The sequence below is a fragment of the Lissotriton vulgaris genome, chromosome 8 (assembly GCF_964263255.1).
Source record: "Lissotriton vulgaris chromosome 8, aLisVul1.2, whole genome shotgun sequence".
Lineage (NCBI taxonomy): Eukaryota > Metazoa > Chordata > Amphibia > Caudata > Salamandridae > Lissotriton > Lissotriton vulgaris.
The window spans coordinates 533,530,960-534,684,392 of NC_141696.1; the positions used below are offsets into that span (position 1 = coordinate 533,530,960).

Consider the following 1,153,433-nt stretch of genomic DNA (forward strand, 5'->3'; position numbering starts at 1 on the left):
GAGTTTGTATCTACAAACAGGTAAGTACAAAAATATTGAGTATAAAATATAGTTTACTGAAATATAGTTTATAAAAATATCGACTTTATTAAAAACAATATTAAATTAAAATTAAAAATTAATTACTAAAATATACTTAAAAATACTTAAATTAACGTATCATAATTAAATAATTAATAAGGTATAAAAAATGTTTTAATCACGTTTGTTAAAACATACATATATAGTAACATAAAATAATTAAATAATATCCAATATTATTACCGTACAATAGCAGAAGTGTTAAAATTACTGTTCCCACTCCAAAGAGTGCAATCGTAGGAAAAGCGTTGGATAGCGTAGGGGTTAAAATTACTATTCACACTCCAGTGGGTGCAACAGTAGGGAAAGCGTTGGATAGCGTAGGGGTAAAAATTACTATTCCCACTCCAGTGGGTGCAACAGTAGGGAAAGCGTTGGATAGCGTAGGGGGTAAAAATTACTATTCCAACTCCAAGGAGTGCAACAGTAGGGAAAGCGTTGGATAGCGTAGGGGTAAAAATTACTATTCAAACTCCAAGGAGTGCAACAGTAGGGAAAGCGTTGGATAGCGTAGGGGTAAAAATTACTATTCTCACTCCAGTGGGTGCAACAGTAGGGAAAGCGTTGGATAGCGTAGGGGTAAAAATTACTATTCCAACTTCAAGGAGTGCAACAGTAGGGAAAGCGTTGGATAGCGTAGGGGTAAAAATTACTATTCCCACTCCAAAGAGTGCAACAGTAGGGAAAGCGTTGGATAGCGTAGGGGTTAAAATTACTATTCCCACTCCAGTGGGTGCAACAGTAGGGAAAGCGTTGGATAGCGTAAGGGTAAAAATTACTATTCCCACTCCAAAGAGTGCAACAGTAGGGAAAGCGTTGGATAGCGTAGAAGTAAAATTTACTATTCCCACTCCAGTGGGTGCAACAGTAGGGAAAGCGTTGGATAGTGTAGAGATTAAAATTACTATTCCCACTCCAGTGGGTGCAACAGTAGGAAAAGCGTTGGATAGCGTAGAAGTAAAATTTACTATTCCCACTCCAGTGGGTGCAACAGTAGGGAAAGCGTTGGATAATGTAGGGGTTAAAATTACTATTCCCACTCCAGTGGGTGCAACAGTAGGGAGAGCTTTGGATAGCGTAGGGGTAAAAATTACTATTCCTACTCCAAAGAGTGCAACAGTAGGGAAAGCGTTGGATAGCGTAGAGGTAAAAATTACTATTCCCACTCCAAAGAGTGCAACAGTAGGGAAAGCGTTGGATAGCGTAGGGGTCAAAATTACTGTTCTCACTCCAAAGAGTGCAACAGTAGGGAAAGCGTTGGATAGCGTAGGGGTACAAATTACTATTCCCACTCCAGTTAGTGCAACAGTAGGGAAAGCATTGGATAGCGTAGGGGTTAAAATTACTATTCCCACTCCAGAGAATGCAACATTAGGGAAAGTAAATACTTCATATATTATTGTAAAAAATTTAAATTAATATCTATTAAAAATTATTTATAAGTAATTACCAATTTAATATAATATAATAATGAATCAATTAAAATTACTAATTAACATTAATTATTACAATTAGATACCTATTAATACAAATTAATTACTAATTAACTATTAATTATTTAATAATTAAAAATTAATTAACAATCAATTAGAATTAAATACTATTAAATTAATTTAATTATTTATTTAATTATAAAACAATTATTTCCCACCCTATTCCCCTATAAACCAACAACCCGCTACAGAAAATAAATTAGTAAAATTAACATAATTAGCAATTAATCAAAATTAATTACCAATTAAAATATAATTAATTATCAAATATACATTAATTAACTATTAATTATAAATTAATACCAATAAATACATTTACATATTTAATTAATTTTAATTAAATTACTTCCCACCCAATTCCCCCATAAACCCACTACACAAAAAAATGTGGTAAAATTAACATAATTAGCAATTAATCAATTAATTAAAATTAATTACCAATAAAAAATGTATTATTTACCAATTAGAAATTAATTAACAAATAATTAAAAATAATACCAATAAATACATTTACTTATTTAATTAATTATAATTAAATTACTTCCCACCCAATTCCCCTATAAACCCACAACCTGCTACACAAAAAAAATCGTAAAATTAACATATTTAGCAACTAATCAATTAATTAAAATTAATTACCAATTAAAATTGTATTATTTACCAATTATAAATTAATTAACAATTAATTAAAAATAATACCAATAAATAAATGTACTTATTTAATTAATTATAATTAAATTACTTCCCACCCTTTTCCCCTATAAACCCACAACCCGCTACAGAATTAAATTACGCAAAAAAGAAATATACAAAATGCATTAATAAAAATTAATTATAACATAAATACCCACTTTTCACACATATTATAACATAAAAAAACGCTATAAAAAATTAGATATTAAAAAAATCGATATTATTAACAATCTATATTATATACTTCGATATTTTAACTTTCTATATTTTTAACATTCGATATTACATCACTTACCTTAAAAACGATATTTTTGATATCTATATTCTGTCCATTCGATATTTTGTCCAATCGATATTTAAAACTCGATATTATGTCCAATCGATATTTTGGACTCGATTTTTTGTCTGTTCACCACAATAAATATCTAGTGTAAATTAGTTCAATATAAATATAAACTAAAAGAGTTCTATTCTTATCAAAGATGTGGATTCCTGCAGTGGTTAATTTGTAAAATAAAAAGTGCAGGGGCTCTCATCAGGAGGCAGCGCTAACAGTCGAAATGTGCAGGTGCAATCTGCCTCTTGACTAGAGCCCCAGCACTTATTATTCTGGAGAGGACTTGGCCTAATGGCTCCAGCTGCCGATTTCTGAGCTGGGGAACCAGGTTCGAGTCTCGGCGAGCCTCAATATCCTTTGAATCCAGAGAAAATTGTGTGCCTTCCAAATAATTGTGTCCTTAATTGGTGCTACAAGCGCTAGTGCTGAGGATTAGGTGCCGGTGCTGAGCACCTGAAAGCACCCGGTCAAATTAAGCACGGGATTCCTGACATTTAAAAGTAACTTACAGCGACCCGCTGTTCAGTGCCAAGACAAAACGTTGTTATCAGGTATAAAACCTTCGCCTCATCTTACTCATATTGCAGCTTACTATATAATTGGCCAGCTTATAGGTAGATTAACTAGAGCCTGGGCTGCCCGTCTTTTTTCACGAATCGCTATCATGGGCTAAAGATGATCGCTTAAAAAAGATTACCATGATTCAATCGTACGTCATGGGCGGCCCCGTTAGCAGGGGCCGCCTTAGGCATGTGCAAGCTGTGCACCTGCACAGGGCCACCAAACCCCAGGGGCCACCACGCCAATATATATCCTTAATATAATAATCCTCTGAGGATGGATACATATTTGCGTGGCGGTCCCTGGCAGGGATTTCGTGGCCTCCGGCTCTGTTCCACTTCCCAACACCCTGACCCCCCTCTTCACTGGCCTTCCCGCTCCGCCCCGCCCGGACCCCCTCTTCCGGGGCCCCCTACCGACGCTCCCTGCCTAGGGCCGCCATGAGCCTAGAGTCGCCCCTGCCGTTAGTATTAGGACTTGTCTAATCATGTGGATGAGGTGTCTCTAATTGACGTCACTATAAGTAGAACCATAAAGAACAGCACTTTTGCCTACAAGATTAGATGGCAACAGTGCTGCAATATGAACGGAAGATCGAATCACGGTAATCTTTAAGAGATCAGCTTGAGCCCATGATAGCGAGTCGTATAAAACGATCACTTCTTCTATACCAGGAGAACATTATGGAATGCAGTGGTGCATAGCATATCAGTTTTACCAGTCCAAGATGGCAAGCATGTTGCTTCTAAATGTAACTGCCATGTTTGAACTTTAAAACAACAACAGACTATTTACAATACATTTGGAAGATGGATCCCTCCTGCTATGTTTAGTTTTGCTACTGCATGCATATGCCTGCGATATTTGGATGGCAGCATGTTCTCTTTTTCGACTTAAATAATTTTAATGTATCTTGCATATATTGTTGAGTTTGTGTGTATTCTATTTTGTTTGGTCAGAGGGTAAATGCCAGAATTAGTCAGTGGATTGATTTGGATCTGAGTGCGAAGATAAGTAACAGAGTGCATGTATGATGACCTATTGAGTGCCTCAACCATTAATGACACAAAACGCACTGTCATTCATAAGCCAAACCTGTTGGAATTACCAATGCTTTTTACTGGCATTCACCCAGATAACAAACAAAATACCTCTACAGACTTTAATGTTGTTACCTTCTTTTTAAAGTACACTCCCAAATATAATATGCACTCTGGTCACCTTAAGGAGATCACCCTTTTAAAGACTTCATATGGCCCACAATTTTAAGCCAAGAGATGACAGGTATGCAATTTGCATTGCGAAGAAAACTTCAGCCAGGTTCTATGGACAACCCTTCGTATTTTAGTGAAATACACTATACACTAACAAAGTCTGTCTACCAACATTTTACTATTTAAAACATAGGGAGCTGTTAAATGACTGTGAAGATCAGCAGGTGAGTAAACAGAAGTAAAAAGGGGATGCTGTACTTATGCAGATGTCTTCCTCTATAACTATTCAGCCATGTTAGCAATACTTTATGCCTCAAATTACAAAAAAATACCCCCTCATATTTTAAACAAGCCGATTTCACACCTACATTAACATCTCAATGCTCATTTACTTCAGCTTGGTCCTCAGAAAAAGTTGCCCTATATAACTCTGTGGTGAAGCTGTAGTTGATCACTTGGGAGGGAACAGACAGACTGCTGCTGGTGTTCGAAGTACATGTATTGCTCCGCATGCCAGAATATTTTCCTGACATGCATAAGCAAGATATTTGAGAACTCAGAGGATGTATTCATTATCATCATAAAAACTTTATTTAGATCATATAGATCTTAAAAAGTACATAGCACCTCACAAAACTAATACAATAAAAGACATAGGAGTCATAAAATACAATATATACAATAAAAGTATGAAAGCAATTCATGCAATACATTTGGGACGCTTAATCCAAAGAGCATGTTAGTATTTGGCCTGGTAAAATACAATTGTCCTGCTTGTATCAGTAGACAAGATTCTCAACACCTCCAGATAGTGTCAGGGACCAACCAATCTGCACAATGGGATGATCCACTTGCCCCTCAGGTTTTGGTAGTAGGGGCAAAAAAAAGTGGACTATAGATTCTGTACTGTGTTTACAATATGGGCAGAGGTTTTCTGAGGAAACATTATAGCTACATTTACTGCAAAACAATTTGATTGGCAGAGTCTTATAGCGATATTGTATAAATATTTTGCGAGCGAGAGGAGGATGATTCACACCTCCCCCTGGCAGGAACAGCAACACCTGGCAGTGAGACTCAAAGGCTCTCACCTTGTGATGTGCTGATTTGGGCAGCTCCAACTTGTGGCGGTGGCCACTCCCCTGGCCAAGCACCCTTTTAGCGGCAGGACAGGTGAGAAAATTAGTAAGCAAAGTAGGAGTGTCCACCTCAGCCTGGCACATCCCTAGGGACACAAAGAGCTTAGGTGAACCCCTCTCTTAGAAATTCTCCATCTTGAATTGGAGAATTAGGCCCAATAGAAACAGGAATGTGCAGATATCCCCAGAGGGAGGGGGCACCCAAAGGGTGTAGTCACCCTAGGGGACAGTAGCCATTGGCCACTTTGCCCCAACCACAGTAATACCCTTAAACTTAGTACTTAAGGATTCTCCTAAACCTTGTTCCACAGATTCGACAACCTAAGAAGACCGAAGAGCTGCGCAGCCATCGAGAATACGACGACTGACTTGGCCCTAGCCCTACCAGCCTGCCTCCTCCTCCAGCCACCCTGCTTTAAGAAATTGGCGTGGCCGGCAGCCAGCAACCTCAAGGATCCCAGAGGACCTTTGCTGTCTTCAACAAAGACTCCTTTCTCCAGTGGACACCAGATTTGTCCAGCCAAGAAACCAATACCAAGACTTCGGTCCAGGTGGATCCGCAACACTTGCACTACTCTGCACCCAACGCCCATGGCCTGAGTCTAGGTAGCCCATGATCCAGTGAAGTCTCCCCAGCGATCCTGACCTGGGATCCAGTGCTGGATTACCTTTCCTGACCTCCCCTCAATGCTAGCAGCCTCAACCTGAAGGGTTCCCCCGACCTCGACTGGATATGGTGGGAAAACCAGATGGCAAAAGACACCTCCGCACCCGCAGGCCCTTGGCCTTGGTGTGCCCAACAACGGTGTTCCAACATCCCCCACTATCTAACTTACCTCTCCTGCTGTTGGATTCATTCAGCCAAATTCGGAACAGAGTCTCAGCCGTTTTACCCAACTGAGGATCTCTATTGATTTCAACGGGCCCCAAACGCCTTCTTTGCACTCTGCTGGTACTGCAGTCTCAGTGCTCTTTGATGGCCCCTCCAGTACTGATCTTAACCCCCAGGGCCTGTGTCCTTGAGCCACAGGTACTTACCCGTAACCGGTGCCTCTAGGATAACATTGGGCCAAGCGACCTCTGCACCCGGCTGCCCCAGAGCTGCTGGTGGTGCAGTACCTACCTTGGTCTGACCCTGACCCAGTGTTGACCAAAACCCCTGGAGACTGAACTTGAGAACCACTTACATACTTGTAAGTTACTCACCTGTATTTTCCCTATAGGATTGCATTGGTCTCTCACTGTGATCCTAAAAACAAAGTATCTATTTCTGTATTGAAAAGCATTTATTGCTCATGTAAAGTTTTGTTTAATGCTATACAAATCTATTGCCAGTAATTTGAAAGTATTGCACACAAGTACTTACTTGTAACTGGTTCCTAGAAATAAAAGAAACAAAAGTAATATGTTTCTTATACCATTGGCCTGGAGTCAGTCATTGAGTGTGTGTTCCAATCTTGTGTGATTATACCAAGTGCATTCACACTACCCTCTGATAAGCCTAACTGCTTAGCCCAGCTACCGATAAATTGAGAGTAAGGTATTATCTACTTTAACCTCTGCCGTACCTTTGGGGACTCACTGGACTCTGTGCACACTATACCTCTTTTTAGTATAGTATATGTAGTGCCAGCTTCCTACATAGGTGGATCAGCGATGGGGTCGACGACTTCGCATTTATTGGACTACTCAGCTAACACCTGATAACACAACAGAACTCCTAAGTTGTCTTTAATTTTTCTAAATTTTTAAAAGTCTTGTTAGTGCCTTGATCTAGTCCCTTTTAGTATTTTTGAAAATTTAAAACTTATTGTAGTAAGGGGTGAAATTATTTTAGACGTTTTTGACCTCTTGTAAAGTGATCCTCACTATTAGTAAAATAATGACTGATACACATAACAGGGTTGAATATCTCAACCTCACTCCCTACATTCATTTAGAGATGAGTGAGCTAAAGTCCCTGTGTAGACTTAAAACGATTTCCATGGGTCCCATGCCTCTAACGTCAAGCCCTAGGAGCTCTGGGCAGAGTCTGCAAGGGACCACCCTTCTGAGGGGGGAGGGGGGGGAGACCCCACCTCAGAAAATGAAGCTAGTGATGTGGAGAACAACTCTCTACCTCCCACACTAGATAGGGAGAACAGGGTCACTGTGCCCCTGACTCCAAGGGTAGTATTCACAGCACCTAGATCCCACACAGGTGGGTCAGGTCTTGATGAGATCATTGAGTACTGCCTCACTGAAGAGGACATTTTTGTAGAAAGGCTGACCAAAAGACTAGACCTAGAGTCCAGACTCCTGGCTCTAGAACAAGATAGAGCAGGGATGAGCTTAGCTCTCACAAATGGTGGCAGTTACTTAAAACGCAGGGAAAAAGAGAGTTCTTATGACCCAAAAATCCCCACAGGGATTGTGCCCAACTATGAGGGAGTTGATGATATCACCAAATGTTTCACGGCCTTTGAGAGGGCTTGTGGAATAAGGCAAGTAAAGAAGTTACTCTGGGGAGCCTTACTTTGGGAACTGTTCTCTGGTAACTACAGAGACAGACTTCTGACCCTCACTGGGTCAGAAGCTGAGTCCTATGACTTCATGAAGGGCACCCAGATTGAGGGCTTTGGACTCACAACTGTGGAGTATAGGATTAGATTCAGGGGGCTCATAAAAACCCCAAACTAGTCCTGGGTTGACTTCATAGACTACTCAGTCAGAACACTAGATGGTTGGTTAACAGGAAGTGAGGTGCCTGACTATGTTGGACTTTATAATCTCATTATGAAAGAACACATATTTAGTGATTGCACAAATGAAAAGTTGCATCAGTATCTGGTGGACCTAGGTCTAATTTCTCCCCAAGAATTGGGAAAGAAGCCAGAGCACCAAAACCAAAACTTCCACTGGGGGCGACTAAAAGAAAGGGATTACAACACCTTCCCCGGTGAAAGGGGGTGATCCTCCCCAAAGATAAAAACCACGAGTCTTCTAAAGGCCCCCAAAAACCTGTTCAGGAGTGTTGGCCCCAGAAGTCTTCCCAGCCCACTGGTGGGTTTAAAGGTAAAAATGATGATCCCCTAAAGAATGCCCATAGTTCACCTCGTTAGCACTGGTGTGACAAATCTCCAGATGGTATCAGCAGGGTGCCCAGAACAAATCAGGGTTCACACTGAAGCAGTTTCAGTCTCTGAAGGGGAGGGAGAGTTGGCCACTTTGGCTGTCTTGGCCCTTAACTCAAAAAAGTACGTACAGTACCCCTTAGTGAATGGGACTAGAGTAGAAGCCCTGAGAGATACAGGTACCAGCGTTACTATGGTGAAAGATATACTGGTTTCCCCAGGACAATACCTGACCGGAAAAGCCTATCCAGTCACCAACTCTGACAGTGTCACTTCAGATCATTCCATAGCAAGGGTGACCTTAGACAGGGACCGGGGGGGTTACTGGTCTGAAACAGGTAGTGGTCTCTCCAAAACTTCCAGCTGCCTGTCTGCTCACAAATGACCTGGAGACCTCAGCCAGGTATAGCTGAACACTCATGCAGCAAATCCCTGAGATAGTGTGTAAAGACAATAGCACATACTCGAGCATGGGTTGAAAAAGAAGTGTTGGAGTCTGGAAGAATGTCCCAACCTTCCAAGAGGAAAGGTGAGAATACTGGGGGACCAGCTTCTGGAACAGCAAAAGACTCAGGACCCCTTTCACCAGGGAGAGAGCTTGTCACCCCAAAAGGGAACTGAGCCCAAGGGATTTGGACCTTGCCAGGTTGAGCTCTTGTGCCCAGGGGGCCCTGTAGGGAACAGCTGTGCATTGGACAGCAGGTCTGCCCAACTCTTGAAGGCCTACAACAGCAAGCCGCTCCACAGCGAAAGGGAGGTATCAGTTGCTCCCTCAGGACCTAATGGGAGGAGGGACTCCTGTATACTAAGGCCAGAGACCCCAAACATGATGTCACTAGGAGAGTGGTAGTGCCTCAGCTGTACAGAGAGTTTTCTACTCACATTGGCCCATGACATCCCCCAAGCTGGGCACCTGGGCCAGACTAAAACGCGGAAAAGGCTTGTCAGACATTTCTACTGGGCCCAGATATCCCTGAGAGTAAAGGAGTTTGTCAGGTCCTGTGTCATGCCAGTGGCAAAACAGGTGGATACCCAAAGGCCCCCTTAATTCCACTACCAGTGGTTAGGGGTTCCCTTTGAAAGTGTTGGTGTAGACATAGTGGTTCCACTTGAACCAACCACAGCATCGGGAAACCAATATATACTGGTAGTAGTGGATAATACTACCAGGTATCCTGAAGCAATTCTCCTTAGGTCTACTACACTCCCTGCAGTAGCCAACGCCCTCATTGGTATCTTTATCAAAGTAGGGTTTACGAAGGTGGTGGTGGTGTCAGAAAGGGGACCAACTTCATGGCTGCAAACCTGAAACACATATGGGATAAGTGTGGAGTGAATTACAAATTCCCTACACCTTACTAGCCACAAACCAATGGCCGTGTTGAGAGATTCAACAAGACATTGAAAGGCCTAATCATGGGGATCCATGAAAAACTCAAAAGTAGATGGATGTCGTCTCACTATGCCAGCTTTTCCCTTACAGCGAGGTGCCTCAGAAGGGAGTAGGGTTTTCCCCCTTTGAACTTCTGTTTGGACATCCTGTGAGGGGACCACTTGCTCTTGTAAAAGGCGACTGGGAGTGACCTCTCCATGAGCCTAAACAAGATATGGTGGATTATGTATTAGGCCTACTTTTAAAGATAGTGCTCCTTACTGTTCCTTAATTTATTTTAAGGTGCTGCAACAAGCAAGAGCTGTCAACCCATGCTATCTGAAATGCCTGGTTATAACAAGTCCTAGGACTTGACTTTGCTGCGCACAATTCACTTGGTGATTACACCACAGTATAAACAAACAACTTTATCAAATTATAACAGTTTTATTCTTGTTTTTGAAAACATTTTTAACTCAAAATTTTTTTACCAACGTACATAGCATTGCATTTGTGTGAATGATTAATCATTATATCAATGTATTTCCTTCATATACATGTACAAAAACACAACATTTCTTTTGCACAATCATGTTCTGTTCATTGTTGGCGCCCAATGCATTTCGGAACTTAAAAAGTTCCTTCTTCAGGGGATAGTCTGTAAATGAAACATATCATAATTACAATCAGTGACCATGCTCGGCTCAAAATCACAACAGAAGGCATTTATGAGTACAATAGTTAGGATTTTGTCCCGATCAATCTTAAGTTTTGGTCTTAAATTAAACTTAAGACAAACGTAAGTTTAACTGAGACAAAATCCTAACTTTACGACTAGGATTTTGTCTCAGTTAACATAAGTTTGATTTAAGTTTAACTTAAGACCAAAATTTAAGATTGACTGAGACAAAATGCTAACTTTAGTACACCTAAATGCCTTTTGTGAATACCGAAAGTCGTAAAGTTAGGATTTTCTCTCAGATTACTTTGATGAATCGGTCGCTTGGTGTGCATAAAGAAACCATTTTATGTCAAGAAAGGATCATCTAAATATGGTGAAACTGTGGCCATTGACAAAGTATGTGGGAAGGCTGTGTGAGTGAATGGTCGCAAACGGCAGAACTGTGAGAGGGTGGTTAAGGTGTATGATGTGTCCCGAATGGAGGCAGGATTAAGAAATGGTGAAATATTTGATGATGACCGAGGTTAGCAAACAAATATTGAGCTCAAAAGTTGTGGGAGCTATTTTTGTAGGAGTAAACATTCCCATAAGTTACCTGAATGCTATAGCAAGTAAATAATATATGCTTTTTGAGTTATCTTTTATTTTGTTTTGTATCTTTTGGGGCTGCATGAGGATATTTTGATTTTGTTTAAAATTATTGTACGTTTTGGTACTGTGTCTGTTTTGTTTATTAAGGACAATTACATCTAATATCTTGTGATCTATGTATCATGGCTAACATTCCATTCCAAATGGAATGCTTACTGTGTGGCAGAATGTTATTTTGAAACTATTGTATTGTTCTTTTGAAGAGGCTGCAGGGTGGTTGATGTTCAATGTTGTAACCGTTCATCACCAGGACATGACAGAATAAAGCACACATTTAATCATACATGATGTCTTACTTTCTAAGCGAGACTTGAATCACTACATACGCACATGTACAAAATCATATTGGGGCTTTGGGTTAGCCCTCTTCATCCTTTGGTCTGGTCATCTGTCATTCACAATTTCCTGCCACCTACCATAGCATACAGGATGAGGCAACAGGTAAGTCCACTTTTGCCATTGGTTCTCTTGCACTGTGTGTGTGATGGCTTTTCTCCAGATTATATGTACATACATATCCACTTAAAATGAAGTGCACTTCAGTGTCAGGGCTGGTGAGCCAATACTTTACCAATGTTTTTTCTTTCTGTTGTTTAGCCCATTTTAATTTTCCATCATTTAAATGGATATAAGCCATATTTTTTGGTTAAAGTAATTGAAAGACAAAATTATCTTTCTTTGTGCCAATAATTGTCATATTTCATGGGATGTCCATTACAATTAAACAGGGTTTGCTCTGGGTTAGACTATGTTACATGCAAGGACATCGTCAGAATGGAGACAAAGCACAACAACAAAGAAAAAAAAGAAAACAAGCTTTCTCTGTCTAAGCTACAGCGGTCTGGAACACTATCCCTATCAACATTAAAACCACTGGAGGCTCCTTCATCTTAGGAAGGAATTGAACACCCCATCTTTTAATCTTAAAATGTTAAAATGACCTGCTTGTCTGCCTATTCTAACCAACTGCATTTCTCTATCCACAGTACTTTCCGGTAGATACGTACGACATAAATGCACATATATACATACATGCATTTAGGTTGCTTGGAAGCTGTCTTCGTTAATGGGTGTGTCGTCATGTAATAAAATATAGTAATGGAGACAAAATGTATGGTTGCAAAATAAGAGCACTCATTACTATGTCACAGGGTGCAAATTAAGTCAATCAAAACTGAAATATAAATATGAATTTAGAAGCTTCTGCTTTCCGGGACTATTCTATATATTGGTGCTCAATATAGAGGATGCCCATCTGCTTGAATAACCACTCATGTTACAGGTTTGTCTTTTAGGCCCTCTGCAGCTTGTGACTCTTTTCCCTTTCCAAATAACTTCATAAAACCTTGTTTCTGTAATCTTATGCTACTGGTTAAAAATGATTGCAACCAGAAACATGCAGGTACACAAGTGCTTCTGTTTTATTTATTTCACAATCATTGAGTAACATAGGCCTTGTCCTATTTACATTCCACAAATGAATTTAAATATATTCCAAGTCTGCACCATCACACTCATTCTGCAGATCTCTGTACATTCTAGGAGCTGAGTGTATTCAAACATTAAACAGAGCAAGTTGATACAACAAGCATTTCGTATAAAATGCATATGTCCCAGAGCAATTCTGGACTGGTTCCAGTCAATTAAACACCTGCGGCTAGCAAAGTTTTCAGTGACATTTGCAAAGGTCCAGTGCAAAAACTACATTTGGACTGACTGATGTGTACAGAAACATTTTGGGGTAGATTTACTAACATTTCATGCAACACAATGCAGTAACCAAAGTTGCTGCACTGCGTAAAAGGGAGGGAGAAGAAGGGCCATATCTTATAAGATATTTGGACCTATTTCACTCGACCCAAGCCGGCTCTCTTTGTGTCTGCCTTGAGCCATGCGCACACCCGTTCACAATGGTGCGTGATATTTAGCAAAGATTTTCAGTACAAAATACAATCCTTAGACATGGTTTAAAACTTTTTCCACGCTGGATGTGTTCTGTGCACTAAAGCACACATGCAATGTTGGAGGAGTTGAGAGAAAAAGAACACCTGCTTCAATGTGGCATTATTTTATGGAGTGTGTACCAATTTTAGTAGATAGAGCTTTGTGTCAAAACCCATAGGTAATAGCCCAGGATCGCCTATGCATGATCATGGGACACCCCTTTAAAGCAATGCAGCTGTAAATAAAGTTTTGCACTGGAAGGTAAATCCCTAAACAAGTTTGCATCACATACCCAGTGCAAATTGTTAGTAAATCTGTCCCTCTGTACCAGTGGTTTGTTTGATTCAAATGTCTTTTCATCCCAGGTGGAAAAATTGCCCGGCACCTGAAAATATTGCCTTACAGTGACTCAATCTCAATACTCTAGCACGCATCTTATTTTGTTTGCGTCAGATGCAAGGCGACATTTAAACTGATTGTGAGCTTTGAGGTTACAGTGAACCTAAGTTACAGCCTTCATGCACAGAAAGCAATGAATATAACACAACACATACACAGAAATGAGCCTGCACACATTATAGTGCATTTTAAGTAACAAAAACATAAATAGATCATTAGTTCAAGCTTGGTTTTCCCAGTATAGAGGTGCACATTATTAACAACAGAAATTTTGGACTGCCAAGTATTTCAAACTTCTACAAAGAAGAAACAATTCAATGAAGCCATGCACAAATGGCAACAGCAGGCTCTCACAAATTCATAGTTTGAAAACATTTACTACGGGCAATGAAGGCACTACATTTAGGGATGACAACGACATGCCCTTCTAATTCTTGCTACATATCATAGCAGGTGCTTTGGTGATTTAACATATCATACGTTTTTAAGTGTATTTTCTTATTGTCACTGCCATTTTCCAGTCTTTGCTGCACTGATATTCCCCTTTTTCATATGTATTTTTCGATGTGGTGCTTCATTTTTTAATGAAATGAAATGACAATGCATGGATTTATATTTCACTAAGATCGTCTAACTGTATTGATGTTGTAGAAGTATACACACACACAGAAACGCATATCTTAGAGCTTTAGGCGCTACCTAAATGTAGTTAATAGAAGAAGACTGGTATCAATTTAGCAAAAGCAAATACTTATGACAGATCATCCAAATTTGTAAAAGAAAAATATAAATGTATACAAATTAAACACTGCTTACCTTCTCATTAGGTTGGAGGTAGTAGGCAACTATTGAGAGCCTGCTTGTGATAATCTATCATAGTTATATTGTTATGTATATTTTTATCTTGAAATCCTGCCACTGTCTCTACTTGAGGGCAGGTTTCCTGAATTCAAAGGATGCCTACTCTTGATTCCACGTCAAGCATCTTTCGTCCACCAATTACACAAGCTGCCTCTTTAATCTCACTCTTGCTGGTTTTTGGTCATCCCTGCTATCTTTCTTAGTCTCCTTCTGGTTTGTTCTCCTTTTCAGCCTTTTCTTCTCTTGCTGTGGGGCAAAGTTTAATGATGAAAAATAATTTTCAGGTCCCCAAAAAAGGTTCTGGTGTCCACCACCTGTGGCTGCCTTCACAAGTGCTTACTGTCTCTGTGTAAATAGGCTTAGCAAGAAAGGATGTGGAGTGAACTGAAGAGTTTTTTTATGATGTCAATCCTAACAGGCCTACTTCAAGGAAATGATTTGAATTTGTCATAGCTTGAGTGAGTCTGTGACCTACCTTTGTTGCTTATTATACACAGACACAGTTGATTCACTTAACGTCCTTACATGTATGTCGTTATGCGCCATTTAATGCCAGGTGTTTAAGGCCGTTTGAAGGAACCCAACCTTTTTGAGATTATTCAATCACCTTTCTGAGGCGATTACACTGCTAACAATGCACTTCAACATGTGATTCATAAAGTTAATGATGAATTGCAGCTTCTCCATGGAAATGGAAGCACAGGTACCGACAGTACAAAGCAAAATAAGTGATTTCTAGAAAAGCAACTGCAGACATAAATCAACGAGAGCAAGCCGTATTTGTAAATACGGAACCTGTTGTATCTTGAACACCAGTCCCCCAAAACTAAGTAAAACGTACAGGATATGCAGGTAGCTTGAACAACTCATTCATTATGTTATAATTATAATATACAATTATCAATCAACAATGTTCGATTGTTCAGATCTTTGTTAATTTTTGTTTAATCTACTCACAACTAAAGTATATAGTATAAATAAAAATACTCAATATTAAGCAAACTGGTTGATTCTTCTGATTTACATTTTTAAATCTACACACCATTTTCTTAAGGTCCACTTGAAGCATCAAGCTTGAAACGGTGAAACAATTTAACAAGAGGATTCGTTCTAGATTTTCCTTCTGAGTTCTGGCATCAAATTGCTTTAGAACAGTGACAGAAGTCCTTTCATCTTCTCACAATGACATCATTATACATGTTTCTCAGCACAATTCAAATTCACAGCAAAGTGGATTATGATTCTGGACTAATGGAAGCTAAGCGTAAGACATACATACAAAGACTACAGTGCTGAATGATTTTGAATAGAATTGTGACCCATGCCTACATTTCTGTGCATAATGTGCGGTTGTGCATTTTTCAGACTAAACGCTTACAGTACTTACTGAAGATACTAATTGGGGTCTCAAATCTGATCATGAATCCACAGTCTGGTCTCGACCACTAAAAGGGGTCTCCATGCTAAGTTGACATAATTTAAGCAACACTCATTGAAACATTATTTAAAGGTAAAGAAACAGATTCTCCAGATCAAATGCAACATCATTAAGCGTCATTAAAAGATGCATGCGATAAAAATCATTCTCAGAGATCATGTTTTTCTGCTTCAGATGTAGCCAAAAGTATGGCTATTTCAGCTATGTGTTTCAAGTGTTTTTATGTCCATACATATGTGTATGCGTGTGTGTGTGTGTGTGTCTGTGTGTGTGTGTATTCATATATATATATCTATGTATATAAGTGTGAGAAAGCCTGCGGAGACAGGCGAAATGCGTCACCAGAAAGAAAATAATCTCAAGAGCCTTTAAATTTTTTTAATTACAACCCGAGTCCGAGTTGTGGTATACAGAAATGGATGGTTGACTGGAGTTGGTGTGTGTATGTATATATATATAGAGAGAGAGAGAGATAGAGAGAGTGAGATATACTAATTCTTCAAATTATTCTGCTTGTAAACAGTATTGAGGATAATAACGATAACAGCATATGGGGAACACACAATGTACAGCTTTCATGAGTAACAGATCATGTACAATTTGAATGTCATGAACATTTTCACATTCTACAGAGATAGTGTGCAAGCAGTATTTATGAGGGACAGGACTTGTTAACCCTATCCCTTTTTTGTGATAACAGAATACATGGCCAGCAGGATTGAAAATAAAGAACTTACAGGAACAAATATTTGTGAATATTTGCCATTTTTGTTTTGATTGAAACCTATTTCAATTATTTTCAATTGTATCCGCTATTGCATTCTTCCTCTGCCTTTTACACTCATCCCATTTAATTTTTATTTGATGTAAGGCCCTTTGAAATTCAATATTAGGATACATTCTTCAGAAGCTAAGGCATCTGATGTCTACACAGCTGAGACAGGGAAACAGTTATGGTACAAGTACAGAAATATACTGCAGTTTATCAGAATTGCAGGCCAGTGGCATCTCACAGCATCATCTAAATACTATTTTGGTTTTCTGTGGAGTGCCCATGGTAAACAGAACATAGGACTTAAGAGGAGTGGTGACGCGATTGTCATGGCCAATGAGAAATGTTATGTTTGGAAACGTTGTTTTAAAAACATCTGTAATGCCCAGTACACCACTCCCAGACCCAAACAGACAGCAAATGAAGTATGTGATAAATATGTCAGTAAAGTTGTTGAATGGCTGCAGGAGTACTTGTTGCATTTATCACAGTATCGGAATTGCAGTCTGACTGCATTGCACACCGACAAAATATACATCCTTTACAAATACAGCTCTGCAGTGGCTCAGAGCTTTAATAAATGCTTCACACAAATCATGCCATTAGCAGAAATGTCAAGCACAGGTAACATTTAAAGGCCCAGAGTTAACAATGTTTGTCACTTTCTATACTTAATACAATAATTCTAAAAAGGCAAACTTAACATAGAATATGCTTTGTTTCTCACAATGTCCTTTGGTTACTCAAATACATACATCATATAAAGAATAATTATTATACCATAAAACACTGTACTGAATATCTAGTTCTTTATGGAATTTTTCAGTGCTACTGCTTTTTGTTTTCAAATATATTAAAACTTTCTTAACTATACAGAAAATATGTATGTGCATATATGAGCCTTCTATACTTAAATGTACAAGACAGAGTCCCCTATGTAGCAGCCAAAATAACCCTATTTGACACCCTGTCTTTATAAAAATTACTTTATTTATGGGATAATTATGAGTAGGTGACGACCTACTATCCCTTTAAAAAAGTGCATGCCAATGCCCAATCATGCATATGCTCCTCAGAAAAAACATACCCCACAAGTCCTGATTTGAGTGCTCTCTCATGGAGGTTACTTCACAAGCAGATTGCTGTGTTTAGTGGGTAGCCATATACTTTCTGCTGTTATCAAACAAACTTCAAATGTTTATTATCTCTTGAAAGATCTCCCACCTCTGAAGATTTCAAAAAAAAGTATTAAGTGCATGTATACCTATCTAATAGGTTCTTATGTACGATGCTTGAGTGTGCCCTAAAAAGTGTATTTCGTCTAAACAAGTGCATTCAACCAAGTTACCAACATGTGCATTCAGTTCCCTGAGACATTCTTATAATGACCAGGGTCGCGATTCCTAAAGCAGCTGTTACTAGCATAAACCTTTTGCAAAGAGCAAAGCATTGTTAAAAAACTGTGTGAACAAGCTAGAACAGTTGACATCTCTCATTAATCAGCAGCCGATGCACTGGTAGCGAAGAACAGCGAAAGGGATTACTGCATGCATGTGCACAGAAACACTGAAAAAAATTCATATATTGCAAATGGAAATAAGCCTATATAGACACACAAACAGAAAGGGGCGTTTATGTTCAAGGAGAATTTTAAAATGTGCGTGGGTGCAAATAAATATAGAGAAAAGACAGTACACACATCTTTACAAAAAGGGTAGCCTATGTATTTTGACTGTGGAAAGACGAAATCAGGCAAGGTGTCAGGGGGCAGGAGAGGCTAAAACTCGAGGCAAACTCTGTGGGACTGATTCACAAAGGAGATTGCAAAAAGGTATAACATGCTAAATCTGTACCTTTTACCTACTTGTAAGTTGCTTTTATAAAAAAAAACACCAACAATAACAATGTCAGCAAATCTAAGCATGCATCATTTAAATATTGTGTAAATTCACACAGGAACTGTTAATTATTTACAGACTAATTAACTCCTCCCTCATGAACTGAACTCCTCAGTAAAATTAGAAAATGTATAAAATTGTACTTTTATTTTTTGTTTTATATTTTGCTCCAATACAAACATTGTTCCCATTCCTGGCACCTTTGCTTACGCACATTTGGCAAATTTAAAATTGATCAGCACACTTCATCCCTTGTACCCCTAGGGAATTTGGGCGTAAAATATGGAGTTCCTATATGTCAAATAAGTAAGTGCATATTAAAACTTTGGTCAGTCCTCCGAAATGTACTCGTTTTTGGAAGTTCCGAATGCGTGCACCTTGCATGTTCTGAACCAATTTTCAAGCATGCCTCGTTACGTCACTTGAAATTTCTATGCCTCCACAGTTACTCAGATCCCTCTTATGAGTAAGGTCGGCTCAGCCCGTGAAAATGAACTTTGAGAAATATTGAGTTCCTCATGCATTTCTGGCTTTTTCAATTGTATCTTAGCAACATATGCACACATTAAAACTTTTACTAAGCAAATATTTGTTTATTTGGGTAAGTAAAATTTAAAAAAAACGCTGCCAACCAACTAACAGCGAGTCGAAAGGGATGCCATGGGGCTAAGTCCAAGACTTAAGAGCATACTTTCATTGTTGCTGACAAACAGTGCTGCTGAATGGGCTTTAAATTGTAAAACTCAATATGACGTGGTTAGGTGTGCATACTCAAATGTAATTGTACTGCAAAAACGTGGCTGGAGAATGCTGCATGTTGATAGCAGCCCTCACTAAACCGGTCATTATGAATCAACTTCAGAAAGGCCTAAGACAGTAGTGTTTGAGATTTTGCTTTATATAAAAAAAAATATTCGACAGCAAACATGCTGGCAATTACTGCTGACACCTACAAATGAGTTTTCTCTCCAACAAGTTGTTTCTCCACTACAGTGCAGGTGTCTGTTATTCTGCCTGTTCTGGAAAACTAACTAGTAAATGTTCAAATTTTGTAACGTTTGGAGTGGAATTACAGGAAAGGAACGGTGGCCACCATGCCCACCATGGATATATTTTAATACATAATTTTACAGAATGTCTTACTTGAACATCATTCATTTTAGGAAGACACCACTGCATGCTGATGGTCGACCATGCTGACCTCTCTAATGGAAAGTAGTAACTGTAACTCAGAGGCGCACTCATATTTTGCTAAGTGCCTACATGCAGGGTCAACAAGGCTTAATGAGATCCTGGGAAAAGACATGCGTTTTGATTGTTTGGAAAAGTCCATATAGTTGGAAAACATTTTAAAAAATGTGGCTTAAGTGGCAACTGTGCCTGGCTGTTTGACGATCACGCTTATGCAAATAGAAGGATCAATGCATAGCGAATGGTTTTAAGACAGTAGCGTGCATTGCACAGAAGCCTCTGACTGGCAGGGAGTCAGTGGTAGCTACAGAAGCCACATTTATTATGGTCTTTGTGTAAAAGGCTGTTGGCCGTTTCTTCTGTGAGGTTTGTATCAGTTGCAGCTGTTGGATATGTTTTGTTGTAAGGGCATGGTACAGCAAGCTCCAGTAGTCTAGATGAGCGAAAATCCACTTCATAATAACTTCTTGTGACCTGAAGATTATTTGGGTATTAACAGCTTACATGGGGTTGAAGCTACATATTATAGATGGCGGAGAGTAGGCTCAAAGAGAACTTGATACCAACTAATAATCAGGATGATGCCTCTCTGGGATCTCAAAAGTGAGCCTGACTGTCTTTCAACAAGGGCTAACCTAGGGCCCTCTTGATGGTAGTTGTTAAGAAAAAAAGTCTGTCTCTTGCATGATTTGCCTAGCACACTGTAGAGGACAACATTAAGATGACACCGCTTCTACTGGTGATGCACTCAGCGACCATTAGTGGCATAGCTTAGGGACCTTAAAGTAACTGCAGCTAATATACAGTAACTCATCGCAAGGGGGGCAGAGTTCTGAGTCCTTTTTTGGCTTGTATGTATGCATGTGCACATACATGTGTAAGAATACATAGATTGTGTACGAAATAGCGATAACAAATGCAGCTTACAGTTGAGGGGTTACGGAGAGAGTATTTTCATAAGGCATCTTTCATTGGCATGCAGTATGTTTAGTTAAGATGATGAGATGCTCAATTCATAACTATAATGTTGTGTTAGTGTTTCTGATGTGTACCACATACAATTTTCGAAGGCCATTCTGCTTGTGCCAAGCTACTAACTGTTCGCTAAAGATTGTCCTATAACCCAATTTACTTAATGGGAATTTGACTGTCTTTCCTTTGTGGGAGCTCGGCCATAGCTCACCTCAAGCCCCCAGTCATTTTCTTCCATAGTTAACCAATTCAGTTTACTAAAATACTTCTTTAAGGTATCGCCTGGCAAAGTACATGTCTAAATGCTCCAATGCAGAATTAAGATAGAATTATTAAAGACAAACTGTAAGAAAAAGACATTCACAGTTTTCTTTTGTAGTGAATAACATTTGCCTAACAATCAGAGGCAACCCCATCCTTGCCATGCCTCCCATAGCAATGCCAGAGTAACATAAACACTGGAAAAGGGATTTATTATAGCCTTAGAGCCCGACCTAGTGGGCTCTATCGGCCATTAATGATCCCGCACCAGCGTTAACGGCCCGAGCCAAAGGCGAACGCATTTAGCAAGGGAGCAGGCCTTTAATGGTCGGTACAGCATGCTAGGAGCACGCTAAGGCTATTAGAACATTCTGCCCCAGAGGCATACAAGTGTAGGGCATACAAGTTTTTCATTTTTATTGAAGCTACATTAGTTGATACAACACATGATCAATTTAAGGCTGGATTCACAAAGCTGTTCAATAAATAGGTGTGATTTACTCCTACTTGCAGAAAAATCTTTGTGAATCAGATTCTGTGGCAGATTTACTAGATTCTCACGGAGCGCAGTGCAGTAGCCACAAATGCTGCGCTGTGCTGCATGAGAAGGAGAGAGCAAGAGAGCGCAATATTTACAGAAATGTGGCACTCTCCTCCCTACTCCCTACTGCTGGTGCAGAAATATACTGCTGGGTGCCACACACACACCTTTGCACCATAGTGCAAGGTTGTCTGCGTGAGTCTAGCATAGGTTTTGCACTGGAAGTAACTTGCAGTACAAAATACCATGCTTAGACTAACTTGAAACCTTTTCCCATTTTGAAAGTGTGATGTGCAGTGCAGCACACGTACAAAGTCAGAAAAGAAAGGAGAAATTGAAGCATTTCTCCTTTATAGTGCCTATTTAAAATGGGCCCTACTTTCTCACGCTAAACCCGGTCAACTTTTTAAAGTAAATAGGGCTTAGCCTCAGAAACCTTGGGTGGTTACATGGGAACGCCCATGCACCAACCCTGGTACGCCCCCTGGGCGTTGAGTAATGCAAAGCAGCACTATGCGCTGATTTGTATTACTTTCAAGTTACTTTCCAGCGTAAAAATGGTGATACGCTGGAAAGTAAATTACTTGAAAAATTATGTCACGTTGTTTCGCATTGCTTTTGTTAAATCTTAGTAAACAGACCCCTCTGTGTCTTGCACGATGAAGCAAGGGATGGGTTTTCAAGTTATCTATAAAGTGCACAATGCAGACTTAAGTGCTCCAAGGTGCTCTCAGATTTACAGTTGAGGTACTGAGGCACAGAAAGAGAAATACGTTTGCCTGACATTGCATGATGGACCTCATTATGGAAAGGGCAAAAGTAAATTGATGGCATGGGCCAGAGAGAAAAAATACCACCTACCAGTAAAATAAGCCTTAGCGAATTACTGGAGCCATAAATGCACTGCTGTCAGGAATCCCCAAATTTAGATCAGCTCTGATCTAATCATAAAATATATAAAATTCATAACCATCTTCGGCACTGTGAGGCTATGGATGGTTGATCACTAAACAGGCAATGGTGCAAAGGTGTTTTGTCCAGCACAGGCACCATCCCTGACCTTTTGACAGAAATATATGATTTTTACCACTGCCTTTTTTACCACATGGTGGTAAATGAAACTGCCGGTGAAATCTTTTTATTACTAACAGTAAAAATGGTTCAAATACTGCAGACTGCAATTCTGTAATGGCGCTAATCTTTGTGTAGATTTACTGCCAGCAGAAACCTTTGAGTAGTGAGGACAATGCCTGAGGCAAGATCTGAATTCATTATTTACTACATGCAAACTCAGAGCCCCATCCCTAGCCCATGTTACGTGCCCAAGGAGGCTCTGGGACAAAGCACCTGCAGTAAATGAGGCATTCAGCAGTACCATTATATCACAGTAAAGAGAGGAACGCTACAACAGAAGAGGCAAAATGCGCTTTTACGCTCAATGGGATAAAACAAGACACCTGATCACATAAACGTCAAAAAATGGAGTGAAGGCCAACAAAAAAATAAATAATCACAGCATTGTTCACTCCTTAAAATATTAGCTGCTTTGCATTGGTGAATGTTCCGAAACGTAGATAATAGATTCATGGTGCCCTGTATTTCACCGAATTCCACCTCTGCACTGCTGCTAACGCCCAGGCAGTGGTAGGTACAACTCGTGACGAGTGACACTATCTGCTCCTGAGGTAGAGTCTGAATTGCAAAATAAATGTTGATGACCATGGAGTTGTGAGGGGTTGAGCACTGCTCGTTCATTCTTCCTGCTTCCTTCGTAGATGTCTGCTATTGCATCAGGCAACCAGTATTGGGCAGAAAGTCTTGCAGGTAGGTAGCGACAGCCTTCGATAAGTACGTCATGGTTCCGTAGGCACCGCTGGGAGCGCTGTCGTAGAAGTAGTTGCAGATTCCTGTGGCTTGGTCTAGGTCAAACAAAATCTCTGCTGCTCCGAGGGCTTTCTAAAGAAATGAAAAAAAATAATAATAAAGGGTTTTACATAGTTACCAAATTGTTAACATGAAAAACCTATTAAATGCGTTGTGTGTGGCTTCCTCTAGAACGCGACAACCAGATTCAAGCTCTCGCTTCAGCTTTCCATTGGTGCAACGCTACCCAGAGAAGCAATTGCTTGCATGGTATGCCCCCATCTCGCCTGGAGCTCCTACACTTGAGCAAATTATGGGATTTCTGAATGACAGTATGTCCAATCCGCTTCTCTCACGTCTATACAGAGGAAAGTAAGGGGAAATGAGGTTGGCTTTCTTATGCCATCAACCTTATTACCAGTTAGTCACAAACCCATGCATGGCAACAGACTTCAACCCATGCTGACAAGCTCAGTTAGAGCTGGTGTCTGCACAGCCACTGGAACTCCACTCTTGCATTTAGAGTGGGAAGTATAGCCTTTGGAGAGGGAAGGAAGGCTGAGAGAGGGTGATTGGGTGAGCGGCAGGTCACCAGGTATTTTTATTTTTTTGTTAAACAAATATTTCAATATATAGGGTGGCTTTGTGGTGATTTGACAGGAATAGTATAGGGAAAATTAAAGCAGCGATATACAGAGCGTTTGCAAGGTAACTTGGGTGGAACAGGAGATGAGTCAAAGCTCCGCTGCCCCGGACCTAAGTAGCGGTGCAGCGCAGTTGAGTAATAGCGTGTGAGCAGGAACAGCAGACTCACAGGTCGGCATTGCTCAGCAGCAGCCTCAGACGGCCCCCATGTCTGGTGAGCAGCGTGCACGTCTGGGCGCTTCCTTGACTGACATACCAGCTTTCGCAAACGCTTTTGTATAATTAGTTAAGTAGCCAGCTCTCTTGGGCGTAGGGTTTGACAAGCACAGCTCAGGAGGCACTAATATGCATGATTTCGCATTTTAGTGCAGTGATGTGGACCACCAGACTGAAATGCGTTAGTCTTACGCCAGATGTGTGGCATTTGGCAGGGCTGCAGTGGGTGGGATGATTTGCAGGGTAACTGGATTTATTTTTACATTTGGACTGGAGTGCTTCCTGGATTGGCCAGGAAGGGTTGCAGGATAGCAGATATTTTAGGAATACTATTTACGTGGGACGGGGTGTTGCTAAGATTGGCAGGGGAAGGTAGTAGGATGGCTGGTATTGTTTAAAAAAATAAACATTTACATGGAATGGCAATGAGTTGCAGTGTGTGGTGTATGGCTCCCCTGGCAAGAGCAAGACCACTGACTCATTGTCAGTGAAATTGCTCTCCCTCCTTCGCAGCTCCACCATTAGGTAAGGCCTTCCCCCAAGCCCCTGCACTCTCGAGTGTTGGTGTTCGAGGCCCTCCTCCACCCGCAGGTTTCACCTGCGCCTCATCCCTGGTGGTCCAGTGGACCACTGTCTCCATTCTCTTGCTCCGCTTTTTCTCTCCTTTTTTACAAATGTTTTCCCTCACTTTTATCTACCCCCTTCACTCTCCTTCTGGGTCTTAACCTCCATTTATTGTCGTTTTCCCCTCATTTCAAGCTCCACCCTTCACTTTCCTGTGTCTTTCCTCTGTTTTTCACAATTTTTTTACCCTCATCTCAATCTCCCCCTTTTACTCTCCTGTGTCCTTCCTCCACTCTTTCTTTTGCTGCCTTATTTGCACCTTTCTCTCTCTTTTTGCCTTTTTTAGCCCGTCTTTCTCCGCCGCTGCTGCCCCCGCGGCCCCTCACCCCCAGCATGACCAGTGCAGTGCGACCGGCCTAATCCAGCTTCCCTCCCCGCTCCCGCCACCCAGCTGTCCAGCCCTCCCCGACCCCTACCCCTACTTAATTGCGGCCACTGCGTGGCCGCTGTGCCGGGGCGCCAAAGGCAAGCCTGCCTGCGCCCCGACTGCGACCAGCGCTAGGAACCCTGGATCTCTGCACCGCCAGCGCTATGACCCAGCGGCATACCATGCTCTCAACCCAGGCCGCAACAACAACTGCAAGCTAGCATCACCAGCCGACACTTATGGACCCTTCAGCTATCATCGCTGCCGGCACACCTGCAGCACCGCCAAGACCACTGACCCAGTGCAATCCGCCCACAAGGACACAACTGAACCGAAGACCCTGCAATGCATCCTCCCCAATCTCCGATCCGTCCACAAACACGCCACTGAAATCTGGGACCTCCTCGACAGGACGACCCCGGATGTAGCATTCTTTACCGAAACCTGGACCAACACCACCTCGGGACCGGACATCGCCATCCCCCAAGGATACACGATCTCCAGGAAGGACCGCCCCACCCACCCTGGAGGAGGAATCGCCATCGTCTACAAATCCACTCTCCGCCTCAGCACACTCCCTGATGAGCCCACAGACCTTATGGAACACCTTCACTTCAAGATACTGGCCATCCCTACCTCCACCCTCCATGGAACCCTCATCTACCGACCCCCTGGACCCCGCAGACCTTTCGTCAACTCCATCACGGACATCATCTCCCCGCATGCCATCGCTTCCACCAACTACACCCTACTGGGAGACCCCAACTTCCACCTCGACAACCAAATGGACCCCAGCACCACATCCTTCCTGGACAACCTCCACAACATTGGACTCAGCCAGATCGTGACCGAACCCACGCACTCAGCAAGACACACCCTCGACCCCCTCTTCACAACAGGAAACTCCACCACCTTCAGCCTCACCACTGAACTCCCATGGACTGACCATCAATGCGTCCACTTCAGCCACCATCCACAGACACCAGCATCTGCTCCCACAACGAAACTGGACCAGAATCACCGACGACCAGCTAACCTCATCACTCCGCAACTCCACCCCAACCATTGCGGAAAACGACAACGCCAACACCACAGCCCGAACCCTGCACAGATGGCTCTCCGACGGCGCCAACACCAAAGCCCCTCTCAAGAAAAACAACAACACACATGCCAAGAAATCTAGATGGTTCACCACCGAACATCAAGAGTCCAGACATACTTGCCGCCACCTCGAAAAGGCCTGGAGGAACACCAAATCCACAGAAGCCCACAACAACTTCAGAGCAGCCTCCAACGCCCACCACCAACTCATCAAAAAAACGAGGAAAAAAGCGATTGAAGACAGAATCTCCACTCATGCACCCAACAGCAAGGGACTCTTCAACATCATCAAGGACTTCGCCCAACCCACCAGCGAGTCCACCAACATCCCTCCCTCACAAGACCTCTGCGAAAAACTCAGCACCTTTTTCCACCACAAAATCAAGAGCATCTACGACAACTTCGACGAAGACAACCAACACACTGAACCCTCTCCAACCACCCCCGACACCCTGAAGCCAGCGGTCGACAACTGGACAGCCGTCACCACAGAGGACACACTGAAGACGATAAAGTCAATCCACTCCGGGGTCCCCACGGAACCCTGCCCCCACCACATTTTCAACAGAGCTGCCGACACCATCGCACCCATGCTCTGCCACACCATCAACCGCTCCCTGGCAACTGCCTCGTTCCCTGACTGGAAACTCGCTGAGATCCACCCCCTCCTGAAGAAACCCTCGGCGGACCCCACTGACCTAAAAAAACTACAGACTCATCTCCCTGCTCCCGTTCCCAGCGAAAGTCATTGAGAAAGCCATCAACAGCCAACTCGCCACATTCATTGAAGAGCACAACATTCTCGACTCCTACCAATCCGGCTTCAAAAATAACCACAGTACGGAAACCGCCCTCCTTGCCGCAACAGACAATATCTGTACTTTACTGGACAAAGGAGAAACAGCAGCTCTCATCCTCCTCGACCTCTCAGCGGCATTCGACACAGTCTCTCACCGCACCCTCATACACAGATTCCACGATGCAGGGATCCAAGACAAGGCCCTCGACTGGATCTGCTCCTTCCTCTCTGGCAGAGCGCAGCGGGTCAGACTCCCCTCTTTCCTCTCAGACCCTACACCTACCACCTGCGGAGTCCCCCAGGGGTCCTCCCTCAGCCCTATGCTCTTCAACGTCTACATGACTCCGCTCGCCCCCATCATCAGAACCTACGGACTCAACATTGTGTCATACGCACGACAGCCAACTCATCCTCTCCCTATCCACCAAACCCAACACCCCCAGACACAACTTTAGAGAAGGCATGGAAGCTGTCGCCAAATGGATGAAAAACAGCTGCCTACAACTAAACACAAACAAAACGGAAGTACTCATCATGGGCCCAAACCCAGACATCTGGAACGACACCTGGTGCCCCCCGCCCTCGAAAGCCCACCCACCCTCACGGACCACGCACGCAACCTGAGAATCATCCTGGATTCAGCGCTCAAAATGGACCGTCAGATCAACTCCGTCTCATCCTCCAGCTTCCACACCCTCCGCCTCCTACGTAAGCCCTTCAAATGGATCCCCCTCGAACACAGAAAGACCGTCACTCAACCCTGGTCACGAGCAGGCTTAACTACGGCAACGCACTCTATGCGGGAATAAACAAAACCCTCACCCGCAAGCTACAGAACATCCAAAACACCGCCGCAAGACTGGTCCTCAACCTGCCAAGCCACTGCCACTGCCACATCTTCCAGCACCTGGGCACACTCCATTGGCTCCCCATCAAAGCTAGAGTCACCTTCAAAATGCTGACCCACGCTCACAAGTCCTCCACGACACTGGACCAGCATACCTGAACAGAAGACTCAAATTCCACGCACCTCAAAGGACCCTATGATCAGCCCAGCTCTCCTACATCATGGTCCCCTGCACCAGAAAGACCAGATCTGGAGGCCGTTCCTTCTCCTTATGCACGGCCAGTGCCTGGAACGACCTTCCTCTACACCTCAGACAGATAACATTGCTCCCCATCTTCGCAAGAAACCTCAAAACCTGGCTCTTCAACAGACCCCCTTCTTGATGGACTGGAACCTGCGAACGAGCCCTTGCATCACTTTTGTGCCACCAGTGCGTCACATTTTTTGCTGCACCAGCGGCGTAAAAAATTAGCCTTGTTGCACCTTATTTACAAAGTGACGCATCTAGGTAGATGCGTCACTTTGTAAACCCCTGCGCCACATTATACCTGCGCCAGGTATAATGTATGCAGGTTGGGCGTTTCAACGCAAGACGTGTCCATGTGTAATGACCCATTGCTGGAGTTGCGTCACTTTTGTGTCACACTCCAGAAATGCGTCATTTTTGCGCCTACAGATGTCAGAAATACTGACGTATCTGTAACTCCTTGCAACATGATGCGTCATACTGTAAATATGACGCATCATTGGTGTCGCAAGGATGGCACAATAATCATATTAGTTCAACGTTAAGTGGGACTACAGCAGTCTTGTAAGGCACTAAACATTCAGGAATGATAGCGAGACACAATTGCTGACAGCAGCTTATCAAACAAGCATGCCACTCCACTCTTTGACACTCTATGCCACGTGGCGTAGAGTGACGTTGGGTGGTGTGGCGTTGAGTGGAGTGGCATAGTGTGGAGTGGCGTACAGTAGAGTGGTGTGCAGTAGAATGGCATAAAGTAGAGGGAAATAGAGTAGAGTTGCGTGGAATAGACTGGAGTGGCATAGAGTAAAGTGGTGTAGAGCAGAGTGGCGTAGAGTGGAGTGGCGTAGAGTGGCGAGTCACAGAGTGTAATGGAGTGGCGTAGTGTGGAGTGGACTAGAGTGGTGTAGAGTAGACTGACGTAGAGTGGAGTGGGACAAATAATAGGGGAGTGGCGTAGAGTGGCACAAAGTAGAGAATAGTGGCCTAGAGTGCCGTAGAGTAGCATAGCGTGGAGTGGCATAGAGTGGTGTAGTGTGGCATGGAGTGGCATAGATTAGAGTGGAGTGGAGCAGAGTAGAGTGGCAATGTATGGAGTAAAGTGAAATTGCGTGGCGTACAGCAGAGTGGAGTGGTGTAGAGTAGTGTGGAGTGGCGTAGAGTGGAGTAGAGTGTCACAGAGTGGTGGTGTGTGCAGTGGAGAAACGTAGAGTAGAGTGGCATATATGAGAGTGGAGTATAGTGGAATGGAGTGGTGTACAGTAGAGTGGCACAGAGTAGAGTGTAGAGGCATAGAGTGCCGTAGCGTGGCACGAAGTAGACTGGCACAGAGTAGAGTAGCGAAGAATGGAGTGGTGTAAAATAGAGTGGCAAACAGGAAAGTAGCAAAGAGAGGAGTGGCGTACAGTGGAGTGGCATAGAGTACAGTGGTGAGGAGTGCCCTTGTGAATTCCCATAGAAGCCCAGGTTCACACCAGAACCTGGGCTTCTATGGGAATTCACAAGGGCATATTATCAAGCCCAATATCGCTGCTTTAGCTGCAGTTTTCTGCCGATAAAAGTGGCGATAATGTATCGCCCTTTCTTGATAATATGGCCCTTAGTTATCTCACCTCTAGGGCTGCCTCATTCTGACCATTTCGCTGTCCCATCTTCCTGCCAACCACTTTCCCAGTGCCCCTCCCAAGACCTACTTAATGGACACTGCAGTGCCGCCACGCGTGTCCTCACACAGCGACAGGAACCCTTGTCCTCTGGGCACCCACAGGTTCTCCACCGCAGACCTCCAAGCCCTGGACCCGGACGCCGCAACAACTGCTGCCTCGCATCTCCTATTTCTACATCAGAACTGTTTACCTGCCACCGCTGTCTTTTCTCCTGCAACTTAGGACCTAAAGCTCCCACAGAAACTCACGCCACTCCCATCTCCACCTACAGAGACCACCCAGGAACCACTCCAATGCCTCCTGATTAAATCTAGATCTCTCTGCAAACATACCACGAAGTCTGGAACACCATTTTCACCCTTGCCCCCGACATGACCTTCATCACAGAGACCTGCCTCAATCGCTCCTCTGGCTCAGACATCGCAACGGCCAATGGTTACAAGATGACACACCAAACCAACAAACCAAACAAACAAACAAACCAACAAACATGGAGGGGACATCACCATCGTAAACAAAGAAACAATCCGCTGCACCAGCACCGAAGACAACATCACAATGATCATAGAACACCTCAATTTTAATCTCCACACCAATCAATCAATCAATCAGGGGTGATTTGTAAAGCGCACTACATACCCGCTAGGGTCTCAAGGCGCTGGGGGGGGGGGGGCGGGGGGGGGGGAGCTGCAGCTAGTGGTCGAAGAGCCAGGTCTTGAGCAGTCTTCTGAAGGCCGGGAGGTCTGCGGTCTGACTTTGGTGGATGAAAAGGGCGTTCCAGGTCTTGGCGGTGCGTAGAAGGAGAGTCTGTTGTTGAGGTAGGCTGGGCCGGTCTTCTGGAGTGCTTTGTGTGCGTGGATCATGAGCTTGAATGTGCTTCTTTTGTCGACGGGGAGCCAGTGCAGGTCTCTCAGGTGCGGGCGATGTGGTCCCACCGTGAGATGTCTAGGATCAGGCGTGCAGATGCGTTCTGGATTCTTTGGAGTCTGTTGACGAGTTTGGACGGAGCTCCGGCGTAGAGGGCTTTTCCGTAGTCAGATGACAAAACAACCATTAAAGGCACCCACATCTTCAGACCCCCAGGACCACGCACTGGCCGCCCCACTTGCCATTGAGTCCAAGCACTACATCTTCTTTGGAGACCTCAACTTCCACGTGGACGATTCCACAGACACCAACTCTGTCAACCTACTGGAAGAAGTGGACAACATTGGCCAAACCAAGCTGTTTACAGACCCCACACACAGAGCAGGACACACCGGACCCTATCTTCACATCCAGCGACAGAGTCAAGTACAGCCATACCACAGAACTCACCTGGACCGACCATTCCATTGTCCACTTCACCATCGCAGGACCACCTCGCACTGCCACCACCAACACCTCCTTGCGCAACTGGAGCAAAGTGACACAGACCCAATGAATGGATGCCATCAACACCACCAAGGACGACTCCACAACCAACCTCAAACAAGCAGTCCAGAACTTCAACACCTGTATAACCAATGCCGCCAATCTAGTTGCCCCAGCTGGTACATACCAGAACTCAGTACATTGAAACACAGCTGCAAACAACTGGTAAGAAGATGGTGTACCAGCAGAGATACTACAGACTAAGCCACCTTAAAGTTAGCCCTCAAAGAAAGCCACCAACGGTGCAAAGATGCGAAAAAGGACATCCTTGCACACTGCATCGAGGCAACTACCAACCTCACCAAGGAACTCTTCACCATCGTCAGAGAGTTCTCTTGCCCAACAGCCAAAGAGAACACTATTCATCCTTCACTGCAACTCTGCGATGCTTTAGCGATTCATTTCCACAACAAGATATCCATCATCCACAGGAACTTCGAGTCCCAACCCACCGTGCTCAACATCCTCTTCACTCCAATGAAAGCCTCCCCAGACTAGCATCTCACCACATGGGAACAGCTCACCACACCAAAACCCACAGCCATCTTGAACTGCATCCACTTGGTAGCCCCCACAGACCCCTTACCCCACAGCCTCTTCAACCTAGGAAGTAAGGAGATAAGCCACCAACTCACCACCATCCTCAATGCATCCATCAGCACAGCCACCTTTCCAGATGCATGGAAACATGCAGAAGTCAGACCTCTCCTCAGGAAACCCTCCACTAACCCAATCGAACTACAGTACTACCACCCATCTCACTGCTCCCTTTCCCCGCCAACGTCCTGGAGAAGGAAATCAACCGGCAGCCCACAGAACACCTGGAGAGAAACAACCTGCTAGAGGCCTGCCAATCCGGTTTCTACGTCAACCACAGCACCAAGACCACCCTGATCGCCGCCATAGATTATATCTGCACCCTACTTGACAGGGGAGAATTGGAGATACCAATCCCCCTCGACCTCTAAGCAACTTTCAACACTATCATCCCAACTCACACTCATCAAGAGACTGTACCAGATCAAGGGAGACAAACTCAGATGGATTGCATCAATCCACCTGGGACAAACGCAGAGATTCCGGCTATTTCCCTTCACCTCGGACTCCAAGAGCACCATCTGCAGGGACCCTCAAGGTTCATCCCTCAGTCTCAACCTCTTCAACACTTGCATGACACCTCTAGCCAACACTGTCAGAACCCACAATCTCAACATCATATCCTACGCCAACGAAACTCAGCTCCTCCTCTCGCTCTTAGAAGACCCCACCACCACTAAGACCAACTGCCACAACTGAATGAAGAATGTCGCAGACTGGATGAAGGCCAACTGATAAGACCGAAGAGCTGATCTTTGGCAACCATTCCTCCTCCTGGAATGGCACCTGGTGACCCGCCGAACTCGGACCCTCACCGAAAGACCATGCCAACTACCTCGGCATCATCCTGGACAGCAAACTCACCATGAAACGATAGATCAAGGTAGTGTCCTCTGCCTGATTTCACCCTCTCCACATGCTCCGAAGAATCTTCAAATGGCTCACCATCAGCGCAAGATTAACAGTCACGTAAGCTTTACTCACCAGATGGCTGGACTACGGCATCGTAAGCAGGAACCACAACTGAACTAAAGAGAAGGCTGCAGACTATACAGAACTCGGCGTCCAGACTGATCCTCAACCTACCCAAAAGGCCTCACATCACCTCACACCTTAGAAGCCTCCACTGGTTTCCTGTTCAGAAAAGATGGCAATTCAAGATACTGACAAATACCTACAAAGCACTCTACAACCAAGGACCTGCATACATGAACCACCGCCTGAATTGCCATCAACCATCCAGAATCCTTTACTCACCCTCCCTTGCCTTGCACAGACACCATGCATACTCCGTAGCCACAGCGGAAGCCGCTACTTCTCCCATTTTGCCACCAAGTCCTGGAACGCCCTCCACCTCCGACCATCACCCTCACTGACAGACTTCAGGAAGAGACTCAAGACCTGGCTTTTCGACTAAGTCCAGCAACCCGCACCTGAACACCCTCACAGGTGATCAGCTGTGATTTACAAGTACCGATTGATGATGATGATGAGAGAGTGGCGTACAGTAGCGTGGCATAGAGTGGGGTGAGTGGATTAGTGTGGTGTGGGATAGAGTGGCGTAGAGTGGTGTAGAGTGAAGTGTAACAGAAAGGCATTGTATGAAGTGGAGTTGCATGACACAGAGTAGAGTATTGTAGAGTGGAGTGGAGATGCATAGAGGGGGTGACATAGAATGGGATGGCATGGACTAGAGTGGAGTGGTATAGAGTAAATAGGCGTATATTAGAGTGGTGTGGAGTGGCATAAAGTGGAGTGGCATAAAGAAGAGTGTAGTGGCGTAGAGTGCCGTGGAGTGACAGAGTTGAGTGGCATGAAGTGGAGTGGCAGGAAGTGGAGTGGCATGAAGGAGAGTGACATAGAACCGAGTGGCATAGAAAAGAGTGGTGTTGAGTGGCATGGATTAGCGTAGATTGGAGTGGAGTGGCGTAGAGTGGCGCGGCATAGAGTAATAGTGGTGCAGAGTAGAGTGGCTTTGTATGGAGCAGAGTGGCGTTGCATGAAGTACAGTGGCGTGGAGAAGAGTGGTGTGGAGTGGAATGGTGCAAAGTGGCATACAGTAGATTGGAGTGGCATAGAGGAGTAGAGTGACATTGTTAGGAGTGAGTGGAGTGGTGTAAAGTAGAGTGATGTGGCACAGTGTGCAGTGGCATAGAGTTGAGTGGCATAAAGTGGAACGGAGGGGTGTGGAGCGGCTTAGAGTAGGTGAAAAACGATGTAGTGGTGCAAAGTGAAGTGGAGTGATGTAGAGTGCAGTAGCGTAAAGTAGAGCAATGTAGGTATAGTGTAGTACAGTTGTAAAAAACAGTGGGTGAGGAAAAAGTTGTGAGAAGCGTAGGAGTGACAGAGAACAGAAAACATTACCTCTCCCTATTCAAACCTAGCTAGCTTGTCTGATTATAGAGAAGTTGAGGGGGGATAAGGATGTCTATAAAGGGTGGAACGAGGACATAGAGGTCCCGATACACAGCAGCAGTAATTAGTGTCGTTAGAGGCGGCAGATATACAGCTGAGGGCACAGTATAGAGTAGACAATATATTTTTGTAGGAAACAAGTTCACAAATACATGTTTCATTGGTATAAAATATATGTAACATATGTCGTGCTGTAGTCCTGTAGCTGGCTAGTAATAACTCCCATGAATACCCACAAAGCAAATGTATTTTAGGGATTTTCAGTGTGAGGCATTTTATTATCTTGTTCTTTCCTCGTATAAAAATTGCTGTTACACTTTCACAAATAAAGTTTACCCAAAGGAGGAGATTTAAGGGCCTAATTTAGAGTTGGCTTTTAATACAAAATCCTCTTTTTTCTGGGATAGAGCTAGAACCGGGTTAGAACCAATCATTGGAATTGACTCCATCTTACTATCTCTTAAGGCAGAGGAAATTCCACCAGTAGAGTTCCTCTAGATTTAGCACTTCTGCCAGAAATAGGAAGATTTTTGTTTACCATCCAACACCACAGCCTGCCCTTAGTCTTACTTTGAGGATTCAGGTTAGTCAGTGTAATTTCATTTTCAATTAGGCACTCCCCACACATACCTGCTCCTGAAGGAAAAGATCATTGGCCAAGTGCACTATCCGGTCTACATGGATGATGCCACCAATGCTAGCTACCTCCATGTCTGACAAAAGTGTGAGAACAAGAATGGTTTCAACCAACAGTTGCCTGTACTCGGGCTGCGGAACATGGTTCAAAACTGACTCCACATGGACAGCGAATTTGATCTCACAAGGTGTCATCTAGCAAAAGAGGATAGCAGAGAAAGATAAACAGAAATAAATTACTTCTAACAGGGCATATTGCATAAAAAATAAACCACATATCTGTGAGTATCACCCACCAAAGAAACCAAACAAGCTCTACTTGCACTGGAAATACATTTTTTGACATCAACGTATAGACTATTATATACCACTAAACTCATACTTCATCAGAACAAAGGATCATGCAGACAATTCAAGAAATAGATGTGATATTACACACAAGGCATGCTAAATAACAAGTTACTAACCTTTGGTAATGCCTTTTTTGGTACAGACTCTGTCTAACTGCAGAATCCTCACCTTTGGAATACCTCCAGGCATCTTACCGCACCTAGAAACGTTTGTATAGCAATGTCCTACAGTGTCAAAAGGTGGCACTGCGTGACGTCATGGTTCCGTGAGACACTGTACATTGTTAAAGTCCTCCATCCAAATATTTATTTTTATATATCCACTCAAACTTCAATGCAAATTGCTATATATATAATGCATATTTAAATAACGAAGCAAACCACATTCACTGGATGATGTCATCAGTGATGTCATCATTGATGTCATTTGAGATGTCATCAGTGATGTCACTGACCATGTCATGAATGATGTAATATGTGACATCATCAGCAGTGGATTGCGGGTGCGCAAAATATAGTTAGTACAACTAACTATATAGGAGCAATTTCAATGGTTTTGTATGAGTGAAATGTCCAGCTAACTATAACACCCCTAAAACGTATAGTTTTTTGAGGGAATTTCAAAGGTTTTTTAAAAGCTAATTCCTAACTATATAAGGCCTGAAACCTATGGTTTTTTCAGTGAATTTGCAAGGTTTTTTAAATGCTAATTCCTAACTATATAAGGCCTGAAACCTATGGTTTTTTCAGTGAATTTGCAAGGTTTTTCAAATGCTAATTCCTAACTATATAAGGCCTGAAACCTATGTTTTTTTCAGTGAATTTGCAAGGTTTTTAAAATGCTAATTCCTAACTATATCAGGCCTGAAACCTTTGGTTTTTTCATTGAATTTCTGCGTTTTTTTAAATGACAATTTTTAAATGTATTAATTTGGGTTTTTTTATACTGATTTACTACATTTTTGCAGGCAGGTGTTCAGAGGGCACGCCCCCTTTTTACAACAATCTGCAGCGCAACCCCTGGCGCGTTTGCAGAGGAGGAACTAATTCCCCTTGCATACTGGGGGTCCATGGGAGGCAACTAGCCCACCAGGAGCCTCCAGTATAAGCCAGGGGGCTGCATTGCAGAGAGGTGTAATGAGGCCACACCCTTTTTTACACCTCTCTGCAACGCAGCCCCGGGCGTGTTTGCAGAGGGGGAACTAATTCCCCTTGCATACTGGGGGTCCCTGGGGGCCAACTAGCCCACCAGGAGCCTCCAGTATGCGCTAAGGGGCTGCGCTGCTTTGCCCCGGGGGTGGCAGTCCCCGGGGAAGTGTGGGGGAGATTGTGGACCCCCACACTTCTTTGTCACTATGCCCCCACGATTTGGTCCCCCCGTGGGGTAATTTTTTAAAAAACAGACCAGGTTTTAAAAAAAAAGAATTGGTCCTTTTTTGTCCTTGTGGGACCACCTGGGCAGGCCTAGGATGTCAGGGTGTATCCACCCTGCCCCCTTTTTGTGTACTTCACGTTTGTTTTTTTGCTTTTTTTTGCCTTTGTCTATTGAGCACAAGATGGATGCCAACCGTTCCTGGTTAGAAGTGTTGACAGCCAATGAGCGTGCAGCTTTCTCTGGAAGGCATGCTGATTGGCTGCCACTGTCTGTCAACACTAGCACAAGATGGATGCCAACACTTCCTGGTTAGAAGTGTTGACAGCCAATGAGCATGCAGCTTTCTCAGAAAGGCATGCTGATTGGCTGCCACTGTCTGTCAACACTCCAAACCAGGAAGTGTTGGCAGCCATCTTGTGCCTCGGTAGAACGAAGACAAAAGAAAGCAGTGAAACAAAGGTGCAAAACACGCAAAGGGAGCCGGGTAGAAGCACCCTGACCCCCTAGGCCTGCTCAGGGGGTCCCACAAGGACCCCCCAGGCCCAAAATTTATTATTTTTTTTAAATCGCGGGGGAAGCGTACCATACAGAGTACGGTACTCCGCGATTAAAACATTTTTTTTAAAAACAATTTGGCCCGGGGGGTCCTTGTGGGACCCCCTGAGCAGGCCTAGGGGGTCAAGGTGCTTCTACACTGCCCCCTTTTTGAGTTCTACACATTTGTTTTTCTGCTTTCCTGTGCCTCAGTCTACCGAGGCACAAGATGGCTGCCAACACTTTCTGGTTTGGAGTGTTGACAGACAGTTGATAGCCAATTAGCATTTAGCTCGAGCTTGGACAGGTAAGCTTACAGTAAGCTTACAGTAAGCTGCTATAGATATATACATTTTTTCTCTTTTGATTTTCTCAGGATCTACTGGAGGGATTTTCACCAAATATAGAAAAGGCACTTCTGCATACCAGTCCCTACCATTTTGCCAAGTTTGGTGTAATTCCGTTCAGCCGTTCAGGCTGTAGCCGTGTCTGAACGTCCTATGGAAATTAACACGGGGAAAACACGTTTTGGGACCCCCCTCTTTTCTCGGCCCCCGCTTGACGAATCCCCCCAAAAGTTTCAGGGAAGGAGCAGAACTGAGCTGGCCAAAGTTTTGGAAAATTGCACGCAATTTCCTCAATCGACGCCAAAGTCATTCCCAATAGAATGTTGCGGATTTCCTATGGTAACTAGGTCCTAACTATATATACCTACTGGCGACTGCCAGTAGGTAATATATATATATATTTATATATATATATATCAGTAACACCGCAAGCCAAAGCTGTAATAACAGCCTTTGCCCTAGTTAAATGTGCACAGACTATACCGTGACCCACCACCGTAATCTCCAAGGTGCCAAGAAGCGGCTAATTTCAGCGGGCGCATTGAGTATGAAGTAACACTGTCACTGGATCCGTGCCTCCATACCTGTTACCTTGGAAGATGGTGGTTGAAAGTAGGGGACATTGAGTAGTTTATTTTTTTATTCTTAGCGTGTTTTCTGCCACTGCACTGCACCGGAGAACCAGCGTAATGTATTTCGGGACTAGTAGTCCTCTCTGATTGACACATGCAGAGGTAATCGAGTGCAGGTGAGACCACCACCACTGGGGAAGGAGGAGCCTACTTTAAAAGACCTGCAAGTGGGTTTCACGCTTTTGGGACTGTGGCATTTGATGAAGGCATTCCGCCAAAACCGGTCATGCCTTTTTCCCAATAAAACAACGAACGGAGCCCCGCTGTGTCCTTTGCATTTCATCTCTTAAGGAGGAGAATTTGGTTTGATATATATATATATATATATATATATATATATAGATATATATATATATAGATATATAGGTATATATCTATCAGTAACACAGCAAGCCAAAGCTGTAATAACAGCCTTTGCCCTAGTTAAATGTGCACGCTCTCGCTGGAGGCTGTTTCTTGGCTAGAGTATAACAAGTCTTCACTTGGGATCAAGACAATGTAACGTTTCCTCTTCCTTTGTAGTGTAAGGTGGTGCATAAAAGTTTGACAATGTAATGGATTGCCCCACATTAAAGGGCACAACTACTTTAGGAAGGAATGCTGCTCTAATTAAAACACAAAGGAGGATATATAAACAGATGCTCAATAGAAGGAAAAGGGAGGTACAAGATCAGGCATGGAAAAATTAGCGCAAGTGGCTAATGCATGAGACGCCCCCTTATTCTGGAAAACGACTAACCATCCCAATTTTAAAGATCATTCTGCAGCAAAAATTGAGAGTCTGGTCCAGCCCTCCGACTGGTTAAAGTTTTTAGGGCAGGTTTTTAACACCCAGATAATTACATTTTTGTATTACCAGATAACAGATTTCATAATCATGGATTCTTCAATTTGACCCCTATTACTCTGGATGAGGTCACAGTGGCCCTACACAGATGTGTAAATGGAAAGGCACCTGGACTTGATGGGGTCCCAGTAGATACTATTAAGACTGATACAGGTCTTTGGGCCCTAATTTTACATAGAGTATGTGGTCTTGTGCCCAGAACCTGGACGGAAAGAATTATAGTACCGATTTTAAAAAGGGCGATAGAGGTGATGCTAAATGCTATTGCCCTATTTCCCTACTTGATCCAACCTCCAAATTCATGGGCAGAATCCTTCTGGAGAGACAGGCAATCTGGGCAACTGATAACTTAATCCTTACAGACTCACAGTATGGATTCAGAAGGGAGATAGGGACTGTTGAGCAGTGCATCAACCTCCATTTAATAATTAGTAAATATACAGTTACAAAAAAGGGCCATTTACACTAGTGTTTTGTCGATCTCACCAGTGCTTTCGACTTAGTAAATCATGTAAAATTATGGCAGACCTTGGCTGCCATGGGTGCTCCAAGCGATATTATTGCCTACCTGTCACAAATATATAAACTATTAACCACAAGAGTTCGACATGGGCCTGGAGGAGAGTGTACTACCCGTTTTAGAGTAGCACGTGGGATTAGGCAGGTTTGTGTTATTGCCCCACTCCTGTTTAAATGAAGTAGACTAATGCCTGCAAAAGTTAAAGGCCGATGACCCTTGAGTTGGTAACTGCGTCGTGCCTACTTTGGTTTATGCACATGACCCGGTTCTTCTGTCTAGAACAGCTAAAGGGGTCCAGTGCCTAATTGAGATGTTTGCAAAATATATGCAGGAAAAGGATTTAATACTTAATTTGAAAAAAACATTTACGATGGTCTGCAGAAAAGGGAAGCCAAAGACTAGGACACACCACGTAAATAGTGTCCCCATTGCAGAAACACATTCATTTTTGTATTTAGGCCTGGTATTTACATCAAACGGCCATATTGATTCATGCAAATCAAAATTTATACAGATAACAGAGGCAATTTTTAGATTCTCCCAAAAAAATGGGGAATAAGCCAATTAGGGAAATTTCGACCCTTTACAGGAGTTAGTGCGTTACTGGAACCTGTCATGGTGCAGCCCTTTGGGGAACGGCCAACCATGCCATCCTTAAGACCCAAGAAAATATCTTCTTAAGAAGATTGCTAGCCGTTTCCAACTCTACCTCCATATATGTTGTTCATAAAGAGCTTGCAGCCCCTTACATTAATCATTTTATTAGTGCAGCAGGTCTTAGTATCAGGTATGGGATCTGGAGTAAGGGGGAACTAAATGTACGCAGGAAATGAAGGACTGCCTTACCCTTGAGCATGGTAAAAAAAATCCTTGGTTGATGTATATTAATAAACTTTAAAAAGAATGCGCAGAGAATACTTGATTTTTTTTTTTAGAGAGTTTTATATAGCACAAACTTGACTCGAGACATCGGGTATCAGAGCGATTTACATGAGCCCCAGTTTTGTTACAGATGGACACATTCATTTTTGAAAGGCATGAGGAGATTACATGATTTGCCCAGATTTACAGGATGTTGAGCGTTGTTACAGAGACTCGAACCCGGTTCCCCAGGCTACATCTTCTCTTTTAATAATCCTTTACAAATTCTTAGTTATAGTAAAAAAGGAATTAAAAAATGGGCACACAGACTCAAGGGAATGGTTAAGAGAAGTCGAGGCAAACTCGAAACAGTTGACTAAGGCATACTGTGACATGCCCATTGGATCAGGGGTACAGCGCTACCTACTCCAGGTCTCGAACATAAGACATAGATTCTATCTTACAAGGCTAAGAATGGGGACTTTCACTTTTTAAAAGCTTTTACAACCACGGGGAAGTGGAAACGAAATCTCCCAAAGTGCCCCTGTGATGGTAAATCAGACCAGACAACCTTACATTTTATTTGATTTTGTGATTTTTATAGAGACATCAGGAAGAGCATGTTACATCCACTATTTTTAAAGGAAAAATTGTACATATAAAATTGCTTTTATCTGTCATTTAGAAAATGAAAGTGTTTGCAATGCGGTGGCGGTTTATATCCAAATGGCAAATACAAGACAAAACTTTAATTTACACCTGAAGATGACAGGACATATACTGACTAGTGATGCCTAGGGATGCTGTGTGATGTTGTGTCATACATATCACACTTAGGCACTTTATGCACAAATCATCTCCTGTGATTAATTCTTTATTGTACTATGTTTATTGTTTATCTATTTATAAAATAATTTTTTACTTATGTGTTCTAATGTATCAATTACTATGAATTGTGAAGATGATTTTTTTTTCAGAAAGCTTTTATAGTTGTAATATTTCTTTTAACCGAATAAAGCTACATTGATTTGATTGATTAAATATTCCAGTCAAAATTCTCTAATTCTGTTCCAAAAAAAACAAAGAGCTCCCTTTGGATCAAGACAACGTAACCATTCTTCTTCTTTTGTAGTACAAGGTGGCGCATAAAAGTTTGACAATGTAATTGATTGTCCCACATTAAAGGGCATAACTAATTTAGGAAATAATGCTGATATTGTTTAGAACTAACTTATCAGGAAAAAAGGAAACATAAGGAGGTACTGATGAAAAAGCCTGAAGTTCACTTATAGGTCTAGCAGACATAATTGCTGTAAGGAACACTGTTTTCAAAGTAAACAGACACAAAGAACAACTGCGTATGTATGCTCAAACAGTAAGCACACTAGCTGTGTTATCACTAGATTAAAATCCCACTGTGGCATTATAAAAGGAACAGGAGGAAACATATAGATAAATACCTTTAAAACACAAATCACTACAGGTGATTAAAAAAATTAAGGCTGATCCGGTAAATGTAAGAAAGCTGAAAGGACTGCCAAATGACCTTTAACTGTAGCTACAGCTAGACCTTGCTGAGTCAGAGATAACTAAAACAAGAGAACATCAGAAAGGGAAGCTTCCAAAGGTTGGATATGATGTGAGGCACACCACACCACAAATGTCTGCCAGTGCCCATCATTAACAGTATTATTAGATGGACGCCTGGCTGCCAGAATTAAACTAACAACTTCCAAAGGAAGTTCATATATTAACAACTGCCTCCGCTCAATCTCCATTCATGGAGTTGTGACATGGTCGGGCTTGGGTGGAGAACCCGACTTTGCGGCTCTGACAGGAGGTCCTCCCTTAGAAGTAGCTGAATCGGTGGACTGATGCTTAGGGTCAGAAGTTCTGGATACCACATTCTTCTTGCCCAGTCTGATGCCACTAGGATGACTTGGTCTCTTTTGATCTTCTTGAACACTCTGGGCGTGAGAGGCAGTGGCGGCTAGGCATATGGGGGTCCCAGTGAATGTGCCTCCTATAGAAGACCCCTAGGATACTCCAATGTGCAAAATATCAACACTGCTGTGATGAATAGATCGAGCCATGGCTCTCCACATCATTGGAAGACACCCCATAACACTGGTGAGCACAGATGCCATTCATTAACCCGTAGATATCGCAGGCTGTGTTTGTCTGCTCCGATGTTTAAAGATCCTGCCAGGCATGGGAAGATCAGAGATATGCCCTGATTGCTCAGAAACTCACAAAGACGAAGAGCTTTCAGACACAGAACCAACTAACCCACTCAGCCCTGTTTGTTGGATTACCACATGGTGGTCGTATTGTCCATGTGTACCTGCACTCGTTGTCCTTTGATTTTTGGAAGAAAAGTTTTTAAGGCCTCTGATCTCCATGTCTCCCAGATGGCCTCCCCAACCCAGTAAAGATGCATCTGTCGAAATGGTCAGTTCAGTGTGGGGCAATGAGAGAGGTCTTCCACTGGTCCAATTGCAGTCTAGCACCCACCAATGCAGGTCTTTTGCAGTCTCTTCCAACACCTGGATGAAATCTGACATATTTCCTCTGTGTTGAGCCCACTGAGACTTCAAATAAAACTGCAAAGCCCAAATGTGCCACTTGGTATGGTCCCCAAGCATAATGCAGGAGAATAGGCCCAGAAGTCTCAGAGGCACTTTCACCAAGAAAGAGGCTGAAACTTCGGGTTCATATCCCAAATGTTCTGGATTCGATGAGGCAGAGGTGTAGCTCAAAAGAACAAGTTACTTACCTTCGGTAATGATATATCTGTAAGAAACATGGGTTAGTTATAGATTGGATACCTTAGTATTACCCCTAGGCGTCAGACTGGATCCGGAAAGTTTTTCATCAGCAGTACCCCTGTGCGTCGGTCGACTCCGCTTTTGTCGTTGTAGTCGCCGGGATCACATTGCGGGAGCTACATAGACACCGCCCTCAAGTGCTGACATCAGTTCTGTACACGACTTTCCACGCCAGAAGCGCAGAGTCATGCAAGACACTGACCACTGGTGCACAAAACTAGGGCCCTGAAATTAAGTCCTTAACCTTATAAGTCAGTTCGCAGAACGGGGAGGATGGGTGGGGCGGTAAGGAATCTATAACTAACCTATGTTTCTTACAGATATATCATTACCGAAGGTAAGTAACTTGTTCATCTAAAAGAAACTGTTAGTTATAGATTCCTTACCTTAGAATAGATACCACAGCAATACCAACCCTGGAGGTGGGTCTGCGAACTAAGTTCACACCAGAAAGTCCTGGAGAACAGAACGGCCAAAGAAGCAGTCTCTCCGGACTTGGCTGTCAAGGCAGTAGTGCTTGGTGAGATTGTGTAGCGATGCCCACGTAGCTGCCTGACAGATGTCATTTAGGGGGACTCCCCGTCTCAAAGCAGTAGTAGCTGCCGTCACCCTGGTGGAATCCCTCACTGGAGGCTCCTTCTTTGCCAAAGAATAGCAGGCCTTGATGCACGGAACAACCCACCTGGAGATGGTCCGTTTGTGCACGGCCCAACATTTCTTAGCGCCCGCGTTTCCAACAAAGAGCTGGTCGTCCTCCTCGAATTGTTTGGTTCGATCCAAGCAGAAGGAGAGCGCACGTTTTGGATCCAGATGGTTGGACCTCTCTTCCTCTTTTGAAGGATGCGGAGGCGGAAAGTAGGTGGCCAAAGTGATGGTTTGGCCAATATGAAAAGAAGTGACCACCTTTGGAAGAAAGGAAGGTCGAGTTCTGAGGATGACCTTGTCCGGATGAACAGCCAGAAATGGAGGCTTGGAAGAAATAGCTTGTAGCTCACTCACCCTGCGCACAGAGGTGATAACCACCAGAAAGGCCATTTTTCAAAGTGAAAAGTCTGAGAGGACAGTTAGGTAGTGGTTAAAAGGGAGCGCACATAAGATATGTCAAATCCAAGTCCCACTGGGGCATTACGAAGGGAACAGAAGGAAAAAGATGAGTAATGCCCTTAAGAAATCTATTTACAACAGGGGACTTGAAAAGAGAAGGCTGATTAGGAAGCCTGAGGAAGGCTGAAATGGCTCGAAAGGTAGCCCTTAAGAGTGCCCAGAGCAGAGCCCTGCTGGGCCAAAGATAGGAAGAACAAGAGAACCTCAGAAAGAGGGGCAGAAAGGGGATTCACAGCCTTTGCTGTGCACCATGCCATAAATGTATTGCATCTGCAGGTGTATACCGTCTTAGTGGAGGGACGCCTGGCTGCCAAGATTACATCACAGACTACGAGAGGCAGGTCAAACGACGTCAACTGCCGCAGCTCAATCGCCATGCAAGGAGGTGGAGACTGGACTGGTTCGGGTGGAGGACCGTCCCCTGCTGATGCGACAGAAGATCCTCTCGAAGAGTTAGTCGGATCGGAGTATCGATGGCCATGTTGAGCAGCTCGGGATAGCAGACTCTTCGGGCCCAATCCGGTGCCACAAGAATGACTTGGGCCAGGTTGTGCTTGATCTTCTTCAGCACTCTGTACAGAAGTGGTATAGGTGGAAAGGCGTATACAAGACCACAACTCCACTTGACACAAAAAGCGTCGCCTAGCAAGTGCCGCATTGGAAAGTCCAACGCGCAGAATTGCTAACATTGCGAGTTCTCTTTGGTGGCGAACAGATCTAACCAAGGCTCTACCCACTGCTGAAAAAGACCTTTGCACTGCCTCTGTGTGAAGACGCCATTCGTGATCCATCATGCGCCTGCGGCTGAGTTTGTCCGCCCTGGCGTTCAGTGAAGCTGCCAAGTGTTGAACCACCAGGGATATGCCCTGATGTTCCAGCCATGTCCAGAGGTGAAGGGCCTCTTGACATAGGGTCTACGACCCCACCCTGCTCTGTTAGTTGCAGTACCACATGGCAGTGGTGTTGTCCGTGAATACCTGCACTACTCTTCCCTGGACTGAGGGAAGGAATGCTTTGAGTGCAAGACGAATCGCCCGAAGCTCCAGAAGGTTGATGTGGAGTCCAGACTCTGCCGGAGACCAGAGGTCTCTGATCTCCGCGTCTCCCATGTGGCCGCCTCATCCCAGAAGGGATGCGTGTGTCACCATTGTGTGTTCTGGTTGAGGAAGGGAGAGGGATCTGCCGTTGACCCAATCCTGGTTCGTGAGCCACCACTGCAATTGTCGTGCAGTGCCCTCTGAGAGCGGGACGGAATTGGACAGATTCCTCGGATGCTGCGTCCACTGGAACTTCAGGTCCCACTGAGGAGCCCGCATATGCTACCTGGCATGATCAACCAGCAGGATGCAGGAGGCCATGAGGCCCAGCAGCCTCAGGGTCATCCTGACCGAAACCCGGGATAGAGGCTGAAAGATCAAAATCCTAGCCCGAATATCCCGGACTCGCTGTTTGGGAGGATAAACCCAAAACTGCGTTGTGTCCAAAACCGCTCCGATGTAAAGGAGCTTCTGAGAGGGGAGTAGCTGTGACTTTAGCAAGTTGATGGAGAACCCCAGCGAATGCAGGAGGTCGGCCGTAGTCTGGAGATGAGAGACGACAGCCTGGGGCGAGCCCGCATTCAACAGCCAGTCGTCGAGATAGGGGAAGACTGGAACCCCTGATCTGGGCAGATGAGCTGCGACCACTGCTATCACTTTCGTGAACACCTGAGGGGCGCTGGAAAGGCCAAAGGGGAGCACTGTAAACTGAAAGTGCTTGTGGTGTACCCTGAAACGCAGGTAACACCGGTGGGCCGGCAGGACGGGGATGTGAAAATTAGCATCCTGCAAGTCCAAAGCTACCATCCAGTCTCCAGGGTCCTGTTGGACAAGGGCCAGGTGATCCTCCAACATGCAATGGTACTGAGGTGAGCGGGATGTAGTGGGGTATCCCTTCCGTAGCCACAAAAGGGGCGTAAGGCAGACTGCGCAGGGCGGGTGGTGGAGAGGCCCAAGGACCTGGCCATAGCCTGAGAGTCCTTAAAGCGCTCTAGCGCACTGTCTGCCTTGTCACAGCAAAGGCGACGGCCATTAAAGGGCATGTCCATAAGGGTGGATTGGAAATCCCCGGAAAAAACAGTCGAACACAACCAGGTGTAGCGTTGAAGGGCTACTGACGTGGAAATTGTCCTGCCAAGTGCGTCAGCGGTATCCAGCCAACAGTCGATGGTAAACTTTTCTGCGTCTCTCCCCTTAGCAACTGCACGGGAGAGCACAGCCCGGGCCTCCTCCGGGAACTAAGGCATCACTTGCGCCTCCATATCCCACACAGAGTGGGAATAACGGCCCAACAGACATGCAGTGTTGGGAGAGGAAAGTCGGGTCTCCTGGGGTCGGTCAGTGGTGTCGGGCAATCATCCTGTTCCCAGGAGCCCCTGTGTTGGCCCTGGACCACATGCCCAAAAGGATGTCTGTGAGGGCTTCATTAAATGGCAGCAGGGGCTCCGAAGAGCTCGCTGCCGGTTGAAGGACCTCTGTCAGGAGTTTAGTCCTGGCTGCCACTGTAGGTAGCTCGAGGTGGAGAGCCTCAGCCGCCCTACGCAACACCACTGTGTATGATGCTCCCTCCTCTGTAGCCACGGTAGGAGGAGACAACATGCCTAGGTCGGGGGAAGTAACCAGACCACTGGCATCCCCCAGTTCCTCTCTCTAGTCCGGATTGTAATCTAACATGTCTGTTAAAGGGTCACCAGTCCCCTCCAGACTTCCTCACCCTCCTCTTCCAATCTGGCTGAAAATGGCCAGGGTGGAACATAGGGACAAAAGTACCCATTAGTCCTGGATCCGTTTCCATGTCCACATCGGGGCGGAAGCCAGCTGCGGACGTGGTGCTGGTGGAATCGGCGCCGGTGGAGGTGTAACAAGGTCGACCGGCGCCGATCCGGTCCTGGATCCAAGGGGGCCCTGGGGTGCGAGGCCGAAGCCACCGGCGTCGAAGGCCTAAAGCTCCCAGCCAGGTCCGTGGGGCCCGAAGGCACAACGGCAGAGTCGGGCTGCCCAAAGATGGCGTGCATCACTTCATAAAATTGACGAAGCTGGGCAGGAGTCGCTCCCGGTCCAGGGAAGGGAGGGAAATCCGGAGTCAACCCTAAAGGCCCCGCACTTGGACTGTGGGAGGGGCACCACCTGCACCTTTCGTCACATCGGCCTACGGACGAGGGGAAGTCGAAGAGCAACGATGCTTCTTCGACTTCTTCCTGTGCTTCGACTTACCTGACCCGAGTGCAAAGACTTAGTAGGGGAGTGATGGTGACTCCGCGATCGGTCCCTCGACGCGGAGCAGACTGGCGGGACTCGAGGAGCTTTCGGGACCGCACCCACAAAGACTTCAGGGACATGGTTCGGCAGTCGGAGATTACTTAGGGTCATGGTCGGGCGCCAGACAGTAGAGGCACCGCATCCCTTGAAGCCTGGCATCCCTCGTGCAGCAGAAGTCGATGTGAGACTCAAAAACCGTCGACAAAAGTCACAAAAAGTCAGTCAAAAAATTACTGGGGGTACCGCTCTCTCCGGATCTGCGCTTGCTGTCACGGAAAAAGAAAGAACTGAGGTCGGCGTGGTAGGGCGGCGTCTATGTAGCTACCGCAACGTCATCCCGGCGACCACAATGCCGACGACGGATGCGGAGAAGACCGACGCCATATTCCGACGTGCCGGGCACTGCTGACGAAAAACTTTCCGGATACAGTCTGATGCTTGGGGGTAATTCTAAGGTAAGGAATCTATAAATAACTGTTTCTTTCAGTTCAATACCATGTCCTGTATAGCTCAGATAAAAGGGAATCTTGGTGAAGGAGTCAGGTGTGACTTCGGCACATTGATAGTAAAATCCAAAGACATCAATAGGTTGGCCGTCGTCGGTAGACGGTTGGCAACTGCTGAGAAGAGCCCTCCTTTAACAGCCAGTCATTGAGGTAGGGAAAAATTGGTTGTGATACGACGCTCGACAAGCTGTCTAATTCCAACATGGCAGCAGCCGATAATGATATGGGGATAAACAACTCTACTCAGCCACGCACAACCAAGTGCCTTCGAATGCGGACAACATAAAAGAAAGACTGCTCCTTTTCTCCAGAGACGCGCTGAAGGAGGAAAGCTCGATCAGGAAGGCAGACCAGTATGGAAGAGGAGCCCGGGTAATGCAGGACAAGGAGGCCAGCAGCTTTGGCGGAGACCAGGTGATGCAGGACGGGGGGCAAGCAGCTTTGGCAGAGTCCGGGTGATGCAGGATGAGGTGGCTAACTGCGCAGCCAGAGAGGAAGAAAATGACCCCTCTGTGAGCACTGTGCTTGGTTACAGCAGGCCTGAGGAGGTGTGAATGCTGCGAAACCCAAAACCACGGCCCTGGAAGGTTGTAGACCCTGGCAAGTGCAACTGGAGAGCATAACTATTTTTCGGAGGTTGTGGGAGGGCTTAAAAGGGTCATAAATGTCTCAGGTGTGACATTCATGGGACAAGAAGTCACCTTGAAACCCACTTGCATTTTTGTTATTGTTTGTGTGTGGCACCCAGTGAATGGTACAAAACACCTAAGGGCTCATTCCTCTCAAGTGATAACACAGTGACTGAAGCTGTGATTTTTTTGAGGGGCACCATACACCCTCCGAAGGGTGTGTAACCGAGGACCACCTCATTCCCTTTGTCAAGAAGAGGAGAAAGAGAAGAAAAGGGATACCAAGAAGCACAGAAAGAGAGAAAAACATTATTACCTTTTTTGTTGTTGTTGTTTTGATTCTTTTCTTTGGATAGTCGTCTATGGATAGTTGTTTTCTCCAATAAACACCCCTTAATATTGATTACCAATAAGTGTATCTTTTGGCTAATTGGGTCCTATTCCCTACATTTCTATTCCAAACCTCCGCAAATGTGCTGCAACTTCCTCCCCATCACATTTGTGAACACTCGAGGTGCACTGGTCAGCCCAACTGAAAATGCATTTGTCCCACCTGAAAACTCAGATAATGTCTGGGAGCCTGCAAAATGGGAATGTGAAAATACGCATTCTGCAGATCCCACACTACCATCAAGACTCCTAGATTTAGGGCAGATAGCACTTGGGTCAATGCGAGCATTTTTAACTTGTCCTTCCACAAAAAGAAATTCAGAGGTCGAAGAATTAACATGGGACGAAAACCCTGTCCTTTTCTTTCTTAGGAAATAATTGGAGTAACAATCAGCCCCTACTTCTGAAAGTGAAACTCTCTAACAGAGCCTGAACATCTGACTGTAGAATTGACAAATGGTCCACTGAAACAAATTGTGGTGGTGGAGGAATGTTCGGACAGGAATATTTGAAAAGGTAGGGAGCAACCTTGTGCCACGATCTGGATCACCCATTGGTCTGAAGTTATGCTTCTCCAGCATGGAAGGTAGTATGCGTTATGACCCCCAACTGGCTGATCATGAGGCATCAAGGTCAACTTAGAGAGGCCTTGAAGTTGCTGCAGAAGTGGTGGTGAAGTTTGGGCAGATCGTTGTGTTAGGTAGGCCTTACACTGTGTACCTGCTCTTCGACCACGTAGTCTAAATGCCTGGTTGGGCCGCTACACTGATGGTATGTACCGTCTTTGTCTTTGAAGGTATCCTCTATCAAACCCCGAAAGGGACACTGTTATCTCTCAAGAGCAGTACCTGCTTTCTCCCCAGACAACCTTTAGCCATCAAATAGCATATTCATCAAAGAATACTGGACATCTGTTGACAACCCAGTTGAATGGATCCAAGCATGCCTTCTTATTACCACATGGGTCCCCCAGAATCTACCCAAACAATACGTTGTATCTAGTCAAGATTGTATTGAAAAGTTTGCAGCATCCTACCTATTCAAAACCAAACTTTTCAAAATCTTTTAAGTATCCTCCGGTATTGCTGGGAAAACATCAGTAACTCTATCCCACAAAGTGGAAGAATATCTTCCCAACAGACAGGAAATATTTACGGAACATAGGGCCTAACTCGTTGAAGAAAATGCTTCTACGCATATGCTTCTACTTCTTAGATCTCTATCATGTGGAGTGCATGGAAAAGCATTCAGGTTAATACAATATGTAAAAGCCTGTACTCTCAAACTCTCCGGAGTTGGATGCTGAACGAGAAAATTTAGATCTCCCAGAGCTGGTTGGTGACTCCTCGCAATCTGCTTGTTTATTGGAGGCAAGATCCAGGATTAGCCCAAGTGCACATCAAAACATTGGTTAAGACCGCATTCAATTGTGATAAAGGCTCCTGTGAAGCCTGTGAGGGATCCAAAATTTGATTCAGTAAAGTAGTTTTTACCTCCTGTGTAGGTAAAACTAAATCAAGAGTTTCCGCTGCTCTGTGTATTATCGTTGTAGAGGATGATGTCTCCTCTGTAGCCACAACTGGTTTCAGAGATGATAAACCTACATCAGGCAAAGTGTCAAGACCGCTAGCATTTTGTAAATCCAGCAGAATATCATCTTGAGGATATTCTGCATTGAGAAAATACTCTCCCCATGACAGAATTGGTTCTGACTTAGCACATACCATAGTTGAACTGACTTTCAGAATCTGACATAACAATTGGATCTGCCATAGGCGCCAGCAATGCCGATCCTGGTATAACATATGCAACCTCGGACAAAGAACTAGGGGCATGAATTGCAGTGCGGGCAAGAATGAAGTTGTAGGTTTGATACCCATTATTCGCGATGTTTTAGGCCTTAAACCCCGAACGAAGAGACACAGTTGGCATCAAGGATGGATCCTTCGGCGTTTGACCAATCAGAGGCCTCCACGGATTCGTCAAACCCAAAGGCATACCAACAGGATACAGCCAACACCAAAGATCGAGTCCACAGCTTTCTTAGCTGTTGGATCTAATCTGGCATCGCTACTTTATCTACTGGGAGACGAAATGGAAAAAATGTTGAAGGAGGATCTCTATAAGGTTGATATCAAGCTGGAGACCAACTTCAAGCACACAAAAATGCAATTTTCAGAAGAAACCAACCAACAATTGCTGAATGACAGCTGAAGCTTTGGATTCACATTGATTGGGGCAGAAAGAAAGGAACTGATGCCACAGTGAGCAGGTGAGGTATATGTAGGGAATCAGATGTCACAGCTGCATGAGAGGGAATCGCATGCGGAACCATGATGTTGCCGAATGCCACCTGTCGAAGCTGGAGGTATTGCAATACAAAAGTTTCTAGAACCAGTCTGACGCCTGGAGGTATTCACAAGGTGAGGAATCTGTGGTTAGAAGTCCCTTTTAGAAAGGTATTTCACTGATGAATGCAGCAGAGGAGGCAACTCTAAAGTGAGTATTTTGCATGTATTCTGAACTGATGTATGCATGATGTTCAGGGAGACACTTCTTTTCCTGTCTATCAGATTATAGAATTGAACGTTCACCACTTTATTAGGTGAGTAAGGGAAACAAATATGCATTTTCATTTACATCAGTGAGGGGAATACCTATAAAATCAAAATATAAGAGATGCCAAATTGGTAACTGCTGATATCTTGTATGTATGCACAAAATCAACATCCATGGAGCAAATCAATGCTATTGGTATTTTACTGCAAAATACATGTATGTTTTGAAGTATGTATATGGTACTTCTATAGCATGAACCCAGCTAAAAGTGAGCTATACATGTTCTATACAAGTCCAAAGACAAACATAAAGTCAATGACTATGAGGGGTGGAAGCTGGGTATTGCATGGTTAATGCCCTGTGATGTAGTATTCTATATTGAGTCAGTTATCAACTCTTTCCTAAATTGGAGCAGCGTTGTGGTGGTCCTGGCGGATGCAGGGTTGTTGTTCCAAATCCTGGGTGTTTAGAAGGAAAAGTCCTGCTGTCATGTTATTTCTTTACACAGTAAAGCTGAACAATGAGATTAAGTGCCCACCCGGGCTTTTGGCATTTGAGATGTTCATCGTTCATTGGATAATGCTAACTCTTTTTGCAAGAATTATCCAAACACTCATTTGCTGAGAGAGCCATTCTCTATTACTCACACCCGAGTTATCAGGAGCACATTTACAATATTTTATCCTTCCTCAGTGCTCTCTCAGCTATTCAGGCATTGCCTGTTTACCAACGTGTGCGTTATTAATAAATTAATGGAGAATTAGAGTTAAGCAGATGAAATATCATTTTAACACACCTGTCTTGCCTCGATACTTCTTGGTTTTAAAATGATCCATGTTACTGAGCCGATGCTAACTGCCATGTGGTATGGCGTACTGTCAATAGTGGATCAAGATGATAGTTATACTGGATAATTTACACTTGTCTGCTGCTTCTCTGGTCTTGAAAACACTGAAGCACTGTAAAAGGATTACCTACTCTGGATCACTAGCATCAAGAAGACAGCATTGATCACAGATGTCTTATCTTTCAGAGAGGCTTGCCTTCTCAATATAGAGGATATCCCTCTTCTTGCACATCATTTTCTCTATAACACCAAATCTAGGTGCAGTCTAGCATGTAAATCGGACCATGGAACAAGAGTTCCACATGATTAATAAATGCTCATAGGGAAATGTGGTTGTAAAACAAACTTGCTTTCCATTCTATTTCAACAGTAAAGGGTAATAGTGGCAAGTAGTGCACTACATGCTGGTCTTCCCGACTTTTACTTTCCCGGTCATCAGGTGGGGTGAGACTGCTGTTATCTAGATGGTTTGCAGCCTGAAAGGCATGATCATGGGTGAGGGGACAGCAGAGCACTCCAATGGTTCCCACTGACGGATAGCCGAATTTATTCGGCCGTGCATGACCATCATTTGCATTTCTCAATTGTTCTATTTTAGTTTATCTTCCACAAAACATTACGAGATAGACTCCTCTTTTATTTTACAGTGTTTTTCAACAATGTTAATCTTTAGGCTTGTTCCATGAGTATTTGAATGCCCTGTTTTCACAAAATACGTAGGTAGATCTTAAGTCAATTGCAGAGCACCTAGAAACATTTTAGATTGTTACTTGCACCATCATTCACAAACACTGATTCACAGATAGAGTATTACATTGTAAGCACCTGCCCATAACAGCCAGGCCTGAGCATGTCACGAATCAAAGTCTACCATAAATTGGGCTCAGATTCTTATCAAAACAAATGTAAAGTCCATTACCTCTCTTGTACTAGAGGACGGCAGTACATATCCATCAATTGAAAGGCCGTGGCACTAAACAAATGGAAGACAGAAAGGCATATGAATACAGCACATTGTGAACATAATCAACTGCAATTCATCGCATGAATTAATTGATTATGCAATCAACCCCCTGAAATATTTGTCTATACAAGTACTCACTAGTGGGAAAGAAGAACACATGTTAAAAGTAATATTCCTAACAACATTGTCCCTGACAAACCAGAAAAAAGTTTTTAGGATAAGCACGCCTTAGCTTAGAACATAAAGCTATAAAAAATAACAAAATACAACAAACACACCCCATAGGTGGTCGCTAGGGTTATGGCTACAGAAAGGTGAACCATCATGCAATAAGGAAAGCAAATTGTTTGGCAAAATTGATTATTATATTAGACTATTGTGTTTTTCCAAAATGCAGACCCCTGCAATGTTTTAAGTATCTACATATGAAGCTAAATGTGTCTTGTGTATATTTAGATGCTGATGCCACAATTCATTCACTGTGGGTACTCCAAATTCATCTCTACATAACAGTGTGGCGTTCTTATTAACAGACCAAGTTCAGAAATATTTGTCTAGCAAGAAATCATATGGCTTCACATCATTGATATAATTATGCTAAATGTCCCCAAAAAAGATACCATTTATCTCTTGGAAGGACTGTAACGATCTTTATTCTCTGAGAATTGGATATTCTCTATGGAAATCTCATGAGAAGTAGGTAAAGATAAAGTTCTAGCAATGCAGCACACTTCTTATAAAGAACTTGTAATTCCCCCAAGGACCACTTAAAACTGAAGAAATGTGCCACAATTGATCAAAATGGAGTGTGACTTAATTCTAGAGGAATGGATCTTACTGTTCCTGCTAAACCTAAAATGTGCAAAGTTTTTCCTTAGACATTTAGGCACTACGGTAACTTTGTGCACTATTGTACATAAGGAAGCTCTTCTACCTCAACACTTCTGGATTTATGAAAGGTTGGGATTTCCTAGCTAAACACACTGTCTGACTGAAGATCACTGAGAAAGGCTTATTGTGGCAGTTTGTCTTGGTACATATCCATGATGCAGCAAATAGGAGATTCTAAAGTTTTCAGACATTTCTGAGAGTGCCTCAGGGACAGGCCTTCTTGTGGGAGTATGCTAAAAATCTGCTTGATGGTCTTAAGATGGAAAGAACAAACCTTTATCATCTCAAAGAGCAGCAATAGTTTTCATTCCATTATATGCTAAGGTTAATATCTCCAGCTTCTAAATATTATTTATTTTTATGTTACTTAAGCAGTTTGCAAAATCCCACATAAGACAAATGGCAATGTTGCACAAGACATAAATAGTAAACAACGGGCATAGACAATCGAAAATAAAGGACCTACAAGATCATCTTCAGACATTTTCAACGCAAACAACTCTCTCATGTATTGCAGAAGCCACTTACAAGGAATAATAAATGGTGGCAGGGACTGTTGTCACTTATGTGTATCCGGAAGATAGACCCTTAAAGGACAGTCTGTCTCCAGGGAGCACACACAATAAATGGTCAACATGCGCTGGAAGTTTACTCTTAGCATGTGGAGGGCATTTAGGTATTTTTCTGGCTTCAATGGCTGACCTGAATTTTTAAAAACACCATTGGTAATGACCTGGAATGGGCCACCCTAAATTGATTGCCTTCTTTAACCCCTTCCATGCTCATGACGGAACCGTTCCATCATGAGCGTCGGTTGGCCTGTGCTCATGATGGAACCGTTCCGTCATGGTTCCTTAGCCCCAATGGAACGTTCAGCACAGCGCAGGAATTTGCGCCGAGCTGAACGGGTTAATGCCATTCCCATTGATGCCAAGGTCGAAATTGAAACTCCAAGTGACAAAACTGACTCTGGCTCTACCATCAGGAACCACACTTTTCCCTACACTTTAAAAAAAAGGCACGGTAACGCCATGGTGGCAAAACAGGATATCCATTTTTTGAAAGGCTTTCCATTACCGCCCACCTACACATATAATGTAGCAGAATATACAATAATAGTGCATTAAATAACAGATTGAGCCTAGAAATCAACCTGGGTGACCCAAAGAAAAAGATGTCCTCAGTTTTTCCCCACAATTGCTCAAATATTGATCTTGACAGAAAAGTGCATACCATCATGGCCACATCTGTAATTTACTGTTTCTTAGTTCTAGAAAAGGTAAACCACCAGCCTCAAAAAGTCATCATCTTTGTTACTCATAAAATATACAGCTTTCCTCCTACAATGTAAGGTTTCTAGATCATCCCTTTAATGACCAGAACGGCTATCTTAAAATTGAACCTGGACTTTGAAGGTAACCAGAGAAGGTCTATGCCATGGAAGGCAGATGGCTGCAGTTTGTAACATTGCCTTAAGCAGATAAGAAAACTATTTGGTAAGCCAGCCTGGACCTCTTGTGGTTTGGCATTCTTAGACAATTAGAATGTTGGCCTTTATCTGGGATAGACTTACATCATGTCTGACCCATCTTTTTGTCTATGATGAGAATACAACTAGAAAAATGTTTGAGTCATTTATGTCTTGAAAATTAAGTTACATGATGATCTGAGTGCCTTCCATATAAACAGGCATCTGAAACTCAAAGAATGTTTATCCAAGATCCAGAGATAAATACACACACAACTGGTGCTCATCTTTCAAGATGTTTTCAAGGGAACAGCAGCTATACGTAAGGCAGAAAAATACCTAGTGTAGTGTGTCCAGAATTTTTTTTTAACAGTTGTGTAGCAACCTTTTCTCATACCAGAGGGACAAGCACTGAAGAATCCAAATCATTAAAAAGGTGCAGGAGGTACCTGCCTAATATTTGTAACAGATACATCCTATTTTAGACTTATTTTAGACTGTGCTAAATCACCATTGTGCTCCACTATATTTACCCCAACCATTGTTAGCTTACGTAAGATTTAAGTTTTTTCATTTTAGCTTGTGCCTAACTCCAACTCTTCCTTCTGTTGATATCATTGCTGAAGACATATGGCATTTAATTTATATTTGTCCAGCTCGTTTGTATTTTCCAACTCTTGTAAGGGAATGTATACAAATTTTGAACCCTCCAAAGAGAGCTGCATGGATACGCAAATACGCAGCATGTGCTTTGTTTTGTTTTTAAGATGCTAGGGCCTTTAGATGTTAATTTAAAATTCACCACATTTGGCCAGCTGACTACAGAGTACTATGGGCCTGATTTAGAAATTGGTGGATGGGTTCCTCCATCAAAACCTTACTGATAACCTGACCACCTTATTACAAGTGCCACTGGATATAGTACACTTGTAATGTGGCGGACACAGTATATGTCAATTTTCGAACAGAGTAACCCATCCGCCAAACTTTAAATTATGCCCTTAGTGCTCTGTTACTCTAGTGAACTAAATGTTTGAATTTTAAATTAACATTTGAAAAATTGAGTGTATGGTGTTTTAGTTGATTTTTTCCATGAATTGTGATTCTGAAATTAGAATAATAAACAATGACTTACTGACCTGAAGGTTAAGCAAGGCGGTGGCTGCTTGCTGATCCATGGCTAACTTTTCTAGATCAATGGTGGGCCTAGGTTGATATGGATGCTGGCACTTTGTTCCTGTGGGCAAGTTTTACAAGAGCCTGAAAAAAAGCTTTCAAGAGTTGATGCAGATATCTCTCAGCTAGAAGTTCTGAGAAACATTTTCCTTGATGATTTCAACTTTGCCATCTTGGGTGAGGAGAAGGATCAGATTTGGGTACTAAGTGATTTAATTGTGTTATCATTATAAAATGCACTTTCTACAAAGTCATTTTTTAAAATAACTTGGTCTGAGTTTTGTTAATTTGGCAGATAGATCTGTTAACTGATCAGCAAACTGCCAGTCTGATCCTCGTGGACAGTCCAACTGCTTTAAGTACAAGTATTACGTGCACCTGTATAAGTGAGCTTGCATGACAGCAGGAGGTTTTTGTAAGCAGTACCTACAACCCCAGAGAGAATTGTATTATTTTAATAAAATATTACTGCCTATCATTCACTTCTCTGCATTATGTTTTTCAATAATAATTTCATGTGTATCGCACAAATGGTGAGAACCGAGCATTCTGCTATGCTGGTTACAGATGCAAAAAGTAAAAAAATATCTTGTGCGATTAGCAGAAATCTGACAGTAGGGTTATTCAAGTTCTGTGCATCTTCTAGGTTCTGTGCTTGGGTCAAGCCTTCACATGCCTGCCCGCAGAACTGATTGTTGGACTCAAAGAAATACTTTTATTAGACTAAATACTTTGGAGATGAGGCAGAACAAAGGTCTTTTCTGGTATCATTGGTCCTTTTTACCGGAGAAAGTAATAAAGCAGGAGTGAATGAGTCACACTGAATGCATCTGTAGGATGAACAGTCTGCCCACTAATGGCATGGTTGTAATTTCATATCTCAATGCTACAGCTGTAAATATATTTAAAATGGGTGTGCCCTCAATATGTAGGAGAAAAATTTACATATTGAACATTGACGGGGGGGGGCTCTGTCAGGAACAACCAAGAACTTCTAGAGCAGACTTGGGTTTAGATGTACAGACCCAGTGCCATAAGGACATATATCTACAAAAATACCTGCTTGGAACAGGAAGGAGGTGAATTTTGGATTTGCCACATGATTTTCATTAACTTTGCGTAGGACTCCAGGTTCAGATTCAGAAAAGTAGCTAATTTTCGAAGTGGGCTACCTACAATGGTTCTTGGGATTGGGATCACTCCACTCACAAGAGAGAGCCCTGGAAGAGGGCATTTGTCCTTGCAAGGTGAAACATGACCAGAAGATGTTGTTAGGTGTGGAGTAAAGAAACCCTGTTCTCTATAACTGAGCTCTTGTGTCAATGTGAGAATACTACAAAAAGAACAAGTGATGAACGGAATGCTGAACAATGCAATCATTCACCCCACTCACAAAGATCTGGGTTTAATCTATCATTCATTTGCTAACCATGCCACCCCAGTTTGAACCCAGCCATATGCAAATCACCCTTGACCCTGTTCCTCATGGGAACGGTCCAACTTGAACTGCCAAGCCAGTTTCTCTCTGGACCAGAAACAACATACTGGGATCAATTTCAGGGCATCACCCCTCATTAGCCAGGCTAGCTTGAATCCAGTGGCGCATCGGGGGTAGCAGGGTCAAGACTGATTTGCATATAACTGGGTTTAAACTGGAATGGCATGGGGAGCAACAAACCTATGGATTTAGGCCCAGATCTCTGTTTTGGGGTGAATGTTTGACATTGTTCAACATTCTGTCCATCAGTTGTTCTTTTTGCATTTGTAACCACGAGTGGGACTGGTATGCCCAGACGCGGGTCCCCTGTTCTCAATGCCACTGGAGTCAAGCTGGCCTGGCTGGTGAGGGGTAAAACTCCAAAACCGGTCCCAGGATGCTTGTTTCTGGTCCAGTCTATCACAAAAGACAAGGGAAACCCTACTCACAAGGAACCAGGGCAGACAGTTATATCAAGAACAATGGTTCCAGTGGTGCAATCGAAAATAATAACACTTAATTTGTATGGCTCAATGGCGATAAAAATTACTACTGAGGATTGAGGATGGCTAAAAGAAGAGGCATACACACAATTATCTATATTCCTCTCTCGTTTTTACTTTATAATACAATTGTCATATTGAATTATGTCATACAGAGTAGTTCATACAAAAAGACATAAACAATACATAAAAGTGCAATGTGTCCCAAGTGTATCAAAAACAACCAAACTAACAATACAAAACACATAAGTACTCTAAAGGCACAGTGGTTTCTTAAATGAATACATATACTGGAAAAAGACCCAAAATAGATATATAATTATTCTGAGTGAATCTACACAATCGTAGGCACTCTGTTTGGGGGTTCTATTCCACGTAGCGTCGACGGCGTTTCGACCCCTTAGGGTGGGGGTCTCGTCAGGACAGGAAAATGAAGGACATCTTATTTCTGCTTCTATGATCACCCATGCGTGGTATAAAGAAGAAAAGAGTTCAAACACTTACAAGTGACCCAGCCGGGCACACTTGTAGTGGTCGGGGAAAGCGCAATATGTAGCGCAAGGCAATTGTGTTATGATCTGCGGTAATGTTGATTACACCTGCAATGGGTGTCTCATGGATCGAATATTCGATTCTTTGTCCCAGTATTTATGACAGACGAGGGTAGTGTCTGTATCAATATATTAATTGAGGATAATACCTCACTGCTGCAGAGCTCGGTCGCGTCTCACAGCTTCCCGCTTCCGAGTACTTATGTGTTTTGTATTGTTAGTTTGGTTGTTTTTGATACACTTGGGACACATTGCACTTTTATGTATTGTTTATGTCTTTTTGTATGAACTACTCTGTATGACATAATTCAATATGACAATTGTATTATAAAGTAAAAACGAGAGAGGAATATAGATAATTGTGTGTATGCCTCTTCTTTTAGCCATCCTCAATCCTCAGTAGTAATTTTTATCGCCATTGAGCCATACAAATTAAGTGTTATTATTTTCGATTGAACCACTGGAACCATTGTTCTTGATGTTTCTGGTCCAGGGCAGATCTATCCTGGCAGTTCGGGCTGGACTGTTCCCTTGGGGAGCAGGGTCAAGGCTGATTTGCATATGGCTGGACTTAAACTGGAATGGCATGGGGAGAAAAAAAAGATGGATGTAGGCCCAGGTCTCTGTACTGGGATGAATGATTGACATTGTTCAAAATTCTGTCCATCAATTGTTCTTTTTGAATGTGAGCATAGCAGCATTCCAATGCTCCATTTCTACACAACCTTTCTAAATATTAGCAGTGTGAAGTATGTTTTGCACGAAACTGCTGTGCCTCTGCCTGACATTCTAATCTAGTCAACACAAGGATTAGTCAGTGGAACCCTCCTTAGGTAATTCAATTCTTTGACTTTGATATGTTCACTGGTGCAGTGTCTTGGAAAGAAGAAAGAAAACATCAGCACACAACATTAACACAATGCATAGAGGACGCTTTGCTGTCTCTAAGCCCATTGGCAATAAAGAGAAGAAATAAGGGGTACACTAGTTTAAAACTTTTTCACTGTGACTCTAATGTCCCTTGACATCTGCAATCGGGTATCACTTAGCAGGTTGGTCACTCATTAGTGACCGGGCTGCAGAAAAGTTTTTAGAATCCCTATCAAGCTCATATGAATATTTTAGGATATGGAGTATATGTAGGAAAATAGCATCCATGAGATATTTTGTGCCAGTGTAGATTATGTTAGTTTAACCTGCTGTTGAAACAGTAATAATGAATATGTTCTGAATTTCAAACCTGTTATTATTTTTGCCAATAACTAGCAGCACTCTGTAAGGCTTAATGATCCATCAGCTGACCTGCTATGTACTTTACCCAGCAGCTCTATTCTCCCTTCCAGTCTTTTCTCTCCTTCTAGGTTGAAGGTCAAGCATCATACCTGTTGGCTTCACTGTCTAGTAGTAGTACAATACATTTTGCTAAGTGTTTCCAATGATTTACCTTTTGAAGTATTTTCCACACTTTCTGATAGAAGCCTACAGGGACTCGGTTAATAGCACCATCAAGCCTTCTCCTTCGCAGCCATTGGCCACTGCGCTCCTCCCAGCCGAGATGAGTCCCACCTGATCCACCAGGAGACAGAGTACCATTTGGTGATGAAGGACTACTACACCTCTGCAAAAGATGAAAATCATTAGATTCACAGCAAAGCCTGAAAATCTTCAGACTAATAATACTGGAGTGATGTGGTGCCAAAATATGCATGTTAGAATACCATTTGACATAAATACTGTGTCTGAAGTATTGTCTAAAAAATATCACCCGGTTGGCGTTAATAATAGAAACTCTACACTAAATGGAATGATTTTAGGACCAAATAATTATATCAGATTTTTTTAAATATGATATTTTGAAGTTGCTGGACTTCTGTTTGCTTTTATATTGTTTAGCTTGTTGCCACCAACTTTCATGCAAAGTTTTTTTAATCTATCTGCATATGCAAAATACTACACAGAGATTACTCAACCTTAATATTGATTATCAAAGGTGATTCTTTAAGACTTCACAGAACATTAATATCTGCCAATACCAGTCAGGATTTTATTAAATGTCCTTGATAGATGACACTCCTAAATAATAAGCCTGCTCTGCCTTTAAAAACAGGCATGTGGAAATTCTCTTTCCTGGATACTTTCCTTCACACATTACCTCCCAGAACAGTTCTACAGCAGGTACAACTCTCTCAATAAGGTTTTACAGTCTAACACCTCCAAGCCTCAGGTTCATATTGGTAGCACTTTACGAGAGAATCCAGTAGGGATCAACTCAAGCTGTTCACAACAAACTTCGCATATTTACTGCATGCAAAAAAGAACCATTGTGGTTGGCTTAGGCTTGCTGAATTGAGATAACATCATACAACCTTTTACCCTTTAGTTGTTTTTAAGAACCCATTGTAAGTCCCTTAAAATCTTACATTGCCCAGATGTCATGCAGTCTAGCATAGAGAACAAAAGCAACATCTATTACAAGGACTACACTTGAATATTGTGATGTGCTAGTTCTGCTAATCTTTAATATAGTAAATTCAAAGAGGTCCATTGAGATCCCGGCGCCTGTATTGTGGACCAGACAAAAGCCTGGTTACCATGTTGCTAGACATTCTTTTGTCCATAGCAATACGATAACCACAGAAATTACTAGAAGTTGCAATGTTTATCCTTCACATCTCCAAGTAATTTTCACAATTATCTAAGGCAGCCATTTGCTGTTTGATTGCAGATGTGGAAAAGATCCGCGGTCACAATGTTAACACAATTTTACAGATTTTTACCTAAATATAGAAGGAATGGCTGTCAGTAGTATTAGTACTGGTGCAGCCGTTTCCACTACAATTAAAGGCAACTTCTAGATCTATTCAATATTCACTAAAAGTCTACATCTGAAATAGGGAAAAGTGTCTTTAAAAAAAGAATAAGACCAATGGCAAAATATCTGGATTTGACTTTTGGTATTATTCATTCTTATGAAACATCTTTGAGGACATCTGGACAAAAATGATGCTATGAAAACAGGCAAATCTGTTTCCAACCTGATATGTCTTTTGAGGCACTGTATCTATGATAAACTTAATCAAGATTGTTGGTGGATTCTTTATCCACCACTTCAGTTTCAGGTGCACTATAAAAAAAAAATATTATTATTGGTTCTTTATTATTAAAACTCTTCAATCTCTATAAAGATTTTCACTTTATTCCCTGAACTAGAAAAGGACAACCAGGTTTTGTCAAATTTGCCAGCAGAGTGTAACTTGCAACACTTCTTATGTAGGTCACACTGTTGACATGTACTCTCTCAAACAAATTCATGATGGTTCACCTTTTACCTGCGCTTGGGGAAATAAAGTGATACGAAATGATATACAAATGCTACAATTCAGTACATTTAATACCAGAAGTCGTGTCCTAAGCCCAATGTTCATCTTCCTCATAGGGGTATATACCGTTCTACGTTAAGAATAAACACAGACAGTAAACTGGGGCCTTGCAGAATGAAAACCTGCAGGGCTCCTTGGTCAAATTTAGTATCAGCCCTGGAGACAAAATCTTTTCTACATAAGGGCTTTGCTAGCGTAGTCACGGTTGCCCATGAGGCAAAATTGCATAACTTAATATAGGTTTCCTCTGTAGTTTAATCTGGGGAATGATACACTAACATGGAAATCCTAAAAAACAACGTAATGCACAAAACATTTGGACAGGGTCATTGTAATCATAACTTTCTCGATAAAGTGTTTGCCAGAGCCAACAAATACATATGCTAACAGGTAGCCTGAGGGTTTGAGCCACCAGGACAAGGACTCTCTCTCTCTCTCTCTCTCTCTCTCTCTCTCTACCTCAGAATCCAGGCAAGAGGAGGTCTTGAGGAAAGAGAACTTCAAAAATGACTCTGCTTGGAAAACATGGAACTGGGAGACACGGGCACTGAGCGACTATTACAAATGAGCAAAATGGGCCAGGAAACATCAGACACAAACTGCTAGGACTTGGGAGCGTGGCTTGCTCAGACAAGATGGCGGACGCACTCTGACGAGGCTCCGCCATAATACTCCTAAATATACATACAAATCCTGCTGCCAACCACCCATCCCGCTCTACAATTACCTCACCTTGTGTCTGCACCTGATTATTGACTGGCAAAGCCGTTTGCTTTACCTGTGGGCTGCCAGAAGAGGTGTCCTGCTGCTGGATTGCCACTGTTGGCCTGGACGGACTGCCAGAGATGGGATATTGGGGATCAAGCCGGAGGATCCTGCGCGCGTTGTGCTGCTTGGGTGGCTGCCTGGATCCCCTCTGTGGCGGTGCTTGTGCTGGGAGCCTCTGGCCTGCCTTCCAACTGTGAGGGAGAATTTGAAGAGGCGTGCCGGGACTGTGAGTGTGTGCGCTGGCTGGCCCTACTATAGCGAGGCTGGTGCCTGCCCCGAAGCGCTGCCGACTGGTGAGTGTTGCGGCCCTCTGCGTCCATTCATTCGGCGTTGTTTGGAGCTCTTCAGGAGCGGCTGGGGCCTGGTGGACAGAGATGCGGATCAGGCACCTGCGGTATCCCATGGAGGGCAGCGAGAGTCCCGTCAGACCACGGGCTATGGAACGAGGCCCTGGAGGCTAACTGCCGCCAAAGGGAGGCAGCTACTGCTAATTAAAGATAAGATGCTGCAGCGGACTGCTGCATTGATGTCTGTGCTGTTGCGGAGCTCTGCTGGATCCCTTTCCTCCACTGAAGCTAGATGCTTGCGACCTGGGTCTAGTCTGGAGTGGCTTGTGACATACAGAGTGGATAGGCCCCGGATTGCTTGGGCCCAAGAGATGATGAACTGTTCTAACGCCAATCTGCTCATAAAATGCCCTATGCTGGCTTGGAGTTGAGTTCCTAATTAGGGCTCACCCACGCTCGTTACGCCTTAGCCTATTGCATAATTTGGAGACATTGCAATTGGGTTCCTATCCCTGCTTCTCATCTGTGTTGTAAAACACCATACTGCACCTCTGACAGAACTTGTGAGACCGGAGTGGGCTGCTCGTGCTGCGGTGCCTGCGCGGAGGCTGTGGGCAGCGGCAGGTGGGCCCTGACCGCATTATTTGGAGCGGAGGTTGGGGACGGCTGAAGCGCCTCAGGGAAGGAGAAGAGTGGAAAATCGTCCCAAACTAACAAATAGACAACACACACACCTCCAGTGATGGAAAAGACTAGTAAGATGCAGACAAAATCTACCATGACCCAGCTTCTGGAATGGTAGGGGGTGATCCATCATAGTTAGATTTGATGACGGCCATCCAGGGTTCCTGGGCGGAACTGGCGACAAAGATAGACTCAGTGGCCATAGAAAGTACATTTCCAAAGAGTGGACCTCTGAGGAGGAGTGGCAGATCGCGTGATGACCACAGAGGGGAACATGATGAAGCTACAGAAAGAAGTAACCACCCTCCCGGAGACGGTATCCTGTCTACAGAAATTGTCCATACGGTTTGAAGAATGTGTTGAAGATGCAGAGGGATGTTATAGATGGAATAACGTATGGTTTGTGGGTTTACCGGAGGGAGCAGAGGGCCAGTCTGCGGAACTCTTCCTTGAAGAGGGGCTTGGTAAAATCATGCACACACGACACATGTCAAAATTCTTCACGATTGAACGGGCTCATCAGGTCCTGGTTCAGCTGCGGCACCCAGGTGCCCCATCCGCTGGCCCTCATTGCCTGGCTGTTCAACTACAGAGACTGTGATGCAATCCTGCAGGAGGTGCGAGTGAATAGCTCACCAAACTTTGAGGGTCACATATTATCTATTTTTCCAGATAATACCCTGCCGGTCCAGAACCAACAGAAAATCTTTTTGGAGGTTAAAAACAGATGAGAGACCTTAATCTGTGACACAGCCTGATGTTCCCCGCGAAACTCTGTGTGGTACGCAATGGGAAGGTACACTTTTTATTCACTGCGAACGAGGTCAACGACTGGGTGGGTGCACTGGCTGGAACTTTCTTGCAGGGATCGGAGAGGACTGGAACACTGATACCAAGAGAGCAGAGACACTCGGCGCGCGTGTGAAAACGGGCAGAGAGGAGCAAACATATTGGCTCTTCAGGGCGCTCTGGGTGCATTGAGGTATGCTCCGATGGCACACTTAAGGACACAGAGGTGTTACCTCCATCAAGGGGTTATCCTGTGGTCAGACGGAGCGGCCCTGAGAATGGTAGATAGTACAGATGGGGGCCCAGTCTGAACTACACATGGTGCACAATCTAATTGATATACTGGGGCGGCCCCACAATGTGTTCAGTGGACTTCCGAATATGAGAACCTAGATGACAGATATGTATAGGGAACCAACATCATAAGTTAATTTGCATTGTCTCCTACAGTTACTCATCTATAAGTCGAACTGATAATAATAGTTATAAGATGTTGCTGGCGAAGATTGCCCTTACCCTTCTCTAGATTGCCCCCTTTATTTTTATTTTTCCTTCCCTGTTTCTCAATGGGGAAATACCTGGAGTTGACGTACTGTATGCCTGAATATGTGGGTGCTGGGTGGAGTATGGTGCGTGGACAGGGGTGGTAGGGCCCAGGAGTCTAGGAACTGTGGTGGTACAGCAGGGGAAATACCCTTGCGACTGCTGCGGTGTGCTGATCTCTAGCGGAGCGTTCTAGTTGTTTGGTTATCACTACTTGTATTCTTGGTTTGATACTCACACAAGATATTTTGTATGGGGCGAGAACCTTGGGTTAGTGTGCTGCCTACTTTGAGACTGGTAGGTTCAGGTTGCAGCCGATGGGGAAGGCGGAGTTACAAGGGATTGAAGTTTTGTTAGTTGTATGGTTACAAAAGGTAAATGATTGCTCAGGTGAATGGATGCTGAGAATTATGGTGTAGAGTGGCTGGTCTGATAGCCCGAATCCCGCGCTGTGGATGAGTAACTTGTCTAATGGCTGATGAGGTATTTAAAGTCCTGACATGGAATGTCAGAAGACTTGCAAGATTGGAAAAAAGGCGGAGAGTGTATGCATGCCTCAAAAGCTATCGTATCTCAGTGGCCCTTTTGCAGGAAACACAAATATGGGGTGGCTGTGTTCCCAGCCTGCACAAACGCTGGAGGGGATAGTTATATGAAACGTCAAACTCCTGACATGCATGGGGCACCCAGACATGGATGACTACAGGGGTAGCTTTCCAACACATGTCACATGTGCTAGACCTGGAAGGCCAATTTGTTATTTTGACAGGACTGCTAGATGGGCAAAAGGTGTGCTTTATAAATGTATATGCTCTCATTATTGACTGTGCACGCTATGACCCTGATGTGGCGTTGACTGCTTCCCCATGTTTGATGAGCGAAGTACTCCTAGCAGGCACTGTAACTGTGTGCCCAATGGACTGTTATACCTGGGAGGTCGCCTACCTAGTGCCATAGATCCCGGATCATTCCCCACTCTTGGTGAGCCTGATGTGGGGCTATACTCGCCCTGCGATACCATTATGGAGCCCACGTGCTGAGGATATGATGGACCCCCCTCCCCCCGTTTGCGGCCACAGAGCGAGAAGAGATCACCCATTACTTTCAGGAGAATTGGGGTAGCTCAAGTAGCAGGGTCCATGAATGGGACGCTATGAAGGTAGCGCTTAGAAGAGTCTGTCTAAAAAACACATATGGTGTCCGACAACAACGGACTTGTGACCTAACTAATAATGAAACTCAATAGCGGGACATAGAAATTGAACTACCATCGCAACCTCAGAGATTAGAGGTCTGGCGATGCATCCGCAGTACTCTATCGGATGATTGAAGAAGGCTGGAAAAACATACTTTTACTGAATATTACCAGAAATTGCATGCAGAAGGAGATAGGAAAGGGGCCATGTTGACATGCCTTATAAGACAACAAGAGTCCTGCGAGCTGATACTGAATATACAAGATAGTGCTGGTAAATTGGTAAACTCCCAGATGGCTATAAACAATTTCTTTATGACACACCTCAAAGCGGTATATGCAAAATGTAGGGTTGAACCAAATACTCTTGGGATGCCAGACTTAGACATCCCCATATTAGGTACCGAAGAGAGGATGACACTAGAAGCCGATATAACCAAAGAGGAGGTTTGTGCGGCACTAGGATGGCATAAAAGGGATGGTCTCCCAGCTGAATTCTTCCATAAATATGCATATATAGTGGTGGACAAGCTACTGGAGGTGTACTAACAGACATTGCACTGTGGACGCTTTCCGGACACCATGCGTGCGGCTATTGTGGTACTAGTGCCAAAGCCAGTAAAATAGCTGACAGAGAGGACGTCATGTAGGTCACTCTTACTATTGAATGTTGACGTTAAAATACTGAGTGGATTGTTGGCCGGGCACCTGCCCCTTCACCTGTCGATACTGATACACGAAGATCAATGTGGCTTAATTCCCAAGAGAAGCACCTTCTATAATCTGTGCAGACTGTTCCATGTTATCCATAATCCTGAATAGCGGGAAGGGTTATACTCACTGGTTTTTCTCGATATCGAGCAAGTGTTTGATTCGCTCTCGTGGGACTATCTATGGTGTGTACTGGAGAGGGTGGACCTTGATCCTAAATATATTTCATGGATTAAACTGCTATATGTAGAGCAAAAAGCTAAGATCCAGACAGGTGGTCTGGTGTCTGCAAGTTTTCTTTTGTATTGCAGCACAAGACAGGGTTTTCCCCTGTCGAACCTATTGTTTGCCCTGGCGATGGAGCTATTGGAGGTGCTACTTCACCATAAGCTTGAACTCTGTAGGATCCGAGTGGGCGACAACACACACATGGTGTCTTTATATGCCGAGGGCACCCTGGTGTACCTGCAAGACCCTCGGAACTCAGTGCCGGTGTTGTTGGAAGCCCTGAAGGACTTTGGAGCGATGATCAAGCTGTACGTGAAGACTAACAAATCACGCCTGTTGCTGCTGGGCGGCATGTCTGGGCTGGAGGCAGTTATGCTACCTCTAGTTGGTCTGCTCTGGGGAGTGGTGGTATACGATATCTGGGGATCAAGACTGCATGCGAGAAGCAACACTTCCTGGATCTGAATATAGGCAGAGTAATTGAGGAGCTGCATGCATCGGCACGGTTCTGGAAAGAACTCCAACTCTCCTTGATTGATAAAGCTGCATTGGTGATATTACCATGATGCTTTTATATCTTACAGGGCATGCTCCATGAGATCCCTAGATGATACTTTAAAGAATTGGACAGTTTGATAATAGATTTCCTGTGGGCCACTGCACGGAAACGGATAGGGCTGGCCATATTGAAGCAGACGTGGGAACGGGGAGGTATTGAACTTCCCAATTTGGAACTCTACTATTTTGCAGCCCACCTCCAAAATGCGATCCATTGGTTCGAGGCGGAAGACAACTGGGAAAAGAGGCTCATGGGAGGCGCACGTGGTAACTATATGCTCTCTGAGCTGCTTATGTACGGTGCGTGGACATCAACGACTCAACCATTCCTGGTACTGCAGATGGTCGCATTTGGGAACAGGTAGTTACGAGTGTACTGTACTGTGCGCCATATGCACAGGATATGCCAATCTGGGTTCTGAAACCCTTAGGGCTACAGCAAAAGTGATGTCAGTACAGAGATGGCAGGAAGGGGGAGGTGACGTCCGAGGAGACTTATATCTCAGTGGACAGTTTATTACGCAAGAGGATGAACTGGATTAATTTGTGTGGGGTACTGGACAGTATTTACAATACGCCAAGTTGTCGGCTACGGCCCGTAAGTTTTCGTCCTGTTTTCCCGACGAACAATTACCTTCGGAGACATTGGCTAGACTGCTCGACCTGACTTGAGGCTGCAAACTCATAACACATTTATGCAGGGCACTCCGAGAGGACATGCCAGAGAGAGTTCCTTGGAAGCATGACAGATGAGAGAACATGCTATGAGATGCCTTAACCGCACATGAATGGCAAAAAGTACACATGGGAGCAAGTACTGTAAGCTCAAATGCACGCTTTAAACTTATACAATATAATTATATACACCAGGCGTACCCCCATCCTAAAACGCTTCATGCTATTTACCTTACCAGAACTGACAGATGCCCGAGGTGTGGAACCCTGGAAGCAGACTTTCTGCAAGTAGTATGAACCTGACCTTCCATAGTGCCTTACTGGAATGAGGTATTGCGGAACCTAAATGGTGAGACTGGGAGGGTAATCCCATGTAACCCATGCAAGGTATTGCTAAGTCTGATATCAGCCCCTCCTAAAAGGAAACTTTGGTTTGGAGCTGGCGAAACAGCAATTGCCATCAAGTGGATTGGAGCACAGCCGCCTACAAATATGGAATTGTTACATGTTATGTCTGAATGGGCAGTGGCTGAGGAGGTTAGAATGAAACATACGAGATGCGATGAATGCCTGGAAGATTACGTATTAGCATGGAGACAGATACTGATTGAATTGCAGAATGTGGAGGAGGAGAAGGATGGCTCTGCTGATGCGGTATAAAGATTGATGCATTAGGTCAGGATACTAGGGAACACGACACAGTGTGAAGACAAAGTGGTTGTATCACACTGAATTGGCTAGAAGGTGAACCAGAGACCAGATGAAACTGGGTCAGGTCCATCCGCGGCGAGGGAATTGGGGTCAATACCCAATGATCCTAGTTAAGTTAACTATTGATATTAACAAAAGAATAATTCACACTTGTGTGAGCAATCAAGGGGGTGGGGGAGTTGAAGAACATCTTTTGTTTCTTATATTGTGATGTAATCCTGCATCTCTATACTTAAAGTGTTGTAATGATGTGGGAAATCATATACAACGTAACTGGAAACTAATAAGAAAATATGAAAAAAATCACTGCAGGGACTTTTGAACAACAAAAACAGTGCATGGTAAGGGCACACCTGCTTCAACAGCAAGTCAAGGAAACAACACTAAGTAAAATGTTTCCACTATAACCTATATTAAGAACAGTACAACCCAGATGAAACACAAGATCCACAATGCACTAGAACACTCTGTCATAGAACTATCTATATCGTTTGGAAGGTTAAAAGATCCACTGCATGTACACGTGCACAACACTCTCACAGTTGACACTGCTTAGACAAACTCTTCAACACCCAACTTCCAACTACAAACAATCAGGCAGAGACACACTTGAAATACACACAGGATATGTTGGAAAGTGGTAAGACCTCCATGCCCTTACCTCTATGGAACACAATGAACATACCCCACACAACTCTAACCCATCCACCAACACCTATATGGTTGTGGAATGCATTCGTCCAGTGAAGAACCTCTGCTGTATGGATCACAACTGCAGACACATGTCCGTACAAAGCACCAAGATGTGATTGGTGAACACTGTTCTATACAAACATCCAGTAAGATAACTCATTGTAACACAGAGTTTGTTAAATATCCATACATACAGGCCTTTTAGCAGCTTATTTGTTTGTGTAGCATTCGTTCTTTAGCTGTGAACCAAAGCTTTTGTGAAACTATGGAGAGTAAAACTAAAAACCTGTGTAAATAAATATACAATTGTGAAAGATCATGGCACATTTTACCAGGGGAAAGAATAGGATAAGAAAGGTTAACTGATAGAAAAGTAGAAAACTGGAATTTAGTATCGGATCTCATCTAGAGATCGTATGTTCACAAATTGTTGTCTCAGCTTCAAAATCTTATGCTTGTCTCTGTGGTGGTATGTAGGCAAATGGTTGTCCTTCATTCAAAGCATTTGGATCAGCATGCGACTTCTAGCAGAAAATAATTTATACAAAGAAAGGATAGGAAATGTTGTGCTCTTTGCCTCATTTAGTAACGGTCAACTCTTTTAGGTTTGACCAGGCTACAAAGGCATTTCATAAACACCACAAAGAAATCGAAAACGGCATACTTGAAAAATGCTCAAGAAAACGTGTAAATCAGCTATATTTGCTAGCTGTTATTTTTTGTTTTAAATTTTTTCAGAGAATCGTTTGCTCACAAAACACGTATTTATTTCTTTAAAAATAACATCTGACTAATAGTACAGCACATTTACCTACTTATTTACATTATACTTCAAGTAAGCATGTCATAATAAGGCAGAATATGCTGCTATTAGAAGGGAACACCTTCTTTTTTTAAGATGGCTTCCGAGTTCATCAAATAGAGCCCACCACATACTGAATACAATTAACCTCATGCACTGCAAAGCAAGTCCTCTCGAGAACGCAGACTAATACACCCATAAGTTTGATAGTAAGACAGAAATACCTATCTGGGCTTTCCTAAGATGCAATTGATAATGATTCATATCAGTAGCTGAAGTGGTTTGTATCGCTTTAACTGATGTTCTCTAGTAGACACACCAATTTGAAAATTTGTACTGTTTATGCATACTATGTGTGGGTACCTTCTCCTCTTGCTCAAATTAATGTAAGATTTATGGGTGGCCATCTTTGGTGGGTGTGACTGCCTACATTTAACTCTGAAAGAAAGAAGTACAGCTCTTTGGTGATTTACTGAAAAGGTTCAGCCCAATTTAATTATTTGAGATGAACCTGTAAAAATAATTTCTACTGTACCCCTATCCCTCACCTCCAATTACCCTATAACCTGGTTACTGTGTTCTATTTCTTTTTACCTCATATAACTTATATACCATATATTTACTGTGTTTTATTTTATTTTACTCCAGTTTATTTCATATTGTATTAAGTTCATTTCATGTATGCTGTAGGTGGCAGCTTGTTCTTGTATAACTGACAATTTTTGTGTCTGGTTTATACTTGATAAAAATGCTCTTAAAGTAATAAACCCATGACCTTCAATGTCCATTCATCAGCAGGGAGACAAAAGTGTGTAGTTTGAATTTTATTGTACTAACTGTTTATATATCTGTTGTAAACACAATATTGGTACAGGTTACCCAAGCCAGAATCATTATTATTATTAATTATTCTGAATTTCCTCGCTCTGGTTGCTGTGTATTAAAATGACATTCATTAAAAATATACAGAGAACAAAATGTAAATGGAAAATTTGTAAACCAAATATACATATGTTTCCCCTTGCAATATCATTTGTCTGTCATAAAAAGTCAGTAATTTGTGATTTCCTGCTTAACTACAATAGGAAAGTCTTTTAAGGGATAAAATATGTAAAAAAAATAAAATAAACAAGAAAACATACAAAACTGTTAAAAGTGAAGGAGCCATTAAAGAAGATTGTCCTTCTCTTTCTGTGGGTTTGTCTTTTTTAATTCTACACTTTAATGGCGCTATATAAGAAATATAATAATAATAATAATAATGTACAGAATTATGGTAGGTACCCTTCAGGCAAATAGATATCAATGCTAGGAGGTGCCGAAATCCATGGGTCTGAGTGATCCACAGCAGGCTCTCTCATATATTTCACACCCAGGGCTTGCGGTTCAATTTTCCTTGCATGAATTCAGGTCCAGGACATTCTTGCTTCATCACTGATTTCAGAATTTGTTTAACCCCTTAAGCGCTGCCGTTGGCCGTTGGCCGACGGCAACGCTACCTCCCCAGTGCTGCCGTCGGCCATTGTCCGACGGCATTCCACCCGCGCACGGAAACACCCGCACCGCGGCGGAATTACCGCCGCGGTTAACGGGTTAATGGTTACGACAAACGTTGATGGTAGTTTGCTAACTTTGCCATCTCAGTATGTGTACTTTGAAAAAGTGCACTGTCTTCTTTTACTCTGGAAAAAGCTTATGTTGATTTTAAATCCAATAAAGTAATAACATTAAAAAAGATGTCAGAAAAGAAAATGAAACAGAAAGTACAATAACATTAATTGTGAGCAGAAGCGATGGGTGTACAGGGAACCTCCTCAATTTACAGAACAACAAGGGTCAAATAATGCAAGCAAAAAATAAAACAAGCAGACATGGATATGGATGACATTGTGCAAATTGTATTTTAACTTTCTTATTATTTAATCGTAATATTTGTGCAGCAGTACAACCATGGAGAACCATCAATACCTAAATTTTCCAGGAGACCCAACAGAGATATCATAAGAAGCAGACGTTGAAAAAATATAACAGCACCACCAGCTCGGAGACTACATGGCTGGGTCTACAGAAGAAAGGAGAGCAGAGGGATACATAAAGAAACATTGTATCATGGCAGGGAGGGTGGAAAGGTTTGTTTACCGTGGACCTGGCGGAGTGAATGCTGCTGCCTACAGAGTGGCCGCCAGAAAAGAACTATAAAACAAGACAGAAAATGCAAACAATAAACAAATGATAATGATGATGATGATCACGGTACAAACAAAGGCATGCAAAGGAAAAATTTCAGCAGGAAAACAACACACACATGCACAACACCTCAATTAATTTTGCTTAGCTTGTCTTTTTTCACTTAGAACATCATCCATATGCATATATCACTACATTACCTTTCCACAAACAGGAAGCCAATCGGTCCTGTATTTTGAATGATGTAAGTGGCCAACCCCCATCCCATTTCATTTTACTTTTGCAACTTTGACTTTCTAATTAAAAAACGAATTATTAACTCTGGGAATGCACTTGAAAGGTCAGCTTTGTAGGGGAACCTATAAATAAAACTTTAAATGCATACAGTGTATTTCTAGCATATTTTCTCCTATGGTTAGTTAACTCCACTGATAACCTGTATGTCGCCTTCCGGGCAGTTAAATGCTCTTCGGTACTCTTAAGTTTGCAATCCTTTGTATCTGATTATGTTTGGTGCTTAATAAAAATATAAATTTGAAAACAAAATGGAGAAGACCAGAATTAACAAAATTACATATTTGATGTAACTGAAACATAGTACATAGGACTAAAGAACATTGCATTTAAAGGCTTAACACCACACATCAAATGTGATGAGCAAATATTAAATAATGTTTTTTTCTTAAAATGACTTCTAATAGCATCAGGGTTTTCAAAGGCATTTTAATGATGAAACGGTTTGTATTTGTCAAGTGTAGTCAGGGCTGCCCAAGATTATTAATTGCTTTCTTTTTTTTGGAGACGCACATGACAATGTTTTATCCCGACTTTGACCCTCCACCCTGTATATACTTATCAACTGCTACAAGAAAGTACATCCACTCAAGGTACTACACAAGATTGTCAACTCGGCTGTATTCCAATTCAGTCTGGCCTAGCCAGAGCCACTGTAGGTTTGTGTTAAGCTGTCAGCACAACCTCTCATTGTAGGATTAATATACCACTTTGTAAGTGAAAGGAGTAAAATACTACTAATACATCCACTATTCAGTGTTAAAAATGGACAGGGTCACCCCACCTGCATGAATGTATTCATTGTTATGTGTTTTTAGAGGAATACATTTTCATGCAGCCAGGCATATCTCATGACATTTGTGTGCCCCACAGTCAATTCAACTCAGGAGGTCTTATGCCAGTTATTCAGGAGAGGGCAGAAGAGTTATTATGAAATGCAGTAGATCTTCCTATGACAGAAATGGCACTATTTATCTCTTTTTCTGGCCTGTCAAACGATGGTGTCTATTGTGGAGTAGGCCACCTGAGAGTCAGTGCAGGTGCACCTAGTTATGCTGACCCTTTCCAGCAGCACAACACGATCTGCTGACCAGAAAAAGTACCAAAAATGTGAACTCGCTCACAGTTAATGATGGCTACTGCCCCTCAAACCAGGCTGGGGGATACTCACAGTTGCTGCAGATGGCCAGAAATATTCCAAGGACTTCACCAACTTTAAGAAGGATGAGGACCGACAGTCAGAATTCCGAGACTAAGAAGGTTGTGATCTGCATTACTCCAATGAACAAGTTACTTACCTTCGGTAGCACCTTATCTGGTAGAGACTCTATCTAGCAGCAGATTCCTTACATTAGGAAGTATGACCCTTCGCAGAAGAAATGTTATCAAGCAGCAAAGAAAAGCTACCACAGAGCCATTCACACAGCGCGTGCAGCTTATTTCACTGGGGAAATCAAGAGTAGTGGCAATCCTTCCAAAATTATGTTTTCCATACTGAAAATTTTGAAACAGCCTGGGGTCCCAGCAGTGCCTCCTACATCATCAAACGAGCAGTGTGAGGCTCTTGCCACCTTTATTGTTGAAAAGGTGGAGAAGATTTACTCGTCCTTTACTCACATCGTTACGAGTCCTGACCCTGTGCTGGGCCAGCCCCCTATTCATACTCTGGCTGCATTCCCACTGGTCTCTTTGGAGGAGTTACGGTTGGTTTGAACCAAGATGAAATCCAGCTCCCCCTCTGACCCCCTCAAACCTGACAAGTTTATGAGATTGTTACCTGTGCTCTTGTTACCTCTGAGCCAGGTGATCAACAAATCTCTGTCCAGTGCGGCTGTTCCCAACACTTGGAAGCAAGCAAGGGTGGTTCCTCTGCTTAAGAAACCTACCCTGGATGCTGCCAAACTGGTAAACTATTGCCCGATCTCCCTTCTCCCGCGGATCGCTAAGATCACTGAGACTCACGTCAACTCCATCCTTACCAGATTTTTGGAAGTGAACAACCGCCTGACATCTCTCAGAATGGCTTCCGCTCAGGCCACAGCAAGGAGTCTGGTCTCCTGGCTAACATCGAGCATCTCAGGCTTTTTCTAGATGAGGGAAGTACGTAGGCTCTAATTCTTCTAGACTTCAGTGCCGCATTTGACCCGGTCTCTCATTGGATCCTGTTATGTAGGCTGAAGGTGGCAGGTTTCAAAAGCTCGTCCTTGGCCTGGTTTGCCTCTTTTCTTTCCAACAGGGCCTTCCAGGTTGTGGCCCCACCGCTTGCCTCCACACTCAGTGCCAACAAACAAGGGGTCCCACAGGGCTCTGCGTAGAGCTACACGCTTTTTAACCTCTATGAGAAACCATTGGTGGTACTGGCGAGGAGCAGAGGGCTTACCACTGTATCATATGCTGATGATACACGGAAGGTGGTTGAAATTCTTAGTTTCTATGCAGTTAGGGCAGATCGAACATGAGCTACATACTTGACTTTATGACAAAAAACAGTGTCTGTCTTTTGTCTCTCTGTGTTTTCTTTGCTTGGTAGTATATATTTGGTGTAATTGAAGTACAGAATTACTGTTTAGTGTTGGTTAAAAGTACAGTGATTTGATTTTAATTTTTTTTCTTTTTGATGAGATATTGTCCCATGTAGTGTCAAATTATTGTTCACGTTTTTATTGAGAATTAATTTTTAACATTGATTGTTGTATGTAGGATGATTAAAGTTTCTTTTAAAAAACTAATAAAATATTAGTATTTACTTACCTTGGAATACATGTTTTTTTAATTAGGAACCTGTAAGTTCTAATACATGGGCTGTAATCTATGTGAGGGTACATAGACTGATTTTCGATTTTTCTGTCTACCAAGGGATCTTTCCTTTCTACTGGTTAAAAATACTTTAATCCCCTGGTCTGGTTAAAGGGGTCTCTCGCGTCTATTTTATATTTTCCATTCGTGCCATGGAGAACTACTTGGCTTTCCGTAGGGCTATTAAAACCCATATATTCCCCATAGCCTAGTGCCTTTTTCTGATTTCCAGCCTCTATGTTCTGCTTCACCGCTGGGATGCCTCTTTGCTGAGTTAGCTGTGTGCTATACAAAACATACTAACATAACATTAGAATTTATGTCCTTGTCATTTGCCACACTTGAAATGATGTACACAGTGCCTATACAGACGCCACCCCAGCGTGCTGACCTCAATTCAACAGTTTTTCTGTATCAGAAACACAGAGCCACGCTGAGGAAGTTATGACTAGTGTGCCAAGTGAGGTTCTGAAGGATCTCTGTAGTCGAGATTTATAAACAGTCTGCAGAACAGGGAGGATCGGAAAGAAATCTGTGGCTAGATATCAGATAAGGCATTACCAAAGGTAAGTAACTGGTTGATCTGATAGAGACTTCTAGCCACAGATTCCTTACCTTAGAAGAGATAGCAAAGCAATCTCTCCTTGGAGGTGGGTCTGCAGACTATTCATAGTAAAATGTTCTGGAGGACCAAACGGGTAAAAGGCCCGTCTCTCCGGACTTGGCTGTCGAGGCAGGAGGGTTTGGTAAGACGTATGTAGTGATGCTCACGTGGCTGCCTGACAGATGTCCAGAACTGGGACTCCTCTAGCTAAAGCAGTGGTCGTAGCTTTAGCTCTGGCAGTATGAGCTGTCAAGCCCTTAGGGTTTTTTTCTTGCCCATTGCATAACAGATCTTAATACAGAGGATAATCTACCAAGAGATTGATATTTTCTGAACTGCCTTCCACTTCTCCGCACCCACAAACCCAACAAAGAGTTGATTGTCCACCTGTAAATGTATGTAAATGTATAGGCATTTATATAGCGCACTACTTACCCGTAGGGACCCAAGGCGCTTCGACCGCTGCGAAACCCTTCCTGGCTTCCCTGAAAGATGGTCTCCAGGGTGAGACCAGGCATCCCCGGCGGTCTGGTGGGGCCGTTAGTGAAGATGAGGCAAGCTAATGCCCAGAGTTGCCGAGTGTGATCGCTGATCAGAGTGGGCACCGAGGCGAGAGAATTATCGAGTCCGCTGACCCTGGTCCAGAAACCTGCCGCGCCGGGAATCGAACCCTGGTCCCGGACCGTGGAATTATTTTGTGCAATCTATGTAGAATGACAACACTCTTTTTGGGTCCAGGCGGTGGAATTTCTCCTTTTCCTTGGTATGATGAGGGGAAGGGAAGAAGGCAGACAGTGTGATGTTCTGCCTAACATGAAAAGGTATAAACACATTTGGCAAAACGGATGCTTGGGTTAGAAGAACGAACTTGTTCAAAAAGGAAATGTACAGGGGTTAACAAAAGTGCTGTCCTGAGCGGGCGATTACGGTGCTGTTTGCTGCCCAAGGAGGGGTTTCCTGAAAGCTCCTGTGCCGACGGAGAAATCTGCCGCCCCAGGAGGGGTATTCTAATTGGGAGAATTGTTGCCGCCTAGCGTACGGGACTCCACTGACCAGGAGCCCGTGCGCTCTTCACCTGAGCCAGAGGGGAGGGACGCCCTCGCAGCTGACGTCACTATATAACGCCTATCATCTCCCGCAGTGCGGGACCCGCGCGGGACACACGCGGGACGAGCCGGGCTAAGCCCGGGCAAAGGGCGGGCCCTCTGTGGCCCTCAGAGGACCAAGGAGGACGGGACGGGCCACCCCCCCCTTGAATTCCGTACCAGAGGAGGTAAAGAGAGTTGAAATACCCTATACTTGCTGACATTTAATGGACACGTAGCTGTAAACACCAAACCTTTGCCTTTGTGTTGATGTCACGTATTACCCCTATCCAATTGAACGGAACCATGACTCAGAAAGGGGTCCCCAAAAAATCTGTCAACCAGAGGGGTTCGCGTAATGGTACACAAGACCACCACTTAATCAGTATACCACGGCCTATACCCAGTGATTCAGATGGGAACAATTCTTGCCAGGCTATAGCTAGCACCCCCAGTGAACAATCTCCCTCAGGAACATCTGGTATTCTGCAAAGCTACTCACTGTTAGCGGAACTAAACAATCTGTGTAAAACCAAGTATGTCCCAGCAGATTTGAGACCTAAACTAGATAGTGCTTCTCCCTGTACGGCTAAAAGCTTTAGTACTTTGCTCTACAATGAACTTGAGCAGGAATCCACCCTATTACATACAAAAGTTAACACTACAAGCGCAGCGCTCACGCAGACATCACCCGTCAAACGCAACTGTGACAAGGTTCAACATAACGGGAACGACCTAAAGGTACAAAAATTGCACTTAAGCCCTCCATTGACCGTCACTAACTCCCCCTCAATCCCAGAGTCTGCAGAAGAATTAGATAGTCTAGCACCCCCTCTTCAACTGGCTCTTACATCTCTGATTGAACCATTGCTCAAATCTCTTATATCGCCATTGTTGGAGAAAATAAATATCCTGGAGAATAAGCTGATGGAAATAGAGGAATTGATTAAGATTGATTTAATTCCCGCTAAAACCACCAAAATAACTAATCGCCATCAATCCCCTGTTGCCCCCACAGTGCCAACGCAACCTACACTATGCACCAATTTCAAAACACTACAACTAGCCCCCAATTAAACAACCCCTAAGATTGCTTCTAAACCGGAACTACCACAGCATATTATTGCTAGAGTAGAGAATAATAAAGTACCTTCCATACACCTTCCACCTGAGGCCATCCCATACGTGTGTGTTCTTTCAGGAGTACCACCACTCACACATGGGAAATCCGAAAGGCAACACGACTTACTAAATAAGGTAACCTTCTGGCTATCAAAAAACAAACCTCTGCCACCCGATCTGGATGGAACAATAATAAATGTTAGAAGGGTGGGCTGGTTAGGCTCCCTCCCAAAAGACATTCCTAGTGATCTAGTGTTGGTAAAATTTAGGTTTAGACATATTGTCCCGTACCTACGAACCTGGCAGCCCCAAGAAGATGATGGCCCAATATTGATCTGGGATTTACATGATTTTTACCCCAGAGCGCCATACATACCCTCCTTAAGACCAGAGGTAGGGTACAATTATAATTACGTGATGGGTAGAAGATCCTATGCTTCGAATAATTGTAGCTCCTCCGCTCTTAACCGCTTTGCACCAGTGTACAACATATATAAAAATGGAATTCTTTATTAACTTGCTCCTACTAAGGGTGAACATGATGTGAGGGTACTACTATAAATGCCTATCGTATGAAAATATGTAATTCTAAAGGAAAGTATCCCCACTGGAGAGCAAATGTTTTTATGTCTTTTAAACCAATGTCTTTTAAACTTGTAGACACTTTGTGCTATTGTATGTATGATTAATGTTTGTTTTTTAACTGTATGCTTTTATGATTTTAAACCAAAATCGAATAAAGCAAAACTGAAACTGAAACAAAAGTGCCTGCAATTTGCTAACCCTCCTAGCAGGTGTGATCCCCATAAGAAGACAATTTTGATGGTCAGCAGTCTTAAAGGGCAGCTGTGCATCAGTTCAAATGGTGAGCACATGAGGAAGGTGAGGACAAGATTCAGGTCCCCTTGGGACATGATGAAAGTTGTAGAGGAAACATTTGTTGCAAATCTTTAAGGAAATGAGTCACAGTAGGTGACTTGAACAGGGAAGATTGGTCCAGCAACTGCAAGAAGGAGGAAATGGCAATGGCAAAAATGTACACCTTCATCATGCCAACGCCTTGCCAGGCTAAGGACAGAACAAACAGCAGAACTTCAGACAAGGGTGTAAAGGATCAACAGATTTGGTAATGCACCAAGACACAAACTTGTCCCATCGGCAGGCGTAAATTCTTTTCGTGCCAAGATGACATCGCACATGCCAAGAGGGAGGTCAAACACTCAACTGTTGCAGCTCAATCTCCACGCATGTAGGTGGCAGTGGACAGGTTCGGGTCCAGAACCCTGCCTTGCGGCTGTGACAGGAAATCCTTCCATAGGGGGATCCTGATCAAAGGACAGATGATCGTTCACAAAAATGTGGGATATCAGATTCTCCTTGACCAATCCGGGGCCATTAAAATAACTTGGGCCGATCTTCTTGGTGTTGGTGGAAAGGAGTACAGGAATCCTGAGCTCCACTCAAGACTACATGTGTCTCCGAGCAAGAGCCGACTTAGAAAGTCCAGCACACAGAAGTGTTGACATTGCAAGTTCTCGGCAGTAGAGAATAGATCTAACCAAGGTTCTCTGCAATCTCTGAAGAGACCTTGAGCTACCTCCGAAAAGGGAATTGGCAGCTGAGTTCGTCTTCTCGGCCATTCGGAGAGCCTGCCAGATGTTGAACCACCATGAAAATTCCCTGACATTTAAGTCATGTCCAAAGATATGGCCTCTTGACACAGCGTCCATGGCCCCACCCTGTCCTGCATGTTTTAATACTGGGTTGGTGCACACAGCAGATATGATTGGGACAGGAAACTGTTTGGAGCAGCAATACTTTATGCTGACATAGCAGAAAGAGATGATGACTACTCGTGAGTGAATTTAACGAGGAGCTACACATATATAGCAACCTCTACTTTCACCAGAACCCATGTGTGGGTTGGAAATATCACCGCGCAGAAAAGCACTTCATTGGAATCTATAGCCCTGAGAAAGTCGCAGGATTACTGCCTATAGCGACAAAACACGTTGCCTGTTGTTGGCTGTTTGGAAGAAATCCGAATAAAGCGAGACAAGGATTTGAATTGAAGACGAAATTGTTGGCTTATACTTTCATTGTGTTACATATGTCTATCATTGAAAAAGAGAAACCTGGTTTAAATGTGTTCATGTGCTTAGGAGTGAAAAAAATTGTATCTTGAGAGTCTTGTCTCTCGTCTTATGGAGTTTGGTGGTTCTCCATTCCTTTAAGCACCGTGAAATCAATTCTGGAGTAAATATATATTTAGTGCGAATCTAACCTTAGGCGCCCTATACCTATAAGCATAACCACACTTCTTTTATTTTGCCACCATGAAAATGCCCTGACATTTAAGTCATGTCCAAAGATATGGCCTCTTGACACAGGGTCCATGACCTCACCCTGTCCTGCATGTTTTAATACTACATGGTGGTGTTGTTGTTTGTGAAAACCTGAACTAGCCTTCCCTTGTTTGATGGAAGAAAGGCCTTTAACGCCAGGCGAATTGCTCTCAACTCCAGTAGATTTAGGGGAAGCTGAGACTCTGCCAGAGACCAGAGTCCTCTGATCTCTCCCTATCCCAGATGGCTGCCACAACCCAGAAATGACACATCTGTCACCACTGTGAGCTTTGTAGGGGGAAGGGAGAGTGGACCGCCACTGACCCAATTGTGCTTCATGAGCTACCACTTATATAAAATAGAAATTACCTGGCCTCCAATGGCACCAATGGTGCAACATTTTGTGAAGTATAACCACTCTGAACGGGAGTTCGAATGGACTGTTCTATCTGGTTTGAAACCGTCACCACGTGGAGGTAACCTGGAAAGCCTTTTATCAAAGAGAGAGGCTTATTTAATTTTGAAATTTCACTGCACAACAAAAGGTTTAAACAAACTGTCAGAATTAAACCAAGCAATAACGTGATGCATTAGGAATAGAAGTCCCATAATGCCTTCAAATTTCTGAAAAGAAGTGCAACTTGACAAAAGAGGAGACAGTACACGCATACAGGAATGCGGATTTGCTCAGCTACTCGGCTGCTCTATCTGGTTTGAAATAGTCACCACTTGGAGGGAACCTGGAAAGCCATTTATCAATAAGAGAGGCTTATTCAATTTTGAAATCTCACTGCACAACAAAAGGTTAAAACGAAATTCAGAATTAAACTAAGTAATAACTTAATGCATTAAGACTACAAGTCCCATAATGCCCTCAAGCTCCTGAAAAGAAGTCCAACTTGATCAAAGAGGAGTCAGCACAAGCCCACAGTAATGCTTGTTTGCCCAGTTTCACGGCTGACGATCGAAGGATGATGTGAAGTCTGGCCAAATGTAAGTGTTCCAAAGCAGACAAGTTGGTGTTACGCTGAGCGATGTGCAAAATAAACCGTTTTCACAATACGCCAAAGTCAAACCACTCTGATGAGGAAGGGCGCTACAATGACGAGGAATGCCGATAAACGGGAGCGCATTTAAGCTGTACACCAGGAATCTTGTTAAAGGGAGGTGGAGCAGCAAAGACAAAAACAAAGATTATTAACAGAGATAGACTAATTTGTTTAAAATGACTCTGCATCACTGAAGAACGCCGCAAAATAGGAGTGGGTTCCAAATGTTTACTAGCGACCGCGCACAGGCTAGTTTAACTTAAACTATGAGCTACAGTGTAGCGAACAGCGGTACGCCCCCAGGATAATAAACACGCATTTGCGAAGCCTTCTAACTGCAGCGGAGGGCAAAGGCGCGTGCAGGAATGGTATTTGATAAAATTACATTGCAGAAAGCATCATTTAGCCGAAATAATGTTTAATGCGCATTGATACTTTAACGGAGATCAAAATGAAAACACAAATTTACGAGCACTTCAATTGGTTTGGCAGGCAATGAAGAATGCACGCTATTGAACTGATGGCCCAAACAAAAATGGACGACGTGACAGTGTAGAGTGACATATTGGAATAAAGAGGAAGCCACTTCCAAGTAAGAGGAGTGTCCAATATTGTTTTAACTTTACTAAAATAAATTTTGAACAACAGATTAGGTAATGGAATACAATACATATTTTGTAGGGTGAAGTCCAAATCTTCATTAACAACAAAAAGAAAAGAGCACCTGAAACAAGGAATGAAACATGCATGAAAATACTCAGTAAGTTTCCAACAAACCTGTTATGACAACGATTACATGAAATTCCAGACTTACACAACTTATCTCAATATGTTTAGGTACACGTGAGCAACAGAAAGAAAGTGCACACCAAGAGCGAGTCAAATTTTACAAATACAAGGTACATAAACTGTTGCCTAAGAATCCATTATATTTAGAAGAGAAGGGTAGAAATAGAGCTCTAATCTATGGTGTTGGTTCTCTTTACCCTTCCCTTTTTGTTCCCTTCCCATCTACGAGGGATCCATATTGAGTGGGTGTAACAACATAAAACATACCCCTAGAGAGAACCAAAAAATACTTATTTTCCCGTAGCGAGTCTGTTTTTGAGCTTTGTAAAACAAAAAAGTGTAAATAGTCTTAGCACAGGCAGCCTGTACTTCCTGTTGCAAGAGTGAGAGGTGGTCCTCCGTCAGCAGTTAGAGGACAGTGGGAAACTTGGCTGGGTCTGTTAGAACGGGAGTGCATAGCCTTGATGGACAATTTGAAGTACCCACTTGTCTCAAGTTATTTTTCACCATTGGTGCAGGTGGTACGGGATCCTAACGCCAAAAGGGTGCCCATAGTGAAAAGAGGGCAAACTAAAGAGGCTTTTGAATAGCAGTTGCTGCATGGGATTGTGGTTTGGGTCACCTCTGGCTCTGATTACCATGGCATTTGTGGGAGCAGCAGCCACAAAACAACTGCGATGTCTGCTGTGCGTGGTGGCTGGAGAGATCTGGACACAGCTGATAACTCCTGCTGCAGCCACGGAAGGGGTGGAAGGCAGACTGCGGGTGTCACAGGGCCATGGGGACTCACAATGACTTGGCAGTCGAAATTGTTCCAGAGCAGAATCTGCCTCGTCGCCACAAATGCATGTCCCATCAAAGGGCAGATCCATCAGGGATGTCTGGACATCCCACCAACTGCCAGTTGTCCTGAGCCAGGCATGTCGTTGAAGCTCCACCATTAAAGCAATGGTTCGGGCAGCAAGTCAGTCATATCGAATCCGCATATGATCATGAACTTTGCCGCATCTCTCCCATCAACAAGAACTTGGGACAGTGTGACCTGAGCCTCACCCGGGACCAAGGCAGCACTTGCGCAACCGAATCCCACACCATGTGAGAATAACAACCCAATAAGAACTCAATGTTCGTGGACCTTAGTGCCAGGCTGGTGGAAGAGAAAATTATCTTACCACAGGTATCCCCGCCTCTTGGATTCCACACCTCGTGCTGTGGTAGGAAATGTGCTGGGATTTATCCTGGAGGTTGGGGACTGGACCACCAGGCTCTCAGGGGTGGGGAGCTGGGAGAGGTAGCTGGGACTCCAGTAGTGGGGTGATGGCAGGAATCAATGGTCCTGTGCACAGGCGTGCCGTGCGGAGCTTGGCCCAGGCCCCAAGCAGGACATTTGTGAGGGTTGCATTACAGGATGTGATTGGTTCCGAGGAGAGATACCCCGGGCTGAAGCACCTCTGTCAAGAATTCAGTATTGACTTTAACTGTGGGCAGCGTTAGGTCCAGGACCTCAGACAACCCCCAGGCCACCATTGCGAAAGAAGCCCCTTTCTCTGTAGACACTATGGAAGGACAGAGGAGGCCAGTGTCTGGTGAGGTGTCCAAACCAATGGCATCAACGAAATTCTCATACCAGGTGTCATTGGCCAGACCCCCTCCATAGGTGTTCCTCAGTAAGCTCTACAGGAAAATTGTGTTCCATCTCCAATTCAGGCCGTGTGGGCCTGGTTGGCACTGAAGCCGACGGCGTGCGATGCTGGTCCGGCTCCATATCGGAGTCAGAAATCACAATGGGTTCGGTGCCACCGATGGGTGTAGGCATTACTGGAACAGTCCCTTGAGGAGGTAGCAAAACCACAGCTAAGGCAGGCCCGGATCTACCAATGGATCATGAAGGGCTGACTGGCGCTGAGGGCTGTAATGCCAGCGGAGCCCCAGTTGAAGACCCTAACCCATGGAGCCCAAAGGCATTCCAGAGGAGCTTGATCTCTCAAAGATGAGGGTGATGGCTTTGTAGAATTCACAAAGTTGGGCAGGGGTTGCACTGGCAAATCTGGGAGGAGATGTCAGATGCCCGCGTGCAAGAACTTGTAAACGGGGCCTGGATTTCTGGCATCATTCCCTTACATCATCCAAAGTGTGGAAGTGACTTGGAGAATTTGAAGAGTGCTTCAACTTCTTTGACTTCTTATGAGAATTGCCAGAAAAAGTCTGGGGTTGCACTGAGGATTGACGAGAACGTCTCCGGGAACAGTCCATAGACCTCCCTTGCAAATGGGACCTGGAGCGGAATGGACTTGCATGGAGAGCAGCAAAGAACTTCATGTCCCGCTTGCGGAGGGCCTTGGGGTTTACGGTGAGCACTCAGTGTAAGTCGCAGAGTTGTGGGCCCACTACAGATACACCAAGTGTGGGTCCGTAACTGACATCTGTCAAGGACAGGCTCCACAATGTAAACAGTACTATGTTCCAGTTTTACTGCCATGCTCCTGGATATGTCTTGTGAGTATTCTGACTATTGATTTTGGGTAATTAATGTTTTGGTGATGTAGGGATAGTTGATTTGTGTGAAATGTAATGCTAATGAACTACCGAATTACAGTACAATAATTCCCTAGGTATCTAGGACAACAATGTAAACAGTACTATGTTCCAGTTTTCCTGCCATGCTCCTGGATATGTCTTGTGAGCATTTTGTGTGCTTGCATTTCACCAATGCGGAATTATGTACACAATACAATTCTGCATTAAAAGAAGGCAGGGCCTAAATGTGCACCTTCCTATTTAATTGCCAGAGGGAAATATGTTTCCCTAGGAGGAAACCTCTACCTCTTCATCCCTACATAGTTTGAGAATGTTCAGTTCCTCCTCACATCCTGGCAAGGGATTTACTCTTGCGCTTGCTTGTAGCTAATCTCTAACCATTTCCAGTGTGGGAAGGGGTCATAGGGAGGTATGTGAAAGATTATAAACTGATGTGCTCGTGAAGATTCACACATTTTCCAGGAATTTAAAATATACTGTTGTTGTGTGGTAATCTTAGGGAAAAGTGAATGATTTACCTTTGCTAAATCATCCATATTGGGTAGGTGGAAGCTATAAATCCAGCTGTTTTTTGTAAAGTACTTAACCTCCAAAAATAGCTTGGTGGATTGGGCCGATTGACATTTACAGGAAAACATCAACCTTTCTTACCTGAAACGGACCCAGAGAAATGTTTCAGAAAGATGCAACATCTTTGGATAGAGAATTGCCTAAACCTTCACCAAATCTTCTAATTGAAGGTGTGTGGCTTCCAAGCACGCTAGACATGTTTTATCCACTAGTCAAGTCAAATGATTTATATAGCGCACTACATACCCAGAGGGTCTCAAGGTGCTTGAAGAAGGGTGGGGGAATTACTTGTCGAATATCCAAGTTTTAAGTTGCTTTCTGAATGCTAGGTGGTTCTGAGTGAGGCGAATGTGAGTGGGAAGTGAGTTCCAGGTTTTAGCTGCCAGGTAGGAGAAGGATCTACCTCCCATGGTGGTTTTGTTGATGCGAGGTACAGTAGCAAGGGCTTGGTTGGAGGATCGTAGCTGGCGGGAGGGGGTGTAGAAGGAGAGTCGTGTGTTAAGGCAATCGGGTCCAAGTTCGTAGAGTGCTTTGTGAGCGTGGGTTAGGAGGCGGAAAGTAATCCTTTTATTGACGGGGAGCCAGTGGAGGTTTTTCAGGTGACCAGAGATGTGGTCTTTACGCGGGATGTCTAGTATGAGTCTGGCTGAAGCGTTCTGAATGCGTTGGAGTTTTTTCTGGAGTTTTGCGGTGGTACCGGCGTATAGGGTGTTTCCGTAGTCCAGGCGGCTCGTGACCAGAGCGTGGGTGACAGTTTTTCTAGTTTCGGTGGGGATCCAGCGAAATGTTTTTTTGAGCATGCGAAGAATATTGAAGCAGGATGATGAAACGGCGTTGACTTGTCTGTACATGGAGAGTGAAGAATCCAGGTTGACGCCCAGGTTCCGTGCGTGGTCCGTCGGGATGGGTGCTTTTCCAAGGACCTCTGGCCACCAAGAGTCATCCCAGGCGGAGGGGGAGGTACCTAGGATAAGGACTTCTGTTTTGTCTGAATTTAGTTTTAGTCGGCTGTGCTTCATCCACTCGGCTACTTCTTTCATTCCTTCATGTAGGTTGGTTTTGGCCGTGTTCGGGTCTTTGGTGAGTGATAGGATCAGTTGAGTGTCATCAGCGTATGAGATGATGTTGAGTGTTGGCGTGCGATGACCGCGAGGGGGCTCATGTATACGTTGAAGAGGGTGGGGCTGAGTGAATATCCTTGTGGCACGCCGCAGATGACTTCAGTGGCTTCAGACTTGAATGGTGGGAGGCGGACTCTTTGGGTTCTTCCGGTGAGGAACGAGGTGATCCAATCCAGTGCTTTTCCTTGGATTCCGATGTTTCTGAGGCGCTGTAATAGGGTGCTATGACAGACTTTGTCGAAGGCTGCGGAGAGGTCGAGTAGGATGAAGGCGACTGTGTCTCCATTGTCCAGTAGAGTTTGAATGTCGTCTGTGGCTGCAATGAGGGCGGTCTCAGTGCTGTGTTTGGCTCGGAAGCCGGACTGTGAGGAGTCGAGGCATTTGTTGGTTTCGAGGAATACGGCGAGCTGGTTGTTGACAGCTTTCTCGATGACTTTGGCCGGGAATGGGAGGAGCGAGATGGGGCGGTAGTTTTTGAGTTCGGTGGGGTCAGCTGTGGGTTTTTTCAGAAGGGCGCTGAGTTCGGCATGTTTCCAGCTTTCCGGGAAGGTGGCGGAGTTGAAGGAGCAGTTGATGATGTCTCGGAGGTGTGGTGCTATGATGGAGTCTGCTTTGTTGAAGATGTGGTGAGGGCATGGGTCTGTGGGGGATCCTGAGTGGATGGAGTTCATCAGGCGGATGGTGTCCTCAGTGGAGATTGGGTTCCAGTCATTAAGGATGTTCAAGGGGGGTGAAGGTCCTGCAGAGGGTTGGGTGGGTTGGTCTCCGGGTCGGTTGTCGAAGCTGTTGTGGATGTCTGCGATTTTGTTGTGGAAAAATGAAGCTAGGGAGTTGCAGAAGGCTTGAGAGGGGGTGATGTCGTTGGAGTTGGCTGAGGGGTTGGTAAACTCTTTGACGATGTTGAATAATTCCTTGCTGTTGTGGGCGTTGTTATCTAGTCGGTCTTTGAGTGCGGCTTTCTTGGCAGACCGGATTAGTTGGTGGTGTGTGCGGGTGGCGTTTTTGAAGGCGTCCCTGGTGCTGGTGTTTGGACCTTTTTTCCAGGCCTTTTCGAGGGAGCGACAGAGTTTCTTAGATTTCTTAAGATCGTCGTTGAACCAGGAGGCGTTCTTGCTGCCTAGCTTGATTTGGTGTTTTTTCAACGGTGCTAGGATGTCGGCGCTGTTGGATAGCCATTGGGTGAGGTTAATGGCTGCTTGGTCGGGGTTTGAGGAGTGGACAGGGGGGTTTTGAAGAAGCGATGAGGAGATCTGGTCGATGGTGATTTTGTTCCAGTTTCTTCGCAGAGTAGGTTGAGGATGTTTGTGAGTTGTGGTCTTATTGTAGCTAAAGTGAACGCAGCTGTGGTCCGTCCAATGTAGAGTTGTGGTGTGACTGAAGGAGACATGTTTGCTGGAGGTGAAGATAGGGTCGAGTATGTGACCAGCGATGTGGGTGGGGGTAGTACAAGTTGTTTGAGTCAGAGGTTGGCGAGATTATCCAGAAGGGTGGTGGCGTTGCTGTCATTGCTCTTTTCCAGGTGAAAGTTGAGGTCTCCCAGTAGAATGTATTCCTCGGAGGGGAGGGCGTGTGGGGTGATAAAATCAGTGATGTCTTCAGTGAATTGTGCACGGGATCCTGGTGGTCGGTAGAGGAGGGTGCCTCTGAGTGTGGTCTTGGGATCGGTGTGGATCTGGAAGTGAAGGTGTTCGGCGCTGGTAAGGTTGACGTCTGATCTGGTTGAGATGCGGATGGAGTTCTTATGGACGATAGCGATGCCTCCTCCTGTTTGGTCGGTGCGGTCCTTACGGATGATCTTGTAGCCTTCCGGGATGGCAATGGTGATGTCTGGGGCAGAAGAGGCGTTCATCCATGTTTCTGTTAGGAAGGCGACGTCCGGAGAGATGGTGTCTAGTAGATTCCAAAGGTCGATGGCGTGTCTGTGGACCGAGCGGGTGTTGAGCAGGATGCATTTTAGGTGGTTGGTGTCAGATCTCTGTTTGGTGTTAGTGGGTGTGGAGTTGGTCTTGGTGCCGTCATACTTGCAGGAGTACCAGGAGAAGGGTCCATGGGTGTGTCTAGGAGCGGCTTGGACGCAGTTGGGGAGACGGCCGGGGTTTAGGGCTAAGAGGGTGGTGGCGTCGTATGTAATCCGGGTGGGGTAAGTGGTACAAGGGCCAGGGGGTCTGGCGCTGGGCGCGGTCCAGGCGCGGACGGGCGTAGACGGGCTTACCTTTGACGCACCTTCGGCGCGCATGGGGCACGACCGCTGCGCGTGAGCGCTGCGCGCAAGAGCATCTGTCATAAGTGAGAGGGGGAGGGGCGAGGGAGGAGCAGCTGGGAGGCGGGGGTGCGTGGTGGAGGGGGCGGGCTCTGGGCAACAACAACAACAACAGCAATGGCGGCTGGGGCGGAAGCGCCGACCGGGTCGGGTGAAACCGACCAAATAACTACGCGGGGCAGCTACACAAATGCCAATGCAGAGAGCAAAAATAAACAGACAATGAAGCAATTAACAACAAACACGGGCACACGATCTCAAGGCAGCTAATGCAGGGGTATAAACAAACAGATAAATAATGCAGAAATTAACAACAAACACGGGCACACGATCTCAAGGCAGCTAATGCAGGGGTATAAACAAACAGATAAATAATGCAGCAATTAACAACAAACACGGGCACACGATCTCAAGGCAGGACAATACAGGTGAAAAATACACAAATAATGCAGCGAATGACAATTTCTGTGGTTAGCAGCGGATCTGCGCATGTTTCTAAGCCTGGAAGTCACCAAGTCTCCAAGCTCAATCATCTACTCTACAATGTTTTTACTTGGCTGCAAGGGTCAGGTATAATCTGCTTGAGGATTTTACCTGTTTCTCTTTGATGAATCTTTGGTGTTCATTGCCACTTATAAGAAAGATTTTTGAACATTTATATTTCATGAACACCATGACAGATTATCTTTATTTGTATGCCATTTTTTTGTTTACATATGTATCTTTTTACTTCAACATGGTTTGAACCATCCAAACAAATTACTTCCTTCCAGTAATGCACTTCCTGGTGAATACGTTAACTGTAGATTCCTCACCTTGGGAATTTCCCCAGGTGCCAGACTGGATCTGGAAGATATTTAAGCATAGCCTCTGCACGCCATTAGATGGCATCATGTGGCTCTGTGTTGACTCCACTCCACTCCACCCCGAAAGTGACGACTAGAGACATATATAGGCACCAGCCATGTGCGGCACTGTCAATTTCTTTCTATATATTGTCTGCGCCGCTCGGATGCGGAACCCAATAGTAATTGAGCCAGCGTGTGCATCTCCAAGCCTTATTAAATAGACCAGAGCCCATTCCACAGAAGGGGAGGTGGATGGACTGTGAGATATCTGCTGTTAAGACTATCCACCAGAAACAACGCTAACAAAAGTAAAGTTTTCTACTGGTGGATACTTCTAACTGCAGATTCTCCTTGGGAGATACCAAAGCAGTATCGCCCAAGTCCGCGAGACTGTGGAATGGCTCAGACCAAAACATTCTGCTGAACGGCCAAAATGCAGTTCCCTGGCTGACAAGGCAGTAGATCTTGGTGAATTAATGCACAGATGTCCATGTTGCAGCCTTACAGATATCCAAGACAGGCACCACTACAGGTGCCAGTGTGGTGACTGCAGCCTTGGCACTGGTGGAATGGGCCCTCAACTCCTCCGAAGGCTGTTCAACATAAAGTAACATATTCTAATACAGGTAACTAACTATCCATCTGGATAAGATCTGGATAAGGTCTGCTTCTGCCCCACTATGCTTTTCTTTGCCCCAGAGAACTCCAGAAAGAGCTGATCATCCTGTAGTGTAGTTCCTATATTCCCAATAGGCTCTGTGCATTGGAATATAGGAACTACACTACGTTGGGTGCCATGTAGTGTAGTTCCTATAATCCCAATAGGCTCTGCGCATTGGAATAATATAAACAGCAGTGTAGACGTAGGACTGAGGTCGACTAGGTCTCTACTGACTATATTAGACTTAATTAGTTTTGCCAGCTAGCTCAGAGGTCACTAGAAACTTTCTTGAATGTTCAGGAAAGAGTTAACTCTCCGGATTAGACAATAAGGGATTAGCTTCTGACAAACATACAAACATGACAACTTTGCTCCCTCAGAATAGAATGTATCTCTAGAGTCGTGTGAAAACAATAGGCAGCTATTTCACTCAGTCAATCGTGCATACTTAGTTTCACCAGAGTGCAGAGAAATAGAGAGACAGGCATTTTTCAATAAAATGTGTTATTTTATTGAGCAGTCTTCTTTCTCATGCAAGAGAAATGAATTGCCACAATTGCAATACTTATTATGAATTAAAGTGCGTACAGTAAAAGTAGTATTATGAAATAATACTGTAAAAGCATAGATATGGTTTCTTAGCCATATGATACTTTAAAATAGATAAAATATATACATACATTAAAAAATTGACTAACGTACTCAACTGGTGCTTCTAACTACGCCTACCCCGGTGTACCTGACCTAAGCCTAATACTTGGGAAGGAGTAAGTAAGTAGCAGTTTAAGTTAAGTTAGTTAAGTTGGTTTGGCCAAGAATCGGAATCAAGAATTCTCTTTAAGGGTTTAGTCAGCTCCGTACCTTGGTAATAAAATCTGGGAGGTCTGGTATCTCTTTCTTCAGGACTCGCTCTCCCAGCAACCCGCAAGGGTGACTCGGGAACACCGGAGCTGGATTTTCTCGGCGTGAGAAAAAGTAGCTTCTCCAGCGAGTCAAAGGAGAGGGGCGGCTTCCGTGGGCTCTCGCATCATCTGGGCTCTCGGGCAAGTAGATAGCCGCTCTGCTCCAAACCACCGTGTGTTTGCTTAGGGCAACTGTTGGTATTTTATACCTGAAAGGTGCCGGGTTTGAGGTAAGGTTGGACATAAGACGTCACTAAGAACTAACAGTTCTTTCTGGACTCCAGGAGTTCTTGTTCAAATCAAAATAAAATCAGGGGGGAATTTCCCTGGCTGCTGGAGGCTTGGTTTGTTTAAAGAATGCGTTGTGCTTTCTAGGAGTCAATGGGAGTAGCCGTGCTGTGCTTTGGACTGCATGGGCTATTACTGAATATGGATATGATTCTTATGCCTTTATAAGGATATTATTAATTATAACCGCACAAGGGCATGAATCGGGAATATCGAATTAGGGTCCTAGATAGAAATACAACAATCCACTCAGTGGTCTTTGGTACAACTGATGTAAAAGCTGAACACTCTTTGTTATCCAAACAAAGGAGTCTTTCTTCCTCTTTTGGGGCACTGGAAGGGGAGTGCGAACAACATCAGGAGAGTGATGGAATGGCGGACATTAAAAGATTTCACAACCTTTGTAAGAAATTCTGCTCTGATTCTTAGTACCCGCCTGTCTCATGGGCGTTGGGTCTGTCGTAGGCTCAGTGGGAGGGTGTTCCATGTCTTGGGGGCGAGGTGGGAGAAAGATCCCCCACCAGTGGTTGTTCTTTGGATGCGTTGCGCCCATGCAATCAATCAATCATTTTTAAATCGCACTACATACCAGCGAGGGTCTCAAGGCGCTGGGGGTGGGGGGGGGGGGGCGCTACTGATCGAACAGCCAGGTCTTGAGTATCCTCCTGAAGGTCAGCAGGTCTTGGGCCTGTCGTAGGCTCAGTGGGAGGGTGTTCCATTTCTTGGCGGCGAGGTGGGAGAAAGATCTCCCATCAGTGGTTGTTCTTTGGATGCGCGGGACGGTGGTGAGTGAGAGGTCGACGGAGCGTAGCTGGTGGTTGGGGATGCAGAAGTAGAGCCATCTGTTGAGGTAGGCTGGGCCGGTCTTGTGGAGTGCCTTGTGTGCATGGGTAAGGAGCTTGAAGGATCTTGTTGACGGGGAGCCAGTCCAGGTTTCTCAGGTGGGGGGTGATGTGGGCGTGGTGTGGTACGTCGAGGATCAGTCGTGCCGAGGCGTTTTGGATGCATTGTAGTCGTTTGATGAGCTTGGTCGGGGCTCCCACGTAGAGGGCGTTTCCGTAGTCGAGTCTGCTGCTGACGAGGGCCTGGGTGGCTGTCTTTCTTGTATCTGTCAGGATCCATCTTTAGATCTTGCGGAGCATGCGGAGGGTGTTGAAGCAGGAGGAGGAAACGGCATTGACTTGTTTGGTCATTGAGAGCGTTGAGTCGAGGATGATTCCCAGGTTGCGTGCGTGGTTAATGGGTGTCGGGGCTGCCCCCAGTGCCGTCCGCCACCAGGAGTCGGCCCAGGCAGAAGTGTTGGAGCTGAGGATGAAGACCTCCATCTTGTCCAAGTTCAGCTTCAGACGGCTGGTCTTCATCCAGTCGGCGGCGGCCTTCATTCCTTCGTGGAGGTTGTCTTTGGAGATGATGGGGTCCTTGGAGAGGAAGAACATCCTGTAGTGGCCACTAAGCCTACTCCCACAAGTGAGGTGCCACGTTTACCCGGAGACTTGAGGGATTTGTATGTGGTAGGTCATTTGTGGCTTTCTGCAGATTCCAGAACTTTCCATCACAGAAATGTGAGGAAAATGTATGTTTTTGGTCAAAGTTTTTGGATACACAAGTCACCCTACCCTCGATTCTCCTACATGTCTAGTTTTAAAAAATGTGCAAGTTTACTAGGCTTTCCTAGGAACCGGCCAACCTAGGGCTCAAAATCCAAAGCTAATCACATTGCAAAAACAATTCTGTGGAATTATGTACTGTGTCCTTGTTGCGTTTTGGGGTCTTTCCTGTCACAGGCACTAGCCCTACTCACACAAGTGAAGTACCATATTTATGTGAGACTTGTTTTATTGCTGTGTGGTAGGAAATGTGTGACTCCCCACAGAGTCATGAAGTTTTCGTGAGGAAAGTTTGTTTTTTGATCACTCTTTGAGGTTTGTAAGGGCTTCAGAGTTTGGTAAACCTGGTGGGAGCCAGACAAGTCTACCCCACCTTGGATACCCCAAGGTGTCTAGTTTTAAAACATGTGCAAGTTTGCTATGTTTCCTTTGGCATCGGCTGAGCTAGGGACCAAAATCCACAGCTAGGCAAAATGCAAACAAAAGGGTACGTTTTCAGGGGGAAAATGTGATGTGTTCTTGTTGCGTTTTGGGGCCTTTTCTTTCGCATGCATGCGCTGGCCCTACCCACACAAGTGAGGTACTATAATTAGAAGAGACTTGGGGGAATGCTGGGTGGTAGGACATTTGTGGCTCTTCCCAGATTTCAGAAGTTTCCTCACAGAAATGTGAGGAAAATGTGTGCAAAGTGTGTGGCATTGCAGCTAGACATCTAGTAAATGTGCACAGAGAAAGTATAAGGCTTTCACACTGAGGGCCCGATTCACAAACGTAAACTTAGACCTGAAGTCTAAGTTTAGACCTGAAGTCTACGTTTAGACCTGAAGTCTAACTTTACACCTGCAGTCTAAGTTTAGACCAAAGGTTTAACTTTACTACTTTTCGGTATTCAAAAGGGAAGTTACTACTTGCAACTTTACTTGTAGTAAACGTCTTAGTAGTAAAGCTACTACTAGTAAAACTACTAGCAGTAAAGTAATAGTAGTAACTTACCTTTGTGAATACCGAAAAGTAGTAAAGTTAGACTATTGGTTTAAGTTAGACTTTGGTTTAACTTTCCCTTTGTGAATCGGGCCCTCAGTGTCACCATATAGTCTCCCACTGTTAGGAGTGGGGTGCCATCTTATAAGATGACCATCTTGAAATTATCCAGTTAGATGTCGCAATTCAACACTGGTTGATGATAGTGTCTGGTCCTTCTTAGGAATAATTATAGTATTTGCACTCCTTTCTCTTGTTGACTAATTGGTCCTACTTCAATAGCCCCTTTTTGTAGAAGTGCCCTTGCTGATTTCGTAGTGACATTGTGGAAGATTTGAAGGAATACTACAACACTCTAGACAGTGGTCAATGTCAATGTGGATAACACCCACAGGTTATGTCCTTCCATGCCAGAAGGTACAACCACAGATTTCCTCCAACTGTTGGAATCAAAGGTTTGTCATGGCGGTCAGGGGGAATAAAAGGTTAGCCACTGCCCTGTACAACTGTGTGTCACCCATTTCCACAAAAGGTGCTTCTAATGTATTGTCCTTGCTGCTCTGACTGTTGGCCTTCTGTGAAAGGCTGGTAATACAGAAAGGGTTGTCAGGTGGTACCAGTATGCAATTTTGGTGCTGTGTGTTTTTTATGGTGTTCGAAACTCTTGCTTGTATTGCTGATGGGGAAGGGCACCCATAGCTCTGGTGGTATTGGTATTAAGTGGACAAATGGGGGTAAGTGGACAAATGGGGGCAAGAAATTATGTCCCTGCTGCAACTACCATGTGGAAGATGACCCCCACATCTTGTTTGTGTGCCCTGCTTACCAAAGGCCCAGAAAATACTGGATAGGGCCGCTATGTAAGAACTTGGGGTTCAGAGAGTACGCACAGGCATACAGGATTTTGAAAACCAGCACCCTGGGCCACATTGTGTTTGCTGTTTCAAAATTTCTTATGGCCATATGGTTGATCAGAAAGAAAAGACTCACTGAAGCACCATGAACTTTGTTCTATGTAATTTTAAATTACCCTTGCTGGGAGAGTGGATTTTATGTAAATGTATTCTATTAATAATGTATTTTAATGTCTGTATGTTGCACTGCATCTTTTATGGTCTATATGACCAAAATAAAGAATTTTTGGAATTGGTATTGGTGTCCTTATTTATCTTCTCTCACATAGTTTTTACCTACAGCCCAAAGAGGTGTTTCCCATCAAATGGTAGGCCAATGACATACTGTTCTGCTATGAGAACAGGTCAGAAATACAAAGCCAGGCATGCCAACATATCAATGTGCAAGTATTCGTGTTACTGCAGAATCTTTCCATCTAAGAACATCTAATATTAGCACTGGAGATGACTTTCCTCATTCTCTTCTCATTAGCACCCATTTTACCTTCATAAAAGGGCTAATGATTAAGAAATGTGACACTGTGTAGTTGCTACCATGGTGATGTATGTTGCAACCAATTGCATTGTTTTGCTTTATTTATCTGGTGGCTAATATCACCTGACTCCTGCATGAAAGCCTTATTATGGTCAGTTTTCACTAAAAGTGAACTAGGCTCTACATGTTTATGATTAAATATTGGGCCCTCTGGCCCAGCTTTCATTTGGTCTTATCTACCCTCTGTGTTACCACTCTGATATTTACTGGTTCTTGAATGTTCCACATTGTTTTAAGTATTGGAAGGAACTTCATTTTACACTCAGTTATTGTATCTCTATGAGAAAGTCTTCTTCCTCTTCCTCTATGTGCAATTGCATCTTATGATGTGTGGCAGCCCTGAATAAAAGGCAGAGGTGTCATCAAAAGGAGAGGCCCTTGCAGGGTAAGGTTCCAGAGATGGGACATCTTGTACATCCACTCTGTAATCCCACCAAGCATCATCTTGTTGTTTTATGAGGTGTGGTTCATCGGGTGAAGGTAGTATATCGGATGGGTGCTCTTTCTCACAGAGTGACCAGACTCTACCCAGTGTGGTAAGGAGGGATGTGCTGATGTTGTAGGTGTCATATCCACTTGTAGATGTAATATGTGCCTTCCTTTTCTTAGATATAGGGAATCCCCTTATATTCTTCGAAATGGCTTCCTTGAATGTGAGTATGTGTCTTTGGGTGAGCTGCTAAGTTCTTGTGATGGTCTGGTAATAATGTGACTAGCATCAGGGTCTATGTAAAAGTTTCTTTGCTGTGTATCTGGATGAAGGTCACTTTCTACCAGTGATTTGCTCACCGTTGGGTATGTCAAGTATCAAAGCTGATTTCCGTTGGATGGTACATCAATGCCATATCAGCTCTGAGGGGTTGCTTCTCAGTTTTAAGCAGCCTCCAGTGTTTGTCTCTGCTTCAAATCCCCTGAGATGTCAAGGGTGCTTTTCAGCACTGAATAGTCTCAACAATAATGGCTGGTGTCTTCGAAGGTGGTTGGTCAGGAAAAGCATGGTACTCTTGAGGCCTTTACTTCCACTGTAACCAAGGGTCTTTTTGAGGTTGATCCCCAAAGGCAGATCCTCTCTATGAACCTGTTGAGTTTCCTTACTGTGCTTGGGGTGCTGTGATCGATCCTCGTTGTGGGTCTCGAAATCTTGGATGTCATCTTTGTGTTCTGTGTGGGTTTCGATCGGGACTGTGAAGACCTATCGTCTATAGAGTCAGAGTCCCAACAGGACACAGAGATAGGACTAAATTTCCCTCGGAACTCCACAGTACCAGATGTTCCCACATGTCTTAGTCAGAGTGTAAGCCATCAACATTCTAAGCTACTACACTAGAAGGGGAATAAGTAGACTATTGATGAACATGCTATCTCCCTTAGGTAACGCTCTTTCTGGTGGATACTTATTGTAGATTTCTCACCTTGTGAATTTCCCCCAGGCATCGGACTGGATCCGGAAACAAAAAAGGAATATTCCTGTGTGCCAGTAGGTGGCTTTGCACTGATGTTGTTCCGCACTAAGATAGATAAGTGGAGCCATGTATAAGTGCCACCCTTGCATGCTGACGTCAGTTTCTTTCATAGGCTTGTCCACGCCCGCAGACACAAAGCCCATCTGCAAGTAGGCATGACTAGTGTGCATATCTCTATTGGGACCTTTCTAGATGGAAAAGCAGTCACAGAACGGGGAGATGGGAGGGTTAATGAGGAATCAATGACTAGGTGCAATCTCTTCCAGAAAGAGCAATACTGAAGGTAAATACTTGTTTTTCTGATGGATACTTCTAACTGCAGATTCCTCACCTTGTGAGCAGATATCACTGCAGTACCTCCCCAGATGGTGGGTCAGTGAACAAAGCAAAAAGGCCGCAAGAACCGAGCAGCTAAAATGCCCATCCCAACAGACCTGACTGCTGAGACAGCATGCTTCACGGATATGTGTGCTGGCGCCCATGTAGCACTCTCACAAATGTCGGGGAGAGGCACTTTGCATGTCAACACAGATATAGCAGCTTTGCCTCTGGTGGAATGAGTTCATGTGTCTTCTGGAGGCTGATTCTTAGCCAATGCATAGCAGATCTTTATGAAGAGAACAATGCATCAAGAAATGGTCAGTTTCTGCAAGCCTTACCCTTTTTAGCCCCAGAGCATACTGCAAAAAGCTGATCATCGACCCCTTGTTCCTTGGTGTGAGCTATGTAAAAGCTGGCTGCTCTCTTGAGCGCCATATGGTGAAGTCTCTATTACTCCTTCAAGGGATGAGACGGAGCCAAGAATGCTGGAAGGGTGATAGGCTCCCGACATGAAAACGTGCAATCACTTTTGGCTGAAAGGCAGCTGGAGTCCTCAACACCAACTTTCCTGGGAAGAACGTTGTATAAGCACCGCGGCTGGACGGAAAGAGCCCAAAGCTCGGTCCCATGCCGAGCTGACGTAATAGCCATCAAGGACAAAAGGTGTAATGGTCAACTTTGAACTTTCTCAAAAGGGGTACATATTATAATTGTAAGAATCAAATTCAAGTCCTACTATGGCATAACAAAGGACTTTGATACAAACAATTGTTTCAAACACTACAAAAATCGCATCACATTAGAAGATTTAAACAAGGAAGGCTGATCGAGCCATCACAAAAAAGCCAAAAGGGCCAATAAATAATCCTTAACAGTGCCCACTGCAAGTCCTTGCTGGATCACAGGCAAAATAAACAGCAATACTTCAGACAGTTTGGCTTGTCTATCTGTGGGTGCCGCACTAAGCCGCAAACATGTTCCAATGCCTGGTGTACACAGACTTTGTAGAAGGATGCCTGGCCGCCAAGATGACATCCACAACCTCAAGAGGAAGTTTAAATGAAATCAAGTACCGCCCCTCATTCTCCATGCATGGAGATGCAGGTTGTGCAGGACAGATGCTCATGCCTAGGTGTTATCGGTCAGTCACAAAGGGAGGGACAGCAAGGGCTATTTTTAACGGGGTCCAGCGCACATACCCAGAACTAATAAACAAAAAGAAGTACGCAGTTCCCCAGTGGGGGAGGTTGGAGGTGGAGGATGAACCAAAGTGATGGTTGGAGGCACACGTAAAGGGGGGGGAATCCCTTTTCGGAACTAGAACCCTCACACACCCAGCAAGCTAGGTGTCATGCTTCATCATATGGGTTTGCTCCTCGTCGGGTCGGCAGTGCAATACCTGACGGGCACCCATAAAGGGGCTCTTTGGCGGAGATCTTTTGTTACTGCGGTAATGGTGCCGTGGGTGTGAGGGCCCTAAGTGGAAGTGTAGATGTGGATGGGCGTGTATTAAAAAAGGATAGATAGTCCACTTGAAAATTTTAATGTCGTGGTAATCTACCTTATTAAAAAAGTGAAGAGGGGCTGCTCGCTGGTTTCAGGATCCAGGGGAGCAGTGCTCTACTCTATATTGCTGGTCAACATGTTTCATGCTAAGTGTTCGAAGATACAGTGCAATTCGTCAGGACCAAGGGAGTTGCTATCTACACATTGTGGTATGGGAAGTGTTCTACCTACCACTGTATTCAAGGGCGGACAATTAGTCCCGCCTCTTCTAGTGAGACCTACATGGGGATGACAAAAAACACAGGAGAAACACATAGTAGTGAGTGACGTCATCAGTCCGGTCCATCAGACAATGGTTCATCAGGTTTGTGTAGTACCAACCAGAATCAAGGGGGGTCATTTGACTCAAATAATAGCAATTTAAGAAAACAGCCGAAGACTGGTTCTGTACAAAATGCAACATGTATATTACTGGTGGCAAGATTAGAAGTAAGGGAAGAGCTTCTCACCCTACTTGATAAAGCTACTGGCTTTAACGGTCTTCTCTGTCACAATATAATTTATTATACCAAGTGTACCATGAATAAATAGTAAAATTTCACATGATCTATTCTTTTGACTTTTGAAGATTGATGTAAATATTTATACAAGTTACCCTTCTTTCATAAACCTTCATCAAGAACAATGGAATCAAGTAGCAGAACGCATCGCACTAGTTATTTTATTTTTAAAGTATTGGCATCTAATCTGTATATACACATTGGACTTTTAGGCTTTGTGCTTTACCTAGCCAAATGCATTCACAATTAAGTAACAATTTGTCAGGGTTTTAGTGACAAAGGATACAAATAAGTAGCCCACTTTCTCCTTTCAGGTTCAGAATCAGACTCTCAGGAATTCGGGAATGAGGCTGAGTGACACGATAATACCCTTGTGCCCTCTTTGGAGTTCAAGAGTGGCAGGAAGAGGCCGATTGTCACTTGGACTTCTTGAGTTTTTTCTTTGATTTATTTGAGATTCGACTGCAATGAAGATCTGCAGCACAAACAACTTTGGGAAAGGGAACTTCCTTTCGACTTTCGATCAGTCACAGCATGGAGTCGTCCAATGTCTGGTGATGTAGAGTTTCGTCTCGTTGGCCTGCATGGAGTTCGGATTTATCTGGGCGCAGTCATCACAGTCCCTGGAGTTGTGATAAGACCCCAAGTACAACAGGCATTCCTCGTGGCGGTCTGTTCCAGACAAATCTGCGTGCAACAGTCCCTGCAAGCTTAAACCCTGTTGTTTTGGGAGGTGATATATTTCCCATGCACACTTGAAAAAAAATTAACATTTGGAATTAAACTCTTGTCAAAGATGAGTAGTTCCAGATCCATATCGGAAGGTTTCCAACGGAAGGAGCTGACATCAGTGCACAAGAGTGGTGGTTATGTAGTATGGCCTGGGCCTTGCTTGCACACATTGCTATGTTGGCATAAGCTTATTAGAAGTTAAAAGGAATTTTGCCACTTTGCAGCTTTTTGCACACAATACTACATGTAACTGTTGTTGGAAGTTAGGCTGCTTGATTTTTTCGCGCATGAGAATGGCTTGTTTTTAACTTCCCTAGACTTACAACGTAACCTCGGTCTGTACACTGTGTGTAGGAGCCTTCAAGGTCACCATAACAATGTGGGCTGTTATTCAGGTTGATCGGCCCGCTCTAGACATAACACGAACACAGCTGCAGCTAACTGAAATTCTAGCGCCTTTAATATTGCACTGCATGCATGATTTTGGCACTTGGAGAAAATCCTTTTCCAGAGAGAAAGAGCTTTGCTGATCCTGATGTGATTCACTTCTGCTGATCCCATTCAAGCCTAAGAGACCTTCTATTATTATTATAAAACCTAGTTCCTAGCAGGGTAGGGTGGTTCACAAGGCGCTATTGGACATGTTTCCACTATCATTATAATATGATTTCTCCCTTTGTGTTTTATGGAATTGTAACAATGCTGATCGTATTATTTTTATTCATATGCCTGCTTATGTTAGCAAAACTACTGCATCTTAGAGCACGTCGTTAAAATAAACATTTTAAACTTTTCTGTGTCTCTAATTACTCACGCTGTGGACTGGTATGAGAATAAAATTGAAAGAGTGTTCTTGATTCCCACCATTCCTGAGAGTATCCAAAGTCGCATGTTCTGGGTTGTCTAAATATTGGTAACTTTGTTATAGGACGGAGAGCTAATGAGACACTGATGCTAATCGGTTAGGGGTTCTAGGTACTGAGGTGACTTTTTTGGTACACCACAATTCCTGAGGTCCTGGGTCTCTGTGCACAATTCTGTGTATGAGCAGAATCCCCGCAACAGTTATATACAATGCTGCTCTTCACTTGTAGCGGTACAAAAGGGGGTGGTGATGGTATTGCATATATAGATAGCTATATATTGCATATGCATATAGCCATGTCTGAATTGGGGTGGCAGAGTGGGCTAAAGAACGGTGATGGATTAAACCCAGATCTTTTGACTGGGTGTGAGTGTTTGATTTATTCAGATGCTCCGTCCATCACCACCCCCTTTTGTACCGCTTTTGGCCGCCATAAGTGTGGCAGGGTATGCTCAGACGTGAGTCCCTTGCTCACTTTGCCACTGGATTCAAGCAAGCCGGGCTGAAGGCGGCTGGAATGCCAGAAACCGGTCTTTGGAAGCTTGTTTCCGGTCCAGGGAAGACATGGCTTGGCAGTTCGGGCTGGACTGTTCCCATGAGGCACAGGGTCAGACTGATTTGCATTTAGCCATGTCTGAACTGGGATGGCAGAGTGGGCTAAAGAACGGTGATGGATTAAACCCAGATCTTTTGACTGGGTGTGAGTGTTTGATTGATTCAGATGCTCCGTCCATCACCACCCCCTTTTGTACCGCTTTTGGCCGCCATAAGTGTGGCAGGGTATGCTCAGACGTGAGTCCCTTGCTCACTTTGCCACTGGATTCAAGCAAGCCGGGCTGAAGACGGCTGGAATGCCAGAAACCGGTCCTCGGAAGCTTGTTTCCGGTCCAGGGAAGACATGGCTTGGCAGTTCGGGCTGGACTGTTCCCATGAGGTACAGGGTCAGACTGATTTGCATATAGCCATGTCTGCACTGGGGTTGCAGAGTGTGCTAAAGAACGGTGATGGATTAAACCCAGATCTTTTGACTGGGTGTGAGTGTTTGATTGATTCAGATGCTCCGTCCATCACAACCTCCTTTTGTACCGCTTTTGGCCGCCATAAGTGTGGCAGGGTATGCTCAGACGTGAGTCCCTTGCTCACTTTCCCACTGCATTCAAGCAAGCCGGGCGGAAGACGGCTGGAATGCCAGAAACCGGTCTTCGGAAGCTTGTTTCCGGTCCAGGGAAGACATGGCTTGGCAGTTCAGGCTGGACTGTTCCCATGAGGCACAGGGTCAGACAGATTTGCATATAGCCATGTCTGAACTGGGGTGGCAGAGTGGGCTAAGGAACGGTGATGGATTAAACCCAGAACTTTTGACTGGGTGTGAGTGTTTGATTGATTCAGATGCTCCGTCCATCACCACCCCCCTTTTGTACCGCTTTTGGCCACCATAAGTGTGGCAGGGTATGCTCAGGCGTGAGTCCCTTGCTCACTTTGCCACTGGATTCAAGCAAGCCGGGCTGAAGACGGCTGGAATGCCAGCAACCGGTCCTCGGAAGCTTGTTTCCGGTCCAGGGAAGACATGGCTTGGCAGTTCGGGCTGGACTGTTCCCATAAGGCACAGGGTCAGACTGATTTGCATATAGCCATGTCTGAACTGGGGTGGCAGAGTGGGCTAAAGAACGGTGATGGATTAAACCCAGATCTTTTGACTGGGTGTGAGTGTTTGATTGATTCAGATGCTCCGTCCATCACCACCCCCTTTTGTACCGCTCTTCACTTGTAGAGCGGAATGATGTCAGTGCGAAGCAACCTAACAAATTCTACTTGCACACAGGAGTACTGCTTTAAAGTTTATGGATCCAGTCTGATGCATGGGGAATGTGGTCAAGATGAATAATCTATGCTTAGAAGTAGTCATCAGCAGCTGTACTTCTGCATAATGCACCCACCTTCTATTGTGACAATGCTGAACTGTCGCTTTGAAGTTGAAGCAGTGACATGTCGAATAGGCGTTCTTGGTGTGGTCCCTGGGTTGCAGTCCCGATGTTGGTCTGACCATGGGAATTTGTTGTTGCAAGAGGAGCAAAATGTAAATGGAGTATTCGCCATATGCTAAACCAAAAAAGTGTCATTCTCATTCTCATAAAAGCAGGCGCTAGGCCTATTGAAAACCTGATCCTGAGATGGCTGCAGTTATCTGATGCTCCTCAATGCCATTTTAACTGACGTTATCCAGTATGCTGGAATAAAACTTTTTTTTCCTGATTTGCAGCTGTAACAAAGCTAGTATAGACTCATCCAAGCCCAATTGTGGAAAATACCCAATCTGAGATAGAGTCTATGTCATGGTGCATTGTGGGTTACATTGAAGGTATCATGAGTCACCACTAAACCAAAATACGTTCAAAGACAAGCATTTGCGATGCAATGCATCTCACATTTGTGAAAGTTAGAGGTATTGGCATTGTAAACAGCATATGCATGGAAAGTGGGCGAAGCACTGGCAGGCACCACCAGGAAGTGCTCGATGTAAGTAAATAGCCACCAAAGAAGATGGCCTCATGAGTGATGTGCTCCAGCAGCAATGGGGGAAACATAAAAAATGCGGACACAACCCCAATGTGAACCTAATGCCGACCAGAAACACAAAAATAAAAACCATTGCCAAAAAATAGATCTTACAAGCACAATGCCAGTATGGGTAAAACGTGGAAAAACTCAAAACAATGCAGATGCAAGTAACGTAAAAAAGAGGAAACATTGAAAATGCCAATGCAAAACCAATGCCCAAAAAATGCTGATACCTTTACAGCACTTGCTATTGAATGTATATTGTTACAGAGGCAGAGTACATAGAAAAGCCCTTTAGAATAAATAGTGGGTGATTTTTTAACACTGCAGGAAATTTTTTATTCAAACGGCGCATTGCAGAGTTTTAGAAATAACTTTGTGTTAAGAGAGGAAAATAGTGTACATAATCAGCATATTTTATTATTTTCATCATAAATGTGTGTCTGAAGACAATAACACTGCACTGGACTTCAAATCGGTTATATATATATGCAAAATTGTTATTAGCTTTGAAATAGGAAACAACTGCAACCTATAAATAGATGCAGATGAATACTTTACATTGTAACTCCTTGAATACAACATGCCATCGAAAGAAACTCACCTAAACCAAAATGGCAATTGGAAAAAAAGCCGATACTAAGAAAGTTTAAAAACATACACATACGATCACACAGACTACTTTATAAATCTTTGCTAGTGCAACAATAAAATGAAAAAGGTTTACATTATAAAAAAGTGACTGGGATAAACATGCTGATCCGAAAGTAGAGTTAGCAAACATTATTTAAAATTCAGATGCAACTCCAAAGCTAAAACATGCAGATCAGACCAAACACAAACACAATCTTGTCATCTAGATGCAGCTTACAGGAGTAACATAATTTACTTTAAAACGCTTTGATAATTACATGCTATCTTAAGAAACTCATATAGAACAAAATGGAGAACGGAAATATATGCCGATAAAGCTAAACAACAAATCCATGCGGTCACACTGACTCCTTCACAAAACCATGCTAGTGCAATAATATACCGAAAAATATTGAAAAAGATCACATTATTAAAAAGAGAATGTGATAAACATGCCGATCTGAAAGTAGGGTTAGCAAACATTAATAGCAAGTAGTGGAAAAATATGTAGACACATTCAAAATGCCAATGCATTGCTGATACAAAAAATATATATTGGAACGGCTGCAGTCAGAGGCACAATGCACAGCGGCCTGGAAAAAATGTGCATTAAGACATTTTGGCGACGATGTATCTACATATTCAGTGGAGCACTCACCAACTATTTATAATGCGTTGCTAAAGGAATCTTGTGGTGCTTAGAAGTGCATTCCGCCTGCATACGGCAGTGCAGTATGCTAAAACATCCTGCTGAGAACGGCCGTGACGATCATTATGATCCGGGAGACGTCTAGAAGCTGCCGGTTAGCATTTCGACATTATTCCTTGTTTTCCCGATTGATTTTAGTGGATCTTTTGCATATGTTCATGGTTAACTGTAACACTGTGCAGTATGCTTGATGTAGGCTAATACATGGAGTACCATTGAGTGGGGGTTGGGGTGTGCGCAGTCATCTGCGGTTTTGCCCCGAGTGTTTCACGTGAGACGGCACACAAAAAGATACTCCACACCGTCTAAAGGGAAAACACCAAGTAAAATTAAAACACCAGCAGCAGGCTGGAGACATTTTAGGCAGCCTGCTCTGTTTGCGTGCTGCCTGCAGGGGGTTTCGCAGTGGTGATAGAACAGACCTTCAGTTCAGAGAAGGAAGAGGCGCTGTGCAGAAAAAAGAAAGGAGCGCAGCCTCTCCAAACAACAGCTATGCTGTGTGATAAAGTGTGGAAGTCATGAAGTGGGCGTCACCGATACGTAGCTTCATAATAAAGCACACTAAACATGAAAACCAAACATGAGCACTAATATGAAGTGCTTGTCCCAATTTAAAACAAGCAGTCGGGAGAAGTACACCAAACAGGCGCCCTTGAAATGCATCTGATGAGCAGAGAACAAAGAAATACCAATGCTGTGTGCGTTTGTTAGCTTGAAAGTCAATGTGGGAGGGGGTAGCGCACGGAAAAGGCAAGCACCCTTGGAACGCGCCTGAGGAGCAGGAAACAAAGAAATTCAAATGCTGCGTCTGTTAGCTCAAAAGCAAAATATCAACAAAAATAAGAGTGCCCACAAGGTATCGTAAATAAAATGTTGAGTAAGAGCACAAGTAACAGGGGCAGTCCACATCGGAGGTTACAAAAGTCCAAAAGGAGGGACTACCAAGTGTATTCACCAATCAAAAGCCGGAATATACAAAGGACAGTAAGAGGATCCAATGAAAAAGATATGCGGTTCTTGATGCCCATATTCTAGATACATGCAAAAACAACAGTTAATGGACAGAATGCAGAACAATGTCATACATTCACCCCAGTACAGAGATCTGGGCCTAAATCCATCGTTTCTTTGCACTCCACGCCACCCCAGTTCAGACATGGCCATATGCAAATCAGCCTTGACCCTGTGCCTCATGGGAACAGTCCAGCCCGAACTGCCAAGCCATGTCTTTCCTGGACCTGAATCAAGCATCCTAGGACCGGTTTCTGGCTATCAGCCGTCTTCAGCCAGGATAGCTTGAGTCCAGTGGTGTGGGGAGCATGGGACTCACGTCTGAGCATACCCATCCCACTCGGGGTGACAAATGTAAAAACAACCGTTGATGGACAGAATGCAGAACAATGTCATACATTCACCTCAGTACCGAGATCTGGGCCTAAATCCATCGTTTCTTTGCACTCCACACCACCCCAGTTCAGACATGGCCATATGCAAATCAGCCTTGGCCCTGTGCCTCATGGGAACAGTCCAGCCCGAACTGCCAAGCCATGTCTTTCCTGACCGTAATCAAGCATCCTAGGACCGGTTTCTGGCTATCAGCCGTCTTCAGCCAGGATAGCTTGACTCCAGTGGTGTGGAGAGCATGAGTCTCACGTCTGAGCATACCCATCCCACTCTGGGTGACAAATGCAAAAACAACAGTTGATGGACATATTCTAGATACAGCATGTCACGAAGAGTCATGCACGCGCTGCCTAGGCTAGACCTCACAACTAGTTGCAATATTCCGGATTTAACACTAGTTGGCAGGATTATGGAAAGCATGAGATCTACAGCCACACATGCTACAAACACATTTATCTACAAATAGATCGGAATGATTGTAACTTGTGTAGATATCCTTTGGAATACAAGGCTACACTGTCCTTAACGTACACACATTATTTTAAAGGCATGCGCAGTAGATGAGTACCTTCACGTTATTTTGAAGAAAACAACTTTGATTAGTCCACGTCCCATTAGATCAACTGCAATCTCTCAGCAAATGTTAGTATGCCTAGTTGGAAACATTGTTAACTAAGCATGAGCTTCATGTTAGTATCAACCGGAGAGGCACCGCAAACAAAAATATTAGTGAGAGGAAAAACCAAAAAGTATTTGCATGCAAAAAATAATTAAATCAGCAAATGCCTCTGATTATATCACCTGATCATCAGTGCTTAGCCTCCTATCCATCTGAAAATACAAATAAATGATAAAACAAAACAATGTAAAACAGTGTTTAAGATGACTTTTTCATTTGTATATCTTTCCTATTTATCAAGCATCTCATGCTTAGGTGGGATTTTTTTCTGTTTTAAAATGGAGGATGCTCTGCATAATATGCATTTACAGCTGCTTGTGGAGTTGAAACCTAAGATTTTTTCCATGTACATATTTTCATAAGTGAATGTATGAAAATGAAAATCTTTGGCTTGATCATATAGGTGTACAGACCTTTGACCATTGCTTCCATGTTAGGAAGAGTTGCAAAACATATCACACTGATGGATATTTACAGAGCTCTCCACACAGATGTTTCCCCCCATGTTCCTTAAAGTAGTCGAAGTCAACAGGAATCAATGGAAGATAAGTTCCACTACTTTAAACCTGAAATCCCAATTCCAATATGTTTGCAATGAAAAACAAAGAAATCCCTCAAAAAATGTTTGGCAGCAATATTCTTGTTATTTTCAGCTTTTATTTTGGTGAGTGACAGAACAACATGCACAATTATCTACTGAATAATTTGTGAATTGTAACCTGACTATGCTGCAACAAGGTGGGCCTGATTCACAAAGGTGAACTTAGACTTTTGTGTAAACCTACAATTTTGTTTGGTTTAATTGTACTAATAGTCATTTTTACGACTGCGGAGACTACACTTATTGCGGAGACTCAGAAAATAAAAAAGATAGGTCTGTCCTATTTTTTTATGTGCAGAGTTTTCTGCCCTAACTGGCAAATCGCCACAATTGTAAATTTGCTATTAGTAAATTTTAAATCATAGTTTGTGAATACCACAACATTAGTAAACTTACATAACAGTGTACGTTTACCTTTGTCAATCAGGTCCAAGGTGACTTCACAGAGGGAAGCAAGGTAACAGCATAGAATGTGGCAAACATAGATGCCGCCCTCTCACAGAAAATGACAAGTACCCGGCCATTTTCATTGATTTCTGTTTTTTATTCAACCTATGAAAGTTGGTACCAGCTAATGCTTTTACAAAGCATAAAACTCTTTCTCCCAACTCAAAGCTTTCCCTCCACAGTACTAACTTGCGTTCTTTCACACACTGATGGATACAATAGTCTGCTCACCTTCTTCCCAGACGCCTTCTTTACTCCCCTGAAGTCTTTCTCCATGCACCTGCCTGCCTCATAAGTTGCCATACACACCAGTTAACGCAGCAAGCCAAGTAAAAAGCTCTTGCTCTCATGCTTCATCTGCAACACACTTAGCACAATCCCAATGAAATTGAAAACGAATAAGGCAATGAGAGAACAAACAGATTAACGCTGACAATACAGGGTCACTAGGCTGCAAGACATGAGTGACACAGTGTTGAAGACGTGCTAAGGTATGATTAAAAAACATGGGTGCATTCCTCAAGATACTGTGAGTTGAAGGAGAAGGTTACAAGCATTTATCATGCTGTGTCTAATTCTGCTATCTAGTCTTTGGGTCTGGAAATATTATTTTAAATAATCGTTTTATTTTGGTCATTGACCCATGACATAATATGACTTGCTATGACAGCAAATGTATGCTCACATCCACCATCTTTGGATTCAAGTCAAGTCAAGTCAGAAACACTTTATTCGATTGTTTTAAAATCATAAAAGTATGCTACAGAACCATATTCAATCATACAGACAAGTTTTTAAAACAAGTAAAAAAGTTAAAAAGTTACTATACACATTAAAATTCATGTAAAAATCATCTTTGCAAAACAAATTTACAATGGTCACATTCTTATAGTCCATTAACAGTAATCAGGTTACAAATACAATACAAAACCAGAAAAAATATTTATAATTTTAGATACAGTTGATGCTAGCCGCCTGGGGTAAAGTGCAAAACGTACTGTTCATGGGTTAAATTTTGGCAGCGGCTAAGGGTTACATAACCTAAGGCCATTTAATCAATACAAGCAGTTTTGGATACATTAATTATTTGATTTTAGTCTTGCTTGCTTTGACCGGATTGACAAAGTCAAAAAATTTGCCACCCCGTACATTACTACTGAAGTTTCCATAAGTTGTAAGTACAATAGGGCTGGTTTAACCTGCACGAAACCTTTCAGGATAGGTTTAATATATCTTTCTCTCCCATTTTTATAAAAGGGACAGAAGAACAAGAAATGCAAAATGTCCTGATCTGAGAAGTAATCGCATTTGCAGGGAGCGTTTTCATGAGGCTTGCACCATTTTTCAAATTCACCTAGAAGGAAATGTGCTTGATTAAAACGAAATTTAGTAAGGACCCACCTATGAAGAGGTTTACTTACAATCATTAAATAGGATTGCATAGATAGCGAAGCAATCGTCAAATAGTGGGCCCTAACAGTTGGTTTTACAATTTCGATAGCCTCTCGCTCTGAAACCTTTTTCTCTATATAGCTTTTCTTTACCCAGTCAATATCCTCTCTCACAATGCTCTCTGGGTATGTGTATAACTCCGAACGGCCTAAATATTCTGTTGTAATTTTAATGTATTGTAGCCACCCGATCTTAGCCACGTTTTCTCTCCCCATGCAGTCCCTAATGATCATATGGTTTAAAATTAAAGCTGGATTAAGCCAAATCCTAATCCATGACAGCAAAGGGGCCAGAGTCAAAGAGTCCTCAATGTACCCTAACCCCAATTCCGTATGTACGGGAAAGGCTGGGGTGGATTTCGGGAGTCCTAGTAGTGATCGCAAAAAAATGTTTTCTTCTCTTTGTATGGGGTCCAGATTTTTATAACCCCATATCATGGCACCATACCTTGCTAATGACAGTGTTTTAGCTTTATATATTGCTAATATAGCCTCAGGTGGCTTACCACCCAACCTTTTAGCAAAGCCTAGGATGGCGGCAGCCGATCTTTTTACTGCCGCAGCCTTACTTTTGATTTGTGGAGCCCATGTCCCATTCTCATCGAACACCACACCTAGGTAGGTAAAAACTTTTACTTTGGATAACACTGAACCATTACAGGTAAGGGTTTTCATACCATTTTTGCGACTGCCAACAGCCATAACGTGGGATTTCTCAATATTAACTGCTAGATCCAGACCTTGCATAAAAGCCCCAAAGGAATTTAAAAGGCGTTGTAAACCATTTGGGGTTCTAGCCAGCAATACCGTATCGTCGGCATAAAGTAAGACCGGCATTAAGGAGTCACCCATACGTGGTACATCAATAGAAGCCATTTCCAGGGTCTTCCCCAGGGAATTAATGTAAAGTGAGAAGAGCATTGGTGCTAAAATGCACCCTTGTCGCACCCCCCTTCCTGATTTAAAAAAGGCGGTGCAATTTCCCTCTTGTGACATACGTACCGTTGCTCTCAGATCGCTATGCAGTTGTGCCATAAAATTCACCAAAGCTTGGTCTAAACCCAGTTCCAGGAGTATTGTCCACAGCTTTGACCTGTTTACTAGGTCAAAGGCTGTGGACAAATCCATAAAAGCCAGATACATCATACCCTTTGACGCTACAGTGTATTTGCCCAGGGTAAGGAGTAAATTAAGGCACTGATCCTCTGTGCCTCTCCCGGCACGAAAGCCATACTGGGCTTCACACAGGATGTTATTGTTTGTCGCCCAGGCTGAAATTCTTTCCAAAATAACTTTACCCAAAATTTTAAAGGAAGAATCTAACAAAGAAATGGGTCTGTAGCATCTGGGGTCTCCCCTTTGACCCTTCTTAAAAATGGGAATTATAACAGACTGCGACCAAGTAGCTGGTGCTTTTATACCTTCTAGGCTAATGACATTGAAGACATTAGTGAGAACCACAGCCCACATGCCCGAATTTGATTTAAACATATCGGCGGGTACGCCGTCAGGGCCAGGAGCCTTCTTTCCTGCCGTGTCCTCTATTGCCTTCTGCACCTCTTTAATGGTGAAACTGGCCAGAACCTCTTCTGTTTGTAGCAGTATTGGATCTAAGGGGTCTGTAGTAATGTTGCTACCATAGATGTTTTGGAAGTGCTCCAGCCAATCTCGTTCCGCAATGTTCACCTCTAACGGTGCATTTTCAATCCCAGTAAATAAGGGGGTATTTACAATTTTCCAGAATTTGGCACTGTCCTTCAGGATGGCTTTATCATATAGGTTTTCCCATGCCTTTTTTTTAATTTCATTTTTACGTCTTTGGATATTAGCCTTATACTCTCGCCTTTTACTGGCCACTTCCTGCTTATCACGTGGGGACTTATTTAGCGCTTTATGTAATTCCCTATGGGATTTGGAACATTCTTTATCAAACCATCCCATAACCCTTTTCTCCTTCTTTTGTGTGCTACTTTTAAGATCGTCCGATACTTGACAACAAATTTTTTCAAAGGACTGGATTATATTCCCCTCATACCTGGTAGGATCTATACAGATATTGATTTCTTTACCCATTTTAAGATTTAAAGAGTGGAGAAAGTCCTCAGGGATGATATCACTCCATTTGACTCGTCTCCCCTGATCCTTAACAATCAAGTCAGTAGTTCCTACTATGATCAAATCAGAATTATTTACATTTGAAAATAAAAACAAATTACTATCATCTACTTCTAGTATGACCGGGTTATGGTCACTGAAGGTCGTCTGTACAGCGTTATAAAACATAACATTTTGTAACATGCCCGGTGAAATGAAGATGTAATCAATTATTGTATTACTATCCCTAGCACTATAAGTAGGGACCCGTTCCTTTCTGTCACAGAACTCTGGTTCATGTAGATCATTTTCTAAAAGAAGTTCTTCTAGGGCCAACCCCTTTTCTGAGTGCTCAAAATGTGGTAATTGTGGCATGTCGGTGTTAATTTCATCGATAACATGACAGTTCTGTTGGCATAAATGAGTATTAAAATCTCCCATCAGGAAAAAATATACAAAAGTGGTCTGACTCTCCCTATATCTTTTTAAAAACTCCATCAATGAATTAATGTTTGCATTTAATGCTATACCTTGTATGCTATTATAAAAATTAATGTAAACGCATTTGTGTCTATTTGGCATTGTAACCTCAAGAGCTAAATAGTTGTGGGATGGGGAATCCAATACCTTTATAGTGCCTTTTACATTTACGGATATCAAAAACAACAGGCCCCCTTTATTTCGGCCTGAACTTGATGTCTGGGCAGTTACAAAGTAGGAGGTATATCCATCTAGCCAGAAATCACAGTCCATATCCCACGTCTCTTGCATGGCCACCACATCACATTTCTTTAATTGATCCAACCATCTCATATCGCTCCTCTTGGAGCGTAGACCTGCGATATTCCAACTCATCAATTTCACTATACGGTCTTTTCCCACAGTGTTTGACCAGGTATGTGGGGATGAGGGGGGGGCATCTAGTGGTGTAGTTGATGCATTGCCCTTGTCGATAGCAATTTGGGAGGGGGGTTGTAATAGGTTTGTGATACAGCCCGGGGAGGTTAGTCAATCATTTTCCTCTAAGTTGGAGAGGGCAGCAAACCTATTTGTTAACATGAGATCATTTCTTTGTTCACCTCCCTGTTTATCCCTATTTCTTGGCATCATGCTTGTTTTCTGTGTAGCCCATGTACTCAGGGACGGGGTATGTCTAGCTTGTGCTAGATGTAGATCCCTTCCCGGTTGAGGCTTATGCATTGTGGGAGGAGGGTAAAAGTATCCTAACAGTAGTGCTCTGATCCCATCTTCCGTCACTTCCGTGGCATCCCAAAATAGCCGTTGGGCCTCATGTGGTCTATTAAAATTTACAATCATGCAGTCCCCTGCAAATTTTTTGGGCGTGTACCCCACCCATTTAACCCTTCTGCCTGTTTGGATGTACTCTGATATATTATTGGGGCCAGTACAGTTTGCATCACACCACGTCTTAATATTATTTAATTGAGCTATATCCGTCTCACATTCTCCACTTTTCAGTACTGGTACGTTCACTAAGATAGCAACAAAAGGTGTTGCTTCCGGGGGAAGGTGTACGGGTGGTGTTATGCGTTGGGTTTTAGGCCCTGGGAAGTTAGAGGTGTCTATTGCAGGGGCTCTAGATGTAGCTACAGCGGTACGGGGATTACTAGGCTGTTGTACACTGGTTCTGCTGGTGACCGGTTGGGGGTTTGTATTACCCGCAGGTACTTGGGGGGGGGGAGATGGCCTTGAGGGGTTTGACTCTCCTATTTCTTCAGTCACAGATTTTATTTGTGTGTTTGGGTTGCAGGATAACTGTGGTGCAGTATTTAGGGTGCATGTGCAAGGCCTGCTAGGACCAGAGGACAGAAAAGTGTTAATCCTATCGCATTTCCCCATTATATCTGCTACACAATCCCTTAGAGTTTCAATTATATCATTTGAAATCTGCACTAGTATCCCCTCAACTTTATCCACAAGTATTCCCTCCACCATTTCTTTCAGAGAGGATTCGATGTCAGTTAACGGATGTCGGGCCTTTTTCCGTAAATATAATCCTTGTTTGTTTGTTCTTTGGATGACACGTTTAGTGTGTTTTGGTGCATGAGGGGTTTGTACATGTGTGCTACTATCTTCTTGTTGTAGAGTATCTTGATTGTCGTTGTCTTGGCCCTCATGTAAGTTGATGTTTATTTGGCCTTGTGTTTCAGCGTTAGGCAAATTTCCGATGACTATTACTGGGTCCAGAGGAACAGGGAGACTAGTTACAGTGGGGGACAGTTGACTGTCCAGAATTATCTGTTCTAGCCCCAACTCGCGTTCTTTAGCAGCAATTTCTTTGGTCAGTTTTCCCACTTGTGATGTTAGGTAGTTCATGATACTTTCTGAGGCAATAGCTTTGCGTGGAACTTTAGCTTTGACTGAACCCCCATTAGCAGAAGTCTGTAGTTTTCGCTTACCCATTTTGGTGAGCGGAACGAATGGAGGTGGCCCGTCCCGTCCCCTGTAGTCCCCTGACGGCCACAGACGGCCCGCCCTCTGCCCGGGCTCCGCCCGACGCCGTCCGCGCGCGTCCGCGAGGCGGAGGGGGCTGTTGCCTTTTGTTGCGCCTCCTGGCGCTCGACCCGGAAGTGGGCGTTGAGAGACCGCTAGGCACGCTGGGAGTTGTGGTCCGCTCCGCTCCGCGGCCGTGCGATGGCGCTGCACAGCGGCGGGGGCGGCCACAACGTCAGGAACCCAGTGGCGCTTGGCTGGAGCAATGTGACGACCCCTCCTGGAGCCGGTACGTGTAAAGAATGGTCCCCGCACCTCACCGGGTGCTGCTGCCTTTTGTTGCGCCTCCTGGCGCTCGACCCGGAAGTGGGCGTTGAGAGACCGCTAGGCACGCTGGGAGTTGTGGTCCGCTCCGCTCCGCGGCCGTGCGATGGCGCTGCACAGCGGCGGGGGCGGCCACAACGTCAGGAACCCAGTGGCGCTTGGCTGGAGCAATGTGACGACCCCTCCTGGAGCCGGTACGTGTAAAGAATGGTCCCCGCACCTCACCGGGTGCTGCTGCCTTTTGTTGCGCCTCCTGGCGCTCGACCCGGAAGTGGGCGTTGAGAGACCGCTAGGCACGCTGGGAGTTGTGGTCCGCTCCGCTCCGCGGCCGTGCGATGGCGCTGCACAGCGGCGGGGGCGGCCACAACGTCAGGAACCCAGTGGCGCTTGGCTGGAGCAATGTGACGACCCCTCCTGGAGCCGGTACGTGTAAAGAATGGTCCCCGCACCTCACCGGGTGCTGCTGCCTTTTGTTGCGCCTCCTGGCGCTCGACCCGGAAGTGGGCGTTGAGAGACCGCTAGGCACGCTGGGAGTTGTGGTCCGCTCCGCTCCGCGGCCGTGCGATGGCGCTGCACAGCGACGGGGGCGGCCACAACGTCAGGAACCCAGTGGCGCTTGGCTGGAGCAATGTGACGACCCCTCCTGGAGCCGGTACGTGTAAAGAATGGTCCCCGCACCTCACCGGGTGCTGCTGCCTTTTGTTGCGCCTCCTGGCGCTCGACCCGGAAGTGGGCGTTGAGAGACCGCTAGGCACGCTGGGAGTTGTGGTCCGCTCCGCTCCGCGGCCGTGCGATGGCGCTGCACAGCGGCGGGGGCGGCCACAACGAATCTTTGGATTCATTTTACCCTTGTAATGTTTTATTTTAAAATGTGCATATTAGAAAAAAATGATAGGCAAACATGTTTGCATTATCTTTCCTTCATCACTGGGGAGGTGGGAGGGTCACATTTGAGTTTAGAGTCTTTAACCTTCAAAACGTACTACAGGTAAGCAAATAGCTTTTTGGGTAGGGAAAACCTATTTTAGAGTAATATGCAATGCATTGCTTATACTGAAGTGCTCTTCCATTGTGGAGAAGGAAGTGAGTAGCTCCACGCACATCTATCCCACTTGTAACTCTCTAGGAGACTCAATGTCTACATATTATTGTTTCCTGCACATGTGTTGAAAACAATGCAACAGCTGCACCAATATCTCACAGTGAAACAATACCCTTTCCTTGTTGAATGAGCATTTCTTTTTATTTCCAATGTTTTCCTAGTTAATGATTAACACAACAATATTATTGTACAATCCAGCTTTCTATGTACCGTTTGTCAAAGGTGCAGTGCTGATCCTAGGCCTTCTGAGGCCCCCGGCGAAAGGGAAGATGTGAGGCCCCTCCAAGTGACATCACAGAAAGTGACTTCGCAGGACTTTTGATCTTAGTTATTTGGAATCAGTGAAGCAAACTAATGTGGATATCAGTAACATGGACAAAAAGTAGAGGGAATGGAAAACAGGTGACCAAATAACCATGAGTGTAACATTTGCCGTCTCCTTGAATGATTAGTTGGACATGCGCCCAAATTCCAAGGGAACCAGAGGATCAAGAAAACAGCAGTATACATTTCACAGCCAAATGTACTGTAGAAAAACACACCTCACACCATAACTCCCAAACTAAAGCTCCTAGGCTCACTAGATTACTATGTTATTGGGTTTCTGTAGTGATTTGCCATGGAAATATTTTCACAATCACAGCAAATTAATTGGTGAGAATGTACGGCAAATCACGTGGCACACACTGTCATCTTTTTCCTCACGCACCTAAAGGTACAAGCAAAGAGGTGTATTTATGACATTAGTGGCCTTGAGACACCTGCATAGCACTCATCATGTAAAAATGAAATAAAAGACAATATTTAAAAACACATGGTGCTCAGATGCACCGAGTATGGTAGGGAAAGGGCTATTTGCACTCTACATAAAACACTAGTAACAAGCATTCACTTACTTGCAGAAGATGCATCATGCATCCTAGGGGAATATATAAATGTGCGTGTGAATTATGAAACTATCAGCCACTTCCTCCCCATCAAACAAAAAATGATTGATATCGTTAGATAAAAAACAAAAGTACAATCAACAGCTGCAGGCCCACCATTTCTTGCGACTCCTCCAGGACCCATGGACACAGAGGTCCAGGAGTAACTCTGTTTCTATCATGGCTCTGCATGCAGCACAGCACTGACCAGTAGCATGTAGAAGGTTTCATCCATATCTAAGACTACATGAACTCAGGGAAGCTCTGATCCTTGGCTTAGTTCTGAGCATGATGAACATCACACTTCATAAGGAAAGGTTTCCGACAGATCACAAGCCGTGATCTGAGGAAAAAGGCTGGCATGTGTATTGAACAGTGTGAGACAGGAGAGGGAGCTGGCGCAGGAGCTACCTCACATGCAGTGGGCCTGAAGCATGAGGATGTGAGCAGTTTGTCAAACTGACATGAGGGTGAGAGCTGCCACATAATCAAGTAATAAAACAAGGTAACTCTTGGGGGCAAATGCATCACAGTGATCTCAAAGGATGGCCCACTGCAGCCTGAATCAGCAAACCTGGCCAATCTGTCCAAAATAACTAGCTGATATTGCTCAGAAAAGATTAAATACTCTGCAGAGTGGTGTAGGGCAATACTAACTGAATAGAAGGATATACACACCTTTCAATATTTATCTAGAACCCCAGAAGGTGTGTTGTGTGTTCAATCAACCATATTTTAATGGCATTTATCTAGTAGATCCCGGTCCCGGAGAAGGCACCGAAGAACATTACTGACTGACTAGCATGCTACACCACTGTGGAACGCTTGTTTGAAGGAGTCTTAAAAGGTAATATGACTATGGGAGAAGTGATTTGGTATTTTGTGCGAAAGACGACCGGAGTGGTGCTCTCATCTTGCCTTCGGTCGCTCCACCTAGGTGGGTGAGGGTGATAGCAGGAGGAAGAATGATTGGTTTCAGCACACTCTGAGGTAAACTAAAAACTAAGCTTTTACTATACAGAGCTGTTCCTTCCTCTCCCTGCCTCCCAATTCTACATATGCTTACACAAAGGAGGAAAGGCCCAGTGCCCCATAAATCCACAGCCCGTCAGAGCTGCTCGATGCATGCCGGAGATTTACACATTGTTCTCAGCATCGATCTTTTGACATTTTAACTTAAGTATAATAATATATAATACGATTGAACTAAAGCAGGTCTCTTACCTTAACGTAGACTCAACAACGAGGACTAGGCCGGGGCCCCGCGACGACGTCCGACTCCTGCCTGCAGCCGTGCCCACGCGGCCCGCCACCCGATCTGAGTAGTGACTGACTGCCAGGTCACGTATGGCGTGTGCGCATGCTGAGTGCGTCACACTGATCGGGGCTGGCCATAAAATCATGTCCAGGGCCGTCATTGGTAGCGCTTTCGCGCGCTACCAGATTGACGGCCCTGGGACCCACTGTCACCTGCACTGTCACCTGCATCACGTCATCACCAGGGCACGCACGCACCACCATCACCACCAAGCTAGGTGGTGGGGGGTGCGTGCAGGCTTCATGGTCAGGTTTGCGTGGGTGCCCAGACATTGTTGTTCCCTCCTTCTCTGCCTTAGTTAGTTACTGCTGGCGCGAGTGCTGTGCTCACTGCGCAGCGCTTTTCCAAATTACCCCCATCGTTTATTTATTCCCGCAACTGCTGGGCCGCCAGCGGGGGCCCCCTGAGCGCGAGGCCCTGGGCAGCTGCCCATATCGCCCATGGCTAGGACCGGCCCTGCAAAGGTGTAGCTTAACTTGTCATGCATAAGTAATGAAAAACTTGAGTGTTACACACTGACTTGGTGTCTAGAATGTAGTGGTAGCTACTATTTGAGATTCAACGCATGTGACCCTCTTTCAGATAGTGTACTGAGAAGTTGGAAGAACGTTTCTAAATAAATAGTTTGATTGATATGGAAATCATATATCAAGTTACGAATATATTTATGGGGCAATCCACAAAGGTAAATTACACTTGAAAGTAAATCTACAGGTGTAAACTACTCTTACAACCTCGGAGTATCTGAAAAAAGTCCTAGTCTAAATTTACCCTGAAAAAGGGAAAGAAGCTACATTTCCGAGTGTGACTAATAAAAAAAGTAGCAAGTCCAGCATTACACTGATACTACAACAGGAAGCCAGCCAAGCTTGCCAGGTGGACTCCCCGCATTCCCTGTCACAGTGCTTTCCTTGTGTTAACTTGCTTGGCCAGCACAACTCTTTGCACCAGCAGCCTAGAACCATAAAGAAATCAAAACAGGTTAGTGCCATTGAACAAGTCTAGCTTAATGTGGGATTGCTTGTATATCTTAACAGCCAGTCGTTCACAGCAGTTACATTGGTTGTAAAATGATTAAGTACATTTATCGAATGCAATCCAGCACATTTTACCAACCTATAAAAATCTGAGAGAACTATAATGGACAACTTTGAAGAACTATGAGGGCATCCCATAATGATAATTATGCAGGACGCAGAAGAGCCTCAATCATTTTGAACAAAGCTACATTTCCTATGGTATTGATGGATATCACATTCTACCCCTACCTAGTCCCTCTAACATTTATCATTTTATGTTTTCAACGAAATACAGTGCCAAGGGAAATGTGTACACCCAGGTATTGAAACTGTCGCTGTGTAACATAGTTAGTGAATTCGTTGTCTCTTCTCCCTGAATGGGGATAAAGACGTGTTTTCCTAGTTTACTTTTAAGCCCACATTTTCCCCAAAGTTTTCCAAGCTGTCCATCAGTCTGTCCTTCAGGGGCAAACAGTCATCAATATTGTTAACCTACTAAAAGCCTTTCACCAAGAAAGCATGTCTAATCTATATCGAGCAATTTTCTAGAACCTTAGCAAGAATTAGGGTTTCTATTGGTATGAGGGTTGTCCAGGTTTCAGCAGGAATGAGATAGTGGCAGCCCTGAAGTCTTCTGACGGAGAGCCCTCATGTATGGTTTCTTAAATCTGCGCTCAAGGTGCAGGTTCAGCTTAGGGGCCAGTCTCTAAAAAAGTTCAAGTAGGGCCAGGTATTTCCCAGACTGTAGATCGGAAATAGCCTCTAAAATTTCCTTGGATGTCAACGGGAGGTCATGAGTGTTGTGGTGGACATCACATAAAGTCTGAGTGAGCAACACTTTGAACAAGACTGGGTGACACTTTACATTCCACCAATGGGCAGGCAGCATTCAGATCTTTTCTTATTCCGCAAATGTGGCAACTATTCCACAAACCCAAGACACCAACCTCCCAATAGGATCTCATACAAAAGGGGATCACCTCTGAAGGCACCATACGAATAACGAACCAATATACAGGTTTGGCAGTTTTGTCGTCAAGGCCAGCTGGGCCACAACTAGGGACTGGGTTGTAATGAATTAAGGAAGTTGCATAACTAAGTTGTATGGATTAAAGCTGAAGGGTCATTAAGCTTGTTCCAAGTTACAGATAATGCCCCACCAGAAGCATCACCCTTGCTGCTCAGCCCATTCCTTCAACTGACACTCATCCAACCACAAACACTCTCAACATTATAATGACTTCCCATACTGGCCGAGCAGCAAGGACCTGCAACTCTGGGGAGGATGCATAGAAACCAAGGCACATCACAACACAACTTCCCCTGTTACGGAAACAATAGAAAATATAAATAAATCATTTAACAAGTCCCATAAGTATTCCTTCTCAACAAGCATAAAATCAAAAGGACTAAAGATGCCACAACACAACTCCTCCCCATGAAACAACAGGAAATTCAGAAGGTCGAAGGACGGCAAAACACCCTCCCATAAAAACGTCCAACAAACTACAATACCACCCCACCGCAACAAACAGAAAGGTCAACAACACTCTCTGCAATAACTTCAATGCTCCAATGGGATGTAAGATGGAAAAATACACAGGCAATCAATATGTCCAACAAATTCACAGTGCAAGAGTACAGATAAGCCAAAAACTGCACACAACTACCCATTTTCCTCACAACAAATACACTCCAACAGGACCAGCCTGTTACACTCGATAACACAACACTGAAACTAGACCAGGGTCTTCCACATTCTACAGAATTGGGGTTTAACCACATACCCTGATCACCATACACCGAAACAGGATCAGAGTTTCACCTACCCTCTAACTCAGAGGGGTGTAACAATGTACCCCATTAACTTTGGGCTAAAAAAGCTGCCCAATCATCCTACACCAAAAGGAAGGATGGTAACTACCCACCAGGCTTAACACATTGCCCCTACATCAGAAATCACTCGACACACTCTCCTCCTGCATAGTAAACAGGACAGAGGAAATGAACAACCTTGGGCTAAACACATGACCCTACACCCATAACCCCTTAAGAAGGGTGGACAGGCTTGGCCTTACACACTACCCTTACATTCTTAGGAAGGGTGGAACCTTGGGCTTACACACTGCCCCTACACCCTTAACCCCTTAGGAAGGGTGAACAACCTTGGGCTTAACACATTACACCTACACCCTTAACCCCTTAGGAACAGTGGTTAAATTTACATATCACAAACATGTCACTCAACCAACACCGTCACATTCCTTGACCTACACCTCACAACATGGTCAAACTCCAGGACCAACACGTCACAACATGGTCACACTTTAGGATCAACATATCGCTGTACTCAGACTCCCCCTTCTGTATACCCTATAGGACAGGGAGAGAATTCAGCATGGCATTAAAACATAAGCAACATAGCTATGCAACAAATCCAAATTAGCCATAAACATCTCAAAATAATTACAGCATCTCAAAATAACTCAGCATTAAAATAAATTATTATTTGGCAGGTCATAACGCAGGTAACTCGTCCTTCCCCCGGTGAGCGACTCCTCACCCGAGCATGCAATCCTCTAGCATGGTGAGCAACCTGCCACCCTTAATCTCTTGCCAACAGTACTTTTGACCAATTTAAGAAGGACGTTATCAGTTTCTCCTCTTCGGGTGGATGACAGTGTCTACTCTGATGAGTGAAGTCCAACATTGTTCTGTTGCTAGTGCTGCCCTCACCATAAATCATGTGAAATAGGCCACATTACTTATGTTTAATATCTGTCCACTGTCCAAACACTCAGGGCACCTCACTGTGCAACTCATAAAAATATTTTACCTTGAATGCCCTGACAATTCAGTTGTGCCAATATCAAATGCGCCTAACTTCCTTTACCTTGTCACTCAAGTATTGGTTGGTTTCTCCATGAAATTGTCAGGGTACCTGGTAGATAAGATCACACACGTGTAAGGGCAACAGCACACTGATCACTTAATAAAAATATCTTTGTACCCGCTAACATAGTTCTCTCACTGCTTAATGAAAGATACCCTGTTTAAAGATGATGCCCACGCACAGTGTAATGACCTGACAAAAGGTCATATGCAGCGTGATCAGCGCACATATTGCACAGTTGCGGCCCGCACTGCCTACAAACCAACACCTCATGGGCGCACTCCAGAAACGACCAGTAGTTCCAGCTGAGGCGCTGCTGCATAGAAACCAACTCCTCTGCGTGCTCACACAACTCCACTGCTCGAGCCGATTAGGCAGTTGCGGTGAGTCCCTTTGTAAATAAACAATGTCAGATGAATGGGCCCACAATAAGGCTCAGGACCATTTTAATGTCACAAAATACGCTAAACAATAGCGGCAAGAGCTATCCTACTGAGTGCTACGTAGCTGTCTGGTCCCAGTGCCGAGCTGTCCAAATCTGATTGCTACAAGTAGAGTACAAGAAAACAAAACGTACCAGCAATTCAGTGAGAGCTCTGCTCATCGGCGGTACATTTGAACTCTGCAAGTTCACCCCAGAACAAACACTGTCTGTGCCTTTACCATAAACGCTGCCAGTTCACTACAAGTGCATTCTCATGTAATGCTACCTGTAAAGCCAATTACAAAAAGAACAATTGATGGATGGAATGCTGAACAATGTCAAAGATTCACCCCCAGTACAGACATCTGGTCCTAAACCCATCTTTTTTGTGCCCACCATGCCATTCCAGTTTAAATCCAGCCGTATGGAAACCAGTTTTGATTCTGCTCCCCATGGAAACAGTCCAGCCTGAACTGCCAGATCAATTCCGCCCAGGACTGGAAACAAGCATCCTGGGAACGGTTTCAGGGTATCACCCCTCATCAGCCAGGATAGCATGAATCCAGTGGCATGGTGAACACTGGACTCACATTTGGCCGTACCTGTCCCACGGGGTGGCAAATGCAAAAAGAACAATTTATGGACGGAACGCTGAACAATGTCAAACATTCACCCCCAGTAAGAGATCTGGACCTAAACTCGTCTTTTTTTTGCCCACCATGCAATCCCGGTTTAAACCCAGCCATAAGCAAATCAGTCTTAATCCTGCTCCCCATAAGAACAGCCCAGCCCAAACTGCCATGTCAGGTCCTCCCTGCACCGGAAACAAGCATCCAGATTTGGGGTATCAACCCTCGTCCGCCTGGCTAGCTTTTATCCAGTGGCATGGTAAGAACAGGACCCATGTCTGGGCATACCCGCCCCACTTGGGGGAATGAATGCAAAAAGAACAATTGATGGACGGAATGCTGAACAATGTCAAACATTCACCCCCAGTACAGAGATCTGGGTCTACTTCTATTTTTTCTGCCCACCATGCCATTCCAGTTTAAACCCAGCCATATGCAAATCAGTCTTGACCCTGCTCCCCATGGAAACAGTCCATCCCGAACTGCCAGGCCAGGTCCTCCCTGGACCGAAAACAAGCATCCTGGGATTGGTTTCAGTGTATCACCCCTCCTCAGCCAGGCTAGCTTGAATCCAGTGGCATGGTGAACATGGAACCCACATCTGGGCGTACCCGTCCCACTCAGGGTGACAAATGCAAAAAAGGGTGACAAATGCAAAAAGAACAATTGATGGAAGGAACTCTGAACAAAGTCAAACATTCACCTCCAGTACAGAGATCTGGGCCTACATCCATCTTTTTTTGCCCACCATGCCATTCTAGTTTAAACCCAGCAATATGCAAATCAGTCTTAACCCTCAGCCCGAACTGCCTGGCCAGGTCCTCACTGGACCGGTAACAAGCATCCTGGGACTGGTTTTGGTGTATCACCCCTCATCAGCCAGGCTAGCTTGAATTCAGTGTTACAAGGAACATTGGTCCCCAACAGTTAGTTGATAACCTGGAATAAATATAGAACAACAAATGAAGTCTATATAAACTGTCCAGCCGGACAGAGTTTAATAACACAATAGTGGAATTTGCCAATCAGTTAAATACAATATCAAAAAGTGGGACACAACCAGTGTCCTACTACTGTATCAGAGACAGTTGTGACACAGAAGAACATGAATGAGGCAAGAGCAAGCAGTCTGCATATATTCCAAAATTTGGCAGACATATAGTTGCACAGGTACACTGTTGTGATTTAAGTAGTAATCAAATCAAATCATCCAGTGTCAAGTGTCGACGACGTTTCGATCCCCTTAGGGCATTACGGGATCATCATCAGGACAACCTAAATTCATGCCTTATCATACGTAGTGATATTTACACTAGGCGTGTCGCCAATGTTAAAGGATTAACGCGGGACCGCAACAGCATTGAGTTCCGGAACCCCATTGAGGACGGCACGCACTACTATCCCTGGGACCATCGTGTTCCGTTTCCATTTACAGACTTGCTGTTGCGGTCCCGCGTTAATCCTTTAACATTGGCGACACGCCTAGTGTAAATATCACTACGTATGACCAGTTTCGAGTTATCACCCCATATCAGCCAGGCTAGCCAGGCTAGCTTGAGTCCAGCGACAATAAAGTCCCAGTGACTACCATCGGCTTTCTGGATCCGTAAAGTGCTGACAAGCTAGCCATCAATTATCGGACCCAGGAACAACTCAGAAGAAATGTTACAAAAGGGGAGAGGATGGGGACACATTTTCTACTCCCAAGTTCATTGCACACAAACCCACCAATTATGCTTGGAAAGACTGCGACATTCATTGGCTGCACACAACCCAGGAAGCAAACCTGTGTGCCGTCCTTGGTCTCCACCCAAACAGTCTCACTCTAGGCCAAGGCCCAGCAGGCAGCCACAAGTCATAGCAGCCAGAAGGTAGCCACCCCAAACCAGTGCTTAATTTGAGCCGATGGTTTCTGATGCTCGGCACCACCACTTAATTGTCAACACTGGCGCTTGTGACAGTATGCCACAAGGTGGCGCTCTCTGGCTAATTTAGAGATGACCACACCAAGTTAAATATAACTTGTCGGATGTACCGGAAAGAAACCAGTTGCAACGCACTATTACACGCTGACAGTTGCCACCCTAAAAGTCAAATTAATGCGATCCCATACGGGGAAATGCTAAGAGCCCGTAGAAATTGCTCACATGATCTTGATTTTGAACACAACCTTCTAGATATGTCTAAAAGATTTGCAAACAGAGGTTATGACAAGAAGATAGTGACACAAGCAGTGGGTAAAGCAAAAGCAATGAAACGTACTGACACTCTGAAGCATAAACCTACTAATAATCAAGACGGTAAACTTACAAAGATTAGATTGATTACTAATTTCGGTTCTGGTAGTCATAAACTTTATTCCATTGTTGACAAATATTGGCACCTCTTGAAGCATGATAAAGATATCTCTGCCTTTTTAACTGAGAAGCCATCGCTAACATTTAGAAAGGGTATGACACTGGCTAATATAGTTAGCCCAAGCTATCCACAAATGATACCTAGAGACAATTGGCTAACAGACAAGCGAACAGGATTTTACTACTGTGGCAAATGTAGCTCGTGCAGATGGGCATACAAAAAGATACAAGTCTTTGAATACAATGATACAGGCAAGCATACCATTAAGTCAGTTATTACCTGTGATACTACTTTTGTAGTGTATGTAATTGTTTGTTCATGTAAAAAGATTTATGTGGGAAGTACTGTGAGAAGACTTAAAGATAGGATGATTGAACATTTTGGTGCCTTAAAAAATGGTGATACTAGATACCCGATAGCCTCCCACATAGTACAGAATTATGAGGAGAAAGGCAGACATCAATTTATGTATCATGGAATTGAACATGTTACAATGGATGCACGTGGTGGAAACAGAGTACTAAAACTACGACGTAGTGAGGCAAGATGGATCATGAAACTCAGAGCGGTTGAGGAGGGCCTCAATTTAGACTCTGAACTACAGTATTTTTTAGGGGATTGAATAGAATGTGATGTACCCATAACTGAGTAAGATATGTATACAAAATGTGAATCTTATGTTTGTGTTTTGTTCTGACCAATGAATGCAAATCGATAACTTTACTCTAATTTTTGAAAAACATCAGAAGTTATAATTAATATGTATTCACTACCAGTTATGCTATACTTTACTAGAAATGTGTATATACAACACAGCTATACATAGGATAATTCAGATGTACTTTCTATTAATTTGTCTAATAATGAATTCTGAATGTACAAGATTATTATTGCCTATGGAAATGATTTTTATTTATAATGTAGAATTGTTATTATTGTGTATAATTTTTGTTTGTTTACTTTTTCCACTTTTTGCGGACTCTCCCCTTTACCTTGAGTGAAATAATAATCTTTGCATGTTTCCTTTTCCTATTTTTTCATCATGAGAATGTTGAAATTAGGGTGTAGGAGCCGTGACAAAGGTATACCTACCGGCCCACGAATTTATATAACTGACGTGGGTCTGGTGTTTTTCGTCAGACAATTACTTTTGGAATCATAGGTTCGAGTGAGCTATTATGCTGATTCTCTATCAATTGAAACTATCCTTATATTTATCTTATTGAAGCTTATCTCTTAACAATATAACTCTATAATTATGAGCTGTATTGAAACGTGGAATATCCAGACAGGCACAGATTATATATAATGGTAAAAAAAACCCGTACTCGGAGTTCTCTAGAAACTAAGATAGGACTAAAATACGTGATATTGTTCTTTTTATTAATAATTAACCAGGAACACGAGTACGAACGAAAATTTTGACTATATTCAACTTCCGATCAAAACTAGCATTTTACACGTAGTAAATATTATCAAAAGAAGTAGCGAGATTCGATTGTAAAATGACCAAAAAACATCAAATAAATACAATACAATTATTCTACATAGTTATAAAAATAACTATGATGCAGCAATCATACCGCAACAAGGATTTATTCACTATTTATGTATCTTCGTGCCACACTAATCATGGCGCGACTAGCTGGCAGTGCGCGCTTTTACATTTAAATATGGCGCCGTAACGGAACGCGAACGCGAAAGCCGGGAAGCTGACGAGGAGACGCTGCGATAACCTGATCAGGTAAACGCCGGCAGAGTTTTGAACACGGGCACGATTTAGGATTGTATCTTTATTCCGTCCCGTTGCAGGATATTGCACGTACTGACTCGAACGCGGACAGTGTGTGCATATTAGTAAATTGCCGATACCGGTTTTTCTGTATGCACGAGTATAACTTATAATTGCACGTACTGACTCGAACGCGGACAGTGTGTGCATATTAGTGAAATTGCCGATACCGGTTTTTCGGTATGCCCGAGTATAACTTACAAAGGCACTTTAGCTCAATATTTTAGTCTGCTACTTTGCTTAAAACGTTTATTACGCTTAATGGTAAAATACCTAATAAATATTTCGTTCTTCTTAGGTACACGTACTCGTGTATCCTGAATTTCTAATTGCTGCATCGGATCTGATGTACCCCTCAGTGAGAATACACCTATACTACGATAGGTGAGTCTTTCACATAACCCTGTGAATAAGAAGAACCGTTGTTTATATATTATAATAGCTCCTACATATATACAATTTTGATTAAACTTACTATGAAAGTATACCTTTGTTCCAGGCTCTTCTAACTGATTTCCACTGATTACAAAAACATTTTGAACCATTACTTTTGGCAAGACTTAATTGCGATTGAGGTAATACTCTGCTATTTTATTAATGGAATGGTGCGTTTGGGACTACTTTTACCTAGTATTGCCTTGTGAGCACCTGGTGTATGATATACCTGTTTAACTGGAATAATTTCTTTTCTCAAGTTCTATGGGTTAATTTTGGTAGCCTCTTGAATTGACGTGTTTTGCTCCTTTACACTTTTTTTCGGTGGAATTGGTTATGGGTAATATAATATCTCGATTAGTTGGTACAATTATTAATGTAAATGTGTTTGGGTTTCAGCCCTGAGGAAGTCTGTTGATGCAAGGATTAGCATCAGACGAAACACGTGTTGGCTGAAAGTCAATTAAGGACAAAACTGTGATTTGGAGTAAAGGAAAACCAATAAAGGAGATTGGAATATTGGAATTGTGGAATTTTAATTAATCAAAGACTTTACTTGGCAAGGAAGATATCACCTCTGCACTAAATATTATTGGACATTGTACCGGATGGGTGAATTGTAACCTAATGATTAATTTTGTGGAGCTCAGAGAGATACTGTTTTGATTGCTTAACTCCCTGGAGTTCCGGGGTTTCTTGGGTCACTGTTGGTAACCAGTACCTTTCTCTCTTGGAGTTCACTTCTCTGATTTTGTTGAACCTGTAAAATATTCCTATACTTAGAGCTGTTCGCCTGATCTTTGACTTGGTTGCCAAATTAGTTTTAAGTTAAATATAAATTCAATATACATTCAAAATGACTATTACCTGCCACTCAAGCCATTCTAATAGCTTTGGGGAACTGAAATGGTCTGAGTTATCAAACTTGTAGGAGTGTGATGGTTAGTAATTTTGTTGTTACTATCACTTGGGCATGGCATGAGCAACTTGTGGTGAAAGCTGCAGTGGCCTCCTGACGAAAGCCATAGCACTTGTCTTTTCACAAATTAAGCACTGCCCCACACCACCGGCCCCAGCCCCAATATCTAGTGTGTATCACTTAACAGTCAGGAAGGTCTCAGAGTAAGATAATTCACGAGGTATTTAGATGTGTACAGCAGCCCCAGCACACTCTCTTCCACCACAACACAACCTTTCAGCAGAGGGTAGAAGGGGCAACAAGGCCAGCATTGGAACAATGCTAGTGGCAGAGTTCTTGTGCAGTCCAAGGTAAGGAATTACCACAGTACTGCCAACTTGAGACCCCCTGCACTAGCTAAACACACCAAAAGGATATACCATCCTGTATCTCTCCCTGCACCACAGACCACTAGTGTGATGAGGCTAATGTCTTTAACCCATCATTGGCTCTTTCCCGTGGACTTTATGTTTTCCAACATCGATTCATGCTCACAGACATCAAGCAGCTGCCCGCTCCCTGGTGACTGACGCATCGACCCATTGATGGGAGCATGAGTAGTCAACCGCATATCCAAGAAGGGTCCCTAGGTAAGTGGCCCTCAATGAAAATGGAGGCGGATGCCAGTCAGTAGATCAGAAATCATTTTTGATCAGGATAAATGCAAAATTACCGGGAGCAGAGCCAGAGACCCCTCTGAGAGAGTCCAGTGCGCTTAGGGAGCCTCTCGCATCAGAGATGGGGAAATGATACCACTCCCCCTGGGATCACAGCTTACTGGACTTTGGGCGCAGCTTTGACTCGTCTACCAGTTTGTGACCCCGTCACCCTCCCCCTCCCCTTCCTCTTGCCATGCCGTGTCTCTAACCCTCCCCTCCTCTTTCCCTCCTCCATTCTCTGTCTACTTCCCCTGCTCCTACCCCCCCTCCCCGGAATATCTCCCCTTGCCTGCTTTTTCCCTTACCTATATGTTCCTTTTTGTTTGTCTCTTCAACCTTACTTGTCACTATGTTGCCATGCTCTAATAACTGTGTAACCTTTGTAAAGATGTAACCTGCAATTATTGTCTGATACTCAGGTAAAGCGCTCGGATACCTCCGGGTCTAGCCAGCGCTATATAAAACCTTTAAATAAACATGCAACCGCTATCGTAGAAGGCCATCCCTTTATCCCCTCTTGTTCCTATTTCTCAATTCTTTAGGTTTAAAGAAAGAGCTTAGTGCACAATCATCTGACTAATAGGCATAGGGTAGGCATATATTACATACATATTATTTAGAACCATTATTCTTTGATGATTTGGAGAAAATGTAAAGGGATATGTTCCATAGTATAATATTACAAAATGACATTGAAGGGACCCAGACCAAACAATTTTCACCAAAACGTTCTTTTTCAGACTGGACCTCCATATCTTCAAGGACTGCTTTAGACCTGAATCTTTAAATGCCCAGCCCTCATCAGCACTGTTGTCTTTATCTTCAGTATGTGATATTGTCGTCTGTCTTGTTCTGCCCTCTGAAATCATTGCTAAACACACAGCACTCTGTCTCGCTTCTGAACTGATACGTAAAAAGGAACTGGGCGACGGTTTTCATGCAAAGGCCACACAATTCACTGGATATATACAGAAACGGTTACAGTGTTAAAATTGTATTAAAATACAAGAAATGTTAGTTGGATCAAAATACAAGAAAGGTTTGTGGCATGTTGACACAAGATCCTTTATAGGATTTTATAAGTTAAAATATGGAGTTCTGACTACGATATGATACAGAACAATATATATTACACAGACGCTGTTTTGAAGAGCCATTTCAATTCTCATTTTTATTGATGTGACACAATTTATGAATGTTAATTGGATGATTATGAAGGAAGGCATATGCGCCTGGGTTGGCTGAAATATTGAATTCAGTTTTTTTATATATTGTATTAGCCCCCACTGTATTGACCTGATAATAATGTGTCCTTCATCGTTTGCATAATTTTGATAAGATATATAAAAAGTCGAATGAATCTTTAATGTAATATGTGAATACATTTTTTGAGGACAAAAAAACGAATAATAAAGTAATCAGAAGCTAAAGTGGATTGTATTGTACTTTCTGTGTTGCATATATACTGGTTTGAGAGACTGTTGAGCTGTTGAATTGAATAGATAGTTTGCAGTGGGAAGTCTTTCTAATATACTGGACGATGATGGATACAGACTGATAAATTGTGAGCTTAGGATCAATGTCATAGTGAGCTATACTAGCTCAGTCTTTGGATGATGCCTTAAACAAAAATGTATTTACTTTGAGAAATAATTCTGGTCCAACACACTAATAATACACAGCCTGTGTCTGTAGAACAGAAACACACTGTCAAGGTTAGAACAGTTTAGAACAAAGCAGTTGTCACCTCTGGGGAACTCTGTCCCACCAACATTAACGATGACGACACCATCAAGATCATGAACACCATCCACTCCGGATCTCCGTCAGACCCATGCCCACACCACATCTTCAACAAAGCCAGCACATCCATCGCACTCCATCTCCGGAAAGTCATCAACAACTCCTTCGAGACAGCATCCTTCCCTGAGAGCTGGGAGCACGCCAAGATCAACGCCTTACTCTATAAACCCAAGGCAGACCCCAGGGACTCAAGAACTTCCGTCCCATCTCCCTGCTCACGTTCCCGGCAAAGGTCATAGAGAAGACCGTTAACGAACAACTGACCCTCCACCTTGAGGAGAACAACATCCTGGACCCTTCCCAGTCCGGATTCCGCAGCAAACACAGCACCAAGACTGCCCTAAACGCCGCCACCGATGACATCAAGTCCCTGCTGGATAACGGAGAAACGGCAGCCCTCATCCTCCTGGACCTGTCAGCCGCTTTCCACACTGTCTGCCACTCCCCACTACGAACACGCCTCCACAACGCCGGGATCCAAGAGAAGGCCCAGAACTGGACCACCTCCTTCCTCTCCAGCAGAACACAGAGCTTCCACCTTCCCCCCTTCCGCTCCAAAACCACGGAGATCATCTGTGGCGTACCCCAGGGCTCATCCCTCAGCCCAACTCTGTTTAACATCTACATGGCACCGCTCGCCCACGTCGCCCATCGGCACGACCTCAACATCATCTCCTACGCCGATGACACCCAGCTAATCCTCTCCCTCACCAAGGACCCCCACACCGCCAAAACCAACCTTCACGAAGGAATGAAGGCTGTCGCGGAATGGATAAGGAACAGCCGACTGAAGCTGAACTCGGACAAGACGAGGTCCTCATCTACGGATCCACCCCTTCGGCCTGGGACAACTCCTGGTGGCCGACCGCACTGGGAACCGCTCCAACACCCACTGACCACGCGCGCAACCTAGAGGTCATCCTCGACTCCACTGTCTCCTCCTCCTGCTTCAACACCCTCTGCATGCTCCGCAGTATCTACAAGTGGATCCCCACTGAAACAATAGGAACGGTTACCCAGGCCCTCTCAGCAGCAGGTTGGACTACAGAAACGCCCTCTATGCAAGAGTCTCGGCCAAACTCCTGAGACGGCTCCAACGCATCCAGAACGCCTCTGCATGCCTGATCCTCGACATCCCTCGCCTCAGCCACATCACACCCCACCTGAGAAACCTGCACTGGCTCCCGGTCAACAAGAGGATAACCTTCAAGCTCCTCACCCACGCACACAAGGCACTCCACAACACCGGACCAACATACCTCAACAGATGACTTAGCTTCTACACCCCCCCATCCGCCAGCTCCGCTCCGCAGACCTCGCCCTCACCACAGCCCCCCGCTTCCGAAGAGCGACCTCCGGTGGCAGATCGATCTCCCATCTCGCCGCCAAGACCTGGAACACCCTCCCCATCCACCTATGGCAGACCCAACACCTGCTGACCTTCAGAAAACTCCTCAAGACCTGGCTTTTCGAGCAGTAGCAGCATTCCCCACCCCAGCGCCTTGAGACCCTCATGGGTGAGTAGTGCGCTTTACAAATGATATGATTGATTGATTGACCATCATAGGGGGCAGAAACACGCAAAACCCCCAAGAGAGAATTTTGCCCCGGAAGTGGTGTGAGCCAGACAGTCTTTCTCCTAGCAGTTGGAGGTTGGCCAAAAGAGAATATAGGGATCTCTTGTTCAACTAAATGCTTTCCCAGCCGAACCAAAGGAAGGCCCCCAACAAAAAAAGCAGAGAATGATAGGATTGACATGGTGCCTATAACTGGGCCATGCAACATGATAGTAATGAGGTCACTAGGGACATTTATGTAAATACCTTCAAGTCATAATGTGCCCCTCCAGAGAATCTAAACTTGGATCTAATCAAGAGTCCTGCTAGCCCCGCGTTCAAGCGATGTGTGCTTTGGTTGCCTTCCCTGGTATGTAGCCCATACGTTTGTAGAAAAAAGACATGCTAAAATTTAAAGTCAAGGGTTGGAAACTGAAAAGGGCGTAGTGTGTATAGCTAAAGAGGAAAAATAAATGTAGTTAAACTAAGTCTAATTTTAATTATTTGCAGGATGTGAATTCTAGTTTTTCAACAGGGGACTTTGGACCCTTTATAGGACAAAACCAAAACAAGTTAAACATTAAACATTTTAAATCACTTGACCTGATAGACAAACCCATGATGCAGATTGTGATGGGAGCAGATGTCACAAAATGACTTTGGAAACCACATTTGAAACATTAAGGACTGTGGAAGTGGGTGTTTGCAGGATGCAATCAAGGAAGTTGGAAAGGGAGATGGCAATGCAAATGGAGTTACCACCATTCAAATCAGAACTTTGTTAAAACACAAATATGCCCACAAGCCATCACCACATTTGCTTGCACTTCTACATTGATGCCAGCACAGAATAGGTGAACTGGTGCTGAAGACTTTGAGAAAGGAAGAATTCACTAATGCATTTAAAGGGGTTATAAAAAGAAATCGAAGTCCTCACAAGGAAAATGATATTCAATAACTAAAAATAAGTTTATACGTTTACTGTAACCCTGCACCTGCCAATTTTCTACAAAGGTATGCCTCAGGCTTTGGTGCATCAATAAAAGTTGTATATCTCAATTAAATCCTTTATGAGGATCTTAAAACATGTTTGAGAATTGCCCCACTGGTTTAATCAGCATACATCTAATATGAAACAATGCTAGAAGAAAAGATTTGTGATTAAAGATGGTCACCGAGCAGTAGGTGGTGCCTCACCTGTTTCATCTCACTCCTCAGTCTGCTTATGCCGCTTCTCTCTGTCTTGGTAGCTCCTGTGTGGCCCATTTCATGGATTGAAATTGCAGGGCTGGTAGCAGATGAATGGATCGGTCGCACTTCAGAAAGAAAGCAAAATTGTCTTGCTCAAAAGTCAAAGGATAAAGTATTAGTTACACTGAGTTTTTTAAACGGTGCACTTTGGTGAACGTGTTAAGTTTAAAAAACATACCATATACTGCCACTGGAGAAGTGCAATGTAATGCGGTCAACAAACTGTTTTTAGATCTACGCAAGAGAGCTATCTGTTAGAGAGGTATTGTTTCCAATACATTCCATCTAACTAAAGGGTCTTGAGTCAGCCTCTTGCCTATGAGTGGATGGCTTTTTGGTCTATCTTAGGTCTCTGCTCTTCATTCAATAGCATGCCTCCATATTCATGTGTTTGTCCCAAAATCAGGAGCATTTCGGTTTCACAGTGTTCTGATTGGATGAGTTCTATCCTCCCATTACTACCTTAAGGGGACTCTTTTATGTCTTGTTTGACATTGGAGTTTTCGCCAGATCTTAGGTCACGAATAACAAAAGAGCTTTAAGTAGCACCACTGAGAGAGGGAATTTAGCTCCATCCTCATGTTGATATTGTTCCATAAAGCATTTGAGTTCTCAGAAGTTGTGTGCTCCCACTGGAAAGAAAGTTTTTATTGTACTTTACGACTCATTTGAAATCTTTTTCTAGACATGTTAGGATTGAGTTGATTATGGTGTGTTGGAAAACGAGGTATTATTTGTGAGGCCGGCACAAACAACAAGTCTAAATTTGACCTTCACTGGGAACCAAACACCCCTTTGTAGTCTAGGGCTTACTCAAGGGAGGTGGTGTGGGCTAGTAATCACCATTTACAGGTACGCAGAAATAACACTCAATAATTGATTGTCCAGTCTGTACTTTCTTTATAAAAAGGAAGAGTACATTTATTACACACACACACTAGTCAATACTATGCATCAATTTAGAAATATACATAAGTGGTTGGAAATACTTCTTGACATTGCGTAATCGTCCCACCTCAACCCACTACACGACCCAGGGTGGGGAGGGAGATCTAGTACCACCACTCCCATATATGAACATCATTTTTCCCCTAAATGGAACAAGTGGACCATGACCTGGAGTGAGGGCCCTTCCCACGAATATAGCATGTTACAACGCATGCTACACCATCACCTACTATTACAACGCAGTCTTACAACAACGGCGTTATTAGTAGCGATGCATTTACATCGAAAGTCATTACAACAACTTGCACTAGGGGGCGCGCTGGACTTAGGAGTAGTATTAATTGCTATTCCTACTCCAGTTAGCGCAACAGTAGGGAAGGTGTTAGAATTTATTTCCAATACCTGGGCGCCCCCTTAGTGCAAGTCGTTGTAATGACTTGTAATGTAATTGCATCGCACACTAACAACTGGGGGGTTGTAACAACTGCGTTGTAATGGTAGCGCGATGCAATGAAAGAGGTGTAAATGCTGTTTCCCCCTTCCCACTGGCACCACCCCAGTGGCGGCAAACCCCACTATTTCAACAAGCATTTATAATGGGGAACATCAGACATAGTGACACATAACCCTGACTGGGAGCATCTCGGCTAGACCATACAGTAAACACACCTAAACCACAGTGGCTGACAGTCTGGTTGTTCAACTAACACGGTAGCAAGAATACATGCCTAAGCATCACTTATAATGTCAGGTACTTATCATTACTAATAACATGATCAATGCGAGTCGATCACAGCCCCTAAAAGGCATCATTATTATGATCAGAGAATTATGCAATTACAACCAGGCACCCTGGCGAGAATGCCACATATTGCAGTCCCAAACAGGAACAGCATTAAGTAAATGCACCTCTTGTGCCATTACACCTTTCCACCCCTAGGGGATGTCTCCACGAAGACAGTCCATGTTCAATCTTTAACACCTCAGTGAAGTCCTAAACATCAGCTCCGGGCTGAAGAACAAAAGTTCCAGCATTAGGCAGGCTTAAAAACAAACCCCTTGAGGGGTTCTTTTCCTTAGGTCCCCAGAGAATTGGGGAAGGGGGACTTTTCAATTTTGTGCTGGGGGAGTCTGTGTTGCTCCTGCAGCTCCCTCTGCACTGTTGCCAACAAATGGTGGTGACCCCATCTTCCTTGGGTCACCACGCGATGAAAACGACCAAGTTTTCCTTTTAGGCTTGACCATGCACTGCAGGGCATTATGGGGCGCTTTTCTCTTAGCGCATGCATATTTGAGTAGCGGCTTTCCCCCTGCTCGGGGGAGAGCAGCGCTGCCCCTGCTGGCGACCCCACGCGGCATTCACATCTCTTCGGGGGGCCCGGTCTGACCCGGGCACCCCACATCCAGGTAGGTTGGAGAGCAGCTCGGGGAGTCTGCCCCACGTGCTGCAGCGGGAGCCGGCTCTTCATTCTGGTCTGCGGGCTCCAGCGGGCAGACATGGATGATACCGCCGGTCGGGCTGGGCCTCGGGGGAGTGCGACGGCACTCCCCCCTTCTTCCAGGTGCGGGTGTGTGCAAAAGCCTCCCCCCTCCAGTCTCCGGCATCCGGGGCCCAGGGAAGGTCCCGGGCCCCTCCAACCTTTACGCTCCCCAACTTCCTCTTCTGCGGTGTCCGGAGCTGGGGGTCCCGGGCCCCAGGAAGTTTCCTTTTCGCTAGGGTCCGGAGTTGGGGGTCCTGGGCCTTTTCGCTGCGGCTCGGAGTTCGGGGTCCTGGGCCCCTGGCACCACTTCACGGGGCACAACGTTGCTCCCCGACTTCAGTTTTCATCGAGGAACAGGGTAGGCTCCTGGCACCCGAAAGAAGCCATTTCTCGGGGAGTGCGATGGCGCTCTCCGACTTTACTTCACTTCCTGGGCCCAGGACGGAGAGCCTGGGCCCTGTAGGCACCTTCAAGGGGGGCGCGACAGCGCTCTCCGGCACCTCCTTCATCTTAGGGCAGCCCCTCCCTGGTTGCCCGTGTCTGACAGGCGGACCGCTACTTTTTCGATGAGAGACGCTGAACATCCCCTCAAATAATAAAGAGGAAAGATTGTTGCGTGACCCCAGGAGGAGCAAAAGAAAGAAACTCCACCGGGCAAGCAAAACACAGAATGAACAAACTCTAAAAGTCTGTTGAAACGCAGTCCTTGCAACAGAGCATAGTGCCCCCAGGCAATTAATAAATCCTCTTATGAAATACAGAGTGGAAGTGGAGGTTCTAAATTCACTATAACCCCCGGGACATATCTGGTACCCAAAAGACAAATTAATTACAAATAAAGAAGATGTGATGTTTTTAAACCTGTCCTGAGGAAAGTGTTCTATAAAAACGAAGCACCGAAACGCGTCGACACACGGATTTTTAGATGTATAATTATGGTTTTTAAAATGATGTATTGAGAAACATGTATTGATTTATTGTGAAATTTAGGAAATTTGTTTAACATGTTGTTTTGAAAAATATGTATGATTTGTTTTTAATGAATTGCTTACACTCACTATAAGAAAACCTTTTTTTAATAAAAAATTATTTAGAGACATACAATTTTATGTTGTGATTTAAATATACTGTATGGAGTTATGAGGATGAAATTGGTCTAAACAAATGATGATGTGGAAAATATGTGCTAGTACATAAATTGAAACACACAGAAAGGAATTATTTTTTGTTTGAGTGTGACATTTCCCGGTCCTTTCTGGGTTTATTTGGGAAAACTCTCTCTCTTCATAGCCTGAAGGTGTGGATTGCACGGGCCTGCTGCAAAACCCTCCCTCTCTGCTGCGACAGGAGATCCTACCGAAGTGGCAGCCTGAGCCAGATTGGAAGACAGATGCTTATGCTCAGAAGTTCCAGAGGCATACAGGAGTCCCGTGCAACTTTCTAGGTGGAGTGTATGTTATGTTATGTTATGTTAACTGGATTTATTACGCGCGCAGCTGCCCCAGCAAAGGGGCGTCCTGGCGCGAGAGTATCTCTGAGAGACAGCCTTCTTTGGAACCCTAGTGTGCAAAATTGTGAACATTGTGTGTTCGCACAGGTGGAGAAGAGTTAGAGCTCTCCCATTGCTGGAAATTACACTGAACAACCTATGGGTTCAACTGCCATACGTGATCAGCTAGGCTTCGCCAGCTAAGTCTGCTCGGTGTTTAAAGATTCAGACATGTGATGAAAAATCAGAGAAATGCCCTAATGATTCAGCCAGATTCAGAGACACAGACCCACCCCACCCTGCTTATTGCAAAACAATAGGGCAGCGGTGTTGTCCATTAGGGCATAATCCAGTCTCCCTTTGATGGATGGTAGGACAGCTTTCAATGCCAAGTAAATGGCCTACAACTACAACAAACTGTTGATGAGACGAGTGTTGGAAAGTGGGTTATTGGTAGGGGCAAATGTAGGTCTGCCACCGGCAATAAGGCCACTAACACATGATAGGACTCAGCATAGGTCTTAGAAAAGTATTCCTTTGCTCAACCCTTGGTAACGTGGCTGCGAGCAGACAGGCTTAACTTCAAAGACAGGTATGTAAAAACCATTTCAGTAAATAATTAAGACACCACACAAAAAAAAATCCAACACCAATTTATAAAAATAGGTAATATTTTTATCTTTTAAATGACACCAAAACGAAAATAATCCACTGTAGGGAACCTGATATATGAATGCTGAAAGAGTAATTACTTTCTAGTGCTTAGAAACCAACAGCGCCCCTTTAAGTCCTTTTTGTTTTCTCTGTCAGGGACACACCTTTATAAATTGTTCTTAAGAATTCTCACCACTGTAGTGGGCCGCCTTCTTCAGCAAGCGGGGTCCAAATAGAACACCTACCTGGCGTTCTGCTTGCAGGTCCCAAAGTATCTAACACACAATCCAAGGTTCTGGAATCTCCAAGAGGGTCCTTGAAAGTGGGAAACTTCAATTCCGCAATCCACTTGAACAAAACCCTTACAAATCCACTGGTACTCCAGACTTTGAATTCTTTGTGGGGCTGTTCAGGTGAGCTCTGTTAACCTGTAGCTTGCAGGGAGTTTCCACTCTTGAGTCTTTTGGCAGCAAGGTAATCCACAGGGCTGTAGTTTCAGAGGGTGCAGTCTTCATAGGTCATGCCTTAGAGTTCCTTGCACACAGCAAAATCTTCAGCAGGGCACTTCTTGCTTCATTCAGTTTCAAGCAGCAGATCTGGAGGGCTCTGCCCCTCTCAGATACTTATTCAACATTCTCTGGGTCAAGCACCAGGTCGCTGCTGACCAATGAGAGCAGGGCAACTCCTCCTAGTTAGGACCACATCCGGTGGAGTGTGGCATTAGTTTGTCCCAGAGTGCATCATCCTTCCAAATCCATAATGGCTGATTTTCCAGCAAGGAGGTAAGAGCTGGCTAAACACACCCCCTGGGATATCTCATTTCCATGGATCATTCCAGTAACATCTGCAAATACCTTTCTTAAGCCTAGTCCTGACTCTGGGGCTTATAAAACCATATTTTATAAGTATTTCCCTAATTTCTACCGGACCCCCACTCCCTGTGCAACAAGGGGAGACTTCAGGGGTTCTGAATCTGCAGAAATATTGCAGATCACCCTTACCCAATTCTTCCAGCATCAAAGTCGAATTTGAGCACCTCTTGAAGACAATGTGAGGAGTGAAATGCAAAATTTCACTTTACCCAGGCTTCTAAAAAATCATTTTATAAGGGCGCTCCTTATAGATAACTAATCCCCGCACTCCTGGGATACCTAGGGGTGACCCTGAGGGTCCCTAATATGCAAAAACATGGTAGTTTTTTTTTAATTGTTAAGGGCCCCTACCCCCAAAGTCGAGTTTGGGCACAATTTAAGGTTTAAAAAACTGTCCTGACCACCAGTGCAGCTTTTAAACTGACCTCAGGCTTCAGCACTGCACACATGCTGGTGCAGAGAATCTGCTGGCCTCTAAACTGCCATGCACCAGGATACTGGAGACTTCTAGGTAGATTCAATCCCCTGCCCTATTACATATTAGGGGCTTAGGTGGCAGGTCATGCCAACTACAGGGGTACCCCACCATACTAAAGTGTACCCTAGTGTAGGTTGGGTGTCTTAACTGTGTTCTAATGTGTTCCTTTTGGCTTGGCACTGGCCCTGGGCCTGGCTGGTTAAACAGAGCCCAGGGTCAGTCAGAGTCAGTTATCACCAGTTCCAGTCAGCAAAAAGTTGGGGGTTGCCCAGGGCACAGGATGACTTTGCAACAACGAGTATACAGAGAACTCTGATCTCCACCTCTCCCACATGACCTCCATAATCCAGCAATGATGCATCCATCAGCACTGTCAGCTCTGGGTTGGGCGAGGGAGAGGGCTCTGTCACTGGACTAATCATCCAAATCAGCCAGAACTGCAGATTTTTTCAGCCTTCTCCAAAACCTGGATGGGATCTGACAGGTTCCCTTGGTGGTGGGCCTAATGAGAATTAAGATCCAACTGTAGAGCCACATGTGCCATCTGACATGATTGAAGTGTGGGGTGCAGTAAGCCAATAAGCCCAGAAGCCTCCGAACCACCATCACTGAGACCAGGATTGAGACTGAAACATTGGGATTATTGCCCAATATCCTGGACTCCTTGATCCGGCGGGAAGGGCCAAAAATGCACCTTATCCAGGTTTGATGAATGGGAGCCTCTGCAAAGAAGTCAGCTGTGACTTAAGCATATTGATTGTGAACCCCAGTGATGTATGGAGGTTTGCTGTCATCTGGAGGTGGTCCACTACTGACTGTGGCAGCCCCACCTTCAACAGCTGTTGTCAAGGCAGGGAAAGACTAGCACCCCTGTCCTAAAGGGGAATGCTGGAACCACAGCCATCACTTTCATGAGCACTCAAGCGGCACATGTGAGGCTAAAAAGGAGCATGGCTGACTGAAATTGCTTGTGGTCCACCTTGAACAGCAGGTAGCTGTAGACCTCAGGACAGAAATATGGAAATAGGTGTCCTGCTGGTCCGTTGCTACCATCCAATCTCCTGGATCCAGGTCAGACAGAACATAGGCCGGGATGAGCATCTTGAATACGTCCTTCCGCACAAAGAAATTGAGCGGTTGAAGATTTAGAAGGGGAAGAAGGCCTTTCTTTTTTGGCACTAGGAAATAACAGGAGTTACACCCAGTTCTGATCTCTGAGGCCAGGACTTTCTCTGTGGCTCCTTTCTTCAAAAGAGCCTACATGTTCTATAGCAAAATGGACAAATGGTCCTCTGAAAGCCCGTCTGATGAGGGTGGAAGTTACGGAGGGGCAGAAATTAACGGATGGGGTAGCCCTATTGAATTATCTGCAGGACCAACATGTTGGATATTATGGCTTGCTGCATGACCCACCTGTTGGATATTATGGCTTGCCATGTGGAGCTAATGACTGATTTTGCCACCCAAAGGATGGCTGTGTTCCGCTAAGCGAAAATTTAAGCAGTTAAGAGGCTGTATCCATAGGGTCAGTCTACTGGGAGGTTTGTTGTCCTAGTGTTCCTGGACGCTGTCTGCTGGATCTCCTACCTGAAAGGACTGGGGTGCCTGCTGTGTTGGGGGCAGGCCTTGATGCTGCATGTAGGCAAAACCGCTGGCAATGCCTCAAAAAGGGAAGAATTGTTGCAAATACTGTCTTGCGGGTGTGGAGATACCAATGGAGCGCTGTGGCTCTACTTACTTTTAAGTGCTCTAGGGTGGAGTTCAGCTTCTCACCAAAAAGACAAGACTCGTCAAAAGACATATTCATGAGCGATACTTAAACATAATCTGAGAAACCTGTGCATCTTTTCCATGAAAGGCACCGTAGCACAATTCTAGTCCTGACTGCTATGCCTAAACAGTTGGTTGTGTCGAGGCATGAACATATGACATATTTGGCTTAGTCCTGGCCATCCTGAACAGTCTGTGCCAAATTAGTTCAGAAGTCCTCCAGGACTCCTTGCAAAACGTCTACAACCAAATCACATAATGCATGGGAGTGCCTGCCCGGAAAAAAGCTGGCAATGAGCTAATTGATGAGAACACGTATTTCCCAATTGCCTCAAGTCTCTTTGACTCCCTATCTGAAGGGGTAATTGGAAAGGAGTTCTGGTTGACTCTGCCAGCGGAGGCCTAAACCACTAGGATGATTCGACAAAAAAGCAGGGTGAGCTGAAGCAGGTCTGTGACACTGTGCACCTGTAAATAGGCAGGGGCAAGGTTTAGCCTAGGAGCCTATAAGGGTAGCAGTCAAGGGTTTGTTCAAAGGCAACTGGGGCTCAGATGAGGTCAGCCTAGACTGCAGAACCTCAGTGAGTGTATTGATTTTGATTTGACAGACAGCAATTGTAAGTCCAGGACTTCAGATGCCATTCTGATGATCACGGCACATGAGGATGTCTCTTCATTTGAGAGACCACGTATGAAACCCAGCCCCATGTCAAGAAAAGTGTCCAGTCCACTGGCCTCTTGTACATCCAGATCGAAATGTTCGTAATTTTATTTGGAGGGAAATTCACCCCCAACATCTCCATCATCTTCAAAGGCTGGCTCACTTTGGTCAGAATGCGTTCCGAAAATGTGCTGGGGCCGCCTCCTACACAAAGGTTCCATTTGGCCTAAATCAGAATGAGTATTGTATTTTATTGTATTGTATTTGTTATTTATTACGCGCAGCTGTCACCCTACGGGTATCCTGGCGCCCAAACAGGAAAATGTCAGATGGTACAACAATACACTAGCTGTCATGATATATAGAACAGCCGCCAGAGCTATTAAAATAGAGTTACGGAGATTATACTTTGGCGAACAACCAGGTTTTCAGGCTCTTTCTGAAACCCAATAGGGTGTCAATTTGTCTGATGTTCTGAGGAAGCTCGTTCCACAACCTAGAGGCAGAGGTGCAGAAAGAATTAGTCGCACTGAAACTGTTCCAAGATGCAACCTTGGTCGAGACAAATTCGGTTTGGAGTGTGACAGGATAATAGGATCGGCATGGTATGCACATAGGCTTTGCTGAAAAATGTCCCAGATCCAGACTGGCACCTGGGCATATTCTAAAGGTGAGGAATCTGTAATCAGAAGTATCCTTCAGAAACAATGATAAGCTAAGCAGAATACTATTTCAAAATGGATGCCATCAGTAGGTTTAATTTTGCCTGCCCCATTTATGCAGCTGCATTTTTTCAATTTTCTACTTTAGTTATTTTAATTAATCTAGTGTATGCTTGTTGACTGAGTCAGTGGGTGGATGAATAGAAGAGTAACATAGTGCAAGTTACAGAGTGTCTAATCTCATTGGTGACTGTAACTTTTGTTACACACCAGACCATTCCTTCTCTTTTTTTAGTTTTTATCCTCCTCTTTTTTATTATAACTTAATTGAAATGTAAGGGTTATTGCAGCAAGTATGACAGTGACACCATAGGCAAAATTACTTAGCATTCAGAGAGACAAGCAGGTCCACCACATCAACACTAAATTTAGAACAGAGCAGTTATTGGTCCAGCCACAATGTCAACCGAGGGGGTATTATGCCTTGGGGCCCAAAGTGATCCGACCGGTCATCTCTGGGATTCCTGAGATAAAAGATAAGATTGGAGAGGATCCCAAAAATCCCTAGGCCAGGCAGTGTTTCGATAAACACATCAAAATGGGTATTATAGTATGTCATGTCTCAAAACCAACAGCTTGTTTTGAGCCATGTTCAGCTCCACCAGGAGATTACTATCCATCATTTGGCTAGTAAAAGGGCTATTGCATCAATCTGTTTTGTGAATAGTGCAAGAAGTGCTAGACTAGGGTCCAACAATAGGTTTGTAGTCACCATGTTGCTCAGTTGGGCTAAAACAGCAGCCTAATACTCATATATTTTGGGACATGCAAAAAAAAACACTGTACTGCATGCCACAATTCTTACAGGCTATTTAACTATAGGGGTACATTTGGCAATCCTCTCCGAAATATGACAGCAGTGATGGAGAAATTTAAAGTGTATTAACTGATGCCTATTAGTGAAAGGTATATGTTGAATCGATGCGCTAGAATATCGTCATTTGTGATCTACGATGTGGACTCCCAGTTTCTTCTTCCTTTATTTTGGCGGAGGGGATCTCAAACCAGAAGAATACAACTGAATTGCTTTGGAAAACTCTAAAACAGTTTTTTTTATTTCTGAGATTAAAGTAAAAGTTGGGTGAGAATAGCCCATACTGACCTGACAGGTTGGTGTTTTCATTTAATAAACATGTAACATTACTTGATGTATCCCCATACTTGTAAGGTACCACATTTAAACTAATTATCAACTCCATTGAGCAGCTGAGTTGTGGACAGGTATTACAAAGAGTATCAAATTACTTAAATACTAGTTGGTGTATTTGCAAAAATGTATTTCTACTCACTGAGGTTGACATTTATTCAACAAAATTCCAGTGGTAGCAGAAAACAACCCGAACACTCTTTGACCCAATGACATCCCTGACTTAACCTTAAGCTCAACAATACCTCATGTATAGCTCCCTATTCACCTGTGAGGGAAAGGATACAGAATGTAAAGTATAGAAAGTACGCAGACCTCTTATAACTACAGTGATTGTCTGTTCTGTTACTATTGCTGACTTTCTGACTCCTGAGAATGCAACTACCCATAGCTAGCATTGATGGCCATCTATTCACTCAGGCCCTCTTTTCTCTCTTCTTTTGTTGACCACTATCCACCTCAAGCAAAGCTGTAGCCTCAAGCTGAAGAACTCCTCCACACCTACTTGAACTTCACACTAGAAGGTTTGGAATATCAGACGAAACAAAAAGGATAAATAGTGGCAAACAATTGTTTCAGTCTTCTTATTAATCTCAAATTGGAGAAGGCTAGTTGGTAGGAAAAGTTAGCCAAGAGATGGTGAATCCAATTAAGCTTACTTTTCAGACATTGACGATTATGAGACATTATTCAAACAAATAACCTTTCCTATTTACAAATTTTAGTGTGGATTCTTTTTCACTTGCCCTAATACATGACTTACTGCTTTTCTCAACACCGAATTCTTTGCCACTCAGTATGTGATGAAGGAGGTTCTTCATATCAAATGGACTCAGGTTCATTAAGCTTTCAGAGGCTTCTTCACCTATTAATGATGTACGAGAGCAATGACAAGATAGGGTTATCAAGATAGGGGTATATCTTCACATGCTACTTTGATGATTTTGCAGATGATGACAACAATAAGACAATGTACAATGCTATTTAGGACAAGGAGATTTTGCATTTTCATACACCTCATTGAAGGATTTATTTAGAGAAAAAGAAGAGGTTTCAAGGCAACCATAATTCAAATAAGAGCAAATGAGGAAAACATTCAGTGCATTTTTCCAGACCATCTATAAAACCATACAAACACAACAACAATTTGTTGAAAACGTCTAAAAACAATTGGCAAATTACATAAAGGTTAACATATAAAATCCATAGTGCTCATGGAAAATCATCAGAATACTTCCTATGAGTTGTGAAGATATGGTTTAATGTAATAACTTGTTTTCCTATAGCACTTAATATTCAGTGTTTTTGTTTGTAATCACTGTACATAACACATTTTACTACTAAAGGGTACTCAATTTATTGGCTTTTGAATTGTGAATAATAAAAACATGTCATGCACATACACAGTTGAAGGCAGCAAGCATTTGACTTACTATGCTATTTTACCAGCAGATGTTTGAATTGTGAAATGGCAAATAATAACAGTATCTCCTAGGCTGCCCCGCCGAGAAGTAGGCCTGGAGAAATTTTGATTACACTGGAGTTCTCAGAGTAATTTAGTTAATTTCATGTTACTCTTTTGCTGCAAAATTATCCACAATTACGTAATTACTCCCATTTGCTTAATTATGAGTAAAATTATGACTATGTTGCCACAAAAATCTTACTGCAGAAGCACAGAAGCAAAGAACTTAACAAGCGTGAGCTGCTGTTTGTGTTTTGCTTTTTTTATTTGCATAAAATGCACCCTTGGATCTAATTTGAAAAGTGAGGCTGCATTTCGATCTAAAAATTGTGCTAATTGCTGGGTTACTCTCCTCGCGGAATTCTGGGTAATTTCATGTAATTCTGCTGTAATTATAGTACAGCAAATTACGCAAGTTACGCCCACCCCTATTGAAAAGTCACAATCCAAAACTAGATCAGGGACAAAATTGTACACATAAGGAATGCAAGAAAATCATTATATTTACTTATTAGCCTCTGTGGGTGCACCTAAAACTTCAGTCACTTGTTACATACAATGTTTCACATTCTGAAGACAGCAAAGGGCATGCGTTTGGGTGCACTTTTCAGAGGGTGTATATTGTTATTGGATACAAAACAATTATAATATGTCAAATAATCTGACATGTATTCGGAGATCAAATGTTCTGGGAGATGGAGATCCTAGAACTAACATTTTGGTGTATTCTTCTTAGGGAGGTTAAGTCTCCAAAACTACAAAAACTGCGGCACTTCTTAAGTATCAATTTGGTATGATATTAGGTAACTCTAATTATAGCCCTTTTTTGTAACCCTTCAAAAAGAAGCACAATCTTGCATTGATATATTTGTTTGGTATCCAAGAATCCAAGATCCACAACCTTATTACTGAGCCTGAGCTGACAATGAATGCTATCACAATGTAACTTGCCAAGACATTTCAAACAGTGTGGCTTCAGCTGAGTCCCCTTAGGCTTCCACTGGTAATTTCCATTCTGGTGTCTACGCCATTATATCTTTCCATACTGGCAGCTTCCTAGTTCCAAACCTTTGCTTTCCTTTCCACACTGGCTCTTATGGCAGCTGTCTTACATGAAGCAGCTAATGTAATTCCAGGTAGAAAATTACAATTAATCACCCCAACTTAATGGAAACTTCACTGGCTCCCCTTACCAGCCTCCATCAAATTTAAGAGTTACTGCATTATCTTCAAAGCCACATGTATCAGGATGTCAGACTGTTTTACAGAGAAGGAAATCAGGTAAAAAGATTACATTCTTTGAAGTTGAGATTCTTTTGTCCAGGTGCAATGTGACACAAAAAAGAAAACTGAGACAAGATGACCATAGGTTATACCTTGGGTGTTCTCACTATCACAAATGACAGTTCAACCAGTTCACTTTTGGGTACTACAAGGAGCGCAAGCTGACTAAAAGTTTTTGATTATGGTGCAGGAGATATTTTAGGAATTAACAAATCTGCAGGGGAGGTTCTGTGACACGCATAGCCATATCCATACTAATATAATAAAGAGAGAGCCCAAACCTTTGAGGCGGGTAATCTCAGGAACCACAGCACCAATCACAACACCCAATACAGTGTTGGAAAGGGCAGTTGCAGCAGAAGGAATAGGCTATGCAGACGCCAGCCATATACATTTAAAAGGTAAAAGAACCGTGCCAGCAAAGTATTCCCTAGTGGGTGTGTCTGCGTAGTGCTGTAGGCGTGTGCTGGGGGCGTGACAAACGCTGGGGGCGTGTGGTACGTTCCGCCCTTCATGCCATGTCTCATATCGTGTGCTGTGGGCGTGTGCTGGGGCGTGGGCATGTGCTGGGCGCGAGCGTTGTGCCCAATATTTCATTGTTTTTTCTTCCCAGGTTCTGTACATTCCAGCTCCGGGTGTCCACCCTTCTCCCTTTAAATACCCCTGCACCCCATAATCATAACCCACCCTTACTCCTTAAAATACCCCTTAAACACTAACCCAACTTAACCCTATAAATATACCCTGTACCCCAAAACCCAAACCTATCCCTAAACCCTAAAAATACCCCTGTACCCCAAAACCCAAACCTAGGGGAGGAGCTTCGCGGGCGACCAAGATGGCCGCGTAAGCTCGGAGCTCCGTGGACCGTCCGACCCGCCGCAACTCTCCTGCCTGAAATCCTGGTCCACATTGGTGGAATTGTAATGCTGGTGGCCTGCTGAGGTGGGGGCTGCAATCGGCTTCCGAATCGGTGGATCCTGAGCAGAGTTACGTCGAGCTGAACTTCGCTCCGTGACGGTGCCATTGTCCCTCCGGACTTCGTCACTTCGCACGATCGGACTGCGTAGTGCCCGCCTGCCGCCCTCGTTGGTGAAGTAACTGCGCTCCTGCTTGAGCCTTCTACACCCTGATCTTGCCTCCTTGATCCGTCTGCCTTTCGGCTGTGGACCCAGACCTGTTGCCACCTCGCCTTTGTTCTCACGTACCCATCATGGCGGGCAGAGGTGATCCGGACAGGGCATCGAATAAAGGTGGTCGGGGCAAATCGCAAACGCAGAATAATCGCATGGAGCGATATGTGAATCTCAAGTCGCCACCTACATCTGGGGCTGTCTCTAAAGGGACCCCATCGACGAGCCCACCGGACGGATCGGACCCCACCCTCGTGGACATCATGGGTGCCATCACTAGCCTCCGGGCCGACATGCAGCAGCAGCACGAGACCCTGACTCATAAAGTGGACTCCATGGCGGTTGATATCACCCTCATAAGGGCCGATTTGGGCAAGACCAACGAGCGTGTGAAGGCTCTCGACATCAAGACCGCCAGCCTAACCTCGGACGTTTCCGAGTTACAGACTGAGGTCCGCAACTTGCGGATGTCCGCTGATCTATTCTCAAGGCGGTTGGAGGACTTTGAGGGGCGAGCCAGGCGGCAGAACGTCCGCATAGTAGGGGTACCGGAGGGATCCGAGAATGACGCTGCTGACCTATTTGTGGAGGACTTGGTTAAGACTCATTTGGCGCCCTCTGGACTGAGTAACTTTTTCTCAGTGGAGCGTGCCCACCGTGTACCGGGGGGCCCGCCGAAAACGGGAGCGTCGCCGCGACCGATTGTGGCGCGCCTCCTCAACTTCAGGGACCGGGACGCGATCCTCCAAGCTTCCAGATCGCATGGACCACTTCATTACCAAAACGCGGAGGTGCACTTTTATCCGGACTTCACCAGGCTGGTGCAGCGTCAGCGCTTGAGCTACGCGGGGGTGAAGAGACGCCTCAGAGACTTGGGTCTCAAGTACTCAATGATGTTCCCTGCGAAACTCCGTATTGAGCACAAGGGACGTGCCCTCTTTTTTGACTATCCTGAAAATGTCAGTGAATGGTTGGACACTGTTTCGCCTACTCGTGACGAACAAGAGGATGAAGCTGGAGGCGCCTCGGGCGGAGCGGAGCGGCAAGACTGAACTAGGAGCTGATGATACCCCCGCCTCGAATGACCGCCGGACTGGTGCTTTGTAATTCGATGGTCTCTCCTTCATTTACATGGTGGGTGGCGGGACGTTTTCACGGGGATTCCTTACTCCTCTGGGTCTTTCGTAGAGTAGTTAATGGGGCGACAGGCACACTGCTGGTTGGGGGGGCTTTTTAGTCTACTGCAGGGGTGCAGGGTGGGGGGTTTGTTGGGGACAGTTATTTTGTGTGTTGTTTTTTACTTTCTTTCTCTAGTGTGGCAATGGGACATTGGTGCTCCTGAACTGTTTTTGATGCGGGTGTCTTTGGGTATTGGGTGGGACGGGCAGTGGGGGGATGGGGGGGTAGGATGTTAAGAATTCTCAGTTGGAATGTTAACGGGTTGGGTGACCGAATTAAGAGAGGGGTGGTGATACAACTGATTAAACGGCACATGCCAGATATTGTCCTTCTTCAGGAGACGCACTTGGTGGGCAACGCTTGTAAAGCTTTGAATCGTAAGGGTTACAAAATGGTGGCACACTCGGGGTTTTCTTTCGGCTCCCGGGGGGCGGGCATCCTCGTGCGCGCGTCCCTTCCCCTAGAGATAGAGGTCACTTTGATTGATGACAGGGGGCGGTACGCTGCCGTGGCTGGTAGATGGGAAGGGCGTTCCCTCACGTTGTTTTCTGTGTACGTCCCCCCGGGGCTCCAATCTGGTACTTTTCAGGACCTTGGTGGTGCCATCTTGTCTATGCCGGCTGGCCGGTTGATAGTGGGGGGTGACTTTAATTCAGTTTGCTCTGGTCTGCTTGATCGCCAACCGCCCCGCGACCTACGTAGCCCGCAGATGTGGCTGCCCTCCTTTCTCGAGTCCATGGGTCTGGTAGACGGGTGGCGACTTCTACATCCCACGCTCCGTCAATTTTCCTTTCTATCGGGTGCACACGGGAGTCTTTCTCGCATTGATTATGTCCTCACATTGGCTTCGGACGCACTGGCCGTTTCCGAAGCCCGCTTTCTGGCGCGGGGCATTTCTGATCACTCCCCGTTATGGGTCTCTTTCGACTTTGGGGTGGTCCTGTCGGAACGACCGGCCGCGGTCAATCCGTGGTATTTTCGTAACGTCAAAACCCGCTCCCTCCTGGCCAAAGCCATTGATCTTTATTTCTCCGAGAACGTGGGCTCGGTGAGGTCGGCCGTTACGCTCTGGGAGGCCTTCAAGACGGTGCTCCGTGGCGAGGCCCAGGCGCTCATCGCTGAGGCCCGCCGGACTAGGGATTCTGACATGTTGGTTGTTGAGCAGGAGGTCTTGCGTCTCGAGGCCCAGCTGGGGCCCGAGCCGGACCCCTCTGTCCTGCATACCCTCTCGCTGAAACAAGCAGAGTACCATGCCTTGGCCACGAATGCCGCACTCGCTCTAGCCAAGGAACACCGGGGCCGCATCTACGATGTGGGCGATAAGGCCGGGAAGTTGCTGGCTTGGTTAGACAGAAGGGAGATGGCCAGCGGTGTGGTGCCCGAACTCCTCGGTGATGACGGTGTGGTCCTTACGGACCCTAGTGCCATCGTCGACTCATTCGCTGGCTACTTTCGGGGGGTCTATGAGTCTGCCTCGGACTTTTCGGAGGCGGACTCATCGGCCTTCCTTTCGGATATTGACCTACCCTGCCTTTCCGAGGATGAGAGAGCGGACTTGGATAGAGACATCACCGCTGACGAGATTGACCTTGCGATCCGCTCCCTGCGGACCGGAAAGGCCTCCGGGCCTAACGGCATACCGGTGGAACTGTATAAAATCCGCTCGGACGCGGTCTCCCCGCACCTCCGTAAAATGTTCTTGGAGTCCTTTGAGAGGGGCTGTCTCCCTCTGGATCAACGACTGGCTACCATCGTGGTCATCCACAAGGAGGGTAAGCCACGGGACGTCTGTCGATCGTACCGTCCTATCTCTCTCCTTAACGTGGAGCCCAAGGTCCTCGCCAAGCTGCTCGCCAACCGACTGATTGGCGTCATTAGCGACCTCGTGCACCCCGACCAGTCGGGATTCATCCCCCACCGAAACACCGCCCTCAATTTGCGACGCCTCCATGGTGTCATGGCCAGGGCCCACACTCTCGAAGAGCCGGCTGTCCTCGCGTCCCTCGACGCCACTATGGCCTTCGACTCGCTCGAATGGCCATACCTCTGGGCAGTGCTGACCAAACTCGGGTTCGGACCGGTCTTTGTGAGCTGGGTGAAGCTACTGTACGCGGACCCGATGGCTAATGTTACGGTCAACGGTCGCCTGTCGGCGCCATTCCCCCTACGTCGGGGTACTAGACAGGGTTGCCCCCTTTCGCCCCTTCTGTTTGCCTTGGCCCTTGAACCGCTTGCAGCTTTACTGCGTGTGCATCCTGACCTGCGAGGCATTACATGGGCCCCTGGCTTCGAAGACAGGGTCTCCCTGTACGCTGATGATATCCTGCTCTATCTGACTTCCCCCTGCAGGTCCCTCATTGTGGCCTGTGATGTGATCAGACTTTTCGGGCGGTACTCTGGCCTGGTTATCAACTGGGCCAAGTCCTCCCTATATGTCCTCAAGGGAGATACTCCACGTCTCCCCAGAGGCTGCAGGATTCAGATTGTCACGCGCGGCTTCAAGTACCTGGGCATCTACATCTCGGGTAACCCCAAGTTGAGGCATGATAACAATTTACTCCCCCCTCTTCAGCGGTTACGGCGTGATGTGGACAGCTGGCGTAAACTGCCGCTCTCCCTTCTTGGCCGTGCCGCTCTGTTCAAGATGATGGCCCTGCCCAGGTTCCTATACGCACTCCAAAACGCCCAGGACCCGGTCCCGGCGCGCTACTTTCGTGATCTTGAAGGCCTCCTCCGACCCTCCTCTGGGATGGCCGGCCCCGTGTTGCCATCCACAAACTCACACTCCCCTGGTACGACGGTGGCATCGCCCTCCCAGATGTGCGCCGCTACTATTGGTCTTCGCAACTAGCTGCCCTCAACCACGGCTTTTATGGCCCAGTGGGGAGCCATGGATAGATGGTTGATGGGCGATGGTAACTATTATCGGGCCCTATACTCGAAGTCTTTTGACCGGCGGTTGACGGGCCCCACCCGTACGGCGGTCCGCACTTGGCGAGCGGTTACTAAGGCACAAGGGTGGCAGGGCAGACTCACGAGGTTCACTCCCCTCTTTGATTCGGACATCCTGGGTAGACTATGGCACACCAAGGGATTTGATAAGTGGGACCTTATCGGCATCAGCAGGGTTGATGATATGCTCTCTAGGGGCTCAATTAAGACCTTCCCCCAGTTACAAACCGAATACCAGCTGGGCGCGACGGAGTTTTTTCGCTACGCTCAACTGAGACACGCGCTGCTTTCGGCCTCTCCGCCGGACGGCGTCATTCCTGAGAGCTCCCCTCTGGAAGACAGGATACTAGATGGGCACATGCCGGACAGCGCAATCTCCCTCTCCTATAAAAAATTGATCAATGTGCGCACGGACCTCCTCCTTAGCTTGAGAGACCAGTGGGTGACGGCCGGCCTTGAATTGGACGATGAGGATTGGCAGAGCGCAGTTGCCTCCCCTAAGGAGGTTGCCATTTCCTCCCGTCTTCGCCTCGTGCAATTTAAGATCCTGCACCGGGTGTATACGACAGGACCCCGATTAATGCGCATGGGTTTCTCGCCTGACGGTCTCTGTCGTAGGGGCTGCGGAGCTCTTGCCACTTTTTTGCACATCCTTTGGGAATGCCCGGTGATTGCCTCCTACTGGAGGAGAGTGCACCGAGTTATGGAGGAGGTGACTGGCGTGGTTGCTCACGCGGAAGCCCGTAGGTGCCTTCTGAACGTATGGGAGCCTTCCGATCACAACGTTGCACAGATTAGATGGGTAACCCTTGGGAACATGGTGGCTAAGAGGGACATAGCCCAAAAATGGGGTGCGCCCGCGGCCCCCCTGCTGGTACAGTGGAAGGCCAACATGGACTGGTGCATGTTCAGGGAGAAGACAGTCTATGTGGCCAGAGGGAGACCTCGAACTTGGACTAAAATCTGGGGGGCATGGAATGAGTACAGGGGAGATGTGTGCTTACCGCCTGAATCAGTCAGCCTGCATGATAATGTGTCTCCCTAGCCTCTGACGCCAACTGAGCTCTACTGTAATATAATCTCCTGTTACCTTCCCCCCACCTCCTCCTTCCCGTTCTGGTACCTTATCCTTGATGAACATATCGCTGCCTTCCTCCCCTACCCATCCCCGACACCCAGCGTCACACTGTCCCCACTGCCACTTTCGCGCCCGCGGGCGCCCTTTTGTTGAACTTCATCTTAATATAAAATTAACCTTCGACGATTATGTCTCATTTGTTTGACACTATTTCTCTCCTGTTAGCCCTGCTGCCTTGCCTCCGGGATGTCAGGCTGAATAGCTGTGTGTTCTGATTTTAATAAAGGTTTTCAAAAAATTTAAAAAAAAAAAAAAAAAACCCAAACCTAGCCCTGAACCCTATAAATACCCCTGTACCTCAAAACCCAAACCTAGCCCTGTATCCTAAAAATACCCCTGTACCCAAAAACTCAAACCTAGCCCAGAACGCTAAAATACCCCTGTACCCCAAAACCCAAACCTAGCCCTGAACCCTTAAAATACCCCTGTACCCCAAAACCCAAACCTACCCCTGAACCCTAAAAATACCCCTGTACCCCAAAACCCAAACCTAGCCCTGAACCATAAAAATAACCCTGTACCCCAAAACCCAAACCTACCCCTGAACCCTAAAATACCCCTGTACCCCAAAACCTAAACCTAGCCCTGAACCCATAAAATTACCCCTGTACCCCAAAACCCAAACCAAGCCCTGAACCCTTAAAATACCCCTGTACCCCAAAACCCAAACCTACCCCTGAACCCTAAAAATACCCTATACCCCAAAACCCAAACCTAGCTGTGAAACCTAAAAATACCCCTGTACCCCAAAACCCATACCTATCCCTAAACCCTAAAACTACCCCTGTACCCCATAACCCAAAACTATATCTGAACCCTTAAAATACCCAAACACCCCAAAACATATACTTCAGTACCCCAAAACCTGTACCCCTATACCCATACTTACCTTATCCAAACATTAAAAAAACATGCTTTTACCAGTCATGCATTTACAACGAATTTCGTTGTAAATGTATGCGTGGTAAAAGCATATAAAATGTAATGCCATGCGTTATAATGGCATTGCGGAGTCATGGTACTTTCGTAATGAAAGCATGCGGAGTGATAAAAAGCGGAAAGAAAGTTGCGGAACAATGGGTGTTTACCCTCCCCCGGTAAGTACATTGGTGGCACGGCGGCCCAAATCTCCAGCAACATACTCGTATTTTTTCACCACCGATTTGAAAAATGCACAGGTCTCTCTCATTGATGGCTAGCACCGACATACACTTTTAGACACACCTCCCGCCACAAGTTCTAGAATTGCGAACTTTAGAGCTGGGGAGCTGCGTTCGAATCTCGACATCAGCTCAACATTGTGTGATTCGAGGCAAATCGCTTTGTCTCCCCGTGCCTACCACAAATGAATGTGTTCTTCTGTAATGTAAATTGTGCTCATTCCATGTTGTCAAGTTCGTGCTATATAATATTGCAAGGAAAAATAAAGTAGGGAAACTCTAGTTCACACACTACTGAACGCACACTCTTAAGTGCATCAGCAGTGCACTGTGAATCGGAGCGTTTCACAGGCCTGTCACAGATAAGAAATGCTATCAAAACGAAATCCTACAAAACAATATACAACTGGCCGGCAGCAATTCATACCCGGACAACGTCGGGACGGGCTGCTAGTTTGCTAATAAAGTTCTCCTTTTATCTTGTATACAATGAATTTTATCTTGAATGGATTCTGTATTACTGTTATAGATTGTCTTTTATGATGAAGAATCGCAATAAAGACTTAATGACTGACTGGCTAATAAAGGTATTCCTTCCAATATTTCATGATGGTGGCAAGAACAACAAAGTTACCAGTTTAATTGAAAGAGGTTGTCTAATTTTTCTGTTTGAAGTTATGGTTTGATCAGAAAGTCTTACCTCTACTTTCTATTGTGCCCATTTATTTTCTAGCAATTGTTATTCTAAACATCATTTTACATTCACCATTAGGCTTACATAGTCCCCACCCTTCCGCCACATACCAGTGGACTCAGATTTACAGTTGGAAGCTGAAAATTTGGTGAAGGAAAGCAGTGTGTGCCTATACTGTTTGATTGAGTTTTAATTTTATTATTTCCAGGTTATTAATAAATATCTGCAACTAATCTGTATTTGTGCTATACATTTAATCAGTGCTAATAATTTTTTTTTTAAGTAACCTTTATTATATTTCCTTACATTTTTTTTATAGACAGATCTCAGAGACCCCAGTGGCAAAGATCTGCAACAACAGGTGAAAAGTTAATAGTAGTAACTTTAACCACGTAAATTCTGTTGTTTGGGGCTCCACACCCTCGCTCGAAGGGGTGGAGCTATGTAAGTCTACACAAAGGTGTAAATTATTACTCAGAAATGGTGAACAGAAAAAAGGTGAGGAGTTACACCTACACATGGGAGTAAATATACACGAGTAAATTAACATGTATATTTACCTGTGAGTATCGGTTCCAACTGCTCAAGTAGTAAAACTAAATTTTCAAAGCGTTGAGCCACAATCAATTTCGCTGCATCCAATGTTGTACAAGCAATAGACTCTCCATAGCCTGCCAACATTCCTCAAGATTATTTCACATTCTAATCTGTACATGCTTGATATCAACAAATGATATGGTAGTGAGTAGTGGTAGGGCTTGCTAGAAGGTCTGCAATGTCAAAGACAATATGGACCACTGAGCACCCTAGAGGAGACTTTGGAAGATCCGAAAAGGAAGAAGACTGATTTGACATGGTGGGTATAATGCAAAAGAAAGGACATGAACCACTGGAGGATAGTTCCTCCAATCCTGATAATCCCTTCAAAAGAGCCAAGAGGTGTGTCATGACAAACAGGGGTACATACTGAAGAAAGGCCGAGGAGGATTCAGGCATAAGTTTCACACCGAAACATGATGGAAACTATCTCTTCTCCAATTCAAGCTAAAGATGGCTCACAGAGGCATATATGATTTTAGTTGCTTGAATATCCTAACAATGGTCTTCACAAGAAGCTGCAAATATATTGTGCACGGTTAGGAAGTGGGGCTTGATGGAATTTGAGATACGGTGGAGGACTGAAGAGAGTCTACTGTGTCTGCAAAATAGGCCAGTAGATGACTTTGGGTAATGTCTTTGCACATGGTCTGAAAATTGGGTGACAAAGTCCTCTATTAGGATTTAAAGTTGGAAGCATTATGGTATACTGGTACGGCTTTAGCGAACGAGATACTTACCTTCGGTAATAATGTATCTGGTAGAGACACAGTCTAGCCACAGATTCCTTAACTTAGAATATCCCCAGGCGTCAGACTGGATCAGGAAGAAATGCGTTACTTACCTATAACTGCAGTTATCCAGTATTGGTGTCTTTCATAGATTCACATGCCTGAATCATTTCCCATCGTCGAGACGGGAGTCTCCGGTACATAGAAAAGTAATGTCCTATAGACATATATAGAGAAACATAGGCCTAAGGGCCTCACCTTAGTAGTCTATCTATGTCCTTTTGTATAAAGGACCAAACTCCAGAAGGTAGCCAATCAGCTACCACCTCCCTCTAGAACCTTCCTGTCAGGAGCCTCAGTCTCTCAGATTTTCGTACGCACCAAGCTAGGTAGGAGTAATACTGTTAAGAGAAATGGGTGAGTCCTTCCAGGGGAGCAGGAGGGTTGCAGGTGAATCTATGAAAGACACCAATACTGGATAACTGCAGTTACAGGTCAGTAACGCATTTCTTATCCAGTATTATGGGTGTCTTTCATAGATTCCCATGCCTGAATCAGAGTAGCAAGCAATACATTAAGCACATTTCTGATGGAACAGCATATACCAGTCTTTAGATAATACATATCATGCGACTAAAAGCCATCAATACATAATAAGAAAGAAGTAAATAAATGTGCATACCAGCGGAGGATGGCGGGAAGGAGGATGGCTCACCTCTTTGGAATAGGTGGCGAAGCACAGCCTGGCCCACTGCTGCATCCTGCATCAGTTCCGTATCCAGGCAATAGTGCCTGGTGAAGGTATGCAGTGACTTCCACGTCGCCGCTCTGCAAATGTCCAGTATTGGCACCCCCGCGAACAGTGCAGCCGATGTGGACACAGCTCTTGTAGAATGAGCTCTTACTTTTGAGTGCAATGGCCGTCCGGCTCTATCGTGGCAAAAGGCAATTGCCGAAGATATCCATCTTGAAATATTTTGTTTGGAAAGCGGCATGCCTTTCCTTGGCCTACTAAAAGCGATGAATAACTGATTTGTTTTCCTGAACTGTTTTGTCTTGTCAAGGTAACATTTAAGACACCTTTTCAGGTCCAAAGAGTGCAGAGTCCTTTCAGCCGTAGAAGAATGATCGGAGGACTACCGGCTCATTTAAATGGAAGTCCGACGGGACTTTAGGAATAAACCGAGGATTAGTTCTTAAAACCACTCTGTCATCTGTCACTGCATGAAGGGATCTTGTATGTAAAGAGCCTGTAGTTCTCTGACCCTTCTTGCTGAGGTCAGTGCCAGAAGGAGGGCTGTTTTTCAGGAGATGTATTCGACGTCTGCCCTGTGGATGGGTTCGAAAGGGTGCTTCATCAACTGGTTGAGGACCACATTGAGATGCCATGTTGGCGGGACCCTCCCTGGCCGAGGAAAAGATCTGAAGAGTCCTTTTAGGAATTGTTTTATTAACTTGTGTGACCAGAGAGAGGGCCCTTTTGAAGATCTTATATACCGTGAAATCACCGCCAGATGAACTCTGATGGAGGCATGCGCAAGGCCCGACTGTGCCAGGTGTAGCAGGTATAGTAGTAGTTGCTCCGGAGTAGCCTGAAAGGGATGTAGACCTTTGTCCTTACACCAGATGCAAAAGCGTTTCCACTTTAAGGAATAGGTTTTGATTGTGCTCTCTGCTCTTGCCTTCGCGAGGACATCTTTGCACTCCTGCGGGACGTCTAGCTGGCAGAACTCTCGGTACTCAGGAGCCAAGGCGATAACCTGAGTGATTTCAGATACGGGTGCGGTACTTGGCCGTTGGACATCGTGAGCAGGGATGGATGTAGACACAGACGGATTGGCGGCTGAACTGAGAGGCGATGGAGGTCCGTGAACCAATGCTGTCTCGGCCAGAACGGGGCAATCAGAATCATAGTGCAGTGCTCTGTCTTCATCTTCCTGAGGACTCTTGGTATCAGTGGGAATGGCGGAAAGGCGTACGTAAACACGTTGCGCCAAGCGATGGAAAATGCATTTCCGAGTGACCTTAACTGGGGATGCCAACTTGCGAAGTTGCGGCATTTTGCGTTCTCCCTGGTGGCAAAAAGGTCAATCTGCGGTGTTCCCCATTCTGAGAAGACGTGATCTAGCACCTCTTGGTCGAGCTCCCATTCGTGGGACATAGATCTCTGTCTGCTTAGAGCATCTGCTATGATGTTGTCCTTGCCTGGGACATACTCCGTTTTTAACGTGATACTGTGGAGCACAACCCAGTTCCAAATTTTCTGCGATTCGCAAGATAGTGTGAGCGAACGCGTTCCTCCCTGCTTGTTCAAGTAGGGCATCGTCGTAGTGTTGTTGGTCCTGACGAGCACTGGGGAGTTCCTGATGCGCGGTAGGAAGGCCTGCAGAGCTAGAAAAACTGCCCTCAGCTCCAGAAGGTTGATATGGAGCTGTGTTTCCTGTTCCGTCCACTTGCCACTGATCTGCAACTCCTGGAGGACAGCTCCCCATCCCTCTAGATAGGCATCCGTTGTTATCACATGTGGGGCTGCAGGAAGCAGGAACGGTAGCCCTTGTGAGAGGTTCTTGAGCAACCTCCACCAGAGTAGGGCCTTTGTCATTTGCTGAGTTATCACAATGCGATCCTCGAAAGAACCTGTGGTTTGTGTCCATTGCCTGGTCAAGGCCTCCTGCAGTGGGCGCATTCTGAGCAGACAGTGGGGAATCAGCAGGATACACAAGGACATCATCCCCAAGAGGGACTTGAACGTACGGACCAGTAAAGTTTTCTTCGAGGCCACTGAGGTGGCCAGAGTGAGAAGCTTGTGCTTTCTTTCTTGAGATGGGAATGCTTTTGAACATTCCGTATCCAATCTTGCCCCGAGAAAGGTAAGAACTCGGGAGGGCTGTAGAGCAGACTTCTCGTGATTGAGCGTCAGGCCCAGGTGCTGGAAAAGATTGAGACAGGCGCTGGAGGATTTGGCTGCGCCTGCCATAGATGGTGCTTTCACCAGCCAGTCGTCCAGATATGGGAAGACCTGGTGTCCATGCTGTCGTAGGAAAGCCGCCACTGGAGAAAGGCACTTGGTGAATATCCGCGGCGCCGACTTGAGACCAAATGGGAGGACACAGAATTGATAGTGTTGACCCGCCACTGCGAATCTGAGGAATTTTCTTTGGCCATTGTGAATAGGGATGTGGTAATATGCGTCTTGCAGGTCTAGAGACGTCATAAAGTCCCCTTCCTCTAGCAGCCCCAAGATCTCCTGGATCGTAACCATGCGGAACGATTGACTCTTCAAGAATGCATTGAGTGCCCTGAGATCTAAGATGGGCCTCCATTTCTTCCCTTTCTTTTGTATCAGAAAGAAGCGGGAGTAAAACCCCTTTCCTCTGTGAGCTGATGGTACTCGCTCTATTGTTCCTTTCTTCAGCATAGAAAAGACTTCTTGAAGGAGTAATCGTAGATTCCTGTGTTGCATTTTGCGAGGAGGAGTTGTGGGGGGGATTGATTTAAATTCCAACGAATGTCCGAATTGGATCAATTGGAGCACCCATCGATCTGTTGTAATTGATCTCCAATTGTTGAGGAAGTGTGTCAGTTTTCCTCCAAGTTTGAAAAAGTGAGATTGTGGACGGACTGGCTGCTGGAAAAGGTCATTGGCGTCCGCCAGTGGTTTTCCTTTGGTGTTTTCCCTGTAGTTGGACCTTCCATACAAGGTCTACGACCTTGTTGTTGCTGTCGCTGTTGGTATTGCGACCGGCCCTGATTATAGGAGTGTGAGGATTTGTTTTGGTAAGATCCCCTGTAAGAGGATTGGCCTCTACCCCTGCTCCCTTGAAAGGACTGGCTCCTAAACTGTAGTGTGCCAAGCGCCTTTGCCGTGTCCGTATCTTTTTTGAATGTTTGAAGAGCTTCGTCGATTTTTTGCCCAAAGAGGTGTTGGCCGTCGTAAGGCATGTCCAGTACCTTAGTTTGGACCTCTTGGCGGAAGGATGTAGCTTTGAGCCACCCCTGCCTTAGCAAGACCGCAGCCCCTGCCAGCTGTCTTAAGCCGGTCATTGCAGCATCCATCGCGCAATCAATAAGTTCAGATGCTGATGTTTGGCCCTCTTTAATGAGTGATTGAACCTCCTCTTTCACGGTGTCTGGTAGCTCTGCCAGATACGGAGCAATATCCTCCCACAACTGCCTGTTGTAGCGGCCTAGTAGCGCAATGGAATTAGCTACTTTCACAGTCATGGCCGACGTGGTGGAAAAGCGTTTGCCAATACTGTCTAGTTTCCTGCCCTCCTTGTCCGGCAGTGCTGACAATGGAGATGACGGATTTCTAGAATTTTTCTGTGCCGCTTGGGTAACCACAGAATTTGGCTTGGGATGACCCGTAAGGCAGGCTGGCGCTGTTGTTGGTGCCTTATATTTTTTGTCCAGCCGTGGTACCACAGCTGAAACTGAGGCTGGTGTCTGCATGAGCTGTTTTCCCTGCTCCCATATGTGTTCGATGATAGGAATTGATCTGGTTGTTTTCCTAACCGCGTCTTTAAAATCGTACAGGAAACAATCTATTTCATGAGATTCCATCGTCATATGGAATCTTTTGGCCGCTCTCTTCACTAAGTTGTGAAATCCGTCAATGTCCACTGGCGGTGAGTCTGAGGAAGTGGGCTCAGGAGTGGCAGGAGAAGGAGCGATGTAGTCCTCATCGTCTCTATGGTCAGACTGGTCATCTTGGACCTCTCCATCCTCCGGTTCTTCAACTTCCTCGTCAGAAGACGGGATATCCTGCACTGGCTCTCTTTCCTGGCTGATCACTAATGGTGGCGGTCTAGATCGTGAAGATGGCGGCGGTCCAGATGCAGCTGGGTTTGTCTCCGCTGATGGAGCAGAGGGCGATTCAGGAAATCGCTGCTTGTAGTCTTGAATCAAGAACTGCAAATCTGAAACTATAGACGCTGGAAGGCATACCATTGGCGTGACTTGCATCTGGACTTGTGTATGCACAGTCTCTTTTGTAAATTCCACTGCATCCCCCTCATCATCAGTGCTTTGGCACTTTACTATTAAGTCTGAAGGACTGGTGGCCTGTTCGTCCAGATCCTCATCTGAGTCCTCGTCCTGCAGTAGGTGAGTTGGGGGCAACCTTTGCACCCTACTGGGAGACGTTAGGTCTGGTGTAATTGGCCTTTTCTTCGATGGTGGGATCGTAGACTGCTGATTGGCAGCTGTCGACGGAGAAATCAGCTCTGATTGCTTCCATGGTGTCGACGACAATGTCGTCGACGGTGTCGTCGTCGGCTGAATATCCATCATCGTCGACGGTGCGTTCGTCGACGGCACCTTCGTCGACGGAACCTTCATCGACGGTGCAGTCGTCGACGATGTCTTCGTCGACGGCACGCTCGTCGACGAGAGTGTCCTCGTCGACGCCTACGTCGTTGACGGTTTTGGCTTCCTCGTCGACACTGATTTCGGCGACCTCGTCGACGAGATCTTTATCGTCGTCGATGGCTTTTTAATGAGGATAATCGACGACACAGGCTTACCCGCCGTCGACGATGGAGTAGTCATCGTCGTCGATGAGAAGGCTAATGACGCCGTCGTCGTCGACACCGTTGTCGTCGAAACATAGACTGGAGCCACAGTCTTCTTCTGTGCTGAGGAAAGCGTCGACGAAATCGTCGTCGACGACGGCGCAGGCTTCCTGAAGGCAGGAACCTCCTTGTCAGACGTTGTTTATTTTGCCTCTGAAGACTTTCTGACAGTCTTTTTAGGAGGAGCGTCTGAAGGGCTAGGGGAAGTAACCCTTGGCCTCTTCAAGGACAATTTAGAGGAAACAGAAGCTATCTCACCGTCCTCTGAAGACTCCAGGTTGTCTCTGGTTTTCAGCCTGTTCAGCCAGAGTAGTATTCGTCCTTCTCTGTCTTTTAGAGTTTTTGTAGAGAAGGTTCTACAAACTCTACATTCTTTTGGTGTATGGTCCGGGTAAAGACAGTATAAGCAGGTTTCATGCTTATCATCAATATGGAGCCTCTTTTTACCACAAGAAGAGCAAGCTCTGAAGAGACCCTTCTTCTGTTGATCAGCCATGGTAGAACTATGAAGAAAATATCCAGTTTCTGTGAAGAAATAAGTTTAAACAAGGAAACCCGAGGAGAACTCAGGTGGAGACTCCCTAGCACAAAGTGTGGTAGAAAATCTGAGAGACTGAGGCTCCTGACAGGAAGGTTCTAGAGGGAGGTGGTAGCTGATTGGCTACCTTCTGGAGTGTGGTCCTTTTTACAAAAGGACATAGATAGGCTAGTAAGGTGAGGCCCTTAGGCCTATGTTTCTCTATATATGTCTATAGGACATTACTTTTCTATGTATCGGAGACTCCCGTCTCGACGACGGGGAATGATTCAGGCATGTGAATCTATGAAAGACACCCATAATACTGGATACAACTTTTTCCCCAGCACTACCTCTGCACGCCGGGGGCGTCGTCGCCCAGCTCCATCCCGACGTAGTCCACGGAAGTGACGTCAATGAAGCCATACACCTGGGGCATGCTGACATCAGTTTTCTATTATGAAACTTTTCCGCACCACAACGCGGAGCCACTACAAAATCTGTGAGAGTATAGGAACAGTGTGGCAAAAGAGAACAAAAACCTTTGAAACAACAATGATAAGAAATCATAGAATGATGAGAAACAACACCATGTTGAAAGAGTACACAACACTTGAAGGGAATAAAGGGAGCGAACAGAGCACCCACCCTAGAAAAAGTCCCACCAAAGTGAAAAGTCGTGCCCCCCCTAAGAGGCAACGGCTGTAAAAATGAATGGCGTGACAAAGCGAAGGGCAGTTTGCAATCACAGGATGGAACAGTATGAAAGGACCACAAGACTGGAACAACATGACTCATGGCAAGTGACCAGAAGTGAACAACAACATACAATGGTCAACACCCCCCCATAATGTGCCATGAAGTGTAGCATAGTCAAATAGAATCTCAATCCAATCGAGACAAGGAGACCCCAAAGTAATGGGGAGAAAGAGACAAGGGAGGGTAGAAGAACATGAGAATCTCCACGCTAGAAGATCCCGGTGGAGGAGCACTGAAAAACACATAACCTAGCCACCCAAGAACGAGAATGGGTGGATAGCCAATGTGCCAATACAGAATGACACACCAGCCCCATAGGTACGGAAACTAGACTACCCCTCAGGAAAACCAAGGCCACCTGAAAGGAGGCAAGGTGGTAGAAGCCCACCTGGAAAGGTCCTCGCAGAACGGGGAGGATGGGTGGGCATTAAGGAATCTGCGGATAGACTGTGTTCATTTGATAGAGACATCTAGCTGTAGATTCCTCAACTAAGAATAAATACCAAAACTATACCCCATTGGAGGAGGGTCTGCGATCGAAAACCATCAAGTTCCCAAAGGAAGTAGTCCATCAAGAACATTGACTGAGACAAGGTGGGGGCAGCAATGCCAGCGTGGCTAACACCAGACCCATAAAGCTCAGCATTGCCAGCAAAGCTGACACCAGACCATGAAGTTCAGGGCGGAGCATAAGCAAGGGAAGCAAGGTACCACAATCCGTCAGAGGACGGCACAAGTCCACTGTCAGCCAGAAAGGGCCGATACGAAATCACAGAACCAGAAAGGTCAGTGCACAATGGCAGAATGCCATAATCTTCTACGAAAAGAGGGAAACTGAATATAGGATCCCTGGATCCATAAGAGACAAAGGCCCAGCAAAGGGACTTAAACATGATGGCAGATTCAGAACACACAATTTGAGCGGCACAACATCAGGTGCCAACAAATGACATGTCAGGGTAGAAGACATCATGCCAGGACATACAAACTATGACTACCAGGAGATACATAGATGTGAATTACAAGAACACGCAGAACAGAGATTGCGTACAGTGAGAAGCACACCACACAATGCAAAGCTCAATAAAGCGTAACAGCATGTGCGCGTTGACAGAGAAGATGGGCGCAGCACCAGGTAGCAAACCAGTCAACCGTACCCACAGGTTCAAAGACCAAGGGCCACCAGCAAGCCGGACACACAAAGCTATCTCCCATGAGAGAAAGAGAGAGAGAGAGAGAGAGAGAAAAAAAACAGAGAGGAATTCTGGGACAATCCCCAAAATCAACGGCAGGGAAACCCCATATGCTTGCCTCCTCGCGTGCGTACACAGCACATAAAAATATATGAAAAAGTCAAGAAAGTGACAACCAAGGGGAAACTAAACTGGAAGAGTACCCCTAGAGAATAGAAAGTCGCCCAAGAGGTACCAATGGCACTGATGTGAAACGTAGCAGGACATACAAGTCAAACCACAAAAGAAGGCAACCCCCTGATCGGGAAGGAAAGATCGAGACACTGTGATACAGGCGGGAATACTGACTACCACACTAACAAAGAAGGAGTCAATAACACACACACACATTTATATATAAATATATATATATAAATATATATATATATATTATATATATATATATATATATATATATATATATTCACTGAAAAAAACATAGGTTTCACACCAGTTATAGTTAGCTGGAAATTTTACTGACATAAAATCAGTAATGTCATGAGTGATGTCACTGACCATGTCATGAGTGATGTAATATGTGACGTCATCAGCAGTGCATTGCAGGCGTGCAAGTTATAGTGAGTCCGACTAACTATAACGTGGGAATTTCAATGGTTTTATGTCAGTAAAATTTCCAGCTAACTATAACTGGTGTGAAACCTATGGTTTTTTCAGTGAATTTTATAGGTTTTTTAAGTGCTAATTCCTAACTATAACTGGTGTGAAACCTATGGTTTTTTCAGTGAATTTCATAGTTTTTTTTAAATGCTAATTCCTAACTATAATAAGGCCCCAAACCTGTGTTTTTTTCAGTGCATTTTAACATTTTGTTAATAGCAAATGTCTATAGCTATGAAATGTAATATTTTTGAAAATGAATGAATCCTATATTATATTTGTATTTAAAACAATTTTTTTAATGTATATATTTTTTTGCCCTGGAGCGCTCCCGGGGCGCGCCCCGGTGAGCGCCCCAGAAAGCGTAGTCTTTTGAAGCGCCCCGGGTCGCGCACCGGGGAGCGTCCCGTTAGCGCCAATGCCGCGGCCGAAAACATCATTGTGACGTACCGCGTAGCCGCGTCCACGTGATACGCACGGCGTAAACGCACCCGGAAGCACTCGAGCGCATACGATCGCGCAACATAAGTATCCGATGCGCTTACGCAACGCGCCCCAGGGCGCGCCCTCGGGAGCGCTTCGCGTAAGCACGTCGGGTCATGTGACCTGAAAATAACACTTTTAATTGGTGCAGAACAGTTTTGGTTTCATAATGATGAAACCCCTGGTCTTGTGACCTGAAAATAACACTTCTCATTGGTTCAGGACATTTTTCTTTCCAAATGATGAAAGCCCCCACCTTTTTTCCTTATTCTGACTTTGTCCTTTGACTGAGGAAGACCTGTTTTGAAATCTTTGAGGTATATTTTGTACTTTGAAATGGCTACAGTAGCAGCATCAGCTGGAGCATCTGCACCACCACCACCACCACCAAGAGGACCACCACAACACCACATTGGTGGTCAAGAAGAAGAGGAGGAGGTAGAGGAGGAGGGGAGCAGGAGGAGGTGGCTGGAAGAACACAATACCCCATACCAACCCAAACCACACATTGTATGGGAGTTTTTTTCCATCCCTGAGGGAAAAAAGAAAGTGAATGTGGCAAAGGTGACTTGCCTTATCTGTGACATGGAACTTTCAAGGGGTAACCCAAATAAAAAATATTCATTTGGGAATAATACCATGATTAGGCACATGCAGCGCAAGCATCCGAACAACTACGCTGCCGCAGAGATGAGAGAACTGGCCAGCAACCCTCCCCAATCTACACCCAGCACCTCCAAACGAAAACAACCCACTCCATCGGGACCAGAGACAAGGGAGACAATCCCTTGCATACAACCACGGTTTGGAGAATTTAGGGTCACGTGTATTTTTTGCCCCAAAAAAACCTACTTTTTTCCATTTTTTTTTTTACTCCAGTTGAGCCATTTTCAATTCCCTGTTTTTTGTTTCTCCCCATAAAAATAACAAAAAAATACAAAATAGTTCATAAAAGCCAAAAAAAGGACAAAATGTTCAAAAAACATAAAAAAATATAAAACAACAAAAGAAGAAAAAAACAGTTCTTTTTAGAACTACCTCCAAATTATAAAAAAAGGCTAAATTTTTTAAAAACTCTATCATTCTTTTTTCCTCATGGAACGCTCCCCGGTACGCTCCGCGGTGCGCGTACCGGGCGCTCCCCCCGCGCAAATAAAAAAAAAATGTTTTGCCCCGCGGGACCCTTTTATAGCCCCCACATCAAACCTAGGGGGTCAGGGGGGGGTCTACTCCTTATGGTCATTTCCCCCTTTGTTTTTGCCACCTCTTGTGTCTCGATCCTACCGAGACACAAGATGGCGGCCGCTCCGAACTGTTTCGAATGTTTATAGACACCCGAGAGCCAATCAGCTTTCCGTGCGCACCTAGCGTGGCGCGCCCGGAGCGCGCCCCGGTGTGCGTACCAGGGCGCGGCCATAGATATATATATTTTTTCGAACCTAAATTACTCAAAAACCACTGGAGCACATTTCTTGAGACATAGCAAAGGCACATCAGGCTACCAGTCCCTACAATTTTGCCAAGTTTGATGGAAATCCATTCAGCCGTTCGGGCTAAAAGTGAGGTCGACCGCCCTATGGAAATTACCATGGGGAGAAAACGTTTTGGGACCCCCCTTTTATCTCTGCCCCCGCTTGACGAATCCCCCCCAAATTTGAGGAAATTTTCAGGCAGATTCGTCAACCGGCGCCAAAGTTATTCACAATAGAATTTTGAGATTTTGCATTGAAAAAAATCCTAACTATAACTACCTACTGGCGACCGCCAGTAGGTAATATATATATATATACACAGGATGATGCCAGAGATCATTCGTAGATAAAATACGTCATATGCCTGTTGAAAAGCGCACAAGAGGCCAGGAGGAGAAACACCTAAGCTGTGAGCAGCAACTTACAGAAAAACCTGAGCCCAGGCCGGGGATCATCAGAGGGAAGCAAGGGGCACAAGTTAAAATGCAACAGAGATCCACTCTGGTGAAATCTCTACCGCCCATAGGCAAACCCCAGACTAGGTGCGCCCAAGCCTTTCCCAACACCAACGAAGAAGACAACAGGAAGAACGCAGCCAAGACAGTGGCTCAAGGAAGACTATGGGTCCCCCGTGATAGCACACACACCCAGTGTGGACCACATGTGGTGCCCGCCCAGAACACAGAAAGAACTGATCTGGAGCGGAACGGAACAAATCGCCCACAGGGTTGTGTACCCACGCCCAAGACAGCCAACAGAGTTAGGGGCAGAATGAAGAAGGAAAGATGAGCCAAATGCGAGGGAGGAGGATGTGAAACCCCCTCAGGCGACTCAGATAGGGCAGAACCCCAACAATACACCGGAGCAGATTGCGTCCACAGACGCATGAGAGTGCAACGGAACAACTGTAGGCAGCAATACAGAAGCTCCAGGAGAGGGCCACTTCAGTCCGTGGGTCTCAACAGAGGGGGCAGTCCACCACAGCAGGGAGTATAGAGCAAAGGGAGATGCGCACAGCATAACCCACAGGAAAAATCCCTAAAGGGACTGAAAATAACGAAGAGAACTCCACAGGAGCCTCTGAAACTTCTTGGCAAGGAAGAGCAGCTACAAAATAGCAAATGGATACCCCACATAGGGTACTTCACATTCCTATAAAAAGCAAAGAACACCCCTTGAGACAAGCTCATAGGCAGAGGTAAAAAAGAACCATATAAACAGCTGGCACAGTTGTACCAAAGGAAGGAAAAACACGGCTGAACAGCAATAGTTTGTCTGGGAAATAATGTCTTGAACCCAGAGACGGAAATCATAAAAGCAGTGTCAATACTGCATACCAAAACACCTGGCAGTCATGGAAATCCAGATAGGAGGCGCCGGAATGCCGAGTCGGCATGCTCATCAAACAGATGGGCCTCATCAGAGGGCAGATTCCTGAGTCAATCCCGATCATTCTCAGGGAAACTGCCATCGCGTAGCCACGCATGGCGATGTAGAGCAACTGACCTGGCCATAGCTCGACCCACGAAGTCAGTGGTGTCCATGGCCGAACGGATGGAAAACTGTGCCATGTCGCGGCCATCCTGAATAAGCCGGACGAGGTCAGCACGAGGGCCCTCTGGCAAAGAGGGAAGGAGTTGGTTGACTGAGTCCCAAAGGGCAAAAGTAGCCCGAACAAACACGCAGGTCGTGTTCACGGACCGAAGGCCTGAGCTGGTGGACGCACAGACATTGTGGCCACACCACTCCAACCACCTAGGCTCCCAAGTAGGAGGAATCAACGGAGGAGGAGAGGAAGGGAGCACTGCCTGGACTACAAGTCCTTGAGCCCTAGGAAGGAAGGACAAACAGGCAGGGTCGTCTGAAGCGGCTCGATGGCGATGTGCAATAGCAAGACCCACGGGGTCACCCGATGAGTGTCTGGCCCAAGTCCCCAGAAGGACATCATACAATAACCCGCCAAAAGGCAAAAAGATGCTCCACATCCACCGTGCCCTGGTGGTGAAGATCCAACAAAGGATCCGAAGGCAGGGAGACAGAGGGCGACTGCATCTGCAAGATATCCACAGCCCTGTAAACCGCCCTTGCAAACTCTGCGCCAGCCTCTGTGGCCATTTGAGGTGGAGACAGCAAGTCATCTGTTAGGGACGGCTGCAGGCTAATCCGTCCACCCAATGGCAGAGGCCATGCAGTATAATTAGCCGGCCAGTCCCCAATGGGCCTCTGCTCCGTGGAGCATTGAAAACCCCCTGGGGGTGGAGAACCCACCAGGGTCACGTCCTCCACCAGGAGAGGAACAGCCGGGGACGGAACCGGAGTCGACCGACGTTGAGACGGCATCAGACCGATGTCGACGACCCCTGAAGAGGACTCGTCCACCCCGAGTCGGACCGCTGTCAACTCGACCTCCAACACGGAGCCAGCAGGAAGGAAAAAAGTCGACTCGGAGTAGCGCTCCGCGCTGCAGCCGCATCCAGCGACGACACAGGGAGCCCCACAGGACTGTGCGAAGACACATCAGGATGACTAGACGTCATAGTGGGATGCCCCTCCAGGCCGTGTCCCGACATCGGAGCGACCCAGGAACCGGAGTCAAGGCACTCGGTGGGCGCTGAGGGCACACCTGCCCGCGAATCCCCGACCTGAATCCCTACCCCCAATGTGGGGCCCAAAGGCGCGCCAGGGAGGGGGTGACCCAAACATGGCCTCCAGAGCCCTGGAATAGGCCTCCATCTGGAGCGGAGTCACCCCAGCATCAGGAAACGGTGGGTAGGCGGGGGTCGACTCCTGAGGGCCCGTGTCCGGTGAAGACCGGGAGCCGCAGGCCCCGGCGTCACGCTTGTGCGAGGTCGACGACCTCCGTGACTTCTTTCGGTGCTTACCTAAGGCATACGAGCAACGTCCATGGGAACGACTCCGGGATTTGCCCCAAACAGGAATCTCAGGGTGGGAGGAAGAACTGCACCATTTGGATCCTTCCGCTGGAGACAGAGGCCGGCGCTGTGAGGATTCTGAACGGTACAACCGGGCAGACATTAATTTCATCCGTCGATCGCGCAGGGACTTCGGCTTCAGCTACCGGCAGGCGTCACACTTGGTGGAGTCCTGGTGCTTACCCAAGCACCACATACAGATCTTGTGTGGCTCCTTTACCAACATCTGCTGTGAACAGAGCACACACGACTTGAAGCCGCAGGCATCGGCACACTGTTCCAGACACGAAAAGGCGTTGTGAAGGCCTAATACCAAAACAGGCCAGAGCAACCGCTTCTCCAGGATCCGCATTGGGATGCAGAGAAGAAAAATTGGTGTCAGCATGCCGGGGGTCTTATATGGCTCCATTGACGTCACTTCTGTGGACGATGACAGGACGGAGCCGGGCACCGCCCCCTCCAAGAGTGCAGAGGTACTGTTGGGGAAAACGTTTTCCGGATCCAGTCTGATGCCTGGGGATATTCTAAATTAAGGAATATGCAGCCTGATGTCTCTATCAGATAAAAGCATCTTGAGGTTGGAGAGACCAGTGCATGAAAGAGTCAGATAGATGCAGCAAACAGTTATGCAGAGTTGGCATGGTAGGGGGTTTCTATGGGAGATGTGGTCAGTGAAGTCTGTATTTGGATGGCAATGGCAGCGATGACGATGGTGATGCTTGAGGATGCAGATACACGTTTATTTCATATTCTGGTTGGCCCAACATCTAGGGTATTTTTACATATTTGCTGCCTGTTTGTTCATTAGAATTAAGTTTTAGAAGCAACAAAATGAAGATGATGTGGAATATTAATTATTGCATTCACCTTAAAAGATTTTGGGTACATAGATGTATGGCTTGACCACCAGTTATTCACTATCTGGCCTTTACAGTGAATCACACTCTGAGTGGTTCCACATATCCTCAAAGAGATGCTTTCACTGACAACATTGTTGATCTACAGCCACCCTAATAATACCTTTTCTGCCTTTTTCACCCAATACAAATACCATCTATGCATTTCGCTTTCCCTTCAGATGGAACATTATGCTGTCTTTTTTTGCAGTCCATCATGAAACAGGGATGAATTCTTGAGAGTTTGGTGAACAGACTAGTAATTCTAATACATCAATTAGATACTGTTATTGATATAATTCATGCATTAACCATACAGTAAGAGAAGAAAGATGCAGAGTAGAAGACTAATATACTTGACACAATCATTGCAATAATGTACCTGAGCAGTTCAGACTCCGGGCAAGTTCTGTAGCCATCACCTGAATTATAAGCCCAATGCGGAGCCGGAGCATCTCTCCAAAGAGGCTGGGTTGTGACCGGACAAACATAGCCAAGTAGACCATTATTTCCTGCCACAGATACAGGGACAGAGAAAGTCGATTCAGAACATTAGTTTTTTAGCAGCTTAGCTGTAAGAACCATGTCTTCTGGTTAGAACAAAAACTCAGACTCTGTCTGATGCATTTTACCTGTGTCAGAACTGCTATGCTGATATCATCACCACTGGCTTTGTAAATGAGTGTTGTGAGCTCATCTGGAGGTAAAGGGCTGAAAGTATAAACGTATGTATGCCATTTTATGCACTGTTTTGAGCTACTAGATAAACATCTTAACTTAAGCTGATTTAAACACGTAAAGTAATGTATATTTCCTAGGTTTCAACTCTTACATGAAGCAGGTGAGTGATATTAAGTATTGGATACAAAAGAGAGTAAATGAGACTATTAGAATGATACATACGCTGTGATGGTCTTTTCACGAGGCTCAGGTGGCAACCCCACAGTGAGTTGCTTCTGGTGAGACAGAATGTCTGTACATGCCTGGAAGCATACACAATAAGTGAATCATTCATCATATAGCTAAAATAGCCTCACAATTAAATAATTCTGAACATTAGGCACAACAACGGACATAGAGAATGATTCCTATAATGCCAAAAGGGAGTATTTACTCTAGAAAATCAATAACTATTAGGAAAAGAAAAGCAGATCTTTTGGCACCATACGTGGATGAGTAGGCAAACAAGAAGGGGCAAAATATTCATTCTGAAGAAGGAAAAACAAAGTAACAGTGAAAATGCCCAGTTAGGAGAATGGAACTGGAAAGGCAGTTTATGATTTATTATTGATGGTCCCCTTTTGGTGTAGGTATGTTGACAAAGAACAACCCAGGCAAAACCAAAGTTGAACAATTCAATGAAAACCAGAAACCAGTAACAACACTGAACTAAAGTGAATGTATGGTATAAAAACAAACAAGATTTTTAATAAATTTCAAATGTACATTGATAAAAATTATATAAAAAACATATTTATATTTTGAGCACAAATTACAGTACAATCAAGATACATAAAATACATTAAAAAGATTTCATAAAGTTGAGGTAGAGACGATTTCTTCAACGCGTTTCGACACTAGATGTCTTCGTCAGGTAAGTACCATCAAATTTATAATCTGAGTTAACATAAGGATACACACCAGCAGTAATCGAATTTTAATAAAACTTCTACTTCGTAGTGTTGATAAATATGAAAATTGTAGCAAGAGAGCTAGTGTGGCGCCTGAGACATGAACGATAGCCTGAGGGAATGTCTCTTAACAGTAAAGAATAGCCTAGACACTGATCTACTGAAACGTTTTAATGACGTTTTCACCAAGTTTCATGTTGCCACTTCAGCTCTCTGCATAAGATCTAAGTGAGAGACCGTTATAATAGAAATCGATCGTGGAGCGTTTCAGGTTCTGTTGATATAACGCAGGACCACTAGATAACGTGGCGATATGTCGCTCTAGAAATGATTTATAGAAGTAACGAGCAAAGTAGGAGAAGTGGTTCATGTCTAGCCACGATGTTGGCAGATGCAGCGTGAATCTTGCAGGGATATAGAGGGCCTCCTTCCGTCTTGCACGAACGAGAACCGTCGGTCTGTAACATAGATGTCAAGGGTAAAAATGAGTGCTGTTTCTATCTCATCAGTCAATGTCTCTGGCCTCTTCAGGAGCATATACTAACTTTGGTTCTCAACTACATCTTCTGCTCATACTATGATCATTGCCATTCGCAGTAATGCCTCTCAAATTTTTTAACAGGATCAGCAACATGAGGGCAAAAGAGCAACAAAGAAAAAGGGGGTCACAACACATGGCAGTGTACTAGAATGTGTCTGTTTTGGGTACAGATAGATAGAAGCTCTAGCAGCACGTGTAGGACGATTTGCACATGCATTTGAGATCTTTTTGTTGTTCATCCAAAAGAGCAGAGTAATGCAATTTGAACCTAATAAAAATGGATAATTAGAATGTCTTGAACATTTCTGCATATCCCATGGAGGATTAGTGTGAGAAAGTGGAATATTAGTTAAGTGTGGCAATGAGTCCACCACAAGTAAATAATGTCACTATCTTGTTAGGTACAGTGAAGGTTTCAAAAAGACATCCAAATTGCAAAAATCCCATAACGGGAACTGTAGAGATACATTTTTTAAGTTTTATATTAAAATAGTGCCAAAAAGCATTACGAGCAAATGAGGGTCAACTTGTCACAGTAGATTGGGACCTACACCCGATTTGGGGTTGACTGCAATAGCGTGCGGGTCGGATACAGCAACCAAGTTGGAAGATTTTATCTTCGGACTTAAGTTTTGAAAGTGGAAGCAATAGTCCTTGAGTGGGACAAAGTTGCAGGCTGTATCTGAGAAGGGTTCCACAACGTTGGATACATGTTGGAAAAGGTCCCTATAAAGCCATTGGTTTAGACAGGGAATGCATCAAGTGGTAATGTTCATAATTTGAGTCCAGTAACATTCTCTTGCCGGCTGGATACTTTTGGCACCTTCCCCAGTTAAGTTTTCTATGTTCGTAGTTAGTCACTTTTTGTAAAACTTGGAAACCTTCAGGGGAGAAGGATGCAGGATGTAGGTAACAAGGACTCCACAATGTCAGATACCTTCTAAGCGAAATCCCGCTGAAAATAATTTGCTGCTGAGCTCCGAGCACGAGAAACCTGAATCTTCAGTAACACTGCAGTACATCTTGGCCAGATTGACTTGATAGGTTTGTCCTGGTCCTCTGGCCTTCTTTGGAGACAAAAGGTTTTTAAGTACCAGGTTTTTCACGATGTCAAGGGTTAAACTTTGGCACAACCAAATGTCCCAGGACCTCAGAAACAGCACTTGGAGGTCAAGACTCTTCTGGCCAAAGCCACCAGCAGGGTGCAGGGCTGTTCCAGTTGAACTGGAGAGCTGGGCTCTTCAGGGAAAGTCTTTTTGCAGTTTGAGGTGGCCCTATAGCTTAACAGGAGGTCAGCCATCTGACCACTGGAGTTCACTTCTTTGTCCTATGTACAAGAAGGAGCAGGTAAAGTCTTTCAGGTCTCCTCACAGGTCTCAAACAGCAGGTGCCATCCTTCTTCTGTTCTTCAACTGGTCCAGAGTGTTTTGAAGAAGGTGCCCAGGAGTTCCACATTTATGCCTGGCACATGCTTAGGGCTAGGGGTGACCACAGACTGCTCTCTAGCCAATAAGGAAAAAGTTCCCAGGGGTAACCCAACCCACTTTTGCAGTGGTTCCTGTGTGCACTGCTGCATGCAATGTCACAGTGTCTGTCTCATGCCTAAATTCAAGATTGTGAAAATCCTTCTCCCATGATGCAGAGCCTGTGTGTCCACCCCAGCAGTGTGGACAGTGAAACAAGCAAACCCTCATCTCTGGTCTCTTCAACCGAGCTCTGGGGGAAGATCACTTCCCACTGGGATTGGAGCCTGCCTTACCTGATGGAATAAATAAGGGGGGTCTATTCAGGTGCCACCTGACATCTGCCTGTAAACCAGTAGGCCTCTTTGAAGTTAATTAAGTCCCTGGGTACTGTCCAAACTGCCATCCTGCTACAGGAACAGAAACACCCCCTAGGCCATTATCTTTGCTCTGGGAGAAGATGTAACACCTCATTCAGGGTTCGAGCACTCAGAGGGCTGTGGCTGGAGGCTAATGCATCCTCCAGAGGCTTTAGGCAGGCAAAAGGTAACGTTCTAAATGTACATTTTCCCTGATATTTATTCAATATCTGACTTCATTAGTAAATAGTTTTTTTAATTAATATTACAAAGAGTCCAAGAAAAAGTTCAAGGTGTTTCCTAGGCAAGGATAGCATTATTATATTATTATATTTAATTGAGCATCCCTGTATTTTTTGATGGAGCAGCCAGCCTTGCTACAGTGAAAATAGCTTTTAGGTGCTAGTCACTGTAAGGACATGTTTAATATTAACTTTCTACATGCCCTACTTTTACATACAATTCACCCTGCCTAAAGGGATATAAGGCCTACTTAGGGATGACGTATTAGTATTTAAAAGGAAGCTTTAGGGAGGAGCTACGCTAGCAAACAAGATGGCTGCTTAGGCTCCCGGCTCCGCCGACCTCCGTATCCTGCCAGATGATCCTGTCGATAATCCTGTTTTTAAGCCCGACCTCCGTGTAGATGAACCGATGCACACTCCGATGGGGCAATCCCGAAAACTTAATCAGCTTGGTTGACAGAGTTGTGTCGAGTTGAAGTTTGCGGCCTAGTCCAGCAGGAGAGCCGGGGCCTCGAGTTTTGACCCAGCCGGGTTGCAGTTAAACAACATCGGCCGTGAGAATCAAGCAGGGTTCGGTCTACCGCAGTGGAGGTCTTTTTTGCCCGATTTTGACGGCGGTCATTCTGATTGACTAACATCGAGGGAGGAGTGACGTGGCACGACAGTGGCTGTGGGTGGAGGTCCCTGTCCCGCGGACACGGTTTGCCGCCGCCGGGGTTCGGTGGGTCGAGGTCTTTGCTCGCGGCAGCGGAGTGCAGTTTGCTGCCGCAGAACCCGATCAGTCACCCTCCGACGCCGTCCGTACCGCTCCTGTCTGTTCCCCCGGAGAAACCGGGCTCTCTGGGGGCAGTGAATATGATCGGTACTGAGCAAGGAGAAATGGACCGGACGGAGCGTGAGCCGTCGCTGACGACAGTATTGGCAGCCATCGGGGCATTTCATTGACATACGGATGCCCTGATTCACAAAATGAATATGGGCCTATCTGAGAAGGAGTGTGTGGAACCGGACCCTGCTCCACTGCTGGAACTGCTGCCAGCTACGATTTACATGACAACCAGTTTGATTCTGGAAGAGGACCCCGTGTGACAAGAGGGGCCGAAGCCCTCGGTTGGTACTCTGGAGAATCATGAACCCGGTGTTTCGAACGTATTACTACACCTACCATCATTGCTGACTTTGGGAGAATCGATTGGCGTTCCCTTCCCGGAAACTCCTGTTGGTGATTGCTCTTGGACTTCTGTTTCATCCTTTCCCTCTTTGGTGACCGTACGATCGTGGAGAAAACAACATTGGGACTATCCGTCCATGAGGAAGCGTTTCTGTGCTGATGGAGTTCTTGAGGAATTACTGACTTTGATTTGTTTTGGACTGAATTTTTTCAGACTCTTTTTGCACTTTGGTTCTCCTGTAGAAGTAGTGGTTCTACCGGGAGGGGTTCGCAAGATGGTTTGGAAGGGCCAAGGCTGATATCGATTGACCGGGGTTGGTAATATGGCCTTAATGGAGGTGGGATTCGTAACTGTTGGTCTCACGAGAGGCTGAGCGGTGTATCACGGCTCCCCCTAATTTACTTTTTCTGTGATCACAGATAAAAATTGTATTTTCATCATAGGGGGTGCTTGTCTCTGGCGGGTGGGGAAGGGGACCGGGAGCCCATACGGAACTGCCCTCCCCCATGTTTTCTCTTTTCTATTTTTAGAACCTAGTTAGTCGGGGCGACAGGCACACTGCTAGTTGGGGTTAGGCGATAGCCATATGCAGGGGTGCAGGGTGGGGGAATGGGTTTATTGTTTTATTTTGTCCTCGTTCTTATGGTTTTTTTTTCTTCACTCTTCTCTTTTGTCTCCCCCTTTTTAGTAATATTGGCGAAATATTCTGATTTGTTTAAATTCCAGTGTCTGGTTGCCATGCTTTTTCTACTATTCTGATTTTATGGGTGGGCGGGCTCTGAGGGCCTGCGCTTAAATTGTTTGTCGATTGTAATGCCACAAATCCTGCTTCGTACTCACTAGCGCAGGCGTCTCAGCGATTCTTCTGTTGCTTCACGTCTATCCTGTCATTGTACCTGTGCACCCTATTATTATGTATGAATGTATGGCACCGGATATGTCTATTCCTTTTTCCTTGTTTTTAAAATAATAAAAAGATTTATAAAAAAATAAATAAAAGGAAGCTTTAGACCTTTCAAAAGAGTTTATTTTGGCAGACTGAATTGCAGTTTATAAACTGTCACTGTCAGACTACAATGGCAGGCCTGTGTATGAAATTGGGTCACTGGTCGAGGGGGGTGAAACCTTACTTAAGCAGCAGCAACAATATTTGTCAGGGTGAAGTCACAAGCAAACCCTAAATTAAGATTTGCTAACCCTCTTGTAGCTTGGCACAGAGCAGTCAGGCTTACCTTTGAAGCAATGTGTAAAGAATTTGTGCAGCACTTCAAACAGTCATAAATTGAAATACAACACAAGAAAAATCCCACACCAAGTTAGGAAAAATTGAATAAACTTAATAAATAATTTAAGACCAAAATGAAAAAAATCCTATCAGTAGAACCAAAGATATGTAATTTCAAACTGTGAATATATGGTCGTGCTAGACCGGGACAAGTCACAAGTCACAAGTCACAAGTTCAACAACTTTAAAAATCCGTATCTCCGGTTCCCCTTAATGAGTTATTGTCATTTTGACGTAATTCCGTTTATTAAATTTTCTTTCTTTGTCTAATTCATTTTGGGAATGTTATTGTTTTGCATTTAGACTTTACTGTTATATTACTACATTTAATGCTGTACAAATTGCCTCTAAGTTAAGCATGTCTTGTCTATGCCATAGAACCAGGGTGCTGAGCTTAGGTTTATTTAGTGACTTTAGGGTTTCACTAGTTGAAGTGGGTACTTTCTCTGTGACCTAATGCCCAAATTTCTTACAGGAAAGAATTATATTATTTCAAATATGTCAATTTCACACCCTACTCCACATCACTCGAGACTGAAGATAGAAGATCTCACCACTTTGTATAGTAGAGAAAGGAGCAGTCTGACCATCTAAATACTTGCTGATTGAGCTCCACTGCTTTAGCCCCAAATCAAATGCACTGACTCAGCTATCTCCCTCCATTTCTTTCCAATATTAGTGGCTTTCTTTTTTCAATGACATTGCCAAGTTACTCTATGTCTAATAACGGCCATAAGGATCACTATTTGAGTGGAGACCTCTGGTTCTATGGGCACTTTGGAACACAATGATGGAAATGGTGTGAGCAGGTTGCTCATGTTATTACTGATGCTAACTGAATATATTCTGCTTGATTTGTACAACACATTTCTAAGGTTGTCTTCGAAGGCTTTGCAGGCCTCCAACAGAAGAAGCATAAGGTCAGTAGGACTGTATTATATATTTGTCTCTCTAATGCTTGAATTGAATTAAGGGGTGTTTACAAGGGTCAAATGGACAAGTTACTTACTGGTGTAACAATATATCTGTAAGAGACATTAGTTAGTGATAGATTCCTTACCTTAAAATATCCCCAGGCGTCAGACTGAATCCGGGAAGTTTTCGTCCTACCCCTGCGCGTCGGAAGGTGGCGCCGTGCAGCTCCGCGTCCGTCACTTGCGTCGTAGGCGCCGAGATGATGTCATGGACACGGCTTAGGCCCACCCATGCGCGCTAACGTCAGTTCTGTACATGACTTTCTGCGCCAGGAACGCAGAGCCATGCAAGAAACTGACCACTGGTGCCATGAAACTAGATCCCTGAAAGGGATGACCTTAACCCTAGATGTCTCTAATGTCTCTTACAGATATATCGTTACACAAGTAAGTAACTTGGGCATCTGAGAGAGACACGTTAGTGATCGATTACTTTCCCTAGAATAGATACCCCAGCCAAATCAACCCCGGTGGTGAGCCTGCGAACAAGATCACACCAGAAAGTCACGGAGAACTGAACGGCCTAAGAAGCCGTCTCTCCGGAATTGACTGTCAAGGCAATAATGCTTGGTAAACGTGTGCAGGGAGGCCCACGTAGCTGCCTGACAGATGTCCTGCAAGGGAACACCGTGTCCCAAAGCAGTAGAGGCTGCTGTTGCACGGGTAGATTGGGCACACAGCCCCACAGGTGGCTCCTTCTTCGTCAACTTGTAACATGCTTTGATGCACAGAACGACCCACTGAGAGATGGTCAGTTTGTGCACGGCCCAACCATTTTTGGTGCCCACGTAGCCGACAAAAAGTTGGTCATCAACCCGGGAAATGTTGTGTGCGCTTCAGATAGAACGATGGAGCACGTTTTGGGTCCAGACGGTGGAGCCTCTCTTCCTATTTTGAATGATGCGGAGGGGGAAAGAAGGTGGGCAAAGTGATGGTCTGCCCGATGTGAAAGGGCGTGACAACCTTTGGCAAGAATAAAGGGCGAGTCCCTAAAACCACTTTGTCTGGATGAACAGAGAGAAAAAGAGGGTTAGAAGAAAGAGCCTGGAGCTCACTCACCCTTCTGGCAGAGGTGATATCTACCAGGAGAGTGAGAAGACAAAAATGACAGTTATGAAGTGGCTCAAAGGGAGCCCACATCAGATAGGTCAAGACAAGATTTAAGTTCCATTGAGGCATTATGTAAGGCACAGGAGGACACCTGTGAGTAATGCCTTTCAGAAAGCGATTAACAACCGGGGACTTAAAAAGAGAAGGCTGATCTGAAAGCCGCAGAAAGGCAGAAATGGCCAAGAGATAACCCTTGAAAGTGCCCAGAGCAGAGCCCTGCTGGGCCAAAGAGAGAAGAACAGAAGGACCTCGGAAAGAGGGGCAGAAATGAGATACACAGCCTTTGCTGTGCACCATGCCAAAAATTTGTTCCACCTGCAGGTGTATACTGTCTTAGTGGAGGGAAGTCTGGCTGCTAGAATAATATCACAGACTTCGGAAGCTGTCAACTGTCGCCACTCTATCTCCATGCATGGCGGTGGAGGCTGGACAGGTTCGGATGGAGGACCGTCCCCTGCTGCTGTGACAGAAGATCCTCCCGAAGAGGCAGTCGGATTGGGGGATCGATCGCCATGGTGAGTAGCTCGGGATACCAGTATCGTCGTGCCCAATCCGGAGCCACAAGGGTGACTTGGGCCTGGTTGCGCCGATTCTTCTTCAGCACTCTGGGCAGAAGTGGTATAGACGCAGAACTGATGACATTGCGCGTTCTCTCCGGTGGTGAATAGATCTAACCAAGGCTCTCCCCACTGCAGAAAGAAACCTTGCGCCACGTCCGAGTTCAGACGCCATTCATGCACCGGCTCTGAGTTCGTCTGCCTTGGCATTCATAGAACCTGCCAGGTTTGAACCACCAAGGATGTTCTAGCCATGTCCAGAGGGGGAGAGCCTCCTGACATAGGGTCTACGACCCCACCCCGTCCTGTTTGTTGCAGTACCACATGGCAGTGGTGTTGTCTGAGAACACCTGCACTACACTTCCCCGGTCAGAAGGAAGGAATGCTTTCAGTGCAAGTCGGATCGCCAGAAGCTCCAAAAGGTTGATATGGAGCCGGGACTCCGCCAGAGACCAGAGGCCTCTGATCTACGCCTCTCCCATGTGGCTGCCCATCTCAGGAGGGACGCATCCGGCACCACTGTGTGCTCCGGTTGGGGAAGGGAGAGGGATCTGCCACTGACCCAATCGCGATTCGTGAGTCACCACTGCAATTGCCGTGCAGTGTCCTCCGAGATCTGGAGGTGATCGGACAGGTTGCCCTGATGCTGTGCCCACTGGAACTTCAGGTCCCACTGAAGAGCCAGCATATGCCATCTGGCATGTTGCTCTAGCAGGATGCAGGAGGCCATTAGGCCCAGGAGCCGGAGGGTCATCCTGACTGATAGAGGCTGAAAGTTCGGAATCATAGCCTGAATATCCCGGATTCGCTGCTCAGGAGGATAAACTCGAAACTGTGTTGAATCCAGAACCGCTTCGATGAAGGGGAGCTTCTGAGAAGGACTCTGGTGCGACTTCTGCACGTTGATGGAGAACCCCAGCAAATGCAGGAAGTCGGCCGTCGTCTGGAGGTGAGCCCGCCTTCAACAACCAGTCGTCGAGATAGGGGAAGACCAGAAACCCTGATCTGCGCAGATGAGCTACGACAACCGCCATCACTTTCGTGAACACCCGAGGGGCGCTGGTAAGGTCGAAGGGGAGCACAGCAAACTGAAAGTGCTCTAGGCCTACTGTGAAACGCAGGTAACGCTGGTGGGCCGGCAGAATGGGGATATGAAAATATGCGTCTTGCAATTCCAATGCTACTATCCAGTCTCCGAGGTCGAGGGCAGCCAAGACCTGTGCCTGAGTCAACATCTTGAACTTCTCCTTCCGGAGGAAGCGGTTGACATTTCTGAGGTCCAAGATGGGACGAAGGCCCTCTTTCTCCTTGTTTGGGACCAGAAAGTGGTGGGAATAACAACCATGTCCTACTTCCGGCCCAGGAACGCGCTTGATGGCCCCCTTGGTCAAGAGGGCCGTGACTTCCTGCTGGAGAAGCACAAAATGGTCCCCCAACATGCGGTGGAACTGAGGTGGCATGGGGCAGTCTCGAAGGGGAGGGAGTAGCCCCATCGGACGATTTTCAGCACCCACCTGTCCGAGGTAACGGAACGCCAGTGGGGATGGTGATGACCAATCCTGCCGCCCACCGGCGTGCGATGTGCCCCAAGCTTGGACTAGGAAGGCTTTGTGGCTGATGCTGCCAGAGAGGAGGTAGACTGACTCGCACGCTGAACCCCTGTCCCGCCACAGCAGAAACCATGTCTGCGGCCTCGCTGAGGTTGGTTCTGCGCAGGCTTCTGGCTGAAGGAACGTGTTGGTGCGCCCCTTCCCTGGCGACGAAAGGGAAGAAATGCAGACGTGGCCGGGCGCGTGGCGGAGAGACCTAAGGACTTGGCCGTAGCCTGGGAGTCCTTAAAAAGCTCCAGCGCACTATCTGCCTTATCACCAAACAGGCGAGTACCATCAAAGGGCATGTCCATAAGAGAACTTTGTGCATCCCCTGAAAAACCAGTGGACCGCAAGGTGGCGTGGCGACGGAGGGCCACTGTTGTGGAAATCACCCTACCTAGTGAGTCTGAGGTGTCCAGTCCACACCTGACGGCGAACTTTGCTGCATCTTTCCCCTCAGCACCAGCTTGGGAAAGCACTGTCCGAACCTCCTACGGACACTGAGGCAGCACCTGCGCAACCGTGTCCCACACAGCATGGGAATAGAGGCCCAAGAGGCATGTGGCGCTCACCGACGCAGCCCTAAGCTGGCAGATGAAAACAGTTACTTGCTGAACTGTTCCAGCGTCTTGGATTCCTTATCCGGCGGAGCGGTAGGGAGGAGCGATTATGATGGCTCAACGATCGGACCCTCGATCGACAGCTGGACCTCGAACGACGCAGAGACGACTGCCGGGCCTCCAGCAGCTTATGGGGCCGCTCAATTAAGGCCTTCGGAGCCATGGCCAGACGGTGAGAACATGACCGGGAGTCATGGTCTCGCTCCAGACAGTAGAGACAGACGCCATGGGGGTCGGCCACCCACATCGTACGGCAACAGGACCCGCAGGATTTAAACCCAGGCACCACTACGTGGCACGCCAGCGACGGACGTGGAGCTGCACAACACCACCTTCCGACGCGCAGGGGTACTGTTGACGAAAACTTTCCTGATCCAGTCTGACGCCTGGGGATATTCTAAGGTAAGGAATCTATCACGAATGTGCCTCTTTCAGAAAAGCCCTTCACATTCATCCCATCATTCATAGCCACTCATGAGTTTATTGTTGACATATTTGTTTAGCAAAATTGAATCACAGGTTGTGAATGAGATTTTTTGAACTCACAAAAACATTAGTTTTGTCTTTTGTAAACTGGAGAGGACAAACATGCATTACTATCACAGAAAACAGTGTAGATACAGCATGGGTAACAGCAATTCAGGCTCAAAATTCACAGACACACACAAAGGCACACACATATAAACACAGACACACATAAAGTACAGTACAGACAGAAACAATGAATGAAGGTTCGTTCGCACATACAGAACAGTTGGTACATGTGTAAAAGAAAACCAATGTTCCCCTCACTCACAGAACAGCTGCTACAGAGGCAGAAGAAGAATATGCTACCCTCACTCACAAACATTGAATGGTTATGGCAAGGCCAACAGCAATGCACAATGACCTCACACAAAGACAGCAGTATCATATTGCTGGAATCAGGGCAGTAACCTGGTGCCCATAGAGTACCCTTCGCTAAAAGAGATTTTAGCTGTGAGGAACTTTTAATTCTGCAACTTGTGGTCATCTTAAAGCAGGTCTTTTTTATGAGTAGTGGTCTTCAAATTATTTTCCTCCTTGTTTCTTCTAATATGATTCTGTGGAGGGTGGCTTGCTTATAAAATATAATTGGTAGGACTTGTGACAGGAAACAAACCTACAGCCAAATAGTTACTATCTGAAAAACTTAATGTGAGGATCAATAGTTTTAGAGTTTGAGATTCATGCTAATCCCATTGACCATCATTTATAGTATGTACAAGTACTACCCACCCTAGCAGGCAGTTCATTTTCTTTTCTGTGTGGTCTTCGGCAGTGAAAAATAGCAAATCTTAGGCATTCCACCAGCATGCCATGTCTCAAGCACCTGATATTTTTCTCAGATTATTATGAGCATTGATTCTCAATCACTTTTTTTTTATCATCAATCTTGTGTAATTTCTAGCCATTATGAAGTAATCACCCAAAATCAAATATTGAGCTGTGGGGGGTAGTATCAGTAACTTTAAATGCCATGAGGTGGGGCCTGAATTTCATCAATTCTCAGTAAAGTGGTGAAACTTTTAGAATCTAATAGTAGAAGTGCTACCATTTTCATGACTAATTAATGCAATCCCTGGATGATTCTCCATGGGTGCAGAGAAGTTTGAGGAAATATTCTCCTTTGCTCAAGTTAAAAAAGCTCTCAGGTACCCAGATCTGTAGCCCAAGAATAGTGTACATTTAACAAATGCTGCACAACAACATCCACGTCGTGCAACATACAAGACTGGGTCCAGCACATAAGGCCTCTGTCACAACTTCCAGCAAACCTCAAGTGAATTTCAAAGAAATATTTTTACATTTCAATTTGAAAGGGTAGGTGGAGCTTGCCTAGCTTGAAGATGGCCATTTGAACGGGTGGTTCCTTCAACTGCATTTAAAATACTTCAGTTATGATGGCGGCAGGGGAGGTAACAATGCTGAAAGTAGTGGGAAGCTGGTGTTGTTGACTTTAGTGGTCCGGGGACATGTGAAGCTGGGAAATCCAGACTGGGCTGAGAGAACATGTGCACAAAATGGCAGCCCGAAGATTCAGGGACTAAGAGGCGCATGGATCAGAGCGAGCACCCACGAGAATTCCTGCCTGAGGTATGGGTTTCTGAGAGTATGGACGACTGGAGCCAAATAAGTTGAAGAGAATTGGTGAAGCAGCCTTGCAAGGAGCAGCACCGGAACACGGACAGCAGTGATCCTATATAACACAAATGAGATTGTTCAATGGAACAATAAACGCTGATTAACCTCTTTCCCCCAGAGAACTGTTCAGGTGAGTGCTGTGTACTGTGTGTCTCTTTACTGGCAACAGCGCCCTGTATGCACAGAAACAATAAGCAAATACTGGGACCTTTAAGCTGCCAATATCCACTCTAGGTGCAACATTGGGTGAGAAAAGTCAGGGAAACCTTAGGGTTTACAACCTAAAGAGGCATATGGAACTGCAGGTCAGTCAGCAGCTTGCTTGAAATGGAACTGGACCCAGGCTGATGGGACACAGGATGAGGGCACTGGGGCTGAAACACACAGTGATGTGAATGGGACAGTGAGACAGATACCACTCCCACCATTATGATCTCACAAAAGAACCTCTGGTGTGTGCTGTTGGGGACGCGGAGTGCTCATCGTGATGATCTCACACCCACCTGGTGGTGACATGATCAAGATGAGAAAAACAGATAAATCACAACCCATATTGACGTTTGATCCCCAGAAAATCCACATGTTAGAAGAGAGCATGGGGGCACCTCAGAGAAGATAGATTTGAAGATATCTTAACCTTGATAAAAGGCATGCGTCACAGCCTGCCAACCATAAAGTGTAAAATAGGTGCTCTAACATATAGGATGGACAGGATGTCTGAGATGGACACGCACACAACTAGGCTGGACTTGGTTGAGCCACGTGACTCAGAAGTCGGAGACGAAACTGCAGCATAGAAAGCAAATCGATCTAAGAAGCAACACTTGAAATTGTCCAGGCCAAAAATAATGATCTAGAGTGTGTTCGTCGCACAATAATCTCCGTATTATGGGTGTTCCTGAAACAACAGACATAGAAAACGTGGAGCAATTTGTGACAAAACTATTACCTGACTTTCTAGGAAAGTTGAGTTTTCTGGAGTCTTCATATTGGAACATGCCCATCGATCCTTGGTGCCAAAACCAATACCAAGATCCAACATCTCATAATAGCCAGAATACTAAATTATATTGACATTGATGCAGCTTTGAGGCAAGCCAGGGAATTAAAGAAATTACAACATGCTGGGATAGAGATATCACAGTACTGTGACTTTATACTGCACTGAGGACATTACTTCCGACTAAAATTAAGCGACAAGAAATGAACAATGAGTACAGCATGATATGGCCTGCCTGGCTCAGAATGGTAATTGAAGGCAAGCACTGTGTTATCAATGACTCACAGGTGGTGCTGAACGAGATCAAGAACCAAAATACAACTCAGGAATGACTGCTGATACAAGGGAGACAAACTCTGGGTCATCTGGTCTTGAGGAAACTGACTAAATGTGCATCAATGTCTGCCTGTACACAATGTACTGCTGGGGTGCTTACATTGTACACAAAAGATAATAATGTTACATTGATCAAGAACTCTTGAGCGAATAATGATCAGAGGCGCTCAGTGCTTCGCTACTTACTACACTACCCTATATTCAGCACGGGCGCGAGCTCCTCCAGCCAGAATGTTTCCCCCTTCAGTGTCTTAGTGAGTCTGAGGCGGCGGATCTGGATCTTCCGCTTACCCCGAGGAGGTGGCTGATGCCATCTCCCCCGTGGCGGCTGGTAAGACGCCGGGTCCGGACGGGCTCCCTCAAGTATTCTACTCGGCCTACTGGGATACCTTGGTGCGCACCTCTCATTGAGATGTACAATGAAGCAGTGAAATGTGGCTCCTTCCGCCCTGAGACGGACCTGGCTACCATTGTAGTGATCCCAAAGTCTCAACCCCCCTCGAGCTGCTGTTCGGACTATCGTCCCATCTCGTTCATCAATACCGAACTTAAGATCTTTGCCTCCATCCTGGCCAACTGCATAAGACCCCATCCAGCCACCCTGGTTCATCCGGACCAATGTGGCTTCATGCCTCTCCGCGGCACTAGACACTGCCTCAGACGCCTTCATCTCGCTCTTGCAAACCAGCACTTGCTCTCCCCATACTTGTCTCTCCTGCTTGTAGATTTCGAGAAGTCGTTTGATTCGGTCGACTGGGGCTACTTGGAGGCTGTCTTGGAGCAGATGGGCTTTGGTGCTCCCTTCCACAAGCTGGTGAGGATGCTGTACCATCGGCCCTGGGCGCAGGTCTTAGTCAACGGAGCTCTAGACCACCCTTTCCCCATTCACCGTGGTACGCGGCAGGGATGTCCCCTCTCCCCGATCCTCTTTGCCCTGGCAATGGAACCCCTTGCCTGCCTTATTCGCAGCGACCACTCCCTCACGGGCTGGCGGTGGCCCGGCTTTGAAGGAGACAAAATCGCGCTCTATGCGGATGATGTCCTGCTTTTTTTGGCAGACCCAACCCAGTCGGGACTTTGATGCCTCCGAGCGCTTGGCCTCTTTGAATGTACCTCTGGCTTGCGGCTCAACCCGGCTAAGTCCATTCTGGTCCCCCTGCACATGTCGCAGGAGTGCTTTTATTTTCAGCCGACGAATCCCCTTCTACGGCAGTCCTTCAAGTACTTAGTGATCTGGGTGGCCCTTCTCCCCGAACTTGCATTGTCACTAAACGTCACCCCGCTGGTCAAACGGGTCCGTGCGGACCTCTCGAGATGGTTTGCTCTGCCCCTAAACCCTTTGGGAAGGATAGCCCTCTTCAAAATGATGATTATACCTCATTTTCTCTACATGCTCCTAAACACGCACCTCTTGTTCGCCAGGTCTTGGTTCCGGGAGATAGCCTGCTCATGAGGTTTTTATCGGGGGGCGGGAAGAGGCCCAGGTTGGCCATGGCCCATTGTCAAAGTCCACCTTTCGACGGTGGTCTTGGTCTGACAAGCCTTTATTTGTATTATTTACAACCCGACTCCTCACGCTGCATGACTGGTTCAACGGCGGATGGTCTGACCCGGCGTATCACCTGGAATTGCGCACCCTGGGCTTCGCCTCCTTTCAGGGGATGCTATATGGTGCAGCTCTCCCTCGGAATCTCCCCGAGGTTACCCATGGAGTGTTCCTAGCTTGGCGGGCCTCATTGCGCCACACCCGCTGGTCAGGCAGGCTGACTCAGTATACCCCCCTGTGGTGCGGCACCCGGCACGAAGAGGTGGCTTTCTTAGCAGGGTTCTGGCAGTGGAATCTCATTGGGATATCCCTGTTGGGCGATGTCTGGAGCGGTACCCATTTGCGCTCCTTTCAAGACCTGCAGGCCACGTACTCTCTCCACTCCTCCCAATTTTTCCGCTATCCGCAGTTGCTCCATGCCTTCCGCTCATACATCCCGGACGGTACTTCCTTGCCGGAATACAGTCTGCCGGAAGCTTAGATTATGACCGGTGACTTGGGGAAAGGAAGGGATTTCCAGAATATACTGTTCACTTACCAATAATACCCCCAACTCACTCTCTCAACTCCACGAAAAGTAGGAGGGCTGGCTTGGGGCTCTGGAGGATTCGACTGGATGGATGCCTTGATGGGCCCTAAAACTATCACGGTCTCCGCACGGCTTTGGTTGGTCCAAGTCTACTTCCTGCATGCTGCCTATCTTACCCTGCTGCGCCTTCACAGCATGGGGCTCCGATTGGATGCCCTTTGCCCCCATTGCTCCCAGCCCCGTGCAGACTTCTACCACATGGTGTGGCTCTGCCCTGCGATACAGAGGTACTGGGAGTCTTTAATAGGAGAATTGATGAAGGTCTTGGGCTGGGTGGTTCCTCTGGCTCCTGCACGGGTTCTTTTGAGCATCACTGATGGATTGGATGGTAGCAGGGCCATAAAACCTTTTCTGAACACGGCCTTGGTGGTAGCAAAGAGAGATATCGCTGCCCATTGGCTGACTGCTACCGCACCAACATTGGCGCGTTGGCGCAGGGGGTGGACTGGTGTGCCGCCTAGGAGCGGACTCTTTATGTTGCATGGGGTTGCCCCGAGAAATTTCACCGAATGTGGGGGAAGTGGGTGGGAGTGATAGAGAGTTAAGATGGGCTGATTTGATCTACAGATTGCCTCTGGATATGTTGACCTTAGGTTTGCATGTACGTCACTTTTCGTGTTGTTGTGGAATGTGCTTACCCTGGACTAATCTAATGCGATGTAGTTCTGAATGGTGCTGTTTGCTTGGTTACATTGAAAACTCAATAAAATTGCTTATCAGAAAAAATGTATCAGAGACACAGACACATAAAGCAATAAGAGTAATCTATGCATTTGATTGTTCTATGCTGAAATGTCATTGATAGCTGTCCAACATTAGTTTAAAGTAAGTATGATGTGTGCTCTCAGACGCTGGTATGGGTCAGGTTTGTGTCAATAATTTTAACAGGCTATGTATGTTTCCCTGGACTGGCCCACCACTAACCTGACATGTGGTCCCAGCTACACAAGCGCTGGCGTTGAACCTTACGTGCACTGCCCTTGTGTGTGCCCCACCATGGTTCAAAGCGAGAGGGAATGGGTGGACGGGAAGGAGGCAAAGGATCACTGCAAGATGGGGACAGCGGTTTGTTGGAAAAGTTTGGGGGATGCCTACTGACAGTTCTTTATATGTGTGGAATATACTGGGCAGCTTTAACTGATTGGAGCAGGCAGCAATGTGCTCACCAAGCATACAGAATAGTGCAGTAATGCGATTATGGTACATAGCATTGGCACAGTCCAGTCTACTTAACGACTTCTCACATAGAATGTACGAGGCCTTAACAACCATAGAAAGGTGAGAAAAGGAGCAGACTACATTAAGATTCACGCAGTGGAAATTACTTTCCTACAGGAAATACAAACGGCCCCAATTACCACACTGAACACTTGACAAAAATTGAAAGGGAAATGCTATGGCGCAGCTTTTAGCACGCATGCCAGAGGTGTCTTGATATGGATATGGCTGGCATGTGGAATGATCTACATATATAGTAGTGCATTACCAATGCCATATGAAAATATAGGGCAAGGGGACCTGAACTGTGCATTAGACCCGGGTTGTGACTGATCTGCAGGCCCCCATAGGTTACCTTTAGCTACGACACGCATACTATTGGAAATAATGCAACAGGAGGGGTTGGAGGACCCCTGGAAATAGCGTCACCCTGACTGTGCAGAGTATGTATATTATTCTGCGGTGCACAACATGCACTCATGCATAGGTTATCGGTTAGTATTTAGAGACATTGTGCCAAGGGACCAGGCATGGGAGAAAGTAGAATGCACACGCTCAGATAATTCCATTGTGTCCCTAGACTTTGCACTACCTAGCACACGACACACAAGTTTCAGCAAGTGATTCTTGTCTAATTCCCTTCTCTGTTTCATTTTTTTGAGTGAAACTAGTCCCTGCCATGGTGAAATGCTTCAACACAATATAGGGTCTATATTAAGCTTTCAGACAACCTGGGAGGCCTTTACGGTCTACATCCTAGGGGTGTGCATTTCCAAGTAAGCATGAGTATTACAATCAATACAAGGCAATTTGTCTAGACCAGTGGTTGACCTAGCTCGACTAGAAAGACAGCATGAAATATGATGTGACGAATGTCCACTGGGGGTCATACAAATGAACTTTGTCAGAATACCAAGAAATGGCACATATGGAGATTAGGTAAATGGGGAAATATGCAGTTGCCATAAAATTTGGAAAGGCCAGGCACTCCCTTGGTACCCATAATGTGCCCCAAGCAGAAGAAGTGATCACCAGAGTGTGCTTAGACACTGGTGGATATTATTATACAAAACAAAAAACATAGCTGACAGATTCAGACAATATTATACAGATCCATATACCTCCTGCACGTGCTTCACTACATAACAAAAAAAAGAATATTTACCTTACCATCACCTGGCTGGAGTGGTAAAGTACCGGGCACAGACGGATTAAACGTTACCTTTTAGAAATAATTTTTACTAGAACTGACCCCACATTTAATAACATTATTTGGAGAGTTGTTACAGAATGGTTGCTTACCACCTACAATGACGAAAGATAAATAGTCACAATATTAAAGCCTGGTAAGCCGGCAGACTTGTGCTTATCATATTGACCCTTGTCATTACTAAATACAGACACCGAAATATTCACAAAATTATTGGCAGATCGGATTAGCACAATGATGATGGGCCTAATTTTGCTGGAGCAGGCTGGTTTGATACCCGGGAGATCCACTGTGCTCAGTCTCGAAACATTCTTTGGCGCAGTCTCCCAATCAGACTCACAGGACGGAGCAGTGGGAATTCATGTTCTCTGTTTTGGCTAAGAGTGGGGTAGGAAATATTTATCTAAAATGAGTGCGTCTTCTCTGCACTCATCCGGTGGCCTGTGTCCAAGTTAATGGTGCAATAACAGAACCCATACTAGTCGGGAGGGGTACATGACATGGTTGCCCTCTTTTCTCATTGCTTTCAGCTCTAGTAGCGGAGCGACTCACAGACATGTTAAGAGTATAACACACAGATAGAGGCTTAAAATTCCCTAGGGACATATTCATACTGTCTACAAAGGTGGACTGTATGTCCTGGACCCATTGTCTCACTATGGTAGTAACTGAGATAGTACAATTATAATATAACATGGCACAACGTTAGTTTGCTCGTTACTGGTAGCGGGCCTCCCTCACTTACCACATTTGTGGCTGGGGAGGGATGTAGCAGGGCTGCAGACAGTATGTGGCACACTGTTTACCCCTCTCCACAAAAATACAACATTGTCGACCAAATTAGCGGTAAAAGATGAAAGTTCAATGGTGTACATGGCTACCAGTATATCTGGAGAGAGTTGTTCTGGAACAGTTACAACGGCTACAAATGAACACATCAGGAAATGTATTAATTGCCACCAGCTAGATAACTCTTAACTTGTTAAAAGAGCAAGGATAATGTCACAACTTTGGACATTTTTATTTATTACAGGACCTTGGAAGTACGCTGGGTAATGCACTGACAGAGCCTTCCTCACTTAACATTCTTATGTCCATAATCCAAAATGCTACCCGTAAGGGCATCATATCTTGGTTATGTGCACTCACAACTCACACACCACTACAAACACAAAAAAGCACCCGGGAATGGGCAACTGATTTAAAACAACACATTACAGACAAACAATGGCTATAATGCTACTCGTCAATTAAAACATATCACTACACGAAAGACACAGGCTGATTAATTTCAAATTTGTGAAGAGATATTTTTACACCCCAATTAAATTGCATAGGTCTGCTTTTATAGATAATCCCACCTGTGAAAGATGTAAGGATATGAAAGCAGACTATATACATAGCATGGGAATTCCCAGACATAAAGGCTTACTGGGACAAGATATTTACTGACATAATCCAAGTAATAGGGGTCCCGGTAACATGCAATCTGCTAAAGGCTTTCCCAGGATATGTAAAGGACATACAAGTCATTGTTAGAAAGTTCACTGCATTGACCATATTCTTAGCTAAGTGGCGTGTGGCGATGAGGTGGGTGAAGGGGCCAATGCCAACAATAAGAGAATAGCACAAGAACCTGGTACACTGTAATGAAGCAAATGAGAATCACAGTCTGCTGATGCATCCCACGCCCAGACCACAAAACAGATGGGGACCATATGAGGCATATGTAGCTCAATGCACTGCAGAAAAGATTGACGGCGCTGGTACACCAGACTGTGTGACTAACACTCCCATGTGTAAACACACTGTGTGGATGGAGGATGGTAGTAAATAGTTCATGTTCTGTGGCATGTCTGACCCCTCATTATTTGCTGAAATGTTGCATGTCAACTGCACTGTAATGCATTTCTTACAGTACAAAAACTGGAAATACTGACGCTGTACCTGTATTTAATTCATAATGCAGCCGTATCATCACTTGTGATGTTTACAAAGGAAATTTATAAAATAAAATGTTTAAAAAACTATTTGAAAACAGATTTTCCAAATGCTATCTTATTTAGACATTTATCTAGTGAGTACTTAGTTTATAGGACTACATAAAGTTTTAAATAATGTACCTCTGCAAGTACTTCCACCCTTTTCTTCAAAATGCCAGAGATGTAACGGATCAGGCCCCATTCCCTGTTCAGGCCGGCCTTACTGTAGAGTTCACTGAGGAGACTGTGTACTGGGATTCCATACTGTCCGGAGAGATTGGTGTCCCAGTCAGGGCCACTGTGGTCAAGAAATGATAAATAAAAACATATTTTGTATTGTAAGTAATAACAATTTGTTGCTGCAATATTTAATATACATAATGCAGACATTTTAGACAATATAGAAGACATTGACATCAGATGCCGTTTTGCATTTTTTTAAAAACAATTTCAAAAACTCATGTGTACTCCAGGACAATCTAATCAGCACATACCCTTAAACTGACACACTCATCGTTTCCACCAAGTGTTGATAAAATTGACACCACACATACAACCAACAAGTCATAACTAGAATGGTTGCCAAAATGTGGTGCTGAATAATTAGGATTGAGTAATCCCATGGCAGTGATCACTCTCCTAACCAATTCCCCAGACAAATAGGCAACATTCATGCCCCTTTCATATGTCTACAATAAAAAGGCCTTAATAAACGCAAGTCTTGCATTGTTTCTCAACTGTTACTTTTTTGAAACATGGCGCTCACCCTTATTCTGTAAACTGTCTACTTTTATACTCAAGGCAACCTAGCCCATGCAATTTTACTATAAATGTGTCACTGTGGTGCTCTAAGGTCAGACAAAAGCACGTAAATATCCTATAGCTTGAACACTACTTGTTACCACAATAGTCATCCATTTGGGGCCATGCGCTTTAAAAGCTTAACTCACCCCGCCGCTTCCACTTCTGATACAGAGCTAGGTGTGTCCGATAGGGCACAGAGCTTTACAATGGATGGCTGATTCCAGATGCATCCACACCAGCGCATCCTTAAAGAGCGCAGTCCATGCCACACAATTCCCTTAAAGTGCCCTGAAAGAAGTTTGTTCTCTGGTTAAAGGCATAACTATACTCAGAACAAAAGTTGGATCTTCCAGAGGAACAACAACCGCCTCTATCCTCATTGCCAGCTTGTAGACCTCTACACCTACCACGCTGCTGCGAACGCGCTGGACTAGCGCTGTGCATTTTTAACTTCCCTGCGTTTTTCTATTTGTGTTACTGCTTTGTTTCACTTACCCTTGCTTTTAGATTTGTCTGTCTCCAGCCTGCGCCCCCTCCCCTCACTGCATTTAAAAAGTGCACCTCTGTGCCTAAAAGCACCACCACTTTGGTGGGTCCGGGTCCTGGGCATCCACTTCGGGCGCCATCTTGGTTTGGGGATTGGGATTCGGCGGCGGCCGCCATCTTTAAGCGGACTCGCGCGCCAAGGGCTCACTGGAGAGTCTACTTAAGGCGGTCTTTGTTCTGGAGGTGGTCCTCTACACCTACCACGCTGCTGCGAGCGCGCTGGACTAGCGCAGTGCATTTTTAACTTCCCTGCGTTTTTCTATTTGTGTTACTGCTTTGTTTCACTTACCCTTGCTTTTAGATTTGGCTGTCTCCAGCCTGCGCCCCCTCCCCTCACTGCATTTAAAAAGTGCACCTCTGTGCCTAAAAGCACCACCACTTTGGTGGGTCCGGGTCCTGGGCATCCACTTCGGGCGCCATCTTGGTTTGGGGATTGGGATTCGGTGGCGGCCGCCATCTTTAAGCGGACTCGCGCGCCAAGGGCTCACTGGAGAGTCTACTTAAGGCGGTCTTTGTTCTGGAGGTGGTCCTCTACACCTACCACGCTGCTGCGAGCGTGCTGGACTAGCGCTGTGCATTTTTAACTTCCCTGCGTTTTTCTATTTGTGTTACTGCTTTGTTTCACTTACCCTTGCTTTTAGATTTGGCTGTCTCCAGCCTGCGCCCCCTCCCCTCACTGCATTTAAAAAGTGCACCTCTGTGCCTAAAAGCACCACCACTTTGGTGGGTCCGGGTCCTGGGCATCCACTTCGGGCGCCATCTTGGTTTGGGGATTGGGATTCGGCGGCGGCCGCCATCTTTAAGCGGACTAGCGCGCCAAGGGCTCACTGGAGAGTCTACTTAAAGTCGCTCCCTCACGCGCAGCGTGACGCGCAGGTTGACGCCTTCGCTTAGCCTGAGTCGTGCCGGAGTCCTGCCCGTCTGCGCCCGTCAGCGTCCCGGAGGCGGCACGGCGGCGTAGGACTCTGGTTTGGCGTGGGCGAGGATGATCCACTATACCTCGGCGGCGCTCCGCGCCATGCGTACTACACCTAGCCAGTGTCGCTCTGTTTTTCCTGGTCGACACAAGGGTAAACGACGCTGCCCGGCCTGCGGTTGGTCGCCCATTGAGGCGCGGCGTTGCGCCCTTAGGACAACTGAGGTGCATGCGAAACATCTCTGTCTGCTACTTAACACAAGGTCGGTAGGAAGACATGCCCAGCACATCTATGATCTTTTGGTCAGGGACAATCCTCTTTGTCTTCTCCTGACCGAAACTTGGTTGGGAGAGGCGTCCAATCCGGATATCTTCACTGCGATCCCTCCTACCTATAACATTTTTCGCCAAGACAGAGTTAAGGGCAGGGGGGGCGGAGTCGCTGTGGTGGTGAGGAAGAACATTTCTTGCTCAGTTCTTCCCGTGAACTCCATCGAGGGCTCTGAATCCCTTGGTTTTACGCTAAGACTGTCTCCAGGCCAAGCGCTTAAGGGTCTGTTGGTCTACAGGCCTCCTGGTCCAGTGGGCTCCTTTTGGGAGGACCTACAGACAGCCATTTCGGAGCTGGCGCTGTCTGCACAGCATTGTTTGCTGGCAGGCGATTTCAATTTTCATCTTGATGTCACGGACGACCCAGACGGGGCTAAATTGCTGGATATTACATCTCCGCTTGGCCTGGCACCGTATGTGTCAGGGCCTACGCATGAGAAAGGGCACACCCTTGATCAAGTGTTCTCCTCTGTCCCAATTGTTGACATTGAAACGTGGCCTGTGCTCTGGTCGGATCATAGGCTGATTGGGTTTTCTGTGTTGGAGAATGGGCGGTCTGACATCTGCGCCCCCACGGTGCCCAGATCGGCCTCGAGAGCGTTACACAGAGTGACGCCTGCTATGTTGGAGCAGGCGCTCTCGGAACATCCCTGTCCCCTCTCGGGGGATCCGGAAAGAGACACGGAGGCCCTGCAGCGATGGCTGACTGAGAGGTTAGATGACCTTGCCCCTAAGGCAACCCCCCGGTCCACGGCGATTCGGCAATCTGCGCCATGGTTTACAGAGGCGCTTCGCATGGCCCGTAGCCAATGTAAGTTTGCTGAGCGGGCCTGGCGCCATCAATATGATGGGGAGGCTAAACTCGTCTATAGGTCGGTGGTGAAGGCTTATCACCGTGATATTCTTGGTGCCAAGCGGGAATACCTTGCCAGGAGGATTGAGTCGTCGGCGAACTCCTGTAAGGAGATCTTCACGATTGTGAAGGAGTTCACGTCTCCCACTTCTTATTCACCCCCGCCTGTATCATCTGATGCGTGGGCGCGGGATCTTGCCACCTTTTTCACCGACAAGATCAAGGCAATTCAGGCCTCCTTCTCGGAGAGCGCGGTGGAGGGTTGCTGTGATCTCGGGGCAGGACTTGGAACATCGGCCATGCCTTTGGCTACCCTGGAGGACTTTCCACCTGTCTCCAGTGACATGTCCCGGACTCTGTTAGCCAGTCTTAAATCTGGCTCCCCACTTGACCCCTGCCCCGCCAAATTTTTGGCTGGGATGGCGGCAGTGGTGAATCCCCTGGTCAACCCGATCCTCAATGCCTCCTTGAGGGAGGGGAGTGTCCCATGCACCTGGAAAAGGGCGATGGTGATCCCCCTCCTGAAAAAGCCTGGTCTTGAGGCCGAGGTTTTGGCCAATTATAGGCCAATTTCACTTCTCCCGGCTTTGGCGAAGATCACTGAGAAACATGTTCATGGCGTCTTGTCGAACTTCCTAGAGTCCAACAATCTGCTCCATCCATCCCAATCCGGTTTCCGTCCGAATTTTAGTACGGAAACGGCGTTGGTGGAGGTCTCTGAGATCATCAGGGAGACCTTGGATGTGGGCGGCAAGGCCATGCTAGTCATGTTGGACCTGTCGGCGGCTTTCGACACCGTCCCCCATGAGGCGCTTCTCGCCAGGCTCTACGACATCGGCCTAAGGGGGACGGTGCTCAGATAGTTTACATCTTTTCTGGAGGGCCGCCGCCAGACGGTCTGGGTTTCCCAGAGCTCCGCCGAGATGCCACCACTGGGAGTTGGGGTTCCACAGGGTTCTGTGTTGAGCCCGACATTGTTCAACATCTTTATGTCCCCCCTGGCGGCTGCGGTTGAGGCTTACGGAGCCCAGATCGTGTCCTACGCCGATGACACGCAACTCCTCTTCACTTGTGGAAAAGATCAGACATTTGATGGGGAGAGAATTCGGGACTGCCTGGACAGGGTCTTCGGCTGGTTCCAGCGGAATAGTCTGAAGGCCAACTCCAGTAAGTCGGAGGTTTTATTCTTCGGCTGTGCCTTCGATCCCGAGTGGCGGCAGTGGTGGCCGGCCGCCATGTGTCCTCCGGCGCAATCCTCCCTGGTTGCCAAGAACCTGGGTGTTAAGCTTGATAACAAACTCTCTCTGAGAACGCATGTCCTTGGCCTGTCCGGCACCTGTTTCGGCATCCTCAGAATGCTCCGCAAGTTCCTTCCTTTATTGTCTGCGGAGCACAGACGGATTACGGTGCAGGCGCTTATCGGATCTAGGCTAGACTATGCCAATGCCCTCTTCCTAGGCCTGCCGGATTACTTGGTTCAGCGCTTGCAGGTGGCACAGAACTCTGCAGCCCGGGCAATCTTTGGTCTGCACAGGCGAGCACGGGCTTCTGGACTGCTGCAGACGCTTCATTGGCTTCCGATTCGGAAGCGGATTGTTTTCAAATCCCTGACTCTGGTGCATAAGGCTCTGTTTGGCTCAGGCGCAGGATATTTGAAGAAAAGATTGGCTTTCTATCGCCCTGCTCGCTCATTGCGTTCGGAATCCCTTTTCACTGCTGTGGTTCCCCGCGTGAGGAAGGCCCGCATTGGGGGGCGCTCTTTCAGCCTCAAGGCCTCCCAGCTGTGGAACTCGCTTCCACTGGCACTCCGTAGCACCCCCAATTTGCTTCAATTCAGGAAGAACTTGAAGACTTGGCTTTTTAATCATTCTGTTTAGGTGGGTTTTTTTCTTTTCTGTCTCTATTGGGTTCTGGTGTTTTTCTTGTTATGTTGATTATACACTGTAGCTGCCTGTGGAAAGCGCCGGGACACTCTTTTAGAGTAGCCGAGCGCTATAAAAATGCACTTTAACATAACATAACATAACGTAGGTCCTTATAGGAAACCTGGCAACATTGATTAGCCAATGTGTGCTTTCTATGAGTCAACATTTTGCACGTGATGGAAAATGATTTATTTTTTTATCAAAACTATTTAGTATCTCCCTGGAAGAGTTCCAAAAAACACAGTTGATGGACAGAATGCAGAAAAATAGTCTTACATTCACCCCAGTACAAAGATCTGGGCCTAAATCCATCGTTTTTTTGCACTCCACACCACCCTAGGTCAGACACTGGCTATATGCAAATCAGCCTTGACCCTTTGCCTCATGGTAACAGTCCAGCCCGAACTACCAAGCCATGTCTTTCCTAGACCGGAATCAAGCATCCAAGGACCGGTTTCTGGCTATCAGCCTTCTTCAGCCTGGATAGCTTGACTCCAGTGATGTGGAGAGCCAGGGACTCACGTCTGAGCATACCCAGCCCACTCGGGGTGAAAATTGCAAAAAAAACAGTTGATGGACAGAATGCAGAACAATGTCTTACATTCACCCCGGTACAAAGATCTGGGCCGAAATCCATCGTTTTTTTGCACTCTACACCACCCTAGGTCAGACACTGGCTATATGCAAATCAGCCTTGACCCTGTGCCTCATGGGAACAGTTCAGCCCGAACTACCAAGCCATGTCTTTCCTAGACCGGAATCAAGCATCCAAGGACCGGTTTCTGGCTATCAGCCTTCTTCAGCCTGGATAGCTTGACTCCAGTGATGTGGAGAGCCTGGGACTCACGTCTGAGCATACCCAGCCCACTCAGGGTGAAAATTTCAAAAAACACAGTTGATGGACAGAATGCAGAACAATGTCTTACATTCACCCCAGTACAAAGATCTGGGCTTAAATCCATCGTTTTTTTGCACTCCACACCACCCTAGGTCAGACACTGGCTATATGCAAATCAGCCTTGACCCTGTGCCTCATGGGAACAGTCCAGCCCGAACTACCAAGCCATGTCTTTCCTAGACCGGAATCAAGCATCCAAGGACCGGTTTCTGGCTATCAGCCTTCTTCAGCCTGGATAGCTTGACTCCAGTGATGTGGAGAGCCTGGGACTCACGTCTGAGCATACCCAGCCCACTCGGGGTGAAAATTGCAAAAAACGCAGTTGATGGACAGAATGCAGAACAATGTCTTACATTCACCCCAGTACAAAGATCTGGGTCTAAATCCATCTTTTTTTTGCACTCCACACCACCCTAGGTCAGACACTGGCTATATGCAAATCAGCCTTGACCCTGTGCCTTATGGGAACAGTCCAGCCCGAACTACCAAGCCATGTCTTTCCTAGACCAGAATCAAGCATCCAAGGACCGGTTTCTGGCTATCAGCCTTCTTCAGCCTGGATAGCTTGACTCCAGTGATGTGGAGAGCCTGGGACTCACGTCTGAGCATACCCAGCCCACTCGAGGTGAAAATTGCAAAAAGCACAGTGGATGGACAGAATGCAGAACAATGTCTTACATTCACCCCAGTATAAAGATCTGGGCCTAAATCCATTGTTTTTTTGCACTCCACGCCACCCTAGGTCAGAAACTGGCTATATGCAAATCAGCCTTGACCCTGTGCCTCATGGGAACAGTCCAGCCCGAACTACCAAGCCATGTCTTTCCTAGACATTGTTCTGCATTCGGTCCATCAACTGTGTTTTTTGCAATTTTCACCCCGAGTGGACTGGGTATGCGCAGTTGTGAGTTCCAGGCTCTCCACATCACTGGAGTCAAGCTATCCAGGCTGAAGAAGGCTGATAGCCAGAAACCGGTCCTTGGATGCTTGATTCCAGTCTAGGAAAGACATGGCTTGGTAGTCCGGGCTGGACTGTTCCCATGAGGCACAGGGTCAAGGCTGATTTGCATATAGCCATTGTCTGACCTAGGGTGGTGTGGAGTGCAAAAAAACGATGGATTTAGGCCCAGATCTTTGTACTGGGGTGAATGCAAGACATTGTTCTGCATTCTGTACATCAACTGTGTTTTTTGCAAATTTCACCCCGAGTGGGCTGGGTATGCTCAGACGTGAGTCCCAGGCTCTCCACATCACTGGAGTCAAGCTATCCAGGCTGAAGAAGGCTGATAGCCAGAAACCGGTCCTTGGATGCTTGATTCCGGTCTAGGAAAGGCATGGCTTGGTAGTTCGGGCTGGACTGTTCCCATGAGGCACAGGGTCAAGGCTGATTTGCATATAGCCATTGTCTGACCTAGGGTGGTGTGGAGTGCACAAAATCGATGGATTTAGGCCCAGATCTTTGTACTGGGGTGAATGCAAGACATTGTTCTGCATTCTGTCCATCAATTGTGTTTTTTGCAATTTTCACCCCGATTGGACTGGGTACGCTCAGACGTGAGTCCCAGGCTCTCCACATCACTGGAGTCAAGCTATCCAGGCTGAAGAAGGCTGATAGCCAGAAACCGGTCCTTGGATGCTTGATTCCGGTCTAGGAAAGACATGGCTTGGTAGTTCGGGCTGGACTGTTCCCATGAGGCACAGGGTCAAGGCTGATTTGCATATAGCCATTGTCTGACCTAGGGTGGTGTGGAGTGCAAAGAAAAGGATGGATTTAGGCCCAGATCTTTGTACTGGGGTGAATGCAAGGCATTGTTCTGTATTCTGTCCATCAACTGTGTTTTTTTGCAATTTTCACCCCGAGTGGGCTGGGTATGCTCAGACGTGGGTCCCAGGCTCTCCACATCACTGGAGTCAAGCTATCCAGGCTGAAGAAGGCTGATAGCCAGAAACCGGTCCTTGGGTGCTTGATTCCGGTCTAGGAAAGACATGGCTTGGTAGTTCGGGCTGGACTGTTCCCATGAGGCACAGGGTCAAGGCTGATTTGCATATAGCCATTGTCTGACCTAGGGTGGTGTGGAGTGCAAAAAAACGATGGATTTAGGCCCAGTTCTTTGTACTGGGGTGAATGCAAGACATTGTTCTGCATTCTGTCCATCAACTGGTTTTTGCAATTTTCACCCCGAGTGGGTTGGGTTTGCTCAGACGTGAGTCCCAGGCTCTCCACATCACTGGAGTCAAGCTATCCAGGCTGAAGAAGGCTGATAGCCAGAAACTGGTCCTTGGATGCTTGATTCCGGTCTAGGAAAGACATGGCTTGGTAGTTCGGGCTGGACTGTTCCCATGAGGCACAGGGTCAAGGCTGATTTGCATATAGCCATTGTCTGACCTAGGGTGGTGTGGAGTGCAAAAATATGATGGATTTAGGCCCAGATCTTTGTACTGGGGTGAATGCAAGATATTGTTCTGCATTCTGTCCATCAACTGTGTTTTTTGCAATTTTCACACCGAGTGGGCTGGGTATGCTCAGACGTGAGTCCCAGGCTCTCCACATCCCTGGAGTCAAGCTATCCAGGCTGAAGAAGGCTGATAGCCAGAAACCGGTCCTTGGATGCTTGATTCCAGTCTAGGAAAGACATGGCTTGGTAGTTCGGGTTGGACTGTTCCCATGAGGCACAGGGTCAAGGCTGATTTGCATATAGCCATTGTCTGACCTAGGGTGGTGTGGAGTGCAAACAAACGATGGATTTAGGCCCAGATCTTTGTACTGGGGTGAATGCAAGACATTGTTCTGCATTCTGTCCATCAACTGTGTTTTTTGCAATTTTCACACCGAGTGGGCTGGGTATGCTCAGACGTGAGTCCCAGGCTCTCCACATCCCTGGAGTCAAGCTATCCAGGCTGAAGAAGGCTGATAGCCAGAAACCGGTCCTTGGATGCTTGATTCCAGTCTAGGAAAGACATGGCTTGGTAGTTCGGGCTGGACTGTTCCCATGAGGCACAGGGTCAAGGCTGATTTGCATATAGCCATTGTCTGACCTGGGGTGGTGTGGAGTGCAAAAAAACGATGGATTTAGGCCCAGATCTTTGTACTGGAGTGAATGCAAGACATTGTTCTGCATTCTGTCCATCAACTGTGTTTTTTGCAATTTTCACCTGGAAGAGTTCCAGCATATTTTAAACAGTATGATGTGTGTTGTGCGTTAACGTTTTCAGCATGCATTATAGTCAAAATATCAGGAGACAAACAATTTAGTCAATGCATTGCTCTATGTCAAGAATATAATGCAGCATAGGCCAGAGATGTCTCTGCTCTGAGAAAGCAAAGATAAACACAAGAGCAAGAGGATGATTATTTGAATCTCAGAAATATTGCCCATTTCTGAAAATATGACCCAAGTGCTGAAAGTCCAAAGTGATTCTTGTCCACTACTCCAGATACAAATTTACTTACTTACTTTTTGGGAGAATAGTCCTGATCCTGTGGCAGTTAGGGCACACTTTTCAGATCAGGTAAATGTTATGGAAGTAACTTCAGCACCAATGTTTGAACTGCGCTTACCATGAATTTGACTAAATCTAATCAATAGCTGCTCTTGAGATTTCACAAAAGGTGAATACACACACATACAGCCCATACATGAGAACTTTGTGATATAGAGGTGGTTACCTCAACATGATTCAACCCATAGAACGTTAGAGAAGTCAAGAGACTCTGAAAAATAATACTGATAATCTTTGGAGCTGAAATTGTGGTTATTAACCCTAAAATGCTATATTGCTCAGTGATCTTTATGATAGTGGTTTTGCAAAGGCTCCGGTGCTTCTTATGCTTAGGTTCTTTTGTAGGTTAGGCTTGCTATAACACAGGGGTTTAGGATTTTGTTAGACTGTGTGGCATCCTACACAGCTGATTGAAGAGATTTCTTATGGGTGATTATTAAGCATAACCCTTTTGTAGCATAATAACTTTTCATTCGTTTGGCATCAGGCATTGTCTTCTGAATACCAAAAAGTCAATGATTAAATAATTAGAGAACTGTGCAACTAAGTGAAGGCCTGCTATGTGCCTCACTGGCCCATCGGCCATAAAGGTCCACAACCCTGTGGTGATACTACTTGGCTATGACAATCGCAGAGGAAATGTATCCATCCCATGATCTTGGCCTTCTCCCAACTAGACCCAGAATCCTGCACAATCTCCCTGATGTCGGAATCAGATAGAGGGAACCCCAGCAGAAAAGAAGGGAAAGGATGTCATGGTCTTCATTGTTTTTTTATGGAAGGTGGGTTGAATGAGCAGAAAATGGATATTGTATTATTGTGGACCTTTTTTTTATAATGAGATGTTATTACATACCTCCTGTGTTGTCAGGTAAATCTCTAGATCTTTGGCATTTTAGTCAGATGACCTGTAATGGAGTGTCAGAATTCTTGAGAGTGGTTGGAGCAATTAGTTGTGTATTGTGGTGTCACGACGTGACATGAGTTTGAAGAATTCTGTGGTTGAATAACTGGTATTCAAAATGATCTGTGAGTAGTGAACTTATTTCTCTGCTTTTTTATGATTGTCTGTTAATATGTTTTGCTACCTGTTCTTTTTAGACATTTTCACAAGCTCTTTCAAGCCTTCTGAATGCCCTTATTTGTACCTTAATGGCCACTTTGAGAAAGCCGATTGGCTTAAGGCAAGCCCCTTGTGGTATAAAGCCCTGCCCCTCCGTCCCCTCGCTGCCTCCCCGCCTCCCCCAGACTCGGATTCAGTCTCGAGGTAACGACGGAGAGCGCGTGGCCTCCTCTATCCTGAGCCTGGTCCAGATGAGGTGAGGTCCTATCCTCTGTTAATTTAGGTGAACAATACACCAAGTAACATGGAGGAATAGCTGTTTATATCCTTTATGGTTTTTTTTTTCATTTTTTTCACTTTAATCTTGTATAATCTTGTTTATCACATTTTGCAGTCGCAAGACCAATTTAGAACAGAGTCCCTGAAGAAAGCCTTAGGAGTTTGCACCCATTTGGCTGAAAAATGTCGGCCCCTCAGCAGCTATTTTTTAGAACTGCTATAATTGCGCTGTTCTTGGTTTTAATCTGAAAGACATTGGCAGCTATTAAAGTTGTTTCGCTGCCTTTTTCTATTCTTTTTATTCTCACTCACTCTCCTTTTTGCACTGCACGAGTTCCCCATTCTTGATCAGACATATGGTCTTCGAGCAACTCTAGAGGGTTATCCCTCATGGAGGGTGTGGATTATGTCTCAATGATCTAGAGATTTACCCTCCCTACCTTGGATGACCAAATGATAAAATTGATCACACAAAGTGGTTGAAGGATATCAGTAGATTTAATGGTCACTTTACCAAGAGTTCAACTCATGTTGATGTTGATACACTTTAATGGACTGTTAATAGACATTATGTTAGATGCTGTTAGCGTTGGATGCTGTGTTGAGCAATTTAAATTGAAGTTAATGATGCAACAATCTCTCCAAGTAATGATATGCATACTTTTAATAGCAATCAGATCTGTTGAGGCAAATATGTGATTGAGGGCATGGCTTGTAACAGTTGCTGCTCAAGAGACAACCTGTTGATAAATAAATGCTTCAAGGTTAGTGTTAGTGAAAGGCCTGAGGTATGGAGGGGAGCAGGTTTATTGAACAAGATATTGAGCACTGAGAGGATACATAGATTGTTGTGGCTGAATGCAATATCCAATACGGAGTCCAAAGGGGCACTGGTGAAGGCTGTATTATATAATGTATTATATGAAGATTCAAACTCTGCTTTAAGTGATCATTGACCATTAGAGTTATTGAAGGGTTTCGGTACACCAAAACCAGTCCACCTTTATATATTTTTGTAAATTATTTGGTAGCCATTGGGGGTGGCTTTAGGTAGTATAGTTTGTGCACTGTCTCCCTTACAAGCTTCTGTTTTAAAATGAAGGCCCAGCTAGGGGTCCCATAAGCCCAACCAGGAGTCACATATGTGGATTCCATTCTTCCTTAAGGATCTGGTGTTGACTATGGTGAATGTTAGGCATTTGTGTATGGATGATCACAAGGTTGAGTGATCCCCATTTTCTCTGGTCAATGCTGTTCGTTCAGCAGCCACATGAGACGGGAACCTGGAGCCTGGGCCGACTCAAATTAAGAAAGTCTGTGTCTAGGTATCAGATGAACACTCTGGCGATTGAGCTGGACTATTTTGACCATCAGTGAAATTATTGACTTAATTTGGACAGTCTTGACCTAGGAGATCATACGTTTATCTGATTCAACCATGGCTTTCTGATAAGTACAATCATGATTATAGGCAAGGCCACCGGAAACATGTGACATGGGGAGCACAAAATGATGTGGTAGGTTGACTAAATTACGAATGTAGGCGTTTACAATGCATGCGATTACAACGCGGTCGTTACAACAGCTGCGTTGTTACATCGCAGTACCATTACAATGCAAGTCGTTACAACGACTTTCTGTAGGGGACGCGCTGGATTTAGGAATAGTATAATTTCCTATTCCTTCGTTTAGAGCGCCCCCTAAAGCAAGTCGTCATAACGACTTGCATTGTAATTGTACTGTGATGTAACAATGTGGTCGCTTTAACGACCGCATTGTAATTGCATATGTTGTACCGCATGCAATGGGATGACGCCACAGGAAAGGGCAAATTATGCGGCATAAAGCAGCATATTCTGTGTTAGGATTACTTCATTAACTCGTCATTTTTATTCATGGTAACACTGACTTGGCAAAGATTTCACCTCAACAGTACCCGTTTAGTAACCAAATGCAGCAATAAGTAACTAAAAGATGACTAGTCAAATTTTGGAAAGGGCCTCCCATTGCGCGGGAACACATATCACTATGTTTTTCATGAATTTTGATCTATTTGAGGAAGAAAAATGTGTTTGTCTAAACTCTGCAGATTATGTAGGAGACTATGGATTAGTGGCCCTGATTATAGCCCTGAAACGTGATCTTTGCTCTCCTGATTTTAAAAATCTGAGTTTGTTTTAAATGCCTTTGCATCTCTGAACTAGATTTTATCCATCAGTGACTTCAGATACTAAATATTTTAGTTTTAGAAATCTCTAAAAACCAGACATAATAATTTGAATAATCATGTTTTACAGTAATATTATAGTAACTAAATATTAATCACAGTCAGATTTTGAGCGTCAAAGTGAAATTGGTGAAAAAGTTATATCTGTCAACGTACTTGATGACACACAAAATATACAGTATATCTGCTTGATCCTGGAGAGTAGGACATTCCTTTAGCTGTTCCACCAACTTCATACAGTCCACATTTCCATGCTCGTCTTTTGGCAAATGGAGGCCGCTATTGGGATCCTATTGGGCAACACAAGCAAAAAGATCAGTAAACACAGTTGCACTGATGGATTGACCATTACACACACAAAAGCTTCAATGTCATTTGTTCTGATAATACATACAGTATCAAACATGGGAGAAGAAAATAGCATTATATGCGGATGACCTAATGATTTTTACGGTCGACTATCTTAAAGCTAAGGAAACGATTGAAGAAACCATAAGGGCGTTTGGGAAGGTCTCTGGTTATCTGGTAAATCACACAAAAACGGAAATTATAACCTGGAACACTCAGTTTAAAAGCCCAAACATTAAGAAAGAAATAAGATATTTAGGAATCTTAGTGAATCATGATCTAGAGAAGATTCCGCAGCGCAACCTAAATAAGGCAACAGGAGAGGTGAGAAAGCTGCTTAAGGTATGGTCCACCTTACCACTAAGCTTGATAGGAAGATCCAACATCATCAAGATGTCAATTGTACCAAAGTTCACATTCCTTTTTAATACAATTCCTCTGGAATTTGGAAAATCATTGTTAAAAAACCCACAGAGGGAATCACAAGTTTCATATGGGCCTCGAAGGGCACAAGGATCTCATGGAAAAAACTTTGGAGGGGGAAGCAAGATGGAGGACTTGCTAGCCCAGATTTGGTGGAGTATCACAGGGCGTTTCATTTCAAAAACATCCGAGTGCTATTAAAAAGTCATCAAAACTATCCAAGGCACCTACAAGTAACGACAGAATCAGTTGACCACTTCTTATTTAAATTCGGACATCCCAAGTATTTCAAAAAAATAAAATTGAAGATCTTAAGGGAAGCAGCAAAAATGTGGGTACAAATCAGAGTAACTTTAAACATCCCGTACTATAGCGAAATGGCCCCCATCTGGGGTTCACCGGGAACTCCAGAATGCCTAAAAGACTCATTGGCAACTCCTTTGAAACTAGCAAACATCAACTACTGGGGACAGCTATTAAACGGTTCAACTCTGAATACATGGTCAGAACTTCAAAAGATGACTAATAATTCAATTTCCAAATTTAAATACTATCAAATCTTAAGTTGGTCTAAAACGATACCCACATACAACAAAGAAAATGAAAAATTAGAAAAAGAAATGGTAAGGATTACACCGATACCTAAAGAAGTGGCAAAGTGGTACTGGGTGTTAATAACTGCTGGAGATAGAAACACGAGTATAGAAGGTCAAATCTGGGGGAAAGACTTACTGACAGCCGACTTGGATTTAATTTGGGAAAAGTCAGTGGGGAAATGTTGGTCGACTCTTAATTCTGCTGCACTGAAAAGAAACCATCTATATACCATATATCGAGCTTATTGGACGCCAAAAAAGCTGTCCAAATTTAAAAACGCAGGAGTAAAGAAATGCCCGAAATGTGGGGAAGAAAAGGCAGACGACATTCACATGCTTAGAAACTGCCCCCTACTAAAAGAATTTTGGAATGAAGTTGGTAAGACCTTGAGCATAATCATGAACAAACAACTAACCGTAAGTACTACCCTTACTCTTTTTGGGATCGAAGATACAGCAGATGGAGGGGGTCTAAAAGAATGTCAAGAAAATCTACTCTTTGTGTTAATTGTACTTGCAAGGAGGGAGATCTGCATTAAATGGGTTGGATCTTCCCCTCCAACACATGGAGAGTGGATGAACTCGGCTGTAAGGATTAATAAACTAGATAGAAAGGGAAACATCTGTAAGAGATTTAAGTATTGGGAAAGTTTTGAAAACCACCTAAATCCTAATACAGGGTAGAAACATCGGTCCTATGATTAATGCGAAACAACTTCTGGCGAACAAGTATGGTACTTGTTGAGTAGCCAAAGTGGCTAGCTCCCCCCGTTTCGAAACCAGAGTTTACATTATGTGACGGCCTAAGGGTACTCCTCTAAAGATCATCGGGAAGATGATAAACTCCCCAGACAAGAGAGACCAAGGGGCAGAATCGGAAAAGAACAAAAAACTAGAGGCAGACACCTGAAACTCCGAACACATAGAGCTTCGCATAATGAGGACAAAAAAAAAACAACAAAAAAAAAGATAATACATACTGTGATTTTGTGATGCACCGTTACTGTTTTCATGTATACTACAGGCAGCTGAACACCAGGACTCCAATTCAAAAAGTAGAATGCCAGCTAAATATGCCCCACATTAATTTATTTTACTTGGAATTTGATAATGCAGTGCTGCATGTATTGTTTCTTTGGCAGTGACTGGGGCTTTTTACAAAAAAGCAATATGGAAATGGAAAATTTGGCAAATGCATCAAAATTGTTGGTGCACCTTCTTGGCGTGGTAATCAGTACCTGCTGAAGCTCCTTTTTTGATTGTCTGGACATGCACCAAACATCACTACCTCTGATGACGTGCAGAAGGCCGTTTCTTCCAATATCGGGAATAGAGAAGTTTCAAAGGTGCTTTGAGTAGTACACCTTTTGGTGTTTTAACCCAAGAAATGGTTACAGTGAGATTGTTTGCCTACAAATGAGCACACAGAGGCCTAAATGTTTATTAATTACAGGAATTAGTTTCTTCACTTCCTGTGTATTGTCATCAATTATGGAAGTGGAAGGCCAACATATGAATCATGGAAGTACGAATTATGCAGCACTGTGCAGCACAATCTACAGCAGTATTAACTAACTTATTTGTATCTTTAACATACATTGATATAGAAAAGTAACCTAAAAGCTATGCAAAATGAAAGGTTTCTTAAGCGAGAAAAAACATACATTCATGAGATCCCATTAAAATGTTATTTTTCAACAAAGAATAATCTGGCTTGTCGGAAAGTTCAGGAGCACAAATTAATTACATTTGTGAAATAAGTCATTTTCATGACAAAATAAGGATTCAATTTTCCCACCATGTTTTAATTATTATAGTTAGATATGTGAAGGTTTATTTCACGCTACAGATGAAAGTGCAGCAAGTGAAAGGGGTTGACTGGAAATCGTACTACTCTAGATTTCACTATAGGCTGCAGGCATGGAGGCTGTTTACAGAACATTGGCCGGCAACGTCCAACTCTGCCACCATGGCCCCCACTCTATTAATGGATGCTTGCAGTGTGGGGCTGGTTTGAAATTTTCTGCCAGGTGTGATTTTCGTTTCAACCCAGCCTAGTTTAAATGGGGACATGGCTACTGCTTAGGAAACAGTTTTACCTCAATAGTTCCAGTTTAACACTTTGATACAGTAATCAGCAACTAAAACATGACCTGTTAAACTTTGCTAAATGTCTGCGAGGGTAATGCCCTTGGAGTGACACGTTTTTCTTAGCAGTTTTAAGTGCATGCACAATCACACAGAAGACTCCTCAGCCACATAATCTCTTAAATCCACTGGCTATGATTATCATGACGCTAATGTACGCTGCTTCTTAAAACAGATGTTTGAAACATGTTTCAGTAATAGAGAATTATTAAAATACGAGGTATTTCAAAGAAGTTCATTGTATGGTTGTTATGTTCCTTCTAGAGGGTTCCAAATGTATGTAAGGATCATACAACATGGTCATCCTACAGCACAAACAATAATTACTTTTGTGATACATAGTCTCTATTTTGGATATCGTAGTTCAGTCAAGTAAGTACACTGATGACGGCTCTCATACGTGCACAAAGATTGTTTCTAATATGCTAAATGTGTGTGTGTACATGTGTGTGAGTATCTATATAAATAATACACACACACACACACACACACAGTGAGCGTGTATGTGTACCTCTACATATATTACACACAAACACATAGTGTGAAGGATGCAAGAGAAATGCCATATGTTGTGAAGAAAAGGACCTTGACTCTACTATTGAAAGATGTCTTGATTCCACAATCAGTTACCATCTGAAGAACAGTAAATCACTTGTAGAAGTACTACCAAGGGCGACCCAAACTCCACACATGGCTTCCCTGCCATACTGCTATTATATAGCCCCAAACTAACCCTCTTCCGTTCCCCTTTTTAGATCTCGGCTGGAAAACGCTTGCGCTGTCACGTAGAAACCCGCTGTATCTACTTTGTGGGCTCCAGTCCCCCCAAAGGCTTCCCATTTGCTGGTGGCATTGTCGCTCTGCTATTCTTTCACCACATTTGGCCATGGCATGCATTTGTCATGCCTCTTCTGTGTTTACTCCTCCCTGAGAGCAGGGAACAAGTACACCATCCCTCCACTATAACTCGCTTTATTACCATTTTAGATGTTTCTGTTTCCTTGGTTAACGAGCCCTCCTCAGGATCGCTGATGTTTTCATTTTCTCCAGTGCCAAGAGCCATTTGTTTTCATTAGTCCATCCAGCTTTACTTTTGCTTTGTTTATTATTGGCTGAGCATGGGGAGGGGCGAGGGCAACAGGTCATGACAGCGGGTGGTTTCACCGTGCGAGTGTGAATTTTCCTTACAAAGCCCAAGTTGAACAAGTATATCTTGTATTCCCTGAAAACCTACGTCAAGCACCATAGTACGCCATAACACCGGCAAACCATCATACCAAAACATCACACTAAAAAAAAAGATATACCTCCAACTACGGCAAGCAAAGTCCTGCTCACGACTCCGTGTGCACTGTAGGGCAGTGTTGGTGATTCGGAGCAGGATTCTTAAACCTAACATGAAGGACTCGTATTGGCAGACATACGTTCTAGCAAGGGAACATATTTTGTGAAGCGCGCATGCACCACCCCTCCTTGAAGTCCCTCTGAGCAGCTGGAATGGCAGAAGTGCAGGTATTATCAGAGAGGCTCTGCTGCCTTGAGCTCATTGTTAGCTGGCGCAGGGGGCAGACTGTGCTAGACAGAGCTCGGTGTGAGCGCAGTGCAGACAGAGCAACTCACTTGCCATGCTGTTGGTGGCAAATGCCCATGCAAACAATCCAGGGCCTGTGAACTGCGCTGTGGGCAGCCCGAACCTACATCAAGCCTGTGAGATTCTCCTGGTGACAGAGTATGTTGTGCCAGTCTGATTCAGTGCATAGGTGGATAATATTGCTGCTCGGCTGGCTAGATCTGCTTTGAAATAGTTTGTCCCTCAAGGCATCGCCTGTGTAAATCAGAAGCAAATCTTTATTTATTGTGGCTGGTGCTTATTAGACACACGGCGACCCTTCGTGCACAGGCCTGATGGTTAAGGCGTGATTGACCAAGGATAGGCATGGAGGGAAAATGAGCTTTGTGGAGTCCATAAAAGGAACTGGCGAATGCTCATTGCAGGCTATAAGCGGGATGTAAGTGTGGGTCTTGGAGGGGAGTTTGTTGGGGTCGTTTCATATGAGGCCTGTGGTCACACTGATGGATTGTGTGTGATGTGTAGGCTTGTGGTATCACGGTGTGGGTTTAGGGCATGGAAGCGCCTCTTTCAGTGGAAGAATAGAAATAAAAGTATTGTAAAATATGCACTGTGGAAGCTAACGGGTTTGGCACTTTCTATTGTTTCTCATTTTACTTATCTTAATGTAGTTATTTTCTAGCGTTTTGCAGCACTTGGGTGAACTTTTGCATTAGTAGTGCATGAGTGGAGTGTAATAGATGGTTTAAAAAAGAATTACTTTTATTGTTGGGCGCAAGGAATGCAGCTCTTCCTGTACTACAGGCATGGCACTCTGGACTCCCCTAATCACACCCCCAACTGTTTCCACCTGATTGGGGCTATTAGTCAGGTGTAGTCTAGGTTCCAGTGGTGCAGGAAGTAATTCAAGCATTCCACCCATCACCTTGCCTTAGTGAGACAGGTATGCCCAGACACTTAAGAGGTAGCACCGTTCGTTGTAGGTAATGTGCAGTTTCTGGCTTCACAATTGGTTCAGCAATACAGCATAGGCACCATATCCTATGTGTGGTCTTCCCCTATGTTAATCTGCTGCTTGTAGGACCCAAGTGAGGTTCTGGCACCAAATCAGTGTACCTGCCGCTTCATGTAAACAAGACATGCAGTTCGGAACTCTATCAACCCTGGTTTCCTCTTTCAAAGATGTGTTGCCTGCGCCCATTAACAGCTATTAACATAAACAAATGTATGCTAAGGAGAACGTTTGCTAGCCGAGAAGTGTGGGATAATATAAAGATTCCTTGTACTTTGCTGCAGTGTGTTAAAATAAGTACATTCATTTAGGGAACCAATACAAGTAATTAGTTCAAATCTTCCACATAAAAAAATCTGGCGAAATGATGCATGTAAATTGAAGTGCACAGTAGGAATTTTTTCATTTAGCCATACCCCAAACACTGTTTCCAATCTTATACTTTCATTAAATGATTTGGTTCCTTCTGAGATTTGTGGTCTGGTGGATTCTGTTGACCCCGAGGATGAAAAGTGGTTTATCAAAAGAAAGCCACGAATGCATACAGATGGGTGCAGCTGGAGTGACCTGGCGCTACTAAATATCCATTCCAGAGAGAAGCATGAACTTGGGATCAAAGAAGGCCTGGATGCTAAGTTCACTTGGGGTATGGTGTACTCAGAGGCCAAGGATAGAATGAGCATGAAGAGTTCACTATAACCTGTAGGTGACCATTCTCTGGAGAGCAAGGGTTGGAAGTGAATGGGTAGTGAAGTTGCAATGGGCACATTATTCCAGTTGTGCTTGAAATATGGTCTTTGTTGGAGTTATAGTATTGAGAATTATGTTTTTAGTTATGTGACTAAGAAATAAAGAGCAATCTCTAACTGCTAGATGCCTGGATTAAATTATTTTTTATCACTTCGTAGTTGAGGTTTAATTTACTTTGAAAATATAATTGTAGTCTAGATGTGGACATTGTTGATGATATTGTATATTCCATGGCTGTTAAAGAACCATTTAAAAATAGTGCTGAAGGAACTTATTTTAATGGAAATCGACAGTATTTTAACAGAAAGAAATCCTTAAACTTTCTCTATACGCATCAGACCACGTTTGGAATAGAAAGGCACGTAACTATCAAACCCAATCTTGACTTAAGCCATTTGACTTTAATGGGATGTTGTCTGACACTGAATTCTTATGATATTCATCAAAAAAAATGTTGTTTGAATTGTTTATGTAATTTCAGGTATGTATCTAAGTTCTCTAATCTAATGTTGAACTGTCATTCTAGTCTGTAGAATAAAGAAAATATTTAAAACCTTTTTGAAAAAAAACAGTATTAGAACTATTACATGCTTTTGATTATTCATACATTCCTTATTCCCTCGAGGTTGCTTTAAGAATTTCTTTTTTTAAAAGTGTTTTTGGATGTTTTTGGTGAATTTGAAACTTTTTTTTATAATGTAATATTAATATTTGTTTTTTTTATAAACAGTGTTTCTGTTAAAGCTTTAAACAAACTATACACTACATAAATATTGAATTTCAAACTCAAGTGTTCTAATACCTAGCAGAGAGGATCTGTCCGAAAAGAGTACACATATTGGGTGGGTAATGACATCCCAATACTTTCTTCAACTCAAATATGATTTCTTTAGAGTGAAACAATGTTAGATGGAGCCTGAGTATCTCCAGCATGAGCGCTTCACCTTCTATATTCTGGAGCCTTATTTTCACAAGAGGAAAAACACAACTCTCTCACAGCATGCAGGAGTGAGGGATTAATTTGTTATATAGAAGTTAACAAATGGACTGCCAGGCCTCTGTAGTTCGCCCTTTTCCTATATGTTTTTAACTCGATTAGGGTTCGGGTGTTTTATGTTTGATTGTCCGGTCGCTTTGCTCATGTTTTCCATTACACAGGGATTTAAAGAAATAATCGACTATGTACTTCAATAGATCATTTATCTGGCAGATCACAACACTCAGGGCTCCAATTCCTCTCTGGGTTCTTCATTGAGTCTTTTCAAGGCATTTTATTCACTGGTAACGGGCTTGGACACCCTATCACTTACAATTGGAGGGCTTGAAAAATACTCTCAATTGCTTGCTTCCTGCTGGTGGTCAGCTCTGTGGTCGGCACTTCCTTTCTTGCATGTGACCCTCCCCTAGAGCGTGGCCCAAGCACTTGTGTCCTTACACTGCTCGTATTTTTTGGACCTATCTTTTTTCTTTTTGTTGAGCCACTGTACAGACTGAAGGTTTCCTAGCTGGCTCTGTCTGCTTCATCACGTTCTGTCTATGTTTGCTTGTTCCTCCTCCCCCATCCCAATGCTGTGCTCCCAACCTTGTTTATATAGCTTTCTCCACTGTTTCCAAATGGATCTCGGCCACATCCTTACTGTGTTTTTTTTTAAACAATTATAATTTGCCTGAGTTTGTGTTTTTTAGGAGTGACTGTGAGGGGACCTTACACATAAGTGTTTGTTTAATTATTAGCTCAAGCACATGGGTTATCTCATTAAGGGGACTGCTTGCCTGTTATACTCACACCCTGTCGCATTCCATTTCCTTTGAAATAATAAAATGTGCTTCTAGCACTTTTTTCACTTGCAATGTTACTGGGAAATTTCTCATTCATCTTTTTTACAGGACTTATACAGTCTCCTCAGCTTCAAATGCCACTGATCTGAAGAAAAGCATTGCTTTGTGTTTTGGTATGTGTAGAGCTGTGGCCTTTGAAGTTGGGGACCTCCATTCAAGTCCCAGCAGCACCATAACTTCTTGTGATTGAGTTGCAAATAACCTAATATGAAAATGTAATAAACAGAATAATACAGTCCCCCGTACCCCCTTAAACTTGCAAGTGAAAGCAGTATGGAAAGCATATTTTCTTATTTCAAACAAAAGGGACCTTGCATGTGAGGGCTGATTTATCCACCTTTATTCCACCTCGGACAATGCCGCCTTTCATTTTTATTCAAGTAAGACAACTTTAAGCAATGTTTGTGACTGCATCTCAGCCACAACAACAACGTGGACAAGTCCCAAACGGGTTATGGTCATTGTTGGTGACCGTTACCCTAATCGAGGAACGGAGACAACCAGTGGTTGTTTTAGAAGACCCGTCACACACCTACCTAGTAGGTGGGATGCTTCATCATTAGGGTCCCAGCTGGACTGCCAAGTGCAATCCAGCTGTGCTTCAACGCCTGATTTACAGCGGAGCCGGTTTTAGTGGAAAGTGAAGTGCTATGTGAAATGTGAATAAGTGATAAAAGTGTCACTAGGAAATGCCCTTATAAACGTTTTAATCGAAGGGTCCTAGGACATGAATAAAAACATAGTTGGGATACAGGTGAGGTAAAAATGTGCCTCAATTTTCCTAGCAAGTGCAGGTCTACTAGTTTCAGCCTTCTGCGGTATTTGTGAGGCTTTCTTCAGGACCATGTTAGTGAGTGTGGCCAAAAAACTAGGAGGGCACTCCAGGTGTATATCAATGCACGCTCTTAAGTGTGCTGTGAGTGTGGTGAGATCTTGTTACTTACAGATTCTTCACGTTGAGCATTTAAACTCGGCGTGTATGCGGATACATGGATCATGTCACACAGTGGAACTTTCTGTATTAAGACCTTCGTTTTAGGATAGCATCCGCTATAACCTACAGTGTGGACAGGATCCTAGTGGTACCACAACACAAGTTTTATTCCCCTTGAACAATGCTGCCTTTCAATTCTTTTGCCGGACAGCTATTAGTTGTGACTGCAAAACACAGGATGTGTGCAAGGTACACTAAAAAATGTTACCCTTCACTTCTTTTAGCTTATGAGTGTCCAAAAAGCGACCAAGAGGGAAATATTTACATTTAGCTTTACATTAACATTTATTCTACCTTGGACAATGCTGACTTTCATGTGTTAAGTTAAACAGCTTAAGACAATGTTTGTAACTGTACCTCATCCACAATCTGTTTTATTATAAACTGTACTGTGTCAAAAAACGAGCATAAGAGACACTATTGCTGTACTTTTAAAAAAACAAATTGCATTCAGTCTTAGCTCAAGCACACATTGTCACATTTTGGTAACTGCTTGCCTGTTATACACAGACTCTGTTACATTCCATTTCATTTGAGACAAGAAAAGGTGTTTCCCACCTCTCTTCACTTGCAGTGTTACAGTGGAAATGTAATTAATCTTTTTTACATGTGTATGTTAATTAATTTACACCATCTCCGTCACTTTAAATTAAAATGTTTTTAAATTAGAATTAAACTGTCCTTTCCACTAAAAACAATGCATATTTACTATCATACTATCCATTAATACAATTTACTTGTTACCTAGCACTACCCATCCCATTCTCTATATCAAGCCGTGTCAACTCTCCCATAAAAAAGTGCAGTGTTCACGATATCATAATACTTTTTTAAGACCGCTGCTGTTCGTTTGACTACTTCACTTCCATTACACATTTTAATTCAAAGCTCATACCATTCCTCATGCATTAATAAATAACAAAACAATAATGGCTGTCTCATAGCAATTTAGAATTGAACTTTAAACATACTGTACAATCAAAGTGCTGTACAGCACAGCTAAAGTAAACTAAAGAATTGGTCTCGCATAGACGAGATCTATTGGCTTCACACAACCCCACACAGTTCAAAGCCACACAATTCTATACCACACAAAATAGATACACTTACATAATACCACTCAGCACAACATAATTACGAAACACTTAATTAAGCTCTACTCAATACATCTTAAATACTCCCCACATAAATTCACCCTTTGCCAAATATCAGCAACGCACATAAATGCACTTCACACCACAACACATAATTTAAAAAATCATAATTTCGAATAACACCACACAGTTCCATGCCACATAATTCAACTCCACACAATACGCCCCACATAATTCCACATTAAACCAAATACATCAACTAGACAATACAATTCCACAACAAATCACATACCTCTACACCACAATACACATTTTTACATCATGCCACAAAATTTAACAGCACACCACATAATTTAACTACACGACATGCCAATACACAACACACACTACCATTCCACATAATTAACACACAATATCTCTCTACATAATTCCAATACACTTAATACCATTTAATTACTATCCGCATAATTCTAAAACACACCATGCCATATATTTTCACTACACAACCCTCACCACACCACACAATTCTGCAACAAACAATTCCAATCCAACACATCTCTCCCTCACACTTCCGCCAACACTATCGTCTTTCCCCAACACACCCATTATCCCTTCTCCTTCACACTCCCACTATCCCTCAACTCACTACAGCCCCCTCATCCCTCCCTCACACTCACTATCTTCTGTCTATAATACCTGCTCACACATGCTACCTTCCTGTACATCCTCGCACTGTGCACTGCTCCACCTCCCTCCTCCCCACTCCCCTGTGCCACTCCCACTCGTCTCTCTCCCATTCTCCTTCTCACTCTCTCTTGTACCATCTCTCACCCCTCTCTCTCACTCTTTCACACACTAATCCTACCTCTCTCATCTGATTCAATTCAGGTCTTCTAGTACAATACCTTTCCTGTGCCTTTTCATGGTTTCCGTCCCTCAAACCCATGCTGTCCTCCTTTTCTACGGGTGTCTTCTGCATAAACAGACGCTCCCTCTTTATATGTGTATGGCATGCTTTGCTCTTCTTTTTCTCTTTCTCACACACATCTGCTCCTCTGACTGGAATTCATTCACCACTTCGTCCAAAAACTACCTATCCCGCTCTATCTTCCTTTCCATCTATTCACCATGCCACATAATTCCACTACACAAATGCACAACAGTACACAATACCACCCCACACAGTTCCACAACTAACAATTCCAATCCAACCCACAAAATTCCACTACACACCACATACATCCACACCACACCACATTATTCCAAACAAAAACACATATGTAAAAGACATTATCAATTACAACACCAATAGCTCAAACTCCTGCAAATGCAAGACCTATTGAATTGCAAAGGCGTGTTTACCCTTCCTGCTTTGATTAGCCTGCCTTCTATCCCTTTGCAAACTAGCACTCAACACAGTGTACCAGTAAGGTCATAACCCAATGCCACCGGGGACATGGAAACAATAGGGTAAAAAGGAACTAGTTATAAAGCTAGCACCAAAAATTTTAATTGAGGGTGCTCATGGTGATACCAGGGAGTTGCTCTTGGAGAAGAGTTTATTATACATCATGTTAATGGGGGAAATAAGCACAACAGGCATTTCCCGGGTTCAGCCCTGAAGTTACTCTGTTAATTCTTCATGTTTTTCCGGAAATACTGAGTTAAATTTACATATGTTTACCACCTGCTTGGAGAAAGTGGTAAATGTTGCAGAGGTATTTTTTCCTTAGCCCTTGAGTGGAGGTCGATGGCGGGGTGTAGAAGGGGTAGAGGGCAATGGACCTTTAATATCAGCTGTTTGGAGCTTTTTCTGTTCCTACCAGCTGATATAAAGGCGGAACGGGGAAGGGTGCAGGAACCCACAGCTTTGCAGTAGACGGCAGGTCTGTTGCCTCTAGTCCTAAAATTATAAGGTCCAGTATTTGAGGACCTGATGATTGAGGGCCCAGAGACACCAGAATACTTGTAGTTGTACGGAGCAGTATTCCCCCTGGGAGACACTGTTCCAGCCAACTGGTAATAACGGCAATAGTCTGGTTCAGAGCAAGGGCTACAGCGACATGAGTAATCATTTGGAGGATTTAACACATGGTGAAGAGATTGCTGCTGGTCAGACTGTGCGAGCTTCGGGCCTGCTATTTGTGTGGAAGAGCAAGTTAGCTTCCTACATTTGTGCCTGAGGTGAGCACTGCTGAGTTCCAAACCTTGTAATGTTGTGGGCTGGGCTCCATGTTTGGTAGCTATTTACTAGCCGCTGAAGTGTTACTGGTAGCTCTCAAGCTATTTGTTGGAGATCCTTGGTCTAAATATTAGAGACCACAATAATCTGCTTCTTTGAGGCCATTTGTGAAGTGGAAGGGTTATACACTTTGAGCCAAAAATCAACGAGTTTGTCGGAAACAAGTTTACAGGTGGTAAGGTTTCACTGTACCCCGGATTTCGAGATGTGGTAAAACCCCGGCACAGCTCCAAATGTCAAGCACAGGTGACATTTGTGCTTGGTAAATGTTATGGTAATAGAGGAAAGCATGTGAAAACAAGCGCTGTAATTTTGCACCCTGAAAGTTAATCATCATTCCAGACCAAAAACTTACATTTGTAAACAAATGGCTAGGCGCTTTATCACACTAACGGTAATTATGAGTGTGGATGTTCAGGTGCGGCAAGTCAAATCCGATGGAATTTGTCTCCAGAAAACAAACCAGAAATTGAGAATTTACCTGTGGAAATCAGTGAAGAAATGTTGATTTGCCATAGTAATCCCTCCTCACAAGAAAACAACTCATAATTAAAATGTAATTCTGCATCTTCGAATTTACTGATGCTCACTGACACAGTATCATTAATTAGGAGAGCAAATGTATTCCATTGGTATTCAAAATGAATTTAGAATGAGTGCCTAAGTGAGTAAAGTAATCATATTCACAAGATAAGAGTTTCCAACAGAGGTAGTATGGAATTTGGAGATCACTGACAACATATTGGAAGTTGAACATGAAGAAAAAAGTATCACTCCCAGATGATAATTATATTGGTTGTAAGTATCATAGAGCATACGGACATCTCCCAGATTGCCAAACTGTCTTTGGGCAACTGAAAGGGAAGAAGGGGAGAGGAGTTGGCCAAACGGCTAGGGCGGTCGATCTCGAATCTGGGGTACTGGGTTCGAGTCTCGGCAATGACGCTGAACATCCTGTGATTCTGGGCAAATCACTTAATCTCCCCGTGCTTAACAAAAAATGAATGTGTCCTCATATAACACAACTTGTGCTATGCAAAGCGCTCTGATAACCGATTCGGGTCAAGTTCATGCTATATAAAACTCAGTAAAACAAATAAATTGAATCTTCCTACAGCAGCTAACATTTGTTTGTAGCTAAAAACTAAGGAATGCATAAGAAAAGTTGTGTAGTTCTGATCTGCAATCCTCTCTAGGATCAAACCAACATCAATATTTTGACCACCAGACAAAGTTGCAAAAGTAGAGAGTGGCTGGGCAGAGATGCTGGAAAGCTTGTTGCCCCCTCGCCACTTGAGCTGGTGGCACACTGGAGTCTAGACAGGTGACTAGTTCACTCACTGTCCTAAAGGCTTCTCACCAACCTTCATCATAAACTTTCTTCAGATACTTACAATTTTAACACTTGTTTTGATTCCCCCTGCATCCAGCCCTTGGAGCTCCTGGAGTGGTGTACATTCAAAACCACTGAATCAGCTTCCTTTTCCAAGGGTAAACTGCAAGTCTTTTCAGTGGCAGCCGCCACATGCAAACAGTTGTAAGGCGGAGGAAGGGGGTGGGGGAGGGCCAGGTGGGGGAACGCGGGAGGGGGTGCAAGGGAGGGGGTCCATAATAATAATAAGGAATATGCTACTTACCAGTATGCATCTGTTCTTGGAATGTAGGGCTGCTGACATTCATATCTGTGCATAGATCGCCGCCTAGTGTTGGGTCCGGATGATTGCACATTGTTGTTCTGGAAGAGTCTTCAAAGTATCACGAGATAGGTGGCTCCTCCCCTGGACTACAGTGCGCATGGGCATCCTCTCCATCCTCAGATTGTTTTTCGCCATTGTGGCAGAGATGGAGTATGATACAGTAAGTGATGTCCATGTTAAAAAGTAATAGTGAATGCTGCAGCTGCGACAGGCACCGGGGAGGAGGGTGTTCGATATGAATGTCAGCAGCCCTACATGCCAAGAACAGATGCATACTGGTAAGTAGCATATTCCGTTCGAGGCATGTGGGCTGCTGAATTCATATCTGTGCATAGAATGTATAGCAGTCTCTCCCCTAGCGGTGGTTGCCCGTGGCAGCTGCAGCAGTCTGAAAAAGAGTTTTGAGAACAGCCTGTCCTACAGCTGCTTGCTGCTTGGAGTGTACATCTACGCAGTAGTGTTTGGTAAATGTATGTATGGTAGACCATGTGGCTGCTCTACATATCTCCTCTAGAGGAATGTTTCCTAGGAAAGCCATGGATGCCCCCATTTTGCGTGTGGAATGCGCTCCTTGGGAACTGTTAAAGTGCGTTTAGCTTTAATGTAACATATTTGGATGCACTTAACTATCCATCTAGCTAAACCATTTTTGGAAATAGGGTTGCCTTTGTGCTGTGGTGAAAAGGCAACAAACAACTGTTTTGCCTTCCTGAAATCTTTTGTCCTGTCTATGTAATATAGGAGAGCCCTCTTAACATCTAGTGTGTGTAGAGCCCTTTCAGGTCCTGACTGTGGATTTGGGAAGAACAATGGCAGTTCTATTGTTTGATTAATGTGGAAGTGGGATACCACTTTGGGCATGAATTTAGGGTTTGTCCTAAGCACGACCCTATTTGCGTGAATTTGAATGAATGGCTTTTGAATAGTTAGGGCTTGCAGCTCGCCAACTCTTCTAAGCGAAGTAATCGCTACGAGAAAAGCCACCTTCCATGTTAAAAATTGTATTTCACACGAGTGTAAAGTTTCGAAAGGTGGTCCCATTAGTCTGGTTAAAACAACGTTTAGGTTCCAGACAGGTGAAGGTGGGTGTCTTGGGGGGATCACTCGTTTGAGCCCCTCCATGAATGCTTTAATTGCAGGCACTCTGAATAGCAAAAGGTGCTGTCTGTTTTGAAGGTAAGCTGCTATGGCAGCTAAGTGTATCCTTATGGAAGTATAGGCTAGATTGCAGCGGTGTAGGTGCAAAAGATAGCATATGATATTTTGAATTGATGTGTCTAGTGGGTTTATGTCGTTGTTGTTACAATAAATGACAAAACGTTTCCACTTTGCCGCATAGCATGCTCTTGTTGTGGGTTTCCTTGCCTCCTTGATAATGTTCATGCAGTCAGGAAGTAAGTTTAGGTAGCCAAACTCTAGGACTTCAGGAGCCAGATTGCAAGGTTCAGCTGCTGCAGATCTGGGTGCTGAATGTCTCCATGGCTCTGCGTTAAGAGACTGGGTGTTAGTCGTAGTCTTTGATGAGGCACCACGGAAAGTTCTAGGAACGTGGTGTACCACGGTTACCTCGCCCATGTTGGAGCAACCAGGATTAGCGTAATTGAATGCAGGCGCAGTTTGCGTGCCACTAGCAGTATCAACTGTGCTGGTGGAAAAGCGTAGGCAAATTTGCCTGACCAGTTCATCCATATCGCATTGCCCTGAGACTGCGGGTGTGGGAACCTTGCGGCGAAGTACTGGCATTTTGCGTTTTCTTTTGTGGCGAACAGGTCTATCTCTGGTTGTAGCACTGTGGGACGAATCTCCCACTCGTGCACTTGTTGGCTGTGTCTGCTGAGCAGATCCGCTATTTGATTGTCCTTGCCTGGGAGGTGTTCCGCCATGAGAAAAATGTTTCTCTGAATGGCACACTTCCACACACTCTGAGCTAGATGTGACAGCTGTGGAGAGTGTGTTCCTCCCTGTTTTTGTAGGTAGTACATTGCAGTCATGTTATCCGTCCGGATCAACACGGTTTTGTTGCACAGATGTACTTTGAAAGCTTTCATTGCCATAAAAATTGCCATCAGCTCCAGTAGGTTGATGTGCATTTTCTTTTGCTGCGTGGTCCATAAGCCCTGCACTGTGTGGTGGAGGACATGGGCTCCCCACCCTATCAGGGATGCGTCCGTCGTCAACACTATTTGTGGTACAGGCTCTTGGAACAGTCGTCCCTTGCAAAGGTTTTGTGGATTCCTCTAATGCAGAGAGTTGTATGCACGACTGGTCACCAACACTAGGTCGTTCAATTGTCCTTGAGCCTGGTTCCACTGCCGTGCTAGGCACTCTGCAGCGGACGTATGTGAAGTCTTGCGTGAGGGACTATGAAAATGCATGAGGCCATCATGCCTATCAGTTGCATAAACACTCGGGCTGGGAGCGAGTGTTGGGGACTGAACCTTTGGATCAGCGTCTGAATGCTGTTTATTCTGGCAGAATTTGGCTGTGCTTTTGCTGCCAGAGTGTCTATTGTCGCTCCCAGGTACTGCTGTACGTGGGCAGGCTGAAGATGGGACTTTTTGTAGTTCAGCGAGAAACCTAAACTGTGCAGGAGGTGAATAGTGCGTGACATATGGCTGGCACATTCCTGGGCTGACTGTGCTTGTATTAGCCAGTCATCCAGATATGGATAGACATGAATATGCTGTCTTCTCAGATGTGCAGCTACTGTCGCTAGGCAATTGGTGAACACCCTTGGGGATTTTGTCACCCCAAAAGGAAGGACTTTGAATTGGTAGTGCTGATTTTGTATTGTAAACCTAGGATATTTCCTGTGTGCCGGGTGTATCGGTATATGGAAATATGCGTCTTTGAGGTCTAGTGTTGCGAGGAAGTCTCCTTGACGCAACAGTGGTAATACCTGCTGGAGAGTGAGCATGTGGAAATGCTCTGATAAGATGTATTGGTTTAGGGGCCTGAGGTCCGAAATTGATGTGAGAGACCCGTCCCTTTTGGGGATTAGATAGTACAGAGAGTACACCCCTGTACCATGGTGTTGTAAGGGTACTAGTTCTATGGCCCCTTTTTGTAGCATGCTGATGACTTCTTGCTGCAATAAGTGAGGTGTTCTGCGGACATAGGACGGTGTCTTGGAGGTATGTTGGGTGGTGTGGAGGTTAATTCTAGGCAATGGCCATGCTGGATAATTTGCCTCACCCACCTGTCTATAGTTATGTTTTCCCAGAGCGATGTTTTGCTGCCTCGGCTCGACGGACCCCTTCGGTTCGATCCTTGCCTTCGGCTCGAGTGTCTTTGTGTGCACCGGCCTTGGTTTGTCGACTTTCTGTTTCGGTTCGACAACCGTCTTCTGTTCGAGTCCCTTGTTTGTGTTGCTTGGTGTCGACATCGATCTCGTCGGTTTGACGGCCTTTACCTTAAACGTGGACATGGGTGTACTGGCACCCTTGTATGCGACCCAGCCGGGTCGACAACTTTTTTCTTTTTGGTCGGCTCCGATGGATCCACACTTCTCGCTCCGAAGACTGTAAAGTCTATCAGTTTTGGTTTCTGTTTTGGTTCCATCACTTTTGGTTTCGATTTTACCAAGCTTTGGTAATGTTGCACCGATGGCTCTTGTCTTATATTCTTAGCCGGGGTGAATTGCGGCCCTACAGAATCGATGTTATGATCCTGGCTAAGGCCTTCCGGCGATGCCTCGACCTGAGCCTCTGGAAGCGTATCAGAAAATGTATTGGGCTCCGTTCTCACGGTTGGCCCAGTGTCCTCGCCGGAGTCGTCCTCGACGGCTCCGATGCCTGGATCGTCGTCCCCTACCTCGACGATGTCTTCTTCGTCGTCGATGCAGTAGTTGGAGTCATGTTCTGACCCCTGCTCAGACTATGTCCAGTCCCTGCACTGCTCTGATTGGCCTGAGCAGGGTAGAAAGATGCTCTGCTCAGGGAGTCGGTGGGGTTTCTCTAACTCGGCTGTTCCACAAAGCCAGCTTAGAGAAACCTAAGTGCGCCTGTGAGCTTTGGTCGGCCTGAGACGGACGGACAAACACACATGAGCACTTATCCTTCTCACTCCCATGCCTCGACCCCAACCCTCCCTGCACCCCCTGGCTGAGCCAGCAGCCTAAAAATAAAACGATACTGCAATATCGTTTTGTTTTTTTGCTGCTGTCTCTGAGCCAGTGGGGCGAAGCTCCTCCTCCACTGCGAAGGAGTCGCCCCTGAGTCTTTATGAATCTTTTATGTGTCCCGGGTCACTAATATCAGCAAGACCCCTCTCTGGTGCATGATCTAAACAAAAACTGTTCCCAGGGAGACACATTTCAAGGGGCTTCAGAAGCTCTTAACCTGTTTCAAAGAGTTTTGCCTTGCCCGTGGTCTGGAGATCAACTTTTCTAAAACCAAAGTGATGATGTTTAATCAGCATAAATTGCTTCATGGGAATATTGTTTGGTGGGGTGGGGGTTCCCCTTTGAGAGGGTCAACTCATTTATCTATCATGGAGTGACGTTCTTCGTGAGTATAACTTGGCATTCCCATATTGATAAGGCAGCTACAAAACTCAAGCAGATTTCGGGTGTGTTACTCAAGGAACATTCAACTTCATACACCAAACCAATCATACCTCCTCTTAGAATCTATGAGGCTAAATGTCTAGGCTCTGCTTTGTACGGAACTGTGGGGGGTTTCTAACCATGAAGAAATAACTCAAACTGAAAATAAATGTCTTACGATCCTTGCCTCTCTTCCCCCTAATACCCAACTGTATCCACTTCTCTTGAACCTGGGGTGAAAACTGGTGGCCAAGCTTCAACTTCGTCACTTACTGTATTGGTGACGATTATTGACCAACCCTGAACTTGTCCACTGTGTTGAAGGCCTCAAGGTTGTTATGAAGGCTGACTGCTTTGATATGGTCCCTTGGCTCTCGCACATTAAGGAGGCGCTTTACTCACTGGAATGCCAGAGTTGTGGGCGCATCCCAAATCTGTCAAATTCCTGGGCAACGATCTTTTGAAAAAGCATTATTGGGAAAATCTAACATCTATTGAATCCCTAAGAACTCTAAGCTCACCAATGATCTCATTAACACTAAGCCCACTCTTGGGTTAGAGCTCAGTTGGTACCAGGCGGCTTTTGTATTGCACAGGAAGCTATATTTTGATTTCGAGTTGGAACTTTACAATCAACTGTGTTCACTTCTAACTGGGCTGGTGGGGAAGCTTCTGTGAGCCCGACTTGCAATTTTCTAGAGGAGAACGTTCCACATGTCTTCTTTGTGAGTCCAGACAATGCTTCCCCTCGTAGTACTTAGATAGATCCCATCTGTAGGCTGCTAGCTTTATGCAATCACTCTGCCACCCTTCATATTCGTAGGGCAGATTGTCACCCAGTTGTTACCATCTGTTTCCAAATTCCTGGGAGCGATGTAGGTGGTTAGAAGAAGGCTCTTTCTCCCGCCGTAGTTGTTCAACACTGCTTGTACTGTTTACCAGGTACTATCCTGTTGTATGAATTATGTGTCCTTTTTCCTGTAAAACCAGTGTTTAATATTGTTTTGAATTGTTTAAAACTGAGTCATTGTCCGCAACCATGTTTTATATTTGTATCTATTTATTATTGTTTTTAAAAATTGTTTGTACTTTTATGTCCCTGGCAGCCGAAATAAAGCTATTTGAACTGAATAAAATTACTTACCTTATCGTGAATATATATAACAACAACAGGCTAGGCTTTATTTCTGATATATATAAATCAATTTAATAGCAGCAGTACAAAGTCCTGTACAGAGTGAGGCCTCGAGCAAGCAGCCTCAGCTCGTCCTGCCTAGTGAATGCCCTGGTAGGTTGTCTCCTTAGGGGGAAATCACCTCACTGCATGTTGTTCGAAAGATTGTAGTTGCACATGAAGAGTCACAGGCTGGGGAATCTGAGGCAGCATTTGGAGGGGCTTTGGTCTTATTTTATTATGTATGTATATATGAACCTAAGTATGTTTAGAGGTGCTTAAACATCAGAAACCTGGTTGGAAAACATGGAGCGCTGAGCATTAGGAGAAGAGCTAGGGACACAATTTCAGATCCTTTAAAATGAGGCAGTTGAGAGGTAAGTTCCTATCTGTGCTTAATGTAACCCAGTGGTTTCCAGAGTTTGGCACCTACATTTAATTGTCAGCACTAGCACTTCTGACAGCCTGCCACTTAGTGGCACTCCTTGTCTAATTTATAGCTTTGGAGGCCTGGATTAGTCTGAATTGTCACACTTGCAGGAATGTGATTATCAGAAGTTGTGTTGTACTGTCGCTGGTAGTGCTGGCAGGGGCAATAGTTGATGCAAGCTGCAGTGGCTCCTTGACCAGGCCCTAGCATTTTTTTTTTACAAATTAAGTACTGGTTCCTAGCAAGGAGGATGTTAGTGCTATTTTAAGAGATGAGTCCTAGGCTTCTTTCTGAATTTCTGGAGGATCGTAGCAGGTCTTATAGTGATGAAGATGAAGTTCCACATATAACCTATTGTTTGACCTCCTACCTACTCTTTTTTACAATCTGAGACTTTGCTCTTTATAACTTTTGTGTCAGGGACTGTAAGAGTTGCAAAAACAATGGATAGGAGAGAAAATGTCTTCCCCTCATTAACAACACTGAGTAAGAACACAGTGAGTATTAATACTCTGACTAGTAGACATATTGAAATAGTGAGGACAGACGTGGCACTATGTGTTACAAGCTTCTGAAATGCCTCTTATTCCCGAAACCAGACCTATGTTTCATCATCCTGCCAGGCTCCTCCCGGCACAAATGAGGGACCAATCAATCTGTCAACCCACGGTCGAAGGATGAGATGCCATGCCTAAAAAATCTGGGTGCAGACCAGCATATCATCATCAAACCTGCAGACAAAGGCGGGCTACTGTTGTCATGGACCGTAAAGAGTATCACGATGAATGCTACCGCCAACTGCACAACACCACGTACTATACACGACTGCAGAAAGATCCGACACCCAACCTTCAGAGGTGTATTAAAAGCTTGGCAGAAAAAGAAAAAGAAGAAGGCTGGATCACCAAAAATGAATTTGAATTTTTACAGCTAATCAATCCTAAGACTCCCTACCTCTACATACTGACAAAAATTCACAAACCAAGGAGACCCCTACCGGGGCAACCTATAGTATCCAGAAAGGGTCCCTGTTGGAACCCCTATCACAATTTGTGGACTGGCTTTTGAGTCCCCTCGTCTCCAAGATGCCTTCATACCTACAGGACACAAAACATGTATTGAATGTCCTTGTGCAGATCCCACTTGATCCAAAACAGCACTTATTAGTCTCATTTGATGTAGAATCGTTATATACATGAATATTCCACAAAATGACACCCTTTCCACCATTAAAATACTCCGAGAACAGAGCTTAGAAGGAGATATGACACCAACAGCCTTCATCATGGAATGTGCTACAATTGCCATGAAGAATACTTTTTTCAGTATGGAGATCATCTCTTCTGGCAAACAACAGGGACTTCCACGGGAAGCACTATTGTCCCCAGCCTGGCAAACTACTACATGCATGAATTTGAATCCAAATACATCTATCCCCCTGATAACCTATATACAGAGAATCTCAAAACATTGGAGGAGATGCATAGATGACATCTTGGTTATCTGGGAAGGTGACTTGAATTCCCTACAGATTTTCTCTGGATGGCTCAACACAAGGAACACTAACCTTAAGTTTACCTGTGAATTTAGTAAAACATCATTACCATTCCTGGACCTCCTACTATACCCTAAAGACGGAGGAATCTGCTCAGAGCTATAAAAAAAAACATGCCAGGGAATTGACTTCTCTGCTACAACAGTTTCCATCCCCGGGCACTGCGAGGTAACCTACCGGTTGGCCAATTTTTGCGATTCAGAAGGAACTGCACTGGACTGGACAAATTTAAGGTGCACGCAGGTACTCTTAGCAGTCATCTTGCCCAGAGATCCTATCCACATGATCTTATTAAGAGAGCGCGAAATGAGCAAAGAACAATCAGAGGGACGCCCTATTGGAGACGCACTCCAAACAGAAATCAGACAGACTTGTCTGTGTGACGACTTACAGTCACCTCACAAATACTGCGAAGAAGGTATTCAACAAAAACTGGCTGATTCTCAATAAGCGAACTAAGTCCCTGCTGAAACCTCTTTTTGCTTTAAAAAGCAGCAAGAATATCAGAGACATGATCGTCCATACTAGACCACGCTTGACTCCAAAAAAGAAGACTTTGAACACCGTGTGGTTTTGGCCTCCTATTATGGGACATTCTCCATGCGGTTCCTGTGCAGTCTGCCTTTACACCAGAGTGTTTCATGAGATAAATATGGGACTGAACACACCCAGGATATTAAATAAACACACAAACTGCAATACAGAGGGAGTAATCTGTCTACTGAGATGCCCTTGTAATTTTAACTATGTGGGTATAGCCACTAGGAAGGTGAAGATATGAATAATTATACACCAGAGTGCCGTAAGTGTGTAAAAAAACAAACACCAAACTCACCAGACATTTTTCAGATCTTGGTCACACAGTTAATGATATTCTATGGACGGTGTTCGACAAACCTAACTTCTCACCAACAATGGGCCCATTAGAAACTGTCTTATTCCCTAGAGAACAACAATGGGATTTTGACTGCGTAGGGACAAGTCCGATAAATCCAATATACAATACAATACAATACAATACAATACAATACAATACAATACAATGATAACATTCCATGAGCCAGCCTTAGATAGAAAAGAGGCAACAGATGAATCCCTCTATACTTGATGTCCTTACAATCATCAGTTGCTTCACGGGTTCTTAAACCACTATAGACCTAGTGAGCAGACAGAGATTTGCTGACCCTTTGACATAAGAAAGTCAGAACACCACCTGTTCATATTAACATCACTTATACAAGATGATTCCGAATAAACCCACAAATAGATACATGGAGTAATACTTCTTATTAATTTGCTTCTAGATGACTAGCTTCATCTTTCTCTTCAAACTTCACAAAACTGAACATATAGAAGCAACATTGTATGTCGCCTAAGTAACCGCGGTCTTATACAGAAGACACAACCACCTGAGAGGATTTCTGAAAACCTATAAACCTTTTAGCACTACCTTAAGATTAGAACGAGGACTGCATGTCCCATACACCCCGTTCAAGGAACAACACACGTGACATGCGCATTAGGCTCTACCTGCGTTTTTGACGTGTATACTAGATGCCTGGTACTCTAGCCCGAACATCTGTTTCTATGGTGCACCGAACATCTAACGGTAAGCGGATATGTGTCTTTTAACAAAGACACAACCATATTAGAGGTTTCAACACTGCAGATATCATCTTGCAATTATAATGAGGACTACATATCACAGACTCTCCGTATTTAAACTATACACGTGGCATGCGCCCTACGTGCCACCCGCGTCCTGTACGTAAGAACCACTTCCTTCTATATTGGATGCCTGGGACAGATGAGTTTCACTCTAGCCAGGACGTCTGTTACTGAGGTGCACCAAACTTATCTAGGTAAGCGCACACGCTTCTGCTGCTCGCATTTTGACCCCTATTTTACCAGCTACATATGGGACAGACATCTGATCCCTGCTTTAGACAACAGCTGATTTCTTCGTTTTTAAGACCCATATTTCACTAGAACTGTTGTCTCTGGAAGTAAACTTACTAATGATATAGAATATAAGATTTTCAACATGTACATAGAAAATCATATAGACACAACATTGTATTTCGCCTAGTAACCGCGCTCTTTTAAAATAAGACACGACCGCCTGAGAGGATTGCTGAAAACTTTTGAACCTTTTAGCATTACCTTAGGATTAGAAGGAGGACTGCATGTCCCATAAACCCCATTCAAGGAACACCATACGTGACATGCACATTACACGCTACCCGCGTTTTTGGACGAGCATACTAGATGCCTGGTACTCTTGCCAGGACATCTGTTTCTAAGGTGCACCAAACTGTACGGATATGTGTCATTTTACAAAGACACAACCACATTAGAAGCTTCAAGGGGAAAAAGCCATCACATCGCATGTGTTACAAAGCATGCGATTACAACGCTTTTGTTACAACAACCGCGTTGTTACATCGCAGCACCATTACAATGCAAGTCGTTACGATGACTTGCTCTAGGGGGTGCTCTAAACTAAGGAATAGTATCATTTACTATTCCAACACCTTCCCAACTGTTGCACACACTGGAGTAGGAAAAGTAAATTATACTATTCCTAAGTCCAGCGCGCCCCATAGAGCAAGGCATTGTAACGACTTGCGTTGTAATGGTACTGTGATGTAACAACGGGATCGTTTTAACGACCGCGTTGTAAACGCATGCAATGTAAAAGGCTATATTTGTTTCAACATTGCAGATATCAATTTGCGATTATAATGAGAACTACATATCCCAGACACTCCATTTTTAAATTATACACGTGACATGTGCCTTACACACCACCCGCGTCGTATACGTAAGAACCACTTCCTTCTATATTGGACGCATGGGACAGACGAGTTTCACTCTCGCCAAGACGTCTGTTACTGAGGTGCACCAAACATATCTAGGTAAGCACACACGTTTCTGCTTCTCGCATATGATCCCCGCACTAGATAACATCTGATTTCATTGTTTTTAAGACCCACATTTCACTGGAACTGTTGTCTCTGTAAGTAAACTTACTAAAGATGTAGCATATAAGATTTTCAACATGTACATAGAAAATCACATATATTATTGCCAATAGACAGGTGTACATACTCTAGGAGCCACCTGTTGAATTCAAATCACTCGCATTTGAGATCAAATTCCACCGCTACACGCATGAGTATATCCATGTTTTTCTTTCTGCAATGTGTTCACTGAGCCAACCCATATACAGACTCTGTTATTTCCGTACACGTTATTTAACTTTTTAGCTGGGCACTACGAGAAATAACCTTAAGGCTGGAGGGTGGATTCTCTCAAAGCAGATAATAGGTAAGCATGCTTTACTATGCTTACATAGACACAGACAGCACTGAACTGTTATAAGGCATACACTGCCAATATAATGGCAGACTAAAAAGGGGAATAATTTTTTAATTTTCTTTACCTTTGAATTTGAGGAAGACAAACCCAGCAGAACAATAGGGGTCGTCGCCAATATTGTCCGCTCAGATCGAGTGGTGGCCAGTATATATGTTTTCTAATTGATTTTGCACTAAATACGTATAATTGTAGAGTGACAACCTAACACTGAGGTCCTGTTGAATGCCCATGGATCCTTGTATGGGACCTAACTAAGGCAGAAACATGTTGACCCTTGTGAGGGCAAAATGTGGTTAATCCCCAGTCCTCTTTTTAACCTTGTACAAAGGGCCAACAAACAAAGTTGGACCTTAATAGAAATTTTACTACCACTACATTTATCACTATTTTGTACTCTGCCCTCACCATCTATCTTCACCGCGCATGTCTGAGAAAATACCTCAGCTCTTCCCCGACAGGAGAGTCGCAGCCCACACCTTGGACCTCTCGATCCAGGTGTGAGGAGGGAACACCTATGATAAAGCATGTCACCTTACAGTGAGTGAGGGTTCTGGTCCTGAAAGGATTTCTTCCCCTCTCCTCCGCTCTATTTTCATGACATATAGATCATTACTACTATATAGTTTTTTTCTGTTTCACCTATAGCCATGTGTACAAGGTGTGATTGTGACCCATGTTATCTCAAATGGTTAGTGAAGGGAAAAAGTAAAGCAGAGCCATCTGGGGGAAGGTATATAACCTCTTACATACCCTCCTTGGTGCTAAATGGCATTACACGTATCCTGACAGCTAGCACCATGTTGATGAATCAATTTACACAAATCTGCTCAAGAGTAGATAGACTAGTAATTCAGAATGTCTAATGCTAGGACACATTCTGGACACATGTACATCTTGCTATGTTTGTTCTAAACACAAAAGGGAGCTGAAAAAATACACATAACCAACACATTTAAAAACTGTTACCTCTTCCTTTTCAGGTTTTGAAGCGTTGATGAGATTCAAAGTTTTCCGATGTGTGCGTAAAACTTTTGTAGGCAAAGACACGGATGCAGCTGAAAAACATGTAAACAAGCTACTGCTGAATTTATTATGTTGCAATTTATCTAGCAGGAGACCCTATTTAACATGTCAACAAATGTTCTATTTCTCTTGCATACTTATAAATTGCTAGCATCTATAATAAATATCAAGAAAGATTAGATTGACTAAATTGCCACAGATTTAATCGGTAGTCTACAAAGGGTTATCCCTCAAAATCAAAAAAAAGTAAGGTATTTTGCTTCGTTTCCACATTTAGTTATAGGAGGGAGTGTGAGAGAAAAGTAGCCATGTCAAATGTGCAAAAACATTTTTGAAATGTTATTTGATCATGGGCGATTCTCGCTAGTAAACTACTAAGATTTTTGAAAAGTTTGTTTTTGGCAAGCTATTTTTAATTTAATTTAACACTGTCGTGAATGCGTAGGACCCAGAATTGGCAAAGTGCAAAAAACTTGAAACTTAGACGACGAGGGGCCAGACTCGTGCATTTGAGCCACCATTTACAAAGGTACATAAGGCACATCTACACAGCACAAATGGAATATTACCCAGCCTCATACAACTTGCAGGTCCAAAATATGACTTTGAGTTTGTGAGACGACCAGAAGGCATAGGTCCAACAAGACTGCACTGGCAAAGACTAGCTTCAACGATGAGATAGATGCTAACCCAGAGAAACTCTCATAGTTTGAGATTAAATTGAACACTTTCAACCAGTATTTTTTTTCTATCAAAATGTTTTTAGAGAGGCCAGATAATATGTGACACAAAAGGCCATTTTTACTAGTTGCATAAGAAAGTAACTAATAGGGTGTTGTTTGAAGCTAAATTAAATATAAGCACATTAACCTGTTTTTGGTGAACTCAACAGTCATCTCTACAAAATGTTAGAGATGCTAAGACATATTTAGGAAATGAAAATAGTAAAATGAACATAAGGCTCCAGTTCTGTCTATTTCCCCACCTACTGTGAAAGTCTAGTTCATCTATTGCTTGACATATGTTTTACCGCCATTTGCGAGCAGTTTTGAAACTTGGCTTGTTTGCTGACGGCAGTTCTATGTGTACCACATTTCTAGATAGAACAACATCCGTCGACATTTAGGTGTTATGGAAGCATTTGCCCATGTCCTCTTGGCATAGAATTTGAGCCATGTCTGAGCATGGGTGTAGGAAGGGGGAGTCTCTAGTTGGCGCAGTGCAACACTGGCGACAAGCAGGGACTCTCTCTTCCTCGTCAGGGCTGAGGTCTACCTTCAAGACAACCTCTGCTTACCCTCTAGGTAGTGTGGCTTAAGCAGTCTTAGGCTAATCTCTGGGGCACATAGGGTTAAACATTTGCAATATTACACCGTCACAACCAACCCACCACACAATGACACCAAACTGTATTTGTAAAAATATATGTATCTTTATATAAATTTCAAGCAGGCTTGTAAATACAGTTGTCAAACTTTCAATAGCGGTTCCAGGTTACTTAAGTTCAGGTTGCCACAGTTCTCTTTCAGCAATAAGCGATCTTCTGGGCCTTCTGCCCAGGTTCGAGAAGGTTCAGTGTCTCGTAGCGCCTCAATGCGCTCTCTGCGTGGGCCTCGAGGGCCAGGAGCAGTGCGAGCCTCGGTTTCAGAGGCGGCTCGCGTTGGGAGCAGAGGGCGCGGTGCGAGCTCGAGTTGCAGGTCGCTCGCACCGGGAGGATACAACACAGTACCTTTCAAATTATTGTGGAGCGGGCGGCTTCCAGGGGAGCTGTCCCACGTCGCGTTGCTTTTCCGGGGTCGCTGTTCGTTGCGGCTCTCAGCCGGGCAGGTCACGTGTCATCCGGGGCGGCGGTGCTCTGTGGCGGCAGGGTCCTTTCCTCGTCGTTCGCTCCGACCCTGGAGGCGGCGGCTGTGTGGTGGCGGCAAGTGGCAGTACGGTCCTCAAGTGCAGGACGTACCCAGCCAAGTGCCGGTTGCAGCTGTGCGCTCACAGCTGAGCTGTCGGGCAGGATACCGACCAGAGGGGGTTCTCACAGGGCGGCTGTCCGTCTTTGCAAGTGGACTGACGGCTCGAAGCGCAGTCAATTCGGGAGCTTGGACCGGACAGGTCCTCCTTCACTTTGCTCTCGGGCTCCCGGTGCAGTTGCGGTCACGGTGTTCGGGCCAGCGGCGGCTGGACCTCACGTTGCTCTCGCTGTTGCTTTGGGCCCCGGTCACGGTGCTCGGGGGCATGTTGTTGCCTTGGAGGAGACTCCTCCGTCAGTACTGCAGCGATAAGCAGCACACACAGTCGCTTTCTTCAGGATGTAGCGCCCACTGGTCCTGGGGCGCTGGTCAGGGGGCAAGTTCACAGCAAGCCCTTGGAGATCTTTCAGCAGAGTTTGGCACAAAGTTTCTCAAAGCAAAAGTCTTCTTGTAGTCTTTCCTTTTTCCTCTCCTTCGGCAGCAAGGCACCAGACACAGGCAAGAGCCAGCACTCTTCCTTGTCCTTCCCGGTCCTTCTCGTCGGGCACAGTTCCTTCTGTAGCACAAACAGGATCTAATTTACAAGGAGCCGGGCTCCTACTTTTATACTGCACTAGCAGCCCGTCCCGACGTTGTCCGGGTATGAATTGCTGCCGGCCAGTAGTATATTGTTTTGTAGGATTTCGTTTTGATAGCATTTCATATCTGTGACAGGCCTGTGAAACGCTCCGATTCACAGTGCACTGCTGATGCACTTAAGAGTGTGCGTTCAGTAGTGTGTGAACTCGAGTTTCCCTACTTTATTTTTCCTTGCAATATTATATAGCGCGAACTTGACAACATGGCATGAGCACAATTTACATTACAGAAGAACACATTCATTTGTGGTAGGCACGGGGAGACAAAGCGATTTGCCTCGTATCACACAATGTTGAGCTGATGCCGAGATTCGAACGTAGCTCCCCAGCTCTAAAGTTCGCAATTCTAGAACTTGTGGCGGGAGGTGTGTCTAAAAGTGTATGTCGGTGCTGGCCATCAATGAGAGAGACCTGTGCTTCTCCAGTATTAGGGGTGTATTTCATAGATTCACATGCCTGAATCATTCCCCGTCGTCGGAGTGGGAGCCCACGGTACATAAAAAAGCAGTAAAATATACCATTTGTACATAACAAATAACAGTATACGCAACCAGGAAGTAAAGTAGCCCCAGCTACAGTATATAAAACTTCCACATTAGAGACTGTCCAGGTCATTATGTATAGACCAAACTGCAGCCAATCAGGCCACAGCTCCCACCAGAATGCTCTCCCCAGAGACCCAGGCTCTCAGATTTTTTACCGCACGTCATGTGATAGGGAGTCCCTCTGAGCTCTGCTCAGTTCTTTCTCTACTTGTAAGGATTTACTTTCTACAATGTCTACTTCAAAGTCCCTGTTCAGGGCCTGTGACTCTTGCGGAAAAGCGAGGCTGTTTAAAGAGGATCCACATACTCGCTGCATCTACTGTTTGTACCCTGATCATCAGGCTAAGGAGTGTAAAATCTGTCGCACATTTCCTCCTAAGACCCTCAGGGATAGAGAGGGTCGCCTGCTGCTGTGGCTTCAGCGAATTAAGGATAAAGATGTGCCACTTTTTGAGGTAGGAAATTTTGCCTCAGGGTCTTCTAAGGGATCAAAGAAGAGGAGGGCTGAGAGTGCTGTGCCTACTCCTAAAGCTAAAGTGGCGAAGCAGACCCAGCTCGCTTCTGATGCTGGTGAGCCTTTTACTTCTAAAAGTAAGAAATCCTCTGAGAAGTCTGTGAAGCTTACAGACTCTAAAGGGACAGCGACTTTAGTGTCTCCTCAGAGACCTGTGACTAAGGCACCAACAGCTCTGCCAATTTCCAGTCAGGCTGCCTCTGCTATGACTTCTACTATGACTTTCTCCTCACCTAAAACTTCTATGGTGATGTCCTCAGCCTCCTCTCCAACTTATGTTCATGTCCAGATTCGTCCCATCTCGTCGACGAAGATTGTCACACCCCTCGTCGACGATCAGACGTCGACGAAAATGAAACCATTGTCGAAAAAACCCTTGTCACCGTCGACAGCCCTACCGTCGACGAAGAAGACCTTGCCGACGTCGACGTCGTCGTCGACGATGACGATGCCGTCGACGGACTCTTCGACGACGAAAAAGACCCCGTCGACGGACGCGTCGACGAAATCGTCGTCGACGAAGATGAAGATTGTCTCGTCGACGGCCCCGTCGACGATGAAGGTAACTCCGTCGACGGTTCCCTCGTCGACGACGAAATCCACCACGTCGACGAAAATAACACCGCCTCTGACGTCGACGGAACTATTGTCTTCAACGACGAAGACAACATCACAAGGCTCGGATTTAACCCTACTACAAGACAATCCAACCACACCAAAGCTGTCGTCTTGTACAGACCTGCAGGTATGGTCAGCAAGAAGCACTGCCATACCCCTACCATCTCCAGCCACAACTGCGGCTCTGTTGCAGAAACGGGCATCTCAGTCCACATCTATGTCGCCACTTCAAATGCCTGACAGGCTCTTAGATTCTGAAGAGGGATCTGGTGATGACATGTTTCAAGCAGCTGAAAGCCCTTCTGACTTACTTATACGGGTTAAGGATCAGGAGGATGAGGAACAACAAATTCAAGCGCCTAAATTGGTGAATACACCAGCGCCAGGGATGCAAATGCCAATGGAACTTTTTGAAAATTTACAGTATATGTTAAGCGATTATTATCGCCGTTTCCCGCCTTCGGAGTCGGGCGATTCTCGTATCACTTCCCCACAGCCGCAGGTAACTCAAAATGCAGGGGCTGCGATGACGGAAGGGGCAGAGCATTCCCGGCCTTCAACACCAGTCTCCTACCACCAACAGGAGGATGGCAATTCTGATGAGGAAACCCATGAGGAAGGGGAATTGGATAAATCGGACTCGTCGGAGTATGAAGATTATCAAGCGGACACACCATCCCCTGATGAACAACCGAAAGCTGAATCACCGCCGGTGGATATAGCGAACTTTCATAGGATTATGGACAAGGCTACTAAAAGATTTCTCATTTCCATGGAGGCAAAACAAGATGAATGTTTTCTGTACGATTTTAAGACTCTATCTCAGAAACAAAGTTGGTCTATTCCCATTATAGACTTTATTTGGAAGGAAGGTCTTAAGATCATGGGAGTAGATAAAAAATATAGGGCGCCCGCCTCTTCACCGGCTTGTCTCATCGGTCAGGCAAAGACGGACTCAGTTATTGCGCAGGCAGCTCAGAAGAGGGCAAGGAACCCGTCAACTCAGATCTCGATTCCTACGGACAGGGACGGGAGGCGTCTCGATACCATTGGAAAAAAGGTATCTACTATTGCGGCAACCACAGTTAGAGCTGCAAATTCGTTAGCAATTCTCGGCAGGTATGATAGGCAAATGTGGTCTGACATATCGCCATACATCCAGAAACTGCCTGAACCAGACCGCTCCGAGGCCACAAAAATTTTGCAAGAAGGCGAATGTGCTTCGTCTGAAATCATCGATGCGGCAGTGGACGTGGCGGCCACAGGATTCAGACAGTTAGCGGGTGCTGCAGTACTTAGAAGAGAGGGATGGTTGAAATCTACATCCTTTAGACAAGAGGTACAAGCCAAGGTTCTAAATATGGCTTATGACGGCGAGTTCCTTTTTGGCTCACATGTGGACGAAGCTTTGCAATCCATTAAGAAAGATACGGAAACCGCACGGTCGTTAGGTACTCTGCAGTACCGTAAATCTTCCTTTTGTGGTGCTAAAGGAAGGGGTAACTTCTCCAGTAGAGGAGGATATTACCAGCAACGCCCATATACTAACAACCAAAGCAACCAAAGGTACCAACCTTATAAACAACAACCTTATGGCCAAAGACAAAGTAATTATACACAGCCCCGGGGGAAAACAACCTATCGGGGCAGGGACAACGCCAACAAGAAGTGAGAAAAGCATCCTGCCACCACTTTGCCCCAGCCAGAAACAAATTGGAGGAAGAATATCCCTACATTGCTCACAATGGTCAAATATTACCACAGACAGATGGGTCTTGGATGTAATCTCAAAAGGTCACATATTGGAATTTGTAAAGACCCCTCCAAATTCACCCCCAAAAGGACCGCCCCCAGCACATCTCAGGGAGCTGTTCATCCAAATCAATGCAATGATTCGAAAAGGGGCAATCGAGAAAGTACCTTAACATCAGAGAGGAAAAGGATTTTTCTCTCGTTTTTTCTTGATACGCAAGAAATCGGGGGAATGGCGCCCCATCCTCGATTTGCGTGCCCTCAACAAATATATCAAGAAGTTAACGTTCAGGATGTTGTCACTCCAAGAGATCCTCCAGTTTCTGACGGTAGGGGACCACATGGGAACAATGGACCTTCAGGATGCTTACTTCCACGTACCCATCTTCCCCAGGCACAGGAAGTTCCTAAGGTTCAGAGTGGCTGGCAGGGACTTCCAGTTCAAGGTCCTTCCCTTCGGGCTACGTTCAGCCCCGAGGGTTTTTACAAAAATGTTGGCACCTGTGGCGGCCCACTTACGGTTGCAGGGTGTTCAGATATACCCATATCTGGACGACTGCCTTATCAAGGCCAATTCCTACGCCACCGCAAGCAAACATATCCAGACATGCCTTTGCCTGTTTCAAAGTCTAGGTTTCTCAATAAACTTCAAGAAATCGGACCTGGTACCATCTCAAAGGAAGTCTTTCCTAGGAGCAACTCTGGATTCCAAACTCGCTCAAGTCTTCATTTCAAACGAAAGACAAGAAAAGATTCAGGAAATGGCGATGGCACTCCTCAGAAGAAAGTGCGTTTCAGTTCGGAGATTCAAGTCTTTTCTAGGGATGTTGTCATCGTGCATCCTCCTATCTCCAAACTGTCGTCTGAGGATGAGACCACTACAAGAGGAACTCAGCCACCAATGGGTGCAGGTGTCCGGTTCTTTCGAGGATGTCATCGTCTTAACACCTCGAATGAAGAATGCAATCCGGTGGTGGACTCAACAACGCAACCTGCAAGTGGGCTGTGCTTTCCTCGCAGAAGCCCCCACATTCATCGTAACCACGGATGCCTCGCTAGAAGGTTGGGGCGCTCACCTTCAAGGAATGACGATCAGTGGCAAGTGGAACATACAGCAAAAGAAATGGCACATCAATTTGCTGGAATTGAGGGCCATTTTCCTCGCCCTCAAATCCTTTCAGGCGACTCTGTCAAACTCGTCCGTGTTGATCCGAACAGACAACACGACGAGCATGCATTACCTGAACAAGCAGGGGGGCACAAGATCAGCCCGGTTGTCCCAGCAAGCTCAGGAAATCTGGAATTGGGCTCTGGAACACAACATCAACTTGACAGCAGTGCATGTCCCAGGAGTAGCCAATGTGCTAGCAGATTCCCTAAGCAGATCCAAATGCAGCACTCACGAGTGGGAACTGCATCAACCAGCACTGGATCAAATTTTCCAGAGATGGGGTCGCCCCGATCTCGATCTGTTCGCGACCTACCACAACAAGAAATGTACTCATTTTGCGAGCTGGATTCCCCACAAGGAGTCTTGCTGGGACGCTCTGTCAATGAACTGGGAACGGCTCTTTGCCTACGCCTTCCCTCCAATTCCATTGATTCCCAAAGTCATCAAGAAAATGAGGAGGCAACCGTGTCGTATCATTCTAATAGCTCCACGGTGGCCCCGGCAATATTGGTTCACACAGCTTCTTCTCCTCTCAGAGTGCGAACCTGTTCAGCTGCCTCAAATTCCGGATCTTCTGACACTTCAAGAAGGCAAGGTATATCATCCGGACCCTCATTCTCTGAAATTATCAGCTTGGCTCCTCAACACCATGAGTTTGCACACTTGAACATTCCACAAGACTGTCAAGAAGTCCTGAACAATGCTAGAGCACCTTCAACGAACAGAACTTACAGGCTTAAATGGAAGCGTTTTTGTGCTTGGTGCAACACTATGAATTTACATCCTATGCATGCTGAACCGGACAGGATTTTGCCCTTCTTTTTACATCTGGCTAAATCAGGCTTGGCACACTCAACACTTAAAGTGTTTCTAGCGGCTATATCCAGATACCGTCAAGATGGTACGAATTCGCTATACTCCTCAAGAATAATCCAGCAATTCTTTAAAGGTTTATTTCGTATGTTTCCACCAGTACGTCGGCCACCTCCATCCTGGCATTTGAATATAGTATTAGCTCAACTCATGCGCCATCCTTTTGAGCCGATTCATAAAGTAGATCTAAAGTTCATCACTTGGAAAGTTGCATTACTGCTGGCGTTAACATCAGCCAGAAGGGTTAGTGACATGCAGGCGTTCACATCTAAGCCACCTTTCTTGCAATTCACGAATGACTCGGTGGTACTGCGCACCAACCCGAAGTACATGCCCAAAGTACCATCGGATTTCCATCTGAATGAGCCGGTCATACTTAAGACGTTTTTTCCAAATCGGCAGACACCAGCTGAACGAACTTTACACTCGCTAGATATCAAAAGATGTCTTAAGTTCTATCTTTCAAGGACAGCTGCCATCAGGAAGACGGATCAGCTATTTGTTGCGCATGGCAGACCGAGACAAGGCTGTGCAGTGACAAAACAGACCATCGCTAGGTGGGTCTCTTCAGCGATAGGGCTCTGCCATCAACAGGCAGGTAAACCCTTACAGACCTTACCCAGAGCTCATTCTATGAGAGCAGTCTCTTCTTCAACTGCTTTGTTTGCTGGTGTGCCTCTCCTGCAAATCTGCAGAGCTGCAACTTGGTCCAGCAGGCACACATTCACGAGGCATTACTGTCTGGATTCTTCAAGCGATACCGATGCCTCGGTGGGAAGAGCAGTCCTGCGTAATCTTTTTCAATAAGGTGAGCCTCTGCTATTTCTCTCCCACCTCCTCTTGCTCTTTTGACGCCTATTATGTTATTGCTTTTCATTATGTTCTTGCATTACTGCTATGTGCCTTGGCGTCCAAGAGCTATGTATGATATTATTGCTACTATTACTGCTAACTACTCTGATTCAGGCATGTGAATCTATGAAAGACACCCCTAATACTGGAGAAGAACAATAGTTACTTACCTGTAATCTGTGGTTCTCCAGTATTGGTGTCTTTCATAGATTCACATGCACCCACCCACCTCCCCTCAGAGTCTCACTTAGGCTGTTTTATCTATACGTTACTCAGGTACACTCCGGTGCTACAAAATCTGAGAGCCTGGGTCTCTGGGGAGAGCATTCTGGTGGGAGCTGTGGCCTGATTGGCTGCAGTTTGATCTATACATAATGACCTGGACAGTCTCTAATGTGGAAGTTTTATATACTGTAGCTGGGGCTACTTTACTTCCTGGTTGGGTATACTGTTATTTGTTATGTACAAATGGTATATTTTACTGCTTTTTTATGTACCGTGGGCTCCCACTCCGATGACGGGGAATGATTCAGGCATGTGAATCTATGAAAGACACCAATACTGGAGAACCACAGATTACAGGTAAGTAACTATTGTTCATTTTTCAAATCGGTGGTGAAAAAATATGAGTACCGTATTTTCCGGCATATAAGACGACCCCCCACTTTGCTTGATAAAATTTAGGTTTTGTGCTATACTCGCCGTATAAGACTACCCCCACTTCCAGCACAGTCCAACGCTCTACTCGTACCTTGTACGCTTTTATAACCTGCACACTTATCACTTTTTTCTCTTGTAATGTACCGATTGCTACCTCATGTATTTTGGTTGCTCGCTATTGTCACTTTTGAACCATGTAACTTAACGTTTGGTTTTTTCATATTTGTTCATTTTGTACCGTAATTGTTCCTATTACCAGTTCCGCTCCACTGTGAAATACGTTTTGTGTCAGAGCGCTTTACAGTACTGCTGTTCATGTATGTACCTATGGGATTATTGCTGATATCTGGTAAATTCGAAAACATGGCGTCCGCCGCTGCTGCCCTATCTCTGAGCACGTCAGCTTCGGTGGTCATGATTAGTTAGAAATATAGGGTTGTAAGCACTGTATACTTAGGCGGGAAATGTTTCTTCCACCTTGCTTGTATACTGGAAATATTGCGAGCCTAATCTCTCCACCCGCACTAAATGTCTAGTCCTCCGAGTACGCTCAGCTTACCGTAGTGAAGCAGCTCCAGTGCCCGGCGGCGTCCTCCGACTCCGTGGATGCTATCGCGGATCCTCAGCGTTGTCCACCGATGCAATGCTCTCTGACTCTATGGCTGGCGGGCGGATTAGAGCCACCCTCCCCCACCTCTGGCATTATGGCTGCCAATTTCTGCAGGAGGCCTCGGGGGTACCCACCAGGCAGTAGTAAAGGGGCGAAGTTGCGGCTTGAAAGCCAATTGTGTGGGAGGACCCGGGGGTATCCACCTGGCAATGGTATGAGGCGCAGGAGCCCCCAGGATGCAATGCTCTCCGACTCTGTGGCTGGCGGGCGGATTAGAGCCACCCTCCCCCACCTCCGGCTGGGCCGGAAGCGTGGGCACCTTCAGGAGTAGTCCGCGCTGTTAAAAAAAACACATGAAAACAGACGGTCTAATTTGGTATCCGGCGTATAAGACGACCCCCGACTTTCCAAAACATTTTCAGGGGTTCAAAAGTCGTCTTATACGCCGGAAAATACGGTATGTTGCTGGAGATGTGGGCCGCCGTGCCACCAATGTACTTACCGGGGGAGGGTAAACACCCATTGTTCCGCAACTTTCTTTCCGCATTTTATCACTCCGCATACTTTCATTACGAAAGTACCATGACTCCGCAATGCCATTATAACGCATGGCATTACATTTTATATGCTTTTACCACGCATACATTTACAACGAAATTCGTTGTAAATGCATGACTGGTAAAAGCATGTTTTTTTTTTAATGTTTGGATAAGGTAAGTATGGGTATAGGGGTACAGGTTTTGGGGTACTGAGGTATATGTTTTGGGGTGTTTGGGTATTTTAAGGGTTCAGATATAGTTTTGGGTTATGGGGTACAGGGGTAGTTTTAGGGTTTGGGGATAGGTATGGGTTTTGGGGGTACAGGGGTATTTTTAGGGTTCACGGCTAGGTTTGGGTTTTGGGGTATAGGGGTATTTTTAGGGTTCAGGGGTAGGTTTGGGTTTTGGGGTACAGGGGTATTTTAAGGGTTCAGGGTTAGGTTTGGGTTTTGGGGTACAGGGGTATTTTTAGGGTTCAGGGCTAGGTTTAGGTTTTGGGGTACAGGGGTATTTTAGGGTTCAGGGGTAGGTTTGGGTTTTGGGATACAGGGTATTTTTATGGTTCAGGGCTAGGTTTGGGTTTTGGGGTACAGGGGTATTTTTAGGGTTCAGGGGTAGGTTTGGGTTTTGGGGTACAGGGGTATTTTAAGGGTAACGGGCTAGGTTTGGGGGTACAGGGGTATTTTAGGGTTCAGGGCTAGGTTTGGGTTTTGGGGTACAAGGGTATTTTTAGGGTACAGGGCTAGGTTTGGGTTTTGAGGTACAGGGGTATTTATAGGGTTCAGGGCTAGGTTTGGGTTTTGGGGTACAGGGGTATTTTTAGGGTTTAGGAACAGGTTTGGGTTTTGGGGTACAGGGTATATTTATAGGGTTAAGTTGGGTTAGTGTTTAAGGGGTATTTTAAGGAGTAAGGGTGGGTTATGATTATGGGGAGCAGGGGTATTTAAAGGGAGCAGGGTGGACACCCGAAGCTGGAATGTACAGAACGTGGGAAGAAAAAACAATGAAATATTGGGCACAACGCTCGCTTTTTTTCCGTAATCCCGCGCCCAGCACATGGCCACGCCCCAGCACACGCCCACAGCACATGATATGAGACATGGCATGAAGGGCGGAACGTACCACACGCCCCCAGCGTTTGTCACACCCCCAGCACACGCCCACAGCACAACGCAGACACGCCCACAAGGGACTACTTTGCTGGCACGGTTCTTTTACCTTTTAAATAGATTGCTGGATGTGAGAGTGCGCTGTTTAAGGTTTCCATCAGCCCTCAGTTCTTGCTGTCAGGGATGGTTGTTTATCGCCCTCCAGGCAGCGATGTAGCTTTTAGAGGTGCCTTTCCGGAGGCTGTGAGCCTTTTGGCTAGTGGATGTGCTAACTTTTCTATCTTGGGCGACCTAAATCTCCACTTTGATAGGTTAGAGTCTCTGGCCATCAGTGGTTTTTTGGCCGATTTAGAGGCTTTGCAGTTGACCCAGCTTATTGCGCAGCCTACACACGTGGCCGGCCACACCCTCGATCCGTTTTTTACCACTCTCTCGGATGTTCGGATTGTGGCGGTTGATCCTGTGATATGGTCTGACCACTATCTGGTGTCTGCCTGGCTTCCCCTCCCTGCTAATCCCACTATACCGCCTCCTTTGCGGATACCCCGGCGTCACTGGAACAAACTTAGGTTAGAGGACCTTCACCGCATTTTGGGTGCTGAGCCATTAGGTCCCCTGCTGAATGCCACTTCGGGCTATGACCGGTTCTGTAACTGGATTACCAGGGCGCTGGACGTCCTGGTACCCATCATCTCCAGCAAGTCCAGTCCCCGGCAGGCTAGCCCTTGGTATGACAGCGCGCTGCGTGCAATGAAATCCTCTTGCAGACGGGCGGAAAGGGCGTGGCGTAAGTCGTACGATTCCGACAAGAAATCCATCTACCTGGCCTTAGTTAAGCTTTACCATCGAGCTATATGCAGGGCCCGGGCGGCGTTCTACGCAGCCGAATTTCGGAATAGCCTTAACCCGACTAAAACCATCTTTAAAACCATAAAAGATTTAATGGCAAAGAGAGTTCCCCCACAGTCGGATAGTTCCACTGCCCACTGTGAAGCCCTAGCCACCTTCTTTTTGGATAAAGTCAGGAAGATCTATCTGGCGTTTCCAAGCACACTGTCTCCTGTGATTCCCTGGAGCGGCTCTAGCAGCTGTCCATCGCTGCACTCCCTCCCTACCATCTCCAATGAGGAGTTCGCAAAGTGGGCCCTGCGAGTCAAGTCTGGATCGCCTGCAGACCCGGTAAGATCGGCTCTTTTCAGGGATGCTGCTTTTCAGGGCCGCACAGCAGTATGTTCCCTGATTAACCTCTCCCTAACCTCTGGCCTGGTCCCTGCCAAATGGAAGCAAGCGGTGGTTTCCCCGATCCTAAAAAAACCATCTTTGGATCCATCAAGACCTGAAAACTACCGCCCTATATCTTTGCTCCCTTGGCCGGCCAAGGTTATGGAGGCCCATGTAAATCGGGCCCTCACGGAGCATATGACCCTTGTGAATGTCCTGGATCCCACGCAGAATGGGTTTCGTGCTGGCCACAGCACTGAGACGGCCCTTCTGGCAATGGTTGAGCATTTGCGAAGTGTGCTCGATGCAGGTCAAACGGCAGCGCTTATTTTACTAGACCTGAGCGCTGCCTTTGACACTGTTTCCCATCGCATCTTGCTACACCGCTTGCAGGACATCGGCATCTGTGGGTCAGCTCTGCAGTGGTTCCGCTCCTTCCTCAGTGATCGCTCCTTCTGCGTTGCCACCCCTCCTTTTCAGTCCAAGTACCATCCTTTGGACCTGGGGGTCCCTCAGGGCTCCTCGCTCAGTCCCACGCTTTTTAATCTGTACGTGCAGCCGCTGGCTGAGGTCGTCAGGCAATGGGGCCTTACCATGGTCTCCTATGCTGACGACACTCAGTTGGCGGTTACGATCAGCGGGGATGCCAAGCAGGATGCCCTCAGGTTCCGAAGTGGACTGAGAGAGGTGGCCAGCTGGATGAACAACAACTGTCTCCAGCTGAACGCGTCAAAAACAGAGGTGATGATCGTTGGAAGGGAAGCGGACCACTGGGGGGACGAATGGTGGCCTCCAGAGCTGGGATCAGCGCCGGCCCCCGTCCTGGAACTCAGGAATCTCGGAGTATGGCTTGACCACACGCTAAGCTTTGTGACTCATACAAAGAGAGTGGCGGCCTGCTGTTTTGGAGTACTTCGCGGGCTAAGACCCCTGCTGCGATTCTTCGATGCTCCTACTAGACAGCTGGTCGTTCAAGCAATGATCATCTCGCGGTTGGATTACGCCAGTTCTCTCCTTTTAGGAGCGAACCAAGCCGAGATTCTCCGTTTACAACGAGTCCAGAACGCGGCGGCTAGGGCGGTGGTTGGTCTGCCTCGAACCTGCCCTACCTCTAACACCCTGCGGTCCTTGCACTGGCTACCGATATGCAAGCGTATCCAATTTAAGGCTCTCTGCCTGGTTTTTAAAATTCTGAGAGAGTTGGCACCCGGAATACTGAATACACTGATCTTTCCCTATGTCCCTTCCCGCTCACTACGCTCCCTTGGACAGTCCTTGGTGGTCGTCCCCCGCTTCAGACTTAGTCGGATGGGGGGTCGCTCTTTCCGCGTGAAAGCCGCAACCCTCTGGAATGCGCTCCCCTTGGAAATCCGCCTTTTGAATGACCTAATGTCTTTTCGTAGGGCCCTGAAAACCTTCCTGTTTTAATTGTTTTCTAGCTTTTACTGTTTGCCTTTTGTTATCGGACCTAGTGTTGTGTTGTGTTTACCTTTCCCTGCGCCAGGACGCTCCTTCGCTGGAGCAGCTGTGCGTATTAAAATGTAACTAACATAACATAACATAACATAACATATGGTGGGCGTCTGCATAGCCTATGTCCTTCTGCTGCAACTGCCCTTTCCAACACTGTATTGGGTGTTGTGATTGGTGCTGTGGTTCCTGAGATTACCCGCCTCAAAGGATTTGGGCTCTCTCTTTATTATATTAGTATGGATTTCTTTTGTTCTCGCAGGCCAGGGGGGCCTTTGCATAGCCACTTTCAGTCCTTGAGTACTCTGGTGGGTGTACTCCGGCTTCTGCTTTCAGTGTGAGGGGCAGGCACATCAGACGCCCCACAGGAGGTGGAGCCAGCATTGTGTGGACAGGGGCAGCCAGAAGTACCTCGTTGATGGGGCTTCGCCCTTCCTGGGCCAGGTGTCGGCTGAGTCATCAGTCGCTCCTCAGGAGGGTGGAGCCAGCATTGTGGTGGCAGAGCACAGCAAGATTCAGAGTCAAGAGCCACTCCTACCTCCCACTAAGGTGTAATCTGCGCATTCACCACCTGTCATCCCCCAGCCCTGTCACTCACACATCCCAGACAGTCAGATACACATACCAGCAGAGGCGGGCTGAAATGGTTAGGCAAGCAAATGCTAACTTTCTAAAAGTAGCGTTTGCAAACCCAGGATATTAAAATAAACTTCACTAAAAGAAATACTTTATCATCCTGAGTTCAGGCATACTAAACATGACTCTCTACCATGCTCCCTGGGCCTGTTGGGATTATAGGGTGTAATAATTCCAGCAGCCCATTCTGGCCTAGCGGAAGCAGGTAGCCTTCAATAGTGAAATACGAAGTTAGTTGTAATTCACTACTAGGACATGCCACACACATCAGGGCTTGTCCTACCCTACACCTACAATGCACCCTGCCCGTAGGCCTACCATAGGGGTGACTAATATGCAGTCAAGGGAAGGTTCAGGGGCTGGCGAGTGGGTGCACTTGCCCAGCCAGCGTGACAGTACGAGACTGCACGCGGGGTCTGCGGTGGCGGACCCCAGACACATCTTACGGCTGCTTCGGTGGGTGGCGCAACCAGCGCTGCAGGCCCACTAGCAGTATTGGCATTTACAAGCCCTGGCACTCCTAGTGCACTTTACTAGGGACTAACAGTAAATCCAATGAACCAATCATGGATACCAATCACATGTACAATTTACAGTAGGGAGCACTTGCACTGCGGCATGGGTCGGCCGTGGCGCAGTGCCCTGAGTATCGGAAAACCAGCAAAACATCGGAGGCACATCAGCAAAAAGTGGAAGGGAAACTCACGCCAAGGTGCCAGGTCTAACAATGGGCAATCAGTGTGAGACCTATGAAAATTTCACTTTAAACACTCCAACATGTGGAAACCTTTTATTTTCTGAGGGAGCCATTACTGAGTGCCAGTTCTCACATTCAGCTGAAATGGCACCCTAAAACATTGAGGTAAGACTGCTGAATGGTGGCAAACAAATGAGGTTACTGACAGCTGGAGGGGATCCATATTATCCCCAATACACAAAAAACGGTCCAGTCAACCAGCCACCCAATTTCAGGCTCAATGTGGATGGGAAATGCTTTGCGAAAGTGCTCAATTCAAAGCTTGGAGAATGGGCCATAATCAAACGCGACCACAAAATCAGGTTTCAGACAAGGTTGCAGCATGGAGGATAACCTGATAATTCTCTCTTCCCTGACTGAGGTAGAAGACTACAAACAAGCGCAGCACTTTGTGTAGCCTTTATTAATTAAACCACTGCCTTGATAAAGTAGACAGATCGAGGTTTTGGCAAAAGTTTCATAACTGGGGCATTCTGGCCACACTGCTAGGAGCCATCACATACATTAAGACCTGAGTGAGAGTCACGGTCTCTGCCAATAGTGACGTAAACGATCTGAACAAACGAAGGGCTGAAACAGGGATTCATACTGGCTTCACCATTATTTAACATTTATTTGGCTGACCTAAAAAATGATCTAGCCGGTGTAAACCTATTTCCACCCCAATTTGCAGGCTCTCATCAACAATGTTTGCAATATGTTTGCAATATGTAGACGATACAATCTTATTTGATCACATATCCATACAAATAATGGTGCACAAGAGGAAACAGGTTAAGAAAACCAAAATTCACCTTAGCTCAGGCGAATAAGGAGCAGATATCCACATTTCAAATACTGTGGTGTCTGCTTACCAGCTTTCAGAAATTGTTAAAACAAATGAGAGGGCCTGATTTATCTGCAATTTGTCAAGTCATTAAATCCAAGTTCATTCCAACATTGTCATACGGCTCCTTAATCTTTAAATACAGTCTTGGCCCCTCCCTGGACAAGGCCCACTGCTGCTGTTATAGAAGACTATTCCAGCTGCCAGACGCCATTTCATAAGCATAAACTTACCTAGAATGAGAATTTGCCTAGCCTTGGTGCTGGTAAGTTCCAATTCTATTAAGGACTCAGAGGCGAGGATTATGCCATTCTTTCATCGCTTTATTCTCTTCAGCAGCAAGAAAAAATATACCACAAACTACTTTTCCCATGAACATTCGGGAAAAAAAACAAAGTCAACATGAGTCCTATCACAGTGTCCATGCACCGGTGGCTCCCATCATGCTCCGCTGTTCTTGCCTCCTCCTCTTTCTTCACGCGAAGCTTCAACTCCAGTCCAATCACGCATCCTGTTTTGAATTATCCGCGCCTGCAATAGAACACACCATCAGATCTATCCCGTTCCGACAGAACGTCAGCAGTAAAAAGGAAGAGCATTACATCGCAGAGCAATAGCCGTACATCCGTTAAAGGAACATAAACGCTTTACTTACTATGCATACGGGGAGGGTCCACTTCAAGGAAGTCACTGGGAGGGATAATCCTCGCCTCCGAGTCCTTAATAGAATGGGAACTTACCAGCACCAAGGCTAGGCAAATTCTCATTCCATGTCAGGACCGGAGGCTTCGGATTATGCCAGTTCAAAGCTAATCGACCACCAGCCGAGCCACATCGATAACTGGCTTGAAATAGAACCTCTTGAATGTGGAGTCCGAGGACCAATCAGCCGCTCTCATCAAATCCTCCAGTCGAGCCCCAAGGGCAAAAGCTTTAGAGGCCATGGCTCCTCGCGCTGAGTGAGCCCCAAATTGTTTGGTATCAATCCCCGCCTCCTGCATCACCCAACGCACCCAGCGGGCGATCGTTGGCGAAGTAACTGCCTTATACGGTTTTCGTAGGGCAATAAGTAGCTGCCGCTCACCCGGAGGGCGAGTGTCTTCAGTCATATCTTCATAAGCACGGAGGCACTGCACCACACACAGCTTAGGGGAGTCCTGAAAGGCCGGGTAGGAAATAACCCTAGTAAGGGTCTTGGTCCGTCTGCTGACGGTAAAAGAAACTCCCTCTGGAGAAAAAACCCTGGCCGTGATATCCAGCGCTCGCACGTCCGAGACCCGCCTGCATGACACAAGGCACAATAACATGGCCAATTTAGCCGTCAACTCTTTACGAGATAAGAATCTGTTCGGCTGCCAGGAAAGGAACAAATTCAGCACCCTGTTCACGTCCCACAGGGCGGGATACCGAGGCTCCGGCGGCAAGGAAAGCCGTATACCTCTCAAGAGCCTGCAAACAAAAGGGTGTTCACCAACCGGGGAACCCTGAACCAGGCATGTCCCGCCGAGATCGCAGACCTGAAAGTATTCATCTATCGATAAGCTAGACCTTGGTGAGCCAAGTCGGCCCAAAAATTCAGGACATGTACTACAGCCGCCCCCACGGGATCAAAACCCCGTCGCACACACCAACGGCTCCACCTATGCCATGCTGATCGGTAGCGTTTGGTCGTGCTGTCAGCCCAAGCCTTGGAAAGCAAGTCCTCTGCTGTCCTCGAAAGGCCAGGCAGTGTCTAGCGACGCCTGAGAGCCTCCACGCCATCAGGCGCAATGAGCCCTCCTGGACTAACCTGTGGGAGCTCCTTCTGGATTCAGCAGAATGTGAGGAGACTGGGGGAGTAGGATTGGAGAATCCCAGGAAAGTTCCAGTAGAACCGGAAACCAAACTTGCGATCTCCACCACGGAGTGATCATCACCACCTGCGCTGACTGACGGCGCAGCAACGCCGACACGCGCGTTATCATCGAGAACGGTGGGAAAGCATAACCCTGCACGCCCGACCAGTCCTGGAGGAACGCATCGGTCGCCTCTGCCAGAGGGTCGGGGCGCCAGCTGAAATATCTCGGGAGTTGGTGGTCCAGGCGGGACGCGAAAAGATCCACCGAGAACGGACCCCAACGGTCCGAGAGCCTGGCAAACAGAAGAGGATCCAGCTTACAGACGCTGGCGTCCAAGACATTCCTTGAGTGCCAATCGGCCACCTCGTTCTGGCGTCCCGGCAAATACTCTGCCGTAACCGACACCTGATGGTCCAGGCAAAAGTGCCAAAAGTCCCTGGCGAGGCTCGCCAACATTTTGGACCTGGTGCCGCCTAAATGGTTGATGTAACGGACCGCCGACACGTTGTCCATCCTGAGAAGGACGCAAGATTGCACTCTGTCCTTGGTCCAACATTGCACTGCGAAGGAGCCCGCTAGCAACTCCAAGCAGTTGATATGCAAGGACTGCTCGAAAGCGGACCAGGCGCCGCCCGTGGAGAAATCTCTGCATCTGGCACCCCAGCCTGAACGACTGGCGTCCGACTCTATCACAATGTCTGGAGCCGAGCCGAAGATCGCACGGCCATTCCAGGCTTCCATGTGCATGAGCCACCCCCTCATCTCGTCCCTCACATCGTCCGATAAAGGAATCAACTGAGAGTACGTCAGTCCCCTCCGGAGATGGTACGCCTTCAAGCGTTGCATGGCGCGATAATGGAGGGGGCCTGGGAATATAGCCTGAATCAAAGATGACAACAGGCCCACTAACCTCGCCAGGTGACGCAAGGAAATTAACTGCTTCTCCAAAGTTTGGCGCAACTCGTGTCTGATCCTCGACATCTTCCTGGCCGGTAGACTCAAGGTGGAAGACACCGAGTCTATGTTGAAGCCGAGAAAGGTCGCGCACTGCGCGGGAACCAGAAGAGACTTTTTCTCGTTGATCACGAACCCCAGGCCTTGCAAAAGGTTGACCGCTGACTGCAACTGAGACCGTAGCCTCTTGGGGCATTGGTCCATGAGCAGCATGTCGTCCAGGTACACTATCATCCTGACACCTTGGGCCCTCAAGGCCTCCACTGCCGGACGCAACACTTTTGTGAAGCACCATGGCGCCGAGGAGAGCCCGAAAGGTAGAGTGGTGAACTCGTAGACCTGACCGTCCCACCTGAACTGGAGGAAACGCCAGTGTGGAGGGAAGATCGGAACCGCTAAGTAGGCGTCCTTTAAGTCGAGCCTGACCATCCAATCGGATGGACGTAAAACATCCCGCAAGAGATGTATCCCCTCCATTTTGAAATGGCGATACACCAGCCACTCGTTGAACTCCTTTAAATTTATCACAGGACATCTGCCTCCATCGACCTTGTCTACCAAGAAGAGATTGCTGATGAAACCAGAGGGGTGTTCGCAAGCGCAACAAATCGCCCCTTTTTGGAGGAGGGCCGCGACCTCGTCGCTCACCAAAGCTGCATCGCGCAGGGAAAAGGAAATGGGGCGAGGACGCTGTAGCTGACATGGACGGCCATGGAACTCCAATTGGAAGCCCTGCACCGTCTGCAGCACCCAAGCATCGCTGGTAAGGGAGGCCCATGCTGGAAAGAACTGCGCCAGCCGCCCTCCCACTCGCAAGCTCGCGGAAGGCAGCACACTCACCTCGACCACCGCCTTGCTGTTGGCCTCGCTGACCGCCACGTCCTCCAAACTTCTGCCCTCTTGTGGAGTAGAAATTGTTGAATCGGGCCTTGTCATGATACTGGCCGCGTCCGGAGCCTTGTCCTCTGTCCGAGCTGGTGCCCCGACCGAACGAGCGGCCCCTGCCTCGTCCGGCCTTGTCAAAAACACGAGGCGCGAAAACCTTCTTGATGTTTGACTGGGCACGATCTAGGGAAGTAAAGGTAGCTACGAATTTCCCTAGCTCCTTAATGAACGGGTCACCGAACAAGCCCCCTTGGGCCACCGCTCCTGCCTCCGACCAGGCGAGATCGCCCAGGTTGGGGTCCACCTTGATAAGGAGAGAACGCCTCCTCTCCGGAGAGAGGGCGCAGTTGGCGTTGCCCAAGAAAATGATGGCCCTCTGGGCCCAATTGGACAGGACTTCCGGGGAGATCACGTCGCCCGACACTTTGGCCTCCTCCGCCATATCCAAGATCTTGGTCATGGGGCCAATAGCGTCCAAAAGTTTGTCCTGGCAGGTACGCCAGCACCTGTCGATCTCTTTCCGGGGATCCTTGACGAACTTCTGGAGGAAGGTCGCCATCTTCGGGTCGATATCCGGGGTCAAGGCCACTTTACCCTCCAACGAGGGCCGGGGACACTCCGCACGCAGGCGGCTCCGGGCATCCTTGTCCACCGGCTTCCTCAGGCGATTCGCGACGTACTGGGCCACCTTGTCACATGGGACCCACTCGGAGGATCTGGGGTGGACGATGTCGTCCAGGTCCAGCATGTCGGACGGACCCGCGGAGGAGGAGGGCTGTGAAGGCAGCCACGACCGTGAAGAACAGGCCTCCTCTTCCGAGTCCGGAGAGTCGTCGTCTTGCTGGGGGTCCGGGGACATAGAACGGGGTGAAGGAGGAGGAACTTCCGAAGGAAGAGGTTGAGGAGGTTGCGAGTCCTCTAAGGCCTTGAAGGCGCTCTTCACCCGTGCGAAAGCTGCCGAGTCAACCCCCCTCAGTGCAAGGCTTCTTTGGAGGAGGGGGGGAGGGGATGTGTCCAGGCCGGAGGCCGGAGCAAGCGCAGGAATAAGAGCGTTGTTCCTTCAGTGGTCATATATATCTATAGGCAATATACATCAGATAATTTTAAGAAAGGTGACAGACTTATTTAAACATGTTTATTTTGTCATAGTTTTTATTTTCATTTACTTAAGTTTTTTTTCCATTTCATTTTCTCATATACAAAGTACATAATTCATCATAAATACATTTTACAGACTCAAAAAATTCAAAAAAATTTATTTGGGTTATTAAGACACACATTATTGATAACACACCAGAAATACAAAAAGGAATTATTTATACACAAAAGAAATTGATTGATTTTTAAGATGGCCACCTGATATTTAAATACACAACTCAATTTGCAAACATACACACATGCATACCACAATTACACTACCAAAAGGGGAAAAAAGGGGAGAGAAACTACGTATGGGCTGACAAGTTCACAGGTTGTCAGGTTTAAGGGTCTCAGAAGAACTTAAGACCCCCGCACATGATTGGTCCAATCATGTGCGGGGGTCTTAAGTTCTTCTGAGACCCTTAAACCTGACAACCTGTGAACTTGTCAGCCCATACGTAGTTTCTCTCCCCTTTTTTCCCCTTTTGGTAGTGTAATTGTGGTATGCATGTGTGTATGTTTGCAAATTGAGTTGTGTATTTAAATATCAGGTGGCCATCTTAAAAATCAATCAATTTCTTTTGTGTATAAATAATTCCTTTTTGTATTTCTGGTGTGTTATCAATAATGTGTGTCTTAATAACCCAAAAATTTTTTTTTGAATTTTTTGAGTCTGTAAAATGTATTTATGATGAATTATGTACTTTGTATATGAGAAAATGAAATGGAAAAAAAACTTAAGTAAATGAAAATAAAAACTATGACAAAATAAACATGTTTATATAAGTCTGTCACCTTTCTTAAAATTATCTGATGTATATTGCCTATAGATATATATGACCACTGAAGGAACAACTTTCTAGAACAAATTTCTTTCTTCCCCTCTGTTCCTTGGTCGCAAATTATCCTTTTGAGGGGGTCCCATTCTTCATGCTGCAGGAATAAGAGCGGCAAGCTTAGCGTAAGCCTCATCCAGGCGCGCCGAGAGTCGCTGCTCAAGGGGGACCATGGCCTGGTCCACCGCGCGGTAGATCGAGTCATCGACCGCCTGGTAAAAATCATCGTCGAAGGGGACGTAATTCAGAGGGTCCTCCTCTGGGTACTGGTCCGCGTCCCTCTGCATGGCGAGGTCAATTAGGCTCAAGCAGGGGGGGCGTAAGGAAAAAACCAAAATGACCCGCCACAGGGCACTCTATGGTCTGGGGTGTCCCAGCGATATGGGTGGCCAAAGGCGCACAATTAACGGGCTTGGCCCTGGAAACGCTACAGCCCTCAGAGTCCTGGGGCGCCCCCCGGCAAAGCGTTCCCACGCCGAACAACGGCACAGTTACGACCCCGAAGGGTGTTCGAAAGCAGAGTACAACCCACAGGGCGTCAAGAAAAACAAGGGAAGGCCTAATTGCGACCCCGCAGGGTGTCAGAGCCGGGAGGCTGGGCACGGGCTACCCGCTGGTGACAGGACCGCGCCAGAACACTCTGGAAGCACCTGGGAACGGCCCTTCAGCAGACGAGACACCGGCCCCTAGCGGCAAAACCACCGCACCGCACACTACTGGGCACCAGAATCGCGTAAGGAGCGCACTAGGCGTCCCGCGACCGAAGAGGGGAATCTGTGAAGAAATAACAGAACCGACACCTGGCCAAAGGCCTAAGTGTACCACACAGAACCCAAAACCCAGGAGAGAAGGAAAAAAACAACTTAACTTGCTGCGAGCAGCGAAGAAAGAGGAGGAGGCAAGAAAAGCGGAGCATGATGGGAGCCACCGGTGCATGGACACTGTGATAGGACTCATGTTGACTTTGTTTTTTTTCCCGAATGTTCATGGGAAAAGTAGTTTGTGGTATATTTTTTCTTGCTGCTGTAGAGAATAAAGCGATGAAAGAATGGCATAATCCGAAGCCTCCGGTCCTGACATAGAATTCAACTTAAGCAAGCAAATGACCTTGGGGAAAACAGATTCTTAAATTACTATTTCAAGCTTAAGGCTGCACATGCAGAATACTAACCTTGCACAGAAAGTATATGCAATGAATCTATTCTTCTCCGTGGGTGCTCAAGAAATCATTGATCTGAATTTTCCACCAAAATTAGGTGGCAAGTTGCTTACAAAAAATACAGGGCTAAGGTCTGTAGATGATGATCAACAGGAACTATCAGCAAAGGCCCATGTGAATCTGTGTATTTCTTTCTATCAGTCCATTGGGAGGCTGTCCTTTTATCCTGCCCTGTGAGTCCCGGGCTGAAAAAAGGCCTCATCTGGCTAAGATGCAGCATTATACCCCTTAAAGCCTATAAATCTGGACAACTGAAAGGTCTAGAGGCCTTTAACTGTAGGCTGTGTAATTATAAACTCAAATAATTGTTGCATGCAGTTTGTGTGTGTAACAAACTGAAGGACTTGAACCATTATTGGTTAACTCCTGTATTTCACCTCTCAGGAATCAGGCAATGTCAAAATGCAATAGCAACATGTCTAAGTGTGACACATGTCCAGTTAATGCTTAATTTATGAAATTCCTAACGGATGCTATAAAGGCATGAATAAGAATACCTCGTGGATATAGAATTTTCAGGGCTCTGCCATGTAGTACATTGCACCTTTTTTATACTTTCATACTTTCAACAGTCTCTAGCTGGCTATCTGGATAAAAAGGAAGGCCTAATGTGATAGTCCTAGCCAGCACAATGCACTGTATGCGCTTACAATTTGAAAAGTTACTGGCTCACTTTGTACATTGTATCAATTTTAGGATCTAGTACTTACTACGCCTCAATTCAAGAATGTAGTTTGCATTTATCTTACAAATTTTGCACATTGAATCAATTTTACAATGAAAGTTTATGTCTGTAATGAAGACTGTAGTTTCTAGCCCTTGCTAGCCTGATGCATGTTACGCTTTTAAATTATTACAAATTATTGGTCCATTTAGGTACTATAAATTAATGTTGGATGAAGTGTTGATTAAGTCTTATTTTAACAATGAAGCTTGTGTTAACCTTGTTTCCTTCTGTCAAAATTGTTATGGTTTTAAATAACTAAACAATAAAATTTACCTTACCTTGTTACCTGCCGACTAGTGGCAGTGCTCTCATGGTAAAGGATAAATTAGCTTGAAACTAAATATTCAACAGCTACACATATCCCTTTGATCTTCCTATATTCCTATATTCACCCAACAAGGTAAACTATTCATTCTTCTGAAATCTTTTAAACCCCGTTAAGCAAACAAAGTTGTCACAGTGGAATACAATCATCACTAAACAGGGGCAAATCTGATAAAAAATAGCAAGCCTACGAAGCTATGCGGATTCTCAAAAAGACCAGCCTAGCAATTAGATGGTAAAAAAAGGTTAATGTACAAGTTTTTACTCACGTACTGTAGATACATAGACAGCACGAGTTGTGTCAAAACAGCGCAACATCTTTTGCAACCAATATCATTTATGGCCTGCTTGTGACAATCTATTAATTGGTGAAAAGGAAATAGTTTAAGGAGCAATGGTGTGTTGTAGATTGCTGGATAGACCTTTAAAGTCAAAAAGAAAAACAGAGCTTTGGGTGAGCAGAGAGAAGGGCAGTTAAAAAGTTGACTGGCTCAAATAGTCATCAAAGGGAAAAAAAGAAAAAAAAGTTGTACTATTTTATGGATTCAATTTCATTACATGATTGGAAATGTACATTTTGATGAAGAACCTTTGGACATATGCAAACGTTAGAGGATATGTCTGTTAGGCGAGGGATTGGCTGTTAAAACCTGAAGAAAACAGGAATCTCCTGCAGACCAGACCAGTTTTTTTTTTTTTTAAATGCAAATGCTGAAGTATCATGCTCTCCCTTGCAACCAGCTTGACGTATGTCAAACAAAACAGCAACAAAATGATCATAAACCTTCAAAAACTCACTTGGAGCATCCAAACCCTTTGCCTTGGCCACCAGCGAGAGAATGTCCCTAGTAGAATGGACAGCACTGAAGACATGGCGAGGCGCGGACTTGACACATATCGGAGGCAGGTTTGATGTTTGGGCTGTGCTTTGCTGTAGATGATTAAGGTACATGTCAAGCTCATCTTGAACTTCTGCAAAGTAAGACAAGAAACAGTGACAATTACTGTGCTGATTTGGATTGAAGAAAGTTCTCATAGACATTTCTGGGTGATTGCTCAGAAAATTTAGAAAGAACGGAAGAAGTATCTGCTGAGCACTAGCACCTAAACTTAAGAATTAGATACAGATTACATGATCTGAAAGAGACAATTAGTTATGGATTCCTCACCTTAGAATTACCCCCAGGCGTCAGACTGGATCCGGAGAATTTTTCTTCAGAAATACCCCTGCACTTCAGTAGGTGGCGTTGGTCGACATCACGTTCTTTGTTGGTGTCGTGATCGCCAGAATGATGTCATGGTATCTACTTAAACGCTGCCCTTGCGCTCTGACGTCAATTCTTTACTTTTCTGCGCCAGCCAGCGCAAATCCGGAGAGGGCGGTACCTCGAGTCACTTTTTGACTCTATTTTTGCGACTTTTTGTCTACATCATTTTTAAGTCGTTACAACTCCTGGTGTACAGGGATGTCATCTCGACGGACCGGCTTCAAGCCTTGTGGCTCTTGCCACAAGCTGATGTCGGAGCCCCATCTTGTGTGCCTCTGGTGCCTGGAGCGCGACCACAACCATGGCCATGGCAGTGAAGTAGTGTGGCTCACTGGTTAGAGGCGGCAGACCCGAGAGCAGAGGAAGGCCCGGGACCAGGGTTCGATTCCCGGCGCGGCAGGTTTCTGGACCAGGGTCAGCGGACTCGATAATTCTCTCGCCTCGGTGCCCACTCTGATCAGCGATCACACTCGGCAACTCTGGGCATTAGCTTGCCTCATCTTCACTAACGGCCCCACCAGACCGCCGGGGATGCCTGGTCTCACCCTGGAGATACCAATTAAGGGACCATCTCTCAGGGAAACCAGGAAGGGTTTCGCAGCGGTAAAGCGCCTTGGGACCCTCCGGGTAAGTAGTGCGCTATATAAATGCCTATACATTTACATTTACAATACTTTGCGGGAGTGGTCCCGAAAGCTTCAGGAGGCCCGGCAGTCGGCTCCGTGCGCTCGAGGTCACGGTCGAGAGGGACGCTGCAGGACCAGGTCGCGGAGCCATTACCACCATTCCTCGTCAAAGTCTTCGTGTTCGGGTAAGTTGAAGCACAGGCATAGAAGCACGTCGCTCTTTGTGTTCTCCCTGAACGTCGGCCAAAGTGGGATATGGAAGGTAGTCATCCAGCTCCGTCCGCGAAACCTGTTGGGTCGACTCTGAGCCTCCCTACCTTTCCAGGAGCTAAAGCGACCCTTTCACAACTTTATTAGTTTTTACGAAGCTCTCCATTCTATTTTTGGGCAGCTCGACTCCGCCGGCCCGCCTTCGGACCCTGCGGACTCTGCCTCTGCCATGTGTCCGCCCCACCCCAGAAGTGATGCATCTGTCACCCACTGTGAACTCCAGTTGGGGAATGGAGAGGGATCTGCTGTTGACCCAATCCTAGTTCGTTAGTCACCACTGCAATTGGTGTGCAGTGGTGACTAACGAACAGAGGCTGAAAGATAGGAATCATAGCCCGAATATCCCGGACTCGCTGCTCGGGAGGAAACTGCGCTGTGTCCAGAACCGCTCTGATGAAAAGGAGCTTCTGAGAGGGAATCAGGTGTTGGGTTGTTTTTTGCATCAAAATCTGTTACTCCTTAGCAAAAAAGGAGCTGCCAGGAACCTCCAGTGGGGTTGTGTGCCCATTACACCAGGGCAAAGGCAGCCACTTCTGCTTTGGGACGTGGAGTCCCCCTTCATGACATCTGCCAGGCAGCTACGTGGGCTTCACTGCACACGTTTACCAAACACCACACCCTGAATAGCCAAGTCCGGAGAGACAGCTTTGACCTTTCAGTTCTCCAGGACTTTAGGGTGTGGACTTGGTTTGCAGACCTACCTCCGGGGTTGGTATTGCTAGGGTATGTATTCTAAGGTGAGGAATCCATAACTAATTGTCTCTTTGAGATGAACAGGTTACTTACCTTCGGTAATGATATATCTGTAAGAGACATGGATCAATTATGGATTCCTCACCACCCCACCTATCCTCCCTGTCTGCTAACTAACTTCTAGGGTAAGGGACTTCCTTGCAGGGCCCTAGTTTTGTGCACCAGTGGTCAGTGTCTTGCATGGCTCTGCGATTCTGGCGTGAAATGTTGTGTAAATAACTGAGGTCTGCGCGCAGGAGGGGCGTCTAAGTGGATACTGCAATGTTTTTGGGGTGACCACGGCGCCAACGACGAATGCGGAGTCGTCAAACACCACCTACCGACACGCAGGGGTACTGCTGAAGAAATATTCTCCAAATCCAGTCTGATGCCTGCGGTAATTCTAAGGTTTGGAATCAATAACTAATCTAGGTCTCTTACAGATATATTGTTACCAAAGGTAAGTAACTTGTTTGTTATGTTTATTGCCGGTATAAAAATCGCTTTGTGAGGCACACTAAGTTTGAAAAAAGGTTTAAGCCTTTGCTTGTAAATATATTAAGAAAATAAAGCACATGCATCATATTCACAGGATCAACCATGGATATCAATAATCCCAACACCAATTGAAAAATAACAAGGGATATTCCTCAAGTAACTCACCTGAGACTTCCCTTCCAGAAAGTGCGATGGACACAAGCTCCAATGCGTGGCAAGTAATCAACGCACATGCCATTCTCCTTGCCAAGAAAATTATGGAGAACTACATATTCCACTTGAGAGATGCATCAATAACCTACACACCCCCAAGGACTCCCCCCTTCTGAGTTGGAAAAGAACATGCTAAGTCACATTGAACCTAGGATTTATGATGAAGTGCTGCAAGGGGATGTTCAAGAAAAAAGTAATGAGGATTCAATGACTTATGCCAAGGTTAACGGTCGCAAACATGCACATTCTTACCAGTAGCCAGAGTCTGTGAGGTGATAACCACAGTTTCCCTCATTCCCTCAATCCCAATTTATGCACAAACCACAGCTTCAAATTCGCATTCTGCAATAGCTGCCACACATGGTAGATAACATACACGATCTGAATGCACTGAAGTATTAAATAAACAGTGACACTCTCTGGGGTTCTGGTTTTGTGAGTTGGTGTTGTTGAGTGTTAGTGAGTTGTGGGAGTCAGCAGTCTTGTGAATAGAATTGTGAGTGCTAGATTTTATGAGTGGCTGAGAATAGTGGTGCTGGTTGAGTGGCGGGATGCCTGGCTTTTACCTTGTGGATACCCTGCCGGGGTTATCTCACAGGGGAATACCAGGACGGGTTCCCTAAGCAAGCGCTTAGATACCGACCTCGGTCAGTGATTTGCGCTATATAAATACATGTACCTTTACATTTACATTTAATGAAAAGGAAATGCAAAAGAGATTAAACTAGTGCTGTGCAATTGTTTTTTAAGAAACTCAATAAACATTTTAGGATACTTTGTTTTGAGGGTGTAATGTAATGTGGTTTGCTGGTATCTAGCCTGGCACTTCTTGCATACAAAGTCTAGTGAGATACCAGCAAGAGTGTGGTTCTAGCAGAACATGGGTCTAGGCAAATCATTTTCTGTGCAAACCAGTCTCCTGCAGGCAAAAAGTATGCAAAATATCTTAACATTTTATGAATTTCACATAACATGAAATTTTAATTTTCTGCTAATTTCTCTGACATAATTAAATATTCAAGCAGGCATGGATGAACACAGACTTATTTAAGGACAAACTAGGAATTTAGTATGAGATACTGAGAATCATATTCACAATCACAAGTGTGCGAAGCACTAGAGAAATGTAATTTTTGTGGAACACTAGTGATAGGTGCAGGGTAACAATAGAGGATAAATATTGCTATGGCTCTGATAAGAGATGAGGAGTGTTACACAAGGGCTGTGAGCAGAGACCCAACTTAAGGATGGGGTGCAAGCTGCATCTTAGTGCCAAGAAGCTGGTCTGCTCAAGAAGAGGAGTGTCATGAGGGAGAAGCCCAAATGAGACGAAGTCAGAAAACAGCACTTGTCCTAACCCCCCCCTTGAACCCTCCTCACCCATCACCCAATTGCTGCAGTACAGGCTCAAAAAAAGAAACACACACCGGGCTCATACAAACTAAGGGGAACAGGAACAGAGGCAGTTTTTAGGTCTCGCCTGGCGTTTCAGCGCGAAAGTGCTGTCGCCAGTGAGACCTATTGTTGTTGTTTTGCCTCCCAGGGGAGACAGACCGTTGCACGTGCAGATTTGGGTCTGTGGACGCGCTTCTCCAACGCGCACACACAGCCCCTGCTTCCGCTTGGCTCGCATGCAATACCGGCGCACGCACACACATACACACACCTACACACACGCCCCCCCCCCCCCTTCCCCACTCACTGGGCTAGTCAGATATGTGTTTATACCTCGGTGGAAAAGCCACGGGGTCATGTCCTAAGGTGCAGCGGACTTTGCATTTCCGTGGTGGTAGGCCACAGCAAGGGAAGCCAAGAAAAGCCAGGCAAAGCACGTACCCTAAACAGAGATCAAAGTAGAGCTGGGTCGGGGTAGACATTTTTGCAGAGTTTCCCATGGTGACTCTTCATTTCTTGCTGCTGTGCCGCTGCCCCATTCCAGTGAAGAGCTTACCTCGCAGGAGGGGGTCGGAGATAATACATAAAAGCCGTTTCCGTAGATATTACTTCACTTGTTGACTCAACCCCCTCCCGTCACCGGCCCCCGCTGACTTCCGGCCGCCTGTCTCACTGGTGCTCCCCAGGGGGTGAAGGCGAAGGATGACCAACAGGCGGTACAAAAACTGCCACTTTTGAGGAGAACATTGCAGTCGTTTGCAGATTTTTAGCCTCCTCTGCGCGCCTCGAGGGAGAAGCTTCCAGACTTTCGGTCTGTTTGTTGTCTTCGTTGCTCGACCGGTTGAGGAGGACACTGAGGGGAGGGGGCAGGGGGGATACGAGCTGTCACCCATCAATCGTAGCCCTCAGAACCAGCGACCGATCAGCGGACGGGAGTGCTGCGAGGCTGAACTACACGTCCGCAGCACAGGGTGACAACAGTGAATCTTGCAGTGAACTACGGGGAAGTTAATGGAAAACCGAGGAAAGAAAAGATGACACTTATCGATCATAATATAACAAACAATGGCTGGGAAATACAAGATAGACTTTGATCCATTAAATTGTCAGGAGTCTCGGAAGGAGCAAGGCGTCCGTCGATGGGTGGCACCGAGGATCAGATGGCACCTGCATCAACCTTTAGCACAGGGGGGAACCAGCAGGCAACGGACCACAGTAGAAAAATGCACCGAGCCATCAGACATTGAGATAAGTAATGTGCCGAATATATAACTTCATATATCCTTAAAATATTATGTTACAACTTATATTTATTAAGATTGGGGAGGATAAGTATCAGACCATTATCTGGCTAAGAGCAGGCTGCTGGTGGCAATGTGAGTGATTACAAGTGTCAAATGGGAACTAAAGTGGGTGAGATTAGAATGACACAGTGTACAGGAAAACTAGCCTTCAACCATTCTGGTAAAGAAAGAGTCAGTGGTTGCCAACTGCGAGTTACAGTCCTTAAGTTGTTCAGTGAGCTCAGGACCTCTTTGTACTTGGAGCCTGTGTACGCTCAGGCTACAGATGTGAAAAAGTGTGACAGAATATTTTTACTAACAGGAGGCACATCTTCCCCAGTTGAAGGCATAGCACAGAAATATGAAAGCTTGTGAAGTCTCAGAGGGAAAAAGAGCCCCGCCATTTCAGCAGATGATTGAAAATGACCATCTGTGGTGAGTCAGGCCTGGGAAGTGAACAGCATCGTTGTGCCTGATTGCAGCAGCTGATTCACCATTCTCTTTTGGCAATAGTATTTAAATCTTTTTTTCTAGTGCCTTTGCAGTTCAGTTTGTACATTATTAACAGATGTCTTTTATGTTTACATCATTAATAAACAAGACTCTTGCTTGCCGTTTCAGTTAAATCTGCTTTCTGATAGGGCACGGTTACTAGTTTTCCATCATTTTGTGAGTTCTTGTAAAAGAAAGAGGCGATGTATTAGAAATATTAGCAGTAGTCAGACATATTTCATTTCAGGATATCCTTGTTGTTGAAGAAAATTCAGGCAGAAATTAGTGAGACAGAGACATAGAGGAACATATTTCTCTTCCTAAATAAAATAAAACCTTATTAAGCAGAATTGTAAAAATATGCCGGGTAGCTTTCAATAACTTTCAAGTAATGCAGTTCAAAGATAAAAATGAGATTTCTGGTTAAAAAAAAGACATATCAATAGAGAAGGATCTCTTGGAGGGAAAAAAATGATACAAATTGATTAGTATGCTATACTGTGCTTATAATTTAAAATATAGGTGTGGCAGCAACCTTTTTTTGATGAAGATTCCACACGCCCTTTTTCAGAGAGAGAATGTTTCAAAGTCTCCAGAGGCTTAAAATCTGAACTGTATCACCTGATTTATAGTGTAAGTGCTGGCCCTGCCCAATCGCTTAATCCCCCTCTTTTGTTTTGGTTTAATGAAACGGTTCTTGGAACAAACATTAATAAGCTCCTGCTGGTGAACTGCTGGGTGGCAACTTTCCGTAGGCACATCTGGCCCTTATGCTTATCAGAGGATGGTCACAGGAAGTAACGTTCACAGCAGCACAAATTCCATGCTAATAAATTTGGCTGTGCCAAGCTGCTATGTTGGAGATTTAACGCCAAGCTTGCCAGTGCAGCTGTTTATTGACTTATTATTGCTAATACTTAAACATATATATACATAGAGTCGCCTTTAACATCTCCCCAGAGGAATATTGTCTCATCTCATGTGGTTGTTTGGTCCTTCAATAGAGTGCCTGGATTTGAGTGTTTGAGGGAATATTTTACACCTTGAAAGTAGACCCAATCATCACACTTAATGTTGTATTCAAATATTCAGTAGTTTATCTCCTATATCCATTCTGTCCATAATGCTATTCCTAGTTGCTATTTTTTTGTGCTGCAGACTTTTTTTTTTTTAAATACCTTTATTAAGGCTAGTGCATTAGTTCTGATCTTAAGATGGCTATCCAATGGTGTTGTCTCTTTTAGGTGGCCACTTTTGTGTCAGCTCATCTGTTCTCCATCAACTTAGATTTTCCTTACACAGTTTGTTTACTAGTAACAGAAAAGTATAATACATTACAATAACAAAACTCCTTTAACAAGTGTTTAACTCCTGTATTTAGAGTCTGCAGGGAATGTTTGGCCTACCACTCTGATAGGTTAAAATGCAGTCTGCTACTAGTATAAGTGTGGGGACCTCAGATCAGGCAATTAAGTAGAAGTGTGGTGACCTCGGATCAGACAATTAAGAACTTGCCACGTGTTGAATAGTTGCGGGCGTTGTGACTTCGTTCCTCTCAGTACTAGTAGCATATATAGTGTGTCTTGGACCCTAGTGCAAGGAAGGATATGGGCTTTCTTGGCGCTGTCTGAACTGTGAAATACAGCAATAATAGGGGTACTTTGGGCCCCTCAGACCTCTGGTCCGGTGAAACTTCACCTGCTGCACCAAAGGAAGATACGCCCCTACTCAACTAAAGTTGTAGGTTTATATAGCCCTGTCTATAACCCTTGATGGTATCCAGGCGATGTCCATGGGCACGGGCAGATTAAGTGATGTGCCTAAAGTCACAGGATGTTGAGCCGATGCCGAGACTCGAACCCTGATCCCCAGCTCCGGAGTTGGCAGCTCTGGCTGCTGCGCCACATCCTCTCTGACTGAGAGCTGCGAGCTCGGTTTGCTTCCATTAGTGCGTATGCTTCTGTGAGTCTGCGGGCTGATACTGTTCTGGGTGGCATTTATTTTTTTACGTATGATACTATAAGTCCAGATAAGAAAACATAGTTTCTGTGTTAAATGGTAGAAGCAGTTGTTATCCAGTATTCTTGAGAAACAAACGGCCATAATTTCTATAAACGAACAATTCTTTTCTTCACATACTTTGAGCACAGAAATGAATAGCAACTCCTCAGTTACACAAGCAACGCCACACGTGTTACTGATGTGCCAAAAGCGCCATCTGCTGTACAACGCTATCTATCGCCCTCACTCTATCTATCACACTCTATCCATCACCATCACTCTATCTATCTATCGCCCTCACTCTATCTATCTATCTATCGCCCTCACTCTATCGCCCTCTATCGCCCTCGCTCTATCTATTGCCCTCACTATATCGCCCTCACTCTATCTATCTATTGCCCTCACTCTATCTATCGCCCTCACTCTATCTTTCGCACTCACTCTATCTGTCTATCTATCGCACTCACTCTATCTATCACACTCTATCTATCGCCATCACTCTATCTATCTATCACCCTCACTCTATCTATCGCACTCACTCTATCTGTCTATCTATCGCACTCACTCTATATATTGCACTCTATCTATCGCCATCACTCTATCTGTCTATCTATCGCCCTCACTCTATCGCCCTCCCTCACTCTATCCCCCTCCCTCACTCTATCGCCCTCCCTCACTCTCTCGCCCTCCCTGACTCTATCGCCCTACCTCTATCGCCCTCCCTCTATCTATCCATCGCCCTCCCTCTATCTATCCATCCCCCTTCCTCTATCTATCCATTGCCCTTCCTCTATCGCCCTCCCTCCCTCTATCTATCCCCTCCCTCTATCTATCACCCTCCCTCTATCGCCCTCCCTCTATCTATCTATCGCCCTCACTCTATCTATCTGTCTATATATACTCACTCTATCTATCGCCCTCACTCTATCTATCGCCCTCACTCTGTCTATCGCCCTCACTCTATCTATCGCCCTCCCTCTATCCATCCCCCTTCCTCTATCTATCCATTGCCCTTCCTCTTTCGCCCTCCCTCCCTCCCTCTATTTATCCCCTCCCTCTATCTATCGCCCTCCCTCTATCGCCCTCCCTCTATCTATCTATCTATCGCCCTCACTCTAGCTATCTGTCTATCTATCGCCCTCACTCTATCTATCGCCCTCACTCTATCTATCGCCTTCACTCTTGCTATCTGTCTATCTATCGCCCTCACTCTATCTATCTATCTATCTATCTATCTATCTATCTATCTATCTATCTATCTATCTATCTATCTATCTATCTATCGCCCTCACTCTATCTATCTATCTATCTATCTATCTATCTATCTATCTATCTATCTATCTATCTATCTATCTATCTATCTATCTATCTATCTATCTATCTATCTATCTATCGCCCTCACTCTATCTATCTATCGCCCTCCCTCTATCTATCTATCGCCCTCCCTCTATCTATCACCCTCCCTATATCTATTGCCCTCCCTATATCTATCACCCTCACTCTGGCTATCTGTCAATCTATCTATCGCCCTCACCTTATCTATCTATCGCACTCTATCTATCTATCTATCTATCTATCTATCTATCTATCTATCTATCTATCTATCTATCTATCTATCTATCGCCCTCACTCTATCAGTCTATCTATCGCCTTCTATCTATCTATCGCCCTCTATCTATCTATCTATCGCCCTCACTCTATCTATCTATCTATCTATCTATCTATCTATCTATCTATCTATCTATCTATCTATCTATCTATCTATCTATCGCCCTCACTCTGTCTGTCTATCTGTCTATCTATCTATCTATCTATCTATCTATCTATCTATCTATCTATCTATCTATCTATCTATTATCTATCTATCTATCTATCTATCTATCTATCTATCTATTGCCCTTCCTCTATCTATCTATTGCCCTCCCTCTATTTATCTATCGCCCTCCCTCTATCTATCTATTGCCCTCCCGCTATTTATCTATCGCCCTCCCTCTATCTATCTATCGCCTTCTATCTATCTATCGCCCTCACTCTATCTATCGCCTTCACTCTATCTATCTATCTATCGCCTTCACTCTATCTATCTATCGCCTTCACTCTATCTATCTATCGCATCACCACAGCATCACTCAGCACCACCACAGCATCACTCAGGGGCACCACAACATCACTATGAGCTACCACAGAATCGATGAATGCCACAGCGTCACTCAGGGGCACCACAACATCACTATGAGCTACCACAACATCACTTGTCGCCACCACAACATCAATCAGCGCCACCACAGCATCAATCTGTGCAACCATTCAACAACAACTGGTTCAAATATGTTCTCTCAATGTTTCAAGTGAATCAATCTGTGCAACCATTCAACAACTGGTTCAAATATGTTCTCTCAATGTTTCAAGCTTTATTACAAATGTCACAAAAAGATGTTAATATTTCACTTCTGTACTTGGATTTTCGTCACAATAAAATACACTGAACATAATCTTCACAAAAGTTATTTACACAAGTTTAAGCTATTGCCATTATACATTACAATAACTTTTATTTAAGTATTAATTATTAAAAAAAATTAAGTTATTGCTATTTGTAATAGCAATACATCTAGTCACGTAAATACAGCACATATTGCATTACAAATGCTATAGGTGTCACATTTACGAAAGTTACAACTATTGGCATTGTAAATGACTTAGGGGCATATGTAGGTAATTTCTATTTTGCGATTCCCAAATAGCGATTTTTAAGGAATCGCTATTTGAGAATAGCAAAATGGAATGTAGGTAAAAATTCACAATTATTTTGCGAATCTCTAACATTCCTTAATTGCGATTAGCAAATTGCGAATCGCAATTAAGGAATGAGTGTCCAATTCATTCCTAGGGCTAAGAGGCTCATAGGAATGAATGGGGATACATTCTCAAATTGCGATTGTCTATGAGAAAATCTCAATTTGAGAATCGCAATTCCAAGGGTGCCAGGGTGTCCGAAGGACACCTGTTGCACCCCTGGAATGTGCCTGTAAGTACATGTGGCGCACATACATGCCCTAAGGGAATGTCTGTGCGCCACATTGCACTTAGAATTTTTTTTTATGCATTTTTGAAGGAAATCGCAAAATACCATCTACTTGAAGTAGGTGGTATTTTGCGATTCATTTTGCAAAAATCGCAATTTTAAAAGCACCACTACATAGCATTTAAGGAATCGCAAAATTGTGATTCCTTAAATGCTATAAGCAAAATAAGGAATCGCAATTTTTGCGATTCCTTATTTGCTAAGTGGCACCAACATAACAAAACGCAGTTTGTGTTTCGCAAACGCCGAAATTCGCCGAATTTTGGCATTTGCGAATCGCAAACGGCTACCTACATATGCCCCAAAGCTATTAATTTCGCTATTTTCAAAACCAACACATAAATAAAAAATTTGTCCTTTACAATACCAATGGCTCAAACGTTCCTAATGCGAGACCTATTGCATTGCAAATGCTTGTTATACAACTGGGGGAGCTTAATATTAAGACAGGGATAAAAAAGATAAGGTAAACTACCTCTTAAATTTCAATATTAAGAGAGGGTGAGGCAGAAGTTGTGTGTGGGTGCACCTGCATGCTGAAAAGGTTAACTGCTGACTAGAGTGAAATGGTGTTACTGGTTCTTTTAGAACCATCACCTGCAAGCAGAACGTGGATCATAGTTTGGCGGCTGATCAAATGTGTCTGTGTGACATTAGTGAGCAATGTGATTGTTAAACTGACATACTTGAAGTAGAGAAGGTTTCCTCCTCAGCCTGGACTTTAAGTTGGTCTCCAGGGCAGACAAGAGGATGATTCCACCTGGCCTACCTGAAATGGTATACGCAAGAAAGCACTTGACATACAAAAGAAATTAATACACAAACAAATGAACCTCCTCCTCTATCTTGTAAGTCAGCAGTTTTGAGACATGTACAAATCTGATTTGGTCATTGCACATCCAGCAGGATTTTGAAAAGAGCATGCTTTCTTTCTTCTTCATTATTGGCTCCTAATGTTAGTGAAAGAAGTGAAAAAGACAAAGTCAGGGTTTCGCTGACATTCTTGAGTGTCAGAACCGCTGGTGAGAATTTTCTGTGGAACATACAGGAAAAAGGAATGCAGTTGATAAAAGTCATTTAACAATAGTAGATTTTGTAAATCAGGTTACTATGAGTACACTGGTTTTCAGCTTGGAGACCCTCCCATAGAAGAGTAGAGTACACCATCGAATATGTGTGAACATATTTTTGTATTTGTCGAACTCTGTGCAACAGTCCTCTGCTGAAAGGAGTGGTTGTGGCACCAAAAAACTATAGACAGTAAATCCTTTAACCCCTTCCCTGCTCGGCACATTCCCCTGCTGTGCTGGGGGGAGGGGGAGCGAGCGCAGCGCTCCCATGCTCATGTCGAGCTCAGCTCGTCATGAGCTACAGTGCTCCTGTGCTCGTGACGAGCTGAGCTGAGCTGAGCTCGTCACGGCCGCACCCGTTTCTTTAGAGCGCTCAGCACAGCAGGGGAATTTGCCCAGCGTGTGAGCGTTCTAAAGGCCATGACGAGCTCAGCTCGTCATGAGCACCGGAGCACTGTAGCTCATGACGAGCTCAGCTCGTCATGAGCTTGCAAGGGGTTAATATGTAGTGCCCTCAACCTCTCACAATTCAGATGAAACAAACAATGGTAATTTGACTGAAAAACTGAAATGTCCGATTGATAAACGTAAAAGAGGTGCCTTTGGAAAGGAGTGGATGATCAGCAATAAGTTGGTCGTATTCATATGTTTATGATTCAGAAACCTGCACAGGCCCCTGAGATCTAGAGTAGGGTACATGCCACTAACTGTGTGGCTGCCAGAGAAAAATAACTTGAAATCCCCACTTTCTCTTTCTTAAGCAGTAACATTTCACCTCTTCATAAAATGATTCCTGATGAGATAACAGGAATGGATGGAAAAGAAAACGGGTAATTTATTTTTCATAATGTTCTAGACCTTCAACTGATACTTCATCCTGTCTGTCCGGTAACTGCCTCAATTTTTTTGTTTAAATCTATTTTATTATTTTTTGCAAAAAAAACCATGAACGTGGTTAAGGGGTCGACAGTTCGGGATCAGAGACAAAGGGCCAGATGTAGGTAGGCGAATACCGGTCGGTAACGGCCCAAAATCGGTAAAATCGGCTGTTACCGACCGGTATTCAGAAAACGAGATGTAGGTGTCGGAAATGTACCGAATCGGAAAATATGAATCGGTAAAATAACAATTCTGTATTTACCGATTATACATTTACTGAATCTGTATTTACCGATACCTTATTTACTGAGTTCTTATTCACCGATTCGGTAAATAAGGATTCGGAAAAAATGCCCATCGAGATGTAGGAAAGGAGAAAAATACTGAATTCAATGAAATTCGGTATTTAAGAGTCGGTATTTACCATGGACTGAAAGCAGGTGGTAACCAGGTGCAGGCTATAAAAATTGACCCAAAATGCAACAGTGTTGCAAGAATGGCGGCATTCTATGTGATTGCTAGGAGGCAAAGGCGACAGGCTGCAGGTCAGAGGGTATGGAGAAGGGAGGAGCAGGTGTACAGGCAGAGGATCACCCGTTCCAATTGACTGAGGCTGAGATACTTCAGAGGTACAGGCTGCACCCCACAACCATCATGGGCCTAATAAGGGACCTCCACCCATACCTGGATCACCCAACACCCAGGGGCCCACGCCATCCCACCCCACGTGCAGGTGCTATGTAGCTTGCACCTGCTTGCCTCTGGGAGCTACCAGAGCGTGCTAGCTGCAGTAGGTGGTGTATCCCAGAGCTGTCTGTCCCGTTTTTAGGTCGAGCCTAGACGAAAGCAAAGCGAAAGCTTTGCTGTCTAGGTCTCAACGACTTATGTGATCACTTTTGGGGGAATGTGGACAGCAGACTGTCACGAGCTTCTCCTGCCGGAGATTTGACCTCGTGAACGCGCACGCTTTCGCGTTGGTGAATGCACGCAGGCACAGGCACACACACTCACACACGTGCGTAGGCAGGCAGGCACGCACACACACACACACACGCAGGCACACAGACACACGCATACAGGCAAACTCACCCGCCCCTCTTGTCCCTCGATGCCCCCCCTCACCGGCTCCTCTCGTCCTGTCCCTCCGTGTCCAGACTCCGCAGCCCGCTCCGTTGTTTCTCCGCCCCTTCAGGTGCGTGTCACGCCTCTCCTTTCTCCCGGCCGGAAATCCTATTTGCGTGTCAGGCCTCGTTTTCACCACGCATTTTTTTTGTTTTGTTGCTGGCTTGTTCTTAAATGTTTACATCCTGTCACCAGAGCGCGAAAGGGAAAGATGGATGGCGTTGTGATCGTGCGCTCGGCGACTCTCTTATGGGCTGCAATTAACCTTGAGAACTGCGAAATGGAGCGTCTTGGCTGGACTTTAAGCACGGGTGACCCCGCAGTTGGTCCGCTGCATCGGGGGCTCGTGATGGAGAGAGACTGTCAGCAGCGCAGACAGGGAGATGCTGTTCAGAGAGAGACCCTTAATGCATGGAGATTGGAGAAGCCAGATATATAACTTACATATTAATTAAACGGGGCACGAGACGAGTAGTATCTCAACCCCGGAGACACCTCACAGTTACTACGGTGCTCCTCAGAGTAGTAGGTGTTATTAAGCGCACGTTAGTCATGCACCTGCTCCCAAATGTATGCACGGAGCTCAGCTGCCTACAGAAATAATGGTGCATTTAATATTTACATTATACTGGTGTTAGCATTTTCCCAGCGCAAAACAATGTCCCGCTTGAATCCGATATCCATGAGGGCCTCACGGGCATACCTTACTATGAGAAGGAGGGCTGTCCTGGACCGCGTGGGACCATTCTTATGTTCTTCTAATCACATTGGACCTTCATAGCTGCATAACATTGATGGGCAAACTCCAAAACATACAGTTAAATAATGAATATATAAAGACGTTCACATTAACTTCTGAAGTCCAACCTAAAACAACCAACACTGAAGGAGAAAATGAAGGCGCAGAGCCATCGGACAAGAAGTTTTTCTTTGGCATTTTCTGTAAACGTGCGCGATATTTAAGAGGTGTCACACACCCATCCGAGTAATGAAAAAATAATGACGCTCGTTTTACAGTAAGTCTGATCCTGGGAGCACGGCAGAGCTGGGGCACGGGCCGCTCGTGGGGTGTGAAGCGTAAAATGAAAGCGGCCGCACGAGCGCCCGGGCTGTCATTAGTGCAGCCAGCACCGCTGATGAATGTAAGGCGCTGCTGTGCGCTCGGCCTTGAAGCTGTTGCTTCGCCTGCACTTGCTCCCCGCCCCCTCTCCGAAACCAGAAGGTGCTGCGCGTCGTAGGCAGTTCTGGGGTGGAGGCGCAGCCGCTGCATATTCACATCCGGGTGGCACGAGATGCGACCGCACAACCGCCCTCTAATTGTGTGTCATTAAAAATATCCGCAGCCAGATGTGGTTAGGAAGACTCAGGTTATCTCAAAAAGTCACGATGTGTTAATTTATTACTGATAAGGTATGCAGCAGAAAAATAGCGTGCCCAGTGATTGGTTGGTGAGTTCCACGAAAAGACACAACACAAAGATATGCCACACACCGAGGAAATGTTTGTGAAAATATCCCAAAAGCAAATAAATCGCGTACTTTAAAGAATTTGCCCATCTGTGAATGAATTTCTGATTTTCAAACTGAACTTTGCAGGTTAATTTCAGCGGTACCTCTGAAAAGCAGGAGTCCTGAAGGGTCTCAGAAACAAGGCTTGATATATGCGTATGTTGTCAGCGGTGTATAGGTGCAAAACAAAGTGACCACATGTCCACCTCTGCTTATGCAATGACACCAGAAAGTCCTAATGCACCACTGGCCTCTGGAGCACTTCTGCGGCAGTACTGCAGTGCTCCGAGACAGGTCAATACCTGCATTTACACAAGGCTAATAGTTTACATGACCTCAGAGAACGACTGGGAGCAGTTATTGGCATTTCTGAACCTTTCCCTAAATGTGTGGTAGTTTGCGATGGTTATAAATAATCACACACCGGAAGTTCTTGTCAGACCATGGCCAAGATGTTCCCAGGCCTCTGCTCCCATCCATCTAAGCCCATCTCTTACCACTATGGCACAAACAGGAAGTACGCTGTCAGAAAGGTCACGTGGTCCCCTCCTCGTGCATCCTGTCTGTCTACCAAATGGCCTCACATAGGCAGCGAGGGTATTCACATTGTGTCCCTCACAGTCCCACCAGGAGGGAATCTTGAGTGTACAAGATACATTTTGGCCCACGTTTAACCATTTCAAGTTCTAGTTAGCAATGACTGTTATTTGTGTAAACTGGGCATTAGGCCATAAGCTTCTCATTCTTTTACTTGCCACATTTGTCTGTCACTTTTTTGCCTTGATTCTTTGTGCACCTCCACCTCTGGTTGTAACCTTGGGTCACTGCCTGGCTGCTAGTTCCGGATTTCTTAATAGGCAAAGTAGGCCTCGGCCTAAGGGCCCCACTCCTTTTAGGGGCCCGTGACAACGGATCAAAGTATAACTGAAAGTACATAAACCAAATACATCAGATCAGCTCCACAGAACAGTTTGTCTCTTCAAAGCTCATCTTCTGGCAGCTTTCAGTTTGTAAAAAAAGAAAAAATCAGGTGCATTGGTTATTAGGAGATAATTTTCAGGATGGGACGGGTGTTTGGCGAAAAATCAACTGCCTACTAGGGTCCTCCACAGGGTTTAATTCAGCATTGCTGGCTGTCGGTAACACGCGCATGCCTGCAGATTACTCTATCTTTCTTGGTTAGACCTCGAAAGAGGATTCACTATGGTTGAAGTCCTCCCCTGTATGACTGTAGTTCAGTTCTCACTCATCAATAGGACTCTATGATCTATTAGGATGCTGGCCTTTATCCTTCCCCACCCATCCTGGAATGATCCCATTAAAGGACATTCACACTGGCTGCCTGTAAGCCGTCTGTGCTGGGGGCTATCACACTGTTGTTTCTGGGTGGACCCTTTGGCCGAGATTTACTAAAAAGTCCTTGAGGACAGAGAACCATAAAAGTCTCCAGCACTTTGTTGTGCAAATTCGAAAAAACTGCACTGCACCAAACTTACAAAACATTGCATGTTGATGATGTAATTGGCCGGCTTACAAAACAAGCATTTGCAATGCAATAGGTCTCGCAGTTGTGAGAGTTTGAGCTATTGGCATTGTAAATGGCAATGCCTTTTATTTACGTGTTGGTTTTTAAAACATAAATGAAAGGCATTGTCATTTACAATGCCAATAGCTTAAACTCTCGCAAATGCGAGACCTATTGCTTTGAAAATGCTTGTTTAGGAAGTTTCTGGATGCCATGACGCAGAAAATGGAACATTACATCCGGTTCCCTGACACACCTGCGGAACTTGCAAAAACAAAAACTGATTTCTATGGACTGGCACACTTCCCGCATGTGATAGGCTGCATAGATGGCACCCACATTCCCCTATGCCCACCTGCAGCCAAAGAACACATTTACAGAAACCGTAAGTCAACGCACTCCATCAATGTGTAGGTGATATGCAATGCCGGAAACATCATCACAGACATAGTGGCCAAATTTCCTGGGAGCACGCACGACTCCTACATCTTCCAGAACAGCGGAATATACACAAGGCTTCTTGATGGAAATTTTGGTGATGGATATCTGCTAGGTAAATAAGTGTAACACACCCTAAAATGAATGGCAGATGAATGTGACATGCGAATGTATCTCATGTACCTCTCATTCCCTCCTAGGCGATAGTGCATATGCCCTGCGGTCCTTTGTGCTCACACCGTACCTCAACCTAACCAACAGAGCCGAAAGGCGATACAATGTGGCACACAGGTCAACTCGCAACGTAGTGGAGCGGACATTTGGACTCCTCAAGAGCAGGTTTCGCTGCCTCCACAAGAGTGGAGGTGCTCGACAATACACCCCCATCCTGTTGTGCAAGATAATAGTGACCTGTGCCATTTTGCACAATCTTGCCACCAAAGAAGGCACAGAGGTGGAGGTGACACATCACAAAAACATTGATGATGACCAAGAACATGCAGACCCCCAATCAACAGGACCAGCAGCAACAGATGGGAGATTGAGACGGACAGAAATCACACGTCGATATTTCCAGGTAATGTATGACTCATAGACAGGTATAGTCTTTGACAGGTGTAGTTTAATGGTCACTACATCATCATCACATGGGAAAAGCCATTGTCCATCAAAGCATATGTACATGACTGCTTGTGCTCAGTTGCCGTCACTGTGTGCAGTTGTGTGGAACTGCGGCATTGGTCAGTGTTTACGTCCACGCACCACATTGCGCGATTGATGTGGCTGGCTATCAATATCTTGGCTGGGGCCAGACTCAGCATGGCTACGCCTGTCGCTCCTGCGCACCTCTGGTACAGGTGTGCTGGAGCCACTCCTGCTGGTTGACCCCTCTGTCTCCTCCACGCCCGTGTCACCAGCATTGCCTGTGTTACTGGTTAGCATTTGCTCCATCGCAGAGGTCACCCTTCCCATGCCCCGTGTCATGTCTGTGCAGCAGTGCACAATTTCATCCTGCATGGATATTGAGCGTCGGCAAAGTAGTGACGTAGCTGTCGCAAATCTGTTAATTGCCTTTGTCAGCTGCCGCATGTACTGCCGCTCCCTGCCACGCTGTAGATGATCCCTGACCAAATTATCCGACAGTACACCCATGTATGTGGAGATGTCTGTTATCCCCTTTGATATTGCCTCCAAACTACATGCTATGTGGCCTATTCCTTTGTCCATGTTGGTCATTTTGATATTCATGCAGCGAACCTGCCTATGCACGGCTAACAGTGCTTTGGCCTGCACGCGCTGTACTTTGACCATTGTGGCCTCCAGGCCACAGAAGACGCTCTCACCCTCCTGCCCCTCGCCTCCCTCACGTGCCCTCCTGCCAAGGACACTGGTGCGCGCAGCGCCTGCTGTAATCTGTGGTCTGGCCTTGTCGGCCACAGGTGCATTTGTTTGAGGTACAACTTCCTCATCCTCCGAATCAGAGGTTTGCAGGATCCTCTGAGGGGTCTCATCAGTCCTACTTGCCCTTCCCTGCATAGCCAACCTGGACGTTGCTATGGTTGTAGGCAGTGTGCTTAACAAATCAGGAGTCCCAAAACAACGGTGATTGTGGGACAGGTGTAGTGGCTCGCTCTGGTGATAAGGCTTCCTGGGTGGTGGTGTTGCCTCCTTCTACAGCGCTGTGACCTGTTTTTTTCTTCTCTTTCTCCCTTCTCTTAGCTGCTGGTGCCCTCTCCTCCCTTGCTGGTGCTGAAGTGCGTGAGGACTCTCTTGTGGAATCAAATTGACATAGGGTCAATGTTTTTGTTCACCTGTGTGTATTTCTTGAATAAATCATTTACACACCTTTGCACAGTGTACATTGTGTGTTTGGTGATGTGTGTGGCATGCCTTGCAGAGTCTTGTAGTGTATGCATTGCATCTATGTACTCATGACTACGTGTACCATGATTGATTGCTGGCACAAAGTATGAGCTGTGCAGCAGTGTGATGTTTCTACACAGTGGGGTACGGGTTCAGGTTGTGGTTTGTGGATTAGAGTACATGCCTCTTACCTTGTTTCTTTGTTGCTTTTGCTGTGCTGTCCAGGTCTCCAATCCCTTGGATGCTTTCTGGCTCCATGGTGGTTTCTACAAGCTCCTCCAAGTCAGTCAGCTTTGGTGCTTTGCCCCTGCCACCTCCTGTCAGTCCAGCATCCTTTTTTAGTGCAGCAATCTTCCTCTTGGTTATGATGCGCCAGTCATACCATCGCTTTTTGATGTCCTCTATGTCCCGGTGGGTCACACCAATGGCTTTCACTTTGCCCTGTATGCCAAGCCATATGTTCCTCTTCACAGTCTCTGCAACATGCAGAGACTATCTCACGAAAATCTGGTTGTAGTGGCTTACAATTTCCTCCACTGCCACCTGAAGTTCTTCTTGGCTAAACTTGATCTTTCTCTTGCGCTCCCCACCATCCTTTGGGCCTTCATGTGACTCCATTCTGTAGCACTGCTTAGCTGTGGATGCTGTGCTCCTCTCACCTCTGCTAAATTGTTTGTTCAGTTGGTGTGCACCTGCATGGGTGTGGCCACTCCCAGGTACTGGGGAGGGGTGCTTCATTCCGATTGGTTGGATTCTCTGGGCCTTGGTTGTGGGGTGTGTAGGGTGTCCCTGATTGGTTGCCAGGCTCACATGTCGTTTTTTGAAGTTTCCGATTCGGAATTTACCGAATCGGTAAATTCCGATTCAGTAAATTCCGATTCGGAAGAACCCATTCATTCCTATGGGCCAGGAGGCCCATTGGGATGCATGGTTTTCACCGAATCGGAATTTACCGATTCGGAATTTACCGATTCGGTATATTCCGAAATGAATACCGAGTCATACCGATTTTTTGCTACATACCATTTTCCGATTCTGAAATACCGATTCGGTAGGAGTCGGTATTTAAGAATCGGTAAATGGAAATTACCTACATCTGGCCCATTGTCTATTATTGCCATTTTGACTTCACATGTGATACAAAAGTAGGCAGGATAAGAGCACAAGGTTCGTTGCATACATGCATTAATGGTCAGGCATGAAGTCACAATCAGAATTCTAAAGGCACGGCAATCTCAATGCACAGGGGGACGTAACTGAGCTCTTATGAAAGTCTTACTGCAGGGCTAATGACGGGCAGCGTTGGCATAGGCAGGAGTCCAAGAAGGAACAAGCATTTACAATGCAATGGTCTCGACATTATTAAAGGTAGAGCTATTGGCATTGCTCATGACATTTTTTTTCATTTTTAATAAAAAACATAAATAAATGGTATTGTCATTTACAATGACAATAGGTGAGCATTAGAGAGTAGTAGAGAGTATTCGTGGACACAGAGCCAAACACACAGAAAGCCACACACACACACACAGCCCCACACACACACACAGAGTCCCACACACAAACAGAGCCCCCCACACACACAGAGCCCCCACACACAGAGAGCCCCACACACACACACACACACACAGAGCCACACACACAGAGAGCCCCACACAGCAAAGCCACAGACGCACACACAGCCACACACACACAGCCCCACACACACAGAGCCCCACACAAACACACAGCCCCCCACACACACAGACACACACACACAGAGCCCCACACACACACAGCGAGCCCCCCACACACACACAGCGAGCCCCCCCACACACACACACAGCGAGCCCCACACACACACACACAGCGAGACCCCCACACACACACAGCCCCACACACACACACAGCCACACACAGAATCCCACACACACACACACAGCGAGCCCCCCCCTACACACACACACAGAGCCCCCCACACACACACAGAGCCCTACACACACACACCGAGCCCCACACACACACACCGAAAGCCACACACACAGAGCCACACACACACACACACACACACCCAGCCCCCCACACACACAGAGCCCCACACACACAGAGAGCCCCACACACACACACAGCGAGCCCCCCCCACAGACACACACAGAGAGCCCCGCACACACACCGAGAGCCCCGCACACACCCCGAGAGCCACACACACAGAGCCCCCCACACACACACACAGAGCCCCACACACAAACAGAGCCCCCCACACACACAGAGCCCCTCACACACAGAGAGCCCCACACACACACACAAACACAGCCCCACACACACACACAGAGCCACACACACACAGAGCCCCACACAGCAAGCCACAGACGCACACACAGCCACACACACACAGAGCCCCACACAAACACACAGCCCCACACACACAGAGACACACACACACAGAGCCCCACACAAACACAGCGAGCCCCCCACACACACACACAGCGAGCCCCCCCACACACACACAGCGAGCCCCACACACACACACAGCGAGCCCCCCACACACACACAGCCCCCCACACACACACAGCCACACACAGAACCCCACACACACACACAGCGAGCCCCCCACACACACACAGAGAGCCCCCCACACACACAGAGAGCCCTACACACACACACACCGAGCCACACACACACACACACCGAGAGCCACACACACAGAGCCACACACACACCCAGCCCCCCCACACACACAGAGCCCCACACACACACAGAGCCCCACACACACACACAGCGAGCCCCCCCCACAAACACACACAGAGAGCCCCGCACACACACCGAGAGCCCCGCACACACCCCGAGAGCCACACACACAGAGCCCCCCACACACACACACAGAGCCCCCCACACACACACAGAGCCCCCCACACACACACAGAGCCCCCCCACACACACAGAGCCCTAAGCACACACACAGAGCCCCCCACAGACACACACAGAGCTCCCCACACACACACACAGAGCCCCCCCGACACACACAGAGCCCCCCACACACACAGTGAGCCCCACACAGTGAGCCCCACACACACACACAGTGAGCCCCACACACACACACATGAGCCCCCCACACACACAGTGAACCCCACACACAGTGAGCCCCCCACACACACACAGCGAGCCCCACACACACAGCGAGCCCCACACATACAGCGAGCCCCAGACACACAGCGAGCCCCACACACACAGCGAGCCCCACACACACACAACGAGCCCCACACACACACAGCGAACCCCACACACACAGCGAGACCCACACACGCACAGGGAGCCCCACACACACACAGCGAGCCCCCCACACACACACACATAGTGAGCCCCCCACACACACACACACACACAGCAAGCCCCACACACACAGCGAGCCCCACACACACACACAGCGAGCCCCACACACACACACACAGCGAGCCCCACACACACACACACACACACAGAGCCCCACACACACACACCCAGCCACACACACACACAGCCACACAAACACACACAGAGCCACACAGTGGCCAAGTTCCTGAAACATATACAATGGTGGGAGAGCTGTTAAAAGAATACACTGTCCTCTGAAGTACTCTTCCTGCAATTTAAAAATGAAATAAATAAATAATCAACGCAGCTCTCCCCAAGACAAACACAAATGAAAAACCACAAAAACTCAGAGACATGCAGATTTTTCCCATGTGTGCAGTGCATGTCCGCAGACCAAAAAATCAACATTTCAAAACATGCACTAACCTGAGCACCCTGACAATGGCAGGTGAATAAGAAATGTGCCAGCTCTTTTACAGACACCAGAGACCAAGCCTGCACCCAGGAGTGACCAAACACCGGGCGCACATACAATACGAAAATATTAGGTAACGGCGTTTGTATTGGTACAAGAGTACCTCTGGCCAGATAGTCTTGGACCCAGTCACCTGGTACATGTGCCAGGAAGCTGGGGTCCCATAGGGGCCCCTATCTTTGGAAATTAAACATAATCTCCTACAGATGTCAAGTCAAGTCAAGTCAAGAGATTTATATAGCGCGCTACATACCCAGAGGGTCTCAAGGCGCTTGAGGAGGGTGGGGAGTTACTTGTCGAATATCCAGGTTTTAAGTTGCTTTCTGAATGTAAGGTGGTTCTGAGTGAGGCGAAGGTGAGTGGGAAGTGAGTTCCAGGTTTTAGCTGCCAGGTAGGAGAAGGATCTGCCTCCCATGGTGGTTTTGTTGATGCGAGGTACAGATGCAAGGGCTTGGTTGGAGGATCGTAGGTGGCGGGAGGGGGTGTAGAAGGAAAGTCGTGAGTTGAGGCATTCGGGTCCAAGTTCGTAGAGTGCTTTGTGTGCGTGAGTTAGGAGGCGGAAAGTAATCCTCTTGTTAACGGGGAGCCAGTGGAGGTTTTTCAGGTGTCCAGAGATGTGGTCTTTACGTGGGATGTCTAGTATGAGTCTGGCTGACGCGTTCTGGATGCGTTGGAGTTTTTTCTGGAGCTTTGCGGTGGTACCGGCGTATAGGGTGTTTCCGTAGTCCAGGCGGCTCGTGACCAGTGCGTGGGTGAACGTTTTTCTAGTTTCGGTGGGGATCCAGCGTAATGTTTTTTTGAGCATGCGAAGAATATTGAAGCAAGAAGATGAGACGGCGTTGACTTGTCTGTTCATAGAAAGTGAGGAGTCCAGGATGACACCTAAGTTCCGTGCGTGGTCCGTCGGGATGGGTGCTTTTCCAAGGGCCTCTGGCCACCAAGAGTCATCCCAGGCGGAGGGGGAGGTACCAAGGATGAGGACTTCAGTTTTGTCGGAGTTCAGTTTTAGACGGCTGTACTTCATCCACTCGGCTACTTCTTTCATTCCTTCATGTAGGTTGGTTTTGGCGGTGTTGGGGTCTTTGGTGAGTGATAGTATCAGTTGAGTGTCATCAGCGTAGGAGATGATGTTGAGGTTGTGTTGGCGTGCCATGGCCGCGAGGGGGCTCATATATACGTTGAAGAGGGTGGAACTGAGTGAAGATCCTTGTGGCACGCCGCAGATGACTTCGGTAGCTTCTGATTTGAATGGTGGAAGGCGGACTCTCTGAGTTCTTCCGGTAAGGAACGAGGTAATCCATTCCAGTGCTTTTCCTTGGACTCCGATGTTTCTGAGGCGTTGTATTAAGGTGCTATGACAAACTGTGTCAAAGGCTGCGGTGAGGTCGAGGAGGATGAGGGCGACTGTGTCTCCGTTGTCTAGCAGAGTTCGAATGTCGTCAGTTGCTGCGATGAGTGCGGTCTCAGTGCTGTGTTTGGCACGGAAGCCGGACTGTGAGGAGTCGAGGGATTTGTTGGTTTCAAGGAAGGCGGCGAGCTGGTTGTTGACAGCTTTCTCGATGACTTTGGCCGGGAAAGGAAGGAGCGAGATAGGGCGGAAGTTTTTGAGTTCGGTGGGGTCAGCTGTGGGTTTCTTCAGAAGGGCGATGAGTTCGGCATGTTTCCAACTTTCCGGGAAGATAGCGGAGTTGAGGGAGCAGTTGATGACGTCTCGGAGGTGCGGTGCTATAATGGAGTCTGCTTTGTTAAAAATGTGGTGAGGGCATGGGTCTGTGGGGGATCCTGAGTGGATGGAGTTCATCAGGCGGATGGTGTCCTCAGTGGAGATTGGGTTCCAGTCGTTGAGGATGTTCAAGGGGGGTGGGGGTCCTGCAGAGGGTTGGGTGGGTTGGTCTTCGGGTCGGTTGTCGAAGCTGTTGTGGATGTCTGCAATCTTGTTGTGGAAGAATGAGGCTAGGGAGTCGCAGAGGGCTTGAGAGGGGGTGATGTCGTTGGAGTTGGCTGAGGGGTTGGTAAATTCCTTGACGATGTTGAATAATTCCTTGCTGCTGTGGGCGTTGCTATCTAGTCGGTCCTTGAAAGCGGCATTCTTGGCATTCCTGATCAGTTGGTGGTGTATATGGGTGGCGTTTTTGAAGGCGTCTTTGGTGCTGGTGTTTGGGTCTTTTTTCCAGGCCTTCTCAAGGGAGCGACAGAGTTTCTTAGATTTCTTAAGATCATCGTTGAACCAAGAGGCCTTCTTGCTGTCTAGTTTGATTTGACGTTTTTTCAACGGTGCTAGGATGTCGGCGCTGTCGGATAGCCATTGGGTGAGGTTAACGGCTGCTTGGTCGGGGTTTGTGGAGTGGGCAGGAGGGTTTTGAAGAAGCGATGAGGAGATCTGGTCGATGGTGATTTTGTTCCAGTTTCTTCGCAGAGTGGGTTGAGGATGGTTGTGGGTTGTGGTCTTTTTGTAGACAAAGTGAACGCAGCTGTGGTCCGTCCAATGGAGAACTGTGGTGTGGCTGAAGGAGATATGTTTGCTGGAGGTGAAGATGGGGTCGAGTGTGTGACCTGCGTAGTGAGTGGGGGTATTAACAAGTTGTTTGAGTCCGAGGTTGGCGAGATTGTCCAGAAGGGTGGTGGCGTTGCGGTTGTTGTTCTTTTCGAGATGAAAGTGTGAGATTTGCCAACTGTTGTGCCTTCCACATAATTAATGATTTACTGCATTTGCCACATAATTATTCATCTGCTGCATAATATGTAGAGGCCAACTAAAAAAACTGTTTCTATCTCAAACAGAAGGGAAGTTAATAACAAAAATAAGGCTGCCACACGTTGCCATGCAATGGCGAGCCTACCGCAAGGGTCATCTGGTCACCTACAATCTGACTATTGTTGTATTTAGTTATTACACTGATACTAGTGAGGTGAAAACTGTACCCAAAAAGAAGTAACATATGTAAAAATGTTACAATAGTCCATTAATACTGCCCCAAAAAAGTGCCCCATTATGCACCCCTTCAGATCCTGCCTGGTTACCCCCTTCTGATGCGCTTTGGGCACCAGTTTATTCTTAACCCTCACTACCTACCTTTGCCTTCATAGCACTTAGATGCTGAGGACAAGCGCCCATTTGCATCTAGTGTTTCCGATGCGTCCTGTGCACCTGCACTATACATGTACAAAATCTACACATTACACAGTTTTGCCAACCAGCTGCATCACTCATCTATCACCAGCTTCCAGGCCATGATCTCCGAATGCCTGTGTTAAAGCACTACACAAATACCTCGAACACAAATTAATACTGCCGGGAGGGTACGTTTTCTTAAGCCAATGCTCTTAAACTCAAATAAAAATAGGTACACGCTCTAAGGCTCTAAGAAATAAATTAAACGTTTAAAAACAAATAAATGAACTCCACACTGTTCTCCTAGTAAAACGGCAGATTGGTCAAGATGAGGCATCTGGATTCAGCCCAACCAGGGGGGCACTGCAGCGCTGTGTGTAGGGTAGGGGGGATAACTGATCGCTGTGGCAGTCTGTGAAGTGCCGAGGCTGTAGGGGGCTCCAGAGACAGTTGTGCGAGCTCTATCGGGAACAGGGGAAGGGGGCTGTGGTGGTGTGTGGGGTGCTTTGAGTAGGTCATCACCTATGGGGGTCAGAAAATCCCCAAAATGGCTCCTGGTGGGTCCATTATGACACCCGGCATACCGAAGAGTACCTGTAGGAGTAGGCTCAAATCCACTAGCCATCACAAAGGAAAAAGGTGCATAGTGCAATCGCTTGTCTGCATAATCTATAGTTATGTTGAGTGTGTTCTACAGATCTCCAAAAGTCCCCAATGTACAAAGTTGGTTATATTACAAACTGAAAACTCAAATTAACTCTTTCCTTATAGAATAGTGCACCACTAAAATAACACTATATTAAAAGAGATTTCAATATATATTGTTGTTTTTAGCTGCTTTGTATTTATAAACCCTTTGTACATTATGCTTCTGCTACTGCGTGCTCCAATTTCATCTTGAAATGAGGGGATTAAAGGACTCGTCATTTCAATATATCAATATTGTGAACTTGTCTGTCATTCCCTCACCTATCTGGCCCACAGGCCTCCCAATATGAATATCTGAAGGATTCCCTATCCACTTGCTTTTAAATTCCACCCTTGGAAGCGATGCACTTTCTTCCTAGTAGAGGTTGCCACACTGCAGACACTTTTGAAGAGGTTTTAAACATTATCCAGATCTGCCACAGGGGAGAGGTTGCAATGGTTGGGTAGTTCGGTGCCCTGTTAGCTATGTATTTGTTCAGTAAGTGTGAGACCGAGATTTGATCAGAAGTTGGAGGAAGGATCTTATGCAGTCATCAAGCAGCCCCAGGATTGAAGGATTGCTGCTGCGTTGTTCTGCAATGGGTGGCGGGCAGGAGGTGAATGTGTGTCTAAGACTAGCACAGAAATAGAGTTAAGTTAGTTCTATGGTATTATAGATTTACATTTGCTCCATCCATCTCACTGAGATATCACATAGCAGACCGTGCATCATCAACCTAGTGCCTTCTGGGAGTTGTAGTCCTAATCCACTTCAATTAATCAAACTGCACCGAAGTTCGACGTTACAATTGTTTGCAGATGGAAACCCCAAGGGCGGTCCATGTGGCATGGGGTCAGCTAGTATCCGTCTGTATATATTAGGTGATCGCGTGAGGGCAGGTGCTTAGAGTGTTCAGCGAAGTATGTTTTTCTTCCAGTCACACCGCGGGTGCTTGCCTTGGATCTTGGCAGGGCCTGGTTAACGCATTGAATCCCATGGTTAAAGGGCTCGTTGCAGCCCTCAGTCTGGCATGGTAACCACGCATGTGGCCAATTATTTCCCCCCAGATGTGGGAGTGACTAGAAGCGGGGCCTGCCTCCCCCGGGGCTGTGCGCACACAGGAGCCTCCGGGCTGGCAGGGACGGCGTTTAAAAGCCAGCGAGTGTTTACAGGAGGCAGAGTTCATTCAGGCAGTCCCGCCCCTAGAGACCGTCGAGAAAGGGTTAGTGAGAGAAGGCCGGAGGTAAACACCAGAGTATTAATGTGAAAGGAAACCCCGAGAAGAAAGCAGCCGACAATAAAAGAAAGACTTTCAGATCCCATACATAGTATTATTATGCAAATATTCGGTTCATGGTAGCTGCAGAACACAGAGCCCCTGATGACGTGGATGGATCAGCCGTGCGACCGGCAGATGAAGTGATCAGCATCCCACAACTGAATAACACACACCAATGACACAAAAATCCAAAAAAGGCAAACAGCCATACTACACCCCGGAGTTAGCCTGATGAAAAAGCAAGCGTACATCCCCAACAGGACACCATACTTCAACTAGCGTCTGCACACAGCATGAGATGCTGCCGCCCGCTACAGCACACACATGACTCATTCATGCAGACAGGACACAGCACGTGGACCACGCCTCTATCACTGATGCCAGTGTTTGTATGTATGAGCAGGCGGAGGGGATTTTGGGGGGTTGGGGGTCATTTTAGTGTCCACTTGCAGAAACACGGTGCCTATGAAATGTAGTGTTTGTCATGCATCCTACCACTGCCGTGCTATTTTGTGGAATTCGACGCTTCTGTTATGGGATAACTCAGTGGGTTAATGGCCTTGCTCTACAAATGTACGCCTGTCCTAAACATTACTAGTCCGTTCATTTTCTAGGTGCAGATAAATAAGTCCCAGTCCACTAGAAGGAAGCCACGGGGTGCTGCCGCCAGTCCTGTACTATCTGTCACGGTGCGCATGGTCTCTGGCACGAGGAACACTTTAAAAGGTGTCTAAAGACCTCATCCTGGCATTTGATGTCTTTCTCCCAAGCAGATGTTGCACGAGCAGTGGTTGTTCTCTGATTATAAAACGCATGTACACAGAGGCATCGCTGACGCTTGCACTGACCCTCTCCTGGGCTCTCTTCCTTGTTGTGACAACCCTGGTTCTAGAGTAAGCTGCAAGGGAGCCTCGGACTCCACTATGGTCTGGGCTCAGTGAGGGGTGCCTTTAATGAAAGCGTAAGAGTAAACAGCAGAGTGTGGGGCTGAAGCAGCAGCGGGCGCTCCCTTGGCAGCTGCTGACCTGCTTTCCCGAGGCACTGAACAGACAGAGCGTCTCGAATTGTCGAGTTTACTTTTTTTGCGCGCGATCTCTGTGTTTTTTAAATGTCAATGGGGAGACCGAGGGTCATCGTGTTTTTTTGGGTGGGGTAAGAGGGTTAGTTGCACAATATTGTGAGTTGGTAACCATTGTAATTAGTGTGTGGTAGGAAATACAAGTTCCCACATGTAGGGCGCATAGTAAATCTAGTGTGAAAAGCATGTCACACAGACCCCAGGCATGCATTCCCGAGTTAGATCAGGGGCAGGGAATGGTAAAATGAAAAAGGAACAAGAAAAACGGCACAATCAGGGGCAAAAGAAACTTACCAGCAAAGCTGTTCCAGACAACAATGGCGGCCACAAACGTCCGCAAATTCCGGATTCGGGGGTGTGGCTTAAAAGTGGAAACAACAGCGCAAACACGCCCCCGAATCAGAAAGAGACGGAGCTTCTTTGGAGGGACGCCTCTCTCCTCCAATGGCTGGCCTCCATTTAGGAAGCCAGCCAATGGAGGAGAGACGAGGAGAGAGGCGGGTTTAAGCCCCCTCACTGAAACACAATAATTCTCCGACTTCGGGCTGGCAAGCCAGCCGTCGGTCCGAGACCTAAAAACGAGTAGGGATAAAAGGACATCAGGTCGAAACAGCCTAACTTAGGTCCCTCGAGCCCCCCGCATCCCACTCACCCACCCAAATGAAACAACAGTTTATATACTTCTCATCAATGAACCCAACAGATCCTAATTTGTATAAGGGGCTAGCACTGCACCACCATCTTGCCTGGCTCTTGCGGCACGTTAAGCTAGGCCTCTACAGCCGGCTCATCCGCTTCTGCTGCAGCGTCTGCATGATTCCAGTCGGAGAATTGTTCGTTTTTGAAATCATGTAGTATAGTGTTCCATTTGGTGGCTATAGGAGTCTTATGTAACCCCAAAGTGTCTTCTTTGTGTAGTGTAATACTCCCGGCTAGGGCCCATGCCAGAAGCGACTGTATCCAGGCTACCAGAGGAGGAGGTTCACCTTATGATTAAAAACGTAGCCACCAATAATCCCAAATCAAGGATGTGGGAAGTGACCTTCTGTCTCTTGCAAAAGAGACCCAGGATGCATGTCTACCACGTGTGCATGCACGTGAGCAGGCGGTCAATTGGGTGGGTATGTGCCGCCTATAAGTGGTGAGGTGCGGACATGCCCACAGGATATGAAGGAGGTCTGCATGTCGTAAATGACATCTGGGGCAGTGAGCATCCACCCGTTAAAAGTATCTGTTAATCTTAGAAGGGGTGAGGTAGGCTCTTTGGATTATGTAGTAGTGGATGAGGCAGAATTGAGCGTTCTGAAGGATACTGACCGAGCTCTTAAATATGGTGCCCATTCCTTATTTGTGCATGGACATGTCAGAGTCTCTTCACAGCGTTGCCTCAGAGGTGTGAGTGGTACTGCTGTGTATTGCTGTAGGGAGGCTGCAAATCATCTTGTGAGATGCTGACCTGTCCTCTTAACATGTAGGTATTAAATCGTGAGGTGTGTTGAAGGTTACTTCGACATGTCCCCCCCCCCCCCCATTTGCCACCCAGTGCTGCAAGCAACGAAGTGTGTAATAGAAATTGGCCCGGAAGTAGTCCCTCCTCCTCCACTAATGTGTCATAGGGTACCAAGAATCGAGGATCGCAAAGGTACAAGCTAAAACGGTAGCACCTATACTCAACATCAAGTAGCAATGACTCCGGAGATTTTTCGCAAGTGCAGTGGTAAAAAAAGTCAGAGTATCCAGGCCTGGGACAATGTGGCAGTGTCTGAGAGCGGCAACCCTGCTAACCACTGAGCCATCCAGCGGTGCTGAGAGGCAAGGCAGCACTGCTCCATATTAGGTACTGCAACCCTGCCTTGGTCCGTAGACAAATTGGCTGTAATATTGGAACATTTTATCTATTGTTGAATATTGAATAAAGAACTGAGAACAAACCACACTCAAGTACGGACCTGTTCATTTGGAAACAACTTTTAATCTTGATTGACAAATCACAGACATTTTGGATGATACTTTTTGATGGGTGCTGATTCCACATTTTCTCTTTGCATTTTGGGCTTTGCCCTGAAAGGAACAGACAGGGTTGTGTTCCTTGGTTTCTAGAGCACCATCACAATACCTCAAAGTCACAGACTGTAATAGGTGCAGTTCTTTTGCCTCAACCCTTGTATCTAAAAGTGTATTTGGTTAAAAACTAATAGCTTTCTCAAAATGTATTTTCCTCTGCCTTATCTCTCTTCTCTTCTTTATTTGTGTGCCCTTCTCTGGCTAGACAGTTACCTCTGACCCTGCTGAGTATGAAAAATGGGATGGTACAGGATACAAAACATGACTAGAGAACATAAAGTAGAGAAAATTAAAGTAGAGTGCAGTAGAGAACAAGATGGTGTAGAAAGATATGTGAGGCAGAAAGAGAAATTAAGTGAACAGAGAAAGGAGAGGTAGCCAAATGGAAACATGAGGAGAAGTAGAAAAAGAGAGATGTAGATAAATAGAGTAAGAGAAAGGGGTAAGGCTGCAGAGGCAAAAAGAAATTGAGCGAAGGAAATGTAGAGAGGCAGAGGAGTACAGTACTCTACGGGGTGAGGTAGAGAGTGAGGTAATGTCTAATAAGATGTGAATTATAAAAATGTAAAAACAGTGAAAGGGGTAGATGTAGACCGAGAGGCTTGAGGAAAAACAAAGAAATGCAAGGAAGAGAAAGCAGAATGAGAAGAGCTCAGATAAAGAGGCAGCTGGTAAGAGAGAAATGCAGATAATGGGATGAAGGGCATTAGGAGGAATGTGTACAGCAAAAAAAGTACACTGAGAGACAGTTGAAACAGGGGAAATAAGGTGAGTGTTACACAGATGTAGAGAATTGTAAGACATAAAGGAAAAGATAGTGAGGTTCAGAGCGAAAGAAGCTGAGAGAGATAGATGAGGTGGAGGGGGTGAGTTGAAATGGAAAGGGAGGTCCACAGAGAGATCTGTGTTTGTGTGCAAGAGAAAGAGGAGTTGATGATAGAGAAATAGGGGTAGAGGTAGAGAAATAGAGATAGCCAGACAGAAGGAAGATATTTGGAGAAGTGAAGAAAACAGAACAGAGGTAGTACAAGAGAAAGAGAGGGAAGGTAGTGAAGTCATTATTAGGGAATTTAAGAGGTTAGCTAGTGACAGATAGAGCAATGTGGTAAAGAGAAGTGAGGCATTAAGGAAGATGCGAGTTGCAGCAATAAGACAGCGGTTAGGGGGAGAGATGAATTAGACAAAGGGTTGAGAGAGAGGTAGAGAGAAGTAAGACAGAGAGAGTGATAAAGAGGTGAGGCAAAGACAGAGATATGGTTGTGTGGCAAAAGCATGTTGCAGTCCCGCGGCAGACTGAAGCTGCTTGAGGGAGAAGGGGGGAGGCCATGCTGCCTGGAGTTTGCCGCACTACAGGGGGAACTACAAAGTCCATCTCTCCCCCATGGTTGTGACCCACCACTTATGGGCTCAAAAACACGCCACAGTCTTGCGGAGCGGGCCACAACCGGGCCGCGGCGGGACAAGGGCGGGCCCATCCTTGCCCATCAAAGCCCACCAGTGGCTGGGCTGGGCCACCTCTCTAACATCTGGGGGCGAGGATAATAGCCACTGATAGTGGGAAAAAGGAAGTTGAAGTTGTCAGAACCGAGCGGAGAGAGTATTAAGACTTTGGACTCTTTCCTGGTAGGAGCAGATAATGTTCTATCCAAAGAAATTAAACTTGCAGAGTGCAGGTTATCTTTGAGTGATATCAGAGGCGGAGAAGCTGTAGGAGAAAGTCTCTTGAGAACAATGATATCCAATGTCACTAGCATTGTGCCAAGGGACTCCCTGACCGAAGTAGGGAAAATGAAAATGTTATTATTTCACCAGTGGAGCTTCCTGTAAAAAGGGAAAAGGTGGTCCTAAGCAACAGCAGGCCACTAAAGCGAGGAAAGTGAGAAAGAGCCCTACAACTGAATTATCTCCACAGTTACAGTCACAGCCATTGGGGTTGAACATTTTTTATTTGAATGACCTATATGCAAGGATGGAAAGTATTTTATTAACTCAGATTCACCCTCTGAACGCTCGGTTAGAGGTCATAGAGCAGCCGCAAGGTCCATTAATTGAGCAGGGTGGGGTAACATAGAAAAATCCCCTAAATGTCACTAATAGTGCAGCAAACTTTTACCCAATGGTATCTGAATTTTCCTACGTGATAAAAGAGGGGTCAACATGAGTGGATTGGGTGAACAGCAACTTCCCCAGCAAAAATCCACGCAATTACGAGTCCACCAAAGAATAGAAACACAGCACTTAGAGGAGGTAGAGAAGACTCCAGACATAACCAATACAGAAACAATACCCACCTCGCAGCAATTAGGTTCAGGTCCTTTGGTCGCTCAATCCATAAACCAGACATTACGATTTAGGGCTTTGCATATGCATCATAACCCACCTACCACACACAGGGAGAAAGTAGGATGATCATAGGGAGGTGGGGAGTATTAAAGAAAATTCTATGGGGGAGGGAGTAAGGGGACAGACATTATGCCTCCCGCCTGCAGCATGCCCATATGCAGCATGCTGCGTCGAATGCGGTAGTAGTGCTGGATGAAGCGGCTCCGCTGGAGGCGTAATCAGATAAATGGGCGCCAGTCCGGATCCAGGCCTGTATCCAAGGGGGGCCTGCGGCACCAGAGCCATCGGCGGAAAAGGCCTAGGCCCCCCCAACTGAGTCCGCGGGGTTCGAAGGCACGCAGGTGGGTTCGGGCTGCCCAAAGATGGCATGCATCGCCTCGTAGAACGTACAAAGCTGGACTGGGAGTCGCTCCGGGTCCCGGGAAGGGAGGAAACGCAGAGTCTACTCTTTGGGCTCCGCACGCGGAGCCGCGGAAGTGGCACCACCCGCATCCCTCGTCGGGTCGGCCAATCGACGTGGAGAAGTCGAAGAGCGACGATGCTTCTTCAACTTCTTCTTATGCTTCGACTTACTCGACCCGAGTGCGAAGACTTCAATAATTCAGACAAATGGTGTTGGCTCCGCAAATGGTCCCTCGACCTCCCTCGCTACCGGGACCTCGAACGGCGCAAAGCCGACTGCCGGCGCTCAAGCAGCTTTTGGAACTGCTACCGCAAAGCCTTCAGCGCCATCGATCGGCAGTCAGAGCATGAGTTGGGGTCGTGGTCGCGCTTCAAGCAAATGAGGCAAACGCGGTGCGGATCCATCACCGACATCAGTCGGTTTCAGGAACCGAAGGCCTTGAAGCCAGGCATCCCTCTTGCACCTGGAGTCAATGGACTAAAAAAAGAAGGAGACAAAGTCAAGAAAAAGTCAGTCAAAAAGTGACTGGAGGTACCGCTCTCTTCGGATCTGCGCTGGCTGGTGAGAAAAAAGAAAGAACTTACGTCAGCACGCGAGGACGGCACCTAGGTAGCTACTGCAATGTCATCCCGGCGACACGACGCCAACCAGGAACGCAGAGCCGACCGATGTCTACTTCCAAACTTTCCGGATCCAGTCTGATGCCTGGGGGTAATTCTAAGGTGAGGAATCTATAACTAACCTGTTTCTTTCAGATCTGCACTACAGAACCACACAAACAATAACATTTTCGTGGTATGTCTGCTCTGCAGTAGTGGTCTGAATGACCAACTTCAGCTCCTAAAATAAAGGATGTGTTACCATTTCTTAAATGAAAATGTGAAAACCATCTGGAAAACAGAGCATAGGATTTCACTAAATAAAGGTATATGCCGTTGTACAACATGAGTCTCTCCTGGACCAAGGGTGATCAATGAATGAAGGAATAATCTACAATTTATTTCTGGCCAATCCTGAAAGGGCACTCTCCACGACAAATAGCCTAATGTTGTTCTGAAAGGCTTCTTCACAGATTTCTTACCATATTGGGCCATCTCACTAGCAGCAGGCACAAACGTTTACAAAAGATAGAGAGAGAGCTCTTTCATAGAGAATTGCCCAGTGAAAAATGGCTCTTTTCCTAACCTGAAGAACATTTTGTCTTCTGGATACCTAGGAATTACAAACACATCTTCATAACAGCTTAATGCACTAAAAACAACACAGGCCCTCATAATGGAGGCATACAGAAACAGCTTCACAGCAGACAAACAATATAACGGATATAAAATTATTGACTTTCTTCAATAATTTGGTACGACCTTGGTTGCTTTAAACTGAGGATATTGATTCCATTACTCCTTTTACGAAAAAGTTAATGTGTTTTTTGTAAACACTGAGTTCTGTGGAAGCTTTGAATCCTGAGCCATGGCGCATCTTTCTTTTTGTCATGGACACCTGTGTTGCTCTGGCCATTGTGTTATCTTCTGAGATCTATGATACAGGTATTATTATGTCAGTGTTAAGAATTCTTGAATGAGGCATCTCAAGATATTTCTTAGCTTGGAGACTAGAGAGTTGGAAGCTGAGTGACTGTTGCAGTAAATTTACTGCTATATTCCAAGTTTCACAGATAGTATAGGGTCTATATATCATCATACTCTATGTTTATGCACACTCTAAAATCTAACTACTGTTAAGAGTCTACATCGCATAGTCCTGCTTCTCCACATCCCTGTTGGTAGGAGAGACAGCAGGGACATGCTTCTGTTTCCTTGTGGTTGCACAGTCAGTGCTCATGTGCATACTTCAAATGAAGAGAAGGCAGTTAAGAGAACTTCAAAATGTAATAGATAAAATATTTTAAATGACATGTGAAGTGATCACCATCCATGTTAGATTTTAATTTTTACCCACAGTTCAAGCCCAAATCATAGAAAACTAACACTGTCTGATCCATAAGGAAATTCTGACAATTTTAATACATCAGAGGTAGAAGTGTGTGCGCAGCAAAATCATCTAAATGCCTAACAGTATGACCTCCAGCATTGGGATATAATCCCAAAGTTCTCAAACAACATAGGACAGATGTTGCATTACAACGTGTCTTCTGTTTAGGTTTCGCCTGGCCGTAGCACTGCGCAGCAGTGCTCGCGCAGGCGAAATCTTTTGATCCTACAGTATGGGGCTTTGTACCGCCTCTCTGTTCCATTGGCTAGCTCCATAAATGGAGGCTAGCCATTGGAAGAGATTGGTTGTCAATCTCTCTTTCCCTGTCACGACGCGATTCGGGGGTGTTTCTGTGTCTTTTTTTAAGTCCTGCCCCTTTTTTATTTAGGTAGAGGCCTCGTTCGCACTCTGCTGAAAATCCTTCAAAATTCACTTTTGTTAGTATTCTCGCTGCTACAAATGTTACTTTTGTGCGCTTTTCTTATTGTTTTCGCTCAACGAACCGCTCCCTCTACGTCGCCTCTGAGAATACATTTAACGCATTCTCTCCATAGAGACGTCACTGTCCCTCCTCCCGACTGCGCATTTATCGTAAATCCTCCTGTCATATGATCGGCGTAGTCACTCACCCTGCGCCAAAGGCGTTACTACTTGCATTCTATAAACTAGTTTGCGGCGCCGGGAGTGTGCGGCCGGGGCATGCGCCTTCTGTACTGCAGTAGTGAACTACGCATGTAGCGGGAAGACTACGATTCTCTGCAGCTGCGGCAGGCATTCTCCCAGTCAGCTGCCTTCATCAGATATGCATGTTTTACGTAGCGCGACCCAAGATGGCGGGTTTGAGCGAGGAGGAACGGGCAGAGGAGACCAGGTGGCGGATTAGGCAGCTCTAAGAGCGGTAAAGCCGGAGAGAGAGCAGCAAGGAGGGCCGAGTCTGACCTAGCGCCCCCGGGGCCTTCAGGCCTCCCCGTGGGGCTCCAGTGAGGTACTACCACCTGTCGGGTCCAAGTGCTCCCCTGGCGGCTCCTACCCCCTCCATCGGCCTGTCGCCACCCACTGGGCCGTCCCCGCCTACAGTGAACCCCTTAACATGTTACTCCTTCATGCTCCCTCTGACCTGTCACCGTTATTACGGCATTCGTTTCCCCAGGCCTGAGCCTACTCTCGCCCGTTAATTATCGTAGCACTGCCCTTCTACATGGTTTACGACCCCCACCCCCTAATGTAGTGCCAGCGGCTGTCCCATTTTAATTTTTGTTTTGGTTGCCACCCTTCCCGACCTTGTGCCTGCTTTTGTAACCGCCCCATTCAGCCCCTGGAGCTCCATACCCATCCTCCCTGTCCTGTTCATAACGGCCTACTCGTCCCCAGACCACCTTCCTGTCTTTGCTGTCGGCCCTTTCTCTTTAAACCAGCGCCCCTAGAACGCCCTGCCAGTGTTCCCTTGGACTCCGAGTTCACACCAGCCTGTGCATCGCCGCTAGAGAATGATGAAGCTGAAGTCCAACCAGACACGCACCCACGATGGGGACAGCTACAAGAAACGCGCGGCCTGTCTTTGCTTCAGGAGCGAGAGCGAAGAGGAGGTGAGAGGTTACATGGGGCGGAGGGTGTGATGGTGCTGTGGAGCGATAGATGGAGGGGACAAAGCATTCAGGATAACCAAGAGCTAAGGATAACCTCTAAAAGGGTGGGGCGATGGGGGCGGGAGTGGGGCCATAAGTTCACTAGGGGAAGGTGTAAATTTAGCATGGAGAAAAAGTGGTCAGAGGAGGGTGTACAACTACTAGCCTGTAGGTGCGAGGGAAGGGGGTGGGCGATGAGGTGAAGTGAACTGAAATTAATGTACATGTTGCGAGGTTAAGAGAGTTCATTGAAAACGATAAAAGCGAGGAGACTGGGGAGGAGAGGGCAGTGGGCTGGTCTTGAGCTAGACATAAAGCATTGGTGCCCCAAGAGATGGAGGTGGTTAGTTGCGGAGGTGCTCTGAAGGTGAGACATTTCCGTCAATTGTGATGAAGTTGGTAGAGGAGCCTGGAAACCAATTCGGTGGCCATGCAGTAAACAAATGAAAGTTGTGTTAAGAGAAGGCTTGCCAAAAAAAAGAAAGCCTCACACTCTCAAAAGGTATAAAGTTGGGTGTAGTTTGAGGCACACATACTTGAAAACCAGAGACGTGCTCTGGTACACCCTTTTCCGCTCTGTAACTTAGACTTTGTTCTGCTGTCTTCTTTTGAGTAGATCGAACTTAATAGAAGGCCTATTTTGAGGTCTGTATTTGACAGCGCAGCTCACAGAATTACTGATTGCTTACAATATACATAGAGTGGGTTTTGGGTCTACACCCCTTCCCTTTCAACCATTGGCAGTCTTCCAGCCATTGGATTCAGACCTTGTCAATCACATCCTAACACATCCCAGTAGAGTATTCATCTCTCATCTAATGCTTTTGTTTGTTTGGTATTCCCCTACCTCTTACCAAGGAGTGTTTCCATTACAGGAAGACCACTTTACAACTATAACCCTCTCGGTTAGCTCAAACTTGCTTCCTTCCCTTTGCCTAACTCTAATGCACCAACACTACATGTGTTAGCACATTAAACCCTGACCTATTGGCTTTACCAATGTTTGTTTGTTATTCTTGTCCTGCGGTGATTATATGCTGTCAACTGAAACTCATGTCCCAGACCTGCTAATTTCAAAGGCTTTTTTCTCTCGTTATACTTTAATAATTCAAGTGCATTTTAATGAAAGAACGTAATGAGTTGTGATCGGTACCATATGGTTTAATGAAAACAAACGTAGAGAGGTTTAAATATTCTTTTTGTGTTTTCTTTTTAATGTGCTTGCATGATCACCATCTGAAATACCTATTAAAATTGTGAATTTCAGTCAGTGCCTGTCAAGAGAAGAGGAATAGCACACACCTTTGATGGAGGATTCTGGGCCATTCAACTCTCTGCTCACAGTGCATGGTTACATTCCTCCTTTTACAGATATGTATCTTAGAAGGTCCCGGCTGCAAACCCTTATGGCTGGCAACATGCAATCCTTTTTTTAACCACGTTTATTATCTATCCTTTTTTCCCTTGATTGGGTGCGGACCATACAGAATTATGTATGATTAGCTGTCAATAAGTTTAATATTTTTAAAGAGTTTACTATAGCATTAATATGTCCCTCGTGTTTTTTTTGCAGAGCGAAGTTATTTTTCAACAACCAGCTGTTCCTAATGGCCGCTTGGGTCAAACATTTGTATTTCTCGTTTGGCCCATCTTAGCTCACTGCTCAACCCGGTGAAAACCAATAGGGAAAACAAACAAACTTTTCTGTGGCAAACCCTCACTTGAGATCATGGAAAAATAGGCTGCTGTAAATATTGCACGTTTAATGGCTGTAGGTGTCTGGGAGGTTAAATATGGGTTGGGTTTCAAACCAGGGGCTTTCAGTGTTTACGGACAGGTGGCTTTGTTACTGCCACCCGCACATGCCTATTTCAATGAGGGCAGCAGGCTCTGTTATTGTTAATGGTGTGGGAAGTAAACTTTCAGCGGACTTCCCACTCGACACTCACATTGTTGTCAATGTATGGCGGGACTTTAAGTAATTAAAAGACCACCACCACATCCACCACCACCACCACATACACCACCACATCCACTACAACATCCACTACATCCAACACCACCACATTCACCACCACATTCACCACATCCACCACCACATCCACCACATCCACCACAGCCACCACACCCACCACCACATCCACCTCCACCACCACCACGTACACCACCACCACGTCCACCACCACCACGTCCACCACCACCACATCCACCATCACCACACATCCACCACCACATCCACCACCACCACAACCACATCCACCACATCCACTTCCACCACATCCACATCCTCCACCACATCCACATCCATCACCACCACATCCACCACCACATCCACCACCACAACCACCACCACATCCACAACATCTACCACCACCACATTCACCACAACATCCATCACCACATCCACTACATCCACCACCACATCCACATCCACTACATCCACCACCACATCCCCACCACAACATCCCCCACCACCACATCCACATCCGCCACCACCACATCCACCACCACCACCACCACATCTACCTCGTCCACCACCACCACATCCACCACCACCATGTCCACCACCACCACATCCACCACCACCATGTCCACCGCCACCACGTCCACCACATCCACCACCACATCCACCACCACCACCACCATATCCACCACCACATCCACTACCACACCCTCATCATCCATCACATCAGCCACCATCTCCACCGCCACCACATCCACCACCAAATCCACCACCACCATATCCACCACCACCACATCCACCACGACCACATCCACCACCACCACATCCACCACCAACCACATCCACCACCACCACATCCACCACCACATCCACCACCACATCCACCACCACACCTGCCACCTCCACCACCACCATATCCACCACCACCACATCCACCACCACATCCACCACACCCACCACTACATTCACCACACCCACCACCACCTCCACATCATCCACCACCACATCATCCACCACCATCACATCATCCACCACCACCACCACATCCAACACCACCACATCCACCAGATCCACATCCACCACATCTATGTGTGTGTGTGGCTCTGTGTGTGTGTATGTGTGTATGGTTGCAAATGCAATAGGTCTGGCATTTGCGAGAGATTAAGCTATTGGCATTGTAAATGACAATGCCATTTATTTATCTGTTTTCAAAACCAACACATAAATAAAAATGTTGTCATTTACAATGCCAATAGCTCTAACTTTTGCAAAGGCGAGACCGTTGCATTGTAAATGCTTGCTTTGTCTTTGGTTTGTTCATTTTTACAGTACAGCTTAATGGCTTTGAGCTTCTAGATCGGATGGCAGTGTCATTTATGTAGTGATTCTACTGTTAGCGTTTGTCTGCTATTATTTTTTCATTGAAGTGTGGCGAGACAAAAGCAGAACAAAACTTGAATAGGCAAAGTAATCTGGTACTAGCCCCAAGATGGATACCTGAAAGTATGTAACTATCTGGTAGGGGGCAGAAAGAAAACATGAGAAATGTTGCCTCTATGAACGTTGAGTTCTTGGGGGAGCTGGTATTTGGTACCCCAAGAAGAATAGGACAAGTTGCACAGGCTAAGTGTTTAGTCTTGAGCAGTAATGCATACTTAGGTCCTAGATGGCTAGGGGGTCATGTGATAAGGGTGTGTGATTAGAACTTAGAATTCATATGAAATGGCATGAGGGAGTGACTAGCAGAAGAAGTACAATTACCACACAATTAAAAGTATTTCTGATCCTAAGACCAAGTCTGAAACAATTCATGAGCCAAAATGAAATTGCTCAAGATTTCTCATTAAAAATGTCACTTAACCAACCTACCATTGGCAGGGTTAGGTACAAACACCTGCTCAGCACCAGGATACCCATGTGGGTGATAGTGCACTTTACAGTTACAAATAACCTAATCTAACATACTGAGGTGAGCATGATAGAGTGAAGAAGATGTTAGGTAAAGTTAACTAAATGGTAAAGTCAAGTAGAGGTTATTCAACATTCAAGTACACACAAAACCATCTATCTAAAAATATTCAAACAATTATCTGAGGTTAACCTCCCCTTTCAATAGCTTGGCCACATTCCAGAATTAACCTATGAGGATCTCCTGAGGAATAAAATACCTAAATGCAAATATTTCTTGATAGGGCCATCCTGTTCATCTTCCTCAAAGACCTCTTGACTAACGCTACCAAATCTTCACACCCTCACAATGATTCTAGTTGTTAATTCTCGTGCCTCTTTCTGGTTGACCTCACATGGCCAGATAAGGACCAATGCTCTAACAATAAATTAGAGGAGTCAAGTATTTCTTGGCCACAAGTGTTGGATTGGGAATGCATATTGTGAAGCTTTTTCTTTGCACTAATTCAGAACACTATATGAGGATGTTTTAGTCTGGCAAATGGGCTTCTTCTGTGCCATCAAAAATGTTCAACCCTTATGGCCCTCTGAAGTTCTGTGTGCCCGCTAGCCACTAATCCACAAATAATGCTTGTTTCCGGACGAAGGAAGACATGACTTGGCAGTTCGAGCTGGACTGTTCCCAGGAGGCACAGGGTCAAGACTGATTTACAGAATGCTGTGTTTGAACTGAGGTGGCAAAGTGAGCTAAAGAATAATGATGGATTCAACCCAGTTCTGTGACTGGGGGTGGTTGCCTGAAAAGTTTCAGGGCTCCATCCATCATCTCCTTGTTTACTTTGTTCGCACTAAGTTGGCAGGGTATGTCCAGACGTGGGTCCCTTGCTCACTTTGCCACGGGATTCCAGCTAGCCTGGCTGAAGGGGGTGTTACCCCGAAACCGGTCCCAGGATGCTTGATTCCGGTTCAGGGAAGACATGGTTTGGCAGTTTGGGCTGGACTGTTCCCATGAGGCACTGGGATAAGACTGATTTGCATATAGCTATGTTTGAACTGGGGTGGCGAAGTGAGCTAAAGAATGATGGTGGATTCAACCCAGATCTGTGACTGGGGGTGTGTCTAAAAGGTTTCAGCGCTCCATCCATTGTCTCCTTGCGTTTGCTATGTTTGCCCTAAGTTGGTAGGGTATACCCAGATGTGGTTCCCTTGCTCAATTTACCATTGGATTCATACTAGCCTGGCTGAAGAGAGGTGGTATCCCGAAACAAGTCTCAGGATGCTTGTTTCTGGTCCAGGAAAGACATGGCAGTTCGGGCTGGACTGTTCCCGTGAGGCTCAGGGCAAAGACTAATTTGCATATAGCTGTGTCTGAACTGTGGTGGCGAAGTGAGCTAAATATGATGATGGATTAAACCCCGATCTGCGACTGGGGGTGAGTGTCTGAAAAGTTTCAGCCCTCCATCCATCGTCTCCTTGTGTTTGCTTTGCGATTATATCATTCCCACTCTCTTTGCTCGAAAGTGGATGTGTTGAAAACAGCAACACTTAAGAATAGGAAGGTGACATCTAGAAACACATATAAACTCTCCTTCTTCAGCACTTGGTTCTTCTGAGGATAGTGCAATTCTTCTAACACATTCTGGGCAATCCCACAGCAAAATACACATGGTAAAAGGACAATGAACAAGTCAAGCTACACAGGGTCTCGCTTAAATAGAATATATAAGTATAACTACCCCTAAATAAGTGTTGTGTGTGTTAACTCATAGAATAAAAAGCCTCTGGTTAATTTAAAATGAGTCTCTGAACTAGCCCTAAGTAAGGAAACCTACTGTGTTGAATTCACCCCTGGTGATAACATTTTGTTTTTTTTATACAAAACAACCTCGGTTTTGGGAGTTCCTTTTCGAACACCAAAAGGTTTACTCAGTGGCAATGTGAAATATGGCGGCTCCTCAGGAAACCTTCAGTGTCTTCAGAGTGGCCACTTCTAAAGGCATACAGATCTCGTCAGGCCCAACAAAGATCTCTAAACGGGATTGACGGCAGTCCGGTCAGTGTTGTAGATGTAATTACTTCCACTACACTAACCGCAGCCATCCACCAAACTCGAAATAAGCTCTTTAACAAAGTCTTAGGTTTATTGTTGTGGTTATTAGGTATACATTTAAAAGCTGATTCTATGGATATCTCCTCCAGTTTACGCTAGGTATAGGAGTAGAGCATACTCAAGCAGTGCAGGTTTCAAATCACATTCCCCCACTGTCTCCTGTACATATCTCTGGGTTGTCTGTGTATATATAAAAGCCAAATTGCCTTGTTTGTTTTGGACTGGCATGGCTACACCTTTCCCATATCAACTCTGACTTTAGTTTTTAACCTTCTTTGTGTTTTGTAGGCAAGTGCAGTCCAGGCGACACCAGAATGAATACAGATCAGGCAAATAAATCTAAAACTACCCCCAAAGTCGATCCCAGTAAGTTTTGGATTATACTGGTATGGACAGGAACTAGAAAGGAGACTGCTAATGTTCAAGGCCTCCGTGGATTTGTATGTTTTTGCCCCAAACAACAAGAGGGATATATGACAAAGGGTGTTTGTTGGGTTTCAAATGTTACATGTTTGTCACTAGATGGTTGGTCTCTTAGGGGGGTGAATGTTCGGACTCCAGAAATCAAGAAAACATGTAGTCAGTAAGTTCCTTTCACATAGAACATGCTCCATCAGTCTGACACTTAGAGGGTAGAGTGTTTCTGTGTTCGAGACTCATGTTTCTAAATGAAATGGTGCAAAACTACTTATTAAAAAAGCACCTCACACTAACTACTAATAGCTCCTTCCTGACAGCTTTTCCTAAAACCTTAGTGTTGCAAGCTTAAACAGTTCCTTGCTTCGGGTCACGTTCGAGTGCGCCCGTTCTTTGCTTAAGTGCCACATGCTAGGGCTAACTTTACTTGGTGCTCTAATGTAGGTTCTCAGAATCCAAGTAACGGGAGAGTACTCCACATCCCTGCCGCACTGGCAATCATCGCCAAAAATGTAATTAGACGCGATACTCCTAGTAACTTCAACTCCGTTAAATGTCAGGTACACTCTGTACGTGGGGCTCTCTTCTCCAGTCAGAAGGCAATTGCTGGAGAATAGACCCCTTGCCACAAGCTTCGATTTGCAGAACTCAAACAAGAATGGAATGCGCTTACATTACAACAATGATGTAAGCTATGTAAGTAGCTCATAATAGCATCCTTGACAAAAAATCAGCCATGACGTTATCTTTACCGGGTACATATACTGTTTTGTAATCCTATTCTTGCCTTTGCATGGATGATCGAACAATCCTGGCAGAAGCTTTAATAGTAGCTTCTGTGGTTAACAATTTCACAAGGGGTCTGTGGTAACACCGTATAACACAAGGTATCTTCCAAGCAAATGTCCTAAAGTGTTTTATATACCATGCACATGCCAATGTCTCACGTTCAATTGTAGGAAAATTTTCGTCAGAAGGAGACAGTGATCTAGATGCGTAAGCAATTACATTCTCCTTTCCAGTTTTGCAAACTTGTGATAATACAGCACCTAACCCTTTGCTACTAGCATCAATGGTAATGACGCTATCAGCATTAGGATCAAAGCTTTTTAGCAACAAACTTCCGCATGGCAGACTTGACATCACAAAACTTTTCCTCACATTCACCTAACCATTCAAATTTGTTATTATTTTGTAACAAGTGCCTTATGTGAAATGTTCTCTCAATGAATCATGGAATAAACTTTGCACACTACTCTACCATTCACATGAATGAACATACATCAGTCATTACCAGTGGGACATGAAGCATCCTCAATGGCTCTCATCAAAGAGGTTTTGGTCTAATAACATCTTCATCAATAAGATGGCCAGAGTAAGTAACTCTTTCTTCAGCTATTTGCATTTTGAAAATTCTACAGTTAATCCTTTAAAATTGAATATTTTCAAAACATTAGTTAATCTCTTATTGTGTTCTTCCCCAGTGCTGGCAAATATCAAATTATTGTGCTGGAAAAATGTAACCCTGCCTCTTTGGAAAAGAAATGGAAAATCAAACGCAGAAATACAGCTGCTGTAGAAGCCAATCCAAAGGGCATGCACTTGAACTGGAAACATCCCTCTGGTGTTACAAATGTAGTATAATGTTTATATTCAGTAGACCAGGGTATCTTGTGGTAGATAGCTGGAAAACCACTTTGAAGCTTTCAGGGAATCTACCATTTAATTTATTCTTGGTAGGGGAAATTGATCTACAACTATGGTATTATTTAGAGGGCCCAAATCGACACATTGTCTTATCTTTCTACAGGCACTATATCCCCAGAGGAAACAAGTTTTTGTAATTCCTTAGAAACCTCGCCTCAGACCATAAATGGTATGTTCCTCTGTTGCAAATAAAGTTCTTGAATCCAGTAAGTAAAACTAGGTTTAATTTATTGTAGATTAATCCAAGTTAAGTTAACAATAAAATGATCCATAGATGTAATAATAAAAACCCGACCAGGAGCAGTTCTTCTCTCGCTCAGCCTGCCTGCCATCAACTGCCTCTACTCAGACCAGTCAGGTACCAAACATTCCAAGGTGTCATCAGGTACCAAACATTCCAAGGTGTCATCATACATTCTACCAGATGCAGTGGCTAAGCAAGGGGAAAATCTATGCAAGTGAAATGCAAGAAATAAGCAAGATGTAACATCCTCACTTCGTGAATTTTCCATCCTGTCTGAACCTTTAAAAGTATTTTGTGCTCAAAGCCCTTAAGTTTCCCTAAATCGCTGCAAAAAACCTTACGAAAACTTGCCAGTATGGTACCACCAACTTTCACGTCATCATTCATTATTAGCACTTGTACTTTACTACGAGGGTCAAGAACTATTTGTGACTTCTTCTGGTTAAACCAACCAAGAACCAGAGGTCATTTTCTTGCTACATACAATTTACCCCATTATTTAAGTTATACGTTTGAAACTTAAAGTAAACCATCTGAAAGCAATCATATCTATCTATATGTTCTCCGAGGTTCCTCCACCTTTTATAACAATTTATTTTTAAATAGCTCTTCATTGACGATAGTAAATGGAGAACCAGAGTCTGCATCAATCGTTAATTGTATGCCAGCAATAGTCATAGAACACTCAGGTTTGATTCTTTCTACTCCTCGCTGGAAGTTTAATACTAGTTTGTTGCATAAACTCGCCATGTTATACCAACATCTGAAATCACTTGTGGAAGGTTAATCACAATCAAAACTCTCATCCTCACACATCTTTTATACATTTCTTGCTTTTTTTACATTCTTTCGCATGGCTGAAAATTCTGCAGTTGCTCACTTCTGTTTAGCAGCTGAGCATTTTTTTTGTAAAAGCTAAGTGTTCCTTGCTGTCACACCTGTAACACCTGAGGTACTATTTAGGCTTTTTGTCCCTTTTATATTTAGCAGAATTATTGCTCGCTTTGTTACGCACCTTGCAAATAGTTTCTCCCTTTTTGGATTCTTGTTTCAATGCAACAGTGCATTTGCTAGAACCCATCCAAAGAAGACTCACCATTTATCCGCAAACGCTCTTGAATTGCGGGATTATACCCATGCATTACCCCTTGATCACGTATAAGCTCATCTAGTAAAGTGCCAAACCTACAATCCATTGCTATTTCCTTTAACTCAGCCACATAATCATCATTAGATTACTTCTTTCTCTGCTTTCGTTGGAACAATGTTAATCTAGTGAGGCTCATTCAAACTTTAGGTTTAAAATACAAATTTAAGTCATGAATGACAGCAATAATAACATTTACATCCCATACAACCACAGCTTTGGTCATTTGAGAATAAACCTTAAGACCATGAGGCCCAATCAAATGTAAGAGAAACTGTTTTTCTTTGCTTTTGCATTATCCACGACTGCAAGATATTTAAAAAAGTGTTCTTTAAACTCTCCTTATTTTAATATCGCTGGAGAACCTAAAGGCCAAAAAGGTTGAGGTGAGCTGATATTTATATTTTAGAGAGATATATATGTAAGAAAAGTTGAATTTTTCAGTGTCCAATCTTCACCAAGAAATTGGACTAGTCCAATGTCCTTTCTTCACCACTAAGAAAAATATCTGTATGCGTAGTTGAAGGAAGAGCAAAAATATGTAAAGAATCCACATGAATTAACTTGCATAAGAATGTAACCATACAGCAAAAATATGAAGTTAAATTACCTTTGGTTCAGGTAATACTTAGTAGAGTGTTAACAAAGCATTTACCAGAAGAATTAACCAAAAATAGAATGGTCGCATCAGAATGAATTGTGCTGAACAAGCAAGCTAATCCTCACCTGAAATTCAGGATATTAGACAGGGATAAAGCATAGTGGATTTCTAGCGTTAGTGAGTCACTTCAAAAATGCCTGATAACTCGATAACATCCAAATGCTAGAAGCAAAAAAAGGAGGCGCCTAAGGTCACACAACTCGATCTTGCGTGATGATGTCAGGTTACTGATCATGTGGAGGTTCAGTGCACAAAACTCCATGTGCACGCAGACATATCTTGCAGCCCACGGAAGTTCCATACGCCAGGAATGCATCTTACTGCTCTTGAGGCTGAAGGGTCGCGCGCCAGTGTCCATAGAAATGTGAGCATAGGTGCTGCCATAACAATCTGCACCCGTACTGCAAAGAGCGCAAAGGTATCGGTAATATAATAACAGCAGACTCCTCAAATGAAGAAGTTTATGATGATGGAGTCCATTTCATAGGCAGATAAGTAGCAGGCGGTCTTTACTTTAGCTGAGAGCCGTAAGGTGCTGCAACTTGTCGGCAATTGTTGCAGGCAATAAAGTTGCTAGACTCGAGTTACTGGAAGTACATTTATTACTAAGAAGCAGTAATAGATGCAAATCAGCGCAAGTCCTCCCACTTCTGTATCTCCTTCCTACTGACAATTTCCTGCCTTTCTCTCAAACCCACTAATGTCAGACTCATTATTACATATTCACCATTCTAAAATAACCCTATATAACACTTAGCTATCTGAAAGGCATCATTGCAGTTTTATTGTAGGTCGTTTCTATCACACCCTCTTTGAATGATGTCAACATCTACAGTCAGTGAATCAAATTAATCTTCAGCTTTGGATTAAAGAAACAACTGGATTTATATGGGTTGTTATTATCTGTATGCATTGTTGATCCTCACATTTGTAAGCATAATTTTCCGACTGTGATAACATTAATAATGCCAATTTAGGTTAACGTTTAATAGAAAATGATCTTACTCTATAAAAAAGACCTCAACAACCTAATTTCAAATAAATTCAAAACTCATTTAAGGATTTTTAGTAGAAGAAGAATCTCAAAAGCATATAATTACAGTTGCTAATTTCTCCTTGTGCATATTGTGTAGGTGCAGCAAGCAGATGCCAATGGAATACGCAATACAGTTAACTTTAACAAAACAACATCTGACAATAGACCCGATTCATTATTCAAACCAGCTGAGGTGAGTGCGATATGGCGAAGAAAACTGTAGATGTAGCAAGGTGACGCTTAACAAAATAATTATGTTGAAATGGAAGTCATACACAACCCTGAACACCTAAACCCAACTATCCAGGAAGAAAGTCTTTCAAATTATTCTCTAAATTTAGAGAAGACTTACAGCCACATGCATCAAAAGAAAAAAACAGTCGCAAACGGGCAGATTCTCAGAATCTGCCCGTTTGTGACCGGTATTTTTGCATTTGGGATGCATGTTTCCAAATGCAAAAATCGCAATTCAAGTAATCTCTAAATTGCAATTACTTAAATTGTGATTGCATGTAAGGAATCGCAAATTGAGATTCCTTAAATGCAATTCATTAAAGTAAAAAAATCAGCAATTTCGCTAATAGGGGGCGCAAATTACCATGAAGTTGAACTTCACTTCAGTTTTGTGCATTTTTCAAAGTTTCATGTTGCGCACACACATGCCCTTAGGGCATGTGTGTGCGCAACATATGTGCACAGATCAAGTTTAGGGGTGCGACAGGGTGTCCTTTTGACACCCTTGCACCCTTGAAATTGCATTCTCAATTTGCGATTCTCTAATCGAGAATCGCAAATTGAGAATGTCTTCCCATTCATTCCTATGGGCCTCTAGGCCCATAGGAATGAATGGGGAGGTATGGGGAGGTATTAAGGTATTCCTTAATTGCGATTTGCAATTTGCGAGTCGCAATTAAGGACTGTTTAAGCGATTTCTACATGCATAGGCTTTTGCGATTCCTTAATTGCGATTCCTTAAAAATCGCAATTAACCACATCAGTCGGTACGATTTACCGCCCCCCTAATGGAAACGGGCGTCGTCATGACGGAACGGTTCCGTCATAAGCACAGCTCAACCGATGCTCCTGACGGAATTGTTCGTCATGAGCATCGAAGGGGCTAAGAAATCGCAAAAGCCAACATTGATGCATGTGCCTGTTAGTTTCCTTTTGATGAGATGGGTAGTGGCTCCAAGCTACCAGTTCCAATTGCTACTTTGATTGAAGCGGGCAGATCCGTCCCAATGCACCAACAGTAAATCTGAAGAGTTAGATTCTTCCTGGCCAGGTAGTATGTATTTGTAATATGCAATATTTTCTTGGCATTAATTCAGACTTCAGGAAAGAATGCTCTTGTTGTCCAAAGCTGCAATGCCTTCAAAACATTTTGATGACTGCGACCTTTGCAAGATCACGGCACCCCCTAAACTGCAGTTGAGGCATTGTGGAGATTATGCAGATCCCATTTCAATTGCTTTACGATCACCACAAAAAACAAGAAAATTTGGTTGTGCTAAATATTGTAAATCCGGGGTACTTGTGTTGTCAGAAAATGTGTTTTGTTCTTGGCTGACCAAGTCTTATCAGGCAGTATGGACACCAGTACAGCAAAGTATACAGGATAAGATTATAAAAACGATAATCAAAAATCCCTACAGCATCAAGTCTACATTCAGCATATATATACGTAACTGAAACCTCCTGTACGTTGGTATCTTGTGTAGTTTCTAAACTGGAATGCTTGCATAATTATATGCCAATGGAAGTGCTTGAAATAATCGTATGTACTGGCAATTACTTTGACTGTATTCCAGGCCATTCATTTTTTTACCACTGTGAAACAGTGGAAAGAGACAAGCCATATTAAATTCAATCTTGACTCCTCCCCTATAAGAACAGTCCAGACAAAACTGCAAGTCAAAATCGGGATGGGAGCATGAACAACCCAGACTTGTTTACCTTTTGCCTCATCAATGAGGTTAGAATGAGTTCAATGGGAATGTGATTACAAGTTCCTCTATGCATGGTCATCGTAACTGAGGCATAACAATCTGAAGAAAAATTGTGATGGTTAGAATCAGTCTGGGCCACATTCGAGTCCATCTTTTTCTGCTGATTCTGCTTTTCCAGGAGGAACCAGCTAGTGGATGGAAATAATTAATGAATTAATTCCATCACTTTGTGTCTGTTTCATACTTAAAGCAGGTAGGCCATTAGTTAACTCGTTTGATGTTTGGATTTTTGGTAATCCAATATAAGTCTTTTGAAGTAGCAGTAGGAAAGAGAATAGGCTTTTTGTTAACATGTTCAAAATATCTTTGATTTACTTTTCTTGGTTCTGAATCTACATTTAGAGCTTGATGCTAGGTAAGTCTGCTCTATGAATGAATAAGAATCCATCAAATGGCACAGCCTGCACATTGAATGACTTGTGTTGCGTATAGATTTCTGGTGTGTCTCTTTTCACACTAACATTATTATTCATTGGTTTTTAGGTCTCGGCCTAGAGACGCGCGAAGCCCGTTCTCGGCAGAGAAATATTGTAATCATGTCAGCCGCCAAAGTTGACAAAAGGAGACAAGAGCTGGGCACGCGCCCAGCAATCCTAATGGGAGAGCGAGCGACAAGTGCTGGCCACGCGCGGATTCAGTCGCGCGCACGCTCACGGCGCGCCCAGCAATCCTAAAGGGAGAGGGAGCGACAAGTGCTGGCCACGCGCGGATTCAGTCGCGCGCGCGCTTGCGGCGCCAGCGTCCCCGCCGCGCGCCGATCACTGCTCTCTTCCTGGCCGGCATCGAGAAGTTTCGCAACGCAGTGAGGGCACTGACAGGTAGGTGCTTGTTCAGAATGTTATGTCCTCTAATTGCATGGACTTGCGGGAGTGTTTGCAGTGTAAAGGACCGGAATGGCGGGAGCAAAGAATGATGTTTAGTTTAGTTTAAAGGAGTTTGTAAAGCGCCTGGTGACGCCTCCCGGCGTGTCCCCGCGCTGTGGAGAGAGTGAGTTTTAGGAGAGAGAGGATCCCATCACAGATTGAAGAGGCAAGTTTTCAATTTCTTCCTAAAAGAGGCCTCATTCACCTCTAGTCTGGTGTCCAAGGGCAGGAGGTTCCAATGCCTCACTGCCATCGTGCGGAAGGATCTGCCTCCCATTCTGGCCTTTTTAGGACGGGCAGTTCTGAGCAGACCTGTACCTTTGGATCTGAGGGTTCTGTTGGGTTCGTACAGAGATGCCAGATCCGACATATAGGCAGGTGCCTTGTTATGGATAATCTTGTGACACCACAGCAGAGCTTTGAAAATGATCCTTTTTTTGATAGGCAACCAATGGAGAGTTGCCAGAGAGGGTCGTGAAGGGGCTCTACGGGGCAGTCTTAATACTAGGCGTGCTGCCGAGTTTTGCAGGACCTGTAATTTCTTTATGTTTTTCTCTGATGTACCCAGGAGTAATACATTCCCGTAATCAATCCGGGAAGTTATTAATGCCTGCGTCATAGTCCGTCTGGAGTTGAGAGGCAGCAAGTCAAGGGTGCGATTGAGTGTCTTCATCACTCCGAAGCACTTGCCTACCGTTCTCTTTATATGGCTATCAAAAGATAGCTTGTTGTCAACCCAGACTCCCAGATTCTTCGCCTCCCGGCTAGGAGGGGGCAAGGGACCCAAGCAGGTGGGCCACCATTGTTTTGTCCAATTGGTCTCATTACCTCCAATGATGATGACCTCCGTTTTGGTTCCATTCAATTTTAAACAGTGCTCTGTCATCCAAGAGGCCAGCTTGCTCATACAGTTATTAAAGTTATCAGCTTCCCTGGAGGGGGCTTGCGTCAGAGATATTAGAAGTTGCGTATCGTCGGCGTAAGAGACAAGCTCCACGCCGAACGATTGCACCACCTCTGCCAGGGGGCCCATGTATAGGTTAAATAGGGTGGGACTCAGGGCAGAGCCCTGAGGCACCCCCTGTTCAAGCAGCACGCTGTCTGAAAGGGAAGTCCCTCTTTGAACTTGGAAGCTCCTATTGATCAAAAAGGCTTTCAGCCATCCCAGTGCCTTGTTGGTTACTCCGGCTTTGTTTAGACACTGTAGCAAGATGGAATGTGCTACAGTGTCAAACGCGGCACTGAGGTCGAGCATGATGAGGGCCATGGTCTTGCCCTCGTCTGCTCCCTCTCGTAAGGTTTCAGTGGCCCTGAGGAGAGCCGTTTCCGTTGAGAAATTGGATCTGAAACCCGACTGGGATTTATGGAAGACATCATGTTCTTCAAGGTGTTCCATGAGTTGAATGTTAGCAATTTTCTCTGCTAGCTTAGCTAAATATGGTAGCAAAGAAATTGGCCGGAGGTTGTCCATAATGTCTTGGCTGATATTCGGCTTTTTTTTGATCGGTAGCACTACTGCCTGTTTCCAATCTGCCGGCAAACAAGCAGTGGAGAATGAGATCTGGAGTAGATGTCTGTAGTGAGGTTCTAGAGCAGGGAAGGCTTCAGCTAAAATTTTCGGAGGCGCCGGGTCTCGGGGAGAGCCCGATTTGATTTTATTGCACAATTTAGACAGGACTTCGTACGGGGGAACTTCAAAAGATTTTAGGCACTTTGGAGTCTTAATAAGACTGTCATTTTCTGTGAAGTCAGAGGCCGACTCTACATGATTGGAGAAGCTTGTATATATTTTGTTGATTTTGCCTGAGAAGTACTGTGCAACTTTATTACAAGATTCCACAGAATCATTTTGGGCAGGAGCGGTCGTATCCACTACCGATATTTCTTTGTAAATCTGAAACAACTCCTTCGAGGAATTACCTGCTTCCATGATACGGGAGTGGTAGTGCTCTGCCTTAGCCAGGCGTACAGATTTGTAATACTCTCTTTGTGAGTTTTTATACTTCATTTTTGTTTCTGCACAGAAGTTCTGGCGCCAAGCTCTCTCAAGTTTTTTGCAAATCGTTTTCATGGTCTGCAGTTCTTGGCTAAACCAGGGAGCAGCTTTTTTTAATCTCCTGGCATTGGTCATGGTACGGCTGGGGGCAGTAATATCGAGGGCCTTGATTACGATATTATTTAGGTTATTACTAGCTGCCTCACAGTCTTCCCCTTTAGGAGGGCCTTCCTCCTGGGTAATTTGAATAAAAGATTCTATTGAAAAGCTCTTCCATTTTCTGCGTTTATACCGCAGAGATTGGTGTTGGAAATGCTCAGTTCTGTCTAATTGAATTGTGATCGGGATAATATAGTGATCCGACCAAGGTATGGGTATGGGCTCTAAGGTGTGAACTCCCTGCCAGTTTCCGAAGATAGGATCCAGTAAGTGACCTAATTGATGAGACGGTTCCTTGTTTTTTATTTCAAGTTGAACCGAATGAAGCTCCGTTCGAATCTCAGTGGCATCATTGTCTAATGGATCTTCAAAATGAGCATTGAGATCACCTAGCACTAGAAGTCTGGATTTTCTAAGTGCTAAGTGAGTGATAGCTTCCATTAAGGTAGAAGTAAAATCATACATTCTGCCAGGTGGCCGATATATCAGGATGCCCGATAAGGAGTGATTGGGGCCGGTATTTATTGTGAAGGATCCAGCTTCACTGTGATCAATCTGTATAGGAGCTAGGGAACAGACTAGAGGGGCTTTCGTAGCTATGGCTATGCCGCCCCCCCTTCCGTCTTTCCTATCCAATCTAGAGAGGGAGTAGCCATGGGGCATAGCCTGGATAATGTCAGGGTCTGAGTACTCATCTAGCCAGGTTTCCGTCAAGAATAGAATGTTAAGGTTTTGGTCCTCGAGTAGATGAAAAATTTCAAGGGCGTGCTTGCGGAGAGATCTGCAATTGAGTAGTGCAGCTTTCATGGTATGACCCGAGCTGGTTGTTGGAATTTGAATGATGGGTTCAAAGCTACACCCTGTGCATTTACTTAGCGACTGTGCGGGCATGGCATGTTTACAAGCTGCAAGTGTGTCGGGTTGGAGAGCAAGCAAAGCATGTCTGCCATACCTTATAGTAGTTTGAGTCGAAGAGCCAAGGTCTGTGGCCCCGGGCCCCGTCCGGCCGCGGACGGGCGCAGACGGGCTGGACTTTGGCTCGACTTCGGCGCGCTTCCGGCGCGCCCGCTGCACGCGTCCGCTGCGCGGTCGCTGCCCCAAGCACATTTATACTAGAGGGAGGGGTCGTTAGAGCGCTGACCTCTGCTCCCTGAGCCCGGATGTGCAAGGCTCCTCCTCGCCCTCCGCATCAAACGCCCATGATTGGACGCGGCGGACCGGGGCGGGAGTAGGAGAGTAACTAACCAGCTAATACAAATATACAGTTATTATCCCACACTGAACGTTTTTAAAAAAGATAGCCTCAGTCGCTACATTAAAAACTTTCGCTGTTACAACAGCGCGAGCAGTGCAGTGGAAAAACAGCAGTTATGAGCGCTAAGTGAATGGAGGCTGCCTCTGCCACCGGCAGCACTCTTCTCCACAGCGCGTGCTGTGTCACAGCTGACCTAAATGTCAGATGTGCTTTGAAGGATTCTGCGAATGTACACAGAACATTCAGTACAGTCTGCTCTCTGAGCGTGCACGTTACTGATCGCCTACTCTTTATTGGACACCAGTGTGCGCCATGTGTTTTTGTTTAATTCAACCCACCAAGATAAACGTGTCTATTCTCTTCTAGAAAAGAGTGTTAACCGTGACCAGTGTAAATTTAGTCGGTAGCCTTGCCTGCTTTCAGAGTAGTGAGTGCAGAGTAGTGAGTAGTGAGTGGTGAGTGCAGAGTGGTGAGTGCAGAGTGGTGAGTAGTGAGTGCAGAGTAGTGAGTAGTGAGTGCAGAGTAGTGAGTAGTGAGTGCAGAGTAGTGAGTGCAGAGTAGTGAGTAGTGAGTGCAGAGTAGTGAGTAGTGAGTGCAGAGTAGTGAGTGCAGAGTAGTGAGTGCAGAGTAGTGAGTGCAGAGTAGTGAGTAGTGAGTAGAGTAGTGAGTAGTGAGTGCAGAGTAGTGAGTGCAGAGTAGTGAGTAGTGAGTGCAGAGTAGTGAGTGCAGAGTAGTGAGTGCAGAGGAGTGAGTGCAGAGGAGTGAGTGCAGAGTAGTGAGTAGAGAGTGCAGAGTAGTGAGTGCAGAGTAGTGAGTACAGAGTAGTGAGTGCAGAGTAGTGAGTGCAGAGTAGTGAGTAGTGAGTGCAGAGTAGTGAGTGCAGAGTAGTGAGTGCAGAGTAGTGAGTAGTGAGTGCAGAGTAGTGAGTGCAGAGTAGTGAGTGCAGTGGAGTGAGTGCAGAGTAGTGAGTAGTGAGTGCAGAGTAGTGAGTGCAAGAGTAGTGAGTGCAGAGTAGTGAGTGCAGAGTAGTGAGTGCCGAGTAGTGAGTAGGGTGAACAGTGTGTGAGCGTGCAGGGTGAACAGTGTGTGAGCGTGCAGGGTGAGCAATGTGTGAGCGTGCAGGGTGAACAGTGTGTGAGCGTGCAGGGTGAACAGTGTGTGAGCGTGCAGGGCGAACAGTGTGTGAGCGTGCAGGGTGAACAATTCCAATCCAAACCACATAATTCCATTACACACCACATGCATACACTCCATAACACATGGCTAAAAGACATTGCCATTTACAATGCCATTAGCTCTAACTCAAATAAATCCGAGACCTATTGCATTTCCAATACTTGTTCTTGATTGGCATAGCTGCGCTGTTTGCATATGTTTTGCCAATTTTCTGATGTTACAGGCCTGTGTGGTCGAAAGGACACCAAAACGTTACCAGAACAGCATAGGTCATCTAGCACTAGACTAGATGCATGCTGAAAAAACCTGGGGGAGTTTGGATATGGGATGGAGCAGAACAGAAACTGTGTGCCACTTGGAATGCTAAGATTATCAGAGAAATTACATGGTTGGCTCTAAGAAAGGGACAGAGCCATGGTTGAGCCTGTGACTCTCGTTTGCCAAATGGGCTGCATGTTTGAGCCCTAAATGGTAGAGGTCCATGGAGCAAAGTGTGTCGACCCCAGATATCCAGTGTGGGCAGGAAAAAGGGGTGGCTTCACAGAGAGCAGTCCTGGTGTGGACCGGAGGCAGATCACTTGCGTTACAGAGTGAATCTGCACGTCAGTGATTTTTTTAAATAACTCGCCTTGCTGCTAGAATTCTTATGTGATTTTATTCTTTTAAAAACGCATTTTATCATTCTGTGGGGGACAGAGCTGTGTTTAATGCTCTAGGGGCACTCACACTTCCGCATTCCACATCGCCGGGTCAGCAGTGTAGTTGCTGTTCCCGCCGCAGATTGATCTGGATAAAAAGTGCGTTATGGCCCGACTGCGCAGCGCACACGCACAGCGGACGCGTGCAGCAGGCGCGCCGCGCGCCTTAGGCAAGCCCGTCCGCGTACGCCCAGGCCCAGGGGCCAGAGCCCCTGCATCTCCTCCCTCAACCCAATACTGCTATTCCAGCACTCAGTTCAAGAAGTTAAACTGTGCCCCTGGGACCACTTGTGCTTACTCAATCCCTCCGGATAAATTTTCCGAAAAATGCCCACACTGTAAGTGTGACCTCTCTTCTAATAGGCTAGGGCGCACCTCACCTAAAGACCAGTTAAGAATCTTATTACTTAACTGTAGGTCCCTGCCAAAACATACAGCAGAGATTTGGATGCTCCTTAAAGACTATGACCCTGAAGTGCTGTTCCTCACGGAAACCTGGCTCAGTGCCAGCTCGGAGCCTGACATTGTGCAAGCACTTCCTCCTGGTTTCGTGATACAGAGAACAGACCGATCAACAGGTAGAGGTGACGGGATCGCCATTATTTATAAGGAACAGTTTATCTGTCGCCTGTTGGGGAAACCTCTCGAAGACTGTGAGAACTCCCATTTTATCATAGAATTCTCACCACTTCTCTCATTCACTGGCATTCTCGTCTATTGGCCTCCTGGATTGATAGGAACCTTTAATAAATCCGAGCTGGAGGCGGTGGTTAATCTTGCCAGCTCGGCACTAACTTTACTATTCTTGGAGATTTCAACCTCCATTTTGATGACCCGCGAGCGGTAAATGCAGGCGAACTGGCCAGAGACCTTACGGCTCTCCAATTGTCCCAAAAGATCAGGCATGTCACTCATGTCAAATGACACCTCCTCGATCCGGTGTTCTCCAGTCTAGATGACCTTAAAGGGACAGATCCCATCCCACTTCCGTGGTCAGATCATCTCCTGGTGTCCCTTTCCTGGTCTCCACAGGTTATCATACCTGCCACTCAAAGTATCTGGACCCCATATCGCGCCTGGACCAAGCTCCCCTTGGAGGAATGGACCCAGGAATTGGAAAGGACCAGACCTATCTCAAACCCGTGCCCAGTCAAAGACAATGAGCATTTTCTCAGCTGGATAGAGAAGTCACTTGACTCAGTCCTTCCAAAGACCAGGATAAAAAAAGACTACTGGGCCTCACAACACCCCATGGTTCTCCCCTGAATTGTGCACCTTAAAACGGCGCAGTAAGGTTATGGAAAGACAGTGGAGGAAAGACTTTCTACTGAGCAAAAAACTGGATTTTAGGGCAGCCATCCGTGTCTATAAAACAGAATTAAGAAGGGCCCAGGCCTCCTACTACGAGGGTAGGATTTTATCAGCCGCTAACTCTCCCAAAGAAACCTTTACTATTATCAAAATATTACTTAAAGCCCTCGTTCCACAAATAGTTCCGGACACTTCTGGCCAACGGTGAAACAAGTTGGCCGAATATTTCACTACCAAGCCTGGAGGTGGGTGGGCGTGTGTAACTCTGTAGCTCTACATGCCAAGAACAGATGCAATATTGGCAATTCGCTGACTGTACTGGCCAATGTTATGGCCACTATGAAGGCTGTCTTGATGATTAGCAACCTCAGTGGGATGTTATGTAGCAGCTCAAAAGGCTTGCACATCAGAAAAGTCAGAACAACGTTTAAGTCCCACTGGGGCATGAGGAATGGCCGGGGAGGAAACATATGTTGGAGCTCTTTAAGGAACCTAGTCACAACAGGTAACTTGAACAAAGAAGGTTGGTGCAGCAACCACAAAAATGGTGAGATGGTTGATAATTAGTCCTTAGCAGTGCCCAGAGTAGAGCCCTGCTAGGCAAACAAGAGAACAAATAGTAAAACCTGAGAAAGGGGTGAAGTCTAGCGGGCGGCATATACTGTCTTGGTGGAGGGACACCTGACTGCCAGAATAACACCACAGGCTTTGGGAGGAAGGTCGAAAGCTGTAAACTGTCACCCCTCAATCTCCACGCATTAAGGCGGAGGGTGCACAGGATTGGGTGCAAGACCATCCCCTGTTTCAACAGAACATCCTCCGGAAGAGGCATACTGATCGGAGGACTGATTCTTATTATTGCAGTTTTATATAACGTGTAGGTGGCCATAGGATTTTCCAGCGCTAAGGTGGGAATCAGACTCTCTGTGCCCAATCCAGAGCCACAAGAAAGACTTATGCCTGGTTGTTCCTGATATTATGTTATGTTATGTTATGTTAGGGAGTATTTATATAGCGCCTATCACCGCCGGTCTCTAAGCGCTTACCAGAACAAAAAACATAACACACTAATGCTCCTAGAACCTCAATTGTTCCACCTCCTATAATATCATGAAAGCCCTTCTGAAAAGATAGGTTTTTAATTTCTTTCTGAAGGGTAGAAGCTGCGATTCCTCTTTCAAGGTGGACGGGAGCTCATTCCACAACTGTGGAAGAAGCACAGACAGGGCCCTGCCCCCTTTGGTCTTTAATTTGAACCTAGGTTGAATCAGGTTGGAGGTTGTTCCTGAGCGCAAAGGTCTCCCAGGAATGTACCTCTTCAGACGTTGTTTAATGTACTCTGGGGCTTTCCCAAAAAGTGCCTTATGGGCCACACAGAGACATTTGAACTGGACTCGGAATTTCACTGGAAGCCAGTGCAGTTTCTGAAGAAGGGGGGATGCGTGCGAGTTTCTAGGCACAGAATAGATGAGCCTAGCTGCGTCATTCTGTATTACCTGCAGCTTTCTCAACAGCTTGTGTGGTAGGCCCAGGTATACGGCGTTGCCATAGTCGAGTCTCGAGATGACTGTGGCGGATACGATCGATTGCAGGGTGGAGGCAGATAAGATGGGAACTAGCTTGCGCAATTGCCCCAACACACCAATGCAAGAACCGACGACAGCAGAGACTTGAGGGGCCATTGAGAGGTCTGCATCAATCCTTAGCCCCAAGCTTTTTACTACGGTGCCAGGAGACGGGGTTGTTCCCAGCTCAGGGGGCCAATACAGGTCACTCCAGGGATCCTCTTTGTTGCTGATCACCAGCACCTCTGTTTTATCAGCATTCACTTTCAACAGATTGTTAGTCATCCAGTTGAATGTGAATGAGAGCAAGTTCCTCACTGATTGCTGGGCCTCAATGGTGTTGTCTAGCAGGACTAAGAGCTGTGTATCATCTGCGTAATTAAAAATCTTGCAGTTCATACTCATGAGCTCCTCCACTAGAGGTTATAGATAGATATTGAAAAGCAGGGGGGATAAGGCCGACCCCTGAGGCACCCCCCAGGTCACTTCGCAGATCTCAGACAGTTGGTCTCCTAGCTGCACTCTCTGGGTACGGCCTGACAGGAAGGATTCTAGCCACTTTAGCATCTGGCCTGTGATCCCCAACTTCGCGACACGGTCCAGCAGAATAGTATGGCAGACCGTGTCGAAGGCCGCCGATAAGTGTAATAGAATCAGGGCGCACGGCTGCTTGTTATCTGCCCCGACTCGCAGCTCATCGGCGACCGAAGCCATGACCAGTTCTGTGCTGTGTTGGGGCCGGAACCCAGCCTGCCTGGTGTGGAGAAGATGATATTCTTCCAGATGGCCGGCTAGAGTGCTGAGAACGTGCTTTTCTAAGATCTTACTAAGAAAAGGCAACTGCGAAATGGGCCTATAATTTTTTAAGGCCCTTGTGTCCGTTCCTGCTTTCTTTAAGAGTGGGGAGACCCTGGCTTCTTTCATCTGGGTAGGCAAATGACCTGATTTAAGTGAGTTGTTCAATAAATGCAATACCTGAGGCTGAATGATCTTCTTGAGAACTCTGGGCAGGAGTGTGTTGGGATGGGTGAATAGAAAGTCAATGAATGTCACGATATGTGCAGATCAGAAAACAATATTAGTAAATGTAATGTGAACATATGCATAGCTTGTGCCCTACAATGCCCGTCAGTGCAATCTCAATGTATGACATAACTTGTGCCCGCACAGCAGCACTGACATCACCACCAGTGATACCAATGTATGTAACAATCCATGCTTGTACGATGATTTTGTTGTTGCTAAAAAGACCAATGCACAAGTTACTACTTGTGTAACGATGTATCTGTAAGAGACATTAGTTAGTGATAGAATCCTTACCTTAGAATATCCCCAGGCGTCAGACTGGATCCGGAAATTTTTGCTTAGCAGTACCCTTGCGCGTCGGTAGGCGTCGTCTGCGGCTCCACGTCCGTAGTCGGCGTCGTGGGCGCCGTGATGACGTCGTCGGAGTACTTAGACGGCGCCTCCGCCTCCACCTGCTGACGTCAGACACAGCTTTTCCGCGCCAGAAACGCAGAGCTATGCTAAAAACCAACACTGGTGCCATTGAAACTAGGGCCCTGAAAGGGGATGACCTTTACCCTAGATATCGGTTCGCAGAACGGGGAGGATGGGTGGGTCGGTAAGGAATCTATCACTAAATAATGTCTCTTACAGATATATCGTTACACAAGTAGTAACTTGTGCTACTGAAAGAGACATGTTAGTGATAGATTCCTTACCTTAGAATAGAGGCCCCAGCAATACCAACCCCGGTGGTGGGTCTGCGAACCAATAATCACACCAGAAAGTCCTGGAGGACGGAACTGCCAAAGAAGCCATCCCTCCGGACTTGGCTGTCCAGGCAATAGTGTCTTGCAAACGTGTGCAGCGAGGCCTACATAGCTGCCTGGCAAATGTCCTGCAAGGGCACTCCTCGGCCCAAGGCAGTGGTAGTTGCCGTGGCTCGAGAGGAATGAGCCCTCAGCCCAACAGGGGGTTCCTTCTTAGCCAAGGAGTAACACGCCTGGATACACAAGATGATCCACTGCGAGATGGTCCGCTTGTGCACCGCCTTTCCCTTCTTCCCAACAAAGAGTTGGTCATCCACCCGGAACTGGCGTGTGCGATCCAGATAGTAAGAGAGTGCACGTTTTGGGTCCAGACAGTGGAGCCTCTCTTCCTCTTTCGAGGGATGCGGAGGCGGAAAGAAGGTGGGCAAGGTGATGGACTGCCCGATGTGGAAGGCTGTGACTACCTTGGGCAAGAAAGAGGGCCTTGTCCGCAACACAACCTTGTCCGGATGGACCGAAAGGAAAGGAGGGTTAGAGGATAGAGCCTGGAGCTCACTCACTCTCCTGGCAGAGGTGATGGCAACCAGGAAAGCAGTCTTCAGAGTAAGAAGGCGGATAGGACAGTTGTGAAGTGGCTCAAAGGGAGCGCACATCAGAAAAGTAAGAACCAGGTTCAAGATCCACTGAGGCATCACAAAGGGAACAGGTGGAAACGTGTGTGTGATGCCTTTCAGGAATCGATCAACAACAGGGGACTTGAACAAAGATGGTTGATCAGGCAGCCTTAGAAAGGCTGAAAGGGCAGAAAGGTAGCCCTTGATAGTGCCCAGAGCAGAGCCCTGCTGGGCAAGAGAAAGGAGGAAGAGAAGAATCTCAGAAAGAGGGGCAGAGAGAGGATCCACAGCCTTTGCTGTGCACCATGCCACAAATCTGTCCCACCTGCAGGCGTATACCGACTTTGTGGAGGGACGCCTGGCAGCCAGATTGATGTTACAAACTTCAGGAGGCAAGTCAAATGGCCTCAACTGTTGCCGCTCTATCTCCAAGCATGGAGGTGGAGACTGGACAGGTTTGGGTGGATGCTGCTGCTGCTGCGACAGAAGGTCCTCCTGAAGAGGCAGACAAACCGGGGGATCGACTGACATACTGAGTAGCTTGGGATACCAGTATCTTTGTGCCCAGTCCGGAGCCACAAGGATGACTTGTGCCCGGTCGCACTTGATCTTCTTCAGCACTCTGGGCAGAAGTGGTATAGGCGGAAAGGCGTACAACAGACCGCAACTCCTCTCGCGACGAAAATCGTCTCCGAGCGAGTGCCGCCTTGGAAATTCCAACACGCAGAACTGATGACATTGCGCTTTCTCTTCGGTGGCGAATAGATCTAACCAAGGCTCTCCCCACTGCTGAAAGAGGCCTTGCGTCACGTCAGAGTTCAGATTTCATTTGTGATCCATCATGCACCGGCGGCTGAGTTCGTCCGCCCTGGCGTTCAGAGAACCTGCCAGGTGTTGAACCACCAGGGTCACACCTCGATGTTCCAGCCACTGCCAAAGGCGCAGAGCCTCCTGGCAGAGGGTCCAGGATCCCACCACGCTCTGTTTGTTGCAGTACCACATGGCGGTGGTGTTGTCCGTGAACACCAGCACTACACTCCCCCGGACAGAGGGGAGGAATGTCTTCAGTGCTAGACGAATCGCCCGCAGCTCCAAAAGGTTGATATGGAGCCGGGACTCCGCCGGAGACCAGAGGCCTCTGATCTCCGCCTCTCCCATGTGGCTTCCCCAGCCCTGGAGGGATGCGTCCGTCACAACTACGTGCTCAGGTTGGGGAAGGGAGAGGGATCTGCCGCTGACCTAATCGCGGTCCGTGAGCCACCACTGCAGCTGTCTCGCAGTGCCCTCCGACATCAGGACATGATCGGACAGGTTGCCCTGATGCTGGGCCCACTGAAACTTCAGGTCCCACTGCAGAGCCCGCATCCGCCAACGGGCGTGATGCACGATAAGGATGCAGGAAGCCATCAGCCCCAGAAGCCGCAGCGTCAACCTGACCGAAACTCGGGATAAAGGCTGAAAGATTGGAATCAGAGCCTGTATATCCCGAACCCGCTGTTCGGGTGGGTAAACCCGAAACTGCGCCGAGTCGAGAACCGCTCCGATAAAAAGGAGCTTCTGAGAGGGACACAGGTGTGACTTCGGCACATTGATGGAGAACCCCAGCTGGTGCAAGAGGTTTGCCGTTGTCTGGAGGTGGCTGACGACTGTCTGGGGCGAGCCCGCCTTCAACAACCAGTCGTCAAGGTAGGGGAAGACTGAAACCCCTAACCTGCGCAGATGAGCTGCGACCACTGCCATCACTTTCGTGAACACCCGTGGGGCACTGGTAAGGCCGAAGGGGAGCAGGGTAAACTGAAAGTGCTTGTGGCCTACCGTGAACGGCAGGTAGCACAGGTGGGCCGGCAGGACGGAGATGTGGAAATAAGCGTCCTGCAAGTCCATCGCTACCATGCAGTCTCCTGGGTCCAGGACAGCTAAGACCTGAGCCAGAGTCAGCATTTTGAACTTCTCCTTCCGGAGGAAGCCGTTGAAGTTCCGTAGGTCCAAGATAGGGCGTAGGCCCCCTTTGCCCTTCTTGGCTACCAGAAAGTAGTGGGAGTAGCAACCACATCCTACTTCTGTCCCAGGAACGTGCTCGATGGCCCCCTTGGCCAAGAGGGCCGTAACTTCCTCCTGCAGAAGTCGCAAATGATCTCCCGATACGCGGTGGTGTTGCGGTGGCATTGCTTGAGGGGTTGTCTCGAAGGGGAAGGAGTAGCCCCTTCGGACGATTTGCAGCACCCACCTGTCCGACGTGAAAGTGCGCCTGTGGGAGTGGTGATGGCGAACCCTGCCCCCCACTGGCGTCACATGGGCCGAAAAGCACGGAATAGGAGGGTTTTGAGGGAGATGCTGCGGGGGAGTGTGTAGACTGGCCTCGCTGTTGTCTCCGACCGCCTCCAAGGCGATTTCCACGGCCGCCACCGCGCTGTATGTTAGTCTGCGGTGCGTGGCTGGCAGCACATGTGGGGGCGACCCTTCCTTGGCCACGAAAGGAGCGAAAGGCACCCGTTTGCTGGCGCAGGGCCGAGAGGCCCATGGACTTGGCCGTAGCCCTGGAGTCCTTAAAGCGCTCAAGCGCATGGTCTGCCTTGTCGCCAAAAAGGCGATGGCCATCAAACGGCATGTCCATCAGTGTGTTCTGGACATCGGCCGAAAAGTTGGCGGACCTCAACCAGGCGTGGCGACGAATCACCACCGTCGTTGCCATCGCTCTACCTAGTGAGTCGGTGGTATCCAGCCCACACCGGATAGAATATTTTGCTGCATCCCGGCCTTCCACAAGGGCTTGGCCGAGTTTGGCCCGTACCTCCAACGGACACTCTGGCAGCAATTCCGCGACCGTATCCCACAGAGAGTGGGTGTAGCGGCCCAAGAGGCACGCGGTGTTAGAAGATCGCAGTCCCAGACTAAGGGAGAAGAATACCTTTTTTGCCGTACTGCTCATACCTCTTGGATTCCCTGTCTGGTGGAGCCGACGGGAATGCGGTCTGGGAATTTGATGCCTGGATGACCAGGCTCTCGGTGGTGGGGTGGGTGGACAGGAAACATGGGTCGTCCGGGGCCGGGCGGTGGTGTCTGGCCACGTTCCTATGTACGGGCGAACCCGTAGCGGGCCTGGACCAAGTGCCCAAAAGAACGTCGGTCAAGGCCTCATTAAAGGGCAGCAGAAGCTCGGCCGAGCTTGACTGCGGTTTAAGGACCTCATTGAGGAGGTTAGTCCTCACGGCCGCGACGGGGAGCTCAAGCCCCAAGGCCTTGGCTGCCCTCATCAACACCACACTGTAGGTCGCCCCCTCCTCCGTAGGTGAGACAAAGCCAGTGTCTGGTGATGTGTCCAGACCACTGGCATCCCCAAGTCCACCTGTCCAGTCCTCTTGAGACTGACACTCTCGGGTCAGAGGGTCCTCAGACCCCTCCCAATACTCCTCTTCACCTATCCCCTGATAGTCAGGGTTGTCAAACGATGAGGCCGGTTCATAGAAGCTAAACTCCCCAAGCGGCGTCGAAAGCGGCGCCCAGCAGCGTCGTTCCGACACCGGAGGTGACACCTGAGGGACCGGCGCTGGTGAGCTCGTTAGGTCAGCCGGCGACGACCCGGATCCCGAAGCGGATCCAGAGGGGCCCTGCGGCACCAGGCTCGAAGGCGCCGGCGGCGTCGGGGCCAAAGCCCCCGACCTGCTAGGGGCCCCAGATGGGTCCGCTGGGCCCGAAGGAGCAGCGGAACCCGTCGGGGAAGAGAGGTTCCTCATGGCCATGAGGAAGCACTCGATTTCCCCCGGCGTCGCGTCTTGCCCAGGGACACGGAGGGTGTGGAGCAGGCCGCGATGCCTGCGACTCCGACGGAGTCGCGTGGGCGGTGTCACCCGAACCCCCAGCTTCGTCGCGCAAGCGTCGGGGGGAGTCAGAAGAGCGATGACGTCTTACCTGACGACGACTTCGACCCGGAGGAGTGATGCCGACTCTCGGAGCTGTGATGGCTCCGACCCTGAGACCTGTCCCTCGACCTCCTGTGGGACCGGGACCTCTCGCAGGCCTAGTCGTCGTGGTCGACGCCGAGACAGTGGAGACACCGACGGTGAGGGTCCGTGACCGACATCAGACGGTCGCAATCCTCACACGGCTTGAAACCAGGCATTCCTAGGCACCGTCCGGAGTCACAAGACTCTAGAAAAGATGATCAAAAGGGATCAAAAAAGACCAGTCAAAAAGTGACTAAAGTACTGCTTTTTCCAGATCTGCGCTGCTGGCGCGGAAAAAAGAAGAACTGACGTCAGCACGCGGAGGCGTCGTCTAAGTACTCCAACGACGTCATCACGGCGCCCACGACGCCGACGACTGACGCGGCGCCGCAGACGACGCCTACAGACGCGCAAGGGTACTGCTATGTAAAAATGTCCGGATCCAGTCTGACGCCTGGGGATATTATAAGGTAAGGAATCTATCACTAACGTGTCTCTTTCAGATGTTAATGTACGTTCAGACAAGAGCAACCAATCTCGTTCATACCAGTACAAACGATATCAATGTATAAAATAACAACCATATGAGTAATGATAATGTCGTTCAAAATGATACCAATGCTTGCCATATTATTTTTAGGAGTTCTGATGAACTCAAATCATTGCTTTCAGATTCAACCAAGGTGACCTCCCTATCAACCCTGAGTCATATACATAGTGAGCCAGGCAGGTCCAGCAACTCATGCCCATGCTTATCGAATAACAAGTCATAGGTGGGGTCCCCCATAAATAAAAATAAATGGCAAACGCGTACCCAAGGAAAACCCTGATGGATTCCACAGATGTTTCACCACAAACATGTCCAATATAATTGATCAATATAATTGGCCCCAATAAAACTCATTTGGCCAAAGGTTTGTGATCCCCAGAAATATCACAAAGCTAGATACCACATGTAGATAGGTACACTCAACCAATCAAGACACGACAAGCACACTGCATGTAGTGATCACACGCCCCTCACACACTGGCCATCTGGACACATACACACTGGCTCACATTAAGCTCTCCCCAAGATCGAGAGCCACCTGTGTCCTTAACAGATGTGTACATGTGAATGATTTAAGATAAGATGCCCTTTTGGAATGCAGACAGCACTTTATTGCAGATCATGAACTGTATAAATTGACAGCCAAAACTTTGTACATCGAGAGTGTTGGACGTGGCCCTTTTGGCAGGTTCACCCCGAAACATTTTGCATTCTCCAAGCCTTTTTCTGTAACCTGGTGTTGGTGAATTTAGGCCTCTGAGCACTTTAGCACTGTGGTCCAGTGCAAAGTGTGTGCGCTCTCTGTGTAACATTGGTAAGGCTGGCCTGCCCTCTCATAGGAATGCATTGGGGATGAGTGTGTCCGTGGTAATTCTTGGTATGAGAGGAGAGGCAGGGGCGAGTTTAGTATGTATGAACTCGTGAGAATAAATGCTACACAATGGTGTGCGCATGATTTATGATAACTGGTGAAGAAATGCCACTTTTAGAAGTGTGCATCTGTGTGTGCTATGTGTCTTCCTGCCTGATGTGAATTGCATGTCTGGCTTGTGAGTAACAGGAGCTGAGAGGTGTGTGGCTCCAGGAGGGAAAGGGTGAGTCAATGCTAGTCTGAATGGGAAGCGTGATGTCCGCAGATGCCCAGAAGCGGCAACAGGAGAGTGTCCCAAGAGCCGTGCGTCAGAGCAGCACGAGGAGTCCTGTGAGTGGGGCTCAGTTCTAACTGGGTGGGTGTGGTGTTGGGGCACATTGTCGGTTCCCGCCCCTCCTGGTGGTCGTACTGAGGGCCCTGCAGTGCCCGGGCTAGTTTTACAGAAGCCCTGCCTGGCAGTGGGCAGCTGCAACAAGGGGGTCACTTTATTTTTAGCAGATCCTGAGTTGGACTTGGGGGTATGTTGTTTCCAGAGCCCCTGTGGTTCCAACGAGGGCCACAGTCGTTTTAGGGCCCCAGGGGCCCATGCCTAGTTGGCCACAGTTTGTGATAGAGTCCTAGTGGGAAAGGAGAGGCACAGTGAGTGCCAGGCCTTCCTTCCATCACAGCTGCCCGGCAATTAGCGGGCAGCAACTACGTTTCGGCTGTCAGTTCTTTGGGGGCATTTGGTAGGAGATAGGAGTGAGAGACACTCCTGCCCAAGAGCAATTGCGCAAAGTGTGGATTCTGCTGTAGTGGCAGCCGCCCTGACATTTTGGGATAGAGGGCATTTGAGCCCCCCTGACAGGCCAGTTGGTTTGTTATTACACACTGTGTCTATGATGGTAATGCTTAATATGATTATTGCCTAATGTCTTTATGCTTGTGAAGGTTATTGCCAAATGTGATGTATGCGCCTAGTCAGTGTACTATGGTGCACCGCTTTCTATTGCATAATGGGTTTTTGCTTGTAATGCCTAATGTCATGTTGTGATGTTTTGGGGTAGTACCTATTTGCGTAATGTGTTTATGCTGATGAGGTTAGGGCCTAATGTGGGTTTATGCTAATATGATAATGCTTAGGTCATTATGGTACCAGTAGTTACTGGTTGTGATTTGCATTTACTTACCTGCATTTTGATGGTTCTGGCCGTGGCCCAATTGGCCCGGTCCTGTATATAATCCTCTGTGAATATTGCCTGTGCCAGTTGGCATAGTGTAAATGTGTGATTATGCTTCTAATGTGTTTATGAGAATACAAATGCTATTTTTTATATAACCTTGTGTGCAGTTCCTTTTGTGGTGTGCCTAATGTGTTGCTGCTGTGTGTGTGTGTTGCGCAAACGCTTTACACATTGCCTCTGAGATTAGCTTGACTGCTCATGCCAAGCTACCGAGGAAGTGAGCAGGGGTTATCTTCAGCGTGTAACTCCCTTGCCCTGACTAGCTTTGGTGCAAGCCTTAGCCAACCAGAAATCCGATTTCTAACAGAGAGATTTTGAACAGACGCATTCAGTCCAGGCTCTCCCAGCTGCAGAGTTTAATTAAACCAACTTGTTCCTGTATTGTCAAAAGCCTCTTGTTTTTTTCATTAATTTAAGGTAACTTCATATCCTAGCAACAAGTGGTATCGGTGGAAAGGCTAACAGGAAGCTGGAAAAGCGTCTCCGAGAGAGAGCTGCCTTGGAAACTGCAGTGCACAGAAGTGCTGACATTGCACATTCTCGGCAGTGATGAACAGATCTAACCAAGGTTCTCCCCATTCTTCAAAGATACCGCACACTATCACAGGATGGAGATGCCATTCGTCATTCTCTAGACATCAACAGCTGAGTTTCTCAGCTTTGGCATTCAGAGAGCCCACCAGGTGTTGAACCACCAGGGAAATGCCCTGACATTCCGAACATGTCTAGAGATGCAAGGTCTCTTGACAAATGGTATATAACCTCACCTATAACCCCACCTGCCCTGTTTGTTGCAGTACCAAATGGCGGTGGTGTTGTCCGTGGTGTTGTTCGTATGCCACCACTGCAGGTCTTCTGCAGTTTCTTCCGAGATCTGCACCATGTCGGAAAGATATCCCTAATGCTGTGCCCACTGGGACTTCAGGTCCCACTGCAGAGCCCTCATATGCCACCAGGCTTGTGTAACTAGCAGGATGCAGGAGGGCATGAGGCCCAACAGCCTCTGAGTCAGTCTCCGACCAAAATCCATGATAAAGGCTGATACATAGGTACCCTAGCCCGAATAGCCTGGACTTGCTGTTTAGGGGGCTAGACCTGAGACTGCACTGTGTTCAGAATGCTCCAATGAAAGGTAGCATCTGAGAGAGAGTAACGTGTGACTTCAGCACAATGTCCACTTTATTCTGGAGGTGGGAGACGACTGACTGGGTTGAGCCTGCCTTCAACAGCCAATTGTTGAGGAATACGAAGAATGAAACCCCTGGCCTCCAATCATTGCCATCACTTTCGGGAACACCCTCAGGGCTCTGATGAAGCTGAAGGGGAGCACAGCAAAATTTGGACCACTGTGACCCACAGGCAGCAAAATTGGACAGGCAGAACAGGAATGTAGAAGTATGCATCCTGCAAGTCCAACACTATCATAAAGTTTCCAGGGTCCAGCGCAGACTGGACTTGAGATAATGTAAGCATTTTCTCCTTCTATTTTTTGTTAAAGAAGTTGAGAAGACACAGGTCTATAATAGGACAAAGGCTCAGTTCTCCTTGGGCACCAGAAAGCAGTGAGAATAACAACCACACCCTACTTCTGATGACGGGACACTCTCAATGGCTCCTTTGGCCAAGAGAGCCAGCAATTTCTGACAGATCAAGGAGAGATGATACTCAATCAGTTGGTCATATTGGATGGCATGGGGGAGGGTTGTCCAGAAAGAAAATAGAGTAGCCCCTTTGGACTATCTGTAAAAAACCCATTTGCTGGATGTTTTCGACTGCCAGAGGTGCAGGCGATAGCGTATCCTGGCCATCACTGGATGTCCATATTGGTATGAGGGCACACTAAAAGGAATGGAGTCTGTGGCTGCTGGAGGTGGTGGACTGAGTGGACTGGGTGGAGAAGTGTGGCTCACTGGTTAGAGGAGGCAGACCTGGAAGCAGAGGTCAGCCCGGGACCAGGTTTCAATTTCCGGCTCGGCGGGGTCTTGAGTCCTAAAATGCCCATGGACTCGACAATTCTCGCTCCTGTGCCTACTCGATTCACGGGTTCACACTCTGCGACTCTGGGCAATAGCTTGCTTAATCTCTACAACGGCCCCTCGCGGCGGGATGCCTGGCTTTCACCTTGCGGATACCCTGCCGGGGTATCTCACAGGGGAATACCAGGACGGGTTCCCTAAGCAAGCGCCTTGATGCCTTCGGGTGATACGTGCGCTATATAAATCGCAATACATACATACATACATACATACCTCTGGTTAGTCACCACAAATGGCCTGTGTGAATTGCAGGCACAGCCACGAACAGGAAAGGAAGTCAGTTGGCCGAGGTGGCTAAGTGGGAATAAATGCTGCTGTGATCCCTTTCTTTAACCATGAAAGGGGTGGACTGGGGTTGTCGAGGGACCATCGATAAGCCCAAGGACCTGGCTGTAGCCTCCAGCACTGAGTCCGTCCTACCACTAAAAAAGCAAGAGCTATTAAAGGGCCTGACCATGAGTGAAGCTCGGACATTCCCCAAAAAGCTAGTGATTTTCAGCCAGGGGTGGTGCCTAGGGGTCACTGACGATGAAATCACTCTGCCCAGCAAGTAGATAGGTCGTAGTGAACTTCACTGTATCCCTGCTCCTTGTAATTGCCTTCAACAGTATGGAATGGGCCTCCTCTGAGACCATGGGCAGTACTTGTGTAACTGAGTCCCAGATCGTTGGGGTGCATCGGCCCAAGAAACAAGCAATGTTCAATGCCTGAAGTTCGAGGCTGGCAGGAGAGAACATCCTCTGACTGAAGGTATACAGCCTCTTGGATTCTCTACCTAGTTTAGTGGTAGGGAACGCACCAGGGTTAACGCGAAAGTGGAGGTTTGGACCACAAGGTTTCTGGTGGGGTGCTGGGTGAGGAAACTGGGGCCCGTGGAGCAGGTTAATGGCGGCAGGCAATTGTCCTGTGAACAGTAGCCCCCGTACAGGACTTGGATCTTGGACTTCCTCCGTAACCATGGTAGGGGGAGAGATCAAGTCAGTCTATGGTGAGGTATCTACCCCACTGGCATCTGCCAGTTCTTCATACCACTTGTCATCTAGGGGATACTGGTATCCTTAAAGGTCCTCTGATCCGGCTCATTTGTCTCCTACTCCTGGCCTGTAGAATAGAAAAGGTTGTTGGCTCCAACAGGCAGGGTATGGTTCCAGTGGGTGCTGGTACCAGATGAGGCCCATCCAGCTCTGTGTTGGAGTGGGGAATGATGATGGGTATGGCACAGCTGTGGGGGATATACTCCAGCTGTCATAGACGTCAGCAAGTCATCTCTTATTAGACATCCATTTAACCATAATGTAGGCCCTCATTGAGAGACTCCCATATTTTAATAGGTTAAGAGTCAGAGTACACAAATTCATCCTAATTCCAGAGCATTTTTGTGAGCCAGCTGTTAGTAGCGGGGTGTTTAATGGAAACACTGATACAGTCACTGAAATGGATGAAGCAAAACCAAGAGATTTAGAACATAAATTATTGATATGGCTATAATCCACAAGATCTATTCTTTACACCAAAATATAATTTATAGAACCCCCATGGTATTTTAATTAGAGATAATATTAATATCTATGTTTAGCTACCACGGACTAGGAGAAGATTACTTCTAAAACCACCAGTTATATTCAATTTTCTTAGACAGGCTGGGCTGTATGAGGGAATCCCCCAAAGTAGTATGGTTGGACCAGCATTCAGCCCGGAAGGTAAGAGGAAACAAAATAAATATTCAAAGCTGTGGCACAATAATGGCCAGGCATTAGCTGAAAGGTAACCAAACATGCAAACAGTAGGCCATTATAATCTCTGAAAAATACCCAGAACCCCTCCGATTTTGGTCTTTTATATAATCTACATTATAATCTACATACATTATATTGTCGAAAAAACAAAAGGGGGAGGATGAAGTTCTTAAAGAACAAGTTACTTACCTTCAGTAATGATACTTCTGTAAGAAACATTAGTTAGTGATAGATTCCTTACCTTATTTATTTATAAAGTTTTATTTAGCGTGAACGTGATCCCGAAGGATATCAGAGCGCTTTACAATTTGAAGCAAATGTAACAAATCAGAACCTTAGGAATTATCCTCAGGTGTCAGACTGGATCCGGAAAATTTTCGTCAGCAGTACCCCTGCGCTTCGGTAGGCGTTGTTGTGCGGCTCCGCATACGTTGTTGGCGTTGTAGTCGACGAGATGACGTGGCTGGAGCTACTTGGACGCGCCCACCGCGCGCTGACGTCAGTTCTGTACAAGACTTTCCGCGCCAGGAACGCAGAGCCATGCAAGATACTGACCACTGGTGCATTGAAACTAGGGCCTTGAAAGGGAGGACCTTAACCCTAGAAATCAGTCATATTGACAATTAACCTTCAGGAACCTTTTTTCATCTTGGGAAAATTAGGTGAATAATCTAGTGCCGAGACACTTACGGGTATTCGTTCGCGCTCAATAAATTGCAAAAATAAATAAATAAATACATAAATAAATAAACCCTAGAAATCAGTTCGCAGAATGGGGAGGATGGGTGGGGCGGTAAGGAATCTATCACTAACTAATCTTTCTTACAGATATATTTGCCAGAGAATAACAGGCCTTGATACAAAAGAAGGCCCAGTGGGCGATAGTCCTCTTGTGTACAGCCCGGCTTTTCTTGGTGCCTACGTAGCCAATAAAGAGCTGGTCTTCCACATGGAACTGTTGTGTGAGATTCAGGTAAAATGAGAGCGCAAATTTTGGGTCCAGACGGTGGAGCCTCTCCTCCTCTCTGGAAGGGTGCGGAGGCGGAAAGAAAGTGGGAAAGGAGATAGTTTGCCCAATGTGGAAGGCAGTGACAACCTTTGGTAATAAGGAAGGACGAGTGCGAAGCCCAACCTTATCCGGATGAACCGACAGAAAAGGAGACTTACAGGAAAAAGCCTGGAGCTCACTCACGCGCCCAGCGGAGGTGATGGCAACCAGGAAAGCTGTTTTCAAAGTTAATAAACGAAAAGGACAGTTGTGAAGTGGCTCAAAAGGAGCACACATCAGATAAGTAAGAACCAGATTCAAAGTCCCACTGCAGCATCACAAATGGAATAGGAGGGAAAAGGTGTGTAATGCCTTTGAGAAATCTATTTACAACAGGGGACTTGAAAAAAGAGGGCTGATCAGGGATTCTGAAAAAGGCCGAAATTGCAGAAAGGTAGCCCTTAATAGTGCCCAGAGCAGAGCCTTGATGAGCCAGATAAAGAAGGAACAAAAGGACTTCTGAAAGAAAGGGGATCCACAGCCTTTGCTGTGCACCATGCCACAAGAATGACTTGGGCCTGGTCGCGCTTGATCTTCTTCAGCACACTTGGTAGAAGTGGTATAGGCAGAAAGGCGTACAATAGACTGCAGCTCTACTCGTGACGAAAAGCGTCGCCGAGCAAGTTCCCCCTTGGTGCTGTGCACCATTCCACAAATTTGTTCTACCTGCAGTCGTATACTGATTTAGTGGAGGAACGCCTGGCTGCAAGAATGATATCACAGATTTCAGGAGGAAATTCAAATGGAACCAACTGTCGCCGCTCAATCTCCATGCATGTAGGTGGCGGCTGGACAGGTTCGGATGGAGGACCGTCCCCTGCTGCTGCGACAGAAGATCCTCCCGAAGAGGCAATTGGATTGGGGGATCTATGCTCATACTGAGTAGCTCTGGATACCAAACTCTTCGAGCCCAGTCCCGGGCCACAAGAATGACTTGGGCCCGGTCGCGCCTGATCTTCTTCAGCACTCTGGGTAGAAGTGGTATAGGCAGAAAGGCTTATAACAGACCGCAACTCCACTCGCGCCGAAAGGCGTCGCCGTGCGAGTGCCGCCTTGGAAATTCCAGAGCGAAGAAGTGATGACATTGTGTATTCTCTTCGGTGGCGAATAGATCTAACTAAGGTTCACCCCACTGTTGAAAGAGACCTTGCGCCACCTCCGAGTGAAGACGCCATTCTTGATCCTCCTCAATCACGACAAATATGTTAATGGAGGGTCTAAGGGATAATTTTATAGACCAGCAGGGTGAATATCCCCTATTAGAAGTATACTCAATACAGAACACCCTGGGTCTTCTACAAAAGAGTGAGAGAGGAGTGAGTCAACCAAATGAAGCAACCACTAGGGTACCAGTCTTCCGAGTGGGAGCGAAACGTCCTTCTACCAAGACCCATCAATCACCCAATGTGATGTCTCATCATCTGGGTTTAGGTATCATCCCATCAAGGAAAACCGATCTAAGGATTGATCGGAAAAAACCTTGACTAAGAGGAAGACTATGGGTTAGCTGGTCACCCTACATAGTACTTACTCACATCCAGAGACTCACTTAGGAAGGTGAGAGGATCAGGAAGGTATAGGTAAAGGGTGTGAAATGTGCAGCGCAAATTAAAGTGAAAAGGTGGTGTTCTAAAAATGACTAAGGAGTGCTTATAACAATTTTATTCAGCAAGCCCCCTTGCCATTACTAAAAAGCGGAGTGCTGACGCTTGTTATTTACAAGACGTCAAACAGTGTGAAAGGTCAACATGTTTCTGCCCTCACTAAGATCTAACTGTATCAGGGCATTCTTCAGGACCAAGCTATAAACAAGTACAGCTGCTGCTACAAAAAAGTGAAAATTATAATAGTGTGAAATTAATATACAGATACTCCACCGGTAATGTCCAAATTGAATGGTTAAGGGTACATTAACCGGAACCTGCAATAGATAAGAAACATCATATATGTGTCAAACAATACTCCATAAATTGCACTCACTCATACTCACTCTGTGCTTGCGTCAAATGACGCTTGCGCATTTTTAATTGTGTGGTGATACTCAACAGTGGTTTATCACTTACCCATAACACTTGGGTGTCGCCCTCACCACTACCTGGTACACTACTCAGGGAAGGGGGCCCCGCTCTAAAATAAGGACAGAAAAAGATATAGTCAGTGATGTATCTACATCACGACCAGAACGTCTTATATTTACTACACTCGCCCCTGGCTAGGGCCAATTGAAGGTACAGCGCATCAGGTACAGTCCACAAGGGGTACCCATCATTAATCTCTTCCCTCATTATTCACGGGGTGTCATGTGGTGTTCTTTCAAAGTCTCACATATTATCCACTTCACCCCTCTTAGTGTAATCCTCTCTGTCTAATCTGCTATTTGGTTGAATAAAGCAAGTAAAACAGTATGCTCTTGAGAATAGAGCAAGTAATTTTAATTAAAAACAGAGAGATATACCTAGAAGCTAAGTCTTGGCTAGGTTGTTGTTGAATACAGAGCAAGTAATCCTAGTTGAAAACAGAGAGATACTAAGTCTCGGCTAGGTCTCAAGTGGGGTATCCAGTTCCCACTCCTGAACCAGCGTTCGCCTGCTCGAATCAAAAAGTCTAGGCATCTCTTGTGAAGAGACTCACCTGTCCGTCGGTACCCCGGGCCGTGAGAAGTCATGACCGGAGGTACCGATGTTCTAATCTGCACTGTTTTTAAAGTAGATTGGCCGGCTGGCCCGCGTCCGGGGTCCTTCTCACATCGGGCGTCTAGGGATGTGCCTGCAGTACTATGTTAATACCACGCATGCGCGCGGCGACATACACTGCATCTGGTATGCCCGGCCCCGATTGCGCATGCGCCAGGCACCAGACACTCTAAAACGGACATGCTCTGTGAGTAAAGTTTAGTGCTAAGCATGCCCGAGTTTGTGCCACTACACTCACATGCCTTGAGATTTATCTTGTTACTATATATCGGTGTCGAATTTCTGGTGGAGTATGGGCAAGATATACAGAGGTGGGACACAGGTTATTCTCACTAAAAAGATGTTCACTAGCACTTGTGAAATCCTCATCATAGGGTACATACCCATTGGCTTCACTCATTCTCATTCAGGTGTGTGGAGATTTCGGTGAATAATAATATTTATCACAAATGAGATGAGTGATGTGTATTATGTACATTAAAGTATCTGGTGGAGATTTACAACTAAGACAGCCTCAATAGTCTGCAGTAAGTTCTAGAATGCCTCCCTATGAAAGGTGTTATTTTTTAGAGTAATTGTTCTCAATAACTTCTGGGATTGTTACTCCCCAGCATAGGGACAAATGACAGATTGCCTCACCCACTCAGAACATGGCCATGTTACACCTAGGAAGTTACTATATGTGAACAGTTGATGTTGCTCAAATACCACATAGATGTATACAGAAAGTGGTATTTCCTGCGATATGGTGGTTTTATTTATTGTAATGCCAGCCACGGAATCTCTTCGTTGAGCCCATCCACATCTGTATGTAATCGGAACACCCAGCGCTGTTCGCGCTGTAGGAGAAATTTTTGAATATCCGTGATGTGAGTAGGGATAAACGGTTTCTCTAGAATCACCCAGTGTAATTCTGTATCCGAATGTCCTGCCTCTATGTAGTGATTAGTTAATTTGGTGGCACTTTTCTTACACCGAATAGTACTCCGGTGTTCGGAGATTCTCACCTTGATCTTTCTAGATGTCATCCCTATGTATCTCTTTTTGCAGGGACAAGTGATGAGGTAGATGACCCTCTCGGTGTTGCAATTAGTGTGTTTATTTAGGGTCCAGGGCCTGGCCGTCCCTATGTCTACCTCAGTGGTATGACTTGTCAGTGGGCAAACAGAACAATTGCCACATGGGAAAGGACCTGTCACAGGTGGCAATCCCCATATTCCTGGTTCCATGAGATCCTGCTTGGGTTCACGTGGTCTCGTATGTACCAACCGATCTTTAACATTCATACTTCTTTTGAATGCAAAAAGCGGAAGGGGTAATGTCTTCCCTCCGATTTCCAGAATCTTACAATGTTTTAGAATACTCTTCTTCACAGCATTTGAATGTCCTGAGAAGGTGGTTACACATGTCATCCTCTGTGTATCAGTTCCATCATTCGGTGTTGATCTGGGCTCCAATAGGGCGTCTCTATTATTATTGGACGCTCTTTTCAATGAGGTTTTGATTGTTTTCTTCGGATACTGCCGTTCCTGCAATTGTACAGAGAGTGCTGTTGCATGTTCTTTGTATTTCGCACTGTCAGAACAGTTCCGCCGAACTCTCAGAAACTGTCCAAAGGGCAGATTTTCGCGAAGTGCCTGGGGGTGATAACTCTGAAAATGTAATAATGAGTTCCTCGCCATTGGTTTTCTATATAGTTCAGTACTCAGATGCCCATTCTGAGAGTAGATGTTAACATCCAGGAATGGGAGATTCTTCTTAGAGAATTCACAGGTAAAATTCAGGAATTGGTTCCGATGGTTCAACCAATGGTGAAATTCTTTTATACTCTCAGCTGTTCCTCTCCAGATGACTAGAACGTCATCTATGTAACGTTTCCAAGTCACAATGTGGTTCAGAAATGGATTGGTGTTACATAATACATGGGTCTGTTCAAAGTGATGAACATAGAGGTTCGCCAGCGAAGGAGCAAAAACACTGCCCATGGATGTACCAGATACTTGGAGAAACAGGTCTTTACCAAACTGAAAAAAGTTCTCTTTCATGGCTATGGATGCACATACAAAACAACAACAGAGCAGAACAGGTCAAGAATAAAGTGTGTAACTATGTAAGCGACTGTGAAACAGATGGATGCATGTGTGAATGAATGTTGTCGAAAGCTGAAAGCTAGTATGAATCCCATCAGACCACCCATGTGGTGGATTTCACGTCATGTGGGAGTCTGCCGATCATTCTATCTCGCGTTCGACCATGTCGTGTCGGTGCGAGGATGAATGTCAGTGCTTTAGCTATAATGATCAGCGTGGGGTGATATGAATAATAAAGTGCAGTGCTTGAGTGATGGAGATAAGTGAAATAAAATTGACTACTGAGACTTTAGAATACATTCAAAAAGAAGTCTATATGTCAAGGATTAAAAACCGCCAAGTAGATAAGCTACCCTCTGGCGTTGTGAAAGGCGGTCAACATGTTTCAGCCTAAAGGGGAATTACCCCAGGCTTTCTTCAGGACCTTAAGCTTAGGATAGCTACTGCAACTGCGAAAAATGTGTACGGTGATGCACATGCCATAATAAAACTGACCGGAGTCCTGCTATCCAAATCAGTCTGTAGCAGGAGTGTTTCTATCACAGAGAGAGTTTCGTCCTGAGGTATACATGAGGTATACATGTATATAAGGACTCTACGTCGAAAGACACAAGGAAATCTTGGTCTTCATCATACTCCATGGCTGTTAGTAGACGTAATAGATCTTTGGTGTCCTGAATGTATGTTGGCATTAGTTTTACTAGAGGTTTAAGAAAAAAATCAACAAATGTCGACAGGGGTTCCAATAAGGAGCCTATCCCTGAAATAATGGGCCTTCCAGGAGGAGGTGTAACTCCTTTATGTATCTTTGGTAAGATATAAAAGTAAGGAACCACCGGGTGTGTAGTAACCAGATACGCTGCCTCTTGATCGGTAATCCAATCCTCCTCTTTAGCTTCTTCTACCATTCTCTTGATACCAACGCTGAGTCTATGCGTGGGGTCCATTTTTAGAGGACTATAGAATTTCTTATTACCCAGTTGTCTCTTGCACTCATTGTCGTATGTGTCTATATCAAGGATCACAGTTGCCCCTCCCTTGTCGGCGGGTTTGATGACAATGGACTTGTCATTGGACAAAGTTGATAGTGCTAGGTGTTCACGTTTTGAGAGATTGTTGTATTGTTGATGGGTAGTGTGGAAGATCCGTTCTGTATCATTGAGTACTGCTCTTTCGAAAGTCAGAACTTCAGGTGGAGTGAGACTTTGCAATGGATTGAATGTTGACTTATAACGTAGACCGGTATTCTTATCCTTGGTTTGGTCATCATCCTTGGTCGTCTCATCTTTGAAAAAGGCACGCAGTCTAATTTTCCGAAAGAAAGCAGCCAACTCGAGTCTGGTCTCGAAAGCATCGCCTTTATGTGTAGGCACAAATCCAAGTCCTTTCTCTAGAACCTGGGTCTCCTCTGTTGTCAAGACGCGTTGGCTCAGATTGACAATTAGACTCGCGCCGTGCTCGGTCCCGGTGGAGCCGATTCCTGTTGGTTGCTCCGGGTTCGTGAAGACGGTGGGGGGCTCCAGTGCACATTGGCCTGTGTTGGTCGTCTCTTGCCTCTGGAGCGGCGTTGGCCCTGGCCTAAAAAATGCTGCTGTTGTGGGTAATTGGTAAATGGTTGGTAGGGATACATTTGTCCCGGAAACGGTGGATGAGCAAAATCATATGGACCAGGTGGCCACCACTGTGGTGGAGGAGGTTGTTGAAACTGGTTTCCTCTTCTTGGTCCTCGCGATCGACGATTCCCACCCCTCCATTGATTGTTAGCAGAGGAGTCAGAGTCTGTGGAATTCCCATCACTCCCAGAGGTGGAGTAGTTTGAACCAGGTCTTCTGCCTTGCTGGTTGTACACTGGTGGAACATAGTTCTCGCTGGTATATGGATATACCTTTTCCATTGTAAACTTTGCTAGATCCTTCTTGAATTTGATAATCTTTGTTGCCAAAATGTTATCTCTGAACTCCTTACTAGTTTTGTCATTCTCCTTGGATTGTTTATTAAAAATAGTAGTAGTGACTATCACTGATTTAATTTGTGCCTCTAGCGTTTGAATTTCTATAAGAATGTTGTCAGCTATCCTTTTGGCCGTAGTGATTATCAAAATCAGCCAGTCCCTAGTGCATCGCCATGCAACTAGGGACCAGTCTTTAAGGAAAGCTTTATCTTCGAGGAATAACCTCGGGGCATTTGTTACAATCAGGCCCGTTGGTGCACAGTCAGCTCTTAGATATTCTGTCATGATCGCACCGTGTACCTGGGTACGTGAGTGTGAGCGTTTAAGAGTAAGAACTTTGTTCCAATCATCGGTGTTCGTTGTACTCTGGTTGGTGGTATTGTCAATAATGCTAGGTGTGGTCAATATGTCCACAGCTACTGCATCATCAAAGGCTAGACCTTGCCTCTCCGCCATGATCTTAGTGTGGGAGGGATAGAGTCTACCCTAGATATGCGCCTAACGTGAAGGTTCTCAGGTGCTAGGATGTGCCTGAATTGATATAATTGAGGTGGCTAGAGATGTGACAGCGGACTAGTTCAAGGAGCGCCGCGCCGTAGAAAAGGCCAAGCCAGGGGGAGCGAAGGAGCAGCCCAATACTCCGAAGGAAGATCGGGACAATTAAAAAATGAGACCCGCGGCCATGGCCGCACACTCTTCAATCACGACAAATATCTTAATGGAGGGTCTAAGGGATAATTTTATAGACCAGCAGGGTGAATATCCCCTATTAGAAGTATACTCAATACAGAACACCCTGGGTCTTCTACAAAAGAGTGAGAGAGGAGTGAGTCAACCAAATGAAGCAACCACTAGGGTACCAGTCTTCCGAGTGGGAGCGAAACGTCCTTCTACCAAGACCCATCAATCACCCAATGTGATGTCTCATCATCTGGGTTTAGGTATCATCCCATCAAGGAAAACCGATCTAAGGATTGATCAGAAAAAACCTTGACTAAGAGGAAGACTATGGGTTAGCTGGTCACCCTACATAGTACTTACTCACATCCAGAGACTCACTTAGGAAGGTGAGAGGATCAGGAAGGTATAGGTAAAGGGTGTGAAATGTGCAGCGCAAATTAAAGTGAAAAGGTGGTGTTCTAAAAATGACTAAGAAATTCTATCGTCCTCTAAAAATGGACCCCACGCATAGACTCAGCGTTGGTATCAAGAGAATGGTAGAAGAAGCTAAAGAGGAGGATTGGATTACCGATCAAGAGGCAGCGTATCTGGTTACTACACACCCGGTGGTTCCTTACTTTTATATCTTACCAAAGATACATAAAGGAGTTACACCTCCTCCTGGAAGGCCCATTATTTCGGGGATAGGCTCCTTATTGGAACCCCTGTCGACATTTGTTGATTTTTTTCTTAAACCTCTAGTAAAACTAATGCCAACATACATTCAGGACACCAAAGATCTATTACGTCTACTAACGGCCATGGAGTATGATGAAGACCAAGATTTCCTTGTGTCTTTCGACGTAGAGTCCTTATATACATGTATACCTCAGGACGAAACTCTCTCTGTGATAGAAACACTCCTGCTACAGACTGATTTGGATAGCAGGACTCCGGTCAGTTTTATTATGGCATGTGCATCCATAGCCATGAAAGAGAACTTTTTTCAGTTTGGTAAAGACCTGTTTCTCCAAGTATCTGGTACATCCATGGGCAGTGTTTTTGCTCCTTCGCTGGCGAACCTCTATGTTCATCACTTTGAACAGACCCATGTATTATGTAACACCAATCCATTTCTGAACCACATTGTGACTTGGAAACGTTACATAGATGACGTTCTAGTCATCTGGAGAGGAACAGCTGAGAGTATAAAAGAATTTCACCATTGGTTGAACCATCGGAACCAATTCCTGAATTTTACCTGTGAATTCTCTAAGAAGAATCTCCCATTTCTGGATGTTAACATCTACTCTCAGAATGGGCATCTGAGTACTGAACTATATAGAAAACCAATGGCGAGGAACTCATTATTACATTTTCACGGTTATCACCCCCAGGCACTTCGCGAAAATCTGCCCTTTGGACAGTTTCTGAGAGTTCGGCGGAACTGTTCTGACAGTGCGAAATACAAAGAACATGCAACAGCACTCTCTGTACAATTGCAGGAACGGCAGTATCCGAAGAAAACAATCAAAACCTCATTGAAAAGAGCGTCCAATAATAATAGAGACGCCCTATTGGAGCCCAGATCAACACCGAATGATGGAACAGATACACAGAGGATGACATGTGTAACCACCTTCTCAGGACATTCAAATGCTGTGAAGAAGAGTATTCTAAAACATTGGAAGATTCTGGAAATCGGAGGGAAGACATTACCCCCTCCGCTTTTTGCATTCAAAAGAAGTATGAATGTTAAAGATCGGTTGGTACATACGAGACCACGTGAACCCAAGCAGGATCTCATGGAACCAGGAATATGGGGATTGCCACCTGTGACAGGTCATTTCCCATGTGGCAATTGTTCTGTTTGCCCACTGACGAGTCATACCACTGAGGTAGACATAGGGACGGCCAGGCCCTGGACCCTAAATAAACACACTAATTGCAACACCGAGAGGGTCATCTACCTCATCACTTGTCCCTGCAAAAAGAGATACATAGGGATGACATCTAGAAAGATCAAGGTGAGAATCTCCGAACACCGGAGTACTATTCGGTGTAAGAAAAGTGCCACCAAATTAACTAATCACTACATAGAGGCAGGACATTCGGATACAGAATTACACTGGGGGATTCTAGAGAAACTGTTTATCCCTACTCACATCACGGATATTCAAAAATTTCTCCTACAGCGTGAACAGCGCTGGGTGTTCCGATTACATACAGATGTGGATGGGCTCAACGAAGAGATTCCGTGGCTGGCATTACAATAAATAAAACCACCATATCGCAGGAAATACCACTTTCTGTATACATCTATGTGGTATTTGAGCAACATCAACTGTTCACATATAGTAACTTCCTAGGTGTAACATGGCCATGTTCTGAGTGGGTGAGGCAATCTGTCATTTGTCCCTATGCTGGGGAGTAACAATCCCAGAAGTTATTGAGAACAATTACTCTAAAAAATAACACCTTTCATAGGGAGGCATTCTAGAACTTACTGCAGACTATTGAGGCTGTCTTAGTTGTAAATCTCCACCAGATACTTTAATGTACATAATACACATCACTCATCTCATTTGTGATAAATATTATTATTCACCAAAATCTCCACACACCTGAATGAGAATGAGTGAAGCCAATGGGTATGTACCCTATGATGAGGATTTCACAAGTGCTAGTGAACATCTTTTTAGTGAGAATAACCTGTGTCCCACCTCTGTATATCTTGCCCATACTCCACCAGAAATTCGACACCGATATATAGTAACAAGATAAATCTCAAGGCATGTGAGTGTAGTGGCACGAACTCGGGCATGCTTAGCACTAAACTTTACTCACAGAGCATGTCCGTTTTAGAGTGTCTGGTGCCTGGCGCATGCGCAATCGGGGCCGGGCATACCAGATGCAGTGTATGTCGCCGCGCGCATGCGTGGTATTAACATAGTACTGCAGGCACATCCCTGGACGCCCGATGTGAGGAGGACCCCGCGACGCGGGCGAGCCGGCCAATCTACTTTAAAAACAGTGCAGATTAGAACGTCGGTACCTCCGGTCATTACTCCTCACGGCCCGGGGTACCGACGGACAGGTGAGTCTCTTCACAAGAGATGCCTAGACTTTTTGATTCGAGCAGGCGAACGCTGGTTCAGGAGTGGGAACTGGATACCCCACTTGAGACCTAGCCGAGACTTAGTATCTCTCTGTTTTCAACTAGGATTACTTGCTCTGTATTCAACAACAACCTAGCCAAGACTTAGCTTCTAGGTATATCTCTCTGTTTTTAATTAAAATTACTTGCTCTATTCTCAAGAGCATACTGTTTTACTTGCTTTATTCAACCAAATAGCAGGTTAGACAGAGAGGATTACACTAAGAGGGGTGAAGTGGATAATATGTGAGACTTTGAAAGAACACCACATGACACCCCGTGAATAATGAGGGAAGAGATTAATGATGGGTACCCCTTGTGGACTGTACCTGATGCGCTGTACCTTCAATTGGCCCCAGCCAGGGGCGAGTGTAGTAAATATAAGACGTTCTGGTCGTGATGTAGATACATCACTGACTATATCTTTTTCTGTCCTTATTTTAGAGCGGGCCCCCTTCCCTGAGTAGTGTACCAGGTAGAGGTAAGGGCGACACCCAAGTGTTATGGGTAAGTGATAAACCACTGTTGAGTATCACCACACAATTAAAAATGCGCAAGCGTCATTTGACGCAAGCACAGAGTGAGTATGAGTGAGTGCAATTTATGGAGTATTGTTTGACACATATATGATGTTTCTTATCTATTGCAGGTTCCGGTTAATGTATCCTTAACCATTCAATTTGGACATTACCGGTGGAGTATCTGTATATTAATTTCACACTATTATAATTTTCACTTTTTTGTAGCAGCAGCTGTACTTGTTTATAGCTTGGTCCTGAAGAATGCCCTGATACAGTTAGATCTTAGTGAGGGCAGAAACATGTTGACCTTTCACACTGTTTGACGTCTTGTAAATAACAAGCGTCAGCACTCTGCTTTTTAGTAATGGCAAGGGGGCTTGCTGAATAAAATTGTTATAAGCACTCCTTAGTCATTTTTAGAACACCACCTTTTCACTTTAATTTGCGCTGCACATTTCACACCCTTTACCTATACCTTCCTGATCCTCTCACCTTCCTAAGTGAGTCTCTGGATGTGAGTAAGTACTATGTAGGATGACCAGCTAACCCATAGTCTTCCTCTTAGTCAAGGTTTTTTCCGATCAATCCTTAGATCGGTTTTCCTTGATGGGATGATACCTAAACCCAGATGATGAGACATCACATTGGGTGATTGATGGGTCTTGGTAGAAGGACGTTTCGCTCCCACTCGGAAGACTGGTACCCTAGTGGTTGCTTCATTTGGTTGACTCACTCCTCTCTCACTCTTTTGTAGAAGACCCAGGGTGTTCTGTATTGAGCCATTCTTGATCCATCATGCACCTGCGGCTGAGTTTGTCCACCCTGGTGTTCAAAGAACCTGCCAAGTGTTGAACCGTCAAGGAAATGGCTTGACGGTCCAGCCATGTCCAGAGACGCCGAGCCTCCTGACACAAGGTCCACGACCACACTATGCCTTGCTTGTTGCAATACCACATGGCAGTGGTGTTGAGTGTGAACACCTGCCCAACTCTCCCCTTGACAGAGGGAAGGAATGCCTTCAGTATAAGTAGGATCGCCCGGAGCTCCAGAAGATTGATATGGAGCCTGGACTCAGCCGAAGACAAGGGGCATCTGATCTTTGCCTCTCCGATATGGCCGCCCCATCCCAGGAGGGACTCATCTGTCACCACTGTGTGCTCCTGTTGGGGAAGGGAGAGAGATCTGCCGCTGACCCAGTTGGATCGTGAGCCACCACTGGAACTGCTGTGCAGTGCCCTCCAAGATCTGGACGTGCTCCGACAGGTCCCCTTGATGCTGCGCCCACTGGAACTTCAGGTCCCACTGCAGACCCCGCATCTGCCATCTGGCATGATTGGTCAGCAGGATGCAGGAGGCCATTAGGCCCAGCAGCCTTAAAGTCATCCTGACCGAAACTCAGGACAAGGGCTGAAAGATCGGAATGACAGCCCGAATGTCCCGGACTCGCTGCTCGGGAGGATAAACCCGAAAATGCGCCATGTCCAGAACCGCTCTGATAAAGAGGAGCCTCTGAGAGGGAATCAGGTGTGACTTTGGCACGTTGATGGGGAACACCAGCAAATGCAGGAGGTCGGCCGTAGTCTGAAGGTGGGAGACAACCTTTTTGGGGCGAGCCCGCCTTCAACAGCCAGTCATCGAGATAGGGGAAGACTGAAACCCCTGATGCGCAGATAAGCTGCGACAATCGCCATCACTTTCGTGAACACCCGAGGGGCGCTGGTAAGGCCAAAAAGGAGCACGTTGAACTGAAAGTGCTCATGGCCTACCGTCAACCGCAGGTAACGCCGGTGGGCTGGCAGGATGGGGATGTCAAGTCAAGTCAAGTCATAACATTTATATAGCGCACTACATACCCAGAGGGTTTCAAGGCGCTTAGGAAGGGGAGTAGGATTATTTGTCAAATATCCACGTTTTAAGCTGCTTTCTGAACGCTAGGTGATTCTGGGTGAGGCGAAGGTAAGCGGGGAGTGAGTTCCATGTTTTGGCAGCCAGGTAAGAGAAGGATCTGCCTCCCATGGAGGTCTTGTTGATGCGAGGTACAGTGGCGAATGCTTGGTTGGAAGAGCGAAGTTGGCGGGAGGGGGTGTAAAAGGACAGTCGAGAGTTGAGGCACTCTGGTCCGATGTCGTAGAGTGATTTGTGTGCGTGGGTAAGCAGTCGGAAAGTAATTCTCTTATTGACGGGGAGCCAGTGGAGGTCTTTAAGGTGACCGGAGATGTGTTCGTTGCGTGGGATGTCTAATATGAGCCTGGCTGAGGCGTTTTGGATTCGTTGTAGTTTCTTCTGGAGTTTTGCGGTGGTACCTGCGTAGAGGGTGTTTCCGTAGTCCAGTCGGCTTGTGACCAGAGCGTGGGTGACTGTTTTCCTTGTTTCGGAGGGGATCCAGCGAAATGTTTTTCTGAGCATGCGAAGAATGTTAAAGCAGGAAGAGGATACGGCGCTGACTTGTCTGTTCATTGAGAGTGAAGAGTCCAGGATGACGCCTAGGTTCCGTGCGTGGTCTGTCGGGATGGGTGCTTTTCCGAGGGCTTCCGGCCACCAGGAGTCGTCCCATGCAGAGGGGGATTTACCTAGGATGAGGACTTCTGTTTTGTCTGAGTTCAGTTTCAGGTGGCTTTGTTTCATCCATTCGGCGACTTCTTTCATTCCCTCGTGTAGGTTAGTTTTGGCGGTGCTGGGGTCCTTGGTGAGAGATAGGATCAGTTGAGTGTCATCCGCGTAAGAGATGATGTTGAGGTTGTGTTGGCGGGCGATGGCCGCGAGGGGGCTCATGTATACGTTGAAGAGGGTGGGACTGAGTGAGGATCCTTGTGGTACGCCGCAGATGATTTCTGAGGCTTCGGACTTGAATGGTGGGAGGCGGACTCTCTGGGTTCTTCCGGTGAGGAACGAGGTGATCCATTTCAGTGCCTTTCCTTGGATTCCGATGTTTCTGAGGCGTTGTAACAGGGTGCTGTGGCAGACTGTGTCGAAGGCTGCAGAGAGGTCGAGGAGGATGAGGGCGACTGTGTCTCCATTGTCCAGTAGAGTTCGAATGTCGTCTGTTGCTGCGATGAGGGCGGTCTCAGTGCTGTGTTTGGCTCGGAAGCCAGATTGTGAGGGGTCGAGTGATTTGTTGGCTTCGAGGAAGGCGGCGAGCTGGTTGTTGACAGCTTTCTCGATGACTTTGGCCGGGAATGGAAGAAGCGAGATGGGGCGGTAGTTTTTGAGTTCGGTGGGGTCTGCTGTTGGTTTTTTCAGAAGGGCGGTGAGTTCAGCGTGTTTCCAGTCTTCTGGGAAGGTAGCGGAGTTGAAGGAGCAGTTGATGACGTCTCGGAGGTGCGGAGCTATGACGGAGTCTGCTTTGTTGAAGATGTGGTGAGGGCATGGGTCTGTGGGGGATCCAGAGTGGATGGAATTCATCAGGCGGATGGTGTCCTCAGTGGAGATTGGGTTCCAGGCGTTAAGGGAGTTAACGGGGGGAAGATGGTCAGCTGATGGTAGGGTGGGTTGGCTTCCGGGTTGGTTGTCAAAGCTGTTGTGGATGTCAGCAATCTTGTTGTGGAAAAAAGAGGCTAGGGAATCGCAGAGGGTTTGAGAGGGGGTGATGTCGTTGGAGTTGGCCGAGGGGTTGGAGAATTCCTTGACGATGTTGAAAAGTTCCTTGCTGTTGTGGGCGTTGTTGTCAAGTCGATCTTTGAATGCTGTTTTCTTAGCTTTTCGGATCAGTTGGTGGTGAGTACGGATGGCGCTTTTGAAGGCGTCCTTGTTACTGGTGGATGGGTCTTTTTTCCAGGCCTTTTCAAGGGAGCGGCACAGTTTCTTGGACTTCTTGAGGTCGTCGTTGAACCATGAGGCCTTCTTGGTGCCAAGTTTGTGTTGACGTTTTTTCAGTGGTACTAAGTTGTCGGCGGTGTTGGATAACCTAAGGGTGAGGTTGGAGGCGGCTTCGTTGGCGTTAGAAAAGAGGGCTGGGGAGGTTTGAAGGAGCGATGTGGCGATCTGTTCTGTGGTGATTTTGTTCCAGTTTCTTTGTAGAGTTGGTTGGAGGTGGATGATGGGTTTCGGCTTGTTGTAGGTGAAGTGAACGCAGCTGTGGTCAGTCCAGAGGAGATCCGTAGTGTGGCTGAAGGAGACATGGTTGCTGGAGGTGAAGATGGGGTCGAGAGTGTGACCTGCGATGTGGGTGGGGGAAGTGACTAGTTGTTTAAGTCCTAGGTTGGCGAGGTTGTCCAAAAGGGTGGCGGTGTTGCGGTCGTTGATCTTTTCAAGGTGGAAGTTGAGGTCTCCCAGAAGGATGTAGTCTTTGGAGGGGAGTGCGTGTGGGGTGATGAAGTCCGTGATGTCTTCACTGAATTTTGCGCGTGGTCCTGGTGGTCTGTAGAGGAGGGTGCCTCTGAGTGTGGTCTTGGGGTCGATGTGGATCTGGAAGTGAAGGTGTTCGGAGTTGGCGAGGTTGGCATCAGAGCTGGTTGAGATGCGGATAGTTTTCTTATGGACGATAGCGATTCCACCTCCTGTATGGTCGGTGCGGTCCTTGCGTGTGATCTTATAGTCATCAGGGATAGCGATGGCGATGTCAGGGGCGGAGGAAGCGTTCATCCATGTTTCCGTTAGGAAGGCGATGTCAGGAGAGATGGTGTCTAGTAGGTTCCAAAGGTCAATGGCGTGCCTGTGGACCGAGCGGGTGTTGAGAAGGATGCATTCTAGGTGGTTGGGGTCGGGATTCAGTGGTGTGGTCGTAGCGGAGATGTTGTCGGTGCCGCTGAATTTGCAGGAGTAGCAGGAGAAAGGTCCATGGGTGTGTCCAGGGGCGGCTTGGACGCAGTTGGGGGCGCGACCGGGGTTAAGGGCTAGGAGGGAGGCTGCATCGTAGGTGATGTGGGAGGGCTGAGCTGCGCGAGGGGCAGGGGGTCTGGCGCTGGGCGCGGTCCAGGCGCGGACGGGCGTAGACGGGCTTACCTTTGGCGCACCTTCGGCGTGTCCGAAGCGCGTGGACGCTGCGCGTGGGACCATCTGACATTAATGGGCAGAGGAGGGGGCGGAGCGTGGGAGGGTGAGCTGGGAGGCGTTAGCGAAGGGGGAGGGACGGTCTGCAGGCACAACAAAATGGTGGGCTTACAATAAAGCAACAGGACGCTATGCGAGGGCAAGCCAAACACTAATGCAATGTTTCAAAGCAGCAGCGCTACACATACAGGTCAGCAACAGCTGAAATCAAGCCTGAAAGGGACAGCTGCAGTTACAGAGCAGTGAACGTAGCAAACAATAGCTGAAATTGACTACGCAAATGCGTCCTGCAAGTCCAATTCTACCATCCAGTCTTGTGGGTCTAGAGCAGACAAGACCTGAGCAAGTGTGAGCATCTTGAACTTCTCCTTCCGGAGGAAGCGATTGACGTTCCGAAGGTCTAAGATAGGACGCCGGCCCAATGAGTCAATGGTGCCAAGGCCACAAGGAATCTTAAACTTGGCTGCGTCTCTCCCCTCAGCAATAGCTTGGGAGAGCACCGTCTGGGCCTCCTCCGGACACTGAGGCAGTACCTGCAAAACTGTGTGGAATAACTGCCCAAGAGGCATGCAATGTTCACAGACCGCAGCCTTGAACTAGCCGAAGTAAACATTTTCTTCCCAAACTGTTCAGCTTTCTTGGATTCCCTGTCCAATGGTGCGGAAGGGAAAGCCCTTGGGGACGCAGAGGCCTGGACAACCAAGCTCTCAGGGGTAGGGTGTTGGGAGAGCAAAATGCAGTGGCGGGGGCAGGCTGATGGTGTCGGGCCACGTTCTTATTTGCCTGGACCAAGTGCCCAAAAGAACGTCCAAAGGTGCGTCATTAAAGTGCAGTTGCGGCTCCATAGAGGAGGATGCCGGCCCGAACACTTCTGTCAGGAGGTTAGTCCTGACGGCCAACATAGGGAGCTCGAGGTGGAGAGCCTCGGCTGCCCTACGTAACACCACAGAATATGTACCACCTTCCTCCGTAGCCACGGTAGAAGGAGACAGTGTGCCAGGTTCTGGAGTAAAATCCATGTCACCTGCATCCTCCAAATCCTCTTCCCAGTCCGGGTCTAACTCGCACTGGGCTGCGAGAGGGTCCTCAGACCTCTCCCAGTCCTCTCTGTCCTCCTCAACCTGCAGGGCAGGCGGAATAGAGGGAGGCGGATGGAGAAAGGGATAGAAATTTCCCATCGTAATCGGCTAGATCGACACAGATCCGACGCCATCTCCACGTCGGGGTGAAAGCCGGGGACGCCGCCGACGGCGGCACCGTCGACATCGGTGGAGGTCTTACGAGGCCAACCGACATTGGCTGTGATCCATGCAGGGATCCATGGGGGTCTCTCGGCGTCAAGACCAGAGTCGTCGACGACGTCGGGCCGAAGCCGATGACAAAGAAGAGCAAGGACTCCCAGTCAGACCCGCGGGGCCCGATGGCCCAAAGACGCGTACCATGGCTGACAGGAATTCCTGCAGCTGGGCCGGAGTCGCTGATGGGCCTGGAAAGGGCAGGTAGGCCATCGGCAACTGTGTAGGCTTTGCCGGAGCCGTGGGGGTGGTACCACCCGTACCCTCAGCCGTGTCGCGCAACAAGCTAGGCGAAGAGCGATGGCGCTTCTTCGACTTCTTGTGCTTTGCTTTACCTGGCTCTGAGTGCGAAGACTTTGTTGAACGGTGGTGGTGATGGCTCCGCGACCAGTCCCTCGACCTCCCACGGGACTGGTACCACGAACGGAGTTTAGACAACTTCCAGGCCTCTAACCTATTTCGGGACCGATCACGCAAAGTTTTCAGAGTCATGAACCGACGCTCGGAGCACGACTCCGAGTCGTGGTCGCGCCCCAGGCAGTAGAGACACTCACGTGCGGATCTGTCACCAACATCGTGTGGGGACAAGCCGTGCAAGGCTTAAAACCAGGCATCCCTATACACCAGGAGTCAAAGACTCAAAGAACAGAGACAAAAGTCCCCAGAAAGTCAGTCTAAAAATTGACTGGGGGTACCGCTCTCTCCGGATCTGCGCTTGCTGGCGCGGAAAAAGAAATAACTGACGTCAGCGGGCGCGAATGAGTAGCTCCAGCAACGTCATCTCGGCAATTATGATGTCAACGACGTATGCGGAGCCGCACGACGACGCCTACCAACGCGCAGGGGTACTGCTGACGAAAACTTTCTAGATCCAGGCTGACACCTGGGGGTAATTCTAAGGTAAGGAATCTATCACTAACGTGTTTCTTTCAGATTGGGGCCTTAGTGGTGACAATATCAAATGCCTCAAAAATGATTAGCGAATATCCTGTTAGTCAAACAGGAACAACCCTTTCAGTCATACTGCTAGTAAAGCTACTCATGATTTTAATGCCAATTTAAGAATGTTGTCACTGAACATTGGGGGCAGGGGGTGCACTTGAATATTCCATCCATGCTGGCTTACATTAGTAGTTTGACATGATATCTTCACTAAAAACGAGGTACAAACTTAGTATTTCTCTTCAAGGATATCATGAAGTTTCTGATGACAGCGCCCTTTCTTCTGGAAAGGGAAGGGATGAAAGCGGTTTGAAATGCATTGCTGTACACCTGAAATATGCAATCCTAAACTTGTGTTTGTGTAGTGAGTATGCTCAAGCAAATGAGTTCAGATATGTATGCACTGTAACATTGTCTCATTGATTCTAGTACATTTCTATGTAAACCCTGCCACTAAGATTAAGCATTTCATCATAAAAGAATTTAAGAAATGTTTCTGAAGCTAAGATTTTAGGCATAAAATATGAGCTCTGTAGTAAATGGGGACTGTAATATAATTCTGTGTTCTGAACTCTCTGATTAAGTTATTTACGATACTAAAAGTATTTATTCCAATATGCTTGCACCTTCTCCACCCAATCAGAGAGCAGGTCGTTTGAGAGTTGATTAATTCGACTTCATTCTCTCATTGAATATCAGGGTTCTAAATTATATAATAAGGCATACAAATTATTTTCCATTACTTGATTATTCATTTATATGGCTTTCCACAGTATATTCTTATAAGCTATTTTAAAATAATCAAAGGATGAAAACTAATCATGCATCACAAATAATTGTTATGGAAAGTGATGTGCAACGATTGGAGGCTGCTAAGTACACTGGAGAACTTGCAGTTTTGCAGCACCAAAAAATAGGATCAAATGGCATGCCAAGGCAAAACATTATCTTTTCCTCTGGTCATCGCGATTACAGTCAAATTAAAGGTATGCAATACTGAGTCGGGCCATTGACTCCCAAACAGAGTTGCACATAGTATGGAGGACCATTATTGAGTTGCTCTTGGCAAATGTCATTGTTGCACATACAAAGGGAATTAACAACAATCAAGAAAATAACAAATCTAGGGTTCTATACTGTACAACAAACAAGAGAACAGAGATATGAATTAGAAAATTAGTAGAATCCCTGGTGTTGTTTCTGATATGTCACAGCACTGCCGACAACTGGAATCATGGAATGTTATGATGAAAGTATCTATTTGAACAGACATATGAACTAAATTCACCTTAAAAGCCTTACTAGCAAATCCATCCCTGCCCTTCAAAGGGACATAGCTTTGTTGTGGGAATGCATCTGGACTCAAATATTCTTTAATGGCACAGCTTCTGTGGCTGTAGTGCCTACAGCCGCAGGAACGGACGGGTGGCTGATGGCGATGCAATAATATAGAGATAGAGTTGAAAAAGCAGAGCTGCAGAGTGACAGCTGGTGAGGAGTGATGCAGTGTATGGGGAGCATGGGGGATATTAGTGGTGGAGGAGTACAGTGAAAGCAGCTGTTGGTCAGACCTGAAGACGCCTTTGAGTTGCACAACCTGTCACCTTTACTTACCTATCTGGATCCAGCGATACATTGGTAGCATATACTTGCCTGCACGAGACAGAATCATGGACTCAGGATCCTGTCTCATGCAGGCAAGTATATGCTACCAATGTCCACAGTTGGTACAGAAAAGGAAGTAAAGGTGTTAGGTCATGGACAGAGTGCCGTCTTTAGTACTAATATCACACAGGGCGACACTGTTTGTTAGTGCTCTTCCCTCCTCCCCTCAAAAACCCTTCTACACATATTCCCCCAGTACCACACTCCAACAGTGCCCCACAGAAGAGCCCTTCTCTCCTATGCAAAAATTGTACTCAGCCAAATATGCATTTTACCTGGAATATTAAATATGTATTGTCTACTATTCATTAATCGCCGCTTTTTCACCAGACTCCGAGTCCCAGAATTCAATTAGGGGATAACAATGAGTGGAGTTTATTGGGAGAAAAGATATGTTTGACCATGTTTGCCGACCCACTAAGCAACTAGTGTTGGGGGGCAAATTAATGCAATATAGTCCCAACACCAACATCACTGACGTTTCAACATGTGTGCTGGGTGAAAATATCACACCTCAAGGACGACATCACTTTGTAGGAAATGGGGAAGTAAAACATGTGAAGAACAACAGCTCAGGATCAATTTAGTGGTATCTGAAGATATTGTGGTAGCTATGTTAGGCTTGTAACTTTCAAACTGCAAGTCACAAAAGGATCGCTCTAGCAAAAGCAGTAACTGGCCTATTGAACTATCTGCATTACATGCACTTCTGTGATCTGCATGGTACACATTCTTTGACGCAGGCATATTAACCCTCTGTGCATTAAGACAGCCTTGGGCCCAGAATGCTGCTAGTTTGTGACCTGTTTAGTTGTTTGTTAAATAAAGAAAATCTGAGGTACTCAGCATTGTTATCTCGAAGTCTATTATGAAGCTCTGTGGTTATACTAAATAAGCAGCTCCCTAAGTTATAATATGACATTTCTTTATTAATGCAATAACTGCACTTTCACAATTGCTTTATTAACCTTGCTTTCTCAAATTTGCTTGAAAATGCACCATTTGCCCACTCTTTTATAAAAAACAAATTCTTGAGGGAGAACGCCCCCGAACCCTCCTTAGGTTGTTCAGGCTCACTCGCTCACGGCGGTGAATGCTAGACAACATAAAGTAGAGTAAAGTAAAGTAATGGGCGGCAGAGAAAGAGATGGTTTAGAAAGATATGTGTGGTAGGACGATAAATAAAGAAAGGTGAGGTAGCCAGATGGAAAGATAGGGAGAGGTAGAAAGAAGAAGATTTAGGCAGAGAAAGAGAGTCAGAGATATAGGTAAGTCTGTCTGTAGAGACAGGCAGAGATAGTGAGAAGGAAATAAATGGAGAGAGCGGCAGTGGAGTATAGTGCTACCAATGGATGAGGTAGAGATGTAATGTAAAGATGGCAATTAGAGATAGGTAAAGACAGAGTGAGGTAGACAGAAAGAGAAACTTGGGGAAAAACAAACAAAAGCAAGGTGGAGAGAGCAACATGAGAAGAGGTCAGACAAAGAGACTAGTGGGGAAGAGAGAAAAGTAGATAGAGTAATGAAGGGCAGTAAGAGGAATGTGTAGGGCAGAAAGAGGAATATATAGAGCAGAAACAGAATGTTGAGAGACACCAGTGAAATATAGAAAGAGAGGATAGGTTTACACAGATGTAGAGAATTGTGAGATAACATAATGTAACAGCTATATTTTCAAAATAGATTAAATCTGTTTATACCCTACTTCACATTTTGCCAATAGACTTAAAAATATTCCATTTATGTAAGTGATGTAATCCAGGAAGTAAAAGGGCCCCGGATCCTATTCCCTTAATCCTACCCTTTTTGCCTCTCCTTTCATAGAGTGCCTTTTCTAAATTATATATATGCAAAAATCATCCCTTCCACTGCTGAAAGGTTGGAGGTTTGTGGATCAAGCCAGGCTGAGGCGACACAAAGCCTAAGAGCTGCCATTACTATAAAGATGAGTTCTACCCCATTATTCCCCTCTAGATCATTTACACCTAATAACATTAGCCGAGGTGTCAAGGGAAGATTTTTATTTAGCACCTGCTGTAAAAACCTGATATTTCATGACCTATAGGTTCTATGTGAGGGCAAGTGGCAAAGATATGCACTATATCCGCACCAAATGCTGCACTTCTAAAACAAATAGTCCCCTACATTCCCCCCATCTAACAATTTTCGCAGGCGTTTTATAAAGATCAAATAAGGTCTTAAAATGTTGGGACTGCAAATTGGCGGAGCACAATACAGTGTTCCCTAGTTCTAATAATCTCAAAAAACAGGATTCCGAAACCCCTAGCCTATCCTGCCATCTCATTCCTATGTTTATCTAAATCATCTGGTACTCCTTCCAGGAGCCATCTATATATTTGTGGAATTGAAGATCCCGAGCTACTACTTAGCAATTCCATTAGGGGTACCTGCCCAAAGACTACCGCACCACCAGCTTTTTTAAACAGAAAATCGCTCAGCTGCAAAAAAAATTAAAAAATCCCAGGGGGCAATACCAAACCTTTCCCTAACTACTTCAAAAGAAGTTATGCGGTCCCCAGCTAGAAGGTCCCCTATCCAATAGAAACCACCTTTTCCCCACCAGGCTAAACACGCATCTTGTAATGCCATTGGCAACTGATCATTCCTAATCATAGGAGAGTACAGGCTAAACCTACCTACCCCAAGTTTCTTCCTTATGCCTGCCCAGTTAGGAAAAGCTGTGATTAATACCTTGAATCATGTTTTTTTTTTAAATAACTTGCATCATAAAATTTCAAGAGGCAGCCGTTAGCCCGAGCTCCAATCAATATCTCATATACTGACGGCACACAACAAGAATCATCGCTATCCTTTTCTTAAACGCCAAAGAGAGGCCAGTAATATTGAAATGAAGCTACTAGATGATATAAATTAAAATGCAGAAGCCCCCATCCCCCTCTATCCCTAGGTAAGGCTAGGAATGCATTGGCTCTCCTGGTCTTTCAATAGGACCAGATAAATCTAGATACCTCCTTCTCCATATGTCTAAACTGAAAATTATTAATTTCCAAAGGAATCGAGCGAAAAATATACAAAAGCTTTGGCAAAATCATCATTTTGATGAGATTGCATCTCCCCACTATTGACAGCTTCAAATGATCCCAGCGTTGAAGATCATTCTTAATTTTCCCCATTATAGGGGTGATATTTGGATCCACTATATCTTCCACCTTCGCCGTAATATCAATGCCTAAATAAACAGCTTCTTTCACAATCATGTAATCCCTACTTGTTGCAAATCCATTCATCACGATCTGGGTTTTGGCCTTGTTCAATAAAAAACCTGACTGCGGCCCAAAGTTTTCCGCAATGTTTTCCTATGCAGCCATTGCCCAATCAGGGTCAGATGTAATTATAGCCACATCATCAGCAGAGGACAGTAACTTGGTATCCCCGCCCTGCAAACTAACCGGAATAATATCTGCGTAGGCCTCCAGTCGTCTAAGAAAGGGGTCTATATATAGGGCGAACAACAGGGGAGAAGCAGGACATCCCTATCTTGTCCCCCTACTGATTGAAAATGGCACTGTCTCTTACCCCATAATTCGTAATTGCCCTATAGGGTTGACATAAAACCTGTATTGCTTTCACAAATGAATCCCCTAGGCCATTAGCCTCGAGGGTCTTACATAGAAAGCTCCATGACACCCAGTAGAAGGCTTTCTCTGCATCTACAACAGCTACCCCATAGGTTTTGCAGAGACCTCAGTGGAGTCAAAAAGTGCTATTACCCTCCTAATGTGATATACAGTTCCCCTTCCTTGTATAAATCCATGCTGCCCAACCGATACTGCTATATTTGAGCTATGTATTAACTGACTGACCCTTATCTAAAATGAAATTGTGGTTCTTTTTATTATTTGTTTGAATTGTATTAATATGTGATTTTCGCTGCATTTACACTGTTTTATCGAAAAAAGAGAGAATTGTGAGATAGAAAAAAGGAAGATAGGTTGAGGTAGAGAGATCTTTAAAGAAGGAGACAGAGAGACAGTTGAGGTGGAGGGGTGGGTTGAACTGGAAATGGAAAAAGGAGGTCCACAGAGGTATGTGCTAGTGTGTGTATGTGTGGGTGTATGTGTGTGTGTGTGTGTGTGTGAGAGAGAGAGAGAGAGAGAGAGAGGAGTTGATGATAAAGTAAAAGTGGCAGAGATAGATATTTAGGGATTGCCATAATTTACCAGGGGGGCTTAGAATGTGAGGACCCTGCCCACCCAATAGATCATCATGAAATGAGTCAGTTTTATGCATGCAGCAAGACTTACTCTAGCTCAGGTGTCTCCAACCAGTCGACCGTGAGCTTCCAGACACCTTCAGACTATCTCATAGCCTTGAGTTCATTAATAAGCACAAGACCACATTTTCCTTAAGGGGAGGCTGTGTTTATTTTATATTATTATCATCAAGCTGCAGATAGCAGGGGGCGTGGCTAAGCACGCAATGGCGGCGGACGCTTTTGGGTAGAGCTCCGTGATAAGCTCCCCTTCCCTGAGCCGATTCTCCGTCAAAATTCATCGTGGCCGCCTGAAACTGCAGGCGGACACCCCCGGAGCCCATTGCGGCAATCTGTCCGACTTTCGACCTGAGGCACCGACGGGGCCGACCCCGACCTATCCTGCGGCCCTCCTGCGGGACTGGGTGCCCCCTGACCGGCGGAGCAGTCAAGGGAGACCGAGGCTTGGGCCTAGCGTACAGGCCCCAACTGACTGACCACACCGCGCTGCCTGAGACCCACGGGCCGCCCACCGCCACACCGAGAGCACACACCGATGGTCCGGAGACCGCCCCGCCTCGCCACAGGGCACCAGTGACGGGCCCGGACAGTGAGGTAAACGGACGCCCACCACCCACATCGCGGCCTCCACGCGACTGCTGCCCCGGAAGACGGTGAGGCATAACCGGGCTCCCCATTGGCACACCTGGAGCAGCCGGGGAGCGGGGATCGACCCCGGAAAGGAGCGGGAAGTGGCGGGAGCCCCGACCGACAGAGGTCCTCCCCCGAGAAGCCACACTGCAGCCGGCACCACCCGGAGAGCCCACAACGCCCCAATCGACACAGAGGAGCCAGCGCGGAGCGGCTGCCCCCAAGCCTGACGCTGCGGACCTGAGCCCCCGGCCTGGGAGTCACGCCACTGCCGGAGACGGAACGGCCGCCCCCCCCTGCACCGGGGGCACACGGAGGGGCATTCAACGCTGGGCCCACCTGCGGGCCCTCTCCTACGGAGGTGGAGGCTGCTCGGGAGACAGCGAGCCACACGTGGCGGGGTGATCCGGCCTGGACAGTGACGCCCGGACCCCCCGGACACACGCACTGCGCACGCCTCCTCGGCCCCCGCTGCACCCGGGTCGGCGAGGCGGAGCCATGTGGTGGTAGGGAGGAGACCCGCCTGACGGACCCCCCCCCGGGCGCAACGACAACGGCCTCAACCGAAGGGACGGCTGCCGACTGCCAGGCCCCCCACCCAGGAGGGGAGTGATTCCGGGGGCGCCACCGGAGTAGCACAGGCGACGACTCTGCCGGACGGGCACCCCCTGCCCATGTCCGGGGGAGTGCGGACCCGCACTGGGACTGGTGGGGCCCCACCAAAGGGGAAAACGGACAAACTGCTGCACAAAATGGCCACCGAACAATTGGCCATGAGCGTGGACAGCGTACTGGCAGCTGTGGAACACATGTAACAGTCACTCCAGCAGACCAGAGCATCCCTGGAGTCAAAAATAGATGGTGTCGCTGTGGACCTGACCCTCGTACGAGACGATCACAGGAAATTATACGACCGGACCAAGTCCCTGGAGGGCGCAGTGAAGGAGATTGAGCCCAAGGTCACCCAGACGGACAGGCAAGTGCAGGATCTCCTGAACAGGGTGGAGTTCCTGGAGGACAGGGCCGAGGATGCGGAAGGGAGGGCGAGACGCAACAACATCAGACTCGTGGGGGTCCCTGAAAAATGGGAAGGGAACCACCCTGCGCAGCACGTGGAAGAGTGGCTTCGGACCCTGTTACCCGAAGGCTCGCTATCGCCCCACTTCGTTGTGGAACGTGCACACCGAGTGCTGACAAGGCCCCATACCACCGGCGCTAACCCGAGACCACTGCTCTTCAGGATCTTGAATTATAGGGACAGGGACACGGTGCTGCGGGAAGCAAGACGACTGGGCGAAATACGCATAGACAACGCGACAATCATGTTCTTTCCTGATTACACCATCCAGGTGCAACGCCAGAGGCACGACTTCATGGAAGTGAAGCGGAGACTACGCACCGCAGGCCTCAAATACTCCCTGCTCTTCCCTGCCAAACTGAGAGGGGTGGCGGGGGACAACACCTACTTCTTCGGAACCCCCGAGGAGGCCAGTGAGTGGCTGGACGGGGGCACAGATACAGCGCCCAAACACTCTCGTGGAGGTGAGACAAGGTCCAGGCCATGCGGGCCGCGGCGCCGCCGCAGACATAGAACTCAACAGTCCCAACCGATGGAGGAGGGGTCGCGGCACTCTCCCCCGATGGACCAGATGCTCCAAGAACAACGCGATGCACTCCGGAGGGTTTCCCAGCTGAGCAACCCACCTTCACAAGAGACGATCTTAGAGGACGGTCAGCAGACAGTACCCAGCGATGAGGATGAGGCCATATATGGGATCCCGAACTCACAGATCTCAGTAGACCTGCCAGTCGTCACGCCGCAAACCTCTGACCTGATTCACTGACTCCACAGGAGAAGTTTGCGAAGAGTTTGTCATGGCGGGGGGAGGGCGGCAGAGGCCAACTGGACAATGAAGCACAGCTGACGCCCGACACGGCTGGGGGCGTCTTCTTCCCACCCCTGCCTGCCGATTGGACAGTGGACATCTGGAACAGTGAGTAATGCCCCTGTGACACTGGTGGTCGACGGGGTGGGTACTGGCGGGGTTGTCTTTCAGCATGTGCCCAACCTTGGCCACCTCCAAGTGCGGGCCCGGGTGGGAGGGGACTCCTCCTGATAGGGGCTCAAGGCTCACATCGCATGCCATTCTTCCCCCCACCTGCAGAGGCTCACACAAGCGGGGCCCCCCACGAGCAGAGTGACTCCAAGCACCGGAGCGCAGACGGTGGCCACCAGTACCCTGTGTCATAAGGCTCGGGGATGGGACTTGATTTCCTTAACTGACTGCACATCCTTATTGCCGAGATTATGCTTAGTGCACGTTGCCCCTTAGACTAGTAAGGTTGTTCCTCTCACTTGAGAACATGGACGGTGGCCCGTTTCGCCACTGCCCTTTTGGTATTTTAGTGGGGTTCACCCGCTGTTGGTTACTGTTATTCGTTGTTTTTCCCCACCCTAATGTCTTCCTGAACATTGCTGAGTGTACTGTGGGGGGTGGATACGGGAGAGCTGGGGGAAACGCTGTGAGAGCCCTTGATGGAGCTGCTGTTAGTAGAAATGTTGGGGAGGAGTATATACTGCCAGAATGACCGCGATTAAGCTGTGTACCTGGAACATCAAAGGCATGCACACACCTGCGCGTAGGTATCAAATATACTCCTACCTGAAAAGGCAACAGGTGCAAGTTGCACTCCTGCAGGAAACACACCTGTGTGGGGCGGAGGTGGCTGCACTGCGACGAAGATGGAGGGGACAATTGTATGCCACTGAGTACTCCTCGTTTGCCCGCGGGGCGCTATTGTGGGTAAAGCCGGGCACCCCCTTCACAATGTCAGAAGTTTACACGGACCCGGAGGGGAGGTATGTCCTGGTAAAGGGCCGCATGGACGGGCAACCAGTAGTCCTGGCGTCCATTTACGCTCCGAACACGGACCAGGGAAACTTCCTGGCACGCATTTCGGAGAAACTGGCGCCCTGGCACGGCGTCCCATGGATACTGGGAGGTGACTATAACACAGTACTGGACCCTGTGATGGACCGCTCGGTCCCGCCCAGGCCAGAAGCAACATCCCTGGGGGCCACGAGGGCACTCACACAGTGGGCGACACAGTGGGACCTGAAAGATGCATGGCGCGCGCACAATCCAGATGCTAGCGTATACTCTTATTTCTCAGGGGCACACGTGTTGCACGTCCGCCTTGACAGATACATGGTGTCAACGGAAATGCTGCCGCATATCACTGATTCTCAATACCTCGGCCGGACACACTCGGACCACAACCCACACACCCTGCACATGGCTTGGGAACGCCTGCACCCACCCATCCCTACATGGCGACTACAACCTGCTTTGCTACTAGACGCCCCCTTTAGGGACTCCCTGCAGGCCTACGTAGCACAATACTTCACTGACAACTCGGACACAGCGTCCTCCCCGAGAGTGGAATGGGACGCCTTCAAGGTGGTGATACGGGGACACTGCCTGAGCGCACAGGGGAGCATACAGAAGAAGTTGGAGGCAGATCTACGCAGGGTGGAAGCGGACTTACTCCGCTGGGAGCAGGAGGCGGTGGGTGGCACGGGAGACCGGCTGAGGGAGGCCCGAGCGGAACATGCAGCATTGCTGGAAAGACTGCGACACGTTAATTTTGCGGCCCACTCGGCACGAGTGCACCAATACAGTGACAAGCCCGGGAGACTACTGGCCTGGCTGGTCAGACAGGAGACCCGCACGGAGCCAGTGTCCGCTATCCGTACAGCTGAGGGAGAGATAGTGTACACACAAAGCAAGATACATCAAGCGTTTGTGGGGCACTACCAGGCCCTGTACAAATCACAACTGAGGGTCTCCGCGGCCTACATTGCGGATTACCTTGTAGACATCCCACTGCCTTCCCTCACGGATGCACAACAGGGGGATCTAGGAGCACCCTTCACCCCGGAAGAAATGCGCGAAGCCCTTTTCGCACTGTCCAATGGCAAGTCCCCTGGCTCGGATGGCCTACCCGCCGAATTCTTTAAGGCATGTTCGGACACACTGATCCCGGAGATGCTCAAGCTGTATAACAATGCAATTGAGGACTCGGCGCTCCCAGACTCGCTCAATGAAGCAAACCTGGTCTCACTATTGAAGCCAGGCAGGGATGGTACGTCCATGGGGTCCTACAGGCCATTAGCCATGTTGAACACCGACTATAAAATCCTCACCTCCCTTTTGGCCCAGCGCTTGGCCTTAGAGGTCCAGACCCTGGTACATGCAGACCAGAATGGCTTCATGCCGGCGAGGAGCACTTCCCGTAACCTGCGTCGCCTCTTCCGAGTTCAGGAAGCAGCCACGACGCATTGGCCGAGATCGGGGTGTCTAGTCTTGGACCTAGAGAAGGCTTTTGACTCTGTGGAGTGGCCATACCTGGGGGCGGTATTGGATAGATTCGGAGTAGGCGATGCCTTCGCAGACATGGTCGGACTACTTTACCAGAGGCCCAGCGTCCGAGTGCGAACGGGTGGGCTGCTATCGGAGAGGGTGAGGGTACGCAGAGGCACCCGACAGGGCTGCATCCTGTCGCCCCTCCTTTTCTCTCTGGCCATCGAACCCCTGGCGGCTCTACTACGGGACAAGGGAGCGGAGTGGGGGATCCCGCTGGCCGATGGGATGCACACGGTCTCGCTTTACGCGGACGACCTGCTGCTCTATGTGCGAGACCTTACCGCGGTGCCTGCCGCACTGTCGGGCATTTTCCGGACCTTCGAGGAGGTGTCGGGCCTCAAGGTCAACTGGACCAAGTCCGGAGTATACTCGTTCAGCCCGGACCTGGGGGAGTGTGAAGTGCACCTTGGAGGAGCTCGGCTCGCATGGTACCCGACCAAGTTCAAATACCTCGGGTACACATCTACAGGGACCCGCAGAACATACTGGAGGGCAATCTGGTGCGCGCTATCTCCTCATTGCGGGCCCAGGTGACCTTCTGGAAGACTTTGCCATTGAACGTGCCCAGCCGGATTGCATTATCCAAAATGATAGCGCTTCCCAGGCTACTCTACCACTTTGCAAATATCCCACTGTATGTCCCCACACGGATATTCTGCGAACTGGAATCAATGCTTCGCGGCTTGATCTGGAACACGGGACGCCCACGCGTAGCTCTGGCGAAGCTATACTCCCCGACTGCGGAGGGAGGACTGGCAGTCCCCAACATGGAGCTATATTACCTAGCTGCACAGCTACAATGGGTGACGTACTGGCTTAGCGGCTCACATCTCGACGACACGGCCACCGCAGACTACCAATGGACTCACCCACAGGTGTGCGCCCTGTTTCACCCATTGACCAAGGGACCCCGCCCTCTACCCCTGCACATGGCTGTGGCCCGCAAATGCTTCGTCCGTAGCCTGAAACTGACACAGACTGTCAGGCCGTATGCCCCTGCCCTTCCCCTGATGGGCACCCCCCGGAGGAGTGGGATGGTAACGCCACGCAACCTGGAGCTCTGGACTACGGCCGGAGTGGAGACCATGGGCGACCTGTATGCAGACGGGGCCCTGCTTCCGTTTGCGGAATTGTCGGAGGGCACGGGCCTGCCGGCGGGGCAATTCCTGCTCCACGCGTCGGTACTGCGGGCATATACTGACTCCTGGGGGGACATCCAGGACGAGCCACCGATGCATCATCTAATACAGTACCTGCATGTCATGGGCAGAGGCTCACACATTACACACTGGTTGGCGCAGGCGCTTCTCATTCACACGCAAAGACCCACACAGCAGATCAGGGACAAATGGGCAGCCCACCGTGGGAGGGACTGGACGGATAAGGAGTGGAACATGGTTCTGGCCAGCCCTGTGAACGTCCCCCGCAACTCCCGCTTCCGAATCATCCAGTTGTACATACTACACCAGGCGTACTTATCACCAGATAGAATAAACAAATACTTTGCGACCAACACTGCCGCCTGTCCCAGATGCGACCTGCTGGGCGCGGACATCTTACATATGCTCTGGCACTGCCCATCTCTGGCTACATACTGGGGGGAAGTGACATCACTCCTGACTCATAGCACAGGCCCGTGGGAGGCATGTGTTCTTGGGTTGTATAAAAGGACTAAACTGAATAAAACGCAGGCCCGGTTCTGGGATCTGGGCCTCATCACGGCCAAACGACTGCTCACTCGGCACTGGAAGAGGAGGGAACCACCTACCCCAGCACACTGGTTTGCATCCTTCACTAACTGGGCCAGAGCAGAGGGTACGGCACTTCACCGGGAGGAGATAGCGGGTCTGAGGCAGTTCCCGATCGCACAGCTCTGGGATGACATCCTGGGGTCCCTACAGGGGGAGGGCGCGGTCAGAGGACTCACATAGAGGATGCTGTGATGGGCGGGCGCCACAGGGGCGACAACTCAGCAGGCGACACTACGCACCGCGTCCCCCCCCCGAACTAGACACCGACCCTCAAGCGCGCAAGTCATGGACACAGTCAGCCACCCACACGAGGGCTCTCTAGCACACGCCGACTCGAAACTTGCCCCCAGCCCCAAGCCACTGACACCGCTCCCGCAAGTACACTCCACCCCCCCCCCACCCTTTCCCCTTATATGTTCTCATGTTTATGGTATCTGACTCCTGATTCTCAGCTGTAGCCATAACACCCTTCCACGTCACGGTGGAAAGACGCCACTGGCCGCGCCCTCGGCAGCTAGCCCAGGCGCGGGCAATATCTACCACAGCAACAGCTAGGCTACTCCACTTGTCTGCTACTCACGCCGCAAGCCAGGCCGACGGCCGGCGAGGCACCACTGCCCACAGGGGCTGTCCCTCATCAAGTCTGCGATTATCTGCGAGTGCGCTCCACTGACCCCCCAATCCACTAACACGTTAGCAGTGTACACTGCACTGTCTAGAGGGTTTTTGGCACCATGCATGCAGGACAGACGTGACGCAGCGCAGCCACGAAAGAAACACTGGGACACGCCGATACGAACTGTTCTGTTTCGTTTGCAGAATTAACGGTTTAATTATAGAAAAATTGTAAAACAAGACGTCATTTATGGAAATGTTTATTTGCTGAACAAAAGTAATGTGAACACAGTACCTGAAGTCTAGCATGCCAGAGACAAGCGAGGTGCCGCAGAGCGCCCTCCCCTGTAAACCCTCACCCCTACGATCTACCGCTTTTTTGCAGCCGGCCCGCAGGGTTGTAGGCTTTGCTATATGTACTGCACTTTTGAACAATAATAAACGTCTTACAAAAAAAAAATCAAGCTGCAGATAGCAGAGACTGATAATGAGCAGTGCTCAGTCAGATGTATGACCCAGACTGAGGCACAGAGGTGAAGAACTGAACCACTGAGGTATTGAACTCTTAAATAAAAGTCCTTTTCATCTTAATATTGCAGCTGTGAACAAAATGACGTTTTTGAATGTGTTTAAATATTAGAAAGTAAGTTACCTTAATAATTGACTTAACTCTTCATTTTAATTTTCTCCCATTTCAACGTGTCCCATTTACAAAGAGCTGGACTCTTGCTCCCAGTAGACACTGTCATAAGTATAACTGAAAAATTCTGCCATTTTTTTTAGATGAGAGAAATTTCAAGCACAGTAAAATATTCCATATTATGAAAATGTTTACTGAAAATCTTTCTGCACTTTATATTTCTTTCCATTTAAAAATAAAAAAATGATTGTATGTTTGTGTTAAACATGCAACAGTGCAAAATATGGCAAAAGGTATGTCCTGTGCTGCAAGTACATATGACACAGGCTCTCAGTCACCCATACAAATATATCCCATTCATTTGCACACATGTTCATACATCCCCAAAGACCACACTCTCACTGACACGCATGACAGTCCAGTCATAGTGCCCCTAGGCAAAGTATTTTTGTTCAAACCATACTATCTAGCTGTATGGACATTAGGCTTAAAGTCAATGAAGCTGGGTGTGGGCTAACAATGCATAAGTTGTTAAGCCTTCAGTAGCTCACAATGATTTTCACTGATCAGAAGTAGCTCTCACTACAGAAATGGTTGCAGACCCCTGCTCTAGCTTCATCAACATTATTACAAACAATATACAGAAACATGTAGATAGCTGCAGAAGTCACAAAGGCCAACTGTACCTTTTTCATACATGATGTCGGTGAAGCCACCTATATCAGATTCATTTTTAGGACTGTTGTAGCCTTCATTTGGATCATCAAACAGCTTCTCATCTAACTCCGGATCCAAGAAGCTCAAATGAGAGTAAAGTGAGGTAGTAAGAAATTCCGAGAGTTTCCCTAACTGTACCCTGAAAAGAAGAACAAGCAATCAGAATATGAGATGACCAACTATTGAAGAATGTAACACAGCGTGTCAGCAATCAAACTGCAATTTTCTTTCAAACGATATGTCACCAGAGAACCATCATGAAGAAATCCCATTCAGTTAACAGATACAAACCCCATGATACTGCAGAACAAGACCAAAGATCTTCTCACATTAACCCATTACACTGCAACACATAGACCCCTACATGTAAAACAAATAATCTCTAGGTTCTGTGAGAATGCAGAATAATGTAACTGCATATCTTAACGCCAGTGTTTTTTGAAGGTGCAAATGCTTCTGTATGCCTTAACAGGCACTGATACGTTTTATGACTGAAATGCAGTATTGTTTTTATATTAACCTGAAGAGCATATTAATATGTCGGTAAAGTTTCATGTATTTCTGAGGCATAGAAGCTGTTTTATTCAGCGTTGTACAACTGCACATTGTTTAACTGTGTGCTAAGAATAGCCTTGTTTTGAGAATTGGCATCATGAAGCGTGAATTAGAGAAAGTAGTGGAGTCCGCAATTGTTTATATTTTAGGATCTAGTCTTTAAGGACTTCTTACATTCTTTCTCGTGATAAGATCCTGCCTTCTGCTCATAAGTTAGTTTTGTACGAAGTAATAGTTTCTGTTTTGTCTTCACATTTTTATTGACCTGTTTTGATAAAAAAAACTGTATAAAAGATTGCATGGATTTTAACATTATATGCTCCAACTGGATTTTGGACAGAAGATCTGTTCTTTTGAAACAACTGGCGCATAATGTTTTTCCTTCCTTAGTAGCTATTTCTGCGTTAAACACGCTAGACTTTTGGGCTTCCCAAGTGCTGAGTTTTATTTTACAGGCTTCTTTTTGAAAACTCGCCCAGTGATGGCTTGAGTAGTTAATTACAAAGGCTACGTAAAAATAGCAAGCATTTAACAGTGTCCTCAAGGTGGTTGATTTCCCATGTGATACATAAGGATCCAAAATTATTTCCACAATGTTAAACTTTTATTTACAGAAAAAGCATTTACCAGGCGCGATCATGAACTTGAAAAGCTACATCCTCTTTGCAAAGTGACTCTGGAATAATTCAGTCAGATTTAACTGGCAACCATTTCAACCAAATAACAACAAAAAATGGCGTACAACACATTACAGAAAGATAAACTGTTTATAACAAACAAAAGGGAATACAAGTATATATTTTAGTACGTACCAAAACTAAAGGGGTTAATCTATGCTGGTCATTTTAGTTGGGATGGAAATTCAAATAAAATGGATAAATAACACTTACTAGCTATATAGAAAACAATTTGAATTTGAAGTTGCTGAAGAATTATTAAATACAACTAATAGGCAAACAGCATATACAACATACTCCAATAGATTTGCAAGCCCTTATTTCCACAAAGTCTCTAAAACACTGATTCATTTTGGCCTTTAATTCCAGTGGGGTGAGTAACAGGGTTATCAGCCCAATAACAATCACGAGATACATTGTAACTCTTCATATCTTGTGTCTTTAACCCATAGACTCCACCTCCTTTTAGGAATTGAGGCGTAATTAGGACATACATTATAGATTTCTTGGGTAATTCTTAATTTCCGTAAGTAACCTTAGAGTCCCACCTGTAATGGTAACTCAAGGAGGGAATTATCAGTCGATTCTTCAGGGCACTCCTAACGAGGCTTGAAGAGTCACATATGCATTCAAAATGGGGAGAAAGAGGATACGCTTTGGATCACCCCAAACAGACCAAGCACACCAAAAACAGCCAACTATTCGTATCTCTTCAGTCCATTCGGTCTTAGGTGGCAGCATATTGTTATCTCATATCAATATAAATACTAAGATGTAATCCCTACACTGCCCCTTCAATGGATAACAAGGAATAACATTCACATATCAAATGTATGAAGAAAAACTGAGTGCGATTATGGCCAGATAAACATTAATATCTTTTGTGAGTATTTTAAGTATTTATGTTTAATGTTTTTCAGCAGTCCAACTGGTTTGTTCCTGGTACATTCTAACTGAAAAGCTTATAAATGAAAATTGCACATACCAAATTTATGTAGAAAGAGCAAGGCAGCTTCTAGCTACTTTGTTCAAAGGGAATGCAGTATTGGTTTCAGTAATGTGCTGTACAAAAGGGGGTGGTAATGGACGGAGCATCTGAACCAATCAAACACTCACACCCAGTCAAAAGATCTGGGTTTAATCCAATACCGTTCTTTAGCCCACTCTGCCACCCCAGTTCAGAAATGGCTATATGCAAATCAGTCTGACCCTGTGCCTCATGGGAACAGTCCAGCCCGAACTGCACAGTCTCTGGTGTAAGGGGCACAAAATGAAAATGACTAACAAAGTCAATAGGTTTGACTTTGATTTTGGGCATGCAGATATGCAGAAGAAGGCCCTCACTGCATGTTCCTTAGATTTAAGTGTGGATATATTGGAGTGCTGGAATCTCTGATTCCAGCCAGTCACCCTACAACTAACTCTGGAACCAACAAGTCATATTCCCCCGAAGGGTGAGTAACATGCAGACTGATGAATACCAGGTCCAAACCTGTGTGTGTTTTTGCTCTTCTCCAGGAAATGAAAAGGCCCAAATTTACACACATCCACCATCTGCTTGGAGGGGGCGGTATATGTGGTGGTGTGGGGCAGGGTGAGGGAAGACTAGGTGAGGGGTGAATGTTTGCTGCTAACTCTAAACTGCAGATATAGATTGGATGAATGCCGAGCACTGCATCGGGCGGCAGACCCTGTAGTTTCTCTGGAAAGTCTGGGTCTAGTTTCCACTGGCCTGGAATTATCAGGTTCATAGTTTGCAGACCTGATAATTCAAGGCCTGGAGACGTCAGAAAAGTATGACTGGTCCAGTGGCATCATCCCAGAAATACCACTCTGGGCTACTTGTAACAAATACCTAAATTGGCCATCTTTATTCCATATTATCATGGATATGGACAGCATCTCAAGTGATGTACTTGAGGTATGCCTCCAAGTTCAACAGTCTTTGTGCAGACAACTTCACTGGGTAAAAGGCACACAATAATTATTTTTTTACTATTGTTACATGTATAATACGTTAAAAATGGCAACAATGTCTCCTACCCCAGCTGTCCAACATTGTTTGCTCCTGTTTTCATTGGTCTGTAGATTTATATACACTTGACATGCTACTTTAATTGATGTTAGTAGGTATCGGTTTGCTTTGACTCTTGAGGGTGCTTGAGCTGTTTCTGTTAAATTACCTCGACTTTGTATCTATTATAAGGGCGTTCATGCTAAGCAATGCCATTTAGGGCAGTGCCCATGGATATTTTCAGCACAACTAAAAATTTACGTGCAAAAGGTGATCAAGGCTATTGTTTGGATTGCTTCGGATTATGCAAGCACCTGAGAAAACATTACTGTATCTTGCCCATGTTCTTAGTTTACCATAGTGAAAAACACAAAGCACCAGACGCTTCTCATCCAAACCAAAAGCAGCCCTCGCTGTGACAAGATATTTACTGTCCTTTCTCCACACAAAGCACAATGTAAGTCTTCACATATTTCATTCTGCACACTGGAATATGCATATTTTGAAAACATTTTGGGTTTCAAATCAATGATGTACTTACCTTGCTCCGCCAAAATATCCATCTTCTAGTTTTCTTACTGTAGTGAGAATCGCAGGGTCAATGTCTGATCCATCTTCATCTAAAAGAAATATATGCATGATACAATTGCTTTTCAAGTGAACTGGACAAGCTGCACTGTCAAAAGATAGACATTACATGAGCTTTTCAATAACTAAGTTCCATTGATATAGAGCTCAAAGTTACCTCTACACAGTCCTTACACAATTCACTTAACCAGTATAAAATGAGCTATCTTCTGCTGCTTCAAGCTGGTCTTTTCTCAAGATAGGAAATCTATCCAGGACAGGGGTTCTGAGTGAAGAACATGTTGATCACCTCATGGGGTTCCATGTAACAAGGTGCATGAAATCCTCCATCACACAGCTCCCGAAGACATATATACACCAACACAAACAATGTAACATGGTTCTATCTAAAAATGTCAAACTCATGGCAAGGACGAAGTGATGGAGGAAGATATCTGGTTGGCAAGAAAGGCAATAATTAAGTTCTAAGAAGAACACAAGAAATCATGCACAATTTGAAGCAATGTCTATTCTCCACCAGTAGAGAAATAATATTTGAGTCTGAGGAAGAGAGTGGATATAATGGGATGCCAAGGTCTTGATGAGCGGGGAATATAGCATGCCACAGGATTTTGGGCTGAAAAAGATTAAACTTTTATTGCTCTGGTACTCTGCGGTTTGATGGTGACGTTTCATGAGATCAGAGAATGGGAGCGTTGCAATAGGAATACAGCTAAATTTACAATATGTATTCATTCCTCAAATTACACAAACATATTTTCAATAGAAATTCATTTAATAGTAAACATAAGAGTGCTCAATATTTGTAATCAATACCATGCAAATGTGATATAGAATGTTAATTACTGAGCATGGTGTGGGTGATGGGGAAGGTGAGCATAGGTCTTCCAGTCATCCGCCAGCAGGAGCAGAGGTACGATAATTCTGTTCTAAGCATCTCCACAATCATTCTGTTATCCAGAGCCAAGTAGAAATGGTGGAGGTCTGTAAACTGAGGAAGAAGCACACAGAATAATTTAGCATAGGATTATGCAATATGGTATTTCACTGTCTATTCTCTGGTGCGGTCCACCAAGCTTTTTTTTATATGCCAGTGTCTAATACTCATAAGAGAACAAAAACCACTTGCTTTCATTTCGTTTTCATACAAAAGAAAGCTGTTGTTCATTTATTTTCCAAAGACTACATGTAGCATTTTAATGCTCTCCTCGCGCTCATGCAAGAAATGACTTTTTATATGGGAGGCCCAGCGATAATGATTCCTGAAGAATGCCTAAACAGATGTGCCTAGTTTCACATGTGACTCCTTAAGCAAATCCTGCATTTTTACCCTTCAGATGATTGCAGTAATGGCCTCAAAATCCCAGCCTGGAAAGGGTTGATGGGTAAATAGAAAAGACAAGTGGAAGTGGCCGTACATGACATTGGAGCCTTTGCCAACTATATAATGTATTTAAATAAGGAGGGGGGAAGAGGCAGACATTATGTGCTTTATATTGCATTAAAATAAGGAGGGTCAAGAAGTCCATATATTATATGGGAGGAAACACTAATTTCTTTACATTTATGAAGAATATTGGAAGTTGCTTCCGTGTTCCGCAATTTAAAGATACTTGATCTGTGGCCTCGTGCATCTATATTGTCACAGTGCATGAAATATTCACATCTATAATGCAAAGTAAACAAAACAGTGATTGAGTTTATTGTTTTGCGAGTGGACGATCTAAGTCACTTAAAAAAAGTTAACGTAGTTTCGAAAATCCAAGTGATAATATAGCCTGCAAATTGAAAAAAGGTAAGGAAGAAGCCGAGGAATTTTAGCCTCTTGATTTGGCAACAGAAACTGAATGTTTAACAAAGATGATGACTTGCTGGAGAGAGAATCTGACATCAGCAATGAATGGCAAGTGATGGTGAATAGCTTAATGTCACAGGAGCAGGCACATTAACTTTCATTGACCAGTATAAAGATATGATAACTTCACTGTGGCTAACTGACACCACTGGAAAAGGATCAAAATGCAAAAAGAAACCTAAACGAAAATGAATTTTGTGTTGGTGTGACAAAGAACATGCTCAAAAGACACAAGAATTACAAATTCAGATCAACAATGTTGGTGATCTTGCCATGAGAACACAGTTTCTAAATATCTCAATTATTCTATAAAGAACATTTTCTGAGATATACTGGAGTCAGCTAAAAGTGGCTGTAGTTCTAAAACTAGCACTGAGTGGCTGGAGAGCCCTTGAATGAATGTATATGACCGGCATAATAAATCCTTTGTAATTTTATCGGATTTCCATAGCGCTTAATGCCAAAGCACAGTGCAATTAATTAATGAGATGGTACAACACATTTTGGAAATGATTGCAAGAACACAGATAAAATACAACAGTCACAGGAAAGAAACAAGGAAAAAGGTGAAAAGAGACTACGTGATATAGAAAGATACACCAGTCAAATGTATCAAAATGACAAGAATCCATAATTTCAAGCCTCATCAATTTTAGAGGGGAGACATGATGCCTCAGTCACAACCAAAATCTATGGTAGATTCTAAAGTAACCTAGAAGACACCGCCCATCTGGAGCAGCTATCCAAAGAAGCCCCAGCATCAAGCCACAGAGATTAGGACGGCTACTGTCCAAATAGGAACAGACTTCAGACACCAAAGCACTCTTCATACGTTATCACAGGCCCAAGCTGGATCCAAAAAAATGGAGGAACTGGGAGGAAAGGGGATGAACAGCATCCTTATCAGTCTTACTCTTACATAAAAGTGGCACTATTCCGGAAAGGTTAGGCCAGGCAACTGGTTGTGATGATGACATCCACCTCTGACTGAGGAAGGAGATGGCATCTTGGGGAAACCACGATGAATTTACCATGACCTACCACCAGGCTCTACGCTTACAACGATGATCTTGCAGTATGAACGAGGCAGCAGCAGAGGCACACAATTTTTTTGTTTGAATCTTTTTCTTAAATGTTATATATTTTGTATACAACATTTTCAACAAAGAGAAGCAAGATTATGGTCTCATGTACAGCTCAAATAAAGCATGTAAGTGACATCACAGCATTTGGAAATATATTGTTTACCCAGCCCTGCGGGAAATCAAAGAACTGATCGTTGAAACATCAAGTCACATTTGTTGAAAGTGATTCCATGGAGTAATTACCAAGTTAGGGCATCGAATATTCCGCGTGCATCCCACAGTGGTCAGCTGCCCATGCCTTCGCAGTGGAGTAGGAAAGATTTCATTATATGAAAACAAAACAGTAAAATAAACTGGAGCTTGTAATACCAAATCCCTGCACCCACGTCCCCTGCCCCACTCTGCCACCCCAGTTCAGACATGGCTATATGCAAATCAGTCTGACCCTGTGCCTCATGGGAACAGTCCAGCCCGAACTGCACAGTCTCTGGTGTAAGGGGCACAAAATGAAAATGACTAACAAAGTCAATAGGTTTGATAAAAATATGTCTCGGGATCACTCAGATACCTGCCAGAACTGCGTCCCAGATGGAGGCTGCAGGGTACTGTCGCAATCTCAAAGTGCCCTCCCTGAGTAAGGCAGCTGTGGCACACCATATCTAAAAATCACAAGTGTACCCACAAGGGGTTGAGAGGCGTACTCAAATAGTATTCCCTGCTTTACCTCTTTTGACCTAAATATTCATATGGACGTTCCTGATTAATGTATATATAACCCCCCCTGGTTTATTTGGCAGAACAGTTTGGGGCTAAGATCATAGGGTATGCAGATGATACCCAACTGCTGTTTACCTGGCCAGACGATGACCAGTTGGCATAGGTCGAGTGGATTAGTCAGGATGGGGGAAGAGGAAGGTTTTCAGTTGTTTCCTAAATGCCAAGTGGCATTCTGTGAGTCGGAGGGCCATAGGCAGGTCGTTCCACTTGATTGCAGCGATGTGGGAAAAGGTAACCTAGGGGGTGACGTGTTAGTTTGCAGTTAGACCGATGGGCTAGGTCTCTACATCACAACTCTCTCTTTTTTCCTGCACAGGCCCGAATAGGTTATATTTCAATTTCTTTCTCACTAACTGACGCACCAGATACTTTATCAGGCAGAAAGTTCTTTCTAACTAATGAACCACTCGAGGTTCCTTCCTCAGGGGCTGTGTTTCTAGTGAGGGGGATTCGGCTCGTATAGCAACCTAATAGCATGTGCGATGTAAGAACCCGGTGGTCAATTCCTCCTAATGATGTAGTCCACGGAGTGACTGCCGTCCATTAGGACGGCAGTCACTCCGTGGACTACGCACCGAGCGGATTAACTTCGCCGCTAACTAAACAGATGAACACGTCTAGAAACAAAAACGAATTAAATGCTCCACAAGCTTACAAGCAATTAAGACGTCTGTCTTTCGAAGGACGACGGAACATACAGCTGAGATTTAACAGAGCGATTTTTCGTCACGTGCAGAACACCGACCCGTATACACGTTCTCCGTCATGATCTCTGACGCGGAATGCTGGACACCATTTCAACACACGACAGCACACAACACGTCATTAGGAGGAATTGACCACCGGGTTCTTACATCGCACATGCTATTAGGTTGCTATACGAGCCGAATCCCCCTCACTAGAAACACAGCCCCTGAGGAAGGAACCTCGGTTCCGAAATGCATTGGGCCAGCAATTAACCGTGGTTCATTAGTTAGATAATGATGTTAAACTATACTATGAGGAAATGCATATGAATGTAAATAATATGGAAAATCATTGTAACATAGTAACTGTAATTGTATGTTAAACTACTGAGGATCAGTATGAATACAGGTTATATGACTAAATGTTGAAAAAAAGATAATGAAGTAAACAACTGTACAAGCAAAAGTGAAGTTTGTGGTATATTTAGGTTAAGTATAATTTAATACTGGAATTTATTGTGTGATAGAAATTGTGAACAGTGAGTTCATTAGGAACAGTGCACACTTGAGCAGGTTTTACCTGTTCCGGGTTCAATTACACCATAGCTAAAGACACAGGTGAAACTGCAACCCCATTCAGCACTCAGATACACCTCAATGCTGTAAACTTAGTTTGGATTACCACCTGTAAGACTCCGCGGAGATTGGAAGTGGACCAATAACAAGTGCATAAAAGTGAATGAGTGATACCATGCCTGGACTATGCTCCCTCACACTCAGGTTAACCCTCGTTATGGGTGATGCCTCCATGGACTTAGGGCGATTGTATGGAAACAAAAGGTTCTATATTTTTGAGTACCGATTGCCGTGGAAATTCAATTAAATGTAAGGTTTAAAAAAGAGGTTTCATACATGGGAACCATATTTGAATTTTCCTCAAAATAAGAATAACAAGTCCACGATGTGTACATCTTTGAGCTGGTAATCAGAATTCTAATGTATTAAAGGCGTACACGTCTTGCTTTAGGTACCAATTGCCTTCTGCAAGGATGAAAATCCTGGACAATTGCTGCCTTTCAAGTTCCCATCAATTTGTATGATGATACTGAAATTCCAAAAGTACCTTTTGATTTTTGGGAACAATCTAATCACTAGGGACCCTCCGCAAACTGCAGACGATAAGTCACCCGGACAACGCCTTGGGAGAGCCCAGATAGAAGGGAAAGCCACATTGGCTTACCAACCCTTAGGACTTCACGGGCAGTGGGAGTCTTGGCTCACTTGGATAGATGCCTGACTAGTAGCAGTTGATTCACAGTTTTTGGGTGCCAAAGTGAACACAGGGAAGCTCCCTGAGAAATCCACAGGATCAGGCTAGTGTAGGACTTTCTTGCCTATAATTAAAAACTAAATATAAATTTGCTGATCATTAAACACATAGGGCCTGGTTCACAACAGTAAACGTACACATGTGTGAAAGTTTACTCTTTTTTGGTATTCACAAACATGTGACCGAATAGTAACTTTACGACTGCCGAGATTCCGCAGTCGGGAGGAGAACGCTGCACTTAAAAAAATAGGCCTGCCCATTGAACTACCAGTCTCTGCAGTGTGTTTAGGTACTTTTGAGAGACTGCATCAAAAAACCTAAAGCACAAGTTACTTACCTTCGGTAACGATATATCTGTAAGAAACAGTAGTAAGTATTAGATTCTTTACCTTAGAATATCCCCAGGCGTCAGACTGGATCCGGAAATTTTGCGTAGCAGTACCCCTGTGCGTCGGTAGGTGTCGTCTGCGGCTCTGCGTCCGTCGTCGGCGTCACTGGCGCTAGGATGACGTCATCGGAGTACTTAGACGCCGCCCTTGCGCGCTGACGTCAGTTCTTATACACAGCTTTTCCGAGCCAGAATCGCAGAGCCATCATAAAAAACCAACACTGGTGCCATGAAACTAGAGCCCTGAAAGGGGATGACCTTAACCCTAGATATCGGTTCGCAGAACGGGGAGGATGGGTGGGGCGGTAAGGAATCTAATACTAACTACTGTTTCTTACAGATATATCGTTACCGAAGGTAAGTAACTTGTGCATCTGAAAGAAACAGGTTAATATTAGATTCCTTACCTTAGAATAGATACCCCAGCAATATCAACCCCGGTGGTCGGTGTGCGAACCAATGATCACACCAGAAAGTCCTGGAGAACGGAACGGCCGAAAAAAACATCTCTCCGGACTTGGCCGCCCAAGCAGTAGTGTCTTGCGAACGTGTGCAGCGAGGCTCACGTAGCGGCCTGGCAGATGTCCTGCAAGGGGACTCCCCGACCCAGGGCAGTAGTAGCCGCCGTGGCCCGAGTGGATGGGCCCTCAGCCCAACAGGAGGCTCCTTTTTAGCCAGAGAATAACAAGCCTTGATGCAAAAAACGACCCATCTGGAAATGGTCCGTTTGTGCACCACCCGTCCCTTCTTAGCGCCCACGTAACCAACAAAGAGTTGGTCATCAACCCGGAACTGGCGTGTGTGATCCAGATAGTATGAGAGCGCATGTTTTGGGCCCAGACGGTGGAGCCTCTCTTCCTCTTTCGAGGGATGCGGAGGCGGAAAGAAGGTGGGCAAGGTGATGGACTGCCCGATGTGGAAGGCTGTGACTACCTTGGGCAGGACCGCAACACAACTTTGTCCGGATGGACAGAAAGGAAAGGAAGCTTAGAAGAAAGAACCTGGAGCTCCCTCACTCTCCTGGCAGAGGTGATGGCCACCAGGAATGCAGTATTGAGAGTAAGGAGACGAAGAGGACACCTATGAAGTGGCTTGAAAGGAGCGCGCATCAGATAAGTCAGAACAAGGTTCAAGTCCCACTGAGGCATCACGAAAGGAGCAGGAGGAAATATATGAGTGATGCCCTTCAAGAACCTTTTTACAACTGGGGACTTGAACAAAGAGGGCTGATCAGGGAGTCTTAAGAAGGCGGAAATGGCAGAGAGGTAGCCCTTTAGAGTGCCCAGAGCAGAGCCCTGCTGGGCAAGAGACAGAAGAAAGAGGAGAACCTCAGAAAGAGGGGCAGAGAGTGGATCCACAGCCTTTGCTGTGCACCATGCCACAAATTTGTTCTACCTGCAGGCGTATACCGATTTTGTGGAGGGACGGCTGGCTGCCAGAATCACATCATAGACTTCAGGAGGAAAGTCAAATGGCCTCAACTGTCGCCGCTCAATCTCCACGCATGGAGGTGGAGGCTGGACAGGTTCGAGTGGAGGACCGTCCCCTGCTCCTGCGACAGAAGGTCCTCCTGAAGAGGCAGACGAATCGGGGAATCGACTGACATGCTGAGTAGCTTGGGATACCAGTATCTTCGTGCCCAGTCCGCAGCCACAAGGATGACTTGGGCCTGGTCGCGCCTGATCTTCTTCAGCACTCTGGGCAGAAGTGGTATAGGCGGAAAGGCGTACAACAGACTGCAACTCCACTCGCGACGAAAAGTGTCTCCGAGTGAGTGCCGCCTTGGAAATTCCAAAGCGCAGAACTGATGACATTGCGCGTTCTCTTCTGTGGCAAATAGATATAACCAAGGCTCTCCCCACTGCTGAAAGAGACCTTGCGCCACCTCCGAGTTCAGACGCAATTCGTGATCCATCATGCACCAACGGCTGAGTTTGTCTGCCCTGGTGTTCAGGGAACCTGCCAGGTGTTGAACCACCAAGGTCGCGCCCTGATGTTCCAGCCACTGCCAGAGGCGCAGAGCCTCCTGGCATAGGGTCCACGACCCCACCCCGCCCTGTTTGTTGAAGTACCACATGGCGGTGGTGTTGTCCGTGAACACCTGCACTACACTTCCACGGACAGAGGAGAGGAATGCCTTCAGTGCAAGCCGGATCGCCCGCAGCTCCAGAAGGTTGATGTGGAGCCGGCACTCTGCCGGAGACCAGAGGCCTCTGATCTCCGCCTCTCCCATGTGGCCCCCCCAGCCCTGGAGGGACGTGTCCATCACAACTACTTGCTCCGGTTGGGGTAGGGAGAGGGATCTGCCGCTGACCCAATCGAGGTCCGTGAGCCACCATTGCAAATGTCTTGCAGTGCCCTCCGAGATCAAGACATGGTCGGACAAGTTGCCCTGATGCTGGGCCCACTGAAACTTCAGGTCCCACTGCAGAGCCCGCATCCGCCACCTGGTGTGATGCACCAGATGGATGCAGGAGGCCATCAGCCCAATAAGCCGCAGCGTCAACCTGACCGAGACTCGGGATAACGGCTGAAAGATCGGAATCAGAGCCTGAATATCCCAAACCGGCTGTTCAGGAGGATAAACCCGAAACTGCGCAGAGTATAGAACCGCTCCGATGAAGAAGAGCTTCTGAGAGGGACACAGGTGCGGCTTCGGCACATTGATGGAGAACCCCAACAGGTGCAGGAGGTCAGCCGTAGTCTGGAGGTGGCTGATGACTGTCTGGGGCGAGCCCGCCTTCAACAACCAGTCGTCGAGGGAGGAGAAGACTGAAACCCCTAACCTGCGCAGATGAGCTGCGACCACCGCCATCACTTTTGTGAACACCCGTGGGGCGCTAGTAAGGCCGAAGGGGAGCACGGTAAACTGAAAGTGCTCGTGGCCTACCGCGAACCGCAGGTAACGCCGGCAGGACGGGGATGTGAAAATATGCGTCCTGCAAGTCCAACGCTACCATCCAGTCTTCTGGGTCTAGGGCAGCTAGACCTGAGCCAAAGTCAGCATCTTGAACTTCTCCTTCCGGAGGAAACCGTTGACGTTCCGTAGGTCCAAGAAAGGGCATATGCTCCCTTTGCCCTTCTTGGTAAACCAGAAAGTAGTTGGAGTAGCAACCACACCCTACTTCTGGCCCAGGAATGTGCTCGATGTCCCCCTTGGCCAAGAGGGCCGTAATTTCCTCTTGCAGAAGTTGCAAGGGATCCCCCGACACGCAGTGGTACTTCGGTGGCATGGCTGGAGGGGTCGCCTCGAAGGGGAGGGAGTAGCCCCTTCGGACGATTTGCAGCACCCACCTGTCCGATGTGATGGAGCGCCAGCGGAGGAGGTGATGGCGAACACTGCCCCCCACTGGCGTCGAATGGGCCCGAAAGCTCGGACTAGGAAGGCTTTGAGGCAGATGCTACGGGGTGGATGTGGACTGGCCGCGCCGTTGTCCCCTGTTACCGCTGCAACGGTAACCACGCCCGCCGCCGCCCTGAATGGTAGTCTGCGGCCCGTGGCTGGCAGGACGTGTGGGGGCGCCCCTCCAGTGGCCACGAAAGGAGCGCCGGGCAGAAGTTTGCTGATGCGGGCCGACAGGCCCAAGGACTTGGCCGTAGCCCTGGAGTCATTAAAGCGTTCCAGCGCACTTTCTGCCTTGCCACCAAAGAGGAGGCTGCCATCAAACGGCATGTCCATAAGGGTGTCTTGGACATCGGCCGAGAAGTTGGCGGACCTCAGCCAGGCGTGGTGGCGAACCGCCACTGATGTGGAAATCGCTCTTCCCAGCGAGTCTGTGGTATCCAGTCCACACCGTATTGAATACCGTGCTGCGTCTCTTCCCTCCGCGAGGGCTTGTGTGAGCTTCGCCCGGGCCCCCTCCGGGCACTCAGGCAGCACTTTCGCGACCGTATCCCACGGAGAGTGGGTGTAACAGCCCAAGAGGCACGCAGTGTTGACCGACCGCAATCCCAAACTAAGGGAGGAGAACATCTTCTTTCAAATTGCTCATACCTCTTGGATTCCCGATCCGTTGGTGCAGTCGGGAATGCGGATTGGGAAGTAGAGGCCTGGATAACCAGGCTCTCGGGGGTGGGATGGGTGGACAAGAAACCAGGGTTGCCCGAAGCAGGGCGGTGGCGCCTAGCGACGTTCCTATCTACAGGGGGACCTGTAGCGGGCCTGGACCAGGTGCCCAACAGGACGTCCGTGAGAGCCTCATTAAACAGCAGTAGAGGCTCTGGAGAGCTTACCTGCGGTTTAAGGACCTCTGTGAGGATGTTAACCCTCACCTTTGCGACGGGGAGCTCAAGAGCCAAGGCCTTGGCCGCCCTCATCAGCACCACACTATAAGCGGCCCCCTCCTCAGTAGCCAAGGTAGGAGGGGAGACAAAACCAGTGTCTGGGTAAGTGTCCAGGCCACTGGCTTCCCCTAGTTCCTGTGTCCAGTCCTGAAATGACTGGCACTCACGTGCCAGGGGGTCCTCAGACCCCCCAGTCTCCCTCGTCGTCCATGTCCTGAAAATCAGGTGTAAAGAATGGAAAACAACCTTTACAACGCAACTTTTACAACGCACTACCATTACAACGAGCCTTTTACAATGCAACATCCATTACAACGCATGCCATTACAATGCAACCATTACAGTGCATGACACTACAACGCATACCACTACAACGCATGTCATTACAACGCATACCATTACAACGCATACCATTACAACGCATAGTACCCTTACACTATCCAACACTTACCCTACTGTTGCACCCCCTGGAGTTAGAATAGTCATTTTTACCACTACACTATCCAACACTTACCCTACTGTTGCACCCCCCTGGCGTTAGAATAGTAATTTTTACCCCTACACTATCCAACACTTACCCTACAGTTGCAACCCCTGGAGTTAGAATAGTAATTTTTACCCCTACACTATCCAACACTTACCCTACTGTTGCACCCCCTGGAGTTAGAATAGTAATTTTTACCCCTACACTATCCAACACTTACCCTACTGTTGCACCCCCCTGGAGTTACAATAGTAATTTTTACCCCTACACTATTCAACATTTACCCTACTGTTGCATCCCTGGAGTTAGAATAGTGATATTTACCCCTACACTATCCAATACTTACCATACATGCAATGTAATGGTATGCGTTGTAATGGTATACGTTGTAAAGGTAGTATGCGTTGTAATGGAATGCGTTGTAAAGGTAGTTTTTAAAAATTAGTTGTAATGGCATGCGTTGTAATGGAATGCGTTGTAATGGATGTTGCGTTGTAAAAAATGCGTTGTAATGGTATGTTTTGTAAAAGTATGCATTGTAACGTCATAAACCCGTAAAGAATGGACCCAGATCCTAGAGGAACTCCGCTTCGGCCGGCGCCGAATGTGTTGTCGAGCGAAGCCGCTCCGACGCCGGATCCGGAATGAGGGGTGGACCAGGGACGGCTTCGTGTGGCGACGACGTTGGTGATGACACCCTAGGGGCCGACGCCGGCGAGGTCGAAGGTCGACCAGCGGCAACCCGGATCCGGAAACGGATCCAGAAGGACCTTGCGGCGCCGGGGCCGAAGCACCCGGCCTGCTTGGACTCCCAGTCGGGGACGCTTGGCCCGAAGGCGTCGCGGAATCCAACAGAGGAGAGCGCGACCTCATGGCCATGAGGAAGGCATCGATCTCCTCCGGCGTCGTGTTCTGCCCAGGGACCGGCGGGTATGGAGTAGGCTGCGATGCCTGCGGCTCCGGCAGAGCCGCGTGGGCAGTGTCACCCGAACCCCCGGCCGCATCGCACGAGCGTCGGGGGGAGTCAGAAGAGTGATGTCGCATCTTCGACTTCTTGTGCCTCTTACCTGAGGACTTGGAGCCCGACGAGTGGTGTCGACTCGCCGAGCTGTGATGACTCAGGCCCCGCGACCGGTCCCTCGACCTCCTTCCGGACCGGGACCTCGAACGGCGCGGGGCCGACTGCCGGAGCTCAAGGCGCTTATGGGACCGCTCCCGCCTAGCCTTCGACGTCAAGGCCTGACAGTCAGGGCACAACTTGTCATCGTGGCCGGGCCCCAGGCAATGTAGGCACCGGCGAAGGGGGTCGGTAACCGATATCTGTCGGTTGCAGTTGGCACAGGGCTCGAACCCGGGCTTCCCTGGGGGGGCGGAGCTAGCTGGCGTCGATGGCAGACGCGTAAGAGCGCAGCTCCTCGCGATCACCCGATAAAATCCTATAATTTATCCTGATCAAGACGTGGCCTTCACAAGGAACGACGGGGGTCTCCACCGCTCACCTCGGCTGAGCCCTGGTGCGACTTTCGACGGGAGCCGTGCCCGGAATCCGCACCTCAAGGACTCCTCCAGCGAGCGCCGGACCAGGCCCTAAGACACCGGACTCTCCTATTTAGAGACCCACGCTGCGTCGCGCGACGTGCGGCTGCGGCGGATCCGGTCCTCGGAGCCCGCCGGAGCCCAGCAAAGAGTCACCTGGCTCTGGCCCCTGGACACAGGAGCAGTCACTGGAGGCTCGCCGCAGGGTGCGGAGGCGGGTAGGAACCCTCGAAGTGACGGCGAACTTGCTGGTGCGCCAGGGAAGGGACTACAACAGAACGGCCATTGCTCACCAGCCGCACTTTGGCGCCGGAGGCCCCCCCCTGTTAAACGGCCGGCCCTGACGGGTGAGACTGCACCAAAGCTGAAATAAGGGCACATGCTGAGGCAGAAGCGGGAGTCTGGAAGCTGTGGAACACTCCTAACATCGAGATGCCGGCTTGGTCTTGACCACTCCTGTAACGCCATAGGGCGGAGGGGTCACCTTAACCCAACCAGCTAGGGGGGCACACGTGGCCTGAAATTCGAACGGACACGGCGCTCAGACGACGCAGCCCAGTCCTGCTGGCCCCCCGTGGAGTGGATATCAGGTTCAAACGAGAACAGAGGGGGTGCAGGGGAACCGAAGGGTCCACTCCCACACAGCGCTGGGCCCATCCCGAGGACAGGCGGGAAACGTGCGCAGTTGCAGACTCCGGAGGCAAGTGCGGCCTGCGTGACCACAGAGCCCCCAGAAACAGTCATGGGAAAGGGGGATAGAACCCAGACGAAACTGTCCTTCGACCAGCGACGACAGAAGGAGCCGGAGCCGCGAGCAGTACACACGCCAACTACCAGTGGTGAGCCAGGGAACTCTCTCTGCGCAGAGATTAAGGAGATGCTAACGACGATGGAAAAGGGCCTACAAGAAGGCATGTCGGCCATTGGTACCAAGATCGACGCGCTGTTCTACCGGATGGATCGTATGACCGAGAGGATGGACAAGCATGCGGAGAGGCTGGACATGGCGGAGCACCGCTTGACTGAGGCCGAGGAAGCGCAAATGGAGTGGGACGGTGACCGCAAGCAATTCAGTGGACTGTTGCAGGTCATCCAGGACAAGTCCGAGGACTTGGAGGCGCGCTCTCGGCGCTCTAACATCCGCATTACAGGAGTGGCAGAGACAACCCACACGGGTAAAATGGAACTGTTCGTCGAAAAGCTCCTGGTGACACTCCTAGGAGAGGGCACCTTTTCGCCAATGTTCATTGTGGAACACGCCCACCGCACTCTTGGCCCACGTCCTCCCCCGGGTGCTAATCCCAGACCAATCATTGCAAAATTGCTTAATTACAGGGACAGAGACGCGGCCCTCAGAACAGCCCGGGAGAAAGGGAAATTACAATACGAGGGCATGGACATATCGCTGTACCTTGATTTCACGGCAAAAGTCCAGGAGGAGAGAAGGCGTTTTGCCCCGCACAAACAGCAGCTCCGAGACCTCGGCCTGGATTACGCCATGTTGTATCCGGCGAAGCTCCGCATCAACAGACAGGGTCGCTCGCACTTTTTCACTGACCCTAAAGAATTGCAAAAATCTCTGAAGGTGTGGGCTAGAGAACGGCGAGGGAGTCCAGAGACCCAGTCGACGGAGCCGAGTGGTAACAACGATCTTGAGGAGCAGGATTGAGCCGGGGGTGGAAGTCGGAGACACTAGGAGGGACATCAGCCTGACAATCTACACGACGTGCCCCCGGGAGCGTGGGTGATGCTCTCAGCACGTTGTCGGATTCAGACGAATGGACCCGACAAGATAGCCTCCGGGTGAGATCATTGCATGATGGGGCCGAACTATTGTGGGGGCGCACTACTTTGATACTTATGATACAAGTCGCAATCAGAAACAAGGCGCTTGTACGCTGGGGGAGTCAGGGAGTCAAGCCAAGGGAAGCTCCTGCGGGGCCGGGGGGGGGGGGGGGGGGCCCTGACAGTCAGCTGCCTACAGTACTTACCAGCCACTGTCGACTCACACAAGGAGACTGATGGTGAAGGGGCAGAACAGTGATATTTCCTTGTGGACCCAACAGGAGGGGGGAAAGCAGTGGAACTTGTTTGGCTACCTCTGCCCCAGCGCTGTCAGCAGTTATGGCTCACAGTGGGCCTAGTTTGGGGATTCAACGAGGGTTTCTCGTAGCGGGGGGAGGGGGGGGAACAGGGGACTCGGTCAGACCAGGTTGGGGTTGGTTGGCTGTGGGAGGGGGGGGGACTGGAAGTTTTGAGGTGGGGTGTTTTTGGGGGGTGGGCTCCAGGCGAGTTCCAAATTGTTGCTTTGCAGATGGGTGTTTTGCTGCTGCTGCATGTTCTGTGTAGTTGGCGCTCTGCTGTGCTACTCACTGCCCACGAGGCCGGGACCCTCAAGCTCCCGGATACACACATGGTCGTATACTACGCGACTATCCACGAGGTTGGGTGTTGGGGTTTGTCACTCCCTGCGCTGTTGGAGCCCTGTCCATATTGGGGGTGCGGTGTGAAAGACTGGGAGCACATGGGATACGTCACTGCATCAGTTATGGCTAATGTACAACCTGGGGACTCGACTGGAGATACTGAGTCCCTCAAAGCACTGACATGGAATGTGAGAGGGCTCAACGATTATCGTAAGCTCCGCAAGGTCCTACACTACCTACAAAGACACCAGATAGATTTGGCCTTGCTACTAGAAACGCACCTACCTAACACTAGCAAGATGCTTTCACATAAGGGGCTCCAGGGCAACTCTACATATGCGGGCTTCACCACTCACGCACGGGGGGTCCTCACATGGGTCAATCCTAGGTCCAAATTGCACCTCACACAACTATGTGCTGACCCGGAAGGGCGGTTCGTGTTAAGCAGATGTACGGGTAAGGGACAAGATCTAGTGGTCATGAATGTGTACGGACCCAACTACGACTCTCCTGTCTTTTACACGGCAGCGGCAGGACATTGCGCGGAGTGGAATTCCTCTAGGATGCTATGGGGGGGGATTTTAATTTGATTTTTGACACTGAACTGGATAGATCTGCAGGTCCGCCTAGACGCCCAGCTGCTGCGGCATTGCAAATGCAGGCTGAGATGGTTCGACTGGGGCTGGTGGACGTTTGGAGGGAGAGACACCGGGACAGGGGAGGGTACACTCACTACTCTGCGTACCACAATATTCACACCAGAATAGATTACTGGATGTCCACGCACTCCCTTCTAGAGACGGTGAGAAGTTGTAAGGTGCTGCCCCGCACGCTGTCGGACCACTCCCCGCTACTGTTAGTTCTTGATTCCCCCAGACTAAGGATCTCTCCATTCACGTGGCACTTCCCACCGTACTCGCTGCTGGACGAGGCATTCAGGGGCGAACTAGGTGAGGAGATAGACATGTTCTTTGCAACTAATAAAGGGTCAGTGGACAGTTTCCGGACTGTGTGGGAGGCCTTTAAGGTCTACATTAGGGGGGTAGCCATGGCTAAGCACTCCAGTGTTTTGAAAGCCATTAGACAGAGACTGACACACCTAGAGGGGCAAATAGCCAAACTAGAGAGGCAACACGTAGCGGGCATGACATCTGTGGGTGCCGGAGACCTGCAAGAGCTTCTGAAAGAGTTCAATGAGGAGGCAGACAGGGAAGTCCGTCACCTGGGCAAATATGCAACGGCGCGCGTATATGGGGAGGGGGAGCGACCTGGCTCACTCCTAGCCAAGATAATGAAAGGTGCCAGGAGACGGCAGGTGGTCACAGAGCTGAAATCGGACGCGGGAGACTTGCTTACGGAGGAGGGGGACATTCTCTCTGAGTTCAGGAAATTTTACGCGGAGTTGTATACTACTAAGATATCTGGGGTAGAGGACCAAATCGATAACTACTTAAGCTACATCAAAATGCCTTTCCTCGAGAACTGGCAGAGGGACTTCCTGATGTCCCCTATACAACAGGAGGAGATCTCGGACGCGCTGAATGGCATGAGGTCTGACAGTGCCCCCGGGGCGGACGGCCTGACTGTTGCCTTTTACAAGGCATTCAAAGATAAGCTCATACCGCACCTCTCATCCCTATTCGATGATATTTGCGAGGAAGGCACCATGCCGCCCTCTATGAGAGAGGCAATAATTGTAGCAATACTGAAACCGGGTAAGCCCCACACCCACGCAGGCTCGTACCGCCCGCTGTCCCTCCTAAACGTGGATGCCAAGCTCTATGCAAAGGTGTTGGCGGCACGGTTGGCGATGGTCACCCCTGAACTAGTAGCCCCTGAACAGTCCGGCTTTATACCGTCACGCAATCTCACCTACAATATACGAACGGTGATGGGGACTATACAACATACGCGGCAGGACTCCAAGGCCATCGCGGTGTTTCTAGACATGGAGAAAGCGTTTGACTCTGTGGAGTGGCCATTCTTGAGCAGAGTCCTTAAGAAACTGGGCCTGGGCGACCTCTTCCTCCAACGACTAGGTGCGCTCTACTACAAGCCCAAGGCGCGGGTCCGTCTAGGCGACGTGGTCTCGGAGCCGTTTGACATCAGCAGGGGCACAAGACAGGGATGTCCCCTCTCGCCGCTACTCTACGCACTGGTGGCGGAACCCTTGGCTTGTGCGATTAGAGAATATCACTCCTATGAGGCCATCAATTATCCCACTTACAAGATAGGGATATCCACATACGCCGATGATACCTTACTTTATGTCAGAGACCCGGCTAACAACCTCTCCTCAGTTCTGAGGGAAGTGGTACGCTTCGGAGCACTCTCGGGGCTAAAGGTGAACTGGCCCAAATCAGTTGCATTCCCTCTTACTCCTGTAACCGACCCCTTCAAAATGGAATACCCGCTCCAATGGTCAACAGAACCGATCCGCTACTTAGGTGTAATGCTTCACACTGACCCCGAAATCATGATTAGAGAGAATTACGGCGTTGCCTATAATAAACTAGCCGATGATGTTGAGATCTGGACCAAGCTACCACTATCCCTAATGGGACGTATCGCTATAATGAAAATGGTGGTTTTCCCGAGCTTTCTGTTCCTCTTCAATAACATCCCGGTCGTATTGTCCAAGGCCTTCTTTGCCACACTTACCAAACTTCTTGTCCGATTGGCCTGGGGTGGCAAACAACCTAGAGTGAAATGGGAGGTCCTTAAGCTACCGTATGATAAAGGGAATCTAGCCGCGCCAGATATGGAACGTTATTACAGAATTGCGCAGGCCACCCACCTCCACACGTGGATCCACGGCAGCCAGGACATTCCACACGTGATACTGGAAAGGCTGTGCGCGGACCTGGTCCCCCTTCCAGCGACCGTCTGTGGCCCAATGAACCGCAGAGTAGGAACATTAGACTCCCTACTGACCACTAATCATGCCTGGCACTCCATACTGCAGAGACAAGACAAAGTGCTGTTGTACGCACCGAACATGCCGATCCACTGGGCACTATGGCTCCCCACATTGGCGGAAACGGGGGTCTGAAAGGCTCTTCGCGAACTTGGTGCCCGCACTTTGGGGGACCTGTTCGAACATGGGAAAGTCAAGACGTGGGAGCAGCTGACTCGGGGAGGAGCGAGGCCCTCGTTGCTCCAGCGCTTCCAGTTTCATAGGGTAAGGAGTGCATTCCAGGAGCTGTTGGGCCCTGACCTGGAGGAACCACTGGAGGTTCCGGAGCTAACATATGTTATTGCTACTGCGGCACCTCAAAAACTCATAACAAAGCTCTACAAAATAGGACACGAACATACTGCATTGCATTATACTAAAGCGTGGTTGGCCTGGCAGACCGACCTGAATACCCAGATAGACGACAGCATGTGGGCACACTGCTGCGCGGCCTCCAGGAAAATCTCACTAAACGGACGGCATTGCCTGGTCCACTTCAAATACTTGCAACGTGTCTATTACACGCCGGAGAGGCTACACAGGTATGGGCTCCGCGACACACCGGAATGTGAGAGATGCCACGCCCCAGTGGCTGACTTCCTGCATATGGCCTGGGCGTGCCCGGGAGTGCAGCGATTCTAGCATGAGTGTTTGCCGAAATGAGCACTATCGTAGAGCTGGAGCTGGTTATGGACCCTGCCCTAGCCCTGCTGGGATTCACAAAAAAGGTACCTGTAGCGGTGAGAAAATTGGTAAGCATGGGCATGCTCCTTACAAAAAGAGTGGTAGCAATGTGTTGGATGAGAGGCCCTCTACCGACGCTGAAACGAAGGTCCAATGACATGTTGTATTGCAACACGCAATCAGAGCTCTATGGCGAGTTGCTTCCACCCTGGAGTCGGCCTAGGAACTTCTGGGGCCTGTATCAGACCTACTTAAACGCCAAAGACTCGGAAGAGGAACCCACAGCACGGGAGGGGGAGGGACAACCGGAGCCACTTGATGAAGACCCATAGGTAGAATGGGAGGGGCGTGGCGAGGCCAAGCCACACCATGGACACAGACACCGGTGGAATCAGTCAGGAACGCGGCTACTCCACCACTTGACACTGGACGGGGGGACAGGGCACGCCTGAGGGCGGGGATTCATGAGGTGGGCCTACAGGGCTATCAGGCAGATCTTGCGCCGTAGGTCCGCACTACACTCACTGTGCACACACTATTACACATGTGGAGCAGCAACTGGGGAGTTGGAGGGGCGGGACAGGTGTTTGGGGGGAGGGTGGGGGGGAGAAAAAGTTAAAAATGTACTGTTTTATATTAGCATGCACAGAGCGGGACTATGTCTGCCAACAGAGAAATTTCTCTTATGTTTATTTTTTTTCTTTTTGAGCATATGCTTTGTATACTTCTTGCCCTTCTTGTTAATCAGCATGTATGCCAGTTTAAAGTGATGTCGGCCTGAGATGGGTTGTAGGCGGTCAGCTCTGTATGTATTGAATTCTGCTATCTAAAAAAAAAATAAAAAAAAATAAAAGAACCCGGGCTTCCCTACCGACACCGATGGAGTCGTGCGTCTCGAAACGGATCCAAAAAGGATCGAAAAAACTTAATCAAAAAGTGACTAAAGGGTACCACTTTCTCCGGACCTGCGCTTGCTGGCGCAGAAAAAAAAAGAACTGACGTCAACGCGCGAGGGTGACATCTAAGTACTCCAACGACGTCATCCTGGCCCGAACGACGCCTATGACGGACGCGGAGCTGCAGACGACGGCTACCGACGCGCAGGGGTACTGCTACGCAAAATTTTCCAGATCCAGTCTGACGCCTGGGGATATTCTAAGGGAAGGAATCTAATACTAGCCTTTTTCTTTTAGATATGAGAGTCATATTTGTTTTGGTTCGCTGTGTAACCTACGTTAATATGTGCATGTGGAGTAAAAATAGTAAATACACCCTCGATTACGGTTAATGGACAGTCCTCATATGTGAAAGTATGACTGGGGGGAAATTGTGTATGTGTGTTCTGTGTGTGTCCTCACTTCCCCAAGGTATTCCTCTCATTCACAAGATGACCCCATTCAATTAATATTCATGAATCAGATCCTGGCATGATGCGTACAAGCTACTTTAAAAAAAAAAATATTATTTTTTTATTTGCATTTTCAAACCATAGAAACAGAACAAGCATGTCACAGCAGATTGTCCATCATACCCTGCCTTCCCCCCTCCCACAACCCACCATCGCCGAGATTGCACAAAACATTGCCCTTTGTCCATATATTGTAACATGCCAACTACATCTGGAACATGGCGCTGTATCCAAGCCCCTCTACCACACACCAGGGCTACAAGCAGGACAGTTCCCACCCGCTCAAAGTCCCCCATCCAAGCCATAGTAACATATCCATTTCCCCCACACTCTATTAAACTTCTTCCGGCAACCTCTAGCTTTATATGTCACTCTTTCGGCTGCCATGTAAATATCCATTCCCCTCCTCCATTCGTCTAGTCTCGGGGGGCTTGGCGCTCCCCAGGCCCGAGCCACATCCCTCTTAGCCACCACTAAGGCCAGTGTCAGGAAAATTAAGTGGGGTTGGGTCAAATCCACCTCAGTCGGTATCCCCAATAACACCAATTTAGGCTCCAGCGGTAGTGTCGTCTCAAGTATTTCACTAAGCTCCCTCAGTATCGTGGCCCAGTAGCTCTGGAGGACCCCACATTCCCAGATGGTATGATAAAAGTTCCCTTCTGCATGTCCACATCTTAAACAGTTAGGGTCACTGGCTCGGCCCATCTGATGTAAGCGGTATCTATCATAGTAAACTCTATGGAGAATCTTAAACTGGATTTTATTGCCACTTCCCTAGGGTGCATAAGGGCAGCCTCCCAATCAAGGGTATCTATCTCTCCCAGATTTGATTCCCACATACCTTTCAATTTCACCAGTCCTTCAGGCATATTGTTAAGCAGGGTTTTGTAAGTCAAGGAAACTAATTTAGATGGGACCTGGTCCTGTAATAGACGACCCTCTAGTGGAGCATACTCCGGCAGAGGGCCAGTAAGCGCCCCTTCCGCCTGCCAGGCGTGGCGTACTTGCGCATATTTCAGGAACTGCATGTGATGCAATCCATACTCTACCCTCAGCACCTGAAAGGACTTCAAAGCACCCTGTTTCTGCAGGTGGCCCACCAATGAAATACCAATGTCGTCCCACCTTTTGAACCCTTTCAGGTTATGCAACTCTCATAGCCACGAGCAATGCCATACCGGGGTTTGTCTCGACGGTTTGTGGTGCCAGCCAATCCTTCTGGTCGCCCTTTCCCATAGCTCTACAGTCACCTGTGTCGCAGATAGTAGCGTTTCTCATCCCCTACCCCCATATATATAGTGTAGACATGTACGTTGCTCCAATTTTCCCCGTTCCAGCCTATAAGTAGGGTGGTCTGCTGGGGCATGTAGCCAGTCATTTATTGGCGCTAGATGTTCCGCCCAATAGTATGCCTCAATGTTAGGTAGGGAAATCCCCCCATTATACTGGTTCCTCTGCAGGGTCTCCAGAGCTACCCTAGGCTGTTTCCCCAACCAAAGCAACGCTCGAAGCCCCTCATTTACCTCTTTGAAAACCTGTTTAGGAAGTGGGAAGTACTCATTTTGAAATGCATACAAAAGCCGCGGCAGGGTAATCATTTTATACATTGCCGCCCGTCCTAATATGGTGAGGAGGAGAATCTTCCATCTGAGCGCGTCCTCCGCAAAATTGGTGAGGACACAGATATTTTTCTTATACGAGATAGAGCGGTCCATTGTCATATAGATCCCTAGGTATGTAAACCCCTCGGTCGTCACCCGTAGCGCCGCGGGCAGGGCAGGGCAGGTCCCCTGCTCTCACCCCTAGGGCTGTATAGGACCGACTTGTGCCAATTTATAGTTTAGCCTGAGCGTGACCCATAGCGGCCCAGCAAAGTGAACAAATGCGGTACCAAGACCTCTGGATGGGTAATGTATAACAAGATGTCATCCGCGTATGGCGAGATTTTCTCTTCGTAGTCATCACCCTGATCTATTCTGAATCCCGTTATCCGTCTGTCTTGCCGTATTTCACACGCTACCACTTCTATGGTGAGGGCAAACAGCAGCGGCGATAGAGGGCACCCCAGTCGGGTCCCTCTCCTTATGAGGAAGTCCCCCGATAAAACTCCGTTAACCTTAAACCTAGGTCGTGGATCGAATCCAAACTTTAGCAACACCCCATCTAAAATTGGTCAGTGCACCGCATCAAACGCCTTTTCAGAGTCGAGGGATAGAAACACATGGGGCTCCCCACGATCACACACCTCCATCAGCCAGTTATGGGCCCTCCTCAAGTTATGTCTAGTTGCCCTGTCTGGCAGGAAGCCTGTCTGATCCAGGTGTATCAGATATGGTATCACCTTTCTCAGTCGTAACGCCAGAATCGTCGCCAGGAGTTTAAGCTCCACATTCAACAGAGATATGGGGCGGTAAGACGCACACTCCCCTAGCGGCTTGCCCTGCTTATAGATAGGTACTATTGTGGCCATGCAAAGATCTGGGGGGAGCGTTCCTTCCTCCAGTGCTTTTTTAAAAAAACTCCTCGGGGAACCCATTTGGACCCGGAGACTTCCCCAGGCGCATTTTAGCTAATGCCACTCTCACCTCGGCTACTATAATCTCTGCCTCTAGGCTTTCTCGAGCCTCTTCTTCTAGACTGGGAGTCTCAACCCCTTCCAGCTGTTCATCCATCAAGCCTAGGTCCCGAGTCTCATGAAACTCCAAGTAATAAGCTGCGAACTTCTGTGCTATCTGTTCATCCGTTGTTCTGATTTGGCCTTTTGCATCCAACACCAGATCTATCCATCTTGCCTCTTGCTCCCTCCAACTCAGCCATGCCAAAAGTCTCCCAGATTTATCCCCCACATCATAGAGCCTATGCAAGGTCGCCTTTGCCTGCGTCTTTGCCTCGTCAGTTACCAGGGCCCTGTATTGCTGCTGGACATCCAGCATCTGTCGTAACGAACGCGCCTCCCCATCTGCCACATGATGGTGTTCAAGCTCCAAAACGCGAGACTCCAGGTCACGGAGAGCACCCTGCACTCTCCTCTTTTCTGCCTCTACCCTATTCTGTACTTTATCTCGCATGACAGCCTTTAGAGCTTCGCAGATCATCACCCCGACTGCACTGAGCCTAGATTGTCCGCTAGGTACACCTTGACATCCGCCCTGAGGCCTCGTAACAAGTCCTTATTCTGGAGGTCCAACGCCGCCAGCCTCCAGCTCCTACCCTGCGTCCCAAGTCTCTTCCCTACTGTCACCAGCACCGGATAGTGGTCCGAGATACCTGGCGCCAGGTATTCTGCCCGGCTAGCAACATCAAGCGCACGTCGGGGTAGGAAGACATAGTCCAGTCTGGAATACACCTTGTGGGCCCCAGAAAAATAAGAGTACACCTTAGCATACGGATGAAGCCATCTCCAGGCTCCGTCAGCCCCACTGTGTCAAGAAATCGCGCCTCACTCCTGACCTATCTAGAGGGGGGTGTACCACATCATTAAAATCCCCCCACCACGTGTAGAGTGTCTGGCGTGGATAGAATGATGTCAGCTACCCCGGCTAGGGTTCTAGCCTGCAGTCTAGGAGGTGCGTACACTGACTGGATCGTAATTTTCTGACGCCTCCATGTCCCTGTTACCCCAACGTACGTACCTTGTGGGTCAGTCCAAGTGTCTAAAACCGTGAAAGAGGGAGACTTCCTGACTAAAATGGCCACCCCTCTGGAGCCCGATGTGTACCCCGCATGGGCCAGTACCTTATACGCCCCTCTGGCCAGAAATCCACACCGCATACCTTGCAAATGTGTTTCTTGGAGTAGTACTATGTCCGGGGCCATCCTCTTAACAAAGGCCATAACCAGTCCCCGCTTTATCTTAGTACCCAGGCCGTTCACATTCCACGTAAGGATTTTGACAGTTCCAGTATCTTACGCCTCCAACCCGGGGCCTCCCATCCCTTCAGGGGACATCGAACTGGGTCAAGACAGGCACCAGCTGTTCCCTGGTGTAGGGTGTACAGGTGTGGTAAACCTTTCTGCCTGCATCATGCTTGAAAAAGATAACCATAACCATAAACTCCCCCCATCTTACAACTCTAATAACCCCCTCCCCTCCCTAGTGGTTCACCCCAGAGACTCCCCCCACCCCACCCCTCTCCCCCTTCCAGACCCATCCCCATCCTAAAGATAGAGATACAGCCGTCCAGGTGAAGGAGGTCTGTCGCCTAACCCCACCTCTACCCCAACTGTTTACTTGCCCACTCTACTGCACCGCAAGAAAGTCGTTGGAAGGCAACATCACAGACATGCAGCTAAGAAAACAAAAAAGAAAAAGAAAAACAGTCCAAATGTATCAATACAAACAGATATAGAAAGGGGGGTGCTCAACTTGCGTGCTCTTGGCCACAGAGTCCACGTTTGGCTGACCTTTACAGTGCTTTCATCACGAATTAGAGTCTTGAGGGTCCCCCTGCGAGACCTTGGTGTCCTGAGTATGTCCCTGTTCCATGTCTTTTATGGCTGCCATCAAGAGGTGTAACGAGGACCCCTCCACATCTTCTCCTTCGGATGAGGTACCACCAGGCTCCTCCTCCTCTTCTGATGGCGTCTGCTCCGCCAGGCAGCTAAAGCAGGAGCCCGCCGGGTGAATCGAATCAAGAGATGCTGTGCGCCTCCGCCACCGCGATCCGATGTTGGGGCATGGGGTACACGACCTTTCGCGGCTGCCACACCAGCAGCGCTCTATGTGCCCTCTCAATGATGAAGCAAGTGGAGAACTTGTCTTTTGGGAAGGTGCGTAGAAGCCAGGAGTGAAGGAACTCTGCCATGCTTCTCCCTTCAATTCCTTCCCGAAAACCCACAAAGCAGAGGTTATTGCGTCTCGCCCTATTTTCCGCGTCATCCACTTTCCACAACAGTTGTTTATGTGAGGCCTGTAGGTCCACCAGATCCTTTTTTAGATTCTGTACGTTATCTTCCGCCTCCCCTATCCTGGTCTCCGAGGCCGTCACTCGCTCGGCTAAATTGCGGAGGTCCTGTCGCAGTAGTATAACCTCCGATTCCACCTCACCTATTTTGTTTTCCAGGGCCTCACGAGATGCCTGTATAGCATTCATCAGAAGGGCTGTGTCCGATCTCGTCCCTTTCGGATCCCCCGCCGCCGTCGGAGGGGCCACAGCCTAGTGGTCCAAGGTGCCTTGTTTGGGGGGCTTGGGGTCCAGGGTCTTTCTGCCCATCTTGTGCTGCGTGACTGCCTCTCTAATCAGGGCCGGAGTCTTCCAACTCGCCCCGTATCGGGTGCCACCGACCGCTGCCAGCAATGCCCCGGGTTGTCGCCGTTCGGTACCAGCGTCTGCCCAGGTACTGAATGTCTCAAGGTTACTCCTCACCTCCACCACAGTCCACTGGGTCGTCCCCTTCTGCGTCCACCACACAGCCCTGCCAGGGGTGTATGGGGGGGGAACACCCCCGGCCTCAGACCTGGTCCGTCCTTATGGCAACCGCTCCAGCTCCCCAGCTCCCTCACCCCTGCCCCGGTGCTCCACCGTTCAATCTAGACTCACCCAGTGCCTCGGGGCTCCGCAGCTCCTGCAACCCGGATAGACGTCCTTTTGCAGGGCCAGGCTCCGACCCAGCTGTATTCCACACAGGTGTCATCCATGAGGCCCTCCTGTCTCAGGGTGAGCCCCTCTCTCCCATGCGGCCCGTAGCGGCAGGTGTTCAGCATGGGCCCCCTCCCGAGCACTCTTCCTCCACTGGTGCCAGCTGCTGTGCAGGTGGGGCTTAATGCATACATGTCCTTGCCCCCAGGACAGGTGAACAAGCAGGGAGGGATGGAGGGGGGGAGCGAAGGCCGGAGCAGGAGACCCGTCCCCAGACCCCCGTCGGCACCGGTGCGAGGTCGGCCCTTCAACGGTCCCAGCCGCCATCACTCCTGATGCTCCCCCTCACGTCAAGCGGCATCTCCAGGCAGCCGCACTGCCGCGTCCAGCTCCCCGGTGTCCTCTCTGCCCGTCCCGCTGCACCTCCTGTGCGCCGGGCGCAGTCCGCCGCCACTCGGCTTCAGGCTCAGTCTTCCAGTGCGGGCTCAGCAGACCGCGGCCAGGCCCCGGAGCTCCTGCGATCACCGCAGGCACCGCAGCAGGCAGCACGCTTCACCGGGAGCAGCCCGGCATGCCATCGGGGTCGCGGGCATCCACCACCGGCCAATCCAATAGCCCGGTGTGCGCCACCCAGGACACCGCGTCCCCTTCCGATCTCAAGGCCTCCAGCAGCGCTGCGTCCGTCAGCAGTCCCAGGCCGGCGCCACCTTAGCACAGCCGTCGGGCCTCCGGACCGCTCCACTCCTCCTCCGGGTTCCGGGCAGTATTACCCCTCAAGCCGCTCTCAGAGGTAGCCAGCAGGAGCAAGGGCCCTCAATCAGTGTAGATAATCAAGACTCGGGATTCAAGGTCGCCGATATGGTTGTCGGATTAATGATGGTAGCCGGAGCTTGCTGGCTCACATCCTACCCGGCCGGCCATGTTGTTGGCCACGCCCCTTCGCGTACAAACTACTTTTTGTGTCAAAGAGCAACATACGTGTTCTCCTGCACCAACTTACAGCAACACCATATTACTTGGTTGGCATAACATATGTGACCTTGGGGATCTGAAGATCTGGCACCATGAGACAATCCTCAAGCAGAGATTAGATGGATTAAGAAAGAAAGAACGTGCAATATAAAACACAAGATATGTTTTGGTGCAACTGTAAGAGAAGAACATTTCAAAGACAGATTATTATTTCTGATTGATTACTATTATGAATATTACCCATCTTTTCTTGCTGGTCTTACTGGCTCACCTGGGGTGTGAAAGTGAACATTTGATTCCGGATCATGTACAGTTTGGATGTTCCAAGAACACCAATGTGCCGGTAGGGCCGTCCGCTTAACTTCATAGTCCGGTTAAAGCCTATTAAAAAAAAAAAACGGGAAATCTCAATATTTTTATTATACGTAGCCTTTCTGGTTACTTCAATTTGAGCAAGACATTTCACTTTTAAAAATCCATTATATTATGTACGGTCACGCTCTTTCTGGAAACTCTACAATGCATGCAGAAATCTAAACTGAACGGAAAAATATTGTTGAGATTGTAATCTTCTGGGGGGCGTGGCTACGCCCGGAGAAAATGGCGGCGTGTTCGTGACTCTGCGGGGAGAGGGGCAATTGTCGACGGACCTAACGCGACATTCGGCCTTCATGTGGAGCCCAGGGTGAGGTAATAGCTGTGTGAAGAGAGGAGGCACACTTTGAGACTCTCTCTGTTCCTCTGTTCAACTCGTAAGCTGCATTATCTCTGTTATGCGTAACGAGGCTGCTCCGTTGTAGACGCGTCTGCTATTTTCTTTGATCTGCCGCACTGAGGAGATTCCCTGCATGACACCTCAGGAAACGCGCGCCTGGAATCTTTTGATGCCGTTTTTTGCCCTGAGCACTGTCACAAGCTCCATTTGCTGGTCATTTTCATTTTCTAGTTAAAGATATCAGGGTTGATATCTTCTTGCACACAGACTTTGCTGATATTTGTTCTTCTCGGTTTGAGGGTCGTTATGCCTGTCACAGTTAGGCTTCTACTCTCATGAATATTGGAACTCTCCTTTTTTACACTTGGATTCTAAATATAGGAAATGTTTTCCTTTTTCCATCTTGTTATAGAGCAGCCATTATTTTCACTCCTGCATATTTTTTCTTCATGAGATGATTTTCACTACCTCCATGGTGATTTTTATTGGCTTACTGCATTACGTTGTACTTCACTGTGTATATCTTTTTGGACTTTACAGCTTGCAGCCTGCAACTTGTGTAATTTATTTAGCTGATAATTATTTACGGACTTATTACACTCGCTCACAACTGCTTTAAGGATATTTGCTGTATTTTAATCCACCTTTTATGGGGAAGTTGAGGAATCTTAAGCTTGCAGCGTCCTATAAAGCTTCTAAGGTGTCTACATGTTTGGATTCCGACTCAAATCCTAATGGTTCTGAAATGGAAGACCCTCCCCCTCAAAAACCTGATATTTCTTTGGGTGCTATTTCAAAAGCGCAGTTCTCTAGTAAGCTTCCTGCTAGCTCTACCAAAAGACCCAAAAAGATCCACCTTCTCCTGAAAAATCCTCTCCGTTAGCCATGGAGGTTATATTTGAAGAGATCCGAGCTCTAAAACCCTTCATAGAGGAAACCAATAAAAGTTTGCAATTTTTAAATGATAAATGGTCTTCTTTGGAGTCACAAGTGCTCATTGTGGAACAGCGTACAGAATCTCTAGAATCTTCATGTTCACGCATCTTATCTCTGGAATCTGAAGTGTCTCTTCTTAAAAAACAGGCAGAAGATTTGGAAAATAGGAATCGTAGAAACAACCTCCAACTTTACGGACTTCCTGAAAACATTGAAGGATCCAACCGCACAACCTTTTTTCAGTCCTTCTTGGCCAAACTCTTGGACTTGCCTGCTACCACTTCACTCAATATTCAAAGAGCTCACAGACTTTGTCAAAAATCTCAGCAAAACCTTTTCTGCAGTACACCGATCTTCTTCAAGTTGCTTCATCGGTCAAGTCCAAGAAACAGGTTTTTTGGGAAGGTCATCGTCTCTTCTTTGCTCAAGATGTAGCTAAAATCACAATTGACTGACGGAAAAAAAATCTTGATCTTCATCCTCAAGTGCGTTCACTCAATTCCAAATATGGCCTTCTTCATCCATGTATCGTCAAGGTTATGTATAAAGAACGAACCACAACTTTTGATGACCCTGCAGCACTGTAGAAGTTTCTTACTCTTCATGGAGCTGATACTATGGACACTTCAAGACCTGCTTGAATATTATACATGTTTACTGTTATGCTGTTGTTCTCTTTTTACTTGTTCTCAAATTGTTTAAGTGATTGTTAGCTCTATTAATGTACTTGTAATGCCTCTATAATGTCATGTTATTATTTCTCTTCCTTCGCTTTCATCTCTTCATAATGTTCTTATATTTTTTACCTTATGAATATTTCTTTGCATCAATTCTTTTTTCTCACCCACAGGTGTTTTTCCTTCAACAATTTTGTTCCCTCATGATCCTCCTGTACCGTTGACATCTGTGATTGTGGTCCTTTCTGGATTCAATGGATCGTCAAAGCTGTTGTTGTCTTCTCCTGGAATAGTCTCCCCCCAGTTGTGTTGTTTTGTAGGTATGATGTTCAGTCTTCTTTGTAAGACATGTATTATCCCTTTGTTTTTTTCTTTCTTGTCTCTCCCTCTCACCTACTCCAATTTTCCTTCTTTCTTTTCCACGTTATCTTCTTTATCTAGCCCTTCCACTTTCTTTGCTCTTTTCTCCAAACTTAATATCCTATAAATTTTTTACACTTTACATATTTCTAAATTCTCTTTCATCTTACAAATACTTTTTTCCTTCCATTTATTTTCCTCTACGCTTATAAAGTCAATTTAACTGTTTTTCTTGTAAGCATAATGTTTGTTCAGGCTCTTATTAGTAAAGTACATTTTGGGTTAATGGGGGGGGGCGCTAGAGGGCGCACAATGAAATGGTGCACTTGTGTGATGCTCCCGAGGTCCGGAGTCGTAATCCTGTAATTATCCTTACAACAGCTGAGACTGGGCACCTAAAAAGCGAGTGTCAGAGACATTAGGACCTGAGGCACACTCGGTGCGATTTTCAAGCAAATCGGATGCTGCGTTCGCACACCGGAGCCGGCTTACATCTGACCGGATACAGAAGGACTGGACAGCGAGGGGGCGAAGCGGCAGGAGAGGCTAGGAAACCCTGAGGCCAGCGAACCAGGAACTAGGCCCTGATCTGATGCGAGGAACGAAGCGAGGAACGAAGCGAGGAACGAAGCGACTGGACCCTTGCGGACCATAGTGAAGTGCTGCCAAGACTACCGCGAGACTTTTATACTCGAGCGCGACACATCTTGAAGTTATTGAGACTGGGACGTGAGTCTGACTCTTGGCGCGGGCTGTGAGGAGGAGGCTGCAATAAGAGCGGTGGCGGCGCACTCCGCGGCCGCCATTATCTGCCTCAGGGCGCTGTAGCGCATCGTTCGTGGTGAAAGAGGCTATCGGAGAGCTGCGCTGGGAGGCGGCAGAGTCCCCCTGAAATAACTGATGCTGCTGTGTTTGCCCCAGGCCCACGGCGGCTGCGGAGGCACTGAGGGAACAACCCCCCCCCCCAAAAAAAAAAGCCCGGGAATCTTGCCTGACTGCAGCAACGGCCTGGCTCCGGTGGGGGCCACGATGACAGTGGAGTGCTGAGAGTAAGGCCTGCAACACAAATCCTAGACCCTAAGCGCCAGCTGCCTAGCCCGGATTCTGGAGGCCCCCTCTTGCATGATCTGCTGATCTGCCTCTGCGACACGGTGTGCAGGCGACGCTCAACCTGACGGGGGCGACCTCAGAGATCCCCCCCCCCACCTCCCCCCGCGTAGCTGCTGCCTGGGCGTGATACAAGACCCCCTTGAAGGTGCGGGCGGCGGACTTTCCCCATCTGGTGGACAGCGGTGCAGTAGGCTCTGTCACGCTGCGGGGGCCTACCTGAGAGATGATCATTAAAGGGGGCGTCTTAGCTACCTGCTGGTGACTGATCCTAGAGGAGACGGGGCCCTACTGTGCGTGGTGGATGGTGAACCCCCCTCCCCCGGGTGACAGTAGTTTCTTGGAGGCTTGAGGGCTGACCGGCAGGAGTGGTGAGAAAGTCCGAGCAGGCTGATTGATACGTCCTGAGTGAGTGGCAACTCTACCTGCACACTGCGCAGCCCCCCCCTTCCGCTTGCGAGTGGTGTCAAGACTGTGGATACGATGGGCAAGCAAGATGCCAGGCAGCCAAAACTCACTTTCGAGGCTGCTAGGTCCAGCTCTAGAGGAAAACAGCCGGACGGGGGTGCAACGGGATTATCGAGCCACTGGGTCGCGAGGAGCGGACATGGAGAGTATACTGCAGGAAATGCGACAAGGATTCGCGACCGTCGTTGACAAAGTGGACTGCATGTCGTCCAGAATGGACGCCATTGCGCATAAATTAGACGCCCACAAGGAACGTTTGGTGGAAGCAGAACGACGCATCTCGGATATTGACGACATCATAGCGGGGCACTCCACCCAATTGGCATGCATGGACAACATCCTAAGAACTATAGCAGCCAAAAATGAGGTTTTGGAAGCACGCAGTCGGCGCAATAATATACGCTTCCTGGGGATTCCGGAATCCACAAACACCGGTAAAATGGAGGAATATGTGGAGAGGCTACTACTCTCGGCGGTGAGGCAAGATGTGTTCTCCCCGCAATTTATTGTGGAACGGGCGCATAGAGCGTTGGGCCCACGTCCAGTCCCTGGGCCGACTCCTCGTCCCATCATTGCGAGACTACTGAACTATCGGGATAGGGACGTGGCCTTGCGAGCAGCTAGAAATAAGCAATCGCTAACATACGAGGGAAACACCTTTTCCATTTACCCTGATTTCACCCCTTTGGTACAAGTTGAACGCTGAAAGTTCCTCACTGTCAAAAAGAAACTTCGAGAAGCCCAGGTGGACTATGCGTGGCTCTATCCAGCTCGTTTGCGTGTGACCCAGGGTAAGCAGAAGTTCTTCACCAATCCTGCTCAAGCGGAGGAATATCTGCACTCCCTGAAAAGACAAGACCAGGAACGTGGTAGCCGCAGTGCATCGCAGAGATCCTCACCGGCCAGAGACGACAAATAACTGCACTGTGTGCATGGGAACTGCTTCGTAAGTGTCGCTGATCAAGTGGCAAGTATGGGATCAGAAACAGTCATATGACGCTGGGTTGCTCCTTGGGGTGTGCTCCAGTCATTGGCGACTGACGGACTCCGGACCACCTCTCCTGAAGTGGAGGGCCCCTGCTGCACCAGAGCGGAGGGTCCTCTGTGGGAGAGGATAACTTGTGCGGCCCTCTAGAGTAGGCCCCCGGAGGGTATCACCCGCTTTTGCTTAGTGGAGTTTTAGGTCCTATGAGACCTGTTTTTGAATTTGTATGCTCTTATGGGGGCGGGAAGGGGAGGGGGGGGACAAGAGGTTCTGGCAAGATTGGGTTGCTTCAGTGGGAGGGGGGGGGATACGGGAGGAGAGAGGTGGGAGTGTTGTTTGAAAGTTGTGTTGTCTACAGATTGTGTGGTCCAACGAGTGAAGGTCCGATAGTACGAGGGGCATCACAAGAGCTTTGGTACTGTGAAGTGTACTCATGGGAACTAGAGGGGGAGTGGCCCCGCCGCCGACCCCTGTTGCTTATGATATGGTTTTGTGGAAATGATGGCGGGGGAGGGAGTTGTAGGCCTTAATATATTAACTTGGAATGTGAGAGGCTTGGGGGATCCCGGTAAGACGAGACAGGTGTTGGCCTACTTGGATAGACACCACATAAACATTGCTATGCTGTAGGAGACCCACTGCCCGCGTAATAGGCCGATCACTTTTGGCAATAGATTGGCGGAAACTAGGCTTTTCTCATCCTACTTGAGTTATGCCCGAGGGACTGCCATACTGGTTAAGAAGCAGGTGCCATTCCAACTGGCCGGCTCTTTCAGTCATACGGAAGGGAGATATTGTCTGACATGGGGTAGATTAGGGACACAATCGGTGCTTCTGGTGTGTTGCTATGGTCCGAATGTAGATGACCCCCAGTTTTTTGATAGCAGTTGGGCCAAGATTTTTGAAATAGATGTTACACATCTCGTCTGGGGAGGAGATTTTAATGTCACGTACAATCCCAGCGTAGATAGATCTCACTCGGCACCGCACCATTACACTAAAGCGCAAGCTGCGGTTAGGGACATCAAGGAGGCGTATCATCTGATAGACGCTTGGCGGCATAGACACCCACTGGAACGAGAGGGCACACACTTCACAGCACACGCACAATCATGGGCCAGGCTGGACTATTTTTTAGTATCTAGAGGTCTTGCGCCATCATTGATGGATACGCAACATTTAGCACGCACATACTCTGAGCATGCGCCGGTATTGCTGGTGCTCTCATCTTTGGACTTTAATGTCCCGCGAAGCCCTTGGAGATTAAATCCCTCCATTTTATTGGATACGGTCTTTCAAGAATACCTTAGAGAAGAAATACTTGATTTTTTTGCTCGTAACAAAGCCTAGCTGGACAGCGTGGAGGTTATCTGGGAGGCCTTCAAAGTGACAATAAGAGGCTACTGTATAGGGAAAGGTGCGGGGGAGCTCAGAGACATACAAGCCACGACCAGGACACTTGACAGGGAGCTTAAACAACTAGAAGCGGAAATTGCGCTGACCCCCAATGCAGGAGCTCAAATGGCTTTCCGGGAAAAACTGTACATATATATGGAGGAAGCGCAGCGAGAGGCGAAGTTCAAAAAGCAAGTATTGGGTGGCAAGAAATTATGGTGAGGGTGATAGACCCGGGAAAATTCTAGCGCAAAGATTGAAACAGCCTTGTGGGGCCAACACTGGCACGGAAGTGCAGGATTCGAGGGACGTCAATCATTGGGACACACAAGCTATACTCAATACGTTCTTGGACCATTATAGTGCACTCTACTCTACGACAGGCGCCTCAGTGGGGCAGATGGACGAGTTTCTAGGGGATGTGGCATTGGGATGGCTGAGTGATGGGCAGAGGGCCTTTTTATGTGCGCCCTTTGAATTAGATGAGTTGCGTGAAGCCATCTTGAGCATGCGATCGGGTAAGGCCACAGGCACTGATGGAATCCCGGTGGAATTCTATAAGACATACATAGACATTATGGCTCCAGTACTTAGGGAAGTCTATGATGACGCGTTGGAGGTAGGGCATTTACCAGGGACTATGAGGGAGGCGCTGATATTGTCGATACCAAAACCCGGCAAGCCCCCTGACCAGTGTGATTCATATAGACCACTTTCCATGCTCAATTGTGACGCAAAAATTTTAGCTAAGTTGATAGCTACGAGACTGAGTCTGCTGATGGAGCACCTGATCCTCCCGGACCAGTCGGGGTTTGTACCCGGAAGAGCAACATCTCACAACTTAAGGACGCTGTTTGCGATTTTACATACCATCTCACCTGACCTCCCTATGGCTGCTATTTTTTTAGACGCCACAAATGCGTTTGATTCCCTTGAGTGGGGTTACTTTTTTGAGGTGATGAGAAGGATGGGTTTCCCTCCAATGCTCCTAGCCTGGATTGAGCTTCTTTACACTGACCCTACGGCTAAGGTCCTGATCAATGGCCATGTTTCCCAACCTTTTGCGATAACGAGGGGGACTAGGCAGGGATGTCGCCGCTGCTGTTCGCCCTGGCGGTGGAACCTGTGGCGGCAAAATTGAGACAGAGTCATAATGATAAGGCCTTGCGATGCTTCCAGCGCCAGATACTCATCTCCTTATATGCGGCTGACATTACCCTCTATATCCGTGACCCCCATCAGAATCTGAACCTGATACTCCGGGAATTCATAATTTTTGGGAAAATGTCCGGAGTGCAGATTAACTGGGCCAAATCTAGTTTCTTCCCTCTCACGGCGGCAGTAGAGCCTTTCGACATGGACTAACCCTTGGAATGGTGTGAAGATGAGCTTAAGTATTTAGGAATTAAAATGACGAGAAACAGGGAGGAGTTGATGAGGGCAAATTATGGGACCATGCTGTCCAAAATTGAGAACTGTGTGGCGAGATGGGTGGTGCTTCCTCTTTCAATGGCAGGCCGCGCTTCCTTAATTAAAATGGTTATACTTCCGCAGGTACTGTACTTGTTTCTGAATATACCATATTACCCAGGTTCCTATTTTTTGAAAGCCCTGAAATTTGAGTTAATACGATTAGTGTGGGAGGTAAACAGCCTAGAATGCAATGGGAGGTATTGATAAGGCCTTATTCCCAAGGGGGATTTGGAATACCTGATTTGGAGTTATACTTCTTAGCAGCGCAGGCACACTATGTGTGGTACTGGATTAAACAACCTTGCTATATGCCGCAGGTGGCGGCGGAACATTGGCTGGCCCATCCTGTACCACTGGACGGAGCACTATATAGCAAGATTGGCCCAAGAGACATACAACTGAATGTGCTCTATAGCCCACTTATGGCATGGCATAGACTTGTGAGGAAGTTGGGTGGATCTTTGATGTACTCGCCCCTAATGCCCCTCACATACCATCCGGGCAACGTGCTACTGCAGGAGGATGTGTTCAGGAGATTCAGGGGCAAGTATGGACTGACTCAATGGGGGGATATGTACCACGACGGTGTGTTCCGTGCTCTCCCGCATATGTGTCCGGAGGACCAGCAGATGCCGTTGGATGTGTTTTTATATATCAGGTTGAGACAGGGAGTGAGGGCCGTCACACTGTCTTACCCAGACGAGCCAGCGCTACTGACCCCGCAACATGCGATACTTGAAAGGCCCAAACCCAGACGCTTAGTTCATTGATTTATAATATGGTGCATGCGCAACAGGAAAGGCAGGCAGCTCCGGCGAGGCTGAAATGGGAAGCAGATTTGGGGAGACAGTTGTCTGACTCACAGTGGGAAACCTGCTGCCTGCACACTGAGAGAGTTTCAGCGAACAGCAGACTCCGCATCATACACTATAAGTTCCTTCATAGACTTTAATATACACCTGCTAAGATGCACAGATTTCAGCTTAGAGCGGACGATTGCTGCGACAGATGTTGTGCCCCTGGGGCGGATTTTCTGCACTTGGCATGGGATTGTCCGAGCATCCGGGGTTACTGGAGTGAGGTGTTTAAAGCGGTACAGTGCATGATAGATTAGACATTACAGCCAGACCCCTTAATGGCATTGTTGGGGTGTTTTACTCCGGTGAAGGCGGAACACAGGCGATTTGTGGCGATGGCACTTCTCTTGGCAACACGGCGGGTAGCCTGCAGATGGGGCAGGGGCTGGGCGCCTAAATTCAAGATATGGCTTACTGATCTAATTACCTGTCAGGAGCGACTGGCCACATATGCGGAACTGTTGCTAATAACCTCCAGGCCGAATGATATCTGGGCGCCTCTCACATGTTATCTAGCAAATAGGGAGTCTACTGACTCGGGCAATGAAGATGCGAGCTCCACTCATGTGGGATAATGCAGACTTTGTATTGTATGATCGATGTGCGGGCGTTATGACCTATGGGTTTGATGACACTTACATTTGGCTGGTGTCCAGGTCTCAGAGTACGGAGGGACAGAGTGTTAAACTACTGAAAAGATTACCTGCTGCATCCTATTGGGTAATTTTATTATTTAGGGAATGGTGGGGGGGACGGTAAGAGGGGACTGAAATCTGAGGGAGAACCCCCTGTTGAGATGCTAAGATGATACAACTGATTATGTACCATGCTCATATGTTATTGTGAACTCCTATATTGGACACTAGGACCATGAGATAATGCTTTAAGTGTTGTATATGTAAGACGACTGTATGTTGTGTTGTTTTTCCCTTTTGAAAAACTTTCAATAAAAAGAAAAAGAAAAAAGAAAAAGTACATTTTGGGTTAATACCTGGAATATTAAAGGATTGAATAATCCTATTAAAAGGCAACATGTGTTATCTCATCTAGCAAAGTTGAAAACAGACATTGCGTTAATTCAAGAATCTCACATTTCTGATAATGAAGCTTCCAAGTTAAAAAGATGCTGGGTTGGTCATGTGTTTAATTCCCCAGCCCTAGGTAAGAAAAATAGTGTTTTGATTTTATGTCACAAGAAATTGTATGTTTCTGTAGTTTATCAAGAAGTTGATGCTGAGGGCCATTGGGTTATTGTTACGTTGCTTATAGATAAGATTGCTATAGTTATTTTCAATGTATATGGTCCTACTTCGATTGATAAACTTTTTTGGTCTGATTTACCAGACAAATTATTTACATTCAACGATGATTACGTTATACTTGGTGGAGACTGCAATCAAATTCAAGATCCCATTCTTGACCGACACTCTACTGTCAAGTTTACTCCTTCTAAAATGCACGCTCAATTTGTTTCTTCCATTCGACGTAAAGCATTAGTTGATATTTGGAGATTATGCCATCCTGACCTTAGAGATTACAGTTTCTATTCTGCTGCTCACCACTCACAATTCCGTATAGATTATCTTTTCTTAAGTAAACTCCTGTCACAACATCCCATTCACTCAGAGATTGGTTCAAATTTTAATATCTGACCATGCCCCTGTTCTTGTTGATACTGACTTGATCCCCTTTTCCCCTCGCCCTGGTAGATGGAGTTTTAACAATTCCCTATTACTCAACCCTAATTTTTGTCAAAAGTTGAAATCTTTTGCCTTGGAATTTTTCGCCACCAACAACACTTCAGAGTCCCCTTTTGTGATAGTATGGGATTCCTTTAAAGCAGCCGCCAGAGGTTTTATTATGAGTTTTGTGTCACAAAACAGAAGTCTTTTGAAGCCCAGTCTTCTCAATTACTTAGCAAAATCAAACAATTGGAATACGCATATTACCACTCTAACAATGAATCTGATTTGAAAAATCTTCTTGATACTAAAATTACTTTTAATAAATTGTCTACTGATGCAGCTTTCAATTACCTCCTGAAAAGCAGTTCTCGTTACTATTGTGGCCAAAAGAAGATGGGTAAACCTTTGGCTAATTATTTAAAGATGAGGTAAGATAGAACCAAAATAGAATCCTTACAAGGTCCTGCGTGTACCCCTATTTATAAAGATAAGGACATCTTAAATTAATGTGTTTCTTTTTAGAAAACTCGTTACACTCCTGGATCTACACCGGATAATTCTGATCTTCTTTCCTACTCTCGGTCCATTTCTTCTCCACCGTCTAATCACATTGATTTTGATTCTTTAGGAACTGACATTTCCATAGCAGATATAACTCAGGCTGTATCAGTACTGTGTCGTGGGAAAACACCTGGACCTGGTGGTTTTACCATTGAATTCTATTCTCATTTTGCAAATATTCTTTTACCTAAGCTTTTATGTCTCTTTCAATCCTTTGGGGTTACGGGCACCTCCAGTGGTACCTTTCAGGAATCATTGATCTGTTTAATTCCCAAAGATGACAAAGATCACTCTTTTTGTAAAAATTACCGACCTATCTCATTAGTCAACACTTATTACAACATTTTTGCGAAGATTCTGGCTCTATGTATGGATCCTATTTTGCCTGATCTCATTGGTCCTGTGCAAGCGGGCGTTGTCAAAGGGTGACTTGCTTCTGATCATTTTTGAGTCTTTTTTAATATACTAAGCAAGGCCTCCTCCTAGGATCATCCGATTGCAGCAATTTCCCTAGAGGCTGAGAAAGCTTTTGACTTTATGTTTCAAGCTTTAAGGTGGGCCGGTTTTCCTCCTAAACTGATAACTTTAATTTCTCTATTATATTCCAATCCCTGTGCTTCCATATTCGCTAGCGGTCACTCTTCTGATTTCTTCCCACTTCGTAGGATAGTGAGACAAGGTTGCCCTGGGTCCCCTTTATTATTTGTCATTGCACTAGAACCTTTCCTAACTAAAATTAGACAGGATGATAGAATCACAGGCTTCCAATCTGGTTCTCATCAATTTAAACTATCAGATTATGCTGAAGATAGTCTTCTGCATTGCACCAATCCTGAAACATCCCTTAATATCTTTCTTCAACAGGTATCCTCCTTTTCTAAACTCTCAGGTTATCGTCTGAACGCTGATAAGTACGAAATTTTTCCTTTACATTTTCTATGTCAAAAACATCTCTTTGATTCATCTGGTTTTTCCTGGCAGCCTATCAAAATAAAATACCTTAGTTTATGGTTCGCACCTTTACTAGCCAACACGCTTAAAGTACATTTTGATTACATTATTAAAAAACCTAAATGATAATATTAGCCGATGGCACCCTCTTTTTCTCTCTTGGTGGGGTTGGTTAGACTCTCTTTAAATGATGCTTCCCCCTCTGGTGCTATATATGATATTGATGATTCCTATCCATATCCCTCAATATTACTTCAAAAGAATTGATTCCATCTAGGTAACATTTTTATAGAATGGTAAATCTTCGCGTATATCTTCTCTCAAAAGGGATAGACCATGTGGCAGCCTTAAGTTCCCCAACTTTAAGACTTATCATACTGCATTCTCACTAAAACAAGCTGCTAAGTGGGTTTCTGCAGATCTTCCCCTACATCCACCTCTCTGGCTACAATTAGAAAAAGATCTTATTACCCCTTTTGGCTTTCAAGAAATTATAACCTTCACTGCCAAAATTACCTCTTTGCGACTCCTGGTCATTTCTCACTCTCGTAAACTTTTATCTCCTCTGTTATCTTCGTCACATCCCTCCAGTACCTCCCTCCATAATCAGCATATTTGGCATAATACATCTTTGCAGATTCGTAACCGCTCTATATATATATATATATATATATATATATATATATATATATATATATATATATATATATATATATATATATGTAAATTGATACTTGTATAGCGCACTACTCACCCGCAAGGGTCTCAAGGCGCTTTTACAAATACCGCTGTGGAACCCATCCTGGCTTTCCCTGTGAGGCGTCCACTCCTGGGCACCCCCAAGGTGGAGGCCAGGCATCCTTAGAGTTGTGGGGGCCGTTGTGGAGATTAAGCAAGCTATTGCCCAGAGTTGCAGAGTGGGACTCCATGATTGGAATAGGCACTGAGGCGAGAATTATCAAGTCCGTGGAACTTTTGAGCCCAAGACCCGCCGAGGCGGGGAATTGAACCCTGGTCCCGGGCTAGACCTCTGCATCAGGGTCTGCCACTCTAACCATTGAGCCATACTTCTCCACTGGCTTATGTTGAATTTCACAACTTATAGATGACAAGCCCCTTTCTTTTTTTGAACTTCAATCTAAATTTTCTTTACCATCATCTTTTAGATCGCAATATAATACTCTTCATCTTTCACTGAGCCATTTTCTCCAAAATGTACCTGCTTCTCTTGACTCTCCTATGTCTTCTGAATCACTTCTTTCAATTCTAGAAGGTTCTCCTTCAGCATCAAAAAATTACAAACTTTTCCTATTCTCTTCAGAAAGACTTAAAACAAAAACTGAGAACATGTGAGAAAAGGACTTTTCTCAGGAATGGGCAATTGCTACTTGGGATAAAATTTGGTCTACGCTCCATAAAACCTATCGAGTCTGCAAATACCACGCAAACCCTTTTTTCATTTACCACAGACTATTATTCTCCCCTATGTCCTTAGCTTCTTTTTCATTTGACTCATCCTCTGCTTGCTGGTCCTTTCCCTGCCCCACTGCAGATTTAAAACATATGTTATTTGAATGTCCCTCAATCCATCAGTTTTGGCAATTAGTCTGGTCCCACATTTTGGTAATTTTTAAGGTCCAAATCCCATTTAACTTCCCTAATATATTTTTAGGCACTCTATCTCCCCAATGGCCTCAAACACCACTACGTTTTGAACTTTTGGATTTATTAATAGCTGTGATTCTCGCATGATTCGCATGATTCTCTCTATTGCTGCTGAAAAGGCGTTCAATAGGGTGCACTGGTCCTATATTCAATCGACCATGCACCGTTTTGGCCTGCCAGAGAAATGTGCCTGGTCCTAAGCCGTGATACCAACCCTACCACCTCCGTCTGAGTGAACTGCCTCAGGTTGACCCCTTTCCTTTTCAACAAGGAACACGACAGGGCTGTCTACTCTCACCACTCTTATTCGCCCTTTACATGGAGCTTATGGCCCAAAGAGTGCGCAATGATCCTTCAATATCTGGGGTGGTGTTTGGGGGTGAGGAACACAAGATCAGTTTATATGCGGATGACGTAGTTGCCACTTTGGAAAACCCTACGGTCTCCCTGCCTGCCATTATGACCGAGCTGGAATGCTTTGTGTAAGTCTCTGGATTCACCGTCAATGTCCAGAAGGCACAAGCTCTTAGCCTGTCTCTTTCCCCACACACCACATTCAATGGGCTGAAGAGACCATCCCCTACTTAGGCCTTCAACTCACAGCCAGCATACAAGCATCACTTCATTGAATTACACAACGTTACTGCAACACATAGAGGACTGCCACCGCAGATGGAGACAACACTCACTGTCTTGGTTGGACCGCAAAGCGGTGATAAAAATGACAATTTTACCAAAGAGAATATTCTTTTCTAGCCCCTCCCACTGGCCCCCTTCAGGAGTGCTGCACTCTATGCAGCGTGATTTGGAGCACTTTATTTGGCGTGACCAAAGACACTGACTACATAGAGAGCTATGTTACAGGCCCCCAATTAAAGGTGGATTAGCTATTCCAAATTTGCAGGACTATTATTGGGCAGTACATTTGAGACCCCTGGTAGAGTGGTCAAGACCAGAGTCCAAGAAGCACTGGTTGTTTATGGACAGAGCCTTAGCTAGACAGCCTCTATGGGGAGTCCCCTTTCTCACAAAGGTAGCGAAGTCACGCAACCAATACCTATCAAAGGTAACGCATGCTACCCTAACAGCTTGGGAAAGAGTGGCCACATTCCGTGGGCTTACGACGTTTCTGTCTCCGCTCACACCTATAATGCAAAATCCTGCCTTCACCTCTGGTCTGGACACAAGTGCATTTGCTCCATGGGCAAAAGAGGGCTGTCGGTCCATAGGACATTTCTTTGCCGTTAAAGGGCACCTATCATTTGCAGACTTCCGTACAACTGAACCCTCCCATAGAAGGAACACTTCCGCTACCATCAAATCCGGCATTGGGCAATGCAGTCAGAAGTTCGGGACAGAGCACAGACGACTTTTACACCATTTGAGAAATGGTTGGAGATCAAGCACACCGTCTCGCGCTTGACAATAGAACTCTATAAATTTGTTAGACGCATTACCAGGACAGATAAATGCCCAGGACAGCTGAGATGGGAGGGGGAGTTGGGAAGGACGCTCTCGCAGAAGGAGTGGGCTGACATCTATTACAGAGCTGGCCATATGACAGCGAATATAGAGACTGCAAAGAAACTTGAAACCTATTGGTATCTCACTCCACCAAGACTCCACAGAGGGAACCCTGACAGAAGCCTTCAATGCAGGAGAGAGTGTAGCTCGCTAGGTACTTTAACCCACTTTCTGTGGTAATGCCCTCAAATCTACGGTTACTGGACGCAGGTAATAGACGACATTGACACCCACTTCGATACCTACACTTAAGGGATATCGAAGATTCAGTTTTTAATCTTCACTATATCCCTGCTCTTGGTTTTTATCATGTCTTAAGACCCTACAAATAAAGTTTTTCGGTTGGGCATTTCTTAGGGACATTTTTAACCTCACCACCCTCTGACAAACAAAACCCGCTTTGCTGTAATTCAGGCGTTGACGCACAGCTGGGTTGCATTCGGCAGCCCAGCTGGGAACCCAATGATGAAGCATGCCACAAACTAGGTTGCTGGGTGAGGGTTCTTTTTTTTAACACAAACTTTATTGAGTACTGAGGATGGTACATACACATGTATGATCCTGATCAGACGTTTTGTTTATATTTTTCTATAGCAAGATGAAATAATCACATACATGTTCTACGTTGTCATTATTCATAACTCGTATCCACTTAATATTAGATGTGAAAACAATGCAAAGATATACATGTGGATACATTATAAGAGCATAACCTGTAATAATGGGAGTTTCATCAAAAATATCAGTACCCATTTACTCCCACCCAATGAAAACCCACCCCAAACAATACTAAAACTAAACAATACAAAACTGTTGCTGCTACAGAAACAATACACCCTACTAGATGATTTGTATCGAGTGACTGTCAGGTCTAAAATCATTGGGGAAAGGGAGGCACCGGGAAGGGCGGGGGGAGGAGGATGGGGGGAAAGGTGTGCCCATTCAAAGGATATTGGACTTTTTCGTAGTCCTCTATATTTTTCGTGTTTTAGTGATTCCCTCTCTGCAACCGCAGACCTGATAACCTCCTTCTGCCACTTGCCTACACAGGGTGCTGCACAGGATTTCCAGTGCTGTATAATCAGTCTTTTAGTAAGCATCAAAGCCAGTCCTACAAATAATTACGCCTTTTTGGGGAGGAGGCACAGCCCCAGGAGCCAGGCATCAATTGTGTCCCATGGTGTGCTTTCTGTCAGTACTACTAGACTCTGGGTAACTTCTGACCAGAACCCCCCCAATACTGGGCAGGACCATAACATATGAATAAAATCGGCATCCTGTGCCGGACATCTTGGACAAACCGAAGGGGCATCACGAAACATCTTTTGTATTTTTGTCGGGGCAAGATATGCTTTGTGTAATATGAATAGTTGTATCGTTTTTAATCGGCAATTGCGGAAGACCTGCTGGGGGTGTTCTAATATTAGTGCCCACTCTCTATCTTCTAGTTCACGTAGTAGTACTGTGTCCCATTTCTGTCTGAGATGTTGTAACAGGGTATATAGATGCTCCCTCAACCCCCGATAGAGCCAACGTACCAGGTGTCGCCCATGCCCTATTATATGAAGAGATTTCAATAATTGGAAAGTGGGAGGTTCCCTCTGGTCAATGAGCCAATATTTCCGAATAAAATGCACTATTGCGGCATGAGTGAGAAACAAAGTGTCAGGTATGGAATGATTGCGTACAAACTCCTCATGGGGCATCAGGTGTCCATCCAGGAAGAACTCACCAACTGTCTCTATACCCAGTTTTGTCCACCCCTGTATCCGAGCCATTGATATTATCCCTCGTCTAATAGGCAAACCACAGAGCAGGAAGTTCGGAGCATATGTAAAGGGCAGCTTTGCTAATTTATGAGCTTGTTTCCAATTGCGTAGTGCTACATGTAGGAGAAAAGGAGGGTCACACAATTTATTCGTTCCTGGGCATGGCAGTGATTGAAGAGCTCCATATTTTAAGAAGCTAGGGGAAAGCCCAATTTCAAATAAATGTTTGCCTGCCAACCAATATGCTAACCACTGTAGTTGCCCGACTATACAATATGTTTTAAAATCAGGTGCTCCCAGCCCACCTGCATTACTGGGTAGTTGCAACTTAGCCAATGACAACCTATGTCTGCCTACCCCCCAAATCAAAGAGGACAGCAGGGTATCCAGTGCTTTAAAAATCCAGGCCAGCAGTATAACTGGGAGATCCACAAAATGGTAAAGGAATCTGGGCAACATAACCATTTTAGATACAGCCAAGCGGCCAGTCAATGGTAAAATGAGAAGGATATCTGGGAACGTAATAAATTAATAGTCCGCACCAAATTACCATCAATGGTATCTACACTAGCTCTATAGATGTAAATACCCAAATATTTAAAGGTAACAGGCTCTACTTTAAATTGCATCTCACCAAATTGTAAATAGTGAGAAGCATAGGTATCATAAAAGCAGTAGGCAACTGATTTAGAAGCGTTAAGACATAAGCCAGATATTTCCCCAAAACTTGAGAAAACAGCAGCTACAGTGTGTTTATTTGCATTTAAATCTCGGAAATATAACAACATATCAGTGGCGTAAAGTGATACAGAGTGCATCACACCCGGTAATGGAATACCGTAAGGGACAATGACCTGACACAGATTTTGAGACAGAGGTTTGAGGGGCTAATACAAATAGTAAGGGGGATAAGGGGCAGCCCTGGTGCGTTCCCCGATAAACAGTGTAAGAGGGAGAGATGCTTGATCCCGTCTTAGCACGAGCAGTAGGGTGAGTGTAGAGTAGTTTGATCCAATTACAATAGGGCTGGGGCAGGCCAAATTTGGACAATACAGCTAACATATAGGGCCAGCTCAGGGTGTCAAAATCTTGTCGCACGTCTAACGATAAACAGCCAGAGAGTGGTGCAGTTGCTGACACCGCATGTAGCGAGGCATGAAGCCGGCGAATATTTAGTGAGGTGCTACGTTGGGGTATAAACCTTCACTGGTCAGTTTGGACCATTTGGTGAAGCAACGGAAGAAGCTGTGAGGCCAAAACCTTACTGAGTATCTTGTATTCGGTGTTAAGAATCGAGAGAGGTCTATAGGACATTAGTTCAGTTGGATCCTTGTCCGGTTTCAATAGGGACGTAACCAATGCTTCTCTAGTAGTGAGAGGTAGGGTACCTTCTTCTAAGGAGGAGGTATAAAGTTGCAATAATCTAGAAATTAAAGTAGCTGCAAAAGTTCAGTAAAACTCAACAAGGAGGTCGTCCGAGCCCGGCGTTTTACTACGGGCTAATGCATTAATCGCCATAACAATCTCTGTGGTAGTAATCAGAGCCGCCAAGTCTTTGACAGTCGAGTCCAAAATAGTGGGAAGTTGGACCTTCAACAGGAAGCCTGTTGTAGCATCTGACAAGTCTAAGAGAGAAGCGGTATATAAGCGTGCATAGAATTCCTGAAATGCAGCATTTATTTCAGTCTGGGAAGTAATCAATGTGTTATGAACATTTTGTATTGTCATTATGGGAGTGGGAGTTGCAGAAGGTTTAATCAAACAAGGTAACAATGTGCCTGCTCTATCCGCCTTGGAATGCATGCGCAGTGTGTAGGCATTAAAGTCAATCATTCTCAAGCGTTCCAATAATTCAGCGTATTTAATCCTAGAGGCCTGTAGAGGCTCTATGACTTTATCGCTCCTCTGGGTAGCTACTTCCATAGCTTGTAATTCACTCTCCAGGTCTATTATAACCCTATTCATTTCCCTTTGCGAACCCACCAAGGTACCCATGTAAATCTCACGAATGGTTAAACTGAAGGCTTCCCATTCAGAGGACCTGGACGAGGCAGTACCCTCATTATCTCAAAAATAAGTAGTGACTGTAGACAAAGTGGCTCGGTATACCTGATCCTCTAATTGTATAGGTTGCATTCTCCAAGTCGGGATAGGAGCGGGGGAACAGCCTCAGTTCAGCAGTAATTCTATGGGATTATGATCTGATATGGTCTTGCCCAGATAAGTACACTGCGCAACAGAAGGGGATACATCTGGGGAACAAAGAAAATACTCCAAACGAGTATGTAACTTATGTGGGTAAGAATATAAGGAACTTTCCCGCATATTAACATGTAGGGACCTTTACACATCCAATAAATTTAAGCCCTGTGCCCATCGTGTCAAGGAATCAGCCTGGGAGCGCGCTGTAGTATAAGATAAGGGACGATGGGAGCGATCAAGATATACTTCAAATACTCCATTTAAATCCCCTCCTGTAAGTATACTATCTGGGCTTTAAGGCGGTGTAATTGTGCAGCTATTCTGTGCCATTTAGTAATAGTTCCCATACCCCAGACATTCCAAGAAATGAAAGTATAAGATTTGGCATTAGGCTTTATCCGGAGATAATACCAAACCTCCCCGGTCACACCATCCTCCGCCACCCACCCCCAAATCCCAGACCATGAGGCAAAAATACAAATAATTCAACATTGTCCCAATACTGGGTCCAACAACCAAACTTTGTTCGACCAAACTGAGAAAACAAAATTAACATACTTCACATTCAACAGTTGCTAACGCCTGTGGGGGAAGGTCGCTAACACTATTGGTAGCCAGACAAAAGCAATGAGCAACATATTAGATCGCCCAAAACGCGGGCTGGGCCAGGGAACTTACTAAACCATCCCTACCTGTTTTTCAAGTATAGTAAAAGAGGCAAGCATGACTTTTCACAGCAAGGAAAAGAGGCAAGCATGACTATAACAATAGCACTTGAACCTGTACAAGTAGTGGAGTAATGTGTCAAATGATACAGAAACAGTTCATGCCAAAGGATCAATGCTAAGTTGTGAGAACACTGAGGGGAACAGTGTCACTCTGCCGTCAGACTCCGAGTCCAAATTGGCATCATCGGATAGTCTGGTGCTGATGGATGGGAGAAAAGTACAGAAGGTAGAGGCAGAACGAAGGGCCCCCTGCCTGCCCTCTAACACCTGCTGTCGAGGCGGGGGACCAGAGCCCATACTCTGGGTAAGAAGTCCTCTCTTACGCCTCCAGGGGATGCGCTGTGACTTAGGTTGTGAGGAATCCATTGAATAATAGAACTGGTTATATATGATTTTCAGTTTTGCTGGGAATAGTAAAGCAAATGTAGGGCCCGCTGCTTGGACCCGCGCCTTCAGGTCCATAAAGGAAAACCTTTTACGCTGTACTGCCAGGGAATAATCGCGGAATATTGAGACCTTCACATTGTTAATCTGTTGTGGACCATTATTCCTTGCCGCCTGTAACAAGTGATCCCGGTCTCTATAATTCAAAATCCTGGCCAATATTGGCCGTGGGTTGGTACCAGTTATTGGCCTACGAGTAAGGACACGATGTGCTCGCTCAACAGTAAAGTGTGCAGATAGTCCGACAGGGGCCACACTAGTTTTCAGCCGGGTTTCTATGTACTCTGTTGGGTTGGAGCCCTCGTTCCTTCCGGCATTCCAACAATCTTTAGATTATTGCGTAGTGCCATTCTACTTTATCAACCAATTTTTTATGATCAGCTTTTTAATAAATTGAGATCCACTGAAATTATGCCCAGTTGGGCTTCTAGTGGGAGTCACGGATTTATCACAAAATCATGTCTTGTTTATCCTCAGAAGCATTGGTATTCACACTTCCTTTTCTGTGATGCGACAGACTAGATGAGTGTCCTGAAGTCGGAGAGAGTGAACCTGCCCTACCCGACGTAGTGGTCGCTTTGGGCTTTCCTCTGCCCATGGCAGGTGACGAGACTCAGCAGTACAAGTAGTACGTGGCAACGGGTGCAGGTATTGTGGAAACACTGAGGGAACAAGCACACACAATCGAAATACACAGTGGCAAGAACATGACACAGGTCTGGTAAGTCAATGACTGTGGGGCGTAAGGGGAGCGGGGGTTAGTGAATTCCACAGGATCAGAAATATTACACTATTGAACAAGAGCGTCCCCCGCACCATCCAATATCCAAGCACCAGTCCAGCCACGACAACCATCGACAGGGATTGAGAAGTGCAGTAAAGTACTCTCTATGCAGGATCACAGAGCTGAAGTTGAGCCACAACCAGTATAGATGGTCCACTGAGCTGTCAGCGCTTAACTTAACCTCACTGCTCCTCAGCCACCAGGAGAAAATCAAGCCGCCAACCTTGTTCAAGTTTACATTCACATATATGGCACCATGGAGGGGCAAAAGGAAACAAGCGGTGTCGATGATTTACGCTGCACCCCTAGCCTCAATCAGATTGCCCTGGTGCACATGGGCACAGCACGGGACCCACCACCAACAGCAGGAGATAGTGGTAGCTTCCACTCTGAGCTTGATGCAGCTATCCTAGCCGGTGCCCAATTGTCTCAATTCACAATAGTCCCTTCCAGCAGGTCACACATATATACATAAAGCCAGGTGCAGGGGGAAATCTAGCATAACCTAGTGTATGTGTGTACCAGTCTGTACCCCCTCAGTGGAGTTCGACGGAGGGCCGTCACTGATCCGGAAACACAGGCTCAGTCTGCAGAATTGAAGAGATATTAGGAGTAAGGGACCGCCACAACACCACTGCAAGCAGTGACTCTGATCACCGTCTGTTCTCCAGCTTCTTCTGAGGTCGCGGCGGCCTGTTCGGGCCGAGATCACCTCCAAACAATTCTCTGACGCAGCTGGTAAACTACTGCTCTAAGCCCCAGCCTAATGCCTCACATAGCAGCGATTCACTCGCAGTCGATAACCAGAAGCAGCAGTCATCCCTGGGGGGATGGGGGGCTCCAGCAACTCCCACAGTGCCGGCAAAGTCCGTCGTCTCGGGGGTGTGCGCGGCCCCACCAGAGGATGGCACAGACAACAGTGGCCCCTCCACGGAGCGACACCGCCCAACGAATGCAGCAATGCAGAATCAGGGAGAGATACAGCCACGCAGATGGCGGACGAGCCACCCGCTTCAAACAGGTATGGACTCTCCAGTAAAGTATCCTGCGGGGTCAGGGGTGCCCCCCTTCACCAAGGTAGACACAGGGCACCGTTGAGCACCGGGAGTCCCTCTGTACGATGAGTGCAGGTATCGGGTGTGGGGCCCGAGCCTGGGGACTCGAGTTGGTGTGCCAGCCACACTCAGGAGCCCGCAGCCTGGCTTAGTTTCAGGGGAGCCCCGCAGCAGTTAAGGCCCCTCCTACAGTCCAGGCCCAGCATCACACCGGAATCTCACGCACTCTAAATGTCCAGGCCAAGGCCCTCTCGGAACATCTGAGTCACTGGTGCAGCATTCCAGTTATGGGCAACTAGCTCCCTGTAATCTCGACAACCTCCAAATGAAATAGTACATGTCGGATTTTGTCTGGATCATTTACCCCGGCCCGGAGCACGTCGCTTAAGCGACCACCATCTTGGGCTGCAGACCACGCCCCCGGGGAGGGTTCTTTTTACAAATCTATTGGATGTCTGTACTCTGTTACATCACATTGAGTCAATGCAACTTCTAACACTTACCTGTGGGTTCGTCCATGTTGTTTCTATTAAAGAAAGTCACACGTCATTGTACAGAGCTTAACATTAGATATATCTTGGATCCTTCACTTGACTATCTACTTCTAATTCACAATGATTCTATACTAAGACATACTGTTCATTCTACAGCAGGGATTGGGTCAGGATTCAACCGACTAGGTTCACAAATATTTCCTATATATTCATTCCTCAATCCCCATATTTGCGACCATTATTTAGGACAGCCCCTTGACTCAGTCAGTCAGTCAAAACACTTTTATTCAATAAATTAATATCATAAAAAGACACAGGCACAAATATATTCATGTAAAGTAAACAACAACAATTTTACATTTAAAAATTATTTAAAATTTTAAAAATTCATCAAGATGTGGGAAAACAAGATATCAGTTTCAATTTGATGATACGTTAATACCATAAATCTAAAATGGACATCTAATTCAATCAAAGTCAGGCTGAGATAATTGGGGCACATATACTCTTATTCTTAATCCGCACACCAGCTACTAAGAAACTAGCGACATAAAATATAATGCGGGGACTACTTAACAATTGTAAATACAGGAGGGCTGGCCTGACCTGTAAAAACCCCTCCTCCCACAGAATAGGCAATAAGAACTTCTTCCTGATGTCTGAGTAGTACTCACAGAACATAGTAAAATGTAAAGTGTCTTGTGCAGAAACGTTATCACATTTACAAGGGTTAGAATTTTCTGGAGTGCCCCAGGTAGGAAAACTGCCCAATATCAAATGAATTGAATTAAAACGAAATCTGGTTAGCAGATGCCGTTGAAAGGGATGGGTCACCAGGGTAAGATAGGGCTCGAGTCCAGGAGAACTAACTAAAGCATAGTTCACTCTAACGGTCGATTTCCTCATTTCCAACTCCTCCCTCTCTAGAGACAACAGATTCAGCAATGCATTTTTTGTCTGTCTGACATCTTCTCTTGCTATGCTCTCGGGAGAGGAGAAAAGCTCAGGTCGCCCTATTTTAGAAAATGTTGATTTAATGTACGCCAGCCATGGGATCCTGCTGGCTCTATCGAACGAAATGTTACACAGAAAGGGTTAAACCCAGTAAAGTCAAGGGACCTGGGTAGTTGTGAGGTACAAGGGAAAGGGGTCCCAGACAAAGAACCAATACTTGCAATTTAGTGTACTTATTTAAAAAAAGACGGATTATTCAATGCAAAAAGATTTATTTCAAAATTGCATTATTACCTTTCATTGGTTATGTTTCATCAACAAATCAACAAACTTATTATATATGTGCCCACATACACAACAGGGGAGGGAAGTGAAGTGAAGGAAAGTGTCAAAGGTAAAGTGGGATTAAGGGGAATAGTTAGAGTTGTCGTAATTGGCCTGTTCGGATTAGCGATTAGCCGAATCTACACGTTGTCCTCCTTAACTTGGCTATATACGATAAACGCCATTTTGAATGTTGCAGCGGCCATCTTAGACCATGAGCGGCCTCGTGGCCGACGTGCCCTTTAGTCCTTTGTTCGTTCCACTGACCACTCTCATCTGCCCAGCAACAGGCTATTTTTAGTACTGGTCAAGCCACACATGCGCAGTTCTCACTGACCCGTAAGCCTTCAGGAATGTGCCGCTAACTGACCAGCGGGTTTGAAACTCTCCAATGGGCTGGCAGTATTCCAAAACATGACCATATATGTCTTTAAAAACTGTGTCTTAACTTGTGCCGCCTAAACTTTTATTGCCCCAAAATTGTATATAAACGGGGTCACACCGGTGTTCGGTGTGATACCTCTTGCATTACCGAAGGGTGCTGTTTGAGTGTACCACCACCCCATGGGGTTTTAATAAACTTGTTCTTTGCATTTTACAGTTTCCGTGCCAACAGTTCTTGTGTAAGTGGGTAATCTCTGGAGCGTGTAGGCCTTGGGAACCCCGAAACACTTCAATTGGCGACCACGAAGGGACTCATCGGCGACTCGGATGCCCGAAGGAGAGGTCGTGACGAAGGCTTGGAAATCCGCCATGGGCGCGCGCTGCCACGAGTGACCCGAGTCTTGGCTGCCACGGTGTTTTTTCCTTTCCTTCCGATCTGACCTTCCAGGTGGCGCCGGTCTCCGACTGAGTTTTCGAAGTGTCCGCATCGCTGAGAAAGTGCCGTTTGGCTGATTTGGCTTACAAGACCTTGGCAGTTGGAACCTGGATCTTTGGGAATTTGGTAAGCTTTGTGTTCGGTAAGGTAGTCTTCGGACGCTTACTGAAGTACTACGAATTGTGTTCGGTAAGGTAGTCTTCGGACGCTTACTGAAAATCTGTGCTTTGTGATCGGTGAGGACGCTTGCCGAATTCTATGAACTTTGATTTGAGTTAGCTAACATTGTGAATTTGTGATCTTTGAACTTATATGTGTAGTGCACTTCACATAGGCAGGCATGTAGAGATGTTTCTCTAACTTTGTTTTTTTCCTTTGAGCGGCACAATCGTGTGGAGAACTGTAAGTGCCATTTGGTCTGGTGTCACGCTTTCGTGATACTTTTCGAACATGCCTGTTTTTAGCACACTCCGGGGAATGTGTTGTTTTGGAGACGGTACCTCAATTAGGTTAGCGGAATCACAGCCGGCTCCCCCAGAGGGGACACCAAATAGGGAGATGTATATCAAATTCGGCCTTCCACCTATTATGTACAGTAAATTATGGCATAAGTACACTAAGGCCGATTCCGAATTGCAATGGCCCCTACACGGGTCGTACGATTTGAGTAAAATCCAATTTGTAGAGCAATGTATGTTTCAACGCAGGTCTAGACAAAACATGTTTGATTGCGTGCGAATGTGGGAGAAAGCGGCGCGTGAGCGAATGAAGCGTGAGGTTGCCTTGGCGGACAAAGAGCAGCGCAAGGCTGCTCGGGATAAGGCTTTACAGCTTGAGGAAAAGGAGGCTCAGGAGAGGAAAGAAAGGGAGGAACGGGAACGTAATTTGCAAACTACTGGTCAGTTTCCTATTCGTCGACCACTTTATCCTGTCCTTAATAATGAAATTGATGATTTTTCTTTGTTAGATCGGTCACCGCCTCCGTACGTTACGCCGACGGCTCCAGTTGTGGATTCTGATGACGACGGACAGGATAAATCGGGCAAGAAGGGTGTATCCGCTCTCAGGTTTACTGCGGAGAGGTCCGCTCATCTACGTAGTTGGGCTCGCAAAGTGAATAAACGTACTGTTACTCAGGATCAATTGGTATCAGAAAAAACAGGGTGGACGAATCTTGAATTGATGTATTTTTTGTCTTCCTTGGCTGATGAGGTTGTGAGTGCATATCGTGATCTCTCTGATACGTTAGAGCCTAAAGCGTTGTCAGTATACCGTGAAAACTTGACTAAAGGTGATTTTGATCTTTCAGATGTTGATGACCTGTTTACGCAATTGATCAAGCTGCGGGATGAGACAACTCGATTGCGGGAGGAGCGGAAAAAGAAACTAAAGGAGTCTGAATCGGAGCATGATGGGCAGGCCAGAGGGTGTTCTCTTCGTGGTTCAGATAAGAGTTCTGCGTTGCATGTTATGCCTATGCGTGAAGCTGCGCCTTTGTATGTTCCGCCAAAAGGGGAAGGTACGGATGATGATAAGTTGTCGAAGGATGCAAAAGGGTATTTTGTGTATAATTGGGTATATACGCCATGGAATAGAGCGGATGTGATGGCCTTGAAAAATTCTTTACCTGATCTTCGGAAGAATCCGGCGGCATTTTATGAAGGGGTGGAGGGGGCTATATCGTCTTGTGTGATGACTCTTGTAGATATAGATTTGTTTTTTGGGCTAATTTTACCACCTGATATGTGGAGGCAAATTCGTAAAACTAATGATGAAACGATTTTGGGGGGGACATGGAAAGAAATAAATGCTGCAGATTTAAATAGAGAACCAGCATGTAAGCCTTGTCAGCTAATTCTAGATCTCCCGGCAGCTATTTTACATAAATTAAAAACGCTTGTTCCCTCCAAAAAGATTGATTGGACCATGTTAACGTTGTGTAAGCAGAAACCCGATGAAACGGTCTCAGATTTCTTTACACGCTTCGAGGAGGCATTTCATGATTACAGTGGTCAATCTTTAACTGACGATACGGGTCGGCATTTGTTTGTAGATAAGTATGTGGCTAATCTCCTACCAGAGATTGCAAAGCGATTGAAGTCGAGTGAAAGTTCCTGGGCCACGGCGACCCCTGCGTCCTTGTTAACTATGGCTCAGTATTATGAGCGGCAGGAAGTGGAGGCTAAAGAAAGTGTAGAGAAAAAGACGAAGGAATTGAAAACGAAGGTGATGTTGGCGCAGGTTCGGGGAACACAGGGTAGAGGGAATGAGAGAGGTCGACGAGGTGGAGGTAACGCATCGTATGGTCGTACGGACATTGCGGAGGATCAGTGTGCTTATTGTAAGGAGTTTGGGCATTGGGCCGAAGATTGTCCGGTACTTCGTGAACAGCGTAGTCAGCGTGGTCGAGGTAGTGGAAGGTCAAGAGGAGGTTATACGGGAACAAGAGGTGGCGGAGGTGATCGTAGACAGGTTGAGGAGAGGGGCCGTGGCCAGGACGAACGAAATACGTTTGATAGACGGAATCAATATCAGATTTTGGAAGGAGAGAATGTGGAACATCAGGATTATGTGCATGCATAGGATTGCGTAGGATGGGGTAAGGAATCAGTTGAAGTGCCAGTAGATCAGCAAGGTCCATATGTAACAGCGGGTATTTTGGGTTCTACTGATCAGTTTCTAGTCGACACAGGAGCTACTCGTAGCGCTCTGTCGAAAAACTTGGTTCCGAGGGCTCCCCTGTCTGGCGAAATGATTACGTGTGTAGGGTTTGATGGCACACCCTCCCCCAGCCCATTGTCCAAGCCCCTTGCACTATGCATTGACAAATACTTTAGTTTTGGCCAATTTTTGTTATCGCCCCATACCCCAGATAATATCTTGGGCATTGACTTGCTTAAATATTTTCGAGCAACAATACGCTGCGCTCCAGAGGGAGTGCGGGTTATACTGAATGACAACTACCCTGACCCTGAGGATTGCCCCGACCCTGACAGATTTTATACCATTTTAGACATCCCTGCTTTGGCCTCTCTGCCGCACACGTTGTGGGCGACATCAGATACGGATGTGGGAGAGATGCGCATTCCACCAATACACATTACTGTTAAGGAGGGGGCCCCTCTACCACGAGTGCCACAGTATAAGATTTCGAAGGAAGGTGAAATTGCACTGACACATATTGTTCAGGATTTGATTTCTGTAGGGGTGGTGGAGGAGGTCCCTTATAATGTTTGTAATAGCCCTATTCTACCGATTCTTAAGAGAGACTCAGATGGCAAGATCTATCGATTTATTATTGATTTGCGTGAAATAAATAAAATTGTCATTCCCCAATACCCAGTGGTGTCTGATATCACGACTTTGCTTACCTTGGTTCCACCGACAGCCACCACTTTTAGCGTTATTGACCTAAAGAATGCGTTCTTTTCTATCCCTGTTCACCTAGATAGCAGATATCTGTTTGGTTTTACGCTCAATAATAAATCGTATAGATTTTGTCGTGTTCCCCAAGGATATACTGAAAGCCCTAGCATCTACAGCCAGGCTTTGAAACGTCAACTAGATTCCTTTAAATTGCAGTCTGGCGTGGCGCTCATCCAGTATGTGGATGACCTTCTGCTTGCCGCCGACTCCTATGCACAATGTGAACAGAGTACGCTTGCGTTGCTTTCCTTTTTGGCACAAAACAATCACAAGGTTTCCAAGAAAAAGCTTCAATACTGTAGACCCCAGGTGACCTACCTCGGTCATCTGTTGTCTAAGGAGGGGCGGGCATTAACATCTGATCGAATTCAGGCAATTTTAGACACACCAGTCCCCCGCACACAGAGAGATGTGCGTGCCTTCATAGGGTTGACATCTTTTTGTAGACAATGGATCATGGGTTTTTCACATATCATAAAACCTTTGCTAGCATTATTGTCCAAAACTACACCGATGCCTCTTGAGTGGACAGACGAATGTCAGAAAGCCTTTGAGCAGTTGAGACAGGCTCTTTGTTCTGCACCCGTGCTAGGAACACCAGACTACACGAAACTTTTCACATTGTACGTGCACGAGAATGATGGGTGTGCGTTGTCAGTGTTAGTGCAGTTGCACGGGGATAAGCAGAGACCATGTGCATACTTCTCTGCCATTTTGGATCCTGTAGCACGAGGGTTGCCTGGGTGTTTTCGAGCGGTAGCGGCAACAGCAGTAGCCATACGACAGAGTGAGGGCATAGTGTTATCACACAAATTGTTGGTGTTAGTTCCTCACGCAGTAGATGCCCTGTTAAACCAAACAAAGACCCAATACCTCACGAGTGCACGACTTACAGGATATGAGTTGACACTTTTAGCACCACACATAACATTGAAAAGATGCGCTACTTTGAACCCCGCGACTTTATTGCCCTATCCGGCCGAGGAGGGTCAGGAAGAAAAACATCATGACTGTGTTTTCCTGACTGAGGAACAGACAAAGGGTCGTGTTGACTTACAGGATGTGCCACTTCCTGATGTGGATGGGGAACTGTGGGTTGATGGATCGTGTTTGAGGCTACCAGATGGTACGACTTCCGCAGCATATGCGATCACGACTCTTAAGACGGTGGTTGAAACAGCTAGAATACCACAAAAATCGGCTCAGGCAGCAGAGCTGATAGCTTTAACAAGAGCCTGCGAATTGAGTGCTGGCCTATGTGTGAACATATACACAGACAGCCGGTATGCCTTTGGAGTGGCCCATGACTTCGGACTTCTCTGGAGGGAACGCGGGTTTCTGACATCGCACGGGGAGCACATTATGCACGGAGAGTTAGTGCGTGATCTCCTAAACGCGTTGCTTTGCCCCAAGAAAGTAGCGATAGTGAAGTGCAGTGCCCATAAAAAGATCACGGACAAAGTGGGTCAAGGAAATGCCTTTGCAGATAGCATAGCAAGGCAGACGGCTATGTCCCGAACTAGCTCCCCTATGTACGTGGTACAATCACAGGCTGAGAGATGGAGTGATACTAGAGCAGAGATACGGGATATTCAAAAATCAGCTACAGAATCTGAACTTGCGGCTTGGGCAGTAGATGGGGTACTAGATGACGAAGGTTGTTGGAGAAGCAAAGACATGGAGAAGTGGAAATTGCCTGCGGCTTACTTACAGGCGATGGTCCAGATGACACATGGACTGGCCCATGTCGGAGCTCTTGCAATTACTCGGCTTTTAACACGAGTTTGGGAACATTCTGAGATTGCGAATACTGCAAAGAGAGTAGTGCAGACCTGCCTGGTATGCTTGCAACACAATCCTGGAAAGGGGACCCATACTCCGAAAGGAGGGTTCGTTCCACCTTCTGCACCGTTTGAAGTGCTTCAAATGGATTATATCCAACTCGAGCGCTGCAATAACCTGAAGTACGTCCTAGTGGTGGTGTGTGCCTTTAGCAAATGGGTTGAGGCCTACCCCACGAAAGACAATACGGCTTTGACAACAGCTAAGGTGTTGCTTAAGGAATTCTTTCCTCGCTTTGGAGTTTGCAGATTTTTGTGGAGCGATAATGGGCCCCATTTTGTTGGAAAGATTGTGGAATATGTACTGAAGGGGTTGGGGATTCAGCAAAAGTTCCACGCTGTATTCCACCCTCAGTCAGCAGGTTTGGTCGAGCGGTACAATGCAACGTTGAAACTTAAGCTGGCCAAGATTGTGGCGTCTACATCGTTGAAGTGGCCAGATGCGTTGCCGCTAGCACTGCTCTCTCTTAGATCAGTACCCCACTCACGAACTGGCCTTACGCCCTATGAGGTGGTGTTTGGCCGCCCTATGAATATCTGGGGGGTGCCCAAGCCGCGACTAATACATGATGTGCCTTGTGTTATGATGAATGATTATTTGGCACGATTAACAAATGATTTGCTCTCTATTCATCAACAGGTTCGAGAAGCGCTCCCTGATAACTCCACTGGAGAAGGCCACGATCTTCGTCCTGGGGACCACGTGATGATCCGCTCGTTTGAGAGAGCAAGCAGTTTGGAGCCCAGGTGGAAAGGCCCCGAGCAGGTCCTCTTGGCGACCCGCACCGCAGTACGAGTGACGAACAGGAAGCGGTGGGTGCATTCGACCCATTGTCGCCGTGTCTCTCCGGACCTGGTGACTCCTGCTGTGTTGACTGACTATAAGGAGATCTTGGAGAAGGAAAAGAGCCCAGCTGTGACGTCGGCCGAAGTGGAGGGAGCCTTCCCGGACCAATCTGCTACCGGAAAAGAGCGCTACAATCTACGCCCGCGATAAGAAGATTTTTGTTCCTTTTTTTATGACTGGTTGGTTACCGCTCCAGGTTTGTGAAACGGAAACCGGGAATTCCAAGGGGGGGGGATCAGTTCTGCCAGAGTAGAGACACCCGTCTTGGCCCGGAGAAGAAAACAACGGCTACCTCGGAGTTCAGCACCGCATTTTTCTTTTTTCTTAGGTATACACGCACGTGTATCTGGGACAATTTGCGAACAATTTGTGAACAATTTGTGCCACTTGAGACTTTGCACAAACTTTCTTGAACTATGGCATCAACGGCATCTCGTGACAAGAAAATATTGGGTGCCTTTCTCTTTGTTCTAACCATTGTGGTGATAGCTGTTATAGCCTGGGTAGTCGAACTTGTGGTGCCTGTACGAGAACATTTGCTGCCGACTACCCCGGCACCGTCTGAACATTTCCATTTTACATTGCCATTCCATGAAGAACGCCATCGCCAAACGTACTTAAATAACAGCTTCATTCAGATCCTTCACCACACGCATAATATGACCAATACCTCTAACTGCTGGGTGTGTGGAATGTTGCCTGGGCAACAGAAGAGAGGGGGCACCCCACTTATTCCACTCCCGTTTTCGCACAATGGGTCATGCAATGCCTGGTACACCCTCCTCTTTACTTTGAGATGGCCAACAAAAGGGGGGGTGCTTTTCCGTTTGAATAAAATATGTTCCCATGACAAAGATGGGTTTCCCCGGGCTGAGGGTACACGTTTTGAATGGGAGGAATACAGACCTGATAATGTATCTGCCCCACGCATATATAGCAATCAGCGAAATGTGAATGTGTCCAGTGCTCATGTTATAAATGTTATTGCCACAAAAGCCGATTTATGCATCAGAAACAAGGGCACGATTGCAGTGGGGAAAAGTGAATGTAATATTACTCTCACGTTTGATAGCCCGAATGGCATTTCATTTGTTGCATCTCGAAACACCTACTTCATCTGTGGAACGAAGGGGTACCATCAGCTTCCAGTGGGGTGGTTGGGCACATGCTATGTATCGTTTGTGCTACCTCCTGTATTCATTGCCCCTCCGATGTATCACAATGACTACACTCTGTACCACGATTTCGTTTTGAACAGAGTTAAACGAACTGTTGCCCTAGAGGACATTGATCAAACGGACACTGCATTACAACAGTATGTGGATTTTAATCTGGGACTATTCTCCTTTGTGGGGGCTGCATTGAACAGCCGGAAAATCAGGCGGCTGACACGCGTTGTCGAGGCTGTTGCGAATGACACTGCTAATGCCCTGGGGAATATCACCGAAGAGCTGCAGATTTCTAGAATTGTCACCCTCCAAAACCGGATGGTGCTGGACGTTGTTTTGGCTGATCGTGGGGGGGCATGTAGAATAATCGGAAGCAGCTGTTGTGTTTACGTACCTGATAATTCTCCGTCTGTGTATGATGCGATTTCCAAGCTGCATAAAATAGCTGCCGAAATACACCCGGACAATGGCACTTGGACACTTTCTGGATGGTTCTGGTCTATGATTGCAACTTGGGGCTGGAAACTGTTGACAATTCTCTGTATACTTGTGGGAGCAATGTTCTTTATATGCTTGTGTATCCAATGTGGCCCTGCCTTATGTTCAATGTGTCTATCAGCTTGCTTACCATCGAGGCGAGCTCTTGCCCATGACAACATAATGCTACACAAAGAGGTGACACAAATTATGTTAATAGACATCGAGGACGAACATCCAGACTATGTACATTATGAGGTAGATTCAGCTAAACGCTAAAAGGGTCGTCTGTCGTAATTGGCCTGTTCGGATTAGCGATTAGCCGAATCTACACGTTGTCCTCCTTAACTTGGCTATATACGATAAACGCCATTTTGAATGTTGCAGCGGCCATCTTAGACCATGAGCGGCCTCGTGGCCGACGTGCCCTTTAGTCCTTTGTTCGTTCCACTGACCACTCTCATCTGCCCAGCAACAGGCTATTTTTAGTACTGGTCAAGCCACACATGCGCAGTTCTCACTGACCCGTAAGCCTTCAGGAATGTGCCGCTAACTGACCAGCGGGTTTGAAACTCTCCAATGGGCTGGCAGTATTCCAAAACATGACCATATATGTCTTTAAAAACTGTGTCTTAACTTGTGCCGCCTAAACTTTTATTGCCCCAAAATTGTATATAAACGGGGTCACACCGGTGTTCGGTGTGATACCTCTTGCATTACCGAAGGGTGCTGTTTGAGTGTACCACCACCCCATGGGGTTTTAATAAACTTGTTCTTTGCATTTTACAGTTTCCGTGCCAACAGTTCTTGTGTAAGTGGGTAATCTCTGGAGCGTGTAGGCCTTGGGAACCCCGAAACACTTCAGAGTCATTCGTGACAGATATTAATCATAACTCCAACATATAATATTCATGTGGTGCCTTGAACCAAGGGCCACAATATCATGCTCGTATAGAGTCCAGAAATCCAATGGTGTAGACCACCTAACTCTCCTTCAGCTGCTTTGGTCTAGCTTGGGGGTAGGAGTTGGTGAAGTTTGTACGGTCTACGTTTCGACCCAAAAAGTTGCGTAGGATAGTAGTCCTTACAAAAAGGGTCTTCTTCAGGACAGAATGGTTGTGGGTGGGCAACCTCCTATCGCACAGGAAAGAAAGGTTGTTGATCCTTAGTTTTTATGGGCCTTGTAATTAGTTCCTCACAGGTCCTTGTGTGTGCTATTGAAAACTCTCAGGAGGCAGGGATCTTGACGTGTTTCTGATGTAACCTCAGGTGGTTTTTGGAGGCAGCAGGCACAAGGAAAAATCGATATACTTGCTCTCAGGGTCGCAAACCTATTTTCTCCACAAAGATGAAGGGACAAATGAATCAAAAGGTTCTGAAGAGAACTCCCCTAACTACACTGCCTCCTGTACCGGCGATTCAGGAGGGCTCGAATGGTGTAAATCAGATCCCCCCTTCATTGAGAGTAACAACACAGAGGTTCTGAAGAAGACTGCCCTGTGTTTTCATTTTGACGCAGGCGATAGTGGCATTTTTGATTCATTTGTCCCTTCATCTTTGTGGAGGAAATAGGTTTGCGACCCTGAGAGCAAGTATATCGATTTTTCCTTGTGCCTGCTGCCGTCAAGATCCCTGCCTCCTGAGAGTTTTCAATAGCACACACAAGCACCTGTGAGGAACTAATTACAAGGCCCATAAAAACTAAGGATCCACAACCTTTCTTTCCTGTGCGATAGGAGGTTGCCCACCCACAACCATTCTGTCCTGAAGAAGACCCTCTTTGTAAGGACTACTATCCTACGCAACTTTTTGGGTCGAAACGTAGACCGTACAAACTTCACCAACTCCTACCCCCAAGCTAGACCAAAGCAGCTGAAGGAGAGTTAGGTGGTCTACACCATTGGATTTCTGGACTCTATACGAGCATGATATTGTGGCCCTTGGTTCAAGGCACCACATGAATATTATATGTTGGAGTTATGATTAATATCTGTCACGAATGACTAACTATTCCCCTTAATCCCACTTTACCTTTGACACTTTCCTTCACTTCACTTCCCTCCCCTGTTGTGTATGTGGGCACATATATAATAAGTTTGTTGATTTGTTGATGAAACATAACCAATGAAAGGTAATAATGCAATTTTGAAATAAATCTTTTTGCATTGAATAATTTGTCTTTTTTGAAATAAGTACACTAAATTGCAAGTATTGGTTCTTTGTCTGGAACCCCTTTCCCTTGTACCTCTATCCAACGAAAGACAATCTTTAAGGATCATAAGATTCAAAGAAATTTCCTGGTTAAGCCAGGTCTTCAGCCAACAGGTCAAGGAGGCAATTTTTATTAGATCTGTTACGTACTCCACCCCTAACTCTGTGTGAATAGTAAAAGTGGCCGTGGACTGTGGCACTGTTAATACCGATCTTAGAAATTTATTTTCAGTCACCTGAATTCTATCTTGAGGGGTATAGCCCCAGATTGAAGAACCGTATGTGGCAATCGCGAAACATTTAGCTTTACAAACTTTTAAAATTGCCTCCATTGGTCTGGCCCCCAACTTTTTTGTAAATCCCATAAAGGCTGAGGTACATCTGGAAAATTCGCTAAAGTCTATGGTCGTGCACAGCCTCTTTATTCTACAATGTATTAATCTTTACCGTGCTGCCAGGGTATCACTCCCCGCCTGGAGTGTAGTCAATTCATTGGTTGGTAGCAGTTATATGTCCATATACAACTGTCCCCCTAGGCACTGGGTATGTTGCTGACAAAAATCCAGCTCTTTTTATAAATGATGTGTTCCTCACAACCAATAATTTGTATTCAATTTTATTTCATTGAATTCTGAATCTTTGTGTTCAATCCACATCATGTGTTCATTCATCAAAGTTTAAATTTCATCCAAAGAATAATTTATATCCAAGGCATTTCGGTGGTTAGACCACCTTCATCAGGGAAACCATCTGCAAATAACAAACAATAATCGCTAAGCATACTATATAATGACAGCTTCACTTATCACAATCCACATTTTAAGTTACCAATGTCCTATGCAGTGAAATACTCTGGTTCTACCTCTGACTTCATCGTGTTAATGAAAACTTGAAGGTTGATACGAATGACTGTTCTAACTGTTACTGACTCCAGACACACTTTCCTCTGTAATGATTTATGAATTCATAATAAATACATTCTTGTTAATAAAATTAGCTGGATATGTTATCCTTGTTGTCGTATGTGGGGAACAAATCGTATCAACCTTCAAGTTTTCATTAACACGATGAAGTCAGAGGTAGAACCAGAGTATTTCACCGGGCCAGAATGCACCCCTGCCTGACCCCCTTCTCTGACCTAAAGTAACTAGTGCAACGCCCTTCCTGGGTAATCCTAACCGAAGCTAAAAGACCACAATGGAGGTCAGCTAAAAAATTGACCAGGGAAGGGTCAATACCCATGCCTAATAAAATTTGCCACAGCTTTGACCTGTTCACCAGGTCAAAAGCTGAAGAGAGGTCCCCATGTACAGCAACCCCTCCTTGGCTTTAGCATATTTACTAATACATATTTACTAATTAAAAGTTGTAAGTTAAGACACTGGTCGAGGGTACTTCTCTTTGCTGTAAAACCATATTGGACATTTGACGAGACCCCTCTGCCCTCCAGCCAATCCGACAGTTTTTGCAAGATGACTCTTCCCAGGATTTTAACTGCAGAGTCTATCAGGGAAATAGGCCTGTAGCTGGAGGGGTCTTCCCTATGCCCCTTTTTTAAAAAAGGATAATAGATTTAGCCCAAGATACAGGGAAACTATTTAAACCTGATACATTAAACACGTTCGTCAGGATTTTGGCCCAGAATTTAGGGGCACACATGTACAGGTCAGCAGGAATCCCGTCGGGGCCTGGCGCCTTATTCTTCGATGTCTCTTCTATGGCCCTTTCCACATCTGTTACCTGGAAAACTACTGGAGCGATTGGATTTTGATGCGTGTTAGCCTCTGAGGGAATCTCATGTCTCTGGTGCCCATAAATATTCCCAAAATGGGCTATCCATCAATTATCTGTTATATTACAATCTAAGGGGGAGTTCTCTTCATTCGAAAACAGAGGCTGATTTATAGTCGACCAACATTTCCCACTATCTCGCAAAACCTCAGCCGATAGGAGTTTACTCCAGGCTTCCTCCTTTATTTGTTGTTTCCTTACTTGGATGGCCTGTTTGTATAATTTTCTTAAACTTACTATCTTCTCCCTGTCTCTTGGACAAACTTTCCGGGCTTTAAGTAGAGCAGAGTGTGCCTTAGAACAGCTACACTCAAACCATCTTTTAACTTTGTGGCTATCCTATTTATTTCAGGTCATCAGGCTGTTATTTATTTGTTTGCAGATGGTATCAAAAGCACCAACTATCCCTGATCTCAATGCCATGTTGTCAAACATATAGCTACCTCAGGTACAACCATGGTCAAAACTTCCTTCAGGAAGGTTTCCGGTACCACTTTCGACCATTTAAGTCTTCTACCCTGGTCTTTAGGTGTCACATCACTGCCGCCCCTATTCAGCACTTCCTTAAAAGCCAGAAGGTCCCCTGGGACCACCTTCATTATCACAGGATTGTGATCACTAAAAGCAGAGACCTCAACCTTATACCATAAAACCCTAGTTAAAACAAAAAGTGGCAAAAAAATATAATCTATGACTGTACCCAAGTCTTTACCTTTGAACGTGGGAGCCTTTGGACCACCCTCCTCACACCCTGATTCGTAAAGGTTTGTAGTGGCCAAAAAGTTTTACAGTGCCTCCCCTTGCTTAGTGTGTTCAAAGTGTGTAAGCACCGAATATGGGGGTCCTTCATGTTCACCAGCGACACAGTGCTGTCTACATGGGTGAATATTAAAGTCACCCATAAGGATGACCTCAAAAGTGCTTGATTTAGAACTATATGCTGACAAAAAATTCTCTAATAAAACTAAGTGTTGATTTGTTTAATCGCTCTCACAGGAGTTATAAAAGTTAATGAATAGCAATTTAGATGTTTGTGAGGCTGTCAGCTCCACTATTAAACAGTTATGACAGCCTGAGTCGAGCTGTTTAAGGATACCTTTCAACTTAAGAGTGAAACAAATGAATAAGCCGCCCTTAGCTCTAGCCGCCAAACCAGGCTTTGCAGGGATGCAGAAATGGCTATATCCATCTAAAAGGAAGCTATTTGACGTATCCCAGGTTTCTTGGAGAGCTATATTATCGTACATTTTTAAGAAACCACCAAATTGTCATCCCCAATATTTTACCTTATTCCGGCAGTGTTCCAACTTAAGATTCTACAGGTGGAAACTTGGGTCTGAGCTGTGTCGTCTGGCCCTGAGATGGCTCCTAGTCAATCGTTCACCTCCATTTGGGACAAAGGAAGAAAACGATTGGTTAGGATTAAGCCCGAACCCGAGGAGCTTTCAGACCTTGTCTGAGTATTCCGGATCACTGGGGAGTTCTGTAATGGGTGAGTGTTAGTGTGAAGAGAGACAGGGGTTATGCCTATCCGTGGGGCAGAGTACCATATCTGTTTTAATGGTGGGGGGTGAAAATATCCTAAGGGGAGCGGCCTAATGCCAGTGTTTGGCAGGTCGGATCCATCCCAAAATAAACTGTCGACTACATTGGATTTATTAAAATTTATAACAATGCAGTCTCCTTCCAAGCTCTTATGGCGAGGGCCAACCCACCCTACCCTTCTTACCATGCTAATGCTTGACGAAATATCTGTTTCACCACTAGAATACTGCCTACACCAATTCCTAGATTTTCTTAGGAGCTCCTGGGTGGTTTCTCCACAGTTAAGTTCTAGCGGTGGAACCCCTGTTAGTACAGCCACCAAAGGGGCTGCTTCAGGGGGAAGATGCAGCTTGGTCTCACATGGTGCTAAGGAATTCTTACTTGCGGTTAGGTGGCTATTTGACTGTCACCTTTTTCTACTGCCAGTGCCATGTGTGATGGGAGCATAGGAGTAACACTTTGAACTTTATTAACTACAGACGGAGTTACTGTAGACTGAATATTGCTTAACGTAACATTAATAGGATAGCTCACCTTACGCCCTATGCCAGATGTATGTGGTTTCTGGGGGTACTTTACTAAATCATGCTGCCCACGATATTCTTGAACAAAGGTGTCAATAGCGTCACATCTCTTAAGTAGTCCAGAAACGCAAGTGTTTAACGTGTCCACAATATCTTTTGCAATGCCCACTAAAACAGGCTCTAGACGAGAGTTAAACATTTCCTCTAGTTTGTCGCTCAATTTGTTCAGAATGACTTCTTCGATATTACTAGGTGGATTGGTAACATGTTTAGTCTTACTTGTGCACTTCTTGGTACTTCGTTTACCCTTGGTCTGTTGGGCGTTTGAGCTAGGTATCTCTTCTTGACGAGGCTGCGAGACCAGGGTAACCACGCTTAAATCATGCACTATAGTGTCATCAGCATTTTCTCCTACTAAAGTGTCTATTTGTGCTGGCTGGATATCTAAATTTGCCCCGTCCGTGATAAGTTCAGGTATTCTCGACCCGTCCTCGGGTGCTACCGAGGGGGACATACCTAGCTCCTTCTCTGCATTTGCAATTTCTTTGCTGATAACACCACCAAGTTAGAATCGGTGGGGAGTGGGGTTGTCCGCACTACACTCTAGATGCATTAGTGTAGTGCGGACACCCCCACAAATACAGACTAAATATGACATATTAGTACAGCAATTGATAAAAGAGATTACTTACACCAATATACTAGTGTTCTGGATACGTCGTCTTAACTTGCGTCCAGCTAATTTCCTTGACAGTATCTATATCGTCTTTTCATTATTGCTGCCAGTTCAGTGTTTCTATCCTTCGGGATCAGTGTCCTCCACCCTTTGTCAATGTGGCCCCCCTGGTCCTATGTGCCGTTTGGGGGATTTTCCCCTTTTGGATTGGATACTCTGATCCTTCACGGGTTGCTACCGGCCAGCTATTCCTGCGCCACCTCGGAAGTGTTGAAAAACCAAGTCTTGCCCTCTGCTTTCACACGTAGTTTGGCGGGGAAAAACATCCAATACTTCAGTTGCTTGTCTCTAAGCCGGGCCCGGGCCTTAATGCCCTGGAAAGATCGTCTCATCCTCTGCACATTAACTGTATAGTCTGGAAAGAAAGGCACCATGTTATTTTCAAATTCGACCGGTGATATAATACGGGCAGTTTGTAGGCTGACATCACAATCCCGAAAATTTAAAAGTCTCACAAATATCGGTCTAGGCGGTGCTCCCGGCTTTGGTCTGCCGCCCAGGACTCTATGTGCTCTTGCAACCGAGAACAAATTGGAGAGACTTTTGGGCCGAAGATACTTTGCGATCAAGTCCTCGATGAAGAGGTCAGGCGTGGGCCCTTTTGCCCGTTCTGGTATTCCAATTATTCTAATGTTGTTGCAGCGTGATCTACCTTAATAATCGTCTAACTTGTGTTCCATTGCCTTACTTACTTCTTGCAGCTGTTTAATCTGTTGCTTCTTGGTGTGGAGTCTTGGCTGAGGTCAGTTGTGATAGATTCTATTGTCTTGACTCTATTGTTAATTTTTTGAAGATCTGCCCTAATTAGTGTGACCTCGGTGGTTATTAAATCCATTATTTTCTCCAGCGATGTGCCTACTCCTGTAATGGCTTCCACGATATCCTTAGGGGAGGGGTCCTCTGTTTCTTGCTGCATAGTCGTCTTGGCCTCTGAGCCATGAGGTCCGTCCGAGCCTGAGCCTTTGGACATTGCGGCATGGTCAAGCTTGGTTTGTCGAGTGTTTTTGGCACCTTGGTTTCTGGACATTATTAAGCACCCTTCCTGTGAAAAAGGGGGTGGCAAGGCAAGGTCTTGTCTGTCTTTCTGGCCTCTGTAACTCCGGACTATTGCCCGCTGCCTGTCTGCAGAGCACAGTCACTACATGCCCCACACGGCCTTTCCGATGTCACCCAGAGAACGGGGAAGTCCTTTTCTGCGTATGGGTGCTATACATCGTTGCCTCTCCTCTAACGACAGCCCTCCTAGTGGAAGCCACGAGTGGGACCCTTGCAGAGGGGGGCCTCCAGAACCGTTGTGCACCTCCAAAGTTCTACCTCCAGTTTGGGAGGGTCAATTTCCCCCAGTTCCTCTTGGTGTCTCTTGTGCTTAAACTTGTGGACCAAGGTATGAGGCAGGTCATTTAAATTTGGGCGGGTTATCTCCTCTGTTCACCACGAGCTGCTTCCTTGACCACTTTAGTCCCACAGCGCTTTTGTAGGTATGTACTTTGAAGCGAAGGGTCTCTACTACTTTGGTGCTCACACTCACCGCATGGATAATTTGCTTGGAGCTCCTGCTGCTGCCGTATACCACCGATGTAGTGCGCTTTCTTCAACGCTGCCTGGACCAGCTCACCGATGTTAGTCGTCAATCGACATTATCATTGCTGTGTCTCGGGGAGTTGAGTACACCAATCTGAGCATCCCCTGTGCTCAGGAAACCCTCCGGTACACCTGACCTCCGATTCAGGTGAGTGGCTCAGCTCCTGTGCGGGTCGGCAGATCACGCAAGTCCGTGGTTTTTCTGCAACTGGTAGGCCCCAATGCAGGACACAGTGAATCGAGCCCTGGAGTCTTCCGAATCGTCTTCAACCACCTCTCATGTTGCTTGTTTCAGTGGGCCGTAATCCTTAACTATGGTTTTGGAGTTATTTATTGGATTAATTGACGGCGGGCATATTGTTTGAGCGGAGCTACACACACTCACGTCCGTCCATGTTAACGTGTAGCCACGCCCCCCATAGCAAAGTAAAATTAATGGGAAGACTTTTACTAAATCGATTAGAGGAGTGGGCAGAGGATGAAAACATCTTAGCTGAGGTCCAATTTGGCTTCCGAAAGGGCAGGGGGACACTTGATCAGTGCCTAAACCTAACCCTAATAGCGTCAAAATATGCATAAGCAAAGGAAGGTCAGCTCCACATGGCCTTCATGGATCTCTCAGCGGCTTTTGACTGCGTGGCCCAAGACAAATTATGGTCCATTAAGGAGGCCATGGGAGTTGAAGCAGGGATACATTTATTAAGTAGACAATTATATGCTCAGGCAGTAGCAATGGTACACTTTGGAAAGCAGGGGGAGTGCAACCAACCTTTTAAAATTCAGAAAGGAGTAAAGCAGGGGTGTGTCCTAGCCCCATTTTTCTTTTCACTGTATACAAACAGATTAAATAAAGTGATGGTTGAGAAAAGTAAAGATGTTCCCGATACCGCTTCTATAACGCTTCCAATTCTGCTATATGCAGATGATGCAGTATTGATGGCTAGAACAGCGATGGCCCTACAAAATAACATCACGACATATTCAACTTTTATTGCAGAATTAGATTTACAAGTGAACAAACCAAAGTCCTTTGTTCTGACAGCTGGCGGGGACAATCAAAAACTGAGGAAGCTTGATATAGAGGACAAAAGCATAGAACAGGTGGACAAATTTGCTTATTTAGGCTTTCTACTTGATTAAAAATTAAAGTGGACTGAGAAGGTGTCAAACAGGGCTCATCTCATGACAAAAAACATAGCGCCCTATTTAAATTTGCTAAAAATGTGGGTAGTAAATCAATTGAAGAATTGATTAACGTTTACTCAGCAAAAACAATTACTACATCCACATATGGGGCTGCAATATGGGGAACCACAAATATAGAAGAGCTACAAGTCATTGAGGATAAGTTCGCTAAAAGGCTACTGTCAATCCCAGGTACTTACAGCAACTATATTGCTCATTAGGAATTGGAACTGCCTTGCATTAGCGATACAATCAAAATGGCCCGCTATTGCTGTGGCTATCAATCTGGAAAATAGATACGGTACATCTTAACCAGCACATCATAAGTGATATCATAAAACTTGATTGCGCTGCAACTATTCTCTGGTTAAAGTATATTAGACAGACACTTATCTCCATGGGCCTGGAGGATCTGTATAAAAATCCTATTAGCTGTAAATCTTATCCTTAATCAAGACTGAAAGAACTCTTCATAGTGAAAAGTGTACAGATAAGATGGGAGAGGAATACATGGAAAAGCACAGTAATCACTTATTTGGCCTCACTTCCTGTGCTATGCGGACATTCCTCTTATCTTTCTTTTGTTGTGAATCCCTAGCACTGTTATTTTTTGACAATATTAAAATTAAAATATGTTCCTCTGATGTTGGGCTTCCCAGAAAACACATATTCACTAAACCATTTATCAGGATGTCCTTGTGATGCCTCATCTAAACAAACTACTTCCCACTTCTTGTTTTTCAATGCCTTATATGTGACGGAGAGGAAAACGTTTATTGTCCGCTATTGCGTAAGCTTACTTTGTGTAATTATTCCCCAGCTACTTTAGTTCTGTTACAGTTAGAAACACCATTTGAATGTTTTATAATGGTCTTTTTTACAAGCTGTCCTAAAAACTAGGCAACTGTTAATATAATATTACCCTGATTTAATCGACATTAGATAAAGATGTATGTCCTAAAAGGTGGGATAAGTTCATCTACACCCTGCTCTTATGCAATATTTAAATGATTAAACTGAGTAGAATAAACGCTAATTAGCCCCTAGGGAAAGGGTAGGTATTTAACACAGGAGTACATTATTATTACATTATCTCATTATTTTATATTATTTTATAAAGCTGTGTATAACATTTTTAAATAACTTATCGAAATGATGTCTGATCTGATATAACGTGGTCATCTGTATAATATTGTTTTTATAGTAAATGTATTCATAGTTTGTAATGAAATTTATGTACTTTTATGCATTTTTAATGTGAAGGAAAATGTTACTTACCAGTAGAGATCTGTTCTTGGCATGTACAGCTGTAGCAAAAACACAAAGAGATGATGGACGTAGCGCTGAAACTTTTCGACACTCACCCCCAGTCACAGATCTGATCTGGGTTGAATCCATCATCATTCTTTAGCTCGCTTCACCACCTCAGTTCAGACCCAGCTATATGCAAATCAGTCTTGACCCTGTGCCTCGTGGGAACAGCACACCCCAAACTGACAAGCCAGGTCTTCCCTGAACCGGAAACAAGCATCCTGGGACCGGTTTCTGGGTAACACCCTTCATCAGCCAGGCTAGCTTGAATCCAGTGGCAAAGTGAGCAAGGGGCCCACGTCTGGGCATACCCTGCCAACTTAGCGCGAACAAAGCAAACACAAGGAGATATTGGACGAAGCACTAAAACTTTTCAGACACTCACCCCCAGTCACAGATCAGGTTGAATCCATCATCATTCTTTAGCTCACTTCACCACCTCGGTTCAGACCCAGCAATATGCAAATCAGTCTTGACCCTGTGCCTCATGGGAACAGTCCAGCCCAAACTGCCTTGCCAGGTTTTTCCTGAATCGGAAACAAGCATCCGGGGGCCGGTTTCTGGGTAACACCCTTGATCAGCCAGGCTAGCTTGAATCCAGTGGCAAAGTGAGCAAGGGACCAAGGTCTGGGCATACCCTGCCAACTTATGGCAGTGTATGCCCTGACCTGCCAACTTAGGGAAGGTTCAACCCAGATCCATGACTGGGGATGAGTGTCTGAAAAGTTTCAGCGCTCCGTTCATCATCTCTTTGTGTTTGCTATGTAGAGCTGTAGAGTCACATGCTGTGCATAGATCACCATTGTGTGTTGGGTTCGAAAGTTTGCAGTTTGTTTCTTCAAAGAAGTCTTTGCAGTCCCGAGGCCGGAGACACCTCCTTTGGGTGATAGTGCGCATAAGCATCGACTCTATTGTTAGATTGTTTGCGTTGTTATTGGGTGAGACTGGAGTTAGTAGTGTATAAAGAGATGATCATGCGTATGCATGTAATAAGTATAAAATTAAATTATTGTAACTGCAACAGGTATAGGTACCCGGGGAGGCGGGTGGGCACACGTGACTCCACAGCTCTACATGCCAAAAACAGGTGTGTACTGGTAAGTAACATTTTCTGTTCAAGGTATGTGCGCTGTAGACTATACAGCAGTTTGTAGCATAGACTATACAGCAGTTTGCTCCCAAAGCTGTGGTTAAACTGTAGCTGTTGTCTGAAATAATGTTTTGGGTACTGCTTGGCCTACATCAGCCTATTGTATGGCTAGCACATCAATACAGTAGTGTTTAGTAAATGTGTGTGGAGTAGACCATGTTGCAGCTTTGCAGATATCTGCAATTGGAATGTTGCCTAAAAACGCCATAGTATCCCATAATCTGCGCGTGGAATGAGCTCTAGGGGGTGTACGTAAAGTCCTTTTTGCTTTAGAATAACAAATTTGTATACATTTTACCATCATCTTGCAATGCCAGACTTAGAAATTGCATTGCCTTTATGCAGTGGTGTAAAAGCAACAATGAGCTGCTTGGTTTTATGAAATGGTTTTGTTCTTTCAATGTAATAAAGTAATGCTCTTTTTACATCTAATGTGTGAAGTGCCCTTTTCTGCCACTGAATCTGGTAGCAGGAAGAATACAGGCAACTCTACAGATTGGTTCAAGTAAAAAGCAGAAACTACCTTAGGTAGAAATTTTGGGTTGGTACGAAGAACCACTTTATCATTGTGAAGGCGAAAAAAATGTTCTTCGATTGTGAATGCCTGCAGCTCACAAACACTCCATAGTGATGTAATGGCTACAAGAAAAGCAACTTTCCATGTGAGAAACTGCAGCTCACATTTGTGTAAAGGTTCAAACTGTGGACCCATTAGCCTGTGCCACTGGAGTCAAGCTATCCTGGCTGATGAGGGCTGAAAGCCCAAAACCGGTCCTAGGATGCTTGTTTCCAGTCCAGGGAGGACCTGGCCTGGCAGTTCGGGCTGGACTGTTCCCATTGGGCGCAGGGTTAAGATGATTTGCATATCGCTGGGTCCAAACTGGAATGGCATGGTGAGCAAAAAAAAGATGGATTTAAGCCCAGATCTCTGTACTGGGGTGAATGTATGACATTGTTCTGCATTATGTCCATCAATTGTTCTTTTTGCATTCTTCCTCCACTTCGGCATCAGCTTCTGGCACGTTGGTTTCCTCTTGATCTGAATCTTCTCTGAAAAGATCCACTGTGGAGCCACTTTGCTGATGCATTTTGTGACGTTGAGCCTGACAGTCACAGAGCGTCTTTTTGGATAAAAAAAAATCAGCATACGTTGCAGTCCTTCTCGTCGTGTTCCGGAGACAGACAGAGGTTGCACACTTTGTGCAAGTTGGTGCGCAGTAACTTAGCGCAACACCCAGGACATAACTTAAATTGAGTCTTTTCCATCGACTGCTTTGGAGCCTGGCGCAGGTAGGCCCAACGAGTCTTTCCGATCGAAGGTCTTCGACTTGAAACGATACGCGGAGAATGGGAAACGCATTTGAGAAACAATAACGTCAAGGGTAGCGGATTGCCCACCAAGGGGGAACCGAGAAACAAGGGTCGAACCGGAGCACAACAATTCACGTCTGAACCTGATGGAGGAAAAAAACAATCTAACAATGAACGCCCATGCGCACTATCCCCGAAAGGAAGAGTCACCGGCCTTGTGACTGGAAAGACTTCTTCGAAGAAAAACAAACTGCAAACATCCGGACCCAACACAAGATGGCGATCTATGCACAGCATGTGACCTACAGCTCACATGCCTCGAATATAAAGTTATTGATTGATTGATTAATTATCAGACTTTCTTTACAAATAATATCAGCTGCCAGTTGACAGTCTCAGCAAAACTCTAGTCTATAGCCAATGCCTATCATGCCAATAGTAAGATCCTTGTTCTGGCTTAAGCTCTATGATACAAGGGAACTTCTCTGCAGGTATCACCAAGATACCTTGTGCACAGTCTTGTCAAATCCTATTGTTCACTCTCGTACTCAGGAACTGGCACCACATCTATTAAGCTTGCTCTTTGAGTCTCCAAAAAACCCAGGCTCAATAGAGTAAAAATTATGCATGTCTCCAGTAGCTACACAAGAAATCCCCCTAGACATGTGGATTTAAAAATTTTGGTAGTGGTCTTCCAACAGTATGGGGCCCGGGAAAAAAACTGTATTTTGTATCTAGACAGAGCAAAACGTTTTACCCAAAGATGTTGAAAATTTTGTAGAACATACTTTATAAAAAAAGAAAGTCAACACTTTAAATGGTGTGGATTTCAAGATAAACAATTATCAGAAAATTATGCATGCTCATCTAAAAAAATGGATCCTCCCTTTTTTGATGAATTTTTAAAAACTTTCACCTCACTCATAATGAGAAGACTGACATAAACATGTCTCTATTTTTCAGAGAGGAGACTGGGAACAACTTACACCCTGAATGCATGAGCGAACTGAAACCAGTCTACAGATTCATAGATCTTTTGAGATGGAAGAGACCATACCACAGAACGGGGAGGTGTGCGGGAGGTGAGGAATCTGTGGTTAGATGAAAAATCAACCAGAAAGAGCATTAACAAAGGTAAGAAACATGTTCTTCTAATGTATAGATCTAACAGCTGATATTTTTTCGGTGCATTGATATCAAGGAAATAACTTTTAAGGTAGTGGGTCTGTGGAATGGCTTAGACCAATAAGTCTAAAGGACTGGGGCTGGCAAAATGTCCATCTAGATCAGCGGTCTTCAATCTATGGGGCGCGACCCCCAGGGGGGCCGTGGAGTCATGGGAAGGGGGTCGCGCATTGCCCATTGTCTGCACGCAAGGATTGTTGAATGGCATCAGCTCGAGGCGGTTGTCCCAGACAGAGCCTCTCACTGGGCGCTGCTCTGAGAAGCAAACTTTTTGTGCGCACTCCTCACCAGCTGATGAAGGAGGATGGGTCTTGCTGTGGGGGGTCAAGTACCAGCTTAATTGAGCCCAGCACGCCTGTTAATGTACTGTGTCCACAAAGGAAGATGCGAGCGGGGCTTGGGGGTTGGAGGGGGCCGTTCTCTCTGAGGTGAAAATTGAATTGAACACATTAGATGAGTGTTTATTCGTCTTTGCAACTTACATTTCTTATTTTGGAAGCTTTTAGTCGATTTTACCTGTTAGAAAACTGCTTCACAACTGTTCTTAGTTTGAGTGGTACATTCCTTCATTTTCTGACATATCTTTTTCGATGGTGGATATTGGCAATGAAAATGTGCTTACAGTCAGTGGTAATTTTACCTTCCAGACTGGATTTTTGCAGGTAGTGAGTTTCCTTTTTCTGTAATACGCATTGTTTTATTCTAGTGGCAATCATCAATTGCAGCGGACGGTATTTGCTTTGCATTTTTCCTGTAAAGAAGTTCGGAATCATATGGGGAAGTAGCCGTCTTGTAGTAATGGCGCCTTCTGTGCAACTTGGCCTGCATGTAATCCTAGCTCCTCCATTTACAAAAGAGCTGTGTGTTCCTGGACACATTTTTATCTACCTGCACCACGATTGTTCTATCTACTAGTATTGGAAGCACTTACAAACCGGACAGGATTGCACACACAAATTATTGACATTTGCCTCAGGAAAGCACAGCAGGTGCTAAATGAAGGAGTGCGTGGCTATTAAAAAGTAGTTGAAGCACTTTTTGCATAGCTGATCCGGCAAGGCATTTTTTGGGTGACGTTTGCCTTTGTTGGTTTTAGCGAGATATTCATGTAGGTATCTATTTGCAGACAAGGGCATCAAGACTTCAGGGTTCTACTTCTAATCCTCATTTGCCAAATTGAGCACACTGTGCGACCCTGCTCTCATCACCCAGACTCAATGTGCATCGATGTATTTAAAGGTACAGAGCGAGTGCTAGAATTTTTCATCAGGAGGGGGTCCTTACACCTATAAACTTTTGAGAAGGGGGTCTCGACATCAAAAAGTTTGAAGACCTCTGATCTAGATGGATATGACATTGAAGGCATTATTGCTTCTTAAATGTATGCACTAAGGCCCATGTAGCTGATTGACCGATATCCAGGACAGGCAATCAACGAGCCAACGCAGTTGCAGCAGTTTTGGCTCTGGTGGAGTGAGCCCTAAGCCATGAGGCTTCTACAGGCTTCTTCTAAGACAATGCATAGCGGATCTTAATGCAGACGACTAGCCATCAATAAATGTCTGCTTCTGCACTACCTTGCTCTTCTTTGCCCACAGAAGCCCACAAAGAGCTGATAGCTCACTACATGTTCTTTGCTTTGATCAATGTAAAGCTGAGTGCTCTCTTGGGATCCGAATAATGGTGTCTCTCTTCCTCTTTCGAAGGATGAGGCGTAGCAAAGAAGGCTGGAAATGTTATGACTTGACAGATGGTGAAAGCCGTCAGCACCTTTGGCAGAAATGCTGCTCGAGTCCTGAGCACCAGTTTGCCTGAGAAAAAGGTGGTATAAGGTGACTGGACCAAGACTGAAATTCACTCACCAGGTGTGCAGGTTACATCGCCACCAGGAACACCATTTTTTAAGTGAATAGACAATGAGCAACTGAGCATTTGTTCAAAAGGTGAGTCCCACTGTGGCATCACAAAAGGTGTTGGTGGAAATATATGCTGTAAATCTTTTATAAGATGTATCCCAACTGGTAATTTAAATAGGGACATCTTGTCTGGAAACCTTAAAATGCTGAAAGAGCTGATAGATAACCTTTAACTGTCCTGAGACCAAGGTCTTGCTGGCCAAAAACAAAGCAAAACAGTAATACATTTGAAAGTCTTGTCTGCAAAGAGTTTAACTGGTGGGTACCACAGCATGCCACAAACTTGTCCCAGTGTCCGGCATTTATAGATTTCACAGAGGGTCGCCTGGCTGCCAGCATGACAACAATGACCTCAGGAGGGAGACGAAAAGAACTCAACTGCCGCCATTCTTTCTCCACGAATGGAGGTGCAGATTGAGCTGGCTCGGAGTAAGAACCTGCCCTCCTGCTGCTGCGACAAGAGGTCCTCCAGCAGTGGAAACTTGATAGGACGACAGATGCTCAGACCCAAAGGTTCGAGCTACCAAACTCTCCTAGCCCATTCCAGTCTCTTTAGGATGACTTGGGCACATCCTTCCTGAACTTTTTCGGAACTCGAGGCAGTGAGCAGCAGCAGCGGGAAGGCATACAAGGGTTTTGTGCTTCACCTTAAATTGATTTGGAGAGAGCCTTCTTGGAAATTCCAGTGCACAAATGTGCTGACACTAGACATTCTCAGAAGTGGCAAAGAGATTAAGCCAAGGTTCTCCCAATTGTTGGAAGATACCCTGTGTGACCTCAGGGTTCAGGTGCCATTTGTGATCTGCTAACCACTGCCAGAAGAGCGTGTCCGCCCTTCCGCCTCAAAGATCCCACCAAGTGGTGCATCACAAGAGAAATCCCCTGATGATCTAGCCAGCTACAGAGGCAGAGATCCTCTTGGCACAGGATTCCACTTAACGAAATTTGTTGCAGTGCCACATGGCAGTGGTGTTGTCCTTGAGAACCTTCACCAGCAGTCCCTTGATGAAGGGCAGGAAGGTTTTCAACGACAAGCAAATTGCCCACAATTCCAGCAGGTTGATGTGGAAGTGGGTCTCTGCTGAAGATCAGAGCCCCCTGATCTCCACCTCTCAAAGATGACCTCCCTGACCCAGTAGCAGTGCATCCTTTACCACCATCAACTCTGGGTGGGACCAGGAGAGGGGCCATCTGCTGGCCCAATTGCGGTTGAGTAGCAACCAGTGCAGGTCTTTTGCAGACACCTCTGAAACTTGGATGGATTCTGACAGTTTCCCTTAGTCCAGGTCCCACTGAGACTTGTCTACTAGCCCTACTGCAAATTAAGCATTTGCCACCTGAAATGGTCATTGAGTAGGCTGCAAGAGGCAAGCAGGCAAAGAAGCCTTAGAGCCATCCTCACTAAGACCAAGAGCACAGATTGAAACTCGAGATCATAGCCGGAATGTCCTGGAATCATTAGTCTAGGAAAAGGCCAGAAAACACACATTATCCAGCATAGCTTTGATGAAGAGGGGTATCTGCAAAGGAGCTCAGGTGTGACTTCAGGAGTTTGATTGAGAACCTCAAAGATGTCAAGAGGTTCACTTTTGTCAGGAGTTGGTTTGCAACTAACTGTGGCAAGTTTACCTTCAATAGCCAGTCGTCAAGGCAAGGGAAGACTGATACCCCGACCTTCTTCAATGGGCAGTAACCACCACCAGCACATTTGTGAACACCTGATGTGCACCTGATAAGGCAGAAAGGGAGCACAGCCAACTGAAACTGTTTGTGACCCACCTTGAACCACAGGTAGAGTCTATGGGCCTACAGAATGGGAATGTCTAAATAAGTGTCCTGCCTGTCCAACGCTACCACACAGTCTCTGGGATCCATGGACGAGAGAAATCCTTGGTAAAAGGGAGCATTTTGAACCTGTCTTTCCAAAGAAAGGCATTGAGGGGTTGATGGTCTAGAAAGGGTTGAGGCCTCAGTCCTTCTTTGGTGCAAGAAAGTAATGGGAATAGCAGCCAGTCCCATCTTCTGATGTTGGGATGCTCTCCATGGCTCTTTTGGCCAAAAGAGCCAGTACTTACTGGTATAAGATGGGCAGATGGTCCTCTATCAGGCATTGCACTATAGGTGGAAGGTGTGGTGGGTTGCAAAGGAATAGTATGGTCTAACACTATTGGAAAATCTGCAGGACCCATTTGTATGAAGTGATGCTTTGCCACCCCTGCAGAAAGGGGCCTATACTGCTGCTTACTGGGTAGTTCTGTGTTGGTAAAGGCATACTAAAGAGGTTTTGCGATAGTTGCTAGTGAGGATGGAAAATTGAGTGGAGAGCTGCCACTGCTGACCAGGCCTTGAAAGGCCTCAGAAGCCTGTAGTGCGAGTGGTGGGGGCTGGCACAGTCAATATGCCAGGCCCCTGGTATAGCCCCTAAAGGATGAACTTGTTGTGGGGATTGCCGAGCTGGTGCTGAAAGACCTAGAGAGAGATTGCCATGACCCAGCTTTCTTTAATTTGCTCCAAGGCTGATTCCACTTTCTCAATGTCAGAAGCCATTTCCATTGAGGATACCTGTACATCCCAGGAGAAACCTGTATACCTCATCCATGTGGGACGCCGCAGCACCATGCTAGTTACCATGGCCCTGCCCAGACAGTCAGTGGATGACAAATTTGGCAGTATCCCAACCATCTTGAACAGTTGGGCCAGTGCAGGTTGCAGGTCTTCTGCGACCCCAAGCAAAATATCACTCATTGTTAGACCTGGCATCCTTTGTGATATTTCCCCCTTAACTTTTTTGCCTTCACCCCTTCTGTTTTGACGACTTCATTTTTGCAGGCCTTAGGACTCTGCACTTTACCACTGCTAAACAGTGCTAAAGTGCTTGTGCTCTCTCTTTAAAACTCAGTAGAATTGGCTTATATCCAAGTGGCATATTTAATTCACTGGCGAGTGCCTAGTTAAAGTGGCACTATGTGTGCCCATGGCCCATAAATTAAATGCAACTAGTGGGCCTGCAGCACTGATTGTGCCACCCACTTTGGCAGACCTGAGCCATTTAAACATGTCTCAGGTCTGCCAATGCAACCTGTGTGTGCAGTTTTTAAACTGCCATTTCAACTTGGAAAAATAAAGCCTTTTGTCAGGCTTAAACCTTCATCTTAAATACATATGTCACCCACAGAGTAGATCATGGACAGCCCAGAGGGCAGGGTGCAGTGTATTTATAAAGTAGGACATGTACTTTTAAGTTTTACATATACTGGTAGTGAAAAACTCTTGCATTCGTTTTTCACTACTGCAAGCTTTCCTGATAACACTAATTCTCTCTCATGGTAAAGTCAGATTTGTGAGAACAATATTGAAAATGCCACTTTTAGAAAGTCGGATGCTGGGTCAGAAAACCTGGTTCACCTGGAGTCCTCCTAGGGTGACGAGCAACTTGTAGACTGACTGGGAGAGTTAGGAGCATTGCTTATGCCATGAGTCCAATATTGTATCTGAAAGAGTTTCATTAAGGGGCAAAAAGGGATCAGCTGGTGCCAGGCTAGGATGTAAGACCTCTGATAGGACATTTGTTTTAACTTTCATAGTTTGGAGGTGAAGTTCTAGAACCTCATCAGCCTGTTGTGAAGGAGCTACTATCCTCCATTAGTGATCCAGTGGATGGGGGGGGGGCATCCCAATATCAGGGGAGGTGCCCAGGCCACTGGCCTCCTGTAAGTCCACATACCAGTAATCTGCATCATAATGAGGGTCAAGGCCATCCATGTCCCCCCCATTGTCATCTTCATAAGGCTGACTTTGATTGGAGTCTGATCCAAAAAGCTGGTGAAATGTATGAGGTGTGGTAGTAGGATAGGGTTGGAGTGTTGGAGTTCGATGAATTCACAGTAGGCTGCGGCATGCCAAGTTCTTAGCTCAATGTGGATGATGTCAAGACGATGCCAGTTCGGAGTCAGAAAAAATGATAGGCTACAGTTCCTCCTCCAAAGTTGTGTAAGGTCCTCACCTGAGTACTGTTCTGTAGGAGCAAAAGGGTGACACAAAGCTAATTCCTGACCTAACCCTCGAGGTAGGAACTGAGTCAAAGTCTACCCAGCCCGATGGGAGAGGAGGGGATGGGAAGAGAAAAAGCATACATCCCTTGAAGACTGCTCTAAGATGCAACTGTCTACTCAGGGCTAGACTGGTTCTTCCTATGAAAGAGAAAAGACGAGTGAGAGGCCAGCTAGTATCTAGTGCAAAATAAATTATGCAAGGAATGTCAGGGATTCTATACCTTAGATCTCCCCTCACCCACTTGACGGTATATATGTAAGCAGGATTACTGGTATTTGCATGTGTTGGGCTGGAAAGTAGAGAACATATAAATGAGTATAAGCAGGTGACAACTATCTGTTAAATTATTAATTTTTTGGGTACTGCCTCACCTGTCCTAGCATTATTAGTAAATAGGTCCCAATTGCTGACAACGATAAATGCTTCAAAGTAAGACTTTCATTTCCTTCATGATGTCTCATTAATCAAAAATGTAAAAAGTAAACAAAAATACAGGACCTTTATTTAAACAGAAAAATGTTCTTCTTTAGATTGAATATGGTCCTAACACTAATAACCAATATTCTGTTGATTTGTTTTTATAGGTTTTGTCGGCTCATTATATGCAAAGAACTATTTGTATCCAGAAGGTGTATGCCACCATTAGATAAGTATTTCAAATGTTACCATAGTTTTGTAGCACATAGTGCGTTACCCATCACTTGTATATTGACAATGCTTTAAATGTCTTCTTTTGTTTTCCCCCACAGGTTTCACTAGCTACAAAAATTCAGAGAGCATGAAGAGATGCAAGGAAAGGGAAAGAAGAACTGATGAAGAAGAAGTCGACGAAGACACCGATCATAACAAGGACAGTTTGGAAAGACCAGGAAGCACAAGGTAAGTGGTACTGGAAGCAGAGAGCTGCCTACCAACATGAACTGCTAGAATACCAAGCAGCTTCTTGTCATCAGTGCCCGTCTTTTGTGTGTACGCTCTTCGCCCCTGCGCTTGTCGGATTGCGGCATGCACGAAACACTGGTGGCATTAGCCTCAATAAACTAGGGTCGATGCGGAGTGCAAGACCAAGGCTGATGCTGGTCCAGAATCTGAAATGGGTTTAACGGGGCAATATGGCACTGCGGGCCAACTCATCAGTGGTAGCCCAATTAGAGGACACTGCAGATACTAATGGCCATAGGCACACCAGAGAGAGCTGGGAGCCTGTCAAAGATGTACAGCATAGTCTCTCAAAAGGCTTTGCCTAGCTGCAAGGTTACTGATGGACCCCAGAGTTCAGGGTGCATCAGGACCAGAAATGGAATGGGTTCCTCGCTGGATAAGGATTGAGACTGGGAAGAATGATGATGCCATTGTGCCATCTCTAAGAAGTGGCGTGAAGGGGCTGAGTCCTGCTTGCAGCTGACAAATGCCTTCAAACCTTTCCAAGGCCACTTTGGCCGAAACATGTTGACCATATGACCACATAAGATAGGGCAATTATAGAAATCCCAATCCTCTAATTTTTAACTCTATCCAATGGGGGCATCAGAATAAAGGACAGCTTTCGCCCACCATGATATAGTTTTAGATCACACTTTTTTCACTAGTCTCTTACTAGTTTTACCCTCTGCCCCTCACTCTTGTACATCGATATTGCTCACCTTTTATTTCAAAACACTTCCACTCCTCCCCTAGGGGAGTTGTAGCCCACACTGAATTCCTTGCAGTCCCAGTGTGAGGAGAGAACCCAATGATGAAGCATGTCACCTTTGGATGAGTGAGTGTTCTTGTACTAACAGTGCAGTGCTCTATCTTTGCTTTAACCATTCCTTCCTTTCATACCCACCCCGTACATAATGTGTGTCATAGGATATCTAGGTACCTCCGTAAAATGTCCCCAATAAGCACATAGAGGGCATCCATGTATGTTGTCTTAGAATACCCTTTGCTATTGGATCAGACAATGGGTATTCTTGTTCAAATTGGATGTTTAAATCCTCAGTATTATTCACATGCATCTTGTGAAAAGGGTCCTTTGTGCGCTCTGGTGAATGATGACTAGTTATTCCAGGCATTTCCCACATGGCAAGGATATGCAGATGAAAAAAGACACACTGAAAAGGAAGACCAGATACCACACTCTCTGAAGTAAAAATCTTTCAACCACATGCAATTGTTTTCTTTTTATATTTCCTACCAGGAGGAAAGGATGACAACCTGTTTGGTTGAAATTGCCCCAAGGAAGTCGTGCCCACTAGACTCTCTGTGTTCAGATATGAACACAAGAAGCTTTGCTCATTAGAGGAAGGCAATTCAATTTTTGAGGGCTTCTTGCTTACAGAGATGTGAAAGGTGTTTCTCACATCACTGGTGGCGGCTTCAGCAAGCACTGTTAAACACAGTCGTTAAGACTGCTGACTCACTTAATAGAGTATACCTAGCATCTTGTTACCCTTTCCCACTGTGAGGTAGACACAGGAATCTTTGACTCTGTAGACCTTCCAGTGACTTCAGCAAAAAAGGAAGATTCATCCTACGTAATAGTGGAACCAAGTCCCTTAAAGGGCAGGTATTGAAGTAAAATAACAGCAACAAAAGGTAGCCATTCTTACAGGCAAGACAGGAGAGGAAAATAAGGGTTAACAACCTCAAATGCATTCTCAACAAGCATTTACAATGCAACGGTTTCGCCTTTTAAAAAGTTAGAGCTATTGACATTGTTTATGACAAATTTTTATCTCAACTGGTAAGCTCATTCTGCACATTAAGTGACTGCTGCTGAAATCTCTTGTGCCCTTATGGCAGGGCCAACTCAGCCCTTCATATTGCCAAATTCATTAAATTGAGTATAGACTTTGCTACATTTGTACAAAGGCAATTACAATGATTGACAGACTCCATTATGGACTGGTTAAATACAGTCACTTTAAAATAATAAATAAAAACATATGACAGCAGTGACATAAGGAAAAAAAACTAACAGAGCAGCATCTAAACATCACATTTCATTTTTGTCAGCACCAATTAGAAAGCCTACAATTTCACATCCTAACCCCAAGCCTGTTGTCCCTCTTGGAGATATAATCTAGATGTGCCATACATGGCAATAAAGTGGCATTTAAGCTAGACCGGAAGACTAGATGTAATGCATTTCCCTTGGTGTTATCCGACTGGCAACTTGTCTCAATCAAGATAAACTTCAGTTTTCATCCCATCCCATCTTATATTTTATTTGCTTTAGAATGCCTCTAAAACGTCATTTTTAGTGCTGGGCTGAGTTATGATCAACTGGCCCACATTGACCCAAGCGAGTTTGATAATAGGATAAGTGACACAATCATCTCATTAATTTAAGGACCTATCAGCCAGTGGAAGATTGGCACTGTCCACTTTTGCACCCACCGACAAGTCCAAAAATGTTTGCCCATGGTAGATATATAGGTCTTTTTTTTTAACACCTGTTCATTAGTGCACATCGCTCTTGTACTAACCCTGTGCACTGCATCAACTATACAATATGTAGCCTGGCACCCGTTATTTACAGCACAGATTCACACACACCCAGGCACGCACCCCCACACAGATGCGCACACATACACAGGCGCGCGCACACACACACACAGATGCGCACATCCAGGCACGCACCCCCACACAGATGCGCACACATACACAGAGAGCATACAATAGGATTGTAACATTGCTGAAAGCCAAATTCTGCTGCTGTAGTTTACAGCAATCTAGCTCAGTACCTGTCCTGGAGCAGAGAATAATAACCTAGCAGTGCGGGCAAATGCGACATTTTGTGAAAACCTGCTCGTAGGCACACGCACGCTTGTAAGTGAAGGTCATTTATTACCTCAGCTCAGCTGACGTACTACGTTGCACCTCGAAGGAGTGACTAACACAATTGGAATATTCTGAGTCATAATTAACCTATAAAGGTTCACTTCGTAGGACGTGGCAGCAATTGCAAATATTATCGATAACAGCAGTTTAATCAGCCTCTCATTTCATTGAAAATATATGAAATTGTTCACCCTTTTGTAGAGTTCAGAGTCTCTGAAGATCCCAGGTCGTGAGTGCACTGCTGATTCATGAATCGATGCACTCTGCAGCAGCTGAGGACAACCACTCCTGCGGCTGCCGCGGTCCGAGGCTCTTTCTCAGCCTCGCCTCAAGTGTGGGGTCAGGTCAATCCGGTCGTGGTGCCTGGATAAATGTAATCAACAAATACTGCCACTGTGCGAGGGACTCTCAATTTCGCTAGCACTTTCACAAGCGAAGACTGCCGCCGGTAGTAATGATAATCCCGCTCGCGGGATCATAACTGCTTCAGCGCCATGATTGCCCACTAGTGTAAACTCCAAAACATGTCACCTGTTCGCGCCACAGACATTCGAAGTCTGCGGCGTCATTGGGCAGCCGGGCACAAGGCACTGAATCGACGAGTTTCTGTACTGCCGGGTCTGGTAAAAGTCTTAGTCAGTGGCGTCTGAAACCACTATGCTAGGGGGCGCTGGATTTTTTTGCAAGCAGTTGCGCTTGCACTTTCACATTCATACACGTGCGTACTACTGGCTGCTCAGCACCAGCCGCCACACATGTGCCCGCCGCCCCCAAAAGAGTGCCGCCTGGGGCGGACCGCCCCACCCCCCCCCCCCCCCCTAGCTACGCGGGTGTTCGGACGGATGCCCGCAGGGCAGCGTTACCTGGAGGACAGTGGCGAGAGGCTGCAGCGATGACTCAGGGATGACAGCATGCGAGGCAGCGGGAGCCGGGCAGGGGCATGCGGTGAGGCGGCATCAGCTCCCGCGGCACAGCGAGCACAGGTCGCACCCGGGCAGTGATGGCTCTGACTTCCAAGAAGACGAAGAGCCAAGCCTCGTTCACGCCCATGATGATCGGCGAGGAGGAGGCGGGCAGCGCAGTCACGAACGGCCGGGGACTCTCGGAGGCTACTGCACCCCGGGGCAGCCCTGGGGGCAGCCCTGGGGAAGGGAGGTCACTTCCGGGTGTCTTGTCGTCCCGCCCCCGGCCTGCCTGACTTCTGGGGCCGGCTGCGGCCAATAGTAGCGCGGCCCTGGGGGGGGGGCGGGACAGCGCCTCACAGGATCCCCAGGCTGGCGGCGGTGATTTTCACGGCGGGAAAAAGACATGAGCGGCCAATAGAAGCGTGGCCCTGGGTTGAGGGGGCGGGACAGCGCGTCACAGGATCCCCAGGCTGGCGGCGGTGATCTTCAAGGCGGGAAAAAGACACGGCAGGGAACAAGCTGCGGGAGTGGGGCGGAGCCCAGAAAGGCATGACGAAAAAAGGGGCGGGACTTAAAAAAAGACTGAGAAACGCCCCCGAATCGCGTTTTATGGGGAAAGCGTGATTGACAGCCACTCTCTTCCAATGGCTAGCCTCCATTTATGGAGCTAGCCAATGGAAGAAGGGGAGTGTTCAAGTCCCCCATAGTGTAAACAAAAGCTTTCGCCCTGGGCGTAGCACCTGCGGTGCTACGGCCAGGTCAACACCTAAAAAGGTTTGAAATTGCCTTTAGATCATTTTTGCAAGAACCACTCTTGATCCTCAGTCACATTTCTCTTCTTTGCCCATGTAAAGTCTGCCAGAAGAATGTGAATTGGCTTCAAGGGTAGCACAGTGAATGGCACACGGTTGACAGATAAGGGCATTGGTGCCAGAGAGAACTGCTTGCGACAGCTGTTGTTTTGGCTGATGTTAAATGCATAACAGTGAGCCCACAGAGAGCTCCGCTAGCAAGGGAGTAGCTTGAGTCAATTTTAGTTGAGGCAGAAAAAACACGAAAGAGAAGTATCAAAGTCTAACATGGACGGGCTATACCAGGACCTTGAACTTTAGAAGCATTGTCTTTTCAAAGGAGCCACTTCCTGTGAGTCAGAAATGGTAATCATTACTGAGGGTGATGTCGTCATCAACTCATCTTGGAAGAATTTAGATGAGTGCTGATCTGGCTCTGATCTCAAAATCTGGTACAGAAAGAAGTGTGAGGCAGTGTTGTCATCAGTTTTTTTTATTCTGTTTGTCAGAAGTCTTGTCCACAGAACAAGAATGGTGACCTTGTGTTTCTCTTTTCAGTTCTTGCAAAGCATAGAGCGAAGTGAGCAAAACTATGACCTGCTTTTAACTTATAGCTTTAGCTAGCATTTTTCAAAAACGTCAAAGCTACAGTTTGAGAACTGATCACAACTACTAAACACACCATTTCTGGGAATAGACAAATTAACCCCTACAATATGAAATAGGGTTGAAAAATTGCAAAACATCAATAAAATGACAAGGAGGTGGCAATCTCCAGGAATGGGTGTCTGTAGCAAGCAAAAAGAAATAACTTGTCCCATGGGTCAAGTGGCATATTTAAGAGTCGAAACATCACATCAGTTAGTGTTGCATATGCAACCCTGCAGCCAAACAGTGCTACCTGGTGACCATCTACAAATTGCAATACATACTGAAAACATTCAGGGTCGTATCTGACACTTGAGGATACTTCAAAAGATTTTGAATTTGCAGTAACAAATACTACGAAATCAATTAGAAAAATATCTTTGCTAAAAAAGTGAGTGCAAGCTATGTCTTTCGAGTCTTTTCATTAACAAGTAAGAGATAGAAACCTCCCTGTGGGACATTCATCTTAATAAACCAGCCTAAATGGTATCACCTAAACACCCACAACAATATATTTGAGAAGGCATCTTAATTTCTGACCTCTTAAGAGCTTGTCGATACAGTGACCTTGTTGGTGATATCTTAACTTCTATTTGCTTCACCGAAACGTGACACAGTAAATGTTAACATATTACTATTTTAATGTTCATGCTTATGGGCTGTGCTTTTTTATGAGCTTGGTTAGTTTTACAATTTCAGGTAAAGGTTTGTAGGCCGCTATCAGTATTTAGGCCAGATAGAGGAGAGGATGTGGCCTAACGGCTAGTGAGGTCGACCTCGAAGCTGGGGAACCTGGTTCTAGTCTCAGCAGGGACGCTCAACAACCTGCGATTCTGGGCAAATCACTTAATCTCCTCATGCCTAACCAAAAAATGTATGTGTCTTTCTGTCACGCACCAGGTCCTCATGTAAAGCGCTCTGATATCTACGGCTCTTGATTGCGCTATTAAAATACCCCCTTGTATGTTTTAAATCAAACAAAGCAAATAAGAACAGCTGATATAATTGAACCATGGGTTTCCATTTAAAACAATTATTCCCCAATTCTTGTACCTACCTAGCTTAGTGTAGACATGACTAAGAGTCCGAGCAGGCTGCACACGGATTGGATGGACATCAGCAATGCTCTGGACAATAATCCCTTGTTTCTTCAGCATGTTTTTAATTTCTTTGGATTCTGCCAAAACAGTTACTGTAAGAAAAACAAAGGAACTGTTAACATACTGCATGTGAATATCTAGATTTTAATATGAGCAGCAATGAAATACTAAGAATTTGCAAATTAACTCTAGATTTGGAACATTAGTTCTGGCATATTATCTTTCAACTTAGATAACAACATGTCATGCTTGCAACATGCTGCTGGAGGGAACATCATTGCTTGATTTTTCCCTTTGAGATCACAGCCTCATTCAATCTATTAATGGAATCCCCAAGAGAAAGTAAAGCACCAAGCGGTAATCACTGTTTGTGGCTGATTAGGACCTTGGTCCGATATCAAACTGACAGCAAGGGAGCGCGGGTGGAATATACCAAGCAAGTCCACCCCCTGCAAAGATTTTACCTTCTGGCTTAGTCACTGAAATGGAAATCAAAATTCTCCAGTGGGGCAAAGCAGCAAGATCTCTCTGACAAAGTCCCTTTGAAGTCAGATAGACACTGAGTGGGGTCCCGCTGAAGCCGCTGGTTTTGACAAGAAAAGTTCAAGCAGAAAAAGTCAAATTTTGCGCCAAGGGAAGTCCTCTTGTTAGCTGGATACTTTTAGTGCCTTTACCTGGTCAAAAATGTTACCTTTGGACTTAGTCTCTTGTTTGGAGCTCAGCATCCTCTAGTACAGCAAGGCACCAAGATGTATGGAGAAGGTTGCACTAAAGTCAGATAGGTTTGCTGAGAGGGCCTGCTGAACTGATTTTTTGGGAGGTAAAAAGGTTTGAGTGGGAGCAATCTGAATTTCTTGACCAGCAAGATTGCACCTTCAGCGGATTGTTATGGGTGATTTCGACCCGGTCCTCTGGAAGTACAACTTTGTTTGAGCCAAAAATGTTAGAGATTTCAGAATAAGTCTTTTTGGACGCCATTAAGGCTCCCAGGACCTTAGGGACACCACTATGGGTCAGGACTTACTCCACCAGAGGCCACCGCCAGTGTTTATTCCTGCTCCAGCTGCAACTGGTCACAGGCAACTTGTTGTGTCCCTCCACTCATATAGGAGGTGAGACAACCATCCCTTAGAGTACACTTCTTTGTCCTCTGTACAAGTGGGAGCAGGTCCAGCCCTTCAGGTCTCCCCACAGGTCTCAAATAGCTGGCGCATTCCTTCTTCTGTTATTCTGCAGATCCAGAAAGTGTTCGGATTTATGGTTGGATTAGCTAGTGTGTAGGGTGACCCCTAACCAATGGAGAAAAGGTTACCAGGTAAAAACCTACTGACATTTACATAACATTCTGCTTGCCTTAATGCAAATATTTCTAGAATGCAATATTCTATGGCAAATCTAACACAGGACAAGCTTTCTGCCCTTAGAGGGAGGCTCTGTGCCAGTCATGGGGGTGTTTAGGGAAATGAGCAATACCGTCCTCCTGAGCTACCCCTAACTGGTTCTCACTCCCACTGAGCCTGAGCCCAACTGGCTATTTTGGGTCAAAAGAAGATATCTCCTTACACTAAACTATGAATGGGCAGGTTCCACCTTTGTCTCTTTTAAGTCAATTATATTCCTGAAACATGCCCATCTTTCCTTTCTGCGCTAATATGGGCACTCCTATTATATCCTGTCACCAAGCACAATCATTGGTGCTTCTCTGGGAGCGGTTTTCACTCATTACGGTCAAGCACTGACAGGGCAGTTGCTAGCAGGGTAATGCAAATTAGCCCCCAGGAGCTTTAAGTAGGGAAAAAGCAACTTTCTAAAGGGAAACTAGCATGCCCGCCTCTGCTTCTCTAGAGCTGGGAGCTACAGGTCGGTAGGAGCAAAAGCGCCTCTCCGCACCCAATCTCCCGTCCGCCTTCCTGATTGAACTATACGTAAACCAATTAGGCCCAAGCACAATTCATCACAGGACTTGCTGAGGTGGGATGCGTACGAAAGAGTCTTTGAAGGTGGAAGATGTTTGCTCCCTCCTGATCTCACCCCGAGCATAAGACATAACAGGAGCCTGTAGCAAGGGAAGCAGGCGGGGCCTATGTATGCTGGGTGTTGTAGTCTTAATTTTCTTTCACTGAAGCTACAAGCAGATGTAAAAACTCAATTTTAATGATGCATGATAAAAAGCATCAGGGAGCGATCTAGCAACCCTAGTGTGCCCAAGAGCATGGCACTGCTTTCTGAATTGATCCCCCAGCCCCCCCCCCCTCAATGAAAGCTCCTGTCCTCCTTCATCTGTGGGGCTTCACTCTTCGCAAGCCAAGCAAATGGTTGAAATATAGAAACATCTGTTCCGACCAAAAGAGCGTGAGTTCGAACTGTGGCAGGGCCTGCTCAGCCGTTCATCTTTCTCAGATCGAGAAATTAGGCACAGTTTGGCTAAAATTGCGTATATTTAAAGCCCTCCTAAAGACAATAAATGCTATGAAGTGCAATACAGAAATATATCATTACATTAGTGAAACTAACATGCCCGCCTCTGCTTCTCTAGAGCTGGGAGCTACAGGTCGGTAGGAGCAAAAGCGCCTCCGCACCCAATCTCCCGCCCGCCTTCCTGATTGAACTATATGTAAACTAATTAGGCCCACGCACAATTCATCACATGACTTGACGAGGTGGGATGCGCACGAAAGAGTCTTTAAAGGTGGAAGATGTTTTCCCCCTCCTGATCTCCCCCCAAGCATAAGACATAACAGGAGGGATGTATGTCGTTACAATGCATACTTTTACAATGCATACCTTTACAACGCAACATCCATTACAACGCATTCCATTACAACGCATGCCATTACAACGCATCTCTAAAAACTACCTTTACAACGCATTCCACTACAACGCATACTACCTTTACAACGCATACCATTACAATGCATACCAGTACATTGCATGTATGGTAAGTATTGGATAGTGTAGGGGGAAAATTTACTAATCTAACTCCAGGGGGGTGCAACAGTAGGGTTAGTGCTGGATAGTGTAGGGGTAAAAATTACTATTCTAACTCCAAGGGGTGCAACAGTAGGATAAGTGTTGGATAGTGTAGGGGTAAAAATTACTATTCTCACTGCAGGGGGTGCAACAGTAGGGTAAGTGCTGGATAGTGTAGGGGTAAAAATTACTATTCTAACTCCAGGGGGTGCAACAGTAGGGTAAGTGTTGGATAGTGTAGGGGTAAAAATTACTATTCTAACTCGAGGGGGTGCAACAGAAGGGTAAGTGTTGGATAGTGTAAGGGTAGTATGTGTATGCGTTGTAATGACTGTGTTGTAATGACATGCGTTGTAGTGGTATGCGTTATAGTGACATGCGTTGTAATGGTTGCGTTGTAATGACATGCGTTGTAGTGGTATGCGTTGTAGTGACATGCGTTGTAATGGTTGCGTTGTAATGGCATGCGCTGTAATGGATGTTGCGTTGTAAAAGTTTCGTTGTAAAGGTAGTGCATTGTAAAAGTTGCATTGTAAACGTTGTTCCCCAACAGGAGCCTGTAGCAAGGGAAGCAGGCGCAGCCTACCTCAAAGCCTTGCATATTTTATGTAACAATATTCACCGCAAGATAAAACTTGGACAAATGTCATAGCACCTTCACAAGCACAGTGGCGTCTGAAAGGTTGCATCGTGAGTGTGCCCAGTTACGCTTTCAGACATCTGTCCCCCTTATTTCATTCCTTCCACCACTCTTGGGGCTCTGGGCTGCCAGCACTTGCCTTTCGTGGAACAGGAATGAAAGATGACAATAACACATGTAGCGCTCACAGCTACAGCCTTGTAATAACTGTCTTTATTAACGTCATCAACGGCACTCTTTTTAGCAACTTCGAAAGAGTTCAAATCTGAGTTGGCCCTGCTGGGATCAGTTGTTAGGTCAAAGAGAGATCTGTGAAGCACGGATAGTAACCCAAAAAGCTATCTGCTTGGAATTACGGTGCTTTACATATAGCCTATAAATCTGTGTGGGGGAGCTTAACCTGTTTAGCTAAGCTTTCAGTGTTTGTGGGACAGCAACAATATCCTTATTTTATGCGCTCAATTAGCATTGGTGAAACAGAAAAGATACTGAATGTGCCAGGGGAGAGTTAAGTCTCTAACTCTGAAGCATAAGGAGCCCAGGAGCTTTGAATCCAATGTTAACCCAACCCTCACTTTCGGTTCTGGTAATGGTATACAGAGATCTCTCTCTCCCCCCCTATTTCTCTACCTTTCTTTCTCTCTCTCCCTGTCTCTCTCTCTCTTTCTTTCTTCCTCTCTCTCCCCCCACTCTTTTCCCTCTCCATCCCTCGCTTTCTCTCTCTCTCCGTCTCCCCTCTTCCTCTCTCTCGCTACCTCTCCCCCTTTTCCGCTCTTACTCTCCCCTCCCAACTTCTCTTTGTCCCCCTCCCTCTTTCTCTCTCCCTCTCTCTCCCCTCTTCCTCTCCTTCCCTCTTTCATTCTCTCTCTCCCTCCCTCTCATGCTTCCTCTCTCTCTCCCCCTCCCTTCTCATGCTTCCTCTCTCCCTCACCCTCTCCGCAAGACAAAGCAACAGTCTTGAAAGCATTTGCAATGCAATAGGTCTCGCTTTACTGAAACTTTGAGCTATTGGCATTGCTAATAATAATGCAACACCAACTTTAATAACTCGAGACCTATTGCATTACAAATGCTTGTTCTATATTGGGTGATGATGCAAAGCTTAGTGGAATTTATTAAGTAAGTGCAAAAAAAAATAGGGGGTCCCAAAACATGTTTTTCCAACAATACATTTTTTCATAGACTTTTCAAACACACGTAGAGGCAAAATGGCTTAATAGATTTTGAAGAAATTTCGCAGGAATATAGATTATAGTGTGGAAAGGGTCCTTTTTAGGTTTCACCTGGTCGAAAGCTGCACACCGAGCAGCTTTTCGGCGCAGGCGAAATCTTATGTCTAGAGATGTGTACTCATGTCCCGCCCCTCTGTTCCATTGGCTAGCTCCATAAATGGAGGCTAGCCATTGGAACAGAGATCTGTCCGTCATGGCCGGACCAGATTCGTGGTCGTTCCCGACAGTTTTTCACATTTTTCCCACGTCATGCGGCGGTGGGCGTTTCTTTTTTTTGGGGGGGGGGGAAGGTTTGTGGTGGTCATTTCGGAAGTGTCCTTTGCAGGGGTGGGTTGCGCGATATCCCGCTGTCTGTTCCCGCCCCCCCTCCCGCTGTCCGTGAGCCCGTTCCCGCCCCTCCTCCCGCTGATACCTTCGGGTGTAGTTCGCACTATGTAAAACTCCGGATAATGGGGGAAATGTGTTTCTTTCAAACTGCATCTAAACTCATGCGGTGCCAGCCGCACAAACGCCGCGGAACACCAGAGTCCCCACAGCATCAAAATCGGCAGTCGGGACATTGCTGGTTTTGCATTTTTTGGTGTGTGTGACACGGGAAGGTGGAGCGAATCCTCGCCCTGCTCTGCACGGGGCCCTCCGGCACTATGAGGAATGCAGGGAGCATGGACTCCACCCAGACGGACTTCAGAGTCCACAGCATGCCCCTGAAGCTGCCCATGCCTGACCCCGCCGAGCTGGAGGAACGCTTCGCAGTAGTGCTGGTGAGTCTCTCGGAGCCGGGCCGCATCTGACGCCCCTGCTTGCTCTGGACACAAAGTGCCACACAGACCACGGGCACTCACTCAGCTCTAGGCATGGCCTGCGGGTGGGGAGAGGTGGGTCTGTGAAGAGCCTGGAGCTGTGGGGTGAAAATGCCTCCTCACCTACTGACTTTACTACTTCTCACAATTAGTAAACTTTACCACCACTACCCACAGCTAGAGGACTGTACTAGTCACCACAGCCGCAACCACTCACAGCCGGGGACATGAAATGAAGCCTGTTCACACCGAGATCGTATTTTCACTGCCTAAGGCATTTGAACTTACAGTCGTCGTTTCCCTGCTCGCAGCCTTAACGCTTCCTTTTCTTAACCACTGCATTCCCGACAGTCAGAGTACTTCACCTCACACCCGCAGGTTATCTGCCATCTTTTCCCCCCCAGGTGCAAGCCTCCTTTCACACAAGGTGGATCTCAAACATGGAAGTAGATAGACATCTATTGTCTGTCCAGGGCAGGTTTAGTTGCTTTGGGACGGGGTAATGGAGCAAAACTCTTGCAAGAACAGATTTTCGATCTTCGGCCAAGAAGGTAGAAAGCAGGGACCCCCCACCCCAATCTGGTGGGCAATATGAACATGTGCTCTTGTTCCCTATGTTGGATGGGCATCGTGCCTGGGTCCCTCCAAGGCAAGGGTTTCATGAGCCTAGCATATCTCCACATTTCAATCGTATAAAGAACTGTAACCGAGCAATCTGCATCTCATTTGCAACTCAAAAGGACCATTGTCATTTTAGAACCCCAGTTCGAGCTGCTGGGAAGCATTTGACCCCACACCAGGCAGCGGGGTGGTTTTTAGCCGCTGTGGGCTGAGGGCTTCGAGTTACCTTTCTCGGGGACTGTGTTGGGTTTTGTGTACGTCTGTGTAGAGCTGCTCGGAGTATTGGTTGCAGGTGTTGCCCCCTTGCTGAGTCCACTTTATTACCACCAGGGTGGTCTCATAAGCGATGCATTGGAAGCTGTGATTCCAGGGAGAATGCTTATCCAGTCCCTCTTTCTCTGTGTGCAGTAGAGTGTGGGCGAGCTGGGAAGGGTGTGGCTGTCTCGAGTTATACTCCAGTGAAATTTCAGTCACTAACACACTGTTTTGATACTGAAAGCATGTTTTTGGTTCCACTTTCTGTTTTCTCAGCTTAACCTCTCTGTTTCGTATTTTTTCTTCTTCTTGGAAACCAGGAGTAGATGATTTTTATCTTGGATGTGTCATTGCCATTCTGAAAGCTGTTGCGTAGTTTCTGTAAGAATAACAGCTGTAGGTCTAAGAAGTGAAACTGCGACACGGACAGCTTCGAGGTCCATTCCCCTGGCCATCCCATGTGTCACCTCATTCCCAGTTAAGTCGTTTGTTATCCTTGACAGCAGGCATGGCTGTAATTTCCTTTTGTACAACAGGAAGAAATGTCTCATCTTGCAGTTTGTTTCCGCGCATGTGGAATAAATGCATGACATCTTTAACAAGTCAAGAAGGTGGCACCCTGTTTACCGGCTGATAACTCATGTCATCAAGGAGCACCATTTCCTGTAGTAATTATTTGCATTTTAGGAATTTTAGTTTAGGTTCATTTCAACTGGACTAACATTAAAACAATGATCTGTAAATGGAAATCACAGCATTGGAACATAGTGTCCTTGATGACAAAGTCATCTGGTAACCTTAATTTTAACTGGTTTGATTAAGTATTGGAAAGCCTATTCCTGAGTTCATGATATCTTATTTCTTTCGTTTTAGTCAGATATATGGCAGTCCCACAACTTCAAAGTACTTGTTTTCCATTCCTGTCGCTGCCTTTATGACCAGAGACCAGAGCAGCAACAGCAAGTCCAGCCGTAGCAACTGCTACGCCCAAATGATGTAAATGGTGGTAAATCCCTGGTGAGGGCGGGGCAAGCAGCTGCGTAAGGAGGGTCTTATAAAACTTTGACCCGACGCCATTGGAATCTCTAAATCACATCAGGAAATCCCCTATGGGTGCTTGTAGTTACAGCCCCAGTGGCCAATGAAATCCCCCTTTCTACATAATTTAGAATGACCCATATCCTGCATCTCGCTCACCCCTGTGTCTGGGGTACTCGCCTCCTCCTCCTCCGACCAAGCTCAACCCTCCATCACTCTCACCCCCCACCCAGGGTCCTTCGTCCCACACTTGCTCCATCGCTCCATTATCGGCAGGGCCTCTAAGGCGCAGAGCGTTGCTGCAGTTATACACACTCCCTCATGTCTGGGGTACACCTCCTCCACCTCTGGCCAAGTTCGACCCCCCCGCCCCACGTATGCAGCTCTCCCTTCACGCTCATTTTCCTCCTCTTTTTCATCACTTCTCCCTTACCCTCCCTCTATTTCATGCTAGAGGCTTCATGCGAGCCTCAGCTGGTGAAACTCTGCTTCTGTGCCACCCCTGACCTCTGTGTGGGGCTCTTTGCGTGTGTGTGTGGGGGGCTCTTTGCGTGTGTGTGGCTCTTTGCGTGTGTGTGTGTGTGGGGGGCTCTTTGCGTGTGTGTGGGGGCTCTTTGCGTGTGTGTGGGGGGCTCTTGTGTGTGGGGGGATCTTGTGTGTGTGGGGGCTCGTGTGTGTGGGGGGGCTCTTGAATGTGTGTGGGGGGCTATTGCGTGTGTTTGGGGGGCTCTTGCGTCTGTGGGGGGGCTCTTGCGTGTGTGGGGGGATCTTGCGTGTGTGGGGGCCTATTGCGTGTGAGGGGGGCTCTTGCGTGTGTGTGGGGGCTCTTGCGTGTGTGTGTGGGGCTCTTGCGTGTGTGTGTGGGGCTCTTGCGCTTGTGTGTGAGGCTCTTGCATGTGTGTGTGGGGGGCTCTTGCGTGTGTGTGGGGGGGCTCTTGTGTGGTGTGTGGGGGGTTCTTGTGTGGTGTGTGTGGGGGCTCTTGTGTGGTGTATGTGGGGGGATCTTGTGTGGTGTGTGTGGGGGGCTCTTGTGTGTGTGGGGCTCTTGTGTGGGTGTGTGTATGCAAATGCAATACGTCTGGCATTTGCGACAGAGTAAGCTATTGGCATTGTAAATGACAATGCCATTTATTTATCTGTTTTCAAAACCAACACATAAATAAAAAGTTTGTCATTTACAATGCCAATAGCTCTAACTTTTCTGAAGGCAAAACCGTTGCATTGTAAATGCTTGTTTTTTATTTGATATGAATCGGATAAGTCATTTTTAAGTAAGAAGGGACAAAAACACAGTGATAAATTGGGCTGATGTATACCACTACAGCACATTCAAGGTATACTGCGTACATGGAAATGACGAAACACAATATTTTTGGTTAATGAAAGCCCTGGCAAAATGAAAAGGCAGCCACTCCACTCCACTCTACGCCACTCCCCTCTATGACACTCAACTCCATTCAACTGCACTCTACGACACTCTACAATGCGCGACTCAACACTACGACACACCTCTAAACTCTACGAGATGGCACTCCACTCTATGTCACTCCACTTTACTCCCCTCCACTCTAAGACACTCTACGACACACCACTCCACTCTATGACACTTCATTCTAGGACACTATACGGTACTCTACTCCACTCTAGGCGCCTCACTCTATGGACTATGGCACTGTATTCCACTCTATCACACTCTACGACAATCTACTCCATTCTATGCCACTCCACAACACTGAATTCCACTCTACAACACTCTCTTCCACTCTACTGTAGTCTACGAAACTCCACTCTACAACAGTCCATTGTATGACACTCCACAGTATGACATGCCACTGTACAACACTCTCCTCCACTGTACTCTATACCACTCCACTCTACAACACTGTTTTCACTCTATGCCATTCAACAACACTCCACTCTATGACTCTCAACTCCACTTCATGTCACTTCACTCTACAACAGTGTACTCCACTATAAATACAATCACATATCACTGTTACCACGTAGTATGAAACTACCATAAGGCACATGTTTAATTTATCTTACAATGACCTTTTATCCGGTATATTAATTACAATGTTGTATTTGTTACCTGAAAAAATATGGCTAATACAGGTACAAGCTCTTTATTTTGTTAGATATTTATTTAGTGCTAAAAATAACTTTTTTCGTAAACATTTTTCTGGAAGTTTTTTTTCAAAGGTCAACATGACCAACTTATAAAAGGTTTTTACAGAAAACAGGAAGGCAACAAAGGCCAAAAAATCTGGCCATGACAAGCTCCCACCATGGTATGGGGAGATCGCTCTCTAATGCAACACTCACAGTATGGCACAGGGGACAGTATGTTGCAGTACTGCCAAACAGCTCCACAATGTGTCTATTTTGCCTTAACAGATAGACTGCCACCACGGTACCAGCAGCAGTGGGTGGTGGCTGACCTGGTGCTGGAGGGACAGATGCAGCTGGTAGTGCTGGAGGTCCTGCGGACGCCAAACAAGTCGAAGGTCTTGCAGTAGCAGAAGAAATGGCAGCTGCCAATGTTCCTGCTTAGGCCACTTCCAACTCCTTATGACATCTTTTTTGGCCTGCACCAACCTGGTTGAATAAATAGCCTGCAGGTTTTCCCTCATTCCTGTCATACCAAATGAGTACTGTTGATGTTGCCATGGGAAATTAACTTCTTGCAAAGGTTTCAGGTGACTAGTTTCCCAGTAACCTTCTTCGGCCTGCTGGCAAGGAGAAAAACTCCTACACAACAGAATCCTTTAGCTTCTTCCTGTGCTCCACCTCCTGTTCCTTCTCTTGCGTTCTGCGCTCTTTTTCCTACTTAACCAGGATAGGACCTTGTTGGTAAGCCATTGCAATTCAGCAAAATCTAAAAGGTGGCTTGCAAGTACAAGTTTTCCCTCTGGGGAAGAGTACAACCTTCACCTCAGAAGATCTAACTAGAAATGGGGATAAGAGGTGTAAACTTCCTGTTTCTACAGTAGACAGAGTTGTAAGGCAATGAAATGCAGTTTAACAAAAGTACAGTTGTACCATCGTGAAAGCACCTACGAAGTAATCCAGTATTTACAAAATACTCAAATATATATATATATTCACTGAAAAAACAATAGGTTTCAGTCACGTTATAGTTAGGAATTAGCATTTTAAAAAACTTAGAAATTCACTGAAAAAACCATAAGTTTCACACATGTTCTAGTTAGCTGGACATTTCACTCATACAAAACCTTTGAAATTCCCCGTTATAGTTAGTTCAGCTAACTATAACTTGCGCGCCCGCAATGCACTGCTGATGACGTCACATATTACATCACTCATGACATGGTCAGTGACATCACTGATGTCATCACTGATGACATCACTGATGACATCTCAAATGACATCACTGATGACATCATCCAGTGAATGTGTCTTTCTGAAAAATAAATATTTTTTATATATGTATATCTAAAGGTCGACGGAAGAATAAATGGGTAAATAAGTGTCTAAATAGATGCGTTTTTTGGTAAAATTGATTGTATAACTGACTTATTAATTGTATCTTAGTGAATACATGTATTAACGAGTAAAGTTTAAATATTTAAATATCTGTATCAGTGTCTCACTTTGTGTATAAGTGGCTGCATGGGTTGGTGAGTAGCTACACGAGTGTGTATATGGGTTATTCGTTGGTTTTTTTGAGTTTCAGTATCAGTGTCTGTGTGGTTTGATGGGGATATTACTTTGCGCATGAATGAGTGACTCACTGTATGTGTTTTAAAGACAGCATGTGTGCAGGATTGTATGGGTGGATGAGTGTGTGCATGGGTGTGTAAGTGAGTGAATGACTGCCTCAATAGTGACTTTTTGAGTAAGTACATATGTTTTAAACTAGATTTGTGAGCATTGATGTATATAAGTAAGGATATATGAGAGTGACAGATTGGAAGAGTTCCTGTATAAATAAGTATGTGTTTCTATAACTGATTGTTTAAGAGAGTAAGTATGTGTACGTTTCTGTAGAAATAAGTGTAGTGGTGTGTGTAGAGCTATATATGCAAGTAAATGGATGTTTGAAGGTGTATTTGCATGTGTGAGTATGTGTGTGAATAACACTATGTATAAGTGTAGGTGTGTAACAGGATGTATAGGTGTATGAGTACATATGATGAGTGAGTACATGTATGAGTGACTATATAGAACTATTGGTGAATGAGTGGATGTGTATGTAGATTTTGGAATTACTGAAAAGGTTGTTCTAACTGGTATTGGTATCTCAGTTTTTTTGAAAATGTTGGTTTCTATTTTTGAATGTGTGTATCAAGGGTTATATTACGCTGAGAGGAGGTCTACCACTGTTTCACAAGGATGATGTCATCAGTGATGTCATTTGAGATGTCATCAGTGATGTCATGAGTGATGTCACTGACCATGTCATGAGTGATGTAATATGTGACGTCATCAGCAGTGCATTGCGGGTGTGCGAGTTATAGTTAGCTTAACTAACTAAAACGGCAAATTTCAAAGGTTTTGTATGAGTGAAATGTCCAGCTAACCAGAACATGTGTGAAACTTATGGTTTTTTCAGTGAATTTCTAAGGTTTTTTAAATGCTACTTCCCAACTATAACGTGGCTGAAACCTATGGTTTTTTCAGTGAATTTCAAAGGTTTTTTAAATGCTAATTCTGAACTATCACGGGTGTGAAACCTATGGTTTTTTCAGTGAATTTCAAAGGTTTTGTAAATGATAATTTTTAAAGGTATTCATTATTATATTTCTGCCTTTCTATACAAATTTCCTACATTTTTATTATAATTATTTATAGTTATTTTATTTTTAAAGTTATATTTCATATTCTTTTTTTTTTTTTTTAAATATATTTTTATTGCAGGAAACACGTATGAGTACAACATTGGCACCTGAAATGTAATCCGGGTTCGTGTTGGTTACAGTAACATTACGCCTATACACGGCCATTCAGCCCACAACCCGGAGGTCGGGCGGCGTGTGCCATTCTGCTGTTGTTGATTTGTCTCTGTCCTCACCGGTTTTCATAGGTGATAGAATAAATCACTTCTGCTTTTCCAAACACCCCAACCCAACATATCCCCCCTCCCTCCTATCGCCTTGCCCCCCAGAGGAAGAAAAGTGTCCTTCATCATGGTACAGGATTCTAATGTTTAACGGAAGTGATCGTCGCTCCTCCCCCCCTATCCCCCACCCACCTCCCCCCTCGTCATCGGTAGTCTATCTCGAGGTTGCATGTCGTGTGCTGTTAGCTGTGATTGTCTATGTCGGGGGCTCTCCAGCAATAGCATCTTGTTGGGAATCAGGCTGCCCCCCATCAGTGCTGTCCGAATCGGTGAGTGTGTCAGTGTCTAAGGCCCGCTCATCTCGTCGCCGTCCCGCCTGCTGGAATCTCAATGTGCTTTCGCTTCCCGCCCACTTGAGGAGTTCATTGCGCCATTTAGCGCCCGTTGGACCAACTCGCGCCTTCCAGTTTCTGGTAATTTCTCGTTTGGCCAAAAGTAAACCCAAATCGATGAACTTGCTAGTAAGTTTGTTTTTAGGGGTGTGTGGGAACCAGTGTAGTAACCCTGCCGCCGCATCTATCTGCAATGATCTGTTGGTCACCTCTGTCAGTGTATCTCCTACAATTGACCAAAATGGGGTCAGCCTTGGACAGGACCACAGCATGTGGAAAAGGTCCGCCGTGGCTGTCCTGCATCTAGGACAATCTGCCGTCTCCAGGCCGAAATATTTCTGCAGCTTCTCCGGGGTCAGATAGGCTCTATGCAATACATAGAAGTGGACCAGTTGAAACCGGGCGCTTCGCGTTCCCTTCCATGCCCGTTGCAATAGCTGGGGCCACGTGGTCTCTGGAATTTCCTTCCCCAAATCCGCTTCCCATCGGGTCTTAAGAGCCGTTAGGGGGGTTAGTCCCTCATCGATCATTCTAGAGTACAAGCACGACACTGCCTTGATTGTCCCTGCAGACATCATAGTATACTGGCAGGTTACCGATGTCTGTGGTTCCTCACGCCTAGTTCTCCAGTGTGCTTGGAGTGCCCTCGTGATCGCCGTGTGGAGCAAAAAGTCACCACTAGGGACGTCGTAGCGATCTCGAAGCTCCTGGAAGGGCAGTAGTGTTCCCTCTTCGTAGAGGTCGCCTATGGTCTGCACACCCATTTCCTCCCAGACCCCCAGCCGGGACCAATCTCCGCCGTGGGGCAACGCAGTGAGCATTCCCAGAGGAATCTCCGGGGCATAAGGTCTCGGTCTGCCCAATTTGCGGTACACTCGGTTCCAGCACGAACGTATGGTACTTTCCTCCTGAGTGAGGCCTCTCAGCTCGAGCTTTTGTTGCATCGCAATGAACGATAAGACATGTCTGGGTATGCCATTGCCTCGGGATTCCTCCGGACCTCGGAACTCCCGCGCCACCTCCTGGGTGTAGAACTGTAGTTGGGCCGCCAAGAAGTACTTCTCGAAGTCAGGCGCTGCTAATCCCCCCTCCGCTCTCGGCCTCATCAAGGTCCTAAGCGCCACTCTGCGGCGGCCCGAGCCCCACAAAAACGACACTATCATAGAATCCAGGCTTTGGAAGATGGATCGGGGGATCCATACCGGGAGTGTTCGAAAGTAGTACAGTAGGCGGGGCAGCGCCACCATTTTTAACAGTGCTATGCGCCCTGCCACCGATAAGGGGAGGGTGGACCAAAAGGACATACTACCCCTGAGCGCCCGGATGGCTCTGGAGATGTTACCCTCTAGTATATCAGCAGGGCGGTGGTAGACATACACCCCCAGGTATTTAAAACAGGCCGGCTCCCATCTAATCTCCCTATGAGTATCAGGCTGGGGGCAACCCCTGCGGAGCGGAAATAGGCAGGTTTTAGCCCAATTCACCCGGAGTCCCGATACCTCACCAAAAGTCGTGAGTACCGTATCTGCTCCGGTCAAAGCCGTTCCAGCGTTTTCAAGGAAAAGCAGTAGGTCGTCAGCATACAGGGAGATGTGTTGGTAACCCGTTGGAGATTGTAGCCCTCTGTAGTGGGCCCCCGTACGAATCGAGATAGCCAGCGGCTCCACCGCTAGGGCGAAGAGCAGCGGGGACAGTGAGCAGCCTTGTCTCGTGCCTCGCTCCACTGGGTATTGCTGGGATATCAACGGACCCGATTTCACCCGAGCCACCGCCGAGGCGTACAACACCGTGGTCCATCTCAGGAATCCCTCTCCCAAACCAAATTTCTCAAGGACCCTGTGAAGATACCTCCATTCCAGGCTGTCAAAGGCTTTCTCCAGGTCTATCGAGAGAATCATAGGATCGGGAGCATCTGCGTGATCGCCCTCCAGGAGTCGAAATAAGCGTCGGATGTTCATCGTGGTGTTGCGTTTCGGGATAAAGCCCGCCTGATCGATATGCACCAGTGAGCTCATGTGGTCAAGCAATCGTGTGGCCAATATGCTGCTCAGAATCTTGTAATCGACTGTGAGCATTGAGAGCGGTCTATAGGACGCTGGGTCCACTCCCTCCCGATCTGGCTTAAGTAAAGGAACCACCAGGGCCTCGCGCATCGAGCCCGGTAGCCGACCCAAGGTCTTCGCCTCTTTGTAAACCCTCACGAGCCTGGGGGCCAGGATATCTATGTATGTGGAATAAAACTCTACAGGTAGTCCGTCAAGGCCCGGTGTTTTATTACGTGCCATGTTTTTTATCGCGCTCCTGATCTCCCCCAGCTCTACATCTCGACCTAGGTCTTTCGCCTGTTCTTCCTCTAACGTGGGGATCGGCAGATCCTCCAAGAACGTGTCTGTCGTGGAAGTGTCTGGCGGCAACCGACTGCGGTACAGCCTCTTGTAGTACCTCCAGAAGCAATTAAGGATTCCGGGTTGGGTGTAGACCTCCTCATTGCCTGTTGTCCTCATTGCCACAATTGGCGAGGTCCGTCTCGTAGGGTTAGCAAGCCAGGCCAACAGGGCACTCGACTTGTCACCCTCCGCCAGCGATCTGGTCATGTAAGCTTTGTGGTCATAACTGCGCAGGCGCTCAACCTCCACAGCTACCGCCTCCTTTGCCGCCAAAGTTTGCTGTTGAAGTTCTGGATGGCCAGGGCGTGAAAGTTCCAGTGCACGGAGGGCACGATCAGCTTTGGCCAGGTCCTCCAGTAGCACCCGGCGCACTCCAACTTTCTGCGTGATACAACAACCTCTAATCACCACCTTAAAGGCGTCCCATTCCGTGGCCCTCTCTGCAGTCGTACCTTCGTTAACCTCAAAGTACCCAGCGATCTTGTCCTCTAGGGTCCCTCGGAACACCGGGTCCTCTAGCAGCTCGGGCCGCAGCTTCCAGGTAGGTACTTGCGGTGTACACTGGAGCCACCTGAGATCAATTAGTAAAGGGTTATGGTCGGAGAGAGTCCTCGACAGATATTCAGACCGCACAGCCGAAGCAACCACCTCTCCCGATCCTAATAGGCCGTCTAGTCGCACATGTAGTTCGTGCATGCCCGAAAAGTGGGAGTAATCTCGAGTGTGTGGGTGGTGCGCCCGCCAGATGTCTGTCAGTCCCCAACTAGTCTGCCAGTGTAATCTACCCTTGGCCACCCTATGTGTCGGGGAGTCTGGGAGGGGAGGATGAGACCTATCAAGGCCAATGTCCAGCACTGAGTTAAAGTCGCCCCCTAGTAGGATGGGACCTGAGAGGTATCGGGCCAAGGATCCCGACAGCCCATTTAGAAAGGCGATTTGGTCCACGTTGGGCACGTAAAGACAGCAAATGTTTAGATCCCGTCCCCCTAGTCTCCCTGCTAATGCGACATATCTTCCTTCCGGGTCTATAGTATGGCTAACTACCTGCATGGGTACCCCCGCCCTTATCCATATTAGTGCGCCTCTTGCGTAGGCTGAGTAGGTGGTGCAGTATACCTGTCCCCGCCATCTACGCTGCAGCGCTATACCCTCAGTCTTGGTGAGATGCGTCTCCTGCAGCAGCGCGATCTGCACTCCTCTGCGCACTAAGTAAGCATGGACCTTATGACGTCTGGACATAGTGTGCAGTCCCCTGACATTCCAAGTAACACATTTCAGATTCGATAGGTCAGCCATTGTCCCATTCCACATCCTCCTGTCCCTCTGAGCCCCTTACAGCTATGGTGAAGTACCCACTGAAATCGGTACCGATGACGAGTTCCCCCTTTAACAACTGTAAAACAACTTGCAAACATAAGCCCTTGTCCAACCCCCCCAGAATAGGTTCCAAACAGTACCATCCAGTCCCCATCCAAACTGCGTTCTCTATATCCTCCCCTCCTATGAACCTAACGGTAGCCACCGTAGGCATGCCTTAAGGGCAACGTGGGGGCCCGAGCGACGACGCGGGGTCCCACTGCTAGCCGCAACGCGGCCGAGCCCGATGGAATCAAGCTCCATCTAGAGAGCGCCTGCGACCCCTTCTAGAATCAGTGCACAGACAATTCCCCTTAAGGAGCCCAGTCCTCCCCGCATTTCCTCCCTCAACCCGTAACCCCGCAATCAGCACTGTCTCACCCGATAGCTTCATTGTTCGTCAAGCAAATCTTCGGCCGTCCCAGGGGTGACCTTCGGGAGCTTCACACTGTCCAGTTCAGAGCCCTCCGTGTCCGATTGTCCTCCACTCTCTCCAGGTTCCGATTGAGCATTTCCCTTGCCGGGCTGGGGACCAGACATGGATGAGACCATGACCAGCGCGTCTCTTCGTTCCGCCGCAGTCTCCGTCGTGGAGGGGCGGGCAGTCCTGCCCCTGCGATGTCTGAACCTCTTAGGTTTCCGCTGCAGAATGTCCTCCCTCGTGGATTGAGAGGAGGTTCCAAATCCGTCTGCGCCCGCCCTGTATAGTTCAAGCCAGCTGCACACATCGTCTGGAGTATCAAAGAATTTGGTGGAGTCGTCCACGATGATGCGGAGGCGCGCCGGGAACAGCAGGGAATACTGGATGCCTTCGGCTCGTAGTTCCCTCTTGATGGCCAGGAAGGAGGAACGACGTCTCTGTGTCTCGTAGGTATAGTCCGGGAAAATATTCACTCGGCTGTTGTCCACCTGGTAAGGACCGTTCTGTCTGGCCGTTTGCAACAGGAGGTCTCTGTCGCGAAAATGGAGCAGCCGCGCAACCACCGGACGGGGCGGTCGGCCCAGTAGCGGCGGCTTGGCCGGCACTCTGTGCGCACGTTCCAATGTATAGAAGGGGGATAACCCCTCTGGCGCCACCGTCGTCCGCAGCCAATTTTCAAGGAACGACACCATGTCCCCACCTTCACATTTTTCCGGAAGGCCAACGATTCGGATGTTATTTCTCCTGTTGCGCCCTTCCGCATCCTCCGCCCGCTTCTCCAGTGCGTCTATGCGGGTTAGAGCGTCTTTCATTGTGGCTTCCAAAGTTTGTTGCGCTGGTTCCAGTTGTCGCACCGATCCCTCCACCTCTTTCACTCTGTCGGATAACTTGCCATGATCCGCTCGGAGCAGTCCCAGGCCCGTCCCGACCTGTGCAATATCGTCTCGGAGGGCTGATCTAGTTTCAGTGATCGCCAGCAGGATTTTATCCAATTGTTCCTGAATTTGCGGGCCCCCTGGCCCCTCCACGTGCAGTCGCTCTTCATTGTCCGGCGGCTCCGCGTCAGACGCGGGTTGGGTGCCTCCCTTAGCGCCTCTCGGTTTCCCCATGGTGGGCAGGGCCTCCAGTTAGGCCTCAGCAGCGGTGGGGTCAAGCAAGTTGAGGGCCGGTACCGCAGCGGTGCGGCCCCCAGAACCTCCGCTCCCAGGGGCCCCCAGAGGCCAGCAGCGGTCAGGACGGGCGTCCGTCGGTAGGCCAATCCAGGAGCAGTGCCGGTCGACAGGAGCCCCGCACGTCCGGGCGTGGCGGTAGAGCCGGGGCCGTCCAGCCTCCACAGCCCCCCTGGGTCGTTCACTTGTCCCCCGGCTCCTCCCGGAGGTTCCGCAGCTGCAAAATGACAGCCCTCTACGGGGCCGGTGATAACGCCGGAATGGCGGGTCGCCACACCGAGTTCCCCCCTCAGCAGCGCCCGAGCTGGCACTCCCTACTCCACTCAGCTCTTCCACCTCAGTGGGCGCACCCCGGTCAGGGCTCCACGCAGCAGTCGCTGTCTCTCCCAAGGGGCGCCGCACAGCCTCGCCTCGTGGTGTCAAAGGCTGCAGTCTCTTCGCGTTGGGGGAACGCGTGGGTGGTCTGCAGTGTCTCTCCGCGCTGCCAGGGTGCAGTCCATGCACCCCCAAGCTGTCAGGACCAGTGTTGCGGGCCGTCGTCGCAGCTAGGAATCCTCACCCCTCCCCCACTCCGCTCCAAGAGCGCGGGTGGCGTTGGTCACCTTCAGGGGTCACCAGGGGTCAGGTCGCAGGGTGCCGCTCCAATAGGGGGGGCACGCTTGGTCCGTCGGGGGGGTCAGGGCGTTCGGTTCCCCCGGTTCCCCGTCCGTCCTCAGCTCCGAGGAGGCGAGAGAGGAGCAAGCGCCATCTTGGGCTCCGTATCGCCGAGCTTTCCGTCCGTCTACACTCGGCTCTGAGGCCGCCACGGACCTCCTTTCACAGGCGGGTGGTGTCCGGGTCTCCAGGGGACTATTCCCGGGGTGCAGGTGTCGCAGGGGCCCCCTGTAACAGGATAAGTGAAAGCTCGGCCGCGGAGCCGAGACGCTAGGCGACCTCCGTCATCGGCGCTCAAGCCACGCCTCCCTATATTTCATATTCTTAATGTAAAATAATAACAAAAAAAGTCTAAAATAATTTTTTTATTAATCCCACCCAATTTATGAAAATTAAATTCTATATATTTCCTTTTTGTATAATCGTACTGTATGCGTACAGTGATCGCACATACCTTGTACAAGTAATCATCATCCACTGCGCGTACCAATGCATACGTTACGAATACGTTTTGACGTTACGCGTCGCATCGACTCTCCCATGTGACGTCATGTACGATGCCCTGTGCGCGTACGGCGCGAAAGTTTCTAATTGACATTATCTGGGATATTCATGAAAATAGTTTTTTTAACTTTTAATAACTGTATATTACTTTTGAAAGCAATTACGAAAAATGCAACTGTACGCCGTACGTACTCGCAACGTAAACGCACAGTAAATGCACTGTAAGTGTATGCAAAGCCATGTGAGCATAAAAGGAAAGTTTTAATTCGTTCATAATACTTCATATTTAAACTGTTGAAAGACCCTTCCTATTTTGATCATTCTACTTAGACTTTCTCAAGAGAAGCATCTATTTTGTGGAGCTGTACTCCTTTAGAACCAAACTACATAATGGCTGCTCTTTTTGAAACTTCATCAGAATATTCTTGTGAGGAAGAATTTGTTGCTGAGTGTTAGACCTGACATCATTGGCTTGAGTCTCTCCTCCATTTTTTCTGTTTGCCTCCACTGTTTTTCGATGTTTTGCTGGTATATGCTTTGGGCGCCGTGCCACTGCTGATCAGTGCCACAGAGCAAGTGCTCCCGATGTTAAATTGATGTATCGATTGTATCCATGTTTGGCTTATTGGGTTTACTGTCAGTCCCTAGTCTAGTGCACCAGGAGTGCCGGGGCTTGTAAATACAAATGCCGCTCGTGGGCTTGCAGCACGTGTTGTGCCACCCACAGGAGCGGCCTCGTAAAAGAATGTCTACGGGTCGGTCATTGCGAGACCCACGTGCAGCCTAGTGCTGTCACGCCGGCTGCGCAGGTATACCTACTTGCCAGTCCCTCAAACCTTCCTTTAACTTCATGTTAGTCACCCCTATGGTAGGCCCACGGGCAGGGTGCATTGTAAGTCTAAAGTAAGACACGCCTGACCAAGTTGGCATGTCCTAATAGTGAATTACAGCCCTCTTCGTTCTTCACTATTGCAAGGTAGCCTGCTCTCCATTAGTTAGAATGGGCCGCCGGGATTATTAATGCTATGATCCTAGTTGGCTCGGGGAGCATGGTGCAATGTCGAGTTTGGTATCCCTGAACTCGGGGTTTAATTACGCATCCGTTGGTGTGGATGGTTTTTGGACTCTGGGTTCGAAAATAGCACTTTTAGAAAGTGTCTATTTTCTTGTCTAACCATTTCTGGTTTCTGCTGGTCTTGCGTGTGTGTGACAGGAGCTGGGTGGCTCCAGAGGTCTGGATGAGTCAGTGTGGGATGAGAGGGACATTTGCGTTGAGAGTAGGGGGAGAGTAGTTGCTGATAGCCTGCCCTGCCTGATACAATGCTGGCTCCACCTCCTGCCAAGCGGCTGATGGCTCTGTGCCTGCCTTGGACGATCCTAGCCCCACCTCCTGCCAGGAGGCCGATAGCTCTGCTCCTGCCAGTGACAATGCTGGCTCCACCTCCTGCTGGGCGTCTGAGGACCCAGCCCTGCTCAGTGAATAGGCCAGGTGCTTCTGCCTGGCTCCACCCACAACAGACCCAGGATGTTGGGAAAGTCCCCTGCATGGACAAAGGGATCAAAGCCGAAAAGGGGTATAAGAGAAGGACCCCTGAACCAAGACTTTAGATCACTTCTGACAAGGAACCCTGTAACCAAGGATAAGAGGCCTGCTGATCTGAGGACTTGCCTACCCCTTCTGCCAGTGTGCTGTTTGCTGGGGGGAATCCTGCAGTGCTTCTTTATTTTTGCCAAGGAACCAGGAGAGAGGAACTGTGTGTGTACTCTCACGCTTGCTAAGAAAATCTCCAAGGACTGGAAGAGTGCCAGTCTCCTGCTGAAGTCACAGGGCTAAAGGACTTCATCTGCTTAAAGTGCTATTTGCTGGAACCTGTGAATCCAGCACCTCTGAAAGAACCAGCAATCTCGACGCCGACGGACGTCGCCGAATCCAGCTCGACATAGTGGGTAACAGCCCCAGTGTCCCGCTTCCTCGACGACCGGCCGCCGGGCCCGACCGACGCCAGCAGCAACGCCAGTGAGTGGGAGTACGGCTCCAGCTCCAAGGTACCTCGTGTCTGCACCGCTGCTGATCGCATCGCCCTCGTGCCCTCTCGACGCCGTGAGCGCTGCTCACTCTTTGCAACGTCATCATCAACAACTGCTGAGGCCTGATCGACACTGAAGACGCGACGCCGGATTGCTCGACGCCGCTGATCATCGTGTGCTTCATTTTTCTAAAGGTACTGTGTTGTTGGGGGTCCGTGTGACTCCGGGCTCGACGTAGCGCTCCTCGCGGTCGACGCCGAACCTTTGGATTAACTTTGCCTCGACGTCGTGTAGCCCCATGTGGGTTACCTTGTTGCTAAGAACTGTGTTGCTAAGAAAAAGATTTGCTTACTACTAAAGACTTTGTGCTAAAGAAGAAACTGCCTTTGAACTATCCTTTTTCCTTCCCAACGTATTTATTCAGATTGTGTACATTTTTGTCGTTATTTGGTCTTGTGCTAAGCCTTATATAAAAATACTTATTTTTATAATACTACTGTGTCGTGTCCATTTTTAGTGCATTCACGTTATTACTGTATGTGGTCATAAATGCTTAACGCACAGCCTCCGAGATAAGCCTATCAGCTCTGCCAAGCTACCGAGGGGGTGAGCAGGGGTTATCAAAGGGTGTGATCCCCTTGCCCTGACTAGAAAAGGTGTGTCCCTATTTGTCAGAAGTGTATACCTCTGCCAACTAGAGACAGCCGGTTCTAACATTGGTGGGTCAGCGGTGAGGATTTGAACTTTGCATTTATGACCCATGTGCAGTGATTAGTGAGCGCTACATAGTGAAAGCAGACCATAGCGCAGTCACAATCTAATTTGGAAGGATCCTATTTTTTGGTTCTCCGCTTTTCTGAAACTTGATTTTTTTTAACACTGCCAGTTTTGACCATGAGTGACACCGGAGTCACTACCCCTGTTGTTGTTGAGGAGGAATTCGACAGAGCGAAGATAAACGACTACGGCTTGAAGAAACTGAAATCCTTCTGCAAGCAGTTTAAAGTTCCTACCAAAGGCCTCTCGTTGAAGGAGGAATATCTCAAAGCCCTGGAGGCCTGGTTGGAATCCAGAGATCCCACTGATCCGGTGGTGGTACCGCCAGTGGAAAGGGAAGAGGAGGCGCCAGCGAATGGGCCTGAGTCCTCTCCCGGAAGCAGTGTTTCCTCCAAAGGTCTTTCCCCTGAAGAACGAGAAGAAAGGGCGAAGGAGCGTGCATACAACATGGAAATGGCAAGGCTAAAGATAAATGGGCAGTTGGAGTTAGAAAATGCAAGAGGTAGAAGAGAAGCTGATTTGGAGACCAAAAGGTTAGATTTTGAAAGAGAGAAGTTAGCTTTGGAGCGTGATACCAAGTTGAGGGAGTTGGACATCCAAGCTAAGAAACTAGAATTGAATCCCTCTGGTGGCAGCATCCCATCTGGGCCTGCAGAAAGTAAGTTTTACATTCCCAAAGATGTGATAAAAGATTATCATAGGAACGAAGATATTGGTCAGTGGTTTAAAGCATATGAGCTAGCATTGTTGGCCCACCAGGTCCCTGAGAAGAATTGGGGAGCGGGGTTGTGGGGTCGCTTTGTGAATGAGGGAAGAGATACCCTGTTAGACATGCCTGTTGCAGATAGAATGTCGTATGCTCATATGAAAGATGCTTTAATGTTGCGGTATGGCCTAAACCCCGAGAAGTGCAGACAAGCTTTTAGAGAATGTAAGAAGTTGCCTGGTACGACGTGGGTTGAATATGTGTCTTATTTTTGCAGAGCCATGGATGGTTGGGTGAAGGGCAGCAAAGTGGAAAGTTATGAAGCTCTTTATGATTTGTTTGCTTGGGAGCATTTGTCTAATAACTGTTTTCCAGAGCTGCGCCAGCACCTTATTGATAGCAAGCTATCTAACCCTAGAAAACTTGCTGAGGAGGCGGACCGCTGGGTCAGTACCAGGGTCCACAAGGGTCCAGTGGGAGACTCAGCCAAAGGTAGGCAGGGTCCCCAGCAGAAGAGTGGGGGGGACAAGGGTAAACAGAAGGAGTCTCAGAAAGGACCCCAAAGTAATCCCCAAGGGAACCAAGGGAAAGGTTCCCAGCCTCCCCCTGAGAAGAAGCCCAGGGCCCCGACGGGTAAACCTGTTCATAGGGGCCCCCTAACCTGCTACGGTTGTGGGCAGGTGGGACACCGGTTTTATGACCCCCAGTGTCCCAAAAAGGATTCGAATGCACCGCCGCGTGCACCCCCCCGTCAATTGTCGAGTGTAGCCCTGGGAGGGGGGGAGATGGTTGTCCATGGTGGGAGGGGTCCCGCAGAAATGTCCCTGGTCTCGCTAGGAGACATGCAAATGGTCCCTCCACCCCCTCGGCCTAGTAACACTAGTAAATATAGGCAGTGGGTGACCATCAATGGCCATAGAGTGGAAGCTCTCAGAGACACCGGAGCGAGTGTGACAGCTGTCAAGTGTCACTTAGTGTCCAGAGAGCAGGTGGTTCCCCACGCATTCTACCCTGTGATAGCTGCCGACAACTCCCAGAAAGAGTGTGAGGTAGCTCAGGTTTCCTTTGAATGGGGGGAGTTTCAGGTACTCTTCAGGTTGCTGTGAGGCCCGCCATGCCTGTCGATTGTCTCCTGGGCAATGATTTAGAAGACTCCCCTTGGGCTAAGGTGGAGAGAGAGGCGCACTTGAAAATGTTGGGTGTGCCAGAGTGGGTGTGTGCAACCACTCGATCGATGACAGCGAGTAAGGGTGTTGATGGGGTCCCGGAGCCTCAAAGTACGGGCCAGGACCCAGCTGTGAAGAGAAGAGGCAGGGGGCGCGGGAAACCGTCCCCCATAGTTCCCGTGGTCCAGGAGGAGGTAGACCCTGAGGGGGATGCCCTGGAGCCCACAGGGGAACAAATTGCCGAACTGGGAGACCTGCCCGAGCTGACCCATTGGCAGCAGGATGGTGGTCCCTCCAGGGAAGAATTCTGTGCGGAACAGAAAATGTGCCCTTCTCTTGTGGGCATGAGGCAGCAGGCCTCAGCCCAATCCTCAGGTGATCAGTCAGGGTCACATTTTGTGTACTGGGAGAATGACCTCCTGTATAGCGAGCCTAAGGCTGCTGAGCCTGGGTCAGCCCGTGTGCTGGTGGTACCCCAGCGCTTCAGAGCCTTCCTACTGGGTTTGGCTCATGACGTTCCGTTAGCTGGACATCTGGGGCAGGACAAGACCTATGACAGGCTTGTCACCCATTTTTATTGGCCTCAGATGCGAAGGGATGTAGACATCCATTGCAAGACATGTCACACTTGCCAGGCAAGTGGGAAAAGCGGAAGGAAGCAGAAGGCTCCCCTCCAGCCTTTTCCAGTAGTCAGCAACCCCTTTGACCGGGTGGGTATTGACATTGTTGGGCCTCTGGACCCCAAGACAGCCCTGGGCAACAGGTTTATCCTGGTCTTGGTGGACCATTTCACGCGGTACCCGGAAGCCATCCCTCTCCGAACAGTGACGGCCCCCGTGGTGGGACGGGCACTGATGGGTGTTTTCTCCCGGATGGGGTTCCCCAGAGAGGTGGTGTCGGACCGAGGCACCAACTTCATTTCGAACTATATGAAGTCTCTGTGGAAGGAGTGTGGGGTAACCTACAAGTTCACCACTCCTTACCACCCTCAAGGAAATGGGCTGGTTGAGAGATTCAACCGGACCCTTAAAGGCATGATTATGGGTCTTGAAGAACCAATGAGGTGGAAATGGGACGTCCTCTTGCTATGCCTGTTGTTTGCTTACCGCGAGGTGCCGCAAAAGTCTCTAGGGTTCAGCCCCTTTGAGCTCTTGTACGGTCACCCGGTAAGAGGGCCTTTGAGTCTGGTCAAGGAAGGCTGGGAGCAATCTCCCAGGAAACCTCCCCAGGATGTATACAGCTACATGCTGGCCTTTCGGAACCAGACTCGGCGCTTCAGAGAACTTGCTCAGGCAAATCTGGAGGCCAGCCAGGAGGAGATGAAGCGTTGGTACGACCGGAATGCCACTCTGGTAGAGCTTCAGCCTGGTCAGGAAGTGTGGGTCATGTCCCCTGTGGAACCTTGTGCGCTCAAGGACAGGTGGACTGGACCGTTTAAGGTTGTGGAGAAGAAGAGCGATGTCACCTACTTGGTGGACTAGAAATCTCCCAGGGTCCTGCATGCGGGTCCTGCATGTCAACCGTTTGAAGCCCCACTTAGATAGGTCCGAAGTGGGCATGCTCCTAGCTACAGATGCTGGAATGGAGGAGGCAAGTGAGCCTCTTCCTGACCTCCTGTGTGCTAAAGAGCAAGACAGGTCAGTGGATGGTGTGGTCCTCTCTGACACACTGACCCTTGAGCAGAAACAGGATTGTCGCCAACTGTTGGGACAATTCCCGGATCTGTTTTCCTTGGTTCCGGGTGTCACTCATTGGTGTGTCCATGATGTTGACACCGGAGACAGCCCTCCTGTGAAGCACAAGGCTTACAGGGTGACTGACAAGGTCCGAGCATACATTAAGGAGGAGGCCTCCAAAATGTTTGCGTTAGGGGTGATTGAGTCCTCTAGCAGTCCTTGGGCCAGCCCAGTGGTCTTGGTCCCGAAGGCTGCAGCGCCTGGTGCTTCACCAGAACTTCGGTTCTGCGTGGATTACCGAGGACTCAATTCGGTCACGAAGACTGACGCGCACCCCATCCCCAGAGCTGATGAGCTCATAGATCGGTTGGGGGCTGCCCGGTACCTTAGCACGTTTGATTTGACGTCTGGGTACTGGCAGATCGCCTTAACCGATGGGGCAAAGGGGAGGTCAGCATTCTCCACACCAGATGGGCTATACCAGTTCTGGGTGATGCCCTTTGGGATGAAGAATGCCCCTGCCACCTTCCAGAGGTTGGTCAACCAGGTCTTGGCTGGACTGGAGGATTTCAGTGCCGCCTACCTGGACGACATCGCAGTGTTCAGCGCCAGCTGGGAGGAACACTTGTGCCACCTCCAGGAAGTGTTGTTGGCCCTGCGCGGAGCAGGCCTCACAATCAAAGTCAGTAAGTGCCAGATTGGGCAGGGTTCTGTGGTGTACTTGGGGCACCAAGTAGGGAGCCGCAAGGTTGCCCCCCTGCAACCCAAGATTGATACCATCCTGGCTTGGGCGCCGCCCAAAACCCAAACTCAGGTGAGAGCCTTCTTAGGACTCACTGGTTATTACAGGAGGTTTGTCAAGGATTACGGTAACATTGTGCACCCCTTGACTTCGCTGACTTCCAGGAAGCAGCCACGAAACGTGAACTGGACTGATGCCTGTCAAACGGCCTTCGACACCCTGAAAACTGCAATGTGCACAGCACTTATACTCCAGGCACCCGACTTTCCGAAAGAATTTATTGTCCAGACGGACGCTTCAGAGCATGACGTGGGGGCTGTTCTAGCTCAGGTGAATGAAGAGGGCCGAGACTTGCCTGTAGCCTTCATCAGTAGGAGGTTACTTCCCAGGGAAACGAGGTGGAGTGCGATAGAGAGAGAAGCATTTGCTGTGGTCTGGGCGCTGAAGAAGCTAAAACCCTACCTGTTTGGGACTCACTTCCGGGTTCAGACCGACCACAGGCCCCTCAGATGGTTGATGCAGATGAGGGGTGAGAATCCGAAACTGTTGAGGTGGTCCATTTCTCTACAGGGGATGGACTTTACGGTGGAACACCGCCCTGGTACAGATCACGCCAATGCTGATGGTCTGTCCAGATTTTCCGCCTTAGTGATGAGGACTCCCTAGGTCAAGGGTAGTTCTCCCCACATTTCAGCTGGAGGGGACACGTGTTAGACCTGACATCATTGGCTTGAGTCTCTCCTCCATTTTTTCTGTTTGCCTCCACTGTTTTTCGATGTTTTGCTGGTATATGCTTTGGGCGCCGTGCCACTGCTGATCAGTGCCACAGCACAAGTGCTCCCGATGTTAAATTGATGTATCGATTGTATCCATGTTTGGCTTATTGGGTTTACTGTCAGTCCCTAGTCTAGTGCACCAGGAGTGCTGGGGCTTGTAAATACAAATGCCGCTCGTGGGCTTGCAGCACGTGTTGTGCCACCCACAGGAGCGGCCTCGTAAAAGAATGTCTACGGGTCGGTCATTGCGAGACCCACGTGCAGCCTAGTGCTGTCACGCCGGCTGCGCAGGTATACCTACTTGCCAGTCCCTCAAACCTTCCCTTAACTTCATGTTAGTCACCCCTATGGTAGGCCCACGGGAAGGGTGCATTGTAAGTCTAAGGTAGGACATGCCTGACCAAGTTGGCATGTCCTAATAGTGAATTACAGCCCTCTTCGTTCTTCACTATTGCGAGGTAGCCTGCTCTCCATTAGTTAGAATGGGCCGCCGGGATTATTAATGCTATGATCCTAGTTGGCTCGGGGAGCATGGTGCAATGTCGAGTTTGGTATCCCTGAACTCGGGGTTTAATTACGCATCCGTTGATGTGGATGGTTTTTGGACTCTGGGTTCGAAAATATCACTTTTAGAAAGTGTCTATTTTCTTGTCTAACCATTTCTGGTTTCTGCTGGTCTTGCGTGTGTGTGACAAGAGCTGGGTGGCTCCAGAGGTCTGGATGAGTCAGTGTGGGATGAGTGGGACATTTGCGTTGAGAGTAGGGGGAGAGTAGTTGCTGATAGCCTGCCCTGCCTGATACAATGCTGGCTCCACCTCCTGCCAAGCGGCTGATGGCTCTGTGCCTGCCTTGGACGATCCTAGCCCCACCTCCTGCCAGGAGGCCGATAGCTCTGCTCCTGCCAGTGACAATGCTGGCTCCACCTCCTGCTGGGCGTCTGAGGACCCAGCCCTGCTCAGTGAATAGGCCAGGTGCTTCTGCCTGGCTCCACCCACAACAGACCCAGGATGTTGGGAAAGTCCCCTGCATGGACAAAGGGATCAAAGCCGAAAAGGGGTATAAGAGAAGGACCCCTGAACCAAGACTTTAGATCACTTCTGACAAGGAACCCTGTAACCAAGGACAAGAGGCCTGCTGATCTGAGGACTTGCCTACCCCTTCTGCCAGTGTGCTGTTTGCTGGGGGGAATCCTGCAGTGCTTCTTTATTTTTGCCAAGGAACCAGGAGAGAGGAACTGTGTGTGTACTCTCACGCTTGCTAAGAAAATCTCCAAGGACTGGAAGAGTGCCAGTCTCCTGCTGAAGTCACAGGGCTAAAGGACTTCATCTGCTTAAAGTGCTATTTGCTGGAACCTGTGAATCCAGCACCTCTGAAAGAACCAGCAATCTCGCCGCCGACGGACGCCGCCGAATCCAGCTCGACATAGTGGGTAACAGCCCCACTATCCCGCTTCCTCGACGACCGGCCGCCGGGCCCGACCGACGCCAGCAGCAACGCCAGTGAGTGGGAGTACGGCTCCAGCTCCAAGGGATCTCGTGTCTGCACCGCTGCTGATCGCATCGCCCTCGTGCCCTCTCGACGCCGTGAGCGCTGCTCACTCTTTGCAAGGTCATCATCAACGACTGCTGAAGCCTGATCGATGCCGAAGACGCGACGCCGGATTGCTCGACGCCGCTGATCATCGTGTGCTTCATTTTTCTAAAGGTACTGTGTTGTTGGGGGTCCGTGTGACTCCGGGCTCGACGTAGCGCTCCTCGCGGTCGACGCTGAACCTTTGGATTAACTTTGCCTCGACGTCGTGTAGCCCCGTGTGGGTTACCTTGTTGCTAAGAACTGTGTTGCTAAGAAGAAGATTTGCTTACTACTAAATACTTTGTGCTAAAGAAGAAACTGCCTTTGAACTATCCTTTTTCCTTCCCAACGTATTTATTCAGATTGTGTACATTTTTGTCGTTATTTGGTCTTGTGCTAAGCCTTATATAAAAATACTTATTTTTATAATACTACTGTGTCGTGTCCATTTGTAGTGCATTCATGTTATTACTGTATGTGGTCATAAATGCTTAACGCACAGCCTCCGAGATAAGCCTATCTGCTCTGCGAAGCTACCGAGGGGGTGAGCAGGGGTTATCAAAGGGTGTGATCCCCTTGCCCTGACTAGAAAAGGCGTGTCCCTATTTGTCAGAAGTGTATACCTCTGCCAACTAGAGACAGCCGGTTCTAACACTGAGCAACTTCAGAAAAAGAGAAAAGAAGCTTTCATTTGGAAGTTTTTTTTACATATCCTGAGGGACTGAAAAAAGTCAATGCACCAAAAGTAACTTGCAAGATCTGTGATGTTACTCTTTCCAGGGTTGATCCCACTAAAACGTATTCTTTCAATACAACCAGCATGGTTCACCATGTCAAAAATGTGCATCCAAATAACTATGCAAGGATGGCAACACAAACGTTGTAGGAGAATCCTCAACCTGCAGTTCCTACTACCTCATCTCCACCACCACCTCCTCCAAGCAGTCTGCATCCTATTATTGTGCCACAGTTTCCAAATCTGAAATTTCATTGTAAATATTGCAACAAATTACTTTGTTACAATCAGGAGTCTATTGATCTCATTGTGAACATTAAAGAAGAGCACCACTGTCCAAAACATTAATTTTATTTTTAACTTTGTTGTTCCTGTTCCACACTTTTTTTGTTTCCAGTTCCATCTATTTTTTTTAAAACTTTTTGAAAAAATACAAAGAAAATAGAAAACTAAAAAGACAAATAAAACCTTTCTTATCAGACCTACCTTTACTGGTCAAACAAAGAACTATATTTCTATATTAGTCTGTGAAAGTTTGTCAAAATGAAAGTGTAGTTCATAAATGAATAAATGAATACATTAGTAGTGTATGGTAAATGTGAAACTACCAAGTGAGAGTGAAAGTGAGAGTGTCTGGCTGAATGTTTAGCACCTTCACTTTTAGAACAGTATATACATAAGCACATACTGCTGAATGATTCACTAGAACATTGAACCAGTAGTGTGAGAGTGTTTGTTGAAAGTCTAATGATACACACTAGGAAATAGAACCTATAAAAACAAGTTTGCTGGTGCATAAAAAAAATATGTATGTTGTCTATAAGAGTTTGAAACAGTACATACCCTAAGACCCACTTTGCAACATGACTACTTGGGTAGTAGCTAAATGATTACAATTCTGGAACCAGAGTGTCTCAAACCATTATTATTATATAATAATACATTTATTCTTGTAACATTTCACAAGTTAATGCAGCTTCCATTATAATTTCATCAGGAATTTCATTTTCCTGGATATCATTTTCAAAAGTCATCTGATGAATCTCAATCTCATCTAATGCTTCCACACAAGCATCATCCAAGGTTTCATCAAGAAAATCACACCTGATTTCTCCAACATTCATTTCTTCCACTTCAATAACGTTGCTCATAAAAGCTATGGTTATCTCTTCTACGACAGTGTTAGTATTTTCAAAATCATCTTCCATATGGTTTTCTGGATTTTCCATTGTAAATTTGTTATGCTGACCTCCTACAAAAACATAAACTCTTTATTTTATCTTTTTTCCTAATACAGAACACAAAACTAGCTTTATCAACTATTTGCCCTTTAATAAATATTATATAAATACCATTCTCAACTACTTTATAACATTATATAATTATAATTATTTATATGAATGTACAGTTTTAAAATTTCTTAAATTACCAAACCAGTCACTCCTTATCACTATCTGAAAAAAACAGGCTGTTATTATAAAATACAGTAGCAAAAAAAGTACAATATCTCTATTCACCTTACCTGTTCGAAACTAGTACATGTGTTGTAGTGAAATGCAAAGAATACTGGAACACTCAGTATATTTATCTTTTAAGATTTATAAACTATCTTTGTATCATTGACATGCATACATAACGGAAAATACAAAGAACAATTATTTAATAACCTACCCCACTCTATCTCTATTCCTTATCTATAATTTAGTCTAACGCTACTAATTACCTACTCCTTCGTCTTTCGAACTAGCCTCTCCTCTAGTGTTTATCTGCAACCTTTGTGCTTTCTCTTCAGGATTATCTCTGAAGCAATTCAAAACGGGTCTGAACTCCGGAACGTCGTAGGTGAAGTGCGCACTCATTAGGGAGCGCACGCCTCACCAAAGATTCCACACAGGTGTGTGGTAAATGACTAGACCGCCATCGCGTCTTTCCTCGACACAGTCATATTTGAATTCCTCTATTGCACTAAAGCACTCCAAGTCTATTTCCTGGCGGTTTCTTCCTCTCTCCTGCGCCAGCTAGGGTTTAGATATGCCATTATCGTATCCACTGATTAATTACGGGTTCTGACAGGTACACTCACTATATCATTTTTTTAAATGTCTTTAAAAAATACAAACCATCTTTACACACTAATGTCCTCCAATCCTTGTTTTGTTACTTCAGCTCGGTTGAAGCACATTCCATCGTAATAAATATTACAAAAATTATATATTATAAAATTACCATCAGTGAAAGACACAAAAAAATACAGTTACAATATATCTTTTACAATACAAAATAATTTGCAAACTATTACATTTGCCTTTTTTGCTGTTCTCAGAATATATTGAATTTCACTAGAAACAGAGACTTCAACACTACTCATCACATAACAGCAGGCAAAAAAAACAATCAATAAGATTATCTTAAAAAAACATTCAACATTTTCAATAACAATTTAAGAAATAGAAATAAAACATATCTTAAATGTTTTTTTCTAAAAGCAATTTCCTACGTAAATATGACACATCTCAAACAATTATAAAATAACAAAGCATTATGATTAATTTCCATACATTGTAAATATTGTTACTTACAAATTAATGCTGACAAAATATACAACAAAAACTCGTTATTGCTTTCACATACTTTTCCGCAAGGTCAAATAGTATGCGTCAAATTCTTACTTTGCAAACTGTCCAATAGTAATCGTGAGCATCTGCCTCCCAGCCTTCTGATCCAAAACCACCAAAATCAATTGCTCCGTCCGCCAGTCTTCATCCCTCAACCCGACGCTATTCAACATCTACATGGCCACCCAAACACAAGTAGCCCACAATCACAATTTAACAACATCTCCTACGTCAACACCCAGCTCATCCTCTTCCCCACCAAAAAGTGACATACCACCAAAAGCAACCTCTACGACACAATGAAGGACGTCACCAACTACATAAAGAGCAGCTCTCTAAACATTAACTCGAACAAAATGAAGGTACTCATCCTCAGACCCACCCCCTCAGCCTTGGACGACTCCTGCTAGCGAACTACACTGTGGACAGTACCAACACCTACAAACCATGTCCACAACCTAGGATTCATCCTCAACTCCTCCCTCTCCATGTGTAAGCAAGTCTACACCATCTCCTCGTACTGCTATATCACACTCCACATACTCCGCAACATTTACAAGTGGATCCTAACCAAAAGAAGAACAGTGACACAAGCCCTCATCAGCAGCAGACTACACTGTGACAAAACACTCTACACAGCAATTCCAGCCAAACACCTGCAACAACTACAACAAATCCAAAACGCCTCCACCTGAGTGATCATCAATGTCCCCTGCTGCAGACACATCACCCACCACCTGATACACCTACACTGCCTCAATATCAACATGATGATCACCTTCAAGCTCCTCGCCCTCACTTACAAAATACTCAATAGCAATAATCCAGAAAAGCCAAATTTTGATCTTGAAAGTTTGGCTTTAAAAATATTAGGTAAGAATTTGGTAACTCTTTAGGCAAACGTTGCTAAAAAACTAATTGACTATCCTTATAATGTATCCAACCTTTCAGACAGCTTAAATAAACAGTGTAATGTCCAGATGTTGTAGAAAGTCCATCATGAAAAGTAATTGCAACAGCTGCAAAAGTTCTTCCTGATATTGAAACTTGACCAGCTACAAAATTTTTAATTAAAGTTTACAATTTTCTTTCATCAGCTCTACAACGTTGCAGCATTAAAATGACATCCTGTCCATATCTTTGTATAAATAATGTTGATGGCATTTCTGATTTACATTGGCTACACTCCATGTTTTGACTTGCTCATCTAATTAGATTGTTAAAAGACACTGATTCACAGTCAGGTAAAGTCAAATATATGAATCTTTCAGTGTCTATGTTAGTGCTCCATGTAAACAAACAATTTTGACAGTCATGTTGCCATGTATAAGAAAGGCCAAAAAGGTTTTCAATATCTATACCTTCCTATTCCAGTACAGCAAGCATAAACATTAAAAATTCCTGATAATCTTGCTAAATATTCGGCGTAAATTGACGAGAACCAGAACAGAACATATGTCCAAAAAATTTCGAATATCAGAAACACTTTGTATTTTACTTTCATCACTACTACATTTCTCATAAAAAGAATACAACAATGAACAGAATCTTTTGTCCCGATTTTCAACAAAAACAACATTAACAACTACATTAGCATAGCACTTGACACCACAACTATTTTCAAACCGATAACCAACATTCTCTTCAACACTGTCCTTTTTCTTTTTGCTCGCAGGCACAACTTCATCTTGTTTTTTTTCTTTCTCTACATTTTCACTCCAGATAGTCTCAAATCTTTTTCTACCTACTACACGCTTTTCAAATACTGTATATTGACCTAAATGAGGTGCATATTCTCTTTTTTACCTATTATACTCTTTCACACAATTTACATCTGCACTAACCTTTGTCTCATCAAAATCAATCAAGTACAATCCAGATAAAGTTCTGACTCGAAACAAAGCGACATATGCCATACCCTCTTTAAACACGGTACTTCCAATATTCACTAAAGCACTATCTACACTTAAACCTTGAGATTTATGAATGGTCACTGCATACGCCAAAGGAACAGGAAACTGTTTTCTGCGAACATACAAATCTTTTACAAGCAAAAACCGAGCTGAACGACTAAATTGTTGTACTTCTTCAATTTGATTTTCAAAAATTCAACACCATCTCTATTTACATAATTAACGAAATCAACAACTTTACCCATTGCTCCATTTACTAAACCTTTTTCCACATTCAAATTACGTCGTAAAATTACCCTACAGTTTACACCTGCATACAAATTCTTTTCTAAACCAGCAGTTTTACTTATCGATTTCTCTAAAGAATCCAATTTCCTCTTCAACTTTTCACTCAAAATAATAGTGATTCCTTCATGTTCTATTTTATCAATAGCTTCCAATTTTAAAATTTCGTCATTTTCCAACTTCAACATTTCTTCATTTAATTTAGAACATTCACGTAATGTTGGCATTAAGCAGATTACAGATTTATTTTCTGCAATTGTCATGTATATTTTCTCTGGTACAATATTTTCATTTGGAAACAAATTGGAAAGTAATCGTCTCTGTAAAGCTTGTTTGCCATGTCCAGTCATTTTTCCAATTCTTATAGCTGGAAGAATAGTTCCATAATCAACTTCATTTGCTTGTCGCATATTTGTAATTAGTTCCTTATACTCAAAATATGACCAAATGTTTACATTTCCAATACTCCCCAAAGACGTTCTAGTAGCTTCATGCAGCAGTGTTTTAAACACTGGTTGTCCTTTTACAGGAGTAAGTTGTAGAAGATCTCCAAAAACTATGACGTGCTTTCCTCCAAATAATACGTCATACTCTGTTTTAAGAATTTGCTGCATTCTTAAATGCACAAAAGCAAACATTAAGCTTGATACCATGCTTACCTCATCAATAATAAGAAGTTTAATTTTCCTCAAAACTCTTGAAACTTCACAAGCTTCTCCAGATAGCTTGTGGTATTCTAATTTGTTTTCATGCTCAACTGGTAGCATTAATAAACGATGTAAAGTAATTCCTTTAGTATTGTGGGCTGCTAATCCAGTTGGAGCAGTGACAACACAAGACAAATGCGACTCAGTTGTTTTCTGTAGAAAACGTCTGATTACTTTAATTAAAACACTTTTGCCTGTTCCAGCTTGTCCACTCACGTACATTTGGATACGTTCAAATGATGAGCAAGAGCACTCTTTCTTCTCATGAAGTAATCCATGGTCAATCTGTTCGGTCACTTGCTCATATATTTCATCCTGCTCAAATTTAGTTGTTCTTCCAAATTTAAGTTTCTAGCATCTTCTTGACCTTGATACATTGCTGTTTCCACCTCTTCCATAGCAGTTGCTGCTTCATTTTGAACAATTGGTTCTCCTAGTGGGTCCTGACTCAACGGAGCAGAAGTTTGACTCTCTTGAGAACTGTCTCTAGCAATTTCAACTGCAAATTATATATACCAATCGGAGCCCATGTTAGATGTGAAGGACATCTAACATGGGCTTTGATTGGAATTCCATAGAGCATATTATCAAACCCATTATCGCCGCTTTATCAGCAGTTTTCTGCCGATAAAGTGGCGAAAATGTTATCACCTGTCTTGATAATATGCCCCATAATTCTTTAATGTACAAAGATGCACCACACACAATCCCATACAATTTATCAACTCACCTTTCAAATTGATTTCCAGATTAAGAAGAATACCACTCACACAGTAGATATTCTTATATAGAATCTCTCTAGTTCAGTGTTTCCAGCAAAATTGAACATTTTCCCTCTCATTTTACACATACATACATATAAACAACCAATTAACATCCTTCAAACATTAATTCAAAACGAAACACACATTTCTATTGCTTTAACATTGCAAAACCTTTCCAACTAACATAACTTTCCACCCTACCCCCAACAGATCATGCAAAAGTCAACCGTCAACAGAGGTCAAAAGTTCAGCACTGTATAAAACACTGCTCCTCAACAATTTTAGACTATGCATAAGCACTTACTTATAAGTACCAATAAAGAGAAAAGGTCTCATTACAAGCAACCAACATATAGAAACATAAACTTGATATCTGAAAAAAAATATTTTTTATTGATTTTTTCTTGCTTACGTACGCTTATGTGAAACGAAACGACTTTCAGAATTCGCACAGTACACGTATACTAAATATACAGCAAAAAAAAAAGTAGCATCTATCACTATTTTTTTTCAGTCCCCGGTGACCCCATCCCCCGGTGCTCAAATATAACGTTCAGCACCGTGGCGAGAGCCCCAAAACACCCACGGTCCCAGCCGACTCCCTGCGTCCTTCGGGAGCCAGCATTCTTTTTTGTCAGAGAGACCAGCTTAGATGCTCCTCTCTCAGACGAAAAGCAATCTGCTTTCCTACTTGAAAGAGAACTCTCGCCCTACCATAGCAAACAGCAGTGTCCCAGGGATAGGCACCCCATAACACTACAGGAGCCGGCCCTGATAGGTGGGGGTCCCCACGGCCATCAAAGGCTCTACAAAGCCCATCCAAGACTTTGACCTTGCAAATCATTGTAAACTCCCCTAAGCAGTCCTAGGGGGACAGGAAGTCCTATAGCAAATAGCAAACTTTTCCTGTCAATCTACACACTCAATCTACACACATACACACATATACAAATAAATTAAAAAATCACATTTATTCCCACATTAAATCAAAACGAAACACACTTTTATATTGCTTGAACTTTTGCACCCTTTCCAACTGACAAAACTTTCAACCCTTCCCCCATTCCACAATCTGCCAGCAAACTCAGCACACAGGTGAAAAGTTCATCATACATTGTTGCAAATTAAAACAGCAAGTGTGCTTGACTTGAGAATATACCAGCTTATCTTATGTAACATTCTTTTCTATCACTTTTTCTCAACCAATAAAAATCAGACTTTTAAAGAACAGAAACATGCATCCTAGCTTAGTGTAGAATATTGTCGAACAACAAATCATTTCTTTTTTTTTTTCAAAACTGCATGTTGTCCACCATTTTAGAAAAGTCTTACTTTTCAAACTGCCATTTCATTTACAGAGACCTTCAGAGTGCATACAGATCTGTCTTCAAGATGTTTACAGTATGGATTGTGGGACACAGCTATATTTTCTGGAGCCATAGGTACGCACAACAGAAAAGAATTCACAAAGACCTACGTTTACCAAATGTAGACATTAAATGGATTGGACAGAGAGGATTAAAGTGGCATCAATTGATGCCATTGGTGAAATCCTTTTTACATCTCCAACACCCTGACCCCATAATTGTGCACTGTGGTGGCAATAACCTAGGCACTTTGACAGGGGTAGGTCTGGAAATGTTTATGAAGGACACCTTTCAACAATTGATGACACTGTTCCCCAAAACTGCCTTTGTATATTCTAATATATGCCAAAGGGAGAAATGGAAGTGGTGCAACCACTAATGTCCACAGATTGAAAAAGCTAGGAAACATGTGAATAAATCTGTTTCTGCCTTTCTCAGAGACTATAGAATGGGGTCCATCTATCACAACAATCTACGTTTCAATATGGATGGCATCTATAGGAGAGACAGTGTACATTTTACAAATGAGGGAAATAGAGTATTACTCTTGAACTTTAGACTCTGCATTGATACTTACTTGTAGGTACTAAAATCTCCCAATAAACACAAGGGCTCTTTTTAGAGCCACAATACATCTAAACACATACACTTCATAAGTATCTGAAAAAAATTCTTCTTTTTCTTCCTTCAGTACGCTAATGGGACGACTTCCAATCTTCGCACCGTACGCCGTCCATACGCGCTTGGTACGCGTACCATAAATCAACCATAAAAAATAGCCTTTATCACTAATTTTTCATAATCCCAGATGACCCCATCCCCCGGGGCTCAAATGTAACGTTGCGGACTGTGGGAAGACCCCAAGGCCTCCTCGGTCCCAGCCGGCTCCCCACTTCCTGCGGGAACCAGCATTGCTTTTCATCGCAAACAGTAGCTTACATGCTTACATTCTACTTTCAAAGATAATTTCAACACGTATACATTTTATAAAATAATATAGTACTGCACGCTAAAGGAGAAAAGTCAGCACAATTATAATAGAAAAGAAAATAGAAAAAAAATACTTCCACACTCAACAACCTCGTAAGCAGACTTCACAGTTTAATTTAAAAGCACGCTACCACAACTAGTTTTTGGAACGCATTATACAATAATAAAAAAGAAAGCCCCTCTTACGGTACCAGGAAAACACAACAACACTATAAAGCCCAAATTTCCATTGTAGTGATTTCTTAGTTGCAAGTCTAGTTGTCGGATCGACCCACACACTCCCTCATGACTGGTATACACCCACACCACACCCATTCAGCGTATCCGTCACTACACACGTGACCCTATGTATAAAAAAGACGGAGCGCACGTGTTGTAAGCAATTTTAGAGTTGATCCCAAAGCACCGAACAAGGGGCCCACTACCACATGCGTGGCCTCTTTGGGCACTGAGTTAGTGGTGCCCGAAGCACTGAGCGGGTGAAGAACCTGCGATGATGATGATGGGAGCACGAATATGTTGTTAGCCATAGAGATATCAAGACTCTGCACCATATATGAGACTTCTTTGTTGGAGATCGGAACTACCTCATGAAGAAGGCGTCTTTTCCACGAAAAGGTGAGCAGTGAGGTTTGAGTATGCATCGGAAGGAGTCAAAGGGTTGTAGCTGACTACATACAAAAATGTGACTTAGTATTTTACACGAACGCACTCCTACATAATGTATTATTTTACATGTTTAATTTTTTTCCCAATAGCAGTAACGTTTTTATGATCTCTGAAATGTCCTGAATATATTCACAATACAAACAGTTTGTAGAAATCTGACAATCAACGTCTATAAAAGCGCGATATTATCTAACTCCAAATTATTATAGCAAGAATTACCAATCATAACCTCTTTCTTTTAATATCTTTTAGATGTACAGCTTCAGGATGGATTATGTAACACGGACAACGGAAATAGCACAAGGTGAGCAAACAAGCTTGTTTCTGAAACAACGAGAAGTTATCTGTCAAAGGAGAGAATATGTAGTGTGCAGCAGGCACAAAAAAAACATTGGACAGGCGCAAAAAAAACATTGGGCTAACGGGGCTTCAGCTAGGATGACATAGCTTCCTGAGCCCACACACAGTCGCACCCGAGTACATCACAGGTCTTTTAAAGACATTTTCCTTGTTAATGAGGCTTTGATAATCCCCCCCCGCTTACAGCCCCTGCAGCTCCACTCTTCTTTTTGCTTGAACTATAGCCTCCAACCCATATTTTTTCTAGCTCCCCCACCCCGATATTTTTGACTGTGTTTAACGCCTCTGACTTCACGTACCCCTCCCCTGTCGTGTGTGTCTCTCCCACGTTTTAATGTCCTTTTTTCCCTTTCTCTTTCTTACTCTCTCACATCATTTCTTTTTCTTTTTTAAAGATTTGGACGCTGCTATCTCCACTCTGCTGTATACAACCATATCTGAACTGAAATGATTAACTCTCTTGATTACAGTGAAGGCTTCTTCCACACGTAGAGCACCATCTTTCAATAACGCCAATGGCACTAGGTGACAAATAATTTTGCTTCCGAAACAACAAATTATCTATGAAAGGAGTGAGTGGGTAGTGTGCACCAGCTTCACTGTGTAAAATATATAATTACCCCCCGAGCACTGACAACAGACAGGTTACAACAGTCTGACAAACAGATCTACAAGCTTATTACGCCACTTTTGTGTTACTTTTAACATGGGGAAAAGTGACGCAAGCAGCGTGTAAATCTACGTCTAACTTTTCAAGAAAAAATCTCAACTCCATACTCTGCGAGACAGTTTTAATGTTGTTTTCTCTCTCTTTCTCTCTCTCACTCTCTGTGACATCATTTCTCTTTCTCTTTTAAACTTATAGAAAATGCTGTCTGCTTTGACATGTAGAAGCAAATGTGTCTTCAAGTTGTGAATTCCACTGGCCGCAGTGTTTATACAACGGTAAGCACAGAGGCCTAGATATACAATGCCTTCATTACAATGCATTAGAAATAAGTCGGCGTATTTACAATTCCGTTGTGCCACTTTAGTGTCACTGACGCAGTTGGCACTTCCATATAGACACCACTTGAACGCGGCACTATAACAGAAGCAAAATGTACCAGGAACACTGCACACGTAAAATCGTACTGTTACCTTGACTTGCAATGCTTCATCTCATTTGCTCACATCTACATAATTCTAAACTCTAATTTTCTTTTTTATTTTGCAGATTACCAATCCAACGTCCTTTGGAGTCCACATCACAATTTGTTCATAATATTGTTTTTTTGAAGTTATTTTTCTAGTTCTTTATAATATAGTTATCATTAAGTTTTGTTTACAGTTATTCTTTTCATAAAAGTTAATTAAAAAAACAACATACTTCTTTTTTTTGTGGGAGGTTGACGGTCCACAATAAAAATAATATTTATATTTGAAGTACTATAGTAAGATGTTCAAGAATAAGATTTCAAAGTACTGACTTATATTTTCTCTGGGTACACTACAACATGGTAAAGAAATCATACTAATACAAAACAATGTGTACTACATTTACAAACCTCTTGCGACATTTTCCCATGCAAACCTACCACCCTACAAAATTAAGTGAGGGCCTCAATGACGCCCCTCAAACCACGGAAACAATCACCCCACAAAGATTTCTATATTGTATGAGAGGGGCTGCGTGCCCTCTGCCTGGTGCCCTGGAGTCCACCACGCCTAGACCCGGTTCCTGCAGTGTCCTGGGGGGAAACAGCCATTACCACGCGGTCATAACCACGCGTGATCGTCACCTCGAAGCCATTAGCGCGCATATGGCTTTACCATGCATGCTTTTACAACTAGTAAACATTTACCACGCTTGATAAACGCATAATCTTAATAATATCTTTGTGTTGATGAACACGCGTTGTAGTGGCTCTGGCTTACGTTCTTCAAATCAGTTTTTTAGGTATACATGTGACCAAGACATAAGATCTGAGGCCAAGGACAAACACTGTGGTGTCTGTGCCAGGAAATCTCATGGATCTTAGAGAAGATAAGCAGAGAGTAAAATGAAAGTAACAGGTATAATAAAAATAACGGAGAAAAACTACTAAAATGGCGGTGGACGGAGTATGTAATCAACGTTTGGCACCTGGACGCTACATTTCAAATAAACATAGATACAATATGTTTATTAATATATTACAAAAGTATAGCAGAGGATGACACACACGGCCGGGAAAAGAAAGCGGCAAATTTAATACCTGAAATGAGGAGAGGTTTGCTTGGCGAACTTGAAGAAAAAGAAAAAAACGTGGGCTTGGAAACGAGGGTACAATTGGTGCACCAAAAACAAACGGAAAGTTTTACATACTATCATAGAAATATAGTTTTTTTTTTGACCAGTAAAGTTAGTTCTTAAAAAGAACTATTTTTTTAGCCCCAATGCCCCCACAATCCCAGACAACTCCCTGCCTCCTTCATGAGCCCGCATTGCTTTATCAGAGACATCACCTTATATGCCGCTCTCTCTTTCGAAAAACAATCTGCTTTCTTAAAAGAGAGAACAGATTAACTTGCTCTCTTTTTCAAATAGGAAAGCAGTTTCCTGTGGTAAAGTGGAAGCAGCGTCGGTACCACCCTACCATACCAAACAGCAGTGCCCCGGAAGTACGCACCCCGAGACACTGCAAGAACCGACCCTGGGAGATGGTGGACACCAGGGCCACCAAGGGTTCCAAGAGGGGGGCAGCGCGAACCCCTCACCAACATTAAAAAAAACCTGGGAGTGCAGTTACCCAGGGCTGGAAGGTAATTTTACATATTACAGCCTCAGGAAGGTGGCGGTCCCTGCAACGTGTACGGGGAGAGAGAGAGGGAGAGCTGAAAACACACTTTAAAAAAAATATATTTTTTTTAAAAAGCCTTGTCGGGGTGATGGTCCCCGAGACTAAGGGGAAGAGGACCGTAACCCCCCGCATACTTCAAAATAAAACCACAGAGGGGTGGCGTTCCCCGGTGCTCCGGGCACCTTACAAGCCCCCCACTATGAAAAAAATTGCCCCCGAAATTTGCCCCACCGGAACCTAATGAATAAAACGGACTTCTATTTTTTATTTCCCTTTTCCACTGCGCGCGTATACCATACGCGCACCCCCCGATTTCTTATTTAAAAAAAAAAATTGAGCTTAAAGATCCATGTACAACCCCCTGAGCAAGCCTAGAGGGTCAGGATGTTTCTACCCTGCCCCCTTTCCTTATTTCTCAACTTTGTTTTACTGTTTTCTTGTGAGTCGCTTCTAGCGACGAACAAGATGACTGCCAACACTTCCTGGTTTGGAGTGTTGCCCACAGTTGACAGCCAATCAGCATGCAGTTCGTGCTCGTAATTGTACGGAAATCCGTACGCGTGCTGTACTCCGTCTCTAGATAGCGCTATGATTTTACTTGTGATTTTCTAAGGAACTACTGAACGGATTTACACCATTTAACAAAAAGCACAATCTGCGAACAAAACTCTACCTCTCTGCCAAATTCGGTTTAAAGCCGTTCGGGCTGTAGCCCTGGCTAAAGGTCCCTATGGAAAATTGCATGGGGAAAACATGTTTTGGGATCCCCCTATTTTCTCGGCCCCCACTTGACGAATCATCCCCAAACTTTCAGGGAAGCAGTGGAACCGGGCAGGCCATTTTCTTGGAGAGAAGTGCGAAGATTTGTCCACTGACGCCAAAGTTATTCCAAATAGAATGTTGTGGATTTCCTATGGAAAGTAGGTCTTAACTATAACTACCTACTGGTGACCGCCAGTAGGTAATATATATATATATATATATATATATATATATATATATATATATATATATATATATATATATATATATATATATATTCACACAGTTTCACCGGCAGGTTCCCTCCTCCAGTCACGGGAAGAAACCACACAGGAGCCGTGGCCTCAATTCAATATGCAGTTTATTGCGAGCACAACGACCTACGCGTTTTGGAGTAAGATTACTCCTTCCTCACGTGAGGAAGGAGTAATCTTACTCCGAAACGCGTAGGTCGTTGTGCTTGAGGACTATGAAATGGGTCGGATTTACACTTTCTCAAGAAAATTCGACCAGGCAAGAAAACAGCGTCAACTATCCAACCAAGCAAAATTGACGCAATATTCTAATGTCGGCAACGAACAAGAAACTATGAATGCCTCTGACCAAGACACTGTGTCTCTTTCTAGCTCATGTAGCACTAATGGTTCAATAGCCAGTCTTAACCAGGATAGTGAGTCACAAACAGTTTTGGACCTAGGAGAGGAGGTTGATTTTTTAGTAGAGGACCGACTCAGAACCCTACGACCAAGAACACAGAACAATGGCGCAGGAAGCGGCGCAACTTCAGGCGCAAAGCAAGGCGGCAACGCGCCAAATCAGCCGCAAAACAAAAAGAAGCCCTGGTACAAAAAGAAAAAGAACAACAAACACCAATAGACATGGCGAGCACCATAACCAATTTATCAAATTTAACTCTATCAACAGCAGAACAACAGCTGTTGTCCCTCGGTTTAAATTACTGTCCAGAAAGTTCCTTCAACTATACTGGCACCAGAGCGGACGTTTTCTTGTTTATCAGAAAACTCAAACTCAAAAAGTTCTTTGCAATCAAACCACAGGCAAAAGAAACCAACCGCACTGAAACCAGTCATCTGCCTGGCGAGGCTACTCTAACCACTGCAAGTAACGCAAGAACTCTTTTAACTTTGTGTGACTTAGGATCTGGTTCTACTGCTAACATGAATGATGATGATACATCCAATACCCAGGATCAGCTTCGCGCCATAGATGTGGCACAAAGAGGAGCAGGGGAAAGCCCTTTCAAGACAGCTAGTAAATTTGTCCCAATCATGCCAAAGGATGCCGTGGATATATTCCACGAGTGTGTGGTGGAGGATTTGAAAACACTCAATCGTCAAATACACAGACAAAGGCATATAAGGGAGAAGAAACACAGCTCCCAACTTGTCCAGTACAACCAACTAATGGCAAAACTCAGCAAAAATCAAGATATAGTAATCAATGCGTCGGATAAAGGAGGAAACATCGTTCTTTGGCCTAGAAAAGACTACATGATGGAGGCATCCAGGCAACTGAGTGACAATGATTGTTATACGATCAGCAGCGGAATTGAATATAAGCGAGCCCGAGACACTTTAAAACGCATGCTATTGTCCTACAAACGGGAACAGTTGATTTCATCTGAAGAATTCGGATTTCTACATGTGGAAAATCCCGTAATGCCACATTTATACTTAATTCCTAAGATCCATAAAATGCGTCACCCAACTCCAGGCAGACCAATCATCTCTGCAATTGGAAGCGTGGGTGAAAATGTTTCCCGCTACATTGATTACTTTCTGCAGGGTCATGTCAAAGGTCTTGCCAGCTATATCAAAGATACCGGCGATTTTTTGTCCAAACTAAACACGATTCAATGGCAAACAGAGTGGTGCATTATTACATTGGACATTGAATCATTGTACACCTGCATTGAACACAGTAAAGGTATTGAGGCGATAAAACATTACTTAGGACAGAGAACATGTGAGTACTATGGTCACAACAAAATGCTTAGTGATCTAGTAAGCTGGTGTCTAAATAACATTTTTTTCCTGTATGGCAAAGATATTTGGAGGCAGACTAGGGGTGTTGCCATGGGTTCCTGCTTCTCCCCCAGCTACGCGTGTTTACACGTGGGCTGGTGGGAGGAGCGGGATCTTGTGGCCACACCGGGTTTTAACAATGTCCTGTACTGGATGAGATTTATTGATGATGTTTTCTGTGTTTATAATGGTGACACAACTAACGCACAGCAGTTTGTCAATGCACTTAACACTAACTCCAGTAATCTTTTTTTCACTTCTAACATAAGCAGACATTCAGCCCAATTTTTGGATGTACATGTTGACATCATGGGGAACAACATTGTAACCTCTTTACACCGAAAACCCACTGCTGGCAATAGTATTTTACATGCCAGCAGTGGTCATCCAAGGCATGTAATCGAGAGTATCCCCCTAGGGGAACTTCTAAGACTAAAGCGAATCTGCAATAGTGAAGAGAAGTTCAAAGAAGGAGTAACAGCTATGTTGGAACGTTTGAGGGCCAGAGGCTATAAGGAATCCACCCTTTCAAGAGCTTTAACAAAAGCACAAGAAAGGTCTAGAGTGTCCCTTCTGTCATCTAAACCCCCAGAGGTTGCCAATAGTGATCTAGCGCCCAGGCTCATCATTTCATATAGCCGTCAACAAAGACAAATTAAAGCAATCATCAATAGGCATTGGCCTATTTTAAAAACCGATGGTGTTTTAAATTCCAGAGTATCTGACAAACCTGTTGTTACCTTTAAAAGAGCCTATAGCATGCACAGCAAACTAGTTAGATCTAGCCCGGAACTAGTCAGTGGCAGTGACTGGCTCACCAAAAAGGGCTTTTTCAAGTGTAGCTCGTGCCGTGCTTGCAAATTTGGGCAAAACACCACACACTACGACAATCCTTTTTCCGGCACCAAGGTGGCAATTAGGGGTAACTTTAATTGCCGCACGGAGTTTGCTGTGTATGTCTTAGCGTGCACCTGTGGCCTAAGCTATGTAGGTAGCACCAGGTCGCAGGTGCATGTGAGGATATTGCAGCATCTCCGGGCAATAGTTAACCATGACTCCACCTACCCCGTGGCACGTCATTTCGACATGGTTCACGCCAGGGACCTGGCGTGTTTAAAATACTATGTCATAGATGCAGTACCCATCTTGAGACGGGGGGGAGATAGGGACAAAATTCTTAGAAGATTAGAGACTCAGTACATTGTGGCGTTAGATAGTAAGCAACCAAATGGACTTAACGCAACTGAGCATCTCCATAACTTCCTATAAGTAAGGGTTTTCTTAGGATAGGAAACATCCCCACCTGTATATATGTCTCCCCCAGCTACTTCTAGGAGGGCGAGGCCTTCCTGTTTACTGAATCATTGACTAACTTTGGCTATATACATTAATTTCAGAATGCATTGAAAATTCTGATTTTTGATAGCCCACTGAGCTTTTGTATTAAACACACACTCCAAACAACGATAATTTGTATATATTTCATATACACTGACAATACGTGTGTTTTATCTACACTGCTAATACTTCCTTTTTCCTAGTCTTTTGCCGGGACTGTACATAATATCTTATGATTCCATTTTCCTTTTTGCTATTTAATTATTTTTGTCACCTACACGGGCACAAACTCATAGGAGCACTTAGTTAGAGGTGATTAAGTCACATTAAGTGTACATATTTAGTCACTTTTAGTTTTTGTAAATATCTGTATATAGGTCTTAATATTTATGAAATGTGTAAATTCATGAATTATGAATTTTTAATGAATATTGTAGACATTAGCTCGTGGGCATTACACAATTTAGCTGTCACCTATATGTACCATCTCATGATTTAAGGCTTTCACGTTTAAATTTTGATACTGGATTGCGAATTTGTACAATTTGCACTAGGCACTTTATATCTGTCCTTTGGACTACTGCATTCAGGCAGAGATTTTTCCAGTACCAGTCACTTTTATAGCCCGCATGCCGGGCGTTTCTGCATTCAAGCAGTTATGATATTCTTGCAGGCCTGTATAGAAATTAGTGCAATAACGTCAATTGGGAAAAGGACAATGTTCAAATATGATATATATATACATTTTTGGTTTTTTACATTATGACTGATTTCACATGTGTTTATAATATGTATTTTTGTATATAATGTATTATACACTATATGCTCATATATATTATTTTTTGTATGACACTATTGTGATTTAGTGATTACACTATATTTTCAGTCGTCTGTATTCCGTATTTTAATGGTTGTACCTATTTCTATGTCTATGCACTCAGTCATGTGATACACAACAGGAGGTGTGGCCCTTAGGAAGGTCAGGGAAAAAAAGCATATAAATTTGAAGGCTGACTGTTTCAACGGTGTGTGAACAAGAGTACAACGTACTCGAAACGCGTCATTTGAAGGGTCTCAAATAAAAATATCATCCTGCCTGTAAAACGTGGGGTCTGCTTTCTTCTTTCGCCGCGCTGCCAGCGTGGAGGTTCGAGGATTTGTGATATATATATATATATATATATATATATATATATATATATATATATATATATATATATATATATATATATATATATATATATATATATATATATATATATATATATATATACACACACAGTTTCACCGGCAGGTTCCCTCCTCCAGTCACGGGAAGAAACCACACAGGAGCCGTGGCCTCAATTCAATATGCAGTTTATTGCGAGCACAACGACCTACGCGTTTCGGAGTAAGATTACTCCTTCCTCACGTGAGGAAGGAGTAATCTTACTCCGAAAAGCGTAGGTCGTTGTGCTCGCAATAAACTGCATATTGAATTGAGGCCACGGCTCCTGTGTGGTTTCTTCCCGTGACTGGAGGAGGGAACGTGCCGGTGAAACTGTGTGAATATTGAAGGGGGTGGCTACCCCTGCCGTGTGCCCGCCGAATCAGAGGCTCGGGGAACAGCCACAATTGTGTGCATATATATATATATATCAACAGACATAATATAGGGTGGCTCTTAAAAAATCCTTTGTTTTTTGTAATGTTCCTGAGCCAACAGTGGCCTTGGGGTCCCCATCCCCTGGGGCCAAAACATATATGTTAAGAAGAAAGGGGCACACAGTCCTCTCCCCGGTCCAATAGTGCCCCAGGATTTCATCCTCCAGGGTCAAAAAATATATGTTAAGGGGAGGGGGCACCCCCCCTAGGCCTTAATAAGCCCTGGGGGCTCTAACCCCTACGTACAAAAATGAAATCAAGAGGGAAGGGTGGCCGTGTGGCCTCCCTCCCCTTATTTGACATATGGACCGTAAGATAGGGTCCTTGAAGCCACCTTGAGGCTCAGGGAGGGGGGACCAAGCGCCCTCCTCACCAAAAGGAACATTTCGCAGTGCTCCCCGGGTCCTGCCCACCCCAGGGGGGTTAGTTAAACAGCACAAATTCACAGCAAAATTGCCTAGTGACACCTTTGCTCAAGGCCTGTTCCTGATTCCCTATTGAATAACATTGTCTTGTATCCCTTCACCACCCTTCCATTCATTCATGCAATTGTTTGCAGTTAGTTTTTTCTATATATTGTCTTTTCTATTTTCTTTAGTTTTTTCCAATTGTATTTTGCCTCAAAGAAAACAGGTACAATCCAATCTAATTTTTGATTCATCATCTGTTAGCGCACTTGACATTTGTGTGTGTCTTTAATATGGCATTTAACTCCAGGTACTTCCCTTTATTCTACACCTTATTATTTTACTGTTTAAATTTTTCTATTCCTTGAAATCATTTGCAGGACATTCAGAGCTATGTCAGTACCAGCAACATCTAATTGGAGTACGTATAATTGCAGTCCACTCCTTACCAAAGGCAGATGCGTACCCCTTTTTCTCAGTGTGTTTATCTTGACATGTACATACATGAACAAATTGCATTCACAATTGATTCTAAACATTCTACATAAATAAACAAACAAACCTTGTACCACAACATCTGGTTTGAACGCTGTTGAAAATCTTCTGTTTAAAGGATCAATTTCACCAGGAGCTAGAAATCCCTTTAGGAAACATGGAAAGAAATAGGTTACACCAATGTCACAGAAGCAAATCCATTCCTGCTCTTGAACCAATCTCCGATTTTAGACATTTAAAGGGTGACATTCAATAGCTGGGAAAGAATGGGATGGATTACATTCTTTATATCATATTTTAAAAGAATAATATTTAATATGGCTTTGCCTCCGTGTATGCATACAAGCAAATATAGAAGTAAAGAAAATAATCAACAGATTTGGGTTCACACCACCCTATGAATCTAAAATCAATTGGGTGTCCCTGTTTTGGCAAACAGATATAAAGTTGTGCATGTAGTGTAGTTTAAGTGCAGTTACCAGATATTCAAATCAACCGCCAAATAACTAGTGATTATAAATACAATTTTCACTATTTATATAGTTCACACCACAAACTGGGGCTCTCATCTTCCAATGTAGTGGCATTTGTTTTATTGACTTCTAAAGGATGTATGGCAAAGCAGGGTATGCATGCAAATGTTAGGTGCTAAATGTACTGGATGAAAAATCAGGGCCCAATTCACAAAGGTAATTTGCATGAGTAAATCTACTCCGACACTGAACTGTTCACTTTTTTGCTATTCATCATTTCCAAGTGGTGATTTATACCTATGTGTACACTTAAACGTTTCCACCCTCTTCAATTAGGGTGGAGTCTCCTAAATCTGAATTTATGAGTGAGTGTAAAATTACTATCAGTTACTTTCCAACTGTTTGTAGAGATCTGCGCACTAAGACAGAGAATTCCCTAATGGAAAATATTCAAAAATTCTATAAAGTTGATTTTTACTTAAAAAAATCAAATACATAAAATGAATTTAAAGTACAATAAAAATGCTAAATAATTTTCGACAAATAATATTAACAAATGTCCAATTATTGCAAAAGACAGAACAGACTACTCCAAAATGTGTTTTATCTTTTAAATTAATTTAATTATATTGACACATTTGTAAATATTACTTTTTAGACAATACTTTAAAATTAAAATAGCTTACCCTCACCTCTCACATTTTTAATTTTATTTGTAAAAAATGTAGTAAGTTATGTTTTTAATAAACTACAATAACTGTTAGAGTCTTAAAACTGTTAAAAATGGAATTTAATACCATAGAAATATGTGCATCATTACATTTTAAAAAGTAACATAAAAGAAATTTAATTTTTTTTTAAAATATCTTTCTTCTCTCTCTAGGAAAATCAGTCCATAATTAACATATACCAACAAGTTGCCATTAAAACAAATTTACTAGTACTTAGCAGACAATTGTGTATTTATTATGAAAATCACACAAAAAGTCCAACCTGCTTTGACCTCACAGAGTCTTCATGTTATAACACAATAATGCTCTTTCACTGTTTATCTTCATTCACAGTGTTGCATGTCATTTCCCCTTTCTTTTCATAGTATTCTTTGGAAATGTTCCAGCTTAACGACATGTTCACCTCAAAGTGCCAATTGTGTTAAATAAATACCATAGCATTCATTTTTCAATTGTACCCAGGAGATATTTTGAATTTTAAATGGTATTTGTCTAATTGTTAGCACTTACACTTTGTTTTCTGAAGTGTACAATAGTTCATCTTGAGAATTTCATCCCAATGTACATGCTTTATTTAATATATAACTTCTGTGAGTTAAAGCTCAAAGAGAGTTTCATTAAAGCTCAAAGACAGTTTCACACTTGATCTACCATCTTGACTATAGTGGGCTCTCCTCGGTTACATAGACTTTATCTACAACCTGTTAATTTTCAAGAAATGGTGTATACTGCAAGCTGTTATGTGCATTGCTATATTTCCAAGGGTGCGCATATTTGTTATCCAGATTTTTATCACCATGCCACATTCTGCTTCAATATCATTGCTTCAATTGGGTACTCAATTTTCATCAGTTTCTTTGACGCTATGTGTGAGTTTCCAAACAAGAGTTGTTGAAGAGTAATGTGTATCTGAAACAAAGAGGTCATTTGATACGTTTTCTCTGGTCTAAGTGCACATGGAGCTCTTTCTCATTGTCCATTTGGGGCAATTGCCTTATGTAAAATGATAGACCGTGATTCCTGGTGGTGGAGTTTCCTTTCCCTGTCTCCATCTATTTCAGTTTTTTTAGTTTGGTCAATAGCCTAGTACTTTATTGCTTACCAATTCCTAGTGTGACTTACTCCATGGGTTTTGCCACAACAAAACTCTTCTCATTTCTGTTCACTACTGTTATGTTTTCAAGTATTCTTTTTTTTTAAATGGCAGTTTGCTATGTCTAAGTACTTCAGGTAGCAGGGACATATATCACAAATAGTTTGATGGATGGTTCTTGTAAGACCTGCATGTGTTTCAAACAGTTTTTTTTTATTTCATCTTATTTTGTAGACTTAGTAATTTGTACATTTCCCAAATCCTTTCTTTAATAATAAAGTTGATAATTTTTAACTTAAACATTACTGTGGTTTACATTGCCCTTCAAGCTTTTAGCTTTCCTGTATGTTACTACTGGTGCACCACAATATGCTAAAAGATGAATGAATCACTTTATACAAGGTCCTTATTTATTTTTTGGGTTCCAGTGAATGTGGCATATCATTCTGATTTTGCCATCAACTGTTTCACCTTTGTTTATTTTGCATCTTTAAAACTATCTGTCTTTTGCTGCAGCTTTTTTCAAAACATTCTGGATCATTTTCTTGGTGTATTTTCTTGCTTCAAGGCTTCTAATAGTGTTCAGTGTTTTTATAATTTCCCTTCTACGGAGCAGTTACTTTTAATTCTGAAAACATTTCCATGGGGGAATACTCCACTTTATAGCTTCTTTGTGAAACGTGTCAGCATGTAGGAATGAGTTGGATAATGTGTCTGTGGAGTGTGGTTTGGATCATTCCTTGTTCTATATAGAGCCCTGTATCTAGGAAAGTTACCTAACATTGACTGATTTCATATGCAAGTCTCAGGTTTGCATTGTATGAGTTCAATGAATACAAAGAGGGAGTTTGTTTCAGAAAAACAAAAACATAATGACCTCCATAAACAATATGACAAACATTTTGACCCCCTATCCCGCTTTACTCCATCGGGCAGTAGGATGATGCTTTCTATCAACAGAAGAGTTACTTACCTTCGGTAATGATATATCTGGTAGAGACACAGTCTAGCCGCAGATTCCTTAACTTAGAATATCTCCCCAGGCATCAGACTGGATCCGGAAATCTTTTTTCTCCAGCAATACCTGTGCACGTCAGGAGGTGCCGTCGCTGGTTTCCGTCCTGACGTCGTCCACGGAAGTGACATCAATGGAGCCATATAAGCCCCTCCCGGCGTGCTGACCTCAGTTTTCTACAGGAAACATTTCTGCGCCACAATGTGGAGCCGTGCAAAGAACTGCGATAGCACAGGAACAGTATGTGTTAAAAAAGAATAAAATGACTGAAAAAGCACCCAGTCCCCGGAGGGGCTGAAGGGAGCTCAGAGAGTACTTGCTGCGAGCAAGAGCCCAACAGATTGCCAAGCCATGCCCCACCTCGAGGGGGCAACAACAGCGGCACAAAAGATATGACAAGCGAGGCACAGCTTGTCACCACAGAAGGGAAATTAAATGAACACAAAATTGAAGCAACATGTTGCAAGACAAAGGACAAGAAGTGAACGACCACTAGAAAGTTCACCACACACACACTCTAGAGATTGAAGAGCTGTAGCATCAAAAGAATCCAACCCAACCGATTGCCAGAGAAAGGAGGCAGCATATGTGTGGGTGGTGGGAGGAAATAAAAAACAGAATAACTCCACGCATGAGTAGCACAGGAGGAAAAACATGAGAAGGTAGTAAAAAGTATAGACCTAAACCATCTTAAAACGTGGACGGAGTGGAGAGCCAAAGGGCTCGAAAACTGCCAAAGGAAGGTGTGAGAGCACGCCACCAACCAAACACTAGGATGGAAGTGAGGTGCGAGAGCACACCGCCGGAAGACCAAGGCCACCATAAAGAGGGAGGCTTGGTGGAAAGACACCATATGAAAAAGTCTTCGTAGAGTGGGGAGGATGGGTGGGCGTTAAAGAATCTGTGGCTAGAAGTATCTCTACCAGATATATTGTTACCGAAGGTAAGTAACTCTTCCATTTGATAGAGATATCTAGCTGCAGATTCCTTAACATAGAATAGATACCAAAGCCATACGCCATAGGAGGAGGGTCTGTGAAACAAACACCAAGTTCCAGGAGAACATATTCGTCAAGAGGCTGACGAAAAAACTGTGAAAACTGCAATTCCAGGACAACAGGCATCAGACCCATGACCCACCTTAAGGAGCATGAACAAGGGATGGTAAAGACACCAAATCCGACAAGGGTCGGTGTGAGGCCTCTCACGCCCAGACATAGACGAAAGGAAAACAAAACTAGAAAGTTCTGTACCAACGAAAAAAACAATGCAGCGAGACCTTCAAAGAAGGATCCATGCATTGGTCTCCATAACCCAAGAGGAACGAAGTACAAAGGGTCAAAACAACATGACAACGGTAGAGCATACCGCCTGAACGCACACCACAGTGGAAGCCACAAGAAATGGGACAGTCGGGACTGTATGCCCAAGAACCGGAGCCGCAGCATGAGGCCCCAGGGTGGAAGAAAAAACACCTTAATGTGTACTGCCTAGGACATGTGACAACAGTGGCAGGGCCGAGCCGAGAGCCTAGTGGCAACAGAGACAGAGGACCCACCATTTGGGCAAAAGCTCAGGAGGTAGGCTGCAAGGTAATATACACACAGAGGACACTATCCCGATGGAAAGAGTAAGCAAGAATGTCTGACACTAAGGCAAAAAAGACTTAGTATGCGAGCACCCCAGTGGCATGTAGAATCCACAATATACAGACAAGAAACAGGAATGTTGAAACGCGTACGCATAGTGACTAAATCCTAAATAGGGGAATAATGCAAGCGGCACCACAGCACCGGTGTGCAGCATAACTGTTAAGAATGTAGAAAAATAATAGGCCCGAGGGGGTAGAATCATCGTCTCCTGTGAGACAGCGGAAACATAGACCACAAGACTGCCCATAAACAATAGAAAGAAGGCACAGACAGAAGCCAGGCGCCAAAGCCTACGCTGCCAAAGACCGAGAGCGTCTACCAAAATGGAGAATGTCGAGAAGAATACACACACAGTAATGACACCTAAAGAAGCACCTGTGCCATATTGGGAGTAAAAACTCACACCCAGAAGAACATCAGGGGTGGAGCACAGATCCAGAGGCAGAAAGGCATAGACCAGAGACACTCCTTGAGACCTAGGAATATGCACAGGACAGGAAGGGACCCCAGTTTTCTGCAAGAAGCACGGAACCAGAGACCGTTCCAGGGAAGACCTGCCCCCTTTCCCCCCCCCCCCTCCAGCGGCGCATGTCCACTGATAGACAGGAAGACGTGCACAGCGAGTTTGTAGGAACACACCAGGGTGACAAAAACCCTACAAAGGCGGGGATGTATTACGGACCAACCGTGGACATCCAATGGTAACCCTTGGAGAGAAACCAATCCCATGGAACTCACCAGAGGAGACATCCTACAACAGTAGGAAGAGTCAACCTGCACCAAAGCTCCTGGGCAAAGTAGAGTAGCAATATGATGGCCAACAAATACCCCACATTGGGTAAGGCAAACCATACAAAAGAAGGGTCCCTCTTGAGACAAGCTCGTAGGCAGAGGATCCAAAGATAGGTAAACACAGCTTAACCAGCTGTACCAGAATAAATAAACAATGCGGCTAAGCAGCCACAAAGCCCAGAACATCTGCGGCCCACGACGGGTAACAGAAAAGAGATAAAATAAAGGAGGCGCCTGACCGACGAATCAGCATGAGCGTCAAAAAGAGTGACCCCATTAAATGGTATATCTTTTTAAGCCGCTCCTGAACATGCTCTGGGAAAACCCCATCACGCAACCAGGTGTGGCATCGTATGGCAATCGACCTGGCCATAGTACGACCCACAGTGTCTGTGGTGGCCATGGCTGACCGAATTGAAAAGTGCACAATATCATGGCCATCACTGATTAGGCGGGCCAGATCGGCATGAGAGATCCCCGGCAAGGAGGGGAGGAGCCGGTCAACAGCGTCCTGAAGAGAAAATGTAGCCCGGGCAAATACACACAACCTGTTGAGGCACTGGAGTCTCAAGCTAGCAGATGCAAACACATTGCAGCCATATGATTCCAACCACCGAGACTCCACAGTGGGAGGATGCAACGGAACAGGAGTCACAGAGAGAGCTGCCTGAAGCAAAAGTCCTCTAGTTCCAGGATGGAGGGTCAAACAAGCGGGATCAGTGGGAGCCGGCCGATGTGCCACAGCACGATCCACGTGGTCCCCCGAGGAGGGCAGTGCCCACGTTCCGAGAAGGACGTTAAGCAATGACTCAGCAAAAGGTAACAATGGTTCCATGTTCCCCGCACCCTGGTGGAGAATATCCAGCAAAGGCTCCGAAGAACTAGAGACTGAGGGCGGCTCCATCCTTAAAATGTCAGCAGCCCTGCAAACATCCCTGACGAACGTCCACTAGCCTCCGTGGCCCCACGAGGCGGTGAAAGCAAGTCATCAGTAGGTGATGGACGCAAGCGAAACCGGCCACGTAATAGAGACTCAGCAGCAGGATGAGTACCCCAATGCTCCACTGGTGCCTGCTCTGGAGGGAAGTGAAATGGCTCAGGGGATGGTGAACCCACCGGGACAATATCCTCCACCACTGAAGCTAAAGACGGTACCGGCGTCGATCGGCATCGAGGCGACCGTCAGAGAGCTTTGAAAAGGCCCCGACTGGTGTTGTGGAGCAAGCGTCGGCAACCTCCGAAACGGCCTCGACCGCCCGAGTGGAGCCGGCGTAGGCGACCTCCGAAAAGGCCTCAAGTCGAGCCAGCGACCTCCGAAGGCCTCGAGTCGAGGCGGAGTAGATAACCTCCGAAAAGGTCAAGACAGTCCGAGCCGAGCCAGCGTTGACGACCTCCGAAAATGCCTCATCCGCTCGGAGTCGGACCGGCGTAGGCTCATTATTCCCCAAGGGGGAGAGAGTACACCGAAGCGGTGTCGTGCACAGCACCGCAGCCACCTCCAGCGATGCCGCAGGGAGCCTCAGAAGGCTGTGCGACAGCACTATGGAAGGGCTAAACGTCATGGGATGCCTCTCCGGGCCGTGTCTCAATGTTGCGGCGACTCTAGTGTCAGAGTCAGGGCACTCGGTTGGAACCGAGTGTAAACCCGCCGGCGGTGTCCCAACCTGAGTCCCTACCCCCCCTGTGGGGCCCGGAGGCGCGCCAGGGTGGGTGGGGCAATGCTTACCTGAAGTAGGCGAATGACGGCAATGGCGCCGGGACCGGCCCGCCACTTAGAGAACTCCGCTGGAGAAGGAGACCTGCGCCGCGAGGGGTCCGTTCGGGACATCCGGCCAGACAGCAGCTCCATGCGGCAAACGTCGCACTCCACGGATTTAAGGTACTCTACCAAGCACAATATACAGAGTTCGTGGGGGTCCGTCGCTGGCATCTGTTGCGAGTAGGACCGGCACGGTTTGAAGCCCACAAAGGGCATCGAACGCACTGTTCCTGGACGCGAAAGGGCGTCGAAAAGGCCTAAAATAACAATAACAGGCCTGAGGTATTACTTTCCCGGATCCGCGTTAGGACGCGGAAAAGAAGAATAACTGACGTCAGTACGCGGGAGGGGCTTATATGGCTCCATTGACGTCACTTCCGTGGGCGCCGTCAGGACGGAGCCGGGCCACGCCGCCTTCCGGCGTGCACAGGTATTGCTGGGTAAAAAAAGATTATCTGGATCCAGTCTGAAGACTGGGGCGATATTCTAAGGTAAGGAATCTGCAGCTAGATGTCGCTGTCAGATAGAGCCAACAAGGGCTCCACTGAAGCAAAAACGTATGATCTGCCAGTATCTAAATTAGGAAAAGGGTATAAAGGGCCTGGTACTCTGTTGCATTTGCAATTGAGTAGCTTGTCTGACAAACATAAAACTGTCTTCTGATACTGTAATAAGTCATTGAAAAGGGCAGTTTCAATTCTGCATACCTGCTCTATAAACCTTTTTTTGTAATAGTACTTGCCCTTCTATAAATTCTTGGAGGGCAGTAGCTGCTATTGGGCAGATTCAGAACAGGTGAGGTGAAAAGGTCAGGCATTTATTCCCAGAGGATTAGTACTGCATTTATGGCAAATGTCTAATTTGTTTCAATTCTTTAAGATACAAGCTGCAGTCCCAAAACCTAAAACAGTCATAGTTTTATAAGGGTACGAGTATAGAGTTTCAACTAGGTGGCAATTGCAGTACAACAATGCAATTCAAAAGTGAACTGTCCAATACACGTTTTCTTTTCACCTGATAGAAAATATATTACCCTGTGAATGAACTTAGACCCCTACACAGCCAACTAAATGTGGGAATGTATGCAGAAAAACGTACTGCTCTGGAAATGCCCTGTCATGGCATTGACAGGCATACATGTTCATGTTTCGGGTTAGAAAAATACCACACAATTTTTGGTGAATACCAACAACTAAAACTTGCCCCTCCCTTGAAACACCCAAAATCGATTTCTACAACTTAATTTCTGATCATTAAGCTTCAATTAATTCAATGAAATGTATCACTATGCATTCCATCCAGTGTTTAACAAAAATGCACATCCTTCATTAGTACATAAAATATTCACTTATTAGCAGTCCAAAATACAGAAATTGTAATCATGGTTAGTCATTGCTATGATACTTAATAAGATTTTGTGCTGAGTCCTTGTTTGAACATGTATTATTTATAAGCTAGTTTGTACGTGGCTAAATCTGATTTTCCACACTAAATCTAGCTTTTTCAATTTTGCACACTCTTCACTGTTATAGCCCTGAAGACTGTCAACTAAGCAGGTTCAGTTTGTCAATGTTGTAGCAGTTACATATTTTCTTTAAACAAAATACTCTGAGGCCATTAGGACCAAATAAGTACACAAAAGATAGAACATTGTTTCCTTATTGAGTCCACAAAATCTAGAAATGTACATGAATAAATCTAGAACTGTACATTAAGAAATTCCACAACAGTGGCAGCCCTTCCACATTTGCCACTAAATTATGCAGCGAGAATTAGGCCAAATTCTCCATGCACAAATGTTAGTGGTGACAGTGAAAAGTCTGTATACATTGTAAAATCTCGGAATTTACACTCCTAGGAACTGTAGATTTTGTGGACTCGATGAGGGGAATGCTCACCAAGATTGGGAACTTGCACATGCAAAGCAATTTTCAATCCCGCATAATTTGCACCTACCAAAACACAATCATTTGTGAATTGAAAACTGCGAGACATGTAGCCTAATTCTTTTTTTATTTATCAATCACTTATTACAAATCCTTTGTGATTAGGATATAATCAAAGGTCTTTGTTTTTAGTATTTAGTTTTGTGTCAGTAAAAATAAAATCTGTTGGGATTCCATGTGTTTTAAGAATAGCAAAAGTGGGATGGCATTATAAACTGTTTACCCGGTATTCCCACAGTCTGTAAATAGAAAGCACACTTCAGCTATAAGAGATTGCAAATCTGTAGTTGTAAAAACTGAGAGTGCCATAGAAACCCTGAAGAGTGGCCTGCCAGATCAGCGGAAGCTTTGACCCTTGTCACTATCCTAAAGACAGGACCGCCATAATTTGAGATCCTTCTGTTCCTGGGTATTTGTACCTTCAGAGACCAGAACGAGAGAATAACATTAAGTAAAATGTCTGTTTGTCCTGCTTAGCATTCGTTTTTGCTTCTTTAAAACCAACTGCCAAAGTGAGAGTTTCTTTCAGAATAAACAAAAAGGCAACAACAATGACCGATGCGGCCTTTTTTCATTACATGTTAGAGCCTTGTTTATTTTCTATTCCTGAGTCCATCATGCCTCCAAAAAAAGACCCAGGCAGGGAAAATTTGTGACATACGCCTGCCCTAAATTGGAGGTAGTGGCCATCAAAGAGAGCCAGCAGTAGTATGATTGTCAGCCTGCTGGGTCAAGGGTTTCCGACTGCCATTAGAAACTCTACAAATGAAACACTGGTTCTCTTCACTCCGATTAAAGCACTGAACCCCAGGTTTGGCAGAGTGGTAACTCTGCCAGTTTGAAGTAGGCAGTTGCAAAAGGACTGCGGCATTGGCACAACCAAAGGCTTTCTTCTACAAATACAAGAGTACTTCACCCACCACTAATGATCTAATATTCTGCAAAGGCACTTACTCACCTCAGCTAGGAGGGAACCTAGGACATAAAGGGACTGGCCCCACAGATGAGGTGTCTTCCCCAAAGGGATGCGGTCCACTGAGTGAGGATTGTTGTATTCCTCGTCCACCTGTAAGGAGTAACCAAAGAAGAATGGAGGGAAAGGGAGAAACAACCATTATTTAAATGCAAGGTGAAAAGATATCATTTTGACAAAGCATAGATTAGCTTATGAACAAGGATTGTCAAAAAACTATTCCTAGCATATTTTAATTTTCTGTTTCCATTTTATGACACTCTCCTTCTCTCCAATGAGGAAAACTGATGACACCTCCTCAAGAGATAAATGCATTGTGTCAAGGTTTCGAAAACCAGTAGCTCAAAATTATCAAGACAATGCTTTCTTGAAACATACCTTCTCGACTCAGGGCCTTATTTAAAATACTGCACACAGGATACTTCACCAAAAACGTGGAAGATGCCCCATAGGCCATATCACAAGTGGGATACTACCACAAGCACAATACAATTACAAGTTAACTGTAAAGGCGCATTTTCATGGGGTGAAATTCCACATGGTATTCCATTTTCTGTGGGTACTTATACCATCTGCTCTGAGAAGGTGGGCGAGGATTGGGCAGGCTGAATTTGCAGCCTGAGCAAAATATGATATTATGGGCAGGAGTTTCCAGAAGGCATATCGCATCTAGTGTTCCCACATTTGGAAAATCGTGCCCTGGGAACAGTGGGCAACTTATGAGTCCCCAAAATTCTTCTTTACTCATCTCATAATGAAGCCTTAGTATATAGTTTGCAAGAAAGTGTAAACTGTGAGCCCTAGCGGCAATCCTAATTGAAAGACAAAAGATGAAAGGTATGAAAGATCAAAGGTACAGGTTCAAACAACATAAAAGCATTATCCTGGATTAAGTGCTATAATTTCCTTAACCTTTAAATAGATTGAGACATTCAGTGAAAGCAGACAAAGAGTACCTTAATTATATAACTTCAAATATATGGAAATATTACGAGGCCGTACAAGTAGTGGGGTGAACAACTGGGCTTACACAGACTGGAGAGAACCCGGCATTTATACGCGACAGGGTAGGGTAGGGTAAGTAATTCTTTATTTAGATATAAAAACATATCTTTAAAAGATTGCACAAATCACATTATGTACAGTTTTATAACTAAAAAATGATAAAAGAATAAAATGTAACCGTAAGCATGCTAGTTAAAACATTTCAATTCATAGATTGGCCCACCCGGGCATTGCAAGTTCTGTTAAAGTGCATGTTCGGTCTTGTCAATCGGCAGTACAGTCTCCGCAATGTCCATTTTATCTAGGGTGCGGTAAACGTGCTGAATGAATTTGGACAAGTTTATGTTTAAGACAGTATTATCTGGAGACAAAGCAGCGATAATGGCATGCCTACAGGTCCGAATTCCCAGCCTGTTCCATTCTGGCTTGAGCAGACACCTGCGTTGGAAATTAAATGAGGGACAGATGCAGAGCACATGCAGGATTGTTTCTGTTGCTAACCCGCATCCTCTGCATGTTGTGTCTTCCTTCTTACGGCGCCAGGTGGGTAGGTTTTGGAGAAAGCGCCAATCTCCCATTCTTAGGGCTATCAAGCAGCGCTTTAGATAAAGTGAAAATGTCATGGAGAGGTAGGCTGGAGGGGTCAGTCGATTGTAGGAGTTAACTACCGCCCAGGAGTGCCTACGTTTCGTGACAAGAGCTTTGTCTAACACCAGAGATTTCAGTCTTACACATTTTTTGATTACATTTTTAAAAACAGTCTGACTTGGGTTAAGAGCCCAGAGATCAGCAACTGACATTTGATGGATGTAATCATTCAGAAGGCACCCGAATGTTCCCCCTGGATTAGTCTCGTTGATTTCTTTCCAGGTTAGGGACTCTAGTGTACCTGCTTCGGCCTGTCTTAATTTATGACACAGCTTGAGGTAAGTACCCACGTTAGAAGCTTCGTAGTTGGTTAATCCCAGCTCTAACCTAATCTGGGCCGGGGAAGCAGTGCTTGGTAAATGAAGTACCTTTCTGTAGATTTTGGTTGTGTGTTTATTTAGGGCAGTATTCATTTTACCTTTAAAGGTCTCTATACCATAAGAAAGTGTTGGTCCAATTTTTGCTCTAAGGACTTCTAGTAGAGGGGCAAGGGTTGGACCAGAGAGTTTCTTTGATAGCTTGGCCAAGGATACCACTAGGGCCGTAGTTTTAGCTATGATCACACTGCTTTGCTTTGAAAAGCTGCCCCTTGCGTCCAAATGGACCCCTAAGTATTTGTATGATTGGCCAATCGAAAGATTTATTTTGTTAATTGACCAGCCACCGCCGCTGTAATGTTTCTTACCAAAAGGGACTATCAGAGTTTTCTCCATGTTAATTTCTAATTGATTGCCAGTCGTATATTGCGATAGTGCAACAAGGAGCCTTTGTAACCCTACTCTAGTAAGACTAAACAGGGCCAGGTCGTCGGCATATAAAAGATTACATATTGCCGCTCCTCCTATTTTGGGTGGATGACTATTTACCTTGTCTAGAATACTTGACAGGTCAGATATGAATAGGTTAAAGAGAAGAGGGGCCAGCACGCATCCCTGCTTTACACCGCGTGAGGTCATAATTTTTCGCGAGAGGTGCGAGCCGGACCCTAACTTCACTCGAACCCATGTGTCAGAGTATAGCTGAATAATTGGGTTCAGTATGTTGTTTGGAATACCCCACTGTGTCAGTTTTTTCCAGAGAGCCGCCCTAGGCACTCTATCAAACGCTGCTTTAAAATCAACAAAGCAGCAGAAGACCATCCTGTTTGTTGATAACGCTTTATCGATTATAGTGGAAATTGCCAGCAAATTTGTCGTAGTTCCTGAATTAGCAACAAACCCTGTTTGGTTCAGGGGGATCAGATCGTGGTCCTTTGCCCATTGCCTTAAATCCTCCAGAATGAGTCCTGCAAAATGTTTTGCCTCTATGTCCAGTAGGGCGATCAATCTATAATTGTTAGGCATAGCACGTGATCCAGATTTATGAATGCCATGAGTCCGGGATTGTCCGTGTTCTCAGGGTGTAGTTAAAGAGATTTAGTAACACCATGGACCAGAAGGGAATGTCCGATTTGAATAGCCTTTGTGGTAGGCCATTCGGGCCTGGTGCTCCATCTTGCCTCCCTTTTGTCACAGCTTTGGCAACTCGATCCTCAGTTAGTGCATATGCAGGGGTGGGTTCTCGGATTGTATCCAGGGAGATATTTTGTGCTGCATCTTCCGCAATCCCGCAGCCCCTGGGGGATCTGATGCAGTCCTGGTCGTCTTGTGCCTGAAAGTGATCTGTTAGAAATGTTGCCCATTCCGCTTCCTGTATGTTTGCAGAGCCAGAGTTTGTTAGGGGCAGGTTGGTGCGGTTAACAAGGGACCAGAATTTCCTTGAGTTTTTTTGCTTGCTTTCCCACACCAATTTTACCCAGTATTGATTTTCCTGAGCCCGTTTCTCTTGGAAGACTGCCCTCCTGAATGCTTTTTGGGCGTGGTGATATGTGGCGAGGAAGGCACTATTCCCCGGGAATTTTAACGCCAACCTCAAAGCGGTGTTCCTTGCTCTCTTTAGTGGTTTTAAGACAGCGGAGGATGAGGCCCCTACTGAAGGTGGGCTGTTTAATCTCCGCGCAGTCCCAGGATATGAATTGATCAGATGAAGGCACAGCTGCGACCATTTCCATATCGGGTTGACATCATTATCAGAACTACCTGTTATGAAGTCCTTGCTTGCTTTTAAAACACTCGGACTGTTGGATTCATTCCATTTGAGGCGCTTGAGGTTTTCGGTGTGAATTCCCTCGTAGGTTATGGGAGCCACTTTATGGAGTTCAGGGTTTGTGGTGAAGGTGATGACCTGGGGCCTGTGGTCGCTTTCAGACCGTGGGTGGATGCAAAAACAGTTCAACTTAAACAGTAGTTCTGAGTTGCAGATAGTAAAGTCTAAGTAAGACTCTTTTTTTCCATTCGACCAGGTCCAGTTTGGGGGTGAGTCACTTGCTGTCCTTCCATTCACTACCAGGTATCCTGCGTTATAGAATCTCGTCACAGAGAGTTCACCTAGTATGTTTGGGGCTTGCTTTGAAGGTTTGGATTGAGTCAACACCTCAAAGATGTTAGTCAGGTCCGGTCCTTCCATGTCTGCTACGTTCCCCTGTAATAGATTTGTATTGAAATCTCCCGTGATGATGCGGTCTGAGTTGGGATATTCAGTAGCTATGTCATTCATGATTTCGCACAGTCGGACCAGATGGTCTTTTTTTGTACGGGTGCTGGGATTAATGTACACGTTGACGAGGAGAATTGGACGCTGCATCCCCCAGGGGTTAAATTTGACCCCAAGTAACCAGTCTTCTTTGAGGTGAAATTGATTGAGAGCGCCTTTTAGGTTATTTGAGATGTATATGGACAAACTGCCTTTGCGGTGGCCAAATCGGTTGTCCCTGAGCGCTGGTTTCCAAAACTCGATATATCCTTCTATGGGACGGCCCTCTGTCGCCCAAGTTTCCTGTAGGGCGATTGTTGTGTGTTTGCACAAGAAAGCCATAGTGTCTTCGTTTGAAGTTTTTTGATGAAGTCCACTGATATTCCATGAGCACAGTGAGAATGGAGGCCGTCCCTGCTTGGTGTCTCTTTTGTGCCATATGTCCGCCGCTGAGATGGATTTTCTAGAGGGGATGAATGTTTCTACGGGTGTTTCCCCCGCTGGCGGTCAATTTGAATGTTTTGATGACAGAATTGCCGGCAGCCAGCCCCAGCTGTAGTTGGATTCTTCATTGGCCCCGGCTTTTTCCGGCCCTTTTGGTTTGATGTCGGCCCCTATAGCATTTTTTAGGACCGAGTAGGGTCTCACGCATCCTGTTTTTTTGGATGTTAACAGGTGGCTGGGTGAAGTCGGCCTTGTTAACAGGGAGGTGGGGTACCCGGGGGTGGAGTAAGGGTACACTCTGATTCCCCAGTTCCGGAACGTCGACTTCTGTTCAAGAAAAGCTCCTACCCAGCTAGTCGATGAAAAAGTCACCACAGTGACCTCAGATGGTTGATTACCTCGAGGGGAGAGGAATTCGATGGATTCAATATTGTTCGAGGCCAGTCCAGCTAGACCTGGAGTTCCTTCTGCTAGTTTTAACAGCTTGGATCTATTAAGAATGTCGTGCCGCCCTTTAGATTTATATTCGGGGGCCAATAGAATCTGATGGCACGGTGGATCGTTGTTGATTGACTCCGGAACACTTGTGGGTTTGGTGTTAGAGTTTTCGGGTGTCCTGTCTGGTTTGATTTCATATAGCTGTGGTGACAGTCGTTGCGGAGCCCTCGTCGAGTGTAAACTATGACTGGTCGCAACTTTGGAGTCATTGCAGATGGTTTTAGAGTAATTGATTCTTGACATTGCGTTTTCTTTTCCCGGGGAAATGAGAGTCATCGGTGGTCTGGAAGTTTCTGGTGTCATCTTGGGCCCAGATGCACTTGCCGTGTCTGTGCTCGCCTTGATGGTATCTGTGTGAGCCCTGCCCTCGGTTGTTTCTGGGGCCATTGCTTGAATGCTTAGGACCTTTGGACTACTCGCAAATTCTTGGGTAAGTTTTTCTGGGGAGACTCCCTCGACGCTAATTCTCTGCTCTGCGGCACTGTTTTTGACCGGGGGGTTTTTGTATTCGACTTTTTTGAAGATAGGGAAGAGTTCCTGGTGGGCCATGTTGGAGTTAGCCTTAAGTTTATTTCTGGCTTTGCGCTGGCGTTTACGCTCTCTTTTACTACGTGGTAGAACTGGCCCCGAGAAGGCCACCGTTGTTGAGTCACTTTGAGAAATGGGGCTGTTTATTTGCACAGGCTCAGGATGATCATGCCTGGTAGTGGGTCCGATTGATGACAAGGGGGGGCTGTTTTCTGCCGTCTGGTTTGATTTTGATTGGGCGCTCTGAGTGTGACCGTTCAGCTTCGTTTGCCCAGTGGTTGTTCCTATATTTGGAGCCTCTCCTTCTTTTGAGTTTGTGTTCTGCTTGGCAGGAAACTCAGTGGGTTTTATATATTCTTGCTGTGCGGGGGTGGCAATTTGGTAGACACGTTTCCTACTCTCAACAGTTTTACTTCCCTTATGACTGTGGTTAGGCATTCTGGGAGCAGAGAGAGAGAATCTATGATTGGGGAGCAACAGCAGGTAGATTCGGCAAGCTTCGTGGAGGCTTGCGCTCGTAAGATTAACGAATTGAGTTTATCTAATTTGCTATCAATCCCAGAGGTGAATAGTGCTAGAGTGTTTAGGAGGTCGACCTGTACGTCCAGTTTTATAGAATGGTAATTGAGTGCGTTAACTGTTTGCTGCAGGGTTTGTAAAAGTTGTGGCCAAGCGCCGGTCCCGGTGTTTTCTTCAATATTTTGTTTTTCTTTTTGGATCGGGCTGGACCTGGGTGAACTTTCAGACGTCTTGAAGAAAAGAGACAGGTCCGTTATAAACTGATCGTTCTGGGCAGGCAGTGCTGGCTGGCTTTGCGATGTATCCTTTGTGTGTCCAGATGGTGAAAATATCATGTACGGGGGGCTCAAAACTGGTGGTAATGTTGTGGAAATTATTGTTTGTGGGGTTGAGGATAGTTGACTGCTATTGGAATGCTCGGGGTTGTCATGCCCGTGGATTTGTGCCGTCGTTATTTGGTGAGGAGGGGCCACAAGAGGCATGTTCGTGGTCGCTGAGTTAGTTACAGTAGGTTTAGACTGCTTTACTTGGACCTCTGATGGGCACATAGTGGTCTCCAGGTGGGTTTGTAGCGCTTGACAGGGCCTGCGGTCCACTGCTGGAGACACTGGAAACTTGTCCGATGGAAAGAGGTCAAGTTGAAAGTTTTTGCTGTTTTGGTCGTTACAGGTGGACCCAAAAATATAAACCTCTGATGGCTCGATTGCCCTCGCAGTTTCAGGTGCCCAATGTTGCCCCAAGGCCAGGTTAGGCGACCCAGGTTGAACCAAGTTAATCGAGCCTGGTTGCGCCAGGGGAGTAATGATCGTTGCCTCCAAGGACTGCGCTCTTGGTTGAGGCGATTCCGCAGACTTAGATGACGTTTTTTTGAAGAAGTCCCGTATACTTAGCGGTTTTTGTGTTGTTAAAATGTGGCTGGTGTTGGCCAAGACCTCTGCGGCGTCTGGTTTTGTAGCTTTCCTTCTTTTGGGCGCTGTGTACTTCCTCACTTTTCCTGATCTCATTGTTTCCAGAGGGCCTGGGCTTGGGCTTGGGCTCTTCTGGTTGCTCTCGGTCCAACACCAGGGGTTCTTTGATGCAGCTTGGATACAGCAGCAGAATGTCGAGGGAGTAGCTGCTGGCTTCTGGGTCTGTGTGCAGGTTAAGCAAGTTAAGCGTTGAGCGGCTGAATTGGTGTATGGCACCCCCCTGCTCACCCCGTCCCTCCTGCGTGGGTCTCCCGGCCCTACCCCTACCCACCGACACCACCTTGCCGCCCTGCCCCACTGGATCAATCCAGAGTCGGAGGGCTACTGGAGCTGCATGCTGCGCAACTCTGGGAGGCACGTGCAGGCACTACTTGGTCAAGGGGCGAGATGAAGCCGGCAGGATCTGGGGGGGCTAGTCAGGGCCCGGTCGGCACTGGACGGAGAGCAAGGGGAGCTGCCCCAGAGCTGGTGAGCACCGTAACCCGCCAAGCGGCGAGCAGCAAGTAGGGGATAGCTAGGGGAGGTAAGCGCCAGAAGGCTGGGGCACCCACGAGAGCAAGGGGGCACCGCAGGCGGCGAGGGCCGCAGGAACCGAGCCGGTGGGGAGAACTCTTAGAGAACACAAGGACACAAGGACACAAGACTCTGAGGCTCTAAGTGCGTTGAGCACAGATGCTAAGCAGACTCCTGGCAAGCAGCGCGTCAGGAGGGGTGAGGGGGGGGGGGGATGAGGGGGACCAGAGAAGAGCCGCTCACTCACCGAAGTGAACGATGGTATCGGTGGTAAAAGATACAACCTCAATTGCCCTCTTGGTCACCCCTGTCAGCCCCTGTCAACCTCCGTGCCCCCACTCGCGTGCGCCGAGTACTGCCGAATGCTGCCTTACCTTGAGTCACACCGGTCTCTCGGTCTCTCGGTCGTCCTCAGTCGTCCTCCCCCGAGGGCTCGCCCCGCTGTGCCCCCGCCGTGTCCCCGCTGAGCCCGCAGCTCCACGCTCTCAGGGCCGCCCCCGCACGCCAAGCACCTACACCCGCCCCCGGCAGCGTCTCCACACACCTGCACTGCCGCGCCTACCCGGCGAGCCACGAGAATCACGCAGATGGGACGCGGCCAATTACCGTCAGCCTTCGACACCTCAATCCGACACCTCAATCCGACACGCGACAGGGTGAATATGGAAGGGAAGAGCAACTTGCACCCACTGTATGGTGACAACATATCACCACAGTGTTTCCGGCAAAACAGACAGTGTTGCACATATGGAAATCCTTAACCAGGGAAATAGGGCTGGCGGCACCGACTTACTCCTAAAACACTACTGTGAGAGGGCTCCAGACTTTGGTCAGTGTTGCTATTACAGGGGTTTCAGTGCTGGGATGCGATTGGCTTATCCATCTTCGCAGATGTCTGGGACGCCATGGAGTGGTCCTCTTTGCATGCTTAAGGAAAGAATATAAGATGTCAGAAAATCAGTGGCTTAAGAATGCTAGACTAGGCCACACTCTTAAGAAATGTGTGCCAATGGCAGATGAAACACGAGAAGACTCCCCTTTGGAGACTAGACTCCTGGATGGGCGAGTAGGAAAAACTGATCTCCTTAACATACGGCACACTAATGAGAAACACCCAACCAGCCCTTACGATGCTGCAAGGTAAATGGGAACCGGACCTGGGGCTTCTAGAGGAAGATGGCGTTGAAGTTCCCTGCGCATGTGGCAATAAAGGCCAGATTTAGATTGATTCAGCTAAAGATTCTACACAGAGTATATTACATGCGCACCATGCTGTACAAAATAAGTAGAATGGATTCTGTGGGATGCCTTTGAGGTTGTGGTTGGAAGGTCACCTTCATGCCTACACTCTGGAGCTGCCCTCGCATTCAATCATACTGGAGGCAGCAACAGGGTTATCATTGAAATTAGCACCAAAGCAGGCGCTCCTGTGGGTATGGGACCCAACTGACCACTCCTAATACCAAAACAAAATGATAAAGATGGGCTGTCTAGTCGCAAAGAGGGACATGGTACAGAGGCCCGACACACTAAAACTGGCTAACTGGAATGGAATTTTGCAAAGTGATGGAACGGAAAAGCTCGTGAATCCATGAAAACATGAAAAAATATGAGGAGGTGAGGGGAATAAGGGATGAAAGTAGGGGGAATGGTCGTAAGAACAGGGTGGGAATAGCTTGGTCACCCTTGCCACCAGATATAGAGTAGTCGGAGGAAAAGGGTTGATGGACATTTGTGAACTGAATAACGACCCCAGAGTGGAGGGAAATCCAGGAGGATATCCCTGTGGGACCTGTACCTGTAGCTGTTAAAATGTATGTTTGCTATATTGTTGTTAGAAAAAGATAAAACAAATAAAAATATAATATTTTTTTTATATAACCCAAACTGGTACAGCTTTGAATTTTGAGGTAAAAAGTTACTTCTGCATAACTTTGCATTTGATAACATGGAAATCCAAAAGACTCATTAGGTTTTGCCTGGGGCCGGAGCTCCTAGCTCCGCCCAGGAGAAATCTTATGTCCCTACAGTGTGGGGCTTAGTCCCGCCTCTAATTCCATTGGCTAGCTCCATAAATGGAGGCTAGCCATTGGAACAGAGATCTGTCCGTCATGGCCGGACCAGATACGTGGGCGTTCCCGAGATTTTTTCCCTCTCCACCCATCTTGCATCGTCATCGGGCGGTGGGCGGAGTTTCGTTTTTTTTTTGGGTGTTTGTTTTCGTCATTATGCCGACCACGGCCGCCGGAAGAAGTCCAGGTGAGTGCCCGTTCCCGACCCCCTCCCGCTGACCGTGTGCCCGTTCCCCCCCTCCCGCTGTTCGTGTTCCCGCCCCCCTCCCGCTGTCCGTTCCGCGCCCCCTCCTGCTGTCCTGTGCCTGCCCACCCCCTCCCGCTGTCCGTGTGCCTACTGAATCCGCCCACATTAGGTCGCCAATACTGGAGACTCCGAGCTATTCCCGCTCCAACATGTTGACTAATACTCAATAAAACATTCTTTCTTCGTCTGGTTAACCAGGTCAGTCTACAATTCAATTCCTTTCTAGTTGGCGACTGAGTTCGCTCCCATTGGATGATGGCAGCACGTTAGCGCCACGGCGACGGATCCCCAGTCCTTCTTCTTTGTTCACGCACGCACGGTTCCTAACGTAGCGTCCGTCTGCTGTTTCTATGTGGGCGTTGGAGGGCTCGGCGCCCCCAGTTCCGGCCAGTCCCTCCCTTACCCAGAGTAGTCGCAGAGCCTAGGAAGAGTAGCCAAGCTGGGAACAGCCGCCGGGCGTGATGAGCGACCCGGCACGGGGCTGGATGGGGGCTTGAAGGGCAATTGCTGATATAGGGGAAAGGGCACGTCGCAAGGCAGCATGGAGCAGGCGGTGATCCTACGGAGCTTTATCCAGCGGGTGAGAGCCATGGAGAGGAAGGAGCCCTGCGGTGACGACAGCTTCTGTAGCGACTTCATGGTGGGTCCTGGGCACTGGGATGTTTCAGTAGTACCGTGGGAGCTGGATGTATATGTAATTAAACTAATTCGGGACCGAAGGGTAAACGCACGAGCGCCGGTCGTCTGTGCGGGAGGGGCACTGATAAGCTGTGGAGGAGAGGCTGGTGGGCAGTGTATGTTATGGTCCTAGCTGGAGAGGGACCGCTGGGGCGGTATAACAGATTATGACAGTTCCATTCAGCGGTGGCTCTGCCGGTGGTGTGGTGTGTTCAGGACAGACGCTGTTGGGTATGAGCTGTTTTGTTCTGTAGGAGAGATGCAATGTGTAAGAGGCAATGGAAGCTGCAGTAGATGCTATGAGTGCTGGTATTAACAGTGGTAGCTTAGAGCTCTGCATGAGAGCCATTGGTTAGCTGTGCCTTAGGGCCATTCGGAAGGCTGTAGGGCAGTGGCGCTACATGATGGGCCATGTGTGTCTGCAGAAAGGATAAGGGCGGTAAAATTCTTCCAAACGAGCAAAAGCACACATGTCCCATCTGAAACTCTGATGAATTGGTGAAGGATGAGTAGGGGCAAAAGTATGGGGCATCTGTTATTCCTAACATTGGATTTTCACATCTGACATATTGCCTACTCCTCAAATAAAGAGCGGGCCATGTTTCTTACTAGTTTGTGCGAGTAATACTTGGCTGGGTGTATTAGCTGTCAAACCATTCATTAAGTTTGCCGTAGCATTTAAAGTAGTAGTGACTGCTAGGTCATGTTTACTGAGCCGCGAGTGTACGTTGACGGGTTCATCTTTGATTAATACTCCCAGAACACGAGTGAAGGGGGCTGGCAAACTATGCCCACCTCTTGAAGATTTAGCCTGTGCTTTTCCATGATTGCACCTACTGTAAGGTAGGCCTGTGTTGCACAAACGAGGAGAATTGGTCTGTTGGCTTAGTTGCGCCCCAATCCGTACCCAGTCTTTCACTGGAATCCCCTTGTTCTCTGTGGTGTTCATGCTGCACGGATGCCCTCAGACCCCAAGAGGCCGTTGCTGACCGTGTGTCATGCAGGGATGGTTAAGCCCTCGGATGTTGCGCAAGGCTGACGGGATGTTGGGAGGGTCTGGGAGTGAGAGGAAGTGCTTCCCTGCCCCCTCGCTGTGCTTGCTTCCCTGCCCCCTCGCTGTGCTTGCTTCCCTGCCCCTTCGCTGTGCTTGCTTCCCTGCCCCCTCGCTGTACTTGCTCTCCTGAGTGTGTGTGTGGCTTTGGGTGGGTGTGTGTGGTTCTAGGTGGGTGTGTGTGGCTCTGGGTTGGTGTGTGTGGCTCTGGGTGGGTGTGTGTGGCTCTGGGTGGGTGTGTGTGGCTCTGGGTGGGTGTGTGTGGCTCTCTGTGTGTGGCTCTGTGTGTGGCTCTGTGTGTGGCTCTTTGTGTGTGGCTCTTTGTGTGTGGCTCTTTGTGTGTGGCTCTCTGTGTGTGGCTCTCTGTGTGTGGCTCTGGGTGTGGCTCTATGTGTGGCTCTGAGTGGGTGGGTGTGGCTCTGGGTGGGTGTGTGTGGCTCTGGGTGGGTGTGTGTGGCTCTGGGTGGGTGTGTGTGGCTCTGGGTGGGTGTGTGTGGCTCTGGGTGTGTGTGTGTCTGTGTGTGGCTCTGGGTGGGTGTGTGTGTGTGTGTGTGTGGCTCTGGGTGGGTGTGTGTGGCTGTGTGTGTGTGTGTGTGTGTGGCTCTGGGTGTGCGTGTGTGGCTCTGTGTGTGGGTCTGTGTGTGTTGGTCTTTGTGTGTGTGGGCCTTTGTGTGTGTGGGTCTGTGTGTGTGGCTCTGTGTGTTTTTGTGTGGCATTTGCCAGAGATTAAACTATTGGCATTGTAAATGACAATGTAATTTATTTATCTGTTTTCAAAACCAACACATAATGCAAATGCTACTTACCAGTATGCATCTGTTCTTGGCATGTAGGGCTGCTGACATTCATATCTGTGCATAGATCGCCGCCTAGTGTTGGGTCCGGATGATTGCACATTGTTGTCCTGGAAGAGTCTTCGAAGTATCACAAGATAGGTGGCTCCTCCCCTGGACTACAGTGCGCATGGGCATCGCCTCCATCCCCAGATTGTTTTTAGCCATTGGCAGAGATGGAGTGAAGTATGTGAGTGATGCCTATGCTGCGAGCAGATATATGAATATATATATATGAATGAAGACTGCAGCTGCTACAGGCGCCGGGGAGGAGGGTGGGCGATATGAATGTCAGCAGCCCTACATGCCAAGAACAGATGCATACTGGTAAGTAGCATTTGCAGTTCGAGGCATGTGGGCTGCTGAATTCATATCTGTGCATAGAATACATAGCAGTCCTCCCATTATTGGCGGCCGCCCGTGCCAGCTGCAGCAGTCTGAAAAAGTGTCCTGAGAACAGCCTGACCAACAGCTGCTTGCTGTTTGGAATGCACGTCTACACAGTAATGTTTAGTGAAAGTATGTGTGGTAGACCATGTGGCTGCTCTACAGATATCTTCTAAGGGAATATTACCTAAGAAAGCCATAGAGGCCCCCAGCTTCCTGGTGGAGTGGGCTCTTGGTGGGATTGTGAGAGTGCGCTTGGCCTTAGCGTAGCAGATCTGAATGCATTTTACAATCCACCTAGCGATCCCAGCTTTGGAGATAGCGTTTCCCTTGTGGTGTGAGGCGAAAGCAACAAAAAGCTGCTTGGTCTTACGAAAATCTTTGGTCCTGTCAATGTAGTACATCAAGGCTCTTTTCACGTCAAGGGTGTGGAGCATCCGCTCCGCCAGCGACTCTGGGTTTTGAAAGAACACTGGCAACTCAATTGTTTGGTTTATATGGAATTGAGATACAACCTTGGGTAAGAATTTGGGGTTGGTGCGGAGCACCACCCTGTTAGCGTGTACTTGGAAGAAAGGTTCTTGGATGGTGAGCGCCTGCAGTTCGCTAACCCTCCGTAGCGATGTAATTGCTACTAAGAAAGCGACCTTCCAAGTCAGAAACTGAAGCTCACAAGAGTGCAGTGGCTCAAAGGGAGGACCCATCAGCCTTGTAAGAACCACATTGAGGTTCCATTCTGGAGCTGGTGGTGTCCGTGGTGGAATGACCCTTTTGAGTCCTTCCAGAAAAGCCTTGATAGCAGGGACCTTAAAAAGTGATAGGTGTTGCCTATTCTGGAGGTATGCTGCCATTGCAGACAAGTGAATGCGGATGGAAGAATACGCCAAATTGCATTGGTACAGGTGGAACAGGTAGCAAATGATGTTTTGAATGGAAGCATCCAGCGGGTCAATGTCGTGGTTTACACAGTAGACGACAAATCGCTTCCATTTGGCCGCATAACACGCTCTAGTAGTGGGCTTTCTTGCCTCCCGAATGATGTCCATGCAATCGGGGGGAAGATTGAGGTAGCCAAACTCTAGGACTTCAGGAGCCAGATCGCCAGGTTGAGCTGTTGCGGATCTGGGTGCTGAATGTCGCCATGGCTCTGCGTCAGAAGTCTGGGAGTGAGATGAAGCCTTTGATGCGGTACCACGGACAGTTCCAGAAACGTGGTGTACCATGGTTGGCGAGCCCACGTTGGAGCAACCAGGATGAGAGTCATCGAGTGCTGCCTGAGCTTGCGTGCCACCAGCGGTATCAGAGGCGCTGGGGGAAAAGCGTATGCAAATCTGCCTGACCAGTTCATCCACATCGCATTGCCCTGTGATTGCGGGTGTGGGAACCTGGCGGCGAAGCTTCGGCATTTTGCGTTCTCCTTTGTGGCGAACAGGTCTATCTCTGGATGACCCCACTTTTGGAAGTACGGTTGGAGTACTGATGGATGTATCTCCCACTCGTGCATCTGATGGCTGTGCCTGCTGAGCAGGTCCGCCATCTGGTTGTCTTTGCTGGGAGATGCTCTGCCATGAGGAAGATGTTCCTCTGAATGGCCCACTTCCACATGCTCTGAGCCAGATGAGACAGCTGCGGAGAGTGTGTGCCTCCCTGTTTCTGGATGTAGTACATGGCTGTCATGTTGTCCGTCCGGATCAACACGACCTTGTTGCACAGGTGTACTTTGAATGCCTTCAAGGCCAAGAAGATTGCCATCAGTTCCAACACATTGATGTGCATCTTCTTTTGCTGTAGTGTCCATAGTCCCTGCACTGTGTAGTGGAGTACATGAGCTCCCCATCCCTGGAGAGAGGCGTCCGTTGTCAGGATAATCTGTGGCACAGGCTCCTGGAACGGTCGGCCCTTGCAAAGGTTTTGTGGATTCCACCAATGCAGAGAGTTGTACGCCCGACCGCTCACCAACACTAGGTCTGTTAGTTGCCCATGAGCCTGAGTCCACTGACGTGCTAGGCACTCCTGAAGCGGACGCATATGTAGTCTCGCCTGCGGGACAATGGAGATGCAGGAGGCCATCATGCCTATCAACTGCATGAACACTTTCGCTGGAAGCGAGTGCTGGGGCCTGAATCGTTGGATCAGCGTTTGGATACTGGCGATTCTCACTGAATTTGGCTGCGCAGTGGCCGCCAGAGTGTTTATCGTCGCGCCCAGATACTGCCGTACATGGGCGGGCTGGAGATGGGATTTTGGGTAGTTCAGAGAGAATCCCAGATCGTGCAGGAGATGAATGGTGCGGGACACGTGTTCGGCGCACTGCTGTTCTGTTTTTGCCTGAATGAGCCAGTCGTCCAGATAAGGATAGACGTGGACGTTTTGGCGTCGTAGATGCGCCGCCACAGTCGCCAGGCACTTTGTAAAGACCCTTGGCGCCGTGGTGACCCCGAACGGCAGAACCCTGAACTGGTAATGCTGGTCTTGAATCGTAAATCTGAGATACTTCCTGTGGGAAGGATGCAGGGGGATATGAAAGTATGCATCTTTTAGATCCAGCGTAGCCAGGAAGTCCCCCTGTTGAAGCAGAGGGAGTACCTGCTGTAACGTGAGCATATGAAAGTGCTCCAAGAGAATGTACCAGTTGAGGGGCCTGAGGTCCAGGATGGGCCTGAGGGATCCGTCCTTTTTGGGGATTAGAAAATACAGGGAGTAAACCCCTGTTCCCCTTTCTTGCAATGGGACGAGCTCTATTGCCCCTTTTTGCAGCATGACTTGAACTTCCTGCTGCAACAAGTGCAAGTGCTCGCCGGACATAGGACGGCTTCTTGGGGGTATGTTTGGTGGCGTGGAAGTAAGTTCCAGACAGTAACCGTACTGGATAAGAGACTTGACCCACCTGTCCGTGGTGATGGATTTCCACGCGGGCAGGAACTGCTGGAGTCTCCCCCCGACCGGTGTTGTATGGTCGGGGGCAGTGACAAGACGTCACTGCTTGTTGGCGGTGGTGGACCTGGAGCTGTTGTTTCCACGTCCCCTGCCCTTGACGTTGTTGCCTCTGTAGCCACCTCTACCCTTGTTGGTGTATGAGGTCTGGGTATTACTTTTATAATACTGTGTGGACTGCGATGCCTGACCCCTTGAGGTGCCTCTGGTATTGGAGCGGCGAAAGGAACCACCCCGAAACTGCTGAGACTGGAGGGCCCCCATAGACTTGGCAGTGTCTGTATCTTTCTTCATTTTTTCCAGTGTCGCATCCACCTCTGGGCCAAACAGGTGGTCAGGATTAACTGTTTGGTTCAGGATGGTTGTTTGTATATCCGGTTTGAAGCCTGATATCCTAAGCCATGCATGCCTTCTTAGCAACACGCTAGTGTTGATGGCCCTGGAGGCTGTATCAGCCACGTCCAGCGCACATTTGATGGAAGCATTTGTGATGAGCTTTCCCTCCTGAATTAACATTTCCCCTGCCTCCTTGTACTGGTCAGGCAAGTGTTGCAGCAGTGTTTCTAAGGTGTCATAATGAGCCCTATCGTAGCGTGCAAGTAGGGCCTGTGTGTTTGAGATTCGCCAGATATTAGCTGCCTGCGCAGCAATCCGTTTCCCTGAGGCCTCAAATATTTTCGACTCTTTGTCTGGGGGAGGAGCGTCACCAGTGGTCTGTGAGTTCGCCCTCTTTCGTGCGTTGGATACAACCAAAGAGTCCAGTGGCAAGTGTCCCTTGATGTATGTTGGATCCGAGGGCGCTGCCTTATATTTTTTATCAATGCGAGGATTGATGACACGCGCCCGAGTGGGCTCCTTGAAGACCTCCGTCGCGTGCTTCAGCACTCCCTTGAGCATTGGCAATGTCTTGACTGACTATTCGTTTTTAGGACACAAGGGAACCCAGTAGGGGACCTTCGGACCGTGGGTTACTTAACTTATTTCAAAGAACAAGGGTCCTAAGGAGTCAAGATATAACAGAAAATAGCAATATAGACTGCAATAAGAACTATATTTTTGAAACACGTCCAGCCGGGCGTAAGTTTATTCATAAGATAACAAGAAGTTGTTGGCCCAAAAGGAGGCCAAAAATAGTGGCAAGATAGGGTACAGTCCTGTACCTATCCCAAGAGGTTTACGAAAGAATAAACCAAGAAAAGGGGGATAGAAAAAGGAAAACACTTTTCAGGCAAAGCAAGAAGTTTTTGAGCCAATGGGTGACTTGTAATTAAAGTAAATACAGTTACAACAAATTCACCCTGCAGTGCCAACAATTTCAGATACACATATTAAATAATATGGTACACTGCTTATTGCGTCGACGTTTCGATCCCTAAGGGCTCATAGTACAATGGGATCATCATCAGGACTATTTATACAGTTATTGCCTGCATTACATAAAGCCCTATGGTGTGGACTTTGGACCCCCGAAGATATAGACCTGTGAGTGGCCGTGTTTACCGAGGTTCCTTCTGATGGTTCCTCGTGGTTGCTCGCTACATGTATTATAGCGGGGCCTCAGAGGGTTTGGGCGATCTTCGTTTTGCATAGGCTTGGATTCAGAACGTCCATTTGCTTGCTTCCAAGTTGAAAGCAACGGTGGGTTGGACGAAGCTCAGTCGGCTTCTGTCCCCTCCTTGGTTGTAGCGTGAGTCCGCTAAGTGTAGACCCTCAGGGGCCAGGCTTGTGCGAAATTTCACAAACCGTCCATTAGCTTGCTTTCAAGTGAAAGAAGCGGCGGGTTGGGCGAAGCTCGATCAGCTTCTGCCCCCTTCTCAGTGGCTGAAACTGAGAAGGGGGCAGAAGCTGATCGAGCTTCGCCCAACCCGCCGCTTCTTTCACTTGAAAGCAAGCTAATGGACGGTTTGTGAAATTTCGCACAAGCCTGGCCCCTGAGGGTCTACACTTAGCGGACTCACGCTACAACCAAGGAGGGGACAGAAGCCGACTGAGCTTCGTCCAACCCACCGTTGCTTTCAACTTGGAAGCAAGCAAATGGACGTTCTGAATCCAAGCCTATGCAAAACGAAGATCGCCCAAACCCTCTGAGGCCCCGCTATAATACATGTAGCGAGCAACCACGAGGAACCATCAGAAGGAACCTCGGTAAACACGGCCACTCACAGGTCTATATCTTCGGGGGTCCAAAGTCCACACCATAGGGCTTTATGTAATGCAGGCAATAACTGTATAAATAGTCCTGATGATGATCCCATTGTACTATGACCCCTTAGGGATCGAAACGTCGACGCAATAAGCAGTGTACCATATTATTTAATATGTGTATCTGAAATTGTTGGCACTGCAGGGTGAATTTGTTGTAACTGTATTTACTTTAATTACAAGTCACCTATTGGCTCAAAAACTTCTTGCTTTGCCTGAAAAGTGTTTTCCTTTTTCTATCCCCCTTTTCTTGGTTTATTCTTTCGTAAACCTCTTGGGATAGGTACAGGACTGTACCCTATCTTGCCACTATTTTTGGCCTCCTTTTGGGCCAACAACTTCTTGTTATCTTATGAATAAACTTACGCCCGGCTGGACGTGTTTCAAAAATATAGTTCTTATTGCAGTCAATATTGCTATTTTCTGTTATATCTTGACTCCTTAGGACCCTTGTTCTTTGACTGACTATTCAGCCACTGAGAAAGTGTCAAACAAAAAGTCCACATCCACAGGATTCGAGTGCAGCTCGACATCATGGTTAGCTGCAGCTCTTTCAATCAAAGCGTTGAAGGCTGCTGAGTCCTCCGTCGGTGAGGTCTTTGCCGCAAAAAGCTGCGGTTCCTGACCCGACTGCGGGTCCTCTGGGTCGCCTCCGGCAGACCAAGGCTCATGTTCCTCCTCCGGATCCGAGTACGCCGGATAGTTGTACTCGACGTCTTCATCGTCAGCATCCCCTGCATTGGAACGCGTTGGTGAGCGTTCTAAGGCTTGTGGAGACGTAGGCTCTATCGGGGCCGAAGTACCCGCAGAATCCTTCTTATTTTTGAGAGGAATTCGAAAATGTTCCAACATCGGCTCCATGGTGATTTTCCTTTTGAGGAGAGACAGTTTCCCGGTATTGGCGTCGATGATGACCTCCCGACGCTCTTCCTCTGCAAGTGGCTGGAGCCGAGGCTTCGACACCACTAACGACGCTTTGGGCGCCGATACCTCCTTCGAGGGCACGCCTGCCCCATGCTTCGGAGCAAAAGCCTTCGGCGTCGACTTCGGCGGCAGGGTAAAGCGGATAGGCGTCTGCGCCTTCGCGGGCTTTGGTGTGTGCTTCGACGCCACATCTCCTGGTTCGGGAACCACAGCGTCCTTCCGAATCCGTTGCAGGGATTCCGCGACCTTTTTCGTTAAGGCTGGAGAGGGCTTGACCGGCTCGAGCGATCTCTCCGAGTCGGGAGTCGGGTCGGCGAAAGGCCCCGTCTTCGGAGCCGACACATCACGTTCCTTGTCCCCGACGGCCGGAGCCGGCGAAGCCAGGGCTGCGGAATCGCCTTGACGCTTCTTCTGAGCCTTCTTCGGGTCATCGACCACGACCATCTTCGGCGCGTCGGTCGACTTCGCCTTCGGCGTCGACCCAGAGGACTTCGGGTTGGCCATTTTGGCGTGGCTCTTCAAGTCGGCCATTTTGAATTTCTTGGAAGTTGACGCCTCTAGAGCCTTCTGCACGAGTGCAGCTTTCACTTTCGGTTTCAAAACCGGGGGAGTGGATCCCAACGGCTTCACTTTCGTTTTTGTCAATGGGAGTGGCGCACCAGAAATGTCCGTGACCGGGCCCGGAGGCGGGGCTGCTGGACTAGTAACGAGGTCCTGGGTAAGGCCCGAAGGCGATCCCTCGACCTGGGCCGCATGAAGAGGGTTGACCCCTGAGTCAGTTCGGGGATGCTCCTCCTCCGAGCTATCCCCCACGGTGGCAATGGCCCCATCGTCGTTCCCTACCTCGTCGCCGGCTTCGTCAAAGTCCTCATCACCCGCGTCGTAGGCATCCCCCTCGAACGCGGGGCTAGAGTCCGAAACCTGTATGGCGTCGTCGTCTTCAACAAATTCCTCGAAGATGTTGTCTGGCGGGGGCGCCGGGGGTGCCGCTAACTGGGCCTGGAGTCTAGCGGCCCGACGAATCTTGAGAGTCTTCTTACACCGGAACTTCGAGCAGGCCATACATCTGGCCTCGTCATGGTCCGGTGACAAACATTTGTTGCACCCAGGGTGCACATCGAGGTGTGAATACTTGGAGGTGCACACCGGGCACCTCTTGAACGGAGTTCGTTCCATGTCTGGAGCGTAGAGTAGGCCCGTCCGCGCCGAGAGCATGCGGATGGGTAGCAAGAGTTCGGAGCTGAGAAACAGAAAAAAAACCCGAACGAAACGATACCGACGCTCAGCCTAAAGACCTTTTGGTCTCGAGTTAGAAAAGTTAACAACTATCGATTCCGACAGAGGGAACCGAAACACATCCGAACCCAATGGCGGAAAAAAACAATCTGGGGATGGAGGCGATGCCCATGCGCACTGTAGTCCAGGGGAGGAGCCACCTATCTCGTGATACTTCGAAGACTCTTCCAGGACAACAATGTGCAATCATCCGGACCCAACACTAGGCGGCGATGTATGCACAGATATGAATTCAGCAGCCCACATGCCTCGAACATACTAATTTTGTCATTTACAATGCCAATAGCTCAAACTTTTCAAAAGGCGAAACCATTGCATTGTAAATGCTTGTTTATTATAAATGTGTCAGCTGTGGTTTGTAAACTTCAAATAATTTGGGGGGTTAAATTTGCATTAGCAGCTGGAGCGTGCCACAAACTTCAGAAAAACATAGGTTCTCAGGATGACAATTTTTGCCTCCTGAAATGGTGCACCAGGAAGTTAATACCTCCTGTGCAGCCTTATTAGGTCAGGGTTGCTACTTGTGCTGTTGTGTCAATAGCTAGCACAGGCACAGAAGTGCCTACAGACTCTTAGGGTACTCAATCCTTTTGATAAAGAGGGGGCAAAGGATTTTATCACACAACTGTGGTGTTTATACCATTGTCTGGGGGATGTCGAGCAAGGGAAATCATGAAGAAAAGGTGCAACAAAAACACAGGTTGGCACTCAGAAGAGATCCCGAAATAAAAATGTCTACAGTCACCTATGTTCAAAACAGTTTCTTTGCAAACAAGTGAGCAGTGATTAAGAGAACATCATAAAGCACAACTGGTCTCCTGCAACTTCCCCTTCTGGCACAAGAACTATCAGTCTTTTAAAGCTCACCAATAGCAATTTTCAAGTAGGTTTCAGGGCCTGATTAATTCATCATAACACATTTGCCACCTGCTCCCACTAAAGACAACCACGCTCTCTATAAGTATGAACACAAATGTTCATCAGCAGGCTCATTGTTTATTTATTATTTATTTGCAATTTTCTAAAGTACATATCAGATGCAAGTGTGTCTTAACAATTTATAGGAGAAATATAATTTCAATTGAAAATCAAGATACAATACAGTGGGAAGCATCATTTTAGACATAAACAAGGTGACCGTGTATAATCAACATGTGGTGATATATGTTTGAATGATGTTTGCATGGACCAGATATAAAACTGTTATAGAACATGTACACGTATACATGATGGGATATAATCTGATAGGCTCTTGTTGGACAGGAGAACCTACATTTACCGGCAAGTCATCATTGTAGATACCATTGGATCAACAGATGTTCAGTTCCTTTCTAATTGCAAATAGTTGTAAGATGTAAATAAGTGTAAGGTTTTCTGGCTCATATCTCTTTGAAAGCGATAATATAGGTTTCCAGTCTTCTCAGCAGGCTCAAAGTATCCTATTAGTTGGAAATGCAAAGGTGACATAAACTGTAAAACAGCTCTTACAGCAAAACCCATCACTGCCCTATGACCTGTGACGCATGAACTTTGTGAAATGCATGAACTCATTCACACTCTGGCTGCATTTACCAGAAGCAAAATGTTATTGATTCAATCCAATGCATAATCTAAAGCACGAAAAGTCATACTGGAAGGCCTAAAATCTGCACGGTTCAATCCCAATTCTTTTCCTAGATGTAAGTCACACCAAGGCATTTAAAGCAACATCATTTTTGCAAGCCTACTTTTACTGTGATTCGCAAGTGGGATACATTTATGCATGTTGAAGGATACTCATGTGCACACTAAAAACATATTGTTAAAGTTAGATTAGACACGTGGGAGTGCCAGAAGAGCAATTAGGGAAATGTAATGCAAACTAGGCACTCAAAATATTGTAATTTAGTGGGCATTTCCCACAAGGTTATCTGCCTATCAAACCTATGCCTGGTTGGCTTGGGCACAAAATGTGGGACTGTGTATCAAAATGTGTGTAGACATTTACAACAAAATTACCATTCTTGAAAGACAAAAATAGTTCTTCCCAAAAATATTGTGTACATTTATTATCAATCCGTATGCGTTCTGTGAGAAATGCAGAGTATGCACAATTATGGTAATCAAAATAAAGGCAAGTCTTCAATGTTTGTTCTATACTTTTAAATGTGTGAAGTACAGGATGCATATTTTATACAGTTAGTGTTTCCAAATGATTGTGAAACATTGAAACACTTGTAAATTGCGAACAGGTACTGGTATGAATTACACATTAGCCGTTGCCTTTATACAAAACGTGTAGGCACAATTTGCCTGAATGCTTCAGGTAGTATTAGGGAACCCACAGAGATTTCAGAATTACAATACCTTGTCTTGCGGTACAGCATACAGTTCTGGAATCAGATGAATCCCATTCTTTCCTCTGATAAGTATTCCCTCAAGGGCCTCTCGATATTCTTGGATCTGGGGTACATTGGAAATATATGTGGATACTTAACAACCCTTTTTAACTACGAAAATGGAGACTCATAATTTATAAATCATCGGCATAGAATACATGCATTTCTTGAGGTAATAAGGCTTTTAAAATAAATACATGATCATATATATCAAGTCATTTAAAGGACAATTTTACTCACCTACAGTCATTTTAGTTGATCTAGTCTGTAGGATTTCTTCGTAAAACAAAAGCTACTTGGAATTTTGGGCTACATTGTAGTGGGGCTATAATTAGTGTTGTGGCACTTCAAAATCCCTGAAGCCATTGCTTGCATGCTCCTAGCCCCTATTATCCCAGACACATTTTACCATTCACTTCTCAATAGTGATTCATAACTACTAATGTGGAAATGGTTGAGCAAAGCTTGGTTCTATGGAAATTCTATTCTAAGTGTTTTAAAAATCTAATACATGGGATCAACCTTGCTTTCACTAGCTTCCATTACCGAATGTTTAGAAAACATTACCAAACACAGAACACTGCAATGAAGGTGACAGTTAAGGTTTTTTCTGGACATTCGGTAGATGTGTCTTGAAGGACTAACTGGAAAAAGTAAGATATGCTTGAAGCTGCATGTTAGACCTGGAACCTTGGCGTGGGTCTCCCTTCAATTTTTTAGCTGTTGCCTTGTGTATTTTGCTGGTTATAGATACTTTGGGAACTGTGCCACTGCTGTCCAGTGCCACAGTGCAAGTGCTACCTATGGTAAATTAATGTATGGATTAGTGATTCCATGATTGGTTGGTTTGGTTTACTTGTCAGACCCTAGTACAGTGCTCTGAGTGTGCCCAGGGCTTGTAAACCAAATGCTGCTAGTGGGCTTGCAGCACTGGTTGTGCCACCCACAGACGTAGCCTGTAAAAGTGTGTCTCAGGTCTGCAATTGCAGAGCCAACAGTGCAATCTGGTACTGAACTGTTGACTGGGCAAGTGCACCCACTTGCCAGTCCCTAAACCTTTCCTTTTCTGCATATTAGTCACCCCTATGGTAGGCACAAGGACAGGGTGCATTGTAGGTAACAGGTAGGACAAGCCCTGATGCGTGTGGCATGTCCTAATAGTGAATTACTGATATTTTCGTTTTTCCCTATTGCAAGGCTAACTGTTCCCCATAGGCCAGAATGGGCAGTGGATTATTACATCTTATAATCCTAACTGACTGAGGGAACTAGGTGGAAATTCGAGTTTAGTATGCCTGACCTCAGATTGGTAAAATGCATCTTTTAGTGGAGTTGGTTTAAACATTCTGTGTTTGAAAATACTACTTCTAGAAGGTAGGTTTTTTCTTGTCTAACCATCCAAGCCTGCCTCTGCTAGGTTGTGTATTCCTTGTCTGGAGTTTGAGTGACAGGGGCTGGGGGATTCCAGGAGACAGGGTGAGTCAGCACAGAGTTGAATAGAGAGATCGGTATGCAGATGAGAGAGAGGAGTGCACCTGGGACCTGAATAGGGCTGTGCCTTTCCTCCACCAATGCTGGCTCCCCCTCCTGTGGTGCGTCTGATGTCCCAGCCCTGCGAAAGGAAAGAAGGAGTCATGTAAACAGAGTGCTCCAGGACTGACTAGAACTGGTTTGGACTAGGCAAAGGCATTTCTGTCTTCAGAGAAAAAAGAGAAACTGTGTATAAAAAGAGGGACCCAGACCCCAGAACTTTAGATCACTTTGGGAAACAAGAAGAAACCTTTGCCGAGGAGAGGAACCAGGGAGACTGAGGAGAGACTATCCCTAAGCATGAGGGATTGGCCTGCAGTGGTTGCCTGACTGCCAAAGATAGGAGATAAGACTTTGTGCTACTTTTATTCAACTTGTGAAGTATCTCCAAGGGCTTGAGATGGAGCTTGCCTCCTGCTGAAGTCTCAGGCACAACCGACTTCAACCACCAGCTCCCCAAGAGTTCTTTGGAAGTGTCTGCAATTGTGCTGGGCTTTCTGAGGAACTGCGTGTCGCAAGGTACTGGAAGCGCGACTCAAGAAGAAGAAGTGTGTCGCTGCCGCAGCTGCTGACGTGGCAACGCCGGAGAAGAGAATCAGCGTTGCATCAGACACCGCCGCATCAACGGAGGAGCGTGTCGCTACCGCTGCCGCATCATCGCCGAAGTGCCTCGCATCCCCGGAGAAGAGGATCGACGTCGCACCAGACTCCACTGCATCACCGGGAAACGTGTTGCAGGGCCTGTCGCAGAAGCACAGTAAGAAACCGGCCCATCACCTCCCCTCGCAGATAAGAACAGACGTATCCCCTACGCATCAGTAGGGACCCGATGCATCACCGTTCTTGCGTGTAAGGAACCGATGCATCACCTTCCCTGCAACACTTTAGTTGTATAGGGTTACGCATACTGAGGTACATTGAATTCAAAGTGTTGTATTTTGCATCTTAAGAGAACTGAGCTATTTCTACCATTTCTAAGTATAGTATTGTGGATTATTGTCATTTGTGGTCATGTGTTAAGTCTATGTAAAAACACTTCTTTTTATACTACAACTTGTGTGGTGTCCATCTGTAGTGTTGTCAATGGGTTACTGTATGTGTTCACAAATGCTTTACACACTGCCTCTGAGATAAGCCTGCCTGCTTGTGCCAAGCTACCAAGGGGGTGAGCAGGGGTTATTTTAGGAGTGTACACCTCTACCCTGACTAGACGCAAGGGTCCCTATTCGGTCAAAGGTACCTACCTCTGCAAACTAGAGACCCCCAAAACTAACACTGCAGGACTTCACATGCCAAACAACCACCAGTTTGCAAAGTTTCTTCTGCATTTTGTTCAAGCTATAATCTGAAATAATTAGTTTTGCAGGGGAATAATTCTGAATATCAACTCTTTGATAATTTTGCTTGAAAAGGGGAGAATCTTTGCACCAAGGACAAAGTCAGAAACATTGCATCTTTGGGAAGTTCAAAGACAAACTTTGCTCAATTTCTCCTCAAGAGTTGAAAGTTTACACACTCCTAACTTCCACTTCTAACCTTTTGTGCAGATGAGAGTTCTTACACAATGCATAAAGGTGAGAATCCGTGCCAGTTCTAGGTATCTCGGGCACTTATTTTCAGGATAGACAACAATGGGACCTTTTTCTAATAAAGTGTCAGTGACTAAATCCCCCTGCGGGAAGATTGCCACTCTGTGGGACATAAGAATGAATGACGACACAATCCAGAATCTTGAAATCTTGCTTGACCGCGGCAAATTCATAACCGTCAGCAGTGCAATAAAAGTTAATTCTATGGGTTCAATCAATGTAATACTGCAGACTTTCAATGTTTCCACAACCCCACAGGCATGCGTCCTAGGAAAGAAGACAACGAATGGGGTCCAGTGGTTGAAATGGAAAACTACTAAGACTTCTGACATGAATGATTGGGGAGTATAAAAACCTGTTAACTGAATAAAATACAAACATGGTTCTGAAAAGGCCTAGGATTCCCTGACTGGATGAGATGTCGTGATGTAAGCTCTCGACCGAGGTTAAAAATTGAAAGAAGCTAATTTATCAACGTATAATGGCTACCTTGCTTCCAAGATAGGCGCATAAAAGTCTATGACAGAGGTACCCATGCAAACAGGAGAAAGAAGAAGCTTGCAATTTTATTAAGTTTGTGGATGTTTATGAGTAATATCCACAATAGCTTGTTATTCAGACAATTATGAAGTACTTGATTACACCTGTATTTAAATACGTGGCTACTTTGAGTTTGGCAGAATAGGAGAACTGAAGTAAATTGCTGGTTTATTCACCCTGCCAACCTTGCAGTTCCCCTGTCTCATTGTGTGATGAGTAGCCACCAGGGTTGAGACAGCTGAGCCTCTGATAACTTCACTGTCTGAAACCTTTTTGTGGTGGTCGCCCATCTTGCACTTAAAGTGGGCTAGTTGGTAGGGCTCTACAAAGCACCACAGGCAGAAATAATGATCATTGGACACCATACACAGGGAGAACATTTTCGGTTTTTTTGGGGGTATTTCAGGAATAAATCCGATTTGGGGGTTGGTTTCTGAAATACTGTGTCAATTGTTCACAATTACACAGCTGTTTTCTGGGACCATATTTGTGGCCAAAGTACTGATGGCTATTTCAGCTGAAGCACTTTCAGCAAAAATAATCCATTCTTAGCTAATGGGGATCTCCTGATCTGCTGAACTACTAATGACCTCCATTATTTCAAATATCCTGATGAAATAAACAAAATGATATTCAGGTCCAGCTGGCACTATTATGCACATTGTGTTATTGCCATTTATCTGTTGGTTGCATAGCTAAGGCTAAGGATCCAGGGAAGGGGCGTGGTCTCGCCGGCTGCAAGATGGCCACACATTGACCGGGCTCTGCAACGCCCGAGTGAAACATTTGTCATAATCCTGGTGAAAATAGACAATCGACTGCCACGAACGTGCGGGCGTATGAAGGATATTTGAGCAGGACGCCGGCTGAATCAAATATATACTTGCGGCTGAGCCAATATATATCTGAGCTGTGGGCTGCTGCGGATGGCTGGCTGGGCTGTGGGGAGAAGACCGCAGATGCAGCAGTAGCCGGTGAGAACAAACCTCAACATCTCCGGAAGGCGAAAGGTCTGCATCAAAACTGCCGAATCGGAGGACCGGGCTGAGCCTGCCCCTGTGAGAATCCAGGTGAAGGCTCGGAAGAGAGTGAGCCCGACTGAAACTGAGCCAATCAGGCGCTGCTGGACGGACAGACCTGCCTGTGGGCCATTAATTCCCCAGCCGTGTTGGGCGCGGATTGCAGTCCCCGCAGGGGACAGGGCCGCGGCCCGGGGAGAAAAAGGAGCATTGAAGCCCCGCAAACAGCGCTTCCAGGAAAGGGGAGAGTAGCAGGTGAGAGGGCGCTGACCTTCTGGGTGGAGGTGGATACAGCCCTGCGCATACCGGGCACAACTGCACGGTTGTCTATTCCCCGGCAGCACAGCGAAATAAAGTGAGCCGGCCTGGGCCCATCTGAATAGCTGCCTCCTATGCCCCTACGGACTCTTCTCCCCCCCCCCTCCTCCCACCCTGCTCAATTCTCTACCCTCCCAAGGGACCCAGCACTGCAGGAGGAGCATACAGCCCACAATAGAGTTCTGGTACACCCCCGCGAGGTCGGGCTAGATACTGCTCCCTTCCAGATTCCTGGGGCCCCTCTGTTCTGAGGCAGCCGTGATTTTCCTCCCGCGCCCTCACTCACCCTCCTCGCCCGGGCACGTCGCCTCCCCTGGGGAGCTGACAGACGGTGGCACAGAATGCGCGAGGCACTAGGGCATTTGCGGAAGCTTAGAGGAGACAGGGAGAGGGAGGCTTGAGTGCCGGATAACTGCGCTGGACCGTGGGTGGCAGATTTGAGACGCCGCTACTGCTCATCTCTGGTGGGAGGCTTCTGTGCCATTTTCTGCACTCCGGCAAGCAGTTCAACACAGCCATGGGGAAAACTTATTGCAAGCAGCCAAAAAATATCCTGTGAGGGTAGACGCAGGAGCTGCACTGGTAAGCCGCCACAGATGGTGGAGGAGCGGCCCACGCGAGCTGCCGAAACAAATGTAAGTGAAGAGGACATTCGCTCTTTTTTAATGGAGGTCAAAATGAGCTTGGAATCAATAGACAACAAAATTGACCACCTCACTGCCCGCTCGGACCAGGTGAACCAAATGGTAGGGTTGCATGACAGCAGAATAACACAGCTGGAATACAGGGTGTCAGACTCCAAAGACACGCTCGCTAGCGATCACCAAAAGATGCTAAAAATGGATAAAGTGCTGGAATTAATCTGCGCCAAAAATGAAGGCTTGGAATCACGTTCCAGACGGGACAACATACAAATTACCGGCATCCGTGAATAAACTGCGATCTCAAAAAACTACCTCGAATCCCTGCTGCTGGATCTTCATTATCGAAAGGGCGCATTGCTCGCTGGGTCGCCCGCTTGCTGAGCTACTGCAATAGGGATGCGATTTTGTGCAGAGCCAGAGAAATGGGGGAGGTCAGGCATCAGGGCAACACTCTATCCTTCTAACCAGACTTTACCCTGTCAGTGCAGGCTACAAGGCGAGAATTCCTGCCCACCAAGCGTATCTTCCAACAGATGGAAGTCCTCTATGCTCTCCTTCATCAAGCCAAATTGCGCATCACCTGCGGGGACAAACCACAATTCTTCACTGACCCCAAAGCTGCACTCACATATGCGAAGCAGATTAGCTGAGAAAAGAAACAGTCTTTTGCCACGTCTGTCAGAGTTAGGAGGATCCAGTGATAATGACTGAACCAATGACCCATGATACAAGTATTAACATGGGGCAAAATGGCGGATTGAAAAGGAAAGGCTGAATTATAATGCAGTGATACTGTGCTGCCCCAGAGGCGACGTCGGACACTTGACACTACTGTTAATGTTTTATTCACCAAACCAAACAGAACACTCTGCCACCCTAACATAGGTCGGGGTGTTCGCCTGGAGCTACCATGCCCTCACAGGATAATTCCCTTGCAATCTGAAATTGTTCCAGGGGGTTGGCCAATGTCTCAACCTGTTTGGGGGGTTGCAGAGGATGGAGGGTGGGGAATAGGGAGACCCCAGTTTGACACTTCCCAATAATAATAATAATAATAATAAAAGGGGTCTTATCGTGCGCAAACTTAGCCCAATGGGCGTCAAGGCGCCTAATTCCAAATCCAGCTCATAACAAAAACTCTGCAGCTCAACCTGTGTAGGCTCTAGAAAAGCACCACGTTTTTAAGGCCTTTTTAAACAGCGCTAGAGAGGGTAGAGTCTTGATCTCCATCGGCAAGATGTTCCAGAGCTGGGGGGCAGCGACGGAGAAGGTCCTAGCTCCCCACCTTGTGAGCTTGAAGCGAGGGACAACAAGTTGGAATAGTCCCGAAGAGCGAAGACACCTTGTAGGATTGTAACGGGTAAGCAGGGAGCTGATAGCGCCTTTAGGTCCATCCTCGAGAGCTCTATAGGTCAGACACAGAATTTTAAAATAAATTCTGTGCTGGATAGGCAGCCAATGAAGGTCTCTCCTCGCAGCAGTAGCAGAGGAAGCCCTAGGGAGATCTAGGACAAAACGTGCACGATTTGCAGCCGGTGTATGAGGCCCTTGTTGGATTCGATGTAGAGAGAGTTGCAATAATCTAATCTGGAGCCAACAAGGGCGACTGCAATCTGCTTGCGTGCTTGAAGAGACAGATAGCTGCGAATTCTATTGAGCGTCCTGATCACGCCCCAACAGGTCGCAACAGTCCGATTCACCTGTAGGGACATCGAGAGTGAAGTGTCGAACACCACACCCAGATTTCTGGCAGATTGGGAGGGAGTGGGGCAGATGCCAAGAGAGGAAGGCCACCACTTACTCGACCAAACATCTTGGTCCTTCCCACTTCCCAAGATGACCATGTAACATTAGCGGCACATCCGGGGGGAAGAGAGAGACAAAAGTTGGGGCAACTCCCACAAATGTTTTCGGTGTTCAGTTAGAATTGTTTTCCTAGACACATGCATGCAGGAAACCAAGTCTACCACCTTCAGACAGAGGATACAATAGATCCCAAGGCTATCACAGCACAGCGCACCACAGACTGACAAGGATACCCCCTACCCTCTGACATGACGACTGTGATGTGTTTAACTTGGAATATACAGGGCCTAAATGATCACCGCAAATCCAGATTTGTACATGCATACATAACTCGACATGCTGTGAACATATACTTTCTACAAGAGCGCATCTGACCATGGGAGACACTACCCAGATGGTGCGGGGCACACTACTCCTCAGTTTACTCTAACTTTGCCAGGGATGTAACAATCCTACTTAAAAGGGATCTCCTATGGCGCACACTGCACTCAGTCATTGAAAAGGCAGCGAGATATGTAATACTAGTGGGTATGCTTTACGGCAGAAACTGATCATGGTTGCCGCCAATGGCCCGAATACAGATGATGCACATTTTTTCCTCAATATCTGGAGGCAGGTCCTAGACTGTGGCCCCCACCCGATAATATGGGGAGGGGACTTCAGCGTGCTACTACAAGGGGCTCTCGACCACTCTAGTGACAGAATACACCACCCACGTACAGTGGAAATCCTCAACACGCTCATCGCTGATACTGCACTAATAGATATATGGCGCTACACACACGCTTCCCAGCAAGAAGGCACATGCTTCTCCTCTGCACACGCCTCATGGTCTTGCATTGATTATTGGCTGGTGTCAAAAGATGTCCTCACCTGGGCCACAGCGGTAGAACACTTACAGCGCACACTATCCAATCATTCGCTGGTCAGGCAGATCTTCCGGTCCCAAACACTCTCCCTCTGATGTTTATATGGAGGCTCCTCCAGCAGGCCCTGCAGGAGGAGGTATTCAAAGAAGAGATCCGGCTAACCATTACTTAGTAGTTTGACTTGAACAAAGGGTCCGTCTCATCACCATCTATACTGTGGGAGGCTTTCAAAGTGGTCTTGCATAACTAAACAAGCGGGCGTCTTTAAGGTGATAAGAGGATCACTAAGGAAACTGGAATCCGAAATTAGAGACCAGGAGGGGACATATAGCTGCAATCCCAGGCTTGGCACACTTGCCAGCATCCAGACTATCAGACTGAGGTCGACAGAGAGGTCAAATATCTTGGGAGAGACGCACACCAATATGGGGAGGGGGACCACCCTGGCAGGACCTTAATTAGGCTGCTGCGTAGACCACATGTCTCGGAATACGTGCCCGAGCTGAGAGAATGCGAGGACTGCCTCATAACATCCCCCAAAAAACTCCCATTGGTCATGTCCTCTTTCCTTGCCCGACTTTACTCCGCGGGAGCAACCAGCAACATGGAGTCGCTACAAAGCTACCTGGACTTCATTAAATTGGTCTGGCTGGACCCCGCGCAACGTGAGTACATGGACGCCCGATCATGCCGGAGGAGGTGGCACAAGTTATATCAGACTGCCCCGTTGGCTAAGGCACCCGGCTGATACCGGTTGACTTCCGCCTTTTACAAAGAGTATGCAACCATACTCATTCCTCATCTCATTAAGATGTGCCATGAATCACTAACAACCGGCAAGCTTCCTCCCACCCTCCGCCAAGCAACCAGACAAACCGCCGGAACTCTGTGACTCCTACAGACTCAAATAATGCAAAAGTCTTAGCCAACCGTCTACAACTTCTAATACCACTAATAGTGTGGCCTGATCATTCTGGCTTCATATCGGGGAGTCACATCTTATAACCTCCGCACTATCTTCTGGGTCATGCACCACCTCAGCCCCTCTTTGCCAGCAGGGGCGGCCCTGCTAGATGCTACAAAGACATTTGACTCCCTCTAGTGCTCCTTTCTTTTCTCTCTGCTGCGGCATTTGAGCTTCAGTTCCAGCTTCATACAGAAAATCTAGTTACAGTTTAATCTACCTTTGGCGAGAATGAGGTTCAATGGACGCACATCGGACCCTTTTGTTATTATGCGAGGCACTAGGCAGGGCTGCCCACTCTCTTCCCAGCTGTTCACAGTGGCTATGGAGCCGCTGGCGGCTAGATTACAACACCATGCTCAGAGAGGAATTGGCATTGGCTGAGGGATGCCGCACAGTGCCACACGCAACTATCTGCTTATTGGGATCTTATGCCCCCCCAGATATCTCCCGGTATATATATGGGAACCCTTGGTGACATATCTGCATGACACCCCCACGATTGCCCCATTCGTGACGACCCGACTGACTCTTCGAATGTCCCAGAAAGCCATGTACCATCAGCAAAAGACAAGTAACTTAGACTCTTGGTAAGATAAGCACAAGACACCACTGGGATTCCTGGGGGCAGCATGCCTCTGCTAAGCTGTCCGCCATAAGTGCGAGGGGCACACCTGAACTGGTAACTCACATTATGATGGGATTTTTTACATACAATGAATGGGCTGGCACTGTTTATCTTAAGTCTGTAAGACGGCTATGATGCTCATCTCATATATGAACAGATTACATTCAGTGAAGGTTTAAAAATAAAAAAGGCTATGGATCCAGCCCAGAGATTTGACCAGCTTTTATTAGAATATCCACTTTACATTTAGATGGTATTATGGTGCTCAGAAAGAGAATTAAGCGGTAGGCGATTTACCCTGTTTAATTACTGAAAGACCAACTAGAGAACAATGTTTCTATGAAAGCAAAAAGTAAATTAGCCCAATGCTAGACAGGTTTGCCTTTCATCCCGGCAGTGCTCCAAGGGAAAACAAGCCCAATAATTGCAATAGCAGGCATATTTCAGATTCCGGACACTACAGTAATTACCAGCTGCTCCAGCAATGATACTGGAGGTGACACTGTAATACCCTTTAATACATCACACCTCTTTGAGGTTACTGGAAATGTATTGGGCAGTCCTATGCTGCAAATTGAAACATGTGTTAATGGCTAGAGCAAATAATGTTTCCACTGGTTACTTCCAATAATCTCTATAAGGGCTGTCAGTATTGCAAAAATAGCTGCTGTTAACGCAGCTGTTATTTCCACAATATTTTCTTACCATGTTATTCATTGGAGCACAAGTCTGAAAAAGAAACAATAAACAACATTCTAAGTTCTACAATCTCTTCATAAAAAGAGTTGTCAAGCCAGGATAAAGACTATATATGTTTAGCCATGCAGGTTGAGAAACTACTACTATCACTAATGAAACCCTTTCAAATAACGAATAATAGTGGGAAACCCACATTTGCTGATCAATGAAACAGGCAAGGTTTGACCACAACTTATGTTATAGCAGGTAAGGGGATTCAGAAAAATGAAGAAGACAGTCAAAAAGAAACCAACAGTGTTTTTAAATCTAAACTCAACTGGTTTTAACCATCTTCATTCTACATTCATTGGAGTCAGATGAGACATCTTTTTTTGTTTACATTTAATTTATTGGGAATTTTGAATTTCACGTTACATTGGCATACCTTTTGTGTTAATGCATAATTAAAAATTAAAAATTGAAAAAAAACAGGAGTAGACAGATTGTCATTCCATATCAACATTGTGCAACTTATCCATCCTACCTTATAACATGGAGTTCCAGCGCAAGATAGCATAATTACATGGAAACTGCATCTCCATTGGACTAGTGTGTAGGAGGATGGGCTGACCAGTGTCTGGTGTCTGCATGTGTGGGTTTCGGCAAGGGAGCAAATGAAGCATTAGTCACCCACTCGATCACTGCACACTTCTGCATTATATACCCCTGCCTGAGTTCCCAATACTTAAGAGCCTCTGCCTGAGGTGACAGAGGAGTAAACGTATAACCATTAACTAGGGGAAGGATAGTGAATGGAAGGGAGGTCCGGGGTCTGCGCTCTATGGTGTGGTAAGCATCTATCACTTAGTTGGTTGCATGTCGTATGTAGGATATCTGTGACAACAGTTGATCAGGGCATGTGACGTCCTAGGGACGCTATCTCCTGCACGCTGAGTTAGGGTCCCTGTCTGGGGAGATCATAGTATAAGGTCGGCCTTCCTCCCCTTCCAGTTATAACATGCCGGCGTTGTCTTGTGTCCATTGGGATAGGGGTGGGGTTAGGGATTGAGATTGAGTAGCTTCGGGGGAGTCAGCCAGCGTAAATTCCTGTGTGAATTGGAACATGAGTTGTGCCCACTCCATGGAGATGGGATGTTTACAGATCCCCTTCACTTCCTCATCCCTTATTAATTCTTCTTCCGCCACCCCAGTTTTTTAACGGCGTTGGTCCAGGCAGCTTCCGCGGGGCCCTGCCAGAGCCCTCCAGTGCATGGCTATACCCCGTTTCGCCAGGAGTATGACCACGGTCACAAATCTACACTGCACCTTTTCTGTCTTCCGCCTGCAGAAGATCCCAAGGGCACATGCCTCCCATGTGTCAATATTCATGAGGTGTACCGTCGCCTCCAGCACCTGATGGACCCTCTTCCAAAAAGATTGGATTATAGAACAGTCCTAGAACATGTGTTTAAAGTTCGCCCCGGGATATGACATCTGGGGTAGGCAAAATGTGTATCTGGGAAAAATCGGTGAAGCCTATGCAGCGTTAAGTATGCACGATGGAGGATAATGAATTAAATATTTTTAAATCGTGCATTTCTGGACCCTTTTTGGGGTATTCTAAAGCTTTTTCCCACTCCTTGTAATTGAGTTCCAGGAATTGGCCTAGAGGGAGATCGTAATTTTCTATCATTTAGGCATATGTTTCAGTTGCCAATCTTCAAACAGGGATTCTATTTCCATCACCTCGCATTCCGTCCACATCAGGAGGGCTCCTGCGGTATAATAGTGCTCCTGGAGAGGGAAACCGACTAATGGGAGTAGCGGAGAATAGAGAGGTTGACCCTTTGACTTGCCGTGTATGCGCATCATACATTTGTGGGTGATTGATACCTGTAGGGGGTGTATACGCAAAGGCTTAGTACCCGGCATCAACAGTCTCCAGATAGCCGAGAGCGGTACTCTACCTTCATTAGTATATGGTTCCTCCGCGTGCCTGTCTGCTGTCCAATGAGACAACCATTGAAGCTGCGCTGCCAGGGAATAGGCCTCAAAGGAGGGGGCCCCTAAACCCCCTTGCGTGGTGGGTAAGTAGAGGGTACAGAGGGCTACTCTGTGCCTGCCGCCACCCCATATCAAAGTGGCAAGTAGTGTTTTCAATTCGCGAAAATAGGAGTGAGGCGGTATTACTGGAAGATTAGCGAAGGAGTACAACAGTCTGGGAACCATAATCATCTTCGCTAGGGCCACATGTCCTATGGGGGCCAAGAGTAAGTTCTTCCAAAAGGAAACTTCTGCTCGTAAACCAGCTAACGTTTTGCGGTGGTTTCCCTCGTACAGGTTCTCGGGTGAAAGTCCTGAGACTTCTACAAAGCTTTGTAATATTTCCCAGATTGGAGTTAGATCACTTGTGATATCCTTCACATATATCAGGAGATCATCAGCATATAACAATGCAATTGGAATGCCTCAGCCCCCCCCCCTGCCTCAACCTAATGGCCAATGGTTCCACTGCCAGGGCAAAAAGGAGGGGGGACAGGGGGCAATCCTGTCTCGTCCCACGTTCCACCCGAAACGGATTTGAGAAGTACTTCCCCACTCTCACCCTAGTGGTACGGCCCCTGTAGAGAAGTTGTGTGTATGCCAGTAGGTTCGGGCCAGCACTCACTTTACGGAGAACCGCGAAGAGATATGGCCATAGCAATGTATCAAAGGCCTTTCCGAGGTCCAATATGAGGCATGCAGCTCGTGGGAAGTGTTCCAGTGCGCTATCCTGTATATGAAAGAATCTACGTACATTTTGCGACACGCTTCGCCTAGGGAGGAAACCATTCTGGTTTGGGTAACTCAGTTGAGGCAGAATCTGGGTATATCGATCTGCCAGTATCGTCCCCAGGATCTTACAATCCGCTTTGAGTAAAGTTATAGGCCTATACGAGGCTGGGAGAGTGGGGTTCCTGTGTGGTTTCAGAAAGGTTACCAGGGTAGACTCCCTGAGTGATCCTGGGAGCTCCCCTCTCTGCAGCGCATCCTCATACATGGAGACAAGTCGGGGGTCAATTGTCCTGAGAAAGCAGTATAATATTCAAGGGGAAAACCGTCCATTACCGACGCCTTGCGTCGTGCCAGGGCCCAGATCGCGTGAGCGACGTCTGGGGATTTTATCTTAGCTTCCAACGCCTTTCCTTCCTCCAGCGGAATTTCGGGCAAAGGCAGGGAGTGTAAATACTGGTCTAACACTAGTGGTGAGACCGGCGGCGGGGCACGATAGATTCCCACATAATAGTCGCGAAAGATGCCCAGGATATCTGTTTATGACTGCTTAAGGTCGCCCTTCGCATCAATCAGTGATGTGACAGGGTGCATATCCGTGTCTTGTTTCGTGAGCCAGGCTAAAAGTGTACCTGCCCTGTTCCCTTCCCGATGTACCCGGGCCGCATATATTCTGAAATTGTACTTGCGAAGGTCTCTCTCCGTTTTTGCATACGTCGTTTTCGCTGACACCACCTATTAGAGGGTTGCATCCCCTTGATCCATGCTCTTCGTTAGGTCCGCTAGACGCGTTTCTGCGACTTGCAATGCCTGCTCTAGCACTTTCCTCACTCCTACTATGTGTTCAATGCAGTGCCCCCTTGCCTCTATTTTGAACGCATCCCATTCCACCAATCGGGTTGATGCTGTGCCTGCGATTAGCATTAAGTGTTCCTGGATGTGTTCGCCATGTCTTCGACAGAAAACCTGATCCGTGAGGCATTCTCAGGGTAATTTCCACGTAGGTACCGGGTGGTGTGGTGCTCTCCATCTGAGGAGTACTGTGTGCGCGTCATGATCCGACAGGACTCTACGCCTATTTCTACTAACCAACCTTATTTTCTGCATGTTGCGCATGCCCTCCCCTGGGGATGTTAATTAACAAGGAAATGGGGTCGGGGTGGGGGTGAGGGGAGATAACTAGAATCCACAGGAAACTTTCCCAACTAACAGGACCTATCACTCGAGGTGATACGTCCAAACTGCACATCATGTGCTAACTCTAGTTCATTCCGTAGAGAGGAGGGGGTTGCCAGCCGCCTTCTGCCACCATCGCCACAGCGGCCAGCTCGTTGTCTGCATAGAAATGGTCCTTAATTGCTTTCCAAGTAGTCGCCACCTACCGTTGTGGTCTAGTAGCCAGTCCGGCCCTTGGGCCCACCAAGTTCAGTAGTAGTCATTGGGGTACCCTTTGAGCATCTAGTCAGTGTCCTCTGTACCGGGAGGCATGCGGGCTCTGAAGAACACCCCTCTTGTGTGTATACTGTTGCAGCTTGGGAGAGTCAAATCAAAGTGTCTGCCGTCTGAGGAGTCACTATCGGAGGTGTCGCTGGGCCGTCCCCCAGGGTGTTTATGTCACTACCCTCCTCTTCCGAAGTGAAGATGTGAGGGCCCCTCTCACCATCCGAGCAGTATCCCGGGGGCCCCATCTCCGCCACCTCCTGAAGCGCCCTACGGCGTTCTGCAATGATTTGTGTAAGATCAGGAGAGTTTTTATTGGAGGATTCCGATCATGGCTGAGCTGAGTTAACATGACTTTTTTCTGTTGTTGGCGTCAGGGGCCCGCTTATCCAGAGGTTTGCGCCTTCCTGAGGTTGTTCACACCTGACAGATGCTGTTCGATCCAGCTGCTAGCTTTCGCTGGGTCGGAGAAAAAGTGTGTGGTACTGTCCTGCATGATCTTGAGGCGAGCCAGAAACAGAAGAGCGTATTGGACATTCTTCTGGCGCAGAGTGTGTTTGACCGCCATGAACGTGGCTCACTGCTGCTGGACCGCCCGCAAGTAATCTGGGAATAGCATAACCTGCTTGTCCTCCACTCGAATTACTCCTTTGACGTCTTCCTGCTCGAAGGATGGCATCTCTATCTTGAAAGTGAAGCAGTTTTGGAGGAATGGTCTGGGTGACGACCCTGGAGGGGGCCTACGGGACGGCACCCGATGCGCCCTTTCGATAGAGAAGAATGGGGTTGAGTCTCTTGCCGGCGTGAACTTAGCGATCCATGTTGCTATGTAGCTGAGAGGGTCGATCCCTTCCACTCCTTCCGGAAGATTGATGATGCGGATATTACTCCTCCAGGACCACTCCTCCAAATCATCTGTTCTGGTCTCCAGGATCTTCACCCACGCCTGTAAGTCATTTAGGGTGTCTTGCAGTTGTTGTATTTGTGGTTCCATAGTGCGTAGCACTTGTTCATCTTGCTTTACTTTGTCTGCGAGCTTCCTGTGGTCATCTCTGAGCAGGTTGATGTCCGTGGCTAGCTCCCCGAACTTCTGTTCCATGGTGACTCTCGATTGCTCAATTGCTGCTAAGACTTTGTCGAGTTTGCTCGACGTTGAGTCTGGGCCCGTGGGTTCCCCTCCTGGTTGCGTGCTGGCTGGCGCCAGGGATATTGTTCTTGGGGGTCCCGGAGTCAGCGCCGTGCCCATCACAAGCTGTCGCCCCATGATGATCAAGTCTTGTGCCGGCCGCCACGGGGGGATCCTCTGCGTCTCACCTCGCTACCAGCCTTCTGAATGCTCGCAGCTCATTCAGGCTCCCGTCTTAACCTGAAGGGATCTTTCAACCTTGATTCAAACGTATATACCCGGTGCCACGCAGGATCCCACAGGTGATTTCCCCGATCTTTCCGGACTGCGACCTGGTGGGGCCGATAGGGAGTCGCAGGACAGCCACTCACCCCTTCGGTTCTGCGTCTGCTGCAGACGGCGTGGGCCCACTGGCAAGCCGGGCACCCAGCCCCACCACCCCTATCCTCCGATCTCCCTCCTGCGGTCTCAACTCTCCCAGGCGGGATACAGGATCTCCCAGGACTTGGAGTCCGCCGTGCCCCGTCCAAGCGTCTCTAGAGGTGGGGTTCCGCCGCCCAGTATGGAGCACCCCAGTCACTGCAATGCTCTCTTGCGCACTCCCTCTGTGCACCACACCAAGTCCGCACCGCACCTAGGTTCAATGGGGACCTGGGTAGCCGCCAGCAAGGCAGTCCGCTTTCAGTTCAGGTGTGTCCAAGTGCCCGTCACTAGCCAGGCCGCTGATGCGCTCCCAAGCACCGTCCCGCAGCACCAGTTAAATTGGGGAGGTCAAAGTTGCAGAGTGGCTATAGTCAATATTCCCCGCTATGATTATCCTGCCAGACCCCCCCTCATACAGCCGACCACCTTGCCTGGACGTCTATCACACCCTCCCCAGCGCGCCTCGAGGCCCGGCGCCATGCCGGGGGAAGGGGTATGATCACGGTGTGAACCTCCGTGTGGGCCAGCTGTCCCTGATGGTCGGGTCCCCCCTCGTGTGGAGCTCTCGGTGTCAGGGAGCTCGCTGACAGTCACTGCTGCACCCTCACCTCACAACCTCTGCTCTTTGTCCGCTTGGGAGCCACCGGGACTTTGTCTGGGCACTCCACCGTGCCTCAGCGTCTGCGCTTGGCCGGCCCCCCTCGGTGATCACTCCTCAGCCTTGGGATCACTCAAGGCCCGCCGGCTGCCGCCATGATGCAAGAACAGCCTCAACCCTCTCAGAGCCGCCAGCATCGCTGCAAACTCCACATCGGCCGCCACCAGTCTCCGGGGCAGGGACTCCACAAATGGCCCAGGTGGGATCGCCCCTCAGACTCTGTTGCGTGTACCTGTGCAGCTGTGCTCTCAGGCTCGACCGATGTCCCCCACTGGCATCTGGGGCTTGGTGGCTGATTTCCGTGTGTAGCGATGTGGGACCCCGCAGTCTCCCTCATCTGCACTGGTTCAATCGCGGGAACTTTTGGAGCCTGCCGGGCACCGCCATTTTGCCAACACGGCCGCAGCCCTGGCAGAGCTCCTGGCACCGTTACGTGGACCCCCGCGACTGTGCCCTTGGGCTTGCCTAAGCTCCTCACTGTCTGCTGAGGCTCGGCTGCAGTTTCCGGCAGGTAGCGATGATATTTTGGCATATTAGCTCAGAACATCGCAGGCCGCGGAGCGGAGCTCTACAGAAGCACTGCCGCCATCTTGAACTGCCTGGCCGCACCCCGTCAGATGAGACATCTTATTTAGGGATAACAGCTAGAGTCAATCGTCCAGATGGGTACACCTGCATGAGGTGCCCAGACAAACAGGAAATTTATTTCTCCGGAAAGTAGCAACAAAGTAGCAACATAGTTTGATCTTGGCAGGACTGCGACGGAGTGGGCTTTTTCGGGGGTATTCCCGCTCGCTAACTTTGCGAAACAGATCAGGTCTTTTAAAAAATGTCTGATAAATATCAACAAGGTTGGTACAACACTTCTTCCTTCAGGTCTATCACTCATGTTAAAAAAATCATAATTTCGGAGGCACTAGAGGGCGCACACCGGAATGGCTGCACATTAGTGGCGCTCCGCTGGTCGGGCACAATATCCTGAAAAAAATCACAGACTGGCTGATTTATATTGTGCCAAAGTTGGAAAATATTGAAGCGGAACATCGACACTACACAGCGGTGCTTATGCAGTGGCACAAAATGATGGCATACTGTCTCGAAGCTCAACCCATCGGGAATCCACTGGGAATGGCAATCTGTGAGTAGACAGTTATCTGCCTCCAATACAACGCAGCTAATTTACACTCTATTAAGTTGCGCACTGACTGGGCTGCCGTTGATCCCTCACTTCAGCTCGAAACCACCCCCGAACAATCTGCGTGAGGTACAGTGGGTAGTGATAGCAAGCAGAGACCTGCGCGACACGGAAAGTGCTGATACACCACAGTCACGCTGCAATCGGCGCCCTGGGCACATGTGTTTCCCTCACCCGCCCACCCTTACAAATGCGGCATCTAAATTGCTGGCGATCGAACTTTAAGTAAACCACAAAGCAGTGTGTGAAGCCCCCCGCTAGGATCAAGATGGCTCAGGTGGGGCATGGTCAACTCTGAAACTAACCCTGTGGCCTCCCCTGCGACCCTCCCGCAACACGACCCATGGACTGAGGTGGCTGCCAGGACTGGTGCGATGACCGTGAGTGAGGCGCGGGAGCTCCGCTGGCACAACTGGGCATAGCTGATCCGTAGGAGCCTTGTGAGTGCCTGGCCTCCACTGGCTTATTTTACTATAGGCGGCCATTATCTCGACCGAAGTGGACATTTGCGGTATCATTTTGAAGCTCAACCCTGCCATATACATACAGCCGCAGGTGCTAGAACGCTGTGCGTGTGCAGTTGGGAGGTAGCTTTGGATGCGCACACGAGGTACGTCCCTGCGGGTTTAAACGGGCAGCTGGGTGGACATTGAAAGACATTGTTCACACCCGCTGCGGGCAGCTACTGACTGCAGATCTATGCAATACAAGCTCCCAAACGTGTGAATGTGCACTTACAGGGAGGCCATTGGAATCCGGTGAAACCCACACCAATACGGCACATTCCTACGAACTCTGGGTGCGGGTACAAGCAGGGAGGTGCACGGTCTCTGCGATAGTGCCGTACCCCAGCGACCAGACATCTTGAGGTTTTCTTATGTGACACTGCAAGATAACCAACTTGCCAATCTTCACTGGTCCACAATCTGCTACAGCCTCCATTAATCATGGGCACCCCAGATAAGCAACAGCAAAAGCTGTCTTTTGATACTCACCGCAAACCCAGCGAGACAATGATCCCCTCTGACAAAGAACTAAATACAGATCGGACAAAAAACGTCCAAAATCGAAGATACCCTACAAGCTATTCAGCATAGTCTGCAAGCTATAGCTAACAAGATTGATACTCTAACGCTGAGAGAGGATAACATGGAGGCTAAACTAGATAAACAAGGAGAACGCCTAGATCTTGCTGAACTGCGTATATCAGCAGTAGAGGACAAGTCAAACACCACAACTGGTAAATGCTTGGAAATGGAAAAAATACTAGAAGTGATAAAGAACAAGAATGAGGATTTTGGAAGCACGATGGCGACGCAACAACGTTCGCATTACAGGCATTCCAGAGAGCACAAACACTGGTCATGGGGAAACCTTTGTGGAAGACATGGTATGTGACACCTTTGGTGTGGAGGCCTTCTCCCCGCTGCTCATTGTTGAACGTGCGCTCAGAACGCTGGCGCCCAAACATATTCCAGAAGCCCCACCAAGATCCATTATTGCCCGAATCCTTAATTATAGAGACAGCGATACGATCCTGCGTTTGGCAAGAGAAAAGCAGAAGATCAACTATAAAGGCAACAGCGTGTCTTTCTACTCTGATTTTATGATGTCCGTTCAAGCAGCACGCAAAGAATTTGCACACATGAAAAAGAAACTCTGTGATATGGGTTTGGAATATTCCATGCTTAATCCAGCAAAACTGCGGGTGTCTCAAGGAGGACACACTAAAATTCTAACCACACCCAAAGCCGCACAAGACTTTCTAAAGCAGATTGCCATCAAACGCAAGATGCCGGACTGTTCCGCTGCAGCATTAGACTCGGACTGATGAAGTAAGAACTCATGGTAAAATTATTGTTGTGTGCTGTGTCCTCCATCTTCGCGCTGGTGATTTAGCTTATGCCTGGGGACGCCGTTACTCTGTAATGTCCACTGGAACCTGCCACGTAACTATACAACTGGGGGACATTGCACGTACCACTGCTCTACACCCTGTATAGACATTCAAACGCTTCTGTAGTTATTAGTTGTTGTTGTACAAAGCAAATGTGTACTAGCATGATACTATATACTAACTGGACTTCTATTACCCCCAGTAGTATCCTCTGCACGTTGTTTAGTGCGACATTTTGGAGAACACAAAATGAAACACATATGTTAACCATATGTTTCTTTCTCCGTAATATAATTTCGTAATTTAGTCTTTTTATGTATAGAGATAGGGAGGAAGTGCTTTTATGACTGATGTCGAATAAAGCTTTGAAATTTGAATTTGGTAATGACCACTCAGTTCAATTTATGATACAACCTAATTATGTTCGACTTTCATATTTGTTATCCAGCATTATAGAAGCCATGAGACATGTGTGACACTGACCACATCCGCTTATGCAGATGCGATTGTGAGCCCTTAGTGGCCCCCCTAAGGGTGTTCCCCGTCAAAGTTGTAATGATTTTCTTTATGCTCTATGGGGCATGTCTTTGACATGATTGGGATGCTAAAGTGGGTGGGGGGTGTTGGGACTTGTTTTTTCATTTACTAGGCAATTGCACACATAGTACAATACAATCAGCTGTGGAATTACTAGATATATGTGAACACAGTGGGAAACAATGTAGGATATGTTATGCACTCGACAGCAGAAGATACTCAAATAAATAAAAAATACCCGTCACAACTCAAATAAATAAAAAACACCCGTCACAACTTAATTTACTTACCTGGAATAACCAGGGTTTGAATAATCCCAAAGAAATACACCAAATATTCGCATACTTTGATCGTCACCATGTCGATATAGCCCTACTGCAAGAGACTCACCTCCAGAAACTGATAAAAATAACTTAGAAAGCAGATGGGCTGAAGTTCCTATCACATCATCATACTCATCATATTCCAGAGGAGTCGTGATCATAGTAAAAAAGGGTTAAACTTTATCATCACTCACACAGAGGTAGATGATTGTGGCCGATATATCATTGTAACAGGTCTCCTTCGGGCACACCATCTAAGTATAGTGAATATATACTGGCCAAATATCGATGACCCTGATTTCTTCACTCATATACATGATCACTTAAGGGATCTACCTAAGATAGAGACTTTATGGGGGGATATTTCAATCTGGCACTGAATGACGACCTTGATAGATCGGATGCTACCAAAGAACCCCCTACACGAGCTGTGCGAGTAATACAAGATAGTATGGCAGAATTTGATTTAGTGCATGTGTGGAGGCTGCGGAATCCAATTACTACGGCGGCTAAGCACAATTCCACCATACACAATAGCTGGTCGCGTGTAGATTACTGGCTTACGACTACATCGGCGAGTACATGGATTCGCGAGGTACATCACTTGCCAAAGACATTATCAGATCATAATCCAGTCCTGCTTTCGTTAAATCTGCCTAATTATACTCCGCCACCGTATGTTTTTTGCGATTTCATGCCAAAGCCTTGCTAGATGAACTGTACAATGCTGCAATCCGGGCAGCCTTAGAGTAATATTTCCAAATAAATAAATGCTCTGTGGACGACCCTGGTTTGGTGTGGGAAGCATTCAAGGCCACTATACGTGGAGGTGTATTGGTACCACAGCAGGTATACTAAAAGACATTCGCAACTAGCATAAGAAATGTGAATACAAACTCAAATTATTAGAAAGAGAATATGAACTCACCCACAACACCACTCTACTAGGCCAGATACGTGTCACTCTATCTGAATACCATGAATTTGCGGATAGTGAAATTAAATATGTGTGGAGGAGGCCAATAGCACGTATGTACGGAGAGGGTGGTAGAGCAGGACGCGTACTAGCACGCGTACTAGCACACAAAATCTGCTTTGAACGCACACCACAGGCAGTTACTAAAGTTAAAGATGCACAGGGTACAATAAGATACGATACACAGGGCATATTGAAAGCATTGATGTCCACATATGGAGAACTGTATGCAACGCGGCATGCAGCGGATCAACCAGAAATATTTACATATTTTGAGGACATTGCTATAGCATGGCTATCTGACAAACACCGCAAATATTTGGTGCAACCAATTACAGTTGAATAAGTCACAGATATAATAAAACCCCTGCCCAATGAAAAGGCACTTGGCCGGACGGGTTCACTGTTGAATTTTACAAAGAATGTGTCTAACTATTGGCACCACACCTGGTAGAAATGTATGGAGACGCACACAGCAGACGAATATTCCCACCCACACTTAGGGAAGCCATGGTTATAGCTCTCTTAAAGCTAGATAAGGAACCTGAAAATTGCGAGTCCTACCACCCGCTTTCTTTAATAAATACTGACACAAAAATACTAGATACAATTATTGCTGTGCATCTCCAACCACTTATGTCTAATATAATACTCTGTCAGAGGGTCGAGGATTGCATTCCCATAACAGACTTTTCCTCTTCCCTACAGGACTGGACCCTTTAATTCTTGCTTTGCCTACGAGGCGGCCGGCCTCGCCTCTATGACGGAACATCATGTGCTCCAATCAGGAGCTGCTTTTGGGAATAGAAGGGCGGACACGGAAGACGCCGTCTCGCTGGTGTTCAGGGACTTTTCCGCCACGAACGTAGGACGGAGAGGAGCAGAGGAGAATCCGGAGGACGAGGATTCATCGAACGGTGTCCACCCAGAGGATCCGGGAAGTGCAACGCCGCCGTCGAAAGAAGGTCCGGAGGTCCGGAGGAGTCAAGGCGAAACAGAGGAGCAGGAGGTCACCCCCGAGCGAGGACAACAGCGAGGAGAGGAGCCTAGAAAGCCAGGAGGCCAACGATATCGCCCACCGCCCAGCCACGTGCAGGAGTACGCGTGGCTACCTCAGGTGCGTAACCGTTTGCATACCTTGTTCAGTTTCAAGCGGGGAGGGACCGGGTAGGAAGGGAGGCGTCAGACAGGATAAGGCATCAGATTGCACTACACCCTCGGGTGACTTAAGCTTTGGTGGTGGTGTCTCTGTGAATCACGAAACGTACTCCCTCACTCCCCCTCCCATATCAAGTGCTTCTTAGTGCTGTGTAGTAACAGCCACGTTTGTTTTCTTTTTGTGCATTTCACTGGGAGAGCTGGAAGACGGACCCCAGGGAAAGAGCCAAGGTGAAGACCGAAGCCCCCAGGACAGCCCCCAGGAGAGACACTGTGTACCCCTGTTTACTTTCATTGAGTGGACTGTTGTGCTGCAAATAAACAAACCTTGCCCACTTCATAGTCTTGGCTCTGTCCCTCCTTGTACCAAAAGGTTACATACTCCTTGACCAATCGGGGTTTATACCCCATCGCTCCACGGTGCATAATTTAACACCATGCGCGCTACGCGTTTTCCCGCTGTGCGCTAATTTTTGCGAAAACCCACGGTTCATGACGAGCTCAGCTCGTCATGAGCGTACGACAGGCGTAACTCAAGACGAGCTGAGCTCGTCATGAGCGTCGTAGGGGCTAAGCACCTTATTTGCACTATCCCATCAACTCAATCCTGAACTCAAAGCAGCTGCGGTACTGTTGGATGCCGCCAAGGCATTTGATTCGGTCAAATGGCCCTATCTTTTCACAGTACTACAAAAAATGGGCCTCCCCCAAATCCTGATACAATAGATTAAAATGTTATATACAAAACCTGTAGCACGTATAAAAATAAATCAGTATGTTTCGGACACGATACAAATTACATGCGGAACTAGACAAGGATGTCCCCTCTCAACCCTGCTCCTCGCCATTGCCCTCGAACCATTAGCATGCAAAATTAGGCAACACCACAAGAACACAGCCCTCCAATGTTTACAAAGCCCTATACATATCTCCATGTGTGCTGATGACATGGTGCTATATGTTCATGAACCTCAAGACAACCTATCCCCCCCTTCTTCGAGAATACATTAAATTTAGCAGACAATCAGGCCTTCAAATACATTGGAGTAAATCGCTCATCATTCCGCTGCCTGAAATTACAAAACAGAACCCAGTGGACTTTCCACTGGAATGGCAAACAGACCCTGTTCGCTATCTCAGCATCTAGTATCACAGAGACCCGGTAGTAGTTATACGTGCAAACTATTGCATGGCAATAAGCAAACTGTAGGATGAAATAGACCGATGGATACACTTACCTCTCTCCCTGGCAGATAGAATGGCAAAACTTAAGATGGTCGTACTTCTCCAATTTCTATATCTTTTCAATAATATTCCCATAACTCCGCCAAAGTCAGTATTTCAGAGGTTGACAGCGAATGTAACCCAACTCATTTGGGCCAGTAGACAAGCACGCATTGAACTTCGAGCACTTACACTTCGTACTCAAAAGGGGGCTTCAAGGTTTCTGACTTCCTGCTCTATTATCTCTGTGCCCAGGAGCAAAACGCGCACTATTGGTACCATCCGAATCGTTACCTCCCACATATGGCGGTTGAGGATGGCGATGCCCATCCAATTTCACTCCAATATATCCTGCCGCATGCCCGTTCACATGTCACGAGACACGAACAAAAACACTATACGCGTTACCAACCTAGCATGGCAGAGGATGGGAAAACTGGCGCACAAACTCCCTCTATATGCACCAGGGATGCCGCTTCCACACCACCCATATATTTCGGTATCTCAGGAGAGGGTGGGTATGTCACTACTGCAGCAGGTCGGGACAGATGTAAGGGGAGATTTGTACAAAGATAGAGTATTTATAGAACCAGATGACCTTACATACATTAGCAACCAAACACTTCTATTTAAATTTACTTATCACAGACTGAGAGGTCCAATTAAAGATCTATTTCCGGATTTTACTGCAGAACCACCAACACTACAAGCACAACAGATGATCATCACCAACTCACAAAATATTCATCTAGTGATTAAACTATATGTCCTGTTTCAAAATGGCATAGCAGACACTACACACAAAGCATGTCTCTGGTGGTCAAATGCTCTGGATACACCCCTTGGTGAGGAGGAGTGGACCGCTTGCTGTGCTCTGATGGAGCTACACACTCCGAATGGGAATTTACATCTCATACATTTTAAGTATCTGCATCAAACATATCATACACCAATTACATTTTAAAAATGTGGCCTCCGCTCGGATGCATGTTGTAAACGATGTGGTATTGAAGATGCAGATTTCATACACTTAGCATGGTACAGCCCACACATAAGTGAATACTAGAAAACTGTAACAGACATACTGAGTGCTATCTTAGGGGCACAAATTGACTGCACAATCCGAATATGTCTATTGGGTCTTGTACAGACTCTGAGATCTACCAAACGTAAATTCTGTGCAGTTGCATAATTGCTTGCTAAGAGACGTCTGTCTATATAATGGTTTGGTAAGAAATACCCCACAAGTAAAAAATGGCTACAAGATATAGTGTATTGCAAAGACACCCTGCAAACCTATGTCCAATTTGCTCATAAATGTATCCATAAGATAAAATGTATTGTACCAAACAACTGTGACATGTATACCACTCGACGGTCGAGTCAAATGTGCATACTACACTGTACCTTTTTGATTTCCCTTTTTCTTTCCCCTTCTTCTTGATGTCTATGTTTGATTCAAATTACAATAGAATTTTTTTTTTTTTTAAAGTATCATAATTTCCAAGCTGTGTGGGATTTCAGAAATACAGTTTTCATGGAAGCCTCTGAAATTATACGCTTGAGGCTAGAGACCAAAATCTATTCTCTGTACAACCAGGGGTCAATAAAGCATACTTTATCAGTAGGCTGTTGTTTCCACTTTACTCTTTTCCCATCACTGACTCTAATCAGCTATCAAACAGTTAATCAAAGACAAAATATGTGTATACCTCTTCTTTTCTGAATCAAAATAAATAGTAAGACTTTGTGATGGAGGTTAAGACATTTTTAAGGGTAATAGTATTTGAGGATTAGAGACTAATTTTGCATGTTTCATTCTCACAAAACCCCTAGAAGATTTTAGGTGTCCTAGACCTCTTCACGCTCACAAAAATTCTACTTACTAAATCAATCAAAGTGTTACCCTAGCAGAAATCATGGGTTAACTTCAGAACCTGCAAAGGGTAGGTTTATGAAGTGAACATTCAAAATATCCACTCTCAAATCCTTGTTAGGGGGCTCAAATGCTTTGTTTGCTTGTGGTAGTATGTAGTATCTTACACCTCTGTCCATACTTGTTGTTCTCCTCTTTCATCACATGCTATGCCCCATGAATGTTACAGTGTGATGATGCTATGTGGAATGTTGTGTGTCTTTGAAGAAAGGCACTGTTGAGATGGGCTGAGCTGCCTGCTGGCTGCTCCTGGTGGGGCTTATCCATTATTACTTCTGGACTCAACTACTGATCTTCAATAAACCAACTTGAAATACCTCAAATGTTCCAGCTTCATTACTACATTTTTATGGCGACGATTTGATCTTACCCTCAACGTGCTCAACTCAAGAAGTCAATCTTCAAGAAGTCAAGATATTCAAAAAGCTCATCAATCTTCAAGCAAAGACTCTGCCATCTGAGCCCCACCAGTGACCACCACACCGGTCGCCCTCAACCTGCACATGCCAGATCTATTTTCTTCATTGATAACTTTATTTCGACCACAAAGGGCCATAAAAGTACAGAATAAAAAACGAACATTGATACATTATAATTCAGTTTGGAGTAAAACAAAATTTAAGAGTATAAAAACACATTCATATATATACACTTATTTACAACACTAATACACTTGTGGCTAAAATAGAATTAAACCGTCCAAATAGTTATCAAAGGAGTTCATAGCGTATGTGGAATCCTTTCAAACTCATATTGGAGAAGTGTGGCTCACTGGTTAGAGCAGGCAGACCCTGAAGCAGAGGTCAGACCCGGGACCAGGGTTCAATTCCCGAAGCGGCAGGGTCTTGAGCTCAAATGTCCATGGACTCGATAATTCTCGCTTCGGTGCCTGACCTAATCATTGGTTCACACTCTGCAACTCTGGGCATTAAGCTTGCTTAATCTCCACAACGGCCCCCCCGCGGCGGGATGCCTGGCTTTCACCTTGGGGATGCCCTGTAGGGGCTATCTCACAGGGAAAAGCCAGGACGGGTTCCCGAGGCAAGCGCGGAGATACCCCTTCGGGGGTCGATTCAGGCGCTATATAAGAAACATAATAATAATAATAATATTAGGTCGTTATAAAGGTTCTGCGTTTTATCCACATTCCATTTAAAAAACGAGAAACGGAGAATACAACAGGGGAGTGGGTGTCATATTTCAATACTCTAAGTGCATTTTCACAGTTACGAAATCCCAAATTCCTGCAAATAGGTTTCACCCAGCGATTACGTGACGGCCCATAAGCCGGACAAAAGAAGAATACATGGCTTTCGTTTTCAAGCGGGTGTCCGCACGTCGGGCACTCAATGCTTTTGTTCACATCCCATTTGCTAGTGAATCACCTGAGTGGCAAACTGCCCATTCTTAGTAGCATATACAACTTTCTCGCTTGGGCAGGATAGATCATATCCAGAAATTCCTCCTTCTTGTACTCTGCTTTTATATCGAGGAATTGAGTTGTCAGTCTGCCACTGAAGTGCTAGCAAAAAGAATCGTCAGATTATGCTGCCTATACCTATTTACTAGGTCGACCCTAGTAAGGGCTAGGCAGGATAACTCCGGAGATTCCTATAGCTCAGAAACACCAATCCTAGCACAGAAGTCGTTAATCTGGGATAACCATGGGATTTTCTTTGATTTGGATGCAAACCAGACCTCCTGGAACTCTGCACGGTAAAAGGCCAGTTCAGGGACTGACCGCAGTCTTCTACAATAAGTGAGTGGCATCAGGGCCACCTCCTCTTCCACAGGGAGTAGCCCTAGGTCTAACCTTAGTGGGACCAAGGGAGTACTAACAGGTAAGCCAAACAAATTTCTCAAGAATGAGTGTTCGACCCTTACCAAGCTTTTCGGCCTGTAGTAGCCCCAAAGTTCCGCCCCATATAAGGAGGCTGCTCTTGCTTGTACCCTGTATATTTCTACAATGGGGGCTGCAGGCTTGAAGGCAGATGTTCTGTACATTTTGTTTAGACCACCCACAGTCTGTGTCAATTTCAAGGCAGACTTGGCTAGCTGGAGATCCCACCCCAGATGTTCCTCGAGGGTAATGCCTAGATATTCGAAGGTCTTTACTCTCTCGAGGGGTATACCATTCAGGGCTGGGTTTGGTCGCGTCTGCCTCGGCGGATTGAAGATCATGAATTTAGTTTTTGCTAAATTTATCTCCAGGCCACTTAACACACAGAATTCCACGAAGCCATCAAGGATGCGTTGAATACCTCTAGCTGTTCGGGACAACAGTAGGGTGTCGTCCGTGAACATTAGTGCGGGCACTCTACTTGTGGCTAGTCTCGAGGCATTTGTGTCCTTCATGCCTCTGAGATGTTTTATAAGCCCATTAATATAAAGACAGAAGAGAGTGGGGGCCAGCACACATCCCTGGCGCACCCCCCTTTGTACTGGGAATCCTGCTGACAATTCTCCCGCTCTACCACATCTCACCTGAGCAAAGTTCCCTGAATGCAGCCTATTTAGGACTCCCAGGAGATAAGGTGGCATACCAAGATCATGGAGAACTGTCCTCCATTTTTACATGGGGACCAGATCAAAGGCGGCCCGCAGGTCCACAAAAATGAGGTAGAGGCTGCCACCCTCAACACTCACTGATTTCCAATAAAGGACCTGGAGTCGGAAGATCTGGTCGATGGTAGATGTCCCTATTCTGAAGCCCACCTGTAAGGTACTCAGGATCTCATTGTCCTCTTCCCATGTCTGGATTCTTACCAGAATTATTCTCCCGATTACCTTCTGTGGTATATCTATCAGGCTAATGGGCCTGTAGTTCAAGGGTTGCAGAGGGCAACCTTTTTAAAAAAAGGGGCTATCTCTGCCCCCCGCCAGGTCTCTGGCGGGTCCATCCCTGTTAGGATTGTATTAAACAGGACACAGAGATAGGGGGCCCATATTTTCGGTTCTGACCGATACAAGTCCCCGGGGATTTTGTCAAGCCCGGGGCTTTGTTAGGCAGTAATTTGGCAATGGCCGATTCCACTTCTAGTATCAATATCTCCTGGGCCTCCCCCAGTCGGTACTCTTGGAGAAGGCTCTGTGATACCGGTACAGAATCGTCATTGCTCGGCCAAGCATAGAGGCTTCTAAAGTGGTCTTCCCATACTTCTGGGGCTAGGTTAGGGCTTACTGCAATCTTCCCTCCCCTCCCATCATTATTGACAATTGCCCAGAAGGATTTGAGATCTCTAAGCTGTAAAACTGACCGCAGTTCCTCCCACTTTTCAGCCTCCCAGGACTTTCTTTCCCTCTCTATAATTTGCTTGTACTGCACCTGGAGTAATTTTAAACAGGATTTATCTTTGGTCTTGATTGCTTTAATCAGGCCCCTTTTCTTCTTACAGCACTGTACCATGGGTGAGACTTAGCTGAGTTTTCCCTATAGGTCTGGAGTAGGGAAAAACCTCTAACATTATTGAGGCTAGTTGGTTGTGAATTTCAACGGGCCTATTATCCCTCCTGTCTATAGGGCCCGCTGACCCTACCTCTGGCATATCGATAAGATGGGGCAGAACCTGAAGATATATTTGCGACTGCCTGTTGGGAGAGCCCATTATATGGGGCCATTTAACTCTCCGTCTATTATTGTGGAGAAGGTGGGGCTGATGGACGGGATTCAGCTCAGTCTGGTTATTGGACAGTCTCCAACTCCCTGCCTTCAGAGACATAACCAGGGCATTGTGGTCACTGTCCATCCGTTGGTGGATCCTAAAATCCTGGACCTTGTCCCATGATCTAGTTTCGATCAAGATGTAGTCAATGATCGATGTTCGCCCTTCTCTGTTGAACGTCGCATGGCCGGGTCTATCCGATTTTAGTCGACCATTACAGGGCCTTACAGATAGAGACAGGGTAAGGGAAGTAATTTGTAGCACCAACGGGGTCCAGGCTTTAACTGGAGGGATTAAGGTTTCCGGGATATTCGAATGCTGATTCTCCTCATCCGTATCATCCGGGCCTATATTGCTGAGGGGTTCAAACTGGCAGTTGAAATCACCCCCAAATATTATACCAACCTCGGGATCGAGAGTCAGTGCGAATTCCCTCAAATGTTTAATAACCATAGAATCTTGCCCACTCTTTGTAGGCCTAGAGTAGATGTTTAATATGGCTATATACTTGTTTCCTATCAGAGTTAGCAGGACACATCTATTTTCTATATTCATCAACTCAAGTTTGTTCTCAACATTTTCAACTTCAAGGGAAGTCTACACTACTCCAACCTCAACACTACAACAGCAGCACCTCAACAAGGAAGGTAACTGGTCGTTGCCTGAGTGTGTCTCTCGTGCATAGTAAGGTGTTCTACTTCTGCGCATATCAACTTCAACTAAATTAAAAATAGGCCAGTTCCTCTTGTCTGCGTCTCCCTGCTGCCTCCCATTTCCCGCTGCCTACTAGTTCCTGCTGCCTTCCTATGTGCCGTGTTTTGTCAGGAACAAGTGTAGTCAGTAGTTAAGTGCAGTGCTGGAGCAGCGTGAATAAGAGTTTGTTTTTAACAACAGGGCGGTGTTTCCCCAGTGTCTCGACACACTCTAATGGACTTCAGCCAGTTTTTTTAGTGGTCAAGTGTGGTGGGTGTCTCTCAACCAACCAAGACACCTCTGCGGTGAGTCAAATTCTTTTTAATATGGGGCACAGCTATACTATCCACGTTTGGCAGTTCAACCGCCTGTTTCAATATTTCGCCACGCGCCATGCACGGGGTGCTCTATTCTCATGTGCAACTTCTTAAATTATGTCTCATTTAAGCACCTGCGCGTGCGGTCCTACCTGCCGGTATCCAGTGAAGCGTTTCTTCGATCCCTTGTGACGTCTCTTCTCCGTGGGATCATCTTCTCGACAGTGAGGTCTTCGACTGCTGTGTGTGTGACACGTGTGTGTACGGACGAGCCGTGAGACACCTGGCGGGGCGCACATAGCGTGCCGCTATTTTGAAGTCCTTCATGGTGTCCACATTTCCTTTTGCCAACCACTCTACTTTGCCATTCACGTTCTATGCACTTGCACAGATTCGCAATGTGCGGCTTTTAGAACGCAGAACATGTTCCTGTCTTCAGGATGTCGTTCTAGATTCTACAAGGTGTGTTTTCTGGCTCTCATCGATGACGGTGTCTATAGTGGACTGTAGGAACCAGTTCAAGTTCGGTTGGTGAGTGGCGTTTTGCCTACCAGATCTCTTTAGAAATTATAGAAATATTTCTTGTTTTCAGGTGTTCCAATGACTCAAAAAGTACACACCTGTGCGCATTTCTGTTGTCTTTGAGGGAGTCAGTGTTTTCAAGTTTAAATTGTGCGATACAAATTTTGTCAAGCACTTCAATACTATTAATGTATCCCGCACCATGTTTCTATTTCCTCGAGTGTCCATAAGATTCGATGATGGGTATTTCAATTTACCTCAATGGGGTATTTGTTTGAACCTAGTTAAGGGGTTTCGTATCCCTGGTTACATGCATATATTTACGCCCTGTCAAGAATTCAATTTCAGGTGTTTTTGCGCTATGTCAATGACGTTCTTACTGGGCTTGCTGTTGCTCACGTTTCTAGCCTTAATTCAAGGACATGTCTTTACGTGCCTGGTTCTTTCCTCAATGTCGCTGTAGTGTATGTCTAGGCCACTAGTCACACGTGTTTACCGGAGCACAACTTCTCCTCATGTGCTTTTCAAAGGGAAGTTTTTCTCGTGTTTCTGGCACTATGTCGAGGTCATGTTTTTACAGAGCATGCTGTTTCTCACGTTTCTAGCACTATGTCAAACACAAAGCTTTGTTGTGTTCTCTTTATTTTTAGATCAATGTTCTCAATTTCAAATGCTTTTTTTTTTGCTCGTGCATGGTTTGTCCAGTGCTGTTTTTATTTCTTTCAAAAATGGCACTTTAAGGTTAACCATTACTTGACTTTGCCCTCAAACGTTCGCTATATAGTATGTTATGTCTTTCAATTTAGTTAATGGGGTGTGTGTATATATATATCCTGGGAACAGGATTATCTTTTAATGGTACTAGACATCACCAGCCTCTATACTATTATTGAAAATAGTCACGGATTAGAGGCGGTAAAATGGGCACTGGAACAACGCCAACTACGATTTTCTAGACACAATCTAATGATTCTAGAATTCGTAGAATTTTGTCTAAAACACAACATTTTCCTGTTCGAAGAGCAGTTATACATCCAGAAGTCTGGCACGGCGATGGGTACCTGCTTTGCTCCCAGCTACGCTAACGTGTTCGTGGGCTGGTGGGAGGAGCAGGTACCCAGGAGCTGCAAAGTTGGGGACCAAGAGGGCAAGGTCATCTGCTGGCATCGATATATCGATGACCTTTTCATTGTGTGGAAAGGCAACCTGGAAACAGCTCAGGAGTACATCAATGTATTAAACAACAATCAACTCAATCTGCGATTTTCTGGGACAGTGAGTCCAGTGGCAGCGGACTACCTGGACCTTAAAATATACGCAGAAGATGGTCAACTCCACACGAACCTCTTTAGAAAACAGACTGCTGGCAATTCCACACTGCACGCCAGCAGCAGCCATCCACCCCAACTAATCAAGAGCATCCCGTATGGGGAATTGCTTAGACTCCGTAGGAATTGCTCCAAACCCTCAGATTTCGAAGCGGCTGCTTCAGAATGCATATCCCGATTTAAAGCTAGGGGATATGGCAAGAGAATTCTCCATAACACCCTAAAAAGAGTAAGGAAAATAGAGAGACAGTCCCTATTGACCAGTAACACTGATCAGGTCAACCGCAGGCGTGTGCCAGGTGTAGATACAGGCAAGTTCAGAGTCATAACTCCCTACTCTACAGGTGCGGACAGCCTCAGAGCTATGCTACGCAAGAACTGGCATATTCTTTTAACTGATAATGTGCTCAAAGACGACCTTCCAACTCAGCCACTCCTAACCTTCAGTAAAGCGAGATCACTAGGCGACATACTGGTACATAGCCACCTTGATAAAGTGTCTCCAAGAGCGAACACTTTGAGGGATCAACGAGGCTTTTACCCCTGCGGCCGCTGCAAAGCGTGCGCAGGCAGTAAACGTGTACTCTCGTATACAATAACAGAAACTGGCAGGAAAATCTATATAAATAAATTCATCACCTGCAGCACACAGTATGCCGTCTACTGCTTGCAGTGCCCCTGTGGCTTACGCTACATTGGGAGCACGATCAAGGAGATAAAGCTTAGAATATTAGAACACATGCGAGCCATCGACAAAACAGATCAGGCTTATCCGGTGGCTCGTCATTTCGCGGAAGTACACAATCGAGACCGGAGTAAGCTCCAGTATTTCGGCCTCGATATTGTACCCCCTAATATTCGTGGAGGTGACCGCTTACGCAGATTAAGGAGACTAGAGTCCCGATACATCATCGATCTGTGTACGAAACATCCCAAAGGTCTTAATAGTGGGGAGGAGATGGCCTTCCACCTAGGGAAATGAGCAGGAAAAAACTGATATACACCATTCCAATATGATAGTGCACTTTATCACACTGAAATTAGAACTTCTTACACTATCACATTTGGAACACATGTATATTAATGTATGTAATAGCTCTGAATCATGCATCCGAATTTTCGTCTTGTATATATCAGCATGTGAGAGACACTTAATCGTTACCTGATTTACAGTATCTGCTTTTTGCGGTATAACCTAACACTATGCATTTAGGGAATATCTCTTACACCTTGTGATCATGATTGAATGAATTCTTAATTTGATCAGACAGAAAGTAGAAGCTTAGCTCTGATGTCTCTCACATATTCAATTTTCCACTGTATATAAGATGCACTTTAATTCTATCCGTTCTAATTTTTGAATTCACGTTATAACCTTCATTTGAAATGTGACTGTATATTGTGAACAATTATACATGCCCTTTCTCAAGTTGCACGCAATGCATCTCACTCTGTACCCACTTACCCCTAACCCCCCTCCCAGCCATGTTTAGCTGGTAGCTGTGGTTTGAGAATTGATCTTATTTTCTTTGTGTACAGGTGATTCGGCACATGTATTATATATGGGGACATAAGCCGATCCACGGCTTTATTACTTATGTTAATTTTATGACATTTTATTGTGACCAGCCTAGCAGGGGACAATGCAATTGCCCATCTGAGGGCTCTATGTAGTAATTTGCTACTGTTGTGTTATATCTATCATACACTACAAGATGGCCGCCTTTGTCTCGTGCTAGACTCAAGTCCCCTTGTTTGTGACTACACCTGACTGGTAGTGGGAGTAACTATGTACGCTTAAAATAATGTCGGAGACAAACACAGTGCATCACACACTGACGAAGGCAGACCGCCGAAACGCGTCTGTGTGCACCCCTCCGCTAAATAAAATCTAGCGTGTTTGTAACCTCAACCTCGAGTGCTGTCGTGTTCTTTCCAAGGGAAAGTGGGAAGGACTTTGGAGCGTTAATATATATATATATATATATATATATATATATATATATATATATATATATATATATATATATATATATATATATATATATATATATATATATCAATTCCAAAATCCACACAATGCTCCTCGCATCCAAGGTTGTATGAAAAAGCACGAGCCCAAAGTTGCATCCAAAAGATTTTATTTCGTAACTGGCAACGGAAAAATAACTCGACGCGTTTCGGGAAGTTATGTGACGTCATCACCAGTGCATTGCAGGCGCGCACGTTATAGTGAGTCCAACTAACTATAACGTGGGAATTTCAATGGTTTTATGTCAGTAAAATTTCCAGCTAACTATAACTGGTGTGAAACCTATGGTTTTTTCAGTGAATTTAATAGGTTTTTTAAATGCTAATTCCTAACTATAACTAGTGTGAAACCTATGTTTTTTTCAGTGAATTTCAAAGGTTTTTTAAATGCTAATTCCTAACTATAACGTGTGTGAAACCTATGGTTTTTTCAGTGAATTTCAAAGGTTTTTTAAATGCTAATTCCTAACTATAACGTGTGTGAAACCTATGTTTTTTTCAGTGAATTTCAAAGGTTTTTTAATAGCAAATTGTTGGGCTACATCTGGCTGATATTTGGGCTACATTTGTTTTTTTTTGTCTCTGGTGGCCATCTTTGGGCTACATTGGGCTACATTTGGGCTCTAACATATATATAGCCCAATGTAGCCCAATATATATTTTTTCAAAGTTAATTTTCGTAAAAACCACTGGAGCATATATCTTGAGACATAGCAAAGGCACATCGGGGTACCAGTCCCTACAATTTTGCCAAGTTTGGTGGAAATCCATTTAGCCGTTCGGGCTAAAAGTGAGTTTGACCGCCCTATGGAAATGAACATGGGGAAAACACGTTTTGGGACCCCCCTTTTATCTCGGCCCCCACTTGACGAATCCCCCCCACATTTTCAGCGAAGGAGCGGAGCGGGCCACGAACTTTGAGAAATTCGCGAAGATTCGTCCACCGGCGCCAAAGTTATTCCCAATAGAATGTTGCGGATTTCCTATGGAAAGTAGATCCTAACTAGAACTACCTACTGACGACCGCCAGTAGGTAATATATAACCCTAGTTACATGCTCTCAAGTTTTCAATTATCAATGTACTTACATGTGTTCAATTACTCAATTTTATCAATGTGCATGCATGCGTGCAGTATTTCTTAGTAGGGAATGCGTACCTCTATTCACTTATCAATTTGCATGCATTCCAGTAGTATTCCCTTTATGGGATTATATTGTTTTGTGCTTACCACTGTACTCACGGTTTCAAAAGGTCACTCTCAACAGTTCAACTACTCGATCTTTCAATGTTTTTCAATGTGTGACCTTTATGAGGTTGTCAATTTGTGTTGCTGCCTCTCAACATTTCAATGTTTTTCAATGTTTGACTTTCTGAGGTTGTTGATATGGGGGTTCATCCCTCTCAATTCTTCAATGTTTCTTCCATATAACCTTCACTAGGTTGTGGGGTTATTCTTCTAAATTTTTCAATGTGTGACCCCTTACGAGGTCATCTTAATATGGGTTTTATCCCTTTCTATTGCTTAACACTTTAGCTGCGTGTAAACATTTCTCCCCAGTGCTGCGCTGTCCATTAGAACTAGTGCTGAATGGACGTTCAATGGTCGTGCGCAGCACTGGGGAGGTAGCGCTGCTGACGACCATTGGCCGTCAGCAGCACTTAAGGGGTTAATATGTGACCTGTTACTTTGTAATACTCTATTCCAAAGTTGTCTACATTATATTTTATTGCTGTTTTAACCGGGTAGCATAAAGGCTCTTTTGTTGTTCTTTCCAATGCTTCTCTGTTTGCTATTTCCATTTACTCAATGCCTGCCTCCTTTCATACATTTCCTTCCAGTGGGTGTGTCTGGAGTAGTTCTTGGGTTTCTCTTTCCATAGTTTTCTTGTTGTTTTATGGAGAAGGGAGGATGAGTACTTATTTATGTGTGTTCGTACGCTTCAGTGGTTTCCTCCCACTCTTTCTACCTTCTTGTTCCTTCCATTTTCTTTCTTGTTGTTTTATGGAGAAGGGATAATGAGTAATTATTTATGTGTTTGTACCCTTCGGTGGTTTCCTCCCACTCTTTCTACCTTCCTGTTCCTTCCATGCAGTTTTTATTTTTGACAGTTCCTGTTGTTCCAGTGTTTTTACTTTTCTACTGTTCTATCTGTTGCTGGGTTAGGGAAGAAAGGGAGATATATAGTATCTTACACCTCTGTCGATACTTGTTGATCTCCTCTTTCATCACATGCTATGCCTCTAAACTGTTACAGTTTGATGATGCTCTGTGGAATGTTGGGTGTCTTTGAAGAAAGGCACTGTTGAGATCGGCTGAGCTGCCTGTGGCTGCTACTGGTGGGGCTTATACATTATTACTTCTGGACTCAACTACTTATCTTCAATTAGCCAACTTGAAATATCTCAACGTGTCCGGCTTCATTACTACATAGGAGCTGCCAATACCTTATATCCCTACTTCTAATCTGGGTGCACTCACACCGATTTTTCAAGATATCCGAGCAGAGATAAGAGAATATTTTCAAGGAAAAGGAATGTTTTGCAACAGTATGGAGCTCCTGTACTGATGTTTTTATTTTCCCTGCCCCATTCTATTACGGACAGCCAGCAGTACATGACGTTTTTTGTCAGTGAAGTCAAGCTTGCAGGAAGGCCACTCAAAAGCTCCAGCACATCCAACGTTCTTAGTAGGCAACCAGTGCATGGAATGTCTTCATCCTATGGATCTGATGAGTAGGACAAACAATACCTCACTGCTACGGCCGATTCAGCTACTGTTTGGCTGTGGCTCAGATGGACAAATTACTTACCTTCGGTAACGCCTTATCTGGTAGAGACATCATCTAACCGCAAATTCCTTACCTTTTAATTTTCTAGGTGTCGGACTGCTTCTGGAAGATTTTTCTTCGAGCAATACCCCTGCGTGCTGGTAGGTGACGTCAGTCGGCTTAGCATAGCGTCATGGGTGTCGTCTGAGCTGGAAGTGACATCCACGTCAACTATAAAAGTGTCACCTTGTCAGTTACTTTTCACGACTTTCCATGCCAGGAGTGCACATTCAAGAAGTGTTTGGAAACCTAGGGCCCTTAAAAGGTGTTACTGAAGGTAAGTAACTTGTCCATCTGATAGATACATCTAACTGCATATTCATTACCTTTGAATTGCTGTTAACAAAATTAATGTGTCCATCTGTAATGCAACTGGTGCTCATGGAACAATGACATCTTCGGGTCGAGTTCAAGCTAAATAAAACTCCAACAAAACAAATAGATACTCAAGCAATACTCATCCCAGCAGGAGGGACTGCGGACAAGTTATACTAGAAGATACTGCAGGACTGAGCGGCCAAAAAGGCTGTCCCTGTGGACTTGACTGTCCAGGCAGTAATGCTTGTTAAACATGTGAAGAGATGCCTATGTTGCCCCCTGACAGATGTCCAGGACTGGGACTCCACGTTGCAGCGCAGTAGTAGCAGCCTTAGGTCTCATGGAATGAGGCCTTAAGCCTTAAGTAGACTGCTTATTTGCCCAAGCTTAGCAAATCTTGATGCAGAGGACGGCCCATTGTGAGATGGTCCTCTTCTGCACCACACAACCTTTCCTCGCTCCAGGTAACCCCATGAACAATTGGTCATCCACCCGGAACTCTTTTGTGCAGCCAAGGTATATGGAGAAAGCTATTTTGGGGTTTAGACGATTGAATCACTCAACTTCTTTAGAGGCTTGCCGAGGAGCGGAGAAAGTGGGCAAGGTGACAGATTGCCCCACATAGAATGGTGTTGCCACTTTGGGAAGTAAAGAGGCCCTACTGCGACGCACCAACATGTCAGGGAAGATCATCAAGAATGGAGGCTTGGACGATAAAGCCTGCAGCTTGCTCACCCTCCTGGGGCCGTGATTGCCACTAAAAAGGCTGCTTTGATTGTGAGCAGCCGGAGGGGGCAAATACGCAGGGGCTTGAAAGGAGCACAAAGAAGGAAGGTGAGAACCAAATTTAGGTCCCACTGAAGTATAATGGAGGGGGGAGGTGGAAACATATGTACAAGGCCTTTTAGGAAACTGTACAATGGATGACTTATATAAGGAGGGTTGGTCTGACAGCCTCGCAAATGCAGACAAATACCCTTTCAGGGTGCCCAGAGCAGCGCCCTGCTGTTAGAGGGTCAAAATAAAAAGTAAAACATCAGAAAGGAAAGCGGAAAGAGGGCCGATAGACTTCTCTGTACAGTATATTATGAATTTCTTGCACTGGCAGGCGTATACAGTCTTAGTGGAGGGACGCCTGGCTGCCAGTATAACATTGCAAACCTTGGGAGGATGGTAAAAAGCTGGGATGTATGACGTTACAACGCATACTTTAACAACGCACACCATTACAACGCAATTTTTACAACGCTGGATCCTTTACAACGAATGCCTTTACAACGCATGACATTACATAGCAGATGCTATTACAACGCATCCCATTACAACGTAAGTCTAGGGGTCTCTTGGCGAACCACCAGCATTACCCTTACCTAGGAGGCGACTGGATCAGTTTTGGAAGCAGCCTGGTCTCTGCTTGTTAATCCCAGCATTTTCATCGCAGCTAGCGGTACCCGCTGCGCGGGTCCCGCGTCGTGAGGGAGGCGACAGGGAAACTACCTCTTGTTGTATCTTTGTGGGTGGAGCGAACTGAAGCTCCAAGACACTGCAGGGCTGCGAGCAGGCGGGGAGGCGCAGGACTACCTGTCCCAGGAGCGCCCGCCCGCCCTAACTCACACCACCTGGCCAGCTCTCCCTGCAGGCACCTCCCCCTTTCTACCGACGGAAAAGCGAGCTGCACCGGACCACTGGTGGGTCTCTTGGCGAACCACCAGCATCACCCTTACCTAGGAGGCGACTGGATCAGCTTTGGAAGCAGCCTGGTCTCTGCTTGTTAATCCCAGCATTTTCATCGCAGCTAGCGGTACCCACTGCGCGGGTCCCGCGTCGTGAGGGAGGCGACAGGGAAACTACCTCTTGTTGTATCTTTGTGCATGGAGCGAACTGAAGCTCCAAGACACTGCAGGGCTGCGAGCAGGCGGGGAGGCGCAGGACTACCTGTCCCAGGAGCGCCCGCCCGCCCTAACTCACACCACCTGGCCAGCTCTCCCTGCAGGCTCCTCCCCCTTGACGTCAGGTAATCAATAACTTTCAGGACAAACCCGCTGCGTGGGAGCGACCGGGAGAAGCCCGAGACAAGGGCGGGACCGTCTGTGGCCGTCCGGGGCCAACAGAGGCCGGGCTGGGCCCACTCTCTTTGCCCCTGCTGCCTCAAAACTGGTTAAACTGGGAAACCGGCCCTCTTGCACGTCTTTGCTTTGCTTTACCTTTTGTGGTACGTGTATTTTATTGTAGAATTGCGTTTTGCTACCACAGTGTCCCCTACCTGTTCATTTAAACAGTGTTTGCCACTTCTGCCCCCTGACTTGTACGCCCACAGCGATGTCTACCTCTGAGGCAATCCAGGTGCTAGCTACGCAAGGGTCTCCAATGTTAGGACCACTGGATACATTTTTTGCTAAAATAAAGAGCGATGTTGACAGGGAGCTCACCCTTGCTGAGAAACGACAGGGCGACGTCTCTCCATCGAAAAGTTAAAGTTAAGACCTCTTCAGCCCCATGACGCAGCCATAACACCCCTAACATCCCAAATGGATCTAACTACACCCATAGATCACATTAACACTTCTTCCCTTATAGAAGGTATCCCCCTCATTTTTCAAACGAATCCCCCTGAACAGAAGGACATTATTGTTATTTCTGACTCCATTCACTCCCAGGTAACTGACACTCAGACCATAGACTTAAGCACTCCCCCAGTGGAATTAGCCCCTCTTTTTGATAAAAACATACCCTCTCCTGTCTTTACCCCATTTGGACTTGACCATCATACCGTGGGCATCCACAAGGGAAAGCTGCTAACACCACCGCCTAGGGATTCCATCAAGTGCCCTAAAACCCCCTCTGGCTCCCCACCGAGGAAGAGAAGAAAGAAGCTTGTAATTAAAAAGAGAATCGCTCCTCCTAAACACGCGCCACATACTCTTCTCACCATTCCTGAGAAGGTAGGGACAGTAGATCCCACGAAAGATATGACCCCCAAATCAATTTCGGTACCTAGCTACGCAGGGCTGCTGGATGATATTGACCGCCTTATAAAGGCTTTGATCCTCCCCCTCACTGAAAGGATCAAAAGATTAGGGGAGAATATCGATATAATTCTTCAAAATCAAAAGGGTATATCTTGTCCTAAACCAAACGCTTCAAGGGACTCAACACAGTCTACCAAAGAACCTAAACAACCTAAGTCGGTGATTGGTATCCCTAAGGCAAAACCTCCACCTATAGTTGGGCTTCCAAAACCTTCGCAGAATAATAACCCCAATGCCAAAAACAGTAACAATAAAACTGCCTCACCGAAAAATCTCACGACCTCAGATAAACTTCATTCCAACACAAGGCCCCACAGTACGCATTCTAACAATAATAATAATATAAACCCTCCCCCTACCATATCTCATCACCCTAATAGAAGATCAAGGAACACCGTTGATCTACCGTCTGAGTGCATAAACTATGTTATTGTACTCACAGGAGTTCCGCCCCCGCCAGAAGGAAACACAGAACATCAGGCCAATTTAAAAAACAAGGTCATCTATTGGTTGAGGAAAAACAGACCACTCCCACCACACCTAAATGGTGATATTGTCTCGGCCAGGCGATGCCACTGGGTAGGCACTAGACCCAAGGACATCGAAGGTGACGTGATCTTAGTCAACTTTAAAGATCACAGACTGGTCACATACATCAGTGACTGGTATCCCGGGACGGGCGAGGGGGGAATCTCAACCCATAACCTAAGCTACTTCTATCCCGAGGCCATGTTGAGGCAACCACCAGCCCGGTTTAAACCTTACCATTCTGGCAGTAAATGGCGCCCAAAAGCCCCCCTTGGCCCCACAAAACCTTCATTTCCACCTCAAAGATATCACACGGGCCTTAATACTCCTCTCCCCCATCCTATGCATATCCATGCTCCAACACCGTACGGACCTTATGCCCCCGACAGATCAGATCGCACGCGGATGTCAAAGGGTCAGAATCATTTTGATACTACCAATGATTTCTGTTTTCAGTCCCGCCAGCTACCCTTTCCACCGCAAAATTTTCATAATTCTATTGCGTACTGGGGTGATTCACACACTTATAACCCCAAGGACTACTGGAATATACCCCTGTCCAACCTTTACAACCCTCTCTCTGGACTAGATGGCAATGAATGACTCTACGAGTCTACTAACACAGAAAAGCTGCCTGTGGGTCACCAGAACCGTCAGCGTGCTTCTACCCACTGCTTGTCACCTAGCCCGTCCAAAAGGCACCATGGCACTACGAGGGAGGGGATAGATTCTCCTGGTGATCCCCTGATACCTGGCAACATTTTTCATCAGCCCCAAATATCTCCCCATAATTGCACCATCTCCAACCCTTCGACTTCTCCCGCTACCTCAAACACATCAACTCTGCAATCAAAAAGACCTCTAGTTAGTGTAGGCTGCACACATGTGGCCACTTGCAATGTACCCCATTCCAATTCTCTTCTTTCATGGAACGTGGCGGGGCTAGCCAGTAAAGTTTCCAACAAAGCCTGGTTAGACGCCATACACATACACGACATCCTGTGTTTCCAAGAAACATGGTGTTGTGAAGAACTACACCTCCTTGGGTACCAAACCTTTCACTCTTCGGCTACGCCGTCAGCACAGGGCCATAATAAGGGTGGGCTCTGTGTTTATGTTTCAACAACGGCAGAGGTTAAGATACATAACTTTTTTTCCAGTACCCATTTTCAAATTCTATCTTTTAATTGGGGCACGAATGAGAAAATTGTATTGGTGAACTTTTACAATAATATGTCCGATAGTGAAATGGAGCCCACCATGTCCAATATGTTGCGCCAGTTGACGCGTACTGTTGCCCACTTTAAGGGGCAATAATAATATGGGCTGGGGACTTCAATTGTACGATCTGTTCACATTCTGATTCTCCCTTGTGTGGTCTCGCAGGCTTTGGGGTGGACAATCCAACTCACTTTTCTCACACAAAGATGGGGATGTTGTTAAATGGTTTTGTTTTTACTTTTGACTTTTGTTTTGCCAATCAGACCTGTCCTTCACCTGTGCAGTTTGAGCCAACCTTCTTTGGTAGAGGTTGTAACTCAACCATAGATTTCATATTGATAACAACTGTTAACCCTGGGTTTCTGACCTCGTGGGCGGTTGGCAAAGACGTATTCAGCGATCACTATCCCCTCTCAATTGGCGTAAATGTAAAGGGGCGTTATGATAACAATGGTATCCATCTCACGTATCCATATAGGGTTGAGTTATCTAAAACTAATGGCTATGTGGTGAAATGGGAGAAGATTGTCCCTAGTGCGTTCCTGAAAAAGCTGCTCTCTGAGTCTGCTATTGATGTTAATGTTTGTTTGGAGGAACACGCGGACCCCTTTACTGTCATGTCAGCCTTTGCCAACATTCAACTTCGTATCAAAAATATGTTGACCCGAATAGCGAATAACAATAATACATCTAGGGAAGGATGGTTTGATGGGAAGTGCACGAAAGCACTAAAAGCCCTAAAAAAAGTTCTGGCCCATAAACCAAGTGATTCCCACACAATCCGTAGCGCCAGGCAATTATATAAACGTGCATTAAAAGAAAGAAGGTTGGCTTTAAAAAAGCAAGCCTGGGCTACACTAAGAGAAGCATCCACCCAGAAAAACACCACTAAGTTCTGGAGGTTGGTCAAAACTCTATACCAGCCGAATAACAGTGGAAATAAAATAGACCTGGCAATAACGGGTGAAAGATGGCTAACCCATTTTAGGCAACTATATAAACACACAAAGCCAGCTGATACTATTACATCCCCAGGGCCGAGCCCCATTGTAGCTCAAACTTCAGAAACCAGTAGGGACATTCATCCCCCAACTTGCCCATTCCCGATTGACTTAACCTTCTCAGTAGGTGAAGTTCAGGATGCAATCAGGGACAGTGCATCAGGTAAAGCAGCGGGGTCCAACTGTACCCCGGTAGACGTGTATAAAGCCGAACCGGACTTTTGGGCTCCCCTGCTTGCAAATGTGCTGAATAAGGGCAATCAAAAGGGGTTTATTGAAACCTGGTCGGACGCAATAGTGGTCCCCATTTTTAAAAAAGGCAGTCGAGACGACCCGACTTGCTACAGGCCAATCTCCCTATTGGATGGCCTAATGAAGTTAGCAGGTAGGATTATTTTAAAGAGACTTCAGGAATGGGAGGAAGAGCATAATGTTGTGTCACACCTCCAATATGGGTTCAGGAAAGGGATAGGGACAGCCGAGCAGTGTTTAAACCTGGCCCTTTTATGTGCTAAATATACTCAGGCTAGAGGTGGATCGCTTTTCATAACTTTCGTTGATTTAAGTTCCGCTTTTGATTGCGTGGACCATATGCTTTTATGGTCCACGCTCTCCCTCTTCCAAAATGATTACCCCATCGTGAAAGGTTCACCAGTGCCAATCCTCCTGTACGCCGACGATGCGGCCATAATGTCCCAGACTTAAGTGGGACTGCAGAGGGCGGTGACTAAATTTGCGGGTTATATGCAGGATAGAGGTCTTAAAGTGAATATCTCAAAAACATACACTATGCCATGCACCAATAAGCGTAAGAGGACTCCCTGTAACATATTCCTGGACAAACAGAACATAGCCACGGTAGATAAGTCCTGTTACCTGGGTGTACTGTTTGACAGGCGGTGCTGTTGGAAACAGGCGATCGAAGCTAGGAAACTGGCTTTTATTCGCACCATAGGCGCACTACGCGCGTTTTCTAACAGAGTGGGCGGCAAACCAATTAAAGAGTTGACCCAGATATACCGGGCGAAGTGTGTGTCCACAGCCACCTACGGGGCGGGATTATGGGGCATCGAGAAGGATCAATCTCTGCAGGGTTGTGAGAACCAATTTATCAGCTATCTTCTTGGCGTACCAAAAACCACATCTTCATTCATGTCGCATATCGAGACAGGAGTAAAGCACCTGAGCGACATAATTAAGATGGCCCCTATTCTTTTATGGCATAAGGTATGGACCACAAGTGAAGCCAGTTTCAACAGGGACCTTTTAGAAGATTGCCTGGCCCTAGATGGGGTTGCAAATTTCAGATGGCTATCGTACGTAAGAACTTTACTTACTGAGATAGGTCACCCAGAATATTATGAAAACCCGAGATCTCTGGTTGGGGTTTTAAGATCAGCCCTCAAAAAAATACTAACCACCCATCTGGAAACTTTGAGATGGAATTCTGAAAAGCACAAAACCTTCTTAAACTTTCAAGAAATCACCCCCAACGAAGGCTTGCAAATGTACCTAAATGTTGATCCTAGTCCGTACCACAGAATGCTCCTGTCCCGTTTACGCCTTGGGACTTTTTATCGCATGGTAACTTTACCTGACATGAACAATTGGTCAACTACGAAGTTGTTCTGCACATGTGACAATATCGCAGTGCAATCCAATCTGCATATACTGTTCTTTTGCACTTTTTATTCAAACCCCAGAAAACTTTATTTGAAACCTCTATTAAACCGCTGGGGTATAAGAAATTGCAGGCCAGCTTTCTCAAGATTGTTAAGACTCGAAGATGAGCATCTGATCTTTGCGGTATCTTGTTTTTTAAGAAATGTCATAATGTTGCGGAAAACCATGTGGTAAAACATCCCTTTTTTGGGCTCCACCATGCTTATTGTTTCAGACAGTAGATATTGCACTTTAAAATGTATAGCATCTGAAATTCTTTTATCGGCCTGATTATCACATTTGTTGTTTTTAATTGTATGTGCATATGTAATCATTTATTAATTGTGATTATGCCTTGACATATGTGTTGTGCTTTTATGATTTTATACGAAAATCGAATAAAGCTATATTTACTTACTTACTTACTTACGTAAGTCTAGGTAAGTATATTATTTTTTATAAAAATTTAATTAATAAATATTTACTTAATTTTATTTATTAAATTATTTTTTTATTAATATATTTGTAAATATATATATATATATATATATTTTTTTTTTTAAATAGTGTAGGTGTTTTAAAATAATATTCTACCTCCAGTTAGTGTAAAAATAGTGTAGGTGTTTTAAAATAATATTCTAACTCCAGGGGGAGTTACCTGTACCCCATAACCCAAACCTAGCCCTGAACCCTAAAAATACCCCTATACCCCAAAACCCAAACCTAGCCCTGAACCCTAAAAATACCCCTGTACCCCAAAACCCAAACCTAGCCCTGAACCCTAAAAATACCCCTGTACCCCAAAACCAAACCTAGCCCTGAACCCTAAAAATACCCCTGCACCCAAAAACCCATACCTATCCCTGAACCCTAAAAATACCCCTGTACCCCAAACCCAAACCTAGCCCTGAACCCTAAAAAAACCCTGTACCCCATAACCTGAACCCTAAAAATACCACTGTACCCCAAAACCCATACCTATCCCTAAACCCTAAAACTACCCCTGTACCCCATAACCCAAAACTATATCTGAACCCTTAAAATACCCAAACACCCCAAAACATATACCTCAGTACCCCAAAACATATACTCCTATACTCATACTTACTTTTTAAAATTACTTAAATTAATTTATTTAATTTATTTTTAATATTTATTAAATTAATTAAATAATTTTTGGGAATTAAATAAATGTTTAAATAAAATGATATACTTACCTATACTTACGTTGTAATGGCATGCGTTGTAATAGCATCTGCTATGTAATGTCATGCGTTGTAAAGGCATTCGTTGTAAAGGATCCTGCGTTGTAGTAGTTGCGTTGTAAAAGTAGTCCGTTGTAACAGTTGCGTTGTAACGGTTATATACCCAAAAGCTGTCAACTGCTACCGCTCAATCTCCATGCAAGAGGGCATAGAGTAGATAGGTGTGGGTGGAGAACCCTTCCCTGCTGCTCCGACAGAAAGACCCCCTTGAAGAGGCAGCCTGATCTGAGGATCGATGCTCATTTGAAGGAGCTCGGGATACCAAACATCTCTGTACCAAGTCTGGAGCCACAAGGATGCCCTGGGCCCTGTTATTCCTGACCTTCTTGAGAAATTTGGTCAGTAGTGGTATGGGTGGGAAGGAGTACAGGAAGCCTAAGCTCCACTCAAGACGAAAAGCGTCTCTGAGTGAGAGTCGCCTTGGAATTTTCAGAGCGCAATACAAGTGACATTGCATGTTCTCGGCGGAGGCAAACAGAAATAACCAAGGCTCTCCCCACTGCTGAAAGAGGCCTTGCGCCATCTCCGGATAGAGACACCATTTGTGATCTGCTAGGTAGTCACAGCTGAGATGCTCTGCCCTAGAGTTCAGATAACCTGACTGGTGTTGAATTACCAGCGATTTGCGCTGTTGTTCCAGCCATGTCCAGAGATGCAGTGCCTCTTGATAAACGGCTCACAGCACCACCCCGCCCTCACAGCGGTGGCGTTGTCCGTGTACACCAGCACTAGCCTTCCCTTGATGGAAGGTAGAGAGGATTCCAATGCCAAATGGATCAATTGGAGCTCCAACAGTTTGACGTGGAGCCCGAATTAAGTCAGAGATCAGAGTACACTGATCTCCAACCCTCCCAGATGACGCATCATCCAAGGAGTGATGCATCAGTCACTACTGTGAGATCTAGTTGGAGAGGAGAGGGGTCTGCCTCTAACCCAATCATGGTTTGTAGGCCACCAGGGCAGGACCATGTCGGAGAGATTTCCCTGATGCTGCGTCCACTGGAACTTAAGGACCCACTGCAGAACCCACATATGCCATTTGGCATGTGTCACTAGCAGGCTGCAGGCGGCCATGGGGCTCAGCAGACTCAGAGTCATTCTCAACCAAAACCAAGATAGCGGCTGAAACATCAGCATCATAACCTTAATATCCGGGATTCGCCGCTTTGGTGGACTGGCCCGAAACTGCATTGTGTTCAGGACAGCTCCGATGAAAGGGAGTGTCTGAGAGGGAGTCAAGTGTGACTTTGTCCCGTTGATACTGAAACCCAGCAAATTCAGATGGTCTGCCATAGGCTGGAGGTGGGAGACAACAGCCTAGGCAAGCCTGCCCTCAATAGCCAGTCATTGATAGGGGAAGACGTGCACCCCTCATCTCCGCAGATGAGCTACGACCACCGCCATCACCTTGTTGAACACCTGAGGGGTTCTGGTAAGGCTAAAAGGAGGCACTGTGAACTAAAAGTGCTTGTGGCACATCGTGAATCACAGGTAACGCATTTGCGCAGCCAGGACAGGGAAGTGAAAATATGTCTCCTGCAAGTCCAACGCTACCATCCAGTCTCCTGGGTCAAAGGGCAGAGAACACCTGAGTCAATGTGAGCATATTTGCCCTCAACTGAAGTTGAGGGCCAATAGGTCTAGGATAGGACGAAGGCCCTTGTCCTTCTTCAGGACCAGAAAGTAGGGGGAATAACAACCACAGCCTACTTCTTGCACCAGAACCCTCTCTATAGATCCCTTGGCCAAGAGAGTCGTGTCTTCCTCCTGAAGCAAAATCAAATGATCCTCCCTCAGCCCAACGTGTAATGGAGACATGGAGGGCGGGAGTGGTGGTCTTGAAGGGGGGAAGTAGCCCCTTCGGACTATCTGGATGACCCACCTGTCCGATGAAATGTGTTGCCAGTGATGGAGTTGGTGGCACATCCTGCCACCAACTGGTCGCCAATAGTTTGGACGGCCAAGACTAGGAGGGCTGGAGGATGAAGCTGCCGTGGGGGAGGCAGTTTGACCTGACCACTGCCCACCCGAACCACAAGTCAGGTATGAGCGACAACCCCGGCTATGCAGGGGTTGTCGAACGTATGTGGCCTTGTGGCTGGGATATGGCTGGCACAGCTGAAAGCACCTTCCTTAGCCATGACTAAAGGCAGACTAGAATAATGCGGCCACTGAGAGGCCAAGGACATGGTCGTAGCCAGTGAATCCTTAATGTGCTCCAGTGCCTTGTCTGCCTTATCTCCAAAGAGACTAGTGCCATCAAAGTGTATGTCCATGAGTGAGGCCTGGACATCCCCCGTAAAGCTAGATGTCCTTAGCCAGGCGTAGCATCTAACAGCTACCGCCGATGAAATTGCTCTGGATAGCCCGGGCCGCCTCCAGGACCTGTGGCAGCACTTGCGCAACTGTTTCCCACAGAGAGTGGGAATAATATCCCAATAAGTATGCAGTGTTCACCGCCCACAATGCAAGGCTGGCAGACGAAAACATTTCTTGCCCCAACTGTCCAGTCTCTTGTATTCCCTGTTCAAGGGAGTGGAAGGGAATGTGTCATCAGACATAGAGGAGCAGTGGGGCCCGGGACCATGATAGCTGAGGAGGCGAGCGACACAGTGCCACCTGCCAGGCAGCAAGCAGCTTTAGGTTCCGATCTCTCAAAGCCTTCAGAGCCATGGCCCAGCAGCCGGAGCATGACTGTGAGTCGTGGTCATGCTCCAGACACCACAGGCGGACAAAATGAGGATCCATCACTGACATGGCGCAATGACAGGTGCCGCATGGCTTGAATTCTGAAGTCTTCTTAGAGGACCTTCCTTACACAGCAAAAAGGGGGCGACAAAAAGTCAAAAAATCCGTCAAAAAGTGACAGGGGGGAGGAGCTACGCTGGCAAACAAGATGGCTGCTTAGGCTCCCGGCTCCGCCGACCTCCGTATCCCGCCACAAGATCCTGTACATTATCCTGATTTTACGCCTAGCCTCTGTGTGAATGAACTGCTCCACACTCCGATGGTGAAATCCGGAAACTTTTACCGGCTGGTTTGACGAAGTTGCATCGAGTCGAAGATTGTGGTGACTCCAGCGGGGAAGCCGGGGCCTCGAGTACTTTCATAACCGGGCTGCAGTGCAACAACATCGGCCGGGAGACACAGGCAGGGTCCGGTCAATTGGAAAGGAGGCTTTTTTTATGCCCGAATTTGGCGGCGACCGATCCATTGCACGGCACTGATGGAGGAGTGACTTTGCTTGCTGTCGACTGTGGGCGGGGGTCCCCGTCCCGCGGACCCGGTGTTGGTCCCCGCCGGGGTTCGGTGGGTCAGGGTAACTGACCTGCGGCGCTAAACGGGTTGACCGCGGCCGCAGATAAAGACTGGTCACCCTCCGCAACTGCCCGTTTGTGATCCTGTTTGTCCCCCAGAGATGCCAGATTCACCGGGGGGAGGTGATTGTGATTGGTGTCGGGCGTGAGACTATGGATCGAACGGTGCCTCACTGTTGGAACAGCAATCTGCAGCCATTCAAGCCGCGGCCATTTTGACTCCGTGCGAGGACCCCGCGAGGAAGCAAGCATTGAAACCATCGGATGGTGCCCTGGAGGACGGTGTTCCTGAGGTCTTGAGTGTACCGGCGAACCTTCCATCACTATTGACTTTGGAGGTATCGAAAGGCGTTCCCCTCCCGGAGACTTTTCCTGTGGACTTTTCTTTGATCCTGTGGTCGTCTGCTCCTTTCTTGGTGACTTTACGACTCCTGGGCAAGATACATTGGGACTGTCCATCTAGGAGAGAGAGTTTTTCTGCGTCTGAAGTTCTCGTGGACTCACTGTTTACAAGTTGCCACGGATTGATTTTTGATGACATCCGTTTCCCTTATGACTCCTTTGTGTGCCTTTGGGTCTCGCTGTGGGGGGGTTCGTGTGCTGGTTCGGAAGGGTCAAGGTTAAGATCAATTAGATCCGGACGGTTTGGAGTGGCTTTTATGGGTGTTCGACCTGCAACTGTTTGATTTACGAGGCTGGGCGGTGTATCACAGTGCCCCCTAATTTCTTCTATAAGGGTTGTCATACATTGGTCTTTTTGCAATAGGGGGTGTCTGTTTCTGGCGGGGGGACTAAGGGGGCTGGGAGCCCATACGGATAAGCCATCCTCCATTCTTTTTCCTACTTTTAGGGTTTTAGTTATTTGGGGCGACAGGCACGCTGCTAGTGGGGTTAGGCTGTAGCCATCTGCAGGGGTGCAGGGTGGGGGGTTGGAGTTTTTTTTTATTTTTTACCTTTATTAATTTCTATGGCCTTTTTCTTTCTTCCTTTTTCTTTCTTTAGAGGATCAGTATAACTCGCGAATCATTCTGATTTTTATCGTGTACTTGTATTTAGTGCTCATGCTTCTTACGTTATCCTGATTCCCGGGCGGGCAGGCCCGGAGAACTGGCGCTTAACATAGAATGTATATGGTATTGCTGTTTACACCGATTCATATGCTTTGGCGCCAGCGCTCCATTATAGCTGTTTCTGCGTGCATATCCTGTCTTTTGACCTGTCCCGGGTATTCTTCTTTTTGATTGTATGGCACCTGATCCGTTTCTTTAGATAATATAAAATGAAACCTCTGTCTCATCCTGTGACTTAGATGTGCATTCGAATACAAGTTCTATCCTGAATCGCTGCCGGACCTCAGTGTTGTCGGCTGAGCTGTGTCGCACCATGATATAGTGGATCTTAATTTTGTTTAGCGGCCGGCCCCTGCGGTTGTAGGACCATGCTTGTATTTTTATTGAATGCTACAATAAAGGTTTTCCCCCCAAAAAATTTAAAAAATAAATAAATTACAGAGGGTAGCTCTCTACACAGATCAGTGCTTGTCTGGTGCGGAACAAAAAGAACGGACATTAGTGTGCCAAGATAGCGTCTATATAGGTGACGTGGATGTCACTTCGGGCGCAAACACCACCACACGGAGCCTACCAATACCACCTACAAGCCTATAGGGGTGTTGCTCGAAGAAAGATTTTCTTGATCTAGTCTGACACCTGAGAAAATCAAAGGTAAAGAATCTGCAGCTAGATGTCTCTATCAGATGACTTGTGGATCAATTCAGTTCCACCACACAAGATGATACAGCAATCCTTCCTCTGGGATTAGAAAAGAAGCCTTAGTCAGGAGCTTTTAATCTATTTGACTCTTCATTCAGCGTTTTCCCTGTGACCATTGCAGAAAATTAGTTTTAAAGCATATGTAGCAGATCTACAGAAGTAGACTACATTTTCTGTTTGGTACATCTACAGAAGTAGACTGAACTCTCTGTTTGGAGTAATTTGTTTAGCATCTCTCATCTCAAGAGACACACTGACATATGTATATGTGTGATGGTTTCATCAAAAGACGAGAGTAACAGAGGCTAGACAGTTCATGCATATGGTATTTCACACTTATATTTTCAGGTAAAACATTACAGAACTATTTTTACACTTTGATACATCTTTATTACACTTTATTGTGATAGCCAATTACATAACACAAAGTAACCTATAGGATCATCTGTTCCAGGTCTCCCTCCCTGCAGTACCTTCCCTAATTCCCTTCCTCTCATCTGGCTACTCTGATCCTCTGTGATATTCAGTCAGAGCTGCTAGAAGGTGGGCTTCTTGAGGGTACGGCCCCTGAGGAACATATTGGGGAAAAAACTAGCTTTGACACCAAGCCAGTGTCCCAGATGTCATCCCACTTTGGTAATAGATTTCTCACTGATAGGTTGGTGATCACTGTGGTATACCTATTTATTTCTTAGAGGAACATTATAAAGAAATAATTAAGTCCAAGCCTTAGATAAAGGAGTACTGTACACTGCTCTGAGTTATCCAGTTACAAAGCAGTGTTGATAGGGAGACTGGGGTTAAAGATAGGGTGTAGGTCTGGTCTGTAGTCTGGTTGGGTCTGGTCTGTGCAAGTACCACCATAGGCCAGGCTGGGATAGGTGAAAACACAAACATCTGGGCTAAAACATCTTATTAACAGTCTTGTTTTAGCATTTGTTTTAACATTTGTTTTAGCATTTTCTGGAAGGTTAGGTTATGCAGTAAGCAAACAGGAATAGTGAGGCTACTCAAATTCCCTGCATCTTCTGAAGGAGTACACATGACGCATTTTGGTCAAATCATAGTGAGCACTAAGTATTGCTTCAAAGTTATTGCAGCTGATGTAAACAAGTTGACTGTTCTGGATGAGGGGTTGATTGAGAGACGATGGGTCACGAGTCTTAGGGTGGGTATTTTATGAGAATGGAGACTGCCTAGTGGCACCTACTACAGGGGTGTGGAATTCCTATAGCACCCGACGCACAAGACATACTTTTTGGGGTCAAGGGCAAAAAGTTCTCATGTGTATTTTGTCCTTGGGACAAGTAGGACCAGCCCCCTGCAGCACAAACCCCTTTGGCTCTCAGTTTACAGTACCACATTATGGATCAGGGAAGGGCACTGTTTGCAGTTAAAGTAATTATTCTATTGGGCAATCTGCCAGCCCGAACCCTGGCTATCAAATTGTGAGTAGATGCAAAAGAGATGGGAATTCCGATCTGGCCCCCATACACCTTTTTTCGGCATACACGGATGACATCATCCTATACGTCAGAGACCTTAGGTCAGATTTAACACCTCTGGCAGAGATATTTACTGTCTTTGAAAGTATACCGGGACTGGCCATCAATCCGACGAAAACTCAAGCCTTTTTCTTTCAGGAACACGCATTACCTACGACTATTTCATTCGGGCCTACGGCGCTACAAGTCGCACCACATACATTTAAATAACTGGGCATACATGTATACCGGACTCCGACTGATCTGTTAGACGGCAACTTACACAGAGCAATTAGAGCCCTTCGCTCTAGCATTGCTTTCTGGATCACGTTGCCGCTGTTGGTAATGAGTAGAGTAGCCATTACAAAAATGGTAGTCCTTCTGAGATTGATTTACTATTTTTCAAACCTGCCAGTGCTGCTCCCACAGCGTACTTTTAAAGTCTTAAATACCATGCTAGTTGATCTTATTTGGGGGCCTGGTAGGCGAAGGATAAGTCTCAAGAAGCTCGCACTTGGTACGGTTAAAGGGGGACTCAGGGTTCCAGACCTTAGGGCATACTGTTATGCCTGCCAATTGCAATGGCTATCCCTTTGGATGGGCAGACATAATCTACAAGAAATAGGGTACACCGAGCGAGATATTGTAGCGGGTGCTTTGCACACACGGTTATTACAGCGCTGCAAACTCCCACAGCAGCTTCCTACATTGTTACGTACAGCGCTGCAATGCTGGACAGCAGCACTTCACTGCACGCTCTCACGCCCTACCTATGCAGGCAGCATCCCCCTGGTGGGCATACCATTGACGGCTGGGCGTATAACACTGCGTGCCATCGCCCCCTGGACCGAAGCAGGAGTTAGCACAGTGTTGGACCTGTTTCATGACGGGCAATTGCTAGACTATGGTAACTTTGTCAGGATAACGGGAGTGCCAGATCATCTACACATCCTACATGCGGCTGTAACACAATACGTGAAAACACACTGGGCCCCGCATCGACAGGAACCAGCTACACATGAATTAGTCAAGGCGCTATATTACATGGGAAGAGGCAGGCACTTAGTAAAATGGTTAGATGTTGGGATCCGTGCACATGCGGGAACAGCCCTTATCCAGTTGCAGAATGCATGGTCAGGAGACATAGGGCGGGTCATAGAAGTGAAGGAGTGGGGGGAAATTATAGAACACCCTAGAAAGCTTACCAGAAATGCCAAATTTAAATTTATCCAAACTATGGTGCTTCATAGGGCCTACCTTACCCCTCATAGGCTAGACAAAATGTTTCCACAAGCACAACACCAGTGTCCTAGATGCTACGCAGTAGGCGCCGATCTCGCTCAAATGTTGTGGTCATGTCCTCACCTAGGGAGATTTTGGGACTCGGTCAGACGAGATGTATCTGCAGCCATACAGAGGGACATAACCAACAATATGAAGGAATGTATCCTAGGCCTTCATAAGTCCCCCTCGAAACACAAGGTACAATATAGATTTGCAAACCTGTTGTTAATCCTAGCAATACGAGCCATCACCATGCGGTGGAAGTCCAAGAAACCACCCCCATACATATTTGGCATAGCGAATTGATCAGGTGGGGTAGTGCAGAAAGTGCGGCCCTAAGACGAGAGGAGGCCAAAGGATTACGTAAAACCCCAATAGCATTCGAATGGGATACAATGTTAGAATCCCTAAAAACGCAGGAGGTGGATGTTGTGGAATCTCGTAACAGCTCACAATAATGTAAGTGGATCCCAAGAACCCATCTCGAGCATGTTACTAATACTCGTAAGACTATAATTCACTGACTAAGGCTGATTAGTGCGACATGTCGCTTTGGAATTGTTGTTGGTTTGACAGTGAAGATGCCAGCCGGGCTCTGAGTGTCCAGCCGCCCTAAGATGTTATTTTCATGTAGATAAAGGACTGAAGGGAGGGGGGAGGGGAATTCAGTTGGGAAATGTATGTTTATTATTGCAGACTATGACACGATGGGATGAGAAATGCATACCCGGCTGGGTAGTCATGAATAACTGGATGTTGTTATAGGTTTATTTGTTTTGGCTAGTGCGAATTATTCACGAGAGGTGCGGATAGTATGTACAAACGCTAATGGCACTCTTTTAAGATGCACAACAGATATGTTACAAATGTCACAAATACTATAACCACAATGCAGACGGTAACATCCCAAATGTCTAAGGCATAATAGAAATTGTGTTGTGTATGATGTAAAACTGCTAATAAAACTTTGTTTAAAAAAACAGGTAATATTTCTGTCCATAAGTTAATGCTGTTCAAACTTGTATTTATGGTTCATTAATTGAAACCCTTCATTATTAGGGTGAGCGCTCTAAATAAATGTTGTAAACTCTGATTGCACTACTGACAGTGATTCCAGTATAAAAATGTGTACACGATTTCAAAGTTTAGAAATATGAGGCTATGTATAATGCTCACAGTATGCTCTCTGATTTGATGCATATATTTGCAGAAGCTTGAAAGCAATATTGATGATTCTTTACATAAAAAAATGTTCATACAAAAATGAGAGCAAGAAAACTTTTTTTTTTTGCTAAACTACTGTGAAATTTCAGGTACCGTTTCTCTGCAGCATCATTTAGTAACGTGTTGATGCATGCTAGTATTTACCAAAAATATTCATAGTGGAAAATCTGTGTAACCAGCTTCAATAAGATTATGGGAAACAAAAATAAACAAGCATTGGCAAAGCCAGTAGGTCTGAAATTGGTGGTCAATTGGTTTTTAGTTTTGTAAATGTGTGATTTGTTTTGGCATGGTTTTTGTAAAACCTTATTGGTGATAGATTGAGCCCTGGAGTGTCCCCGAGACCGTGCCGCGCCGCATCTGCCTCGCCTGTGACCTCTCTGAGACCGGAGCCGCACCGCACAGCTGAAAGCCGCGGCCAGCAAGGGACGACGCGTACGCCAGAAGCGTACGAAATCGCACTTGCACACAAGCGTACACCGGCGTACTAAGAGCCGCACCAAGGGCTTGTGAAGAGTACGCTGGAGGCGTACTGAGAGCCGCTTGTGAAGAGTACGCTGGAGGCGTACTGAGAGCCGCTTGTGAAGAGTGCGCTGGAGGCGTACTGAGGCCCGCATTTGATCCTTGTTCAGCGTACGCTCGAGGCGTACTGAGGCCCGCATCCCTCCTTGAGAAGGGTACCCTCGAGGCGTACTGAGGCGGCATCTTTGCTCAGAGCCACGAGGCTCGAGGGGGCATCTGTTTGTTTAAAGCCCAGACGGGCTATCGTGTGCCTCATTTATTTCTTGAGCCCACCGAGGCTCCAGGGCTCCATTGTTGTTTTCAAGCCCAGGGAGGCTCCCTGCCCACCTTGTGTTTAGAGCCCAGAGAGGCTCAGGAACATTGCATATGTGCAGAGCCCAGTGAGGCTCCAAGGTGCCAGTCATTTGTGCAGAGCCTGCAAGGCTCCAGCATTGGCCCCATCCTTGTCTTCACAGCTGCCCAGCACTTCGTGGGCAGCTGCCACGTTTAGGCCCCCCTGACTCTGGGACACAGGGCGTCCTAGCCCCAACAAGGCCAGAGGGCCTAGGGACTGCCACAGGTTTTGGCTCATGTGAGTTTTGCGCAATTGCTCGTGCTTGCACCTCTAAATGTGTTTTTATACGTCATGTGCCTTGTTCTACACCTCTGAATGTTTTTATACATCATGTGTTTTCCTCTCTTACACCTCTGAATGTTTTTAGGCATCATGTGTTCTCCTGTGCTGCACCTCTGAATGTGTTTTTATGCGTCATGTGCCTTATCCTTACACCTCTGAATGTATGTTATGCATCATGTGTTATATGTTTACACCCCTACAGGTATTGTGATACTTAGGTGGTTGTTTTCCTAGTACAGGTGGTGGTAGTGAGGTCCTGATTACCAGTAGTTACTGGTTGTGTACTTTATGTTCTACTTTTGTGCTACAGTGATTTGTATTCTAAGTTCTAAAAGTGCTAAGTGCTAAAAGTGCTGATTCCTGACAGTGGTCCAGGTGGCCCTGTCTTGTACATATCCCCTGTAAATTCTGCCCGTGCCTGTTGACACATTGTAAAGTGTGTGTTTTATCTAATGTGTTTTGGTATAATACAAAGGCTATTTTGATATGTAACCTTGTGTGGAGTTTCCTTTGTGGTGGGCCTTGGGTGTTGTTGCTGGGGTGCGTGCGCAAATACTTAACTCACATCGCCTCCAAGTTTAGCCTTGCTGCTCGCGCCACGTTACCTAGGGGGTGAGCAGGGGTTATCTTGGTGTGTAACTCCCTTGCCCTGACTTAGGAGTGGTGGTCTCTGACTGACTTTGGCGCAAGCCCTGGCCAGCCAGGGATCCCATTTCTAACATTGGATGCAGCGGTGAGGATAAGGATTTGTGTTTGCGTTGTACCACAGTGGCAACTGGCCACACTACAAAACTCTGCATTTTAGATGACCACATTTTAGGGGATTATTGTTTTTCTGAAGTTCCATATTTCTTCTCCTGAAGGTATCATTGTTTAATTGTGTCCAGTACATTTGTTCCCAAGCCCCGCGCCCAGAGTTTGTTATCTGTGTCACATGTGGTCAGGTTGATGAATCAGGGGTGGTAGAAACTGCCTTACCAGTCCGAGGGGGGGTTGTGTGTGGATGAAAGGTGTGTGGCACTAGGCAAGTGAAGGTGAGTTAGGGAGCTCACTGAATACCTTTTGTGAACTGTGTACTCCTGTGTTAAGCTCAGGCCCCTAGGTTCCCTGTGTAATCTTTTCTCTAGAACGTCCGCCAGAATGGAGCCTGCTTTTGATTTCTGTGATCTGTTTAGATACAGTATGGGAGAGTTGGTAAGGTTCTGTGAAGAGAGAGACATAGGGGTGGATGAGTCAGACACTCAGTCCGAACTTAGGAGCAGCCTGATCCTATGGCAAAAGGGTCAGTGGGATCTTGCGCGCAGTGAGAAAAGGGCCCGGGCCGCACGCCAGGAGGGTAGTGGGTCTGTGGGGAGCCCTGAAGATTCAGAAGAGGAGGAAGAAGATGCCAGTACCTGGATGCCATAGAGAGTGAAGACCCCATAGGTAGGGAGTCCCTTGCAGGGTCCAGCGTAGGAGGCAGTGCCTCATGCCTTTCCCTGTCCCCAGAGGAGCTGGAAGATAGGAGGAGTGAAAGGGAGCACCAGTTAGCTTTAGAAAAGCTCAGGTTAGAGCATGCCCAGGCTATGGCACAGCTGGGCGTAAGAAAGCAACAGTTAGAGACTGAGAGGGTCTTAGCACAGGGAAGGATAGAGGAGGCTGAGAGGGCTTCCACCAGTGGCAAAGTAGCTCTGGAGGGTAGACTATCCCCTGCGCGCAGTTTTAACTTTCTGGACTCCCCAGGGCGGGTTGAGTCCAGTGGTGGCAGCTATTTAAATCTCAGTGTAGGACATCCTATTCCCAGGGTATGGTACCTGTTTCCAAGGAGGAGGAGTATAGGTTGAAATTCAGGGGCAGTAGGATACTGTCTCACCAGTCTTGGGAGGAGTTTGAGGATGAATGTTGTGATACACTGTTTGATTGGGTAAAGGTTCACACGAAAGATGATTTTGATGTCTTGTTTGATCCGATTGTCAAAGAGCACCTGCTCAGTTGTTGTTCACCAGGGTTGCGCCAACACCTGTTGGGGTGTGGATTTTCTGAAGCATGTGAGCTTGCCGCTGAAGCAGACTGCTGGGAGAGGGCCAGAGGTTCTTTAGAATCACTAGTGAGTGAGTCCAAAAGAAGTGGTTCAGGTATCTTCCAGCCCAGCGTGGTGGAAGAGGCTCAGTGTAGCCCAGCTAGGTCCCAGGATAGCGAGGAGGGTGTAGGGGCTTACTGCCTGGCTCAGTGGAGCAGGAGTAAGTGGGTGACCGAGGGTCCCCAGGTGCCCGATGCCCTGCCTCAGGACTTGGATGGTTTCTTTAGGGAACACCAGGTTGGGGACCTAGGCTGTCCTGTTACTCTATTTGAGGAGAATCTCCTAGTGAGTAGAGGACCTGGAGCGTCTGTAACCAGAGCTCCTGTGGTTCTAGAGTCTGGCAGTGCCAGTCCAGGAGGGAGGGCACAGAAGTCCGAAGTGAGGAGTGATTGGGGGATGAGTTTCCCAGTGGATGCACCAGTGGACCAGGAACTAGCCAGTTGGGCTAGATCTTGTTAGGGGGACCCAGGGTGCGCCACTTCTGTTCTGGGGGATCTTCACGCACTGTCAGGTGGACAGGGGACGGGAGATCTGCGCCAGACAGACAGTCACACGACACATGGTCATGTGTCAGCCTCAGGGGGATGGTGTGTGAGTCCCCAGAAGTCCTGGAGTGCCAGGCAATTATTCCGCCAAAGGTTTTAGACCGGAGGTTGGGAGGCCAGGCTCAGGATCAGCCTGACCTGAAGGGTAGGACGACTGTAACTAGTGTCCTGACCGGTTCTTCTTCCAGAGGAACCTCTCCAGTTGGGAGAGGGCAGACCTCTGGAAGGGGGTGCAGAGGGTGGGAAAGCACACCTCTGACCCCGGTGCAACCTGAGGGGTTAAACCCTGGGTTGGAGTGGCTTTGTAAGGGTACCCCTCGCAGGAGGAGGAGGAACCCTAGAAGAAGAGGTAGGGGGAGGAGAGCCTTCCCTGAGACTCCTGGTCCACCTGAGGTTGTAGACCCTAGGATGGAGAACCAGTGGCAGTCTAGTCCTGTCTTGCAGACAGGAAGAGTGGAGAATGGCTACTATGTACCAGGGGTTACTACCCCCCACTCTGTGAATAGGCATGGACCGGTGGCACCTGGGTGGCCCAGGGCCTGGTCCTGGCCACGGACAGCTCGGGAGTACCAGTGGGGTAGCCCAGTTGGTCCAGACAGCGTTTTGAGAAGGAATCCCATGGGTTCACCGTGGCGTAGAACAGGAGGGTGTCCCTGCAGTTGCGGGCCCATGTCCATGTTCTATCGCCCCAAGCAGGGAAGTCCATCACGGTGGTGATTGGTCTGCCCTGCGTTTTGGCTGGAAGGGGGTTGTGTTGGACTTGGCCCTTCTGGCAGGTTCACCCCTGAACTTTTTGCTTTTAATGGTGACCTGGTGATGGTGATTTTTGGGTTGTGCGCACTTTCACTGTGTCCCAGTGGAAAGTGCGAGCGCACTCTGAGTGCGTGGAGTAAGGTTGGCCTGCACTCCCATAGGAATGCATGGGGAATGTCTGTGTCCCTGGTAGCTCCTGATGCGTGAGGTGTGCATGCGCGAGTTTGGTATGTGCGAACTCGTGAGAGTGAATGCTGCGCAATGGTATGTGTGGCATGTATGTGTCTAGTGGGGAAGTGCCACTTCTAGACATGGCTGTGTATGTGCTGTGAAGGTGCTGGCGTGTGATTGGCTGGAGCTGGCTGGGATGCCAGGCTCCATGAGTCATGATGGGTCTGCCCGGTGGTGAGTGTGGAGATTAGCATGCTGATGGCTGGGGAGGAGTGTACCTGTGTCCTGAATGAGGCTGGGTTTTCCCCAGACAATGCTGGCTCCGCCCCCTGTGGTGCGACTAATGACCCTAGCCCTGCCAGTGAATAGAGTGAGGGCTGAGCACATCATGGGTGCTCCAAAACCAGCTGCGACTGGTTTCTCCCCCACCCTGCACCCTTAGACAAAGGAATGTGGTGTATAAAAATGGGGCTGTGTCCCCACAGAAGTTGTTCTCTTCCAGGATCCTGCCTGAGGGGGCTGCTTCTGTTGCTGGGCCAGAGGACCGCCACTTGGATTGTCTCCCTGCCTGGAGACCCAGTGAGCTGGCTCTGAGCCCAGCTTTGCCCCCCTTCCTACCTAAGGACTTTGCTGGAACTCTGCCCTGCTGAGGGCACCTGGGAGCGCTTTGTGTTCCAGGCAGGTGCCAACCCTGCATTTTGCGCTGCCAGGGATCTTGCCGCCGTGGTTGTTGAGTGGATCCCAAGTGGCTGCCCATGCCGCAAATTGCAGTGTTCGTTCGCAAACCCTGACGGGTGCCCACCCCACCAGGGGCCCTGCCTCTCTGAGACCGGAGCCGCACCGCACAGCTGAAAGCCGCGGCCAGCAAGGGACGACGCGTACGCCAGAAGCGTACGAAATCGCACTAGCACACAAGCGTACACCTGCGTTCTAAGAGCCGCACCAAGGGCTTGTGAAGCGTACGCTGGAGGCGTACTGAGAGCCGCTTGTGAAGAGTACGCTGGAGGCGTACTGAGGCCCGCATTTGATCCTTGTTCAGCGTACGCTCAAGGCGTACTGAGGCCCGCATCCCTCCTTGAGAAGGGTACGCTCCAGGCGTACTGAGGCGGCATCTTTGCTCAGAGCCACGAGGCTCGAGGGGGCATCTGTTTGTTTAAAGCCCCGACAGGCTATCGTGTGCCTCATTTATTTCTTGAGCCCACCGAGGCTCCAGGGCCCCATTGTTGTTTTCAAGCCCAGAGAGGCTCCCTGCCCACCTTGTGTTTAGAGCCCAGAGAGGCTCAGGAACATTGCATATGTGCAGCGCCCAGTGAGGCTCCAAGGTGCCAGTCATTTGTGCAGAGCCTGCGAGGCTCCAGTATTGGCCCCATCCTTGTCTTCACAGCTGCCAAGCACTTCGTGGGCAGCTGCCACGTTTAGGTCCCCCTGACTCTGGGACACAGGGTGTCCTAGCCCCAACAAGGCCAGAGGGCCTAGGGACTGCTACAGGTTGTGGCTCATGTGAGTTTTGCGCAATTGCTCGTGCTTGCACCTCTGAATGTGTTTTTATACGTCATGTGCCTTGTTCTACACCGCTGAATGTTTTTATACATCATGGGTTTTCCTCTCTTACACCTCTGAGTGTTTTTAGGCATCATGTGTTCTCCTATGCTGCACCTCTGAATGTGTTTTTATGCGTCATGTGCCTTATCCTTACACCTCTGAATGTATGTTATGCATCATGTGTTATATGTTTACACCCCTACAGGTATTGTGATACTTAGGTGGTTGTTTTCCTAGTACAGGTGGTGGTAGTGAGGTCCTGATTACCAGTAGTTACTGGTTGTGTACTTTATGTTCTACTTTTGTGCTACAGTGATTTGTATTCTAAGTTCTAAAAGTGCTAAGTGCTAAAAGTGCTGATTCCTGACAGTGGTCCAGGTGGCCCTGTCTTGTACATTTCCCCTGTAAATTCTGCCTGTGCCTGTTGGCACATTGTAAATCGTGTGTTTTATCTAATGTGTTTTGGTATAATACAAAGGCTATTTTGATATATAACCTTGTGTGGAGTTTCCTTTGCGGTGGGCCTTGGGTGTTGTTGTTGGGGTGCGTGCGCAAATACTTAACTCACATCGCCTCCAAGTTTAGCCTTGCTGCTCGCGCCACGTTACCTAGGGGGTGAGCAGGGGTTATCTTGGCGTGTAACTCCCTTGCCCTGACTTAGGAGTGGTGGTCTCTGATTGACTTTGGCGCAAGCCCTGGCCAGCCAGGGATCCCATTTCTAACAAACACAAAATGCCATGGTCAACTCCAGACCAAATTAGGGGCCCAATTATTGAAGAAAGTCTCAAAAGTGAACACATGGTATATGTCCTTGCATTAAGTGCAGCTATATAGCTTTTGTGAATTCCAAAGAATTTACAGAAGTAGGACAAGAAAAAGTACTCCTAGAAAATATTAGTGACCTGCATGTGGAGATTTGCTCATGCGAAAATCTGAATGTTTACAAGTTCACTTTCCCTCCAACCGCGTTTATCCCCACTCTGGTAGAAGGTTTACTTTACGTCTGCCATTGTCAGGAGTCAATTTCCAACATTTCTGTTGTTGATAATCCTTAAAATATGCAGTTAGTAGGTTTGCACAGACTCAAAAGGGAATTCTAAACCGGGAACTATTGCTTATCACTACCTTCAGCCCCAGTATGAAGATCTGCGGAAACATGGCAACATAAGGGGATTGCAAGTATTCAAACACTACTATGGTATGAGCCCTGGCATAATCAGAGAGGCTATATCAGAGCTCTTATATAATGAGATTGCTGCAATAATTTGTCACCGCACTACATAAAACCAAAGGGACAAGTAGATTTTGTTGCAGGACAAGTAGATTTATGAAGCAACCTGCCCCATGGACAAGTAGATATTTTATTAAATTCCACACCTCTGTACTAGAAAGACATTTTCACAGTTACATGGAGCAGGAGTAAGTAGTTAGTGAGTTGAACAGAATATTTGACTAGTCAGTATGACTGTGTCAGTTGTGGATCTTCGATGGGAGGAAAATGTATATATTCTTCACTACTTTTGCATCTTATCCATGGGCATTATTAAGTCACTCAATCTTTAAACCAGTTAAAACAAAGTTTTGTATTCAAGAACTGGCCTGTTTTATGTGAATAATCAGTTTGAGAATCACCCTTCCTCTCTTTGTGGGTTGGTGCAGAGAAGAATGGGGGTGAGACTCTGTGTATTAGAGCACCACATTTCTCGGCCCATCTTGCCTACCGAGCTACTGATAAGTAATCCTATTATACAGAGCCACTTTGATCAGCATCTTTCTGTAAGGGAATCACTTCATAAGTAATTTGAATGTTGTTTCTGCTTTGTTGGCGTGTGTCAGTTTGTGTTCATAGCTTCACATCATTTAATTCTTGACTTTGGAGATAGTCCTTCAAGTAGCAATTACCTTAACATGCTGAGTTGGTAAATTGTTTGTTTTTAAATCTCAATTTAAATACATCATTGAGTCAGGATTGAATACCCACTCTTGTGAAGCCACTAACTTCAAACATATTCTCTCAGCCACTTGCACTTTTGGAGGGCTATTGATCTAAGAACCCCCAGGACCTAGACCACTGTTCCTTCAAGAACTAAAACAGCTTTTGGAACCTGTTATAGCAGAGAAATATATGACAATCATGGGGGACTTTAACTTCCATCTAGAAGAGAGGGACATCCAAGACTCTAGTGATCTAGTAGAGATGCTTTCTAGCATCAGTCTACTTCAACTAGTAAAGGCTCCAACTCACGAAGCAGGACACACACTGGCTGGAATCTTCTCAAATGATCCAAGAATTACCTATCAAAACACCATACCTATCTGTTGGTCCGACCACAGTGCAGTGTTGTTTGATTTCTTGCCCCCAGCTTTAGCTGTTGATCATAGAACCCCTTACCCCCATAATAGAACTAGAAGCTAGAAAGGCATTTCAGCTGAGACCTTAACCAACACCCTAAATAGTACTACTTGTATAATTCAAGAGGATGTTAATCTTGTAGGAGAGGCCTTTGCAACATGGCTATAATACGCAGCTAATTTAATGGCCCCTTTGAAACCAAATGCCCGTAAAAAATTTCGTCCTTCGGCCCCCTGGTATAATGACAGACTCAGACTATTAAAACAAGCCTGCTGTCCCTCTGAGCGAGCCTGGAGACCAACCCTAGAAGAACATGAAAGAATATTATACAAATGAAGCATTAAGGAATATAAACGTGCACTAGTGGAAGAAAAATCCATATACTGCACATACAAAATTGAAATCTCATCATGCACAAAAGAGTTATTTAAGATAGTACAACAGCTCTCATCTGCCCAATTCACAGCAGAACCGGAGAACTTTGAAGCATTCTGTTGCCATTTTCTTTCAATCAAAAATCAAGGATAATTATACAGGTTTTGATTTATCTTTTGGATCTTCCACCAAAACACCGGTATCCAGCAGGCTCACTGAGGGTGCGCCTCTGAAAGCCCTGTAGGGAGAACAGAGGTCTCTCAAAATTCTCTGATCTCTCACCCATTCTGGATGCACAATTTCTGGTATACACGCTGGTTCACCTATGGAGGCTTGTCCTCCAGCAGGTCTCCATATGACAGCAAACACAATAGCAGAACCCCTCTGCAAACTCATGAATATTGTTATTCTATCCGGAATTTATCTGCATAGTTGGAAACTATCATCATTAGGCCACTCCTAAAAAAACCTAACCTAGATCCAGGGGACTACAAGAACTACCGTCCTATATCTTTGCTTCCAGTTTCAGCTAAAATCTTGGAGCTGCATCTCAATAAGCAGCTAATGGAAACGACAGAACAACAATGAGTTTAGATTCAGGAAACATCACAGGATGGAAACGGTACTAATATCAGTCACTGATTACATCAGGCGTACCGTGGATGAAGGACAGGGGGTAGTGATGATTTTCTTGGATCTGTGAGCAGCATTTGATACCATCTCACCCATTTTGCTGCAGGACAGACTCCAGAGTCTTGGTGTTTCTCATCAAGCACTAGCCCTCCTGTCCTCATTCTTAATAGGGAGATCCCAAAGGGTAAAACTACAATCTTTTCACTCAGGCTCCTTTGTTCTACCCTGTGGAGTACCGCACGAATCGTCTACGAGGCCCACTCTTTTTAATCTTTACATGGCACCCCTGGCAACCTTGATTCACTAATTCGGACTGGAGATAGTATCATATGCAGATGACACACAGATTAGGGTTAACATCCCTAAAGATCCATGCTCAACGGCAGAAAATATTCTTGGATGCATGACTAAAGTGGCAGAATCGATGTCTACTAACTTCCTGAAACTCAATGGGGAGAAAACTGAAGTGATGATATTCAGCTCAGGGACATCAAAGTGGAACAGCAAGTGCTGGCCTCAATCCTTAGGATGCGGTCCTGTCCAGAGCAAGAAGGCTAAGAACCTTGGAGTTGTGATGGACACAGAACTCAACTTTAATATCCAAATAAACTGTACCATCTCTACGTGCTCCTGGCTCATAAGGATGTTAAAAAAATCTTCTCCAACGACCAGCACGAATAAAGGCAGCACTGGCCTTGGTAATGTCCAGACTCGATAACTGCAACTCAATATATTTGGCCACCAATAACAGTATACAGTATAAACTCTGGGTGCTACAGAATGCACTGGCAAGACTTCCCAGGCAACAATCCGCCAGGAAGGGACTAGAATCCCTGCACTGGCTCCCAATCGAAAAACGCATAAGCTTCAAATCACTCTGTATGCTACACAAGACACTGCACCTTCCTTACCCATCAAAATTAAAAACAATGTTCAAATGCCACTCCCCCAGTAGACCCCTGCGATCCTAGCTTCAAATGCAACTAGTGGTACCAAGAGGAATTGGGTGGACAGAGCTTTCTCGGTAGCAGCAAGTAGACTTTGGAACTCCCTTTCCCTTGCTCTTACGTCCATTCCTCTTCTGTTTCCATTCAGAAAGGCTATTAAGACCTGGCTTGTCTCGGCCTAGCATTTACCTGGATTTCTTTTTCTTTTTTTTCCATCCTTCTTCTGGACGATAGGACGGTAGGGCTCCAGACCCTTGATGCCTTAGAGTAAGTGTTGCGCTATACAAATTACAAATCAACTCACATCTATCCCAATGAGTTGTGAATAACATAACAGTTCAAAGTACTCCAACTAATTTCCCATAGTAATTCCAAATAAAACAATCATCAATAATAGGCATTCCAGAATATTCCTTAGTTTGAGGATGTCTGCTGGGGTTCTGACACTTGTTGTGACATCATACGTTGGATGTCCCCATAATATATAAGGCGTTTTCTATCCTCACATTTTCTATCCGCACAATACTTCTCCTAAATCTTTACCTGCACTTGGTCCCCGTTGAACACGCCATCAATTATGAGGTAGGTCCAGAAAATCGGCCATTCGCATTCTATGTTTTCAAACAACTTTAGTTCAGTAGGATCATAGTGCAGCCTCCTTGGGTCCTGAAATGAACAAACTGGCTTTTAGAAATTGAAAAATGTAAAGTGTTTCAAAACTCATAAGGCATCTGAAGAATGAAGGTAGAATATATACATTTTCATGACTTTGCACCAAGCTATAAAACTGACAACAAGTTATTAAAGAGAACCAGGGGAAAAAGGGATTATTGTTGAAAATTCAGTCTTCGCTACAGAAATGCAGGTTTACATTTTATACTGCATACTACACATTGCGTGAAATCTTTGCAATGGTTTGTTAATATATCTAAATTATACAGAAAACAAAATATTTACTGAAATTCTGTACAACCTCTCTTGGTGTCTTGTAGCCATCTCGGAGGAAACGACAACAACCGTAGCGCCCCTGCAGAATGAGATAAAAGAAATAAATCCCATAGTTGCTTTGATGTCATCTGTGCTCCATCCTTTATTTATCTTACTGCATCATTTGATTTTGTTGTCTGACACAGAGGACAGCCATCAAATGACACTAATACATCCCTTCTAAACGTCTCACAGCCACGGAAAAGAAAAATCTGCAAAAACACATCATGACTTGAACTTTAGCTGTGGGTTTATGTCTGGGTCTTCACACGCACATGCACTTTCGACAGTTTCTCCTGTAACTTTTTACCAAATATTCCGTTTCCATGTTTATCTCAAATGTATGGCAATCAGTCGTGCGCTTACCTAATCCTTAAGTACAATTCCTACTACATTCCTTCTCTTCAAAGAACAACCAAAAACCTACAAACACCATGGCAAGACTTCTAAATATGGGTAACTCCAACATCTATGTCTACAATACTTCCACGACTCACGTGGGTCTTTCAAGAACAATACTTCGCAAACAAGCTCATTGGATTTCTCAACAGAAAATGCACAGTGTTCACGCTCTTCTCTTTCTCAAAGTGAATAAACAAAAACCTAACAATTCCCAGTGCTCATGGTAAAACTACGTTGGTAATTGTCAAATCAAAGAAACAGGACAAAAGCCTGTAAATTCAATAATTTCTCTGAGGCTTTTGAACTTTGAAAGCCAAAGGAAAATCCCCTGAGCACTATCAAACAAGGTGAAAGTTCAAACTTTTCAAAATGAAATCACATACTCTTCTGACCATCAAATAGCTCTAGTCAACTATCAATCACTGGTGAAATCTCTTCCAAAAAATATCCATTCTCCATTTTCAAACGATTTTCAACAGCACTGCCAATTACTGTAGGGAGAAAGTAGATAAAATTAGGACTGACAATGAGATAAATAAACGTTTCACTTGCTCGCTATCCATTCCAGACACTCACTTGTTTGTTCAGAATTCCAGCTGAGGGCCATAAAAACTATTTTTGAGAGGCCAACATTGTTAAACCTAGCTTGTCACCTCTCTTAAATCAAGTCTTGTCACGCGCCTGTTCAAAAAAGTAGTTTTTGTCACGTCAGGACTGCAGAATCTAAGACCAAGATCCCTGTTTCTTGGCAAACGAATCAAAAATGTATGGCAAGCCAACAACAGACTTGTATCGTCACCTTGATGGTCCCTATGAATTAGGTTTTAGGCTGAAGTGCAGTTTGCAAATAGCTAAGCTCAAAGTTTTGGAAAAAGTCCTTCATATTGTAAGCGATGGGAAAGTCAGACTGTAGTCCTTGATCTGGTTGACGACAGGACCTTACCTTCCACCTTATCTGACAGAATACGTTGCTGTGGAGAGGTGCAGGAGGGGGTTTCCACTTATATTAGCAACAGATACCGAATTTTGGTGAGCAATTCTTCAAGGGCATTTGTGTTTCTCTCTCACAAAAAGCCTTGCAAGTCTCAGTCAAGTCTCCTATGCTCCAAAACATCGAAGTGAAACTACAAGCAGGGAGATAACCTACCTTCACCCCCAAAGCTTCATGAGGAGGGTTGGGCTTTCTGAGCAGTTTACAAACTACTCGAATATTTCAAGACTTCTGCTGAAGGACTTCTTGTAAAACTGATATTTGATAAGGCAAATAGAGCTGTAAATCCAACATTGTGGCGGGAGGGATCTGGCTTGGTGGCACTTTGAAATTTGAGGAGGGAAATTATTCCCCATCATTCTGACACTTTTCAAGCCCTCACTACAGTACACCAGTAATCAACGGTTTGCAGCAACCTGGTACAGGCACAATAGAGCACCGATGTACCCTCTAAACCTGCTACAAACAACATGACAGCCAAACATTTTAGACCTCCAAAATACATCCAGGCATTCATGCAATGACATCCCCATTGCGCAGCCACAAGCTGGATGTGTTGCTATTCACAACCTATTATCCACTGCACAGCATCTACAGGTATGGCTAAAGCCATGGTGGCTTCTAAATGAGCTATTCTTCCTTTTTAAACAGTGATACTTCAAAGATGAATACTTTCAAGTGCTTCCGTTAGTGTTGTGAGCCCCGCCCCCCCTCCATATGGGAAACATTGTTTACAACGCAGGGATTACATCGCGATGCCATTACATTGCGGTTTTTACAACGCAAGTCGTTACAACGACTTGCGCTGGATGGGGCTCTAGGACAAGGAATAGTATAATTTATATCCAACACCTTCCCTACTGTACGTAGACTGGAGTTGGAATAGTATTATAATACTCCTAAGTCGTGCGCCCCCCAACGCAAGTCGTTGTAACGACTCGCGATGTAATGTACAGCGATGTAAATGTATGCGTTGTAACGTCATACATCCCTCCATATATGGCATTCAAAACAGCACAAAATATTTTGAAAATGAAGTCAAAAGTAAATATACAGTCCATCCTAAAATTTATCACATGCCTTACTGATTTCTGATATTACAATCTCACTGGGTGATGGATTCACCACATCAGCAAAGTATGTCTTCATTTGCTGAATGCTCCTTCTATGCAATTGCCCCACTCAGCTCCTGTTACTAATACTGACAATAATTTGTCCAGGAAGCTACTCAGGACGGCAGGGTGAGCAGCCTTCTCATCAGGAATGATAAAAGTATTTTTGGTACTCCCGGCATAAATAATTTTGCTGCGGAAGCGCTTCCTGCCCACTACTAAATAGGACATGCTTTGGCTCTTTTATTAGGTCTCGCCTAGGCATCGCATGCACTGTTTTTTTGAAACATGCTTTATTCAGAATATGAATAAGGTCTTGGAGGACAGCACAGCATTTTAATTGGTTCCTCTTTCTGTCCTCAGGAAATGCCTGTTTTGTTTTGGTGGATATGCTTAGTAGTCTCTCTTTTTGGACTTTCGTATTCTCCCATGAGAACTGCCCCTGTTACATGTGTTCTTACTCATCAGGCTATGCAGTGAGCTTCAAGAGCTTAAAGAGCCTGCCTCTGGTTGTTAAGGGCTCTGTTTACTAAGCTTGGGCAGCTTTATTTGCCCTGCCTTCACGTAATCTCCCTGTGCCGTCCCCCCCACCACATTACCCCTCGCTCCCACAACACTGCCTGCCCACCCCCACCATCCCACTGACATTGCTGCTTTTTTTTGTTCAATATAAATTACGATTCTCATACTTAATATCCCTGTGCCCTCTCTTCCCACCCTCTCATCACTCCCACAATACTTTTTGCCACCCCCACCACCCCTCCGAGATCGCTCTGATCTACGCTTTTTCTATCATTTAAATGAATACATTTATATAGCGGGGGAAGGGGTGAATAAGTGATTTGCCTAAATTCCCAAGATGTTGAGCCAACGCCAAGACACGAATATGAATCCCCAGCTCCCAAATCGGCAGCTCCAACCGCTGCGCCACATCCTCCCACTCTGGGGATCCATGTTGGAGTCTCCTCCCTTGACACAACAGTGTCAGCAAATTGCCTCAAAGATGCTGCTGTTATGTCAGGGGGCTTGCGCGGCCCAAAGCCTATTATTAGCATGGCGCTCGCTATTTTAACAGCAGGCTTCACGTTTGTTTATTTAAATCACTGCTTTTTATACTCAATCTTCCTGTGCCATCTTTCCCTACACCCTCACCCTTCCACAACACTGCCTGGCCCCCCACTACCCCTTCGAGATCACTGTGATTGCTGTTTTTTAGTTTAAAAAAAATAAATGAATACATTTATATAGCACAGGCGAGAATAAGTGATTTGCCAAAATTCACAGGATGTTGAGCGGAGGCTCAAACACGGATTCCCAGCTCCTGAGTCTGCAGCTCTCACAGCGGCACCACATCCTCTCACTCTACACAAATGGCTAACATTCTTCACATTTGTGTGGGGAAAAACACCCCAGGCAGATTGTGTACATTTGAGTCACATTTTCCCTTGTGTACGCAATACTGTAGAATGGGCAGTGCAGGCCGTGGATGTGCAATTTTATGCAGGTGCCTAGGCTCTGCGCAGACACGGATATCAAATCAGGGCCGTCATTCATTCATAGCGCGAACGAGCTACCTACTGTTATCTCCCTGGAGGCACGCCCCCGACGCCTTGGGCGTGTGGCGCGCTAGTCACGTGACTCCCGATAATAAAAAAAGGTCTTGCACGCACGCAGGCATTCTGATGCGCGCAGACCGAGTAACAAAGTTATTCCCAGTGTCCGACTGAGTTAATTCTAGGGCCACGTGTTAGGCCCAGTCAGGGTTAGATGCCCTGGAGTGTAGGTCCCAGAGTGATACCCCTAGGGCAGCCACTTCCCTACTACAGGACACAACAATTGGCGACGAGGGTGGTTGCCGACTCCTCGCTCGGGGTGTGTGTGTGCCCACTCTCGCGTGAGGCGGCTGCGAGCATTGCCAGTAGCTCGTGGTGCTCGTGCCTTGCTGTCCCGCACACCCCCACATTGCGCACCTGGAGAGACGACGACTTCCACCCCTGGCACATCGAAGGTGAGCCGCGCTGCCCAACGCTGACCTGCTGCGCATCGAGTCACGAGTGGCCGTGTACAGACTTTCTCCCGCAAGTCCTCCCCGTCCGGTGCTGCACCGTGTCCGTCGGCACGTGCGTGAAGCGCACCTCGGCCCGCCTGGCACGGCGATCAGGGAGGCGGCCGGTGCTGCCTGGCTGCGCGAGGGGACGTGGTGTCCACCCGTCCCGAGGCGCACCGTCACCATCCGGAGCCGGAGCGCAGGTCGCACGCGCTCCGCTACCCTTGCTGTGGGGTACACCACGGCCCCTGTCTACGCTGCCTGTGGGCACCGACACGTCCCTACAAGGCTATAGCCATCAGCGACCTGCTCAGTGTGCCACCCCGGGCCTTGCCTCGACTGGACACGGGCCTGATCAAGCGCGTCCTGGGCGATGGCTACCATTCCGCCCATTGAACCGTTTGTGGTGGAGGGTGCGCCCTCCACTCTCGCCCCGAAATGGAAGGAATGGGTGGACAGGCTCCTAATATTCTTTGAAGCCACAAAGGTCCACAAGGAACAGAAACGCGCCATGGTCCTCCACCTTGGCGGCAAAGACATTCACTCCATTGCTCGGACCCTCACAGAGGTGACCCCCAAGACTCATCATACCCTGATTAACGCCCTCAATGCACACTTTGAGCCGATGGCGAACCAGGACTACGAACGTTTTGTCTTCCGACAAGCACAGCAATTGCCGGAGGAGTCACTGGACGCATACCACACCAGACTCAAGAAGCTGGCACTAACTTGTGGGTTCCAGGACGTAACGGAGGAAATCAGGGGACAGATAATACAGGGCTGCGCCTCTGCAAAATTGCGAGAAAGGATTCTGGAAGAATCGGGGAAGCCTCTGCCCGACATCCTCACCCTTGGCCGCACGAAAGAGCTTTCCAAGGCCAGGGCGGCACACATGGAGGCCGCACTTCAAGCCAATGTGAAGGTGGAACCGATCAACAAGCTACAGGTTCAGACACCAACCAAGTGGCACAAAAGAACGACACCCATCCAAAGCGGGGCATCGGGACATTCATGCGGATACTGTGGAGGCCCGCGACACCCGGCACCAGAATGTCCGGCACGGGGCAAACGATGCTCCGGATGTGGCAAGATGAACCACTTCGAAAAAGTGTGCCGGTCAAAGAGGTTCCACAAGCCACGCCAAACGGTACAGACAGTTGTGGAAGGTGATCCAAGCAACAGCGATATGGACGATGATGTAGAGGAGGAGCAGTCCGTGCACAAGGTGCACATGATCGGCACCGCCACCAGACGCACCAGGACCCTGCCCCAATGCGCCATTCAGGTGGCGGATCAGGAGATTATGGCGGTAGTGGACACAGGCGCATCCATAAACCTAATGAGCGCATCTCTCTACAGAACCATGCCTACACCTCCGGTTCTCAGCCCCACCCCCATCACTGTGTTTGCCTATGGTCAAGATATTCCACTCCGGATCCGAGGAAAGTTTCGAGCGGCCGTCCGTCATGGGGACAAAGTCACAAGAGCCAACATCTTCGTGTCGGAAGAGGGCCAAGGCATGCTCCTGAGCTGTAGAACAGCTGAAGACCTGGGAGTGGTCACATTTGCTTTTGGAGTCCACGAAGAGTCGGTGCAACAACTACTTATGGACTTTCCGGATCTATTTGAAGGCATTGGATGTTTCAAAGGTCAGGAAATACACTTACACGTGGACCCCACAGTGCAACCAGTGGCCTTGCGACACCGTCGCATTGCATTCCACCTTCGGCCGCTAGTGGAAGAAGAACTACACAAGCTAGAAGCGGCCGGAATAATCGAGAAGGTCTCAGGCCCCACCCCCTGGGTTTTGCCCATTGTGGTCACGCGGAAACCGAAACAGCCAGGAGCAGTCCGGATTTGCGTGGATATGCGCCTCCCAAATGCCGCCATCAAACGGGAGCGCCATATCACTCCCACAATAGATGACTTAATCGGAGAAATGGCCGGAGCCTGCTGGTTCTCAAAACTTGATCTCCGTGCGGGATACCATCAGCTAGTGTTAGATAAGGAGTCAAGAAACATTACCACCTTCTCCACACACATTGGACTCCGCAGATACACTAGACTTAGTTTTGGGATCTCCAGTGCGGCTGAAGTCTTCCAAAATGTAATTCAGGAACTGATTGCCGACATCCCTGGGGTGATAAATGTCAGCGATGACATCATGGTGCATGCCCGTACCATCTCAGAACATAATCACCGGCTGACGCAAGTATTCCGCAGGCTCCGAGGTGCGGGGCTCACACTACATCGAGACAAGTGTGAATTCTTGCGAACCAAAATAGGGTTCATTGGATATGTCTTCTCTGCTGAGGGTGTCAACCCAGATCCGGACAAAGTAAAGGACATCAAGGATGCGCCGCCACCCACGACGGTTACGGAAGTCAGGAGTTTTCTTGGCATGGTAAACTACTGTGGCCGTTTCATCAAAGACCTGGCCAACCTAACTCTCCCGCTGCGTGAGCTCACGAAGGACTCCACTCCATGGAACTGGGGACCGGAGCAGGAGAAGGCGTTCCAAGACATCAAGGCCTCCCTCTCCAGTAACACCACGCTGGCATTCTTTGACCCTCGGAATGCCACACTCATAGCGGTAGATGCCGGCCCGGCCGGGTTGGGGGCCGTGCTGATGCAAAGGCCGAGGGACGAAATAGACTGGACTCCAGTTGCCTTTGCCAGTAGGTCCCTCACGGACACAGAACAGAGATACTCACAGATCGAAAAGGAAGCAATAGCAATTCACTGGGGCTGTCGACATTTCCACCTGTATGTCTATGGGAAGCCTTTCACGGTGGTGACTGACCACAAGCCGCTAGTGGCTCTGTTCTCTGGGACTTCATCAAAACCACCCCCAAGAATAGAGAAATGGCTATTACAACTGCAGGAATACAACTGCAACATTGAGTATCAACCTGGAGCGAAGAATCCGGCAGATTATCTGTCGCGCCATCCCAGACCCGCCACTCCGGAGGAAATGGATGAGGCGGAAGAAACAGAAGCATATGTAAAGTGGGTAGTGGCCAGGTCATGCCCGCGCCCCATATCCCTGGAGGACGTTGTGAGCGCCACGGCCCAAGACGCCTGCATACAGCGAGCCAAGGACATCCTTCGGACTGCCACCTGGCATAAAGCCAAGGAGGGCTGGAAGGCGCTCACCCCGGAGGCCCAGAAGATCATGGAAAGCCTATACCATGTCAGGGACGAACTCAATGAAGACGCGGCGGGATGTCTGCTGCGAGGGCATCGTTTAGTAATACCCACGGCCCTTACGGGACAGGTAATCCAACTAGCGCACGTAGGTCACCAGGGGATGGTCAAGACCAAGGCCCGGCTGCAAACAAAGGTGTGGTTTCCCCTCATGGACGACATGGTGGAGAACATGGTGAGGTCGTGCACTGCCTGTCAAGTCACAGGTGAAGCCTCTCTGGAAGCCCCCATCATTGTAGAGCCCCGACCCCAGGGACCCTGGGAGCGGGTCAGCATGGACTTCGGCAGTCTCCCGGATGGCAGACACACGCTGGTGATGATAGATGACCATTCAAAGTACCCAGAGGTAGAAATCGTGGCAAGTACAAGTGCAGACTGTGTAATACCGAAAATGGAAAAAATTGTCGCCACTCATGGTGCCATGAGGGAGCTTCGAACAGACAATGGGCCCCCATTCCAAGGGCAAGATCTGGCTACCTATCTGTCATCTCTTGGGACTCGCCACAGGCGCATAACACCACGGTGGCCTCAAGCCAATGGGGAGGCTGAGAGGTTTATGAGAACATTGATCAAAGTCATCCGTATTGCCCATGATAAGGGACAGTCCGTGGAGATGGCCATTTTCACCTTTCTTAGAAGTTACCGCCAGACCCCACACTCCACAACGGGGGTAGCCCCGGCACATCTTCTCCTAGGACGAGTAGTGAAGGACTCCATTCCTCATCATCCACAATGGTCGCCTGAGGTGGTAAATGAGGAGGCCGTTGCGAAGAAAAGAAAGACTACGTTTGCAAAAATCAGCCAGAAGCGACGGGCGGTGCCGCCCCAATTCAGACGAGGAGATGTGGTGCTTCTTCGCAACCGAACAACTAGTGGCAAGTTCAGACTCAATTATGAGAGGAAACTGTGGCGAGTGATTGGGGTGAAAGGCACCCGTCTTACTGTGATTCGAGGACGAGAGATGGTGACTCGCAATGTTTCTCACTTCAAACTCTTTCACTCAGCAGTTACAAACTCAGAGCCTCGGCAGAGTGTTGAACAAACCGAAACTGCAACTAACACACCAAATGTTGAATCAACACCCAGTCACGAGGTCAGCCAAAGTAACGATCTGAGAGCAGCAAGTGAAGAAGTGGGAGGTGACGCGGAGGCCCTCGAAGAGGCTCCAAATCCGGAGGGGGCCGACAGAGAGGCGCCAGGTCCTGAGACAAAGGCTGGAGCGGAAATGCAGAGTCAGAGGGGGTCGCAGCACCGGTTGAGAAACAATCCCGTTCCCTCCTTCTGGTTACGAGACTACTTCACGTAAGACTGTTCCTACTGAATGTCTATGTAGCAGAAAAGAATAGTAGATATGATGTTGCTGCAATCAAAGGACGCTGAAGGTGTTTTTACGAAAATGTTACCTGAAACCGTTTGAAAATGTTTGAGTTTTGGTTGTCGTTGTATTTTTGGTTTTTCCTTATTTTAGGAGGAATGTTATGTCCCTGGAGGCACGCCCCCGACGCCTTGGGCGTGTGGCGCGCTAGTCACGTGACTCCCGATAATAAAAAGAGGTCTTGCACGCACGCAGGCATTCTGATGCGGGCAGACCGAGTAACAAAGTTATTCCCAGTGTCCGACTGAGTTAATTCTAGGGCCACGTGTTAGGCCCAGTCAGGGTTAGATGCCCCGGAGTGTAGGTCCCAGAGTGATACCCCTAGGGCAGCCACTTCCCTACTACAGGACACAACACCTACGACGGCCCTGATTCAGACTAATGACCTACACCCCAGTGCAAAGAAGGCTTCCAGTGCTCTCACCTCTGACATGATTTCTGATCGCTTGTCTGGTAGGGGATGAGGCGATGGTGCCCAGGATTTGCAGTACAGGGGAGAGCAGAGCAAGTGTCTGTCCATTCTTCATGGGATTTATAAGGGGGGATTGAAGTTAAAACACAAGGTCTTTTCTATCTGAGGGGGGAACTAGGTTGAAGGCAGTAAGTGATATGTGTAACAGCTCGCAATGTAACTTAAAATATCAAAAATGTCACAAATGTCACAAGGTTTATTGTGTGATTTTAAAACAGCAGTTCCCCCACTGAAAATCCAGACCACTCAACAAAACTGCACACTCCAAACGACATAATTACACTTCACGCCACATAATTACACTCCACATATATCCACTCAGCTCCAAAACACATAATTACACTCAACAAAATTCAACCTTGCAACGTGCCCTCACCATGTCACACAATTCCATACAATGCCACACCACACACTTCAACACCACACAATTACATACCACATAACATAATTACACTCCACTCCATACCACATAATTACACTCCATATAAATTTACTCCATGCCATACAGCAACACTCCACATCAATATATTCTGCACCATGCACATAATTACACTCACCATAATTTCACTCAATGCCATACAATTCCAAACAACACAATTCAACTCCACAAAATTCCATTCCATCCCACAAAGTTCCAATGCACAATAAATTATTCCACTACACACCACAAACATCCAATCTACACCACACCATTCCACACCACGCCACATTATTCCACGCAATAGATACCACTCCACAACACACAATACCACTACAAATAAGTCCACAACACTTAATACCACATAATTACTATCCACTTAATTTCAATTCACTTGCATGCACTGATCCAGCATTTCTCATACTAGTTCATTACCAAAACTTTTCGAAAAATACAAAACGCAAACAGGCACTCCCCCCCTCTTCTTTCTGTGTTTTCTGTGTACACAAGTGCAGCTTTTTTATGCATCTATAAACTCACCCCCTTCATTCTCTCTCACACACTCTTTCTACTGCTCTATCTAGAGTTCGTTCACCACTTCATACACAAACTACCTCTCACTCTCGATCTCACTTTCTATTTTATACAGCTCTCAGCCCTATTTATTGACCATAGCACATATTTCCATTACGAAGATGCACTACACACCACACAATTCCACAACTAACAACTCCAATTCAAACCACATAATTCCACTACAAACAACATACAACCACTACAACAAAAAAACATCATTTACAATGCAAATAGCTCTAACTTTCACAAATGCGACACAGATTGCATTGCAAATGCTTTTTGTAACTTGATGCCCCCCACCTGGATATACTGAGTGTGGGAACAATGGATAATTTGTCCAGTAAGTTTTCTTCGTCAATCGGGCTGGTAAAACGGAATCCAGAAATAGTTTTATTGCCCCACACGACCCTCAGCAATGGAACTGGGGAGGCATGTAATGCTCTTCAGGGCCAGACTTCACTCACACTTGCCCACCCTTGCCACTATCCTCCCCATTCTCCAGTCCAACAGTCCCTGTTCACATTAAGCACTTGCTCAGAGCATATGGTATAACTAGTGAGAAAAGGGAAAACAGTTCAGAATTCCACCCGGTGAAACAAGACACTGCATAGTTAGTCCCTATTCAGGGGTAATCCCACATACTGGCAGGATGTCATAGTACTGTACTGTTTTTACGAGTGAAGATTTACCACCCTGTACCATACAGCTCATACCTGGGGCCTTCGTGGTGGCACCATAGAGCCACTGCTTTACCTCCACTTATCAAATCGCAGGCCCTTTTACTCATGTACAGCACAAAGGTTTGTCACTCTGTCACACTTCTGTTTCAAAGTAAACAATGTTAGGAACATTATTTGTATTAAATTATTTAGTTATACTTTTGTTATATGCAAGTTTTAACATGCTTTACTAGCCAGCTGAGATTTCACATTAGTGTACTAGAACCATGCTATCATATATTTCACTATGAATCAGTAATTAGGCTCTTACTTGTAGTTTTGTGATGATCTCATTTTTGGTCACATTAACCAAATTCATGTCTTCAACTGCAAATGCCGGGTATGAAATAATAGAAAGAAGTCCTGCATCAATCTCTTTGGAGGTGGAAGCCCTCGGCAACATGGAGTAGAGAATTGACTATTAAAAACAAACCACTAATATTAGTTCAAACAGAAACCACACACAAAAGCTAAAAAACAACACAAAGGCAGTCAGTGCCAGTGGCAAGAAGAATGAAGAAGTAAAAGCAAACTATTTGACTTTTGAAACAATGTAAACAAATAGCTAGTAAAGGACCATATGCTATTCAATATTTGGTTTTTACAAAAACGCCTATACACCGAGATTATATGAGGCTGTAAGAACATGCATCTGTAATCATCTGGACAAAGCTGGTGAGCCAAAATATATCAGCACAATACAATTGCTCTGATCCTGATACAAATACAAACAAAATCCTTGATAAGTTCATCTGTTTTCTTATGTTCCACTTAAATTGATTTTCTGCTTGCCGCCTTTAGAAAAGTGGATATAACTGAATGATGATTCCAAGCACAGGGCACAACATTACCTCTGTGCAAGTGGTTTTAAACTACCAAACATTTCTGATATCGATACTCACAGATAGATTACTGATCGAAAAAGTAAATGGAAGTACTGCATTGGTAACATATTTCAACTTTTACTATGAAAAGTAAAATGTAAGGTTTTTTCACATAAGCAGCCATACAGTTTTGTTTATAGACTACCTGCAGACCGTCCCGACGTTGTCAGGGGAACAAAATGTATGTGTGTCACACCCACATGCTGCATTTTATGCTCTCAAATGTGTCAGCCCCTAGTGATTCTGCGATCTCCTCAGTGCAGGTAGTTGAGCTCCGGCACATATAGCAACAGCTTCCAGCCTGTTTCGCAAGGTTTCAGTGGGTATCTCAGTCGAAGTCAACAGAGGACCTTAAATGCAGCGAAAGCGGGAGGGTGTTACAAAGAGCAGTGCATGTTGTGCCCAAATCACCTCCTCAATGCTGCTCCAACAGCCTGCTATTAAGTCCCAGCAACTTTCTCGCCTTCACGATCCGCCTGCACTCCGAGTCAGGTATCTCGGCAGTCAGGCTCACAGCGCAGTCCCCCGGAGCGCAACCGCCACCTTCAGGGCCCCCAAGCAGCCGCACACGGGCCGCGTGCACAGACCTCCGGCAGCAGTCCGCGGCCCGAATCCCAGTCCCCCAACGACCTCTGCATCCGTGGGTGAAAGACAGTGTCAAACCCACCTACCTCAGCCCACCGCGGGCGCTGCCGCTCCTCAGCCCCTAGGGCCCAGCGCAGTCCGCCAAACTTCACCACCCTGCCTCCACTATGGAAACGTCAGATCAGCGCCTCGCTGCGGCCACGCAACGGCAAGTACCTGGGGCTGGTGCTGCTCTGGGCTTCCATGTCTCCCAAGGTGACGGAGGAGTCAGGGGCCCCGCGCACATTGCGCTCCGGTTTACTTTACCAAAATGGGCGACCCCGTCACTCACACGCCTACCAACGCACACGCCCACCTCAGACATGGCGCTACTTCCAAGGGACTTCTTTGGCAAAGAACGTACTTTGCCCTTGTTACATATATTTTTTGCTGATATATAGCCTATGTTCATCTGATTACCCTGCCTTTCCAATGGTGTTTTGGGTGTTTTGATTGGCGCTGTGGTTCCTGAGTTTACCCGCCTCAAAGGTTCACAGTTCTCTCTTTATAATAGTAGTATAGATATAAATAAAACCAACATATTCAGAAAGCAGTTTCATATCTTTCCCAATGGCATACAGTATATTTCCCTTTTAGATATCCCACAAAGGAATGCCTCTATCAAGGGACAGCTTGGTACTACCTAACTCCCCCCATGGTCTTTTTCCCTATAAAAGTTTATTTTCAACTATACAAAACGTTTCTTTTGCTTCTGCTCAAGAAATCCCAAAACTTTAAAGAGTGTTGCTTTAGCTGTTACTGCTTCAGTAAGAAGAGTAAAAAAGTAGTTCAAAATACACCTCCTAAAAGCAAGTGCTATAAACAATTGCCAGTCCCCTGAAGCCCCTTCCGTTGTGTGGTCGTTTTTCGCCTTCTTTACCTGGCAGTGTTCCACTTCATCGGGAAGGACATGAATAACTGACTTGGGTCCGCCATGAGCTCCAAAGAGATCCAGCTCATCGATTGCTTCAAGGGCTGCCTAAAAAAGAGACAATTTGGTTGAAATATTTTGTTAGAAAAAGCACCTTTTAGTGAAACCTTAACACAACCACCACAATGTTAAGAACTAAATGCATAGTAGTATAGCGAAGAGCGGTGTGTCCAGGTTCTTTGAACGCCTGTCCACAAATATTATAAATAATAGAAATGTATTTAACCAAAGCATATGAAGCTACTTTAAAATGAGTGTTATTACCCACCCCTGCAGTAATTAAAGGGCATTATTGTCAACCAGGACGCCAGTGTGCAGTGAATGTTAGAACGACGAGTGCTGTTTCATTTTAACAAAAATTGAAGTTTGAAACTTGCAACTTTGGATTTTGAACAATCATGTTTCTATCCAGATTGAAAAGGCTGTAATAGTTTAAACGCGTCTCTGGGGAAAAGAAGTCAATAAAGTTCACAGTCCCAACCACTTCTTGAGTGACAGGACTCTTTTTTCATGGGAAAAGGAGCATTTTTTGTATGTGTGTGTGTGTGTGTGTATATATATATATATATATATATATATATATATATATATATATATATATATATATATATATATATATATATATATATATATATATATATATATATATATATATATAACCTACTGGCGGTCGCCAGTAGGTAGTTATAGTTAGGATTTTTTTCAATGTTAAATCTCAAAATTCTATTTGGAATAACTTTGGCACCGGTTGACGAATCTGCCTGAAAATTTCCTGAAAATGGCCTCGTCGAGCTCCGGTCCTTCCTTGAAAGTTTGGGGGGGATACGTCAAGCGGGGGCCGAGATAAAAGGGGGGTCCCAAAACGCGTTTTCCCCATGTTAATTTCCATAGGGCGGTCGATTTCACTTTTAGCCCGAACGGCTGAATGGATTTCCAGCAAACTTGGCAAAATTGAAGGGACTGGTAGCCCGATGTGCCTTTGCTATGTCTCAAGATATGTGCTGCAGTGGATTTTGAGTAATTTAGGTTAAAAAAAATATATATATCTATAGGCGCTCTCCGGTGCGCGCACCGGAGTGCGCTCCAGGCGCGACACGCGACTTGCGCGCAGGAAGCTGATTGGCTCTTGGGTGTCTGTAAACATTCTAAACAGTCTGGAGCGGCCGCCATCTTGTGTCTCGGTAAAATCGAGACACAAGGGGTTTGAAAAAAAAAGGGGCAAATGACCATAAGGGGGAAGAGTAGACCCCCTCTGACCCCCTAGGTTTGATGTGGGGGCTAAAATAGGGTCCTGCGGGGCATTACATTTTTTATTTTTTTTTCGTTTTGCGCGGGGGAAGCGCATGGTACGCGCACCGGCGAAGCACGGGGAAAATCCAGGACCATATTTATGAAGGCCTTGCGCTGCCAGTTTTGCGCCGCCTGTGCGTCAATTTTTGTGACGCACCAGCGGTGTAAAAAAATGCGCATTGTTACGCAATATTTAAAAAGTGACGCATCTATCTAGATGCGTCACTTTTTAAATATAGTGCAACGAGGCACATTTTTTTACACTGCTGGTGCGATGCGTTACTTTTCTGTGCGCACTCCTTATGACATTCCAGATGTGTCATATTTAATGTATGACGAATCATGTTGCAAGGAGTTACAGATACATCAGTATTTCTGACATATCTGTAAACATAAAAGTGACGCGAGGCAGGCGCAAGATTTTGACGCAACAGCATCCTAAAAGTGACGCAGAGAAATCTCATAGATTTCAGTACGTCGTTATTACCAAGCTTTTTGCGGGGGAATGCCCCCTCTGCATACATTATACCTGACGCAGATATAATGTGGCGCAGAGTTTTAAAAAGTGACCCATGTACCTAGATGCGTCACTTTTTAAAAATAGCGTCAGGTATAATGCATGCAGAGGGGGTGTTCTCCCGCAAAAAGCTTTGTAATAGCGACGCAGTGAAATCTTTGAGATTTCACTGCGTCACTTTTAGGATGCTGTTGCGTCAAAATCTTGCGCCTGCTTTACAGCAGGTGTTAGACTGACGCAAGACCTTTCACATGGTGCTTTTTCCATGTGAAAGGACACATTACTGGAGTTGCGTCACTTTTGTGACGCACTCCAGCAATGCGTTACTTGGAATGTCATAAGGAGTGCGCACAGAAAAGTGACGCATCGCACCAGTGGTGTAAAAAAATGCGCCTCGTTGCGTTATATTTAAAAAGTGACGTATCTAGGTAGATGGGTCACTTTTTAAAATCAAGCGCCACATTATATCTGCGTCAGGTATAATGCATGCAGAGGGGGTGTTCCCCCGCAAAAAGCTTTGTAATAGCGACGCAGTGAAATCTTTGAGATTTCACTGCGTCACTTTTAGGATGCTGTTGCGTCCTTTAAATATAGTGCAACGAGGCACATTTTTTTACACTGCTGGTGCGATGCGTCACTTTTCTGTGCGCACTCCTTATGACATTCCAGATGTGTCATATTTAATGTATGACGAATCATGTTGCAAGGAGTTACAGATACGTCAGTATTTCTGACATATCTGTAAACATGAAAGTGACGCGAGGCAGGCGCAAGATTTTGACGCAACAGCATCCTAAAAGTGACGCAGAGAAATCTCATAGATTTCAGTACGTCGTTATTACCAAGCTTTTTGCGAGGGATTGCCCCCTCTGCATACATTATACCTGATGCAGATATAATGTGGCGCAGAGTTTTAAAAAGTGACCCATGTACCTAGATGCGTCACTTTTTAAAAATAGCGTCAGGTATAATGCATGCAGAGGGGGTGTTCCCCCGCAAAAAGCTTGGTAATAACGACGCAGTGCGTCACTTTTAGGATGCTGTTGCGTCAAAATCTTGTGCCTGCTTCACAGCAGACCTTTCACATGGTGCTTTTTCCATGTGAAAGGACACATTACTGGAGTTGCGTCACTTTTGTGACGCACTCCAGCAATGCGTTACTTTTGTGTTTACAGATACGTCAGAAATACTGACATATCTGTAACTCCTTGCGAATTGATTAGTCATATATTAAATATGACATATCTGGAATGTCATAAGGAGTGCGTCCAGAAAAGTGACGCATCGCTGTTTTCACGTAGCGATGCGTCACTTTTCAGAAATGAGGCCTCCAGTTTATTCACTGTGTCATAACTTTCTTTTCTAACACTCACCTTCTTCCATTCCTCCTACTTCACTTCCTTTCACCTCTCATACCTTTCTGTTCTTTCTTACTCATTCTCCTTTCAATTATCAATGCACTATATTTCACTTATTCTTCATTTTTTTAAGAATATAGCTCTTTGATGAGAATTGGAGGTAGTTCTGAAAAGAACTTTTGGTTTTCTTCTTTTAACTGAACAGGAACAAAAACAGGGAATGGAAACTGCTCAACAGGAGCAAAAAGAAAACAAAAAAATTAGGGGTGGGAAGGGCAGCGATGGTTCTCCAATGCTCGAACCATGAGCAGGACATTTTGCTCCCCATAGGTGAGGAGTTGATTGCAGTATCTGCATCTGACGACCCCATGGTTAAATGCAGGTTGTATGTTTGGCACCTGCTCCTGCGATTGCTCTCTCCCAGAAGAAGTTGCTCCTCCGGTTGATGTAGAGGCCCCATCTCTGGGAACCTCTTGTGCCAGAGCCCTGACACTTTCCCGGGCAAAATTCTGGGGGTGCCTCCTCTCCACATGTCGGATCATGGTAAAGTTCCCAAAAGAGTACTTTTTTTGGGGGTTACCCCGTGACAGGACCTGTTTGCAGATCCTGCACTCCACTTTTGGTGCATTCACCTTCTTCTGGTCTGCTGGAAACTTAAAAAATTTCCATATGAAATGCTCTTTCACCTTTGGTTGAGGAGGCTCTTCATCGATGAATTCAGGCTCATCTTCACTGCTGGATGGTCTGGCAGCCATGATTAACCAAGAAATATGCAAGAGCAAAAAGGCAGGTCTTTCAGTCACAAAAGTGAAAGAAGAAGTGAAGGAAATGGGTGGGGATTTCATCCATTGTAAAAAAAACTGTTAGCAACCAATGAAAAGTGTTATTTTAGGGTCACATGACCCGACGCGTTTACGCTGCGCGCTCCGGAGCACTTCCGGGTGCGTTTACGCAGCGCGATCGTAGGCGCTTCCGGGGCGCAAACGTGGCGCGATCGTAGGCGCTTTTGCGTGCGTTTACGCGCCGCGAACGTAGGCGCTTCCGAGGGCACTTACGTTGCGCGCCGAAGTGACGTCATCAAACTTTTACAGAAATGCATAATCATTTTCCTTATTAAAAAAAACTAATTTTATTTGTATGGTACGAAATGTTTTGCATTATTATTAACTTTTCATTCATATTTTTTTCACGAACGACAGTAGCGCTCTGGGTGCGCTTTCAGGTGAGCTCACGGAAAAGCTTACCGGAGAGCTTAGCTGAAAGCTTCCCGGAGCGCGCACCCAGAGCGCAAAAGAAAAAAATTATATAAAAAAAATTAATACTTAAAAAAAAACAGCAAATTGTAAAAAAAAAAAAAGGTTAGAAACTCGATATACAAAGGAATTAGCATTTAAAAAACCTATGAAATTCACTGAAAAAACCATAGGTTTCACACCAGTTATAGTTAGGAATTAGCATTTAAAAAACCTATCAAATTCACTGAAAAAACCATAGGTTTAACACCAGTTATAGTTAGCTGGAAATTTTACTGATATAAAACCATTGAAATTCCCACGTTATAGTTAGATGGACTCACTATAACTTGCGCGTGCAATGCACTGCTGATGACGTCACATATTACATCACTCATGACATGGTCAGTGACATCACTCATGACATCACTGATGACATCATCCTTGTGACAGAGTGACAGACCTCCTTTCAGTGTAATGTAACCCATGAAACACATATTCAAAAATAGAAATTAACATTTTCAAAAAAATGGAGATACACATAAAAGTTACAACAACCAATTCAATAATTCCACCATCTATATACACATCCACTCATTCACCAACAGTTCTATATAGTCACTCATACATATACTCACTCATCATATGTAGTGATACACCTATACATCCTGTTACACACCAACAGTCATCCAAAAGTTACTCTCACACATACTCACACATGCAAGTAAACTATTGAACATCCATTTATATGCATATACAGCTAAACACACACTACCACCTTACTTCTAAGGAAACTTACACATACTTACTCTCTTAAACAATCACTTATAGAAACACATACTTATTTAAACAGGAACTCTTACAATCTCTTACTCTCACATATACTCACTTATATACATCAATATTCACATATACTAGATTAAAACATATGTAGTTACTGATAAAGACACTAGTGAGACAGTCATTCACGCAGTAAGACACACATATACACACTCATCCACCCATACAGTCCTGCACATATGCTGTCTTCAAAACACATACAAAGAGAGAGTCAGTCATTCATGCATCTATGTGATAAGTAATACCCCCACCAAACCATACAAACACTCATACTGATACTAAAAAAAATCTAATAACCCATATACCTACACATGTAGCTACTCACCAACCCATGCAGCCACTTATAAACAAAGTGAAACACTAATACATATATTTAAATATTTAAACATTACTCACTAATATATGTATTCACTAAGATACACTTAATAAGCCAGTTAACCAATCAATTTTTTTTAAAAAACCATCCATTTAGACAATTATTTAAACATTTATTCTTCCATCAACTTTTACATATACATATATAAAATATATTTATTTTTCAGAAAGACACACATTCACTGGATGGTGTCATCAGTGATGTCATGAGTGATGTCACTGACCATGTCATGAGTGATGTAATATGTGACGTCATCAGCATTGCATTGCACGCGCAAGTTATAGTGAGTCCATCTAACTATAACGTGGGAATTTCAATGGTTTTATATCAGTAAAATTTCCAGCTAACTATAACTGGTGTTAAACCTATGGTTTTTTCAATGAATATATATATATATATATATATATATATATATACACACATATATATTTATCACTTTTTATTTTTTTTATTTACTTTTCAATAGTTGTTAAGGCTTACATTTCCCCTTATAAAAAGAGCAGGGAGCTGTGGGTATGACTTCTCTGTGAGCACGCCCTGGATGCATCGACTGTGATCTTGCAGAGGGTACTCAGTAGATGGTGCTTCGTGCTGAATAATGAGTACTGGACACTCGCAGAGCACTCAGCTCGTGATTACACGTGGAGCCACTCTCACTATACAGTGGCTCACAGCCCGGTGTACACCTGCATAGGGGGCTTTAGCGTTATAGGGGATACAGGGAAGCCCTGTTGGACTTTATTTCATCCCAGGCGCAATCATCCGGCCACTTTGAACCTTTCATCCTAAACATCTTTAACCACTTGGACTGGATCGTTGCTTGCTTCCCCCCACGTAATACCTACTCGTACTTGATGACTTCTGGAAACTGTAGTTCATTTTGCTCTGCAGGGTGTACACGGACATGTGATCTAGGGCAAGGAGCACTCCGACTAATATGAGTGAAGCAAGCTATTCAAAGTAGCGAGTGGAGCAGCATCCTGTTGTTTTATTGGCATCCGACGAAGGCTGTAAAGCCGAAATGCATAATGCCGGTACTTTCCATTAAATGGTTTTTCCTGGATTCCCCTGGGCTTCATACTTTTTCTTGATTGGAGGAGTCTTTTTGTGATATTTTGCGCCGGCCAGAGGCGCTAATGAGGCCACGTTTTCCAAGAGGCCAGAGCTTGCTGGCATCAGCTGTTCTCAGCGTGTTTGTTTCTCTGAGGAATCGAAAGACTTCGGCCCGCCTTTACTGTTCGCCAAACCAGTGGCTGCTGCCGGCGCAGCTCGTGATAACACGTGGAGCCGCTCTCACTGTACAGCGGCTCACAGCCCGGTGGATACCTACATAGGGGGCTTGAGCGTTATAGGGGATACAGGGAGGCCCTTTTGGATTTTATTTCATCCCAGGCGCAATCATCCGGCCACTTTGCACCTTTGATCTTAAACATCTTTAAGCACATGGACTGGATCGTTGCTTGCTTCCCCCCACGTAGTACCTACCCGTATTTGATGACTTCTGGGAACTGTAGTTCATTTTGCTCTGCAGGGTGTACATGGACATGTGATCTGGGGCAAGGAGTACTCCGACCAATAGGAGTGAAGCAAGCTATTCAAAATGGTTTTTCCTGGATTCCCCTGGGCTTCATACTTTTTCTAGATTGGAGGAGTCTTTTGGTGATATATATATATATATATATATATATATATATATATATATATATATATATATATATATATATATATATATATATATATATATATATATATATATATATATATATATATATATATATATATGTGTATGTATATATGTTGGCGAAAGGTCTCTCGGTATGGTTTCACGAGGAACAAACAGACTCGCACTCCAGAGATCAGTGTATAAACAAAAGTGTCTTTCTCGTTAACCAGACATAGTTCGGAAAACCTGCATTTATTCAAAGAGTCCCGCCCCTCGGCTATGTCGTCCTTGGTTTACTTGTGAGGGGCTCTGGATGAAGGAGTCATTTCCGAAACGCGTCAGCCCTGTTGAATGCTTGCCGAGTGAACCTGTGCCCACTGCTGACCTTGTTGTAGGAGGATCGTTACCTGTGGAGGCGGAGGTCGGCTCAGCTTTTTCTGACACGCCCCTCGTTCAGGAGCACCGCAAATAACCGACAAACTTCGGCTTGGAAGGCTTGGAAGGCACATTGCGGCGCCCCCCAGCCTGTAGTGTCTTGGGGTTACTGGGGAGAGGGAGCAGGCAGCCTGTCTGCTTAAAGGAATGCCCGGCTGGGATGATATTCCACCTGTTCGTTCCCGCAATATTCAAAGGAGCCGGCGAAGCAACAAACGCATTATCATGTGTGAAGATGGGTCACTGTACCACAATCTGACTGTTGTGTCTGTTCCTCATTGCGGGACTTGGTGCACTGTGCCCGAGGTCTCGTGGTTGGGATTACAGCGACATTGATCATAGGAGGAACTTTCCCTGTCTGCTTTCTACATCTATGAGTCCCAGCCAATGAGAACACTCGGTGTATTTAAACAACAGCCCCGCGAAATGACTCACCTTGACACATTCAGCATTTATCTGGCACTGATGAGGCACACGCCGAAACGCGTCTGCCAGACGCTGTAACTGTGGACATCGCGATGTTTGGCAAAAGTGCACCGGTGGCATTAAAATTCAGTTTGGCAACCCGAGCATGTGTCAGACCTGTTTTTATGGAAGCAGGGTTGGAGGAGTATGTGGAGGTGGAGGTCGGCTCCGCTTTTTCTGACACGCCCCTCGTTCAGGAGCACCGCAAATAACCAACAAACTTTGGCTTGGAGTGCTTGGAAGGCACATTGCGGCCCCCCCCCCCCCCAGCCTGTAGTGTCTTGGAGGTACTGGGGAGAGGGAGCAGGCAGTCTGTCTGCTTAAAGGAATGCCCGGCTGGGATGATATTCCACCTGTTTGTTCCCACAAATTTCAAAGGAGCCGGCAAAGCAACAAACACATTATCATGTGTGAAGATGGGTCACTGTACCACAATCTGACTGTTGTGTCTGTTCCTCATTGCGGGACTTGGTGCACTGTGCCCGAGGTCTCGTTGTTGGGATTACAGCGACATGGATCATCGGAGGAACGTTCCCTGTCTGCTTTCTACATCTATGAGTCCAAGCCAATGAGAACATTCGGTGTATTTAAACAGCAGCCCAGCGAAATGACTCACCTTGACACATTCAGCATTTACCTGGCACTGATGAGGCACACGCCGAAACGCATCTGCCAGACGCTGTAACTGTGGACATCGCAATGTTTGGCAAAAGTGCACCGGTGGCTTTAACATTCAGTTTGGCAACCCGAGCATGTGTCTGACCTGTTTTTATGGAAGCAGGGTTGGAGGAGTATGTGGAGGCGGAGGTCGGCTCCGCTTTTTCTGACACGCCCCTTGTTCAGGAGCACCGTAAATAACCGACAAACTTTGGCTTGGAGTGCTTGGAAGGCACATTGCGGCGCCCCCCCCAGCCTGTAGTGTCTTTGAGGTACTGGGGAGAGGGAGCAGGCAGTCTGTCTGCTTAAAGGAATGCCCGGCTGGGATGATATTCCACATGTTTGTTCCCGCAATATTCAAAGGAGCCGGCGAAGCAACAAACGCATTATCATGTGTGAAGATGGGTCACTGAACCACAATCTGACTGTTGTGTCTGTTCCTCATTGCGGGACTTGGTGCACTGTGCCCGAGGTCTCGTGGTTGGGATTACAGTGACATTGATCATCGGAGGAACTTTCCCTGTCTGCTTTCTACATCTATGAGTCCCAGCCAATGAGAACATTCGGTGTATTTAAACAGCAGCCTCGCGAAATGACTCACCTTGATACATTCAGCATTTACCTGGCACTGATGAGGCACACGCCGAAACGCGTCTGCCAGACGCTGTAACTGTGGACATCGCAATGTTTGGCAAAAGTGCACCGGTGGCTTTAACATTCAGTTTGGCAACCCGAGCATGTGTCTGACCTGTTTTTATGGAAGCAGGGTTGGAGGAGGTTGTGGAGGCGGAGGTCGGCTCCGCTTTTTCTGACACGCCCCTCGTTCAGGAGCACCGCAAATAACCGACAAACTTTGGCTTGCAGTGCTTGGAAGGCACATTGCGGCACCCCCCCCCCCCCAGCCTGTAGTGTCTTGGAGGTACTGGGGAGAGGGAGCAGGCAGTCTGTCTGCTTAAAGGAATGCCCGGCTGGGATGATATTCCACCTGTTCGTTCCCGCAATATTCAAAGGAGCCGAAAAAGCACCAAACGCATTATCATGTGTGAAGATGGGTCACTGTACCACAATCTGACTGTTGTGTCTGTTCCTCATTGCGGGACTTGGTGCACTGTGCCCGAGGTCTCGTGGTTGGGATTACAGCGACATTGATCATCGGAGGAACTTTCCCTGTCTGCTTTCTACATCTATGAGTCCCAGCCAATGAGAACACTCGGTGTATTTAAACAGCAGCCCCGCGAAATGACTCACCTTGACACATTCAGCATTCACCTGGCACTGATGAGGCACACGCCGAAACGCGTCTGCCAGACGCTATAACTGTGGACATCTCGATGTTTGGCAAAAGTGCACCGGTGGTATTAAAATTCAGTTTGGCAACCCAAGCATGTGTCAGACCTGTTTTTATGGAAGCAGGGTTGGAGGAATATATATATATATATATATATATATATATATATATATATATACATATATATATATATATATATATATATATATATATATATATACTGGCGGTCGCCAGTAGGTAGTTATAGTTAGGACCTATTACCCATAGGAAATCAGCAACATTCTATTTGGAATACCTTTGGCGCTGATTGACGAATCTGCGCTAAAGTTTCCAAACTTTTGGCCAGCTCCGGTCTGCTCCTATCCTGAAAGTTTCACGATGATTCGTCAAGCGGGGGCGAGAAAAAAGGGGGGTCCCAAAACATGTTTTCCCCATGCAATTTCCCATAGGACCTTTAGCCGCAGCTACAGCCCGAACTGCCAAACGGAATTGCACCAAATTTGGCAAAGAGGTAGTCCTTGGTTCAGGCTCGTGCCTTTTGCTTATTTGGAGTAAATCCGTTCAGTAGTTCCTGAGAAAATGATGGTTAAAGTCATTATATAACTATGGGCTCGGAGGTCCGCGTACCCTAAGCGCAGCCTGCACGCATCATGCCTTGCACGAGCTGCTTTTCAATTGGCTGTCAACACTCCAAATCAGGAAGTGTTGGCAGCCATCTTGTGCTTCAGTAGAACCAAAGAAAAAACGCAGCTAAACGTGAAAAGGGGGCAGGGTAGACACACCCTGACCCCCGGGGGGGGCCAAATCCTGGGGGCACAATTAAAAAAAATAGTGTGGGGGGGTCCCAATCCCCCCCACTCTACCCCGGGGGCCGCCACCCCCGGGGTTCTTAGATAATATATGCGGGGGCTCACGGGGCCCCCCGCATCCCTGGGACCGCCACCCCCCAGGGCTTTAAAATATTAGCTGGGGGGGGCTCTGAGGCCCCCACAGCCCCGGGGACCGCCACCCCCCCTGGTGCTCGAATTTAATGTATGCGGGGGGCTCACTGGGCCTCCCCGCAGCCCCGGGGACCACCACCCCCAGGGGCTACTTTGAAATGGGTGGGGGGGCTCTCAGGCCCCCCCAGACCTGGGGACTGTCACCCCCCCGGGGCTCTAATCTAATGTATGTGGGGGGCTCACGGGCCCCCCCTGCAGCCCCGGGGACGGCCACCCCTGGGGCTACTTCGAAATGGGTGGGGGGGCTCTCAGGCCCTCCAGCCCCGGGAACCGCCACCCCCGGGGTTTAAAGATATTTGAAATGGGGCTCTGAGGCCTCCCAGCCCCGGAGACCGCCACCCCCAGGGCTTCTGAAGAATCCTGGAGCCCTCAATGGCCCTGGGGACCGCCACCCCCCAGGGCCGGCTCGGACACTGCTGTTTGCAATAGCAGGGCTGGAGCCTCGCGGCTCCCACCCTGCCATTGCAAACTGCTTTGCTTCATTGAAGCGAGAGCAGGGAAACCTGCTCTCGCTTCAATGAAGCAAAGCAGATTGCTTTTCCATATGGGGAGCATCATGTTAGCTGCTCCCTCTATGGAAAAGCAATGCCGGCTCCCACAGGAGGCGGGGAGCTGGCGGGACTGTGGGAGGATTGGGACCCCCCACGGTCCCCAACGGTGAGGGCCAGCCCCAGGGGATGGGGTCCCCGGGGCTATGAGTGGCCCGGGAGGGGGGCACGCTGCCCCCCTCCCCAAAAGGAACATTTACAAAACAAAAAAAAGGGCCGAGAGTTGATTTTTGAAACGTACAAATATTCCTGTAAAATCAGCCAAACTACGAATTCCGATTTACTCACCTGTTATCAGGAAAGAACCCAGTGCTGCATCTTTTAGCCCAGCACTGAACCTGAAAAGTAATTCTAAGCGTACTTATCAGTAACTTGTATATCCTTTCATAGGAATCCATTGTGTGGTTTTCAGCAGAAAAGTTTCTAAGTGTTGGTTTTTGAAACGTACAAATACTCCTCTAAAATCAGCTGAACTACGTATTCCGATTTACTCACCTGTTATCAGGAGAGACGTCAGTGCTGCATCTTTGAGCCCAGTACTGATCATGAAAAGTAATTCTAACCGTACTTACCAGTTACTTGAATTTCCTTCCATAGGCTAACATTGACTGGTTTCACTTGGACATTCTTCTAAATGTGGAGTTTTTGAACTATAAAATCAGCAGAACTACGAATTCCGATTTACTCACCTGTTATCATTAGTGACCTCAGTGCTGCTTATTTGAGCCAAGTATTTCTAACCGTACTTACCAGTAACTTGTATTTCCTTCCATAGGAATCCATTGTCTGGTTCTCACCAGAAAAAATTCTGTGTCTATTTTCACAAACTAAAAATATTCCTTAAAAATTGCCTGTATGACTTAAACGCATTCTTTCAACTGTTTACAGGAGTTGCACCTGTGCTGGAACCAGGATCCACCACTGAGTAAGAAAAAGTAACGTTAACACTACTTACCTGATAAGTGAATTTCCTCCCATAGGATACCATTGGTGATTCTATGTGAAAAAGTTTCGAAGTGTCGTCTTTTAAAATACAATAAAATTCCTTAAAAAATCACTACTGTAACCAAAAAGCTTTTACTCACCTGTTTACAGGTGATGTCTCAGGACTAAAGTTAGGATCCAGTCCTGTGGTTAGAAAAGTAATCCAAAAAGTAATTGATTGCGTTTAACTAGAAATTCACATTGACCGCAATGTTGCATTGTGTTTGAAATTGAGTTGCCCATTGCAACAACTGTAACTACTGTACTTAAAAGTCTATTGCCTATTTGCAAAGTATTTAAACTAAAGTAATTCATTCTGAGAAAGTATATTTTGTAATGTAATGTATAATGTAATTATAATTTAATTTAAAAAATAAAATATCTAAAAAAACTGTTTAAAAAATGTAGAAAATCAGTATAAAAAAATAAAAATAACAATAAATACATTTAAAAATTGTCATTTACAAATACTTTGAAATTCACTGAAAAAACCACCATAGGTTTCAGACATGTTATAGTTAGGAATTAGCATTTAAAAAACCTTTGAAATTCACTGAAAAAACCATAGGTTTCAGACATGTTATAGTTAGGAATTAGCATTTTAAAAACCTTAGAAATTCACTGAAAAACCATAGGTTTTAGGGGTGTTAAAGTTAGCTGGACATTTCACTCGTATAAAGCCATTGAAATTCCCCCGTTATAGTTAGTTGTATTAACTATAACTTGCGTGCCCGCAATCCACTGCTGGTGATGTCACATATTACATCTTGCGACTAAGACGTATTCAGGGAACCTGCAAAAGGGCTAATATATTGGATGTCAGGTTTCGTCAGGATACATATTTAGTAAGTTTCTTTTGCAAGTAATAGGGGCCTTTGCCATTTAAGGTATTATAGGTAAGGCAGCAGATTTTAGAGTGAGATCGCTTCCTCACAGGTAACCAGTGAAGCTCTCTCAGCAAGGGACCTGAGGGAGAGCCTGCTGGACTATTTAGGATCGTTCTTGCTGCAGTGTTCTGGATCACTTGCAATTTAGCAAGTGAGGTCTCACCCACTTCAGCCATCAGAGCGTTGCCATAGTCAAGTCGGCTGATCACCATGGCCTGAACCAGGGTTCTATGATGGTTAGTGGGCAGATAAGGAAGAATTGTACATAGGAGACGTAGGCTATAATAACAGGAGCTGGAGGAGTCTAACGCGTGCCGAAGATGGCCACGTAGGTGAACAGCTCCGTCGAGACGGAACTCTAACCCCAACATCCTAGAATAATCCTGGCACGCTATCTCGATATTCGGACAGCAGAACCCAGTGACAGCATCCTCCTGCAACTCCGGTCCCGCTGCGATACCGGGGACCGGAGCGCCGCGCCAGACAGTTCCTGGCCTCTGTGACGCCTGGAGCCGGGGGTTCGAGTGGCTGTAGTGGCCAGCCGCGAGTTTGACAACACCCGCGGCCGCGACCGGAAGTGGCCCGAGACTCAGAGCTTCCCTAATTTTCTACTGTTGGTGAGGGGGAAGACCCCATACCCGCGGCCTGGGACCCGTCTGTGCTACACCGCTTCGTTTTGCGGTGGATACTGGCGCCGGGGGTCCTGCCTTCTGTCCCGAGTGGATCTGACCGCTGTGGCTGGGGCCCGGAGGCTCTGAAGCGGGCCGTGGGGCTGGGGGCTGGTGCTCCGGTCCTGCTCGCTGTGTGGCTGGGTTCCCCCCATCCTGGAGCGGGCCCGGTCCCGCCAGTCTGTAGGGGGCCAGGACCCGAGAACTGATGTTGAGGGCCTTCTAGACGCCCTGAGCCGGGGACTTGAGTGTGGGGCACGGCTGGCCGTGTTTCCGGCTGTGCTTGTGGTTTGCTGGCGATCACCGGCTCCCCTGGGGCTAAGTAATGGCTGTGGCCAAGGCGGTAAGGGGTATTGCTCGGACTGATCCTGTGGCCTCCGGGCTGCATCCACTGGTACAGACGCTATCTGCCTATACTGAGGGGCCTGCAGGATTGCGGGGCAGGATTGACCTGGTGGCGGCCTGGGCTCCGAGAGGCGGCTGGGGTCGTTGCTGCGGTGGATGAGGGTCCATTTTCGCAGGACATGTGAGAGCTGCTTAAACTGGTGGAGAGACAGGAGCCCTGACCTGGAGGAAGTTGGGCTCCCGGGGCCTATTGGCCGTATTGCTTCATCAGTTGGGCCATTGCTGTGACATTCTCTCCCTCTGGGCTCCCCCCCGGATCACCAGTGAGTGAGCATGGAGAACCGGTGAGTGCATGGTGGCAATCCTTGACCGCGGACTAGCCGGCTTGACTGCGGTTGGTGCCTGGAGTTGTGCTGAGTGTTGAGTCCGGGGCCAACGGATTGATCCATCACTTGAGATACGGTGGGTGCTGAGTTGACTGAGTAGGTGTGCTGGAAAGTAGAGGCTCCGGACGCGTCTACAGTACGGGCCGGCGTTGTTGTGGAGGCTCTGCGTTGCCTTGGTAGTCCTAGCTGGGGCCCGGGATGGCGTCCAAACCTGAATCCGAGAAGCCTCAGTCCCGATCCTCCAGAGGTCCCCGTTATGTCCAAACTAACAAACTGGACCGTTACACGACTTCCAAAGAGTCCCCGCAAGACCTGAGGAAGGTACAAGAATCCGGGATGGAACGTCTTAGCCCGTTGGTTGAGCCGACGCTTCTGGATGTTATGGCGGCAATCGAGGGGGTTAAAAAATCCCTGGGACAGAAAATGGAGTCGCTTGACCATAAGTTAGACACTGTCGCCATCAAAGTCAACCTCATCCGAGCGGATCTCACCAAGACAAGCAAGAAGGTCAAGTCCCTCGACATCAAAACGGTGAGTCTTACCGACGACGTGGCCTCGTTGCAGGTGGAGATGCGGGAGCTCCGGAGGGCTGGTGAGCTTGCGATCCGGAAGCTCGAGGATTATGAAGGGAGGGCTCGGAGAAACAATGTCAGGATAGTGGACTTCCCGAAAAAGTGGAGGGCCTCGCCCCCGACCTGTTCGTGGAAGATCACCTTCAGCCCAAAGGATTGAGCAACTTTTTTACAGTGGAAAGGGCACATAGGGTCCCGGGCGGTAGGCGTCGGCGGGGGGCCCCCCCACGTCCGATGATTGCGAGAGTACTGAATTTCAGAGATCGAGACGCTGTCCTGCAGGCCTCCAGGTCCGGAGGTCCTCTGCAATTTGAAAATGCTAATCTCTCCTTTTTCCCTGATTTCACACAAGCGGCCCAGAAGCAACGCCAAGGTTTTCTGGGCATTAAGAGGAGACTCAGGGAGAGAGGTGTGAAATACGCCATGATGTTTCCGGCAGGACTGCAGATTGAGCTTTATGGGAAAGTGTGGTTTTTTGACAATCCGGTAATCGCCTCTGATTGGTTGGATTTGCACCCTGGGCCGGAGTCTGAGACAACGGGGAACACGGAGGGGGGTGAAGTGTCGGAGCAGGAATAGGGGTGCCTCCCTGGGAGTGTACACGGGGTTTCCGATAAGATAAGAGATGTGTGTAGTTATTGAAAAGGAGTTCTGCGGGTGGAAGGGGTGGGAGGGATATCCCTAGGAGCTGTCTTCCTCCTCTTTACTATCTTTAGTTAGTCGGTTAGTTAGAGTGTAGGGCGACAGGCACACTGCAAGTTGGGGTCAGGCGTAAGCCAGGGCCAGGGGTGCAGGGTGGAGGGAGGAGGGTCGGGAATGTTTTTTCATGTATTGTTGTTGTGTGTGTTATTTGTTGATTGTGGGCTTTCTTGAAATTATTTTTTGAACTCAGGTGATAATATTGTTGTGCTTTGCCTCCAGCAGGGGTCCGCCCCGGGCGCTCAGGCAGACGCAGAGATGGCTTTCCGAGTTCCTAGACAAGCTGGGGCTGGTGGATAGCTGCTGAGTACGTAACCCGACGGTGACGCACTATACTCATGCCTCGGATGCTCATGGTAGCCTGTCAAGGTTGGACTATTTGCTTCTCCCCGCGGGGTTGGCGTCCATGATCGATGAAGTAAGATATCTCAGTCGGGGAATCACTGACTACTCCCAGTTCTGGCTTTCCCTCGCTTTTGATATGCCTATGGTGGATAGGGTGGCTCCCATTGCTGCCTGGCAGTTAAGGGACCCTGTCATTAGGAAGGAGATTCTCCGGATGTCTGATAGTTATTTTATGGAGAATAAAGGGTCGGTAGATTCAGCACAGTTCCTCTGGGAGGCATATAAAACAGTTGCTAGAGGTGAAGTACTGTCTTTGGTGTCCGGGAAGAAGAGGGCGGACCAGGCGGAGCTGGCACGGAAAGAGGCAGAGGTTATACTCCTGGAGAAGAAGGTTGCCAGGGCGCACACGCAGGCGGGGCTCCACCTGTTGCTCCTTCGGTAGGAGGAATACAAGAATCTTGTTAGGAACAGAGCCGTGACGCAACATAATGCCGCCCAGAGCCGTATCTACGAGCACGGCGATAAAGCAGGTAAACTGATCGCATTTGATTTGATGTGATTTGATTTATGGTTTTGTGAAGCGCACGTATGCCTGTGGGCGTATTGGCGCTAGAGAAACATATGACTAGTGCGGTGTGGGAAAGCCCAATTTAGAAGTACCTGAACAGCCAGGTTTTTACAGATTTCCTGAAAGATAGCAGGGAGGTACTGTATTTGATTGCAATTGGGAGCCGATTCCAGTCCTTGGCTGCATGCAATAGGAAGCTTCTACCTCCCCACCTTGCTTGTTTGAAGCGGGGATCTGAACCAGTTTCGCCTGCCTGGACCGGAGCGTAGTTCTCTTAGAGGGATATATGGCTTGAGACGTGTTCTAAGGAACAGTGATCCAGAGCCCTGGAGTGCCTTGTAGGTTAAACATAAGGATTTAACTTTAATTCGTTTTACCAACGGGCGCCAATGTAAGGTATCCAGGTGATGAGATATATGTTCTGATCTGGGGATGTCTAGTATCAGCCTGGCTGCTGAATTTTGCAGGCGTTGCAGCATGGCTCGAACACGGGGAGCGTGCATCTAGATTAGTGCCTGAGCTGGAAGGGCTGGGATCACGTAAGATCACGGAACCGCAGGCTCTGGCGGATGAGTTCTCTAATTACTACCGGAAGGTCTACATGGCCGGCAGTGACTTTACTGAAGTGGATAACGCCGAAATGATTAAGGATATAATTATGCCGCGTCTGACGGAGGAAGACAGGAGCTATCTTGACTCTGGGTTGTCGGATGATGAGGTAGCTCAAGCTATTAGGCAACTGCGGTCTGGTAAAGCGACGGGGCCCAATGGGATACCCATTGAATTGTATAAGTTGAATGCTAATAAACTTGGCCCTCACATTTGTGACATGTTACTTGAAAGTAAAGAAAAAGGGGAACTCCCTTATGATCAGCGGAATGCCAATATAGTGGTGATACAGAAGGCTGGCAAGCCTCCAACACAATGTTCCTCTTATAGGCCCATATCACTTCTTAATGCGGAACCCAAGATACTGGCGAAACTCCTGGCCACTAGATTGATCAAAGTGATCACCACCCTGATTCACCCGATCAGTCCGGGTTTATGCCAAAGGTGTTGGTATCCCTTGACGCTACAATGGCCATTGATAGGGTAGAGTGGAGATATTTGTTTGCAGTATTGGCAAAGCTGGGCTTTGGGGATGAGTTCGTCGGTTGGGTGCGCCTGCTATAGGCAAACCCCACAGCCAGGGTGGTTGTCAACAATTGTAAGTCAAGCAACTTTCTGTTAGAGAGGGGCACCAGACAGGGGTGCCCGCTGTCCCCGCTTCTTTTTGCTCTAGCTATGGAGCCACTGGCAGCCTGGATTAAGTAGGATAGGTCGATACTGGGTTTGTGGTGGACGCCTGACTGGGAAGACAAGATCTCCCTATATGCGGATGACGTTTTGCTTTATCTCACTCACCCTAAGGAATCCTTCCGGAATTTCCTCGATGTGCGGGTTTTGGCAGTTATTCTGGGCTAGCTATTAACTGGGCAAAGTCTGTGCTTTTTGTATTGGTGGGGGACTCGCCCGTGATCCCCGCGTCGTGCCCTATTCATATCGAGACTGCAGGGTTCAAGTACCTGGGTATATTTATCACACTGGATCGGAAGTTACGGTACAATAGAAATCTAGCTTCTCCATTGAATAGATGCAAGAAAGACGTGGAGCGTTGGAAGACTCTTCCACTCTCCCTGCTAGGGCGGGCGGCCTCTTCAAGAGGATGGCTCTGCCTCGGTTCTTGTACGTTTTGTAAAACTTGATGGACCCGGAACCGGCCGCATACTTCAAGGAGATAGAGGCTCTCCAGAGACAGCTCCTCTGGGAGGGGGGCCCGAATCGCTTTCAATAAATTGATCCTTCGTGGTATGACGGTGGAATCGGGCTGTCGGATCTGCGGAAGTACTATTGGGCCTCGCAGCTGGCAGCGGTGAATAATATTGTCTACGGACTCCTCGGGGATCCGGGATATGCTATGGACCGGAGCCAGGCTCCGGGCGGGATGTTTGACCGAGTTTTGTACGCTAGGCCCGTGAGGTTTCCTTTGACTGGCCCGACCGCACATGTGGTGCAGGTATGGCACGCTGCCAATAGAGGTCTCGGGTGGGAGGGCAGATTGACACTTGCGACCCCCCTCTTGAATTCTGAAAGGTTGGGCAGTTTGTGGAGGTCCAAGGGATTCGATAGATGGGAACTCATTGGGATCACGCAGGTTTAAGATGTATGGGATAAGAATTCGGTGCTCACGTTTGCATCCCTTGTACATCAGTATAGTTTGCATCACAACAAGTACTTTTGCTATCTGCAGGTTAGACACGCTCTCACCACTCATGTTCCCAAGGGTACGGAGCTTCTGGAGGCATCTCCTCTCAAGGACCCTGTGCTGGATGGTCATATTCCTGAGAAAACCATCTCGCTGATCTATAGGAAGTTAGTTAATAACTCGCATGACCCCTTGGTGCGGCTCAGGGCTCAGTGAATGCAGATGGGTTGGAGCTTGATGATGAGGATTGGACAGAGGAAGTGTCGTCCCCCAAAGTGGTAGCTATACATGTGGCTCTGGCTTGTGCAGTTAAAGATATTGCATAGATCCTATATAAGGGGGCATTTTCTGGTAGGAATGGGGAGAGCTGAGAGTGGAGTCTGTAGAAGAGGCTGTGGGAAGTCGGCACATTGATGCATATCCTTTGGCATTGTGATGATATCCAGAGGTATTGGACAAAAGTCCATGAGGAGTTTAGAGAAGTTTTAGGTGCTGAGATCCGGCCGGAGGCCCTGAGGTGTCTGCTGAATGTGTGGGAACCAACTGACCTGAATGTTTACCAGAAGCAATGGGTGACTTTGGCCTATATGGTGGCCAAACGTAATATTGCTCAACTTTGGGGTGCCAGTCAGCCGCCCAGGCTTAAGAAATGGTCGGAAGATCTTGATTGGTGCATGTTCCGGGAGAGATTGGTGTATGTGGCCAGGGGCTGCCCGCAGAAATGGAGTAAAGTTTGGGATGCATGGAATAGTCACCGGGGAGGAATTTGTGAGCCGCCAGTGACGAGATTAGACTCAGAAATGCAGGATTCCCCTTGACCCAGTTATTGCTGGTGGTTACTTGATCCTAAACTGTGTTGCTCTGCTCTCTGCTTTGCATTTGAAAGCATTCACCTGAGAGTTGATTTCTTTTTGTAATGTCTCTTTTTCCTTTTTTTTTGTTTAATAAAAAGAAATAAAAATAACAGGAGCTAGTTGTTGCCGCAATGTGATCTTTCATGGATAATGTCTGATCGAGTTTTAATCCAAGATTTTTTACACATTGTTTAGGGGTGGGGGCTGCTCCCAGCTGTGAAGCCACCAATCATCAGAACAGATGGTAGAGGCTTTCACCATTAACATGACCTCCGTCTTACTGGTGTTCAGCTGAAGGCAGTTTTCCGTCATCCAGTTTGAGATAGCAATCATACCTGCAGAGAACCGGATTTTCTCAGCTTCTAGGTTGGAGCCAATTGTAAACATAAGCGGAGTGTCGTCAGCATATGACATTATCTCAACACCTAGCTGTTCTACCATTTTTGCCAAAGGGGCCATGCAGATATTAAATAATGTTGGGCTCAAGCAAGAGCCCTGGGGTACACCCTTGTCCAGCCGAGTTTTCTCTGAGAAGTATGGCCCTAGCATAATGGTTTGTAGTCTATCCGACAAGAAATTCTGCAGCCATTTTAAGGCTGTGCCTTGAATACCACTGGAATATAGTCTCTCGAGGAGATTTGAGTGATAGATGGTGTCAAATGCCGCGGAGAGATCGAATAGGATCAGGACTACTGATCCTCCTCCGTCCATTACCTGCCTAAGGGAATCAGTCACAGCCAGAATAGCGGTCTAAGTGCTAAAACCTGGACAAAACCCTGATTGCGAGGGGTCCAGAATTTTGTTTGATTCAAGATATAGGCTTAGCTGCCTATTTATTGTACTTTCCAATTGTTTACCCAACAAGGGTAACAAGGAAATAGGCCGGTAGTTACTAATAGGCACATGCATCAAAGCCTTTTGCGATCGCAAACGGTGCGAATCGCAAAAAATCGGCCGTTTACGATCTCAAAATTAGCTTTTGCGATGCATCGCGGGTCAAGGCCCTCGCAATTTGAGAATTCGCAATTAATTGCGAGTTCTCAAATTGCGATTGCATTTAAGGAATCGCATTTTGCGATTCCTTAAATGCAATGCATTAAAGTTAAAAAATCTGCTATTTCGTAAATAGGGGAAGCAAATTACCATGGAGTTGAACTTCATGGTAATTTGTAAGTGCATTTTTCAAAGTTTCATGTTGCGCACACACATGCCCTTAGGGCATGTGTGTGCGCAAAATATGTGCACAGATCAATTTCAGGGGTGCAACAGGGTGCCTTTTTGACACCCTGGCACCCTTGAAATTGCATTCTCAATTTGCGATTCTCTAATTGAGAATCGCAAATTGAGAATGTCTTCCCATTCATTCCTATGGGCCTCTAGGCCCATAGGAATGAATGGGGGGGGGGGGGGGGGGGGGGGGGGGGTATTCCTTAATTGTGATTCGCAATTTTCGAGTCGCAATTAAGGAATGTTTAGAAATCGCTATTTTTTAAGTGATTTCTACATGCATAGGCTTTTGCGATTCCTTAATTGCGATTCCTTAAAAATCGCAATTAAGGAATCGCAAAAGCCAACATTGATGCATGCGCCTGTAAGTACTTGGGGGTCAGCTGTGTTTTTTTTTTTTTAGTATTGGTCGTACATACGCTTCTTTCCATATAGTGGGGATAATACCTGATTGAATGAACAGTTAAAACATATTCGGATTTCAGGAGCACAGCTCTGGGCTAGAAGGGCCATTATTTTAGGGGGGCAAGGGTCTTGGGGCGAGCCAGATTTAGCAGAAGATAATAAGTTAAACACCTCATCCAGCGTGATAGTGCCAAACCAATCAAGGGTGCTAGATGTCAGCTTTCCCAATTCTCCAGATCTGGTGGAAGTTTCAGGGTTCTGAGACTCCACAGTTGGAGAGTTAACATAAATACTCACGATTTGGTCATAAAAATAAGTCACTAATGAGTTGCAGAGTTCTTGCGATTCCACTGGGGATTGTCTGCAAGCTTGTGGAGACACGAAGTCCTTAACTATGTTGAATAGGACTTTTGAGGAATTGCTGGCATGGTCTATTTGATTCATGATGAAGGTTCGTCTGGTTGTTTTTATATTCTGATGATAGCTGGACAGAGATTGTTTATATGGTTGTCTGTCTAAGGGATCTTTACTGATTCTCCATTGTCTCTCTAATGTCTTACATTTGGATTTGTCTGTTTTTAGCTCAGAGGCATACCAGGGGGCTGATAGCCGCTGCTTAAAGGAGCTATAGTTTTTTTGAGGAATTACTGAGTCAAATGTGGCACTAAGGCGGAATTGAAGCCTTCCAACAACTTAGAGACGTCTGCATCGCTCTCAGGTGGGTTAGGACGAAATTTCTCTTTAAAGGCTTCCTGAGATAGATCACGCCAAGGTCAACGAGTCTCATTTTCCCGCCCTTCATTTCCTGCTTGATTCGTACTAGACGGTAGTTGAATAGAAAACATGATCATAGAATGATTGCTCCATGTTAGAGGGTTGGGAGGGTTACAGGTCAGGTGATCAATATTAGTAAAAATTAGATTGAGGGAGTGGCCTGCCCGGTGAGTGGGGTCTATAACTCTTTGGGAGAGTCTGATTAGGTTTAGGCTAGAAAGAAGCTTATTAACTTCTGGATTGGAGTAATCTTTGCCGTGGAAGTTCAAGTCACCCAGTAGAATAAATGTATTGGATGCCAGAACATGCAAATTTCAGTTTCAGCAGCATTGTGTATATCTATTACTGTTAAAGCCTCTTTACTACAATGCCTTTCTTTTTCAACCCCCTTTCCTATCAACCCACACGACTGTTGGCTTGGCAGTCATAGCAGACAGAATTTAGAATTACTCAAAAAGCAACACAATTCCCGTTTTTAAGTAAATACAAGCACGAAAAGAAATGTTTTCTGTCTGTATAAATCAGTAAAAACGGAAAACAGGATGCCCTAAGCATGAGGTATATGGGATTAGGATAAGGGAGGCTATGTAGGGATGAGCGATGCAGAATGATGGCTAAGGGATGATGACAGATGGGTGAGGTATAAATAATGATGGATGAAGCACTAAGGATGGTGGATGAGGAATGATATCTGAAGGATAATAGATGATGTATGAGGGACAATGGATGAGGGACGATGGATGATGAACGATCAATTAGGGGTAATAGATGAGGAATGATAAAAGACAGATAAGTTTAAGAGATGAAGAATGATGCATGAGGAATGATGGTTGGAGAATGAGGGTGAAGGAATGAGGGGCGGTAGATGGCGTACAGCCCTTACCTTTCTTCCATCTTTGCATGCCTCCTCCCCGAGTATAGCCCCTAGTTTCCTTTCATCCTCTGCATGCCTCTGTCTCTGAGTATAGCCTATTGTAAGTACCATGCCTGTCCCTCTTAACCTCTTTCTATAGTAATTCTGCAAATTATCTACAACTCTTTTTATTGCACACAACTTCACAGTGCTTAATTTGGGAGGGCAGTTGCCAGTGAGGGCCACCAGCACTCATTTTTGGGGACTGGTGCTTATTTTCCAGCATCATACATTCATCAAAGTGAGAGAGGGAAAAAACACAAAGCAGAAAGATTGAGGAAATGAAAGATAGGAAAACTGACATGAAGGGAGAAAGCAGCAAGCAGTAGGAGTAAAATAAAGGGGCACAGATATCAGGTATTAGATCAAAAAGACAACAAGTGGATTAAAGACTATGCAGACTTGTTATTCAACGTGCTGAATTTTAATTGCAAGAGCTGCAGCTTTTAGCAGGGCTTTGGGCACCAGCACTCATTATTTTCCAAATTAAGCACTGCAACTTCACCTTCTCAAAACCCATATCCATGCAACCTAATAATAACGAATCTCCTAGTCCTTCCACCAACCATTTCAAAGAACTCACAGAGCCCCCACTAACGATAACACCTAACTCTTGTTAATCAAGTCTAATACAGAGAAACGGGAGGAAATGCATCAAATTGATTCTTTGAAGTCATAAAACTAATCCCCTTTAACCAACAATAATCAACAACCACTGTGTTAACCACTAAACGTGGATTCCAGAGTGGAGTGCTTCTTGCCATAAAGTGTTTTAACGCCTTGTCAGGTGTTGTAAGCGCTACATATCCAAGTACAATACAATTCAACAGCAGTGCATGGTTAGGACCAACAGCGGGGTGCATCCTGGGAGCCCAGAGTATGACTTAATACTGTAATATTAGTGCGATGCACACATTAGGATAGAGGTGTGAGAGCGAATTTCTACATTTTGCAAAATGAACGCATTTAAATGAAAGGTGCTAATTTCAATGCTAAATAACACGTAAAATAAACGCAACATTTGTAGTAGGTGATCATATTCAGGCATTATAAGCACACATAAAATGCAAAATATTGTACTGACTTAAGTTAGCCTAACTGCTGATGCCATTTTAAACATCGACTTTACACATTAAGGATAGGAGGCCTGTTTTCACATTTAAACTACTGCTGTGCACGAGATGTTTTCTCTTTTCACTGCAGATGATGTCATTTTCCAGAAGCCTTCTGTTAGGTAGTAAACATGCATTGTTATGTACTTCCACTTTCTGTGCGGAAAAACTTTGGTTCAAGGGTTGGTTATTAGCTGCCTGAGTTACTGTTATGCCCTATTGGCTTCTCCTAATGAGACACTACTAAATAAACCTCAAGTTGTCCAAAACACTGCAGCTCGTGTCATTCAGAATCTTCCTTCCACGACTGCTTCTTCTCCCCTTTTTAGGACTCGCCCTGCGATTGCAGGCCAAAGGCCTGCTGTCGCAGAGCGAGACTATTGTTATCATTCCGGCTTTCAAGGACTGAAAGGGAGAGGACAACCGACTGTCACGCGCACGCAGCAGCAGCCTGCCGGGATCAGGTCGCGCGCGTCAACGCGCGCTCCGATTCCGGCAGGCTTTTCACAACACACATACAACACCCATACAGACCCCCACGCACGCACATACATACACAGAGAACCCCCCGGCGCTTACACACACACATCCCCTACCTCGTCTCGGCGTCTTCGTGCTCCCTTACCCCCGCTCCTCTGGCCGATTGTGCTCTGTGAACGCGCACGTCTCCGGAAGACGTGCTGCGCCCGAGCTGCCTCCAGCTTGGTTTTTTGGATCCATTTCGCGACCGACGCAACTAAACGCTGACGTCTTGTTAATCGTTCTCATTGCCCCAACCCAACGGCGTAGCTAGGGGGGGGCGAGGGGGGCGGACCGGCCCAGGTGGCACTATTTAGGGGGCGGCGGCCGCGTGGCACTGGTGGCCCGTTGCAACAGCCTTTATAATTTATTTAGGGACACAGTGTCCTCAAATAAATTATAAAGCCCACTGAAACGGGCCACCAGTGCCGTGCGGCACCAGTTTTTGAAGCGCAAGCTGACATCGCGCTGCAACGTCGTGCCCGGATCCCTTTTCACGTAGTGACATGACTTGCGCAGGAGGCGTGTAGATGACGCATTTGAATTGTAAAACCTATACTTTATTCTGGAAGAAGTGAGGCGTTTTAAAAGAATGAATTGTGGTGCCCTAGCCTGCACATGCGCGAAGTCCATACTTCGGGTGTAAAAGTGGTCCTGGAAGCATGACCCGATCCGGCGGAGCTCGTCTGCTGGTGATCTCGGGCCCGGGGAGGGCCCTGCCAGGGCTAGGAGTACATCCCATGGGCCCGCAGGAATCCGTGCGTTTGTGTTACAGTGCAGGCTGTTTATGTACAAAGCAGAAATATTTCGATTAGGGGCTGCATGGTATTAGCAAGCACTAACAAAAAAAAAAAGAATTAAGGACGTCCAGAAACGTACAGCTCTTGTAGCGGGGGCCTCGAAGCGCTGGCCTGGTCTTCACAAGACATCAGTTAACAAGAGAATGAAAATCAATAACGTAGGGCAACAGAACCCTATGATGGTGACCTCTCCAACGTGTCACTGCACCAACACCGCTGGCCAGTGGTTTATCGATCATCTAACTAGAAAGCGCTACACACCCCTGTAACCAATCGAAAGCACTGCTGTTCGCCAAGCGCCTAGTAGCACACGTTCCCTAGGACGGCACAGCACTTGTCTACCAGCAATACTAGTGGTTTCTGATGCTCCCTATCCCGCCTCTGGGTCCTCTTACACATGCCATCCCTCAGGGATGGATACCTACACATAGCCAGTGATGCTCTCACGGAGGCTGCAGGAACCTACATCGCAGGAAGGGAGAGAGGCTCCCAGCATTTAGCGATTCATCCTCGGCACCCTCAGCCCCTAATTACAGGCGACACGTGGTGTCCCCAACTCATAGAGGAATACTTGTATGTGACGTCACATCCGGCTGCTGGAGCGGGCCGGGAGTTTTGAGGAAGGTGCGCGCCTCCGTGCTGGCCGTTTTGTTGGTGGTGCTGCAAACTGAATGATTGCGCTGGCATTCACAACGCTGCTACAGGCACCACTGGAATCTATCGAGGTCTACAAAACGGCAAGTAATTAATCCACATTTAATACAATGTTTTGGTATTCTAGAGTTATGGGTGAATTCTCTTCTTTAATTACCGCAATTGTCACCTCTTGTTACTCATACACATTGTGCAGCCTAGTTGTGCCCAGTTGTTAAGAACGTATGCTGTTCATGCGGTAAAAAGTATTGGCAAATCAAATGATATGAATGAGGTGAAATATGTGAACAGGCAATACAGTCCTGACCCCTTGACTGCCGTGGGGTCTGCACATTCCTGTGCCAGATCATTTCTCCAACACTGGCAGACATGGTGCTTTAATATAGGCGGGGCAATTCTCTTCACATTTGTGCTTTGAGCCCATGATGTGTATATACATCATGCGAGTGTCCTATTTACACCCTTTTATGATGTACATGTAAGTAAATAGGAGTGTCGAGGGGTTAATGCCTCCTATTCATCGACGAGGATAAGAGCTTGTGTGTGCATCATTAGAAAAATGTTTTAAAAAATATTTATATGCATTTCAAACAGGTTGCAATTAATAATTATTTTAATGTCATACAGGTTTGCTTTATTACTTTTGCAATTTCATGTTACACCACAGACACTGTTCCCAAAATATTAATGGTTTGCAGGGAGAACACCGAGTACAGGAAAAAAAATCTTTTGCTTCTCTTAGGAAGGTCTCATGTCTTGAATCTTGCAGTGCTTCCTAACAAAATGCTTAAATTGTACAAATGAAATTGACAATATTGATCTGAAGGGCTTTTCTTAATCGAAAGAGGTGCTTCTGGAGGCCCACAGCGGGAACACAGTGTAACCCCAATAATGAAGACAGGTTCAAAAGCATATCTGGGATACACAAGACGTAGGGTTGTGTTCTGCAACATTGAAGGCCCAGATCACAAAGACAAACGCATGTTAATGGCCAATGGCTGTGGTAACTCCCATTCCAGAGTGGGAAGGGAAACAGCCCCGCCGCCCCCCCCCCCCAGATTTGCTAGGGGTGTGTGTGGAAGGGCTTTCTCCATTGGTAAAAATGTTTTGCCCCAGAGCACAAAAATGTAAAAATGTGCACAACTGACTGCCCTCCCTATTGTGCAGAATTGTACATTATGAACAATTCTGTAGAGGGTGAATAGGAAAGCTTAAGAAAGTTGCCACAGATTTCATGGTACATCTGGAAACCCATGTCTTACATAGCTTTCTAGGTGCGTAACTAGGGGTTGAAGAAAGTTAAACAAGCATTGGCACAGCCAATAGGTCTCACCTTTAGGACCTTATAAGTGTTTAGCCATGCAACAGTTGATGTTGTTGCACCAAGGATACTGTGCTGCTTAACTAAATACTTATAAGGCCCCAAAGGCGAGACCTATTGGCTATGCCAATGCTTGTCCTATAGCTTTACTGGCTACCTGTCTGCAAAAAAAATATTTTTCAAATCAATTGTTTGACACACAAATCTTTAAACGGCAAAGACCCAAGCTATCTATCTTCAAAGTTTATACATTACCAGCCAGGTAGACTCTTAAGATAAACTGATAAAACTCTGCTCACAGTCCCACGGATCAGGAAACCTAGTTCAGGAGGCAGGTCCTTTCCTTAGCTAGCACCCCTGTACTGGAATGAACTACCACTCCTCATACGCAAATACGCTGATCACCTTAAATCAAGAAAACTTCTGAAGACTGAGAAGTTTTTGGTTTAATAGCTCAGTTTATTTGCCTGTGATCTGAGCTGTGCCAAGATATCCCCTTCCCGGGTGATTTATTCACGTTATAAGTTAAATTAACATAATATACCATGTATTAGACAACTGATAGCAAGGGTCTCACCAGGAGTAGAGAAGATAGCAGGAAATACGAATCGCAGGAAAAACTGCCTGAACTACAAGATCTGTTCAAGCCAGCCAAGGACATAGTTGCATAAATTATTACGAAGATGTGAGAAACTGGGGAGTTCACCTGCTCCCAGAGTTTGCTGAAGATTGATGGTTCATAGGAGTGGGGAATGGAACACTGTTGCCATTAATATTTTGATTGAATTATATTAGTGAATGTTCCTTCTATTAGTCAGAGCCCTTCCCAGAGAGAGATCTTTTTATTCTGAGAGCCCTTTTTTCTCTAGACACCTTGAACTAGGTGCAGATCTTAGAGATGCCTCCTGACTTTGGACCGAGGATACCTTTCATGTCTTTGCTAATCTCCACTGCTTGAATACAAAAGTCTTCACAATTAAGCATACTTATTCTCTCATCAGAACCCTTCATTTGGGGCTTCTGAACTGACACCTTACACATTTTTGTGCTGAAATTAAACGTCCTTTAATGCCGATCTCAATTAAGTAGAAGTATGGATTTTGCTTTATGAAACACTTTTTGCATTCTCTGTATCCTTGTTGTAATGTATTACTAATGTGGTTGTTAGACCTGACAACTTTTGACGTGGTTTCCCTTGTCTTTTTGCCTCTGACCTCCTGTTTATGACTGTGTGCTGCATCTCGTTTTTGCTGGTGTTGGACTACGGGTGCTTTTACCACTGATGACCAGTGCTAAAGTGCAAGTGCTTCCTGTCTAAAAGGTAATGGTAATTAGTTTCTCCAAGATTTGCATATTTGATTTACTGATACGTCCGTAGTAAAGAGCACCATAGGTGCCCGGGGCCGCAAAACAAATGCTACCAGTGGGCCTGCACTTACTGTGCCACCCACAGGAGTAATTCTGCAAACATGGCACAGACCTGCCACTGCAGTGTCTGTGTGGGCAGGTTTAAACTGCCATTTCGACCTGGCAGGCGCACCCACTTTCCAGGATCCAAACATTTCCCTTTATTACATGAAGTCACTGCTTGTTGGAGGATGGAGAGGTATGTGTTGGTGTGCCTCTACGTCTTCCTTTAAAATTGTTTCCTCTATATTCACCCTTGTAGACCCAAGGTAGTACCATGGGCAGGTTAAAGAGTATTTAAAAAGTAGGACATGTCTTGGTATGTTTTACATGTCCTGGTAGCGTGTACTGCAAATTTTGTATTTCACTACAGCAAGGTCTATCTCTCGCATTTAGCATTGGAGCTGCCTTGTAACATCTTACACGTGTGTCTGCAAATTGGGAGCTAATAGAAACTTCAAGTTTGGTGTCTTTGGGCTCACAATTTAAAAACACATCTTTTAGTGCAATCAGTTTTCAAATTGCAGGTCTAAAAATGCCACTTTTAGAAAGTGGATAATATTACTTACATACTATGTTGCATCTGTTCTTGGCATATAGAGCTGTAGATTCATCTGCTTTGAATACTTCTGCCATCTAGTGTTGGTTCCGGATGTTTGCAAGTTGTTTTACTTCTAAGAAGTCTTTCCAGTCACGAGGTAGGTGACTCCTCCTTTCGGTGATAGTGCGCATGGGCATCGACTCCATAGTTAGATTGTTTTCACACAAAGGGTGAGAATGGAGTTACTAAGTGTAGAATAGAGATGTCCATGCGTATGTATGTAAAGTAAGAAACTGCAACCGATATAGGTACCCAGGGAGGTGGGTGGGCGCATGTGATTCTACAGCTCTACAGGCCAAGAACAGATGCGTACTGGGTAAGTAACATTATCCGTTCAAGGCATGTGTGCTGTAGATCACATGCTTTGTTATTTTATTTATTTATTTATTTTAAGAACTTGTAGAGCGCGACTGTCACCATTACAGGCATCCTGGCGCTAGTAGAATCCAAACCCAGATAGAGACAGAAGCATAGACTATACAGCAGTATACTCCCAAAATGGTGGCTAACCTGTAGCTGTTGCAGTTGTTTGAAAAAGTGTTTTAAGTACTGCCTGGCCTACCTTAGCTTGTTGCCTCGCTAACACATCTAGCACAATAGTGCTTGGTGAATGTGTGCAGTGTAGACCATGTTGCTGCCTTACAGATGTCAGTTAGGCGAATATTCCCTAAGAAGGCCATAGTAGCCCCTATTTTGCAGGTGGAATGTGCTCTAGGGATTATTATAAAGGTTCTTTTTGCTTTCGCATAACATGTTTTGATGCCTTTCACAATCTATCTTGCAATGCCTGATTTAGATATGGGATTGCCTTTGTGTGGTAGCGAAAAGCAACAAAAAGCTGTTTTATCTTGTGAAATTATTTTGTTCTTTCCACATAATATAGTAGAGCTCTTCTAACATCTAGTGTGTGTAGAGCTTGTTCTGCTATAGAATCAGGTTGAGGAAAGAACAGAGGTAACTCAACTGATTCATTGATATGAAAAGCAGAAACTACTTTAGGGAGAAATTTGGGATTGGTTCGAAGAACAACTGTGTCTTTGTGAAGCTGAAAGAAAGTCTCTTGTATAGTTAGTGCCTGAAGTTCACCAACTCTCCTTAGGGAAGTGATTGCAATGAGAAAAGCCAACATTTCATGAGAGGAATTGTAACTGCCACCTGTGCATTGGTTCAAATTGTGGACCCCTTATTCTTGTAAAGAATATGTTTAAGTTCCATACTGGTGAAGGTGGGACTCTTGGTGGTATCACTCTCTTTAATCCTTACATAAAGGCCTTAATCACTGGGACTCTGAATAGAGATAAGTGTTGTCTGTTTTGTAAGTATGCTGATACTGCTGCTAGAGGCAAGCGAATGGATGTTTACGCTAGTCCAGATTGCTGTAAGTGTAAGAGAGAACAGGTGATGTTTTGCACCCAAGCCTCAAGGGGATTGCTACTGTTATTGTGACAATAGATAACAAACCATTTCCATTTTTCTGCATAACATGATCTAGTAGTAGGTTTTTGTTATATCCTGTACATTTTAGTGTCTAGGTTATTCATGCTTCTACTCCTTTAATTGCATGCGCCATGTTGTGTTTCCTTTTGATTCTACATTCCTAACAGAGCTTTGCTCATACAGCATTCTCCACTGTTTGTCAGTTGTCACCTGTATCCTGCTGTGTCAGGACTGGATGCTGTGCTGTTCAATAAACCTTCTAAATACTACAAGCCTTCCTGGATTATTACAAATTTTGGCGACGAGGACAACCTTACTCCAGCCATCTACAGCACAGGAGCGGAGTTTGAACCCATTTTGGATAATTTTACGTTTTTCTCCTAATTTTTATTGGACTGCCTGCCTTTGAAGAAATCTACCAGCTTCTGAAGAATCTTTTTGCCACTTTCTGCAAGTATTTCCAAAGAACTACTCTTAATTTCCTCTTTATTCAACTCGAAATACAATTTTTTCCATTTTCTGACCTTTAAAGTTGCTGGCATCTTTCAACTTTCCAGCTGCCTACAGCGCGACATTTCCACGAGCTTCCGTCTCCGTGGCAACGCCTTTGTCCTTTCACTGTCTGCATTCGTCAGCGTTGAAGCGGATCAGCCACGACATTGCCTAGCAACCCCTGACATCACTGGCAAAGCGGAGAAACAACGCCTCTCTACAATCCTACTGCCCAGCAACCACGTCTTCGATGTTTCCGATTCTTCCGTGTTGTGTCATGTAGCGCGTCATCACGCTACGCTACAACGTCACCACGCACGCCCTTGGAACATCATCACGCACGTTACGTGCCTCCATTTTGTTTCTTGGTTGCTTAGCAACGCATTGACGGCGAATTCTTTTCATTTCGGATCGTTGTTTCTTGCCGTTTTTGCTCATTATTTTTAGCGCTTGCACTAGGAGTGAACTATTACCTTAGCGCTTACTTTAACTTTCAATTTTTCAAGTATTTCCGGCAAGAGTATTTCTGGCAAGAGTTCCACAAGCTATTTACAGCTTCAACTTCTACAGTTCTGCAGGTCTTCTATTCTCTTCGTTCACCACAAACTATGTGATTCTACATTGGCATAAGTACATTTTCTTCAACAATTGTTCTTATCTTACTGAGTATTTTACAATTATTTATTTATTTAATTTTTTTTTTTATTTATTTATTTTTTTTACTTAATTTCTATCACCATGCAATTTGATCCTCCTGCTAAATTTTTACAGGTTAAGGGCGATCCTCCTATGCCCTGGTCAAGGTGGAAGGAGGAGTTTTTCAATTATATGAAAGCCATTGATGGGGAGCGCATGGGGTCAGAGAGGAAAAAAAGCATTTTGTTACATTGTTTGGGCTCTGAAGGTCAAGAAATCTTTAGAACTTTACCTCAATTTACTGTGCCTAGTGGAAGTGGTGATTCTGTGAACGTTTACACCGAAGCTCTTGGTAGATTAGAGAAACGTTTCAAGCCCACTGCTAATATTGCTTTAAATCGCTTTAAATTTTATACAAGAGCACAGAAACAAGAGGAATCGTTTGATGATTTTCTCACTGCTTTAAGAGCTTTGACTTTACATTGCAATTTTGGTGCCATGGCAGACGAAATGATCCGTGATCAGATTATTGTTCATGTTAAAAACAAAAAGGTGCAAGATAAACTTTGGTGTATAGGTGACCCTAACTTAGAAGAAACTATAGCCATTGCTAAGTCCACTGAAATGTCAGAAAAGTGGATGGATATAGTAGTTAAGCAAACTACAAATTCCAATCCTAGTAAAACTAATGTAGAAGAAGAAGTTTGTATTGTTAAACACAAAGTTGATGATAAAAATGTTATTCCTTTTCAGTCTAAATATAAAAATTCTGTTGGTATCAATAACAGAAGATCAGATTTTGGTAATTCTTCGTTTTCATGCTACAGATGTGGTAGTAAATCACATATAGCCTCCTTTCAGGGCTGTCCTGCCATAAACAGAACTTGTAACATTTGCAACAAGTTAGGACATTTTAGCAATGTATGTAGGGAGAGAAGGTACAATCCTCAAGGTCGCACTGGACGATCGATTATGCCTACTCCTACTAAAGTATCTTCAGTTGGTATTGTGGATGAAGTCAAACATGAGGTTGAACGTGGATATGTTGTCTCTATCCTTGGATCAACCAGTAAGAAGTCTCCTAAATGTACCATTCATATTTCATCTATTGCTATCGAACTCATGGTAGATTCTGGATCTCCATGGACGATTATTACCAGGGAGTACTTTAATGAAAAATTAACAACTGTATGTAACAGATCTGATTTACAACCTTCAGATATATTAGCTGAAAGTTTCAATGGAAATGTGATTGATATTGAAGGTTTCTTTAATGTTCTTTTATGTTTCAGAGGAAGGTCAGCTCAAATTAAGCTTTACATTGCTGTCAAAGGAATCAATGTACTGGGTTGGCATGATCAATGGGAACTTGGCATCACGTTAAATCCACGTGCCAAAGATCCCATCTCTTTATGTAGTGAACAAGATATGATTAATTCTATTTCTGATGTTAATGGAAAGGATAATGTAATTATTTCATGGAGTGAAAAGTTCAATAAAGTTTTCTGTGACCGTTTAGGTAGATTGGAAAATTTTGCACACAAAATTGTTCTCAAAGAGGGTGCAGTTCCAGTCAAACAAAAGCTAAGAGGAGTTCCTTTAAATGTTAGGGATGAGCTAAAAGAAATGTTGGATGACCTACTTAAAGACAATATTATAGAGCCCATTGAATCATCAGAATGGGTTTCTCCTATCGTTTTGGTGCACAAACCCGACCAAAAATTAAGGGTCTGCATTGATTTGAGGGCCCTAAATTCTAATATTGTTATAGACTGTCATCCCCTTCCGAATATTAATGAGCTTGTTTCCTTGTTTGATGGTGCGCAGATTTTTTCCACTTTAGACCTTAGATCTGCGTATCATCAAATTGAGCTTACTGAAGATTCCAAGAAATATACAGCTTTCCTTACTCCCATGGGACTGTTTCAATACAGAAGGATGCCGTTTGGGTTGGCATCCGCTGCCTCTGTTTTCCAACGCGTCATGTTTCAAATCTTCAGAGATCTTGATAAATTTGTAAAATGCTTTCAAGATGACATTTTGATCTTCTCAAAAAATGAAGCTGAACATAGTTCACATTTGAGTGTTGTGTGCAAAAGATTGGGAAATTCTGGGCTTACTCTCAAGGCACACAAATGCAAACTTTTTAGGAAGTCAGTTGAATATTTAGGCCACACTTTGTCGGGGGAAGGTCTTGTTCCCAAAAAATCTAATGTTGATGCTATTCTCAGTGCTCCTGCCCCAAAGAATAAGGAACAACTTCTTTCTTTCTCCGGAATGTGTGAATACTACAGTAAATTTGTTGTGAATTTTGCCACCAAAATGGAACCTTTAAGGAAACTTTTAAGACAGTGCAACGATTTTGTATGGGAGACTGAACAAGAAAAGGCTTTCACTGAAATCAAACATGATATTGTTAATTCCCCGACTTTGAAACCATTTAGAATTGGGAAAAAGTGCATCATCACCACTGATGCAAGTTTGTACGGTCTTGGGTGTGTGCTATCTCAGACAGATGGTATGTTAGAATGGAATGTAGCCTTTTCCTCCAGAACTTTGAATGAAACTGAGCGCAGATATGCGGTTATTGAACGTGAATTGCTTTCTTGTGTGTGGGCCATTGAACACTATAGAATTTATATTTGGGGCAGTGAGTTTATTCTAAGAACGGATCACAAACCTTTGGTGCATATCCTATCAGCTGGTGATGGTTGGAATTCGACGGCTAGGATTGCACGTCTTTCATCCAAACTACAGGAGTATAATTTTAAAGTTGAATATATTCCAGGGAAGAAAAATGTTACTGTCGACTGCTTATCACGCCTTCCGTGTGAAGGTAAGGTTGACAGTGTGAATAGTCTTACTGAAGTTGATTTTGTATTAGGCCTTACAGATCTTGTTTCCTCCCAGTATCAAGATATTTCTGAACAGTTTTGGATAGAATGCCAGAATAAAGATGAGAAATTTGTTAAGTTGAAGAAATACCTTTTAGAAGGTTGGCCTAGTAAGAATAATGTTGAATATGACCTGCTACCATTTTACAACATAGCGGAAGAGTTATGGTGTGAAGGTGATTTGTTTTTCAAATCTGAGAAATGCATTCCACCTAGTGGTGTGCAAGAGCTCATTCTCAAATTAGCACACAAGACTCATCCAGGAATTTCGGCCATGAAGCGTATTATTAGGCTACACTTTTGGTGGCCTGGGATGGACAGGTTCATAGACCGTACTGTTAGAGAATGCAATGAGTGCTGTAATAGTGACAAGATGCTAAAATTACATGTTCCACCCCTTAAGACAGTTAAATGGCCAGAGTTTCCATGGAGCAAGATAGCCTTTGATATTTCTGGGCCTTTCCAAGTGTTACCCGAAAGTTCACGTTTTGCGTTGGTCATTGTAGATTACCATTCTAAATGGCCAGAAGTGAAATTTGTAGCTAAAATCACTTCTGAAGTTGTCATTTCTTTTTTCAAAGAAGTTTTCGCTAGGGAAGGCTGTCCTTCGGTATTGGTGTCAGATAATGGTGTGCAGTTAGTCTCTGCTGAAATGAAATTGTTCTTACAATCCTGTAACATCAGACATATTTGCACATCACTTTACGAGCCACATGAGAACGGGCAAGTTGAGCGCTTTAACCGTGTTCTGAAGGGTTTTGTCTCTGATGCTATCAAAGAAAAGGGGGATTGGCTGAACCGTATTAGACAGAAACTTTGGACTTATCGTATAACTCCTCATACCACCACTGAGATCAGTCCGTTCAAATTACTTAAAGGTAGGAATCCTGCGACTGACATGTGCCCTTGGTGGCTCAAAGAAAAATGTGAAGGCCTGGGGGAAAATGGTTTTGATGTCAAGGAAGTTGCGAAGAGAGTTAGTGGGAAACAAGATAAGTCTGCAGTTTGGTACAACAAGAAGTGGAAAACAAAAGAGCATGATTTGTGCGTTGGTGATTGGGTCAGAATTTTAAAACCTTTCTTTGTCAGCAAAGGTACAAGTAAGTTTGTCAGACCCATTCAAATCAAAAGGGTTTTCAGTAACTCTGTTATTACTCAGGATGGCAAGGTCTGGAATTTGAGTAAGGTTGCTAAATGTCCTACACAAGATGCCTCTCAGTTCCAACCTCATGCTAATGTTGACAAAGAACACACTTCTGATGGTGGGTCTAGTTATTGTTCTGACTCAGTAGCTTCAAGAATTAAAGATGATGGGCGTATCAGAAGAAGACCTATTTCTTTGCAAGATTTTGTATAGTATGTTCCTTCTGGTCTTTAGTTGTTTTAGTTTCATACCTTTTACTTTTATTTAAAGAGGGAGGTGTGTTATATCCTGTACATTTTAGTGTCTAGGTTATTCATGCTTCTACTCCTTTAATTGCATGTGCCATGTTGTGTTTCCTTTTGATTCTACATTCCTAACAGAGCTTTGCTCATACAGCATTCTCCACTGTTTGTCAGTTGTCACCTGTATCCTGCTGTGTCAGGACTGGATGCTGTGCTGTTCAATAAACCTTCTAAATACTACAACCCTTCCTGGATTATTACAGTTTTCTAGCCTCTTTTAGGATATTCATACAGTCTGGTGGTAATTGTAAATAACCAAACTTCAGACTTCAGGAGCCAAATCGCTAGGTTGAGTTCTTTGGAATTTGGATGCTTGATTTCTGCATGGCTCTGAGTGAGGAGACTGGAGTTAAGATGCAGCTTTTGGTGTGGAACTACTGAGAGATCCACCAGGGTGGTGAACCAAGGTTGAAGTGCCCATGTTGGAGCTATGAGAATCAGTTTGAGGGATGTTTGTCTGAGCTTCCAAACTATCAACGGAATTTATCTATTTATAAAGTTTTATATAACGCGAACGTGACCCACGAGGGTATCAGAGCGCTTTACAATATTCAGTATAAAACATAAAAAGATGAGGTAGAATAAAAGTATTTGATATTTGTCATTACGTACAAAAGAGGTATATAGTATATGGATAACATATGTAACTCGTAGCCAGCAGGACATTTCACTATGAGCATTAGGTGGTGGTGGTGGTGGTGATGATAATAAACATACATATAATATTCTCATTCGATTCACCATGGGTATGAGGTATATGGATAATACAGGAGACCCGAGGCCAACTGAGTTTACACTAAATAGAGTTATTGAGCATTTAAGTGGATGTGGTACTAAACATACATATAATAATCTCCTTCATTTCACCGGAGGTAGGCAATGATATGAGGATCGTATAGATGACTCGATGTCAGCATAGAAATAAGTCTTAGGACATGAATTTGTTCATTAGTAGTATTTTTACTTCTTTTTTGAATGCAGTAAAGGAAGAGATTCCACGTACCACTGGAGGTAAGGAGTTCCACATCTTTGGGGCAATCACTGAGAAAGCTCTGCAGCCAGTTCTCTTTATATGGAAGGAGTGAGGTTTGAGAAGTAGAGTACTCACCCTTCATAGTTATCTGCATCCTCCCGACCTTTCTAGCTTTAGAGCTAAGTAAATGGGTGTATTGTTATGTGGTGCTTTAAGGGTCATGCAGGCACCTTTATGTGTATTCTTGCTTTGTAGGGCAGCCAATTCAGAGCTTTCAAGGTCGGAGAGATGTGGCTATTTCTTTTCGTTCCTGATACCAGTCATGCTGCAACATTAAGTGATGCCCTCAGCAGAGGCAGTTTGTATTTGGAGAGACAGCAAAGAGTGGTGCTTCCATAGTCTAATCTTGGTAGCACTAGGGCTTGCACTGCCATTTTTAGGTCTGCCTGCGGGAGGAAGGGTTTTAGTTTCCTTAGTATACTCAACTTGTGATTAGCTCCCTTAATGGCATTAGTGATGTGCATCTGCATATTCAGGAGTTTGTCTATAGTGATTCCTAGGGATTTTGCGGAGTCAATGATGAGGGAATTACAGTCAAAGAAGGTTAGGTGTTTTAACCATAGGTCTACCTTAGGTGTGTGATTCGGTGGAGAGATGAGAATGAATTCAGTTTTTTTGGTATTCAGCATGAGCTGGTTGTTAGTGAGCCAGCTTTGCGTGTTCTGTAGAATAGCGTTGAGGATCGTCTGCATACAGGTGATATAGAATATTTGCTGATTTCAATGCGTTCGCCAGGGGTTTGAATAATAGGTTGAAAAAACTAGGTGATCCCTGTGGAACGCCCAGGGTGACCACGGAGGGTTGTGAGAATGAATTCTTAATCTTGATTCTTTGCGTTCTGTTATTTAGGAAGGAGGACAACCAGAAGCGGGAATGCGTAGGCAAATATCCCTGATCAGTTCATCCATAGGGCATTGCTTTTGGAGAGCATGTGTGGGAACCTGGAGGCGAAGCTTGGGCATTTTGCATTCTGAGCAATGGTGAACAGGTCTATGTGAGGAAATCACATTTCTGAAAGTCGGGGAGGAGAATCTGGGGATGAAGTTCCCACTCATCGATTTGCTGTCTCTGTCTGCTGGGAAGGTCTGCAATCTGATTGTTTACTCCTGGAAGATGTTCTGCAAGGAGATAAATCTTGTGGTGTATAGCCCATTTCCAATGGCTTGTGCTAGGCATGACAGTTGGAGGGAGTGTGTCCCATCCTGTTTCTGTATATAATACATAGCTGTCATGTGGTCTGTGCGGACTAGAACAGCTTTCCCCATGAGGTGAGATTGAAAAGCTCTGAGCGACAGAAACACTGCTAGTAGCTCTAGGTTATTTATATGGAAACTATTGTACTTTAGACTCCATAACCCTTGTATCGTGTGACTTTGTAGGTGAACACCCCAACCACTGAGCAATGCGTCTGCTGTTAGCATTGTCTGTGGAACAGGGTCAAGAAAGGGTCTCCCTTTGGATAAATGTTGTGGGTTCCACAACTGCAGAGAGCGATGGGTGTGCCCATCTACCAACACTAGATCGGTCAACTGACCCTGCAACTGGTTCCACTGACTTGCTAAGAATTCTTGAAGAGGACGCATGTGAAGTCTTGTGTAGGGAACAATTACTATGCAAGACGCCATCATCCCTACCAGTTGCATAAATACTCTTGCTGCTAATGATTGGTTCGGCTGAAACTGAGTGAGAAGGGACTGAATTCTGAGGATTCTGGCTGTATTGGGAGAGGCTGGAGCTTTTCGTGCATCTATTGTGGCTCCCAGATAGGTTTGTGTGCTGGAAGGCTGTAGATGAGACTTCAACACGTTTACTGTAAACCCTAGTTGGTCTAGTAAGTGAATAGTGGCTTGAGTGTGTTGGAGACACATTTGGTAAGTGCTGGCTTTGATGAGCCAGTCGTCCAGGTATGGGAAGACGTAGATGAGCTGTCTTCTCAAATGGGCTGCAACTACAGGCATTCGGTAAATATCCTGAGAGCATTGGTGACTCCAAACGGTAGTACTTTGAATTGGTAATGATGACCCGCTATCATGCATCTGAGGTATTTGTGATGAGCGGGATGAATTGAAATGTGGAAATATTAGTCCTTTAAGTCTAGAGTAAAGATAAAATCGCCCTGCTGTAGAAATGGGAGCACTTGTTGAAGTGTTACCATGTGGAAATGCTCAGACAGTATGTAGTGGTTTCGTTCTCTGAGGTCTAGAATAGGTCTCAAGAAGCTTTCCTTTTTGGGAACTAGAAAATACAGGGAGTGCACTCCTGACACTTGAAATTGTAATGGTACAGTCTCTATGGTGCCTTTTAACAAAAGAGTGAAAATACCGAAGGGCTTGAAGTCAGAGAAAATAAAGGTGCACAGCCTAACAATCAACACACTTGATATTGGTTAGCTTTTATCTGGTGGTGCAAAGGGTGAGTGGAGAGCCCTTAGAACCACTCAAAAGTGAGTAGTAAAAACTACCAACTGCAGAAATAACGGGGTTACCCAATGCACTCATAATCAGTGAAACAGTTGTTAATTAACAAATCACGATTCTGTACAAAAGACAAAGCAACAGAAGGTTTCTAGGAATCTCCAGAGGAATCTCCAGAGGGAGAGTTGTCCATTGGAGTCCTTTATTGTGTCAAACAGCCAGCCAACACGTGTTTCATCGCTATTGCGAATCCTCAGGGCTGAAAAATACAAACAAGTAACACTGGGGCAATCTATGTGTGAGAGTACAGTCACACTGATACAGTTTAACATTGGTTCATGCAACAAACTACTGCCGCTTCCACTAGTGTACAACACCAGCAGTACACTTTGTTCCAACTTGGTGCAACCAAACACATTCGTGTCGAAGTGCCTCTACGACGCCGTCTCTTGAGATGTGTAAGTGACCAGGTGGGTACAAAACCAGGTGAATAAGTGAATTTCCTCATTGATGGTCACGGGCCCGGCTGGGTCGGAATTATCACCAGCTGTGCGGTGAGCATTGTTTACTTCCTTTTTTTTATACACACGGTTTCGTTGTTCCTTTTTGCCCGTATAGGACCCAATTGTGATGGTGTTTCCTCCTTTTTGTCTCTTTTTTTTGGTCCCTATACAGACCTACTAGTCTCAATACAGCCTTATTAGGTATGTAAGTCGTTCTATTGGAATCACAATTATCTTTCACATTACACGCAGTATGTATGATCCGTGCACATTTAGTGGCACTCTAATATAGAGGGACGCAAATTGCTTCTTTCCTACTATGAGACTTTAGACTACGCCGTCCTGTTTAATCAATAGGTTTATGAGTTTTTTTAACCATTATTCACTTATTCACCTGGTTTTGTACCCACCTGGTCACTTACACATCTCAAGAGACGGCGTCGTAGAGGCACTTCGACACGAATGCGTTTGGTTACACCAAGTTGGAACAAAGTGTACTGCTGGTGTTGTACACTAGTGGAAGCGGCACTAGTTTGTTGCATGAAACAATGTTAAACTGTATCATTGTGACTGTACTCTCACGCATAGATTGCCCCAGTGTTACTTATTTGTATTTTTCAGCCCGGAGGATTCGCAATAGCGATTAAACACGTGTCGGCTGGCTGTTTGACACAATAAAGGACTCCAATGGACAACTCTCCCTCTGGAGATTCTTAGAAACCTTCTGTTGCTTTGTCTTTTGTACAGAATCGTGATTTGTTAATTAACAACTGTTTCACTTTTTATGAGTGCATTGGGTAACCCCGTCCTTTTAACAAAAGAGACTAGACTTCCTGTTCGAGTAGGTGTAAATGCTCTGGTAACATTTTGTGAAAGTGTGGTGGAATGTTTGAAGGATTGTTGGTAAGCTCCTGGCAATAACCTTGTTGGATAATTCCTAACACCCATTTGTCTGTGGTGCTAGATTGCCAAATGGGGAGGAATTGTAGAAGATGTCCCCCAACAGGTGTTAAATGATCGGGGGAAGTGTAGGCAAGTCACTGCTTGTTTGGGGAGGGGGAATGACATGGTGTGGAACCTTTACCCCTACCTTTGCCATTATTACCACTGTATCCTCCTCTAAAGAAGCCTCTTGTGGAAGAAGATTGTTGCTTTTGTACGAGGCGGCTTTATTATCTGAGGACATGGTTTTCGACCCTTCACGATAGAAGGAATGACGAAAGGAGCCACAATTAGAAAGAGATTGCAGAGCTTCCATAGACTTGGCAACTTTGTATCTTTTTCCATTTTTCCAATGACTTATCCACTTTGGGCCTGAAGAGATGAACCTTGTCAAATGGAGTATTTAAAATAGACTGTTGGACTTTAGGTTTTAAACCAGAAATCCTCAACCATGCATGCCTCCTTAATAACACCCTAGTGTTGATCTCTATAGCTGCGGTGTCAGCAGCGTCTAAAGCACATCTAATTCATGAATTGGAGATGAGCTTCCCTTCCTGCACTAAATCCGGAGCTTTTGCTGTGTGCTCATCTGGGAGATATTGGAGCAATTGCTCCATTTCGTCCCAGTGTGCTCTATCATACGTGGATAGTAAGGCCTGGGTGTTGGCAATGCGCCAATGACTTGCTGCTTGGGCGGCCACTCGTTTATCAGAGGCATCTAACAGTTTTGACTCCCTTTTTGGAGGGGGAGCATCCCCTGTCTTTTGTGAATTGGCCCGTTTACAGGCATTAGAGACAACCAAAGAGTCTAGTGGTAACTGCCTTTTAATAAAAGCTGGATCAGAGGGAGCAGGCTTATATTTTTTGTCTATTCTGGGGGTAAGAATGCAAGCGCGCACATGGTCTTTAAAAATATCTTCGGCATGTCGCATCATACCTTTGAGCATAGGTAGAGTCTGGCTAGCCCTTTGTGTTGCACTGAGCGTTTCAAATAAGAACTCTCCCTCAAGAGATTCCTTGTGTAACTGTACTCCATGATATTCTGCAGCTCTAGCAAGTAATTCTAGACATCCCACAATATCGTCCGGAGGGGAAGGCTTTGAAGGGTGAAGATCTGGGTTGTTACCTATAGGTGAATCAGTGTTATATTCATTCCAGGGATCTTTTGGTAAAATATTGTCCTCACCATATCCATCATCATCATTATCAGGTGGTGGTGGTGGAGAGTTAGTTGGTGCAATGAGTAAATGCTCTAATGGTGGGGAACGTGGTGCAGGGGAACTTGGCGAAGGAGGAGGAGGAGGAGGAGGAGAGGGGTTAGTACATACATTCTTCCTCTTCAAAGGAATATGATAAAGTGTGTACTCAGACTAAGGTTTGCGCTTTTGAGGCAGTATAGTAAGGACATGTCCTGTATCTGAATTTATATAAAGTTCCTTTTGTTTTTGGTCTGATTTGGATGTTGAGATGTCGAAAATTGGATCCTGTTGCTACGGAGGAATATTTTTCAGTTTCGACACAGTGGATTTTGGTGTCGGTATGGAATGCTTTTTCGGTGCCGAAGGTTTCGATTTCGATGTCAAGGATTTTGGCTTCGAAGCGGTTTTCAGCTTCTAGCCTGAAAGTTTCGGCTCGGTGCCTGACTTTGGCCGTCTTGATCTTGTGCCGGAAGGCTTAGCAACGTATTTCGGTGCCAACCCGGAGAGCAGGGCATCAGAAACATCTTCTCGGGCCGACCGGGCCCAAAGGCGGGGGTGGAACCAAATCCTTTTGTTTTGGTTGATTTGGATTTTGGTTCAAGGGGTATTCGGTACTCATGGGACATTGACCATGTGGTAAGTCATCTTCCTTCTCAGAGTCCGATTCCGGAATAAATGCAAATTCCTCTCGTTCTTCCTTGGCCCCTTGTGCGTCGACTCGCGCTCGGATCCTTCACCGAATTTGTACGGCATGTATTAGACGTTTTGACTCTGCATTGCCCGACGCCGAGCCCAATGATCACGGAGGGTTTTCTTCTATTCAAACGATCAGCACGTGACGCAGTCCTGTTCGTTGTGCTCTGGAGACAAGCACAAGTTGCACACTTTGTCTGAGTTGGTGCTTGTATATAACGTGTGGCACCGCGGAAAGAGTTTGAATGGAGTCCATTCCATTGACTGCAAGGTGGACCGACGTGGTTAGGGCCGGACAGCCTTCCCAAAGTTTTCTGCTCGAAATAGAGGTTTTCCTTGACAGATAAGATATGCAGAGAAGTTTTTCGAAACAATACCAACGCAGGTAGAGTGGCTTGCACACCAAGAGGAACCTGAAAAACGGTTTCGACCCGGAGCGCAGCAATACACGTCCAAACCCGATGGCAGAAAAAAACAATCTAACAATGGAGTCGATGCCCATGCGCACTATCACCGGAATGAGGAGTCACCCACCTTGTGACTGGAAAGACTTCTTTGAAGAAAACCAACTTGCAAACATTCAGACCCAACACTAGATGGCAGGAGTATGCAAAGCATGTGATCTACAGCTCACATGCCTCGTACAGGCATTTTCTTACTTCAACCATTCCATGCCTCTGTCTGTCTGTTAAAAACACATCTGACTTAGGATGAAAGTTGGGCTGTTTGTGCATTCTCTCTAGACAGTCACACAAAGCTGAGGTGTGCCCTGCATATGCTGATGGACCATCATCAAGCTGATGGGCCTTCCTTAGCTACAGTGGTGGGAGGAGTTTAAGTTGACACCTGAATAGGGCCATCTCCATCCCTCTGTAGCGTGTCTGGAGCCAGAGAAGGAAAGGCAGAGTCTTGTGCACCACAAAGACTTTCCTTTGAAGTTTGCCTACTTCAAAGGCTGAAATAAGTATAAGTACTGGACCTGTGACACCATTTCCAAAGGACACTTCTGGGCTGGGACAATTCTGCCAGGAAGAAGAGCTGGATAGCATTCAGAAGGAACTGTCACTTTGCTGTGTTGGCCTGCTGCTTTACTGCTTCTGTCCTGAGAGTGAAAGGACTGAACTTTGCTTTCTACATCCTGCTTCCAAGGTTCTCCAAGGGCTTAAGCTGAGCTTGCCTCCTGTTAAGGGGTTTCAGGGCCATCAAAGACTTCACCTGTTCTTGCTAACAGCACTTGGGCTCTACTGCTGACGGTCCAGTCTTCCCAAATGGTGCCAAATCCAGCTTCTGGGCACTTGGAGTCAAGTGGTTTTGCTGCAACTCAAGAAAAGCAACTACTATATGTGATGCCGCTGCCTGCACTGAAACCGAGAGCGTCACTCGTGAGGAGTATGATGCACTGCCTGACTTGCACCACAGCCACAATCACTGACGACAGTAACTTATCGACTCCGACGTCGTCAACGAGGCCGCTGCCTGCACCAGAGTTGAGCAAAAAACACAGTTGATGGACAGAGTTGAGGGCACCACTCGCGAAGAGCAAGTTGCACTGTGTCGACTTACACCGCAGCCCCGACTTTACCAACCACTGCACTCCAGATTCGATGACATGCCGCAGCCAGCACCGAAGCTGGGGACCCCACTTGTGAAGAGCACAATGAACCGCCCCATCTTACACCCCAGTCCAGGCCCAGCCGACGCCAGCACTTCTGCATCGACACCGCAGAGCCGAAGCCTCACAGCTTGACCTTCGACCCCCGCATCAACGCTGCTTCACAGTATGGAACTGAGGTACAGCACCTGACCAAGCAGCATCACCTCCCCAGCAGCAGTAAGGAGCCAATGCCTCACCTACCCCGCAACAGTAATGAACAAACGCAGAACCAGCCTCTGAAACACCTCGCCTCCCCCTGAGTTTTGCACCATTTTTGTTTTTCACAACACCTCCAAGGTACTGTACTTGGGTCTGCCCTACTCCGTAACCGGCCCTTGCTCCATTGAGGTCAGGCTGTCTTTGTGGAGTCGCTGACCGTGACCAAATAGCCCTGGTTGGAGCTATTTTTGATTTCTAGAAGAAATACCTGATTAAATCTTTCAAAAGTGATATCTTGATTTATGTATGTTGGATTTTTGTCATTTTGCTCTTGTTTAGTCAGAAACACACTGGCAATTTTTCTAAAATGGTGTAGAGTACTTTTGTGGTGTTTTCAGTGTGTGTTTGTGTTTACACACACACACACACATACAAATTCTTTACACATTGCCTCTGGGATAAGCTCGACCACTCTTGCAAAGCTACCAAGGAGGTGAACATGGTTATCTTTAGTGTGTAACTTACTTACTATGACTATAGTGGTAGGTTCTGCCTGGTTTAGGTGTGTACCCTAGCCAACCAGCACCTCCATTTCAAACAGTGGTATTTTTTCTTGTTTCGAAATATCGACTAATGGATTATTGGAATCTGTAATAATGATGACAACTTTTAATACTTACTGAATTAATGTCTGATTTTGAATTGTTAATAAACCCTTTAACCTCCTACAAAATGTCTTTGTCGATTCCTGTAAAACCCAAAATAGACTTCACTGTTTATGTTAGTTGATGTAAATGATAGCTCCTTATCATTTCCCCTTGTTGACTAATTAAGGTCCAATATGACCAATGTCTGAGGTTATTTAATAATTATACTTGACGATTAAGATATACAAATCCTCACTCCGGGAGGTGCATGCCAACAACCACATGAAAGGCTCAGTACCAAGATACAATACGCGGTTTCTGTAGAGGTGTACTGTGTGAGTTTGTGGATAGCTCAGTAGTGTCACAGCAGTGCATGGTTGAGACCAGCAGAGAGGTACATCATGGGAACCCTGGGTGTTGGTTAATACAGGAATATCAGTGCAAGACACAGATCAAGATAGTGGTCCATTCCTACCGCAATAGGACCATTTCGGTATTAGGATATAATACAAGTTAAGCATAAAGGCGCACTGTGTGGGTTCTGTGAATGTCTCAGCAGTGGGATCCCTAAGCCTGTTCCAGATAGGAATAGATTTCCACTATCAAAGCTCTGCACACTTATCAATAGAGGGAAATCTTTATATGAAACAACACAAAATAGAGGGCCACTGTGAATCTATTAAATATTTTTTATTCGTACAGTGTAAAGTATTTGTTAATTTAATGTAGGGAAGTATTAGGATATTTTACATTTTAATATCATTCAATTTTGAAGCACATCCTGAATCAAAACAGTGGTGCCACGATATAGACTTCAGAGGAGGAAACATCTCTAATGAGGCCTAATACCCATGACTACGCCACCATTCCTCCGGCATGGCCCTGGCATTAATTGTCCTTGATTGCAAGGGTGGGCATTCAATGTAGTTGGGGCTCTGGCATTAATTGCCCTTGATTACAGGGATGGGCAGCCATGGTTACTGGGGGCTGGTTGGGGCAATAGGGAGGCAGAGGCCGACATCAGCAAGGCAATGCAAGTTATGCCAAGCTGATTCCTCTGTTCCGCTTTGAGGCCTTGTAGTGCTGCCTAGTGGGAACAGCACCTGTCCAAGACTTCCAAGCCCTGGGCAATCCCCAGGTCTTACCCTTACAAGGCCAAGCTAGAAAGGGGCCGTGGGAGGAATATAAGGCCTTGCACAGTGCACTACAATAACAATTAGGATTAGCTTTCACAGGGTACCCAACCACCCTCTGATAAAAGATGAAGCTCAGGGATTCCCTTGTCTGTACTGCACATGTGATGTATGGAAAAGATATTCACAGGGATTCTCATTTTGTTGAAGGTTGCTTCAACATTCCAGAATTTTTTTTCCTAAGGATTACCAAAGTGCCTTGTGTTCATGGGAGCAGTCTCTTACTATCCAGATAGTTAGGAGATTGTGACTAGTGACAAAGCTGAAACATGTGACTGCTAATAGAATTAATGATTTTGGAGCGGGCGAATAACTGTACCTAGTGTAACTATCCCATGTTATGCGCTTGATATGAGGGTGAGGTCTATTAACTAGTAGTATTGATTGGCTTGCTGTCAGCAATGCTTCTATCTGATTGAACCCTGTATTTACTTATGTAGTGACATACCCTGTCCGTGTGACAGTATTTCCCGGCAGAGTAGTTGCCATTTCTTACTTTTTTGTAAATTCTTTCATTTTTTCAGGTTAAAATACCTTAAGCCAATTTTTATTAAATATAATATTCGCACAACGCAAACAGCATTAATATTTTTATCCTCATTAGAGAACGAGGAGATTTGCTTTTTTCTGGCTACTTTTATTTTTAAATGTACAGCTGCCAGGAAAAGTATTGTATTATAATAATATTTTTATACTTACCTGTCTGTACTTATGTTATACAGCTGCCAGGAAATGTTTTATGATGCTATTACCGTTAACACTCCTGTCTGTATATATATGCCTTTTAATTTTTTATATCAATTTCTGTAATTAAGGTATTATTCATATTTGTCCACAGTATATTATGATTACTTAAAAATTCTGATGTACAGCTGCCAGGAATGGCCTATTGAGTAACCCCTACTGACCCTCAGTTTGCTCATTTAAGAATGTTTTGTACTTTATTACATTATGTTGACTTATAGAGACATGTTCACTTACTAATTGCTGCACTCTAATTTTTTCACTTTGTCCTATTACCCTTTTCTATGAGAGTTCATATGGTGATTTTTAATATTTTAACTATGTATTTTTGCTTGTATGATTTGTATGCACAAATCGAATAAAAGCTTTTGAAATTGAAAATTGAAATTGACATATTGTTCTAAACACCAATGGTACCAGAATGTGGCTTGCTTTTCAAAATATATTCGTCACTGCTTACATATTACCCTCATGTCTTTCATCTCACCTCATTAACCCATCTGTGTTATGAAGTTCATTGCTATGACTGCCAGGAGATTTCAGAGTCAGCCCGCCCACCCCAGTCTCAATAAGCCGGGGATGATCATTGACAACAACGATTGCCATTTAGATTCATTGTATTTACATTTATCTTGTGGATATCCTGAAAATCTGCATTGCCTCTGGCCCACGTGGATCAACGTGCTCTACAACAAAGGAAATATGCAGGAGCCATGAGGACACAGAACTAAAAGCAGAAAGGATGTGACAAAAGTATTTATTAAATTATTTATTACACCCCCTTTTGTGTATAAGAGCTTGTAAGAAGATTTTGAAAGTTTAATGGAAAATCTAAAAATATGAAAAATTGTTGCAGTGGTTGATACTACTCAGCTCTCAATTAAAGTTCTTACTTTGGCCATTCCTACAGAGCTTGCATTCAGTTCGGGTATACCCTGGTTTGTTTTGTCTCCACGTTCCCACATCCCATAGTCCTGAAAGAAAGAAATGATAAATAAAGTGTGACAATTGCCTGCCACTCTTCTGACAATATTTCCCTTACACACACAGCTGTATCAAGAATGTTTATATAGTGCAAACTGTAACCAACGTCTCATTCTTGTTTTAATATTCTCTTAACTAACACACTGAATATGTTATACTTTCAAATGAAAACTTTCTTGTTTGCTCATATTAAAGCGTTAGCTATTAAAAATAAAAGTGGAGCCCCCTTCTGGTGTCTATGAATAGAAAATGAACCGCTTACCCCATCACAAGCACAATTGGTACGCTTTGCTTGAGGATGTGAAGGGTCAAGGTTTTGTTAGGCTTGTCCAACTACCTAAGCTTAATGGGAGTTTTTCTTTTCCAGATATTAACTAGTGGTAACAGACTTCACAACTTAAAATCTTGTTGACTGGGCCAACATGGATACATAGAAGCTATTAATGTATTTATTTGTACATTTGTTAAAATGCATCTGGTGGGAGAAATATCAGGGTACAAGCAGAAAGCCTTCCTGCTAAAAAGAATTAGCCGATACTCATGACCTGGTTGACACCTATGCACTTCCATGCACCACTAAGAGACAAAAAATATTTGACCAGTTAAAAATCAATAACATTTTAACCATCTAGGATGTATTTTCCACTAAACAAATCAAATCCTTTCATAAATGTAAGAGGAATTTAGATTACAAGTATGTAGCTGCACCATGTGGAAGTAGAATGTTCAGTGAAGAATGGTTCTAAGAAACCTGAAAGCATTTTAAAACATTAAAATTTCTAACCCTACGGCTAGTAACACCCATACATAACACCTATATAAAAAAATCTCAAATTAGTTTGCCTGTACTGCCATTGAGAAGCCAATCTAGACAGCACAGTAGGAGAGGGAAATTGAATCAAGCTCTGGGTAGATATGACCAAGAACACATGATTTGTAAACAGTGGGGAATCCCACTACAACATATTTATGACTGGTTTCTCACCCCAAAACTAAATGAAATATATGCAAGTGTAGCACAGAGTCTTTGAGACACTGTTAAGAGTTTGAAAAACCCAATGCACATTTATTTGAAATGTACAAATGTGTCAACAGAATGTGTGTATTATACAATCCTGGCTTTTTCTAAGACCTCTGGCTTAGGGATTCCATCTTGGAAAGTCGTACATGAGCTGAAGACAACTTCTTTTACACCTCAAAATGGCTGTCAAAAGAGTAATCGCTTGAAAGAAACCAGATGCATTGACTGTAAGGAACTTTGCAAACTCCCAGCCATCTTACCTACCAAACATACAGCATGATGATGTGTGCACAGAAGTCCTTCTTAACTGTATGTCAACCAATAGTGGACTATATTTCGAGAAGGGAACTATCCCTAGCTTACCTGATGAGACAGAGAATGCTGAACTTGTTTGATGAAGTGCAAAGTATGGCATGCTGTGGGAAAAAAAAGCTGTTACCAAACAAAGTGAAGCCTATGCAGAATAAGAGGTGTTATAAGGAACCCATTTTATCTCCTCTCTGTAATACATTTCTAGTACGGCTGAGGTGTGGCTCATCTTCCATCAAAATGGGAGCCACAGAATGAACTTTAAAAAAGATGGGGCAGCATCTCTCCGGGAGAGGTGTGCAATACTTTTTAAATGTTTTATGGCTCTTTCTGATACATGCAAGCTCATTACAGAACCTGACCTCATTCCAAGAGACAGATTTATAAAGAAACCCAATTCTTGCTGTTCCTGATCCTATGCTTCATAGTATGCCTTCTGCTTTAAAGTGTGTCTTTGGCATACCAAGACGAGGTACAGTGTCTCCTGCAGATTTCTCTAAAGGGGGTTGTGATGCACAGAAGGTATTTCCTAAGGTAGTGGGTGACTGTGGATTCAGGGCAAAACAAGCAGGAGGCATACAGTTGCCTATACTTTCAGAAGATGCAAGCTATGTGAGGCTAAGCTACAGAAAATTGAGTCTAACAAAGACTGCAACTTTTGAAACCGACGTTTCTGGTACAGCCTAAGCCAAAAAAGGCTTAAAATTTCATTTGCATATGATCAGTGTCATTAAAAAAACTGTGGGTACTTACAGCAACTTTATATGCAGCTTCAATGTAAAACACAAGATTCTGAATGAAGGCCACTTCATCCAAGGTAAACACAATGCGAAGACCTGAAAACACAATGTCATGCATAAAAACACAAGTCTTCAATTCCTGCACAACTTATCTGGAAGGGACTATGGTAATAAAGTAGCATTGTGCGTCAACTTGCAAACGTCCACAGTAGGTTTGTTCAAGGCACAGTAAGTTCCATAGAGGCAAAACAATAAAATAACACAGTTTTAAAGTAATCTCTTTCAGACAACGTAAACCTGATGTTTAAATATCAATTTTATTTTTCATTCAATTACTTGAAATTATTTTTTTCAATGTAGCTGACTCACAACCGACAGCTTTAGCTGGCTGTTGGAGCCAGCACTGCATACAAAATTACATAGAATGGGCTTACAGTCCGCCCCCTTGCTCATGAATGGAAGACATTCTTGCCCATTACAATCTCTGTCTCTAATTTGATGGCTTGTATTTGTCCCGTCCCCAGGAAATGTAGGTGTCATCATTGTTTTTTGGAGTTATGGGTATCCTTAAACTGCTAATGTCAAGAAACTATATATGATCAAGGTCACACGCTGATAAAAACGCGTTATGACATTGGATTGTAAATAAAGCAAGCGGGAAAAAACAAGAGGAGTTCCTGCCCATTGTGTTCTTACCAAGGAGGTGAAGGGGTGCTTATGGAAATCCCCCTGGGCCACGGACACAGCTCCGCATCTATGTCTACTGGATATCATACTCATGTTTCCATTATAAATAGTTTAGTGAAACCCTGCCCAGGGGCTCCCATATCCCTAATATACCCCTTGGTTACTTTTCTCTGCAAACTTATTTTAATTTCTGCACATCACACCTCCACTCACCACTGTGTCCTTCTTAGTAGAACCATCCATAGGGTTGTAAATAGTTAGAATAGGGGTCACTTTTTTGCGCAATTTCTGCATTGGCTACATGGGTTGTTCCAATGCCACTATGTACCTTAGGAACACCTTTTTTACATTTATTTAGGACATGGACCACCTTTTGCAAACCTGAAAGGGCATCAAGTGTATATATTTTCTACTATTGTATTCTGTTATGTAAATATGTGTATTTGCTCGAACAGAATTGTATTACCTGATGTAATAATCTATTGTGCTTTCTAAGCACTACCTTGCCCTCGGCCACTAGGCCGTTTGTTCTTTGTTTGCAAAATCTTTTCCGATAAAGCATGCAGGAGTTTTCTTTCCCCTTGTATTTCCCCTCCTGTGCTGTGTAATGGTTCAACAGCACCACCTTGTGAGCAGGTTGTTCTATTCCTGACCAGGACTCAACCGTCTTATAATTGCCAAAGTGAACATATATTATTTGTTTGCATTTTTTTTCCAAGATAATGTATGAAATGACACCATGAATTGGTTCCCTTCATTTAATTGATTTGTTTCAAGGAAAGAACCGCCTTTTTACCATGTATATAGTATACATAGCGAAAGCTGGGCAAAACTATAGTCTGTTTTCCAGCTTCTTTGTTGCTTTCTCGAACACTGGTCCTTCTTCACTTACTATCACTGTGCACTTTAAAATGGTGGATTTGACTGCATTCATTTGGCTAGTGTAAAAGACTGTCTGGTCGAAACGCATCGCCAATAAATACTATACCTTGAAACACGGATCCTGGAGTGCGAGTCTTTTGTCATCTTGGTGAACGATACCGGGAGAACTTTCGTGAGTCTACTTCCGGGTTCCCGACAACCGGGACTCGCACCAACCCCGTCTGGAGTGGAACGGACACGTCGGGATACTTTCTTTCAGAACCGGCTTTTGCCAAGTCCTGCTCCTGCCGCCGAAAGAACACTGCTGGGAAACGCCTACGTACGGCTGGGAGTGTGCTGGTGAGTGTAGGGCTGGGAGGCGTGCTCTGGAAGGTGCGCGCTACTATGCCCGATCACGGACCGGCACTATACTAGCTCACAATACAGGCACCGCACCAGAATGCTGTTAACAATCGGCAGGGGTACCGCGCTACCGACTAGGGACACAGCACGGCAGGGATTTCCTTTTCCGTGTTGCCACACCAAAAAACGCATTTCAAAGTAACCTTTCGAAGGGAAACATGACGAAAGGTAAACAAGCGGCGGCTGCAACAGCTACAACGGGAGAAACAACACCCAGAAACCGCTGAGTAGGGAGGGCAGACGAAGCCAGATCCCTATTCTGTGAAACGGAGAACACAGCTGAAGTCACCAACGAGGTGGAACCTACAACATCAATTACTCAAAAAAGAGATCAATCGCTGTGATGTAAATATATGATTTACCGTCGAAATTTCTATGCAGGTAAGTACTTAATCAATAATAACTCAAATCGGAAAGAAAGAATCAGAGTCCGTGGTGTTAGAGTTCTTAAGGGTTTTATTCCTCAGAAAGGAATGGTCAAGACCAGAATATCATGTTCTTCCCACCGCAGGGGTGGAAGAAGGGATAGAGCGCTACATTTTATTGACAGTACATAGCTTATATACTTAATTCATGTCATAGAGAACAGTACAGTAGGCGTAACAGCTGAGAGAAGACAAGATAACAGTATACACGTGTTACTAGTACGTAATCAGAAGGCGTGGACTAGGCGTGAACTGGAGGTGTGTGCTAGGAACGTCACAGATAGGTGTCACTAGGGGGTGGCACAAAACAGAAATGTTGCAATGTCAGCAGAAATCGGAAGCTTGGATGCGCGCGCAGCTGCATGACGTGTGATTGACGTGAAACTGGAGGGGTACAGGGGACTTGACATTTACACTGACGGAAAGAGACAGAAGTCTGGCATGTCAGATCAACTTGTACTTCTATCATATCTGATATCTGATGTTTAGGAACCATATTATCTGGACGGAAAGGTCTCTGGGGCAGAAGCTATTCTATACTGACTGTGAGTGCGTGTTTAAGCGCCTAAGTGTCTGCATGAGAAGCATGGGGCCTTCCATGGGAGCATGGTAACAGAGGCTGTGAATTACTTGCACGGAGACAGGTCGGCCCTTTGGCCCCGTAGCTGAGGGGGATGTTTACTGAAGCTAGTAGGCAGGAATGCATTTTCGAGGAGCGGAACAGATAACTCGAAGGTTATAGTCAGTCTTGGCAGGCAGCAGGCTGAGCTGAGCGCGCTGGGCCGCTCGAAGTAAGTCAGAGTTCATGGGTACAGAGGCAGCCTGGGCTGAGGCTTTCAGAGTCAGAAGCCAGAAAAGAGGCTCGATGGCAGAAATTCAGGGCCTACCTTGCCAGAGCTGAAAAACATGTAAGGTATACTACAAAAAGACGTTGGCATAGCATACTTAGGAACGGACTATTTAATCCATTCAGGGTGGATCTGAAAGAGGACAAGTTAACGTTGGACGCAAATGTATTTGCGTCTTCATAGCCGGCACAGGAGGGAAGTTACATGCACTTTAAGCTGGTACATGGAGACGGTGGGGTACGCGCTAGGGAACACAACTTGACCATAAAATTTATATTTCCTCATTCCCTCCTTGTTCCCTACGGACCCTTCATGATATATCGATCCTCATGAATCGATCAGTTTGTTCTTGTAACATCATTTGCTCTTCGTTCTTTCTTTTACGCTTTGAGAGAAAACTGGAATGCTCAATACAAGATGTGGCACACAGTCCACAAATCGCTGGCCCGCACTGCAGGCATAGGCAGCAACTGAATACTAGGACTAGGCCAATGCCTAGGAAGGATAGGATCTTCCATCCCCAAGCGGTTAACGTTGTCCAGAACCAACCGGACCATGTCCAGGTGCCTGGATTCTGATGTATCTGATTTGCAATTTTATGGAGACGTGTAATAGCTTGATATACAGATGGTGCGTTTTGTGGAATGAAAACACAGCAACTTGACCCGATGACCTTACAGGCTCCGCCTCTATCTGCCAAGATGACGTCAATAACAAGACGATTCTGAAGGACAACAACCCGCATGGCGGATTGCTCTTCTGTTAAATTACCTCGGGCGGAGGCAGTTTCATTCACTACTGCTTCAAGTGTTCTAGTTAATCTGCGTATTAGTTTACTATTTTGAACAGGTCCTAAAAAGAAAAAGAATCCTTTATTAAAATCGGTGTACTGTTCCCATGCCGTTTCTGTGTAGTCGACAAGTGTGATATCTCTTCTGGGTCTATTCTTTACTAGATTTGTATTTCTGTGGTAATCAGGAGGAGCTAGGAAAACAGGTGGCAGAAGGAATGCAATGTAACAGGTACCATCCCAATCTGGAGGTAGGCGTATGTATGCGGTATGACCACAAACAAAATAGGAATGACTGATAGCTTTAAAGGACGATTTTCCATGATCACTGAATTCGACCACAGTAGTGCATGTACTATGACCTAAGTGTACTGAACCTTTCTTCCTGACACATAATTCACCAGTGACGGGTAATACTGACATAGTGGGTATAACAGGTGCGGCTTCGGATTCAACAGTAAGAATCATAAGGCTAATTGTGTAATTACCTAATCCATACACTTCATTTTCTAGATCAGTTCCTATTCTAGTGGGGAGTCCCTCCTTATCAGGGTAACAGACGTCGAGCAGGACCAAGTTCAAGTTTCCCCAAACCCAGCCCCCATCGAAAACAGCAATGTCAGGATCTAAGGAATTAATTATTTTAAACCATGCACCACAGGAGCCATTGTGAGTGAACGGGTACGGAAAGAGGGGCAGAGCTCCCTTGTAATTCTGGTAGGGAGGGAGTCGGCCACATATCCAGCAGTCTGTAGCATTGTTAGTTTGATGGGAATGGTGTAACATACTAATGAACGTGTTGTTGCGCAGCGCAAGTCTGTAGGAGAGTTCGTGTGGAGGTAACTCGCTAAAAGTGTGTTCAGCAGAGGCATTGTAAGCAGATTGTTCACGCTTGAAAATAGGGTAGTAGATAGGGAGAAGTATACTTGCAACTATTATCAGAAGACTTAGAAAAAACATTATTAACAATGTCACTATACAGTGACTACGCAGTGATTTACAGTATGTACGTTTCTTGTATTCTCTCTCTCTCTCTCTATCTTGATCTAGGGGATACATGTCAGAAACTATTTAACCGATTCACCTAGAGGAGGACTTAAACAATTAAACTGTCTGACTTGCTAGATCGGAGCTTGAGTCTGTATTCCTCTTGGGGAGTTTTTTCTCGTTCTGAAGTTTTAAAGTCACTGGGCTTGTTACAGTCTTTGGAAGGGGTGGATGAGCCTGGGTCGGATTTCAGTTCATTACACAGTTTAACATGGCTCATGTGGACCCACCCCTTCCTGCCCTCAACCTTCACCGCTGTCCTCGTAGTAAGTAGAACGGTCTTCTGCGATTTCCAGCGGGGCTCCAACGGACTTTTCCGGTCGAAGTTTCTTATCAGAATCAGATCCCCTGGACGGACATCATGTGGCTTTACATAAGTGTTGTCAGGGAAAGCTGCGGCAACCTGTGAACGACATGATTGGAGTGCAGACATCAAGGAGGCAAGGTAATCTGTCAACATATTGCAATCAACATCAGTAATTTTCTTCGGAATGGGCGTCCCCCACATATTCGGTGGTCTGCCAAAGACCACTTCGTACGGGGATAGTCCTGATCTCGAATGGGCAACCATCCTCATATAGAATAGTGCCACTGGCAGGGCGACTATCCAGTCGACCCCTTTCTCTTTACATATTTTAGCAAGTCGTGTCTTTAATGTCTGATTATGCCTCTCTACAAGGCCTGCGGCTTCGGGATGTCGGACACAATGGAATTTCCACTGGTATCCTAGCAATAAAGAAACTTCTTTCATTAATTCGGATGAGAATGGCTGACCGTTATCTGAATACACGACACGAGGCATGCCGTACCGTGGGAAGAATTCACGAATCAACTGTCTGGCAGTGGTCGGAGCAGTGTAATCTGGGACTGGGTATGCTTCGGTCCAACGGGACAGAGCACAAACAATTACGAGAACATATTTAAATCCTCGACAACGGTCCATCTGGATATAATCCATCTGGAGGACTTCAAAAGGGTGATCGGGAGGATGAAATCCACCTTGCTCTACAGGGACGCTTTTACCTGGATTGAACTGACAACAGATCATGCAAGTACGCACTTTCTGTTTTGCTGCTGCTCGTAAGTGTTTATTGTTCCAAAGATTTTGTAAACTGTCTAGCATCGCTTTTTCTCCTAGATGTGCTGGACTATGTGCTGTGTTAATCATGACTTGAACCATAGAGTCAGGGAGAAACCATGTAGATTTTCCCTTCGTCACCCAACCTTGTTCTGTTTGAATCCCTCCTAGTTCAATCCATTTCTTTATTTCTTCTGGGGTAGCATGTGCCTGAATATCGATAACATCTAGTGTGGGATCCCTGACTGTCATACAATGTGTCGGTCTTATTGTCTTTGTCATGTCAGTTGTCTGAGTGTGAGTCAATGCTGTATGTTTTGCTGTCTGGTCTGCCAGGTCGTTACCCTGGGAAACAGAATCTGTAACTTTAATATGTGCTTTACACTTCATGACGGATATGCCTGAAGGCAGATGTATTGCTTCTAACAGTGCTTGAATGAGGGGACCATGTTGGATCTTGGCACCGTGAGAGGTCAGGAAACCTCGTTCTTGCCATAACATACCGAAGTCGTGTACAACTCCGAACGCATAACGGGAATCAGTGTATATGTTGACATTTCTGTTCTTGGCTAGAATACAGGCTCGGGTCAGAGCAATAAGCTCTGCTGCTTGAGCAGACAGTGTGTCAATACGATGTGTTTCTTTAACTTCGGTTTCAGTGGTCACTGCATATGCGGCCACTAATTCTCCAGTACTGGTTCGCATACATGAACCATCCACATAAAGTGTCAGGTCTGGATTTGTCAATGGAACATCTGTTAAGTCTCGTCGAGGCTTTGTTACTGCATTAATGATTTCTATACAATCATGCGGGGCTGGATCTGTCATAATTGAAGGTAACAGTGTTGCGGGGTTCAGAATGCTGCAGCGTCTGATCTCTATGTGTGGCTGGAATAGCGTTAATTCGTAACCTGTCAGTCGTGCTATAGTTAAGTGCTGAGTCTGGGTTCTATTTAACAGAACCTCTACAGAATGTGGAACTTGTACTGTTAACTGATGGCCTAAAACAATTGAGTCGCTCTGTCTTATTGCTAACGCTGTTGCTGCTACTGACTTTAAGCACGCAGGGAGTGCCTGGGCTACTGAGTCCAATGTACTTGAAAAATAAGCGCAAGGCTTATGTGAACCTGCTTGATCTTGAGTGAGGACGGATAATGCTGTACCATCACGTTCTGTAACAAAAAGTGTAAACGGTTTGCTGTAACATGGTGTTGCTAAAACTGGTGCTTGACATAATGCTTTCTTTAATTCCTCAAAGGCTTGTGTATGTTCCTGCGTCCAAGGGAGGACAGTCGAAGTTGCTGCCTCCTGCGTCGTTAACTGGATGAGTGGTTTAGCTAGAAACGCATATTGAGGAATCCATTGTCTGCAGTACGAGGTGAGGCCTATAAAGGCTCGCACTTCCTTTTGTGTCTGGGGTCGTGGCATATTTACAATTAACTGAATGCGATCGGGAGTGAGCTGTCTCCCCACTTTGGACAGCAAGTGACCCAAGTACACAACTTGCTGAACACAGAATTGTAACTTCGAAGGGGACACCTTGTGTCCCTTGTCTGCCAGGAAATGTAAAACTGTCAGTGATGCTTGTTCACATTCGGGCTCACTTCGTGCGGTGATCAGCAGATCATCGACGTATTGCAGTAAAGCTGTGTTAACTGGCATTTGAATACAATCTAGTTGTCTTTTTAGTGCTTGACTATAGATGCTGGGGCTTTCTGTGAATCCTTGAGGTGCGCGGGAAAATTTGAAACTTCGTCCATTTAAACTGAATCCGAAGAGATATTGGCTCTCTGGATCAATAGGTACACTGAAGAAAGCGTTCTTGAGATCAATTACAGTAAAGAACGTTGCTTCTGAATCAATAGCAGTCAATAAGGAAGAGATATCGGGGACCACAGGGTACTGTGGTACAATACATTTATTCAGCTCTCGAAGATCAATCACCAGCCGATATACTGGCGGTGCATTGGGGTCAGTACGTTTAAGAATTGGAATGATAGGTGAATTACAGATATTGGAGTCAGTCTCTACGACCACTCCTTGTGCTATGAGCTCTTCAATGATTTCCAGGAAAGCCACTACAGCATCGGGTGGTAACTTGTATTGTCTGATTCGTGGTAGTACAACTCCTGTCTTGAGTGTAACACGGTATGGTGTGATATGCATACAACCTACATCAGTTGGGCCTTTTGCCCACAGATGATCTGGTACATTTCTCAGTCTGACATCGAATTCTCGCAACACATAATGACCCTTGAAATCCCGTAGAAAGAGTCTAACTCCCTCCGGGGAACAGCAGATTATAGCTCCTAGAGCCTTCAATGTTTTAATTCCTAACAGATTTTCTGGGCATGAGTTCGTAAGTAACAAGTCTGTAATTCGTGATAATGGACCCACAGCCAAGGGTACTGGTTCCGATACTTCATTTACAATGGGCTGTCCTGAAAAACCAAGGGAAACATTCTGTGAGCCTGAGAGGGGTGCCCCTGGGACTTCATTATGGCTGATTGTGGTGCGGCTTGCCCCTGTGTCAATTAAAAACTTTCTGTCTTTTCCCAATACTTGACTGTGTACATAAGGACCTTCTTGATCTACAGGAATTTCAATAAGAGGCAAGCCAAATTCCCTCTCTAGGCTGTTTCATGTGTATCGTTGATACTCAGGGTAAGCAGATTGGGCATACTGGTACATCTGTTGGGAAACTTGTTGAGTCGTGGCAGTGGGCTGTGGTACTGCTACTGTCTGTGCGGTATGAGATGAAGCATGCATAGGCTGTGTATTCTGCATGGGCGGTGCATTCTGTGAAGTCTGTTGCTGAACCTGATCTTGTCTAGGTGGATGCGGTCTCTCTTTAGTTTTACCTGTCGCTATGTTATGTTTCAGAACTGGACATTCATGTACGTAGTGACCTGGCTGCTTGCAATAATTGCACGTCCCTTTAACGGGACCTGCGACGTGACCTGTCTGGTTCGTACCCTTTCTGTTTCCGTCCGTGTGGACCGACTGTGCTACTAACATTTTCATTTTCGTGTCTTTCATGCGTTTCTGTTCTTGATCCTGTTCTTCTCTAATTCTATTCTGGTGGTATTGTAACATTTGTAACATCTGGGATGGCGTATTTGCTTGCCATGTACTCTCAACCTTGTATACACGATTTTTGACTGCTAACAGGGAATTCTCAACTAACTTTGATACAAAAAGATGCGGGTACGATTCGCTACTTGGTTTAAGACCACTATTAATAATAAAACATTTCTCGAATCTTGAATAAAAGTCACTAGTATCTTCGTCGGGCTTCTGTTTACATGCTGAGATTGCATCCCAGTCTTCTTTTCTAGTTGCCAATAATCTTGGCAGAACCTGTACTATTAAACCTGGTAATGCTTTAGTTTTGTCCCCAAGGCCTACCCCTGGGACTCGTTTATTCTCTTCGTCTTCTATTTCTGCCCATACAATCTTTTTCTCTCCCACCTCCCATTCCTTTTCCTTTAGTTTCTCGTAGATGCCCGTGGGCAGTAGTACCTTTAACATTTTCATGATATCATCATATGTGTAATCCCCCATCAATAACATGTCTTTAAGCTCTCTGTGAAAACCTGCAGGGTCTTTATCATGGCTCGGGACTACTTTCTTCATTTCTAACAGTTCTAACTTGGTCAGTGGCGTGTGTACATATACACGTTTCAAGAGATGATCCTCACCCATAACGGGGTGTACTTCTCGTAAGGGGTTCTGACTTTCAATGCCACTCAGGCATTGCATGTGATACGTTTTCCTTTCTGGGGGCGGAGCAGGAACATATTCAGAGCTTATGAAAGTGTTATATCTATGTCGTTGTTCTAGAATTATTTGTATTAACTTGGTACTTAAACCTCTCCATCTATCCATGAGTAGTGCTATTAATGTTTCGTGTAAAGGACCTGGATCAGAATGTTGGTTTCTGTATTTCGTGAGGAGGTGCTGAATCATGTATACACCTGCTAGTTTCTGTTCGTCTGGGGAGAGGTTCAGAAATGTCTGCGCTAATGTATCATCATTATACATATCCGGATTTTCAGCCCATAATATGGCTGACCGGGCTAGTTCTTGTTCATCCATCGAATTGAGTATGTGGTACCCCACTCGGTCTCGGAGTCTTTTATCAGTCTCCTGGAACTGGTGTTCAGAAGAATTCGGATTTGTTAAGGCAGAGAGGAAAACTCTCTTGCTTTCTGGACGGATACCTTTCCTAAGGTAAGTTCCCTTACCTACATATGCTATAGTATCTGTAGTCTTTTCTGGTTCTTCAAACTCTTCTTCCTCCTCGGAGGAAGCCTTTTCTTTCTCTTTCTGGTGTACCTCTATTACTGCCTTTCTAATTTTCTTGTACATACTGGCTATGCAAGTTCCTCTATCGTGTTTTCCGTCAGCTATATTTTGACCCCACTTGTTTAGTGCATTTAGTTCACTCTGATCTGTCCCAGGCCTGTCTCGCTCTCTTATTAGGCAATTTATGAAAAAACGTAGTATCTGTGCTTGAACATCAACTTTCTGTCGCTCCATGGCCTCCTGAATACTGTCAGGGTCTTTCCCTGTCTGAACAAACTCATATATCCTATCTAGGCGCTCCCTCATTCCTGCATAGCATAGCAGGAAATCAGTAGCAGATCTTAACCGTAGTGATGCCAAGATCATTATATCGTCTTTTCCGGGTACTGGATCATATCTGCAAACTGAAAGGTTTTCTTTGAATGCGTCAAGGCGGGGTGATTTAAACGTAAAAGGACTCCGAAAGTCCCTGAGCTGTAACCTGCGTGTCAATGGCGGGGTGTGTAGACCCCCTTCCGCACCCCCTGAGGCGGAGGCTTGGGTATCATCTCTCGGCGGAGTCTGTATCTGAACTTGAACTTGTCTTTTAGTAGGATCAGGTAGAAGTGGTTTCGGTAGATCAATTTTAAGTGCGGGAAGTGGTGGAGGTGGTGGAACAGGAGGTTTCTGTTGTGGTACTAGCGGAATTTGATCTTGGGGCGGGTTACCACCCCCGTCCCTGTCGTTAGGCAGGGCGCGGACAGGCAGATTGGTGTAAGCGGGTGCTACATCCTCTAGATAGGAATTCAGGAATATGTCTTTAGTAGTCTTATGCATTACTTTAGTTGGAACTAATGGTGGCGGTAGGTTTTTCGGTATTTCAGAAATGGCCTCAGGCGAACCCTCAGCCGCGAGATACATACCGTTCACAAGGTTATTTCGTGCGCGGTCTACTTGTTCTGTTTTTACTCGAATCCCCTCGGTAACTAACTCGTTTTCTTGGGCCTTGTCTGATTCTTTAAGTCTGTCTTCTCTACGTAGTGCTTTTTCAGCACGCTTATGCGATTCCTTACGCCAAAACTCTATGGCGTCTTTCTGAGATTGTCTGGCTTTCTTTTTCCATAGTACTTCCTCCACCTTCATGATGCACTCAGCATCCCATGTTCCGTTAACAGGCCATCTGTGTCTTTCGTCTAGGTGCTTAGTATAGTCGGCCCATAACTCTAGAAATAATATGGCATCTATGCCATGCTTGTGGTACATGAAGTTTCCTGGAGTGTCCCTAGGGGGGATAGGAATTGCTTCCTCTAGTATCCCTTTCCTAGTTCCTATCTGCTTTAATTTGTCGAAAAACGGCATCTTGTTTACTTAATACTGAATACTCAATCCTTGCTACTTAATACTGAATACAACTAGCTATACAAGAACACAATAATGCACATTTAAGAACGGTCACATTCATACCACGACATTAATCATACGAGAAGACATTTCTGAAACATATATGACTACCCCCTATACTGGATGTACTGCTAAACAGTACAGATACACTGGTAAACAGTGCAGAACTTCAGAATACTAGATATACTGCTAAACAGTACAGATACACTGTCTAAAAACAGTGCAGACCGGACTTGTGTACCCAAACCCGTCTTGATACGTCCCAGCAATGGTACTCACCGGGAAGCACGGAAACAGAAGGCCTCGGAAAACTCGACTGGACTCGACTCGGCTCGACTTCGGAAAACTTTGGAAAACTGGTGGGCCTTCTGACACCTCGGACCTTGCTTCTTTCGGCTAGGCTCTGGTCGGGATCCTCCGCACTCCTCACCGCCTCGTCTGGGTACTGATCGCAGTCTTCGTCACCTCCGTGGGCCAGAGGGAGATGCAGGAAATCCTGCCGGTACGCGTAGTTTCCTTCTAACTGATGGCAGGGGACAGAGCTTGCAACGCACCAACCGGCGCGTGAGGTGGGGGAGGGGTCCCTGTTCGGGCGCCAAAATGATGTAAATATATGATTTACCGTCGAAATTTCTATGCAGGTAAGTACTTAATCAATAATAACTCAAATCGGAAAGAAAGAATCAGAGTCCGTGGTGTTAGAGTTCTTAAGGGTTTTATTCCTCAGAAAGGAATGGTCAAGACCAGAATATCATGTTCTTCCCACCGCAGGGGTGGAAGAAGGGATAGAGCGCTACATTTTATTGACAGTACATAGCTTATATACTTAATTCATGTCATAGAAAACAGTACAGTAGGCGTAACAGCTGAGAGAAGACAAGATAACAGTATACACGTGTTACTAGTACGTAATCAGAAGGCGTGGACTAGGCGTGAACTGGAGGTGTGTGCTAGGAACGTCACAGATAGGTGTCACTAGGGGGTGGCACAAAACAGAAATGTTGCAATGTCAGCAGAAATCGGAAGCTTGGATGCGCGCGCAGCTGCATGACGTGTGATTGACGTGAAACTGGAGGGGTACAGGGGACTTGACATTTACACTGACGGAAAGAGACAGAAGTCTGGCATGTCAGATCAACTTGTACTTCTATCATATCTGATATCTGATGTTTAGGAACCATATTATCTGGACGGAAAGGTCTCTGGGGCAGAAGCTATTCTATACTGACTGTGAGTGCGTGTTTAAGCGCCTAAGTGTCTGCATGAGAAGCATGGGGCCTTCCATGGGAGCATGGTAACAGAGGCTGTGAATTACTTGCACGGAGACAGGTCGGCCCTTTGGCCCCGTAGCTGAGGGGGATGTTTACTGAAGCTAGTAGGCAGGAATGCATTTTCGAGGAGCGGAACAGATAACTCGAAGGTTATAGTCAGTCTTGGCAGGCAGCAGGCTGAGCTGAGCGCGCTGGGCCGCGCTGGAAGTAAGTCAGAGTTCATGGGTACAGAGGCAGCCTGGGCTGAGGCTTTCAGAGTCAGAAGCCAGAAAAGAGGCTCGATGGCAGAAATTCAGGGCCTACCTTGCCAGAGCTGAAAAACATGTAAGGTATACTACAAAAAGACGTTGGCATAGCATACTTAGGAACGGACTATTTAATCCATTCAGGGTGGATCTGAAAGAGGACAAGTTAACGTTGGACGCAAATGTATTTGCGTCTTCATAGCCGGCACAGGAGGGAAGTTACATGCACTTTAAGCTGGTACATGGAGACGGTGGGGTACGCGCTAGGGAACACAACTTGACCATAAAATTTATATTTCCTCAGCTGGTGGGAAAATTTCTAGAAAATTATATCGAGGTGGGCAGAGTCCCGAGAGGACTGCATATTTTGATAACACCGACCTACCAAAATCCCCACCCCAAGCTCCTAGAAGACTGGTCTGGGCTCATGGCAGGAACCTGTAAAAATATGCTAGGCCTTTTGTTTAAGTATGCAGCCATAGAGCTTGAGCAAGTCATCAAGGACATTGAGAAACTCAAGGAGGACCTTGATAAACATGATGCTAAAGAAGAAATAAAAAAAGCACTTGAACATATGGAAAGCAGACTGGACAAGTATGAAGACGAAATAAAACAGAAAAAGAAACGCAAGTTTCTAAATGACAAACAGGACTAGGCCAGTGGGAGGATCCTGACCTTTGGCAAAAAATATGACGTTGCGATTAAACAATTCAAGCAGCTGGGGGCAACCAGGCAGCACCAAGAAACCACTATCTCTGAATCTGGGTCGGAGAACTAGTCGAAGAGCAAACGGACCACAGTGGCAGGAACGTTCTAACCTTCAGACCTCTAGAAGAGTATCATGTTTTACAATTGGGAATGACATTACGTGCAAGACCACCAGAGCAGGCATACGGAAGGGGAAGAGGCGCAAGCACAAAAGAAAAGCAACGAGGAGGGGAGGAAGGAAACACAAAAGGAACAACGTCGCATGGGAGGACAACACGACAGACCAAGCGACAATGATGGCTGAGCCTAATCTGACAATTGTGGACCGTTCCTCTCATGATTTAACACTGGCTGAGAGATCGGTATTGGAACTGGGCCTGACCTTTTGACCCATGGCCAATTTCGATTACAGACGGTCTAGAATTGATGACTTCCTTTTTGTCCGTAATTTGAAGCTCATAAAAATGTTCATGCTACAGAAGAAGCAGGCTCTAGATCAGAGGGCGGGGGAAGTCGGTTGGAGCACACATTTGTCCAAAATGCTAACTATACAGGATGTGGAAAGTATGGCTTGTGTGATAGAACTATGTGGTGAACAAATTGAGGGGTTGAATGATTCTGAAATGCTTGAACGTATGAGACTAACACTTGGGGGGGGGGGGGGGGGGGCGACTCCACGAACTTTAGGCCCAAATCTACTTTTAACCCTATAACACCTCATGACAACCTTGACACCGATCTCTACATGTATGGGAGAACAGCAAGAATAAACATGCTCACAACCTGACACCTGATCAAAGGACAGCCTTGGGCACTTTTAATGCAGATCCTGGGCTGGTTATAAAGCCTTCAGACAAAGGGGGCAATGTGGTCCTTTGGGACATTAACATGTACAGACATGAAGCGAATAAATAACTGGCACTCTCTGGTAACTACAGAAAGTCCAACAAGGAGTAATATGTCTCTAGCATTACCAGCAACTATGAGAAACTACAGATATGGAAGGAGGGAGGCCTACTAGCAGAAGCTGAGTATAGATTTCTATACATCAAACACCCAGTATCACCTTGTTTTTACATGTTGCCCAAGGTGCACAAAGATGACAAAAACCCGCCTGGCAGGCCTATTGTGTCTGCGAACAGCAGCCTTCTTGAGAACACCTCTATCTTCTTGAACACTTTTCTTTTTCCTTATGTTCTTAACCTTCCTTCTTACTGCAGAGACAGCACAGACTTCATTAATAAGATCGAGGGTATCACATGGGAAGACAATTTCTGACTAGTCGCCATAGATGTAATTTCCCTCTACACGTGCATCAAACACTCTGATGGTATCAATGCTTGTGAACATTTTTTGAGGGATAGATCCATCTTCCTTTACAAACAGACAAACATGTTACTGGAAATGTTGGAATACTGCTTGCTGAATAACTATTTTCTTTTTGATGATAGATGGTTCAAACAGGAGGTTGGGACCGCGATGGGAAGTTGTTTTGCGCCCAGTTACGCGTCTATGATGATGGGATGGTGGGAGTAGCAAGTGTTTTGGACTGATGCTAATGAACACCTCACACGTCACATTGCCTTCTACACCCGGTACATAGATGACATCTTTATGATCTGGGGAGGGCCTAAGTCAGATCTAGATAGGTTCCTAAAATCACTAAATAGCAATGATGTCAATCTCAGATTTACCAGCAAGCAAGATCAGGGCGTAATGGATATTTTGGATGTGAGTGTCAGGATTGAGGATGGGACAATACACACTAGCCTGCACAGGAAACCCACTGCAGGGAACAGCGTTTTACCCGCCAGTGCCTGCAGATAAGTACCTCTATGGGACTTTAGGTGACACTTTACCGGGCACCCCTTCCCCCATTGGGTAAATAACTTCATCAGACTACCCAGTAAATCAGAGGGACAGGAGTAAGTCACGCATATGCCTAGGAGTCCCCCCCTTACGGGTGATCCCTCTTCATTCTTGCTTACAATGCAATTTGTTATCGTTTTTTTGGGAACATTGGGTGGGGGAAGGAATGATCATTCTGGCAAGTTTGGGATGCTTTAGTGGGTGGGGGTGGGGGGTGGGTTCTTCATGATGACAATGTTATACGACAAAGCTGAACATATAGGAATGTTATTGTATGCATTTCACTGTACTTCAGAGGTAGTCCACACAGAACTTCAGACAATAACATACGAACCTGTACCTCTTCAGGTGAGACTTCTATGCAACTCAATTATTTGTGCCCCCCAGTGCAATGTGTACCCCTCCGTCAACTGACTGAGAATAGCCTGCGGACCTTACTATGGTCTGATATGTCCACCCTTAGCAGAGCAATATAATGATGGTATTGAGGTATACTTCAAATAGAGGAGAGGTACCCTATTGTAACCTTCCTCAGAATTGCTATCGCAAATGTATGGTGTTCTTGTAAAGATCTAGAAAGTTTCATTGGTTCTACCACTTTGATATATGTATATGTCCATTGTCGTTACATATGAAATGCTGTACTGATTGTAAGATCCTATGGCTGATTGTTTAACACAAAAACAAAAAACGATGTCTAAACCTATTTCGCTATTTATTCAGTAGACCTTTCAAGAATAGCTAAATGGGTTCAGCACATTTGAAAAAGGGTTTTAACATTTGCAAACCCTATAATTTACAGAATCAGAGGATTTGCATATACTAAAACACTTTGGACATGAGGCTCAGTTTTTGGTGTGGAGGGTAGTTTAAAGCGTATGGTTTATTTTTCAAGATCTGTTCTGTAAGATGAGAGTGGGTTTATTCTTCAAGATCTGTTCTGTAAGATGAGAGTGGGTTTTACAGTGTTCCAGGGCCCGCTTTGTGATTTTTAGGTATCGCCTAGCGATGCAACGCGCATGTCCTACTCGCTTTGCGAGGCTTATGGTATATACTATAGCGGACAAGCTTTGCGTAAGCTCCGCCCACTCTCCACTCATTTTTAGGTCTCGGGCCTACCGTCACACTGCGAAGCAGTGTGGGCGGAGCCCGAGATTTTTTGACTTCAATGTGGGGCTTTATTCCGCCTCTCTCTTTCATTGGCTAGCTCCATAAATGGAGGCTAGCCATTGGAAGAGATGGGTGTCTGTTACTCTTTTCCCCGCCTTGACGCGATTCATGGGCGTTTCTGGCTGTTTTTTTAAGTCCCGCCCCTTTTCTCTCCGTCACTCGGAGGTAGGCGTTTACTCATTTCCCCAGATCGTCCAGAGATCGTCCTCGGGCGAGTATTTGTTTTACATGCGATCTATACAGCGAGTGCAAACTTAAAAAAAAAAAAAACACCTGGTCATTGTTGCTTTGCTCCCGTCTTTCCTTCTGCCCTCCCAGCACCCTCCAACAGAGATTCAGGCTCCGTTCAAACTTCAGAGAGGCAGGCTCCATACAAACTACGGAGAGCGAGCAGCGAATGTTTTAATGTAGATGGCTGCACTTCGGGGCTCAATGTGGTGACTTTTTCCTGATAAAATTGTTCCTTTGCTCCTGTTGTTGCTTCCGCTCACCCACCTCCCTCCGGCACAAAGACAGCCTAAGCAGAAACATATTGAAGGTGAGCAGCAGGTGTTTACTGTAGGTGGCACAGTTCAAACTTAAAAAATCACCCGTTAATTGTTGTTATGTTCCCGTCTTTCCTTCCGCCCTCCCAACACAGATGCGGGCTCAGTACAAACTTCGGAGAGGCTCCCGACGCTATTCGGGGGCGTTTCTTGCTTTTTTTTTATCTTGGTATTTAATCTTGACGTCACTGCAAGAACACGCCCCCGAATCTCGAAAATGCCGGAGCTCTGTAGCAGCCATTTCAGGCCGACCACCGCCGGAACAAGTCCAGGTGAGTGCTTGGGTTTTTTTTTCCCCGCTGTCCGTGTGCCTGGAGTTTCTTTATTTTTCTTTTAATGTGAAAGACATGTACAATCCTGGGTAGGGCACTGCAAATTGTGGAGGTTAGTAGAATGAGAATGGAACACGGAATCTTTGATGGGGAGTTGTGGCATTAAGGTTTTTCCATACGTAGCGATGTTGGAAGTTATTTCGGTAAATGTAATACAGGTACTTGCAGCTATTAAGTCACACGCCGATTAAAAGTGGCTTCATATGGAGCACATTTCCCGCCAAGTTCAGGTGAGTGCTTGTTTGTTCATTCCGTTCAAATTGTGCTTAAAATGAATAGAACCATGTGCATTTTTAGGCGACATTTCTCCCCTTAAATTTACAAGATTATTGCTTTTTTGGCACACTGATCAGGAACTGCAGCCACAGTTTTAAGTAGAAAGCGGTAGTATGCGAATAAACACGGGGAGTGCATTTTGATGCCTTGCTTCAGTCGGACTTATTTTGCTCATCCTGCATTTTATAGTTTGTAAAGTTTGTGTAAGTCTCTGTACGTATATTTAACATGCGTGATGCAACACTTTATATTGTCAAGCGCTTCGACGCCTATGGGCAGTATTCGCACTATTTTTCCTGAACTAGTAGGGCCGGTTTTGAGATCTGCCTGCCCTCCCTTGCTTCAGGGCACAAACACCTCCTGGGCTTCTACATACTCCTCTCAAAGAGGGGTGGAGAGGTGGGGGGGCGAACTCCTATTAGCCGTTCACAGCACCCTGCGGTGCCGAGCCTGCCCAGAATTACCTGGTGCAAGGGGGCGGGACTCCACAGAGAAGGGCCTGTGTGTGGGGCCTGTGTGTGTGCAGAGAAGGCCCAGTCTGTGCCCGCCTCCCTCCGATGCCACCCGGACTTACGGCCAAGGTAAAGGATCTCGCATATCCTGGTTTAAAAAAAAAAAATCTCGCTTCTCTCCCGGCCGTGCCACCCCCTGCCCCACGGGTCACCAAAAACTTCACTCGCAACTTTCCTTCATCCAGAGAGCACTTCTGTGATGAACACAGGAGTACAAGGTTATTTATTTATTTAGCGCTTAGTACCCCTGACGAGGCGCCCTGGTTTGATTGTTTCGACTCTGAATGCACATTGTTTACAGTGTCTACTGTGCCTTTTATCAAAGCGCTCTGACGTCAGCTCTGATTACAAGCGCATTATATAAAAGAAAATAAACATTTCTGCAGGGTGAATCTCTGGCTGTCCCTCAGACAGACCCCGCCCTCCACTCGTTCCCAGCGAGCAATTAAAAACACACCCACTGTGCAGGCTTCCAGCACAGAGGCCAAGCAATAAATGAACAATGCTTTCCCTAACGCTTGCTTTCCCCACGTTTCCACAGCAGCGTGCCCCCTGCCATTGGTTGTGAAGGGTGTAAAGTAAAGTGACATGCCAAGGAAAGCACCGGGTAGATAGACTTCTGGACTAAAAGTACTGGAGTAAAAAGCACCAATAGATGTTTTTTGTGTGCTATCAATTGCATGACTTTGAAAAAGATAAAAAGTAATTGTGTTTTATGTATATCTTTTGTACGTTTAATTGTACCCATAAGGGACAGTGGTGCAGTAAGGCTTGAGTTTATTTTAAATTAAAATGCCCCTTTTGATGGATGTTGGCTTGAGTGCAGTCAATATGGATTTAAGCGAGCGTCAGACATTGTTTCGCATCATGGCCATACAGCACTGGGGCATCTGGAATTCACACAGTGCCCAATTCAAACTCGGGGACAAAGCCAGCCCAGTAAGAGTGTCCGACTAAGCTGAATGTTGCACACAGCAGCAACAAGCGCCTTGACCCTATGGGCTATTCTGCCTCACTCTTGGGTCCATCGCATTGTATGGTTTCACACAAGCCTCGACTTTTTTTTGATGTGCAAATCTTCCCACCATGAACCCCATTCACCACGTAAATTGCTATTATCATGTTGATTGTTAAGGAGGAAGGGGGGACGTGCAGTGTAAAGAAAAAGGTGTTCGTTTAAGTGGTTTTCCCAAAAACACTACATACAGCAAAAAAAGCAAAAAAAAAGTTTAGCGATACAAAACGACATTCGCTCAAATCGTTATTAAACACAAAATCCCAGAATGAAAGTTTTCAATGCCAAACACCTTCCTCGCGATTGCTTCATTGGAAGGGCCGGTGCCACCCCTCTGTCTGTCCTGGATCCGTGCAGGACGCCCCCTCTCTCAGTGGTGTCCTCCACCTGGCGAGGCACAGTGGCGCTGTTCACAACAGTCATCGAAGCGCTAGAATGAACTAGTGCTGGATATGGACAGAGGCGATTTAACCAGCAGTCTGTCTGTTAACTAACCGGTCCAATGACATTGAGTGTAGGTAAACGTAAACAAAAAGCTGCACAAACTTGTGCGTTCTAGTCAACATGTCTCAATCTAGATCACGTTTACAAAGGCAGGCTACCATGGTGATTACACGAAGTGATCAGACGCTGTGTGTACCAAAGGCAAATGACGGGGACAAACAGCTGAAAACAGTATTTATTGTTATTCGCGTCCTCAAAGCTGCGGATCGGTTTCACACACAGGGGAACGCGCCTCGAAGTGGTGGCTTGCAGCTGTGAGCCCCTGGTTTTCAGAAGCCCGCCCCATGGTCTCACGGGAGCCATACTGGCAACCCGTGGAGCTTGGAGATAGTTCGGTGGGTTAAAGCGCCTGCTGCAGAGGTGCTGTGGGTTTGACCCCCTCAGAACCGACCTCGGCTTTCATCCTTCTGAGATCACTGAAAGGCCAGTGGACGAGCATTATTCAAGCGCCAAGAGGACGGTGGGCGCTACAGCAATGGCCAGTGTTATCTGTGTTTAATCTCTCTTTCATTGTGTACTCAGATGTGATTTCGGACTGCAGTTCTTCACCAGGGAGAAGATGCACCTCTCAAGCCAGAGGGAGACAAGACTTTTACTTTGGGAGGGGAGGAGGAGGGGGGGGGGTTCATTCATGGGCGCGAGCTCCACAGACAAAAAAGCATTTACATGTGCCTGCACAGGGAGGGGCGCGAATTCCAAGGAGGGGGCTGGGGCGATTCATTACTGAGCACAAAGACGTTTGGTTGGCCAGGGGGTGAGATTTGTATGTGTAAAGGGTAATTAACAGGTTTGCCAGGGGCGGGAGGGCAGCGTGAAGGCAACGTTTCAAAGTCGGAGGAAGTCACGAAACGGCCCTGTTTAAAGCTTAGAGCACAATCACCACAGGGGTAGAGGAGACGTTGACCATTGACACCTGCATGCAAGGTCTCTCCTTAAGGAAGTCGGCGTATGGGAGAGACCAGATAAAGGGCAACCATGTGATCTTGTCCACTATTGCCACCCAGGGCTTATGGTGACATCATAAACCACAAGGCCAAAGGTCAAGTAGTTTGTAAATATCACCAGGCCTAGAGATGGTAGCCCAGGACAACATTACACTTTACCCATTATTTGTATATTTTATTTTGCTTTCTTTTGGGTAGTGAAACCGAACAAGTGATCGTCTTCAAGGTGCAGCTAACAATGGGCACTGTTTAGAATTGGAATATTCAGGTTTTGTTTGCCTTTCGTAAATGAATTATTGATAAAACAATGGACAATAGTGATGGACGCTAGGTTTATGCCTCTGTTCCCTGCATGTGATCCGGTTTTTCGTGCCTCTGTTCCCTAGGGAGTTACTGGACAGAGAGTTGTGTGTGGTGCTGTTTGTGTGTGGCGCTGTTTGTGTGTGTGGCGCTGTCTGTGTGTTGTGCTGTGTGTGGCGCTGTGTGTGGCGCTGTGTGTGGCGCTGTGTGTGGCGCTGTCTGTGTGGCGCTGTCTGTGTGGCGCTGTCTGTGTGGCGCTGTCTGTGTGGCGCTGTCTGTGTGGCGCTGTCTGTGTGGCGCTGTCTGTGTGTGGCGCTGTCTGTGTGTGTGTGTTGCTCTGTGTCCGCTAATACTCTCTACTACTCTCTAATGCTCACCTATTGCCATTGTAAATGATACCATTTATTTCTGTTTTTTAAAAAAAATGCAATTTGCAATGCCAATAGCTCTAACTCTAACAAAGCCGAGACCATTGCATTGTAAATGCTTGTTTTTGTTTGTCTTCCATCCTAAATGCTGCCCTCTGATTTGTTTTTACCTTCTTAGTACCTCCTCCTAAAGTCCATGGTGTAATTTGTACACATCGGAGGCTATTGGCCCCTTTACTCAACATTTTTTTTTTCCTGTGTCCCCCGCCCCCTTATGCAGTCTGTGATTTTTCGCCAACCCCTCACTCCCCCACTCCCGTTCGTGCCTTCTATCACGCCCGCACTCCCATTTTTTATGTAATACGTCTTGCGAAAATGCTTGTTGTATTGCATTGCAAATGCTTGTTTTAAAGTAGTGCAGGGCCGACGAAGCTGGTAGTGACATCCCTGGGGTACAATGGAAAAGAAGGAGTAGTTTCTGTCCTGTAACTCCAGTTCAGTAGTAGGGGTATCTCTGTTATAGTCATAATCTAGTGAATAGTCCCGCCCATGTGCGTGGACCCCGGAGCAATCAAAAATAATCTCTTAAAGTGTCGAAAAAATGCAGAACTGCACAGACACTTAAGAGAGAATTTTAAGATAGATAATGCAGCCTATAACCAGGCTACACTGTCCAGTACTTCAACTAGAAATTCCACCAAAAATCCACAAACAGCAAAGTCTGTCCAGATTTCCCTTGCCTCAGCAGCAAAAACCCTCTGAATGATAGAGAGGAAGACATGGACAGACAAGCCCCATAGGCTGCCATTATGTGGCTCAAAACAGGATACTGTGCCTTTAAGAGAACTTTCCAGAACTTCACAGTATCCCAGAATGCACTGCATGTCCCTTTTACTTTCAGTTCTTTTTGAAGGTGTAACACGCCAGACCTGTAGCATTCCTTACATGACAATCTCTCTCTTCACCGGGGAGGAGGGCGGGCGCTTATGACTATAACAGAGATACCCCTACTACAGAACTGGAGTTACAGGACAGAAACTACTCCTTCTGTAGTAGGGGATCTCTGTGTATAGTCATAATCTAGTGAATAGAATGGCAAGCCCATCCCCACACCAAAGCGGCGGTGGAGAAACGAGAAATAACACCACTACTGTGCGAACAGATTTCGCAGCAAAGCCTGCCCAACCTGAGCGTCTGCCCTGGCATCCGTGTCCAGACAGTAATGCTTAGCAAAGGTATGGACCGACTTCCAAGTGGCGGCCTTGCATATTTCTGCAATAGGAACATTACGGAGCAAAGCCGTCGTGGCAGCTTTTCCCCTTGTGGAATGAGCCTTAGGTTTACCCCCTAAGGTCTTATTAGCTTTCTGGTAACACAGTTGTATGCAGGACACAATCCACCTAGAGATGGACTGCTTAGAGGTAGCAAGACCCATCCTGACTGATCCATAATTGATGAACAATTGGTCTGACCTACGAATATCTTTGGTCTTATCCAGATAAAATTTCAACACCCTCCTAACATCCAGGGAATGTAAGGACCTTTCCGCTGGAGATGAAGGATTCTGAAAAAACGTAGGCAAAGTTATAGTCTGGTTGACATGAAAATCAGAAATAACCTTGGGAAGAAATTTAGGGTAAGTATGCATAACAACCTGAGCAGCATGAAATACAGTATAAGGTTCCTGGCAACACAACGCCTGAATTTCACTCACCCTGCGGGCCGATGTAATGGCCACGAGGAACGCCACCTTCCAGGACAGGTGCTGCAACGAAGCCTTATGAATAGGTTCAAAAGGCTCCTTCATCAATCTGGACAGCACCACATTCGATTCCCATGAAGGCGAAGGAAGCCTGACAGGAGGGAACACTTTCTTCAAGCCTTCCAAAAAATCTTTGATCACAGGGATCTGGAAGAAGGAAGTCTGTGAAGGGCTTTTCCTGTAGGCAGTCAAGGCAGCGAGATGAACCTTAATGAAATGAACATTAAGACCAGACCGCGCCAAGCATAGGATGTCCGAGTGGAAGGTCGCTTAGACTCCTTCAGTATGTCCTTGCAATCTTCGGGCAGATTTAAATGGCCATATTGCACTATCTCAGGAGCCATGCCGCCAAACTCAAAGACGAGAGGTTGGGGTGCAACATCTGCCCCCCGAACTTCGTGAGAAGTTCCGGCCTGCACGGCAGCCGTATGTGCGGAAGGAGAGACCGGTGAAGCAGGTCCGTGAACCACCACTGCCTGGGCCATTCCGGGGCAATCAGGATCATCCGTGCCCTGGACTGGGACAGCTTGATGAGCACCGCTGGAATCAGGGGAATGGGTGGAAAAGCGTACAGAAAGCTGTTCGACCAGTTGATCCATAGCGCATTCCCCAGCGTCCCTTGCTGGTAGTACCTGGAGGCGAAGTTTCGGCATTTGCTGTTTTCGGCGGTGGCGAACGGATCTACGTCTGGAGTCCCCCACCTTTCGAAGACTTCTCCTAGTACTTCGTCGTTTATGACCCATTCGTGGTTTTCCTGAATCAGTCTGCTCAGTGCGTCTGCCTGAACATTCTGCACACCTGGTAGATGGGTAGCCGTTATCGTCAATCCTCTGGCCAGAAGCCAGTGCCAGATCGTCAGCGCCTCATGAATGAATGAATGAATGAATGAATGAATGAATGAATGAAAGGCAATTTTTATAGCGCAACTAAGCCCGATGGGCGTCAAGGCGCATAACCAAACAATACCAGCTATCAGAGTATCCTCTTATTGTGGGTAGGCCTTGACGAAGCACCAGGTCTTGAGCGCTTTTTAAAAAAAGGACAAAGAAGGTTGCATCTTAATTTCATGGGGCAGCAAGTTCCATAGTTTGGGGGCAACAACGGAAAATGCTCTATTTCCCCAGCGTACCCTTTTGGCACGCGGAACAACCAACAAATTCATCTCTGAGGATCTCAGAGATCTACAAGGCTGGTAACGGGTCAACAAAGCACCAAGGGGATCAGAAGAGTCATCTGCCAGAGCTCGGTAGGCTAATCATAAGATCTTAAACGAGATCCTCAGATGGATGGGGAGCCAATGAAGACTCTTTCTAGCCATCGTGGCAGATGAAGCATTGGGAAGTGCCAGAACAAAACGGGCAGCCGCATTTTGGACGACCTGAAGTCGATGAATGAGTCCCTTGTTGGAGTCTGCATAGAGCGCATTACAGTAGTCCAACCTGGAACTCACCAATGCCACTGCCACCTGCTTACGTGCTGAAGGAGAGAGATAGTGAAGAATCCTCCTAAGAATCCTTAACACCCCCCAGCAGGTAGCAACCGTGCGTTTGACCTGCAGAGTCATGGACAAGGAGGTGTCAAAAATTACGCCAAGGTTTCTGGCAGACTGGGAAGGAGAAGGACAGGTTCCCAGCGAAGACGGCCACCACTCATCAGACCAGACATCCTGGTCCTTGCCAAAGACCAGGATCTCAGTTTTGTCGCCATTCAACTTCAGGGAATTCTGAAGCATCCAGTCGGAGACTGTCTGCATACAGATCCTGAAGTTGGTGGCAGATGTTGACACTGAGTGGGCCAATGACACCATAATTTGTGTGTCATCGGCGTATGACACCAATTCCATCCCCTGAGATTTTACTAGCCTTGCAAGGGGGGCGACATAAATGTTAAATAGGGTCGGACTAAGAGCCGACCCTTGTGGCACCCCACATTGCAAGGACATAGCAGGGGAGAGAAATTCGCCAAGCTTGACTCTCTGCTCTCTATGCTGTAAAAAGGAGTGCAGAAGGTTCAGAGCCATACCGGAAATCCCTGCCTCCCTCAACCGAGATGTAAGAGTCGAGGGAGACAGGGTATCAAATGACGCGGTAAGGTCCAATAGTACCAGCACTGTGGTTTGGCCAGCGTCCACCTTCATACGAATGTTATTTGCAACCATAGTCAAAGCTGTCTCCGTACTATGTGCCTTTCGGAATCCATGCTGGGAGCTGTCAAGATACCCAGATGAGTCCAGAAAGGTAGAAAGATGGCAATTAAGGTGGGACTCCAGAATCTTTGCAGGAGTGGGTAACAGTGAGATAGGTCTAAAATTTTTCAACTGTTCCGGGTCCAGCGTGGGCTTCTTAAGTAGAGGCTTCACTATCGCCCTCTTCCAGATTAAGGGGAAGGTTCCTTGGGTTATGGCGCCATTCAAGACTTCTAAAAGCGGCGGGAGCAGAGTAGATCTGAATTCCTTCAGTATCTTCAAAGGGCAAGGGTCAAGAGGAGATGAGGATTTAGTCTTATCAAGTAGGAGTTCTAGTCCTTCCAGAGTGAGTAGCGGAAAATCCGTTAAACTGTTAGAGTGGTCTCTAGTCCAAGCTTCTAGATTGGTCAGGGTTTGGAGAGAGGAATCGCCTAAGGTCTTTCTCTGGGTTTCCAAAGCAAGATATATGTCCTCAATTTTCTTGTGGAAAAACTCTGATATATTGTCGCAAAGCTCCTGCGAGCCCACAACTGGATCAGGAACCTGTAGGGAGCAGAGGGAGTCGACGATCTTAAAAAGCTCCCTGGAGGAGGTGAGAGAAGTAGTGAGATTTGAGAAGTACTGCTGTTTTTCCCTGATGACACTAGATTTATAGTCAGTTAACAGACCCTTATGTACTTCCCTTTCAATGGGATCCCAAGATTTCCTCCATTTTCTTTCCTGTCTTCTACAACCTTGTCGTAGAAGTCTTAATGATTCAGTGTACCACGGGGCAGTGGGCTTACGGCGGGCCGAATATCTAAAGGATAGGGGAGCCAACTCATCGACCGCCTTGGTGATAGAGTCAGAGAGCAGTACAGCTGCTTCATCCACATCCCCGAGGAAGAGTAGCTACACTTCTTTATATATGACACAAGGGCATCATTAGTGATATTCTTGAAACTCCTTTTCGGACCTCTGGTAGAGAAGGATGAGTCAGACGTTACTTCCAAAGGGTGGACCATCAGGAGTGGGATAGCCAGATGATCCGACCAGACAAGAGGCACCGGAGTGCCAACAGACAGTCTTTCGTCATTAGTGAAGACTCCATCCAAAATGTGGCCCGTCAGGTGAGTCGGGTTGTTGACAAGTTGGATGCACTCACAAGCTGCGAGTGTGTCCACCAACCTGATAGTATCGGAATCCCTTAAATTGTCTAAATGAAAATTAAAATTCCCAAGAATGGACAGATGGGAATTGCCAAAATAGGGTTCCAGAATTCTAAAAAGGTCCTCAGTAAAAGTGGCTCTGGAACCGGGGGGTCTATACAAAAGGATTCCTGAAAAGGAAACCGAGGGAGCACACAGAATAGAAAAGTGTACAGCCTCAAAAGGATCCGAGGCTGCGGACAAGGATTTAATCATGGACGGCAAGGCGGATTTGCAGACAATAGCCAATCCACCCCATCTGCGTTTGAGTCTATCTTGTCAGAACAGTTTATAACCCTCTGGGATGGCCATCAATAGGTCATGGCCAGAAGACTCAGAGGCCCATGTTTCAGAGACAAGCATCCATTCAGGTTGCCTGTCTACCACAAACTCATGGAAGGCGATATTATTTTTGATAAGGGACCTGGCATTGATCAAAAATCCCTTCTTTGTCGACAAGTTCTTAGAAGAAAGAGAGTAATCTCTAATAGCCGCTTTAGGAGATATAGGTGGTAGGATCATAGATTTACAAGTGTGACAGCGAGAAGAATGCATAATACCTTCCGGAGAAAATTTATGAGTGCAGGGTAAGCAGGGAGGCTTTAAAGCTAAAAAGTTACATAAAGAATGATAATGGGTTACCAGTGGTCGCATGGGAGAGAGTCCAGCGTCCAGCCCGTCCTCAGCACGGACGGGCGCAGACGGGCTGAACTGTGGCGTAACTCCGGCGTTATTCCGGCGTCCCCGCTGCGCGTGTCCGCTGTCATGAGACAGGGTTGCCCGATCTCGAGCCCCCCTGCTTGTTGAGGTAATACATCGTGGTCGTATTGTCCGTCTGAACAAGCAGAGAGTTGGTCTGGAAGGACGGATGAAAGGCCTTCAGTGCCAAGTGAACAGCTCTGAGTTCCAGGAAATTGATGTGATACGTGGACTCCATCGGAGACCACGTTCCTTGAATTTGTAGTGTCTCCCGAATGTGCTCCCCAGCCGTGGAGAGAGGCATCCGTCACGATAGTCTGAGTAGGAATGTCCTTGTGGAAGGGAACCCCTCTGAGGAGATTCTCCGCTGAACACCACCACTTCAGAGACTGAAGAGCATGCAGAGACAGTCGTATCTTGTCGTCCCAAGATCCTTTCCTCTGGTCCCACTGGTCCTCCAAGCACTCCTGCAGAGGTCTCATGTGTAGCCGTGCATGAGGAGTGAGGAAGATACAAGAGGCCATCGACCCCAGTAGAGAAGACACCGTCCTCACTGTTGTAGATGGAGCGGTCATAAGACCCTGAGCCTTCCGAAGGATCGATCGCCGTCGCTCCTCCGAAGGAGACACGCTTGCTGACAGCGTATTGATGGTGGCTCCCAAGTACTGAATGCACTGGACCGGGATCGGGACAGACTTGGACATGTTGATGTGCAACCCCAACTTGTTCAAGAGAACGTACGTCTTCTGGAAGTGTGCTTGAGCTTCCGAGAAGGAGGAGGCCTTGATCAACCAATCGTCCAGGTACGGGTAGACAAACACCTTGTTCTTCCTTAGGTGTGCCGCTACCACTGCCATACACTTCAAGAATGTTCTGGGCGCAGATTTCAGCCCGAATGGCAGCACTGTGTACTGATAATGATTGGTGCCGACTTGAAATCGCAGAAACTTCCTGTGTTTGCATGTAATGGGCACATGGAAGTACGCATCCTGTAGGTCTATTGCACAAAGCCAGTCTACCTGTTGCAACTGAGGATAAATGTGATGCAACGACAGCATGCAAAACTTTTCTCTGCGAATCCACTTGTTTGCCTGCCGCAAGTCCAGAATGGGCCTGAACTCGTTCTTGTCCTTCTTGCGAACCAGGAAGAACCGGGAGTACAGACCTCTTCCTCTTTGAGACAGAGGTACGTCTTCTATCGCCCTTTTCCTTAACAGGATATCGGCCTCCGCCTGGAGCTCGCGCAGTTAATACTGTGAGCTGACCGGAGGGATCGCTGGAGGCGGGCTGATGAACCGAAGACTGTATCCATTGCAAACAATATTCAGCACCCATTTGTCCTGAGTAATTTTTCTCCACTCTGCCAGAAAAAATTGAACGCTTCCCCCCCACCGGAGCGGGTAACGGATGAAGGGGAAGTAACAGCTCAGGGTCGCGACCCGGCCGGGCCCTTGTTCGCTGCAGAGGACTGCTGTCCCCCTCTATCCTTCTGGCGCTTCTGGAAGGGTCTCCAGAACTGCTGCTGTTGTTGCTGCTGCTGTCCCGAAGACTGCCCTCGTCCTCTTCCCTGTGCACCGAACCGTCTTTGGAACGGGCGGTAGGACTTATTTTCTTTCGGCTTCTCCAAGCCCACAGCCTTAAGGGTCTACGCCTCCGCCTTCATGCGGGCCATCTCGTCATCTGCTTGTTTTCCGAATAAGGTCTCCCCGGAAAAGGGCAGATTGGCCACCCGCTGCTGGGCCTCCGGCTTGAGTGACGTGAGCCTGAGCCAAGCATGGCGCCGCTGATTGATCCCATGACAGTAACCATGGGCAGCCAACAGGGAGACATCCGCCGCTGCGCTGATGACTTGGTTTGACACCAGCATTCCTTCCTTGAGGATCTCTTGGAAGTCCTCCCTCTTGTCTCTTGGCAGAAGTTCCACGAACTGTTGCAGGGAGTCCCACAGAGCCCGGTCATAGCGGCCTAGCAGCGCTGCATCGCTGGATGCCTTCATAGCCGTGGATGCAGTCCCACAAGCCTTCCTTCCAGCCGAGTCGATCCATCGACTTTCTTTATCTGGAGGCACAGTGGAGGACGGAGAGGTAGAGTGTAACTTCCTGGCCACCGTTACTATCACTGAATCAGGGACCGGATCCATCCTCAGAAAGGCCGGGTCCGAATCCGGGGCCCTGTACTTCTTCAGAAGCCTGGAGGGAGCGGCCTTCACTACCGCCGGTGTGAGGAGCAGCTCCTCTGCAGGTTCTACCAGTCCAGGTACCAGTGGTAGGAGAGGGCGAGACAAGTGCCTCTTGTGAAGAGTTTCGAATATCACGGACGTCGTAGGTGTCGGAGCCGTCACCGTGATACCCAGTTTTGCAGCCCCCTCATGAGAACCTCCTGGAATGTACTTATGTCGTCCACTGGAGACACTCTGGTCCCTGGGGAGCCCGACAATGTCGGTGAGTAGGAGCGGGTCTTGGAGGAGTCTGTGCGGGACCTAGATCCCCTTCTCTTATGGCGATGCCTTGATCTGTTGGATGATCTGCGTCGACTCCTCGATCTTCCTCTCCGTCAGGAGCGTGATCGTGACCTCCTCGGCCTAGGGCGATCCGCCGGTTGCACCGGAGCAGGTGACTTAGGCTTGGCCGGGGCCTTCGGCTTAGGTATCCCTTTGGGAGGGGTCGGAAGATTAGGCAATGAAACCGACCTCGGAGGAATCGGAGGCGGCTTCTCTGGCAACCGAGGTCCAGGTTGAGGTGGAGGTAACGGAGGAGGAGTAGGGTTACTCGGAGGGGGACCCCTCGGCAATGGAGGCGGTGGAGTCACCTTCCCTGACGGGGTATGCACCTCGGAATACACCAAGCCCGGTGAACCGCCTTCTTTACCAGCCTGGGACGTTGGCGAACCTCCCATGGCGTCAGGTCTCCTTCCACTTTTCTTCGACTTCGAAGAATGGCGACCAGACGGCGAGCGTCGGTCCCTTGACGTCGAGCGCCTTCTCCTCGGCGTCGAACACCTTCGCCTCGACGGCGACCTTGTCCGCCTCGACGGCGACCTTCTCTGCCTCAACGGCGTTCGTCTGCGCCTCAACGGCGATCTGCGCCTCGACGGCGATCTTCTGTGTCTCGACGGCGATCTGCGCCTCGACGGCGATCTGCGCCTCGACGGCGACCTGTGCCTCGACAGCGATCCACTCCTTGATGACGAGGATCTCCTCGACGACAATCGTCTTCTCTTAGCTGACGGCTGACGGCGAACGGCGGGGTCGCCTCGACGGCGAGCTCCGACGCCTGGCCTTTCGACGTCGATCCCTCGACGACGACGACGAAATAGTCACCGGGGACTTTGATGGTGGCCTTGTAAGGTCCTTTGACGCCGAGCGTCGACGTCGTTTCGCCCCCGATGACAGGGAACAGACCGTAGTCATCCCTCTCGACCCAGACGGAGAATGGGGACGCTTGCTGGTCTTCCTGCCCCTGGGGAGCCCCCCAGAGGCCTCAGTATGGGCAGATGAAGCCCCTCCAGACCCACCTTGTGCCTTCATTCTTCTTTCTTCGAGGCCCTGAAGTCTGATCTTCTTTCTGTCCTTCAGGGTCCTGCCAGAGAAGCCTTGACAGATCACACACTCCTCTGGGACATGGGAAGATGGAAGGCAGAGGATACACACCTCATGGGGATCTGATTTGGCCTTCTTCCTGGAGCACTCGGGCATTTATCGAATAATGCAGGCATATTCGACAAAAAACAGAGTGCAAGAACCAAGGAGAAAGGCACCAAAGTACTATAAAGCACTTAACTTTGAAAAAAGCAGTGAAAAATCACCAAAAACCCTTAAAAAGGGAGAGCTCAATGCTCCAGGCTCCTGCTTGCAGGAGCCGGAAAAAAGAACTGAAAGTAAAAGGGACCTGCAGTGCATTCTGGGATACTGTGAAGTTCTGGAAAGTTCTCTTAAAGGCACAGTATCCTGTTTTGAGCCACATAATGGCAGCCTATGGGGCTTGTCTGTCCATGTCTTCCTCTCTATCATTCAGAGGGTTTTTGCTGCTGAGGCAAGGGAAATCTGGACAGACTTTGCTGTTTGTGGATTTTTGGTGGAATTTCTAGTTGAAGTACTGGACAGTGTAGCCTGGTTATAGGCTGCATTATCTGTCTTTAAATTCTCTCTTAAGTGTCTGTGCAGTTCTGCATTTTTTCGACACTTTAAGAGACTATTTATGATTGCTCCGGTGTCCACGCACATGGGCGGGACTATTCACTAGATTATGACTATACACAGAGATCCCCTACTATAGAACCCTTGTTGTATGCATGTGCTTTGGATTACGAGGGCTCTGATCAGGAAGTCACCGCTGCTGTCCTGGTAGAGACAGCACCTGTTCTGTTTTGCGGGCCATCCTGAGGCTCCGACAACCCAGGAAGCTGCAAAGGAACGAGTGCCTCTCTGGTGGGCAGGGCTCACTCAGTGGAGCTGTGCTGCCTGTCCCCGTCTACCGTGGCTAAGGCAATATGACCCAGTTCAGGAGCTTTGTTTAACAGAGTGGTGGTAGTGGCACAGCAGTCATTTGGGTGCCATTTGTGGGCGAGGGATGAATGCGGGGCTTTGTCCGCCAACATGCAGTGATGCACAGGATATAAAGTGGGGCAGATGATGAAGATGGTGCAGAGCAGTGAAGTGCCCGTGGATGGCAACAGGAGGCACCAATTTGGATATTAGAGGGGCGGAGGGGTTGCTCCATCGGCACTGCTGGGAGGGCCGCCCAGAAAGAAGGGGTTGGCGCCATTCCGTAGTGGCCAGAGTACTTAATGTTGCACCAAGATAGCACAGCAAAAATTAATGTTTGAGATATACACTCGGCCACAGCATTGGCTGTGCACCTCGGAGACAGTGTTGGTGACCTTGGATACGTCCAGAGGAATTGCCTTTGGATTGTTTTCTTTCTTTGAAGTGCAGCACGTTCTTGATGCAGGGACAAACAGGCAAGGTGTGCTGTGTGAGGGAGTGTTTTTTGAGGGTCGTAGTCTTAGTTTTAGTCTTGTGTGGGACGCGTGTCCCGGCCTTGTCACAATGGAATGTGGAGGACTGCAGCTGTGTCTGCTTCTCGGCCATCAAGTGATGAGCATTTGGGTGAATGGGAGACTACGTGTGGAGACTTTGTTGATATTTAGAGATATGGTTGCAGCTTGTGGCTGCGTCAGGTGATGGACAATGCATGCTCCAGACAGTGGAGTCTGCACACGCGGGCTGTGGAGACTGTTGTGTCGTGAGAATTTGGCCTTGATCGGCAACATAGGTTCTGGAGGGTCTGGGTTCTGGTGCTTATTTTCAGTGGGGTTGCACTGGACTAGCCTGCCCCGAGGGACGGAGGGTATTGAGGCTCGAGCATGAGGACTTGAGTGGTTGAGAGCTGTGTTTGAAACGTAGGTGTATACATCGGACTGTTTGTTGTTTTGAAATTCAACTCACAGGATGAATTTTGTGGAGTGTGGCTCATTTGCATCTCCCTTGCTTTGGTGTGTACATACAACATTCCATTGTTGGCCAATGAGGTAACAGGAGTCCACACTGTTGTCTCTTGTTCCCAAGCCTGCGGGGATCATAAAAGGGCTCGCGCTGCAGTAGGAAGGGGAGAGAAGGCAGGTTATAGTTGTGCAGGAAGATGCAGGGAGGAAGGGGAGTTAAGGTGCAGGAACAAGGGGTGGCCTGGGGGCTAGGGCGGATGATCCCCAGTAGGGGCCGGGGAACTGGGTTAAGTTTCAGAGGTTAAATGGGACACCAGTAATAACCGGTGTTCCACACACAACGATTTACCTTCAGTGACTGTGAGGCGGCAAATGCCCCAATAGTTTGGATACAGGTTGTCAAACATATAGCAGAAACATGCCAGGGTTGTGAGTGGGGTGGAAAAGCTGTGGAGGGGGGGGGGGTATGCCCTCACAAAGGGGCATGGCTAGTATAATGAAGGGTATGGCGTAAATCACGCAAGCTAAAAAATTGGTGCTTAGCATAGTGTGCCGCCCGACTGGTATTTTGCTGTTTCTGTCACTGGATCCAGATATATGATGCAACAAGTAACATCATACTAGCAAGAGGTCAGGTCTATTGGCTTTGTCAAGGGTTGTTGGTTGCGTAAGATAAATGGGCAGCAACTGTCGCTTGTATACGAGGTGCTGCAGAGGGTTCGGCGAGCGAGGTCTGCGGGTGGGGTGTAGCGAGTTGGGCGCAAATTTGGATGGAAGGGTAATGTATGGGGAGTCACGGGGCACGGGAGGGGATGCGGGGGGTGCAGGGGTGGCGCTTGTGGGAGGAGACTTGGGAATTGCGGCTAGCAGGGCAGGAACGTTGTCTGGGAGGTATGTTGCTCATCTGCGAGCGATCACAGCATTCCTACTGGCACAGTAAATGTTTAGCTCGGGGAAGGACTGCTGCCGTTGATCCAGGTTTGGGAGGGGAGCAGCAGACGCCTGCAGCCAATGACAGATATGATTTATCTGGAGTGGGCACAAAGGAGCATGAACATTCCAGAAAGGGAGTCACTGCTTTATGTCCAATGCTTGGTGTCTGTCCTTGGGCACTTCGAGATTGAGAAATCCTTGAATAATGCACGGGTGACATTCTATTTACCTTTTATATAGTAGGTGCCTTGATAAGTACTTAACATGAAGATTTGTCATACTGGTTAATGCTCTGGCCTCATCCATCCCCTCCCCTTCCCCTTTTAATGCTGTTAGGAAGTGCCTGGTTAACCTGAGCAGATGCCTTAACCAATTGCTCTGGCTAAGGTACCACAGGCGAGACCGATTTGCATTGCCAATGCTTGTTTTTTTAAGGACTGCCTCTCCAACGATCAAACTTCAAGATGGTGGAGTTCAAGCATGTTGCTCCTATTACACAAAAAGTTCCAGATAACAACTGTCAAGCTGCCTGTTATTCGGTTGTAGTGATGGGTGGTTTTAATGTTCATTCTTGTACAAAAAACTGTTATATTTGGGACAGTTTGGAACCAGCCGAGCAAGAGAACACACATTTCGAGCATACCCCATTGGGGTCTTATTTGGAAGAATTGGTGGTAGGAAATGATTTGACTTCCCTAAGACAGTCGAGGGGGGAAATGCCAACTTTTAGAGGAAATGGTCAGGGTTCAACGATCGACTATATTTTTGTAAGCTCTGCTGTGGCGAGAATGGCAAGCCAATACAGTGTCTCCTGGTCAATTTATAGTGACCACAACCCGGTAACACTGATATTGGAAGATGATTTAAAGAAAGTGGGCAAGCTAGACATCAGATCCACTGACCAGGCCCGACGACTAAAGTGGTGCCGGGTGGTGCCCGAGGAGTTCCATGAAAACCTACGGGTAAAGGTTGGCCATGAAATCTCCCTTTGCCTAACAGATGGTAAACTAGATAACGAGGTCCTGGAAGCATAAACTAAAATCTGTACTCAGATTAGTAGTGACCTAAAAATCTTAGGCAAGGGCCAGGAAAGGACAGGGGAGAAGTGGTTTGACCACAACTGCTCAGCAGCCCATCGGAAGCTGCTGGCAGCACTGAAATCCGTACCCCCCTGACAAATTAGAGATTGCTACCCTTAGGAAACTATATAAAGAGGCATTAGGGAAGCGGAAAAAAGAAATCAGGGAGGATGCTTGGACTGAGCTCCTATCTGTCGACGTGGTCAATAATAGCGCAAAATTCTGGGCGGTGGTCAACAGGCCCTTCTTTCAAGATACAAAAAACAGTGAGCTTGATTGTGGGATACAGGAAGAAGGCTGGCATAGCCATTTTAAGCAGGTATATGAGGGGGAAAGAAACCCTGTAGACTTTGATTTTAATATTGAAAAATACACCCTGTCCTTCACAGATTCAGACGTATCAAAAGCGATAACTCAAATGACAAGCAACAAGGCCCCGGGCCCTGATTGGGGTTCCGGCAAACCTCTTTAAATCAGACATCAAGACATGGTCAAAAATGCTGTATAACGTGTTTGTAAATGCTTGTCAATTGGGCCTGCCAACCACATGGGCAAAATCAGTAATAGTACCAATATTCAAGAAAGGCAATAGAGGGGACCCAAGTTGCTATTGCCCGATATCACTTATAGACTCCTCTGTAAAGGTATTAGGAAGGGTGGTGCTTAGCCAACTAACTGGATGGTTGGAGGAGACGGGTTCATTATCTGTTATGGCAGTATGGCTTCAGAAAAGGGATGGGCACTATAGACCAATGCCTAAACCTGCAGTTATTAATAGGGAAATATACAGTGGCAAAAAAGGGGACACTCTTTCTGGGCTTTATGGACCTATCCTCGACCTTCGACCGAGTGAACAGGTCAAAGCATCCTTCTAACCTTGGGAGTTGATAGAAACATTGTCCACTTTTTAGCTGATTTGCACAGGGATCTATCAGCCACTGTGAGGTATGACCAACAGGGTAACTGCACTGAAGGGATAATGATTGCCATGGGCATCAGACAGGGCTGTATTCTGGCACCATTGCTCTTCACATTATATATGAACAGCCTAGATCACACCTTAACTGCCTCCAGCAAGGACATCCCCTGTGCAGGGAAACGCATGATTCCCGCTTTGTTATACGCGATTTAGATTGGATCAACTTCATTATTTGTTCGGTGAAAAACCTAGCTGGAAGAGGGTTGAAGACCTCGGGTCTGCTCTTGTGACAATTTTTCTGAGCAGGATACCCTGCACTTCACTATTTTTTCTGTGAGCACCTTACCGATATTAGGAAGCGTTTCATTATCCCAATCCTAGCTAATAAAGGTTTCATGCAAGCTAGGCCAGCTTTCCTCTATCTTCAAATTCTGACAAATGTATGGGACATTTTTAACATTGCCAACTTTCTTGTTGTAGCTGTAAGAACCCTAAAGAGATTGAACTAATATTATAAAACTACTGATGTTTTAGCAATGTAGTTTTAATATGAAATAAGTACAAATGGCCTTACCTGTAATTTTAACATGTATATGTTAGTGTATTCATTGTTTTTATTACGGTCTTATATTCACTGTGGACATTTGTTTTATAGTATGCTTTTATGGTTTGTACATAAACCGAATAAAGTGAAATTGACTGACTGACTGATTACTGCGAAGATTATATGAAATAAAGTACCCCCTGCAGTACAATAATAGGATACTGCAAGTCACCAAGCAGCTCCATACCATTAAGAGAAATGAGGTTGAAAGCCAAGTTTTCTTGGAAGGTCATGGAACTGATAGCCCATGATATGGTAGTCCAAGATGTAATACTCCTGTGTTCATCCCACAATATCCATGCAAACCTTAACTCCCACACTAGGTGCAATGCTTCTGACCTCACCCTTGATTTGACAGATGTTTTAAATTCCATGAATAATTTCACAGATAGAATTACATACCACATTACCATTAACACTATGAAAGATAATACTAATAACGTAGTATTCTTTATCAGTTTGAGTATGTGTTATTATTTAATTATGTTGTGATTTTAGGTGTTGTTATTCATTGATATAAATATTGTTAGGTCATATACATTGCATTTGGTGTGTAAATTATGGTTTGCATGCCTGTTGTGTGAGTCATAGATTGTGGAGCTAGCCCTAACTGGTGAATTTCACTGTTTTTGTCGTTTTTAATTGTAACTATAACTTCATTTAAAATGTGTTTTTAACTGAATTTCAGAGATTTATTTCGAAACATTGTTAAGCAGCAGTGGTTAGCCAAAGGGCCAGATCTACAGTCAAGGCCTGTGTCCAAAAAGCCATGGGCAGTCAAACCTTATCACACAAGGCCATGAGCTAGGGGGATTAACTGCAAAGCCTGGCCCGAGACCAGGTCCTATAGCCAACCCATTATGGACAGCCTTGCAGGGCTTAGTCATTTATAGAGACAAGCTCTTTTTTATTTTTTAGTAGTTCTTAACAAAAAAAATTAGGAAAGTGTGTAGGATTTTTTATATTTGGTTTTTGCTATTGCGTTTTTAATGGTTTATTTGCAACTCTGGTACAAATGGCCACTTACAACCCTTTTATTTTTTTGCTTTACTGATAGGATTTAGATCTTCAATCGTTTGATTCCCAATGTTGGGATTTTTCTCCCCTGCTTTGCCATTCCACGCAGTAAAGTGCAAAGATGCTTAGGTGATGATTGATTTCTTTCGCTTCCTGCAGCACCTCGGGGGGGGAATATCTGGGCCCCCTTCAACTCCTGCATTCCTCGTGAATCTTCCTTATTCGGTAGGAATCCCTTGTATTCTTTGTCATGCTTCGACTTGAGGTGCCAACGGAATTTGGATATTCTAAAAGAGTACACTGTTCTCTGACCCCGCTAAATTTTTAGTCCCAAGCTTGCATGTGAACTTGTCACATTAAGCTTCTTCATCCTAGGCTGAGGTGTGAAGAACTCAAACATGTCAAAGTCACACGCAATAACATCGATAAGGAAAAGAATGGAGAGGGAAATACCGGAGTGTAATAGCGACACAGCTGTGGTTGGTGCTAGGCAAACAACTACAGCAAACATCAAAACAATGTCTGCTCAATATATGGGGATCGACAAACCTCACTGGTAAGGATCGTACTTTGGTCACACTAGGTTGTGCAATTGGCAAAAGGAACATCGCGGGGAAATGTGGAGTAGAGACACCACCCACCATGGCCGAATGGGAGAGAGATATGGACTAGTCGATGGTGGCAGAACAATCAGTTTATGAAAAATGGGGGTGCCCCAAGAAATGGGAACAAATCTGGAACAAATGGAACATTTACAGAGGACAAATATGTACCCCAACTGTCCTCGGGAAGGAGAGACCATGCAATAGATATCTAGGAGGAGGGTGCAACAAACTGTAAGCTCATAATGTACTCTTTCTTGTCAGCTGAAAGGGTGACCTAATGGTGTTGATGTGATGTGGTAATACAATAACTGTTGTCATCAACTGTGTGCAACTTTAACAATAAAAACGGTTAAAAAAATAAACATATCAGAGTCTATGAAGTGTTCTCCACTTCCTCAGTCTTCCCAAGGCATTAAAGTTCTTCTTGGTCATTTGGCGCAGCAGTGGATGGTACAAGAATCTTGCTTTCACCTCTTTCATCCACTGCTGCTTCAAATGGAGCTATTGGTCAGCACCTCCTCCTCGCCTCTGGCATCTTCCTGGGCTACAAGTCTTCGTCCTAATGTGGAGCATGGACCAAGGAAAACCTCCTGACTGACGCCAGTGTCCTTTCACTGGCTGCATACTCCTGCAGGCACTCTTTTGTAACTTTTCGACAAGCACTCTTATTGAGTGTATGTCTCTGCAGGCCCCCTCCTTCATCCCCACCCTTGGTGTTGTTTCCTCCTCCTGTTTGCCATGGTTTTCATTCACCCCACCCTCTTTCCGCTAGCCATTGTTTTCAACCACCCCCACCCTGATAGCCATTGCTTTCATCCACTACACAGCCTTCATCCCGCTCGCAGTTATTTTCATACACTGCCTGCCCTCCTTCCTCACGCTGTTTTCAATCCTCCCCATCCTTCTCTGTGTTATTTTAAATTGTTCTTATACACTCCTTGTGCTCGCTGTTGTATCATCCAAACCTCTCATGCCCTCCTCCTGTTCTGCGATGTTTCCCACCCTCCTCCCCCGTGTTGCTCGCCTCCCAATACCTTCATGTTTTTTGCATGTTACACAGCAGCACTGCTGCTGTGCAACATGGCTTAAAGGAGAAAAAAGCATGATGACGCGGTCATTGCTGGCCATGTTATAGTGCTTTTTTGTTTATTTTACTTTAAGCCATGTTGCACAGCAGATTATGCTGGTGTGCAACATAACGGTTCTGCATGAAAGTTGCCACACCAAATCCAAATTGGGTAATCCATTTTTGGAAAGTTTTGTGCAACTTTGTTGAATGACGCTAAACTTATTAACAAAACACAAGACAGCATTTCAATGGAAACTCTGACCTAACTATAACTACACACTGGCTAGTGCTAATGAGCAACATGCACATTGCCAGTGTGTAGTATATACGCCAATGTTTCCTACATACTGTCTTACACAGCCAGAAGCCCTGTCTAAAAGCAGCAAAGCAATCAAGCCTATCAACAGTGGAGGTTATCACAAGATTAGGAGGGTCATTAAAGAGAAAGCAATTTCGATATTAGTATGGTTACCCAACTCAATCATGAAACATTACTTACAAACTCTTAAGCAATATAAGGAGAAAACCACCGAACTGAGCGAGTCTAAAAAACAGACATCCAAAAACGCAGGAAAAAGGTGGCGAAAAATGGTAATGGCTATACTGGGGCAGCCTCAGTGTCTCAAAAGGGCTTACAATGAAGAGCTTACCCCACTCTCCTACAAGCACTGGGCCTACAGCGGCCAGGCAGCAAGTGAAATGTGCACAAAAATTAGAGGAGCGCCAATATATACTCCCCATCCTCATGTTAACTGGGGAGAGAGAGGCCATGATGTGGTGTTCCCGGTGGAGGACTGTTTCTCCCCGGAGGCCCAAGTGGAGGAGAGTTACTCCGGCCTCTGCAGGAAAATTACCTTGACTCTCGACTCTCTTGCTCCTCAAAAGAACCTTCGGAGCAGGGGTAGACCCTCTGCCCCTTGGTTAACGAGGAGCTGAAAAATCTGAAACTTAACTGTAAACGGGCTGAGAGGAGATGGAGGCATGGCTACCTGGATGAGGATAAGAGGTCCTGGAGGATAAAAATTGTAGAATACAGGAAGGCGATTAATAGGTCTAAAGCTGATTATTTTGCTACCCAGATACTTAATTTCCCTAATAGCACTAGAAGTATTTTTAATATTCTTAACAGCTTGACCAACCCAGATTGCTCCAAAAATGAGATTCCCCCTTCTCAAGTTCTTTGTGATGACCTTGCCAGCTTTTTTCATAACAAAGTTAATGACATTATTAGGGATCTGGGGGTGGTCTCTTATCCTCCTGTGGGGGCGAATGCTCTACCGCTTACCACGGAGGATATTAGCACTGTGGTAGTAGGTGTCAACTTGGAGGGGGTTACCATTGGCTCTCTTTCTCTGAGTTTCCGCCTCTAGAGCTTGAGGATTTCTGTAGATTAGCTGATGGTATTGAATCGGGATTTCCTCTGGATCCGTTGCCTTGTAGGATCTGGAAGGAATTTGGGGCAGAGCTGTTCCCCTCGCTTCGTCTGATTTGTAATCAGTCCCTCACTGATGGAGTGGTGCCGTCTCAGTGGAAGCAGGCATTGGTGACACCCCTGCTTAAGAAGCCCTCCCTTAATCCAGAGTGTCCCAAAAATTTTAGACCTATTTCCCTCCTACCTTTTCCTGCTAAAATAGTAGAACGGGTGGTGAGTGGCACGCTGTCCAAATATATAGAACAAGCTAAGTTTCTGGAGGAGGAGCAGTTTGGGTTTCGGCCGGCACATGGCACCAAGACGGCCTTGGTGACCGTGATGAAAGAACTTTGATACGGTTAACCACGAAATCCTACTGAGACGATTGAAAGAGGTGGAAGTGACGGGCCGTGCCCTCAGGTGGTTCCATTCTTTTTTGTCAGGTAGGCAGCAGGCAGTGTCCCTCTCTCCCTACCAATCTGCCAAAGGGCTTGGCCATTAGCCCTATTCTTTTTTAATATTTACATGAGGCCCCTGATGGCGGTCATCAAGCGTTATAACATTAGGATCGTTAATTACGCGGATGATACGCAATGAATTCTCTCCCTGGAGGGAGCACAGTCAATTTCTTTAGAGGGGTTTCACAGTTGCCTGCGAGACACGACACTGTGGCTGAGGGATAACTCGCTACAATTTAATGTATCTAAAACGGAGGTGCTTTACTGTGCCATGGGAAGGATCCTCTCCGTGTTGCCTAGTAACTTTTGGCCCTCAGATTCCCCTCATTTTGTCCAGCCTGTCAAGACAGTTCGCAACCTGGGTGTGACATTCGATTGTAATCTTACCTTGGAGGCGCATGTCACGAATGTGGTGGGTTGCTGCCTGGCCATCATTTGCTCTCTACGGAAGATCTTTCCGTTTGTCCCCCTCTGGCGCGTTCACTGATAGCACGGAGTACCATACTTAGAAGAGTTGACTACTGTAATGCCCTGCTCCTTGAATCTCCAAAGTCTCTATTGGACAGGATGCAGAGGCTGCAGTCAACCGCAGCTAAGCTGTCACTAGGCTGGTCAAAACGGTCCTCCGCTTCATTGGCCCTGGCGGAGTTGCACTGGCTCCCGGTGAAACAAAGAATCAGTTCAAATCACTTTGCCTAGAATTTAAGGCCCTGCATAGAATGGGTCCTACCTCTTTTCAACGCAAATTTGAGTGGTACGTTCCTGCCTGAACTTTGCGTTCTTCTGGGGCAAAACTGATAAAAATTCCCCGATTCAAAAAAGGGGGTAGATCCTTTGGGATCGATGCTGCGAAGCTCTGGAACACCTTACCTTTCGAGCTGAGACAAATCAGTGACCTCCTCCATTTAGAAGGAATTTAAAAACATGGCTATTTCCCAAGATTTAGGGGTTGGCTACAGTAAGGTCCCAGGGAGGTTGTCAGGCTGAGTTATTAGCGCCAAGATCCCTGTAAGGTGATAGTGCACTTTAGAAATGCAATAAATAAATAATAAATAAACTGGCTGCTTGTGTGTAGCCTCTGATTTGTAACTATACATGATATTGGAATCAGTAAATGGAAAGTGCAGATCCCCATTTCTTCACTTAAGGGCTGATTAGAATGTCAGTCGGAAAGCCTCCGACCACTAGTCGGAAGCTTTCCGACCAATACAGTTGGTTTGAAGTCTGACCGACAAATTACGATGTCAGCAGTCAGAGCGTAAACCAGCCGGTCATTCTGACCCGGTTCCAACCCGCTCTCTGAGTCTTCCGGCCAGTCGGACCCGCAAGTAACCTTCTATAGACCGCGTTTCCGCCATCGAGATTACGATGCCCCTTTTAGACAGCCTTTCCAACACAGAAAGGCTGTCAGAAAGTGACTTTGGGGGCCCCTAGCAGGGCCCCCTTGCCTCCTAAACCTATGGTTGGTGGCCAAGGGGGTACATAGGGGGCCCCCTATAAATCCCTGCTCTGTGTGGCAGGCACCATGGGGTGCCTTCCACAGGGTGCCGGGTTTTACACACAACCCCATTTCTTTATGGGAGCCTGTATTACGGCCAGTTTACAGCCGTAGCCCAAGCTCCCATACAGAAATGGGAGTATGTGACCGAACAGTGTTCAATCGCATCGTAATCAGGCGGTCGGAACCACTGACCAGATGTTGCTCGATCCTGTTTCCTCCACGGTGTCGGTCGGAGGAAACTCCCACTGACATCAAAATAGGCACCTTAATGTCCAGGCAGTGCATCTCTGAAATTCTGTGCAGTGAGTTGATCAAGAAGGAAACTTCATTAGAAGGAGAAAGGTCAGCCCTCTACACATGCAAGGATGGAACAAGGATTGCAGTGGTGGGAACAGAGACATTCTAAATCAGAAAAAAAGATTTGGGTATGTTATATCCCTACTGTGGAAAGACTGCAAACTAGTTAGAAGGAAGAACACCCTTGATCAGTAAACATTGCTTATTGAACATATTACTGACCAAAACCCCGCAAAGTACAACACCCTTGAAGATCAACAAATTCTTCAGAAATGTGGGACATACTTAAATCTTGGAAGTAAATAGAGCAGGCCGAGAAGAACCACCCCAGCTGCCCCAAACTGTACAATAAACTTTTACCCACCTTATCTCAGGGACAATAACATTTCACAAGGTCCCAACTGTGTTACTGATTTGCCCAAATTCTTGCAAAGGGAGCATTCCTTGGGAAGGATTAGAGGACTTGGTGCCCACTGGTCACTACAGTTTAGTGCAGTTTTGCACTAACCCTAACCTTCCCACAAAGGAGACAATATATCTTGTGTCTTTGTCCTACCCATACTTTTTCCATTTATTTTGTTCTATTTCATTTGCTTCATTCATTTTATTTACTTTCTCTTTTTCAATTTTTAAATACCAAGACTCGTTTACAAGTAATACAACACTGGAAAATGGATATCTCATTATTGTAAAAGTGGAGTAAACAATTATGAACATTAAGGGCCTCATTACGAGATTGGCAGTCCCATGGACTGCTGCATCAGCGGTGGCGGTCTGAGCACAGTGAGCTTGGCAGTCCGACCGCTGTATTATGAGTTTGGTGGATCTGCTTTGCGAAGACCGCCGCTGGGCCGCCAAGACTGCCAGCAGACTGCCAACTGCCGGGTTCGCGGTCGTGGGAAGGCAGCCGCTGTAGGGCGATACAGGGGAGCTGCACCGCCGTCCGTATTACGAGTTGCCTAATCCACAAGCGGACTGTGGTGGTCCGACCACCTGCTTCAAGGTGGCAGTGACAAAAGATCTGTGGGTGCGTATTCACCCCTTTCTTCTTCTTCCAGGCAGATTCTGATGTGGATACCTTTCTCTAGGTCCCCCCTCCACAGCAGGATCTTCACACTGAGGATTAGGACCCTGTTTACGTCTATATACAGTAGAATACTTTTCGCACCATCTATCCATTGCCAGGACTTCCCACATATGGGCTGAACCCCGGTAATGGTTATAAGGTATTTTTTCACATATTTCATGAATATGTGTGCATCCGACACATCTGCAGTCAAAATGTACACACAGGCATTGATATATCTGTGAAAAGTACTCAATGCCACGGCAATATCCCTGCATCCACACCACCGGCCCCATGGTCAATTCATAATATGGCCGTCTTTGGACCGCCAGCACAGTGGGCTGCTGGCAAGGGCAGATGGAGTCTTGCGGCGGTCGGACCGTCAAAATCGTAATAATCCCTAAGTGTTAACATAAACTAGTCACCCAAGTAGGACATGTTTTAAAAAATTAAACAGAAGATGAAAAAGGAAGGTAGGCTTGGGAAAAGAAGCACTGAAGGGTTAGAGGGGTGAATAAGCACACGAGGGGTGCTGGGACTGGGGGAAGGATAGAGATGAATGTTGATGGTTAAGACAGGAGAAGAGAACAAAGGGGAAACAAATATGACAGAGAAATAAAAAGTTAAATGGTCAGTAAAACTATGCTATAATTGTTCAGGTTGCAATGATGGAGGACAAAAATGAGAAAAGTGGGAGAAGGAGGAGTAAGGTGGCATTAGGCAACCAGAACACACAAGATACAGAGAAGGAAGAAAGTAAAGAGGGGGATGGAGAGGGAAGACAAACTGAGAACTAGGAATAGTGTTTACAGCTCAAGGTAGATGGTATAAAGGTGGGTTTAAAATTTTTAGCAGGATTGAAGATAGTCCATATGTTGTCGGATGTTTTGTTGCTTGGTTGGTTCGTCTGCAGAAATGTGTGTTGTGCCAGGTACTGTCTTACATTGTAGGTGTCTATTGATTAATTTGGCGTTAGTTATTCCATCGGTCCATTAGATAATTATCTTTGGCAGTGAGAGAGACTGTCTTCAGAATCAAACAACAGAATAGGGACCAACCAAAAAGTTGTCTGAAGGCACTATTCTGTCCTTTTCTTCATCGCTTAGGATACATAATCTCCCTCGTCCCAAGCTAGCACTAGGAATGCGGGGAACAGACTTTTGCTAAACTCTTAGCACCCAGAAACCTGTAAATCCCTGTTACTATTCAGCACTATGTGTTTTCCCTCGGTGTATATGTGAATCCACAAGTCACACAGCAGCAACATAGGTAGAGCCAGTGTCCAGAGCCTTTGCCTGTTGTGGCACTGAACTTGCACTCTTTGAATATTTACTTATAAAGCATGGATCAGGAGGCCTTTAAAATGATCTACGAGGCAAGAGAAACAGATACTAGACAGAAGGACTTCTTGATGATGTGAGCAGACTACAGAAAATAAAATGGGAGTAAAGGAGGAGAGACCAGTAGATATGTGGTGGGTGGGGCATGCCAGTGACCGGACTATCTTTTTAGTGGCATGGTGCAAGTGACTCCTGTGCTGTCCTTAAATGGCCTTACCATGAATATGGCTGAAGGGAGCTGGAGAGGCAAGATAACCTTTCTAAAAAGGAAAGGAAATGTGTACCAGTGATACTTCAAGGACTGGATTTATAAGTGAAGTTGAGAAGAAAACTGAAATGTAACTCGTCTAAGGATTTTGTGAACAGACCACCAGCAAAGAGTTGACACTGCTAATGAAAAGGCAGGCAATGAGACATCTTAGTTGGATTTTATCCTGAAGCATCTGACATGAGAGAGAAAACATGATCTCATTAAACTTGAGCCTAGCACGGCTAACCATGTGCACACATGAGGTTGCTAGTCTCGGCACATGCAGAAGTGTCGAGTCTCTGATAAAGAATAAAAAATAACCCCATCAAGATGAATGAGTTTAGGGACAACTAATAAGAGTTTTTCCTTCAGGAATGGGTGCTCGCCCATTACAACAGAGTGTTACTGAAACACAGCAGCAGCCTAAGTGTAGCGGCAATGTTCATTCAGTACATTAACTCGGGAATGAGAAATGTACCCTTAAAATTCTTAATCAGATGCATTTCTATATGACAAATAAATGAGAAGAATGTCTAGAGAGAAAGACTGTGCACACTCTGACATGGGAGCATGGAATGTGCTCCCAACATGTTTAACAATCTTCAAATGTACTAGGAACTCTAACATGCAAAGAAACCTGAGTCTGATGTACTATTCCCATTTGAAAACCAGGAATTTGCAATTTGCACACCAACTGGTTCGCTAACGTGAATGCAATTTGCTGCTTGGCCTATGTACTATGTAGTACCGCAAAAACAACCTGCCTCTTAAATATGAATTGGGTAGGTCGTAATTTGCCAATACCTCTGATTGGCTGTAAATGCAGGGATGGAGACTTGCAATGGACCACAGACCTCTGTCCATGCATTTTCATAAAAGTAACCACTGTCCATTAAAGGGACCAGCACTTCTTATAAAAATTGTTTCCTTTTGGGAAGACACTGGGGAAAGCTGGCTGTGTCCCTCTGGACCCTACCCAAAGTTGTATATGTCCCACAGGAACAGGTAACGTTTTGAGAATCAGATACCACCCCCTTTGAGGTGTCGATATCTAATCAATATTTTGGGATTTCAATTGCGGTCACAAAACATTGATACACGCTTCTCTGAATCCCAGGGCTTCTGTAAATATTAAAAATGCACTTGGCTGTTGCAAACTCATTAACTACCTTTCTACATCAGGCCGCTTCCCCTTAAATAGAGATAACAAGACCTGTCAACTTATGCCTAAAATCATAAAAAGTAAAATCAAGCTGTACATCCTTAAATATTTTTTTATTCAAAGTTCGTTTTTAACCAGATATTACATGCATTTATCCATCTAACATCATTATCTTCATAAAGTTATACGGCTTAGACTAATAAACTAAGATTGTTGACCATGGATATCAAAATACCAAAAGCAGCACTTATATGAAATAAACATAAAACCACATATGGTGCGGTACAGTGACCGCCGACCAACGTTCACTCCAATGGTTATCAATGTTATATTTGACCTTTTTGTTCATTAAGATACTGTAAATGAGGCAGAGTACACACATTTTCGTTTCATCTGCATAGTCACTGGTAGGCATTCCTTTACCTGCTTTGTAGCCTACAGGTCCTATAGCTAAAGTCAAAGGTATCAACTCTTTTATGGATAGTTGCATTCTTGAGGTGGTTTACTTTCATCGAGTGAGCACCCTGCTTTTTTAAGAGCATGCTCTACTGGATATATTTTTGAGGGATTGAAATACCCATAGCACCAGAACTTCAGACTTACTTCTTCCACGGTTGCATTCTTGAGGTGGCTTACCTACCTCGAGTGAGCACCCTGCTTTTTTAAGAGCACGCTCTACTAGATATATTTTTGAGGGATGGAAATAACCATAGCACCAGACCTTCAGACTTACTTCTTCCACATTTATAGTAAAACAATACTTGTAGCAGGGGTCACCTAACTAGGATCAAGCTTTGTTCTGCCACTAGTTTGGAGTGTTTGTAATATGGAACAGCATTCTTTGTGTTCTCCCTTTCCTTCTGTTCTCTCTTTTTGAATATCATTTTCTTTTGATTTGTCTGATTAACTCCACCATACCTTTGGTGTGCCTAAGGAATTTGATGCATGTTGAATTATTCACAAACAAGATGTGCTTTCGCAATAAAAAGAAAATGCGGGCATTTTCATTTTTCATTTATTTTTATTTTTTTAACAAATATTCCACCCTAAGTGTAAATAAGTGCTCCATTAATATGTTTATTGAGACACAGAAACTACTTGACATAAACAAAAAGGCTGGCATTGTGTAAGAGGCTTACCCGATGCTGTCATCTGTGCAAGGAACAGCAGATACAAGGAGGTGGCGTCCACCTGCAGATGCCCCCACTGGTCATCCCCAACCACTGTGCTGCATGTGCCCGGGTTGTACTTGGCATGAAGGCAGTCCTTCGTGCTCTGTGTGTGTTTGAACTTCTCCACTTTGTCCATCTAGAAAAGATAGTACAGGCATCAAAGTCAATCTCTAGGAAGAATTGTAGTTGTGTTTAATCACCATATGGATACGAACAGCCAATAAAGGATAAAATGGGTCGTGTGGTACCTCCTCTTCCTCTATTTTTCCTGTACCTTTCTATTCTTTAACATACTTACAATGTGTACACTTTTACTTTCCCGATACTGACCAAATATAGCTAACATGCACACTAAGGGCGTTATTATGAGCACCCCAATAGTGGATCGTTATTTATTACACCCAATAACCACACTTTTGACGGAAGCGATTACTCAAATTGCAAGTTTTACTTGTAAAAATGGGGCATAACATACAGTTTTTGTGCTTAACACACCAACAAGTGCATGTTCCAGTATTTTCCAGGCCTTTTCTTCACAACAATTATCGATTAATATGGGAACATTTGAAACGGTGCTGTGTTTGCCGCCAAACAACTAGGGGCACCTTTACTAATATTTCATGCAACACAGGGCCGAAAACAAAGTTGTTTTGCTTCTTTGCATGAAAGAGAAAGAGCAGCAATGCTCCACATTTACAAAGATATGGAGCATTTCTGCTCTCTCCATGCGCTAGTGCATTGTGTGCTGCCTAGAGCCAACGCAGGTACCCTCGCACCAAACTGCAAGGCAGCCTGAGCGACAGGCAGTATTGTTTTTGTGCTTGAACAGAAACAATCCTTAGAGGCATTTTCCTCTTTCTGCAGCACACATGGAAAGAGGAGATAACGAGGAGAAATAAAGACAATTTTCTTCTCTACACCTTATTGTTGAAGGCATAGGATTTTGACGCATTTAGCAAATCGGGGAATGCATCAAAATCTGTGGGTGGATACAAGAGAATGCCCCGCTCCAACCATGATTTGCCTCCCGGATGCAAAGTAACATGACTTACAGCACATACTGAAATTAACGGGAGCACTGGTGATCAGGCCCTTACAGTGTTTCAATATTTTAGTGCTACCTATGTAAAAAGGTTTTAAGACAAGACTTCATATGGTTGCTATTTTTATTATTCTCACCCAGTGTCAAAATCTAAATATATATGTGCATCTTTCCAGTGGTGCCGCATGGAGCCCTTGGTTCATATAGAAGCAAGGAAAATGGGTCCCCTGTCCCCAGGGGGTGTAAGTAAAACAGAGTCAAAATTGCGGTTCAGTGTATCCCGCTTACCCACTGGCCATGATGTACTCTTGATAACTGTACCCTTTCCCTTAAAGCATATGCACCCACATGCATCATTGCACCAGTTTGCGATTCCTAAATTGCGAAAATTAGGGAAACGCAATTCAGAAATCGAAAACGGCAATTCATGAATAATTCGCAAATATGTTTGCGATTTCTTAATTTTCCTTCATTGCGATTCACATTTTGCGAATCGCAATTAAGGAAAACCTTCCCATTGATTCCTATAGGCCAAAAGGCCCATAGGAATCAATGGGAAGGCATTTACATTTTGCGATTTTCATTTTGCGAATCGCAATTTGTTAATGCATTTCAAGGGTGCTGAGGGGGGTCCAAAGGACCCCCCCCCTGTACCCTTGAAATGTTTTTATAAGTGCAAGTTTCACACACACACGTCCAAAGGACATGTGTGTGTGTAACATGACACTTTCAAAAATGCATTTTTGTACATTTTTGAAAGATTTCGCAAATTAACACGAGGTTCACCCTCGTGTTAATTTGCTCCCCCTATTTGCGAATTCGCATTTTTTAAAACATTCATGCATTGCATTTAAGGAATCGAAAAAATGTGATTCCTTAAATGCAATCGCATTTTTAGAAATCGCAAAAAAATGTGATTTCTACACAATTGTTTAATGCATCCCAAAAAGTGATTTTGGAATCGCAAACGGACAAATTTTGCGATTCGCACCGTTTGCGACTCCAAAGTCGCTTGATGCATGTGGGTGTGTGTGATGAAGGCCCTACTACTATAAATTAAACAAGTGAGTCTCTCATCCCTGTGTGCCCTCCCATAACCTGCAAATGCATTTACTGGCTGGTGGCCTCAGCGTACAAAGGGCATGCTCTGCAAAGTGTATCCTCTCCACATCCACACTGCTCTCCCGTTACGGCATCAGCGGCACGCCATTATCTGGAGACAAGTAAATGGCTGCAACAGGAGTACCAAGCAGAAACCAATAGGGAGGCAGACATTGTTCCCTGCTATCTTTCGATCCAAATATCTCATCTCCGTGATTTGAGATTTTTTTTTTATTAAGTATTTTTATTGACATTTTGTAATATTCAACATACATGGTATAGATTAAAAAAAAATATGACTAGAAACAGTTTGCCAGTTGGCAGTACTATCACAACTCAAAAGAATATCACTCAATGTTCAAAAGCAGAACCGGTAACTGGTTCAAGCTACTCCTCTCGTAATTTGTGTACACAATAGGTTACGTTCAAATAGTAGTCCATCCTATCACTACCAACCTCAAGCGATGGCTATATTTCCTAGTATATATTCTACTAAAGTTTGTTCCCGATAACGTATACTTGGGAGTTTCCACCAACGATCCTGAGTACAAGCATAACATTCGTATTTATCAAAATGCTACTTCATTTATTAAGAACAATCCTTAAACAAAACTGAAACAATAAAGAAGTAAATAAACCTTGTGCAGAGGGGTGAAGTAGATCATAACTGATATGGCACACATAGGGGGGAATCACAACATAGCTGGGCCTCCTGGAAGGGGTGGGGAAGGGCTCCCGGCTATTGTCAAAGCTAACATGCCTGATCAGTAGTCGGCCTCTGCCTGTTATTTTCCTATAAGCAACTATCACTAGGTCAGAGCACAGTGCTTTGTAACGGCCCTGTGGGGTTTTCGCGTTGCGCGCTTCCAGGGCGGGATTCTTGGCCCGAATCTGAACCGGTCACATCGCTCGCAGTATTCATAGGTGTTTCCCATGCTACCATCACCTCCCTACATAGACCGGCTATTGGATGCTTCCTCATGCCCTTAGACTCTTCCCAGCTGAGTGCTCTACATTCTGCCCCAGCCAATATGATAACGTCTCTATTCCAGGACTCAAACTGAGGCCCTCTCGGGGACTTCCATTCCATTGCAATTCTGTGCTTAGCCAGGCCTAATGCGAGGTCTATCAACCTATTCCAAATTTACACTTTGGAGGTCTGGGGAAGAGACCCAGTAAGCAAGTCTGTACTGGTCGAGACAGCGCTCTGCCCAGCACTTCTGTGAGTTTACCAAGTACAGCCTCCCAGAAAGGCCGCAGGATTTGACAGTCCCAAGTCATATGACCAAAGTCCACATCCGGGTACATGCACCTAGGGGATAGACGGACTTCCCCCCCATAAGTCACATTAAGGCGGTCAGGTGTCATGTAAGCCATGTGTGTGTAATTGAATTGTATATATTTCAAGTGTTTATTGCGAGAAATCTTCTTAGGATAGTGCAGGAACCCTGTGCCACTCCGCATCCGTAAGCTCTCTGTTCTCGATTCTATCCCATTTTGCCCATAACCCACTGAGGGGTCCTACCGATGCCGATTGCAATGAAACATAGAACCATTTCACTAGGTGCCCTGCCGTCCCAAGTGTGAACAGGGCATGTAATACTGGATGTGTCTCTGGTTCGTACCTCCCTTTATTCCACAGCTGTGTAAATGTACGTGTCAAGGTCTCATATTGTAGGAACTGGCCCGAGCGAAGACCACGGTCCTCCACAAGCCCTTCAAACAGGAGCAGAGATTTGTCCAGGGTGCAGTCCCCAACATTATCCAACCCAGCCTCAGTCCAGCGGGCCAATTGCTCGCTTGTGAATAGAGCCTGTGGGTCGCTATGTGGCAGTCCTACGAGTGGTAGCATAGGGGTGTACTTGGTGATTCGCCGCTCCTTGACCTGGCATCGCCTGCAAGCTTGTAAAGCCGTGCGCTGCAACAAGGAGCAGTACGGGGTGGGCGCTGTTGGTATTAATTATTTCGCCATCACTACATAAGGATGGGAGTCCGGAAGTGATAAACACGTACCCTTCTCAGTCACACCCTCCACCCATTGCGCCAGCCACTGTACCTGAGCAGCAAACATATAAGATTTAAAATTCGGTACCCCCAGCCCAACCTCAGACATAGGGATTTGTAATGTTTTATGAGAAACCCTAGGGCACCAATCTCCCCACACTAAGGGGGTCATTACGATCGCGGACGGACTTGAGTCCGTCCGCGACCCCAGAGCATGAGGGAACGTCCGCATGGGCTGCGGCGTTCCCTCTGTGCAGATTAGGATGTGACCGCCAGAGTGGCGGTCACATCCTCTATTTTAACATTGCGGCGGGTGGAGCTTCAAGCTGCACCCACACCAATGTTAAAAATGCATGCACAGCATTTGCGTGCACAAAGCGGCAGGCACCGCGCGGTGCCTGCTGCATTGTGCACGCAAATGCAGGGGGTACCTATGGTACCCCTCATGTGCACCCCCCACTACACCTAGGGGGCCCGCAACGGGCCCCCGCAGTGCAGTTACACATGCTTTTCCACGGCGGAAAAGCCGCCGCGGAAAAGCATGTTCCCAAGCAAATCCTAATCTGGCTGACGGTGTCTGAGAGACACCGTCACCATTTTAGTGCTTTTCCGCCGTGGTTGTAAGCCAGCCGCGGCGGAAAAGCTGCGGACCTAAACCATGACCCACCAGCCATCCTAATGTGGCGGTGGGTCCTGGTGGGTCCGCAGAGGATTTTCCGCATCCTCCGGGCCGGCAGTGGCTTCCGCCGGCCCGGGGGATGCGGAAAATGCTCCATCGTAATGACCCCCTAAGTCTCGTAGTAGGGCATCCAAGGGGCGAAAACAGCCACTGGGCGTGAGGACTGGGAAATTGACAAAAAATACAATAAGCGCGGGAGCATGCCCATTTTAGATAGGGAGACCCTAGCCATGATAGGTAGTTGCAATGTACGCCAAAAGTGCACAGCGGAGCGAGAGCAGAGCTCTACCCAAGTTTCCTTCCTTCTGGTCATCCAGTGAGTGAAATAAGTGTATGCTCAAGTATTTAAACATATTTTGAGTTCATAAAATGTCTGCCATCAGCGCATTAGGCCTATGCGTTGGGGCTGCTATCAGGAACAGATATGTCTTTATTTTATTACCTCGCAGGACCGAGGGGCACTCAAAGTCATCCAGAATTTTTATGGCCGCTGGGGTGCCCGCGACTGCTTCTGACAAATATATCAGCAAGTCATCTGCGTAGATGGATACATGGTTCAACCGCCCTCCAATAGACAACCCAATCCAATCCCCTCCCTGACTGAGTCTCTCAGCAAGGGGAGAGATTGCCAGGACAAGCAGGTGGGAAGAAAGGGGACACCCCTGTCTAGTCCTGCTGGATATCTTTTACGGCCTAGAGATTGTTCTGCCCGTTTTAACCCTGTCTGTAGGGGCAGCATATAAAAGCCGCACCCACTGCACCCATTCCTCTCCCAGACCCATGTGCAGCATCACCTCAAATAAGTACTCCCACCCCACTGTGTCAAAAGCTTTTTCTAGATCGACAGAAAGCACCGCTGCCTGGTGTTCGGTTGGGGCCCCAACATGATAAAGAATGGAGTAGAGCCTGCAGAGGTTATAAGAGGTGTCACAAGAGGGAATAAACCTGTTCTGGTCAGGGTGTACAAGTGTCTTCATATGTGGGACTAACCTACCGGCCAACACCTTACTTAAGATCTTAAAATCCATGTTAAGCATGGAGAGGGGCCTATAATCTTTAACACATGCCTCCGTCTTCTTAGTTTTCGGGAGGGTGATCACCAGATCTGTCTGGGTGGAGCAAGGCAACTCCCCAGACTCATATGCATCAGCATACAATTTGACTAGATGCGGTGCTATTAAGTCAGGGAAGCGTTGGTAAAATTCTGCTGGGAGGCCATCTGGCCCCAGCATTTTGCCAGGCGCTAATGCACTAATGGCGGCTTTGATTTCCTGCAAATGTATTGGTTCTCCCAGTTCTTCCTGGTCCTCCTCTTCCAGCACACGGAGGGGAAGAGGCTCCAGATACTCTCAAATGTGCAGCCGGAAAGCCGCAGATGGGGCTGTGTATAATCACTTGTTGTATGTTAGAAAGGATTTGTTAATCCCATCCGGGTCGTACACCACATCTCCGGTATCTAAGCTAATATGAGTGAATGGCAACCCCCCCTAATTCAGGTCTAATTAACCGTGCTAATAGTCTGTCTGCCTTCCCTTCCTCCCTCTGCACTTTATCTAAGTAGGCTGTGTGCTTGTAACATCGCAAGCGCCCCAGTGCATCATTAGACTTTACCTGCGCGGCCTTGTAGTGCGACTCGAGCAGCTTCGTCTGTACCCTGAACATTATCTAAGCTGCGGATGCTCCCTTCCAGGTCTAATATTTCCTGACGGAGCTCTCTATGACGACCACTCAAACGCCTCCCACTCCACATGAGAGGAGGATGCCGTGTTGACATTAATAGGAAAGTACTGTGCAATGATGTGCGAAAAGGAGCATCCTCGAACATAGCTGGTTTTAGTTTCCAGGTCAGAACAGAGGACACCGCCCCGAGGGCCGATGTGTTATTATCGATGGGATATGATTCGACAATGTGCGCCTTAAGTATTAGGAATGTTTAATAGAGCTATTAAAGGCAGGGGAGCACAGGAATGAATCAAGCCATGTCTGCACTTTGTGGACCAGCGAAAAGTAGGAGAACTCCCTATCTCTGTTGTGATGTAACCTCCAAGTGTCTTCAAGGCCCCAATGTGAAATCCATGTGCGAAACCCCAAGGCTGTGCGGCGTGGCTGAGACCCCATCAAGAGAGGATGTGAACAGTCAGTAACAACTTCCCCAACACAACTGAAATCCCCCCCCCCCCCCCCAGTATCAAGTTGCCCCTTTATTTGTCAGCCAATATAGCAGAGAAGGAGTTCAGAAAGCCAATATGGTCTTGGTGAGGAGCATAAATATTGCCAAGGGTAACTTCCTGACCTGCCAGTCTCTCTGTGACCAGTGCATACCGGCTATCAGCGTCCAAACACGACCGGTCGAGAGCAAAAAGGACCCCCAGCTTAATTCATATCAGTACCCCTCTGGCAAAAGACGAGGAGGTGGTCGCAAAGACCTGGCCTTGCCATCGTCGTTTCAGCTTCCCGGCTTCCTCAATGTTCAAGTGAGTTTCCTGAAGTAGCGCAATGTGTATGTCCTTGCGCCTCAGGTATGAATAAATATTATGGCGCTTTGCAATAGACCCCATTCCTCTAATGTTCCAAGTTAGGAACCTTATAATGCTACGAACATCTGCCATTGGTGTTGGGTATCACCAAGCGGCTTGTGGAGGGAGGCCCTTCCTCATCCCCCCATTCCTGCACCATCCCCCCACCCTCCTCTGCAAACATCAAAACACAAGAAACAAACAAAAGGACCCTTATGATTGCCAAAACCCAGACCCCAGGCCTGTCCAACAACGGTTGGCCGCCCAAATACCATGTGAAATAGTTAGTACCAAATGTGGCCCAAACCTAGTATGGCACTCAGCGGGGGTTAGCCAAGGAAGCTTATATCAGGAACCTCATACCAACCAGAAGGCACCAGCCGCAAATATGTAGACTGTTTCTTAAAAGAATTCATGATCAGTGTGAAGTCCTACCTTCAGGACACGACTGATTTTATCAACAAACTCGAAAGCATTGCGTTTCGTGAAGACAGAGACAGACTAGTTACGCTGGACGTTACTGCATTATACACCCAGATCCCTCAAGATGAGGCGATAGCAGTTCTGACACACTACCTTGATTCCCGACCAAGACCCATGCAGGTGCCCACCAAATTCATTGTTGACTTAGCAGCATTTGCCTTAAAGAAGAATTATTTCTGCTTTAATGGAGACTACTACTATCAGACCAAAGGAGTAGCCATGGGCTGCCCCTTTGCGCCTGAATTGGCGGTACTATTTATGGCAATGTATGAAGAGGCGTACATCTATCATAACAACCCTTTCATTCAATACATCGGAGCATGGCTCCGGTTTATTGATGATGTTTTTATGACGTGGACGGGTGATAGTAACACCCTTGATCAGTTCTATCAATGGTTGAATGATAGAACTGCTGACATAAAGTTCAGCATTTCTAGCTCTACTACAAAGATTGCGTTTCTGGACGTGGAAGTCTTCCCTTCTGAGGGGAAATTGGCAACGACCCTATACAGCAAGCCGACTGATAGAAACAAGTCGCTTATGTTTTCAAGTAACCACCCCAGGAACCTCAAAGAGAACCTCCCATATGGGCAGTTCCTGCGAGTCCGTAGGAATTGCACATTTAAAGAGGACTTTCAAAATCACTCAGCTAAATTGACATCCAAATTGTGCGAGAGAGGTTATCCGAAGAAACTCGTGAAGAGCTGTATGAGGAGAGCACAATGGACACCACGGGAGACCACCCTAGAACGTAAGATTAAACCTGAATTAAAAAGACAGGTTTGTGTTACGACATATTGCCCCAATGCCAACCATCTGAAGAAAGTCATAAAACAGAACTGGCATCTAGTGAAAGATTTGGATAATAGCCTAGCAGATATCCCCTTATTTGCCTTCAAAAAGGAAAACAACATTGCGAACTATTTAGTTCGGGCTGCCATGCCAACATCTAAACCTGCCACATTGCGCCAAATGATGGGGATGCCCCCCATCCTTGGACATCACAAATGTGGCACATGCCTCTGTTGTGAATCCTCGATTGAGGGCTCACTGTTTCAGCATAACGGAATTTTCTGGAAACATGAATCGTTCAGCAACTGCAAAAGCAAGTTTGTTGTCTACGGTATCATATGCCCTTGTCACCTATTGTATATAGGTAAAACCAATCAAGAAATCCGGCAACGGATCTCTCAGCATAAATCGAGAATTAAAAGGAAGGTTGAAAATGCCCCTTTGGTGCTCCACTGGACGCGGATGCAACACTCTGTAAGTGACCTGAAATGGACAGTAATTTCCAAAGTGGAAAAAAATCCACGAGGTGGCGATCAGAACTTAGCCTTGTCAAAACGAGAAGCTCTTTTAATAGTGAAATTCGACACTGCGGTGTCAGGCTTGAATGAACTAAGTGAGATATTCAAGTTATAATCATTCTCTTCCTGAAACCCCATTGCCTGCTGAACCCGGGCACATTATAAACCTTTGCAAGTTACCATGGACCTCCCACTCCGGCCCTGGTTTTCCTGTTCTCTTCTGCAAAACCGGCCAGGTTAATTGGTGGGTGTGGACTTTTCCATGACCTGTATATAAGGGCGTGTGTATGGCAGCTCATTCAGCTAAGGCGCTCATCTGAGTGCAACCGCTTCGTTTCGCTGTCGCCAAAAGTTCCCAGATTGAAGCTCTTAAAGTGAGTATTCCAACAATGCTTGCCCTGCGTTAGCAGTTCGCCTAAGTCTATGGTCGCATAACTAATTACTATTCTCCTGCTTTTGTTGCAGTAACAAATTACCTCCTCGCAGCGTGCTTTACAGCGCTGACGGTAAAATCCACTTTGTTTGTTAAAAATCGTATTTGCTAAACCTGCCAATAACGGCCCGCTGACAATTTGTCATGTTATATTACTGCAGGACCGCCGAATCGTTTGAACGCTGGTAGCCGCGTTTGGCGGACTACGCCCGTCGTCACTAAATCACGGTAAGCCGCTGCGTATTCTCCAACGTGCACGCAATTAAACGGCCAGTAAGATTTTGAATAGCACTGACAGGCGCCCTGTTGGCTTTTTTGTAGGTACTTCAAAGTCTAGTGTTGGTTACATCATATTGCCACACTACGTGTTCACCTCTGTTGGTAAGATATTCAAGCAGTTTGTTATTGCGCTAAAAGTTTGAGGCAACCCTATACAACTGAAATTCGTGCTTACTCTTGTTTTGTAGGGCACGAAATTAATCTACTTCTACTCTAATGGCGACAGCGACCTAAAAGATAGAGGCTCTAGAATATTGGGTAAGGCCATTTGCTGCCTTCCTTTCTCGTGCAGTAGCTGCAAGAAATCTGCCCTAATGCCTTTCATGTCCACTACTTTTTAGGTATCACCATTGCCCCTCCAAGCTATCACCGCCTCTGGTACAGCATCGTCTGTGTTTATCTCAGCAGGTAACATTAAAGGTTCTTGTCCCAGTTCTCTCAGTCACCTTGATCCAAGTCCTGTATATAATTTAGGTCTGCTTCGGTCATTTTCAGGTACAAAATCATCCCCCAGCCTTGATGCTGTGAAAAGTTATATTTGGATGCATTTGCACCCCTTCTTGGTAAGCTGTGTAGGAGGGGGTGGTAACTGAGTTTAGATTCTGATGTTGATCAGTTAAATGCACATTTGGTAAAACCACTTTTTTTCTCACTATCTCTTTTCTTTCTTTAGAATCAAAGGCCCTGATGAGAATCCTCTTAGACCAGCAGGATTCGAAACGCGTAGGCCCATCACCACTCTCAAGTCTGCACGGGTGATAAGTTTATCTGAATTGCTTCGCTGCTTATCACCCGTTGTACATCACCGTGTTCATTTTTTCACTTTATTTCATCAAAAAACTGTGATTATTCAAATTTTGATTAGGAATGTACATTTTATGTAAATAATTTTTCAGTTAAACTTTTCGAAATATATTGCAGACTGTGGCCTTTTCCAGCATCCTTGTGTTCACTGTAAATATCGTTCACTGTAAATACATCACTTCTTATTCTCCCCATTGTTCCTGAATGGTTGATTGTTGTATGCTTGTGATATGTCTGACATAATGAAAGATTGTTTCTTCCCTTATTTTTGTACCTAGCATGTAATATTGTTTACTTTTGAACCAATTCGTTTTTGATAACATTAAGCAAATAATAAAAGCTACTAAGCAGCTCCAAGCCTTGAATCTTACTTCAGGTTTAGCGTTTTAATAAGTATTCATGTGTATCAGTACTGGCATCCTCATTTTGTTGTTCCGCAAATATAATGAAGCAGCTCGGGACCTGGAACAGTCAACTGCAGTTGAACACCCCTCTGAGTGGCACAGTCACCTTAGTTTACCAACTGCATCAGATAATATCGTCCACAGTGTTAGGCGTCACCACCGGCAGCTTCACACGGTCGCTGCTGGAAGTGTCAGACTCATTGTCTTCAGTCTCTCTTGAAGGAGCCGGCCTCCACCTCCGGGGCGGGACTCCGACTCTGCAACAGCACCACCACAGCCTGCAACGCTTCAGCCATTTCCCTCCCCGTCTGCGATGAAGATGGTTTCTTCAAGGTCCACTCACGAGGTTGTCGTATCAGGCGTTTCCCAATCTCTGTGGCCCTCCGCATGGCAGATCCAGGGCCCCTGTCCTGCGGTGTCTCACACTTGTAGGCCTCCAAACCAGTCCAAGGTATCTTTAGGACCGTCAAAGTAGTGGGTGTTCCCCTCAAACATTATACGCAGTCGGGCCGGGAAGGTCAGAGAGTATTGGAGACCTTCCTGCCTCAATGCCTTCTTGACCTCTAGATATAAGGCCCGCTTCCTCCGCACCTGCCGGTGTTATATCCCGTGAAACTGGCAGCCGGGACGGGCTGAAAGAGCCCATAAGGAGCCGGGCCACAGCCAAGCGAACAGGACAGTGTTCCGTCAGAGATGTACCCAGGCAGATTGTAGGGCTTTGCTTGGATCATTAGGGGGTGGTGGCATCAGCCCAGTGGTGGAATTACACTGGATTGCATGACGGCGAGAACCCCGGGAAGAATCTGTGACTGTGAACCAGGACAGACCCCATCACGCGGGAAGTCGCCGAATGGGGTGCAGCTAGGGAGCCTGTGATGCCTGTGTGGGCGGGGAGCCGGACTTTTGCTGGGAGCCCAAAGTCTGTGCTGGCTGTGCCCCTAGGCTGGTGGGCCACACTGACCACGGCTTAAGTGTGCGAAGATAACCCAGTGGGGTCCAGGCGGAGCTACTGGTCTTGCAGAGGTGCAGCATACGGGGCTCATTGCACACAGCAAGGAGACCAGAAAAGTGGGGAGGGGGCCCGGTCGGACTATTCTGGCAAGCTGCAGTGCGGCCTTTATTGAGGTGGGGGATCTACACCCATCACTGGACTCCAACTTTAGCGTTCCCTAAAATGAATAAGCATCGCCAGTGGGGGGCGTCGAATAGGCCTAGAGAGCCCCCGGCACCATGGGCAAACCTAAAGGCCGCCAGATTAGGGCCCTTCAAGATCCAAAGACAGTGCCCACGAACAGTCGCAATCTACCCCGGAGGATCCAGTGCAACAACAACTTAATAAAATACTGGAGGCCATAGCTGACTCGAAGGCCACCCTCCATCAAGACATTAGCTCGGTTGTGGTGGGGCTGGGCCTACTGCTGGAAGAATATAAGAAAGGGTCGGAGAGGGTTAAAGAGACTGAGTATAATGTTGCGGAACTGGCGCGGGCACATAAGGCATTGGAGCAGAAGATGAGGGGCCCTTACAGACAGAGTGTGTTTGCTAGAACGAAGGACTGAAGATGCCGAAGGGCACAATAGGAGGAACAACATCAGGGTCCTAGGCCTGCTCGAAGGCGCAGAAGGCAGCAATATGGTGCCCTTCTTGGAGCACTGGCTCAGGAGTGTGGTAGCACCAGAGAGTCTGTCCACTTTTTACACGCTAAAAAGGGCCCCTAAAGTACCAGCCAAGCCACTGGCCCCTGGATGGTCTCCGCAGCCTGTGGTGGCCCGACTGCTTCACTTCTGGGACAGGGACCGCCTCCTGCAGAAGGCGAGAGCGGAGGGCCCCTTCACTCAGTAGAGTCTCCCTTTTCCCGGACTACAAGTTTTGGCTCACGCATCATCCATGATCCTCAGTTAGGCCACGCCCCCTGTTTTGGGAATCTTAAACTAAATATTCAAGGAGAAGACGTGCAGCCCTGTCAGCTAGGTGAGAGAAGGAGCCCTAATAAGACCTGTGCTAGATATGCTGCATCGAAGGGCCAGTCAGATGAATAAAGAAGTTATTTTCTGCACTGGAGAGAATCAGGGTTGCATGTCATTACATGGGATACAGAAATACTGTGTGACACAAATATTGTATCCTAAATAGTGTTCACAGGAATATTGTCCAATTGGGTGTAGGGTTTTTATTATTCACTTCAATGAAGCAATATTTTTGTAGACATTTAGGACACGTTATAAGTCAGAGGACAACAATATTCTGGTAGCCCACCCATGTCCTGGATCACTGTGATGAAAACCTCCACTACTCACTGCAAAATAATGCAAGGATAAAGTTGATGTTATTAACTGCCGATTGGAGAGTGTCATTGATGTTTGTATGCCTATATGTCAAGGCATCCAGAAAAACACTGCTGATCAGTTATCAGAGCATCGGCTCACTGCATTTTACTGGTAAGGAGAATAGATGTCCTATGCCAATTGGACATAGTATACGGATAGATTGCTCAGAACTGTAGCAAATCACATTGTGCAGCTAAACTTTCTTGATTGCTAGCCCATCTGCAAGAACACTGAGATGCGTACACACTTCAGTATATATTTAGGATCTAGCGAGGTCATGGCACAGTATGGGAATTATATTGCCATAGAAGGTGGGTCTGGGGGCACTTGTAGGTCCAGCATACAAGCCCCTAGTATCTATCAAATAATATCAATAAGGTTAATTCCTTTAAGATAAAGAGAGAATTTAGAGGTCCGTCAGTGTGTATATCCAAAGGATAGAATAGGAGTCTGCTAGGTCCAGCATACAAGCCCCTAGTATCTATCAAATAAAAATCAATAAGGTATGCAATTCCTTTAAGATAAAGAGAGAATTTAGAGGTCGGTCAGTGTGTACATCCAAAGGATAAAATAGGAGTCTGCTCCATTTGGAACTAGGTTCCTCACACACCAGAATAGATGTCATGCTTCATCATAGGGCTTGCTCGCCTTCAGGCCAGCGCTGCAATGCACAACGGGCACCCTTCAAGGGGATCTTTAACAGATATCTTTTTGTTTCCAAGCCGTAATGTAAAGTGCCAGTGTAGGGCAGTGAGGTGTAGATGGGTGTGTTTGGTGTGTAAAGTGCATAAAAATAATATTAAAATAGACTAGGTAGTACTTTGAGACACTTTAATAGGTGAGTCTACTTGTCTATGCATTTATAGTGCAATAGGTCTCGCATTTGTGAGAGTTTAAGCTATTGGCATTGTAAATGACAATGCATTTTATTTATCTGTTTTAAAAACAACACATAAATGTAAGGCATTGTCATTTACAATGCAATTAGCTCAAACTCTCGTAAATGCGAGACCTATTGCATTGCAAATGATTGTTAAGTACATTTCGGGAAAGTGCATCATTCTACAGAGTATTGAAAAGGAAGAAACATAGCCCTCCCTAATTTCTTAAAGATCGGGTAACACAAGACTAGTGCCATTTAATTAAGACAGTGGTCATTTATGAAAAAAGACAGGCGTTCCTGAAAAACATGCTGTCTGCTCCTCAGAACTGTCCTGTTAATACCAAATAAACATAAAATAAAGTTCAGGGTAATAATCTAAATTCTTCGAAAACCTGACAATAAATATGGAATCAGCTTATTTATTTTTTACAAATAAGGACACAGTAAGATAACATTCAATCCACTTACATTAGTAGCCTATAAAAATAATCTATTGAAGCAAACAAACAAAAGGAAAGAAAAGTATTTGCTCAGCAGCTGGTTGATACTTTTGAAATGTGTTAGAAAACAAGTTGTACATAGACCTGTCTAGTATTAGTTCTAAATTATGAATGGCAGGTAATGATGTTTGAAGGGGGGCAGAATGTCCACTGGAACAAGGACTTACACTCCAGCCCAGTTTGTTTTTTTTCTGAGATGCTAAGCTTATGGAAATCTACACATTTAGATATACACATACTAAAGGGGACTACCATTTGGAAAAAAGGAAAAAACTCTTCCTCTTTCGTGCATTCTGTTGAAGCCAGACGTGGAGATGTTCATTAGAATGATCCATGTCAAGCTTTAGATTATAACATAACACCCTTATAAAGCCAACTGGCACATGTGGGCAGTGTAGCCTATATAAGTCTTATCAGGCCCCATCCACTATCATCTTTAGCAGGTCTGGATTGGGGAACCAAAAACAGCAGTAACAAAAATGCTCAAACCAACCGTGCTCTCTTCATCTCCTCATGTAGTCTTTTCTTCCATCCATTTTCCCTTCCCCCTTCCATCCTCTGTCTGTCTCTCTTCCCTCTCTAAATGCTTTCCACTACATCACCCTCCCTCCCTCTCTTTCTGAAAGCCTGTCCGTGCCTGCAGCAATTATTATCAGGGAGCTGTGGAAAGTTACAGAATCACCACAGGTGGCCCTGGGGTTTCAAAACCAGCCTCCAAGGGCTCCAGCTCAAAATGCAAGCCAGACAAACTGGCTTAGCCCATGTTTGATACATTTTCTGAAGTTTCATGATAATGCATTTAAGCAGGGGTCGGTTGATGTGATGTCCCTGAAGTGTCTTGCCCCTCACCATACCCAGCAGCATCATCTTGTGGAGACCACTGAGATGACATTTCTAGTGGGTCTTCTATAGTCTGTGGTGGAGAAGGCGAATCTGGTGGTGATGGTAGAGTTGGTGAGGGTGGCGGAGGAGGCAAAGGGCTGGTGGTCTTCGATTTTTTCTGCCATCTTTTTGGTGGTGGATGAATTGGAGCCAAAGGTGTGGCAAGGATACCACCTGTGTGAGGCTGGATGGGAATTTGCTTTTCTTTGGAATCCAGTTGCTCTTTAAGTCCATGAAAAATGGGCTCCAGTGACCTGCCAGAATCAGGCTTGGAAGTGGGCTTGAAGATTTCGGGTCGAGGTTTCAATCTCGGCACTGAAGCTCCGCTTGGCATCGAAGCAGTGCCTGTTGATGGTGATGGTCGACTTTGGACAGAGGGTTGTGCAGACACCAAGTGAAGTTCTGGGATCGAAGTGCTCGATGCCGATGGCTTCAGCTTTATATGTTATTTCGGTACTGAGCTGGAAGGTGGGGTGTCTGAAAACCAGTTACTCGCTGCCGATCACGGCCAGAAGGTAGTGGTGTGCCGAGGGCCTCTGTACATTGTTCCAGGGAGACCAATGTCTTTTGGGCTGATAGACATAGTGTTTAGGGGCAGGGGTATACCATACTTGCCAACTGCTGAGCCGTCGTAACTTCTTCCATCTCCAGGTCGCTCTCGAGGTTGGAGCCAGAACTGCCCTCAACAGAAAACACCACTTCCTCCGAAGCTGCCAGCTGAGGGTGTTCTTCCTGTTCTTCAATGTCTTCATGATCGAAGATGTCTTTGAGTATCCTCACAGCTGCTCAGCAACATTTCGAGCCTAAGTGTTTGATGGTCTCAAAGGGTTTTCTTTGAGCAGAAGGAATGGCTGTGTTGCAATCCTCTTCCTTGTGTTCTGGTGATAAACACAGATTACAGACCTGGTGTAGGTCGGTGTGAGAATACTTCACGTGGCAGCGTGGGCAGTAATTGAAGGGCTTCTTTTCCATGACCAGCAAGGCATTTTTTGAAGAATCTAATGGAGACTGAAGAAAGGCCTTGAAGGGCGAGTCTCTGTAGGGGCCGTGGTCAAAGCGATTCGGCTGGATTGAGTGATTTATATATACCTTAATACGCAGAATGGAAAACACGATCCAAACAATAGCGATGAGGGGAATAGTGTTGCACGAACTGAAAAGTGCACAGTGACACCATCTAACCAGATCGCAGGCAACACATGTACGAACCCTACAGCCAACAGAAAATAATCTAACAATGGAGTCGATAACCATGCGCATTAGCACCATGCATAGGAGTCACTCTACCTCGTGACTAGAAAGGCTTCTTTGAAGAAAAACAACTTGAGCACATTCAAACCCAACACCAGATGGCGGTAGTATGCAAACCATGTGTATCTACAGCCACCTATACCGATTACCACATGTCATTTTCACATTCCATAGTTTGGAGCATTCTAGAGTTATAGATGTCCCCAGTGTTTTTAACTTAGATGAGGGTGGAGAGCAGTATCAGGTAGAAAGACTTCAAACATATCCTTGGGATGGGGGGACTCATAACTATCCTAACAAATCTTTAAGTAGTCTAAATCTTGTAAAAAAACAAAATTATTGGATGGGTGTCCTTACAATGTGTTATCTTGGTAGGGGAATAAGGAAATTAGGGGATCATTTTTTAGATCGCTGGGGTTGGAAGCATCTTTCTTTAGGAGGGGTGTGACATCTGCGTGTTTCCATCTATCCGGGAAGGTTGCTGTGGAGATGGAGGTGTTGAAGATGCTGGCGTGTAGCATGATGATTGGGTTTGTTGCTAGGTTGTAAAGTTGGTGGGGGAAGGGGTATGAGGGTGCCCCATTGTGGATAAAAGAGTTGATGGCTGAGTTGGTCAGGGCGGTGAGAAAAGACCAGGTGGTAATAATTTGGCTGATGTTCGCTAGATGGATGAGGTCGTGGGGTTGAGGGTGGCGGGTTGGAGGTTGAAATTGCAGATGTTGTTGATCTTGCTGTGGAAGTAGTCTGAGAGGGTGTTGGAGAGATCTTGGGAGGGGTGGATAGTGTTCTCTGCGGCTGAAAGGTTGGAGAATTCTTTGACTATTTTGAAGAGTTCCTTGTTGTGGATGGCCACGGAGTCAATGCTGTGGTGATGGCTGCTTCCATGGCTTTTTTGCTGTGCCGGTGATAGTTGCTGAGGGCTGTTATGTGAGCTGCTCTGTCAGCGGGGTTCTTGGTGGCGCACAATCATTTCTCCAGTTGGTGGCAGTTGCGCTTCCTGATCCTGAGTTCTGGGGAGTACCAGTTGGCATGTTTGGAGGTCATGTTGGATTTTGTAGGTTTTAGTGGGAAAATTCTGTTGGCACTGTCAATGATCCAGGTGGCAACATATTGGACTGCCTGCTCAAGGTCTGTTGAGGCATTGGGTAGGGAAGTGGGGAAGGGCCTTTGACCACTGAGATTCGGTGGCCTTGCTCCAACTGCATTGAGAGGAGATCTGACGCCTAGTGATGATGTGCTGGGCGTCCGTGATGCTGAAGTGTACAATGGTGTGGTCAGTCCAGGTGAGTTATGTGGTGTGGCTTGATTCTGTGGCTGGAGGTGAAAATAGGGCTGAGTGTGTGCCTGGCTTTGCACATGGGTTTGGTGACCAGCTGCATGAGGCCGACATTGTTCAGGTTCTCCGGTGGGGCAATGGAGTTGGCGCCGTTGTGGAAGTTGAGGTCGCCGAGTAGGACATAGTGGTAAGTCAATTGTCATTTTATGGTATGGTATGGCCTGGCATTATATAGTATGGTATGGTAATCTTTGTTCCATGGGAGGAAAAGCTATCGGAGCAACCAAACAAGCAAAAACGTGGTTTAAAGTATTTGTGTCCTTTTCACACCAGAATGTTCTATCCAACCCATAATCGTGCAAACATAAACCTATTTAAAACACGCTCTATTTTGATGCATACATATTTTTTTTATCATTTTTTTTACTTGCATTTTTAACCAGTACAAAACAACTAGCATGTCACAAGAAGTCATCCTCGCGTCCAAGCATCCCCTTGGCCCCCAATCCACTAGCCACATCACCTTCTTTATACCATGCACCAGAACAAAAAACCCGGCCCTCCTTAAGTTTCATTTTTGGAAATCTTCCCCCCCCCCCCCCCCCCCCCCCACTGGACCTCCCCCAGGGTCGGAGACACACGCCCAGTGGCCCCCGTCCCGGTGCTCATCGAGATTCAAAGGACCCATGTTGTGCTAGTCAGCTCCCAGACTACCATACAGTCCATGATATTTTCTCCATTTCCCCCATATACTACGGAACTTCCGGGGACACCCTCTCACTTTGTATGTGACCCTTTCCGCCGCCATATACATGTCCATCCCCCTCCTCTATTCTCCTAATTGAGGGGGTAGGGATGCTCCCCAGGTGCGTGCTACATCTCTTTTCGCCACCACTATTGCCAATAGTGCAAAAATAAGTTGAGGCAGCTCAAGTCAACATCATTAGATATCCCCAGCAATACAAATGTAGGATCTAGAGGAAGTGCTACCTCCAATACCTTACTCAGCTCTCCCCATACGTGTGTCCAATATGTGTGGATAACGGGCAGTCCCAAATGATTTGGTAGAAGTCCCCCTGCGGCTGTCTAAACGCAGGCAATTTGGTTCGCTGGCTTGGCCCATTCGGTGGAGTCGGACCCTGTCAAAATACACCCTGTGTAGTATCTTGTATTGAATGAGTCGGAGGCTGGATTTAATCGCCACCTCCCTATGATGCATCAGGGCCACCTCCCAATCCACTGTGTCCAACGTGCCCAGATTCTGCTCCCATGTTTCCCTCAGTTTCTCCGGTCTGTCTGGCATGTTATTGTTCAAGGTCTTGTATGTTAGACAGACTGCCTTGTTGGGTATCTGCTCTTGCAATAGGCGAACCTCTACCGGGGCATATTCTGGCAGGGGAGAGGAGAGCAAGCTCTCGGCTATCCAGGCATGTCGCAGTTGAACATATTAAAAAATGTGGGTGGGGTGCAGCCCAAACTCCGTTGACAAAGTCGTAAAGGGGTTTAAGTTCACCCTTTGCCATAACATCACCCAGAGTGGAGATTCCAATGACATCCCAGCCTCCGAAGCCCTTAAGTTTGTGAAGTTCCCTCAACCAGGTACAGTTCCAGATCGGTGTCTGTTTAGTCTTTTTGCGTGTCCATCCCAGTACCTTAGTTGCCCTACCCCAGACCTCTACGGTTATTTGCGTGGCCGGAAGTAGGCGTCTCCTACCTGACCCCCAAATAAAAAATATAGGCAAGAAATGTGTTCCATGGTGTCCCTCTCTAATCTGTAGGTAGGGTGATCGGCCAGGACATGGAGCCATTCGTTTACCGGCGCCAGATGCTCCGCCAAATAGTATGCCTCAATGTCCGGCAGGGATATCCCTCCATTATACTGGTTTCACTGCAACATACTCAGGTCGACCCTCGGTTGCTTCCCCAGCCGCAGAAGGGAGCGCATCTCTGCGTCTATTGCCCGGAACATGTGTCTGGGAAGGGGGAGATACTCATTTTGGAGGGCATACAGAAAGCTGGGCAATGTACTCATTTCAAAACATCGCAGCTCGGTCAAGTATCGTAAGGGGGAGGGCTTTCCATCGCAAAGCGTCAGCTGCAAAATTTGCTATAACTCACTGGATATTACTTTGGTAGGAGAGATTTCTATCTGTGATGAGGTAGATCCCCAGATACGTGAATCCCGTCTGCGTTACCTGGAGCGTTCCAGGGAGAGGAGGCCACGTCTTCTCAGCCCGCGGGCTATACAAGACCGATTTATGCCAGTTATAGCATAGCCCGAGAAGGAGCCATACCTGCCCAGGAGCCTGAACAATGCAGGGACCGTGACAGCTGGTTGGGTAAAATATAACAGGATGCCGTCCGCATACAGCAAGATCTTTTCTTCCCCCAAATCAGTTGGCATAATTTGAAACCCCTGTATCTCCCTTGTCTATCGGACCTCGCAGGCCACTATTTCGATATTGTGGGCAAATAGTAGGGGGGACAAAGGGCATCCCTGTAAGGTTCTCAGATATTAGTCCATTCACTTTACCGTGCTCTGGGGTCCGTATATAGGAGTCCAACCCAATGTCTAAATTTGGGGCCAATGCCAAACTTGACCATAGCCGCCGCTAAGAAGGGCCACTGGACAGCGTCGAAAGCTTTTTTACGCGTCCAGGGAGATGAACATGTAGGCATCATCACAGCCTTGCACCCCCATGAGCCAATTGTGGGTCCGCCGTAGGTTCTGTCTGATCGCCCTGTCTAGCAGGAGGCCCATCTGATCTCGATGCACTAGGCCAGAGATTACTTGGCGTAGATGGAGAGCCAATACCATCGCCAGGAGCTTAACCTCTATGTTGAGGAGGGAGATTGGGCGATAAGATGCGCAATCTTCGGGAGGCTTTCCCAGTTTATGGATGGGGATGATCATGGACATTCTAAGATCTAGAGGCAGAATACCATCTTGGGCCGCATGTCTAAACAGCACTAATAAGTGCACTGCCAGGAGGTCCGCCCCTTTTTTTATATAATTCAGCTGGGAGTCCATTCGGGTCTTTGGATTTCCCAGGGCGCAATTTAGTTATTGCATCTTTAAATTCGGTCAACTGATATGTCTGCTTCAAGTCCCTCACTATCATCATCCGCCAAGCTTGGGGTTTGAATAGTGTTTGGCAATGCTAGGAGGGTGAGAATGTGGAGTCTCAGGACTATGTGCATGCATAGGATTGCGTAGGATGGGGTGTGGAATCGGTTGAAGTATCAGTAGATCAAAGAGGTCCCTATGTATCAGCGGGCGTTTTGGGTTCTATTGATCAGTTCCTGGTCGATACAGGAGCTACTCGTAGTGCTCTATCTAAAAACTTGGTTCCAAGGGCTCCCCTGTCTTGCGAAACGATTACATCTATAGGGTTCGATAGAACACCCTCTCTTAGCCCATTGTCACAACCCCTTACATTTTACATTGACAGATTCTTTGGTCCGTGCCCATTTTTATTGTCGCCGAAGACTCGAGACAATATTATGGGTATAGATTTGCTTAAATACTTCCGAGAGACAATACGCTGCGCTCCTGAAGGAGTGCGGGTTATCCTGAATGACAATTACCCAGATGTAGAGAGACTGTGTACTATGCAAGAAATTGAAGCGTTAGCCTCTCTCCCACAAACGTTATGGGCTACTTCGGACACGGATGTGGGACAGATGCTTATTCCCCCTATTCGAATAACTGTTAAGGAGGGTGTGTCTCTGCCACGTGTACCACAATACAAAATCTCTAGGGAAGGTGAGATTGCCCTAACTCACATTGTACATGATTTGATTATTGCAGGAGTAGTGGAGGAAGTTCCCTACAATGTCTGTAACAGCCCGATTCTTCCGATCTTAAAGAAAGACACTGATGACAAAGTCTATCGATTTATTATTGATTTGAGGGAAATTAACAAAATTGTAGTGCCCCAGTATCCGGTGGTGTCTGACATCACCACCTTACTTACTCTGATTCCGCCCACTGCTACCACGTTTACCGTGATAGACCTCAAAAATGCCTTCTTTTCCATTCCCATACATCCCGATAGCAGATATCTATTTGGCTTCACATTAAATAATAAATCGTATAGATTTTGTCGAGTTCCTCAAGGCTATACAGAAAGCCCTAGCATCTATAGCCAGGCCTTAAAAAGACAACTCGATTCTTTTGATTTGCAGGCGGGAGTGGTTCTCATTCAGTATGTCGATGATATTTTACTAGCTGCAGACACGCATATACAGTGTGAAGAGAGTACTCTTGCTTTGCTCTCCTTTCTTGCTCAGAACAATCATAAAGTATCTAGGAAGAAATTGCAATACTGAAGACCAAAGGTGACCTACCTCGGTCATCTTTTGTCTAAGGAGGGGCGTGCATTAACATCTGATCGAATTCAAGCAATTTTAGACACACCAGTCCCCCGTACTCAGAGAGATGTGCGCGCTTTCATAGGCTTAACGTCTTTTTGTAGGCAGTGTATAATGGGGTTTTCACACATTATAAAACCTTTGTTAGCGCTACTGTCCAAAACTACACCAATGCCCCTTGATTGGACAGATGAATGTCAGAATGCTTTTGAGCAATTGAGACAAGTCCTTTGTTCCGCACCAGTGTTAGGTACACCGGATTACACGAAGATTTTCACGTTGTATGTACACGAGAAAGATGGGTGTGCATTGTCAGTTTTAGTGCAGACACACGGGGATAAGCAGAGGCCCTGTGCTTATTTTCCGGCAATACTTGACCCTGTAGCACGAGGGTTACCTGGGTGTTTTCGAGCAGTTGCACCAATAGCAGTAGCTATACGGCAGAGTGAGGGAATAGTCTTGTCACACAAATTGCTGGTGTTAGTTCCCCATGCGGTAGATGCTCTGTTAAATCAAACAAAAACCGAGTATCTTACGAGTGCACGTCTAACAGGATATGAGCTCACACTGTTGACGCCACACATCATACTAAAGAGATGTGCTACCCTGAACCCTGCTACTGTATTGCCGTATCCAGTTGCTGAGGGCCAGGAGGAAGAACACCATGATTGTGTTTTCCTGACTGAAGAACAAACAAAGGGTCGTGTCGACTTACAGGATACGCCACTTCCAGATGTGGATGGGGAACTGTGGGTTGATGGATCGTGTTTGAGGCTGCCAGATGGTACAACTTCTGCAGCATATGCGATCACGACACTTAAGACAGTGGTAGAAGCAGCACGAAAACCACAGAAATCGGCCCAAGCAGCGGAACTGATAGCCTTAACAAGAGCATGTGAATTAAGAGCTGGCTTATGTGTGAACATCTACACTGATAGCCGGTACACCTTCGGAGTAGCGCATGATTTTGGCCTACTCTGGAGAGAACGAGGGTTTTTCACTTCGCATGGAGTACACATCATGCACGGAGAACTAGTGCGTGATCTCTTGAATGCGTTGCTTTGTCCAAAGAAAGTGGTGATAATCAAATGCAGTGCACATAAGAAAGTGACTGACAAAGTGGGGCAAGGAAAAGCTTTCGCAGATAGCATAGCGAGGGAAACTGCTATGTTATGAAATACCTCGCCAATGTATGTAGTGAAATCACAGGCTGAGCGATGGCATGATGCTAGAGAGGAGATACTAGACATTCAGAAATCAGCTTCTGAAGCAGAACTTGCAACGTGGGCAGCAGAGGGAGTGCTGGATGATGAGGGTTGTTTGCGAAGTAAAGATATGGAAAAATGGAAATTGCCTGCAGCTTACTTGCAAGCGATGGTCCAAATGACACATGGATTGGCACATGTTGGCGCTCTTGCAATTACTCGACTGCTAACGTGAGTTTGGGAGCATCCTGAGATTGCCAAAACGGCCAAAAGAGTAGTGCAGACCTGTCTGATATGTTTACAGCACAATCCTGCAAAAGGGACCCATACTCCGAAAGGAGGGTTTGTTCCACCTACTGCACCATTTGAAGTACTGCAAATGGATTATATTCAGCTTGAGCGTTGCAATAACCTTAAGTATGTCTTAGTGGTGGTGTGTGCTTTCAGTAAGTGGATTGAGGCCTTCCCCACGAAGGATAATACAGCGTTGACAACAGCAAAGGTTTTGCTCAAGGAGTACTTCCCTCGCTACGGTGTTTGTAAATTTTTGTGGAGCGATAATGGTCCTCATTTTGTTGGGAAAATTGTGGAATACGTGATAAAGGGATTGAGAATTCAGCAGAAATTTCATGCTGTATTTCATCCGCAGTCAGCAGGTCTTGTGGAGAGGTATAATGCTACTCTGAAATTAAAGCTAGCAAAGATCGTGGCATCTACGTCTTTGAAATGGCCGGATGCTCTGCCTTTGGCATTGCTATCTATCAGATCAGTGCCTCATTCCCGAACCGGCCTCACACCTTATGAAGTGGTGTTTGGAAGGCCTATGAATATATGGGGAGTTCCTAAGCCTCGATTGTTACATGATGTGCCTTGTATAATGATGAACGATTATTTGGCACGATTAACAAATGATTTACTTTCCATTCATCAACAGGTTCGAGAATCGGTCCCTGACAATTCCATTGGAGAGGCTCACAATCTTCGTCCTGGGGACCATGTGATGGTCCGATCCTTTGAGAGAACAAGCAGCTTGGAGCCGAGGTGGCGTGGCCCCGAGCAAGTGCTTCTTGCAACTCGTACGGCTGTGCGAGTCACCAACAGGAAGCGGTGGGTGCACTCCACTCACTACCGCCGTGTCTCTCCGGATCTGGTGAACCCGACTGTGCTGTCCGATTATCGAGACATCTTGGACGAGGAGAAGAGCCCAGCTGTAACGTCTACTGAATCGGAGGGACCCTTCCCGGACCACACTGTTTCTGGAAGAGAGAGATACAATCTACGACCACGACAAGCAGTTGTTTTGTGCGCGACTGGTTGAGTTACCACTCCAGTGTGTTGTCTCCGTTGTGGGATTTGACATGTGTGTGACGTTCGCGCTGTGAAGTGCTAGCTCTAGTTCCGTGAGGTCACGTCTGGAATCCCGTTTGTGCCCCGTTATCGCTGCTATCGCTTCCCCTCTGAGGACTGTTTTATAAGCTTCCCAAAGCACTGAGGGCGAGGAGACGGTCCCTTCATTTTCATTGAAATATTGCGTGGTTGCTAATTTGAGTTTCTTCCTGATCTTAGGGATTTTCAAATAGTTGGGGTATATTGGGTATATTCTGGCACACTTCCTCTCTTTGGTGGTGAGTAATAGAGATACTGGGGAGTGGTCGGATATACCTCTAGGCAGGATATCTATTTTATCTATCGATCCCAGACCTACCCCCAGAAACAAAAAATAGTCTATTCTTGAAAGGCTATTGTGTACTGCAGAGTAATATGTGTAGTGGGTAGCCGTTGGGTTCAACTGTCGCCATACGTCCGTAAGGCCCATCGCCTCTAGAAAACCAGGGAGTGTGGCAGAACCCCTCGGGCTGCCAGTATCCCAGTCCCCCTGGATCCTGTTGTGAATTCTGCATGCATTGCCATAACATACCCACGTCTGTTAAGTGCTTTACATGTTGACCCTGCGAGGTGTGTCTCTTGGAGCATCACTAAGTCAGGTCCCTGGCGTTTAATGGCTTGCAAGACCAGACCTCTTTTAATTTTATCCCCTAAGCCTCTAACATTCCAGGTAAGCATGCGCAGGGGGGGCACTTCAGCCGTCGCAGGGGCGCCCTCAACGGGCACAACGTTTAACTGTGGGGCCATCGGGTCGTGTAATCATTGTCGCAAGCGATCGGTGGCTGACATCAACACAGATGCCGCGCCGCGTGCTAGTGTACCATGATCGTGTGGCTTTTGGCGTGATAGCGTACCATAGAGTAGAAGTGATGACCAATAATAATAACATGAACATTCGAACTCCCCCTCCATCCCCCCTCCCTGCTCCCCTGCTCACCGGACCATGTCCCGCCCGCTTCCCCAACTTGGCAGAGTGCTTTTCCCCATTCCCTACTATCTTACTTGCTCGTGGGGTTGGTGAGTCCCCTACAGGCACCGGCTATTGCCCACCCTACTCAGCTTAACCAGCTCCAGGTCCCTGTATTTCGCACGTTTTGTCTCTTATGAAGTCCACCTCTAAATCGGGCCGGCTGCCCAGAGTCAAGTGGGTCCCGCTCCAAGTCAGATTCCACTCCCGCTGCATCAACGTGGTGTGAAGGACGGTTGTTCGGCTCGTCCGTGTGCTTGTCGTTACGATGGTTTGGTCGATCTCTGTGTGGACGCTGTTGTTGTCCCGCCTGTCTCCAACCATCAAGCCAGTCTCGCGCCACTTCAGGCTTGTCAAAAAACCACGCTTTTCCATCGGCTACAATTCGCAATTTGGCAGGGAACAGCATTGAATATGGCAGGCCTCTGTCTCGCAGCGTCTTCTTAACCTCCGTAAAGGACTTCCGGCGCCTGGCCACCTCTGCTGTGTAGTCTGGAAAGAAGGCCAAAGTGGAGTTCTGGAGCTTGACTGGCGGTGATACTCTTGCCGCCTGCAAGATTGCATCCCTGTCTCTGAAATTAAACAGTCTAGCCAGTACAGGCCGCGGCGTTGCTCCCGGTTTGGGCGTCCCACCTGGCACCCGGTGCGCCCTCTCAACGGAGAAAAAATGTGACAGGCCTTTAGGCTGCAGTTTATTTTTGATGAGGTCCTCGACGTAGAGGTCCATTGCTCCCTTCCCTTCTGTTTCCGGTAGGCCAAGAATGCGTATGTTGTTTCTGCGGGAACGCCCTTCTTGGTCGTCCAGTTTTTCTTGTAGCATCTTGGTGACTTTTTCCATGCGCTCCATCTCTATTTGTAGTTCGGAAGTGTCTTCAATAAGTGATTTCGTAACCACCTCGACCTGAGACACCCTTTCGGTCATCTTTTGAAAGTCCGCCCGTAGCAGAGTAACTTCGGAGGAAATGGAGCCCACTGTTGTTTGCACCTCTGAGAGGGTCTTCATAATGTCTTCCAATGTCACTTTTTTGGTACCTTCCATGTCCGGAGTAGCGCCTGTGGAGTTTCGCCCACTGACTTGAGAGTGGCCGTGCTGGCTATAGGCAAATTTATCCAATTTTGCCTGCGTCGAAGCGCTTCTGGTCCCTTTGCCCGCCATGACTCGAGGCAGAGCAGCTTCGTGTCCCGTTGTCCGGTGAGCTTAGACGTCGGCTGGGCGGTATCAATGACCGTTTCGAGTCACTTCCAGCTCTGCACACGGTCGCCCCACGATTGTAGCTTCAGGAGCTCGATCGGCGTCTGACCGGTGTGCGGTCTGCCGGGACTCCTCTAGTATTCCGCTCCCGGGTGTTGTAGACACCGTCAATGTCACCTCAGACACTGTACTTCACGTGGTGATCCGCAATGCAGGGATCCAGGGGCTCCGGACCGTGTCGACGGCAGCCTCGACGATGGTTCTGTTCGTTACTGCCACGGCTAGTAGGCGTCTGCACTCCTGGCGTGCCTATTCCTTTTCCGTTCCACTCGTGCCGACCAGGCCTCACCTCCAAAATGGCGCTTGATGGGGTCCTAAGGTGCCGCCCCCGTGTGGAAACTTTCACTGTTCAATCACCGCCGTGGCTTCTCTGCGGGTGTTTGCCGCCCGGGCAGCCGCCCCTGTCCACAAGTCACAACGGCCCCCCAGAGACTCTCACCATTAGTGCTTGTGCTGAAGCGTCTCTCACTACGTCCCTTTCCGGGGGTGGGGGGGGTGGGGGGGAGGGGGGTTGGGGGCAGTTGCCACTGAGTTCAATCCGGGCAGGTCACACTTCCGCCGGGGTTCGATGAATACGCCAGGCCGATGTCGCCGGGCCGCCGTAGGCCTCACTGCGCAAGTGTTGAAAGGTGCAGTTCCCGGCACTCGATTTTCGTCAGAGTTGGATCAGGTGGTGCTGCTTCGGTTCCTGAGCAGGTACCGCCACTTCGGGCAGGCAGTGTGACGGATTAGATTATCGGATTTTACGAAAGGCCGTTATGCCGCGAGGAGCTCCCGATTCACGCTGCCGCCATGCTTGGCCGCTAGCCACGCCCCCCCTGCATAAAACATTTTTAATCATGCCAAAGACATACTATAAATCGTACCAAAAAAGCACTTCATTACTAATTAAACAAGTGATTACTTAATAGCAATAACACAAAGCAATAAATGTTTTGTGAAATTATTGTTTAAAGTGATGCTAACAACCTGCGGGAGGCTGGTGTTGTTATGCTGCATCAAAGGGTAGAAAGAAAGAGAGGATGAAAAGTAAAATGGAACAAACAAGGGAAATGAGCAGATGAAAACAAGAGTGAGCAAAACCAGAAGGAAGACAATCTAAAACCACATTATGAAATTCTTGATATTATGCTGCTCTACTGTTCTCGTCAATAGAAAGGCAACATTCTGGTAAAATGCACATATTTTTTTAATTATGCAATTGCAGCAAAGTTTCAAATCTTTGTAACAGTGTACACATTAAGGTACGTGAGAAAGCGCAATGGGGTCAGTCAAACGTGCAAAAAAGCAGTTTACAATATGTTATTTTCACAACAGAATGGTCTACCAAACTTGTAATGGTGCAAAAAGAAACCAATTTAGAACACACTCCGTTTTTTGCAAATAACACTGAGGGCCTTATTAGGACTTTGGCAGTGAGGGAGCAGGACGCCACACCAGTGCCCCGCACAGCCAAAGCCACTTTTAGACCAGCTGCCAGATCCCAACTGGAATCCAAATCAGGCTGTCCTGCAGCAGCTGGCCAATGGCGGTGCCTGTTTAATGGCTCATTGAAGAGCTGTAACAGGCACCGCAATGTTAACACAATTGCAGGTTCCTGCAGGGAATGGATTCTCAAGTCCATGCCCTACGTGAACTGGGGGTACACCTCAGACAGGAGGGCACACCATGTGCCTTCCTGCATGCATCCCAGACCCAGAAGCACCAGGGGGCCCAGGTGGCCCCCTTTGTTTCCTCTTCACCACACTTTTCAAGGCGAGCTCACCATCATGAAAACTGCGGTGGAGAGAAAACACGCAATATGCTTGGCGGGCTGCAGCGGCCCTGCCAAGCATATTGTGGGCTCAAAACTGCTGCAACACCGCCAGGCATCTCTGATCCCTGGAGGTTGTAGTGGTGCCAATGAGGTCCGACTGCCCAAGTCATAATGTGGCATTGCCTGCACCGCCACATTGGCTACAGCGGTCCGATGGACCACCATAGTCATAGTATTGTATGGTATGGCCTATCATGGTATAATACGGTAATCCTTGTTACAATGTACATATTACTCTACAGGAGGAAGCACAATAGCACTGGTCAAATGAGCAAAAAAGTGATTTACAATATAATGCTTTATTCATGTTTGTATGTTCCATGTAGCATGTAATCCTGCAAACATATACTAATTTAAAACACACCCTGTTTTTTTGCATAAACATTTTAATCATGCCCAAGACATTCTATAAATCTTGAAACCAAAAATGCGCTTGGTCACAAACTAAACAAATGATTACTAAATAGATATCACAAAGCCATTAATATATTTTCAAATCAGTGTTAAAAGCAATGCTAACAACCTGTGGCCTGGTGGTGATGTTATTCTGTACCAAAAAGTAGAAGGTGAAAAGTAAAAACGAATGAACACGGAAAATAAGCCACTGAAAGCTGTGTTCAAACAAAATATTGAAAAAAACATTGCGAGACAGAAATTTCGAGTTTGAAATATTGTCACACAAATATCATGTGCAAGAATATGGTTCAAGAATATGGATTTTAAGGTAAGTAATATAGATTTTAACAGTATGGAAATCATTAATATAGTTTACAAAAATATTGTTAAGAATATCGTTTTTAAAATTATATGTATGTATTTTAGTATGTTTTTTAATTGTAAAATGTTTGTTTAATTGTTGTTAAGGTTTTTTAATATAGTTTTAAAATTGTTTGTTTTGAAATTTAATTTTATATAGTTTTTTCCATTTTTAGTACCGCAGCAGGTTGTGGGGTTTATACGGGTATAGGGTGAGAAGGAAACTAATTAATAATTGTTTTATTATTTATTTATTTTTACTAGATGATTATTTGTTGAATGTATAATAAATGTTATCTTGGTAATCAACTTTGAGGTGTGGGTTGTGTGTTTTGTAGGGGTGGTAGGGGGAAGTAAATTAATTATAATTAATTAATAGAAACGGTTTTAATTAATAATAATAATTATTTAATTGATGAATTAATTATGTCAACTCTATATTATTATTTTTATTACGTTTCAGGTGCAGCTTGTGTGTTTTGTAGAGGTATAAGTGAGGAGTAAATTAATTATAATGAATAATTAATCGTAAATTGATAATAACCATTAATTGACAAGTAATTACGTAAATTGTGTAATACAATATACTTATTTTTTTAGGCTGTGTTGTTTTGTATGGATAAAGGGTGGGGAGGTAATTCAATATTATTTTTTCTAATAGTTAGTTATAATTAATAATTTCATAAATTTTCAAATATTTAACATGTGAAAGTAATATTTAAAGATTTCATGTTAGATATGTGTTGTGTACTTTGCAGAAATATAGGGTAGAAAGTTATTCAAGTTATAATAAAATTAAAAATAGTTAATGTTTATAAATGTTATTTATTATTGTTTGTGTAAATTTTGTTGTGTTTTTTAAATGTAAATCACATTGTATTTATTGGCTAATATTAAGTTGAGAATATATGGCCTCATTATGATGGTCATAATTGCGGTTGGGATTCCAGCGGACATGTAGTAGGTGCCGGGAAACCTCCAGGTAGCTGTTGCACCATATGAATTCAAATATAATAATAATAATAATGTAGTTGGCAGTTCCGACCGCCAAATTACAATTTGACTGCCGTGCAAGCGGTCGAAGTATGACGTTTTATTTTGCGGCTTGTGCAGTGGGCCGTAAAAAGGCAGCAGCACAAGTCACAAAAAACAGGGATGTTTTAAACATCTATGCACCGTGTGTCAGGCACCATGAGGTGCCTGGTATAGGGTCCATGGATGTTTGGTGGGGACACCACATGTGCCCCCACAAGCCCCAAAGAGGAGGCCAACGGGTGGCGGGGCCCTGATAGGGGCCCACAAAGTCCCTTTCCGTATGCCTGTCAATGGCGGTTGGACAGCCATGTACAGGAAGTCCACTCCAGAATATTTTGGGGGTCGATATTTTGTCAGGGAACCAGTGAAAGCAACAGCATGGGCATAACCAGGAGCAAGACAACCGCAGGGAAAGTGTTGGATAGCGGAGGGGGGACATTTACTATTCCCACTCCAGAAAATGTACTATTCCCACTCCAGTCAGTGCAATAGTAGGGAACGTGATGGATAGCTACGTGGTTAAAATTTGCTATTCCCACTCCAATTAGTGCCACACTTACACTCTTACAAAGTGCTGCAATTAGAAGAAAAAATAGGCCAAAACAGAGAGCGAAAGCAGCGAAAGGGCACTGCCAAAACAAAAGCATTACTTGATCCATGTTCCAGGGAATGGGAAAACATATAGGAAGAAAGTAAAGCCAGCACATGCTGACTAAACAGGACCCACCAAATAAGGCTGATAATAAAGCCAATCAATGATAAGCAATGGGCGGGTTCTATTCCTGTTGCAAGTAAACAAAATGTCCTGCAAGAAACAGTATAGGCACTGTCGCAGGCAAAGTCTAAAAAAGCACTGTATGTAACAGCAATTGATTCATTACAGGTCCACATGAAATCAATGACATCAGAAATTGAGTCCAAACGCCACACTAAATTAAGTGACCAGTCAAACCACTTTTTGATGGCATCTTAGCTGCAAAATGGGAGTGTGTATTAAGGCAGGGATAACAGCAGCCCTGACATCTGAACTCCCCTTGTAAATGGTGCATCAAAAGACAGAGGACAAATGACTACGGTATTTCCGCAAAACTTTATATAAAAATGCCTTGGCGATACCACCTTACCATTATCCCCTAAATCAGCCTCATGATATCCACCATTGGCTCTGCAGTGTCCCAACAACAATCTGTACAGTTTTGTAGAATGTGTCATGAAAGAGTTCAGAAACATATTTGCAGAAGCTGGTAATTATCACCCAAAGTGAACTGGGCCCTAAGCTGCTGACCTGGAAACAACAATGGCTGTTAAAAGCACTTTATATGTATCTCTATCTACCAGTCTTTCTGTCTATAAGCCTATATGTTGGTCCATCTGTTGCTTGCTCTATTTGTCTGAACCAACTGGGTAGTATCAGAAGGCTAGCTGATGCTCCTTCAGAGCAATTTGGTATCTTGTGGTATCTTATAGGAGCTTTTGAAGGCATACTCGAGGGAACTCTGGGGTTGGCCAAAATTGTCTGAGGTAAAGCTGGGTTTGCGTAAAAGGAAACTGAGGGTATCTAAGGTCTAGTTTAAGGTCTCAGAGTGTATTTTAGTGGTGTCTGAAGGCAGACTGAGATTCACTGAGAGACATCTTATTCTGCTAGAAGGTGAAACAGAAACATTTGTAAATTAGTAGATTTTGACTGATGTAATGTGCTTATAAAACAAATGCATCCATCTCCTACTGATCATGCCAGACAAGCATTTGACCCAACCATGTGCCGAACATCACCAGTACATTTTAAATAATTTGTCCCTCGTCCTAAATGGGGTTTTTAATTTGGGATGGGATACCTCCACCAATTCAATAAATCCACTCTTGTTAGGTCTAAAACAAGTTGTGAAAGAACCTCTGCTCAACCCCTGGTTGCTATGGTACATGCAGCATGTAATCCCCAGAGAAGGATGTTCAAAGTTCAAGATGTACCAATAATTTCAAAGTAAAGAACAAATCACACTAATATTACTGAACCAATTTACAATTTAAATGCACTTGTAATAATGTGGGCAGGACATCTGTCACATTTGTGATGGGGTACCCGTTTTCCAAACTCTAAATCAGTCCCTTAGTCTCCAGCTGCTAGGAAAGCTTCTTCTGGTCAGTCCTGTCACCCTAGCTCCTCAGGGCAGGCTTGAGGGTATTGGGTATCTCTCCAGCCAGGGTCTAGTTCTCTTTAGTCAGCTGGGCCCTCTTAGAGTCTAGAGTCCTTTTGCTTTTTGCGTCCCTAAAGCAGGTAACCAGGAAGTCATCCACTTGACTCTTTTAGAGCTGCTCTAATCCCTGGTTGCCAGCAGGATTCAGGAGAACTTAAGTACTTGTATGAGTTTTTTTCTAACAACAAGAGCGAGAAGTGAAGAGTATTCTCCCAGAAGAAGTTTTTTCTACAAGTGGAGTATTTTCCAGATCTAGAGATGTTCTGAACAGGTGTCAGATATATCTTGTTCACTAGCCAGTGACTGGAGAAAATCTACTGCCCTATTCTAACTATGTTCTTCCAGTCCCCTCACCCCTTTTTGTACCACTTCCTCTAAGCCATACTTTAATATTAACCAGGATCTCCAGTTTCAACATGGAAGGATCCAGCTGCCATCAGGCTGGCCTGTCTTCCGAGTTTTGTCCTCTCCTCCACTTCACTGCCTCAAAAATGTTTTTCCTTTGACTGTAGTTGGAGTCTGGCTGTCTGGGAGGTTCCTGGAATGAAGCATCCCCAAGTCAAAATAGTCTAAAAAAAGGTAGTGCTAAAGCAGCCCTTTGTTCTGCCACCTTTTCTGGCCACTACCATATAGCTATTCAATGCAAAGTGGTCATACAGTTGACACTCATTGGCCTTTCCTCGGTCCAGAGGCAAGCCCTTGTCCTCTGAGCAAGAGTCATAAACTCTCCTAGCCAAATATGTGTACTTCAGCTCTGGGGAGTCATAGGGAGCAGAGCTGACTTTGCTTCTTACTATGTCTGGAGACTAGCTGTCTTGGAGGGTCCTGTGAATGATTGCTACACCGCCAGATAACACAGAGTTACAGTAGGCTGGTAAGTACAAAGGAATAAGGACAAAAAAAAGGAATATGCTACTTACCAGTATGCATCTGTTCTTGGCATGTAGGGCTGCTGACATTCATATCTGTGCATAGATCGCCGCCTAGTGTTGGGTCCGGATGGGTGCACTTTGTTGTCCTGGAAGAGTCTTCGAAGTATCACGAGATAGGTGACTCCTCCCCTTGACTACAGTGCGCATGGGCATCTATTCATCCTCAGATTGTTTTTCGCCATTGTGGCAGAGATGGAGATAGTAAAGTAAGAGATGGCCATGAAAAAGATAATGCTGCAGCTGCGACAGGCACCGGGGAGGAAGGCGGGCGATATGAATGTCAACAGCCCTACATGCCAAGAACAGATGCATACTGGTAAGTAGCATATTCCGTTCGAGGCATGTGGGCTGCTGAATTCATATCTGTGCATAGACTGTATAGCAGTATCTCCACTAGCGGTGGTTACCTGTGCCAGCTGCAGCAGTTTGAAAAAGAGTTTTGAGGACAGCCTGGCCTACAGCAGCTTGCTGTTTTGCTTGCACGTCTACACAGTAGTGTTTTGTGAAAGTGTGTATGTTAGTCCATGTGGCTGCCTTACAAATGTCTTCAAGAGGAATATTCCCTAGGAAAGCCATGGATGCCCCCATTCTTCTTGTAGAGTGTGCTCTTGGGGGGACTGCTAAAGTGCGTTTTGCGTTTTGATAGCATATTTGAATGCATTTAACTATCCATCTGGCTATTCCTGACTTTGATATTGGATTTCCTTTATGTTGTGGCGCAGAAGCAACAAATAGTTGCTTTGTTTATCTAAATGATTTTGTTCTGTCCACATAATAAAGCAGAGCTCTTTTTACATCCAGTGTGTGTAGGGCTCTTTCAGCTACTGACTGTGGATTTTGGAAGAACACTAGCAGTTCTATTGATTGATTAATATGGAAATTGGATACGAACTTTGGCATAAAATTAGGGTTTGTTCTAAGAACCACCCTGTTAGCATGTACTTGCATGAAAGGTTCTTGAATTGTTAGTGCTTGCAACTCGCTAACTCGCCTGAGTGAGATAATGGCAATCAAGAATGCCACCTTCCATGTTAACACCTTCGATGCTTGTGACAAGGTCAACTCGTCATGGATTTACCTGCCCTGTGCTTATGACGAGTTGACCTTGTCACAAACAATGGGATTTTGAAAATTGCAGCACACAGCGGGAATATGCGGCAGCTTGGAAGTGGTTAAGAATTGCAGTTCGCATGAGTGTAGAGGTTCGAAAGGAGGTCCCATAAGTCTGGTAAGTACCATATTTAGATTCCAGGCTGGGGAAGGAGGGTGTCTTGGAGGGATCACTCTTTTAAGACCCTCCATAAAAGCTTTGATTGCTGGTACTCTAAACAGTGAAAGGTGTTGCCTGTTTTGAAGGTATGCTGCTATAGCAGCGAGGTGTAGTCGTATTGAAGAGTATGCTACGTTACATCTTTGAAGATGCAGCAGGTAACATATAATGTTTTGTATGGAAGTGTCTAATGGGTTGATTTGGTTATTGTTGTAGTAAATAACAAATCTCTTCCATTTAGCTGCATAGCACGCTCTTGTAGTTGGTCGTCTTGCCTCCTTAATGATATTCATGCAGTCTGGAGGTAAGTTAAGGTATCCAAATTCTAAGACTTCAGGAGCCAGATCGCTAGGTTCATCTGATTTGGATCTGGGTGTCTGATTTCTCCATGGTCTGAGTTAGAAGATGGGGTGCGAGGCACATCCTTTGATGAGGAACTACCGAAAGCTCCAGGAACGTTGTGTACCATGGCTGTCTGGCCCATGTGGGAGCAACTAGGATTAGTGTGAGTGACTATTGCCGCAGTTTGCGTGCCACCAGCGGAATCAGTGGTGCTGGGGGAAAGCGTACGCAAATTTGCCTGACCAGTTCATCCATATCGCATTGCCCTGTGACAACGGATGTGGAAACCTGGCGGCAAAGTACTGGCATTTTGAGTTTTCTTTTGTGGCAAACAGGTCTATCTCTGGGTGACCCCACTGTTGGAAGAATGGTTGGAGAACTTGAGGGTGAATCTCCCATTCGTGTAGTTGTTGGCTGAGCAGGTCTGCTATCTGATTGTCTTTCCCTGGGAGGTATTCTGCCAGGAGAAAGATGTGTTTTGGAATTGCCCACTTCCATATGCTCTGTGCCAGGTGGGACAGCTGTGTAGAGTGTGTTCCTCCCTGTTTTTGGATATAGTACATTGCGGTCATGTTGTCCGTCCGGATCAACACCGTCTTGCTGTACAAGTATTTTTGGAATTCTTTTAGGGATAGGAATATCGCTAGCAACTCTAGTTGGTTGATGTGCAGTTTCTTCTGTTTGGTTGTCCAGAGCCCTTGTACTGTGTATTGAAGGAGATGGGCTCCCCAGCCTATCAGTGATGCGTCCGCTGTTAGTACTAGTTGTGGAACTGGCTCTTGGAACAGTCGCCCCTTGGAAAGGTTTTGTGGGTTCTACCACTGCAGAGAGTTGTAAGCGCGACTGTCTACCAATACTAGGTCTTTTAGTTGTCCTTGAGCCTGGTTCCATTGCCGTGCTAGGCATTCTTGCAATGGACGCATTTGAAGTCTGGCATGGGGACAATGAATATGCAGGAGGCCATCGTTCCTATGAGCTGCATGAAGACTCGAGCTGGCAGAGAGTGTTGTGGCAGAAATCTGCGAATGAGCATCTGCATGCTGGATATCCTTGCTGAGTTTGGGTATGCTTTCGCCACTAATGTATCTATAGAGGCTCCCAGATATTGTTGTGTGTGGGACGGTTGCAGATGCGATTTTGGGTAGTTTATCGAAAACCCTAGGCTGTGTAGTAGCTGGAGTGTTTGAGAGGTGTCTCTTGCACACTGTTGGTACGATTTTGCTTGTATTAGCGAATCGTCTAGATATGGGAACACATGGATGTGTTGCCTCCTGATATGTGCAGCTACTGTCGCTAAGCATTTTGTAAACACTCTCGGAGCTGTGGTTACCCCGAAGGGCAGAACCTTGAATTGGTAGTGTTGACCTTCTATTGTAAACCTGAGGTTTTTTGTGAGCTGGATGGATGGGTATGTGAAAATACGCATCCTTGAGGTCCTGTGTTGCTAGGAAGTCTCCTTGTTGTAGCAACGGGAGAACTTGTTGTAGTGTGATCATATGGAAGTGCTCTGACAGTATGTATTGATTTAGGGGTCTGAGGTCCAATATTGATCTGAGGGAACCATCCTTCTTGGGAATAAGGAAGTATAGTGAGTATACTCCTGTCCCTTGGTGCTGGAAAGGGACTGGCTCTATGGCCCCCTTTTCCAGCATGCATTTCACCTCTTGTTGGAGCAGGGTGATGTGTTCTTTGGACATTGGACGGTGTCTAGGTGGTATCTTTGGTGGGGTAGAAGTGAGTTCCAGGCAATAACCATACTGGATAATTTGTCTCGCCCACCTGTCTGTGGTAATTGCATTCCAGAGAGGTAGGAATTGTTGGAGCCTGCCTCCGACCGGTGTCAGGTGGTCCGGAGGTAGCGTGATGAAGTCACTGTTTTGTGGCAGTGGAGGCTCTGGTGTAATTGCCTCCACGTCCTCTTCCCTTATTATTGTTGCCCCTATAACCCCCTTTATTGGGGTTTTTTGTGAAGGAACCTTGGGTGATGCCTTTATGTGTAGATGAGGTCTGTGAAGTATTGCCTTGTGTAGCTGCTCTGTTTGAGGAGCGTTGAAAGGAACCACTGTGTTGCTGAAACTGCAATGCACCCATTGACTTTGCGGTTTCTGTATCCTTCTTCATTTTATCTGAAATTGTGTCGACAGCAGGGCCAAAGAGGAAATCTTGATTGACTGGCTGGTTAAGAATGGTGGACTGCACCTCATTCTTAAAGCCCGAAATACACAGCCATGCATGTCTGCGTAGTAAAACGCTTGAGTTAATAGACCTGGCTGCGGTGTCGGCTGCGTCAAGTGCACATTTGATGGAGGCGTTTGTAATGAATTTTCCCTCCTGTATGAGGTCCTCAGCTTGTGCTTTGAAAGGCTCAGGTAGGTGTTGCATTAAGCTTTCTAGCTGGTAGTAGTGTGCCCTGTCATAGCGAGCTAGCAGAGATTGCGTGTTCGCAATCCTCCATGAATTGGAGGCCTGTGCTGCTACCCTTTTACCTGAGGCCTCTAGTATCTTTGATTCTTTATCGGGGGATGGGCTTCCCCTGTTGTCTGTGAGTTGGCCCTTTTTCGTGCATTAGCCACCACCAGTGAGTCTAATGGTAACTGCCCTTTGATGTAGGTAGGGTCTGTAGGGGCTGCTCTATACTTCTTCTCAATCCTGGGATTGATTACCTGTGCCCTGGCTGTATCTTTAAATGTCAGGTGCATGTTTTCACACTCCCTTTAACATAGGAAGTTTTCTGACACTTTTTTCTGAAGTAGGGAAGGTGTCAAATAAAAAGTCTTCTTCCACAGGGTCATTATGCATGTCTACATTGTGGTACTGTGCTGCCCTGTCTATAAGTTGGTTGAAGACAATGGTGTCATCAGTTGGTGACGGTTTAGTTGGATAAGAGGGTACATCAGGGATGGGATGGGTGTTATAAGGGTCACTTGGCTCCTCCCATGGTTCATTTTGTGGGTAAGGATCTTGTGGATAATCATATTCAGGCTGTGGATTTTCCCCTGTGTCCCCCTCATTGTCCCCATAGTGAGAAGGAGAGTGAGGAGCAAAGGGTGTAGTAGGCATAATGGGCTAGAAAGGAATGAAGGGTCTAGAGGGAGAGGTCCCAAAGTCCTTCTTCTATAGTGGAATAGGGGAATGAGAGCCAGTGTCCAGTGGCCTTTTCTTCCTGTGCAGGATTGTGACTTTCCCAGTGTCGGGGTTAATATAGATTTTTGCCTGGTCGTCTGAAGGGTCTGGATGGAAGAGTTCTTCCTCTACAGTCCTTGCTTGTGCTTTCGACTTTTTTGGGTTGATAACACCTTCTGTTTCGACGACTTTTGGTGCCTTAGTTCTTTTCTTTGGCTTGGGCACTTTGTTTGGACCGACGTTTGACCTGGTTTTTCGGGTCGACAGGTGTCTTGTGATCGACATGCTTTTTTGGCTGACCGTCTTTTGCAGAGTCAATGATCTTTTTGGGATCGACTGGTGTTTTGGGAGCACTTGTTTGTGGATCGATAGCCTTCTCCGGGCGGGTTACAGGCTTCGATGCAGCACCCTTTCCGTCGGCGACCTTTGCGGGGTTGGCGGCATTCGGTACAGCTGGGTCGACGACCTTCTTTGGTTCGGCGCCCTTCGGCTGGGTGTTTTTGTTCGCCTCGACGACCTTCTTCGGGTTGGCGGTTTTATTTGGCTTGATGCCCTTTGGCTGTACGGCTTTTTTCGGGTCAACGCTTTTCTTTGGGTCAACGCCTTTGGGCTGTACGGCCTTCTTCGGTTCGACGCCCTTTGGGTCGACGACCTTTTTTGTCTCTGGAACTTTTTTAGGGATGACGTTACTTAGCCCTGGGGTCTCTAAAGGCGTAGGTTTCGGTTTCAGTTTCGGAGCCGAGCCGGATGGCGTTGCTGTTGAATGTTTTTTCGTATCTTGGCTAAGGCCAGTTGGCGATGCCTCGACCAGAGCCTTCGGTAACGGGGTAATTGGTGTCGGGGGCAGTGTACTCACCATTTGCCCCGGCGGGATGTCGTCTTCGGAGTCAGAGTAGTCCTCTACGGTGATGATCTCTAGGTCCGAATCTGGTGCTTCTGGAAGTCCTTGGTCATCTTCGAAGATGTTGTCCGGTTCCGGTGCCTGTCGCTGCATCTCTGGCGGCCCGTCGAATCTGTATGGTTTTCTTCGACCTAAATTGGGCGCAGGCTGGGCAGGTTTCTTCCTTATGGTCTGGTGAAAGGCACTTGTTGCATACTGTTTGTCAGTATGCGGGAACTTGGAGTGGCATTGTGGGCATATTTTGAACGGGCTCCTTTTTATCAACAGCAGGCCCACGTGGCGTCGAAAATGCCCAACGGCCCTCGTCGACGACCGAGTCGAAATGGAAGGCTTGATCGAGTAAAGAGGTACCGAGTGAGAAAAAAACCGTCGAAGTCGAAGGCCTTCTGTCATTTTAGAAAAGTTTTATTTCGATTCCGAAGTTGGAGTACAGGAGTAGCATCCAAACCCAATGGCGGAAAAAAACAATCTGAGGATGGAGAAGATGCCCATGCGCACTGTAGTCCAGGGGAGGAGTCACCTATCTCATGATACTTCGAAGACTCTTACAGGACAACAAAGTGCTATCATCCGGACCCAACACTAGGCGGCGATCTATGCACAGATATGAATTCAGCAGCCCACATGCCTCGAACACAGGAATTTTGCATTAAGAGATGTTTATAAAACTGATTAGTGGACACTACTTAGACTCACCTTCTTCATTTAATATAGACATTTTAATGTTAAAAATGTTTCATTATAAAGGCAGTAAATGCCTGTGGGTAAAGAGGCTTAAGACGGGAGGCATTCCGTAATAATTTGGGTGGAAGCATACCATAACAGTGATGAAAAGGTACAGTGTATACAAATAATTAGCAAAAAGTGCTGACGCAAATAATTGAGTGTAACACATTCCAGCCAAAAAAAACAACAGAGAAATGACGCACTATAAAAGTTGGATGTGGCATGAATGAAGAGATTATATGGTGAGATGACTGAGTTTCTCTAAGAGCAGGCTCTGAAAAAGGTATTTTTGTAGATCAAAAAAGTAGTTGTATTCCAGAACAGGGTGAGAAGTCCATATTTTAGGTGCATTACCAGAGAAGATTTGGTAAATGGAAGTCTTCTTCTACAAAACAGAAACAGAGATATATTTTGCCTTTACACCCAAGGTATAGGACCTCCTGATAAGCACTGATTATGGCTGAGAATTTTGGTAATATCGATAAATCAGGCTTCCTAGGTGATGCACTTCTCATGCTCTCACAAAACAAACAGCCCAAATTGAGGTCCACTTAAAGAAGGTGATGTTGCTCAAATACCTGGCAGCAACATTAAGGATAGCTCTTAGTGGAGCAAGGCAAATGTTTGGGGGTCTTGAAAGTCTTGTTGAAGACTTGTGCAGAGAAGAGTTTTAGATTATTTAGTTTATGCAGTTGAGGTTTAGCAGATATGACCATAGCTTGGATGTGATCTTTTAGATACTGCTCAAGCTTTGGAATTACTGGAATTATATCAGCGCGCTTGAGTGTATCAAGCCAGAGTTATGTGGTTGCTGGGTTGGAATTCCATAGAAGCAGACTAAATTCAGTTTAAAGGTTTTGCATTGAAGATGTTTCTCATTTTTCCATTTCTGGAACTGAAGCAAGGATAATTTTATGGTGGAGATGAAGTCAATGCAATCCAACCTACGGTTGTCATAGGTGTTATTAGTGTAACCAATGAAAGTAAAACCCATGATCTTTACATAAATCTCCTACAGGTTCGAACCTTTTACAAGTTTGGCAGTGCGTGAGAGGACCACCACACCAGCAGCCCACTTCGACACCGCCAATACAGTGTGCGCACCGCCCGCCAGATTACAAGTTTCCTTGTGTCTGGCGGGCTTTTTTGGTGGTCCAATGGCAGTACCTCTGAAAATGGGCACCGCCAAAAAAGTTCCTTCACAGCATGGACTGTAAAATCCCATGAGGCACAGGGTCAGACTGATTTGCATATGGTCATGCCTGATCTGGGGTGGTAGAGTGGGCTAAAGAACGGTGATGGATCAAACCCTGATCTGTTGACTGGGTGTGAGTGTTTGATTTGGTTCAGATGCTCCATCCAACACCACCCCCTTTTGTACCGCTTTGTTAGCCATAAGTTGGCAGGGTATGCTCAGACATGAGTCCTTGCTCACTTTGCCACTGGATTCAAGCAAGCCTGGCTGATGATGGCTGAAATGCCAGAAACCGGTCCTAGGAAGCTTGTTTCAGGTCCAGGGAAGATATGGCTTGGTAGGTCGGGCTGGACTGTTCCCATGAGGCACAGGGTCAGACTGATTTGCATATGGCCATGTCTGAACTGGGGTGGTAGAGTGGGCTAAAAAACGGTGATGGACCAAACCCTGATCTGTTGACTGGGTGTGAATGTTTCATTGGTTCAGATGCTCCGTCCATCACCACCTCCTTTTGTAACGCTCTGTTTGCCACAAGTTGGCAGGGTATGCTCAGACGTGAGTCCCTTGCTCACTTTGCCACTGGATTCAAGCAAGCCTGGCTGATGACGGCTGAAATGCCAGAAACCGGTCCTTGGAAGCTTGTTTCCGGTCCAGGAAAGATATAACTTGGCAGTTCGGGCTGGACAGTTCCCATTAGGCACAGGGTCAGACTGATTTGCATATGGCCATGTCTGAACTGGGGTGGCAGAATGGTCTAAAGAACGGTGATGGATCAAACCCTGATCTGCTGACTGGGTGTGAGTGTTTGATTGGTTCAGATGCTCCGTCCATCACCACCCACTTTTGTACCGCTTTGTTCGCCATAAGTTGGCAGGGTATGCTCGGACGTGAGTCGCTTGCTCACTTTGCCACTGGATTCAAGCAAGCCTGGCTGATGACGGCTGAAATGCCAGAAACCGGTCCTAGGAAGCTTGTTTCCGGTCCAGGAAAGATATGGCTTGGCAGTTCGGGCTGGACAGTTCCCATTAGGCACAGGGTCAGACTGATTTGCATATGGCCATGTCTGAACTGGGGTGGCAAAGTGGGCTAAAGAACGGTGATGGATCAAACCCTGATCTGCTGACTGAGTGTGAGTGTTTGATTGGTTCAGATGCTCCGTCCATCACCACCCCCTTTTGTACCGCTTTGTTCGCCATAAGTTGGCAGGGTCTGCTCAGACGTGAGTCCCTTGCTCACTTTGCCACTGGATTCAAGCAAGCCTGGCTGATGACGGCTGAAATGCCAGAAAACGGTCCTAGGAAGCTTGTTTCCGGTCCCGGGAAGATATGGCTTGGCAGTTCGGGCTGGACTGTTCCCATGTGGCACAGGGCCAGACTGATTTGCATGTAGCCATGTCTGAACTGGGGTGGCAGAATGGGCTACAGAATGGTGATGGATCAAACCCTGATCTGTTGACTGGGTGTGAGTGTTTGATTGGTTCAGATGCTCCGTCCATCACCACCCCCTTTTATACCGCTTTGATCGCCATAAGTTGGCAGGGTATGCTCAGACGTGAGTCCCTTGCTCACTTTGCCACTGGATTCAAGCAAGCCTGGCTGATGACGGCTGAAATGCCAGAAACCGGTGCTAGGAAGCTTGTTTCCGGACCAGGGAAGATATGGCTTGGCAGTTCGGGCTGGACTGATCCCATGAGGCACAGGGTCAGACTGATTTGCATATGGCCATGTCTGAACTGAGGTGGCAGAATGGGCTAAAGAATGGTGATGGATCAAACCCTGATCTGTTGACTGGGTGTGAGTGTTTGATTGGTTCAGATGCTCCCTCCATCACCACCCCCTTTTGTACCGCTTTGTTCGTCATAAGTTGGCAGGGTATGCTCAGGCGCGAGTCCCTTGCTCACTTTGCCACCGGATTCAAGCAAGCCTGGATGATGACGGCTGAAATGCCAGAAACCGGTCCTAAGAAGCTTGTTCCGGTCCAGGGAAGATATGGATTGGCAGTTCGAGCTGGACTGTTCCCATGAGGCACAGGGTCAGACTGATTTGCATATGGACCTGTCTGAACTGGGGTGGCATAGTGAGCTAAAGTACGGTGATGATCAAACCCTGATCTGTTGACTGGGTGTGAGTGTTTGATTGGTTCAGATGCTCCGTCCATACCGCTTTGTTCGCCATAAGTTGGCAGGGTATGCTCAGACGTGAGTCCCTTGCTCACTTTGCCACTGAATTCAAGCAAGCCTGGCTGATGACGGCTGAAATGCCAGATACCGGTCCTAGGAAGCTTGTTTCCGGTCCAGGGAAGATGTGGCTTGGCAGTTCGGGCTGGACTGTTCCCATTAGGCACAGGGTCAGACTGATTTGCATATGGCCATGTCTAAACTGGGGTGGCAGAATGGGCTAAAGAACGGTGATGGATCAAACCCTGATCTGTTGACTGGGTGTGAGTGTTTGATTGGTTCAGATGCTCCGTCCATCGCCACCCCCTTTTGTACCGCTTTGTTCGCCATAAGTTAGCATGGTATGCTCAGACGTGAGTCCCTTGCTCACTTTGCCACTGGATTCAAGCAAGCCTGGCTGAAGACGGCTGGAATGCCAGAAACCGGTCCTAGGAAGCTTGTTTCCGGTCCAGGGAAGGCATGGCTTGGCAGTTCGGGCTGGACTGTTCCCATGAGGCACAGAGTCAGACTGATTTGCATATGGCCATGTCTGAACTGGGGTGGCAGATTGGGCTAAAGAACGGTGATGGATCAAACCCAGATCCGTTGACTGGGTGTGAGTGTTTGATTGGTTCAGATGCTCAGTCCATCACCACCCTCTTTTGTACCGCTGTGCAGTAACTGGGGTGCATGCACACAAGGAGGCACATGCTGTGCCCTCCGGCATGCATCCCCATGCACATCGGCGGGCCACTTTTTGTTTCAGGACCACCAGCCCTTTCATGGAGATAAGACCTCCATGACACCGCTGGCGGACCTGAAACTCTTATAATGCATGGCAGTGCCGCAGCGGCACCACCTGCATATTGCTAAGACCTGACTGCCACACCAGCCAGACTGCCAAAGTTGTAATTGGGCCGTCAGACTGCTGGTGCAGCGGTGGCTGGACCACCACCGCCACTCCCCTGTAACTCAAAGTTAGGCTCTTAGAGTTTACAGGTGTTGTCCAGTGATTTGAAAAGTTTGTACTCCTATTGCAGTTTGCATCATCAATAAGCAACAATATGGGTTACAAAATGTCACTTTGGTGATATCTGGTTGAGTTATAAAACCAACTGTGACATTCACAAGGCTATCCCTTTAAACAGATTAAGAGGCAAGCCTGACTCCTATAGGACACCACAGATTAGTATGGAAGAATAAGGATTGCCAGTTTTTATGAGCTGGGTATTGTCTGAGAAGTACTACTGAAAAAATGCATTTGGCCTTCTTCCCACCTAACTGGCTATACCCCTCTGTAGCATAAAACAGAGTGTTGAACTACACTCTCCCTTAAGGTGACAAGACATGATTCTTCATCAATTAGGCAATGTGTAAGAAAAAATCATAATAGTACTGCCTCATCCTACATATTTTCAAGACAGCGGACTCCTACAAGGCACCCATTTGTAATGTGTCACCGCCAATCACCAGCTTTTTTATTACCACACAAAACTGTTGTATTCATAGAATGAAATATGTTGAGAGCGAATAGATCTGATTATCAGGTTTATCTTACCTGTCTCATCATGCACTGCAGCAGTCCCCTCATTAGTTTTACAACATTCTGTGGGAGAAAGAATACACAGAGGTAAGGTCATCAGAAACTAAGATTCCGACCACTGTCCAATACATAGTAGATTACTCTCTTGTCTCAGGCGGGGTTTCCGCCTCAGTGCTGAAGCCTCTTCTAACCTTTGAGCATTTTAGCATTCAGTCCTTCATAATATCTTCAATATAAAGATACGAGAAACAAAATGTGCGCAGTGTTTTTCCGAGACAGTGGTGATTGCAATAATATACGTTTTTATTTCTAGTTTGTCATACACTGAAAATATCAATTTGGGGGTGTTTTTTTTAGTAATTTGGCAACACCACTAGAGGGCATGCTAAGTCTGCTGTATTGCCTGAGCTAGGAGTTGTGCCATCCCTGCTCAAACTAGGGGTCAATAAAGATATTCAAGGAGCAACATTATGGAGTGGAGAAAACCCTGACAAATATTTGGGAATGGGGATAAAAGACACAGAATGTAGCCCAAGCAAGTGGCATCAATCAAAATAACAAAAAAATATATGGGTAAAGAAGCCAAGCTTAGGCCTCAGTCTTGTCCCAACTTGTTTGGGCATTAATAGCTCAGAAGGCTATAAAATCTATTTTAAGGTGTATGCCTCATAATTACTTCGTAATCTTTAATCAGCTTAAACTGCCAGCTTACCTCGAAGGTAAAAGCGTTTTTTATCACTAATAGGCGACTTAAAGTCAGCTGAGGATTCGGAACTTCGACCCAATTTCAAAATTACACTGCTTGTGATTTCTCTTGCTTTGTACACCCATCTAGGCGTTCAGAAAAATGTATTTGAAAAAACAAAAACGAACTTAAACTGTATAAGGAACTAATATTACAGGTTATTGTGTCGTTTATAGAAATGGCAAGCAACAACAACGAACAGAAAATGCTTTAGAATTTGAGATCCTCTAAAAATGGAAAATGGAAAATCATTTGATTGGATAGATATATCAGTCTTATAAACAACATAGATGCACCAACAATATTTGCAAGGGTAAAGCTATATCTTTATTCACTGAATCAGGATTAGAGGACGTTTAATCTTGCATTTGCCGATGAGGATATTCCACATGTATTGTCAAATTTCCGCATTTGCAAACTGGGTGCTATGGGTTGAATGTTTTCCTGAGTGAGTCCACGTACAGAGAAACAAATAAAGTTAATGTGCAATGCAAATCTGCATTAAACTTACTTCCCCGTGGAGAATTGTACAGCTGGTTACAAAGCAATACTATTTATGCTCTGAGAGCTTCTTGAAATGTACAACTGCCACAGATTCCCAAGTCTACTTCTGGATTTTTTTCAGAAAATCTGCCCACAAAAAAAAATCGGAAATTTGCTTCAAATGTATGGGCAGGTGTAACCACAATGGCAAGTTTCTGACGCTTTTCAAACTTTTTAAAAAACTTTTCTGAATCAGTCCTGAGCACCAAAGCTTAGCTGCTACATAGGCTCACCTGCTCAAGCTCATATGCTTTGGCTTTATCCTCGTCGCGGTCTGCATTTTTTCTGTACGCCATGCCCAAACCCCAAACAGCCAGGATGCTGTAGATGTTGTCACGAACCCATGCATCTTTCTGGTCCTTGCTTGCAGACAACAGGCCTGTAACTGGGTTCTGTGCACAACAGAAACAGGAGAAAACAATTTTTTATTTTGTGCATTTTTTAATACCACTGTTAGGTTATAATGAGGCCCATTCACAAAAACAGTCATGATTATTACATGAAGCACACAAAATGCAATGCTTATGACATCACAATATTTATACAAATAACTAACAACACTCAAAAGCAAATGGTAATTAAACAAGCAACACATCAAACCCGTTAGAGTCCGGATCCAGCACCCTGTCAAATTGTGAAGAACTGGCCACCTTCTTCAAGGATAAAACAACAAAGATAGAGAACGAACTTCACCTAGTGAAGGAAGTACTACCGGCTTCCCCAGTCAGCTTTTCATACACCTCCCAATTTACAGCAGGAAGGAACCACCCAGGCCCCCTCCAAAAACAATGCCACTTGGAGCACCTTCTTCCCAATCAGCGAACAGGAAATGTACAACATTCTTTCTTCTTTAAACCCATCTAACCACTTCACGGACCCTCTATCTCCCAGCATATTCAAAGAGATCAAAACCTGTATACTCCCACTATGGTCAAAGACAACTACTCGATCAACACCAATCAGGCTTCCGTCAAGATCACAGCACAGAATCTGCTCGTACTCATATTGTAGATGGCATCCTAAAAATACTGGATCATAAGGAAACATGCCTTCTAATATTGCTTGATTTATCTGCTGCCTTTGACACCATCAAACACAACAACCTACTGAAACTACTAGAATAATGGATGGGCTTATCAGAGGTCTTATTACAATGATTCACTTAATTTCTCCAAAACAGATCTTTAAGACTCAAAATGAATCAATCTCTCTCTAAGTCCCACGCAATAACTCTTGGTGTTCCTCAAGGATCCTCTCTCTCCCCCATTCTCTTTAACCTATTCCTGGACCCACTAGAAAACCTCCTAAAATCTTTTAACATCCACTACCATATGTACGCAGATGACACTCAGCTATATCTCAAAATCGCCTCTCCAGAGGACATTAAAGCCCTTAATTCCATCCTACAAAATACACACCTCTGTCTCACAGTTAACCACCTCAAACTCAACGCTGATAAAACTGAATTCCTTCTCATCTCTCCACCGAATAACAACCCCAAGATTGATCTGTGGTTGAAACATCTTACAGCCCTCACATGCTCGCCCCATATCATAGACTCTGCCAGATCCATAGGTATTACATTAGAAAAACACCTACATATGCAGGATCACATTAGTGCAGCCCCCAAAGGAGCAAACTACCAACTGAGCATTCTGCAGAAACTTAAACCATACCTACTAGACGAAGATCTAAAACAAGCGGTCCAAGCCCTAGTATTACGCAGACTGGATTATGGTAGTGCCACACTATGTGGCCTACCTAGATACAAACTGGCCCCTCTAGGAGCCTCCCTAAACGCAAAAGCAAGACTTGTCCGCAGAACTAAAAGAAATGTGCACATCTCACCAGCCCTAAAAACTTTAAACTGGCTACCATACCAAGCAAGAATCCAACTGAAAATTGCTTGCATGAAAACAAAGCGTTACACTTCAAAACCCCCAGTTACCTGGTTCAAAAGCAAGTAAAATCAGAGGCCAGCAGATCCTCACGAAGTGCGCTCACCTTGCTTCTGAAACCCCAACGAACTCACAAAAAGAAAACTGGGGCTTGAGCATTCTCGGCTATCGCACCCAAGATATGGAACTCTTTAACACCTGACTTTCACCTAATTTCCTCTACCTCCGCCTTCAAAAAAGAAGCCGATTTTATCTACTGATTAACTTCTTACCCTAAGTCAATATATCGGTGACATTGAAAAGGTATAGATACCAAACTCTTATCTAGATTGTCCTTCCTAGTTTTGGCTTTATTACAGTCCAATACCTGTTATCCTATTTTTACTTTATGATATGTTCGGTTCTCACGCATATGTTTGCCTGTTGACTAGAATTGTTAATCTTATTCTCTTCATGTAAAGCGCTCTGATACCCACTAGGGTCATGTTCACGCTATACAAAACTTTATGAATAAAATGAAAATAAAATTAACATAATAAAACCAATTAATGATACTTCACTAGTGTGACCTCTGTCAAAGTGCTACAGGTAATGTGATGTGTAATTTCATCCATAAAAAGATTTACAAAAGTTGTAATTGCATTTGTTTATTAAAGGGTGCATTATGAGAATTGCATTTGATGTGGAGTTAAGGTTTGTACAGCTCTTGTGCAAGTTATGGACTGTGTTCCAACCCGCTCTTGCAAATATCAGTGTTTGTCAGTATTAATTTGTAGTCATAACTTCATTTTAAATGTGTTGTTTTTAAGTGAATTTCTGACTTTGTTTTAAACTACCATAAACCTAACCATAACTTAATTTTAATCTTTTTTAATCATTGTAATCTTCGTTGTTCAGGTGTGTGTGTGCATGCGTGTGTGTGTGTGTGGGTGTGTGTGTGTGTGTGTGTGCGTGTATATATTTTCACTGGGAGAAAAACAAAGGATAAACATTATAATTAGGTGAAAATGTCAGTTACAACGTACTATTTTAAGCAAACAAAACCACTGAAATTCACCATAGTTATCTCAAGTTATTATAACTCATGCCACTGTGTTACAAGCATGGTTCTGTGGTAGTATACCAGGGTGCCCATCTCAGGAACTTGTGTAGTGTATCTTACTAAACTAAAGAGGTTTGTCCACAGGGCCTGGGAAAATAGTGTCTTCATAGTAGCAAATGCATTCATGTTAACTTTTTGACTTAAAATTGCAGATCACGTGGAGTAATGAGCTGGATAATCAATCTAAGGTGAATAGAAAGTTGTCCACATCTGAGGTGTGTTGAATTAATCCAAGGTCAAAGCCACATTGGACGATGCCTTAGAACAAGACCTATTGTCTTTGCCAATGCTTGTTGCTGCCTAGGACTTCCAGGCAGACCGAGCAAGAAAAGAGAACAAGCATTAGCAATGCAATAGGTCTCGCATTTGCAAGCCTTTAAGCTATTGGCATTTTACATGACAATGCCTTTTATTTTATCTGTTTTGATAATTCACACATAAATAAAAGGCATTGTCATTTACAATGCCAATAGCTCAAACTCTTGTAAATGAGACCAATTTCACTTCAAAGAAGCGGCCGTCGTTATCCCGGGCTGCTTGGAAAGGGAAAGCGTGCATGGTGCGCTGAATGTTGCAAGAAAGCATGCCGTGCCTGCAGTAGGAGAAACTCTTTAAAGAAAATCGTGCTTACAGACTAAATAACACATACCGTGTATACTGTGTAACAACAGAAGTAAAAGGGACAGTCTCCTCGTGGGAAGAGAAGGCGGTGCTAAGAAGGGACTAACAAACTGTTAACTAATCTGAAGTCAGCATTTACAAAGAACATTGACACAAGCCAGTAAAAAATATACGCGGGGGAGGGGGAGTGGGCAGAGCTTCAAGTCCATACTCTGATACAACATAGCTCGCAGAGCAGCTCATGCACTGCCCAGGCTCGACCTAATAAATGACCCTGATGGTCAGAAGCTAAATTCTCTTCAGAGATTCTTTTTTGAGAAGCAAAAAGAGAACTCCGAGCGGGCTACAGCAACATGGAAAATCACTCTGCATTCAGTTTTACCGAAAGTGCATCTGAGGCCTCAGTGGAAACACTGTCGTCAAAGAGATCACCGCCAAGCAGTCAGGGATCTTTAAATGTTGCAAGCGTTCGTCTTCTGGGGTTTGGAAGCGAAGGTCAGTGCCTACCTAGTGGGCGTGACTGGCGGGCAGCCCACCAGCCTCAAACGAGGTCCCAAGTAGGGGTGGGCAGAATTTGTTGTTCCGCCCGTTTGCGATGTTTTTTTCCTGTTCACAAACGCTGTTGGCGTGCTCAGGGAGAAATATCTTGCGAACAAGCATTTTGAAAGCGCGACCAAGCAAAAAATTCTGCGTAGTCGTGGAACTTTTGGCAATTCCGCGTTCTCCGCGTAACGCAAAATTACCCAACTTCACCAAATTCTGCCAGCGGAACAGAATTTACCGCCCAGGCCTAGTCCCAAGTAGTCTTGACAATGCATATGGACAGAGTTTTAGTGCAAGAGTTATGCTACATTGTAGTAGTGGGTTTGATGAGCATTAAATTAAGTGATAGTAACACCTGTGAAGAAGTGATCACAATGCTTCTTTTTGGCGTCTTAAGCGCATATATGAACCCGAAACATCGAGTCAAGTCATGTTTTTCTGACAGGAGAGTTCGGAAACACAAAGAGGCAATTATTGCCCTGCCTTTCTAAGCTCTGCTGCCAGAAAAACATGGAGATATTTTGAATTAAAGTATAAGTCCAAAACGCCAGAAAGAACCGCAAAGAACTCTTCTGCTACACGAGACAGCCCTGTTTAAAACGTTTAGAAAGGGCAGACTTGTGGAATGAAGCTCTCTATAAAAATGTTTCTAATATTACAAAAAGAAAATATCGAGTGCGGAGAATATGGAAAAAAGACTTCAGATATATGTGAACAAAAGAGCGACAAACCAAAGCGCATTTTGTGCTTTTTTCAGTAATAATTGAATTGTTTCTCGGTAAAAATAACCCAGTGTGAGATGAAGATATTTCTTCAATCGTGGGAAAAGATCGCTTTGCTGCCCTGGGCAAGGCAGGTCACTTAAGTAACAGCACTCTAGGGGGTCATGAATAAACAGGGCTAAGGAATTTCTTCCAAGAAAATGAACACACTCATATCCGCACTCCTAAAAGTGCTAAACTGACTACATCACTCAAGCTGCTTTCACTGAAACGTGCTGTTCTTCAGTTCTAAGTACTTGACTACTCCAATAATAGTTGTTTACAAATACTCCAAATTACTTAAAAATAACGGTGGATATTTCCTACTGTCTCCACGATAAATAATTTTAAAATGAAATACATAACCTATCAGAAATGACATTTTAAACAAAGGAGGGAACGACAAAACAACCGTGAGTAAGGATTCATAATTGAACATGAACTTTCGCTTGTCAAATTACTAAGGTTTGAGACGCCTACTTCTTTCACCCGTTCTCCTATTTTTTCCTGCAGAAGCACGTTTTCCCTTGATTCAGGAAATTGTTTACTCTCGTCTTAATTAATGTTTACTCACTTTAACTTAATTTTTCCTCTTTATCAGATTCACTGTTTCCTGTTAGCCCAAAATGTGGCAGCACGCCTTCTATCATCGTTTGAAACAACTACATTGGTGTTGGAAATTATCTTTAATGGTGTGTTGCTTACTTTCATTCCATGTGGATCCAGCTAACAAATTGGCAACGAGGATGGGATAGCTAATTAGGGGGCAGCTTTGAGTCCCCTCCCCTAGGTTCTGCTGGTAACTGCTGCCTGGATTTGACAGTAGCCTGTCAACCTCTCGGGCTCCTGCTCTCTCATTATCCTGCGGAGAGCTTTATCTTCAGGAACTATTAGTGCTGTGAGGGCAGTTAACTTTCCACTGCATTTATTTTTGCAGTTATCGGTATACTTTCTTCCTTCGTTGCTGATGGGTTTTTGTGTTGAGTGAGGGTTGAGGCATTGTTCCGACCAACACACCAGAGAAGAAAGCATACAAAGTGGTTCCGGCGCAGGAGGACACTCTAGGCGCGGCCTCAGTGACGGATGAGTGTTGTTCATAAGGAGCCGTCGAGGTGTATCTCCTGCGAGGGCGGGCTTCACCCTCCTATCTCTCCCAGACGCAAGAATCTTGGAACCACCTCCAGTGGGAGTTATTGCTGTCCTGTTACGCCTCCTTCAGGTGACCCGCCTCTGCTGGGAGGTACTGCCGCCATCTCAGCTAATGAACCCACCTCCGCTGGGAGGTAGTACTGCTGTATTAATGCCTCATTTTCTGACAGGATCATTGTGTAATTAAGTGCCTTGGCCTGCCTCCATTGGGAGGCACTAATGTAGCGTCAACATTCCATCGCCTGACAAGATCCTCGCAGTCAGAGTGTTTTGTGAATCAGAGCGTCTTCTATAATAGCAGTTTCCTGCTGCTACGGGAACAGTCTTAACACTTTCAGCACCTTTAAGACGTGTAGGTTTCCTCCCGCTCCAAGGTGCCTATGTTCAAGTGTTCCCATATATGTTTGTATTAGTATGAGCTTCAAGTTGTCCTTCTTCAAGGTGTTACAGACTCTCATCGTTCTCCAAGGTAGGAAGAAGGGAGATAATTGAACAAGGACCATATTAATGGAAGTACTTTCTAGTTCTTATGCAAATTATATTTTTATGTAGATTTTCTCAGACAATTTTACTTTTACCTTTCAATCTCTATATTAATCAATTCTTTGCATTACATATTCTTCTTCCATTTGATTCCCTCGCAACATAACCTTATCCAGATTAGTATATTAAAGTGTTCATATGGTCATGACGTATAAAGAGCATTGTATGATATGAAGTATACAAGGCAAGTTCTCAGTTGGGGTTCCTTATTTAGTATATACTCTGCATCCAACATATATGAATATTAAGCCTTATTCTATTGTGGCTCTTTTAAATTTATAGTTGAGGTTGGGTGTGTTTTTCTCTATTGATTGTATAGTATATATTAGTAGTATGGTTTATTTTGCAATGTCCCAACCTCCACCTTTCTTGAATGACCTGGGAGAACCACAGATTTCTTGGAAGAGGTGGAGAAGATTATTTGAATCTTACCTCATTGCCATTGGAGGAGATAGATTCTCCTCATTGTGTAAACAGCACATTATCTAACATAATTTAAGGACCAAAACAAGAGAGATTTTTTAGAATTTACCCGAGGCACAAGGGGTGAGGATGATGCCAAAGGAGATTTGCAATTGGAGGCACACCAAAATACTCTCAATAAATTGGAAGAACAATTTGGGGAGAAAATCAACATTGTTTTGGAAAAGCATACTTTTTTTCTAGAGCACAAGGAAGGAAGGAAAAAGTTGTTAATTATATTGCAGCCCTGAGAGGTTTGTCTGCTACATGTGATTTTGGATTGCTGACTGACTCTTATAAGAGATACAGAAAAGGGGGTGGTGATGAACAGAGTGTCTGAATTAAGCAGACCACTCTTACCCAGTCCAAAGATAAGGGCTTGATCCATCACCGTTTTTTAGCTCACTGCACCATCCCAGCTCAGAACCTGGCTACATGCAAATTAGTCTGTTCCTGTCCCAGTGCATGATGGGAACAGGGCAAACCAAACTACCAAGCCAATTCTTATACTGGGAAGGAAACAAGCTTCCGGGGACCGGTTTCTGGCATTTCAGCCGTCGTCGGCCCGGCTTGCTTGAATCCTGATGGTGCAATGAGCAAGGGACTCACATCTGAGTATACCCTTCCACGCTTATGGTGGACAAAATGATTCAGAAAAGGGGTGGGGATGAACAGAGTGTCTGAATTAAGCAGACCACTCTTACCCAGTCCAAAGATCAGGGCTTGATCCATCACCGTTTTTTAGCTCACTGCACCATCCCAGCTCAGAACCTGGCTACATGCAAATTAGTCTGTTCCTGTCCTTGTGCATGATGGGAACAGGGCAAACCAAACTAACAAGCCAATTCTTATACTGGGAAGGAAACAAGCTTCCGGGGACCGGTTTCTGGCATTTCAGCCGTCGTCGGCCCGGCTTGCTTGAATCCTGATGGTGCAATGAGCAAGGGACTCACATCTGAGTATACCCTTCCACGCTTATGGTGGACAAAATGATTCAGAAAAGGGGGTGGTGATGAACAGAGTGTCTGAATTAAGCAGACCACTCTTACCCAGTCCAAAGATCAGGGCTTGATCCATCACCGTTTTTTAGCTCACTGCACCATCCCAGCTCAGAACCTGGCTACATGCAAATTAGTCTGTTCCTGTCCCAGTGCATGATGGGAACAGGGCAAACCAAACTACCAAGCCAATACTTATACTGGGAAGGAAATAAGCTTCCGGGACCGGTTTCTGGCATTTCAGCCATCGTCGGCCCGGCTTGCTTGAATCCTGATGGTGCAATGAGCAAGGGACTCACATCTGAGTATACCCTTCCACGCTTATGGTGGACAAAATGATTCAGAAAAGGGGTGGGGATGAACAGAGTGTCTGAATTAAGCAGACCACTCTTACCCAGTCCAAAGATCAGGGCTTGATCCATCACCGTTTTTAGCTCACTGCACCATCCCAGCTCAGAACCTGGCTACATGCAAATTAGTCTGTTCCTGTCCCAGTGCATGATGGTACAAGGGCAAACCAAACTACCAAGCCAATTCTTATACTGGGAAGGAAACAAGCTTCCGTGGACCGGTTTCTGGCATTTCAGCCGTCGTCAGCCCGGCTTGCTTGAATCCTGATGGTGCAATGAGCAATGGACTCACATCTGAGTATACCCTTCCACGCTATAGACACACTGCTTTCTGTAGGAAAGAAATTAAGGAAGAAATAGATACAAATGTGGTAACTGAAAGTAATGTACACATTTCAGAGAAAATTGACATGGGTAAAGTGAGTACTGCAGAGGTACATAAACAGAAATCCGAAAATGAAAGGTTGAGATGCTATAGATGTGGGAAGACTAGCCACTTAGTAAATAAGTCTAAGTATCCAGCAAGGGGAGAGACCTGCAGGAAGTGCAACAAAAAAAGGCAAATTCCTCAAAGTCTATTTGGACATGAGTATTAGAGTCACTAATATGATTAATGATTAGGAATTGGAAAAAAAAGAAATTGCATTTCAAATTTCAAGTGGAAAGGTAAATTCGGAAATTACATACTCTACATGTAACACATCTCTGGAAGAAGTCCCTTTCAAAGTCTTTGCAGACTCCTGCTCCCCTTACACTTTGATAAATGAAACCACATTTAAAGGAAAATTTCCTAAACAAAGAATATACTATCTTACCACCCCAGGTACACCCTTGGGGAGTACAACAAGGACCATATTCCATTAGCAGGAATGTTAATAATGCAAATAACCATCAAAGAGAGGCCACCTTAGGAAAAGTTTACATCTCTAAAAAAGGTTCCAATCTCCTAGGTTGGAAGCACCAGAAAAACCTAGGGATCAAACTGGATCCCAATGCAGTTGAGCAAGTGTATTTAGTCAATAGGCCTGTCATTGGTATGGAAATATGTGAGAAGTTTCCGAAGGTTTTCACAAATAAATTAGGGTTGCCCCAAATGTTATTGCAACGAAGGAAGGGGACAATGGTATTTGTTTATGTTTTGATCTCAGACATCTTAATGCAAACATTTGGATAGACAGACACCTACTGTCGAACATCTAAAAAAAGTTAAGTGTCATTCAAAAATACTTCTGTGTGAAAGTTTCTCAACAGCATGTCACCAGGTGGCTCTACATCCAGACTCTAAGGCTGTAACATCTTTCACAACTCCTATTAGAGCATACCAATTTTGCAGGATGCCATTCGGTCTAGTATCTACTGTTGCCGTTTTTCAGTGAGTAATGAACCACAATTTGCAGAGGACAGGTAAGGTGCTTTGTTTTCAAGATGATATTTATGATTTACGGTGACTCCAAAGAGAAATATAACAATGTGCTTGCAGAAAATCTAGATAAGCTAAGTAATGTTAGGTTTACCATACAGATGGGGAAGTGTAATATAGGAGTCAAGTCAGTGGAGTATCTGGGACACACTATCTCCCAAGACTTCATCAAGCCTAAAAATAGCTTAGTGGACTCTGTCAAATTAGCACCAGCACCCACCAGCAAAAAATGTACCTAAATACATCCTTTTCTTAGTGGAGTACATGTCCAATTACATCCAAAGCTTTGCTGGGCGAATTCCCTCACCGAGAGCCTTACTCAAGAAAGGAGTTCTGTTTGAGCAGAGTTTTTAATGCCAATTCGATTTCAATCAAGTGAAGGATGCCATCTTTAGTGCCCCCCAGCTAGGTATGTTTGACATGGAAGCCCAAACTACATTAACAACGAATGCCAGTATGAAAGGTCTGGGTGCATCCCTTTCCCAAATAATTGACGGGACGGAAAAAGTCATAGCTTTTGCATCCAGAACCCTTAGAGATTAAGAGTTTTATTACTCCACAATAGAAAAGGAGGCAATGGTGTGTTAGTGGGTCATAAATCATCCTAAGTTTTATTAGTGGGACACACCATTCGTCCTGAGGATGGACCATAAACCCCTCATTCCCATGTGTTCCTCTAAGTGTATAAAGAAAGGAACTCCCTGCATTTCAAAGTGGGTGAATCTTCAATATTGTGTATGTTCCAGGTACCAGGATCCAAGAAGCTGACTGTCTTTCTCGGTTGCTAAGGGCAAGTGAGGATTTACAAGTCAAACCACCTGAGGAAGCAATGTTATACATAGAAATCCCATCCATTGATGGAGAGGAATGGGAATAGGGTGAAAGAAATGATGTAATCTTAGCTGCTGTAAAGACAAAATAATCAAAGATTGGCCAAAAACATGCAATGAATCACCAGACATCCTCAAACCATTTTGGAATGTAAAATACGAGTTATCTATTGTAGGTAATATGGTTTTAAGATCAAACAAAATTGTTCTCCCTGGTAATAAGCTGTAGTGCATCATTGAAATAGCCCATGAGGGTCACCCTGGGAGGAGTCAAATCAGGAACGACTACTGGTTCCCATACATGGACTCCATGGTAGAGGAAAGGATGAAAGATTACTTATCTTCCTGTTACAGGGACAAGTCCAAGGCCACACAAAAAGTTCCCCTTCTCCTTGTAGAAGTGCCCATCAAACCATGGGACAAACTAGGTCTGGACATCATAGGACCCTTGATTTTTTTCAATGTACACAACAAATACATGTTTGTATTGGTAGATCACTATTCACATTGGGTAAATACAAGAGCAGTGAACAACATTAATACCTCCACATTGATTGAATTCCTATCCAATACATTCTCTAAAGAAAGCATTCCCAGCTCTGCAATTACCATTAACAGTGTACAGTAAACTTCAGTAAAAATTGCAAAATTCTTAAAAAAGTGTTTATCAGTAATGTAAAAACACCCCTCTCCTGTCCAAAGGGCAATGGATGATTGGGAAGGGTAAATATGATGGTTAAGGACACCATACAATTAGCCCATACCTCAGGGGAACAAGTTGACAAATCCGTAACAAAAATGTTGTGGTCGTACAATACCACTCCCAAAGCCGTTTCAGGAGTATCCCCATTTGTTTCCCATAAAGGAGAAAACCCAAGTTTCAAGCTTGCAGGTATGCTCCTGATCCAGTACACTACACTGGCAAGAAGTTGTTCTTCGAGTGACCTGGACATAGCAGGTTGTTTGCAGATGGTTTAGCAGAAACAAAGACTGCGCCACTAAGAGCAGGCCCACCACCCCACTTCTTGCTTTCAATCTGCACATGTTCACATCTTTCCTGTCCACGAGGTGGAAAGTGTGGCTGACCCTCTTCAAAAATTATCTTGTGGCAAATATGGAATTAGATGCAACAAAGAAGAGGCAGCTTTTCCCGCTTTTTTCAAGAAAAAGAAACAAACTCTTCCTGATTCTACCAAACCCCAGCGCTAATAGGGACTATGGCACACAAGTGGCAGCCTTCAATATGCACTCTGGGCCTATGTTGAGCACCGATTATACATGATATGCAAGGTATAAAGTAAAGCAGGGGTGTGTATCTGATTCAACATGGGTTTAAGGAACTGGTCAGCTAGCTGCCCCATAAGATGCGTGTGGGGCAAAAGTAATCAGAGGTGCCATTCTGAAAAGCTACATTGTCACCACTGCTTACATTAACAAAAATAGGTGCATGGACCTAAAGATGCCGGGGTTGTCAGATACCAAAATTACCTAGTCTTGATTCTAACTCATGCCTCGTTCATTCACAATCCTAAACTTACTGTTGCATCACTGTTGAATCCTTTTTCAGCACTGCTTTCTCCCTTTGTCACTGTTTGTCAGTCTTTTTGTTCTGCCGTCTTTCGCCATTTTATCCTGTTCTCTCTTGCTCTGGGTTAAAGTCTGATGAATAAAAATAAGTCCCAGTCCCCATAAATGAGTAACAGTGTCCACCTCCAACGCAACTCCTATCACAAAATAAGAAATGTCTTCATTCAAAGAAAATGTGGTGCACTTGGAGGCAATCCTGGAGCCCTGAGTCTCCTACACTCTTACATACCAGGGCAACCCGCAATGGATTTGTGAAGTCCCCTATCAAGAAGGAGTTGCCTCCTATAGTGGAATACATTGAAGTAATAGGAAAATGAATGCCAGGACAGAATCTGAAGCCCTTCTAGGGTCTTTCATAGTCTCTTTATTCACAGAGAGGGCTGTGAAAAGCCTTACTCCAGAACACAGCAATCAGCATTTTTGTCACAAACAGCAACACTGCATCATCTTCCCATGACATATGTTCTGCCTTCTTGTCCTTCAGCCCAAGGACAACCCATTCAGGTTCCTCAGTGATTGGCTACTCAAACTGAGCTTGATTTGGCTATGCACCTACTTCCAGAATGGTTTAAAATTCATGTACAATGAGCATAAGGGAACCATAGTCTGAATCTCTCAACTGTAGCAAACACCATCGCAATTCAGGTACATTTTTAGTCAATGTGGCATGAGATACCAGCGACATACAAGTTTGTAGAATGTCTATGCATTGTAAAACCAGCGTTTTCATCTCCAGTTGTCAGCTTCAATCTGACAGTGGTGATTTTGGATAGCAAGGCTTAAGCATCATTACTCCTTACTATTTGTTGTCTGCTTTTTTAGGTCGAGCTGATGTAAGCAGTGCGAAGCACTGCGTCCAGCGAAGCATCTTTTGTTACTCAATTCCTGGGAATGTGAGACAGGGGGTGGGCATGCGCAGGCGAATCTCCCATGTGAGCGCGCATGTTCACCCACACGCCGTGCACATCACCTGTCCTACATTCCCAGGAAGTGAGTAACACATACACACAGACACACACACACACGCGCGCACACACACACAAACAGACACACGCGCACACACACACAGACAGAAACACACACAGACAGACACACACACACACAGACACACGCGCGCACACACGATTATTTTTCGTAGTTTATGTCCCATCATACACCCTCTCAGTCACGTCCGCGAGCTCACCATGTCGGAAAACAAGCAAACGAGAAACACGAGTAAACCCGATCACGTGCACACAAAGTTGCACATGCCCTCTCCTTCCTCTAAAATTCAAAGGTACATTCTTATGGTTAAGGCGATGCCGAGAAACAACTTCCTCACTCAAACTGTACATTCCTATGGTTAAGCCGATTCCGAGAACAAGACCCCCCCATTTGCAACCATTTCCCTATAATCGGGCCGATTCCGAGAAATAGGCCCCGTTCTGCTAAACCACGACAACCAATTCCGAGAAGAAGAGCCCCCGTTTGCTGAAAGACACGACACCAGACATCCTGTCAACGACCAGTTCTCCTTTTTCTCTCTCTCTCTCTCTCACTCTTATCTAAGGAATCAGCCTAGGATTATTTCTCAATGCTCTGCTTCTGCCGTGACTTCCTCATGATTAAACACACAGTCACGCTTCTTCCTGTCATGACTTTTGTATGATTTCGACACAGTAACGCTACTATCATTTCTGTAAAATTGTGACACAGCTATCCGAGTTTTACTGATTTCTGTATTGTTGCAAACACAGCTATCCAAGTTTTGCTCAAGGGAAGCTCCTTCCTCTTTTCTGTGTATAAATACCATGTCCTCTTTGATGAAAGTTAGAGATTCTTCCGATCCTCCTCAGGTGACGGAGCTCTCCCTTAACTCGAGTTACTGAATAAAGACCCTTTATTCGAACCACCACGGACTCAGCTCTTCATACTTGACCTTATTGATATTATAGAAATTCCGATCAAGGTAAATTACTAAAATATTTACCACAGCACACATTCCCCCCTCACTCACCCCCACTCACCGGGCTCTTTCCGTGTGTCCCTCTCTCCCTCAGCAGGCAGCGGGTCAGTCTCGGCATGGGAGTCCCGCAGTGCTAGCCGCTGGGCCCCCACCTGGTTCCTTTAACAGGAATTCGTTTCTAACTTGGGTGAAGCTCGTCTTTCATATGCATGCTTCTGCCGTGACTTCCTCATGATTAAACACACAGTCACGCTTCTTCCTGTCACGACTTGTGTAGGATTTCGACACAGTAACGCTACTATCATTTCTGTAAAATTGTGACACAGCTATCCGAGTTTTACTGACTTCTGTATTGTTGCAATCACAGCTATCCGAGTTTTGCTCAAGGGAAGCTCCTTCCTCTTTTCTGTGTATAAATACCATGTTCTCTTTGATGAAAGTTAGAGATTCTTCCGATCCTCCTCAGGTGACGGAGCTCTCCCTTAACTCGAGTTACTGAATAAAGACCCTTTATTCGAACCACCACGGACTCTGCTCTTCATACTTGACCTTATTGATATTATAGAAATTCCGATCAAGGTAAATTACTAAAATATTTACCACAGCACACATTCCCCCCTCACTCACCCCCACTCAACGGGCTCTTTCCGTGTGTCCCTCTCTCCCTCAGCAGGCAGCGGGTCAGTCTCGGCATGGGAGCCCCGCAGTGCTAGCCGCTGGGCCCCCACCTGGTTCCTTTAACAGGAATTCGTTTCTAACTTGGGTGAAGCTCGTCTTTCATATGCATGCGTTTCCTAGCACTGACGCGTCAAAAAAGATTGGAAACAGAGATAGGACTAGACCAACCAAGTATGGGTTTCAATTTACTGTGCTATAGCCTCTGTCTTCTATTTCCATTCTTAGATTGCCTTTTTCCGTATGAGCCGGAAAGTCCAACCATTGTCAGCGGTGGACGCAAATTACTAATAAACAAAGGAGCGAAGGGAGGCAAAGCGAATGCATCGTAGTCATTGACATTGTGTATTACACTTAGATACAATGTGGTTTCTTTCGAAATGGCTCCGTTGACAGGCAGGCCACGCGCGACTCTTATAAACACACCCGCGCACCCCTGCGCGTTGGTAGCGCCCACGCAGTCTGGCATTTCTGTGCGACGCCGGTGATCACCCTTCCCTTTCCCTGTTGCAATGCCAGCCACACGAACCGCTGTGGAGAAGCCGCACTCCCCTGCTACATGAGTAGCGGGCCGAGAGAACAGTGATATCCAGAGATTGGAGCGCAGCCTAATTTATTTAAACCCCCCCCCCCCCAGTCGTTCAACCCGAAAGCTAGAAACCACGCATTTCATCTGACACATGTCTGTTTAGTGCCCCTGCTCTCAAAATTATGTCCCAACTCTTTACGTTCTAGAAGAAATGCTTACAACGTTGGACTGGGCACAAAATGTGCTCCTCCACCGGAATGAAAGTAATGAAAGTGTTGCCCATTAGTGAAGTAAAGTGGCTGACATTTTTGACATTCAGGTATTTTGCAAGATATGAGAGACTGTGTTCACTTGTGCTTGTTGCGGTGGGGGCGCCCCCACCCCCGGATCATGGCTTTGTTGACTCTGAACGGGGCACACTCAGCAGCAGGGACAGGTTCAGCACAGATATGGGATATAGCAGGATATCACTGTGCACACAACAGTGCACCTCTCTGTGCACCATTATACAACAGTGCACAACCCCATGCACAACTTTTAACCTTCACCTCATACTGTCAATTGTTTTACCCACCCACGCAACCTCCCTCATGTCCCCTACCTCCTCCCTCGTGTCCTGCATTGCGGTTATCACTGCATGTAGCGCCCTCGCACGCATCCTGTAAAGTGGGACACCAAACACAAGGCTCAACAACAAAGGCTCGGAAGTGCACAGCAATCTCAGCTTCGTCACAGGTTTATGCGCATTTATGACAGTGCACATCTCCGTGCACCATTATACAACAGTGCACAACCCCATGCACAACTTTTAACCTTCACCTCATACTGTCAATTGTTTTACCCACCCATGCACCCTCCCTCATGTCCCCTCACTCCTCCCTCGTGTACTCCACCAGTTCAAACTGAACATAATCTTCACAAAAGTTATTTACAAAAGTTTAAGCTATTGCCATTATAAGTTACAATAACTTTAATTTAAGTATTAATTATAAAAAAAATAAAAGCCATTGTTATTTACAATATCAATGCATCTAAGTCACGTAAATACAACACATATTGCATTACAAATAATATAGGTGTCACATTTGCGAAAGTTGAAACTATTGGCATTGTAAATGACAAAGCTATTAATTTCGCTATTTTCAAAACCAACACTTAAATAAAAAATTCATTTACAATACCAATAGCTCAAACTTTCCTAATGCGAGACCTATTGCATTGCAAATGCTTGCTTAAATTGCATTTTTGTTTTCTTATTGATCTGTGACCCGTTGTCAAGGTTGAGTTGTTAAAGTCAGCATGTTTAGTAAACTTGGATAGCTATTCAGTGTCCCCCACTTCTTTTACCCTACTTAGCTTTCATACCCATTTTCATTCCTGTAAACCATCCGCCAAAAGTCATATTATCTTGTTACAACCCCTTTTTGCTCATGGTTTCTTGCAAACACTTTTTAAAAGCTATTTTTGTATTTATTTTATGGAGTTTCATATAGTGCGAACTTGACCCGAAGGTATTGGGTATCAGAGCACTTTACATAGCGCAAGTTGTGTTACATGAGGACACATTCATTTTTGTCAGGCACAAGGAGAATTAGTGATTTACCAAAATCACAGAATGTCCAGCGTCATTGCCGACACTAACCCAGTTTCCCAGATTTGAGGTAGACCGCCATGGCCGTTAGGTCAACTCCTCTCCCCATTGCTGGCCTTTGTCGCCTGAGATCGTGAGCCCAGGTGACCGCAGTAGTGCTGATGTAGACCGACCAATGTCATAGGAGTCGAGGTTGCGCCGCTAAGGACACCTGGATTCACAGGGAGGAGCCCAGTGAGAGACAGCATTGTGGTGAGGTGGAGCTGGAGGAAGCCTAGGGTTGCTGTCTGTGCACCTGTGAACCCCAACTGCCCGCCATTGTGCATTTGGCGGATCGGGAGAAGAAAGACGATAGACGCCTTGAGTATATGGGCCTCCTCTGAGAAGATCACAAGAATTTAAAGGATTATGTTGAAAACACAGAGTCAATGTTGGCAACTTTGAGGCCAACGTGGCAAACTCTGACATAAGTCTTCAGGTCATGCAGGAAGAGAACGAATAGCTCCGTAAAAGGGTGGATGATCAGGATGGCAGAACAAGGCGGAGTAACGTGAGGATCATGTGTCTCCTGGAACAGGCCTAGGGCCCAAATATAGAACTGTACTTAGAGGACTGTTTTGTAAATATGATATTGCAGGGAAAATAGTTGTCCTTCTCTGTCGAAGGTGCTCACAGAGTACCTGGAAGACCTCCCTCTCCCCACGACCAGTCTCTGCCCATCTCCTGAATTATAGAGACAGAGATCATATCCTGCAGGTAACAAGGGCCAAGGGTCCATGAAAAGTCGAAAATGTTCACATACACATTTACCCTGCTTACATTTTAGAGGTTCAACACCACAGGTCCTCCTTCATAGCTATAAAGAATTGCCTTTGAGAACATGGCATTAAATTTGCTTTGTAATTACCGGCCATACTCAGGGTTATGCATGAGATACCATTTCCTTGTGCGCTACATCACAAGTTGCCTGGTTTCGGTTGGAATGATGGCGCATCACATCCTCTTCTGGGATTACGATGGACCCTCCCACCACTTGGAAAGTACAGAGACATCTCAAACCACACAACATGCACCGCAATCGTGGCCCAACTAAGGAACAGACAGCTAGGCAGAGGGCTCAGGCTGTGGCCGACATGGAGTGGCGAGTGGGGGACTCCTGTCCTACAGGGTCTGAAACAGAGCCTCAACCAGATAAATCCCTGCATGTGACTGCCTTGCAGATTGCTGAACTGTTGGCGGGAAGCCCGCTTGGTATACCTCAATCAGTTGAGGACTTGGTATAGGCTGCAGTTCAGGATTTCGTAAATCTGTTGCTATAAATGTTTTACACTTATAATTGCTGTTGACTAGGTAAGCAATGATAATGTTGATGCCTTTACTGTGGACAGAGTGCACGGTTGTGTTGGGATACTGCTACAATCATCTAGCCTCCCTCACTTGTTCACTACTTACTGTTATAGACAGTTGTATACTTTTGTTCATATTGTATTAAAGTGCTAATTGCTAGTCGCCCGTTGGCATACCGGCCTGGGAGCTGGCGTTGGGAATTAATTCTATATGCTCTTACTTATTTTCCATATCGTTTTTCATTATGCATCTGTATACAGTGTGACATGCGATGGGACTTGGGGAGAGGGAAAGAGGGGGGTTTAGGTCAGTGACGGAGTTGGAATGATCAACACATGCAGGTTACAATGGCCACCAAAGTGGTAATGGCTACAAATTCATTTCTGTTGTTGCCCTGGAATGTACGTGGACTGGCAGGTTACACAAAACTGTACCACATTTACCAATAGTTACATAGATGCCGAATTCAAATAGCGCTCCTTCAGGAGACACACTTAACTGCCCCTGACCTAACAGCAATGCGTAAGCATTGGAGGGGAATACTCATAGAGAACACATACTCTATGCAAGAGGAGTTTTAGTCTTGGTGGCACCAGGAGTGCCGCTTGAGGTGGTACATACCAAAATCAACACAGACGGCAGATATGTGGTGTTGAAGGGACTGTTGAATGGTCTGCCCCTATCCCTCACATCGCTGACTGCCCCCAATACTAACCAGGTCTCTTTTTTATACTCTTTGACTCCGGCATTCTGGCTCACAGTTAATGGGGTGGTGATTTCAACTGCACCCTGGACTTGGGACTATGATCGCTCCCACCCCCAATACCTGGTGCACAATCAATCTCTCTTACACATTATCAAGGTGATCCACCAATACTCAGGTGCAGGATGCCTGAGGCAGCCTGGACCTTATGTTCAGGGAGTACTCACATTACTCGGGTCTTCATAACCTGCGAACTAGGATAGATATCTTTTACTGTAGTTAATATGCCCTTTCTAAAATAACATGAGACAAATATCTCGGACACACTCTTTCAAACCACTGCCCCCTGCTATTAGAATTGCGTTGTGCAAGGAATCGGCCGAAAATACCCACACTGTGGCTTCCCTCGGAGGCACTATGTGATACCGCATTCCATTCTGCTCTTTCAGAGAATATCTCTACCTAAAAAGGGATGTGTACTTTGAGGCTGCACAATCAAGTCAGTTTACGCCACCAATCTGACCCTTCGTAGGGAAGTCAGGGCCCTGGAAATGGATATAAGGTGTTTTGAGCAATTATCTCCTACAGACCTGTCGGTTGTGGCCCCATTAGCGCAGGCCAAACTTGCACATAGAGAAGTTGTGCGCCAAAGACTACAGGGAATACCTGGCGAGAAAACACACAGAGGGTGATAAATTAAGCAGGCTTTTGGTGTGGCTTCTCTGCTCTGATTCACCAAGAAATCCAATCACTGCCATTAGAGATAACTCTGGTAATATTCTGAACTCTTTAGATGGTAATAACGAAGCTTTCCATACATAGCCAACTTTTATTGTTTGGCGCTTCTATTTGTGTGGTCTTTCAATACATGTATTCTTAAAAGAATATTCAGTGCATGTTTGACTAAGGTCGCAGTGATATTGATTATCAGTGTTGTAGTATTTGACACAACACAGACTGTGTACATTTGCAATTCAATTCATGTTTAATTGGTCACGGACCATTTTTGTATTCCCTTAAAACTACACAGGCGTTTTATGTTGATGAACTGGACTCACCAGACGGGGTGCACCCCTGGGTCGCATCCCTCGATATTGAGAAGGTATTTGACACCATTGGTTGGGTCTTCTTGATGGAGGTTCTTAGATGGCTTCGAATGGGGCCTAAATTCCTCAAATGGGTCCCCAGTTATATAACTCTACTATGGCTCAAGTAAAAACTAGGTCTACACTTTTTGGCTCATTCAATATTGGATGCTGCATCCGCCAGGGTTGCCCCCTATCCCCAATTATTTTCGTGCTTTCAATGGAGTCACTTTCTTGCGCACTTCGACGACACACCAATTGTTGGGGGATATTAGCAGGCAACCATTGGTATATATTATCTATGTATGCGGATAATGCCCTGGTGTACTTTTGTGAGGATGCCATGGTGCTTTGGAGCCTCATGGAATTACTGAGGTGATTCAGAGATGCCTTCGGTTTCAAGGTGAATTGGGACAAATCTAATTTATTCCCACTGACATTCCTTTCTCCAGCACAACGACAGGCACTTCTAAATACTATGCTTCCGTGGACCTATCAAATGTTTAAATATTTAGGGATACGGGTCTAGATTTCTGAAAGAGATTTATTAGATGGTAACATAGTAAAGGCCATCACTAATGCACGATCATCCCTGCCATTCTTGACCACACTGCCGCTCTCCCTTATGGGTTGCATTGCCATCTCAAAAATGCTCCTTCTCCCAGGATGTTAAATTTTTTCTCAGCTCCTCTTATTCCGATGCCAATTAGCAAGCTTTGCAAACGCTTATATTTGCAATAATATGGGGTAATGGCAGAAAGTGAGTGTCAGTTAAGACCTGATATGCCCCAATATCATAAGGCAGCCTGGGTGGCCCTAATTATGAATATTGCTATGCAGCCGCACAGTTACAATGGCCTACTCGTTGGCTGGCTGTACAAAATATATCAGAACTGGGCCACTGGTCAGATGGGATGCGCTCCCTGGAGGTGCTGGAGTAGTTATGGGTTCAGAATAAGTGATCCCCAGAGGAGCTGGTAATATTCTTATGCGCACAGTCCAAGTGTGCTGGAACAATTATTTTCTTAAGAAATGCCCTCACCCTCATATTCACCTGAATCGTCTCTCTGGATAATGTCGGATTGTACAAAACTGTGCTCCAGGTTAGATGCCGTCGCATGGATTAACTCGGGTCTTGCGACATGGGGAGACCTCTTCACCGATACAATTCTCTGTACCTTTGAACATTTGTTGGATGACTATGGTATATATCGCCATGTTCTTTCGTCCTTTACGCCTCACTAGCTCATTCTTTACACTACGTTGGTCATAGATCATATGATGAACCAGACACATCCAAACTCCTTCAGCTGGTGCTCACACACAGGGTTGGCTTTCATGCATTAATCTATTATACAACTCTCTACGAAACACTTACTGCCCTCCGTGCCTACTGGGGCGAGCTGCAATCTACTTTACTAAAGGATACACAATGGACATAGTGCTTAGGAGTTCCAAAGTGCATCTCCATGAACACCAGACTCAAGTATACTCAATTTAATTATATTCACCATACCTATTTTACTCCACATAGACTGGCGCACCTATATCAAGGGGTCTCGAGCTCTTGTCCAAGCTGTCGGGATACTGAAGCTAATGTTATTCATTTGCTATGGACATGTCCTCAGTTACGTCCCCACTGCTATGAGATAACTGCAGTACTTTCTTATACCCTTGATACTACACTATAAATAGATGGGCTCCATTATCTTTTAGGAGTAACCTCCCGCACAAGAGTGTGCAAAGACACTAACAAATTCCTCGACATGGCACTGATTTTAGCCATGCGTACAACAGCAATGTGCTGTAAATCAGCAGCACCCCCACATTTTCGACTGTGGCTTTCCGATCCGCTTGCAGGCATCATGGCCGAACAGACAGCTCTGCACGCTGCAAGGACAGCCCAACCAACTTCATCCCACTCCTAAGACTGGCAAAGATATCGGGAGGTAATGGAATCCAAATTAATAGGCCTCTACCCAGAGAGTGTCTGAGATATTGATCGTATCCTGAGGGCGGTGGCATGCCTGTCCAGAGAACCTCACCCCTCACATGCCAGGTAAATCCCTTCATACATAATGATAAAATACACTAATCACGGATCCTGTACAACTGATTCCCTCTTCTTCTTCATGTCCCTTCTGACATACCATGCGACCACTACCAACTGTTATATGTTTATTTATTTTTTATGTTTGGATTTGTTCTTTCAAAGTTTAGTGTTGCACTTTACATTAAATAATTGACTTTATTTTTGCTGCATTTGGAAAATCGATACATTGCAGAATTGTATGTGTACTATGTATCAAACACAAATAGATACCCTTTCAACAATTGTACAGATGCATTTCCAACAGCATCACTTAATTATATATGTCTGTACTCTTCACTGTCAATTATGCTGTGGTTTACAATATCAATAAAGAAACATTCAATAAAGCCAGCAAAAAATGATGGTACACATCATTTTCTTTGTGGTGTGAGCTAGTGTTTTACGGGCATTTTTCATTGGTTGGTGGGCAGCAGCTTGAATTGGCATCAGCCAATGGGAAGTAAGGGAGAATTCCCGGAGGGAGGGGTAATGGGGGGGGGGGGGGGGCACGAGTGGTGGTGGGAAGCATAGGGGTAAAACGAAAAAAATTGAAAATTGTCCTCATTTAGCATAATTGGTGTTAATAGATGCAGTTTGATCTTGAACACTAATGATGGGAGATAGGGGGGAGTCCACAGGGAGGAGAATTCCTGGAGATATTGTTATGGAATGGGAATGGCTTAAGGCTTAGGGGAGACAGTGTTTGGTACTTCAATATTTGATAAGATAGCCCTGCTAGGGTTCTTATGCTCCAAGAGACGCACTTTCTACAGGCCGAATGTCTAGCATTGTTTAAAAGGTAAAGATGGGTAGACAAGTTTATAGCCACAGACTAACAATATTGTTCCAAGGATGTTACCATAGTAATTAAAACAAAATCTGGAATAGAATTACATAAATCGCAAGCAGACGAAAGGGGGCGATGGGTGGTAGCGGAAATCAAAATCTGTGCTAATCTATACACTCTGGCCAGTAATTAAGGCCCGAATTAAGATGATACCACATCCTAAATAATCTCTGCTTGACTTTGAAGCCTCTTTGATAATAGGCTGGGATTTCAATATCCTTTTAAATAATAAACTAGATAGATATTCGCCTCATACCCAAATTACAGCACAGCAAGTTAAAACTCACCTCTTGGCTATGCTAGATAACTTAAACCTTTGTGATATATTGCGAAAGAAAAATGGTGACTCGAGGGATTATTCCTTTTTTAGTATGAAGAATGGTCACTATTCTATGACTGATTACATATTTATGGATCTCCCAGAAGTGAAAAAGGTTAATAGAATATACTATTTACCAATCCACTTCTCAGATCATGGAGCAAAAGGATTAAAAAACGAACTTCCTTCAGGATCCTCTCCTAGAAGGTGGACCTTGAATAGAAGGTTACTTTTACAACCAGATATTATGAGTAAGATAAAAAGGGATATGTTAGATCTGGGGGTCTCTAATTGGCATAAGTAAGTACCTTAGACCAAGTGGGGACCCTTGCTTCTAGTCAGGGTGAAGGAAATACACACAGTAGATAACCCCTGCTCACCCTCTAGGTAGCTTGGCTCGAGCAGACAGGCTTATCCCCAAGGCAATGTGTATAATAAATGCACTTAACACAAACAATGATCCCCAATCCACCACAAACTGAGACCACACAGGTAAGTATATTCATAAAAATATAACTTTATCTAGATAGTTTATGCAGGAAAAATCAACAGTACACTATAGTCGCTTCTTTAGTAAAAGGTTGCATTTAATCTTGATGGTTGCACTTCTATTAGGAAGGTTTTATTATAAAAGGATAGTCTCAAGTCTCTGTAAACCAGTGTATATAAAAAAATATATTACTACTGATTTAATCTCAATTCAGTTCTTCAAATGGTTAAATAAAGCAATGCCAGCGTGTTTATCTCCTCAATGATGAGCCCTTCGATTTAATGGGCCCGAGCAACGTTAGCGCGCCTCACCGTTGGTTATTCTGGCACCACCGTGCCTAGCAGAACAGACCCGCTCCCAGCCCCGGCCGGTCCCAGCAGCCCTGCGCCTGCTCTCAGATCCTCGGGGAGCGGCGGGGAGCTAGCTCGGCGCTCAGAGCTAGGACAACCAGGCCAGGGGCAGAAAGCACTCACGTTTCTCCCTCGGCGAGGTCGGGTCAGTCTTCCCCGGCTTCGGCGCTCGCCACAAGGCTCTTGGCGGCTGCCTCTGGGGTCCCGGTCACGCTACCCAATCCTGTTGCGGCCTTCGCGACGAGCCTCCTCAGACGCCCGGGAGTCAGCCAATAGCAGTGCGGCTCCCGGGACAGGCCCTTCCGGACACAAACACAATCGGCCAATCGGGATGCAGCCTCAGTGATGACGCGGCGGCGCTAGGCCAATCCTAGCGCGGCGATCACTGAGGGGGCTTGTTCTTCTGGGCCAATGGGAACGCGGCGGCTTCGATCTACGCTACCGCAGCTCCGCTCACGGACGGCAAGTTTGGAGGGTGTTTCTGGCCCCGGGCCGTGGCGGTGAATTGGCAGCAAGAGATTTTCGGGGCCACAGGTCACAGCAAGACCGTTTCCAGCCAGCAGATCGTCGGGAGCAATTCTGTACGCAGGGAGGCACCACGGGCCTCCTCTCACCCCTGAATTTGTGCCGATGAGCACAACGATCTTCTCCCACAGCTGGCAAGCGGTAACACGCGTTGGGGTATAACACCACACGATCTCCTCAGCAGTTTGGCAATGCTTAGGACCCTTTTAACCCTGGGTTCCAGAACAGGAGGCCAGCTCTTTTCAGGCCCTTGGAGATTCAGTTAGGAGACACAGCACACAGCAAAGTCTCTGGAGATCAAGTAAGCAGGGTCACAGCACACAGCAAAGTCCCTCTTCTCCTCAGCTTCAGTTGGTCAGCAGAACAGGTCAGCCCTTAGAGCACACAGCAAGGCAATCTTCCTTCAGTTCTTCAGCGGTCCTTCTTCCAGCGGAGGTTCCTCTTGATTGTAGAATCTAATTTTCTGTTGTCAGGGGTCCTTCTCTTATACCCCAAAAAATTCTTTGAAGTCTTTGTGCAAGTGGGCCCTGAGCCCGGTCTAAACCAGTTCTGGGTGTTGCTGGAGCCCTTGGGCTTCCTGGCTGCCTTCTTTCTTTCAGTATCAGGGACAGAGGTGACAGTCGCCCAGCGGGAGGTGGAGCCAGCATTGTGGTCAGGCAGGCACAGCCCTAGTCACTCCCAGGTGCTATCTCCTTCCACTTCCCTGGCAGCAGATGCAGCCTTTCATCCACGGGCTGACTCAGACAACCTCCTGGGGGCTCTGGGGGCTCTGCGGCCCCTGTCACCCTCAAACCAGACAGTCAATCCACAAGCAGGCCCAGGCACACAGAAAGGTTAGACACGAGAACAGCCACTTTCTAAAAGTACTATTTTTAAACACAGAATTTAAAAACAACCTTTCCTAAAAGATGTGTTACTAAATTCTGAGTTCAGGGATATCAATCACTTATGTGCCATCTTGTTCCTATGGGAAGATAGGCTGGTTTCCATTGGGACCAGCCTCCCCCATGTTAATCTATGGAGAAAGATAACCTTGCAGCAGTGAGCATACCAAATGGCTGCTGCTCACTACCAGAGCATGTTACCTGCACTGGTACATGCTCTACCTTACCCATACACTGCACCCTGCCCAGGGGGTACCTTGAGCCTTCCATAGGGGTGACTGATGTACACAGACAGGGAAGGGTTAGGCCCAGCCAGTGGGGACACTGGCCAGGCGGACATGGCAGTCCACTGACTGCACACAGGCGCTGCGCTGGCAGGCCTGAGACACCATTTTAGGGCTACTTATGTGGGTGGTGCAATCTGCGCTGCAGGCCCACTAGTAGCATCTGTCATCACCAGCCCTGTTACACACAGTGCACTTTCCTAGGGACTTCATGGTGATACAAATATGCCAATCAGGTATACCCAATCAATATGACAATTTACATAGGGAGCACTTACACTCTGGCACTGATCAGCAGTGGCAGAGTGTCCAAAGCATCTAAACCAGCAAAAACGAAATCCAGCACAGCATCAAAAATACAGGAGGCAGAGGCAAAAAGATGGGGGAAAACCACGCCAAGGGTTTCAGGTCTAACACGTGTCCCCTCCAGCTGAAAGTGGGGAGAACTACCCAACCTCTTGGGAGTCCTCATCACTAAGGCGGAAGAATCTGGACAGACCATCAGCATTGGCGTGTTCTGTACCAGGGCGGTGCTCCACCGTAAAGTCCATCCCCTGTAGGGAAATGGACCACCCCAACAGTTTTGGATTCTCACCCCTCATCTGCATTAACCATCTGAGGGGCCTGTGGTCGGTCTGAACACGGAAGTGAGTCCCAAACAGGTAGGGCCTCAGCTTCTTCAGGGCCCAGACCACAGCAAAAGCTTCCCTTTCAATCGCACTCCATCTCTGTTCCCTGGGGAGTAGCCTCCTACTAATGAAAGCCACTGGTTGGTCTCCACCCTCATCGTTGATTTGTGAGAGTACTGTTCCCACGCCTTGCTCTGAAGCATCCGTTTGCACAATGAACTCACTGGAAAAGTCAGGTGCCTTAAGCACTGGTGCTGTGCACATGGCAGTTTTGAGGGCATCAAAAGCAGTTTGACAGGCCTCGGTCAAATTCACTTTCCTGGGCTGAATTCTAGATGTCAGTTCTGTCAAAGGGGCCACAATGGTGCCATATCCTTTGACAAACCATCTGTAATACCCGGTGAGACCTAGAAAGGCTCTCACCTCAGTCTGGGTCTTGGGGGGTTCCCAAGCCAGAATTTTATTTTTATTTATTTATTTAAGCTTGTATCGCGCACAGCTACCCACAATGGGTTTCCCGGCGCCAGTGAAAGACTGTAGAAGAAGGAGGATGTATCACCTTGGCTTGAGGCCACGGCCGACTATTGGTCACGCTTAGTGAAGAGCAGAGTCTTCAGAGCCTTACGGAAGCGGAGTAAGTTGGTCTCTGATTTTAATGCCAAAGGGAGGGAGTTCCAGTATTTGGGACCCAGGGTGGAAAAGGAGCGGCCTCCCATTTTTGTCAGCTTCCATCTTGGCACTGTAAAGTTACCAGTGTCCGATGACCTTAGTGAGCGCAGGGGTCTGTAGGGGTTTACCAGCCCTTGAATATATGCTGGGGCGCTGCCCTGCTTGGCCTTGAACATGTAACAGAGTGCCTTGAATTTAACACGTTCAGGGATGCTCAGCCAATGAAGGTTGCGTAAGGCGGCAGTGGCAGAAGTGAGTCTAGGGGCGTTCTTTAGTAGGCGCGCAGCCGCATTTTGCACAACCTGCAGCACATGTATGGTGGCTTTGTCTGCGCCCAAGTAGAGAATGTTGCCGTAGTCCAGGCGAGATGTTACAAGTGCCTGGACTACGGTTCTGCGGGAGGAGAGGGGGAGCATCCACAGAATCTTATAAAGCCACCGCAGTGGTGAGAAGCAGATGGCTGCAACCTTGGTTGCTTGTTGCCTCATAGTTAGCCTGTCGTCAATGATGACACCCAGGTTACGAACTGCAGCAGATGGAGTAGGTGCATTTCCCAGTTCGGTGGGCCAGTGGCGGGGACCCCATAGATTTTTGTTCCTTCCCAGAATGACCAGAATGGTATCAATCTTAGCCTGTAGGGGCGCCACCTGGCCGCTCCCCACCTGGTGTCCCAAGTACACCACTGATCCCTGCCCTATCTGACACCTACTGGCCTTGATAGTGAGGCCTGCCTTCTGCAGAGCCTTCAACACTTCGCAGAGGTGTTGCAGGTGTTCCTCCCAAGTGGAGCTGAACACAGCAATGTCATCCAGGTATGCTGCGCTGAATTCCTCCAGCCCTGCTAATACCTGGTTGACCAGTCTCTGGAATGTGGCAGGGGCATTTTTCAACCCAAAGGGCATGACACGAAACTGGAAGTGCCCCTCTGGCGTTGAAAATGCTGACCTCTCCTTGTCCCCCTCAGTTAAGGCAATCTGCCAGTACCCTGAAGTCAAATCAAAGGTGCTCAGGTACTGGGCAGCTCCCAACCGATCCACAAGCTCATTAGCTCTGGGGATGGGGTGTGCGTCAGTCTTTGTGACCGCATTGAGCCCACGGTAGTCCACGCAGAAACGGAGTTCTGGGGGCCACCGGGGGTAGCAGCTTTCTTAGGCAATAAAACCACTGGGCTAGCCCAGGGGCTGCTGGAGGGCTCAATTACCCCTAGCGTTAACATCTTGGAAACTTCTTCCTTGATGCTAGCTCTGACCTTGTCAGCCACCCTGTAAAACTTCTGTTTCACAGGCAGACTATCTCCAGTGTCCACATTGTGGACGCACCAGTTGGTGACACCTGGGGTCAGGGAGAACAGGGGGCGAACTGACCCAAGACCTGCCGACAGTCTTTCTGCTGTTCTGGGGTCAGGGTGGGTGAGAGTATCACACCATCCACTGACCCGTCTTGCTCTTTGGTTGCCAGGTCAGGGAGAGGATCACTATCCTCCTCCCCTCCAGCATCTGTAGCCATGAGCATAGTCACTTCAGACCTCTCAAAGTGGGGTTTGAGGTGGTTCACATGCAACACTCTCAGGGGCTGCCTGTGAGTCTTCAGGTTAACCAAGTAGGTAACCTCGCTCTTGCGCTCCAACACCTTGTATGGCCCGGTCCACTTGTCACGGAGCGCACAAGGCTCCACCAGCGCCATCACCCACACTTTCTGACCAGGGTGGAACTCAACCAGAGAGGTGTTCTGGTTGTACCATCTTTTCATTTCCTTCTGGCTAGCCTCCAGGTTCTCTTGAGCGAGCTTCCTGAAGCGCTTGGTCTGGTTGCGGATGGCCAGCACATAGCTGAACACATCCTGAGGGGTTTTCCCACGGGATTTCTCCCACCCCTCCTTCACCAGAGTGAGAGGCCCTCTGACAGGGTGGCCATACAGCAACTCAAAGGGACTGAACCCTAAAGATTTCTGAGGCACCTCCCTGTAGGCAAACAACAGGCATGGTAACAAGACGGTCCCACTTCCGCCTCATGGGGTCCACTAGGCCCATAATCATGCCGTTCAGGGTGCGGTTGAATCTTTCAACCAACCCATTTCCTTGAGGATGGTAAGGAGTGGTGAACTTATATGTCACCCCACACTCCTCCCACAGAGACTTCATGTACCTAGAGATGAAGTGTGTACCCCGGTCAGAGACCACCTCTCTGGGGAACCCCACACGGGAAAAGATCCCCATTAAGGCACGGCCCACCACGGGGGCTGTGACTGTCCTGAGAGGGACTGCTTCCGGGTACCGGGTGGCATGGTCCACCAAGACCAGGATAAACCTGTTGCCTAAGGCTGTCTTGGGGTCCAGGGGCCCCATGATGTCAATGCCTACCCGCTCAAAAGGGGTGCTCACCACAGGAAAGGGTTGGAGGGGTGCCACGCACTTCCCTCCGCTCTTGCCACTGGCCTGACAAGTTTGGCAAGACTTACAAAAGGCAGCGACACTCTCTGGAGTGGGAATGTGAATTTTTCCCCCTCCCCTATCCAACTCTTTCCCTACTGTTGCACTCAATGTAGTGTAAAACCTACTTTTAAAAAAGAACAAATATTTAAAATATTTGTTCTTTCTTAAAAGTAGGTTTTACACTACATTGAGTGCAACAGTAGGGAAAGTGTTGGATAGGGGATATATGTATATATATATATATATATATATATATATATATATATATATATATATATATATATATATATATATATATATATATATATATATATATATATAGATAGATATATATATATATATATATATAGATAGATATATATATATATATATAGATAGATATATATATATATATATAGATATATATATATATATATAGATATATATATATATTCCGCCGGGTGATGAGCTCCGGCCGGGAGCTCCCCCGACTAGGAACTGTCTTTGGCACCTTGCCCGGGTTTTTATCAACCCTTCTGCCGTCTACTCCTGCGGGGTTCCACTGACCGTGCTCCAATGTCTTCCTTTCCCGGGAAAGATTTTCGTGACCTGCCGCTGCTCACCTTCTACGTTTCCAGAGGAGGCGCTTCCAGAGCCTATACCATCATGGCTGCTGGTTCTGCTGGGCTGCCTTGCTCTCCCCCGCCGGCTGACACCTACCTTCAGGACTCAACCTTAGTGCTGGGTATACCGCAGACACCTCCTGGACAATCACGCGACACCTTCCGGATCCGCCGCTGAGCTATTTTTAATCCTCTGGTGCTGAGACGCTCGCGCAGAGTCCCGGGTGTTCCGACTGCGGTGCTTGCAGCCTGACGGAGCTCCAGATCCCATCCTGAGCAGATTCTCCCCTAATGGAGTGCCAACTTCTATTAAAGGTACTCAACTATTTCTTACCTTTAAAGCTCAAAACAAGCTCTGGGGTTATCGATCCCTCAACGCTGCCTGACCCCAAAATGGCGACTGCACTAATTGCGCTCGCACTTTGACAGTCCTTTTCAATCGTGCACACATCTAGGGAGTTATCGCTGTGCCTCACTCGTGCCAGATCATTAACTCTTTGCTTACCAGATGCCCATTTCTTGTCTGGGTACAACAATGATCGCATCTGAGCACAACATTATAGAATCTGTTCTTCCTGCATTTAAGATGGTGCCAACCTAGTGGAAAGCTGACATTCCACATCTTTTGTGTTTGTAATCTGACCCAATCAATGTTCCTATTTAAAGTGCCAACTACTAGTACGATTAATCTAGACCCATGTTTCTCAGCAAACTCAGCGATTTTGCCTTGCTCAATCAAGAACTTACTGCTGCGCCTATCCATGGCACCCGGACTTACACCTGACGAGCCTCCTAGAGGTGGGCTGCCCCGTTGCATATGGCAATGCCTGAATTAGCCTGGAGAAATCAGGAATTGAAGCTGCCTTTTTGGAGAACACTACGCTGCCGCGTTCTTCTGACCCGATAGTGGAGAAGCCTGACAAACATTTCCCCATTGCTTCGAAGGACAGCACTGGAGTACAGGAACTTCTGAGGGAGGCTTGGAACGCAATGCTGCATGGTCCTCCCACCTTGCGAAGATGACCTACCGTGGTGATTGAACTTGGCACTGGACTTAGTGACTTTGTGACCCCATCTGGGATATGGGCCTGCTTACTCTAACTTTTCGGGCTCCTGCGTGGTTCTTTTCTCCCAATGCTGGTTTGCCAGATTCTGATCTGCTTTCCATCCCCCTGTTCTCCCTTCCCCTGCCCCTTTCCCTCTATTCCTCTACTGGGGACTTGTTTCTTCTGTGTTGGTCTATGCAACTGTAACCAATGTAACCCATGAATTTTTTTTTGTTTTTTTGTTTTTTCCTGTTATTTCTGGCGCTGAGACCTGAGTAACATGGCTGATGCCCAGTAGAGCTGCTAGATAGCTATAGAGGAGATAGGCCCTGGTTCACCCCCTCGGCCTTCACCTACCCAGCCGGACATTGGAAACAGTTTTCCCAGTCTCCCCGCTGACCCTTTCCTCCCCTTCCTTCCCACAAATTACCGTAACAGTGTTTTTTTTTTGCCTGTGTTTTACTATGCTCTGGTAACGGATGTAATTTGTAACTTGTAACGCATCGATCCTCATGTAAAGCGCTTTGATACCTACAGGTTTAGCCAGCGCTATATAAAACTCTTCAAAAAAAAAATATATATATATATATGTATGTTTAATTTATTTTCATATTACATTTATTGCTTATAATTGTTAAAATTTACAAATAATTCTAAATATTTTTTTAAGTTAGATGTATTATTTAATTTATTTTACATTAGTTTTTATATATATAAAAAAAACAATATTTTTAACGATATTTTTTTCCCGATATACACCTCACTACTTTGGAGAGCTATACCATATCTCACAGAGCACTGCCAGCCACCATCTGGCCCAGTGAACCCAATTCTTCCAGAATCTCTTTAGAACTATTTCTTAAATATTAACAGATGTGTCATTTGGTATTTTTTCAAAAGGGCGGGACATGTCTGACACAATTAGGACCTAGGACCCTCAACATTATTTGTGAGTGTATGGGTTCTATCACATGCATTTGTAACCCGGACATGACATTGTGTATTGGGACTACAATAACTTTCACCCCTTATTCACTGTTGCTGTCAAGACTAATTATTTTCCCCCTTAAGGAGGTTTCAAATTATTCTCAGTAAGTGAATCAAGAAGTGCTCTCCAACATATTAAGTGCAAAATATTCCAGAAATATTGTGGCTATTTCTCTTGTGTGAGCTGCGCGTCTGAAAAAGTTGCTGTGCAAAGGCCAAGTGTGGTCATTTTTAGCTTACCTTCAACCGTACCACTTAATTACCATGCATGTCTGATCGGAGATTGAAATAGCATATATTTCCACCCCCTTGCAGGCTACCTAGCTTATGTTTCACTATGAAGTTCTGGTCTATACTAGTGTAAACCTGGACTCATGCAAGAAAAAAAGAAACATCTATCATTTTCCTATACAGATATCTCCAAGCATCCACCAACTCCTTGCCAATTAACATATTTTCAAACGTTTTGCTCAGTGTTTTACAGTAAAGAGTGTAGGATTGGAGCGATCGACAACTGGATCTTCAGTAGGTTTAAATCACCATCTATGACAATGTCCACCTCCTTCACTAAATCTGTTAAGAGTGTTATTATGAATTGACAGCAGGGTGATTTTGGAGCATAGACACTGATCAGTGTCAACCTTAAACCCTGTCCATTAATCATTATCAGTAGGTATCTTCTACTGTATCATCTCAATGTAATGTGTATATGCTGTGGGTCATGTTTACACAGCATTGTCATCTGTGTAATTTACAAAGATTTGGAAACCCAAAAATGTTATAGTTTTATTATGAAATGTTGAAGCCCTAACCAAATATGCCCTTTCCAGAAAGATGAAATTAGGCTATTGAGCATTCAGCCCACTATATATTCTTTATGTTTGTTTCGGAAGTTGAAACCATTCAATGACGCTAATTTGAATCTTTATTTTTGTAATCTTTCTCATAAAGTTGTGTCCTCATGTAATGCAACTGGTGCTGTGTAAAACGCTCCGATACCCGATTGGGGTTAAGTTCGCGCTATATAAAAGTCTGTAAAAAAAAGTTCTCTTCAAAAGCCCCTACTCATTCCAGAGTGTCCCCCTCCAATTTTTTCAACAAAAAGGTAGAAACCTGTCCTAACCTTCAGCCCAATAGGGCCAAAACAAAAATGGATTCTAAAGACAATAAATCTTCCATCAACACCTTGCGTGCGGCGCTGATTCTCCCCCGGTGCTGAACATTCCATTTGCGGGTGTGGTCGTGACGGAACCATTCCGTCATCCGCACAGTTCAACCGTGAGGCATGACGGAATGGTTCCGTCACAAGCATCGAAGGGGTTAAGGCTGAACCTATGAATGCAACCTAAATTCAGTGTTAATAACAAGCAAACAACTCCCCTACTTCAATCTAAAGCCCACCCTTTCACCTCAACGGTCCCACCTCCCCTATTGTGCCTAGGTGTTCTCCCTCCTGTATCATCTCTTTTATCTTCAGAGCTTCAGCCCCTCTGCAGCAGTATTACCCTTAATTCGCGATAGCACTTCATTCCGTGCGATCAGTGTGGTGCTACTGCTCGAGGACTCCACCGGGTTTCCTATTCACAGTCCAGACAGCATAGGAAATAGATTGCCCAAGCTGTATGGTATGTCCTAATAACCACCTGCTGCTCTGTTCAGTTTGTGCTTTCTTCTCTAATACCAGTTTGATGACCCATCTCCTATATATCGTCCTGAGGATCAACCATTGCAGTCCAGTATGTTGTCTGCTTCCTCCTACTACGATAGGCCCAAAATATTGTTAAATTCCACTGCAGAACTAGTTGTGGCTTTCTCCTTCAACCTGAATTGCATGCTGCTAGGGAAGGTGCAACAATATTAAATATGAAAATCACTGCTGTATTTTCTTCTTAGACATTCGAGCGAGAAAATCTCTTGCGCAGGGCCCTTGGGACTCATTTTGCTCACCCTGTGGGCTTTCTCTAGGCCAACGTCCATCAGAACTGCAAATAACAACTCTCTAAGGCATTCACAGATGTCTTCAGTATCATCTATGAAGTCATAGTTGGTAATGCTATTTCTACTTGACATATTTTCTAGGCCCTTGCATTTCTCAATCAGCACTTTAGTTTGAGATTTAATGAAGGCGGTCAACATTTTGGTTATTTGATAGGTCTCAGTAAATGTTTGCTGCAGTACAACTGTTTTTCCACTTTCTCTGGTCTGCCGTTGAGGACTTCCGCATAAACATTTAATTCAGCAATATATTTACTAATATTTGATCATACTTCAAAATATTCTCAAACAATGATGTGTCCTAACCCCGCTAATGCTGAAGTACATTATCCTTGAGGTCTTCACTTGTTAGCACAGGAGAGGATTTTGCTGTCATCTTTTTGTGAATTTCAGTTGCCAAGTGTATTATTTCCCACATGCCCTGTTGCTCGGGGAAAAGGGCTTAAGCTCACTTTGTCTTGTTTTGCTCAGCTTCTAAGACATGTAATGTATGTACAGCACACAGTACTTCCTCAGCACTCTTGCTCTATCTACTGTTGAAAGAGCTCATCACTGGACCCAAGTCCAGTTACCTCTCTGTGTTTTCGGCACAAGTTTTCTCGCAATTGTATTAACTATCCCTATGCCTTGCGTTACTTGTGCCCATGTCTTCCAGAACACTCTTCAGGGATTGTTTGTCTGTTCTCTTGCTCACACTATCACTTTCTCTCTGCGGCTGGCCGTGTATGCTGATTTATCTTTAGGATCAAGATCCCCTTGGTGTAAGGGATGCAGTGATTCTCTGCCTTTCGTCTCAGGCCTATGGGAAGAAACTATGGATATTTCTAACTCAAACAAAGCTGCCTTCACATTACATTCTGTTTGATTTGGATAACTGTCATGTTCCAGTGACTCAGCCTTTACTGCCTTTATTTAGCTCTCAACTCCCCTTCCCTACCTCCTCCAGCTGTTACTAGTCTCATACATTGCCTCTTACTTGCCTGCACTTCCTCAACAAGCAAGTTCCCAGGGCATCTGACGCGCATCTTCTCCTCCTTCGCTCATAATGCTTGCCGCCGCTGCCCCATTGTCTTCCCTGCTACTAATTGATGTGCCATGTGAACCTGCCAGTGTCGCCAGGTCTGCACTGAAGAAGATTCTGATGCAGGTGGGGAGACTTCATAAGCACACTGACCAATCACATGCACTGGGTTTTTGGATTGCTGCTACTTCCTCGTTGTGGTCTACTAGGGCGACTAAATGTCTCTAAGTGCCTGCCATGGGCTACTCTGCCCTTCACTATCCTCCTGCAACTCTAAACATGGTGACTCAGGCCTACACAAAATGTCACACTCTGGTTGTTTCCTCGCTGTTGACATGGGGGTTTTGAATACATGTTTTATAAGCTTACTACTAATGCTCTGACTGAGTCTCTCTTTTAGCACCCTTCTATGACCCAAAAAGCGGCTTCCCTCTTGCACTTGGATGTCAGGGGAAGCCTTGCAGTTGAGTAACTAATCGAGTTATATTCCAGACTTAATGGATGAGGTTGAATCTACATGACTATCAGCTACATAGGACCAAAGCAACAATTCATTTTCAACCACAAAATACGTATTACTGCCGTCTCCCACCCAGCATTAAACAATAAAAAGCACTGTGAAACGGCCAGCAATGGTCACGTCATGTCCCTTTTCCTAACATCCTCCACTGTTGGTGTTGTCTCCTGTTCCTGTAGCAAAAAAAAAAAACGCTATAGCGCAGCCAACATTGGCTTGGTCATAGCACATTTTTGACTTTCAGCCGTGCTGCACAGCAGCCGCGTTGCTGTGCAATATGGCTAAAAGACATTGCCAAATCCAAAATCTCACTCGTAGCAAGATCATATTGACTTTGCCAATGCTTGTTTAAGAGATGAGTCCCAATGCATAGAAAACACATATCTTGCACTGTGCTACACAGGCCAACCCATCAATAAAAACCAGTTGCAGCGTGAGCTTGCCAGATGCCCTCAATAGAATATCTGAACAAGCAGTACGTATTACATTGAGTGTCTGTGTGTATAAGAAACACTTTTGCACATTCTTTTGTCATGAGGCGCACGCATAAACGAACAACAGACTACCAGGTCAAACAGTTAGCTTTTGACCAGGTTCGAACAAAGTATTCTGCCATAAAAAGTGGGCCTGCATCAGCTTGTCGCAACAGTTTTACCACAACATTCTTTAATGTCAAAGAGGCAGAGAACACTGAATCAAAGCTTTTTTGGCGTCTGGATCCCATGAAAAGGCCCAAATTCTTCTTGTCTTGTACTCAACCCTTAGTTAGAACTCAGTTTGGCAGAACAAGAGACTACGTCTCCTGTCTCACCTTTTTTAAACTGTGAGTTTATGTAAAAATCCAACGGAGAAGCAATTTGTCCCAATGAATGTAACAAATACCACATATATTATAGTATCTTGGGGGCCCATTAGTATGGGGGCAGTTCGCCCCCGCCATCCATGCCTGAAAGACCCCCCGCCATATTAGGATGGCTGGGGGGTCTGCGGCGGACAGAAAGACAGTCAGCTGCTTTTCCGCTGGTCGACTTGTCGATCGGGCAGAAAATACCTTTAATATGGGGGCGGTGTCTGCAAGACACCGTTATCCATATTAGGATGTATGTGGAGATCAGCCTTTCCAGGGCGGCATTGCCACCATGGAAAGGCATTCGGTCTTTGCCATTGGGGGCCCGTTGCGGGCCCCCAGGATGTTGGGGGTGCACATGGGGGGTAATTTGCATGCACAAGGTGGCAGGCATCGCGCGGTGAGCCAAGAGGCCTTGGAAAGAGACTGCAGGAATATTATATTGGCCCTTATCAAGGAGTCCCACACAACGTATGGAGTCACAAGATCGAGAACACCTGATATTATTCCAGACCAGGGTCTGGACCAGACTGGGCCGATATAAACTCCTATTACAAGTACATTAATCACCATATTTACCTTCTGCTACGCTTGCCCTGAAGAAGTTCAATCTTTGAATGAAACTATTTGACTGATGTTTTGCATAAATCCCATGGATTGTTTAAAATAAAGATTTATATATTTTTGTAACGAAGACACTGATCAAGCTTCTTTATGGACGCTATATTAACTTGGGAGTGCCCCGCTCCATTGTTCTCAAGTGTACCTTCAAGTCGTTGGCATAGAGAGGGCGGGTGGGTAAAATATATCAATCTGAATGTGCTACACAAGCATGCACGGAACTAGAGGCACGGTAAATAGAAACTGTAGGTAATTAAAGTTTGAATTTTTTTTAAGTTGAATGAGTAGTTTGCGATATGAAATGGTGAGGCAGGTTTTGCTTTTCTTAGTAACTGCACTCCAGCTTTTCTTGCTTTTTCTCTGTTAAACCCTTCTTTAAATCTTGTCTACAACTTTAATCTCTGTAGCCACACATGCTTATTGCTCCAATATAGACTAATGATGGGCTTTGAGCCTGTTCCTTGCTCATATTTTTATGGAATTGTTGTTTTTCTACGCTTTCTACTCCTGATTTTGTGGATTTCCTTTCTTTTCTTGTGTTTGTCCCACCAAAGGCGCATTTAGGTCTTACCATGTTTTGATTGGCTGAGTTGTATCCTTTCACTGCTGATGTCATAATCTAGCATTACAGTTTGTGAGGGACTATTTGTCTCCCTCCTTGTATCTCTCTCTGCTTCTCTCCCTTCGAGACCCTGCTTCCTTTAAACTGTAGTACCGTCTCAGTCCCAGTTTGCCCCACCAGCTCACTGTACTATAACCACTGCTCACCACTAAACCAGCATACGGCTGTTAGATCTGGGAATCTCTAGTTGGCATAGGTAAGTACCTTAGACCAAGTAGGGACCCTTGCTTCTAGTCAGGGTGAAGGAATACACACAGTAGATAACCTCCGCTCTCCTCTAGGTAGCTTGGCGCGAGCAGGCAGGCTTATCCCCAAGGCAATGTTTATAATATTTGCACTCAACACAACAATAATCCCCAATCCACCACAAACTGAGACCACACAGGTAAGTATATTTTATAAAAATATATATAACTTTATCTAGTTTCAGGCAGTCAAAGGCAGTAATACGATAATCACTTTTTCAGGTAAAGGTTGCACTTAATCTTAGTGGTTGCAAGTAATTTCAGGAAGTTCTTATGTCATCACAAATAGTCTCAAGTCTCTTAACCAGTGTATATAAAAGAAATATAGTACCACCGATTATCTCTACTATTAAGCTCTTCAAATGAGGTAAATCAAGCAATGCCAGCCGGTAAATTAGCCCAACAGAATCAGCCCACAAAGCCAGGGGCCCTAGCGCTGCAAATGCGCCTCACCAGAATGCTGGGGACTCCTCTTCGGGCCGCTTCGCACAGCCTTGCACCCCCGATTACTTTAGGCGCACCGCGCTGATCAGAGCGCACTCGTCTCAGCCCCGGCCAGTCTCAGCAGCTCTCCGCCCGCTCTCGGTTCCTTGGGGAGCGGCGGGGAGCTAGCTCGGCGCTCCGAGCAGAGACAGGCAGGCCGGGGGCTGGGGCACCTCGCAAACTCCCACGGCGAGGTCGGGTCACTCTTCCCCGGGTCCGGCGGTGATGCGCAGCACTCCCAGAGGTCCCGAGGACGGGCACCAATCCTGTCGCGGCGTTCGGGGCGAGCCTCTCTCCACACCCGGGAGTCAGCCTATGGCAGTGCGGCTCCCGGGACAGATCGGCGATGACGCTTCAGTCCTCGGCCAACCACAGCACGGCAACAATGATGACGCCGCGGCGTACGGGCCAATCCCGTCGCGGCGTTAGCAAGGGGGCTCGGCTCCTTCAGCCAATGGGAGCGCGGCGGCTCCGATCTTCGCCGCTGCAGCTCCTGAACACCGAGGCAATTTACGGAGGGTGTTTCTGGCCCCGGGCCGCGTCGGTGATTTGGCGGCAATAGATTTTCGGGGCCCCAGGTCGCGGTTAGACCGTTTCTAACCAGCAGATCAACAGGGGGGATCCTGGGCGCAGGGAAACACCGCGGGCCTCGTTTCACTCCTGAATCTGTGCCGATGAGCACAGCGATCGCTCCTCACAGCTGGCAATTAGAAACACGCGTTGGGGCAAAACACCACACGATCTTCTCAGCAGTTCTTGGCAAAGCTTGGGAACCTTTTGATCCTGGGTTCCAAACAGGAGGCCAGCTCTTCTCAGGCCCTTGGAGATTCAGTAAAGACACAGCACACAGCAAAGTCTTGGCAGTTTCAAGCAGGCAGGGCCACAGCACACAGCAAAGTCCCTTTCTTCTCCTCTCCTTCAGTTGGACAGCAGGATAGGTCAGCCCTTAAAGCACACAGCAAGGCAATCTTCCAACAGCTCCTTCAGCAGTCCTTCTTCTGGCAGAGGTTCCTCTTGATTGTAGAATCTGATCTTCTGTAGTCAGGGGTCCTTCTCTTATACCCCAAAAAGGCTTTGAAGTCCTTTGAAGTCTTTTGAAGTCTTTGTGCAAAGGGGGCCCTGAGCCCGGTCCAAACCAGTTCTGGGGGTCTGGGGTGTTTCTGGTTTCCTTCTTCCTCCCTGTCCCAGGGACAGAGGTGACAGTCGCCCAGCAGGAGGTGGAGCCAGCTTTGTGGTTAGGCAGGCACAGCCCTTCACTATCAGGTGCTATCTCCTCCCACTTCCCTGGCAGCAGATGCTGCCTTTCATCCACGGGGCTGGCTCAGATAACCCCCCGGGGCTCTGCAGACCCTGTCATCCTCAACCCAGACAGTCAATCCACAAACAGTCCCAGGCACACAGAAAGGTTTAGACAAGAGAACAGCCACTTTCTAAAAGTGCCATTCTCAAACACAGAATTTAAAATCAACCTTTACTAAAAGATGTGTTATTAAATTCTGAGTTCAGGGATATCTTTCACTTATGTCCCATCTTGTTCCTATGGGATGATAGGCTGGGATCCAATGGGACCAGCCTCCCCCATGTTACTCTATGGAGCAAGATAGCCTTACAGCAGTGAGCACACAAAATGGCTGCTGCTCACTACCAGAGCATGTTACCTGCACTAGTACATGCTCTACCTTATCCATGCACTGCACCCTGCCCAGGGGGGTACCTTGAGCCTTCCATAGGGGTGACTGGTGTGCACAGACAGGGAAGGGTTAGGCCCAGCCAGTGGGGCCACTGGCCAGGCGGACATGGCAGTCCACTGACTGCACACAGGCCCTGCGCTGGCAGGCCTGAGACATCATTTTAGGGCTACTCATGTGGGTGGCGCAATCTGCGCTGCAGGCCCACTAGTAGCATCTGTCATCACCAGCCCTGGCACACACAGTGCACTTTACTAGGGACTTCATGGTGACACAAATATGCCAATCAGGTATACCCAATCAATATGACAATTTACAGAGGGAGCACTTACCCTCTGACACTGATCAGCAGTGGCAGAGGGTCCAAAGCATCTAAACCAGCAAAAACGAAATCCAGCACAGCATCAAAAATACATGAGTCAGAGGCAAAAAGATGGGGAAAAACCACGCCAAGGATGTCAGGTCTAACACGTGTCCCCTCCAGCTGAAAGTGGGGAGAACTACCCAACCTCTTGGGAGTCCTCATCACTAAGGCGGGTGAATCTGGACAGACCATCAGCATTGGCGTGTTCTGTACCAGGGCGGTGCTCCACCGTGAAGTCCATCCCCTGTAGGGAAATGGACCACCTCAACAGTTTTGGATTCTCACCCCTCATATGCATTAACCATCTGAGGGGCCTGTGGTCGGTCTGAACACGGAAGTGAGTCCCAAACAGGTAGGGCCTCAGCTTCTTCAGAGCCCAGACCACAGCGAAAGCTTCCCTTTCGATTGCACTCCATCTCTGTTCCCTGGGGAGTAGCCTCCTACTAATGAAAGCCACCGGTTGGTCTTCACCCTCCTCATTGATCTGTGAGAGTACTGCTCCCACGCCTTGCTCTGAAGCGTCAGTTTGCACAATGAACTCACTTGAAAAGTCAGGTGCCTTAAGCACCGGTGCTGTGCACATGGCAGTTTTGAGGGTGTCAAAAGCAGTTTGACAGGCCTCAGTCCAATTCACTTTCCTGGGCTGATTTCTAGATGTCAGCTCTGTCAAAGGGGCTACAATGGTGCCATAACCTTTGACAAACCATCTGTAATACCCGGTGAGACCTAAAAAGGCTCTCACCTCAGTCTGGGTCTTGGGGGGTTCCCAAGCCAGAATGGTATCAATCTTTGCCTGTAGGGGCGCCACCTGGCCGCTCCCCACCTGGTGTCCCAAGTACACCACAGATCCCTGCCCTATCTGGCACTTACTGGCCTTGATAGTGAGGCCTGCCTTTTGCAGAGCCTTCAACACTGCGCAGAGGTGCTGCAAGTGTTCCTCCCAAGTGGAGCTGAAATCAGCAATGTCATCCAGGTATGCTGCGCTGAATTCCTCCAGCCCTGCTAATACCTGGTTGACCAGTCTCTGGAATGTGGCAGGGGCATTTTTCAACCCAAAGGGCATGACACGAAACTGGAAGTGCCCCTCTGGTGTTGAAAATGCTGATCTTTCCTTGGCCCCCTCAGTTAAGGCAATCTGCCAGTAACCTGAAGTCAAATCAAAGGTGCTCAGGTACCGGGCAGCTCCCAACCGATCCACCAGCTCATCAGCTCGGGGGATGGGGTGCGCGTCAGTCTTGGTGACCGCATTGAGCCCACGGTAGTCCACGCAGAAACGGAGTTCCTGGGGGCCACCAGGGGTAGCAGCTTTCTTAGGCACTAAGACCACTGGGCTAGCCCAGGGGCTGCTGGAGGGCTCAATGACCCCTAGCGCTAACATCTTAGAAACCTCTTCTTTGATGCTAGCCCTGACCTTGCCAGCCACTCTGTAAAACTTCTGTTTCACAGGCAGGTTGTCACCAGTGTCCACATCGTGGACACACCAGTCAGTGACACCTGGGGTCAGGGAAAACAGGGGGGCGAACTGACCCAAGACTTGGCGACAGTCCTGTTGCTGCTCTGGGGTCAGGGTGGGTGAGAGTATCACCCCATCAACTGACCCATCTTGCTCCTTGGTTGCCAGGAGGTCAGGGAGAGGATCACTATCCTCCTCCCCTCCGGCATCTGTAGCCATGAGCAAAGTCACTGCTGACCTCTCAAAGTGGGGTTTGAGGCGGTTTACATGCAACACTCTCAGGGGCTGCCTGGGAGTCTTCAGGTTAACCAAGTAGGTAACCTCGCTCTTGCGCTCCACCACCTCATATGGCCCAGACCACTTGTCACGGAGCGCACAAGGCTCCACTGGCTCCATCACCCACACTTTCTGCCCAGGTTGGAACTCCACAAGAGAGGTGTTCTGATCATACCATCTTTTCATTTCCTCCTGGCTAGCCTCCAGGTTCTCTTGAGCGAGCTTCCTGAAGCGCTTGGTCTGGTTGCGGATGGCCAGCACATAGCTGAACACATCCTGAGGGGTTTTCCCACGGGATTTCTCCCACCCCTCCTTCACCAGAGTGAGAGGTCCTCTGACAGGGTGGCCATACAGCAACTCAAAGGGGCTGAACCCTAAGGATTTCTGAGGCACCTCCCTGTATGCAAATAACAGGCATGGTAACAAGACGTCCCACTTCCGCCTCATGGGCTCCTCTAGGCCCATAATCATGCCCTTCAGGGTGCGGTTGAATCTTTCAACCAACCCATTTCCTTGAGGATGGTAAGGTGTGGTGAACTTATATGTCACTCCACACACCTCCCACAGAGACTTCATGTACCTAGAGATGAAGTTTGTACCCCTGTCAGAAACCACCTCTCTGGGGAATCCCACACGGGAAAAGATCCCCATTAAGGCACGGCCCACCACAGGGGCTGTGGCTGTCCTGAGAGGGACTGCTTCAGGGTATCGGGTGGCATGGTCCACCAAGACCAGGATAAACCTGTTGCCTAAGGCTGTCTTGGGGTCCAGGGGCCCCACGATGTCAATGCCCACCCTCTCAAAAGGGGTGCTCACCACAGGAAAGAGTTGGAGGGGTGCCACGCACTTCCCTCCGCTCTTGCCACTGGCCTGACAAGTTTGGCAAGACTTACAAAAGGCAGCGACGTGCTTCTTCATCTGGGGCCAGTAGAAGTGGGTGACAAGCCTGTAATAGGTCTTGTCTTGCCCCAGATGTCCTGCGAGAGGCACGTCATGAGCCAGACCCAGTAGGAAGTTCCTGAAGCGCTCGGGTACCACCAGCACACGGGCTGCACCGGGCTCAGCGAACTTAGGCTCACTATAAAGTAAGTCATCCTCCCAGTAGATTAAATGTTCCTTGGACCCCAGGCCTGCTGCCTGGTCTGCAGCCTGCTGCCGCACACCAATGAGGGAAGGGCACTCCTTTTGAGCTTGGCAGAATTCCTCCCTGGAGGGACCACCATCTTGCTGCCACTGGGACAGCTCAGGCAATTCCCCTAGTTCGGCCACCTGTTCCCCTGTAGGTTCCAGGGCATCCCCCTCAGGTTCTGCTTCCTCCTGGACCGTGGGAACAGTGGGGGCTGGTTTCCCGCGCCCTCTGCCCCTTCCTCTCTTGACAGGTCCCTGGGCCATTGTTCCAGGCTCCAGTTCTGCTAATCCACCCTTACTGGCTGCCATTGCACATGTGGTCACACAGATCCACGCAGGCAAGCCCAACATTTCCAAGTGAGTCCTGTGCTCTACATCCTTCCATGGAGAGCTCTCCAGGTCATTACCTAACAGACAATCTACAGGCAAGGCATCACTTACAACAACTTCCAATGTACCGGAGACTCCTCCCCACTCAAATGGAACACGTGCCAACTTGCAGAGGCGCACTGAACTGTCAGCTGCCACCACAGGACGGAGTACATCGGGAATGATCTGCTCTTCAGACACCCATTGACACCTGACAGATGTCACACTGGCCCCTGTGTCTCTCAGAGCTTCTATCTCTTTTCCATTGATGGTCACCTTCTGCCCATATTTCTTAGTGTTTAAGGGCAGCAAGGTTTCCTGGGCCATCTCTTGGTCTCCTAAAGAGACAAGGGTCATTACTGCTAACCCCTCCTCCCCACTAGAAATCAAATCCCCTCCCAAAGCTACACTAGCTAATGCCGGTGTTGGAGCACCAGTGGGTGCTGGAGGTTTCTTTGGACATTTGGGGGCAATGTGCCCCACCTCCCTACAGGCATAGCAAGTAGGTGGGGGCCTGTTGTCCTGCTTGCCCTTAAGGGGCCAGGACTTCTTAGACTTGGGGGGTTGAGACTCTTTCTCCTGGGAACTATTTTGGGGCCCTTTAGAAGACTCCTTTTGATTACCCGTGTCCCCCCCACTCTTCTGCTGGGGACCCTGTCCACCCTTGGCTGGGGTACTTACCACCCCCTTGTGGACCCTGGTGCTAGTCCAGCGGTCCGCCTCTTTAGCAAGCTCACTGGGATCAGTTAACTTGCTGTCTAAAAGATGCTGGCGCAGCTCTGGAACACATAAACTACTTAAGTGCTCCCAACTAATCAAGTGACACAACCCCACATAATCAGTAACTTTGCTGCCCTTTATCCAACCTTCCAGTGCACGCGTGTACATACTCACACACTCCACCCAAGTACTTGAATCAAGCTTCTTGAAGTTCCTAAACTTCTGGCGGTACTGTTCTGCAGTGAGCCCATACCTGAGGCACAAAGCCTCCTTCATGGAGGGGTAGGCTAAAGTACCTGTTGCTTCTAAGGGTGCCAAGACATCCCTCCCAGAGGCCTCAAAGTGCTTCCATAAACCTGCCCCCCAACTTTTCTCAGGCACTTCATTCATCTTTAGGGCTAGTTCATACGCTCTAAACCACGCATAAATATCCTCACCCCTCTGATAATTCTGTACCAGATCCTTTGGTATGTATACCTTACCCGCCTGTACTGGTTGTGCGCTGCCACCATTAGAGCTGGACCCCCCTTGCTTTTCTTTGATTCCAGCTCCCTCATGTTCCTCTCATGAACCAATTGGAGTATCTTCTCCTCCAAAGCGAGAGCATGTCTTCTCTCCTCCGCCGCCTTCTCATTTTCAAGGCGCATTCTCCTTTCATCTGCTTGGGCTCTGAGTTTAAAAATCTCAATCTCATGAGCCCTAGCTCTCTGATTTTCCTCCACCTCCTCTGGAGAAATAACCCTACTGGAATGGTTGCTGCCAGCCTTAGATGCTGACCGCGCTGGCAAATCACTGAGCAAAAAAACATTCTCCGGTGCGCCTTCCACTTCAGTAGCTTCTTCTGAGACATGTTTGGCCTCCCACCAGGCCCTTAGAGCTTTCTGCAGCTCTTCCTTGTTTGCGCTGCCCTTCACTGGGCATCCAAGCTGTTTGCAGAATTGTTTCAGGATATCCTTTCTGTAGTTGTACAGCTCCTGAATTTCGAATTCCACTTCCAATTCTACTCTCACGCTTGCCGCTTTCACAGACATGATGCTTCCTAACCTTTTCAACAAAAGGTTTCACCAAAAAGAAAAAAATCTTGCGCAACCTGTGCTGCTAAACTAGACTAGTGATGTACAAGAGATCACTGCAGGTCAAGTGCAATTATTAGTTCAGAATCCGCACCGCTGTCCAACAATGTTAGATCTGGGGATCTCTAGTTGGCATAGGTAAGTACCTTAGACCAAGTAGGGACCCTTGCTTCTAGTCAGGGTGAAGGAATACACACAGTAGATAACCTCCGCTCTCCTCTAGGTAGCTTGGCGCGAGCAGGCAGGCTTATCCCCAAGGCAATGTGTATAATATTTGCACTCAACACAACAATAATCCCCAATCCATCACAAACTGAGACCACACAGGTAAGTATATTTTATAAAAATATATATAACTTTATCTAGTTTCAGGCAGTCAAAGGCAGTAATACGATAATCACTTTTTCAGGTAAAGGTTGCACTTAATCTTAGTGGTTGCAAGTAATTTCAGGAAGTTCTTATGTCATCACAAATAGTCTCAAGTCTCTTAACCAGTGTATATAAAAGAAATATAGTACCACCGATTATCTCTACTATTAAGCTCTTCAAATGAGGTAAATCAAGCAATGCCAGCCGGTAAATTAGCCCAACAGAATCAGCCCACAAAGCCAGGGGCCCTAGCGCTGCAAATGCGCCTCACCAGAATGCTGGGGACTCCTCTTCGGGCCGCTTCGCACAGCCTTGCACCCCCGATTACTTTAGGCGCACCGCGCTGATCAGAGCGCACTCGTCTCAGCCCCGGCCAGTCTCAGCAGCTCTCCGCCCGCTCTCGGTTCCTTGGGGAGCGGCGGGGAGCTAGCTCGGCGCTCCGAGCAGAGACAGGCAGGCCGGGGGCTGGGGCACCTCGCAAACTCCCACGGCGAGGTCGGGTCACTCTTCCCCGGGTCCGGCGGTGATGCGCAGCACTCCCAGAGGTCCCGAGGACGGGCACCAATCCTGTCGCGGCGTTCGGGGCGAGCCTCTCTCCACACCCGGGAGTCAGCCTATGGCAGTGCGGCTCCCGGGACAGATCGGCGATGACGCTTCAGTCCTCGGCCAACCACAGCACGGCAACAATGATGACGCCGCGGCGTACGGGCCAATCCCGTCGCGTCTTTAGCAAGGGGGCTCGGCTCCTTCAGCCAATGGGAGCGCGGCGGCTCCGATCTTCGCCGCTGCAGCTCCTGAACACCGAGGCAATTTACGGAGGGTGTTTCTGGCCCCGGGCCGCGTCGGTGATTTGGCGGCAATAGATTTTCGGGGCCCCAGGTCGCGGTTAGACCGTTTCTAACCAGCAGATCAACAGGGGGGATCCTGGGCGCAGGGAAACACCGCGGGCCTCGCTTCACTCCTGAATCTGTGCCGATGAGCACAGCGATCGCTCCTCACAGCTGGCAATTAGAAACACGCGTTGGGGCAAAACACCACACGATCTTCTCAGCAGTTCTTGGCAAAGCTTGGGAACCTTTTGATCCTGGGTTCCAAACAGGAGGCCAGCTCTTCTCAGGCCCTTGGAGATTCAGTAAAGACACAGCACACAGCAAAGTCTTGGCAGTTTCAAGCAGGCAGGGCCACAGCACACAGCAAAGTCCCTTTCTTCTCCTCTCCTTCAGTTGGACAGCAGGATAGGTCAGCCCTTAAAGCACACAGCAAGGCAATCTTCCAACAGCTCCTTCAGCAGTCCTTCTTCTGGCAGAGGTTCCTCTTGATTGTAGAATCTGATCTTCTGTAGTCAGGGGTCCTTCTCTTATACCCCAAAAAGGCTTTGAAGTCCTTTGAAGTCTTTTGAAGTCTTTGTGCAAAGGGGGCCCTGAGCCCGGTCCAAACCAGTTCTGGGGGTCTGGGGTGTTTCTGGTTTCCTTCTTCCTCCCTGTCCCAGGGACAGAGGTGACAGTCGCCCAGCAGGAGGTGGAGCCAGCTTTGTGGTTAGGCAGGCACAGCCCTTCACTATCAGGTGCTATCTCCTCCCACTTCCCTGGCAGCAGATGCTGCCTTTCATCCACGGGGCTGGCTCAGATAACCCCCCGGGGCTCTGCAGACCCTGTCATCCTCAACCCAGACAGTCAATCCACAAACAGTCCCAGGCACACAGAAAGGTTTAGACAAGAGAACAGCCACTTTCTAAAAGTGCCATTCTCAAACACAGAATTTAAAAACAACCTTTACTAAAAGATGTGTTATTAAATTCTGAGTTCAGGGATATCTTTCACTTATGTCCCATCTTGTTCCTATGGGAAGATAGGCTGGGATCCAATGGGACCAGCCTCCCCCATGTTACTCTATGGAGCAAGATAGCCTTACAGCAGTGAGCACACAAAATGGCTGCTGCTCACTACCAGAGCATGTTACCTGCACTAGTACATGCTCTACCTTATCCATGCACTGCACCCTGCCCAGGGGGGTACCTTGAGCCTTCCATAGGGGTGACTGGTGTGCACAGACAGGGAAGGGTTAGGCCCAGCCAGTGGGGACACTGGCCAGGCGGACATGGCAGTCCACTGACTGCACACAGGCCCTGCGCTGGCAGGCCTGAGACATCATTTTAGGGCTACTCATGTGGGTGGCGCAATCTGCGCTGCAGGCCCACTAGTAGCATCTGTCATCACCAGCCCTGGCACACACAGTGCACTTTACTAGGGACTTCATGGTGACACAAATATGCCAATCAGGTATACCCAATCAATATGCCAATTTACAGAGGGAGCACTTACCCTCTGACACTGATCAGCAGTGGTAGAGGGTCCAAAGCATCTAAACCAGCAAAAACGAAATCCAGCACAGCATCAAAAATACATGAGTCAGAGGCAAAAAGATGGGGAAAAACCACGCCAAGGATGTCAGGTCTAACAACGGCTATCTTTAAATGGATTTAATCTATTCCAAGATGCCTGCCCGTGTACGCATATGCAACGTCGATTTTGCTTTGGTGTTACCTAAAACAAAAAACATAATTCCAAAATGGCCTCCGTGTGCAGGGGCATATGTGGAAGACATTTTTTTTGTTTTATGAAAAAGCACTCCAAGATGGTCGCTACTTATGGGTGTACATATGGACGGCTGCCTGTAAAGTATTGGCACAGCTAATAAGTGTCACAGAGAAGAACTACTAGTTTTGCCAATGCATGTTTGTTCTGTTTCGGGGAGTCGAAGTTCCTGAACTTAACAAGTGAGTAAGATACAACTTGGGGCCTCAATGTTTATTATTATTATTATTAATATTATGTTTCTTATATAGCGCCTGAATCGACCCCCGAAGGGGTATCTCCGCGCTTGCCTTGGGAACCCGTCCTGGCTTTTCCCTGTGAGATAGCCCCTACAGGGCATCCCCAAGGTGAAAGCCAGGCATCCCGCCGCGGGGGGGCCGTTGTGGAGATTAAGCAAGCTTAATGCCCAGAGTTGCAGAGTGTGAACCCATGATTAGGTCAGGCACCGAAGCGAGAATTATCGAGTCCATGGACATTTGAGCTGAAGACCCTGCCGCGTCGGGAATTGAACGCTGGTCCCGGGTCTGACCTCTGCTTCAGGGTCTGCCTGCTCTAATAATAACGACAGGTACCAGAGGGTCTAGAATCAGAAAAAGAGTTCAAAGGTATAGGATATCTACCCAACAGACCACAGTCCCTTCCTTAACTAGAGGTCAGAATGATGAACACAAAGGCTCTCAAGGGATGAGGAAAATACCCATCAGTCACCATACGGATCCGCCCTTCATCATTTGGGATTTGTCCGGACCACCCGTCTGAGAAAATTTGTATTACAATCAAAGGAAGACCTGGTGGCTAGGAGGTCCCCTTTGTTGTTCCAATTACAGTGTGGTCTACCACTCGGTCTTAGTGAGTGGAGAGAAAATATGGGACTGGGGTGTGCAGTGCAAATAACTGTGAGTGAGGAAAAGAAACCAGAACAGGAAAGTGTGTTAAAATTGGTTTAGAGAGCACGGAACAACCTTTATTCAGAAGATGCTCTCAATACCAAGATTAAAAAATATAACTTAAGGCAGTCAAGTTAGGTAGACCGTCTAAGGTGGGGTCGACATGTTTCAGCAATTATGGACTATTACGTCCTTGCTTTCATCAGGACCAGAATACAAGGCTAGTGCTACTGCACAATAGTGAAAAAATTATATATAGGAAGAAAAATATAAAGTGACAAAAGGAAATGTGAAACAAGTGCAAGGAGTCACCTGTATGATCCAAATGCCATTACAGTTAGTATTGTTCACTGTGGAATAAAAAGAAAGGAAGTGAGTGTCAGGTAAGGCTATCTGCACCCTTCGAACTCTAAATTAAGTCCATCATATATGGATCAACAGGAAAATCACATCAAAATGATGTTGACACATGCTCTTTTATTGTTAGAGGGTCAGTTGCATTCCATTTGGAGATACATATTATTATCCAAACGTTGTACAGTTCTTACCTTAATCTGTAAGGTAGGACAGCCTCACCCCACCTGGCAGTGGCTCAGGGGAAAGTGAAGCACCGCTCTAAAAAACATGTGAAACACATGTTAACATAGTGTGCAAGACAAAATACATACACCTCCCGCCGCTCACTAGCCGAAAGGTAGCAAATCTTAGACTGCCTGCTCTAACCAGTAAGCCACACTTCTCCACTTTTACGTTTACGTAAAGTATTTAGCAATTTTATTTTCCTAATATTTAATATTATATTTGTAGCGTAACAGGTCGTTTTAAAATATGCTTACATGTATTTATAACATTAGTTTGCCTTTTAAACATTTTACAAATTGTAAAGTTGTGACAATGTGTTTTTCTGATTATTCTCATCGACACTAGTGTGACGAATTCTGATTTTGCAATTTTGTGCTTTCTTCTGTTTGAAGAGGATGATTGCTCAGTGTGTTGGCCTTGCTTACAGTGACAGGCTGTCTGCGTTATTCATGATCTGTTGGTTGATCCCTCATGTGCATTGTGTTCTGGAAGCATCTATGATGTTCTGTTGTGGATGGCGTGTGTTCATGTAAAAGCTGGAGCCCAGGGTTAAAGCATAAACCTTTAACTGGAGGAAGTATTGAGTTTAGGTTGGAAAATACCCTGAACAGAGTAAAGAAAAGTGATACCGGCTGCTTGTGGGTTGTGTACATGTCCAGGTTGAATGCTACCATGTTGTAGCCTGATTTTGAAGATAGGTAGATTAGTGTCTGCATGTGTGGTGCTCTCTTGTGTATGAGTTGTGTGCTTGCATGAAATAGATAGCATCCTCTTGAGTAACGGGTTGGAACATTCGCCCAGAAGTGTATGAGTTCCTGTTCTGTATTAGATGAGTACTTACATAGTTTGACACAAGCTTGTGCCACAGACTGGACAAAGTTATAGTGTGTCACTATAGAATGGAATTTACACTATTGTGGTGCGGGTTATAGACTGTCCTAAATTGTGTAAGGGGGTGTATGCACAGTGAGGCATCGAATTTATAACTGCACAATTAGAGAATACTCTAGTAGGTTGAAACACCATGAGTAGTTTAGGGTGATACATTATTAGGCATGGGTTGTTAATCTATATATATAAAAACGAATGTATGTCTGTCTGTCTGTTTGTCCTTTATGCATTACTACACCATTCATCCGATCGCCATGAAACTTTGGGAAGTTGTTGAGTATACTCCCGCGAAAGTTTCTGGCTTAAACATTTTTTAAAGATCAAGAAAAAGGCATTACGAGCTTCAGAAACAGACGAGCAACACTTTTGGGTGGTGGTCGAACAGCGCATTTAGCACTAAATTTGCAGTTGAATTTGCAAACCACTGAGACGCTAACGTGCAATATCACCAAAAATTACGGAATGGGCAAAGTTCTCCAAACATGTGAACTTATCATATGGGACGAATGCACAATGGCTAACAAAAAAGCATTGGAAGCGCTTGATCGTACACTGCAAGATTTGAGGGGAAATGGACAGCCCTTCGGTGGAGCACTAATTTTATTGTCTGGTGATTTTCGACAAACACTGCCAGTTATACCACGTACAACACCGGCTGATGAACTTAATGCATGTCTCAAATCATCAGTTCAATGGCGACATGTAAAGAAATTGACTTTGTAAACCAATATGCGTGTTCAACTACAAAATTATGCATCCGCCGCACGTTTCGCAAAACGATTGCTGGATATTGGGAATGGGAAGATGGCAATCGACAGATCTACGTAATGTATCTCATTGCCAACAAACTTTTGTAAGATGACATGAACCAAAGACGAATTGATTCAAAAGGTTTTCCCAAATATCGCGCGGAATTACAAAAATCATCAGTGGCTCAGTGCACGTGCTATAGTAGCAGCTACGAACAATGATGTCAATGCCAGCAATTTCAGCATTCAAAACGAAATACCAGGCGAAGCTACAACGTATAAGTCTATCGATACTGTAATGAATGAAGACGAAGTTGTCAATTACCCAACGGAATTCTTGAATTCACTGGATTTGCCAGGTATTTCACCGCACATTTTAACATTAAAAATTAGCGTGCCTATCATTCTTATCCGAAACATCAATCCACCACGACTTTGCAACCGTACAAGACTTTCGGTGAAAAAGATGATGAACAATGTCAATGAAGCTACAATTTTGAACGGTAAATTCAAGGGGGAAGATGTACTGTTGCCACGTATTCCAATGATCCCAACAGATATGCCATTTGAATTCAAACCTTTACAGTTTCCGGTGCAACTCGCTTTTGCAATGACCATCAACAAAGCACAAGGACAATCGCTGCAAGTGTGTGGACTAGATTTGGAGAATCCAAGCTTCTGACATGGACAACTGTATGTGGCCAGCTCACGCGTCGGAAAACCTTCTGATTTATTTGTGTACGCACCAGACGGAAACACAAAAAATATTGTGTATCCATCCACAAGCACTTGAATAAATAAATAGAATTAAAACGACACTTTGAAATGTTTTCCATATTAAAATGAATAAGTTTTAATAAAAATGACACAATGTACATTGAATGTTATCATAACTTGTTTACTTGAATTTCCTTTCTTCTGAGATCGCAGCAATGCACGACGGGTAAGCTAGTATACACATAAAGGGTGACTCATAACTTTCTGAGAAGTGGTAGCATCATCACAGGCATTATCTAGCATGCGCATGTTGAAAATTTACGATGAAATGGGGTGAAGTCACATTTTAAAGCAGTACTGATGTGTTGGTCTAACACTGATATAGTTATTTAGTAGCTGGCTGTGTTGCTCTTAATCACACTCCTTCCTTTAGGCTGACGGTATAACAAAACAGCTGACTCTATTATTCACAAGCGAACCACATTTTAAGATCATAGGGGGCTAAAGAACCGATTTAGGAGATATGTATGGATACAGCACGTCTTATGATATATACACTGCTAAAATAATCCATATGGTTAATTCACCCACTGCAGACATCTCTGTGTAATCTGGTCACAGATCTGATTCATCAATATATAACTTATAGTGTTAATGTGCCTGCTGCAGAGCACTGTGTGTAACCTGCAGGTTACAGGTGTGTAGTTTAGCAATATGTATAAAAACTTTCATGCCTTTCTATTCTATTCTATGCACATATGTAGAATGCATGGCTACACTTATGCATCCCATCCCTGGCAACACAACACAGAATACACCACTTCGCTCACGAAGGTTACTTTGTCTAATGGCCAAGTTTTTTAAGTTTACGAAATCCAGTTCATTATAAATGAGCCACACTGTAGGGGGAGGGTATTCAACAGCTAGGCCGCATTGTAGCCAGAGGAACACCCTCCACTTCTAGCTCTTCGCTTTTACTGCTGTGATCATTGTGTAAACCGCAAGGTAAAAGCGCAAACCTAGTAAAGCAGCTTGGTGGTTTATGTACTCACTGCAAACCCCTCTATGTAGCCTACCAGTCAAATTGTAATCCATGAACATTTTAAATCCATTTTCTTGTTCTTCTAGTTTAATAAAATAAGTAGTGATAGATTGGATATGGTTCACCGCTATTAAATTGTAGAAAGAATTTCTGAATGTACTGTGTGCTATATAAAAGGGTCATTATTAATATAATTACAGACATCAATCTATACAAACAATGATTGGGCTTTGTATAGACATGCTTTTTTTCCATGGCTATCTTAAACTCAGGATCCAACAGACTGTGTTGTCCAACGCTGTTCCAAAAATATCTTCACAAGTTGCAAACTTTTCCTTTGGAAGAATGTTTTTTTAGAGAGTTTGATGAGGTAAAGTAATTTAATTTATCTTGGCTCACTGGTGGATTGGTGCAGCAGAGTGTATGGGTTTTCTCCTGAAGGGCTGCTTGGTCTGCTGGCACAGGTCTGGCTCCCTGTGAATATCATACCTACTACGAGGCAGGACACAACTCCGACAGAATGAATTAAAGACAGATGCACCGGGGGAGATGTGCTTCCCTGCCCCCCCCCCCCCACACACTCCCACCCTCCCACCCCCCCACCCCCAGCAGGCAGCAACAATTCAAGGCACACACTGAGGGCCTGATTCACAAAGTTAAACTTAGACTTATGTAAATTTACGATTTTTGCAATTCACAAAACGTTTGCGAGTAGTATCATTACCACTGTGTAGGTTTACCTTTGTGAATAGGCCCCTGCATGTCCACGGGTGCCAATGCAATGTTTGCTCCTGTATCCCTTTGAAGTGAATGCCAAGGACTTGCCAGGACTTGCATCAACCCACTGGGGCCTTTATTTTTGTTATTAATGCAGTGAATTCGAAACGCACCCACTGGGGTATGATACAGACTGACTTCAAACCCCAGAATGCTGTGGGAGTGCCACGCCCACTCAGACAGGTGCTTGTGATTTAAAAACTGTCGGTCTACAGCGCGAATGTTCATTGCTGTATTTTGCCACTAACGAAAGGACTTTGGATCCTGAAATGCGTCTGGCATGGAATTGGGATGCTTTTATCTGTGCAATGTGATTGCTGGCAAGGTGTTTAGTAATGAAGAAAACGAACGATTTAAGCTTCCTGATGCTTTCCGCTTTTGTGTGCTACCTGATGGTTGGATATATATATATATATATATATATATATATATATATATATATATATATATATATATATAAAGAATGACAGACATTAGTGCCACCATAGGACATGTAATTAACCTGGACTGCTGTTCCCACAATGCCCCACTGTCACGCAATCAGCCAAGCGAATGCCTCTGAAGAAGAAAATTTTGAAACGCGTCAGGCTCATCGCGTAACTGACTGTCGGATTAAAGCTGCCAGCAATAGACCAGTTGTACCCATGGAATAAAGGTTTGCCACCGACCTCTGTGTTTGCGTGCTGTTCAAGCAAGGGCAAGTTGGAGCGAGGATGTTTGGGCGGTGGTCCTGCCGCCGAACGCGCACCACCCCATAATCGGGAGCAGCGTGACTGATAATCATCGAGCTGCAATGCGGAACACAAAGGAGGGATTTAAACTGGTCACTGCTGGCGGGGCCCATCTGAGGGCTTGAAAAGAATGACAGACATTAGTGCCACCATAGGACATGTAATTAACCTGGACTGCTGTTCCCACAATGCCCCACTGTCAGCAGACAGGCCCATCCAGGGGCGTGGCATCAACATTGTGTGAATAAACTGAACCAGGTGCACGCAATCAGCTAAGCGAATGCCTCTGAAGAAGAACATTTTGAAACGCGTCAGGCTCATCGCGTAACTGACTGTCGGATTAAAGCTGCCAGCAATAGACCAGTTGTACCCAGGAAATAAAGGTTTGCCACCGACCTCTGTGTTTGCGTGCTGTTCAAGCAAGGGCAAGTTGGAGCGAGGATATATATATATATACATGTGATCAAGCTTTGGCTGAGGTGAAACGCGTCATGGCGACTGGTGGGCTGTTATTCTTCACGAATAAAGAGCACTGAAAACGAGAGCGCGGAGTCTGTGGCTTTACTCAATTTCCGTCTTCAGCGCGAGCTGTGTTGACTTCGGACTATCTTGCATAGCACAGGCCTAGACAAAATTCAAGGAGACTGTCCTCACTAATGTCCATCACACATGTGAAAAATCCACACATCTCAGTTCATATCAACGTGGAATCAAGAATCATAAATAAACTCATCATTTCTTTTTCCGAGATGATTGGCACATAAGGGATAGCCTTACTGAAAGTGTCAATCAAGCATGACTCAAGGTAGGGGCACGTGTGTGTGTAGCCCAGGGGACAGAAATTCTACTCCTGGGGAACACATTATGCGTGCTCCTTCCTCCCTACCCAATGTGGACTCCCGCCATTGACCGTGTGATGTGCTGGCTGATTGACAATGGATTTGAGCCTGCTACAAGCAATATTTGATTTAATAGAGAAATCAACAGTATAAATTGGTGAAGCAGATAATAAAACCGGCCCACAAACTGACCTATAGTAATGTAATGTAATGTAATGATGTCTTGTAAAGCGCATGAATCACCCCACATGGGGTAACTCCGCGCTGTAGACCGCTGGGGAACCCGTCCTGGCTATCCCTGTGAGATGGACCCTACTGGGTATTTCCAGGGTGAAACCAGGCATCCCCGGCGTATGTGGGGGGCCGTTGTGGAGATGAGGCAAGCTAATGCCCAGAGTTGTCGAGTGTGATCCCTGGTTAGAGAAGGCACTGAGGCGAGAATTATCGAGTCCGCTGACCCTGGTCCACGACCCTGCCACGTCGGGAATTGAACCCTGGTCCCGGGCCGTCCTCTGCTTCTGTGTCTGCCACCTCTAACCAGTGAGCCACACCACTCCACTTAGTGCCAGCCCTTTGAGCACTGCCGGTTTGCCCTGTAGTCCAGTCAGACACTGGCGACCCCTTTCTGTAACACAGCCTCCAGGTTTTCACGGGACTTTCTGTTTTTTTGAATTTCAATTCCTTATTGCATTTTAAAAATAATAATCAAGCAACGATCAAAAAACATATATTTGCACAAGAACAACAAGTGTCAAATATACAATATGAAGGTGCATCTTTTGAAGTGCTGTATAAATCAGAGTTAACATTTGTTCTCTGGTGAGAAATTTGCGAGCAACATAGTGTATTTTACATATTTGCAGATGTAGACAACGTATCGAAGAAAACATTAAACACGTTCGTATCTGTGTGAGTTTATCAGGGCTTTAGAGCTACTGGATGTGGCTGTGACCGCTGTACTGCACATGTGGGGCGGGTAGGGGGCCACCAGAGGTGTAGGAAGGGGCACACTGCTTATGTACGTAGACATTCATAGGTGTCTTATATATATGAGAGGTCTTTGTATCAATGCACTCTTGTTTACATTTTGTACTTTCACGTATGTATATCACTTACTGTATCGGTGTATCGTGTTCCTACTATAATGAATGCATACTGCATGAATACAGATATGTGTGTGGATGTACACTTTTCATGACCCTTGTAATTTTTCCATTTGTGTATCAGGTTTTCTGTGTTCTCCATTTTCCCGTTGGGAGCAGATGAAAAAGATTAAAACTTTGCACGTTAAAAACTGTGCACTGCTTAGCATGTACATCAAGAAATGGTGCGTGACACCTTATCATGCAGGAGGCGCTGTGCATTAGTTGGTTAAAACGTCTAGTAAACAGGAGATCCTGAGTTCCAATCTCGGCAGTGCCTATATTTTTGCCGCATAATCCCAAAAGACTGAGAAAACCAATGTTATAAAAAGAAAAATACATTGGTTTCAAATCCACGATGTTGCTGCTACCAATCATCCACGTGCACACACAATCCTTGCAAGCTAAACAAGCACTGGCATAGCCAATAGATCTCGCTTTTTGGACCGTATAAGTATTTAGTAATGCAGCAGAATACCTTTGGTGCAACAACACCAACTGTTGCGTGGCTAAACACTTATAAGGTTCCAAAGACGAGACCTATTGGCTATGCCAATGCTTGTTATATTTTCCGGTGTAGAGTGCCCAGTTTTGTTGCACTTCTTTTTTGCATTGCAAGATAGCCTAGCTGTTAGAGAAATAAAACATGTCCTGGTAATTCGCTTCAGAATCATTTCTTTTAATTCTTAATTGTTGTTCTAATTGTACTGGATTCCCTTATTTTTTTTTATAATTTCTGGTGTAGATTACTCAAAACAGTTTCTGTTTGTCTCATTTCGTGGTAGGATTATTATTTAAATAGGGTTTACATGGCACTACAAATTTAAAGGTGCTTTTCTCAGGGATTGAAATGACGGAGTTGTACCACTCTTCAACATAGTTATTTGTGTTTGCTTCCCCCTCTTTCACAAGTGCTGTAGCAATTCCAACAAAGTATGTGGTACCATAGTGGTCTTCTGCCTTTTAAATCGCTCGAGTCCCTATCTAGTAGGTGTTGGAATATTCACATTCTGTGAGTATTAATGAGTTGGTCATAGTGGTCAAACTCAAAATCAGGAAGAACGAAAATAAGTGATTTTGTTTATTATTCAATCATTGTTAATTTACAAATATAATACATCCTTTAAACTTGCAAACAAACCAACCAAATAGACACAGTAACAATGGAAAGAAAGCATGCCTGTTACTCAAAAACTAAAAACCCATGCTAGGCACAACGCTTCTCAATCATTAATAACTCTCTTTACACACAATCTAAAAATGTTAATTAAAAAAAATAATTCATTCGATTCACTAAATTTACAAAATTGCAATACTGTATCGGCTGCAGGGATGAGGTTCATCTTCAAAGTATCTTTTATTTAGATAAAACCTTCATTTACCTTCTATGGCTAGACAGTTACAAATATAGTGAGAAAATGTTTCATTGTCCAAAGCACAATGTTATCAGTAGCTATGTTTTTATAGCATACACAGGGCCAAACTTTACATAATCTCACCATGGAGTATAAAACCTCAAGAAAGTATTCAGTACATATAGTTTTAAGAAACCTCTCAGATACTGTTTTGGGTGCGCATCAATATAACTCAAACCCATTCTTGGCCAAGACGTCTTGATTGATCTTTGCAGAGATCGACAATAAAACTAGTAATCAGTACTTATTTGCAATATTTATTTATTTTCAAACTTGTACCTCGCTAGGAATCGACTAGTTCTTAAAATTAATCTCTAATGATCCTAAATTCCGCCAATCCGAGGATAATTATACTGACTAACTTGATCTTTCAAATAGAAAAGGAGTTTAAGATGTTTGTGGAAATTTCAACCCTCATCATTGTCAAAATTGATTTTTCTTCTTGCAACTGTTCATATCACTGAGAGGAATTGAGCATCTAACCTAGAAACCAGTTGGATTATATATAGTCTGAGGGATACACCTACTCATTTTAAAAATGGATCCCAGCTCATGAATTTCAACTAAATAACTTCCCCGAATGTCTACTGATGGCTGGGGGCCTTTTTTTAGTGCTGGACAGGTGACCTGCCATCCTAACATTTTAAAGATCTCCATCTGTTTGAATGAGACCTCTGTCATTAGAGGAGCCGTGCCCACGGTGGCTCCTCTGAAGGCACTGTAACTGCTGAGCTGCTACTATATTTAATCTGCCACTCATCAAAATGGGTGTTTGTTTTTGAAAAACAAAAAACGAACTGCCGAGACAAGGAGTATTCTTGCTGCACTGGGGGATGGGGGGGGGCGTCCATTTTTAGGTCTCAAGTACCAGACAGCGCATGTAGTCTGGTTGCAAAAGACCTATTGTGGGTTTACCAATATCGTACAGGGTCCTACAGCCTGTCCATTTCTTACCAAAGGTTAGATTTACTGTCATTCTCATTTGCTTGGATCTCTTGTTCAATGGTTTTACTTTTCCCAGTTTGTCCACCTTGTGTTTGTCCCTGTCCTAGAGCATATCTCTTTAACATCTCTTTGTCTGGCTCACTTGTATCCTTCCACAGCTCACTTTTACAGAACTTTTTCTTTCTAATCACTCCAAGCGAGTGCTTGTGTTTTGCAGTTCTCGTCAATGCCTGCTTCCATGCTCTGTGTTGCTTTTACCCTCGGTATATCTCCATGCATTGCTCTCATCCTCATTTGCTTCGACCTCGCATACGGGTTGCGTTCACTTACTCCCACTGTGCTTCTACCTTTGTCCCGATAAGTATACAAAAGAGTGATGGATGCAATGCTTTAATTAATCTCAGCGACTGATCATCACTCAGAACGCATCCCAATACATCTTTTTTTTGCACACCATGCCCCCTCAGATTGGACCCAGTTATATGCAAATCAGTCTTGACCTTGCTCCAAAAGGAACTGTCCCAACATCAACTGCCAAGCCAGGTCCTCTCTGAACAGGAACACAAGCAAACCTGGACTGGTTTTGCCCTAGTTATGGGCTCATCAGCTGAGTACAGCTTGGTTCCATTGACATAGTGTGCACTGGACCCACGTCTGGACATACACGTCCCACATAGGGCAACACAATAAGTATACAAAAGAGTGATGGATGGAATGCTTGAATTCATCTCAGACACTGGTAATCACTCGGGCAGCCTCCCAGTCCATTGTTATTTTGCACACCATTCCACCTCAGTTTGGACCCAACTATATGCAAATCAGTCTTGACTCTGCTCCAAAAGTAACAACAATAGAGGGCCTCACCTTGATTACACCTATATAAATTGACACAATCTCAGGATTTAATAACAATTTTTCTCTAAATCCCCTTAGTGTGTTAATTAACACTACTCTCCTAGGTCACAGTCCATTTTCATACTTTAAAAACGTCACACCAGGTCTAATCTCACTCATACAAAATGTAGTGAACAAAGAGAGAGTACCTCACGGTAGCAGCACTCGAGGGGGTTGCTGGCTGATGATTGCCAGTTTACCCACTTCTCATCATCGGCCGCTCTCTCTTTGTTGTGTGTGAAAAAAGAAGGAAAAATGTGTTCCCATTTTTACAAACAATAATCTTGTAGTGAAGAAATAGTGAGCGTAGCCAATGTGTCCACTATTTACAAACTGTGTATGTGCTCCAAGAACCCCCGTGAAAACCAGTGCAATTGGTTCTCACTTTTAAAACCTGGTAAGGCTTGCTGGCCATCCAACTTTATTCCAATGCTGCAAGACCTCCCAATTAAAAATGGTTACCAATATACCATAATTATTTTCTCGTTGCCAACATGTTTCATTGCTAATTATTTCAGCAACTTTATCAGTGCTGTTAGGGGTTCTGTATTCTCAGTCTTCACTCTTACATATTCCCAAGACCTGTAGTGACATTCAAAACAAGAACTAGCTGTAAATATACGTCAGCCCTCTCCAACGGGCTTGATTGAAACAATGATTCATCAACACACATACTGTTTCATACAACACATTCATTATTACCTGATGGTTGCCAAGTTACTGCATACCTACAACCATCAAGACGCTGGACCTCGTGTTACAAGATCACGTGTCCTCCAGGGGCCTATTCAGTGTCTAGCCCCCTAAGGAAAAGGTAAAATGCGAAGAATCAATCTAAACCATATAGACTGATCACTTTAACCCATATCCACATGACCTTTTGACATAACTTCCCTTATCAAAGACGTGCTCTTCTTCGTTGGTGTCTACAAGCGTCTCGAAACCCAATAGCTGCTCCCCACCGGTATTTCAGACGTTTGAATCGTTACACGACATGTCGGGCGTTTTTTTGTTTTTTTTAAATGTCGATCAGCTCTCCAAGGTCTAAGCACAGAGCTCAAGCCTGCAGTTTAAATGCCACGTACCTGTCTCACAAACGGGCTCCGAGTCCTTCCGGCGCGTAAAGAGCTCCCTCTTTGTGCTCGTACCACCGCGAGATTATTCTCAGGCCCAAACCACGCCCACCCGCCGCATCAGCCACTAGCGTCCATGTAGCGTCAACGCAACCTATGGTGGCCATCTTAAAACGGGATAGGTTTGTAATCAGGTACCAAACTCAGTTTGTGAATAAAGTTTATTGAAGATAACATAAAACATCATCACCTCCTATTTCTGCATGTAAATGGGTCCAATAATCGGCCCTATCCAAATCGCCTGATTTTGGCTTGATATAAAACCCAAAAAACCCTCAAAAAAATTCTTGCAAACAAACACTCGAAAAAGAGCAGCATAAAATGTTTTATGAGACATATATAGGGAGTTCCCCAAACAGACCCAACTGATGCTCCCATTAGTGCTAATAATTAAAAATTAAAAGTACCTCAGAGGAAATGCTGTGCCATTACAGCGCACCAGTGGCAGACATCTATTAATTCATATGCAACCTCTTCACATAATACATTTGAATGCGAACCTTCATAAAACACAGTGCTATGTATACCATTGCATAGAGAGGCACACGTGCACCTCTAGGGGAAAAAGACCATCACCATCTCATGTGCCCAGCAATGTCCAGGCTCGTAAATCAAAAACAGCACGGGAGGAAAGGGGCAATTACCCAGCCACCTTTCTAGTGAATGAAGTCCCTCCCTGAACAATTAACACCCATGTCAAACTCGTCAAAACTCAGTTATTTCATATAGGCAGTCCCCAGAGCCACACGCTGTCTAAGAGGGTAGAGAAGGAGTCCTTAAGTGAGGTCAAAGGTTAAGGAGTCACAGAGGGGAGCCCATTTGTCACTTCTCATTTGGTCCTCATACATGGACCCAACCCTCTTAACGCTTGCTCACTTTGTGCCATTCAATACATTCATTAAGTCCCTCCTGGTCCGCTTTTTCCGAAAAAATCCATTTGGTCTCTTTTCTTGCTAAAATTGCTTCCAAATTGTGTGTGTCACCCACCACTTTCGGTCCATTTCAAATCTCCGGGGTCATGTCCCTTATCACTGAAGTGTTGCACTAAACGTGTAGTCAGTTTCTTGGCCTTAACTGTGCTGAGATGTTCTTGTATACGGACTTTAACCTTACGAGAGGTAAGTCCAATATAATACAGACCTCAACTGCACATCAACCTGTAGATCACATGTGAGGTGTTGCAGTTACTGAAACAATTTAAAAACCACGTTCTCCCGTCATGTAATACAACACTTTTTGTTACTTCTGTCAAACCACAAACAGCGCGCCCTCCACATGGATAATGTCCTGTTGGAAGAGTATTTGTTTGTGTCTTTGCTGGAGTACGAGTGTGGACCAGCTTATCTTTTAGATTTGGCGCCCTTTTAAACGCAAAGCATGGTACTGGCATCTTACTCGTAGCTGTGTCCAAAATGGACCAATGTTTCCTTATGATCAGTCTCATTTTGGTGGATAAGGGTTCAAAGGTGGTCACTACTGGTAGGCAAGCTTGTCTTTCCCTTACATTTCTCTCCAATAGGGCTCCCGCCGGGGTATTCAATACTCACTTGCGGGCCTGCTTAATGACCTTCATGGGGTAATCTCTTTCTCTCAGTTTCATTACCAGCTCCTCAGACTGTTCTATAAATGCGTCAGTTGTAGAGTAGTTCCAAAAGTAACAGCTCGGCCCATACTACCAAGCAAGGTCCTATCTGAACCGGAACACAAACAACCCAGGACCGGTTTTGCCCTAGTTATGGGCTTCCCCAGCTGGGCACAGCTTGGTTCTCGTGACAGTGTGCATGGGACCCACGCCTGGGCATACCCGTCCCACATAGGGCGACACAATAAGTATACAAAAGAGTGATGGATGGAATGCTTGAATTAATCTTAGCCACTGGTAATTAACCGGCCGCATCCCAATCCATTGTTATTTTGCACACCATGCCACCTCAGTTTAGACACAGCTATATGAAAATCAGTCTTGATTCTGCTCCAATGGGAACAGTTCAGCCTGAACTGTAAAGCCAGGTCCTCTCAGAACCGGAACACAAGCAACCCAGGATGGTGTTGCCCTAGTTATGGGCTCATCAGCCGGGTACAGCATGATTGCAGTGACAAAGTTTGCACGAGACCCATATCTGTGCACACCCATACCACATAGGGCGACACAATAAGTATACAAAAGATTGCTGGACGGAATGCTTGAATTAATCTCAGCCACTGGTAATCATTCAGGCAGCATCCCAATCCATTTCTATTTTGCACACCATGCCATCTCAATTTGGACTCAGCTATATGCAAATCAGTCTTGATCCTGCTACAATGGGAACAGTCCATCCAGAACGGCAAAGCAAGGGCCTTCCAGAACCGGAACACAAGCACCCAGAACAGGTTTTGCCCTAGGTATGGGCTAATCAGCTGGGTACAGCTTGGTTTCAGTGACATAGTGTGCACTGGACCCATGTCTGGGCATACACGTCCTACAAAGGGCAACACAATAAGTGCACAAAAGAGTGATGGATGGAATTCTTAAATTAATCTCAGCCACTGGTAAAGTTTGCACGAGACCCATATCTGTGCACACCCATACCACATAGGGCGACACAATAAGTATACAAAAGATTGCTGGACGGAATGCTTGAATTAATCTCAGCCACTGGTAATCATTCAGGCAGCATCCCAGTCCATTGTTATTTTGCATACCATTCCCTCTCAGTTTGGACCCAGCTATATGCAAATCAGTCTTGACCCTGCTCCAAAAGTAACAGCCCGGCTCATAGTGCCGAGCCAGGTCCTCCCTGAATGGGAAAACAAATAACCCAGGACCGGTATTGCCCTAGTTATGGGTTCCCCAGCCGGGTACAGCTTTGCTTTAGTGACAGTGTGAATGGCACCCACGCCTGGGCATACCCATCCCACATTGGGCGACACAATAAGTATACAATAGAGTGATGATGAATCAGAGAACATGGCGGCTAGCAGCGGTAACTAGTCGGGAGGCTCCGAGACTCTGATGGCATTTTTGCAGCGTCTTTCGGCGTTTCCCGAGGCAATATGTTTCCCCGAGTGACGGAGAATGTGTAAAAGAATCCGGACATTTGCTTAGGAAAATGAGGGCTATCTTACCGGTTTAATAATGTTCTAGTACGGCGTTTGGAATACCGCGCAGTGCTGAGGGGATCTGGGAGCCTGTGTCTCGGCAGCTTTTGGCAGTACGTGGTGCTCCGCGGTGCTCTGCAGGACACGCTACATACTTATCTTTTTTTACTTCTTTTTGGATCTGGCAAGCTCCCAGGGCAGGCTCCTGGAGGATAGGAGGACCTGGCTGGAGCAGGCAACAACACCAGGGTGGATGCCGCCATTGTCGGCGAGGGTCCACCGGCTCCACGGGCAGAAAAGGAGGTGAGGAGGTTTCAGGACTGTGGTGTGGAAGGGGGGGTTACCCAATGGTTTAGAGCCGCATTAGAGGTGAGGAGGGGGGCAGTGCAGTTTCTAGAATTTCACATGCAGGTAGAGGCAGGGGGATAAAGTGTACATAGGGACTACAAACCCCAGAATCCACTAAGGTGGAGAATCAAAAACAAAATCAGGGAGATAGTTCTCCACCAACTGGAGTGATAGAGGAAACACTTGATTTAAGAAGTGACTCACAAGGACCACAAGGTTTAAGGTATTGTTTAAGAAGCAGGAAGCAAGACGTGGCGGTATCTCAACGCTCAAGAATTTCGGCACCAGTGAAAAAAGATATAATACTCCCGAAAAACAAAGTGCCGCTCTCTATAAATAAACCGCCACTCTGCTCTAAAGCTAAGTAGAAATCGAAGAAGAGGAAAGGTGGTTTAAAAAAATTCACCCCCTCAAGTTGCTAAAAATAAAACAAAGCCCGCTCCTTCACTCAAACAATATTTTAAGATGATACCTCCTATTTTGAAGTTAAAACCATTACCCGGGGGTCTTATTTGCGTGGACTCTTATTTCCCAGAAGGCTTTTTAAGCCCAAACAGATATCAGCCCTTAGTGGTTCAGGAAGTTATAACGGACATGCAGAGCTCAGGGCTAAGTGATAACTTATCCAGTACACAAAGCGGCTTAGCAACATCTCGTAACGAAGAGTTATTTTCTAAGGAAAGTAAAGACTCCTTGTTAATTATGGAGGATAAGACCCAGGTATGCCCGGATCTAATGCCAGGTAGCTTGGGCGCGGAACTACTGGATGAAGAAGAAGATGATAAGATTCCGAATGATCAGTCGGTGTTGCTAATTCTGTAGTCTTTAAGCCAGGAAATGAGGAATGGGTTCAAGGTCTCACAGAAGAATCAGCAAGAAATCAAAACGTACAGCGAAAAATTAGAGAAACAATTTGAGGCATTAGCTGATAGAACGACAGACCTAGAATCCACAGTCACAGACCTGAAAAAGTTAACCTTGCAACACACAAAGAAAATTGACGATATAAGACGACGGGAGCAGGGATACCAGGAAAAACTGGAATCAATCGAAAATGCTCAAAGAATCTTCGTCTGCTGAAAGTACCAGAAGGGGCAGAGGGGGAGAATATCGCGGAGTTTGTAGCTAAATTAATCAAGCAAGCCACAGCAATTGAAATGTCGGAGCAGAATATAATTAAAGACATAAAGAGAGTACATAGAGACCCAAATAGACTAAAACCAAATAAAACGAGGCCAAGAAAGATTCTGATCCATTTTCTAACATACTCTTTGAAAGATGAGATTCTTAACAGAGCAACTCCCTTTCAGCAGAGGGATTACTTTTCAAATCAGATCAGACGTCTCCTCTATCATGGCGTCCAGACAGTGGGAACTAGGGAAATTACTAGACCCATTTAGACAGCAGGGCGCAACGGCACAGTTGCAGTTCCCAGCATCTTTAAAGATCATGTATAAAAATAAGATGAGAGTATTTAAAAGAGTGGAGGAAGCAGAAACTTTTCCACATTTAATTTCAGATTCTGCTCAGGAGGCTGGAGTGGTTTAAAAAATCAGTTTGTTTTAGAGTTCTTGAGCGCCTCTACAACTCTTTCACTCTATTTTTCCCTGCGACTGAAGTGTATATGTCATATAGGTAAACAGTTGAAAAAAGGTGGGAAATCAAATTATATATAAGAGAGACAAAAATCCATTATATAAACATGTAAATAAGTTGTCTGAAGTCAGGAGGGGAGCCTCAAGGCCAGAGTAGGGCCAAGAAGAAGAAGGGGGAGTTCTCCAGGGCAGCACTAGGGAGGGGGAAGGAAAGGGTTGGGAGGAAGGTGTGCACCAGGTAGCAAGCATATGGGAAAAAAATACAAAAAAATGTCCGATTCGCCTAACTGTTGCATTACATTATAATTTCCATCCACGAAAGAAGAAATGGAACAGTCTAAGTTAACCCAGAATATATATATTTAAAGGTTTTAACGTGGAATTTAAATGGTCTAAGGGTAGTTCATAGACGGGAGAGGATTTTTCAATATCTGAAAGTCGCACCAGAGCAGGTCTTTATACTCCAGGAAACCCATCACACAGAGGAAGAGTTGAGGGAAGCCTGTAGTAAGAAAAAGTGGATCCAAGAGGTGGTTTGCACCTCTCAGCAACTAACTATAAGAGGTGTAGCTATCCTGGTCAAAGCGAACCCAGTAGTAGTAGTAGAGAAAGCTAGAGTCGACAAAAAGGGTAGATGGGCCATAGCCATGATTAAATTCCATTCCCATAAATTTACTGTCGTGGGGTACTACGGCCCGAATCTGGACGACCCTCACTCGCTTAGAGAAATGTTGGAAGAGCTGTTAGAGTTTAAGGATCCCTTAATCTTAGCGGGGGGTTTTAATGTGGTCCTAGATCCCCAAATGGACAAAACATACAGAGATAGATCCATGTACAACTCTAAAACAAGGATTTTTTTGGTGGACGCTATGCGTCAGTTGGGGTGGATAGATATTTGGAGAAAAAAATGGGGACCAAAAAAGGATTATACGTGTCATAACAAGAAGTTAGGCCAAAAATCAAGGCTAGACTTTTTCTTAATTGCAGAGGAGTTGGGGGATAAGGTCAAGGAGGTTAAGCATTTAGGTGGCCACCTCTCAGACCTTTCAGTTGTCTCTTTAGTATTAAAGATCTTGGGACAGCAACATAGGAAGAGGTGGACTTTGGACCGAACTATCTTGTTGGAGGACGATGTGACAAAAAAATTGATAGAGGAGTCAGAGAGTTTTTTTTAGCTAAATTTAGGAACGCCCCAATTGAAATTGTTTGGGACGCCTAGAAGGCCTTCTTGAGGGGGGTGATCCTGGCTATTCAATCTACGAGGCAAAAAAGATTTAGTGCTAAAGTATCTGAAATAGAAGTAGAAATAGCCAGGTTAGAACAAGATCTACTAGCTCAGAAACATAAGTCGGAATCATCTCTTATACAAAAATTAGCACTATGTAAATCTCAATTGGAAGAAGTTTTGGATGCTAGACTCAGGAAGAGGTGGCAGGCTAGCTCTCTTGCCCATTTTGAATATGGGGAAGCGAGTGGGAAGCTTTTGGCTTGGAAAACTAAAAAAGATCAATCTAGGAATAGAATTAAAGAGGTGCTGTCAGATATAACGGGTCAGATCTCAGAAAACGCTTCTGACATAGAAAAAGGCTTTTTTAACCACTTTGAACAGGTGTATAATGAGGACCTGTCTCCTCAGAATACTTCAATCCAAGCATGGTTGGAGAAGTATGCAGTTCAGAGAATTGAGGATGAAGCAGCTAATAATTTAAATGGTAAGATAGATCTGAGAGAAGTAGTCGCTGCAGTTAATTTAAGCAAGAGGGGTAAGGCTTCAGGTCCTGATGGGCTGCCAGCAGAGCTATATAAAATGTTGTCCCCAGTTGTCGCCCCAATCCTCTGTAGATTGTTTTCTTCTATTTTTGAGGAGGGAGGAAATATTCCCTCATCATGGAATGAAGCAACTGTGGTGCTAATTCTCAAACCATCTAAGCCGAGGGCGCTATGTGAATGGTCATCCCGTTGCTTAAAAAGCCGGGTCTCGACCCGAAAGCCCCAGTCAATTACAGGCCAATTTCGCTGCTGCCGGCTTTTGTAAAAATTTTGGAAAAGCACGTTCAGTCGGTGCTCTCCAATTTTCTGGAGTCCCATGAGATCTTGCACGACTCCCAGTCTGGCTTTCGTTCAAACCGCAGCACCGAGACCGCACTCCTGGAGGTCTCGGAAACCATTAAAGGGGTGCTGGATTCCGGGGGCAAAGTCATGCTGGTGTTGTTGGACTTGTCGGCGGCTTTTGACACCGTCCCCCACGAGGGCCTGCTCGCAAGACTTTTTGAGATTGGCCTGCGGGGGACGGTGCTCAAATGGTTTTCTTCTTTCTTGGCCGGCCGCCGGCAAACGATCTGGACATCATCTGACACCGCTGTAATGCCGCCTCTGGGAGTCGGGGTCCCTCAGGGCTCTATATTGAGCCCGACCCTCTTCAATATCTATATGACCCCTTTGGCGGCGGTGGCGGAGTCATTTGGTGCCCGGATTGTGTCGTATGCCGACGACACCCAGCTCCTCTTCTTATGTGAGAGGGGCGCTGACTTTGACGGGGAGAGTATCCAGAATTGCCTTGGGGCTGTGTTCGCATGGTTCCAACTGCACAGCCTCAAGTGCAATTCCGATAAATCGGAGGTACTCTTCTTCGGGTGCGATACGGAGCCCAGTTGGCAGGCCTGGTGGCCCATCGACATGTTCCCTCCGTCCTGCTCTTCTCCCATGGTTAAAAACTTGGGGGTTAAGATGGACAAGGGACTGACGATGAAAGCCCAGATCCTGGGGGTTACTGGCACCTGCTTCGGCCTGCTAAAAATGTTGCGGAAGTTTTTGCCTCTCTTGTCTGAAGAGCACAGGAGGCTGACGGTGCAGGCCCTGATAGGCTCCAGGTTGGATTACGCCAACAGTCTATACCTGGGCCTGCCAGAGTATTTGTTGCAGAGGCTTCAAGTTGCACAGAACGCGGCGGCCAGGGCCATCTTTGGCCTAAGTAGGCGCACCAGCGCCTCTGGGTTGCTGGTGACGCTACACTGGCTACCCATCCGCAAACGGATTGCCTTTAAGGCTCTGACCTTGGCCTATAAAGCTCTCCATGCGGTGGGAGCTAAACATCTTCAAAAGAGACTTACTTTCTATCATCCTACCCGCTCTTTGAGGTCGGAATCTCTACTTCTTGCGGCTGCTCCGCGCGTGAAGAGGGCGCGCCTAGGGGGCCGCTCCTTTAGTCTGCTGGCTCCACAGATGTGGAATTTATTACCGCTCCCTCTGCTGGGGGCGACTACCCTTCTTGATTTTAGAAGAGGCCTTAAAACCTGGCTGTTTTCTCAATAGGTCTGCCAGTAGCTCCATTTTTTCTGTCGACTTCTTAACTGTTTTTATTTGTGTTGTGTTATTCTGAATGTGTTATTCTTGAAACCTGTTCACCTTACCTAAAGCGCCGGGACACTCTTTTTGAGTAACCGTTGCGCTATACAAGAAAATAAATAACATAACATAACATAACATTTTAGCAGAGAGACAGAATGGTGTCGCTGATAAATTGGTGCACGGGGATCAGAAGAGATTTGTTAGAGGCCGATCTATCCAGAATCTGATCCAAGCATTAGTGGGAGCTATAGATACAGCATCTCTATATAAACTGCCCATGGCCATTATTACGCTCGATACCGCCAAGGCATTTGACCGCGTAAATTGGGTCTATTTAATCAGAGTATTAGAGAAATGTAATCTGGGGAAAAATTTCTGCAGAGTCATATCCTCAATATATCAGCATCCCACAGCCAGAGTACTGATTAACGGGAATCTATCAGCACCCATATGTATAAAGAGAGGGACAAGGCAGGGATGTCCTCTTTCTCCCATGCTTTTTAATTTATACATTGAGTCCCTGGAGGAGAGGATTAGGCAAGACACGAGTATTGTGCCTTTTAAATTTAGAAATTGGGTAAAAAAGTGTCATTATATGCTGACGATATGTTGATATATACGTCGGATCCAATACAGGCATACCCCTTAATATACACTGCGGCAATTCAGTTTGGGCAGCTCTCTGGATATCAGATTAACCAGCCCAAAACAGAATGTATGCTTTGGAATGTGGAAGCTCAGCTTCCTATATTAAAACATGAGATAAGATATTTAGGAGTTGAAGTCACCCAGGACATCGCAAAATTAACGGATAGAAACCTAGATAAAGTGAATAAAGAAATTACTGAGTCATTACCCTCAGGTCCCTTATGTCCTCGTTACATTCATTACTAAGTGGAGATGATCAACTCCTGACAGAAAAAAACAAGAGGAATGCTGGGACACTAATACTGCCCCTCCCCCCGGGAGTACATAAGCAGTACTTACCCAGCAGCCCTCCTGTTCTTTTTTTCTGTCTGTCGACAGATTGGTTGGTGTGCAGGTGCTGCTCCTGCTGGGCTGGAGTGGCGGTGCTTCTCTTCTTCCCCCCGCCCGCCTGCCTGGCTGTGCAGGCGCGGGGTTCCCTGGACTGCCTCCTGGCCTGCCGGGCTTGCTGGGAGTCAGTCTGTCTTGGAGCCGGTGCTCTGCTGTGCACTTAGTGTGCCTACCGGTCCTTTGCAGCTGGGACTGGAGTTCCCGAGATGTTGCTTCCGGGTCGTGGGCTCGTCTTCCCGAGCTTGGCCGGGGAGACTTGCCTCGATGGATGGGCTCCTGCTGTTCCTGGCTGTGGTCACGGTGGAGTGGGAGCCTTGTTCCTGGGGTTGGCCCCCGCTCTGGGTGAGTCCAGCTTGCGGGGTTTTTCTTTCTCACAGCATGCATTTACTTGGGCCCTTCAGCAGTGTTTGAGTCTCTGCGGTGACGCTGTTCGTGGTCTTTCTCCCTGTGCCTGGTGTGGCAATGCACTGTTGACATGCACTGTGCTTCCTACATATTCTGTGTCCTGTCACCGGCTCGGCTCTGTGCCTCTGCAGCCCCTCCCTGCTCCCGGGCTGCCTCGGTACCGGGCCGGCGCTGTCCTTCTGCGGCTGCTGCTGCGGGTTCCGGCGGCTCCCCAACCTTGGTTGGGAGTCCTCTGACCCGTCCTGGGGCTCAGGTTTGCCCCTCTGTTTATGGCTCGCCTGGGTGTTGGGTTACATCGGCTCTGGGATGTACTGTCCCGTTCTTGCTGTGGCTGCTGATTTGGGGCCCGGGCTTCAGGCTCTGATTCTGCGGTTGTTTTCTGGGTTCCTCTGTTTCGTGTTTGCACTCTCTGATGGGGCCTGGTGGCTCGGTGGATTCTTGCATCCAGTCTGGGGGCCTTTGTTTGGCCTACTGGTCCCAGGTTTGAGTCCCTGCCTGTCCGCTCAGCCTCTTATCCTTCTCTGTTCGATGATGTGATTACCATTGTGTTGGGTAACAATACACATCTGTTATTCAGCTCCGCTTTGCCCTTCATGGTGTACGTTTCCTTTACGTCCTGTGCTGCTTTTTTGTGTGGCTGTGTCCCGTGCTCTTCAGTTCCTGTGGACTCTCCGCCCTCCGGGCAGGCCCCCAGCTACTTCCTGAGCATGGTGGCGGTGTTGGTGGAGGCTTCTGTGTTGGTTCTGCTGGACACACACACGTGGCTGGAGCCCGCGCAGTCCTTTCTTCTGGGGTCCCTGTGTGACTCGTCCTTTTGGCCCTGGCCTTTCCGCGTTCGGACGGTTGGGTTTCGAGGGGTTGGCGTCCCTGGGATGCCTTTCTTTTTTGGCGGGCTACTAGGAGGTTTTGTGGCTGGTGGTCTCGGGCGCTGGGGTGCCATGTTCCTTTCCCTGTCCCTCGCCTGTCTGTAGGTGTACTGAGTTCTCTTTGGCAAAAAAAAAGCTCGAGAATGGCTCTGGCTTCGCCTGCGCCCTTCTCTGGGTCTGTGATGTTTTTTCCCTGTGCCAGTGGGGGCCTTGTTGTGCTGTTGGCCTCCGCTCTGGCTGTTTTGCCCCCTTTCTTCTTCTGGGTGTCTCATGGGCTGGTCCTGGAAGTGGGGGCTGGTTGTCCTTCTGGCTGTGCCGTGTTCCGGCGTCATGGTCTCCTGGGGGTGCCGTGGTTTGTGCCGGGGCCTCCTACTTGGGGTGCATGCGTTCGGCGCTATGCTTCGTCCCCTCTTCTTTTTTGGGTGGTCATGCTGCTGCCTCCGGTGCCCGCGCGGCTTGCTTCCTGTGGGTGCTCAGTGGCGGGTGCTTCTGTGTGCTTGTGGTGCTCAGACGCACTGGTGTTCTCTGATGCTTCCCCCCCTCCCCCCGCACGGTGCGTGGGTGTCTGGTGGGTGTTGGTCGGTCAGGCGCTGGGTTCCTGTGCTCCTCTTTTTGGTCTGAGGGGTCACGTTTCTGTTCCTGGCCTGCTGCCTTGCCGCCTGCCCGCCCCGGTTCTTGTCTGTTCTCTGAGGGCGGGCGTGCCAAGGGGCTTCTAGCTTTGGTTCCCTTCTTCGGGTTGTGCCCCTGCTCTTGGCCGCTCGGGCTTGGGGGTTTTCCCCTCCGGGGTTGGCGTGGGTTCCTGTCGCCTCTGTGGGGGCTGGTTCCTTTTTTCGCTGGCTCTGCCTTTTTTGCTTGCTCCTGGGGTTTTCTCTGTGTTGTTGGGTTCTCCATGCCTGCTTGCTTGTGCCTTGACCTCTGCTACTCTTCTGTTTGGGTCGCTTCTCTCTGGGTTACCTTCCATTTGGAATGCGTCCGTTGGTGCCAGTGTGAATATCAGAACTTAGAGGCAAGACTGCAACTATACGCTGCCCGTCAACTGTAACTATTGAAAGTTGATTCTCTGAACAAAACTTAAGACAATTGTGTCTTCGATTGCATGTTGACAAATTGGTGCTTTCCTTTATCGGCAGTCTTCTTTTGAAGCTCCCTTAAAAAATCCCGATGTGGTTGAGCGACTAAATATAGAAGACTGCGTCACTTTTCTTCCATAAATGCGGCTTTCTTTCCATGTGATATAAGGGCAATACAAATATCAGTTTAACAGTCCTGAAGATGGTCTCACAGATACACACCTAGGAGACCGAAACGTCGACCCACGTGTTTTTTCCTATTTATTCGATTAACTCAAAACTTAGGAAAGGCGCTGTCAGGACCTACAGAGTTTAAAATTAATTTCATTAATTTCCCTGTAGGCCTGTTTCCATATCTGTATCTTAATTTGTTTGCCTTTTAATTGATTGATAAATTCAATACTTTTCATATACACCTGGTCTTTGTTTTATGTTTCGTATTTTTGTTGAACATAAATGTGTACTATTTAGTAAAATATATTAATATTGAGTCATTCCATTATAGGGCCATTGATTTGTCCGTACAAGTTGTTCTTTAATTAATTCATAAAATGTACTAAATAAGTCCCTTGGAGGCACTTCCTACCCTTTCATTCTCTGTGGGTGGTCTTGTCTCCGCTGTGGGCTGGCTGTTGTGTTCTTGCTCCGGTTCTGTGCCCTGGTTCTTCTCCTCCGCTTCCTGGCTTTTGTGGGGTTGGTCGGCATTTGGGCTGCGCCTGGTTCCTGTCCTTGGATGCTTGCCGGTGTCGTGCCAGGGGCTCTCTGGGGTGCTTTGTCCCCTCTACCTGCGCTTGGGTGGCTTGTGCTGCCTTGGGCTCGGCTGTTCTGTTCTGTTCCGCCCTGCCTGCGCCTGTTCTCATCTGTTCCCTGCGGTTTTGCTGGGTCTGGCCTGGTTGGTGCCTGATTGGGCGCCCGTCTGGGTCTTTCTGGTGCTGTGGGCTTCCCTTTGCTCCGGCCTGGGGCTTCTGGTGTTGTCCCGGGGCCTTCTGTGTGCCTGGGCTGGATGCTTCTGCTCTGGCTCTCCCCGTGCTTGCCTTTGGTTTGCTTCTGGTGTTTCCTGGCCGCCCCTCCTGTTTCTGCCATGGTGCCTGCCTGGTTTGTTCCTGGCTGGGGCCTCCTGGCTGCTGCTGTGTCTTGTCGTGCCACCTGTTCTCCGGTGTGGTGTGCTGTCCCCGTGCTCCATTGTCTGCTCGTGGGTGTGCCTGGTCGGGCCGGGTTGGTGCCTGCCTGGCCTCCTGGGGCTGCTGGGTGCTGTTGGCTTCTTGGTCCTTCTGCTCACTGGGGTGTTTGCTCCCTGGGTTGTTCTGGTCTCGTCTTGTTCCCTTGGTGGGCGCCTGGCTGAGGTTTTGGCTGTGGCGTGCCGCTCCTGCATGTTGGGCTCCTTTTGGGCTCTGCTTCCTTGCTGGTCTCCCTTTGGGTCCTGGCGGGGTGTTCTGCGTTGGGGCCGCTTCCTGGTGGTTCCTTCTGGGCCTTCTCCTGCTGATGGTTCTCTTCCTGGGCTTGTTTTCCCGGTGTTGTGGGCCTGTGTGGGGTTCTGTGGCTCCGGTTCTGCCGGCTTCTTGCTGGTTGTGTGTGGCCTCGGGCTGTGCCTCCTGGGTTTTTGGGCTGTGCTGTCCCTTTTCGGCCTGCTCTGGGGGTTTGTTGCCAGCCATTTCCGGGTTCTTTCGTGGTTCTGTGGTCCTGGCTCGCTTCTTCCTCCCTCGCTTCCCCGGGCTTTGTTCCCGGTGTGGGTCTGTTTGGGTGCCCCACCCCCCTCCCTTCGGCTGGGTTCTGGGGTTTTGGGGTTCTTTCCCCCTCCCCGTCTTTTGGGTCGGGTTCTCGATCCTGTTGGGCTCCTGGCTTCTTGTGGCTTCCTGGGCCTCCTCGGCCGGGTTTCCTCCTCTGGTCTCTTGGGCTCGAGTTCTTTCTTTTTGGGAGGTTGGCCGGTTTTCTGGCCTGTGCTTCTCCTTCCTTTTTGGGCTGGGTGGCTGTGCCTGTGCTCTGTTGGCCGTTTCTTTCTTTGGCTGTCTTCCGGGATGTCTTGGTTTCCTTGTGGGTCTACTGGGTTCTGTGTGCCTTCCTGCTGATTCTGGGCTTGGCGGCCTTCTCCGGTGGGTTGTTTTGGCGGGTCCTTTGTGTCCTGGTCCAGGTCCTGGTTGCCAGTTTCTCGAGTTGGCGGCCTCCTTTCTTCTGGTGCCCTGGCTTTTTCTTTGTCTCCGGTCCTTGTCCCTGCTGTCCTGTTCTGGGTTACGGTCCGGTTCTTTCCAGCAGTCTTCCTTTCCTCCTTCTTGGTGCTTCCTTGGGTTGCTGCTTTGTTGTAGTTTCCTGGGTGTGCTTGTGCGTGAGGAAGGAGGTTTTTTTCTGCTTTGGTATTCTCCACTTAGTAATGAATGGGACGAGGACATAAGGGACCTGGGGGCAATGCTCTATTACTTACCGGTAATCTTCATTACTCCGGGTCCCGTTGTCCTCGTCCCATTCATACAGCCCTCCCTCCCTCCCGGACGGCCGACCTTCCTGTCTGGGCTTGTTAGTACAGGAGGGCTGCTGGGTAAGTACTGCTTATGTACTCCCGGGGGGAGGGGCAGTATTAGTGTCCCAGCATTCCTCTTGTTTTTTTCTGTTGGGAGATGATCATCCCCACTTAGTAATGAATGGGACGAGGACAACGGGACCCGGAGTAATGAAGATTACCGGTAAGTAATAGAGCATTAAAGGGATGGTCTCTTCTTCCCCTTACACTAATCGGAAGAGTGAACATTATAAAGATGATGCTTCTCCCCAAACTGATTTCCCTAGCCTTTAACGAAGTGAAGCTCAGACAAATTCAAGCTAAATTTAATTCCTTTGTATGGGCCTCAAAGGGAATCAGGATTTCGTGGAGGAAATTGAGTAGGAAGAAAAGTAAAGGCCGCTTGTGTGCCCCGGATATGAAGATATATGCATGGACTCTACTACTTAAAGCAGGGATCTTGCTTTTTAACCCCTTCCATGCTCATGACGAGCTCAGCTCGTCATGAGGCACAGTTGAGCTGTGCTGATGACGAGCTGAGCTCGTCATGACACCAGCAAAATGGCAATTTTCAGCACAGGGGAAAAATAACCACAGCAGCGATGTGGTTAATTGTCCAGACAGATCAGAAGTAGGCATAATATTTAAGGAAATGCTGCCAGGAATCCAAGGGGGTTTAAATGGTTTCTTATATAAATATGGGGACCCACGCTTCTTTAAAAAGGTGCAATTGAAGATGTTGAGAGATATGGCTCTTACCTGGGCTAGGGTAAGGAAGGCCCTGAAACTTACATACTACACAGCCATGTCTCCTATTTGGGATTCTCCTGGTTCTCCAGAGTGGACTAAAGACAGTCTTGCAAAGCCTATGCTGGACGCGGATATTAAGTATTGGTCTCAACTAATGCCTGAAGGGTCGCTTGTATCTTGGGAAGAGATTTATAGCGTGACTAATAATAACTTATCTAAGTTCAAATACTTTCAAAGAAGGAGCTGGAGTCAGGCTGTAGGATCGCAAGTAGGAACAACCAGCGTCTTAGAAGATTTGCTTCAAGGGAAGAACAGGAAGATAAAGACAGCAATCCTTTACTGGGCCAATTTAGAAGCAGAAGACGGCGACTTCACTTTGCCAGCTCATCTGTGGGGGAACATGTTTCGGACGCCGATTTGGAAAAGTTATGGCAAGTATCTTTTGACATACGACATACTACACACTACAGTCTCTCCCGCCAATTTAAAATGCAATCATTTTTTCTCTCTTCACAGAGTCTATTGGTTCCCTGCTAAGCTTGCTAAATTTTCGAAAGACAGTATTCCCTGTTGTCCAAAATGTAAGATGGAAAAAGCAGATGATATCGATATGTTTTTAACATGTCCGGTCTTGCATAATTATTGGTGTGCGGTATCTGAAGGTATGGAAAGTATGTTGAAGCTAAATATACAGGTCAGTACTTTACTTATATTCTTTGGTATTTCTTTGAACTTTGAATCACTCTCTCGAGATGTTAACAAGTTGTTGTTCTATTTAGTTATTTTAGCACGAAGAGAAATCTGTAAATTGTGGATAAAAGATACTGCACCAACCTATTTAGACTGGATTAATTCAATTAAATATACCTTGAAATTAGATAGTATAAATTGGAAGAGTAAAAAAAGATTTCTGGACTCCGTGCATTTCCTGGCTGGATAAGCTTTAAGAACAAGGTCCAATGATTATGCCTTTTTGTGGATTAATGTACCCTAAGATCAGTTCCATGGTGGTCAGTTAGATGAACTGAATTGATTATTATGTCAGCTGGGTATCTACAAAAAGCGCTTCCAATAAGATCTTCGGAGTTTATAAGCATTCCTGGGCACAGTTGCTATCAGTGGACGGTAACAGTTGAATGAACTTCGAGAATATCTTTTGGCGTATGAGGACATAAGAAAATAAAAAAAATAAAAAAAAATAAAAGAGTGATGAATGGAATGCTAGAATTAATCCTAGCCACTGGTAATTACCCGTCCGCATCCCAATCCATTGTTATTTTGCACACCATCCCACCTCATTTTGGACACAGCTACATGCAAATCAGTCTTGATTCTGCTCCAATGGGAACAGTTCAGCCCGAACTTCCAAGCCAGGTCCTCCCAGAACCGGAACACAAGGAACCCAGGACTGGTTTTGCTCTAGTTACAGGTTGATCAGCCGGGTACAGCTTGATTCCAGTGACACAGTTTGCACGACACCCCTATCTGTGCAGACCCATACCACATAGGGCGACACAATAAGTATAAAAAAGATTGCTGGATGGAATGCTTGAATTAACCTCTGCCACTGGTAATCACATAGGCCTCATCCCATTCCATTGCTCTTTTGCACACCATGCCACCTCAGTTTGGACCCACCTATATGCAAATCAGTCTTGACCCTTCTCCAATAGGAACAGTCTAGCCCGAACTGCCAACTCAGGTCCTCCCTGAATCGGAACACAAGCAACCCAGGACCGGTATCGCCCTAGTTATGAGCTCACCAGCCAGGTACAGCTTGGTTACAATGACACAGGGTGGACAGGAAGCACATCAGGGCATACCCATCTCACTTAAGGCGATACAATAAGTATACAAAAGAGTGATGGATGGAATGCTTGAATTAATCTCAGCCACTGGTAATCACTCGGTCTGCATCCCAACCCATTGTTATTTTGCACACCATGTCACCTCAGTTTGGACCCAGTTAAAATGGAAATAAATCATGACCCTTCTCCAATCGGAACAGTCCAGCCTGAACTGCCAAGCCAGGTCCTCCCTGAACCTGAACACAAGCAACCCAGGACCAGTTTTGCCCTGGTTAAGGGCTCTCCAGCCAGGTACAGCTTGGTTCCAGTGATAGTGTGCAAGGTACCCACTCTGGGCATACCAGGGTTGCTTGTGTTTCAGTTCAGTGAGGGCCTGCCCTGGCAGTTCAGTTTGGACTGGTCCCATGTGGAGCAGGATCAAGACTGGTTTGCATATAGCTGGGTTCAAACTATGACATGGTGAGCAAAACAGCAATGGGTTGGAATGCTACCCGAGCAATTGTCAGTGGGTAGACGAATTGCCAGCATCCTTCCCATCACCTTTTGTGTGCTTTATCTGAGGCGGTGGTTGCAGGACAGGCCTATCAGCACTGATTTTTGGGGACCAGCACTTATTTCTCCTGATCAGACATTGACCCTGAACAAGATAAAGAAAAACATAAAAGGAGGAAACGAGGTGGAAGGGAAAGACAGAAACAGTGAGAATGGGAGAAAACAGGGATGAAAATCATGCAAGCTTGATGTAACGAGGCAGGGAGTGGCTCGTGGTGAAAGAAAGAGGCCATGAAGGGAAAACCAAACTTTGCAACCGTGATACTCAACAATCCTGATGTTCGGCAGCACGGGCAGCAGCTAATAAGAAAAACTTTGGGCACCGGCACTTATTTTACAAACCAAGGACTGGTTTCACCCAGCGACCCGGGTGGAGTTACAAGACCATCTGGTGCAATACTTCCCCCAACAATAGTCACACAAAAGGGACAACACAACAATTGTCTAGAGTTTCTGTGGCAAGGTCTTGAGAAAAAAGCAAAGGTGTCCTTTATTCTTTCAGGATATTTGAATATCCTAAGTAAAAGCGTGGCTGGCCTGGAATCTATCTATAGTAATACAACACGTGCGGCCACACGCAGCATATAGCGCTAGAGGCTGAACAGTACTCGTGGGTTAATCTCCACTCATTGTTGTAGTAGGCTTAGATTACCTCATCGCTGATTGCCATGGGAATGAATACAAACGTGGGTATATGAGCCTGCAGCACAGTGTGCACTTGGGCAACTGACGTGTGCTGCACTGCTTATTTCAGGCGAACCGGTACATACATGTGCATCGAAGGACTAAGATGAAGAAACCTCGGAGGAGGTTTCACCATATTTGATCTGTGAAATGTTGACTTGACCCAGGGTACACACTGAGAGGCCAGCCAGGGACAAATACCGCGATAATCACTCCAGCACACCCTGGAAAGATTATGTTCAAGCTTCCCAACAATGGCACGTTTCGACTTATTTGCGGCTGGTAAATAGGATTTTTTTTTCCTTTAAGGACGAACGCGGAAGAGACGCCGCGGCCTGCGGGGCCCGCCATGCCTTCTTCTACGAGGCAGAAAACACTTCACCCAGCCAGGCGTCGAAAGAAAGACGATCGGATTTCATTCACTGGAAAACGTCACTTCGTTCCAAGAAGTTCAAATGATGTCAGTCAGATGATGCTCGTTCTTAGAAAGTCAGGCTGATTATCCGGAGAAGGAATGGCAGTCCCCACCCACCTCAATCCATCACACGCTTGTTGTTGCCGTCCGGTCTCAACCAAGCTCGCAGACAACAATCTGGAAATGTACGTCAATCTGCGGCACTGCTTTAATTGAAATATCTGATATAATGTATATATTTACGTGTATAGCATTTGTTATAGAGCCTGATGAACGCTACGTACACAACTGAATACAAACGTTATAGCCGATCCTGGCGGCCATCAACATTTTCAACAGGTGCAGCACCGAGCCTGGGATGGCACAGCGCCTGGTGCCAATGAACTCCAAACATTTTCCTAGAGATTGGCACCGGTCTGAATTTGCGCCGAGGGTGCTCCAAATGATACTGACCTACGAGGCCACGGCTACTTCTTGATACTTGGAATACCAACAAATCAACACAGCTTGTCTCCTGAGATCTGTCTGTAGCTTACATGTCACTCTTGCCTTAAGTGTACATATTCTGGGAGCAATGAAACCTAGTAATAGTCAGCCCTGCTGGATCTGTTCTGCGGGGAATGGAACACTGCAAGTATTGCCTTCTGTGAGACAAGGAGGCTTGCTTTGCTAATGCCTATATTGTCCAGGTTCTCTGAAGAACTGCCACCTGTCATTAACTTATTAATTTTCACACTAAATTACCCCAAATTTCACGATTATACCTGTTTGCATGTTTAGGAGTAATTTAGCACAAAATTCCTACCACAGGAACAAGGAATTTAGAAAGCTAGCAGCTCCTGGCCGCTGCTGTTCGTGTTCTGTTGCATTTAGAGCTATTTTCTTAGCGCAGAATGCAACCTCAGACCCATTTTGGACGCAAGGGTGCATTTTGAGCTAAGAATATGGCGCCAAATGCTAGGTGCATTCCTTGCGTAATCTCACCTAATTTTCTAGTAATTTTGTATAATTGCGCTGCATCAAATTGCACGAGTTACGCTTACCCATAGAAGTGAGAGAAAAAGTAAACCCTCACAAAATGTGTGCAGAGTTTACTTTTGTATTTAGGAATGGTACAAGCACAGTTTCAAATGGAGTAGTCGACTTCGTCAAATTTTAAACCATAGCTGACATTTCGACTTTGTAAAATTTTAAAACATAGCTGAAAAGTGGCCAATTCTGACATTTATCTAACAGCACATTGTATACTGGGGTTTTTAGTTCATGAGAAACTGTTAAAAGTAAAACTACATGTCCCAACTGCCGCCTGTATTTTTCCTGTCTTTTTCTCTCTCTTATTTTTTCCCCCTTTCTCTTGCTATACCAAAAATAAAAATTTTAAAAAACTACATGCCCCTCTCAATGCATTTACAACACTGCTGTAAAAAAAAAAACACAAGATAGTATCACATTTTGTACCTGCAAAGAGCAGAGTTGTGGAATGCAAAATAAAATTTAGTTTCTAGCTTTCATTCTTTTTGTTAGGCAATAACAAGTTAAACAAGCGAGTGAGTGGGTGAAAGGGCATAGATAGCCTTTTAGATGCAATTGGCAGCATCTCGCTGCTAATGATTTAACATTACCCCTCCTTAAAAATCTGCAAAAGGCGCAATGTTTACCTCTCGCCACTATTCCCATACACATCCGCAGCCTAGAACTTGGTGTGATTTTGATGGTGCAGTAACAAAACTACTGTAAAGCACCCTGTGCTGAAGAAGTGCAGCACAGGCTGCATGTGTGCCTCACGAGGGGCGCCATCGCCTACAGTACTTGGATCGACTGGGACGATTTGTGTGCTTGAGGCAGATATGTTAATTACGTTGATGGATTTGATTGGAGTTGTGAATACCAGCTCACCCTCCAGGCAAACACAAATAGGTGTACAAAGGTGCATGCATGTAAGCAGGATTTGTACGCCAAACCTAACCAAAAAGTACCTGTGTGCTGGATCAGGTAAAGACAAAGATACAGTTAAGGAACAATTTAAAGAGAAGCTGGGTTCTGAGAGTGAAAGTGGATTCTTACTTCGTCATAATGTAAAACTCTTTAAAGGGTTGTGGTGTCTGCTCTTTTCTGAATTGAAGCAAGGTTGGAGGGGTTCTGGTGGATACAGTTATTGTATTCCAGATCCTGGTGCCTAATTGGAAAAGGCCTGTTGCCTTGTTTTTTTTAGGGAAAGTCTACTAGGCAGTGTATGTTCTGTCTGTTGGGAGGCATAATGTGGCTTACCAGGAACATAGAGGAGCTTGGAGCCGGTCCATTGCTTACCGTTAGTTGGCTTTCCTTATCAATCTCAATTTATTTATTTTGCACTGCTTAATTTCCAGTCTGATGGTGTCTTGGGTGCGGGTGTGCAGAGAGCCACCAGAATAGGTCGGCTTAGTAAGTGAAAACGCCGATTGTGATGGCTTTGTAGGTGATGCACATGGTGCTGAAGATAGTATGAGCCGGAATCTGTGCTAGTGGAGTCCCCTAAGAGTAGCAGGATTTGTTCAACAGTTGCCTCTCTGGAATTCATGTTCATTTTGCACATACTGTAAGGTGTGATCTGCACTGCACATAGCAAGCCCATCATTTTCCTACAGATAGGCTGTATAACAATTAACTCCATGGTATGGGTCTCACTAATATTGACTAGGTTCAATGCATTTCAGTGAAAAGTCCAAATTAAAGGATTACTTCAATGGAAGAAAATCGTTGTTACACTCCTAACAATTAGAAGATAAAAACTGCTTAAACCCATTTCGCTATAAAGTAGTCAAAGATAACTGCTAAATATTTACTGGTCTCGTTCGTCTTCTATGTATGTCAACCAATATAGCAGTTTTTTCTTCTATGTCTTTCGAATTACATTTGTTACCAATTATATTGAACTGTCTTTGCAAGTTGGAGTCATTGTTCCCTGTTCAGGATTCGCCATGGTTTATTAGATGACATGAACTGTGCAAACAAGGGATAATTACTGTAGAGTTACACAAAGACACATTCATTTTTGGTAGCCACAGGAAGATTAAGTGATTTGCCTAGAATCACAGGATTTAGAGCAGAGGCTGAGACTTAAACCTGGTTTCACAGTTTCAAAGTCGGCAGCGCTGGCAGTTAGGGCACAGTGCAGCTGCCTCCTCTTCCCTCCTGCTTGTCGGGCTCTTTCCTCCTGTGAAAGAAAAACCACACGAGCGTGTGGCAAGCTTTCTGAAACCCATTCAAGAGGTCTCGCACTGCGCAAGCACTGCTGCGCACTGCTGCGCACTGCAACACTAGGCGCAAGACTTAAAAACCAAGGGTCGTCTTGAACTCTTTTGACTTTGTACACCCAACAAATTACTCTGTGGGTGCCTGGCATAGACACTCAGCCAAAGCACAGCAATAGCACACGACAGCATAGCTCAGCAAGAATCTAGCAGGTACATGAAGAGGAAATGAATTCTACACTCCTCCATAACTGTTCAAATTCTGAATTGGCAGTCCGCATTTTATGGTTCAATTTTGGTATCTGTATTCTGGGCCAGAGAAACCTCGACAGGATCTTATGAGATCAGAAGGGTGGGAACAGGCTCAGAGCCTGTATATCACAGGGATCAATGATAGATGTTTCAATTAAATCCAGCGCCCGTCATACAATATTGGATACTGTACACCCACTTGTAAGGGGAAATATCCACTGTGACTGCACCGCCTGCTGACATTTTACTAACACCTTCTGACATTACTGATGGGGGCACATTTTGCAAAAAAGCAACTGGGTTGAAAATGCATCAGGTTTGACTGCATTTTCTGAAGTGGCATTAGAAGCATTCCATACATAAAAGTAACCAACTGTCCAACACACTGAAATTTTGCCAGTGCAGAAGTATACTGCCAGTGCAGGGGCAAATTATGTAAAAGATTTTCCTGAATTTTACAGCAACAATTTGAAAATTATGTAGCACGTTGTGTGAATAAATAAAAGTTATGCAGCACATGTTGTATCATTATCAGCCTACTTTGTCATTGATGAGTGGACATTACCTGAAGTCTGCACTTTCTGATAGAGAAACTGATATTCTTTCTAGTGCCTAGATGCCAGTCAGTCTGCTATAAAAGGGAAGGAGTGTGCTTGCCTCTGCAAGAGGAGAAACTGTATTGGAGAAGAAGGCCAGCATCCTCCTGGTGTGTGGAGCACCTAGAAAAAGCAGCCTCCAACTGAAAGCAGAGCCAGGCATGACCCATACCGTGAGGGCCGCCCCCAGATCTCTGTGCAGTTCTTCAGCAACAACTGCCCCCAAGACAGTAGCCAGACAGACCAGGTTTGTATCAGACAGGCTAGGCCGTTCTAGGGAGCACAAACACAACCACACTGAGTTGTTGAAGAAAGCCCTCACTCACCACCTGGTGATGACATGCTTCATCATTGGGCTCCACCAAAGAGACCTAGTGTCTCTTTGGTGTGCTGCAACGCCAGGATTACTGCGGAGCGGGATCGTGAGATAAGGGCGTGTTGAGTGTAATTGGGATTTAGTGAGTGTTGGGGGTATTTAAAATGGTCAGTAGTGTATCAAAAACTTTATTACGTGATCACTAAAGACTCAGGAATTAAAATATGTGAGGAAACAGTCCACTATAATTGAGTGGGGATTCCTAAGAGTGAGTCGACATGTTTCTTGCCATCGAAACAGTGTTAATTTACCCGGCAATTCTATGTCAGGACCGGAGGCTTCAGATTATGCTATATCTTCCTTCGCTTTATTAACATAAAGAAACCACAGCAGCTCAGGAAAAGATATAATAAGAACACAAGCATTGACGTAATGTTCAAACAAAAATCAACAACAACTCCCAAGAGTCTCTTTGCTTATAATAATAGTCCATAGTCCTTTGTCTCTGTCCATCGTCCCTATATAACCGGACTTCCCATCATCTTCCTCCTCTTTCTTCGCTGCTCCCGCAGCCAGATAAGTGCTTTTCTATTTCGACTTCTTTTGATTGTGATTGATTGTCTTGTGTGCGGTCTTTGGGGACTCCTTGCATGGTTTATTCCCTTTCAGAGTCCCCGGTTGCGGGAACGTTCTATCGTTCCTACGCGACTTTATTCCCACTTGTGTGCGGTGTGTACATAGACCGCAAGGGGGCGGCCTGTCGTCTCGCCGACCCTCCGGTGCGCCTCCGCAGTGCGAGGAGCCGCGCCGTGGGGTCTGCTTGCGCAGGGGCCGACCCTCGCGTACCCCTCTGACACCTGGTGATCCGGGTCTGTACTTTACCAATTTTGACGCCCTCTGGGGTCTGTATAGCGGTTCTGACCGCGTGAATCGCCCTCGGGCGAGATCTGTGCACCTCTTTCCCGTGTGTGGCCTAGCGCGCTTGAGGGGTACGTAGACCCGGTCCCGGCGAGGAGGGTCTGCGCGCTTGGGGGTTGGTGCAGCCCACCTGCCACGCCAGCTGGCCCAAAACGTGATCGCAGCCGCTGGGCCTGCCCACATTCGAGAACTTTCTCGGTTGCCGCCCTCTAGGGTGCCCCGCATTTGCCCTTGGTTCCGAGATGGAAGGGGAGTACGATGAGGAGGCCTGCCCCTATCTGCAGGATGATGAGTTTTATCAGGCGGTGGACAACTCCATCTATCGTTGCGTGACGGAGGTGGTAGGGCCCATGGAGGACCGCCTTTCTGCCCGCATCGTGGAGGAGTGTGCGAAGCTGGCAGCGGCACAGGTGCCTCCGTCCCCCGAACTCCCGGGGACGTCCGGCGGTTGCCACCCGCTCCGAAGAGGCCCCGTGGTGAGGGACCTTCGTCGGAGGCCCAAGGCGTGGACAAGGGCGCTTTCGAGCGGCTTCGTGACGCCTTCCTGGCCAAGGCGACGGCGGTGCCTCCGGCGCCCTTGGTGGACCCTGGCACTTCGGGCGACGTGTCTACGGCGCCCGCCTCCCCGATCTACGATTCTCCGGACACGGATGACGACGGGGAGTCGATCCGCTCCTGGCTCCCGACACCTTCATCGAAGGAGATGCCCCGGGACGAGTCGGGCATGCTGGACCCGGACGAGATCGTCCACCCCCGTTCCGCGGCCTGGGCCCCGGGGGAGACGGTGGCGAAGTTTGTCGTGGGCAGGCTGCGCAAGCCCCTGGAGAAGGAGGCGAGGGGTTGCCTGCGCGGGGAATGCCCTCGGCCTACTCTGGAAGGGAAAGTGGCCATGACACCAGAATTGGACCCCAAGATGGCCACCTTCCTGGCGAAATTCATGAAGGACCCCAGGAAGGGGATCGACCGGTCCTGGCGGGCCTGCCAGGACAAGCTGTTGGATGCGGTCGGGCCCGCCACGAAGATCCTTGATATGGCGGAGGAGGCTCGAGCGAATGGCACCGCCATTTCACCGGAGGTGCTCTCCAACTGGGCCCAGAGGGTGATCGTATTTTTGGGCAACGCCAACTGTGCCCTATCCACGGAGAGGCGGCGTTCGCTCCTTATCAAGCTGGATCCGAAGCTAGGGGACCTGGCCTCGTCGGAGGCAGGTGCCGTGGCCCAGGGTGGCCTCTTCGGTGAGCCTTTCATCCGCGAGCTGGGAAAGTTCGTGAATACGTTCACGTCGCTGGACAAGGCCCAGTCCAGCATCAAGAGGGTGTTCCACCAGCGTTTTTCTGGAGGGGCCGGTCGCGGCAGGGGCCGCGCGATCGGCCGTGGTCAGCAGACCAACAACCGTGGACAAGGCTCCGGAAGAGGTCAGTACCAGACCTCGGCCAACTACACCAACTTCTACCCCACGAGGGGACAGCGCTATGGTGGCAGAGGGTTCAAGAAGAACTCCGGACAAGGAAATGCCCCCGGTAAGTGTACTTTGCTTGGATCAAGTTCCGATTGGGGGGCGGCTGGCAAGCTTTTACGGGGAGTGGGAATTGCTCACTGCCGATGCTTGGGTTTTGCAAACTGTGAGAGGTTTCCATATAGAGTTTTACGACCAGCCAACTCAAGCGTGGCCCCCGCGCCCGATGGTTTTTTCAGACTCCGACGCGCGATTGATAGACGAGGAGGTCTCAGACTTGCTGCGCAAGGGAGCCATCCGTCTATCAACGCGCCATCCACATGGGTTCCTCAGCAACGTCTTCTTGGTCGACAAGACAGATGGGGGCAAGAGGCCTGTGATCAATCTCAAGGAGTTCAATGGGTGGTTGGTCTACCGTCACTTCAAGATGGAGGGGATCCACCTCCTTCGGGACGTGCTCCTCCCTCGGGATTGGATGGTGCGACTGGATCTCAAGGATGCCTACTTGGTCGTTCCCATCCACCCCCCTCATCGTCGTTTCCTACAATTCCTGTGGGACGGCAAGGTGTTCGAATTCACCGCCCTGCCGTTCGGTCTTTCTTCGGCCCCGTGGTGCTTCACGAAGGTCCTCCACCCGGTAGTGGAGTTTCTCAGAAGTCAGGGGGTCCGTATGCTAGTATACTTAGACGACATCCTCCTCATGGGGCAGTGCCCAGAGGTGCTGGCAGGACAGCTGGGTCAAGCTGTCGACCTGCTTCAGAGACTGGGGTTCGTCATCAACAGCTCCAAGTCGGTTTTGGTTCCCTCCCAGCAGATCACCTTTTTAGGTTTCGTGGTGGACTCGGTACAGGCGGTCTTGAGCCTACCGGGTCGGAAGGTCGCAAAGATACGACACCTGCTTCGGCAGACGATCGCGAGGGACCGTACGTCACTGCGCCATGTCGCCAAGGTGGTGGGTCTTCTATCGTCCTCCATCCAGGCGATTTTCCCAGGCCCGCTGCACTACAGGGCTCTTCAGCGCCTGAAGGCGCAGCATTTGCGCCGTGGGATGTGTTACGATCAGTGGGTCCCCCTCACGGACGAAGTGAAGGAGGAGATGTCATGGTGGCTGTCTCACATGGAGGCATGGAATGGGCGAGCGATCTTCGGCTCGGCTCCGGACTTGATCATAGAGTCCGACGCCAGCAGGTCGGGCTGGGGCGCCCGGTGCGGGGATTTTTCCACCGGCGGCGCCTGGTCGTCAGAAGAACAACAATTGCATATCAATTGTTTGGAGCTCCTAGCGGGCTCCTTCGCTGTTCGCTGTTGGACCAAAGATTCGGTCAAGGCCTGTGTCCTGCTACGGATGGACAATATTTCGGCGGTCTGGTATGTGAACCACCTAGGGGGTCCTCGGTCCCGCGCCTTGGCGGACTTAGCGAAGGACTTCTGGGATTATTGCCTGTCTCGTCACATTGCGGTGACGGCGGAGTATCTGCCAGGCCAGTGCAATCAGGTAGCGGATTGGCACTCTCGACATCTCAGGGATGCCAGCCAGTGGAAACTGGATCCGGGAGTCTTCCGGTGGCTACACTCCCTTTGGGGCCCCTTCTCGGTGGACCTCTTCGCGTCCCGTCTCGACCACCAGCTGCCGCGGTTCTACAGCTGGAGGCCGGACCCTCTGGCGGAGGCCACGGACGCGTTCTTGCAGGATTGGAGTCGGGAACAGCCGTTTGCGTTTCCCCCGTTCTCCATGATCATGCGAACGGCGGCTCAAATACGCCGCCAGGGTGCGGACCTGGTGTTGGTTACACCGCTGTGGAGGTCGCAAGTATGGTTTCCGGTTCTTCTGGAACTTTCTTGGGATTTTCCAATCCTACTCCCCCTGTTTCCTCTGCTCCTGACGAGCCCAGGTCAGGAACCTCACCCTCTCGTCATGCAGAACACTCTCCGCCTCGTGGCGTGGAGGCTCTCAGGAGACGCTGGGCGCTCCCGGGCCTTTCGGGGTCAGCTGCGCACTTGCTCTCCAAAGCATGGGCCGATAGTACGACGAAGCGTTACAGATCCGCTTGGCTTAAGTGGATGCGTTGGTGTTTACGAAGGGATTTGGATCCCATGGTCGCCGGCCTTGTTCCCGTGCTGAATTTCCTGGCTCATTTGGCCGACAAGGGTTTAGCGTATAGGACGATCAATGCTATCCGGTCGGCGATATCTGCGGGCCATGATAACATCGATGGCCGTCCGGTAGGGGAACACCCTTTTGTGTGCCGGCTTCTGCGAGCGGTTCGCCTCGCACTGCCGCCAGAGCCCAGGTACTCCGTCCTTTGGGACGTCAATTTGGTTCTGAATCTGTTCCTGTCGTGGCCAGCGAATTCTTATCTGTCTCTTAAGGAGCTCTCGGCGAAATTAGCCATGTTGTTATGTCTGGTCTCTTGTAGGCGCGTCTCGGACGTGCGCGCGCTGGATGTTTCTGCACGCATTTTTTCCCCGGATGGGGTTACCTTTACGGTGGGCCGACGCACTAAGACGTCGTCGCGTTCCATTTCTTATCCAGCCTTTACTGACACTCCTAAGTTGTGTGTCGTGCAATGCCTCAAAGCATATGAGGACCTGACCTTGGATCTGCGCCCTCCGGGCGAGCGTCAGTTGTTGATTGCCCTGCGGAAGCCACACAAAGCTGTCTCCTCCCCCACTATTGCTCGGTGGGTGCGTTGGGTCATGCAGGAAGCGGGCATCAATACTTCTCTCTTCGGAGCACACTCCGCCAGGGGGGCCATGGCCTCTAAGGCATTCTCGGTGGGTGCTCGTCTGGAGGACCTTATGCGAGCAGCGGACTGGTCCTCGGATTCCACCTTCAAGAGGTTTTATTTTAAGCCGGTGGTGGATTTGGCTCAGTTGGTGGTAAGTAAGCTTTAAACTAGCATAATCTGAAGCCTCCGGTCCTGACATAGAATCGAAATTTGCCTAGCTTACGTAACGGTAAGTTTCAATTCTATTAAGGACACGGAGGCGAGGATTATCCCACCCGGACTACGGTGGTGTCTCTACCCACCCGTATGGCAGTAAGTAAAGCGTTTTCCTTTACGTTGTCAGTACTGTGTTGTTCTCTGAATGCTCCTCGCCTTGTTGTCGCATTTCCTGGGCCACCTCGCTGATGCTGTTCCTTTTTTGGCAGGCAACGACGGTGCTAAACAGGACCAATGAGGCTTAAGCGTGATCTGCGCGAAGAAAGAGGAGGAAGATGATGGGAAGTCCGGTTATATAGGGACGATGGACAGAGACAAAGGACTATGGACTATTATTATAAGCAAAGAGACTCTTGGGAGTTGTTGTTGATTTTTGTTGAACATTACGTCAATGCTTTATGTTTAAAGCATCTTGTGTTCTTATTATATCTTTTCCTGAGCTGCTGTGGTTTCTTTATGTTAATAAAGCGAAGGAAGATATAGCATAATCCTCGCCTCCGTGTCCTTAATAGAATTGAAACTTACCGTTACGTAAGCTAGGCAAATTTCGATTCATCAGGACTGTGTGTGGTAAAACCCTGGCGGTATGGGCACGCTAAGGCCCACCCTTACCTAGGGGCGTGAGAGTGAAAATAAGAAATTAAGTGAAAAAAGTGCAAACAATTTAGAAATGAATAAAATATTCCTAATTACTCCTGGTTTAGGAGGCTTCTACTTATCGTTTCTGCACTTAGTTGGTGTTGGGAATAAACACCATGGGTCTCAGGAGGGGGGTGGAAGCGTATTCGGCACACCGCCCTCGACGCTTAGCACCCTCAGTATGCCTAGGTCTCTTTGTGCCTCCAGTATTCAATCAATCAATCAATCAGTCATTTTTTAAGCGCACTACATACCCGCGAGGGTCTCAAGGCGCTGGGGGGAGGGGGGCGCTACTGATCGAACAGCCAGGTCTTTAGTATCCTCCTGAAAGTCAGCAGGTCTTGGGTCTGTCGTAGGCTCAGTGGGAGGGTGTTCCATGTCTTGGCGGCAAGGTGGGAGAAGGATCACTCGCCGGTGGTTGTTCTTCGGATGCGCGGGACGGTGGCGAGTGGGAGGTCGGCGGAGCAGAGCAGGCGGTTGGAGGTGTAGAAGGAGAGCCGTCTGTTGAGGTAGGCTGGGCTGGTCTTGTGGAGTGCCATGTTTGTGTGGATGAGGAGCTTGAAGGATATCCTCTTGTTGACGGGGAGCCAGTGTAGGTTTCTCAGGTGGGGGTTGATGTGGCCGTGTCGTGGTACATCGAGGATCAGTCGTGCCAAGGCGTTTTGGATGCGTTGTAGTCAATTGATGAGCTTGGTCGGGGCTCACGCGTAGAGGGCGTTTCCGTAGTCGAGTCTGCTGCTGACGAGGGCCTGGGTGACTGTCTTTCTTGTATCTGTCAGGATTTATCTGTAGATCTTGCGGAGCATGCGGAGGGTGTTGAAGCAGGAGGAGGAGACGGCGTTGACTTGCTTGGTCATTGAGAGCGTTGAGTCGAGGATGATTCCCAGGTTGCGTGTGTAGTCTGTGGGGGTCGGGACTGCCCCCAGTGCCGTTGGCCACCAGGAGTCGTCCCAGGCTGACGGGTTGGAGCCGACGATGAGGACCTCCGTCTTGTCCGAGTTCAGCTTCAGATGGCTGATCTTCATCCAGTCGGCAACGGCCTTCATTCCTTCATGGTGGTTGGCTTTGGCGGTGAAGGGGACCTTGGTGAGGGAGAGGATCAGTTGAGTGTCGTCGGCGTAGGAGATTATGTTGAGGTCGTGCTGTCGGGTGACGTGTGCGGGCGGGGCCATTTAAATGTTGAACAGTGTCGGGCTAAGGGAGGATCCTTGAGGTATGCCGCAGATGATCTTGGAGACTTCAGAACGGAACTGGGGGAGGCGGACGCTCTGTGTTCTACTGGAGAGGAAGGAGGAGGTCCATTCCAGAGCCTTGTCTCGGATCCTTGTGGCGTGGAGGCGTGCGCGTAGTGTGCGGCGGCAGACGGTGTCGAAGGTGGCGGAGAGGTCTAGGAGGATGAGTGCCGCAGTCTCCCCATTGTCTAGCAGGGTCCTGATGTCGTCGGTGGCAGCGATGAGGGCGGTCTCGGTGCTGTGGTTGCTGCTGAACCCTGACTGGGAAGGGTCCAGGATTCTGTTCTCTTCGAGGTATCGGGTTAGCTGTCTGTTAACGATTTTCTCAATGACCTTGGCCGGGAAGGGGAGCAGAGAGATGGGTCGGAGGTTCTTGAGGTCTCTTGGGTCTGCCTTGGGTTTTTTGAGTAGTCTTGATGGTATTTTTAAGAGAAAACAATGGTTTCTGGTGGCCTATAAAGGTCCTTGTGTTATGAAATATAGTTTATGTTATTTGAATCAATCTTGGGAGAGAGGCTTTTTTGTAGGGTAGCATATAAAAGGATACTTTATTTTATTTGCAAACATATGTTTCAGGTGCTCACATTGGTGACAAAGTGCATAGGGTGACTGAGTGACAAAATACAATAAAAACTATATAAAAATGTCACACAAACAAGGATGTATTCCACAAAAATATATACAATGGGGCAGGGGAATTTCCTTGGTAGGGTCGATGGCGTTTCGATCTATATGATTTTAGATCATCATCAGGACATGGTGAGCTTGTCTGAAACAGTATTGGAAATTGGAATAGTTTTAGTACTAGGTCCTACATAAATAGATTCTTAGCAAAGTGATTTTGTGCTCTCAGTGGCATATAAACTTTAACATATAAATTTTGAGACATGCACGTTGTTCAAAGTTAGATAAAATTGTTTAACCGTGAAGTCTCGCGCCTTTGTGCCTATACAATGAATTTAGATGCATGCGTGGACGCGCGCTTGCTCTAAGATAAATGGGGCTTACTTAGAGAGGTGGTAGAACAAATTTCGATCCAGTTAGACAAATTGCTACTTTTGGTTGCTCAGTCGGTGGATCTGAGAACGTGAGAACAAGAGGAGGGGTTGTTAGGGGGAATATTTACATTAGGGTATAAATAGGTTGCTCTGTACCCGCAGGCTAGGCACTTCCTTCTATCAAGTGTCTTCAGAAAAATATATCAATTATTTTCTTAAGTCTAAAGTTTTGATTGGCGGACAGAATCTGTGCGTGGAGAGCAAAAATATTATTATTTTTCTAAAAGATTAGGACATTTGGAAGCAAGAAATAATTAATACAACTGAGTTACCCATAATATTATGGTGTTGTATCATGTATCATGCAAGGCAGACGTGGCAGATTTTTGTTTCCTTTTGTCTAGAACTAAATCAGGGAGAAAGATTAGAGGCTAGGCGATTTTGCATAGTTGGATTATAGAATTAAATGAAAGGCAGGTATATTTACCAGTTAGTTATGCATCGTCCCGGCGGGAGCTGGGGACAAAAAAGTATAAAGTTTTAAAATCCTCGACTATCAAAGGATAGCGCGAGCACTAAGGAAATAATACAGGTAGTTACATGTCCATGGTCCCTAGCCAAAGGGGGGAGTTTTACACTTACTCGATCACCGCGTCCGCGGTTCCGATGTGTCTGCGTCACTGTTCTGGCGTTTAGTTTGGACTGGGTGGCGCACGGATTGAGTTATTAGTTCTTGATTAAAGCCGGCGCATGCGTGCTAGATTCTAGGCAATCGCGCTTGCGCATAAGAGGGGCCAAGTCGTGAGAGACTGTGCATGCTTATACAACGTTAATGGTGCTACAGGAGATTACAATATATTACATTATACTGGTTGTACATTTGAACTGAGTAAATATAACGTAATCACATTTTGAAGCAGCAAACTGTACAAGTCTGTGGTAAAGTAACATTTGTACACAATTTCCATAAACGTTCAAACAGGGAATTACATCCATGATGCGGGTAGCTTAGGGTCTTGGTATTTAGAGTCTAGATTCTTGGTATCAAGTCAGCCACAACTGTTCCACTCATCGAGAGTATTCAGCCCTCTCTCAATGCTTTTGCAGGTAAAAATCCATTTACATTCAAGACTGTTCAAGATGGTTTGTTGGTTGCCGCCTCTTGCATTGGGCCGCAGGTGGTCAATGACCTGCCATTTTAGATCATTTTCAGAGTGTCCATGTTCCAGATAGTGGTCCACTAGTGGTGCAGTTGTAACCTTGCAGCTAATTCTGCTTCGATGCTGAGAAATCCAGGTCTTTATTTGTTTAGTTGTTTGCCCAATATACAATTTTTTGCAAGGGCATTCGATGCAGTATATAACGTTTTTTGAATTGCAATTGGTAAAAAATTTAAGCATATGTTTACAGTTGTCATATTCAAACATTTTTGTGTTGACCGCGAATTTGCATGCAGTGCAGTGATTACAGTTGTAATGCCCTACAATTGGTGGCAAATTCAGACATGTGTCAATGGTAGTCTTCTTGGTGGTCGTAGTAGCCGCCCTAACCAAGTGATCTTTCAGGTTACGTCCCCTTTTAAAGGAGAACAGGGGGGTTCCTGTATCAACCTCTAAGGGGTCAAGTATAGCCCAGTGTTTTCTGATTATTTTACATAGTTTGTTACTGACTGTACTGAATGTGGTGACACATGTAATTCTTTTAGGAGATTTTTTCTTTTGAGGTTGCAGTAGATATTCTCTATGGGCATACCACGCTCTTTTCATTGCCCTTTTGACCAATTTTCTTGGGTACCCTCTGCTTATCAGTTTTGCACATAGTGTTTCAGCTTCTAAAAAGAAGTCTTGCTTAAACTTACAATTACGCCTGATTCTGAGGAACTGGCCGTAAGGAAGGCCGTCCCTAAGGGCCCTTGGGTGTGCGCTGTGGTATTCGAGGAGCGTGTAGCGCTCGGTTGGTTTTCTGAAGAGGGTGGTATACAGTTGTTCATCTTGACATTTGATTGTGACATCCAGATAGTCAATCTGGTGTCTGTTATAGTTGAATGTAAACCTGAGATCAGGTTGGCTATTATTAAGCCATTCACAGTAGTTTTTTAGTGTATCTTCGTCTCCCTCCCAGATCATAAGGACATCATTGATGTACCTGCGCCACATGAGGTTATTTGCGCGGTATGGGTTTGTTGAGTTGAGGATGATGTTGGATTCCAGATCATCTACAAAAAGTATGGGTCTGCCTTGGGTTTTTGAGTAGGGCGTTGATCTCGGCCTGTTTCCAGCTATCTGGGAAGGTTGCGGTCTCAAGGGAAAGATTGATGATGTTGCATAGGTGGGGTGCGATGGAGCTGCTTCCTTTGTTGAAGACGTGGTGCGGGAATGGGTCTGATGGTGAGCAGGAGTGGATTGTGCTCATGGTCTTGATGGTGTCATCGACGCTCACGCTGGTCCAGGCTAGCAGGGGGATGTGGTTGATGGTGTGCGGAGGGTCTGTTGTGTTGCTGTCTGTTGGGGCTGTCTGGGTGTTGAAGCTGTTGTGGATGTCTGCTATCTTGCAGTGGAAGAAGGTGGCAAGGGAGTCGCACAGGGCTTGGTTTGGCGGGATGTCGTTGGTGTTGGAGCTGGGGTTGGAGAGTTCCTTCACGATGTTGAAGAGCTCCTTGCTGTCGTGTGCATTGTTGTCGAGGCGGTCTTTGAAGGAGGTCTTCTTGGCAGCCCTGATGAGGTGGTGGTGGTTGCGGACGGCGTCCTTGTGTGCTGCGTGGCTGTCCGGAGTTTGTTCACTGTGCCATTTCTTCTCTAGTTTCCGGCTGGCTTGCTGGGAATCTAGAAGTTCTGGGGTGAACCAGCTGGCCCTCTTGCTGGTGTCTCTATGGGGGGGGCTTTCTTCAACGGGGCGAGGGTGTTGGCGCAGTCCTCGATCCAGCATCTGAGGTTGTGGGCAGCGACGTTGGTGTTGGAGGGTTCGGTGGGTGGGCTGAGAGCAAGGTTCTCAGCCCATTGGGGATTTTTAGCGCCTAGAAGTTACTTGGGTAGAGACTGCAATGGTTTTCTGCAGTTACAAATCAGATTAGGGTTAGAACACAGGTATTTTCTGTGGCAGGCAGAGGCATGGTCGTTGGCACACTTTGTGCTCATTTTAGCTCTAACAACAACTAGGAGATCAGCCCATATTGCACTGTGGTGTTTGCACAAGCATTTAGCATCTGGGGCCGTATTATGATGAGCTGTCCAGGCAAGACCTACAAACGTGAACTATTTATTTTGCAAACATTACTATTATTTAAAGCACTACAGAGCTGCAAACCTGTGGCCTTAAAGCCTACAAACACTAGTGCTTAATTTGTAAATGAAAGGGTGCCGGTGCCCGAAGCTCCTGCTCAAAAGTCAGCGGCTGGTACAATTAAACGTCCGCCTTTTTATTTCACTACCAGGCATCCCCTGCAACTTTATCCTACTCTTGCACATTCCTGCTTTCTCCCTTTGAGACCATTTTTCTTTCCATTTTTGTCGTCCTCCGTCTTTTTCATTTGTGTTTTTTCCCGTCTTTTGCTGTCGGGGAATATCTGATGCGGAAAAATCAGTGTCGGTTTCCATAAATAAGTGGCAGAGGTCCCCACCGGCAACCGCCGGCTCAAATTAAGCCCTGATAATTACAACATTCTATGATAGGCCTTTAAAATATTTTGTTCGGCAAAGACACAATTTACAATTGTAGTACGAAAGTATATTGGATCTGAAGAGTCGGTGCACGAGCCGAGCCATGCAAAGATTTGCCATGTAAATCATGCAAAACCATATACAAAATCATAAAGTCTCTTCAAAAGTTATAAAAGTATACTTCTTTAAGAAGTATTTCCCCTTGACAGACCAGATTATATCTGTACACTGAGAGCTATTTATCAAAAATACGTTTTAAATAAGAATTTAGAAACGTTCATGCTCCCCGCTCTGATGAGAATGCCACTAGCGAACTAAGAGGCAAGGGAGTGGTCATGTGCACCTTGTATGTGACCTAAATTCTTATTATAGATGGAACAATATTAGTCTATTTAATCAACACAAGAGAGACTTTTTTACAGTGCACATCCTGAACTAGAGCATTTGGAGCACTCTCACGTGACAATGAAGAACAAGCATTTACAATGCAATGGTCTCGGCAGCATTAAAGGTAGAGCTATTGGCATTGCTCATGATATTTTTTTTTAAATCATAAATAAATGGCATTGTCATTTATATTGCCAATAGCTTCATCGTTTGCATATGCGAGACCTATTGCATTAGCACCCACACACAGAGTAAGTAGTAGAGTGAGAAGTTGATAGTGAGCAGGAGAGAGTTATTAGTAAAGAGTATTAAAGATCGCATCAGAGCTGTGTGAATAATAACAGCTGTGAGCCCGTGCCTTAGGTGCATCATCAGAGCTGTGTGAATAATAACTGTGTCAGCCCGTGCCTGAGGTGCATCATCAGAGCTGTGTGAATAATAACTGCGTCAGCCCCGTGCCTGAGGTGCATCATCAGAGCTGTGTGAATAATAACAGCTGTGAGCCCCTGCCTGAGGTGCATCATCAGAGCTGTGTGAATAATAACTGCGTCAGCCCGTGCCTGAAGTGCATCATCAGAGCTGCGTGAATAATAACTGCATCAACCCCGTGCCTGAGGTGCCTCATCAGAGCTGTGTGAATAATAACAGCTGTGAGCCCCTGCCTGAGGTGCATCATCAGAGCGGTGTGAATAACTGCGTCAGCCCCGTGCCTGAGGTGCATCATCAGAGCTGTGTGAATATTAACAGCTGTGAGCCCGTGCCTGAGGCGCGCACGCAATTCAAGGCACGCACACAAGCCCGGATGAGAAACACTTCGTACCACTTTTATTAAAACCATACGAAGTTTTCCCAAATACTTCACCAAGCACGTCCATATTCTCAAGTCACTCGCAGGGGTGATTAATGTTGCAGCCCGCTGTGAAAAAAAAAAGAGCTGGGGGAAGATAACGACTCTGCCGGGATCCCTCTGTCCTCCCCGTGAACCCCTGCTCCTGTGAGCTCCGTGCCTGCCCGACATTCAGACGTGCGCCTTGGGATTGGGTCGCGTGTGTGAGCGGTCTACGTTACAAGCTCACGCGCGTGACCCAATCCCAAGGCGCGCATCTGAATCCGCCTCTGCCATAGACAATGCTGCGCGCGTGGCCAGCTCTTGTCTCCACTCCTTGTCGGCTGAGCCGACGACTATAGTTCTCTGGCGAGAACACGCTTTGCGCGCTTCTAGCCGAGACCAAAAAAAAGGATGCTCAGTGAAATAAAATGCCTGTCTGTGATCACACAATTGGGGGAAGCTAGGATCAATCGAACATCTTCTGGGTTTACACTATGAAATTTAGCCGCTAAATGGGTGTCTCTTTATCTCGTACATTTTAGGACAAAGGTCACTGCTTTCTCTTTGACTCTTGGCGCATGAGGTGTAAGGTAGAAACCACATGGAAATTAAGTTAGTTTGGGTTCGAGGAACCAGGAGGACCCTGTGCTGAGCCAGACCTAGGCATCTTACTCGAGCCTGGTTCGAACTTTCAGTGGCTCGCCTACTCCAAGTAAGCGTCAGCAGAGTGACAGGAGCTCTGTCAAACCAATCTGTCTAGCAAAGACCGGTCAAACAGTAAACAGAAAAAAACCTGTGACAACTGTATATCCCCGGTACTCTGCGACCTGGGTATATCTGCCATAGATACCTGCCGTTTTATATACGAGGCATTGGCTAATGTGAAGCACTGTGTTGAATACATTAAAATAGTATGGATTCTCACAAAGGTCCCACCCAGTCTTTGTAAAATAGCTGCATAGAAAAGTTGTATGCATCCTTTAAATATGTCAACACGTTTTATTGTCCTGAAAATTTAACAATATGGGCTCCATGCTGTACTTTAAAACTGACCTTGGTATGCAGTAGACCATGCAAAATACTCTGTAAAGAGATTTTCTAAGTTGTAACTCGCTTTTTACACTTGAATTGAATTTATATGGTATCTTCTATTTAATGGTTGTATGTACAATATTATGGGCGCATGGAATAAAACATATTGTGTGGCAGCATTTCAAATCTGTTTGTTAAACTGCACCCTCGGGAAAAAAGTGAAAACTCAATACCAATATTGACATAGAGGTCAAAGCCTGGCCCCGGGTGAGGGACATGAGAGGTCAAGGCCTGGCCCCGGGTGAGGGATCTGCTACGTGCAGAAGAAAGAGCCTGCTCGCATTCTTCGAAGAGCAAAGGCAAGGACAAGGGGTTGTTTTCATGACTCATGCCTTCTATATATACTGAGTGGGAAGCACTTGGTAAAAGGCAGTAGGGGAAGGGGCACGCGTGCCACACTGGGTGCCAATAAATGCACCCTGGCCATCTGCTCGTGCCTCCTTCATCGACTAGATCTGTAATCCACCTCCCAGACTGTTTGCAAATGGCCATAAGCCAGAGAAGTTTTTTAAGTGGGCTCTGGCCCAGGGCTGGAGCAGAGTTTTGCCCTGATGACCTTGAATAATAAAACAGATTTTTTTAAATACTGTTTTCCTTTAATTGACTTTTATTATGGGTGGTGTGTGAGCGCCTATTACAGACAATTTACAGAGAAATGTTGTGTTTATATTTTGTGCAACATCCATAAAAAAATGTTGTGGATCAAAACAGGACCTCACATATGAGAAATGGGAGGGTGTCACAAAAATCATTTGCACTAATATTAGTAAGCTGCTGCTGTGTTACAATATTGAAAACACATCACTATCCCGGAATATTAGATCTGAACACATTTAGAATTTGGAGGAGTGTGCTTGAGTACTCTCAGTTATCTGGACAAAGAGGGTATAAAGAGCTGAAACTCGATCATAAAATCAAAGCTCTTCCTAACAGGGGCCCCTAAAATGCGTTGGGCGGAGGCCCCTCAAAATCCTTAAGGTGTCCATGCCACAAGCACTTCAGGACCTGAAGCATGCTTTGCATGTCAGGTGGATGCGGAGCAGTTGATGAAAAATAGTAATGTATAATTATCAATCCTCGGTTTTTTCCCTTTGAGAAGCAGTCAGGCTGCCAATGTTGGTATTTTGGAACGTAGTATTAGATACCGGTAAAATGGCTCAGTGGTTTATATCACCTGCCCTACAAATCGAGTTTCTCTGAAATTCACAGAACAAATTCCCATTTTTAATGCTCCGCCACCTACTTTCTGTTTTATTTACTCGAGATTTTTCTCATTCTTAGCTGAGCTCTCAATTCTCATAAAAATCCCCGATTTTTACAGTGCTTGCCAACAACAGGAACGTGTGGTGAGTGCTACATAAAAAAAAAAAAAATCCATGCATTAAATTCGCAGAAAATGTTTATGAGGAGAGAATTACAGTGGGAAGATAAGTCGTTTCACAGTTTCAGTAACTAAAAACTTGTTGTGCAACGCTCCTCCCTAGAAAACAGGAGTAAAAAAGAAAGCAATCATATGATGGAGGTTGCCTAATGTTAAGGGCTTGCCGCCTTATGTGTGAGTGACGATGGAATTATCAAAAATCAGTGACCTCATGCTAAACACAGAGAATGTATTTGTTTCCCTTCAGCCCATTTAAAATAACAGGAAACTAAGAAGATCGTTTCGGTAAAGTGTTGATAAAGAAGAAAAACACATTGTTTCACTTTGGTCAAATTCCTGATTCACATACTAGCTTCACAGTTTCCAAGAATTTTGCACATTTCGCTGCAACTTTCACCATGTCCCTAAAAATGTATGACCACACTTTCATGCAACTTGGCCCATCTCCTACATATTTTCTTATATTTTCTTACAAGCTCGTATGCTGTAAGCAGCTTTACACATACATGGTCCTGTGTGCGAAGTAGGTCTCAGCAAAATTTAAATTACTCAGTTATAACTTGTGTCATTTTGGGAATATTGCATTACGCAAGTTACAAGAAATTCACAAAATAAACCAATAGGCCACATTACATAATTATGCCACAGTTTGTGGCAAAATTATAGCACAGGAGCATGGGAACAACACAAACAACCAAAACATGAATGGCAGTTGTTTGTGGCACTTATGTTTTTAGTGGGTTTTTTTTTTTACGCAAAATATGTCCTAGGTTCAAAAATTGATGCAAAGGCACATTTCGTGCTAAAATGTAGACCTAAAAGATAGGAGTTGGATTTTGGGTCATTACGCACAATTTTGAGTAATGTTCCCAAAATTTAGCAAATGATGCAGAAGCAAATTGCGCAAATTGTGCACACCCCTAAAGTGAAGATAGCTCCTTTTCCCATGTTCCCGTATTCATTTTCATGCGCTCACTTCTGCAAGAAGCCTTATTCACAAGACACTGATTAACATCATCTTGACAAGTGTTTGGTGAAGGATTCTGAATCTTGTGATACGCTTAGGTGGTCAGTGGTTGTGGACATGCAGTTTTCACAATATATTATTTTGCAGCACATAACTGTGAGAAGTTAGCCTGGCATATGATGTCCACTAGTTCTAGTAGGCACCTTGTACCAGTCTAATCGACCCTTATTGATGGTGGTTGTAAAGGCAACCTTATAGAAAGCTATCTTAGTGGTAGCATGAACCAGCAGTCTTCAGGCTAAGACTTCAGTAGGCGAGTTATGCAAGTTGTTTTACCATATATAATCCCTTGAATACCAAATGAAAGAACACCACAGAAAGTATATATCAAATATATATGTATTTAATCTAAACACAACCACTTTGCACTCTTTATGAGGTCAGAGGAAAAAATACAATACAAGTCACACAGTTAATGCACAATAAGTTGCACAGTATAAGTTATGCCCTAGGGGCCTTACTAACCATATACTAAGAAAGTGGTATAAGTACCACGTGAGAGTTAGAAAGCAGGCCTAGGGCCTGTAGTATCGCTGGAGCTACACTAAGCAACCAAAGGTTAAGAAGTAGGAGACCCAAGGGAGCTGCATGCAGTGTCTAAACACAGGCGCGGGTTCCCATTGACTTTCTATGGAGTTCGTAAAAGTTACAAGTTAAGGACACTTCCGGATGGACTAGGACGGAACCCTTTTAGACACTAGGAGGGCCAATACCCTCGAGACTACCAGAGTACTCGTCTTATCTCACCCACGGAAGCCGGGTGCATAGGTGTCTTTTGATGTCGGGTTTCGTTGTCGTTTTCTATATAGAGCTGCAAAGAAGTGCTGCAGGCTACCAGAGGAAAAGTGTCCGGGTGGATCCTAGGGTGGATCGGTGAGGTGAAGAACCTGAAAGCAGAGGGGACAGAGTCTGGGTCAATAGCCAGTGACCAGGAATGAACCAGGCGATGTCGGGTGCTTTAAGGTGAAGGTGAGTTTGTCTCTTCAGCCACGACGTCCAGGAGGCATCCACGAAGACCAGGAGCTGGATTCGAGCTGTCCCACGACGGATCTAGATGACTGCAGCATCGGTATTCGAATTGGACCAAACAAGCCTTGGCAACCGCAACCCACACAGGATGTCGAGATTGGCTCTGTTGCAGACCAGCAAGGTCTGTGGCGCTTCTCCTTTTTAGGGAAGCTGGAGCAAGCCTGGAGCAACCAGGATCGCAAGTCAGATTCAAGATGGCGACTTCAGGGGGCTCACTAGCCAACCGGCAAGGAGCCAGGAAGACACATCGAGCACAAATGAAAAGGCGGGGCCCACGGGACACTCGCTGAGTGTGGGGGCCTGAGCTTCGGTTCAAATGATGCTTGGGCTGGGCCTTCTCGTACCCCAATGCACAACATACTGAGGCTTCAGGAAAGGAGTGGAGGTAGCAAAATGCAGGATGTCCAAGATGTCCGGTCCCACGTCTCTCGTGTCCGCCACAGGTCTCAGCTTTGCTGTGGATGTGGGTCGGGTCAGAGAAGTCTGGAAGTCCAGTTCTTGAGTCGCAGAGTCTTCGAATTCCAGCGGGAGCATTGAAACTGCAGACCGGCAATGTTGCTGTTGGTGCCTATTTGAACAGGGTGGTCACTCCTTGACCACAAGGGAGATGTCTTCCGTCTTCTAGTCAGAATAGAATGTCGAAGGTCCAAGAGTTCTGTATCAAAGTTTCGTTTGAGGATAATCCAAAGTCCTGGGGACACAGCTCCTATACTTATACTAAGGATAGGGGATGGATCACCTGACTAGGTCCCTCCTACGGGTGGACCTGAGAAGGGGGTGGTTACACTCCTTTCCCGTTGTCCAGTTTTGCACCAGAGCTGGGGCTGGAATGCCCCAGCAACTGGTTTAAACCGGGCTATGCATGGAGCACCTTGTGTGACCCAGGCAGTGTCTAGTTGCATTCACTGAATGCAGCCCTCCCTGCCCCAATACACAAAACCTCTGTCTGGGGAGGTGCTGGCGCCTCTCTGGCCAGGAAACCTATTGTCCAGGCCGCCCTTGCTGGAGTTTCCCCCAGCAACAGGAGGTCAGACTTGTGTCTGTGGCAGCAGCATCCATTTTGTGATGCTGAGGCTCTGTTTAACTTTAACCGGGTAAAGCAGTAACATACATGTCTTTTCCATCTAGAGGGGTGGAATGCTACCCCCGCTGCCAGAATTGGCGGGGGGTAGTATTCCAAAGTGCTTGACACCTTACACAACATGTTTTGATAAAGCCAAACCAAAGTTAGCATTAACCGCGAGGATTATAATGCACTTAAGAGTATATGGTATTGCTATATCATAGAACAGCTATAAGGAGATGGTTCCGAAAGCTGCAGAGGGGCTCAGCTCATGCTAGGGCACCATCTCACATAAAACTAAGCACTCTGCCTCCAGGATTGTCGAGGCATACCATAGGAGTGGCTTATAGGTGTATATGTGTCTATATGTAAAGGTAGATATAGGTATACTATATCTAAGTAAGGGGTGATTACACCACCTTACCCAGGCTGTGTGAACAGACCTGTGGTGTCAGTTTGGAAGGCAAGCCAGGGGTGGCACAATACATGCTGCAGCCCCTGGTAGGCCTACGGTACACCTATGCCCTGGGTACCTATGGTACACTATACAGGGGCTCACAAGAGTGACTCAGTAACCAATCTGGTATGCACCTAAAGTGCATGGTATCAATTTAGAGAGAGAACAGCTGGGATGTGGGTCTGATTAGCAGGCCGACAGCCACATTAAAGTCGAAAAACCAGAGAATCACAGCAATAAGTGGGGGTGACCATAGGAAGCAGACCCTTCTCTCCTACAATCACTATCACCCAATACATCAGAAAGAAGGAAAGCTATATTCGTTTTGCCAAGATTCAGACTCATGATCTGCAGAACACAACAAATGTCCGTACTGAGCGTTAACCACTGAGCCGTTTTGCTAACAACTGACGTGTTTGATAAAAAGCATTAAAGCCCATGTGAGATGTGTTTGGTGAACAATGATAACAGCCTTGTGATATATGTCTGGTAAAGATTGTTAGTTCACTTGTAGCGAGTTTGGCGAAAAGTGGTAATGAACTTTCTATGAAAATTCGAGTCCTTTGGTGAAGGGGTGGGGCACTACATGAAATTATGATTTTTGTTAAGTGAAAATAGGTTATGTGCATGCTGAGGGTATGATATTTGTTTGAAGAAGTGTGTTTGTGTACTTGGTATTTTTGTTACATGGAGATTTGTCTGAGAACTTGCTATGAGTGAGAAATCTGCTCTGTGAAGAAGATAGTATATTTCTTAGACACAATTGTGATAACGTTGTTACTCTGCTTCTGATCAAGTGATGCAAGTAGTAGGGCGGTTTTCTTAAAATTTCTGTAACCTGGCACAAGTTGTATTAGTAGGGCTGAACTGCATCTACACACCAGGGCCCCTATTATTTAAAGGGTGCACTTCCCTGGTCTGCCTGCAGTGCCCCTTAACTTGGTGCACCTGGCGTAGACCTGGTCAGTATGTCTTGTTACAAATAATGTGCTGCCTTCAAGGCAATGGCATTAGTTAAAGGCAGACTGGCTGTTCAAAGTAATCTATCCTGGATAGCCTTTAACTCTGCAGATGGCAACACGACCAGCTTCACAAAGGAGAAGAGAGAACTCCCTGCAAGTGGGTGCAGTGAGTGACTGCCCCGCCTGCAGGGGGATGTCTGGGGGGCATACGAGACCCCCTTTCATAGGCATACTTGGGGGTTAAACTGACTCTGCGCCACATCTTTGTGGTGAACATTAAGTGTGCTTCCTGAGAACCACTTTAGCTCTGAACTTACATTTATAATTCAATGCAAACTCAGAGGCAAAGTGTTTCCCTGATTTGCATGGGGCGATGCCCCCACACATATGAGAGAACGCCCCCTTTAGGATTGTCCTAGTGCTTCACGTTCCCCAGCAAGAACTGTATTATAAAAGTTGGAAACATATGCGGCTCATTCTGTACTATCAACGTACCCGAGGACACAGACAGCAGACACACATGCCTGTTATGCCCCAGGGCACTTCATGTAATGCAGTCCCTGGTGGAGGACGAACTGCTGCCAAACTGCTTCTATCTGCTGGAGAAAAAGCACTGCTGTTACACTTTTTCTCTACACTTGGAACTGATCGTTCAGCTGCATTTAAGATTGTTTTAGATAACTGTTGCAGGGTGGGCTGACGCTATCCCAATGCCTCTGTATTTCTGATGCAGGTCATAATATTGCTGTCATTCTCTTTCTGTGCACTTGATACGGGTGGTATTTGTATCGCCATATTGTTGCAGTGTCCTTAGCATGCTGATGGAATGACATGCAGCAAAGTGTTTCTAAAGTAAATTATGATAATAAAAAAATATTCAACTTGTCTCTATTTGAACTATACTGTTATGTTTTAAACATGAGAAATTTAAGGCTATCATCAGCTAGACCAACAAAGATGTTCCAGGATTTTCAGAAAAGTATGGACATAATCCTTTGAATATATTTATATGAGCCACCACCACTGAGTGTAATAAAACATCTAAAAACGTAGAAAAATTATTTTAACACACGAATTCCCCACAGGCCAACCTTCCTAGCATGCATAAAAGTGCAGAACAGATCTGCTCAGCCTACTAACACCGTTCATTCTCTAAATTCTATAAATTCTAGGACCAGCGCTTAATTGTAAAATAGTAAGTGCAGGGGGGCAATGCTTTACTTGGGAGCCCGCTGCTTTACTGTCAAACACCAGGGTTGCCAAATGAAAAGGCTGCTAGTCTTGATTCTTTCTACCTTGTGCCTCTTTCTTCCACATTCATTACCTTCTTTTAATCCCATGCTTGTAGGTTCTTTTTCATCTCTGCTTTCTACCTATGTCACTGATTTCTGTCTTTCTCTTATTCGTGCTTTCTCCATACTTTGCTTTTCCATTTCTTGATCTGGGTCAAAGTCTGATAATGAAAAATAAGTCCCAGTCGCCAAAAATTTGCACCGGTGCCCACCACCTGCAACCTAAGCTATTACTAGGACCATCTTCAGAGACAACATGCATAGTATTCAACAACCAAATTCACCCATGCGCCAACAGGAAACCCAAGAGTGACAGAGTCAACATCATACTGTAAAAGGGCCCTGAAGAAACATAAACTGCAAGTCGACATGGTAGTACCCCTACACAGTGAGGGTACCCAAACCACTGGTCAATGTGGGCCACACTAAAAGCCATGCCCCGCTAAACAAATCTCTGTTAAATAGCAAACCATAAAATAACATAACATGACCTAACATAACAAAACAAATACATTGATATTTAATAACCAATGGTAGCAAGAAGTCTCACTTAAAAATGTAAAGAGATATTAAAGGAAAAGGAGACTGAGACTCTAAACAGGCGAGTATGCTGTGTATGCATCTTTTAACATTATGAAACATGCATTGATCATTTGACACATTTTTATTAAACAACAAGGTTTACACAACAGCACAGTGACAGGAAAGTGCAGAAAATAGGCGACATGTTGTAGACCTGCACAATCGCCCTAGTTCTCGGCTAAATTAACAAACTCATTAAATTCTCTGCAGAGATAGATAGAAGGCTTCTACAGTGATTGGTATCTTATTCTGAATTGGAAGTATCAATTAAGAATAAGATGTTCTAAACGTATGCCATGCTAAGGAATATGCTCTGTGAATATGCTCTGCCCCTCCACTTGTGCGTGCCAGGCAATTCCTGGAAAGCAGCTTCCTGTGTGTAGCTGTAGAAAACAAAGGAGGCCTGTGCATGAAGCAAAAACGCGAATGGGGCCTACTTCAAGGGAGCTGGCTGAGCCCTCAGTGCCCGGGGACGCTCTGACGGCAAACAAGCAGGCTTTTCTTGGCAGTTGAGTGATGAGGCAGAGAAGAGTGAACTGAAGTAACACTAAATGTCTTTACTCCCAACACGGAGTGCATAACATCAACACTCTGAAACACGTCGCTTTATAAACATGGGCAAGAAATGTGTTGGAACTGTGAGGTCCTGCGACAAAGGCAGCGTTACTCTTCCTATAAGACGGGAAGCTTAGTGTTCATGAATGAAATGCATACATATGTACCTAGAGTTGTGAAGTACCCGTCAATAAAACAAGGTATATAACGCATGCATGCATAGGTAAAGCATACTTTCACCGATGGCTATCTTTACGCGGAAAAGCGAGTGTTATTGTTATCCAACTCAACTGTATTTATTTTATCGACCTTAGAAGGATGAAAGGCTAAGTAAGCAATCTAGAATTGGAACATGTGATCATGGAGTCCAGCAGAGAGCTATGACATAAATGCTTTAGACCATAGACCATCGCTGTTTTGGAGATGTGTTGGAGGGAGGGAGGGCAGATAGGTTTGCATGTCCTACATCTAAATAATATTGCAACGCCTAGAGGCAAGGCTACTGGAATTATGCGGAAGGGAAGAACCAAAGTATGTGGCAGGGTTGGCTAGATTATGCATCAAGAAAAGTCAAATTGACATGTTAACGGTGTTTAGCCAAATATGTAACCTTACTAATCCCCGATTAACACCCAAATACAGCAATAAGCAATAGAAAGATCGCCAGCCAACCTTTGCGAAGGGCATTCAACTGCGCTGGAACACTTCTATAGATTTTTAGTAACGTCTGATCCGTTTAAGCTATGAACACACTTTTTAATTACAAACTATAGATTATGCGCAGACAATTGACTATGTGGGAAATGCGGAAAATCATTAGTTATGCGGAAAAAGCGCGGCAGCGGAATCGCATAATTCAAGTGGCCTTGCCTATAGGTACGACACAAACTAGTACTGCAGAGACCGTGTCTGTATGTTGCAAGTGACCTCTAACCTTCAGAGCTCACGGTGTCACTTGAACTTTGCCAGAGACGTCCAGCGCAATAAGGGGCAGATTTATGATAACTGGCGCATCCCCAGGGATGCACCAGTTATTTTGCGCCGCTGCTCCGCCACCCATGGTGCGCCGCATTTACAATGCAGCGCACCATGGGTCAAAAACGGCACAGATGCGTGACACATTTGTGCGGTAAAGGTGGCGCATTGCTGGAGTTGCGTCGGAAGCGCGACGCAGCTCCTGCAAGGCTCGGGGGTGCCCAATCTTTACAATGCTGCGTCAAGACCTACGCCTGCTGCAAGCAGGCGCAGGGTTTTGACGCAGCATTGGCCTGAAAGTGACTGAGTGAAATCTTATAGATTTCACTCAGCCACTTTTGCGAGGCGCACCTGCCCCAGAACGCCCACCCTGCGCCGGAACGCCCACAAGTGGCGCAGGGCTTTACAACGTGACGCATCTGCCTAGATGCGTCACGTTGTAAATGGGTCGTAGGGATGCGCCACGTTTACGCCGCAGTTGCGTGGCACAAACATGGCGCATTCCCAACATAAATCTGCCCCTAAGCCTCTGACAATGATGCATGGGCTAAACGTAGGGCAGTGGCAGAAATCAAGCAATGTTCTTTAAAACTGGAAGACCTGGCTACAGAGGCGGAATAGAAATAATATAGTTAAAAGGCTGCAGAGCCGCCATGATCCTAATATTCAAGTGAACTACATTTTGAGAAACCTGTATAAAATGCAAAATGTAGCCCTCTGCTATCAAACGCAGCTTTCATGTGAACTCCACTGGACGCCTTCTCTCAACACATACATGATGATAATAATAATAATAACAAATAACAATTCATGCCTTTTTGCAAACGCGTCACATAACACACACAGCAATAACACCTCCAACAACGTTATGAGTGCTATCAGCAGAAGCAGCCTATCCAGATGAACGTGATAATCAACAGTAAATCACAGTGAAGGCAATATTGCAAAAAGCCCCTCACCTGCTGACACAGAATGGTCTGCTGCACCAGCCGGGCATAGCCATCTAGTCGTACTCCTGAATTGCTCCTACTCCTCATGGCCGCGGCGCCGGACTCCCTCTTTCCTCCCCGAACTCTTCCTTCTATTAGCACAAACCAGTGTCTCCTTGAAGCCCGAGCAGTCCGCGTTCATTCACACGGGGTCCATGGCCTGTCCCTAGCAGCTGATGCCTGGGTCCAAAATAAACAACACAGCTGTCAGTGGAGAGCGACACAGGCAGCAGAACAAAATACTCCACATGTTGGTGCGCAGACAGGAACCTCACATGTGTGTGTGCTGTAACATAATAAATACGTCTTTGTGCACGTAACAGACTGTGGGTACACTATATTTAACACTGTCAATACAATATGTATCATCACGTGTAAAAACACTGCAACATAATTTACAGGTACACACTGTTCTATCTTGTGTGCACACAATAAAGTCATGTGAATACACTGTTGTGTCATGTATACATGCTTTGTAACGCGTGTAGACTTGGCGTGTCCTTAAATACAGTATGTAATATGATTGTACCTGCTGTAATATTTTGTGTGCACTGTGTGCATTGTAACATCAGATGTATTTATTTATTTATTTGTGCGTTTTTATATAGCGCGGTCTTTACCCGAAGGTGTCAGAGCGCTTCACAATAGGAACAGAACTGGTACATGAGAACATTACAAGTGAACAAAATACAAAAGCAAACGTTACATTAAATGTAACGTCTGTGCATGCAGAACGCCATGCGCGTGCGTGCATGCATGGTTGAATTACACATAGTAAAAAAAAAGTACGCGACTTCACATAATAGCATTTATCTGTCTTTGCTCTACTGACCTTTCACGGACTGGCTGCGACTACTGTTGACGGACTGCGACTGCGGCTGACGAGGAGGAGGCGGCGCTGACGAGAAGAGGCGAGGACGCGCTGACATCACACGCCGAGATTGTTTTCATCAGAAGTAGGGGCGTGGTGCGGAAGTGTCCTCTGCAGAGCTGAACCGGCGGAGTTGTGCCTGGTGCCGAACCCGCGAGTTTTTGGAGCGCGGTGTGTGCTGCATGCGCTGGGAAGCGAGGCCCTAGAGCCGCGGACTTCTCCATTAGGCAAGGAAGCGACCGGAGTTCTAACCGTTTGCGCCTCCCCGACGTCAGGGAGAAGCTTAGAAATACTGCTGCTGCCCTACGTTTGTGCCTGCGCGTCTGTCAATGCCTCCAAGAAAGCACCTATTGTAATTGCATTTATATAGCGCTTACTACCCCTGACAAGGCGTCGAAGCGCTTTTTCGGCGGGTAGCACGCTACTCCGGGACCCATAGAGGATTAGTGTTGAATTAGTTTAGTGAAACATGCAAGTACATTTTAAGTGGTAGATAGGTTAGCCAGTTATTTGGATTTGGAATGATAGCAGAAGGATAGAGGAGGGAAAAAAAGGTTTGTATTAATATAGCGCTTGTTACCCCTGATCAGGCGCGCAACACCCATTGAACTCACTGGGCTTCAGCCCCCCACCCGTCGTGTGTGGCAGCCCGGATGAGACAGATCCCGGGCAAACACAGAGCCGCACCCGAACGTTTAACAGGTCTTTAAAAGACCATTCGAATGTTAATTAGGCCTTGAAGTTGTTTCACCCCCCTCTAAGAGCCCCTGCAGCCCCACTCTGCCTACTGATTGAAGGTTCAGCCCCCCCCTGAATTTTTTTCTCAGCCCCCCCGAAATTTGGCTCTAGTTGCGCCTCTGCCCCTGATGGATGTTGAAGCGCTTTTCTGGCCAGTAGTACGCCACTCCGGAACTCATAAAGGATTAGTGTTGAAAATTAGTATAGTAAAATAATTTGCGTAGTGGTTATGTTATTCAGTTATTTGGGTAGAGCAGGGTAGGTGGGGGGATAGTGAAGGGAAAGAGGTTTGTATGTATAAAGTGCTTGCTATTGCTGATGGGGTTTTGAAGCGCAAGTAGCACGCTACTCTGGAATCCATCAGGATTAGTGTTGAATTAGTATGGTGCAAAAATGAAAGTAATTTTAGTGGTGGATATGGAGTAGTTTCTTACCTGTAACTCCAGTTCTGTAGTAGGGGTATCTCTGCTATAGTCCCAATCCTGTGAATAGTCCCGCCCACGCGCGGACCCCGGAGCAACCAAAACAGTCTCCCAAGTTGTCCTCCTCTGCACCCCCGCACAGACACCCAAGGGAAAATCAAAGACAAACAATCCCTGTGTTTGTGCCTCACTGATATCTGAATGGAATGCGTGGAGACTAGAGGCACAGGAATACTGTGTTAAGTAATGTGTTTAAATGTATGTTTGTAATATATGCAGGTGTGAAAGGAAAATGTTTGTCTTCTTGAATTCTAGTTTTAAATTAATATTTAAATATGGACACCAAGCTATTTTGTTTGAATACTTACATATATGTTATATATAATTGTTATATAATAAATATGTACAATACACACCGAGCACAGGGGTTTGAGGCTATACGATATTGCACCTATCCACTAGTATCACATTAATATCTGCAATTTTTAGGTGCTAAGGACAGGAGATCCAGACCCCTAGGTCTCCCTGAGACTAAAAAATCTCAAACAAACACAATTTAACACAATGTCCAGCACTCTACAAAAGTATAGAAATGATCTATTTCTGTATGGTATAATAGCCAAGGAAACAACAATACTCTTTATGGATAAACACCATATAATTTCAACATTTCATTCATTCCATCCAAGGAAGTTAAGAGTCTTCAATGGTTGAGTAGTCAGGTCTTTATTCTGTTCAAAAAAGGCTATCTTCATAAAAGCAATGTTGTAGCCAGTGCCTACGCGTTTCGTCCAAACGGACTTCTTCAGGGCAGGTAAGTCACTGTTTTTGTCTAATCTGTTGCTTCATCTAAGGAGTTGTCTGCGAGTTCCTTTCTCAGCGCGGTTGCACAAGCATTATGATAAATATCTTGTAATCGGTAAATATAGTCTTTTCGTTGGGGGTCCCGTAACTTAAGGAGGTATTTTCGTGCTGTCTGTAGTGAAGATATTTACTGAGCCGGATTGTCGTAGGTCCAACTCATTGTTGTGAAACGTAGAACCGGAGCTTCATGGCATCGTAATCTCATCCGCTTATGCTTAAGCGGATGCGATTACGATGCCATGAAGCTCCGGACAACTCCTTAGATGAAGCAACAGATTAGACAAAAACAGTGACTTACCTGCCCTGAAGAAGTCCGTTTGGACGAAACGCGTAGGCACTGGCTACAACATTGCTTTTATGAAGATAGCCTTTTTTGAACAGAATAAAGACCTGACTACTCAACCATTGAAGACTCTTAACTTCCTTGGATGGAATGAATGAAATGTTGAAATTATATGGTGTTTATCTATAAAGAGTATTGTTGTTTCCTTGGCTATTATACCATACAGAAATAGATCATTTCTATACTTTTGTAGAGTGCTGGACATTGTGTTAAATTATATAATAAATATAATAATTTTAACTGTGTGAAAGATGAATGGCAAATTTAAACCCTGCAGGGCACAACCAGCATTCCATTCCATTAATTAGGGCAATAGAAACGTATATTAAAACGCACTTTATAAGTGTAGTATGAAGCACTATGTAAAGATCTGAGCAGCTGTATTTTGAGGGCCAGAGTTGCTTTCTTTGTATTCTGGAAAAAAGTTTGAAATTACTTAATCTCCATGACCACAAATATAAATAATTTTTTATATGTAATCTGTCTGATATGCATATAAAGCATTATAATGTCCTAGAGTTAATTTAGTACAATGTAAAACTACAAAAAAAAAAAATAATAATTTGTAAGTTTAAAACAACTTTCCGTTAAACATTCACATGTCCCAATCTATCATTATTTTCCCACCATGTCACCCCAGTTTGAACCCAGCCATATGCAAATCAGTCATGACCCTGCTCCCCATGGGAACTGCCAGGCCAGATCCCCCCAGGACCGGAAGCAAGCATTCTCGAACTGGTATCGGGGTATCACCCCCAGCAGCCGGGCTAACTTGAATTCGGTGACACTGTGTGTATGAGACCCATGTCTGCTCATACCCTTCCCACTTAGGAGAACACTTTTCACCCCTGTACTGTACAACATTCTGCTCTACCTTATGCCCTCCCACTCTATGCCATCTCACTCCAAGATACTCCAGTGTAAGACTTTCAATGATGCAGCTCGCCATTCCACACCCTCTACCCCCTCCACTCCATTTTACCCCACTCCATTCTATCCCACTCTACTCCAACCCAATCTACCCCACTCCACTTCAATATACCCCCACTTTACTTCACTGCAATTTACTCCACTCCACCCTTCCATTCCAATCTACTGTAATCCACCCAATCTTCTCCATTCCAGTGTAACCCACGCATCTTTAATCTACCCCCACTCTACTACACTGTAGCCCACTCCACTCTACCCCCATCAACCACACTGCACTCTACACCCAAATTACCCCACCCCACTTCAATCAATCCCACTAAAATTCTTCCATGCTTCACTCCAATCTAACCAACTCCACCCTAATCTACCGCACTCGGTCTCTCCCAATCTACTCCACTATACCCCACTCCACTCTCTCCAACTTACCCTATTCCACTCAAATCTATCCCACTTCAAACTAGCCCACTCCAATTTACCACAGTATACCCCACTCCACTGTACTCCAATCTACCCTACTCTAATCCACCTGGTCTACCATACTCCAAGTATTCAACTCCTATCTGCCCCACTCCACCCAATGCCACTCTAAGCTACCCCAACCCACTCCTCCCCAATTGACCCCATTCTAGTTTACCTCTGTTCCCCCCACCCCCAATCTACCCTGATCTGGCGCACTCCTATCTACTGCAATTCAACCAAATGTACTTATTTGAGACTTGCAGCTGTCATTACTCCTATTGCGAAGCTGTTGTCTCTACTGATCAATGCTCCCTCTGTATGACCGTTTACTCCCACTGCATGTATATATATATTTATTGTGCAGATCACTCTTTCAGGGATGTATTCTTGCAGTTCCCCCGTGGCGTTTTGGTATGCCTGGCTCTGTTTCTGGGTTTTATTTATGTAATAGCTTTCACACAGGGAGGGGACTTTTTTTGTCCTTGGTTGTGTGTCCTTGGCTGTTCTTTCTGGTCGAGTTGAGGTCTTGTTGTTTAGCAGGGCTCTTTCTTATCCCCACTGTCTCCTAGCCGCTCAACTTGACCCCTTGGCTTCGTCACTTGGGGCCAGATGTACGACCTTTTTTTGCGCTTGCAAACCTGAGATCGGCCCATTTGCTCCCACGAAAAAGGATAATGGCATGTACAAACGCTATTTTGCAAGTCACTGACTCGCAAAATAGCTTGTGAGACTCTTGCTATTAGGCAGGGGCGTCCTAACCTAATAGCGAGGCTCACTGCCATGTACTATTGTTTTACAACCACGTTTGCGGCTGCAAAACGCTCGCAGTTTACCACCTACTTCAAGTAGGTGGTAAACCACTCGCAAACCGGAAGAGGTACCCAGGAGACCCCTTACCCGGTGTGAGTGTGTGAGAAAATATTTTTTAAGAGCAGACAGTGGTCCCAAGGACCACTGCCTGCCCTTAAAAAATGAAAAGTTTAATTTTTCTTTTAAAAAAGTGTATCCTGTTTTTCTTGAAGGAAAACGGGCTGCATTAAAAAAATTGCTTTATTTAAAAAACAGACCCAGACATGGTGGTCTGCTGACCCCAGAAAGCAACCATCCCTGGGAGTGCTAGCCATTCCCAATGGGGTCTCAAATTGTGCTTGCCTCATGAATATTGATGAGGGATGCAATGTGCGACCCCCATTGGGAATCGCTAACAGTATCTGTGACACTGGTGTACATTGCATTTTGTGAGTCACAAAATCTAAGGGTCGTACATCTAGTCCTTGGGCCTCCCGCAATTGGAACGCAAAGCAGTTCTATCACGGCATGGACTGTGAAGTCCATGCCGTGCTGGAACTTGGGGGGGCACATGTTGTGCCCCCCCTGAATCCATCCCCATGGCAGCAGGGGCATAAGGGCACTGTAGGGCCCCCTTTGTTTCCCCACCACCAGCCTTTTCTTGGTGGGCTCACTGCCATGAAAAGGCTGGCAGTAGGGAAACTTTTAATATGCTCAGTGGACCACCGCTGTCCCGCCATGCATATTGTATACACCTGTCTGCTGTGCCACAACCGGCAAAGCGGTAGGGGTCGGAATGGACGCCTCATAATACAGAAGCTGCAGGACTGCCATTGGTAGTGTGGTGGACAAAGACCTCCAGACTTGTAATTTGGTCCCTAGTTATGTTTAAGTGGTTTTTAAAAAATGCCTGTAGGAAAGTGCCCATTTTGGACATACTTAGCCCCATTTTTGGTCAAGCTTTTTTCCTCTTGTTTATACTTCTGTGTGGGCTTGAACTCCGCCCACTTCTTTCATTTGTTTTTTTCAGTGTCCTTTAAAAATCCTTGGTTGCTGGTGGTCAGTCCTGCCTCTTTGTCCTTCCTTTTCTCTTTCACTCCTACCACAGAGTAGGACCTAAGTACTGTTTGATTACTCTATGGTTGTTAATCTGTTCTTTGGAGGACACACTATTTTTTTCTTCCTTGCTCTGTCACTGTTTGCAAGCATGCGGCCGACTTCCCCTTAATCAGAAAATTTCCAAAGCATTTGCACTGGAAAGAACTGGAGTGAGCACTCTCCCTTTCAATGAGAAGTTGTTGCGGCAGCTCCCTGTTTTCAGAGAGTCTGTTTCTGGCCAGGACAGTGTGTGGTGAAGCGCTTTCCTCCGTCAGAAAACCAGATCGTGCTGGGCTTCAGCGCTGAATTATATAGCACAATGCATACCCGAGGGTATCGGAGTGCTTTACACGAGCACCAGTTGCATAATATAATGTTGCATTTCTAGGCTGGAGAGCCATGTCGAGGCACCCACTGCATTTCATACACTGGCAGCGCCTCTAAGCTTAGCCCGTTACCATACAATCAGGGGCGGGCCAAGCCTACGAGGCTTCAGCCATTGGCCACGCCCCTATATCTAGTGTGGGAGACCTGCCAGTGTTCTGTCGTTTACAGCTCCCCGATTTTTTTAAAATTTATTTATTTATTTATTTATTTTTTTTACTAACGCCCAGTGCTTTAAATGAAAATATAAAAGTGCAGGTACTCACTTTTTACAGTACCTCTCTGATCCTGAGAATTGCGGGTACTCTCCCATTAAAAATATTGCACAAGTGCTGAAATGTGCAGATACTCTCCCTTTCATAATAAAGAAGTGCTGGTACCCAGTACCTGATCATTTAAAGCACTGCTGACGTGCATTCTCTTACAAACCGAATTGAGATCTTTCTCATGAGAAGAGAAGCAAACCATCGCTTGAGCTGGACTCAGTTCTCTGCTTGAGTATTGTAGCACCCTCTACACTAATGCAACTAAACTTATACTTGGTTTTATTTGAAAGATGTTCAGTTTGGCAGCCTTTGTTGTAACAAGTATCAGTTGTTGGAAACATGTTACCCCTTTCCTTCGCAGGCTTCATTAACTGCCAATTGCAAACTGGATTACATTCTGGGCTCCTTTTCTGATTCATAAAATTGTTCATGGCAATGGGTTGGTCCATTGGATATCCAGGAGTGCTACCAACACCCACTGCCAACCCTTGACATCAAGGGACAAGAATTGGCTTATTCTTGCTTCGTTTAACGGAAGGCCTGTTGCATGCAAAAGTCTGTGCAGTAGCCTACCCTGTGCTCTTCAGAAATCGAACTGCCCAACGTAATTTAAGAAGAACCTTTTTAACCATGCTGTGCTTCCTGGGTTAAATGTCCGTTATAAATACCCCTACAGATGTCAACACAGTGTAAGTAATCATTATCCTCATCTTGGTGAATCCCCTGAAAAGCTTCCTGCATTCCCCTGGTAACATGAGTGCAGGTGGGCCAAAGTGGTGCTCTCAAAATCTAGGTTCCACTAGGCATCATTGCAAGCCTGCCACATCAAACAGGTATATCCGCATGGCCCTTTATTACTCCAAGGCGTAACACCATACAAGCCAGTCGTACATCTTGGGAATTGTTTTAGTTTCACGTCCCACGCCTTTTCACTCCTCAAATCTATCCATTAATTAGGGGAATCTTCCAACTTCCACCCCGCCCCATTCCACCACTCTCCGCTCCACAGGAGGCTTCTAGTCAAATGGTGGTAGGTTATTATGTTTATGTTTGGACCCTACCACTATTTGTCCTTTTAGAGACAAATGTATGGCACTTTCACTGACCTAGCTTTTGGATCCGAATTAGCCATAGAGTCCAAATAGGAGCTCCTTGCCGTCTGAACTATATCGGCAAAAAACAATGTTAAAACAAGTTACTCATTATCTACGGACCCTGTGTGCCTTCTGTGTTTCTCCCCCACAGGGACTGGTCTGACGGGTCAGAGTGTGAGACATATTTTGACTGTTTATGGGCCTGTTTTCCGCTCTGCTGTGCCCAGGTTCACTGGTGATTACAATGATATTCTAACAAACATTCTATGCATCAAGCTCAAATCCATGCAGTCTTCCACATCTTGGAAAGCACTTATACAGCTGGTCTCATGTAAAGCGCTCTATGCCTCACACTGCTCTTCTCCTCACTCTCCTTTCTTGTGCCTCACGCTGCTCTTCTCACTCTCCTCACTTGTGCTTCATGCAGCACAGGTATCACTCTCCTTTCTTGTGCCTCATGCTGCTCTTTTCACTCTCCTTCCTTGTGCATCATGCAGCTCTTCTCACTCTCCTTTGGTAATCACACTTCTCTTCTTACTCTCTTTTCTTGTGCCTCATAATGCTCATTTCACTCTCCTTCCTTGTGCCTCACGCTGTTCTTTTCACTTTCCTTCCTTGTGCCTCACGCTGCTCTTTTCACTCTCCTCCCTTGTGCCTCATGCTGCTCTTTTCACAGTCCTTACTTTTGCCTCGTCCTGCTTTTCTCACTCTCCTTACATGTGCGTCATACCGCTCTTCTCATCACCACTCTCATTCCTTATGCTTCATGCTTCTCCACCGGTAACAATTCCAATAAAAAACACATAATTCCACTCCACATACCTTCACTCTATAACACATAGGTAAAAGACATTGCCATGTACAACGCCAAAAGCTCTAACTCAAACAAATGTAAGACCTATTGCATTTCCAAAGCTTGTTTTGCCTGGTATCTGATGCACCTTTGACTGAAGAGCACTGGGTTCCTGCTAACCGAGTCCCCAGTGCCATTGTTATCTCTCAAGAACTAGGTAAATGCTGCATTTTTCCACAATTGTCAAGTTCCTTAGCACCTCTGTAAGTCCCTGGTAAGAGGTTCCCCCTGGTACCTAGGGCATGGATACTAAGAAAAGCCCCTTAAAGCTGCAGCATGTATTGTCCCACTCGAAGGCTACCCAGCACCAGACCCACACAGACTGCCATTGCAGGCTGCGTGAAATGCCCCCCTCCAAAAGAAACACCTGTGTGCCATATCCCTAATGCCAGTGGTTCCCAAACTATTGACTCCTGAGGACCCCCATAAAGCCACCACTGAAGCCGGGGACCCCCAAGCAATTTGTGGGATTGAAATTTCAAACATTAAAGGTAATTCAGAAAAAATTAACATGTGTGCACACAAAACAAATACTCGAATTACTAATGATTTAGGGGCATATTTACAAGCCCCTATCACCATGGGAACATCACTTTGAGATGTTCCCGTGGCGATAGGGGCTTTGCCTTATTTACAAGGCAATGTTAAGCCACTTAAAGTGGCTTCATGGTGCCTTGTAAATAAGACCCCCTTTCACCCAATGCTTAGCGTGAAAAGGGTGGGCAGTGGGTGTTGCGATGGGCGTTTTCCCTGCAACACCCATTGATTTTGACACTGCCCCCTATTTACAAGAGCAGCATAAATGGGAAGCAGCGCCAAAATTAAGACCAGGGAAAACCTGGTCTGAACTTGGCGAAACAAGGTAAAATGCTTCATTTCTCTTTGTTTTTGCAAAACACCTTGGATTGTTTATGTTCAGGAAGGTGACCCTTCCTGCACATCAACAACCTTTAAAAAAATGAAATTTTGTAACTTCCATGTGTGCTGCATTAAGCAGCACACATAGAAGTGACAAAATTACACTTCAAGATTGTTTATGTGCAGGAAGGGGGACCTCCCTGTACATAAACAATCTTCCCCTGTTAAGTGTAGCGCCAGCGCTGGGGAAACGCAGGGCTGCACCATATTCTTGTAAATATGGTGCAGCCCTGCGTTTCTGAAGTGGTGAAGTGTGCTGTTAAGCCAAGGAGGCTAGTGACACTATCCGCCACTTCTGTTGTATTTTACATTAAAAGAATTTGCAAGAAAACAAAAAAAGTTAATGGGAAGGTTGGTGCTGCATCTCCGGGACTTTTCAATGGTTGGCTTTATTTCGCAGTACAAGGCTCCTGCTCCTGCCCGGGCCAGACTGGAAACCCAAAGCAGCCCTGGCAAATTATTTCAAACCAGTGCCCATACGGTGCACACCAAGTGCAGTGATTGAGCCTGACCCCTACAAAGGGGGCTTTGTGAGGCTCTCCCCTTAAGAACTTTAGGAACTAATGGTGCATTCTACAACACATTTATCATTATATATTGAATTGTATTAGCTTTTAAAGAATAGTAAATGAAGACCTAACTATGCACAAGAATGCGACAATCTTTCTGGGGGCTCTTCAATGATTCCCCCCCTATCACCCTCCAACAGTGCCTCTCATCGCTCCATACCCCTTCTGTCATATGTATTTCATTTTTTATAGCATCTCTCATACCATTGTAGGATGTCAGAGCACTTTACATCACACACATATAGAGACAGTGAATCATATGTGTCAATCAGTGTATAGAAAATTTTACATAAGGCAAAGGGGACTACAAGGTGTAGAATTCACATGTAATTCATACTGGTAGGCATTTTTAAAGAGTGCTGGTCTGGAGAAGCACAAAGTCAGGATTCAGAACATAACACAGTGGTTAGCATTGGCTTTAACAATAAAAATGTATTTCAACCCAAATAAACCTTTTTAGAAGCATCAGGATAATGAAAGACTGAGAAAAAACATAAGTCACTAACTTGTACTTGCAGTTTGCAAGCAGCTGTTTGATGACAGTTTCCATATAAAATAATGTTTTTGAAAATGCATGATACAAGTTCTTTGCAGTAGGCATATTAACCCTCTGTGCTACATTAGTTCAGTAAAAGCTGCCACTGAACAAAACTCTTGTCTCTCCAGCAGGGACATTGATCACTGTTGTTATCTTGACACTTTTATTGTTCTTTGAAAACAGCTAATTAAACAAGATACTTTGCAGTGCTTTTAAAACTGCTGCCTGCGGACCCCCTGGGAATGTGCCAGGGACCCCTGGGGGTCCGCGGACCACAGTTTGGGAAACACTGCCTAATGCTGCATAGTAATATTTGTAAGACACCTCTACAGCAGGCCTTACAGTCCGAAGGCAAGGTGCATTATATTTAATTTGAGAACATGTCAGCTAGAGCAGATGAGCCCTTGAAATATCCAGTTCAATTCTGCCAATACATATGAACAGCGATCTGCAACTGGGAGACACGCCTTGTAGGTTCTTTTTGGTTACAGCTGTGGATGGATGAGATATGGTGTAGGAAGCTGCCTCTGTATACATTATACCAAAATGAGGTATGGTGTTTGCAGAGTCCAGGGAGTCCCCAGAGATATAGCGGAGGCTAAATTAGGTAAGTACTAACAGTTCTCTTTGTGGTAGTGTGGGAAAGCAGTTAAGCTTATCCAGGAGGTGTGTTAAGCATTTATTGTATTCACTCAATCATGGACTGATACGCACACTCTGAGACAGAATCTAGACCAATTTAGGTAAATATAAAAAAGATACACTTATATTTTATTTTAGAACCAAGCAGGACTTAGCACAGGTAAGTAACATATACTTTCAAATGTGTGACATCCGGAAAGCAGTGGAAAGAGTGACCACCACAGTCCCTAATGTGGATACACTACAGAAGGAAATACGTTCTCTCAGTGACAATGTCTTAGACCTCAAAAAGAAGGTTGTGCAGCTGAATGAGAAAGCGGAGGACTCTGAAGGGTGATCGCGAAGGAATAACCTGTGATTCATAGGTTTTCCAGAAAAGGCAGAGGGCCCCCTCCGCAGAACTTTTCCTTGAGGATTGGATAGTTCAGGTGTTGGCCCCCAAGATACTTTCAAAGTTCTTTAATATGGAAAGGGCACACATGGCGTTGGCCCTCCCTCCCCATCCAGGTGCACCCGCGTGGTCCATTATTGCCAGTTATTTTAAATACAGAGATCAAAACGCGATCCTGCAGACCACCTGCACCAGAGGACAGATACTGTACGAGGGTCACCCCATTTCAATATTTCCGGATTACACCCGGATCCAGGACCAATGGAAAACGTTCAAAGCGGTCAAGCGGAGGCTCTGAGATTTAAACTTAAAATACAGTCTCATGTTCCCTGCATAACTATAAGTGGAGAACGCGAGCCGCACAATGATCTTCTTTTCTGCAACTGAAGCAAGCGACTGGCTGAACTCTAGGGGCAAAGCGGGGGCCTGCCTGGCCCCATCCACGGGATCAGCCAGATTGTCAGCGATGGGGGAACGGAACCATGAATGGCGAAGGGCAAAGCAACAACAGCTAAAAAGGGGAGTCGTCAGGCAGGGGCGATCCAAGTCTGCCTTGATGGGACGCTGCAGACCTCGGAGACGGTGCCAAAGTCCGAAGAGGCGTGTCAAGATCACACTGTGTACCCTGGTGGCTCAGGGAGCACTCACAAATGAACTGGAACAGAAGGGCAGAGATGCAACAAGTACAAATATGTGACCTAAGACTATGACTTCAGGGGTTGGGAAAAGTATTGGAATGCAGGCAGACTGACGTGCTTCTCTTGTGCATGGATTGATATCTTTAATATGGGAGGTGGACTATCGGGGGGAGGGCCTCTCCACACTAAGGCTGGAATTTGTTTGGGAAACTTGAGGTGTCTCCTCGCACCTTGGTGGATACCAGACCACTGGCAAAGCATCAATTTACGGAGACACTCATATGCACACCCAATTCAGCTAAAGGAGATGCGTATATAACTTAAAAAATAGAGGTGTGGACTCAGATTACTGATGTTTGTTTGGAAGGGAGGGTAATGAGGCGGCGTGCGTAAGTTGTTGTTTAAGGGAATGGGACTCACACGACTACCCACGGGGAGGGGGATAGCAGGGGATGTTTTAGTTGGTTGTGTTCTAAAATGTTGGGAAAAGTTATCACTGTTGTGACTAAGAACCCTGTCAAGGAGTAAAACCCAGAGGGGTTAGAGTGGGAAGACTTGTACTCACAAGGAGGGTGGGGGTAGAAAGAGGTGAAAGATGTTTGGACGATGGCTGCACAAATACAGAAACTCATTACCTGGAATGTCCGGGGAAAAGCAGGCCTGGAGAAAAGTCGACGTATACACGCATTCCTGAAAAGTTACAGAGAGGAAATAGCCTGTCTGCAGTTGTCATGTATATGGGGGGATATGGTCCCTAGCGTACGTAAGAGATGGAGGGGACAGCTTTACGCCACTTCGTATTCTGGATTTGCATGACAGGAAGCTTATTTGGTTGGCACCGGGAACCCCCTTCCAACACCTATACCATGTGTTGGATCCAGAAGAGAGGTACGTAATCTTGCATGGAAAATGGGAATGGAGGGAAATATGTAAACGTCTCTGCCCCCAACTTAGATTGCCCTGACTTTTTCCCTGCAATCCTATAAGTAGCACCATGTACATGGAAGTGGAGGTTCTCCTAACTGGGGACTTTATTTGTGACTTTGATGCAGCGCTAGATAGGGAACCACTGCAGAACAACACAAAAGCTTGAATGTTGGCATCGTTGTTGGCTATCATGCAAGGCATGCACCTTCAATATGAATGGAGGGCACGTAACCCTTTAAAAAGAGTATTTTCATGTCATACTCCAGCAGTCAACACATTTAGCTGCATAGATCAATGTTGTCTTACCCCTGAACTTTCTGTTGTGGTGGATGGGATGTCCTACTTGCCACAGTCTTTGTCGGATCATTCGCCGGTTCTGTTTGCCTTGAAAAGTGGTGAGGGGCGTCGGATGATCCCATTATGGCGTCTGACAGACCCACCTTATGTTGCAGCAGTTTCAGAGGCCATAAAGCAGTATTTTGAGGAAACCTGGGAGATGGTGTCTAATAGATCAACGTAGTAGAAGGCCATGAAGGTAGTTATACGTGGCGGTGTGCATGAAGACAGCATGGGGTACGACAGCAACTAGAAAGGGATATACAAACACAAGAAAGGCAGCTAAGGGAAATGGAGGAGACCCTACACACAACACCCCAAAAGATGGTAAAATGGTGCGCAGCCCGATAGGCTTTATTAGAATCATGGCGCAGGCTGGAAGTATTTACATACACGCCATATAGGCAACAAATCCACATGAAGGGGTAAGGACGGGAGCCCTCCTTGCAAGGCTGATAAAAGGAGGGAGTACGGCAACACTGGTACTTCAATTAAGAAATAATGACATAGATACAGTATGTACCCAAAGTGCAATCATTTGTGTACTAGCCCGACACCTAGCTGTGGTATGCAAAAACAAACTTTCTCCACCTGAACAAGCATTATGGTTTTTTTGGGATAAAATAGACATACCTAGATTAGAGCAAGCAGCACAGACACCCTCAGGTGCTAATTTCCAAGGAAGAAATACTGGCAGTTATCAGAGGACTTAAACCAGAGAAATGCTCTGGAAGAGACGGACTTCGGCAAAATCCTACCAGCGATTTGCCACATTGCTGGTTGACCGACTGCTGGGAGTATACAATGAGGTGCTGGAAAATAGGTCCCTGCCAGCGTCCATTCAAGAGGCGGTGGTGATCATGATATTGAAGCCAGATAAGAACCCACTATTACCGGACTCCTACAGGCCGATCTCCCTCCTAACTTCAGACGCAAAGATACTGAGCGGAATATTCGTGGCCCATCTGCTGCAATATGTGACCCAGCTTATACACCATGACCAAGCCGGGTTTATACCAAGGTGGAATACTACATATAATCTACGGAAATTGGCACATGTATGGCATACCCCAAGCCGAATGACAGAAGACTGCACACTGGCAATGTTAGAAATCGAACAAGCGTTCTATTCAGTTGAATGGGCGTATGTATGGTCCACCCTAAGAAAGATGGGTGTAGGACAGGTGTTCATCCAATGGGTAAAATTACTCTGTACAAATCCCACAGCCTGGGTGAGACTCCGAGGGATGGTATCAGAACAATTTGCACTAGCACTGCGCATCCAACAAGGTTGCCCCTTGTCCCCATTCCTATTCATGATAGCAATGGAGCCTTTGACTGCAACGTTAAGGGAAAAACTGGGGAGACACTAATCATGTGACCTCACTATACGCCAACGTTTCACTGGTGTATCTGCGCCATCCAACTGGTGTATTTGGGCCATCCAGACTAGGCGGTCTTGGTTCTTCTTAAAGAGTTGGGGAATTTGGGGCACTATCGGGTCTTCATCTCAATCCTGGGAAATCTAAATTGTTCCCCATGGGGAGACTATCAGGAATACCTGAGGATGCCTTGCTGGCTGGGGGTCTGCCTTGGGTACCTGAAGGCGTAAAATATTTAGGAGTCTGTTTGACGCACACTGCCACCTCCTATCTAGAGAATAGCATGGGGGGGGGGGGGTAGTGGAGGGTATCTGTAATTTTATAAAATTCTGGAAGGAGCTCCCGTTGTCCCTGGTGGGCTGGGTAGCACTTACAAAAATGGTTATCCTGCCGACATATTTGTATACCCTTCAACACTATATAGAATCCCCAATCAGGATTTTCTTAACGTTAGATAGCCTCTTGGTAGAAGTTTTGTGGGGAAATAAACGAAAATGCATAAGACTTGACACACTCCAATGAAAATGGGAGGCTGGAGAAATGTAGGTGCCTCGCTTAGAGCGTTATTAAATGGGCTCACAACTCCAACACGAAGTCCACTGGTTAGAGGAGAATGATAACTGGGAGAAACTGCTCCTGGCGTGCACACATGGCGAAGCCACCCTCCCGGAACTCCTTATGCTTGGAGCGGGAGTACCCAGTAATTACCCATATTTCATCCAACGCTTAGCGTCTCCCTGGGAGACAGCAGTCAAGAAGGTCGTCCAACATGCGCCCTATGCCCCGGATATGCCATTTTGGGTGGTGAAACCAAGATAGCAGACTCATGTCCACCAAAAAATGGGTGGATTGGGGATATCTCACAATGGACGACCTCTACAGTAATGAACAATTTGTAACCTGAGATGCATCCGAGCTCACCTTTGAACAGGGAAATTGGCAGTTCCTTCAACATTGGTAGATTGCTGCAGTGGCCCGCGACCTATGGCCCTCTTTTCGGAAGGAGCCGCCCAGCACCTCGGTACTAAGGGCAATGATCTTCATGGCAGGGGGCTGCCGACTGGTTTCGCACATCTATGAAGAACTACAGAATGATCTCCTGGTGTGGCCCCTCCCAGTACAGACAAGATGGGAGGAAGCAATAGATGAGCCCTTGTCCGATCAAGAATGGTTTGAAATACTCGGAGCCGAGAGGGTGAGCTCCAATACGAGATTTAAACTAATACAACAACACCATACACCAGGCATACCTAACTCCATTGATCTTAAGTAAAATTTACCCTGGCCGCATGAACTCATGCCCTAGATGTGGTCAAACAAAGGCACACTTCATACATATTACTGGGAGAGCATGGTGGTTCGAATGCACACTGCCACAGGATGGATAATTCCCAAGACAATACAGATCATACTATTGGGGCTCCTACCTATGCCCAAATCCCAAAATCTCAGCAGGAGGTTCAAGCTATTCAGGTTGGTGCTAACAAAGAGGCGGAAAGCGATCCGGTGGTTAGATTCTGACCCGACAATGGAGGGATGGATGAAAGATTTATGTTAATGGGCGACTGCAGATTTAATCCATATGAAACGTGTCAGGAAAAATAAGATTGAGGAGGATGCACATGCCTGTGCTCTCATGATATTTTAGAGAAACAAGAGCGACCCATATGTCCATGCGAACTGGGTTATTAGCTGTTACCTAGCAACAATTGTTCACATGGAACTCATTTTTAAGTAAAATATTTTTTTCACAAGCTCTCACTTTGTTAGTTTAGTCCTAGACAAAAAAGGAGATTAAGTTAACAGTAAGGTGGAGTCCATCTACTCTTAATCACTTACAGCAATACATTTTGATATTTTTTTCTGCGAAGAAAGTAGCCCAAGGGATATTTATACTCAGTTCAGCCGAAATGAGTAATACATTTATTCATTAGTTTCAGACATATCATATCACACACGCTTTATTACAAATACAATGCAAAAGCAGTAGTTTGTAAGTTTATTTCTAAAAAGGAAAAAGAACAGTGACAATTGTGACCCCAGTGAAGTGACCATAGCCAACACTGTATTTAAAAGGGAAATATAGGGACTTAAAATCAAACTTCAGGTTGTAGGAATGTCTTAAGATGTATGCGTGGTTCCGTTTCAATAATCCAGACTAAGAACCAGATTCTTCTGGTGCTTTATGTAGACTATCCTTCAAAATTCCAGACGGCGTTTCAACCCTACTTGAAATGTCAGGGTTTCTTCGGGAGAGGGGTATCCTGGGGATTGCAAAGGAATTGCTTAATAATAACCCCTTTGGTGCTAGACCATTCTCCCCTGTGCTAAGCCTTTTTTTTGGCTATTTGGTGTAGTTCGCGCTTAGGCCACTGTAACTTTTTGACCACATCAGGTATTCATGCCAAATTTGCGTCCTTTTCTTCCAACATCATGGGGATTTTAAAGGTACCTAGGGTTTGTTGATTCCCCTAGAGGGGACCTAGTAATTAGCCACAAACCAGCTAAATTTTGTTTTTTTGGGTGGAAAAATTGAATTGGAAAAAAGGGCTACAGATGAAAGCGTCTGTTTTTTCCCCTGCAAATGATATCAACAAAGAGGTTGTGGAGCAGAAATCACCATCTTCCCAGCTTTCAGGGACAAGCAGACTCTTGTCAGAAAACCAACATTTTTTACACAGTTTTGTTTCATTTTTTTGGGACATAGCCTATTTTTTGTGCTTTCAGCCTCCTTCCAGTTAATGGTGAAAATGAGTATGAAAGCAATGACGGATCCTGGAAAGCTATACATTTCTGAAAAGTAGACAACATTTTGAAAGCAGCAAGGTGTCATTTGTGTAGATCCTTTAAAAAAATAGCCATTTGTGCAAAGGTTTTCACCTGTAACTTCTACTAAATTTGACAGATGTTTGAAAGTAAAATACCGGTATATTCGCTGGACCCTTCTGGTTGTGGGGATATATAGGACTTGTAGGTTCACCAAGAACCTGAGAAACCCAGAGACAATAACTGAGCAGCGTCTTGCAATGGTTTTTTATTGTGTACCGGGTATATAGAAATTCATTTTGGAAAATATGAACATGGAAAAATCGGTATGAAAGTCACCTATGTATTTCTGAAATGGGAACAAAATATAGAGTTTAGAAACAGTAGTTATTTGTACATCTCCGAAATTGTGGGTACCCATACCAGCATGTGAATTATACGTAATTTTTCAAAGTGACTTCTTTTTTACACATTGTCTTACACTTGTATGGCAGAAATGCATTGAAAGTCAATAGGTAATAACAGTTAATGTATGATTTTGTGTGCCCCTAAGTCTCCCGATAAAAATGGTACCTCACTTGTTTTGGGTAGGTGTAGTGCTCGCGACAGGAAATGGCCCAAAACACACATTTTCACAGTGAAATCTGACCCTTTTTTTGCAAAGTGCCTAGTTGTAGATTTTGAACCCTAGCTCTGCCGGCACCTAGGGAAACCTATCAAACCTATATATTTGTGAAAACTAGACACCCAGGGGAATCCAGGATGGGGTGACTTGTCTAGCTCCCACCAGGATCTGTTACCTAGAATCCCTTGCAAACCTCAAAATGTGTCCTAAAAACACATTTTCCTCACATTTCTGTGGAGCAAAGTCCTGGAATCTGCGTAGATCCACAAAATGTCACCCACCCCGCATTCCCCTAGTGCCTGTGACAGGAAACGGCCCAAAACGCAACATGGGCACATCAGCTTTTAACAGTGAAAAACAACTCTTTTTTTTGCAAAGTGCCTAGGTGAAGATTTTGAACTCTAACATTGCCGGCATCTATGGAAACCTAGCAACCCTATACATTTTTGAAAACGAGACACCCAGGGGAATCCAGGATGGGATGACTTGTCTGGCTCTCACCAGGTTCTGTTACCCAGAATCCCTTGCAAACCTCAACATTTGACAAACAAAAAACATTTTCCTCTCATTTCTGTGGTATAAAGTTCTGGAATCTGCGTGGATCCACAGAATTCCACCAACCCCACATGTGTGGGTAGGATTAGTGCCTAAGACAGGAAACCGCCCAAAATGCAACGTGGGCACACCGCATTTTCACAGCGAAAACATACCCTTTGCTGTAGATTTTAAATCCTATCTTTGCCGGCACCTAGGGAACCCTAGTAAATCTATACATTTCTGATGGGGTGACTTGTCTGGCTCTCACCAGGTTCTGTAACCCAGAATCCCTTGTAAACCTCAACATTTGTTTAAAAAAAACACATTTTCCTCACATTTCTGTGGTGGAAAGTCCTGGAATCTGCGTGGATCCACAAAATTCCACACACCTGCACTCCCCAAAGTGTTCGGAAAAAAATTGTACCTCACCTGTGTGGGTAGGCCTAGTGCCCGTGACAGGAAACGGCCCAAAACGCAACGTGGACACATCACATTTTAACAGTGAAAACTGACCCTTTTTTTGCAAAGTTCCTAGCTGAAGATTTTGAACCCTAGTTCTGCCGGCAGCTAGGGAAACCTAGCAAACCTATACATTTTTGATAACTAGACACCCAGGGAATCCAGGACTGGGTGAATTGTCTGGCTCTCACCAGGTTCTGCTGCTCAGAATCTCTTGCAAACCTCAAAATCTGTCTAACAAAAAACATTTTCCTCACATTTCTGTGGTGGAAAGTTCTGGAATCTGCGTCGATCCACAGAATTCCACCCACCTGCATTCCCCAAAGTCTTCCAAGAAAAATGGTACCTCACTTGTATGGGTAGGTCTAGTGCCTGTGACAGGAAAGGGCCCGAAACGCAACGTGGTCACACCACATTTTCACAGTGAAAACTGACCCTTTTTTTACAAAGTGCCTAGCTGTAGATTTTGAACCCTAGCTCTGTCGGCACATAGGGAAACCTAGCAAACCTATACATTATTGAAAACTAGACACCCAGGGGAATCCAGGATGGGGTGACTTGTCTGGCTCTCACCAGCTCCTTTCAAACCTCAAAATTTGTCCGAAAAAAACCCACATTTTCCTCACATTTCTGTGATGGAAAGTTCTGGAATCTGTGTGGGTCCTCAAAATTCCACCCATCCTGCGTTCCCTAAGTTCTTCCAAAAAAATGGTACCTCACTTGTGTGGGTAGGCCTAGTGCCCGCGACAGGAAATAGCCCAAAACACAACATGGTCACACCACATTTTCACAGTGAAAACTGACCCTTTTTTTTACAAAGTGCCTAGCTGTAGATTTTGAACCCTAGCTCTGTCTGCACCTAGGGAAACCTAGCAAACCTCTGCATTTTTTAAAACTAGACACCCAAGGAAATCCAGGATGGGGTGACTTGTCTGGCTCACACCAGGTTCTGTTACCCAGAATTCCTTGCAAACCTCAACATTTGTAAAAAAAAACACATTTACCTCAAATTTCTGTGGTGAAATTTTCTGTAATCTGCGTGGATCCACAAAATTTCACGCACCCTGCATTCCCCAAAGTCTTCCGAGAAAAATTGTACCTCACTTGTGTGGGTAGGCCTAGTGCTGGTGCGTTGAGTGAGGTTTTAAAATTCTGTCCAAGGGCATGTGTTCTCAACCATATGTGTCTGTGTTTGTCCTGTCTCACTTTCTTTCCTTACTGGTACAAACGGAGAGGAAACACCTCTCACAATCACAGCACCTTAGCGTGTGCTACACATACAGGGTACTGACAGCATATTAGGTCTTGAAGAAAGCCAGTTTAGAAAAAAAGCCTGGCTGAAACTAGTAGACCACACAGGACGCGAGAGACCATAAGTCTAACCCCACACGTCCAAAAGCCTTTTGTTTTTAACCCTGCCAGGGGCCCCCAATAAAATAAATGTTTGGGACCCCTTGGACAGAATTTTAAAACCTCACTCAATGCACCAGCACTCACACTCACGTAACAAAACCCACTCCGCTGTAGTCAGGCGTCGTAGCACACCTGAGGTACACTCGGTACCTCGGGTAGGGCCCGGTGATGAAGCATGCCACCAACTTCGTTGGTGGGTGAGGGCCTTCTTAAAAAAAACAATTGGTTTCCCATTACAGACACTACACGTACATTGTCGTAGTAGCTAGTTTTTCTTGTTTATCTCATAATCCCTAGGGGAAAGGAACTAGCTACTCTAGTTCCTCTCTCTTTGATTGCATAACCTAAGACAGGAACACATCACTCAGCGCAAGGAGCACTTGAACAGTCCAAAAACGATGGTCCTTGTTTGTTGAGAGGCTAGCCGCTTGTTTGTAGAGAGGCTGTAGGGACAGCATGCAGTGTTTGAGCTCCAGAAGAGATTGTGGAAACGCTGTAGCAACAGTATGTAGTTCTTTGAAGTGTGGTAGAAATCCATTTCCAGTGGATATAGCTACAGAACTGCCTTGAGTTGTAGCTTGAAACTGTGATGAACTGGCATGATTGCGTAGGGGGCGACCGATGGCAAGGTCACTGGGGGAGCTGATAGGTGCCAGTTTGCTTAGATAAAGTTAGAAAAGGAGCTGTACCTTTGAGTTTCATCAGGCTCTTGATGAGGTGACAGACGCAGGTTCTTATGAAGATCGTCGCCAAAAACTTGTACTAACGTAGTCCAGGCTGGTTGTAGTAGTTCAGGAGACTTTATTGTAGTTGGTTACAAGTTCTGAAGTTCAGCCCAGGACTAGCCCCACCAGGAGCAGCAAGCATGCTGCTCAGCCCCTTCCAACTGTGGTTTCCAGACACCAACATTCTATATTACATCATTCTTACAGAGTTCCACTGGTGGAGCGATGGGTGACATAAACTACAATATAGCTAGGATACAACAGTAGGCCTAGTGCCCACGACAGGAAATGGCCCAAAACGCAACACGATCACACCACATTTTCACAGTGAAAATTGACTCTTTTTTTACAAAGTGCCTAGCTGTAGATTTTGAACCCAAGCTCTGTCGGCACCTAGGGAAACCTAGCAAACCTATACATTTTTTAAAACTAGACACCCATGGGAATCCAGGATGGGGGTGACTTGTCTGGCTCTCACCCAGTCTGTTACCCAGAATACCTTGTAAACCTTAAAATTTGTCAAAAGAACAAATTTTCCTCACATTTCTATGGAGGAAAGTTCTGGAATCTGCGTGGGTTCACAAAATTCCACCCGCCCCGCATTTCCCAAAGTTTTCTGAGGAAAATGGTACCCTACTTGTGTGGGTGGGTCAAGTACCCGCAACAGGCAAGGGCCCAAAACCTATTGAGGAGATACCAAATGTACCAAATGTACCCATCATAAAAACAACCTGGTTTATCAAGGGGATCACATGAGTTTTTGGCCCTGGGCTCAGCGGCCATCTTGGGAAACGTACCAAACCCACACATTTCTGAAAACTAGACACCCTGGGGAGTCTAATGAGGTATGGCTTACGTGGATCCCCCAACGTTTTCCTACCCAGAATCCCCTGCAAACCTCAAAATTAGCTGAAAAAAGCAAATTTTCCACATATTTTTGAGTGGAATCAACGTGCCGGCACAAATGTCCTACCCCACAGTGTTCCCCTCAGTCTCCTGAGTAAAATTATACCTCACTTGTGTGGCTGTCCAATGCAGAATCAGCTAAACATGTATTTTTTTTACTGTAGCGCTTAGAAATCTCGGTGGTATACCCTTAACCCTATGTTGGGCTCTTCCCAGTCACAGGCCTTTGGCTTACCCACACAAGTGAGCTATCATTTTACTCGGGCGAACAAGAGTAACGTTGGGAGGTAGGACAGGTATGCCAGCATGCTGATCCCATGCACAAATGTATGGAAAAAGTGATTTTTTCAGCTAAATTTGAGATTTGCAGGGGATGCTGGGTAAGGAAAATTTGGGGGATCCACGCAAGCCATACCTCGCTCAAATCCCCCGGGTGTCTAGTTTTCAGAAAAGTGTGGGTTTTGTAGGTTTCTCTTGATGGCCGCAGAGCACGGGGCCAAAAACCCAGGTGACCCCCCTGCAAAACCAGGTTGTTTTGTGGTAGGCAATTTTGAAGCCGCCTCAATACGTTTTGGGCCCTTGCCTGTTGCGGGTACTTGGGTCTCCCACACGATTGAGGCACCATTTTTAACGGGAGACCCACAGGAAGGCTGGGTGGTAGGAAATTTGTGTCAGTCCGGTGATGCCACAACTTTCACACACAAAAATGTGTGCAAGAAGTGATTCCTTCAGCTAAATCTGTGGTTTGCAGGGGATTCTGGGTAGGCAAACTTTGGGGGATCCTTGCAAGCTATACCTCCCTGGAATCCCCCGGGTGTCTAGTTTTCAGAAATGTGTGGTTTTGGTAGGTTTCCCTAGCTGGTCGTCGAGCACATGGCCAAAAACCCAGGTGACCCACCCTTGCAAAACCAGGTCTTTTTGTGATAGGCAATTTTGAAGTCGCCTCAATACGTTTTGGGCCCTTGCCTGTTGCGGGTACTTGGGCTCCCACACAAGTGAGGCACCATTTTTATCGGGAGACCTGGAGAAAAGCTGGGTGGTAGGAAATTTGTGTCAGCCCGGTGATGCCACAACTTTCCCACACAAAAATGTGTGAGAAAAGTGATTTTCTTTCAGCTAATTTTGAGGTTTTCAGGGAATGCTGGGTAAGGAAACTTTGGGGGATCCATGCAAGCCATACCTCCCTCGAATCCCCAGGGTATCTAGTTTTCAGAAAAGTGTGGGTTTTGTAGGTTTCCCTAGATGGCCTCCGAGCACGGGGCAAAAAACCAAGGTGACGCCCCTTGCAAAACCAGGTCGTTTTGTGATGGGCAATTTTGAAGTCACCTCAATACCTTTTGGGCCCTTGCCTGTTGCGGGTACTTGGGTCTCCCATGCGGGAAGACTTTGGGGAATGCGGGTGGGTGGAAATATGTAGATCCAAGCAGATTCCAGAACTTTCCACCACAGAAATGTGAGGAAAATGTGTTTTGTTTGATAATTTTATCAGGTTTGCAAGAGATTCTGGGTAACAGAACCTGGTGAGAGCCAGTCAAGTCACCCTACCCTGGATTCCCATGGGTGTCTAGTTTTCAAAAATGTATAGGTTTGCTAGGTTTCCCTAGGTGCCGGCAGAGCTAGGGTTAAAAAACTACAGCTAGGCACTTAGCAAAAAAAGGGTAATTTTTCATTGTGAAAATGTGGTGTGTTCACGTTGCGTTTTGAACCGTTTTTTCGTGGTACTATGCCTACCCACACAAGTGAGGTACCATTTTTATCGGGAGACTTAGGGTATTTCAGGTTTGTAAAGCAACTGTTATTACCTATTGACTTTCGATGCATTTCTGCCTTCCAAATGAAAGACAATGTGTAAAAAATTTCATTTTAGAAAATGACCAATAATTCTCATGCTAGTATGAGTATTCCCAATTTCGGAAATGTACAAATATCTACTGTTTCTACACTCTATATTTTGTTCCTATTTCAGAAATACATAGGTGTCTTTCATGTCGATTTTATAATGTGTACATTTTCACAGAATAATTTCTATATACCCGGTACTTAATAAAAAACCATTGCAAGTCGCTGCTTGGTTTTAGGCTCTGGGTTTGTCGGGTTCTTGGTGAACCTACAAGTCCTATATATCCCACAACCAGTAATGTCCAGCGGATGTAACGGTACATTGCTTTCAAAGAGCTGTCACAATTAGAAGAAGTTACAGGTGAAAACTTTGACACAAATGGCTGTTCTTTTCAACTAATTTTCAAGTGTTCCTATATTTAACTGTTAGTCTCCATAAAGAAACCTTGAAGGATCTACACAAATGACCCCTTTCTGAATTTAGAATGTTGTCTACTTTTCTAAAATGTATAGCTTTCCAGGACCCTTATTGCTTTCATACCCATTTCTTCCATTAACTGGAAGGAGGTGGAAAGCACAAAAAATAGCAAAAATACGCTATGTCCCAGAAAAATGCCAACACTGTGTAAAAAATGTTGGTTTACTGAAAAAGTCTGTTATTACCTAAAAGCTGGGAAAGTGGTGATTTTAGCCCCACAAACCCTTTTTTATACCAATTGCATAGAAAAAAACAGACGCTTTAATTTGCAGCACTTTTTCCCATTTTTCCCCAAAAATCCAAATTTAGCTGTATTTTGACTAATTTCTGGGTCCCGTCCAGGGGAATCCACAAACCCAGGGTACCTTTAGAATTCCCATGATGTTGGAAGAAAAGGATGCAAATTTGGTGTTGATACCTTATGTGGTCAAAACGTTACAGGGGCCTAAGCGCAAACTACCCCAAATAGCCAAAAAAAGGCTTGGGGGGGGGGGGGGCTAGCAGCGAAGGGGTTAAAGGTTAGGAGAAAGAACACAAAAACCTAAGAATTAATACAAATTGAGCATCACAGAGTTGAACGTGCAATTTACATCTCCCAGCTTAGTAGACAGTCTCCTCAAAATATTCTGTAAGCAGGTACTTGAGCCATTGTTGGTCTGGTGTGCGACCACCAGACACTTACAACTACAGGAAGGATTTAGGCTCAAGGTTAAGGCCATTGACCAGACATTCAAGTTCTTGGTTAAACGGAGTGGGACTGGCCAAGAGAGATCTTTACGTGGCGTTCATTGACCTGAGTGTTGCAATAAATTTGGCCCCCAGATTGAAGTTATGGGAGGTGCTCATTGGGATGAAGCCTGCATATGACCTTCTCCACTCGATTAGGCTTATCCATGAGAGGAATTTTGACAAAGTAAGGTGTAGCATAAAAAAAACTAACCTAGGCCTTTATTGTAAACAACGGTGAACCCCAGGGATGCCTCCTTGCCCCAACCATCTTCCTCCTATACATTATCAACTTTATTGCTTATTTATTGAATTTATTTTTTTTATTTTTATTTAGGAGATTTGTAGAGCGCATGGCTGCCCGAGAGCGTCCCAGCGCTGACAAAATCCACCAAGATCTCCAAAGAAGGGGCCGGAGGGAGCGAGGGATCAAGGGAACAGCCATGTCTTCAGGGATTTGCGGAACATTAAAAGATTAGGTTGAGCCCGGAGGGCCGGTGGAAGAGTGTTCCACAGCTTGGATGCCTGGACTGAGAATTGTCGACCTCCGGAACGAGATCTTTGGAACTTGGGTATCTTGGTCAGGTGGGCATTGGTAGAGCGTAGTGTTCTGGTTGTCGTGTGGGGGGATACGAGATTTTTGAGAACCGGGGGTGCTTTTCCGTGCAGAATTTTATGAGTTAGGCACATGGCCTTGAAATGCACCCTCTGTTCCACCGGGAGCCAATGCAGTTCTTTAAGTGCAGGCTTGGCAGAGCAGCGTTTTTTGGTGCCAGTGAGGATTCTGGCAGCCGCATTTTGCACCACCTGAAGCTTAGAGATGACTTTCTTTGGGGATCCGAGATATAAGGCATTGCCGTAGTCCAGTCTGGACAGTATAAGGCCCTGGATGACCAGTTTTCTGGACTGGAATGGAAGGAGTGGAAGAATTTTGCGAATGGAGCAGAGCAAGCCAAAGCAAGTTCCTGCGGTTTTTTTGGCCTGGGTACTGAGAGTGAGTTTATCGTCTAACCAAATCCCTAGACTTTTAATCTCAGTTTTGGGGGTTGGTGGTGGGCCCATACTGGGCGGCCATAGAGATTCCGGGCGGAAAAGGGACTGGTTGCCTAGTACCATAAGCTCCGTTTTTTCCCCGTTGAGCTTTAAATGGGAGTTGCTCATCCAGCTGACTATGTTCTCCAGGCAGGAATACAGATCGATGGAGGGGGGTTCTGACTGGCTCAGAGAAACGACCAGCTGTGTGTCGTCCGCGTAGGTCAGGAGTTTAATGCCGTAGGGGACGACGATTTGTTCTAGAGGTGCCATATATACGTTGAATTGTGTCAACGATTATCCCTAACTTGGTGGAGTTACAAAAACCAGCCCTCATCTTTGCGTACCGCACATTGTAGTTATCCAAAACCAGGAGGAAACGGCAAAATCTGATTGATTTTTTTAATCAGCTTTGCAGAGATTTTAGCTTTCAAATCTACATCTCCAGGCCAAAATATATGGCTTACACCAAAAAGGGTAAGGCGAGAGGGTTTATGAAGGCTGGAACAAAAGTATGGGAAACAGACTAGGAGTTTGAATACTTGGGTATTAGATTAGACAAGTCAAGCTACTGGGACTAGCAGATCTTTAAAAGCACACTAATTTTGAAACAGCAGACTGGTGCAAAACAAAAGTTCACCAAAAAAGCAGCATAGTCTCTTGTAAGGCCAGCAGTGGAAATCTATGAAGCCAAACCAGGGGGGTGGGGGGTGGGGGGAGGGGGTGATGCAGTACAGGGCAGAACTACTGAGCCATTGCAACACCAGTGCCCTGAGCGTAGCAGAAAACACATTTCTTAGAAGCCTGGCAGGTCTACGATTGGGCAATTCACTGGTTCTGTTCTGCTTGCATCTGGGGATCCATGAGATATCGTCACCAATGGGATTAAGACCCCCTGCTCTATTGGCTTCAAGTCTGGAGCACTGATGAATTGCGTTGTCAAGAAGGGCCTCACGACGCCATTTTGGCAAAAGCGGGATGAAAGTCAGATAGCTATGGGTGCTCAAAAAGGGATATATTGTTTGGGGTCTAGGGAAATTCTGGAGTGAGCCACAGTCCATCCACAAAGGGACTATCACCCTAGTTAAAAGAAAAAAATTGTGAAAGACAATGAGCTTAGGTACAAGGACCATTCATACTTGTTAAGGAGCCCAACAAGGACCTGCCTTCTCCACAAATCTTTGTGCAATGCTGAGGAATTCATGGATTTCATCCGTCTGGCACCTGCTCGGTCCCTGAACGTCGAATTTAGGCCTGGGTCTCTCTCTGTAGCAACTTTAACCACTAACTGGAGGAAGATTAATCAGGGAACTAACTGTTGCTTCTATTGTCAAACTACACGTTTAAGGGATGAACATGTTCTGTTTTTCTAACCCCTTCGTGCAAAAACCAAGATCCAAAAGAATTGTTCATATGTGCAGAGCCCTTACCCTATTAAGTAGAGGCCAAGCATATAGAGTATATAAAGTGACACCTCCTCGATCGTGGTTGTGAGGGTTTCTTCTTTTTGAACATAGCTTGGTCAATTAGATGTAAAGTGCTAGCCACCGTACAAATGTATGCTCAATTGTAGTTGTGGATGTTTCTAAAGTTTTGCAGTGGTAGCCACTGTATAAATGTATGCTCCAGATGTACTTTCATCTTCCATATGATTGTAATTGCATGATGCATTTTCAATGTGAATTATTTTTTTATATTTATTTATGCTTTACGACTGTAGCCATTTTAAATATTTTTATGGATGTATTTTTGATGAGTAAATTACAAACACTTTGGGAAAAAAATTCAAAAGAATGTTCCTAGTTAAAAAAACCTTCACTTGATGAAAGAGATTAGTTGTTATGTTTTTTTCTTGACTAATAAACACAAGTTTATAGAGACTACAGCATTTTAGATATACTTTAAAGAGTTGGGGAATTTATACTCAGCATTTTTCATTTTGCAAGAAATAAACATCAAGTTTTGAAGGTGCCCATTTCAAATTTAGCAAGGTTAGTGTCAAGGACAGGAAGCCATTAAACAGATATCATGTATATGAAATAGTACATGTAAAGTGCAAACATAACTGGGATTGAAAGGTTAGCTGAAAAAACAAAATACCCCAAGAAGTTATACAAATTAAGTATGACAGAAGTGATGGAGCGATTTACGTCTCCCACCAGAAGGCCTGGCTCCAGCTCAGCTTGTGGCACCCTTGGATCTCCAAGTTCAAAACATACTAATCTTTAATATTGCTTCTACATGCCATTCGCGCTCAACCATCATGTGCCAAGAATTTAAAGAAAGAAAAACTTAGAACCCTGGTGATAAAAGGAAGAAGAAAGAGAAAGCCATGTAATGGGTGAATTGCATAATAAAACCCCATAAAACTATGGAAAATTCCTGACTTGCCACCATGCGGTATGATCCTAGGCAAATACTTTATTTCACTAACCTCCTTCTTCAAAGTTAACACAATTAAGAGCAACTTTCAAGAAATGAATTCAGACTGTATGCTGCAAAAAAATATGTGATGCATTAGGATGAAAAACTTGTTCGTTAATTTCTTGACTCCCCACCTCTAATATAAGTATATAACAAATAGGCAACAGGTAAATTATGGCAGAGTTGGTCAAAAGAAAACACTCAGGGTATAATTTAAGGGGTTAGCAGATAATGGTCAAAGTAAACCAAAATGTAATTCTTTCTACTCACTATGGAAACAGAGGATGAGGCTGCTGGCTGCCTTTGCTCAGGGGCCACAAGTTTCACAGAGGCTTGGCACCTGGATGGGCTTCCACAGTGTCCACAAAGGTCAGCAGCGGAGGACACATGAAGTATAAAACTTTGGTGATACACAAGAGAGCAAAAAAGTGGCAATCAAGTGGGTGAATTGAATAGTTTGAAACCAGAAAATGAGTGACCAATCCTTGCTTCACAGCTTGACCAAGATCCTGGCTTCAACCACTCTCAAGATCTTCAAACAAAATTGTCTAAACCCTTATCTCCCTAAATGGATGTGAGCTGCCTTTCAATTCCACAAAAAAGCTGCCGTGCCACCTTGACTTGCTGGTCTCTAATTTCCTCAGCTGTTTTCACTAGCACAAAGCTCAGTAAGATCTGCTGCTCCCTCCTACACCATCTTCAGCCACAGACTTGAAACCATATTCTCAGTACTCACTCATAAACCCATCCTGTTAGACTCATATTTGGCCCCTCTTGTCTGCTCCTTTACCAATATTTTCCATGCTAATGACTCCCTAGTAATCCAAACCCGATCCAAAATCCCCTCCATCAAGCAACAACACTGTAACACCTGCATGTCCACAGTGCTTACTTGAATGAGTAGCTACTGCCCAAAATTCAATGGCGATAAAAAACTGAAATTGTACTGCACGGTAGAGACACATCCCTCTAGTTTCCTGCTGGTGGCCTACTAATGTTCACTGGGCCCCTTCCCTCTAAAGTCTTTAGAAATATGGGCTTCATCATCAACAAACAAATCTGCAAGTCCAGTCAGGTCAAAACAGTAGCACTGACATGCTTTCAGATCACAATATGCTCAATGGGATAAGTAAATTGCGCTTTTCAATGTCCGCAGTACAGTAGTACAAATTCTCATCACCAGCAGACTGCACTAGACTGTGATAATGCCTTATACGTGCGCATCTCTAAACACTCAATCAATAGTCCAGGTTTTGAGAAACGCTTAACGTACTCCCCATTTACACATAACCATGCTTTTTTGGGAATGCAGACACAATTAAAATCCAGAAATGCTACCTCCAAGCTTTTGACTAGGAGCAACCTCGTCCCCATGCTCTGGGTCTGGAGGTGATCAAGCGCACGGAGCGCACTGGACCAAAGGACTCTGTCACAGCTCACGGGTGCTGATACCCCATCGAACCTCACACGACCCCACGCCACGGTGCATCACCTGTAAGTCATGCGCCCCCCATCACCGCGCACGACTCCCCAGTGTACCGCTATGGGGAAACCGAGGGCAACCCAGCAAACAGTGGTGCCAGAGACCGTCCCCGAGTACATGCCCACCACCAGGTTGACGGCCGCACCCACAGTCTCTCAAGCAGATCCATCCATCTCAGACAAGCTGGACCAGGTACTGACAGCCATCGAGCACTCCAGAATCTCCATGGAACAACGTCTGGGCACCCTCGCAACAGACATTAACCTGCTGAGAGATGATCACCGCAAAATCTCGGACAAAGTACGGGAGGGGGCGACGGAACTTGCAGAGCTGCAACCCACATTCGAGCAACACCAAACCACGCTGCAAGAGGTCCTTAAACGGCTGTCCACTATCAAGGAGCGCACAAATGACTTGGAAGGACGTACCCGATGATGCAACATCCGGGTTCTGGGACTCCCGGAGGGAATTGAAGGCACGGATCCGATAGGGTACATGGAGACTTGGGTGAAATCGTTTACCCCGGCAGCAGACAGAACAGCATTTTTCGCTATTGAACGCGCCCACAGAGTGCAGACTCGCAGACCTCCACTGGGCACACCTCCCTTGCCGATGCTGTCGAAATTCCTGCATTTCCGAGACCGGGATGCGGTGCTTCGGGCGGCCAGACAAACAGGCCCCATACAGGTGGAAAACAGCCAGATAATGGTCTTTCCTGACTACGCACGGGCGGTGCAACTACAACGGTCGTCGTTCCTGGAAGTAAAACGCCAGCTGCGAGCGAATCAAATACAGTACTCTCTCTTGTTCCCAGCCCGCCTTAAAATACTTTACAATGGTACGGCCATCTTTTTCACTACTGCGTAAGAAGCTCATGAATGGGCGGAACGCCACTGCACGCATCAGTCTCGAGCGGTTCACACCTTGGGCCTGACACCAAACCACCAAGTACAAGGAGACGTGACAGAATAGTGCGGCACAGGTAACGGCTCGATCCGGAGCCCACGACTCTCCAGACCTGTAAAACAAATAATGAAAGACAGGCGAGGGGCCCTATAGGCTGTGATCGACCTCCAGACCCTCTCGCAGGCGGCAGACATTGACCAAGCTCCACAAATCTTCACTTCAGAAGGAGAGGACGAAAGTGATGGAACGATTTCTGGAATTGACTCTGGTACGCCCCCTGCAGTCACTCCCCAGACAGCCAATATTATGATGGATGGCCAAGGATCCCCCCGTCCCGCGTGAGCAGAGATCACAACCACCTCCAACTGACACAACTCACCTGCACCCTCCTCTTGGGAGCCTGCGCCACAGACGCAATTCGACACCTCACAGACGGCACCATGAGCTCCTACGAAGCCCGATCAGAGACAAGCCTCGCCTAGCACGTACTGCCACCCCTATTGAGTTTTTCCCTTGTTACGCTCTTCGGTGTGGAAGAGTGAGTTTGGACGCATTGCAGACTGTAATGGGTCCTCAGTATTGGGACCATTTCCCGACCCCAGTTATTGACAGTTTTTTATCCGAGTTTCAGATCACTTAGCCCCCTTATGGTACTTCTTGTAATGAGGTACCAGGGATGGAAATTCAAGAGCCAATAGGTGGCAGCTTCACCCCTTGCATCACAGGGATTCCCTTAGGACCCAGAACCCAACGGGGGGACTCCCCCACACAGGCACTAACACCCTCATATGGCTGCGATGACAAGTAAGGCGGATATTACCATCCTGACACTCAACACCCGAGGCCTTCATACACCTCGCAAGCGATACACAGTTTACTCATATGCGAAACGTCAGTATGCCCAAATCGTGTTCCTCCAAGAGACACACCTCAACGCCCCTTAAATAGGCAAACTGCAATCTAAATGGCGGGGCACCCTCTGTGCAACGGCCTACTCCTCCTTTGCCCGAGGTGCACTGATTTGGATCCGACCCGGGACCCCCTTCCAGGAATACCGACAGGTGGTGGACAATGAAGGCCGATACACCCTAATGAGGGCCTCCTTGATTGCCAATCGGTGCTGCTGGGGAGTATATATGCCCCGAATGGCGACCAAGACAAGTTTTGGGACCGCCTAACGGGGGTCCTTGCACAATTCACATCCATACCATGGATATTGGGGGGGGCACTATAACTGCAACTTAGACCTGGCACTTGATCATTCCCACCCTCCACCCACACATTCAGCGGCGCAGAAACAGACGGATCGCTTTAAATCTTGGGTCGCGCATTGGGCACTCACTGACGCCTAGTGGATGCAACATCCACAAATGAAGCTATATTCATTCCACTCCATCCCACACAACCTCCAGGTCCGTCTGGACCGATTTTTTATGCTCGACGGCAGTCCTGCCCAAGATACATCACACTGATTACTTAGTAAGGATAATTTCCGATCACGACCCACACATCCTACAATTAGCTTGGAGGCCTCCGCACCCCCCGGTTCCCACATGGCATCTCCCAATAGACTGCCTAGCGGACCCAGTTTTCAAACATGACCAGGGGCAAAGCATAGAGAGCTATTTTACGACCAACACCGGAACAGCATCCTCCATATTAATAGAATGGGACACATTTAAGGTGGTAGCCCTGGGAGAATGTATTACACAAATAGTAGGAGTGAAACGTACACTAGAGCAAGCACTCACCAATGCTGAAACGCACCTCGCCGCCGTTACTAAGCAAGACAAGCTTTCGGAGGAGGTAGTGACACAGATTCCCAAGGCCAGGGCTGCGTATACGTCTGCTTGTGTTGACCTCCAACGTTACAACTTCAGGTCCTATACCAGTCAAATGCACAGGGAACGAGACAAAACGGGTGCCCTGCTGGCTTGTCTGACCAAACAGGATAGCGACGTGAAGCCTATAACCAAGGTGTTAGACACCCACGGTAATCTAGCGCGGTCCCAGAACCAGATACATTCGGCTTTTTATCAATACTACTCTGGGATATATATAAGTATCCAGCCCCGGCGGAACGAGATGCAACGGCTCACTTCCTTGCCCCCCTAGAGATTCCTAGGCTCACAAGGGATGACTGGGAATCATTGGAGGCGAAAATAGGCCCCGCAGACATCATCCACGCCAGACACGCGCTAGCCCACAAAAAAGCGCCAGGCCTGGACGGCCTCCCCTTAGAGTATTACAAGACCTTTGCCCCCTTACTGGTCCCCAGACTGGTGACGATGTATACCACAGCACTGGAGAAAGGGGTACTACCGAAGTCCCTCCGGGAATCGGTTATAGTAACCTTCCTGATACCCAACCGTGACCCGCACCTGATGGCTTCTTATCGCCTCATCACACTCCTTTCTACTGATTGCAAAATCCTCGGTAAGATCTTGGCGGATAGTAACACGCTAATTGTACGACCCCTGATTCACCCCGACCAATGCGGTTTTGTCCCGGGACAAAACAACTCCCAGAATACACGCCGTTTGTTCCATGTTCAAGACCAAAATGGAGACTCCTACCCTCTTGCGGCCTGCCTTATATTAGACCTCGAAAAAGCCTTTGATACCCTCACATGGTAGTATCTTTTTTCGGCTCTACACAGATTTGGTCTCGGCCAGATCCTATTAGCATACACGCTGCTTTTATACACAAAACTCACCTCTCGGTCCGTATAGGGCGCGGAATTTCGCAGAAATTCGTAGTACAACAAGGTACGAGGCAGGGCTGCCCGCTCTCGCCTCTACTCTTCGCCCTCACGATGGAACCGCTGGCCATTCGCCTGCGTTGGGAGGGGGAACAATGGGGTATCCCTATCGGCAGCACCACACACAGTATCTCAATGTACGCTGATGACCTCCTCATATATGTCAAAGACATAACCGCGGATTTAACACCTCTCTGGGCTACACTGACAGAGTTTGCGGGGGCTTCCTGACTAAGAGTCAACTGGGCGAAATCCACAGATTACCCCATGCATCCACACCCCCCACCCAAGACGTCATGTTAGGCAACCAGAACATCGCCTGGAGCGCAGAGGCCCCCCGATACCTGGGGGTTCATCTCTATCCCTCCCTGGCCGATCTCGATGAAGGCAACCACCGTAAGGCCCTAGCCGGCATCAGATCCTCGGTGGGATTCTGGAGCAACCTTCCGTTAGCCCCAATAGGCCGCGTGGCTATCGCCAAAATGACAATAGTTCCAAGATTGCTATACTACTTCACAAATCTACCCGTAATCCCGCCTAGGGCCTTCTTCCAAGAACTAGACACACTTCTGGGTTCACTGATCTGGGGGAAGGGTAGGCACAGAATAGCATTTGCAAAGTTACAATTACCAACCACACAGGGGGGACTTGCCGCCCCTTCTTTTGAATCATATTTTTTAGCCGCCCAATTACAGTGGCTATCCTACTGGACAGCAGACAGACATACAGGGGAGACGCACACTCCGAATGGTCCGATACCTATCCCATAAATCCGTCGACTACTCTTACCAGGCACTAAACCCAGATGCACATACCCCCTACATGTAATAGTCGCTCGCAAATGCATGCAAAGAATTCACCGCATGTCGCTAGGATAGCCCCCATACTCTCCCCTCCTCCCTTTAGCCTGGTGGCCCATCCAGGAAGGCTACTACACAGCTAACATGTTGAGTGCATGGACAGACTGTGGCATCATTGAGGTGGTGTCGCTATTTGAGGACGGCCAGCTCAGACCCTTTCTGCGCCTGGTGGAAGAGCATGATCTCCCTGCAGGTCAATTCCTACTTCATCGCTTACTCCTCGCGAACTATCATCCACATCACTACCTCTCCACAGGGGAGCCTCCTACACACCCGGTTATACATACGATCTTACATATGGGGGTGGGTTAACACCTCATCACATGGCTCTATAAAGTCATTAGGGAACTTAAAACTGCTCCGCTGGCAACCCGTAGGGCTACATGGGAAGAAGAACTCGGCCGTTCCCTACACGACAAAGAATGGGAAAAAGCCCTTGAGTATCCAAGTGTCCCGCAACGCGCGCTTTAAAAACATACAATTTTATATCCTGCTTAGGGCCTACCTGACGCCAGCGCGCCTTCAACGTTTTTATCCTGAGTCCCAGTTCTCCTGCCCCAGGTGCCAAATGCATGTGGCGGATTTTCAACACATGTTTTGGACTTGCCCAGCATTGCATTCATACTGGCAACATATATCCGAGTCACTCAGGGACCTTACAGGGCTCTCCTTTTTAAACACGTGGGACGCATGTGCTCTAGGCATTTTCCAGAGACAGAAACACCACAAAGTCCCCCTTAGATTTGCCTCACTAGCCCTCCTATTAGCGAAACGAAATATAGCCATGCACTGGCGGTTCCCTACAGGCCTCCCAATCGACGCATGGGTAGGCGGAGTGAAGAAATGGGCAATAGCGGAGGAAGAAACACGGAGAGAGGAAGAGGCGAAGGGAATGCGTAAACACCCTATATCAATGGACTGGGCCCTCCTGCTACATTAGTTTAATCAATCATTGACACAACACAACCCGGACGAAGCCCCTCGCACATCACGCACCACCCAGTCACCTGATCGAGCCAACTCCACAATAGCACACTCCATTCCGTTGGAGACCTTCTGAGCCCACTTGCAGCGGCGTCAGGTACGGTGCCGCACATACACGCCACTTCTATATATTTAGGCCTTCCACGGGTTCCCCCCCAACACCCTGGGGGATTCCCTACCCTGTACCAACCCAGAAGAACCTACCGACTCCAGATCCCATCCACTATTTATCCCCGATATCCCATGAGTACCCCCCCAGTTCATTCCCCCAGGTCTGTTCAGCTTTACTTTCTAGAATGTCCCTTGTAGTGACAGGCTATTGGACTAGTACTTGTATGAATATTCATGCGTTCCAAGACCAATGCCAGTAAAATGTACTTGACGAGAATGATCTCTGTTGCAATATGTCACTGTAATTGTAAAATGCCAATAAACACAAGTTTATAAAAAAAATGGTTGCTCAGTAGACGTAGTAGTGCTCATGTGCAGGGTGCTTTTAGAAAAAAGACAGATGGACGAATCATAAAAGTATATAAAAAGGTATTATTTTTACTTTCAGGATGGAAAAATGGCTTAAGCAGTTCACAAAGAGCCAATAAAAACTTGTTTGTATGCCAGTTTTTTATATAAATTCTAGTCCTTCGCAAAGGTCCAGGGATTTAAACTGGTCACCAAAAGGAATATGGGGTAAACCATCCAGGCCTGAAAGAATCTCGATGTTTTGACCCGACTAACACATAATAATAGTTTCCAGATTTGGCATACGGGTCTTCATCAGGACAGATAGAAAAACAAAGATCAAAAAGGCAACCTGGGTGAAAATAGAAAATATCAATTAATAGAACTTTATGTTTGAAGGCAAAATTATTCTCTATCCATCTGCTAACAAAAGATTGTTTATCCCTATTCCTTTCGGCGTCAAGTCTAAATCCCTGGACGTTGACCTCCACTATGGACTAGAATTAAAACAGACCTTATTATAAAGAGAGAGATTACCTTTATTTCAGAACAGAGAAAACAATAGTGCCCCGAAACTAATGAGTATAATATACCTCCAGCTAAAAGTACCTCATAAAATTCAAGGGTGCTTGTCACCGTGTCTACAAGCAAGAAATTCAGTCACAAGGCTGTGTAGACACAATATCTAGTGAAATTTAAAAGAGAGGTCTGCCTGTCACCGAGTGTGCAGCTCAACATACAGACAAAGTCAAAAAGAGGTGTGCCCGTATCCAAGCGTGCAGGCAAACTGAGTTGAAATGCCTAAATACGCGGTTGAAGATTTGTGAGTCCCCCAATCTAGGATGGCCACTGCTGGTGTGCTACATGGAGATGCACTCTTCGGGTGCCTGGTAATGAAGGCATGCATGTTGTGCTAGTGCGGGTGTCTCGAGAGCAGTGCGTGATGTCACGCATGGGGTTGCACCCAAACTGCCTAAGAGATTCCCAAACGGGTCGTATGGCGTCCATCAGCTGGCCGAGAAAGCCACCACAGTTGAAATACAGGCCAAGTCGAGAAAATCCTCCAGAGGTGCAGATTCACAATAGCCAGCACCACCACAGTGGCTGGGCTCCAGTATGGCTCATCCTTGTCTCCTATATGTTGGGTGAAGTTGAAGAAGGGAGCAACCACGTTCAGGTAAGTAGAAAGGCTGCGTTCATTGTTTGAGAAGCTAGAAAGTACAAGAGCCCACGACTGTTTGTCATGTCCCGATGTCGCTGTCTATCAGTAACTGTCCAACAGAACACCTAGAAGCATGGATGGAGCAGAATGCGAGCCATACATTAAACGAATACATTTGGTGTTCCAAGGATGAGCACGGGGACATTAACTGAGTGTCTTAACACTGAGGAAGGTCAACTTGTTTAACACAACAGGTATGAAATGCTTTTAATAAGAGTATGTGCACTTCTTGGGAGCAATACAGGTACGTTTGGATAGTGAGCAGCAACACTTTTATGTTTCCATTTCAAGCAATGGTAATGCTGCCAGGTCAAGATTCAGGGAAAACTGTGGGGCCCAGAAGGAGATAAGGAGAAAAAATTCAGAAAACTTACATGGCAAGCGATGAGCGAACATTTCTCATTGCACATTGAAAAGACTGTTAACTCGTCCAGAGACATTTTTAATATTGTAAAAGATTGTACCACACCGGTAGTGACTAAAAGTGCTTTTCATCCATCTCCTGCCCTATGCACTCGCCTCTTTGATTTCTTCACCGAGAAAATTGAAAAACTATACTCAACATTTTCATCAGACGTTTGCTCAGCAGGACTTTTAACATCGTCCGATAGCCAAGTATCACCTCTATTGGAATTTTGCCTAATTTCAGTAACGGGCTCTCTTGAGTAGTTATTGAAATATCATTCTGGCTCCCCAGATGATCCCTATCCCCCTCAACTTCTTGGCTGCCCTCATTATAAATTCTATTCTCAACAGGATCTGCAACAGGAAATGCACATTTTTCCTACTTTGTAAAAACAGGCATTCCTATTGCCTTTGCTAAAGAAGCTAAATGAGGACCCTGGGGTGCTCACCAACTTTAAACCCATCTAATTACTACCTGCAGCTGAGAAGATATTAGAAAAGCTGGTTTATCTCCAAGTGTCTTCCTTTGTAGAAGCTAATGATGACTCAATCTGGCTTTTGGGCAGGTTATAGCACAGAGACAGCGCTACTGGAATTGTCTGAGACTGTTAGAGAGGCTCTAGATGGAGGTGCTGCCGACATGGTAGTGATGCTCAACCTATCGGCAGAATTCAACATGGCAGCCCATTCTACCTGGTTGAATAGATTAGGCAATTTCGGCCTTCTGGGCACTGCTGTCATGGATATGATTTTTTTTAGAGGATCGATCTCAAGGGGTCTTCCTTCATCCATTCTCATCTTTGCCCAAACCTTTGGTTTGAGGGGTGCAACAGGTTTCTGCTCTCAGTCCGCCACCTTTCAACCTTTACTTGGCCTCTTTGGCCACCCTTATTGAGACCTGGGGAGTGAAGGTTGTTTCGTATGCAGATGACACACAACTTGTTTTTTCATTTAGAGAACATTCAGAAGCAGCTTTTCTCAATTTCATAGAGTGTTTAAAAGGCATTTCCAAAAGAATGGACATCAACATTTTGAAATTAAACGCAGCTAAAACTGAGGTGGTCTTCTTGAGCCAGATGGCTCCCCCTCCATCTAGCCTCTGTTGGCCCTCTGAATTGAATCATCCACTGACACCAATTACTTCAGCTAGAAATATAGGGATTTTTTCGGACTGTGACCTCTCCTTCATGACCCAAACTCATCATCCTGCTTTCTGAAGTTAAGATCTATTAGAAAGCTATTGCATCTACTTCCAGAAGACACCCGAAAGATCATAATCCATGTGCTAGTGACATCGAATTTGGATTACACACACAGTTTATAGCTGGGTCTACCAGCTTTCTTGACTCATTGACTCCAAATTATACAGAATGCAGGGGCCAGGTTGATTCGACGGGTCCCCTTTCATCATCACATCTCCCCTTATTTGAAGCAGCTTCATTGGCTTCCGGCTGCCAAGTGGGTTGAGTTCAAAGCCCTGACATTGGCTTTCAGAGCCATTAGGGTCAAAGGTACACACTACCTGAGAAATAGGCTTACTCAGTACCATCAGGAGAGAGCCTTGCAATCTAACCACCTGCAACTCTTGCGCATCCCAAGGTTTGCCAAGGTTCGTTAAGGCGGCAGGTCTTTCTTGGTACTGACGGACAAACTCTGGAACACCCTGCCCATCCATATTCGCATGCAAAAAGAACAATTGATGGACAGAATGCAGAACAATGTCATACATTCACCCCAGTACAGAGATCTGGGCCTAAATCCATAGTTTTTAAGCTCAACATGCCATTCCAGTTTGGACCAAGCCATATGCAAACCAGTCTTGACCGTGTGCCCAATGGGAACAGTCCAGCCCGACCTGCCAGGCCAGGTCATCCCTGGACTGGAAACAAGCATCCAAGGACCGGTTTTGGAGTTTCACCCCTCTTCAGCCAGGATAGTTTGACTCCAGTGGCATAGAGAGCTTGGCCGAGTTTTTCAGTCTTGCTTTTGAGCGCTGGGACGCCTGTTGAGGTAGTTGTGTGCTGTACAAATGACTTTGGGTTGCAACTTTTAGCATAGAAAACCAGCAATTTGATCATGTTTTCAGATTCTTGGATAGTCTAGCAGCTGGACCTTGAGTAATGCTACAGAAAATCAATGATGCTCTTAATTATGACATTTCAGATATTTGCTTATCACTTTGAATAGTTTGGACACATTTAAATTACTTAAGAGGTGACTTTTACATGTATTTGTTATTGTCGAATACTTACCGGTAATCTATATTACACCAATTATTTCTCCTCCATCCCTGTACTTACATAGTGGAAAAAATCCTCGTGTAACCAATCCTACCACCCACCTAACAAGCCTTTTATTATTTACATTAATCCTTCATAGAACGGCCTCTTATTAACCACACTCCTACATAATCTACTTCCTGAGATTTTTATTAAGCACATCATTAGAACAATAAAAAAAAGGCGCATAGGAATTGTATGTATTGAGACAAGGCAAGAATAATCAAGGTAAAGAAGGTCACTGGAAAGTAATGCAAACATTATCTCCCTAATTTCTCCTTCATCCAATTTCTTATAAAGTGAGGATATACCAAAGCAGATTGCCTTCATGTAGATCTGACACATTTCTCAAAGAAATACAGAAAAAAAACTGCCACTCAGAAAGAAACTTTATTATGACATCCTGAAGTAAAACAGAAAAAACCATATAACCGCCAAATAATTGTAGGTCAAGCTAAATTATAAGGAAGCTGTTTTATAGGAAATACTTGAACCAAATCTCAGTTTGCTATCCTGTGTGACATTGAGCATGTAGTGAGATAAACATAGAAGGTGATTCCCAAGTAGCTGCCTTATATACATATATATCAATAATGGAAACACTAGCTCATTCTGCCTACGGAGCAGCCATCCCCATGATTGGATTAGCAAGCAAATTACCTGGAAACTCGAGAAATGACACATTCAATACATCTTCAGAGATGAGAGGGAAACATGGCGGCAGTCGGCTGACTGCTGCGGTGCTCCGCTCCGTTCCCATTCTCGAGTGCCTGAAGCTTGTCTCACGCGGCTCGCCGGCATGAGCTTTTCACATCACATCATTATGTTCAACTAACCTCTTCAGTATAGTTTAAGAGTAAGAATCTCGAATAATTCCCTTGTACATCTTGCCTGCTGTGAACTGCGGGCTTACGTATATCACGGACGACATAGCTGCGATCCGATGTGTGTCGAGGAAGGCGTGCACCGCGGAGCCAGGGAAGCGAGCTCTGTGACCGGCAGTGGTAAACGCCCTACGTGCAGGCAGCGTGTACCTGAGCTGCTGCACTGGAGACAGGCCGCCCTGGAGCTCTGCAGGAACAGGCGGGTGCGGAGCCTCCGTGGAGACTCCCATTCAAGCTGCGCGAGCCAAAGCAGTAAGGGCGTGCTTGCTTTCAGCGCGATACCGTGTCTCTCCACAGCTGATTTTCCAACCAGGCAGCCCGTAAGTGCCTCGCTCGAGGAGGAGGAAGCAGCCAGCAGCAGCGTCAAAGAGGTAAAAGACAAGTCTGGTGAGTGTGAGCTGGGAGCCACGAACCTACCCCCTGGTTGCATGAATGCTGCAGCGCCTGACAAGAAACAAAAGGTAAAAGCGCAGCGAAGAGCCTGGTGAGAGCTAGTGCTTCACGTAAAAGGAGGGGTAAAGGCGCGCTGTTAACTGCAGGGGAGAAACTTGGAAGGGAGTTACCTGAAGTTTCAGAGAGTTCCCAAAATTCCGCGAAAGTATCCCTTGACCTGAAAACTTCATCATACCTTTCTACTGAAGTCAAAGCAAAGAGGGGAAGAAAGCGCGGTAAGGCAAAGCCTCTTCCTGCCCCCATTCCTAAGATTACCCCATCTCTGCGTTCTTATTTCAAGGTTATCCCACAAGTACTGGAAATTGGACAAGAATATCAGCAGAGGGGTAGTACTTCTATTGAATTCAATCCAGGGGCGAGGGATATGGCGTCACTTGAACATGACTTAGCCTCAGACACAGCACTCATTAACCCTATAGATAGCTTGGTCCAGCATGAAGATTTTGACTCTGATTTTACATTGCATTCTGCAGAACATCCCTGTTTGGGGGGGGGGGCCGAGATCCACACAATAACCAGATTAGGCGAGCAGGTCCAGTCATTGAAGTTACCGCTTCACGAATAGAGAAAGTTGTTCCGCCCTCACTTTTAGAGGATAGTTGTAAAGACCCTCCCTGCAATATTGCTTCGGACAACATCGAAAATAACTTTGAAGATGGAATACTTTCAGAGCCTTTTTTGACATCCAACCCTGCTTCTAATTCTGCTGGTAGCGATCTTCTTCCTTGTTTGGAAGTAAATGGAGTTTTGGATCCCAATTCAGCACCTATCTTGGTCGCCTCGTTGCAACAGATGTTTGCATCACTATCAGCCGAGATTAAGCAAGGTTTTGTCAAGTCGGCCTCAAATCAAAGAGAAATAAGGAACTTTTGCGAGTCTCTAGATGAAAAGATATGCAGTCTGTCAGTGAGAACTCAAGCCTTGGAAGAAACAGTGGGACAAACCTCTATGCGAGCTGAGGGTACCCAGGAGGACATCTTGAAATTAAAAAGGGAAGAGCAGGCCTTATCGGAGAGAATGGAGGTTTTGGAAAACAACGCAAGGCGCAGTAATATACGCGTCCTGAATGTTCCCGAAGGTAGCGAAGGTACTGATATCAAGAGCTTCATTATCGCTTTATTAAAAGAATCCCTAAATCTCCTGCATTCCAACGAGGAGTTAGCAACCGATATTCAACGTATCCACAGGGACCCATTCAGGCGTAATCCACAGAGGGCTAAACCTAGAAAAATTCTCGTAAATTTCCACACTTACTCCTTGAAGGAGCATATCTTGAACCTAGCCTTAAAGCAAAAATCACTAGCAGGCAAAGGCTTTAACTTCCAAATACGCTCTGACCTGTCCAGATTTACCCTTGATAAACAGTGGGAGCTAGGCAGAAGAATGGACGCCTTTCGCAAACTGGGTGCAACGGTGCGGATGGGCTTCCCCGCATCTCTTAAGATAATGCTGGACAATAAAATGTACAATATTCGATCAGTGCAGGCTGCAGATGAACTTTTATTGTCTTTAGGCAGCAGGAAGGAGAAGGGGGCTAGTCGAGTGGTAAAATATGCTTAACTCTTCAATCAATTAAAACCTCTTTCAAGTTGTAATTCCCCACCATCATAGGCTTGGGCAAAATTAAAAAGAGGAAAAAAAAAAAGTTAATACAAAATATATACACACAAACTTAAATACTCACAAAAAGGAGAAGAAAAAAAAGAAAAGGGGAAAAAAAGATAATAACATAGGTGTAAGTCTTTAACCTAGATGTGGTAAAACAACAAGAATCTATTTGGAGGAAAAACCAAAAGGGAAGGAAAATAAATAAATAAATAAATAAATAAACACTCATAAAATACGTAATAACATTTGAAAGGCGAGTTATTACGATATATTGAGAGGCACATGAGGTGGGGCGGGGAAGAGCAAGGGGCACTTACTTCCGGAAACTTCCGGTCAGTGAGTACAAGGGTTTCCCAGGGGAGGGGGGTGGGCTCCAGGGGTCACTGGGGGGTGAAGGGGCACAATAAAAATAGGAAAAAATATCTACTCTTGATTGAGCTCCAATCATCGAACTTTTGTAAGTTCTTTTTCACAAGCGTCCTTACTTATTGCTGGCAGAAAAACATGAATCTTTACAGTCTGGCAGTCTCTCAAAGTAGCCCATATTCCCAGTACTATGAGTAGGCTCAGGATTTTATCCTGGAACGTTAATGGTCTCCGCACCAGACCTCGTGCTAATAAAATCATGCAATATCTTCGAGATGCTGATGCCGGGATCATTATACTCCAGGAGACACACTTAATTGAAAGCGAAATGCTTGAGCTAGCCAAAAGGAATAGGTGGATAGAATCCTCAATCTCAACATCTCAATCATTAAACACGCGGGGGGTTTCTATTCTTTTCAAGAAACCTACGAGTTTGAAAATCATACAGCAGAAAGTAGATTCTGGAGGGAGATGGGCCATTGTAGCAATAGAGATAGGAGGTATGGTAATAACATTAGCAGGCTATTACGGGCCTAACTGCGATGATCCTTCCGTACTAGAATCTCTATTTCAACATCTTTTAAGATTTCCAGAGCCAGTGATCATAACCGGTGATTTCAACATCACCTTGAACCCTCTACTGGACAAATCTCCTAATAGTAGACAGATAGTTTCCTCTAAATCTAGAAATTGCCTTTTAGGTTTAATGAATCAATACGGATACGTAGATATTTGGAGGCTTAGAGAGGGCCAGAGGCAGGGCTTCTCATTTAGAAATCTCAAGTATAGACACAGATCAAGAATAGATTTTATCCTAACTAGCAGAGCTTTGGTCGATTCCATCATCTTAGTAGACTATATTCCTTCGCACCTTTCAGATCATTCCGCAATGAAGCTGGAACTAGAGTGGGGAGGCAAGCCTCCCACAAGACTGTGGTCCTTTGATAGATCATTCCTCACATCAACAGATGATATAGAATTTCTTCAATCAGAAGCGCGTGAATTTTTCATTATTAACATGGACACAGTCCCAGCAGGTACTGTATGGGACGCTTTTAAGTGCACACTAAGAGGCATCGTGAAGAATAGGGCGGCTCATAGAAGAAGGCAGTACATGGATGAAGTATCTTCTATTGAGAATAGCATGTCTGCCATTCAGTCCGATATTGATACTGGTAGATTTATAGATAATCATGACTTATCTCTGAAACTTGCAGAGATAGACGGACTAAAGAGTAGCCTATCATCGATCCTTGAGAAGCGTGTCTTACAGAAATGGGAGGCAAGCAAACTCTCTCACTTCCAGTATGGGGAAGGGGCAGGAAGATTACTGGCCTGGAAAGTCAAATCAGATCGGGTTCGAAATAACATTGCCTCCGTCACATCAGAGAAGGGCACCTTTTCAAGCGATGCAGATATTAGGGAAACCTTCAAAACATTCTTTCAATCTATCTATCACGAAGATCTTAACGTCACACATAATGATATCACAAGCTGGTTAGAGGATATCTCCCTACCATCTTTGTCACTTGAACAGAGTCGATTTCTGGAAGAGGAAATAAGTATTGCTGAAGTACAGAAGGCTATAAGGGGAGCAAAAGGGGGTAAGGTGGCAGGAACCGATCGTTTACCGAGCGAAATATACAAAAACTTGATATCAGAGGTGTCCCCAATTTTAGCAGCTTTATTTAATCAAATATTGAGGGATGGAGAAGTACCACCTGCTTCTTGGGACAACGCCTCTATAACCCTCATTTTGAAGCCAGGGAAGCCTCCCTCGGATTGTGGCTCATACCGGCCTATTTCTATTCTAAATGCCGACTACAACATTTTTGCCACTATATTGGCCAAACGGCTTGGCCAGGTTGTGCCTGACATAATACACTCCAACCAAAAAGGCTTTATAAGAGGGAGACAGTTATATGAGCTCACTTATGAACTAGTAGGTTCCATAGATGTGGCCATAAAAGAAGTTCTTCTCCTATCTATTCTCATGTTGGATGTCACCAAGGCCTTCGACAGGGTGAACTGGCTGTACCCGTCGGAGGCCTTGAAAAAATTTAACGTCGGAGATAAATTTCGTAGAGCAATCGACTTGCTATATCGTAGTCCTTCAGCTTCAATCTTGATAAATGGGGGCCTTACGGCACCATTTAGGGTAACTAGAGGAACCCGACAGGGCTGTCCCCTATCTCCCCTTCTTTTCGATTTATACACCGAACCCTTCGTGCAAACATTAAGAGACAGTACACTTATCAAACCTTTTGTCTTCGGAAACTGGGAAAAAAAAGTGTCACTTCATGCTGATGATGTAATGATTTTTACGACAAACATTAATGCAGCATATCCAGAGGCCATTGACCTAGCTCTCAAATTTGGAAAAATCTCAGGCTACGAAGTGAATGCCTCTAAGACAGAGTCAATGTCTTGGAATATCAACTTAATTGCAGACAATGAAACTTCAAGACCTCAACTACGATATCTGGGGATAAATATAGTTAAAGACATTGACTTGATTGCTTCATTAAATTTTGCCAAAATAGCAGTGCAATGCCGAAAACACATGAGAGACTGGTCACACCTTCCGCTTACTATCTTAGGTAAGGTTAATCTAGTAAAGATGTGTATTCTGCCAAAGATCTCATTTCTATTTAATTCAATTCCATTTTTCTTTGATCCACATGAGAGACTGGTCACACCTTCCGCTTACTATCTTAGGTAAGGTTAACCTGGTAAAGATGTGTATTCTGCCAAAGATCTCATTTCTATTTAATTCAATTCCATTTTTCTTTGATCCTAAGTTAATTTCAAAGCTACAGAGCGCGATTTCTAATTTCATTTGGAATAACAAGAGCCCAAGAATCTCTTGGAAGAAAATAAGACGCCGCAGAGAGAAGGGAGGGCTGGCGGGACCAGATCTTCAGGTACACGCATGGGCGTTTCAGCTCTCGCATTCACGCATGCTATTAAAAACACCTGTGGCAACAGGGGTAGGCCGCATGTTCTCTACTTTACTGAATTTTGAGGGAGTAGGACAGGTCGATTTTTTGTTTAAATTCGGAGACCCCAAATTTAAAAAAAAAAAAAAATTGAAGGTTTTACAGGGGATAGCATCCACGTGGTATAGAGTGAGGCACGCGATCAAATTGGGGTATTACTCAGGGAATGCTCCTATATGGGACCTACCCGCTCCCCCAGCTTGGGCAGAAGATGCACTTACACATCCACTAAGAGAGGCCGGAATCAACACTTGGGGAGACCTGTTCATGGATGGATCTCTACTTCCTTGGGACTACTTAACCAACAAAGTCGGGCCAAGCCTGTCGAGATTCAAATACATTCAAATTTCAAGCTGGTCTCAGACATATAATGCACAGCCAACCCGGGTCAGTAGCTTACCTATAGGTGGCAACACTGAACTAGAGACGTGCCTGCTGGACAGCCCCCTGCAAAGAAGGAAATATCACTCTGGTACAATAAGATCATAGAGGAAACAGACGGTAAATTTTGCCTTCCAACATCATTATGGGCTGATTCAATGCCAGGTATAGACGTGGAGGAGCTTTGGTCAGCTTCTTGTGTAGTACTATGGGACCTGGTTAAACCTGCTTGGCTCCGTAGGAACCATCTTTTCACAATACACAGGGCATACTATTCCCCGCAGAGGCTGGCAAAGTTTTCTTCGACAGGCCCGGTCTCATGCCCAAGGTGTGGACTAGCTGCTGCATCCGACATCCATATGTTTTACGAATGCCCAAAAATAACTTCATTCTGGGACTCCATTGGAAACAAACTATCCCTGTCACTGGGTTATCACATTTCCATTGACCTTGCCCTTGTTATCTTCGGCCTGAGAGGCAAAGCCCAGAATGTTGCTTCTAATTTGTTATTTTATTCTATTCCGGCGGCGCGTAGGGAGATCTGCAGACACTGGAAAGATGTTCAGCTGCCCACCATACACGAATGGCAGTCATCGCTTCTCCAGATTTCCAAACTTGACCTGGCCAGGGGAGGGAATCCTAGCAGGAGAGCTTTTTGGACACAGTTAGAGCAGCAGTGTTGAGCCTGTTTTTTTTTTGTTTTTTTTTCCCCAGGTCCTATGATTAATGCGGGCATTGCCCACCCTTGTATCTATGGCAAGATGCCATAGTGCTCATGGGGCCTCGGTTTCTCGGGCACTATCTACCAACGAATAGCCCTAAGCAAGATCTTTCAAGGCTTATGCGAATGTGCTGCGGGGAACTGGCCTCCCCTCTCTCCTACGACATCCCTGCCAGCTAACGCTGAGACAGTACAGAAGCACAGCCTAATTTCCTGCTCTGTGGCAATTTGTAGTTTTGATAGATTGGAGCCATGCACGCAAATGAGGATATTAAAAAAAAAAAAAAGAAAGAAAATACATCTTCAGAGAATAGTTTCAGCAGATGTACATCCTCTTCTGGCTGAAACAGAATTCATACATAAACTGTCTGATTGCCTAAAGGCAGCTTGGCCTTAAGATAGCTGTTCTCTTCAAACAAAATATTTACAGCTCTCATTACTTCAAGGAGAAGTACTGAACTGTCTGAGGGAAGGTCGTCCGTCAATGAAGGAATACTTTCTTGCTCCATGTGAAAGCAAGAATTCACTCTGGGGAGAAACTCAGGACCAAAGGGCAACTCAGGTCTATTTTATAAGATCTTAAGCTAAGGATAAAGGCACTGTAAAGAACCCAATTCCCCAGTCCCTCACGATGTGATTATAGCTACCAGAAAATAATACTTTAAAAGGCAAAAAACTTTTCTGAAACTGGTTCCAAAGATTCTAAAGAGAATATCAGCAAAAAAGACAATTCTAAAGCAGTTCACAGGGAAGATAGAACTACCTAATTTCAGCATTTAACTCAAAAGCCTTATACTAGAAACTACTTGTCCACTGATAATAATAAAAAACAAACAGTCCAAGGAGCCCTGAAAGCCTCTATCGCTGACCATTGAAGTCTTAGGGTAGCTACTAATACAAGGCCCAATGATGATTATAGGATCTTTTTATAGAATCTCTTCTAGATTTTAGATGCCTGGATAGAGCAGTAAGAGGCAGACCCATCCTCAGGAAAGCCTCCCTTTCAACCTCACACCGAACATTGTAGGTGCCGAAGGGACTGCAGAGACAGAATTGAATGAACCAGGAGAGGTCGAGATAATGGTAGAATCCTTGCTTTCTCCACTGCAAAGAGAGTAGAAGAGGGAGCCATGTTCTTCACATGGTAAGCTTATTTGAAGCGGATACCCTGAACAACGAGGTAATTCGAGATAAAATCATGAGAACTCGGAAAAACATGATTTAACTTGTGTGCCTGAACATTGTGAAGTCCCTAGAAATTAACTGCCCTCAAGAAAAGAATATTCCTCTTCACCCTGGAAATTATCAGAAGGGTTATTTGATACAAAGCCTGTGACTTCTTGCAAAATGGATAGTTCAGGTAAGCTTTTGTGAGACAATATTGTTTGTGTGTATTATCAAAGTGAAGACCCCCTCCGATCTGAGGTTAAACTTTCTGCAAAGCTCTCCAGAACTGCCAGTAATTCCTTCTAAATGGAGGACTGTTCTGCTTCCCAACTGGACCAAAGCCCCTGAGATGATAGATCCTCTATCACAGCTCCCAGACCCAAACTGCTGGCATCTGTTGTCAGACTTTTGGCATCTGGAAGGGAAAATAGGGTTTTCTTACCTAGAGTTGCAGGGGTTAGCCACCAAGCTAAGTGGTGCTAGATGTGCCTTGTCACAGGAATGCAGACTTGGTAGTTCTCTGAAACTGCACCAAAAGCCACTCTCTGATAGGAGCCTCCTTCTTTCCCAAATATTGCTACATATTAATGAGTAATTTCATCCTCCTTGCATGAGGGATAAAAAACACCCCTAGGTAACCCTGAGTAATGCTTCAATATAATGCAGAATCTGAGATATAAACAACTGGTATCTTCTTAGAGGGACCAGAAAGACAATTAAATACCACACTGAGTTTTTATCTAGAGATACTACCTGACGAATGGAGCCCTTTCTGAACAAAGAATCAATACTGTTTATATGAAGCAGTCTCTACTTAATCTGCTTAAATCCTGGACCAAGGCGTTTGAACAGACAGGGAGCTTGCAAGATCAAGGATAAAATGCATCTTATACCCTAGAGATACCACCGCTCACACCCAGGAGTCTTTTACCAAAGCTCCCAGTGAACAAAAGAAAAGATTGCCAACCCCCACATGGCTTGAATCTTCCAAGATCTCAGCATAGTCAGTGGCTCTACTTCCAAACCCCGTCTATTTCCAGGAAGCTGATGAGAGGCATCATTTCACTGAGTGGATTTAGGTTGGAACCAAGATCTATTGAAAGAGAAATCACATTGCTGTTATTTATTCCTTTCAAAGTTCCTGTGTCAATGGCAGATGTGCTGGGTTTGTATCTAATTCCTAAAGGATTTGTGTTATACTTTTTCAAGCTCTTCCCCCATGCAACTTGCTACCGGAATAAGGCATTCCAAGTCGACAATTTTTCTGGGAAGAATCGTCCATCCATTCCCCTAGGTGATGATGATGTCTAGCAGCTACAAGCCCAGCTGATACTGTAACAGAATCCCTTAAGCCAACACATACCACATCAGAGAGAAATTTACCTTGTATCTCCATTCAACTCAAGGGTGGAACTGTAACACCTGGGGGTCTCGGGTTCGCCACAGACACCACAAAACAGGACACAACACATCTCTAGGTTTGGTGATTTATTTGTATTGCAACACAATATACAAGAAATCAATAAAGTAAATAGTTACTGGTCACCTCCACCCGGTATACGTAACCCTGTCCTCTGCAAATACGCCGGTACTGGCGTATGCCAACAGAGGGCAGAAACACAGTAGCCAGCAATGCCACTCGATGTGTTTTGAGGAGCTCGTGGAAACAGCCGATTCTCACAGAGGATTCAGGGAGACACCCAGCCGGGGTCTTGACCTGAAGGGAGCAGCCGCTCGACCTTTTCTGCAGAGGAGTCAGGGAGACACCCACCCGGGGTCTCGACCTAAAGGGAGCAGCCGCTCGACCTCTTCCTCTTCTACAACGGGACGCTGCTTCACCTCCTGGTGATGCGTCACCGTTGTCCCAATAATGCCAGATGCTGGTGACGAGAGCAGGCGCTCTATCGTCCTCAGAAACTCTACAGCCGGTACGCGGCAAACACCTTCCGGTGTGCGTAACCGCTCTAGTCTCCCGTAGTTATGGGACAGGCTGGAAGCTACGGCTCACACCAGCGTCTGCCTAGGTGTTGGATTCCCGACTCCTCTGAGTCAGCGGCGGCAAGGTTTTCCGCGCCCGATATCAATGGCAGGTTTCCCGACTCGTCCGAGTCAGAAGCGGCTAGTAAGCGTTCCTGTCTGCTCACCGTGAAGAAACAGGGCGGACTAACAAAGAACGGCCCGGGGAGATTCTCTCAATCCACCTCCGTCTTTGTACTTGGATCCTGTTGGAAAGTCTTCTCTCTGCGGGTGCTCAGGAACAGCTTGGTGGACGGCCTTGTGAAGACTAGAATATCCGACACCATTCCTACTCCAAGTACCGCCTATATAGGCGTATTGTAATTGCGTTATGTAACCACTACTCAGAGTTGCATAACGCTCCTCCCGCTTTGCCTTCTGGGAGTTGTAGTCCATTGAAGTCGCGGATGTCTTTTCCCCGACGGTGCCGGGATTTCCTGACAGTACATCCTCCCTCCCTCAGCATCTCCCCACGGGGCCCGCGCTGGAAGGGAAGCAACGATGAAACAAGGAAACCAGGCGCGGTGCGTGCACCCCTTCAGCCGGCTCCCACGACTGTTCCTCAGGTCCATATCCTTTCCATGCTATTAGGTACCACAACTTTCCCCTTAGCCACTTGGAAGCAAGGATACCTGCAACCTCATACTCCACCTCCGATTCCACCACTATCGGTCTGGGCTTCGTGTTCTTGTGGTTCGATGCTGGTTTTAGCAGCGAAACATGGAACACAGGATGGATTCTCAAGGTCTGGGGTAGGCACACCCTCACATTCAATGGACCCGTACATTTGGTGATTCTGTAAGGCCCCATGAATTTAGGATGGAAGACGCTGTTCTTACGGAACCTCATGTTCCGTGTAGATATCCAAACGTGGTCCCCAGGCCGGTATAACAGACCTGTCCTCCTTCTTCTGTCCGCTGTAGCCTTATACCTCTGTTTAGCTTCAATCAGGAAGGCTCTGGAGCGCAACAAGATGTCTTTGATGTGTGCCACCCGTTCTGCTGTGGCAGGTATTTTGCTCTCTCGAAGAGGATGGACAAAGGGCAAGAACCTCGGATGATGACCATAGTTGCTGTAGAATGGGGATGACTTAGTCGAGCTGTGAGTGGCATTGTTATACGCTATCTCCGCGATCCAGAGCAGATCGACCCATTCTTCCTTCCCCTGCTCCACAAAACAGCGCAGATACTGTTTTAGAGTTTGGTTCAGGCGTTCCGTTTGGCCGTCCGTCTGGGGGTGGTAGCTGGTGGACATCGCAGTCTGGACGTGCAACACCGAGCACCAAGTCTTCCAGAACTGTGCCGTGAACTGCGACCCCCTATCCGACACGATCACCTCGGGCAGTCCATGTAATCTTACCACGTTAGTTAGCAGTAACGTTGCTAGCTCTCCTGCCGTAGGTACCTGTTTGCATGCGATGAAGGGCCCCATCTTTGTCAAGTAGTCCACGACCACTAATATCGCCGTCATTCCTTGATCCTTTGGCAAACCTACCACGAAGTCCAACGAAATATTCTCCCATGGTCGATTCGGGGTAGGAAGGGGACGAAGGAGCCCTTGGGTTTTGCTGTGACCCGTCTTCATGGTAGCACATGTGGTGCAGGCCTGCCCCCATGTCTTGACATCCGCTCTCATGGCTGGCCACCAGAAATGGCGTCCCATGCTGGCCACCGTTTTCTCGTACCCCAAATGACCCGCACTGGGGGGGTCATGGCACCACTCAAACGCCTGTTTTCTCAGTCTAGGCGTGGGTATCAGCAGGCATCTGCCTTTCACAGGTATGCCGTCTCTCACCTGCCATTCCTTGTGGCTATGTAGCCATCTCCTCAGGTGTCTGGTTGAATCACCCCCAGCCACCATCTGCGGGGGAATGATTGAATGCACTGCCTCTTGTGGAGGTTCCTTGACAGCAGACTGTCGTGACAGTGCGTCGGCCTTCCGGTTTTCTGACCCAGGACGATAGGTTATGTGGAAGTGGAATCCAGCGAAGAATATCATCCACCGTAACTGCCGAGGAGAAAGATGTCTGGATGCCGTCATAAACTGCAGGTTCCGGTGGTCGGTGTACACCGTCACCACATGCCTGGCCCCCATCAGCCAATGTCTCCACTCAGCGAAAGCGTCCTTGATCGCGAGAAGCTCTTTTTCCGCTATATGGTAGTTGCGCTCAGCGTCGTTGAGTTTGCGGGACATATACGCCACGGGATGAAGCAATCCCGTGTCCGGATTGCTCTGTGACAATATAGCCCCAATGCCCACGTCTGATGCGTCTGCTTCTACTACATAGGGAAGGGCCGGATCCGGATGTGCCAACACCGGTGTTTGCCACAGCCGTCTTTCAATGCTTCGAAGGCACTCTGTGCTTCTTGGGACCACACGAACTCAGCTGACTTCCTTAGCAGTTGTGTGATCGGTGCCACCAGCCCCGAGAAGCCGTCGATGAATCGCCTGTAGAAGTTGGCAAAGCAAATAAAGCTTTGGACATCCTTGACTCCTTGGGGGGTTGGCCACTCTCTCACCGCCTTGATTTTGCGTTGCGCCATCTCTTGTCCGTTCGGACTCAGCATCACTCCCAGGAACTCCACCGATGTGACATGGAAATCACACTTGCTGAGTTTGCAGAACAGCATGTTCTCCCTCAGCTTGTGGAGTACCGCCGAGACGTGTCTTACATGATCATCCTCATAGTCCGAATAAATGAGGATATCGTCGATGTATACCACGACGTATCTATCCATCTCCTCCCGAAACACCTCATTCAGGAAATACTGAAAGGCGGCTGGGGCGTTGCACAAACCGAACGGCATGACGAGGTACTCAAATAGGCCAAACCGTGTCTTAAATGCGGTTTCCCACTCGTCGCCGTCCCTCATGCGCACCAGATGGTAACCCCCCTTCAGATCTAACTTGGTGTAAATCCTCGCCTTCTTGACCTGTTCCAGGAGAACACTTATGAGTGGTAAAGGGTAGCGGTTCTTTATGGTGATGGCATTCAACTCCCTGAAGTCCACACAGGCCCTCAGCTCCCCGTTAGCCTTCGGAATGAAGAAGAGCGGCGATGTGGCGGGGGATTTGGACGGTCTAATGAAACCCAGCCCCAAGAGTTTATCCAGATACCCTCTGAGATGCACGTTTGCTGGTTCAGTCAACACATACAATCTGCCACTGGGCACGTTGGCCTCTGGGACCAGATCGATCTGACAGTCGTACATTCGATGCGGAGGGAGCACCTCCGCCTTTACTTCGTCGAATACGTCTTCGTATGTGTGATAGGCTCTGGGGAGCATAACATCCTTTTCCGCTGCCGGGGCTACTGTCTGACTTCCGCTCGGATCTGTGAAGGGTTGTTCCTGCGTCATCCCGCAGTGCAACCGGCAAAACGGGGACTTCATCTCTATGGCATGCGTAGGCCAATCCACGGAAGGGTTATGCTTCTGTAACCATGGAAGTCCCAATATGACCCCGTATTGGGGTGCCCTGATAATGTTGAAGTCTATCTTTTCCAGATGGCTCCGTCCGTACTTCATCAGTAGACCCCCTGTGTGCTGCCCTATGGGCCCGGTCACCAATCGTCTTCCGTCCACGGCGTATACGTCTTCTGGAACAGCCTTGGGAAGAAGCACCAGCCCCAACCTGTTCGCCTAGTTAATGTCCATGAACATGTCTGTCGCTCCCGAATCCACCATGGCCACCACAGGTACCCACTGGTCGTGCACTCCCACGTGCACCGTGATGAACAAGTGCCTTTGTCCTTTGGACACAGAATTAGACAGTGAAGGGATGTAACCGTGACTCCTAGATGCCCCTTCGTTGGTCTGGGAGTCCTCTAGTTTTCCGCCGGGGCGTCCAACACCGCTGTCACCGACCGGTTGTTCCTATATCGTGTATTTTTTGGCTTGGCCGGACACTCCCGGACATAGTGTCCCTTCTTGCCGCAATACAGGCACAGCCCCTGTTTACGGCGGGATTCCTTCTCCGTTGCCATGAGACTCGCTCTAATGGCGCCGATGTCCATGGGTTCACCCTTGGTTGGGGCTGTGGGTTCCGGACTTCCCACCGTTGTATAAGACGGAAGAGCTTTCCCTTTTCTTCTGGTGTCGCCTCTTCTGTCGCTTAGCCGGTGATACAACCTCAACACCAGGTTGATAAGGCCCTCACATGTCTTGGGTTGTGGGTCAATTTGAGCAACCACATCCTTTAGCTCGTCACACAACCCTTGGTGAAACAGCGCAGTTTGTTTCGCTACTGGCCACTTGGTTTCAGCCACCAGTCTGCCAAACGCATTGAGGTATTGTACTAGATCGTTAGACCCTTGTCTTAATTCCAGCATCTCGCGGTCCGCGGTGTATGAGTCTGCCCTTCGGTCAAACACCTTGAGGAATTCCTCGCGAAATGCCCCCCAGTCACAGAGGATGGGGTCGTCACGGCTCACCAATGGTACAGCCCACTGTGCAGCGTTACCAGCCAAGTAGGATATTAGAAAAGCCACCCTGGCTTGGCTCGTCGGGAACGCCTTAGGCTTGCAAGACAAATGCAGGGCCACCTGCGTAAGGAACACTTGCACGGTGTTGGGGTCTCCGTTGTATCTCTCCGAGTTGCCAAGGGAATAGCAACCGGCATTTCCACCACCACCAATGGGCTCTGTGTCGTGTGGGAAGTGCTGGGCGTTAAAGGGTCTGTTTGTATGGCATCCAGCCTAGCCCGCACATCTGTGGTTTCCTGCCTTGAGGCCGCGAGCTCTATTTGCATTGAGGCCAATGCGGCCAGGACGTCATCCAGTGTTGCCATGTCCGTAAACGACCAGGAGACTGTTAAGGTTATCAGGTCGGATATTTTGTAACACCTGGGGGTCTCGGGGTCGCCACAGACACCACAAAACAGGACACGACACGTCTCTAGGTTTGGTGATTTATTTGTATTGCAACACAATATACAAGAAATCAATAAAGTAATTAGTTACTGGTCACCTCCAGCCGGTATACGTAACCCTGTCCTCTGCAAATACGCCGGTCCCGGCGTATGCCAACAGAGGGCAGAAACACAGTAGCCGGCAATGCCATTCGATGTGTTTTGAGGAGCTCGTGGAAACAGCCGTTTCTCACAGAGGATTCAGGGAGACACCCAGCCGGGGTCTCGACCTGAAGGGAGCAGCCGCTCGACCTTTTCTGCAGAGGAGTCAGGGAGACACCCAGCCGGGGTCTCGACCTGAAGGGAGCAGCCGCTCGACCTATTCCTCTTCTACAATGGGATGCTGCTTCACCTCCTGGTGATGCGTCACCGTTGTCCCAATAATGCCAGATGCTGGTGACGAGAGCAGCCGCTCTATCGTCCTCGGAAACTCTAAAGCCGGTACGCGGCAAACACCTCCCGGTGTGCGTAACCGCTGGAGTCTCCCGTAGTTATGGGACAGGCTGGGAGCTACGGCTCACACCAGCGTCTGCCCAGGTGTTGGATTCCCGACTCCTCTGAGTCAGCGGCTGCAAGGTTTTCCGTGCCCGATATCCATGGCAGGCTTCCCGACTCGTCCGAGTCAGAAGCGGCTAGTAAGCGTGCCTGTCTGCTCACCGAGAAGAAACAGGGCGGACTAACATAGAACGGCCCGGGGAGATTCTCTCAATCCACCTCCGTCTTTGTACTTGGATCCTGTTGGAAAGTCTTCTCTCTGCGGGTGCTCAGGAACAGCTTGGTGGACGGCCTTGTGAAGACTAGAATATCCAACACCATTCCTACTCCAAGTACCGCCTATATAGGCGTATTGTAATTGCGTTATGTAACCACTACTCAGAGTTGCATAACGCTCCTCCCGTTTTGCCTTCTGGGAGTTGTAGTCCATTGAAGTCGCGGATGTCTTTTCCCCTACGGTGCCGGGATTTCCTGACAGGAACCCAACCCTTCCCTTCCTGTATGTTTGCATTTCGAGGCTGAAAGTTCTCCACCAGAGATTAAGAGGCATACACAGAATATATCTCTGAAATCCTTGATAGATTTAAACCACCATAAGCTCTTTTCAGTGCTCCTTCTCTGCCTTCTTATCAACAGGATCGGAAATAATAAAGTTCCCCGTTATAAGAGAAGGTTGGCCCACTATGTTTGGTAAGGGTTTGAGGTGTGTGTGTGTTGGGGGAATCAGTGACCAAGGGTTGTGGAAGTTCTAGTTATATTTAGCCAGAGGGTGTAGTCTGCCCATGAATGTCAGAACTGAGACCCTAACCGGATCATTGTACTCTCTCTACAACAAACCCTAGATAGCGGGGATTACAAGACGCTTTGAAACTGCAGGCCACTGGAACTGCCAGAACTATTCCCCACTGGTAAAAGGTGGCTCTTCATCTGCTGGTACCTGGAGATTAGATGAGCGATAGATTTAATTTCCTCCAGACTATATTCGACTGTAGGAGTAGCAAAATCATCTGGAAACCTAGACTCCTCTCTCTTGATTGTAGTTATGGGTAGCCCAAGAAGAAGAGGAGGAAATTAAAAACTTTGATGCATCTGAATAAATAGGGCAATGCCGGGGAGATAACACCTTCCTTCGTGAAAATAAAAAGCTTCAGATTGCAATCTGACCATCTGAGGGAGAGGTGTGGTGCAGCGGCCAGAGCAGCTGACTCAGCAGCATAGGGCTCATGGTTTAATCCCCGGTGGCACTTCAGCTCAGCACCATGTGACTCTGTGCAAAACCTCACTTAATCTCCCTGACGGCCCCCAGCACCTCATAACCTTGAGGGGTGATATGTTTGCGCTTTACAAATATGAATTATATTATTACCATCTCCTACAGGTGTCTTTCAGCCATAGGAGATGAGCAGGGTCTGCCATGAGCTTGCCTCTTTACACCTCGAAAAGAACTGTCCCCTGGAGATGAAGGAGAAGTAAGATTCCTCTACTGAGAATGCTTTCCTTTAGTGAAACTTAAGGAGAATCAGAATTCATTAGATAGCCTTAAGTAATGGCAATGGGACCTTAGAAATAGGCAACTGAAAATATGCCCGACAAGAAAATCAAAGTCCTCTATGAAAACCTTTTTGTATTTCTCCAGAGTAAAAGGTTTTAATATGATTTGGCAATATAGTGCTTTTTTTTAAAACAAACTTAAAGCAATTTGAAACAGAACACAGCGAAAACAAGCAAACAAATAGGCATCTAAATAGGGTACTATTATACCCTTCAATTTTAACCTCATTTTTTTAGTTCGAGCCTGGGCATTGCATGCGCTGCTACGCCAGGCATGCTGTATTGGAGCATGGACTTGAATCTCCGCCCACTCTCTGCCCATATATTTCAATAGTTTGTGTCATCGTCCTTTGTAAATGCTGGCTTCTGATTCGTTAATAGGCTTGTTAGTCCCTCCTTAGTACCGCCTTGTCTTCATTTGTAACCTCCTATGAGGACTGGCCCTTTTATTTCTGTTGTTACTCGGTATGTCTTATTTAGTCTGTAAGAACCATTTTCGTTAATGAGTTTTACCTACGACAGGCAGTATATGCTTTCCTGCAACATTCACTTTCCAAACAGCCTGGGACAATGGAGGCGGCTTCTTTGAAATTAAATAGATCTCGCATTTACATGAATTTGAGCTATTGGCATTGTAAATGACAATACCTTTTATTTATGTGTTAATTCTCAAAACAGATAAATAAAAAGTAATTGTCATTTGCAATGCCAATAGCATAAACTCTCGCAAATGTGAGACCTATTGCATTGCAAACGCTGGTTCTTTCCTGAATCAAGGAATCATCATGGACTTCCAGTTAAAGAAACTAGGATGGGCCCATCACGATTCTTATAATTAGGACGCTGCACTGCCAAATAAACTTAAACTCTGTCTCCAGCACTGGCAATGTATCTTGCCGGCAAACCGAAAGATAGTCTGAATTGCAGCCGGTCCCTGGAAATGAAGGCGCTGAAGCCAGGGCTCAGACATTGCGCCGGGAAAATGGACAACGCTCTAAAATTAAAATCGTGCCTTCAAGTAACAGGGAAGCATATCTCTATTTTTTAAAATATGAATACTTTATCCTCGTCTTGTAGAAAGAACTGTACCTATTTGGGTCTTCACATTACTGTGGAAACCCCTCAGGCAGAAAGTATAGAACTTAATATGAGCCCTTGCACCATCAACTAAAGCAAGCCCCTTCAACACTTAAGGGGCAAACAGTCTACACCTCCAATTGCTAGGTCTGTATGGCGTTCCATAGATAACTATATGGATTTGTCTACTCTGGGTCTAGTGGCTCAGCATCCTTTTGTTTCCCTTTCTTGATTTTCTCAATAAAAGTGAAGCAGATCTCCCATTACCACCCCCCATCTTTCCCCTCCTATGGCTCTTTCTTCCCCTCTTTCCTACCCCCTTGTGTTATACCTTATTTCTCAGGCCATATATCTTCTGCCACACATGGCATTATTGACATGATCGTCTCCTCATTTTAACTTAGAAACACAAGAGTGCCTTAGCAGCCCCCAAAGACCAAGAAATGTGAACCAAATGTTGTTTATTTATTTATGTATTGAGAAATACCAGCATTTTTTTTTTTATATATTTCTTTTTATTAACGCTAGGCATCACAAATAAAATCACAATACAAAGCAAACACTTCCCCACCGCATTTACATCTTGTCAGGGAAGGGGGGGGAATAGGGAACAAGATACATATAACTCAAAAGATTCACAGGGATGGGGAAATATCAAAAACAGATTCTCAGGGTGGCTCACAGATCCCCCCCTGTATTGGTTCCAAGATCCCCACACCGATGCCCACTTTCGAGGTCGGCCTCTCGCTACATAAATAGTCTTTTCACGAAACATACACCAATCCAGGTCTTCTTTCCATCCCTCGAGGGCATGAGTACGCTCGAATTCCCAAAGCTGAGCTACATTTCTCTTCCCTATCATATAGCCCAGTGTGGTCCACCTCGTTTTCACCAAGGTAAGATCAGTGGGCTCCCAGACGTTAAGGTGGCACCTCATGGCCTCCGGTACCAATGCTACCCCCAAAACCTCATGCATTGTGTCATGGATCTTACCCCAGTACTCTGCGATACATCGACATTCCCAAAAAATATGGAGGAATGTGCCCACGAGACCACAACCCCGTCTACACAAACCTGCTTCAGACAGTCCCATCCTGACGAGGCGGGGTCCAGTGACATAGACTCTGTGAAATATCTTGAATTGCACAAGCCTCAATCGGGCCGGGATTTCGACCTGCTGTGGTGAGGAGATAGCCGACTGCCAATCCTCATCGTCCAGCTCTAAGCCATCTCGCGTCCATTTATCCCTCTGATCTGTAAGAAGATACGTTCTATGATGAATTAATTTTCTGTATATCAGGGAAATAGTTTTCTCAGGCAGATGACCATCTAAAATCCTATCCTCGAGGGGTGAAGCCTCCGGTATTTTTACCCCCGAAGGCAGAGCCGCCTTCAATGCGTGCCGCATCTGTGCATAGCGGAAATATTCAGTTCTACTCATCTCAAATTCGCCCTGCAGTTCCTCAAACGTCTTAATCTTCCCTTTGTGCCAGACGTGACCGATGGTAGAGATCCCTATCAAATCCCATTCATCGAAACCTTCTGTATTCCACAATCTGCCAAGACTTTCGGAATCAAACAGTGGGGTAGCTAACGTCAACCGGTATTTCCATCCCATTGAGCTTGTGGCATCGTCCCATACCCGCACCACGGTTTGAATCGGCCCTGTCAAATTCAGCCTCGCCGGTTTAAAGTACAATGCCCTATTATAACTGCCTCCCGGGAGGAGCCATCTATCCATCATGTATCCGGGATCAGACACTGACCCGAGAAATACCAGTATTGAAGCTGAAAATGTATGGAAACGCTTTAGAAGCTGTACTGAGTTTTTATCCCAAAGTGTTTGCTCACATGAAGTGCCTTCGGCTATCCAATCTTCATACTCACCTTGGAGTGTCAAATAGAATTCACCGACAGTGTACTTCACTGGTTCTCCTACCATCCAGTTTGTTCACATGGGCATCTTCAGGTACTAAAATATCCTTGTCATCTGTGTCGGCTCCCAGGGTTCCATACTATCTCCAGTCATCTTCAACTACTACATACAGCTGTTTGATGCCCTACCTTTAGATGATAACATTAAGATTCACCAATATTCCCATGATACACACCTCAGCTTGTAAGTCTCCTTTGATTCGGACATTTAACACCTCAAACTCTGCCTCCACATCATCTAGACCTGGATTTCCGCTGTCTAACTGAAGATCAACCCAACCAAGGCAGAATACCTGTTTGCCAAGAACAAGAAACAATACAAACCTAGCCGAATGACAAACCTTGACGGCACCAAACCTAACTTTCTCCAAATTCCAAGTCACTTGGATTCTCATTGAACATCAATCTCACCCTCAATGAACACTTTGCCAGAAAGAAAAAACGACATCCTGGGACCAACTGTCTCTTCTAAAGAAAGTGAAACCATCTTTCCTCGAAAGTGACTGTTCAAGCCTTTGTACGCTTGTGTATGGATAGTGGCAACTCCTTCCTCCATGGCCTTCAAGACACTCATAACGTATTAACCACCCACAAGCCAGCTACTGTCTCCTATTACTTATTGCCTTTATGCTTGTGCTTGACCCCTTTCCGCCCACTGCTGCCCTTTGACCAGGTTTGCGCTATAGGAATACCACAGGCATACATACATGACAGAGTTGGTCCTGTAAAACGTCTTGGGCACTGTATTAAGCTTAAAGATCATGCTAAACCAGTGATTCGAAAAAGTATATCCCATTCCACTTGATGTGCGTGTGGAGATTGAAAATCATCTGAATCAAATATGTTAAGAAGGTATTATCCAACAATCTGTCTCTTTAGATTGAGTCTGTGTTTTGATAGCTTGTAAGTTGTTATATACTCATGTGCTGACCTCCACACACTGAATAAAAACTCCTTGTTGCCTGCATTCCATTGCCATCAATTCTTGCTGTTCTAGCCAAGAACAGCAAATTATTTTTTTCAGTCATAGTCTCATGTACATCCTACCACTAGATACCTTTGACTGAGGAGTCTCAAGATCTAACTACTTTTGAGATTCCTTTTGGGGTGTATAAATATTAACGCTTGCCATTCAGACTTGCATCTGATGCAGGTCTGTACCTTCAAACATGACATACTCCTTTATGTTGCCAATCCAGAAGAACATAATGCCAAGCTCAAACACATTATGTCAATCTTGATAGTCGGAATATGACAGATAAAAATGCAAATTCTTCACCTTGAGTGTGGCTAACTTGGGACATACCATTACGTCCAAGGGTATGAAGCCAAAATGCAGCTTCAATCAGGATGCTTCCCAGCCTCTTGACAAAGATGCAGTGTATTCTTTTCTAGGTCTGAGCAAGCACTATTCCCATTTTATTCATATGGTTATGCTAGATGATACAACCTTTGAAAAATCTCTTGAAAAAAGGATATAGGTTTGAATGGACTGATTAAGTGGAGTAGTGTGGCTCACTGGTTAGAGGCGGCAGACCCGAGAGCAGAGGACGGCCCGGGACCAGGGTTCAATTCCCAACGCGGCAGGTTTCTGGACCAGGGTCAGCGGACTCGATAATTCTCTCGCCTCGGTGCCCCCTCTGATCAGCGATCACACTCGGCAACTCTGGGCACAAGCTTGCCTCATCTTCACTAACGGCCCCGCCGGGGATGCCTGGTCTCACCCTGGAGATACCCATTAAGGGACCATCTCTCAGGGAAGCCAGGAAGGGTTTCGCAGCGGTCGAAGCGCGGAGGTACCCCTTCGGGAGTGATTCCAGCGCTATATAAGCACACAATTAATTAATTAATTAATTAAGTCAATGAGGCTTTCAACAGAGTGAAGGATTTGATAATCAATGCACTAGCTTTGAAATCATTTGTGTCTGACAAGAAATAAGTGACCACAGTCAATGCCAGTTCTAGAGGTTTGGGTGCAGTCTTCTGTCAGAGGGTTAACAACAAAGAGCAAACCATTGCTGTCGCATCCAGGTCATTGAAGGAGTCAGAATTTCATTTTAGCGCCAACTATAATCTGTTGATTTGCATGTTTCAACCAAATAACTTAGCCTGATTGATCAAAAGACTTTCATCAGGACCAAACCTTAGATACCTACGCAAACCAAATTAAGTCTCCTTATCTGCAAGCGATACACTATTTGGGCAAGTAGATGGTTGTGTAAATGTGACTCAATAAAGCATGCCATATGTATAAATAGTACTTAGATAGTTCCTCAGTTGAGTATTTAGTATGTGCTTTCATCATGCCACATAGTGTATTAGAGGCAAGCGGACCTTGTAGTCACACGTTTGTCAAAGGTCAGCAGCCAGGAGACACATTTTGCTCCTCTAATCCCTGCATGTTAAAAGAAGCCTTTGCAATTAGTTCCTTTACCAGAGGGACCGTGGGAGAAAGCAGCAACGATTTTCTAAGGCCATTCCATTTGCTCCTTTTAGACATGAAATGCATGATAGTGACTGTGCATTATTACTCGAAGTGGCGTCATTTATCAAGATGCCCAGTTTGATAAAATTATTGGATAAGATATTTGCTGTTGAAGGGCCACCCAAGGATATATCTACTGGTTATGGGACTCATTTTACCAGGATGTAGACCATCATAAAGCCACACCCTTCAGCCCTCTATTCAGTATTTAGGTGGAAATGGCTAACAGGTTTCTTGCGGAACATATGCAGACAGCAATATCAAACAATGAGTGAGCACAATCAAAATTATGCTGATTTGAAATCTAACACTGGTATGCCTGAAAGCTATGAATGGTGTCTTGAAAATATGTTGGCGGGGGAAGGGGCTCTTAAGTCCACATGTGGTGGAAGTGTCCAGATTATGTTATGCATCAAAGACATAACTAATATTCAGTTACAGGTGGACCCTATAACCATTCTACTTGGATACATGGTTGAGGAAGGACTGTACCCCGCATCGACAACCAAGAGTAAACTCATCACACATCTTTTGCTGTCTGTCCATTTGACTGTAGGGCAGAAATGAATGGGAAACTACAGAATCTCCCACAATACTAATGTGGCGGTCTAAGATAAGGAAATTCTGCATTATGGAAAACCTCGCATCAATTTGAGGACAAATGGACAACATTTGAGAATGTCTAGGCACCTTTCAGACTTGCATCAAGAGGGACTTTTCATTGGCTCAATCATATCACTTACCCAAGCTGATCCATTTATTTGGAGTGGCTCCCTCTCCAGAAAGTTTAATTATATATGTAAATGATATGCCTGTATGTCGGCAATGACACAAAGTATATTGTGTCTGCAATGGATGAGGTGGGCACCATGCCAAAGTTTCACCACTCTTTTCAGATGCTGTATAAGGTGCTGTGCGTTTTGTGTTCATGTTTTCCTGTTTTATTTGTCTGCAAAATTATTTTGAGGCTCTGCACCTTTCAGCCCAGGAAAATAAAGTTGTGAGAACTAGTGTTGTTGGTTGGCTGGGGTGTGAGCCTGGTCAAGCAACAGCCACAATCCTTGGTATTGTGAACCACAAAAAGTTACTAAATCAACCCATGCATAAGCCAGGTAGCCTGGCACAAAAAAGCAGTCATGCTTAACTTAGAGGTAATGTGTAAAATGTTTATGCAGCACATAAACAGTAATGAAGTTAAAACCCAACACAAAAAAAATCCCACACCAATTTAGAAAAATTGAGAAAACGTTAAATAAATGATTTGATATCAAATGACAAAAATCCAATCAATAGAACCAGAGTCATGATTTTTTAAAGTTTTTAGTAAAAAACAAGCACCTAAAAGATCGAAGCGCCAACCGTGGATATCTAGTTTCGCAAGACCAGATCAAAGTTGAGAAAAATTATAGACTGCGGTGAAGGAAGTGGATTGAACTCAGTTGGTGCTTACCTTTTCAAGATTTTTCAAGAAAATGTTTCAGAGAAGGTAAAGTTTGTAGCGAGGTAAGGCTGCAGGTGATGTCTGAGGAGGAAGCGTCATTGTCAGGAGGCTGCTGCACAAAGTTGCGGTGGAGATTTCTACATTCTGACTTAGTCACTTTTTTGAAAGTCAAAAATCTCCAGTGGGACAAGGCAGGAGACTGTAGCCAAAGAAGGTTTCAGTACATCAGATACCCCTTTGGGAAAGGACCGCTGAACAGGATTTGTTGCTGCAGATAAAAATGTCGCTGGAGCATTCGCAAAGTCAGGCCGTCCGGTGAAGAACCTTGGGCAGATCGACAAGCAGATTGGTCCCTGTCTTCCTTCGGTTCTCAGAGCAGTGTTTAGCCAAAGTCCCAGGTTTTTGGTATTGGCTATCTGGGCACCTTTAGCACCCCAAACAAGGGTCCAAGACAAGTGGGGCAGCACTTGTGGGCTCAGGACTTCCTCAGGCTGGGTCCAGGTGCCTGTTTAAGATGGCAGAAACATTTTATGTCCCAGTGGCTCTAAACAGGATGCCAGCAAATTAGCTCTTGGAGTCACTTTGGTAGTCCTGGGTTCAGGTGAGGATGAAGGTCTCAAACTGCAGGGCTGGCCCTAGGGTTCAAGGCAGGTTCCAGGCATCAAAGAAGTCCTTCGCGGCATAGCTAAGTAGACTTGTGGAGTACAGAGCAGAAGGCAGTCCTCTAAGTGTCCTTCGGCCTGTCCAGAAAGTAAACTGAAGAGTGAGTCTGAGGGCCCTACTTTTATACCTAGTGCCTTCCTTGAAGTTGGGAGAAGTTTCTGGAGGTTTCTCTTTGAAGTGCTTGGAATTTCCCGACTCCCCTGCCCTGGCTGCAGGCAGCTGCAGAGATAATGTGGCAGTGACAAGCCCTTTGTATGAAAGCAGAGCACAGCCTGGGGCTATGCCCAGTTCTGCACACCTATCCTGCCAGCAGAAGGGCCATTCAGGCACACTTAATTCCTCTATTGTGCGACTGTCTGGGAGGAATTCACAAAGTCTAACTGTCAGTTATGCCCAGTCATGGGACCCAGGGGAGGCTGCATCCATCAAAGGGCAGGAAAATAGCAACTTTCTAAAAGTGGCATTTCAAAATTGTAATTTAAAATCTGACTATACCATTAAAGAGGACTTTTAATTTCAATTTCATAGTTAGCAAACATGAAATGCCTTAATGTCTCCAATCAAAAGTTAGCAGTTATTAAATGTAATAGGGAAACCCAATATCATCCTGTGGGAACAGTAGACCTCACAGTAATCAAAACTAATTTGGGAGTTTTTCACTACCAAGTCATGTCAAACTTAAAAGTACACGTTCAACCTTTTAACCACAATGCACCCTGCCCTATGGCCTGCCTAGCGCTTTCCTTAGGGGCAACTTATATGCCATAAAAGGGGAGTTTAAGTCATGGGAAGTGGGATATTTTGCCCAGTCAATGTGACAGTTTAAAACTGCATTCAATCTGCAATGGCTGACCTGGGACATGTGTAAGGGACTTAGTAAATGGGTGGCACAATAAGTGGTGCAGGCCCACTAGTAGTATTTTATTTATAGGCCCTGGGTATATGATATACCACTCTACAAGGGACTTATAAGTAAATTAAATATGCCAATCAAGTGTAAACCAATGTAACCATCTTTAGGGGAGTGAGCACAAGCATTTTAGCAATGACTAGCAGTGGTAAAGTGCACAGAGTCCTAAGGCCAACATCAATTGTTAAAAAAAAGTACAATAAAGTGCTAACCAACATTGACTCTGCCTTTAATACGTCGGACCCAAGGTTCTCAGCCAACACTATTTTTGGACTCCCAAACTCCCTGACCTATCCCCTATGCTCCAACCGAGGGAGACAAATGGCTTTAACTTTTGGGGCGGTTTAGATGTTGATTCTATCACTTTGGGGGACTGATAAGACTCCCAATCAAACCTTCTGCCTGCACAAACTGTGGTTTATCCTGGGGATGGAGAAACTGTCCTTGTCAGCGGACTTGAGTTGCACTTCTTATCCTGATAGATGGGCACCCTTTGTTCAAATTATTTCCACTGAGTTTCGAGCTGACATGCCCGACCTAATTACGGCTGCTCTGCTTTATCCCCCTTGAGACCCCTGTTATAGATTAGGCACTATCAGGTAGTCTGCGGTCTCATCTTCCAGCATTGTGCTTAAATGTGAGGCCAACACTATTGACCATATAACTGTTGTATCACATGGAACTGAGGGGTGGCAGGGGGTTTGATGGGTTGTTTTTATTTCAAATTGTCTGCTGTACGCTGCCGGCACAAGTGTTGTAGACAAAAAGCTGTTTTAAAAGTGCTATGTGTTTTACTGACCACTGCCAGTCTTTGGTTGTAGGCGAGCAGCTATGTATTGACCTTGCTGAGCTTTCATAAACAGGATTGTTCCCAACAACAACAAAAATACGACCAGATTTCAAAACCAAATAATACTGTCACATTATCACTAAATGGAAACTCTAGATTAATTGAATCTCCATTTACACATGGTATCTAGTTGATAGCTACAAAAGAATTGATTTTCAAGTGATAACATTAGTGTAAATATACAGTTGTTTCAAACATTTGGGACAGCAATGCTCTCAGCACTAGTGGGTGCTACTATGCATGGTCTTAATAAAGGATGAGAGAGCAAGAAGTGGCAAAACAACTTGGCTAACCAAATCCTCAACCTCAAGAAGACCCTGCATCTCACCCCATGACACTCTCATCTTTATCACAGCTCATTGGGTCTTTCATGAAGGCACTGAAGCACCACTGAAATCTCACCACTGAAATCTCACATTAAAGATACCAAAATTCTTCACGGCACACCTATAATCCCCCCTGCAAGCTTATTGAGAAGATTGCTTCGGACTCTATTCTCTCTGGACAGACATAGGGTGTAAGCTCTCCTGTTATATTTACATACTGCTGCATGAAGGCACTGGAAAGGAGAATCTCTGATTGACAGTGGAATGCCATTCATTTCCCAGTGGGGTCTCCCTCTTGCCATCTGATGTTGAATGGGAAACCAAATTATCCTTTACCCGAGTGGAACTGCGAACCCCACCTCTTCCCTCTGTGATTTAATTTGCCTCAACACCTAAGGGACCAGGGGCAAGGATAGGAAGACACGTTTCGGAATGCTTTTAAATGGGCAACTGAATGCCTGTATTGTATGTACTTGCCGCACAGGACAAACCGTTTGCCATATGTGGCACCATTGCATGTATAAGACAAACATACAATAATTTTTTTCAAATGTGAGAAATGTAAAGTGCAGAAAAATCTGACTGAGCACTGCTCATTAGCAAGCCCTGCTATTTGCAGCCTGATGATAATAATGTCAAATAAACACAGCCTTTCCTTAACAAAACACAATGGTTCAGCACTCCACATCAAGTAATATTAAACTAGTAATTTAGGAAGAATCCGCACAGTAGGGCTTAAAAATTTATTTTATTCTTATTTCTTCAAGCAAAGTGTAGCCAACGCCTTTCGTCCATAGGACTTCTTCAGGGCAAAAGTAGCGAAAAAATTGTCAACTGTTGGTTTTTAGTGTTCAATAGATACAGTCATTGGTATGAAGGTTCAAAGATACAAGGGTATGCAGGGATGGCCCCCTTATAAATGTATTAGCAGTCTGCCCTAGGATCATTGGCCTCAATATATATTTGCAGCACCGTGTTCTTTAAACTAGTTCCAGATTTCTGATTTCTCAGCCAATCATAGTGGCGCTTGTAATCCCCTTGCGGTAAATATCATCGTCCGTCATGCGTCACCGTTTGCAGCAAAAGGTCGATGAGCCTTTCCTTAACTTTGAAAGGAAAACATGGCCTTGTGCTTATTAATGAACTCAAGGCTATGAGCTACTCCGAAGTTGTCTGGGAGCTACTGTTCACTTATGAACAACTGGTTAGAGACACCTGCACCAGAATATTTCGAGAAACAACCTCCCTGGGGGGAGGTGGAATTAATCTGCTCAGTGTAACGAGGTGGGTCACGGGGTGGAAGAACACGACCCTTGTACGAACTGGTGGGTCATTGATCCCTCCACTCCTTCCCATCAGGAGGATTACGCGTCATGGAAGCTGCTGGCAGACACAGAAGAGAACGAGAGCGGCGCCTTTAATTGGGCTTACTCGGAAGATACAGATACGCCCATCTATGACGGCGGATGCGCCTCAATGGTGAAAACTCAGAAAGTCAAAGAAACGGCGTGTGACGACACCGTCGAAGGAGGAGAAGGAGTCGTGAGAGGAACCGGCGGGACGGAGAGCAGCGAACGGAAGACAGAAGGAAAAGAAGAAGACGAGCCAGGAGGCCAACGATCCAGTGATTCGCCGTGCCACACTCCCGAGGGAGGAGTGTGGCTGCAACAGGTATGGCGGCGTATTGCGAGCTGGGTGGGGAAGTGGGGTACTCCCCCTCCGTAAAGCGCCAGAGAGCTGTCATCAACTTTTGTATATATATTCCCCGTAACCCTTGGTCCTCCACCTCCACCTTCCTTCTCCCTACACCTTTTCCCCACCACGTACGCTTCATGGCCCCAAAGTATACAGCACAATTATTACCAGCGGTGCTCCCTCACTACCGGGTTCCCTTGGGAGACGTATCAAAGGAGACCTGAGCCCTAATGGTCCTCTTTTTGCCCTTCTTTGCTCACGCTTCCTGACCAACCCCCGAGGAAGAACCAGCAGCCTACGTGCCCCCCGAGCAGGCGAAAGAAGAGCAAAGCATCACCCAAGAGTCAAGACGGACCCCGCAGAGTTTGCGCGAGAGAGACTTACATTCCGCAACAGGAATCCTTTGTTAAAAATAAAACCCTCTTTAACCAAGAAACGCTTTCAGTCCCTCACTCTACCCACATCACACTCTGCTTAACCACTTCTGTGTTTCCACACACTTAGGGGTCAATTAGGATCGCGGACGGACTTGCGTCCGTCCGCGACCCCAGAGCAGGAGGGAACCTCCGCATGGCATGCGGAGTTCCCTCCTGTGCAATTAGGATGTGACCACCACCCTGGCGGTCACATCCTCTATTTTTAACATTGCGGCGGTAGCAGCTTCAAGCTGCACCCGCGGCAATGTTAAAAATGCACGCATTGCATTTGCATGCAGAAAGCGGCAGGCACCGCACGGTGCCTGCCGCTTTCTGCATGCAAATGCAGGGGGGTACCATAGGTACCCCCCATGTGCACCCCCCACCCCCCCTTCACCTAGGGGGCCCGCAACGGGCCCCCGCAGTGAAGTTCCGTATGCTTTTCCACGGCGGGAAACCCGCCGCGGAAAAGCATAATTTACTGCCCATCCTAATATGGTGGACGGTGTCTGGGAGACACCGTCACCATATTAGAGCTTTTCCGCCGCGGTTGTAATCCGACCGCAGCGGAAAAGCTGCGGACGGAAACCAGGACCCACCAGCCATCCTAAAGTGGCGGTGGCTCTTTGGTCAGTCCGCTGCAGTTTTTCCGCATCCTCGGGGCCGGCGGTGGCTTCCGCCGGCCCCGAGGATGCGGAAAAACCGCAATCATAATGACCCCCTTAATGTGTTGCAGACACAGACAGAAGCTGCTCCTCTTCCCTTTGAGCCAGGGCACATACCATCTCCCCCTGGCTTTTGGCCGCCCTTGTTCATCTGTGTTGACTGATGTACTCTTGAATCATCCTGTGTGCCTTGATGAGGAATGTCTTGCTATAAATCTATTTTTAAAAGGCTATAACCACATGGAAGACCACTTTACATTCCTTCAAACGTGTTTCTCCTAGAAGGACTTGGGACCTTGCACCTGCATTTCACCCATCGTTGCTCCCCAGCCTGCTCCAGTTGTGTATACAGTGATGATTAGTTAATAAGCATGATCCAGGAATAATCTTCAAAAGATTATTCGCTAATCTAGGTGTTCCTCAAAGGGTGGTGAGATCACATTTAACTGAAATCCTATGTACAAAGATGACCAGTGACAGTGGATGTAGCCAGAAGGCACAGATACACCATTCCCTTCAATCAGTATCTCAGTGTTGCTTCCTGCTTCACTAGCATGCGTTGCTGTTGGTATCTCATATAGTCTGCTGTTGTTTATAGAAAAAACAACACACAAATATAGGTGTGGCACTTGGCTCTGGTAAATGATGCGTCTTTCTCAAGGTCACAGTTTTTTTTAAAAATAATTTTTATTGATTTCGCTATCTATCAAACCATTGATACAATATCACAGTCAAGACCATTGCGCAGATGGTCCACAAGCAAATTTATAACGACGGGAAAAGCAATTCTCAGCATTCTCCCTCTAACTACCCTACCCACCTCCCCCTCTACTCCCACCCCCCCTGTCAGTGTGCCCTTGTCTACCCCCCTTCATCCAGACCTGTAACCCCCCTATATCAAAGTAAGGATCACAAATCAACGGATAATGACCTCATCTCCGGTCTCAAAAAGCAAGATATTCCGTTCAGTTACTTAGGTGTGCTCTGGCCTCCAGTCCTGATTCCCCAGCACTTCTTAGTCTAGATCACGTAGGCTGACTCCTCTCTTAAAATGTGCATAGGTGTCTCCCTTCCCATGTCAGTCGCCAGTATTCCCGGGAATAACCTCCTTGTCCTGGCCTCTTCCTACATCACCTCCAACCCCCTCATCCACTTCTACATATGGGTAGAGCTCTGCAACTAATGCCCCCAAGCTCTCGCTGACTCCAGTGCCTTCTCATTAGCGGTACGCCTGGCTAGTTGAAGACGAAGCGTCCCTTCACTGCCTGCCCAGTTCAAGAAACTCGCCTTCCATCTTTGAAAGTTAGGTCCTGCTCTCGCCTTCCAATGCATGGTAAGCTCCCTTTTAGCCAGTATCAACCCCAAATCACAAAACTTGCTAGTAACTTTAGTATTGGGAGTGTGCGGAAACCACAGCAAAAGGCAGGTTCCCATCTCTGCCTCTAGCTCACGCTCTGTTACCCGGTTCAGGCATGCTACTACGTCTCCCCAGTAAGATCCCAGTCCTGCGCAGGGCCAAAACATGTGACCAAAATCAGCACCTTCCACGTTGCACCTGTGGCATAATGATTGAGTTCCCCCAAAATACTGTTGAAGTTTAACCGGAGTTAAATAGGCCCTGTGAAGAGTAAAAAATTTAACCAATTGGAACCGGGCTTTGCGCGTGCCCTATTAAGCCTTGTCTGCAGCTGCGCCCATGTCGTCTCAGGTATGGTCCTGCCACGGTCCTCCTCCCATTTGCCCTTCAACCCATCTAAGGGTGAGAGTCTCTCCGTGGACAGTCGTCTATACAGGCAGGTGATAGCCTTGAATGTACCCGCCGCCATAGTAACATATTGACAACCCAACAAAAAAGTTGGGGGTTCCGTCAGTCCCATCCTCCACTGTTTCTGGATTCCCACCACAAGTGCCGTGTGCAACAGATAATCCCCCTTCGACAGGTCGAAGATATTCTGCAAATCTTTGAAGGGTAGTAGGGTGCCGTCCCTATATAAGTCTCCAATCATATGGACCCCTCGCTCCTCCCAGCCTGCCAGCGCTGACCAATCCCCTCCATGTGGGAGAGCTGTGAATGAATGACTGAATGAATGACTATGCATTTGTATAGCGCATGGTTACCCGAAGGCATCCCAGCGCTTCAGTGGTCCATTCATCCCCGATGGTTTGGAGGAACAGAAATGTTTTCAACATCTTCCTGAACCTGAGGTGGTTTTCCTCCAGACGAATAACATCGGGGGGGTTGTTCCAGAGTTTTGCCGCCTGTAAAGCAAAACGCCTGCTGCCCATACGTATTCTCCTTATCCTTGGGATTGCAAGTAAATTCTTATTATTGGATCTTAGAGTCCTACCGGTTTGATAGGGGGCGGAACAAAGGTTGAATGAGATCTGGCCCTGTCTTGGTCAGGGCTTTAGAAACAATAGTCATGGCCTTGAATTCAATCCTTTGTTGTATTGGCAGCCAGTAGAGTTGTCGAAGCGCTGGTTTGGCTGAGGCTCTTCGTGGAATGCCCAATAACATCCGGGCTGCACAGTTCTGGACAGTCTGTAGGACCCTAAGTGTCCCCTGTGGGGCTCCTAGGTAGACTACGTTGGAGTAGTCCAGGCGAGTTAAAATCAGGGCCTGTACTAATATACGCCAAGCCTCAAACGGAAGTAGCCCAATGATTTTCCTAAGTGATCTAATCAGGGCATAGCAGGTAGCTGCTACCTTCCGAGCTTGCACCGAAAAATTAAGATCTGGGTCCAGCCAAACTCCCAGACTCTTAATTCGCTCTTTTGGAGGAGGGGGCTGGCCCAGAATATTCGGCCACCATCCCTCCACCGAGGAGGGTGCATTGTGTCCCAGCATCATGGCCTCCGTTTTTGCTCCATTGAGTTTCAGGAAGGAATCATCCATCCACTCATGGACTCTGCTGAGACAGGAGGAGAGGTTGTCATAGGTTGACTCCTGCCCAAACAGAGTTATGATGAGCTGAGTATCATCAGCATAGGTCACCAGTTGCACCCCCCAGGGTAACACCACCTCAGCCAGTGGCCTCATGTAGATGTTAAATAAGGTCGGGCTGAGGGATGAACCCTGGAGAACGCCACACTGTAGATGCATAGGGGGGATGCAACATCATCCTCGAACACCGAAAAGGTTCGATCGGAGAGGAAGGACTGTAGCCACCCCAGTGCGGTCCCAGTAATACCTATATTACTCAGCCTTTGAATCAGAATAGAATGATTAACAGTATCAAAGGCCGCACTGAGGTCTAATAACAGTATGGCTGCACAGCTACCTCCATCTACGATCTTTCTTGTTTCCTCTACTACTGCAATGAGGGCGGTTTCAGTGCCCTGTTTGCACCTAAACCCAGTCTGGGTAGGATGTAGTAAGTTGTTATTTTCAATAAAAGTGGATAACAGGGAGTTTACGTATTTTTCGGCAAGCTTACTGATAGTGGGAAGCAAGGAGATAGTTGGCCCAATCACCTGGGTTAAGATTTGGTTTCTTCAGTAGCGCCTTTACTCTTGCCTGTTTCCAAGAAGGTGGAACTAACCCCGCTGCCAAGGAGGTATTAATCACCTCCTGAATCACCGGGGCTACCATGTCTGAGACATATTAAGGACAGTTGGTGGTGCAGCATCAACCAGTGAGCCTGATTTCAGGTTTACCAAAAGCGATTGAACCCTCGAACAGTCGAGGGGGATGAATTCCTCGAGCAGGATTAGGTCTTGGGCCGGAGGAAGAAGTGGTCCTAGAATTTCCGGAGCATATGGGTTAGTAAAAGCCGTTCTTTTCTGGCTTCGAGTCCAGCACAGGCGGAGGGTACGCTCTTCAAGAGTGAGTTGGTCCAGCCTAATTTTCTGTCTAAGCACTATAAATGACAGCACATGGCGGGGAATCACTCTACCCTGCGGGCCGTCAGGGCCTCTACACTCACATGCTACGGCTTGTGTAAACCACTGCAGCTGTGCCGCTAAGTAATACCACTCAAAATCTGGAACCGCCAGTCCCCCCTCCCCTCTCGGCCTCATCAAGGTGTTCAATGCAACGCACCTTCTGCCTGTGCCCCAAATAAACCCTGTCACCAGTGCCCGTAGTGTCTTGAAGAAGGACACAGGAATCCATATTGGCATGGTACGAAAGAAGTAGAGCAGCCGTGGGAGTGCCACCATCTTTAGGAGCGCCACTCTCCCAGCCACCGACAGGGGGAGTGTACGCTAGAACCCCAAACTGCCCCTGAGCCCCCTCATCGCACCGCCCACATTCCCTTCGAAAAGGTCGGAGTGAGCATGGTATATGCAGACGCCCAAGTACGGCAAGCACTCAGCCTCCCCTCGTAGCTCCTCCAGCGTCAAGGGCCTCTGGCCCTCTGGGGCCAAGGGAAACAGACAGGTCTTTTCCCAGTTTAGCCGTAGACCTGACATGTGGCCAAACTCCTGAAGGAGAGCTCTGGCACTCTGTAGGGAATCTTCCGTATCAGCCAGATACAACAAGAGATCATCCGCATAGAGGGAGATATGATGAATCTCCCCCCGCAGCAGAACACCTTCATACGACCGTCCCTGTCGAGCATGCGCCGCCAGTGGTTCAATAGCCAAAGCGAACAATAACGGAGATAAAGAGCAACCCTGACGGGTACCTCTCTCCACCTGTCATGCCACTGATATGGCGTGCCCCGTGCGAACCCTTGCCGAGGCAGAGCTGTGTAATAGTCCTGTCCATCTTACAAAATGATCTCCTGAGGCAAATCCCCGGAGTACCCGGAAAAGGTACGGCCACTCCACACTGTCGAAGGCCTTTTCGATATCTACTGACAATACTGCAGCCCCCGATGACCCCTCATCTCCCTCCCCCATGATCCGTATCAACCGCCGTATACACGTCGCAGTATTCCTAGCGGGGATGAAGATCGATTGGTCCGGGTGCACCAGAGTGCTCATGTGATCCAAAAGTTGCGTGGCCAAAATCTTGCTCAGCACCTTGTAATCTACTGTGAGCATAGAGAGCGGTCGGTACGCCGACCTAGAAGTGGGGACACCGCCATTCTTCAGTGTCAGCACTATGATCGCTTCTCTCGTGGTTAGCGGCAGTCTGCCCAATTTTCTCGCCTCACTGTACACTGCTTGCAAGTGCGGTGCGAGAAGGTCTATATACGTTATATAAAACTCCACCGGGATGCCATATGCCCCCTGGCCATGAGTTTAACCGCTGCTCTGAGCTCTCCCAGCGAAATAACTACACCAAGTTTGATGCTCTGTTCCAGATCCAGTCGTGGCAACCGTTCCGCTTCTAAAAAATCATTAAGACCATCAGGCGGCTCCCTCATCCTACTCCGGTAGAGCGATGTATAATAATCCAGAAACTAGTCATTGACATCTCTCTGGGAAAATACCAGTCCCCCCTCCTGCGTAGTCAGTGACACTATTGGGGATCCCCTGACAGTCGGGTTGGCCAGCCAGGCTAATAGCGACCCCACCCTGTCTCTTTCAGCGTGTGCACGTACCATATATTTTTTATAATCATAGCAGCGAAGCCGGTCAACTTGGGTGGCCACCTTCTCCCGCGCTGCCAGCACCTCCTCCTGTCCATTCCCATTCGTGTGGCTATCTTTTTCTGCTTGGCATAGGTGATCGTCCTCCCGATCTATGTCATGCAAAAACATCTTCCGTACCCCCGTGATGGACGAAATGCATATCCCCCTCACCACAGCTTTGAAGGCATCCCTCTCCTGGGCTCTACTCGACGCCGTCCCCGAATTTTCTAAAAAATAATGTTCAATGCCCTCTCTGACCTCCTCATGAAATACTGGGTCTTCCAACGTCACCGGGTTCAGACGACACGTCGGGATCGCTTGCCGCTGTCGCGACCAGAGTACTGTTATCATGCAGGACTGGCTAGGTCATTTTGAAAAAATTTATGGTAGCCACGAAGATCATGAACCTGATCATGAACCTTTTACGCCCCCGACTATTGAACCGTTACCACCCCCACTTACATTCACCGAGGAAGAGGTGGAGAAGGCAATACTGGGCACGGCTGGACAGAAGGCCCCAGGCCCGGATGGAGTCCCGTCAGACCTATACAAGGCCAAGCCCAAATATTGGGCTAAAATCTTAACCAATGTATTTAATTCATCTGTCACTACTGGGTTCCCGATTTCATGGAAAAGCTTGATTATTATCCCAGTTTTCAAAAAGGGCCAAAGAGGGATCCAAGGTGCTATAGGCCCATATGGTTGCTGTACTGCTCTGTCAGAATTCTGGGTAAAGATATACTAGCCAAAATTACGGATTGGGTTTCAAAGAAAGACATTTTGTCGAATGCCCAGTATGGGTTTAGGTCTGGCTGAGGTACGGAGGACCAGTGTCTTATAAATAAGACTAATAATAAATAAGTATTCCATTGCTGCGAAGGGTACAATCTACCTGGGATTCATGGATTTGTCCACAGCCTTTGACCTAGTCAATAGGTCTAGGCTGTGGACCATCCTCTTGTACCTAGGTGTAGATGCAGCTCTGGTGTATTTTTTAGCTGACTTACACAGGGACTTGTACACATCAATTAGGATGACAATGGAGGGTACATGCACCACAGGGTTTAAATCAGGTAGAGGGGTGCGCCAAGGGTGCATATTGGCCCCTATATTGTTTACCCTATATATAAATTCCCTGGATAAAACACTGGAAAAGGCATCACTTGACATCCCGCGTGTGGGAGGAACAAACATTCTAGGACTCCTATACGCGGACGATGCCGTGCTAGTGGCCCGGACACCTTTAAGGCTCCAAAGACTACTAAATTCCTTTGGGGATTATATGAAGTCGTTGGACCTTGTGGTTAACAATGAAAAATAGCATGTTATGACCGTGGGCTGAAGGAATGACAAAACCAGGGCTTTTTACTGTAACGAGTCTGTGATGTCCAGTGTGAAAGCTTTCACTTATTTGGGGGTTGTGTTAGACGACAAAGGCACTTGGGATCCCCAACTTACTATTAAAGTAAATGCCATTAGAAGATCCTCTGCCGCGATACTGGGGTTTGCAAAGCGGTTAGCAGGGAAACCGAGTGAAGCAATCTTAGCAATCTATAAGGCGAAATCTCTCTCTATTGTAAAATATGGGGCAGCAATTTGGGGATATTAACAAACTGAGCGTATTCAAACAGAAGAAAATAAATTTCTCTGTGCCGTCCTTGCCCTCCCTCAGTCGACGGCCACCTATGCGGTCCACCTTGAATTAGGTATGGGCTATGTCTCTGACATAATAAGCATGGCCCCTATTCTATTGTGGATCAAGACATGGTTGAATCCTGAGCTTACTCTCAATCACAAGATATTAAGGGACTATATGAATCTTGAGAAGGCAAAGGAAATAAAGTGGCTGTCCTTTGTAAAAGCAATTTCTGTGAAGCTGGGGCGCCCAGAGATTTTTACAAACCCAGAAGGGCTAGGGAGGGCTGAACCAAACTGGGTAAAGACCAACTTCCTCAGGCTAAGAGAGCAGGAGCGGGAAACTGTACAGTTGAGGAAGCCAACAGTAAGGGCTCACTATTTACTAATTACATGCCTAACCATTCAACCTTACCTTAGTGTAGTGACTAAACCATTGCACCGATGGGTATTAACAAAATTCCGTTTTAACCAGATCCATCTCATCCTGAGTGAAACTGTTGGGTGGCGTAGGCCAGAGGATGCGGACCCTTGTAAGTGCGATGGATTTTCAATTCAGGACACTATGGATTTTACCTTTTTCTGTTCTTTCTATAATGAAAGTAGGAAAAGGTTTATCGTATCACTCCTAAAAGGAAAGGGGTTTTTACAGGAAAGACCAGCTTTACTGTTCTTGCAATTACTGGACTCCCCACTGATCATGTTTAGTGTGGCAAATTTCTTTGTTGTTGCCATTCGGCAAAGAAAACTTAGATTGAGCAACCGAATGACCATCCCCACTACTTGAGGTAATCTATCCCATCGGAAATATGAAATTGTTTTAAAATTTTTAGCCTGTTTTTAAACTGTTTTGATTGATATTCTATGTATTATTTTGAATTGATTCTGTATAGTATACTTTTATGATTTTCATCAATCGAATAAAGTGGATTTGATTCTTGATTCTTCTTGTTATCATGCAAAGGTTATGGTCCGAGAGCGTCTTCGCCAGATACTCGCTATGGTGCGTGAGTTCCTGGGCCCCCGGGGTACACAGAAGACTATCAAGTTGTACATGTAAATTGTGTGCCACCGAGAAGAACGAATAGTCCCTGTCCGTGGGGTGGTGTGCCCGCCATGCGTCTGTGAGGTCCCACGCTTCCTACCATTCCCATCTCACCCTAGCCATTCTGTGCACCACCGATTGGGCCAGTGGGGGGTGGGAGGGATCCAATTCCACATCCGTGATAGAGTTAAAATCCCCCCCCACTACAAACACCGTGCCTGTCAAGAACGATGCCAACCTCCTGGAAAGCCACGAAAAAAATGTGGTTTGTTCCGAATTTGGGGCATATACACTGCAAAAGGTTACATCTCTGCCATCTAGGCGGCCCAGCACCGCCAAAAACCTCCCCTCCGAGTCTACTATTGTGTTCATGGGTTGAAAGGGAACGCCTGATCGCACCCAGATTAAGGTCCCCCTGGCGAACGCAGAATAAGTGGTGTAAAATAACTGTCCCCTCCATCTCCTCTGCAGTGCCCGCCCCTCCGCCTTATCTATGTGTTTCCTGTAAGAAGGCTACCTGGATCCCCCTACGGACTAAATATGCATGCACTTTGTAATGTTTCCTCATGGAATTCAGCCCTTGCACATTCCAAGTAATACATTTGAGCTCAAGTCGGGTCGCCATAGGAGAGTATACAAAAGCAATATAGCATAAAGGGCACACTGACCAACCTCTGATTTTCAGAACATCCCCAACAAACTCCCAACCCACCCTTCCCCAGAACAGGCACTAAACCATAGTTACCCATCCAAACTCAATCCCTACTAAGGGAACTACTCTGGTAGCTACCAGAGTCTCACAGTAAATGTGAGGTAGAGGAGGTGACCCTACACCAAAACGAGCTGGACAACAATCGCACCGTCCCCATGTTTAGTCGAGCCTCGTACATGACATTCCCCTCCCCCCAGAAGCGTCCCGCCCCAGGCGAGCACCCCCACTTAAGGAACCGTCCTCCCCCCCCCTCCCCACAAGAGAGCAAGCCTCTCGCCATTTCCAGCAAAACCATTCTCACTCCCCCCTGATATGGGACAACTCCAAAAGCATGCCCCCTTACTGTACACAGCCTGGAGTCCAGCACAGTCACTTGTCCAATAGGCCATTGGCAGTCCCTGGAGTAACCTGAGGCAGGTTACCAGAGTCCTCTTCAGAACCCTCCGACCCCACCTCTTCTGACCCCTGCTTTGATCCCGAATCCCTCAGCGAGGCCGTGTTTTTAGCACCAGAGATAACAGAAACCGCCTGTAAGGCCGCTTGTCTCTCCAGCTCCGTCTGGGAAGTCGAAGGCGACTGTTTGTTCATCCCGCGTCTCCTAGTGCGACGGCCCCTGCGAGGTTTCAGTTGGGTCTCGGCCGCCTTTTCCCATCTGCCAGTACCGTTCGTTCCTGCTCGATATGTTTCAAGCCAGTGCCTTGCGTCCTCTGGCGTGTCGAAGAAGGTCGTATTCTCGTCTACTATCACCTTCAGTCGCGCCGGGAAAAGCAGAGCATATTGTATACCCTCCTCTCGAAGGGCCCTCTTGACCACAAGAAATGAAAAACGGCTCCGTTGGACCTCCTGGGAGTAATCAGGGTAAAGGGAGACCGAGGCATTGTCCACACGATAGGGGCCAGACGTCCGAGCATTCTGTAGTATAATGTCTCAGTCTTTGAAATGCAACAGACGTGCAACCTCCCAAAGCCGGAGGGCGGGCCGGCACACGGTGAGCCCTTTCCAGGGTATAGAACTGCGATGACGGGGACGACCACATCACGCAGTCATGCTTCCAGATAGGCGACCATGTTGTCCCCTTCAACTTTTTCGGGAAGGCCCACCACCCGTATGTTATTGCGCCTGTTGCGCCCTTCTGCATCCTCAGCCCTCTTTTCCAGTTGCCGTACTCTGCACAATAGGTCACCCATCGTTGCATCCACCGCCTTTTGGGCCGGTTCCAGCTTTTCCAGCGCGAGTTCTGCACTCTTCACGCGGTCGGCTAGCTTACCATGATCCGCCCGCAGTAATCCTAGGCTCGTCGACACCTGTGTGACATCATGACGCAGTGCCTCTTTTGTGTCCGAAATAGCTTTGAGGATCTGTTCCATCTGCTTGTTGCTGCAGCCCCACAGCCGGATTTCCAGCCGTCCCTGGTTTCTGGCTCTCAAGTGAGTCCTCAACTTGCTCTGATTGCACCGCCCCCGGTGTCCGTCACGACTTCCCCATAGTCCAATCCCCAATATAGGTCTCCAGCACAGAAATCAAGGACTATGTATCTCAGCCGTGGCCTCCGGGAACAAATATATACAGTCCAGTCACTCAAGACTGTCTCAGTTTTCCCGATTGGCCCTCAGCGTTGTAGGGGGACCCCTCAGCCAGCTAAGTGCAGACCGGAAGCCAAGGATGTCCGCCACTGCCAGCCAGCCGAGCGACTCCACCAGTCTCCGTCCTCTGGACCAAGAATCGGCTACCCTCAGGTCATCTCAGGTGCGTGACCGCCTCTACTTCCCACCTCCTAGGCAGAATGGGCCGCTCTCAAGTGCCACCGCAGCGTCACCAACTTCCGCACCAGTCGCATCTAGGCAATCCTCTCCCGGACTCCCCGCCTGCTACCAAGCGGGTCCATCTGCCCCAAAGCGTCTGATATGGGCTGGACACTGGAACAATGCCACAGAGGGGGAGGAGGGGGGAAAACATCCATCATCATACCGTCTCCAAGCCTGTTGTGTGGCCACCTCATTAAGTCCGGAGAGCACCCAATTATCTTGTCCCTCCGGGAGCCGGCCCCCAACCATCAGATCTCAGCGTGATGGGAGGCCACCCTATCCGGTGCCGCCTAGCCGCGGGTTAGGCCTGCCACTACCCCGATTTACAGAGGGACGTAGGCGGGGGGGGGGTCCTGCAGGAAAGGGTCTCCACAATGTCCATGCAGTCTCATTGCCCCCGTGGCCGCTCCCCCCAGCTGTCCCGGCCCACCACCAGTCTCCGTCTCCAAATCTTCACTCAGCCACCTGCCGGACCCGGGTGGGTCCCTACTGACCTCAATTGCAGTCCCATTTGTTAGTGCTTCGGCATTGCTGCGAGTCTCGCCGTCCAGGGCCACCAATTCCGCACCACGCAGATGACCGCCGTCCAAACCGGCGGCTCCGACTCCACTCCGTGCGCCTCGCCATCTAATTATGCCGCCAGTGGTCTGCGGCGTCCCGGGCACCTTCCTGAGCCAGCGCCGGCCGGCAGCCCAGTCCGCCTCCGACAGCGATATAACTTTCTGCGCCATCGGCATTCACTCCCTGCCTCAGCGCCGGGCTCCGCCTCCACCAGGGTGCCACTTCCCTCCGGTGGCCTCCTATCTACACGAGGCTGGTGATGCAAGGCCCTCCACAGGCTGTAACCAAGATGGCCGGTCCCCTCCAAGGGGAACGGCAGCAATCGCCAGGAGAGCAGCCCCGGAGCCCCCAATTAACTCGCAATCCGTATGAGGGCACCCCTCGACCCTGGGGGGCCCTCCTCAGGGCCGCAGACGCCGCCAGGGGAACCTCAACAGCAGGATGTATATTTAGGCCGACACGGAGCTCTTAGCTCACACGTCCATGCCCGATGATGTCCCAGCCACGCCCCCTCTCAAGGTCACAGGTTGATACCTCCAATTCATTGTGAGCCCATACTTCATCAGAGCTCTGCTGCATACCTGGTTCATGCTGACTGCTGTGTTTGCAGCAGCCAATTGCCCAAGTATGGGATCACTTAAGTGCCTTGGCTATGCAGGAATTGTACTTTTAAAGATGTGAGGCAAGAAAGTTGAAAGATAAGTTACAAGCCCGAGGTTACCCGTCCAAATTACTTAGAAGATCGATGAAACTGGAGTGGTATAACAACCGAGAAGCCTTGTTAACAGTAAAAGAACGCCAAAAGAAATCAAACATAGACTGTGCATCAACATTCGGCACACATACCAATGCCATTAAAACAATTATTTCAAAGCATTGGAATCTTCTAAAGGCCTTACCAGAGCTTGTCCAAAAGCCAATGTTTGCCTTCAAGAGAGGTACCAACCTTCAAGATAGACTCATTCATGCATATGAAGATACGACGGCTAAAGATACAGTAAATAACATGAGACAGTTAGTGCCACTAATTGGACACCACAAATGTAACATGTGCACAGCCTGCTCAACTACTTTGACGGTTAAAACATGCTAAATAAATTATGCTAACTTTACAAATAGATCTTTCTCTAATTGTAACACCACCAACGTGGTATACTGTATACAATGCCCTTGCAAACTTCACTATATTGGTAAAACAATACAACCAATCAAAAAACGCATTCTACAACATCAGTCGCGTATACCGTGCAGAAAAGAAAATTCCCCTTTAGTTGACCATTTTCACCAACTAGGTCACAAAGAGACAGATATGCTATGGTGGGTTCTTGACGTAATGAAACCCAATAAAAGCCAAAACAATGTAGAATCTTATCCCTAAGAGAGGGTAAACTGATCTGTATTGCAGATACTGTTGACCGTGGACTTAATACAGCCACTGAGTGGCACGCTCTAGCATGTTTACCCTGACCAATATGAAACACTGTAGACTGGTTCCCTTACTTACTCATGCCAAAAGACACCGATGACCTATAGATACAGAACGCTAACAATTTTTTCTGACAATTTGGTTGCATTTTTTGTTTACCTTTTCCACTGAAGAATATGTTAAATGATTTGCAAAATTCGATATGTTACATATATCCATTACTAAGAACATTAACTATTCTCTGAGGTTGAGTAGGATCAAGTTAATGTGTGTAAGATATCATGACAGCTTTAAATTGCTTGTTTTATTTAATTTGATGATCGCTTTTAGACAGTATGACAATGCTTGACCTACCTAATGTTATTTTTTCCATCACTGGTATCACTTCCGTGTTTTAAATACTATTGCAACAATTGTGACCCTCATTTAGGCATAATATGTTCAAGATTGTCTGTTTATTCCGTAACTTACACACCAAAGTCAGACACAAGATTGATACGAATATTGTTGTAAACAGAGTGTGCAACTTGAAGATGAAAACATTGCAATTCGTGATGGGGTTTAGATCCTTGTTTCTTCTTCCATCCCTTCACTAGCTAAAGATGGCGCCCGTAGTAACGCTTAAGAACTTTCTCAAAATGGCGTTGAATTAGTTCCATTTGGTGCCCATCCGCACTCTGAGTCAAGTTTAACTAGCCGGCTCCTATACATACGCGCTCTAATTAACATGAATGGAGGCCAATAACTTTTTAATTGTTCAAAATACAGTACTTTGGCTCAGCACATTATATAACGTTAAGATTAAGTTCCGACCAAGAATACAGAGATCCATTCTGTACTACACCTTTTGATTAATCTAAGATGGCATCCATAAATGAGATGTATACTTTTTTAAGATGGTGCTAGAGTCTATGATTGAATCCTCTTTCGCGCTCTAAACTAGGTTAAATAACCCGCAAGCAACACATACATTTTGATGCTGACCGTCACGCTGCTTGTGTTACGATTGCCTTTGTCAAGTCAGAATTGAGGTAATTTTTCTTAGAGAAACCTTAAAATAATCTTTTTTAACTGGGATGAATACATTTATTTACAATTGTTGCACTCTTGTTTTTTAGACTGCAACTTGTCTGCATCCATTACGATCTCACTCTGATGAGCGACACGAATCACGTACTGGGCCATTGATTCAACTAACTGTTAACCGCCACGCTGGTTTCGCGACCATTGCATACACCAAGACAATATTGAGATATTTTTCCTATAGCAACTTTAGTATCAGTCATTTAAGTCAGTATAGATAAACTTTTACATAAATGTTGCACTCCTATATTGCAGGTAGCAACTTATCTGCACTTGTCTTGAGTATTCGTCTTAGACAGAGACGACTTCACTTCTTGGCCACTCACTGATATCCATTTTACATGTGCCAGATTTTAATCAAGGTATGTCGCTGCCGCTATACCTGGTATTTATTAGAATAATAATAATGAAAATGTATTTTGTTCTAAAACTTTTTGAACACGTCTTTTTAGATTATGATGACACTTTGCCATCTTACGGGCTTCCAGTAACAATTCCGCACTTTCCGGCTGAACCTGAATCCGCTGGTTAGGATAAATTGTCGTATTGCAGGTGATTGTCTTACATTTAAGTCATCTTGAGTTCCTAATAAACCATTCGTTTGCATCACAGTAGATTATTTGTCATCACAAATATTTAATCATGATTGATGTTATAACTAATAAGGTTGACTCGACTACACGCATCTTTGGCTTTTTGATAAGCTTTTGACAAATAGAACTGTAAGCATTTTTGTGAGGACTTTCCATGCTTTAGTACCAGTTAATAATTGCTCTAAAAAATGTCCATTGACATATTGTCAAGTCCAATATAAATATAGCTGATACAGAATAGAGTTTTGCAAGACTTGATTTTTAAATACAGAGATTTCCAACATCATATTGTTGTCTATAGACATATGGTATAAAAATTATGTAATGTTTCAATGTATAAGAAAATCAATGAAGACCATAAAAGTGATACACACTAAAATGTTCTATAAAGTCTTTTTGTTCAATTCAATGATATGACTTGTATGCTGAATCTGAAAGTTGTATAGAGAATTTGTATGTTTTCTTTTTCCTATTACAAACACGGGTGTTATGTATTAAATGTGTATTGAGATTTTATACAATTAGGTAACTGTAAACATTTTTGTTTTATGTTACATTAGGGCACTACAAATACAAACCACACAGTCCTGAAGATGGTCTCACAGATGAATTCATAAGAGACCGAAACGTCGACCATCGCCTTTTCCTAACATTAATTAAGTTTTAAGCTTTATAGAAAGGAAAGGTGTTTACAGAACCTACAGTGCTTTATATTGATTTATTACAGATATTCCTGTGGGTCTGTTTTCATATTTGTATTTATTTTTGCCTTATTTTTTCTTGTGATAAATTCAACATTTTCATATACACCCGCTTTGTTTGTTCCTTAAGATTTTTTCACAATAACATTTTGATATGTTCACATAACTTGAAGAAATTGATTTTATGATTCAATTTTCAACCCAGGGATTATTGAATTGTCATTATAACTGAGCCCATTCAATCTGAATATTTATTTGAAATAAATTTCCTTGAAGGCACCCCTTACCTTTTCATTGGCTATGCAGCAGTGCCTTGGCTGGAGACAAGACCTTTGTGAACACCCTTGTTGTAGGTTTTAAACCAAGCCATAGAGCTAAACTGATTTTGGAGCAGCATAAATCAGAGACATTTCTGACCCGAGATGTTAAAGGGAATTTGACAGTGGGCATATATGAGTTCTTGTGATACCAGAAAATCGCCTAAACCTTTCACAAGTAATTATTTGTAACATATTTGTCTTGATTCTTTTGGGCATGATGTGTCGAATGAGCTACTCCACAGCGCAAGTCCATCTTTACCTCTAGGACAAGTTCTGAAACAGTCTTCACAGCGAAGATGCCCCCAATCTGGTTTGTGAGGAGGAACAGGACTAGTAGCACTTTTTTCCAGATGGGTTCACATACCCACTAGGATCCCCTTGCTTTTCTCTGGGATATTGAGGACAGGTATACAAATGATCCTGAAACTTGGCCCACTGTATTTTGTTTAAGGTAGGAGGATGGCTGCAGCTATTTTGAAGCAGTCATGAATATGCCTGTGAGGAGTGATCAATTGGAAGCCTAGTGAGGTAAGGTAGTATGCTTGATTTGATTATCTGTGGGGGCAAAGGGGTCACATAGCTTGCAAGACAGGAATGCGCTCATATGCAGTGGTGGCCGGAAAATGGATAGGCCGGGAAGGGGTTATTTGCCATGTGATTTAAGAACTCTTGCAGTTTGGTTTTAATCTACGATCGCTGGGGGGGCACCCCTATCTCCCACATGTCTCTATGTACCCTGACAAAAAGGCATGTATGCATACATGCTTACAACAGAATGGTGATGGATTACCTTTAGAAAATCTGATACATTTCTGCCCAGCTTTTTTCTATATATGCTTTGTTAATATAACCTGTTCCCTAAGAACGAGACAGGTGAATCTCCAAAAACCAAGTTGGCACTATTTTATAGTTTGTGGTGTTTAAAATGATTAGGTTCTCTCACATCTTAAATGGAAGTTCGCTAATGAACGTGCTGTCAGCTTATACTCATACCTCATGCTTTAGAATGGCCACTTTCGATTATATCTGGGTCTCCATTGCACACTTTCTTACCATCAAAAAGTTTGCAATCACATCATCCGTGGCCAGTGAGCACGCAATGTTAACTTGTGAAATTCTAGCCCTCCGGCATTTGCAGCCAAAGATCAACTCAATTGGCGATGAAGATAGATAAACACCAGTACAAACAAGCATTGGCATAGCCAATAGGTCTCGCCTATGGGGTCTTGTAAGTGTTTAGGCAGAGCTATTGGCTTTGTCAGTGTCTTTAAGCTATGTTGCAGAGCAGCGTGGGTGCTGTGCAACATGTTGAAAAGTTATAATAAAAACGTATTTTAAGCATTTTTGTTACCTTATATATAACCATTAAGATATTTTATAAACTTTGAACACATTTTTTGAATCATTGTTTTTGTACGGGTTTAAATAATTCTCCAAAATAAAGTGTTTTCATAATTTCCTATTTAAAACTTCTGATGTGTTGGTGCTTGGTAGTGTGTTTACGAGCTTAAGTGGCATGTAGTGCTTCCCCTCCCGTGGATGGAATGGTATGGAAGTAAACATGAGCATGTTGGAATGATAATCTAATTCTGCAGGACCAACCCCCATCAGCTATTGCTTGAAGTTTTTGATCGCTCTGTTTCTTTCCGTACCTCAACATTTTGCACTTGTTACCTCACTGAGCTTCGTTGTTTTTTTCCCATGGCGCCTAGTTCGCGCATATGTTTAATATGCAGGGCCGCTTTCCTCGGTGTTGCACGGCCGCTTTCCTTGTGTTGTCACCCCCCCACCGCCACCCGCCCCTCGCTCCTTGTTTTAATGCCCAACCCCGTGTTTACTGCGCTGACCTGCTGTCACGGCTGAGGACCGTTAGACGTTTTATTCTCACGCTCACATTGTGTAATTACGTTATTTGGACTGCTACGTTTTCCAAGATATGAAAACATTTCTCCGCTCTGCTGTGCTGTGCTGTTAATCAACCGAGCTTAAGTGGAAAAATGCATTTCTTGGCATCTGTGCATCATGGCCAAAGAAATCTTAGCAGGTCCTAATGATAACATTAACTCCTTCCATGCTGATGACGGAACCGCTCCGTCATCAGCTGCGGTTGGGCTGTGCTGATGACGGAGTGGTTCCGCATTGGCCCGGCCGCCGCGCCTGCACGGCTCTGATTTCGCGCCTGCGCTGCGCGTTCTATTGAGCGGGGCGGGCCATGACGGAACCGCTCCGTCACGAGCACAGCTCAACCGCGGCTGGTGACGGAGCGGTTCTGTCACCAGCATGCGGCCGCCGCGCGGCCCCCTCGCCCTGTTAGCGCTGCTAGCGGAAATGCCACCGCAGCGAAAGGGTTAAAGATCTGTTTTTTCCACGCAAGGGAATTCACACTGCGGTTAGCAAAAAGCAAGCTTGACCACCTCCTGCGAAATATTCTTGCGCCCGGGACGCAGCCATTACCCAAGAGTCCGCACGCTCGTCCAGGCCTGGAAATTAATCTGTTCATTCACATTAAACATAAATAAAAGCTCTGCGCTTGCTTTGATCGCCTCAACGCCTCTCCAGTGATGCGCCCCGCCTTCGTCCTTCGGCACTTTCATTGAGAGACCAGAGGCCTACGAGAGACCTACGCCGCTGCCCCATCCTATTTCTGTCTGTCTTGGAGATGTAATTAATGTATTGTGTGTAGCGCTTACATTCGCCTCGCAGCATCGAAGCACTGCATTAAATGACACTGCCCTTCATTTATGTTTCGGTTTTTAAAACATAAATAAAAGGCATAGTTATCGAAGACAAGAATATCGACATCCTATCTACAACATTGTAAGTACAAAAATATCGAAAAAAATATATAGATGTTAAAAATATCGATGTTAAAAATATCGTTTTTTTCTGTAAAAATACATATGTAAAATAAAAGTAAATAACAATAATAAATAAAATAAACATATTTAAAAATATCTAATGTTTAAAATTAATAAATAATATATATATATAATAACACAATAATTAAACATATACAGAAAATATATAATATATACATACTTAACAATAAGTTGTAATAATTATTTTAATAATTTATACATTAATAAAAAATATTTTACATTACAGATACATTCACAAACAAAACAAAAACATAAATAAAAAGTAAAGAATTAAGTTTAATAAATTAAAAAAAATAAATATATCTTAAATATTTTTTACATTAATTATATACTACATTATCTAAATGTATACAAAAAAATTAAATAGCTAAATAAATAAAAATATTATTCAAAATCCATAAGTAAAAAAAAATACAGTAATAAAAATGTTGAATAGCATAGAACTTAAAATTACCATTCCCACTCCAGAGAGCGCAACAGTAGAGAAACCGTTATATAGCATAGAGGTAAAAATTACTATTCCAACTCCAGAGAGTGCAACAGTAGGGAAAACATTGGATAGCGTAGGGGTAAAAATTACTATTCCAACTCCAAAAAGTGCAACAGTAGGAAAAGTGTTGGATAGCGTAGGGGTAAAATCTACTATTCCAACTCCAGAGAGTGCAACAGTAGGGAAAACATTGGATAGCGTAGGGGTAAAACTTACTATTCCAACTCCCGAGAGTGCAACAGTAGGGAAAGCGTTGGATAGGGTAGGGGTAGAAATTACTATTCCAACTCCAGAGAGTGAAACAGTAGGGAAAACATTGGATAGCATAGGGGTAAAAGTTACTATTCCAACTCCAAAAAGTGCAACAGTAGAGAAAGCGTTGGATAGCGTAGAGGTAAAAATGACTATTCCCATTCCAGAGAGTGCAACAGTCGGGAAAGCATTGGATAGTGTAGAAGTTAAATATAACATACTTATAAATAATTGTTGTAAATAAAATAATACAAAATTAAATTTTTAAATAACTCTACATCATTTGCAAATGCCCATTAATAATTACTAAAAACATAATTAAAATTGAATTAATTAACAATAAATTAACAATAATTACCAAATAAAGATTGAACACTAAAATATTTTTCAAAACAAAAAACATATTGATAATTAAAAATTGAATAACAATTAAAAAATGGTAAACAATAAATTTATTTTTAAATAAAAGAAAATGTTTATGAAAAATTAATTAGCAATTAATGAAATGAATTTCCAATTAATATAAAGTATTTAACAATTAAAAATATCAATTACCAATTGTAAAAAATTAATTGCCAATTAAAACATGTAATTTCCAATTAAAACCTTTAATTACCAATTAAAAAAATTAATTCCCAAATACAAAATGTAATTAACAATTACAAACCCTAATTACCAATTAATAATTAATTAGAAATAAAAAAAATATCAATACCAATAAAAATCAAATAATTACTTAATCACAATTAAATTACTTCCCACCCAATTCCTCTATAAACCCACAAACCGCTCCAGTACTAAAACATAAAATTAAATTAAAAAATACAATTTTTAATATACAAAAAATAGTACACATCATTTAAAACAAATAAAATGCTTAAAAAACATATAACACATACATACAAAATACATAATAAAATACATAACAAACAAATATCGATATTAGTAACATCAAAATCAGTAACATCGATATAATTGATATCGATATTACTAACTTCGATATTGCTTACATCGATATAAAGAAAAATCGATATTACTTACCTTAGGGTCGATATTCTGTCCAACGATATTCTTGATCTCGATATTCTTCACGTTCGATATTTTAAACTTGATATTAATGTAGGTTGATAATTAGGAATCGATATTTTGACTGTGCACCGTCATTTACAATGCTAATAGCTTAGACTCTCACAAATGCGAGACCTATTGCATTGCAAATGCTTGTTTAATATTAGGGGGCTATGTTTCATTGTCTGTCTCTCACTAAAAATTGCAAAATTAATACAATGTAAGGCATACAACCAGGTTTTCTGAAATGCTCTGCTGTGCTGTGGACTCGATCTACGGTGGTGAGTTATGCACGCATTGCTTCCCATCCCGTGCATGTCAAGGAATGGTGCTCTGCTGTGCGGTGTGCAGGCGCATCGAAGAAGAGGTCTTTGTGCCCACAGATGCACACTATGGCCCCTGTGCAGGCCGTGTACAATATATACAAACTCTTCAACCTGTCCAACAGCCAGCCTACTTTCACTAGTAACAACCTTGAATAAATCGTGGATTGTGATCACTATCAACAGTGGGTGTTATCACCATGTCTATTAAGTGTCTCCATAGTTTACAATCTAGCAAAATGTAATCAATTCGAATTTGAACAGCCCACTCTATTATAAGTATGTGCCCCTGTTGGGTCAGAGGGTGGCCTACCATTGGTTGCCCTCAGCCCATACTCTAGGGCTTGGGAGTTCAGCTGAACAGCTAATTGGGTCCACCTTTTTATCGGGGATATGCTCATCGGAGGAATTCCCCACTTCGCGTCGTCCTCTTCAATACCTAGCATATCCTCAGCAGCCAGAGGTTAGAAGGTGCAATTGTAGTCTCCCGCTACCAGGATGTACGAATCGGTGGGACAGCTGGAAAGTTCGGCTTCCAGACATGTGACTATGGGTGATTGTACTCCGCCTTTTGTTCCTCGGACATAGATATTAAAAATCTCTAGAGTTCTCCCTCCTTTATTTTCCCTAAGAGTTAATCTTAGGAGGTTGGGGGAATTACATTGAATCTGGTTTAGTGTGCAATCCAGAGAAATGCTAACCCATATTAGCAAACCGCCAGCGAGCCGCCCTTTTCCTGTAACTGATGGTACTGCTGGAAAGCAATAGGAAGCAAAACCCACTTTGTGGTAGGGCACCATGGTCCATGTCTCTTGGAAAATACAAACAGTGTATCCCTCAACAAAGTTGTTCCAGTCTGAAGATCTGATCCTCAAGTTCTTGAAACCGAAATTACATTCTAATATGTTCACCATCGAGAGGGCGCACCGAGCGCAGATACCCAAACCCCAGTCCGGAAGCTCCACCGAGGACCATCATTGCGAAAATCCTCAACTATAGAGACCGGGATGCCATCTTAAAGGCCGCCAGACAGATGGGAGACCTACAATATGAGAATGCAACGATCAGATTCTTCCCAGACTTTACGCTCAAAGTGCAGCGGGAACGGCGCACCTTTGATGGGGTGAAGGCGGCGCTTCGGGAGAGGGGCATCAAGTACATGATGTTCTTCCCTGCAAAGCTCAAAATATTTGCCGATGGCAGGTCCCTCTTCTTTGTGACGCCCTCGGAGGTGCAAGATTGGCTCGACAGAGGAGCGTCGCAGGAGTCGGCTACTGCTACCGGGGACGGATGGAGAGACACCCGGGCCAAGTCACCGAGCTCCCTGGATGCAAGATCCGATACCGACAGAACGAGGCAGCGCTCATGACGATCGAGATCTCAAAGCCCAGACATGAGCAGCACTCAGAGACGCTAGTGGACTCACATTGCTTTGGGAAACTGCACTCTCGGACCTCTACATGCTGTATTGTAATGTAATAAATCTTTTCTGTGTTATTAGGGGTCGGGACTTCCTGGGGCGGTACTAACTGGGGGGGGGGCGTACTCTCCTTGCCAGATATGGGCCAGGTTTTGACGGGTAGTGCTGGAACTACTTCCTGACTTAGATTGTGTACATCCCACTAACCGTCATGTATGGCCGGCCAAGAGACATTGCAATAGACATTGAGTGGGGGGCAGGATAGAACTGTGGGTGCCGTAGGGGTTTATATCAGACTTGTGTGCATATGCTTGACTGGATATTACACGCAAGGGGAAGGCGTTCTGCGTCTGGAGTTGGTGCCAGCGCATCTCCCCACCTCACAGTTTTTCGGGGGGAGGGCTCATCTCTCTTTCCTTTTTGGGGTGAAAGGCGCTCTGCTAGTTGGGGATGTGGGTCATTGTAAACCTATGTGGCAGGGTAGCAGGGTGGGAGGAGGTGGGGGGACAGCAGTTACAGGGTTGTTTATTGAAGGTTGGGCATGTTTGGGGGGAGGTGATGAGGGCTTGAATTGGTCATGCAGGAAATGTACATGTGTGTTGGTGCGATGTTGCAGGAGCTACAGATTGCGAGCTAGGATTGCTTCCAGCGATAGCTACAAGGTGGGATAAGAGTCTTAAAATCCTGAGTTGGAACCTCAACCGGTGGGAGAGAAGCTCAAGAGAAGTATAGTTCTTCAGTTTGTTTAAAGGCACCTCCCAGATGTTGTCCTCTTGCAGGAAACACACCTTATTGGCAACACCTGTCACACACTCAACAGATGGGACTATACACTGGTGAAGCATGCCGGCTTCACTTCGGGGTCCCGAGGGGTGGGCATTCGGGTGCGCCATAACTTCCCATTTGTCATTGACCACTCGGAGACAGACCCGCTGGGGTGTAGTGTAGATCCTATTTTCCCTACAGGCCCTGCGCATTGGAATAACATAAACAGCAGTGTAGACATAGGACTGCGGTCTTCTAGGTCTCTACTGACTATGTTAGACTTAATTTAGGTTTGCGCCACCTAGCTCAGAGGTCACTGGAAACTTTCTTGACTGAATAGGAAGTGATCAGCTTCCCTGGTTCAGACAACAAGGGATTCAGCTTCCGACAACCGCATAAACATGACAACTTTGCTCCTCAGAATAAGAGTCAATCTCTAGAGTTGTGTGAAACTATAGACAGCTATTTCACTCAGTCAGTTGTGCAGATTTACTTTCACCAGAATGCAGAGAATAGAGAGACGGGCGTTTTCAATAAAAGATATTATTTATTGAGCAGTCTTCCTTCTCATGCAAGAGAAATGAATTGCCACAATTGCAAGACTTGTTATTATAAAAAGTGCGTACAGTAAAAGGAGTATTACGAAATAATACTGTAAAAGCATTGATATGGTTTCTTAGCCATAAGATAGTTAAAATTAATAAAATATATACATTCATATATACATTGGCTAACAACCTCAACTGGTGCTTCTAACTACGCCTACCCCAGTGTACCTGACCTAAGCCTAATACGTGGGAGGGGAGTAAGTAAGTAGCAATTTAAGTTAAGTTGGTTTTGCCAAGAGTTTGTTTCAAGATTTCTCTCTAAGGGTTTAGTCAGCACCGTACCTCTGGATTAGAATGTAGGAGGTCTGGCATCTCCTCTCAGGACCCAATATCCCAGTCACCCACCAGGGTAGGCTGGAAACGCCGGAGCTGGATTTTCTCGGCAGGAGAAAAGACAGCGTCTTTCTCAGCGCGTCAAGGAGGAGGGGCAGCGTCCGTGGTTTTCTCGCATCTGCTGAGCTCTCTGCAAGGGGACAGCTGTTCTGCTCCAGTATTCACCACCACTGTGTGCTTGCCTAAGGCAACGTTGGTATATTTATACCTGAAAGGTGCTGAGTTTGACGTAAGTTTTTGGACATAAGACGTCAATAAAGATGTCACTAAGAACTGGTCATTCTTACAGTGCTCGCAGGAGTTCTATTACTGATGAAAACAAGGCAAGCGGGGCTTTCCTAGGTTGCTGGGGGTTTGGTATGTCGAAAGAACTCGGTGTGCTATCTAGGAATCTAAGGAAGTGGCTTCTGCTGTGTCATGGACTGTCATGGACTGGATTCTTATGCCATTATAGGGATATGTATTGATTATAGCCGTATAGGGGCATGAGGTCACAATATTGACCGGGGTCCTAGATAAAACACATCACCCACTCCACAAATTTATGTCCATCAAATTACTAAAAACGAAAGCATTAGGATGCACGTGTATTCCTACCCACCCCAAAATACATTTTTGCATTTGAAATGGTGTATATGAAATACATGAAAATAGGTACTGTACGTTTTCAAGCATAGTAATCATTCAAAAAATATTGCATATGTAATCAGTTGAACGATTTTGTGAAAAATTACACATGAAATGTCTCTTAATACAGAAAAGAAGGGCGAGACTATTTCATCACATATAAATACAATTGCTGTAAAATGTGCTAGAGGCTGAGGTAAAGTTTTGTCTCTAGATCTACTAAAAATAGAAGCTCTGTTCTTTATGAATAGTTCTACTTTAAGCAGTGTACGTGTGCCAGAAAAAAGGTAAATATTTTGGAAATTTTCGGAAAAAGAATAATTTCATGGTGAGCGGGGAAAAAAATAGTTCAAAAAACGCTTTTCACTAGCTTTTGTTTATCAAAGCTGAAGGCCGAATTCAGAGTTCATGGGTACGCTGTGTGCTGGATTGTTTTCCAAAAGTTAATGTTTCTGTTCAGGGGAGAACATCATTTCAGACAGGCTCGCAGAGAATTGGTCTACATATTCAGGTGACAGTTCGACCAAGTTCGATAATGCTGTAACTTGGCAGTTGTGAGAATGATTGCTATCATTGATTTCAGGATCAGCAATGCTCACAGAAGGTCGTACCTGGGTGATGCTGCTTTCATTTCTTGCGTCACTGCCGCCACCTAGTCGTAGCGCAGGAGTCTCAACGAATGCCGTCATCAGGATTGGTAACCGCTGGGGACAACACGATGCGTGAGCCGTAACTGGACTTAGAAAAGTATCGACGTCCATAGGTACTGCTGATTGTAGTGCAAGACAGGTGTCTAACACGCGTTCCTCTCCGCATAGCATACATCGAAGCACAGGTAAGATGCAGGTCTGCCATATAGGTCTGAATGAAAGAAACCAGGTCATATTCAGATCTCTTAGCCGAGCTATCCCAAGGACTTTAGTTATGCGGTCCCAGTAGTGCATTGCTAGGATCGTTTCTTCCATCCTTGCCGGAGTCATGTCTGCGTTTTGGTTTGCCATATCGGAGCAGGAGGGTCACAAATAAAATATCTGCTACGAGTCCCAAAAGTAGTGGTAGGCCACCAAAGATCGAATGGACTAAATTGGGAAAGATGCCCAGGACTGCTTCAAATGGTGTTAACAGTCCCGAAAAAAATGTCTTAAATACATTCGAGATACCACTGGCATTCGAAATATCTAGGATTTGGCTGAGCCTTTCTGTGAAATGCACCGGGCAATTTGTTGATAAAAGTGTATGTATCTCTGCAGCTGTCCTTGCAACTTGGAGATCGTATGTTTCTTTTGATGACGTGATGGGCACTGTTGTCTGCAAAAGCACAGACTTCATTCTGCTTAAAGTATCAATTCGTATAGAAGAGATATTCAAAGGAGGCCAAATCGGAGCCACTGAGTCTCCAGGGCCATTTGGATACAATGCTTGCATACAGTGACCATGGAACTCAAGCTTAAGAGATATGCTTTCCCTGGCACCAAGCCACAACAACTGTGATCCGTTATTAGAACGTAACTCTCGTTAGAAAGTTGCCTAAAGAATGGCTCTATTTGTGCTGCAGGTGTGCCGTGTTGGTGGCATGAAAGGTTATTCAAAGTACCCTCACAGGCCCCATGCAAGTTAATACCTGGCACAAAAGTATACCGCTTAGTGAATGTTTACACTTATCACCACTAAGAAATACACTTTTGTTGTTGTCACTATAACATGTGTGTGTATAAGGTAATTTCCATGATGACTTAATGTATCCTTTACCCAACTTTTCATACTGGCCTGCCGGTATATACTCAAGGCAATTTTTAAACTGGAAAGTTGTTATTGGAATTGTGATAATCCTGTGTATTATCCATTCAATGACAGGTCTTTCTGACATTGTCAATGGTAATCTCTCAAGTTTTTCGATGCTCAGGATTGTATAGTCTGCTCCTTTCTGTGCCAAACTGATTTGTTAATCAGTAAGGTTAAAGATAGAAAACAATGACTTTGTGTTGATTAAACGCCATGGCACATAGCCTGAACGAAGATTTTGCAACGTCCAGCCTAGCTGTACAATAGAACGTAATTGGGACTGGCCATGTTGTAACATTAACAGGTCCTGGTCTATTATATCAATAGCAGATGATACAATACTGTCCAGTGAATATATTCTGGAGGACAGAGTCATTAACCCATTGTCCACAACAGAAAGTGATTTTTCCAAATTAATACGATCAATTTCTCGTATTTTCTCGGCTGTTTCAATTTGAGTTTCTTTCCATGCCTCGTTGTATGCAGCATTTATGCTGGCCGCTATGAAACGTTTTTGACGATGAAATCTTGCAAATCAGCACCATCTTTAAGTAAAGACAAATGTTGCTTAATTTGTGCCAGTGTGGATGTTTGTAGCTATTCAAGGCATAATTTCCCTACACTGTAAGTTGTAACTATCCCTGGATGTTGTCTCTGGGAGTATCTAGGGTCTGGTCTGGTCATTTTTAACCCCTGTATTTTGTTCAGGAATCTATCTTGACAGTTATTCGTGTCTGTAGGCCAGATTAACCACTTTTTCCAATCAGGATGTGTTCTGTTTTCATTTAAAATTTGGGATACGTCTAATTCAATATCTGTGGTTGCATTATCAGGTATTGGCTTTGGAATAGATGGTTTGTTAAGGTCTTTAATCTTGGCTAGACCCAGACAGGTTGTTTGTTGAATTGTGTCATTCAAGAACATTATTTGTTCTGGGAGTATCGCAGGCTCGAAATAATGCTTCTAGGCCTTGTACCTGCCAATCTTTTGTACCCCAGATGGTTTTTGTTTCAATGTTATTTTTCCAGAAATCATAACCAAATGTAATTATTTTTTCATAAAATGCTTCTGAGTATATCAATTTAGTATTTGTCAGCATGGTTTTTGTCCCTGTTTTATCCAACAGTTTATAATAAAATGTTTCTGCATTACTTGTGGTAAACCCTGAGAAGTATTGGAATTTCTCATAGAATGTTTTTGAACTGCTTTTAGGTGGAGTAGCACAATGTTCCCATTGGTTATATTTAAAAACATTTCTAGGTTGAGCAGAATTATGTAAATAGTGGTCTGCGTAATGTGTAAAACAGTACATCTGTTCATAATTAGATGAACCTTGTAAATAATCATGTTCTGTAAATTTTGTTGACAACACTAAATCAGACATCATATTGTTTATACTTTCAAAATCCCAATCATCAGAGAATGTACTTGAAAAGTTCTTAGCTGAGCAGATTATAGTCAATATTCAAGTCCAATATTTGTCTCAAGGGATGCATATATCACTGATAGACTTGTAAGTATCCTGCTTTGTGTCCAAAGCGATGTGTTCTTCAGATTAACAATACCAGGGTCTGTCGTCCAAGCATCAGTGTCATTTATTTCAGTTCGTATTCCATCAAACAGAAACACAGCCACAGCCAACACGTGTTTCGTCGGGCATTATTGTCATGCCTTACGACTTCTTCAGGGCTGCAAGCCAAGAAGATAAAAGTGCTTAATAACTATAATGTATAAGGCACTAATCAACGTAAAATTGTAGTAGCGGGGGAGGTTAAGTCTTACGTGAGGTCACCATCAAAATTACCATGTGACTAATGTTATACTAGTTAGAAAATCACCTACATATAAAGGTGCTACCCTGGTGTATAGATAGAGTCACAAGAAGAGACCCACAAGTCCCAAGATTGAAAGAAATAGTAAGGTAAAATTTGCTTTACCAAAGAAAAGTTATATCCTTCCTGTGGTTCAGACCTCCAATGGTATAGCCGTGAGTCACACCCTAGAACAAGAGAGGACACTCCTCATTTCCTTCTCATACTCCTCATTTAATCCAAATAAATCATTATTAGTCAATATTGTCCTAATACTCCCAAAGGATATCCAACTAGTTACACTCTGTAATAGTGTTCCTCTTTTCCCAAGAGTCAATCTTATTGTGCATGGAAACCACTAGTTGCAAAACAGAAGAACACAGCCCTATTATACAGTGGAATCTAATTTAGCATGAAAGAGAAGTAAACAGCACGTAAACCCCGGTTGAATAATGTGATACAGTAATCAATTAATGTACTTGGTTTTACAAAGTCACTTAATGAAACCTTAAATTGGTGAGGATATTACAAGAGCTCGACCGGGCCATATATTTCATAGTCTATCTTGTCCCAAACTACCCCGCCGGGTATTGGCTGTGACATTTACTGATGAAAGTTCTCTTTTCTCGATGTGAGATGATTTGTGAGGCTTCAGAACTCAGTTGATGTTCTGACTTGTTGTGTCCATTGAACTGTATTTTCCCTCAATGAATTTTCCCAAACAAAGTACCATGATGAGCCAAAGCAGGAGGAAAAATGCACCTAGCCCAATCCAAAATTCTAACAATGGAGAAATAAGATAGGTTTCTTTGAGTTGATGAAAGAGTTCTGTTGCTTTTTCTTTAAAAGTCTTTGTTACTGGCGTCACTTCAGGTTCGCTTTGATCTTCAGAAAAGTTGTCGAAATTGATGAAGTAGCCAGATGCAGTTCTGTCGATTGTTGGAATTGTTTTCTAAATTTGCCTTTCATTAGCACATTCTGATGCTACATCATTGTAGACTGGTGTTTCATGATGAACTGTTTCAATTTGGGTTTCAAGAGGCACAAGTTCCATGGCATTTCTGCATAGTCCTTTTTTATTCACTGCAGGTTTATCAAATGTGATTAGTCTTTCAGTTTGAACCTCTTGGATACTAGCAAATTTGGGTATTCTGTTACTTCTTGGGAGTCCACTGGGCCTGCTATTTATTATAGGCCACATGATTGTGGTTTTACCAGGTCGATGGATACAACTCGGTTCTCCTTTTTACCAGCAAGGGGCGGTAGTACTACTTATCTTGTTCCGTTGATTGCTAAGACAGGTACTGCTTTTCTGTAACAAGGCCCACATTCCTTCTTCACCGCTATTTTTTCTCTGACCAGATCCCCAATCTTTGGAATCCAGACAGGACTTGCTGGGACAGGTGGTGTGTCTTCAGTGGTGGTTGGCTGTTGCTTTAACTTTATGTTGCTCAGGGCTTTTCTTGTTTCATTTAAGTCCTGTAAAACAGCCAAACGATCTTTGATGTCAAAGTCTTTATTCTTATCTTCTACCACTGAAGCAAGACTATCTAAGTCCTGAACATACATTCTAGTTCCGAACAATAGTTTGTACGGGCTGAAACCTTTTAGAGAATTTCTTGGCAAGTTGTTAAGGCTATGTTGGACACTTGTTAAATGTTGGACCCACCCATCACCCGAACCTAATACCTTTGCCATTATAGATTGCTTTATGTCTTGTTTTTTTCTTTCCACTACCCCGTTTCCCTCAGGATGGAAGGGACAAGAGAATCGCAATCCAATGCCCATGCTGGTCATGGCCTCCTTATAAGCTCGAGAGCTAAAAGCAGGACCCTGGTCAGAATGAAGCATGGCAATTGCGTATGTGCCGATAAAGACTTGCAAATCTTTAATAACAGTTCTGGTGTCAGCCGAGCGCTGGGGCCACATTTTTAAGTGAATGTGTAGTCTTAAATAATTAACAGGACGCTGGGTTTCATGTGTAGATAGCCCTATGCTGCCTTCAGAAATGTCCATGGCATTACTCCGCTTGACTCATTGCTGCGATCTCTGTCGCAGTCTGGACAGCTCTTTACAAATTTGTAATGGTGCAGGCTCATCCCCGGCCACCAGTATTCTGATTGTAATTCAGTCAGAGATTCCTTCATCTGTTTGTGCCTTGGACCTTCACCCATGTGTGCGTCTGCTATTAATAAGATTCTCCGGTTCGTGTTTGGAATTACCCTATCCCCCACTCCAGGGATTCGAGCAAAAAGAACGGAGTTTGCATCAATTACGTATGCATAATTGAGTGGATAGTTCACAGGTAGTGCTGCACAGTTGCCTTTTGAAGACGTTTTTACCGCCAGCATGGTTTCCCCGTCTATGTATTTTTCTGAACGCTTTTTTGTGGCTACGGAAGCCGGTTTAGTTGCTTCCGCAGTGGCTGTATTAGCCAATGAATTCCCTGCAACGTGAACGCCATCACGTTGATGACTCAGAGTGTGTATCACGTGAGTCTTTTGTAGTTCCTTCTGTAAAAGAACTACTTGTTTCCAAAGCATTTTATGCTTGATTGTGGCACCTGTGCCGTCTTTGTAATCATTTTGAACCCAGTTCTGCAAATCATTATTGTAAGAGTTGACGCAAAAATGCGAATCGCACACGATTAGTGTCGGGAATTCACGTTCGGCATTTTCAAGCGCCATCTTTAAAGATGATTTCAATTCGCTGACCCGAGCATTTTCTCAGTGATTCAGTTTTTGTTATTTTCCGTCTGAATTTACCGCAGAGCCAGCGACCTTTAACAATCGCGCAGGCTGCATCGTAGGATTTATCTTCTACATTGTAATGCTGTACAAATCTGTCTGTATAGATTATACAGGAGTACTGTTCAAGGGGCAGAATTTCGATTGGCAGAGGATATTCTTTTTCATATTTTAAATCATTCAGTTTTTTCATGTTCGGTACGAAATAGTATTTCACCTCTTCTGCAGCAAGAGAATTTTCCCACTGTATCCATTTTGGATCTAGTGCCACGGTAGGCAGGTTGACCGGGCTGAATAGTGCCTCGAAGGCTGATTATGCTGTGAAAACAGTGATTCTTTTGCCTTCCGCTAGTGCTCGTTCTCTCGCTACAGCAGTTTGCACTGCCTTTACAGTATTTTCTGTGAGACTGAATGTTTTTTCTGCTTGTGTGTACAAATGTGATTTGTAAGCTATTGGTACCGTTTCTCCCTCATTAAAGGTCAGGTACGTGAATCCGCATTTTCCTGGGATGACCCGGATTACAAGGTTGTGTGTATTGTCACGTGTTTCTAATTTTGTTTTAGCTAACATGTCGGTTTGCAGTGAGCTCAAAATTTCTGTGTGTTTTTGAGTCCAGTTGATTGGTTTAAAATCGGGTTTTATTAATTCATAGAGAGGTTTAACCCTCTCTGCATGTTTAGAATGTAAGTTCTTCTGAAATTCAGAAAGCCTAGAATCGATTGTATGTTCTTCAGCGTTTTCGGTGCTTGGAGTACAGCGCACTTCTCTAAGAAGTTGTCCGCTAGGCATTTCCCTTCACTTGATAATTCGTACCCTAAAAATAAGACTGTTAGATGGGCAATTCGTGACTTTTTAAAGTTGAATTTGTAACCCTCTACTGCGAACCCAAGTATTATGGTGTTCACTCTTTTCAAGTGAGTATCCAAGTCGTCGTCTGTGAGATAGATGTCATCGACATAAGATAATGCCTCATCATCATACATTTGTAGTAACTCTGTTACTCGGGCTGAGAATAGTCCTGGGCTGTTCTTGAATCCCTGTGGGAGCCTACAGAAATTTTTCTGTGACCCCATTATTGAGAAAGCGGTCAAGTACCTGCTTTCTGGTGCAATATTTTGACAAAAGAACCCATTAGATATTTCTAATGTTGTTTTGTATTTTTTGCGAACTATGTTATTCATTAGTGCAGCACTATGCGAATTTTGTACTGCAAATGTTTTGCAACATGAGTTAAGGTGTCTGTAGTCCAAGACTAGACGATACGATTCGTCCGGTTTGGAGACAGGAAACAAAGGATTGTTCATTTGTAGGTGCATGTTTCAATTACCCCTTGGTATTCAAGTTGATCTAAAATCTTCCTGACCTGTTTTTTAGCTTCTTGCTTAATTGGGTACTGCCTTTGTACAGTTGGTTGACATTTTAACTGGATTTTTTGAGGAGGAGAGTCCTCATCCCATCCTACATGTTTTTATATAATGCTGGTGCCTGGGCTACTGCCCATTTCCTTGCATATATATATTTGGTGTAAATGCGACTACTTCTCAGATCAGGATATATTGCATTTCTTGTTCTTCTGTCCCTTTTATAAGAACGGGAGGGAAAGATATATTAAACCAATTCTGAGAGGTTTCGTGCAGGTTAAACCAGCCCTATTGTACTTACAACTTATGGAAACTCCAGTAGTAATGTACGGGGTAGCAAATTTTTTGACTATGTCAATCCGGTCAAAGCAAGCAAGACTAAAATCAAATAATTAACGTAACCTAAACTGCTTGTATTGAATAAATGGCCTTTGGTTATGTAACCCTGAGTTGTACCAAATATGAATTCATGAATGGCACGTTTTGCACTTTACCCCAGGCGGCTAGCATCTCCTGTATTTAAAATTGTAAAGATTTTCTAGTTTTGTACTGTATTTATAATCTGAATACTGCTAAGGGATCATAAGATTGTGATCACTGTAAATATGTTTTGCAAAGATGATTTTTATATGAATTTTTCATGTGTATAGTAACTTTTTAACTTTTAACTTGTTTTAAAAACTTGTCTGTATGATTGAATATGGTTCTGTAGCATACTTTTATGATTTTAAAACAATCGAATAAAGTGTTTCTGACTTGAAAACTTGATATATTTGGTGTGAATTGGAATGTGATTTGAGAAGGTAGGCATAATCATTTCTTCGCCACGAGGGCACTCCCTGACAAACTCTGGGGGCCAATCTTTTTCGGCTAACAGGATGTCATAGCCTTTTGAGAGGTTATCCCAAAAAAGACCCCTTATTTTCCTAGTCCTGCGTCCCTCTGTACGCAGTGTTATTTCGTATATCTTATGAGGTTCGCTAACTCTGGTGTCTGCAGTTTCTACTTGAATGTATTCATTCGTGTCCACTGTCTCCAGATGACTCATCAGGATCTTGCGAGCTATGCTGATTTCTGCTGCACTGTCTAGCATTGTCTGTGCCCACTCTCCGTTTTTCAGCTGTGTCCTCAGTATTCTCGGCATGTTCGATTACTCTAATACTGGCTACCTTCTTTCTTGGAAATTGTAATTTTTTACTTTGAGCAGGTTCCTTGTCTTTGGACTTGGTGTGCTCTTCCCTTGGGTCTGACCGTCCTCTTCTTTCCGATTTCTGCGAAAAAGATCGAGAGGGACGTGTATCAATACATTGATATCTATCAGGCTTTTTCAAGTTATCCCTATTTCTAAGGTTGTATCTTTTTTCAGAGTGCTCCCTCTGGGGAGACTGGTGTTCTCGATTCAGAGTTCTTTCCCTCCGCCGAGGAGACCTTCCTCTGAACTGGATAACTTTTTCTTTGGGAGTGGATTGTTTATTTCCATCCCAGCTATTTTTAGGAGTGTTTAGATTATTTTTAATAAATAATTTTTCAGGATTTTCGAGTAGTTGGGGTTTTACTGGTTTCCCACCCAAACTACCTCTACCTAATTCTTCATAGCATTTTTCTATTATTCTGGCAAGCTCAATTGGTTGATCTGTTATATCTGTTTCTTTCAATTTCTGGCGGATCGCCACAGATGCTGCTTCTCCTTTTATGTTGGCTAGTAATATAGCCGAGACCTGCTTAAAGTCTTTCAGTAATTTCATACCAAGAGTTAATGCAGGTTCTGGCCCGTATTCATTCTGAATTTGTTTTAGCACATCTGGTATTACCGCCATGGATGGAACACCATGCGTTTTTGTGTAAATGAAAGCAAAGACTGTACCCCAAGTGTCACAGTCCTACACATGTGGTGCGACCCCCATTGGAAGGCAGATAGTCAGAATTCTGTGTTTCTCTATAGGGGTAGTATTCGGGAATACTGCCTCTTTTTGAGTAATTTTCTGTGCTAACAAGAAAGGCATTTGTTCCCGTTTTGCGGGAGTTTTTCCAAGACATGATTGTATGTTCTGTGGTGTAATTTTATTTGTGTTCCCCTGATGAGGGGTTAGCTGTGGAATATTAACAGCTGTTTGGACTGTTGCATTCCGCATTACATATTGGACTAACTGCCTGTGTATTTTAATGAATAATTTTACCTGTGCTAAAAGTTCTTCTCTTGACATTTTTTCAATGTCTGGATGTGGTGTGTAGCTGGCTAGAACCGGCCACGTTGCTCCTGGTCTACCTAGTGGACCGAGCCTGGTAATGTGATCATTATGTTTTAGGGCGCCTTTAAACCAGAGCAGGTGCTCTTGGTATTTTAATGGGATTTCAATCTCCTCAAAAGGAGCGTACTCTTCCGGTGGTTCCTCTATTTTGTAATAGTGGAACTCGTGTGTTGTAGCGTTTGCCGCTGGAAAGTTTATCCAAGAATAGAATATCTCTGTCTGCCGATATTCGTGTGCCTCTATCACGAAAATGACTGTACCACCTCGCGATGTCAGTCCGTTTTCTATAAGTTTTAACGTTATAGTTTTTCTTATGTTTGCTGGGATGATAATTGCATCCAGTTCATTAATCCCTGTAACATCGGGACCCAGTTGATTCGCGTCTACTGCGACTTCATTGGTTCCGTTGTTATTGCCATTATTTGACATTGTATTAATGAAGGTTTGCAGAGCAGGTTTCTAAGGAAACAAAGATTAGGTGCATAATATTTTGGAACACTGTATCCTTCAACGTTGACTAAACCAGAAACTCTACATAGGAATCTCTTCCTACTAAGTTCCGGTGGATTTTAACCTTTCACCCACTCCAGACGTCTATTGGAGTATTTACGGGAAAAAAGGGTCTGTGTGAAAAAGCACGACTAAGTTACTCTAACGTCTTGCGTTAGTTTTATCGCCTTACCAAACGTTGGGCGCCATGTAGTGTAGTTCCTATTTTCCCTATAGGCCCTGCGCATTGGAATAACAAACAGCAGTGTAGACGTAGGACTGCGGTCTTCTAGGTCTCTACTGACTATGTTAGACTTAATTTAGGTTTGCGCCAGCTAGCTCAGAGGTCACTGGAAACTTTCTTGACTGAATAGGAAGTGATCAGCTTCCCTGGCTCATACAAGAAGGGATTCAGCTTCCGACAACCGCATAAACATGACAACTTTGCTCCTCAGAATAAGAGTCAATCTCTAGAGTCGTGTGAAACAATAGACAGCTATTTCACTCAGTCAGTTGTGCAGATTTACTTTCACCAGAATGCAGAGAATAGAGAGACCGGCATTTTCAATAAAAGATATTATTTATTGAGCAGTCTTCCTTCTCATGCAAGAGAAATGAATTGCCACAATTGCAAGACTTGTTATTATAAAAAGTGCGTACAGTAAAAGGAGTATTACGAAATAATACTGTAAAAGCATTGATATGGTTTCTTAGCCATAAGATAGTTAAAATGAATAAAATATATACATTCATATATACATTGGCTAACTACCTCAACTGGTGCTTCTAACTACGCCTACCTCAGTGTACCTGACCTAAGCCTAATACGTGGGAGGGAGTAAGTAAGTAGCAATTTAAGTTAAGTTGGTTTTGCCAAGAGTTTGATTCAAGAATTCTCTCTAAGGGTTTAGTCAGCACCGTACCTCTGGATTAGAATGTAGGAGGTCTGGTATCTCCTCTCAGGACCCGATATCCCAGTCACCGCAAGGGTAGGCTGGGAACGCCGGAGCTGGATTTTCTCGGCAGGAGAAAAGACAGCGTCTCTCTCAGTACGTCAAGAAGGAGGGGCAGCGTCCATGGGCTTCTCGCATCTGCTGGGCTCTCTGCAAGGGGACAGCTGTTCTGCACCAGTATTCACCACCACCGTGTGCTTGCTTAAGGCAACGTTGGTATATTTACACCTGAAAGGTGCTGAGTTTGACGTACGTTTTTGGACATAAGACGTCAATAAAGATGTCACTAAGAACTGGTCGTTCTTCTGGTGCTCGCAGGAGTTCTTTTACTAATCAAAACAAGGCAAGCGGGGCTTTCCCAGGTTGCTGGGGGTTTGGTATGTCGAAAGAACTCGGTGTGCTATCTAGGAATCTAAGGAAGTGGCTTCTGCTGTGTCATGGACTGTCATGGACTGCAGAGGCGAGTTACTGAAATATGGCTCTGATTCTTATGCCATTATAGGGATATGTATTGATTATAGCCGTATAGGGGCATGAGGTCATTATATTGATCGGGGTCCTAGATAAAACACATCAATACGATGCTCTCGGGGAGGTGGGAGGGATGCATACTTAACCTGGTGACGGTCTATATCCCCCCGGGTCTTCAGACTCATCCCTACCATGATCTGGGTAAACTTTTCCTTTCCCATCCAGAGGCACAACTTCTTATGGGTGGGGACTTCAATGCCGTAGTATCGGGAGGACCGGATAGAAAACCGCCCAGAAACCATACGACAGGGAAAATGTGGCTCTCCAATCTCCTGGAGGCATTCGGATTAATGGACCTCTGGCATTTGCGCCACCCAAATCTACAGCATTACACATTCTTCTTGGTCCGCATCACACTTTTTCTAGAATAGATTACATCCTCGCACCTCTGAAGCATGACACTACCATTCGAGAGATTAAACATTTAGCACGGGGTATCTCTGACCACTCCCCTATATGGGCACACCTCACTATTGGGGAAAGGAAAGTAGGCTGTGTTGCACCCATAAACTCCTGGTTCCTTCATAATTCTGAGACCAGAAAGAAGATCACCCGTTCGATAGACCAATACTTCCAAGGTAACGTTGGGACGGTGGAATCCCCTGCCGTCCTTTGGGAAGCATTTAAAACCGTACTAAGAGGTGAAGCCCTCTCTACAATTGCCGGCCAACGCAAAGAAAAGGAGACGCAAATGCTAGCCCTTGAGAGTGACCTCCTCACTCTGGAGGGGGCAGCGCAAGAGGACGGGAATCCGGGGGCTGTGCATTAGATGCAGCTTAAAGCGGCTGAATATAAGGTGCTAGCAACCGATGCCGCTAAAAATCTAGCAAGAGACAGAGATGGCCAATTATATGATCAAGGGGACAAAGCGGGCAAGCTAATAGCCTGGGAAAAGCGGAAAGAGCAGAGGGTTGAACCTCAGGAGATAGTTGGCGACTTTGCAGCACATTTCAAAAAGGTATACAGTAAGGGGTCGGAGTGGCCGGAAGAGGACTCTTCCGTGCTTTTGCCCGTCATTATGTTACCTATCCTTACTGACGAAGACCAAGAGGATTTGGAGGGTGCGCTCACCACGGAGGAGCTGGCCAAAGCAATTCATGAGCTCCGGCCTGGGAAAGCCCTGGGACCCAATGGTCGCCCTATCGAGCTATACAAGCTCAAACCAGACTGTATGGGTCAACCCCTTAAAATTATGTTTGAGGACGGTATAGTTCAGGGGAAACTACCGAGAGACCAATGCATAGCCACGTTGGTGGCCATCCCTAAAGAAAGAATTCCCAGAGAGCTGTGCTCCTCTTACAGGCCAATACCTCTGTTAAACGCTGAACCCAAAATCCTAGCAAAACTACTCGCCAATAGGATCAAGCAGATAATTACCAAACTGATTCACCCCGACCAATCGGGCTTTATGCCGCACCGCAACACCACGCTTAACTTACGGCGTCTCCATGGAGTGTTAGGACGCTGCCATACGATCCGAGAGGACGCTGTGGTGGTGTCGTTGGATGCCGCAATGGCATTCGACATGCTCGAATGGCCCTATATCATGGCGGTCTTCAAGAAGAGGGGCTTTGATCCTAATTTCATCGGATGGGTGCGCTTCCTCTACACAGAGCCATTGGCCCAGGTCGTGGCGAACAATAAGATCTCAGAGATTTTCACATTGGAGAGGGGGACGTGACAGGGCTGCCCCCTATCGCCCCTGCTTTTTGCCCTCTCTCTAGAGCCTCTCATGGCTTGCATACGACAAGACCTCTCACTACGGGGGCTCAGATTGGCAGATGGATGGGAGGACCGGATCTCGCTCTTTGCGGACGACATCCTCTTGTACCTTGCCTCCCCCCTCCAAGTCCCTTAGAGTGGCCCTAGATATGTTCACCAGTTCAGGAAAAACTCAGGATACAGCATCAATTGGGGGAAAATATTGCTGTACGTCCTACATGGCGCCCCCCCTCCATACCGCGCGATTACCCGATCAAGGCGGCCGCAGAGGGGTTCATGTACCTCAGTATTTTTATCTCCACGGATGTGATGACCCGATATGAGAGGAATCTCTTACCACCTCTGCAAATATTTAAAAGGGACACTGCCATCTGGAAGAGGCTCCCGCTGTCCCTACTGGGTCGGGCAGCTCTTTTCAAGATGATGGCATTGCCACATTTCTCATATGCCCTCCAAAACTACCCAGATTTAGTCCCACAAAAGTATTTTGCAGATATTGAGGCCACCCAGAGGGAATTGTTGTGGGCCGGAACGCCACTCATTTCACTCCAGAAACTTACATTAGGGTGGTACGATGGGGGTATAGCACTCCCTGGCATTCGGAAATACTATTGGGCAGCACATCTCTCGGCCATAAATCAGGGCACATACAGCGGTGGGGATGATCCCCGTTACGGGATGGACAGGTGGCTCCTCCCGGGGGATCTTTGAGGCAGCGCTCGATTCTAAACCTAATAAATACCCTCTCACAGGACCTACAAAGCACTCTGTACTACTCTGGCATATTGTGAACCGCAAACTGGGATGGGCTGACAGACTCACTTTAGCTACCCCGCTTTGAGTTTCCAAAAGTTTGGGTACAATGGGTCGAACAAAAGGGTTCCGCAACTGGGACCTGATAGGGATCTCCCTTATAAAGGACCTATGGGGACCAACTGGTATGGTGACATTTGCCTCACTACAGCAAACATATTACCTAGCGCAAACGAACACTTTCGTTACCTACAGATTAGGCACTCACTACAGGCTAACATTCCACCCGGAACGACGCTCCCAGAGTTTTCCCCCTTGGAAGACAGATTGCTGGATGGCCATCTGCCAGAAAAGACTATCCCCCCCACATATAAAAAAACGTATACACCACACCCCTGACCCCCTGCTTGCACTTAGGAGAAAGTGGGAGACTGACAGTCTGGAGATTTAGGACGAGGAATGGAGGGAGGCACTCTCTTCCCCTAAGGAAGTGGCGATATCAGCAAAATTGAGGCCGGTACAACTGAAAATACTACACCGAGTTTACATCTCTGGTACATGACTAGTATTGATGGGTAGGAGTGTGGACGGACTCTGTAGGAGACAGTGTGGGAAGGAGGGGACGTTTCTCCACATACTATGGGAGTGCCCTCTAATACAAGAATACTGGCGGCGGGTGCACAACTGTATGCGTGCGGTCTGGAGGTTGACCTGCGACCTGAAGTTAAAAGTTGCCTCTTGCACATTTGGGAGCCTACCTACTTTCCTGAAAAAGGCAGAATATGGGCGACTCTTGGGCAGCTAATAGCAAAATGCAATATAGGGCGTTTATGGGGAGCGGGAACACCTCCAACGCTCAGTGCATGGAAGAAAGACATGGACTGGTGTATGCTGCAGGAAAAAACAGTACATGTAGCCCGGAGTTGCCCCCGTAAATGGTGGCGATTTGGTCAAAATGGAATGAATATCGCTGCAACTTGTGTGAACCTCCCCTGATCCCCTCCCTTGATGAGTCATTAACGCCTTAAGTGTTCTTTGTATTACTACCAACTTATGTACTATGACATCAGAAGTAATGTGGTTCGGGGACAATCTGTGAATGCAACACTGTAATAATTGTTAATTGCTGTGTAATGACCAACACTTTTCTTTTTGCAATAAAAAGAGTTAAAAAAAAACCAAGCAAAATTATTGTCAGTGGAATGCAATGCACTTGCAGTAAAAAATGTAAGTCATGGAAATAGGGCGATAAAACTCTACAACAGTGGGGTGTACTCCCCCACTATCTCTTGACTCCGTTCAAGCCAAGAATGAAACAACAAATAATGAGGCTACACTTCGGACTTGTTCCTTTGCTGGCATTTTGAGGTGGTCTGAGCTATCAGGATGAGAAGGACATAAAGTGTCGCCTTTGTGGAAATGAGGATGAATAATGGATCCACGTTTTGTGCATTTGCAAGAAATTGACTGCGCTAAGGAAATTTTGGTTCTGTCCCATTTGGCACATCATAAATACTCAGACCTGTAGAGAGGCACTAGTAGAGTGTATGAGAGGTGATTCTGTGCAATTGGCCGCACACTTTATGTAATTTTTGACAGCTGCAATACCTCTGATGGAATCTGAACACTCACCTGAATTTTAATGCAACCGACACAAGAACATGAGAAGTTTTCTTCTAATTCATTGGGATTTTTAAGCTGTGCCCCTGGCTAGAATTAGGACTATTATGCCTATTTTTATTTACATGATATTCATACTTTTTTTTAAATGTAATTAATTGCAATGATTTTAAGTAATTGTGCAATTAAAACATCTATCTATCTATCTATCTATCTATCTATCTATCTATCTATCTATCTATCTATCTATCTATCTATCTATCTATCTATCTATCTATCTATCTATCTATCTCATAGCTCACATCTCAGTCCAGGCGGCCTTCAACAAACTGTAAAAGCTTAGGCCAAATTTAGTGATGAGAACTACTTGCCATTAAATTGTCTAAATCACCCAAGATCAAGCTCATTTTAAAATCAACCAGTTAGCCCTTGAATTGACATTGTATTACCATCGCCAAATTCCTAGGGTGGGCGTGGAAGATTCGGGCTAACAAACTCAGGGTTCACTGATCTGGTTTGTCCAAAGTGACTTTAGCCGTGGGGTGACATGATTTGCCTACGCCTTTTTCCATCTGTATAAAGTGATAGATGCTGTGTGTCTTTCTATTTTCAATTTTAATTATCTCCCGTATAATAATTACTGGCCTAATTAAGAGTCTTGGATTGTGGTTTAATACTCATTTTAAGATAAAATCTGTATATGTTTTAATCTATTTATATCAATGTATTTTTAATGAATTCACTTTCTAATGTTTGTAAATGTCTTTTATGGTTATATAATCGAAATAAAGACTATGATGATGATGATGACAGGGATAAATAAACAAAATAAGTATTTTGATTATGAATGAAAAGAAGTCCTTAGGAATTTGGTTCACCCCCAGTTAAAAGGGCAATGTAAAAAAAATCTCAAGTGAGAAGTGCAGTAAATGGTTTTCAGTGATTTCACAGGAGAGTGGGAAAGTAGCCTGGGAGTGTTAAAAGTATTTACAATATCCTTAATAGTCCTATATGCTGTATTATGTCGCCTAATAAAGAACCTGACCCCTGCACATCTGGGACCAGATTGGTTAACATTTCATGCAACTCGGGGCAGCAAGCAAAGTTACCGCTCTGCTTTATGTGAAAGAAGATACAAACAATGGGCTATATCTTCTGAGTTATGGTAAATTTCTGCTATCTCCTAGCCCTAGTGCAGTGTGTGCTGCCTAGCGCCAACGTAGGTACCATTGTTCCATACTGCAATGGTGTCTGCGTTATGGACAGGGTTGTTTTGGTGCAGAAAGGAAGACCTTCCTCCACAAAAACAATCAGTAAAGGTATGTTCCTCTTTTTACGTGTGTTGCAGAATGCAGCCCACATAGAAAGAGCAATTAACAAGGAGAAAGAAAGATTTCTCTTCGTTATGGGTGGTTCAGGAAAAAGTTGCATTTCGACGCAATACGAGGTTTTCTCATTTTAGTAACTCTGGGATTGCATCAGAATCCATGGATGGATGCATGGGAACATCCATGCTCCACCCATGGTATTCCCCGACCCAAAGTTATGCAAGGCAGTTTATGTGCTGTGTTACATTACTTTTTAAGGAAAATCCCATGTAAAGTCACGCAAACCAGATTTGTGTGGCTTTGTAAATCCCAACTAAAATTTTGCATTGTGTCTGCACCAAACAAATGGTGCAACCACAGCCCAAAATGTGAGTAGATCTGAGCCATGGTGTGAAGAGCAAAGCAGAACTTTAGTCATAATTTCATGTAATGCCAGTGCTATGGAACATTGACTTATCTGAAAATGAGTGCTGGACTTCTCTTGTCTCACTGGGCATATCTGGAACTCAGACTGTAGTAAGGATTCAGTAGAAGCGATGGAACCCCTGTTTGGATCAGCACTAGTGGAAATCAGCCAGGAAGTTTTAGATGGTAGGAGGTTTAAATCTGCAAGCAATTGAATTAAAATGGTTGAAGCTCTGAAACCACGCTGGATTAAATAGTTTGTACAGCTGAGAAGCTAGGTTGAGAAACACCATGACTTCACAAGTGGCTGGATGCACTATCTCCAGTTGCAGAAATGCAGATCAGACGAGCAACATTGGAACGATAAATACATCAAAAGGACACACTTATAACTGGAATAATATGCCAGAACCAACCAGGGAGAGCCTCTGTTCTGAATTGAAGAGTCAGGCTCTTACATGATTTTATTAGCAGGAGTGAAATGGATAAGCTGCAAATTCTCAACTTCCCTATAGAATAAATGGATCCGATGTAAGGACCCGACCCAAGGAGACTAAGGGACGAGAACTGGTCAACATGAAATGAAATAAAAATAAAATCTGTAAAGCGCTACAGCTGCCCTCAGGCGTCCAGGCGCTGAGGATATCATGTCTAGACTACAGTGTTATCTTTACTGCTAGCTTCTTTAAAATAAATAACAAAGTTTTAGCACTTAGTGATCACGATTAGAAGCTGTCTATTAATAAATAGAACCCTGTTCTAATCACCTAATGCCCCTTCTTCCTTTGTTAGGTATATTGATGTTCCAAGTGTTCACCTGCTGCATCTATAATTAAAGAAACTACCATGTGAATCCTGATTATACAAAATCTCTCTCACCTATGTGATTAAAGTATAGATCAGTCTCTCTAATTCATACCTGTATATATATTCTTTAGAGACTTCTAATGACGGTTTTGCAAGATATTCATTGTGCTCCTTATAGCTTAATGCTTATTTTAAAAAAAAGTAACTCTGAATCAACAAGTAGAACCAAATTAATTAGCCTTCTGTGGCACATTAAACTGAATGCTCAAACCCATTATTTTGAATACTTTCAAAGTGCAGTTAAATTACATTCAGATTATTTGCACAATCTTGTCCATGACATTTATAATAATGCTTTTCATTTCTCTCTCCTCTTATATATTTTAGATCGTTGCACTGTGACGAAACATCATGAAACTTTCTAGGGGCGGCTCATCCATGTGGGCGGAGGAGCACCGCCACACTGCTTTCTCGCAGTGCGAAAAGCAAAAACATTAAAATGGTATTATAAATACCATTTTATGTTTCTGCTTCTTACACTGCGAGAAAGCAGAATCGTTTGGTTGGGGGTGGGTGTGTCCGCTCGAAGCCAGGGGAGGAGTGGTTAGTCCAATGTTGCGGGCTTTGACCGTTTGGTCGTCCCTCGGAGGGCCCTGACTGTTTGAGGATGACCAACCCAGTCATGCGCACTCTCCCTTTGCTCCATGTAGGCTACATGCAGCCTACATGGAGAAAATGGCCTCCCCATAGACACCTGTGTGGTCGGCGTCCAAACCAATCACAACGCTGCCATTGCATGGTTGTGATTGCCTTAGGGGAGGGGATGAAGGCTGCCTGCAGCCTGCTTCCTGTTCCGCGGGACCCGGTCAGAAGCTAAGACCGCACGGGACCTGGGAAGGTAATTTTGTTTGGTAAAATAACATCTTTGTGTGACCCCCCCTCCCCACCTGCCCCCCATCTGCAAGTCATGCCGGCCGTGACTAAAACTTTCATTTAACAAGTTTACCAAGAATTTATCAGATAAGGTTCCCAAATAAATAGTGCAGGTGCAGAAGCGCGTTACCCAATTGTAGAATTATCCGCTTCTGAAAATCTTTCTTTTTGTTCTTTCTGGAACAGCAGCCGAGATGAAATACAAAGAGTGACGGACCGGGCGCTCTGTGACGAACCGACGCTCAGAACGAGAAGAAACAGGACCATGGGGAATCCACAGAAAAGAGGATGTATGAACAACTGAAGCTGAGATGAAAGGACCCTGGAGCAGGATAGCAGGTAAGGAAAGCAGGTTCCGGAACAACGAGCAGTTGTTTGTGGTGCAGCGTGCTCCACCCATTAAAGAGGCCGCTCTGCCCGGACGCCACTACTGAAGTATGACCGACACAGATGCTTCAAGGGGTGATTCAGGATAGCTGGAAGTTTCAAGATTCAACAGTTTTATCACCTCAAATTTTGAAACTCCTGTATCAAATTCCTTCTGTTCTCTGGAACTGCTGAGCACTGTTGGGAAATATCAGCCATTTGAAACCGATACTGAGGATAAAGCTGAATGTGAAAGGAGTGACTCAAAGTTCATTGCTCAGCCACATCCTCTTCAAAGCATATATGATCCCTCTGACGAATGTCATCAGCATGCACAACATCAATATACTCTCCTATGCAGACGATTCCCAGCTCTCCACCTGAATGACCAAAGCCGCTAACTGGATGAAATCCAACTGTCTTAAGCGCAACATCGACAAGACAGAAATAGTGATCTATTGCAGGAACACCATGCCATGAGAGTCCATCTGGGAGCTGGCTGAACTCAGACCCACACCCAGCACCCACATCTTAAACCTTGGAATTAACTTCAACAGCAAACTGGACATGAATGCACAAGTCAAAACAGTCACTGCATCCTGTTTCCACACACTGAAGATGCTAAGGAAGATCTTTAAATGGCTCCCAAGCAAAAATATAAAAACTATCACTTATGCCCTAGTCACCAGAAAGTTGGACTACGGAAATACCCTCTCCACCAGGGAGCACCAAGAAACTCAACAGAAGACTACAAACCATTCACAACTCTGTAGTAAGTGTAATTCTCAACCTCCCACCCAGGACCACATCACATCCAAAACCTCAGGGAGCTCCACTGGCTCCCGATACACAGACGTGCTCATTAAAACTTGTCAAACATATTCAAGGTATTACACAAATTAGGCCCCATCTACCCGACAATTGCATCTCCCTCCACCAACCACCCAAATACTCTGCTCTGCAGGACTCCTACTCACACACTTCCCACGCATACACAGGACACTATTAGGAGGTTGGGAGTTCTCTTACTTTGCTCGTAAAGCATGGAACGACCTCCCACTCTACATTGGAACCTCTTACTGTCTACTTCAATTTTACAAGAAGCTAAAGACCTGGAATTTCAATTAACCACCCTACCCAAGGCAGGGCTAGGCACACACACCTCCTCTACACCAGGATGCCCTCGCAGGTGACGGTGTGCCTTACAAATGCACATAACAGTCCAGCTCAGTGACCTTGAGTGGTCTTGAGAGCAAGACTGAAAAGGGTCTCAAAGGCAGCCCGCAAGGTAACCTCAATGTCTTTTGAAGAGTGCTGTGTTATATTTTGAGCTAAAGTAAAGGACAGATTAAAAGTTTATACACAGTTGATTAAGTATCAGCATGCTATAGTGTCTATGAATAACAACCCTGATTCAACCCATCTAGTGTGTAGCAATATACAAGAAGTTAAATTTTTTACCCATTATTGTTTCTATTCAGAAGCAGAAAAGGAGGGGAGGAGACTCAGAAAGTGTAGGCCAAGGCTCCATTAACAATAAGGAGGAAAATTGATTTTTTTTTACACTAAATTCGATACAACTTGGACAAACCTTTTAACCTCTACAAAGTTTTGAAGCTGAAGTGCTTAGACTGAGAAAGGTGCTGAGAAATAAAGCACTGATGAAACTTTAGAATAAAATTGTTCAAGAGTCAATTTACATTACCATATAATTTATAAAACCTGGTAAAGATGCTAAGGAACTGACTGCCATGCCCATAGACCAATATCACCTAAAATCAGTTTATGAGGAGGAGGAATCAAGATGGCTGCCTGAGTAAATGCACCCTCTTGTCGCTCCAACCACATAAATCACTCAGACCCCCCGTCCCTGATTGGCCGCAAATACAGTGCATAGGAGCACAAGACGTGGGGGCCCCCCATCAGTAGGCGTTTGCCAGACTTTGAACAGCTGGGCCATGATCTGCAGCTATGACGTGCTCTGAGAGGCGGAGCAATGCTGGCAGCTTTTTCCTTGGGCCCTGTAGGAGCCCAGCCCTGCTGCACCATGGCGGACCGAGGAGGGACAGACGCTGGATGGCACTTAGACGCGATCAGCGGCCAGCTCATGACAGGAGGGGAGCAGGCCCCATAGGACATTAGTGGCATGAGAGCGGGCCTTAGCGGTGAATAGGTGGACTGCTCTAGCCTCGCTCCAGGAGCAATGTGGTGGCTGATAGAAACGTGAAGACCCGCAGGAAGGCCCCTAGCATGCTGTGATGGACACAACTAGATCTGGGCCACTCTGCTGAGTGAGCCACTGTGGAGGGGCGGGCACTCTACGCTGGACTCTAATTGGGGCCACACCTAACGGGGACCTTATTAGCAAGTCCTGTAGTCTAGAGGGACATGAATAAAACTTTGGATGTCACTCAAGACAAGGTGCAATTAGGGGGCCACCTCGAAATAACCCCACATGATAGAGGAAGGGATTGTAAAGATGGCAAAAAAGCACGATGCCCAATGACTGGCCCTAGCCCGGAGAGACCAAGCTGCCCTCCACACTGGAACTGAAGCAAGTAATCCTGAAGGCAATAGGGCGATTATGGAAAAGATTGATGGGGTGGCAATTACTGTAGCAGTGCTGCGCCCGGACAAACACAAAATGTGAGCCCTAGTCAAGCAGTTGGATACCAGAGCAGATGATACCACAGTGATACTGATAACGCACTCCTGCCAGTTGGGCACATACAGTGACAGGAAGATAAATTGGCAGATTTGGAGGACAGGTCAAGACACAACAATGTCTGCACATTGTGTTTACCAGAGGGGACAGAGACCTCCCCTATGGAACAATATTTGGAGAAGTGGTCGCCCTCTATCTTGCCACCCCTGGAGGTATTGAAAGGAGTACAAGTCAAAAGAGCCCACAGGACACCAAGCAGGAAGCTGACCCAAGGAGCGCTGCCATGGATGATCATGGCCAGAATACTGCGATATAAGGACACACTGAGAATCCTGACAGCTGCCCGCCAGCAGGGCTTACTTGAGAGCAATGGTCTTATACTGATTATGGTATCGTGATCCAGAAGAAGAGGAAACCCTTTGAAAAAGAAACTCCGAGACCTCGGCTGCACCTATGCACTGCTTCATCTGGTGCAACTCAGGATAAACATACAAAGGAAGCAAAACTTCTTCGATCATGCAGAGGATGCTATGCTATTTGTAGAAAGTATTAAACAAACGACATGATGGGGCCACTGAATACTTGTTCAGAACACCTGTCCTAAGGGGAGGGGGGCAGGAGGAGCCGATGATATAGCGTAACAATCTGAGCTGGGGGGGGGATTTCCAGAAAGACTGAGACTGTTTCAAACTTCGGACCTCAGTGTGGGAAGCATTTTATATATGTTTGCTAATATATTTACCTATGTGTAGTAGCTAGTGGCTGTGGTGTCAGAGGTTACCCTTTTAACGGGAGCCACTGGACCTGCAAACTATGAGGGAATCTTTCTGGAGTGTTCTGTTGGGGAAGGGTAGATGTGCGGAATGCGTCACCTGTGGAGGCCAGGTTAGGATTGGCCACACGGGAGGGGGTGGGGCCAGGGTACAGTTGATTCTTAGTGTAGGAGCTCACAGCCTCACACACTCAGTAAGCATAGAGGACACAAACACTAACAGGGTCATGGAGTGAAGTGGCGTGTAACACACACAGATGGGAGTGAAAGCTCTGTCATGAAACATTAAGAGAAACCACAATCCATTGAGCACTAGAGAGTATGGTCATATGTCAAAAAGCAGAAGGCGCATATTGTAATGATGCAAGAAACGCATTTGCAACCCTGGATGCATATGAAACTTCCAGCCAAATGGGGGAAAGATTATTGTACACAAGTTTCATAGGGTCTGCACGTGGGGTCCCAATCTGGATTAATGCCAACATATCCTTAAAATAGATGCATCATTAAGAGACATTGATGACCGATATGTGGAGATTGCAGGGGAGATCTGAGGGAAGCCCACAGTACTACTGAAAGCTTATGTGCCAAATATTGATACCCCAGGATTCTTCGAGGGGATAGTGCGTTTACTGACTCCCTATATTCATTATGATATTCTTTGAATGGGTGATTGGACTTGTGTCCTTGACAGAACGCTAGACAGCTCAAGGGCTACAGTTAGACCATTGTGTAGATCTTCGAGGGCGCTGATAAATGGCTTGGAGACGTTGAACTTAATGGAGCTCTGGAGAACTTGACATGGCCAGACACTGGGGTACTCTTTCCACATGCCATGTTTTCTAGGTTCGAATTTGCATTTACACATACAGAGCAGGCGGCAGACTTCGCAGTGGTTCAATATTCGTATTGCACATTATCAGATCAAGCACTGCTGGCAGTGTAACTGTTGAGGCGCGCATATGTGGCACCAATCCCACATTGGTACTTTCAAACCCAAGCACTACATGATCAGGTGTGTAGAGAAGACATTCAAGAGGCATTCAGGGAGTACTTCGCCATTAACACAGGGTCGCTGGAATTGGCTTGAATGCGGGGAGTACCCTATTGAATGCCCTGATTGATGAAGCGGAAATTAGGTGGGTGATCAAAAAGATAGAATGGAGAAGACACCCAGAAATGACAGGTCACCAATAGGATTTTATCAAATGTATGCAGACCTTTTAAGGGCCTCCTTGCTAGCCATGTACAGGAAGCAATGGATACCAGGATCTTCCCACCCTCACTACGGGAAGCATATACTGTGGTACTGCCTACTTTGGGAAAGGGATCTCTCTGATTGTGAATTATATAGGCTGTTATCTATGAAGAATGTCGATGCCAAGATACTGGAGAAGATTCTGACTGGCCGCCTAGCTAAAGCGGTGGAAGCAATTGTACACACAGATCAGGGTGGACTCATGGGAGGAAGTACGACCTTCACAAATATCCGAAAGGCATTTCCTTCCTAGAGCAGGCCACAGAGGGGGGCGCATAAGGTACACTGGCTAGCTTTTATGCCTGCAAGGCATTTGACACAGCGGACTTGACATTAATAAGATGCACACTGCAGCTCTCTGATATGGGGTCGGACTTCCTGAGATGGGTAGATCTGCTGTACAGTGGCAACAGGGCAAGAGTGAAGGTTGGCCATAGAAAATTGGATAATTGGGCTGTGGAGAGAGGAACGAGATGGGGTGCCCCCAGTCTCCACTGATATTCGCTCTGGTAATAGATACGCTCAGGAGATGGGGACAATGGCATACTGGTGGGTCACAGGTGCAAGATCATCTTCCTATAAGAAGATGGTATTTTATTGACCATAAGGAATCCATGTGGTACTCTCTAGAAGCTACAATCTGGTAGGTAGGGTGTCACTCGGCTTTCCAGCTTAATGCTGACAAAGAAGTTCTATACCCTATTAATGTACACCTTGCACATAGAGAGCACCTTCCCTTTATATGGATCCAGATGACTCTGGCTTGTACTTGGGCAGATATTTGAGCTCCGTCACATAAGTCTTTGATTAATATGTAGGTGCACTCCTGACTGGCCATAAGCGTAGTGTGCGTAGCTGGTTGAGGTCCCCAAGTCACTGATGGGGCGAATAGCGATAAGTAAAATGATCATGCTATGCAGGGCCCTGTATATCTTGCAACATATGCCAATGCACTTACCAGAAAAATGCTTCTGCAGCTGGGAAAGCCTGATTAGATTGCTCTGGGAGGGCAAGGATAAGTCCTTATGTTATTAAGCTCCCGTGGGATAGTGAGGGAATTCTGCCACCAAATTGTAGGGTGTATTACCAGGTAGCTCAGCTCCAGAATGTACTTCTCTGGTTGGAGGAGGGGGACACAGATTCTGTGGTTTAGATTCTGAGGTGATTATCCTGTCTTGTGAAGCTGCTAGCACTCCCCCTGTCCTACCACAAGAAAAAATCTGTATTACCATTGCATATACGGATGATTTTAGAAGTTTGAAATCAAGCGTCCAGGAGGAAGGGGGCAAGTATATATATCTGCAGTAAATGATTCGTTGGAACACAGGGGCCTGCTCTGCTGTGTTGACCTTCCAGAGACACAGGAGCTATATCCCTCAATGCTTGGGAGACTTGCATGAAGGTGACAGATTAATTGGTTATGCAGCCTTCTGTGATAGATGGTGGTGGCCAGTTGTTGCTTTCTCACGTATACTGGGATTGGGGCAATGGTGCATAAGGCTTGGCTGGAGTTTCCACAGGAGCTGGAATATTAACTGAATCAGACGCACCTTGACATGCATGGGAGCAGCAAGCTGATTCCACGGCTATGCATGGTATTGGTGCTGCATACAATTGGTCGTATGGCTACCCTAAATGCCCAATGGGGAAACGATACAGAAGGTGAGCTGGAGAGACTGAATGGGGGAGCAATTCTCAGCAAATGTAGACAGGTCACATGTAAAGCGAGGTTTTAGTTGATTCATTACATATGTGTACATAGAGACTAGGTGACACCATAGTGGTTACACAAAATGCATCCCTCCGAAACAGACACTTGTCACAAATGCATCATCGCAGTGGATACATACATTCACATGTGGTGGACCTGCCAGGAGTACAAGATTTCTGGGGATAAGTGGTCTTCAAACCTAAGTGTTCTAATTGGAATGTCATTGCAGCCAACAGTGCAATTGTGTCTATTGGTTCTACGCCTGCTATAAATATACTAAAACTATGAGTAAGGTGGTGGAGCTAGGATTGGTGGCGACTAAAAATGTATTGCATTGAAATGCGTAACTAGTAGACCGAGACTGCCAATCAAAGGGCAACGGACAAAGATACTCACCCGCTGGGTCCGAGCTGAATGTGGTGAGCGGAACAGGTTGGTATATGATGTGGGGAGGGGGTTGGGGGTGGCAGAGTGGACCTGTGGGATGGAACACAGTGGAAATTAGCCTGCAACAAGCAATCAAATAAATATCGGGGGAAATGACACGCAACCTGCTGTTGAATAGATTGAGTAAGAGCCAGCTTGGGGATTTCAAGGTGTATTGATAAAATATACATAAACCTGCGGTAAAGAACCTAGGCATAGTGATGGACAATGATCTCACCTTTGAGGCCCAGGCCAAATCAGTGGCAGGGAATTGTTTTGGTCTGTTGCGTGGCCTAAATCTAGTACTAGGTCTCTTTGACTCTCAAATCCGGCAACTGATCATCCAATCATCAATCCTGGCCAGATTGGATTATTGTAATGTACTACTTCTGGGTGCCAACAAATCCGTGATCAAAAGGCTGCAGCGTGTTCAGAATGCTGCCCCTTGCGCTATCTTTGCCCTTCCCGAACACTGTCATGTCTCCAAACTCCACTGCCGCCTACACTGGTAACCTCTAGAATAGAGAGTGCATTTCAAAACGCTGTGTATCACCCATAAGATCTTTCTGGGCATCAGCCCAAGAAACTTGAGTGATCTATGTTCCTACAACACAACCACACGCGCACTGCGCTCAACAGATTTGCTCCTGGCAAGAGTCCCGCGGATACGGAGGGCCAGAGCGGGTGGCCGATCCTTCAAGCTGTTGGCTTCCGCCCTTTGGAACTCCCTCCCCCTTGATATCCACAGCAGCCCGGATGTCCAGACCTTCAGAAGGCTGATGAAGACCTGGCTTTTCTCCCACTGTTAATCCTCTCTCACTTTTTCCTATCAATCTGTGTCAACTTTAGCGCTGGGACGCCCCGATTCTGGGGCAGCCATGCCCTTTACAAATAATCTAACATTGATGTTCGAAACAAAGTACGACGAACTTGCGCCAAACCAGTGACCTAAATTTATTTTCATGATATGAACTGTGAGCTCTTCCATGGACAAAAGTAAGAGTGGTTGGGGGTTCTCAAGGCGATGCTACTTTTGTGTTTGAAATCATTACTGAAATTTGAAAGAAATATCAGTTCATGAAATTTTTACTTCCATATTAGCTTAGGAGGTTGATAAATCATTACAAGAAGTAATAGTACGGGACCAACATAACTTTATATCTGAATGGGCTATATCTGGTTATGTTAGCGATATAAAAAAGAGCTAGACAACACAAAGAAAAATAAAGTACCTTAAGGAGCAATTATGATTGATGGTAAAAAAGCATTTGTTAAAATCATGTGGAAATCATTTTTTATGGGCTCTTATGGATCAACTGCCAGAAACAACAAAATAAATCCCTAATTAATCTCAGCCACAGGCAACAAGTCGGGCTAGATTCCAATCTATCGTTTTTCATACACTGTGATACTCTAGACAGAGACCAGCCATATGCAATTCATTATTGGTGTTGCACTTTCCTGACCAGAACTGCCCCAACTTCCAAGGCAGGTTCCCTCGAGATGGGAACACAGGATCATATACACAAGCTGCATAATCTTTATGTACTCTGATGACAGTTTAACAAAAACGTATTAGACCAGGCTAAGTCTGTGAAAAAAAAATACTGGGTTCCTGAGGAATTCAGTTCTGTTGGTGGGGAATTTTAATGCTCTTGTTACTTTGCGCTTCTGTGACTCAGAAATGTAACAAGTTGAAATGTGAGACCTATATCATCCTCAGTTGTGTTACAGTATTCCATACATGAGGGGGCATAGGTCCCTACAATGGATACTACAGGTGAATTTAACCATTGCAGCTGATGGGTGAAGGGGACAGACTTTGCAGGGTAGCTGCCAAGTTGATGGGATCTTCAACATCAAGCATTATGTTTTGTGAGTCACTGTTAGTGAAAGTTTTTGCCATTCAATGAGGGAATGTGATATTTGTTTACTGTCATTCCATCCTGGTGTGGTGACTGAGGGAAAATTTTCTTTTTTGTATTTGGAGGATTTCTTTATGGTTTGAAGGAAAGAAAAGCTGAAGTGGATGGTGAAGAACTTGAGCTTTCTATGTGGTTGGTTGGAGTGTATGTTCGGAAATCCCATGGGTCAGTTGGTAAGTGGTCTGTACTCTTGTTTGAGGAAACAGTGCTGCAGCCTGAGGAGCAGGCGTGTTTTAATATAACTAAAATGTGTGAAAGTTTGAGTGCACCCACTGACAACAAATTACTGACTCAAACAGAAAGAAGACTCCCTTGTTTTAAAAGGAGAAAAGTAGAGAGAATAAAAAACTCTCCTGGTATTGAAACAGTAGATCCTTCTAATAACCAAGGTTTGCTTTCAAGAGAAACAACTCAGAAACTGGTAAGAAAATAATTGCGCTTTGAAAAAGAATGACTATTGAAATTTTTGGAGGGCAGTAATAATAATAAAGATCTTTATTCGGCTTATTCACAATGGAAAAACCATAAAAGAGACAGATAATATCGTACATTACATAATTGCATGGTAAAAAAATACACACATTACATAACATTTCATATAAAATTCATTGATCAGTTAAAAAAGAGTTAATTGAAATATATAGGGAACCGCTCAAAGTGGGCTTGATGAGGACTTTTAGAGATTCTTTCTATGTTTCATAATGCATTTAAAAAAATTACTAACAAAATAACAGACATTTCCGTTTCCAGCATTTGGAGTCTTAAGAGGGCAGGTCTGCATTGTCTCAACCCCCAAGTTCTTAGTATTGGTAATAGCCAGATCTTTCTATGGGCTTGATGAAATTTACAGAGCATGATCACATGCAAGTTAGACTGTGTTGATAAGCCATCACACGGGCAGGGCGGGAGTGTAGCATTCCAACAGTTTTTTAGCGGAAAAGTGACCATTCTAAAAAAAGTGTTTAGCCTAAATCTTGTTATTAGCATTCTTTCGTAAGTTGATGTTTGCAGTGCCAGATACGGATGAATGCCATAGGCTATTTGGATCATGTTCGCATGTACAACTGCCATTTTTGATGAGTTGGATGCAAGTCTTAAAGATTCCAAATGTCTTAATGCTGCCTGTTTGAGGTCTCTTTTAGAAATGTCTGTTATGGATACTGGGTCCAAGTAATAGTTCTCAGATCCTAGGTCATTAAAAAAATTTCTAACGTAAAGGAGCCACTTTATTTTTGATGAATTGTCCAGGTTCATTGAATCAGCAATGATGGATTGAGTCAGTGCGTTTTTGTCTGATTTCCAGATACGACGCCACAACATCACTGGTTCTATTTTGATTAGGTCCTCTATGTAGGGTATGCCTAGTTCTAGATGCATTGCATAAGTTGAGGTACCTTTGGGAGTGGCTAATAAGAATCTCAAGAAGGCATTTTCTGCCTTCTGGATAGAGCTGGTGTCAGTGTAGCCCCAGACTCCCGCGCCATATGTTGCGATTGCCTGGCATTTAGCATTGTAGATCTTTAGTAGCTCCACTGGAGGCCTTTTTCCTAGTCTCTGAGAAAAGCTCGTTAGAGCAGCGATTGATCTCTTGAATAAATGTGCCCTTGTGTTCACTGCTGGCTTCCAAGTCAGTTGGTCATCTATCATAACCCCCAGATAGGGATATTGAGGGGTAGCTTCAAGCTTTTGGTTGTCAAGCTGAATGGGTTTTATTCTTTTCTGACCCCTACCAGCCGTTATTACGAACGTTTTCTTCACGTTCACCTTTAAATCAAGGTTGCCCATAAAGGTCGTGTACCTATTCAATGATTTCTGGAGCTCACGGGGAGTTTGTGCGAGGATGACAGCGTCATCCGCATAGAGCAGGGCTGGAATCAGGCGTCGGTTTATGCGTGGGAGGTCCTGAGCCCCCCTCAACATCTCCCCCTCCAGACCATTAGTATAGAGTGAGAAGAGGAAGGGGGCCAGGACACATCCCTGCCTGACTCCACGCCCTACGCTAAACGGGGACGTCAGCTCTCCGTTTAGGCCAAAACGCACTCTGGCCGATGCCCCGGTATAGTGCAATTCATTATTGGTGTTGCACTTTCCTGACCAGAACTGCCCCAACTTCCAAGGCAGGTTCCCTCGAGATGGGAACACAGGATCATATACACAAGCTGCATAATCTTTATGTACTCTGATGACAGTTTAACAAAAACGTATTAGACCAGGCTAAGTCTGTGAAAAAAAAATACTGGGTTCCTGAGGAATTCAGTTCTGTTGGTGGGGAATTTTAATGCTCTTGTTACTTTGCGCTTCTGTGACTCAGAAATGTAACAAGTTGAAATGTGAGACCTATATCATCCTCAGTTGTGTTACAGTATTCCATACATGAGGGGGCATAGGTCCCTACAATGGATACTACAGGTGAATTTAACCATTGCAGCTGATGGGTGAAGGGGACAGACTTTGCAGGGTAGCTGCCAAGTTGATGGGATCTTCGACATCAAGCATTATGTTTTGTGAGTCACTGTTAGTGAAAGTTTTTGCCATTCAATGAGGGAATGTGATATTTGTTTACTGTCATTCCATCCTGGTGTGGTGACTGAGGGAAAATTTTCTTTTTTGTGTTTGGAGGATTTCTTTATGGTTTGAAGGAAAGAAAAGCTGAAGTGGATGGTGAAGAACTTGAGCTTTCTATGTGGTTGGTTGGAGTGTATGTTCGGAAATCCCATGGGTCAGTTGGTAAGTGGTCTGTACTCTTGTTTGAGGAAACAGTGCTGCAGCCTGAGGAGCAGGCGTGTTTTAATATAACTAAAATGTGTGAAAGTTTGAGTGCACCCACTGACAACAAATTACTGACTCAAACAGAAAGAAGACTCCCTTGTTTTAAGAGGAGAAAAGTAGAGAGAATAAAAAACTCTCCTGGTATTGAAACAGTAGATCCTTCTAATAACCAAGGTTTGCTTTCAAGAGAAACAACTCAGAAACTGGTAAGAAAATAATTGCGCTTTGAAAAAGAATGACTATTGAAATTTTTGGAGGGCAGTAGCTAGGTTACTTGAGAAAAAGTACAACTACTAATCAATTCTAAAACAAGATCACTTTTCTCCAGCGGGGGAGATTTATAACGCCAAGGGCTCAGCTCTACATGGCGCGGATCTCTGGGGATATGAAACTGTGAAAAGTCTCTCATGAGCAGACAGAAAATGTATAAGAGCTTTATTGAATCAACCCCAAAGTACTGCTCGACAGCTAATAGATTATGTATATTCCCAATTGCCCTGGTCGGCAAAATGCAGCCCTTGCTTTACTGGCATAGACTATTGGGGGAGGAAAAACTGGCACCTTATAGAACATCTCTTGCAGACCTTATGCACCCTAAAACCTATAGGAAGTTCCCTTGGCTAAGATTAATTGAGGAAATGCTTACTAAGTTAGATCTGGCTGTTCTTTGTGACACACCGGCGGCCGATATCCTTAGGACTATTCTAAAAGGAAAATTGAAACTTCTGCTCTGGGAAGAGGAGATCAGGGAAAACAATCAGGGGAGATATACAGATGAGTTTTTAGATTTTAAAAGTGTTCCTTAGTTTGACCCAATTTTAGACACGATTATATCTCCTTTATCAAAGCCGCAGTTTTCAGGATTCAGATATGGCACGCTACCTATTAATACTTTCTGTATATACTAGGGTTCAAACTATTGTACCAGCAATTTATGCCCATCATGATATCTTTTAGAGGAATCTTTACACAATTTCTTTCTTCTTCTGACAAGCATATGATTCTGCTCATAAAAAATGGATAAGTCCCATGTGGCTTCTGCTAGGTGTGGAGAAAATGGACCATGCACTGAGAATTATGAGATCGGACACCGACGTAAAGATTTACATTAGTGTCGCTAAATGTTTATCCTCTGCATGGCTGATTCGTAAAAGGGCCATTGTTCTGTAGTTACTCTAGTGTTGTTTTAAGAGAATGGCGGCTCCCCAGCACTTAATGGAATCTCTTTTGCACAGGCCGGGTTTATATCATCACAAATTATTGCATGTGTTTTTGCTGGCTGTAACGGATTGCCATCTGTATGTATTCTGGCATTTTCTAAGCACTTTAATAGATTTGCTGTTTGCACAGGCTAGGGTCACCTCATTATAAAATGCTGAAGTTGTATCCTTGCTGGATGTATGATAGTGATTGCAATTTGCACTTGCACCATGTAATCATCAATTGAAGGAATCATGTTTTACGATGGCTCATTTTAGTTTTACGATATGCAGTGCTTATATAATGTCAAGGTAGCAATCTACATGTGCAGCATTTTTATTTATGTGTATATATTTGTCTGATTTTACTAATTTTAGAATATTTGTTTTGTGTATTTTCTGGTGCTCCAATGAGTTGCTGCAATTTGCAGTATTAACACTTTAGTACTCTAATGTTATTTTAATTATTTATGTTGTTTTGTGTATGGTTTTTAAAGATTTTTTTAATCCAGAAATAAACTTTCTTGAAGTAGAAATGTTTTATTACAGTCTACTCCATTGATTAAATCCAAGTAATGGGCTGACTATTTTTCTGTCTTGTATGGAGTTGTCGGGGAAATTATTCTATGTATGTCCTAGGTGCAATCAGTCAGAATATGAAATTATGCCCTGGATGGATCCACCTCCAACCAATGATCAGTGAGAGAGATTAATATGGGAAAATATTGATATAATCCTAGATCCCAGGTGCCAGTTGAAATACACATGGTTGAATTAAAATCATAACCCAAAAAATGGGATTTGTTTCTACAGAAGTTGATTGAAAAATGTGTTTGGGAAAGCCAAATTTCCTTCAACTAGAAAGGTAGTTCCATTGTTAACCAGGTCACGAAAGGTCAGCTAGATGATTCAGAACACAACGTGTCCATAGCACAGCTAGAAGCAGTTGGCTAAATTGTAGCTAATTATAGGCTAATGCATTTGAAAATTCAGATCTTGGAGATTAATACCAAGATAATAGTAAACCTGCCATCTAGGACTGTAGGTGTGGCAACTGTATTTTTCATCAATGGTGTTGCCAGATTTAATAGCACAAGTAATGACTGCTGGCTTTTATCCCGGATATAAGGATATTTCATTTCTTATATTCAAAGTAATTACGGGTTTCCTTGAATATGGGCATTTTGGAAGATATTAACTCATGAGGTTATCCCCACAGTAAGCACCTATAGATTGGTGGCAAGAATGCTTCTTGCAGTGTATGCTAATCACTGATGTATCACTGTTTATTTTTCTAATTTAAAGGAGTGTATTTCAATGTGTATGGAACTTTTCCCTGTGCTAGAGATTAAATGAAAATTTTAGTCATATCTGGGCCTACAGCATTGATACAGCACTGACTGTAGATCTTGGAGTTGGAGAGCCTGGTGAATGGGGGTCAGAACAAATCAAGGTGACACTAACTCTGGACTTCGGATGAAATAACCTTCAGAAACAGGTGATTTCCAAGAGCTTGAAAAAGGTGTTTTTTATGATGGGGTTGGAGAAGATCTACATGATGCATATTCAAAACCGAATAAGGTTTTCTTTAAAAGTTTTTTGAGAATTTTTTTCAAAGTTTTTTTTAAAATATCTGCAAGACACCCTTGTGGAACAAGTCTCCCAGAAACCATCTATCTATGTTGGTGGAAAGAAACCCATATAGATTCATGTACAGTTAAAATCAGGGAACCTGAAAAAGTAAAGTTCCAAGCGAGAGTACATAATGAAAATTTGGCTGCTGAACACGGGTCAGCCCGTGTGCTGGTGGTACCCCAGAAGTTCAGAGCCTTCCTACTGGGTTTGGCTCACTATGTGCCGTTAGCAGGACATCTGGGAATGGACAAGACCTATGACATGCTTGTCACCCACTTTTACTGGCCCCTGATGCACCGGAGCTCAGATGCTCACTGCAGGACTTGCCAGACTTGCCAGGCAAGTGATAAGTGTGGAGGGATGAACAAGGCTCCCCTCCAACCATTCCCCGTCGTCAGTACCCCATTCCAGTGAGTGGAAATTGACATTGTGGGGCCTCTGGAACCCAAGACAGCCATGGGCAACAGGTTCATCCCGGTCTTGGTGGACCATGCCACCCGGTACCCTGAAGCCATTCCTCTGAGGACAGTGACAGCCCCCGTGGTGGGACGAGCACTGATGGGAATTTTCTCTCGAGTAGGATTCCCTCTAGAGGTGGTGTCTGACAGGGGCACCAACTTCATATCGAAATATATGAAGTCCCTTTGGCAAGAGTGTGGTGTAACATACAAGTTCACCACCCCTTACCACCCCCAAGGAAACGGGTTGGTTGAGAGATTCAACCGAACCCTAAAAGGCATGATTATGGGCCTAGAAGGACCAATGAGGCGTAAGTGGGACGTCCTCTTACCATGTCTACTGTTTGCGTACCGAGAGGTGCCACAAAAGTTGCTCGGGTTCAGTCCCTTTGAACTTCTGTACGGTCACCCGGTTCGAGGACCTCTGAGTCTGGTTAGGGAAGGCTGGGAGCAATCTCCCAGGAAACCTCCCCAGAATGTATATAGCTACATGCTAGCCTTCCGAAACCAGACCAGGCGATTCAGGCAACTTGCTGAGGCAAACCTGGAAGCCAGCCAGGAGGAGATGAAGCGGTGGTACGACCAGAATGCCACTCTGGTAGAGCTTCAGCCTGGACAAAAGGTGTGGGTCTTGGCCCCAGTGGAGCCCTGTTCACTTCAGGATAAGTGGATGGGTCCATTTGAGGTTGTGGAGCGCAAGAGTCCTGTCACCTACCTGATGAACTTGCAAACTCCCAGGAACCCTTTGAGGGTCCTACATGTTAACCGCCTTAAGCCCCACTTGGAGAGGTCCGAAGTGGGCATGCTGTTGGCGACCGATGATGGAATGGAGGAGGAGACCGAGCCTCTTCCGGACCTCTTAGTGGCCTCCGAGCAAGATGGGTCAGTGGATGGAGTTAACCTCTCACCCTCCCTGACCCCTGAGCAGCAGAGTGAGTGCCGCCAGTTGCTGGGGCAATTCTCTGACTTGTTCTCCCTGGTTCCAGGTGTCACAGATTGGTGCGTCCATGACGTGGACACGGGAGACAGCTTACAGGTGAAGCATAAGGCTTACCGCGTAACTGACAGGGTACGAGCCTGCATCAAGGAGGAAGCCTCGAAGATATTTGCTCTTGGGGTGATTGAGTCCTCCAGCAGTCCTTGGGCCAGCGCAGTGGTCTTGGTCCCGAAGGCTGCAGCGCCGGGAGCCACACCCGAACTCCGGTTCTGTGTGGACTATCGAGGACTCAATTCGGTCACAAAGACTGACGCGCACCCCATCCCCAGAGCTGATGAGCTCATCGATCGGTTGGGAGCTGCTCGGTACCTCAGTACGTTCGACTTAACGTCTGGGTACTGGCAGATTGCATGAACCGAAGGGGCCAAAGAGAGGTCAGCGTTTTCAACCCCAGATGGGCACTACCAATTCCGGGTTATGCCCTTCAGGATGAAAAACGCCCCTGCCACCTTCCAGAGGTTGGTCAACCAGGTGTTGGTCAGACTGGACGCGTTCAGTGCCGCCTACCTGGACGACATCGCAGTGTTCAGCGGAACGTGGAAGGAACACTTGCGACACCTTTGGGAAGTATTGGCGGCTCTGCGCAAGGCAGGCCTCTGGATCAAGGCCAGCAAGTGCCAGATCGGGCAGGGTTCAGTGGTGTATTTGGGACACCAAGTTGGGAGCGGCCAGGTGGCGCCCCTTCAACCCAAAGTTCAAACCATCCTGGCTTGGGAAGCCCCCAAGACCCAAACGGAGGTGAGGGCCTTCCTGGGACTCACCGGGTATTACAGGAGGTTCGTCAAGGGATACGGCACCATCGTTGCCCCCTTGACAGAGCTGACTTCGATTAAGCAGCCACCGAAAGTGATCTGGACCGGCGCCTGTCAGGAAGCACTTGACACCCTGAAGAAGGCCATGTGCATGGCGCCCGTGCTCCTGGCTCCTGATTTCTCCAAAGAGTTCTTAGTGCAGACAGACACCTCAGAGCATGGGATAGGGGCTGTCCTTTCACAGACGACTGAGGAGGGCTGGGATCACCCTGTGGCCTTCATCAGCCTTAGGTTACTTCCAAGGGAACAGAAGTGGAGTGCGATTGAGCGAGACGCTTTTGCTGTGGTCCGGGCCCTGAAGAAGCTAAGACCCTACTTGTTTGGGTCTCACTTCCGAGTTCAGACGGACCACAGGACCCATAGATGGTTGATGCAAATGAGGGGTGAAAACCCGTAACTGTTGAGGTGGTCCATTTCTCTACAGAGTATGGACTTTACGGTGGAACACCGCCCTGGCATAGACCACGCCAATGCTGACAGTCTGTCAAGGTTTTTCCGCCTTAGTGATGAGGAACTCCCTGGGGTAGGGTAGTTCTCCTCACTTTTCAGATGGAGGGGACACGTGTTAGACCTGGCACCTTGGCGTGAGTCTCCCTTCCACTTTTTGCTGATGTGCCTCAGATGTTTTGCTGGTGTCGATGCTCAGGGCACTGCGCCACAGCCGATCCGTGCCGCAGTGCAAGTGCTCCCAATATAAGATGTATGTGTAATTGATTTCCACGATTGGATTATTTGGTTTACTGTCAGTCCCCAGTAAAGTGCACGAGGCGTGCCGGGGCTTGTAGATACAAATGCCGCTAGTGGGCCTGCAGCGCTGGTTGCGCCACCCACAGAAGCGGCCTCGTAATATATGTCTCGGGTCCGCCATTGCTGACCCCGCGTACAGTCCCGTACTGTTACGCTGACTGTGCAAGTGCCCACACTCACCAGTCCCAGAACCTTCCCTCACCTTCATATCAGTCCCCCCTATGGTAAGCCTACGGGCAGGGTGCATTTTAGGCGTAAGGTAGGACAAGCCTAGAGTGTGGCATGTCCTAGTAGTGAATTACCACCCTTTCTCGTTCTTCACTATTCGAAGGGTTACCTGTTCTCTTAGGCCAGATGAGCTGTTGTAGCTATTACACGCTATAGTCCCGGCAGGCTCAGGGAACACGGTAGCAGGTCAAGTTTAGTATGCCTGAACTCAGAATAGTAAAATACTTCCTTTAGTAAGGTTTATTTTAATATCCTGTGTTTGCAAATGCTACTTTTAGAAAGTTACCCTTTGCTCGCCTAACTGTTCAGCCTGCCTCTGCCAGGATGTGTATCTGCTGTCTGGGTTTGCGTGAGTGACAGGGCTGGGAGATTCCCGGGGGATAGTCGGGTGCTCAGGAGGGTGAATGAGATACTTGCACCAGGATGGGTGGGCGGAGTAGTCCTTGACTCTGAATAGGGTTGTGCTCCACCACCACAATGCTGGCTCCACCTCCTGCGGAGCGTCTGATGTCTCTGCCCTGCACCCTGAAAGAAGACGGCAGCGTCCTGTCAACAAAGTACTTCAGAACCGGGTTGAACCAGGCTCAGGCCCCCTGGCCTGCAAAGACAAAAGAAATGCAGTATAAATATGGGAGCTCCGCTCCTCACAAATCAGATCCAGTTTTGACCACGACGAACCTCTGCCTGACTAGAAGGACCAAGAGAAGCTGAAGGACGGGAACCAGTCTGTATCCTGTAAGACTGACCTGCAGTGGTGCCTTGCTGAGAATGGAGAGGAAAGGACCAGATAGGACTTTGTAGACTTGTGCCTGAAACTATCTCCAAGGGCTTGATCGAGAACTTGCCCCCTGAACGGAACCCCAGGACCATTGGGTTCTATCTGCTTGTGCCCGTTTGCTGTTGGGCCTCAGTTCTTATTCCCTCACCAGAGTTGTGACTCGGGTCCCTTCGCCCTCTCCCAGGTCGTGACAGCTCAGAGCCTGGTCGCCCCGCCGTAGAGAGCCTGCTCATCCCTGAGCCGCTCTCCGCTTCAGTGCCGGGCCGCCTGCTCTCCTGTCACCTCGCCGCTTACGGAGCGAGCTTCGCACCTCTCATCTTCTCCAGCCGGAATCTGCACGGAGAGCATCTCATAGCCTCGGACGGTCCGTACGTCGTAACGTACCCGACTGTCTCGCTATGCGCTCCTGCATACCAAGGCTCGTGCCGCCCCTCAAGAAAGGCCTCCCCGTACCGTGGTACCGGAAGCCTGGTGCTGCACCCGTCTGCCCGAGAACTCGACGCCCCTCACAGATCCACAAGTCAGACCCAGCGTGCTAAGAAGTAGTACGCCCCGCAGGCCTGAACGGCGCCTCGCCCTGTGAGCTGCACCGATCCCGGATCGCCGCAACTCTCCACAGTCTAGCTCCTTCACCTCGCTCCTCGAGGGGGATTGAGCCGGAGAGACCCTCTGGAGAACCGTCGGCCTTGTTCGGGGTCCGCCCTCACAAGTAGCCGCGCCTGAAACGCCTCGGACTTCCACCAGCAAGGAACACTTGAACTCCGTCTTGAGTTCATATCGGATCCAGGGTCCGCAACTTTCTTATTTCCCGGTCATCGTACCTTGCTAAACAACTAACACTGAAAGACTAAGTTTGCCTATTGTAATCTGGTGACCGCAACTTACTAAACGTTATTTCGGTCTTGTGATAATCTTGCTTGAATCTATCTTTTATATAAAGTATACGTATTTTTGATACAACCATACGACTGGTGTCCATTTGTGGTGGGCCAGTGTGATTACTGTGTGTGATCATGAATGCTTAACTTACTATCGCCCTGAGGATTAGCCTTGTCTGCTCGCGCCACACTACCTAGAGGGTGAGCAGGGGTTATTCGAAGGAGTAGTTCCCTTGCCCTGACGTGGAGCTGAGGGTCCTTGCTTGTCACAAGTACATACCTGTGCCAACCAGAGACCTCTGGTTCTAACAGAAAGGATATGTTTACCTTTGTGAATCAGGTGCAGTGGGTGTATATCATTGCAAAGGACTTCAAGTTCAACCTAATTTTAGGCCAAGGATAAGCATTTTATAATAGTTTGGCTTCCTTTGGAGCTTAATGGTCAACTTGACTGGGAAAATCTTCTGTAATAACTAATGTGTCATGAGGCCACATCATGGGCATGAGCAATTCGATGGGGCACACAGTGAGCATGAGAACCCCACAAAAGAGACATAAATAGTAAAGCCCATTGTTGGTACTATAGTTGATCTGTGAAATGAACAAGAGTGCAGAGTTGCGGTTGACCCCTCTCTTAGGAACCAGAACCGAAGGTTTATGGACAGTGTAATTAGTTGAGGGATATTCAAAGTCAAGCTCAAGATCTCTAAGGCCTTTTTAGCTGGATTCAGATTTTGATATATTAAGGCAAAGTCCATTTGACTCATTCATTCTTATACATGGAAAGCAAGCAATGTAGCAACGTAGCACATATGTTTGTGCTGTGGAAGGTATTCAATAAAATAATCAGCCTAATATACCGGATTAGAACTTGTATGGTCCTACATATCAATGTAAGAATTAATTTAGCTTCAACTCGGCATAACCTTTTTGCCATTGTGCTTTTTTATTCTTGTATGTTATTTTGAAGACCGCTTATAGTACTGCCCATATCTTTTTCTTTAAATTGAGGAGCTGAATTACATAATACTACTCTATTCTCTCAGGAAGTAGTAGCTGTGACACTATGTGAGGGATTTGAAAACACTGCGTTGTGTGTTAACTCCTTCCACACTCATGACGAGCCCAGCTCGTCATGCAGTAGCCTGCTGCTACACTCATGACGAGCTGAGCTCGGCATGAACTAATGGAAATAAGAGTAAGCCAGCGCAGCAGGGGAATTCCCATAGCATTGAAGGTGTTAAAAAGATCAGGGGGGTGGAAAGAGTAATCATACGGAAGAGGTTTATGTGGTTTAGGACTTGAAAACTGAAAAGGATCCGAAAATGAGTTTTGAAGATAAGAGTGTGGAGAACAAATTGAAATGTTTTAATTGTGGGAGCTCTAATCAAGTCAACAATGTTTTGGGAGGAATGCTGCATGCTGCAAGTAAGGTAAGTGTGAGCATTATGCTTAGGTGTGCAAGGAGGGGAAGGTGCACATGGTAGAAGAGAGACAAGAGAAGACTCTAGACCCTGGCAAATTAGTGTTGTAACTAGGGAATGTTGCTGAGTTAGTTGGAAGACAACTTGATTATGCCAGTAATGCTACGTTTAGACAGAGAAGAGATAAGAGCATTATCGAACACTTAGCATATACCTTGCTAGGAGGGGATACTTTTCACAGGCAAATTCGTCATAGGGAAGAGTATTTAGAATTACTTTATCTGTGATGACAGGGGAAGAAGGGAATTCACAATATAGAGATGCTGCACATGCAGATTCGTTTTAAGGTTAGAAACTCTGCTGGGAAGGTGTTGCGTTGAAGGCATCTGCATTATTTGTAGATTATCATGGACCCTCATTCACGAGAACAGAGTATGCTGGTTTCTCCATCTATGGATGGTATGGGTGTTGCATACAGTTTTCCTGAGGTGTATGAAGGCAAGCTGGGTCTTTTAAAGGGTTTTCAATATCACATTTTCCTTAAGCATGGGGGAGTACCAATTCTACACAAGGCTAGGTATGTGCTGCATCTGATGAGGGAACCGTTTAGGATGGGGCTGGATAATTTGGTTGAGAGTGATGTCATGGAAGAAACTGAATCCTCACAATCTTTAGCACTTATGTTCCTGCTGGCCAAAGAATTGGCTGCACAAATAATTAGGAACAAATATGAGAGACTTCGCTATGATGGAATCCAGGTGAGAATCAGGAACTCTAAATATGGTTTGTGTTGTGACCTGGCTTCAAATGGTTACTCTACATGAAGAGCTGAGGCAGGAAAGGCTTATTTCAGAGGACTAGAAACACTATCAACTCATCTAGCTTCTGGGGTGAACTCAGGGACCAAAATTCTCCCTCAGGACCTAAACTGAGATAAGAACCTGATAGCCTCAAGGTTCTACTCAGGTAGAAGATGACTACACTGAATTCACATTACAACACATTCTTCTCCCATAATGGTGAAAATTATACAAGTAAACCTAATACACATACAAAAATGAATAAAAACATTGTGCAAGAAGGTACACCCAAAAGATGGGAAAAGGGCAACAAAGATAGATAACCGCAAAACGATTAGAAGAAACTTCCTCGTATATCAGATGTCCCATTGTGATGGAAAGTATCCGTAATATCTCTTCAACTTCTTACACTGTGTAGGTGTTAACAAATATTGTAACAATCTCAAACTCATACTTTTCCCAACGCCTATACTGAGCAACGTGGCACTTTCATCCATTAAGATACCATCCTCCCTCTTCATCGAAGTAAAGGGTCTCTCTGTTAATTCTATCAATTTTCCACACATCTACAACACCACTTTTATCGCACCTTCAAATGTATAATCATGTAAAGCTTAGAAAAATGTGGTAAACTATTTACACAAACAAAATCTCCACACTTTCAAGCCAACCAGCCCATGTTAAATTTTACATGGTATATCAACTTATAGCTCTGTTCGCACTGCTCAATCTTCCTGTTCATCTTACTCTTGTCTATTGTCTTCACTCATACACTCCTATTTAGCCGTACTGGAAATAGCTTGGAACCCACCAGTCTTGCTCTCAAAGACTCAAAAGATGGTACTGTTGCCACAGCATTTAAGGCTGTCCTACATCCCCAAAGCATCTCTTTCACCACCCTTTTAACAAGCATGTCACTGATCATAGCCATCTGGAAATACATCTTCAAAACTCCATTCTTCTTTTCAACTAACCTGTTAGCATGGAATGCGTAGAGTCTGGGTCTTCATAAAATTGTACATTTGTTTCAAAACAAACCGAACCCCATTATCCTTACTTAGCGTCTCAAGAAATCCTTTCCTGGAGCACTACTCTACTAGCAATCCAGTGGCACCTTTGAGGTGCGACATTATCTATCAAATTTCATAAGTAACCTGTTACAACTTAAATGTATTTCGTTAATTGGCAATCATAATTTTCATGATCCTTTGAGAAAGTTATTTCCGTGGGCCTCCATTTCTACATTACTATACTTGTAAAGATCTCAAGAAGATCACATATCTGCTTTTTGAACAGCGGTCTTCATCACACCACCAGGCAACTACATAAGGGTGGATATTCTTTAGCAGTTGCAGAAAACCTGGGGTAAGATAGAACTGATAAACATTGTAATCTTGAATGTAGCAGAGGTATGAACTAATGTGTATCTGAATTTCTTTATTAATTGCAGTCTGTTCCCCATAAGAAAAAGGGTACCCCAGATCTTGTGCCTATCGTTCTCAAAATTGTCTACGGTAAGAGCATTACCATATAATATGTTTTTAACAGATCCTTGAGAAAAACCTTTTCTTGTATGGCAGCAACATTTTTGTCGAAAACATTTGTTCCCCCCCACTTTCTCTCATATCTGACAAAAACATCCTTATTTGCAAATATTTATAAACGCTTTCACAGAAACATATACCATCCTCTGGTGGATATCAGAGAAAGAAAGCAGTCCTCCATACTCTCGTATCTGTTCCAGTTCCCATGTTTCCCTTTCTTCCCCATCTTAATTTGGATGTATCTTTATCAACTTTATTTCAGTTCAAGGAACCCCAAAAAGTGTTATAAATACATAAAACCATATAGAAAATTTGAGCCATAGATCGTAGCAGTGCAAATGCATAAAACTAAATTACAGTCATAATAAATATTTGACAATTAGGTACCACATTACTAAGACAAAAACCAGAGAAACTAAAACTTCACAAAAGTTCTTGGAAATGGACTCATGAAGGGTCCGCTATGTCCCCCTGAAAGTCTGGGTTGTTTACTAGTTTGGGGTAGCTCAAAAACCATTTGCTCAGATGGGTAGAATGAAAATGTGCACTGCAATAGCTAAGAAGATAAAACGTTTTTTTTAAACAAAGATGGGTGTCATGTTCTTTATGTACTCTCGCTTGGAACTTTACTTTTTCAGGTTCCCTAATTTTAACTGTACATGAATCTATATGGGTTTCTTTCCACCAACATAGATAGATGGTTTCTGGGAGACTTGTTCCACAAGGGTGTCTTGCAGATATTTAAAAAAAAACCTTGAAAAAAAATTCTCCAAAAACTTTTAAAGAAAACCTTATTCGGTTTTGAATATGCATATAAATTGGGCTGACTAATCTGAGTCACTAGGGTTTTTTTACATGCTCACTTGAAGTATTTAAATGTTTCGCCCAAATTGGAACAAATCAGTATCTGATGGATATGTATAAACATCTTCCTTGCAGCCTCGAGAAAGCCCTGCGGGCGAAACGCGCGTCGGCTGCTGTTTTCTTCTTGTGAAATTTTGGAAATTAAAAACAGACCTCAACCCAAGAAGATCTGTCTGGACTATTTACTTTCTCTTTTTGAAAAACCTCTGGACCAAAAAAAACCTGTAGGGCACTGAGACATTACTGATTGCTTTGAAAACTAGTCATATTACTGATTTTGGAAATAATGATACTGGTGTGCTCAGGTGTACTGTGCATATATGTATGACCTGGGTTCATTTGAATCCGGGTACTTATTGACACTTTGGTGGGTAGGTGTCATATACCTTATGAGCACCCTAGCCGTAGTTGCCTTTTGATGTAAATTGATGCTTCTCACATAATTGGCTTAACTTTGTGATGTGCGGCTCAAGATAAGCAAACCCATTTAATTTATGTGTATTCATCTAATAAGAATAACTAATACTATATCCTTTCCATTGTAAGAGTGAAAATTTAAGATGAAAGAATGTTGAACTCTCTACCTCACCTGTACCACATATATTGTCCCAATAACAACATAAAATCTTATTTGTTTGTCTGAGTGGACTTGCCATTTCCTATAATTGCTACTTATTAAAAATTACTTGAATTGCTATACAGAATTTTTGTAAGTACATAGGTATTTGCTGGAATTTCTAAAACTTCACAAACAAACATTAGATATGGTCAAGATGGGTGTAATAAATATGTTAATAATGGGGGAAAATGTGGATATTGGAGGTTATAATAATATATCTTGATTTAATAAACAAATATGAATAACATTTTGATGAAATATTTGGGAGTGTTTAACATTTACTAATTAGGAGGGTTGGGCAGGGGTATCTCTCAGCTAGTAATTATGGATGGTGTTCAATAAAAATGGCTCCCGTACGAATACTGTTCCTGCCCAAGCAGCTTGGAGGTCTTGGACAGAACAATTTGTAACTCCCCACTGTGATAAATCATTTTGTTTGTACTGGTAAAAAATAATATTTTTGCCAGAATAATCGAAGACATGTATATCAACAATAGGACTAGAGGTTTTTGTTTATGTAGCTTAATAAAGATTGATATAGGTATATTAACACCAATGCCAAATCTTACTGCCTAAAAATGGAGTAGAAGCAAAATCAAAGCATCAAGCAGAACCAGTACTATGATATTGAACTTTAATCCAGTATGCAATGAGAACTGAAAGTTAGTTTTGCTATTAAAGCCACACACTATGTATTAGTTTAAGCATTCAACATAGATACCATCACTACATTTGATGAGAGTTAAACATGTGAACAAAAGGCCCAATTCACAAGGGTACGTATGTGTAAGAAAGTTACCAGTTGCTGAGTCTCGATACTTATGCAGAATCTCCACACTGGCTGTGCAATCTTTGCACTGAGAACTGCAGTGCGAACATTCCGTCCCGAAGTGAGGAGATTCCACCATTAATGCAAAGAATCTGCACTCATACCTTTACTACACGTAAGCACCTTTGTGAAATGGGCCCACAGTGAAGTGCCACAGCGTGCAAGTTATATGAAGGGCAGCCATTAAAAAAACATTCAAATTGTGAGTTCAATGAGAGACATTTAAAAGATTTTGAGAGAAGAAACAGAACAAATGTAAATAAAAAGGCGTTATTTTGAAGTGTACAAATGTGTACAATTGTTTTTAAAACCATCTCTATTTGAGCCAGTGTGTTATAGAAGCAAAACGTCGAAAGTGCAAGAAAGCTACCTTGTTTTTAAAGTATGTAAAAATGACATATGTAATTTCCAATAAAAAAACATATATTTACAATATTTTTTAATACATCATGAAAGGTAGCGTGAATCTTGATACAGTTCATAGCTTTGACTACTTAGGGGTCAGACTCATGGATAACTTAAGGTGGACTAGCCAATTGGAAAAATCTACACTAACGATTGAACACAGATCTCATGCTATTCTGAGGTTTTACGATCAAACGTCATCGCGCATAATTTGGGGCTGTGGAAATCTACATTCATTGACGATCGCTGAGAATAAGTTCTTCAGAAGGCTATTGGGTCTACCATCTAGCTCACCACTAACCCCCATCCTCTTTCTTAGAAAATGAATTACCTTTACCATTCTCCTTGTCTATTACCTATTGTGCTTCTGTTTTATTTGTTGATGTGTATACTTTGATGGTTATTTTACCGAATAAATTTATTAGTACTACATCATGAAAATATTAGCTAATAAATATTGGACTTAGCTTCCAACTAGAGATTCTCTTTCTCAGAATGTAAGAATGCACTCCAAAATAGTGGAATAATGACGAGGAATACCCTAGGAAGTTGGGTACAGAATGAGAGTACACAAGTACACATGTGCCACTTAACCTCATTGTTCTTCCATGCCTACAACCTACCGCAGAGGGAGCACTTTTTCTTTCTCATTCACCGAGGACAGCAGTTAGCCCTGTCGAGACCAAAACTCTCTAGCACCCATATTGTCAACTACACTCAATCTCACCATCATTCGCTCTAAAATCGGTCTGCAAATTTTCCAAAATGGGGAACTGCACTATTTCAGAAATTGAAGTCACATGATATGTCTATTGAAATAATATTATTAAGTCTTGTTTTGCAGAAAGTCAACAAAAGTATAAAAATATTATCCTAGGTAAAGCAATTGGCCATTTACATTGCTATGGAATAAATAAAATAAAAGGGATTAAAGAAAACATGCAATGCAATCAGACAAATGGGCAGTATGACATGTTAATACTATTTTACATTATTAATAATTAGATTGTTATAGGGCAACATTGCTACTCAATGTATACTGCAATGCCCTTTCGTTATATCTTGTTATAAATTGCTGAAATATTCTGTTGTCCTTTTTGCAGAAGAAAGTGCTGCTCAGTAAAGTGTTGTGGAAACTACGCCACGCCGAGAACAATTGCATGGTCCAGTTTGCATCAGCGGACAGTTCAGATCAATAGTTATCTTTACATTTGGCTTCCAGGCATCCTTGGTTCTTCTTCACCATGTGCATCATTTCTGCTCATTAACCAGAATGTTCTTGACTGTTAACAGCTGGGGCAGATTCCGCATTTCCTACATCGCATGTCAAGTTATCAACATGTTTTTGTATATCACTGTAAAGCAGCTGTCATCTGTGAAGGTAATGTCACTGGTCAATGTCATTTGTGCTGGCCCTGTTGGAAGTCCTTCTGTGGGTTGCCTTTGTCGCACTGTGCGCATCCTGTAGGGCAGTAAGTGCCTGCAGGCTTACATCACCATTTTGCAAATTGAAAGCAACACCATTCCTCTCTTTGGAGACATTACCTTGGAAGGAGTAAAAAGAAAAACATGAATTTAGCCTCCAGTAGTGCCAGTGAAAATAAATTCTATTTAAAGACAAGCATCAGCAAAGCAAGTAAGCGTGGCTTGCATTTTGATGTCTGAATGAAACATTTTGAAAGCTCTTGCTGCAATAAAAAAAACAAAGAATTGCTTTCCAAATACAATGCAAGTAGGAGATAACGAATTTAGTGTGTAAATATTTAATGTTCTTTGTAGATGTGCAATAGTCCCTAATATATTATAAAGCAAGCACTCCATATGATGCATACTGATACACCAGCCAGCCAATACACAGCATGAGATGAGGGTGATATTGTCCTCTGGGAGGAGCTGAGGTCAACTCTTGGTATTTTTGAAATTGGTATCAATGGGTTTTGTAGACAGATGTACTGTTAAGCCACACCCAAGGAGCATTGGCAATGCCAATAGATATGGCATATGAATGTGCCTAATATCTCACTGATGGGTGTAGGCACTCAATAATGCCTCATACATGCACTGTCAGTCTTCTTTGCATTCATGCATACATTCACTGACTCATTTATGCATTCACCCTCTAACACAACTGGAATTACACACTAACTCAACAAAATATGCAAGGTAAATTAAAAGAATCTAAGCTGAAAAAAGAAAACATGTTGTCATTTGAACACAATGGCCATATGCTTTCAATAGCAACACTAGCAGGGGGTGTCTGTGTTGCTAAGTTATTGTAAACAGTCTTGTTGTTTTAAAGATCAAACATTGCCATCACATCTAGAATAAATACATTGCCAATCATGGAATGGTAAAATAATAAAACACTATAAACAAGATCTTTCTATAATGGTCTTCTGGGTTAGAGAAAGTGGCCACATTGGCTATGGCGCACTGCAGCAAGCAAGCGACCCATTAGCACTGCCTGCTGAGCTGTAGTATCCTCTTAAGTAACATTAAAATAAAAAGAGGAGACACAAAGAAATGAAAGTGAAAGGCGAACTATGAAAGGACAAAAATCTCAAGGACTGTCCAGCCAGCCCTGACACTGAAGCACACTAATTTACAGGTAGATGTACACATGTAATCTGAAAATCCTGCCATTCACAGGGCAAGAGAGTCACTGGCTGATGTGGACTGAACCATTATCCCAGTACGCTGTCATAGATGGAAGAAGAGTGTAACAAACTCAGACATACCAGTGGCAGAACAGAGCTGACCCAAATGTCCTTCAAAAAGCTATATGTTTATATATTTATAGATATGGACGATGTATTATTTAGGAAATTTTTCATTAGAAGCTCCTGGCAGACATCTAAGAAGTAATTCTAACAAAAATTATCACAGTGTAAATATTCTCCCCCTAGGGTTTGTCAGAGACAGGACCCAACACCTAAATCATTCCCTACTTTACTATACAGTTGCATATTAAAAAGAACAGATTTATTAACAGAAATACCTTTTCCTAGTAAGCCAATTAAGCCTGCAGGTTTTATAATTGGCTTATCACGATGACAAACTGAGGCCTCCTGTACTGAGTGTAAGCTTTCCCACGAGGCAACCATCAGGCATACAATCATAAAATTATGCAGAAAAAGACAGTTTCTCACATGGACTCCACCCAAACATGTTTGAGACTAAATATTTACAGACTAGGGATAACAAAAAAAACCTAGATTTTAGAATTGGTCCTAGTTCCTTAAGCTATACAAATATTATTTATAATGAAGGACAGATAGTTCCTGTTGCTTACAGATGACATTTTTATTCTACAGCCAAAGCACGCTTAGCACACTGGCAATTTAACGGGTTCAGACATTCATAGGAGAAACCAATTAAAAATCAACTGCAGAAAGGTGGATGTCTTCCAAGACATACTTCTTTTGGTCCATGTTCAACATACCATGGCCCATAAAAATGAGGGATTTCACATAAAAATGAACTGTGCAGACGACTTAGCCGGAAATGCAGTGGGGTTCCTACTTTTAAAGTAGCAGCGGTAACTAGATCTCAAACCAAGATCAGCACAGACATTTTGGCAGTGATGCAAGAACCAGCTAAAAGTGAAAAGCCTCCAAGCAGCTTTCCCTGTAGATACTTCTATAAACTCAATCAAGATAACACTCCAATGGTTTAATTACCTGAAGTAGGAGATGGTCCATTTTCCAATGAGTAAGTCAGATTAGACTTAATTAAAGCAGCTCATACGAGGTTAGTGTCTACCCATATTAGTATAAGTGCCACAGTCTCTGCTTCTAAGTAAACCTAGTGTTTCCACCTTCGAGCTGTTTGAAGTTTGCTAGTGTCAAGACACTTCGGTATTTGCACCCTCTAGAACATTGTTACTTACTTACAGTAGCCATGCTCTTCAAAGATATGTGAGGACTTATTTACCCAAATAAACAAAAAATAATGAACAGCAATGTAACTTCTACCAACAAATAAAACATTCCACTATTTCAAGACCAGCACATATTCTCCCCTTGCTATCTCCAATGCCCATTTGGGGTAATTTACCTTAACAATACCAGGCCAGTGGATGCAATATACTAATGTATGCAAATATTATTTGCTGTTGATTCATGCTCCAGATTCCTGTTGGTGTGGCCACGAAGAAAAGGTGATACCCGATCAGTGATGAAAGTCTTTAGGTGCCTAGTGGCAATGGGCACAGTTCATACATTTCATTCTGACAATGGTCCTGTGTTTGTCACTGTCAGGTCTGGGAGTATGTCTCAATAATTCACATCTGTTTCGTGCAGAGAGCTTATGGTTAATAGAGCATGCCAATTATACATTTAAGCAAGCATTAACAGCCAGGATTTAAGTACCAGACTGAGGTGGCTATATATTCTGTATCTGTAAGGAGTTCAGACGGCATTTAATAATTTGCCTAGAGGAGAATGAGGTGGTCGCACTCCACATGAGAGGCTTTTTAAACAGTCTATTTATGTGCCCAATCTTGATAGTTCTGGAAAGGCAGCAGAAGAAAAATAATTTGACCTGGACCAACATTTGAATGTCTTGCAGAGCATCTAAGAGGGCAGAGAGAAGCTATCTAATTTGAAGTATTCTCACTCTGCTATTTGTGAAGATAAGGTTCCTAAAGCTGCTGATAGTGGCTTTCCAGGCTTAGGGAGCTAGTTCATGAAAAGATTCCCGATACACACGTACTGAGCTTTCTTATACACCACCTATTCCAGTTCTTGAGGTAGAAGGCACACAAACTGTAATACTTCATCCATTATCTAGTTCAAAGCAAAATAGGAAGGTTTTCATAGATCACATCTAAATCGTGCCTTCAGAGTAAAGCTATACAACGTCTTCCTGCTGCGAAGGACCTAGCCAAGAAGAAAGTAATCATGCTGAAATATCAGTCCCAATTCAGGGCCTGTAGAACCTACTATGTCTCTAGCTTTACAGTAAGTGCCAGCTTTCACAGAAGAGCCTAATGCCGTGATTTCAACAATTCCATCAGTTTCTACTACTGATGTGGTTTACTATGAACCACTAAATGAGTCAATATATATGGATATTATGTTTTAGTCAAAAATAACACTACATGAAAATGATGCCAATTTTAAATTAACTGCAGTACTGACACACTGCAGTCACTCAACGTCACCACTGGTTTTTGTTCACTACTGGTTTTGTGACCAGTGTCTTATACCATTGTGGTCCTACTTTTGGACTGCTACTGGAGTGTTTTCCCTCTTATTATGGATCATCATCCTGATCACAGTGTTGCTGATCTTAAATGAATATTTTGTTATTGATAAAAAAATAAAGTTTCCTATAGTTCAAGAACTGCAACTGCATTCTTCATTTCACAGCGCATATTGGGATCATCATACTGTAATCATCACTGTGTGGCATGTGCTTGATGGTGTCGTTTGGGAAGAGGTTTCTTATCAGACCACAGGAGATACTGAACATTTGGAAATTCCATGTGTTTCAAAAATTACTCTTGCAGATATTATCATATCTGTTTCCTTTTCAGACCAACGGGACATAAAGCTGAAAGAATGCTAAAGGACTTGCAGGCATACACCACTTTAGATAATGAGGATTCTTATTTAAATGCTGACAATCAAATAAATGTTTTGTGTTTACAACTATGGGCAATACTAGATACACAGCACCAGTACTCCTCAAGAAATATATAATGATATACAGTGGGAGCATTATGGGGGTTCCATCCATAAATAGCTACCCAAATTTCCAAACCAAATGTCCTTATTTCCATAGCATTGACAAATCAGACCCAACAGCCTTCTATTATTTACAAAAAGAAGAAAAGCCACAAAAGAGCCTCGTTACTAATAACAAGGTCATACATTTGTTGAAAACGTTGTTGTGCAAAGTTATGAAGATTGGAAAATAATATTGAAGAGGAAAGTATTTGGGGAACCACACTATGACAGATTCTGGGCAAAGACACTTTATGTAGCAAATACATCGTTCCAAAATCAGCCAGCATTCCACATGTCTGGGATTCGGGTCTACTAAAATGTTAAAGAAACCTTCAGTTCCAAAAGTCAATTTGACTCAGTTTCCAAAGTGGCAAAGGAAAGAAAACATTACGGATTCTGAACTCAAAGAAATGGTTCAGTATGGTACTTACAATTCTACCATGTTACACCCTGAAGTTATAGTCCCATGGCCAATTGATATTGATGTATGCATGAGCAAATTTATATCCGAAATTCCTGGCCCTTTAGCTAATCATGCATACCCCAGATATATTAAACACACACCTGTAACTGCTATCAGATACAGTGTGGGAAAGCTGCCCCAACAATGGTTAGCATATTCCAGCATTGCGGCTGTGAAGGAGCAACTGTTCACAATTAGTGAAACAAGGGATTTCAATGTCTTCCTCCAGGGTCCACACGCAGCTAAAAATAAACTCTTCACATTTGCAGTAGGCTATGCAGTCTATAATGAAATTCGACGATATTCAGAAACAGAAGTTGCTGAAGGGATTTAAGAAATTGGTATGGAAATGAAGTTACTGATAATGGCATGCAGACACTCTCTAAACTAGTGTATCCTATAAGCACAATAATGTAATCGGTTAAATCTTCTAAACGATGTAAACCTCTTACATCATGAGCAGGCTCAGTCGTGAGTTATTACACAGCTAAATTGAGCCCTAAAAACACATCAATCTAATAAAGTTACTAGGCAGCTCATCAACAAAAGTGCCATATCTGAGCCGTATAAATAAAATGAGAGCAATGCTGCAAGCACAGCCTGTCCCAGGCCCTGGCATGAAGGACAATTCATCAAAATCCCGGGGCAGCGAAAGTCACATCACGTCATTTAACCTTTACTTTCACTCACACATGCATGCTTACACATACACACACTCACTCCTACATAAAAACACTCGCCTGCAAGCACGCACACAACATACATTTAAAAGCAAGTTTAACTTTACCTCAGCTGCCAGGGAGGGTCTTATTCCAATTAATTGTGAACAATTCCTTATTGCACTGATAGTGAATATTAAAATATGTTCTATTAGCTGTGCCCGTGTTCCTGGCACAGATTTTGCCACCTCTGAGGCCAGGGGTCACAAGGGGCAAGGAGTCACAGCTGCGACACTAGGTGACGCCTAAATGACGTTCATCGCCCCTAGCCTCTGCCCCACACGGTACAGAGGTGCACAAACTGACCCCTCTGCCTCAGGCTCTCCTGGACCCTGAACTGCTCCCCAGCCTCTTCCTCCTGCCCCGCCCGGAATGCCTCTCACTCCCATTTACCACTTTCGCCGTATCACCTGCTCAGAGCAGGTGGTAAATGGGCACAGTATTTCACACGATTTGACCTAGAAAGTCAGGTAAGTACTGTTATTCACCATTCCTTGGGGATTAACTCATAATGGTTGGATTTATATGTGGGAATAACATTGCAATACAATATTTCTAGCTACACAGTATTGCTACACATAAATCTGCATTACTTGCAATATGGGCCTCTCACAGTCTTTCCCTCCTCCCTTCTTTTACCACATTTCTTGTCTCCCCTAACACTCATTTTCCACTTTTCTTTTTATCCCATCCCCCCCATAATCCTCTCCTCTCCATCTACTATATACATCATACCCTTCCCTCTCCTGAACCTCTATTTAATCTCCAAGTCTCCCTGTCTCTTTCATATTCATATCTTGCCTTCATGCTCCCACTCATTTACTTCTTCACTTTCTCTTTGCCAGCCGTATTTGTAATCCCTTTATTTCTCCTTCCTATGCCGTTTTGCTTGTTCCCATCTACCTTCTATCGCTTTGGCCCATAACTCTTTCCCCTTTCTCTCAAAGTCTTACTATTTTTCGAACCTTTAATACTATTTTTTCACACTTTCCATTCTCCTTTTCCCCCTTAGCCTTCCCTCTCTTTTTTCCATCCTTGTCTCACTTCTGTAGCTTGTCTTCTATTTCTACGTCCCTTTGTCTTTCTGTCCTCTACTCTGAATCTCCCCTTTCAATTTCTCTCTGTTCTCCATAGCTGCTTACTCTGTCCCCTCTTCTCGCTTTCTATTTTTAGTTTTCCCATCTTTTCTAGTTTCTTCTCCCATCTAGTCTCATTCATTTCTTTCTGCATTCTTCTTTCATTTTCCCTCTTCCACACCCGCCAATTTCTTTGCCACTTGGCCAACCTCTCTATTGCAAATAATGATCTGGGCCCCAAGCAGGAACTCATAAAAAATGGAATACAGCAGGTCTCTTAACTAAACGGCAGATGCTGCAATGGGCACTGGGGCCCTTCACACCCAAAGGCACTGGTGCCACTGCACCGGCTCTACCCCATTGGGGTCATTGCAAAGTAAGGTATGTTACTTCCTTGACTGACCTATTGAAATGCCTTTCTTTGTACACAGTCGCTTTTTATTACCTCCCTCACTCCTCTGGCCAACGGCATGGCTTGGGGTTCACTACAATTGCATCCCACAACATTGGCATAGAAAGGGAAATTACTGTATTTTTGTCTGTTCAGAGACCGGCTTAATGTGGAATTGTAGGGGCTGTGCACTGGGCAGGCCACTGCACAGATTCCTGGTGGATTTATATGGTCCCTGCTGTGGTCTCCACTCACCTACTCTTGTAAGAGGTGTTAAAGTAGGTGGCAAGGCTCGCTGCTTCTCTTGTGTGTGCTTGGCCTGTTTACTGCCATGCCCTTTCCCTTTTAAGGGTTTTTTATTTGCAATGGATCATCTGTGCGAAATTAGTGGGTTTTCATCCATCCTCTGCTGCAGCTTGATTTGCTGCTCTTTATGGTGGCACCATTAGGTTTGGCCATCTTCTCTTTTGAACTCTACTATTCAAGCGAGATCTATCAGTCACTATCACCGCAGGGCTGAGCAGGCATTGGTGCTGGGGTGGCCTAGTCTACTGGATCCCCGGTGGAGTTGTGTAGCTACATCTAGCTTTTGGTTTCTGGCTTCCACTGGTGACATGGAGTATGCGTGTCCTTGCCATAATGACTGTGGTGCAGACTGGAGGGCTGCTGTTCTGGTGTTTTTTGCTTATTCTGTGTCCTCCTAATATATTTTTACCTGTATATTGCTCTGTAGAATGAGTGACGTAATAGAGGAGTACTGTGCTTGGATGGCTTGCGCTTTTTCTGCAGTGACTAGATTAACATTTTAATCCAGACAAGCCTCAGATGCACGGAAGATCTGTTGTTGTGTCTACGAGTCTGTCCAAAGGTCTACTGCAGCAGTAGCTGTCATAGGTAGACTGTTGTGATGGGGTCGCTCAGGCATGAGCAGATTGACCTTACGCCAGATTCTCTCATAGCTCCAGCATGCAAATCGATTGTATTACAAATTAACATTGGCTTATGTTTTCTAGACCACCATAGTTGCTTAATGCTCATATCGGGTGAGTGGTATTTATTTTGTATACCATTATCCCTCTGATTAATCTGAGGATTAAGAGAAGCTGTAGGTGGTTCTTGATGATTGTATAGCGTGCAATAGTAGCCCACATCCTCAGAGTTGCAAAAAGTAAACTTGAAGATGCTCGACTATCCTTTTGCCACCCAAAAGAGCAAACTCTTTACGTCTTGCTGTGATCTTCCCCTGAGCTTTGTCTTAGTTCAGATGGGAGGGATTATGTTTCTGGGAGGCTATGAATGGTAGGCCAGCTGTGACTCAAGAGTGGCTCTTCTCCCCCAATGAACACAGAGGAAATCTTCCCTTCAGTCGTACTTCTAAACAAAATCCTTCATATGAGGGATCAGGTTTATATTTCCGTGGAAGCTGCGTGTTGAATACAAGTAATAACCCTTACTTTGCCTTGGTCAGTGTCCTAGTCACATAGTATGGTCATTCATTTCCCTCCATGATGACCTTTCCTGTGACCTGAATGCTTAACAGACGTTAGAAGTAATTAAAAAAAATAATAATTTTGTGTTGCCACCTTCTGAAAAAAATTGATTAATGAATAAAGTTCTCATCCTAAACTCAAAGATTATGCGTATGCACTAGAACACATTGTGTTTATTTTTATTTTTTATTTATTTATTTAGAATTTATATTGTGCAACAGCTACCCAAAAGGGTTTCCCGGCGCATACCATGAAGCCGTAACATAAGAGGTGCTGGAAAGTTATTTATCGAACAGCCAAGTTTTCAGTTGTTTTCGAAAACTGGAATAACTTGTTTCTTTCCTAAGTGAAATGGGAAGGGAATTACAGTATGTTGGCCCTAGGTATGGAAAGGATTTTCCTCCCATGCGGGCTAGGTTGTATTTTGGGACCACAAAGCGTCCTTGGGAGGCTGATCTGAGATTTCTCGATGGAATATAGGGTGTGACCAGGGAGCAAAGATATTTGGGGGCTGTCCCAGCTTTGATTTTATGCATGTAAGTGAGTGCCTTAAACTTTTCTCGATGTTCTATGGTTAGCCAATGCAGTTTCCGTCGAAACACGGATATGGATTCTTTTTTAGGCACTTCACATAAAAGTCTGACTGCTGAATTTTGGGCCATCTGTAGTCTATGCATTACTTGTTTGTTAGAGCCCACGTATAGGATGTTTCCGTTGTCTAATCGGGAGGTAATGAAAGCATTGGCTATAGTTTTGTTTCTTGTTTCTGGTAGCATCCAGCTGATTTTTTTCAACCATTTGATGATGGAGGAACAGGTGGCCGCGACTTTAACTGATTGGGCCTGCATGCTCAAGGTGTCGTCCACAATTACGCCTAGATTACGTACGTGGGGTACCGGGGTGGGGAGAGCTCCCATTTTATCTGGCCAATGTTGTGTGCTCCCGAGGTTTTTTTGTTTACCCAATATGAGCACCTCAGTTTTATCTCCGTTTAATTTGAGGAAGTTGGATTGTATCCAGGCTGCAATGTTGGTGAGTCCTGTCTTGAGTGTAGAGGTGTCATTTGAGTTTTGTGCAGATAGTGAGAACATGATTTGGGAATCATCTGCAAAAGAGAAGATTACCAGACCAGATTTCTCTGCCAACTCTGCCAGGGGTTTCACATATAGGTTAAAGAGTAACGGGCTCAGGATGGAGCCCTGAGGAACTCCATGTGCGAAGGAATGTGTTTTGGAGCAGGCTGTTTGGGAAAAGACCTGAAAGGTTCTATTTGTAAGGAAAGCCTGGATCCAGTTTAAAGCTCCTTCACCTAAGGAGTACCGTGTGTGAGATGGTATCAAAAGCGGCGCTCAGATCGAGCAAAATGAGCGCCACTGTTTCTCCTTTGTCCAAATTCTGGTGGATGGTTTCTATGACCACTAACAGGGTGGTTTCTGTTGAGAAACCCGCCCTGAAACCTGACTGTGAGGGGTGAAGCAGGTGATACGTGGCTACATATTGTGTCAGATGAATATGTATGTGTTTTCCCAGAACTTTGGATAGAATCGGCAACAGAGATATGGGACGATAATTTTTAATATCATCGGGATCTGCATTGGGTTTCTTTAGCAGTGGGTGAATCGTGGCATGTTTCCATGTAGGGGGAATTTCTGCTTCTTTAATTGATGTGTTGAGAAGATGCGTTAGGACTGATAGTACGGAATGATCTAATTGCTTTAGAATGTTGGCCGGCAGTGGGCCCATTGGTGAACCCGATTTCATAGATTAAATAGAGATATATAGATAATGTTTCAGACTTGGAACTATTCCTGCCAGGTCCTGTGGAGTTACCATCCATAAGTGGTTTTTAGGGCACAATAGAAATTTTTTGGTTCAGTTAGTTTTGAGTGCAAGTTATGGAAGTTGCTATTATTAAGATATCATTGTTGGTTGTTGTCTCATGTTTTAAGGGGGAAAGTTCTGTGTGATGTGATGTTCTATAGGAAATTTCTGAATGAATGAAAATGAATACTTTATTGTATGATTACTTACAGCTATTACAAATGTGTGCACTTCACAATAAAATCATATATTAAAGTACAAGATAAATGGTAGCTTGTAAAGATGCAGAATTGGCATAATTTCCCTAATCAATTAAGAACCGAATTAATGTCCAGCTGTGTGCACTGGTGGATTTAATCATTTGATTGAAAGAAACATCTTGGTTTTCTCATGATGCTCATGGTATTAACACAGTTAACCTCATCACCTAAGCAATAAAATCTACGATGATGATGATTGCCTGATTGGTGGGAGCATGAATGATCTGATCTACACAGAGATGACTGGATCAAGGTGGTGTCACCAAAGGTTTCATCACTGAAAAGGATAGCAGACTCAAGTGTGTCAATAGAGTGTACATAAATAATTATTCCAGAAGTAGCTTGATCAGTCCTTTCTGTAATTAATTAAGTATAACAAGGGCCACATTTTCTAACAATGTACTTTATTATTGGTAGAATCCTATTAACCAGGAGTAGTGGTAACAATCAAACATAGAGTGTTTTATTTTGGTCCTCCCACTGACGTTTTATTTGGAATATGTGGTGGGTTGTGGGAACGGAATGATCCCTTTTCCTTTTCTACTACTTTTGTCTGCCATCTTGAGATGAGCATCATTGGTGCAGGCCTGGTCTCAGTTGGGAGGATGTGTCAGGCAAGCCAGAGGAAAGCTTGACACTGCCAATCTGCAATCTTTGGCAAATCTTCAGATTTGGAGAATCATGCCGGCTGTCCTCCTTACCAGCCATGTATTGCCTAAGCACTAGAAAGCCTTCTTGCTCCTGCAAACAACACATGGCAGGTGACCCCTGAGGTTTGGCATAATTTTAATGCACTAGGTACTGGACACCAGCATACCAGATTCAGACCAGTTGACAATGCATTTCATCTGTCTACAGACTTAAAGTGGGAATTATCAATTACTGTTGTATCCCTAGAAATTGCTGGGACATCTTCTGTTCTATGCAATAGGCATATATATTGTTGTGTGATTGAAACATGGTTAGACCAAACCTTTAATCTGCCACTCAAGATCGCAATTTCCCCAGTTTATAAGAGACTGAGATGTATAAGGGGGAGAGATAGGGATAAGAGGTGGCTATTATTGTTCAGGGGGAACTCACCCTTTTATTTACCCATGGCATCTTCCACACTCCCTGGAAATTGTGATTTACAAACTGACCATTTTGAACTCTCACACCCTAATAATGATAGTTTTCTCCTGGCAAACGCCTGACAGAGGACCAAACTGGTACAAGAGTTTTCTTGATCTCAATAGGAAGACAGCAATCCTATCTTCTAATTGGTTAGTATTATGTAATTTTAACATGTACACAGATGACCATTCAGATCAGCACTCCACCAGGTGGCCGCATGAATTGAGATCCTTGATTCTTATCAAATGGGTCAAAGCCTCCTCTCACTTTGCTGACCACATTCTTGATATGACCTTTGTGTCCCCCAATGGCCATTTAGACCTTCAGGTCTTTCTAACCATCTAGTCAATATCTTTCAGTATGCTAACCCTAATGCAGATCTTCCACAGCAGCAGGAGTTGACACCTCCTACTGACTGAAAAGGTTGACTAAGTCAATCAATGAGTTCCTATCTGAGGTAGGCCTAATCTTGTCTTCTCATGGCAAGCACCTTTCCTTTTAGTAAATGTGTGTGTCTTGTAAAGCGCACTGCTACCCGGAGGCGTCCTGGCGCTATAGACCGCTGGGGAATCCGTCCTGGCTTTCCCTGTAAGATGTTCCCTCCTGGGTATCTCCAAGGTGAAACCAGGCATCCCCGGCGTTTGTGGAGGGCCGTTGTGGAGATGAGGCAAGCTAATGCCCAGACTTGCCGAGTGTGATCCCTGGTTAGAGAAGGCACCAAGGCGAGAATTATCGAGTCCGCTGACCCTGGTTCACAACCCTGCCGCATCGGGAATTGAACCCTGGTCCCGGGCCGTCCTCTGCTTCCGGGTCTGCCGCCTCTAACCAGTGAGCCTCACCACTTGCTCAAGAAGAGGCATATATGTACTAGGCAGGTCAGCAGGAAGTGGGGAAGAGGTTACTTAGAGTTATTTCATACTTTTTACTATGCCAACTGATAATCTACAAATCTCACCTCCACACTGCTAAAGACTATTACCTTGTAACTTCCTACATCTAAAAATCATCCTTGGGATACCTTTTCAGCAGGTCACTCTTTTTTACCCCATGCTTATGCACAAAACATCATACCATCAAAAGGGCTCTGTGTCTCCTCTATGATCACATGAACAGTTCAAATATTGGCCCCAGGGCTTCTTTGTTCTCCATGCTAAATGTGCAGATTCTGCGTAGGTATTCTCCAAATCCCTTAAGGAGCTGTAACGATCAGAGAGCTGCCTAGGCAAAGCTGAAGTCTGGTTCCCCCAATGCTCTCTGCCATGTTGCTATCCTTCTGTTTTCAGAAGTATAAATGCCTCACTATCAGGATACTGTACCTAACATATGTCAAAAAGGCATTGCCACTACCCTGGTAAACAATCCACTCTTCAGCCAGGGGAATTGAATAGCTACTGACTTACTACACTTCCCCCTAAGATACAGCAACAGGAGGAACCAAATAGGTTTCAGGCCAAATTAAGACCTTTGATGAAGGTATGACAGCAAGGTCAGCCCGCCTCCTTATCCCCATGGAGCTGTAGAATACACAATCCTAAATGAACTTCACAAAATAGAAACAAAGTAGGTCAGAATGTATGGCATGCTTTGATTGTATGAGCAATTCACAATTGGTATATCCACAAATAGGGGAAAAAAGACTAAAGTAATTAAAACAGAATCTCTTATAGGTCCAGATAAAAGTCATATAACTAGCTGGAAGATGTCGACCCAGGGACACTAGAGATGCAAGCACTCTTGTGAAGTGTCCTCATCTTTTTTTTAATACTGCCAATGTGTCTTTTGAAAAAAATAAGTATCTGGACACCTTAGACAATTTTAATTTCAGCATACCTCAAAATATCAAAGAGCTCCCTTGATTCTCAAGGTTGAGCCCATCCAGCTACTATAGGTATCAGGCCGAGGACTTTATGAAGAAGTAGGCCACTAGTAACCCTCATGGTGAGAGTCCTAAAAATCCCAAGTGCGGTTTTGTAGAGTGGACAAATAGAGGCAGGGAAGAAACATAAAGGGGTCTCTCTTGTTTGGTTCTCTCCTTGATATTGAGAAGGTGATCAGCCTTCCCTGACTATTTCTCACTCCCTGGTCATGATCCCTCAGTACTGCCTTCCTTATAGCATTCCCCTCCAGCAGTACAATTTTGTCAAGCTCATCATCCCATCACGCTTCAACTTGTTTCCCTGGAAGCTACTTCCTTAGATTTAAAAACACTAAGCTTCTCCCTAATTCCTCTCTGAGTTTTTTTGGGGACAGAGTGATATCTGTTTAAAATGTATCAATATTTAAAGCTGTCAGTAGGTGCCCAATTAAATTGAACACTTACCACCCTATTCACTGTCACTGCTTTCAATATTTTTACTGGCTTCAAATGGCAAGCAGTCAACCTTAACAGTACGGTGCGGCTACTCCTTTCCCTCAGTGGATCCTGCCTAAATTCTCTCGACTGCCATGCTCTGCAAGACTTCAACACAAATCTCATGGTGCCTGTATGCCAGAGAGTACATAACTCCTCCACTGACTAAGGGTTTTCTCAGTGCCTGGTGTGGGCTCCAGGTGGGAAGTAACAATTGTGATTAGAAGTTTCAGTCCACTCCCCCGCTTGTTAGGGGGTAATCCCTGGGTGTGTCACCCACCCCTAATAGTACGACACCCGGGACCTTCAGTGGGCAGCCCCTCTTGTAAATACAGTGCCACAGTGTAACACTAGAAATGGGAGACCCCCAATAATTTGAGAAAGATGAGGATCTCAGTACACTGCTGGAACCGTTCCCTCTACGCCTTTAAGACCACAAAGTAATTATTAATTAGTAAATTGATACAGCCCGTCTCGCGACTATGTATATCTTTATGATCAAATTTATCACATGAATATAAACTTAATTTTGCTATGTTACTTATGCATCATATCAACACTAATGGATGCTTTCAGCCACTCAAAGGGAATAAGGGAGGAATGAAGGAATGCAGGAGATTCCAACCTGAACAAGTTCAAAAGCTTGATGGAAGAGGTGTGTCTACAGATGTTAATAGAATCTTTTGAAATCCTCCTTTGCAGTGGAGCAGAGTGGGTGAAAATGTTCAAAAGGGATGAGCTTTGAAAATACAGAGTACCTTTTTTACTGTCTGTGTATTTCTGAGAGCAGATGAAGACGGTTCTGCAGGCCAAACGTAGGCATCTGGTACGGTGATGTGGAAACATATTTTGATAGGAAGCTTACAGAGCAGTTGTACAAAGCTTTATGCACAAAGCAAAGGACTTTGAATGCGACCAGTGCTCAACCACCAATCAGTGGGTCTGATTCACAAAAGTAAACATACACTCTTGTGTAAGTTTAGGGTTGTTTGCTATTCCCAAAGGGATTTGCAAGTAGTATCTTTAGGAGTGCGGAGTCTCCACACACAAAAAGATCTATCTTTTTATGCACTCAAAAGACACTATTAGTAAATCCCTTTGTGAATAGCAAACAATCGTAAACTTGCATGAAAGGATACGTTTACCTTTGTGAATCAGGTGCAGTGGGTGTATATCATTACAAAGGACTTCAAGTTCAACCTAATTTTAGGCCAAGGATAAGCATTTTATAATAGATTTGCTTCCTTTGGAGCTTAATGGTCAACTTGCCTGGAAAATCTTCTGTAGTAACTAATGTGTCATGAGGCCACATCAGGGGCATGGGGCACACAGTGAGCATGAGAACCCCACAAAAGAGACATAAATAGTAAAGCCCATTGTTGGTACTATAGTTGATCTGTGAAATGAACAAGAGTGCAGAGTTGCGGTTGACCCCTCTCTTAGGAACCAAAACCGAAGGTTTATGGACAGTGTAATTAGTTGAGGGATATTCAAAGTCAAGCATTCAGGATCTCTAAGGCCTTTTTAGCTGGATTCAGATTTTGATATATTAAGGCAAAGTCCATTTGACTCATTCATTCTTATACATGGAAAGCAAGCAATGTAGCAACGTAGCACATATGTTTGTGCTGTGGAAGGTATTCAATAAAATAATCAGCCTAATATACCGGATTAGAACTTGTATGGTCCTACATATCAATGTAAGAATTAATTTAGCTTCAACTCGGCATAACCTTTTTGCCATTATGCTTTTTTATTCTTGTATGTTATTTTGAAGACCGCTTATAGTACTGACCATATCTTTTTCTTTAGATTGAAGAGGTGAATTACATATTACTACTCTATTCTCTCAGAAAGTAGTAGCTGTGACACTATGTGAGGGAATTGAAAACACTGCGTTGTGTGTTAACCCCTTCAATGCTGGGCCGTTTCTGCCGCTGTGCGGTAAACAAAAGAACAGGCGGGGCCGTGACGAACCCCAGCCGTCATCAGCACACGAGCGCCGCAGAGCGTGACGGCTGGGGTTCGTCACCCGCATGGAAGGGGTTAAAAAGATCAGGGGGGTGGAAAGAGTAATCATACGTAAGAGGTTTGTGTGGTTTAGGACTTGAAAACTGAAAAGGATCCGAAAATGAGTTTTGAAGATAAGAGTGTGGAGAACAAATTGAAATGTTTTAATTGTGGGAGCTCTAATCAAGTCAACAATGTTTTGGGAGGAATGCTGCATGCTGCAAGTAAGGTAAGTGTGAGCATTATGCTTAGGTTTGCAAGGAGGGGAAGGTGCACATGGTAGAAGAGAGACAAGAGAAGACTCTAGACCCTGGCAAATTAGTGTTGTAACTAGGGAAAGTTGCTGAGTTAGTTGGAAGACAACTTGATTATGCCAGTAATGCTACGTTTAGACAGAGAAGAGATAAGAGCATTAGCGAACACTTAGCATATACCTTGTTAGGAGGGGATACTTTTCACAGGCAAATTCGTCATGGGGAAGAGTATTTAGAATTACTTTATCTGCGATGACAGGGGAAGAAGGGAATTCACAATATAGAGATGCTGCACATGCAGATTCGTTTTAAGGTTAGAAACTCTCCTAGGAAGGTGTTGCGTTTAAGGCATCTGCATTATTTGTAGATTATCATGGACCCTCATTCACGAGAACAGATTATGCTGGTTTCTCCATCTATGGATGGTGTGGGTGTTGCATAGATTTTTCCTAAGATGTCTGAAGGCAAGCTGGGTCTTTTAAAGGGTTTTCAATATCACATTTTCCTTAAGCATGGGGGAGTACCAATTCTACACAAGGCTAAGTATGTGCTGCATCTGATGAGGGAACCATTTAGGATGGGGCTGGATAATTTGGTTGAGAGTGATGTCATGGAAGAAACTGAATCCTCACAATGTTTAGCACTTATGTTTCCTGTTGGCCAAAGAATTGGCTGCACAAATAATTAGGAACAAATATGAGAGACTTCGCTATGATGGAATCCAGGTGAGAATCAGGAACTATAAATATGGTTTGTGTTGTGACCTGGCTTCAAATGGTTCCTCTACATGAAGAGCTGAGGCAGGAAAGGTTTATTTCAGAGGACTAGAAACACTATCAACTCATCTAGCTTCTGGGGTGAACTCAGGGACCAAAATTCTCCCTCAGGACCTAAACTGAGATAAGAACCTGATAGCCTCAAGGTTCTACTCAGGTAGAAGATAACTACACTGAATTCACATTACAACACATTCTTCTCCTATAATGGTGAAAATTATACAAGTAAACCTACTACACATACAAAAATGAATAAAAACATTGTGCAAGAAGGTACACCCAAAAGCTGGGAAAAGGGCAATAAAGATAGACAACCGCAAAACGATTAGAAGAAACTTCCTCGTATATCAGATGTCCCATTGTGATGAAAAGTGTCCGTAATATCTCTTGAACTTCTTACACCATGTAGGTGTTAACAAATATTGTAACAATCTCAAACTCAAACTTTTCCCAACGCCTATACTGAGCAACGTGGCACTTTGATCCATTAAGATACCATCCTCCCTCTTCATCGAAGTAAAGGGTCTCTCTGTTAATTCTATCAATTTTCCACACATCTACAACACCACTTTTATCGCACCTTCAAATGTATAATCATGTAAAACTTAGAAAAATTTGGTAAACTCTTCACACAAATAAAATCTCCACACTTTCACGCCAACCAGCCCATGTTAAATTTTACATCGTATATCAACTTATAGCTCTGTTCGCACTGCTCAATCTTCCTGGTCATCTTACTCTTGTCTATTGTCTTCACTCATACACTCCTATTTAGCCATACTGGAAATAGCTTGGAACCCACCAGTCTTGCTCTCAAAGACTCAAAAGATGGTACTGTTGCCACAGCATTCAAGGCTGTCCTACATCCCCAAAGCATCTCTTTCACCACCCTTTTAACAAGCATGTCACTGATCATAGCCATCTGGAAATACATCTTCAAAACTCCATTCTTCTTTTCAACTAACCTGTTAGCATGGAGTGTGTAGAGTCTGGGTCTTCATAAAATTGTACATTTGTTTCAAAACAAACCGAACCCCATTATCCTTACTTAGCGTCCCAAGAAATCCTTTCCTGGAGCACTACTCTACTAGCAATCCAGTGCCACCTTTGAGGTGCCACATTATCTATCAAATTTCATAAGTAACCTGTTACAACTTAAATGTATTTCGTTAATTGGCAATCATAATTTTCATGATCCTTTGAGAAAGTTATTTCCGTGGGCCTCCATTTCGACATTACTATACTTGTACAGATCTCAAGAAGATCACATATCTGCTTTTTGAACAGTCGTCTTCATCACACTACCATGCAACTACATAAGGGTGGATATTCTTTAGCAGTTCCAGAAAACCTGGGGTAAGATAGAACTGATAAACAGAGTAATCTTGAATGTAGCAGAGGTATGAACTAATGTGTATCTGAATTTCTTTATTAATTGAAGTCTGTTCCCCATAAGAAAAAGGGTACCCCAGATCTTGTGCCTATCGTTCTCAAACTTTTCTATGGTAAGAGCATTACCATATAATATGTTTTTGACAGATCCTTGAGAAAAACCTTTTCTTGTATGGCAGCAACATTTTTGTCGAAAACATTTGTTCCCCCCCACTTTCTCTCATATCTGACAAAAACATCCTTATTTGCAAATATTTATAAACGCTTTCACAGAAACATATACCATCCTCTGGTGGATATCAGAGAAAGAAAGCAGTCCTCCGTACTGTCGTATCTGTTCCAGTTCCCATGTTCCCCTTTCTTCCCCATCTTAATTTGGATGTATCTTTATCAACTTTATTTCAGTTCCAGGAACCCCAAAAAGTGTTATAAATACATAAAACCATATAGAAAATTTGAGCCATAGATCGTAGCAGTGCAAATGCATAAAACTAAATTACAGTCATAATACATTATTTGACAATTAGGTACCACATTACTAAGATAAAAACCAGAGAAACTAAAACTTCACAAAAGTTCTTGGAAATGGACTCATAAAGGGTCCGCTATGTCACCCTGAAAGTCTGGGTTGTTTACTAGATTGGGGTAGCTCAAAAACCATTTGCTCAGATGGGTAGAATAAAAATGTGCACTGCAATAGCTAAGAAGATAAAACGTTTTTTAAACAAAGATGGGTGTCATTGTAATAATATGTTTCTCCCAACAGTTCTCACCCTAATGTGCCAGATACAGTGTAGATAGTTGGAAATCAAGTATAGTATACAGCTCCTATTATCTGATTTACATATTCTTGGAGCATTACGCCAATCTGCAAGCCCAAGAAGCCAGCAAAGAGGGACTATTCATTGTGCATGCTACTTTGCAGAGGCACAGCAAAATAATAATAAGTGTTACTTGCTAGGAATTATGTGGCAACCCATGGGGCAAACATAAGAGGATTTATCTTTTTTGTTACTAGGAGGGTGTGAAGGAAGCTAATGGCAAAATCCCAAGCCTAAATCTCATAAAGAAAGTTCTTACTTATGGAACCTTAAAATAATCCAAGAAACTATTCGAAAAGTGGACCAGATTTGAAAGATAAATATGCATCTGTGAGGCTGCCCATAAGGACTGCCACAGTTCTTGTATTAGTGACAGCTTCCCAGTAGCTTACTTTAACAGTTTACCTGGCATTTACTTGAACTGATGTAAGATGCAACCAATATTCAGTCAGTCCTGGGTCGGAAAACCAGGTTTTTACATGGTGTATCCAAGGGATTGTTTATGCTAATATGTCAATATCCTATTAAGACAATCTCTACATGGGGCCAGATCCTCTGTCGTCCACAATCTAGTCCAATAAAGGATAGGTTTTATATAAGCTATGTCTGAAATGGGACTCAGGTTGAAGTCGAACATTAACAGTAAAAGCGGGTCACTTTTCAGAAGTCTCAATAGGGTTTTGAAAAAAGAGTTTTCACTTCTCACTAGTGGGTTGAGATTGGAATGTCCCCACAAGTCAGCCTTATATAATGTTGCCCCACATGTCTGGTCCTTGTATATTTCCAATGCTGGTGATATAGAATACGTTGAAGCCTTGTTGTTGTAAATTCTCCTTCTTTTCACTTCTCCCCCTTGGTCCGTTACGCCACCCCTCTCTCCCCCACCTTGTTGGTATGTTCTATGAGAGCTTGCCATGGAATGTTGGCATCCCTCTGGTAGTCTTGGAGAGTGGGTGACATAATAAAGATTCCTCTTACCTTCTTCTGCCTCAGAGTGATCATCTTTTCAACACTGGCGACGAATTTGGCTCAGGGGGCCAACCTGTCACCTCCCCTCTCGGTGCTCTCTCCAACCTGCGCCTGTGTGCTGTTGTGAGATTATTTCATTCACGCTGGTATCTGGAGTACCAGGAGGATCTTCCTTCGACGACTCCAGATGACAAAGGGTTCTTGGAAACTAGCCAGAGACAGAGCGTTATCCAGTGTGACCAGTGAAGCCGTTCAGTGCCAATTGCTGAGTTGTCCTGCGTACGGGTGAGACAAGCAGGGTCTCCTCCCCTCTTTGAAATTAGTCAATCGGATTGTTTGTTGGGCCATATCTATCTTTTGCTACAATTTCTGTCTCTGTTTCTGTCATCTGAGGGCGTGCTGATGGTACACTTCTACGCCAGCGTTCTGGTCTCCTGTGTCTGCAGGAACCCTCACTTTGGTGCATCTGGATTGCTGCTTTTGCTGCGCGTGCGGTCCCGTCAAATGAAGTATTGTTCTTGGGGCACGACGGAGGTTTAGCATGCGACTGGAGTTCCGGGTGGTCGCATCCTATGCCCCGGTAGCTAACCTTGTCATAGGCATGCCCTACACCCCAGCCGCCTTTACGGGAATCTGTGGAGAGACGCTCCGCCTGTCAAGTCTCCTCAGGGTCACTCCGTGCGCTCTCCGCAAAGCTCCTGTCTACGCTGTGATTAACCTGGTGGCTGTCTGCGCACTCCATATTGATCGTAAATCTGCAAGTAAGACTGTCAAATTCGTTTTGTGATCTGTTTTTTATATTGGGCTGTCTTCCGGTAGCCTTTGTCGGCGAAGAGCATAATCGGCAAACTTACCGCTGCACTGTCTATTTTCACCTTTATCCTCAAGTTATAATTCAATAATCAGACTTTTCAGTACTGCAAGTCTCTTCCTCATTGACTATGTGCTGCCAGTATTGAGTACTTTATTGGGGACATATACACACTTCGTGCCAAGAATTTCTTTCCAACTTGCATGTACTTGCGTGGAATTTGGTGATACGCACACCGTCCCTGGTGCCATCATTAACCCTACCTATACTACAGTCACCTCCGTGTTTCAATTCCTCCTGTGTGTGTCACTGCGCTCTTCACGGTGATACACACACCAGTTGACTGCAGTTCTAGCGATTACTCTTCTGCGCACTGTTCCTGTTCCTATGTTCCTATGGTGACATACTCACAATTCGTCCTCAAGGAAGGTCTCCTGGCTGTGTGCCCTTCATATATCAGTATCACCTTGGATTTTTGCACCCTCAGAGCACCTGTGTGTTGTCTACTTTTGCTTTGTGGGTACACTTCTGCTGTTAGATAGCCCAGGGCAGGTGTTTCATGATGGTCCAATATTAATTCTATTTTATTTTTATTCTACTTTAGGTTTTGTGCACGCTCAGTACACTCTGTGCATTGTCAATTGTTGTGTCAATTTTATGCTCCTACAGTAATTTAGTACATATTGGGTAAACCTGTGGTTATTGTGCACTCACTCCTGCACGCAGTTTCGACGGGGGTTAATGTTGCATTTGCTTTTCTGATGTGGTGGGTTTCTAGTACATCATAGTGCTGTTTTGTTCAGGTGAGAAGTGCTCCCTATCGATATTTAGAAGAGAACCCTCCCTTCATTCCAATTGTATTTTGAGAGGCTCTGTACTACATTTTCCTTCCCCATGGCTGCGTCATCCATGACTCAACAGCCTTCCTTTTTAAACTAAATTGGGGATCCAGAAATCCATTGGAAAAATTGGATTAATTATTTGATTCCTACCTTATTGCCATTGGGGGGGGGGGGCATTTTCTGCTGTCCGTAAACAACATGTCTTACTCCACAACCTAGGTGTTCAGGGGAGGAAAATTGATGATACCCTTCCCGATCCCGAATTAGAGGATGATGAGGTTGATTCAGATGTTTTTAAAATTACTCTGTTGAAATTAGAAACTCACTTTGGGGACAAAGTGAACGTAGTTCTAGAATGGCATAAGTTTTTTTCACGTGTTCAGGGCAAACACGAGTCAGTCACTAATTATATAGCCGCACTCCGCGGTCTAACTCGGTTGTGTGAATTTGGTGAGTTGAATGACTCCCTTCTCAGGGATCAGTTGGTGAGATGTACTCATAACCCACGTATAAAAGAGAAACTTCTATCTAAAAATCCCTCTTTAAGAGAAGCCATTAGCATAGCTCTATACATTGAACACACTGCGAAGTGTATATTGGAAATGAAACCACCAAAGGAACCAGTCGGTGGTGTAAACAAAATCAAAGGCACTGTTGAGGATAACCGTGACACTAAAGTTCTCAAGATTAGGTCCAAGGAATTTAAAAGTGAAAAACCTGTTAGTGTCACGGAAGGGTTGAAATGTTTCAGGTGTGGTAGCAGCAATCACCTTGCGAATAGTGTCCATTGTACCGCCCGTAACTCTACTTGCATCAAGTGCAATAAAAAGGGCCAATTCGCTAGAGTGTGCAAGGAAGGGGAGATTAATCAAGTAAAAGTAGTATACAGCGAAGAAGAACAGTCTCCTAAGTACGTATTTTAAAGGAAATGTATGGGAGAACCTTCTTTTAAATTTTTCCCACACAACAGTAGGGGTAATGCTCTAATTATTAATCTAGAAAATAATTATCTGAATTTAGGGGATGAACTTGTTCTTGTTCTTCTTTTATATTTATACATGTGTGCATTCATCGTAGGTGCATCTACACTTGTGTCACTAGTAGTATGGTGATTCTCTTTTATTGGTTTATATAGTTCATAGGATTTTTCCACCTCTATATGTACCTGCATTTGTGCCACCTTATTCCATGAGATTTCGTGTAGATTATGGAATTCCTTCTGGTTGCTTCCCCGTCCTCATTTCCCATGTATAGTGTAACTTCCACGGTTAGCTTTATGACTGCAATACTAGTTACATAGGTCCTCTATCCTTCACATGTATTATGGCTGGAAACGTTTCCCATTTAGTTGCCATATCACTATTGCCTTAAAGTTTATATTACAATTGCTTATGCCTCTATTTCGCATGTATTGTGTAATATTCACTGTTAGTGCATATTTTGTTTCTCAAGTTATATGTCCTCGTTCCTCCGCATTCTGTGACCAAGGACGTCTTATTCTTTCTTTCTTTCCTTTTCCTTCTTTCTTCTTCTTTGCAGTTTCCTCTCCCTCTTTTCTTTTTCTTCTTCTTTTTTTCTCTTCTCTTGTTTTCCCTTCGGTTTCCTTTCCCTAGCTTTCCCTTTGTTGGCGATGGGAGATGTGTTGTAATTTCTCCTTCTTTTCACTTCTCCCCCTTTGTACGTTCCGACACCCCTCTCTCCCCACCCTGTTGGTATGTTCTAGGAGAGCTTGCCATGGAATGTTGGCATCCCTCTGGTAGTCTTGGAGAGTGGGTGACATAATAAAGATTCCTCTTACCTTCTTCTGCCTCAGAGTGATAATCTTTTGAACATTGTCTAATTCAATAACCCAATCTAAACTGACCTTGCCTAGAACCACTTTACCTTTAACCTTTTTCCAGTGGCTGAAAACCATATGTTTTGTTTTGCTGTTATTTATTTCAATGCCATAGTCCTTGCAAAAGGTAATAAACTTACCAAAGAGGGTACTTAAGCCTCTTGTAGTTTTAGAAAGGAGAAGTGTGTCATCTGCAAAAAACAGACTCAGGACTTTAGTCCCAGCCATTTTGGGGGAGCCATTTTCACTGTCCAAAAAGTAAGTAATAAACCTATTAATGAATATTAAAAAAAGTGTTAGTGCAGGGAAGAATCCCTGGTGGACGACTTGCCGAATTAGTAAGTTTCCAGTGCTCACCCCTCCTGGGCCCCACCTGACTGTAACAAAATTTCCTTTGTACAATTGCTGGATCAATTTCAATAGGCCACTGGGTACCCCAACTTTCCCAAGTACTTCCCAAAGTACAGCCCTGGGGACGAGATCAGACTTAGCCTGTAGATCAACGAAAGCCACAAAAATAGGACCCCTTATCAATGTCAATGATCTTCCATTTTATAGTAAGGTCAACTGTGCTTATTGGGTTCGAAACCTGCTGGAAGTGTGATAACACATTGTCAAGCTGTAGTCAATCCCATAACCTGGTCAGGAGGTGTTTGTTATATGTCTTTTGTATATTATCGATAAGACTTGTAGAGCGATAAGGTCCCTGATTGTTTAGAACACTTTTTGTAGATAGGGATTATTTCAGACGCTTCCCATCAATTGGGTGCGGGGGCACCTAATACTATTGCATTAGATAAGCAAGTGATATAGGGGCCCCAGATCAAAGGTTCGTACTTAAATCGGTCCGAAGGGATTCGATCAAGAGCTGGGGATTGCTCCACTTTCTGCGCATAAAGCACGTAAAGTGTCCCTTCTAACGTAAAGACTGGTGAGTTGCCTTCTACATCTGGTATAATCGAGGGAGACCCGGGTATTGGGATATTCTCCTCTGACATTGGCTCGGCATAGAGAGTTGAAAAGTGCTTTACCCACTTCCCTACAGAAACATGGCCTTCTGGGTTATGTGGGCTCTGCTTGCATTGTGTGTAACAAGGTGCCAGAATAATCTGGAGCCCTTAACCTTTCCTGCTTCTAGCAAATCCTCCCAGACCTTAGCTTCCAACTGTTCCTTACTAGCCTTGGCTACCTTTTTTTGTGGATTTATATATCGCAAACTCAACTTGAAGGTGTTTGAGCGCTTTACATGAGCACAGTTACGTTACACAAGGACACATTAATTTTTGGTAGGTATGGGGAGATTAAGTGATTTGCCCAGATTCACAGGATGCTGAACCGACGACGAGGGTTAACGTAGTTCCCCAGCTTCAAAGTCGCCAGCTCTGGCAATAAGGCCACATCCTCTCCCCTTGGTGTAAATCCATCTAGCAGAGGTAATAACAGAGCTTATATTGCTTTTTGGGGCTTTCATCAAGTCAGGTAGGCATCTCTACAATGATGGTTAAACCACTTGTGGGTTTTCGGGAGCACTTTACATGGTTTGAGCTCCTTGAAAAAAAATTATTTTAGAGCTAGACACAGTTCTTCACGTACTGCTGTTATTTGAGAAGACATAGGATCTAAGTATTTGAGTATTGTCATAGCTGCACTGACTTACCCATAGATCTCTCTCTGGGTACTCCCTGAATTATATATGTCCGCCCACTTGACATTGTGTCTATTATTAGTCAAGGCTGTCGAGTTGGATTTTCTTAAATCAGGGAAGGACGAGTCCTTAATTGCAGACTCCTTCAGTTTTGAGTGTTAGTGGCAAATGTTCGCTATCATAGTGATCAATAATCTCTATGTCTGCCATCTTGTGACAAATCCTGAAATTTAGCAATATATAATCTATATTGCAACTATAGACCCTCGCTTAAAGGTTGATGTGGCTCAGTAATCTGGAGCAGCCATTAAACACGCTCTAAAAAGGATAGATATCACTAAAATCTACAATCTGTAGGGCTGCTGACCTCAACCTGGTGTTTTTTCCTAGAGCCGGAGACACTGGGAATTCCTCAATAATCATCTTCAGCTTGGGTTAGTTCAGACATTGGTAAATATGGTTCAAAAGAGGTGTTGACGTCACCTACAATGAATACATGCTGTGTTCCTTTCCTGCACAAAAACAATTCTGTCTGCAATGCAGACACCCTTAGCTCATGGCAGGACCATGCCTTCTTTTGCTCTAGGCTACCAAAAGTGTGCCAGTCCATGGAAAGGAGAGGAATGAGCCATATGATGTTAAATATGGCACATTTTTGCCTTCACACAGAGCAGCAAGGTGGTTTGCTGCGCTGTGTGAAATATTGATTACTCTGCTCCTCAGAGTTCACTTGGTTAAAATAGTTTTCTACAAATATAAACCACATTGCAAGGAGGGCTTTGAAAGTCTATGTCTATCACTTTCCACAGATAATAGTGCAATATGAGTCCAAAGAAGTAGAACTTGACTCTCAAAGGGGAGTTTTATTAAAGTATAAATGTATTAGTGTGAAGTGGTTCAGCAACCAAAGCTGCTACTCTGCATTGCTTTAGCAGTAGAGTGCTGTACAGAGCTCTAATTATTTATTACGGTGTGCTGCTGCTCTCTTCCCCTGGCCAGGAACTGTCAAAGAAAAACTCTTACATTAAAAGATACTGTCAACCCCATCTGCTGCCAAAAAACTAATGTAACGTGAGTAAATGAGGAAAACAAAACCAATTGACAAGATATTCGTCACAGCCTTCCCAACGTCGAGCTACTGTGACTCAAGACAATTTGTCAAGTATTAAACACATCTGTTGTTGAAGACACACCCCAATCTGACAGGTCAGAAAAGCAGTTTCCTATCGTGTATAGGGCATTTATATCTGGAAATTAGTTAATTTAAAGCATGTGTATGATTGAAGTATTAAAAAAAAACTATTGGGCTAATTGATATGCGCATCTGAGACAAGCCCTGACCGTGACACAAGCTGGAATGTGAGAGGAACCATTTTTGAAGCAGCTAAGGTGTGACTGACTAAAAGAGAAGCTATCTGCATCTAGGATCCCCACTTTACCGTTCGTGGGTAGAGAGATCTTTTCCATGTGCTGCCATCCTCACACTGATGACGTGTTAGAACCACCGTCTGTACTTGCGGAGCAGCAGCACACTCTTTGTTCTCGTAGAGTACTTGGCGTCCTTCAACCTCTGACCTCTTGAAGAATTTAACGCGTCATTACTGTCGTGGGAGAGGGGCCGCTGGAGCGCGTGCTGTAAGCGCTGAGGCCGCAATAAACACTGAGACCACCTGTGCTTTGTTACTGCGTAGTTCCCACTGATTGCCTTGGGACACGCCCCCTTTATTTGTAGCTGGCGCAGGACGACACGTGCCAGCGCTAGCGTAACTTCTCTGATGCGGGTAAACTGCACAGCTAACTCGCGTCGTAGATCGGAACACACTACATTCCTTCTAACCTTTATTAAACATGCGTAGCCTAGTTAGCCAATATCATCCAGGCAGAGACCTACGCTCTAGTCAGGCTTTTATGGCAACAGTCCCCAGAATTAAAAGGACTAGAGCAGGCGGAAGAATGTTCACCTTCAACGCCTCAAAAATCTGGAACTCCCTTCCCCTTCACCTGAGATCAAATCCTAACCTTGCCTCCTTCCGCAAGCAACTTAAAACACATCAGTTCAAATCCCCGTAATCATTTCAGCCCCCTTCCCCTCCTCCCAGTTCTGCCAGTCTCACTACACCCCCTTCTGGTTCCTTAGCGCTTGGACGCCCCAGGGCAGCAACCGCGCTGTATAAATTCATTTTCATTCATTCATTTCATTCACAAACAATGATCAAATAGATCTATTACCAGTCACTGGTATTCCAGTCCCAATTCGTCACACCATGAAGTCGGCCAGCCAGGAGGATGGAGCGGAGTTTCTTCACAGGGCATACCTGGAGTGCTCTCCCCGTGATGATGGCAGAGATGGGGTCACCCCTTGCGAGGCTTGGCTCACCTGGGATCTTGAAGAACACCTCAGAGGACTCGCAACTGGAGTTCCCAGCAGGGAAGGTGCGCCCTGGTCTGACCGGGTCTCGTCTCCCGTGGTGGTTGACTCATGACCACCATCTGGGACCTCCTCCTCTGCCTGTTGACGTGGGCTGGTGTCCATGTTTTCTGATTCTGGCAGGTCCGGAGTCCCGGCATCCACCTTTTTGAAGAACGAGACGTTGCGGGTGACCTCCTCCGTTCCTCTTCTGGCAATTATCATGGTGCCAGTCCTGCGGACAACTGTCCAAGGCCTTTGTTCGAATGGAAGCCAGAACTTGCTTCCTGGGTACCTGTCCTTGACGTAGACTTTGTCTCCCACTTGAATGACAGACATCCGGGCCCATCGGCTGGCACTGGCCTGGTCATTGGAGCTGGTCCTGTTGGCTAGGGTCCTTCCCGCGTCGATCGGAGACGGGGTCCAGCTCGGGTGATGTGGTATGGTGTCCCGCACTACTCGGCCCATGCTTGCTGGTCCCCGAGCTGCCTCAGTTTTGAGATGGGGCATCAGACGGTATTCCCTCAGGAAGCTGTATATGGCCCTCTCGAGCGGTGATCCATCTACATGCGCAATGCGTATCACTTTGTTGAGAGTACGCATGAACCTCTCTACTTCCCCATTTGCCTGAGGCCAGCGCGGGGTCACTTTCCGGTGTTTGATCCCCTAGGCCTTGAGATAGTCCACAAACTCCTGTCCCTGGAAGGGTGGACCATTGTCTGTCTTCACCACTTCGAATATTCCATGGGTAGCGATGGTCTTCTCAATCTTAGTGATGACCTCCGTGGCTGTCTGACTTCCCACGATATCGACCTCAGGGTATTTTGTGTAATCAGCGATGATTACTAGAGCATAGCGTCCACCTGGGAGGTGTCCAAAGTCTACACTCACTCGCTCCCAGGGTCGTTGAGGGTTCTCTTCCGTGATGACTGGGTGAGGGCGATCTGGTTGGCCCGCTGCCTGGCACCATGCACATGCCCTGACGGTTTGTTCAACCAGTGGGCCCATTCCTGGGAACCACACCTTGGCTCTCAGTTGGCTCTTGGTTTTTATCATGCCTACTGCCTGTTGAGCCAGACTTGATGGTATCACTAGTTGCGGGCCTCGGAGCAGATACCCTCTGCTATCGACCGAAAGTTCATCTTTGACTCGCACAATGGATTCCAGAACAGTCTTAGCTTGTGGCGTCCTTCAGATCATGGTGGATTGAATGGGGTGCCAGCCATTTGATTGGACTGCGCTTACAGCCAGTTGCAGGCATTCATCACTCTGGGTAGCTTCTACAATGGTCTCGAGACTCATGGGCAGTGGTCGGGATCTTTCTGATACAAAACGAACATATTCTTCAGTGTCTTCGGCATCCTCCTCTTCTGCTTTGGTGGCCTCCCTGGGGTGCCTCGAGAGGTAGTCCGTTGGATTGGACGAACCCGGTTTGTACTCCACACGGTAATGGTATCCCTGCAGTTGATGTATCCACTTTTCAATCCTCTGCAGAGGTTTGGACGCTGATCCTTGAAACAGGGGAATCAGGGGCTTGTGGTCTGTGGATACTGTTAATGGATGGCCATACACATAGATGTGGAAATGCCGACAGGCCCAGTGGATGGCGATCGCTTCTCGTTCAATTTGCGAGTATCTCTGTTCTGTGTCCGTCAGGGACTGACTTGCATACGCTATTGGGGCCCACTCTCCGTTCCCTTGTAATTGAGTGAGTACCGCTCCAAGCCCATGTGGGCTGGCGTCTACAGCGACGTTGGTAGATCGGGCCGGGTCGAAGTAGGACAGTGTCGTGTCTGCTGACAGAGCTGACTTAGTGTCTTTAAAGGCTTGCTCCTCCTCGGGCCCCCCTGACATGTGGTAGAGGCTTTGGTCAGTTCCCGGAGGGGTTTCGTGAGATTTGACAAGTCTGGGACAAAACATCCGCAAAAGTTCACTATTCCCAGGAAGCTCCTTATTTCTGAGGTGTTAGTTGGTGCCGGAGTTTCTTGTACATCTCGTGCCTTGTCAGGGTCTGGGGCCACTCCTTGTTCCGAGAATGTGTAGCCAAAGAGGCTGATCTTGTTCTTTAGGAACTGGCACTTTTTTCGATGTAGAGTCAGTCCGGATTCTTTGATCCTCTGGAGAACCCCATGAAGTCTCCGATGGTGGTCCTCGATCGATGACGCATAGATGAGTAGGTAGTCACTTACGTTTAAGATTCCCGGGAGCCTGCTGAGGACTTCGCGAATGGTGTTTGTAAACACCTCTACAGCGCTCGAGATCCCGAAATTGAGGCGTCGGTGTCTCCTGAGACCGACGTGCATAGAGAAGGTGGTGATGTATCGGGAGTCCGGGTGTAGTGGTAGTTGGTGATAGCCGGACCGGAGGTCCATCTTCGAGAACCACTTTGCGCCGTTCAGTTCTCCCAGTATGTCATTAATGGTGGGGTTAGGTGGCATTCCCTCTTCACCGCAGTGTTTGGGAGGCGCATGTCCACACAGATGCGGACCTGTCCCAGTTGTTTCGGCTTCCGTGCCACTACGATCGGGGACACCCATGGTGTGGGCCCACTGACCTTTTCGATAATACCTTGCCTCTCCAGCGCCTCTAGCTCTTCTTCCACCTTCTGTCTCAGGTGGAACGCAATGCGCCTGTGCCTCAGTGCCACCGGTTGGACTGACGGGTCGATATAGAGGGAGACCGCTTTTCCTTTTAGGCATCCAATACCTTTGAAGACGTCTGCGAACTTCACCATGATGGCCTCTAGTTCTTACTCTCGCACTGCCATGGCAAACGATATTAGCTTTAGTTCTTCTGCTGATTGACCGCATACCACTTCTTTCTTTGGTCACGTATACCATGGTGGGGGTCTTGAGGTCCTTGTTTTGCAGTTCAGTTTTGAAACATCCCAGGAGTGGGATGGGTGTCTTCTGGCCTTATGCAAATACTCTGATCCTGGCCTCACGTAATAGCGGGCGTGGACTTAGTTGATTATATACATTGGCAGACATCAGTTCGATCGATGACCCGTGTCAATGGTGGCTCTCACCTCCTGGTGGTGGATCTTAATTCTGCATCTTGGGAGTCGTCGTCTCTTCTTTCGTGGCTGATCAACTGCGAATACGTAGTGAACCGGGTAGTCTCCCGTGTAATCATCCATGTCCTTGCTGTCTCGCTCTTCAGCTACCGCCAGCGGTGCCTCCTTCCTTGATTTTGCCGACCGGCATACCGCAGCGAAGGGGTTCATCCACCGCATGCACTGCACTTTTTCCCTCTCGCTGGGCAGTCTTGCATGCGATGGGGCGCGCCTCCGCAGTAGCCACACTCCCTCTTCCTGTCTTGCTGTCGTCTCCCGGCGTTTTGGCGCACTTTGGGCTTCACCACATTCGCCATTTCCACTACGTTGACTTGTTACGTCTTGATGGGTTGGTGGAGGGCCGCTTCCATATGGGACGCTCGGGCTTGCGACAACTCTTTTGACCGCCCCAGGGTGAGGATGTCCGCCAGGGGCTTACCATCCTCCTGAAGAATGTTCACTCTCAGTTTGGACGAATAGCATCCTTGTATTATCTGACCTCGGATGTCTTCCTGTTCATCTCGGAATCCGCACGTGCTGGCCAGCTCTTTCAATTGCCCGTGGAACGCATCTAGTGATTCTTCCGCTTCTTGCCTGGCCTGACGAAAAATGAATCTTTCGTAGTCCCTGTTCGCCATCGGCTCGAAGTGCGCATTTAGGGCATTGAGGAGCGTGACATACGTCTTGGGCGTGGCTTCTACCAGGGTTTTGTAGATGCTGTGGATATTTTTGCCTCTAAAGTGAAGGAGCAGGGCCCTGCTCCTTTCCTGGGCTATGCCAGCCCCTTCAAAGTAGATCTGGAGGCAGCCAGTCCAGTCTTTCCATCGCGGGGGAAGGGATGAGGGTGCTCCATCCACCACAAACGACTCAATGGCTGGAATACGTGCCATCTTGGCGCAGACGCGGTCACACCTTGCGGCACGTGCACTGCTTTCCTCCGAGGAACACCAGCAGCCACCCGGCCGAGGGTGATGATGATGCGGTCAGCGTCCTCGCCTGTGGCTAGTAGATCTAGGCCTCACCGATGTTTCCTCCTCCGCCCAGATGCTGGGGCACACTCAAGTGAGTTCTCCACCGCGTGTGCAGGGGCCTCTGCCTCAGCAAAGCACATTCAGGAGCAGCAGGGCCTGTCTTGACTGCCACAGCCTCGCCTGAGGGCACACAGCAGGCCAGGAACACTTAGGCTGCTCACCGTGGACCCAGGGGTCAGGATCAAAGGCCCACTGATTGACCTTAATCAGTCACTGAAGGTGCCAAATGCTCAGCACTACATGGGGTCGTTTCTGCCCCTCGTCGCCAGTGTTGTGGGGGAGGGGTCGCTGGAGCGTGTGCTGTAAGCGCTGCAGCCGCAATAAACACTTGGGACACCTGTGCTCTGTTACTGCGTAGTCCCCACTGATTGCCTTGGGACACGCCCCCTTTATTTATAGCTGGCGCATGACGACACGCGCCAGCGCTAGCGTGACTTCTCCGACGCGGGTAGACTGCACCGCTACCTCGCGTCGGAGATCGGAAAACACTACAATTACGTAACGCCGAGCATCCATTTTGTGACTTTGCTCCCTTGGCATTCTTCGTTCCCTGGTGACGCATGTTGTGGAACAGCTGGAGACTACATGAAGCAAAAGTTAATTTCATCACTTCACCTAAATTACTTCTCAAAATTACTTTCCACTCTCTCTCCCAGTGAAAAATAAAACGGTAAGTGGAGTGTGAACATTTTTTGTTTTTTCTTCAATCCGTAGATGTTAGATGAGAAGTAGAAGGAATGAGCGCTGTTTTGTGATATCATCTGGCATCCATGAGAATAAAGAAAACATTTTATGCACCTTCTATCGAAGGACAAACAAGGTGTTTTGTCTTAGGCAGGGACTGTGGGAAATTTAAGACAACAGTGCCATCTTGTGGGATATTATGGTATGTTAGTGGTGACCACGTTTATCTCATGCTTGCAGCAAGTTATAAAATGTGAATGACAGATATTCACCAGTAAAGAATATATATCTTGCAGCTCAACTAATTCGTCTGGGTGATATTTATCAGCATATATTACAGCACAGCCTTGTCAACGTTAAAAAAAAAAGGTCAATTCAATTTTGTGATTGTGGCACAGAGAAGTTTTAAGGAGAGTTCAGGTCCATACCAGGAATTAGAATGTCACAATGTAGCTCTCCATGTGAACGCTAGAACAAAACTCAGGCAGTACCAATGAAGTGTAAGCAAGATTTGAATATTTAAAAAAAAAAAAAAACTTCCTGCCGCATTCCTTGGAGTGTATGCTTGTACAGACTTAAGTGCTTACAGTTATTAAGCATCAATGGGGTTTATGAAACAGTTTTAGATGTAAAACCTTTTGCAGCGCATAAATACTCCAATACTTAGTGACTGCCAGTTCAAACCAAGGAAAGTGCACTACCGTGGAAAAGAATTCAATATTAGGGCAGATGATCCAGAACCACGACGAAACAAAGATTGTCCCAAGGTTCAAGAACCGGTGTTCGACAGAACCAGAAGGTACAGTGATAAAAGAACCAGGAGGTGATAAATGCCCCAGAAACAGAAGGAGATAAAGGTCTCCAGAATCAGAACCGCAAGTGTACAAAGGAAGTCCAAGGACCGGAAGGGGGAAAAGACCCAAGAATGAGAACCGGGTGACGACAAAGCACGTCCCAGGACCGGATGGAGACAAAGGCCCCAGAATGAGAAACGGGAGACGACAAAGGACGTCCCAGGACCAGATGGGGACAGAGGCCCCAGAATTAGTACCGGGAGTGGACAAAGAACGTCCCAGGACCATAAAGGGACAAAGGCCCCAGAATCAGTACCGGGAGTGGACAAAGGATGTGCCAGGACCGGGAGAGTTCACAACCGAGATTTGTGATGGACAAGAATTCCAGTATCACCACGGAAAGTTGTGACAAGGTGGTTCTCTGAACCGGGATAAATGTTCCGCGATTTGAACCGGGCTTTATAGCCCAAAGTACTGAGAAAGTTTGTCCACAAAAGAAATAAAAAAATGTAAAGGTAACTTTGAGGCCCGAACCACAACTAGAGGCCCAGAACCCGAGAAAGGAACCAAAACCGAGACACCTGGTCCAGAAATTCAACTTGGACTGTAAGAGAACTGGCTCCAACCTTTTCTTCGGGAACATCCTTCCAGAACTTTTTGAGTGTTGGAGGCACTTGTTGAACTGTTCTATCTTCAACAATGTGCGGGAAGCCGCAGCGGATAAAGACTGATCGGAGAAAGTAAACTGTCTCTTCCCGTTTTTGCTGGCCTCAATGACGGATTGTAGAGAGCAGACCGGCTCTTCATGTTTTGTCAATCGAAGGGTGGTCATCCTGATCTTCATCATCATTCTCATCTTGATCCTGTTCCTCTGCCTTCGTGATCTGGAAGTGAATGAGATGGCCGACCTCTTGTGTGTTATATGTTTTCTTCTTCTTGTTGTCCATGCTTTAACTCTTACTATGTGTTTGAGTCTTTCATTTTTGTGTTTATCTGTAAAGGGAGAAGATATGTTGTATATTTATAATTTCTTCAATATGGCTACTTGGTGTCATTAGTCCTTTCTTTGTGTTCTATCTTCCCAACCTCCCATAGTACCTAAGAGTGTTCTATCTTGTATGTGAAGGTTCCAGCCTTGGCAGTTGATGGTCTGGTCAGCTGTGAGGTTTACTGCTCTGCTGTATTACCTTAATAAATCTATCCTAATAACTTAAAGACATGTCCTGCTGCCCACCTAATCAACTTACAACAGAACTCTTTAAGGCTGCCAGGGTGCAAATGGGTGTGCACAGTGACTAGCATCGCTGTAGTACTGGAAGGATAACCTTCTGTACAAAAAACGATTTTGAGGCATTTTTTTAAATTTCACACATTGGACATGTGCTGTAGAATGCACAACACATGCAATGAGTGAAATGTTAGGCAAAATTAAAACATGTTATAGAATTTGCGTCTGCCTAAAGGAGATGTGTTGCAAATTGACAATCTGTATAGATCTGACTGTGAATGAAACACCATGGGTGGTAGAGTTAGAATATCAAACTACCACCCATGGAATGCAACCTGGGCAACAAGTAGTACGAAATCCTATTTGTGCTACTTTATGGGAAGATTTTCAGTGCAAGAAATTATTTGTACTGATAAGTAAATACTTTATAAACACTTTACACCATTATGTTCCACTTTGTGTGACATTCTTCTGCCATTCACTGGATTTTGCAGGCTGCATGCTTAATGAAGGTGTGACTTTGAGTAATGTCCAGCATGTTTTTCTTTAAGCATACTGGGAAATCTTTCATGAGATTCATCCATAAATTGGTATATGAGAGAAAATAGTCTGCCTTAGGCTGTTTTTAATATCTGCACAAAACCAATGATCAAAGAGAGCTAACAAAACAAACCTGTTCTATGTTCAATACCAGCATTTTCAAGCAAATTTAACAACTTTGATATGAAAAATATTGTTTTAATGCCTCCAGACATTGTGTATTGATAGTACAAACTAGCCACAGCAATGGGAAACATCTAACAGTGTGCCTCACATAGTAGATCACATAAGAGTGTTTGACCTACTTTATAAATGATGGCAAACTGCTGACAATATTTGAATATACTATTTAAATCTATTTATATTTGCCCTGTTTGATTTTCTTTTGGCACTATTTGATTTCTTGGAGTCTTTATGCATTTTAGATAGTACATAATGTACTAGAATAACATAGAAAACAACAGATTTGTTAACAGTTACACTCTCCAACTTTGTTTTTAAATGGTTTGGTTTCATATTAACTATCAAACTAATCAAAGTGTAGAAACAGTGCAGCCTACTACTAAGTACCTTCTTCCACCTATTTATCTGTATATTTACTATGTATATCATTTCGTACAACTTTAAATGCTTCTCTTTTACACATCTTCACACTGAATGTTGTTTTTGTTAATTGTAGTCACATTGTTTAAATCTCTAAAAATGGAGTCAGATAAAATATCATAGCTTTCAATTTAATTATATTAAGTCTCTGTGAGAAATTAAATGAAAGTGGTTCCGAAGTCTCGAAGTCTCGAATCTTAATTTCTGATCACCATGTCGTGGTGTCTGAAGAGACTGCAGAAAAGCATTTTCTTTTCCGAAGTCAGGAGCTGCCCAGTGTCACAGAGCGCAGCTGCTGCTGCGACCGCTCACGCTGACGCCATCTTACCTCCCGAGATGTGGAATGTACTATGCCCCAGTGATGAGTATTTAGCACATTTGGTAATTTTACCCTTTTCTGGACTTTCAAATAAAAAAATGTATAACATTTGGAATCGGTATTTAACAAACTGAATTCCACAGATGTAAACATTTTTAATGGCCTTTACCCTCTAATACATTCTAGGGGTTCTGACATGCCAGACTTTATCAGAAAAAACTGCAGGAGTGAGATAATTGTCGCGCAACTCGTAAAAGTTTTTTGGGTTAAACCTGAAAAGATGTATTTCTATACATACCCTGCTCATCATATGTAGTAAAACAAAAGACAGCCCTCTTGCAATCACTTGATAGTTGTAGTTTCTTATTTAGATACATTAAAAACTAGAACAGTTGTTTATAATTCCTTTTTTGGGATTATTAGCTGTTGCCCAATAAAGAAACCAGTCTTTCTCGAATTTCTCAACTTCTATCCCACCTACACTTCCGCCACAGCTGATTTTTCTGCCTGTCATGTTATAAATTAGGTCTTTGCAAAAAAACAAAAAAACAAATGAAAATGAAAAATATCAAACAAAATGCATTCCTCCATATGCTCTATATGGAGGAATGCATTTTGTTTGATCTTTTTCTAGGCTGTGTTTCATCACCTGCAAAAAAAAATGGGTCAAAACAATATCTGCAGTGCAAAATCACAATTTTGTTTAGTATTTCCTTACATTTTTGTTTAGACTATTTTATTAAATTCTATTTATTTTATTTATTTTTATTTATTTAAGCTTGTACCGCGCACAGCTACCCACAATGGGTTTCCCGGCGCCAGGGATAGACTGTAGAAGAAAAGAGAATGTCACCTTGACTTAAGGCCTCTGCCGACTATTGGTCACGCTTAGTAAAGAGCAGGGTCTTCAAAGCCTTACGGAAGCGGAGTAAGTTGGTCTCAGATTTTAATGCCAATGGGAGGGAGTTCCAGTATTTAGGACCAAGAGTGGAAAAGGAGCGGCCTCCCATTTTTGCCAGCTTCCATCTTGGTACTGTGAAATTGCCAATGTCCGATGACCTTAATGAGCGCAGGGGTCTATAGGGTTTTACCAGCCCCTGAACATATACTGGGGCGCTACCCTGCTTAGCCTTGAACATATAGCAGAGTGCCTTGAATTTAACGCGTTCTGGGATGCTCAACCAATGGAGGTCACGCAAAGCGGCAGTGGCTGAGGTGCGTCTGGGGACATTCTTTAGCAGGCGCGCGGCCGCATTTTGCACCACCTGCAGCACATGTATAGTAGCTTTATCTGCGCCCAAATAGAGAATGTTGCCATAGTCCAGGCGTGATGTTACAAGTGCCTGGACTACAGTTCTGCGAGAGGAGAGGGGGAGCATCCACAAAATCTACAGCATTGTCTAAGTTTAAACCAAACTTCACCCTAGTTTGTTGAAAAGTTCTACTTCACAATAATAACGTAAAGAAAATGCTAAACTACAGATGCCATATGTTATTATTCCCATTTACAAATATACATTTTCAATTTGTATGTTCCACAGTCAACAAAAAAAAGATTTTCCAGGTTTCCCGAAACACATTCAGGACACCAGGGAGTTGGGAGTACCCAAATTAGTGGTCTGCACACCACACTGTTTTCCCACTGACTTTAACCAAGAGGTTGAAATAAAGTACTACTTTAGACAAAAAATGGTTTATGGCTGTGGTTCTCGACATTACTGAAAGTTGGAGTGAATGCTGTTAAACGTGCAATCGTTGTTCGGATTTCGCACAGTTATACATAGTTCCAAGTGGCTGCTGCATGGAATATGCAATGCAGAGCAAAGGCTCGCTTGAAAGACGACAAGCAAAACAATCATCAATACAATCACCACTACATCAAAAATAAGCATTTAACACCAGCATGAAAACCAACCAAGGAACACAGCTCGGCCAGAAAGATGGAAGATATCTTTAATTGTTTTAAAAAAAAATTGAGGGGTTAGTAAAGATTTTGCTTTCCCCAAGTGGTCAGATAAAGGATAAAAGAATGTCAGCTTATGAAATACGTACCATTACTACTCGGTTGCATTGAATATTCATTATTTACCAGCAGCGTGGCGGAGTTTGTGGAGTTACCATTACTGTTTGACTGTAGGGAATTGTTTGAGCTGCTTGACACTCCTTGGTTGATTGCCTGCTTCTTTAAGAAATTAGTAGCAGTTTTGCTCCAGTCTACATGCAGGGAAAAATGAGGAAAATTATATTGCATGTTCAGATCTGATCTCACAGTATAACTATTGCAAACACTCAAAAAAAAGTTTCATGGATACTATGTAATAACCTTATGAAATTAGTAACCAAAAATCGTATTTTCTGAACCTAGACAGCTAATTTTTTCCACCTAATCCACTTTAAATTTAATGAAGCAGTTCTTGCATATCACACTAGATATTAGTAATACTGTTAAATGAATGTTCAATGAAGGAGACTACTCTAAGATATATACACCCTGGGTTTATCCTCCTCAAGGCAGGTGTTTCATTACCAATCACCCAGCTCTATTTGTAGATTAAACTAGAAATGCATCAACATTCTTATTCAATTTTAGTTTTTCTTTCCAACTAACTATAGATTCTTATATTCCAATAGTCTGCAGATATGTGAATATCTATTTCAGGTTTAACGAGAAAGGAAGGAAGACAAGCAAGAAATAGAAATGACATGCTCATTCTAAACTGCCCCCTCTCAGTCCACTGGATAAAAGTTATTTTACTGATTGAAAAGTCTTGTAGATAAAAAAGGAAACCATCACAGAAGCATTTGCCTATTTTCCTCACACCTGGTGCTAAAGCTATAAAGTCTGATGTAGGATTTGAAGCCTCCCTTAATCAAATCCTGGACTAAACCAAGAAGGTGAATACCCTTATTGGGAGACACGTACTGTTTGGATATGTGGATATGTGGTGTGGTGTGGTGTGGTGTGGTGTGTGTGTGTGTGTGTGTGTGTGTGTGTAACCAATGCATTTTCAGGGTAGGAGTGCTGCCTAAATAATGCAAAAAACAAGTATGCAACCCTGGGTATTTAAAAAGGTTTAAGTGAAGAGCTGTGCTTTTCTATGGAACACTCAACAACACCAACGCTCTAAATCTGCTCATCTCAAATTTCTGTTTTTCTAGCAGATGTTTTAAGCATTGAATTAGCACAGTGGCATCCACGCTGAGCTAGATAAGTGACAAAGCCTTGTTCCAGCAGCAAAGTTTTTAAGCACATGATTAGCTGGTGATATGGATGCAGGGCTGCAAAATGACAAAAACTGTTTACTGTGGTTATGTGGAGCTATTTACAACCCGAAATTGCCGCCAAAGAGTCAAAAATAGACACCTTTTAATAGAAAATGTTGTGAGTTTAGACTATAAAGTTAGGAAGGAGAAAATCAAATGATAGGGGAACTCGCATCAGCACGCGTGTGCTTCTGGTTTGAATATGTCCACATTGACATCCTACTCTTGTCATAGGCCCCACCTCTTGAGTGGCATCCCATGCTTATGAAAAATAATGTATGATATAGGTGTGCCACCTATCCACTGGATTTAGCATACCCATATGTCCAGGAAAAGAGCAAGATCTAGGGTGGCTGTGGCACTCAATCAAAGATTTCAGGTCGATCACTATCATCCATGCAGTGTGGGTGGGATGGTAGGTGGCAGATAATAGGAAGGCACCACTTCAAAGGTAAAAGGATATTCTGTCAAGATGGGACTCCAAATTATCCGACTTCCCACACGCTCCCTGGTCACTTGGTATCGTAGCGCTATTGTGCTCATTGCTGCCATTAACCAGTTTGTGCATTGCCCTCATTGCCTGTATTATCATTTGTGGCTGACTGGTATCGTAGCGCTATATTACATTGCCCTCATTGCTTGTATTATTGTTTGTGGCTGACTGATATCGTAGCGCTATATTGCATTGCTCGCACTGCTTTTGTAATCATTTGTGCCTGATTGTGCCAGTGCCTCTGCCCATATCTTAGCGACATCCCAGACTGTGCCCCAATCTCGTCCTGTTTCACTTTTGTTTTTGCTGCCATTTTGTTGTTGTGCCGCCTAGCCAGTCTCTCCACCCCGCTCCCGCCTCCCAGCTGCTCCTCCCTCGATCCGCCCCCCTCCACTCTCCACTTATGACAGATGCATTTGCGTGCGGCGGACGCGCCCTATGCGCGCCGAGGGCGCGCCAAAGGTAAGCCCGTCTACGCCCGTCCGCACCCAGCCCGCACCCAGTACCAGACCCCCTGGTCCCCGAACAATCCACTCCACCCGCATAACGTACGACGCCGCAACCCTCTCTGCACTCAACACAGGACGTCTCCCAGACTGCTACCAAGCCGCCCCAGGACACACCCATGGACCCTTCACCTGCCACTCCTGCAAGTTAGACTGCATCAGGACCCACACCAAATCCACAAACGCCAAACAGAACTCCAACACTAACCACCTGAAGTGCACCCTGCTCAACACCTGCTCGGTCCACAAACACGCCACTGAACTATGGAACTTACTAGACACCACAACGCCGGAAGTCGCCTTTCTCACAGAAACCTGGATGAACGCCTCATCAGCACCCGACATCGTCATAGCCATCCCGGCCGGCTACAAGATCATCCGAAAGGACCGCATCAACCAAACAGGAGGAGGGATCGCCATCGTCCATAAAAACACCATCCGCATCTCGACCAGTTCCGACGACAACCTTGCAACCGCCGAACACCTTCACTTCCAGATTCACACCGACCCTAAGATCACACTCAGAGGCACCCTCATCTACAGACCCCCACGACCCCGCACACAACTCAGCGAAGACATCGCAGACTTCATCAGCCCACACGCCCTCCCCTCCGAGGACTACATTCTACTAGGAGACCTCAACTTCCACCTGGAAAAGAACAACGACAGCAACACCACCACCCTTCTGGACAACCTCCCCAATCTCGGACTCAAACAACTGGTAAACACCCCCACCCACTACGCTGGACACACGCTCGACCCAATCTTCTCCTCCAGCAAGTACATCTCCTTCAATCACACCACAGGACTCCATTGGACGGACCACAGCTGCGTTCACTTCAACTACAAAAAAACCACAACCCACCACCACCCACAACCAATCCCCCGCAGAAACTGGAACAAAATTACCACCGACCAGCTCTTCACATCGCTTTACCAAAACCCTCCCGCCAAATCATTGGACCCAAATCAAGCAGCGATCAACCTCACACAATGGATCACTCACAGCGCAGATGAATTAGCACCCTTGAAAAACCATCTAACCAAGCTAGGTAGCAAAAGAGCACCCTGGTTCAATGACGACCTTAAGAAATCCAAAAAGATCTGCCGCACCCTCGAGAAAGCCTGGCGAAAAAACCCAACCACTGACAACATGACCACCTTCAAGAACACCACCCGCAAACACCACCAGCTGATCCGATCCACCAAGAAATCAGCATTTAAGGATCGACTCGACAACAACGCCCACAACAGCAAGGAACTATTCAACATCGTCAAAGAATTTACCAACCCCACCGCCGACACCAACGACATCACTCCCTCTCAAGACCTCTGCGACTCTCTAGCCTCGTTCTTCCACAACAAAATTGCTGACATACATAACAGCTTTGGGGACCAGTCCACCCCCCTCACCTCCGAACCAAAGCCCCCTTCCGACATCCTTTGCGCCTGGAACCCAATCAGCACTGAAGACACCATACCCTTGATGAACTCCATCCACTCCGGATCGCCAACCGACCCATGTCCCCACCACATCTTCAACAAAGCAGACTTCATCATCGCACCCCATCTCCGAGATGTCATCAACTGCTCCCTCAACACTGCTACCTTCCCGGAAAGCTGGAAACATGCCGAACTCAGCGCTCTTCTGAAGAAACCCACAGCAGACCCCACCGAACTTAAGAACTACCGCCCCATTTCGCTCCTCCCATTCCCTGCCAAAGTCATTGAGAAAACCGTCAACAGTCAGCTCGTCGCCTTCCTCGAATCTAACGGCTCCCTCGACCCATCACAGTCCGGCTTCCGAGCCAAACACAGCACCGAGACCGCCCTCATTGCAGCCACAGACGACATTCGAACACTACTTGACAACGGAGAAACAGCTGCCCTCATCCTACTGGACCTCTCCGCAGCCTTCGACACAGTCTGCCATAGCACCCTGATACAACGCCTCAGCAACGTCGGGATACAAGGAATAGCACTGGACTGGATCATCTCGTTCCTCGCAGGAAGAACCCAGAAAGTCCGCCTCCCCCCTTTCAGATCGGAGGCCACTGAAGTCATCTGCGGCGTACCACAAGGATCTTCACTCAGTCCCACCCTCTTCAACGTATACATGAGTCCCCTCGCATCCATCGCGCTCCAACACAACCTCAACATCATCTCCTACGCAGATGACACCCAGCTGATCCTCTCCCTCACCAAAGACCCAAACACCGCCAAAACCAACCTACACGAAGGGATGCAAGAAGTAGCCGAGTGGATGAAGAACAGCCGTTTAAAACTGAATTCAGAAAAAACGGAAATCCTCATCTTAGGATCATCCCCCTCCGCTTGGGACGACTCATGGTGGCCACCGGCCCTGGGCATCGCACCCAAACCAACGGACCACGCACGTAACCTGGGCTTCATCCTGGACTCCTCCCTCTCGATGACCAGACAAGTCAACGTCATCTCATCATCATGCTTTAACATCCTACGTATGCTCAACAAAATCTTCCGCTGGATCCCCACCGAAACTAGAAAGACGGTCACCCAAGCACTTGTCACAAGCCAACTGGACAACGGAAACACCCTTTACACCGGAACAACAGCCAAATTACAGAAAAAACTCCAACGCACTCAGAACGCCTCAGCCAGACTTATCCTAGACATCCCCCGCCAAGCTCACATTATCCGGTCACCTGAGAGACCTCCACTGGCTCCCCATCAACAAGAGAATAACGTTCCGTCTACTCACCCACGCACACAAAGCCCTCTACGACCTAGGACCCAAATACCTCAACACGCGCCTGACCTTCTACACCCCCACCCGCCAACTACGATCGTCCAATCAAGCCCTCGCCGCGATTCCACGCATCCAAAGATCCACCATGGGAGGACGATCCTTCTACTTAGCGGCCAAGACCTGGAACTCTCTCCCCACCCACCTCCGCCTTACACAGAACCACCTCTCCTTCAGAAAACAACTCAAAACTTGGATATTTAATAAGTAATGTTACCCCCCGCCTCCCTCAAGCGCCTTGAGACCCTCTGGGTGAGTAGTGCGCTATACAAATTCTAACTTGACTTGACTTGAATGTGACAGAATTTTAGCGACAAGCCATCTTTTGTCTTTCACCCAGCTCTTTCGTCTTGCATTTACTGTTCCCGTGCAGGTAATTGAATAGAGCAAAACTGAAAATGTTGGGGGTGGTTTACTGAACAGTAGTTTTTAAACGTCAGATTCGTAAAAACTCCTGGCTTGGAAGTCAGATATTTATAAAAACCTCATCTGTTCCTGTGATTTGCATACACGTCTAGCTTTCATTAAATTATCACAGAATTCCTGGTGCACTTCTAGATATTTGCGACAGTTGCAGATTGCCATAAATACTTACATGCATAGCCAATTATACATACAGAAATCTGCATCTGTACATTTCCAGGCATGGATATATCACTCTTGTACATTGTAACTGTAATTATAAAGTGGAGATACTTTCTCTACGCCAAGGGCTTATTTGGTGTATCGCTCTAAAGCCCACATTGAAAACACACTTAATTTTTATAACGACAAAAGTATATTTGTGACTCTTTACAGGGAGGGAAACAGCCTGCCAAACGTTGGTGACTCCCCAGAAACCATGTATGCGGGTGTTCCCCAACTCTTCAGAAAAAATAAACCTTGGAAAGCCAACAAGGTGTTAGTTGGGAGCGGATTTTCTCATAAATCAATTCCACCATTTTGGTGAAAATGTCAGTCTGGTAAATCCCGAGAGCAAATACAGGACTTTGAATTTGCACTCCTAGATAAAACAAAACGTTTTCATTGGAACAAAACTTATTTAGTAAAGGATGACTTTGCCAATAGAAAGACCCCGACAATTGAAGTTGAAAATAGATTTCCGGGCTCTGGATTATCTTTTGGTGATAATTTCAACTGCATGTACACAATAAAGGCTATTTAATTTTAATGCAATGTATTGCAAATGAGTTTGACAACATGTTCAGTACAGCAATAAGAAACTTAAATTCAGTGCATAATTTGTGCGGATGGTTGTTGTGGTGGGCAATCACACTCATGCTTGAGGTGGCAGGATTTATTTTTTCTATCAGAAGAAAGAAAGAAGGTGAGGCGAAAGTTAGGAAAACATCACAAAGGGAGAAAGAAGGGACGAAAAACATTGAAGCAGTGAGATAAAGAGACAGAAGGGAAGGGTCGTGGTAGGAAAGCCAAGAGATGGAATCACGACCAGTCAGCGTGTTCCACCACCCTGCATTTGGCAGCGCCAGAGGTGGGTTCCTAAGAAAAAACTCGTCGGCACATATTCATTACAAACAAGCATTGCTTAAATGATTTACGAGTGCAGGCTGGCACGTCAACAGTCCTTTGTCAAGCTGTGACGGTTATGATGAGGGGAATGCAGACATACTCGGGCACTTAGCGTTTTACACAGTTCAAAGGACAGTTACCAGAATTTTCAGCCAGTCTGAATCTGCCGCAACAGAGATAACGCCTCCACTGCTTGCGAACGTTTTCCTTAGCGACACAGTAGAAGATGAAAATGAAGAATCCTGCACAGGGAACAAATATAAATTAATGATTAAACAATGTAATTGGTATGTAGACGTGTATACATTCATCGGAGGTGCTGAGTCTAAGTATGCTACAGGGATGTAAAAGTCTCTGGCCCCTTTTTCATGCAGCGCAACACAGCAAGTCCCCTTGCTGCACTGTGTGGAAGAGAAAGGGCAGGAATGCGCCATATTATACAGCACTTTTCTGTCCTTTATTAGTGGTGATGCACTCTTTGCTGCTTAGCTCTAATGCAGGGGGACCGGTGCATCATGGTGCAAGGGCCTGCATTGTATCCAGTTGTTGTTTTTGTGCAGGGAAGAAGACCTACCTGCTCAAAAACAATCCTCAGAGGAAAATGCAGCACACGTATAAAGAAGTAAAAAAAGAATCAGAAATAAACCTATTTCTCCTCATCACCTAGGTAAGCATAGCATTTTGACGTATTCTCAGGTCTAACACTCATGGTAAATGGGAATGTGCCCAAATCCCTGAGCAGGCGGACAGTGTATGAGGGACTGCTAGTGGGGGGCAGAGGGTTTAGGTGGGGTGCACAGTGCTTAAATGCACGCTTCTGCTTGTCTGAGGGAAGCACACTATGCCCCCCCCACCCCACGGGACTGCAGCAGGGGGTGTGCAGGGGCTGGGCAAGGCTGCTGCATATTCAGCCTTGGCCCAGTGTTTCTAGACCCAGAATTATTAGGTGCAGAGTTTTCAGACCTAATAATACCGGGCTCTGATGTACTTATAATTTCGACGTGTGTAGTTTAATCTGGAGTCACCACTTTGGGTGAAAGAACACACCTCCTAACGTGGGCCTCAGAGAGGTGATTTACAGGCAAAACTGATCAGCATGACACTTACTTTCCAGCTTCTTTAAACGGAGGACACTGACCCAGCGAGACGGACTTCTGAAGTGAACCAGGGCACTTAGCGCATCGCCACACGAGGTCTCCTGCCAACTCCTCGCCGCACCCGCTCCGCGGGTGCCGCATCGCTGCACTACAACATCGACAGCAGCCTTGTGGAGAACACGCAAGACCAACAGCGGCAAGGCGGTAAGGGGCGCGAGAGACCAGCAGGGCTGCGAGCGTGCGGGGACTTCAACTCCCAGAAGTCCCTGCAAGACCAAGGAAGAGCTTCCGGTCCGCTCTCCCTGCTGGCCCGCCCCCCGCCCAACAAAGTTGTTTAAAAAGCGCTTCCGTTCCCGCCATCAGCGGGACACTTACTTTCCAGCTTCTTTAAACGGAGGACACTGACCCAGCGAGACGGACTTCTGAAGTGAACCAGGGCACTTAGCGCATCGCCACACGAGGTCTCCTGCCAACTCCTCGCCGCACCCGCTCCGCGGGTGCCGCATCGCTGCACTACAACATCGACAGCAGCCTTGTGGAGAACACGCAAGACCAACAGCGGCAAGGCGGTAAGGGGCGCGAGAGACCAGCAGGGCTGCGAGCGTGCGGGGACTTCAACTCCCAGAAGTCCCTGCAAGACCAAGGAAGAGCTTCCGGTCCGCTCTCCCTGCTGGCCCGCCCCCCGCCCAACAAAGTTGTTTAAAAAGCGCTTCCGTTCCCGCCATCAGCGGGACACTTACTTTCCAGCTTCTTTAAACGGAGGACACTGACCCAGCGAGACGGACTTCTGAAGTGAACCAGGGCACTTAGCGCATCGCCACACGAGGTCTCCTGCCAACTCCTCGCCGCACCCGCTCCGCGGGTGCCGCATCGCTGCACTACAACATCGACAGCAGCCTTGTGGAGAACACGCAAGACCAACAGCGGCAAGGCGGTAAGGGGCGCGAGAGACCAGCAGGGCTGCGAGCGTGCGGGGACTTCAACTCCCAGAAGTCCCTGCAAGACCAAGGAAGAGCTTCCGGTCCGCTCTCCCTGCTGGCCCGCCCCCCGCCCAGGTGCAGCTTCCTACATAAAGGCCACTCACTCCCGCAGCGCGGGACGCAGCCCGGGCTAAGACTGGGCAAAGACAGGGCCGTTTGAGGCCGTTAGAGGACGGAAGAGTCCGGTCCGGCCCACCACCCTAACGACTACCATTCGGCCTCCCTTAATATAGGTATTTGTAAATAATCAACGTGAGTTCCTCATTATTTGACCAAGTTTATATCGACCCTAGGCGTACTATTCCTGTAAAATGAATACAAGATCCACCAGACAAAAAAAGAAACCTAAAAAGAATGGCATAGGCGACCAATTATTAGGTCCAATGGATGACTTTCTGGCCAAAGCGAACACTTTCATAGATCAGAGCATAAGTTTAATTGAGGGCAGAGTGTCAACGGAACTGGCAATTGCACGTCGCTCATCAATGGGATTACTTGCTACAGCAAAAACCCCGGAAGTAAACCCAGTTACAACGCAAATTGCGACGACGACAAATAGACTTAGTCTACCTAATAACGTCGATCTGTCAGCCTCACAAATATCCGTATCCCTCTCAGAAACTGATCTTGAGAACACCCCCGACATATTTCCGGACCCCACGCCCGAAGAAATCAGACAATCGAGAGGCAAGCGGGAGGGGGCAGTAAAAAAACGGAATACTAAAAACGCATTGGAACATATCAAAAACATCACTATATCTAAGCATCCAACGTTGTCTATCGACACAAATGCCCCAATCGCAACCAATCACCTTGCTCCTCCATCTAATAACGTGGTAACAATCCATCATGTTCCACGTGATTCTTGTGATTTCTCAATGCCAGACTCACTAACCTCAGAACATATAGGAAGACAACGAGAAATAGCAAAACTAACTGCAGAGATAGCATTCCTTTTAAACTCCCATATACGCCCACTAGAAACTAGACTTAGTAATATAGAGAGGCACCTAGCAAAAATCAGCGGCTTTCTAAAACCCGCACCCCCACAACCTCATACTAAGCCCGCTGTAAATCCAGAACATACTGTTCCAAATAAAACTGTAACTAAACCTCCGCCACAGTCTAAAAAGCAAACCATACTGATCCCTCAGACAAACCCTACTAATCATAAGAAGGCGACCTCTACGCCTTTGGTCATCCCCTCCCAGGCTAGTCCCCAATCATCACTCACCAAAAACCCCACTTCCACTAATAATTCTGTTCCCAAAACACCTGCACCAAAAACTCCTGCACCGACAAATTCTAAACCACCACAAACAAAAAATGTCCCGAGATCGACAAGTGAACAAGTGCCTACCTTTAATTTACCACCCGAGGCCACCCCATATGTGGTAGTTATGACGGGGGTCCCCGAACTTACAGGTGAAGGGACAGAACCAAACTGGTCATTAAAGAACAAGGTCCAGTTTTGGTTGAATACTAATCGCCCCGTCCCACCACCGTGGAAAAGTAAAATCGCCTCAGTGTCTAGGACCTCGTGGGTAGGTTATAGGAAAAAAACTATCCGAGGAGACTGTATAGTCATTACGTTTGAGGATCCCAACATCGCTGACTATATTTGTTCATGGGATCATAACAATTCTTCCGGGGGGATTGTCACAAGACCCCTGTCCTACTTCTACCCGAAAAGGTTCAATAACAGCAACCACCAACGCACTTTTGATAATATGTGGAGGAAGCCTATCCCGCAACCGTGGGAGCTTGAATCCGCCGCCATAAATCCTGTAATGCGACTTACTGAACCTACTAATCTCAGATATCCAGCTAATCCAAACTATCAGCAGCGAGAAGTCCCATGGCAGATCGTGGGTCCTCAAAAAAGATTTGGAAACTGGGATCAATGGGAGAGACCATCCTATCAATCATTTGGTCCCAATTATGAAGGCACCAGCAATGGGCAACACTGGCTAGGCTTCCCGACCGCAAACAGGTTTAGTGGCCTGGAAATGGTCGATTGACAAACATCCAACTCACCGGAGCCATTACCAACTACAGTAGCCCTCTTACATCCTAACCCGGGGCCCACACAACCTATACCACCTAATCATAATGTCGTGCAGCAGCCCGAACCCACCCAGTTTTCCATGATTTTTTGGAACGTAGCTGGACTTCGCAACAAGATTGAGGATGGATCGGCAGCAGCCTTTTTTAACGACTATCAAATCATATCCATTCAAGAAACATGGGCAACGGCGGCCCTCCACTTAGTGGGATACAGAACCTTCAACTCTCCCGCTCTTCCGAGTGTTTCGGGTAGACCTAAGGGGGGTCTGGTAACCTATATGGCCAATACCATCGCAGACATAAAGATCATCAAGACTGACCTTCTCCCGAACTTCCAGATTCTTACGCTCTCTGTAGGGAACAAAATCCGTCTATCAATAGTCAATATATATAACAACTTGGACCCTGACAAATTTCAAATCATTCTTGATCAGATCCAAGATAAGTTATCAGAACACATCCACCATAAGCAGAAAGTGGATTCTTCCTACATAATTTGGGGCGGTGACTTCAATCTGCATCCCTGCCCGAACATCGACGTCTGTGGAATAGTAGACGAATTAGATATTCCTCTAACTCATTTCACCCATTCAGGATCGGGGTCTGCTATGAATAAAATATTATTAGACTTGGATCTCTATATTTTGAACCCCGTGGAACAAACTAGTAATAAATTTGAGCCAACATATAAAGGAAGGGGCCATGAGACCACCGTGGACTATATATTAATTACAGAAGCTCTAAAACCGCGAGTTGGAACATTTAAAATCTTGGAAAATTGTCTCAGTGACCACTCCGCCCTCAGCCTTAGTCTCCAACTATCCCACCCGAACCCTCTGATGGTAACAATAGCCAACACCCTATCACAGAATAGGCTCGAGCTGCATAAGACAAATGGCTTTACTATTAAATGGAATAAAGTGGACCCTAATACCCTTACGAAGAGACTTGTTAATCTCGCTTACAAAAACATCATGATATGTCTTGATACCAACGCAGAGGCAAACCAAATCTTAGAAATTTTTTACATAATCATAGAACATGTCAAAAATCTATTAACCAGACCTCACAACCAAAATAAGACAAAGACTACAGGCTGGTTTAACAAAGATTGCACAAAAGCACAAACCAACTTGAGGAAAGCCCTCGGAGAAACTAACAGAGACCCAATAAAGATCCAGGGCCTCAGAAGAGAATATACCATTGCCAGAAAGATGAGGAAAAAAGAATTAAAAACATCCCTTTGGAAAGCACTACACGAGAGTGCACTCGCGAAGGATTCCCAGTCTTTCTGGAAGATAGTCAAATCCCCCTCACTAACTGACCCTAACGGACCAAAAATAGATGTGGCCATCGATGAGGTCACATGGATGAGTCATTTTTCGAAAATCTTCCAATCAACATCTAACTGTGAATTGCAACAGGCTGCACACAATCCAGCCACCTTTCCTATTTCTTTGGAAATCGATCTACAAGAATTCGAAAAAGCCTTATCCCTAAGTAGGCCTGGAAAAGCCCCCGGTCCAGACGGGGTTCCTGTTGACTTATTTAAATTTCTCCCCGACCTCTGGACCCCAATAATTACAAGAGTTTGTATGGCAACCACGGAACTCGGACTATTGGACTCATGGTCATCATCAATAATGGTCCCCATTTTTAAGAAGGGGGACAGGCAAGACGTTAAGTGTTATCGCCCAATCTCCCTTCTTGACTCCGTGGGTAAAGTGATCGGCAGAGTCCTCCTTGGTAAACTGCAACAGTGGGTAGCGGATGAAAACATTCTCTCCGACCTACAGTTTGGCTTCAGGGAGGGCTTTGGAACTATTGACCAAGTTTTGAACCTCTCCTTGCTTACATCTAAGTATATCCTCGCAAAAACAGGAACAATCTTTATGACATACGTGGATTTGTCATCTGCATTTGACTGTGTCTCACACTCCAAGCTCTGGTCACTGCTGAGTAAGATGGGGGTTGACCCCCCCCTTTTGGATTATCTAAGGGAACTCTACAGCGGGGCCACAGCGAGAGTGAGGTTTGGTACAAGAGGAGAACTGACGGCATCATTTGGGGTAGAGCGGGGAGTGAGGCAAGGCTGCGTCCTGGCCCCCTTTCTATTTTCATTATATACCAACGGTCTCGAAGAGTGCATGTTGAAGGGGGGAAGAGACCTCCCAAAAGCAAAAGATCGCCTGATCCCCGCTCTGCTCTATGCGGATGACGCCGTCATTTTAGCCCGGACCCCAATTGAACTACAGAAGCTACTGACTAAATATGCAGATTTCATGGCCGCCCTGGATCTGCACATAAATGTAAAAAAGACCTTTGTCATGGTGGCAGGCGGCGGAAAAAAACAGGTAAAAACCATTTTTCTGAAAAACCAAAGAATTGAAAGGACCTCACAATACCCGTACTTGGGCATCATGATAGATGATGCCCTAAGCTGGAAACCGGCGGTTGAGGCCAGGAGACATCTTTTCAAAAGAGCGATTCTGGCGCTTATGAAGTTTTCAAGAAGACTAGGGAAAAAACCCCAAGTCGAACTGCTCCAAATATACATCGCAAAGTGCCAATCCATAGCATTATACGGTGCTGGGATTTGGGGGCATACTAACACCAGCCACATTCAAAAAGAGGAAAACATCTTTACGCGATTCCTCCTATCAACATCACGAGGCACCTCCATCTATGCCTCGCATATTGAATTGGGAATCCCCCTCATTGAAGACCTGATCAAAATCCAACCCTTAATGCTATGGAGAAGAGTCTGGTTATCCGAAGATAACAACTTGACAAAAAATATTCTTAGAGACATCATGGAGTTGGATAACGCAAAAAAAATACCCTGGCTCACATACATTAGAAACTTCCTCTACGATATGGGTATTGAGAAATACTATAATAACCCAGAACTAATGAGTGAAATCTCTAAAAAAGATCTAAAACAAATAGCATTGAGCCATCTAGACTCCCTGAGACTAGCAACGATGGCCACAAAAAAATCTGCCATCCACGCCATTTTGATCCAACAGACCTTGAAAATCCAGCCATACCTTACACTGGAGATTTCCACCTACGAAAAGATGCTCCTAACAAGGTTCAGATTGAACCAATTTTTCAGACTAGTGACTTTTCCTGATAAAAACAATTGGAGCACCCAAATGGTTCTGTGCCCCTGTGATGATCATTCCCGCCAGTCCACCATTCATACAGTACTTTTCTGTAAGTTCTATTACCCACATCGAAAGACATGGCTAATACCCTTATTAAAAAAATGGGGTCATAGACAGTGTCGTCCAGCGATGTTATCACTCCAATGTTTGGACTCTGAATGTACAGTATACCATGTACTAAACTTTTTAAAAAGCGTCATGAGACATAGAAACAATTTGTAAACCTGTAATTTTCTACCTTTTTTACTCTTCGTAAAGTCCTCTTTTTTAAAAATACCTAAATGTAACTGCTTTTTAAATGATTGTTCTTAATATCATGTTATCTTTTATGGCTTTTCAAATTGTAAAAACCGAATAAAGATCATTATTATTATTATTATTATGATCAGCATGATACAGACTCTGGGGAATTTCTTATGTGACGTCTCTAATTCCCGCTCTCCCAATTCCCATAGCTTGTTTTCTATTTTTCGAATCGTCATTGAAGCTAATAATGCTAGCATGAGGCACCTTTTTTGGGGACTGCTACTGACCCATGTATTTTCGTTTGGGGTACCAAAAATGGGGCTTATCCAATTTCCGTGTATATATCTGTTTCTATTAGGATTCTGAGAGATTGGCCAGCAAATATTGCTAATGCCCGACTGATGGAGCAGGAGTTTGATACTGAACCTTACCAGGAAGTCACATTCGAGACATGCAGTTGAAACACATTACAGATATATTTTCTAATAGTGAAGTCTTCAGTGTTAAAGAACCCTTAGCCTCTAATTAGACCATGAAGAAAGCTATAAGGAGAATTTAAAAAATGAATGAAATTAAAAACTCTTTGTTGTCCTGGAAGAGGGAAAATATTTCTAATAGTCCTAGATATTGTTCTCAAATCCAAGCAGTTGTTTGCAGATAGAAGAGAGTGGAGAACCTTTACTGTGGTTCCTTTTACAATATGAGCCACTGCTGCCTTTTGGCTAAATTTGTGCTACTAAAATACCACATAGATACATCTATACCAAAAAAACAACACATCTACTATGAAGCAGCACACATGTATTGGGATGTTTATTAGGCCCTTTGGTTTCTAGCCAAACACAGATTTATCTGATAAGTCTACAACATAAAATATCCCTTGAATTGTGACCCCTTTCACCTGGTTGTCAGTTTAAATCTTCAGAGGGTTTGTGTGTGGAAGGAACAGGACATGATATGATAGGGAGGAAACAGCACCTATGATTTCTAAGTGAATGAAAAATTTCCTAGTAATCATGAAGGAAAGTTTCAATTCTATTAAGGGCGCGGAGGCGAGGATTATGCTGTACTTTCTTTTATTTCCTTTCCAGCAGCTTCAACATTAACCATAACAAAAACTAACATTCCCATAATGCATGCACATTAGGTCATCCACAGTCCACTAATAGGCAACTTCCATGGTCCATCAGGCTGCGTGCTTCCTGTGGGACTCCCTCTTTCTTGACTGCAACCCAGTTATCCTTGAGCCTTGTTAATCTGTTTTGGAACCATCAGGCCCTGAAAGATGATGGAAATCAAACCGATGACTCCATATTCCAGGAAGTCCCAATAAGCATTACTCATCAAAACCATTTGCCAGATACGATATGGACCTTTATGCAAGTAAATGTATCCCATGTTACACTTTGCAATGTATACAATCAAAAGCATTTCTTAATAAAAACGTACTTCTAGAAAAAGAACAAACGGCAGATCAGGGTCAAACACATTCAGTCCATATGTACGATAAAATGTCAAGTGGTGCAATCACTTCCTGCACCCGCCGTCCAGAGGTGCCAATAATAGCCACATTTTCAAGAAAGATGGAAGGTGCACTTGTTGCGGAGTCAATAAAGTAAGCAGAGATCTGTTCCAAGGTTACTTTTTTTATTTAGTCAATCTTAAAAACTGGTACACAGCCAACGTGTTTCGTTCTCAATTTTGCTAGAGGGAACTTCGTTAGGGCTAGCACCCAAGAGATATAGGGTATCAATTATCGTGAGTTCTGTATTGGATATAAGAAAGTCCCAGTCGTCACCGTCCCATCAGGGGACCTATTATGATAACCGGCACAAATCAAATTTGTGCTGGTTATCTTGCCATTTCAAACGTGACCATGCCGCTTTAAAGTATATACACCAGGACCGCATAGATAATAGGCCCCCTGATGGGACGGTGGCGACTGGGACTTTCTTATATTTCCAATACAGAACTCAGGATACTTGATACTCTATACCTCTTGGTTGTTAGCCCTGAAGAAGTTCTCTCTGACAAAATTGGGAACGAAACAAGTTGACTGTGAGCCAGTTTTTAAGATTGGCTAAATAAAAGAAGTAAACTTGGAACAGATCTCTGATTGCTTTATTGACTCCGCAAAGAGTGCACCTTCCATCTTTCTTAAAAACGTACTCATACCTTGTTACAGAGCATCAGTCCCATATCCATTTGACTTAATGTATCTGGGTTGGGAATAGGTCTCTCGGAACCTCGGGCGGAAATAATCCTTGCCTCCGCGCCCTTAACAGAATTGAAACTTTCCTTCATGATTACAAGGAAATGTTTCATTCTATGTCAGGACCGGAGGCGAGGATTATGCTTGTTCAAAGCTTATCAACCACCAACGACGCCATGTCCAAGACTAGTTTGAAGTAGAACCTCTTGAACTTGGAGTCCAATGACCAGTCTGCAACATTTATAATATCTTCTAACCTGGCTCTTAAGAAGAAAGCTTTCAAAGCCATTGCTCCCCTTACTGAATGGGCGCCAAACCTTGAGACGTCAATACCCGCCTCTTGCATCACCCATCTAATCCAACAGGCTATAGTTTGTTGTGAAACCACCTTGAAAGGCTTTCTCAGAGAGATCAACAACTGTCTTTACCCCGGTGGACGTGTCTTGTCCGTCATACTCTCGTACTCCTTGAGGCAGTGGACAACGCATAAATTTGGGGACTTATCAAAAGTTGGATAAGACAAAATTCTGGAGTCGATTTAGTCCATCGGACAATATGGAAGGTGACCCTCTCAATTGTAAACACCCTTCCTGTTCTGTCTAGGGCTCTCACATCAGACACTCGTCTGCATGATACCAGACACAAGAGCATCGACTACTTAGCTGACAGTTCTTTACGAGACAAGTATTTATTGGGTTGCCAAGAATTGACGTCCCATAACGACAAATCCTGGGTTCCGGAGGTAGCGTAGTGCAGATTCCCTGCATCAGTTTACAAATCATCTGATGCTCTCCTATCAGAGACCCTTGGACTGGAAGATGACCCGCAGCAATCGCAGATCTATAAGAGTTGATGGTGAGGTATGCCAGGCCTTGTGATGCTAATGACGCCTTGGCTACCACCTCGCACCCAATGGGATCTGGTCGTTCCGAACACACCAACTAACGCATCTGGTCCATGCTGATCTATAGCGCTTATTTGTGTTGTCTTCCAAAGCTGCTCCCAGTAACTTTTGAGCTTCGTTCGATAGGCCTGCGACTCTCCAGCGATGCCTGAAATCCACCAGGCCACTAAAGGCATTCTCCTTTGCTGGACCAGGGCTGTTCTGGGGATCACTCAGAATAAATGGATCTCGGGATAGAAGGACTGGATAATCCCAGGAAAGTTCCAGAAAAACTGGAAACTACACTTGAGACCTCCAATACAGTGTGATTAATACCACCCTTGCCTTTTGTCTTCAAATCTGTGCCGTGAGCCTCATTATCATCGCGAATGGGGGAAAGGCGTACCCCATCTCCCTGGACTAATCCTGGAGAAAAGCGTCCCCAGTCGTGAGAGGATGTGGCTTCCAGCTATAGAACTGAGGAAGCTGATGGTGCAGGCAAGACGCAAAGAGGTCTATCGAAAACGGGACCCAGCGTCGATGCAGACTCAAACTGTGGGTGTAGAACCGAGGAAGCTGAGGACCGACCAGTTCCTGGAGCACCAATCTGCTATTACATTGCAATCTCCCGGTAGGTACTCTGCAGTCACAAAAATGTTGTTGGAGAGAAAAAACATCCGAAGGTCCTTAGCAAGGACCCCTAGGGCATTGGACTTCATCAATCCGAGGTGATTGATGTAGCGAACGGCCGAGACACTGTCCATCTTCAGGAGGACGTTGCAAAAGACCCTGTCCTTCATCCAACATGGGATTGTGAAGGAACCTGCCATTAGTTCCAGGAAGTTGATGTGTAAATGGCTTATCTCGGCTGACCACCTTCAGTTGCCGCATCAAGCACCCCAACCGGACTTACCGGCATCGGACTCTATCACCAACTCTGTGTCGCACCCGAAGATGGCTCTGCTGTTCCAGGCTACCATATGATCTAGCCACCATCTCATTTCCAAGTGGACTTCCTCTGTGATACATACCTGATCAGAATATTGCAGTCCCCTGCGAAGATGAGAGGCCTTCAGGCGTTGCAAAGCTCTATACTGCAACGGTCCCAGAAAGATTGCTTAAATTGAGGATGCTAAGAGGCCTACCAGGTGAGCCACTTGCCTCAAAGAAGTTGAGGAGCAGGCCAACATCCTCCTGATTTCCCTGTGACCTCTTGTGATAAAATACTTTCTGTGAGTAAGAGGTTTTTATAGACAAGCTAACCAGATTAACCTTAATAAACTATGATATCATTAATAGTTACAGGATTTATTTTACTGTTTCTGTTGTTGTAGCCCTGAGGAAGTCGAAGGGTGATGACCCTATGACGAAACACGTGTTGGTTACGCCTATCGCCTAACTGTGATTTTGTTTGCCATTGTAATGATGCCAATACTGGATGTGACTATCATGGAATGAACATTTGAAATAAAAGAAGATCTACGTTCTCTTGAACATTACTGTTCGTTTGCTTAGGATAAAGACTGTTTTGTTAAGTGTACATTTTTGGGACCTTCTGTCCTTAAAAATTCTGGGAACATGGGTTGCTGTTTCCTGTGGTTATGCATAGAAATTGACCCACCTACGCTTGCATTTAGAAAAAAATACTTTTGTAGGAACCTGGACATTCTTGGCTCCACCTCTGGAGTTAATGCCACCTTGCCCAGTAAGGCAGGGTGGGGACATTCTGCCCTGAGGCAGGCTCTCACCTCTTTTTTAGGGGGCTTACGGAGGCGGCTTTCCATGAAAGCAGACACTTTGGGGGAGGGGGCTCACTCTGCAGACCGGGTATGCACTAAGACTTCAGGGACTAACGTGACTGAGAGTTCCACAAGCCTTTGGGCGTATCTGAAGAGGGCGACCCTATGGGACGCCAGGGTCTAGAGGGGCCTGCCTCGTCTGCAGATTACCCCAAGGAAAACTCTCCTGCTTCGTTTAGACTGAGGTCCACTGGGGATTCAGCGATGGTCGCCTGACACCCTACCTCTGTTCTGGCCAAGAATGCCCTCTTCAGATGTTCGAAAGCCCCTACGTCCATGTTTGAGGCACCTTTCCGCTTCTGGGCACGCTTCGGTTGCTCAGCTTGGCAAGCGTAAGCAAACTGCATAATGCAGCGCTCAAAAGGGCCCAACGTTGCTGCCACAGCCTGGTAGACGGACGTGTCCACCGCATCACAAAACTCATCGTCAAGAGGGAGGACCTGCAGAGACTCCTCCTCTGTATAATCCTCCTCCATGACAATAACTGTGAGCACCTAGCAATTGGCTGTCACAGGACCAAAAGTGGCAACTGGTAGCACAGGAATAGGGCAATATGCGTGCCTAACTCTGGATAGCTGCCCTGTGTGCACCTTCCTCACTCCCAAGGGGTTACTGTGGGTCAAAAGGTTTAATCCAGCTTAAGGCTGACTCCAGGCGTGACTAAGTCACAGGCTTTTTGGCTCCACGTGAAGCGAGGTGGAAGGAGCCCTTCTGCTAATGAGGGCGACTCACCCTTTATCACTCTGGGTGTCAGACTACGCCTGGGCCACCCCCAAACCGCCTCCTCCCTTTGCGGGAACTTGCACCAACAGCGTGTTAAAAATTAAAGTAATTACAGACCCGCAAGCTGGCGCAATGAGGCAGTGGTAATTCCTTTACAGAACCGCGACTTGCGGGCGTCTCGGCTTCCAGGCAGAGCAGCAGCCAAATGGTGTTGCGCGCCATGTCTCGCTCTCATTGATCCCATCTGATAGTACAGCGCTGGACAACGAGACAAGGACATGCGCCCTCTATGACTCAGAGGAGCACACCGCACTGCCAGCAATGAGAGGGGCCACCCGCGCAGCGCGCGAAAGCACTCCTGCAGCCCGAAAGCTAATTACAAGCAGAACGATCACAATGTGCGGTAGCGTGATAGCATCAATAAATAAACTTTGACTCACAAAATCCCATGTAAGCAATGCTTAAGAAATAAACCGCTCTAAGGTAGTTCTTAACCATTCAGTAAATTCTTAGTTCCCTGTATTAAACTAAGCGAGAGAAAAAAACACTTTTCTGCTGGATAGGAGGAAAAGAAAGAGGGAGTCTCACAAAAAGCACACATCCTGATAGACCATGGGCGTTGCCTATTGGTCGACTGTGGATGACCTATTGTGCATGCATTATGGGAATGTTAGTTTTTCCTATGGTTAATGTTGAAGCTGATGGACAGGAAATAAAAGAACGTACAGCATAATCCTCGCCTCCGGCCCTGACATAGAATTCAGCTTGCGCTATGATTTTTCGCTCATCAAGTAAATTGGAAGGCTTCCAATGAAACTAGTCCTGGTATGCATTTCCTTTGGTGGTTGGGCATTGGGTGCGTTTGCGCATCATGTTTTGTTATTCATGTGGTTTCTCATTATTGCTAGCTTGCATTTGTGATTGAGGGTAGGCAACACATTACATTTAGACACAAAATCCACATCACCTTAAATCCAGACACACCAACCTGAACATTGCAATAGCAATATTGAACAAGCTTTGAACAGTTATTACATTCACTGATTCGTTCCAGTAATTTATAAAGTATGCTCAAGGCTGGTCAATTATCAATTGTTAATGATTAATTATCTGGTCAATTGTGATAGAGTTGAAAAAAGCTGGTTAGTCAGAGCGACTTGAGATGTTTTTCAACATAGATAACTTTCTCTCCTATGAAGTATACATGCTTACAATAAGAAAGAAACATTACCTTGCAAGGTGTTAAAAATACAGAAAAGGTACATAAAAGGAAGATTGACTGGGCCCCAGGCAAAAAATGCAAATCCCCAGGTGATTCCCAAAAGGAAAGTGAGGCCGGCCACACTCCTGAGGTCCTGAAAAGTGGCCCTTCTCTGGTTCCCAAGTTGCTTTTTCTTTTTGATTCGGCACAGTTGTATAAGGACCACGATGAACATGCCCACGTTCAGCAAAAACATGAAGCAAAAGTATCCCACCACGGTAATGTAGAACGCAACATCACTGTTGATCCAGCAACTGAAAATCAACATTAAAACCAGATTTATGTTAGAAATGCAACAGAGGACAACCAATTGCATGCATACAACAGTTAAGGTTGTTTCCAGAAACATTTAAAGCATATCGACTGGGGGCCCAATTCTCATACCTGTTAGCACACCTACATTGAAATTAGATTTCTCAATGGACGAATTTATGAGTGTAAATCCCCTTTATGTATTCACAAAACATGAATGTACACTTTGAAATATATTTACTCATATGTTAAATGACACCACAGCTGTGTAATTTTAACAGTGAGCAGATCTCATATGTGAGGACTTGGCGCTGCAAGGCGAGGTTGCCTTGATAAGGTGGGGAATACTCACAATCATAGTACTTAGTAGGTATTCAGAAATATTTGTACAGACCAGTGCCTTTGTGGAAATATATAGGGATGGGGAGGTAACACCATAACAATGAGTGAGGTGTAGCAGAAGTGGCTTTCGTAACAAAGAAACATGCTCCCCATTGATGATAAAAAGTTTAAAAGTGCATGTGCATTTTTGTTGAGCATTTACATATGTATAAATGTATGCTTGCTACATTATACCGTTGTTAATACCCACTCATGTATGTATGCATTCTTCTATATATGCATTTAACGGAAACCTAGTTGGGAAGCCACAGTTTGAGGTATATTATTGCAAATTTCTCCAATGTTTTCAGATGACCAAATTTAGAGCACCCCTGATGAAATCCCTACAGTTGTATGTGAATTTTATTTGGCTGCCGATGTTTCTAAATATGTTTAAGCAGTTTTTGAACAGCACACCTTCTAGATTCAGGGGTTTATTTGCAAGAGGCCTGTGCCACCGGAGCGTCACTTTTTGTTGACTCTCTGGGGAAGCAGGCCTTACAATCCACTTACACAAAGCCACTCTGTGCGACTCTGCATGGCCTCATAGATATAGAGTAAGGCTAGGTAGTGCAAATCGCTGTGGCGCCATACTCTGACGCTGCCCCAGATTCACAAAATCACGAAAACCTTGGGTGGCGCCACAACCATACGCCTCCCCAGAGCAGGCGTAACGCGGAGAAATTTTTAAATTTCTCTTTATTTTTTCCTCTTTCGCCAAAATCTTACACCTCCCCAGAGCAGGCGTAACGAGGAGAAATGTTTTAATTGCTTCCCGTTTTTTTCGTCTTTCTGAATTCTGCAGCACACATAGAACAAGGAAAGCTCCTCTATGGAATGTTTTTATGCAGGAAGGTGCTCCTTCCTGCACAAAACAATCCTGTCAAAAATGCAGATTCCCTTCCAACATGGTGCAAGGGTGCCTGCTTTGGCTCAAGGCACATAATTTTGCACCAGCTGAAAGAACAGGAATCCACTGTCTCTTGTAAATATGGTGCTTTCCTGGCCATTCAATGTGGGTATAGCAGCACAGCAAAAAGACTTGCGGCGCTGCTCTACACAATTTTTTGGCCCTTAATTTGATGGATTGAGTAAACTGACCATCAAACAGGGGATTTATGGTCTGTGTTTCCAGCTGCACTTCAGGAATTCAAAAATCAGCAGCCTTACTAATCACAGAAGCAAGGGAACATGGTTATGTCACCTTTTTCTTCAGACAATAGTACAGCTTTCTCATGGGGACAACAAGCATGTTGAAAGCATTGCCTATGTTAAAGATATTTATGTAGCTAATAAAAGTCTTCTCTCCTACCCAAACGCATGCTTTACAAGAGATCAATCCCTTCCTTAATAATGAAAAATAATCTGGTATAAGCTACCTTGTCATACTGTACAGCCTCTTCTTTCATCATCTGTTTGATATGTTAAAAAAATTATATTGATTTTATTTAATTTTTTTTTTAGATTAAACTCTTTGTATTGCAACAAGATGCTCTGTGTAGAATATTCAGTAAGGCACAAGAATTGTCTTTAATGTTACAGCCTTTGACTGGTCTATGCCAAAAAGAAAGGGGATGATATCATTAGCGCGAAGTGCTTATCCTTTTTCGTAATTAGGCAAATCATGGCTTCTAAAACAGAGCCGACCATTGTATCAGAAGATGCCGAATGAAGAAGATTAGAAAATTTAGAACACAATTAAACTGCAAATCCGTCTAGTCGTGGAGCCTTTTCCTTTGGGAGTGTGGAAATAGCAGAACAAATCTCAGCACATGAAATATCTGCCTCAAGCAAGAAATACTCACCTTGCGGGGTTTGTGAATAGAACTGAGAAAGGAGTCTAGAGAGTCTTGAGTAGAAAGAGTGTCTTCAGTGTATAGGTTGGAACACAACTCTGAAAAATTAGTCATAATGTCCTGCCTGGTCTTTGACTAATTGGTTACCGGAAGCATCATGAATTACTTCAATTTTGGATTTTTGTTTCTTAACTTTTAGGTAATTGGCTAACATTCTGCCCACCTTATTGGAGCCACCATAGCATTTAGCGTTAATTTTAAAAGACCGTTATAAGCATTATTTATTCAGATTCTGTTGAAACTAAGTTAGGCCTGAATCAGTTCGTCAAGAACATTTTTGTGAGACATGGAATAATCAAGATTCAATATACTTTATTTTGGCTGATAGGGCCATGACAGTTCAAATAAAACGAATTCCGTACAAACATTATAAAACATTCAAAGATAAAAATACAATATAATTCATAATAAAAGCTCTCCATGATGGTGATATTTAAAAAGAACCATTCCAGTATCACTTTAAAAAGCGATACTAACACTTCAAAGAATGGGTAGATTTGCTGCCATTTCTGGGATCTGGGAGGGTTCCACACTTAATCTGGTCTCAGTGTATATTCCACCAGGCTTACATACACAGGCCTTAATTGATCTCAGCAATCTCCTCCTCGCTTTACCGGAGAAGAGGTTATTGATTGGGGGCGATTTTAACTCCATTGTCTCTGACTCCCTGGACCACTGGCCCCAGAAGGATCTGCTGCCCTCCCACAAGCGACTCCATAGTTTTTTGGGCGTGATGGGCCCTGTGGATGTTTGGAGATACCTGCATCCCGGTGAGCTCCAATACACCTATTTGTCTGGACCTCATCACAGTATGGCACGCATAGACTATGTGCTAACACTCACACACCATCTTCACACTGTCAAAGACATACAACCTTTGGCTAGGGGGATTTCTGACCACTCACCTCTTCAGTGTAGCTTAAAGTGGGCGAACCCACTATCGGCCGGGTGGCGCCGATTAACTCTTGGTATCTCATGACCCTCCCTCCATCAGACATAAGGTCTTGAGTGAGTTGGATCTCTACTTTCAGGAAAACTCCGGATCAGTTAGCTTGTCCGTCGTACTCTGGAAGGCTTATAAGACTGTTAATCGGGGGTTGTGTTGGGCCTAGTTGCTGGGCAGTGGAGAGAGAGGGCAGCAGACATGGTGCGCTTGGAGGGAGAAATTCGGGATTTAGAAAATGCAGTTTGGTACAGGACTCAGAGGAAGTGCGTCAGAAGCTCCGTATTAAAATTAAGGAGTTCTCCGACCTAGCTACGGATGAGGCTAAGATGATACACCACAGGGCCACGCTCAGCAGGATCTACGACGCAGGCGATAAGGCAGGCAAGTTATTGGCCTGGTTGGATCCCAGAGCTAGGGCCCAGCGTGTAGTGGTTGAAATTGCTACTGTCTCACAATCCTGCATTACTGCACCACAAGACATCGCTAACACATTTGTCCGGTACTACCAATCACTCTACACTTCCCACACGACACACTTGGAGGAGGAGGCTTCCTCTCTCATAAGCGATATTAAGATGCCAGTCCTCACCAAGGAGGAGTGCTCCAACTTTGATCTCGATATCAAAGTGGCTGAAGTTGAAAAAGCCATACACAATTTACGTGGGGGTAAAGCATCGGGCCCCAATGGGATCCCCATAGAATTATTTAAGATTACGGCAAACACGCCTGCACCCTTTCTCACTGATATGTACCGGGAAAGCAAAAAGAAAGGCGTCCTTCTCAAGGATCAAAGACTGGCCAATATCATTGTCATACATAAAGCGGGCAAGCCCGCTAACCAGTGTTCGTCTTGTAGGTCTATTTCATTGCTCAACTGTGAAGCCAAAATCCTCACGAAGGTCCTTGCCACTCGTTTGCTCCGGGTTCTAACCCGCCTGGTGCACCCGGACCAGTCTGGGTTTATGCCGGCAACGAATACCCCCGTCAACCTGCGCAGGCTCCACGGAGTACTATGCCAGGTGGATAAAATCATGGAGGATGCTGTTGTGGTATCCCTAGATGTGGCATAAGCATTTGACACCATTGAGTGGCCTTACATGTCCGCTGTGCTCCACAAACTGGGTTTCGGCCCTGAATTTATCAACTGGGTGCGACTTCTGCACCATCAATCGCTTGCGCAAGTGGTCGTCAACAGAAAATTCCCCATCTTTACTCTCGTCAGGTGCACAAGACAGGGTTGCCCTTTGTCGCCCCTCCTCTTTGCCTTGCTTTTGGCGGCGTGGATCCAACAGGACTCCACCATTAGGGGCCTTCAATGGACACTAGGATGGGAGGACCGCATATCGTTATATGCGGATGACATTTTGCTTTATTTAGCCTCTCCTGCGGTGTCTCTAAATGTGGTCCTAGACAGATTTCAAGTATTTGGAAGGCTCTCAGGATACACAAGCAATTGGTCTAAATCAGTGCTCTATGTCCTCTATGGACAGCACCCTTTGCTTCCTTGGGGTTGGCAGTTGACTGAGGCGGCTGAAGGCTTCAAATACCTGGGGATCTGGGTTTCTAAAGACTTATCTAGATTTCATGACAATAACCTCCTACCGCCGCTTATGCGTCTTAAATCTGATGTCTAACACTTGAAGTTGCTTCCGATGACTCACCTGGGACACGCAGCCCTATTTAAGATGATGTCCATTCCCCGACTTTTAAATGCACTACAGAATACCCCACTTCCAGTCGCCACATCGTATTTCAGAGAACTTGACGCCACTGTTTGATATCTGCTGTGGGAGGGCAAAGCCCCCTGCATCGCTACACACAAACTTACATTAGGATGGTTTGACGTGGACATTGGACTGCCGGACATTAAGAGGTATTATTGGGCCTCGCAGCTTGCAGCAATCAACCAATGCAGTTACAGACCACAGGATGACCCAGCTTTTCAGATCAACAGGTGGCTCCTCCTGGGGGTAATTTAGAGGGCGCGTTATAATCACGATCTTTGAAGCCTACCCTGTCTGGACCGACCTGGCATGCCATGCATGTCTGGAAAGAGGCGAATAGGAGCTTGGGCTGGGAGGGTAAACTCATACTAGTCACACTACTTTGGCACTGTGAACAGTTGGGTCAGTTGTTTCGCTCCTAGGGTTTCAATAAATGGGACCTCATTGGTATCTCCAGGATGGGGGATCTCTGGAAATCAGGCGAAGTGATTCCCTTTTCCCGACTACAGCAGGATTATAAAATGGCTAAGTCCTCCCCTCTCGAAGACAGGATCCTAGACGCTGACCTACCCGAAAAAGTCATATCCCTTATCTACAAAAAGCTTATTAATAACATGACAGCTCCCCTGACCCACTTGAGAAGTCAATGGGACCACGATGTTGCAAGTTTGAATGACGAGGAGTGGGAGGCAGCGGTGGCTTCCCCTTGGGAAGTGCCTATTTCCTCCTGGCTCTGACTGGTCCAACTAAAGATTCTCCACAGAGCATACTTATCAGGGCCCTTGCTGGTCCGTATGGGCCAGTGTCTGTGTGTGACAATGTGGCCAAGAGGGCACCTTTATCCACGTTCTCTGGGAGTTTGCAGCGATTCAGAAATATTGGGAAAGGGTGGTCCGGAGGATGGAGGAGGAATTGGGGAAACAGATTCAGTGTACCATTAAACAGGCTTTGTTGAACATCTGGGACCCTACAGACCTCAACGCCAAAGAGGGAATATGGGTTACGCTGGGTCCCATGGTTTCTAAACGGAATATTGCATGTTGTGGAGGGCTCAGTGCCCACCGAAGATTGGGGATTGGGTTAATGATAAGGACTGGTGCTTGGTAACGGAAAAATCCATCTATGAATTCAGAGGGTGTCTGACAAAATGGATGCAAATATGGGGGCTATGGAATGTTTACAGGGGGGACATTTGCAATCCACCGAGAGTCAGAGATGATATCGCTGCTGGGATTTGAATGTATATGACCAATGTATCAACCCTAAGTTACTGTATGTACACTTTGAGGACTTACTATTTGAATGATTACAGCTGGCCTTCTGCTTACTGTTACCTTATAACTGTAACATGCTTTATTTCTTAATAAAGAGTTATAAAAAAAACACTTTGAGGAACCAACTACAATTAAAAGTGATATCAATTGGATTATGGAGATAAAAGATTTCTGCCTAATATCCACAATGCCCCAAGAAACTTGGCAACAGGGATAGCAAGAGATAAACTAGAGTCCGTCCTCAAAATATGGAGAGCAGCTAGATGACTGTGCTGGCCTCATTGTCTACCTACAGGGGCTAACCAGTGTCTGCAGGGTCTTGCGTATGCAGGACAAGCAAAAAGGACATGGGACACACTCTCGTCATAATAGAGCAGAGGGGGCAGGAGCAAATGGCCCCTGCAGACCAATGCTTTGTAAAAGCCCTCAATGGGAGAGTCCCCGCTTCACTTTGAAAATACAATTTTCTGTCACTTGGAACAATCACTTGATCCCAATATGCCTTGTATCCTATCTGGTACTTAATATCCAGGAATTCTCTGGATGTTCTAGAAAGATCTGTTCTATGTAAAGATTTGGCCTCTAATGCCGTCCAATAGAGCTTTTTCAAGACCAATTTTGATGCAAAACTATTATTGCCTGGATTCACCCAGAGCTAGGGAGCCCTAATGTTATATAATACACCTTGATGTGCAATAGTCAAGGGATTTTAACAGAATGGTCGGCAAAGATGATGTCCTGTAAGGACGTGGTATAGTGTACAAGTGCTAGCATTGACCATAGTCACCAGCAGTAGTATAGGGGACGAAGTCCAGCTTTTTTCATATATACTTCTGACACCCAAGTCTGATAAAAGGGGTACCAAAGGAGTGCTAGCAGGGAGAAGTGCCACTTTACGATAACATTTGTTTTCAGTAGTAGTTAGCACATCTATATTTGCATGTCCCAATAGCGCAAACCAATAAAGAACTGACTCCAGGACCTTGGACTCATATAGATGAAGAGCAGGTCTTGTGGGCTTAGTAAAAGAGGCGTTATACTCCTTATGGACTGTCCCCGATAGTTGTTTAAGTTTTAAAACTGATTTTGTCATGTTGGGCTTCCACGACATATTACTACTGAAAATAATACCCAAGTACGTAAAGCTGCATACAATTTCTAAAGGTAACCCCAATTATATTACCTTTTAAAAAGTTTTATGTAGGTTAAATGTCATCAGCATAGTTTTTGTCATATTGATCTTAAGGCCCTGTCCATACAAAATTCCACAAAGGACGTCAGAAGTTTCTGGAGGCCACTCATGGTCTTGGAGACCAAATGAGTATCATCTGCAAATAGTAATGTTGGGACTTTAACTTGGGCCAGTGGGGGTGCATCAACATAAAGTTTAGTCCATATAGAAGCAATATCATTGCATGTAAGTTGCCCTTGTTAATTACAACGGTTTGTCAATAAAGCAATAGCAAACTGAAAAACTTGGTCTATTGTAGAAGTTTTAGATCAAAACCCTGCCTCGTAGGGACTGAGAATGGTCATATCAGAGATCCAATGCTAGATCTTTTCGAATGCACAACAAGGAAAGATTTTCTGTAACACATATTGATTAGGCTTATTGGTCTATAATTGCCAGTTATGGACCAGTCCCCTTTTTTATAGACTGTAATCACAGTTGCACCTTTCCATGATTCAGGACTAGGCCCCCCTGCTGCTATAGGATTTGAAACAGTCAGGAAATAAGGAGCTCAAATTTCCTTGTCCAAGACAAAGACATTGGCTGGGACTCCATCAGGTCCTGCAGCAGGAAGAGATTTGACCACATCTACAAGATCAAACATGGCTTCAGGGGTAAAGGGCAGACTGGAGGAAAAGCGGGATGGAGAACCGTTTTAGAGGTAATATTTGTAATGTTGGCATCATAAAGAGTGCCAAAATGCTCAAACCATGCAGAGGGAGCAACATTATTTGCCACATCGCATGCACCAGGGAATCCCTACGTGCCACTATCTCCCAAAATGATATAAAATCTCTTGCCACACAAGCTTCATGAAGGGTTGTCAATCTTTGATTGTCCTAACAATTCTTAGCTTTAGCCGCTGCTGCCTTGAGGGCCCCATGGGCTAAAGGTGGAGTATACAGGTCTCTAGCTTTGATGGCCCTCAATAGCAAACTGTTAGAGTTATGACAATCAGTGTTGTACCAAAGGTTCTGGTTAGGATGACCTCTACTAGGTAGTGCTGAAATAGTAAAATGTCTCATTATACAATTGAATAAGGCAGTGTGGCTTCAAATTTCCATTGCACATGAATCAAGCTGCCCTCCCTCAATCATATTCATTGTTTCTCTGATATCAGCTGTCACAACAGAAATTATATCAGGTCAATTAAATACTTCATTCCATTTTAAGTGGTGTTTATCTAGTGTTGGTCTGACATCCCTAATACTGATAGAAGGAATGGAATCAGTGGGAATAGCAGAGTAAAAGTCCATCAGAGACAGCGATAAAGGGCAATGATCACTTTCACTCTTTTGTAATACGCACATGTCATTAACCCAGGGCTATAACTTTATGTCAATCAGTATATAATACATCTTGCTGGTGTGAAATGTAAAAGTGTGGGCCCCCAGCTGACCAGATTTGGTATGACCATTCATATCCCTAAGCCCATACTCTCATGTTAATTCCTGGATCTGTTTAGCAGTCTGGGTTCACCTGCTGATAGGGGAGATGGTCAACGGTGGAAGTGACCAAATCCTATCTTAATGGTTGGTCACTTGTGCCCCATGGATGTCAAGCGGTTCATAGGTAGAATTAGGATCACCTGCTATTATGAAATATTGATTGCCAGAAAGTTGGCCAAGTAAACCTTCCAATGCATGAATTGTGGTAGCATGGTCCCTGCCTCTGGTCCCTTTTGCATAGATGTTAATAAGTGTGATGTTAGGCTTTTTAGTACTACTTAGTTGAATAGCCAAAATATCAGGGGACTTAAAAGGGACTTGTCGCATGACACAATGTAGAGAGGTTCTCACACATATGGCAAGGCCTCCCGATGGTCTGCCCCGCTGATTAGACAAGAAAAGAAACGTTTCATTTGTGTCAGTACGCCCCCTCCCACTGACTTGTTAGATAGCCATTTATTTGGTGTTATATCATTGGTCATAAACTCCTCCTGCAACTCGCACAAGGGGTCAAAGTGGTACAGGGAAGAACATCAAGGTGCAAGTCAAGGGTAGGGTTAGCAATTGGAAAAACTGAAGAAGAGATGACCATGGGGGAAATAAGATATAAAGGAAGCTGTGTTTCCGTAAGATTTTCACAGCTCTGTTCCCTTGATCTTGATCTTAAGAACATGCTGGCACTCTATGATGATTTTCAGTGGGGGGCGAAGGGTCAGAGTGCGAGACTCTGGCAGGGGACAGAGTGGAGTTCGGCAACAGTAGCTGCTCACATTCTACCAATAAAGTGTCAACCGTATCATGAACTGACTTTTCAGCTTTTCCAGTTTTAGTTGCCCCTGCTCCCCCTTATGTGGCCTTGGGTTTCCACATATTGGCCCAAGATAAAAGAAAAAGAAAATCAATAATCCAAATCTAATTCAGCATTCCAATGTTACCACTTCAGACTTAAAATACAAATGAATGTTGCAGCCTCAACATACATATTACATTTAATAACAATACCTTTGAATACATGGAATTAGAGGCATGGCCCAGCTCAGCTTCCCCTGGCCTCAGACGGGGCCGCCCTGGGCCTAGACTTTGTCCCGGCATTGCCCTGGCACACCCGTGCGTACATATCGCGCTCTGCGGGAGCCCGCAGCACGCTTTCAAGCACTGTGGAGGTCGTGACCCCTCTGTCCTCCCTAACCAGGCGCAAGGGAGGCTGGTACTCCAAGTCCCTGGTTGTGAAGTTGGCAGCAGTTTGTGGTTCGCTCCCGGAGTGCAGTAATAAGCATGTTCTAATTTCTTAATGTGGTGTAAAAGATTAGAAGATTTCTTAGCTGCAGCCTTTTTCTCATGGGAAACATAATTAATCATGTATACTCATGCAGAGGCTTTGAAATCCAGGACATGGTGAAACATGACCTTGGGAGTAATGTTAATGTGAAAAAAGTCAGTAATGAATCGCTCAAAGTCCGTAACAAACTGCTTATCCTGTAACAACCAGTTATTAAAATGCCATCTACTGGTATGTGTAGGGAAATAGGAGGGTTCAAGGTCTTGTAAAATCCCATTGGCAGCGGTCACGTTGGATACCGAGAAGGTTTTCGACCATGTATACTGGGAATTCATGTTCAGAGCCCCTAAAAGGCAAAGTTTCAGACTTTTCTTCAGTATGTCAAAATCCTTTACACCTCCCCTTCCACCTCGATATTTACTAATAGTCTTCAGTCTCAATACTTTCCTCTTACTAGACAAACCTGACAGGGTTGCCCCTCATCACCTTTTCCTTTTTATCCTTGCTTTGGAGCCATTCCTAGAAACCATATGAAGATCCCAGATCTTTTCGGGTTTACACTTGAGTGTCAATTCAATATCAAATGTACCGACTACGTGGACGATATCTTACTTTAAATGTACAATCCCCATGCCAGCGACCCCGAGTTTCTTCAGCTCTTATTTCGCGACTCTGCCTTTTCCGGTTATCAACTTAATATTGACCAATCTAAACTAAATACTTAATACTTTTTATTTTCCACTGGTGAACTAGTTTAAACACAGTACATACCAAACTCAAAACAAAAGCAACATCATAATATACAAAAGTCCATCAATGAATCTTCCCTGAGACCCTGGGTATGACTCCTTCAACATTTATTGTGTAAACGCAGATGCTTTGTAGGAAATCCATTCCACATGACTTCAAATGGGGTTCAAAAACAGTGCATCCTCACACAGGGGTAGCTGGAGGAGCTTTGATACAGTGGAGCACTGGTTTCCATACCGGGTGGCACGCGTGGTTGTACACAGCTGTTTTGAGCTGTGCTAACAGAGGAGGATTCTGATATACTGAGACAATTTGGCGTGGTTCTCCCCCAAACCTTAATTATCCGGGACAACAGGTACCTGAACGACCTAACCACGCTCTGTTAATGAGCCTGAGCAGTACCGAGTGCAGGCTTGTTACAGATACTTCTACACACACGGCAACCATCTTGTCGGTGTTGTATCTCCTGGTTGTGATGTTCGGAGCCACAAGATTCGCACATTAGTTCAAGAGGCAGAATCCCCTGATGAAGGGCTATTGTGTATGCCCGAAATGCATTGGGACTTGTGCAATCCACACTATAAGTTTTTTAACACCATTTGAAGTCATGTGGAATGAATTTCCTATGAAGCATCTGCGTTTACACAATAAATGTTGAAAGTGTCATACCCAGGGTCTCAGGGCAGATTGATTGATGGACTCTTGTACATTATAATGTTGCTTTTGTTTTGAGTTTGGTACGTACAGTGTTTAAACTAGTTCACCAGTGGAAAATAATCTGGTATACACTCTTTGAGTGGTCATCAGTAGTGCACTTCTTGTCTAGGACTTAGGCCCTAGTGTTTATCTTCCTTTCAAATTGGGTGGCTGGGCAGAACCATCCCAGGGGGTGCACACTTCACAAATTACATTTGTTTCTCCTTCACACATTGTATACACTTTTTGTTAAATTGAGTGCAACACAGCTGTCTTTTTGCATTCTTCAATTTAATACATTTTGACAGAACACGATGTTTAAGGACACTGGTTTTCTGTGAAATTCCTCTAAAATTAAATGTTTGGGGATCTTATACTTTCCCTTCTATCAAAGATACTATAAAAGGTAATACAGAGACCCTAAAACAAAATAATTCTACTCTTTCTGCTCAATAGTCCCCTATTTACCTTTCCAGGTGGCGCAGATTAGATACGATTAAAATTATGTTCTTTCCTATTATCCATTTCTATCTACAGATGCTTCCCCACTGTTTACCTATTAACTTCTTTAGATCCATTGATGGTCTTTATAGTCCCCTATTTACCTTTCCAGGTGGCGCAGATTAGATACAATTAAAATGATGTTCTTTCCTATTATCAATTTCTATCTACAGATTCTTCCCCACCGGTTACCTATTAACTTCTAGATCCATTGACGGTCTCTATGGTCCCTTATTTACCTTTCCAGGTGGAGCAGATTAGATATGATTAAAATTATGTTCTTTCCTATTATCAATTTCTATCTACAGATGCTTCCCCACCGGTTACCTATTAACTTCTTTAGATCCATTGACGGTCTCTTATCCACATTTTTATGGAACCAATGGGAAGCTCATAAACCCTAACTCAATTGATGGGATGAACTTTCCTAACTTTATTCAATATCACTCTGCCTTCACCCTCAAATAGATTTGGTTCTGGTTAGGTACACCATCTTCCATTTCTCACCCGCTCAGCGTTCCCTTGCACTTTAGTTAAGTTCTCCTTTTTAACTTCTTCAATTCTCTCTTATCACCCAGAAACTTAGGTCAATGTCTTCTCCTTTATTAAATCATACTAGTAATATTGTCAAAAGCTTGTTTCCCAGATTTACAACCCTTATAAACTGTTGTTATTAACTCCAATTTGGCACAATCCTAGTATCACCATATCACTTAACTGGTCTCCCTGGTTACCTACTGGTCTCATATTGATATCCCAGATGATCCATAACATCTAATTCCTTTCTTTCTTTTGAGGAATTACATACTCACTTTCATTTGACATCTTCATATCTGACTAAATATGCAATCCTTTTAGATATTCTTAGACAAAATGTAATTGACCCCTCCTCTACTCCTTCTCAATCACCTAACATACTCACTACTCGCCATTATTTTTCCACCGAAGTCAAGCTTCTTTTATATATAAACAGTGTTCTACCTCGGGCTCGGATAGGGTTAAAACTAAAATTGAAGAGTCAGAGGAACGGGATTTACAGTCCTCTTTCTCCATCACCTTATAGAATAGGGATTAGCACAAAATACACCATACTTTGCACTCTGCTAGTACCACTAAGACTATGTTTTTCTTTTTTAATAGGTTCTTTTGAACCCTTTGCTCTCTATTCAAAATGAAATTCTTGGCTAATAATAACATCTGGAATTGTAACACTTCCTACATAGACTTTCTCCGTTTGTTTTTCCTTTGCCCAAAAGTTTGCTCCTTCTGGAAGCAGGTATGGAACAAATTGTCTCAACTTCTTTCTATTACTACTCCTAACAACATTGTTCATATTTTTCTCAGTGGATGTATGGATATATGGTCACAAGATTAACGGAATGTTTGCAGATCTCCTCCTGGCGGTGGCCTTTCAAGTTATTACTTCCAATTGGAAGAATGCTAATAATATTTCTTTTCTTGCTTGGTGGAAACTGTTTTGCCCTAATCACAGACTGGAAACTGCTCTTCACCCACATTATGAGTAGACATCAAGAGAGACTTCTTATGGCTTCTTTGACCTCCTACCTATCAAACCAGAATACCATTAACATTAGAAATGTACAAGTTACTAAACCTCCTTGAATCCCTATTTTATGTCTTTCATTTAGTTCCTTTCACCTCTCAAGGCTCCTTATTCTATGCCTCCTTTTTTAACTATCTCACCATATCTTTGCTACTTTACCCAAAACACAAGTTTTAGATTGATTGCTTCCACCCTTTACCTAGAAATGTAAAATACAAAAAATGCAATTAGCCATATGATCAAAAATGTTGTTTCTCTGCTTTTTCTTGGTGATATGTTATACTTTGTATACATTTATTGACTGCATTGTATAATTTAACTATTTTTCCTCTAATCTCAATGTAATTAATTCTTGGTCATATCTCGTTATGAGCATTCTGACGTTTTGCAATTTTCAAATATGTTCTACCCTCAATAAAGCTTATTTAACTTTAAACAAATACTCTTTGCATTGGCGGTTGATTATGAATTGGCCGGCTTTAGGTGTTGGGATATCAGTTAGCTGAAATTAATGTATCCCTACACCTTAATCCAACTATTACAGATTATTTGACCTGGAATGGGAAATACCATGCCAACATGCTTTTACTATATCAAAAACTACATGTGGATACCTATTCTGGAGTGGGGTAGGGGAAGGGAGTTAGTCAGGGAGCAAGGCAAGCTCTGAGGTGGTTTCTTGATGGGGGGACATAATTAGGTTGGAGCTGTGCCTTTGCTCTCAGAGGCTGAGCCATACTTTCATGCAACTCTATCTACAGGTTTAATTTCTACCCACTAGAACTGGGCCCAGTGTTCCTGCAAATAGAATCACAAATGAAAACCTTGGACCACTTGTGATCAGGCAACGGGGTATCCCTACCACTGTAATTGGGCTGTAGGTTTGATATGTTGTTTTATTTAGCATTTTTGTAGCATTGCTGTATTTTTTAAATGCTCAATTTTCAAAAATCGTAAGGGTGTAGTCCATATTTTGAAAATAGTTTTTATTAATTAAAAGGAAATCATCAAGTTTAGCACTCTTCAAATGCAGAACCTTTTCAATGCTAGGTTTCCTCCTGGATTCCTAGAATGTTTACTAAAGTCCACAAAAGTTCTCAGCCATTCCCGCCAGATCAGGCCTCTACAGTCATCCATCACTTGCGGCTGGGGCCCCGCCAAGACATAGCCCAGGGACTTGCCCATGTTGATGCGGTATCCAGAATATTCCCCAAATTTGCGCAAAATGATCATCAGCCTTTGTATGGACGCAGCCGGCTGTTGGACCTACAACAAGATGTCATCAGCAAATAACTATATGCGTTCCTCCAATCCTCCTCCTAAATCTATGCCCCGCACCCCAGGGTCCACCCTAATCCAATGGGCCAGCGGCTCCAGCGCTAGGGCAAACAGGGTCGGGGAAAGGGGGCACCCCTGTCTTGTGCCGCATCCCAGTCGAAACTCTGGTGACATAGCGCCGTTAACTCGGACCCGCGCAAGCGGCTCCGTATACAGCAATTTCACCCAGGAGCAAAAATGTTCTCCAAACCTTAGTTTTTCCTATACCGCGTAGATGTACTGCCACTCCATGCTGTCAAAAGCCATATGGGCAACGAGCGATAATAATTACGCCGGTATCTCTGGGCGCGCAGACACTGCCTGCAGGACTCCGAACAAGCGCCGCAGATTGAGCCGCGTGCTTCTGTGGGGCATGAAGCCCGATTGATCCAGGTGGATCAGCGATTGCACAACCGCTCCCAATAGCGTGGCCAAGATCTTTCCAAGGACCTTCGTCTCGTAGTTAAGGAGGGATATAGGTCTGTAGGAGCTGCACTCCTCCTGCGGATTTCCGGCCTTATGGATCACAACGATCGTCGCCAGTCGTAGATCTCTCTGAAGTTTCCCAACCTCCCTCTCCTTAAGGAACATGTTGCGGATGTGTGGAGCCGTCTTACTTGCCACACACCTAAACGCCTCCGCTGGGAACCCGTTAGGTCCCGGGGCTTTTCCAGTTTGTAGGTCTCCCATGGCCCCCTCCACTTCCTTAACCATAATATCAGAGTCAAGAATGTCTCTGTCAGCTGGGTCCAGTATGGGCAGCTGCAGGGGGGCCAGGAAATCACGACACTTCCGCTCCTCCCGAGACGTCTGAGACCGGTAGACCGCCTCATAATAGAGCGCAAATTCCTCCGCTATCGCCGCGCTAGTGTCACTCACCGTCCCATCTGGCCGCTCTATCCCTAGCACCCAGTTTCGTTCCCTGTCCCTCTTCTCCAGCCAGGCTATCATTTTGTTGGCCTTATCCCCCAAGTCGTACACTCGTCGCTGGGTGGCAAGTGATCGTGAACATGCCTGTTCCGTAAGCACATCCCTCAGTTCCTTGCCCAAGAGGCGTGCCCTGTGTTGCCTGTCCTGTTCATGCTCCTGGGTATGTCCCCTCTCTTCCTCCAGAGCATGAAGCTCCAGCTCTAATTTATCAATTTGGGCATACTTTTCCTTGCGCCTTCGTCTGACGTCCGCCTGTGCAAAATCCCTAGCCACGGTCTTATATGCCTCTCAAACTATTCCAGGGGAACCCACTGAGCCTACGTTTTCGGCAAAATACTGGTCTACCCTTTCCCGAAACTTCTCCTGGAACCCCTTATCTTTAAATAAAAAGGTGTTGAGCAGTGGGGGGACACTCCAATCTCGCCTAGGGCCTGTCAACTGTACCCCCACCGGTGAATGATCAGAGCTCCCCCTTCCTTTGTGGTGTCCATCCCGGAAGAGGCCCATGCAGCCCGTCTGGGTAAATAGGTAATCAATCCGGGATCCCGAACCATGGGCCGCAGAGACATGCGTGTATTGCCTAAGCTGTGGGTTATGCGCTCTCCATAGATCCGCCAAGCCCATCGCCTGTACAAAGTCCCTAAGGTGACTTGCCCCCCCCCCTCTGGCCAGTGGAATCTGCGACCTGTCAAGGTTCTTCGCCATGACATCATTCATGTCTCCCCCAAGGACCAGCGTCCCAGTAGGCATCTCCAAAAGCAATTTTCCAATGTCTGGGAGAGTGGTGTTGTGTAATATTGGAGGGATGTAAAGTGAGCACAGGTTCCATGTTCGACCCTCCCTTTGCACTGACAGCGCCACATATCGCCCCAAGGGATCTAACCATCGCCGCCCCAGTACCAACGGTAGGGAGTTCTTGATAAGGATCCCCACCCCCCTGGAGCCTGTGGTAAAACCAGAGTGTGCACGTAGGGTGTAGCCAAATCTGTCAAGAGCCTTACAATGGTTCCCTAACAAATGTGTCTCCTGTATGAGGACAATGTCAGGGGCGTTCCTGCAAAGGTATTGGAGCACCACAGTGTGTTTGATCTTATTCTGCAGGCCGTTAACATTCCAGGATATTACATTAATGTGTTGTGCCGGTGATATTCTCATTCCAGCCATCTAATCCGCCAAGTGTGATGGTGGGCAGCCAAACCTCCCTGCCTCCCATCTCCCGCCCTAGCTGATAGTGCCAATGGAGTCAGAACATGTCCACAATAAAAAAACAAACATATAAAACTTAAACAGAAGCCTTTCCCCCCAACCCTCCTCACTATCCCCCCTCCCTGCTACCCTGCTGCGTCGGCCAACAGTGCCAGACATCCCCAACAAGCAGAGCGCCTTTAGCCCTAGTAACGAAAAACTCAGGGGGTGAGTGTTACAACCAAGTCCAACATCCGAGGTCCATACCCGACCCCCAATTGCAGTGCATTAGCTACTCTACCATACGCCGTGGCCTGGGGCAGTGTCCCAAGGATAGAAATACATCAATGAAACTCAAACAGGACCCCTCCTCCAGCTTATCTGAGGATTACGATCAGATATGTTCAGTGTCATCATATCTCCTTCCCGGGGACCACCCAGCAAACCGGTGGCCTCCCTCCCAACAATGTTCCAATTTGACTAGACACAAAAGCATCAGTGTACGTTACGTGTCCACAGATGGCGATCAGTTCATCATGACAGTCTCTGTCCTTTCACCCCATGTCCGGCGATGCTGAAAGGCTGTGGGTTCTGTTCCTGCCCGCCGAGTGTGGGCTATCCTGTCGTCACTGCTCTCTCCCAACAGATCCCGCAGACGAGGCCAGAGACTGGGGCACCTCACTCCTCCAGCTGCCCCCTTGCTCCGGGCCCTCCTTTGAACGTCCGTGCTCCTCCAGCCAAGCATGCACCTCCTCCGGGGCTGTGAAGAAGAAGGATTTCCCACCTGTCAAGATCTTGAGCAGCGCCGGGAAGAACATCATGTATTTGACTCCATGCTCTCGGAGCACCTTCTTGACGCCATCGAACGAACTGCGCACTCCTGCTGGACTTTAAGCGTGAAGTTAGGGAAGAACAGAATAGTGGCGTTGTCAATATGTAGGTCTCCATGTTGGTAGGCAGACAGCAATATGGCGTCCATGTCTCTATAATTTAGAATCCGCACGATGATTGTGCCTGGTGGGGCCCCCGGACGCAATGGCGGGACTGGCGCCCTGTGCGCCCGTTCAATAACGAAGAATTTGGACAGTCTCTTGGGTTGTAGGCGGTTTAAGATGAGATCTTCCAGGAAGAGGTCCACACTGGCCCTTTCCATTTTCTCCGGTACTCCCACCACCTGCAGGTTATTCCTTCGGGCCCTCCCTTCCTGGTCCTCCAGCCGGGCCGTCATCTGCCTCTGTTGATGCGTGAGCTGCTGAACCTATTGCTGTAACTTTTTAGTAGCACTGTGGATCTCCGCAATGGCCACGGCATTTTGTGTGGCCTTTTCCGAAGTTTTGTTTAGGTCCGCCTGTTGGTGCGTCAGTTCAATAGACATTTTATCTATTTTGGATTCCAGTGTAGTGCCTAGAGATTGTATTGCCTGCATTATGGAGGACAAAGAAGGCTCGCCGGGCTCCTCCGGATTCCCGGGGTGGGTCGCGGCCCCCCGCCCCTGCTCCGCCGCGTAGTTGTCCATAGTGTTAGGTTGCGTCACCGTAGATTTCTTATTCCTCATGGCGGTGCTTGTTACTGATCGCTGGTCACTGGGACCACAGCACTCTGTCCTCGCCCCACTTCGTTCGGGAAAGTCTCGGGTCGGCCCTTACCAGACTAGCAAGTCTCCACGCGTGTTAGCCGTCTGCGCGATTTCTGGGCTGTCTGCCAGGTATCATGCACCCCTCTTCACTGACCAGGGCTACCTACCTGTCCACAGTCTCACTGCAGTGGCCTCCCAGTCTCCGTTGTCGCCACCTCTCCTGGAATCGCGTTCCTTGCCACTTCAAAGCACAGTGCTGCGATGGCGCTGCAGCTTCGACCAGCCCACACCACGTGCACTCTGTGGGGACCGGCCTGCGCCCCGCCACATAAGGCAGACCGGTACTCCTCGCTGGTGGTTGTCTGGGGAGGGCAAGAGAAACGACCACTCCGCCCAGTGTCAGGACCCCCCCGGCGCACTATCGGGTCTCCCTGCTGCCCAGCGCTCCTCTCAGCCGCCCAAAGGTGCTCCGCCACCGGCCTGCTTACAACTCGAGGTCGGTGCTTCACTGACAGCCTCTAGACCCCCAGGCCTCACTAGGCCCTAACTCGCCCGTCCCGGGTACTCGACTTCCCGGTGTCGGATCGGGGCAGGAAACACACCGTTCTGCACCGGAGCACTGCGGCCCGCAGGTACTGTCGTCCAATGCAGTGTGGTAGAAGGATAAATGCCGAATTCAAGGGGTCTTCAGTCGGGCCTCAGGAGCGCTGCGAAATTATACGGCCATCTTGGTCACTGCCAAGCCACGCCCCCAATTGAGGACTATTTTTAAAGATTAATTTTTGTTCATAATTAAAACTTTGAAATCCATGTTTGGATTGGACTCTATTTTACAATTGAGTGTGCTGCCATATAAACTCACATTAAGGGGTTTATTGCTCTGATGTAAAGATATCTCTTCAAGAACACAGGGCACTGAGATGGGCACTGTAAACTGAGAAATAGTTGTAAAAACTTTCTGTGCTAACTTGTGACGTTTATCATGTTTTCTTATATGGGTAGAATACCCCAGAAATGTCCACTATCAAGGTACAATGACTCAGATAAAAACACGTAGAGTTGAAAGATCTAGAGAGAGAGGAACTAATATATGTTTTAATATCACAAAAATGTATTGCAGATAAGAAAAAGAAAGCCCGGATGACTACTGTGAAGAATATAACCGCACTCGAAACGCGTCGGCATATCCTCCCCTTAAAAATTCTTCGAGGATTTGGGCATATCCTCCCCTTAAAAATTCTTCGAGGATTTGTGGTTGAATTCCATTGTAGAATTAAGTAATCATTTGTAAAGAACTAGGTGAAAAATTAAGTGTACATACTATAGGAAGGTACAAGATGAGCGTCCTTTTTGAATATGTCTAATGTGATACGATACATATCATCGTTGTTTGTTGGGTTTTGATTTGGTAATTGTCTATTCACATTTATTCACAACTGTCAGTCAAAGATTTTCTTTGTGATTTTTGTGATGTTTTTGTAGAGCACGATTATTTATTTGGAAATTTGAGATGTTTTATGAAATATTTTGCTATGCTATTTTGACAAAGAAAATGTTTTCATTCTCAATGTGCTAATGTATGAAATTTATAAACTTATGGCATAAGTAAATGGTAAAAATGAAAATACCAAGATAAACATAAGTATAGTTGTTTGTCTGTTAAGCAGCTTCATAGAAAAAATTCAAGGTGTAGGCTCACTTCAGTTGTTCCAATGCATTTAAATTGGCATGGGCATGTGATCATGTATATCACATGAGTGGTATTGCAATTTGTGTGTCGTCTGAATGTCCAAATCAATCTGACACTCTGGGGAAGAAGACCAATTACAGGACACTGCCCATGTGGCTACTACCTGACCAAGAAAACCAATACCTTACAGCTGACTGAAGATATGATTTGGACACTTCGACGACACACAAATTGCAATACCACTCATGTGACATTAAAAATTCTCATTTAGTTTGAACAATGGACAACAATAACTCCGACCTAAAGATGATTACATAATGCAGACACTAACCAATATACAACAAGCACAAAGAACAAGATGAAGACACAAACCACCATCAGCGAAATGGGCTCAATAGAAAACAAGATTGCACCAGAAAATTATTATTGAAATGAGAGCATTGACAAGCTTATGATATACATTTATACATAGAGAATATTATTACAATAATAATTAAACACTCCGCTCGCTATTGTCACAATCCATTTGTAGATAAAATCTGATTGTGCTCTCCATTTAGTTATCTTGATTTTTCATAAATGTATTATTAATTTTGGGTTTTCAAGGCCATACACGAGAAACATGTTAAAAATAACCCTTCCTCGCCTGCCTAAAAACTTATAATCTGTCTTCTCTCATTCGGAGCCAGAGTTGCCTTTCTTCTCTTTCAATGCTCAACCCCACCCATACAAATGAACCACCTCCAGGACCACCGATGTCAACTTCGGGGTCCAGGTAAGAAGCTACAGTAAAGACATGCAAATAGCCCCTTCAAGTGAAGGTAATGTGTCCCGCTCGCCAGAACCGTCACTTCTCTTTCTTTACCACAGAGCTCCCGCAGCACCAGAAGGAGCTAAAATAAAACTCTAAATAAGGTATGACCGTCTTATCGACTACCGCATGGTTTTTCACTATTACCACTTTAGTATTTTTACATGGCACGAACACACAGATGATTGTGAGAATGAGCTAGTATCCCTAGGAAATATTTCTAAAGCATGCATTCCCTTTGTAAACGGTCTTAACATGACATGAGCATACCAGCTACTGTCTCAATATATATTTATCTCTATGAGGTAAATCTAAGAATGCATTCCCTTTGTAAACACCTCCAAGAAAGCATGAGGCTTGGGAGTAATGTATGGTGATCACTATTGCATTCCTTACTGTCACTAGCAGCAACATAGTGAACAACAAAACGCTTTTGAGCCTAGTTTTTTACACCACTCGAGCACAAATGAAACACACCACAACGTCCACACTAGAATCTTTCACACCCATGAACAGCTTAATGCCATCGCGAGATAGATAAATGATTGGCAATTGATATATTAAAGATACATCCAAACAGGGTGAGTTTAAGAACTGTATACAAATCACGCTTTGTATACCAAAACACCATTATTTAAGTATAGATCACAGAACCTAATAGGGTAACATTATGTGAAATCTATTTGTAGCAACAATTTGCATATTTACAGGAAAGGAGGTATTTTTAACTTTACTTTTTTCTGCTAAAACATATGACATCAAGACAGTCATAGAACCCGATGGCCTCCCTCCAGGTGGAGGAAGGTTGACTGCCTGGAGAACGGGACATTCAGGCGGAAAAAGTCCCAATGATAAAACTGATCACCTAACCTCTCAGCGGAGAACCAAGATATCCCACTACTCACGAGTTAGAGTGTTTGAGGGCCTTTGTACAACATTTATAGACCCTTGCATTCCCAAGACACATGATTCATTCCCTTTTTGATTAATAAGTATATTTATAAAAACCTTATAATTGCTTGACTGACCTAAACTTGACTGATAAACTGATAGTTTGAGAACGCTGAAAAATTCTGGCAGTGGTGTGACATTAGCCCTGCTGGCCCTTCGGTGCAGGTCCCCTGGCTACAGGGTGCCCCTTCCGGGACTGTGCACAGGTGGCGGGCCCCTAGACTGAGAGCCCCTGACTAGGTCTGGGGAAGGGGGCCCACCTTGTACTTTGCAGGGGGGGACCTTAAGTTTCACTATGCCCCTGTCCTTTCATCTGTATAGCTTTAAACACCTGAGGAAAGAAAAAGGGGAAGCCCTTCCTTTTATTCATCCATTCACTCAAACATTCCACAGCTTGCATAATGGAACAGTAAATGTTCTATGAAGGGACTGCTGCAGCTGAGAGGGTGAAAGGTAAAATCTGCAGCATCTATTTCTCCATTTCTTGCCCATTATGCTCTTGTCCTTCTCTGATATCCTGTAGAGACCATCCTGATAGCTAACACTCCTAGACCCCAGTGTATTTATCACCTCACAGGACTACACTTTTACAAGCTTCTCCTCTCCATTATTGGCATCTGGAAGATGATTCATCCATTTTATAATTGCACAATGTATCTTGTGTTCCTATACTATCTTTAAATTGATTAGCCTTGACCTGTATTAGAAAGATGACATTTTCTTGGTATCCACACTCTCTGGGGTGTATCTGTGGAATGCTTTATAATCTGTCCCAAGAGGACAGAATTGTAATTATCATTTACATTAGCTTTTTGGCTGTATCTTGCATTCAATGCTATCACACCCTTATACGTTTGGCAGGTGTCATGTTAACTGTAAGAATGAACACATATTAAAAAAAATGTACAGTCAATTAATCAGTTGATCTGGATTGTACTCACAATTGATCAGTTGCTCCATTTGGATATTTTCCGTAAGACGCAAGTCCGTAGTTTTCTCTACTTATGGCTACTACGATGGCCACGACTATTGCAGGTAAACCTGAAACATAATGAAAATGTCACTTGAGTGAAAGCACAATCCTGAAATGCAATTGTGCACACAACACTGAGGGCCAGATGCACTTCAGTTTTGGATGCTAAAAGCGGTTACAATTTGTGACCAGTTTTTTTGTGACCAGTAACTTATTTTGTAAACCGACAAACATACACAAATTGGTGTGTGAAATAAGTGCTTGGATTGAGTCAATTCAACCCACCTGATTGATAGTCATTAGATATATTTCCAATTACGACTCCGTCTGATTGAGTAACAGTAACAGGAAAGGTGTCTTGAAAAGGCCTGCAGACTGCCATTCTATGACTGTTTCATCAAAGGGAACAAGCTGCTTTTGCTTTTTATCAATGTTTCGTTAAGAGTTGTCAGTGGTCCCGTGGATCACTGCCTACTCCACCTGAAACTTTTACCACAGTTCACAAAGGGTAAGTGGTCAAAAGGGACACCTTTCCTTTTACCACCCCTACTTGGAAGTGTCTGACTTTTCAATATTTTGCAACATGAATTCAGGTTGCAAACCATTAATACATATGTTACTGAATCACAGGTTGGAAGAGATGTGCCCAACATTCCCCTATCAAATTGTGATTCAGTAAACATTAGGAATTTTATTTAACCCGTTGAATGCTGATGACGGAACCACTCCGTCATCAGCTACGGGTGACCTGTGCTGATGACGGAGCGGTTCCGTCATGGCCCTCTCGGCGCGCCTGCGCGGCGCGAATTTCGCACCTGCGCTGACGTTCTATTGAGCGGGGTGGGCCATGACGGAACTGCTCCGTCACAAGCACAGGTCAACCGACGCTGGTGACGGACCGGTTCCGTCACCAGCATGCGGCCGCCGTGCGGCCGCCCCGCCCCCTTTGCACTGCGGCGGAATAGCCGCCGCAGTGAAGGGGTTAAGGAGTCCGTAAAAGTTTACTGACTCCGAAAATGGGATACATACATCTCAAAATTATAGTCTTTGGGTGCAAATACTCCTATTTTCAATCCATGGTGTTTGCGACCACAAAAGAGGTTAGTACATCTGGCTCTAAATGCTTTATACTAGCATCATTAATTGTTATGCCCTGTAATTAACGTATGCACATTTGATCTGTTAAAAGGAACGTAGAATCTACAAGTATTCTCATATGACTTTCAGAAAGCTTTTGTACTCGTATTATTCTTTAAAAATAGTTTCATTATCTGCTTATGACTCATCACATACAGAAACCAGAACAAAGAATATGTATCAATACAGGTTACTTATGGATGCAAAAAAAGTTATTTTTACTCTTTAGCCCCTCCATGGATCCATACATATTTAAATTTCTGCCTTTCAGAAGAAATGTTTAGATAAGTAAACAATGACAATTGGTAAAGCCTCCTGTCACATGTTGATTTCAGGTTTATCTTTGATCCTAAACAGCATTCTACTGCATTTTGGCTTGGTTCCTGCTATAGAAATAGCACATATATCAATAGCACATTACTACTAGGCTACTAAACATCGATTGTATGATGGATTAACACAGGGAATTACTCTGCATGCCTTTGCCACACATTTTCATATATGTATTTATGTATATATAAACAATGTATTTGTGATATGGGGGGTGGTTGGCACACTCCCCTGAACTCTCCATAAATGTGTGGTAAAGACATATCTTGTAAAAGCATGTGTTGTAAAAACATGCGTGGTATAAAATGTGTGGTAAAGGTACAACGTGGTAAAAACCTTGTTGTAAAGGCTGTTTCCCCTAAACATCAAGGGCAAAGGATTTTATGCTGAGAGAGAGAGAAAGAGAAACTATGATGGGCATAAAATCCACTGGGAAAGAACTTAAGGAAAAGATTGCCATCCCAGGATAACAATGTTGTCATCGCCCAAGAAGGTTTCTCTATTAATTGTACTTATTGTGTTTTCATTTATTAATTAGTAGCTTTTTTTGTAGGGTGCCACAGACAGTCGGTGGTCATCTCTATCTATATGTGTCAAGCAGAGATATGTAAGGCTTATAATAAAATAAACTTAGTTAAGAGGCGATGAACATTGCTTACGTGTCTATGGAGGTACTATACTGGCATTTTTGGTTACAAGGATCTAGCATATAATGTTCAACAGAGTACACCAAAGTGCAACTTGTTGATTTTAGTCGCAGGCAGTGCTTAATTTAAATGGGTGGTTGCAGGTGGGGCACACCAGCACTCATTATTGCAAATTGGGACTTAAATTTCATTTATCAGACTTTGATTCAGAACAAGAGACAGTAGGGCAGAGAAGGGGAAGATTAAGACTGTGAGAAAGGGAGATAGCAAGGAAGAACAAAAATCAGCAGGAGGGAGATAAAGGGGCGGGGAAGGTAGGGTGGAAGATGAGAGAGGCATGAGATGGGATCAAGACTAGATAGCCTTCGTATTCAGCAACCCCACATTTAGCAGCAACAACTGTGGGCGTCTGAGAAAACTTTCGGGCCGGAACTTATTTTACAACTAAAGCACTTGTTGTAAGAGAAATATATGTGTAGCCGATTACATCTATGGATTGCAGTCAGCCAGGGCATGTTATGCTATGTTGTATGTTATGTTACAGCTTCTTACAGCTTCTTGATATAGCACATGTGCACCACTGGCTTATTGGTGCTGAAACCTGCTTTAACATTCAAGAGAGGCAGGGTTAGTAAGCAAAAGCGTGTTTGAACAATCAGGCCTGAAATGCATTTCTAAAAAGGAGAAATTTCAGATTCCGTCTCAAGTGGAGTGGGACAGAGTTCCACCGAATGGGGGTACAGAAAGAAAAATTGTTTTCTCCCAAGGTCACTTTTGAAAATATCGGTATTAACAGAAGAAGTGCATGCTCGGAGCAGATTGAACACATTTGTGTATCTCTTGACTACTTGAGACTAACGAAGGTACCCAATAATGAATGTTCCTGACCTTGAAAGGATTCTTATAGTTTATGTGGAGCCAGAGAAGTTGTTTCTACAAGGGGGAAACATGGGCTTTTCTCAGTGAGTTACGATTGAGTTGCACGGGAGGAGCCACGCGCGGGTCCAAGATGGCCGCGTGAGAGCTCGGCTCCGTCAACCCCTTCCTCCAGCTGAACTATCCTGGCACTAATCCTGATATCTGACCCCACCTTCTGATGCCTGAGCGGAAGCGGCGCTCCCTGCTGTGGTCCAGGGACGTTTGGGCCCAAAGATACGCCGTCTGGTAGTTGGCGGCCTACACGGCTCCGGAGCCGGGGGCTGGAGTGGGTGCAGTGCCCGGCACCAAAGTCGTCAACACCGGGGCCGAAAACCGGAAGTTGCCGGTCCGGCCCCGGAACTCATCAGCTGACAGCCGACGGCTGCAGAGGCCTCGGTGGAGTCTCAGAGGTGGGGACTCCTGCCTCGTGCGGTGAGCCTGATCTTCCAGGATTCTGGGAGGAGTTGAAGGGAGAAGCGCAGCTCCGTGCCCCGTGTTGTGCGGGCGCGCTGCCCTTGGAAAGTATCGGACTGGGTCGGGCAGAAGTGAGGAGCCACGACATACGGTGGGGTGGAATACCTGCTGCGGCCTTGGCGGGCCGCGGGTCGGCTGTGGCGGCCCCCGAGGCTGAAGAAATCGGGCTGCACTGTCCCACCTGCACAGAGGGCCTCGTACTGTCGCGGGTTGAGATCTAATGGCCATGGAGCGTGGGAGGTCCTGAGTGCTCAGTGGTGGATTTGATTAATAAGCGTCTGGTAGCGGCTGAGGCGCCTGGCTCCTGGAAGACCTGTGGTGTGCTTGGTGTGACTAGACCCAGTGAGGAATCCGGTCAAGTGTGCTTGGTCCCTGCAGTGGGGATGAGCTGCTGTGGCGAGACTCTCTGGTGGAGGCGGCTGCGGAGAAACATGCATATATAATTGGCTACATGGCGCTGGTGGTACTGCTCTTGGGCCTTCACGCATTTTGCCCCAGTTGTGGAGGGCAGGAGGTCGCGCGCGCCATTTGAAAGTGTGGTAACCACTGTGGAGCTTCCAGAGTGAGTGGCCCTGTGTTGTTTATTATTTCAACCCCCAGCATTGCAGACTGTGGACAATACTGATGTACTCCTGAGACTGGGGTTGTGGGCCCTAGTTGTGGTGGAGCGGCCATCGCCTTGTTGAGGGACCTGTATTGGCGCTGAAGTCACTGGGGTGACCGCCTGTGTCCCCGCTTGTTGACTGAGGCGCATTGAGGTTTACTGGCCTCGACTATCTGGATCGCGGCGAAGCTGCGGAGGGACACGGGGCAGCCGGAAGATATGTGGTATGCCCTAGGATCCCAGACCCCAGGAGAATTATCGAGATCTGTGGATTGGAGCGGCGAGTGGACGACACTCGGATGGCGACCAAGCCCGACACTGATAAGGCCCCACCCAGATCCTCTAAGGGGTCGAAACATATTCAGTCTAACAAGTTAGACCACTACACGATGCCTAAAGGCTCCCCTACAGACTTGAAAAGGGCCCAGTCAGCTGGGGGAGACTCCCTGGGCTCTCACGCTGAACCAACGCTCACGGATGTGATGGCGGCCATAAATGGGGTCCAAGCATCTCTGGGAGAAAAGAGAATCTTTAGACAATAAATTAGACACTGTCACAATCAAGGTCAACTTGATACGGGCAGATCTTACGAAGGCGAGTGAAAAAGTTAAAGTTAAATAGCTCGATATTAAGACCGCTAGCTTAATCTTAAGTACAAGTCATGAGCTTTTGGTTTTTCAAGCTCCTTCAAGCCTTGAACTTGGAGTTTCAAACACTCTTCAGGAATCTGAAAGGGTCATCTACTTGAATGAATATTTTTTTGGGTATCATGTCAGCACTCGTATTTGTCAACATTGTCTTTACATTAACATCTGTGAGAGGGCTGGCCGTCCACCACCGAGTGGGCATCCTGTGGAAGTGATCTTGTCCTTGAGGCTTGGAAATATTAAACAAGAATCTCCCAAAAATTCAAACTGTTAAAATTACATCTGTTTAAGAACTGTTAGCATTGATAAAAAAACGTGTGCATCTTAGTTCAGGACATGACTTTATCGGACAACCGTTATGCAAGAGATGATTCAGACTCTTCAGCACCCAAACAAATAAAAGACAAAGAGAAAACAATCTGCTTATTTGAGAACATTGTACCCAGCTCAAGCATGAGAAAGCCACTGAATCAAATAGTATATATATATATATATATTTTTTTTAAATCAAGCTTCCTCATCTTGATCACAACTCATGCTAATCCAAAGGTAAAGAGAATTCATTGAACCCTACACTTGACCAGCCCATATGCATGAAAGGACTTAAACAACAAAGAATAAGAGCCTTGGTTATGGTTCAGAGGATGGGATACTCCATCAACATGTTGCTGATATCTCGTTCACCATATTACCAGTGTTACTGGATATAATGCACTTCAAATACAGCAGAAGGGATAGCCATCATGTTTGTGGCAGAGTATCCAGTATTCCACCCTCTAAATAAGACTCTAAATGAAAAAAGTAACTTAATAAAGAAGAGCTAACGTCTTGTATCTGTCTTTCAGTACTTCACCAGACCCTTTATTTCTGCTGCACTTTGCCACACTCAAACCTTCCATAAAGGTTTTGACTTGCGCTAGACGTTTTTGTAAGTATCACAGTCTTGAGAGAACCCAAAGTATATGCTTTAGTTAGAGGAATGATAATACCTATATATTGGACTGTTGCTATATTTTTCACTGGTTTTCGCAATTTTTCACCACTGCAGGATAATTATGAGGTGACATTTTTTCAGAAATGTATGCAAAAATGAAATCTGCAGGACTAACCACTCAACTATTACACTTTACACAGCTTAGGTGGTGCAAGTATTTGTTTGAAAGTTAATATTAATCTTAAATAAATTTGTAGCGCACACAGTTACTCAAAGGTGACCTGGTGCTAGCTCAGCAGTATGGGCAGAAAGAGGTCAGAAACAATGCTGGACCTAGATGTTAAACAGCCACATATTCATATCTTTCCTGAAGGTGAGCAGGTTGGGACTTGAACAAATGTATTAGGGAAGCTGATTCCAGACATTGGCTGTGCAGATGATAAAGCTTCTGCCACTCCAGCTGGTTCTGGGAATCACCAGGGTATTGGCTCTCATGGAACAAAGAATTCTGTTGGGTACATACCATTTAAATCTCTGCCTAAGATGGAAGGGGCCAATGTTGTGTAACACCTTGAAGGCCGTATGGAGAACTTTGAATTTGATACAGTGCCTTACCAAAAGCGGATGGTGCTTTTTAATTTCATTTTTAACAGACTCGAATTTGGGTATGCCAGACAAAAGTCTGGCTGCAGCGTTTTGTAACAATTGCAGTTTAAGATGTTGCTGCTGCATATTAAGATACAGCCCGTTACAGTAGTCTAGGTTTGCTAGGACAAGGGAAGTCACAACTATTTTCTGAGACTCCCAGGGGTGAACTGTAGAATCTTTTTAATCATCCTCAGTGTGAAGAAGGTAGAGGCCATCAATTTACCCAGCACCAGTGCAAAAACTACAAAGCACAGTTGCAATTTACATCACAGTCTCAGGTCTTAACACGTTTTCTAATTTGTAGATAAATGTGACATGAACAGGTAAAGAGTTTTCCAGAGTCCTAAACTAGCACCTCAGATTGTTGAAGTTTTAAGTGAGCAAAGAAAGACACAATATGTGTCAACTGTTGGGTCTGTGTTTGACCTCAGTGTTAAGCATTACAATACCAGCAGTTTTACGTATCTGTTGGTTCAGTGGGGAATCAATAAGAAGAGTGTGACTAAGTTGGTAACAAAAAGCTGTTTGTAGAAACCCCGGTGTGATTTAGAAACACTTGTGATGTTATAAATCACATTTTCATTAGGCAACATTAGTTCATTTAAATAAAAGTAATACACAAGGGGCCCGATGTAGGTAAATCCCATTTACCGATTTAGAAATACCGAATCTTACCGATTCGGTATTTCAAAATCGGTAAATGGGATGTAGGTCCCAACATCTGGATTCGTTACCGAATCCTTAACAATTCTTTAATTACCGATTCGGTAAATACCGAATCGGTAATGCCCATTCATTCCTATGGGCTTTGAAGCCCATAGGAATGATTAGGCATTACCGATTCGGTATTTACCGAATCGGTAATTAAAGAATTCACAAGGGTGCAGGGGGTGTCACTTTGACACCCTCTAGCACCCCCAAAACGGGCATGTGTGCAATGCGGCACACAGACATGCCCTAAGGGCACGTCTGTCTGTCACATGGCACATGTGTACATGCACAGATGTGCATGTACACAGGAATCGGTATTTTACCATGGATTTGTATTCCATGGTAAAATACCGATTCTGTAAGCCATGTGCCAAAGGTAAATTTTCTACCTACATTGCTTTTTCGGTAATTTTAACGAATCGGTAAATATTACCGATTCGGTAGTTATTTTACCGATTCGGTACATATTACCGAATCGGTAAATATACCGATTCGGTAATGATACCGATTCGGTAAAATTACCGAAAATGTGCCCCTACATCTCGGTAGCCCTTTACCGATCGGAAACGGCCGAAAATCGGTATTTTCGGCCGATTCGGATCGGTAAAGGGCTACCTACATCGGGCCTAAGGTGACTGTCGCTGTCTCCCATAATGCTGTTAGTCCTGCTGAACTGCTACTGCTCTCCAGAGTACAATCCGAGTATCAGCACTGGCAGTTGTGCCGCACAAAAGAGTTTGAATTTTTTGATAAGTGAGGGTCCTGCCATGAGTGCATATCTCCTTGTACAGTGTCCAACATGCCTAAAGGTAAGTAGCCCTGTCCTCTCTTCAGGGATTCAAACTGGTCCCAGGCAATGTGCCTTCTCACTAACGTGTTGTCAGCGACTGTGGCCTCCTAAGCAAGGCACAATTACTGACACATTCCATGCATGGGAAACAAGCTTTGCCCCTAACCTGCACTACAAACCATCTATGTGCTGGTAGCTACACATGCACAGCGGATGGTTCTGGGGCACAATACTTCCTGTGCAGAATTTGCAAGTCAAACTGATCTAGTAAGATGGCCTCTGTATGGTGAAAGCACACTTTGTTGGCATTGTCTTTACCCTTTCAGTCTTAACTTTAAATGTATTTGGCATACAGGCTTCTGAAATGTCAATGTCTGATTAAGTTATACATACCCCAGCCAACGATGCAGAACTTGAGGATATACTTCCGTACATAGGTGTTAAAGACCTTGACTAGTGCAAGGTACATGTGAAAGGCTTCAAGAGCCATCCAAGTGAATGTTACCAGGAGAAAGTAATGAAGAAATACAGCAACAGATATGCAAAGGCCTGGTACGTTGTTGTACAAAGCAATCCAGGAATCCAGCAAGAAGGTTAGGTTCAAACAAAGCAAGGCAGCACACAGTTGGATCAGAATCTGGGATGGGTAATCCCTTCGAACTTTCCTGAAAATGAAGATGAAAGATATTGTTCAGATTCTGAAATTCTCAAAGTATTGTGAAAAAAAATAACAACTCAAACATGTATTTTATTGAGGGCAACAAGTTTGATAGACGATTCTGATTGTGAGCTGATTTTTTTATGACTGTTTCCTTCGATCCTCTTGATGATAGATGGTACTTTTATTTTGTTCGCTTAATAAAAATCATCACCAAATTGAATTCTTAATTACCTTATTCAGTCTTGTTTTAAGAAAAATTGGACCCAATAATATATAAGTATACATAAAACACAGCATTTTGATTTAAAAAGTTCAGCATACATTGCTAAGCAAATTGCTCACATAATGCAAAATTAATGTATCCCACATTCGCAACCCTCACAATTGTGAGCTGTTTATTTCAAAGGGTTGGGAGGGATTTTCTCAGCCTAGAACCTTGTTATTTTACAAACCCTGAATCAAATAATGCCAGGATTAAATCCATCTGTGGACTGAACTAGCGACAATAATATAGAACGTGCAGCAAGGTCTCCAAATGAGGACACTTTACGTACAGTGAGGATTAAAGAACCAATTTCCATACCATGATATTCATAGGGTCAAGGAGACAAACATTCTATTGAAATCAATTTGCAAAAGTTCAACATACATTTATGAGTAGTAACAATGATGCAAAGGTTATTCTACATCACTCCTGTTAACCGGACTAAGGGCCTGATTACAAGTTTGGCCGTCCTACTGCGAAGCGCCACGCCAGCGCTCCGAGGGAGGACACCAAACCCATACAAACACCGCCTGCCAGATTAGGACTTTCATATGTGAGCCTTCTAAAAGGCACTGCTGTAGGACCGCCAAAGCATATTCCTGCATGGCATGGATTGCACCATGTTGTGCAGTTCATGCCGTGCAGGAACTGGGGTGCATACATACAAGGGGGCACAACATCTGCCTGCCTGCATCCACCCCCAGGCCCAGAGGCAACAGGGGACAATGTAAGGGCCCTCTGAGTTGCCTCTCCGCCACCTTTTACATGACAGGCTCACTGCCATGGAAATGATGGCGGGGAGGTAACTAGTAATATGCTTGGCGGTCGCACAGCAGCACCGCCAGCATGTTGCAGCCTCTGATCGCTGCAACACTGCTGCAGGATTAAAGATCCTCAGCAGTTGCACCGGTCCTGGTGCACTCCGACTGCTGTTGTCGTAATACTGTGGTTCAAAAAAAGGGGGTGGTGATGAACAGAGTGTCTGAATTAAGCAGACCACTCTTACCCAGTCAAGAGATCAGGACTTGATCCATCACCGCTATTTAGCTCACTGCATCACCCCAGTTCAGAACCTGGCTATATGCAAATTAGTCTGACCCAGTGCCTCATGGGAACAGGGCAGACCAAACTACCAAGCCAATCCTTCACCGGAAAGGAGACAAGCTTCCGGGGACCGGTTTCTGGCATTTCAGTCTCGTCGTTGGCCCGGCTTGCTTGAATCCTGGTGGTGCAGTGAGCAAGGGACTCATGTCTGAGTATACCCTGCCACACTTGTGGTGGCCAAAAACGATTAAAAAAAGGGGTGGTGATGAACAGAGTGTCTGAATTAAGCAGACCACTCTTACCCAGTCAAGAGATCAGGGCTTGATCCATCACCGTTATTTAGCTCACTGCATCACCCCAGTTCAGAACCTGGCTATATGCAAATTAGTCTGACCCAGTGCCTCATGGGAACAGGGCAGACCAAACTACCAAGCCAATCCTTCACCGGAAAGGAGACAAGCTTCCGGGGACCGGTTTCTGGCATTTCAGCCGTCGTCGGCCCGGCTTGCTTGAATCCTGGTGGTGCAGTGAGCAAGGGACTCATGTATGAGTATACCCTGCCACACTTGTGGTGGCCAAAAACGATTCAAAAAAGGGGGTGGTGATGAACAGAGTGTCTGAATTAAGCAGACCACTCTTACCCAGTCAAGAGATCAGGGCTTGATCCATCACCGTTATTTAGCTCACTGCATCACCCCAGTTCAGAACCTGGCTATATGCAAATTAGTCTGACCCAGTGCCTCATGGGCATAAGCGTGGAAGGGTATACTCAGATGTGAGTCTCTTGCTCATTGCACCATCAGGATTCAAGCAAGCCGGGCCGAAGACGGCTGTAATGCCAGAAACCGGTCCCCGGAAGCTTGTTTCCTTCCCAGTATAAGAATTGGCTTGGTAGTTTCGTCTGCCCTGTTCCCATGATGCACTGGGCCAGGGACAGACTAATTTGCATATAGCCGGTTTCTGAGCTGGGATGGTGCAGTCAGCTAAAAAACGGTGATGGATTAAGCCCTGATCTGTTGACTGGGTATGAGTGTTCTGTTTAATTCAGATACTCTGTCCATCACCACCCCCTTTTCTGAATCGTTTTGTCCACCATAAGCGTGGAAGGGTATACTCAGATGTGAGTCCCTTGCTCATTGCACCATCAGGATTCAAGCAAGCCGGGCCGAAGACGGCTGTAATGCCAGAAAACGGTCCCCGGAAGCTTGTTTCCTTCCCAGTATAAGAATTGGCTTGGTAGTTTGGTCTGCCCTGTTCCCTTGATGCACTGGGCCAGGGACAGACTAATTTGCATATAGCCGGGTTCTGAGCTGGGATGGTGCAGTGAGCTAAAAAACGGTGATGGATTAAGCCCTGATCTGTTGACTGGGTATGAGTGTTCTGTTTAAGTCAGATACTCTGTCCATCACCACCCCCTTTTCTGAATTGTCGTAATACTGTGGGCAGGCCTACACAGCAGCGGTATCCAAACCGCCACCACGGGTTTGGCGGTCCATTCGTAATCGCCCCTAAGTACACTTTGTTTCACAAATCAAAACAGGATTTATTTTTAGGGTTGTGCTTTGTTTGTATTGGAAGAGTGGTTTAATTTCCCTAGATTTAGTCCTGTCCATTCCCAAACAATCTACAGAGTGCTGTTTCTGTTCCATTTATCAAGTTCCTTACATGCCTCTGTGCAGTCTACTCACATGCCTTATATGGGCAGGCTGTCGCACTTGGATTAACTGGAGCACTCTAACACTCCTTGATGACCACGGAGGCTTTGAAGTCCCCGATCAATATCTCTATTACCTTATAGCTCAAGCCATTTGGCTTATGTCTGGTGTCATCCTTGTGCTAGACTACAGTACCATAAACAAGGACCGGACACATGCTCTTCCTTTGATCCTCTCTACAATAGTATCCCAGGGGTTAACTAGAAACCCTTTGGACATACATACGATCCCCATCACATATTGGGCATGACTAAGCTCCTTCGCTGTTTGGGCTGTGATATTTTATATTCCCCACATATCCCTCTTTCCAACAACTCCTGGCTGCTGCTCACTTGTGAGAGCTTGTCCCAGCGCACACTTGTAACACATCATCTACATACTGTGGTTGACCTATTCACAAACTCTACCTTGCAATCTATCTCTGCCCTGACAGGGGCATAACACAACACACATGGACAGGTTCCTGTTACACATATTACAGGGCACTTTATGTGCTTTCCTTCCTTCTTCCCCCTCAGAACCACCGGACTCCCCATCCCCACGTTCATTATTACCACTTCAGACAATGCTCACTTGATATCCCACTTGATACCATACTTCCATGCAATTGAGACCTATCGGGATGGAAAATGCGAGGGCTGCTTGCAAGGGAGAGCTAAGATACTCCCTTCCCAACAAAACGTGGTACTACTGTTGCAAACATGCCTAACTGATTTCCAATAATCACCTTCATAAATTCCTACACTTTAAATACTTATACTGTGCCTGCACCACTCCCAAAATCTTGGCCATACTAGATCAGACTAGATCACACCACTGTCCTAAATTTGCAGTGGAACATGACGATTTTCTTCATCTGGCTTGGAATTGTGCCCAGATACTCACTTTCTGGGAAACTGTCCATTCTGTATTGTTTCGCATGACAGAGCAAACACTTACTCCTGACCCGCTATTGGCCCTAAGTGGATATGGTAAGCCTTTACCTGTCGGCATAAGACATTTCACAGCTATTGCGTTGTTGCTAGCCAAACAACAGTATGCCCTTTGGAGAAGCAGCACATGTCCTACTGAATCAGTTTGATTGCATGATCTATCCTTTTGTGATACTACCAGTAAACGTTATGCCACACCGTAGCCTCCGACTTTGCTGCCGAGAGACATAAAGCAGCCGCTCAGACTATTTATTGATGCTGGCTCCCGATACTGAAGATGGCGAGGAAAGGTACATCTCAATAAAAGAGAGGGGCCCTTTAATACCGAAGAGGTAGAGCACCAAATAGACCAAGGTCAGAAAACAAGATTCCTCTTTGGCAGACTCAATTGCTTCACTCTCATTCACACAACTGTAATCACACCATATCACCAAACTATAAATTCAAAGTTAAAAAAGGGGAGTAATCACATAAACTCGGTGTGTTCCCAATATTATTTTGACAATTTATTGTGATTATTTAAAAAAAGCACAGAACAATTTCATTTTTTAAAAACAACCTTTTGTTGTATACACTTTTAAAAAAAGAGCATAAAAAACGACAAGCATGTTATAAGATAAATCACATACAATAAAGCAAACATTAAAATTCGATTAGACAAACAACAAAGCAGGAGAACACATTAGACAGTAAACTCATATCATTCAATATAACACCAGTCTGTAATAAATCATTTGTGGCAGTCGGAATATTTCATATATTGATTTTCCTTTGACTCACTAATGTCCCAAAGATCTAGTGTAAACAGTTGTTAAAAGACATCAACTCGTTTCGGTGGGTACTAGCATATGACAACCACCTTCTTCAGGAAAAGCGATATCTCCCAGCTACAATTTGTTATCTTTGAATTCCTAAGTATGACGACTCCTGGCCAACCTCAAAGGAGATCTGGCAGAAGTGTCTGCTACCTCGCTCCTAAAGCCTGGACCGACCTGGCTAGCACACACACCTCCTGCTTCAGTGCTAAGATACCCTCTTGAGTGAGTTGTGCTCTCTACAAATACAGATACCTTGATATAACATAACATGGAGGAAAAATATATGAATGCTAAAGTACAATCAACTATAGTTCAGTTTCATGTTGATTAAATATGGGAGAACATGTTTTGTTCGTTAAACAAAATGCATTTTAATTGTTAAAAAACTATCTATTGTGACCATTTTAAATGAGCGCTTTCTTTTGTGCTCTGAGGGTTAGTGTCACTAATGTGGTTTTTGGTTTGTCTGCATTCCATGGAATCTTGTTCCAGAGCCTTTTCATTTGTGGATATGTGTTCGTATTATGCCACATTAATAGCTTTACAATATCCCTTTCTTATCTTACAAGAGCCAATTACCGGTATGGTACCAGAATGTTGAGTTTTAAATAATGTGCTACCAAAATATTGTAGCACAAGAATTGATAACCAAAATATCAACAAAGCAAGTATGTATAGGTATGCATAGATTTACTGATTTACTATGCCTTGCTCCATGTGTATGAACCTTGATGAGATATACATATCTTCAAGGTATGTATATGTGGACTTACCTCCACATAGATGTACCTTGAGGATATATACTTTTTCAAGGTATGCATATGTAAAATTTACTTTATAAGTAGAGATAAACATATTAATTTATATTTAATGATTCAGTTTAAAAAAGAGAGAAGAAAGGTGTCAGTGTTTTGTAGGGTCTCCTATTCTAGGTCACTGTCCTCCCTTTTAAACTTGCTTTCTCTTCTTGGTCCCAGCCTTCTCCTGTTCTTCAAGAAGAAAGATGGAGAAACATTCTCCTCTGGAAAATTATATTTATGGTGTGAAGAAATCTTCTCATAGGAGTGTTGATTCTTCTTCTTTGTCCCAGAACCTCTTTGTCTGATGTCTTTAACAGACAAGAAGGTTTCCCTTCTCCTCAGCATTCACCAGTGGACTCTTCATGTTCTTCCTTGTTGTCGCCGGATTAATAGGATGAAGAATTGGGTTTCTTGGGTGATTCTTCGACTCAGAGCCATACTGGCCATATCAGCACCGAGCATTTCCCCGATCGTCCGCAACCCCCCTCAACCTCAGGAGGGGGTGGGGGGGCGACAGAGCAGTTTGCCATGGCCAGTTTCAGTTCCAGTCCGGCCCTGCCTCGACTCCCAGAGGAAAATACATTCAGAAGTCGTTACATACAGTGAATTAATGTATTTTATCCAATATGCAATGGCCTGTGGAAGACAAACAACTATACACTAGTGAAGAATTGTTTTAATCGAAGATCTCCAACATTATCAACAAATATTGAAGCTAGAGAAGATTGTTTTCAGTTGCTTGCCCAGATGGAAGTTCAAGCCCAATTCTTTTCAGACATGGTGTTTGATAATCCCAAGGCTTCTGAGATGTGTCTGATGGGTTGTGGCTACCTATTCTCATTTACATTTGAGAGAGGGGAAATTGGATGCTTCCCAAAAGAACTGATTGTTAATCATGCCCTGTTCTGCAATCAAGCTTCAGTATTAGAGTTAGAGGAAGTTCTTTACAAATCCTTCAAGATCCAGAAATACACAAAGCCTTTCTGTCACAAGTTTGGGTCATTTGAAAAAAAGTAAAAGAACTCTTGAGAGAAGCCGTCATAGGAAATATAACACCTTTTCAATCCAAGAACACCCAGAACAATGATTCCTCTCATCAAATCTCAAGGGGAAAGGGGGCTTCAAAACTGTGCTTTGGTCTATTCTAAAAGATTAATTCATTGTGGGAGCTTCAGGATCAATGGAACAAACTAATTACAGACAGAGAAGTGCTGTAAGTTATCTTGAGAGGCTGCATGCTGGACTTTTTTCCTTCCCTTCCAGATTCTTCTTTGATTCAGACTCTCTGGGCCACAGATCCTGTAAAGAGAAAATCTTTACAGACCATCACCACAATGCTTCTTCTGAAAAGAGCCATCCTTACAGTCTTGCCCAGAAGAGAGAGTCTGGGTTATACTCACTTGTTTTCCTTGAGCTGAATTTGTCAAGGATTACAGATTTCAATTAACGTTTCTCAACAAATGAATTCTAGCTATCCGTTTCAATATGAACTAAATTCAGCATTTTATTCCCCTAATATTGACAGGGAATTTTCTGACCCGTGTTATCTTCATATTCTGACTGGAGTATCACATCTGAAGTACCCCAGGATTGTGGTGGGAGATCAGCACCAGAAGTTTTAGGTCCTACTGTTCATGCTGAAAACAGTTCAGAGGGCATTTATAATGGTTTTAGCTCCAGTGATTTCTCTACTTCAGAACTAGAGCACCAGAGTCCATCCGTATTTGAACAATGTTTTAATTTCACCCCCTTATATGTGCAAACCTTATGGGATTCCAGAATTGTGACACATGCTTCAAAATATTTTGGATTGTTATTCAATGTTGCCGAAACCAAAAAATATGTGGTATAGAGGGGCCTGGATATGGACCTGGTTCAAGATAGACCTGGACAAGGTATATGAAATACCTGTTTCACCAATCATTAAAAAGACCAGCATCAGCAAGGCAATGAGTTCACATAGAGAGTAAGTATTCCTATTTAATACATTTGTTTCTACCTTTTATTTCTCATCAATAAGGCGCAGTATAACTGTGATTTCCTGCCGTTTTGTTCTTACTTTTAAGCAGAAACCCTCTTAATACCTTGGGATTGCATGCACCTGGGCAAGGTTGCCTTTCATATTCTTCGCAGTTAACCACAAAATTCAAGCTCCTCAGAGTGGGCGGCATGATCGGGACTGCGGTATTCCTGCACGCACTGCATACTGAGCCACCTTGTCGTACTGGATTTAAAGCCAAGCCCCAACACAGTGCGTCCCGACCCCTCCATGCTTGAATAGGTCATGGCGGTCTTAGGGATGTGCGCTCCCCCACCTTGAACCACCTGTATAGGGGGATCAGATTACATGGATAATACCTCATGTTATATGCCAATGATCTGTGATATATTGATGTAACCAGGGCCGGACTGGGAACTGAAAGCAGCCCTGGCAAATTCAGCCAGACCAGCCCCCGTCCAGCGCGTTCCGAGCGAGCGCAGCGAGCGACCCCGACCACTAGCAGAGGGGTTTGGGGGGTTTTCCACCCATGAAAATTTTGGAAAAAGACAGACCAAAATGTTGAATTTTACAACATTTTTCATTACATATTCAATTGTATCAACTTTCAAAGCACAGTAAATAGTAGATGATGACCCTAAAGAGCACCAGGTTACACACCCAGTCATATGTACCCCTAGACATTCTTACAGAGAGCACCGAAAATAGACATGAGTAGTGAATCAGAGAGAACAAAGTAAAAGTGAGTTCAGCCCCCATATGGTGTGTAGCGAGCATGTGTAGTGAGCAGGAACTTCTAGGGGGAGTTTGTGGGGGTTCTCCCCCCCATAAAAATTTGGGAGACAGAAAGGCCAAAACAAAGCATTTTTTAACACATTTTTCATTACATATTAGATTGTATTAACTTTTAAAGCATAGTAAATGACCTGAATTTAATTTGGTGGAATCTGAGGCCGACAAGGACTTATCTGACCATGTCTCAGCAGTCAGTTGGAACAATTTGTATCTAAAAAACACCTCACATAGGAGGCCTGTGGAAGACTAGTGCTACAGCTCACCATCCTTGAAGAGCATCTCCCCATGACGTCCCAGTATCATTTTGAATGTTTAACACTGGAGAGAGTTTACGGATGCATATTCTTTAAAGCGTCGGAGTGCAACTACTTTTGTAAGTGTACGGATAGTGTAGTGCATCACTATTCATTGTTGAACTTTTCTGAGCATAGCTATTTCCACTGGGATTAAGAGTGCCAGCCCCTCTGGCAAGGGCTCTATTGCTCCACACCTTATTGGGCTGATTTAATATTGCCTGCTATATCATATGGTAACTCCATATAGCAGTGTTTAGATATTGACAAGACTTCAAAGGCCCAGATGTGCCCTCGAGTAGTAGCCCTTAGTAGCCATTGACTGGGGCATGTGCTTCGTCTGAAGGTAACCTGTACCTACACCCTGCTTCTGCAACGTGTCCGGGAATCCACACAGAGAAGACACAGGACATGTGTCTGAGTGTTATGTGAAGCAGATTAGCAGATATTTATGTCTATTTACTTTGAGGGTTAATAATTGGCATTTCCCACTGCAATTGTTTCAGCAGCAAATAGTTACAGACCCTACCACCAATCATTTAGCCCAACCGTGAAGATGAAGCATAGGTTGTCCTCAAGGGCACTTATGTGACAATTCACGTGACTTGTGTGACAACTTGTAGGAAACTTTATGACAGGCATGCGCTCAATAAATATCCATGACTTGACTACATGTTCATTGCATGTGCGCAGCCTTTTGAATCTCGAAAGAACATGGAGGTGACTATGGCGAGTGATCCCATTTAAATGGATGGATATATGGATAAATGGATGAAGGAATGGATATATGGATGGATGAATGAGCTTTGATGAAGATGTCTGTGAAGGACATTGTAAGAGTTTGGCCCGACAGCTTTATCACTGTATAACTAGGGTTCTTTCTGAAGGGCCCCCTCTCGCCTCAAAGGCCACCTCCTGTTACATAATAAAAATAGGTTCCCTGAGGGGCGTGGCTCGCAGCCGACGATGGCGGCAGCAAACTAGAGAGGCTCCCGTAGCAAGGCGGCTTCCCGCATCAATCCGCATGCCTATCCGTTCAAAAACGAACCCAGAAGGGGTGCCCCGGGTCCGGTGACCGAACGGCACTTGGAGGAAAAGTTTGGGAGCACTGGTGCCCCGGGAACGGGAAGAAACGACAACCTCTGTGTGCGGCCTGGTGGCGTGAATGCAGCCGCGGTGGCTGGGTTGGGACCTGCCCGGTTGGAAGTGGAGCCTCGTCGGCGCTGTAAACCGGAAGTGCCCGCAGCGAGCGCAGGCCCACGACAACAGCGTTGAAAGCCTGCAGATCCTTCCAGATTGAATAAGGATTTGCAATATCGCTCCACCGTCAAGATACTACAGCGGACGACAGCGGCGCTAAGTGTAACTGAAGTCGGGAAAAATAAGTGCGTAGTCGCCGCCATTTTACATCCCGTCCGCCATTGTAGGCACAAACTTTCTCACCGAAGGGACCGAACGCCCTCTTTGTAACTGAATCCTGAGTAACGAGTGCGTCTGTTGTACAGAGTGTGGACCCGACGGTGGGAAGTCTAACAATAAAGAAGACTGGGCACCGCTGAAACTCGGGCGGCCTAACAGAACATCCGCTGCAAACAATCCTCCAACAGCACGCCGCGGCTGGCTGAACGCGCCAGCGTCACACTATGGCGGGTAAAGGGCTCAGAAATACCACCACTCAAGCTAAGCTTGATAAATTCGCTTACGATGAACAATCACTCTCCCAGCCAGAGCAGCGCAAATCTATGGGCAAAGGCACGGAAGGAGACGGTGCGAAGAAGGCTACCCTGGAGGACGTCTTACAAGCCTTGGCCCAGGTACAAGCAACGGTGGGAGCAACCGCAACAGAAGTGACCCTGATACGGGCGGACCTCCAGAAGATAAGTGAACGAGTGAAGCAGGTGAAGGTGGTAGCTAAATCATTGGTGGAGGATGTCTCGGATTTACAGGTCGCATTGGAGAAATTGCAGACTGACAATAAGCTGCTCAAGGAAAAGCTGGACGATCATGAAGGTCGTTCCTGGCGGAACAACGTCCGCATTTTGGGGGTCCCGGAATCTGAAACCGCAGGCGCCATGGACTTATATGTGGAAGATTTGATAAAGAACCAGCTAGCCCCCAAGGGCCTTTCAAACTTCTTCACCGTGGAACGGGCCCATAGGGTACCTGGGGGACAGCCTAAGCCAGGGGCCTCACCACGCCCGGTCCTAGCGAGACTTTTTAACTTTAGAGATCGCGACACCATCCTCCAGGCGGCCAGATTGGCACCAGCCATTCAAATTCAAAACTCGCGGATATCCTTTTTCCCGGACTATACAGCGGAGGTAACGAGACGGAGGAGGACCTTTTTGGATGTGAAAAAGACACTGCGTGAACATGAATTGCCATACTCTATGCTGTTCCCAGCCCGGTTACGGGTAGTCGCTGACAAGAAAGTTTGGATTTTTGATTCCCCAGAGGCAGCGAGAGACTGGCTTGAAGGATGGCGCACAGTGGAACGCAAATCCGACAGACTGCGCAATAGACACCGAAACGATAGCCGGCCTGGCTCACAGACTTCAGTTGGAAGAAGCGCGAGTGCATCACCGACGCTGGAACTATCTGGAGCTGCCGGGGGCAAATAATGTTAGAACACAAAACCTGAAGCAAGATTCAAGGCTGGAAGCTGATTGGTAGCTTTTATTATTTTGCTCAGTTTGGCAGACCCATCGTTGCTGGGTGTGGTTCTGTACTAGAGCCAGCAGCTAAATATGTAGACTGTTTCTTAAAAGAATTCATGATCAGTGTAAAATCCTACCTTCAGGATACAACTGATTTTATCAACAAACTAGAAAGCATTGAGTTCTGTGAAGATAGAGACAGACTAGTTACTTTGGACGTAACTGCTTTGTACACCCAGATCCTTCAAGATGAGGCGATAGCAGTTCTGACACATTACCTTGATTCCAGACCTAGACCTATGCAGGTGCCCACCAAATTCATTGTTGACTTAGCAGCTTTCACCTTAAAGAAGAATTATTTCTGCTTTAATGGAGAATACTACTACCAGATCAAAGGGGTAGCCATGGGCTGCCCCTTTGCACCAGAATTGGCGGTACTGTTTATGGCAATGTATGAAGAGGCGTACTTCTATCATAACAACCCTTTCATTCAATACATCGGAGCGTGGCTCCGATTTATTGATGATGTTTTCATGACGTGGACGGGCGATAGTGACACCCTTGACCAGTTCTATCAATGGTTGAATGATAGAACTGCTGATATAAAGTTCAGCATTTCTAGTTCAACTAGAAGGATTGCATTTCTAGACGTGGAAGTCTTCCCTTTTGAAGGGAAATTGGCTACGACCCTATACAGCAAGCCCACTGATAGAAATAAGTCTCTCATGTTTTCAAGTAACCACCCTAGGAACCTCAAAGAAAATCTCCCATATGGGCAGTTCCTGCGAGTTCGCAGGAACTGCACATTCAAAGAAGACTTTCAAAACCACTCAGCTAAATTGACATCTAAATTGTGCGAGAGAGGTTATCCTAAGAAACTCGTGAAGAGCTGTATGAGGAGAGCACAATGGACACCGCGTGAGACCACCTTAGAACGCAAGACTAAACCTGAATTAAAACGACAGGTTTGTGTTACGACATATTGCCCCAATGCCAACCATCTGAAAAAAGTCATAAAACAGAATTGGCATCTAGTGAAAGATTTGGATGATAGCCTAGTTGACATCCCTTTATTTGCTTTTAAAAAGGAAAATAATATTGCTAACTATATAGTTCGGGCTGCCATGCCAACACCTAAACCTGCTACGTTGCGCCAAATGATGGGCATGCCCCCCATCCTTGGACACCACAAATGTGGTACGTGTCTTTGTTGTGAATCCTCGATTGAGGGTTCACTGTTCCAGCATAATGGAATTTTCTGGAAACATGATTCGTTCAGTAACTGCAAGAGTAAGTTTGTTGTTTATGGTATCACATGCCCCTGTCGCCTACTGTACATAGGCAAAACCAATCAAGAGATCCGGCAACGGATCTCGCAGCATAAATCGAGAATCAAAAGGAGGGTCAAAAACGCCCCTTTGGTGCTCCACTGGACGTGGATGCAACATACTGTAAGTGACCTCAAATGGACCGTAATTTCAAAAGTGGAAAAAAATCCACGTGGTGGCGATCAGAATCTTGCCCTGTCGAAACGGGAAGCTCTATTAATAGTGAAATTTGACACTGCGGTGTCTGGGCTGAATGAACTAAGCGAAATATTCAAGTTATAAGCAGTTTCACTATATTTTCATCCTGCCCCTCTATGCCTGCTAAATCCTTGGTTACAATAGACCATTACAAGTCGCCATGGACCAACCACTCCGGTCCTGGTTTTCCTTTTTGCTTTTTCTAACTGGCTACCAGGAACTTGGTGGGCGTGGACTTATTATCGACCTGTATATAAGGGCGTTTGCATGGCAGCTCAGCTAGCTAAGGCGTCTTCGCCAGAGTGCAGCCCCTTTGTTTCGCCGTAGCCCGAGGTCTGTGATTAAAGCTTCGAATGTGAGTATCAGCTTAACGCTTGCCTCGCGTAATCAGTCAGTTACACTCCACTGCTGTAGAACTAGCCCCTTCTCTTCTGCTTTTACCGCAGAAATTATCTTCTATACTCCCTCAGCGTGCAGCGCTGCGTTGACGGTAATACTTTTTTCAAAATTGAGTTTTTCTTATCCGTCTCAATGGTTCCCTGACATTTGTCATGCTACACTGTTGCAGGACCGGCGATTTGTTTGAACGTTGTAAGCCGCGTCCGGCGGACCACGCCCTCCGTAATTAAATCACGGTAAGCCGCGTTGCGTCTTTCGAGCTTTGTGCAACCAGCGGTGGGCAATATTCCTAAACTTACTGACGAGCGCCTTGTTGGTCTCCTCGCAGGTTCGCCAAGTTTTTTGAACCAAAGTGTCGGTTACACCAATTGCCACACTGCATGTCCAGTTTTTCTGGTAAGCTATTCCAGCGGTTACACTCCGTCACGTTAGTAACTTGAGGCTGCCGCATTCAACTGAAACTCCTGCTCCATTTCTGTTTTACAGACCTCGCACGCAGTTTCATTTTCATTTCAACGGCGGCCGCGTCCTAAAATAAAGGCTCAAGAGTAGTAGGTAAGGATTGTTGCTGCCACCCCAATACCTCCTCGCGCTGTATTTACAAGAAGCCTGCCCTAATTTCGCATATGTCCACTACCTTATAGGTACTACCACCGTTCTTCCAAGTGATTTCGCATCTGGTATAGCATCGCCTCTTTTTACCAAGGCAGGTAATATCTAAAGTTTTTCATTTTCCTCATCTTGTAGCCACCCTTATTAAAGTCCTGTAGGTAACCAAAGTCTGCATGGGTCATTTTTAGGTATAAAACTTCCCCAGCCATGATGCTGTGAAAAGTAATATCCGGATGTAATTGCACCAATTTTGGTAAGCTGTGAAGGAGGGGGTGTGACCTGAGTGGGGATTTTGATGTTGATCCACTAAATGTACACTTTGCAAAACTTTTTTCCTATAAACTTTTTTCTTATAATCTTTCTTTTCTTTTTTAGATATAACTAAAGGCCCTGATGAGAATCCTCTTAGATCAGCAGGATTCGAAATGCGTAGGCCCATTACCACTCTCAAGTCTGCATGGGTGATAAGTCCATTTGAATTGTCCCGTTGCTTATCACCTTTCTGTACATCACTTTGTTCATTTTTTCTTTACCCAACAAAAAATCGTGAATATTTGAATTTGTGTACTGTTCATGTAAATAATTCTTAGTAATAATCTTCAAAATACTCTGCAGACTGTGGCCTGTTCCAGCATCCTTGTGCTTGTTTGTCCACTGTAAATATTGTTCACTGTAATATATTACACACTTCGTATTCCCCCTATTGTTCCTGGATGGTTGAATGTTGTATGCTTGTGACCTGTTTGATACAATGAAAGACTCCCTCTTCCCTCATTTTTGTACCTAGCATGTAATATTGTTTACTTCTTTGAATAAGTTTTCTTATAAATATAACTGCTTTTTGATAAAACTGAGCAAAATAATAAAAGCTACCAATCAGCTTCCAGCCTTGAATCTTGCTTCAGGTTTTGTGTTCTAACATTTGTTAAATAATTTTATGTATCAGTACTGGCATTCCCATTTTGTTTCTCTAGATATTGGCTCAGCCATACTGATTAGAGCCACCCCTTTGTAGTTTTTTGGGGGCAAATAATGTCATCAGAGAAGTATTTAGACACTGACTCCCTGACACACTGTTTGCTCATGCAGGTCGTTAATGGACGCCAGTCTGGGTACTCCGAGGGCAGCAAGGGAGCCGCCTGCTCGGGGAGACACTCTCCCCCAAAGTGCAAGTACTCTGTTTGTGGGATGGGTCAAGCGCTCTGCTCAGTTGGGGAGGCGGGCAGTTGAAGGTACGTTAAGCAGGGAGGCAGGGAGGGAAAGGGTGGGGGGGGTATTTTTTTTGTTGGAAATTCACTAAGTCGGTCGGGAAATGGTGCTTGCACGGTGTGTGGTGTAACTGGAAAGGTATACCTACAGGTACGATTGATCCTTCTTTGGGCGGTTTGTATGTGGCTGCCTGATTGTAAATGGCGGATGAACAACTAGTTGACGCGGGGAGTGCTGAGTCACGATCGAGTGGTTTCTCCCTTAGAATACTTTCATGGAATGTGCAGGGACTGGGGGATAAGGTGAAACGCGGCCTGGTACTAAACGCGCTGAAAAGGCACAAACCCCACTTGGCGCTCTTGCAGGAGACACACTTGACAGGAGGGGCCACTAAGGCCTTGGATAGGAAAGGGTACAAGATGATGGTGCATTCGGAGTTTACATCGGGCTCCCGGGGAACTGGTATTCAGATTAAAAAATCCTCTCACTTTATTCCAATAAGCATAAAAACTGATAGTCAGGGCTGCTTTGCAGCATTGCAGGGGCAATGGGATGGTCGCCCTCTAACTGTGGTCTCAGTATATATCCCGCCATCCCTTCATTAAATAATGCTTCCAGCCCTTGGTGATTTTTTGTTGTCTCTCCCCGAGAGTGATGTAATTTTGGGCGGGGATTTTAATGCAACAGTAGATTTGCAGCTTGATAGGTTTCCAGCGACAGCCTCTCCTGGGGGACCCTCTCGGTTCCAGCGATTCCTAACAGCAATAGGGTTAGTAGATATATGGCGTCACGTCCATCCTCAGAACAAACAGTACACATTCTATTCCACAGTCCATAACAGTCTTTCCCGGATAGACTACTTCCTGGCTTTAGGTGAAGGATTACAGCGCGTTGACACTGCAGACATACACCCTCGAGGCATCTCAGACCATTCCCCGATTACTATAACTATTTCCACCCAGGCAAAATCGCGTGTCCGCATATACCCCATTCAAGCATCATATCTCACACTCCCGAAAATCAGGAAAGCTCTCCAGAAGGCCACAAAACAATATTTTGAGGAAAATGTGGCAACTGTGGCCTCCTCCGAGGTGCTATGGGAGGTCTACAAGACAGTACTAAGGGGGCAAGCTATAAGCTTAATCACGGTCCATAAAAAGGAACAGGCGGCTGAGCAGTCTAAACTTGAGCTAAAACTACGTGAAGTAACAACTTTACATGAGGCTAACCCTACAGATGACACGGCACATACCCTTGCACTCCATCAGCGATTATACACAGAACATGCTCGTCTCACGGTGCAGGGGCACATTACTGATACACAGAATCGGATATATGATGTAGGCAATAAGGCGGGAAAGATGTTGGCCTGGCTCGATAAAAGGGGGGGTAGCTCCAGAGGGATTCAACAGGTGAAAGACAGAAATGGCGTGACGCAAACCAACCCTAAACAGATAGTAGAAGCACTGGCGGCACATTTTGAACAGGTGTATAATCCAGAGAAGGAGGTGACCGCGGACATGGCTCAGGAGGCACTGAGTAGAATGGAAATCCCTGTATTACAACCAGAAGCCATAGCCAACCTGGAGGTAGCCATAACCAGTGATGAAATACAGCTGGCCATACGAGCGCTTAAACCAGGAAAAGCCCTCGGTCCAAACGGCATTCCAGTGGAGTGGTACCAGTCTCAGTCCGAAGACCTTGGTCCGTACCTGCTCGAGATGTATGAGGAATGCCGGAAGAAGGGTGCGCTTCCACTAGACCAAAGAACGGCCACTATAGTAGCAATACCCAAGCCTGGTAAACCACAGGAAGAGTGTTCCTCATATCGCCCCATCTCCTTATTAAATGCAGAAGGTAAAGTCCTGGCTAAACTCCTGGCTAACCGGTTGATGGCTCATCTGCCTGATCTTATCCATCCAGATCAATCGGGATTTATGCCTCATAGGAACACGGCACTAAATCTTCGCAGGGTTCATGGAGTGCTGGCGAGGGCGGACCAGATTCACGATAGCGCCGTCATATTGGCCCTGGATGCGAAAATGGCTTTTGACCTGGTGGAATGGAACTACCTTTTTGAGGTGTTGTCCTGCATGGGCTTCGGCCCGAACTTTATATCGTGGATTAGGCTGTTATATGCGGAGCCGATGGCACACGTGGTGGCGAATGGCCACATTTCACGCACATTTTCGCTAGGGAGAGGCACCCGACAAGGCTGCCCCCGATCTCCTTTGCTTTTTGCACTGGCTCTAGAACCACTGGCTAACCTAATAAGACAAACACCCTTACTCAAAGGGATACAATGGAAGGAGGGTTGGGAAGACCGGCTGTCCCTCTACGCAGACGACATGCTGGTGTACTTAAGAGATCCCGAACGTGGCGTGCCGGCTCTTCTGAATTTGTGTGATGAGCACGGCAAAATTTCAGGATACACAATTAATTGGAGCAAATCGGAACTATATGTACTGAAAGGCCAGGTCCCGACGCTCGGGCTAGACTGTCCCCTAAGATTAGCTGGTTCCTCTTTCAAATATTTAGGGATCCATGTCACGCAGGATCCACTGGAATATATGAAATTAAATCTGGCACCACCATCGGAACGACTTAAGCAAGATGTCAAATTCTGGGCGGGGTTACCATTAACACCATCACTGCTGATGGAATTCTCCTCCTGTGCTGACCATTATTGAAATGGGTGTGGTTGTGACTGAACCATTCCGTCATCAGCACAGCCCAACCGTGACTGATGACGGAATGGTTCTGTCACAAGCATCGAAAGGGTTAACAACGCTGGGAAAAGCAGCGTTGTATAAAATGATGTCCTTGCCCCTCTTTCTGTATATCCTGGACAACACGCCCTTTTTGGTAGCACCGGGGTACTTTAAAAAGGTAGCAGCAGTTGCTTCTGGGCTGCTGTGGTGCAATCATCCGGCACGCGTAGCGCAGGCCAAACTACACAGAGGCTGGTATGATGGAGGCATTGCATTGCCGAATCTACACCTATATTACTGGGCGGCACAGCTTAAGCCCATTAATCAATGGATACATGCCTCACAATCTGATCCAGCTTTTCAAACAGATAGGGCGCAGCTGGGCACCAACAACATGCTTACCCCACTCTATGACCGACGTAGACTAAGACTCTTAACGGGGCCTACCAAACTCACTGTGGAACTATGGCATGTGGCGACGGCCGCGCTGGGCTGGAAGGGGAAAATTACCAAACTCACCCCGCTCTGGGACACTCGTGCCTTGTGAAACCTGAGATACAGTAAGGGCTTCTCTCACTGGGACTCCATTGGAATATCCACGGTGGGCGACATGTGGGAGCGGGGCAAAGTCATTTCATTCACCCGCCTGAGGGAATTGTACGACCTAGGGCCACACGAGTCATACCGCTACGTACAAATACGCCATGCTTTGCTTACAGCCATCCCCTCCAGGTCGACTCTACCAGAGTCCTCCCCGCTGGAGGATCGCCTCCTAACTGACTTTATGTCAGAAAGAGCGACATCACTGACTTATCGTAAACTCCTGAACAACTTGCCTGACCCGCTGGCTCCCCTGAAGGAAAGATGGGAAAGGGAAGTAGACGCCCTAGATGAACACGAATGGAACGAGGCATTGGCGTCACCAAAAGAGGTAGACATCTCAGCTAGACTGAGACTCGTCCAACTTAAGGTCCTCCATAGAGTATATTATACAAGAACACTCTTACATCGCATCCACAGAATACAGCACCCTTTCTGTCTACGTGGCTATGGGGAGGAGGGTTCCTTTTTCCACACACTCTGGGACTGCCCACGCATACAAAATTACTGGCGGCAAGTATTGCGCACTGTATCACAGACCCTAGAGACCTCGCTCCTTCCAGAACCAAGGCGATGTCTTTTAAACGTGTGGGGACCAACTGACTTATCCAGACATGGCCAACTTTGGGTGACATTAGGCATGATTGTGGCGAAGAGAGATATTGCTCAGCGATGGGAGGCGGCAGAGCTACCAACGAAGTCGAAGTGGTGCATGAATATGGACAAAATGATGATAACTGAGAGGGCGGTATATTTAAGCCGTGCGTGCCCAGGCAAATGGAATACGGTATGGTCCCCATGGAATGCGTACCGCGGTGACATATGTGAACCTCTGCCAGAGGATGACCAGTTAGAATCGGATGATGAGGGGGGGGGTAGATTGAGGGGAGAGAGGAGGGATAGGAAATACCACACAGAAGTAAATGGAGGTGGGGATACAGTCCTCCCTCACTTCGGTTGGGGACTCCAGCCAATAGATAACAACATATACTGCCATATGAATCTTTCGTACAGCTAAAATGCACTATTACTTTTATTTGACCGCATTGTGATTTCCTGATTGTTCCTTTTGTTATTTTCATAAAAAACAAAAAACAAAACCTCATTTAACTTGCAATGTGATATTGGCTATATACCTTTCACTCGATTTTGTGATGTGCCCTTTTACAGTAGCAGCGTGACTAATGTGTGGACTTCTTTTATACATGGCTATCACTGCTCTTTTATTAGCGGCCGGCCCCTCGGGGTTGTAGGCAATCTGCTGTGTAACTATGTGAAGGTAAAATAAAGGTTTAAAAAAACAAAAAAATAGGTTCCCTCTTGCTTGCCTAAATTGGTATGTTTCCTGATGAGAATGTTCCCCAAGCAGCAGGATGGCACACGAGTGAGAGAAGTTATGGCTTAAGCTGCATAGTACTTCCACAGCACAATCTACTTGGAGGTTCCCTGTGCAGCAAAGTAACTTCATGTCTTCTCAAAATGCAGATGTACAGGGTTACTAGCCTGGCATTAGGCAGTATGCTCTCTATTCATTGCTTCCACTTCTATTGCTAGTGGGACTGTACGCAAGTCCCTGTGTTGCTGTTGACTGCACTGGAGAGCACGTACAGACTTTTAAAGTCATACAATGCATACTTACTGTAAATATTTATACAGCACAATTGGCGCACACATGAGGCTTCAGAGCACGCGCTATGACATCACAGCAAGGGCTTGGCAGGACTTTGACGTTGTGCAAAATAGAGGGTGACTTGCATGATTGCCTCACATGACTATGAAGTGCCCTGCTGGAAGAATGTGGGTGAGGTGGTGTAGCATTACCCAGCTACACATGGCTCATGGATAGCACTGAGGGCAGCAAATGAATATTTAGTCCAGTGCAGTGACAGGCTGATATGGGGTCTCAGATTGACATTACCGGAAGAGTTACACAAACCACGGCTCATCGGTAACTAACAACTGCCAGTTCTACCCGTTTGGCTCCCTGCCAGGGAACTCAGAAGAAAGGGCACACCAGCACTCTATTCTTCGGGCCCAACTCCAGTCCCTTCGCTCGATCACTGACACTGCTTGAAATCCTCCGTTTGCCTACACTCCAGTGCAAAGGTCAATGATATGTAATGCAATGTGGTGCAGCACAAAACAGGCCACACATATATTGTGCTCTTTTTCAAAGGAGTCCACCATTGTGGCGAAGAGCCCTGATGTAACATTAAGAGCCTTAATTCTGACTGAATACTTCCATGGCACTGAATGCAGCTTTTGTATTTTGTCGACTTTATATATCAGGCCACCAAACGGGTGCTCGATCTATTGTTAGAGGGGCAGTCCCTGTCACCTTCCTGGAATGTGCTGCATTATTATGGGATTATTCACTTTCTACTTTAGAAGTCTTGTGATGCTGCAGTCTCAGTCATGTCAGACAGCACAATCACTGACTGTGAAATATAGGCCAGGTGAATATGTCACTGTCATGGGCTGTGTGCCACGTCAAAGACGTGTCCTGCTGAGGCATTGCACGTGACTTGACTTTGATGGGGTATTTACCGTGGTTCTGTACATGGCACCAGCGAGGCCACGAACTCCACACCGTGTTCCCTACAGCAGGGGACCGAGTTGGCCGCTGGATAAAGGCCAGGGAACGAGGTCTTTCAAAACCGGGAGATAATCCCAGGGCCCAGGGGATGCAGAACTCGCAGGCATATCACATCATACCTAAAAGATCAGCAGACAAAGACTGTGACAGAGGAGCCCAATATATTCTCGGGAGGGGAAGGAGTCGTGGAGCCTTTAAGACAGAGCACCTGTGAAAGCCAAGCCTCCCAGGGAGTGAGGACAAATCATCCAGGAGGGAGGGACGCCCTGAACTAGGGAGACATGGACTGTCAACTCTTGAAAATGAGGTAAAGATAGAGGCAGTGTTTAATTAAAAAAAATAATAATACGCACAGGGGGTCCAAAGTTTTCTTAGAGACCCACTTAAGGAGCAGCTGAAAGCTGGGGTTCCTAGACTGGTGGATAACTAATGCCATTTTCCACCACCCCCGCACTACTTATCTCTTTAGCTTTATTCTCTTACAGGTTCTTTTTCGTCCATGCTTTCCCCTTTTTTACTCTTTTCTCCTTTCTCTGCCTTTATCTCTCTTACTCTGGATAAAGTCTGAATAATGAAAAATGTGTCCCATTCCGTTTAAAAAAGAGTGCAAGACACCACAACCTGGACAAATGAAACGCTGGATATTTAGGATGTCAGCCAGCAAGACACCATGTTTACACAAGTCAAGGCTTTCGTTTTAGGCATCTTTATTTTCAAGTGTATTTATGCAAAGTGGTCCAGTGAGGGGCATATCAAGACCACAACTCCCAGAATGCACAGAATAGTTAAATCAGTGCCATAGCTGCCAATATTTCAGATTTCTATTTGTGACATTTTCATAATTTCATTGTAATTATGAGTCAGCAGCTGTAGATCTTCTTAGAGTTTCTTGTTGCTCAAATCATGGGTCTAATCAGGACGCCCCTTTGCTGGGGCAGCTGTGCGCTCAATAAATCAGGATAACATAACATAACATAACATAATTGTTATATTTATATGTTTCCCTCGCCTTCATTGCTTGTCTATTTTTTGCAAGAAAGTGTCATTCATACTCATTGAAAGTGAAACGTCACTCATAATTACACTGTAAGTATGAAAATGTCACACATAGCAATCCGAAACCTTGGCACTGCAGTTATGCAAATCACAAATGTTAATTATGATGATTGTCACTCATGGTCGCTGACCCAGACAAACAATCATCACGATTAAAGTATTTGTTTTATTGCCTGCAGCCAGCCACGGTCAGGCCCACGATGGTGCGCAACTCAAGCCACCACCTTGTCCGCCCTGCTTACAATTTAAATCTACTGCGCAGAACCGGCCCGGGGCATGAAGTAGCAGGCAGATACTGGCCACAGGGAATTGTACAGAAGGAAGTAGAAACGTCGAAGACAAAGGAAACGTTGCAAATTATGCAGCAGCCAGCAGGGTTGCTATTCGTAATGATTTTTCATGTGAATTAACTGTGATAGGAAGGGCATATACCCTAAAAGAGCAACTTGAATGGCACACCCACATAGCACAGTGTAGGCTCAAATGAGAACAAATAACAGGGAAAATAGTAAAAATGCACCGAGGTACCCAATTTCGCCTCCAACCTTGTATGGTGCAGAGCTGTGGGGCCGCAGGGATACGACTGCCTTGGTGGTGGTGTAGTGTAGTTCCTATTTTCCCTATAGGCCCTGCGCATTGGAATAACAAACAGCAGTTTAGACGTAGAAGTGCGGTCTTCCAGGTCTCTACTGACTATGCTAAACTTAATTGGGTTTGTACCAACTAGCTCAGAGGTCACTGGAAACTTTCTTGACTGAATAGGAAGTGATCAGCTTCCCTGGCACAAACAAGAAGGGATTCAGTTTTCCAACAACCGCATAAACATGACAACTTTGCTCCTTAGAATAAGAGTCAATCTCTAGAGTCGTGTGAAACAATAGACAGCTATTTCACTCAGTCAGTTGTGCAGATTACTTTCACCAAGATGCAGAGAATAGAGAGACGGGCGTTTTCAATAAAAGGTATTATTTATTGAACAGTCTTTCTTCTCATGCAAGAGAAATGAATTGCCACAATTGCAAAACTTGTTATTATATAAAGTGCGTACAGTAAAAGGAGGATTGCGAAATAATACTGTAAAAGCATTGATATGGTTTCTTAGCCATACAATGGTTAAAATGAATAAAATATATACATTCATATATACATTAGGCTAACGTACTCAACTGGTGCTTCTAACTACGCCTACCCCAGTGTACCTGACCTAAGCCTAATACTTGGGAGGGAGTAAGAAAGTAGCAGTTTACTTAAGTTGGTTTTGCCAAGGATTTGCTTCAAGAATTCTCTCTAAGGGTTTAGTCAACACCATATCTCTGGAATAGAATGTTGGAGGTCTTGTATCTCCTTTCAGGACTCGATATCCCAGTCACTCGCAAGAGTAGGCTGGAAACGCCGGAGCTGGATTTTCTCGGCAAGAGAAAAGACAGCGTCTCTCTCAGCGCGTCAAGGAGGAGGAGGGGCAGCGTCCGTGGGCTGTTTGCATCTGCTGGGCTCTGCAAGAGACAGCTGTTCTGCTCCTGTATTCATCACACCATCGTTATCGTAGTCGCAGCGTTTGCTTAAGGCAACGTTGGTAATATTTATACCTGAAATGTGCCTTGTTTGACGTAAGTTTTTGGACATAAGACATCAATAAATATGTCACTAGGAAGTGATTGTCCTTTCTGTGCTCATTAGAGTTCTATTACTAATCAAAACATAGCAAGCGGGGCTTTCCCAGGTTGCTGGGTTTTATCTTGTTGAAGAACTCGGAGTGTAATCTAGGAATCTAAGATAGTGGCTTCTGCCGTGTCATTTGCTGTAATGAGCTGCAGAGGCGAGTTTCAGAAATATGGCTGAAAATATGGCTCTGATCATTTATGCCATTATAGGGGTATGAATGGATTATTGCCGTATAGGGGCATAAGGTCACAGTATTGATCGGGGTCCTAGATTAGAACACGACAGTGGTAGAAAACTGATATATGCGACAACTGACAGGTCTGCTATCACCCCACTGCTCCCCTTAAGATTAGATCTGGGACTTAGCTCAATCTCTAAGAGAACTGGAGTAACACCTATCATGTATTGGAGGAGGCCCTGGGCCACCCCTTAGCTATGCTCATACCAACAGGGCCCAGAGGAAGTGCCATCTATCCCAGGTTCAGGCAACATACCCTGGATTAGGTAGATCAAAATGACCCATAGAAATACAAGCAAAACCGCTTGACCTAATGCGCACTGTTGCACTTCCTGCTGGAATGTTACTGCTCAATTTGTAAACACAGTTCTTAACATATATTACATGACAAACCACTATTTAATCAACATAATCAGTGAAAAAAGAGTTTTTTTCATAACTGTTTTACTTGTTTTCTTTTTCAAAAATAAATCATGGAGTTTAACCAATTGAAGATCTCATTGGGTAACAGTTTCACATTCAATATTAATACATGAACATTTTTTTTGCGTTTGTTTTCGACGCCCTATGCATTTCGGGCCCCTTGGCCCTTCCTCACGGGCTGAGTCTGGAAAAAATCAAGAATAATACAAACTATTTGATTAGGTTCTTCAACAGTGAGGAATACGCAGTCATATATACTTTAGCAGAATCATTGGAATAATGGCATGCCTCCAGACTATTGTATATAGGCACAATGATTCTGCTAAAGTATATATGACTGCGTATTCCTCACTGTTGAAGAACCTCATCAAATAGTTTGTATTATTCTTGATTTTTTTCAGACACAGCCCCTGAGGAAGGGCCAAGGGGACCGAAATGCATAGGGCGTCGAAAACAAACGCAAAAAAAATTTGCATGTATTAATATTGAATGTGAAACTGTTACCCAATGAGATCTTCAATTGGTTAAACTCCATGATTTATTTTTGAAAAAGAAAACAAGTAAAACAGTTATGAAAAAAACTCTTTTTTCACTGATTATGTTGAGTAAATAGTGGTTTGTCATGTAATATATGTTAAGAACTGTGTTTACAAATTGAGCAGTAACATTCCAGCAGGAAGTGCAACAGTGCGCATTAGGTCAAGCAGTTTCGCTTGTATTTCTATGAGTTATTGAACAGCACAACACGGACATTGTGCTACCTAAGCAGCACGCATTACTATAACTGAGTAAACCCAAGTTAAACAAATCTAAAGAGTAGGTGTGCCCAGCCCCCACCCATTCTTAAGATAAAAATGACCTCCATAAAGACCGGGGACAAGGGACTATGGGATGTCCCTGGAGAGGCCTGTATGCTCTCTAAACCATCCATCACAAATGATTACTGAATATATAAAATGGGCATAATGCAAGGGCAATCCAACTTAGGTTCCCTCACTTCCACTTTTCTTTTATGAAGGATGACTTTGCGGAAGAGCAGTTCCTGGATGAAATTGAACCTGTAGTTGCCAGGAAGCGCTACCTGCAATTTCGATACGGGACCTTGCCCTTCCATTCTTTCTCTGCCAAATGGGTGCATGCAGGGCTTTAAGAGGGCCGTGTCTCACCGGGTCTGAGCACCAGTAGTTTTTTTACGGAGGGCTCGAAATGGGTCTCTATTAGGCTCTGTTTTGTGTCGTGGTACAGGAGGTCCATTTTTTTCGAGCGTCATAGGGGAAGGGAAATCCTTTAAAGAGAGTTGTTTTCTTTCTGGATTTCTCTTCTCGTTTCGGAACTAAGGAGCAGCAACATTGTTGTGGTGTCACCAGGGCTTTATGTGGAAGCTTTTTCAATGTTATATACAAGCCACAGTTGCTGCTTATTTATCTTATGCAATTAACAACCATTGACAAAGCCAATAGTCCTGACTGGTAAGTATGATGTTACTTATTGTATCATATGTCTGGATGCAATGACAGAAACAACAAAATACAAGTCGGGTGGCACACTATGTTTAGCACAAACTTTAGCTTACGTGTTTTTATGCCACGCCCTTAATTACATTGGCCATGCCCCCTTGAGAGACCCCCCAGTTTTTTTCATCCCACTTAATAGCCTGGGTGCGAGATCCCAGGGTGATAGATTGGGTGAGTCCTATTTGCAGAGATTGTAAAGAAACTGTAGAGCATGCCTTCTTTTTTTGCCCAGCTTATCAGAGCGGTACAAAAGGGGGTGGCGATGGACAGAGCATCTGAACCAATTAAACACTTACACACAGTCAACAGATCTGGGTTTAATCCATCACCGTTCAGACGGCTGAAATGCCAGAAACCGGTCCTCGGAAGCTTGTTTCCGGTCCAAGGAAGGCATGGCTTGGCAGTTCCGGCTGGACTGTTCCCATGAGGCACAGGGTCAGACTGATTCGCATATGGCCATGTCTGAACTGGGGTGGCAGAGTGGGCTAAAGAACGGTGATGGATTAAACCCAGATCTGTTGACTGGGTGTGAGTGTTTGATTGGCTCAGATGCTCCGTCCATCACCACACCCTTTTGTACCGCTTTGTTCGCCATAAGTTGGTAGGGTATGCTCAGACGTGAGTCTCTTGCTCACTTTGCCACTGGATTCAAGCAAGCCGGGCTGAAGACGGCTGAAATGCCAGAAACCGGTCCTCGGAAGCTTGTTTCCGGTCCAGGGAAGGCATGGCTTGGCAGTTCGGGTTGGACTGTTCCCATGAGGCACAGGGTCAGACTGATTTGCATATGACCATGTCTGAACTGGGGTGGCAGAGTAGGCTAAAGAACGGTGATGGATTAAACCCAGATCTGTTGACTAGGTGTGAGTGTTTGATTGGCTCAGATGCTCCGTCCATAACCACCGCCTTTTGTACTGCTTTGTTCGTCATACGTTGGCAGGGTATGCTCAGATGTGAGTCCCTTGCTCATTTTGCCACTGGATTCAAGCAAGCCGGGCTGAAGACGGCTGAAATGCCAAAAACCGGTCCTCGGAAGCTTGTTTCCAGTCCAGGGAAGGCATGGTTTGGGAGTTCCGGCTGGACTGTTCCCATGAGGCACAGGGTCAGACTGATATGCATATGGCCATCTCTGAACTGGGGTGGCAGAGTGGGCTAAAGAACGGTGATGGATTAAACCCAGATCTGTTGACTGGGTGTGAGTGTTTGATTGGCTCAGATGCTGCGTCCATCACCACCCCCTTTTGTACCGCTTTGTTCGCCATAAGTTGGCAGGGTATGCTCAGACGTGAGTCCCTTGCTCACTTTGCCACTGAATTCAATCAAGCCGGGCTGAAGACGGCTGAAATGCCAGAAACCGGTCCTCGGAAGCTTGTTTTCGGTCCAGGGAAGGCATGGCCTGGCAGTTCGGGCTGGACTGTTCCCATGAGGCACAGGGTCAGACTGATTTGCATATGGCCATGTCTGAACTGGGGTGGCAGAGTGGGCTAAAGAACGGTGATGGATTAAACCCAGATCTGTTGACTTGGTGGGAGTGTTTGATTGGCTCAGATGCTCCGTCCATCACCACCCCCTTTTGTACTGCTTTGTTCGCCATAAGTTGACAGGGTATCCTCTGACGTGAGTCCCTTGCTCACTTTGCCACTGGATTCAAGCAAGCCGGGCTGAAGACGGCTTAAATACCAGAAACCAGTCCTCTGAAGCTTGTTTCCGGTCCAGGGAAGGCATGGCTTGGCAGTTCGGGCTGGACTGTTCCCATGAGGCACAGGGTCAGACTGATTTGCATATGGCCATGTCTGAACTGGGGTAGCAGAGTGGGCTAAAGAACGGTGATGGATTAAACCCAGATCTGTTGACTGGGTGTGAGTAATTGATTGGCTCAGAAGCTCCGTCCATCACCACCCCCTTTTGTAACGCTTTGTTCGCCATAGGTTGGCAGGGTATGCTCAGACGTGAGTCACTTACTCACTTTGCCACTGGATTCAAGCAAGCCGGGCTGAAGACGGCTGAAATGCAGAAACCGGTCCTCGGAAGCTTGTTTCCGGTCCAGGGAAGGCATGGCTTGGCAGTTCGGGCTGGACTGTTCCCATGAGGCACAGGGTCAGACTGATTTGCATATGGCCATGTCTGAACTGGGGTGGCAGAGTGGGCTAAAGAACGGAGATGGATTAATCCCAGATCTGTTGACTCAGTGTGAGTGTTTGATTGGCTCAGATGCTCAATCCACCACCACCCCCTTTTGTACCGCTTTGTTTGCCATAAGTTGGCATTGTATGCTCCGACTTGAGTTCCTTGATCACTTTGCCACTGGATTCAAGCAAGCCGGGCTGAAGACGGCTGAAATGCTAGAAACTGGTCCTTTGGAAGCTTGTTTCCGGTCCAGGGAAGGCATGGCTTGGCAGTTCGGGCTGGACTGTTCCCATGAGGCACAGGGTCAGACTGATTTGCATATGGCCATGTCTGAACTGGGGTGGTAGAGTGGGCTAAAGAACAGTGATGGATTAAACCCAGATCTCTTGACTGGGTGTAAGTGTTTGATTGGCTAAGATGCTCCGTCCTTCACCACCCCCTTTTGTACAGCTTATCAGAGTAGCAGGAAGAAATGGATTGTACCTCTCTGCCCAATCTGGGTTTTAGTGAGTGCAAAGAAGCATTAAGAATCCTGAAAACAGACCCAAAACAACGCATAGTTTTTGCAGTTTCTCCAGTTCCAGATGCTAGTTTGGAGGACTAGACTGAAACTAAGCTCCCCTGCAGTATAATAGGGTATCAGTGTTTACCTGGTACTGTATCTTATCATGTCTTATCATTGTTAATGACTATTGCTCCTTATCGAGCAAGGATACATCGGAGACTTCTATGTGCCTATTATGGAATTTGTCTTTATTTTTATTGTAATGAAATGGAATCTTTTATGGCGGCATTTTTCGGGTTTTATGTATTTATTTACAATTCATTCCATTATTGTTTTTCATGTTTGCTGGGTTGTTTTGGGAGAGGAATTCTCTGCTGCACCCCTGAACGAGAATTTAATGGACATAATGCCACAACTAAATATGCATTTACATGAAAACTAAAGCTACCGGGCCGGGTACTAATTATACCTTTTGCTTTTTTTTAATATCGGCCCAGTCGTGACGCCCGCCCAGCAAAGCCCACACGGCCCATGATGATTGCAAAGACTGGACATACTCACCTGGCTGTGGGTGGAAGACAGGAGGGCTCGAAATAATTAAATTATGGCCGAACAGGTGCCTTGCCTCTCGCTGTCTCAGTCGTATCTCTGGCAGGGCCGAACTGGTATTTCTGGGCACCGGGCAATCCCCCGGTAGGCTGGATGGGGTGGGGGCCGGTTTTTGCACAAGGGGCCGGTTTTGCTGTGGGGTAGATTTTTGGTCCGTGAGTGACGGACCGAAAATCGTCCCCACAACAAAACCGGCAAACTGTGCGTGAATCAGTCAGTAGTCTGACCTCCGATGCGGGCTGCGGAGCAGCACCAGCAGAGGTTAGACAGACACCATAACTGGCTGTCAGGTAATGAACGTGTGGCATCATTCAGTTGAGTAAATCCACTGTGTTAGTTCCTGGGCCCGGCATTGGTCCTGGACTGATTGTTGATAATGTTCCATATTTTAAAATCAATAAATATACCACAGAAAAAAAATCTGAGATGGTTGCTGATTTCATCAATTCTACAACAAGGGACTCTTTTCTTTTTCAGACCAAAGATTCTGACAATGGGTTGGCCTTGAGGGTCCAATCAACTCAGGGCCTTTGGTCAGCACAGTCTGCTAATTGAAAAAACAGATAGCAGTTGGGTGAGCACTTCAGTATGTTCGCAGTTCAACATGGGTGCAGTTCTTCAAGTTTGTATATACAACATGGTCAAATACTATTCTGTAAATTACCAGTTTGAGATTAGGTCACACAACCTAAACTGGTAGGCCCGCCAGATTTGCTCTTGGGCAAAGGAGAATCTTCTTTCTGCCAAAAAAGTTAATGTCTATTGGGTTCACAATGTTGAGGCAGATTGACGGAGTCAAATTTCCCCCTGTTCACAGGACACTGTTCTCAATCCTCCCATATTCCAGAAAGGTTTCTTAAGGTTCAGATCTTTGGCAATTTTTCAAAATTTTGGTTTCCCATAGCAATAGGAACAGATGCTCTTGTGAATCCTTGGTTGAAATATTTTCTGTATCTCTTTTCCCTACTACCTCTTATTACCCAGACTTCAGCTAGAGGAAGCACACATAATGATTGTTTTCTTCATTGGTAAAGGACATGTTTACTTTTTTTGTTTTCTGTCCCCAAGCAAAAAGAACAGAATTGGGTTCTTCCCCTGCCCCTCTCCCATTATGGCAGCCTGTCATAATCTACATCTGTTGGTTTGGAGATTGAAAGCAGGGTGGGAGGCGAGGGTAAAGTCTCCCAGTTTCTCTCTCTATTCAAACCTTTAGAAAAGAATCAACAAAGAAGTCATGTAATGATCGTTGGGCTTCTTTTGACCAATGATGTCATGCAAATGCTTTTTTCACAGTCAGTTGCTAATCTGAGAATACTGTGCAAGATTTGTAACACAGCTTTAAAAACAATGTGTCTGTTTCTACTCTGATGCTACAGTGGTCAGAGAATAGAGCTTTGAGGGCTTGTGGAATATTTAACAGTTTCAACTTGTTAAGGCTAAGGATTTGGCATTTTTATCCATCTGGGATCTGCCCTTGATTTTAACCTTTTTTAAGAAAATCTTCAGCCTTTATATGAAACTACAATAAAGTGTTGGACTCTCACAAAATTATTTCTAGTTGGTATCACTACAGCAAGAAGGATTAGTGAGTTGGGTTTTTTATATTTGTAGACATTCATATTTAAGGATATATTACGATTGGGGCCAAGATCAATTTGGCCTTCCATAGGGAGCAGAAAGTATGCATTCTATTTTTTTTTAACAACCACACCGCAGAAAAGAGGCTAGGCTTCACCTTTTAGATGTGGTAAGAGCAATGAAGATTCAGTTATACAGGCATGCAGAATATAGGCAGTTGGTTTGTTCATTGATTTTGGCACAGTTAAGAGAGGTTATAAGTCTCTCAAAGCTACTGTGCACTGATGGATTAAGAAAGTAAGCATCTGAGAATATTAAGATTCAAGCAAAGATTTTCCGGAATCAGTTTCAGGTTGCTCTACCGGACGAAATGTGTGTGCTTTATGGGCAGAGTGGGCTGGTGTCTCTATAGGTTATATATGTAAGGGTAGAACTTGGTCTGCTTCTTCCAAATGTATTTCACACTACAGGGTAAATCAGACCCCAGGAGATGAAATGTGTCTTGATACAGAAGTACGTTTTAAGGCAACTGTAATGATGAGAAGTCCACACGTGATGTTGTATTAGGTGATGCTTTATTCCAAGATGTATAGAGAGACCCCACCAGGAGCATCCAACATGGTGCTCAGCCCAGCCAACTGTAATCTGTCAGGCAGATCACCAACATTCTGATAGATGCATCACATCAACATTCCAATAGAGGTAGAGAGGGAAAGCATAGAGAATACCAAGATACTACATTATCCTCTCTCCTTAAACAGAAAACAAAAAGCTTAAAACAGGAACGGAGAGCAGGAGAAAATGAAAGCGAGTAAAATGAGCAAAAGCGGAAAAAGAAGAACAGTAAAGAGGAAACACCTTAAGAAAGAGAACAAGAGGGAAGAATGGAAAAAAAAGAGAACAAGAGGGAAGAATGGAAAAAAACGTATAAACCATCCACCTATCTTAGACCTTATAAACCATCCTCTCTTCTTACAGAACTAAAAGGAAGAAAATAAAGGAAGGCAAAAGAAAAGAGAAAGAACAAAAGAAACTTTCATTACGAGAAGATGAGGAAAAGTAGAAGAGAAACCTCATCAACACACTATTACCACTAAGCAAAATACAATAACGTAATGCAAGAGATAATCTTAAAAGTGACAGGTAGACCCGCAAAACACAATAATGCTATAGGACTATAACCCTAGCATAGCTCCTCTGAAGGAGACTAAAATACGCAGAACCAACAGGGCACAAAACACTGACGTGGTGCCAGGTGGGACTAAAACCCACCACATGGGACTTGAACCCATAGCGAAAATATTAAATTAAGTAGATGGGACTAAAACCCACTACAAACAAATGGGACTGTAACCCATCGTAACAACATTGTAAATAAGCAAGTAGGACTAAAACCCACTGCAAACAAATGGGACTTAAACCCATAGCAAAAACATTCAAATAAAGTAGTTGGGACTAAAACCCACTACAAACTAATGGGACTGTAACCCATAGCAAGAAAAACATTATAATAACACAGGTGGGACTCAAACCCACTGTAAGCAAATGGGACTGGAACCCATCGCAAAAACATTTAAATTACACAGATGGGACTAAAACCCACCACACACAAATGGGACTGGGACCCATCGCAAACACACAGGAATTAAATCACAGGTGGGACTAAGACCCACTGAAAGCAAATGGGACTGAGACCCATTGCTAAACGTCTAAATTAAAAAAATGGGACTAAGACCCACTGCAAGTAAATGGAACTAGAACCCATAACAAAAACATTTAGATTGCAGGCCTAATGTAATTCAAATAAAAACATGAAGTAGAGCTGCACAGCTGTTAAAGTACACACATTAGCATACAGTTATATTTTTAAACCCCGGAGCTCGATCCGTGCCCCCGAGAAAGAAAAATGTCTTCATTGAAAACCAATCAGCTTAAAAAAATTTAAAAAAAACATAGAAGAACTGTGACTAGAAAACGCCAGCTGGAGAGTAAAAGATGAGTCACTGAGGTATCGCTTCACATTTTTCTGCAAAACTTCCTTGAAGAAATGCACAGTACCTTAGATTCAACACAACACTCCGTTGAGAATGAGGAAAGTCTCGCTTGTAAAATGCCCCTTGACAACCTGTAAAATGTTGCTTCAAGAGCGATGAAGGAACGAGGTCTTGATTCGGTAGAGACACGAATTTGAATGCAGGCAACCCTCATATACATGTTTTGAAAAGCAAAGTCATATTCGTCATACATTTGACAGAACGGTGAGTGAAAGCCAAAACATAGAAATTCCAAAATGACTGCACGTTCAGGAGGCGTACACCATGTGGCTAACGGCACGCTCCTGCCTCAAAATCGTCCATAAGCAGCATAGCGGATCTAACAATGCAGGAGACGTCATGGAAGTAAAGGAGAGACTCCACGCGGCACCACATACAAGGTGAGATGCACGAGCGAGGTTTGAATTTTAAAATGAAGAGAAATCTCTTGCCAACCTTACATAAGAAATACATAACAAACTTCCACAACTGTAAAAAAATGTATACTCCTGACCAGATGGCTTTAAAACGCCAGTGAAACCCAAAAATGAGGCAAGGTGCGGTAAAGTTATTTTCCTTTTTTCTTACTTCACACGCTTCCGTAATTATTCGATACCAGGTTGACAGGAAGCAAACTGATGTCAAAGAGTAACACACTTGTAGAAAGTCTTAAACGTGCTCTCAACAAGATCCCGGTTCAGAAGACTTTTTTTTTTAAAATGTACAGTCATGAAGCAAACAAAATGTACAGTCATGAAGCATACACTGGATGCCTTCCACCCAAAAACTACTTTTTTTTTAAAGATTAACAGGTGGCGATATCACAAACAAAAAGCCCCTGTTAACCTTATTCACTTTAAGACTGCAAACGTTTCTTTATGAAGCATTGGGTTACTTGAGAGTTCAGGCTTCCACTTGTTGACTAAAAAGCAGATGAAGTGGTGAATAGTCACATGTATTCCCCATAAAGATTAATGTTCACTCTCACGTGATGGCATAGTACAGAAAGAGCCAGGAGCAGAAACGACTCAGGATTAACCCATTAGAAGGCACAGCTCCAACACAGAATAATAAAAGCTCTCCTTGTAAATAGGACAAAAAGCAAAATTGCCCAATAAAATGCTTACCCTCATGTGAGGATACAGTGTGAGTCCCAAAGTCAAAAGAAACAGTCTTACCCAAAGTCAGGGTACAGCTCCAATTTAAAATTAATAGACTCACTGTTACACAGGACGACTGTCAGACTGCTGTGGGCGACCGGTTGTAGGTCACTGGTGGGGTCATGCTGGCAGTTGGGGTAGCTTTTCTTGTTGCAGGAGGTCCTTTAAAGGTTTATAGTTTCTTTTCTTAATTTCAAACAGCTTGAAGTACTTCCAGACTCGACAGATGTATGTTCTTTCTTTAGATCGTCGCCATGAATGTAATGATAAGATGTCCACACGTTGAGTAGTATTTAGTGATGCTTTACTCCAAGGTGTATAGAGAGACCCCACCAGGAGCATCCAACATGGTGCTCAGCCCAGCCAACTGTAATCTGTCAGGCAGATCACCAATATTCTGATAGATGCATCACATCAACATTCCAATAGAGGTAGAGAGGGAAAGCGCAGAGAATACCAAGACACTACAGCAACGTTTTCATAAATTTGCATGTCTATCTTTAAACGTTGAGACACACTTTTTCTTTTTGGAGTGCTATAATAAAGATTGCTTCAGATTGGCACTCCTTACTTTTTGTTGTAGTATGTCTTAAGTTGGTGGTAACTCAGATCGTGAAGAAGACATACTACATGGGCATATCCTCGGTGAAGTATGAAATCAGATGAGAAAGAAATGTAGAGATAATCTCAATATTACTTACTGAACATCATTATTCCTCATTCCAGTATTTTCAACTCTCTCCCCTTCCCTTCTTAGGGGCCTTCACCAATAATCTGATGGAAGGTCTTTATTAAACATGAAGTGGTAAAGATGGGAATACATTTCATTGGAGTGGGGTGAATTGTGTAAGGCATGGGTACTTGCAAACATTTTACTAGGGGCCGCAAAGTACTGTCTTTCACATGCCCGAGGGTTGCACCAATGGCAGCAAATTGTTTTCTACAAATTCTGAGTTTTATACAGAGCAAACTCAACACAAAGGTATAAGAGTGCTTTACATGAGCACTAGCTGCGTTACAGACGGACATATTCATTTTGTTATGCATGGGGAAATTTTGTGATTTGCCTAGAATCATAGGATGATGAGCGTCCCGACCGGGACTCAAATCCGGGTAACCAGCTTTGAGGGTGACTGCTCTAGCCATTAGGCCATGTCCTCTCCCCAATGCGAGGGTCGAGTTGATGAAAGGTTGGTTTAGGGAGAAGCGAAGCCCATGCATGGTGTCGACAACAAACCAAGCCTTCACATAATTTCTGTCTGCCACCAACGTTCTATTCTCATACACCAAGAATTAAAGTCAAAGCATTAACTTCTAATGTAAAACTTGAGAAGGAAAGAGATTTTCATCTGGTGGCTGAATTGCAAAATGTGAAACCAGATAACCTGGTAGTAGTCCTGGCTTCCCCACTTGACGAATTTGTTCAGGATGTGTGCTGTGCAAAACCTTCTCTTGTGTGTTATTTAATAATTATAATTTTCCAACTATATAACAACCAAGGCTACACATAAGGTGCACCTGACAAATGACTTACCTCTTGGTTCACCAATGGTATTGTTTTCGGAATGGGGGCGGCATTATAATGTTTGAAATCTAACACTGCTTATAAATGCTTACCAAAGCAGGGATATAATCTGATCACCTAAGGTAAAATGCTCATGCATGTTACTAAAAAACACTTTTGAAGTTTGCAAAGAGTTTAACATGTTTTTACATGTTTAGTGCAAGATGTCTTTAAAACTAAAGGTGTTCCTAAAGATCGGTTGTCTACAACACCCTTTTCTCTTCTTTACGTTAGTTAACATGTAAACAAAGTATGCCCATTTGTTTCACAGCTTTCTGAAAGTTCCTGCTTTGTCAAGTGAACAGCGACCCAGTGCTTCTGTTCACCAGGGGGCAGCAATTAAAGGTCTGGAGAGCCGCATGCCTCTCCTGGGCCGTACTATGAGTCTTCCTTGTGTAAGGATTCATATGGAAAATAACTTGCGAAAGGGAGTGATGACCTAAGTGGGTGATGCGTCACTCAATAAACATATGCACAAGGTGTATGTGTGCCTGTGGATGGTCTAATACATGGAGGGCCCTGGATTCCATTTTGGCAGAGCCAGGCCTGTATAGAGAATCATGGAAATTAGATAGTGAGATCCCCCAGACAGATTTGTGTATTGCTGCATACCTGTAAGCTGGGACACATACTGGAGAAGGAAGAGCTAGGCTTTCCCTGTACACTGCAAAGGGTGTGATTTGATTCAGTAAGAGGTTACAAGGAAGGGGATTGGACACACCCCAGTAAAATGGGGCCGGAGGAGGATCAAAGAGTAGGGCTGTGACCCTAGGCTAATCTTTTAATATACATATCACCGTGGCTTACATCCAGGTGGGAAATCTAGTCACTCCTATGGCCTGTGTTGTGGGACAATCCGCTTTGGAATCACTCCTGCTGTGACAGACTGCTTTCAAGAGGAAGAAGAGAGCATAGAACGGGCACTTCAAAAGAAACAGGCACCCAAAATGATCTTTAAAGACTCAGACTCTAAATTACATTTATTGTCTGGAAATGGACTATAAGGAGGGAGTTTCAGACCCCAAAAATTGTCATCTGCCATGTACCCAGATGGGCTGTGTGAAAAGGAAAGCTGCACAAGCATTCTACCTGGGACCAGGACTGGGTGCTACGGTCTGCTAGTTTCCATGCTGGGTGAAGGGACATCACCCAGTGAAGCCAAGACCACCTGCCATGGAGGCTGGAGCACCAGTGCCTGTCTGCTTGCCAAGACCAGTGTGCCTTGAGGAAGATTTGAGCACTGGAGGAAGCAAATTCCAGTGGGGAGCCCTGTTGTGTTGACTCCCTCAGCGAGGTGTGAAGAGGCAACTGTTGCAGAACAAAGTTCATGGCCCTAGTATGCCAGAGGAGGGTCGCCTTGAATTGAGTCCAGTGCATCACTATGCCGATTGGTCAGAGTCATTACCGAGAGGACTAAGGGTTCTGTGGCCCCTGCACACATGCTTGGGATGAAGGATTTTCACAAGTATTATCATCCGTCCTTTCGTGGTAGGAAGCAGGGGCTTACCTGGTAATGAGGACCTCTGGGCGCCGCTGTGGTGCAATCACATTTGCAGACCCCCCAACAGCTGAGTGCAACCAGCTGACAGCAGCAAACTCACCTGAAATGACTGCTGCTGCTCCAGGTCTTTGATCCTGCGAGGTGTGGGTAAGACTGATTTCGGGCCAATTGGCCCCAGGGGAACTTGCTGCTAATTAGCCCTGCAGCGCTGGGATAACATTGACTTTAAGAAAAGTGTCATAGTGCACTCTTGAGACCAGACTACTAGTGGGGCTTACCCTAATGCAGACTATAGAGAATAGGGAATAACTACTTTCGTTAGGAGCAAGAAAGGAGTAGGACCTCAGGGACCTAAAGAAATGGTAGAGCTCCAACCTCAGGGGGACTGTGCAGTTGTTTTTGAATGTTGCATTTTTCCTTTGTGTTGTTAGTGTTAGAAAGAAAATGCTTCTCTTTTTGGATTGAAATGAGTGTTTGGTGCTTATTACTGCTGCGGCCTGCATTTTCAGTTGTGAGCCTGTCTTCACCCCTTTGCATCTACCTCCCACAGGAGGGAGACTTGGACTGCTAAGAGACTACTGAGAGTCTAGTGTAGAAGAGGTATTTCGCCCTGTTGCTCAGGATCCATAGTAGGTCGGGCCCGAGACATCAGGAGAAAAAGGCTTCCACCCTCACGGTTGGGCCCAGTAACCCCTGCTTGCCCCATGGCCCTCTGAAAGCAGTTCAGACAATTCACTCAATCCACTCAATTGTTAATATGCTTAGACTCACTTGCCTTGAAGATGCCACAAAATGGGAGAAAGGCAGCTGTATAACACAATCATGTTAAAACGGAGGTCCCCCTACTTTGTTACACACCAATGTCTGACATCTATCACCTATAATAAACATATCTACCAATACTTCATGAGGAACATAAGCATCATATATTTCTTACTAATATAATGAATGTATGGGTTATTTCTCAAAATGCAGTGGGTGTACCAATACTTTTGCAAGTACATCATAACACAGAATATAAAACCAATACTCAACCAGAGTGTTGTGTAGTACTTCTACAGTGCTATCATAAAGTTCATGGAGAAGCCATTTCACCTATGCGCTTTGTATTCTGACAGGTCAGTCGGCCGAATTCCACAGTAACATTTCTATTATTTCCAGATTTAGTTGTGTTTACCTGTGTAACAACTTGCTTTGTAAATAGTGGCACCCAGGATCATACATTTGTCCAATATTATATCCAATTGCCAGTGTTTGAAGCTTCTGGACCAGCCTGTTCTGCACAATGTCTCTTTCTCTGCTATAAGCAGCCCATGATTTGAGTACAATTTAACATGCCTCGTTCCTTCCAGAAAGCCCTAAAGTGCGACCTGATGGATGGTATTGAGCTACCACTCTAGAAAGTGTTTGCCACCTCAACTCAGTATCTTTGGCACACTGAACTTCCCCATGTAGTGTTAGAAAAAATATCTTTATGTTGTAAAACATTGCAAGGTGTAAGTGAAGTGTCCCGTTCTATGCACCGCAAATGTTTTCTTTTGTAATAAAGTAGGCAAGTACATAAACTGCATCAATTTATGACATCCTGCAATAACTATCTCTCCCCGTATGATCAGTGCTTCTCTCCACTCTTCGTTGTCAAGGTTCCCTACATCAGATTCCCATGCTTTTCTGAGATTCCCATGTTGTTCAGATCGGTTGGTAACATGAATGTGGTAGGCCTGCAATATTTCTTGGAGCATAAATCATCGGTGGAAAGCCTGGCCTCAAGCAGGCTGAATTTGGGCAATGTTTCAGTATACTTTAAGTATGGGGTTAAGGCATGATGTAACTACAGGTATTTCTAAAAGTGGCTTTAATGCATTTGGTAGTCTTGCTAAACATCTGATTCCCTGCCTCCAATATGTGTCCAGAGGTCTTATCTATTAGACTCAGCCAGTGAGTAGTTTCCTGGTTTTGTTTTCAAACTCATACATGCATCCCTATAACACCATCTAGCATGTAATAGCTTCATTCACCACAGTCGGCTTCAAAGACAGCCTGTGCCTTTCGAGGGATCTCATCTCATCACAATCATCATTGGCAACATGTTACCTTTCAAGGTCTTACACTAAGGCTTGTAAATCCACCATCAGCTTATACGTGTCTTTTTCAATTTAGCAAAGGTATGCCTTAGTATTCCCCCTCAGAAGCAGTTTGAATGCTTGCCTTAAGATATTCAGAGATTGCACTGATCCAGAGTGGTCTTGGAAATACAGGTTGTTTTTCTCCCTCAACCTGTTGACAAACTGTTCATTTTGCAACCACCAGGCATTCATAAATGACATACTTTGGAGAACTTGCATTTTTTGATGTACACTTAATTCAATAGGAGAGTAATCAAGCAAAGTGCAAATGTACATGGACCCCCTTGAGTGGATTACAGTTGTCGGCATCAGGACTTGGTCTAATCTGAGAATGATCTATGTACATGAGAGCAACATGTGTTCTGAGATATACCAGGCTGCTAGGCCCTTCAGATATCACACAATACCAATGAGGAGACTCAGGGCCCGATTTGCAGTTGGGCGGCGGGTTACTGCATCACAAGTGTGACAGATTTCATGTCCACCATATTCCAAGTGCCATTAAATATAATGCTCTTGTAATACAGCGGACGGGATATCCGTCACATTTGTGCTGGGGTAACTTGTCCACCAACCTCTAAATCAGGCTGGCAGTAGGGACCCTCTGCCAAAATGCACGAGATGTGTGCCATAATTATAAAGTTCAAAACATCACTGACGTCCCCATCCACAGTTGTCCATTCCAGATGGGCTCTTGCAAGCAGTAAGTTTCAATGAAGTCATCAGCGAAAACTTTGGACACTTATTTATGAAAGTCCAGGTCTATCTGCCAAGTCTGCCAGTAACAATAATGTATTTACATTGTACAGCGTATCTGAAGTGGAAATCCCTTCACAAAATGGATTGGAGGGGGAGGTCGGGATTGTTTGACATCAATAACATTTTGTGATGACATTTCCTTTATTGGTTGTTGCAATTCACATATATGTTTGTATGTTAAAAACGTAATAAAAACAGAATGCCCTCTGGAGCGCCTAGTGACCTCCGAGCGCTGCAGTCTATCAGAACAGTACATGGTTGCAGCCACGGCTGCCGGTAAAAGCGGTGGGACTGGCTAGGGGGGATTTTGAGAGATGAGCATGAGGGAAAATTAATTATTTAATTTTCCCTTGTGGTCATCTCTCGAAATCCCCCCCACATGCCATCGGGCCCCACCATCCCACCGCTCTTAGCTGCAGCGGCAGTGGCTGCATGCTCAGAAAAGGGAAATTTGTACCCATGTGTGTCTTCTGTACCATAAGGATAAATAGACCAATCATTTGTCTGATTCTAGGACTCTCCCTACTTAATTCTGTGGTTTATACTGCAAAAGTCTATTAATTATCAAGAAAATTAATTAGCTTAGTAGCTGAATGTGCAAAGATAAAATGAAAAATGCAATAGTAAAATTGCACACATTTGAAAAGTGTGGATTTGCAATAGGCAGCCATAGATATCTGTATAAGCCATAGAAAAGTTAAGACGCAAGTTTTCTTTAACTAGAAGCAAACCTAATATTACTGAAATGTGCAAAACATGACTTTGAAGCTTGTCCTAAAAATGACATTCTTAGAAATGCTCCTCATAATTGCAGAATGTCCCAGTTTCACAAATGTATTACTTTATAAGCAATATTTGTATTCATAAATGTCAAGAACTTCTTTTTTTTCTCATGTTTCATAGAATATTTGAATAGTGTAACTTGTGCATTATAGACAGTAATTCGTGTTCATATTAAATGGAATACATTACCTAACAGTGAATTTGCCATTTAGTTTGTAGTTAATTGTTCTCGCAGTGAAACAAATTGAGATGTAGATGCGAGACCTATGTTCAAATGCCTGTGGGAACAAAGCTTTATGTTTCCAGAATCTAACTACACAAAACTGTCTGTAGCTAACCTTGTGATAAAGTTTTGCATGCTGTATGTATATTCCTGGACATGGTGGCGCTGAACCCGCTTACCGAATAATTCTGCCATCCTATTGGTCCATGGAGGGAGGAAGCCTGATGCAATATTTTTAGCATGTTCTCCTGCCATTTATATTAGTTCTGTCCCTAGGTAGAGGCAACACTTTTTCTACTTTCCTTGCTGGACCCCTGACGGTTGTGGCTACTTCTGACACTTTTTCCCTTTTTCCATCTTTGATATTTGACTTTTGACAGATTGATACTGCAACTCTATGCTGATCGATATGGATTTATTGAGACTCAGCTGGGTCTTATGAACTTCTCTCTTTGGAAAGATCTGCTGCTCTCGCTAATAAGTTGGAAAAGGAAAAGGACACGTTTTAGTAGGTCTTACACTGGTGGGGAGAGTGAGGTACTGTATTTTAATAGTCATAGCCATGGGCAGGATCAGCATCTCCAGCAGCTGAGATACCCATATGCCATTTTAAAAAACTCCATGAATTATGTTTTCTTGGTATACCTTAGCTATATGTCAAAAAACTGTTGGCTGAAAATATGTGAAGGGCTCAAAAGAGAATGTGAGTATAGGCTCTGAGTCCTCCACAAATGACCATGGAGTCACCACTTAATCTTGATGCTCTCATCACCTGAAGTTAGAACAAAGTCTTGAACCCAAAGTTCTGAAAACATTTCTCAAGAGGGCAGAGTTGCCTTAAGTCCACATGGAAATCAAGGATAAGAAGGGTATAGTGGATAAGACCCAGCTGAGAAATTGGGACCATACTGTACAGTCTCTTTCTGGATACTGTGTATGAGCAGTGTTTCCACTGCAAATGTTGCTGCTCTTGTGACATAGAAGGTACCTCCACATATTTGGGAGATTTAGGAGTGATGTGGAGGAAAATATCATGTTTTTTAAAGAACTGTTCTCTGGCACTTTGGGAACTGTCGGAGCTTCTGGACATAAGACAATAACTGTTACAAGTTCTGAACCACATGTGATGCATGTGAGTCTGTTGACATGCAGGATCCTTAAAGACTTCCTGGATATCTGGAGGTCCACCAAGTATATGACCTCAACCTTCCTCTCTAATTTCATGGGGCCCTGTCCACTGGTCCTGGAGGGCTCAAGACCCCACAGACTCCTTAAACCACACTTTCTGGCCAGATTAATACTCCACCAGAGTGGCCTTCTGGTTGTATAATTGTTTAATCATCTTCTGGATGGCCTCTAAAATGTAGATTGCCTCTTTTATGTAGTGCCCCATCTTGGCACGGAGGACTAGCATTTAACTGGCAACATCTTGTTGGACTTATTGGGAGCTTCACAAGTCTGTGAGGTCCACTCACAGGATGCCACAATTGAAGTTTAAAGGAGCTGACCTCCTTTCTGTGGTACCTCCCTTTAGGCAAACAACACTGTTCTCAGGGTTATTTCTTCAGGGTACCAGCTGGCATAGTCCACCAAGACAAAAATAAACCTGTTCCCTGGGGTTGTCTTGGGGTTTCAGAGGCCCAACAAGATCTACACCTACTCTCTCAACCGGTGTTCAAACGACAGGAAAAGGCTTGAGTGGAGCCTTGCTGCAGGCTCTCTGGAACTAGCAGAACTTTGCTTGGGATGGCCCTTCTGCACTTTGCGATCTGATCAACTCACCCAGGTTTCCTGGGCAGAAATATCAAAGGCCTGTGAAGGAAGTCAGATAAACCTGGAGTCTGAAACAGCCCCAAGTGCCTGCCAGAAGAGAAGGGGCAGGAGGGGTGGGAAACCAGCCCCAGAGGTTCCCACAGTCTGGATCCATACAGGCAATCTCAACATCTCAAAAAGTGATCTGAGCTCCACCTCCTTTCAGATGGTATGCTCCAGGTTATTCCCTTTTTATCCAGAAAAACAATGGTTCCTGTAGCATATCACTAAATACATTTATGAATAAATTAGGCACCTAATGCCTATCATGCTATTAGAAACAGGGTAAATCACTCCACCTTTCCAAGAATATTTACTAATATTCAAGGCGACTACATATAATTATAATTGCACAATATATATTATGTTTTTTAGACGTCCCACACCCCTTGTCCTGATGAGACCCTCACTCTAAGGGTCGAAATGCCGTCGACGTACTGGAGGCGAATGTGACTCATACAGTGCCTATGATTGTGTAGCATCTGTTCTACGATTGATTTAAATAATCTTTTTTGAGTTATGCCTCTTTTCTTGTAAATAATCACAATTGTAACCTGTATATTTCACCTGTATGTACACAGTTGTTTCTTTGGTTACTTCACAAATCACTGGGGACACACTGCACTGCACTGTATATATTGTAGTATATGTTGTAGTCGAAAGCATTGTTGATTTTTTTCAACCCTAAATTTACATAAAAGAATGGTTTGATACGGACCCAATTGTGTCTTTTCTCTTTGCCACCCTGTTTCTAATAGCATGATAGGCATTAGGTGCCCAATTTATTCATAAATTTATCTAGTGATATGCCACAGGAACCATTGTTTTTCTGGATGAACACTTCACCCTGATTCCGTTGTGAGTAGGGTTTCCCTTGTTCTTTCTTTTCGCATTTTTGAGCGGTGGCTTCACCGCAAGGGATCCATCCACCTTTGTTGGATTTCCTTTCCCTATAGAGTATTATAGGGTATTTTTTCTATATTGGAGACAGGGATGGCAGAGAGAGAGGCACCTTTGTATACAGAAGGTTACATCACTAAATTGACGAGTGGTCCTTCTTTATTCTCGAATTTACCTGTTAATACCAGCAGCCCCAGACAAGTATTGATTGATAAACTGGAAAAAGCTAAGAAAAAACACGTGCGCACAGAACTGCATGGTCGGATGCTTTCGGACTATTTACGTGCATGCATTATACCTCAGGGTTTACAGATAAGAAACGTACCAGGGATCTTTAGAGAGGACCCAAAGTTAAGGGTAGTTTCTGTGGAATCTCTGTGACTTGCTCACGCCATTGGATGGTTCTTGGTGTAGAGACCTCTATAGAACATTCTAAGGCAGAGTTAAAAGAGATAGAAGAACTAGAGAAAGAACTTCTAGGTGGAGACGGAGTAACTGAAGCTAAAACATTGCTTGAGAAATTGAATAAAACCATAGAAGAGTTTAATACCTTTGAACTTAAAAAGAAAGCAGACAAGGTCACAAAAGACATAAAAAATTATAACAAGGAGAGAGCCTTCCCCTATCTGAAGGAGGATTTCTTCACTACCTTTCCCAATCAAAACAGACAAAACACCTGGGGTTGATTCAGGAGGAACCAGCCGGTCACATTCTCCGAATCATCGGGTGGATCCAGTGATTCAGACGGCCAGCCAGGGCCTAGTAATTTCAATCAGCAGGGCCAACCTTTTTTAGACAAAGGAGGCAAAGCCAAGAAGAGAGTCTGGCACCAATACTCAGGAGAACGACAAACGAGGAACAAACACTATCAATGGGGGCCTCAACCATACTACATTCTAGAGACAATATGGCCACAATACCAATTTTTAATTTGTCTAATCATGTGTTATCATCATCCGAAATCTCCCTACTAAGTAGAGGCCTATCTTTTGTAATCACGGAAAGACCAAACTACTTTAATTTGAAATCAGAGCTGTTTCAGTTCTTTAGGAAGATCCGTTTAAATATCTTCTTAAAAAATCGTGAATTCAGTGCACAAGATTCGACAACAGGGTTAAAATTACCCTCTACCTTTTACCCTACAAATAGTATGATGCCACCAGAAGTTCTCACGTTCGAGAAAATGATTTTGGAAGAGATGGAAAATTTGAAAAAAGACAAGCAATTTATACCATATAACATAACACTTCTAGAAAGACAAGCCCTCAATAATTTGAAACAGGACACTTCTATAATACTAAAACCCGCAGATAAGGGTGGGGGGATTGTAATTCAAAACAGGACGGACTACGATACTGAGATCACAAAACATGTCTCCGAAGAGAAACATTATAAAAAACTAAATCGTAATCCTCTCCCTGAGATCAAAGAGAAAATTTTGCAAATTACCAAGGAAGGCTTAGATGAAGGCTTTATTCCAAAAAAAGAATTTGATTTTCTGAATTCATCTAACCCCAGAACGCCCGTTTTGTATACTCTCCCCAAAGTCCACAAAAGTACCACACACCCCCCTGGTAGACCCATCCTGTCTGGATGTGGCTCAATTTTAGAGCCAATTGGGAAGTACATCGATTTTTTTATCAGAGACTTTGTTCCTCTACAACAGAGCTATGTGCGTGATACTATGCACATGATTAATTTGGTTGAGAAAATACCATATAATCACGAGACTGACTGGCTTGCTACCCTTGATATATCATCCCTATACACGAACATCCCCCAAAAAGAAAGTATCAATTGTATTAAAGAACTTCTCAACACAAGACCACGTCCATTTAATGTTCCCACTTCATTTATTATTTCTCTGTTAGAAATAGCACTTCAGAGAAATTATTTTGTCTCTAATGGCCAATTTTATGAACAGTGCTGTGGAACCAGTATGGGCGCAATTTTTGCCCCTAATCTGGCGAATATTTACATGAATTACGTTGAAGGAGCTTTTGTCTTGAATGTTCTAAACCCATACTATACCAGCATTAATTGCTGGTATAGGTATATAGACGATATTTTTCTAACTTGGAGAGGTAGTGAAGAGAATTTTACTAAATTCATCTCATATCTAAATACTGTTCAAATCCATTTGACCTTTACTTCTACCATACACAAAGAGACAATTCCTTTCCTAGATTTAAACATCTTGAACGCAGATAATATGTTGATCACATCGCTCCACAGGAAACCTACGGAGAGAAATACTCTGCTATCATACAAAAGTCAACATCCACGAGCATTGAGGGACGGCCTGCCGTTCGGCCAATTTCTGAGAATTTGTCGGAATTGTGCCCGACGAGAGGACTACATGAAGGAATCAGAAGTTTTGAAAAATAAACTAATACTAAGAGGATATCCCAATAGATTAGTGCGTAGATCACTCAAACGGGCATGGTATTGCCCACGAGAGGAACTACTGATCACCAGACCAAAGAGAGAGATGAATAAAATTGTATGTGTTACAACTTTCGGTGTCAATACCAACAAGATTCGTAAAACAATTACAAAG

At 45.6% G+C, this 1,153,433-nt stretch overlaps 2 protein-coding genes across 7 annotated transcripts in view; both read right to left on the reverse strand.

The window, feature by feature from the left end:
* Positions 1-23,026: 23,026 nt before the first annotated feature.
* On the reverse strand, positions 23,027-875,449 carry PHKA2 (phosphorylase kinase regulatory subunit alpha 2). 3 transcript variants are annotated; one of them, XM_086934343.1, is made up of 34 exons: positions 875,355-875,403; positions 874,493-874,702; positions 766,027-766,185; positions 764,521-764,568; positions 719,126-719,294; positions 671,108-671,190; positions 668,934-669,014; positions 619,948-620,046; positions 617,831-617,977; positions 606,227-606,280; positions 605,797-605,919; positions 538,968-539,063; positions 516,289-516,396; positions 505,937-506,015; positions 457,003-457,137; positions 396,853-396,962; positions 370,978-371,122; positions 370,085-370,163; positions 366,267-366,436; positions 259,422-259,595; positions 233,889-233,977; positions 207,280-207,413; positions 193,923-194,079; positions 173,092-173,171; positions 172,821-172,899; positions 172,571-172,700; positions 146,136-146,237; positions 135,097-135,215; positions 108,779-108,808; positions 73,869-73,922; positions 61,150-61,323; positions 53,595-53,648; positions 35,045-35,245; positions 23,264-23,569 (listed from the first exon to the last, which is right to left on the reverse strand). In XM_086934343.1, the coding sequence occupies exons 2-34, from the start codon at positions 874,568-874,570 to the stop codon at positions 23,396-23,398; spliced, it is 3,714 nt and encodes a 1,237-aa protein (XP_086790469.1). In that variant the 5' UTR covers positions 874,571-874,702; positions 875,355-875,403; the 3' UTR covers positions 23,264-23,395. The 3 variants fall into 3 exon arrangements, with proteins under 3 accessions (XP_086790470.1, XP_086790469.1, XP_086790471.1); XM_086934344.1 differs by lacking the exon at positions 108,779-108,808 and having other exon boundaries at positions 23,027-23,569; positions 875,355-875,449; XM_086934345.1 differs by lacking the exons at positions 874,493-874,702; positions 875,355-875,403 and adding an exon at positions 771,424-771,469.
* A 138,978-nt stretch (positions 875,450-1,014,427) lies between these two features.
* ADGRG2 (adhesion G protein-coupled receptor G2) overlaps positions 1,014,428-1,153,433 on the reverse strand; it is a 988,790-nt gene continuing 849,784 nt past the window's right edge. For all 4 annotated transcript variants that reach the window (XM_086934346.1, XM_086934348.1, XM_086934347.1 and 1 more), the window contains 6 exons: positions 1,107,065-1,107,336; positions 1,098,800-1,098,899; positions 1,075,467-1,075,750; positions 1,061,199-1,061,300; positions 1,054,533-1,054,694; positions 1,014,428-1,016,589 (listed from right to left, as the gene is read on the reverse strand). In XM_086934346.1, coding sequence (XP_086790472.1) covers positions 1,016,432-1,016,589; positions 1,054,533-1,054,694; positions 1,061,199-1,061,300; positions 1,075,467-1,075,750; positions 1,098,800-1,098,899; positions 1,107,065-1,107,336 — 1,078 coding nt within the window. In that variant the 3' untranslated portion in view covers positions 1,014,428-1,016,431. The remainder of the gene's footprint in view (positions 1,016,590-1,054,532; positions 1,054,695-1,061,198; positions 1,061,301-1,075,466; positions 1,075,751-1,098,799; positions 1,098,900-1,107,064; positions 1,107,337-1,153,433) is intronic.

Coding starts and splice junctions, on each gene's coding strand:
- PHKA2 (XM_086934343.1), bottom strand. CDS start 874,570: ATGAGGAGTAGGAGCAATTCAGGAGTACGACTAGATGGCTATGCCCGG. Junction 396,963..457,002: donor TCATGTCTACACTAAGCTAG/GTAGGTACAAGA, acceptor TTTTTTTAATAG/GCTTTAACCGGACTATGAAG. Junction 371,123..396,852: donor TGTTCACTTTCACACCCCAG/GTGAGCCAGTAA, acceptor CTTCTTCCTCAG/TTTACAGACCTCCACCATTT.